General features: G+C 38.5%; 10 protein-coding genes across 30 annotated transcripts; 2 read left to right on the plus strand and 8 right to left on the minus strand.

Moving 5' to 3' along the window:
* Positions 1-28,942: 28,942 nt before the first annotated feature.
* On the minus strand, positions 28,943-47,239 carry CAAP1 (caspase activity and apoptosis inhibitor 1). Of its 2 annotated transcripts, XM_065861732.2 has the most exons (7): positions 47,023-47,152; positions 46,425-46,521; positions 45,384-45,584; positions 43,752-43,836; positions 42,718-42,793; positions 33,399-33,472; positions 28,943-30,402 (listed from the first exon to the last, which is right to left on the minus strand). In XM_065861732.2, exons 2-7 carry the CDS (start codon positions 46,440-46,442, stop codon positions 30,059-30,061), a joined length of 798 nt encoding a protein of 265 aa, XP_065717804.1. In that variant the 5' UTR covers positions 46,443-46,521; positions 47,023-47,152; the 3' UTR covers positions 28,943-30,058. The 2 variants fall into 2 exon arrangements, with proteins under 2 accessions (XP_065717804.1, XP_065717803.1); XM_065861731.2 differs by lacking the exon at positions 46,425-46,521 and having other exon boundaries at positions 47,023-47,239.
* Positions 47,240-51,770: 4,531 nt separating this feature from the next.
* Positions 51,771-73,619, minus strand: PLAA (phospholipase A2 activating protein). The gene is made up of 14 exons (XM_065861108.2): positions 73,390-73,619; positions 66,804-66,997; positions 64,965-65,065; positions 64,760-64,880; positions 64,264-64,431; positions 63,054-63,189; positions 62,383-62,552; positions 61,241-61,398; positions 60,094-60,313; positions 58,986-59,054; positions 57,340-57,411; positions 56,429-56,530; positions 53,984-54,148; positions 51,771-52,471 (listed from the first exon to the last, which is right to left on the minus strand). The coding sequence occupies exons 1-14, from the start codon at positions 73,536-73,538 to the stop codon at positions 51,906-51,908; spliced, it is 2,391 nt and encodes a 796-aa protein (XP_065717180.1). The 5' UTR covers positions 73,539-73,619; the 3' UTR covers positions 51,771-51,905.
* A 168-nt stretch (positions 73,620-73,787) lies between these two features.
* IFT74 (intraflagellar transport 74) lies at positions 73,788-111,831 on the plus strand. 2 transcript variants are annotated; one of them, XM_065861615.2, is made up of 20 exons: positions 73,788-73,877; positions 74,242-74,382; positions 74,824-74,959; positions 75,369-75,417; positions 76,240-76,338; positions 76,486-76,546; positions 77,022-77,081; positions 78,063-78,124; positions 90,596-90,734; positions 92,378-92,440; positions 93,371-93,514; positions 94,157-94,197; positions 95,226-95,305; positions 98,408-98,461; positions 102,642-102,739; positions 103,696-103,822; positions 106,213-106,376; positions 107,035-107,160; positions 109,101-109,161; positions 110,972-111,831. In XM_065861615.2, the coding sequence occupies exons 2-20, from the start codon at positions 74,266-74,268 to the stop codon at positions 111,085-111,087; spliced, it is 1,797 nt and encodes a 598-aa protein (XP_065717687.1). In that variant the 5' UTR covers positions 73,788-73,877; positions 74,242-74,265; the 3' UTR covers positions 111,088-111,831. The 2 variants fall into 2 exon arrangements, with proteins under 2 accessions (XP_065717687.1, XP_065717688.1); XM_065861616.2 differs by lacking the exon at positions 73,788-73,877 and adding an exon at positions 73,889-74,035.
* Positions 79,393-86,320, minus strand: LRRC19 (leucine rich repeat containing 19). 5 transcript variants are annotated; one of them, XM_071801916.1, is made up of 6 exons: positions 86,207-86,281; positions 84,932-85,033; positions 83,573-83,665; positions 81,509-82,019; positions 81,100-81,309; positions 79,393-79,823 (listed from the first exon to the last, which is right to left on the minus strand). In XM_071801916.1, the coding sequence occupies exons 3-6, from the start codon at positions 83,654-83,656 to the stop codon at positions 79,492-79,494; spliced, it is 1,137 nt and encodes a 378-aa protein (XP_071658017.1). In that variant the 5' UTR covers positions 83,657-83,665; positions 84,932-85,033; positions 86,207-86,281; the 3' UTR covers positions 79,393-79,491. The 5 variants fall into 5 exon arrangements, with proteins under 5 accessions (XP_071658017.1, XP_071658016.1, XP_071658018.1 ...); XM_071801915.1 differs by having other exon boundaries at positions 84,932-85,217; positions 86,207-86,275; XM_071801917.1 differs by having other exon boundaries at positions 84,932-84,972; positions 86,207-86,221.
* A 9,934-nt stretch (positions 111,832-121,765) lies between the features above and the next one.
* Positions 121,766-168,613, plus strand: TEK (TEK receptor tyrosine kinase). The gene is made up of 23 exons (XM_065860381.2): positions 121,766-122,244; positions 137,038-137,349; positions 142,526-142,636; positions 146,249-146,401; positions 148,577-148,708; positions 150,553-150,693; positions 151,459-151,587; positions 152,644-152,798; positions 153,079-153,220; positions 153,630-153,791; positions 154,639-154,773; positions 155,554-155,847; positions 157,077-157,376; positions 157,892-158,049; positions 159,293-159,503; positions 160,529-160,639; positions 160,991-161,181; positions 162,300-162,413; positions 163,232-163,302; positions 163,909-163,949; positions 165,021-165,117; positions 165,588-165,687; positions 165,797-168,613. Exons 1-23 carry the CDS (start codon positions 122,193-122,195, stop codon positions 165,869-165,871), a joined length of 3,387 nt encoding a protein of 1,128 aa, XP_065716453.1. The 5' UTR covers positions 121,766-122,192; the 3' UTR covers positions 165,872-168,613.
* A 3,675-nt stretch (positions 168,614-172,288) lies between these two features.
* Positions 172,289-190,474, minus strand: LOC136115405 (uncharacterized). The gene is made up of 15 exons (XM_071802438.1): positions 190,315-190,474; positions 186,948-187,933; positions 185,615-185,795; positions 184,183-184,325; positions 182,568-182,702; positions 181,087-181,183; positions 180,784-180,846; positions 180,164-180,310; positions 179,651-179,764; positions 178,978-179,051; positions 178,594-178,704; positions 178,164-178,279; positions 177,187-177,325; positions 175,811-175,931; positions 172,289-172,797 (listed from the first exon to the last, which is right to left on the minus strand). The coding sequence occupies exons 1-15, from the start codon at positions 190,472-190,474 to the stop codon at positions 172,709-172,711; spliced, it is 2,676 nt and encodes an 891-aa protein (XP_071658539.1). The 3' UTR covers positions 172,289-172,708.
* Positions 190,475-194,190: 3,716 nt separating this feature from the next.
* On the minus strand, positions 194,191-200,733 carry LOC139826485 (uncharacterized). The gene is made up of 8 exons (XM_071802442.1): positions 200,604-200,733; positions 200,299-200,376; positions 199,508-199,588; positions 198,474-198,557; positions 197,392-197,541; positions 196,895-196,963; positions 194,960-195,116; positions 194,191-194,593 (listed from the first exon to the last, which is right to left on the minus strand). The coding sequence occupies exons 1-8, from the start codon at positions 200,677-200,679 to the stop codon at positions 194,311-194,313; spliced, it is 978 nt and encodes a 325-aa protein (XP_071658543.1). The 5' UTR covers positions 200,680-200,733; the 3' UTR covers positions 194,191-194,310.
* Positions 200,734-210,207: 9,474 nt separating this feature from the next.
* MOB3B (MOB kinase activator 3B) lies at positions 210,208-292,150 on the minus strand. 7 transcript variants are annotated; one of them, XM_071802015.1, is made up of 5 exons: positions 292,001-292,150; positions 263,882-263,932; positions 262,556-263,164; positions 230,347-230,549; positions 210,208-215,227 (listed from the first exon to the last, which is right to left on the minus strand). In XM_071802015.1, exons 3-5 carry the CDS (start codon positions 262,971-262,973, stop codon positions 215,198-215,200), a joined length of 651 nt encoding a protein of 216 aa, XP_071658116.1. In that variant the 5' UTR covers positions 262,974-263,164; positions 263,882-263,932; positions 292,001-292,150; the 3' UTR covers positions 210,208-215,197. The 7 variants fall into 7 exon arrangements, with proteins under 7 accessions (XP_071658116.1, XP_065717105.1, XP_065717107.1 ...); XM_065861033.2 differs by lacking the exon at positions 292,001-292,150 and adding an exon at positions 291,520-291,635; XM_065861035.2 differs by lacking the exon at positions 292,001-292,150 and adding an exon at positions 291,046-291,323.
* Positions 292,151-310,195: 18,045 nt separating this feature from the next.
* C9orf72 (C9orf72-SMCR8 complex subunit) lies at positions 310,196-325,502 on the minus strand. 5 transcript variants are annotated; one of them, XM_065861646.2, is made up of 11 exons: positions 325,402-325,501; positions 323,533-324,019; positions 320,463-320,522; positions 319,475-319,570; positions 318,739-318,803; positions 316,547-316,619; positions 314,033-314,149; positions 313,478-313,713; positions 312,902-312,959; positions 312,271-312,380; positions 310,196-312,188 (listed from the first exon to the last, which is right to left on the minus strand). In XM_065861646.2, the coding sequence occupies exons 2-11, from the start codon at positions 323,992-323,994 to the stop codon at positions 312,002-312,004; spliced, it is 1,464 nt and encodes a 487-aa protein (XP_065717718.1). In that variant the 5' UTR covers positions 323,995-324,019; positions 325,402-325,501; the 3' UTR covers positions 310,196-312,001. The 5 variants fall into 5 exon arrangements, with proteins under 5 accessions (XP_065717718.1, XP_065717719.1, XP_071658166.1 ...); XM_065861647.2 differs by lacking the exon at positions 325,402-325,501 and adding an exon at positions 325,214-325,351; XM_071802065.1 differs by lacking the exon at positions 325,402-325,501 and adding an exon at positions 325,135-325,186.
* A 122,303-nt stretch (positions 325,503-447,805) lies between these two features.
* LINGO2 (leucine rich repeat and Ig domain containing 2) lies at positions 447,806-963,627 on the minus strand. 5 transcript variants are annotated; one of them, XM_071801807.1, is made up of 7 exons: positions 963,512-963,627; positions 928,545-928,698; positions 769,697-769,774; positions 678,694-678,774; positions 618,418-618,460; positions 609,978-610,135; positions 447,806-452,158 (listed from the first exon to the last, which is right to left on the minus strand). In XM_071801807.1, the coding sequence occupies exons 6-7, from the start codon at positions 610,017-610,019 to the stop codon at positions 450,302-450,304; spliced, it is 1,899 nt and encodes a 632-aa protein (XP_071657908.1). In that variant the 5' UTR covers positions 610,020-610,135; positions 618,418-618,460; positions 678,694-678,774; positions 769,697-769,774; positions 928,545-928,698; positions 963,512-963,627; the 3' UTR covers positions 447,806-450,301. The 5 variants fall into 5 exon arrangements, 4 of the variants coding, with proteins under 4 accessions (XP_071657908.1, XP_065717102.1, XP_071657909.1 ...); XM_065861030.2 differs by lacking the exon at positions 928,545-928,698; XM_071801808.1 differs by lacking the exons at positions 769,697-769,774; positions 928,545-928,698.
* Between the last annotated feature and the right edge of the window lie 189,806 nt (positions 963,628-1,153,433).

Consider the following 1,153,433-nt stretch of genomic DNA (forward strand, 5'->3'; position numbering starts at 1 on the left):
GTAAAAGAAGAACCTCAGTGTATATATATATATATATCATCTAATTTACTACTTCAAGGAAAGTACAACATTATTGCTGAAATCTGACAGACACTTTGGTGATGGAATATGAGTTTCTCACTTTGGTCCCTCACAACTGGTGTCCTCTGAATATTTTTTGGGTAGAACATCATTACCTTAGAGAGTTTCTAGAAGAAAGTATTATAAGAAACTGCATGCTACTTTGCAATATTCATGACATGGTTTTCTATGAGCTTCCAGCCAGGCCCATCACATCTTTCCTTTCTCTGTTCGTTTAGTTTGTTGAAATGCTAACACTACTGAGTGGGGAGGGTAACTATAGTTGTTCACTAGATGAGAAAATGAAGTTTTCTAACCTTGAAATTGAGATGCAGCTGAAATGGACTTGACTTTTACATTCTCTATCATTTTTTTTTAGCCAGTGGTGCTCTCCTGTCTAAAAGGACAAGTTTAATTTCCCTTCAATTCAGCCCTGTTAGCGTGGCCCTGAACAGATTTAATAAATCCACCTATTATTTATTAAAGTCTTTTACAGTTCTCCACTCAACCAGCTCACATGGCATGTACTTTTAAAAAATGATTCTGTCACCTGTAATGAGAGGATACAAATAATGGAAAAAACAGGATCAGAGTGACTGCATTTAATGACTACACTCCCAATAAGTGGGAGTTTATGGCAGGCATCACAGACACCCTCATGTTCACCATAGCTGAAATAAAGCATTGACTCACATGTGACTGCTCATCCTCACCTTAGTAACACCTTTAAATCAGAAAAACTTTGTGAAACAAGGAGTCTGCACCTTGCTGTATTACAGGGCACAGCTCTTGAGAGAAATCCAAGTCCATTACAGAGATTACTCTTGGGCCACATCTTTTTCTGTGGCTCTTCAGACCAGCAACGATCTTCTCCTTAGAATTAGTCACTTGTCAATATGAGGAGTAGGAATGTGGCCTCAAGCTTATTTGGCTCTTAAACTGCCACCAAAACAAACAAACAAACAAATGAAACAAAAGAAACAAACAAACAAATCCAGGATCAGATTTTTTTCCCATGAGGTAGCACTGAGAGAAGGGAGAAGCTTTTGCAGCTTTTGCAGAGGTACCCGAATCAGAAACGAGCAGAATTACCTTGCCTACCAGTTAATTCACAGCGATAGTAAAGTTAATTTATTGATGTTCAGTGGCTGTATTTCACATTCTGCATAGTGCACATGGCTACTGTTGTGCTGCATGCTGTTAAAAACAAAAGGAAGACCTTGCTGTAGAGAAAAAGGTGTTTCACTGATTGTTTGAAAAGGGGCAACTCCCCTGTGCATGAAGAATGGAGGGTGTGTTTTGCCTGCTAGAAGCATCTTCTGATAGAATCAGGAGCAAGAATATAAACACTCCAAATCACTTTTCAAATACACATACTATCTAGCTGTTCTGATTTTAAGTCCGACACTATAGAATATTGGAATAAATTAAATCAAAGTATAAGAAAATTACAGAAGTGGTCATTGTGGCCCTGCAACCAAAATATGCTGAAAGCCACTCTGAGGTTTTAATTCACTTGAACTAGCTTTCAAAATAATAAGATGTCCAAAAACCAGAACATAAGTGCTTAATAGTGAATGTTTACATTTTCTTTTTAAATAACTGAATGAAATGATGGCTGCATCATGTCAATCTTGTTTGCTTACGTCACTCAGAGTGAAAGGTAAAATCAGTTCTAAGGTCAAGCTCTCCCTGAAATCTCCAGTTTAAAGAAATAAAAGCTTCTTGCACCTAGTTAAAAATAGATAGTGTTTTGAACCCATTCATTAAAGCTATTTATTTGTGTGTGTGTATGTTTTTATGAATGTAGGCTGATGCAATTAGCCCCTTCACTGTCTCCATGGACAAGACTTTAGACTTCATTTTCTTCACCTGTTACTGCAGGTCTCCAAGATCAACTAAAATACTTTCACCTCTCCAAACATTCTTGCTAAGTGTTGAGAGGAATAGCCTGGAGAAAGCAAATACAGACAGGCACTATGAAAATCAGAATAAATATGTTCACAATTTCTATAAAGTATGTGTATGTTGGGGTTTTTTGATTCCCATAAGCACATGCTTTCCTATGGTGACATCAGAATACACATCTTGATTTAGGGATACAAACATACTAAAGAACTTCTAAATTTTTAACATCTCCAGAGGCTCAGTTGTCAACAGAAAATTAAGGAAACAGGTTTACAGTCCTGCAACATCGGTTTTGGATTTGGCTCAACTTTCTTTTTTAGAGAAAAAATGGGGAATTATTTTTAAATTTTATTCCAATGTGTCTAGGGTTTACAAGAAAGAGTAGAGTTGACATATTGAGCTTTGACTTTGACCGATGTCTTCTCTCTTTCTTCATCTTGCTCTATGCTACATCATCTCCAATAGGGTTTGAAGGTTTATAAACTCAAGTACTAATTTATATTATTCTTCACTGCATGCTCAGCTGTGCCTATCAGCCTATTAAGAAATTAATAGGGTCTCAGTATCTGTCATTGCTAATTTTAAACAGGAACAAGGACATGCCAAGCCATAACACTGATGCATTTGAAAATATGTTAATTGTCTTTCTCATTATACAGCCTACTTAGCTACTTTCCAAATACTACTTTCCTAAATACAAGTCATGAGAGATATTTTAACATTTTAAAAACCATATCTGAGTTCATTTGAAATGCCAGAGTCTTCCTACTAATTGAAAAATAGGTTTCATGAGGATTTCTGTAAAGAAATCACCAATCAGAAATTAATGTGCATTTGGTACACAATATCGACTGCTTTTCAGCCTCAATTACTAATGAAAATTAGCTATCTGAACTCAGTAGAAGTGTTAACTATCTTTCAGTACCAGCAGTTCTCAACCTTGGTTCAGAACAGCTGCAAACTGTTCAGTCACACTTCTCTTGCAAAATATCTGTTGTATTTGCAGTGTGGGAAGTAAGCAAGGGAGAATATTTTTCTCCCCAGCAAGCCTGAGTGATTCCTACTACAGCTAACATAGGCGTGCCTCTGCAATAATGACTCTGTATTCCCCTCAGACTGCGAATTGACAGCCTTACAGAGTATCAGTGTATATAAGGAAGCATAATGAATATTTACTGTGATTTAACGCATCATTTTCCAGTTTCTCTGTGAAACCGTGGAATACTGGAGGGTCCTACTCCATTTTAGCTTTTGGGTTAACAGTGAGTGGGGGCTTTATGGATGTGCATGGAGTAATAGCTTTTTTGACATTTATATGTCAAGTTGTCCATTCTGTCATTTCTTTTATGGGCTGCAATATGTTTTGGACTGCCTGAGATCTTACATACACACATTTAAAAAATAATAATAATGATAACAATTTTAAAAAGTTCTTTTTCAACTGATGGAGAGACATGACAGTCTTTCATGGATTAAATTGGGAAATATCTCCCTAATAGTGAATGCAAGCAAGAGAGAGGGAAAGGGTGGTTTGTGTGTGTGTGTGTGCATGGACATCCAAAAGCGAATCATTTTGCCCACTTGTATTTTCTTTAAAATTAATGACAATCATTTTATGGACTATAACTCCTTTGTCTCTACTTCTCACCAAGTTTCTCTACCTCACCCTTCTCTGACAGCAGAGGAAATTATCCAAGAGATGCAGATAAATCCCACTTCTTAGCACAACAAACCATAGTCATTTTGCACATATTCATGTGCAAAATACTCCAGATCACAAGACAAAGAAGAATTTTTAACAATGTTATCTGAGGAAGAGCTGGAAGACAAGGATGTAGATTTAGAATTTCAAGTTGTGGGAATTTTGCTCCTGCAAGTTGTTCTCAAAGGAAATCAATATCTGTAACATAGAAACTCTCGGCAACTTAAGCATTTAGGCTCAGATTTTCAAAGAAACCTTTGGGTGATCTGGCACTCAAATGCAACCAAGTTGTATGCAAGGTATTCAATAGGTTCTCAACAACTCCCCGTGCTGTGAGAGATAAGGGATGCTCTGCGTGTCTGCAAAAGTAACCCTAGAGTTCAACATTGTTTCTAGCAGAAAACATGCAGAAAATCCAAGTGTATAAATACTACAGTCTATATAGAGGTATGCACCTTCACAGCATTGTATGGTACTGTTCTGAAGGAAGAAGAAATTCCTAAAAATGAAGCAATTGGCCATTTTACCTGTGGTCTTAGGCTAGCAGCAATCCTGGCAGACTGAGACAGTTCAATCTGAGGCCATGACAGTAAGAGCTGATGAATTTACAGCTGCTGGAGAGCAATGCGTTCAGGGGCACCCCTAGGCCCAACCAGACAGTGCTGGTGACTTGTATCTGAAAAGTTGTAGCATCCTTCTGTTGGTTACTAGTCATTATGCCTTATATTGGGAAATGAAGTGTGTTAGAGGTTCTTATAAAGCTGATCTGAAATTGACTTTAAATTGCTTGTTGGATCCTGGTGAGAGGGGTTGAACCATTCCTACTCCACGTGGAGTTCAAAGGGAATTTCTGCCTGACTGTGCAGTGACAGCGAGCATCAAGCACTGGCGAAGGATAAGGCTTGTATCAGATGCTGCAAGATGGCCTCTCATGTCCCATGGCTTTGGAAAGCCTACAGACAGATTCTTGCCCCACTGAAGGATTTCCTCTGAGTGGTCCTGCTCGACCTCTAAATCAATCCTAATTCAAGACCTAAAGCTAGCCCTGAGCTGTGTGAAACTAAACACATCCTTCATTTTCTCAACCTATAAAGAGCAGGCAAAAGAGAAAATGTTGTGAAAGAGGAGAAATTTCCTATGTATGCCTTAGAAACAGAAAAAAATGGCTGTGGCTTGACTTCAGTTTGGTTCCCTTTCCATCCTTTAGAAAAAATAAAATAAAATAAAAATCAGAACTTCTCAATTGTTATACATCAAAAGGTTTCTCTCCTCATCCCCACAATGCAGGCATGAAATAACTCTGGAGGCAAGGTCCCTGGAATACTCATTGGACCACCTTTATAAAGCCACATTACACTGACAGACAAATATTTTACATCAAGTCTTGTCTCCAGCTAACAAGTGAAAGATTTTTCTTTTATTTCACTGCATACAGGGCTTCACACTCTTAATTTTGGCAAGCACATTTAGTGTTCTGGTTGGTATGTGCTTTAGTCGACTTTTAAGCAGCAAGAGCATACATTTGTGCCAAAGAACAAGCTGCAGCCAATAACAGCAGTGACTTTATAGCAGGTCCCCCAAAACTGATTCAGCTGCAGTCCAGGACAGCTGTAAGGCAATCAGCAGCACTGACCTGTGAAAGACAAAGTCATTATAACAGAACACCACAAACCAAAGAAGCCTAGTAAAGATGTGAGGACATTGAAAAAGGAATCAGAAGCATTAAGGGATGAAAGACAATAGAAAACATAGATCATATCTCATCTATGTGCCACATATCGTATTAATACAAAGAAAGAACTCACAACAATCATTCCTCATTTATTATCCTTGTACACAATGGATGTCTAATATATTTGGTCACTGATTCCCTGCAGTGACGAAGCAGTATAAGAATACGTGCTCATAAGAGTGAATATAATGGCAGGAATAATTTGAGTCTCCTCCAAACCAAAAAAATCTGTGTTATTTGAAAAAGAAAGAAAAAGAATACATGTATTTGTGTTTCATAAAGTTTAAACATATTTCAGGAAGCAACATGTACTTACATTTTAATGTTTTTTTTTTTCCTTGCTCTACTCCCGATATGCTGTGACATTTTGGTCATGCCTTCCAGGCATTTTTTTTCCCACAGATGAAGTGAGCTTCTGTGGCATGCACCAAACTTTATGAATACTGGTTTCTTGAACTGTCTGGATCATGTCTAGTTCTGTTATTCCTTTCTCTCGAGCTGATACCATATGGGTACACGAGCAGTCACGGGAGAGGCTAGAGCCTCATCCCTGCTAACCATTTGTTCATTCTCCAGGAGGCAGCAGGGAACAAAATGCAGCCTCTCAAAGAGGTGAGGGAATAGTGGGGCAGGATTTTACATGAAAAGCTACGTTGGGCCTAAGCTGTATGTGCCATTCTAAAATCTGCTTTTCCCACCTATGAAACCCAGCAAGCAGGAGAGGAAGCAAAGGCAGGAAAGCGTCATTCTCTAATTCCACAGTTACTGGTGAGGAACATGTGTTCTTACTGCACATGCTCCACTTCATGGGACCCAAAGTGACACCCAGATGGTTCCTCGTGAAAAGGAGGCTCAATGTAATAGTAACACTTGTTATTACTTATCGACCACTGGTGAGTTAAAATGAGCATTTAACCTGTGCTGATATTAAAAGTGCCATGTCTTCCATAGGTCCCTCTCCAATGTCCACATCCCTCTGTGGACATGATTTCTTCTAGCACTGATGCAGCTTAATATTAACCAAGTACATGGGGCTCAATAATAGCATTTAGCTTTCAGATTTTATATTTATAAAGCATGCTGATATTCCGTCATCATAGAATCTCATATTTGCATGCAAAATACATGAGATATTATTTAATCTCAAGTGCAATCACATTTTTTACAACATGGCTACAGGACATTCCGTTTCTTCCTCAGATGCTCTATTTGCTCTATTGTTGCATGATTTTAGCTATAGTAAAAGTTTTCCGGAACCACAGTAGGCACAGAGTCTAGCGACTAAAGCAAACAAACAAACAAAAAAAAAGACTTGCATAATATTTCGTTCAAGTGCAAGCATGTAGTTCCCAGTATACTCTGGAGACGCAGTGTTTCAATTTGCAGTATGCAAAGTCCAATCACAAGCTCAGTAATCAGGAGCAAATGAACTCCCCATACTTAAGATGTGAGGCAAAGGATATGTTTTCCAGTAGCATCACCTGGGACATCAAATTAGAAAGAAGAAATTAAAGCAGCTCCTCACTACCAAGGCTGCGATAAACCAAGCTGTACAAGAGAGAGCTTGCAGCTGTATTTTATTGCACATAATCAGCAGTTCTGACAGGACCCAAAGTGTTTGTTCAAATGAGAATATACCATAAGAAGTCCGGGGAGGATGCAAGGGAGAGGGAAGGAGAGAGGAAGGTGCTACCAACATCATTTTTGGTTGCTATTCCAGCACTTGCATTAACAGTTAAGATTTGCTGTTGACAGAGACATAGATATAACTAGAGGACCGACCAGGTCCTACCCCCATAGAGCACCAACACTCCCGTGACGTTGCTTGATTTGTATTGTTTGCGTTACAGAAACAGCAGGATGCCCCAAAGGGAGCTGGGGTCCCACTGAGTGCAGTGGGATGCACAAAAAAAGTCTGCCACAGGCCACGCATGCAGGGGTTGCCAGATGTACAAAAAAAGCCACGTTTCAGTTGCCATTAGTTCTCCAGTAGCCAGCACAGATGCAAAGCCCTGGCAACAGCTGCAGAGACAGAGGACACAGGCGGATATACCACTGCGTGCACACTGCAGAAGGACTGCTTGGCTCCATTCACTGCAGCCGTTGAGCGGAGCTGGCTCCTTCCTTCACTCTGTAATTTGTTGTTGCTTTATCTCTCTCGGAGAAAAAGGTAAAAAGCTAGTGATTTTCCACTTAAAGAGACACAGCACAGGAAGAGTTAAAATAAGAAAGCCTGAATGTTTAATCTGCCAGAAACATATGAGAAGAGCAATCAAATCTGGGATAAGTAGCTCCGAATGAGGTATGCCTGATTGCTCTAGGCCATGCTGTTTGTCAGTCTTTTAAAATTCAAGTCATTACCAGATGCTGATCTGCTATAATATTGTGATATTTTATCTGATTACATTTATCTGATTGTGCCATACCTGCTATTTGCCTTCCCATTTTTCCATGTATATTAAATGCAGGTGGTTTTATTATTCAGAGAGCTAGAAAGTGTTGACTGCTCTGAATATAAATGGGGATATTATATCATTACATTGCTCTGAAAGCAGAGCCATTCAGTGTGTAAATCATATGCAAGCTACCTAGTGGAGACACAATAAACCATAATGTCTTGAGAGAGAAAGCAATGAGGAAGGGATAAGGAGATAAAAATTTAAGGCATTGTTAAAGAAAGATAATCTTCATAATCCTATTTAGGTTTTTCAAGTCACCGTTTGTTGATAATGTAACCTTTATATTCAAAACTTTTTTTAAGTTCATTAAGTATCTCTTGGTGAAGCTATTGCCACATGGAACATTGTCAATAATGGGACTGAATAAAAAACAAGATCACCAGCCAACCAAACGTTTTAGCTGCTTTCAAAAGGATGAAAAAGTGAACCACACATTTCTGCAACAGCTCTGTGGACCCTTCCTCTCCTCACCACAAGGCTTACTGTGTGTATGGGTCTTCAGAGTTCCCTGAAAAAAAACATGTGGGGATCACTTGCAGCACGTTTGAACAGCAGATCAGGGTAGCAGGGCAAAAGGTCTCCATCTGAGATCAATATGTAGATATAATCAAATTAACCTGGGACCCTCTTTTACTTGCAAGCAAAATTCCTTGATGATTTTGCTGCAATAAACTGAAAGCGTGATAAATCCCACTGTGAGAATGCTTAGAAGTGTTACGAAATCACAGAAAGCCTGAGACTGCAGGCACCTCTGGAGATGGCCTAGCCCCACCCCCTTCCTGAGCTGGAGCAGGTTGCTCAGGACAGTGTACAGTTGGGTTTTGGATATGTCCAGGGACAGAGAGTCCACAAACTCTATGGGAAACCTCCTTTGTGCTCAAAAATCCACACAGTTAAAAACTGTTTTTCTTATGTTTAAAAGGAATTTCCTGTCTTTCAGTTTGTGATCATTGCCTCTTGTCCTGTCGTTGAACACCTCTGAGGAGAGTCTGGCTCCATTATCTTTATTTCCCCCATGAGGTATTTATACACATCAATAACATCACCTCGGAGCCTCGGCTTTCTCAGGCCATGGGAGAAATGTTCCATGGGTCATCATGGGAGAAATGTTCCAGTTCTTTCATCATCTTTGTGGCTCTGCTCTGGACTCACCTCGGTATGTCCATGCCTTTCTTTTACTGGGCAGCCCAGGACTGGACACAACACTTCAGGTGTGGTCATCCCGAGATATTATTCCACTCCTTTGGATATTTTAGTGTCACTTCCTGTGATCCTGCTCAACCTCCAACAGCCCTGACCTGACAGAAGCAGGTAAATGCTCAGCAAACAGGTAAAAGCATAAAATAGCTACCACCTCCCCAACCCTGGCCCCATCAGTTTTGCCTACAGCAGTCAGACAGAAATCAGGGATGTCAAGTCCTTCGAACAGGCTACAGCACAAAGCAACCATGCTGCACCTCCATTTAAAAGAGTTATTCCAGAGAGCATGACTAGGAGTCTGGAGGGAGATCAGACAAGTGGACAATAATTCTTAAATACAGCAAGATAAACTTTTAAGTAAAGCAAGACAAACTTATGTGGAAACTGGTAGGAGGTGGAGGAGAGTGCGGTGTGCAGAAGACAGCTGGGGCAAACTTATGGGGCTCTATAATGAAAACACAGCAGGCAGGGAAGGGGAGGGGAGGGGAGGGGAGGGGAGGGGAAGGAAAGGGAAGGGAAGGGAAGGGAAGGGAAGGGAAGGGAAGGGAAGGGAAGGGAAGGGAAGGGAAGGGAAGGGAAGGGAAGGGAAGGGAAGGGAAGGGAAGGGAAGGGAAGGGAAGGGAAGGGAAGGGGAAAGGAAAGGAAAGGAAAGGAAAGGAAAGGAAAGGAAAGGAAAGGAAAGGAAAGGAAAGGAAAGGAAAGGAAAGGAAAGGAAAGGAAAGGAAAGGAAAGGAAAGGAAAGGAAAGGAAAGGAAAGGAAAGGAAAGGAAAGGAAAGGAAAGGAAAGGAAAGGAAAGGAAAGGAAAGGAAAGGAAAGGAAAGGAAAGGAAAGGAAAGGAAAGGAAAGGAAAGGAGGAAAGGAAAGGGAAAAGAAGATAAAAGAAAAGAAAAGAAGATAAAAGAAAAGAAAAGAAAAAAAGAAACCGAAACTATCGTAAATTAGTTTAAGCTTTCAGGGGAAAGCATAAGGGCAATGAAACAAGCACAAAGATTAGTGTAACGTGACAGAATTAAGCATAAAGGTGGCTTGAAACCTGAACTGAGGAAAGGTTGTCTTATTGTCCTGGGACCACAACCTGTGTCTTTTGTCCAAGTGTGCAGGCAGTCCAACTAATCTAGAGGTAAAAGTAGCAGAAATGCTCTGCTTTCTGTAAAATGCACCTTCAGTAAGCAGAAACAAAGAAAAAGTAGTGGTAAGAGCCGTATGGACAAACCACTGCTTTAAACGTTTCTCTCCTGAATCTTCACCAGTTTTATCTGCCCAGATGATTTTCAGCACAGAGAGACAGTTTAATGATATTGATACACAAGTCTGGGCACTAAGGGAATTAGCTCCTAAACTTATGGGAATATATGTGATTTTATCATGAATATCACAAAATATCTTGTTCATAAAGCCTTTGCACCCAGAGCGATGTGACAAGGAGAAATTCTTGGTTTGTGTTCATATTTCAAAAGTAAGTTTTTCACCTTCCCATCTGTGGAGAAAAGATATAAGGTATCTGTTAAAAGAACAGAAAGCAAATAGAAAGAGCTTCATATTTAAAAAACATATTTTAAAACATTTTAAAGAATTCCGCTTTCAAGATTTTTGAAATGTTGATTCATCATGCTTCAGCTCTGTTTCACTCCTTTTTCAAATCTCTTGGACAGAAAAATTAAGAAGTCACATACTGTTTTTCCAGCATAAAAAGCTGTCTTGCCAATCACCACCTCGTAGGTCTTATTAATGGAAAAAAAATGAGAAAAAAAATGTGCACAGAGTTCTGAAACTTCAAGAACTGATGGTTAAAAAGTAAGGTCTTGGTTCACAGTGTAGGGACTTCTGTGTGCAAAATACTTGTTGGTAGTGCTGAACTAGGGGATTTTTAGAAATTTTATTTCCTTGTATGAGCAGGTCTTCAGCAAAGAGACACTATTTTCACTCTGCTTTCATAAAACAACTAGTTACACTGGCACAGAGGTTCAGATCTGTCTCCTTGGTCACAGCACCAGACAAAGGATTTAAAGATCAAATATGATTTTAAAAAATGAGCAGTTTATTTCCTGTTATTCAGCTTCTAAGATTAGAGAATAAAGGGACTAGATTAACTGTATTTGGATGCTGGTACAGCTTTCAGCACTTTCATCAAAACTTTCCTCAAAACTCAGTCAAATTTATTTGAATAAAAGAAAAGCTTTTACAGAGACTGAATGAGAGAGTCCACGGTGAAAGACAGTGGTGTAAATTTTCAAAGACACACAGACATTCAGTGAAAAAGAACTGTTTCAGCTGTGGCTGTATAGGGAGGCTTATGTATAGCCTTCCTATACAAGTTTTTTAGAGGCAATAAATACTACATTTGTGAAATATGCAAATTATACTGAATATAGAGGAGCCACAAATACCAGTCAAAGCAGACTAAATTCAAGTTTCTTCACAACAACAGAAAGACAGATTTACAAAAATAACAGAATTAAGCCATTTTTCCCAAGAGACCCATTTAGTACTAAGCTTCTTATATGCCATGTTTCCCCAGGGCAGTGCACCCAGGGTCACAGGCTTTCGTGGACTGCAAATGTGCCATCATAAAGATCTGAGAAACCACCTCAGTTAATCCAGTCATGGGTGGACTGATAACAGATATATTAGTGGGAAGAAGACATTTGGTTTCTGTGAGTTTTGGATCCCACTCTCAACAATTATTTCTCTTGGTGTATAAGGAGATGGGAAGAGGAAGTTGGACATTTCTCAAATGACTGTGACAGGCAGAGAACAGTTTGTTGATGCTTATTCATGTTAATGTGAAACTATTTGCTTTTCCCTAGAGCCAGTACACTTCTAAAGGATAAGCATGAATAAATGCCACTTAATCATATAGTCCAGAGAGAACTCACAGAAGAAGGAAAATGAAGCAAAAGCCAAAAAATCACCTTTACCAGGGTGTCACAGCGGCCAGGAGCACTGTGGGCTCCCCTGGGGTTGGTAGGGCAGGATGTGGTAGCGAGGACCACACCACCACACCACCATGGGCCAGGGCAGCTGGGTGCAGCCCCAGGCAGCAGACACCTCCCTGGGAACAGGGGTGGGAGAAGTTGGACTGGGACGCTGGCCTGTGGGTAGGGGTCAGGATCAGGCTGTTGATGAGACCCAGGGCCAGGCAGCCACAGCATTGGAGTTTGAAGGCAATTTGCTTGAGAAAATGCTATCAGAAGCAGAACAACTTGCATAGTTTTTGTCTTTCCCCTGCATTTGTTTAGATGCTAATTCCTGTAATACTTCTTTCTAAAAATATAACTTTATTTTGATTGTTAGCGCACTAAGGAACTTCAGTACAAATAGAGCTTGCAAAGTTGCTCAGTGCATCCTGCAATGGCGCAACAAAGCCCCTCAGGCACAGGATTGCAAAGCCAGGACAGGCTTCCAGTCATGTTTTTCAGCTACACACTGTGAATTGCCTAAATCCCCTGTTCCACTGCCCTCTGCCCTCGTTACGAGGGACTCAGAGCTGCCCAACGCGCAGCTGGTGTGCACTGGGCATCCGCTGCTGCTGGGGATGAAAGCTCCCCATCCCTGCAGTGGGGCTGCCGGCATGATTATAACACCCCTGTGTGCAGTCAACATCTGTGGGTCCTGACCCCCCACCTGCTCTTCTCCTCTTTTTTCTCTTCACAGTGTTACTTGCATTTCCACTGCTGCCATTTTTTGTTTAATGAGAGAAGTCAGTCAGTTTCTTCAAGAGACACCTTCAGATTGCTATGCAAATTTTACCAAGACTTGACCTGCATGCATGGCCAGAAGTATCAACTTCCAGGGACTTCAGTTACTTCAGAGGTTTCACAAAAGTGACTTCTCTGTGGCTTTTATCACTCAGGCCAACCTAGCAAATAATTACTTCAGGATCTTTACCCATAAGATAGTAACATGGTATTACAGAAATGATACATAGAAGAATTGGCCTAACAATTCCTCCATTAAAAGCTGTCATCAGGTAAGGCAGATCACAGAATGGTTGGGGTTTGAAGGGACTTCTGGAGATCATCTACTCCAACCCAGATTCATGTACATTTTCCTTAAATGACATGTGCACTAACAGTTTTACAGACGCTAGGACACAGTCTCACGGGCTTTTGTCTCAGAGTAGATGTCAGTTTAACGAGTTCCCGTCCCAGATGTAGGGTCTTATTCTTCCCCCCGGGCTGCTCCTCAGTTCCACTGACACAACTGCTCAGTAAGGCTGCACAGTGACCAGCACCTGAGTTAAAAGCAACTCTGTCAAAAGGGAAAATGTTGTGTACCTCAAAACCCGCTTAGCTCACTGACCAATTTAACATGCCCACTGCAATGTGCTGAGCCTGGTTTTTCAGGTGGGCGATGCTTCAGAGCAGCAGAAGGGCCTCAGCCTCCACTGTGCCCAGGGAGAGTCTACTATACTAACCAAGGTCTTTACTCCAGTGGAGAAATCCATCTTCTCAGAAAGGCTTCAGCACTGTTTAAACCTTTCACTAGCTCTTAAAAAGTTAGGCATGAATTTGTGTGGCATAAAATTACTGTATTACTAGAGAAATACATCTCGCTTTGCTGATGTCCTCCCATCAAAAATACATAAGCAAACTTGATTTCTGCTCTCACTCAAAATGGAGATGTTAAAATGTCCACCCAGTCCTTTGTGATGCCCTGTCTATTCTTCCTTCTCGCCCCACTACTACAGCTATAGAGAAAATCATATTAAGCAGCTAGAAAAAAAGAATTTGGAATCCACAATGCCCACCGGGTCCCTGACCAAAAGGCAGGGATTTAGAAGAGAACTCTATTGCCTAAAAAGCCTTTTGTTCAGGCAGACTTACTGAATGAGTCAATTCAGCCAGCACTGGAAGTGGTTTTTCATGGAATGAAAATATTTAAGTGAGGAAAATGTTGACAGCCAGTGATTTCATCAATACTTGCCATTACTTAGCCGATTTTTCTTGCAAGAAATTTTGTGCAGAGACCTCATCTATTAAATCTCCCATATCATTTTCCAGTTATTGCCTTCCCAAGGATGGCCTTTGTTACCTCCATCTACTGTTAAAAAGAGAGGCTTCTTATATATGTGCGTACATACATACATGTGCATATGTGCACTCACAAGAAATAGCAGCAGGGTGCTTTTCATTTTCTCTGTTCACATGGAAATACCCTATTACACATGATAAAACCTTCACAAGCCGACAGTTTTGATGCATTTCTGAGTCAGAAAAACTTGCAGCACTGCAATAACAGCATACCTAAAGCTTGACAAAAGAAATCACCTCTCAATTAAATTTTGCAGTATGGCTAGTATACAAATTTAGGCAGTCTAGTAAACTATTTAGAGAGCTGTTCCTCATTCTTTGCAGATGGCCCCTGAAAATCATATCCAGATATGACAGCAGTGTGTACATTAGCAGTGTTAGCAAAATAAATATTTTCAATAACAGAAATAAATCAAACTGAAAGGAAATATTGAGTCAGACCATCATACGGTATAAACCGACACAACACTGTTCGGGAAATTATTTTAAATTTATTTAATAATCTAAGAATGGGTGTTATACACATAGGACAGAGAATGATGGGCTAGTCATTTGGAAATATTTGGTCTGATGTGGAATAAGAGGGCATGTTACAGTGGGGTGACGGAATACAAAGATTCTAATGTGGGGCATCAGTTCTTCACAAAGAAGGGTGCCAAGCTGCTGTAAATACTTCCCCTCATCATTTTATTCTTTCTGAGCAATAGTGTAGATGCTTCAATAATGAAGAGATTTTTAGTGTTACGCATTACTTATGCACTCCATGATCAGCTTTTCTCTTAGCTTGGAACCTTTTTGGATACTGAAACATGTCTTGAACACTGTTGAGTCAGATATCTACTGTAGAAAAACTTTCTATACTAGATTTTGAGAAAAGCTCTATTGCCCTAAAAACTTATGAAAGTATATTTTTCCAAACATAAATGCATATTGGATTTTGTCAGTTTTGTTTTAAGGAAAACTTCATATCAAAACACCAAGAAACTGGGTTACCAGCTTCATTGGATTTAATGACTTAGGTCACAAAACCAACCAATTCTTTATATAAAATATCTTCCCTGTGTTTTTTGTAATATATATAAAGCACTTGTTCAATACTATTTTTCCCCACAGACCAAAAAGTATGTTAACAGCCTTGCTGCCAATACAACACTTGTTGGCTGTGAACAACACAAATCCTTTCTGTTCTCATTAAGTGAGGGAAAGACTGGGCTCATTAAAACCAGGCTGTGTTTCACAAGCAGAGAAGGACAAGAGAAAAGATATGAAACAGACAGGGTCAGTAAAAGTGTCTGTTAGGTAAAAATGCTATTTATAATTGTTTTCCTCCCTGTAAACCTCAGGATTACCCCAAGAACTGGCTGTAGTTTTAAAGACAAAAGAGAAATTTCTAGTTATCATATAGAGTGGTCAACGAGAGCAAAACACTGCTAGCAGAAACCTTCACAGGGAGACTGAGCCTACACCTAAAACCAGAGAGATAGTAGCAAGGAGGTATGATAAACAGCCACAGGAAAAGTAGGAAAATAAACACTAATTTGAACACCAGTGCAGAGACATCTGCCCTGTGAAGGTGCACAGGTTCTGTTTTTATGAAAATCTCATTAGTATTTACTGTAACAGCAAAACAGCTCTAGCCTTGAAGGTAGCTCTGCAGAACCAAAATTAATGTGTTGAAATCAAAAGTTTTATAAATTATCAGAGTTTGCCCATAAAAGAGCATCAATTTTCTCCCACAAATCTGAAAAAGTACCTCTACCACTACCAAACACTAATCTAAGAGAAGAGCAAGAGATCATGCAAGCAACAGTGAAGAGGATGCCTGAAGCTCATTTTGCTGGGAAAATAAAAACTAGGATGGCAACCTTAAGCTTAAGTCAGAGTAGCAGCTAAAAATAGGTAGTCACTGTAATAGTGAGCTTGACAATTCCCAAGTAGCTTTGTGAACTGAACTTCAAATGTCCATGCCTCTGTTGGCCACCTGAGCAAACAGTATCAGAGGATTGCCTTGCTCCAAAGGGCAGTTGCTTAAGATTCTCATTCATTCTACATGAAGAAGCTGGAATTAGGTAGAGTGAGTTCTTTTACCATGGGCACCCAAAAGTAAGACCACAGATGCTGAAAAAAAATGCTGGGTATCCCGCATTCAGGGCAGTTGTAATTTGGAATGTGGAACACTGCTGCAGGAGAAGGTGCCTGGTGGTATAAACAGGAAATTATCGAGGAATGGAGAGAGGATATGTACTCTCTAGTTGGCATGAGTATTAATGACCGTAAAATAATCTTTCTAGTCCTGATGTCCCTCCCAGAGGGACTGGGATCAGTGGGAAGAAGGGTCCACCAGGAGCCCCATGTCCTTGCAGCAGGAGCACTCTGCAGCCATGACGCAGGCAGACAGAGCTCCCAGCAGATGAGCTGGTGGGGTGAGAGTCAGCTCCGAGGAGAAGTTCCTGGGTCCTGGTGGGAAGCCAGCTCAGCAGGACTAGAGATGTTCTTCACAAGGACAGCTGCGCAGTGGGGCTTGGTGGTGGCATCTCCCTCCTTGCAAGGTTTCCAGCCCCAAGAGGATAACGCCCTGATCCCTGGTGTGACTCAATGGCTGAGCCTGCTCTGGTCAGAGGGGTGGAGCAGAGACCTCCCAAAGTCCCTGCTGAACTGATATGTCTTCTGATGATCCAATGTTCTCAGTTCAAGTAGGACACCAGAATACTGGAGAGGATTCCTGGAAGACCTAATTAAGGATGAATTAAATAATTGGAAATGGTGCAGTGCAGAGGAGGATTTTAAGGATCTCAATCTTTTTCTCTCATTAGAAGCAGGTTAGTCGATGCATTGGTCACTCTCCTTAAGTACCACTTAGGAAGCACAAACCTGATAACAGAGGGCTCTTCAGTCTGGCAGGAGAAGGTGTAACAGGATCCAATGACTGAAACAAAGAAACTCTCGGAAAGAAAAAAAAAATGACATTTTTTAAAATTAACATAATTAAGTACTTAATCTGTGGAAATCTTCTAGTCTTGACAGAACATAAGTAGGCTCAATTATAGTTGGCATTTGAGCCTCTTATTCTGGAAACCTTAAGCATTGAATAACAGTTCTTTTTCAAAAACAATCAATGCAGGATAGAGTTTTTCTAACCAAAAAAAAAAAGAAAAAAGAAAAGATAAGTAAAGAAAAGATGCATATCTGTCATTGACTGAAAAGATGCAAAAAAAAAAAAAGGTATAGGAAGAAAGCCTATGAAGGGAAAGAAATAAGTCCAAAGGAAATAGAAGTATGGAGTTGCACAGGTGACAGCTAAAACCTGACACATGGAAGACTGATAAAAGAGAGACTTGCACTAATTCACTTCATTCTGACTTTCTTGTGGTAACTCTGTAGGGTCAACAAAAACACAGACCATCAGTAAATCAGGCCTTAGGTCTATAACTTTGCAGCACATAACGACAAGGAAATTTATGTGTGGCAGGAACCATCTTTCTGTATGGAGAAGGTGTTATGCCACTGGTATGGTCACTGGCCAGTACCACTAGAGGAGTACAATTTACAGTTGTTGTCAAGGCGTAACAACAGCATACCCAAATCTGGATGCACACGCAGAGAAGTCCTTTATTTTGTCCTGGGCCTAAACCAATGATGTGCAGGGCAGAACTGCACTTTACAGTCCCATGAAAACTAGGTGGAAAGGTGAATCAGAAGGTTAGATAAATGACAGAAAAAGAAAACAGTCTGTACATGGTTAATATTTATTTCTAAGTAGCAGAAATACAACAGAAGAGAGCAATAATTAGCTGAAAATGCACTAACAGTACTCACATAAAGCACAGGCATTTGGGAGAATTAATGAGGAATTTCAATACTGCATGCAGGTCTGAGCTAGAAGCAGAAGCTACAGTCAGCACCAGTCCCAATACCATAGTGGCATTCAGAATATATTACAAGCAGTGAGTTTTCAGTGTGATCAGGAGTGTATTTCCTCATCAAACCAGGTTCACTCTTTTAAAAGACATAGAAAATAACTAGCAAACATTTCGTTTGTATTATAGACTATGTTGGATGGTGCTTTAGCTACATTAGAGGGTGTTAGTTTGGTGATTTAAGAAAAGAGCTCTGACAAGGGAAACTGTAGAGCTGATAAAAAGAATTACTTCCTAGTAAGTGTGGTTTCTGGTGTGAAAAAGTTTGAGGATGTCTAGTACATTAAAAAAAAAACAAAAAAAAACCAGAAAAAGTAAATTTTAATTCACTCCTTTTCATTAACATTTCCTATTTGCTAAGTGCTGCATGGATACCTATTGAGCCAGAGGCTGATCTGTTGCGGCTGCCATGCAGTACCACATCAGCCATGATGTGCAGATGGTCAGGGTAAGTTTCCTAATAAAGTGTCACGCAACAAGGAGCCTGCCATATGAGCAGCTCTTGAACTGCGACCATATCCTCTATAAGCTCATCCTTCCAGCAGCCCCAGTTACCTTTGGTGGATAATGATATTCCATCAAGTTAGGCTTTTCAGACTCAAAAATGAAAGGGTTCCAGCTAAAGAAATCAGCGGAGTATCAATAGTATGAATGCAGTGACTTGTTTAGTCTGAATTGTATGTGCAAGTTGCAATAGCCCCTTGAATTTCACTCTGGCAGCATCCCTCTGAAGCTGTTGGACTATGTGATAGGAAGGTCAGAGAAGCTGATTTTTACTTTTTCTTTAGTTTCTTGTTTTCCAGTCTCTGTAGCAATGACCCTGTGTAAGGTTAGTAAAACCACAGATACGTTAAGCTACTACAAAATATTCCAGATGATGCACACTTGAAGAACTGACCAGTCTGTTTCATAAGTGGGTATAGCTCTGACAGCAAAGAATTTTTGTAAGATCATGGTCTGTATTTCTCCTGTTCTTGAGTGATGAGGGCTTAACAGAAATCTACTAAGATCAGGGACTTTATCCATTATTCAATACCAACAATCCTTTTTCTGCAAAAGCACAAAAACCTTGCCTATCAGCAGTGTTTCCTTCCTGCAAAGTACACTGAACCACTGCAAGATGCTTTCTCAGTAACTGGTTCTGCAGGGATTTTTTTAGTATTATTTTATAAGTCAATGAGCAGCCCAAGTTTGGTTTAATTGCTACATTTTTATTTATATTAATTCAATGTATTTAAAAGGCTGCTGTGGCCAGAATGGAAAGGAGGTTGTTACACTATCAAATATTTCTCCTGTAGGCTGACAAAAAGAAGCTGTCTCTTAACCTGATAGCAGTAAAAGACAGCGAATGAATCATTGCTTAAGGAAACCAATTTATTTAGTCAGTCTGTGTCGCTGTTATTTATTACTTGTCAGCACATGCTGTTAGTCCAATTAAGTATAAAAACCTGAAGTTCTCTGCCAGCCCTCCCCCTACCCTCATTTTTAAAAACACACAACAAACAAGAAAAATGACATGAACCTGCAGTGCTAAAGCAGAACCCTTTGGGTTTATTGTGCTTCTCTTGTTTTAATTAAGCTTTGTTTATTAAACTTCTGGAGCTAAGGTATGGGGATTATTAATCTTCCGTAGCTAAAGATAAAATTAGCAGAGAGAGAAGACATTATAAAAGTACAGTTTAGAGTTCCCCACTGAGATACACATAAAAAAAATGAAATGAAGTAGTGAGACAAGTGTTGATTACAACATCTTCTCAATAAAAATACAGAGACCTGCAAACAGTAAATATTTTCTCCATTTTGCAAACAAAGGAATAAGGAATGAAAAGTCCTAATTTTTATATATGGGCATGTATGTCATTGATAACATTAAGAATAAATGTACATGACATCTCACAATATAGTCACAGATGTACAAAAATGTCACATACATATCAGTGCTGCCTTTCCACCTACATCCATGTCCTTTGTTTCAGACTTGATGAGGGTAGATGACAGAATCTTCGGTCCTCATGAGAGGATTCACTGTTCTTTGCTTAACAGTATAATTAACATGGAAAGCCTCCTTATAAATATAAACATAAAATAAATAATATAAATACAAAATCTACTGACCCATAGAAAATTTAGCATTTGGAGATTTGCTTATTACATATCATTGCTAAAGTAACAATAAATTAAAGTTACTCTACCCAAGACCCTTTTCCAACATTAAACAGTCTGAATTGCAATTCTAACCAGCCCATTGATTCTTGACTTTGATTCCAGTTTTCAACGATAAGCACGTATTATACCCCAACAGCCTTCATCACTGACCACAGCTCTCACTTCTGTTAAGTTAATTCCCTTTGGCTTGTTAACATTCTGTGAACAATATGGACATAGTTGCGTTTTTCTCCAGCAAGTGGAGGTATAATGAGGGGTTCAGTGTCTCCCTGATCTCCACCTCTCTGGTTTATGGCTGGGCTTATTTCAGTGTTAATTTAGGGCTGTGGCAGTGGAGTAATATATTTTCAAGAACGGGTCAAATAAAAAGTGTTTCGGCCATTCAAATCTTTGACATGTCATACCTTTCATGAGACAATAAAAAACTTAGCAAATTTCATTTCTCAGTTCTCAAACAAGAATGTTTTAATTAAAACATTCCAAAATAGGAGAAGTACAAGGAACAGGATTCAGCAGACTGGAGTGATCCAAGCCTGCAAACAGACATAGACCCCTGTAGAGCCTCGTTATTGTTGCCACAGGACCAAGATTTACCATCTAGAGATTTAGTAAAATCATGAGCTACCAATTCCTGTATCAGTTTATTTCACTAAACGAGTAATTGACTGATGATAAAGGTCATCATGCCAAGACTTGCAGAAGTATACTCTTAAAACAATGGAAGCACAGAAATTGGGCAGTGGGCTCTCCTGCAAAGCAGATGTAACTATCGTATTTTTGAAAACAATATGCAGGTTATTTAGTAAAACAACTGACAAAGATTTAGTATAATGGGACCTGACACCAGTATTTGGCAAGAAGAGACATATTGGAATGGCCTAAATTCTACCTAATTTTTAATACCTAACTCTGTCTATTAGTGGGGCTTAGCTCTTTAGAGGTACCCACACAATGTGAAAAAAGAGGCTCAGAAATTTAAAGGGAACTTAGATTGCCTAAATAGGGCCCTACTATGGTAGCTGCTACCTCTTTTAACTTCCTGGAAATAATATTAATAGCTCTATGGCATTTTAGTACAAAAATAAATTCCATAAAGAAATCTTTAAAACACCCTTTTTTACACAGTTTTAAAAGAAGGCAACCCATTAATAGAGTTGCTTACATCCACTGAATATTTAAAAGGGTTCATAGAAACTGAAGATAGAAAAGACATTACCTGCCTTTAAAATGACAGGAGGTCCCTTCAGTTAATTTTCCAATACTCCATCCACTCAAGTTTCAGTATACCTCTATGTCAGAGTCCTGATGAGCCCTGAAGGCAAGTTGGAGGAGATATCAAACAATCTTAATTTTGCTCGGAATGTAGAGCAGGTGTCTTCCTAAAAAGATAGTTTAGGAACTGCTTGTATTTGTGACAAAGCAATTCTGCAACCTGTAGCGATACAGGAACTGGCGCACCCAAAGAAACAGGGCACAAAAGCAGAAGCACTGGGCTATGCAGTATACAGAAATTTCCCTTTATGGAAGAGAAAATGCTATGGTTGCTAAATCTTGATGAAAAGCAAACTACATGTCCCAAATTCCAGTGAAGTGGGTTATGCACCCTAGGTCTGAAGTACCACACAGGACCTGAAGTAACCAGGGTGCTGGTGTCAGCCTTTCCACTCATGTCAATGAGAGCACAGCTTCATCCTTACACATCAACATTTCATCTAAGTGTACATAGAACAAAATTTCCTTGTTCCTGTCTTAACATTTGGCTAAAATGCAAGTCATTCCCTTTTACTATTCTGTTCCCATCGCCTTTTTATGTAGGGAAAAGCAGTGCTTACAACTTGTTTATGCAGTTTGGCTTCTGCTCTTTGTAGGTCGCTCTTTGCAAGGGACATTGTTAAACCAACACAGCCCCCTAGCGTGGATGCAATTCAAAAGTTTAATTTCCATGCAGTTATGAGACACTAACCAGAATACACGGGGTAACAATCACAGTGATTTAAAAAAAAAAGACAAAACAAAACAAAAGACAATAATCAGAAGTGTGTAGATTGGCAAATTTAATAGTTAAAGTAGTTTCAATTTGGAGCAGATCAGCTGCCACATTTTGAGTGAAGTTTTGCATCACTTCAACAATGTAATTAAATCATGGACCTTAATTCTGACGCCTCATGTCTCGTAGACTGGAAGAACCTGGGACATCACTTGTGTAAGTACCATTTTCAGCAGTTAGATTTTCACTACTTATTCTGTTGTGCTGACACAGCAGATTGGATCAGGATGCTCAGACATGTGGGGAAGAGCAAATGAACAGAATTTCCTGCTTGAATGAGCTTTCTGATGTGGTTCTCTACATCGCCACAGAAACACTAGGTAGTTTGGGTTTGTGTGTCGAGGTTTTGGTAGTGGCAGGGTTGAAGGGGTGGCTTCTGTGAGAAGCTCATAGAAGCTGCCCCCATGTCTGATGGAGCCAATGCCAGTCAGCTCCAAGATGGACTCACTGCTGTCCAGGGCCAAGCCCATCAGCAACAGCAGTAGCACCTCTGGGATAACAAATTTAAGAAAGGGGGTGGGCGGAAAGTGCACAGCAGCAACAGCAGCTGGAGACAGGAGCAAAAATATGTGAGAGCAACAGCTCTGCAGACTCCAAGGTCAGCGAAGGAGGGGCAGGAGGTGCTCCAGGCACCAGAGCAGAGATTCCCCTGCAGCCCATGGTGCAGACCATGGTGAGGCCAGCTGTACCCCTGCAGCCCATGGAGGTCCACAGTGGAGCAGAGATCCACCCGCACTTGTGGAGGACTCCATGCCAGAGCATGGATGTTCCCAAAGGAGGCTGCGACCCTGTGGAGACCTTGTGCTGGAGCAGGCTCCTGGCAGGACCTGTGGTCTCATGGAGAGGAGCCCATGTTGGAGCAGGTTTTCTGGCAGGACTTGTGACCTCGTGGGATACCCAGGCTGCAGCAGTCTGCTCCTGAAGAACTGCACCACATGGAAGGGACATGCACTGGAGCAGTTTGTGAAGAACTGCAGCCTGTGGGAAGGACTCAAGCTGGAGAAGTTCATGAGTATCTGTATCCCATGGGAGCACACTCATGCCGGAGCAATGGAAGAGTGTGAGGAGTCCACCCCTGAGGAGGAAGGAGCAGCAGAGACAACGTGTGATGAACTGACCACAACCCGCGTCCCCCATCCACCTGCACTGCATGGGGAGAAGACATAGAGAAGTTGGGAGTAAAGTTGAGCCTAGAAAGAAGGGAAGGATGTGGAGGTGTTTTAAGATTTAGTTTTTATTTTCTCGTTATCCTACTCTGATTTGATTTGCAATAAATAAAATTAATTTCCCCATGTCAAGTCTGTTTTGCCTGTGACGGTAATTGCTAAGTGATACTCTCAACCCATGAGCTTTTTTTTATATATTTCCTCACCCATGTTCAGCTGAGGAGGGTGAATGATAGAATAGGTTTGGTGGGCACCTGGTGTCCAGCCAGGGTCAACCCATCACAACATCAGTGGTAGAGGTCGGAGGAGACAAGCAGGAGATCTGGGAATAAGCAACCTAACCAAAAGGCATTCATAGGTCCTCACCAGTATTCATATTCAGCTTTAATTTCTTTCCCAGTACTCTGTTTCTGCCTCTCTTTACAGACAAGCGTCAACATGTTTAGACTAAACAAGCTTTTCTAGTCGTGCTTCATGTGTCTGTTCTTCTAGGGACCTCAGAAGTCTTTGTCTGCATTTGTTCCACTCCCAATGGATGTGGCTTTGATACAGACGTGCAGAACCACACAACCTTCTAAAGTAGTAAAGTCAAGATTTTGTAAGTAAAGTAAGACTCACTGGAGTCAGAAAATGGAAGATGTGATGCAAGTTCACATATTTGACAATTCACGGTGTAAGATATTGATCTAGAACAACATTACAGAAACAGCAGATATAAAAGACAAAAACTCAGTTTTGAGTCCGAAAATAGTCAAGAAGGACCTCATGAAAAAAGACAACATTTTCTCATGTGCTTAAGAAAGTGATGATGCACTGAATGAACATGTGTGTGTTTTTTTTTTTTAACTGAGGTGATTACTTGTGCTCTACAGTTTAATAACCACGCAATATTTACATTTATACTTCTGGGGTCTTTCCCTGTCCACATACAGAGTCAGTTTGATTAACTGGTATGTGGCTAAACCTTTTTACAAGCTTCAGATTTTTCTTCGCCTTTTATGTATTCTTTTTACATATTCAAATATAAATGCCAAGAAAGGCCCATGAAACATGAGACTTGACAAAAAAAAATAAATTTGGCCATAAATAAGGTAAACAAACATTTTTTCCCTCCATATATTGCAGATTGACTTAGCAATAAACATGAAGGTTTATGTTACTGGGGCTAAATTGCAGGACTACATAATCAGTTTTTAATTTGGTGTCTATGCTCCTAAAGTTATGCTCTCCTTCTTTCTGTTTGTGCATCAATTAACCACCTCCTCTCTCTTCCTGACTAAAGGACCTATTTCACAATTAATCTTCAATTATCATCTGTGAAAAGGGCATGTTTATCAGCATCAGTGATCTCATAAAGCTAAATCAACGCTTACAATTTTGAGATGGGCATGCAAAATGCCATTTAACAACTCACTACGCACCTACATCCACAAACCAGTCGCTGTTTTTCAGAAAACCGTTGACATGTTTTACCCACAGATGAAAATCAAGTAACTTTGATGAGTGCTTTTGTAGACTAATATTTAGAAAAAGGATAGTAATAACCAATGAACTAGTCTACAACCTTTAAAGCATGTGAGGAATCAGCTGGTGAAGAGACATTTTGTCCCACTACAGGGTTCCCCCACAGTTGCTGCTGTTTGTGAAACTGTGGTCCCCCACCTCCAGACAGTGCTGCAGAGGAGTGATACCAGTGATACCAGTGCTACCAGTGCCACCAGCTGCCTCGTTTGGAGAGATCCACAGTGTGGTTGTGTTTAACATGGCATTTCAGAAGCATCTGGCTAGAACGGCGGTGTCTTAAACCATCTGCAGAGGTGATCTGCTTCCCTACGTGTTACCTTTGTACCTATCTGGAAGCAACCTGAAGTCAGCGATCAAAACTTCCATTCACTGCGATTAATAATTACAACAACTTTAAACAGCCAAGAAGATAATTTATAATATAGCTTTAAAAAAAAGTAATAAAAAGTTAGACAAGGCACTCTCTTAGGTAAAATATTTTTCTGAGAATAAATACTGTAATGAAAAGTGTTACAAACAGAACTAATTCTTTCTAAGGAAATGCCTGTGATTTGTCTCTCAAAAGTGGCATCTTGAAGTCTAATTATTATTCTCTGTGAAATCACCATGAAAATAACATAGAAGTCTCTAAACAGAAATAAAATAATACAAACTTTTGGCTCTCTGAGGAGTCACATCTTTTTATTTACCTAATACAATCACTATCAACCCTCCTCCTCAAAAAAAAACACTGTGCATCATCTATAACTACAGAAAAATTCATTAGAAAATACTTCTGTTGCATTCCAGGATATAAACGGGACCTTGTTCCTCACGCTGACTGACATCCATTGCATATTTTTTCCCAACAAAATGGCTGATCAAAAACCAGTAAAATTATTGTAAGGTTTCATAAATAATTCATGATTGCACTTTACATACAAATTGTCTCTTCCTCCAAGTGAAATACTAAATTCCTTTTTCAAGGAAAAAAAATCAAAGAGATATTTAAAAGTGAACAACAAAACAGTTGTATAATAAATATTTTAAATATACTGGACTTTTCCAACTGTGCAGTGATGCAAATCAGTGTAGGAACCCATATATGAATAACTTAGCTGATCTGGTTTTAAGCTGAACAGCTATACTACAATATCCTAAAAATGAATTAGCACTTATGTAATCAATAACATGGTCTCTCTTATGATATACGTATATTTCATTTTATTTTGGTAAACAGCTTAATTTAATTTTCTTGGAGTCCTTCTCCCCTTTTAATTAAAATTTTAATTGGGCTGTAATTACAACTCTTCTCTGTGATATGCACAGTAAACCTGTTTCATCTTTGGCACACTACATATTAAAATTAACATATGCCACTTCTTGATACAGACCTTGAAATAATAACCTTTGACAGCTCAACACACTACAAAATGAATGTCTAACGGTGACCTGGGAAACCAATAGGAAAATGAAGCTTAGTTCAGAAATTAATCACCTACACCTCCAGCAAGCGGGCAGAACTGTGTTTTAGTTTATCGTGACATCTAGCGGTATTTCCTTGCTGCCAACTGCAAATGTATCGTTCCATGACATCACTGAACGGACTTCCTACATCTGACTGTATCACTTCTTCTGCTGATGTAAGAAACATATTTCTAATTAAACCTGATTTACATTCAGCTTTCCTAAGACACCCTAATTCATGCTTTACCATGGCATGGCTTCTGCATGAAGTAATTTTCTGCTGTTCAGTGACTGGTGGAAACATACGGGAGCCACAAAGGACTGGTCAGTCAGCAGGGAATCACCTCTGCGGGTGGTAAAACCACCAGTGTCGGGAGTACCAGTACAAAAGGAAAGACATGGGTCTAGAAACATTTGTTCTTTCAATCAACTATTACTGTACTGTACATTTTTCTTCAATATTAAGGACTGATTTTTGTTTATTCATACTGCTTGGGATTTTGCAAGCCTCATCAATGATATGGCAGAAGTGTAGAAGTAGCAAATGAATCTTTACATAAAGAAGAGCTGCAAACAATACAGAAAAAAAAAAATTCTGTTGGTGAGTTACACACGGTTGCACAATAGGACTTGGAAGCAAATGTCGTTGCAGGTGACCTTTTTTGTTTCCACAGCAGGCAAAGTGAGGTATTCAGCAGCAGTGCTGATCTGCTGGAGGGTAGGAAGGCCACACAGAGGGATCTGGACCAGCTGGATTGTTGGTCTGAGGCCAATTTTATGAGGTTTAACAAGGCCAAGTGCCAGGTCCTGCACTTGGGTCACAACGACCCCAGGTAGTGCTACAGGCTTGGGGAAGAGTGGCGGTAAAGCTGCCTGGCAGAGAGGGATGTGGGGGTGTTGATTGACAGTGTATGTCCAGGTGGCCAAGCAGGCCAACAGCATCCTGCCGTGTATCAAGAATAGTGCGACCTGCAGGACTAGGGCAGTGATCATGCCGGTGTAGTCAGTGCTGGTGTGGCCCCACCTTGAATCCTGTGTTCAGTTTTGGGCCCGTCATCATAAGGACATTGAGGTGCTAGAGAGAGCTCAGAGAAGGGCAATGAGGCTGGTGAGGGGTCTGGAGCACAAATTTGGTGAGAAGCAGCTGAGGGAACTGGGGCTGTTCAGCCTGGAGAAAAGGAGGCTGAGGGGAGACCTTATCCTTGTCTACAACTGCCTGAAAGCAGGTTATAGCATGGAGGGTGTTGGTCTGTTCTCCCAAGTAGCACCAGGTTTAGATTGGATATTAGGAAGAACTTCACATAAATGGTTGTCAAGCATTGGAACAGGCTGCCCAGGGAAGTGGTTGAGTCACCCTCCCTGGAGGGGCTTAAAAGATGCATCAATGAGGTTCTCAGGGACATGGTTTAGAGCACTTGGCAGTGTTAGGTTGGAGTCAATGATCTTAAAGTTCTTTTAGAACCAAAATTCTTGTATGATTCCATGATCAAACCAAAGCAGAAGTAAAACTCATTTTCACAGTCTCACATACTTCCACTAGCCCGCGAACTTACAAGACAGCACATCTAGGTTTTGCCAACTGTCAGTCATTACCTGTCTTTGTTTCTCTGTACTCAAACCACAAGTTCACCAAACAGACAAATGAAATTAACTGAAGACAACACACACATATTCTGAGATAGTTACCTTTCCAATTGTATATATACATTCTAACTCACATCCTCCATTTCCTAAAAAATAATAGAAAGATGTTGTTGCCACAGATAGCTGATTACAGTCAGGTGAAATTTACCCAGGTCACTGACATCATTTAGTGAACACACACTGTAATCTTCTCATCTGTATTTAATGAAGGCTTTAGTTTATAGTGAAATTTACACTGCACTGTTTTGCAACTGTTTTACTTACAATACTGTTCATTCCAGAGGAAATCAATCATAGTTTAAGAAATATTTAAGAAGTTTGTTTCAAAAGACAATGTACATGACTATAAACAAAGAAAGAGAAAAGGGTGGAAAACGGGCTAAAAAGGAAGGGGCAGAGGGAGTGAGCTGAAAAAAAAGGCGGGGGGGGAAGAAAAAAAGGGTTAAAAAAGGAGAGTGAAAAAATAAAATTATAAAACTTGTAATAAAATTCAAGACATAATATTTGAATACAAAAATGTCTGCATATTATAAAACTGCATGTGGAAATTATCTATGCAACTGTTGCAAAGTATCTAATCTGGTTTCTAAATAAAAACCAGGAGAAAGACAGGAACAATAATACATAATTTTACTTAACAAGGACTGCATTCGTAAACTTCATACATTTAAAAAAAAAAAAAATCAATTTCTGTGTGTGAATGTAAACAAATACACACAGAAATATTTTAATAGTCATTTGATTAGCAGTTAAGTATAAACCAGCAATACATCTAAAGAAAAGCAGAATTATTTTTATTGTTTTAAGAAGTCATAGCAGAAAAATTAATCCTATAATACAATTTACATACAGAGAAATACCCTTGACAAGGATAAAAGCAGAATTACTATTTTAAAACCTTTGTAAGAGATATAAATAAATTAAATGTCCTTTCTAAAAAAAGTATATATATATATACTGAAATTAGGTGGATTTTTCTATTTACAGGACTGTGTCCATTAAATGTTAAAAACACAAGGTCTTCTAAATAGTCTGACTTGCTGAATTGCTCTAAATATTATACCAAGTATTCACAAAAAAAGCTTTAGAGTCAAGAAAAAACTCTATTTTCTTTATTTCATTTATGACACAGGAGATAGAAGAGCAGCGGAGAGTGACAAAATTAAATGACCAACATTACAAAAATCCTGCTATTTGTCTGTTTCAGGCACTTTCGTAACTCTGAAAATAATATGGTTCAACTGTTTATTTGAAATGAAAAAATTCGTCCCTTTAGGAATTGAACTTTCTAAAAATTAAGTATGCTTTTAAATGAATCATCATTCATTTTGACTAGAATAGCTAAATTATGATGAGCTGGGCCCCAAGGAGAAATAAGCAATCTCAAATCCCATCACAGAACGCTGAAGGCAGTCACATGACAAGACACCTCTTAATAATGGTATTTTTAATGAAGTACATATAAATCAAGTTTCTCAAGTAGTTTAACAAGTTACCAATAAATAAAATAGCTAGTAATTTATCATAGAATGGTTTAGGATAGGAGGAACCTTGAAAGGTCATCCAGTCCAACCCCTCTGCAATGAGCAGGGATGTCCTTTGCTTAAACCAGGTTGCTCAGAGCCCCATCCAGCCTGGCCTCGAATGTCTCCAGGGATGGGGCATCTACCATCTCTGGGCAACCTGTTCCAAGGTTCCAACACCCTCATTGTAAAAAATTTCTTCCCCATATCTAACTACAGGGTTACAACGAACTTGATTCTCCTCATCTTTCTGGAAGGAAACAGGTTCCTGGCATAGTTCATATACATGGTGCGACTCCTTGAGAAGATAACCCAGCACAGAGACCTGATCTCAGCGAAGCATTAAACCACTCTCTGCATGTCACGGACGCAGTACATGAAAGGCAATAAAATCAGCTGTCAATGGTTTAAGCCACAGGACAGAATACACAAGAGGGTTTGAACGAGGAATGTCATACCCAACCCAAATGTCACTGAAGAGAACCGACATCACATCCTCCAAAACAAGTACTGAAAATTAAATCTAAATCTCAGGGCTGGTTTTTTACATCACCAGCTTTCATTAGAGCCTTAATAGCTCTGGCCCTCATCTCAAGTTCCAGAAGCTCCAGCTGCTGTGCTGATGGCTGAACATCTTCTGGCGGAGGAACAGCTAAGGCTGCAGCTTTTGGCTCCTTTGGGCTGGACTCTGCCAACCCCAGTATCTCATTCACGCTTTTCTCAATGTCCTTCTGAAGGTCATCTATTTGGCCAGCTCCACTTCTGACAGTGTTTTCTTGCACACCTGGACCATCTTCTTCATTACACGGGCCTTCTATGTCACTATCATATGCATCTGCATTTATGCTGAGGACATCACTATCTTCTCCCTTGCCTACAACACAAATGTAACAATCACACAGTCGCCTGACAGAATCATTTTTCTTCCAACCATTTTTCTTTAAGCTTCTGCTTAAAGTGTTTCTCTGTAGATTAAAAGAGTGGCAAAAAGATCTATGAATTTAAAAAAAAATAATTCCTCTTCTTTTTCTCTGCCAACTTTTAAGGTCGATTTAATTTAGACAAGTGTTAATGCATTTTTATGCCAATTTTGCAGTACAGCAAAGCAGCAATTCCAGGAAAATCTATTCCAGCCTATGGAGTTACACAATCTATTTTCCTAATTAAAATGTCATAAGGCTTCATATCAAAGGAAGCCTCTGCAGTGCAAAACTGATTACTGTTTATTATCTTTAAAGCAAACTTAGTTTTCAAAATGCAATTTTTAAAATGAGACTTTAGAACTATTTTTGTATTTTAAGAGGTGTCAGACACTATAGTGAGGCACTGTACTAAAATTAATAGAAACTCCATTTATAGTGCAACTACTCAGAATCTACCACAGGTATTTCAGATGTATTTAACTCGGTAAAAACATGGGAAACTGATGGCATTGGCATTTAGTGCTGGCTCAAAGTTTATGTTCACAAAAAGTTAGAAGAGGCAGTGAAATAAAATAAAAGCAAAACTCTTAATAGAACCTGAGTAACAGTTCTCACAATTTGGCTACAGAGAGACTATTGCTTTTGAAATATTGGATTCAGAAGTTATTAGCCCTTCACCAACCTTTGTATCTGTGGTAACTTATTGTAGGATTGGTTCTTGCTTAAAACGTACCATTTATAGTCAGATGACAGTAAAGTTACTGATTCTAAAGGTTTTGTAATTGTTTATACCACCAATTTATACCACTATCCAAAGGTATGGCAGTGTCCCTGTTAATTAATCATGAGATTTTAGAGCTAAAGATCTGTGGTTCATTCTCTTTTAAAAATATGGCAGAGCATGAAGACATGAAAGCCAAACTCTTCTCAGTACTGCACACTGACAGGACTAGTGGCAATGGGCAAAAAATAAAACACATGAAGTTCCATCTGAACAGCTGTAAAGACATTTTTACTCTGAGGGTCATCAAACACTGGAGCAGGTCTCCCAGAGAAGTTGAGTCTCCATCCTTGCACATACTCAAACCTCAACAGCAGGTGCTTCTGGGTAGCCTGCTCTAGCTGACCTGCTTGACCAGGGGGATTGGGGTTGATGAGCTCAAAACAGCCCTTCTAACCTAAACAATTCTGTGACTCTCTGATGCTTAAAGTTAGTATGCTGATACCTGACTTTAAAAGGTTCTTTTTCACTGAACTGTTCAGTTTTTTTTTTTGGAATTGTTAGTTTCATCCATCCATCTCATTGGTTCCTGATCTTCAGATCTGAAGGGCTAGTAGCACAGATTTGCAAGGATTGCTTATCAACAACAAAACAAACAATACACTGGAAATCCAAGCAAATATTTCCTCTGTGTGTTGCTCTTTTTTAATATCATTCAAGCTATTAAAAAAAAAATGATAATGCAGTCTAACACAGACAGGACCTATGATTTTAATCCCTTTAACTAATCATCCTCTTACTCAAAGAGAACATGATACTCTGGTTGATTAAGTCATAAAAAGCAACTATGAAGCAACCACCTGCAATGGTCATCAGGTCCCCTTGATAATAAAAAAGTGGAAGAGATCTGCAGGGAATATGTCAGTTCTAAGGTAACTCCATATAGTACAACCAGCAACATGTAAAGCAGGGCTCACAAAGCCATAGCAACCTGCTCCTAAAGTTTTGATGCTTTTATTACGACTCCTTCCTTCTCCATTTAATTCCCCTCACTAATTATTTCAGAAATAAACATGTTTCAGAAAGTCATTCCAAGACACATCTTTTCGACAACATTCTGAATTGTGAAATAGGAGTTGCAGGAAGCAAGTAATGTTTGACTTTTGCAGAAGATAAATATGGCTTTTAAGAATTTGCAACATTCTTTGATGAGAAAAGCTATTTCTAACAGTTACTGCATACAGCTAGTGCAAATGAAAACAAACAGACAGAAACATCTACAATTCTAGTGTTTCATGCCCAGAATAATACTGGCAGTTGTTATATGGTGCTGACTTAATGACTGAAATGAAACAAATACTGCTGCAGGTTAAGAGAACTGTTTCCTTACACAGCAGGTACTCTATACAACTAACTTCCCTGCTTTTGCATTTTCTATTCTGCTTATCACTGCAGTACCTGAATGTCTTATCCGTTACATTTTTGCATTTAAAAGAAGAAAACATACACCACAAAATGTTCATCCTCAGAGATTCAAAGATTTGAGTGTGTACTTCTACTGGCTTTGAGTCCAAGAAAACTATGCCAGTTATCAGGAGTGGTGGGTGTTAGACACCATTTCATTGCACCTCAGCTCTGCACAATCCAAGTAAGATATCATATATCAAGATTGAACAAAATGATTAAATTACAAGCAGTCCTTCGGCAAACCATTATTATAATGGATTTCTGTGAATGTCAAAACAGGGTACTGCAGGCTCTTACGATCATCTCAACAGAAAATAAAACTGATTCTCGAAGAATTCAGCAAACGGTAATAGTAGTATTAGCAATTACCTACATACCAAGAAATTGAAATGACCAAAGATCCTCTTCAGCTGAAAAACTAGATCTGAAGAGCCAAATGAGCCTTGCAAGAGCTTCAGTCATGTTCCAGAAGCTAAACTAGCAAACTCTGAAGAGCTACCATTTGTTTCTAGTCACAAAAAAACCTCCATTCTCACAGAATTAAGTAGCCAAAGTTCCTACACAATGTCATCTTCAGCGTTTCTCTCTCCTTTTCTGGAATTGGGAGCAATTGAAAGGTTGTAAACCCACATCAGCTGATTTGTAAGATGATGCTTCTTTGCGATTGCAGCTATTGTTCAAAAGAAAGCTATCAATTATCTGGAATTAGTCACTGCTCAACACCAAGAGAACAAAATTTCAGCTTTCTCCACTACATACCTTGTTTTAATTCCTGACTTTCCAGCTTGTTGTCCTCTCTGAGAGAGGAAGTAGAGTCTATACTGTTGTCCTGTCTGGAAAGAAGTAAGATGACATTTTAACCTACATCGTTTACAATTTAAGAGAACTTTTCTAAAAAATATTAACTTACGAAATTACGTGCTGGTAAGCCTATAGGCCAGCTACAGTATGAATAAAGTTAAATAGAACATACAGAGCACTAATCTAAGCACTGGAGAATAAGCCTTTTTTGTTTTCCCTTTGCTAGCCATACACAAGGATAAAGCAATTATTTCTACTACACCCTAGCCTTTTAGAATAACAATCTTCACTGGGAGCCTCTCCATAATATTAGAAGCTTTTCTCTAAAACTCAAATTGTCACACAGGCAAATGACTTGAAAAAGCTATCATTTCAGTTGTATTCAAACACTATTTACTGTTTTCTTTTGAAATTGAGAATTTGTTTCCATGAAGTTACCATCATGCCACCATCACCCACCTCCCCTACATCACAACCTCATAGTTTCACACAAGGACACTTTTTTAAATTAAATGCAACTCAGGCATTTCTCTATTTCTTCTATTTAAAAATTTCTACCCTTTACTTGCTAGGTTTCAACTGCTTTATACAAAGGATAATGAAGATATACTTCTGTGAAATGTTCACATTCTTCACACATTTCACATATACTAGTTACACAAACTGTGAAAATACTGTGAAATATCCAGGAAGAAGGAAGGCAGAAGGATCCAGAATCCAGAAGAGTACAACTGCCATCTTTAGTGAGCATTTTGACAGTAGAATTGCCAGTTTCCTACCCTGAATGTAGATGTGGCATTTGTTTCATACATATTAATATGGATTCAATGCAACTATCCTGCCTGTGGGAGCTAAACAGCACTAAAAAAAGGGCAGCAGTATTCTGGTATCACAAATTCAAATATAATGACTCAAGGAAACCTTTTCAGGAATGGCCTGAAAGCTTTTACTAAAATTGTGCTGTCAAAGATTTTTTTTCTTTTTCAGTTGTCCAATGGCTATATCAGGAGGGAGAACTCTGCAATACTTCTAGCCATCCTGGTCTGACAGGCAGTTATTTTGATTGCTATTTCCTTTTCTGTAATAGCAAAGACTACAAATCAATAGGCTCTTTCTTTCACTTTTTATGCCCATTGTAATAAATGTGTATGGCAGCATGCAATAATTGATTAAAAAGAATGGGTCACTGTTTTCATATGCACACAGCACCTAAAAAATATAGTTATATGCTCTGCACCTTAAGTAAGGAAAGATAAATGTATTGTCCAATGCCATTATAACAAACTAGGAGCAGACCATTTACTGTTACGCATTTTTCTCAGAACTCAGTGATATGTATCCTTTCAGTTTACTTTCCTGCTTGGTCAAGAACTATTCTCTCAACCTTTTAACTTCTGTTGGATTTTCCATTCCCAAGGAGGGCTGAAAGAGACAGAACGGATACAAACCACATGTTCAAATAGCTATGTTGAGTGGGAAGTTCTGTACATACAGCTAACTCCTTCAGAAAATTGTTTAAACTTTGCCTCTTCACAAACAGAGTTTTATAATTTATTTTCTATTCTACTCATCAGTCTGGTACTACAAAGGCCAGAGGTATTGCAAGATGGATTACAGTCCTTACCTGTTAGATGTAAAATAAAGCCTAGAAATGCAACAAATAAAATTAGATCTGCTGTATGAGATGGTTTAGACATGTTAACCAGTGTCTCAGTCTTCCTGCTGCTGGAGCAGAAAAAGAACCGGACAACATGGCATTACCATGTTCAATTTTTTAAGTGGATCAAACAGACAACAGGTTGTGAGGAAAAGTTTTACACTCGTAGACATGCCCACGTGGTCAAAGTCAACTGAGACCCACCCCAATTATCACTCCAGTGAGCCCGCCTAGGCTAGCTCACAGGGAACACCTACTCTGCACTGTTGCTGTCAGGCTCCAGACCACAGCCAAAGATCAAAATCTAACTGGTCCTCTGCTTTGAGACAGTGTTAGACTCCAGGGTAGCAACATTTACCCACCCACCTCCATTACTGGGTGGGGTTAAGCCCAAAGCCAGCACAGACCACCATCTAAATCTGTCCATGATGCTGCCACAGCACACCTTACCAGAAATTTCAGGTTTTGCTCTCCTGTCACTTGCCAAGGCTTATCACAGTTCTCTGTCGCATTCTTCTTGTCTATTACGTTAAGCGCTTAACGGTGAGTCAACATCAGCACTAAGGTGCACACATAAACAGTGAGCAGAGGAACCCTAGTAACTTGATCAACACAGAGGGATCACCCTGCCCAAGTTGCTCCAAGAGCTGTGAAAGGACATCAACCAGCCCATTTTCTGGGAATGAAACCTAGTAAGAAAAGTCAGTTACAGAAATCACCTGATAGGCTGAAAGATGTTACTGTCTACAGAAGTAGGGGGATCCATATAGGATGCTGAGGACATTTCAGCATTGCATAGAACATACTGGCAGATGTTTTTAAGGGGAGTGTAGAAACGTACAGGGCAGCCTGAGATGTTCAGAGGAGGAACCAAAGGTAGGAAAAGGGATAGACTGAGGCAGTTTGAGAAAGAACAGGCATGGGGGGGAAAAAAAAGAAAAAAAAAAAGAGATGCAAACCTTGTGGGCTTGTGTGTCCAAGTGCCAATAGCTGGGGAGAGCAGGTGGATCTAGGACAAGCTACTGATCAACAGATCAGGAAGGATCTATTTCCTTTTCTTTTTCCCCTTCAGCAACTCCAAAAGATTTTTTTAACTTAGTCACTAAACTCTTGACCAAATAAGGTTGTGATACACCCTGTTCATCACTAAGAGCTAAAGCTGCTTAGGCTGCCCCTACCCCATCTTCCCTCATGCACACACACTTCATCATTTTGAGCTGATTAGTCATCTCTGCACTAGAGAGCAATGTGTCACTTGTGAAAGACTGATCTTCAACAGATAGTATTCAGCCAAAAAGCTTCACATCTCTGATATCACTCTGAGCTCCAACACCAAATGTCACTGAAGAAATTATAATCGACCCTCTGACAGAAAACTCAGAGCAACCTCTATGGTTCAAACACTGGTTGTGAAATTACCTACACCCATTTCAACAACTACATTAAAAAAAAAAAAAAAATCACACTTCAAAACTTCTTGTAAAGTTTCACCCTGCTGCGTTGACACCATTAATGACTGCAGTAAAATCACAGCTCTTTAAAGACTATGTCATGTCAGAAAAATAATGTTTAGAACCCAGAAGCCCTTTTACAGCAAGTTTTACTCTTTCAGAATTCATTGGGCTGTACTGCTGGCTAACCTGCAATACTCCATTTAACACGTGGGCATTTTGCACCATCTTGTGGCCAAGCAGAAGCATTTCAGTTCACAGCCCGGTTTTGCTCCCAACCTGTTAATCTTGTTAAATCTGTTTGTTAATAAAAAATATTTTTTCCTAATTACCTGTACTGTAGTATATATTTGAGAAAGTGTAGCACAACATCGTGTTTCCAAACCATAAGAAGATATGCTAATCTAAAATTAAGGCACAGTATACAAATTTAATACCCTCTTATTTCATGCAACATTAGTATGTGACCCACACAACTTCAATCTCCCTTTGTTTGTCAGTCCTTAAAAATACTACTCCCTCAGGATGACAGTTAAGTTCAAAGTCACTCTTTCAAGAGACAAACTCAGCTTTTTAAAATAGAACATTTCCACACTATGTTCCTTCAACAGAAAGACGATAGCTACTACAGTTTGTTGGTGATAAATGCTGTAAATTTAAATTTTCCCTACGCTAGCTTTTCATGTCAACATGCTCCATGCTAGTGTAATGCTTACCTGGGCTCAGGCACACAGATCCTGTACAGAATATATTACTTTAAGGAATCTGCTGTCAAAGAAATCTGGGTTTGAGCCTGATTTGGTACCACATCTTACAGAGCAACATAAGACAGCAGCACAGGTTAGGAAAAAGGGTACTGGTCAGAGGAGTGGACAGCCAAGGATTAAGAAAATAGCACTGTAATACCGGTGGTTGGGATTCCAAGCTTCAATAGTAACTGCAGCTGGAGAACAGCAGGAAAAGTTTTGTGACAGAAAAAATATCTTAATGCACTGGACTAGAAGACAGTCTAACAACATGATACAGTTGTGTTGATACTTCTTTGACAGGGCTTTTAATTGTCTTTAAGAAACATTCACCTAAATATCCAGAGTGAGGCGTGAGATCAGTATCACTGCTACTCTGACATACAGATGATGTACCTTCCTAAACTAAAATTTGCCTTTGCAGTTCCAAGTTTAAAAAATATTTCTAGAAGTCCTGAGTCCTCAAAATCGCCCTGTAAACTTTTGTTTAAGTGGTGTATTTCCACAATAAATGCGAACTAAAATAAGCAATTGAAAAAAAATAAAAAGGAAAAAAGTCTTTATGAAGCAGTGCTTCTCAGGAAATGCATTGAAAGCGGCAGATGCTAATCAAATAGTTTAATGAGTTTTAAAACATGCAGTCTAATTACAGGTGAAGTTTGAGGACACCATGAGATCACAAGAAAGTGAACAGATGTCAAATGCTAATGTGTCTGTTCAGTGATTCAAGTAGCCTGCTCTTTCAGTGATGCCAAATGGTGAAGATAAGCAAGTAATCCTAGAGGGGTAAACATCAGATGGCAATTGCATGTCTGTGAACAGCCCAGTACTCAGCAAGAAAATATGTTGAAACAAGGCAAGCTTTTAAGCCTGCTAACCTTTCTAAAACAAAGCAAGCAAAAACTGCACTCATGACTGCAAAGCAGTAAAAAGGCTATAAACTCTTAAAAGAACGGATATGAAACTGCAGATTCGCACAATGAAAAAAATAAGCATATCAGAGTTCCAAAGTGAAAGATCATTTGCTCACATTATACCAATGAGCGTATTATCACTATAATATTACCATGTTTGTTCTTTCAATACATATTTTATTACTACAGCAAACAATTTACTTTCAGTCCTTCTGTTGGAGGGTATTTAAAGAGTCAATTCAGGGAACAGCAAAGAAATAGCTCAAGAACATGCCAATACCTTTTGAATGAGACTGGAAAAATATCTGCTTAGTTTTGCAGGACATTAATTGGCTAACTCCTTTAAATTAAATATCTGTCATTTAGTTGACAATTTGGGACACAGCAATTTTCTTGGTTTAACAGTATTATGCTGCAGACAGTAACACGGAAACAATAACAAAAATCTGAGAACTGTGCCTCCACAGAGCTTGCAAGTAATGAAGTAAATCTATCGTTAACAGCAATTTCCAGCTGCTGGCAAACACAGACCCTAGTTTTTTAGCTCTTCTCTATGCTTCTTCCAGGATTTCTGGTGTTTAACTTGGTCTGTTATTCTATCACCAGCTGCTTCTAAGTGTTTTACAAGCTAATGGAAGTATGTGAAGCTTTTACAAAACTGAATTTTAGGAAAAACCTCAGGACTTCTGGTTCTGGTGGCAAAATGAGAATATGTACATCAAGAAAAAGAAAGTTCAGTTGACAATTACAGACGTAATACAATCAAAAAGCTTCAGATAAAGATCTGAATTGTGCAGTCTTCCCTGTACCTGGAAAAATTTCTTCAAATCCCTGCTACTTTTAGACTGTACAGACAGGAAGCGGGTCTTCAGAGACAGATAAAAATTTGCCTATTTTGGGAAAAAAAATACGCAGTGTGAACTATAGCCTTCTAAGAAAGTCTCTATATTTTGATACACTTGTAATTTCTTCAGATGTACTGATTTAAGCTATCTATTGATATAAGAATATTGCTAAAGGTATAAGTTTCTCGAATTTTTTTTCTTCGAGGACAAGGATGAAAGACACAAAGCAGTATATTTCCCATCAGTTAAATTTTTTACTAGATCAACTAATCTTTAAGACTAATTAACTAATTTAACTTCTTAACTAATTTTTTAAGACTTGCTATTCACACTTTCCCTTCCCACATATACATTTCCGTGAAAACAATTAAGACATGTTGGATTTAAAATAAAGCAGTTTTAATGTTGTGTCATTAATAGAATGCAGAAAAAAAGTGGTCATTTACAAGAAAACCACAAGTAATGAAGACAAATGGGAAGAACCAAAAGTGAAAACATAAAAAAAGAAACTGCCTTTTTCATTCTGAAAAGTCTTTTCCCATGGCAAACAAATTCACCCATTTAAACTCAGATTGTAATTAAAAATGCATTAATTATTTCAAACAACCAAAATTTAGCTTAGCAACGCAGTTTTCACTTTTTCCTTCACTGTTGCATCTTTAGTCTCCCTGCCTACTAAATATCGCGTTTTAACCCCAGCTAGCAATCAAAACCACGACAGCCACTCACTCACTCTGCACATACACACCCCTCAAATAGGGGATACAATCAAAAGAGAAGGGAGAAACACATGGACAGAGATAAAAAGTTTAATAAAATAACAAAATACAAATATGCTACTAATAATATTTATATAAAATTAAAACAAAATATAAAATAAGTGATAGCATAATTCCTCACGAACCCTGTCCACACCGAGTAGCCAGTCCTAGGGAGCAGCACCTGGTCCCAACAGCTGATCCCAGAGACAGAAGAAAGAAAAAAGCAGAAAGGCCCAGAGGCCTCTGCAAACAGCAGGATGACAAAAGGTCAAAAGAAAGAAACTACCGAACAGAACTCCACTGAAATGGAGCAGAACCGGAATGGATCTCCCCAGCCAGAAAACCAGACCCTTGGCTTTCAGTCAACAACTAAGCTAGCAGTAAGTTCTTACATTCTCTTTGTTCCAACTCAAAAACAATGGAAAATTACTGGGGGGAAAAACATTCTGTCCCAGGGAGTTATCTTCTCTTCAAACTAAATCCAAACAATGACCATGCTAGCTACAAAAAAGAAAAATTTCAAACTGCATGAAGAAAATAAACTTTCAGTCACACCAGCACACTGATTTCTTGATCTTCCAGCTGAAGCACAAGTTCTGCAAACTTGCATTTATATTTACTTACACAGTTTGTGAAAAAATTAACCTCAACACTCACAGATTAGACCTATTTAATAAACAGGGCTCATGACAGCTGCAAAAGCATAATATTGTTCTACTTACTGAGCACTGTGCTTAATGATTAATATAAAACCTTAATTTTCCTCATTTCACCTATTTTGTCCTACTCCTTTTTTTTCTTCTATTATTCAAACAGCTTTCCCTTTTTGGTTTTTTTTGCTAAAGCTTGCACCTAGTTGAAGCTATAAGCCAAGGTTCTCAGATAGAATGTGTGTAGCATACTGCTTTTTAACCCACTGCATTAAAAATTAGAAAAGCCACAATTCCTACACCAGCATATCTTCTCTGGCCATTTTGCACAGGTCTAAAACATCAAATTACCAGGATGGAGACAGAGACACAAAAACCAGGGGCCCTTAAACCATCCTATTGGTCAAAGGAAGCAATCTGCTCTGTAATTTTGATCAACACCTCTCAGTTTCTGTTACTTTTTTTAAACACAATTTCTTAAACACAATTTCTTCTTGATTTTGCTGTCAGTTAACTGCTTACATCTTTCTTATCAGTGATGTAAGGTGATGCAGCTTTGTCAGTTTTTCATCACTGCATCAACTGTTAAAGAACTTGGTCAGTTTTAATTCTGCTGTACTTCAACACAAACTCATTTTGGTCTACTTGCTGCTTATGCCTGGAATATTATCTGCATAGTGTAAAGACACTAGACTTCCAAACTGCAATTTAGATTCTATAGATGTCATTTTCCTGAAACTTTCCTACTTGTCATGGGCAAACAGCTTAAGTGTCTTCATATAGCAACTAGCTAAAAAATGGTAAATCCTGCTTCATTTCTTTAACAGATACTCTTTTAAGTAAAGAGACCTGATATTTAGAGTATTTTGTAGTTCTTTTTTAATTTTTTATTTTGCCTTTTTAAATAGCCAGCAGAAGGCAATGACCAAATTCAGAAAAAATAGGTCCATAAACATGTACTGACACCATTCCCAGATCATTGAAGGAAAAAATTACAAAGTTGGGGATACAGTCACAATCAGCTCCAAATGGAATCCTAGAAGAAACAGCATCAGAGGGTATTGAAACTGTACCACATGAGAGAAACTGAAACATCACTTAACTTGGTATCACTTCATTTTGTCATATATTTGTATGATGCATAATGAGATGTGAACAAAAAAATTTACTTCATTCAGCAACTTCCTAACTTGTTCTGAATCAAAGACAGGATCAGAAACCAGATCCCTGTAAAATTATAAATACTAACCAGAAAAATGAAATTTGGATTATGATCACTACCTTTCCATCCATTTGTTCCTATTTAGTAAATTTAGATGAACTAACCACACCAGCAACCAAGAGGTACTTTAATCTGCCTAAACACTGGTATATTGTCTCAGAAGTTTATTAAGTTTGTGCATTGAATCTGGGGATCAGCTGTAATCAGGTCAGCAATGAAAACAGAAAAGCTTTTTATTTTGTCTTCTACAAGCACATTCTACATACAAAATTTGATACATTGTGGGTAATAACCAGTAACTTTCTCTTCTCCTACACTATTTCCATAGAAACTGTCAGAAAGAGTTCACCAGTTCAAGAAGTGACCTAGTAAAACACTACACAAGATTTGTCTTTAAAAAACAGACAAGCATTTTAATAAAAGGTTAAAAAGCGTTAGCCTTTACAAAACTGACAGATGCCAACCTAAGAATAAGAAACCAGAAGCCACTGCTCTTGAAACTCTAGACATTCTACAACATCCCTAACAGAGAACATGGGAACAGATGAGTATCAGTGCTGCTTCAACTGGGGCAGGAGTAAGGACCAGAAAACGGTGGAAGAGAAGAGAGACATCTCTGCTGAATTGAAAATACACTTAACACAGTTCACTACCCTAAGTAGGAAGAGGTTACTCAACCTGCTTTAGCTCACTTAAAGAGGGTTAACCTAAACCATATTACTTCAATTCTGCTGCAGGTTAGGAGTGCGCACATGCTCAATTAGCACAACTCAACTGCCAGGCAGTAACAGCACTATGAAACTCAGCTATATGCCCGAGACACATTAAATATTATACAGTGACAAAGCCACGTTTTTAAGTTTAGTGCATGCTAGCAGTCACAACTCATTGGCATTCAACTCAGGTAATCACATAATTAAGGGTATAGTGACGGTGTCTTTCAACATTACATTTGATCATTCCTCATGAAAAATCCCTGTATTGTTTAGTATCTTTAAATTAAGCTTTTAAATGTTTTATCTTTTACTCACTGACGGACTGATTCACCTCCAGTCTTGTCTCCTCCATCTGTCTCCTCCTCAGTATCAGAATCAGCTCCAACCTTGCCTAAATATACACAGTTTCAAACATGAACACTTAGGCAGGTAATACAATTAATGCTATATAGTTACGCTTACTCTGAATTGCAATCAGATGTTCTAAATCAGACTTACTCAAAATCAAAAATCTTATTTGTGAGTTTTCTGCTAGCCACATGGCTGACACTGTTCAGTGACACTGCATTACCAAAAAAATCAGAATAGCTATTGTTAGTACAATACTATAGGCACTAAAAAGCAAGCACAGGAGAACAGAATTAATAGAAAGTATTCTGCAGCATTCAAGATTTGAAGAATTCCATTCAATTGAGAAGAGAGCAATGTGTTTACAAATAAATTGTACAGCCCTTAAATATCAACTGGAAGTTCAATTAGATACTGAAAAGGTGAAATGTCCTTAATCAAAGTACATGGACTGTGTGTCTCAGCAAAGTACAGGGATCCACCACGAATCCTTTAACCACACTGAATACTGCAGTGCAATTGCTAATACAATCAAAATGGTTTTCAGTGTGTCAGATTCCCCCTGCAGAGAACCAGGAGGCAACTTAATGTCAGTTTACGTAAATAACGGATTTCAAACAATATTTCTAGACTCCTAGCTTCGTTTTTTTTCCACCACGTCAAAAGCTTTGTTCTTATTTTGGGTACTAACAAAAAGAAGTTTATACTATTGTGTTCCTGAACCTATCCCTAATAGGTTCTAAATAAATGCATTATTTCATCCAAGCTTAAAAGATCAAAACCAGCATACATAGATACATATCTAGACACTATGTATATACTATTAGCATGTGCCTAAATGAAACACTAATAAATATGTATACTAACACATAAACACACTAATACATAATTATTCATATGTATGTGTGTTTATATATTAGTAGCTAGATATTCAGTGAAAATTCCGTTTAGAGGCAGACTGTTCTCTGGTGTGCAGTGGTACCTAAAAGTTTTGTTCATACCTTCAAGTATCTTCAACAGTTTTTTTTCAGATAACAGCTCCAACTGCTCCAAACAAAGCCTTTTGATTTCATCCATGGAACAGCTCTAAGAAGACAAATAAGACAGACCACGAGCTACTAAAAATTTCTTAGGACAGAGTAACTATGAATGTAAGTAGTGTTCCAACTGTTCTGAATGAAGAGCTAACCTAGATTGAAAGTCCCTTCCCTATTCTGACCTGCATTGATGCAACTATTGAAGAACAATAGGCAGGCGTTTTTTCAGTTTTGACAGCTACCAAAAATTGTGTCTGTATTTTTTTCTGAAAAAATAAGCAATACACACTATGAGTTACTCAACCTACAGCTTGGAGTTTCCACTGCACCTGTATCACTTAGTAGAAATAATGAGACATCCATGTGAAGCACAGAACAGCAAACAACTGTAGCCCTGATTACTCCTAATTCTCCATAATTCAGGAGCAGATGGATTGCATAATTAAGCTTACAAAGCCCAGAGACAACTGTTGAATCCAAGTTCAGGAACTGAAACAAACACTGCTGTTGGTAACATACCAACAGCTGCATAACATAATAAAGAAAACCTACGAAATACGCAAATCATGATCCATTTGTCATGCTTGAAACATACTACATGCTGCCACACATTTTATCGGAATTCCAGTTACCCTTACATTTTTTGTACTATTTGGTGTCCTCTTGATGAACTAGAGTGATAATTTGACACTTTCAAATGAACTATGAGACCACGTATAAGCACCAAAATTAGAAAATGCTGAGGATATTTTAACATTCACAACTTTACTGCAGTTTTGGTTCTACACCAACAGGCAACTTCCTTTCAAATTCAGTAACACCTCTGCCTCCAGCTGCTCCAGACCTCTTTTCTTCTCTTCTCCCAGAGATGAGAAGTGGATGAGACTGCATGCAATTCACTACGTGTTTAAAACAAAGAAGTCCTGCCTCCCTTATACTAGTAATATGACTCACAAAGAAAAAAATTAAAGACAAATTTTAAACTGTTAGCAAACATCACAGAAATGACATTTTACATGCAGCCTCTTCTTCTGTACAGGCTGCTAGATTAATTTATTTTTACCAAACCCTGCAGTTCACAAGCCTTAAAAAGAAAAGCATATGTTCTAAGCCAGTAAAACTCTAGCAATACTAACATTGAAGTCCACAGAAGCTACAGCTTCAGAAGCTTCATGAAGGGGCTTTATTGTCTTATCTCAGACAGTGCTTTAGCACCATACAAAATGGTTCAGCTGACACAAACAGAAGTAAAAATTTATTAACAAATAAGCATATTTATTAGTGAACAACGCTACTGAATTGACTCCATGCAATGATTAAACTCTTTTGGCATATAACTAACCAGTACATACAGACGGTATAAAAATCATCAGTCTATAACTCAGCAATGTCTGAGCAGTGGAAAAAAAAGAGTAAGCTGGAATAACTATATCAGATCTTTAAAATGGCTCACTTTCAGAGATTTGACGTAGTCTTTAAGAAACACACAGGTAGTTTTTAAGCTGGAAGTCCACTAAACCTAAGAGATAAATGTGTTTTGTTACACAAGCATTCAAGTTTTTAAAAGGTATATAAAAGTTAAGTGTATTTCAGTACCTTTAAAATATCAGGCAGCATCTTCTGTAGTTTTTTCTCCCCTATGACACAGAAACATTGTTGAAGCATTTCTTTTTTGTCTGTGATGTAGAAACTGACAGGCTTGAGTGACACATTGAGATCTAATCCTCCTTCTTCTATATCACTGGGTTGCTCAGCTTCTTCTGCTTTTTCTCCAGACGGTGCATTGCATTTGGCTTCCTAAAATCACGGAGAGAAAGTACAATTTTCAAATTTTCTAGTAAAATAAAGAATAAGGAAACTTGCAGCTTCATTTGTGCTTGCAAGAGTTTTCCCTTCATAACTGACATCTTAAAGTGGACTTCTGAGATTCCAATAGTGTTTTAGTTTGCAAGGTAACTGCATTTGTGGTTCCTGAAATCAATTATGCAAAAGCTTCAAAAGGCAAGAAGTAGTTTTTAAATATTAACTGGAAAATATTACCTGCAAATACCTAGCTGCTGCTTATAAATAAAAGCATGCTATCAGGCAGAAGAAATCCACCTCTCTGATTTGCTGTGCAATTAAGTCACTAATCTCATAATTTACAGCTATCCTGAAAAGAAGAAACTTGGCATAAAATTCCTGTGTGGCACAGTCTTCTGAAAATAAAAGCCGTCTTTGTATCAGAAAATATATCTTTCATCTATCTGTGGAAGACCTGCCCAATTATTGGAAAAAAAAAAAAAAAAAGCTAGAAATAGGGCAACAAAGATGATGAAGGGAGTGGAGCATCTCCCTTATGAGGAAAGGCTGAGGGAGCTGGGGCTCTTTAGCTTGGAGGAGAGAATGAGGGCTGACCTCACTAATGTTTACAGATATATAAAGGGTAAGTGTCATGAGGATGGAGTGAGGCTTTTCTCAGTGACAACCAATGATAGGACAAGGGGTAATGGGTACAAACTGGAACACAACAGGTTCCACTTAAATTTGAGAAGAAACTTCTTCTCAGTGAGGGTGACAGAACACTGGAACAGGCTGCCCATGGAGGTTGTGGAGTCTCCTACTCTGGAGGCATTCAAGACCTGCCTGGGCACCTACCTTCCTGTGTAACCTCATCTGGGTGTTCCTGCTCCGGCAGTGGGATTGGACTAGATGATCTTTCGAGGTCCCTTCCAATCCCTAACATTCTGTAATTCTGTGAAATACATTTTCATTCACTCAGGAGTGTGTGTCACACAGATTTTCGTAGCAACACCTTCTAGAACAAGCTCACAAGCCTGGTTGTACAAGCACCACAACTGCAGCCACCTCTGAGCTTGCGCCCCGCGCCTCTGACACCCGAGAAACACAGACCAGTGTCCTGAGAGAGAGGCACGGGGAGCCCCCGGGCACTATCCCCGCTCCGCCACGCTCCCGTCCGCGCCGTCCAGCGGGGTTTCCTCCCCTGCGCAGCCACACGCTGACAGGCTCCAGCGGAGCCTGCGTTGCGGGTGCGGAGAACACGGCCACCTGCTCCCCGAGCCCGCCCGCTGCGACAACCAGGCCTCGCTCGCCGCGGCGGCCCAAAGGACGGGCCCGGCAGGGGGTGAGTCGCGCCTCAGGACGCCCAGACGGGTCCGAGCGCCGTGGCTCCCAGGCGGAGCGGGTAGAGCAGCGGACAGAGCCGCCAGCCGCCCGCCCCTCCTTCCCGCGCTACCTCCGCGGCACCATGACAAGACTCAGTGCTCCGACGCTTCCTTTCGCTGCCACCCGGTCCCGACGCTCCCTCCGGACAGCAAGAACGAGAGCGGCGCCGCTTCTTCTCCTTGGAAGACCGCCTGCCCGGCATCGCCCCGCCGGACAGCGCCGGGACCCTCACATCCGCGCGCCCAGCGAACAGCCCAAAGCGAGGCGTGCTTCCGGCAGGGCCCTGATAGGCCCGCCTGGCAGAGCGTCCCGCCCCTTCCGGCGGGGCGGGCGGGCAGCCGCTGGCGGTGGCCGGTAGCGGTCGTTCTTTGTGGCGGTGGTGTGTGGTGGCGGTGAAACTGCTCCCGGACGTAGGCAAGCCGCTCCCTTATAAAAATAGCCGTGATGCTCCGTAACCACTATTTAATCCTGGCCGCTTTTCCCAATAATCTGAAGAGCTTGGTTCTCTTTCTGCAGCAGCTCCTTAGAACCAGAGGTCCTTTCCGAAGCCTTTTGGAAACCCACGTAGATGACAAAAAATCCAAGAAAACTATGTTACCCAGGTAGCACTGTCTTCATGCTCAGGGGCAGCTGCAAAACATTTGATTAGATTTGCAAGATGTTCTGCCTGGGGAAGGGGGGGGAAGAAAAAAAACTAGCAACAACAAAAAACAACAAAACAAACTACTAACTTTAATGCTGACTTGTCTAGTCTTTGCTACAGTCCTATACAATCTGCCCAGCGGAGAGACATCTGACTTACTTCTCTGTTCCAGAGAGAACCTCTCAGATCTGCTTACAAATGGTTAGAGCTGCTGTTCTGAGCCCCTGGTGTGAAGCTTTAAGCAACAGGTTACACATCACAGTAAACACCTTAACTTGGTTCCCATGTAACCTTTTGTACCCAGGAACTTGTTCTTAATGATTTGGTTGATGTATTGCTGACTTACACTGAGACATGCTCTGTTGAAAATGATTCGAGCATGGTAATATCCATAATGAAAAAAACAAATGTCCATATCCCACTGAATGGTGATGTCAACAATAAATTTATTTTTTCCATGATATTTCATGCATATTGCAGAAGTGTGACACAAATTGTTTCTCACATGATGAAAACAAGTAGGAATCATATCAGAGAAGCCCATTCAAGGCAGATGACCACTCTGTGCAGTTCAGTAAGTCACTGATCAGACGTCAGCTACCAATGCCAAGATTATCTGTAGAAGGAAATGCCAATTAAAGAGGATAATTAGGTGAAAATAAAGACCAGGGTAGCCAAATGTCCATCATTTAACATAAAGAATTTATATTAAGAACCTCCTTTTCTATGCTGAGACATGGAACAGTTTTCTTCTTTATTTACTGCACTGGAGTGTCCATTTATCTTTCTTCTGGATCTGTTTTTTGCCCAAACATGTTGCCTTCCAGTCTGATATACTCCACATTGTACTGGATCTTCAAACAGCATTGGTGATACTCTCCCATTTTGGTAGAGATCCACTGAATGCAAGTTGTACAAAGCTAATGGTGATCAAAAGCGCTGTGGCCAGATGATAAAAAGTAATAAACTGTCAACATTTACTGCAGGGCAACAATAAAGTGTGGCAGATGCTCTTTATTAACATCCTCTTCCCTCCCCCTCCTAAGGAAAGGGAAAAGGAGGAAAAGTGAGAGAGACAAGTTGTAAAATCAAAAAAAAAAAAAAAAAAAGGCAAATAACACTAATAATTAGAGAAATAATACAAAATATTAAAACCCCATATTTAATCTCCAGAGAAGCTGTGGTGCCTGCAGCAGGTTGCAGGTGCCAGGCAGACACCAGGAGTCCTGGACTGGATTCTGCAGTAGACAGGAACTGGATTCAGGGATGCCCAGATTGGCACCTGGATCAGGATGGCCGGCAGGAGAACAGTTGGGTCCTCTTAAGTAGCCAGCCATGGACAAAGAGAGCGAGACTATGATGAGCATGGCATGGAACACCTCAGTCAGTTTGGGTCACCTATTCTGTCCACTCCTCCCTGTTCTTTCTAAGGGCTTCCATTCTAGCTTAGAAGATGCCAACAGAAGAATCGTATCATCTACTGAGAAGCTTTACATTCTTAGCAGAAGACACAATTGATCTTCAAAGGGCTCTTGAAATCTCCCAAACATACTTTTACTGTTCCTACAGTGAATCAAATTAGGAGCACTTAGCACACAGATCAACTCATTTGAGGTTTATTTCTGTAGACAGCAAGACATCTCTTGAGTTCTGTGCTAAGCACATACTTGTTTTCAACGTTCTCTGGTCCCAAAAGTTTGTACGCCATGGACCTCCTATCTGGCACATTTCCTAGGAACAGATTTACCATCCTTTCACTGAAATGGAAACTTCATCTTGTTGACATTCCTTAGGTTTTCTAGTTGTTGGTGATCTCTGCAGCAGGTTTTTGTAGTACGCTCAGGTATATTACTGTGTTTAAGTACACACATGCTTATGTGTACCACAATGGAGTTTTAGAAAGTGCCATTTAAAACAAGAGCAACAGTGATTATTCATTTTCAAGATAATACTGACAAAAGGAGAGTATTCAGTTGTCGTATGTCAGAAGACAGAAAAAAATGTCCACTGCTTTGTAAGAGATGTTTCTCTCCTTTTTGCACCCAACATGTGTTAGCACGTACCTAGTTTTGCTAGCTTGGCAAAATCCTTGCTGAAAGCTACTGCACATATACATGAAGGCATAAGAACACCAACATGCTTTTGTGTCAACTGGAAAAAAAAACCTTTGTTGTGAGATCTCACAATATACTGTACCTTTTTTTTTTCTCCCCCATTGCCTTCTTTACACATTACCCCCACTGCCTGTGCTGCCACTGCCCGTCCCTCTACATATAGACAGACACTCCAAGAACAATTCCTCTGGGGGTCGAATCTGATGTCCCCCCCCCGGCACTGTTCCCTCAAACAATGCTAAATAGTGAACAGCCTGGTATCACAGTATCCTGCAGCAGCAGCAGCTGTTTTTCAAATATTTCTGGCCTGCTTTGTCTATCTTCCCTAACGTGTAGTGCTGCGGTCCCCAGATGAAGGATTTTTTTGTGTGCCGCATCATTTCCCTGCAAATTTAAGTTAATTTTGTAGTATCTCTTAACATACAATTTCTTGAAGTTGCAAGAGTATGTTTATTCATATAAACATTAATTTTTGGTCTGGAAAATTCATGACAATTTTCACGCAAAGAGGTAATCTGTAACAGAGCAATCCCACAATAACAAAACAAAAATGTTAGGTGAGTATAGATTTCTTAAAATAGCACAGGTACAAAGACAGTTAAAAAGCACAACATTAAAAAGCTAGAGTTCCAAGAACAATTGTATAGTAGGCAACCAAAATTCAACAGACAGGCACATTATTTAACAGACAGGTTTCCTAAAGGTACCCTCTTAAATGTTTTCCCAGGAAGGGGTTGATCTATTGTTAAGCACTATAAATCCCGAATAATCTCGTCGACTGCTGTATACATGAACCTGCAATGGATCAAATGAGAGAACCTGTGACTAAGGCCATGACCAAAACTGTGAGAATACATATCTGGAAATTCACCAGAAGTATAACAGTACAAGTGTGCAACTAAGGATCTAAGAAACAAGGTTTGCTGAAAGTTAAGTAGGTATGTAGTAATTCAGACAGTTTGGTTAGATGGAGCAAAAGAAGCTAGAGCTCTCAGTCACAAAATCTGGCACAGATGAGGCAGACTGGTAGGTATCGTGATCAAGAACCCATGTGCCAGGAGATCTCATTTTTTTTTCATGTTTTCCATTCTCTTAGTCTAATGAAAAAATGTAACTTGAACACTGACCATCTTGACTTCATCTTAATTCTAAACCAAAGTGCAACATTTGCTGGAGTGGTAGGAAATAACATCCCCCTTTTGTGCCGAACATCTTGAATATGCTGGAATAGCTGTAAAATATTATTATCCCCTTTCAGAGTCACCACAGTTATTATGTTAAAGCTACTTTGTAACAAGACTTGACTTTACATTTGTACAGTTTAGAATAGAGTATTTCGGTTGGAAGGGACGTACAATGATCATCTAGTCAACTGTCTGACCACCCAAGAGCTGACCAAAAGTTAAAGCATGTTATTAAAGGCATTGTCCAAATGGTTCTTAAACACCTTCAGGAATGGGGTATCAATCACATCTCTAGGAAACCAGTTTCTGCTCCTTAGTCTGTTCTCTGCATCTAAATTTCTCTCCCACTCTTCATGATGACTTTAATGAAAAAAATAATCTAATATTTTACAACATACTTTAAACACTTGCTATCAGCTAGTGGAGTATTCCTGTCATTAAAAATAATGTAAAAACTTTCATAGAAGTTCAAGCAATTTTACAAGATGTTCACTTATCAGTGAAACATAACATCTATACGGTAGTTAAAGATCCTACCCCTCAAAAAGTCACCTAGTTCTAGATTAAAATCAGTAAAAGCCATAAAACAACGTTTCAAAAGGGAAGATGACCTTTAAGTGCTGAGATGGTTTGACTTCTTGGTGATCTGTTTCCAGTGTGGTAGATGCCCCATCCCTGGAGACATACCAGGCCAGGCGGGATGGGGCTCTGAGCAACCTGATCTGGGTGAAGATTTCCCTGCTCATGGCAGGGGATTGGACTAGATGAGCTTTGAAGGTCCTTTCCAACCCAAACTATTCTATTTTAATCTGAGCTACGTCAGGACTTCTGCAAAGATCCTGTGCACTGTAGACTTCAGAAAAGCAATCAAATGACAAACGGTGTAAAAATTTTTATTTGATGAGTATCTTGCAGCAGTATTTTCTCAATTATAGTCTGTCACAAAATATGAATAAAATCATCCTCTTTTCTGCATACGCTGTGTCTCTCAACTGCTAAGTAAAACAGATAATTATAGCAGATTAAGAACAAACCTACAGCATTCCTTTACTTTAGCCGGTTCTGATACAGAGGCATACTTTTTTATTTGAGAGTCAACTCCAAGAGACTTAGCTAATTGCACAGCATTTGTATCATCACTGATTAGCGTCCCAAGAGCCACGAGCAGTCTAAAAACAGCTTCAAGGTCTTGAACTACTTCCATAACTGTGCCGATTACTGATAAACATTGAGCTTTGCCCTCAATGTTGTTGACTTTATGTAAACATACAGCATAGTTCAATGTCAGTGTTGCAAGCGCAATGTGGATATTCTTATTATTGGCTGATTTCATTTCTATTGCTTGTGTCATTATTTCATCTCTCTGTTCCATCATGAGCTTCTGGCCTGCCTGGCTGACAAAACAATTGCAAAAAGTTCTAAGTGCCAACAGCTGGTTTGCTTGCTTTCCTTTAGGGTTCAGAAATTTAAGGAGAAGGACGAGAAATTGTACGTGATCCTTTTCACTGAAGAAGTTCTCATTCGCTGTGGGATGCCTGACAGACAATCTAAGAATGTCTAGGGCTGGAAATACAATATCTAAGAAACAAAACAAAAATATTTTAGTGTTAATATTGTATTATGTGGAAACGTGCTGTTGAGTTTCTTTCAGATATAGGCATTCTTAAACCCCTGTTTTTGGGAAGAGACAGTAACAGTTTAATGAAGGAAGAGATTCAGGTAAAATACAAGTTGCTTGAAATTCGTAAGTACAAGTATTGACAAACCCATTCTAGTGACACTACCATTCATCACAAAAAAAGATGCTCCTTAATTTAAGATTCTTTGCAAAGCACTGTGTTTATCCTAAGATTTTTCCTCAAAGCTGCAACTGATAACACTGAAGGCAAGCACAAAATAACTAATCCAGAAAGGTCTTTGAAAGATTCTCAGTGACTGAACACCTCTACAAGCAGCATCTTGTCCTCATTCCATATCTTTCAGTTTAGTACAGCAACAAAAGTGCTTACAGAAAGAGAAATGAGGAAAAAAAAATTAGACTACCTTCAGCTCTCAGACATAATTGCAAAGGAAAAAAAAAAGTCCTCAACTGATCAGCTGGTAATCATTGTAAGGAAGCTGAGCTTAAGAGTTTGTTCAGTAGCTTCCCTCTACTTTACCAAATTTTGAACATATCCTTGGGTCTATTACTGGTATCCCATGCTTATAACCAAATCAAAGCTGAACCTGCCTAGCTAATTATTGACCAGTTTTTACTGCAGATATGCAGAATACTGAGAGTTAATACTTTGTACAATACAAAGTCTGAAAGGTATGAAGACAACAGTAATCACTAGCTCACAGCTGTGCAGAATATAGTTTGATTAAGTGATGTTATATAAGGAATATGGATTTTTTAATACCAAAATATTCTTCCTGTTAATAAATCTTTAACTGCAATTGCAAGAAAGCAGTTCATTTTAACTGCATACTCAGATATTTGCATATGCAATGCATCCATTTTTTCCAGAATGTAACAACCGAAATAGCCTTTTTAATCCATCAGTCCTGACAACGATACATTATCAAATGGAATTATATCGCCTCTACTTGCATTCATTCAGAATGTCACTTCACTAATACAGCTCTGACCACATAACTTAGCTTCAGTAAATTCTTTTCTACCATATTAAACAGGAGCTACTTTTGAGATTTCTAAAACAATTTATCTCCATAATTTCATCTCTCATTCAATGATTACTTAGGACACCAACCTGACACTTCTTTGCTCTATTGCAAAACAAGCCTCACACCTTTCTTGAGGATGCTCCTGCTAATGAAATAACCAGAACTGATGTTTATATCACCCTTCTCCTTTCTGTTCGCTGTTATGCCAACAACAAAACCTGACAACCAGTTCCCAATTTTGCAATTCATGTCACTGCCCCTTCTACTGATCAGTGCTATTAACACCTATTTATCATCTTCTGGCTTCTACTTGGGTTATAAACTCTTTGGGACAGACTGAATAACAGACAGTATAACAAGACTTTCACTTCACATTGAAGTATCAATGAGATGGCGGTACATAAAATCATTGCAAGTGTCTACCTTCAGGCCAGTTAACTGCTCTCCTTAAAGTCTGAAGTTGCTGTGCTGTGGGTGTTTCTGCAGAGGTGTTGCATGTTGCAGACAATAATTTTTCTAGGTTTACCAAGTCATCTTCTGTAAGCTTATGTTCTTCAGTTGCACTGCTATTGAGTTCCTTTAACTTGCCTGTAAGACCAAGAGAAGAAGCATGACTTTCTGATATTAGAACTTCACAAATCCAGATCGTGAATGAAATAATATAAAAGCACTTTACAAACAAGTTACAACTACTGCAATCGGGGGGGTTTTTTGCCTTTTTTTGGGGGGTGCTAGAATTTTAGACATTACTTTTCCCAGTCTCGTCATCTCAATAATCACTACTATTAAGCCTCCTCTAATGCTGCAACACAGAGATTTAGAGTTCACATCTTAGCCTACATGCAGGCAAAAATGCAAAAAAAAGAATCACAAGACCACTAGCTTTCATGACTGAAATATGATATGTTTTTTGCTCTTTTCTATTATTAGGTAGTAAAAACAACAAAGAAACTATATGTTCTTAGTGTGATCACAGTTTTTGTATTTTTATTATTTGCCATAAGCAAAATATGACTGCACTATGTCCTATATTCAAATTTCAATGTAATTTAAAAATCAAAGTATTGGAAAAATTATTTTAATGTGCAGTATTTTCCTTAAAATGGATCTAGCATTAAGCACCTGCCGGTCATGTCAATAAAGACAGAAGCAGGCAGCATTATATTAGTACACCCTTTTGAGCTTTATGGTATGCACAAAAAATCAACTGTGGGCCTCTATGAAAAAAAAATACAAACTATTAAATCCATTCCAGCCCAACCATAAGATTTACAAATGTATTTAACCATGCACTGTTTCCAGTCTGCAGCAAACTCAGTAAATCAAATATTCAGATTCTAAGCTTCAGAAACCTAATATGGTTATCCTTCAATAACACTGGACAAAAATAAACTGATGCACTGTATTACTCCACCAGAGTGGAGTAAATGTTCACTTGCAGCCCAGAAAGCTGATTGTATCCTGGGGTGCAGAAAAAGAAGTGTGGCCAGCAGGTCAAGGGATGGCATTGGCTGCTCCCATGAGACCCCACCTGTAGTACTGCGTCCAGCTCTGGAGTCCCCAGCACAAGAAGAACATGGACTTGTTAGAGAGGGTCTGGAGAAGGGCCACAAAAATGATCAGAGGAATGAAACAGCTCTCCTATCAGGACAGGCTGAGACAGTTGGGGTTGTTCAGCCCAGAGAAGTGAAGGCTCCAGGCAGATCTTATTGCAGCCTTTCAATTTAAAAAGGGGGCTTATAAGAAAGATAGAGGGAGACTTTCTACCAAGGCCTGTAGTCATTGGGGAAGGGTTAATGGTTTTAAACCCAAAGAGACACTGGAGCAGGTTACCCAGAGAAGTTGTGGATGCCTCATCTCTGAAAGTGTTCAAGGCCAGGTTGGATGGGGCTCTGAGCAACCTGATTTAGCTGAAGGTGTCCCTGCCCATGGCAGGAGGGTTGGGCTAAATGATGTTCAAAGGTCCCTTCAATGCAAACCATTCTATGATTCCATGACTGTAAGGCCAGGAGCCTGCCCTCTTCAAGAAGCTGGATAAAGGTGAAGGTTTACTTTTTGTAAAAAGCAGAATCTCATTTTTTAAGTTTCCTTGTCAGGCTATCTATACAATATTTTCAAGCTGTGTATATGAAGGGGAGGAAAGGAAGCAAGAGACTTTTAATCTGGAGATCTTCAAGGCAGGTACACTGTGAATACAAACTGGTTTTACAAAGCCCATAAATGTACTACAGCACTCCACAGAAACATACTGAAATAAACCGGTGACAAATAGGGTAGAGATTCTGTGGAACACTTACAGAAAATACAGGAATGAAACATGGCAAAAGAGAAGGAAAAATAAGACAATAATATAATTTACCAAATACGTGCATAATTACTAAATACTGTGCATGTTTTCTTCTTCTGTTATCCAGAGTGTTCTGCTTAAATACAGAAGTGACTATTACAACCTGTGAAACTGCAAAATGCCATACTTTAAAACTTCATAGATCATACTATATGGGTGTCTGGTGAACTACAACTTTCATGAGCAAAATCAGAAAGGGATTTCACATTTCCAGGAGCTAGGAAGAAAATAGCACAGTATTCAAATACACCAGCATAACAAAAAAAGACACTAAATAACAGCAGACATAATCCAATAGGAAAAAATTAGATATCCTATATTTGACAGAGTGCTTTTGAAATTTACTCTTACTAAGCCTTCAAATACATGCACCATTAAAGTGATGAATGCAGTTTCAAAATGTCAAAACCAAGAAATATTATGAAAGCTATGTGAAATCACTTAGCTTGTTGAAAAGATCAAAAATGAAGTTACTTCGGATAGATGAAAAATAAAACCATTCTTGAAATTAAAACACAGACCCAGTATCTGTGTAGGATTGGCCTGGTCAAAGGTGACAGCATCCTTCTTTGGAAAATAAATATTTTCAACTTTCGCTGCAGCTGACTGGTAGGCGCCCATTCCTGCATAAAGGAAATATGAAAAGTTCAACAGTGTAGCAAAATTGTTTGACATCAAACAATATCCTACCAGTAAGTCTCTCCAGCTGGACATTGTTCAGAAAAATATCTTTAAAATAACTGAATGCTTAGCAAATAGCTATCATTCCTTGCATTATTTTCACATTCAAATGTTAAAGCTTTAAGCAATACCTTCAAAAACAGTTCTCTCTCAATGTAAAGATTTACTATGCATGTGTAAATTATTAAAAGTGATTTCTGAATTACATGAACTGAATACACAGCTATTCATAGGAAAGGGAAAGATCCCTGCTTCCCCTGAAATCTCATCTTTTAATCATTTTCATAATGAATAGTCAAAGCTTTTATATATTGGAAGATTTGCAGATATAACCAAGTTATAACACATGAAATAGCAGCCTGAAATCTCTAGAAAAAGAGTTATAAAAAGCTTTAATCTATGACTTACAATGGTTTCCTAGAATCACAGGTGAATTGTGGCTGATACTGTGTTATTTCCCTTAAGTACCTATATTAAATTCTTTGATCAACAACATAACTAGTAGGAAACCAAAAAATTCTCTCAAAACCAGATTACTTTCCTATATTTTAAAGGTTCTATGCAGGATTTCTATGTGTAAAGGAAGTCTCTGTTAACCTTTTTTTCTGAATAATTTCCAGAGTATAAGCAGCTTCAATTGGCTCATTATTTTTAGTTGTGTTTAAATTTGCTTCAATATAGAATCTGTGTCAAAGGAAAAAATTAAACAAAAGATCAGGAATGCTTTTCATCAGCAGGTATCATCTCTTACCTGTATATGGATCAACCCCACCCACTGGAGCTACTGCATTTGATGCTGAACCAGGAACATAGCGACCAGCACCTGAACAGAGACATTACGCTCTTTAAACACCACCACTGGTAAAGAGGTAATGTACACATTAATTCAGTTACTACTTTTGAAATATCACTATTAAGGTGCTATTTTGCACTAAGGGAATTAAAAAGACGTCTTCATTCAACATTTCCTGAAATTTAAGGATTAAATCTATGTGTATGTGTGAAGGTGGTACTGGTGGTGATGATGGCATTTGCAAGCTAAGTGATCCACAGCTGGGAGACACTCTGGCACGGCCAAGACCCTCAGCACAGCAGATGCCTTATCCATGACAAACGTGAGAGGGAGGGCACTGCTGCCCAGGCCTGGCTTCTCTCTGTGCCTGTGGTCAATAGTAGCCTCTCCTGTGGGAGGTGGACTCTGTGGCACTGAGGGCTCAGCTGAAGGACCCACAGGGTCTTTGCATCTGCAGAGACCACAGCCTGAGCCACACAAGGCAAGGGAGGAGATACAGCTGGGGACCACAGTAGAACAGGAACAGAGAAAGACTGTCAAGATGGGGAAGACTGATGGTTGTGGCTTTTGGTAAGAGCACAAAGGCTTCTGGTCCACCTGTAGATTGGCAAATGCAGAACAGGCACAGTGCCCTGCCACTGGTGAGGACAAACACCCAACAGGGGATACATCAGAGGCAGCTAAGTCTGCACCTTGTGTCTGCAAAAAGGGAAAGACAAGGAGCAGTGATGGGGGCTTCCTCCTCCAGGTTGTGCAGGCACCCATCTATTGACATGACCCAACATCTTGGGAGGTTTGTGTCTGCAGGGGGCCAGGATGCTGCAGAGAGACTGCCATGGCCTGCATGGTCTTCAGACTATTAACCTGTTGCTCTTCCACATGGGCATCAGTGATACTGTCAAGGAAGTCCTGGAGAGTATAAAGAGTGATTAGAGAGCTCTGTGGGCAAGGGCAAAGAGCCCAGCTGGTGTTTCTTTGATGGCTGCCAGCAACGCAAAAATACTTGAGTAGACATTGACTCATCTAGTGGGTCACCAACTTGCTGCATGGCTGGTTTTGCAGGCACGACTTTGACATCAACGACAACAGGACCCTCTTTGAAGAGCAAGAGATAATGATCAGGAATAGGAGGATGGAATGTCTTTGCAAACAGGCTTGCTGAACTTGTGAGGAGGACGTTAAACTAGCTATGCCAGGGAGGGTTAGAATCCAAAATTTAGTGTTGTAGGTACCAATAAAGGTCATGTGATAAGAAAAGAAAGCAATAATAAGGAAAAAAAGAAAACTAGTTCTATGAATATACCCATTCCTGTATTGCCATGCATATGAGAGTTTGACAAAACCTAAGGTTTATGACCTTACTGCTCTGCTGTAGAGGACAGAGTAACATGAGGCAGAGGAGACAGAGAAGGCTCTCCTCTGCTAAAAAAGATCTGGACATGCTCCGACAGTAGCGGACTCCACCTTATCAGTCTGTCCCACTCTACTTACCCAAATGGAGAACTGCAAGAAATAGTGGTTTGGAGTCAAACATTGCATGCAACTGAACATGACAAAATACACATTTTAAATGCTAGCAAGACAGGTTATGAATTTTACATCACCTGTAAATGGATCTGTCGCAGGTATTGTACTTGATCCAGATGAAGAGCCTGGAACATAACGTCCAGCACCTAGTAAAACAGAAAGAAAAGCAATGACTACTATACACAGCTTGATGTTATTAAAATGTCAATACTTTTCAGACACAAGCAGCTCAAAAATAAAGCCAAACATCAAATATATCTTATTGTTTATTGTGGCATTAAAATAAATCTGATCCTATCTATGAAGAAGTCTCTTAATGCTGAACAATTTTTTCCTACCTGTTTGAGGGTCACCAATTTGTTTTCTGGGGCAAATGCATTACACATTTGGACACAGCCAAATCAAAAGTATGTAAGTTCAGATGACTGCAGCGCCATGAAATAACTCTGAACCTGATAAGCAGTCTGTATTCTGATTTTGAGTTCATTGCAAGAAAAAGATTTAGCTGTATTTTTTTAATGAGATTTTATTCCTAACTTCATCTTTGTGAAACTAATTGAAATAAGAGTGGTTCGTTTTGTAATTAACATCGTTAATCTTATGAGTAACTGATTTGTTCTCGTTCTATGTCCTGCCTGATAAAGGGTCATTTATGTATTTCACAGTTTCAGTCCATTCTCTAGCTAATTTTTTGTATTTTATTAAATGCCCTGACAGGACCTGGCCACCTCTTAGAAGAATATAAAAAGTGGAGTCTTCTTCCACTGGAAAAAAAAAAGACTACACTGAAAAATACAAGTGGCTTAACCAGAATTTTGTTGAAGATTTGTTCTGGCAAATACTTCACAAGTTTGTCAAGTTTTCATATTTTTCTTGTCAGATCTATCTGTGCCTTTCCCTCAATTATTTGAGGACATGAAGTACAAGAAGTGCAAGAGCTATATATATTAAAGTCTGCCTGAGCAGGCAGTGAGGTGGACTGAAAACTGGCTGAACAGCCAGGCTCAGAGCGTGGTATCAGTGGCACAACATTTAGCTGGAGGCCAGTCACTGGTGCATCCAGTCCTGTTCAATATCTTCGTTAATGATCTGGAAGATGGGTTGGAGTGCATCCTGAACAAGTTGCTTATGAAACAAAACTGTGAGGAGTAGCTGATGTCATCATTTAAGCGTAATTCTTTTTACCTGTAAACGGATCCGAAAATTGAGCACTTGTACTCAACAGTGTTTGCCCCTTAGTGTTGTCTATAATAAACTTGGCCACCTGATCCAGAAACATAGGATTCAGATCATTCTTCTGCAGGAAGTTGTATGCAGTCAGCCATGGATCATCAGTGATGTTATATGGCAGTTTGTAGGAAGGCCCATTTTCATTTACATCAATAGTGAAAACATAGTCATACTCCTTTATGCAGAGTAAAAATAAAAACAAATTAGAAGTTTGTCAGCAGTTTTTACATTAAAATGTATCAAATGCTGACTAATCACGGCCTAAGGCTAAGCCTAAAAACTTTCATACTGATTGTAGCAATACTACTGTCCTACACAGGCTGCAAGTAAAAAAAAAAACAAAACACAAAGCACACCCCATTTTTTTCCAGAATTCTGTTTCAACACTAGGCTAGAACAACATACCATGATAATATGTGTGTAGATATATTACAAAAGAGATGCATCAGATAACTCTCATGGACAGGTGAATAGGTCTGGCTGCCTGCAAAGCTACAGGACAGTCGGATGCCTCAAAAAAGTTCAGTCTTAAAAGCACACTTCTAATCGTAGAAAAACACAAATTCATAAGGTTTCTTTAAGCCATGTGAGAGATAATATTAGTGTCACAAAGTCATTCCTTCTGTGCTGGCACCAGACAGAGACTTTTCTGTGTTTATTTCAGTAAAGTAAACATTTTTCAGCTCATCTGTCTTTAGATTCAAGTTACTACAGAAAGCCTGGTATCTAATATTTTAGGTACGCCTCACATTATAAATTGTATGCTTCACTCCCTTCAGAAAGGAAGTTAAAATTAACTTTTCAAAGTATCAGCAACAAATACTAGAGAACTTCATAATTTCTCTACTAATAGTTTGTTTCTACAAAATAATTTGTCTTCATTCGCTTGCTCATTTTACCAAACATGTTTCAAAAGTAATAAAGCAAGTAGTACTTATTTATACTTCTACCTCTGAGTTTTAATAGATCAAAGACGACAAAAAAGTACCAACAAATATCTACTCTCTAAATTACATTTTATCTAAACAAAGACTAGAATTTTTAACAGAAAACTAAGCATTTTACTTAGGAAGGAATAAAACTAATTAAAGTATGTGTATACCTTTCCTTCAAATAAAACCTTTCCAGATGTTTGTTGTGTAGCTCCAGAAGAACCAACAACATCACCAATCTTTATCCATCTTCCTTCACTAACACTCCATTGATATGCTTCTACTTTCCCATTATCTTTAATAAGCCGTGTCTGTCCATCTCTAGTTCCTGTAGACAGAAGTATTTAAAGAGTTTGAAGAAATTCAAGAATACGAATTTTTTTTAGGAGAGAAAAAAAAAAAAAGGCTGCAAAGATGAAAAGGTAGTTCACCAACATTTAAAGTCACAGCACAGGAAGTAACCAGATACTACATGTTGCAACAAGAATAGCAGAAATCTTGACAACAGTATTTTATAATCACAGTAATGGTATCTGCCATCAGACTAAGTTGCAAAAGCAATCCTTAAGTCAAATCTTTCAGAAGTTTACCATTTTCCCCAGGAGATGACAATCAAGAAGGGTGATATTCTCCCACAGTATAATAAGATGGGAAGCTTCATACAATTTTAAGATTCATGCCACTTGCTGATATGAGCAAGTGCCATAAATAACTATTTGTCTATTTAAAAGTAACTGTAACTACCACTACTTCCACTGTATTCTCAGTGATCTCCCAGCCACCTGGAAACTGTAAACTGAAACAATCAAGACAAACTATTTTTTCAAGCCAAAAGCTCAAGCAGAAAATGTATGTCTACTTTTCTTTTTTGGAAAAAAAAATCCACATTCATCAGTCCTTTGCAAATTACATAACTGTCTCATATACCACTGGCACAGCTGACATAACAGATCCAAACATCTTAAATACAGTGCAGATTCCTGACTTACACCTTTTTCTAAATTATCTCATAAGAGAAATATTTTTATTATTTTAGTCTTAAAAAAAAAAACCACAAACACCCAACCAAAAAACAAACAAGAAACCAAAACAAAACAAACAAAAGAAACCAAAACACAAACACTACACTTAAACAAGAGTTTTGCCTCCAAAAGAATCAATGAAAGGACAGTAGAGCAAAATTAAGCTGTTTTCTTCAGCAAGTCTATTGAAAGTAAGCAAAGCCTTAATTTTGGAAACTATGGAAAGTTTCAATACTTCAGAACCAAGATTTGAAGGCATCTCTTAACATGACAAAAGTACAATAACTTACCAGGATCCTTAAGATGTTCTCTTCCAGGAAGGTCATCAGCATTAATATCCCCTAAATCACCAGTTTTAGGGTCAATGGATGCTTGGGAAAGTTCATTTTCGAAAGCTTGAATCTCCTCAGCACTTGCTGTACGTTCCAAAGACTGTGTAAACACTCTTATAATTCCATCACTGAATAGAGAGAAAAACATTCAAACAGGAATACTATTTAAATGCCTACATTATTACATACATTCTAATGGTGAATTCTATGTCATGAGAAAACATCATTATTTCTAACAACCCCTCCCAATTATTTTTAGGAAAGGAATTTTCTCTCACACTACAAGCATCCAGAGAAGGACTTAACCAAGTAATGCTATCTGTAGTGTAATTTTAAAATCAAGAAAGGGCAAGCCTATCAAAATGGTTCTTCATACAGTATTTCTAAGTGCCTTCTCAGTCTATTCATAGTTTACCACATTCCCGAAGAACTCTACCTCTGCAATTCACGTAACACAGGAATGACTTTCTGGATGAAATATAGCACATGTTTAAATTTAATCCTCACACACACTTTGATGAGTGTATTTTTAAATCTAGATGAAACTGATACCCAAAGTGATGCTTGCCATTTCATCAAGGGTCTGCAGATTTACATATAAAATACACTGAAGAGTAAAACCTGGGTACCTTGCACCGACGACGATGTCACCATTGTCTAACACGCAGCAGCACCACACAGACTGAGCTGGGAGTCTGATCGTTTGAGCACATTCCCCTTGTTTCCAGATTCTAAGAGACCTATCCTCTCCAGTAGTTACAAAATCTGAAAAAAAAAAAGAAAACCCCACACCCAAAACAAAAGCAAACTTCTAAAGTATATTTTTAATTTACTATAATAGTAGATGCCATTCTGCAACTGCATGTCTAAAAACTAGAACAGTAAAGGAATATTTTTACAATTTAATACTTCTCTCCATTTCAAAGGAGAGCTAAAAGAAAGCCACTGCATAACTGTCTTCTAAAAAAAATAAAGTGCATAAATTGCACACTAAGCAGTCAGATAGGAAATGAAATTATGCTTAAGACAAACAAAAGATTCTTTCCTTCTTTTAAGAGCTTAAACAGAGAAATTTGAACTATTTTGTAACCATCACTGTTTTATCTTACACTATACTTGCATAGTTTGACATTTGTTTTAAATTTAGATTTTTGCAAGGCAGGCCTGCTTTTTCACGAAACATGCATAAAGACTCTCAAAAGTCTACAAACTTCTCAATGAGGAATTTTAAGGCATGAGAGATTTACGACACACATATCCACTAAACTACAAGCACTTTACCTGTTGAACAAATATGCAAGTGTCCCATAAGCCACACAAAGGTCACTGACCTGGAATTTCTTCTGCAACTGTCTGCAACAGTTAGTTCTGAACCTCTAAGCCTCTACCTCCAAAAACAAATGTAATTAAGCCCCACAAATAAAATTCTTAACCTACATTATGCATAATGCACTTTGAAAACTCCCGTGGAAGTATTAAATTTACATTATCTCAAACTGGTATGCCATACATTACCATTTCAGTATTCTGTAACAGTGCTGAAATACAGGTGGCAACCTAGACAACAGTTTTGCCTGTCACTTCACCAAAATTTTGCTTAAGCCTTACAGTTAAGCCTAATGTAGGCCCTTTCATCTTACCTGCTGCCAGAGCAATTCTGCTGAGGTGTGATTTGGAGTAAAACTCAATATTTTTAAAAATTATTTATGCTACAGCAAAGAAGGAAATTAAATGGTAACTGAGGTCTCTAGTTGTGGCATCTCCATAGAACTACAGAATGCCTACCTTGTTGTTTCATTTTGGAATAACGTTGTGTAATATTCACAAAAACAATCTTACCTTTACATTGAGGGAAGACAGAGATGCTGTATATGTAATTTGTATGTCCATAATACACCTGCAAGCACTCGCCAGAGATCTGCCATCTTCGAACACTTGCATCATTAGCACAGGAAAGGAATTCCATTTCACTGAGAATAGCTAACCCTCTCACACAATCTTCATGTCCTTCATAAAAGAAAAGAAAAATTTTAATGCAGCTTTTCTTTCCATTAGCCGTAGCATACTATTTTTATTTAAATCACATCCTGACAACCAATCTTCATTATGGTAGAAGGTTTTTTAAAAAAAGCAATTTGTTGCTCCCTATTCTCTGAAAAAAACAAAAAAACAAAACTATTTTTTAAAGGTGATGAGATTTCTGGGCATATAGAGACACTTTAAAAATCCATCTGAAAACTTGTTCAGTTTACCTATGGTTTTGTGTGGTTTTAAATTTTTTCTATTTGTAAAAGAGCACGCAAACGATTAAATTACCAACTGCAGCAACACATACCAGTGAACGTTCTTTCACATCTGCCTGCCTTCCACAGTTTAATAGTTTTGTCAGCTGAACCAGTCAACATCAATCCCTGTTCAGGCAGTATTTTCACTGCCCATATTGCAGCTGTATGACCCTGCAAAAAAAAAACAACATCATGAAACTTGTCAGAATCAAAATCAGAGCACCTATTTTATATTAATGGAGAGGAACTTCATACCTGTAATGTCATCATACATCTGTCATTCAACCAGACTTTGGCTGTTGTATCCCATGATCCACTTAATAACGTGCCGAATTTCCCAGATGAAAGGCTGCAAACTGGAATGAATGTTCAAATCAGCACTGGCAAGTTTCCTGCATTGCCACCAATCTCATACCGGCAATTTAAAGATATTTATTTAAGGAGATTTATTAGGGTTTAGTGGCACATTTGGTGTTGAGGAGTTCGGAAAAGGATTAAGTGAAACTGTAGTTGCACTGCAACCTAGAAAGGAGTTGCCTTAAAATCTCTTTGCCTTACACTACAAATTTTCACATCCTTTTGCGAGTCATATTTTAAATTTCTCTTCATACTAGATCTATTCTCCTCAGACTAGAATATGTTGACAGATGGGTTAGATAACTAGTCAAGACACAGAATTAATGCAAATGTTTAGTTTTAAGATCATAGAGAAAGCCTGGATTTCATCAGCATGTATTAATTTATGCCCTCAAGAAGCAACATCTCTCATAAAAGAACACTTAGCTCATCCTCTTGGAAGGCAAAATACTGCTACCAAGAAATTGTGGTAACATTTAAAGATTTAGCAAAAAAGATAATCTGCAAATGTTCCAGTGATACACAGGTATAAAACTGAAGACATATAGCGCTAATAAGGCTACACTAGTAAGTTTACAAAAAGAGCTAAGTCATAAACAGAGAGTGCTGTGTCCATCTATCTGTTCATAAAAGGAAAGTATGGCTTTATGTTTCTTGATTCTGTCATTCCACAGTGGGAACTGACCCTGTCACTTGTCATGTCCTACTTTTTCCACACTTTAAAACAGATATCACAATTAATGTAATTTTACATTTTTAAATGTTTTACATTATTTTAAGAGCTGCTACAAATATTTTTTTGTAGGGAAATCTATAACTTGCCTACAATACCTCATCTCTTCTTACACATCTGGAGGAAACATGTCACATGTTATTTTATCTACACATTCATCCCACGTTTGTGACAAAGTACATACGGTATTCCATCCCTCCTTACACAGTGATATTATTTTCTTTCTCAGGGAAAGACAAGAAGTTTAAAATAAAAAAATAAATTTTTGGTGCTGCTTAGCAGTCCAGGGTATTTTCAAACTAGTCTCCACAGCCATCCTTTAACACTGTAAAAAAAAGATCCAAAATGGCCAAGTCCTGAAATGTTTATTTTTGACAATACCTAATTACATGATTAGACTGTTCAAAGGTCTAGTAAATACTAGATCAGCTCAGGAAAAGGACAAACTTAGTATGCTAATATGAAAATTGCTGAATCTTTTATTATATAGCTCAAGAAAAGGTACACAAAGTTGATATAATGTCACACGTTACACTCACCTGACCAAAGAGAGAGAAAATTTTTGCAGTGAGCTTTTAGTCTTTGCTATACTTAAAGTATCAATTAATATTAGACCCCCATGTGGGTAACAAAATGTGCAGTTAAAGTATTTTTATCTAGGAAGCTTACTTTTTCTATTTGACTCAACTTGGACATAAAAATTAAGATTAATATGTAGAGAATTAAATTAACTGTTTCTTAAAACTGCTACTCTTGGCAAAAGGGTAATCATTCTATAAATTGCCATGTGTTCTCATACACAGTAAAAGCTCAGACATCCAGTGCAAACTTCAAAGTCCTTGCAATGAACTGTCACTGCATGAATTGAGATTATAAAAACCATAGTCTGCTATGTTAAATACCAAATAAATCAAAATTGAGTTTTACAATTTCAACTTAATTTCCTCTCTAAGAAATCACACTCACTTTTATGCAAAAAACTCCAAAATAAAATTAGTACATACCTGTATTCTTATGACCCTTAAGGATGTAAAGAGGAGCTGGGTTGTCAACTGTGAAAATGCAAATGTTATGATCATTGCCACCAGTTGCAATCAGCCCACGAGGATAGAGGTCACTTGGAGGTATGATGCATACACAAGATACAAAATTTGAGTGGCCACTCATACAGTGCATTTCAGCAAATCCCCTGTTAAGACTAAACATATACAACAATCAGTTCAGAGTCATGACAGAAACAGTACTTATTTGAGGCACTGAAATACAACAGGTGTTTCATACTCCATTACTTGAATTAATATCTATGCTTGCATTCTGCTGAATAAATACTATGGATGACCTATAAAGAATGAAAAATTTAAAAGAAAAATTATATCCCAGCATTCTAAGCCAGTAAGCAGTATTTAAAGTTTTCTGCTTATTTTTCAGTAATGATAGGCCTGGAAGGCCATAGTTTTCTTTTTCCCTGCTTCTTGGCAAACACTGTGCCCAACTTTATCAGAAGTAGTTGCAGTTTACCTTTATGAAATATTTTGCTGTCCCATGACTCAAATATGTACCCCAATATACCCTAAAACACAGCATGTACATGAAGAAAGTTTTCTACCTGCCAAATTTATTTATTGTCTCTTTATTATGAGCACTGTAGAGATCTAATAGCTAAATAGATCATAACTGATTCAAGCAGCAGCCTTATCTCTTTATCATCATCCAGCCTCAATAGTTATAGCACTAACTGGAAAAAAGCTACCTATCCCCACACAAAAAAGACGTGTGGGTTGTGGTGGTTGGTTTTTGTTTTTTCTCTTTTTTTTTTTTTTTTACCCCCCAAAACATATAACACTGTCATCCTTCATACTCTTAACAGCTGGTGTCCTTATTTTGGTTAAAACAAGACCAATTAATTTTTAATGAATTTTCTTTCCATTTAAGTTCTAACGAACTACATGTTTTCTGAAGACAGCTGCATATTTTTCAGACAGTGTTCACTTCAGAGCTGATAACAACTGCTGTTCTACTCTGCCAAAGGTAGCAATGGTATGCAGAAAGGGCCCATGTTTATATTTTATTGCAACAGCAGTAAAGGTCACTGACAGAACTCCAATATTCCACAAATGATGTGTCATAAAAAGGTTGTACTTGCAGGGAGGGTGGACAGAATAGGTGACCCAAACTGACCAACAAGGTACTCCATGCCATACATGTCATACACAGTTTAAAGCTGGGTGTCACAAGGGTCTTGCTTTCTTTATCCATGGCCAGCACCTGAACAGGACCCCACCTGTTGTCCTGCCCATGATCCCGATCTATATTTCAGTTCTGGCATTCCTGAAACCAGTTCCTGTCTACTGTGGCATCCAGTCCAGGGCTTCTTGGTGTTTGCCCAGCAGCCACTGGCAAGGTACCACAGGTACTTGGAGATTCAATATGGGTTTTGTATATTTTGCATTACTTCTCTTATTATTAGTAAACCTGTTTTAAGTTTCCAACTTGTAAGTCTTTCTCCCTTTTCCTCCTTCCTTTTTCTCTTTCCTTAGAGGGCAGGGTGGGGATTAATAGAGAGCATCTGCCACACTTTATTGTTGCCCAGCAATAAACAATGACAGATTTAATGGTACCCAATGTGGGGTGAGTGAGGGGCTGAGAGGGACTCTGACAAAGCACCAAAGCAGCTTCTTGGGTAGCATAACTGGGAGAGTATTGGACTCTCAGCCTCGGGGGTCTGAGTTCAGATCTCAGCTCTGGAGGGAGGACACTGGGGAAAGCGCAGCTGAGGAAGTATCAGTTTTTTTCTTCGAGAGTTTCAAGGAGTCTGGAAATTAAAGCAGACAGCTTTCATCATGCTGATTTTCTTGTCATTAAGCTCAGTTTTATATCATGTCTTTTCAGAGCTTTGTTCAGAACCACATGCTTTAATCCTGCTTTATCTGCTATATGCTTTGTTTGCTGCTGTTTATGTGGAGTTTATGAATTCTGGGTGTTGGGTGAAAGGCATCGCTTTGCTGTGGTGTTTAGTAATGATCTATGCCATGATAAAATGGGCCATTACTGCTCTGATCTCTTATCTTTATCAAGTGATGATAATGAGCAGCGCAGAAGGTCAACTGTGGCAGTAACTTCATCTGAGTACTTCAGTTGCCATCTAGCAGACCTTGTTAGTGATTACATTTCTAAATTAGAGACTAATTCTGCTAATCTGATTTCACTAGGTTGAGGGAATTTCAGATATTCCCAGGACTATCAAATTAGCATGCTTCTATTATCAGTTTTGCTGAATGTTTTTCAGGTGTGGTGTAAGACTAAGTATTGGTGTAGGTGTAGGTGCTGTGAAGCCATCTCAACTTTCACGATGTGTGATGCTGCAATCCCCGCCCTCACCACCACTACTGCAGCCTCTACAAGTGCTGCAGCCACCATGACCTCCACGACAAGCACTGCAGACACTGCAACCACTGTGATAGATACTGCAGCTACACCAACCTCAGAGATAGCTACTGCAGTCACTTAAACCCCTACAGCACGTCCTGTTGTTATTCAGACTTCAACAGTATCAGTTGCCCCAGTAACCTTGAAGAAATACACAAGAAAATCAGTTCGCCTAGTAGAGGAAGGCGAAGATGGAGAACGGGGAGAGAGTCCTTCTAAAGCAGAGCTATCAGAGCTGGAAGAGTTAGAACCAGAGGTAACTGTCCACTTCTTATCTCTAGAAGAGCTGCAAGGTATGAAAAAAGATTTTAGTCATCATGAAGTGAAGCACTTACAACCTAGTTCCTTTGATGAAGGGTTAGCAAGCCGAATAGCTTGGACTTAGAGGGCAGAGAAGCCGCACAGTTGGGATAACTGGCTGGAGATGGTGGCACTGATAGGGCGCTTAGATAAGAAGACAAAAACTGAAAGCCTCTAGAGGTGAAACTTGTCAGCAGTAAAGAATGGGTATCCCTTGAAGGATGATATTATATGCTGCCCAGGCAAACGGACCACCATAGAAAAAGGTTAGCTATATGGGAGATAATCCACAGCAACCCACATACAGTTGTAGATCCTGATGAAATGACACGTACTCAACCTATATTGTGGATGTTTGTGCAGAGCAGACCCCTGGCATATGCCTACATATTGGCAATATTAGCCTTGGGAGAAGAAGAGCCACTCACTGTGGCTGATACAGCTAACTGCATCAGTATGAAGACAGTCTCTCTTCCTCCCTACGGGCCTGTGTCTCAGTTGTGGAAAACCTGAGAAATCCCAGAACTTATTTGAAAAACTGTGTGACAAACCGTACAAGATGAAGAATAGATCTTACTCTCCACCTGCACAGGCCCAAGTTGCAGCCATTAGGAGAAGATGCCCTTCTGCAGGACCAGCTTGAAAGAAACAGAACACACCACAAGGTGACATCTCTTTTTTCCTGCATGACCAAGGGAAGATATGAGCAACTGGGATCAGAGCCTGACACAGAGGCACAAGCATGTGAGCTAAGAAACAAAACTCCCAAGAGAGAAGCTGCTCCCATTTCCAGTGTGTGGCTCTCCAGTCAGGGTCGGTGGGATTCTTGTCTCTCTCTACCAGGGATGAGTAAACAGAGAGGGGCCCTGACTCCAGCCAGGTGCAACGGAGGGACAACCAAGTTTATTGGACTATGTGGATTTGTTTGATGGCCTGGTATGTCAGAACCATGTGTCTGGTTCTGGTAGAGACCAGCACACAGTGTACCTGACACCAATGATTCATAAAGGGACAGAGTTCATCAGTATTTCTAGAGTGATGGGGGATCCTAGGAGCTGACTGAATTAGCAACTGAAGTGAGCCTGACTGGAAATGAGTGGAAAGACACCCTAGTGTGACTGGCTCAGACACTCTGTGCATCCCTGGTATAGATTACCTCAGGAAAGGGTATTTTAAGGACCCAGAAGGGTATCAGTGGGCCTTTGGCATAGCAGCTGTAGAGACTGAGAACATTAAACAGCTGTCAGCGTTGCCTGCCTCTGCTGTAGGACTGCTTAAGGTCAAAGAACAACAGGTGAGAGAATAATTCAAATTCTTTTGAAAGCTGGGTTTCCTACAAAGAGAGGTAAGATCAAGGGATTTGCATGAGAGATCCAGCTTTTAGGAATTAAATGGCAAGATGGGCATTGCCAGATCCCAGTACAGACGATGAATAAAGTAACAGCTATGTCTCCCCTAACTAACAAAAAGGAAAACACAAGCCTTCTTAGGCGCTGTGGTTTTCTGGAAAATGCATATTCCAGATTACAGCCAGATTGTGTGCCTTTTCTATCAAGTGACCCAAAAGAAGCATGATTTTCAATGAGGCCCTGAAAAACAACACGTCTTTGAACAAAATAAACAAGAAATTGTACATGCATCAGCCCTTGGATCAGTCCAGGGAGGACAAGATATTAAGAATGTGCTCTATACTGTAGCCAGGGATAACTGTCCTACCTGGAGCCTCTGGCAAAAGGCACCAGGTGAGACTCAAGGTCAGCCCTTAGGGTTTTGGAGTCAAGGACACGAGGGCTCCAAGGACAACTATACCCCAACTGAAAAAGAAATATTTGCACCATATGACAGAGTTTGAGCTGCTTTGAAAGTGGTTGGTACCAAAGCACAGCTCCTTCTGGAGCCCTGACTACCAGTACTAGGCTGGATGTTCAAGGAAAAGGTTTATTCTACTCATCATGCAACCAATGCCACATGGAGTAAGTGGATTACATTAATCACACAGTGGGCTTGAACACAAAATCCTAATTGTCCAGAAATCTTGGAAGTGATCACAGACTGGCTGGAAGGCAAAGATTTCAGAATGTCATCAGGAGAACAGCAAGTGATACAGGCTGAAGAAGCTCCACTGCATTAAGAATTACCAGAAAATGAAAGGTGGTATGCCCTGTTCACTGATCGAAACAGCCATTCTGTGGGAAAGCACTGAAAGTGGAAAGTTGCTATGTGGAGTCCTACATGACAAGTCACAGAAGTTGATAAGGTACAAGGTGAATGAAGTCAGTTTGCAGGGTAAAAGCCATACAGCTGGCCTTAGACACAGCTGAACAGGGAAAGCGGCCGGTATTTTATCTCTATATTGACTTATGGACAGTGGCAAATGACCTGTGGAGGTGGTTACAGTAATGGATATGGAATAACTGGCAGCGCAGAGGCAAGCCCGTTTCGGCTGCCCTATTGTTGCCCAGCTAAAGAACTTACATATGAAAGTACCTATTCCCTTTCCTTAGTGGAGAGGGCAGAGCATCGACAGAGAGCATCTGCCACATTCTACTGTTGCCCTGCAAAAAACGGTGGCACTTGGAAAGCTTGGAATACATAGGGAAATCGTGATACTCTTCCAAATTCTAAAATGTCTTTTCTGTTGAAGATACAGGAAACAAATTAAGGTAACATACCTCCCTGTACAATCTAAATAACAAAAATAACAGGTAGCAGTTTGCCTGCCCACTGAGCCCTGCTACTGTAATCTCAGAGTGTTCAATGCAGAGAGAATCACTACCAGTCCTATGACTCTGCATAAGTTACTCCTGTCTTCCTGACATAGCACTCAAAAGTTGTGGATTAGAATTAGACTCCCTCTCCTGCAATAAATTTCTATGCAATTTAACCAGTTCTTCCCCACGTGATGAGAGATTTAACAAGATACAATTAATGAGATTAGTCTTCCTTCCCTTGAACTACAGAGCTACAGACATCAACTTAAACACACATTTGAGCATTCAGGCAAATTTGCCATTTATCTCTGTTTCCCTGGAAGACAATGGAAAGAATAGCCATGCCTAGCAACTTCAGAAGGCAGTTCACACTTTGAAGTTACACACATATAGTTATGATATGATAGATATGTCCTGTTGCTTCCTGCAATACCCTATATCTCCACCGTCTCCTATTCTCATTGCTTAGCAGTACCTCTTCTGGTCATAACTATACACTGAAAAACTCACTGCGTTAATTCAACAAGACAAATCCAGTAGGAGACAACCCTATACAACATGAATATCAAAGAAAATACTGTTTATTTTTTTCTCATTCCAATGTCTTTGTGTACATAAATTTTCTGTGTAGTTTTTGGTTCATAATCCATTTCATGTAGAAAGAAGTCTGCGCAGCAAGAGCAAGAAAAGAGTTTTTAAAAATATTTAAACCATACTGCCTCACTGTCAAAAACACAACATTGTTGCTTTGCAAGATTACTTTGGTACTGAGTACCAAAAGGTGGAAACTAAATTAACAGAACCTGCAAAAAAAGATGCCCAGATTTATAGACATGATTAGTGCCTGCAAAGCACGCTAAAATATCGCCATACAGCTAAGCGGTTGAGCAATTACAACCCTCCCCAAAGGCAGGTGGCCAAGAGGCCACGCTTCAGGCGCTCACAAACTCAAACGCCTCCCGCTGCCCCGCACAGGCCGCCGTTCCCCGGCCCCTTCCGATCCACCCGATCCACATCCACAGTCCAAGGGAAGACACGCCCCTGGGGACCGACCCGGCGGGGCCCCAGCGGCTGCACCTTCTCGCCTTTCCTCCCGCACAGGCCCCCCTAGCGCCGGCGGCGCTGCCGACAAGCGCAGCGGCCCAGCACTCACCCGTCAGGAGCCCAGAGCCGCGCCGTTCGGTCCCGGGAAACGGACACGAAACCGCCCGGGGGGAAGAGGCTGCAGGTCAGGCCCCGCACGTCCTGCCCGTGCCCCAGCAGGGAGCAGCTCAGCCGGTACGCGCTGCCGTCGCCCGCCATGGCGGGAGGCCGCCCAGGTGTCCTGACACAGCAACTCTCCCCGCCGCCGCGGCCGCCGCCACCGGAAACCGCCCAGCGCCGCGCCGGAACAGGTGTCACTGGGCGCGCCGGCGTGAGGCGGTGAGACTCCACCTCCCGGCAGGCACCGCGCCGCAGAGCGCGAGCAGAGCGGCGCACTTCCGTCACAAGGTACTCTGGGAGATGTAGTTTCTGCTGGCTGCTGGCCCCGGGCGGCCGGAAGGAGATTCCCAAATCTCGCGATAGCGGGCACTGCGCGGTGCGGTTGCTGCGTTACGGGCTCAGTAGCCTGCGGCGGCTCCCTGGCCCTTGGGGCCTCCGGTGAGGGGATGGGGCTGCTGCCCCCGCGAAGCGGAGCCCGCACCTGGCTGCGGCTCCGCGGGGCTTCCCGCTTCTGTGGTAGGGGCTGTGGGCGCTGCGACCTCCGCGCCCCCTCGGCTGCAGGCGTCCTCAGCCGGTCTGGTGCGGGGGGCGCGGAGGTTTGTGTCTGCTGTCTCCCCTTACTGAAGGACCTTCTCTTGTCCTTTCTGAGCATTGTGTCTCCTACCGTGCTTTTCCAGCAAGGAACTGCTTTGTCAATTTCTTAAGAAAACTGAACTTTTAATAGGGGGAAGAATTAAGCTTTAAAGAGTTGATCTCTGGTAGTTTGTGCAAATTAAAGGAGTATTTCTATCCTTCTTTCCAGGGAGAAGTTCAAAAGGGAGACAATATGGCCAGCAGTCACAGACCTCCAATAACTCGTCCTTCTTCAAGAGCAGGAATAGGTCTGACTACAAGGCCTACCTCTTCATCAAGGGCTCCATCAGCAGCCAGAATAGGAACAGGGGTATGTTAAAGAAGTTGATATTAACTGCAGTATATATATATTTTTATCTTTTTGTTTGTTTTGGTATGGTGACCAGAGTGATGGTTTCTCAGGAAGAATTTTAAGATTTTCATTTTGGAGAGATTTTTATTTTCTAATTTTGACCAAAAGAGGTCAAGGAGGTCTTGTATCAAGGGTTCATCTGGGAGACCTTAATACCATTGATGTTGTGGACAGAGAGAACAGTGAACAGCTGCTCGAAAGTAATCCCTTACCCTTCTGCAGTGGGCATTTGACTGGAGCTTTGTTTACCTGAAGAGCTGTAAATGCTAAAAGATTCTTATAGGAACAGTATAGAGACTAACTTAAGTTTTTAATGGCTTTGGTAATTGCATAAGGATAATAAATTCATAATTCAGAGTTGGGAGGTTTGGGGGGGTGTTTGTTTGTTTGTTTTTATAGATGCCTCCTGGTACATCAAGACCTGTTTCTCGTGGTGGTTCTTCGACTACTGTAGGAGTCTTATCATCTCAGATTAAAGTTGCAGACCGCCCAGTGACTCAACAGGGATTAAGTGGAATGAAAACTGCAGTGAAAGGTACTTTTTACTGAAAATAGCTATCAAGGTGTCTGTAAACATTTTAAATAATTCTTTAGGTTTTTAAAGGAAAACTTTTCATAGGTGTATAAACTGCAGAATTAATATCTATGATTAATAAGAGTAGGAAAAAGGAACTTTACAGCATCAAATGGTGTCTTGTCACTGCAGAATAATTAAAATACTTTGTTATATAGTAGCTGTATAGCTGAAAAAGTAATGTTTATCTTCACAACAGTTTAAAATTAATTTCTGCCTTTGTTTCTTTAAATAAGGCAAAATCTGATTTAAGAACACTGAGAAGATGGCAGTTCTCTGCCTGCACATTCTACAGATTGTTTTCATAATTTACAGTTCATTAAAATTAGGGGGTTTTCTAGTAAAATTTCATCTTATTCTCCTTTGCCAGGTCCTCAGAGGCAGATAATGGATAAAACATATTACCTTGGACTGCTGAGGTATGCCTTAACAACACATTCAAACTGCAAAAGGTTTAATGCTCTGTTCCCTTTCTGATATTGTTTGTTGTGCTTAACAGTAGCATGGGATAAGTGGTGTTCACTTATAATTAAATCTGTTCTCTTACAAGAGGTAAGGTCATTTTTCATACAGTTGTAGGAGAAAAGGAATCATATGCTTATGTCCGAGTACAAGTAGATTCCTTTGAAATTTTAATATTAAGCTTGCTGACTTAAATGCAATCCCACAGTGTTACTGACAGGAGGGTCACTGATTTTGAGTTTCCCCCCTAACGCTGGATAGGTCTGATAGCTCCATCACAAACTAAGCCTTTTTTATTGTAAATTTCAGATGATTTGCTTGGATTATACAGTGAGCTAATGCTGATGAACGCAAAGTCTTGCAGAAACTGTATTTCATGTGCTGCTTTGTCAGTTGATCATACTGTAGTATTGAATAAACCCTCCTAAAAGATGTCATTTTAACTGTGGATGATATCCACTTTCTGTGAAGTGTTACCATGATTTTTTTTTTCCTATTTGAGAATAATTCACATCTGTTTCACCCTCAGGGATAAAAAGCTAATTAAAACATTTAATATCCAGGTTTTCCAAGAACTACTTAGGACTTTATCTGATAGAACCACTCTGCTATTCTCCTCAGCTATCCAGCACTTACTTGAAATACTGATTTGAAACAGTGCAGTGTAAGAAAGGGATACTGATTGCACATCTCTTGTAGTAAAATATAATTTATCTTCTATGTGTGTTTTAGCTGTACATTCAAATATTAATGATTCTTTTTGTTTATTTTTTTTTCAGAAGCAAAACAAATGAGCTCACAACAGAAATTAACAAGCTGCAGGAAGAAGTAGAAATGTACAAGCAAGAGAACTCTGCCTATTTGACCTATGAAAAAAGGTGAGATGTACTGCAGCTAATGCAGTCACAAGACTATTCTCTGATACTGTGCAGGCTTTAAGGAACCATGAAATAATTCTTTCATTATTTTATTTTTACATATATGAATCTTCCCATCTTAAATTTGGTTTTTTGTTTTGTATTTAGGGCAGAGGCTTTAGCTGGTGAAATCAAAGAATCTCAAGGTCAGCTAGCAGACTACAACATGGTATGCTGCTGTCACTTTTGATACTGAATGCTCTTCTTTCTCACATTTACTTTGTACTGCTTTTGCTTTACTTCAGCATCTTTTTTATTGCCTTTTCTCTTAAAAAATGTACAAGTTAACAGTGCTTTTTATTCAGTTATTGGAAGAGGGAAAGACGGAAACTAAGGGAAACATAAAAGAAAAAAGGAAGTATACTATACATTAGGAGAAGTGGTTGCACATAGATTTAAGAAATCACTGCTGCATAGTATTTGTAGGTTTTGTGCAACTATATATAATGATGATTACTTCTAAAAACTACATGTAATCTATTAAGATTCCCAAATAATGTTTGTTCAGTTTGCAATAACAGAAAATTTCTGTGTTTTCATGAGCTCTTTGTGAGTTGCTACCTATTTGTGTGATGATTTTTTTGTTGTTGTACGTATTTTAAAAAAGGAGAGCAGTAACAGGTTGGAATTCTGTCTCATTTCAGGTTGTGGATATACTTAACACCAATACGGATACGGCAGAAGTGATTCGAGATTACAATATGGTAAGAATTAAGACATTTGCTATATTTGAACAGTGAAGTGATGTGTGTTGTATACTTGGTGCTTCCAACATATGACATATATAAAAAAGCATAGCACGAACTTAAAACTTACACATTTTTTCTGGTTAAATAATAGTGACCATAATATTGCCATAATATTGGCAGCATGTTTGTAGTGAGACAGTTGTCTGAAGTGTTGCATTAACAGCCCCATGATAGTTTTCTGTGTTTTAGATTAGAGAAGGCTGCCATCCCAACCCAAATGATGGGTGTTAAAATATATTCTTTATTTGACTGGTAAGCATGAAACAGTAGTCCTATGAAAAGCAAATTCACTAGACTGCATGGTGTTGTAGCACTGCCTGGTCTGGAAGTTTAGTTCTCTTTTGTCATCTGCCTTTTAAATTACTCCATAACGAAGAGTGTTCCTCTAAGTATTAAGCTGTGAATTGTATTAAGCATGTTCCATTTCTTATGATCACTTTGTCCACAAGCAAAATAAACTAGTCTTAGGAAAGGTTATTTTGGTACCTTGAAATACCACCTGAGTATTTCTCAGTCAAACCATTTTTTTACCCTACATTTGATTGCAAAATAAAGTCACAGTGTCCGTGTCATAAAGAGAAGAATGCTTTGCAAGTGTTAGATTTTAATTTTGCTTGTAGTCTTAAACACTATTTTACTAAGTATTCCAGGAATACATCCTACAGTAATAGTTAGTTAAATTGATTTGTTGCAAACTTGTTCTATTTCTTTTTCAAACAAAAGATGCCTTCTTGCTTCCTTTGGTTTCCAGTGGAAGACCACAATTTCTGAAGGTCTTTCCTGAGTATCAACTGCAAAAAACCTCTGGAGCAGCAGACTTCTGCTGCTCCTTCCTCTACTGCATTCTGAGCATCCTCTTGTTCATTTAAAGCAAACTTCTAATTTGTGTTTAAAATCTGTATCATATATTATGTCAAAAGATTTTTTTTTTTTAAGTTGAAGGTTCAGAATGACCGAGACGCTCAGAGTGTGGATAAAATTTTCACAGAAAGACAGGCGTAAGTACATGAAGTATATGCTTCTCCAAAGGTTTTAAAATCATAACTGAGCTTGGCAAAATCAAAGTATTATGAAATTCAGAAGTTCCTTAACAGTGCAATGCATGCCACAAGTGATACCTGGGCAATTTCAAGGTGATACATCGCTGCCAGGCTGCAGCTGGAGTTTCTGGTTTTAAACTCTGAGTAAATGCTGTGGTGATACTTACCATGTCATCCAGGAGGAGTTAGGTGTCTGTGGAGACTCCAGTCTCTTGATAGCTTGCTGTCAAGTTTCTGAGTTTTGGAGGTTGTGTTACAGAGTAGCAGAGTGGGGAAAGCGAGCAGAAGTGGGCACTGGAACAGAGAATTCTGTCTGGTAAAGTATGGGGGTGTGGAAGAGAAGATGAGGATAGTGAGATGTTTGCAGTAAGAATGTGTCAGCTTGTGTAGTGATAGGCTGAGAGGGTGAGTTTCTGATATGTTTAATTTAGGTACAGGAGAAAGAGGGTCCTGCTTGTTGCCAGAAAGAGCAATCTCAATTATGAGATTTTATGTAAAGTAGAACAATTTTTAAAACAGTTCACCATTTATCATAGAATAGTTTGGATTGGAAGGGACCTTCAAAGGTCATCTAGTCCAACCCAAACTTAATAATAAGTCGTGTTTCACTAATACGCAGTTTTCAACATTGCAAATGTGTCTATCTCTGAATGCATTTTTAAATGTTAAGGAAATATGAAGAGAAAAACTTGGTTCAGTAGCAAACTAAGACATAAAGACATTAGATGTGCTGTAGTGATAATTCATGGCTGGAATGTATGTACACATGTTTAGGAGAATGGAGCAGTTGGTGTTTCTTGCTCAGCTAATTCAGGTGAAAAAACCCCAGATGCTCTGCTCTGATTGTGTTAGTTTTGTGTAATAGACTACTGAGCTGTGACACCATTGTTTTGGATTTAGTCCCCATTCTGGTATGGTCTGCTTCAGCATTTTAGAGAACTTGCTTGTGCTTTCTGGACTTTTTCCCAATTAAAGCATCAATGACAGTGCCAGCTTCACAAGGTAATTGGTACCAAGACTGGTTCATGATAAGCAGTATACAGTAAGCTCTGCCCCCCGCCATAAATAACCAATTAGGTTTTATAAAAGGTGGACTACGAGTATTTTTTGCATGTTTTGAAATATTTGTTGTGATACTAATGCATGCACATCACCACATTCTCTAGCTTCATAATTCATGCAGTAATACCTTGTTATGGATTTGACAAGATGAAAGGAGATGGGACTGCTTAGCTTCATTTTGTATTGTACTTCAGTAGCGTAATGCAGACATACAAGTGCACTACAGTTTTCATAAGTCAGTTCATCATCCATTGGTTAGGACATTAACTATCCTCAGTTAAGTAAGAGTCTATATCTATATATTTATCCTCAATAAATCCATCTTCCCCAGGCACAAATGCATGAATTTTCTCAAATATTACTGTGGCATCTTCATTGTCTGTACCCGATATTGTAGGGGAAGAACTCATGTCAGCTGAGAACTCCTGTTCAAACATCTCTGAGTCACGTTCTTCCAGACGACGGTGACGGTAGCTGATCAAATGTTGATACCATGTTGGGCATTTTATAGCAGTAAAAATCAGAAGTGTAGTGCTTAGGACAAACCCTAGGACACCTGCTAGGAAGGTCCAGCTTTTGCCAAGACGTGGTAGCTCTTTAAAACAGACAGGAAAAAAAAAGAGTCATTTTTGTGAGAAATACCAGCAAGAACTCTTTGATTTTTTGGTAGTTAAATTGAGAACTCATAAAATAAATAATGACAGGCAGTTATACAGTGTCTCAAAAGCTTTAGTACAGTGTTATTGCTATGCTATTGGGGAGCCAGTAACATCATATAGACCAAAACTGCATATACATCTCATATTTCCTAGCAATATAAATCCACCATGCATATTTATAAAAATATAATAGTTTAGAACTCAGATAAAGTTCTGGGGGCATCTAAAAGATCAAATAGTCTTTTTTTTCAAAATTGAAATTCCAAGATTGAGCTTTGGAAAAAAAAAAAATCAGTAATTTACTTCAAATTCTATTTTCCAGGCTTAAATTTCTGCATGGTGGTGATGTCCACACCCTAAAATATTACATCTTTTCTTTGACGTATCCTTTCAATTGTATTTCTTTTATAATAAAAGTTTCAACAGACTGTAGTTGCCAGTAGTCTTTATTTATAAGCTGGTTTTGTGTGCTGGCCATTGTCCTAAAATGATTACAGCTGCTACAGCAGAAGAAGCGTGTGGCAGTGATGGTTTACAATTTGTGTATGTGTCTGGAGACTGATATTTCTTCTGCCTTAGCCAGAAGCTAGAAGTAAATCTTTTCATTATGGAAGAGTGGAGTACAACATAAATTTGCATTTAAAAAGAAAGAAAGAAAAAAAAACTTTACCAAAAGAAAAGCTAGAGTATTACAGAGCTACGCTGGATTTAATGTCAAAAGATGAAGAAAAGTAAGCAGACTATCATTGAAATTTTCCAAGAATATGGGATAGGCACATCCACGTCCTTTCCACTGAACAGAACTGAGGGCAGGAATAAAATTAATAAGCTTACTCACATTTTAAGAAGACAACTATATCTAGAAAGCAGTTAGTTTGGAAGAAGTAATTGATTTTTTTTAAAGGTACGTGTCTGTTTCTGTTAGGAAGAGATCTGGACAATTATCTAAATTTCAGCCCTTTGAAATTGTGTCATCAGTTTGTACAACCATTTGAGAACTCAAGTGTGGTTTATCTGTTTTTAACATTTATTCAGCAGAGCTTAAAATTCACCATAATGTGTGTAGTCTACCAAAACCTGGAAGTATTCTTGCTCCATAGCCCAGGCTTTTATGGAAGAATTACAGTGTACTAGGAATACAAAACAGTATGGAATCATGGACCAGCAAATCAAACAGCTTGTAAGCAGCAAAGCAAAACACTGGTATATTACCTGCATGTGTTCCATTGTTTCCAGTGATGTTTTTTGGCATCAGAGTTGTTAGTAAGGCACTCCTTCTAAGCTTAATGGCAGAAGTGGAAGTGATAGTGTTTTCTAAGGAAGCTTTTTGAGTTTTGCAGTCAGCTAGTAGGATGGCTGCTGTCTGGATGGAGAATCTTTCCTCAGTGTTCGGAAAAGTACATGTAGTGTTGTTTTCATTTTCTGTGAATGTGACCAGTGGAAAGGCTGTAAGATACTGGTAATTAATTGGCACTCTAGTCTAAAAATACCGCATGGATAACTAAGGTATTACTGCAAAATAAGTTGATGGTGAATATTATCCAGATCAGGGAAAAAAAAAAAAAAAGATAAGGCTACTTGATGTAAATGAGCATCAGCTGCTGCCCTTAGAAACACTTACCAATTGTCACTCCAGAGGCAGTTAACCTGATCTGTAAATCAAGGAGGTCACAGGAGCAAGTCCATGGGTTTCCAGCTAAAACAATTTTAATCAATTTCGAAGATGATTTTATATCAAAAGATTTCAGCAAATTATAGTGTAGGTTTAGAACTGTCAGACTGTTTAGGGAGGTAAATACACCTGAATCTAGTTGAGTAATCCTGTTATAGGATAGATTCAACACTAACAGTTGATTTAATCCTGCAAATGCTGCTTTATGAACTGTGCTAATCTGATTGTTGCTGATATCCAGAATTCTGAGTTTTGTCAGATTGCAGAAGCTGTTATTATACAGTACAGTAATCATGTTTTCATTTAGATAGAGATCAGTGAGGTTAATAAAACTTCGAAGAATATCTTTGTCACTATTTTTTAAAGTGATTTTGTTATTTTTCAGGCTTAGGTTAGTAACATTTTGGAAAAGGTTAGTGGGGATATTAGAGAGGTTCTTTCCAGACTCTTCACACGTGATCTGTTGAAAAAAAAGAGAATGACAACAATTAAATACTATAGGAAAGTTCCGGTGATTAAAGTGTCTCAGCAATGACTATTAAGGGCATGAAAAATCTTTGTTGTATTTTTTAGTGCCATCATTTTAAAAGAAGAGTTCTACTGATCTTCATGCCATTTTATTTGTGTTCCTTAATATGCTCGTAGTCTGGTGATACGGGGGAATGAATCCTCCTAGTGTATTGAGACCTGAAGTTCCAGATCACTTAGTGCTTAAACTGTTTGAGATGCAAGGCTCTTTATGTGATGACCATCCAAAATATAACCAGTTTGGCATGCTATTTTGGAATTAGTAGGGCTATCTGTTTTAGAATTCTGTGAGCAGGTTGGCTGGGTAGAAAATTATTCCTTTCCCACATAATCTGGAAAGAAAGTGTCTTAGAGGAAGTCAATTCAAGGCTGAAAATCAATACAAGTATGCTTCTTCAAATATACTGTTTTGTTTTAAAACCAGCTATGTTTACTCTTTAAAAACATCTTTGGAACAGACCTTCAACAAAACATTAAGTATATATTTTTATATATTTAGTGTTTTTATATATGGTATACACAGATATGCTTATATATGTACTCTATGTATATGCTTTATATATATATATATATATATTGCACTTCATTTTGTTTTTCTGGGTTGAAGTTTAGCATAGCTGCAGTCTTTTCAGGCTTGAGAGTATTTAGTCTCAAGACGTTGAAACATTTTTTTTCCGAAAAGAGTAGATTTCTGTGTATCTATACAGCATTGCAGGCTACCGTTCAGTGTCAGCATACTTGAACTGTCTTTAAAGGAAAGTACTGGAAGTACTGGAAACAGGTTATTTGTATTATACCTCTTCCTAAATAAGGAGACTCTGTTCAGCTTGTTAATGCTGTGACCAGATTGAGTCTAGATAGCTTATTTAAAAACACATGTTGGTGGAGTGCTTTTTCTGCATGGTGTACACACATGTGGGGTTTTTTTGTTGTTCTTTGTGTTTGTCCCAAAGATGAACAAGCAGTAGATGCAGTACTGGACCTGTAGGCAGTGAGTCAGAGCAAACAGTTTTATCGCTTAACTGTTAATCAAGACTTCTTCCTTCTCCTCCATTCCCCGATGCATACAAAATCCACTAAATTAATCACTGAAAAATAACTTTCAAAATGTCTTATATACATTTGGACCTGAGTTGGGCAAGTACTAACTCAATGAATCTTTCTAAGTGGAGCGGTAGTTCACTGTGTCTGCATAACTGTTGCTTTTTAGTTCACTTCCAAAAAGATAAAGGAGGCACTACTGTTGTCTACGAAGAGATTTAACTGAAATATAAAACCATCTCTAATATGTTTCGGTGTTATTCACCCACTTAAAATGACTGTTAGCAGCTAGTTGTCCACTGTGTGGCAAACCATGTCTTCTTGTTTGTCTCTGTGTGCCTCTTCCTTTGGGAATTTTATGTTTACAAGGTAGTTTTTTAAATGCATTTAGCTCCTAGTGTATCTTTCAAAAATAAGGATGATTTACATATACATAAAACTTACCATTTGAGAAGTACAATTGCAGTCAGCAGTGACTGGATTCAGAAACAGTGTTCCAGCCCAGATCACAAGCCAAGAGAGTTTCATGTTTAGAGCCTAGCAGAAAACAAACTTTTGTATACCAAGACCAGAATGCCAGTGTCTTCCCTAGTGGTAGTTCACCAAATTAATAGATACTGTTCTTTCCATGACAATTTAATGAATGTTGTTCTACATAAGTATTGGTAAATGCAAAATTAAGAGGCAAAACATAGGTTATCAGAATTAATGCATGCAGCTTTCACTTAATCGACCCAAACCTAAAATGTAGTGAGCTGACTGTATTAGCAAATACTAAAGGGATTGATTGGACAAATTAGTAGACAACAGTTTCATAAATAGAAAAAATTAATAGGCCAGGATGTACCCATTAATATTCCTGTTAAAGCAATTGTGGGTACTGGAAGACTATGATAGGAGTAAACTGCAGAAAATATTCAGGCTTGTGTGCTTCCTAAATAATTTCTGTTGTTGCACTAGATTAATTGTTGGTTTATCCAGTCAGATTTATGTTCTTACATAAATTATTAAGCAGGGGTTTTTTGCATTTTTAGTTAGTAGATTGATCTTGTAATCTCTTTCTTATCCATAATATAACATAGATCATATGACATAAACCTGGACTTACGTATTCTGAAGCTGTAGTTTTTGCTCTGATCTTTGGAACTAAGTAAACACGGTTCAGTCTTATTCTGGAGGTTTTGTACAGATTTGAACCTTATTTTTTGAGAGTCAGGAAACCTTTTCTGATAAATGGTATGACATTAACTTCTCTCAGAGAAAGTGTCACTTATGTGTCCCCTTTAAATTAGGCATTATTTGCAAGATCTACTTATTTTGAACGTGAATGTTAAACCATCTCTATAAGATGTTAAATCAGTCCTTGTTTATTTCAGACTTAAAGTGTTTTGTAAAAGGTAGACTGTCCCTTTGTTTTTACACTTTTTCTTAAGCATCTGAAGAGGAAGGACAGTTGGCTAAGTGAACCTCAGTATGTCCTTCCCAAATTCCTATCTTCCAGGTTAAAAAAGACTCAAAAGATAAGGTGTAAGATACTTGTTTACAAGTGTTTATTGTATTATAACTTGAGCTGTGGAGATTATTTGCTGAATTTAACATAGAAAAGCGGGGGAGATTACATAAGGAAGCTCAATTGCACGAACAATGCTAAATATAGGCAGCCAGCCAGATTTTGAAAGACTCCACCAATCCTTAAACAGAGTGCCAGGAGGCCTTTGATCAGTATGGAGTAAATGAGGTCACAGAACAAATTGCTCAAGTCTAATTGATTGCTTCTATACATTTGTATGTCTGAGTACTGACCTTATTCACCCAGCTGAATCATCCTGGAAACTTACTAGCTTCTTAGAAAGAAGAAGGTAAATGCCACTTAACACTGTTCCAAACCATTGTGCTTTTCTACTGCTGTTGGAAATTTACATTAAATACAAAAAGAGTTCATAAACCTTTTTGTTAGACGTTATCAGTGGCAGGGACAAGGAGTACTAGCAGCAACAGCCAGTGTGGTGGTATATTCTGCATTAGGTGTTGCTCTTGTCCGTGACAGTACTGGTGGCCTTCATACTTTTTGGAGCCAGTTTGTATTTTCCTAGTGGAAAACATGATGCAGTTTCAGGACTCCAGATATAGACTACGTTAATAAGTTGATCTCGGGGCTCACTTGGACTTCAAAGACATCACTTTCAAGATGTTGAGAAACAAGTACCTTAACCAAGCAATCTAGAAACACAGAATGATGGTACTATTGTAATTTACAGATTAAAAAGAAAAAGACTATCTTTAATTGAGTGGGGAAAACTTATTTAAAATATTATTTTAAAAGTCAGTCTGTAAGTTAATAACAATCAAATCGAAAACAAAAGTTAATTTAAAAGTTTTTCAAAACTTCAAGCAAAAAGTTAATATGTCTCAATGAAGCGGATGCCATTGACTTGAAAAATCCTTTCCTGTCTAAAAATTCATTCTACATATGTCTATGTCAAAAACATTGTTCCTGCTTTTTACTTTAGTTTCTACTGAAAAGTTAGGGAGATTCTTAAAAATTTGATTTTCTGCATTACATGTGTGTGAACCCTTATAATCAGTAGAAGAACAGGAAAACGTCAGTAATTTTAGTGACAGTTTAGTTGTTTACTAGAACTAGACTTTAAGGATTGCTGTTTAAAGAAAATGCTTTGGAAAGAAACTGAGCCTGGCAGTACATTGATAATACCTTGACATTTCCTTGTAAATAGAAGCATTTTCTTTAAAAGTTTTCCTTTGAAAACTTTGTAAAATGTTATCATTTAATAGGAATGTAATTCATATTGTTTTTCTTACATTTGTAAAGAAAAAGGCAGATTTGGGGAAGTAATGAACTTTAGATAGTCTGATAGTCTGCTTTTCAGAGAGGAAACTGACTGTTCCCTGGCTTTCTACTGAAGTAGAATTTACTTAACAACTTGGCATGTTCAAGGTTCATAGTAATTCCTGCACTTTTAATGTAGATCTCCAGATGTATTTGTTTTGAGTCTAGCAACAAAATTATACTAATAAATCTTTGCTTACATTTTGAAAAAGATCTGCCAAGGTTCTTACCTTTCTGTTGCTTCTTAGAGGCAGCATATATACATCTGTGTAGATTTTGCAGTGCACTGACAAGAAATAATACGGTGCAGCAGCACTTTGTTTTTGTTCAACCTTTGCACCTGATGAATAAGCAGGCAGTGTAAAAAAATAATAAACCTAGAAGATCCTTAGCAAAAGATTGACCAGGTTGAGCAACTTCTTATAATCATCTTGATTTTAATTGGTTCTGCAGCCAGTAGGGAAGTCTAATAGTAGTATGCTCAAGTGTCAAGTTCCAGATCATACAGGAAGAACTGAGTTAAAATGCTGCAAGGAATTTACAAGTAAGTTGGGTCATAGCCAATTAAAGAAATGCTGGAGACAGAAGAAAACTTGCAGTTTTTTAAGTCATCAGTCATCAAATGAAGAAAATGTCAAGGTATTTGCATACTGAAGTAAAGGTCTCCAGTAGTTAGCTAAGTCTGTGTTAAATTCTTGTGTTGTAGAAACATCAGCATCAGAGGAGCTGTGTGATGTGATACATAAAGCTCATTATTATAAAGAATTACAACCGCTTAATGACATCTGCTATATGGGCTATAATTCAGGAAGAAATTCTAAAAACAAATGATACTTGCTTCGATTTGAGTTCATGTCTATATTCAGGTTGAAAAGGGGATTATATTGATAGACAAGCACTACATTAAATAAATTTTTTCATGCATTGGTGCCCATTTTGCACAGCATCAAACTACAAGATGGTTCAGTCTTCTCTCATTCTCCATTCCTTTCAAATATGTGGCTGTAGAAACCATTTTACTTTATTATTCCTCTTTGATGTTGTTGCCACTTTGATTTTTTGCTTAATATCTCTGCACATTCTGCAACTTTTCCAAGCCTCTGCCTCGATTTGGTTTCATCAGTAGTCTTCAAATTACTTGTGGTAATTAATTGTCTTCCTGTGACAGCCACTGCTGATGCTTTTATTGCCTCTTGGAAAATCACTGAGTTTTGGCCTTCTGTCAAAAGGTTTCTACCAGAGAAGATGAATCACAGCTAAGTCAGACACTTCCAGTCTCAAGGACATACTGGATCACATGAAGGATTTAGCCAGGAGTCCATCTCACATTAAAAAGGAGACTTGCCTCAGTGAAAGCGTCCACACACACTTTACATCAATGGGGCGATGTTTTTTTCCTTGCTCTGCCATGCATACTTGCAGTCTCAGGCACAGATGAGAAAAATCCAGTAGACCCTGGAGACATCACTGCCCTCAATGATGGCAGCTGCTTCCACATGGTGTTTTGGAACACAGGAGAAACATAGCAAGCAGTGTTCTTTTCTCCCTCCCTAGATGCCCCAGTGATCTCCAGGAAAAGGCACCGTGTTTGTACTGAAAGACAGTTTCTTTTTATTCTGTCACGCCTTCAGTGGGGCTTGATTGAGAGAAACTGCCACTGCTGAGACCTTGCAACGGCTTTCGTAGGCCCAGATTGAGGGATGAGGAACCTCCAATAAAGAAGTAATATGAAAGCTCCCTGCCAGCTACCAGGTTCATGCCTTCCAGAGGGTCTTGAATCAAACCACTCTCATAGCTTAAGGACATGCTTCACTTAAAAAATTACTCCTTTCCACTACCGAGCATAATGTAATTGTCCATTCACAACTGGTGGACTTATAGTGAGGGCCTCTTATTTGGACTGGGTTTGAACAAACCATTTTTATTCTCAAGAGGGTATTCCATTTGATATCATCATAGAATAGTTTGGGTTGGAAGGGACCTTCAAACATCACCTAGTCCAAACCCCTGCCATGAGCAGGGACATCTTCACCTAGATCAGGTTGCTCAGAACCCTGTCCAGCCTGGTCTTGAATATCTCCAGGGACAGGGCATCTACCACCTCTCTGGGCAACCTGGACCAGTGTTTCACCACCCTCAGTGTAAAAAATTTCTTCCTCATGTTTAGTTGGAATCTCCCATCCTTTAGTTTAAAACCATCAGCCGTTGTCCTGTCACAACAGGCCCTGCTAAAAAGTTTGTCCCCATCTTTCTTATAGACCCCTTTTAAGTACTGAAAGGCCACAATAAGGTCTCCCTGAAGCCTCCTCTTCAGGCTGAACAACCCCAGCTCTCTCAGCCTGTCCTCACAGCAGAGGTGTTCCAGCCCTCTGATCATCTTGTTGGTCTCCTCTGGCCCCTCTCCAACAGGTCATGTCTTTCTTGTACTGAGAACTCCAGAGCTGGACACAGAATTCCAGGTGGAGTCTCAATCATGTTACAACCACCCAGTATTTCTTTGGCAGTCCCAATGCATTCTAAATTCACCACAGAAAGTGGCAATTCACTTCATTTTATTTCTTCATCATCAGGTTCAAAAGCATCTTCGCAACATGGGTTGCTAACCTGACAGAATTTCTACTTAACATCTTCAGATTCCTGGAGATCATGGATCTTTCTTGAAGCCAGCTGGAAAACTGGTTACACTTTTGAATCTCTTTTGAGAATTCCTTGGAGGTGATGAAAATTATGAGGAAAGGCTGAGGGAGATGAAATTTTTTAATGTCTAGAAGAGTAGGCTTAGTGGATATCTTACCAAAGTAAAAACATGACAGGCAGGAGTGAAAAAAAAAATGGAGCTGGTGTCTTCTCAGTGAGGCTGAAAAGCAGGACAAGAAACAATGGCTACAAATTGAAGAACAGGAAATTCCATTTAAATATTAGAAAAAACTTTTTTTACTGTAAAAGTGTCTAAACATCAAAACATTGCACGGACAAGTCGTGGGGTCTCCATCCTTCAAGATACTCAAAACCTGCCTGAACAAGACCCTGACAACCTACTCTGCGTGACTGTGCTTTGAGTAGTGGAGCTGGACCAGATGACCTTCGGAAGTCCATTCCAACATCATCTCTACTCTGCTTCTGTGAAGTTTTCCTTATTTCCCTGAGATTATCCTTGTGCAGTTCCACTATTTTGCATCATCTTTTAAGCCTGAGGATGTTCTTGGCAGCAGTCATTGATCCAATAGTGTCAGTTACACAATTAAAATTGTTGGCATCTTGCAACTCAGGAAGAGTTACTGAAAAATAGAAGAAAAATAAGTTCTGAAGGAAGGTGTCCAGCTGATTCTGTCATTCTTAACAGCAAAAGTCACAGTTTAAACAATCTCATGAACTGTGAAGGGAAGGAAGGTATACTCTTCAGGATCTCAGAAGTTTCTGTTAATTTGCTTTATCTTTAACTATGTTCTCAAATTATTTGATTTTCTAGCTTTTAGAAGTTTCATAGAAATTACCAGACAATACATGAAACAGAACAACTCTTCATGCCTTATTTAAATCTGCTAATACAGTTACCTGTAGCTCACTATAGCTGCAGTGACAGAGAAGTATTTGTGGTTGCAGCCCATTGATTTCCTAACCAGATTAAAGTCATGAATCAAGAATGTCAGGAATGGCTAATTTCTTAATTCTTGCATGGCTATGAAGCTCCACACCACCTAAACTCTGAAGCCTCTCACCATTCTTAAGGAATCCAGTGATTCATTGCTAGAATAAAGTAACCTGATTCTTATCTAGCACAGTCAAATCCTTGTATCCATATAATAATAAGTTTTCGTTATGTACATTCACAAATCACACACCAGCTTCATTATTTCAAACTGACTGTTCTTATTCCAAGAATTCACTGACTGAGAGCAACCAAGAGGGTGTACTATACTTTTGCCAGTGTTGGGGACTATGCAGGTAGACAGATGGGAGTGTTGGAAAGTACTGTGGGCACTGTAAAGGCAAAGAGTTCTTCACCTTCTGGGTTCTGAGGTGTGAATGTTTTTGTAGCTAATCCAGCTCCGAGAGGATTAGATCCCAGTAGGTAACTCCTTTTTTTTTTTTTTTTTTTTTTTAAAATCTGTGGTGTTTTTTGCTAAAGAATCATTTCAGTGAGGCTGAAGGATGTCAGGCAGGGTCCTCTTCACATTCCAGCCATGATCAAAGAGAATGAGACCCTCATGATCTCTCACTTTTATACGGTGTATGACATGTATGGGATGGAATACTTAGTTGGTCAATTTTAGTAACCTGTCCTGTTCACCCCTCCTTGCAAATACACCCCTTTCACTTATGGGACATGCAAAATTTATCAGTAACCTTGGCTGTCATAGCAATAAGTCTAAACCTGGGGCTCTTCTGCATACTGTTGCTACTGTTATCAGCTCCGGAGCAAACAGCGTCTGAAAAACATGCAGCCAGATTCAGAAAAGTGCAGTTACTTAGAAGACCATAGCTGAAAGGAAAATTCACTAAAAGAGAAACTGATCTTGTTTTTAACAAAACCTGGACAAAGGAATACTGGAGTTTGAAACAGATGCTTAAAATAAACATCAACTAATAAAAGTTACAAAAACGTTCTGTTTTTACAGCATAGAAAAGTTAATTCAGGCTGTAGAAGAAGATATTGAGCGTGAAAAGGTTGTAGCAGAAGACATAATAAAAGACATGTCACAGGAAGATCAAACTAAATACGTAGAGATGAAGGCTGCAAATGAAAAACTCTCACAGGTTGGTTTGTTTCATTGTACGTACCTAAAATGCTTCTCAGTCTGGCTCCATTGGTTCCAGATGTAATTCAAGTACTAAAGAACTTGCTGGTAGCTTAATCAATTGTAGAAGTGTCGAGGGTTAAGATTGCGGGGTGACAATCAAACCCTGGCAGATGTATTGTTAACCTCCTCTCCCCCCCACTTCCCCCTTTCTTTTGCCCCTCCCTCTCCCCCCTTCCCACTCAGGACAGGCGATCGGGAGGGAAAGAAGGACAGAGAGAAGAGAGTTGGAAAAGTTAAAGATGTTTTACTAATGCTGCTAATAAGAATAGAGAAAATAATACAAAATATACAAAACCAATCTTGAAAGTCTCAGCAACTGCAGAGCCAGCACCCAAAGTCCTGGATTGGACTCTGCAGCCAACCAGAGCTGGATTCAGTCTCTCACTAGGCCTCGGTTCGCAGGGACGACCAGCAAGGTCCTCTCCTAATGTCAGCCATGAGAAAAAAGGGAAAAAAAAGGGAAAAGGGACGAGATCCTTGTGATCTCCCACTTTTATATGAAGTATTCACGTGAATGGAATGTTATACACCGTTGGTCAGTCTCTTGGACATCAGTTTCTCATTGCCCCTCTCGCGAGATGTCCATCCGTGCTTATCAATAAGTTTGCATTCCATTGCTAGGTTTAACCAAAACGTGTTGGGTTCTCCAGGAAAATGCAGCTAATATGAAGGCTTTAGCTGACAGGCAAATTCACTAAAAGAGAAACTTGTTTTTAACAAAACCAGGACAAGAAGTGACAAAAAAATAAATAGAGCAATTGATTAAAACCAAATACTTTTTGATGTTCATCATTTTCCTTTTGAATTTGGGGATAGACATGCAGATTTGAAAAGCCATAGTAGTGCTTAGATGTTTCATCATGTGTAAAAAGCAAACAAAAGGGAAAAAACACCCTAGCAAGTTTTTTAGTTTGCTTGAGTAGAAAGTTTTCTTGCTGTGTACAAAAGTGAATCTGACTGGTTTTTGTTGTTGTTCTTTTACGTCTGAATGTATCAGAAAAATGAACTGGGCTTTGTAAAATTTTTGTGACCTCAGTAATTCTAATATTAACAAAATCAGTAAGATTTCTAGGTTCTCTGGGATCATCCAGATTCAGGCATACAGTCTGAGAAAGCTTCACTGTATAGTCTGTACAGAAAGACAGGCATCTTCCCAGCTGTCTTAGGATGGGCTGAGTCACTAATCAGGGCCTGCCTGTCTCTTTCTGGACTATGAAGGAACTGTGGTGGCTAGGTCAGATTGTAAAATCTGACTTGAAATTTTTGAAGTAGAAGTGATAAATTCCGCCTTTGGTATCAGTTTTAAGAAAAATAATGGAAAAGGGGCAAACATTTTTTTTGTTACAGCCAAACTGCAAAAAAAATGATAAGAGTTTATCAGTAAAGTTGGATTCTGAAAGTAATTGGATATTATATCTGAGTTACTTGGAGAAGATAGCCAGAGTATTATTGTCTTTTAAATTTTTAAAAGCAGTGATGAGATGTTTTACAGCATTTTATAAATACTCAGTGGCAGAATGTAAAGTAATGTTGCAAAATGTAAAGCACTCTCATCAAGTAGTAATTCCTATCTTAATTTTGCATTTTTTTCCTCTTTAGGAAATGGTTGTTCAACAGCAAGAGTTGGATGCACTACATGTAAAGGAGGAGGCTCTAAGAGCTGTATGTATGATAACAAGTCGTCTCTCTACCAATCTTTGGTGAACTCTAATTTAAAAATACGGTAGAATCTTTCTCCCTAAATTTTCAGACCCTGTAGGATCATGCTCTAGAATGGGAAGGCAAAGCTGCCTTTCTTTTCTACCAATAATTTCCAAACAGTTTTGCTAAAAACTGGTTTTACTAGATGCCAAGTACAAAATTTTGATAGCAATAGTGAGGTTTCCTTGCTTTAGTTAATCATGTGGTTTCAAATGTCATGTGTGACATTTGATTTGGAATTAATCTTTGAAGATTGACATGAAATTATCATTCACATCCTTCTTAGGGATTTGTGAGACCTAGTTTTTCAGTATATTTTCAGCTTTCAGGATGTGTGAGAATTATTTTCTTGTTCCACGTTCCATTTCATAAGCAACACTTGCAGCATAACGGGTACCTGCTAGGATATTTTTTATCCCACATACATACATAAACACACACTTCTAATACACTGTCATATTGCTAGATTGAGGTAAATTTTCTTGTATTGAGTCCTTCATGGATAAAAGGATCTATGGGCTGAAATGTACAGTCATGTATCTATTCAGCAAGTACAATTTTCAAATACTACTAGACATTTTTCTGGTCCTTTTGAATACTGTATATGGTTTATGATCCCCTAGAAATGATGAAGTAATAAATCTGCTCAGAAAATTGACCGGAGGATGAACTCATAAAGCAAGAAGTAGCTGACTGAGATATTCCATTCTAGAAAACACAATATTGAGAATATGTATCATAAAGTTTATTGTTTATACTGTCTCTGTACTGTTTGTAACAGATAAGCTTCACTTTCAAGGTATAGCTAAGTGTTGCTGAGCTGAAGCATAGTTTCTGCAACGCTCTCTTACCATCTGTAAACAGCTAGTGGGTGTTTGGTTTTGCCTCCAGGAAATAGCACACTCTCAGGTGAAACAGGAGGCTGTGCAGCTGTATGAAAAGCTCCATGACCTTGAGGAACGTCGAGATCAAATGATTGTGGAGGATAAGAACATGGAATCTCCTCAGGAGGAAAGAGAGAGATTGCTAAAGCAGGCAAGAACATAAATTGTTATGCAAAAGATGTTCTGAGTCAGTATTTTAAGGGATGGTAATATTTGAAAATACTTGAATCTTGCCTTTATTTGCTCTTTAAGCAGCACAGATCATCTGAAATGAAGAACAGCTGAAGAATTGGCTGGATGGGATGTTTAAGGTTCAGCCAAAACAAAATTAGCACAGTCAGCTTTTCAGCTGGTTGACTTGTTCCAGTTCAGCAGACATGTTGGTATGGGAAAACTTACTGTATTGAACAGTTCTATAACATAACTCCAGACAGTATCCTTGAGAGGTATCTAGTGTACCAATCCAGGAACGGTTTAGTTTACAAGGGTCTATGCTGTGTTATGTAATTGTCCATGTATACTATACGGATAGTTGGACTGAGTGACACTGGTAAGTATGTCTGATTTTTTAATGTGTATTGAAAAAGCAGGAGAAGATTTGGAAGACATAACACTTAAATCATATCACTTCTTTTCAATGAAGAGGCATTGCTGGACAACGTGACAAGTTTGTGATTTCATATTCTGAGTTTCTGTTCACTGTCTGCTGAATTAAGAATTTTTTTTTTTAATTTTCCTTTTTTAAATTTGTAGACTTTATTTCATACATTGAAGTTGTTATACTTTTTTATAGGTTAAGGATGATAGTCAAGAAATAGCAAGCATGGAAAGACAGTGAGTAACCCTATTACGCTGTTGTTACAAATTACATTTAGACCCTAAAGACAGCTGAATTCCGTCACATATTTCTATGAACTTTTTGAACTTAACCACATTTTTGAGTCTCTGCTGAAGTTAACCTTCCACAGAGAACAGAATATTCTTCTGTTTGAGCTAAACAACTTTTATAGGGAATAGGACATTTAGATCTGCAAAATAAGATACTTTCTTTCCTTATGAACATTCCTTGAGAATATAAATTGGTCATGGTGCTGACATAAACTTCATTAAGGCTGAAGACATTAATTTTCAAGAACTGCTCATCTGGGACGTTAAGAAGTTGAACCTACAGTACACTGCAGTCACATTTTGAAGAGTTTTTTTTGTTATGCGTTCTAAAAACCTGAGAGTTACAAAGTTGCTTACAGAAAGTTTAGTTCCAAAGAGGAACAGGGCATTGCTTCTTGATTCTTGGGTACCAGATATTTCAGAAGATTTGCCAGAAACTCTGGTAAATGTTACGATACGTAGTAATGTATTGGGTGGGGGGAGGTAAAGCAGTACAATATTTTTTGTGATTTTGAGCCCTTTGATTTATCTCTCTTTACAGAAATTTCCTTTCTCACTTCGTCTGAATGTAGTACAATGTTTTAGTGACAATTTATTTATTAATTTTGGTGAACACATTGGTAATTTTTAAGGAATACAGTTCCTTGTTGCAGTTTACCATTATGTTGTGCCTCTGCAAAGCTGTATAGTAACCAGCAGAGGGACCAGTTGAGTAAGTTAAAAACTAGTGATGATACAGCAAAAACTGTTTTTAACAGAAAAGACCAACAGTACTTACATTTAATAGATATAGGCACTAAAGTGACAGGTCCTTTACATATACCTTTTATAACAGAAATTCTCCTGATAGTCTTTTGGGTTTGATAAAATTAGTTTTGCTATTTTTATCCATGATTTTTCTCTCAATTTTTGTCTACCAGAGTAAATATTTTACAACACATTTTTAATCTTGAGTTTCATTATCTATTTGTCAGGCTGACAGAAGTGAAAGAAAAAATAAACCATTTTAAAAAGGTCATTCAACGACTTGATATGGATCTGGAGAATCATCAAGGTAGTGTGACTAGACCTGTAGCAGACTATGCAGAGCTGTATTTCCTGGTATTATAACACATTGTTATGGACATTAGTTGCTTGAAACTCTTAGGCTTACGCAGATGTCCATTGTTTACCATCAAAAGAAAGTTTTATGTCTAGGCATGCAGGCTTTGCTTTCTGATGTGAGAAATGGGAAGTACCCACTTTATGGGCACATCTGTCAAGTTTATGTTGAGTAGTAAAACTATCATATAAAATAACAGTACAGCTGTCTGGTTTTCTGTCCCAATTTTATTTTTAGGACTACTTGAGGAATAGAAGTTTATCTTGCTGGTAGCATTGCAGAACCAGCTCAGCTTTAGAAAAGCTTTTATTTATTTTACCTTTTACATGATCCTATACACTGTCAGTGAATGAGGAGCTGAGAATGTTTAATAATGATGTGTAAAGCAGACAGAATTTAGCACTATTTTTATCTGTCTTTGAAACCTCTTGGGTTGATTTTTGCAAGGAGAGTTTGCGAGCTGCCTAGAAACAGCATTATCTTAGAAACTTCAGTAAACACCTGCTGCAGTACGTTAGTCTAGGTTAGGCTGGGATTTGCCCTAGCAATGGAAGTCATGTTTCTGCAGGAAGTAACTTAATTTGAGCATAGGCCCTCAAAAGCTCTGGAAGATTCTCCCTAAAATGGAAATTTCTCCCATAGAAAAACTTCTATTAATTATAAAGAATCTTCTTTAGATAGAAGTTAGATAAATATGTGCATACATTCTGGAAAACTTCGTAAGAAGTTATGTAAACTCTACAAGACTGATGAATTAATGTTTTTGTATACACTTTACTTTCTATTCTAGTTTTTCTCAGGTAATCAGTGTAAAATTTATCTCTAAACCTCTTCAAGGCAAACAAATACTTCTAAAATTTACCCTATAGCAAATGTTTCATACACTTGTTTCTCATTGTTTGCATTACAAAATATTATATTTTTCTCCAGGTATTTAATTATTTTTCTGCAAATAATTACTAATATTAAGACTGCTTTATTAGCTTTCTTGTTTCCAGATAATATCATTGCCACATTTACATTTCTGCTTTAATTGTTCCTTTTTGTTTGGCTTGCAACTCTTTTTTTTTGTATCTTTGGAGAAATGCAGAAGGTAAGAAGTGAGTCACTTTTTGCATTTTGTGGTTAGGTTTAAACACACAAACATTTGTTGCTGGAATGTGTGTCTTTCACTGTTTCAGAAAAAGACCTCTGTTGAAGAAGAGGGTTTAAAGCATATGTAAGGAAGTACCTGCTCTCTGTTAGTATATCAGGAACAGTCAGGATATTCAGGATAAAGTTACCTTCTGGTATAATATAGAGATAATTATACCTGTGGTAAAGCATAAAGGAAATAAAAAAGATTATCATAAGTAGTTACTTTAAGACACAGAAATCTAAACTCCCAACGTGCTCTTCTCTAGTGAGTGGAGAGGCAATCCCAGAGAACCATTCATACTTCTGCTCTAAATCAGCATCTTGGTGTGTCCTTGAGATTTCTGTCCTCTGTCCCTCCCCAGTCAGCTTATTTCTGGCTCAGTATTTAAACTGTTTATTACAAAGCATTCCCAAAACTTCAGCTCCTAAACTTTTTTTGGTTAAATCTAAGGTAAAATAGCCAGTAAAAAACAGAACACAAAAAAAAAACCACACCAAAAAAAAAAAAAAGTAAGGATTTTCTTAATGTTTCAGAATAAATATTTCAGTGCTAGGAACATTTTTGAACAGGCAAAACATAAATAGAAATAAATATTTTTAATTTTCACTTAAGAAAATCTAAATAAGTAAAAGTCACCCACTTATTAAATGTTCCGTATATTAGCAGTTACGTTTAACTGATTAGTCAAAATCAACATTTACTCATAATGGAATAGGTTCAACACTTCATAAATTGCATGAAAGGCTAAGATATTCATGTCATAATTATTTTTTAAAGAAAGCTTATCTTTAAAAACATTTTAAAGGTTGTGGTCTTTATTTCAGTTTTTTTTTTTTCTTTCTTTAAGCGCTTGGCAGATCATTTAGCTTTCTGTTTCATGGCTCACTGTAACCGACTTTTTAAGACTAGAACAGACTGAATTATTAAGTATTGGAGACTTGCCTTGCAAAATGAAAGAGAGAGTCCAGCAAGGAACAAAGCCACAGCTGCAAGGAAGCTGGAGCAGAATCACAGTCCCTCAGGGACCCATGGCTGTTCCTATTGTTTGTATATACTAGATAAAAAGGAAAGCATGGGGGTGTACAAGTAGAAAGACCTGGAGAAATTTGCTTGCTCAGTTATATCTATATCTAGTTCATTCTTTTTCTTTGTATTCTTTAAAGTTACAAGTTCGTTCTGAAAATTAATCTGTGACCAAGACTCAAATAATTAAAAATTTAGATGTTTGTAACTTAAAATTATTATGAGCTAGCTGAATTGTGTCATGTTTTTGAAACTTGTGACAAATATATGAGTTATCCCACTTTACTATTGCATTTTAATTAGTTTATAGTCAGGAGTTGGATTTAAAGATGGAGTGAATTATGCATTGTATATTGTTCGTTATTCCTAATACCACTATAAAGAATGTGTATGGAAATGTTCTTTTAAAATCAATTGTAGAAAGCTTTCTGTGCATTTTCCTATACCATTGCTGGTACAGTTTTTCTGTTTATTTCCCTGGGAGTGTCATACTGTTGCTTATAAGCTGCATGTCCATATGGAAGTCCATTTGAATATGTGAAAGTGTCCTTGATATGGCCCATATGTTCAACAGTTGCAGAAAGTTTTAACCATGGTACTCAAATACACAAAGCATTTGTTCTGTGAACTTCCTTTGTGTAAACCAAGTATTAATTCTACTCTAAAAGGTTCTATAAATTGCATTGACGCTGATTTATTAAGATAATTACCTTCTTTTAAAAAATATAAATCTATTACGTAGTCAGTTGAAGTGGCTACATTAAATGACATGGGATGAGTCCTATAGCTTCTAGGCATGTACATTTTTTATTTTTAAAACTGACATTTTGCCTACCTAAAGGAATCCAGGACTGAGGCAATATAAGTTTAAATGAATATTATATCTCTTGCAGGAGAGGAAAATTGGAAATATAAGGAGCTGAAGAAGAGGGAAGAAAGCATGGACAGTAAGTTGTCTAATATACTTTAATTAGGCCTTTTTATAACACTGTTCTCCAAAATGTTCAATATGACTTAAGCTAGTGTGATACTGAAAGAAAGATCTCAGCTGACAATAGGGAAATACGGATAAGAATGTACTTGTAGAGTTTCTGCATTTTCAAATTACCTGATTCCTGACAAGCAGAAGGGCAAAAGCTTGCTTGATCTTGATTTTCATATGAGTACAGACCATGAAAGTGTGGCCTCACCATCCTTCTGACTGTTTTGCTTTTAGTTCTGCTTCTACCCTTCATCACAGGATATTGATGTTGTTCCAGAGCTGTTTGAGATTAATTGAGAGGTTTGGAGGAACATGCAGGTATCTTGAAGATGGGAAAAGAGCAAATATGGTACCCGTCCTGAAGATGAGGAGCTAGGGAAGTGTAGACCAGTCAGCTTAGTATCAATTTCCAGAAATACTGTGGAAAAAATGAGCAAGCAAACAATTTGTAAATATCACAGAAAGAGGAATATTAATACCACTAGTATTGATTTGTCAAGAACAACAAACTGATTTCCTTCTTTGACAGGAAAATATTGCAGATTAAGGGAGGAGGAGCAGACTGTGTATTTTCACTTCAGTACATCTACCACTGTCTCATGGTGTTTTAGGAAGCAAACTAGGGAAATATTGTCAGTTATTAACCTATGCTGTGCATTTGATACAAAAGTATCAATTATGAAGGATTCACTGCGAAGATGGAAGGCTGCATTGAGTAGAGTTTTGCAGAGTGTTGAATGTTCAGGCTAGTCAGTGTTTTTATTAATCAGTTGGATGACCAGGAGAGAGAGTAAATACATAGTTTCAAAGAACATGCTGCATCTAAAAAGCTGCAATCATGTTGGAGGACAGGGTTGGAATTCAAAATACTTATGGCATATTAGAAATGAAATACAAAACGCTCAAGAAGGATTAAGTGTAAGTTCATACATTTGGGCAGAATAATGAACAGCAAAAATACAGAACAGGCAGCAGTTCATTAGGCACAGCTCTGTGGTATGGTTCAGAGTTACACTGGAAGACAAAGTGAACATGCTGCAGAAGTATCACACTAACATGGAAGAGAAAATACCACAGCAGTTGATACACGTAAGAGTGTAATTTGTCAGACACATGGAGTAGGAGTTCCCTATGCACTGAGGAAGGCTTCAGTTGGAGTATTGTCTCTAGTTCTGCACATAAAGAGGTTGGCAGTCCTGAAGAGAGACCGATGAGGGACATGGAAAGCATGATGTGCGAGGAAATATTAAATAATGAGTCTTTTATTTTAAAGAAGTTATGATACTCGTCAAGTGTGTAGAAAGTCTATTTGAAATCATAAGTGACTAATCTGTCTCTGCATATACATGGAGGATAGAAAAGTAGTACACCAATAGTTTCAACAAAATTTCAGTTTGGATATTAGCAAAAACTTCCTAACATTAGAACTCACAAAGTGTTGAAATAGATTGTTCAGGAGGATTGTAAAGTATCTATCATGCACTGTCTGTAAGAAGAGTATAGACAAACATCTGAATACTGACATAAAGGTTTTTTTTTTTTTGGTCCTGAAGGAAGTTAATTAATTAGATGACTTCTTACAGTCTCTTGTATTCAATTTTTTATGAACCCATGAAACACATAGTGCTCAAATGAAACAAGGTTATTCAGACATATGTTATGAGAAAGAGAGTTGCTTGCAGAAAGACAATGAAATGAGATGAAAATACAGACCTTGCTTAGTGTTTCTAAATAAATTCAAGTAAGGTTTGAAAAAAAATACCTAAAAAGGTCGAGAATGGCAAAGGAGAAAAACACTAGTCAGATCGTATAGGTACAATTCTTAGGACCTAATTCTACTTTTTCAGGCTCAGTTTTATAAAATTATGTATTTGTGGATATATAGTGCTTTAGTTTTGTTCTCATTTCATGTTTATGAATGTGTGAGAATGCTTTTTTTTTTTTCATAAATTTGCTTTATTTCACTCCTTTGGCTTCCCTACATGTATGCTTTGGAAGATTCAATATCCTCATTGCCTACACTTTCCTTGGAAGCAAATAAATAGGTTCATCAAGGTATTGCAATATTTAAGACCTCTTCCTAAGATACATCAAAGTCCATGGCATCATGCATTAAATTGAAGTGTCTCAGACCCCCACAAGAGACAGATGTTACTGAAGCCTTTGCCCATCACTAGAGCACTAAACAGTTAAATGTGATTGAAAGATTTGTGTTATGTTATTGGAGTGATTCTATTTGTAAATATTACCCACTTAATTTTTTTTTTAAAGGAAAGAATAGCTAAAATGTTTTAAACACAAAACATTAAGCAAGAATTTCAATACTGTTACTTTCCTTACTGCCTTTCCCTTAGTTCTGTTGTGCTCAAATATTTTGTTAGTGTAGAAAATACTTGTCTGTATTACACAGCAGCAGATGGTATAAAATGTGCAGTTAAATGCCCTTTGAGTAAGGAACTCTTTCTGGAGCTGTCATTGTTACTCCTCATATTAGAGTATGATTGTGCCATCTTTAAGATAAAACAAGAAGAGTTCATTCTTAAGGACAGGAACATCACAGAGAGAAAATTTCCCTTTCTAAGGATAGCTTCGTTTGCAGCCTGGGTACTGGAGAAAAGCAGACCTAGCAATAGTCTTATTCAGCACTTGGAACTTGACTAGTATTTTTAATTGTAGGCTTTTTAAGCTTTGGTTTTAGCTATATTTCTGGTTCCTACTTCACAGTAGCTTTGGCAAAAGGCAAACTTTCTTACATTCTTGGCAAGTACTGTTCTCTACAGTCAGTGTCAGATGGACTGAAACTTTATTTCAACTTTTCAAACGAACTGAGTCTGCATCAGGACTAGCCGTTATTTTTAGCAGTCAGCTGTGCACAGTACAGATGTGTTGTCTAATGCAATTTATTGACCTCTAAGAATTCCAAGTGTCTTTCATCCTGACATCTCTCCCAGAGAGGTAGCCTTTTTAGTATCTTAGTATTGTCCTTTGACTCCAATAATGCACTTTTTCCACTCTAGAAAGTTTTAGAAGCTGTACTCTGTGAAGTATCTGTTACCTCTTTCATGAACAGCATCGCAGATGATGTCAGATAATACAATAGTTTTCTTATACATAAATGTTTTATTAGTAACAAATTTTAAAATTAGGTATTTTAAAAAAAATCCGGGATGCTCTGGGATCCACAATTCTCTAGTAAGTCCTCATCCCTTTAGGATTTGTCAGTATTTCCATTAAGTGGTTCCTCCTGTTTTCTTCTCTCTTCCCAAATAACCCATCTTGAATTTACTGTTATCTAATCCTTCTTGCTAAAACAACCACTTCTGCTCTTTTTCATCCATCAAGAAAGTCTGCAAACTCTCTGTTTCCTGAGTGCTCCTGTGTACATAAGCTGTGTTTTGGGAGGGGACCCAACAGGAGAGGGATGATGATATCTTATAGCCCCAGCTGGCATCTTGATGGACCTCTGACTTCCATGTGATGTCTCCAGCACCTTCTTTTCAATATGCCTGTCTGTCACCAGGAATACAATGTAGTATGCCTAGGACACAAACACAGAGAGCATACCACCACTACAACTGTCTCGTACGATTCAGTTGGACACTTACCAGAATGAACATAAATTTGAGATGTAGCAAAGGGACATTATATGTAAAGAAACACATGATACCAGGTGATGATTAGTCTCGGGTCCTTAGCAGTGTTTGGCATTTAGTCCAGGCCATTTGAGTTAGTGAAGTAACTTGTTTCATTTATTTAGTAGCCCATGTTGATAGCTTTCAGAAAAATGAAGACCAACAGCTGCTGGGACAGGCATTCAGAAAGGTGTCAGAAATGATGGTGGTGAAACTCCTTTCCCATTGGGTGACAACCCTCACCTAAACAGTGTCCAAGAAGGTGCTGAGCTCATGTCAATAATCAGCCAAATATGCATCTCTGGAAAAATTACCGTATTTTTCATTCCAGCCTATAAGCTGACAAGTTTCAAGGACTCTACCACTTGTCTCTCAAATAAACTATTAATCTTCAAGTAACCTGTCTAAAATTGTACAGTTTATTAGTGTAATCCAAAGTTTTGACTGGAAACAAGTGCTTTTGCTGTACCCATGCAAATACCAGCCTTCTTTATTATGTTTGTTGATCCCTAGATTTTCTTGAAACATTTGAAGAGGTGAAGAACCAGGAACTGGAACGAAAGGCCCAAATAGAAGCCAGCATTGTTGCACTCCTGGAGCACTCAAGCAGGGTAAGTACATTTCCCTCTTTCTGTGGCAAGCTACAAATTTAGAAGGACAGAACAGAACGGATGGATAAAGAAGGATGATGGGTTTTATCTATTATCTAGTCAGTGTCTGCATAATGATCTCTTAGGAGAACTAAACTTAAATCATCTACAGCTGCGGAAAAAAAAAATATTGTTTAATTTCTCTTCATTTCTGAGGAAAGAGTTTTGAATATTAGACAATACTTGTGACCAGAATAAAAGAAATCTTTGCATAATTTCTGTAACTCATCATCATTGCTACAATTAACATTATTGCATTAATGATAAACATTTTGGAATAATGCAAATAAAATAAATGCAATATTTTGTTTACCTGAAGTCTGGAAATCTCAGTTAATGGATATTCTATCACCACTATTAAGTAATTGACAATATTCCAGTTGTTTCTGTGATCTGCTAAAATTATGTCTGGAATAACTTGCTATGCAATACTTAATGTAAACACTTCAGAAATTGTTCCTGTTTGCATTCTGCTCTTTTTTTGTACTTTCAAAAGTGTTTTAACATTTTTGGCTCACACAGATTTTTTTTTTACCATATAGAAATCTCTCAGATAAGTAATATTTTTATTATATCATCACTTTAATTATCTTCTAACTCTTTCAGTATGGTATATCATAAAGTATATTTAGTCAATGACACTTTAAAAGTTATAGATATGGCAACACAGTTTAAATTTGCTGTGTTTTTGTTTCATCTTCACTGGCCTGTCAGTAGATCTTTTACCAAAAGTTGGCAGAATGAAAGTCATTTACATTTAAATCACTTCAGACTGCTTCCAGTATTTTCAGTCTCTGTAGTACAAAAGCTGAATAACAGACAGTGTACTAGAACAGGAGAGTTTTTTACTTATCCGGTTACCATTTGTTGTTTCAAAGATGTGGTGTATTCTCATTATTGTTATTGGTAACACACAGAATGTGAACCGTATGAAACAAATTTCATCTGTTACCAATCAAGAGCTGAAGATTATGCAGGAAGACCTCACTTTCAAATCAAGTGAAATGCAGAAATCACAGAGCACTGCTAAGAATCTGATTACAGGTAATATCAGCAATGAATTTCCAAATTCATTCCTTAAACAATAAATATTACCTGAGTTGTTACACTAATAAAAGTGCAAGATCAGTGGTCTCCAAGTATTAAGCTGCAGTGGCCAAGTGACGAATTGAAACTGTTGTGGATAACAAGTTATTTATATTCCTCAGGAGTATTTCACCTACTGTTATCACTAGATGATCAGCTTCCTGGCACAGATATACATTAAACGTAGGTATTTTAATACAGGGGTACAAAGTTCTTTGACTTAGCAGTTTGACTTTACTAATATTCACCTCAAAATAAATGCTTTTCACAGTCTTAAAGTAGTGTTTAGTAAATTAAGCAGAGACTTCCACAGTTACCTAACTGTGTATTATTTGTAAATTTAGTTCTCAGTGTCACTTACTTATGATTTGTGCTTTTCCAAAAGGGTGTGTACCCTGGGAGAATAACTTGCAACAACAGTGAATAGCTCTCAAATTCTCAGGCTTTGATTCTGAGAAGTGAATATGCATTTTGACTTTATTTTGGAAATACTCATATAATTAAGTGTAAGAATCCACAGGATCTTGCCTGTAATTTCAAAAACCAGACAGTATTTTTATTTCCATAACAAATATCTATTTAGTTCTTTATTTGCACTGTTTATAGTGCAATTGTTCTCATAATTCTAAGCTCTGCCAATATCATTATTGGTTCAGCAAGCCTTTCCTTGTTTGTTTGGTTGAAAGGAAGGGGCAGGAATTAAGAACCATAAATCATTTTGTTAGAAGGCTATTACATGCTGTACTTGGTAGTAATTTTCAAAATAGGAGCCTGTGTTGTAACTTCAAAGTAGTTACGTGCACATAAGAAGTAAAACACAAAATGTTACAGAAGAGGGTTGTTCGGTTATGTGTTTGATCATTTAGTGTTCATTCACTTGTCTGCAAATGCTCATTCTGCAGTTCTAGCGTAGGTTAAGAAGCTGGGCCATGTATTAGAAGTTCAAGTATGATTTTTTTATTCTTTCATGTAAGCATCAATTCTTATTACTTTACAGTCTAAGGATGTTCCAGAAGCACACAGCACTACATAGACATTATTGAAAGGCATATTTCTTTCCTTGCGAGAGAAGGAAGTTATAGTACATAATTTCTAGCAGATCATTTAGATGATCCATAAGTAAACTTCTGAAAGCACAGAGACACAGAAAGTGTAATGAACAACTTAAGATTCTTTCAAAAATGTTCAGTTTGCACAGTTGAAGTTCTTCCTAACCCTTGAATTATACCACAGTTGTCTTCAGAGTTCTGTTGCTGTGGTTAAAACCTGGATTTCCACATTTTCTTGCCGTAACAAAGATATAAAAACTCCACCAGGAGAAAAAAAAAAAAAAAAGGAAAGGAAAGGAAAGGAGGAAAAAAAAAAAAGGAAACCATGAAGAGTAAACAAAAGTGCTGATGGCATAGTTTCCCAAAAACATTTCCCTGGGTCACTGTAGTTTGGTCTGAGAGTTTGCTACTGTGTACACACTGCCTGCGAGACACTGAACTTGATGGCCTATCAGAAGGAACTGGGCTGCATCCTCTTCCTGCCTCTTCCCCCAGAGAAGTTTTAAGTTTTTTAGCTCTGAGTTTTTTTCATTTAGGCGGTTGCTGCATAAGGATGAAATTCACCCGTTCCAGTTTCCCTTTTCTCCAGAGTGTGAATGCATAGGAATAAGCCATTGCTGTCTCACCACAGTTTTTATCAGTACATAGGTAGAACAGTCTAAGAATCCTTTCTGGCTTATTTACGTTTTTATTACTCTTCACATGTAAAATAAAACCCAATTAATCAACTAGGTATTAAAACAACTATATAAAAAGTGAAAGCACTGTGGTTAGGCCTAAATAAAGCCTTAAGAAAATCTGAAGTTGTCTTCTGCTATTTCCAGTTTGAATTATGTTTAAAGCAAATTTGGCTATTTACTCTAAAACTAAGTCTTGTCATATAGAAGCAACATACATAAAAACAACATGATGCTAAAAACTAACAAAAATAATTTTAAAAATTGTTTGTATTATTGCAGTCAGCTTTTTGTACGGTATCACCACTGCTTTAAGACTTGAAATTGACCGATGCTATAAACAACTTTAACAGGAGAAATACCACACTGCGATACAGAAAACCACCACATTTTCGTTACTTTTCACCCTATAGAGCATAATACAGTAATTGTAATATGGGAGTTTTGGCTGATGAGATGATTGTGAAGATCAAATATTTTCTTTCATTAACATTCTCATGAAATTCAAAATGAGAAAGGTATGTTTGTATTGCTTAAGTATGGAATAAACCATTATATACTGGACAATGTACTATGAAATAAAAAGTAGTGTTAATTAGAGTTTGTGTATCTGGTGATCTAGAGAGTGAGAAACTGCAAATGGACCTACAGAAGATGGAACTCTTGGAGGGCAAGATGGTTGATGAACTAGCTTCTCTTAAAGACAAAATTGAACAAACAAAAACGGAGCTGGAGGTCTATAATAATTTGCCAGCTCTGAAAGCATCAGGAGAAGAGAAGAAGAAGGTAATGAAAGGAATAAAACCTTGGATTATACAGAATTTGTGGTTTTGAGCACCTAGTGGGGGGAGTCCAGGTCTGTGAGTGAGAATCCTGACTGGTAGCTGAAAAGTGGGCTTACAAATGAATGAAAATGCTTCTCTGCTTACATATATATGACTTCTTAACTGGGTACATGTAGCAGGCTAGCACCTGGGTACCTTTTGATATTTTCCTTCAACAAAATTTCCTTTTTATTTTAGTGATTCATCTGAACTTTTTTGCTGTAACTAATGACTACCCACAAGTTTGAATTTAGCAATCTAAAGACAAAACCCAAACAAAAAAGAAAAATCTATCCTGTGTGTGTTTGCTCTAAGATGAACTCCATCTGGAGCACTTCCCATTTCACCTGATAAACTTCTTACAAATTCTTAACACCAGTGTTCCTACTTGTGCTGATATATTATGGTCTAAGCCTACAACTTGGTTATAGCTGTTGAATATTTTCTTTAGGATAGAGTATGCTTTGCTAGAGAAAAGCCTTATGAGTTCTTTATGCATTTGGTCTTGTTCTGCAAGGAAGAAGTACCATCTTGAAAGCTGAATTAAAATAGTTTCTCTGTAGCCCACAGCAAATGAAGTCATCCATTAATTGGTTTGTGTTGGTTTTTTTTCCAACTAGAGACTCCAGGATGACAAAGAAAAACTAACAAAACGTAGCCATGCTTTCAAGAAAATAATGGAGCACTTGAATACAGAATATGAGACACTAAAGAGAGAGCTGCAAGAGAATGAGACGCATTCTCAGGTATAGCTCAAGCTACAGATTATGTCTTCTGCTGTTTCTATAGAAGTTTTGGTGTTATGCACATGAAGTATTTCATAGATTGAATCAGTTTATTCCTTCTTAGGAAGTTTTTGAAGTTATGTGTTGTAAATGCATAGCCGTATTTTCTGTTTTCAAACAGAAGTTAATGTGGTATCAATAAATTTCAGGTAAACTTTGGATTTCAAAGTTACTAGGCAGAGTTCTTTCTGAGCTCAAAAGCTGCATGAATCCTTTGTTAAAGTGTTTGTATTAATCTTGCTCAGAACTCTCCCCTTTTACCCTTCCTTTGCTTGAAGAGCTTTGAGGACCAACTTAGAATGAAACTGCAGGGAAAAAAATGTCATTGCTAATTAGATAACATCACTTTTGCTTTTACAGTTTTATCCTGCAAGCTGTACTATTCAATTTCTTTCCCTTTTTTCAAATCTTTCTGTTCCTTGCAAACCATGGAAGTTTTAGGTTTGCTCAGACTTCTTGAAACCCAAGGAACTTTGGTATATGAGTATACTTACATTAATATTTCAAAAGTGAATCAGTAAAGAAGCTATTTATAAACGCATGTGCAGCTTTGATTCTTCCGTTAGAAACACCCATAATTTGCCATCACTTTGGCAACAGAACTTTACTGGCATGTAGGTTTCAGTGCACAGAAGGAAAATGGATAACCTCAAAAGAAGCTGAAAAACAGAAATAAATTGTTTTATCTGCATTTTGCTGATTTGTATTGTTTCAGGTTGTTGAGATCTTTGTCCTTTGAAACTATTACTTTTTTCTAATTCAGTTAAAAGCTGAAGGTGATATTTGTACATGTTTAACTTCCTTCTGGAGTGAGCTTTATGGTATGGATGAGAGGGCATAGTTTGAAATGAAGAGCTATATGTGTATATTCGTAGCATATGATTATTGTGGGCTAACTCAAGGGTGATGATGTAAATCCCCACAGCTCCATGCCAAAGTCTTCAAGACTTCAGATTTTTTTTTACACCAAGATCAGATTCTCATTCCTGGAGATTATGTAAATGAGAAATGGATACCCAGCCAGTTAAAATACTTGCATAAAGATGCTAAAATGTGTATATAAAATAGTAGTTGTACAGCATTTCTTCTAGTTTAAAAATAAGATTTTAAGTAAAATGTTGCAATATTTTCCTAATTTATTAACATATTTTCCACTGAAAGTTGTCTCAGAATGATTTTTAGTTTTTACATTTAAAAATAACATCTGCATATCCTGAAATGCAGAACCTTGAACAGTAGCATCAGAAAAACAAATATTATAAAATGGTATTGCAAGGAAGCAGCCATCGATATAATGTCCACATTAGTTTCCTGTTGATGCTGAAAGTATTGAAGAACTGCCAGCACTTAATCCACACTCCTACAATCTTCTCGCTGCAGCTCTGTTCTTATCACAGCTTCTGGCATCAGACAGGAAACTTAACTATGGAAGTAAGGAAGTTTCTTCTGTATAGCTCAAACTCCAAGACAGTGTCAGGAAATATTGTATCTTTGGTGATTTTAGATCTTACTGATTTTAAGAAGAGATCATTTAAGTGATATGAAGTGGAATGAGAATGAGTATCTCTCTGCAGTGTTCACATTTTACTTCTGACTTGCTTACACATTTCGCTATACAATAAGTCTTGAATTCTCTTTTGATATTTTCTATCTACTGATGCAGTTGCATTCAGTGCTTTTATATAAATATATATATGAAATGCTAAATTATATACAGGTTATTCTTTTACAGCTTTAAAAATAATTTTGCCATTATTTCTCTTTTTTTTTTTTGTGAAATAACTTTATGTTATCAGGTAGTAGAGTACAAGGTATTGATACAACATTTTTGGGAGATTCTCTGTATACAGTATGTGTGTAATAATTATAAGTTTAATTTTTGGCTCTTCTTGTGTTTTCAGCTTACGAATTTGGAGAGGAAGTGGCAGCACCATGAGCAAAATAACTTTATGATGAAGGAATGTATCCTTTTCTTTAAGAAATACAGTTAAATTCACACACTGTATTAATTGAGGAAGAAGTCTGTTTCCTCCAGCAAAATAAGACAGGACAGAATGAGGAGCAGGAGACAAGGGAGAAGGGTAAAGGTGATGCTTTGCAAATGTCTGGTTAGCTGATAGATATTATTTATAGCAAAACATGCATGTGTTGACTGAAACAATTTTGTGGCGTCCTAGAGCCATAAGATTTGCCTTGCAGTCCAGAGTTTTTTGTGTTCAATCAGTTTTGCCACTAGGTTTCAAATGAAGATCATCTTCACATCTGTCCAGTCTTATCTGAAATTATTCAGCAAGTGTAGCATTGTTTGACAAACCGTATAGCATGTTGACTTTGCATGGTATTTTCCTATCAAATGAAAGAGGAATTGCATATTAGAGGAAAAAAACCAGATAAATGTGCTAAGATATAACAAAGAGATACTTTACCTGCAACATTGGTTGGCATGGGGGAAATGCATTATAGCTCTCTCATTATGTGATACTAATTAAAGAGTTACATTGCACTAATCAGATAAGACCTTCCCAGATATCACCAAAATCTTATTTGCTGCAAGTGACTTTCATAAGGTACTTTTTGAAATTAGCTAAAGGACTGAAGTGGGTTTTTTTTGTTAGAATTGGTGGTTCTTATCTTGTACAATTCTCCATAGCTATTGTCGAGAACTGAGTAGGGCATATTTGCATTTCTGTATTCTAGGGACTTTGAATTCACTGCAATAAAATCACTCCTTTAAAATTATATAGGAAACAAAACAAAACAAAAAAAAAATTTCAAAGCTGCATAGAACCACTGTTATACGATTAAAGTAAAAACATAATTGGTAAAAGTAACAGTAAAATGAGACCAAATTGTCCAGTGTTGTATTTTGGACAATGGACATTGCTTCATGGCTCAGAAAATGGCACAAGAATACACTTCAAGCAATTCTGTAATAGCATAGCATTGGGGAAAAAATAATGTAATATCAACATATAGCATTATATTTTTAGTATACCAAATATCCCATTTCTCGTATCTGATTAGTGCTCTAATTCTTAGAAAAAAATATGAAAAAAGTTTTGGACAACAGAATGTAATTGGAGTCACCTCCACTATGAAGAAGGCTCTACAGGAATATTTTATTAAGGCAAGAATCTTAGATGTTACTTATTGTAATGGAGGGGTGAAAGAAACAAACAAACAAACAAACAAAACAAAACAAAACAAAAGCACCAAAAAAAACCCAAACAAACAACAACAACAAAACACACAAGAAACACCACCTCCAAAACAAACTAAGAGAAAAAGTTGATCAGGATATTAAAAGTGCCTCCTAACTTGCTATGATGCATTGTCTGTCAATGTGCAGACCTTTATACAGTTTCATGATTGCTTGGGCTAGTGGAAAGAAAGGTCCTGTTTTCTTGGACTGGGACTTCTGTAGCTGGAGTTCCAAAGTGCCAGACTGTATGGCTGTAAATAGCTGAGTTCCTCGAAATTGTTTTGTTTGCAATGTAACAATGGGCAGAGTCTTCCACGAGGGACCTCTTGCCTATATGTATAAAACCAAAACTGACTCAGGCATGTAATCTCCTTTTTCACCATGCTTGGCATGAGAAGGCAGATAGTAAATGGGTGTTAAATCTTCTACACCAAATTTGAGTTTTTCCATAATTTGCAACCCCTGACAGTTTTCACAGAAGGAAACTTAACTGTATTGTCGATCCCTTATGATCTCTAATTACACTAATATTTATACTAGCACTTTGTTTCCTTAAATTCTTTTAATCAGTCATAGCAACAAAAAGTCAAGAGAGTGACTACCAGCCGATAATGAAGAACGTGAGAAAGCTGGTCACAGAATACAACAAAGCTCTCATAGAAGCTTTACAGAACACCAAGAACTGAACCCAGGCACTTCCTTCCTGCCCCAGTGGACCAACAATGAGAGATGTGCACACGCAGTATGGAAAGCTGGACTACTGAGCTCATTTGCTCACCGCTACAGTAACAGATATTTATAAAAGTATGTTTCTAGGCTTTCAGAAGTCACACGTTTTAATAGTTTCCGTCCTTTTGCAACATTTAATATTTTTAGAAGTAAACTTCTGAATTTTAGAAACTTGTAGAAATAAAAAGGAAATACTGCACAGCGAGTGTAAAATGATCAGAACATTTTACTGAGGCACATTGCTGGATTGCATCTCAAATGTGAAACTTTATACAGTGAACCTCTAAGTATCTTGTAGTCCTACCCCTGCCAAACAGGGTAGGAGTTTGCCCTGAATAAGGGCTGCCTGACAGGCTCTCATACACATTATCTTAAATGAAGTGGATAATAAGACGAATAGTACTATCAGCATACCATACCTGTTTAAATGGCAATTTATAAAAGTAAGGAAAACATCTAAGGATGAAAAGCATCCTTTTAAATCAGAACTGCTTCAGAATATGAAGTCTTATAATAAAAGCAAATGTACTTTGTATCTGTCAGCAAATTTTCATTTTCCCAACTGATTAATTACCTTATTTTATATTTTTATGTAATTATACGGAAAGAACGGTGATAAGACTAGTGAAACATGGCTAGTACTGACCTTGTGCAGAGCATTTTACTTTTCTAGTGTTCACCAATAAAAAAAAAAAAGGAAATTATTTGTGTTTTCGACAATCCTTTTTCTTTCCTCAGCCTTCAAGCTGCAGTGTCATATGCAACCTCTACAAAAACAAATATTTAATGAGATTCATCATTGAACAAAGCCAGGACTGATACTGATTAACAATGTGCTTTATGATACAGAAATTCCAGAAAACATTTACATAAAACAAAATTTCTATTTCCCTCACAATCTACATGTAATCTAAACTGCTTATTGATAATTTCCTCACCATGGTATGTTGAAAGCTAGTCCTGATCAAAGAGAAAAAAATGCAGTTGACTATAGATAGGAATCTTAGCCAGTCAGTAACCTAGCCTTTTACAAAAAAATAATAAAAAAGAGTGGGATCTGAATATGTAGTTGTTCTGCTCTTTTAGAAAAGTTATCTGAAAAATAAGTAGACTATATGCTTCATTTATAGAACTGGAGTAGACAAAGAATTAGAAAATACTGAGTCCATTAAAACAGAAGTTATGTATTTTTGTTGCTAAATTTCTCCAAGTCATTCAGTGTCATATTGAGTATAAAGAGGTATATAATACAAAAATATTGAAGATTCTTGTAGAGAGCACTGTTTCCAAATTCAGCACAGTAAATGCTGTTGCTCTGTATATTTATGTCTGTATAATATTTAGAGATAATGGAACAGGATTTCTATAAACCAAGGGTTGTTATCTAGGGGAAATTCCTACTAATGTCTCTTCCTTCCTGTCAAAGTTTCAGCTATTCCAGAGAGAGACCCTTATTTGCTGAGATAAAGTTGAAGTCTAATATTCTCACCCATCAAACCATCAGCCAGAGAGTTGGCCTCCTGAATTCCACTTGTGCTACAATAACATATTTTAATGAACAATGGAAAAAAGCTGCAGACCGAAAAACAGACTGCTTTAAGTTTGCTTCCACTCAGTTCAGGGGGTGGTTTTATTCCTTGGTAGTGATTCTGTAAGATAGCATGTTAAAGGTTACAAGTTCTTGTTGTGTTCCCCAGGAGATGACTATCATGAAAGCCCTCTCCCCAGCATGCTGTTCTTTTCCTTGTTCTCCAGATTACTTGTTTCTCTCTGAGAATCTCATCAGTCATTCCTTCTTCTAACAGTTCATCCTTACAGTCCTGGATAATGTTCACAGTGGCTAAAAAGAACTGTGTGGATTGTAAAAGGTAAGCTACACAGCAGACATTTAGTCTTTTCCTAGGGTATTAATAATTCATGCCCAGTCACAAGCTGAGTAAAATGTAACCGTATCAAGCTCCTAAATCCTCAGTGAAAATAATCTTGTCTTTAACTCATTATATTTATATATATATACACACACATATGTATTTTTTACACATTTAAGTACCAGACACAGTATTTTTTTCACCAAAGCTCCTGTGTGTGTATCAAGACACTAATTCAGTAATGCAGGTCTCTCTACCCAGGTACTCTTTCATCCATTTTATGCTATGACTTAAACAGGACATTAATTAAGTCACAGTATCTATAGCGTAGAGAAATTTAAAACCTTTTCTGCTCACCTGTCTCACCAGTAGAGGTAAGAATCACCTCCCTGAGCCTTCTGGCAATGCTCTTCCTAACACACCCCAGGATACTGCTGTCCTTTTTTGCTGTGCATTGTTGGCTTATGGTCAGATTGGTGTCCACCAGGAAGAACCTCATGGACCTTCTCAGCAAAGGTGCTTTCCAGCCATTCAGCCCCCAGAGTGTGCTGGTGCCTGGGTTGTTCCCCCAAGGAGCAGGGCTGTGCATTTACCCTTGCTGAACCTAATGAGATTCCTCTTCACCTGTTTTCCCAGCTTTTAGAATTTTCTCTGATGCACACCCATCTGCTGCATGAGCCAGTCCTCCCAGCTTTGTATAATCTGTTTGTTGAAGGTGTGCTCCAACCCATCATCCAGGTCATTACTGAAAAGATTAAACACTATTGGCACAAGTATCAACCCCAGGGTACACCACTGCTGACCGGTCTCCAGCTGGACTTTGGGCCACTGATCACACAGTGAACCCCAAAACAGCTTTCAGTCCACCTCACTGTCTGCTTCCCTTACTTGTACTTTTTCAGCTCATCTATGAGGATTTTAGGGGAAATAGTGTTAAACGGTAAATGATATCTGCAGCTCTCTCCTTCCCCACTGAGTTAGTTATCTCATTGTGGAAGGCGGTCAGTTTGGTTAAGTGTAATTTCCCCTTCATGAATCCATGCTGTGTACTCACAATCACCTTCCCATCCTTCATGTGTCTGGAAATGGCTTCTAGTATAAGTTGCTCCAGCACTTCCTCAGGGACTGAGGTGAGTCTGGCTGGCCTGTAGTTCATGGCTCGCTCTTCTTGCTCTTCCTGAAGATAGGAGTGACGTTTGCTTTCTTTCAGTCTTCAGAAGCCTCTCCCTATCACCATGAAAAAAAGATAATCAAGAATGGCCTCTCAGTGCCATCAGCCAGCTCCTTCTGCACATGCAGGTGCATGCCAACAAGACCCACGGACTTAGTTCCCTAGCCTGGTCCTCCTCCAGAAAGATGCCGTGAGGCATTAGGGTACAAGGTTTGACAGTGTTTGTCACTCCAGATCCCACTTCACTGGAAATAAGCATTTCAATTTCAAAATCTTCAAACAAAGGCTCTGTTATTTCTATGTTGTGTTTGTGTTTTGCATGACAGTGACCATAGGAATGATTAATTATTTCTAGCTCATGATGGGGTGACACTCCATCAGCCTTTTTCGTTTATTCAGAGATACCATTATATTTCTAGGCAAACTGGTTTTTTACTGCAGATGAGACTTAATCCACCTGTTGGTCTTACTTCTTCATCTTACCTTGACTGTTTTTCATTGTCATCAAAAAATCCTATTTTACTTTCAAAATGAGTTTTTTCTTTACTCTAGTAAGCTTAGAAGACAATATGCAGCATTGCTGCGAGCAGTTCCAGACAAGCAGAACACTGAGAAGCATTAGTTAATGCTTCTTAGTGCTGCTGATGCGCTTTTTCAAAGCCAGAGGGATAAGTTTCCACAGTGAAGTGCATGTAAACTCTTTCAGTACACTTCTGTTTTTCTGCTGAAAGTGTAAAACAAAAATACAAGGCATAAGGGAGACCTTATTATGAGGCACTGGCCGTATAAAAACATCTTAGTTTGAGGAGAAAGATATTAAAATTCTTACTCTAAAACTCTTCTGCAAAGTATCTGCTTTGACTGAACTCCTTGGAAACAGGTCTCATAGTGATAAGGCATCTGGGTGGGGTTGATGTGGCAATTGTCTGGAGTAAGAAAAAAACTCAGATTCTGAAAGGGGTCATAACATCAGACTTTACTTGAACACACACACACACACACACACACACACACACACACACACACACATACATACACACACACAATGGTGACTGCTAGCTGAATGCTTTATGCATTGTAGGTGACAACTCCAGCCAGAGCAATGCTGCAAAGTGGATGTTGTTCACTGAGAAGGGGAACTGAATTATTCCCAAACCAAACAGTTGTCATCTTCTTTGGTAAAAAGGAAGGAAGCCTTTAAGCATTTTGTAACTGCAAAGATGATCTGAATTCAAGTCCCAGCTTTGATCAATCATTCATTGGGATTGGCAGCAGTTTTTAGCAAAGAAAGAAATGTTCCTTTCCTGGGCTTGTGGCCTGCATTTGCAGGTTCTTTCAGGAAGGAGGACTAACTGGACAGTATGCCAAATGTGTGAAATGGAGGAAACCTCCCACATTAAAAAAAAAAAAAAAAAGAGCCAGAAATGTAAAATGATCTGCTCTTGTTTCCTCTTGTAAAGCTAATTCCTTGAAAGCTACATTCATTTAAAGTAACTGAACTTGATTCACTGAGTGCTGGTATCTTTGGATCAGACCCAAGATTCCTGCTGCGCAGCAAAGGATGAGTAAGGTGCAAGACCTCTGTTGCCAACATACAACACGGTTTCGCCCACACATACTGCTTCAAGTAGGGTGAGGGGAACTCAGCACTTCCAAAAATCAGAAAGAAAAAGAAAATAAAGACTATAGCAGAAATTATCAGTAGTATCAGTCTACCCCACCGTTATGCATGAAAGATGGAATTCCAAATAAAGTCTTCACATTTTAAGTATCTTTCCTGTTCTTTTTCTTCCAAATTAAATGAAGAGAAGGTGTTTAATGGCTTGGACTTGGTTCAAGTTTGCTGCATTTAATAATTTTTTAGGATTATTGAGCTGAAAGTCACTGAGGATCTTTAACTATATGCAAATCTACATTTTAATGTCTCACCTTAAGATGTGTGTATCTTTCACAGTTCCATATTTAAAGAATTGCTAAACTTATTTTGTTCAAAATTTCAAAAAAAATTCACCATTTAGAACTCTTCCTCATGCAGAGAAAACTGAAGTTAAAGCTGGAGAATTCAAGAGAAGGAACTGTTAAACTGCAGCTCACCAACTGAGCGTGTGTGGCTCTCCTGTTTCCGTGTATTAGCCAATCCCAGTGTGGCATAGATCTGGAAGCAGAGCAAGGTACATCGGAAATATATCACTAAGCTACAGTTGTTGAATGCTGGTTAAAATGAAATAAAGTCAAATGATGCAGTCATCAGGTAAAAATTACCATTGGAATCACACTAACAGTGTTAGATAAATTCAGCAGAAGAGAGTGGGGCCTGAAAGCAGGATTTCAGGAATGAATTTTTTGTAATCTGAATGGCTGAAACCACTAACCCTGAGATCTAATAAGCATGAACCATTTCCTGGTCCTTGCAACCAGTAGTCAGATCTGCAAACTTCATATTCATTAAGTGGTGTACACAATTAGTCTTTATCTCTCCAAACTGCACATATATGAAATTTACCTTGTTAATGCTGGGCTACTTTAAACAGTCATATTTTTATTGCTGAGCATCAGAGATAACATCTTGAAGACATTTGGCTATACAGTTGTTAGCATTAAACATAAATACACAGACTCATTTGTCTTTCAAAATATAGAAAAATTAAGAAAAGCAGTAACAGAACAGAGAGGAATCATAGAATCGTTTAAGTTGGAAGAGACCTTTAAGATCACCAGGTCCAACCATTAACCTAACACTGCCAAGTCCACCTATAAACCATGTCCCTAAGAACCTAATCTCTATGTCTTTTAAACACCTCCAGGGATGGTGACTCCCCCCTGCCCTGGGCAGCCTGTTCCAATGCTTCATAACCCTATCCGTGAAGACATTTTTTCTAATATCCAATCTAAACCTCTCCCAATAAGAGGATTCCATCCCATTAACATCATGCTAATGATGCGATGGAATACTCATTGGTCAGTCTGGGTGTCAGTCAAGCTCTGCCCCATCTCTGCCCCCTTCCTTGCTGCCTCACACCTGTGGGCAGAGCGCTCAGAATGTCCTTGGCTCTCAGACCAGAGCAATTAAAAACATTAACTCTGTGCTGGGGTGTTATCTTTTTATTCTCAAACTAAGTCTAAATAATGACTGTACTAGCTATGGAAAAGAAAGGTTTCTAACTGCATGAAGAAAACTTTCATTTTCAGTCAAACCAGCACAACTCTGTAGCTTCTGAATGAGCTCTGCTTACCTCCTGCTGCATGATGGAGAATCTCATTCATCTCCAGACTTCTTTTGACTTTGGGGCAGCAAGAGTATTAACATCACTTACACCTCTGCTCTCAGAATCTGATCCAATCTTGGCAGAGAAAAAAAAGCTTGATTTTAGGTTAATTCAGCACTTATTAAAAATCACCCATTTTAGCAGATCTTTTAAAAACAAAGCAGACTTGCTTTACAATAGGAAAAAAATGGGCTCACATAGCAATGACAAGCATGCAGTTTTGTCCTTTTCATAAAAACTGAAGTGAGATATAACAAGCTTGCTTACTTCTCACCTGTGTGAATTCATATATGTGTTTGATATCATCAGTGGCCATCTCCATTGCTGACGCTACACTTCTCACACTTTCTTTCTCCACGTAATTTTTAAAATAGTCTGGTGCCTTTAGTCAGCAGAGAATTGGGAAACAGAAATGATTTTTTGTCCTGCTGTCAACAGGCCATTCTAGAACTTACATAAAGCCTATTTCAGCAAAATACAAGTGACTCACAAAGTCAAAGTTTCCAGTGTATAGCCCTTAGTGAAACATCCTGATGTCCTTCACAATGACTTTATTGATACAGAGGCCCTGAAGTACATGTTGTTTCATCAGCTGAACATTCCCCTCGAGAGAAACTTGAGATTCCCACGAGATGCTGTGTTTAATTCCATTGTAGTAAATTCCTTTTCATTTCACCAGCAAGGAAGACAGGAGAGGTCCCTTTGGCTGAGGCTGTTCTGTAGACTACTCAACACTCAGCTATTTTCTAGACTACAGAATCCTGAAAATCCAAGAGAAGCTCTTTTTGAGAAGAAAACAAAAACACTGAGCAAAAAAAAAAAACTGGTGGTAGCTATTTTTGCAATCCTGAGTAACCTTTTGAGCATGCATATGCAGGAGAGGCAGTAGTAACTGCACCCCTTCAGCACTGGCTGCCAAGCCAAGAGAATGAGCTGCAACAGGAAACAGACTGTTACCTTTTCTACCCAACCTCAGAGTTTCTCACAAACACCTGTTACAACATCACCACTCATCCACACTGTCCCTTCCACGTTAGCATGACTTGTCTTCAACAATGTACTGCAGAAGCCTTTATCTGCCTCCAGTTTCCACACTGCCACTGCATTGCACAGGGTTAGTCCTCATCCTGACCACTTAGACCAGCAACAGCAGATCTCCTCTGACTGGCCACCCAGCTGCTACCTATTGCTTCCAGGTGATCCAAAATAGACAGCTTAAGGGCTGTGCTCAGCCTCAGTGGTGTAGGCTGTTCTGTAGGGGAGAACAGGATCTGTTTAAGAAAAGAAGCTTAAACTCTATGATCCTATGCTCCACATTAGCTGACTGCAGGGAGTAATAATTTCAAAAGTTCCTTTACTGCCTCCTACTAACCCATATTAACATCTTGTCAAGGCCAAAGTAATGGCTTGTTTCCAAAAATCATAATACAGCCAGACACTGGAAGAGGATATGTGTTTTCTGCTAACACATCTACCTGATTAAAGAAGTGTAGAGTGGCATTGTTTCTTTTTCCTCCTCACATATTTCCATGTGCTACAGCATGTACAAATGGATTGTCCTTGAGACAAGCGTGCTGCTTATCTAAAGAGGAAAGGCTGGTGTCAGGAGTTCAGGGCACTTGACATATCATAAAATTAGCCTTCAGCAAACAGAGTTGTGAAAAGTCATGTGTAATGCTAGGGTTCTATTTACATGTTGAAAAACATTTTGTTTCCCTGCTGTAACAAATTTAAAAATTCTTGCATGCCATTGGCATGAGTGTTGAGTTAGACGTAAATGCTGATACATATTAATCAGCAGTTAACCACCAACAAAACTGATGTTCATGTGGAGAAGACTAGAAATTACATGGGGTTGGACAGCCTTTCTGAGTCTTTGCAGTTACCTTTAAAAAAGATAAAGGTTGTAGTCTATGGACCCCAAATACAGCTACATATCTACCTGAGAATGTGCCATGGGCACGCTCTTTGGCCAGCCCATTAGTCAACAGCCTCTATTGGCGCTACACTCAACAAAAGCTAGAGAAACTCAATATCATATTTTACTCTCCCTGCCATCCTCCGTTTCTTTCACTGGAAACCTGGCTTTCCCTGAATGCTATTTCTAATTTTTGTGCTCTTTGACAGTGAACACAGGCTGAGATTTAGGATTCTCTTCTTTGCAGATCCATCAACGTAAGATGAGGACTAGATAGCAATAGATGGGCTTGGGCATGGGATCCTGCTATTACATTGTTTTTGCTTGAGGAGGGGACAGAAAATTCTGCTGCACTTCTGTGTTGTTCAGTGATCAGAGGCGTGATCAGATCATACAGTTTTTAGATCACAGGACAAAAAATTGATACAGTCTACTTTTAGGAAGACCAATATTCTAATAACATGAAATATAAGGATGAAAATATGGAAGGCAGGGGTGACAGACCCTTAAATATGAGCAAGAATAAGCCAGAATAGTGAAATCTTTTAAATCTCCCAGTCTAGCAAAAGCTTATCATGTGATTAATTTTGACAACCATGGGAGCAATAATCAAACTATCACACTTACCTAAAAGCCTTCCAAATAGAAACAGATATATGCTTAAACACTTATTACACACAAACAAGTAATTGTATGCTTGCTGGATTGGAGATGCTACTTTTTTTCCAAAAATGAAGTTATATAATGAAACACAAAACAAATACATTATCCTGCTGAGGCTGGTATCACCACCACTTTCTGACTTGGGTAAGTAAATATTTCCTCTCTTCTGGCAACAGGAAGTCTTTAAAACCTCCTTGTATTTGTGCAGCATTGCATATTTAGGCTGTCCAGCCTCAGCCTGGAGATGGCTACCTTGTCATGGTAGATCAAATGATCAGCAGGTACAAGCTGATTCTCTGAAAAATAGTGAATAGCTGACCTAGACAATATTGCATTCTGCAAAATCAGTATAAGCAGCAGTTCATATGCATTGCTTTCCATTTAGGTGCATTAACAATGGAGACATGATGCATTTTTCCTCAGTTTATGCCCTGGGCAGTAAGATTTAAGTGAAAAGTTTAAACACCCCGCTAAGCTCACAATAACAGTTTGGAGAACCGCAGCCTTGGCTGAAGTTGTTTAACCCTCCCACCCCAGAGATACTGAAAATAAATTGAGGATGAGCCATGTTAGAAGTAGGTTAAATGAGCAACAGAACAGAGTTATCAACTAGACAGGAATAATGATAATAATGATAATACTTAGTATCTAGTAAGTATTCTAGTATCTAGTAAGTATTCCGATATTGGAGGAGTATAAACCAGCAGGTCTATAAAGGCTAATGTGCAACTGGATTGAGGATAATCATTGCCTCTTTATGTTTAAGAGTAGAAGAAAATGTTCTTAAAAATCTAAGATAGACAAAGTACATGTGTGTATTTTAATCCGGAACCAGACCAGGTAAATAACTTATATTCTGCCTTTAAACATCAAAATTGTGTTTTGATCTCACTGTGTTTTTGCACCCAGAGGGTACTGCAGTTTGAGTTGGTCTGGCTTTCAGTTATATTTCTTGGGGATTCGTGTGACATGTAAGGAACAGCTCTGGGTTAATGCACTGAAATCTGCTGTAAGTGACACCCTTCTGTCCACATGGCAATAGATACTGGGTGTAAAGGGCTCTTTCTGTGAAATCTACACTAATCAAAGACTAAAGGTCTTCTTAAGGAAATTAATTCAAGATAGGATCAGCCCATACCTCATTTCCAAAATGATGCTGAACATTCACTTTTCTATACTTCTGTAAAAGTCATTGTGGGTGTTAGCATCTTGGCAGAACTACAGGATTGTCAAATGGTACATTGTCATGGGTTATATTTAGTCAAGTGGTAAATAAGATTGCCCTTTATTTGCAATTATCTTATACAGCTGAGTGCTGCCTTTTAACTTTTTTTTTTTTTTTTAAATTTTTGACGAGGGGTGGTCCTTGTATTTTTTCCTTATGTTTTGTTTTAGCTTCTGAGATTTGAGACCCCCTCTAAGTGATGTGGCATTTTGATCCCAGTGAAGTCATAATAACTCTCATGCAATTTATTATTGAAACAAGTTTTCAGTCTGTTTCCAATTGTCAAACGTAGAGAAAAATAATTTCCAGTAAAGCACGTGAACTTATGGAGCAGTTTGCTGGATTGTGACTGGCTTTGGTCTATACTGGATTCAGCTGGTTGTTTTGTTACTGTTTGTCTTGTATTTTTATTACTGTGCGCTGAGATGCATTGCAGCCAGCAGCTTACACATGGATTGACTGAATAAATAAGGGAAAAGATGATAGCACCCTGAGAAATTAGCAGATGGGGATGACAGTTTCCACCTGGTGTACCTAGGTGGAGGACTTCTCCCTTGCACTCTCCCGCCTGCTGGAGGATGCCACCATTGTTCGCATTTTGCTGACTGCGACCACGAGCAGTCCTGGCTTCTCCAGCAGCTCCAGATAACCCTTTTGATGTATTGCTGGATGGACGGGATTTGCAGTGCCCTGCAGTCCCGCTGATACAAAAATGCCTTTAAGATCCTGCCTTTCCCATCCTAATCTACAAAGGAAACAGGAAAAAGGAACTTAAACTCCCTGTACTCAGACAGCAATGAGACTGTTCCAGCCTGCACCAGTGCTACAATTTCTTGCCTGTGACTTGTAAACAGCGTACCATGCAGGAGAGGAGTCACCAGTAAACATCAACCCGAGAAAACGATACTCCATGAGTGACTGTAAGAACTGGATGGATATATTTTGGAAAGCATGGACCCTTTAGCACATCTAGTTCTTTATGGATTCAGCCTGATGATTTCAGGTAAGCCTTTGCTTTAGTATCTGTTGTCGACCTGCCATGCTTCTCTTGTTTCTCATGCAATGTGCAGACAAAACTCAGGACTCCCTACTCCTTACTCCAGCACTTACTTGTATTGATAGAAGTATTTGTGTTTGTTTCAGTGAGGCCATTTGTCTCTGTGCAGCACTCTCACAGAAAGTGAGGGCAGGACTGTGGCCAAGCTGTTGGGCAGGATTTAGCTACATGTAGAATCTGCTGCTACCTCTTTATAATTGTTGAAGTCATTTGTTGACACATACACACATTGCAATAGGGTTTCTCTTCTGCGTAATGGTATTAACATTTTAATAAATCGATAATATCTTTCCCCAAGAATATGTGCTTTAAATACAAATTAAATATTGACTTTTTCTGCGACTGACTTTATGAGCTGGGCGTGCAGTAGGAAATGTTGATGTTTCTAGGTATTCTAGTATCTGATTTTAGACAGGTTTTTAGATAAGATTCCACACTGGAATCTAGATGAAATTCAGTGGACAAAAAAGGGCAGAAAAATGCACCTTATATAAGGTCAATTAATAACACTTCAAAGACAGCTAAAGAATGAATCAGTATTATCAGCAAATGTCAGTAGTTCAGCAAATCAGAAGTTTGTCATAAGAGACATTGACAGAAAAACAGACAGTAAGATTTTATTAATGCAAATTAAGTTTATACTATTTAGAGCATTACTGTTAGAGATGCTTTGCTGAAGCTATTACAAACAGAGCCCCGAGAAAACCTGTGGTCTTTCCATCAGGTTCTTAACTGCTCAGCATTTGAGTATTGCTTTCACCACCCCTATTTTGATTTTCTAAACAGTTTATTCTGGGTAACATACCAAGCAAAATCTGTAAAAGAGAAATACAAGTCACAGAATAAGCTTAGACTGTTAACTCACTGCTAACCCTTTCATTGAGATATGCATAGGTTGTTGCAGTCCATCTCACAGTAAAAACGTAAAGTGCTGTAAAACTACAGATTGTGCTGCAATGGAAACAAGAAAGAAAAGGCAGAAGTCCTCATTGCTGTGTAACTTGCTTTACAATTTCCAGATCTTCTTGATTAGCAGCATTTTAATAGCTAAATGAAATTACGAACAAATGAGTCTGAGATGTAACTGTGGCATCTATAAAAGGCTAGAGATTAACACAGGCAAAAAATCTGTTTAAAATCTGTTGAATGCATGTTTGGAAGTATTCTCATTTAGCCATTGCTGTAATAGGCTGCATATTGTTTACCAATTCCTCTTCTGTGGCTTAAGTTTCTTGATTGTTTAGCTGCACATTGATTCAACGTATTCAGCCCTCGAATCACTTCCAGCTTTTCACTTCAAGGAGGTATCTTGTGCTGTGAGCATTATGGATGGAGAAGAAAAGAAAGTTCGGTTACCCCAACTCTTTTTCCTTGTCTCTCCTGATTCTCTACATGGAAACATACACTTAAATGGCACAGAAAGCAATCAGCATTCATGAAGTCACATATACGGGAGCAACAGAAGAGGGGTACAGAGATTAGGTGTAAACAGGGACAGTGCAGACAGCCTGGTTCTGAAGAGCTGCTGGCCCCTGCCTTTTCCACAGGGGCTGCCCGGCGAGGTGTGTGCTGCAGTCACACCCATCTCAATAGATCTGTCAGCTTTCCCGCTTTTGTTTGAGAATGATATCATGTTTCCTGGGGCGAGCGGGGGAAGACAATGCAAGCCCCGCTTTCCTCTAGATACTGCAGGCGGAGTTGAGGAAAGCAGGAATGACATTCCCCGAGCAGGGGAGGATTTACAGACGGTGAACTGGCTTAACCTTGTCCCGATGATCGTCAGCTTCTCTGGGTGTGTTGCTGGGTAGGCACAAAATCCACCCCACCCTTTTCCAACGTGAAGACTGTCAGCTTGGCTCCCATTACGAGAAATGGCCTTTGATTTAATGTCTTCTTTTTTTTTTTTTTTTTAAATGCCAGTACTCTATTTGCAACTAAAGCTAAAGATCTTATTTGGTAGGTAACATTCAAAATATACACAAATGCTCACTTTTGCACGGTATATAAAGTCACTGTTTGCCATAGCAAATGCTTAATTAAACTGACATGGCATTGAATTTAATCCTCTTGGGATTCTTGAAGCCATACTGAGCATCACCATTTGTTTTTCTTTGGTTGATTCTACTCCTGTCAACATTTTGTGAAATCAAAATGATCCTGGCATTCATCCTGAAGTACGGAGTAAAACCCCAAGCTTTTGGCTAGGTACAATCTGCTAAGTCCTGACTAAAGAAGAGTCACAGACTCATCTATTCCCTTGGAAGGCTGAGCAAAACCAAGAAATTAGTTTCATAACTTGCCTTTTGCTTTTCAGCAAGATCCTCAGGTGGTCTGAAAATTTGCTCACAGCTTCTTACAGTGGGCTGTAAAATGTTGATGTAGGAGCCTTATTTTAGCAAGAGGGCCACCATCAGTAATAGATTTGTGGAAACTAGAAACAATTAAAACCAGTTTCAAGCACATTTCTTTGACTGTTTCTGGCAGGAAACAAATGCATTGTCAGATGCCTCTGCTGTCCAAGACAGACAGAATCTTCTGTGCTATAGCTTTGCTCTAACAATAATCTTAGATTGGGTGGTTTCTAAAAATACTGTGCTTTTTTTTTATGTGATTAAGCGGTTGGACCTATATATGGTAAAAGTCTCAAAAGGTTATATTAGCATTTTAATAAAGGGTAGCAGTGGAGCCAACAGTGCAGCGGCATTCAGTGGTAGCTCTCTATCGTCCCTGTTGATGGCTGTGTTTTCTTTGGGAATAGTAGGTGTTCTGGGAAAAAAATAAATAAATTGTATATATTAGCATTATTATGTGACTTGTTTAAATATCTAGAAAGTTAAGCAGCTTTTGACACACATTGCCAGACACACAAGCGCCATTATGATACTCCAGGGTCTTCAAAATTACAAGAAATCATAATGTTTTGTTAGACTGGAAAGTTCTAGTACTTCTGTTTCAAGACTTGTTTTTCTCTTGTGAGGATTAAATTAACCTAAAGAAAACCTGCATTAGCCTCTGGTTAATGCATATCTGTGACAGTGAGCATGAATGTCATTCTTCCTCTAGTGAAAGGGACAAGGCCTGTGTGAGTATCTTGAAATCCGCTGCTGTCAGACAAGAATGGCACCTGAAAGTCAGTCTGTTTGAATGTTTGAATCTGCAGTTCTGGGGTTTTGAGCCACTCACAGCCAAAGCAGTGGATACAAACTACATTTGAGCTTTTAATCTCAGTTATCTCAAAACTACGCTGACCAGACATCACGCTGATACACAACCTTTCAGACACCTAAGTTATCAAACTACTAATGTGAATTGCAAGAGTAATTTAAAAACAGTTTTCATTCCTTGTTCCTGAGGTGTATTTGATTTGTGAGACAGAGCGATTGCGCCTGCCTGCCACGCTTAGCTTATTTACCCAGAGGAAACAATGTCCTCCTGCCTTTCTCATGAGTCTGAAATTTACATGGAATTTAAACTCTTCTTGAGATACAGCCTTCATCTATTCCAGAAATGATGGACATGCTACAGGTTGAGTCGCTGACCTGCTGAATGTAGGTATTTCTGCACAGTTCTGTTAGGCCAGTCATGACCACAAAACTGATGGATCTGTTTTACAGGAGAAAGAGAGCTGATCTGTTTTAGTTACATTGTTGGCTATATGTTTTAGGGGGGGGAGGGGGAGAGTGTTCTAACTGTGATCTAATTCACCACTCCCTGACTCTGCAGCTGAAAGCCAAACCAAACAGCTTCAACTTGTGCAGGCAGCTCCGTGCACCTACTCTAAGTAGATTTAGAAAAGTGGGCTGATCCTCTCCTGTTCTTTTGGGGTGTTTTTTTGCTTTAGAACTTGCTTTTGATGTGGTGCCTGGTTCAGACCTAGTGAGAGGCAGAGTAGCACTCAGGGAGCCTGTGCTCCCAAAGACCATTTCAGCAGCTGGAAATAGTCAGAAGTGAAAAGTTGTTGCATCACACCCAGAGGAATCAAATCTGAAAGGGTGAAATGAAGTCACACTGCATTCACAACTGTTAACATATGGTATTGTTTCAGATACAGATTTCATATATAAATTTATACATATATATTGTATTGTTGGAGTATTTAGTCATAATTAAGCAGGTTGGATGGATTACTTTTTTGCTGAAATTTAATTTCAGGGAAAAAAACGAAGTTGCAACATTTTGCAGAGATGGTCTGATACCCACAAGAATTTCATCTGGACAGCTTTAGATAATCAAGAGGGAGCATAGAAGTCAGAGAGACTGACTGCAGCTGAGCAACTGGCTTCAGGGCAGGGGAGATGTGGAGCTGGTCCTTCAAGTGCCCACAATGAGAATTACCTGGGTTGGAAAGCTGCTCTGTGCTGGTCACATGGACTTAGCCTGCTTGGCCCAGACCCATCTCTTTAACATGCAAAAACCATGTTCAGCTTTCCATGGAAGACCAAGAAGTCATTGTGGTGTGGAGGGTGTTGGCCAGGCACAGAAGAAGTGAACCGAAAATGGATGCGCCTACCACTTGTGTGAGACAGATCCATAGTTCCATGGTCAGCTCCCACTGTGATGCAAGACCTATCTGGGACTGGAGGGATGAAAATCTTAGAGAAAGTGCAATGAAGACCTGTCCTCAAAAGACAGTGTCTACCCTGCACTAGTGGTCAGATCATATTTAGGATGTTGTTCCACTGTGGTTTCAGTGGAGACACATAGCAAAGAACCAGCCTGTATCTGAACTGGAGACTTTTCTGGAATTAATTTAAAATGTCAATTGCTTTTAGGGTGTAGATTTAATAACCATTCTACAACTAACACAACATTCTACAAACTAAGAACATGCACTATTAATGTTAAACAAGGGTCATATCTAAAGAAGAAAAAAAAAAATCAAAATTCCTTTTTTTAATTCATCCCTAGGAAATGTAAACACTTTTAGGGTGTGAAGATATATGGCATTTACTAAATTCTGAGAGGGTTTTTGAAAGACAGGTTCACAAATGACATTTCTTTATTCAATAGTAATATATGTAAGCTTTTTGTTTCAAGGTTGTTGTTTTGCTTGTCTGGTATTTATTTACTATTTATGTTGTCTCAGACTGTCTAATGAAGTGGCTTGGTTAATTTCCCCTCTGGAGTGTAACAAGTCTCTCTTGACAATGCAGTTCCATCTGCATTTCTGATTGTGCTGATGATTTTTCTCTTGTATTATATTCTGGCTGTTCATCCCAGAGCAGCTGCTGGCCAGGCACCTTAGCCTCGTTAGTCACAAGCTGTGCTCATCACCAGAAACATCTCACACTACTGAGAAAAGTCATTGAGTGGCAAAGTAAGGGTATATTGCTGTACAGGCAATAGCATATTAGAGGGTGTCCGTCCAGCAGCTACTGCTCACAGACATTTCCAGAAAATTAAACTTATGCATGTATCCTATGAAGACTGATTAGCTATGTTAATTTGCATACTTCAGCCTGGCACATGCACACAAACAACATACACTATACATATGCAGTATACATGGTAGCTTCTTAATGCAACTTACAAGGACCACCCTTGTTATGGACATTTTATTCTTGCTTGCAAGCACTTTCTTGACAGAAATTTGCCTAGCTAAACTACAAGCCTGTCCTACGTGAGCTTTCCCACAATCCTCATCCTTTTTCAGCATTACATAGCATATTGTCAGCTGGTTGTTCGACAAGAAATTTCTGCTGATACGTTGTTTTATGTTTTCCTTGCTAATGGTGAACCAGGCCTACGCAGAAGTCATGAAAAAGTGCCTTTCTACATTTTGGTTACTCACACACACACATTTAGGCACACTCACTGGGAAACCTCCAACAAAGATGCACCAGTGCTTCTTTTCTAGCTTTTTCATCTTTAAAAGATTGCTTTGATGGGTTGTGAAACAACTCAAATGTGGTAAAAACAATTATATTGTATTTTTCAAGAGGGCAGTTGTTGCATTTCCTTTAGCTTCTCCAGATGTACCCAAGTGCCAGTAAGAAACCATTAGCCCTAGTAGATTTGACAGATTATTTTATTTTTCACATTTGTGCTCTGGTTTTACCACTACTACCAAGTAGCAAAATTATGTTCTGTCACTTATTTTTAGTCTGTTATTAGTGTCACAATGCCTTCTGTCCACAAATAATGCCCTATTTCTAAAGGCAGAAGGTATCAGTATTTGAGCTGTGAGCTATCCCACAGCTGCCCAGTAGCATCACAGGCTGGGGACAAGGCCTGTTGTGACAGGACAAGGGGTGATGATTTTAAACTAAAGGAGGGGAGATTCAGGCTGGACATGAGGAAGAAATTTTTTCACAATGAGGGTGGTGAAACACTGGCCCAGGTTGCCCAGAGAGGTGGTGGATGCCCCATCCCTGGAGACATCTCAGGCCAGGCTGGACGGGGCTCTGAGCAACCTGATCTGGGTGAAGATGTCCCTGCTCATGGCAGGGGTTGGAATGGGTGAGCTTTGAAGGTCCTTTCCAATCCAAATTCTTCCATTATTCTATTACAAGATACACGCAGCAAGATTCTTTCTATGGACAACAAGAAATGTTTCATTAGGAAGCTTGAATTTTCGGTCATTTATGAGCTGGTAGCTGCTTTTTCTTTTGTTTGGTTTTGGTTTTTTTTTCCATTTTTTTTCCCCTGCTGCTGCTGTGTGGCAGAGAGCCTTAATCTCTTGGGGTAATAATAACTCCAGCTTTGTTTTCCTGTGGAGGACTGAGCTGTCAGGGGAGAACTTGACTCACTGGGAGAAATTACATGACCTGCTGCTGTCTTTGCATCCCAGATGAAGTTTCCAGGACACAAAGAGACTACAGACCTGTTAAATTAATATGTGATTTCAAGGCCAGAGAATGAACAAAAAGTAGCAAAGATTGATGAGAGAAACAGCAACATTCTCATAGGAAAGCTTAGGAATTGTGCGTTGGGTGAGCACATGGTGAGATGGAATGAAATCTGGCTGGACAGCAGAGCTCAGAGGGTTGTCATCAACAGAGCAGAGTCTGGGTGAAGGCCTGTAGTTAGTGGGGTTCCCCACGGGTCAGAACTGGCTCCAGTCCTGTTCAACCTGTTTATAAGTCACAGAATCACAGAATCACGGAATGTTAGGGATCGGAAGGGACCTCGAAAGATCATCTAGTCCAATCCCTCGCTGGAGCAGGAACACCTAGATGAGGTTACACAGGAATGTGTCCAGGCAGGTTTTGAATGTCTCCAGAGAAGGAGACTCCACAACCTCCCTGGGCAGCCTGTTCCAGTGTTCTGTCACCCTCACTGAGAAGAACTTTCTTCTCATATTTAAGTGGAAGCTCCTGTGTTCCAGTTTGCCCATTGCTCCTTGTCTTATCATTGGTTGTTACTGAGAAGGGCCTGGCTCCATCCTTGCAACACTCACATATTATTGACGTCACCCCTCCGTCTCCTCTTCTCCAAACTAAGGAGCCCCAGCTCCCTCAGCCTTTCCTCATAAGGGAGATGCTCCACTCCCTTCATCATCTTTATTGCCCTGTGCTGGACTCTCTCCAGCAGTTCCCTGTCCTTCTGGAACTGAGAGGCCCAGAACTGGACACAATATTCCAGGTGTGGTCTCACTAAGGCAGAGTAGAGGGTCTGGAGAACCTCTCTTGACCTGCTAACCATCCCCCTTCTAATACACCCCAGGATGCCATTGGCCTTCATGGCCACAAGGGCACAGTGCTGGGTCATGGTCATCCTGCTGTCCACCAGGACCACAGGTCCCTTTCCCCTACGCTGCTCTCTAATAGGTCGTTCCCCAACTTACATGGGAAACTGGAGTTGTTCTTTCCCAGATGCAAGACTCTTACCCTTGCCCTTATTGTATTTCATTACATTTTTCCCTGCCCAACTCTCCAGCCTGTCCAGGTCTCTGGATGGCAGCACAGCCTTCTGGCGTGTCAGCCACTCCTCCCGGCTTGGTGTCATCAGCAAACTTGCTGACAGTGCACTCTATTCCCTCATCCAAGTCACTGATGAATGTATTGAATAGCACTGGTCCCAGTACTGACCCCTGAGGCACTCCACTAGATACAGGCCTCCAACTGGACTCTGCCCCATTGACCACGACTCTCTGGCGTCTTTCCTTCAGCCAGTTCACAGTCCACCTCACTACCCGATCGTCCAGACCACAGTTCCTCAGTTTAGCTGTGAGGATGCTGTGGGAGATGGTGTCAAATGCTTTACTGAAATCAAGATAGACCACATCCACTGCTTTGCCATCATCTATCCACCTTGTTATGTCCTCATTTAAGGCTATGAAGTTGGTTAAGCATGACTTCCACTTTGTGAAGCCATGTTGACTGCCCCTAATGACCCTCTTATCCTTGAGACGGCGCCAAGGATAAGTTGTTCCATCACCTTTGCATGGATGGAGGTGAGGCTGACCCATCTATAGTTACTCGGGTCCTCCTTCTCGCCCTTTTTGGAGACTGGAGTGACATTTGCTCTCCTCCAGTCCTCAGGCACCTCTCCTGTTTCCCACGACTTAGCAAAGATGATGGAGAGTGGTCCAGTAATGACCTCCCTCTTCCTCAGCACCCACAGGTGCATCCCCTCTGGACCAATAGATTTATGGATGTCCAGATTGCTTAACTGGTCCTAAACCAGTCCTCATCAACCAAGGCAAACTCCTCCATTGTCCTGACTTCCTCTGGGGCCTCAGCAGTACAGGGCTCCTCAGGACAGCTTCTGGCAGAGCAGACAGAGACAAAGAAGTCATTCAGTAACTCTGCCTTCTCTGTATCTTCTGTCACCAGGGCACCCACCTCATTCATCACTGGGCCTCCATTGCCTCTAGTGTTAGTTTTATCTGCTATGTATTTGAAAAAGCTCTTTCTGTTGTCCTCGACACCTCTCACCAGGTTTAATTCTAAGGAGGCCTTAGCTTTCCTAGTTGCCTCCCTACATCCTCTGACAACAGCCTTATATTCTTCCCAAGTGGCCAGCCCCTCCTTCCATGATCTGTAAACTCTCCTCTTCCACTTGAGTTTGCCCCGCAGTTCCCTGTTTAGCCACATAGGTCTCCTGGCTCCCTTCCTTGACTTCCTACATGTGGGATGCTCTGATCTTGAGCTTGGAAGCAGTAGTCCCTGAACGCTAATCAACTATCTTGGGTCCCTTTACCTTCAAGTACCCTTTCCCACAGGATTTCCCCTAGCAATTGCTTGAAAAGGCCAAAGTTTGCCCTACTGAAGTCCAGGGTTGTGATTCTGCTTGGCATTCTGTTCCTGCCACATGAGATCCTGAACTCCATCTCATGGTCACTGCAACCAAGGCAGCCCTTGACCTTTACTGCTTCAACCAGACTCTCCTTGTTAGTGAGGATGAGGTCCAGCAGTGCACCTCTCCTAGTTGGCACCTCCACCGTTTGCGTCAGAAAGTTATCGTCAATGCTTCCAGCAAACATCAGGGAAGTTAAAACCCCCCCACAACAACCAGGGCCTGTGACTGTGAGGCTGCTTTCAGCTGCCTGTAGAAAGCTTCATCAGCTTCCTCAGCCTGATCTGGTGGCCTGTAACAGACACTCACAACAGTATCACCCCTGCCAGCCTGCCCCTTAATTCTCACCCACAGACTCTCAACGCCCTCCTCATCCATGCCTGGACAGTACTCAATACATTGACTTCTTCATATTTCACTTGCATTATTTCCATCCTGATTATCTTTCAAATAGGCTAATTAGTTAATTGAAAGAAAAAAATCAATGTAATTTATTCAGTACCTTACTAATAATTAAGCAAATTTTATACTTTTTCAGCAAAATTCCTTATGTGATTGCCATTTGTATTCCTAAACAGGAATTTTAACTGTGTGGTTTTATACATAAAGAACACAATCAAGGAGGGTGCAGCTGAGCTTGTAACTACGGAACAAGACACAATGAGAAATACTACGAGAAAGGCTATCTAGCAATTGAGGTTTGTTCTGACCAAAAACCTTATTCTTTGAAGCAGAGGGAGTGCTTGTTGTTGTTTTTCAAGATACTTGAAGGAGGAGGGGTTGATAAGTTGACGCAGTCTGGGACATCAGTTTCAAAATTATTTTTAAATCCTGTAGCAAGAGTTATATGAAACTGACTGTTTTACTTTTCAGCATAACAACAGACCTAAACTAAGCACAGATTCTGTATTTATTCCCTGTTAGTATAGTACCTATATGTTTTATATTCACTTTCACAGATAGTCAATAGGAGAAATAATTTGTTTTCCAAGCAATAACAACAAAAAAATCAGAACTGCTTAAGCATTTCAAATTACAGCACCTTGTATTCTCCTTGCTTTACCTCATTAAAAAAGGGTGGAATTTACTGGAATTTTCTGTTCTCCCCTCTTCTCTTAAATAATTAGTACTTTAAAAGTATTACTCTTTCCTCTTATGTCTTACCACAGCTCTTCTTTTTCCTCCGTTATGCTCCAAAAGCCAAGGGAAGGACTTTCAGGTTGTAGTCACTTCAAGCAATTGACAATAAAGCTGTACAAGTATGAGGAAAATTAATACATCATTAGATGTGCAATGTCTAAACAATTTATTTCCTTCCACTGCTACTCAGTATTAATTAATAGCTGAAACATTTACTTAGAACTTTATATTCTCAATACACCTTGTGAATATGGCCTAATGATTAAATATGTGTTTAGGGGGCAGTGGGGTATGGTTGTCCTTTACATTGGTGGAGCTGTTTGCTGTGGTAGGGGGTCTTGGCCACTCCACAGTACTGAACACTTTTCCAATTAACAGTCAACTTTGCAAAGGCCTCACACTAAGTAGAAATCAACTTGAATATAATATTTCCATGATTTCCTGGGGTCTAGACAAGGGTTAACAATGTTAATCCGGAAGCGTTTGAGCAGGAACTTTCTGAGAGCAGGAACTTTCTGAGACAAAGGACAAATCATAACACTTTTCTGTTCTTGTAAGACTTGTTTTGTGCGCTCATCTGTGGCATTGAAATATCTCAGCTAAGAGACCACTGCATTGTTTTATTCACGAACTAGTGTCTAGCACCAACTCTGATCTAAGTAAATGATGTTTTAAAGCTTATCAGAGACTTTGTTGCTCTTAGAGAAGACCTGTGTCTGGGACATGTTCCAGGGAATTTCTGAGAGCTGTTTCTTCCAGCTGGACCTGACTTTGTTTTCTTGGTGCAACGCAGCACAAAACCCATGATGTCTCTGTGCCCATATGAGTGGCGTTTTGGCAGGGAATGAGAACACACAGGGGCTGCAGAGGCAGTGTGATAAACACTTACTCTCTGTTCAGGACAATTTCCCCGCGTGAATCTGTAGTAGAGAACTATGAATGATATAGCCAGGTATTACCTGGCAAGAGTGACCACAATCCTGTAGTTAAGAGTGGGCCTAGAGCAACTGCAAAGTTCTCCTTGCATTCTTTTTGTTGTCTGGGTCATAGTGCGTGGGCTATTATGTAAACTTATTGGTTTAGAGGATGCCATTTTCCCTGTGCTGGAAGGGCTCAAAGCACAGCAGCACAATGAGCGTGTCTCATAAACACTGGGCGATAAATCCTCTCTGCATGGTATCTCCTATCTCCAGCATTAGCCTTCTGCAAGTGCTCTGAGAGCCTATTTGCACACACAGCAAATTGCCTTCCTGATAAGGTCAGGTCTTCAAGGACCAGGGCAGGAGTCAAAGGATTTTTCAAGGAAGCACAGAGGATTGTTGCTGGTACAGAGACAGGCTGTTTCCTGTCTGTATTTTTTGTGCTTTTCTAAGAGAGCTAAATCCTGTTGTCCTTACTTGGTCCTTATATACTCAAAGTCTTCATTAACATCAAGGATATGATTTGCCTAAGTTTTGCAAGACCAGGTAAATTCATTTTTAGCAAGCACAGTTGGGGTGATTTAAGTTGCATTACCAGGAAGAGATACTGTAGGAATCCCTAAGCAGAAAGCATATGTGCATTTTAAAGCTTTCTGTTGATTCTATCTAGTTGGTTTGTTTTGTTTTGATTTTTTTTCACTGTTTGAGGGCAGCAGCTCCCAGTGGGGTAAAAGAAGGCCTTCCTATCACCTCAGAGGCCTTAGGCTGACTTTAGAATGCCAGTCCTGTTGCATTCTGAGTTCAATGAGTGAGTTGACTTCAAGCCAATGTGCTCCTAGGGTGCTTGCTTTTTTCTTTTTTTCCTTTTTCTTTTTCTTTTTTTTTGTTTGTTTTGCTTTGTTTTGTTTTTCCCAAAATACACCTAAAGTATAGCTTTTCTCAGTGCAAATATGTAACTTGGATATGTTTTAATTTCTGCTTGCAATATATTTCAGCTGTTAAACTTCAGCTGCCAAATCATGCTTGACATATGATTCCATACTTATGCATAGATATTACTCCTTTTTAGATGCCTTCTATTGTTTCTCCTGGAAGACATGAAACTCCATTTGTGCTCCATCTGCCTCACACACATGTCTGGGTCACGTTACAGTGTTTAATATGGAAAAAAAACCCACTTCCTATGTTTAGACAATCAATCAGAACACTATCCATCCACCACAGGCTAGATTTTGATTCATCTGGAATAATCACAACCATAAATAAGTAATACCCCTGAGCTATGGTTGTTCTACAACTTGATTACATGATTTGTATTGCTATCAAGAAACAGAAATGCATGTGGCAAATGCCCTGAACCTGACGTGATATTGCTCTGCTATGTCTTACATAGGCATCAAAGGCGACATGAAAGGTAGTCCTCAAAACTCAGACTTAACCTACTACTTTTTATCAGCTTATTAAAAGGTTGAGATGCAGGTGGGGAAAGAGGTATTATTTCCACCTTTCAATCTGTGTTGGAAGTCAGAGGAACAGATAATTGCTAGAGGAGTGGAACTGGAGCCCTGGATGAGCAGCCTTTCCTTGAACAGGAACATGGGCCCAAACCTCTGTTTTAGAAAGACAGTGGCAGCTCTGTGTCCTGTAGATGCTGGGCAGAAACACCAAAATGTTTCGGTTCTGATCTGTAGCACCCTGTCTGACCTCAACACAGATAATCATGTCCAGCCGCGGAGTTTTGATCCAGATTTGATCCTGAGTTTCACAAAAGCTTGCAAAAATCAGCATCTTGCAGTTTATGATTTCAGAATATCTCTATGTGGCCCATGATCCTTGCTGATATGACATGAAGCCCTCTGCTTTCAGTGTTGGTAACTGCTGTATTATATTTGCTGTATTACATCTGCCTTCAGCTGATGCATCAGACCCATAGTGAGAGCACAAATGTTACTCATATATAAGTAAAAACATTGAGATAAATGCCCTATAAAATGAATGCATGAGTATAGCCTCATTTCTACCATGTATTTATTTGACTTTGTTGAAGAGATTTATTTTTGTAACATGCAGCAGGATGCACTGACTTCGCTGACCTGAATCTTTATGCAATAGTTTAACAGCTGTTGCATCCTTTCCAGAAGGTTTCATTTCTTCTTTATGTAACTACAGGTTATCTGGGCTGGCACATTAAAGGGTGGTACCCGTGGCGGGCTGGCTGGGTGTGGTGTCAGCGTGCTGCCAAGATACTTCAGTCCCTAGAGTGGTTGCTGGCACTGAAAGCACAGGACCTCCTCCCTTGGCCCCACCTCTGCACAGACACACGCAAAGTCTGCAGCCAGCACTGAGACCTTTCAACCTCCCTTATCTAAGACTATACCCCTTCCTTCCAATCAGAGAAACATTTGGAAGCTGAGCGGCACTAAACATTGGGCCTCTCTGCGTAAATACAAAATATACTTGTATCCAAAGCAGGAAAATAGATGTGATGAATAAAAGAAATCAATGATTCTTCCTGTTTCAGCTGGAAAAAATGTTACTGTTTCCCTTCTCCTTACCCTGAATTTCAAAAGTAAAGGGAAACGCCTGCTATTTGCAAATTGTTGATTATAGCTGTATTTCCCTCCTGCTATGCACATTTGAACAACTAAATCTGTACCAGTCTGCCAGAGACTGCTTTAATTAGGGTTGTATCTAACATTTTCAAAGAACTCCCATCTTTGTGTACTTCTGGAAGTTCTATTGATCAAAGGCAGCCACTTCAACTGCTTTAAACCTGACCTCATAAAAATTGTCTTTACTGGTGCCGCCAACTTGCTCTTTGCTTTGAGGAAGTTTCTTTGGGCCACAGTTCTTGCCAGTGTCTGTTAGGGCTTCAAATGGTTAACCTGTGAATTGTTATGAAATAATTAATCTAAATTCATAAAACAGCTGAAAAATACTCCAAGTGTTCAAAGTACTACCAGTTCCTATAACTGAAAGACATACCTGCTTTACATCAATTCATATGCATTAAATCCATGTAAAGGACATAAAAGAGACATTAAACTGACAACCTTATGATTTACTGACCCTATTACCAGCAAAGCATCCTACTTGCATTTATGTACACATCTAACTATTGAAGGATCTGTCTGCTTCTGCAACTCACATTTTCTCTGGGCTTCTGCATCAGCTCCTTAAAGAAATCCCACAAGTTTGCAAGGTTTATTTCCTCTTCTGAGAAAAACAAGCTCCAGCTGTTTATGACATAAAAAGTGAAACCTGAAGTCAGTATAGCAGAAAAGTTAATCTATAATCTTCATATTTTGCACAAAAGCTGTGCAAGACACGAGCCAGAGAAGCCCAGAGTACTGGGTGAAACAGCTCGTCAGGAGATTTGATCAGCCACATACTCCAACTCTGCAGTAAATTTTTTTCACTTGCTGCTGTTTCTCCATAGGTAAAGTGGAAGCAGCACTGGACCTCATACTGATCAATTCATTCCCTCTGGTGGGCAACTCCGAGACATCACTTATCTGTATCACTTCCAAATGGCGTTCCCGTGAGTCCATCACGATAGACCGAGACCAGGACGATGTGACAAACCAGCACCGGGAACCACTGGAGGTTAATGAAGATTCAAAGAGAGCAACAGCCAAAACAGTGGTGTGGAAGAGGGAACAGGCCAGTGAAACTATTGGAGCATATTACTGTGAAGGGAAACTCAAGGATGAGGTGACAAGGATACATACCATGAAGATGCCACTGCAAGGTATTGTATGGTGGTCACTGCTTGCAGACTAACAGTTATCCCTGGTTGACACAGGTGGGCACAAACGTGGCTCCAGAGCAGGCAAAGCAGTCTGGAGTAAACAAAAATAGACTCAGCTTAAGCCCATGTTTGTTGAGGTTTTTTCTAAAGTGCAGAGGCAACCGGTCGATGCTAGATGCTAGTCATTTCCTTGTGGAAGTTAGTCAGGCATCTGTAGGTATTCTGCCTGTATCTGGCTACTGCCAGGAGCACAAACTCAGGTGGCAAATAAGGTAAGTACTGTCCTCACTGACCCCATGAAATAATATATACAGTAACTCCTGCACTGGCTTTTTCACATCCCAAACCCTTAATTTCTAAACATGCTTCCATTTTAAAGTCTTGACAGGTCTGTGATGTAGATAACTAGACATCACTATCTTTTTTTTAAAAAAAAAATAATAATTGGTAACTGTAGCATAGAAAATAAGTGCCTTGCCTAAGGTTAAGTAAAACTACAGATGAGCAACACTGGATCTGCACAGTCTGTGTCAGTATGAAAAAAAATCAGCTCAACACTGGAAATAAACTCCAGAAAAGTTTCTCAAAATCTAAGAATGCTATTCACAAAAATCCACTATGGACTTTACTGTTAAATTGCTTTTCATTTTAAGCCTATGCACAGTAGAAAAAACAAATACAGCCGAAAGAGAGTGGGATGAGATGGTGGGATTTCCAAGGTCCAGCACTCTAGCCATTAAATTAGATTTTCTTTTGTGCAAAATTTCACTTGTGGACCTCATTAGACTTCTGGGACAAGTTCCAAACCAGAGATCACCATAAACTGCAGAAAAGTGCAAGAGATTTTGGCTAATTTTCTGCAACAAATCAAGTATTCAAAACTTCAGCAGATTTTTAGTAGACTTCACTGTATTGCTAATATTTTATGCTACAGTAGCTGGTGTCTGAGGAGACTTGACACTTTAAATCTTTCTTTATAAGGTTTTAGTAAGAGCAAATGGAAGTGGTCTTATCTCCTAAAGTTACAGCTAGTGTCTATTTATTTCTTTTAGTATGGAAACGTTGGAAGCAAGGTAGGCAGGACAAGTGTGGTTTTGTTTGGCTTATGTTTTCTCTGACCAAATGTAGTCTTTGAAGCGTTGGACTGGTCACCAAGAAAGCTCTGCAGATGCAGGCTGACAATTCCATTGTTTCAAAGGAGGCTGCAGTGAGGAGGAGATAAGATAACAGTCCATGGAAAGTGGATGTGACCCTGCCTGTGGCAGAATGCCAGTGAGCTGAGCACATCTCTGGCCATCATGTAGAACAACATCCATCAGTGGTAGAGTGTCTTGTGAATCAGCCAGGTTTTTGCTATCGGTATCTGTGGATATAGGAGCAGGAAATGTAAAATAATCAAACTTTGAGAGCTTCCTGTGTGACAGAAATTGTTCTAACCAGAAATTGCACAGCATTCATGCCAGAGTTAGGTAGATTTCTTTGAATAATTTCTGGGTTTGAATCCGTTTTTCAGATTGTCTTTGTAAAATCTTTCACTGACAAAATTTGAGCTAGCAACTTGCCAGTGAAACCATATAATCTAAGCAGGCTAGATGGGTGAGAAAGAGGCACAGCAGAAATTCTCAAAGCTGTGGAAGTCCGCAGAAAGCAGAAGGAGAGGCCGGTGAAGGACTATGAGGTTTTGCAGAGTATTTGCAGTTGGAAAACAGGCTTTTTCCCCCTTTACTGGCATTGTCTAAATAATTTTTAGGGGCAGAATGTGTTTTTCAACACCAAAAATTGAGCAAGAGGTGAAATGTGCAGCTTCTTACCGACAACAAAAAAAGGCACAGGAAGGAGCAGCACTTGATAAAATCCAGCCACTGTTTTGCAGCCTCAGGGTAAAATGTTGCTGAAACTCTCACTAAGCATTAATCTCTTGGGTAGCCCCACTGCCTGATTATGTACCTATCATCAGATATGCAGATACAGTGAAGATTTCTGCTGTATAGTAGGCAATAATTACAGGTTCATTTTTTCTGTTTCACTCTACAGATATGCTGTCCTCCTGAATTCTTTATATTTTAGCATTATGGTTACACATGTAATATTCATACATGTGACGAGAGGGAACAGGTTATACTTCATATATGTATGGGGAATAATGCAGCACACATATCTAGAACAGAACACTACATAGTCTGTTCTGCATCTAGCTAAATATAATTTCTGCAATTTCTCTACACAATAATTGTGTATTTCCATATATACAGTTGAGTTTTCACCCACAGAAACCCTCTAGAGCAGGCAACAGGACAATAATGGAAATGCTAGCAACAGAGTGTGATGGCAACTCGGTTCATTATGTCTCTATAAGGAACTGGCACACTGAAGATATGAAATCATAAAATACAAGTCACAATCTAAAAATACATGACAACTGAGCCCACCAAGGAGTATGCATTCCTTTCCATTGCAACAATGCTCTGAAGAAAAAGTATTGTGGGTAAGCTAAATGACATACAAAGAAAATGGGAAAACAAAAGTTTAATATTTTGTTAAAACAATTATTAATGCCTCACTAAATGTGGTGCAAAAAAACACTGCAACTGAACCACTTCAGATCATTTGTAACTAGCAATTCATTTTTCGGAAAGCTGTTGAATTTTGTTTTCCTAAATAGATCATGATTTTCACCATCCATTTGCTGTTCATAAATAACTTCTAACTTGGGAGCTGACAGCAAGTTAGGACTGCTTTCAGTTTTTGTTTATCTGTTTCTAATGAGATCTTGTTTCATTATTCTGTAGTAGAATTGTCTGTTTCTCTAAGTTCAGATACCAGTGCCTAAGTAACAAGGCAAATGCTCGGTAGGTTCCCATGCACGTGCTTATTATCATGCAGGAAGAGTCCAGCTGAAATCAACTGGATAGCACTTACAAAGGAACGAAAATACATGGCAGAGGCTCAGAGAGCATAAACACTAGAATGGCACAGGGGAAGGAAATTCCATTCTACAAAGAACTGTGAGTTTTCAATAGTTTCCTTACTGCCAATCAGAAATAAAACATCAAAATGTCAAAATTCTCACGGACATCAAATTCTGGAAGAGGTTGGGTTGGATTGATAGAAAGGTCTTCAGTTTTACTCACATTTTCTTTAATTTTATATCACATAAGATGAATGTTTTGATTTTTAATTAAAATGCCATTCTGAAATTGAAGTATTAAAATGATCTTTCCCTAAATATTGCGGGATTGCTACTCTTTTTTCCCCCTCATATTTTACAACATAATATTGTGGAGTTACAAACACAGTTTCAGTCTCATACAAGCTTTGATGTAGCATATACCTGCTCATTTTTTACAGATCTATCACGTATTTAAATAAAATTTGTTTATAATACTTTTCTCTGCTTTCTTATCCTATCTCTGTGTATTTATTTGCCACCAAATTTCAGCCACAGAGTCCAAATTTGTTTTCTGCAACCATTGGTATGAACTGAAGTATACTTCATTGGCAGTTTTCTAAAAGTTAATTAAAAAAAGGGGGGGGGGGGGCATGACTATAGAAAAATGTCATTTTTTATGAATAAGTTCTCTAACCGTTTGTACCAACTTCTATATGTGTTCCTCAAACAAAATATTCCCTGTGAAGTAAATGTGACTTAACAGAAATGAAACCTGTGCAGCTGTGGAGCTCACTAGGAGCATGAATGGCTCCTCAATGGTTCCTCCCAGCTCAGCTCCAGGTGGCTCCTTCTGTCCCACTCACTCACTGGAGAGGAAGGTGGCAGCAGAACCAGGCTCCCGGAGCTGAACAGAAACAAGGTGCAGGGTGGAATTGCCCAGGAGGAGCTTGCACAGGAGGAACTCCAGGGCTAAACAGCCTTGAAAACAGAGAGGGAAAAGAGGCTGCTGAAAACCAATGTCTCATTCCCCTGGGTGCTCTAAAATGGGAAGTACAAATGTGTAAATTCTCAATCAGGTAAAGAGCTGAATAGTTTGGAAGTTGACTCTGCCTAATTGTAGGAGAGTTTCTGTCATTTTTTTGTCATACAGCATAACAATGACAGTATAGCATAAAGCTGAGAGCTAGAAATGGTCAGAAAAATGGAATTTGTTCTCAAAAAACTTCGTGGCTTCACCTTGGAATTTTCCAACTGAATGAAAGGAAGTGCTTTTAACTTCTAACTTGTTTGAAAGTAATGTTGCAATTAAAATCATTGTTTCACTAGTTTTGAAAAGAACTATTTATTGAGATTTTTCTGTCCCTTCCTTAGTTATCTTCTGATATGTTTTCTACTACTAATGAGAAGGAAAAGGCAAATATCTTGTGAAAATCCCTCTACCTACTATTTTACTCTTTTTCTAAAATCAAGAACTATAAAAAATGTATAAAAGTACTTCCTGTTTAAGCAAGAAAATTATTTTCCATTTCCCAACTGGGAGACTGAAAAAATATCACCCATCTAGACAGTTCCTCCCACAGAATTTTAATTTTAATTAAGCCACATTTTCAGATAAGAGTAGATTGCTGTAAGTACCACTGGCTGTGAATATGCTTTTTTCTTTTGTTCTTAGTGCAAGCCAACACGCAGTATTTATAGAGAACATGGCAAAGTAACCAAGCACAGACCTACTCTATCTTACTGCATCTCACCCAGAACCCTGCATGACTCTGGTCCCCTGAATGATCTTGACTGTTCTGCATCAAAAAGCTTGAACAGAAAAGAACTGAGTCACTCAGGGTATTTGTTTGCCAATGACAATTTGTTCCTTACAACACATTTTCCAGTACTTTGTCCAGTCTGCTTTCAAAATGTCTCAAGGGATGAAGAAACTTGTGAAAGTGTTTTACAGCCAGTTGGAGCTCCTAGTTAGGAAGTGTTTCCAGTTACTCAGCCAAACTCAATTATTTATATATTTTGTTATTATTATTTCACGCCACAGGTTCTCACGGCAGTCTGTTGTTTCAGGGCATAGGTGAGTCCTCTGTCTCTGCCAAAACATAAAGTTGAGGTTGCTGATGATAAAGAGTCTGTGTGCTCTAAAGAATGTGTGCTCTAAAGATATTTGAATGTCAAAATCTGAGTCAAGGTCATGCTGTAAACCATTCTCAGCTTTTGGCCCAGAAGGCAGATAGAGACAATAACTGCTGCTAATTATCCCTTACTTCTGTCTTGTTCTGTTTTCAGCCTCATTCCACCCAGTGGCATTAACTGTTACAGCAAACAGGGGAGAGCATGTGAATATTTCTTTTATCAGAATGGCAGCAAAAGAAGAAGATGCAGTGATCTACAAAAATGGTGATTAAACTTTCTCTCTTGTCTTTTTTCTTCTTGCGATCATTGTCTTAGCCAAGTGCCACGTAACTGTTTTAGTCACTGCTGATGAAGCCCATGCTGTGCAACTGGAGCAAATATAATTCTTCATGCATTTAGAGTTCCCTAAGGAGCCATTTGCCATATCCAGTATATTGAGCTGACTTGTTTCTCTTCCACCAGAATGCCAAATCCTTTGTTTATACCTTTGCTTTGTTTTTTGTTCTTCTTTTGTATTTCCTCCTATAACCCCTCATATATTTGCTTGGCTCATTTTAACTTTGTTTTTCTTTTTTTTTTTTTTTTACTGAGCCACTGTGAAGGTTTAGTTACTGCAACTTTCTTTTCATTTCTCTATCTTCAAGTGCTTACCTTTCCTTCTCCAAATGGCTTTTAGAGGCCACTTAGCTTCTATGATGCTCTTTATGATAAGAAGTTAAGCACAAGAAATCTACTGTCAGAAAATCAAAAGTATCAACAAAATCTAATGCCCACTTCATTCAACTACAAAAATCAGTCATGTTGCAAAATTTATGACACCAGCTTTTCCATTTAACATGGCACCTAAATCACATGTAACTCACTGCTCAGCTGTGTGCTGCTGCTGCTTGACACTTGGAAATATGAGTGGTTTGCTATCGTCTCCTGTAGAAACGTAGTGGAATACTGGTCACTAAAACTCACAGTGCCTGCATACTTGATCAGGGTGTTAGAGACCAACAAATTATAGTTGAGGAAAGCACAGGTAATGTACTGGTCCATCGTTGTCTACTGATAACACAGCCTACAGTGAGATACCAGGAAACAGGCAGTAAATAGAGCAGGATGCAGTAAGAAGTTCCAGCACACTGCAGACGAGCTTGTGCAGTGGGTCAGCCTCAGCCCATTACTGCATACTCAGAGCACTTCTCTACGGGCTGGAAGAGAAAAATAACCAGTCTTTTTAAAAAGTCAATATGCAAAGCAGAATTTCTTAAAGACCTATTTCTTCCCTCTTCAGAGATCCAGCTCTGGCAGCACACAGGGAGAAAGTTTGCCATAACTTGCCCTTCTAGGGTCCCCAGGAAATTTTGTGATCTCCTGTCAGCATTTTCTCATACAAGAACCAGCTGATAGGTAGGAGCAGGAGTGCTTACATCATGGTGCTGTCCTAACTGGGATTCCAACTGGAAATTTGGCAAAAAGCCTCAAATTAACCATGACTCTGTACAGTAGGTCAAGTTCTCCACCTGAGATCACAGCTGAAACAGCATCCCTGAGGATTCCTGATACAGCAGCTGGCAAAGAAAATACTTGTCCTGTTGTATTTAACTGTTGCAGCCTTTGATTTCAGTAATTTAAAATACTGCTCCCTCCTTGCAGTTCTTTACAAAGGCTGTCTAGATGAAACTGTTCTGCCAAACAAGATTGCTTTAAGACATTGGCATAACACGCACCGTCTTGGAAAACAAGACACAAAAACTGAACCTTGCTAAACAGGCTGTGAGCATAAGGCTTTGCTGTCAAGCTTGTTTTGCAGCTAATAACTCAAAAGACACATAAAAAACCCCCACAGTTTCAGAACTAATTAAAATTCTTCTTTTAGGCCTTCGGTCTTTTCCTTGGCCCTGTTTTCTTGAAGAACAGTTGTGCATTGTCATGGACTAAACTGACCCAAGATATTTTTTATGTTTTGTTTATGATCCTCAGCAAAGTTTTATGTTTCTAGGCTCCCTAAATTTGCCTATAATCAAATATATGGTATGATAATATGTGTGATCACAGATAGGAAGGGTCCTGCGTAATGCTGTTTACCTTCTAAATCATTTCAGCAAAGTGAAAAAAATTGTTTCATTGTCAGTATAACTGTAAGGGGATGTGGAAGGCAAGGGCATTTGATTTGTCAGAGTGTCATCTGGTTAATGGTCATCCAGCATAGAAGACTAATACTAGAAACAGGAGAAGCAATAAATAGACACACAAGACCTCAGGAGTAGCAGCTGACAGGGAAAACATCAAAGGGCAGAGGTCTCCAGCTCCTGAGTGCCACTGAGGGAACAACACAAAGCTCTGAGCAGTTTCAAATAGAGATTTGTAGGTATAAGAAGTGGGGAGCAGGATTATCTCCCGGGGAAAGCACACACATTATGGCATGTTTGAGAGGAGCTGTGAGCATGTGTGAAATAATGGGGTATCTAGAGAAAGACCCAAATAGGAGACAGGGGGGGCTCAAAGTGAATGGGAAAGGAACAAGCACAGGAAAACGGGGTGGGGAGCAGGTGAAAGGTGCCACTGGTCTGGCCAAGCTCTGCACAACAGTTGGCTTGATCTTATTAAACTCTACTGCTAATTATTCTTCAACATAAGTGTGCTCTGTGCCTGGTATGAGGTATGCTCTCTACCTGGTATGCATATGTAAAATCTGCTAGTGACCTTCAGGCAAGACTAGAAGGCCCAACAGGTCTGACTCCTAGTAACTGGAAACACATGCCAGGGTTCAAGGGGGCTTGTATGTCTGGGGCCAGCAGCTGGCAAGACTACGTGTCTAAGTGTCTAAGGCCAGTTATGGCAGGGACACATTTGTGTGTGCATGTACGTGTGTGTTCGCCTGTGTGACACTAGTGAACTTCAAGCCACGCTAACCAGCGAGTAGGATAAGAGGTCTGAGACTCAGATATCAGAGAGACTGTAGGTTCAGGCCAGCTAAGACCCAGTTTTAGCTGTGTGAGTGAATGAGATCTGGCAGCAAGCCTGACGTGTTCATGTGTATGTGAGTCCTGTGTGCACATGCAGTACCTGTAAAGGCACAGTTCTGGTCTGCGTGTCTGTCGGTGACTGGTGCTGTTGGCACGGTGTGTGAGAACACGTGCATGTATGTTCCAGTGACAGCTGGCTGCAGCTGGCATTAGCTGATGGCAGCAGCCTTGCTCTAGCAGCCTGGAGTGGGAGGACTCCCAAGGGTCCTGAAGTCCACTGGATGCAGCTTCTCTTTGGCAGAAGCCAATGTTCAAATGTTGTTACTTGGTGATCCAGAGGAATGGAAGAAGACTAAATGCTATTGCCTTACTTAGCAAGCATGTATGACCAACTACAGCAAACCTAGAATAACATAGATAAGCTCCCTTGGTGAGAAAAATAGAAGAGACTGAAACATGTTAAGTGTGAGAAGAAAAGATAAAGCTGTGCTGTGTTCTTCCTGCTTTGGTCTGCTAAGTAGATCTTTGTGCTACTCAGGTTAAATAGGACGTGTCTGGTATTTGATATTTGACTCCTTCCAGTCACACTAGACTCCTCGCAGATGGTCACCCCTCACTTCAGGACAGGCCAAGAAACAAAGTGCACACTTTTAACCACTGGACTCTTAGCAGCATTCCTTGCTGAACTCAAAGTTGTTTGTCCCATTCGTCTACTAAATCTCCTCAAGATCTAGCTTTCTTTTTCACTTGTACCTCTCCAATTATCAAAAACTAGTATAGCTACAGAGCTGTCAGCGAGTTCATAACTAATAAAGAGACTCTGCTGCATCCCAGCTGTCCTTCCTCAGTAACCAATGGAAACACTTCTGTCTGTAAAGGCTGAATGGGTTCTCTCTCTTGTATCCCTGTGCTCCTTCCTCAGGTTCCTTCATCCACTCTGTGCCCAGGCATGAAGTGCCAGGGGAGCTGCAAGTCTCCTATCCTCAAGTTCAACCACAGGACGCAGGGGTTTACTCTGCCAGATATATAGGAGGAAACCTCTTTACTTCTGCTTACACAAGGCTTATTGTAAGACGTAAGTTCCATTAATATGTGCCAATGATTAATTGTTTAAAGTCATAGTGAATCTGAAATGAAACTTATACTGTGCCCAAATAAGGGCCAAAGTCTTTCTTGGCATAAGCTGCCATCAGATTATGTCAGAAGACATTTTTTCCCAAGAATCTTTGGTACAAGATGATACAGATTTAAGCAGCTGAGAGGGGGAAAAAAAGGCACAAACCAGCAGATTTAAGTTCAGTTCATCTTAGCTATTGGTAGGAGAGCTGGCTTTTTTCTCAGCATCTCAGCTTTTCAAACACCAAGTAAATATGAATGAAGAAGGTGGCACTGTGTCTCCTGTGATTATGAGATGTCAGTCTGAGCACAAAATAGGAATTTTCAAATGCCTTTGTTTTTTATAGTGGGCTATATCCCAACCTCGTTTATCCTAAGTCTTCTCATCTTTAGTATACATTATTGTAATTTCACAAGCTACCCTAGCCTTAGTTAGCTGTTAAAGTTCAGCTCCCAGTGGATGACAGGGCCAGTTTACAAAGCAGGTGGATATTTTCCACTGGGTATTCTACACATCTTGTAGCTCATGCTGCTATGTCCATTTTCATAAAATATAAAGAAAATTATATTCTGTTAAACTGGATAGAAACATAAAACTGATATGTAAAAGTAAATAGCTGTTCAAATATCCTACATTATGGAGAAAATATTTTTGATGGTAATACATTTTACTCACTAACATCCACAGGATACGTCTAGGAGTTGCAAATGAATAAATATAATGCCCCAAATTTGGATTTTGAATCTATTCCCACCTTACTAAATGAAATGGTCCAAGATCTGCTCTCTGTTCTGGTGCCAAGCTGCACAGCAGAAGACTTACCTGTAAATTCTGCCCCTTGCCTTGAAATAGGCTTTTCTCTTGCCAAACCTGCATAGTGGGAAAACTCCTGGGGCGCAGTCATGGAGAGTGTTGGGGAGCACACTAACAGTAGAGAGAATGGATGATTACATACCACTGCTCAAACACATGTCCTGTCTTTCTTTGAGTTAACATTATAGACACAGACTGATGACTTTTAGCAAAGCTTTTTTTTAAAGTATCCATGTGTAAGGATTTCATTCCTGGATAAGGAGGAGATAGAGCTCCAAGTACCATGTTGATTCATTAAATGCTTGCTGAAATCTGAAAAAGCCCATTCAAACCTGGATTACCCAGTTTTAGTGAGCCTGCCTCAGGACTTTACAGTCCTAGCTTTACACTAGAGAAAATAGTGAAGGTCACTTTCCGTGATGTAAGAGACATCATTGTCATAAATCAAATACTGAAAATTATTGAGTCTTCTTAGCTCACACTGATGTCAAAAGCAGCTCAGAGAATTTTTCATCCTGTAGGGATAGATTAGGTGTTTGCATGATGAAGTCATATATACTTGTTTAGAGCTTCATGTCTGCTTCTGTTAAATCAGAATCAAAACTCTCACTGGCAGGATTAACGGTAGTAGTACCTTTTTAAATTATGAAGCGGGAAAGGAAATCACGACAGGCATTAAACCAACTGATTGCTCTTAGTCCATGTATTCCAGAAACAGGTCACCAGTTGATTAATCCACGTTAGAAAGACCCAGTAAAGACGATAAACATACAACAGATGTTAACTCCATCTAGTGAACTTTCAAGAAAAAGATTTTTACAGAAAAAGATCATGACTTGACAAATGCTGGTACAATACCAGTGATGCCAGGCTAGGTCCTGCTAGCTTACTACCAGTACAGCCACGTCCCTGTGAAGCCTGGACCTTTTGTAGCTCTAGGGTCCCTGCTGCAAGAACAGAAAACTCAAATAGAACATCTTTGTCAACTTCCAAATTTACTCTTCCAAACTAAAAAAATAAATAAAAATAAAAATCTATGTCTAGTTTCATAAAAAGAAACTTTTTAAGTTCCTTCCTTCAAAATGTTACACAGTATTACTGCATAAAATGCAACAGCTCTTCTCCAGAAATAGGGGCACTTCCACAATAAAAAAAAAGTGATTCCTTACATTAGGTCGGTCAGCTGCGGTTTTGGGGGCTCCATATGGATTGCATTTGTATGGTTTTTACTGTTTGTCTTAATTAAGAAGAATTTTACTACTTGACTGGTTACTGAATAAGAAGACAAAAAAAAAATGTAATAATATTATTGCACAAAAGGATGTGAAGCTCAGAAATGGGGCCCTTCCTGTAGTTCCCACTGCCCTTCCTGCATGAACAATGGCATTTGTCATGAAGATACTGGGGAATGCATCTGCCCTCCAGGTTTTATGGGAAAAACATGTGAGAAAGGTAAGCAAATACTATTTTCACAGGTTGCTTATTAATTTGTTCTCAGTAGCAGAAGTTGGCAGATTATTGAGGGAAGCATCAAATGGAATAACCTTGTTTTACTCTTTATAGCTATAGCATTTACAGCTGGTGTTGCAGACAGGACAAGGTTGGGTGACATGAACCCTGAATTAGTAAGGCTGTTCTTGCAGTTGTGATTTAACTTCTCCCTCTCTTCTCCTAGTAGAGATCATATTTGCAGGGAAGATGAATGTTTCCAACTCTTCTTGATCAATATGCACTTGGACAGTGTGCTAGATAATCTCATCTTGGCTCCCTTTCCCATAAGAGGCTGGACCAGATGATGTTTTGAGGTCCCTTGCAGCCTGGGTTGTCCCTGAAGTTCAGTGTGCCTGAAGATAATGACTTTTAAAGACATGACAGAATATGAGATCGTAAGGATACACTGGCACTGGGAAATGAAACCCTGTGTTAGAAATTCCCTGCCTCCCTCAGAACTAATGTGCTCACAGGGTGGTTTCCCTCTGTATGTCTGTTTGTATATATCTGTGTCTGACAAGTAGTTTGAATTCTGGATTAAAGCAGTCATTACACTGTTCTGATCTTTCCAAGCAACTTTTGGGTCCAGTGCTAAATATGTATCCTCATATTTTGACTGAATTGCTGTGCTGCAAATACTAGAGCTAAGCTCTTGGAACAGTTGATATCTGAACCACTCTAATGTATCGCTGATCATATCAGAAAAACAAAACCTTGCGCTTGGCAGTTTCACTTGCACTGACCTCTAAGAATATTTGCTTTTCATGGCACTGTTTGCCCATCTTATTTTACAAAGGCTTATAAAGAGCATTTGTTGCTGAAGCTCTGTCCCCACATATCCAAAACAATAATGGAATGTAGAATGGTTTGGGTTGGAAAGGACCTTCAAAAGTCATCTAGCCCAGTCCCATGCAATGAGCAGGGACATCTTCAATTAGATCAGATTGCTCAGAGCCCAATCCAGCCTTGCCTTGAATGTCTCCAGGGATGGGGCATCTACCACCCTCTCTGGGCAACCTGGGCCAGTGTTTAATTACCTTCCTTGTAAAAAAATTTCCTCCTGAATCTCCCCTCCTTTAGTTTAAAACCATCATCCCTTGTGCTGTTGCAACAGGCCCTGCTAAACAGTCTGTCCCCATCTTCCTTATAGGCCCTTGAAAGGCCACAGTAAGGTCCCCCCCTGGAGCCTTCCCTTCTTCAGGCTGAACAACCCCAACTCTCTCAGTTTGTTCTCAAATGAAAGCTGTTCCATCCCTCTGATCATTTTTGTGGCCTCCTCTGGCCCCTCTCCAACAGGTCCATGTGTGTCCTGTGCTGAGGGCTCCAGAGCTGGACACAGGACTCCAGGTGGGGTCTCACGAGAGCAGAGCAGAGGGGCAGAATCACCTCCCTCGACCTGCTGGCCACGTTCCTTTCGATGCAGCCCAAGAAACGGTTGGCCTTCTGGACTGCAAGTGGACATTGCCAGCTCATGTCCAATCTTTCATCCACCAGTACCCTCAAGTCCTTTTCTGCAGGGCTGCTCTCAATCCCTTCATCCCCCAGCCTGAATTGATACTATTGCTTTGCTGATGAATCCTCATAGGGGAGAAAGTTAAGTTTGTTTCTGCTGCCTGAACTCAACCATTAGTGCAGCCATGGCTTAAGTTGCTTCAGGTGCTAATAGATCTAATATCTGAACGGTAAAAATGCTATTTTTAATTTTAATTCATGTTTTCTGTTGACTAAAGGTGTATCATTAGAAGCATCAACTCTTTTGTAGACTTAATGCTGTTGGGTCTTCTTTCCTTCTCTCCATTCAATAGCTTGTGGAGCCAACACATTTGGCAAAACATGTGAAGAGAGTTGTAAGGAAAACTATGGCTGCAGAAACTATATGTTCTGTCTACCAGATCCATATGGTTGTTCTTGTGCCACAGGATGGATGGGACTGGAGTGTGATAAAGGTACAGTAAAAAATATAAGGAGTGGTGAAGAGTCCTTGGTGTGCTGCATATAGGAAACATAGAAAGGAACTAACAAAGGACAGTAAAAGACAGGGTTTTTTTTACATTCTGTAAAAGAAAGATAATAATATTTAACCATCTCGGAGGACCATGTTGGCTTTTCAGAAGAAGGAGATATTAAAATTGAAAACTCTTCAAATTATTCTGCAAAATTAATTGACATTCTACTGAGACTTCAAAAATTCTCTTGACATTCTACTGAGACTTCAAAAATTCTCTAACAGATACAGTACTGCTGTATTTCTACAAGTCAAACTGAGCAATTTGGTGCCAAACATATATACATTGTTGAGCAATACTGAGCATGATCAGCCTTATTAATTTCAATCAGACGGCAACCTCTTTGGGACATGAAACACATCTTCCTCTATGAATATGTGCCATCCTGTTCAGTGGTGACGTAACTCTAATGAAGTTTTCAGACACAACCACAGTGTAAGTGAAAAAAACAGTGGAGGCTGAAGAAGCTTCCACATTGGTATCTAGCCTACAAACCACAGCCACAGATATAAATGTACTCCATGTGTTTAACATTAGTGTGTTCTCAGGATGCTCAGTGGATGATTTAGTGCTAATACATAATGTATCAAACTCAACACAACTGAGGCAAGTAAACCCAACCCGAAAATTGATGCATGAGATTGAAAACTAGTGCAAGACATTTTCTAGTACCTTTACACTAACTGGAAATGTATGTACTTGCAGAATGCAAACCTGGTTTTTATGGGTCAGATTGCAAACTCAAATGTAATTGTCACAATCGAGGGATATGCGACAGATTTAAAGGCTGCATCTGCTCCCTTGGATGGCATGGTCTGCAATGTGAAAAAGAAGGTAAAGCAAGGTAACACGGTAGTAAATGGCTTTTCCCAGTGTAATTGAAACAGATCTTCATGCTGGTACATCAATACCACCCCAGGTTGGTATCCTTGCTTTGTCAATTACATTGCAGGGGTCCAGGCATTTCTGTACATCCTTATTGCAATACAGTGTTTTTAAGCCTCTGCCCAATATGCTGCATTTAGCAGGCTGGTATGCTACCATTTTATCTGCTTTTGTTTTCATTAGAGGTAGATTTTCAAAGCTTACTCCACAGGATTTGATAATGACTTTAATATCAATTAATGACAGAAGCTGCACATCCTACCTGCATAATCAGTTTTGGGTAGGCTCATGGTACTTTACCATTATCTTCCTCTTATTCTTCTGTGTACACTCCTGTAGCATTTGCCTCATGATCTGAAACTGATGACTGAGACACAAAGACCACCCCAGAGTTTAAGACAGCTCTGTCTCTCTGAGAACAAGTTAAGCTTGCAAAGCTGAACATACCTCATTCAGAATCTCTTTGGATTCAAGCAAGGTTCACATACAGTATTTTATAAGATGCACACACCTTCTATTATTTCTGCTAGATAAATAAACTGACAAATCCACTGTTAACCTGTAAAAGCTTGAAAGCTTGACAAGCACAAAAAGAAGCAGAGAAATAAGACTGTGATCCAACCAGCCAAACTATGCTGTTGTAATCCGACTGGTCTTATAGACAGTCAAAATGCAGGGCAAATAGGTACTGCACAATCAGTAAGAAATGCGTGCATGATTTTACCATAGCTAGACTGTCTGTGCATAGAATGTTAATGAGAAAGAGAGGAGAAGGGAGGAGGAAAGAAAGAAGAGTGGACACAGGGCTTGTTCCTTCTGACATATTTCCACTGATGTAACCGTGCTGACTTTGGTAAGCATGATCCTTGCGTAAGGCCACATGAATGAAGGGAGAACCAGGCACCTGTGCTGCTTATGCTCATTGTGCACCTAAACCTGTTTTGGTGCTGCCTTTTCAAAGTGCTGTTTGAAGGCTGAAATTAAAGTCCTATATATCTTCTGTAGGTTCAGCAGATCTTTCACCTAAGATAGAAAACTTACTAGATCCTGTAGAACTCAATTCTGGCGTCGAGTTCAAGCCCTTCTGTATAGCAACTGGGATGCCACTTCCTAAATCTGAAGAATTTAAACTTTTGAAGCAAGACGGAACTGTCCTAAAGGTTGAGTCCTGACTAATTGCTCCCTGTTATTTCTGATGTTTTTATTGACTTTATCTGTAGTTAATGCACACTGTGGTTTACAAGCATATTGTGAAATTTTGATATGCTGAGATACCTCCTGAACCCATGAACACATATGAAACTACGGAACCGACCATTGTAGACCCTTTCTATTGATACTGCTAAACTCTAGATGAGTTGCTAAACTGTGAGAAAGTGTAATGGGAATGTTCCTAAATGCCCACATTTTTGAGTCCCTGTATGTCTTTTGTCATTTCAGCCTGCCCTAGCTGTTACCAGTAATCGCTCTGAAGCCATGTTTACAATTAATCGAGTCCAGCCCCGTGACACAGGAACCTGGGTCTGCAGTGTGCAGACAGTAGCAGGAATGGCGGAAAAACCATTTCAAGTAACAGTCAAAGGTAAAAACGTGAATCTCTTCAAACGTCTTTGCCTCTGTACTTTTAAGGGCAGCTTTATAATCTAACATGGCAGAGTTTTCTGTTCCCTGCGCTGCAGGACAGTGTCTGAATAAATACCTTCAGGCAGGATATTAACAGATCCCTTTATAGACAACATACTACTTATATCCGTTGAAAAAATTAGTGTGATGGTAATGATTAGAAGAAAACCTTACTTTCCCATGTTTGGTTTTGGTTTTTTTGTTTTTGTTTTCAAGATCTAAACTGTCAGCTTTAGGGTGGAAACCCATGTCTAATTCGTAAAAGTTTTGAAGAACATTTCCCATTTTCCTGTAGATCTAGTAAGACATCAGCGTTATACTGACATAGAGAATTAAAAGGCTGGTTTAATACTTGCATTTTTGCTCAGTTCCTCCTGTGCCACAGTATGCCCCAAGGCTGACAGACAGTGGACATAATTTTCTCATAATTGATATCAATGCTGAGTTACATCTTGGAGATGGACCTGTTGTGTCAACAAAACTCCTGTACAAGCCAGCAAAACGTTATCAGTCTTGGATGTCTGTGGAAGGTAGGTGGATGTTCTTTAATTCCCTTAAACACAAACTTCAGCTGCATGCTGAAACATAATGTGGCGTCTGTTCTTGACTAGGCTCCAAAGACCCTACAGTGCATAAAGCCTAAATCATTTATGACGGGGCATGTGACTCTTTGTATATTGCGATGTATAATGTTAATGTGAATGTGGTACACCAACAGTAGTCAAAAGTGTATATCCAGTTTTCAGTAACCAAAGAGTTACCCCTCCTTCCTTAAAGTAAAGAGTACTCAGTGTTGGGCCCAGCTGTTGAAAACTCCTGCATAAATAGCGGGTGTTTGAAAGCAGTGAGCAGTATGGAGATGTTCTGGACCATCTACAATGTTCTTTTGTGTCTATTGTGCCCCCTGCTTAGAAAAATTTCTTAACTAAATATTTTTCAGGAATGGTATGGGCAAAATGAAGCCTGCTTGTGAGCTGATTACCTCTTCCAGCCTTTTAAAACATTTTATGCAAAGACTACAATATTCTATGAAACATTAAAGGAACCTTAACAAGTAACAAACATCTGTTGTTACTAATTCAAGATAACCCAAGACCTGCATATGCAATTTGCATTTCCTAAACAACCAGTCTTGTTCTGTCCTGAAGGAAGAAGAAAGGACAGATTGAAACAATCTTTGGGCTGGGTTGGATCTCAACAAAAACAAACAAACAAACAAACAAACAACAACAACAATACTTCTAAATGGTTTATCTTAATGAATCAGGAACAAAAGAAGAGCCTGAGTATCTCACCTTTCAGAAATATTTTCCAAAGCTTTGTTCCTTGACATTTTTCAGTATGGGCTATAGCTTTACTTTCTCCTTTTGTTGTCAGTAAAAGGCACAACCAAACGACTGGACAACCTGGAACCAAAAACAGAATATCAGTTCTGTGTTCAGCTGAGCCGGCGAGGGGAAGGCGGGGAAGGCCACCCTGGACCACAGGCTAGCTTCACAACAGCTGCGCTTGGTAAGCTGTCTTGGCTTTTCACAGCAGTGCTGTTTCAGCTGCTTTGCTCTGTGGTCTGTTCTCTGATCTCTGCCAGAGCACTTTCATTTGAGCAAATGTGGCTGGACTTGAAAACTACGTAAAGTCTTTCAAAATAATCTCAGAAAAAGAAAAAAAAATAAGGCAAATGGGGGTAGGGAGGAACACAGAGGTGAAGAAAAACAGAAAAAGACAGAGCTTTTATTTTCCCCAATTTACAGATGGAGAATCTGGGAAAGGAAAATTTACATATTTTGGCTAGCTATGCAGCAGAATTAGAGAAACAAATCACTTAATCACTTCTTTTTCCTGCCAGTCTTTCCTCGTAATACCACATCAGCACTTCCTCTTAGTATTAGATCAGTTTAGTTTAAAAATCAAGATGTCTGAACAAGCAGAAAATCTTTTAGTCCACTGATGATACAGCCCACACTGAATAGAGACATGAAAAATAAAGGAGGCTTGCACCAGGAGCTATCTAACAAGATAGCAAAAAAGCTGTCTCTTCATGTCTAAAAAGTGCACCTGCAACACCAGCTCATGGAAGAGACCTTTTTGTTGACACAACTGCTGTTGATAAGATACTTTGGGACTATCAAAACCTCTTAGATGTAATTTCTGCCAAAATGGGTGTTATATCAGGGGGGATTACCCTTTGTCACCTGAAGTCAGGGCAAGTGATTAGGAATAACTGGTACCCTTATTTTGGCTTGCATACCAGACATGAAATGTTGTTGCCTGTCTCACTGTGGCTTTTCCAAGGTCTTCCTCCACCAGAAGGTCTCACTCTCTTTCCAAAAAGTACGACATCACTGAATTTGTCATGGCATCCTTTAACACTGAGGACAGAGGATGACATTCGTGTTGAAGTGGAAAGGAAGAGCGTGAATGACAACGGTGACGAGAGCAGTGTAATTACTCAAGTGCCAGGAAATATGTCCACACTGATCATTAAAGATCTTGAACCTAGACAGCAATACATGTGCAGGGTACGGGTGAACACCAGATCCCAAGGAGAATGGAGCAACTATCTGTATGCATGGACTTTCAGTGATAGTAAGTAGCTGATTCACATCCTTCTGTTTAGTTCTTCCTCTTTCCACCAGTGATTGGACTGACTGTCACCTAATTACTACATTAAATGTAATCCTTTGTTTTGGTAACTCAGTTCCTTATGATCACTTGTGGTTGTTATTACTATCATTATGAAGATAGCTCAGTGTCTAAAGAATGAGTTTAAAAATAAATGGAGGAAACAAACTAAAAGCTTGGGAATGCACATATTTATTTCAGTGTGATCCATGCTTTTGACACACGTAGCATTTTTCCTCTTCTCATAATGATGAATCCACAGTATTCCCTACTCCAAAAACCATTCAGACCCTGCAATTCAGCTATGTTGATAAAGAAATAGTAGTTAAAGAAGGAAGAGAGGGTACAATGCAAGGTAAAAGCCTTGTGACCAAAGAGTAGTTGTGTGCTACACTGACAACCAGTGACTGCCCTTAAATTACCTGAGCAGTGTCCTTCCATAATGACATAAGGAATGACCTATGTCTGTCTGAACGGCTGATGGCTGCCACTGCCCATGCCACACAGTGGAATGGTGGGCTGCTTCCTCCTTACAGGTGACATGAGGAGACCCTCACTGAGATCCTACATGTATTAACAGGAGTTTCCATGGCTGTCATGGGACACTCCAGTTCCCTGAACTCTGACGCCAAACTGCACTAAGAAAAACAGAAGGGTACTGTTTTCCAGGAGAAGGTAATTAGCTTAGTAATCATGGGTGTGTCCACAAGTCTAGCACTCACCCCTGATGGTGGTTTTCTGTTGAAATTTGTGGACATGTTGTTATCAATTTCCCGTCTTCTGAACAGCCTGTATGCTGACAGGGAATTGCTCCCTGCAGCAGTGAAAGTACAGGACCTGGGAATCGCATGGGAATGGTGATTCAATATAGAAGGAAGTTAACCCTATCTGCATTAATTTGAAAGCAATTATGTTGTTCTTGCATACATCTCAGAATATTCCTATCTTCAGCCAAGGACAGCATTATAGTGAATGCCACACCATCCTCTGCTGGAAGTAAGGAGTACTGCAACATGGGTGAAAGCACACCAAGTTCATGACACTATTGCATTCAGTTACCATAGCTTGTCAACAAAATTCTGCTTCCGTTTAGCACAGCAAAAGCATAAAGAAAGGTGCTTGTCTCACTGCAGGAAGGAGAAAGAGATGGATGTACACTCCAATGCTTTGTGTGTGTTTGTGTTTGTTCTCAGGAATCCCTCCTGCACCGTACAACATCAGGTTTTCTAACACCACAGACACATCCTCAGTCATCTCCTGGACAACTGCTGAGGGTCATTCCATCTCCTCCATCATCATCAGCTACAAAATTTATGGCAAGGCTGAGTACAACCACATCGATATTATCATAAAGAACACCAGTATTACTCAATACCATCTCAAGGGCCTTGAGCCAAACACTGTGTACCAGGTTCAGATTAATGCTCAGAACAACATTGGCTTGAGCAACCCAAACACATCATTTGAACTGAAGACTCTTCCAGAAACTAAAGGTTGGTTATTCCAGCATGCTGGACTTGCACAAACCAGGACCAGTGGTATAAACTAGATAGCTAGGGCAACGTAATAATATTTTTTTTTTTAATACTAGTTTAAATTTGCTCTTCATTTTGACACACTACACAGCATCACCAAAATCTGATTCGCAGTTCACTGCATGGCATTGGTGAAGTGACAACATACACCATTTGTATGTATCCACTGCCCAACATCTCATAAATTAAAGTAGCTGTGTATAATAATTAATTAAAGTAGCTGTGTATAATAATTAATTAAACCACTGAATGTGATCTCAGCTCTGCTCTGCCTGAATTCTGTAGGACTTGCAGGTGCTCATACATCTGAAAGTCAGATCATCCAGTGTCCGTGACATTTTTGGAAAACAAAGGGTTGTATCACCATGTCTTTATGCATTTTACAAGGCGGGAATATTTAGCTATACATTGTTAATGGCTTTTTCAGAATTAGCTGGAAATAACAATGAACTCTTTGTGTGCTTCCTCAACAGCTCCATATGAATCAAAAGGAGGCAAAATGCTGCTTATTGCCATCCTTGGCTCTGCAGGGATGACCTGTATAACAATTCTCCTAGCCTTTCTCATCATGCTGCAGTTAAAGCGAGCCAACTTCCAGCGCCGAATGGCTCAGGCTTTCCAAAACGTTGTGGTGGGTTTCCCGGTTTCCGGTATCAGTGTTGTTATTAATTTTGGCCCCATTTTTCCTGTGTTTGTTTGTTTGTTTTTGTTTTCTCCCCCCAAGTACTTTTCCTTGTCCTTCCCAAATGCTGTCATTTCCTCATGTGTGCAATTAGTACTGTTATTGTAGATCTTCTCTCCTAGTCACCCCAGAGCTAAAGTAATCACAGTTATAGGCTATGAGGTAGAAAATCTGACTCAAACCAAGTTGCACACTATTTATCCTTCTCACTTTTCTGCCTCTTCACACCTCTATATGAATATTGAGCCAGACAGAATGGAGGAGCTTGTTCTTCCCCTGTGAAGTTGTGCCCAATTTTGAAAACTGGGATATTTTTTTTACATTGCTTTTGAGCATCAGTGACTGCTCCATCATGGCTTTTCAACTTGTGGACAGTACATCAGGGATCAGTCAATGGCGGCATCATAGTTCTGGCTGTGAGGAATTGCTGAAGGTTGTAACATCACAGAGATGTCTGTCTCTCTATATACACGAATATATTTGCAACCTGCTGTAGTCTCTTTTTCACTCTGCTTTCCAGTGCTGTTCTCTAACTTCAGAGGGGAACCTGTGAAGCAGAATAAAGCTGGGCTAAAGAGCTACTCCTTATGGATCTGAACAGGTTGTTTCATAAACAGGAGCCTGATAAAAAAAGATGATCAGTCCCCAGGACACACAGAATAGCTCCTGCTCCTTGTCCCAAAACTTCTTCCTCAGAAGTATTTCATGGGAATGTGTAACTGAAATAGAGATGTCTCCTCAAGTATGGAGGAAGATCATTCCTCTCACCTTTGTTTCCTTGCTGCTTCTTTCCACAGTCTTCCTACTGAGCCTGATCAATACAGGATTTAGTTAAGCCTAATGTGAGATAAAACTGATTTTGAGATCCGTTTTACCAAAATATTTTTGCCCATCGTCTGTTTCATCTTCAGGATGGTTATAAAACTATTCTGGAGGCCTAGGTCTACAAAGGTACTTACGGATAAATTAGGAGCCTGATTCATTTTGTGGATCTGGGCAGAAATGCCTGACGCAGCTAGTGTTTAAAGTAGGTGTAATTGTCTCCTGCACTCACTCTTGCATAAGCAAGAGCTGGATCAGGCTCTGTGTGTATGCGTACATGAGTGAGGACACACATATTTGGGGAGTGTCATCGGAGCATTGCTCAGCAAAGTGGAAATCACAGTTAATGACTTTTGCTTAACTCTTACAGAGGGAAGAGCCAGCTGTACAGTTTAACTCAGGTACTCTCACACTGAGCAGGAAAGCAAAAAACAGCCCAGATCCCACTATTTATCCAGTTCTTGAGTGGAATGACATAAAATTTCAAGATGTGATTGGCGAAGGTAACTTCGGGCAAGTCCTGAAAGCACGCATTAAGAAAGATGGCTTACGCATGGACGCTGCAATTAAAAGGATGAAAGGTAGTAAAGAGACACTGATACTAAAGACTTTTCTTGGTTGTTTATTGCAATGGTTTCTCTGTCATAAGAGATGCTTAGTAGCCCTCTCCTAAAGCTAAAAATATTAAAAGTTGCTAGTGAAATTGCATCAGCCGTCACCAGGCCAAGATTTGAGCCCTGGCAAAGATTGTATTTCTGCATGGTTAACTTGATTTATATTTCTCTCTAATTGTTAACTTCATTAACTATTATGTGATTTTCAATTTGTAAGTCAGTACGAACTTGATGTGTAAGTTCACCTGCAAAGTAGGAGCTGTTAAAAGATGCATTTAATAGAGACAGGCGCACAGAGCTACCTCGGGGAACAGCATTCACTCATCTTGCTTTACCTTAGCCGTTCAGAGAAAACTGTATCTATGTGTATGTATATATATATATATATATACACATATATATACACATATGTATATACATAAATATATATATCTATACACACTGATATACATACTGTGAGGATCACTCATTTTCTTTGTACCCTTTGGGCATGACTGTCATGCTCCAGAGAGAACCATAATACATAGAATACCACAGTAATGTACATATTTTCCTGCAATTTACTAGATCATTATCTGGACAAACTGGGAAACACCCCTAAGTGTGCTGTTCATTTAAAAAGAGCCCAGGTCTGCACGCAGGCAGAAATAATCCACAGTACACACATGGAAATATTTTTAAGCAGACAGTTTTTGTATGATCTGCTATGGCATTTTACATTCTCAAAAAATAAGGGAAGCGACTTACTATATGAAGATGCTTTCCTTCTCTGCAAATGGCTGCTGCAGATATTCGATTCTCTCATTTTTTTCCTTCAATTGAAAAGTCCTACTTTTTTTTCAGTAAATACTAATATATCTCAGCGTTTTTCTCTTTCTATTGGGACTGAAGCAGCAGTGCCCCACGCAGCCCAGAGTCCTTGTAATTAACAACAATATGGTCATAAATTCAGTTCAAAGGCAAACATAAATGCATGCACATTTGATTTTCAGAGTATGCCTCCAAAGATGATCACAGAGACTTTGCTGGAGAACTTGAAGTTCTTTGTAAACTTGGTCATCATCCCAACATCATAAATCTTTTGGGAGCATGCGAACATCGGGGTAAGATAACTCTTGAATACATATGCTATAGTTTTTTGGGGGTTTTTTTAAACACTGTACAGCCCGTAGAACCCACAGAAATGCCATCTTACAATCTGGTCTTTCTGTAACATTTGTTAAAAAGACAAATAAACTTTGTTTCAGATCTACAAGCCCACATTAATACTTCAGAAATTATGTTCATCAGTGGCTCTAAATTCTCCTCTGCACCTAGGAATCATGCTGTATGACATTTCCCCTGCAGTCTGGTTTATGTTTATTTCTTTTACACCCAAAGCAGTGTAACTGTCCGAATACTATTACTGACTATCTTCTACCTTGTGATATGCTCACTATGTGATGTTCCCTTAGGATATCTTTACCTTGCTATTGAATATGCCCCCCACGGAAATTTACTGGACTTCCTTCGGAAAAGCAGAGTTCTAGAGACAGACCCAGCATTTGCTATTGCCAACAGTACTGCATCTACACTTTCCTCTCAGCAGCTTCTGCATTTTGCAGCAGACGTTGCTAGAGGGATGGACTACTTGAGCCAGAAACAGGTCAGTCTTCAACTCTCTACCCACTGAAAGCACAGCAATTCAATTTTCAGGGATGGCATCTTTTAATGAAATCAAATAGAGATTTTAATTTTAGTTTCTACAGTACCTACTGGATGAGTTTTATTTTGTTGTGTTCACTTAGCCCTATCTGTGCTGGTTTGACTAAAAAAAGGTTAATTTATTTTCTTCATGCAGTTAGAAACCTTTCTTTTTCATAGCTAGCATGGTCATTATTTGTATTTAGTTTGAGAACAAGAAGATAACAATGTTTTCATTTTTTCTGGTCTGAGAGCCAAGGACATTCTGAGTGCTCTGCCCACAGGTGTGAGGCATCGAGGAAGGGGGCATGCATGGGGCAGAGCTTGACTGACACCCAGACTGATCAATAAGAGTATTCCATCCCATTAGTGTCGTGCTTCATATTTAAGGAGAGTCAGGATCTTCTGGAGTTTTCTGTCGTGCATTCTCTGGCTCTTTTGTTCACTCTGAGAGACCTGATCAGGGGAGTTCTGTTTGGGACTTTTGTTAGTTCGGCCTTTTGCCATCCTGCTGTTTTGCAGAGGCCTCTGGGCCTTTCTGCCTTTTTCCTCTGTTCTCTCTCTGGGATCAGCTGTTGGGACCAGGTGATATTCCCGGCAACTGGCTGCTCATTGTGGATGGAAGTTATGAGGAACTGCATTGAGTAACTTTTATTTTATATTCTATTTTACATATATATATATTTACTAGTAGTGTATTAGTAGTTTGTGATTTTATTAAACTGTGTTTATCTCAATCAATGTTTCTCCCTTCCCTTTCAATTCTCTCCCCTATTTGGGGGGCGAGGGAGGAGTGACTGAGTGGCTTTCTTGCTTGTATTGCTAGCTTGGGTGAAACCACAACCCTATCAAATGCTGTGGTCATGGGCAATCAAGGAAAAGGCATTACCACTTAGAACACTGTAACCAACTGCTTTCATCTTCAGATAATGCTTGGTAGTGGCATATCAAGCCACTTGTTTTGAGTCTTGTTCTTATTCTGAATGTTTGCAATTTTCAATATAGCACTAAGATAATACATGGAAAGCTCACAGATGCTGTGGTGACTTCTGTTTTTTTCTTTTTTGTTTTTAATTTTAGTTTATTCATCGAGATTTAGCAGCAAGAAATATCTTGGTAGGAGAAAACTATGTTGCAAAAATAGCTGACTTTGGCTTATCAAGAGGTCAAGAAGTCTATGTTAAGAAGACCATGGTAAGGATCAAAACAAACTGATACTGTCTGTTTTCCTCATTTTTTGTTTCATTGTTTCTTACTTTGTGTTTTCATATGGACAAAAATGCAGACTCAGATACTGCAGAAGTGATTATTTAAATGTTATATATTAACATGTATATATATCTATATTGTGTTTATGAATATACATATATTACACGTAAATCAATTGCATACCATGTTTATAATATAATATACAGTGTGACTGAAAATTATTTGTATAAATACGGATGGCAGTAAAATAATCAATTTTGTAGCCAGTTATAAGATTAGTAAAAACATTTTATATAAACCATATAATATAGTTTTGATGTATGAACTGGATATGTGCCTGCGGCTGGATCTGTACAGCTATGAAAATAATATTTTCATGCCTAAACTTGTCCAGCTGAGTCAAGCTGGTCTGATTCTATTGAATGAGGCCAAAGCTAGCAAGGTGGTAACCAGAGGCATGTCAGGGCTGATGCTCTGAAGATCTGGAAGAGGAAGATGTGTAATAAGCATAATGCAGTCACAGATCAGGAGTAACACTGGGTGGTCAAGGGAACAGCATTGGTTAGAGGCATCGTAAGATATTACTCAGGAATTATTTCCATTTTCTTTTCATGTTGGTTGATGTGTAAACTGTCCCTTTGAGAAGTAAATGCACAACTTAAATAAGTTTATTGACTTGATTAAGCTTACTTGCTTAAAGCCAGTTTTCAGTAAAGGTAACACACAGAAAAATGGTTGGGGTGTAAATTGCAATACGGCTATTCCAACCACCAGCAAATAAACTTTCATGAAATAATTTCCAGGGACGGCTTCCAGTGCGATGGATGGCAATTGAGTCTTTGAATTACAGTGTATACACCACAAACAGTGATGTGTAAGTATGTTTACAAGTCGTCCTTCTGTAACAAAGAAATATTTTTCAATATCAAGAAAAATTTGACAGCTAGGATCGGACATCCTCTCAACTCAAAAAAATCAGTAGTAGTGTCAGCATGAGTGTGCAGCAATGGAAGCAAAAATAAAAAACACAACGAAAAAGTTACTTTATTTAATCATCAGTGTCTGAACCAGCTCTGCATTCACAAGCTAATTGGATTTAGGCTACTACTTTAACAATTTTCCTCATTTGAAATCATAAATCTAATGCATACTTCGGAGACCCTGAGGAGCTCAGTATTTCAGTCAGGAAACTGGAAGTGATATTTGGAAAAGCAATTCTGCAATAGTGCTATTTTCTGAGACCTCACAGTCTAGTGGAAGACTCCGGTTGACAGACTCAGAGTGAATAAATTTTGCTAAAGATCTCACTCCTGCTTTCTGATTCTACATTCTCTATTGATACACAAAAAATAATTAAAAAATATAAAATAATTAGTCACACTTCTCTGTGTTCTCTGAATACTAGCAAAACTATCTACCATTTTAAAATATGAAATCTTGCTGCATTCTTGTTACACTCCATAATATCTCTCTGTTGCAGATGGTCCTATGGTGTCCTGTTATGGGAAATCGTTAGTTTAGGTAAGTATCTGAATTTTGTACTGCACGAATAAACCAATCTGAGCCAAACCAGCTCCTTTCCAACACATTTCTGTTTTTCCTGTTTCATTCTACTAAATTTTATTTTTCTTCAGTATGCTTGGAAATGTAATTGTCACATTCTTATTTCAAGTATCATTCTAAATGAGAAAAACGACCATCTTTTCATTGCACTATAAAACCTATGCCATATGTAAATATAACATTCAATATATCACATGATTTATAGCTCTAATTCAATGTTTTGAGTTTGACGGATGGCTTTTCCTTAGCCTTCCTGAGTTTTAAATCAAGACATATTTTAATGGCGATGGGGGGAGGGGCAGACATCGACTCCAAGTATTCTCAAGTAAAAGTTTTGAATATTAATCTTCAAATAAAATTTAGAGTTGATTTCTGCACACAAGTCCATTCATGATGTATGTGATATGGCCCCAAAACATTCAAAATGACCGTGTTACATGGCCTGTATGATTTGCCTTGGAGTGTGCCCCATGGTCTGCTGGACAAGAGATGCACACTGACGGAGGTGCACATTGTGTGACTCACCATGAATGACTGCTCTCCGATTTGTTAGCAGATCTCCTTACTAAATGGTTTTGTGCTAGGTACAGGGGGGAACTAACACACCACAGTGTGGAAAACCAAGAGTCTAAGCAACCAAATATCTGCAAAAACGGGCAAAACCAGCTTAACAGTAATAGCTCCATGATCTTCTTAATACCATGCTAATGAAGGAATGTCTTGCCTATTGCCATCAAGGGTATTGCAAAACCAGCTCAAATACAATGAGGTGCAGGTCCTTAGAGTTGTAGAGAAATTTAGGCCAGCACCACAGATTATAAAAGTTTATACTAGCTTTTATTTTTCTGTTCGATACTATGCATTAAGCAGTATGGGGAACATTACCAACAAAAATGTAGCTGCAAAATATTCCCTAACATTGGCCTAACTTACCTGTTATTAAGATAGCCTTCTTTTTCACTTCTACTATGAAATGAAACTTTATTAAAAAAACACTGTGTTGATGTCAATGGTTAAATGCTGCTTTAGGTGGAACACCGTATTGTGGAATGACCTGTGCAGAACTCTATGAAAAACTGCCTCAAGGGTACAGACTGGAAAAGCCTCTCAACTGTGATGATGAAGTGTAAGTAACTGCCTTGGTAAAAAGAACGAAACAAAATAACACATCTGCTGTAGGAAATAAATGATGTCTACAATAAACCAATTATCCAGGCCTTTTTTTTTCTTTCAGGGAAACAAAGAGACTACATTAAAAAAAATAGTATTTTTTAAAGGGTGTACAAGTGGAAATAATTACTTAGGTCCTTTCGTACCAAATATGCATTATATGCCATGAACCTTTCTTTTCCCAGCTCTCTGCTCCTGCTGCATATCCTGTTATTTATACACCACGGCTGGGCTTTAGCTCAAGGAGACCTTTTCGATTATTCCAGAGAAGAAAAAATCTATTCAGACAGCAATCAGCTGTGGAAAATGTAACTGCAGCTATGTATAAATCTATTGTCCTTTGAAAAATGGGGTGTGCACAATCTTCCAATAAATATGAATGCTTTAACTTATGTATCTAAACTATCAAATGCTTGATTTTTAAAGGTATGACCTAATGAGACAGTGCTGGAGAGAGAAACCATACGAAAGACCATCATTTGCTCAGATACTGGTGTCACTGAACAGGATGTTAGAAGAAAGAAAGGTAAGAACAAATCCCTCTAAAATAATTAGGCCATGAGTAGTATCAGTACCATTTAGGATTCTCAATGTAATGCACCCTGCATCACACTGTCTGTTTATTTCCTTCCCAGACCTACGTGAATACTACCCTGTACGAGAAGTTTACTTATGCAGGCATTGATTGCTCTGCTGAAGAGGCTGCTTAAAACAGGCGAAACCTTCAATAACCAACGATGCATTGAAGAGAAATGAAACTCAATCTGCTGGAGCCCAAAATGTGATGTGCTGTGTGGAACTGTGTATAGCTCTAACTGTACATAGCACAGTCATACTGTTTTACTACAGATATGTGTATATCACACAGTAACCTCTGCCTCCACAGGCTGTAAAAGTGTATATACTGTTCAGAGTAGAAACAGACCAAAGTCATGAAATACGCTGTTTCATATGCAGGGTTTTCTTTTTTCCCAGTCATGTAGATACAGTGTATATATACAATTGTTGTAATGCATTAGGTATTGCCATCTTAAGATATTTTTGACACTTAACAAGAGCTACTGATAGCAGAATTGGTATCTTATAGCAGTATTTCATAGACGTTTCATTGTGGTTCAAAGAAAAATGCTAAGCCTAATGCGACAATGGGAGTTGGAAGCAGATGTCAATCCAGTATACGCTCCAAGGATACGTAAATATTAAGTAAGAGTTTTATGTGAATGTTAAAGTGAGCTAGTAGAAATAATCTGTTCAAAAATTCTATTGACACTTGCAAAATATAAGGCATGCTATTGCTCTTTAATTGTCCAGTTTAACAGTCAGTGTTTGCCTATATGCAAACTACACCTATGTTTTGAAGAGTTTCATGCTATTGAAGGCAGCCGTACAGCAATTATCATGAAGCCTAGGATTGATGAACATACTATTAGGTTGGTGCAAAAGTAATTGCAGTTTTGGAATTTTAAAACTGTTAGAAAGCATTTTATGCATCCTGCTGGTTGTAGAAGCATTTTCCCTGCAAAAAGTTGTTCAGATGCTTGAAGAAGTGGTAGTCGGTTGATGAGACGCTGGGTGAATAAGGTTGGTGAAGTAAAACTTTGTAGCCCAATTTGTTTAACTTTGGAAGCGTTGGCTGTGCAATGTGCCATCTGGCATTGTCGTAGAGAAGAGCTGGGCCCTTTCTGTTGACCAATACCGGCTGCAGGCCTTGGAGTTTTCAGTGCATCTCATGGATTTGCTGAGCATCCTTCTCAGATGGAATGGTTTCACTGGGATTCAGAAAGCTGTAGTGGATCAGACCGGCAGCAGACCACCAAACATGACCATGACATTTTATTGGCACAAGTTTGGCTTTGGGAATTGCTTTGGAGGTTCTATTGGTCCAACCACTGAGCTGGTCATCGCCATTTGTTGTATAAAATCAATTTTTCATTGCATGTCACAATCTGGTTAAGAACTGGTACATTGTTGTTGTGTAGAATAAGAAAATATGACACTTAAAAGTCACACTTTTCTTTATTTTTGGTCAGCTCATGAGGCATCCACTTACTGAGCTTTTTCACCTTTCCAATTTGCTTCAAATGCTGAATGACCGTAGAATGGTTGACGTTGAGTTCTTCAGCAACTTCTTGTGTATTTGTAAGAGGATCAGCTTTGACGATTGCTCTCAGTTGTTCGTTGTCAACTTCCGATGGCTGGACACTACGTTCCTCATCTCCTTTATGAAACTTCTTGACCCACCACTGCACTGTATGTCCATTAGCAATTCCTGGGCCAAGTGCATTTTGGATGTTGCCAGTTGTCTCTGCTGCTTTATTACCCATTTTGAACTCTAATAAGAAAATTTCTCAAATTTGCTTTTGTCTAACATCATTTCCATAGTCTAAGATAAATATAAAATAAACAGCAAGTAATAAGTCATTAGCAAAAAAATAAAGCAAGAAAAGCACATTCAAATGATGTATAACATAATCACATTTATTTAAGAATGTATTGCAATATCAAACAGCAATTTTCAACAATGCAAAAACCGCAATTCCTTTTGCACCAACCTAATACCTATTGTAAAACATATGTTTACAATTAATGGGGATATACACGGGGATTACTCAATTTGTATTTCATTTAATAATTTCACTGCATAATTATAGATTACTACCTATTATATAAAAGAAGAGCTTACTTACTTTTGCTTATTTTATCCCTTATGCAGCCTGTAGTGTGGTATGGCCTCTTAAAAATAATGTACTGAAATGCTTCAAAGATATTTGGCCTGCCAGAAAGAGCTTCTAGTCCTTAGATCAGATAAATAGAGGTAGGACTGTCCTGAGCTTATGGTATCAAGTCAATCACGTGGGATCCTGTGGACTTACCCTGTTCAAACTTCACATCTCAGCTCACATCATGCTTTGCACGTATGTGGCTCACCAGCTAATAAATGACCATCAGACCACAGTAACTTTCTAGCTGGGTAGATCAGGTCACCCTCCAAGACTTGGAGGAAGATGCTAGAGAGTGAAAAAGGTTTCCCCTTCTTATACTTAGCTTGTGGGTGGGAATTCGGTTGGTTACAAGGCAAGGATATCACAGCAGAGTAATATTACTGGCATACGCCAGGCTGACTGAATTAGGAAAAGCACCAAGAGCCTTACTAAAAGGGACTAAGTCAACAAACAAGGATGATGAGAGCACTTGTGTGGCCTTGAGATAAGCAGAGCTTGCACTTTAGGTACAGCTGCCACAATTCCAAGTTTTCAAAGAGTTTCCAGGCTCACCGGTTCAAGGAACAACTTCAAAATAGAAAAAGACAAAAAATTCTACTGTATTTTTCATAAAGGACCATTTTGCAGGGCACTTTTAAAGCATCAGTATTGCATTAGCAGTCTGGTGAGGTGAACAGTAATGGATTTCCATGGTTTTTTTCTAGGCTGCTAAGTAAAGCTTGCTAACAACTTCTGCTGGAACTGTTCTGTTTTCTGTACAGAAATTTTCATGGGCCCAAAACAGCTCATTGTCTCACACATCTCTAACAAGCAAGTATTCTTATAAATGTTCGCCATACCTTCATTTAACACTGTGGCATGCATTAACATTAATCTGCTGTAATGAAATACATATTTTTTAATTGACGTTTTAAAAAATACACAAAAGAAAACAGTAAGCCAAATACACAGCTTGAGATGTCTCTGTTCAGTCTATACATCACAGAACTACAGCTATTAAAAACACCCTCCAGTTCTGTCAGTCTCAGATAGACAAATTGCTCCTATGCTTACGACATGCACTGGGTATCTCAAGTTCAATACCTAGATTTTACTGTCTGCATCCAGTGCTGGAAAGCCTGATTTATGGTAGTAGGTGGCATATTGTTTTCAGCTTGACCATTAGCAGGTTGTGTATTCTGCCTTCCACAGCACATCACATTCCATGTCCCCTCCTCCCCAAGTGACTTCCATTTGTTTCTTTGCTGTCAAGAACATAATGCTACCAGTGCCAACAGTTTTGCATTATTTCAAATACCCTATGTCCTAACATTCTTTATACAACTCCACCTATTTACACCTGTCAACATCTATGCACAAGCTTAGCGTATCATCGGCTATTCCTCATGTTGTTTTTTTTAATACCGCACCATTAGTTTTCCCATATTCTCTCACATACAGTTATCAAGCTCATACTCTGTACAAGTTTTTGGCTAGGAAAGAAAGCAAGCGTTTCAGACAAGTGGAACTGGCCATGCCTCAAGGAGTATGTGATGCAGAATAGCAGGTAACTGCGTACAGTCACCTGTTATCCGTAGTTTAAAAAGAAATTATCAGACACCTGATCAGAGAAAGTGGAACCTTTAAGAACAAAAAGGCAGGAGCAACACCTCCATACAACTTCTTCACCAAGCCCTCTCCCACTCACCATCCTCAACTTGCATTTAGTGCAACAGCTCTGATTGTTCAGCGGTCTGAGTGTAGACAAAAAAGTCCTCAACGCGTCCAAGAGAAACTCAAGACCTACAGAAGAACACAGTGTACTCAGCAGGTAAGCTAAAAAACAATCTAAGAACAGACATCACCAGCTAGTGTAATGCAAGGTTCACTAGATACCATGATGAGGGGAGGGATAACAAAAGAATCCAAAGAATCACCTTAACTCTGATTATATTGTCTGAAAAGTAAGGTATAACTACCCTTTGGGGATGTCTGAATTCAGCAAATCCACTCAATGGCTGCACTTCCGCTCCTCTGTAACAGAAAAAAAGTACACATCTGGTCTTAAAAATGATAGGGATATTTAATTCTTACTTCTCTGTGGACAGACAGAACCTCAGACAACTCCAAATCCAAACACAGCCCCTCTCCACTACCCAAAATATAATGATCAGGCATTTGCTGAAACTGAAATATAAAATGTTGACTATTATAAACATTTTGTCAAAACATAAATACCTGATGGAAAAACAAAAGCAGATGAAGCAGCCTTGTCTCAGCAGTATCCAGTGACAGGATAAGAGGCAATCGGCATAAACAGAAATCTAAGGGAATTCCACTGCGGGTGGTCAAGCCATGGAAGAGGTTGTCCAGAGAGGCTGTAAAGTGTCCAGCCTTAGAGATATTCAAAGCCTGACTGAACACTGCAGAGGACTAGACTGGGTGACGCCTTCAATCCCACCTATACTGTGATTCTGTGAACTCTGCAAGGTAGGGGAAGGGGAATGCAGAAAACAAGCAGCGGACCAGCTACAGAACATGAGCAATTAAATTGCAAGGCTATAGTTCAACTGTGGTGAAACCCAAGTTTGAATTCTTGCTCCTAATTTCCTCCCTGGGGTGTTACGTGACATTCCCAGCTCCCAACACACCATTTTGCTTTCCCCCAAGTCAAACACTGATTGGCCATTCCCATGTGCAAGGTGATGGGTTGGACACAGGGGAACACTGATTAAACAGCTGGAACAAAGCAAGCCAAACTGTTCCAGGCTCTAAGTTAAAATCCTCAATCAAGCAAATCTTTTCTTACAATACTTCAGAGCTCTCCCACATACTCGCTTAGTAGCACAATATATCACACAGGCAGTCATATTCCCACAGCAGGAGCTGATAGTTTCAGCAAGTCCCTCTGTAAACTGTAGAGGTCCAACCAGACCACACCAGCCTCTCACATCTCCAAAACAGAAACTAAGCTTCCAGCTCCTGAAGATGCTGGGTCAGGTTTTGCAGTAGGTAAGTCTATATCATAAAAATATGTGGGAAAGAGAAATGTATGCTTACGGCAGCCAGCAGGAGAGAGATGACAGAAATGAGTCAGTTAAGTCACTGTTCCAATTATTAACTTCACAGTATCTATATATATGTATTTTTTTATATATATCACTTTTCCATTTTAGTGAAATCTCATTAAAACCATCTCCTGATGCTGAAAGTATTTTGCTATTTTCACAAGAACTGAGTATATAAAATTATTTTACTTATTGTGCACAGCATGTTATCCATTTGGTTTTAAAAATTCAATAGTCAACTACAAGTAGTAGTAATGAAGAGTACAAATCAGATGATGAAAGTTCCTTGGATAGCCTATAGAGCCTCAAGAGTGACAAGTCTGGTCACTGACAGCAACTTGTTGGATGACTAACACAGGTTTCTCTGCTAAGTAGAACAGGTTGAACAGAGCAGACATTCCTCTCTTTCCTTAGGTTTACTCAAAGTGGAATAATAAAAGCAATCGTCAGTAAAAAGACCTACTTTCAAAGATGGGAGGGTCCATGAGCAAGTCTACCTTTCTGTAAAGGACATGCCAAATCCCATTCTCTAACCTGTAGTAGAGCCTGTATACAAGACATTAATATTGAAAGTAGTATAACCTATTCTTAGGTGAAAAAATCAGCAGCTTTTTTATTTTTGACATTCTGAGCAGCAGGCACACACCAATAAATAGGCAATGCCATTTCTAACTACAGCTGTCACCTGTTGGTATCTCACAGGATACATCCCCCAAACACTTTAATGAGCAAGAAGCAGCTGCAGTGATTTTTAACCTTCAATACAGATCAGTCATGTAGTGTACTCACTCTTCAGGGCACATCCATGAGAACTGTGAGATTTTCTCTAGACTACAAATCTTCTCCTAAAGAGTCCTCAGTCAAGATCATTTTTCCTCACCAGCCTCTGCTTTCTTTCACAAATCAGTGCAAAGCAGAATTTCATCTCAAGAGATAGTGTTGTACAAAATTTCCTTATGTTTTCTTGACACAACAATAAGGGGCAACAGACTTTAAAATCCTCCTCTGAAAGAAGCAGATTCTGAATGCTAACTTAAGTGGGAGACATGGAATTATGTATTGGACCATAGCCCAATTTTAGCTGAAGCGGTGAACATATTTACTTCTTGAAATACTCTACTTTTTGGGAACCCTTTCAAGTCAAAGCTTATTGATTTTACAGTTGAAAAGCTTCCTGCAGGCTAAACTTACTTAAAAAAGACCAGTTTATACTGCTGCAAAGAGAGGTCACTTTTCTACCATTATGCCTTTTTATGTCAATTAGTAAATTAAAAATGACCAAGTTTGTCTTCCCTCTCAAAGCAAATGGAGAGGTAGAGAGAGCCAGGAATGGAAAGAAAAATAATACAATGTTAAGTTTCTGCTGTGTGAATTAAGTTTTATTTCAGAGGCTGAACAAGGCAAAATCCAAAAGTATATCCAGAACTTTAAAAAAAAAAAAAAAAAGTATTTTCTCTTACTGCAAACGTTAGTTTTCAGCCACAGTGGTAATGGTAACTATAGAAATAATAATTTTAACAGAAAAGGAAAAAAAATGCATGGGCTCGCTGTTTGACACATGAACTTACTTTGAACATCTTTACTCATATTTTGTGCATTTGTGTTTTCTCCTTCCTGTACATCTTAGGCTTCAGAAGCAGATACAGTCAGGTTTTCCCATTAGATTTTTCCATTTTCCTCTCTTTTACATCAGAAATACTGAAACACTACAGAGCAGCGAGCCAAACTGAAGTAGATTTCCCCCACACACATTGTTCCTCCAAAGCTATAATAATCATCATTTTCTCCTTTTCTTATCCTCCTTGACCTTCCAAAGGATTAGTTCCATACAAGCAACTGCATCGTTCCTGGAATTATGACCACCAACTAGAGGAGAACAACAAAAAAATCAAGAGTGTTAGATCATGTATTTCTTTATTAAAAAATGGTAGCTATGTTTATTAAGCTGAATAATTGCTGAGACAACTGCTGGCAATACTTGATATTCAGACAGTTGTCGGTGCAACTTCTTGCTACCAGAACTCAAAGTAAAAATCACATGTTTCTAGCAGTCCTGTATTGTCTGGCAATATTTAGTTTCCCCTGCATCCTCCAGCTTCAATATTCAATGGAGCCTGGATTAGTAACCTGGAGTATCCAAGATAACTGTCTTTGGAAAACCAGCCTCTCCAAGTCATGCACTTTCAAATCAGAAGTTGAAAAATTAACTGCTGGCAAGTTGAGTTTGCAACTAGATAAATATCTGCCTTGGTTAATGAAGGACAATCTACTTGTCCTGAGCTACTGAAATTCTCCACAAAATCTGGAAAGAGCTAAAGGATTTGAATTTTATATGGTTATATATTTTTATGACATGTTTAGTCAGAGCTTTAAAAGTCAACAACTTACAGGTTTATATGTTTTACACAATCCCCACACCTACAAAAAGTACACTAGGAAGGTTTTAATGTATTCTGGCTGAAAAATAGAGGTAGTCATCCAAACAAGGAATGCATACAATCCTCTCTTTAGTTGGCACTTACTGGAGGCACCAGAATACCCTTCCTAATGTTCAATCAATATAAGAAATCGCTGGCTGCCAGGATAATGGTAGTTAAGTGGTGACAGTTCTGAGCACTTCCTGCTGAAAGACAAAGATGTATATTGGGACTCTCCTTAGCAACTTTAGGATAGGTGGAGAAAAGATCCACTATATTAATCTAATTTTCCACTCCCCAAAGAACAGGACTTGAATGCTACCACAACAAAAAAATGACTGAATAGTTAAAAGTACAAGCTTCTAGCTTTCTCTTGAAAAACTTAAATGCCACAGATTTTAGATGATTTTTCTTATGTAGCAGCCTAGACTCAGAAGCAAATATCTTCTTGCGTTTGAAGACATGCAGTTGCAATTTAAGATATCCACCAGCTTAAAGCAGTGCAGCATCTCCTTGAGTGTGGAAGTGGTTATACTTTCCTCCCAGTGAACACATAATTTATGGTGTTACAATAGCCATGTGCATTAAAAAATACACTGTTGAAAGCATTCATATAAGAACTTTCCCTATAATTTAGATTGGACATATAAAGAGTCGTGGAAGCTAATGGAGGAGAGTCATAGCTTTTATCTGTGGCAGAGAACTTTATACCATTCAGTAACCTCTACTATTCACAGAATCAGAAGACAGCTAGTAATAACCTTGCAGGTTCTAGATTTCTCTTCTCAGTGTACCTCAAGAATTAAGAGAACAGTTGACAATAATCAAACTACTTGCCATTTGGATAAGAAAACAGAAGTGATCCAGTGAGCTTCTGCCCACTGTCTTTACTATCCTTTCTCAGAGAAAGTTCCAGTTCTCATTTGCTTTCCAAACTGTGAAGCAGAGCTCTGCCTTGCCACTCCACCCTTTAGCTGCTGCTATTTTAAACTGCTTGATAAGGAACAGCCTGTATGAGACAAGTTTTTCAAGCTTAATTATAGAAACTATAGCACTGTTGGGTATTGTTTCATTTTTCAGTGAAATCAAGTATATGATACACTGTAAGTCAAGCTACCTCAGCAGTTGCAGCTTTTGTACCTCAGACACCAAAAATCCTGGAGTTGAAACCCTTTAAAATGCCCTCCTAGTCAAATGCCAGTCTGTGACAATCAAGAAAAAGGCAGTCAATTAACTTCAGCGCAAGTTAAATCAACACAGACCTACAGCTTTCTGATAGCAAAGGGTGCTTCATTCTACTAATCCTTAGGTTTACAAAAAGAGGAAAAGCAAATCCAGACTTGAAGTTCATTTCCTTTCTCTTCTCTACTAGAGGAGAAAGGAAAAAACTAACACAAACTAGTACAAAGCAGCAGCACAAACCAATATAAACAAAGGGTGTGGAAGTCATGGTTCAGGATTTTTCATTTTTTGAAAGTGACATGGCAGCTACCTAGCTCTACAAGTTAAAACTGGATTTTAGCTCAGTAGTGGTCACCAAAAAATTATTAAATTCAAACTTAAGCAGAAGAGTCTGCTAAAGGCAGAGTGGCAGAGTTTTGACTATTTCATATGGCAATCTTAAAGCCTGCAGAAATAACTTTTGACATTTCCCTTACCCCCACCACAGTGCTATGGATCAGATTGTCAGTGCAAAGGAAGTCATAGGATATTTATAAGCTTTTAGATGCAACATCTAGCTACTCCACTGGGTATCAAAGGCCATCAAGTTTTGCTATGACCATTTATGTATTCCCTGGGCAATTAAGATATGTTAGCAGAATAGATTATTTGTTGTTCAGGAGGCTTCACTGATAAAAGCAAATACAATTCTGCCAGTCTATTAGATACTCAATTTAATTTGCTCTAAGATCAGATTAAAGACTACTTAGAATGGCATGGTCAACACAAAATACATCTGTCAAATGCAATGTCTTGTAAGTATTTTATGCACACTGTGGAACAGATTCATTGATTTATCTTTGACAGCCAGCCAAGAAATGTACTATAATTTCACTACTGAAACCCCCAGCTGTAAAGCTCCTGTCTCAGCTTGGATAAGCAAGTGAATCTTGAAATAAATGTTAGCCTCGTCACACTACCTTCAGAATTTTGGTGACCCTTCTGCAAGGGAAAGAAACTGTAACACTTTTGTCTGGTGAACACAGACAAGCCAGCAGTATTGAAGGTGAATAAGTAAGCAGCTGTGTGGTGCTTAGTTGCCATTCAGGGTAAAACCACACCAACCATCTTACTCTTCAGGTATATCCTCTGTGTTTACTATACTACTGAAGTAAAGGTATCCAAGACAGAGATTTAAATGAAAGTGAGAGTAATACCAGCTTTCCAGTTTTCTGGGTTATTCCTGTCTCCCATTTCATGATGCAATGTATTATTTGCTTAGTAAGAACCTATGCTCTTACCATCATCTTGATGAATTCTCCTGAGGTAGTCAGTCATCAGAGTTCCAAGTGCTCTTTTGTGAGGCAAACCTAGCCGATGAGGAAACAGTATTGACGTGTCCACTACTGCGCTATGAATCAGCTGGAAAAGAGCAGAGGCCACAGTAATGATTACACATCCAGTTACAGTCTTGCACCTCTATTTATTTATTTATTTATTTATTAAAGAAATCCCATCTAGCATCTAAACCATTTCCTTTCTTAATAATATGCCCAAACAAACCCTTGAACACCAAATTCTACATCATCTATCCTGTGTTCCTCTATTCATTATGGAATAGCAAACTGTGAGGCCAGAACTGTGGAAAAATTGTGCTTCACACTGATTTCTGCACACTGCATTGTATATAAAACTAGTGAACAAACATCAGAGTAAACATAATTAATTCTGGTTTTAGGTAGCCAATACTATATTGTAAAGTCTCATTTGCACTGGCCTCTTGATATCACTAGCAGGGAAGTCAATCAGGGCTAAATTCTAATTCCTTAATTAAGGAATAATCATAGAATGGCTGAGGTTGGAAGGGACTTCTGGAAGTCATCTTGTCCAAATTCCCTGCTCAAGCAGGACCACCTGGAGCCAGCTGCCAAAAACCACATCCAAACAGCTTTTGAGAATCTCCAAGGCAGAAGACTCCACCTCTCTGGACAACCTGTGCCACTGCTTGGTCACCCTCACAGCGAAAAACTTTCCTGATGTTCAGAGAGAATCTCCCATGTCCTGGCAGCCTCTTGTCCTGGCACTGGGCACCACCAGAAAAAGCCTGGCTCAGTCCTTGTTCATACCCTCCCTTCAAGTATTTATATATACTGGTAAGATCCTCCCGAGACTTCCTGAGCAGATGGTTATGTTTCTTATGGAATATTACTGCCTTCAATATTTAATAGCACAACCCATGCATTTCTGTTACCTAAGGTATTAACCTGACAGGTAGTATAATTGCTTACAGAGATTCTAAGAGCAATACCATAGCATCTCTTGAATTGTCATTGTCTTTTATGCAGTTGCCAGCAAGATCGGAAAATATACAATACTAGGTTTCTGTGAACCCAGAAATAAAGACAATATTATCCAGTGGTGACATATGGTTGCATAGCTAGAAGCACAAAACAGCAAAACAGGAAACCCAAATGTCAGAATCTTTACTATACTGTTTGTATATACCTTTCTTCCTTCTCTGTAGTATAATACAGATATCATTTCACAATCAGGTACATTTCATTTTATACATGTTGATCTGCCAAAATGCAACATTCTTTTCCTTTTCGAAATTAATTAGAACACAGTAAAGTCAAGTTATCATCTCTTAAAATTGGCTTAAAACAGGTTATTTTACCTTGAGAGCATACAAGTTATTTTCTAAGCTATGGCCAATTAAAATGGTCTCTGCACTGAACAAGTTCAGCAGTACTGCTTGTACATCCCGCAGAGATGTTGTGGTATTCTTCAGATCATCCTCCATTGCTCCAGAGAGTCTGAATACATATTTAGAAGAGCTTCATCAGAGACACTAAGAAATATTTAGAAGAATGAGGTTTACAGTAGGTATTCCCCCAGCACCTCAAGTTAACACTAGCCACCTTTAAAAATCACACGAGGTTGAAGTCAACATAAAGCATTTTTTCATTCTCTTCCTTTTTACCTAGGTAGCATAAGATAAACTAAGCTAGGTGATGTTACCTTAGCTCTACCATTATCAGTGACTGAGGTTGTTTCTTTAAGCACAGCCCAAAGACAGGGCTCTGAGCAAACAAATATTGCTTTTGAAGAAGCAGGAATACATTAGGTTGGTTCTCCTCCAGTATTCTTTTTTGCAGTGAGGCTCAAAACCCATGTTGCTTCAAAGAACTAATAGGAATCAAAAACATGTCTTCCATATCTCAAAGGCAAAAACCAATAGGAAGACAAAATACAAGTGATATGCACTAAATACAGCCTAATCTTGTTAAGGTGTACAGTCTGATGGTCTCAATACATGGTTTATGAGACTCTGCTGTTTTTCTGTGAGACAACATTTACAGATAAAATATACATTTGCTTCTATTGCATTAGGAAATTTGGCAAGTTCTGGGAGGTTTAACTTCTTTTTTTAAGAAGGGGGAGAAAATGTCTTCAAATGTGGAAGAAATAAATTGAACTAGGCAATGTGAAAAAAGCTTATTTAAGCATATAAGAACAAAAGCCTCATTCCTGATTGAAGGTCTTTGACTTATGGAAGTAGAAATAGTAATTTGAGAGACATGTTTCTTCTTATATAGTTATCTGCCAACTTATTAAGTCTAATCCTGAAGTACTATAGACTAATTAGCATACCTTATATCGTAGTCTACAACTTTACCATCTGGTTTAACAAATGTATCATAGACAACCTGCAGTTTAGCATCGACCACTGTCACTCTAGTTAGTTCCACACCACGGGTTGTGTAACACTGAAGAAAAAAAATAAAATTAACAAGCATTTACACAGCAATGATGTTTCCTTACATTGTGTAAATTTCACAAGAAATCACAACTGGCTACCAACTCAACAGATCCAAATGAGTTTGCTCACTGCATATTCAACACCAGAGGTCTAGTCATGTCAAGTGACTAGTCAGATTGAAGGTCTAGTCATGCAGAATGACTACATAGAGTTCTGCAGACCTTGGAGACATGAGTTCCAAACTACTACAGCAAGGAAATTGCCTCATAAGCAGCAGAGTTTTTTCTATTAACTGACCCAAACATTTTAGGTTGCTCATACCATCTCACAGTCCAGAGCATATACACCATAGTTTCTATCAAAAGGTGGTGATTTAATTAATGTCTTCATGAAGCCTTCCAATTTCTCCCATCGTCCATCATGAACATGAAGCTGCAAAATTACAATTAGTATTTAAATGCAAGTTTTCTAGACATATCTTACCCAAATTGCCAGATAATTTGTTTCTTTAACAGACTCAGGAGCATATATATAATGCTTCTTGTCAATATTTGCTACATAATTTACTAAACACTAGTAAGTAAACCTCAAAGGCTAATACCAAACCATTCACAGAAAGCTATGACCCAGCTTTAAGCCAAAAGGACACAGAAAGCAAAACTGAGATACTGCATTATATAAACTTTCAGAGAACATCATGCCTACCTTTGCAATCTGACATCCAGCAGACCCAACTATTCTCTCACAACAACTATAGTATTTTTCCATGCCACCAGGAACTGCCAAAAAGAAAAACTGAAAATTGAGCGTTTTTTGCAGCAACAAATAATAGCAAAAACAAATCAGTGCTCTCACTCCTCCTCTCAAATTTCTTTTCCATTTTCTCCTGAGAGTGCACCATGGAAAGCAGATAGTCTCACCTATAGGTCCCATCTATGCAAAGATGACAAACTGAAAAACTGTTCCCTTGTGAAGCAAGGTTTTCATTAAAAAAAAAAAAAAAAACAATGAATAGAAGACAAAGTTGTAGTATGCTCAATAAAGTTTTCCCTGAGGGAAATATTTAATGTAGCTTCTGAGTACTCCAGGTGTCTCCCAGATAAGATGACAAGGGTCACTCAGAAGTCAGTGCAAGGCCACACAACGAGCATTTTTCTATTTTCATCCCAACACGGTTTTATTAACATAAGTTTTCCTAAAGTTATGGCCTATTCAGAGAAAACAGGCTTTACTAAGGAGTCACATTCCTGAAAGTACAGTAGAACATATCTCAGCTGAACCTTCTGCAAAAAGAGTTTTATAGTCTGACCTTGTTCAGTTTGGACATGAGTAGTTAACTTTTAACAGCTTAGAAAGACTGAATGCCAAGAATATATACCTTTTTGTTCCAATACGCTACCAGAATGATAGTTGCATTCTTCTTTACGTCTATGTTCTCCTGAAGAAGTAACAGCAAACACTTTGCCACACCTACAACACACTCTTTTGAAATCTAAAACCAAAATGATAAAAAAAAATCATACCTACTACCTGGCTTGCCATAAAATTAAAATATGCTGAAGTATGAAAAAAGTTACATCAACAGTAATTGCAAGAGCAGAGTATCAATACATAAGCAGACTCTCAAGATTAGCCATGTATAAAAAAAATTCCTCTGCACAACAACAATAAATTGAAGTTTATCTGAAACTTTTTCAATTACTATGTTGAAACTAAAATTAAAAGAGACCTATAAAGCTTCATAGCTTACTTATAAAAGCTTGTGAGTTCAGTTATAATCCTTGTACTAAATACAGAACACTGCCATAACACAATTTTATATCTGTGTATTTTACTGTCCTGTAAACCACTGACTGAAATTCTATTTTCTTGCAATCAAGTTGGCACTCACCATCACATCCAGCATTTTTTACAACCCCAGTAAGGATGGCACTGCCATTTTTTTCAGGATTTGGTCGAGGGAAATTATTTTCATTCAATTGTTCCTCAGTCAGAAGATAATCTTTCAAAAGTTCATATAGAGCACCACCTGTAAATGCTAAAAACAAACAAACCAACCAACAAGTAAACAAACCCAAAGCTTAAGTAATATTGGAAGAAAATAAGTAGCACTTTAATATCCTAGTAGCTCCAAAAATTAAAAAATCCTGCAATTACAAGATGGGCACTATCACTTACAAGCAAGAACCATATGCTTGTACCTCAGAGCAATTAGAAGTAAAACATTACATTATTCAAAACAAAGACACTAAAAACATGGAGATGTTAATTCAGTAGCTATCCCAGAAAGGCCATATATGCAATACTGAAGAACATGCTCTTTTCAAACACAAGTTCAACATTTTTTCTCCTAAGAATGTGCCTTCAGATATAAACAGGGAATTATGTTGGAAGCCCTCACAGCAACTAGTAGAAAAAGCTTGATCAAAAACAGAGCAACACTTTCATGGTGAAATAAGCTCATTTATAGGCTAAAGTGGAAAACTGACACCTCCCTTCCCCTTTCTTTACCTTCCTCATAGTTTGACTTCATGGATCCAGCACCACTGGAAGATCGGCTGTTACTGAGTTGCCCTGAATGCAAGAAAACATTTTCATAATTTCTTCTCAATTTTATATTTCATGTTAATAACCTAAGCAAACAGTTATAAATCAAAACAGGTTTATTTCAGTAATTTCCACAAAATTATTTAAATATGAAGAAATATTTTTAGTGAAGTTAAACTAAAAAAATCCTTTAAAGACATTTCTCTGCTGTTCTAATGTCTACATTTACAACCCATTTAAAAACATTTTAATTGAAGGCAAAACTACCATGATCTCTCAGCTTTTTGAGAGTCTTCGCAGCAAAATTGAGGTACATTTTTTTACTGCCACAACGGTCATAAATAGATTGCTCTTCCATCAGGGCCTATATTAAAAAAACAAAGACTGAGTTATTGGAGCACCGTACATTCTACAAAAACCACTATTTGGAATCTGAGATTCTGAACCTAGAGGCAGATACACATGCAAGTAATGTCACAAATCTGAAGTGCAACAGAAGGTACAAGGTCAGATGGATGAGACACCTAGAAACACAAATTCAATACTTATGAAGCAAAGATCTGTGAAGGAAATCAGTGCTCCAGCTCAGAATTTAAATCTAACACTTGTGGAAATTTGAACACTCTTAGGGTAACAGTTCCTGGGGCTACAGACAGCTTTTTCCGATATTGCTTCAAAGGAGGCATTATTACTTTTTTAGGTCAAGAAACATTTCCTTGATTTTCTTTCTGTAAAGTTGTGAGAAACAGAAGTGACAGGAATGTCCAGCACCTTTTAACTATGAAGGTGCACACTCAAGGAGCATGTTAATTAATCTCCTGGGGAGTAGGAGGAAAAGCTTCCTCCCTGTTTTTATTTCACTGTTTACACTATCTGCATAGACAATAAAAGAGAAGCTAATTTCAGGCATAAACAGCACCTTCTAACAATCACTACAGTACAGTTCACAAGTTACAGCCTCTATAAACAGAGTAAAAGAAAAAATGAAAAACTGGTGAAGCTGAGAAATAACACAGGAGGAAGATAAAAGGGAAGGTAAAAGAAACATTCTTAGTGAGAGAAAAGTCAGGCATAGCAAGATGTGCTGCGTAACAGAGAACACACTGTAAATGGCAGAGTAGTAACATCTGACGTTTTACAAGCTTTCATTCAATGGAGAATTAAATACACACACAGAGTATTATCATGACAACTCCATAAAGTCTTTTGACTTCCAGCAGGCAAGAAATGTATATCACCTAAATGTTAAGTTTGGGATATTTGTGGCTGTCAGGCTGTATGTGTTGGCTGTAAGCTTGTGCAGCACTTGGAGTGGCGTGAACAGTAAATACAAGATGCAGGGCTCAGAATGAATGAGATACTTATGATTGTTTTTCAAACATGTTTTCCTTCTGTCCTGAATAGATCTCAAAGCCATTATTACGTTCCAAGAAGCCCCCAGTACTCACAAGAAGATCTTTGTTTTGAATTTGCAAAAAAAAAAAATATTTAATACTAAAATAACATACCTTTTTGGAAGCTAATTAGCAGTGCTAAAGACAAATGTCTTTATTCAGAGAAAGCTGAAACTGATTGACAACACTATGAAGTATAAGACTGAGTACATTTAACTTCTGATTTCCAAAAGTCTGAAATATTTGCTATAAAAAAAAAACAAGTAAAAGAACCCCACCAACACACTGTTGAAGCTAAGACCTACTGACTTAATTCAGAAGCAGAATCATAAAGAGCTACAAAACATTACAAACTTTGTTGATAGCTTCATTCACTGTGCTACAAGGTTTGAAGCATTCTGCAAAAAACATGCTGATATATCGATTTCTTGTTTCGAGTGGCACTTTGGATCCCGATTGTGAAATAGAAGGCCCACTCTGTGTAGAAGTCTGTAAAACACAAATAAAACCACAGCAACAACAATTACTAATGTGGTCAATATATAAAAAATAGTCCAAAGAACTAAAACCAGTTATTTTCCACACCCTTAGAGGAAAAAAAAATTAAACATTACTGAATAGTTATTCAGAAGAGTGGAGCCAGAAACCACCATCAGAAATAGTAGATATAGAGGTTTTCCCTGCTTGAACTGAAAGTATGCTTCTGTTCACAGTTATGTGAGGTTTCAAGACTATTTTTTTAACTTCTTTTTTTCTTAGAGGAAGTTCAGTCCTTCAGCAAGCACTAGTAGTTATTATCTAAGTCATACTTCCAAGCTGGTCTTTATTTCAGACAGTGCTTCATTGAGAGCAAAAACTAAGGACCCAATGAACTAGACTAAAAAAACAGTTTCATTTTAGGAACCGACAGCCTTTGTTAGACAACGCAATATAGAGTTTTTGCTTATCACAATACGCTTATTTTAACAAAAAGCACAGAAGTTAAAATCACATTCAAAAATCTGGCAGCTGTCAGGTTAGCCATGGTACCTTCACACCCAAAGAGGTCCAAACAATTACTGCACTGTGTGTATCAAATAAGGAGCAATGTGCCTATGCCATATGTATTTTCTAAGGAAGATCCTTTAAGAGCCGCATTTAAATGTGTGTGCAACTACCAAGGAGAAGGTTAATTTTGCACAAAGCAAACAAAGGCAATGTTATCATTGTCACAACCCAGTCTCACCATTATTGGGGCAAGTAGTACTCTGTTTAGGCAACAAAAAGGTACATACTGGAGATATGAAGCACAAAGTAATTCATACCTAACATCCTAGAAAAACGGCAATTACCAAACTGATAGCCATAACATTTGGTATTTTTAATTAGAAACCAAAGCACTGTGTAATTTATCTTCAGTAACCTAGCTTTTTTTTTCTTTTAAAGCAGAGGTTAAGAGTAATTTTTATGAAACGAGAACCTCACAATACTCCGTCACTCTAAATTACAAAGCAAAGTTGGCAATAAAAAAACAAAAATACACCTGCATTAACTTTCTGACAAGTTCCTTGAAATCCCTTTATTTTATAAAGGTACCTCTCTTGAAGCCAAATAAAGCCTTACATGAGATATCATCTGCTACTGTACCTGGAATGAAGTTTTAGGGGAAAATAATCAACATGCAATCATGATTAGACTGAAAAAAAACTAGTACTTAATTATCCCATCACAACAATTGATTAACAATTTGAATATTTAATTGCTTATACTTTTGTAGTGCTGGCTAATAGAATCAAAGAAAATGAAAATGCAATTTGTACCACAACTTCAATTAACCACATAGGGAACCAAGTAATTTTTTTTAAAAAGCTATACTGGCATATCACATTACTGGCTCTACCTTATAAAATACTGTTGGAAATAAATTACAGTTTTTCCATTTCTGTTCCCATTCATATATCCAAGTTCTGCAGCAGAAACTCTATAGTACCTTGCATGGCACAAGGATGGTGCTTTTGAATGAATTAATAGGAAGTCCATAAGGCATTGCTGTTGCAGCATTTCCTTCCAGTAGTACATGCAGCTGACCACTGCAGGTTTCAAGGGGCTTAACTTCAAGCAAATTTGAAGAGGCTGAAACACACAGAAGATGAAGAATGAATCTAAACTCTAATGGTAAGCTTTGTTATTTAAATTACATTAGTCTGGAACATAGGTATTTCACAGGTCCTCTGCTGAAGCAGGGTAAAAGAAAACTAGTGCACAGAACCAGACCTGGAGTGTCAGGAAACACATTAAGACTGCACTTCTGGCAACAGAATTTATGCAAGTGTCCTCCTGTGTTTTTGATATCATATCTCAGTTTGAAGACACCGAAATAAAGCAGCCACACAAGTCAAGTTAAAACCTATTTTCAAGTTGTAATGACTATGCTTTTTAAACACCTACTTGCCTGCCTTCCCTGTCCCTTTCCCCTTCTCTGCAGAAAAGCATGATAGCAAGAAAAAACAAAACAAAACAGGAAAACCACCATTCTAACCTCATATAGTAATGTAGTCAGTTAGTGCCTTAAAGCACTGCTTTGTCTTTTTAAAGTTAGCAAAGCTACAGAACTCAGAACTTTTAAAAAATTGTGATAAGATTCTGGAGCCAAGATATCAGCATTTGACTTGCAGTCATCCTGCTAAAATTTACTTGCATCAGAAGCTGTTATACAGCAAGACACATTTGTACACTATGAGATACACTAATGCATTTTATTGTTGTTCAGAAAGAATGCATACACTCTCAGAATGCCTCAACTTTATGTGAAGATTTTTTATAGCATACGTAATAAATACACAAATGAAACTATGAAGTAGTATTTAATTAATTTAATCACTAGGTTGGTTACTTTGTAAGCATATATTTTAAGTGACAGTAGAAGAACTGGAGGGGAAACACCATTTAACTAGCATTAAATGCTGAAAATAACTTATACTCCAGAATTTTTCACATATGAAGGACAATTGAAAGAGAGAACATATGATTTTCAAATTACAAGATTTAACAAATTGTTTCAGAAGGTCTAAATGCTTCAAACTAGAAACTTAACAGTTGATATCAGTACTTAAAGGGAACTCAATAGATTTTTTTTATTCTTTCAATTTGTATAACAAAATACTTTCAACAAAAGTATTTTTCAGGGTTTTGGTCAAAACTGTACATGTTCAAAGAACTTAATAAAAAAATACTGTCCCCTTTTCACTAGAGCTACCAAAACTTCAAATATAACCTTGTAGCTGGACCTGCACAAGCGAAGCACTCACCATCACTGAACTCGCAGCTAACATTCATCACAACAAAACAAACTCATTCAAGTGATGCTTAACTGAAGCAAAAGAAAATCTGGTTTGTCAAACCTATGGATCAAACAGTCATACCCATTGGTCTAATGCCTCCAAATTGAGTAGATGTGGATTTCTCCTGTTCAGAAGTCGTAGCAATAAAAGCTTGTCCTCTTTCAGCTCCAGAGTTCACTGTCTCCCAGTACCTTTGCTGAATTTTGGCATCATGACCTTGCTGCCAAGGAGATGCTTTGAAAGGCACCGCTTCTTTATGTACCTGATATGCACATACACAAAAGCAGAGTTAACCTTCAAGTAGTTTCAATGCACAGCAAGTCCATCTTAAATTTAACACGGTGCTTCTTAAACTGAATTCTGCTATAAGATTCAGAGCTCAGCATGCTGTGCATTGAAGGAAAACACCAAGCTGAAAGAACTCAGAGGTGGTAGACGGGTCTTAAAGAATTATGCCTGCTTATTAGCATTGCTTCCTAAAGCACCATAAAAGCAGAGAAAGCAACGGCCACTTTGGGTTTCCAGGTGCTCTGTTATCTCATGGCACAAGCCTCCACTCCAAACTGACTTTTCAGTACTCATTAGTCTCAGCTGATCCAGGCAGCAGCTGACTTCACCTGTCTCAGGAACCAACTCTAAGCACTACAATATTTGCTACAACTTCAAACAGAAGAGTTGATGAGACATGCACTCTAATTAATTTCAAATTATTTTTACAACTAGATTACAAGACTCAGCCAACCTGAAGTTCAACATGCATCTACAGATACTAAGTTACAATGACCTTCCAGTTTATTACAACTCGCATCAAATTTTCTTGTGTGTGCAGTTCTTTTCTTTTGTCCAGGACCATTTCCTTTGCCTTCTAAAAACCTGAGATCTACGTTTTCTCCATGGGCTTAATAAGGACAAGAACAGACTATTTAGACCAACTGCTACAAAGCTCTAGACTTCAGTAATATGACCCGCTCATGCTAGTGTTTCACAGTACTTAATCAACAACCTCATCAGGAAAATTACAATTTAATCAGTATTAGACAGTTACTTTGCATTCAGAACAGTTAAGCTACAGTGCTATGAGGCTGAGACAGTGGTACTCAAAACTCCTACATTCGTTTATAAGTACAGAAGACTACTTGATATACAAATACCTCTAAAACTTTGCTTATTACAGTAAAAGTGTCTACTCCAAGGCAGGGAGCTATTCAGAACAACTTTCTACTGCGGCAAACATACAAATCCCCCATTGTCAAACTAGACTAAAGAATTGTAAGGGTATAACTTTGTCTATTAGCAGTGAAGGCTCAAACATATAACCTTCACTAAGACATATTTTGAAAAAAGTATCTATATATCACATCACATCTTCATACGCTCAGAAAAATCCCCCAGCACTGAAAATGAAACAAAATACCTTCTCATCACCACCCTTCTTTTGTGCTTCTCTTTCAAACTCATAAAAAATTTTCCGACACTCCTCTAGAGGATCATCTGATTCAGAGAGCTCTGTGTCTTCCCCACTGGCTTCTGCTTCCTCAGCAGATGGACTCAGAGGTATCTCACTTTCTTTCTTGTTTAAGTAATAAGTTGGATATGAGTATGTATCTCCTGCGCTGTCATTAGCCCTGTTTTCTTCTATGCTCTGGCTTTTCTCGATATTTTTTATTATCTCCTTATAAGGTCTTTCTGTTGTGGTTTCATCTTTTGATGAGTGACCCATGCACAAGGCAGGCTGAGTTACTCTTCCACCGCTCACACAGCCTTCATCAACAGTATGTTCCTGAACAAATGCTTCAAGGAATATAGCGGTTGAAGTATTTCCCTGCTTCAGAATTCCCTTCTGCACATCTGCCTCAACAGAAGCAGCTGAAGATAGACATTTCTCCTCAGTATAGGCAAGGGCATCTCCTTCCTCCAAAGCCATCCATATACCAGTGTTTATATCAGGCAAATAAATCTCCTTTGCTTTTTGAGAAACACTGCCTGTTTTCTCAGATTTTTTTAAACATTTGTCATTCTTAGGCAAAGTAATAATTTTCTCAGGTTTTTCTTCACCCCTCCCAAGAACATCTGCTATAGCATTATCATGTAGTTTTTCTGCACATACTACAGCAGCCAGTTCTTCGTCCCTGTTCACATTTGTGTAGTTCCTACTTATTCTTGGCTTTTTATTAACAGGTTGTGGTGTCTCATCAATGACAAGATCACATTCATCATCAGGTTCTTGAAGTTTTATTTGAAGTTTCACCGGGGAAGAACTTTTCAATGTCTTTGTGGATACATGTCTGCTCTTAAATGAATGCATCTTTGAATTCTCAACGCGATTTTCACATGGAAATACTTCTGCTGGCTTACGGTGCTGCTTAGCATTTTCATCCTCATTTGTTACAGAAGAGACCCCTGCAAAATAATATTTTTAAAAATGATATTCAAGAACAGTTGCTGGACAACTATAATCAACAATGTATTTTTCAAATAAAAAAAAAAAGCCATTATTTATTTACATGGAAACTGAAACCACAGTACCTTACTTTAAGATCATTTTGAAGCGTTAAAGCTCTTATGATCTTTTAAATGGGGAGACTGTACTGTGATGGTTCCTTCTTTTCCTCGATTTTATTCCCAACTGAACATACTGCTATTTTAGTCCTCTTGGGTGTTTGCAAATCATATGCCTCTCTTTGAGGGAAGACAGCTAAGAGCTCAAATGAGGTAATCCTAAATTCTCCACAGATTTCAGCTGAGGAAAAAGAAGTAATCTATTTATTAGTTCAAATGTCTCCCCTTCTTCCTCCAGGTTTTATTGCCAAACATAACATCATATGGTTTAGATTATTCCTTTGAGTAGCCTGGGTCAGCTGTACTAGCTGCATCCCTTCCCAAATTCCTGCCCACCTCCTTCCTACTTCCTGGCAAGGCAGTGTGAGAAATAGAGAAGTCAGAATCACAGAATGTTCTGAGTTGGAATGGACCCACAAGGATCATTAAGTCCCACTCCTGATGGAGTTCTTGATGTTGTGCAAACGCTCTTCAGCAATAACTGACACAGGAGTGTTATCAACCCTGTTTTGGTCATAAGCCAAAAACTTGGCACCATACAGAGCTACAAAGAAAATCTACTTCATCCCAAACAAAACCGGTACACCTCTTTACGTCAAAGAAATACTCCAAGCCACCATGAACTGGTAATGGTTCTTATCGGAAATATACATAATCTGAGAGAGGTTTTCCTCACCTTTCATGCAGGTGAGATACAATTTAGACCACATAGCAATCCATGTTATAGGATTATTCCCTGACTAACTGGAGCCTGAGTGAACCTGGCTGGCTAGAAATTGCAGAAGCCACTTAATGATAGATGCTGGTCACCTGAAATACCTATGGACTCAGGCTTCAAGCCACATCACACTGCACAGCCAGCTGCCTGCCAAACCAGCAAGTGAGAGCCAGGAAGGGAATGACTCCATGCTGTTTGCTTTATTTCTTTCCCTCACTGCCACAGATCTTAGCAACAACCAAATTAGCTCAGTATCTTTTCCAGGCTGCAGCTCTTTATGCTCAAGCACAGAAACCTTTGAGAAAGAAATAGAACGTTAGCAGTTACAGGTAACTGTGAAAAGCAGGTACTTATTGTGGGAAAGAAAGTTCCTGCTGAACTAATACTACATTCAGAGTGAGAACCTGCACTGCAGCTGAAGTTTCGGCACTCCTGAGCTGTGAAGGCAGCAAATCAGTAGCTTCTGCTTAAGAAACACAGACACAGCAGAATAAGAGACACTTTAATGGTTCCCTGGATTACTTACTTACGAACCACCTCTTAAAACTATCAATGTAACCCACAGCAAATGCTGTGGAAGAGATGAACCCAAGGTGAAGGTAATCAGGAAGCAAGCCCAGTTTGGAAGCAGGTTGCTTTTTCCATTAACATAGCCTGTTAGCATAAGTTTTGTGGCTCTCATTTAAAGTAATTTTAGTCTCTGGCCCTCACTTCTTGCACCCATTGGCTATATCACCAGCAGTCTGAACACACTACTAATTTTGCCAATGAAATCTAGTTTAGATTTTGCCTGAAAAACACTCAGTCATGAGAGGAACATGTCAAACATCAAAAAAGCTAGCTACAAATTGCATTACTGATTACATTTGAAAGTGGAACAACATGGGAGAGGAACTACAGTTTCAGTATAAAATGCCACTGATGTGCAAGCAGGCTCTTCGTAGACTGCTGATTCCAGAATGTCAGCAAGCACCTCACAAAGATGAAAATCAACTCATATTGCAACTTCTGCTCTTCATTACAAGGACTAAAGGTCACACACCAAAAGGGAAAGATGATGTTCTCCTACCAAGAAGGCAAGAAGTCATCAACTCTTATTACACTATCATACAGAGGTTTAAGCAATCTGCCAGTTTGCTGAAAAATAACCTCAGCCACAAATTCCAGATTATATTATAACCCCAGTATGGTCACTGCTGTTTGCCAAGGTGGGGGCATGAACGTTTCTTTCTTCTCCCAAGAGCAAAGACAGATCAAAATCGTAAAGGCCTTCTGTTGTGCCACTTCACCCTTCAGCTCCCACACACGGCATCACCGCGACCCCGCGGCGGGAACGCGGCCACGCCCGCACCTCAGCGCCTCCGAGCACCTGCCCCCACCGCCTCTATCGGCGGCATCGCCGCCTGCAAAGCAACTCCCGGGGCCCCGGGAACCCCCAGCCCACTCCGCCTGCAGAGGCGCGGTAGGACGGGCCCGACCGGACCGTCCTTCCCGCCGTCCTCACCCCGGGAACAGGCAGCAGCCTCCGGCCGCGGCGGGGCCAAGGGCGGCTTCCTGCGGCATGGCGCCGCATGCCAGTACCGGCAGCGAGGCCGCCCGCAGCGGCCCCCCGCGGCGCCGACGAAGGGGCAGAGCAGCGTCCCGAAGCAGCTAGCGGGACGCATAATCGCACCCGCCCGACTCAGCGGAGAGCCCGGGAAAACGCGCGTCCCACCTCCCTAGCCAGCCGCTCACTTTATCCTGGCGCCGGCGGCGTGAGCGCCCAGCCGGCCAATAGGAGAGGAAGGCTGGAGGGTTAGGAGGCGGGGCCTCCAGCCCGCCAGCCCCGCCCCGCCTGTCCCTGTGAGGGAGCGGGGATGGCGACCGGGCCGTTAAGCGAAGAGGGGTTGCTGCTGCCCCGTCTGATGGGAACGGGGTCCGCGGTAGGAGCCGGCAAAGGCTGAAGGAAAGAAGCCAGAGAGTCGTGGTCAATGGGGCAGAGTCTAGCTGGAGGCCTGTATCTAGTGGGGTGCCTCAGGGGTCAGTACTGGAACCAGTGCTATTCAATATATTCATCAAAGACTTAAATGAGGGTATAGAGTGCACTGCCAGCAAGTTTGCTGATGACACCAAGCTGGGAGGAGTGGGTGACACGCCAGAAGGCTGTGCTGCCATCCGGAGACCTGGACAGGCTGGAGAGTTGGGCAGGGAAAATTTAATTAAACATAACAAGGGAAAGGGTAGAGTCTTGCATCTGGGTTGGAACAACGCCAGGTTCCAGTATAAGTTGGGGAATGACTTATTAGAGAGCAGTGTAGGGGAAAGGGACCTGGGGGTCCTGGTGAACAGCAGGATGACCATGAGCCAGCACTGTGCCCTTGTGGCCAGGAAGGCCAATGGCATCCTCAGGTGTATTAGAAGGGGGGTGGTCAGTAGGTCAGGAGAGGTTCTCCTTCCCCTCTACTCTGCCCTCGTGAGACCACATCTGGAATATTGTGTCCAGTTTTGGGTCCCTCAGTTCCAGAAGGACAGGGAACTGCTGGAGAGAGTCCAGTACAGGGCAACAAAGATGATGAAGGGAGTGGAGCATCTCCCGTATGAAGAAAGGCTGAGGGAGCTGGGGCTCTTTAGCTTGGAGAAGAGGAGACTGAGGGGTGACCTTATTAATGTTTATAAATACGTAAAGGATGAGTGTCACAAGGATGGAGCCAGGCTGTTCTCTGTAATATGATAGTACAAGGGGCAATGGGTGCAAACTGGAACCCAGGAGGCTCAACTTAAATATAAGAAGAAACTTCTTCTCAGTGAAGGTGACAAAACACTGGAACAGGCTGCCCAGGGAGGGTGTGGAGTCTCCTTCCCTGGAGACATTCAAAACCCACCTGGACACATTCCTGTGTAGCCTCATCTAGGTGTTCCTGCTCCGGCAGGGTGATTGGACTGGATGGTCTTTGGAGGTCCCTTCCAATCCCTAACATTCTGTGATTCTGTGAAGGCAGAGGGGCACGGGGCCCTGCTGCAGCCTTCATGGCATGGTCCCAGCCCACGAGGAGGCATCGAGGCAGAGGGGATGAAGACGTCAGGCAGTGTTTGCAGTGGCGGCGTGTGAGGACTGAGTGTCCTGCCTCCACCAGCCACCCACTGAGGGCCAAGGAAGGAGGTGCCGGGTGACCCGTGTGTGTCAGCTGCTTCACACCTGGGAGCCACTCCAGGTCTTGTCCGTGGCGCAGTGAGTGGAGCTGCCGCGGGGATCCGCTGCCCCTGACAGTGAGAAGAACCAGGGGGGTACCTGCGCTTTATGGGGAAGTGCAATGTTGTGGTCGGGTGCCCGGCTGTGTACCTGCACTGAGGGTGTCAGGAGATGATAGAAGCACTAGGGTCTGGGCCACTGTTCTACCCCAGGTGAAGAACCACCCACCTGCCTGCAGAGAGGCTGCCCAAACGCTGTCATGACCGGATCCGCCTCATTGGGAACGAGCAACGCAGCTCCCGCCCCCCACCAAGAGTGAATATCAGGGCGAGTTCTCTCCATGGTGGTGTCCAGCAGTGGCCAGGGGACAGATCCAGCGAGCTGTAAGAAGAGAGCACCCTCTAGGCCTCTGCTTAGGGGGTTTGGTGAGCTTGTCTGTTGAGTAGCATGCAATGGTTTGTCTAGTCCAGGGGTGTCAAACTCATTTCACTGGGGCCACATCACCCTCGCGGTTGCCTTCAAAGGGCCAAGTGTTATTTTAGAACTGTATAAATGTAACTACTCCAACAGTCCTACAGTCCTAAGATTACATTTGGCCCTTTGAAAGCAACCACGAGGCTGATGTGGCCTCTGGTGAAAATGAGTTTGATGCCCCATGCCTAGTCTATTCACTGCCCACAGACAGCATCTGTTACACACTTCGAACCTGGCTCCTACAGTTTCATTTGATGCTCCTTGCTTTTCCTACTGGAATGGGTAGTCAATTTCTATCTGTTTTACCCATGGCACTCAATATTTATAATAGCCTCTCCCCTTCCACAAACACTTTTTTCCAGCCTACTTTTACGATTCCTGTTGTGGAAGTGATTCCATTGATGAATCCTTGATTGATGATCCTTCTCAACCTACCATTAAATTTTTCTGATTTTGTCTCTTGCTTTTTAAGTGTAAGGGACCAGAATTGCACTCAATATTCACAATGTGAATTAACTGGGAATTTGTGGGACAGAACCATCATGTTTTATATGCTCTTCCTGTTATTTCTAGTAGGTTGAGTCATCTACCCTGTCAACTTGTGCAGGTGGGCTGAGCTTGAGTACCACCCCTAAGGCAAAACTGTCATTTCAGATAGTCAAGGGCAATTTCAAAACACAGAATACATGAAAATAATAGCAAGATAAATAGTGCAAAACTAGATGAAAATGGGCTGCTAATGTAACTGTTCCCAGCTAGCCAGTAATGTGGCTGGGAAAAAAAAGTCTGTTGGGTGCCAAAGAAGAAAATAACCAGATAGCAATATATACGAAATATTGAAGGAAAATCTGACAATGCTATCTAATATTTCTGCATTACAGGAAAATTATTTTCAGAATTTACAGTTACTTCTGTGCATAGGATCATGAAAGGTAGTGAAAGGATTCCTGCATTTTGAGCTGGCCTCAGAAGACCACAGCCAGGCAATTTTTCTAAATCGGTTGCATTGCCTTGAAGGTGATACACTTTGGGTATAATATGGGAAACCTGGGGCTTTTTGCCCCACTGCTTAAAATTTCCTTATAGACCAGTCTCTACTTCTGATGCTGTGCGTCAGGATTGCACCTTCCTTTCCCATGTTGGAGTAGTGTCATCTGAGAATTGCTGGTACTGTCGGGGGTTGGCAAAGACAGGTGTGATATTCTGCGTTTGATGTGGTGTGAAAAAAAACAGAGGGAAGAGAAAACTTGAGTTCTCTTAAAAAAATTTACCAAGTGATATATTTTCTGTTAAAAATACCTGCCTTGCTATTACTTGGACTTGCAGGTTATTGTATACATAGAAACAGCATATAGCACTGTCATGTACACAAACATTCCAATATGCACATATGCTCATGTAACTTTCCCAAACAAAGGATATTTTAAAAAAAAAAAAAAAAGTTAATTATTGCCCAGAAAAGTCCTAATTTAAAAAGTAATTATTTTTCAGAGATCCATCACTACTTTCCTATCTAGTGTGTGCTGCTAATGTTGGATTGGTTGAATTAATTTCAAGAAGTCATTGTGTTTCAGCTGTTCCTTTTTAACTTGAGGAATAATGTGGAACTGTCTTCTGCCCATGGTTGTATGTCCTGGTGCTTGATTCTGAAGCAGTCAATGTTTGCCTGCAAACATTTGTGATTAAATTTCAATTAGACATCACTGTCTTATCAGAATGTACATTTTATTTTGTTCTGTAGTGATATTTCAAGTTACAAATTTAACGAATCACAAGTACTATTTATATAAACATCATTGCATATCTACCAACATCTGAGTTAGAGAGCTTGTCACTCACTGTCAAATGAGATTCTATTTAGTGTTCATCTTCATTTGAATCTTCATTTGAAATAAAACTGGCAATACTTGATGCATGAGAAAGTGGTGGCATAACAAGTACAGAGTCTAGCAAAGGTACTGTTTCTGATTTTGTGCTTTTCTCATTACTCAGTATGTCTGATGCCATTTTCTCATGCCATAGACTGCTTTCTGCAGATCTGGAAACTGGAGAATCATGAACTATCTTCGGAAGGTCAGAATAAGATGCAGAAAACGGTTTCTGTTTTTCTCCTGAGCATCTGAGATTCTTATAAAAATTCCTAAAACACAGAACAAAAATTACATTATTCTAATGTGAGGAATTCAACAGAAACTTAACAGATACCACTGAAAATGGATGCCGAATTACTGAACTTTGTTTTTTTTAAAGATTTGAATTGTCAAAGGAAGCATCTCAACTTACAAGGCGATGTTTTAAACATACACTATTGGTAATAATATAATTATTTTAAAATTATTTTTACCTTCATTTTTCATTTACAGTGGAAAAAGTAAGCAAATTATGTGTGCATATAGCCTTTCTGACCTTTTATCACATTTTCGCATAGTCTTTCATCCTGTGTTTGAAGCACCACCTTACTTTAATATCAAAATAATAAAGCACAGCACATTATTGGAAATCTTACCGTTTTTCAATGTTGTACTTGAAGACAGCCGTACAAAAGCATAACATAAATACTAAGGACCACACAAGAGTTGCACATGACACAGCAAACAATAGGTGTATTCTGAAATTGTCTTCTTTGGCTTCTTTAATTTTCGGCCAGTTACTGGTGTCTGTCACTGCAACAGTGAAAAACATCAGACCACAGTTTGCACACATGTAATGTCCCGGACAAATCAACCTACACAGAAACTGATTATATCTGTGCGATTCGCAAATAAAAATAAGCACTTAACAGAAGGACTAAGTTCTGCAAAAACCCAAATCCATTTAGTTGTTGATGAATTGGCCCAAAGCACATCTTACAGTCTTTTCACCTAAGAGGAGATGGGGTGATCTTAAAACATCTATCAAACCATCCATTCTATATATTCCTAATTTACTGTGTGCAAAACTCATTGAGACAGTTATACTACATTTTTACATGGCAGTTCTTGGAAAAATACATTGGTTGGCTGGTATCTGATGTCATTGAGATCAGGAACTTGATTATGTGCTCTTTCATTATAAAAATATCTTTGATGCAATTAAAAAAATCCATTTCTTTCCTGCATTTCCATCTGTTATTTAAATACATAGCTAATTATTTTGTTTCAAGAGAAAAAAATGCAATTATGAGTAATTTACAAGCAGTTCACTGTTCTAGAAAGTTTTAAAACAATTTGTGTGTGACTGCTGCAACACACTTGATTGCAACCCTGTTACTTCTCTAGGCTGTGAAAAGGAATGAAACTCGGAGCTGTCTTCAGTGAGCTCATCACTTGGTCTTTTATTATGTTAAGGTTTTTTAGTGCTTTATGCAGCTATCTACGTATCTTAGTTTTGCTATAGTTTGTAAAGATCTAAACTCCCTCAGTTTCTGCTAGATCTGGTTAATTTTCCTAAGTGCAACTTCTTGTAGTAGGCAGTACCAATCAGATCTTTTGCTTTTAGTTCTATTCAGTTTTTAAATGGTAACCAATCCTCAATCAAAAAAGGGTGCCAAACCAGTCATAGCAATGCATTGTTCTATCAAGGTGGAAGTCCCTGTTTGTGGTCTTCTATTACTTTCAGAGACATGCTCATAAACATTCATAAATTTGGGTCTGAAAAATGCAAGACACAGCAATAATGCAGTATTTTATAAGGATAACCTTACATTTAAGCAATAACATTTTATTGCACCTTTTGTGATCCCATATACAATTCAAAACAAGCAGACAAATCTTTTAGGATTTTTTTTTTCCTTAACAGTTTGGTTTATAGAAACTATTTTACTTATTAGCCCTTTGTTAGAAAATGAAATGAGGTTGGTATATTTTTCTAGCTATTCAGAAATAGAAACAAGTTAATTCATTTTGCCAGAGATACAGAAAGCTATACTTGCTGTTTCATTCAGGAATCAATATGGATGAAAAACATACAATGTCAGAAGCCAAATACTGCACGGAAATTTTGTATGTCCCATTCAGGTCAAAAGAACCTTAACTTCATCTGTGTATTTGTGCATATGTTTAACATTTTCCCTCAGCTGCAAAGTAGTAATCAAATATAACTGGAGGTAGGAAAACAAGAGATAAATTAAAGCATCATTCAAGGTTTTTGGACAGAAGCATTTTTACAGCTTCAAAGTGCTTATTTGCATTACTTTTTCTATACATTGCCAATATGGCCCGTGCTAAGTTTCATCATCTTGGGACTTCATTTGTTTACCTGCTAATAAGTGTACGTCTCAAAGACAGGGCTTGCCTAATGATTTTTACTTATATGATTCTCAGATGAAGATGTGATAAAGTCTCTTGATTTCAAGTTTCTTCTTCATTTTAGCCCAGCAAATTTAGAACCGATGTTGTTCTTAGTCTGTCTAGTTAGGATAATTAAACTTATACTTAGTCTTTTGCTAAGTCCTCTACCATACCATCCAAAGGCAGTTCGTCACTGTTGCTCCAAGGAAGAGTGTTACGGAAATGGGGTCCCAATCTGGATTCTGAGGGGGAGAAAAAGAAAATCCGAAGCTAAAGCAGAAAAAGTCAAATTTGAAAGTTTAACATCTGAAAGGGAAAGAAAGAAAGCGTGCATAGTAAACCTGCTACATTATTGTCAAAAGTCTAAAAGCTAGAAAAAACAGAAATAAATGCAGTTCACTAGCAAATATGGTTGGAAAAGTGGTAAGAACCGCTTTCTTTAGAAAAGAAAAAAAAAAAACAACTCATATGTTTTACTCTGTAGTACTTTGGTTAAAAAACTGCAGAACTTGAAATAGCTACGTTATGAACTTAGAAACAGCAAAATAATACGTGGTCTTGAGCTCAGTGAAACTGGGAAAATCATGTCAGATCAGCATGTCAAAACAGATTTTTTTAGTATGAAAGTATAATACTGGAAAGCCCAATGAAAACACAGATTAGCTGTTACCCAGCTCCTGATCTTCCTTAGCAATCTCCGCTTCTTCCTGAGAATCCTCCTCTTCTTCCTGAGAACTCTCCTCTTCTTCCTGAGAACTCTTCTCTTCTTCCTGAGAACTCTCCTCTTCCTCTTCCGCTCCTCTTGTGGTGGCAAACATTGCTACAGGCAGTAACAATAAGCTGAAGTTAGGCAGGGTGCATCTCTTAGGAAGGGAAACTAACTACTTACAAAAATCCCAATCTACATATAAATTTTAAGGCAGAGTTATTTTTGCAGAAGCATTTTCCAGATTCATATTTGATTATTGATGGCCACGTATGGAGGGCAGCATGTCATTTGTCTGTAGTGTTCTGGATGGATGAACAGTTTTTACGTGAGACCACCTTTCACGCTTCTTGACAGAGTTGATGAATGTGATAACCAGCACTAGTATGTCACTTCTATATGCAGTTAGTGATGCCGCAAAAAATACATTACTATTATAGTCAATTTTCACAATCCTCAATTGTTAAGTCTAAATTGTAATGGAAATAACCCAAAGGAAGAATTCAGGCAGAACTGGAAAGAGACTATGTCAATCTGTGTACAGGCCTATGTGTGTTGACAGACACTCTTGCTTTACTTATTCTCTGCAATTAATTCTGATGTGGGCTCTCTTTGAACACAATCTGCAAACTGTGTTGGTGATCGCAAAGGTCACCAGTGAGCAGTAGATAGGATACCAGGATTCTTGAAACATTGTGAAATGAAGTGGGAAACTGTGGGATCTGATTACTCACAAGTCAAATTATGTCCGTGAAAGTGTTTTGTTCAAAGGTGGGAGGGCAGCACAATATTCGTTCTCCTCTCTCACCTACCATTCTGTAATTTTCATTAGTAGTTTGGGGCTAATTTAAGATTTCTTGACCTAACCTCTCATTAATTTGTCTTGTTCTTTGAACAGTTGTATCAGTAACTAATGCAATACAAGATACAATTTGAGATGCACACCTGCCTGATGTGTGTGCTAGGATCTTCTTTCCAGACCTTACTACCACTTAAGCAGATGTATAGAGTTTCAAACTGCGTGAATAGTATCTTCTGCTACTTACTTCTCTCCTGCAAATTCTGAATGCTCTTCTTTAACGGATCCTCTCCATCACCATGGTGAGACACAGAGGTCCTTGCAGAATTTTCTAAAGGAATGCATATTAAGTTAAATACCTATCTTTGCCATATAAGTCTGGCATTTTCCAAAGAGCACAATGGAAGTACTCACTAAAACAGACACATCCAAGTGAAGGAGATAATTTCAAACTACCTAGTTGCACTTTAGCTGATTTGTGGCTTATTAAATGTAGTAATTTTTACATACAAATTAACCACTCTCTTATTTGAAAATCTGGATTGCACTATTCTGCAATTACCTAAAGTTGAATTGACATGAGGGTTCTGAAGGTCACATATAACATGTTTCTTCCTCTATTTTTTTATTCATAGCCCTTTTTCCCTTTTAGTCTACAACGTGCTTATAAATGAACAATGCAGATTTTGAATGTGCTTAGTTCAAGCACTGAGTAGTACAGCACAGTTCCTCTCTCTTCCATCTTCCCCTTCCTGATGCATTAGAGGAAGAAACAGTTCACTAAAATCTCTTCCTTATAGGGGTATGTTATAATTCCATTCTTTAAAATGCTCTGGTATTACAAATCCATGGATTTCAAATGCTGCCAGTAAAAGAGCCAAGCTGACTTCGTCCTTCAAGTGTTCTATAGTCCGCTCTTTCCTCTGTCCCATCGCAGAGAGGCTTTTCATTTCTGTCCCAACTATGAGCACCAGCTGTGACTGAAAATTGGGGTTCCGGTTCAAGGACATAGCAAACAGGGTCCCAGATGCATTTATCTGACCCTGTTACTAGAAACCCCCCACTGAATTTGTGTGAGTGCATAAGCCATTCAGCTGGTTTGTGTGGAGACAGCCACTCTGTGAAGCAATATTATGAGCGGGGATTGCAAACATTAAATTCACATTGTATAAAAGGGAGAATTCCTCTTCACCTAAAATTCTGAACCCCTGATGCTGAAGTGACAATACCTATACTTTGTGCAACTTAATTTCATTTTACTAGTTTCTATTATGTTCTTACCAGGACTTTGTTCAACATCTGTGTTTTTTTCATCATTGTCATAATCTTCGTCCTCCTTTTCCAAATAATCTCCAGGTAGTGCTAATTTGGAATAATCCAGGAAATGCTTAGTCAATAACTTCTTAGTCAAATATATGTTTGTTTAAAAATGTATTTGCTGGTGATTTGAGAGGCTGCAAAATATGTTTGCTCTAACAAGTGACTAAAACCAGTCTAATAAATTATAAGCAATGCTATTCACCTTAAAAAAAAATGCTGTTCTTATTTAATTAAGATCTCAATAGCCATATGATACTGTATTTCTAAATATGGCCCATTTCCAAAGGCTGTGTACATACACTGACATTTAGGAGCTGTCTCCTGCATCAGGCTCCCACTCTCACTTTGGTCTGCAGCCTTCCCAGTACAGCATGCCAATCAGAATATTTCTCAGAGCAAATAATTATACACATTAAGAAAACGGTATTTCAGCCTCAGGTCTGGAGTGTAAGATAATGACTGCAATGGTCAAGAAACCAACAGTCCCTTTTTCTACCTTGTGAAATAATGTGGCTTTTCCCACTGTGAAACAGCGAATCTGAGCAGGAGCCTGAGACTGAGAAATAGTCGGGAGTGTTTAAGTGCTACTGGTCTGCAGTTCCTGGTGACAGAACTCTGCTATGTACGTGCAAGACTGACTGTCCCTGCACCTTTAGAGAGCACAGGGGCAGTTCTCAATTCAGCTCGCATCTTGTTCCACAGGACTGCGAGCAGATGCTCTTCTGTCTGGTGCTGCAAGCCCTAAGGGTTACCTTCTGCCTGGATGCTGTGTGGCTGCTGGAAGCGCCGGACAAGCTCTGTGGACTTTTGTCTCCTATGGAATTTTGCACCTGCACACAGGCAGAAAAAGTCAAACTGTAGAATCCATTTTCAAAACAACAGTGCTACCACAGTGGAAGGGAACAGTCTAATTAAGCTCTCTGAGGAAAAGCTTCATTCAACTAAAAAAAACCAACAAACTAAATTAAGAAATATGTTCTGCCTTTTTTTTTTTAATCTATCAGAACACAAGCTCTGTAATAATTTTTACCAGCATAAATTTTTGATTAGAACATACCGTAAGGTGAAATAAATTTTCTGGTAGTCTCTGCCGAAGCTAGAAGGGATAAAAGGACAAGCAAAATGAGATTCATCGTGGACACAGCACTCCTGCTCCAGAGGTGCCTCTGGCGCCTGTGCTCGCGGTGCTGGGTCCCCGAAGTGGAACGGGTCCCCAAAGGCGGGGCACTGTGACGTTATCTCCAGTCGGGTGGGGCTGTCACGGGGCAGGAGGAGGGGGCTTGACCTCTGATTATGCCGGAGTAAGGCGGACACGTACTTAAGATGTTACTGTTGTTTGATCTCACACACGGAGCTGCAGAGCGCTGGGCGGACGCAGGGGGACCGAAGGGCTCCTCTCCCGTGTGGCTCACGGCTAAACCGTGGTGTGGGTGCGCAGAGCGCGGCACGTGCGTCTCACATCGCCATTTGTAATAGATCCTGTTCAAAATCAAAATAAAACGCCTCCTGCTGAAGTCTTACTGCAACACACCTGCTGTGTGACTCGACCTAGAAGTAGGAGATTCGATACACCTTCCCATTCTCACCTGTCGTTTTTTGCTTTACTGCAAGGTACAACTGTTTCAAACGCATGTTTCCAGTTACAAAGTTTTTGTTTAACGACCCTGCTGCGTCAAAATATGTTATTTACACAATGGACTTCCAGTAATATTTGGCATGGTTTGCTTTAAATGAAAGAGGTAGGAAAGGTATCCTATTCCTGATCTGTAACAGTTTGTCAAACTAGTTATGACTGCCACTGTGCCAAGGCCTTTTAAAGAAATTTTAAGGCGCGAGAACCATTCTAGCTGATGTGAACTGAAAAAAGGGCAAAAAAAAAAGGCGAAAGATTCAAAGCACAAGCCCTTATGATCTTACTTAAATAAGTGGCTAGCTCCCTCTGCTGACTATAGAAAGAAAAGTCAGGTTTTTAAAAGGTAAGAAACCCCATGCACTGAAAGATAGTTGCAGAACAAAAATATGAGGAAAAACTGGGGTGTGAGAATAATATACTAGGAGAGGTCCCTAGCTTGTAAATACTTATTTAATCAACACTAACATGAGCACTGGAACAGGCTACCCAGGGAGGTTGTGGAGTCTCCTTCCCTGGAGACATTCAAAGCCCGCCTGGACACATTCCTGTGCGACCTCACCTAGGCGTTCCTGCTCCAGCAGGGGGATTGGACTAGATGATCTTTCGAGGTCCCTTCCAATCCCAAACATACTGTGATACTGTGTGATACTGTGATGAGCTGACTTACCACATTACTCACATAAATAAGAATTTTAAAGTTGATAGAATAATTCAAAGGTGAAAAGGAAAAGCGTTTCTGGTGTGGCACATACAGATCCAGTCCGTAGCTGTGGGCAGTTCAGTAAAATGAGTGTTCTCCGTAATTTGAACTGTGATCTTGCAGCCATTGCCCTTCTTAGAGGCATCCAGCTTTGGCTATAACAGTCCCTACTTTTTCAAGCTTTCATTCAGACACAAGCACTCGGGACCTTTTTGGTGTAAAACATGACATCTTTTTTAACATCAGAGACAAGTGCATCTTTCTCTGGAGACAGACACAGGTTCAAACTCTGAGCTAGACTGTATCCAAATGATAAATCCCTCACTACAGGTTAGGGGAAGAACACAGAGGTGACTTCATGCGGTAATTCCCTACAGAGTCGTTGTGGTGAGTTCACAGTAACTCAAGTTAAACAGAACAGGAGCCCTATGATTAAGCACAGTGTGGTTGCTTAGGGTTCTTATTCAAAGCAGCCTAGAAGTGATTGAATAGTTAATGGCCATGGTAAATGGGACATAAAGCAACATTAAGAGGTACCAGGAAGTTTGTCTGCAAGACATCAGCAAATGTGTTAGCAGAGTTAGCGGAACTGGACACACGGTAAAATGGAGGTAATGGAAAACAAACAAAGGCCTAAACCAACATTTTGGAAAATATTGGAGTGAGTAGACTGAGGTGAAAAAGTAACAAGGGACTGTGGATGGTCATCAACAGCCTTTTACCCCAGGGTCCAACGATGTATCACCAAACTGAAGAAGTACTCCTTATCTTCCTTGTATTGCTGCTGTGGGGAAGATGAATCTTGAATGGAAAAAAAAGAAAGTGATGATGAACATAGAGGAGGAGGGGGGAAAAGAAAAGGGAATAACCCCTTGCCAATGTTTAAACCAAAGCCTCTGGCTTCAAATTATTCTCCCCCTTTACACTGCAAGTTGCCTTGAAGTCAGTGTGATGCTCTTTCAACAATTCAATGAGTGCAGCTAAGGGAGGGAGCCCAGAGATCCAGGTATTTGCACAACAGTTTGTGCAGAAGGAAACAGGAACTCTGCTGAGAGCCTGCGCATGTGCTCACTCACGGTGGTGATGCACCAGCGGTCACAGTCCCAAGCACCCACCGGAGCAACTGATCTGGTGCGGATGGAACTGCCACGGGAGGATGCAAGTCTCCAGGTGTGGGGTGATGGTGCCCTGGCTCACAGAGGGCCTGTGCTGTTGGAGGATCTCTGTTGCTAAGTAAAAGAGCACCAAGAAAAGTTCAACAGACAGGACACATCAAGGAAGAGCTTAACTGGGTCAAGTCCAAATAGAGCCTGAACATCCAGTTGTTTCAAAGGAAATGCAGGCAGAGTCTCTGCTTACCAAGCTGGAAAATGGAGACTCCCTCGCTGGTGAAGGCTGGGAGTTGGTGACTTCTGATGGTCCAACTATAGATTTTCAGCTACAGAGCAGGTGGAGTGTTCGAGCAAGAGTGGAGGGGCTGGGAGCTGTGTCCAGTGGAACCGGCAGGTCAGCAGAGCCTCCAGCAGCACCAGGAGGAAGCGTGAGACTCTCTGCCATGGGGATGGGTGCCCATCTGCTGACCTGACCTGCTGTTGGGGGAGCTGCTCCTTGATGGGGCTTGGACATCATGGAGAGACTGCCGGTGCCTGTCCAGCCCCTGGGCTAGTACCCTTCACACTGCCAAGGAGGCCTGGAGTGTGCCGTCTCCTGCAAATGTGTGGTAAAATATCTGTGTAAGCATCTTCACTGCTCTTTGAATTGCTGACCTGCTGGAGAACACACATGAGCAATATAGCTGTGCATCTTATCTGCCTTAACTGAAGCTACAGTAACACAACTGTACTTCTTAGTGTAGTGTGTGCTAATTATTACAGTAATGCTGTTGGAGTATTGAGGTCAGCCAAGTCAGAGTATCTGGCAAACAATAGATGACAGCACAGCAGTCAGAAAGTGGATTTCGAGGTACCTTTTATTTTCTTGCAGAAGGTACTGATTTCAAAAGTAGAAGAAACACGATTTAGGTCTCTGCTTGAGGTAGCACAACAACAGATTTAAATGATCGCTTAATTAGCAATGGCCAAAATTATTTTCAAAACTGACACTTTTTTTGTCTATGTGGCCTAAACCACCATTCAGCTTTAACAACAGGACACTGGAATTATCCAGATTGGTTATATAGGTATTTTGCTTCCATACAGAGTGAATCAAGAGTTGTGCACATCTGTATTATACAGATCATCTGTAACAGGTTTAATTTCAGGATACTAATTCTTAGTTGTCTTGCAATTGATCTACAACAACCTAATTGTCTTATTATTTGATTTTCTGCTTGTACCATAGATCACAGATTCTCTTCCATTTCCATTTTTCAAAAACTGATTATACTGCCTGACAACTTAATGGGTAAGCATCGCTACAGCATCAAAGTGAATGAGATCCATCTTGTTAATTTCCTGTGACAGCTTTTGAAAATGCATTATTTTCCTCACATAAATATATATTATATTCGGGACTGTCTCTTCCTCTCTTTATCCTTGTTGAGTGCTCCAGAAGGGGACCAGTTGAGTGTTCACCAGAGCTGATAGTACCTCCTGCCTGTGGAGGATGTTCTTGGGCCAAATTATGTCATTTTCTATTATTTTCTGACGCGATTTTTCCCAAAAAAAGAAAAAAAAAAAAAAACACCACGCACAAACACAGAAAAGAAAAACAACTGCAAGCCAAAAAACAAAGAAGGAATCAAAACCTGAGAACAGAACATAATGTGAGGAACTCCATACTAACTTATTAATTTCTACTGGGAAAACTCTTAGGTCTATTTCATTCTTCCCATCAATCACAAAATTGGATTTGTAGCAAAAATCTGCAAACACAGCAGGTTGCATTTCACTTTGAAAGAAAATACAGCTTTTTCTATATCAAAACTAAAAAGCTACACAGTGATTACACAGCAACCTTAAGCACTGGCAGCTCCAGTGCCATTTGCAGGGTGCTGATTCCTCGCCATGGCTTTACTCTGAGCAGGATTTTAGGAATTCGCTTGTACAACCTTGGGTTTGACAATGAAGAAAGGCTCGGTGACTTTAGCCTACAAAAAGAACAAGATAAAAGGACCTGGATATTACCTCATTTTTTTCACATCACCCTGTGCTCAGACCAGAAGGCCAGAGGCGGAGCAGCACAAAACAAACAAACAAACACTAAAAAAACCAACACTACCACAAATAAGAAAACCCAACCTGAAATTCTTGATGTCTGGGCAGTCAAAACAGCTATGAAATAGACATTCCGATTTCATTTTATTTAAATATAAAAGTACATGTACAATTGCTGAAATTTGTATATTCACATAGGAATTAGAAGAATAGAAAAAATAGTATTTCAGAGTTTAAATAAAAGTAATTGGTAATGGTTTCCATCTGTTTCAGTAGAAAAAGTTAAACACCACATGTAGTTCTCTTTGTGGTCTTTTATTCTTCTACTGGTTCAAACAAAAAGCTTTCTGCTTTACTCAGTTGTGTTCCTGGTTGATCTGCTGTGTTCCTCTCATTCCTTTTGAGCAAAGCAGAAACTTTTTTCATCCTTCTGAAGGTGGCACATACCAAATCCCAGCTGTATCTCTCTAGTAAGCTTTTGGCTTGGCCACAGACCCTCAGGGAACAGCCAACCTGTTAAAACAATTAAGTGTTTTAAATGAATGCATCAGGTCCACTTTGAATTCTGCAAAACTACCTCCAAACTAAGAACAGGAAATGGCAATAAAGTTTAGTCCCATTTGTTGTTCCAGTTTGTTAATCAGTGAGCTGCTGCAGGGAGGCTTTACAGCACTTGCTTCAGAGAGGGCAAACTTTCAGACCTTTGGATTCAGGTGTGAGTTTTGAGTTTTGTTAAGTTCTGTTTCCAGTAGTTTGATAATTTTTCAGAGGCCAGGTTACATCATGATGTGCATCATTGTGCAAATGCAAGAGCTCACAAATCAGTAACAAACTGAAGACGTGGTTCCCAGTACCTGATGTGTCACAACTTTGTATTTTGGAATTGTTTTTTCCAATGGGCTGGCATAAAGAGTGACTCATGTGGGTCCATCCAATGAAATAATCTTGTGAAATATTAGCTAATAGCAACAAAATGCTGTGTCAGACTAAGGCAGCAGCTTTACCACAGTTCCTGCTCACCTGCAGAAGAATTCAGGTTGATTGAGAAGGTAAGCGCGACAGGCATTCAGGCATTCATCTATCACTAAAATTCGATTTCTCATGCATTATTTGGAACAGACATTTTGAGGGTCAGCGACAAATCACAAGGCTCAGGATGATGCACCAGTAACACATAAATGCCATTGATAAGCTGAGCCTTTTGAGTCAGCTCAGCCCCTTCCTTTATCCTAATCTTCCTCCTGTTTTCCTAACTGTATGTCACATCCTCTGAGCTAGAAACATTGGCTGGGTGGGTCTGATTTCACTGCCATGGATGGTCAGCTTAGGAGTGCGTTACCAGCAAACTGGCCAATCGAAGGGCTCCAACCACCACTAAAACAAAACAATACAGTGTTTGTTCAATGTTATTTTCTTATACTGATTTTTTTTTCTGCTAAGAATCTAGTACAGGAATGCCTAACTAAGGATGTCCTGTCAGTGAAACCTGCTTACTAGGGAAACCAGCTCTGCTTCTCATGCTACATGCACCAGCTCAGAAAATTATTGTATACCACTCACATTGAGAAGGATAAATGCAATGTATTAGGTGATTATGATTCTTTTTTAATCTCTGAAGAGTTTCTCAGCCAGTATATACCATGTTTCTCCTCATGCTTGGTCACGTCATACCTACCTAAAAACTAAGCAAGCAAATAGGCTGATTAATGAGGCATAGTATCAATGTGGTTATTATGGTTGCAACTGGGAGGGCAGGTGACTTAATTCTTGGGCTTAATTATGAAGGTCTTATATGTGTCACTGAAACTACTGTTAGCATATTTCTCTGATCAGAGAAATTCTCAGAAAGTCAAAACAGGCAGTGGCATTTTTTGTTTGTTTGGGGGGTTTGTTTGTTAGTTGTTTTTGTTTGTTTTGTTTTTCTGTTAACATAGTATAATGTGCACAGGCATTTAGTTTACTAAGCTCGTGTCTGTTGTGAGCAGAACAGGGCAAAATTTGTGGAAGCATCTGATGATTTTTACAGCTTGAACCCAGGTGAGCCTAAAAGGCTCAAGGACTGTGAGTGAGATGCTGCTCAGCGCAGCATGCCAGCACAAAGCCTGGATAACCTCTCACACCTGAATTTAGACCTATTTGCAGGTAGAAAAGGTCTTCCGAGCCTGCTATCACTGCATCCACTGACTCTTTTTTCCCTCGTGAATATGGATACCACTGGGTAGAAAACAAATTGTTTGATGACTTGTCTGAAAAGACAGCACCTTTAAGCCAGAGGGTACTGGGAATAAAGGACCCAGCAGAGTTCAGTGGGTCCCCAGGCACTTTCTGTTTGTTGCTGCATCCCCATGAAGGTGGGGGATGCTGCTTCCTTCACTTGCTTGGTGAGAGCCATACCACTTCTTAGACGTCAGCCTCTTGCTATGAACACCAACGACAGCTACGAGTACTGCCAGCTGACAAATTGGACATTTTAAGACAAGTGCTTAACACAGAACTAAAAAAAAGTGCATCCTGATTTGCAGAGCTGAGTGGCCTAACGTGATTTTGCAGTGCTCTAGAAGGATTCCATGACACAACTCCTGGTGATACAATAAAAATGCCAAATTTTACACCACTTTGTTTTCGATTCTGGGTTGTTTGGTTGGTTTTTGTGTGTGTTTGGCTTTGTTGGTTTTGTTTCATTTTGGTTTCTTTTCTTTCTTTTCTGTTTGACTCCTAGAATATGATATAATTTGGCTTATAGCAGGAGAGGGGCTTGATTTACTGTTCATGTAATGAGATGCCACCTCCCCTCCTAAGTACTGCTACCTTATGTGCCATGCTATTAGTGAATGGCTAGTAATTACCTACAGTATGGCTTTTAGGGGAATGAGTAATGTGTGGCCTTTACTCTGCTACTAATGGTGCCAGAATGGTTCCACTTACCAAAACGCATGCACCAAGTGGGTGACACCCTCAGATGATGAGTCAATTTACTTGAATTGCTCTAACTGCTGTGATGTAGGAAATATAATCCAAGGGCTCAGATCATGAGGTGCATCTGCTATACGCCAGAGCTATTTTTTAATCAGGCAGATCTGTTTGATCTTCACCATGCCACCTGCTGCGATTGCCTTTTATCTTACGCCAGGTCTGAGGACTGTGAAGAGCAGTATGGGATAGAGAAGGGAGGCTGAATCTTGCTTTGCCATAATATCGTGCAGCAGCAGGCAATCCTCATCCCAATTTGTGGCAGGGACACCACTGAGAGAACTTCTGCAGTGCAGCAGGGTGCGTGGGATGTAACAGCCAGTCCCATTTCTCCCTTTCTGCTTTGTTCCTCAGCTGGCACAGAAAATGCCTTCCATGTGCTCTTCAGCTTTCATTGCTTTGTGGCGTTAGGCTGGGGAAAAAGGATGAGAAATGCAGAAAAGGTGGAGAAGGAAGAGGTTACTGCAGGTCTTTCCCCTGACAGCACAGGTCTCTTCTGGCCAGGACGGGGAAATTGACAATGGCAGACCAAAGAGCCTTGCCACTGCCCTGATGGCTGGCTCACCACACCACTGGGTCTGGAAGCACTGCTAGAGGTTGCTAGTCCAAGCCCATAATCAGAGCAGGGTCACTTTGAACAGGTTGCTCAGGTTTGTGTGCAGATGGGTTTCTTAATATCTCCAAGGCTGACGATCCCACAGCCTCTCAGGGCAACCTGCTTCAGTGTTTGACCACCCTCACAGAGAGAAAGGTTTTCTTCACGTTTACTTCAGTTTGTGTCCATTGCTTCTGTCATTTGATACCACTCAGTAGTCTGTCTTCTTCACTCACCACATCAAATATTTATATATACGGGTAACATCTTCCATGGACTTTCTCTAGGCTAACCAATGTCATCTCTTTCAGCCTCTCCTTGTGTGAGAGATGGTCCTGGCAATTCATCATCTCCACAGCTCTTTTTTGCACTTGCTCCAGTCTGTACTGCCTTTTGTACTGGTGAGCCCAGGACTGGACCCAGCACTCCAGGCTTGTCTCACCACGGCTGAGCATGGGGAAGGGAGCAGCCCCTGACCTGCTGGTAACCCTCCTCCTAATGCAGCCCAGGGGGCTGTTTGCTCTGTTTACCGTGAGGGCAGATTGCTGGGTCATGGTCAGCTTGGTATCTAGCAGGACCCTCAGGACCTTCCCTGGCCAAGCTGCCTTCAAGCTTGGTGTCTCCCTGCATATACTGATGCCTGGGGCTGTTCTTCCTCAAGTGCAGGACTTTGCTTTTCCCATTATTAAACTTCATGAGGTTCCTGGTGGCCTTCTTCTCCAACCTCTTGAGGGTGGCACAGCCCTCTGGTGTATAGATATACACATGCCACCCTGAGAAACTTTCTGCTACCTTTGCCATTGAGCTTTTTTCAGCTCCAACAAACTCCTCAGCTTCCCTCACTAGCTGTTTTCCAGTTACTTCATTAGTTCCAGCATCTCTAACCTTCAGCTCCTCCCCACCATCAGAGAGAGACACCCAACCTCCAGCATCAGCTCTTCTTCTCCTGGGTCCTGCAACCATTCTTGTCTCCTACGCTCCTGCCCCCCTCAAGCTCTGGAACCAACTTGCATTCAGTATACAGTAGCTTTACATATAATAGTGCACATATATATATATATATATATAGTTATAGATGTTTTAGGAATCAGACCAAAGACAACAGTCCAATGAACTGTTAGTCCATATGCTGGAGATGGTTTCTGTTGTCCTATTAGATCTCCACTTCCTTTTGTGGCAGCCAAATTCTAATCAAGGGTCTTTAGTTCTGTTGTTAGGTGATGAAACTTTGCCTTGAACTAGTTTGGTGCTACCTACATGTCTTGGAGTGTCCCATTAGGAACCAGCTGACGAACATGATGAAACCCCTGAGTTACCCAAGCTTGAAGACCTGACAGGCAAGAACTAGCAAGACAGCTTAGCTGAAGAAAGGCTACTGGCATGGCTAGTCCCATCTCACTGGTGTTGGAGACAGGCTGGCCAGTTTCCATCAGGATAACACCTGGTCGATTTCCCTTGGTGTCACACCGGTGTCAGGATTGCATTGGCAATGATGGATCCCACTCACCTCTAATTCCTGTGAGCCTGCCAGGAAATTCTGCCCTGCAGTATGAAAACCATATGCATTCTTCCTGCTGAAGAACTAGATCCCAAACAACTTCACAAGACTTCTGAGAGGTTATGTGTCTTTTATTCATATTTGGATTTCATCGCTTCACCCACTAGGATTGATTTGAAAGGTAATCATCTTTTGTTCTCTTTTAATGACTAGAACAGTTAGTGTCAGTCTCTCTTCCCATACAACTGAGCAACCATTTAATAATAAACAGAGGAGCCTAAGACACATCTGACATAATTAAAATAAAATTAACATACCAAACAGCGCTAATGCATGGAGGAGAATGAATCAAACACTTATTTCTTAGAAAGATGCATCCCCTTAAAAATTTACAAAATACAAAGTATTCTGTGAGAAAACACAGGGAGTGTACATATGCATACACCGATACTTACATATCAATATCCCCATCCAAACATCTATATATACACATGCATATATGTGCACGTACATACACACACATGCATGTATTAGACTGGAAAAGTAATTTATTGTTTTCCCTGGAAGAATATTATTACAACTCTTTATTATATTAATCTGTCTTTAAAGCAGTAAAGAAACAATTACTTTAATAGCTCCAACTTATTTGGCTAAACCTTGAAAAACATTGCCTCTCTATTTAGCATAAAATAAATGAAAAATCAAGTTTGATAGTTTTAGATTTAGGTGTACAGCACTACCAAGCTCTTATTACTCATTTGGATTGCTTTACCCTTGGAGCAGTGTCCACAATTATTAAAAATGTCCTCAATTTCTTCCAATATGTAGGAAAAAATGTCTAAACACTGACCACTTGTCTATACGGGGTCCCCCAGCGTTATCCCCTTTTTAAAGCACTAAAAGAATGTTCCTGTTTTATACATAGTGCATCCTGTTTCACAGTGCTTGCAGGTACCTCCTGCTCTCTACTCCTGCTCTTCTGAAGAGGTACTCAAACCCAGCCCTAGGTGGCCTCTCCTCAGAGGGCGCAGGTGAGAGGTCTCCTTTCTGGAGGCAGAGAGAGAGGCGAGAGAGCTACTTCTTCTAATGACATTGCCCTCGGGGTAGCAAAGGGCTTAGAGGGCAGAAAGCCAGCTCCGAGACCTCACTCCAGGAAAATGTGAGAAACCTGAAGAACAAACCGAAAAGGTAAAAAGCAAAAGGGAGGAATGGCTTTTTGTGAGAGGCCTCCAGAATGCATAACTGGTTCAACCTGAAGCATGAAGGTGCTAAAAAGAGCCTTTTAGTCTACTGTTTGTAGAGACTGGGTAATAGTGGCTTCCCAGTTACAAAGGGTACCGTTCTCTGTGCCCTCTACATTGAGCCCCAGGAGTTTTCTTGCACATGATCACTGGGACAATGTTTACTCCTTAGGTTTCTCCATGTCTTGAGTAGTTGTTTGCAGGTTTCCATCAAGTTACGCTTTACCTTCCTCTTCTCTCCCTGCCTTGTTTCTTATGAATCCAGTGGTCAGGAGAATGAAATACCTTGTCTGGTGTCAGTTTTGCTGCTTTCAGCTCCTGAAGAAAACTCAAGTTTTCCTAAGTACCTCATGTCTCTCAAATCTCATGGAAATCATCAGTTTCACTGCTGTGTATCAGTAAAAAAAAACCTCCTTTGATAATCCCTGGGACTCCATCCTTCATAAAACCTGAGGGAGGCTATGCTAAGATTTGTTTCATGTTATAATACATTTGTCACTACAATGACACTAGTCTACATTCACACAAAGCAGAAGTTCATTACAAAATCCCTTCTTACAGAGACAATCAATGAAAGCTATTAAGTCTTTAACCACTGAAGGCAATTCTGGTATCACAGGAACCTTTCACACTCGAAAGTTAAGCTGACTGTCGTCTCAGTCAGCTGAAATGATCCCTCTAGCAGTGCCTTCAAGCTTAAGTACCAGACTAAAAAAATATTGGTTTTAAGCAAGAAAAACAAGACCCAACTGAAAGACTAGAATGGTGATTTAAACAAACAAAAAGAAAACAAACACAAATAGCAACACCTCCCCACCCCAATCCCGGAACAATAGGAAATTCTGGGATGATGAGGAACATACATATTTAAGACCAGGTAGAAAGATTTTCTCAGTAGGTGAAATGGATGCCTCTGTATACAATCACTTTTAAACTCCGTTCCCATTGCACATCCTGAGGAATCACATAAATCAGGACCCGAAATTAACAACCAAAACACAGCTCTGCCCCAGTGAGGTCCCCAGCAATTTGCTGATGAAGCTGGAATCCTTGAACACAAGATCCAACAGGATGCTGCTCCTCTCCCTGCTACAGGAAGGGGTAATATGGTACTTTCATGTAGTGATGTCACATCCCAGGCAGTATTTGTATTGAGATCTCAAATACCAGGCACAGGAAAAGGAGAAATGGCCCATGGCATGAGATGGCCAGGCCATGGCTGAATATCTCTGCAGTGGAAGCAAGAGAACCCGTTGGGAGATACTTGGCTGAAGGCCAAACCTTGCCACTTGAGGAAGTTTATTTCATCACCTAGTGAACTCCATGATCTTCCCAGCAGAACAGGCAATGAAAACACGTACATTTTGCATTTCTTTGTGGCTGGTTCAGCTCTGGGGTTGTGATGGGCTTTCCCCTGTTACAGGAATTTTGGTCAAGTCAAACACAAATCCTCTAGGGTTCAACTCTGCATTTCCCTCCTTTGCCCCATACAGTTTGCTGCACTAGAGAAGGAAACACATGAGTTTATGAAAAACAGTTTTAGAAAAAGGAAAATAATCCAACAGATAAGTTCTGCATTCACAAAAAAGGTTAATAAAAAATAACTGAAAGTAACTTGAAACAAATTCTGCTGTATCGTTAGAATGAGCTACAGTGAATAGACTCAAAATAGTATAGTGTAAGCTGCATAATAAAATGAATAAATTATTTTGTGCATTATATCCACATTTTCAATTTATGCAGTGACTTTGATCTTTATGTACAAAATTCTAAACATTTGCATCTTCATGTTGCTCTTTAAAATATAGCACTGCAGGACTGCTCAGCCATAAGAACACCAGATGTCAACTGACCGCAGTGAAATTCAAGAGCACTGTATCAGATACAGCTCCAGCTCCAACAGTGCAACAGCCCAGGCACTTTGAAGGAGTACAAGAAACTCTTTCATACACAACCGATGCTGTAATTCCAGGCACTTGTCACCCACAGGTACCATGTACTTTCTTCCAAAGATGAAACATTTCTCACTTTCTTCAAAATGAGGCAACTAAGCTCAGCAGTAGCTCTGGCAATTAATTCCACAAGCTAGTTATATCCTGCAAAAGTGCCAGAAGGCCAGAAATTATTTGTGTGTGCATCCTAATCCTCAAAGAATTAACCTGATTGCAAAGACCACCAAAGGAGGTAGGCACACTTCAGTCCATCCCCTTGAAAGAAAACGATAATGCTGCGTGCATAATTCTAAAGATGCAGAAAGACCTTCACCGTAGCTACACTGAGTGCTCATAGACAAAAGCCCTTTGTCCCAGCAAGGACATGATCACTAACATTTACAAGTCCTGTTTTAAGCAAGGAAGCAAGCAAATCAGAAGGTACCACAATACGAGCTAGAAAAAGTTTGCTGTTATTCTTTAGTGTCTTCTACCCCTCTATTCTAAATGTTCCAATCACTGGATACTCTACAAGATTTGCTTATGATACTGTCTCAGGAGATGTAAACATACCTAACTCACTTGAGGGGAAGGCAGCAACAGGGTTCAGCACTTACTCAGGAAGGAGTAATCTTTCACAATAACACAAATGTGCAAAATTCATTACAAGGCACAGAATATATGGGTGTGTTCCACTTGACTCCCATTTATCCAGCTGTATCTTTCTTGTGATCTGTTAAGTAAGGCGTGTTTTGTTTTGGGGTTTTTTCTTTTTTTCAGAAGAAAGCCTCTTATCAGGGCATATTTGGCATAGAACACTTGATTCACTGTGATGGATCCATCCAGGCTGTCCATACATGTGTTAGTTAAGTTGGATTGAGTACTGGAAAAAAACCCGTTGTGTCAGTCCAGTGTGGGAAGCAAGCCACACTGCTGGACACTGTTTAGATGCAACGGAGACCTTCACTTGTTCCCTCCCGCTCTAACCTTTATGTTATACTGCTCATCTTTACTGTAGCTTTCTCCTAGTTATTAAAATTAAATTTCTTTTTCCCTGGAAAGATTAAATTTTAAGATGAATGAGAGGGATTCTAAGAGGATGGGAGGATATCGTATTACATGACAGATTGGTGTACTTCATAGGGTACTTAGGAAAATGCTGACTATAGCTGTTTTTTATGTAATTTGGAGATACTGAACAGATTTGCTTTCAGTCAGTATGAATTCAAATGAAAGACTTCAACACCGCAAAGCTATATCTGGATTCCTACTCATGTAACTGAGATCAGAAACTGTCCCATTGTCACCCAGTTATGAGTCACAATGAAGAATAAACTGCCTGATCAACTGAAGGACACAGCTGTGATCCTGGAAATACAAGGCTTGCTGGCATTTGGGAACGATGGCCAAGCCTTGGAGGGCCTGGCAAGGGGTAGGGAGCATTAAAAGGCCAAAAGTCTTTTGTGATTCCAGAGCATCTTAATATTCTGCTGCACTTAGGAAACAAAGCACATACCAAGAAACAAAAGAAAAAAAAAAAAACATTGCAGCTAACAATACAATTCTGTTTCAAAACAACTGATCTGGAGGTCAGCCCAGGGATCTGAATTTCAGTAAAGCTCTAGCAGCAGAAGCACAGTCTGTCATTGTTCATGGCTGATAGATGTTCTTATCCCCTAGAGCTAGATCTAATCTGAAGTTGGTTCTTATTTTTCTCAATAATCCGTGTAACTCAGATGAGGTTCCTAGCAGCATATTCAGGATTAAGAGCACTGACAGTGGTGGGAAGCATTTGTGAAAGTAACTGTGTTCCCAGCTTTCCTGCTTTCATGGGTTAATATGCAAGCTCGGTGCATGAAGGCTGTCACGTTCTTGAACTCTGCAGTAAGAAGGAAACCGGAGTTTCGTTTTCTTCGGTTGGTAACTTTTTAGTGACACATCTTGCTTGTCATCTCTTTCTGTAAAACAAGAAGGGGAGATTAAAAAGCAAATGGCATTTGTTGAAAAGTGAACACATACCTTTTCCCAGTTAACATTTCTGCATCTCTGTAAATGCATGTTGTTTTGTGTGCCACCATGGTTGTGCTCCTCTTCATCACTTTCCAGGACGATGAACAAAAGTGGCAATTAGCGTGCAACATTTTGTCATTTTTGACGGCTTTAATACCCTACTAATTCCCCAGCTGTGTCATGTAAATGGTACTGCAACCCACAAGAAAGAAATAGATCACCTGCACGAGCAGGAGACCTTTTCACTTAATGTAAGAACAAGGACTGCAATTGTCATTGAACCTGCGGCCAACAGGAAACACAGAGATACATTTTTTGCCTACTTATTTCTGCCAACATATGGACTCATCAAGCACATGAACACGAATCTCTAAGACTTGACCGGAGCTGTGGCATTTGTCTCTACGATGGAGCCTTGGAGCATTCACGAACTCCAATAGGACCTGGGGTCTGGGATCCATATAAGGTTTTATCTGATCTGATTTACAGTTACTTTGACACAAACTCTGTGGTAACTGGCTGCCCCTTTCTATAAAATGCTTCACATTTGTCAGATTTTCTGGAAGGATGTATCAGGTGATGTGTCCAACAGCCCCTTGCTGTCAAGGCTGAAAGGCTGCTCCATCTAAGGGTCACTGCAGTTATGCAGGTTGTCTCTTTAGCTCCTCTTTCATGTGTCTTCAGTCTGTACAGCATTTCCCTTGGGAAATCTATTTACATTTACCAAGTTATCAGAAGTTTCTGAAAATCTCCTTAGCTTGCTTCAATAATTTGTTGTAATTTATAAGACGATTAATATCTAAGGTAAAGGGCTTCCTGGCAGTCTTGCAACTGGATCTTATTCTGTGCTTAACAGACAATTTCTCCACCTACAACCCCATGCAGAATCATAGGACTTTTTCCTCTTCCAGAGTTTTAATTAGTTTTTGTTTCTTGTAGATTCATAAAATATTTTGCACCACTTGTTATTTCGCCATCATGTGTGTAATAGAATGGAATATTGACATTTGCAGCTGTTACAAAGACAATGGTAATTAGTACAGTAATTTATACAGTAATGTGTGATCTGTATAGTGATCCATACAATAATTTGAACTAGTAGTTGCTTCTTTAATTTGTTAAATGTGACAAGGGTGAATGTTGGAAGAATCTGTCCCTTTTTCTTCTTAAATGTCTTGTGGGGCTTGGGGGAGATGTTTTGTTTTTCTTTTAAATAGCTGTAATTAGGTTTATTCCTTCAGAGCAACAAATGCCAAATGCAGGACTTAATATAATTCAGTTTCCTACTGTTTTATACATAAGCAGATACAAAATGCCTCTCCCTCTTCTTTCGAGACATCAGAAAAAGCAACTATGCTAGGAAATACTGAAGTGCAGCAGATAATTCACTACTACATCAACACCACATTAATGAGCTCTGGCCACTGCAGGCATTCCAGAAGCTGGTAAAGTCCAGCAGCACTTTGTTTAATATGAAGCTCTCATGAAGCTCTTCCTGGGGAGGGCAGGGCAAGGCAGGGGCCACAAGCCCTGATGTGGTTTGACACCACACAGCGGTTTTACTGACAGGGCCTGACACCATTTAAAATAATGATTTTATTTCCCTTATCTGAAGATCAATTAGGCGCTAATGCTCCTTGAGGCAGCGTCAATCTTTGCAGACCCCTAAATCTGCATGTACTCAGTGTCTGCACACGCATACTGTGCTACCAATAACTGGTAGCTCTGTGAAGTGAAGCAGCACCTCTTCTTCCTGCAGCTACTGCTGAACAGCTGTTTGCAGTCAGACAGTAGCATCTTGCCCTTCTAGAAAGGCAGTAAAGAGGGTGATATGGACAGTATCAGAGTCATTGTAAACTTGGCCACCCTTCTTCAGGAGCAGTGGAAGGCAAACTGCCTCCAGACAGAATAATAAAACCTCATAAGAAACACATTCAACATGCAAAATCTATCTCCATTCTCACCTTAAAGAAAAAAATACTATCAAAGGCAGGAGTTTAGACATGGATACCTGTGTGCAGACAAATAGAGGAGGAGGGGCCTTGATGACCTATGCAGAATATGTAAACTAGAGAGCCTTAAACCAGTTTGCTATGTGAGTTTCTCAAGTGTTTCAGCTATGTGCAGCTATGAGCATTTCATTGCTCAAGAGTCACGAAGAGTGAACCCACCATGCCATTCCTCACTTTTCCATCAAGGCATAATTTATTTTTTATTGTAATAGAAATTCTCCTCAAGCCCCTCCCTCCATTTCTGGATTTTTGTCTGGTTATACTGTTATATTCATGATCCCCTACATCCACTGCCTTCCCCATAAATCCTGTTCCCCCACTTCGTCAGGAGAATGTTGCTGCAAATGGTTCTGCAGTTTTCTTTCTCCCTGTTTCTATTTAGCAGGCCTCCTGTTCCATCACCTGCTTGGCTTTGGTTTTGGAAATGCTCACTAAAGTTGTAAAGTCAGAAAAATGTTAAAACTTACAAAACATCATCATCTCAGATGCACAGAAACTTTTTCTGTATTGATCTATATTGTTATTGGTAAATGAAGGATACAAAAGCACAGACATATGGTCACATTGTGTTTCTGTATATATGTGCCTAAGCTTTTACTGATTTCAGCCAATGACAATGAACTAGATGTGCTTTTTTTAAAAAAGAAAAAAAGCAACATGATCCTTATAACAGTGAACTGGTACATGGTTTGTGAAAGTGGCTTACTTTTAGTTGTCTTTTTCTTAGAGGAATTTATAATAGGGAAGAAAAACAGACAGGAAATGGTTTCTCAAAGCTCAAATTATGAAGCTGGCGAAGAAAAAGTTCGCTTCACTGAAAATGCTGGTGAGAATGAGAGGTGATACCCAGAGAGTGCAGCCAGGGCAGCGCAGGGCGTGCTGTGCGCTGCAGAGCCTTCTGCTGAGCCCTTTACCGAGCAAACCGCTCCTCATCACCAAGCGCTGCCTCTGGGATACTTATCTTTAAAAACTCAGTGCTTGCTCTTCACAAAACCTGCTGGAAATTCTCTCACAGATTCTAACAGGCACCAGGGAATTTAGGACACAGTCCCACTCCAGTAAACTCAGAGAAGTTCCCTGTAAACCTTACCAGAGGTCTGGCTCCTTAGTTATCCTGGTGGCACACAACCAGAGGTGGGCATTGCCTCCAACACAAACTCAAAGCTGAGTCTTCTTCAGTTTTTCCTGATTCTTCCTCATTTTGTGCTTCTCTGAAACTTTACTGCTAATTTTAATTTCTGAAAGGAGTAGGGCATGTTCTTGCCTAATAATCATCAATTAAAAGCACATAAGGGTACTTCCCAAACATGGGAAATAACAACTATCTGTTGACTGACTCTTCTGAGAAGGCAGGAAGACTGGAAATGCTGACTCTGTGGCTTAAGGTACCAGATTACCCAGCCACAGCTGGATATTAAATGCAATACACAGGCTAGACAGACAAGTTGGTGAATCAGACACAGAGACACACACAGGCACACACAAACTTCTAAAAATACATTTAAAACTTCCAAAGTCTTTCTGTGCTGACTAAACACCCAAAACACTGTTAACAGGAACTCCATACCAGAGCTTTTCATACCAGATGCGCTTCCTATTGCAGACAAATTACCAGAAATTCCAGAGCATTATTCTGTACCACTGCATTCAGACTTATTCCTGCTCTCAATTTTAGATTACGCAACTAACTAAAAGAATGAAGTCAGAAATAAGTGCTGTTTTTCAAAGCCAAAATACAAAACAGAATATTAAATCTGGACCCTATCTGTGTGTTGAATATGCCCACAGACCAAACACTAGGAGGATTTAACACAGAACCAACTTCTAAGTCACTTAAGGAGAAACATTTGCTATTCTTTGTCAAGTCCTTAAAATACTTCCTCACTTGCTGGAGTTAATGCTAGCGAGCTACTTTGTAAACACCAGGAATCTGTCTGTATTGTTAATATTTGTGATTTCATGAAAGGATGCATTCTTCAGTATTTTTCAGGGAGCACCAACATGATTTCTCAGAAGAAGAAAACAGGCAACAGACAGTCTCAAAAGGTTAATCAATCTTTATCTCTGATGGATGCCTGCTCCTCTCCCTTCCCTGCTGCTCTAACATGCATGTCAAATACATTCAGCACATAAATCTATACCTAACTATTTAAATTTCCTCTCCTGAGTTCACTTTTAAATAAGGCAGGCATAGAATGGAAAAAAATCCAACATCTTACAGCATGCATGAATAGGTGAAGAAATATCTTTTTAACGGGACAAACTAACCTATGGGGAGACGCTGATCAAATCTGAATGGGTTACAGGAACGATTAGTTCCACAATAAAGAACCATGTTCTTCTAAGAAAATGGTGTTTCTAAGCTTGAGTGAGTCAAATATGGAGTTGGCAAAGCATAAGGCCTAAAACACCCAGACATCAGCTTTGTAACCTCCCTGCCCAGAGGTACCTGCAGCTTGGAAGACCTGACCAAGTAGCCGACAGCAAGGAGATGCCAGCAATGGACACCATGCCAAATTCACTACAGAAAACAAGTCTTCACATGTAGCCTGTCATGTACTCATCTTCAAACACTGCAACCTAAAAAAAAGCATTGCCCAGCCTTAAACACGTTCTTATGGTAAGGAACTTAATTCCTGTGTAACAATCCTGTGAGTAAATGCACGATGTTGGCCAGGAAGGCAATACACAAACAACCCCTCTGATCTGTGGTTCATTGTTAGAAAGCTCTGCTGGGGCAGCACAAGCATCACTGGGACATACCTTTCTCCTCCCTGCTCCCACAGACCAAAAAGCAAATGACACCCCAGAGGAATCCCATATATGTGCATAGAAGCTCAGTGATGTAGCCACAGAGCCAGTTCAGTCTTTTTGTTGTCCAAATCAGAACCACAGAATAAGCAGATGCAGAAGAAAAAGGTTTTAAATAACATTTTACATACTGTTCTTCAAAGCACAAGCAGCTATGGTTTCTGCAACTTTTTTTGTTGTTTTCTTCACAAATATTTCAACAGTTGACAAATAATTATCCCGTGGACAAAGCTCTTTGTATCCTGGTCACAAAAGAGGCTCTTTACTATGGAATAGCACAGATCACGCGGTCTAAAATCTTGTGCTGCACAACTAATCTATATTCAGATAGCTAATTGACCAGGATAGGAATGCCAAATCCAGAGTTGTAACAGTTAAATAATTTGCAAAACTTTTTTTTTTTTTTCTGGCATTTTTAGTGAGAGCCACGTGTTGAACCTTCATTTAGAAATTGTTTTCTCCAAAGTTACTAAAAAAATATTTTCCGTACTTCTGTAGTTGCCCCTGTCTCTGTATACTGACAGAAAAAATGTCAGACTAGTAATTGCTATCCAATGGTCAGACTGATCATTTGGGTATTCCCTTCGTTTCGGTTTCAGGATGTATTCCACTTGAATGAGTCTCAATAATCAAGACACACAGGACTAAATTAATCTCTCCTACAATCTGTTTGGCTTCAGGGTAGTTATTTCGAAGCTAAGGTTGGCCTGATAATAATCCCAGTTGATTACCCCTGAATTTGTATAATGATGTTTGAGGTCACAGATAATATTCCTGTCTGCAAATGCAATGCCTTATCACTGATGACAAAGGCATTTTATCAACTGACTGCAAGCTGGAACAGGACCAGGAAATCACACTGCCAAATACTCCTGTCAGTAGGGTTAGATCCAGGCAGACACACAGAACCTGCATTTGGATGACCAGCTTGCTTAAAGGATTCATATTCCAAGGAGGTACTTCCACCTTCTGCATGTTTTTGTCTTCTGTAACAATAAAAGTACTCTGTGTTGGCTTTAGTGTATAATTTTACTCTATTAAATTGGACTTTAAATATGCTATTTTTGGCATTGATGTCATGCAGAGTCAATAAGCAAAGAATAACACTGCTTCTAGTACAAAATTTTGTAGAAAATTATCAGGAGACATGTTAGTTCCCTACTATGAACTACAATTTTGTTGTATATCGTCAGTATTTCACATAAATAATTTTATCCACTAACAGATCTATTTAAATGGGACAATAAATACAAATATATATATATATATTTTTTTTTTCTTTATTTAACAAAGCCGCCAAGTTCATGTGGCACTGGGTTTTTGACAATCAGAAAAATTGGATTTGCTGTTTCTAATTTTTCTGTTTTGTGTTAGCCTAGAAAGAATAATAACAGGCCAATCTAACACTCAATAAAACTAATGGAGTCACTCAATAGGTACTGTTCAAATTATGAAAACACATATTTTTAGTGAGGTACAATACCTTTCCTGAAACTTGTTATTAATGTCTTCACAACTGCTTTCTGATGCCAGTTAGACTTCTGAGTGAAGCCATTAAATGTTACAGAAAGGAAACAGAAATAATACAGGTTTTTTTAAATAGTTATCCAAAATTTCAAGTTGTTTTGACTTCTAGGAAAGTTTGTTTTGCTGCTGTTGTTTTTTTCAGACAGTCTTTTATTTGTGAAGATTGCCAACACCCAATCAGTGGATTGCGTCCTTGTTTCAGTCCAGTAGGGGCAGCTGATCTATGCTGTTCAGAAAAGCAGAGGATATATCTAAACTGGAGAGAAGATATTTTTGTCCGAGAGGACGCACAGCAGTACTTCTCTCCGTAGTGATCAGAACAGGTGAGAAGTTAATGCAGACGGGACAAACGCATTTCCAAAAGCATGGCAGGAACCACAGTGCAGGAGTCCCCATGATACGTTTCACAATGGTGGTGAAAAAGCTTTTTCCAGTCTCTGATTGCTGTTACTGTGCGTTCCACACGGAGCACGGACATCAGCAAGGACCTCTTTTGCTAACTGGTCTAAGAACTAGCGTAAATGGTCACTTGCACATGGAAAAGCCCATTTGATTAAACTGTAAATGTTTTTGTCACTTTCTGATTCTACCGACAGTGCATTCTGCAGGGTTTTTCCTTGATGGTGTATGAACTGCAACTCTGATTCACATCAGCTACACGTTACTAGAACAGGCAGCATCAGGTATCACACTGTGGTTACTAAAGGGCAATTTTGGCTCTGATTCAGCTCAGAACTTAAGCACAGTGGAAGTCCATGTGCAGGAAGCTCACGTGAGCAGAAGAAAGAGTTATGCACCCATTATAAAGCAAACAGTTTCAAATTCCCTTTTCATATCACACTTAATCTGGAATGCCCCTGTCATTTTTTTTTGTGGTTTTGCAACCACAATTGCCCTTTTCTACTCTGTTTTTTCTCTTTGTTGCTGTAACCAAGGCAGCTATTCCCCACACACACTGAGGTAGCACAGAGTAACAACCTACTGACTAAGCAAAAAAATCACATTAACTCATCAGAAGCTCAAAATGAATGAAATACTTACGGAAAGGACTTTCTAATTTGTGATGCATCTTTTTTATTATAGCAATCTTATAGAAGTTCAGTGTAAAAAAAAAAAAAAAAGAAGTGCAAAAGTATCAGATGCTATTTTGCAGTTTGTTTCTGCTCTTTTAATGTTTTGCAAAATTGAAGACATTTCAAGGAATAAGCTCCTTGAAAAGCTTCTTGTCCTCACGTTATTCTGGACTGTTAACTATAGCTCTTTTTATTTTGCATTAATAATTTCTTCAAAGTACAAATGTGGCGCTGTTTATTGCAAATGGTGAAATAATTTGGAGAAGTCCTGTTTATCCAACAGGCTATAATCTACATTCATTAGCTAAACTTTAAAAGAGGACTTATGTATTGTACTCTTCACCAGTAACAGACACCTGTACTTATGTAACCACAAAAGAGATAATTGTGTCAAAGCATGAGAGGGCAGAGCGGCTAATCCAGCGCACCAAGAACCACTTCAAAACCTCTGATGAGTCTATGACACACAGAAAACTGTCAGTAGGAAAGTCGTTCTGTCCTCCTGTTCTCACAGCAGTGTGTGCTTGGGTTCACTGCAAGCAGAGCAGCTGATGTGATAAAAATAGTCATTAAAAACATGCATGCTAGAAATTATTTACTGACAAACTCTGGCACTGCAGTGCACCTTATGACTCTGCTTTCTCGGAGCATCAAGCTGAGAATCCTATTTTTCAGCAAAGCTAAATCCCAGAGTTCTCACTTCTGCCCTATTTTCTTACAGGAAACGGAGGAGATGGAAAAGATGGTGTTGATCCAGCTACCACTGGCTCCTTGTTCTGTTAGTGATCAAATCCATTTGTTGATAATTTCTCATCATTTCTACAATGTAAAAGAAATTCTGTTGGACATTGTCACTGTATCTTTTTGAAGTGGAAAAAAAACGGACTAGGGTCTGGAAATGCTTGGTTTCTTCTTTTTTTTTTTTTTTTTCTTTTTAAGAAAAGAATACTGCTGTGAAGTTGGCAGCAGCGACAAGCCTTGCCCAACTGCTATGTCTATGGCATTTCTGGCAAAGAACTGACTGAAGTAAACATTTTTTGTAGTATAGACAAAGATGCAGCAAAGCTGCCAAATTTTTTGTGGAAGATGTACTCTTTGTTGTGAATTGGATGTGTAACAGAAGCTACTTGGGCCTCATGCACAGGAGTGACAGAGCTGGGGGACTGATATTTATATCTTGCTCTACTCCTGATACAGCAAAAAAACATAAAAGAGAAACTCTCAAGTGTTCACCTGAGCACCATCTATTTACAGTGCTTTTATTTAGCTCATTTTGAAACAGACAGTGTGCCTGGAGAAACTCCTGAAAAAACGGAGACTCTTGATTTGGTATCCTGACTGCTGTGTGATCCCCTGAACACCTGGCAGGACCAGCCCCAGCAACTGCTGCAAGCGTGGACTCCTATGTGAAGGCAGGGACACTGTTCCAGCACACACACTTCTGGCTATATGTGTGTCACCGCAAGTGCAGGCTGCCACAAAAGTGGCAGTTGCACCATCACCTTTCCCCTGGCTCCTGTTTCTACTACCTACCTTGTGACAATATCAGCCTGTGTGCAACTGCTCAGGAAAGTGTCCTGGCAAAACCTGCAGCTCTTCAAGGAGTTAGTTGACAGGATCCGCTGGGAAACTGCCCTCATGGACAAGGGAGCAGAGCAGAGCTGGCAGATCTGCAAGGATGCTTTCCACAGAGCACAAGAGATCGTGATCCTCCGGTGTAAGAAATCTGCTAAGGAGGGCAAGAGGCTGATATGGCTGAGTTGAGACCTGCTGGTTGCTTGAAGGGCAAGAAGGAAAATAGTAATGGAAGCAAGAGCAGGTGTCCTGGGAAGAGTACAGGGACACTGCCTGGTTGTGCAGGGAGGGGTCAGGAAGGCCAAGCTGCAGCTGGAGCCGAACTTGGCAAGGGGTGCAAAGAATAACAAGAAGGTCTTCCATAGATAACATAAACCAGAAAAGGAAGGTCAAAGAAAGCGTACCCCCTCAAATAAGTAAAACTAGCAAACTGGTATCAATGGACAAGGAGAAGGCTGAGATAATCAACAACTTCTTTGCCTCAGTCTTCATTGACAAGCTCTCTTCCCACACCTCTCAAATGGAAAATGAACTGCAAGACAGAGACTGGGTGAGCAAAGTCCCTCCCATTGTAAGTGAAGATCAGGTTCATGACTACCTGAAGGACCTGCACATATATAAGTCTGTGGGACCTGATGAGATGCATCCCATTGTCCTGAGGGAACTGGCTGATGTAGTTGCCAAGCCGTTCTCCATAATATTTGAGAAGGAATGGCAGTCAGGTCAAGTCCCTGGTGACTGGAAACTGGGCAACACCGCATCTATTTTTAAAAATGGGAAGAGGAGCCCGGGAACTACCAACCTGTCAGCCTCACCTCTGTGCCTGGGAAGATCATGGAGTGGATCCTCCTAGAAGCTGTGCTAAGGCACAGGGAGGACAGGGATTTGGGACAGCCAGCATGGCCTCACCAAGGGCAAGTCCTGACCAACCCAGTGCCGTCTATGATCGAGTGACTCCATCAGTGGACAAGGGAAGAGCTAAGGATGTCATATATCTGGACTTCTGTAAAGTCTTTGACATGGTTGCCCACAACATTCTTCTTTCTAAATTGGGGAAGTATGGATTTGATGGGTGGACTGTTCAGTGGATAAGGAAATGGCTTGATGGTCTCATCCAGAAAGTAGTGGTCAATGGCACAATGTCCAGATAGAGATCTCTGATGAGTGGTGTCCCTCAGAGGTCCCTATTATGACCAGTAGTGTTTAATATCTTCATCAATGACACAGTGCAATTGAGTACCCTCAGTACGTTTGCAGATGACACCAATCTCAGTGGTGCAGATGACATGCTTCAGGGACAAGATGCCATCCAGAGGGACCTGGACAAGCTTGAGAAGGAGGAACATGTGAACCTCATGAGGTTCGAGAAGGCCATGTGCAAGGTCCTGCTCCTGACTCAGGGCAACCCACAGTATCAGTCCAGGGTGGGGGATGAAGGGATTGAGAGCAGCTCTATGGAAAAGGACTTGGGGTTACTGATGGATGAGAGATTGGACATGAGCTGGCAATGTCCACCTGCAGCCCAGAAGGCCAATTGTATCTTGGGCTGCATCAAAAGGAGAGTGGCCAACAGGTCAAGGGAGGTGATTCTGCCCCTCTGCTCTGGTGACACCACACCTGGAGTGCTGCATCCAGCTATGGAGCCCTCAGTACAGGAAAGACATCACAAAAATGATCAGAGGGCTGGAACACCTCTGCTGGGAGGACAGGCTGAGAGAGTTGGGGTTGTTCAGCCTGGAGAAGAGAAGGCTCCAGGGAGACCTTATTGCGGCCCTTCAGTACGTAAGAGGGGCCTATAAGAAAGATGGGGACAGACTTCTTAGCAGGGCCTTAGCAGAACAAAGGAGAATGGTTTTAAAGTAAAAGAGAGGAGATGCAGGCTAGACACGAAGAAATTTTTTACAATGAGGGTGGTGAAACACTGACCCAGGTTGCCTGGAGAGGTGGTGGATGCCCCATCCCTGGAGACATTCAAGTCCAGGCTGGACAGGGCTCTAAGCAACCTGATCTGGGTGAAGATGTCCCTGCTCATGGCAGGGAGGTTGGACTAGATGAACTTTAAAGGTCCCTTCTAAGCCAAACTATTCTGCGATCTTATGAAAAACAATAGTTTTGGCTGAGCTGGTGCTCAGCTGATCCATCCCTGGATCTGACTATAGTAACACAAAGGCTATCTCTGACACAAGGGAAGAGGACTATCCATTTAGCAGAGATAGGAAGGGCAGGATCACCATTTCCAGTTTCAGACTACATTGAGCTTGGCTTAATATGATTCTGGAACTACACTCTAAGTGATTAGGTCATGGAAGACACTGGCTGAAAGGCCTGGAGATGCAAACACTGTCTGTTCACAAACAATGCCACACATACGGCAGCACTTCTGTCATCCTGGCTTTAAGCAGGTTGGTGCAAAAGTAATTGTGGTTTTTGCATCGTTAAAATTTGCCATTTGATAGCGGAATATATTATTAAATAAATGTGGTTACATTATACATCATTTTAATGTGCTTTTCTCACTTTTTTTTTTTTGCTACTGACTTATTACTTGCTGTTTGTATTTATTTTAAACTATGAAAATGACATTAGACAAAAAGCAAATTTGAATGATTTTCTTATTCAAGTTTAAAATGGGTGGTAGAGCAGCAGAGACAACTTGCAACATCTCTGCTCACAGATATTTTAGAAAGCAGTAGCCACTAAGAGGAGAGGCCACATGGCTGATAGCGCTGTTGGGGATGTGGTTGGAGAAGTACTCTTGGAAGGAAGTGTCCTGTGCCAGATCAGGTGCACCCCTGAAAGGGGCTGTGGGTCACGGGCAACCCACACCAGCGCTGGGACACCACGGAGGGACTGTGTGCCACTGTAAATCCATGCTTGAGCGGAGAGAAACAAGTTAAAAGCAAGAAGCAGTACACACATTCCCAGTCTCCTGCATTGTCCCTCACCTCACTGAAGGGACTAGGAGTAGCTGAGTGTAATGTGTAGCAAATCCAAGGTGATCTAGAGACCCAGAAGGAAGGAAGATTAAGTTTTTTACTGAATTTGAGCCTGGGGGAGAAAAGCGTTTCTTAACAAAGTGTTTTGTTTACTTGCCTTTTTTCGCTCAACACCCAGATTTGTACTCAACAGTTTTGCTAATGGGCAACAAATCAAGACTGTTTCGTTCATAATGTGCTTATAAAATACTCTGGCACATTTCTTAAGCCCTACATACTAAGAAATCTGTTACTAGACAAAGATATCACAGGAAGGAAATAAAGGGCATTATTTGCCGTAGCTGGGCTGGCGTTTGAACAGTAAGTTGCTGTGCTAAGGCAACTATGTTAAGCTTCTCACTAAAAGGCACATTTAGATGCAGTGTTTAAAGCACTCTACATGGGGTGAGGGTGGGATGGAGTTAATAAGCAGCACTTCACTAGAGAGTTTTGGCCATGGGAAGAGGCTCAGAAGTGAATTAAGGTTAACTACTGCCAGTGAAAAATAAAGCCAGCCACACAGGGAGCCAGCACAAAGCAGATGCCACATCTTAAAATTCAAACCCTAGTTTATTTCCAGATAGCCTCCCCATGGAGGAGTGCCTTAGAGGTCATCTGAGAGCTCTCACGGTGCAGACTGCCTTGTCTGCCTGTTAGCTGTAGAAAAGGGCAGATACATTTTCTGACTTCTTTGTTCACCCCAAATTAACCAATTGGACATGCATTTTTTTTTTAATCCAGGACCACCTTCAGGGTCAGCGACTGTGCCAGCTTCCTTTATAGTCCCATATAAAGCAACTCTATGAAAGTCTCAGGGATCTGTCAAATTAGCATAGTGATGGGGATCGGAAAAAGATATGCAGCATTTATAGCTTCCTCTGACTGCAGAAAGAACAAGTTATGCAACTCCCAAATGGGAGGGGTGACCCTATTTGGCTTATTTGCTTCATTTGGTTTTATAACTGCTGCACTGAGCTGCAAAAGGGTGATAAAAATCTATTTTAAACAAAGAGCATAAGTCCTTCAGGCTAATATTACTATTAATCCACTGCCTGCTTCCCCAATTATTCTTCCTTCTTGAAGTTATGTTGATAAATCAGTTGCTTTCCTGTTTATTAAAGCATGTTGCAGTCTGTTTATTTAATCAGCTCTTGGCCCATTTTCTAATTAAGGGAGATAATGTGGGCTCATTTCCTGCCATGGTGAACCTAGCAGGGCACAGGTTGTCCTCAACTACCGCATTAAAATTCAAGATTATTTGTAATGTCTGCTTTTGTTTGGCAACTCCTTCCCTTCTCTCTGCCCAGCTGGAGAATAAAAAATACAGACATATGTGTTTTTCTGCATTTCCACACTGCTGACACCCGCCCAAGTCAAGGACAGGAAGATGGAAGCAGCTGGAGCTTTGTCAGTTTGCTGACATGGTGCCTTCCAAGTGCAGGTGAAACATTTTTCTGGGAGACCTTGCATCCCAGCAAAGTTAATAATACTGCAGCATATGATGATCCTAAGGATAATTTTGTGAAGGGAGAGAATGCTGGAATGCAAGGGGAAAGCACACAGCAGTTGGAGCATGTTCCTAACTTGCCCTGCTGCTGGACTTGGATCACCTTTCGCACCACTCTGGCCCCAGTCCCTCCTCTGTCTGCTTAGTGCAGGAATATTGCTAACCACCAACTGTAGCATTAAATCACTTTTGTGCTCTCTGTGTTCCAGAGGAAGCAAGGATCTTCTAAGGGCCTTCAGACTGCCCCTTTTCCTACCTCTGAGATATCCTGCCTTGTATCTTGCTTGTGACACATCCTCAGCATTTAACAGCTGCAGCTAGCCTAGCATCACTAGTCTGGCAGTGAAGTTCTCTTTTGCAGGGTCTCCTTCTATCCCTTAGGACACATTCAGGTGGCATATTGATTTATCCTATCTAGAAAGAAACTATGGATACACTTCAAGTTATCAATACATTGCCATATGCAGAGTGTTTCAGCAGGCCTTGTGAACTGCTGAAAACAAGACTATCCATTTTGTCTCACTTTACAGGCTCACTTTCAATCAACATAAGCATATACATGTATGACACCTACAACGGCTCCAATTCCTGAAGAAACGTAGGCAGACACAATGCAATGTGCCTTTCTGTGGAACACGTGAAAACCTGACATGGTCCTGGGCAGCCCTCTTTAGGTGACATTGCTTTGAGCAGGGATTTGGACTATGTGATATCCATAGGTGCCAGGCAACCTCAGCTGTTCTGTGATTCTGTAGAAAAAAACCTCCCAGTTGTTCTAGCACTTCATCAAGAAGCTGTGCAACACAATATTTTCCACATTCTAACCCATGGAGAAATATTGTCCTGATTCCTTTTTAAGTTGCTTAAATGCTCACAGTGAGGTTTGTGCATAAACTGCTTTCTGAATTACACCTTACTTTTCCTTCTCTGCTTATACTTTCATTTTATTTGCATTTTCAAGCAACAGCAAATGTGCTTCTATTTCTGGAGCCTTAATTTTGGAAACAATGAATTTAATTTTGGTCTATTTCAGTCCAAAAGGAAGTGTCTGGTTTTGTAACGCTGCTAATTGTCTGAACCTCTGTCTCACCTCTTCTATCTTGCTTAGATCCACAGAGTGTGCTTTGAATATAGCACACTCAGTACCTTCACAAACAAGTATTTAAATATTTTTTAAAAAAATAACCTTTACATAGACCACTTGTCCCTTCACATGCATTTAAGTGACTGCTGTGACTACCGTGCTGTTACTGACCAATGAAAAAAGAGAGAATGAAATTATATATAAAATATATAGTACAGGAAAAAATAGAAGACAAAAGAGCTTCTACTTTCAAATGGCAGTATTTCCCACCTTGTATTTTTCCATACAAAATACTTTGCACTTTTCTCTTTTTACTAAGCATCTTGCAGATACAGTGGCAGATGGAATGGGTCTATGGATAGAGGCAAGATTTCATTCCTTTGAATTGGCTGTGTTCAACCATGGACCTTATTCCCAGAAGAAACTCACTGCAAAGTGTGGGAAAGGCTCAGTGAAGGGAGGAGGAAAATTTCCTAGAGCTTTCTCCCAGGCCCCACACTTACCAAAGGCTCTAGTTCTTTGCGGTCTATGAGGTTCAGCTCTGTCACAAAGTAATAAAAATGCTTGTAACAAGTATTGACGTGGGCCTCAGCACCCATAAGGATGATACGGTCAAAGTGATGGATGTAGACGTGAACAAACACCCGAAAAAGCCGGCAGAGTATCTTCTTGCAGATCTGAAGGAAGTTCTTTGGAAAAGGAACACCTGTGAATAGAGAAGGCAGGGTTGTCACTAGCATCCTGTCATCCTCCCAAGACAACAGCTTTGGAGCAAAGCGTGAGTTTGTAACTAGCTTATGGCTTCCTAGGTCTCTTTTCCAATCCAGAAGATCACTTTAGGCATACATTCATCTGTTTGCTAGCACCAAAGATAAACAAATACTTAAGCAGCTTTAATGGATCAAGAATGACAGATACTGGTCGTTTTTCCCTGAATAATATAATGGAGGAACATCCAGTACTGTAATGCTCAGATTTCCACTGAAGTGCATGCTGTCCCGTTAGCATTAATGGCTTCAAATCCTGAGATGGCTCTTCCCCATACTGATACATACAGAGCTCATCCTAGAAGTGACAGACACTCTCCTCCTCACCTTATTCAACACTGGCATTTCACAGCATCATATTTAACAATGAATTTGAAATAACTGAGTGAAGGACAGATGACTTTGCTTTCACCCTCCTCCCAGTTATGTGTGTCAATCTGATTGCTCTTCTAATAAAAAAACTCTTCAAAAGACACAAGAACAGCTCTTCCAAAACACCTTAGAATTTACACCACTTTTCAGCTGCAGACTCCAAGGCAGCAGCAAAAGCACCATTTGCAAGCAGACGGACAAGCATCCCAGTGTGGTAACAACAATTCCTTCAGAACAACCCTTCATTAAAGACCCATCTTGCATGGCTTTGTGTACCACTGAGCTGCACCAAAAAGTTGCGGGGTTCATCTCCTTCTGTGCAGATTAAGATGACGACTTCAGTGCTATGTTCAAAACTCTACTGCTACTTTGCTTTGTTGCACATCCTCCTTTTTAATTATAGTTCATGTTTTAGTCAGATTTGAACTACACAACTGTACCTATTGCTTCTTTAAAAAAAACCCAAAAGCTTCACAACTAACCAGTCCCATACTCCCTAAAGGCCCAGGTCACACTCCCAGGAAGAAAAATGTTTATTATTTGCACAAAGAAGATGGAGGTATTAAATTAACACTCTTGAAAGTTTTCTAGTTTTCAAATATTAGCCTCCTGTTAAATACTGCTGAGCACTCATGAAAGTGGTGAATTAATGGACAGATGGCTCATTTTCACTGGGGGGGATGTGAGGACATACAGCAAGAATTTCCATACTGAAAACACATTTTTCAGTACAGATTACAACAGAAACGTGTGCCTTATTTTGGGCTCTGTGGCAAGGAGGTACCAGGGTGTATCTGCTGTGATGTGAACACTGCTGTGTCTGTCAGCATGTGAGCGGGGAAGCACATCAGCACGCAGAAGTGTCCTGCTCAGCGTACCCCTGAACAGCTTCTACATTTGCCATCGCTGAGGTGCAGATGATGTGAGAAAGTGTGTTGGTTTTTTCAGCCTGTACTGGGTTAATTGGAGGCAAATACTTTTGAAATAATTTCAAGTAGATTTAGAGATGGAGTGCAGCCCTTCTTCTTTCTTGATGTACAAACTGGGAACTGGAGAAATAGCTGCATATATCCAAGCACAACTATTTTATAAGAAATGTTGGCTTTTCATTGTCACATCCATCCATCTCAGTGCTGAAGCTAATACTGAAGGTCACAGAGAAGGAGGTTTAAATGCTCAAGCCATGAACTGAGACATCGCTGAACTACAGAACTGATAACACATACAGATGTCTTGGCAATATTTCAATCAAAACTCTGCACAATTAGCCAAACACCTGGATTATAACAAACAGTTGTTGTTACTTCCAAGGGCAAAATAAATACAATCTATCAAAAAACATAACAGAAACCCCAGTCAGTTGCTTATTAACAAGGAGGATCACATTGCAGCCATCAGAGCATGGCTAAATACAGGAATGATTACAGCAGCAGCATGCTTTGCATTTTCGTAAAATCTACCCAAACCAGAATTTTAAAAATATACCCAAGAAAATGTTAAGTCTTAAAAAAGGGGGAATATGAATAGCTGGCACTTGTTACTGCGAGCTGGTTCACTGAAGTGAGAAAAGAATTCTTGAAGGCCTTACCTCTTCTGATCCAGAACAGGCATATCCCCAAATGGAGAATAATTAAACTTGCACGGGCTGACATATGATTGTTATTGACGAATGTTATTGTAATGAAGGAACTCCTACTTCTGTATTAATTGACTAAAACAAGCTTAATAAAGAAAGCTGACAAGTCCCTACATGCAGTAAGTGCAAAGGCTGTAGAGCACTGTTTCTGTCACAAACAAGGACCTTCTTCTGTCTCATTTTAGATGTGTTAGGCAGTCAATTTGAGGACAAAAAATTAACAGACAGAAAAAAAATAGCTGGTGCAGAGCAGCCCAGGGTGTGTAATAAGCTCACAGTGCTCCCACTGCTCCTCACATGCATTAGTTTTCAGACAGGCTGTGTAGTTTCATTTGCCACTGCAGAACTTCTCCGATTTTGCAGAGCTGTTTCATTTACTCTTAACTGAACAGTGAAACATTGCTGCTATCACAGATGTGTCACTTGGGTACGGCAGAATCCATAGTGGCTCTCTGACTTCTCTGTCCTTCCTGCAAAACTGGTTTATAAACTGACACGGAGATCTAAATGGTTAAAAAGTGCCTCCTTCTACCCTAAGAGCAAGGGGTAGCTGTGCAGTAAGCCAGGATCCTCAGCCTTGGAGAGTCTGCCAGCCAGTCTGCCCCGGAGCACAGAGGAGGCTCAAAGTCTGGGCAGCCTCAAGGTACAGATGAATATATGGAAATGGCTGCATCACTAGTTTAAACATACACTCTGCTGCTTTGTGTTCAAAATTAGACAAAAGTATGGTAGAAATGCAGTCTAGAAGAAAAAAAAAAGTCTCATACAACAGCATGGATTCTGATCTCAGTTAAAACAGAATGAATACAAAGCAATGGCATAAAAATTTGAAAAAACAGAGTGAAATGATTCTAGACTTATATTCTGAGGTCAGAATTTGGCCTAATGTTTTGTTCCCACTGCAACTACTATAGCTAGAAACAAATCAACCACAGAATATAATAATTTTGAATGGCTCTTGTGAATGGACTATCTTAGATTTAGATACTTGACTTGTCAAGCAGTCTGTTCCCTGTCCCTCATCAGTCATGGTGGCCTTTGCCTTCTCTTCCTCCAAGCCTTCATTTAACATGGAATCCAGGTTTAATACTTCCTTTCCTAGGAATCTGTAGTTAAAAAAGGAGAGGAAGAAAAAGGAAAATAGTTGCACCCATGTACCCTGGTGACAGATGCACCGCAGCAGGACCAAGAAACAATCATGTCATTTCCCCCATGCTCCGGCCTCCCCATGCTTCACTGACCTTTTTGCTTCTGTTGCCTTGCTAGAAAAGGTTACTTCTAATATCAGTAGTACTCCCTGCAGTTTCCAAAACTCACCCTCCCCAATCGATTCATCAAGTTCTTTTCCATCAGAAAATTGGACGATTTTCCTTTTTGTTTTGAAAACAGCCTTATACTCAGAGGTCTCTTCTTAATTTGCTACTACATGATTTGCTCCTGTGCCAGAGCGAGCACCCAGATCTAATCCATCCATCCCCAGACAGACATACAGCACAGTGCTAACAAAGTGATCATGCCACTGATCTATTGTCTTATTTCTTTGAGTATTCCACATACATGACAACTGCAGACAGTGTCATGGACCTCCTCTGACGACACACTTCCCAAAAGCATTATTACAACTGCTATCTGCTCAAAACGCTGGTCACAATGACATGCTGGCCACCTCGCATGGTAATTACTAAGTCTGTTGGTTTAAAGTACCGATGTTTTAATGCCATGGTGAAGGTCCTCATTTAAACCCTGCTGATCCAAACCTATTCTTTGTATAATGTAAAAAATAGTGAGATAAGACAGAGAGACTAAATGTTAAACTAAATTAGGTGGGGATAAAGGAGGGTATCTACAGGTCTGAAATGAATGGAATGGGCAAAAAGTCTTTCTCTTTTGATATATGAAAACTTTTAATCTTCTTCAATATGTATCACAATCTCCCCTGAAGTAGATCAGTTGCACAAGTCAGAGAGGAAACAAGAAAAGTTGTGATGCAGTTTGCTGTTGTTGCCTGACGCATTACCTCTAGGTCAGAGTCAGAAAGCGCATCATCCCAGAAAGTTGATGCTAAGGAACCAGAGAGAAATCCAGACTTTTTACTTGCAATGTTACATGTGGTTCTTGACTGGCTCACATTCCAGACTGTAACGTGGAATGAAAATAACTGCCCTGTTAAATCTTCTGTGATGACAGACACATGAGCAGTTGTGACGTTCTGTATTTGTGTGCAGTCTTGTTTTGCTCAAGGGAAGCTGGTAAACCCTTTAACAATTGTACATAGAAATTTTGCTGCACATTTGAAAATGTTTTTTTGCAGGTCAGAGTCATAATTCATTCTTTTTTAAATAAACACAGGTGGGCTCAAAAATAGAGACTCCCTTTTCCATCGGTAAAAAGGCTTGACACTATAGTATTGCAAACACAGCTTAAAAACATACCAATGTGGTAAAGGAAGATGTTTTTTCCAGTTTTATATTAAGGAGCAAGAAAACAGCGCTACCAGAAACTAACAATTAGGAGAAGGTACCTCAACCAAACCCGTCCCCCACTCCTCCCTCCGTGTTTTCCTTCCCCTATCCCTGCCCCAAGCACACAAACTTGCAAAAGATGCCTTCAGCTATTGCTAGAAGCTTTGCTGGAAAAAACACCTATCCTGATTCAAATGGATGTTTAATGTTATCTCAGTATGTTAGTCCATGAAGTGTCCATCTCAAAGGCCAATGAAAACAATGACAGTTTTGCTGGACTTTGTTCCTCACGTAAATAAGCAGAGAGCTGCAAAATATTTGGGATAAACTAGCCTACCATGTACCTACTTACTCCTGATACTGCCCCTCCCTCATGCTCTCATTACAGAGAGAGCAGAAGGAAGGAAAACACTCTGGAGATAATCTGGCTTTGTAAGCAAAATGGTGTCCCTTTTTTCCAGTGGGACCGCCTCTAACAGTGTTGCTCTTGAATTAGTTAATCAGCAGGCAGGCCTTCTGTCAGATCTTCAACAAAGATACTCATGTGCTGTCCTGAAAAGAACTCTAAAGGTAACAGAGATCAGAAAACTGCCTGAGGTTTTGTACTCCCTGAACATCCACAACAGCTCTCCCTACTGCTGTATACCAAGAAATGGGTGATGGCACTATATTTTGTCACTTAAATAAAAATTTCACCAGAAAAGGTGTCTTATAATGCAAATACTGCAAAACACCTAAGTATGCAAAGCACCTGAATTAACTCTCGCTGAAAGCAGTGGACAGAACGACCTAAATCCTTGCACTGCACAAGCCACATCCCTTAGATTTAAAGCAAATTTACAACGGCTGTTCCTGACTATAATTTGAGCTCCTCACTGTTACTAATTAATTCTGCTTCTGCTGCTGCAGAGGAACAGAAGAGAAACACTGCAAAGCCATATAGTAGAACACTCTTGCTGCCTGTACCAAGCAACATCAATTTTATTCCAGACAATAATAAGGCTGATAAACCCATTAGAATAGATCTGTAGGTCTTCAACGTAATGAGAACACTGAATGCCATAAAAAGCTGCAGAGTCATGGCTGTGTGACAGTGTAACTCACCTGCCCTATAAGATTCATCTTCATAATATTAACAAAATGAGATTTGTTGGAGCATTGCATTTGAACAACTTTACATGGCATTAATATAAACATAGTCTAAAACAGGCTTGGAGCTCCATTAGATTAATTTAGAGCTCTCCCCACCTTAGCAGAAACTATAGTACATATGAACAAAATGGAGCCTATTCTGGGACAGAAAACACAGTAGCCATTGTACAGTATAACAGCTTAGGAGAGCAAAAGGTAATTTATTAACCTGATGAGTGAACTTAAGGAAAAAGTATGTGCGAATAATGGAGCCTGGCCAAGATACCAATGGAAAAACTTTACTCCCCACTTGGCAGAGGTTTGTTAATAGCTTTGTTCTTAAGATACTTACAATGGCCTGACAGTTTCTGGGCAATGACACGGTTTTGGCTTTCCATGCTGAGTGCACCACTGTCCAGCATGGCTTTGTTATTAACTTCTGACACCTTGGGGAAGCAAACATTTTGGTTCCTCATTAATTTCACAGGGACAATGGAAGAAATGTGCTGTTCTGAGGGCCCCTCTCAGGTTCACTGATGCAGCAAGACAAAACACGAGTGGTGTTTCCCAGGGCTCAATATTAGGGCCAGTTCTGTTTAATCTCTTTATCAATGATCTAGACAAGGGGATCAATTGCACTCTTGTAAGTTTGCAGATGACACCAGGTTGGGTGGGAATGTTGATCTGCTGGAGGGTGGGTTGGCCACACAGAGGGATCTGGACCAGCTGGATCATTGGGCTGAGGCTAATCATACAAGGTTTAACAAGGCCAAGTGCCAGGTCCTGTACTTGAGTCACAACAACCCCAGGCAGTGCTACAGGCTCAGGGAAGAGTGGGTGGAAAGCTGGCTGGCAGAGAGGGATCTGGTGGTATTGACAGACAGCTGGCCAAACATGAGCCAGCAGTGTGCCCAGGTGGCCAAAAAGGCCAACAGCATCCTTGACTATTGTGTTCAGTTCTGGGCCTCTCACTACAAGAGAGTCTATTCCAACCAAAATGGCTCTGTGATTGTATGACTGTCAGGTGCAGCAAGCAGCATGGTCTTGGAGATGCACTCAGGATCAGACAAAACAGCTTCCTGTCCCCAGGACAGAGATGTTCCTGCAGTTAATCTGAAAGCAGAGGCCTCCATTTGTCAAAACTCATGGCATGACATTAACAAGTAACTGTAGCTGAAAGGTTAGTAATACAAAAAAACATCTGTTCTTCCGATGACTACTATGCTATCTTCCTTTTCAGTGGGTCATCAGAAGAAACATTCAGGCAGTTCTAACATCTCAGATCACAGCCCTTGTGTCTTGTAACGAAAGCTGTTTTCTGGCCCTTTCGTATCTATGCTGACATAGCCTGTTTCTCTGAAAATAATCACAACCCTGAAAATAAGCCCTAGCATGATTTTTCAGGATTTTTGAGGCTGCTCGAAATATTAGTCCTAGTCCAAAAATAAGTCCTAGTTACAGTGAAAAAGTAATAAGTTTTGGAGCAAAAATTATTATGTTTATATGTTTATGAGAATATCGTCAGTGCATATTAATAGTTCCTTGGAGAGGTGACTCAGAAGTTTTAAATAAGTTAGTTTTCCCTCCAGTAGAATGTAGCTCTTTCACGAGACAGGGAAAGACAATTATATAGCAGCATGTAAGGGAAGTTTAGGGGAAGAGTAGAAGTTCAGATACAGAAAATCAAGAACAAACAAAAACAAACCACACCAAACACAAAGAAAAAGAACCCTGGTCCCTGACTTTGCTTGAGTTAATCCTGATTCATAGCAGCACAGCCTGGAATTAAGTTTGGCATCCTGGGCGAGAATTCTGTAGGCTGACAAGCAAGAGCCAGTCTGGGCTTTTAAATCTGCTTTTCATGTTTAACTATTTTTGCTTTTATAACATGGGATCTGGGGGTAACGCAACAGATGCTTTTCACTGCTTTGTTTTTATAACTGTTAAGAGGGATGTGAAATTGAAGGAATCCATTAGCTGAAGGAAAACAGAACTGAGCAACCCCCTCCCAGCACACTTAAGCACTCTCAAACATCAGAGAGCTAAGCTAGATTCATTCTTCAGAAGTTTGTAACTGCAACCTGAGCTAGCCTGTCTTCAGTTGCTGCCAATCCATGCCCTTGCTCAATCCTGGACGTCCTCAGGCACCCAAAATTTTGCTTCCCTTGTTTTCTCAGAACTGCCCTACTGGAAGAGGTCAGTCCTTCCCTCCCATGTAAACACTGACTGGTGTCCAAACACTAAACAGGATATCCAGCTTTCCTCTGACGAATGCTCAGCACATGCCTGGTATGCACTGGTTGCTTCAGGTTCAGTACTAAAGGCAGGAGCCACTGTTCTCATTTCAGAGCAAAGCCAGTGAAGGTAATGTCTGTTTTTTACATATAACTTTGGGTTTTTCTGGTGGTATTTCCAGAGCTAAAGACACTCAAATCTCTTTATACTGTTTTGCAGGGAAGTATGTTTATCAATATAAAACTGGTGAATCCAGGCAGCTGCACTCCTCATGCCATCTTGAAGCCACTGTGCTGAAAGGAAGAGAGGACTTGCCATGCCAGAAGGTAGCAGAAGGCAGAGCATGACTCTGTAGCCCAGTGGGTAAGGTCCTGCTCCTGGAAGTGCTCCTGCATTTTGCAGTAATGTGTTCATCTCATAAAAGGAAACTAATTTCAAATCGCTCTGGAATAGGAACCTGAATACACAGGACTTTAGGCTCACAGATGACAGCACCTTCCAAGAGATTTAAGGTTGTGCCAGCAGGCACATGCACACATATACAAATTCACACATGCAAACACACCCACACATAATCACACTGTGAAGCCTGCGTAAAAGCTGTCATTGACTGACAGGTTTTGGATCCAGGATGACTTGAATATTTTGATTGGATCCGCTCCTATAAGATTATCTTTACTGTTAAAGTATAGGCTTTAGAAGGCCCATGAAAAGGAGTAACTATCATTTAAACGGATTCTTCCAATATGTCATGAATAGATAAGATCTGTCTCTGCAGATGCCTTGGGCTCCATCTGGTATCTGGAACTCAAAAGATGCTTTACCACTAATTTCATTGAAAATCCATGTGGAAAATCAATGAGCAAGAATATCCTGTTTCTTTTAAAGTATCATGAAGCTAAGCAGCATATTATTTTAATGTCACTAGCAAAGGACAATTATGGAAACAACTTCAAAAGTCGCATTAACTTGACCTTAACCAACTACTTTTGCAAGATTCATGTGCTAATAGAAATTTGAAACAAAAATAAGTCAATACAAATCAAATGCACTACAGGACCAAAAGTTTTCGAATATAACAAATGAAAGGAATATTTCAAAATATAACTAGACAAAAATAGGTTGTTCTGCTCTATTATCAAATTCAGTTGAGAAAGGGAAGTACCCTCATTTCACTAGAGTAAAATCTTCTCTTTAACATATCTTTTACAGGGTTAATACACTCTGAATCCTTCCCCAACTCAGCATCCATCATCCAATTCCCAGTCACTGAAGCCTAAAATATCAAAGATTTTTCACACCCTCAAACACTACCTTTAGAAGAATCATCTCAGGCCCCACTAGTCATGACTGACACTATTTTATCAACACATCTTTTAACTGTTACATAAAGAACACTTACACATTGCAACAGCTTCAGCTGCAAGAACTGTTCTTTAGGTCTTAAAAAGTGCTAGTCACCATTTTCTGTGATTCCAAGAACAAGAAAACAGTGATCATGCCTTATTTTTCATAAATGAAAAGGTTAAAGAAATTCAAAGACAGAATAATAAAATGCCTGCCTTCCATACAAATTAATGAAATATTTTTCATGTGTGACAAAAAAAAAAACAGTATATACCCCCACTCCAGTCCTCAGATACACAACAGATACCATCTATGCTTCTGCCTTTCACTTTATATCGGAAATCGAAAGACTGGTCAGATTACCAAATTGTTTTTATTATGCAAGAAGAATTTAACTGAAGGTGAGATTTACAGGGATATTTTGTTGTTGCTAGCACAGCTTTAGAAACCTACAGTAAGACTAAGTGCACTTATACTAACTAGCAAGGGTGCTTCAGTAATAGAGCAAAACACATACTTTAAAGTTTCTTGCTGAAGAGACTGATTGATCTACATGTTTAACATTAATCACCTAAGGAGTAAACATTAATTCATCTTTATGTTTAATGCTTTACTGTCTATACTTTTTATCTATACGTTTAACTTAAGTTTACATGATCTCTGCCACTGCGCATATGGTGTACAACATCAATCACCTTTTAAGCTCGTGGGCACATAATGGTCACACTGTAACTGACATAGTCAGGGTGCTAAGACACTGAAGGATGCATAAAATTTGTGTGTAAAACCTGACAGAGAACTGGCAGCTGCATGAATCTGGATACTTAAAATTTCCTGTCCGTAAATCAGGAAGGGTGAATGTGGTCTTGGCTCAGCAGCTATTCTTAAGCATCGCTAAAGAGGAGGCACAGGGCAGCATAGGTGCCGGTTGCCACCTCTTTTGTGCTTGCAAGCTTTGAGCCTGTATCTTCAGGCTCTGAGCACCAATGAACTGTGTAAGACGCAAAGCACCTGCCTCTCGAGAGACAGTGCTGCCGAAGACAAATTAACTTCCAGCAAGCGAAGGGAAGTCAGCTGTGCACTGCTGAGAAAAGGACTACTAAGAAAACGGGATGAGGGCTTCCAACTAGTGCAGACCGGTTTCTCTGATAAATGGTTACTAGCAGAGTTCTGACATGCCAGTGTGTTGGCAGGCAAAGACAGACTTTGAAAAAGGTTTTGCTTTTGCCTGTTCATGAGTATCTATCTGTAGGTGCAGGGCTCAATCTTGCTGTTCCATGGAACAAAAAACCATGAATAAGTCATAAAGAAAATGGATATCTAATTTCCTCCCGTTTACCCACAAGACACCTCTTTATATTTCTGATTTCTAAAATCTTGAGGACAGCATCCATACTAGTCTCTTAAATCCTCCTCTCACCCTCAGGATTTGCAGTTCAGTGTGTCTTAAAAGATTAGATCTTCATGAGAGTGAACAGGCCAGCCTGCCAACTTACCCGTTAGTGATGTTCCAGGAAGCTGAATGTTATGGAAATAATGTTTAATGGGGTGCACTTTGTTATGAGTACCCTGGAGACTTCCACCTGTGACAGAAGAGACTCTACACATGCTCAAGGCATTGTGCCTTTTTAACTGCTCTTCTCTCAGAGACATACACAGTAGTAGTTGTGATTGTGCTGAGAGCAACAGTTAAACATGGCCTTGGAAGTGAGACTGATCAAAGAACAATGGCAATAAACTCTCGCATTTCCACAGCAAGGAGTTCATTTCTAGTAACTGTGATGAGATAAAACTGATGGTCTGCAAAGATCAAACACTTGATTTTCTCTGCTTGGATCACATAGTTCTATCAGGACAACAGCAAAACACTGAGCAAAACAATTAATTTTTAACAACAGCATGGTTTGCACTGATGGTGCCCCGTAAAACGCTACCATATGAGAACTGGAAACCTGGGAAGGGATCTAGTGACATGCTACATGTCTACAGTTTCAATACAGTGCCTTCATCTGCAAATACACATAGGCTTGCGAACCTCAAACAATTGAGAACTTAGATAATATATTACTTAGAAAAGAGGTTATTCGTGTATGCCCTGAGATCCAGCAGGTTCATTTATTACACTTAAGAATTAACATGACTCTGCAAAAAAAAAGTCGGTATTGAGGAGGCTCTGCAGCCAACCACTCAGATTCAGCATGGGTCTGTGCTGGAAAATACAATGACATTCAAAGAAAAATAATTACAGACGCTGTTCAAAAACCTCCTGCAACAAACATGCTATGCTGAGGGCAAAAAACTAGACAGAAGTGATAAGAAGAAAGAGATGGCTGTTATACTCCATTTGGCCATAATAGACTGATACTACAGTGTAGTGTTGTTCAATATTCAGGGCACAAAACTTCACATACTCATTTCTACATCAAGTCATACTTTCTGCCTGTAACATAGACAGGAATCCGCTCATTGTTTCCCAGAAATGTCGCATTTTGTGACTAAGTATTAAAAAATGTTCAGGAGCAGCACTGCATCAGTATGGATGGTCCATTATTACACATTCTACAAGAGTTTCTAAATTTCTACTTAGGGAACTGAGTTAATTTTACCCTGACCTCAATGGATACAACTGCATTGTACTCCACACACTTGATTGAGGTCATGGTTAGTCTGTTTATTTTTTCCCTGAAAGCATCACTGTGATTAGAGTCTTCACCTCCTGCTCCTGATTCAGGGTAGATTTTCAGTGGGAGGATTCCCAGGACAAGGCGCTTACCAGTCTTGAGGTGTGGTCAGCGTATTCCAAACATTGTGAAAGCTGCCAAGACATTAAAAAATGACTTTGTGCCCAGGCTTCTCCAAGGGCTTAAAGGAGGTCATGCTGCCTTAGGGAGGATGGGGAACTCTTATGGCACTATCACAAGTGTTCCTACATGGACATTTTTTCTTGCAGCACTTAAGCTCCTGGAATCATTTGGCTGTGTGAAAAACTGGACTGGTTTTATACACAAGTATATACAAAACCTTTTAATATATATGTCCAAAATTCTTGATTCTGCAGAAAAAAATAATATGTTTGAGATACAAACACTAAACACAGAACCAGAAGACTAAACAAAATAAATTCATTTAAAAATCTGCTCTTTTAAAGTTATTAAGACAGACTGAAGGTTCAGTCAAAAGGTGCCTTTTGTGTTTATATTTGCATACAACATGGCTGAGGAGCACACTGAGACAGGACACTGACCTCAATGTCCTCATTGCGCGTTCATTCATTAAAAATTTGCTATGGATGGTCCTTTACAAAATACTTTGCTACAGTTTTAGATCTCCTCCAGACCACTGAGAAGTGTTGCTGCTGCTGTGGAGAGTACTGCTTAACAATCAGGCAAAAGGAAGAGAATATATAGATACAGATATGTAATGAAAGCTCTCCCTGAGTATGTATCATGAACAGTATGTACAGTCCATAATATTTTCACTTCCTTCCTAGCAGTAAACTTCAGGTTAGAATAAAGGCTGCATCAACCCCTGAATCTGAGATGTGTGTGGCACTCTGTCAATCTGAAAAAATATGTTTACAGCACAGATGTTTTCAGGATGCAATACTAAGCACTAAGAGCAGCTGAAGTATCTCTGCTGAACTTTCTGGTGCTAAAACAGGAACATGCAGCAGCTCTAGATTAAAGAGAGTAGCCCAAGTGTAAAAGATGTAGCCTCGTAGTCAGAATCCAGATCAACCTTCCAGGTAGACTTGCCTTTAATTCACTGTTTTCAGTTAAATTTAAGTTGTTCCAACTGAGAACATAAAATTAAGACTTTGGGGTTTTTTTTTCTGACAAAGCCTCTGTGTGACAAAGAAGGACAATTTCTGCCATTCTGATTTGTAATTGTTTTAGAAACCCCACAGTTTGGGGAGAAAGAGGAGATAACATGACCTCCAACTGTAACCTCCCCAAACTATTCTTTGAGTATGTAATTCCATTAAAGCATCACATTTCTGTTGTCAGAAAGCTTGGGGGCATAGTAAAAATGAAAAATACATAAAGGCGGTTGATGGTAAGATGCCCTAATACTACCATAGCCCATTTTATGTCTTTGCTCTTGGGTGTTAACCTGAAGAGGGGTGGATGTGCGCACAGCCTTAAGATCAAATACAGAAAGTAGAGCCTCGTGGAATCACAGAATTATGTCTCTGGTTTGTGCCTTCTTTCCTTTTTCATTCTGTCTTTGGCTCTACTTCCTTTATATTTTTCTCATGTTAACACCAAAATATTGCTCCATGGAATAGGTGGATTGCAAAGCTCTCTTTAGCTCTGCCAGTCTCTAAGGCTGGCTGTTCTCCTCCTACTGATAGACTACATAAAAGAAAACTTTCTAGAGTAAAATTATTTGTTTACCAGTCTCATTTGCTTTTGATGCCTTACCAAATTTCTCCATTAGCTTGTTTATTTTTTGTGAATTTTCTTATGTCTGTAAATGTATTTAGCGTTTTTGTTTGTCCAAAACTCGTATTATTCTCTTATGTAATGAGAAATCTCTGAACACCTTACTCTGACAAAACCCAGGAAAAAAAACCAAACCAACAATATTTTTTTCTTATACACTTTTGGGTCTAATTTACATACTTTGAATATGAGGACTGGCAAAACTGCCACTCATGAGTTTGTTCTTATCCTTCTAACCCTTGCAATGAGATGGAAATAAGCAATGCATATTGAAATTTCATGAAGCCTAACTTCTAGTACAATATACTGAAAATTAAAGTTTTCTGATTTCTGGGTGATCCATGTAGTTAAATGCACACTGCTCAGAACTGGAAAGGAAAACAATGAGGTTGCTCCATCATAGTATTTGCAAAAAGGACAACTGTACTTCCTTACAAATATTCAAGTCTCAAGAAGAAACAGAAAATTATTCTGCATTGACACTCTCTGCATAAAGCTTTACAAAGACTCTTCCTTTGGATGCTGCATAAAATGGCTAAGGACAGTTCCTTCTCCTGCAATGACAAAATTAGTATGCATTAGTCCAGGAAAATTATGGCCAGAATTCCCTGTGATTCCTGGGACTTGTCTAAGCACCAAAACCAAACCAAACCAAAAAACCACCTGTGGTTATTGTCATTGGTCCTTCATAGTCAAGAAGAAGCAAAAAAAATGGTTAAGCAAGTTGTTTGCTTTGTTCCTGCAAAACTAGAGGAGCTGCTGCACTTGCACTATGTGACAGCTGCTAAACTCCTACATTTGTAAAGTGGTAAAGCTTCTTAAAATAAGTCAGTACACAACATGAGGTGACAAGTTACACGGGAAGCCCAAGTGTAACAAAGATTTCTCAATGCAATGTTTCAAAATTTCTATTACCCCCCACTTGAAAATCTAAGATAAGTATTAGTAATAAAGCTAAGGAGAGGGGGGGAGAAAGCCTGTTGCACTCAGTGCTCAATGTAGCACTACATCAATAACTTAAAAGATGTACTATGCTGCCAAACATAATGGAGATTTTCAGCTTGCCAGCCACACATCTGTCTTCTATGAAACTTACAGCTCAAGCGGACAGACCATGGGGTACAGCAAATCAATTCGCTCTTACTGCTTCAACCTGTCATCCCACTCCCTTCACATACTTTGCTATTATTATGATAGGTAGGGCTCATCTACTTAAAAAGTTAAATTGCTAGCCAGTTTACTGTTCTAGAGCTCCAGCCCCCTCTGGGTGGAGAACCTTTTCCTAATGTCCTAAATCTCCCCTGGCACATCTTCCTGCCATTCTCTCGGGTCCTACCTTACTTCTACAAGACTTCACGGAGTATAAGCAATTTACTTCATAAGTAATGTGAAAACAACTATTCTGTTTCAGGGCAGTATTCTATAAATGATGCTTTCTTTCTCCTAATGCCCTCCTTACCTTTGATCACTTTCTGCTCAAGTGATTTGCTGAGCCTAATGCAGAGTGTCTATTCTGTACCCTGCAATGGATATCTCTTAAAACTGCCTCTCCAGTGACCCCTTAAATCCGCTGGTAATTCTTCCACTTACAGCTTCCTTTGGCAAGGTGCTCCGTAGTCTGGCAGGCACTGTGTTTCTTGTGTGCCCCACTCTCTCTGGTGAGTCCTTGGGCTAGAAGAGGCAGTACACAGGCAAACCTGCAGTGCTAGTACCATACCCTGCTCATCAGTTCACCTCTTTTGTGTGGAGACATGTCTAAGTCAGCTGCTCTGTTCCTAAATCAGAGGCATTGCTGTACCTTTGCTCATCCTTGCTGCCCTCTCTGAAACTTTTCCAGTTCTAACATTACCTTCTCTGCAATGAGAGAATTGCAAAACTGTGAGGGAGAAACAGATACGCAATAGCATAATTATACTTTTTGTTTTGCTCCAATGTATTTCCTTGTAATTCTTGACATTTCGTTGGTACTGAACTGCCTTTCTTAATCTGTATAGTAAGTCACCTCTGAAATGATAATTTTACACAGAAAAAATTGTATCATGATCAAGACACCACTTTTTTAAAGGGGATTTATCAAAGATGGACAAAGAACAAGGACTATATGGGGAAAAACACTCACGTACAGTGCTCTTCAATTGTGTTGGTTCTTACAAGACAACAGAAGATCCCTCTACATAGTTGGAGGTAAATTGAGACAGTTTATGTGACAAGGCCCTAATAGTGAGTCAAAGCAAATCAAGTCACCCTGAAACATTTTCCAGAGAAAGATAAACTAAGGTACATAGGAAAGTGATTCTGTGATGACAGGTCTATTGAAAAAAGACATAGTTTTTTGAAACCCTTTCTGTTGACCAAAGCCACACACGTTATCATGACCAGTTATCGAGATGGTTGTCAAAACGCAGTCATAAAGCTGGGGAATTCTCACCAGAAAAAAAATAGAGGGTGTGAGGAGAGGGATATGAATATAGACACAAAAGATAATCAAGGAGATGGATTTCCCTAATAAAAGTAATGTTTGGGTCAATTAATTCAGGAGACAAAACAAAACACCAGCAAGGCAGATACAGAGTAACACTGAATACCTAATTCCTAAAGTAAAGCAACAGTAGAAAAGTTAATTGGCCCATTCCCTGCAGTAACACCTTATTAACAGGAATGGTTAGACCTTTCTGAGATGACCAATTTCATTTGTCACTGAAGCTGGAGTACAATTTGCTTCAGCTGCCCCTGGTTTTTGTTCATTATTCTGTTAGCTCACCCACTAATAATCCCTTGGCCTGCTTGATTTTCTTTGGCAGTTGTTCATAGTCAACCATGGCACTTTAACCATTTTCTGCTATTTCAATTTAAGAACACAGGTGTATGCCATCACTGAGAACTAATCTGGTACCCTCTGAGTATAGGACTTTTGTAAACAGCTCCTCTCACTTTCTAGGTTACACAAAACTCTTACAACTTTCCTACTACTCTTTATGCTCTCAGGTGGTAGAGCTTTACCACAGTACTGGAAGCTAATGCTGAGTATAGCCTTAGATTCAGATATTGTCCATTGCACTGAATCATGAGCTGCTTCTTACACATTCCAAGCATCTGGAAAGCAAGGGTTCTTCAAGGATTCTCTCATTTCTGGCATTCACACCCTGACATGCTCAAGTAATCAATAATTTCTGAGATTTTAAAAGCTACTCCAATCTCTTCTTTTTCCTTTGGGAAATGAAAGCTAAAAGTGAACATCCAGAGAGTTTTGCACTTCCGCTTAAGAAACCTTTAAGTGAAAACAATATTTCAAAATGCAGATGATGTTCAGAAACAAATGAAACAGAAATTGGAAGCTTTGTGGCTGCATCTCTTGGGAAAACCACGTTAGCAACATGACAGTGTGTGGAGTTCAAATGCGGTACGCAAATGGAAAGTTTAACAGGTATCTTTAAATACCATTACATAATTTTACAGCTTGTCCCTGGCTAACATGGGGAATTAGGCCATTAAAGATGTAGCTAAGAAATAACCATCTGCCAAAGCCAGAAGAGGCTGGTTGGTTACATTAGGGGCTGGAGTCCGCAGCAGAGAGTCCTCAGGCTCATTTCTTTGTCTGTCTCAGCCACCAGGAAGTAAAAACAGAAACCTTAAACAAGAAAGCAGTGTCCATTTTGCTCAGTAGAAAGTATTGGAAGTTCACAAACTACTTGCCTTTTTGGGATCATATTCTGATTAATAGATTATAAATCAAAACTTCAGTCCCAGCAGAACAGGAGTGGTGGTGGAAGCTCCCAGCTTTGAATTCCTATCTGGGTGATTAAATCAAGACCAGATGAACGTAGACATTATAGAGGAAAATCCTGGGGACACGTAGCAGCCAAACAGAGCCAAAATATAAAAAACCCATATATTGTTCATTGCCATTTTATTCAAGAAGAAAATATTATGAAAATCAAAATAGTTATAAAAACCAACCTGATGATAAAAATTGTCAGGGGAAAATGCAGGACCAACGAGATCCTGAAACAACAAATGTAACTGTTGTAAATGAGCCCTATAAAAACCCAAATAAAGAAAAGCCTGTCCTTGTCACGAGCAGTTACTCAGAGAATGGAAAGATTTTAAAATTTTATTTTAAAAGGAACTGTTAAAACATTTTAAATGGAATTAAAAGAAGTTTTATGTCTGTTAACAGCTGAGCGCTCATAATAGGAGACATGCTAGGATAAGCTTGTGCAGATGACAGGAGAGATAACAAGGGAATCCTTCATTTTAGCTGAGGGTTACATTCCACATGACAATTTTTTCATCTTGAATATTTACATCATTGCTTGCTTTAATGTAAAGCTGCTTAGCTCACATGCAAGCAGCTGCAGCTTCAAAATGAAGTCCTGCAACCCAGTTGTCTGCAGGAGGCATAGATTATGCCCAACTAAAACTTTATCACAATCCTGGTGGCAAGCATCCACATGGGCGAATAATCCTGATTTTTTTGCATTAACAAGCTTCAGCTGTGGTTTTTTTCTCTCTTTTGCTTCTGTTGGTTTGTCAGAAGGCAATTAAATTACTGCACCATTTTTCTTTTTTTTTTTTTTCTTCATTTTCATGACATCTGTCTGCTGCACCTTTGGATAGTTACACATTTGTGTTCTCTGTAGCAAAAATTGCTTAAACGGTAATCAACTACCTCATGTTACAACCCAATCTGAATACTAAAATTAACACTGATTTTGGGTCTGGGTGTGATGGCTACTGTGATGTAAAGAGTTTTGAAAATACGCCTGTCCAAAGACAATTCAAAGATTATTTAAAGGATCTGCAAGTGTAAATGCAAGACAAAATGGGCATAAAGGTTCAGATCCCTTATTTTCACTTTAAAGGAGAACAGAAGGATTTATCTTCTGCACAAACCTTCCAACCACTCTTTTCTTCACCAGGAAAATTTATGAGCAAAAGCTCTCAATGCAGCCCATTAGAAACCAGTAGAAAACTGAAATGAGCAGAATAGGGAGTCATCATGTAGACAAAACAGTGGGACTGCTGTTTGTGAGATGATCATTCTTGCCAGAATCCCTCACATCAAAGGATGTTCTGACACCTCCAAGAGTACCTCTACCATGTGGACTGCTGGAAGCTGGGAAATAGCACCTTTGCCTTTTCCTACACTCTTCTCCAATGGTCATTCTCTGTTGGGCTGGATTGATACTTGCTTTGAACCTTACATCCTTTCTTATGCAAACCATGTGCTCAAAAGTCATAGATCGAGAATGAAATATTCAAAAGACTGTAATCTTGTGGGTCCTGGGTAAACAAACACCCAGGCAAAAACTTCCTCAGTTTTGATTCTTCCAGAAACTCTGTCAAGCATTCTCCTGAAGGGCTAGAAAAGCATGGGACTGGAGTCTTTCTAAAGCCTTTCAGCTTTAATTTCCTTTACTCTGAATGCATACACAGAGTTAGGGGTTTAGGAACAGATCAAGAGTATTTTTGGAACCACTGACACTACCAGTTTCTGAATCCACCAACAAACCACTGCGTAATCCAAGAAAAATCACTTCTGCTTAGAATTTCTTATCTGAATAGCTGCTCATACATCATGTAGACTACTTTGATTACCTGAGCTTTGGTCTTTTACTTGACAAATGAAATAGTAACACTAACCATGTTTTGTAAGGCTCTTCAGCAACTAGATCTTAAAAAAAAAGTACCAAAACCAAGCCCTAAAACTCCAACAGAAAGGCAGACATGGCATGCATCTAATTTTAAAGCACATAAATTCTAAACAGATGTATTATTTTAATGCCAAAATATCCACTGGCACTTTTCTAAAAGGTCTGATGTCATCCAGTATGTGGTTTGGAAATGTCTCTGTTGCTGAGCACTATAGCTTCAAGCTTTAGGTATTTGTCTATTACAGGGCTGATTTCTTTCTATTAAAGCTCATTTGAGCCAATACTATATGAACAACTACTGTTGTTTCACCATGCTAATGTTGACAGTATACATTTATTGGTAAACTATAATGTTTCTCATTTCAGCTGAACATCTGCTTCTTAAAAGAAAAGGTACTACTTTTCAAATCTAGATGAGAATTTTGTCTTTCAAAGATAAGCTGTTAATTGTCCTCCCTTTCTAACTATAACCAGATTTTGATTATTCCTTTCTTGATCATCTCCAATTCCAGATGTCTCAGCAACCTTCCTTTTGTTTCTCATGAGTCAAAGTGCCACTGATTCATGTTATGAGAAGAACATACAAGTTTCCACTGTATATAATATTTTCAAGCATATGAAAGTGCACAGCCCCCCTGGTGTTCCTCAGACACATGACTAACTGCGAGACGGAAACAAGAAAAGAATCCTCTGTGTCAGCAGTGTTGGTAAAGCCTGTTTCACTCTGTACTGTGTTGCTGAGATGCTCTGAGTATTTGTCAGGTCTTTTCTGATCTTTGCCTTCACTGTAAGTGGGTTTTTCTGCTCAGTCATACTGAAGAGTCATCCACCAGGTACCACAGCCTGCATCTACCCCTATTCCAAGGATTCTATGCATGGCTCGAAGGATGTTTCAAGTAAAGCAAAACTTTTGAAAAGGGAGACTAATGAAACACTAGAAATCTGTGTTTTCAGACACTCCTATATCCACTTAAACAAAAAGTCACCAACTGCTGTGGTGCATCATCTGCTGGACAACATCTTGTGTCAGTTTTCAGGGAAAATAGAACAATTTAGACCTTGGCTTTGTGGTTTTCTCTACCTGAAAACAATTATTTGAGGTTAAATGTGTAACAAGACACTGAAAATTATTTTGTATTTCTACAGCCCGTATGCTGCACATGTAAGCTTTGTAGCACATGGCCTACTATAACCAAAGAACTTTTACTGTAAGAGTTGTTCATCCCTGTGACACATCAGTGTGAGTCGGCCTGAGAATCACTGTCAGGCTGCAGAGCCTTTCTCTGAGGATCCTGTCATTACTGTGAGCTATAGTGTAACAACAGCTGTCTGGCAATCTCACAGTGCACTGCTTAGGCACATGGAAGCTGCATTAATCATCAGTGGAGGAGAAAGGAAGTTTGTTGCTTTAATTAAGACAGCTTACCCAGTTCTGTTCACATGGCTGGTAGGAGGCAAAAGTGAAGATTCCACATTACTCTTGTGACTCTTCAGATCTATTCACAGGACAAGTGCTTGTTCTGTCACAGCTACATTGATAAGATTGGCCTTCATCTTTTGGCTTCAAATACCAAAAGCCATACGCAGGATGCAACTTTTGTTTCCTGTTTCACTGCAAGCAATTCCTGGACTACGTTGGCTGAGGGTCCCAGGCAAAACAGTCCAGCTTACAGGGGAAAAAACCTAAACAATTATGTCAGCAGCTACGTATGTTAAGAGGAGAATGAAAGAGAACATAAGTGAAATTCCAGCTTCTGTTGTACACCTGTGCAATTCCAACAGACAAATAGCAAGTAGATTGTCACAGGGGTAAGAGCACTGTGTAGATGTACCTTGAGGGCAGATGGGAGACTCGATGAATTCCACAGTGCTGAAAAACCATGAACACATGAAGTTGTATGTCACATGTACAGCCACAGGACAGTTGTTTTAACAGCAAGTCACACAGCAAGACAAGCTTGCATGCACCAGTGGACCAAAAAACACAGCTCACAATTATTAAAGAAGAAAAAAAACTCTTTCACTCACCACCTACAGACATGCCTTGTGTTGGTCATATCCACAGAAGTGTTTGCACTGGAGCTGTGGAAGGCCGGCAGCCAGTACTTCTGCTTGGATTTCTCTAGGATGCTAACAAAGGTGTATGAAAGCATTTTATCCCTGATTGGATAGAGTCATAGAAACACAGAGAGGAACAACCTACCAAAGCTTTTAATTCTTGTTTCAGTTCTCCTGAAGTCAGGTGGTGGCCCAGCATGGAGCCATTGGTAGTGTTAGCATCACAGCACACATACACTCCCATTGAAGCATGGGGCATAAGCTGGTACATATCCATTTTTGTTCTGTTGTTCAAGCCTTTTCAGTTATTTGATTTTCTTCTTTTCAGTGTGGATCTATACACACACAAATACACTTCAAAAACTTCTTCTGTGCTTCTTGCTTTTTTAAGTTTTACAGTAGCAAGGATATTGCAGAAAACATTATTTTTGGAGTATTACAGCACAACTGGCTAATATGTGCAATTGTATGCTCGAACCCCATTTTTGACAGGAAAACAATTATCCATTTAAAAATGACTTGCTAAATAGAGAAATATAAAATGAAGATACATGTTTTACAGCAGTATCGCTACCTAATATTTGTGTACTCTCCCAAACCATTTAATGTGGTATTTCGTGCTTTACCACTGTTGGATGCTAGCTAGCATCAGCACCACATGCCTGGTTTAACTAGATAAAAAGCTACAAGGTGTATTACATGATAATTAGACACAGTAAAGTAAGGTCCGTTGTTGTTATACATGTTCTGATCAAAGACCCTCAGTACACAAGTATAAGTGAAAACAAGATGGATGCTTTACATTACCACTAAGTTGGACTACTAAGCAAAATAACTGTATGAGCTTGAGCACGGAGGAATTCTGACACCTGGCATTCATACAGATTCATATCGTACTAGATTCACACTTGTGTAAAATTAATAAAACAGGGTTTGATTCATTCATTTTAAGGTCACTGAATGTGAACTGGTTGAATTATGATGTCTAATCAATAATCAGTGAGTTGCACATAAAGCCAAAGTTTTTGCAGGTACTCTCCAGTGTTGAAAAAAAAAAAAGTTAAGATCATATAATTTAAGGGTCAAATTTAGTCCCAAGCCCTACCTTATTGATCTCCACTTCCTTCTGCTAAGCCAATGCTATGCTTGCTTCAGCTGATCAGAGACCACCAACTGTGAATCCTGTGTGGTGATGGTAGCTCACTACCTATTGCAAAACATACTAGCAAACTATTCCCCATTACTGAGCCTATGACAATTTGAACCTGCTTTCAATAATAATTCAGCATTTCCTGAATGCAGAAGATAATCAAGCTGAAATGTCTTCCATTTTAACAAATGTGTGGATGATTCTAATGCAGTCTTGTGGAAGAGAAGCTACAAGTCTTGGTTCCCTCTACTGAGGACAGAGGGACAGTGAATAAGCAGGAGGTTTGAGTATGCTGTAGAAAAGCTGTTCTAACAAAATGAACATTGTCCTTAATGGTGCAAAGTCTGATCTCTGCTTTTTTCTTCTGCTCTTCTCTAGGAATGGTATGCAAAGAAAAGATAAACTGTAAGATGCAGCCATGCAGACAAGGGCTAGTCATGTCATGTGCAACACTACCAGTGAGCATTCAGCTGAAGGCAGAGGTCACACTAATCTGGCGCAAAAAATCATTTCTAGCAGGAGCCATGCTAAACAGCTTTTCTCTGGAAATATTTTTTCATCCCATAATATCTTGCTGACTTTTGTTTCTCTAAGCATGTAAGGTCCTGAAGGCAGAGAACTTCTGCATTAACTAGGTAGAAATCTACTACTACAGTTGTCTTTAATTATAAGCACAAAAATTAATCATACTTATAATACTGATAAGAAAGCTTGATGGTTTTCTCTGCAGCATTATCAGGGTGAGCACTGTGCTTCCAAATGCTTCAGATTATCTGAATATGTCATGGTTGCTTTTGTGTTTAAAGAGCAAAGAATCACAGAATAATTCAGGTTGGAAAAGAACTTTAAGATAATTGAGTCCAACTGTAAACGTGACATGCTAAACCATGTCCCTAAGAACCTCATCTATATGTCTTTTAAACACCTCCAGAGATGGTGACTCCACCACTTCCCTGGGCAGCCTGTTCCAATACCTGGCAACCCTTTTTGTGAAGAATTTTTTCCTAATATCCAATCTGAACCTTCCCTGGCACAACTTGAGGACATTTCCTCTCGTATTATTAGTTGCTACTTGGAAAAAGAGACCAACACCCTCCACGCTCCAACCTCCTTTCAGGCAGTCATAGACAGCAATAAGGTCTCCCCTCAGCCTCCTTTTCTCCAGGCTGAACAGCCCCAGTTCCCTCAGCTGCTCCTCATCAGACTTGTGCTCCAGACCCCTTACCAGCTTCATCACCCTTCTCTGAACTCTCTCCAGCACCTGAATGTCTTTCTTGAAGTGAGGGGCTCAAAAATCGGTCACAGTGGCTGAAGTGCAGCCTCACCAGTGCTGAGTACAGGGCGATGATCACTGCTGTGGTCCTGCTGGACACACTATTTTGATAAAAAGGCTTACATATGGCTTTTAGCAACAGAAAGGGTTTAGAACCACGTGTTTTTAAGTACATATTTGACTTTCCTCCAAAAAATATCTACAAAGGACACCAGGACCTCATTTAAAAGATACTAATTAGGTTGTCCCTGTTAGGGTTTCTATTTTTGCTCAATTTATATACTCTATGTGAATCTAGAAGGCCAAAATTCTATTTGAAAAAAGATGGCCAAAATTCTATTTGAAAAAAGGTGGTCAAAATTAAAGGCAGTATTTGTGCACATACTTGTCTGAAGCAAAGGCCTTATCCTTGGCTTTAGGCTTTTCAGAGGTTCCCTTAGAACCACACTCCTGTAGCACTGCAGCCATTCCACAGTAAAGTTAAACTGAGACTGTATGTTAAACAAGATTATATTATTTTATTTTCATTCCCCTATGACCGCATTTTATTCTGATGACTATTACCATATGTCTGGGGCAGCTGAAGACCCCACTGAAATATGCCTCTTCCCTTGGCTAGAGTCTGCCTAAAACATGCCCCAAAGTACCAGTGTTGTCTTCAAACCATTGACCTTAAGGATGAAAATAATTTATGGGAGTAGGGACTACCATGAATTTTCTACAATATTTCAGAGTTTAAATAACAACTGAAATTTAGCAAAATAAACATAGGCAAAAAGTAGCCCTTAAGAATGCTGATACTTGTCAATCTTATTTTGTTTGGGTTCCAAAAAATGAACCAAAGTCATTATGATATGTAAATGGTACTCCTACACATATTCTGCTTTGCAGCGTATCAGACAAAGTCTGTTTTATAAGTTTTCAAATAAGGAGCTATTATCCTTGTTCATCAAGGAAAGGAATGCACACAACACCAAGGAATGCAGACCACTCACTTCACACAAACCCACTTTCCAAGGCAAAACCACGTTCAAGGTATCAAATTTCCCACACTTGAGCTGGGCACAGGCTGAATCCCAGTATGCCACAGACTTCACAATCTGTAGACACCAGACACGCTGTGAAGGCAGCTGAAGGGAAGGGATTACAAGTTCTGTTAGGGTAGAAGCTCTGGTTGTGGAGCTTCAGATCCTCCCAGAGACTAATTTAAGTAATGTCCCACGGTGTATGTAAACACAGTGTTCTGGAGACCTAAATACCTTAAGAACAAGGGACCTAGCAGCTACAGCACAGGCTACTCTAGTTGCCACCTAGGACCTGCTTTTTGCAGGTGCTCCACACTTCTTTCTTCCTCCTTAAGCAGTATCAAGAGTGAGCAGAGATCCTGAAACCTTTCAGCAGAGCCAGCTAACACATCCCCCTCCACCATTCATGCTACCACTTTTTATTCTTTTTGTGATGGTGTTGTGTGGTTGGTTGTTTTCAAGTTTCTGTAGGACAGAGAATGGAAGAAGAGATCTGCTGAGACCTGCCTTTCTGCATGTAAGTAAAAGTGCTTTTTAGCCCTTAATGATTACCATAATACAGAAAACCTGGCATATGAAGCGTCAACCTCCTAACATGCATTCTCCAGGTGAGGAAGCAGTGCCAAATAATAATAGCAGTGCCAAATCCTTCTCATGGAAAAGCAAAGAATGTGCTAAAGAACTTGCACTTCCCTTCTATTGCACATATTTTCTATTATTATCAGAACTAGGCTAAAGAATAGATTAATTTATATGTCTGAGCTGGAGGCAGAACTGTATGTTCCTCAAATAGCACATCTAGCATCAGAACAAGAGGCACACCGGGGAAGGTAGCTTTGGGAGCAGTCACCTGTCAGTTGACAATGACTAGAGTTGAGGATTGTCTAGAATACTGCTAAGCTTCAGTCCCTATTATTGTACAAGCAGAATACTCATCAAGGCATTTCAGACACCAGACAAAAACAGGAAATCAAATTGCTCCAAAGTATAATCAGTTGTCGAGAAATGCAATGCTAAGACAACCAGATAGATAGCTATCTAGTAAATTCCATCACTTACTATAGAGATGGTGCCAACACAATTTTTATCAATCTTCTTTGATGGTAATCTTGAAGTGTACTAGGTTTGTGGATTGATTCATCTGCCAGCTTAGTTTACATAGAAGCATCTGTTAGATCCTGAACCACAGCAACAGGAAGACAGGGAGAGAAAAGAGAAAGCTCTGACACATAATCTACTTGTAAAATATTCACCTAACATTTGCCAGGCACATACATTTTAAGACACCAAACTTTCTAAGAGAATCGCTGTGATGCTGCTGTAACTTTGCTGTAACATATGTATATGTACAGAATTCACAAAGTTTAATGACTAGAGGAAAGCTACAGTTATACAATAGTCCATGTCTTGCAGAATTTTCTTTATTTAGTTTGCACAAGAGATTAACTGAAAGCTCTTGGCAAGCACATCCATGCCGAAGGAGAGACTAAGGAAAGGCAGCAACAGTGAAAAGAAGATAAGCTTTACAAAATGAACTTCTTCTTTAGCCCAAACCCAGCATTGGTGTGAAGTGTAAGATCAAGCAGAAAGGATTGTTTGGAATTTACAGTGGTCTTCAGCTGGTAGCCTACAGCTATGTGAATTCATCACCGGGTGACTGAATGACCAGTTAACAGCGAGTACTCTAACCCTTCCCTTCAGCCCCTGGCAAAGCTTTGTCTTAAAAGGAAAGAAACAAACCAGCTGTAGAGATTTTACATTTTTTATTGCAGGGCAGGTATGTATGAAGCAATGGTGGTTCCTGGATGGTGCAACTGCAATGGCTGCAAAGAATGAAGAAAAAGTATATGCAGCAAATGCCACTTTGCTCACACCATAACCACTTATTCATATTTCAAAAGAGCAATAAAACAGGGACAGTTGTAAGACAAAGTCAATGATGTCAGTCACTCTCCCCACAATTCTACAGGCTGTATTGTGAAGAGGTGTCTTTGCTGCGTTAAAGTACTTGAAGAGCCTCTATTCACACCTGCTGCCCCCAGTCAGCTGCTCCCCTGCCCCTACAGGAAAGTTCCCTAAGTGGTAACTATTATTACTGGCTAGAGAACCAGGAAAATTCTACCACAATATTAGGAAGAAACAATTGAAACATTGTTGTTCATGATCTAGTAGTTGTTTTGAATCATATCCACAAGGGCCCTCCAGAGTCTTGATCTCCTTTTGTAGGTTCATTGTGGTGACATATTGGGCTCCTCTTTTGGAAGCACCGTTACACACATGCTCTGTGCAAAAACTCAGAAGCTGTCAGCTACCAAAACCTACTAGTTAAGTATGGACCAGGCAATGTATTTCTAAAGATGCCTTAGCTTTTCAGCTGAATTCCTAGGCTTTAAACGCTTTAAAAGTATGTTTTCATTACGATCAGCCATAACTAGGCTATTTGATGACAGTAACTTAATACATTTTGAAATCATCATCTACAAAAACTCTCACTGTTTACAAGCCATTTTTTTACTTCCATTAAATGCCAATTTGCTGCTTCTTAAACTGCTTAATCAGTTTCTAATCAACTTAGCTCTTGTTCCTGCAGCAGTCTGTCAGTGCTGAAATTAGAATTAAGAATCATGGAATAATTGAGGCTGGACAGATTTTGGGAGGTCTACACCCCAGCTTTCTGCTTTATATAGCCATTAGATCAGATCAGGTTGCTCAGGGCTTTATCTAGCCTGGTCTTGAAAACCCCAAAGGAAGGAGACAGCACAACCTCTCTGAGGCCTCTCTCAACTGCTTTATTGTCCTCACTGGGAAACGTTTTTCATTATGTCAAGTCAGAAAAGAAGTTCATGTTCTTCTTTATTTCAGCAGTAGTCTGTCTTCTGACTGTCTTCTCATTTCAAACCATGGATCTGATGAAGAAATCAAGTGGTGATGTTCTCTGGCCTGTGTTATGCTTGAGGTCAGATTAGAATAAATGAAATAATCCCCCATGGCCTTAAATATCTGGATATCTTTTGTAGGAACCCTTACAACTGGGAAAAAAAAAAAAAACAACAACAAACAAACAACAAAACAACAACAACAACAACAAACAACGGCATTCCATTCACTGAAAATTCAAACAAGGCAGAATTACTCCCAATTTTAGGAGGAGAAAAAAATCTAAGGCAACTGAATTTGTCTTGTTTGGGAATCAGGGCCTGAAGGGAGCACAGCAGTATAGAGTATCTTGCCTTCCTAGCTCCTTTATTGACACTGCACAAACACATGAAAGCTGACAATTGCAGTTCACCAAAACCTGCAATTGTCCCAATGATCTGCTGCATCCCACTCCCACTAATTTCTTCAGCCTGTTTACCAAAGAGCACAGAGAGCAAAAAAAGTCGGGGGTTTGGGGGGACTTCTGAGGCTATGGAGTGCTTAAGATGTCCATATTAGCTTGGGAAATACATCCCTTGAAATGTGTTTAAATAGTGAGACTACTAGGTTCCTGGAGCAACCAGTACTTACTGAAGAAAGAGAGTTTACCCTAAAGCTAAATAAAACTCCAGGACACTATGAAAAAATCATGCTGGGGACCAATATGGATAGCTTCACCAGCGTGAAGCAGGAGTACACAGTGAACTCTGTTCTGTTCCTGCATTCCCATTCAGTGTGGGCTGAGACAGGTCTGGGTATATCTGTGGTTACATACAGAACTTATTTCCGGAGATGTCAGCCTCTTACATGCCTTAGACCCACTTAAAATGGATAAAGGAGACCAAGAACAATGGAAATAAGAACAAGGACATAATGATGTCTAAAATCCTCTACAGGCTGTGAGGCCATTTTATAAAGACAGTCCTTAAAGCTTTGCAATATAAAGCAGTGTTCCTAATATTCAGCACTTGCTTTTGTCACCTGCATACAATTCTTCACAGCTCTTTTATTCTCATACCAGCTCCCTCTTCTCCTGCCAGCCAGTTCAGTGTTAGTAGGAAAGTGGCCAAAGGAAGAGGGTTATTTACCAGTGAATGAATAGACCAGAATGACTTGAGAAAGCAGAGGAAATAGCACCAGGCTACAGGAATTACAGAGACTGGTAAGTGGCCAGAGGTTCTTGTGCCAATGTAAACACCGAGATGGTTAAAAATATCATTCAGAACACTTTATAACTCAACTGCATTCATGTTTTTTTTTTTAAACCACAGAGGAACAACACCACACAAAAAAAGGCCACAAAGCCTGGCTACCCGTATCCTGAAATGATTTTCCTTTAAAGTAACTCCTCAATGAAAGCTGTACTTTTAATCACAATTCTTGAACCCCCTTTTCTAGATAGTTTCATGACATATGTCAAATGAAAGAGGATAAGTTAATAGGATTAAGCTGAGAAAATGTGTTCAAGGTTCTGTGGACAGCTCCTATGAACCCCAGACTGGATGTTTTCACCAAATTCATTTGCTAATGGAAAGGTCAGCCCAAATCCCATCCACTGGACACAGAGTTTTTCCACAACAATTCTCTGTAGACCATATGCTACAAAGAGACAAAGCAATAAATTAATCTTTTTAAGTTAGAGCCACTCAATACTTTAAAACTGTTCTACTGTTACTAAAGGCATAAACAAGTCTGTTTCGTTTTCACATCTGAGTATATCATATTTCAAGATCTAATTCAACTGCTTTGAAAAATGAACAATCGTCATTTTCACTTTCTTTCATTTCTCTGAATGAAAACGGAGGTTTGCATTAGTACTAAGTCTATAGTGCATCTAACCAAACGCTGCTGCAGAGCAGGTAGGAACAATAACAGTACCCAACACAATAACAAGGCTTCTCTCTTTGATCAATTGTAAAAATCAAGACATGTAACAATACACATGCTGAATGACTGCACTTCACTCAACAGTTTTATTAGTAGTACTCAGACAGGATGGCAGGCAGTTATCTTCTCCATTTTACAGACACAGACTTGATGTGCAAATAAAACAGGAAGATTTCCTTGAAAGAAAAGTAACTTACCCAGGAAGAGACCCAAACTTCCCTTTAAGCATTGTGGGTGCCTAAGGAGGGACTTGCTAAGAGAAGAAATACCCAGAACTACCCAGAAATACCCAGAACTTCAGCACAGCATCTATTTCTGAACTGTAAGATCTAAGGCCTCCCGAGCAATTGTTACCAGCAGTTTAATACTGCAAATTGGTGATTGAAGAAGATAATGAGAAGTGTGCAGGTGGCCGCTATGGTATCTGCAACAAAGACTCAAGAGGAGGGGACAGTAGAATACATATGAATGTCCTGCTCTATGGAACAGTGCTCCAAAGGGTATCTATAAAATCTCTTTAAGGGACTGTCCAGTCATTTTGGTCTGTAATTCAACCATGGTGCAGTCCACCGCCCCAGGAAGGCTCAGGCAGACTTTTCCCCTTCCTTTGGGTCAATTCAGAGTGAGATGAAGATTTTTCAAAGACATCAAGCATTCCTGTTTTGAGTTGTATCGGAGTCAAGTCCCATTTTAGAGACCACTACTCTTTCCCCTTCCTCAGTTTCTTCAGATTTAATTTAATCTACAACAGCAGGAGCTGTTCGCAGAAGAAAATTAGTAGATTGAGGGTATTTACCTATTCCATTAGGCTTACAATAGGTAACCCTTTAAGGATAAAATTTCTTCCAGATGTATTACTACAAACATAAGGGGGGAGCATCTAGAGCTGAAAGCTTGTGTGTTGTAAATTTATTTGTTGGTTCAGCGTAGCCAATCATCATGCCAGTGCATTACCTGCTCCTCATGCTGGCAGACAGACCACATTTTCTGCATGTGCAAAATGCAAGACCACACAGTAATACTGAAATACTCCAAGATGGAAACTTGGTATAACAGAATCCTGCAGAAATGCCAATGGAAGCAAAATCGCATCTTTCACTGCACCTTCAACTCCAAAAATCACTCACCCTGAAGAAACATAAAACAAATGCTTGAGAAATCAAATCCATTTTTTCACTGCACAAAATATGTAGTACTGCTTCCTTTGAAATCCTCCTTCTTGTCACTGTGCTGGCAAAGTCCAGATTAAAAGATATATTTACTGCCTTCTTTCTATCTGTTAGTGTAGAAAAGTGATAAGAACTGGGAAACAAAGCACAAGTTTGTCCAGACAATTAGCTCTCATGGCCAAGAACAAGGTATTTCGAAGGTCAGGAAATGCTAACAGACGCAGCCTCTTGATGTATCTTCTACCAGTTAGTGACAGGCCTCAGCTGCATGTAACCTGCAAAATATTCAGCTGAACTAATTTTAAAGTACATGCATTCTTCTTGTTTGTTACTTATCTGGGCCAAGTACTTACATATAAAACATCTCACATTTCTTACAGCAAGCTCCTCGTTCACTGCTTGCAAGAAGTGATATCTCTAAGGCATAACATCCTGTCTGTTCTTATTACCTGCAGCCACAACTAAAGATTTAGGTTGCCTAGCCTCCACAATGTGCTCTTCCGTAAAGTCCTCCTCATCCAGAGGGAATTATTCCAGCGAAGATATTTCACCTACTTGACCCGCTCTTCAGGAAAACTAGTAATATAAAAAGAAAATTGTGCTGCCCTTAACAGATCTCTCATCTGAGCTATCTGTTTAGATCACAGCAAAACTTGTTAGCTATATATAATATTAGAAACAGTAATCTGGAGAGTAACTCACTTCCCAATTTGTCAGTTTTGGATGGAAAGTCAAGAGAGGGTGGGAGGGCAGAGTCCACTGCATTCCTGACTTCCCACTGCTTTGCAATGCCCATAGCTGTACACACTTTGAAGGGAGGATACCACTCTAATTAGGCTTTGCTTTGTTTCCATTCTGTGTCTGCCAGGCAAAATGCACAGCAAAGCAAATTTGATCAGCTTTCAACAAGCTAACAATGCAAGGCTGACCAACCTTAATGATTAACCAGGGAGGCCTACCAGGAACAAATGGCTAGAATGAACCCATTTTAGGCTAACAAACCCCACCATATCTAGCATACACAGTTAACATTTCACATTATTCCTGCAAGATACCCTCTGCCTCCCCACCTGTTGATTAAAGGCTTGAATTTCACAGTCGCTAAAAATGAATTTGGGAAGAGAACATGCTTAGTACACAGAATGAAAGGCAGCTCATGTTTCAGGGCTTCTTCTTCAAACTTACCTACACTCGTTGGAAATATATCCTCATTGTTGATTTGCACCTCGATCCAGTCCATGAGAAGATTCATATACTGCGGTGCTGGTAATGCTGTGGGCTTCTTGTACTTCATATCATCCTGCCACCGGTACTCATACCGGGGGCCTCCAGACATCACTGGGCAGGTCCTCTCTGTGCAGAACTCACAAATAGTTCCATAAATGAGGTTGATCCTGTTGAAGAAGTCAACAACATGGACAGCCACCCAGTCATTTTGGTCTTCTCCACTGGGCAACTGCACAGCTGCTTTCAAGTCCACGCCTGAGTTCAGAGAGGCCTGCGCTCGTTTGTGAAGTTCAAACCTCTGGGTTCCAGGTTCAAACTTGCGCTTTGGGCGGAAAGTCTTATCTTTATTAAAGACTTGCTTCAGTGCTATGGACATGTCTGCTAATCCTCTGCTCTGCAGCAGCTGGCAGAAAAGCAGAGCTGAAATTTAATGCAGGTATCTGAAAACAGTTGCTCGCTATCACAGGTCCTCCAGGCCCTTCTTGTCTTCTCAGAGAAGCTCTTACCAACTTCAGAGAAGTCTGCTAGCTCTTCCTCTCGAAAGCCTTCCCGAAAGGCTTCATGTCCCTACAGATACAGAAATAATATACATTAGTGGTAAACTCAAGTTTGGGCCTGTCAGTTTGTTACCATTCTAGTGATTATGAGGTGAAAAGCTAATATGTAACAAGCTAGCCTTAAAAACTGTCTAACTGTAACCTGATGAACATTAAAAAAAAAAAATAATTTTTTAAAGTATAAAGGAATTAATTTCTCTGCCCATTTTAAACATCTACCCAAACAGAGGTTCTTATCAAAAATATGGGAATTCAATAAATCTTTTATAATTTTCTCATATTTAGATAATTTTTAGATCAACCTTTTCATTTTTTTTTTGCATTTTTACAGTGACTGCCTACCATGCATTACGTATATACAAACTTAGTAGACAAAATACTATGTGACAACTTAGAAGTCTTATCTAACTGCTCCTAAAGTGACCGATGGTGCCTTGAAGCATCCACCATAATTTTAGTGCTCTTCTCTGTAAGAAAAAAATCTTTGAGCAATATATTTCCATATTTGTTCTCTATTTTTAATTAACAAGCTATTTGTTGTTTTCAAACCTCATAGAACCTAGTTAAAGTGAAAGCTACAGTATTGCACAGAAATAATTCCTGTTTCCCGCAGAACTGTACAGATATTGTTAGTTTTCTTGACCTATCTTCAGGAATTCAGTAGTGGTCTTAATTTTCTATTGGATTATGCAGAAAGATTAGAAAGCAATGGTGAAGCTGCACTTACTGTATAGCTCTATTAATCTTCTCTACAAGGAAATACTTGGCATTGTCATTCCTGCAAAGGAAAAGCATAGAATTTGTGTTGCTCCATCTAAGCTACTCTGGCAACAAAGAAAGGTTTTGACAGTTTGACTGAAAAAGATAAATTACTACATTATTTCCGATTTGTTTTTATATATACGTGCAGAAGATCATTATCATCACTTAACACAGATGATGAGTAGGTGATAGGATAGACAGGAGCTACCTCAATTAGACTTTTGGTTTAGTACTTTCGGTTTTATGATTAAAGACAGGGAGTAAACATTTCGTGCTGTGCATTATTTAAATTAAGTAACATAATATGTTTTAAATTTGCACAGTGCTACCAAAATCCTACCTTATCAGTGCCTCTCTCATAATGGGATTACATATGCTCCACTGTTTCCCTTAGCAGAAATAATGTCCCTGAAAATTTTACATGGCTGTGTGTGGAAAGCATTAAATTCCTCTGAAGAAGGTTGTCCAAAGCTTTGCTAAGGGGCAGAAAAGAAGAGAAAAAAGTTCTGGGGGGGGGGGGGGGGTAGGGTGAGTGGTTGGTTGGTTGTGGTTTTTTTGTTTAACTGTTTTTGTTTTTGTTTTGTTTTTAAAGCACCACAAGTAACACATTTGTAAGCAAAGAGGAATCTGGTGTGCTAGACCCTGTACGCGCACAACAGAACATAAGTGCCAAAAAGAGATCCTCTCCCAAAGAGATGAAAGATTATCATCCAGCCAATTAGCAAGCAAGCAGCAGCTACACAAAACCAGCAGAGAAGTGCCTCTTTTTCCTTTTGCTAATGGCATGATGGAGGGATACTCCAACAATGATTTTATAAACAGTCATTCTTTCTGCGGCAGCAAAATACAAGAAGTTCAGGGCTGAACTCCAGGGAGATTATTGTCATATCTGACATGACCCTTTGAGTAATGTTGTTCGAACACAGATATCCTGAATGCTCAACTCCAGAGATCCTGAAACCTTATAAAGGTCAGGGAAAGAAGACTTTAAACGAAACTAGTCTTGGAACAATTTAGTTAAGTGACATTGTCAGGAAATGAAGGCACTTGAAAGACACAACTTTTGCCTTACAGTTTGTTGGTTTTTATTAAGACCTATAACCTCCATCTCTCAAATGCTCTGTGGCAGTTAGCTTTTGATTTAAAAGCCTTTCAAAGAATAGCTGAGTACTGCTCAGACTGAGCTGGTGACTGACGCACTTTGAGATGACATGGAGCCAATGTACCAGTTTGCAATAATACGGATGTTAGCTCCAGGGTTTCACAGTTCAGGTCACTACTTTTTTCCCCACTTTAATATACCTGGCGCTCTTATGTGGCTACTTTGACTCCCTCCCTCACCTGTAAATATTCACCAGAACATGCAAGGAGTTTTTATTTAAAACAAGCTGAGCAACAAATAAAACTCATCTTCAAAGGACACATTTTGAAGCACAGTACTCACTGCTGTTAAACCTCTTCCAAGAAAAACAGAAGACACCACATTTTATAGGCTATTTTCTAAGGAATATGCAAACATAATTAATCACATTGAATATGTACTCTTTCCTACTCCTCTCCATACACTCAATAAGTCTCCATAAAACCAATTAATGCAGGGAAGAAGCAACCAAAACATTCAGCAAACAACCCATTATCTCAAATCTTCTGTGTACAAGGAGTCACATGTTGAAATTGTCTGTGGAAGTACACATACATTATGGTCAAATTCAACCCAAGGACCAAGTCAAAAGATTACTATGCAGCCAGATGAAAATAGTCTTTAATGCACCAAGGCAAAATAGAATTTTCTATACATTCGCTGTTTGGAGAGTCTTCTGTTCTGCATCTTGCAATAAAAGCTAGGGCTCTTACTCCTTCATCTTCCTACCACTCTACACAATACAGAACCACATACTGTCTTTGCAAAGCTGGGCTGTAGAAGTCAAACTCACTTTTTAACTTCTCTTTGAGACTTAGCTCTGCTAAGAGCCAATTTTTTTTCTCTCTCAAAATGTGACTGAAGGCTGTGCAAAGCCAAGGGATGGATAAACTTGCTTTCTCATCCATTTTCATGTGTAAGAATACAAAAATAGAATATATGACCTGAATTTCACAGAAATATTGCAATGAATCAGCTCTCTGAAATACTTTTTTGCATCCTACTTGCTAATTAACCCTTGTCTTCACTCAAAAGCTAATGAATGAAGAAATAAACAAGAATTCTGAGACTCACTCCCTCACAGAAACAGACTCCTTTCCTGCAGGTTACGCAGCTACCTTTATGCCCCCCACTCAAGCAACCAGGTCAGTTAGGTTTTTCTAACACTTACCAACAGCATAACCATTGCTTCCCTGAAATAAAGAAGCTTTCATATTATTCACAAAAGAGCAGGCTCACCTGATTTTCAGCAGAGATTAAATATAGACACTTTAGCTTTAGATCCTTCAGAGGCTGAAGCTAATGGGAAAGTTCTAGCCAGAGTCTGTGGGTTCTAAAACGATGTTTACAGCTTGGCAACAAAGTGGTGGTAGTTAATGGTAAGGTGGCCACTCCTCTGCTTTGGACTGAATCACTAAGGCATTGCAGGAACTCATTCATCATTGGACTTCCAATGTGTTGCTGCATTGTGTTTGAAGCAACAGTCAGTAATGACAGGTTTGTCATCCCATCTCAGATCACATACTGTCAATTGCTTCAAAATCACATAGCATTAGCAAAACCACATCAGATAACCTGAACAACAAATGGTGAGCAAAATCCCTATATTTTTAAAGCACTGAGAATGTAACTTGGCTGGCCAGCTACCACTGTCACTTCCATGACAATTTTCACCTGACAAGAATGAGGAATGCTGTCAGTTTCATAATCTCAATTGGCCTTGTAGAGGGTTACTTCACAGATAAAACACTGAACAATGCTGCGGTATTAGACTGGATTATAACTCCTTGAAATTTCTAGTACAGTGGCACCCACATTCCTTCCAAGTAAAATTAAATTTGACTATTGCTAACAGATATTTTGCAGTCTCCTCTCATTTCATAGTAATGCCAGCAGAACTGCTCCTGCTTTATACCTGTGTCAAAGGTGATAGAAACTGGCTTCTGATCTTTTATGACACGTCTTAATTATACAATGGGGCATAAAGAATGGCATTGTTGCTCATGGTGTTTGATGCGGAAGTATAGAGAGCCCATATTCTGGATGCCCTTCTGAACTAGATGCTTAATATTGTCTGTGCTGGTATGGACAGCTCAGGTAACTTCTTCCAGCACTTCGGCTTCTCTTCTTTCTTTCCTGAGTAATGGATTTCTGAAGACATGTCACAGTCGCCAATAGCTTTTCCCGAGCAATTATTCCATGGCATGAATAATGAAGTTGGATGAATTCCTTTGCTAGCAGAGCCATGACTGAGGATGGTAACCACAGATTTGGAGATGATCTCAGAACAGAGAATCAGGCCCTGATAAGCTTAATCCATGATGTCAGTGTAACAGTAATCAGTGCTGTCCCCAGCCTTGTGCAGAAACACACACATATAAAGACAGCAACTCAGTCTAAATATCAGGTATACCAAGTCAGCATATGGAAACAGTAAACCAGTCCTACCCATGTAGATACCACTAAAAAAACAACCCACAACAAACCACACATCATGATCACCATCATATCTGAGTCACTGTTGAGTTAAAAAACGTATTACATAATTTTGTCATATACTTTTTATTAAATCACAGGTAATAAGAATGTTAAATGACCACTGTTTACAAACACACACCTTTCATCACAGAACTCTAGTGAGCATTACGCAACTTTTAGAGGGTGGCTGGGAAGATAGCTGGTATAATTCCCATTTTATTAGTCAAGAAAGTGAGGACACATGACTTCTCCAGCACCAAACACACAGCTGCCTACTGAGCAAGACACTGTCTGAAAATCGATTCCATATCAGCTGATTTTTACATTTTTCCTTCCAAAATATGTCTCCATTTTGAGTACTTTCACAACCTGATCTAAAGCCAGCTAAAGCCTGTAGGAAAGCACATATTTGATCCAAATCCTGTTAAGGTCCATCATTTTGTAGACTTCTCATGTTTGGCTTCATATTTCACTGTCCATACAAGGGGCCATTTTACTATGGCTACATTGGAGAACTGGGGCAGCAAATACATTCTATGGAGCCACATACACATACCATGCACTTTTCTGATTGAGCAAATGTACATCTTTTCTACTTCTAGGCTCTTGCTAGAGAGCCAGTGTTATACTATACAATGAACAGGTTCTGTTTAACCACTGAAGTATGAACAATTATTCAGTATGGAAAAGCGTGTCTTGAAATCACCTTTCCTATTTACTAAGTAAAAATCAGTCAAGTGAGTAGGAACAATAATATTCAATGTATCTTATTTACATACTTCAATTGGTGCAGTGCAGCAAAGTTCTTCCTGAAATCACACAGAAAATAAATAATTACACAACATTTGTGTTCACAGCAAAAAATTCCTTGATATAAGACATTCTTCATGGACAAAAAACCCCTCCCCTTACTAAGATGTAAGGTACACAAGGAGATTAAGGTTTGCCTTATGGCAGTGCCAGAGTTGAAAGGGAAAGGAAAATGGATCAAAGCAAGTTTAGGTTATTGAGAAAATGTCTCTTAAAAGCAGTATACACAAACACAGGAACGAGGTTCTGAGGGTCAGTGTATCTTTTCTTACATTCCTTCCTATCTTCAACAATCTTGCAAGTTCCATAAAGACTAAGCTCCTAGAATTAAGGGTGTCTGATTATTACTGTAAGACTTAAAAGAAGTATATACAGAAATATGTAAACAATGTCTCCATTTCCGAGGTGCTGCCTTGGATAGCTTCTCCTTGGCTTCAACAGCGAAAGGTTTCAGGTAGAACCAATGTACTACTGCAGCCTTTGTCCACAGTTTCTCTGTTATTTATGTGAAACCTAGAGCTTATCAATTAATACACAAAATAACTAAAGTAAATGGTAGCATCCAGCGAAAGGAAGCTTACTGATGCTTCACCACAAGAATTTGCTTTTGTTTATTGCAGTTGAAGTCCCAGGAACTTTAGGGAAAAAAAAATAAGAATTTGGTCCTGCCCAAGAAAGGATTCTTGGGCTTTCTCCAAGTTCTTTCCTTTTCTCTAAAGCTACTAGGATCACCTTACACTAATGCGTATGTGATAACCACAATAACAACACTGCAGCCTCAAGGTACTCAGGTGGAATGAAGCCTTCCCATAGCCAGAGACATTTCCCACACACAGCAGCATCCATTCATTTGGCATACAGTAACTAGCCTTTGTTTTGTCTGAGAATGGGAAAAATAAGGAACGACTTATTTCATGAGACTAATAAAAGCCACAAACATAAAAGATCACAGAAAACGGCATAAATAATATTTACATAATCAAAGTGTCAAGGTTCAATTAAGTAAATAGAAATTATCTTTGGTTCTTTTCTTGTTTAGACTAATAACCACTACACCCCACTTCTAAGGTAAAACATTGGAAAGGGAAAGCAAAATACAATGGATAACTGTCTATAAAACTGTGTGCTTTAAAAATGAATGTAGTTAAGTAACATGTGAAAACAATAACTAAATTATTATCAGATGCTTCTGCCTGAAAATCTCTAAGCTATGTTAATACTATAGCAACATTTGATGAAGGGAATAAAATGATGCTTCATGATTCTGCTAAAAATTCTCATAGGGATAAAACTGAAAAATAATAAATGGCTAAAGAACAGGGTCGGTCCCTGTGACAGCTTTGAAGCATCCCCCCCATCCTTTGCAAAACAAAGGACCCATTAATGGTACATATTATGCCTTAAACAGCTGTTTTTTGCAACTTTGGACAGGAAAAGATAGGTGTCTGTGAAGGCAGACACTCTATGTCTTCTCTTTCAAGGTCTCTCCGAAACCAAGGCATAAATTTTTGAGATAAAGACAATTAACGGTGTTGCCTTCTGAAGTCTATCAAGGCCTCAGTCCTCATTCCTGTTAACTGCGATTACCAAGATGCGTCATCTAGTGGACAATCAATTGCTAGGAGAAATCACAAACTACCAGCTACTCCTATCAGACAAAACAACTCACTTCAGGTCAGCACCGCAACCAACCCTCTAATTTTTTGACCACGGACTCATTTCTGGAACAGTCTTCCTAATTAATATAAAGAGTGAGGAGAGGGAGGAGATGAGTCGCCCCTCTCCTATCTTGCATGTAAATGGACTGGGTTATAAAACTTCCTCACTTGGGACACTTTTTAGTCTGTACTTTGTGTGTGTGTGTGTTGTGCGGTATTAACGAAGTTTCATCACACCCACCACCAAGACAGCTACAGAGAAGGTCACTGGAACAATGACCTCCAGTGTGGTGAGATCTTCCCTTTCTTCTGATATCTTAATCTATCTCCTTTTCCTCTCTCTTTATCTTTTTCTAACTTTATTCTGGATACATAAGAGTAATACCTTGTGAGTTCTGCTGTTGAAGTCTTCCTAAGTTTTATGATATAGTTACAAACTTTTGCCAAGTCATTAATCACTGTAATTCCACTGAGTGTTCTGAGTAAATTCATGATTTAATTGAACCTCTTGGGTGACTGTTGTCACTTTGTGTTACCGTACAAAGTATTCAGAGTTAGCTCATCCCTAATGTCACCTGGTGGGACGGGACAGTCCTTCTATTGTGACTAAGTAGCAATGGATTGAGCAGGCATCAAGGGATAATGCACGTTTGCAGTCCTTTCTAGACAAATGCCATTAATCATATTATCTTCATGTTTCATATTTTAGAAGTAGGTAAAACTACTACATTTTAGTATCCCCATGCTTTATTTAAAACCATTTAATTCCACTTCTTTCAACAAATTTCCCTTCCATACAGACTACCATTTTAGGAAAACTGTTTGTACAAAACAATTAGAAGTTGACCTAAACAGCAGTCTTTTCTATGATTAAATACATCAGCTGTTTGACAGCAGCAGAATCAGATATGACCGATTTTAAAAGCTGTTTATTAATTCAAATGAAGCATGCTTTTCAACATGGGGATTAATGTTTGTGTTTTAACAGAGGACTTGCCTCTCAAGCAGTATCATTCTACTGACTTTTACAAGTATTAATGTAGTTAAACCTCATCTGAAGTTCTGGAAAGGTACACTGATCGCTGTGAAGATTCTGAGCATAACCTGGCACTTATTTATTCACTGCAAGTTTATATTGTAACAGTATCCATAGCAGTCCAGTCAGGAACATGGCCTAACTGTAGCATACACTTTAAGATGGACTGAAGTAGGTTATCTCTCAGAACCACAGTAAAGAAATTGCAAAAAATACATGGTTTAGAGTACACTTAAGTTCAGCCTCTGTTCCTCTGTCATCCAGGAATTTAAGGTCTTAACCCTTTACAGACTGATACATTTTTTTTCCTGAAAAGTCAGTCCTGCCCAACCTTTCATGTTCCTACCATCTTCCCTGTGATAGCTGGCCCAGCTGTTTATATATCCTCTTGCAGGGAGCTGTATAAGACTAAGATGTAAACTGGAATAATTAAACAAACCAGTGATTTTTCATCCCCATCAATTTATTTGATTTCTTGCTTGGCCACACAGCACAGAACAGCATAAAGAAAGGTCTGAGTGGAAGGCAGAGGATGATACAGGTGGAACAGGAAACCCATGGGAGTGGTTTTTCAGCCACAGATGCTTTAGTGAATCAGGGCTTGCCATGATCATTACAGACTTCTTAAACCTTTAAAGCAGGTGGGGAACTCTCTTTAGCTCAGGCACCTATGGAGGCTCAAGTTTGACAGATCACAGTGAAACATACATTTCTGACAGTCCCTTTGAATGCTGTCTTTCTATTACACACCCAGGTTCTTCCAGTTGTCTCTCTGGTTCATAGGCTTTTAGTGGTCTGAGCTGTGGCTACCACATGTGCAAGCACAGTCACCAAACCACATTCTCTGTAAGTACACAGCCTCTGCTTTCAGTTACGAAGCCTTTGTAATGTGCTATGTCCTTCCACCACTAATATAGCGACCCTTTATGAGGGGTTTTGCCAGCTGCTGTTATAATCATTGCTCTTGTAAGCAGCTACCATGCTTGTGGATTGGGAGGTTCAGCTTACTGCAGTAGGAATAGCAATAGAATGAGTTCCCTAAGCCTGTTTCTGCCAATATCTGAAAAATGCTACTCAGGTTATGTGAGTGATCGGGAGCAGCAAAACACACACACACACAAATCTGGTGTCAGGCCTCCTATCAGGGCCTTTCTCTACTCCTTTGTGTACAGACCAAAGAGAGGGCAGGTCTTTCTGTACAAGGCAATACAATGGCTTATCTGCTACAAACCAGCACTTTATTCCCTAGACCAGGGGTCTTAAACTCATTTTCACTAGGGGCTACATCAGCCTTGCAGTTGCCTTCAAAGGGCTGACTGTAATTTTAGGGTTGCAGGAGTAGTTATATTTATACAGTCCTAAAATTACAGTCAGCCCTTTGAAGGCAACCACGAGGCTGATGTGGCCCTCAGTGAAAATAAGTTTGGCACCCCTGTTCTAGAACTTCAAGAGCCCTATTCTCCAAACAGTAGCCAGACTCGGTTTTATTTGTTGTCTAAATCTTAGCTTTAAGAAACCATGTATGTGTTCTGCTTTAAGAAAAAAAAATCTAAATCACATGTTCCATCTCAGTGACATTTCAATTAAAACCACTCATTTTCTTGTCCACGGAAAGTATGCAAAGAAACAGATAAAAAGGCAGAGTTATGTTACATACACTATGCTGGCAGAGACAAATAACTAACACTCCATGGAGAAAATAGGACTTCCTGCAAGTATACTGAAAACCAGATGTAAGAACATCAGCTCACATCTATTCAGCCCCTTCAGCCTGAATTCGGCTTCACGCACCAAAGCTCAAGTTAATGTGGCGTGGGTGAACACCAGAGAGAGAGGTTGGTGACACACGGCCCCAGCAATTGTCCTAATTACCTCAGGATTTCAGAGATGTTTTACAAATCAAATATCTGCAAGGGGGCTATGGCATATTCAGCTGGTGCACTGCACCACTTCCAACAAACACTGGTAATTATCAACATGGCTGTGGTGATTTTCAGTTACAAAACACTACCCTTAACTCTATGCTGCTGAGAGACAACAGTTGCCTAAAATCACGTGGGAGTCAGAAACTGAAGTCAAGCCTATGCAGACCCTTGAACTGACTGACAATAACTGAAAACTGAGTATGATTGCTATGGGCATGAAACAGTTCAGTAGCAGGACAGTGAAGGTAGCTTCATTATTAACAAAGGGGAGACATTTATTTGTCTTTATAAAGCGGAATGGATCAAGATAAGGCAAAATGCATAGTTCTTTAAAAATGGAGGAATATTTTAAAAAAATCCAATAATTTAATTGCAAATATCTTTCAATTACTTAGATCATAAGTCTAAAACCTTGTCCAGAAATGGAGCTCCAGCAGCTGTAGGACCCAATCCATTGACTTTAGAACACAGCTCTGCATGGTTATCAGAAAAGCTAAGTGTATGAAACAACAGAACAAATATTTGTTTCTGATGGTTTGGATCAAAGTGCTCAATATGTCAGGTAGTGAGAGTGGCAGCAATACATTTGATTACGGATAGATGCAAACTCCTGCCAAGGAGATATAAAGGCAAGGTATTCGTACATGTGTCTTTTTAAGAATACAAAAGATTTCACAGATCTGAGAGAGATGATGATTTTGTAGGTCAAGGCTCTGGGGTACTGGTAGCTTGGAACTTGGCATGTCATACTGTGCTTCTGCAGCATGCAGGCACAAGGTATAGCCTCTACAGTTGGTCATAGGGTCATAAGTGTCTAGTTGTGTGATCTGTGTTTTCAAAATTCAGAGAAATAAATCATCCACTATGTTGATTTATATGTTGGTCTTAACTTGCAGGACTAAACTGACTTGATAGATGAAGAGATACTTCTGCAGAGAACCATTCTGATCAACACCCTGCAACTTTATCATGCTTAGCCTTTTCATTTGGTCAAAATGACCTACTGTCACACACAAGGAAGAAACCAGAGATTCTGCTAAATATATGCACCACCCCATAAACCAGGCTAGAAACAGAATACCTGGGGTGAGCTAATCACCCACACTGCAGAGCTCTGAAACAGCGATCCTGCAGGACTCACTTGGAGAAGAAAAACAATGTTTTCTTTGCCATCTGTGATACCTGAAATATAATGAAAGCAAGTAAATGAAGTAAAAAAAATTATATCTCAAACATGGAACCTCGGAAAGAGCACTGAGGACAGTAACTACCTCCTCTGAGGACAGTTGGCCTCCTCTCAAACTCATGAAATGACTGTTGCTGTAACAAAGATTGTTCACCTAGGGAGAGTACAGGACAGAAAAAAATGTGCTGTCCTTTAATGCAGTTTAGCAGACAGTACACAGCCAGGACCATATTGACTGGACAGCTGTGCAGAGACTGTCATGCATGAGCCCTTGATGAACAATGTGCTGTAGGGAACAACTGCGGAACTGCCTTCCTCCTCCTAAACACAGAAAAATAATTTTCCAGTTTACAATTCCACTTTACCTTTCTAGTGAACTAAAATCCTTTCAAAGCCTTTTCTGCATACTGCTTAACCCACACTGTGCTTCAGAAGGTATTTAAAACAGAAAAAAAGCCCCTTCTATTCACAAACTTATCTGGAATGAGGGTTTGGGTGTTGTTTTTTTTTTTTAATTAGTCCCTGCAGTAAACACTGTATAGGCTGAAGTACAGTATTCGATTGCTCTTTACAGTTTGTGGTCAAAGCAACCTTCATTCATCACTAGTTAAGGATCTGGCTTTTCAAACCAAGTTGCCCACAGCTGTCGCCAGTAAATACCCTATACTACAGAAATAAGGGAACAAAAATAACTATTGATACAACATGCAAAAATGACCAGCAGGAAGGGTTAAGATGGGTTCTTTCCCAACCTTTATAGCAAACCATTTATTCTGAAGGAAATTAATTGAGTACTCCTTGTGGTCTGTGTGGCCATAGCCACCAGCAAACATGGAATGCAGACCTGATAATCTCTGGAAGGTGTCATTTGAAGGACTCTGCTGCGAACTAGAGCAGTTCACCACAGCCTGGCATTGCTCAGTTTAGCTCTAGCTGAAAGCCAATTGCTGATTCTAATTAAAAAACTGACTGTATAACCACTACAGTTTGAAGATGGGAGTTGTCAAGGTGGCTAAACTTCCTCCTACATAACTAGTTTATGCAGCATGTTTCCCACACCATAATTTCAGTAACTCCCCAACAATTTCTGACCAAGAAGAAATGAAAACCTGATAGCTTCCAGTTGCTACTTGCACACTTGGGTGCAGCACATGCTGTGACTTTCTGCCTTAGACCCTGACCAGAGCAACACCATTACAAACATTCACTTCCTGGTATTTCTACCACACCTCATCCAATGGCCTCATATTTCCTAAAGCAAAGCTGGATAGAAGAACTTTAGATGGAACTGCTAAAAGGCACCTAAATCCTGGCACTTTTTGCCAAGAGAGAGTAGATGCTGGGGAACACATGTTACAGGACAGGCTATCTTATCAAAGACATCCAAACCAACAGGAGGCTGCAGTGGTTACAGCAGTGAACAAATTCCCGCACATCCAGTATATCACTGAACACATGCTCATAACCCATACACTAGTAAGATTCATAGTCCCTCAAAACAACACTTCGTAAGACTCACACATGTAACCCTTAAGACACCAGAAGCAGAGGTTGGTTCAGAATAATTATAGCAAGAAAATCCCAAACAAAAACACACACAAAAACCCCCAAACAAACCCCAAAACAAAACAAAAAAACCCACCAAACAAAAAAAAGAAACAACCACAGAAGATCACTGAAGGGATAAAACAGGCTTTGTGAGAAGGAAAGTCACCCAAATGTGTTGAGAAATCAATGGGGTGAACAGCCCTGTGCTACCTGCACTTAGACTGAGTCTTCTGACTCTCTTAACAGCTCACTCTAAGTTTCAGAATCTGAATATAAGGCACTAATATTCTGCTGCTGGAAAACTGACTTAAAGGTATTCCCAGGAAGACTGCAAGACACAATTTTTGCAGATAATTTGTAGAACCTTACAAAAATCATAATTTGTACACTCAAGATAACTGTATTTAACTGAAGAAAAACAACACCAGATAATATCCCCTCAAAACATCATTTATTGCATTCTTAGGTGATTAACATCTGATGTGTCTATCCTACCCCAGCCTTCCCCTCACTTTCGTGCAGTCTTTCAAACAGAAGCACTTAGATCAGCAACACACTTTCCTCCGTTCATTCAGATTGTGGCCCAGATGCTGTACCCTGCCGCACATCCTAACTGAAACGAGTATTTGTTACATCGTTGAATACCTCTCTGCCCAGGTTCTATAGCTCTTTCCCTCTCCTACTTCCTACCAGAAACACACATCCTTCCACAACACCCAGAAGATAATGGTGTTGATTTTTTTTTTCACTATATATTTAGCACTTCTAGTACATGGTTTCATTATATTAACATTTTAATGAATCCATTACAGTTTTACTGAATCTTGAACAGTACTGAAAATGTTGATAATGTTCACACAAATTTTAGGACCTGTAATTTTTTTTAAACTGGCTTTAAGCCAAAACAGCCGTAGCCCTTTAGGATGCTTTCATCATTCTGGTTGCTACATAAATGAATGGTTAGGAAATTGCATTGCCACCTTGCTGTTCTTTATCCCATTTCAATCACATCTTTTGCCACCCACACATCCGTACATTATGGTTTTGATGCAGTCCCAAATTATTTGAGTAAACCTAGCTGTATCACACACAATATCTGCTATTAGAGAGGCAGATGTCATCATAATTTTTGAGCCAGCAATCACCACAGATTCGAAGAGTACTCCCAAATAATAATACACCTGCTCTCTGAAAAGCATGCCACCCAGCTGACTAACTGACAAGACTGAATCCCTCTTCTAACATGGCAGGGACAGAAGTCCAAGTTTTCTTTAGAAAAATGAATGGGAACCTAAGATGTCAAGCCACACAACCAAGCTCCTAAGCAAATGGTTTTTTGAGAGAGTCACTGTCTTGCAGACCACTACTCAGGTTGTGGCAAGACTTGAAACTTAGACTATAGATATTCTTTATGAATTACCAATAATACTGAAGGTGTACAAAAGATGCCACGATTACAGCAAACTGAATGGTAGCTAATAGGCAGCTTCTCCCATCCTGCTTCACAGGCTGAAAACACAGATCTCAGCAATGCTGTAAGATCACAGAAAGATTCAGAAATGCTTTCCCTTTTTTCTCTATAAGGAGTTTCTATCCCTCCGAGTCCTCTCTCTGCTCCAAAATATCCTCTTCATGTTCCTTGTGCTTTTCATCTTTCTCCCTTTCTTCATTCTTCCACTTAGTGTTTCTCACAAAAACATCCAGGAACTGCAACAGACTTTGGTTTAAGTGCCAGCTAAACAGCAATTTATAAGGCTGACAGCTGACACCAAAGCAAAGGCTGCTGGCTACATCCCATTTTTGTCTCTATTGAGTTTCTAACCCTGGGTTCAACCATGAAAAACAATCAGGTAAATATACAAACACAGTATAAACCACCTGTGTTTGCTGGTTTTTAGATCACCATGGGCAGACAGGTTCAATTATTAAACAATCGCATGTGTGTGGGAGTCTGTGCAATTAGAGAAGTATTCTCCTTGTGCACTTCCTGTTTTAAGAACAGGCCAACATACTGCAAGCTACACAGCCTGTAAGACCACAGCCTATCACTCAGTTCTTCACCTGCCTGCTCTAAAATAAAACAAGATTAGCTTGCTCCATTTAAGTCAGAGTCAGACTGATGTGGCACACCTACGAATTCAAGATAAAATCCTCTATTCTGTGTTTCACTCTTTAATGCACCTGCTTAAGCTGGCATGAAAAGTGTGGTATAAGCAATATGTAAATTTAGAGAACATAATCACTATAAAATAAAATTATAAATACAGGAGAAAAGTAGATGCTGGCAGGGCTACTACTCCTGTTGTCAAACCAAGTTGGTATCAATACTCTGCCCTCACCTCATTTCACGTGTGTTCACAAAAAGTCCCCTGCAACTACAGTTGATAACAAAGCTTAATTCCAAAGACATACTACCTATACATGTTATAACTTTTAACAGACTTTTAAGGGAAAATATGTAACTATAACTCTATTATACTTATCAATCAATTTCCTGGAAACAAGACACTACACAGTCCAACTGTCTGTCTCGCTTCCCACAGTAACTTTCCAAGCTATCATCCAGCTTCAATTATTTTTGAGAGAGTAGTTCAGACTTCAAAAGAAATACCGTCCTCCATAGTTTACAAAATTAGTAGCTGGAGAGGGATGAAAACAAGCCTACTGACCTCACTAAGGAAAAACCTAATGGCTCAGCACATGTGGAGTTGAAAATTAGTTGCACTATGTCCTCTGTTTAACCTTTTGAAAGCTTTGACAGAACACAAGTAGGAGGAGTTGGAGAAACAAGTCAAAGGAGGTCAGAAACCAGGATTCATTAGTTCATGAAATAAGATTTTTAAAATTATGAACACACCTGGACAGGGCTTTGAGCAAACAAATATAGTTGGACTAGATGACCTTTAAAGGTGCTTTCCAACACAAACTATTCTATGATTCTATGATACAGTTAAATCTTCACCTCACCATGTCTGGGCAATTTTGCATCACTACTCAGCAGTCTTCCTATAGACATGCCTCACTATTCAAGACATTCCTCACAAGCAAGCTGCCATGCTGAAATAAAATGAATTTGTCAGCAACACAAATAAGTTTTCATTACATCAGAACTGTAGCTGCCTTCCAGCTGGTGTAAGTGATCAGAAATACTCTGTTATTTGTTATTATAAGGATGATACAGGATAGCCTACAGAATCACTGTATGCATATATTGTAAAGTGGAACAGTATTACTGCACATTTGTAGCCTCTAATACTCAGGCTAACATACAACATAGACTGACCTGTATCTGGTATCAGCTCTGTAAGAGAGAGGTCTGCAGCACACATACAGTGATCAGAAATCTCAGGTTAAATTGGTACGATTCTTAGCTTTTTTTAGTTCAGTTTTAAATGGTTTTGCTTCACATGCTGCAGGCAGTCTCAGGATCAAGTACTAGAAATGAGGAGCTGAGACATTTTCCAATATAGCTAATTCTTCCCTTTCCTGCAAAATGGGACTTCTGAATGCCACAATGATGCAAGATCACACGGCTACTTCAGGTTGCCTTCCACAGAGCACAGGCTCCTAAATTCAGACTACCAAGTTTCCAGCCTCTTAGTGTCACATCTCCTTTTAAAAAGGTCCTAAGGCAAAGAGACATGATGCAAATTGTTGACATCGCTCTAAAAGCTAAGAAAACAATTCTTTTTCTTCAGATGCCTTATCATGGGAAATCAGCAAGATCAGATCACCCAAGCCTAAACATATCATCTCAGCTGATCTGAAAGCTGCCAGCTGATGAAAGCAGGTCCTGCTCCTGTGCTAACACTCATGTTCTTCTCGTCATCCCTACCGGCCAGCACCAGCTCTACTCCAATGAGCCAGTTCAAGGTAGAAAAGCAGGCAAAAAATTGTCCCTCCCCTTCCCCCTCAGAAAGGGAAGGGGATTGACTTTTCAGTCACATTAGTTTCCTAAGCTGAAACAGTCCTAACACCAAACAGGAGATAAAGAGGACCAAGTTTTTGGGTGGGAGCTAAATATTCATATTTGATCAATGTGGCTGTGTGTGGTAAAACTGCACCCTAAGCTTGACATAATCTGTGCCTCATTAGAGGCTTCCTCCCAAGAGTAATTTGAGTGACAAAGATCTCTAAAAAACACATGAAACATTTCCTCTGTGGTGAGGGGTAAACAAGTTGGCTGGGTGGAGCTTTCCCTATCATGTTTATTGGAATCTGCGATTCAGGCCTTAGAGTTTTTCACATCTGAAAGAAGACATATAGTGATGTTTGCACTCTTCCTCAAAGGAAAGAAGTGCTGCTCATCAGGAAAACCAAGTGAGTCTCTCTCTTGGAATAGAGTCTAGCATTTTTGTTTCTTACTTTACCACAAAAACACCCAATTTTAACAAGACCAGCACTGACTAATACAAGTTAGAAAACATTAGGAATAATTTTAAAATCTAATATAGAGAGATCGACAGTGCAGCCAGATGGAAACTTCCTCGGAAAGCCAAACAGCTTTTGTAGGGTATTCCACCACAACTTTTCCAGTAGGCTACGAATTCTATGTCTTCCCCTTGGCAGATACTCCAGTAAAGATAAATCTTTTATTCTTATCCCTGCAAGTGTTCATTCACTTGTACAGCTCTCAACAACATGAATGAGGCGAGATGGGTACTTTGTAAGCACTTAGATGAGACTGTGGATTTCCTATTAGAATTGCTGGTTGCTGGCTGAGAGAAAATGACCATAATTTGTTAGACTGGGCAGAATTCAGGAGCCCAACAGAGGTGAGGCTGCCACAGCTCCACACCCCCAGGTCCACACAGTAGTGAGGCTGAGCATGCATTCCCAGTATGCACACACAGGCAAACATGTACAAGACATATATACACATACACATGACCAGACCAACACAGGGAGAAACACAGAGCAGTCACATGAATACCACCAACAGCTTCTTCCTGTTCCTCTCTCGTTCTGAGCGGGATGGAGGTCTGCTAGTGGGGATATTTACGTATACACATATGTACAAAGTGAACCCCTCCAGCAGCTGGGCTCAGACACATCATCTGCCCTGTAGCCGTCTCTGGACGCTGACACCTGGTAATATGGGCCACCAAGTCTTCAGCCCCACTCCACTTGTTGGTACGGACCCCCTCACACACGTGCGAGCACATAAATACAGAGTTCCACAGCAGATGACCGGGATTTCCACGGTCCCCTCAACAGCCCCTCCTGTGGTGTCACCTGAGAGACACACACGGCTCTCAGACCACGCAATCCACTCACTGGATAGCCTAGCTTGATACTCTCCAGAACGCACAGGTTTTATTGCACACACTCACTGCAGGCACTGACACCACAAACATACCAATTTCTGACCCCCAGTCCGGCTTCTAGGACCTGAAGTCCACTCATTCTGGCCTCTCCAGTTGCTGGCACCAATGACATGTGGGCCCTGTGATGTGTGGTCTGACTCTGGGTGCTGGCACTTAGATCCCATACTCACACACCCCTATAAAATACAGACCTGCACCCAGGAAAATACTTAGAAATGGAGTTCATTAAGAGAGGACATACTGTTGTTCAGGTGCACAGCACAACCAGAGAAGTGTATTAACCAGTTTCTGTTTACAGATCCTTCTTATCCCTTCATCCCTCTATTTTTCCACATCTGTTCCTTTCCCAAACACCGATATCTATCCCTTTCCCGAAACCTTTGGTTTCTTCTCTAAACATCTCGTAACAGGTCCTATGCAATCCTGAAATGCTCTTGCTCTGCATATCATAATATGTGCCTTACCTCTGGGCAGCAACCCACAGGAAGTCTGTAAGTTGCTCCAGCACTGACTCATCTTGATGCGTTTCTCCCCCAGGCCATGAGGGTGAGGCTCCCCCAGGACAATACCCGAAGGGGCCCTTCCTCCAAGTCCTTAATTTGGGTTCCTGTCTGCCACTGTGCCCCTGTGATCCCCTGGGTTTGTGCAGATAGGCATTTGTTGGGCTGATGCCTCATGTGATGGGGCTGGGAGCAGCTGAGAAAGTCGTATTCAGGCTCCCTCCACCTGCTAATGTCTCTGTGCTACACTGTGGGGTGCAGGCAAGTTTGTGTCATATAAAAAACTAACAGAGTTTATCACCATTACTTCTTAAACAAGCAAACAAGGCAATACTGAGTGAAACAAAAACAATCCAGAAATTAAAGTAGCCTCTCTCTCAGAAACCAGATTCAAAACTGATTTCCATTTATCGGGCCTCAGCCTTTTTTTCCTCTCTTTTCAGCATTTCTCACAATACTTCCAGTAGACAACCTTGACATAGAGCTGTATAATACTACCAAGGCAAGTACCAACCAGGTGTATCTACTGTGTGAAGATACAGTTAAAATACAGGGAAACGAAGACACTTTGAACCCAGGCATCACCTAGGTGAATTCAGATCTGGGATATCAGTTCCATTCAGTTGACTCCTAATCCTTTTGATCGGCATTAACCCCTGAATTTTTTCAGCTCCCACCTGAGCCACAAAATCTTCATGTCCTCAGCTGCTTTGGCACAAAATGGGATCCATGGCCCTAGAAAAGCTCTTTAGCCTTCACTGAAGCATGACAGCCTATGTGAGTACAACAACAAATTTTGATGCTTACATTTGTTACAGGCATAATAATTTTGCAATGAAGTCATTTTAAAAATTATTCTTAAAAAACAAACAAACAAACCTACCAAACACAAATCCCAAACCGACAAAAAAAAAACCAACCAGCAATAACAAACAAACACATTTTACCTCACTAGCAATAAAATGGCTCTTCTGAGTCCCTTGACCAAACACCAGTGAGGTGTTCAAGAGAAAAAAAAAAGTAATACCAAGCTTAGAAAAACCTGAAGCACTGAAACAACAGCACAGATCCATAGCTCCTGATCTGCTTACTCAAGCTATTCTTCTCATTCCCACAGGGAAAGTATTTCCATGTTTGCAGGAACAGCCAGCAATGGTTTAAGAAAGGGCCAGTGTGAGGAGACTGGTAGCAGGGTAGATGGTTTGCACTAGAAGGTAGACTGCGTATGTATTTTTTTCCTTTCTGTGTTTTCAGGGAAGGAGAGTTTAAATTTGGAAGAGGGTAACCTTCATCTAGTTGTGTAGACACAACTCAGCTTCACTGGGAACAAACTGTTCTTTTTTGTCCCTAGATAAGCAGCACCAAGCCCTAATCATGGCCAAAAGGTTCTTCCACAATTAATGTATGTTCTCCATCACCTACAATCACCTCATGTAAAAGTGGCTGTGAATGGGTCTTCCCTTGTTGCCTTTTTTTTTTGATAAAATAGAATTTATTCAGTTTCTCCAATAACAGCTAAAAGACTCTTAATTATTTATTAATCTCCCCTTGAATCAATATTTTAGTATTTTTTCACAACATCCAAACAGCTCATAAATTATCTGTGAAATCACAACGGAAGGAAAACAAGTGATGACTGGGGATGTGACTCTGCTCTCCACTGTGTAAAAAGAATAAAACTGTTTAACAGTGAATGAGAGCCAGCTTTGCCATGCAACAGTAAGCTGGTTTTAATGTTGCTTTAGTAGATGAAAGGACTGGTCCTCACCCGATTTAAATTGATGGTGTTAAATTTAATGCAACAAAGCCTTGCACATGTAGATCAAACTGAAAGTTTGTCCCAAGGTTTTAACTGCAAAGAGTGAGCCAAATTAAAGGTGAGATGAATTAGCATTTAATTCTGAACTAAACTACCAAATCTGTGGCCAGACATTAAAACTGTGTTCCCAATGGTAAAGCTTTTGGATCAGACTCAGATCTCTCTGAGTAGTACTGTATAGACACTAATCTCAACGTGATTAGTCTAGCTGTTACCTAGACACGAATCTCAAGTGATTTATTTTCATATGATGCCTTGAATTAACCCATTTCAGCTCAGTATAACTAATTGCTCACAATACACTTCCAGCCATGCATCAAGACCTGATTCAGTCCGCTTCTCATTTTTATTCTGCTCAGTCATGTCTATTAAAGCCAGAATTTTTTGACTCAGTTAAAAAAGAAATGCCCTACTGCCTTTTTTAACACTAACTTTATATTAACACAAAAAAGTCATAGAAAGATATTATATTTGCTGATGCTTTAGACAGCATGTAATGATTAGTAAATGCATTCTGTGTCCTGGCATTTGTTGTGACAGATATGACTTCAAGGGAACTCATAATTGTCCCTCTAGTACAGGGGTGTCAAACTCATTTTCACCAGGGGCCACAACAGCCTTGAATGTAATTTTAGGACTGGATAAATGTAACTACTCCTACATTTGGCCCTTTGAAAGCAACTGTGAGGCTCATGTGGCCCCCGGTGAAAATGAGTTTGACACCCCTGCTCTAGTATGAGCTTCAGTAACCTTTACACTAAATCTTTACACTACATTTCAATTAGATACTCTGATCTTCTCAACACTACATGTTAACACTACATGCTAATGACAGCCTAAATCACTTTGATATGTGCAGAGACTTCAAAAAAAAAAAAAAATATATAACTAAGGCAACATCTCCAACTAAGTTTACATGCCTTAAACACTACAAGTCATTTCTTAAATGTGCTAAGGAGTACAAACAGATACAGCAAACAAAAAGCAAGGGAAATTTGATAATCCTGTCTTTAAAAAAGAAACTGAAAGTAATTCAATGTCTCACCAAAAGACATCTGTGGCAAATCCATGCATTAAATCTACCATAACCTTCTTGATTCTCTGTCCAGTCTTCCAAACACAAAACCATCCTCCCCACAATTTCATTCATAAGTTAACTTCTGTGAAGATCTGTGGGTGTCGATGATTTACAATAATACCACAACATTACTACAGTATTAGCATCAGCAGTAGTAAAATAAGAAGAATAACCACAAGAGCATTAATATATTACTACAGTTCTACTGTAAAACTGCTGAAGTCACCCTGTGGCTTGCTAAAAAAACTGTCTATCCAAAACAACCTTTCAGTCTACCACACTATAACAGGTCCTCCCGAAAATTTACAGGTTGGTTGTTGGATTTTTTTTCTTTTTTCTTTTTTTTTTTTTTTTGGCTTTGTTTTTGTTTTTTAACAAAATGCTTTATAATCTCAACATCATTCCTGAGTTTTTTTTCAAATACCCCTGTAATTATGCAGGCCAAGTTACATAAAGGGCATGTTCCCTAGCTTTCTAAACTCTGTACACTTCACTGACCAAATCACTTTGGGTGATTTAACAATCCTTAAAGGTTCCCACAAGAAGAGAAGCAAAAGCATGTAATTTTGCCTATTTTATCATTCAGCCCAGTCTTCCTTTCCAACCACCAGTGAGTTCTCATACTGTGATTACAGGAACCAGTGAAAATGGCTGGTACCACACTAGAAACATGACATCTTGCTAGTGCAATACTTGGGAACCACCCAAGCACTTTCATTTCAAGCCACAGTGTGTCTACAGCACTGTCTCAGAACTGTCATCACAAAAGGCTGAGACTGTTCTGGCCACTTGAAATTAACACTCTGGTGGCTACTTGCAGTCTTACTACAAGATAGCCCAAAGACCTGATATTTAGATAAGTACACTGGCCAGACACTGGGAGATCAGTTCCAGCATTATGCTGGCTGAGTGGTCCTGAACATGTAACATTTGTCACGAACACAGTAAACTCAATCTCTTTGAAACCTTGTCTTCACAAGAAGAGGCTTCAGAACAGAAGTTTTCTTATGCTGCAATGTAGGACTTGCTTTTCTTTGCAGAAAAGCGTGATTTCCTTTACAGGTCTAAAAATTTAGGCTGATTTCTCAAGTGATGAAGTAGAAGAAAGCTTCTCTGAGTAGTAAACTATCAGAGAAAAAAATAATCTGCTGTAAGATACATACTTGCATATACGTTTTTGTTTTTTTTTTAAACCAGCATGGTGATAGCAACATAAGCCCCCAGTGAGTCAATGTTTGTGTCAACAATAGTGCTCTTTTGCTAATAAAATTTAAGCCACTCCCCAAACAGAAAAACTTGACCTACAAATACAAGACATTTGTATTTAAATCAATAAAATTATGTTTTGCTTAGAGCACATATCTGCATATCTGTTGGCTGTGGATGTGATTCTTTTTCACAGTCTTTGCCAACTTCAGCATAAAAGTGAAATTTCTCAGTATAAAGCAAAACTGCCTGTTCTAGTAAGAATATGAGAAGATGAAATGCTCTCATCAGATTCTAACCTGCTAATCTGTCCATGTCCTCTTGATTGAACAGATTGCCTCGCTTGCTTTTTTTTGATCTAAATACAGTCAAAGCAGAAATGAGCAAACCTTTGCAACTGTTTGAAACTGAAATCAACAGTAAACATTGGCAGGATCACAGCTGATAGAAATGCAATTCCTACAAAATGAGTAATACCCAGCATCTCATACAAAGGAAATAAACTCAGAGACATGAAAGAGAAGCATGTGAGCACACACAACACAACCAAGAAACTGCAAGTTTATGGATCTGCAAAAAGTCAAGGAAAATAGTACTGACTTTTTCATCAGCATGACCATCTTGATTCAGAGAAGTTTACTGCAAGTTTGCATTACAGTGGCATTGTACATCAAAATCTCACATCCAGTTTGCCTTTTCCAAGGAATCAAAGTGAACTACCATAACATGAACATTCTGTGCACAAGAGGTGGCTATTTTTCACAGCAATGTCTCAGTGAAACAACTGATTTCAGATTCCCCATGGAGATTACCAAGGTCACACAGAAAAATGTCACAATGATCATCTACGAGTTCCTTCAACAGATCTTTCAACTTTTCAACAAAAATCTTCCTGTTGGTGCTGGAATACAAGCAAAATTGAGAAATTCCAAAATGGAATTCATCAGCAAATCGAAGAATTAGAGATATGTTTGTCAGAAGAGCAACCAAAAGCAAGAAACATCTTTGAAACACGGATCCTAAGAAGTGCTACTTGCAGTGTGAAAAAATACTTCCAAAGGATCACCAGTTTCCTAAAAGGTAAGCAATACAGTCACTGTTCCTGGGAAGCAGTTCATAAGGCATGTTCTCAATTCCATTTAATTTTTGACAGCCTCTTGAAAAACCAAGCAACATAAAGAGGTAACATCTTCTCTTTTTGATTCTTAGTAAGAATCTGATAATTTCTCCCTATCTAATAGGTTTTTAATTTCCACATTGTCATTATTTTCAAATTGATAACTGGCGCTTCTTTTCAAAAAAACTTTCAGTGCTTTAAGTTAAACATGTAAAGTACTCTCAAGTGAAGGGGCACTTGGTACCACTGCTTCTGTAGAAGATAAACTCTTTAAAAAACGTGGATATCGCTCCTCTGTATTCTCTCTTCACACCTTAAAAAGGTTTTGTAATCTTTCCACAGAATATGGCAATTGTTATACAACCTGAAACTCTTGCATTTGGACACCAAATAGATTTTATTTTTGCATTACTTCACTAACAAAGAAAAAAGTACAAGATGCAGACGTGTAAGGAAGAAAGGCCTTCCTAGAGTCCTGCATGCTAAAAATGTCTTAATTTACAAAACAGATGAGAATTTAACATGGCTTGGACCTCCTTAAATTCAAAAACAATGATGGGTAGACCTTCTCAGCTAGAAAAATCAGCTCCCACCTTTGATCTTCATTTTGCAAGCAGACTCATCTTTATATCCTATGGGGATATAAAACCCATCTTGCTATACAGCATATTCAATAACTACAGCATGGATTTTTTGGATATGTTGTTTCACAACAATATATAAAATATGTATCTGTTCTAGCTGCATTGAGTTCATAAGCAGACAAGACGAATCTGAAAATATTTACTCTATAGACAAGTGCAAACAAATTTCTTCCACTCTTCTCCCACCTTTCTTTCCCTCATACAGGCACAGCCAAACAGGTCTTGAGGTATCATCTTCACCAGTTTAACTGCTATTCAGGAAATCCTAAAAACCTTGGGTCTCAGTACCACTCCTTATACATTAGAAGACTGTAGGAGTTCTGACAGGGTATTTTTCCCACTTCAGATTTTTAAGCAGATCTAATTCCTAAAATATGTTTATCATAAATGGAACACATTGAATTGGAATGTAAGAGGAAAAGATTTTAAATATTTCTGTGACCAAACGGGACTGTGGAAGAAAAACAAAACATTCTGAAGAGGAAAAGTTCAATGGGCTGGTATGACTACCTGAGTACAGAATCTCAATATTTTGCCTGAGAAGTCTGAGAAAAAAAGCCCATAATTCTGGTTGTAGCAATCTTTATGAAATGGTACTGTTACTCCTGATCCCAGGAGCACAACCAAAACCAATGCTCACTACAGTGGAGAAAGACTTGTTTTTAAGATGGGAGAGGTCCTCTATCAACAAGCACCTGGATATACTGCATGCTACTAGCCACAGAATTTGCTATAATCTTTCTGGATTAAAAACCTGCATCTTTTGATAGCATGATGGTCAGCCTTCACACAAAAACAGAAAATGCTTTTTTTCTGACTGTATTGGTGTGGCAAGGAAACATTCTCAACAGCAAAAGTGACAGATATTTTAAACTAAATCTGAACACAGGTTTCCTAGTTCAAACAGATCATGAAAAGTCTTGACTGTAGAGCCCCCGCTCTTAAAATGTCTGTTCCTATGAAGCTATTTATTGAGTTGAAGTCCCTTTTTGTCTTTTTTGGGGTAAATCAAACTAAAGTTACGGTTCACAAGACAGCATGGCCCAATTTTACACCCTTTCTTCCTCACTTTTCAATCCCACATTCTTGTCATGATCTACCACTTGTTGAACCTTTTCCTGAACTCACCAAACCAACAGGAAATCATAAAAAAAAACCCCACAGAGTCCACACTTTTGTTCCAAAGTAAAGATTTAAAGTAAAGTAGGGAAGAACAGCCACTGCGTATGAGAACCAGCACAAAAGAGAAAGGAGAGTGTGGCAGCAATACTGCCTATCAACTACAGGAGAACAGTGAGCAAAATCTCCTCTTCTGTTGTTGTCTCATCCAAAAGTCCTTTAAAAGAGCCTCCCAGTTACTCTGTGTACAACTAACTATTAAATCTTCAGCCATACTCACAGTTTATTTATATGCCTTTTTCCTTTAATGTACCAATTACTCATAACTAAAGAATTTTACTGCGGTAGTAAGCTGGTAATATCCCTGGAAGTAAATGTAATTGTATAGTAGTTAGCATTAAAAGTCCAGTTATATCTTAGTCATTTATGCTCCCTGTCTCCGTCTCACCTGCACAGGCCTAAGTGTCTTGCTCAAAAGAGGCTCACAAGATTCGTATCTGTCAAAGGTACTACTAAAGCTTCTAATTCTGCAATAATATTATCCCAAAACAAACAAAAATAAATGTTTTCTCTGCAAACTATTCTATCCAATATCTCAGCTCACCTGACTCATGATAAAAACTGAATATTAAACAAAGAACAGTACCACAGTTTTCCCATAACATTTTTAAACAGTTGCTATTCCAAATGACTCTGTGACCCATGTTCCCAGTGCACTTGGCCCTCTCTGCTTCTCTCAGTTTCTGTTCCAGAACATGAGTACCTTCCTCAGGGATCTCAAATGATGCTGAGTACTTTGCTGGCAGTTGATAAAGAAACACTCATCATGAGAAAAATACCAGTGAAGGAGCTGAAGTGATTTGGTCCCATCCCAAGTTTCACATCACTCAGTAATGCACTCTATGCAGCATCAGCTAACTACACCAACACTGTGGCAAACAGCATTAAATCACCATTCCAAGCTGCTCAAGGCCAAACATCATCACACTATTCTGCATCCATCTCTTTTTGTTCTTTAGTGCTTTCTGGAGCTCAGTATTGCTTGACTTTACCCTGTCTACCTTGCATTCTTCTTCCTACCTTACCCCCCTCTTCAAGATGTGCATACTCTGTTACAAAACAACGGTTTCCTCCTTTTTAAATTTTTTTTGTGTGTGTGCGCCAGGAATGCTCTTTTCTCTACCCTACAGAGCAGAGAAGGAAAACTCTCACAAATGTTGGTCCACTCAAGAGTCTGCAAATCTGAGAATAACATGCTTTGCTATGGTGAAAAAGGGGGAAAAAGGCTCTCTGTCTACCTACTGCAGAGCATCCAGGCCATAAACTCTCCAGTTTGAGAAGAATGTCTGGAAGTTTGTCTCATGTGTATTCCTCATTATATACAAATTACATATGCATGTAAAAACACAATTAAATGGCTTGGAAAACAGAAACAATCCTCTTGTCTATATAGGAAATCACTGCAATCTAAGCAGGGGTGGGAACCATCCTCAACCACCTTTTATCTGATAATCATACAGGTAACACGTTCTTACTCTAACTTGGTTTAGGAGACATCCCCACATCAATTAGAACATTTTGTTTACGAGAGCTGCCCACAACCAGCCCCAGAACAGGTTGATCTGACCATCTAGTGGAGCAAGAAGGCCTGTACCTCTCCAAATGCCAGCTGGCAGCAATCTTGCTAGAAGACAGACAGATGATTTGCAGGGTCAATCAGCTGCAAGCATGACTGCTCTGTCCTTGCATTGCAGCTGTTCTCTTTTAAGCCAACAGTGGGTACCTCTAGGGTTTTCTCCACAACACGCCCTAGCTCAGACTCTGAGAGACCAGCTGTCAGGTTGTCATGTCATGATGCAGGAATTACTTGCGGAGATTTCAGACCTGTGTTCCACTCATGAACAAGGAGTTAAACACAGAACATTTTTCATTAAGCAACCTTGTAAACTAAAGCAAAATGCGACAACCTGAGCTTGTCCCTCCATAACTAAAAGACCTGGCAGATCAGCTGCACGGCAAGTTTCTTGAGACACTAACTTTATGCCCAGCATTAAAAGAACTGCAGCAAAACTGCCATTTTTAATGGGCTGTGCCTCAGTGTTTGCCATGCCAGAAGACAAACTTCCCAGTTTGTGGTGCTGAGGCTCCCATCCCGTTGCTCAGCACGGGTACAACAGGACCAGCAGGCAGGACTTCGGATTGCAGCTCCCCACCTCATAATTCAGTGCAGAAGGGCAGCAGGACAAGTGGGCTGAGAAGGAGCCACCATACTGGGTTTAAAATACATAGAGTGGAGGAAGTAAAGCCAATCCAAACCCTAGTCTGACGACTGCTTGCTTCGATCGTCGGCCCCCTCGCCCGCCCGATGCCTGACACAGCAGGCGGCAGGAGCCCCCGGGCATGCCCAGGTGCGGGTTGATCCCTCAGCTCGGATTCCAGGCGCCTGCTGCGCGGCAACACATCTTCAGAGCCAGCAGCTCCCTGAGGAAGCCCGAGCAAAGCCCTGCAGCTCTGGAGGAAAGCACGCAGAGACCTACCTTTGGGAGAAAGGGTAGCGGGGCGGATAAAAGCTCGCAGGGAAATGCACCCTTCTTTCTCCGGGCTCCGGGCCAGGCGGCTGCTGCACCCGCAGCGGTACCAGTGACCGCGGAGCCAAGAGCCCCTCGCAGGGACGGGAGCGCCCCGTCCTCGCACACGGCGCTCACCTGTCGTTTGGGGCCGGGACAAGGGGTGCGTTCCCCCTCCCCCCCACCTCCCAGAGGAGGAGGCCCCAGGCCGGCGGGGCACGGCGGCCGCAGGGGACCAGGAGACCCTCCCCGGGGGGGCGGGCACCGGCCGAGCCCCCGCGTTTGGCAGGTGCGGGCTGTCCCTCGTGGGGGTGGGAGGAGCTGGGGGCGGGGGGCACCTCCGTTTGGGCTGAGCGGGACGAGGAACGGGCGGGAAGTTTGTAGGGCGGCACGACCAACCTCTCCCCTCACGCGGACCGACTCGACCTGCCGCCCCTGCCTTACCTCCACCCCTCCGCGTACCGCCGCACACCCAGGTGCCTTCCCCGCCGGACAGCCAGGGACAGGACGCGGCAGCGCGGCGCGGCTCCCCCGCGCACCGGAGCCCCGGCAGCCGCCAAGCGCCGCCACCCGCCCGACCGGCCCCCCCGCCCCGGCCCGCGCTCCAGCCGCGCGGCTCCACGCGCTCGCCGTGGCCCTCGGCGGAGGCCGCCCCCTGGCGGGCGCGGAGCGGGCAGCGGCGGCAGCGGCCGAAATGGCGGCTCTGCCGTCCCGGCTGCCGGCAGCGCGGCCAGTGCGGCCAGCCCTCTGGGAACACCCGCCTGCCGCCGGGGGACGGGGAGGCGCGGGGCGGCGGGTTTCCTCAGCCCAGGCCGCGGCATCCCCCTCCCGTGCGGCACAGGCTGAGGGGCAGCCCTTTCCCCGCGGCTGCCGCGAAGGGGCCTGACCCTGCACTGCACTGGGCAGAGCTTAGTGGAAAACTTACCTGAGTTTAGGCAACGAATGCGGAATTTCGACTTTGCCGTGGAGCGTGTAACAAGCACCAGGAAAGTCTCAACCCCCACGACCTTGGTTCGCGGTGCTTCTCGCAGGCGCAATGCTCTGGAGGACTTTGCCCTCACAAAGGTATCGCTCTTCCACATCAGCACAGACCAAAGACCACGGTCCCTTCCCTTAGGGTCGGAGGATAAGATAATTAATCGTATTAGTGTCGCTGTTATGTAAGCTAAAGGGATTTTTGGATTATCTGATCCATGGCGTTTATGGCAATAGGCTGATACACAACCATTTGTATAGCTAAATCCATAAATCCACCTCTGCAGTTGCATTAATTTGTTTGTCTCAGTAGCAGGGGGAAAAGAATCAGCTGAGTACATATATGTGTGCATATGTATATACACACAGCTTGGACAAAAAACTATTTCATGCCAACTAAGACTTCAGAGTATTGCATCTTCTCTCATGCCAACTAAGATTTCAGGGTATTGTACCTTCCCATCTGACCCATCTGTTCCACTGGCATAAAAAAAAGGGGGGGCGCGGGAGAGGAAGAGGTGGTAACAGAAGAGACCCATTTCAGTGCCACTCAAGTCAAAATAAAATGGCTGTGTGCCAAACTCTTTATTAAGTGGAAAAATTTCAGACCCAACAGAAATGATGACTGAGTTTGGGAAATCCTGTTTTTGTGAAGACTGAGTGAACAAAAAACAAATCCCCCTCTTTTCAAGCAGCAGAAACCCATGACAAGCCATGCAGCCTGACAAAGATGCAAGACAACCACGCAAAGTTGAAGGCATTCTGAGAACAAGAACAGCATGGCAAGCATTGATAAATGTCCCGGGGGACTGATCAGTCTGTCCTCTGGAGAAATCCTGTCTCAGAAGGCATGGGGAAGAGGCCTGCCCACTTCACAGGTTTGCAGAAAATTACAAAAAAATTGACAAGACTGACATTGCTTCCTTTCCCACTGGGAAAGATAAAGGAAAGTGGCCTCTTAGGACAATACCAGGTCAAAACCTAGCAACAATGTTTAGACAATTTCCCTATTGAAAACAACTGAATGATGTACACAAGCTATAGTTTTTTCCTTGTCCAAGTATCCCCCAAAATTTCAAGTTTGCATCCCTCTAAACACTGCATGGAAAAATGTTTTTAAAATGCAGTGGGTGAGGTTGACAAGATACATTTTGTTATATATACTCAAACAAGGATAGACAGTGTCTTTGAGGACAGCATTCCCTTTTCTGTGATTCATAATCATCAAAGCATATCAAGAACCTGCCAGTGTTGCCTAGGAAGAACTTATTTTTGGTCACAAACTAGAACCCAGGAAGGACAAACTACAGACACAATTATTTTCGTGAACTCCACTCCACAACCCTTTTCCACTCTTCTAACCCTCATGAATTGCTATAAGTACTCCAGCAAGAGGGACAAAGTACTTAACTACATCAGGGACTGCCAGCTTTCCCAGCAGGAAGGTGCCTGAACCTCCCTTCTCTGTAGTCACGTTGTACATGATATCATTACCATGGCTACATTCTCCAGCACACTTGGTAGAAGTCAATCCTTTGCTACAGGGAGAAAAGCCAGAGACCAGGACTGTGGACCCAGTCAGTCAATTTACTTAGCAGAATTTGACCATGAATTCGTTCAGCCATGTATACGTCATTATTCTAAGCACATACAGCAAAAATGCTAAAGTCAAGGGTCTTTCCTCTTTCTACCACATAAAATACACAGCTCAAGAGAAAAAAAAAATAGCAGATCTTCTGATTAATTTTTGTCAGTACCAGTGAACTGAAATTCAATTTAATTCAGCATCAAATGGTTGAAGAATACTGGGTATCTTCCACTGTTGGGAATCCAGAATAGAGGAGGACACAGATCGAGCAGATCACAGTTGTACAAATAATTTAAATTAGCAGAAACAACTTGTTGTCTTGTTGCTCTGATGCTAGATGTGCTTGGATGATCTGAAAGAACTAAGATCCTGCAAGTGGAGCTTACAAGGATTATTTTCCTATGGCCCTTTCCTGTCTGTTTTTTGTTTTGTTTTGGGGTTTTGTGCCTGATAGGACTAAATTCTTGCTACCCCCTTGGTAGATCACAATATTTGTGTACATCCATGTGCCTACCCTAACATAAATTTGCATAGGCGTTGCTGGAACCTACCATCTTTGAGATTTGTATCCCTTAATCAAATTTACAAAAATGGCTAGCAAAATCAAAATTGATCTGGGGACAATGAAAAGAATAGAAACATGTATGTAACAAAGATACTACCATAAACTTGTTTTTTTGGGAAAGCAGGATAAAATTAAAGCATGCCTCATCATCTTACCTTTTTCAAGTGGCCAGCTTATGGTTTTGATTTGAGTCTACAAGAAATTGTTGTGGCTTTGTTAAACCAAATTTAAACTTAGAGATAATTTATACTTCATTCTTCATCAAACTTACTGATTTAGTTTTATGTCAAGGCCCTGAATCAGCTTAAAACAAACCAGAGGAGACCATTGCAAAGTACTGGTTGGTGGAGTCAACTGGGGCATTTAAAGTTGTTGTCCACAGCAGCTTATTGCCTCCCATTTGGTGATGATTAACATCCCCAAAGCTGAGTCCACTTTACTAAAAGAAAAAGCATCTTCCTTCAACTCAGGCCCTGTCAATGGCAGTTCAGACCATCTGATTTTGCACTGAGGTAGGTTATAGCAGGCTCTTGTATCATGGGCTGTAGACACGTGGAGCTCCAATATGCTGTGATTAAAGGGAACTTAAAAATGTAACTTAAACAACTCAATCAGATTTTGAAGTAAATGTGTCTTTGTGACTACCAGCACCCAATTCTGTGTATGTTAGGACTCACCTTACTATGGACTATAAATTGCAGAGCTTTTTTTGAAACCACAGAACTATGCCGTGCTATACCCTCTGAGCATACAGCCAGTGACATGTAACTAATCTGCTATCAGAAATATTGTATTTGAAAGTTCTCTTCCAAGTTTGATAAAAATAACTTTTATTTTAGGTATTTTTTCCTGCTATTTTAACTAATACCCATGGTGCAGAGGGTGCATTGTCATGTGAGGAAAGGAGGAGGAGACATTACAGCAAAGTACCGTGATAAAATATATATACCTTTTTAATGTTTTTGGCTCACTGACTTGGATGTCAGCAGAATGCCTTGAAAGAAGGAAGAGAACACTGCATATTCCTCATATCTGTAGGGGAAATCTTCCTTTTTGGTCACCTTTAAAAGAGTTTTTCTTTTTTTTAATCACCAGCATGACTTAGCTCCCCTGTACGATCTACAGAACAATAATAAAGCAAAAAAATTGAAAACAGGCAAACAAAAAAAAAATTAACACGTACAGAGAGTCAATCAATGACATTCTGAAAAGCTGAAAACCACAATGCATGCAAAATTAAATATAGTTTCTTATAAGATTACATCTCCCTGCAGTCTTTTCAGTTGGTAGACCATAAGGTACTTCATGTAAGCAACCATGATGGATGCCTCATGATTTTAACAGCTCTTCATTTTTCACAGCATAACCATGCTCTACACAGTACCAAGCACTAAGTTCTGATGGAACCCCAAATTACTGAATAGTAGAAACCTGCTGCCATACAGACAAATTCAACACTACAACTCTTTCACGCTGTACTGCCACCTTGAAATTCCTGGGCACAGCACAGATCTGGCACAGTTGCTTCTCAAGTAGTTCTGGCAACATAAAGAGTATTCACCAGCCTAGGCAAGGCCACAACAGGCAGCAGGCTGGCCCACGGCAGCTTGGACTGCAAACAGCTGGGGCTACATGGCAGAGATGTCTGCACCTGGGTTGAAGACAAGGTGATGCTGGTGTTGCTGAGGGAGTCTGATGTGCAGCAAGGCCAGAACTGCTCTCTCAGGAGCAGGTACCCCACTGTATGGCTTGCACCTGCTGCTGCAAATGAATGTGTGTCTTCCACACACTCATTCCTAGCTTTATTTCTACTCCCTTGCCACCTGCTTGACATGGCCAGAAAAATTCAGACCCAAAAGTGTGGTCTCCATTCCTCTCCCATGTGGGACTGGTAGACAATTTACACTCCCCACCATACACAAGTGCATCTATGATTGCAAATAGAAAGAGACTGTTTCTTTCCCATGAAAAACAAGCCATAGATTTTTTTTTTCTTTTTGTATGGACATACATCTGATGCTGCATTTTTTCTGAATAGAAAGTCTAAATACTGTACTCCGAAATCCGTAGACTCACATGTTACTGTGGGTCTTTTAAAATATGGTGAACATATATTGAAGTTGTCCACATTAAGCAGAAATATTACAGCAGTAATTCTTCTCTGTGTTATATTTAGGTACTGTGCCACCAGGCTTGATTTTTCACTTATTCCAAAGCATCACATTCTGGAAATCTCACACTGCTGTAGCTGATAAAAGAACATGTTTTGGCAGGGGGGAGTTTCAAACCGTGTCCTTATTATCATGAGTGGACACAGAATCAGGTTTTTTTCAGTTTTTTTTTTTTTTTTAAATATATTTACTTTTTTTTTTTTTTAAATCTTAAGATGGATTTCTGCAATTTGGAGATGTTCCAGTATATGCAGTATGCTGTCAAGCAGCAGTGGAGAATACAGTGATACAAAAAGCACTGTAAAAATAGCTTTGCCATTCTTACGGGTGGTTCACAGAGCATCCACAACCAGCTCCTCCATAATGACTACTACTTGCAACCAGAAGTCCCAGTTCCCAGACCTGGGATATATCAAGGAAAGGTACAAGAACTCTGAACAGAGCCATTGGATGGCTCCATGACAGCTTCATTAGGGCTGGAATCCTTTTCTGTTGATGTTGGCCAGAGATTATGATGATCCTGTCAAAAGCCTGTTTTCTGGTTCAGTGATTCAGAAAGACAGCTATTCCCTCTGCTGATTGTCCTGATAATTGTCATTGCCCATAGAACAATTCATTTCCAGCAGCTGAATGGCATCAGCAAGAGCATTTGGTGGCCTCATTGCGGTGCCAGAGGCCTGAGCAAATTTTGGTGCATATTGCCTGCCTTTGCTCCAGGTCTGTCATAACTGCCTCAAGAGCATGGTGTCTGGGCTGTAAATCTGCTGATGGGGGAGAAGAAAATAACCCATATTTAACTGAGGTCTGACACTGGTGATAACCTGTGGGTAGGGTACTCAGATACAGTTATTGCTGTCAAAACCCAGGGCATGGGCTCGCAGAAGGGATCTTGTTTTGTTTGCAGGAGCAGCTGAACACAGCAGACTAAAATTGCTGGTGGTTTCTGGAGTGAAAAAAAAAGAAACGCGGAGATCAAGAGACCTACATGAATCATCTTGTTTACCTCTGCTGCCTACCTGTTTCAGCTTACCTGTGGGATATTCTCACAGGTTTCTGTGGCTGACAGCTGATGGGAAAGGCAGGGACTTGTGTATTTCTATGGAATCTCTTTAGGGTTTGCTAAGCAGCGTGGGTGATACTAAAATTAAGGAGGGAACACAGTAGCTAGAGGGAAAAGGCGGCATGTAACCAAATTATTTGACTTGCCTCCTCATGAAGAAAACTTTTCTAGAGCTCTCCAGTGCAAAATATAACCCCTCTGCTGGCATTGGGTAGTGTCCCAATTTTATATTGAAGTACATGGAAACAAGTTTTGTCCAATCTTAGCAGCATAAACCAAGAAAATCTTCCACTCCTAGTAATGAAGAGATTATACTTTTATATGAAGGTGACCAAGAGTGGAGCTCGGTGCCCTTTGTCCCTTTGAGATTAGAGTATTGTTTGCCGTCCCTACCCAGCAAAAAGTAAACAGCAAAATCCAATTAGTTTCCGCTAACTCAAACACTGCTCAGGGCTTCTCTCAAGACAATGGTTGTATTCAAGCTGCTCTCTGAACTTAATTCTGTTCTTATAATTGCAACATCTCTTCAGGATTTATTTGCCTTCAAATGCCAAGCCTTTCAGCCAACGTGATCATCTAAACCAGGCGTGTCAAACTCCTTTTAACTGGGGACCACGTCAGCCTCACAGTTGCCTTCAAAGGGCCAAATGTAACATGTTCTGATGAAGGAGTTTAACACGCCTGACCTAAATGGTTAAGATTGCTTGAGAATAGATGGCAGCAACAATGCTTTCCTGGAACTAGTGGCAAAATTTTATCTCCTCCTGGGATTTCTGTAACATTAGTGTAACAAGAAGGCACTCAGTCTGGTCCACAAAGTACACATTGCTTCAGTTTCCAGCTCCAGAAGGAGCTGCTTTGTTGAGGATTTTGTTTTCAGCTACTTAAGTCACATTACAGAAAGGCATGGGCAAAACCAGCTTTCCCTAATGATCCCTTATACCTGAATGACTGCCTGGATGCTGGTTAACCTGAGGATATCAGCTAAACCAATGACCCAAGCCCTGTGAAGTGGAGCCCTCTCTTTCAGCTCTTGCTGTCAGTCTTTGTGAAAGGATACAATGCACAACAGCCTTTTCAGGAAGGGAAGCAGGGAGATGTCCAGGTAATATCAAGCCTCAGACAAACTTATATTCCCACCTAGGCCCAACCTACTCACCAGCATTTGCTACAGCAAGAAGTGGGAAAGATAAATGTTCTGATTACCATGGGACACACAGATGGGACACAGAGTTGAAAGAAAGATATCAATAGTTTATGAAAAGGGGCAAGATGAGCATCACTCTTACTCTGAATCCAGCCTGGCTCCTCCCTGGTGTACAAGAGCTCCTTAAAATATTCTCCTAAGCACAGCTGCTACTGGATCTGTCTCCAGGTTTTCTCCTGATCTATTTCCCTCCACTCTTACAGGTTCCCCATGGAACTTCTCAGCTCCTGCTTAAATCTTCCCTGATTTATCCTTCACCTGTGCTTAGAGCATCAAAGGACCATACGCAGAGTCCCGAAAACTGCTCTCTTTGCCCAAGTTCCCATTGATCTCAGTATTTAAAAGAGAAGTCATACCCCCTTTTGAACACACTTTGAAGTACATTTCATGCAAAACCCTCTAAGTCCATTCTGTATCAGCTTGGCCTGCCATTATGGAGCAAATACCTTAGGAAAGAGGGAGAAAAAAAAAGGAAACTGTGTAGATTTTCTCTACTCTTTAAGTCTTTCAAGCACATTTTGAAGGGAGACCCACTGTGAACCAATGTCTGCCATGCTTTGTAACTCAACACTTGAAAACATTTATGGGCTACAGAAAAGTTCATGGTTCCCTTGGGCACTATGTGTTATAGATGACACATCAGAACAGTGTGAGTATGATCATACACTTGAAAAGACCCACATACACACAATGATAAATATTTTTACTTGGTGCTTCATCTTACGTGTTGAGCGTTGACATAGCACTTTAGCACTTTTCAGAAAGATGTATATGCAACTGGAAAAACTGTAGATTAATGTTGTTTCAGATTCAGGCTAGTCGATTCCCTGTCTACTCCTAATCTCTCCTATCTAATGACACCATTTGGACTCCAAAGCTAATTTGGAACCTGGCAGCCCACTTATTAAGTGCAGTTTTATGACAGAGGAGCATTACACTGATGCTCAGACAGCTGCATTGGCTGCCTGGAAGTCTCTGTGGAAAATTCAAAGCTTTCAAGGCTCTAATTGGTTTGGACCTGGGTTATTTCATCAGCAGAAGAGGTACTCAACTTTGAGAAGCCTTGATATAAAAGAGAAGTGAGTGGCAAGGGCACTTGGATATTCAGGTCTGTTTCTCCCCAGATTGAACTCCCAGATGTGTTATTAAAGCATATTTTCCAGTCTGACAACGGGGAGTGGGAAGATTAGGAGAAGCTCTTTGCAGCATATAATTAGTTTAGGTGGTGAGTGCAGTAGCATCAGCTGGTAGAATATCTAGATGATGAAATCCTGTTATTTTGAACATTATTATAAATTAAGAGGACTATTTAATCCTTGGAAAGGTATTTCTGTTGTTTATGTGTTGTAAAACATGCCTAAGTAAAATATTCTCTTGGAAGTTATTCTCTGAGGGTTCAACAAATCCAGAACACTAAAAAGTTTAAATTTGAATTCAGACTTTTATGGCAAGACGGACCATAGAGTATGCTGTCATGTGTTTCTCTTTAGAGAAAAAAATAGGTTACTATACCTTTAATTCAGTCTCTTATCTAACGATAACACTACTAGCTTCTATACAAGGAAGGTTGCCTTACAGGCCAAGGCATGGACAGAGTGCAGGCTCCGTGAAAAACGCACACTTGCTTGAACAAAACAAGTGGGCTGATGCCCCCAAGAAGGGCTCAGACCCATGCAAACTGCAGTGGGGGCAAAGAGTCTTAAGGGTCATTCTTCACCTGTCAGCCGGTTCTCTCTTTCAGCCTGAAGGCTGCAGCCTCAGTACATTTCAGCTTTCTCAGGGATGTGTTGGCTAATCTTATATACACTGGCTAGCAGGGCTGAGTAATTTTTTTTCTGTCTGTGTTCCATTTCACTGACTAGATCTATAGTAACATCCAGGGGAACACAATAACTCTTCATTGCACCTGCAACAATATCACCTGCGTCCTACAAGTTTTGCAAAGTTATTCATATGACAGCAGTTGAAGGAAAGGCAACGGCCCGGTACTGCCTTCAAAAGCACATAAGATACTCCTTTGTAAACAAAATGAATCAGGTAAATACAGCTTCAAAACATAATTAAACCACAAGGCTTATATTTTCTGAGGTGACTGTCACCTTCAGACAACATCAAGGACTCACTTGATAATTAAGGTAGTATTCATAGACTAAATTCTCATCTTAAAGCACGCAGCTTCCATTTTTAATTAAGTTACTAGCTTTAACAATAGTCCTATCTCTCGGAGCACCAATTTTCTTACCATAGGTAAAATATGACGTACTGATTCATTAAAGAGCAGGTAGCAGCACACATCTTCATCTCCCTGAATGCAGCACACCCTTCACCTCCCATGATCCATATGAAATGTGAGCTAATCCATCATAGGAGAAGACTGCGTTCAAGCTGGTAAAAAGTCGTAATGGAAGGAAGAAGAGAATGCACCTCAAAATACAGAGGTAGTCTAGACATCCCTCTGGATTATCTGCAGTGGTGCAATATGCCTAGGGAAAATAATTACCTATAGAAAAGCAGAGGGGTTTGAATAAATGAAAAAAAAAAAAAATGTGCATAGGTGGGCCCTGCCTGCATGCAGAAATCTTCTAGGTTTAACTCTGGTGAGATTCTACAGACCTGAGCATCAAGTCCTGTCCAGGCACTTTAAATTAGTTTCAGGTTGACTAAATTACCGAAGTTTATGTATATGCATTCCCAAACTACATTAACTAATCACTGGTTATCAATATCCAGATGGCCAAACAACTTTTTACATTAGTCTAGTGGAAAGGACTTCAAATCACACTGAACATAAAAGGAAAGTGAGGAACAAAATTCAAGTTGCAGTTCCCAGTGCCTTTTTGCACCTTGACTGAGGAAGCTCCACCCACACTACTCTGGCCTTGCTGACCATATAGTACATGCACAGCAAGGTAGAGAATGTGGTAATGCTTTAATTGCTTCCATCCATAGGCACATGACACAAAAAAAATGGCTCTTTCTGGTACTGGAAACCCCAAGTGTCATCTGAGTCAGAGACTTTATACTGTAAAAAAAAGGTTTGAAACTGAAGAGAACAAACATCGATGTCAGCCCCAAACTCTCCTTATGTATCTTGCTCACCAAGTTCCATAATGATTTTCAGGTCCATGCATAGTTCCCTGAGCCTATCTGAATCTGCTGGGTCCAAAGAGACGAGTCTTTTAAATCAAATCAAATCAAATCAAATCAAATCAAATCAAATCAAATCAAATCATTAATTCAGTGAGGTCTTCAGTATTTAACAAAGATCTTGAAGTGAGCTAGCTCATGACAAAACATTATTTACAGACAACTCCAAAGTAAAGAGACAGAAGAGGTATCTGAAACACCCTGGAAGTGATGTCCATTCACAAACCAGGGTCCCAACTGTGAAATACCAACTTCACTGCCTTCAGAGAAGAAGGAACCTAAGGAAGAGCTGAATCCTAGTCTGAAAATATTGGAATTCACTCTTGTATTTCATCAGAGACAGTTTCCTTGGTATGTTTTTCCAGGTGCATGTCATTCTGGGGTGTTTCTGATTTTATATTCACTAAATAACTAATGAATTATTTGAAGTGGGTGATGGTTCCACCAGGACAGCTCCAGTCTAACTAGTTCTGTGATCATTGTATCTGAAAGAGGTCCAAGGGTATAGTAAACTGCATGTAGAAACACGCAAGGATGCAGAATGCCAAAGACTAAAGAACAAAGGAATTTAAGTTTGTCCATTTGGATTTTCAGCAAGTGAGGCTGCCACATCTATGGGCCATAATACTTCTTAAAAAAAATAACAGGGAGTGTCAAAAATGTTCTTGCAAGCTTTGAAATGAAGGAGTAAGAAGCTTAAGAGAAGTTACTTCCATTACAACTTCCACAGTTCAGCACTTGCTGTATAGAAAATGAAAGGCTAAGTAATCTCAATTGAAACAGCTTTTAGAAATAACTGTTTTTTTGGTTTTGTTTGATTGCCTATACAGGCAACTGAATCACTCAAAAAGTCAGAATTAGTTTGTATTTGTTTTCTTTTTGTTCACATGCTGACTTTTTTTTTTTTTTTTTTTTTTTTTGGCTAGTAACTGTTTTACAAAAACTGTTACAATGATTAACAGTTGTCATCACACTGTTTCTAGGTGCCTTAATGAAAGCTAGTCATATTGCAGTTTTTCAGGAACATAACTTGTAAGAGCCTTGGTTAATTTCTCCTTTACCTTTTGTTTCTGTTTCCTGTTCCCTACCTCCTGAAAACCACTGTGGCCAGGAAAGGGAGCACTCTGGATATCAGAAATATACATGTCACCTTACATCAAAAAGATTCAAGAGTGACTGTGAGCCCCTCCGCTACACAGCCAGCAAGGCTCTGTGCTTAACAGAGGGGCTTACCTGCAAGGGAGAAGGAGAGGGAAAACTTAAGGTGGTCATTTTGAATAAAGATCAGCATTATGGAAAGACCACAGGGTTTCACTGCTGTTTTTGGATGTCCAAATGAGCAGTCCTGTCATTATCTGATCATTAATGACACATTTGCATCATTAAGGGTATGAAATACTGTGCTGTAAATACACCTCCTAGAGCAAAGCCCAGCTTTCTTACTGACAGACCATGACTTGTTTTACACCCTTCAACACAGAACACTATTAGGAGCAGTTTTCAAACAGTATCAAGAAAACAGTGAGCAAAATGTCTTCTTCAGAGAAGTCACTTATTAAGCAAGCCAGTATTAAAACAAAGCACACTGTGAGTAATTCCTGTTCTGGACCATCTTTAGCTGGCTTCCAGGGGCTCACCACCATCACGTAACACTAATTAATGAGGTATAAACCTCATAATCTTTCATCTCTGCAGCCGCTTGCCTATAGAGTCATTTGTACTCATCAGAAATTTGTACTCAACAAGAAATGTAAGGCTAACAACACAAGGTGTCAAAAACCCACACTATCCATGTGACTGTACAGTCAACAGAGCTGTTTTTTCAGATATGCTCAGCATACTGAGCTGGAACCCTGAGATGCTGCCACGATGTAAGCAAAGTCCTTCCAGGTTGTGATGGACAGCATTTAGCTCTCTCTCACTGCAGGAATCATGGCAACACATAGATCTTGTCCTTGTTTCTCTTTCCTCTTCCCACCTACAGTCTCCACTCCTTACTCTGAGTTAAGCAGATTACAAACATGAAACACTAAAAGAGACCTGGTTCTGATGTTGGTCCTTAAGTCAGCAAAGTCTGCACTGCTTCACCTTATAGACATGGTCTCAAACAGCAGAAGAACCAGATGGGTCTTGCTTTTGTTGGAGAAAAATGACAATGCTGGTTTTAATAATGTCTTTCTTTCTCTCCAGCCACTGGTGAGATTTGACATACCAAATAGTCAGCATTCCACAATTTCTGCCCACAAGCAAGTGTGAGATGGCTCCAAGATGCCTTGATTCTCTGTACTGCAGGAATTTTCTAAAGAGAAGACTAATTTCCAAAAACTGGAGATGCTGCAGCACACACAGCCAATAGAGAGGAGCTGTCAAACTAAGTGGAAGTGGAATTAAATGAGGCTGCATTGGAAAGGCAGAAACCTCCATCATGAACCACAGTAATGAGTCCTGTTCTGTAGACAGTTTCAAAGAACTTGTGAAAAACTTAAACACATGAATTTTTTTCCATTGCCTCATCCTGCAGCTGATATCAGTAGATGTTTTTCAGTCCACTTCAATAGCCTCTGGTCAAGTCGTTTGTCTTTGCAAGCATTTAGATATATTACAACAGTTTTAAAAATTCTTCCCATAATGAAGTAGGAACAGAAATATTTGCTGAGGTATGTTTCTGCCTGATTTTTTTGATGCATCAGTTTTCTGCTAGAATTAAAAATGTTGCCTGCATTCAGTGATAAGCTGGAAAGGAAAAGAAAGGAATTGGATAAATGCATTTCAACAACCTTCTACCATGAGAAAGAGTAGTAATCCAAACCAGATGCAAGGAAAAAATAGAGGCACATAAATATGGCCATTCTAATATCTGTTTGATTCCTGCGACTTAGATTTTTTAAAGTCTGAAAATCCAAATGCATTTATGATAAAATAGAACATTTTTTTTAACCAGAAGCACAGATCTCAAACCAGATTAATTTCTGCCCCATGCCATGCTACCTTTGAAAACAAAGTCCTGTTGGTATTCCTTTCTCCTCTTCTTTCAGAGCTTCCTGGATAATTTACCCTTTCCTTTTCCCCCTTTTTATTTTCTCATTTCTTCCTTTCTGTTGCCTTTCTCTTGTTTCATTTGAATACTTGTACCCATTGCTTGTGATCCGCTGCCTGGTCAAAGGGTATGTCTGCAGCAGTGTTTCTGTTCACACCAGGAATGCTCTCCTAAAATCATTCACCTGGTCATCCATCCCTCCTCACTGAGGTTTGGCTCACTTGATGGACTACATAAAAAAGACTGCATCAGTTTAAACTGAATAGGAAGAGGCACTCCAGCAGCCAGTGAGAAGTCGGTGCATGGGACAGAACTGAAGATCATCTGAAGTGAAACTGCTGTAATACATACAGTGTGAACTTCAGGTCCCCACTCTACTGCTCTACGAAACTACTCCCACAGCATTGCACAAAGTGCTAACATGGTGTAACAAAACAACAGCCTTGCATTTGAGTAACTACACACCCACTAAGGCTGTTCTGTGAATGCATCCACTGGTTTTCACCTCAATGGCATGGTCGTCACACACAGGTTTGACATTCTCAGCCTCCTTTCGCATCTCTGGGCCAGTGGGCTCCCAGCACCACTCCTGGCCTCTCACTGCTCAGTCCTCCCCAGCATCCTTTTGTTCTTCATCCTCTCCTTCCAAGTAGGCTCTGACTCAGTTTCTCTGACATCCATGGATGAATCTTTTTTTTTGTTTTTACCTTCACTCTTGGGAAGAATTTAATGCCTCACCACTCCAAGTCCTCCTCCTTCCACCCAAATCCTTTGTTTGCCCTGGAGTAAATGCTGCCTCTTCAGTACAGCTGTAACCACGCAGTTTGCTTTTGCTGTGTCATTGTGTTGTTCCTCCCGGATTCTTCCTCAAAATATTCTGTGAATTCTCTTTGGAAACAGAGCGCATTTGAAATCCCACCAGCAGCTCCTCAATTGGTTTGGTCACAGGCTCCACTGCCTGCAGCAAAGCTGTTTCCAGCAGCTGCCTGCAGATAGACAGGAGGTCTTTGTGCACGGATGGTGGCAGAGGATGGCTTTGTGACCACTGGCACCCAAGTTATCTAAAAACCTCCTTTTCACAGCCCAAAGAATAGATCTTTTTTGCACAGCAGAATAACACTGTCTTGTGTTTCAGGAAAGAAATAGCCCTGTTTGGCTAAAAGCAAAAATGTTTTCAGTCTCTGCACAATCAGGCTCTTTGGAGTTCAGACAAATGGCCTTGAGTGAAAAATACTTAGTTCTTTCCCATTTAAACTGTTGCAAGGCCATGGGGAGATTTTCCCCCTCCATAGGAAAACCGGTCCATCTTTCACTGACCTACACAGCCAAAAGGGGTGTCAGGGGCACAGATGTTATGTTTGTTGTTGTTGTTGTTGGTTTTTTTTTTTTTTTTCCTTAAATGTATCATCACAAAGGTGACTGGAATGCTTTATTATATTTTTGTCACATCTTCACAGTTTACATTTCATTTGTATATGTGTTATATCTATGTGAAAATTTTGCCTGAAATACCGATAGCTGTAAATACAGCTCAGCCAGATGCTACAGTCATGTGGGCTGCAACTATCCTAAAAAGCATTTCAGAATGTAGCTGCCTTTTTGTGAGCAACTTGAAGGACAGTGAAAGGGTCTGAAGTACAATTCACATTTTAGAGAGCCACCAAGGCAACTACCAGCTGGCATCAAAGAGTAACTTTATTTGGTGGACTCACAGGAAATCAAACATCCATGAGTGCACTGCAGTCAAGACACGCTAACATCATGGACCCCTGAACCATAACCACAAGCTTGTGTGGCGAGGTGCTGTGCTGCTACGCCATGTTCCCGTACCCTGTAAGGAACATTTTTAGTGCCTGTTTCCCTGTCCTGGAGGTCTCAGCACTGAAAGGTGCCTAATGGCTTAATTCAGTTGGCTTCCTGCACATTTTGGAGCTCACAAGCCCCTTAGCTTTGGCATACCAGATATCTGGTGGGGCAGGCAGCCCCATAGCAGCCAAGGTCCTATGGAGAACCTCTGGCAACCCACAGCAGATGTGTGAAAAACAAGTTATTCTACTGCCCTGGTATGTAAACAGTCAGTTGCATATGGTAAGAACCTGCTCATGCTTAATAGGAGCCAGCCAGAGAGGCTGCTACTGGAGGCTGCAGTAAAATAATTGTGTCTAGGAACTGAATAAGGTAAAGTAAGTCCAACCTGGCTGAACTGAACAACAGAAGGGGAACTTTGGGTTTCAAATGCACTCACACCAAGCTTTATTGTTGGTAAAGCCACATATGCCAAATATTGTCTAAGTGATACAGATATAGCAAAATTATGACCAATGGGGAAAAGCAATCAGGTGTGGGGTGCTGAGAGGAGTTTGGAGGGGGAAGGAAGATGTGTGTCTGTCAGATGTGGTGTGGGAGGAAATCGATTTGCAGCTCCACATTAACATAATTCTAATTTGATTGAGATTATGTGTTTATGTTTCACTGGACTTCAAACCTATAATTAAGTTTCATAGTCAAGCCTAATACTCTGCATTGTTATTTAATTACAAGCTTGTATATCTGATTGCCTAGATCACTGGTAATTTTGCTGTTCTGCCCATTTCCTTCTAGTGTGATCATTAATCAACAAACATGTTAATCAGTTTGCATCAGCTGTCTCTTGAGTCTGCAGCCTGAAGCAGAAGTGTCAGACCTTGGCAGTAACAATGCTAAAAGCAGACTGAACCTAAAACGTTCCTCGGCCTGCCAATGCTCAGTTATCTACCAAAAGCTGGTATGAAATTAATTAGTCATTACTTACTGTCCAGGTCCTTTGTACTCTGTGTTTGTCTGTGCAGCTGCCCTTGGCTGCTAAAAACAACCCCAAATGCCAGAAGGTCCTTCCTCCAGAATCTAACTTATCAGAAATTATGTCTAAATTCTGCTGACACAGAGGCAGGGCAGGGAATGCCAGCAAGAGACAAAGTGATGCAGGACTAATCTCCAGTGAATAGCAGCCTGAGACAGACAGAAATCTCATCAAGGACAAACTGCTTTGCATCACTATGGGTGAGTGTGAAAGGCTAAAACTGCAGTTTCCTCAGTCAGCTGCACTACTATTTTGGCAGAAATATTGAATTACTGTGTGTAGAGGCTGCAGCACTGAATTTCAATATTCCCTGGTCTGTAATTTCTTATGTTACTGCTTCTACTGAAAACCAAAAGCCTGGCAGCCATCAGTCATATTTAACTGAAGCTGGAAAGACACTCTGTTGTACTATAATGGGACAATTTTCTAAATGGAAGAGAATCTGGCATTGAACTTAAAGTTTCACACATTAGCTTTTGGCTGTTGCACATTTTCAAACATTTTTGCATATTGTTAGATACAGGCTGGGGATGAAGCTTCAGATGTTTGCCTTTGATATATCACTGCTTCACAGCATCAAGCTATTACTTTGACACTCAGCCAAAATTATCGTAAGTTATTTTATCTAATTACCCTTGCTTATATGTCTACGTTCCTCTTTCTTAAGTGTCTTCACTTCCTTGCTACAGATAGAGGTTTCTACAAAAAGTCCTGCTTAACCCTCACGTTTACGTAATGGATATGCTTCCATATATTTTAACATGTGTGCTATACCTTATAGATACCATATTCCTGATATCTAAACTTCTCTTTCTGGGATTCATATATTAGTACAACTACACCAGCAAATCCAGAGCCAGTTTTAGGCTGTTGCACACCTGTGCCCTTGCAGTTGACTTTAATCAGCCCCTGCTTTTATCTGTGCCATTGGTGATACTCAGAACTGACCAGACAATGCCATGACCAATGTTGATGGAAGGTGGCTATCAACATAAATTATATCCCCTGTTCTCCACTTGTGAAAAAAGCCAGTCATTTAATCACTGAAAGCAATGAGGTGGGTGAAACGTTATTCACTCTCAATTAAGCCATACAGACAGTTCCCCATGACGTTCTTCTCCCTCATGTGGAGAGAGACATGCTCCAAGAGGAGACATGCCATGATTTTCCCAAGCACCTGAGTGAAACTGGTCAGCCTGCAGTTCCCTAGATTGTCATTCATCCCTTTTCCAGTTGTCAGATACCTCCCTGCATCTAAATAACAATAAATACAAGAACAAAAATAGAAGGGAACAATTACTATTTGCCATTCCATGCCGTTTAAGCAGAAATTTCTCCTTCCACTGATCTTTTGCTATGAAGAGCTGCCCTGTGCTAATTGAAGATTGAAAGTTCTTGCGGGGTAGCTCTATGATTTTAGTTAGAACTGAATTCAGACTTACTCAATGGTCATTGTCAGGATGGTGTCCTTTTTCATACTTCTGAACTTTAACTGAAGTCTTTTTTGTTTGAAACCTCTGGACACACATATGAACAGCATGGCTTTGACAAGTGAGATAACTGTCACATGAAGAACGTTGTAAATAAGGACATGTTACTATGGTGCCTCCTTGGTGCTTTGCCCAAGCAGGAGGCATAACAATGTGTCACTTTAAGTCAGGACAGAGGAAAACACAACCATGTTCTATTCATGTGCAAAACCTACACTGCATAGCAATGCACAAACTTCTTTACTGTTGAAGAGAGGACTAAGTATGCTCTTTGTAGGCTCTGATTAGACAATAGAGGTGAGGAACATGCCTGTATGAGATAGCCCTCATATTTTGGACCACTTTGCTTTGTCTTCACAGATCTGAGAATACAAAATCTTTCTAACACCTCTTCCCAGTAGCCAATGGAGTGTAGATGTCCTGGCACTGATGGCTTATGGAGAAGTATGTTATCAAAATACCCATTTTGCTCTGGAATAAAACTGACATTACCACATATTGATATACAGACTGGGAATATCCTCTGCAGTCTTAACAAACAAGACATTCTAGTAGATGTCTTTCTGTGCTACCTTCATAGGTGTGTAAAGACTGGGAATCATGTTCAGGAAAAATGCTGTAAACCACTACTCCCCTTTCAAATCCCACTGGAAGAAATAAACTGGCCCTATTCTTTTAACTGCAAGGAATTAAATTCCTGAAGAATTGTATTCACTGATGGTTAAACAGAAGTGAACTCCTTAAAACATTTCTGAATTCTCACATATGGAGTTAAAACTTTTCAAAAGTTAAGGCTAAATTCTTATTTGAGCAAATCAGAAGCATAGCAAGTCGCATCTGTCTCAGCTAGAAATGCGTAAGTCCTGAACAGAAACTGAAGAATTAAATAACATACAACTTTCTATCAATGACAGTCTGTGATTCATCATCTCAGCATAATTTCTAATTTAATAAGAAGGAAAAAGGATTCTTTTTATTTCAAAGGATAAACAATTATTATGTCAGATACAGAACAGAAATGCTATGAAAAAAAATCAGCAATTAAAGTCAAAGGTGTGCATGAATTTTATTAGAATACTTTGATTCCTGAGCAAGGTTTACAACACAACATGCAGATGCATTTAATAATTTACTTCACAATACATTCTGCACTTGTGACAATTGTGCAATAAAAGTAGCAACTGAGAAAATCTCCAGGTTTTAGTAATTTCAAAAAGTGACAGTATCTTCAGTAAACAATTAGAGCTTTACTGTTACTAGTGTCAATGTTAAGTTTCCAATGCCTATCAAGCTGAAGTAATTAATTTCAGCAGCACATTTAAAGCTCTTTAGACATCAACATAACTTCTACATTAGAAGTTTCAGCAGTGTTCACTACATTTTTTTCACAATCTTAGAAAGGAAAGCTAAAACTTAGCAGAATCAGGCTCTTTTTGAAAACACAGAAAGAAATAATAATGGTAGGAAGACAAACAGCAACTCAGCACAAGTAACTCGGCCTAATTTTGACATCTTTTGATGAAGAGCTGGGCTCATTGCAAGTCTCCTACATACAGGTACATCAAAAAATGGCTCCACAAAATATCATTACTTATTCAACCAGGTAATGCTGATGATGTTCATTCACAAAAATGTGTCAAACTTAAAAAAAAATGGGTCTGGATTAACCTGACACCACATCACTCTACATGCTACTGAGAAAGAAGGGTTGAGGCATACAAATAAAAGATGTGTATTTATTTTCAAGCAAAGCAAAGCTGGAGATGTGCTAAAATGAACTAAGAAGATTAACAAGATTATTGACTAGAATTCACTTAGTAAAATGCTAATCATATTAGTTCATAGCTGTGCTCATCTCTGAATTAAGGATTACCATAAGTATTAATGGCAATGTAAAAAAAAAATAATACTGTTTTGTCTTTTAGTTTGGCTATTACCTTGGTGTTTTTTTGAGAAGGTCTAATACTTTAATCTGAACCTTATTCTATCTGACAATGGAAGAATTAGCAGGAGTTTACAGTAGACAGAAAGACTGAAAACTGCTGCTGAATGACACAAGTTTTCTGGTTTGTGTTTGGAAAAGAGCTTGGTTATGCTGAATCACTGAACACTTCACTGCAGGATGGTTCAGCAATCTGTGATAGAGTATCCTTGTTGGTACTTACATACACAAAGCTGCTTAAATAATGACCCAGTTCCCACGTGCAGAGTGCTGTTATTTAAGCTGCTAATAGTCAACAGTTTGCACACAAGAATAGCACTTTGTAGTATATTAAAAATTCCAAAAACCTTTAAAGGCTCTAAATGAAGGAGTCTGTAGTGTTAAAAAGGGAGACAAGGGAAGATTATTTCAGATTTGTACCACATACATAAGAACAAACATGTTAAAAAACTCTTTGAAACTCTTCGAAGGCTCCCATTCCACAACCTCCATGATTAGAGAGGACGTAGGTATTGTTTTCTGTGGAAACACTAAAAATACTGACAAAGCAGAGAACATGGGAAAACCAACACACACCTGAAGGACGTCTCTGGGTAAAAAAAATAAAAACACTTCCCTTTATCATACACAACATGTTCAAATTTAGGGCCCATATGGCAAAAGAAACTCTGCTAACATTTACCGTTAAAAGAAAAACAAACAAACCCCCGCCCCCTCCAAAGAAATGGATTCATATGCCCTCTAACAACACCCCTTCCTGCTGTGGACAGACTGTAGTGTTACCATGTTCCTAATGCTCCATCTTCAAATCAAGTCAATGATTGCCACAAGTGTGGTGGTCATGCAGACAGATTTATTTTCGTGCCACGCAAGACGGCAATATTACATGTTAGCGCTGGAGAAATTTAAAATGTCATGAGCATATCACGTTCTTGTACACTAGTGTAGAATGGCCTCCCAAAGATAAAGGAATGTAGACCTGGTTTAATCTTCTCTGCCAAAGCCATTATTATGTTAAGATCGCCCTCTGCTGTTAAGTCAAGATCTGTCTTTAAGCTACGAAGAGACTTAAAAGGTTTTTTTCCTTTTTGCCTGCAAGAAAATAAAAAAGGGCGTTGTAAAAAAGAACAAAGGAAGTTTCTCCAGGGCTGCTTTCTATTATCTGTTCACTTACGTGTCATCCTCTATGTATTTTATTAAAGTTAAGGCTTTTCTGTGAAGGACTAGAAGAAATTGTGCAAGGAAAGTACTCCTTAGAGACAAGCCAGGCTTCAGATGAAAGATCTGTTAAAAATATACCAGAAAACCAAGTAGACATGGAAATTCAAGAATAATTTTAAGAATGTGGAATATAAAGAAACACTGCATACACACATAACATATCCTTAATTACAACAAAGCAGGCATGTTAACAGCAGATTTGTAGATATACTCAACCTTTCCTACTTGCTCAGATGCAATGCATTAAGCTGGCTTAGAATTCTGTTTGGATGAAGCATTATTTTCCCATTTTAAATGATGTGAAATTAAACCCAGTCAGGTAGCTTTCTCAGTGCTGTATCTGCAGACTCTGTTGCACAGCAACAGAAAATGTGGATTGTTTTCCATAAATAGGAGTTTCAGTATTATACTAATACTGCAAACAACACAAGTATTTTTTTTTAGTTATGCAGATTAGAATCATAGCACTAGCATGAAAAAGAGCTACTAAGCCAACCAACTAGCTATTCATATTAAATTATCTGTTACTAGGGTTCAAAGTACTGAACTTCAGCTTTTGTTCTTTCTGAAAAAGCAATGATTACCTGATCCAGGAAGGCTTTTACTAATGTGTCTCGATGCAGGATATCTTGAAAGACATTTCTAAAGAAAAGAAAGGAAACAAACATGTGAGGTAATGCCATCAAGGAGCACTAACTGTCCAGCATTTGTGCACAGCAATAGCATTACTGTTTACAGTCTGGCAGAAATTAAAAGTTAATTCTAAATTTTAGTGATTTATAATCTTGCTATTTTTAAAGCCAATGCAGACTTTTAAAGCAAAGCTTTCAGATGAAATGAACTAAACCCAAGAAAGCCATTGGACTGTGTCAAATACCCTTAGCTCTGTTATACCCCTAATTAAACAGGCAACAAACTTTAACATAACATGGTCAGAAGTATCACTGTAAATGAATTTCAGGAATATTTAATGCAACAAAACTACTGATGGAAGAGGTAAATTCCTCCAAAAGAAATGCAACTACCAGAGCCAAAGGAGCTTCTTCAATGCAAAAAAACCCCTCAAGTACTTTATTATAAAATACCCTTTTAGTATAATCTACTTTACTCTGCTGTCCCAAATCAAATAACTTTGAGAGATGTGAGAGAGGAGTACATACAAATCAGGTGTGAAACTCTCATCTGTGTGGATAATATGATCTTGAGACATTTCTTCATCTGAATTAGCTCTCCAAAACGCTGTCAGCTCGGATCTCATGTATCGTCGTTGGTTATAGATGTGTTCATGACAAGGGGGCATCTGCTTCACTGTATTGACATCTACATCTATATGTGTAGTAGGATACGGGGCATACATTACTTGACGGAAGGGCAACACAAAGCTTCCTGTTGCATCCTGTTTTAGTGAAAAAATTATTCTTCTAGTTACTTTTTTTTAAAAAAACAAATCTGTACTGGAACAAAACAATATTGAAGCACTAAGGCTAAATTTTAAACCCCATTTATTTAGACATGTTTTGTTTGAGAGAATTGGTAGTTGTAGCCCAGTAAAAAGTCCTTCGTACTGGATGATTCCCTTAGTATATAACAGTGAAAACAGGTACTGAGATAACCTGTGTATTAATTACAGTATCACATCATCTACACACACATACACATGCATTAAAGGATGTTCTTAAACTAGAGAAGAACAGAACTTTCCTAAGCATACTTACTTTGAGTAAGCCTTGAACAAAAAGTCCTGACTCGTATTTGAAAGACGACTCATTTCTACACAGCCTGGAACACTTCCGCTCTGATGGCGTAAGGAACAAGCACAATGTTCTCACAATCTGCATTGAAAGAACAGTTTTGAAAAACATGAAAGTGTAAGGAATGAACTGGTTTTCAAATGCAGTTTCTGACTAGAATATATTAGGAATTTCAAATGATGAACAAAAAGGTTCATCATGCTCATTAGAAAAGCCAAAACTTTACCAAGGTCACTGAATAGTGACATGGTTCAATTATTAAGCTGTAAACATATTACTCCAACTGTTTGACAAGTGAAGAAAAAAACCCAATGCTTTTTGGCAAAGCTTGTTTTTTGGCCAACTCTACAGAACGATTCACTTTTGCTTCTGCTCTCTTCCTATTACATAAACATAGAATAAACTCATAAACATGAGTTACTGTGATTACTTTCCCAACGTTTTAAGCCTGTTATTTTATTCATTCCATACTGAACCAGCAGCTATTGTCTCCAATCAGGCACAGTCAATTTCCTAAGAGTATCCATGCTTATTTCCTCAGTAATTTCCTCAAACTCTCCATTAAAAGCAACAAAGGTACTTCATTATCCATTTTCAAACTCCTGTGCTGCAACAGCCATGTGTAATCATCTCTAAATACAAGCACGTTATTCCATTCTGCCCATCTTTCAGTCTTTATCTCTAGTGCCCTACCTGTGTCTGTAAAGTATTCGAGAAGGCTCTATCCTTGCAAAATGCATTTACGCAGTACCTAAAACAATGACAACCTAGATTCTGACTAATGCTTTTCACCACTTCAGCAAGATATAATAGTTGGGGTTTTGTTATTGTTGTTGGTTTTGGTGTTTTTTGTTTTGTTTTTCCGCTTTAAGGAAAGCTAGAGTATGCCATAAAGAAAGCAATTACTTCAGAAAAATTTACCATGACACAGAGTGCACACTGCTCATAGGAACCTGTACAGAATTTATGAAATTTACCCTGGATGTATCTCGAGATGACGTCTTCTAGACTGTTCTTTTCCTATAGTGTCTGAGTCAAAGAGGTTTCTTAAAGGACTCAGCCGTGAGACTAGAGAGGCAATTGATATAGTGAAATACATTTTCTCACAAAGAAAACAACATTTACTTAATTGTCTCTGAATATTCTAACTGAAAATTAACATCAGTGTTTTTATTAGAAGGGATGGAGTAACACCCTAGTTAAATGCAAGTCAAAGGGAAATGTCTTTGAATCAAACACTGATACATTGCACCACACTAAAAAAATATCCTTTAAGAATTATTTCAATGGACAGTAAACACAAGTGTATCTCTTGCAGGAATTGCTTTCAATTCATCTGAAACTAACACTCTGATATAATAAAAAAGCTGTATACAAAAAAATACTTAGAGAAGGCTTAATAAGGAAATTGATTTTTTATTTACCTTTTGGTTTTCCTTTCATATATTAGTAAGCTTAAAATAAGCATCAATAAACTCTCCAATTACAGCAAAAATACCTGAGGAAAAGCAGTGCAGGTGATAGTTTCATATGGGTTCAAATTAAGTATTTCATAAGTTACAAGAAAGTTAAAAATAATAACAGCAGGAGGAAAAAATGTAATTGTTTTCTTGTTCTGAAATGATAGCTTCTAAGAGTGACCTTTTTCCTCCCAAATAGGCCATAATGATGTACACTATGTACTCTTCCCCATTAAGACGTACGGCTACTACTTGCTTATTGTTTCTAGACCTGAAAGCTCCTAAACATCACCCCTACTGTTGTGCTCCAGCAAGTATGAGTGTTCTGTTGTTTTATGACTCAGTTTTACGGGTTTGTATCTGTATTTTGCCTCTTTCTGGTTCTTTTAGAAAGCTGAGACAAACCTAATTTAGGACCTACCAGTTAAACTGTACACTACTTAAGTTTTAAACCAACTGAAGATGAAGTCAACACAAACACAGTTACAAAGAAAAAAAGTGATGAAATTGTCTAAGGTTCTAGTAAGATCACCTGTTTCAACATGTGTGACTAGAGACTCAACAGCTTTGAGGTTCCACAAAACACAAACAGTTCATGATACAGAAGCACATTTATTCCCCAGTGTAAAAGAAACTGCGCAGATACAGATTTCTTAAGAGTACACGAAAATACCCATTGACAGAGCTGAACTGCGCAAGACAGTTCAGATCTTTTCAATTTGCACATTTTAGCTAACAAACCCAATTTTAAAAGTTCAGATGCATTTACTACTCATTTATATACTGTATCAATTAAATTAAATACAGTAGTTTTCTTATAATTGCCAGAATACAACTGATAAGACAATTTTCAGGCAGAATTATCAACTGCTAGATCAATCAGCTGAGGTAAGATAACCAAACAATATTCCATCCTTTTTCAACCTCAAGTATGTTTACAGATAAACCTTGTTCCAAATAACACAGAAACACTCCTAATAATCAGTATTTAAGTTCAGTTTATTAGAAAGTGCATTACCTTATTAACTTTTTCTGCACTGCTTCCTACAACTACAGAACAACCACAGGTTTGCAGGTGTGAACTAATTGCACTGTAAATGAAAAACAAACATAGGTTAATGCATTTAATCAGTCTTTTCAGATAACACAATTACCATCTTCACAAGAAGAATGAAGTGCTCCTAGTATAAATACATGCCAGTATCTTTAAGGCCTGTACCCACAGGACCTCACACAGTTGTGTAGGTTACTACTGAAATCCAGAAGTTCAGCAGTATCTACATTTTCATTTTGGTGAATAAAAAGGTTGTCACTCAGAACGTCCACACAGCAGTTACAAAGCAAATAAAAACTGTCTACTGCTACTCTCTAACTGTATTACAGAATCTGTACAAAATTATTCATCTAAAGTAACAGAAGACATATTAAAAATGAAGGATTTGAAAACATCTTGAAAGAAGATCAGTTCTACGGTTGTCTTCATTTTCTGAAACTGTGGATCAGTTTTGGGAGACTTGGCAGGAAAACTCTTCTCTTGATAACTCAGTGGGCAAGAGCACATTACAAGCTTGAGTCCCTCACAATACACACAGGCATGCTGGAAGTTGAGTGATCGTGTCCTTTGAGTTGCCAGCAGCACAGAGCTGTTTTAGTTTATGTTAAGTTTAGAAGCTGCAGTAAATATACCTACACTAACCTTGACAACTCTTGATAACTTGTCCTTAAGACTCCTGTTGAGGTTTCATATCCTCATCCTCCCTTTCTCTCTGCACTTTCTCAAACCAGCATCTGGCCCACAGCTTCAAAGAGTCTAGATACTCTAGAATGTCTAGACACTGTTAAAATTTTTTCTTCAATATCTGTGAATATACAAAAGTACCTTTACGCTGTCTTACAGAAGGAGGTATTGTATGTGATTAACTGGTTCTAATAAACACCTCTAATTAATAAAGACTAATAGCTATGCTCGGACTGCAAAATCTTACAGATGGACTTTATATGGACGTGCTATGATTTATCTTATCAATTATATTCTAAGACCTAAATTTAAGGTTATCTGTACATTTACAAATTCTTCCTTTGGGGCAGAAATAGATGGTCAGTTTCATTTAGAAGTTACTAAGAAAATATGACCTCTTATTTTTGGGGTTGGTATTGTTGATACAGCAGGTTTTTTAGTTTAATCCAATGTTTATTCAATGACATGTAAATCCATACAAGATTATATCTAATACTTGAAATCTGAACCTAGACGAACTGATAAGCTTTGGTGGTAAGCTAGAAAGCAGATATTTGGACCCTTTATATTCTTTTCAGGACAAAATTTCCAGGGCGAAGTACCGAGAAGAGATAACTGCGACCCTACAGTATACTACCTGCCCAATAAATCTCCATCTGGCATTAGAATAGCTCATCATCAATGGTCTAGTTGTTTACAATAATGCATTCCATGATATTCACTTCATTATTTCTCAAATTCTCTATGCATCTGAATACTACAATACTGTGAAGAATTAGTTAATTTAACACATGAATCATCTAGTACTGAAAATGTATGTGACACTATATAAATAAATGGCACTAAGCACTATATAAATAAATGCAGTTACACCAGAGAAGTTCTGGAAAGTAACAGAACATAAATTAAAATCTATGAAATATGCTTTCCCACAGGAAGAGACCAAGTTGTATTCAAGTTCAACTACTTCCACTTACACATTAAAAACAGGGAAAAAAGGATAAATACACAATTTAATTATAAGCTTTCTATATGCCATACCTTTAATGACTGTTATTCATAGTTCATGGAGTAAACACAACCCAGTTCATAAAAATGTAAGACTTTGACTTATGTTCTCATAAAATTAAACATCAATATAAAAAAAAATGTATTTGATAGGAATTCTTATCAAGCAAATGACTCTGTGACAACACAGTCTATAGAAATGCAGCTATTTGTCCAGAGCCATTCTTCTAAAGACAGTGCCTTCCACAGCACTTTATAGACAAAAATCTCAAAATGTCAAATTATACATCATTCTCCTCCCTCCTATAAAAAAAACCCCTAATCTAATACATGTTAACATGCACAAATACATATATATATATACACATATATATACGCATACACAAATACACACATATATATATATATGCACACACAAGTTTAAACCACTTTACTACAGCATAAATCAAAACTGAAATTCATACTTGAGGAGAAAGCCTTCATGGCAACTATCTCCAATGTCATCATCATTTAGCACTGTGTCACTTATCTGAAATGCAAGTAAATAAAAACAAAGGTTAGACATGGATCTGCAGCACCTTCCAATTAACTGATTTTTGGGTTTAATGTTAGGTGGAAAATGTTTGGGAACTATTTAAGCTAAGTTACAAGACTGTCCAAAAAAGTACAACCTTAAAAAGACATTCTGACTGCAATCAAAGCATTTTGAAAATAAGAAAGTCACTTGATTATTAAATGTTCTTCATCAGTCACAAGTCAGATTCCTCCCAGTGCTTTTTTTTTTCCCTATAATCTTGTACAGAATACGTTAAATTAGTGCATGTGAAATCACCTCTATTTCTTCCATGGGAACACTAAACCAAGCTGAAACAGCTATTAACATTAAAACCATTTACCTCTCCCTTCATTTTGTTGTGCATCAAATAGCCTTTCCACTCCACTCTTAAAAACAGTATCATCCTACGTGGTCAATTTTGCTAAGTGCTGACTGTAACACCCACTGTTAGTACTGTTATATTTACCAAAGCAGAACAGTTGTGTTAAACTATTCCCTACACCATTTAGCAGAACTTCATGTGAAACAACTGGAGTGTACAAGAATTATGACAACTGTGGGGTTTTGTCTGCCAAAAAGAGAGTGCCAAACCAGAGTGCCAAAGCCGCTTTTTTATTCATAATGCAAAGAACACAAGGACTTACATCTATTTCTTCTGGAACACTGTGTGATTTCATAGATGAAAGGAGTTCCATTACAGGAATAACTTCTCCTGTCAGCATTGGAATGATGCTCTGGCCCTGCACAATAAATAAAACGCTTGAAGTAAAAGCACATTGTGCAATATCAGAAGTTACTACTAACATGAACTTGCAATATGAGATGCACAACATCTTTAACTTCTGATTGTTTGGAAGTGTGGTATGAGCAGAAATTGACACAAAGGGTTCTTGGGCTTTGCTGATAATTATGAAGTATATACATACATTTTGTTTCTCAACATCATGTCTAAAATGTATTTCCAGGGTCCTATGCTAATTTTCACAATCAGTTTGATTGGCCTCCACATGATGTATTTGGAGTGAGGTAATTTAACCATACCTTATTAGGTGCAATTACTATTAAGCATTTTAGACCCAAGTTCGAAGTTTTAACAATTATAGGAAAACAAACACAGGCATACTAGTTATTAACACACAAAATTACTTATCTATCACAAGAAACTGAAGCTACAATTTCACATTTACAGAAATCAAATTATTTTCACATTCTTATCCATTATGTCTCCAACCACATTCCAACATGACAGACTCCATACGTCTCTGCAACTCAGAAAGGCAATGACCTAGTGAAAACCCATCCTTGATAGGAGGCAAGCATGAATCTATGGAAGCTACTATGTTTACAGAGCTTCAAGTTCAAGTAAACAACCTTCCTTTTCTGAAAGGTAATACTCTTCATAGATTTCCACTTCACCCATGAAGTGATGAAATATATTTTCCTTCAACTTGTTCGTAGCTCCATCATCCTATCTTCAGAAATTTTGCCTCCTGTGCATGGCAGGTCATCAGTCAGTCCAAAGTATCTTCCTGGATCCCAAAAATAAGAAGCAGCACCAACTTCCACAGTCACCAGATGCAGTCAAATAGTTTTGTGATGGTCTATCAGACATATCCACCAGACGGCCCTTACCTGATCCTCCATTCTCTCCGTGCCTTCCAAGACAATCTTCTGGAAATGTTCTTGCCTCTCCTGAGCAAGAGAAGCAGTTAATATAAATGCTCTGGTATTTGTTCATATATGTATGCACACAACAGTCAAATGGTACAGTTTCTTCCCTGTGGAGTCATGCTTCTGAGATTCAAATTTCGATGTTCAAGTCTTTTTTCTTTTACAGAGTTGACATTAGCAGGAATTTATGCCATTTTAAACAAATCAATGCTCCCTGCTCTGCCCCCCACCAAATCTCTCACATGCTTGGGCAGGAGTAGCAGGAAAGGGAGGGTGTGATGACAATGACAAAACGTTATGTTGCTCCATTACAGATCAAGAAAATGCCAAATGATCAGATTATGGTGCAGCATTCCACTCTATGTATGGATGTTTATTTTCAAATGGGTAAGATACAGACTGATGGTTCCTGAAGCAGCAAGAGAAAAATGAGATCTTCAGAATGAGAAAAAAATCATTTGTTTGGGGAGAGCAGGAAAAACAGGATTTTTTTTTCCCACATCTTGAGACACTGACAAGTCTTCAAAACATTGTGCAGGAGACATGAGACTTCAAAACACACAAAACACAGTGTACAAGAGACTGGACAAAATTCTCAAAACAGACTCAGCAATAGCTGAGTAGCAAATGGCATTCAAAATGCAACTTATAACAGAATCAAGTTATTATTCACAAAGATAATTCTGCATTAATCACTGGAACAATTAATACAATACACAAAAAATAGAAAATGCTGCAAGAACTAATAGTATCTTTTGCTAGATGCTGACAGGTTATTGCATTTTTATTGATTACTCATTAGTTTCTTGTGACCGACCTATAAAGCTGATCAAATGGAAAAAGAGTTTACATATTTTTTTTTGAGCAGATGAATAGGGAACAAGCCACAATAACTTGTTTCAAAACAGTACTAAATCTTGTCTAACCATCTAAAAGAAGCATCTGTGAAAAACAGTCCTGGAATGAGGCAGATTCCTTCGGGGCACCTCCATCCTTGAGTTCAGTGTCAGTGAAGTAAGACATCCTTGACAATGAATATCCTTTGCTTTAAAAGAAGTCAGTCTTCATGAAGATAAAGCTCAATAAATGGTATAAGCCACTTCTTTTTAGAAATACAACTGCTCAAAAGTCTTAGACAAACATCTGGAACATAAAATTGAAATAGATAAAAGGGGTTTCTTATACCATGTAGACAACTTGCTTAGAGTTTCTTGACTTTCCTTGCCAAGCTGAATACCGTTCCATGTTTCTCCTAGTCCTTCAGTTCAGGTTTCTTCGCTTCTAAAGCCTAGCTGGAATTGTCTGGCTCTACACAGAACTCATAAGAGCTGAGAACGACATCCATGAGAAATTCCAGAACTGATAGTTCTTTTCAGATATGACTTCAACATCTTTTTCCCTGTTGTAGGTATAGGTGTTGAACTGCCCCAAAATGCAAACTACCAAATGAGCCTGTTTTAATTCAGTATCATCATTATACAACTCATGCCTAAATTTTAATCTACATTTTCAAAGCAGCTTTCTCTCTTCTAAGGTAAAGTCTGTACAGCTGTGGATATATGTGAGGATCTTTGATCTTCCTCAAAAAAACCAAAAACCCAAACCAAAACACCCAACAAAAACTGGGTCTCAGCTAACCCAGTTGACCTATCTGATTCAAGAACATCTAAAAAAGAATTAAGAACTTAATAACTAATTTCTGAGGAAACTAGAAGAAAACATTTTTTTGGTCATTCTCAAGGCCACTTGAATGCAATTTCTACTGTGGAAACATACAGATATGGATCAATGTCCAAAAAGAGAGAAGATGTAGTATAGTTAAGAATGATGGACAACTCTTATTTGACCACTTACAAGCCAGTACAGAGGACAATAAATGACAGAGAACCAATGTAATCAAGGACATGAGACAGCATTCACCTATGTCAAAAGCACTAACATCCAACAGACTTTCACAAGATTAGATTAGGAATGAAATATTTATGTTTCTACTATATTGAAAATGAACTTTATGTCCTACCCTTCCTCTGAAAAATAAACCACATAAGTGTCAAGAGCCAACGTGATGGAATACACTGCCAGCCATGACCAGGCAATAAAGCAAAAATCAATGGCATTTGTTCATGTAGCAAAAAGGAAACAACACCACAAAAATTAACATCAGCTTATTATTTCTAGAATCTTAATTAGTTCAGATAAGAGCTCTCAAAAAGGAAGTTTAAAGTATGTTGACTAGAGGTCTCAAAACAGAAGAGGAACAAAAACTTTATCAGACAAACATGAGTCACCATACACATTACAGCTGACACGCAATCTCCTGCTCTAAGACAACTCGTACTCCATGAAGACAACAGAGATTTTAACTTTTATTATTAGAATATTTATTTTAAACAAAAATACATAACAATTTTCACTTAATAAGGAATAATGCACCAAAAGGCAAGAGTTAAAATTCTTCAGAAGAATTTAGTGTGTTTTCCTTTTTGAATTTTGAAAGCAGAAATATTTGGACAAAAGCAGACGTATTTTCATGGTTCTCCCATTACTTTTACACAATTTAACATGTGCCAAGCTGTTTGTTTACATCTTTTTTTTTTTTTTTTTAAATAAAGCTGTGATGACAACATTAATTGCATCAGTTCTCCCTTCTGGACGTCAACAGTGAGAACAATGATTTGAAACACAGTAAATTTACAGGTCTGCCTAGTTTAAATACACTAATTAACACAATTAAAAGCAACAATTTATACAAGATAAATGAAAAACTGTACAGGATATCTATTTCACTGAGGTAGCCTGGTGCAGGTTATATACTATTACCAGGATAAATTATGTAGCTAAAACGCCAGCCTTGCATTTTCTAACATATTGGCCTTTTTCAACTTTAAAAATTGTGTACTTGTAAGAGAGGTCAGCTTCCTTTGATTTTTCATGGCTGGGTTGCTACACAATAGGTGTCACAGAATCTTAATTCTTGCTTTTGCTCAAGACAACATGGACAACTGTTTTTAGTGATAAACAATAAACCTACCTTATGCATCCATATTCTTCCTTTCCTTATAATATGTGTTAACCTATCCACGCACACTCTGTGAAGCGGCAGGTAGAAGCCAAGCTCACTTTGTGGAAGTATAATTGATAGTCCATATGTGCTTCTGTCTCCATTCCAGTTTCCATCAAAGATTAATGACACAATTATTACCCTTTTTTCTGCCAAGACGAAGAACTTCACATCTATTGCACCACTTTCTGCATTCCGAAGTATTTCTCCATTCAGGGTGTGGTTGGCAAGAAAAGTTATTTCACCATCACTGAGAAGTACCTGTTCTGTCTTTGGGGCCCAGATATGCCGCACTCGAGGGCCAAGAATATTGTCCCAGTAAGCAAAAGTGGCAGCTAACAAAGGTGATTCGCCATTCAAAGAGATCTCTGTTTTTGCAACTGCAGGAGATGGTGGTGGGCAAAGAGCTGACATGCCTGCTTCCTCTCTCATGTATATACCAAAATGCTTACATTACCTACAAAAATGTTTTCACAGAAAAGAAGAAAATTAGAGCAGCACTCATTAGTATCTTGTTACTAAATAACAGTTCAAGAGACAACCTGACTTCTACACCTCAGATTTCACTGTAGACTTAACTCCAGAAGGAAGTAAGCATACTTACCACATAACGAATGGTATGCTTTACAAACATTAGTCAGTCAGACCTCAAATACCCTCTACTCACTATATGAGTATGACAAGCCTGCATAACATTCAACTTGTGTAAGAAAACTGACCTACAAAAAATGTATTCTTTACATCATTGTGACATGTAGCGTGTTGTGACACACGACAAATGCTCAACACTTTATAGAGTGTATTGATGGAAAATTATTCATATTGTGTAGACACAAATCCTTAAATTTTTTTGCCTAGCTAGTTTCCAACAACTCTACAACTTCCCCATTTCAATGGAGCTGCAGAAGATAACAAGAAGTTTCACCTTCCCTAAAAGTTATGCTAGTCACATGAACACATTAAAAGAAAAAAAAAAACAACAAAACCAAAAACCAACCAACCAACCAACCAACCAAACAAAAAAAACCAATCAACCAAACAAACAAAAAAAAAACAAACACCAAAAACCAAATTCAGCCAAAGATGGAAAACTATAAAGCCTAAAATGCTTTTATCTTAGCAAAACCTCACATGACCAGAAGTCACCTTTGCTCTCCTCTCTGCCCTCAGCACCCCACATGACAGCAGGGGACAACCCCCCATCAGAGGAGTGACAACTCTCATCTCACTGACACAGCTGTAACCTGTCGGACCTCTGTCACTGCTTCACCTATGGCACTGCTTCGTTTCACGCATCTTAACTTTTTTTTTTTTCCTTACGAGTGTCCCTTGTGAGACACTCCAGGTGCATTTCCTCACAGCAGGACAGAGCACCTTTATCTTCACCTACTTTCTCAGGCCTGACTGCATAACACTAGGCCACTGCCTGCCAGCGGGGACCGGCGAAGCCGAGGCCGCTCGGGGCTCTCAGTGTGACCACACAGTTTCCAAGGAAGACGATAGTAAGCGTGGGTCACCTCTGGCTCCGTACACCCCTGGGCTGACGAGAGATTCGCTCTAACCACAGTTTACCCAGGAGAGCCAGCCGCCGCCATCCCAGGCACCGGGACAGGCCGCGACAGCCCGGAGATTGAACCGCCGCGCTCCCAACCTGGATCAGGCCCGTCTAGCACCCTCCAGGTCTGCTCCGAACTTCGGGAAGGACACACGTCCCGGGAAGGCAGTTAGGAGCTCAGCCAGGAGGCGGCTCGACTCCTTCCCTCCCCGACGAGGACAGCCCCGAGCCTCAAAACTCACCATACCGTCAGCCCCACCGCCCCAGCCCCGCGCCCGCCTCACCTGCGCACCAGCCACCGCCCCGCGCATGCGCCACCGGCCTCCCGCCTGCCCACACAGCGCGGGCCTCAGCAGCGCTGCCGCGCAGGCGCGGCCTCTCCCCCCACCCCTCGGCGGGGACGGGCGGTGCCGGCGGCCGGCGCTTTCCCGGGAGGTTGGTGGGGGAAGAGATGAGAAGGCGGGCTGAGGGCGAGGGCGGTGCTGGCTGATGCCAACGGCAGCGGGGAGGCGGTGTTACCTCATGGACGGCGGAGGAAAAATGGCGGCCGGCGGCGCGGCCTGCGGGGGAGCGGGTCGGTGCTGTGGTGGCGATGCGGGCGGTGCTAGTGTGACTGGGGAGGAGTGCGGCGCGCAGACTGGGTGTGGACAACGCAAACCAGCGCCAGGGCTGGCAGCAGAACCAGGTGCAGCTTGTGAAGAAAGTCGGGAGAAGCCCCAGCTGCAGGGAACTGGGCAATGTGTGTGATGCCAGGTGCATCGTTTCATGCAGGGGCTTTTAAGCTTAAAATAGGAAGTTGACAGAATTAGGTTACCATCCAAACATAATGTAGGCAAAACAGCAAAGATGCTCTTGTTTGAGCTTCATTTAGTTTTACAGGTGTACAATAAGTAGCTTCACATCCCATTACTTCAGTCCAGTTTGGATGAGAATCACTGTAGTCAGTTACATGGAAGAGGCATTTATTTATTTGCAACCTAGAAAGGAAAAGACCCCTCTGATTCAAGGACACAGCTCTATTCCTGCAGTTTCTCTCCCTTCAGCTGTACCATGAGGAGCTGTGTCTTCAGCAGCTTGAATGGACCCATAAAGAAACCTTTAACAGGGCACAACAACTGAAGTGTGGTTCTTTTTTTCAGTCATGCCCTCCCAGTTTAAGCACAAAAATCACCTTCAGCTAAAATTTGCACTTTAGATTAGTTTTGTTAATGATTTTTGAAACAAATTCTGAGAATCAGAGCTCAAATAAAGTAGATGACCGCACAGAAGTTATGTAATTATAACACAAGAGATTGGAGGAACAGCAGAATTAAACTCTAGTTTTAAAGGTTGCTGATACTTATAATTTGCTGAAATCAAAGACTAGGTAGTGAAGTCAGTGTAATTTCACTACTAAACTCTTGTCTAAATGTAGGTTTATACGGTTTATAAACACTTCTAATGCATTTTGCTTAGTTTTGAACAGTCAAGATGAATGTAAACTACTCGTGTAGTTGTAGATACTAAGCTCTGTGGTAAGAAAAGTGCATTGATACCAGATAATGGTGTGGGAAAAGTGGGCTTCAGGCATGGGCAGGTAGGGTTTATCTTTATTTTGTCACTGAATTGTCATGTGGCCTTGCATAGGACACTTGTGTGGCTGCAACAATTTTCCCATTAGACACTGCTTTGAGAATTCTATGTTTAAAAGTAAATGACCATGTTATGTGCAAAGAAATAGTAGGAATTACAAATCCTTTTTTCTTGAAATAGTAGATCAGTCTTTCTAATTGCTGCAGTGATATTATTGGCAGAGAGATATTTCTAACTGTTGTAGCGATATTGATCATCGTCTTCATTTTTTTTTTCCTTTCAGTTTTTCATATTTTCTTCAGACAGAGAAGAGAGTAACAATACCATTGCATATGAGTTGACGAGACTAACAACATTTCTGCAGGTGTCTTTTATGAATGCATCAGAGAAGTGGTAGCAGGCTGCAGTGTAAGCAGATTTTTTTCCCCTGACAGAGAATACATATGGCTATAAAACCTGATGCTGTACATCTGCAAATAAATTAATAGAGAGTGTGGAACACAGAGAAGATGAAAATGAGCTCAGGCTCTGAGCTGACACACAAACACATTTCAATGTTATTTATTTATTTATGCTTTTAGTTTGGCATCTTGAATCATCTTTATGACTGATGTCGTGCTTTGAAATAAGGGAGTACATAGGCAAAAAGGGAAAGGGATAAAACAGCATATAGTGGAATTCAGCTGTTCAGCCTGGTGGAGAAAGACCACAGAAACACCAGACATTGCCTAGCTACCCTGCTGCACTGAAACCATAGAATCATTTAGGCTGGAGGAGACCCTCAGGATCATTGAGTCCAACCATAACCTAACTCTAGCACTAAACCATGTCTCTAAGAACCTTGTCTAAATGCCTTTTAAACACCTCCAGGGATAGTGACTCCACCACTTCCCTGGGCAGCCTGTCCCAATGCCTGACAACCCTTTCTGTGAAGAATTTTTTCCTAATATCCAGTCTAAACCTCTCTTGGTGCAACCTGTGGGCATTTCCTCTTGTCCTATCACTTGCTACTCAGGAGAAGAAACCAACACCCTCAATGTTACATCCACTTTTCAGGTAGTTGTAGACAACAATAAGGTTTTACCTCAGCCTCCTTTTCTCCAGGCTGCACAGCCCCAGTTCCCTCAGCTGCTCCTCATCAGGCTTGTGATCCAGACCCCTCACCAGCTTTGTTGCCCCCTCTGCACTCTCTATAGTACCTCAATGTCCTTCCTATGATGAGAGAAACAAAACTGAACACAGGATTCAACGTGCAACCTCACCAGTGCCAAGTACAGTGGCATGATTACTTCTCTAGTCCTGCTGGCCAAACTTCCTGGTACAAGCCAGCATGCTGTTGGCCTTTTTGGCCACCTGGGCACACTGCTGGCTCATGTTCAGCCAGCTGTCAATCAACACCACCAGATCCCTCTCTGCCAGGCAGCTTTCCAGCCACTCTTCCCCAGACGTGCAGTGCTGCCTCGTGTTGTTGTAACCCAAGTGCAGGACCTGGCACTTGGCCTTGTTAAATCTCATACAGTTGGCCTCAACCCAATGATGCAGCCAGTCCAGATCCCTCTGTATGGCCTTCCTACCATCCAGCAGATCAACATTCCCACCCAATTTGGTGTGATCTTCAAATTTACTGAAGGTGCACTCAATCCCCTTGTTCAGATCGTTGATAAAGAGATTAAGCAGAACTGGCCCCAATACTGAGCCCTGGGGAATACCACTCATGACCAGTCCCCCACTGGATTTGGCTCAATTCACCACAACTCTTTGGGCCTGGCCCTCCAGCCAGTTCTTTATTCATCGCAGAGTACACCCATCCAGGCCATGAGCTGCCAGCTTCTCTAGGAGAACGCTGTGGGATATGGTATCAAAGGCTTTACTGAAGTCTAAGTACACAACATCCATAGCCTTTCCCTCATCTACTAGATGGGTCATCTTGTAGAAGGACATCAGGTTGGTCAAAGAGGACCTGCCTTTCATAAACTTAAGTTGACTGGGCCTCATCACTTGTTTTTCTTGTATGTGCCATGTGATGTGTCTCAAGATGATCTGCTTGCTCCTTGACCTTCCCTCGCACTGAGTTTAGACTGACAGGTCTGCAGTTCCCTGGATCTTCCTTGCAGCCTTTCTTGTGGGTGGACGTCACATTAGCCAACTGCCAGTCAACTGGGACCTCTTCAGTTAGCCAGGATTGCTGATAGATAATGGAAAGTGGCTTAGTGATCACCTCCACCAGCTCCCTCAGCACCCTTTGGTGTATCCCACCTGGCCCCATAGACTTGTGAGAGTCCAACTGGTGTAGCAGATTGCTAAACATTTCCCCTTGGATTATTGGGGCTTCGTTTTGCTTCCCAGCCCTGTCTTCTGGCTCAGGGGTCTGGCTACCTGGAGCAAAACTGTTCTGGCTATTAAAGACTGAGACAAGGAAGGCATTTAGTACCTCAGCTTTTCCCCTGTCTTCTGTCACTAGGTTTCCCCCCACATCCATCACAGGATGAAGATTCTCCTTAGCCCTCCTCCTGTTGCTGATACATTTATAGAAACAGTTCTTGTTACCTTTCACAGTGGTGGCCAGGTTCAGCTCTAGTTGGGCTTTGACCCTTCTGATTTTCTCCCTGCATAACCTCATGGCATTCTTGTGTTCCTCTGGAGTAGCCTGCCCCTCCTTCCAAAGGTTATAAATTATCTTTTTATTGCTGAGTTCCATGCTGGCCGCCTTCCCCACCGGCTCACCTTCTGGCACATAGGGGCAGCCTGCTCCTGTGCTTCCAAGATTATCTTCTTGAAGAGAGACGAGCCTTCCTGGACTCCTTTGTCCTTTAGGACTGCCTCCAAGGGACCCTGCCAACCAATTCTGCTGGTGACACCAGTCCCACAGCCAGGTATCTGTTGGGTCTTCCTGCATATTTCCTCATTGTACCCTGCAGCTATGGGGACAGAGGAGAACACTACATGTGCTCATGATTGCTTGACCATGCATCTCAAGGTCCTAAAGTCTCTCTCGTTTGCCTTAAGTTTTCCCTTTTCAGTTTCATCAGTGCCTGGCCCCAAGGAAGCAGCAGACTTCCCTAAGAAGTGGGTCAGGCCCGCATATAGGGCCTTCTGTTCCCTTTAGAAAGGAGTCTCCTAATAACCGCAACCTGCCTTTTTTTCTTTGTGGGAGCTGTTTTGATGGAGGGTGCAGGGTGACGTATCCTCTATGGTACCTCCAACTTAGTTGAACCAGTTCCCTCATCGTTGTTGTTTGGTTCCACTTTCAAGGTCTCATACCTGTTTTGCAAGGGAACCCGGGAGGGTGGGGTGTCACAGCAGGGACCCTCCTTCTTCTGCACTGGGCAGGAACGTGCTGCCATTTCCCCCCATTTCTGAAGTTGCCGCATTCCACATCCTGAGCCTTATGCCTGTTGGACAGAGGCACCTGTGAAGTTGGGGTGGGTAGGTGGGTGTTTCTCCTGCCACCCCAAGTGTGGACTTTCTTCCATTCACCCCTTTCCCTTGACCTGCCTTCCTCAGTCAGGCAAGGGGAGGATAAAGGAATCTCTTGATCTTCATTTCTGGTTGGTGGTCTTACCTGCCCCTGGAAGTCCAGAGCTCTATCCCATCAGTCGATATCCTTTTCCAGCTCCCTGATACTTCTCAACCTTTTCACCTTGTCTCTCAGCTCTACTACCAGGCTGAGCAGGTCACCCAGCTGCTCACACCTCATGCAGTTGTTCGTTGCCACTCCATACCAGTGAAAGGCTCTGGCATTCTCTGCAGCCTGAGGTCTGGGTGGCTCCATGTTCCCATGGCAGCTCTGTCTGAGTTGCCGCCTCCTTCCTGTTGAGTGCAGAGTATTTAGCTTTGCCCTGTGTGGAAACCATAGTCAGTTCCTTCTGCGAGGGTGACAACAACCAAGTGAGGTGAATCACTTGACACTTGCCAAGTTTCCTTGCCCTGCCGTCTTGTCCTGCCTGCTCAAACTGCCACGCTAACTCTTCCACCCCTGTTTGCTGGCCCTGTTCACTGTGCTTCTGGTTGCCTGTGCTCCCTCAGAGGGTGTTTAAATCTCAGTTTCTCCTGGCAATATCCCCTCTGCATCAGCCCCTGTCATGAGATCAGCTGCTTCATGGCAATTCTCTCGGCGACACTGCGGCTCTGGGATCTCTTCCTCGTCTCCTCAATCTGCACCCAGCCTCAGCTCTTACCATAGCTGCTGCTGTGCTTCTTGTTTTACCGTGTTTGAATCTCCCATGGTTGCTCTGTAGCTGCTGCTGGGCTTGTTGCTTGTCGTTGCACTTAGGTCAATGCATGTTTGCACCACTGCAAAACACTCATCTGGAAGAAAGCTAATTTTGCAGTAATAAAATTAGTATTTTCCAGTCAGATCAGATTGCCACAAAATTAATACGCAATGTAAAACAGAGCAAATGGGAAAGGTTGGTTTAGGTTGCAAGAAACAGGAACAGTTGGTGCTGAGATTATGCTTTACGCACATATAAACAACTGAAAGTCAGATAGAGCTCTAGGAAAAAAACCATGAAGCTTGCACTCCCCTGAGCCCAGCTATTAGTTCCTGCAACAGGGCAAAGGTGGGACTTTCCGCGATATGTCTGGTTGATGGTTTAAGGCTGTAGTTTCACATCCGTGTTAAAAAAGGTGAACTATGCTTGTACTGGCACTGTCATGTTTATGGAGTCTCTCATTAGTAGTTTTACCTTATTCTTAGAAGTTCTGGCTTTAGTAAGTGCTAGGGCCCATACAAATTTGAGATTGACCTATGAATATAAATTAATTTCACACAACTTCTAATATTGATTCTAGCTGCATCCTTCCAGGTGTTTGTATCTCAGTGGTGCTATCCCAGACTGCTGTCATTATCATGTGGATACTTTACAGATCACTATATGCACAGACATGGCAGTGTAGGGACCCATTAATTACTGTGATAGAAAGCAGGCTGCAGTTCTAGAGCCTCTCTGTGGCAGTCAATGATTTTCAAATGGAAGTTAAGGATCCAGAGTTTTGGAGTGCTGAGGTGTTTTATGCTGAGGGGACTCCCATGACTATTCTTTTTTTCATTACCATTTTACACATGGAAAGGGTGATTTGACCTCTTCATGAAAAGTATTATATCTCTTCAAGCCCACGTGACAAGGGTAAAATTAGAGCAAAAGATCTATGTAAATGGATGGTTCGAGGCAGAATATGCATGGGTAAAGAGCTTTCAGACAATAACTGCTTTGGAGCTTGCGGAACGTCTGGACAGATGCCCCTAGGTTTTGCACAACAGCAGTTCAGCTTTGTACAGGTTGTATAGACAAGCTGTGGATTTAGGCAGTAATTAACTCTTATTTGTCTGCTGAAATCACACTGTCAGTTCCTCTTAAGCTGCCAGAAATACAAAAAATGGAAAACCAAATTCAGTGTCTTTACAGATGCCTAGCATTGATTAGAAAACTTATGAAAATTTCCAAAGGTGATACTGTTTTATGTATGATGGAGCACTGGTCATGTGAGCTGCAAGTTTTTTGTTGATTCTAGGCTAGTTTTCCAAGCACAGACAGACAGGATCCACTATAGTAAGCACCAGAGTAGTTTTGACCTGGAAAAATGGTAGGAATAGTGGAGTCTACACCGTATTGCTGCAGCATCAATTAGAAATAAATAATGTACAAAATTCAAGGAGAATCCACCACGGAGATATACCCAGCTCTGTTGTTTTATTCTAACACCACTGAAGAAGTATACTGGCTCACTAAGACAATAAATGAAGTTAAAGGAAACACACAATAATCTGTGTAGAGTTTAGCTGGAGTGTGGAGATAGACATGTCATTTTCAATAAATAACAGGTAATTGCTCATGATTTGTCTATCTCTCAGGTATGGTTTGTAAAACCAAGTTTTCACAGCAGTAGGAGCCTAGCTGAGGCTAGTTTCCATGATCCAAGTTACTATGCTAGACATATTTTTCTGATGTCTGTCTGAGACTCAAAGGCATTGTTCAGGTGCAGTTACACAGCTGACATAAGTCAAATCTAAATTCACACAGCTGTTGAAAACAGCTGGTCTGGTCTATTCTTTCCTCACTTCCCAGCCACAGGTATGTGTTCTTACTTGCCTTTTTATGCTTCTATTAACATTTGTGTGGTGGTACAACCTAGCTATACACAAGATCAGGCTTATCTTACTGAAAACAAATTTATTTTTGTTTGGGTAGGTGGGCAGGCAAATCTAAGTTTGAGAATAATGCTGTGCAGAAGCAAGCATATATCATTATGTCTTATTAAGCTTTATAACAATAAAACAAAATTGATCATAATCCAAGACCATATTTTAAAATAAGAGATGTACATGTTGAAATTTTCAAGTCTGAAAGATTCTGGAAAAACAACTTCAACAGAAAGCTTTCTTTGATGTGTGTTACAAATGAAAAAGGCAGGAGAAAAAAGAGCAACACTTCTTGTTAGGACTGTTACATAAACCACTTCTTCCTCAGTTTCACTTCTGCTGTTGAGTTTTACTTCGCTTAATGGGGAAATCTCAGAGATGTATTGATGAAAGGCTGTGGCAGCATGCTGTTTTTAACAGCTGTAGGTAGTCCCTGTATTTGCCGTGGCTGTACGTGCTGCTGGCAGTCAAGACACCTTAAGGGCGTTTCAAGCAGGGGAAACCTTGTACTTTCCTCCAAGGCTTATGAAGATTAAGAAAGGCAGGTTTAGGAAATGTTTTTAAGTCTTCTCTGTGAGTTCATTAGACTTTATCTACCAACAGGCAGGAGGGTGTAAAGTCATCTCATAGACCTGTCAGCTGCCATGAAAGGCACTCTTGAACTTTGGATATCAAAACGTACCTGCCATCACCCCATAGACCGTGCATTCCTCTCACAGGCAGGTGTGGCTGAACAGAATCAATTAGGAAATGTGATGTTTGATGGACACTTCTGTACCCTACTGTTTGTTCACAAACTAGTACTTATATGCATTGGAGAACAGACATCATGAAAGCCAGTAAAGACAATTTGTAGTCCTTTTGCCTTTTTTTTTTTTTTAAATTCCAAACATTTTCATACTAAAACTCTCAAGGGAGACTTCGGTTTGTTCAAGTTTTGAATCTAAAACGTCACATATTTTGCAGTACCTTGCCCAGCTGTTTTCCTGGATACGCAGCATTTTCATGAACCCTGACATAAAAGCTTTTGAAACATGCTGCAGAAGCTGCACAGGAGGTAGGTAACATGCCCAAGATGGGTAAAAAGCTTTCTCATGTGTTCGACGTCAATGCTTATAGGTTTGGCACAAGCTTTTCCTGGGAAAAAGGTAAATGCTTTCTGAAGCCGATGTCTGTGTCTTGGGAAAGCAGCAGAGTTATTGTGATACCACCACTGTTTTGGCCCAGCCTTACCAAGTCCACTTAGTGTCACCAAAGGATGTTGCTCTATTAGCAGAAGCTGCTTATGTAAGACTTAATGTAAACTTCAAGTCACTGGGGACAAGCAAGTTTCCTCAGGAATCATCCAGGGTCAGATCCAAATTCAAAAGCAACCAGTGGGTTCTTCCTATTGTTGTCCAATTTGAGACCCAGTGCTAAAATTTGCTCAGAGATTAACCAAGGTCACAACTGCCACCACAAGCAGACATCCTAAGTCTTCCTGCTGAATTCTTTCTATATGCAATGTTCTGTAGTCAGTCAGTTTGACTGAATCAGTAGCTGTCATACATCCGCTTTTTGATGTTTTTTCAGTAAGAAGCTACTTGCTTTTCACTTTTATCTTGGCTACATTTGTATATTCTTAGTACCACAACATGTTAAAGCAACGTACAAAGCTGGTGGACTAACCTTCGGTGGCGTGGTACGTGCCTCACACAAGATGACTGTGTTCCTGAAATAATAAACTCTAGGGTGCGGTGTCACTTGAATCATAGCAAATACAGCTGCAGGTAGGAGACTTGATCAGATATATCAGAACTGCTTTTGACAAAGTTTTCACCAACCTGATCAGCCGTGAAAATGTGGTATAGGTTCCTTGTTCATCATTACAAAGAAGGGTTACAGTGAGGAACTATAGGACATTTGGAGGGCTTGGGAACGTGGTGGAAGGCAGATGTCTACATAAAAGTTGTGAAAACCTGCTAACACAGGTGAGTCTCAGCCTCACTGAAAGATTTTTTTTCTTGTTTCAGGTTTTTCACAATGCTCTTTTAGGCATAAGTTGCTGGACTTCACATCATCCACTGCTCTAGAACTGTAAAAGTGTTCAAATCCCCATTGCCAAATCAGGACCTAGGTGTTCTATCGTATTTATTGACATGAAATTAATTGGTATGTATTCGGGATCAGTGTCAACCATGTAGTAGATAAACTGACACTAAATGCTTGCAAAACACTAATACTCACAACAAATTTTTATATGCCCATCTATAATCCTCAAAAGTTATAATGGCATCAGTGTATACTGCCCCCCCCCAGTTAAATGCATGATGGAGTATGTAGGTCATAAGCTCATGTCCTCTTTCCTGAGTACTGCTGTGTGTGACAGGGTGCTCCAGCCGTAACTGCACCTGTGCCACCCCTGTGACCCAGACCCACGTGCCACTGAGGAAGCCCCGTGCAAGGTCCTATGGGCACATGCCAATAGGGATTGTCCCTGCTGTGTCCCACACAGGGGTGGAGTGCAGGTGCCCAGTGGTGCTCTGCAGCAAGGCTGCTCTGTCCACCCCAGCACCAACAGCTCTCGGGTGTCCTGGGACTGACCTGGCTCTGCTGCACTGTGCTGGCTTCCCCACTGCAGCAGATGTTTACCTGATTACTATTTAATCCATCTGATAGTTATCTTCATCTTCAACATTATCCATGTTGGACAAACATACCCTGAGACAGTTTTGGGTGTCCCATTCACATTCACCATTATGCTGATGTCTGCATCTGATCTCCTTTTGTTATCTGGCTGTTTGAACAGGAAGAAGGGCCTCGCAGGCACCCCAGCAATCACTCTTATAGTCTAGCTATCAGAATTCTGAGGAGGATGTTAATCTTAGAAAGATGATTTTGTGGCTGAAAGGATGAGAAGCTGGCAGAGCCAAATTATTTCCTTTCTGCTTGCATATTTATAACTTGCCATACATTTAAATGTAAGTGCACAAGACATTTTAAGAATAAAAAACGAAGTATGGAATCTTAGAATCTGGATAGGCATACATTTTGGGTGAGGCGCACTGTCGCTTTGATTTCCAGGTGGAAAACACTTCCATGCATACTTACAGAGCTGGTCACTCCTCTGTTATAGGTGTGTGACACAGCATTCTGTTTTAAACATACAACAACTATTTGGGGATAGCTTTACTGTTACCATACTGTGTGCCCAGGTCAGGTCTGTCTCTCTCACAGATTTAAGGGCTCCAAATTTTAGAGGAAAATGTAACCAGAACTTCCTGTTCCTTTGAACAGGGTTAGGAACAATTGCCACAAGCTAGATAATGTCTTTTTGTTTTCTGATAGTGTTTTGAACACATAGTTCTTCTGTTAAAATACCTGAAGAGAGTCTTAGTGAAACTGGTGCATTCTGTGCTTGAAATGGCTCCAGCTGAATGATGGTCACAAATTTATGGAGCTATGAATGTTGAGCTAGTCTATCAAGCTGTTTTATTCGCTTCATTGTCGCACTACCAGCTCATTTTAATCTCCACATCACAATTGTTTGGCTTTATTAAGGCATTTACAGCTGTTGAAAAATCTTTTTCTTCTGACAAAAATATTGTAGTACCCAAAATTGATGTGTTAGAGCAGAATGGTTATTTTTCTGCTGCTTTTCCATCCACGTGTGACAGAAGACACCTCAGCTGGATTTTAGGCAGAGAGCATTCTTACAAACTCTTAGGTGCGTGAACTTTGTTCCTCCTCTTGAGCTAAACAAAATTACTACAGCTATTTTCCTACAGCTCCAAGGCCAGAGAAATATATTCCGCTCCACTTAGCCAGACTGAAAGTGCATATCCAGGTCTTCCCAGAGCTTCAAGACACATAACACCTACCTTCAAGCAGATGCCCTGGGAGTAATATGCAACAGAAAATGGCAGGAGTTATTTATTGAGGGATAGATGGATATTCAGCAAAGCAATGAAGAACTGGCATCTTTGGCATTCCCTGCTTGCTCTCTTGCTCTCATAGTTAGATACTGGATTATCCAGCAACCCTGTCTTCTGTTGCTGTGCTACCATCACTGGCTGTAGCTCCAGCTCAAATCCTGTGCTTGAACTTCCCAGAGCTGTATGTGACCCAGAAGCCAGTCCTACAGATGGTTTTGTAGGATCATGGGAGGTGCTAAGTCTCATATCCTTTCCTTAGGGGAAAGTACTTAAAATCCATATACAGCTCAGCACTTTATCAGCTGGAAGGAACCACATGTGTCTTTCAGTATGGGTAGGTGCAAGCCAGGTGTTGAAGATGACTAGGTTTCTTCAAGCAACCACACAGCTGGCTAGCAGTCACATCACATGCATTTAACAAGCCCCCTGAGCTACATGTAGAGAATTCTGATTAGTATATGATGTCAGTTTAGAAAAACAAACAGGTTTTCGTGATACTTAAAATGATTACAGATACTCATCTCTTACAGCCAAGTCAAATACTGGCATGTTACACAGGCAAACCTTGAGTATCAGTAAGGTCTGCAGGAATAAATCTGTGTTAAAGATGTTGTTTTTATTTTACTCTGTCTTTTTGCTTTCTCTACATTCGGTTTTACTTCCACTGGGATCAGTGGCAAAAGTTTCCTTTAGATATTGAAGAGAACCTAGCCTTAAGGCAATGCAGGATGTTATTTACTGCAGCTGTCAATGATAGCTTTATCTTAGAATAAGAATGTGGGTATAATTCAACACTGCCTCATAACGTATATGATTATTTTCACTGGAAAAAAAGATTTGATAGCTTTCCGCACTCCTTCATTTGTTCCTGCTCTGTAATGTTACATACAAAGCTTGGTAACGGACTCATGCTTTACATCTGTGATGTTCTGTATTGGCTTCAATATTTCTTTTTCTCTGTCCTTATCTTTCAGACTTGATTATCTTGTTTGGTATGTACAAATATTAGAGAATCTTTCTGAGTGTTACTGAAAAAATGTGTTGTGATTCATCAAATATTTGTTTTAGTGTATGTCTTACAGAAGCTTCTGTCTACATAATCCTAGTAATGTGTTTTTATTAGGTGTTTCATTTGTACTTTATTTTCACATCTTACTGTCATGAACATGACAGAGAAAGTGTGTTTGGATACTGGAGTTTTATGAGCTGGTAGTGCTGGTCCTGTTATCCTTGATAATTTCACACACACACTTTCACACTCATTCTCAAAGTCACATGCACTCAGTCTTTACTTTCTTCTCATTGAGGAGATTGCAGTTGGTCCTGGAGAGCTGAGGAGAGTGTTGTGTTTGTGCTTTTCTGGTGCTTGCAGTTACTGATTTTTGGTGTTGGTGGCCAAGTACCCACGCATCCCTGGGCTTAGAATTAAGTGCATTTCAAAGGAACTTCCTCTATTTCCAGGGTCATATCCAGTTTTGCAAACACAGTTTCTCCATCTAAACAGTATGTCTGTAGAAACACATGTGATCTGCCTCTTAACTGAGGGTTTTGCCTCATGTTATGGTATGTGTCCTTTTATTTGTTGGAGGATTTAGTGTATGTCACTTCTGTTTAATCCGGGTGTTACTACATTTTACGGGAAACCCATACAGGCCATAGCTACCAAATAGCAGACCTGTGCTTGTGAATTCAGAAGCTTAGTTTTGGACGTTCACCACCTCATGTCTACAGTTATCTCCTGCCTGTCGATGTTAACAATCTAAGGTATTTCTTGGCCAGCATATTTACTCGAGTCAGCATTTAGAAGTTCTAAGGAACAGAAACTGTTCTATGGTCTGCTTTCATTTTTTCTTCTCTTGTCACTGAAAATCTTATCCTTACTTTCTTAGCCATTTTTCTTGCAACATGGGATCACAGTCCTATGAGGCATTTTAAAGCCACTCTGCTGTGAGAATTGATGTAGAGGGGACAGTGTAACATGACCTCATGTGTCATTGCCTCGTTGAAAAAAGCAGTTGTACTTTTAGAGGATGCTGAAAATACTCAGCAGTTTTAGACAAAGTTCTGAATTGCTAAGGACTGGTTGTAGCAGTGAGGTACCACACACAGTATAACAAATGCTTATCTTTAGGAAATAAAATAAAATATTCAGACAGATAAGAACAACAAAGAGCATACAGTATTATGTTTCCTCTTCACAAACAGAGAGAAACTCGACTCAAAACCAGGTTCTCGTCATTTCTTCTGCTTTGTCACAGCACTGTAACTTCAAGAGAGAGTTTTGCCTGAGTAAGTAGTGTGGATTAATATCTAAAAATAGTAATGTAACCAGGGAGTAATAAAATTGGTGGCTTAGAAATATGGATCTAAGAGCAGTCTTCTTTGCCACGCTGTGACAAGAATTTGTCATTTATGCAACACTTCAAAAGAACTTGTCTAATATGTCTCTGAAATTTTCAAGCAAAATCTAAGTCCTGTTCACCCTTACCGATGACATTAATAATTGTTTTCTTTCCAAAATGCAGGGCAAATTAGCTGGTATTCTGGGCAGAAGTGAGTAATAGAAATATGAGATATTAGAGGATGAGACATTGAAGTTCAGGTGGTGATGAATAAACTCTTTCTGGAGAAGTAGTGAGTGAATATGGAGTTACTTTAATTGTCATACCAACACCTAAAGCCACTAAAAGAAGTATTGAATTTGATAAGGAAAAGGCAACACATTTTTCCCCACTACTGGTTCACTTTTTCCCAAGATTTATTAATGACAGAGGCAGTAAACTGATGTGTGAAGCAGAGATTAGAAGGCGCAATCATTTCCATGTGTTATTCAAAATCTGTCAGCATGTAAGACCAGAAAATCTGCTTTTTTTAAAAGAAAAAAGATTAGAGACCTTGAAAGTTATTTTACTGTTCACAGACAGGTGTAAGTAATCTATCAGTCATTATGGCTACTGAAGCAGAACAGGAGAATTGTCCTGTGTTTTTTACCCTATTCTAATAATGCACTTTACAAGAAACTTAACATACTGCAAGGCTAAAACTACAGTACTCATGCTAGTCTAATACTTGTGAAAGACACCTTTTCTTATGTTTACTGTGTTCTATCAAGAAACGTAATGAAAGTGGTAAGAAACAAGCTCATCTCTTATTAAAATAAATATTCGAGATCAGGATCTGTAGCAGGAGTTAACATTCTTGCACATAACATACCTCTCACTAATGAGTTCCAAGCAGCTTTGCTTTGCAGGGGAGATGGGTAAGTGATAGCTCTTTGTGACAGTTGGCACCTGACACTCAAGGGCTTGTTTCGAGGCTTGGGGAATTTGAGTGCACTCTCTCTTGTGCTACAGTGCAGCTAAAGAAGCAGGGAGCAGCGTGTTTTGACCTGTTGGTTGTACCATGCTTTTCCCCTGGGGACGAACAAAAGAAGCATTCTTTTGGATTTGTTTTTGCTAGCAAGCCCCAGAGCACTTCCAGGAGTCATATCTTTCCTAGCTGCTTGAATTCTCTAACAATAAGCAGACACTTTTTAATTGTAGTGCCCTTTTTGAATACACAGAAGTCAAGATACTTATCTGGTCAAAGGTATGTTCGGTACCATTGCCTCTGTCGCTTGTTTGAATCTGTGTTTGTAATTAATGTGCAGATGCCATGGGAGCTGATATGCGGCAAAAGAAATGACAGCAGAGAAGTCTAATAGTATCCCTGCCACAGAAATCCCTGTACGAGCCAAATGCTTGGCACACAATGATGTCATTATATAAAGTGCACTTGCGCTTTTGCAGCTCTCATATGCTTGAAATGTCTATGGCAAGACGATTACTTAGAAGAAACACAGTGATTTCATTTGATATCCCCTATTATGTGTGTGAGGCCAGTGCCAGGGTCAAGGGTCGCTGTAATTTGGTGTGCAAAGATTTTCAGTCTCTGCTGGAGTAGGTAGAGTCCTACTGACCTTCAGGGCTTTCAGCAAAAAGGCTGGGAGTGTTCAGTTTTCTCTCATCTAGTCCCTTGGTGGTGTCTGTGAAGTGATTTTGGGTGGCCTGTCATACTACCTGGCACGATTTTCCAATGGCTCGGTGTCAAACACCAGTGTCCACAGCCACTGGGGGAACACAACTGACAATGTAAAGATGCATGGCTGTGACCAGGTTATGTGCTTTCCCTCCGAGATGACACTTGAGACGACGTTGAGACATGCTTATTGCTAAACCTCTTCTGAAGATAAAAGTTCAACCTCCAGAGCATCTTTCAGAATGTATATTCAAAATAAAGACCAAACGCCACCCCCCACTATATTACCTGACTTCTGCATGTCTGACAGGGAACAGACAGGCAGTTATTTTTGTTCATTCAGAATCCAAGGATTTCTTCAACATAATAACAGTTAGAAAGTTGTTGAACAGAGTCACATAGGTCCCTCTTGGCTTGTTTTCCAGCTTGTTACTGCTACAATCTGTTAACAGTGTCTTTGGGGATGGTACGATCTCACCAGTTCTTTGATTGCCACTTAAAATTTCAGATGTAATTTGAGTTTTGTGTGCTATAGATCTGAAGATCCCTGTATTTGATCTCTCATGGTGAGGAGTGGTATATCTGATAATTAGTATCCTTGAACACACTGATTCTGATGACTCTTGCCCCGTAAGTTCTACAGCCATATTAATGAGAGGTTGTTCAGCTATTTTCATGTAAAGCACAAATCCAATCTTGATATGCGTATGTGAGAAAACTATCTTGTACAAACAGGACGGATGTAAAAGCCAATTAAGTTATTCTGTTGCTAGAAGAAACAATATGAAATTGTAAACAATCCTAAAGTTGCAGAACACAAATGAGTAAGACAGGAAGCCACACTATGTCGTTATCTACCTTTTGTAATTATTATGCTCTCTCAAAGATTGTGAAGGAGGTCAGCCTCATGGAACTTAATGTCATCCTGCGGTGATTAATTACGGTCATGTCTAATCTCAGTCAAGAGCCGGTAACGAGCCACTTGCATTTTCCCATTCAAATATTTTGGTTGAGCATTTTGTCAGCGTGCAAATGATGTTAAATATTATGCTCAACAGATTAAGACACTTCACTCTGCAAAAGCAGCACCCTCAGCCACCCAGATGGGAAGAAGAAGTTTAATACAGCAGCAAGGAGTCAAAGAGCTGTGTAAACAGACAGAATAGAGGTCTTGTGGTCCAATCACAGTACATTTCTATGCCCAAAAAACCTAATAGAGCTGTCTGTGAGCAGGAAGCTCTTCCGTCAGGGGGTTTTCTCTAATGCATGAGGCCGGAAACATAAGGAATATATGGTCATGATGCAAACACATTCAATATCTGCTCTAACACCCCCTACCCCAACTCCACTTGCTTATTTTATTAAGAGCATAAATGATGATGCTATGTTAGAAGTTATGATCCTACTTTGTCTTTCACTTCAAGGGTGATATTAAATGAGCTACATAACAAGTGACTCATTTCTTATATGGAGGATGTAAGCCCCAGAAAATGCAATAGATAAGAGAGCAGGCTGGTCTGAGACCTGATATCCCTGAGATAAGGGAAGGAAATACCGTTCAGGGACTCAGTTGAGTACCCTGGCATAGGAGGAGGTATAGAAGAGCATATGTGAATCCTTGGGGATTTAAATGAGTTACTGTTATTGCCAAGGCTTTCTCTGGTACATTACATTGCACAGGATTGCAAGAAAGAGCAGAGGGAGTTTTAACAAACCAGTAGGGAGGAATCACAGTCAGCCCACTGGTACTGAGGACCAGACAAAATGTCGTGTGTCTCACAAGGTCATAAGCTTTAGATCCACAAACACCTGCCAAGTTCACAGAAATCATGATTAATGCATACTCAGAGAAGTTGTGTGTGTTCCTGATGGCATTACATATACTAATATATATTTTAGGAATTGAAAATTGGCTGCACTATCAGTGCAGTCTGAAGTGGGACAGCCAAGGCACTTTAGTCAGAGCAAGGGAGCAGTGTAATCAGCTTATAAACTCAAACAAACTCTCTTTTCCATAGTATTGCATAAGTGGTTCTAATCTGTACTTCACAGAATCATAATTTGGGGATCTTTCATCACATTATCTTATTTCAGCCTGCAAAGTCACAGGGATACTTTTAATTGAACTTTGAGTACATTATTAAATATTTTAAGGTATTACCAATTTCCTAATACCTAGTGGAGTATGATTTTATTTTTTATATTTTTAAAAGTGAAAATGACAAATTGCTTCCATGTTTCAGATAAACACACAAAAAAATATTAAGCCCACCATACAGGCAGAGAAGGCTTTCAGTTACAGTATCAGCTGCAGAAATGTAATAACAATGGCATCTGATGAAGGTTATATCCTTCTGGTATCAAATTAAAGAAAAGGTGGCATTGTCCTTGTTTCTGCTGGGATAGAGTTAATTTTCTTTCTAGTAGCAGGCATAGTGCTGTAGTTTGAATTTAGTATGAGGAGAATGTTAGTAATACACTGATGTTTTGGTCATTGCTAAACAATGTTTATACCAAGTCAAGGACTTTTCAGCGAGGAGGCTGGAGATGCACAAGAAGCTGGGATGGGGCATAGCCAGCACAGTAGATCCAAACTGACCAAAGGGATATTCCATACCATACGACATCATGCTCAGTATATAAATTTGGGAAAGTTAGTCCAGGGACTGCTGTTTGTGGATGGGCTGGGTTAATGGGTGGTGACCAGTTGCACTGTGCATCGCTCGTTTTGTAGATTCTATTATTATTATTATTAGCATTAGCATTAGTATTTCTCTTGCTGTCCTATTAAACTGTTGACTTTTACTTTTTTAGATACTCTTCCTCTTCTTACTGGGGGTGGGGAGTGAGCAGGAGTAAGAGGCACTTTTCCTAGTAGGATTCAGACACAGTCTGTTCACAGCAATGATGAGTTAAACTTTATAACCAAGACCGTGGCACTCATAAAAGGTAATTGTCTACATTTTTACTTTGTGATCATTAAAGCTAGAAGCAGGGTAATCTTGCAACTAAATATATGTTTACATGTAGGGAGTCAGAGATCATTGTGATTGGAGTTCTTAGCAGAGTGATAAAGCAGGCCAATTTTAAACTCAAAAGCTTTTATTAAAATCATTCATTATCAAAGCCTTTTGCACAATATTAATCATCTTTATTACATACATAAAACTTTTCTTAACACTGATATCCTAAATCATCTCCGTGTATGTGGTGCCACAAAGCTGATGTCATGAAGTGATGAGTGAGTCCTTGGTGGCCTTGATCCTGGAGGTGAAGGGGATCAAGCTTGAGAGCACTTCGACAAGAGAAGTCTGATCATACGCGAGCCTGTCCTCTTTGTTCTCTGTCTTTTGTCTCCCTGCCTGATGTTTGCATGCCCTTTCACCACCTCCTGAAAGTGGGATCTCATCTGCTTCTCTTACTGCTTGCCTCAGTTCTGACTTTGTCATTCATCCTTCATTTGTATGCAGCAGGATGTCCTGCCTAGTGCAGCCTTTTTTATTTATCTCGTTATTTGACAGCTTTTTCTTGGTTGGATGCTTCCTGCGTGCAGCTATATGTACACTTGCTTCCCGTTGCTCGGACACGTATGTAAAATACCTAGCATTTTGTGTGTGTCTATGCATTGTGTGTGTCTATGCTATTACAATGGCACACAGTGCTTACAAGCTGCTATTGGTCACACTCTTTGGTATGCTTATATTATATTTGGTTCAAGGCAAGCTAATATTGTTATACCCTAAGCAGTGCACTCGCAGTTTCTTGATGTCACAGGTCTCTGCTTTGGCTACAGCAAGCTTAATCTTTCTCTAAGACAGGAGTAATGCAACATGTGTATGCATTTTGGCATGAGGAAATCTAATTTGACCTCATGCTCATGCCAGTCTCTACAGGAGGTAGCAGGGATTAAAGGCCATGCTCTTGAAATCATATTCTGGAATCCAGGGGTTCTTCTTGCCTGCCTTGAGGCCAGACCTGGGTTTTGTTCATGTTGAAAAGGAGTCTGGAGGAAGCAAGGTGGGGAGTGGCCAAAAACACAGCATGATTCTCCTATGTTCAACCCTTGGTATGACTGAAATATTTAAGGAAGACAAACATCTGAAAGAGGACACAAAAACTATGCACTCATGCAAAAGAGTGTCAGGTATGTCTCTTCCAAGTTCAGATCAACAATCCCCAAAACAGTTAAGAGAATTAAAGGAAAAAAAAAAAGAAATAAATGTGGAGGAAATGTTGTATTTTTTAAAAATAAATTAGGATTTATTGCAACTCAATCCTCCTCCATATTGTCTTAAAATCCTATTTTATGTAGACAAAAGGCCAACTGAGATCATGCTGTTATTATACAGTTGCATCAGTTTTGTACTTAATTTAGGCAAAATTTGGATGCATGGCTTATTTATTTGTAAATATTTAGACCAAAGACATGGCACTGAATACAGGCACCATTCAGTACCATTCCTATACTGCAAGCTATTTTTGATGCAGACTTGTATATAGCTATGAAATGCACATCCTTTCTTTTCAGAAAGCTCCAAACGAGAACTCAGTACTTGCACATCTGGAAACTTCCAGTCATGGAGGCTGTGATTCACAGTTCAAATGGCTTGCAACGACTTAGGCTTTAATTTTAGCTAGTTCTAGAAAATGAATGTTACTCTTCTGATGCCAGTTGAAAGAACTTTAAATTATTACCCTCCTGAGTATCTTAAGTGAGCATAAACACTCCGGATTGGGAACATCTGAAGCTAAACATCACCTAAATGAAATATATAACTTTAATCTTCTTATGTCTTAATATAATAGAGAAAAAAAACCACATGGGCACTTTCCAGAGTGATGTGACTGAAGGCAGTATCACAGCATGATGCAGAGAAATAACCAGTTCCTCAGGATGGTAGTAAAAAAAATATATTCTGTCTTCTCAAAGACTAAACAAAGGTATTCTTAATAGATCTGACTAAAGGTGTAGAAAGAATACACAAGCTGCTAGTATCATCCATCTCACAGGTATTGTAAGAGAAAGATATGAGTGTTATATATATTCTGTGGAAACTCTCTGGAGAACACAGTAATGAAGGGAAACAAAATCCTCTCTGCTATGTCAGCAACCAAAATTAAAACAGATGCCAAAGCATGTCATTAAGGGAGACATTTTCCAAGACAACAGTAGTTCAGTGCCCAAGTTGCACCAAAAGTCTCCCTTTCAAAGGCTCTTGCAGCTGTTGAAATAACTCTCATCATCCCCTCACTCAAAGGGGAGAAAATGGTCTGTAGGACAAGTCCCTTAGTAGTTGCACAGATAAACAGATGAGAAAAAAACAGGACAATTCTAAGCCGTAGCTTTTAAAAAGCTGAGATTTTGTGTCATAAACTAATACCGAGTTTACTCAGGGGAAAAAAAAGATCTTACCCATTTAAGGAAAAGCTGTAGGGACACTAACATTAAAAAATCACAATATTGTCTGATCTAAAAAATATGGTCCACCAGTAGTAAAATGTGTACGATCCTCATCAAACTGTCAACTGGGGGCTTTAGGGTGGAGCAAGCAATAATAACCTCAGGAAAGCAGAGGGTTTTGTGGAGCAAGGGTGGTGTCTGGAGAGCCCCATTGGCATTGCCCCAGGAGGATTATCCCACTCAGTCTATAGACACCCAAATCAGCCAGTCAGTCTATCTCTAAGTGATCAGCTTCTTCTTTTACTTCCATCTAGCAGCAGTTCAGGTGAATTCAAAGTTTGTTCTTCCTTATTTATAATCCTTGTCCCTAACTATGTGCACACACAGGCTGTGAGTTAGAAGTGCCTTCAGTTATTTTCTTCCTGATCCATTTGACCTTTTTCTTGAATTTGGTGAGTATGTGCCTAGATGTGAATGGCACCAACCCAGTAATGAAATTGAAATGGAAAACAACATCCCAATACTCATTTTGCTATTTTTCATCTTACCAGATCCACAATACCCACTTTTTCCTCAAGCTTTTTAAAGATCTGTTTTTTTCTGGTCGAGACCATTATTTGTATTGATTATCTAATGGTTAGACAATATGTGTGCCAAATCACCCTAAGACAGGTCAGTCACAGGTGAGCTCCAAGTAGACTTGTCAGAGTGCTGCCAGAGCAGTGCATGTAATTCTCTATGGAGAGCAGAATGACACCGTGTTATGAGTGCGGTGGGGATGTACCAAGATGCAGGCATACACACACACACGGAGTGGAACACATGGTTTTCATAGGACGCACACTTACCTTCAATTAAAGTTGTTTTCCTGTGTGGTTGTAGGGTAGGTATAGGTGTAGTTATATCATTTTGGGGAAAAAAAGTACCTGATACAACAACAAGAAAAGAGAGGGTAGAATGTCACCCCCACTGAAAAGCGACATTTTGTCTGGGTGAAGAGTGCAATATTCATAATTATACTGAAGTTATCAAGAAGGGAAAAAAAAAATTACAGCTTTCGAGTAGGTATGTAAGGTCATCATAAATTCTTGAAGATAGTTACCTTACGAAAGTGAGGATTTTAGAATAACTACAAGGAATCGTGTTGCAACTTAAGCATTGGTAGTTTTCTTTAAGAAAAATGTCTAACTTGAGATTTAATTTATTCCTACTTCTGCATGTTCTTTTTGGTTTCTTTACTCATATATGGCCTTTCTATACTTGCAACATCCGTCAGATTGTGCAAGATACAGTAAGAGGATGTAATGAAACTTCAATCTCTGAAAAGAGAAACTTAGAAAAATAAAGCTGGTGGCCTTTCCTTTGAAATCAAGGTGATCAGAGGACTGAGAAAAAATTACTGCAGCAAAAATTGGTGATTTCTGTGGGGAATCTGTCCCTTATTTCTCAGGATGGACCCATGGGGAGTGTCTTAAAAAATTAAATCTCGTATGTCAAAATGAACACAGGAGTGAGTGGGTAACAGTGAAGAGGCTGTATTCATTTTTTTAAAAAAGGCCATTCTGTGGAAGGATTTTAATGAAACTAGTAATTTTGCCTTGCACATATCTTTTTGACACGACTTCAGGTTTCAATATTATTGAAGAGCCAAAGTGCAATTCTTTTGTTATACTCTCCGTTTTACAGAGGAGGAAAGATTTACATTGTATAGCTGACCCTGCCCTCTTGTGCACTCTGTCTTCTGTGTTAGATACTTACACCTTTTTTCTGCAGTGTTTGTGAACCACAACAACAAATAGCAGCAATTTATTTTTCTTTTATTTATTTATTTATTTTTTTAAATGAAAGCTGTTTAATACCTCTGTTCTCCTCTCTGCTGTGCTGCCTCTCGTTCTGTGGCAGCAAGCATGATGCTGTGTCTCAGAGGCCAGGGTAGGCTGTGACGGGAGAAAACAAAGCAGGAAAGGAGGTTATTGCTGATTGAGAAGTGAGGGAGACAGCGAAGGTGAGAGCTGCACCACCTGCATGTGTCTTCAGAGGCGTTGGGGATGGGGTTACCCTGCCATTACTCCTGCTTCCCACAAAAGTGATCCTACTTCAGACACCCCATTAGCACTGAGTGAGCTTAAACTGCAGCCACTCTGTGAGCTTGGAGAGTCCTCTAAAGAGTCATTTCTCAATACTGACGTGCCTTTTCACTTCCTCTTTCTCCTTATTTGATTTAGTCCAGCGGTTTCAAATGATGCCATTGGAGGTGAACTGCCCCCGAGTGAGAATCAGCACAAGAACTTCAAGCTTACAGGCTCAGTCAATGCCTTGCAGTTTAAGGATGCTCTTTATAAATACTAGAGGACCCATTATATGCCACTATTGAGAGGAATTATTGTTAAGGAACATATACCAATCGTTAAATCTGCTTTTTTCCTGAAGTTTTAAATTAGGTCTCCTTTTTAGCACAATAATGAGCAGTTAATTTGGCAGTTTGTCGTACCCAGTTGTTTTTAACCAAATGTCCTGCACCTGATCTGGCTGTGAAGGAGGCTGGATTAAGTGGGCGCTCAGCCATCTCTGTAGGGCTGCACAATCAGACAGACAAATGTCTTCAACCTGAGTTTTTGTTTTTGTGAAGGTTATGAGTACCCTTCTTTCACTAGCCGTCACAGCCTAGACATAAAGGTACAGACCAGTGAATATGGCTAGAAGTCCACTGACATGCACTTCAGCTGCATACTAAAACTGAGCATAACCTGTGTTCTTAATATCATCCAGCAAGTGGTGCAGATGCCTGTGCTTGGGGACAGCAGAGCTGGCCCTGGGGAGGAGGAGGTTGCTGCCACATGCCCCAGTCAGGTCCTCGTGCTCCCCTTTCTGACAGAACTGCTGCCCGGCAGCATCCTGGCAGTCTTTTTGATACCTGAAATGCATTTACAAAGTCTTAAGTTCATGCTCTGGTTGCAAGATTCTTCAGAAAGGGAAAGTATGCATCATCCTCTTCTGATAAAGGACAGAGAAAAGACCAGTGAAGACATATTTCAGCTGACTACGAAGTTTCAGTGATACGTAGAGCATAGAGAAAATTAGTAAGCTTAGGAAAACTATGTATGCCTGTCTTATTCTCAGCAATTGCTCTGTTGATTATTCTTGTTAAACAGAAAACAAGCAGTCAGAGATGATAAAAGATCTGTAATGTTTAGTAATAATGAATGCATGGTAGAAGATATGAAGACCTCAGTAAATTAAGACAGAAAAGTTTAATAATTTCCTTAGGAAACTAAGGAAAAATGGAAGATGTTCTTCATTTACATCACTGCATGCTACTTTTCCATCTCTAGTTCATGTTTTCTGTGCAGGGAATGCATTACTGAAGACATGGTGATAACTGGATGTTCAACTGCTAGGCAATAGACTGCCTCAGCTTGTTGACATCAACTGTATGATTGACTTTGGAAAAAAGCATTAACTGTTGCTGCTGAATTACCATAGGAGACTGGATGTGGCAGGCTTGTGCAGCTCTCCTTGGTGACTAACATCCTGTGAGGATCAAGGCAAAGTGTCCTGATACAGAAAGTGGTGTGGAGAGACAGAGTTGAGGCAGGAGTAGACAGGGCTGTTTTTGTGATGCCAGATCTGAAAGCACTTTGGGCTGACAATGTCTGAGACTGAGAGAGGAAGAGGAAAGTTTTGTAATGTGCTGAAGCTATTGCTGTGAGACACAAGAACAGAGTAATTTTTGATAACCAGAGCAAGTGTAATCATTCTTTAAATTCTAAAGAAATAGCAACAGTTGAGCAGTGGCTCTTGGTATCTGGAACAGTACTTTGTACCTGTAGTGCTATGAAAACAGCAGTTTTCCAAAGTCCAGTTAGTGATATTGACCCAGCAAAACTGGACCCCAGAGTTTTTAGTTCTAGTTTTTAGTATAACTTGGGCTTAATAGATCCTATATATCTGCATGGTGTTCCACTGCCTTTCCTCATCAAAGAGTAAATAAACTTCAAGGTAATTTTTAGTCTATATGTAAATTAAGCATCATTGTATTACCTGTAGCAAGAATGGGCAAACAAGTAAGGATGGTGATATTTGCAGAGAAACAATACAAAAAGAAGACAAGTTCTTGTTGAACAATTTGTCAGACATTGATGGAGATGGGAGATTTGTTTTTGTTTTCAGGACCGTTCCAACAGCTTCATCAGCACTGAAGTGTTCCACTTACTGTTTCACTTACTGTTCTTCCTTAGCAAGAGCATGACATTTCTCTCCTCTGAGACACATATTATATACCTGTGGGTAAATCTATGCTTGTGTTCTTAATATTGTCTGTTATGTGTAATATCATTAACTGGAGAACCCAGGAGCCACCCTTACCATCTCCACAGAAATCAGTGAATGTGGCACGATGCCACCAGCCCTGCAGGGAGCTGTGAACTGCTCATCCCATGCCTCTACTTAAATGTGGTGCTGGCCAAGCTACTCTGTTGACTGAAGGACCTCTTGATGGCACCAGAAGTCGGCTAGAACTGGAATTACTATGAACACCACTATTTCTGTAAGGGCTGCTGCTCCGTTCAGCTATAAATGAAGCACTATCTGTCTTGCCATCCTACGGTGAACTAGTACTTTAAAAAGTACTTTGAGATTTTTGATTGGCTGGTACAATAGTGATAATGGAAAGTTATATGAATGTGGTGCCCATCCTGGAACATCACATGCAAAACAGGAACTGTGATGGCAGAAGGGCAGCTGAGCAACCTTCATCCTGGACCACCAGGATATATGGACAACTGGGGCCACTACAGCCAGCACCCAACTCACTTCTGAGGCTCTCTGCATGCTCAGCTCCATCCTGTACTGCTTCAAAGCAATGGGAACCATCACAAGCAGGTGGTGTTTCCTGCCTGTGAGTTATTCTGGAGTTCACTTTCCTCTGGGCTGCATGACCTTAGCTCTCTGTCATATAAATATTTTGGTATGGAGCACAAGATCAGTATGGCTTCCCAGAGGCATGACAGCAGCAGGATTGTACGCACTGATGACATAAGTTTGTTACAAAATTTCATGGGTTAAAAAGTTCGTTGCATCTGATTCACAGAATGAATTAGTAGCAGGATAATTTGGTTTGATCATTCTCTTAATTCCACAGTTATTTTGTTTACTGCATTGGCAACCCGCTGCAAAACTACATAGAGGACTGAAGACTTCTATTTGAGAGAAAAAAATGAAAGGAGAGAGGATGATTTCTAACCCCATGCTGACAAATCTTTCCAAAAGTGAAGGGAGTATGAAGATCTATAGGGATGTTTTTCCAGAAGTCTGCAAACAGACTGCTGCAGTAGCTCACAACATCATCCATTAGCTTAAATAGTCCTTATTCTTCCCCAGTGTTTACTCTGCTGTATTCAGAGAGAATCACATCCTTGCCTGAAGGCTTTTTTGCTGGTGGAAACAAGCTGAGCTTCTTCAGTTCTCTTGCATAAAATTAGTTCTCCATCACTGAGCTTGGAAGGGGTTAATACAAATTGCAAAAATGCAACAGAAGGCTATGCAGATGAAAATGCATTGCCAAATAGTGCAAGAAAACAATGGCTTCTGAAGCACTGGATTTGATAACAGTCTTTCAGACTTTTTGGAAGGAACAGATTTCTTCTCCAAAGGGCTCCATCTGGCAGACACTGCTTGTCAAAGAGCAGCATGGTGTACCTTTACAAGTCCTGGCACAGTCCTATCTGAAAATTTTTCATTTTATACAGGCAGGGTTCGGTATTATCTATGGATCCGATTAAATCCAAAGTCATCTCCAAGGTATGGTTATTATACTGTTGGTTCATACTGTGACCCCTGCCAAGCTGCACAAGGTGATGGGAGTGGAACTGACAAGGTTCAATAGAGCAGAGCCAAGGGCCAGAATCAGTGCTGCAGGGACCCCTGCTTTGGTGCACTCCGCAGTGCGGATATTGGGCAGGTGTGGTGAGAGGGGGTATTTTCTGGCTGATGAACATTCAGAAGACTGCCTGCATAAGTGTTATAGGAAAGAATCATGCGATCTTGCAGCAGGACTGGCAACTATATTGTTAAGGAAGGGTAAAGAAATCAGTAACTTTGCTAGATACCTTTTGTTAGGGAAAAAACCCACCCCAAACCCTTTAAACTATTATGAAGGGTATTTATGTGGGAGTGTAGGGAACATGGCAGCTTGCAGACCAGGGCCTTAAACACTTAATGGTCCTTCTTCAAGATATCTGTTAAGAATGTGATAAATTTTGAAAATATTTCCATTCTGCCGAAACTTCAGCTGATGCACAATTCCCACCGCACCTGAGTACAGCCTTAAAACCTGATTCAGCAAAGCACTTCAGTGACTTATTGCTTGTTCAATGAATTCCCTCCTTGACAGGAGTTACTCTGCTCTTGTGAACTTAAGAATGGCATAGAAGCTATGACAAGTCAGGGTCCCTTTCCTGCAAAAGCTCCCTAAGTATCTTCTTTATCTTAGGTACCTTGATTAAGCAGATTAATTTGAGAAATTTCGAGTTGCCTTTGATCAGTCAGCTAGAAGGTTTCTTGACAGGTTCACTATGTTCTGCTGCAGACTGATGCAGGAAAAGGAATCAAAGAGCAAGAAGTATGATATATATGATAACAATCAGAGGAAAAACTCAAAAAAGGAAGAAAAGATCTCAACTTGTAGTGTCTTAAACCTGCGTCTTCCTCGAAGGGGTTCTTTTAAGTGGAAACACCTATGAATCTGTTCACTGCATAAAAATTTCAGTGCTTACTTTGTACAGAGAAGAGTGACAGACTGCTTGAAAAATACATTTTTATTATGTCAGATGTGTTTTCCCTCTCATTTGGCTGACTGTTTGTGGAACTGGGCACTGGAATTTTTGGGGTCTGTCCTTTTAAGAAGTGTTTTTTCATGTTTACTGTTCACTTTACGCTGCCATATGTTGTTGTAGGCATCCAAGTACCTATGTCACACTGCAAGATCAGGACACTGAAATGTAACAGTGGAATAGAAAACATCTGTACGGTATTAATACTATTTGAGTTTTAATTTATGTGTAGTTTTATTTTAACTTTTGATGAAAGCTATTCACTGTTAGAGTTAAAGAACCTAAAGAAAAAAATTTGAAAGTGAACTCTGGAGGCAAATTGACATGGTTGTGTTCTTCCCTTTTTGTATTTTGCTTGGGAGGATGCCACAGTACAAAATTCTCTGGCAATGGTTGTTCTCTAGAGGTTTTCCATTAAAAGTTTTTACACAGTCTAGTGCAATGACCTTGAGAAGCAAACAGAACAAGGAAATTTTCATATAGTTAGCAATAAAACCCAGGAAAAAATATCGTAAGTCATATCCAGTTTGTAATTTTTGACTGTTTCAAACTTTTGACTGTATTCAAACTTTTTTTTTTTTTTAAATTATTTTTTTAAAGTAAAACATTCTACTGCCCTTTTGTAGGAAAACGAAAAAAAATGAAATGCTAACCTTAGAATCCAGTGGACTTTAAAGACAAGGAAGCACACTTTATAACAGATCTCTTGCTACTCTGGAGATACTATAAGTATTGTCAATAATGTTTCAAGCAGCAGCTTGATGATCTTAACAGGATGCTCAGAAGATGCTGCTCTTCCTCTAATTCCAGAGGAATTAGGTCCTGACAGAGTCTGGAGAAAAGCTAATCATGCAGTAGGTGAGAAACAGGGAACAAATAATTTCCGTATTCATACCCTCTTTTTCACAGTAAGTGTAATCAATGAGCAACCATTCCATTACTGGTCAAACTGCAAGAAGAAAATGGAAGTTTGTTTCCCACTGACTTCAGACAAGTTGCTCTTAATGGAGTCCTAAACAATCAGTTTATATAGCTTGTCTGGGGGCTTTGGGTGAGGAGTATCAAAAGATCTTTTTTTCTCCTCTGTCCCATCCAGTCCCATCACCTGTTTGAAGGAGCATCATTTCAGGCTATTCTGGGCCAATCATAGCTTCCCCAGTCCTCTTGCCCCATCTTAGGCTCAGCCATGGCACCACCTTCTCTTGCAGGTCTTACACTGTGTTCCACATTAGCATCTTCCTCCCTAGCCTCAGTTAAAAGGTCCATCCATCTGGGATGTGCTCACTGCTTCCTTGACTGTCCTGGCCTCCCACAAAGCTGCAACACCTTTAAGCTCCTGCTGAAAATGTTTGGCTGCACTTGTAGCCTTTACTTGTATCTGTCACAGAAGGACAACCCTCTGGACAGGGTCTGACGTCCACAGCACGAACAGGGGAAATAAAGCAAGCGGGAAAACTTGCACTGTTTCCCTGGCTTGCCACAGCGAATCAGTAGAGGCAGAGACAGAAAGATGAAAGGAGCGAAGTTCAAAGGCAGTGATAAATGTTCATCCTTCCTGTGGGAAAAACTATAGCAGCTCTGTAGTGACTAACCCACCTTAGGTAGCAGAAGGGAACGGCTCCAGCTATCTGTCTGATGGGGTGTTTACTGTGTCCATAGTGTGCTCTGTTGCCTGACTTCCCATCTCCAACCAGAGATATCGTAACAGTCACCCCCAGAGATCAAGCCTGAGATGCAGTGATCACTATGAGAAGACTACAGTCAGCTGAGGAGGGTGAACCCGAGTCACTTAAAGGCAGGTATCACCATGGAAATACCTGTTCTCTGCATTCATGAAGGGCAGACCAGCAGGGTGGCAGCATTGTACAGTGGTAAGGGAGAATCTGCTTGAATATCAGGAGTAGTTTCTGCTGTCATGCAAGCCCTGGAAGAAGCCACCCTGAGAGGTTATGAATTCCGCCCTGGGGATGTGCAAAAGGACCTGGTTGGAGTGTCCGTGGTGGTGCTGCTTCAGCTTCAGAGCAAAGGAACAAGTAAATTGATTGCAGCTTCTGCTAGGCTTTATGATTTTACAACTGTACTGCAGCGTGTAGAGGAAAAAGAGGCTCCACAATATCACAAACCATGAAGTGTTCCCACTGGAACCACATCTAATTAGATCAGCCCCTCCACCCCCTGCTGAAAAAACCTCTCAAACTAGCAATAACTGGAACCAAATGCTGGAACAGCACTGAGGAAGCAAAGCTGTACTGATGAAGAAATGTTGTCACTTTGCTGAGGAATGCGACAAAGTCTCATGCCACTCCAGAAGAAACAACAAATTTTTCATCCAGAAAGACACAAATTTTAAAGGCTCATAAAGTGAAATGAAATGGTAGCATGCCTAGAAGACAAGCTAGCAGTCTGCAGAAATGAAGACAACAGCAACAATGAGTCTCTACTCAGGATTTTAATTTCTGGCTATGTCGTATGTTATATTTATTTCGAACTCTATTGCCTCTGCTTAAAAAGTACAGGCCTCCGCCTGACAAATTAATGAAGAGTATCTCAAGAGCATGAGTAGAGAATGAAAGCTCTGCAACACAGATCATTACAATCAAATGGTCTTGAAAGAAGCCATTAAACTTTTAAATGGCGCTAGGGCTCACAAAGAAAGAAGTAGAAGTAAGGATGGGAGGAACAGATTCGCAAGAATGGAAATTTCAGTATTTCACCTCCAGAGAAAAATAATGAGTTCTTCAGCAGATGTAATTCCCGAAGACCCCTACTTATAGTCTTTTCTATGTTTAGCACAGGACTGAACATCGATTTGTATTCTCTAAGTAATGCAACTCTACTAAGAGGCATTGATCTCGGTTAAATGGCATTTAGTGTTAAAAAATCAAGAGTACTCAGAGATGTTTTAGTAAAGCAAGGTCAGGAAGGAAGCTAGGCCTTTACAGCAGACTCCTTTTTTTTCTCCTTATGCTCCTCAGATCACGACTGAAAAGTAATAATTTTTATAAGCAATGTATTTCATATTAGAAATGACAGTTTCAGAAGGGTGTATGCAGTATGTAGATTCTCTCCTTGCGCACCAGAAGGGGTCACTGTTGAAAGCGAAATCATCTTCACCAAATCTGCATCAAGAAAATGCAACTCTCTGAGCCTGTACCTACAGAGCAATAAAAATCCATGTAATTGCTTTTCTCCATCTTCCTAATGTATAATGCCATGTCATGAAATAGCTCTAAAATGTCCAGTCTTAACTAAAACTTATGCTACTGATCTTAAGAGGAAAAAGTCCATGTTTAAAGACTCTAGATGAAAAAACACCCCAGCTTTGCCCAGGTCTGGAATGATTGTTTAATGGCTAGAAAATATTTGTAGAGAGTTTAAAAATGATGAAGCTATAGAGCTGCGAAGTGCTGAGACACCAAACATATGCAGCAGTTTTGCAACCTTTTGTACGTGCCTCTGTACACAATTCTCGGCTGCAAAGTAGTCGGACTATTTTGGGAGATCATTCACCTACCCCAGAACAGGGACAAATGTGAAATTTTCACTATGGGAAACACCTTTTGAATCTACATGACATACACTTCTGCAAGAGTTTGGAAGAGAGTGAAGACAAAAGATCCTTGCAGTGATTTACCTTATCAAATGGCGTTTCTTTGGAAACACTGTGCTTTGCATATTTTAGTTTCTTTTAAGTTGCCATAGCTACTTCACATCATTGACTTTGGCAACAATCTAATGAGGATGACCAGCTCTTCAAAAATCAGTGATCAAATAAAATGGTATAAAAACATTTAAGAATTTTGCCATATATATATAAGTTATATAGGTTATATATTCAGACCCCTGATTTGTCTTTTCTCTGAACACAGCATATCGCAAGGGGAAAAACATCCTTTAAGACATAATTTAAGTTCCAGTGACTGAAAACCCACCACAGTCAAGCATGTAATTCCTCTAGGAATGCATAAGAAAACGTGGGCAGTTTTATGACATTCTGATCTTACAGACTGAGCAGCAAATATTCTGAGGCCATTGGACACCCAGGGCAATGTGGTGCCTTTGCTGTGGCCTTGTCCCGCCTGCGTAGGAACAGGGCAAGGAAACTCTGTGGTGAGCTCTGGCTGGAGGACAAGCACACTCAGTAGCAACTATTTTTTTGTCTAGAGGTGGGGAAATAGGATGTTTAGATAGAAAGAGTTCCAGTTTGAAATATCAGAGTTGCACAAATAGGGAAACAGAGGTTTTAGAAGGACAAGTGGAGGGAAAGAGGAACATTGGTGTGAGTGCTGGAAAGGAGGAAGGGTGGTAGTGAGGTTTTCCTCATTTCATTTCTCTTTTTGAGAATGTGGGCCCAAATTTTATTATGCAAGCAGTCTGTTTCTCAAAATAAAAAAAAAGTACAGCTGTGTTGATTTCTTTTATAGCAAACTCATGAACTCTTTGTGGAATGGGAAAGCTATCTCCATCTTCTGACATGAAGATATCACCTGAGGTTTATCTCAAATACAGACCAAGAAAGTTTACCAAACTTGCCTGTTTTGATTGCACTATTATTGCCAATTTTGCTAATTCGATCTGTGATAGGAATTGTCTTGTTCTGTTGAGACAGCATGTAAGTGTTGTCCCTGTATAAAGAGCCTGCCCTTAGGAATTATTCCTGTCATCAGCATTCCCTGTAATTGAAATAAATTTGTGTTCATAAAGTAGCAAATGGCTGCAATGAAGTAAACAGAAAACATTTTTTTTTTAAATAAAAAGGGTTCATATTTAAGCTTTCAGTTAGTATCGCTTGGTAATCTGCATGACTAGTTTTGTGCTTGTGCGTTGGTGCCAGTTCCTTCATCTTGGCACATTTTAAATTTCTACAGCACCATGTGCTGCTTGCCTCATTACACAGGAGTGATCTATGACAAGCAGACGTGTTTATACATGCAACCATTTCTAGGACCTTGGAACTGGCAACAAAAAATAGCATCTTGTGCACAGTCTGTTTCTCCAATTCTCATGCGATAGCTTGATCAATCCAGTTGTTTACCTTGGACTTTTCAGATACAGAAATAGATCATTACAATATGTTCAGCTGATGCTAAGATATGCCAAGTTCCCTACTTAAAAGAGCAGGCTTCATTTCCCAATTCATATCATACTCATGATGTTGCTCAGCAAATAATTGTGTATCATTTGACATTTTGAAACCAAGATCCTATCTCCCAGAGAGATGCTGCAATACAAACAAAGGTTATGAATCTGGTACAGAAATTATTAGGTAAAGAGCTCTGATCTGTGTTAGGCAGAAAAGCACACTACATGGGCCTTTGCTTGCCTTAACATTTAAGTAAAAAATATCTCCAAAAGGCCCTAAAAGTATAGCAAAAGAGAAACTGATGGAATTTTAGAGGGAAACTCACAGGAAACCATACCTCCACCTGTGGAGCACTAAAAGATCTCTGATTCTCTTGTAGCTGTTGGAATTGTGGAGTACAAACTGGTTTCACAGAATCGCAGAATGTCAGGGATTGGAAGGGACCTCGAAAGCTCATCCAGTCCAATCCCCCTGCTGGAGCAGGAACACCCAGATGAGGTTACACAGGAATGTGTCCAGGTGGGTTTTGAATGTCTCCAGAGTGGGAGACTCCACAACCTCCCTGGGCAGCCTGTTCCAGTGTCTGTCACCCTCACTGAGAAGAAGTTTCTTCTCAAATTTAAGTGGAACCTCTTGTGTTCCAGTTTGTACCCGTTACCCCTTGTCATACCGTTGGTTGTCACCAAGAAGAGCCTGGCTCCATCCTCGTGACACTCACCCTTTATATATCTGTAAACATTAATGAGGTCACGCCTCAGTCTCCTCTTCTCCAAACTAAAGAGCCCCAACTCCCTCAGCCTTTCTTCATAAGGGAGGTGCTCCACTCCCTTCATCATCTTTGTTGCCTTCTTCTTCAGACCACCATGACCTGACTGCAACCTGAGACTGAGATGCTGCTTCTAAGATGAACATACAGAAGCAGAAGTAAATATTATTGAATGTGTTTAGGAAACATACATCGAACTTAATACTCTATGTGCCTTGGTAAAAAACCCCACCCAACTTATTTCAAAATATTAACTATCACATAGCTATAGCTGCTACAGCTGCTATAGCATAGCTGCTGCATAACTACTCTGTATATGATTTTAAAAAAATTATTTGTGCTTGCATGCTGTCTTTTGCAAAGCTGGCCAGTTTTGTAAACTGAACCTGTCATTACATTTCTGTCTTCTCTCAGATTTTGTATGTGCAGTTGACATAACGTTAAATGCAACCAGACATCTGGATTACAAGAAACATGCTTTCATTATGACACATTCTGAACTCTTTTGCACTATTACCTATAATTTAGTGTGTATTTTTTGTACATATCATACTTATGTACAAAGATTTGCATGTGCTTATGTGCATATATATATGGGTAATATTTACATAGAACAAATGCCTTATCATTTGAATGATAATCACAAATTTCTTTACCAATTTCTTCAGTTCTTCTTTGGCAATTTTGCCACTTGTTTTCCAATAATTGAAATAATCCAATGAAGTTCTGGGTGTTAGCTTCTGCTTTCTTCCCGAGAATGATTAGGAGCACAAGAAACATTCTTGCATGTTGATACCCATGTGGGGTGGGTTCTGGTTTAACCCCAGCTAGAAATCAAGAACACAATAGCTGCTTGCTCACTCCTTCTGCACCCCCCCAAATAGAGGAGATAACTGAAAGCAAAGGGAGAAACTCATGGGTTGAGATAAAATCAGTTTAATAAGACAACACAATAATAATAATAATAATATACTACTAGTATATATAGAATAAAAATTCAACATAAAATCAGTGATACTCAATGTAGATTCTCACAACCTCTGTTTGTGCCAAACAGTTAGTCTTGGAGAGATGAGCACCCTGGTCCTGGACCGCCAGTCCCGGGGAGAGACAGCAAAAAATGCAAAAGGAAAAAGGATCAAAAGTCAGCTACAAAATGGTAGAATGGCAAAAGACCAAACTATGACCCAATTCCAAATGCAGCTCCTGAATGGAATGGAGCTGAACTGGAGTGGATATAACGAGCCACACAAGCTGACTGCAGTTTTATATGGTGCATGACTTTTATGATAGAGAATATTTCATTGGTCAATCTGGATGTTGGTCTATGTGCTGCCTGGCGGGTGCCCTCACCTTACCAATTTGTACCTGTAACTGGATGGCCAAAGTCATCCTTGGTCTCCCTGACAACTGAAAGGTGTCAGTGAGTTCTTAAATTCTTTTTGCACTGACTCAAAACTGCAGCTAGCCACTGAAAGGAAAACATTAACTCTATCCTAGAGAAAAGCAGTATTATCTCACTATTCTTAAAATAAATCTACAACAAAAGACCATGCTAGCTAAGAAGAAAATCTTTTTAGCCACATGGAAAATTAACGTGATTTCAGTCAAAACCTCACAGTGTGTTAAGCTGATCTGTCCTCAGGTCAGCTTGGCCAGCAGCATATTGCTCATCTCTGTGATGGCATCAAACAGGTACCCACAAGAACACACTGTCTCCCCTATTCTAGCATATGCAAATGAAGAATTTGCTGTGACGGTGACATGCTGTGTGCTTAGTTGATGTCACAGAGAGATAGATGACCATAAAAGATAAAACTCTTACAGGGATAAGACATGTATTAGGATTCCTTCCCTTTGCAGGACTGCTCCGGAGGGAATATTTTACTTTGCTGCAAAGACATTAACATGATTATGGCATAGGGAAGGTTTCTTTCTATGCATTCATTCTGTGTCAATATCACATGTTTGAACAGAGCTAGAGGGTGACAGCTCAGCACGTCTTCCTACTCCAACCCAAAATAAAGCTGCAGCTCTCTCCTGGTGCAGATGTATGGCAATCAGTATTTCTGCCTCCTTGGGCAAGCCTCCAATGGGAAAAGCTGTTAGCAGGTCTGTGCTGGAAAGCATTCCTGCCACTTCTTCAGGTCCAATCAACTGTACTCAGTGAAAGAAGATTTACCAGTTTAAATGCTTATGCCTCAGAGCCTTGCTCAAAAAAGTTCTTCCTCTAGCCAGTGTAAGGACATTATACTCACTTAAGCTTATAGGACAGACTTATCCATTCAAACATGGTCACTCCAAAACATAATTTTGGGTTGTGTTATTCAAATGGCCATCCAATCTAATCAAACCCGTGTGGATTGCATCAGGCTATGAATACATCTACATTGCATCATAGGTGATATGGGTAAATTAATCACTGTGATATGTCATACTGTCATACTCTCCTGGCAGCTTAAAATAAAACGTTACCAATTTTTTTATTAGATCCCAACATTTTTTAGATTTCTTTGAAGGCAGGCCTTCTTCCCCACACTGGTTTTCTGTCATTTGAGTAGTCTAATGTGTAGAATATTTAAGGATCTCTAAATTGCAAGTGCATTTATGTCAACTTCACCAGTGGCATTGTGTGTGAAGTGTCACCACATTTCATAGCTAGGATTCAAGAGACACAGATATTAAATGAGCTGCTGTAGCTCAGCCAGCAAAACTGTAGAATTAGGTGTAGATCCACTCCAGTTCCTAAACAGTTAGTCTATCCCTTTTTTCTCTAGCCAATGATACAAACAACACTTAGACACAGATGCAAATATAGCATCCTATGTCCTTGCATGGAACTGAGATGCATTATGGACACTTTACATTAGTATGCCCTGTATTTTCTCTCAGAGATAGACTTTCACTTATATTTAAGATGAAACTTTAATGTTTTCTTTGTTGTATAAAAAAATTCACCCCATCAGAAACTACTCAACATCACTGGAAGAAACATCCATGGATTGGGTAACTATTCCTGCCTGTGGGCAGACAAAGATTTACTTCTCATTTTCACAGCAGATTTTATGTGAGTAAAGGCAAGCAATAACTTTTTTTCTCCACTACCAAAAAATAATACCTTTAGAGGAAACAAACAGATTTGCTCTATGAAATCACTCTTGTGTCACTTTATGGTTTCTATCCCTCTCAAAAGTGAGTCACAGTTTTAACAAATTTAATTCATATTCTGTGCATATTACTGAATAAAAGAATACCAGGAGTCACGGTTTTCAATGGCAATGTGGTATAGTTGTGTCCTTCACTGCAAACTTAACACTCTTTTTGAGCTGTCTGAAGACAACTACAAATAGGAACTCTCAAAATGGATGAAAACTTGAGTACTAAAAATGTCTTTTCTCTCAGTTAGTTAAGGGTTTCTAGCTGGATCCTCACGCTTATGACAAAAATGTCAATGTAAGAAGTTCCCAAGATAAAAAACAAAGAAACACACCTTTTTTTCGTCATAGTCCTGTCGTTTCTGTAGTTTACGCTATGTGAAATTCAGAGAGGATCAAGCTCATTTAAGAGGTAATTAGAGAGCTAAGTGTGAACTAGCCCTATACTTAAAACAATCAAGATCTCCTTGTCAAAGAATAGCCAAACATCTGCCCACCTAAGGTATACAGAGAGCTCATTTTGGTTCTGGGTAATTCCTAGTTGAGGAATTAATTGGTAAAGAATTGGCACTTGGTCTGCCAGAATACCTTGTAATTATCTATGTAAGCCATCATAGGTACATGGGTAGCTTTAAGCAATGCCTAGTATCTGTGGTTGTTATGGTCAAATCAAGGCTGTAATTTTTGGTTTTTGTTTTTTTCTTTTTTTTAATCTTCCGCAGTGCTCTATTATTTTAACAAAGAAGCACTTTAATTAAGTATGAAAGGCTTGTATTAATGAGCCTTACTGAGGCAAAGCTCTTCTTAATGCATCCTCTATAAAACTCAAGATGAAAAATTCTGGGCAGGTTTATGAGGCACTTAAGTGAACATCCAGACTCCTGACCTCAACCTATGCATACAAAGGGGATGGAGCTTGCAGTAGAAGAGAGATTTCACCATGTAAAGAGCTACTGAAAACTAGTTTATTCCTCCTAGCAAACCCACACGCTTGTAAAGTGAGTCTCTTGGCTGAGCACAGGGAAGCATAAATAGCCTTGGTTTTCCATGTTCTTCACTACTGTGAAATGGAGCACAGCCCATAAAACCTGTGATGTGCTATGTTCAGCGACAACTCTGCTGACATCCGTATGGTGCACAGTGGTCTTGCAAGAGTGGGCAGAAAGAACAGAGGAAAAACAGTGGGAGCAAGTAATAATGGAAATAAATTCCCTATGTTCTCCTTCCCACAAAGGTAAAACAATGGATTGGTGCAAATAACTGAAGGTACCAGTCTCTCATTCTACAACAGTGCTTTTACATGCCTCACATGCTGGTTGATAAAAGACAGGAATGCAGAGGTGTTAGGTCATGCCACATGAAATCCTGTCTGCAATTCCTTCATTTGTAGATACCATCTACCTCTGCCTTTTTTAAAAAAAGATAAGAAAGCACTATCTATTTGGAAGGAGAAGGACACATCCTAACTGATTGTAGACCTGGCAAGATATGTGTGAAAAAACAAGACATAAGAAGGTTTCCAAGGAAAGGCCAGTGGCCTAGAGTTGCCTGGCATGTATTCAGTGCTCTTGCCAATTCTATAAGGTGTTTAGGGAGGTGTTATACTTTGAGTAATACGAGCATCCCAACACCTCGGTGGAGAAAACCCTCAGACAGTAGTACAGGAAATACTGGAAAGGGCTAGATGACAGAGAAAGAGAAAAAATTCTATGTGAGACTCAGAGAAAACATGCAATAGAGTTCAAACAGTTATTGCTATCAACATGAAGTATTTATGGTTTTAACTCACAGTGGCGTGCTAACCCGTTTTGCACCAACAGTCCTGGGGGGACTGTGTCTTGTCAAAAGGGCAGGTCTTGCTCTCCACATACTCACACCACTCCTGTTGTGCTTGGTCCAGAAAACACATTGCTGTATGTTCAACTCCAACAGACCTGACATGGTGGAAAATAAATCCACTCAAAATAACTATATTTTATAAATACAACACGAAACATTTTCCAGTGGGCCATCTCACGGAAACAGCTCACTTGGCAATTGCATGGAGACACAATGCAAGGGAGGGAGGGAAAATACGTAGCTAGAGGAGCTGGACTGAATCAAATTTCAGCAATCACTTAAAGTTATCATGAATTGTATTTAAAATAAAACCAAAGATAGGTTAATGATGGGCTGCCACAATCAATTACACACAAAGAACCAGCAGCATTTACAAGAAACCCTCTTGTTGCTTAAAGTTTCGCACTTCCTTTTCCTGGACTCTTCCTACTGCCTAGCAGAGGTGTTTCACACTTTTGTGTTCTTCATGGCATCACTGTTATCAGGTCTTTCATTTTATTAGCCAACGTAATGATTTCTGCTATTGCTACTAAATAAAAACATGTGTTCACATGTGCATATGGACATTATTTTCCTATCTACCTCATTAGTTACAGCTGTAAGAGCAAATTAGGCATAACTGAGGATGCAGTGTTACAATCATCTACCATAATTGGTTTCAGCAGTTCCCAACATTATATTTCATCTCTCTCACAGTCACAGCATTTCTTCAGAACTGCAAAAAGCATGATGATTGTTTCTTTATTTTGTAAATGATCTATGCTTGTTACACTCTAAATAGCTCCATATCCTTCATATCCCAAATGCATTTTTTTCCCTCAAGAAACTATGAAAACAATGGATAAATACATTATTTGAGTTGTCCCAAACTGTCTTTAAGGTTTAGACACATGTTCTGTTCAGATAGGGGGCCTTTTCTCTGACTGTCCATACTGTAATATGACAAGAGAACAAGAGAAAATGGCCTCAAGTTGCACTAAGTGAGGTTTAGATTGGATATTAGGAAAAATTTCTTTAGTGAAAGAGTTGTCAGGCATTGGAACAGACTGCCCAGGGAAGTAATGGAGTCACCATCCCTGGAGGTAATTAACAGACATGTAGATGTGGTGCTTGGGGACATGGTTTAAGGGTGGACTTGGCAGTGTTAGGTTAGTGGCTGGACTTGATCCAACTTAAATGATTCTATGATTCTATGACAGATACGTAGTTTGGAAGTGACCTGTATAGATCTCTATAGTTCAACCTCTTACTCAAAGCAAGACTAGCTTCAGAGTTACGTCAGGTTGCTCAGGACTATGTTTGCAGCTTTTTAGAATACCATGCTTCCAAAATGACAGGGATAGCAAGTTAGATTTGAAGCAATGTAGTGCCCTGGTATAGGAATTAAATGAGGGTGTCCTAGAATTTTCCTGGAAGTGGCCTCATGTCCAGAGCCTGGATAAGCTAGGAGTGAGTTCTCAGATATAATAAAGGAAATCAAATATCTGATTTATGAAAAAGAAGACAAAAATTCTGGATATAATTTTAAAAGATTGCAAGGATGAAAATACATGTTATGACAAAGTGGAATGGGAATTTAATATGAGATACGACTATATGAAATGAGGTGAAATTTTAAGAGAAAAAAATAGGCAAAAGATTATCAAGAAGCAATGGCTACTAAAGCCAGTGTAATTGTAGGGCTGTACTCTAGAAAGAGAGGGATGGTTTCATGACAATGGCAATCTGGAACTCAAACCCAGCTATGGGGAGAGATTGACTGCCAGTATCTTGGTTACTGGTGTTCTTGCCGTGCAGATGTCGACAGCAGCAGTACGAAGGAAAAACAATAGGGTTCTAAAGTGCTGACGGTTGGTTTGTTTGGGGATTGTTTGTTTGTTTGTTTGTTTTTTAATTGTAATACTGGGAAAGCATCATATGGTATAAGAAGATCTTGGAGATGCTGAGCTAGACAAGGACAGTTCTGTTTGTTACCTTCCACGTATTCATGTTAGTCATGCAAAAAAAAAAAAGGATGATAAAATAGGAAATGTGATGTAAAACACAAAAGTTGTGGAAGCTGATGGTACTGTAGGTATTGATGCTGATGCTGGAAGACAGCAAAGAGAGCTCATTTATAACAGGTACAAGATTTGTAGAATCATAGCATCCCTTGGAGACTGTTAAAAAAATAGCAACAAACACACATGAAATTTGTTGTTGCACTGGATGACCTCAAGCTAGTGTCCCCTCCAGATCCCTCCTTCAACTCTAAACTTTGTAGTCAAACATAACGAAACCTATAAAAAAGCATAACAGAGATGAATTGTGTTTTTGGAGCATGCTAAGAATTAGGAATCCACTGTGCCACTTCTTATTTGCTTTGCCATTCTCCTAAGTGCATATCTGAATTTAGCTATGCCAAACCTGAGGGACAACATGAAACAGACCTGAAAGTAGCACTACCACTTGAACATCTCATTCCTGAGCAATGACTTTAGGAAGTGGTTGCAGAAGTGTTGCTTGTAAGCGTGACTGATGCAGGCTATTAGAAAAGTTAAGTCAGTGCCAATTCACTGAAATAAAATATTGTTTGAACAGTCCCTGGTCAAACCCCATTGGTTTCAGAGGGGTAAAAAGTTATTACACATTCCCAGAAAACACCATTCTGCATATTACCCAAGTAATTGGAAACAAATGGCTGATGTTTGGGCAAATTAAGATAAAGACTTTGCATGTGGCATGATCACAGTGGAGGAAAAAAAAAAAAAAAAAAAAAAAGTCTGACAAATCTATTGTGGAGATGGAAAAGTTAAGAAAAACCCCTCAGTATTATCGAGTGTAAGGGATATCATAGCCATTATAGGGGCTATAGTTTCAAAAGAGCACCTCTGATTTTACTTGTACTGTTTGTATTGGTTTGCATAACATTTTCACAATCCAGCCCAAAAGCCTTCTCCAAGCAGCACTCTCTGTTAACTCTCAGTCACGCAGCATCCAGCCGGCAATTCCATAATTCCTTATGTTCACACTCACAACAACAAAACAATATGCTGATGGATTAGCAAAGCTCATACCCCTGCAGAGTCTCAGCTCTGAAGTGAGATTCTTGTGGTGGAAACATGGGAGGATTTTAGATTAGAAAAATGCAAAGACAGAGACTATAGTGCTGTGATTCTGTGTCCCCCTTCATACTCTGCAGGGTGATACGGGCTCCTGCCGTGGGAATATCTGCCTGAGACCCTGCTGAAGGATGCATCAGCCCCTGCTCCTTAGAGATCAACCTGTGGCCAGTCCTGGGACAGCATGGTAAGCAGAGCTGAGTATTATGATACTTTTGCAGCAAAAGGAGTAGTTAGGACATGGTTCGAGACTTCTCCTGCCCACTCACTTTCTGACTTAATAAACTGTAATCTCTGTCCATCATCAGAAAAGAAAAAAAAAGCATCCACAAGGCAGGAGTTGTGAGCCGGCCCACCATGCATGCACCTGAAACCCGTGGATGTGAAACACCATTGCAAGGAGAAATGTAGGTATGTTTGGTTTCCTTGTTTTCTCTCTTTTGTGATCCTGCTGAAATAACAGTTTAAAAAAGGGACACCCTTGGATATTCACAGTGACAGATAAATGGCCTGTTCTGATCTTATGAGACCACCGTGCACTTTTAACATTTATTTGCTTTGAATGTCTGATGTGTAAAACTCTCTAGCACTACAGAGTCCTAAGCATAGGCTGAAGAAGGAAGCAATAGATAAGGAAGCTGCCAGTGTGTTGAGTGATCCCATATTCATATAGGCAGGGAAGTCAGCCATATGTGGAATCTGTCTATACTGACGGTATGTGGAGGCTGCAAAAGACAGTGCTACAGACTGCAGGAGTGCTTTCCACTGTGTGCGAAATGCCTGGCTGTCATCCTGCATCTAGAACCACTCTGCTTTGTTCCCTTGAAGTACTTCCAAGCTTACCATTTCAGCACTTGCCCAGAGTTTAAACATTACAGGACAATATTTCTGATGGATATTTTGATAAAGACATACTTAACAGAAGAGCTCTTTGATTTGAATAATCATATCAAAGACTCTTCTTCTGATTAGGAGGCAGAGTATTGTCTTACACAAGCTTTTTCAGCTGAGGCTCTCTTTTTTAGTTACTTTCACAAATTTACCTTCTTATCATACAACATCTTCAGGTCCCATTCATTTTATTCTATACTTGCTGACAGAGTCTGAGCTCCACATTTCTGCATCGCTCTTCAGAAATGCAATTGACTTTAAGTACTACTTTATTCTTCAGGTCATTTAATTGCAGCAAATTGTGCTCTTCTGAAGGTGACAGCTCTGCAAATTCAAAGAGTTCTGATCATTTCAGAAAAATTGCTTTCAAATGTAACTTCCCCTGACATTATAAAAACTTCTGTTAAAACTTTTTCCATTTTCCAGACTATCATTTTGTTTCTGAACATAGATTTCTTTCCTTTGTGTTCCAGGGACAATTTTCAACTTCCTATTTTTTCCCCACCTTACCTTATCTTGCAAACTGCTCCACTAAATTTCAGACCATTATAAGCACACTTTTCTGCCTTCCTCCCCAGTTCAACCCTGCACAGTGGTATTGCCTTTTGTAATTCCTCTTCCACAGCTGCTAGCATTACCTGGGGAGATGCAATGCTGCATTCCTGATGGAGCCAGCCTCTTTTCTAACCCAGAGCAGCATTGATTGGAATGAAACGCCCTCACCCCTTCATCCAGTGGGGCTTTGCACAGAGGAAAGCTCTACCTTTCACCCAAGACTATGACAAAAATCAGCCGTAAGAAAATGCAAGGAGATAAGCCCTGCACGTTGCAAAGCCTGAGCAGAGTGGAGTAGTAGCTCAGAGGAATGGAATCCAGCTCTGAGGCTGTGGTTTTGTGGTGGCTCGGTCACCCTTGGGCTGCTGGCCGCCCACGGTCCCAGGATGGGCAGGGGTCTCTAACCAGAGCTCTTAGCCCATCAGGGGCTCTGCCCTGCTCCGTGTCTGTGTGGCTCCTCCTGCCTGTTTGGGCAGAGCAGACAGTGAGTGCTGTCCCTGCAGACAGGGCAGCCACCAGGCTGCTGCCCAGAGGGGCCATCTGAGCCTGCTGCTCTCTGTCCTCGAAGAGATAGGAACTGCAGGCCAGCTATGCATTCAGGACTGAGAAGTGAAATGGCAAAGCAGTGACTGCTTCTTGTGCAGAGGAAAAGAACTGAAAATCAGGATTTTGTGTTTTCATGAAAAATTGGGTGAAATTTTCCTTCTTTTATCATTCCGCCTCCATTAGTGAAATTCATGGTTAGAGATTTCCTGCTCCTCTTGACTCTTCTTGCTAAATTAAAAAAAAATAGTGTAGGATACAAGTGAGGGCTTACAGCTGTGGCAGCAGTTGGAAGTTTGTGGATCCCAGAAGAGCAGCAGCTAGCATCTTGAAAGGCATATGAATATGAGGTAATGTAATAACATCAAGAGCCTCATAGCAAGGTGAAAAATTTCTATTGTTCTGTCATGCCTGTCCATCACTTTCTGTAGTCTTTCAGATCTAGATTTTTCAGTTTGCTTTAAGATTTTTATTCTTTCCAATATTTACTAGCACAGTAATAGGTGTATTTTTCTTTTTCATTGACATTTGCAGTTGGATGGGTAATACCAAGAGGAATACATGCATGTAAATGTCACAATTAGTAAACCAGGCTGCATTAACCTGACTTTTTATGTGCAAGATCTCAGGCATGCATCAGGAGGGCCTCGGGGAATTTTGACCCAGACCATATGTTTTTAAAATGCTGCTGCCATACAACTGCAGCTGGATTAGTAAACTTCCCAGTACAGCTAGAGAGCCAAACTGCAAATTCTTTCTTAAATGAAGGTCACCTTCTATTTTGTTTTCCCAACTCACACTCCAGACTACTTTTAACCCTCCACTGCCAACCTCTGCCATCTTGTGTAGCTTTGCACCTTCAGCTTCACCTTTACAGCTTCTGGCCTCGGTCAGTATCTCACCCTCCTTCACTGCACAGCAAAAAAAATATACGTTTTATTTCTATCACAAAACAAAGGCTTCAGACTTCTTTCTCTTGTAACCAAGAATACTATCAATAATAGAAGCAGTGCACCTGAAAGGGTTACTGAAGCTAATGTGTTTCAAATGCTCCTCCCAAAAAAAAAGAAAAGAAATCAAAGCTGTAGAGCAATTAGCGAAGGTGCGAAGTCAACTTGCTAAGCAATCTTCACTATCAGACACAAATGACATGGGAAGAAATAGAGAGAACACTAATTAGTAATTAAGCAGGGCTGCTGGGATCCAAAATCAGGGAAGACTCTCTGTAGCAGAGCAGGGGAGAACTAATCTTTTTATTACAGAACCTGATGTTTACTCAGGCAACTGAATCCAGTCTGCATAGGAAAATATAAAAGAATTGAAGAGCAAAGAAAGGCAGCTGTCTGCTGCATTTCTGTGTATTTTAAAATTTGAAATGAATAATAAATGATACCATTATATAAAAATACAAACCAAGCAGCAGCAAGTGCCAGAACACTGACCAGCTCAGTAACTGTAGCTCCAGCTCTTGGGCTGATTATCAGAGAGGCTGAGCACAGCCAGCTCCTGCTGATGGCTCACGAATTTCCACGTGCTCGGCGTAAGTCAAAGAGGAAAAAAATCAGAATAATTCATATTGTGTTGTTTAATCATGGCTCCTAAAACAATGATAGCTACAAATGTGATTTTGTAAAATAAAATAAAAGCCAGATGAACATAAAACAGTAGTTTCTGTGTCCCTTTTGCTACAGTCTATGGGCTAGAGTAGTCAAGAAATTTAGCAGATGTATGAGTAAAGAAGTAGAAAGGTACAGTAGAGTTTTGTGGTGTGGGTAGCAATCAGGTAGGCTATCCCCTGATTGTTCGTTTACACATACAAGCATCAGATTTGCAGACATGGTAGATGTGTGTGCTGAATGTAGTGGGTAACAGAGCATACAGGTTTTCTGGAATGGAATCTGCATGGCAACAATAGAGATGATCACACAAATGTGGTATCCTGCTTCTTTAAGTATCTTCAGCACAATGTTATTCTTTTCAGTGGAGATATGATCAGTGTAGGTTATGGTAGCCAAATATGGGGAGCAGACTGACCATTTCAGTAATAATCTGCAGCGTGCGAATCGAGAGGATTCTCTTGCTTTTGTCGTGTTCTGCATCCAACCTGGCGTGTGAACTATGTTATTGTCTAAAACATCTGGGGGAAAATTGTGCACACACACTTGCTTAGATGAATAATATTTACCACAAAAGCATCTACTCCCTGAGGTGCATGCATTCATGAAATGAAAGATGAGTCACAGAAGGGGTCACTGTGAAGCAATATTATTTGTGTTTTTTTATTAGAACCTGGTACTCTAATGCTAGAGAACAGCACAGTTCACAAGGGAATAAGAGCTCATGGGCATGTGAATAGGGAGTGTTGTACAATTACAGAAACACCTGCGCTCAATAACCTTGTGCTCATCCACTAGCAAAATCTGCATGCTCAACAGCCCTGAAATTTCTCATGTGTATATTAAACTGCAGTATAAAAGCATGGTGTGATAACACAGGCTAAAAAAATATTCCTTAAGGGCATATATATAAAACCTGTGTTTTTACTTCAATTTCTTTCTCCTCTTAAACACTGCCTGCAGTGTTAAGACACATTTGACTTTTCACAACATAAAAAGACCTCCCTATACATAAAGAACCATTGTTTTTTATCACAGCAAGCAAAACATCATGCCTGAGTGGAAAGAAGACGATCCTTACTGATTTTCAACAGCGGAGAATCTGGCTTTCTGGTGGGGGTGTTTGCTGAACGACGGTCCAAAGCATGCCAGAACAATGGCGATGCTGATACTGCTTGTTTGAATAAAAGAGCTGTTTCTTCATCTCCTTATTTTTCAGAGCCTCCTGCATTTGTGAGCTTCTGGAAAACTACCTGCCAGAATGAGTAATACTGCAGAGAGGTTACTGGCAACCCCCAAGGCAAAAGACATTTGATTAGAGATCTGACATCTTTCAGACACCCATGTATCATCATACAGACACAGATATTTCAGTCTGAAGTGATGCTCAGCACTAGCAATTAGCTCAGCATGTGCTCACACACCTTCAAGCGACCACACAAAGGCTGAGTTGCAGGTTTCTCTGTAACTGGAGACACTGTAACAGTGGAGACACAGCTTGGCTGGATGCCAAATTAAAGCAAGACAGAACATCCTTCATGGGTCACCGTTTGGCCTAGAGTAGGTTATAAATCTCCCACTGGCTACAAGTTGTTCTATTTAAGCACAGGAGATTGGTATAGGGATGATCATTTATAAAGGCAGAGATTTTATTCCTAGAAATTACTGACCCGTGTCTGTCCTGCTTCAACCACAGAATGACACTCCCCAAAATGCACAGAAAGTGCAGAAGGAGATTTGCTGTCACTCTGCTACAAATCAGTTTAATAGACCACAGTCATCTGAATTCCCCTGTTTTCTCCCTTCTCCTCCTCCAAGATGGTGTCTCTTGAAAGTTGCTCTTGTGTCTAATATACAGAAAGGAATTTAGGAGACTTTAGTTTTGGATTTAATGAAAACACATGATATCTGAGAGCATTAACCATCCAGTCCTTAGCACAGGGTGGGACAAATTAGAGAGCAGAAAGATCAGATTGGTAAGTCCACACAACTGGCAGGGCAAATATAATCTCTTGAAGAAGTATGTAGAGGTTTCTAAGTAGGTATGATACATGACTTCATGCAGGGTAAAACACAGGAAATTAGTATTTTCCAGCTCATCTATGCACATGGCTTCAACAGGACTTAATTTGTGGTATGATGGTGCAGGCACCAGATCTGTAGCAAGACCTGGTGCTGGAGGGGCATGGTCAGCACCAGTAGCAGCTCCCGCATCTAATGACGAAGGAGAGTTTCTTCTGTGTTCTTGAGTGTCAGAGAAAGTCAAAGGATCCCGTGGTTATGAAACTGTCCCTACTAAGGTGCTCCGTGGCCAAGACATTTCCCCTATTTATGTCTTGGAGCAGATCACTTGGTCTATATCTACATATGTCAATTTCTCAGCGCTAAATGTCACTGCTGTCTATATTGGGAGATTTTATAGAGAGGTATGTCTGTTATCAAAGGCTGCACTGACATTACAGTTCCATGGCCACGCTGTGGATAATGGGCATTAACTACAAGGCTAACTGAAAATTTGTCACTGGACTCTTGGGGTGACCACTGGAGCAAAAGTTATTCTAATTTTAGAAAACAAGTTGTAACACAAACAGCCTGAATTATCCCTATACATCTTTGAGTAGACCATGCTAACCATTACTTACTATTTTTCAGGACTGCAGATTAAAATGTAGTAGCAGTAAAGGATGAACAAAGTTTAAACAGCTACCTGTAGAAATATTAGATGCAATTAGAAATTATTCTGAAAACAATTAGCATCCCTGAAGCAAAAACTCAAGCTGAAAATGTAGTAGGTCATACTATCAACTCAATTTGAACAGCAAGTCAGATCTTTATTCAATATGAACTTTATGAACTCTCATGCTGTCTGAAGCCAAATCTTCCATGGGGAATCAGGAAAGAACTTCAATTTAGTTTTTCTCTTTGCAATGGGCAGGATCCAAGGCAACAGTTGACTAGCTCATCTACTATCACAGCAGTTTGGCCTGCCCATACAGAAAATATCCCCTTCTCTCCCTCAGTGTAAGTCAAATACAAAGCTTTTACAAGGAATAGATAGGTAACATATTGCTGAGATAACAGGAAAACTGTAATTGCTTTGCACTTACAGCGAACTAAGGAGAGAACAACACAGCTGATTTGACAGTTTTTCTACCTTCACTTTCATTAAAAAAAAGATTGTAGGAGGAGAAATTTGAAGTGTAGGCACAAATAACCAATCCATATTCTGTATGAAAAGTATTTTTTTGTGTGTGTGTGAGATTTAAAAGAGAAGAAACTACATCTCATGTTGTTCTAACAAGCAACCTCTTTACTTTGGTACATTAGATAGCAAAGTCAGAAGGATGCTTGCGGAAAAAAGCAAAGACAAGACAATCTGTGATCACACCATTTTCTCAGTTGGACTTTTAATCTAGCTTCCTTACTTCCAACTAAAAGTCAGTGCTGTAAACTAGTTTTACACATGCATCTGAACACCCTAAGTTTGTGAGACTTTACAGAACTTGCCAATCTTTTTCATGTTCTGTGCCCAAATGGGTTTTACCATCACTCTTCTTTCTGTATTTGGTGTGCACAATAGTACCAGTTACCTCTTGCTCACATGGACACTACAGATAAGAATAAGAATGTATTCAATTATATTTTGTTGGTTCCCAGCATCTAGGGTTTTAAGTGTTATTTTGGGGGGGTTGTATTTATTTCTAACTGGCCTGATAGTATTTAAATCTGAGCCTCTTTTATATGCGTATTTCTGAAGCATTTTTTGTCATCTACCCACTATGTAAGACTTTTCTAACTCCAATCTTCCAAATTTTGATGAAAAGCCTACTAATAAATTCTGCAGGGAAACTCTCATATCACACTTCCTTTTAGAAGGGACATCCTAGTCAACAAGTAATAACTTTGCGGCCTCATTGGTACAGCTGTCTTCTCTGTACCAGTAACTCACAGCACAGCTCTTTCAGAGGCACACTCTTGATGACAGAACTGTATTTATCTGCATGCTCCTGATTGATAAATACAGCTGCAGCTGGCTTAATTACAATTCCTGAAGACAAAGACATGATCTAAGGAATTCCTGTCTTGTTACTTGACCAGTGTTGTACCCTTGTACTAAGATTAAGAATGACTTCTGAGTCTGAAAGTTTAGTGTTTATTCTAACTGTATAGGTTGGAAACAAACAAGTACTATCTCTGAGATAGAGGTTACATTTTGAAAACTTAGTTTTTCTGGCACATGCTAATACATGTTGGAGTCTAAATTAATTTCATGTAATTTATCTGTAGTTAAAACATTTGATTTTTTTTTAATGTGTGTACCAAACTCAATATAATTTCAGAACACTAGGGAGGCTTTGGGAAAAGAGGAAGAAATATGTGATCAAAGTAAAAATTATTTGTCTTTTTAATAAAAGACTTTTGCATAAACTGTTAAGGAAGTTCACATTGTTAATAAGCATGATAGAAAAAGAACTTCCGTTTACTTCCAAAATCTTGGTAAATGTATTGATGTGTACTTTTAACATTGCAAGGAAATCTGGGTTTTGAAAAGAGCCAAATGAACTTTTCCAGACAAAGCAAAAATCTAAATCTTATGGAGAGATGGACCTGGAGTAGTGCAAAGCATTTTACTCTGTCCGGCATGACATTCTTCTCTCTGAGTTGGAGAGACATGGAGCTGATGGATGGACCTCCCTCTGGATAAGAAATTGGCTGAATGGTTGCACTGAAAGAGTTGTTGTCAACAGCTCAGTGTCAAAGAGGAGATGAGTGATGAGGGGTTGGTATTGGGACCAGTACTGTTTAACATCTTTGTTGGCAACATGGACAGTGGGACTGAGTGTACCCTCAGCACATTTGCCAATGACACCAAGCTGTGCTGTACAATTGACATGCTGGAGAGATGGGATGCCATCCACAGGGACCTAGAGACACTTGAGAGGTGGATCTGTGCAAACCTTATGAAGTTCAACAAGGCCAAGTGCAAGGTCCTGCACATGTGTCAGAGTAGTCCCAAGGACAAATACAGGCTAGGAAGAGAATGGATTGGTAGCAACCCTAAGGACAAGGACTTGGGGGTGTTCATTGATGAGAAGATCCATATGACCCAACAATGTGTGCATACAGCCCAGAAAGTTAACCATATCCTGGACTGCATGAAAAGAAGTGTGACCAGCAGGTCAAGAGGAGTGATTTTGCTGCTCTACTCTGCTCTGTGAACACCCATCCTGGAGTACTGCATTCAGCTCTGGGTTCCCAGTATGAGAAGGACGTAGACCTGTTGGAATGACTCCAAAGGAAGGACAACAAAATGATCAGTGGGGTGGAGCACCTCTCTTACGGAGACAGGCTGAATTTGGCTTGTTCAACCTGGAGAAGAGAGGGCCCCAGTGAGACCTTAGAGCAACCTTCCAGGGGACCCACAAGAAAGCTGGGGAAGGACTTTGTACAAGGACATGTAGTGACATGACAAGGGCTAATGGCTTTAAACTGAAAGAGGGTAGATTTAGATACGGAAGAAATGCTTCACCATGAGGGTGATGATGCACGGGAACAGGTTGCCCGGAGAAGTTGTGGATGCCCAGTCCCTGGATTTGTTCAAGGCCAGGTTGGATGGGGCTTTGAGCAATATGATCGAGTGAAAGATGTGCCTGCCCATGGCAGGAGGGTTGGTACTACATGATCTTTAGGATCCTTTCCAACCCAAACAATTCTATGTTTCTATGGTGTCATTAAAACCAATTTTAAGATTATTTTCCAGAATAGCCTTATTTATGAAACATGAGTTTTCATAAACTAAAAAAATAGCAGTCTTAGCAAAACTAGGACTTTGAGGGAGCTGGGAAGTGTAATGTTTCTTGGTTTCTCCTTGCAGGCTGGGATGTGTTTTGACCAAGCGTGGGCTTTCACTTAAGACATCCATTTCCAAAACTTCCAGCAACTGAGTTTAACTGTCAGATAATAAAATGCTCCACATCTTGATTGTTGAACTTTAACTGAGGGTATCTATTGTCTGTTTAGATGTGTTGCAATTACCTGAGATAGCTTAAAAGATCTCAAGGCACTGATCAGTTAAACCCAAAACCTTTCTTCTGCCACAAGCCAAAGGGAGTGCCTAACATACATGGATACAGAATCATTCCCTGCTACCACACCTCCCCACAAGCGACCACATGAAGTGAGTCTGCTTTGAGTCCCTGCTGCAACTTACAGCTTGTGACTTCAACTCCAGGATAGCTTTCCAGCGTTGCTGTCATGCAGCAATCAGGGCTACTAAGAGTAAACAGCCTGCTATTCCCTGTATGACTGTCACTCTCCACTGAAGCAGCATCTCATGCAGAGCTTCAGAAGGAGCGAGAAAATAAAACTTTCCAACTTTATTAAACAGAGGACATAACCTCACTGAAACTTTTCTTTTTTTTGAGGTGGAGGGAGCTGAAAATATTCCTTACTGAATATTGAGACTGTATGGTCAGGCTTACAAAACATTCTGATTAAGGAGAAAATGCTAATTCATTTCCATTATCTGTCAGGGTTATTATTTCCAGGGAGTGGTTTATGACACAGCTGGCACCAATACTCACAACCATATACAACACATCAACACAATGGCTGTGTCATTTTGACTGGCCCTTGCTTGAGTTATAGTAATACCTGCTGGCATCGTCTTGTTACAGGAGACTTGTGTCAGCAGTTCTGCTTCTGCATAAACCCATTTGTTTAGGGCATTATAATAACTCAGGTGTAAACTTTATTCTAAGGTTGAATTATTATTATTATTATTAGTAAAAGTAATTTATATTGTTCTTTTCAATCACAAGAATCCCCAGGCACTTCAGTGGATTCACAGAGAATATCATAACTTTACCAGTCCCTCAGCACAGGTACTTTTCAGGATAAAACAAAACAGTCACTCTGAACTAAATCCAGAAATTATTCACAGAGAAGGAAACGTATTTAGCACTTTCTTATGAACAAGAATGCAAGTGCATCTATCTGTATGCCTATCCCACCTAAATATGTAGTGAGACCAAGATTGCACACAACCAATGTCTGATAATGAGTGCTCCTTAATTTCATCTTTTATGCTAATATAAAAAAATTCTATAGCATGTGATGAATTAAGGTTTATCCGCTTAACAAAACTTGTAGTCCCAACAATTACCATTTTATGGATAGATGAAAATAAAATTCCTTGGAAATTAAACAAGAAATACTAATTTGCCTGCTGAAATGGATAATGAGTTTGAAACTGAGTGGATATATAGGGCGTTTGTGAAGTGGGCTTAAAACAGTCTGTCTAAGGAAGCAGAAAATTTGAGGATCAAAGAAGCATCTATTCTGCTGTGAATTCTCTTTCAGGACCCAAGTCAGGTAGCCCCAACACATAAAACACTTTCTCTATACATGTACTAATTTGACTGAAAATGAGTTAATTCTCTTCATGCAGTTAGAAACTTTTTTTTTTTTTTGGTGTAGCTAGCGCAGTCATTATTTGGACTTAGTTTGAGAATAAAAAGATAACACCCCAGCACAGAGTTAATGTTTTTAATTGCTCTGGTCTGAGAGCCAAGAACATTCTGAGTGCTCTGCTCACAGGTGTGAGGCAGCGAGGAAGGGGAGCATGGATGGGGCAGAGCTTGACTGACATCCAGACTGATCAATAAGAGTATTCCATCCCATTAGCATCATGCTTCATATTTAAGGAGAGTCGAGATGATCTGGTTTCTCTCTCTCTGGGATCAGCTGTTTGGACCAGGTGCTGCTTCCTGAGGCTGGCTGCTTGGTGTGGATGGAGTTTGAGAGGAATTGCATTGAGTAACTCTATTTTATATTCTATCTTATTTATATATATTTACTAGTAGAATGCTATTGTTTTGTTATTTTATTAAACTGTATTTATCTCAATCCAAAATTCTCCCTTCCCTTTTGATTCTCTTCCCTGCTTGGGGGGTGGAGGGGAGAGAGTGAGCAGCTATCATGGCTGTATTGCTAGCTTGGATTAAACCATGACAATACATTATTGGACTTATGCCATGAAGATAAATTAAGTCGTTTCTACGAAAGCCCAAAGGATTGAAAGTCTCACAATAAAAACTGGCTGCTTGGAAAATCTGTGATCCATTAAATGCAAGGGAGAATGTTTGGCATCCATAAACAGGTAGCTACCAGTAAGCTGAGAGGTAAGACAAGATGGCAGTGGAGAAGATTCTGGCAGGGAGGATTGTTGCTGCATGTTGTTGCAGGACTTTTCCCAGAATGAGATAGATCCCATCTTCTCCAGGCATGACAGCCTGCCTGGAATCTGCAATAGGGCAAAGTCAACAGAATGACCACAGTGATTCATTCTCCTGACGAGACTGTGGAGCTGGAGCAAGGACAGACAGGTAAAAGTCCTCCTTTCTTTCCCAGGAAGCAGAACTCTGGCAATGCAGGGTCACACTATGTGCTGGTCTGCAGGGACCTACTATAATGACAGTTTTTGCAAATGTGAGCCTACTAAACATTGTTGCAGTCAGGAAAGGTTCACTGCAGTCTATTAGAGACTAAAATGTAAGACGCAAAGGTCATACTTTTCTAACAGAAAAGAGAAATAACATCCTGTTTTTAAAGTGTCTAAAGACAGCAGAATGACTTTGGAAACACATTGTCACTGGAGCTCCAGTGCATTGAATCTCAGCCTATGATGAATACATAACCTCATAATACCATAGAATATCCATGAACATTTTCTCTGGGAACTTAGGAACTGCATGAACCTTTTTCCACTGGAGTGGCAGACTTTCCCCAAGTTGCCATAGGGAGCACTTCATCCAAACAGTACTTCTTTTGGCATCCAAGACAGGCATCCCATCTATCTTTGAGGTAGATATCTTGTTCCGGAATATCTCTGCTGAGAAATATACAGATATAGATTTTAAATGTTCATATTCATCTCCAATAATATCCATTATGGAAAAGGCAACTGAATGATAGAACAATTTTAGATTTATCCCTAAAAGAAGTTTACTGGCCTAATATCTTCTTTTTCACTATTAAAATAATGAGAGAAGATTTAGGACATAAAATTTATATCCATCTATAGTCTAACTTGATTCCTTGATGCTTTTTGCTTGCGCAAATGAGATAACCACAGCAAATCTTTCTGGTCTTGAGCTGTATTATTTTTTAAAAGCATGTAGAATTCCTCTGAGTACAGCACTCACTGTTGAAGCATTTGATGCACATGCCAAACTCTTTGCTGCAATCTAGTCAGCATTTGAACCCATTGTTAACATAATGTTCAAATCACTCCCTGCTCCAAAAGGTTGTATGGTTTCAAATAAAAATCTAAATCAATCTTAGCAGAATAATAAGATCAAAGAAGGGAAGCAAAGGCATTTGATAGTGCAGCTGCCACATTCCCATATCATACTTACTGATATTGACTTGATAGAGCATTCTGAACATGTGACAACTCTAAAAAAGTTAACACCTTTATAAGGTTTCAGGAGGAGTGAAAAAGTTATAATCTTTAACCAAATGGTGAAAATATTTGCTAAAGAAATACTCTTCTACAGCTGTCTGGTTATGTTCAGTGTCTCTGCCTCAACAGACATTTTCTGGTCTTGAATTTTTTTTAAGCCATAGTCAGAGCACTTACTATAACAGTGAATATTGCAGTCATGCTGAGGATGGCATTTTACTGTAAGAGATATTCTATGCTTGTTATGAACAGCCAGTGGTTCTTACATCTTTGCTAATTCTCCAGACCTTTAGAAAAGTCCAAGCAATTAGACAGCACAGCTTCATTAAATGTCTGTAAGGAACAATTGTCATCCCCATTATCTATTATCCCAGTTATCCCTTATTACTGTTACCCACCTGCCTGTTTTCAAATATCAGTTTTAAACCCACAGATGAGAGGCTTAGCATCCATGGATACATGACCACAGGAGCTGCTGCCCCTGGCATATCAGATCAAACACACACCATGGGTAACCCAGCCTAACAGCAGAGAGTATTCTCTTTGATGGTATTAAATTCTTGAGACAGTCCACCAGATAAATGCACATCTTTATTTCATAGTCTTGTGTCAGTTGCTATTAAGTCCAAGGTGTTCTCAAAACAGGACAAAAGAAGGAAGCCTGTTCCTTAGGAAGGCATACCCTATCAGAGCAAATATCTTATTGAGCTCAGTATTGGAAGATCAGAGTTTAAACTGTGTTTAAACCTCTATTAGGAGGTCAGATTTAAGTGTCTTTAAATACATAAGAAATGCAGAAAGACACCCAATTTCTACTGAGAGTCCACAGGACTAATTTTGTTAGTCCCTGAATATGTAGGAATAGTTTAATTCTTTATGTTTGGCTAAAGAGGACGAGAAGAATGTACATCAAATGTTGGCAATGTAGCTGGTTTGTTTGTTGTTGTATTTTTTTCCTTCTGTGGATGGCTAAGAAAGATATGTTAATGTTTTGCCATCTCTTTCTTTGTCAGTATTTTCTCCCAGCTTCACAGCAATTTCCCATTCTAACTAGGAATGCTGTTTTCCTCAGAATCCCAAATATAGGAATTTTCTTTACAACAGAAGCGTGTCTGAAATATGTTTCAGACCAGAATTTTGATAAATGAAAACTGAATTTTGTGTCTCTTTTCTAATGAGTTTCATGAGAGAATACAAAGTCATCAGACAATCATGTATTCACTTCATAGTTCCTGTTCTATGCAATAAACTTGTCTTGGATTTCACAACAGTCTCATCTTAAACGTCTATTTCAGTGAGATTACTAGCTTCCTATTTGAAAGCAGTGCTCAGGATCTTTTACCAACAGGGGGCAAGAAAGTTTATTATATGCTATCTGCCAGAGTAAGACATTGGCATGTCCTCAAGGCACACATTAGTGTCTTCAGGTCACCACCAAATCTGTTTCAGTGCATTGGTCCAGTCACTCAGACTAATGAACTTGTTTTGCCAAGTATTATGATGCTTCTGCCATCACATCACCAGCATATGGCTGGTGGCAAATAACCTAGCTATTATTTGCACATCTGTTGAGCAATATTACGTTAAAACATTACATGCACAATTATGTTCAATTATATTAAACAAATCTATTTCACATAATACTGAATCTCCAGGGCTTGCGCATCTTTAGTTACAGGAAGTTTAGGGCAGGGTAGCAGATGTTGCTGATTTTTAAATCAGATGATACATTTAAAATGTCAAGTACTAAACAATAATTTCATAACAAATATTCATTTCAGGCAAATAAATAAAAGTAAAAATTTTTAACTTTTAAAGTCATCAGAGGAGCTGCACAAGTTTATCATACCAGCATCTAGTCTTGGACACATGTGAGCAAGCAGGGCATTTTTCAGACTGCAGACAAGTAAGCAACATTTCTGCTTTCATTTTGGAGTCATTCCCAAGCTCATTTGCAATATGACATGAAAGTGCTAGGTTCCCTTCTCCCCTTTCTCTTCCAATGTTGTCTTAGCTGTTTATCCTTTTTGTAGAAGCAGTCGAGCCTCTGACTTTCAGTACTATAAATCAATCTCATTTATCTGTCTCACTTGGGAAGCCAACAACCAGAAATACACATTTGAGAAAGGAGACTAGCTTGCTCTGTACCTTAGGCGTGGCACCTAGGGACAGGGAAGACAGGCAGCTAGTGCGGGAGTCCACTGGCTTAGATTATTTATAATGATAAATGAAAGTATCTTATCTTCCTTCCAAAAGTTTGCAAACACCAACTGGGGCTCAAAGCTGATGTCGTAGCCTGTTAAAACATAGCAAAGTCCAGTTACACAAAAATTTCTATTGTTACGCAGTTAATACATTTTGATGAGGAGAGGTTATACTCATCAACAGTAAAATACTTTGACACCTGAGTCTTCAGGATCAAGGTTTGTGTGCAAGATTTTCATGATGGTAAACAGTATTTGCAGTCTTGGTCTGCTCTTTTTAAATGAGTAATTAACGCCAGGATTCATTTAAGGGATGAAAAAGGATAATTTGTTTTTATAGTGTGGGAGTACACTTTATTCCCCATCTAGTTCTTTTAGCTGAAAAGAGTTTTCATTAATTTGTCTGCTGATTGGTATACCTTTCTTCATCTCAAAGCCATGCTTTTAGCAGCTACAGAGCAAAATTCATGGAGTGCTCAAGAGCAGTGATAGGATCAAGATGAGTCTCCTGATTGAGAAGAGTATACTAATGGGAGCACCCGGAATGGAGTTGTAAGGTACAGTAGCATTTTAGGTGGTGCTTTTAGGTGTCAGGCACTTTGTGCTGTAGAGTTGTTATGAATGCAGCATGGAGGATGAGTACTCAGTTTGCCTTGGTTGTCATCCATGTAAATGCTGCAAGTGCAGAATTTCAAGGTGAATGCAAACCTTCCTCCCCCTCATCCTTAATCTGGCTGAGGTGGAGGAGACAGAATTACTAATAGACTGACTGTGATTCTGCCAGTTTGCATCAGATTGTGATAGTTTATGTTGGGAGGATGTCATAGTTTAACCCCAGCTGGCAACTAGGCACCATGCAGCTGCTCGCTCATCCCCCTGGTGGGATGGAGGAGAGAATCAGAAAAGTGAGAAAACTCGTGGGTTGAGATAAAGATAGTTTAATAAATAAAGCAAAAGCTGTGTGTGCAAGCAAAACAAAACAAGGAATTAATTCAGTACTTCCAGTAATCAGACAGGTGTTCAGCCATCTCCAGGAGAGCAGGGCTCCATCATGGGTAACAGTTACTTGGGAAGACAAACATGATAACTCTGAACATAACTGACTTCCTTCTTCTTCCCCCCAAATATATATTAAGCATGATGTCATATAGTATGGAATATCCCCATGGTGAATTTGAGTCAGTTGTCCTGGCTGTGCCTTCTCCCAGATTCTTGTGCATCTGTGGCCTTTTTGCTAAAAAGTCCTTGGCTTGGTATAAACATTGCTTAGTAACAACTGAAACATCAGTGTATGATCAACATTCTTCTCATACTAAATCCAGAACACAGCAGTAAAACAGCTGCTAGGAAGAAAATTAACTCTATCCCAGCAGAAACCAAGACAGAATGAAGATGCAGATCTGACCCTACAGTATGTCTTTCAAGGTCTCAAAAGGAGAGCTATCAAAAGTGGAAGAGGAAAAATGAGCACAGTGTGGCAAAAGACATTCACCAGGGGAAGCAGGAAATAAATGGGTGTATAATATAAAAAACAAACCAAAACCAACCAAAAACAGCCCAGGAGTGCAAAAACAAAGAATCGGAGAAGAAAAGCATGCAAAGAGAGGAAACAGGAAAAGAAAGAGACCTAGCTCCTCTGAAGAAATGCTGTCAGTAAGCAATTATATAAAAAGGGGGAGGAGACAAGCGTTCATACCTTCTCCCAAAATCCTACTAATCCCCTTATGCGAGAAACCAGGTTATGCCTTCTCCTAAATGCTTAGCTCTTCCTTCAGCTGTCCAAATCTCCACCGGCTGCACTGTGGACACAGTGTGTATGCACATGGGCGGGAAGAGCATGCTCAAAAATCCGAGGGTGATAGGAGGGCCAAAGGCTAGGCAGAAAATCTGATTTTGTGGGTCAAAGAAGTGCTACTCCCAGGCCGATGAATGGCAACTGTAGGAAGGACTGCCCCAGTGCGTCTTGACCAGTGGTGGTGCCAGTTTGCTGAGAGCCATCAACTCTTGGTGCAGCACAGAGATGAAAAACCTGCATTTCAAACACAAAATCAAGAGGATTATGGATGCTTGTTGAGGACTTGCAAGAAAGAACAAGGCACCATGTCAGTCAGAAATTCACACTATATGCCAAAAGCTTAGCTTGTGTGACCCTGGCATGCAAGAGATACAAAAGAAGAACAAAAATTAGAAGGAGGAGGGCAAAAGACGCGTGTCTGCAGCTCTCTGTGTAGTGAAATAACCTGACAAAATACAGGGGTAGAAGGCACAGAATAAGGCATACTATGGCCAGTTTGTCTTAGTACGTGAAAACAATTTGTTTCATTTGTTCTAAAGGGTTTGTGAAATCACTCCCAACATTAATTCAGTTTACTGTGCTCTTTTTATATCTATGAGAGAAGACATCTCCCCCTCCTCTTTAATCCCCTTTCTCCAAGAGATTTAAAATTTCCCAGGGCAGCACAGGTTACTGTACCAGGAGATTAACTAGTAAAAGAAAATTATGTTACTGCCATTGCAGTTAAGGTGATGTCAGCATTCCTTTTCTAAACTTCTATTTTTATAGGGTTTATGAGGGTGACACAGCCATAAAAATTCACTGTTAGCTCACCTACAGGACTGTGCCCTGAGACCAAGAGGTCACATTTCTTCATTGTCTCCTTTTAGTCATTACTGAACACTTTTTTGGTCCATTTTTATAAAAGCTATAGAAAGAAAGAAATATGACTCACATGTCTCCATTTTGGAGAAAAATGACTGAGATACTAAAGTTTTAAAAGATTCATGAAATGAGCAGTAAGTCTTTCAAAATTAAAAGGTCATAAAGCTTTGGAGTGCCTTGACTTAACAATCCTACTCTATTTGCTTAATAGAGTACACAGGTAGCTTTTATTGAGCCCTGGGTGTATGTTTCATGGACTAAAGGAATCTTCAAGGTAGAAAGCGCTGTCAGCAAAGACTTGTTAAGCCCTCTTTAACAATCTGCTTTTGGTTGGCTATGGGACAGAGAAGCATTTTACCTCTTCTCCATATCTCCATTCATCTGATTGTGCAATGGTAGAGTGGTCAACAATATGTGACTTTCTGAAGTTTCCCAAAAACGGATCGGGGGGAAAGAAGATCTTCATCCTAGGATAATGGAGAGAAGAGAAACCAGACACTATGCTGACAGCTCATGATTTGCTTGTGTGGTGGGGAGAAACAGGGAGTCCCGAGGGTGAAGTACATTTGACAGGTCAAATCCCAGGAAAATCCTCAGGTAAAGGCCACAGGTTGGATTCATATCTGCTATCAGCTGGCACAGTTTTGCTGTTTTGTGAGGGAGCTCTTGCTGAAGTGCCGATCCACCTTGGTGGAGTGTTGATAGCTAGGTTCTCTGTGCAGGTGTAATGTTTTAAAATCCTACTTGGACTCAGATGCCTCTGCCTGCACAGAAAGTGTCTGGCACATTTTCTCCATTGATTTTTTTTCTACCAAATTCAAGTCCCTTATAGGACTGTTTCTTCGCTGTAACAAAACCAAGCCATAGCCCCAGGCCAAACAGCTGTTTGGGGGCAACATCCAAAGAGCTGCAGGGGCTGGTCTCCCATCCCTTGCTTCAGAATCTGCTGCAGGAGTCTGTCTTGCCCTGAACCATCTTTGCAGCTTCTTTCAGAAGGAATGTCTGGGTAGGTTGCAGGTGGGGCAATTAATTTTGTATGGTTGCCCAACACCAAACCAGCAGGCCATACAGAGGGAGATTACTATTTAATCAATCCATGGAATCAAGTCTCCAAGAAATATTATATGTATCTATTTCTTGTTCTAATTTCAACAAACCGGTATATGCATAGGCACCCCACTGCTTAAAATTAAGGATATATGTATCTGAAGATTACTTAGGTTGTACACCATCCAGCACGGGAGAGTAGTTCCACATCCTTCACTTAAATTGACATATGACCAATCTCCTAGCTAAGAGATTTCAAGATTTGTTAGGATAATTCAAGGCATTTTACTATGAATAGGCACTGACAAACGGTTTGCTGGGTACATGCCAAATACAAACAACCTATACCCTAATCCTGAGGGTACACTTAATGTGGTTTGCTATATGATAAACAGATCTCATAAATCACCTTAATACACTGACACTTAATTGTTAATGTGTTCCTTTTAAATTGGGACACTTAGGAAAGACAGAAAAGGAAACATTACTTCCTGGCACTGGTGTAGTTTGAAAGAACTAACGTGTTTGTGTTGTGACAGGTGTATGAAACTGTTCTTGCTGAAGTCCATGGCAATTTGTGGGACATGAAATTCAAGTTTGGAAGCTGAGCAACTAGACCTGCTCTCTGATCTCTCTCTCTTAGAGTTCAGCTGAGTATCAAAAAGTCTTGCATAAGACAACATCTCCAAAAAAATTCTGTAACTCTTCAGTAAACTAAAGAAAGCAATTCTCCAACGCAGGTCCTGTATACAGATAAGAAAGGTGAAGAGGGGATGCAGGAGGAAAACGCATTGGCAAATATTGATCAGTTTCAGTTGTCCTCATATTGTTATTACATCAGATGATAAAAAGCTATTACCACCTCTCCTGATAGAAAAGAGAGGGCAAAGTGCCATTCCCAGTGAAAAACTCCATTTATTTGAAAAGAGTAACAATCTATTGTGTTGCCTAGAAAAACTCTGGAGGCCTATCCCAATTCTCTGCACAGATCTGTCATTGTTATGGCTCTATAGATTTATGGAAACCAAAGAAAAGTCACTGTGGTCCACAGAGCCCTCTCCAGATTAGCTGCTTGGTTGCCAGCTTCTGTTCACAGGACAGGATCCTCTCTTTATATGTGACATACTCCTACTTATGAATGGGGAACATGGCTTGCTGAGAATTGTTATCATACCAGCTTATGAAGCTTACTCTCATGGTGACATCTAAGTTAATGACTTAAAATCATCTGTTCAGGTGGAGCTCTGTATAGAATTCTTTGTTCTAGAATCAAGTCCCATCTATTTAAGTTCTTAAACTGCTTTATTATCTTGTACAATATGTTTCTACCATTTTGGAATAGTTGACCATCACCAGAAAATTACAGCTTGTTTTTCCCATACCAAGCATGCTGATTACCAGCATTTCACACCGTGTAAACCTTTCCAGTCTTAAGAAAATGCCAGCAACAACTGGACACTTATAGTACAGCAATCCTTCAAAAACAGTACTGAAATACAGTAGTGCAGAAACATGGAAAAGCTTTCTGCATTCACAGGAAACTGTGATAATGTCAGAGACTCTATACATACCCAGGTATCCATTGAGCCCAGCATCCCCTCAGGCATTTACCACACCTGTTAAACTGCCAAGAAATAAAGGTATTCTGTAATAAAGACCACTTGGGGTTCAGTTTGCACATTTTAGTCTCAGGTTTGCCATGGACTGAAAATGAGGAGGTTATTAGGTACTTTGCTTTGTCTGATGTGTGGTATTTCAAACAGTTTGATAAGTGGCTGTGTGATTTGCCATTAGCCTCATTAAACAGGCTAGATCTTGGAAATAAAATGACATAACCATGTGGGCATGTTAGAGCTAGAGTTAACCTGGCCAGAAAACTGAAAGTAGTGGCAATGGTACAGTGGGAAGCACTTTGGCATGAGACAGATGCTGGCTAACAAATCATCCAGTGACCCAGCATTGTTAGGTAGCTATCCTGCATCACTGTGCCTTCCCTGTTCTCACATGCTCTCACCTTCAGCACCGATATAAGCCTGCCAGAACTGTGAATCAGAGAGACACATTGCGCTTTCAATGACTTTAATTTATCCAGTTCCGTTCAGTGCAATCATCCCTAATAACCTTTGTGGTTTGTCTAACTTTAAAGTGACTCCTGCCTCTAATAACACTATGAAACAGAGCGTGGTGGGTTTTGTCGTTGTTTTTATTTGTTTGTTTTTATGTCCTTCTTTTTTTCCTTAAGGATTTCAGATAAGAATTCCATTCAGGTTTAATATCACAGTTATTATGGATTTAAATGAACACTGTCTGTGTTACTCACACATAACATTGCCTTCGTCCATTATGCAAGAGTCACAATTTCATTTCTTATTGCAAATGCGTAGCTTTTGTTATTTAGAAGCTAATACATGCTTGTACTTTAATAACACTTGGAAATAAGGAAAATGTAATTACAAAGGGTATGCTCCCTATTAACTTGTTTGTACACTAGAATGTGTCCAGTCTTAGCTTAATAGTTTTCCCAATGAATTTAAGATAGAGGGAGAAATGAGCACACAGTGCCTGACCTTCAGGAAGGGATTAGCCTTTAATCCCCAAAGACAAAGATATGGTACCAGCCCTGCTGTTTGAGATACTTGGTTTCTCGGTGTTCAGACACGTTATTGCTCAGCAGTAGCTGCAGGTACCTCCCTCAGTTCAGCATATCTCAGCTCACGTGTTACAGGAACAGGGGAAAGGAGCACTGCTTAAAAAGTGGTTAGCTAAACCTCCAGGTAGTACAACTAAGCACACATATTACTTCAGATATATTTATGTGGCAATGTAGGTTGGTCAGTCCTGGGAAACCACCAGCTTTCACGCGAGTTTGGGCAAAGTAGCCTCAGAAAGCTGCAAAATCTGCTTGATAAGAAAGGTAAATTTTGCCAGTTTTGACTCGGGATCTCTGAGGCAGGCAGTGCAATGATGGATTTCCCTCTCTTCTGCTGAAGATCCCTGTGACAGGAGAGCAGAGTTGCTTTCTCACTCTTCTCCTCTTGCCTTTCAACTGTTAAAAAAAGTAAGGTCATAACATCAGGAGGAATCAGGGCTTCTGGCAACCTCACAAACTTTCCTAAATGTGGAAACAACCTTGGTGGGAGAAGCAGCGGAACAACATGTGCACTAATGGCTTCCCTCTTTGAGAAGTGCACATTCATGCATCCGCTGTGAATCCCAGCAGGCCAGAGCTATAAGAAGGGGTCATATAGATTTTTCTATACTTGATAAAGTCCTTCAAGTCCTAAACAGATAGACTGTGGCAGAAATAGACAGTTTTGGGTGCACTTATGACTCTGAAGCAATCAAGATGTCATCCAAGTAAATAAGCACTTCCACTTTCAGATGTCTTAGGGAATGAATAACTCATCCCATGACCATGGCTAGTCTAGGAGCGAAGCACAGGCCAAACACCCCTGCATATTGCCGGTGTGTAGCAACTGTCTGCAAAGGCTTTCAAAGGTGCTTTAAGTAGCTTGAATGCAGGAAGGTCAATTTGCAAAATGAGTTTTTACCTGAAATCTGTTTATATCAGAAAATATCCATTTCTGACTTGTGTCGCCACCATGTGCAACATATTTGCAGTTAAAAAGCAGCTCAAGGAGATAAAACACATTGTATATATAAAAGAGAAAGGGTTCTTAGTGCGATGAAGCTAAGTTAATACAATACCAATGAGCAGTTCCTTTTGACAGGTAACACTGTGTTAGGTTTCTCTGCGTTTGTGTAACCGGGATTAAGTTCAAATGTGAATTCTAGATTCTCAAGCTAATCAGTCTAACTCCAAAACTGATAACTGTAGTGGAAAAATTATCAGAGAATAGTAATCAGGCACAACACTGCTACAAGCACACAAGATTAGGGGGATGTATTCCCCTGTGTTCATCTATAAAAAACACTAGACTAATGAAAATCCAATTTCACCTTCTCCCTGGGACTTTTTTGTCATTTTGTACCAAACCTGAAAACATGTCCACACTTCATGTCTCTGGTGGCAGCAAGTTTTGCCATTGTGGTCCTTGACTCCAGAATTTTTTTTGTTTTGTTTTTTGGTGACAAAGGAAGAAAATCTTTGTTATTTTTATTAGTACTATGTAACATATGTGGTGCAACTGTTACATCAAGGTACATCCTTATTCTTCTTTCCTGATGTGCTTGCCACTCATATAGTCATGAAGTGACTGGTTTTGTACAAACTAAGCTTCACGTACACTTACGCAGTTTGCAAACTAGCCAGCTGTTCATTTGAACTAATGTGTGTTTGCTGAAAGAGAGGCTGCACCTGACCTAAAAAAAAAACCCAATACAATACAAAAAAGCCTGAAAAAGAAAATACCAGTTTTTCTTAAATTTAAGATACGTTATTGTTAGCTGAATATAACCTTAAACGTATATTCAATAACCTGTTCTAAGCATTGAAATTTAGCATAGCTTCACTTACAATTAATAAAGATATGATAAGTACCATAAGTTGTGAATCCACCCTGAAAAAGTCTGAGCTAAATGGAGCAGTAAAAGAACTTTTAAAGCTGGAAGGTGGGGGTAAAAATGAAACTGGTTTTGTGTAGGAGAATAAATACAGATTTAGCAGCTTAACCTTACGCATCTGGGTTTGCAAACTGTGGCCTTAGGCTACAACAGCACAAGGTGACCAATTTCTCCTTGGAAAGCTGAAAATACATGATTACAAAATCCAATGGTCTGTATTAACTTCGCTTTTTTTTCTCTTTTCTTCAGGATCTCAAACCCTCTTATTGTTATGGTAACAGGTACACAAATTGGCATATGGCAGTCATTCACTAGAATAAATTTTGCAGTAAATTTACCTTATCCAAGAAAACTATTTAAGTAATCTAGAAAGGCACTAACCGGAAGTTTTTCCTGCAGAATTACAAACTATCTTAGGCTCCTTTTCGAAAGCCATACTAGCCTCTCACTAACAAGCTGAAACAAGCACTAGTCCAAATAGCTGCTAACAAACATTTTTTTTCAAGGAAAGCCAGCTACTACCATATCTTTTTCCTAATGCAATCTCTTAGGGATAGCCTTCTAAACATAGCAGTTAACACTTTTCAGTTAGCTTAAACTTGTATTATGCTGTGAATTGGATAACTTGCAGCTGTTCCATGGTTCTTTCATGGATATGACTTACAAAAATCTTCAGCGAATGAATCCACCTTCTGAGGAGCCAGTTGCTGTCACAAATTCAGAATGTTTCACTATGCAGGGATGAATCCTGTCTCATCTCATGGCTGGTCTTCATGGGCTTTTTCTCTTGCCTCAGCAGTCTTTCTAACAGCTGATTTCTTAAATATCTAATTTTCTGCCTGCACTGTAGAAATCCAAGGTGCCTTTGTTGACACTGAGGATACTTATGGGTTAAAATAACTGTGAAGTTCTGTTCTGTAGCATTGATGCTCTAAAAGATAAAAATCTGAAAAACACAGGAGGCATAATGGAGTCTTGTGAACAGTGCTGCTGGAAGATATTTTACATTTACTATGCATATTCCTTTCTACTCTGAAAACTATTTTCTCTCCTCAAATATATAACAAGAAAATGCATTTGACTGTTAATGGAATACACTGAACTATTATTGACAATAAAGTCTATGTTTTTAGTTAGTGCTGGGTTGTATACAGTGATTTTTTCATCCACGACCCATCTACATCTGTTTTTTTTTTTTTTTTTAATTACAGACAGAAATTCCTCTGCATTACAGAGAAAATATGTGATCAGTTCTGGTGATAGAGGAAATGTAGATTTTTCTTTAAAATTATTTTCCGTTCTTAATTTCCTTCTGAAGTTAATATCAAACTGCCGAGAGTTTCTAGATTCCTTATAGTTAGACTTAATAAAAGATGTATTTTACTTCTGTAGGGTTTTTACACTAATAATTAAGACAAATGCAATAGTAAGTCCCCTAGAATGAACACTTGTTAAATAGTTTAAAATTATCTATTCCGAAGCTTTCAGTTGAATCCAATTAATATTGCTGGGCGAGAGTGGAGGACCTTCAGCTGATGCTTTTCAAATCCATCAAAAATCATAATGAATACTTTTATCCATATTATGTCTAAGCCAACTCCGTCTTTCTGAAATAAAGGAGGATAAGAACTTTGCCAGTCATAAAAAGACACGTTTTACATTTAAGTTGTTAATCCTGGGCTATCATTCATTGCACGTAATTGGTTTCTTAATTGCATTTCCTCAAAAATCCCATCTGTTCAGAGTTCAGCAACCTCTTGCTGGTAAGACCAGCACTGTACAATCTCCAGTTAAATGTGTTTGCCTTTTCCAGGATTTCAGTATTGAACTCACTGAGATGCACCAATTAAAGAGTAACTAAGTGAAGAATGGAATGGTTCATTTTGTGAAGCATTTCTCATGCTTAAAGGAAATCAGTGCCACTTTATTTGCAATAATGGAATTTTATTAACTTAGATTAGTAGTTTTCAAAGTCTTTTTCAGCTTTTCAGTGGAGATGTGCATACATGTATACTGCACAGCCAGACTGGTAGCAGGCTGGATTTCCTTAACTACTTTCTGAGAATCCCTGTATCTGTTTCCTCCATACATCAGAGATACGCTGTTTGAAATCCATTGACTTAGTACATAAATGAAAAAGGCAGGACATCTTATTAGAAGTGCTGGAAGGAAGAAGGATGATATCATGGCTAATAAAATTATTTCAGGTTGCTTGCTCTGTCTGCTGCAGGATTGTACCCAGGTCAGCAAAGCCTGCATTTTTGAGCATATCTAGAAATACAGCTGCCAAGAAATCAAGGCATTTCAATACCTTGAATAACTGTCCATTTGTACCATTGCACCTTCTGGATAGAAAAATAATCCCTTTTAAAAAGAGAGAGAAAGAGATAAACATGGTATGAATATAAAGGCATGAAACTCATGGGAGATACACGGTATAAATTTATGTGTGATAGGTGCACACACCCCAATGAGGTCCAGAGCTTTCAATACGATGGCTGATGGCTCTTTAGCACCTTTTGTGCCCTACTGTGACTGTCCCCAGGTACACACCTTGGTCAATGTCAACAGTCACAACCCCCCACCTCCCAGGGCACCATGAGTCCTCATATTCATGTCCTCTTCTCTGGGGGAGCAGGATGGGTAAGACTCCACCTCTACGTATGAAGTCCTCAGCCAAGGAGGTGCCCAGGTCTGGAGAAGCTTCTAGACCATGCTTGTAATGACCACAACCAGATCTGACCTGGCTATAGAATGAAGCACTTGCCAGAGCCCCCCTTGTAATGGTCTTCTTGGGGCACTAAAACTGTGAACAGAGCCCTCTCCTTACACAGAGACACTGTTTAAGGAGATTTCCCAGCACTGAGAGTCCTCACCATCTCCTTAGTGAGTGATTTTCCTTCTGGATATATCTTTGGCTGAACAGTGCCCTTGCTCTCCCCTGGGCAAGTGATTATTTCTTCTGGGTACCCTTGAGTGAGAGAGTCCTCTTTTTTGAGTGACTGTGTGCATGCTGTGGATCATCATTCTTGTCTGATTGCATGGTAATTATATCCTGAACTGTTATTTCGAACCAGCAGTTTATTAAATATTGTCAGAATGTGATTGATTTTGGATTACCCCTCCAGCTTTGCACTGGTCTCTGTTGTTTGGTTTTGGTCTGTCATGTGGTTTCAGTTTTGATTCCAAACTAAAGTTGTCTTAAGCTTATTATTTACTTGGAATCTTTTTGGGGTGCCTCTTACAGTTTGCTGAGATACCTTGCTTACCATGAAGTCTGCCAGTGGAAACTACTGATTCTTGTATCCAGCCATTACTACCTCACCCAGTCAGTTGAGTGTCATCTTGGTAAACTTTGCCACTTCCGTGGTAAGCTGGTTGCTTAGTTCATATTAGAAACCATGTAAAACCCACAAGATTGTTTAAAATGACACAAAATCATTACATTTAGAACAGCAGCTTAGACTTTATATGATTTCAATTTTTGTATACTTGTCAAACAAACAACTTTTCTGATTAGAGTAATTATAAATGCTATTTGGGTGTTTTGTGCTTACATTACACAGTACTTACATTTTGCACATACAGTTGCTGAGTTTAATTCAGAAAGCAGCAATGAGTGGCCATTGCTTCCATACGTTAAAGTACAGATACCTATACATGTGTAGATATGTCTGAATGTGTAGGTATGTTACAGAACCTGTAATTTTTAAATTTTATCAGGATGGGCCCTCAGTTCATCATCTGGCCACTCAGTTGATTGGACACAATCAAAGGAGCTGAAATATAGCAGTAAAATTGATGTTACTTTGGGGGAAGAATGGGGACAGAGGAAGAAGATTGTCTGAGGAAGACCACTGCAGGATAAAATGATTTATATGGCAACCTGCTTGCAAAGTAAACATAAGCAAATGGCTCATTTAATAGGCATTGTTTTCCTGATCAAAACTTGTCTTCTTTATGAGTAATATTTGTGTGCATTCATTAGTATGATTTATAGAAGAGTTTTCTTTCTTGCTGCACTTCTACATCAGCAGGCAATTGCTCACGTGCCCATCTATCATTTTAATGCAGATGAAAAGCAGCGTCTTGCAGAATCAGTGAACAAAGATTTTGCAGAGAGTATCTCAGCTCAGCTAAGAAACAGGCACTTCAGCGAGCAGTTACTTGCGATGTAATTCGTGGTACCTCAGTAGCTTTGAAAACATGCTCTTAGGTCACTGAAAGAGCACTAGATGAAAGCAGAAGGTTGAGCAGCCACTTAAGCAATCTCTCTGTGAGTGATATAGTTAAACCTTGCTAAAACTCAAACTGGAGCCCCTTGCCCTGCTAAAGGCCAAGCTGGATCATACCGGTCCCAGAGCAGAGGCACAGTCACCTCTTGAAAGTCAGAAATGGGACTGGAAGTACACACAGTATTTGTTCAACTGAGATATGGAAAAAGATAGCAGGTCTGTAATTCCAGTTTTTCTGGACAGAAACAGGTGCTGCAAGTCTGGAGAAAGTCTCCATGGGACAACATTTTGCAGAGTTAGCTAGAAGACACTTTCTTCTGTGGCATACAATGTATTTTGTAAGTATACAAGTTAATTTTTCCAATTCTGTGAATTTCATCTCTCAAAGTATTTTGGCATTCTTCCTTCCTCTGTGACAATAACAACTTCATTTTTGACAGGACTACAAAAACGTTGTAAGACTAATCAAACAGGCCTATTTTCTTCTTGTTTCTATACTGAAATGCAATTCTTTTACTGCTCTTTTTATACTTCTGTTGGCTAATAGTAGGATGAAGTGTACATATTTGGACCAATTACATTTTTCAAAGCATTGTTCCACTCCTTTTTCTTTGACCTCTTCCCCTAGTAAGCATGAAATATAGTCTTTGGATATCTCAAAGATTCAAAGGGAAGTTGTGATGGTTGAATGAATATTTCACAGGTAAATTTTAGGGTTTGGTATTTTCACACAGTTTAGCAAGTCCTGTTTCCTTAGTAATGCAAATATAGAAAGTACCTGTTTGGTTTTCTTTTTTTTTGTTTTGTTTTGTTTTTGTTGAAAGTATGATTTTATTCACAAAAAAAGCAAAAGCAAGCAGATCTGCAATGTTATTAAAAATCCCCAAAACTGTTCTTACAGAAAACATAACATGTGACAGAGAATATAAGACATTTGTGGGAAAAAAAAAAATCAAACTTGTACTAGGACAGATCTGCTTTTAGAAGCTCTTGTGCATGAGGAGATTGGTTGATATTCTGTTTTGTGGTCTAATGAACAGTGAGAGCTGTCAATACTGACCAAAATAGTAAATCAAGAAGTTCTTGGTGAGACCCTGAGTTAAAAGAAGTGGTTTTTGTACTTGAACAGGTCACGCTATCATACCAAGATGTTCTTAGCCAAAGTTCCTAAGTAGACAGTTACTTGTATGTTCTTACCGTGTTCAACTCCCCTCCCTGTGCCCAAAGCTTTTAATCTACTGTCCAATTTCAGTTAACCTTGATGACTATAGAGAATATATATTGATGATCCACCTTGATAACTATATCTATAGAGAATAGAACAATTTGGGGTAACATGACAAGGATCATGCTTCATCATTTCCCTTGCTTACAGAGAAAATTGCTGACACGAAAATTAGGACTCTGCTTTTCACTCCAGCCAGGCTGGCCAGCACTTTCTGTCGTTCAATTTATCTGATATCCATCTTTGTTACTGATGCAGCATAGTAAGTTCCACTTTTGCCTAGTTTATCATCTTATGTAGCCACTTAACCCACCCAAAATATCAGACAGTGTGCTTTACATCTTTGTTCTACAAGGGTAAATGACTATTCAGAATGTACAGGACTGCCAGGGAAAATGAAGGTATATCAGAGATGCATAGCATCATAGTGTAAAGAACATCATTCATACAACAGGCATCCATTTAAATCAATTATGTGGAAATGTAAGATACTACCATTTCACCAAAGTCCTGCAAAAATTCTCGCTTTGAAGAAGGATGAAGAGGCTGTTTTTAAATGTTGTCTAAACTATTTTAGTTCTGGTTGTCTGAAACAGTAGCTAAGATTTCTATCAGGTTCAATGGCATTAGCAAGGGCATATTAAAGTGCTGAAGACTCAACCGAAAAAGTACTATCAGTGTAGGAAGGATTGCTGAGATGGCTACAAAGGAGACCTAGTTTTGTACAATCCAAGTGGCTTCAGTGGGCAATAAATGACCTCCCATCAGTTCCCTGGAACAGACCTGAATTTCACAGCCTTCCAACATTGTGCTGACACTTTCTGGATAGAATTTTAGAAATTAATTAGGTAAAAATAATACCATGTAACTTGCTGTTGGGAATGGTTAGATTGCTCTAATATCTGTGTAAAAATAGCATCTCGAGTGTTCAAAATCAAGAATCAACATGTAAACTATTGAAAGATGGCTCTGAAATTCTTCTGAAACTTCAGCTGGGATGCCTTGTCTTTGACTTGCGAGAGTTTTGAGCCTGCAGGATAGAACTCTGTGCATTTTTTTCAAATTTTACTTCTGAGCCAAGACACCTGAAAAACTTGAAAATCATAAAAGCAGAACTCCTTCTGCAATGTCGAGTCCACCAAAGAGTTGTAAAAATAAGGAAACAAGGAATTGTAAGAGTCTGAACATCGTTAGTCTCGTAGAAATCATTTTAGCTGACATTATTGAAAAAGTCCTTTTGTGACATTGTCTATGGTTACCAAACAAGTGTTTTCATTGTGTGTTGTTTTTTTGAATACGAATTGATCTTTAATAGGCCATTGCTGGTAAGCCTCTCAGACACGTTCTGTCTTCGTGCACCTGCAGCAAGACTATGAGCCTAGCATCAAAGAATATAAATGTCTTGCAGCTGCTTTTTGTCTATTATGGAGGGCTGGTCATGAGAGGCAATCTTTGAGCCTTGGAAAGTTTAGTGAATGCAGCAATAGAAGTTCTTTTGGAACTTGATTTGCCCTCTTCTTTTTTCTCCCTAAAGCTTCCATAGATATAAAATTGAAGAATTTAGAAACTCCACAGGCTGCTCTGTGCCAAAGGCAGGAATTTCAGATTTTGTCCAAATGCCAAGGTTTGGGGTTTATGTGTTGTTTTCTATGCAACCTAACAAAACTGCTGGGGTGAGACTCTTTCCTCACCTGGAGGGGGTTGATCCTACCTAAATCTTGTTCAAAGGAGTCAGGCTTCTCCTACTGCCTGGTGTTTGGGGGCATAGAAGGGGAAAGAAGAGGGAAATATAGAGAGTTTAAATGTAAACAAGGATAAAGTAGTGCCATCTCACTGGATAAATTAACTCAAAATATGAATGAGTCTAACAGAAGCCATCAGCTCTACCACTCCTCTTTATTTCTAGGCTCCAGATCAACCTTTGGTGGTTGAACCAGGTGAAACCATTTCTAAGTACAGCACAGCTATACAAGCTGAAGATTGTTGCTGTGAACACCTTTCATTCCTCAGCTCCTGATATCTGATGTATACTTATCCACTCAAAGCACCTGTGTTGTTATGAGATTCTGGGTTTAGAAAGGGTATCAAATGGCAGGAGCAGATGAGTCTCTGGGACAAAAATTTAATTGTTTTAATGAAAATGCATTCAGAAAGAAGGTAAAAATAGTAGTAACACTCACTGTCTTGTGAATATTCTTGAGAGACAAATGGCAACATAGCTTAGAAAGAATTTTTCAGTAGTAACAGATAAATCCATCTGTATTATGTTTTGACAACAATTACTTAAAGAGCTTTGTTCATGTTTTAAACAGCAAAGGATTTCTGTTGTTCTTACTTTGTCTGCATATCATCTCCCAAAGGCTTGTTCATGTAGCTTTGATTCAATTGATCTCCATGACCACTTCTCATTGCCACTGTATTTTGATCTTTCAGGAGCTGAAGGGTACCTAAATTTGGAAGGATTTTCTCATGCTTGCAATGGATTAGTTATTCATTTGTACTAATTTTTCATGATCTGTCCTTTCAAAATCAGAAGCTTAGTGAAAAAAAAATAGCTCAATGCAGCCTGATGCCAGCAAAACTGCACCTGGTTTTGCTCTGGATTCTTGTGGTTTGATGAAGAAGGAAAGAACAGAATTATTATGCACTCCATCTCTGGTTAAATAGATGATGAAGGCTTAAAATAGTCTGCCAATCAGAGAAGTGGCTACTGTACTAAAACTGCAGGAACAGGTTATGGATGCAGATCAGAGTAATGAACATATCATCAAAGTTGTTTCTTCTAGGATGTTAAGATTAAGACATTCACAGATGTTTAGGGATTCTGCACAGTTTAGGCCATCGATGCCTCGAACTTAGACTACTGTCAGGACTAAACTTCATCCAACATCTAGAAAATTACGAGTCATGTTGCAAGTTCTCAAAAACCATGTTTCTGTAATTCTGTGGTTAAAATACTGTTATAGTTTTCTTTTAAATTAATTTAAAGTTCTGTTATTAATAATTCCATACTTCACTTTTCACTGAAGTGTTTACAGGAAGGTGATTGTCTGAGACCACCTTCCAGATTTTTCTTTCGTCATACCAAGTCTTCATAACAACTAAACAAGTCTACACAACTGTGTTCCTGGAAAAAGAGTATAAATAATTAATAATAATTATTAAGTATAAATAATTAATTCACAAGGGTTAACAAGTTATAATATATTTTTTGCTAGTATTTATCTGGGATAATCCTTATGTGGCTCCAGTGAATTTTTGTTTTTCCAAATTAAAATCTGGCAATCAGAACAGGTGGTATAGTCTCCTCAGAAAGGTAAGTGAGAACAGGCTAATAAAGAAGCAATAGGCACAGTTCACCGTTCAGCACAAGTCAGTATTGAGGCTTTTGTGGACACCAGGAAGACATGATCACACACCTCATGCCTAACTTAACGGCATGCCACAGAATCTGTCTGAAATCTGGCTGTGGCAAGTTCACATTAAATTAGACAGACTTACTAGATAACTGTTGAAGGCATCCTTTCAGGTCAAAGTTTGTCTATTTTGTTATTAGAGAAAATTAGAGGAATCTTCACAACACGTTTTTAATGTAATCATAGTTACAAGCTGTGCTTTTTGGCTCAAGAAACGCATTAATGGCATGAAAAAGAACAGCGAGCCAGCCCTTCTTTGAGGAAATTATATGGTAATGATAAGCTGCCTAATCCTTCAGGAGAACAGTCCATTTTACAGAACAGATAATTTTCACATAGTTGAAAGAATACCATGAAAGCCCCTTGAAGACTGGCAGCTGACTACCATACAGAGGGATGGATTTTTGTTCTATGTTTGCCAGCCAGCCAAGGCTATCAGCCTAATAACTCTCTCAGTGCCTTATAACAGCTCAATGTAGACCCATTAAGAGCCCTTGATCACATCAGAAAGAGAAGAGACCTCCATGCTCATGCAAGGAGGAGAGAAACTAAAGCATCTGCTTCTGTGAAAGCAGATCTATATAGCTGCTAACAACACTTTACAGCAGCATCAGTGATGACATTAATATGAGAAGTTTGAATACCATTTCTCATCTTGATGCTCTTTTTCATTAGGCAGCGATGGAATAGCATCATGTAAGCTGCAGCTGTTTTAGGTCAGGGCGGGGAGTAGATAGCTGTCAAAATGCTGAAGTTCAGGGTGGGCCAAAGCTCTCAGAAAAATGTGGCATTTATTTGAAGCTGTAGAGACACTAGATTTATTGGATTCCATCCATACAACTAGGTTTACAGTTCTCTTGTGAAAGGTGTGTGTATTAGGAAAGTGATAATGAGGAATAAGCCAGCTTCATCCAGGACTGGAGTCTCCTTTCCAGGCAAGGAAAGATTGAGCGGTAAAAGAGCCTCTCTGAATAGGAAAAGGAGAAAAAGAAAGCTGTGAAATAACCCACCACAACTTCCCATGCACCCAGATGACTGCACTGGCAAAGCCTGTGCGTGGAGAGCAGTATGTCTGTGTTACAACCCTGTGAAGTGACTTGGGACCAAAGAGATTAGGAAACATTTGACTAATCTGTAGGTGATGTCCATGACTACAAGAAGGAAAAGGCATTGACCTTTAAATCACATTTTTTTTTGTAGTCTTACACTGTTTGATGTACTTCGTAATGGATAATAAGCTCTCATCTGGTTTACCAAGGAATAAAACATGGTGTGTGCAACTGTGGCTGAACTTATGCCAAACAAAGCTCTGGGGAGGAGTTGCTCTTACTGATCTTCTCCTGGGACTGTGTGATTGCACTCAGGGAACGTACAACATTCCCCTGCCAAAGCTTCCAGCCCCCGACGTGCTGCAGCCAGGCAAGAAACTGGCAGCCTTCCTCCCTGGCCCAGCCGCTCAGAGGAATACAGTCAGTCAGTTGTGGCTGAACAGAGAAAAAAATCTTATCTGCCACCTCTTACAGGAATATGGTATCTTACAAAACAGTATGGACAGGGGTTTTTTTTCCACATACCTTGTATTCTCTTGCATTAAATGATTTACCCATGTGGTTCTCCATTTCTCACCACACCTCAGTGGCTGTAGGGAAAGACTGATGTTCACAGGCATCACAGTCAGCACAAGTGACAATGGTCACTGGATACACTAATCCTCTAATTTCAGACACCAGCCAATAACATTATGTGTACCAATGTCCTAATGACAAAAAGAAAGGCCAGGCAGAAGCCATGCAATGATGATAAACACTTCAGTAGCTTATTCCATAATTGAAAACTTGCCAGGCCATTCTATGCTATGAAAATGCAAATAGTCCATGAGTTCATATCCAAGTTTTTAAATGAGTGCTATATACATATGTGTAGCATTTGCACCAGCAAATCCATCCTACATGGTGAGCAAACAAAGAGGTGTAAATGAGCAATAATTTAACTGGTCCAACTGAAAAATCTCTTTGCAGCAAAGGCACCAATACAGACATGGGCACTACTGTAGAGAGAATTTAGGCTTGCTGATAAAACTCTAAAAATAAATGTAAATGAAGCTATAAGACATAATAGTTGTATTTCAGGTGGTAGACAGCTGCCTATTCTTTACTGCTCAGGTTGGATTGATGGAAGTAAGGGACTGGGCTGAATTCTAAAGAGGATAAATGTGACCTTGTGCTACACTACATAGTGCAGCAGATTATCCAGCTTCACAGAGAGTGAGAGTGAGTAAAGCTTAGCATAAACTAAACTTCCTTTTTACTGCATGTAATCTAAGAATTAATGTCAAAAAACAACAGAAAAACAGTTGGCATTATTTGCCACAGAATGAAGGGTTTACTGATTGGTTGTGTTTTTGCCATGAAGATTAATCTATTTGTTGTTCTTACAGTCAACGTAGCACTTTGTGAAAAAACTTCTGAAAACCAGATATTAATGACCCTTCAGCAGTTTCTGCTACACCCTGACTGATCCAATGTTGTAAGTCTTGGATGTTGTTGCTGTAGGTGTTGTGCAAGAGGTGTAAAAGTGTATGTGCAGCAACCCAGAGATCAGTGTGAGACTACTCATCTCCCCTGCAGCACAGGGACAGTAAAGTGAGGACAGGTTTGGGAAAATGTTTTAAAAGTCTTTTTTGGTGAAGTGAAAACCCTGTCTGCATTGACCTAGAAAAGGTAAGCCAGAGGGGTACCCTGGTGCTGCTGCTGTGTTGGGGAAGTTGTTGCTATGAAAGCTGTACCTCCAGCAAAACCAGTGTTGTCTCTGGCCATGGGGCATGAAGCCATGGGGTTATGTTTGAAGAACTTGGAACTTGCACCTCACATCTCTTCCCAGTGCATGAGTGTGATGCCAACTGACCAGAAAAGGACTAGTGAAGGATGAGAAAGAAGCTATGGGATTACTGATTCTGAAAGGAAAAGCCTGCTGGCTGTGACACTTAGCCCTGGGGACTAAGACTAGGCAAGACTCCTGTGTAGTTTAAGACCCAAATGTGTGATTGCCAGATCTGTGTTGCCCTTTAGAAATAATAATAATAATAATAACAATAATAATAATAATAATAATGATGATGATGATCATCATCATCATAGATTAAATTATTAATTATTATAAAAATAATTATTAATAATAATTATTATTAATTCTTAGCCTTTCCCTTTACTGTCTCTAAGCAGCGAAAGTGGTGTGGACTGCTGTTGAGATTAGGAGAATTATATAAAAGTCCCGTAGCCAGCCTTGTGAATTTGGGAAACATCTATAATGGAATTAAGAAGAAAAAGAATATTTAAGGAGTGACAGAAATGCAGTAGAGAAGGTTCTTGATGAATATTTTCCAAATTACTCTGGGAGTTTTATACTGATGTTGCAAATTCTATGTGAATGTACCATTTGCTACAGAACTATGTTTTTTCCATGATACAAAAATACAAGTGACGTTGCAAAATAAAACAAAATAATTCTGATGTGTGCATGGACTCCGTCTGCATGCATGCTATCTATAGTACTAGGGTTTAAATGCAACATAGTCCATTTTCATCTGCTGTTTATAGATCCCAATGGGGGTTTTTCACATAATTTAGTCTCAGTGATTTCCATTAGACAAGAGACCAACCATAGTTTTCTTTTGTATTATGCCTGTTATAATTGAGTGTAAAAACAAACTATCATGACTATATTGAAAAGACACAGTTGTGGGATCAAAAAAAGATATTGGAAACGATGCTTACCTGGTAGGATTATCTGCAAACTGCAACATAGTGCAAGTGCCCAAAGCACCCTTTCCAGAGCACTGATGGACTTTGTGGCATCTCACTATGGCAATTATAATCCAATATCATAACTGGAACAACTTTGTATCTAGAAAAACAAAAACAGACAATAAACCCAAACCAAACCACCATTACCACCCCCCCAAAAAAACCCAAAAAAAACCCCCACAAAAAGACCCAAACAAACAAACAAAAAAAACCCCAAACAAAACAAACCCAGGCCTTATTTTATTTTATTTTTTTAAAATTTGAACGTGGCCATGTGCTCTTATATCAACTGTGGGTCTTCTTGAAGACTTGTTAGCAAACATTCTCTTAAACATGTTGTTGAGTAAGGAAGTTTTTCTCTGACTAGAACTGTTTAGAGCAATCATCTAAAAATTCTTTAAGAACAAATGCAGCAGACCTAGAGCACCATTTCTAAGACAAATTAGTTCTCATTCCAGCCTTGAGATGTACTCAGTTGTCTCTTCCTCCTATGCTCTTAAAATATACTAGTTATGATAAAAAAAAAATTCCAGAGGAGTAAGCAAATGACAAAACAGTGAAATGGTCAAGGTAAACTGCAAGGCAAGATTGAAGAAGAGATTTTAAGTAAACATAATTAAGATTACCATTTGTTAAAGTAGGTTTTTTTTTTTTTTTTTTACAATTTGCATAGGTTTTTTAATCTCTAATTCAATCCAGGGCCTACACACACATCAGACATCTTCCCACCAGAAGGAGTGCAAATCAAAACCAAGACCTTAATAGCTATGCAAATCAATCAATGAGGACTGAATCTGAGGAGTTGTCTTTCAGTAGCCACTGACTAGTGAATTTTCCCATGCTAATGAAACATGTAAGAGCTATATGTTTGACTGTTCCAGAATCAGAAAATCAAGTGGAAAGGTGTACTGGACAGTGTACCACTGAACAGCGGTAAAACGACATCCAGGAGGTTCAATGGAAGACCCATGCAATATGTGATATATTTTATGTCCAAAGCACCCTGTAAATCTGGAATGTTTGGTTTGGAAATCTGTAATTCTTTGCTTCAATCACTTCAGTAACATAGAATAATTAAGAACTATTACTTCTGAAGAAACACTAAAAAATACCAAAAAACTGTTAAAAGAGTGAAGGAAGCAAACAGTGCAGCAAATCTGATATTCTTATTGATTTATTAGTTACGTAGTTGTTCAGGGAACACCTAGTATTAGCAGTTACATGCTGATTTTGCTTTGCAGTTACATTTTGCATTATGTTTTGTTTTTAGGGGAAATCAGAGATTGAATTGAAAAAGGGACAAGTCTGCAACAAGATGTTTTTGAAATAGTAATAAAGCTCTTTTAATAGGAATTTCTTGAAGAGGCATTTCTATAAATTCCTAAGCCCTAACTGGAGACATGGATACAAAATGACACAAAAGTTACAGGCATAATGGCCAGGCAGCAGAGTCATAGTCCCAGGCCTTCAATACCTTTAGTTTGAAACTACTGAACAAACGATGTAGGCTTAAAAAATTCAATACATGACAAATTATGTGAATTTTTAATACAGAATATTTAAAATATTCTGTGTCTTATTTTTCACACCCTTTTGATAAACTCAATATTTCTGTATTTTGCAATGAAATTAGCGATGGAATGTGTGTCAAGGCTTCCACACAGAGCACCGGGGAAAAAAATCCCAGAAGATATGAGGAAATAATCCATGCACAGAGCAAAAAGAGTTCAGCAAAATTGAGTTGGTGAAGGGTTCACTGTGGGCCTGGGAGATGGTTTCAGCTTGCAGACCAGTTTGATTGTTCTGTACTTTTGCTTTCTCTGTTTACTTTTCCCCCTTGATTTTCAGAACCTGAAGCAGAGTCCTCTGGACTCTGATGCTTCTACAAACCTCAACATAGTTAGGGGTGCAAGGAGGAATCAAACATGAAATTTTCATCTCATTTCATTCTGTCTATTACTTACAACTTAATATAACATACATAGATACAGCTCCTTTCATGTTTCCATGTTTCAGGAAATATTTATTTACTTGGCAATTTGAAAACACATGAAAAGAGAGTCATGCTGTGTGGTAGTAAGTATTGTTAAAGTAGTTCATTTTGCTACAGGCTTTCTCAGGTGCAAATGCGAAATTCCAGCTGTAAGTCATAGCTAATTGCTGTAATGGGGTACATTCAGTGGGACTCCCACAAGGGCTTACCTCACAGAAAGCCCTGGTGTTGTCACACGTAGGAGAACTGAAGATACGTAGCGTAACACCACAATTAAACCCTGTAATTTTGGCTTTGTATTCCTTCTGAAAGTTGTTTCCCATCTCTGTTATCGTAGTGTAAATATTGGCATAAATATTCAGCTCCTCTTTTATCCTTGCTAACACCTCCATGTTAATGTTCATGTCACAGATTCCTAAACTTGAAGTAAATTAATCTGATCTGTGTTTCAGAGATTGAGGTTTTTTTTCAAGTAATCAACAGATTTTTAGGAGCTTACGTGCTGATTGCATCATCATTTATTATTACCTTTATGCAAAACAGATAGCATTTGTAGTAGTATATGAAGTGATATTGATATCTGAGAAACATTCTTTGACATGCATTTTATACAAGATGGAATTTAGCAAGACAAATATATCAGAGTAAATTATGCATTCCCTTTCTTTCACAGAGAATTACTGCTAGAAGGGATGAATAAAATTTACCTATTAAGTAAAATTACCAAAGTTTGTGGGTAAGAAAATCTCAGTCATAGAGGGAAAAGCAATCTTGGCTCACAGGTTTGTTTTGAGAATTTATCAATGGGAGCAGTCTTGCCAACAGCAAACATTAAGGAAACATGAACCAAGCCCCAAGAGCTGTGTGTTTCTGAGTCAATCTCACATCAGTCTTGAAAGGTGGTTATTGCCCAGTGTATGAATATTTTAATATATACTGTGTATGTGTTCTACGCCAGAGGAACAAGCTGAAAAATCCATCAAGATTACCACGGGGGCTGGTACAGACTTCTGTTTCTCACAATCAGTCTCTCTGTTTCTTCTTTCATTTTGGAAAAACTGAGCAGCATCTTATCTTCAGTGCTGTCTGATTGCCTAAACAAAGCAGAGAGAAAAAGGGTCACATTAGCCCATCCTGCAGAAGCCATTTGCAGCCTTAACACTTGCATTTGGATCTCATCAGCAGTTCCCAGAGCTTGTAAAAAGTCTACTAGGAGGATAAATGGGTCTTTACTCTAGGAATAGAGTGGAACAAGGGCACTTGATGAAAGCAAGGCATTAAAAACCATGTATGGTTTAATGGTTTAATTTTGAGTTGCTAGTCCCCTCTCCTTATAACGCAAGAGAACAATTGAAACTGTTTATCTGTAGCAAACTGAAAATTTACATCAAAAGAGTCCTGTTTCATTTACTATGTCATCAGATTTTGGAACTTGCTGTCCAGGAAGTTATCAAAGATCAGAGTATAACAAGATTAAGAAATTCTAAAACATTATCTTTCATCTTTTGTGGCAAATCTCATGTACTACATAACATATATAACGCTTCTCTCAGTCACTCACTTGGATTGCCCTAAGAGGACCAGGAAAAGAGTGTTCAAATGGGCATTTGGTACCAGATGTTGTTGTATCTCATTATATCTTCATGAACTTTACTTCTGGAGACAGAATTTCTTTGTAACAGGCTAGAGTTAGCTTCTACTTGCAGAAAATCATATTGCAGAATTTGTAAAACCTTGCATGTCCTGTGCGGGTCTTAATATAGTGTGGTGCCTTCCATTTACACAGTCTTTGTTGCAGAAGGATATGCATATTTAAAAAATGCTTCATTTTGAACTCGCTGACAAAATGTTTCGTTCCTCTGTCACAGGCTGAAAATAAGGCTTCTTTGGAAAATTGATTAAATAGGATTTTAATCTTACCATACAGGCCAGCTGTGAGCAGAGAGGAAGTAATGCAGTAACAGAATCTTAAATTCAGTTCAGAATTCTACTATGTTCGTAGAGAGACTTAAAATAAAGGTTGCAGGTACAGAATTAATGATTTATGAGAGGATTCCCTGGCAGAATTGTGTAAAGCTGAGGACAAACATGCATGGCCCCTCAGTTCAAGAAGGACAGGGAACTGCTGGAGAGGGTCCAGCGTAGGGCAACAAAGATGATGAAGGGAGTGGAGCATCTCCCTTATGAAGAAAGGCTGAGGGAGCTGGGTCTCTTTAGTTTGGAGAAGAGGAGACTGAGGGGTGACCTTATTAATGTTTATAAATATATAAAGGGTGAGTGCCACGAGGATGGAGTCAGGCTCTTCTCAGTGGCAAACAATGATAGGACAAGGGGCGATGGGATCAAGCTGGAACACAAGAGGTTCCACTTAAATTTGAGAAAGAACTTCTTCTCAGTGAGGGTAACAGAGCACTGGAACAGGCTGCCCAGGAGGTTGTGGAGTCTCCTTCCCTGGAGACATTCAAAGCCCGCCTGGACACATTCCTGTGCGACCTCACCTAGGCGTTCCTGCTCCAGCAGGGGGATTGGACTAGATGATCTTTTGAGGTCCCTTCCAATCCCAAACATACTGTGATACTGTGATACTGTGAAAAAAGAAATCTTAAAGGCAAAGTATAATTGAAGGTTGGTTTCTTCACCAAGTATTTGGAAACCAAGAATTTGAAAGATTCGTGGATATACAGTCTTCTTTCACAGCAACTTCAGCAGAGAGAGATGACTTTTTTAGAGCTGCAGAATACATGTGTTCTCTTTCCCCATGAGTTTGGTCCCACTGTCACTATGCGCCTTCCATTGCCCTCAATCTCCACGCTGTATTCTCTGATGTCCAGGCAGATATCCCAGGGCCTTCTCGTCCCACTCCTGCTCAGCTGCTTTCCACTGTTCAGTAATATCCTTTAACTGTCAGCTGTGATGCATGAGGCATGTGTCAATGCTGGTGTCAAGCTCTACATGTGCTGGATGATCAGTGCGATAACCTTACCCTGCAGCTTTTGCTGCAGACAACCCATGTGAATTTTTCTTTTCCACATAGCCACCCATTTTCTCAATATCTGTTGGAGTTCTTTCTCTGATATCTTTCCATGCCTTGGCCAATTGAAATCTGCATGCCAACAGTTTCTAAGTTTTTAGGGAACTGGCAGACGAATCTAATCAGTTTTGTCTATATAGCAAAGTAGGCGGGAACATGAAAGTAAGAATTGAAGGACTGGAAATTATCAAGATTGAATTACAAGTAATTTTTTGGGTCCTTAATTCTCAGTGGCCTAACGCTATTTATTACATAATTGTTCCTTTAACTTTCTGCAATTTTTCTCTCAAACCTCTGATTAGTCTAATCATAATTTTCTGAAACTTTTCTGATTCTATCAGGTCTTTTTTGAATGCAAATAATCTGAATTGCATACCATATTCTAGGTGTGATTTGGTATAATGGCTTGAATATTGCACTCCATCTGCTCGAATTACCCTCTCTTTCATTACTGCTTAGAAGCATATTCGCCACTGGCTGTGAATGAGATTGCAGGAAAAGATTATAAAGGATATATGCTTTATAATGTAGTGATCCTTTGTCTTGAGGAGAGAGCCATCAGTGGTATAGCCTATGGTACATTAATGTCGGCCTTATTCTATGTATGTAGAACACACCAGCCTCTGCTTAAATTATGCAAAGACAGTGACAGTAGTAATCTCACACAGTATATCAACTACCACCGAAACTGCAAATCTAAATGAATCTCAAGAGCATTTGCTAGCTTACAATGTACCTGTTGTATGCAAGGTGAGGAAAAGTTTCTATCTCATTTTTACGTAAGAGAAAGATGCTTAGAGACATAAAAGCACTGACAGTCTTCGAGTCCATCTGTGTAGGAGGAAGCTGTTCTGCTCCAGGTAGTTGCATAGTCACATTGGGCTCCCATTACACTTCATTGTTCACACAAATCCAAAATGGAGACTACACTTGCAAAAATCTTGACCACTGATGAAGCAGGACAGCCCAGTATTTTTCTAATGTTCTTGTCTTTGTGAAAAAAATGGTATTTGCAACTATCTATTTCTTCAACAAAAACACATGTTAAGAATAAGTGCTGTGGGAAAACACCATTTTAAAGAGATCTGTTTATCAGTCAATACATCTTAATTAATATTTCCCTATGAATGCTTTTGAAAAAGCATCTTCTCCTGCATATAAATAAATTTAATTTCTTTTTTTTTTTTTTCACCCAAGGCTGGCTGATCCTGCTGTGATTTTCTTCAGAGCAGAGAGTGATTTGCCAATACCCATTGTATTCAGACAAATTCCGTTTGTGAAAGCGAAGAAAAGGTACGGTACCATGCCAGCATAGATAGACATTTGAAACATAAAATACTAATGATATAAAATCCAACTTTTTTCAGCTGCTTACAAAGCCACTAGATCACACTCTCATTAAAATAAATGAACAGAGACTAGAATTTTAAATATACTTGGTTTGCCCTGCTTACTGCTACCCATGACAGAGTCTGAATTTCCTTGAGAATCACTGAAGACTACTCTAGTAAATTTTGACTCAAGTGCTTACCACAGTGCTCCAAACTGAAAAAATAATAAGAAAAATCCATCAAGGCTGGAACTGCTGAACTCAAAACATTAATTTGCAAGCATGGGTTTCATTGTTCAGAACTACCGGGCATGTAGCAGTCATTATTTTTGTTGAGACACAGTGATGACTGAAACAAAGATTAGAGTAGGACTACTGCGAACCAGCTGCTAACAATACAGAAGGAGCCCCCAATTGGTGTTATTTCTGCATCTAATGAAAATCAAAGAATGATTTCTTAATTTTTTGCCAGCTATGGTTTTTCGCCCTTAAATCCATCATCTTCCCTCAGTCCAACACTACATGGGAATAATCCAGAGCAGAAATAAGCCAGTTTTCTTAAAGGATTTTATTTTCTTCCTGTACCTATTTTTAATAGGACTTATATCAATGGTCAGTCATGGAAGCATGAACAAGAAGTTCCTTTTACATATCTGTGCCTGAACTTGCAACCAAAAAGATGCAGGGATAACAAAAGCCTTGTAAAGGATGTCAGTTTGCCTTGATGAGAACATGCTTGAATTTCCATGCTTAAATGCAGCGCTTCCTGCTTGTGCCCATGCAATTCACTGACTCACAGCCATGCTGGCTGAAGCAGATACAAAGCTACAAGGGCTAAATAGGAAAGTTTGCCCAGCCATGCCTGAGGATGAGTTGGGCAGGAGCTGTTGGCACTGAAGATCAGATGGGCTTAGTCGTCAATCTGAAATTCTTCTATGTCAATTGAACACTCCTGTGCCAGCTCAGGGTTCATGATACTTTGATGGCTGTGGGGTGGCAATGCCTGACCATGCACTTCTCCTTCCAGGCATGATGATGCAGTCTCCTTCTGTGGACAACTCCCAGTACCAGATGATCCTGCTCGGGGTGGGATTTCCTGGATAATGTGTCTCTGGAACCTATTTTGTTCCCAGCAGAAGAAGCCATCTACCGCTCCTCTGACTCAGCCCAGAACTAACAGCAGTCTTTTATTCTCTGCTGGTACTACCCCAAACAGAGCCTCTGGGTTAAAAGCTTGTTTTTATTAACACATAAAAGGTTCTATAGGAATCAACGTAAGCTTCTAATGTAAGTATGAGGTCTGCACATAGCAACAATGGAGAGATAGAGAAGTAGAAGCAAAGAAGGAAGGAAAGTACACAGGTCCAAATCCAACACGACAAACCTTGTCTCCACTCACCACAAAACTTAAGGACAGGCCTAATTCTCCTCACTTTACTCACATGAGAAAGTCCAAGAGCCTCTCACATGCATGTGCATGCCCTCTCCTACTCTTTCTGTTTTCCTGATGCTATCAGAGACATCTATCCTTCGTCAGAGAATACCATCCCCATAAGTATCACTGCTGAAGCGGTCAACGAAGTTTACATAGGCAAAACTTGGGCTAGTAACACTCCTAGCTCACCAGTTGAGAATCGTGTCAAGTGTGCATAAAATATACTTTAGTACTCAGATGCTGTTTTCTAGATAGTTTTAAAAGGTAACTCAGGGCATAAAAAATCCTGTCTTCATATTGTTGAAGAAGGACATATCATGACTCCTTTCTTTTTTAGAAACTTCCTGAGGATTTTTTACTCCATTTAATGCTCAGTGTTCAGTTTTAGTACATTAGTGAATGTCTAGGGTTTTAATATACTCTTTTTTCCAGAACTGAGCAGCCCAGCTAAATATTCGTTACATTTACTATCACCGTGAATCTTTGCTATTCCTCATCTGTTGGGGTGCAAAAAGTTCTTAATACACCAGATTAATACCCCAGAAACATTTACATTCCTCTTATTTGAGAAAAGAAAATTATACTACTATTTTAACCATTATTCTCAAAAGATTTCAGATACCTTAAAAAGAAAAGGGCTCCCTTATTCAATGTTCTTACTGCATTGCAACGTTTCTTCTTCTCTGTTACACACAGAAAATCTTTCAAATTTATGGGGCAATTTCAGTCAGAGTGTCTGGCCTAGGGACACAGTTTATGCTTCATGGATTTCACCTAAATTCATCTGATGAATCACCCATTTTGTAGTGTGAACACAGACAAAGCCACCTTGATGCCGAAGGTAGTTCTGACTCCCTCCTACAATTTCTCTTCTACATCTAGATGGAAAGGATGCTTTTTCTAAGTTAGCAGGGACCGAATCAGAGAAGTGTAGCCTAGTGAAGCACCCCAAACCATGACCCCTGCAAAGATGCACGTTATCTTCTGTAGTCTCCTGCATAATCTTCTCATCACTGCATCCCTGGAGCTCAGGTAAGCTTGCCCAAACACAGATTCACAGTGTGTAAATAATATTTGCTGCACTGTGCACATAGTTCATTATCCTCACTTTAACATTTCTGAAGATAAAAAAATTTAAGATATCAGTCTCTGTTCAAACTTCCTGGTAAAGACATTCTACAAACTACCAAGGGCAAATCAAGAATTTATTTTGCAAGTTACAGGTTTTCCTACTTCATCATATCAGAGAAAAGGACAATGTCTAGAGGAGAGATATGGCTTCAGAAGTACTGCTGGGTGTTCATTCTAAAGGATAATGTCAGATATAGCTCACAGAAAAAAGAGAGCAACGAATCAAATTATAAATGGTATAAACAGGTGAGAGAATGTTATCAGCACTTGATCGCAGATAATCTATGCCCATGTATCCTCAGAATATTATTAATCAGAACAGCTACACAAAAAGAAGACCTTCATATCTGTCAGGCAGCTCTCCCTGGACAGCTTATAAGTGCCTTGCAGTTAATAGGCAATCATTCATAGTCTAGCCCTGATCATTATCTCAAATACTTGAGAAATTACAGAATGATTAAAACAGTGAAAAATCCCATCACTCATTGCCTTGACTCCCACATGTCTAATTCTTACCTCTACTGCTCAACTTTAAGCCTGCCTGTTAAATTTCCCTTGCTCTGGTTTGTATTTTTCCTGTTGGATTTTCTCATGGCTTTGCTTTCATCATTTTTCATAGGCTAGTAACACTCTTTCTAAACTGACAAAAAAGGGTGTCCTTTGCAGGCAGTCCTGCCACTGTTGCATACACTACTTGAAATTTTTTGGTAGCCAATACTTCATTCTGTTTTTGAGCAATTAAGAGGATGATGCTATACTCCCAATTGTAAAAGCCTTTTAACCTGGTGTCCTGGTTTTGTTAAAAGCAAGACCAGTTCCCTTTTAGTGAATTTTTCCTTTCAGCTAAGTTCTTCTAAGTAACTGTACTTTTCTGAATTTTTTCCCTGCATGTTTTTCACACACAGTGCTCAAAACTGATAAGAGTGACCAATGGCATGCTGAAGAAGCTCGTGTTTAGATTTATTGCTATGACAGTTAAGAATTCTGATAACAGCCCATAATTGAGAGTGACATGTTTGCCAAGAGGACTGGACAGAACAGATGACTAAAACTGACCAACTGAGTATTCCATCCTGTAATCATCATACTCCCTATATATAAGATGAAAATCATGAGGGTCTAACTCTCTTCGACCATGGCTGGCATTTAGAGAGGACCTTGTTTGTGTGCCTGTGATCTATGGGCCTCAGGCCCTGTATCCCTGAAACCCAGTTTTAGGTTTGCTGTGAAGTCCTTGACATGGCTTCAGGGTGCCTGCCCTGCAGCTGCTGGAGCCACGCTAGCTCCCAGCTCTGCTGCTGGAGTGATGCCAACTCGATACCGAACATTCAAGATTGGTTTTCTATATTGTGTATAATTTTCTCTATTTATTAGTAGCATTAGTAAAGCCTTTAAAACTTTTCCAACTTGCGAGACTTCTAACTCGAAGTCCCTCTTCCTTATCTTTCTATCACCTTATATGGTGGGAGGGATTAACAGAGGGTATCTGCCACAGTTTATTGTCGCCTTGGTTTAAACCTTGACATCTGGAAAAGGCAAAACGACAGATATGGCACCAAGCAGCTAAATTTAACCTGAAATTAAGAACCATTTTATATAAAATCCCACTCATGTAGTTACTGTGCTTCCAAAGACAGAATAATATTGCTTTGTCACCCTTGTCTGTTGTTGGACTGTATGCTGCATTTTGTACTTTTTCAATGACTTGTTACGATTGTGTAAAAAGGAGAATTTTCCTAAACACATATATAATGTTTTTTTACACAATGCATTTGTGTAGAAAGTTCTATTCCAGCCCAAAAGAAACAGTAGTTGTTCTACAGGTTGCTGCCATTTCAGTCCTTCTCCAGAGCCCTCATTCCTTCTAATGAATCTGGGATTAGAAGCCTAGTACTAGGGTGAAAATGCTTGGCCATATGATGTGAAATGTTGAATGGGAATAAATGCATAATTTGAGTTCAGATATATTACAAGAAATCTGCTTCTTTGGGGAGAGGAAAGGTAAACTTGTCACAGCAGGCTTTATGACAGGTTATGTATTCTCATTCTACAATACCCTATATTTAAAACTACCATTAGTGTCACGTGCTGATTTGACAACACTGAGATCATTGTCTTGGCCTGATCTGTAAAAAACTTCTACCACCAGCTGCAGCACTAGCACTTGTAGAACCAGCAACATCTTTAGGACTATCTGATTGGTATTCAATCTTAATCCAGACTGCTGGCACAAGGGTGTTTTGTATACACTTGTACCAAAAAAAGTGAATCAACCCAGGTAAGAAGGGCACATCTAGCCACGCTTTACTTATATATTTCCAATACAGAGCCAAGTCTTCATCTGCAAGGTCTTATTGCTATTGTTTCTGCTCAGGACTGCTCTGCTCAATGGGAACCACCACAAACAAGCACTACTGGGCCAAATTCTCCAATTTACAGGCCAGCAGAGTCCTTGCTGGCACGGTCTCTTCCAAAATGAGCTAAGTACATTGTGGTATGGAGAAAAAACCCAAACAAACTAGTAATAATAACACTGGGGGAAAAGGGGAGTTGGAGGAAAAGAATTCATAGCAGAAATTTAGTTTGTACTTCAGATACTGAACTGTTTGGTTACTTGCAAACAGACGTATAATATGGAAAGATGATTAAAAGAATGCTACACTTGGATTTCTCCAGGTGCTCTGACTATGTAAGTCATCTGCTTTGCAGCAGCTGCTAGCAATCTCGTAAAATAAAATCCCAAGTGCTTATATAAGCAATGAAATTTACTACTTTTAACAAAGTAATGGTTTAATAGATGTGATGTATTTCATGTTGATACTGTTGAAAATTTCACACAATCATCTTGTGGTTGAATTCATTATTATATCTCTGGAACAGCAGTTATGCTAATAGATAAAGCTTTGGGAATTAATGGTTCATATAATAAATGTTCCAGTGTGGTGTGCAAGAGGGACATGAATTCAGCTTGATCTTCACCAATGCTGTTTCTGTAGGCTTGTCATTCAGATCAGCAATTTACTGTTATTAAATCCATTGTAGATGGAAAGTTCATCACGAAAATGTGCAAGCAATATGCTTTTTTCTAGCATTGAGATCCCCTAATTTATTTAGGTAAAATCAAGTGTCTTGGAAGACTAAGTTCAAAACCAATTTTTTGCACTAAAATGAGCTAAGAATAGATATCCAAATATTTATAGGTGAACAATAAGGCTTTGAAGAACTGTATTAAAAATACCATCTCTACATGAAACCTATGAGAAGCATTGTAATAGAAAAAGCATAGTTACGACTGTTAAAGTCATATTTTATATAGTAATTATTTCAGACCATCAAAAGCCTCATAGCTGCTTTGTAATTCTTAGCACAGAAACATTTAGCAAAGGTGACTTCTAAAGTGAAATATGGTTATCAATAAAAACCACACTTAAGAGTTGAAGATGGAAAATCATAGGATTTCAAATTAGAATAGAGACTCTTTGGAGTAAAAGTTTCTGGGAAAATCATTACTATTTCATAATTTACTGTTTTCAAAATACATTGTAAATGTTTTCCTTTATTCTTAACAGATACACAGCAAGAAATTTCAGCTACCCAAGTGAATCCCCTGACTTCAGAGAGATTATTCACACAAATAAGTAAGTTTTTGCTCTGATTTCCTGAAGTCTGTGCTCTCCAAAACAAAGAGTTTGCACTAAACCTGGATTTGTGTTTGGGCACCGTGTTGGACACACAACTCTTGCCGCCACTCACCACCAGTCATTAGTTACTCGCAAACAGGCCTGCTGGTTGCATAATAGGAAAGGAAGGGACCATGTGATGAAACAGGTCTCAAACCTCTGGACTTAATGTACCATAATTGTTGATGTTTGCAGGATGAGGTTAAACAAGTGGGCTATTGTTGTCTATAGTCTTTTTTGCGGGGTCTGGGAGATATTAATTACACTGCCTCAGAAAATGACAAGTTCATTATTTGTAATCCTTTAGGTAATGTACACATCAAAATCAGCTGTGAACAGCATTCCAAATCCAAATGAATGTTCTTTGAGAACAGAACCAGTAGAACTGAATTCTCATTGTTTTTGCTAGACTAATATATACATGGAAACTTAACAGATTCGCATGTCTGAAAGTTTCTCTTTGTTTCCCTGTGACATCAGTTGGTCAAATAAAATATTTTCTCTTCCATGGGAAAACTCCTTGTAGAGAATCACAAATTATTCCTGTAATTATAGTAAACTGAAACACAGCAATGCACTCTAAAGAAGTAATTTGGGCCACACCAAAGTAATCTGCAATTTTGGGAGGTGTGTTCTAGAATAGCTTCTGCCATTTTTAGAGCAGACATGCATGTACTTAACCAAAATTTGAATGGAGTTCATTAACAAAAGAGAATGAAACAGCAAATACTATGTAATTTATCTGATATTTTCAAACTCTGCTGAATGCAATTTTGCAGTACCACACACTGTAAGTCAGAGAGTGCTGGAGAAGACGAATCAGACTGGGGATCTTTTCCCAAATCTCTGTTACGTATTACTGTATATTTAAAGGCTAACTATATATTTCATTCTTCTGCTGAAATGTTGCATTTATATGACTCCTTTGTTTGCAATGATAGTAAAGAGATACGTTCTCTACAGATGTGTTAGAGACCCTTGGAGTTATCTCAATTTGAGTTTGCCATGTGCCCTGATTCTTACCTGCTTTATCCTTTGTAAACCACGTCCATTCCTCCTCTCTCAGAGGTAAAGTAGGTCATGAGATCCTGATCAGCCTCTTCCTATATCACGGAACAACATGTTGTATCATTATCTGAATGTTTAAGTGTTGATAATGCAGCTCTGAACTGTAGCAGCAGGCAAGGTTAGTCAAAGAATTGCTGGTGCATTTTATTCTTCCTATAAAGCTTTTCAACTTGAAAGTCATCAAGCTTACAAGAATCAGTTAACTTGGGTTAAAATTCAAGGCCAATAAATGAAAATTATGCGTATATATCAGGGTTCATTTGATGCTCAGTCAATGATATAGTTGAACTGATTCTCTAGCAGTGATATACTTTAGGTTATACGAACTGACTCATGCATTGGAAAAAGTAGCATTTCTTGTATAAACTCTTTGTACTGTGCTATGGCCACTTTCCTTTATATTGTATTACCTGGACTCCAAATGTTAAGCGAAGTGCAAGACAGAAATTCTGCCATGTGATTTCTCCATGAACAGTCTCTCATTTTCCCTTTAGATAGAGTTTAAATTAGTGCTTTTCTATCCTGTAAGAATGAAACAACATGCTTAAGTTATGCTTTGAAATTTTAAAATAAACTGAGCATTAGAAAGACACTAGTGAAGTGCCAGCTGTTTGCATGTATATTGATAGTTGTAGGTATTACTACTTTCTATTGATTTGAATACTCTGTTTCTCAAATAATTGAAGCATGCATTCAGAGTTTTGGGATTGGCATCCATTTTGACTGCATGCTATCTAGGACTTAAGAATTTATGAAATATGCCCTCTTTACATACTTAAGTACTTCCATAGCCAGGTTAACTAGAGTAGTAAATAGGGTTTAAGTGCTAGTGAGGGAGAGGATTAGTTCTCCAGCAGGGCTTATATATTGCTGTGAATAGCTATAAGATTATTTCTAAAAGCACTTCTTTGAAGTAATACCCATTGTTTATATTTATTTTATGAAGTTCTGGAAAAATATGCAATACTTTTTCTTTTTTTTTTTCCTCAAGGATTTGTATAAAACACCTGTCAAATAAAAATTTTCCAATTTACAGGTGGAATAATACATTAAATATTTTGACAGTTGTATCCTCATCATGCGCTCATCTTCAAGCCTTACACTAGTCCAGTGGCATATAGTTTATTTACTGATATTGATGTTGACTTGACTATAAATTTTCTATGTAGGACCCTACACTTATTTGGGGAGTTCTATTGTCTTCATTACTGATACATTACTATAGAGAAAAAAAGCGAAGCACAATATATCAGCCCCTATGCAGGTATATTATTGCAATATCAGCGCTCACCACTGTGCAAAGTGGCATCTAGAATACAATTTTGCAGGAAATATGGTTGATTTGGAAACTCACTTTATGACCTTGACTTCCTTGCCTCTTTACTCTGTGAACTTACCTCATCTTTAAGTGGTTTCAATTGGTTTTTTGTGGTGTTTTTTGTTTGTTTGTTTGTTTGTTTTTTTCCAGTCCTTTGAAACTCAATATTCTCAGTTTCCACTCAGCAAGACAATTCAGTGTCTTTGGAACCAAGAGAACTCTAGACGAAATATCAAGTCACTAAGGGAGAAGCAAAAGGTGAAGAAGTCGAAGATTTGGCTAGGATATGTCATCATGTTACCATCTTCCTCACCACACTTCTGAAAGAGATTATTGTAGGAAAAGAACATCTTTGCTTGAACACACCTGTATACCTGTCTTCCAGAAGCATATTTTCAAAATTCGTAAATCTCCTCTCTATTATTCTGTGAGATAGATGCCAAGATTCTCTATCCATACTGAATTTCACTTCCTGGTGTAACTCACACTGGTGCTCTAAACTAAAGTAGGAGCTTGAATAAATTTCTGTGGCTTCCTCCCACACAGAGATTTGACTAACTTGCAAAAACATGTTGAGTCTTAGGTTCTTTTCACAGTGATTCTCATCACCAGTAGCAGTATACCACTTTGATTGCTTCGGAGTGAAATTTACTGAGATACGTAAACGTTGTATTTGTTGGAATTTAAATTGCCAATAAAAAACATAATTCAAAAGACATAATTTTAGAGAGCATTCAACACTACCTATCAGGGTACTTTTTGAGGGAGTCTGATGAATATTTTATATGATTTACTGTATCTTCAAAGCTGAATATTTTCAGGAGTTGCTAAGCCAGTATTTCACTTTTGCCTTCGGTAGATTATAGATGGTGCATCTAATGCTCGTACAGGTGTAAATCAGGAGTCATCCTGCAGATATGACTGTTACAGTAGCTCTACCTGCCTTATCCATTTTTTCTCTCAAGACACAGGCAAGCTTTTATTCTTGGGAAGATGTGCAGCTTAGACCTGTACTAAACCTGCAGCATGCAGAAACAGACCTGGGAAAAATAAAATTTTTTGGTTCCTTTGAGCTGTTTTTATAAAGTTGTATTTTGAGACAGAACCCCTTGGATGTTGGCACTGCTTTGCCATCTGCATCATTTAAAGACTAGTGCATAGCAGTTGGCACTTAGTAAACCCAGAATCCATCTTATAGTTTCCTCAGTTGCATTCATGTCAAAAAAGGATGCAGTATTTTAAAAAAGAGGGCCACAAGCATAAATCTGATGTTCCTGCTACATTAGCATCAGTTCATTGAATTCTCTGTAAATCAGAATTCACTGGAGGAAAAGCATGTCACAGAGAGCTCTTTTCAAATTTTAATTTTTTGCCTCTTGAATAAACATATCAAAGTTACACATACCCAAGGAGAATGTCCCTAGAAAGATAAATATTTAATTTATGTTCAGTTTTATCTTCTCTATGACAAATTGCCGTGTGACTGAAGTGATGTGCTTCCAGCAGAAGGCAGAAATGGATTATCTGGAGTAGAAAACGAAGTATGTTTTGTGGGAATGCAGTGACACAGTATTAAAATGTCGTGTTTAGTTTGGGCCATGACTAAAATAGTTTTGGCACGCAGATGTTACTGGTTTATAAGTAGCAACCTTATCATGGGTCTGGGCACATGTGACAATTTAGAAAATAATTATTTTTCTTAGAGGAGGATGCATTACTCTATATTGACATTAATATGGCCACTAAATCTAGCAAAACCTTACTCTTTAAAAAAAAAAATTATTATTATTATTTTTTAATTAAAGTGGTTAGAAACTGAGCCAGCTACTTGACATATTTTTTTCTCTTGGAATTCACGAGTGTTTGAAAATCTTGCGGCCTATGTTAATCATAAGGCCAGAGAAACAGATCAAAGAAGGTTCTTTGGGCCTTCAAATCCATACATCAGCTCATCAGATACCATATAATGAAAACATGGTCCTAACATACACCAGATGATGATCTCACCATGTAAGTATATAGATTTGGAGGATAATACATGTTTTTAATAGATGAATAAACCCTTAGGGAAGAAGATCTGAGAAGAAGTGATTGTTGACTACCTTAAGTGGAGCACAACTGGATGGCATTCCTAGGGCATGTCATTCTACAAAAGCAGAATGCACAGCCATTTTCAAGAAAAACAAATTCATATAACTCAGAGGATTGAAATTACTGTAATTAATTAGCACTTAAATGTCTGTGGTGCATTTCAGCATCCCAGAAATGCCTGCAAGGTCAATGATCATTGCAACTGTAGAGAATAAATCAGCCTAGAAAGTCTTCTCTCTGAAAGCTTTGCAGAAATGGTTTAGATTTTTACAACCTGAATGTTATTTTTTAACTCAGTGATTCTTCCAACTTTGAGAAACATGCCATGAACAAGCGCAGTCCTGCATGGGAGTGGGGAGTGCTGTTTATGACGTGAAGAGGGTTTATAACTTTATTTGGTAAACAGATTTTGAGACTCGTTTCACAAAGAATTGTTAAGGGTGTAAAGGAAACACCTCATGCCTTCTGAGGTCCCCTTATAAGATTGTAGCATAAATGTTTTAAAAGAAAACTTTTAACTTTTCCTTGGGGAGTTAGTCTCTTCACTCTCTGGGTCTTGCTTACAAAGACATTTGGCTGCCATGTTGCATGGCAGTGCCAGTGTACCTGCCTGCATGTCAGTCTAGCTCAGCAGGGTGCACAGGCAGACCTTGGCAAATCAGGAGACCAAGTTATTTTTTGTAGATCTACTTTGGCAAGATAAAGTTGCAGTTACTGATTTTAGAGTGGTTACAGAGAAAGACTGTTTAACCTCTTTTACAAAGCAATCAGTTGAAGGGCCCTGTTCACATGCTCATTCATTATGTTGGTGACTACTGGGAAAGGCTGCTGAGGATTTCTTGCTTCATCTAGCCCCAGTTTGCCCTGGATCTGCTTTAAAAACACAGAACTCTTGCAGAAATCAACAGAGAATAAACAATATCCTTATCTACCCAGTGGACCTAATTTGGGCAACTTGTTCCACAAGTAACATGCTTTGTATCTTCAAAACAAGGCATAGAGCTTACTGAATGCGTGAGAAGCTTCAGGAACCACTCCTTCTTCTTTGTTAGTAGAAGTTTCTTGTTTGGCGTAGGAAGAAATTTAATGTTCTTTTCAGTAAAAAACAAAACAAACAAACAAACAACCACCCAGAGACCTGAAAATTGTGGGGCAGTCTGCTGTGCAGAATATCTGCTTGAAATAGTCCCATGGATTTATGGTGTGGTTTCACTGAATCATTGTTATGCATTTCATTACGCAAATATTGATGAATGACCTTCTGAAAGGGAAAGAAGGATCCAAGAGAGATTAAAACACAGTTTTGAAGTTCTCATAACCTGAGGTTCCTCAGATTAGGAAACAAATATGTACTCTGAGATAACAGACTAAGAAATTATTACAGAGGTTTCTTGTAGTAGTGGAGACGCTGTGATATGTGCCTCAGAATACTCAAAGGCCAACCCTGCAGGGCAATTGAACCCTTTGACCATTGACAAACAGTTTGAGTTAGATGGGACCTTGAAATGCCACTCAGTTCAACCCCCCTGCAAAGAGCAGGGACATCGTCAGATAGATCAGGTTGCTCAGAGACCACTCTAACCTGACCTTGAATGTTTCCAGGGATGGGTCATCTATCTCTATCTCTATCTGGGCAACTCATTCCACTGTTTCACCACCCTCATTGTAAAAAATTTCTTCCTTATATCTAGTCTGAATCTCCCCTCTTTCAGTTTAAAACTATTACCCCTTGTCCTGTTGCTATAGATCCTACTAAAAAAGTCTGTCCCCATCTTTCTTATAGGCCCCCTTTAAGTATTACATGGCTGCAGTAACATCTTTGTAGACCCTTCTCTTCTCCAGTCTGAACAACCCCAAATCTCTCAGCCTCTCCTCATAGTCCACATGCACCTCTTTTTGAACTCACTGTGTCCCTTCAGAAGAAATGTCTTGCTGTCAGACTTGGTTCCAGCCAGCTGAAACACTTTCTGGCTTACAGCAATCTGCCCACCCTCCTCCACAGCCTAGAAAATGCCTTTTCCTTCACCTGTGAGACCTACCTACTTCCTCCTGCTATCAGCAGCTTCTCTGCTTGCATCACAACCCCTCAACAACATGCAGCAACTCTTTTCCCTGATTTATCCTGCTCCATGGGTCTTTCCAACAAGTAGGTTTGTTTCTTCTCCAGAATACTCTTACATTATCTGAAAGCAATGTAGGAGAGCCAAGAACTTAACAATAACACAACCAAACCCCACCTCCTTCATGTTGTACCCTTATTCACTGTTGAAATTCAGATGTAGCTTTATTTATTTAGACATTTTCCTTTTAAAACCAGACTTTGTTCCACTATTTCTCCAACCCTCTCTCTTAGGATGGAAAAAGGGAAATCAACTCTCCTCACTCCATTTAATCCCTTGTCCTAGAGTGTTTCTGTAGGTGGCCCTTAAGTTTTAACAATGCACTTTCCTGGTTGGCAGGCAAGAAGAAGTTGTTCCTGACTTAATTTGCCAAGTTAGATAAATACTTTTATTTAGGCATTAAAAAGTACAGTGTTCTTTTAACCACTCCCTCTGTCAAACAGAATTCACAGGCAGTAAATAAAAGTCTCTACATTGTCATGCTGCTGACGTTTCAGCTGATTTTTACATCTGCCACATTATGTTCTCCTCTGTCTAATCATAAAGTTCACATCCCTGTTAAACTGAATTATTAACTAGTGCGATGGATGCTCCTTGTTTTAGAGAGCCATTATTTCTCCAGAGAAGAAGGAAGCAGTCTCAGCTCTGAGACTCTACACCACAACCGCTATGTGAGACACCCTCAAAGCACCAGGCTTTTTTTTTTTTTTTAATCTAGAATATATTTTCCTGGTTGTAGGATTATGGTTCTTTGCTCAGCTAAAATACTTACAAATTTGGAATAAGTTGTTTTTACTTGCCTCTAACAAGAACTGACTACAGACCACAGCTGATATGTTTCATACAGAATTTAACCATTCAAAGAAATAAATTCAGAGTGAAATTCAGGATTCATGCATTTTGACAAGGAAAGATGCCACTCCTGTTCAAAACAAATGAGGATAATTGAGTTAAGTTCAGTGAGAAGATGCCTGTGAAGAGCCAGGAGTTTTCCTTTCACTGAGAAATGGAGACATCTGCCAGGTGCCACTGAGCAAAGTGAGGCGACAGCAGCTTCCAATGACTGTACCAGACAAAGTCTGATAAAAACTGCTTCAAGTGAGCACTGTAAGTCTTATGCCAGAAGCAATGTGTCTGCTAGTAAAACAACAATATTAAAATCAGAATTAATAGTTCAGGCACACAAGAATCCAATGCTTGTAAAACAAGCAAAACCTGAGAACATCTGGCTGGCTTTCTAGCCCCCATGTTTCTGTCAGTTTCTCTGTAAACCCTGTATATTTCTGAGTATCCTTTTAAAAAAGAGAGAGAGTGAGTAAGGCTGAGGAAAAGCACTCAGCTGAAAGACTTTGATATGGAAGGCTTTCTTGATTCTGTCACAAGCAAAGAGAACATTGATAGCTGCTGGGCTTGTAGCTGCCAAAAATTCTCATGTAATACGAAGTCCAGCCTAAATCTGAAAGGGTCCAACTGATTCAGACCTGTCATTGCTTCACTGCATCAGTTGACAGGGTATCCAAGTACTGCACGTCTGTTTTAAAGCTTTCCTTTTCCCATAGTTTGAAAAGCAATAGAATTGGAGAGAGGTTATATGGCTACTCTTGCACCAGGAGGGCAGCTTTCATGCATGACATTCTAGGTATATGATTTTAGTACCTCTGTTAGGTATTGAATGACAACTGCTGTGAGTTGTAGTTTAACAATTAACATATTTTAAAAGTAATTCATTTTCAGCACTAGAAGTGGGTCAGACAAATACTAATTAAAGTTTCTGAAAAGAAGAATTTTCCCTGCTCCTCACAGCAGCTCAGTGTTGTTCCTGGTATCTGTGAGGAAGAGAAAGCTCAGATTACACAGCTGTCATCATCCTCTTCCTTTCAAAGTTGTGATTTTAGTATGTTTAAATATTACTTTGAAATGCCACCTTCTTTGCTTGATTATGAAGTGAATAATAGCATTATAATCAACAGAACCACTGGTTGTTTCGTGTTGTTGCCCTTACACAATCTGTAAACACAGTCTTTGCAGGTTATAACCAGATTTGTCATAATATCTGTTTACCTGTGCCAGATTTGTCAAGGTCCAAGGTTTATCTGCAGTAGGTGCTGTACAAACATGTAAGAGTGAACTCAAAGATAATACTCTACCTGAATGGGAGATAGCACAGGAAGTCCTTTTTACCTCTCAAGGGTGATGTGCAGCCCAGCAGACACACATTTTTGTTTTTTTGATCATGTTGCAAACTGAAACCTAAGCAACAGCCTCTTGTCAGCACTTGTGAAGAGGTATAGATTTAATTTGTCTTTGGGATCTGGCAGGCTCTTGAACACTATACTATACACTAGAGACCTGTATCTCTTAAAGTTCCACAGCTACCTCTGTGCTACAAGTATTTACAACTATGGTCATCCGTGATGGTGCTGAACATAACATGGACTTGACTGCTGGACTGCAGACTGAGTAGAGCTGTCTGCATGTCTTCAACCCCACAATGGCTGCCCAGAATATTTCAGGTCATCTCATAACCTGCTTCTTGTGCATCAGATATTGCAGTTTCCAGGGACAAGTTTACTGCCTGGTAATAGCATTTTAGATTTTGTAGATATGTATTCACCAAAGTCTCATCTGGGGTCCTCCAGTCTAGCAGCCTTCTCCTTTTTCACAATGAAATTCTTCCTCATAATTTCTTCCAAGGACATTTTGTAAGGTCCCATTTTTGTACTCTACTCCCCTTTTAGTGTGATTTTTGAGCATCAGAATTTCAGCTCAGATCTCTTTGTTCATGGGTCATCTTGCTGTTATCTGATATATGGAAAGGTGTTCAGGGAGATTTTTAAAATAAACTTTTCTGAATAAGCATTTGAAAGAAGTGCTTCTCCTCATTGGTGTTCTGTGCTCTTCTGAACTATTGTACAGTAAAAAGTTCTAAGCGGGGCTGTAATGGACACCCTGAAATTTTGGCTTCTGCTAGTCTTGGACATGGTGTGTTTCCATGGGCAGGTCTGTAAAGCCTGCAGAGAAGGGCTGGTGCCTGTGCTTCTCCAGGGCGGAGGTGCCTCTGAGCCTTGGAAAAGTGGGGCTAGGGACTCTGTGGCCTGAGTTAGATCCATTTGTGGACTCAATTCTCCCCTAGGAGTTTACAATTCATTTGTATGTGTGAGAACCTAGAATGATGAAACTCTGGTAAAGCCTGTTACATAGAAGGCTATGAACCACTTCATCTGATTCTGCCCAACTGGTTGTCAGATGCTTGTGTTTGCAGCTTGCTTGCTCTAAGAACCCAAAAGTTGTACACAGACCTAGCACAGGGTGTAACTGTTTTGGAGAATACACTTAACAGGTAAATTAGACCGAAAATGTGCATCACTCATTTATTTTCCCAGATTATGTATATTTGTATATATATACACACACATATACTTTCTTTTCCTAGCTGATGCCATTATTCCCATCTCTAGGAAAAATAATTGTTGCTGAATTGCTGCCAATTACAGTTAACCACCAGTTAATATTTTAATCACTGCAACACTATTCATTCTACCCAGAGCATCACATTCAACATTTACTCAGACTATTATAATGTTTTAGCACCCAGCAGACATTTTTAATTTATGGAAAGCTTTTCTCTGCCCTCAACCAAATAGCAATTTTTCTTTCCTCTTATCTATGTTAGTTATTATAATGTATTTTGCATTGAAAGGTTTCTTTTTTTTTTTCTTGATTCAACTGAACACACAATCATGCTATCACTTATAAGTATCTTGAATCAAAACTTTTACCAAACTGCCATGTGGCAATTATGCAAATAAGTGGACTGAATGATTTTAGCATTGCAAAATTAGCATACTGTATTTAAGAATAAATAAAAAGTTATAATGGATTTTAAATATTTATGATAAGTTGTTTATCTCAGAAAATCAGCACAGCAACAATTTTGTGTGTTATTTCCTCTACTAATTTTCTCTTGGCTTACAGCATGCTGTTATGACTAAGAGATTTGAGACACGATCCTCGCCTGGTTTAAATTAGAGGAACCCTACTGATTTAGATGAAGTTCTGTGGATTTACATCAGCCTCAAATCTGCACCTCCTCTAAAACATGCTGTGAGAAAGCCTAACAGTGTTCTGGACTTCATAGAATAGGTTGTGCTTATTTTGTTACTGAAATCCCTTTTAGACTTACATTTGCATTTGGGGATAAATTAACATTCCACTTTTTTTTTTTTTTTTTTTTTAACTCCAAAGCCATATAGAGAAGTGTCTGCTCAGATATTTCATTAAATCTCAGCCCTTTTCTCAACAGGCTTGCTTTAGCATGCCCCTGACTCTTTCTCAGGCCATCTCTCTGTTAGACTTGAAGAAGACCCACCAAGCAAACCTTTTTACTTGCAACCACACCAAAGCCTTCAGTTTCTGCTAAAAGATATTAACTCTGAGGTTTTAAAAATATGTTAATTTGCAATGACTAGCCTCCAACATCTGGCTCTTAGGTTGGGCCCTCTGAACACCATTCAAACAGTTACATGAGAAGCATAAATCCAGCATGTCCCTGGAAGACATTTTCAGGTCACCATGTGCTCCTTGCTTGCCACTCCAAGCATCACAGATGAGAAAAAGCAGATGAAGTTATCAGTTGCCATGAGGCATGGCTGTGTTGTGGGCTAGACAGGTGAACACAATCTGCCCCATTCAGGATGAAAGCAGCTGATGTGTACCCTGATCAACTTCAAATGTAAATTACTAGCTAGAGGAGAAAAATAATCTTACTGTGCATATACTGCATATTTCTGGATAATTTTGAATTCTCCACTTTAAGTGAAAGGGTCAGAGAGAAAATCAGTGGTACATTCAGAGCTAGAAATTATATCAAAGCCAGGTGTCCTCCAGAATTTGCTACACTTAAGAGAGTCTAGACCATTTCTTCCAGAGAGAAGCCACTATGACTATTTCCTTCCACACATTTGGCAATCTTCTCTGCATCTCTGTGGCAGCCCATACGAGCTCTTGGGGGTGCTTTCCCCTGAAGTCTTGGATTGAGTATTCTGCCCTATTGTGATCGAGTTTTCTGTTTTTCCCTGTGCTCCACTGATGCCTAAACAGACAATAGAGTCAGAGCTCACTTGTAAAGCAATGGTTTTCAGTTAAACTTGAAAAGCAGCCTCAAGGTGCAGCATAGACAGCAACAGGCTTGATGGGAGCACAGAGACCTTTCTTTACACCTTGTGTGCCTGTTATGTAGTAGGGAACACAATACTTGACCCAGTAAGTGTGGTGAGTCAGCCCCAGCTGAAATCATGGAAATCTTGAAACAAGACTTTTTGTCAGGCCTTTCTCAGTCAATTTTTTGGAAAACACTTGGTGATACATATTGCCCCTCCCTCCCTCTCTTGTTCTTGCTTTGGATATTTCAACTACTTGGCTCTGAATTTTGTTGCTAGTCAATTAACTGATCTTATAGTTTGCAATTCAGGCTAATAATTATGAACAACTCTGCTTGCTTCTCCTTTAGACTCCAGATAATCTGATTTTGAGCAGGAGTCAAGTGAGAGCTTAGCGTGGGTCCCTAGGGAGGGTGCTCATGATGGAGGATCAGGAGAGAAATGACCATAGAGGGAGCCATTGGATCATACAGAGTTTGGGAAGGTTGTTCCCAATGTAATTTCCCACATCTGTATATCCCAATAATCATGGAACTAACTGATGACAAACAGCTCTGCAGTGAACCACTGATCTAACAGATCCACACCTGTGTTATAGCCAGTTTATTTGTTACATGTCTGTGTTCTGAACAGTAACAGAGTCTGAGAACATGCTATAAGACAAAACTTTAATGACACAGTAGGAAAGAGGAACAACAATGTGCTCACATGTCAACTCACCCAATCACCGACACCAAACACAGATTAATAAGTGATGTCATGGCTCCATCAGACTGACAGGAACATTTGGTGTTGAGGTCATCTGGCAGCAGTGACCAGTTGTACAAATACCTTTTGAATGTAAGAGTCATGCTACTCCCTGGCTCCACCGATGGTAGTGTAATCTGTGAGAACTGTACCTTACATAGAGGATGGGCATCATCCTGCCTACACTGCTGACATTGGTCATCGGCAGGATGTTAACACCTATTAATTTTAATAGAAAATCTTCAGGGTGGGGTCTGAAAGAATTAACGTTGCGTTTTCTTTCTATACAGTGTTTAAAAATTAAATATTTTAACATTTCAGGGAGGTGCAAAGCTGTATTTAATTTCTCACTGTTTCATGGTGCAAAAGCATGGTTTACACAGAAATCCACAGAGCTGGACTTTGGTCCCAGATTGATAGATTTCTGTTTGAAAGTACTGGCTATTTTTTGAGTAAAAATTAAAGTCACCTTCTGGAAGTTTAACATGAGCTACTTAACTAAGAATATCTTTTTTTTGTTTATATTCCTGAGAAATAAAATTAAAAGATACATAAGGTATCATCAGACTGCTGGAGAGGAACAAGTGCTACACACCATTTACAATAAGGAAGATATATTGGTATATTGGTAATGTTCAAATGATATACTGACTGCACCTTTGTGCATATACTTAGCAGCCAGGGCTTGCATACGCCACAGTGGAGCTAAAGTTTCAGGTACAAGTGCAAATGTCTTTTAACATTACTTTCAGCTTCATCATTTCATCATTTCATCATTCATCTTAGCCATAAGGGATTATATATATATATATATTTTTTTTTTTTTAATTTTTTTTTAGGTCTTAACACATTAGTTCAGCCATTTTTGATCTATTGAAGCAGGAAAAAATCCACTTTTCCCATAGGTCACATTTGAAAGTATTAACCTTGTATAATTGATAAGTGACAGACACTAGAAATGTGGCTTGTGGGAAAGCAAGTCAGGATTGAAATTTAAGGAGACTGATGTAATTTTCCACAGAGTTGGGTTATCCAGAATTCAAGTGATCGTACACACACTTTAGGATGTATTTTATATCAGTGAAAAAGTTGTTTGGCATACTGCAAAAGATATTTCTGGCTGTTCTACAGCAGCTTTGAACCATGAAATAAATGCTCTGGCTTATAAACAGCCTTTTTTTTTTTTTTCTTTTTTTTCTTCAGAAACACATTTGTCCTACTTTCCATTGCTCAAAGGAGAAATATTCTAGGAATTAAATGTAACATTAAGATTGCTGCGTTTATAGTTACTAAACTGAGGAAGGACAACTAAAAATCCCAATATTTTTACTCAATGATATAAATAAGCTTTTTTCCTAAGATTTCTCCCCTCTGCCCCATTATTAGGTATAGCCTTTGATATATCACTATGATGTTACTATGATACCATTAATGGCTGCATTTACAAAATCTTTGCATAATATTCTACCTGTACTGCTGCTGACAAAAGTATTGAATTTGGGGTTAAGGGGTAAAATCAGATGCTCAGCCAGTGAAATCTTCACCCACAAAATGTCCAAAGCAGACTGACAAAAACAATTATTATTCTTCAGAAAGCACATCAGACTAAACATTATGTCAAAAGTATTGATGTGATTGTGCATTATGAAATGCTATTATAGAGACTTGGACCCTATTTAGAAGAATAACAAGCCTAACAATACTATTATACAAACTAACCAAAACTTGAAGTGGATTTCTTGGCTGAGACTAGAAAATAGGACTCAGAGATAGAGCACATAGGTTTATTTAGTTTTGATTTGTGTCACTATAACTTTAAAAAGTTGACTAGAAATAAAGGGGAATCTCTGGATCCTCTCACTTCTATAACTGTACAGTTCTTTTTAAGGTTCTCCAACAGATAGGCTATGTATTAATGTAAAGTCAAGAGGAAAAAAATAGCATGCTTGCATGTATTAAATGCTGTACTCTTTCATATGAGAGGACAGCAGCAACAGCGAGCAGCAAAATGTTTTTTGACAGAAGCTATGCTGTTTTTCAGCCTGATCAGTCAGACAGGACTTGAATTTCCTACTGCTGCACTTTCAAGGTGAAAATTGCCATCAGCTGAAGAAACTGTAACAAATGGAAAGTTCTCCTTGTGGTTTCCAATCTGTGTAAAATCTGTCTCAACCCTCCTAATCCCACCCTGCAGCCTTAGTTTGCTGAAAGAAAATTATAGGCATCAGAGAGACTGTAGACAGGAGATAGTATCTCACAATATGCTGGAACAGCACTCTGTAGGCAGAGGCATCCTACCACTCTTCACTTCCCCTCTATCATAGCCCTGTATTCCAATAATACCTCGTATCTTCACACAGTGACCTGTGGCAGCAATAACTTACTTTGATGAAGTTTCTACAGCAAATCCTTGTCTTTCTTGTCTCCTTGGGCCTAGGCAGCTGTGATGACTTACAAGAACAACACATGGCAAGGAGACCATTTTGATAAACTTGCTGTAATTCCTCCATAACAGCCCAGCACCCTGGTATCTTACTGCATGCTAGTGGCCTCTCAGCATCACCAGTAGTTATGGTAGTCGCAACTGCCTCTCCTGGGTACAGCTCTTTACCTGCCACACATCTCACCTCTCTTGTTCCCTGGTGAGCATTGACAGGTGTGCTGGGGAACACCAGGGTCAGAGTGTGCAGATTCTCAGTATTGACAGGAAGATGGGCAGATCACAAACCTTAGATCACATTGAGCACAAGATAGATTAAGGTAAAAATAAAAATGCAAGCATTGCTTCATGACATCTGAGCCAGACAACACAATGATAGGTATTTATAAAATTCACAAGCCAAGAAATGAAAGGAAGATGAATCAATCTACTTACTGTAAAGTTACACCACAGTAATGTTCCTTCAGCCCTTAGGAATGCCATTTCTCAAAAGAGTACTTTAAGTCTTTTAGCAAGAGCCCTCTGAGGGATCACATGTGATCTAGACCTTCACTGCTTGGTTGGAAGTGACTTAACACCAGCCTTGAAACTTTGGACTTGCAGTGATGAGGCAAGAGCAGATGTGTGGGCACTGGGGAACTGCAGGTCCTAACTCATGTCTGCATCTGTCAGCTGCCGCAGGTCATGGGAATGAGTGGGATAGTTGCCCTGTCAGACTTCGAGTGGGTGCTTCCAATGCTAACACCGGTAAATTTTGAAAATAAGATGAATCACCTGTCCTGTCCCACCAGGCAGGATTCGGGATGAATTGATTCTGTACATGACATGCACCCTGTCTCACCAGTTGAGATCAGGTGTGAGTTAACTGTGGGTATCTCTGCGTGGTAATGTGAAGTGAATGACAGACGATCACTCTAGAGGTCTAAATCAATTATGAATTTACTAAAAGCACGTGGTGGAATACAAATTACAGTGATTAGTGACTTCGCAAAAGTATGTTATTATATTACAGAACTTAACAAGACTTTAGCAGCAGAACTTACAATGATATTACCTTTATATGTTCAAGAACAAGGAAAAGACAGAGCTAGAGAAGGGAGACTAAGATTTCAGAGAGAGAGAGATACCACCACACCGCTCCGCAGGTCAGTCGGTCCCATGACATCCTCTGGATGTGTTGAAGATTTTGGTACCTTATGTCATGCATGAGGTCATTTTATAACCCAGTTCATTTACATGCAGATAGGAGACAATGGTTCATCTCCTCTCTCTGTTCACTCTTCATGCTAATTAGGAAGACTCTTCTGGAAATGGGTCTGGGGTCTTCAAACTAGGGGAATGTTAACAATACTGCCCAGAAGTGAGTTGTTTTGCCCGTCAGGGGTAGCTGTTGGTTCTTGGTTTCTTCTGGTAATTGTTGCCCACCAGATGATTCATCTCTATCATCCCTATTAGACCATGAGGCCTTCACAGCAACACTGTTAATTGCACAAAACCTTGGGAAAGAAAAGACAAGGTGTCTGCCTCCACAACCATCTGTCTTTTCTGCCCAAAGTATCAAAAACTAGATGTTTAAAGCATAGCATCATTCTTTGTTTTAATTGTGATGGGATGGGAGTGCTTCAAGGTTGTCACATCACCTTAGCTGAGAAAGCACACAGCTAGTCATAATAATGTAGCTATTATGGAAATAAAGCTACCTATGGTAGAGTAAATTGTTTAGGTACATGTTCAGACTTTTGGACTCATTCCTGTGGGTATTACAATTAAAAACCTGCCTGAGCAGCTGACTTCTTCTTAGGCATTACATAGCTGAAGAGAGATATATGATTAGATTTAAGCCTCTGAGATAAACTGAAGAGTCTTCTCAAGTAATTTTTTACTATCTTGTAGCTAACCCACTTGCTCTGCTACTCTGAGTGCTGTAATAAACAGATAACACGCTGCCCTACAGTGTGATCTGCTAGGGGTATGGGAGTGTGGGAGAGGGTTTTGTTCCTATTATTTTATTTCCCTTCTGGAATTCCTTTTATTTCTTAGGCTGCTGTGGCAAAATCTGATTGTATATTTCATAAATTACCATGCTTATGCAGGATCTGACTCTACTATTTTCTGCTTCTCTGTCTTCTGTTTGCTTGTTTACAGGAAAATAGAAGGCTCAAAGGAAAGAAAAGCAGCAAGCAGTCTCAAAGTCCTTGCACAGAGAAGGTAGAAACAGCTCAATTAGTTAGTTCCATACCCAAAAGCTTATGCCAAGACAGCATGATGTGGCGTCTCAAATGCATGTTAATAGAGCCCCACACTCACTACATATAACACTGAAAGAAAGAGGGCATGACAATCAAGCTGACATTTTCTTATTTTAAGTGGTATGGCTTGATGTATAAATTCCTTGGCAAGCTACGTTGCCTCACCCTTCCCTAACCTCCACTACGATTTTTTTCTGAAGGAGATACTGTCAAAAGCAGCATTTCTTAATTTCTTTTGCCATCAAAGCAATCTCCGGAAGTCAAACCAAGCAAACCAAAAATACCCATCAATAGTTTAAAAAATCAGAGGTAAGATTATATTACCAACACTGTGATTCATTTGACATTTAGATACATTTATGGTCTTAGTACCCACAAGGACATGACAGGCTTCTGGCAAAGCAGTGACACCATGAGATGTTTGGAAGAATGCCATGTCTCACATACTTACACGAGCAGAGCACTGGGGGCTGGTGGATGGTACAGGTGTGCAGACTGATGGAGACTTGCTGTCATTGATGCCTGTGTCCTTGCTTTAAAGATGTTGGTTCTTGCACCATCCAGTGAAACAAAAAGTGCCCTGCAGTTTCCTCTTAAGCCAGACACCATGGACAAGGAAATGCACATGACAACCTGCCCACAGTTCAGTGACCATCTTCTCATTGTTTTCAGGTGAAACAATCAAACTGCAGTAGATACTTCAGTAGCTGATCAGTGCAAATGCTTTCTATTTGCTTGTTTAAAACCATCCTAATATATAATCAGGTTAAACAATATGTATCCAACCAGAAAGTACTGTTTTTATGTATGAGAAACAGGTAACTGCCTGGTGGAGAAAGCTGAGAAAGTGGTGTTCTTTTCAGCCATAAGACTACAAGCACTGAACCTTAAGGTATGCACATGCATAACATTAAAGACCAAGGTACTATTCTAAACTGATAAAGATGTTAAGTGCCACTTCTGGCTATAGATCTGTGAACTGCAATAGGATAGTGCTGAACCAGTAACGAGTGAACCTCATAAGGGCTGTTCAGGTAATACAGATGGTCTTACATTGATTCAGTCCTAATACTGTAAAAAACAGTCTTTCTTGGAATTTTTTTTTTTCCTATTACTATCTGGATGCATGGAAAAATGACAGGATGATTTGAGGGCTTTTTTTTTTTTTCTTTTCTTTTTTTTCCTTATCCAATCCTTTCTAAAATCTGCCTGGAATTTATTCCAAATGACTCAAGTGTATAGGACCCAAATCATTCCAGTAGTAAGAATGGGATCAGGATTTCTAGACTGAGTGCTACGCACAGTTAAAGCTTCAGCAAGATTTTAAAATGAAATTCTGTCCAACCCTTTCTATGAGACCCATATATGCAAATTATGTCCTGAGATTGAATATATAGCACTCACAGTTTTCATAAGTAGTTTAATTTAATTTCAAAATTTGGTATTGTCTGTCAACATTTAAATTTCTGTGCACAAACTTGAGTTCTAGCCAGCAACTAAATCTCACAGTTACAATTATACTCGAGCCTTGTACACTATATGTACTTACATTTGACATTCATTCAATTGAATTTCTTGCTGACTGGAGATGAGTGAACTTTTTCTTATAGTCAACAGTGTCATAAAGTCCCAAAGAGAGGCTTGTGGAGTTCTGGTCTGTGTTCCCTATGCTAATTATGCATTCATGGCACAACATGAACAGGCTTCAAAGGCATATGTGGTGAATACATAATAACAATTTTATTAAATTTACTAATGCTTGCCACAACCAGTTCTTACTAATGCAAGAGAGCGAGTGGGAGTTCTGTGTGCTATGTGCTCATTATTTAATAAGAAGCTTGTGCAGTACACAGAATGTGAATATTAATGAATTTCTAAATATAAAATCACATTCGTTTGAAACTCAACATAGATACCATAATGCCAAGGATAAAACTGCAAAAAGTTGCAGAAAGGGATCAGCATGACAGGAAGTGAGGCTGGTATTGGCAAAGGGTGATTTGCTTTTGATGATGGGAGTGTACCAAAGCACCAGCAGGAAAGAGAAAGCAAGAGTTTGGCTTGGACAAATTAATTCTGTAGGAGGGAGTGTTTGGGGTGGAGGAGGGATAGTGATGGGAGCCATGGCAATGACATAGATTAATACTGCAGATGAAATTTGTGTAATACTGAGTAGTGGTGCATAGCTGCTTCTCCCCTAAATCATATAGAGAGGGTGACTGAGGTACAGTCATTGTAAATTGCTTTGCCACATGTTACAGTATCTTCAGAAGGGCTAAAATATTCTGTTCTGTATGCACCAGCTAAGATGGTGGATTCATGGTGCAAGGTAAAATTGAGTACCTTATTAAAAAAAACTAACCAAACAACACACAAGAAAAAGACTAGTGATCTTTCAAAAGGGAGGCTGATTCTGATTCCTGATTCTGAGCTGGCAAATTACAAGCATTTCCCTGAAGCCAAAGAAGTACAAAAATTTAAGGCAAGTGAGTCCTGTATAAAAGCAACGTCATTGGGCTTGAGTGGTTTCAGTAGGGTCTTTCTGGAAGAGGAGTTTCACATGGCCTGTCATGAGAAAAGACAGCCAGTCATCTAGGAGAAACAACAATTCTGTTGAGAGGCCAAAGGTATTACAGAGATAAAAATTGTTAGCGCCCTCATTTGATGCACAGTATGTTTATACCTAGAAATGTACAAACAAGAGGAGTATTGCCTCATAAATTTCCTGTAAAGTTTATTTGGGGAGAGCACAGCAACAATTAAACATATCACAGAAGAAGATGTGAATTATGAAACAAAGCACCAACAAAGCACTTCCTGTATAATTCTATTTCAGTTCTGTATAAGACCTGGCTGAGTTTTGAGAGGTCCCCACCAGGATGTAAGATGATAATAAAAGTGACAGGTATGAAATCCAATGTGCTGCTTCTTTAACATGGATTTAAGCTGAAAACAGGTAACTGTTTGTAGTAGCATTTATTTAATTTAGCTGGCATAAAACTCTACCTAGCTTCCAAGAGATTTGTGAGGCACATAGACCAAAGATGAATGCAGTCACTTGGCAACCTGGAGCACACTCACAGGATATATTCTTTACAATCCCTGAAAAGTCAAGGCCTTGTTCTGGAGCACAGAACACGTTACTTTGGTTGTTCTCACTCCAGTTGGCCTTTGTGTTCCAACCTGGTCTGGGCCTCTGCCCTGTAAATTTTTTTCTTTTGCAGGCTTGTGTAGCACTTTTTTGAGAATAACATCTTTGTTCTTTACCTTCATAGAAATGCAGAGCCACAATTATTTTCTCTTGCCTCAAAAGTATCACTTCTCAGAAGTCCATCCCTACAGGGATTATTGAGCCAGTAAATCTCTCTTCAGTGCCTGCAGAAATTTTACAAGAGCTCTTTAGAAAGCATTGCCCTTAACTGTCTTGCATAGGAAATACACAGATCCCAGATACAAAAGGTGGACTCTTACTTGGCTTTGTAGACCTCATGGAGCTTCTATTGCATCACCAGCTTGAGGATATGAGGGTGGCCTTGGAAAGGGCTGGCCAGATGTTGCATTGGAGGTTACCACTGGAACCCTGGGCACCATTGCTGCAGTCCGCTCCTCAGCTGGCAATGGTATGTGCTGTGGAGAGGATGGCAGAGATGCCATAGGGTGATGAGGGCTGCAGGTGCCTGGGTGTTTGGGAGCTCTTCCTGCCTGCCTGCCAACAGCTGATGGCTCTGTGGCAGGCATTCTGTTTTACTCTGAAGTCATCTTCTGCTTGTGCTGAGAGTTTGATAGGCTGGATAAGGAACCTGCAGAGACAGCAGTCTAGTTTCCCACTGGCCCACCATATCAAGCATGACCTGAGGTGTGCAGATGCCTGAACCAGGCAGGGCCAGGGAACAGAGGTGACAGCTCCAGGGATGGGCACTAAGAGCTGCCACCAGCAGCCCCCAAAGCAGGACCCAGTACCACCCAAAGCCTCACTTGAGTCTTCAGGCCTTATGCACACACTCAGCAGGAGTCCAGGCGTGAACCAGTCTGGACCAGACTCTGCTGCTGCCTGTGGATGAGTATTGAGTGTGGTCTGGTCACAGTTCGTTGCTCAGGTCTGTTGTGATGGGCCATGACAGCGGTGCTTGCCCTTGCAGAGCTCTGGCTGCACCAGCACTTGTGCCTCTGCACACTCCTCTGAGGCCTCTTGCAATGCCCTTTTCCACTCTCTTCCCTGATTTTTCGTCTTCTGCTCCATATTGGTGTTTTATGCTAGTCACCAAGGATTTGATTGTGTTGCCCCAGAGCCCCATTCGGTCAATCTGGCATCTTCTTCCTCTTGGTAAGGGATTTTGCTGTTAGAAATCATTCAGTAGCTGCTAAATACAGTTATCCCAAGGCTTCTCCATGCTTTAGGTGCTTCTGCCTGCTATCCACGCACCCCTATCAGGCCTGCTCATGGTCAAAGCCACACATCAGAGATAAACCAGAGCAGAGCAGAAGTGTCAGTACCTGGTCAGAAAGCTATTGGCTGCCACCTGAGGGCATGTCCATTTTCAAAGCTGAGAAAAGTTGTTTCCCTCTGTGGGGGTGGATGTGTCTCCTCTATGGCAATGGTAACCAGGAAAGGAAGAGGTGGACAATAGGGAAAGGGCTGGCAGCATGACAGGGACCAGTTAAAGGTCCACCAGCAGCTACTTAGGACCCAGGTCCTATCTCCCCAGGCAAGTGTGGGGACAAGGTAGTGGGACAAATGCTTATACTCGGTGGTCCTGGGACTGGATGGGGACTCCATAGGCTGAACTTACCAGTGAAACACTGTTTGGAAAGTGTGGGGAAATGGCAGGATGGAAGACGCTGAGTTGGTAAATGCTGTCCTAGTTGGGGGACTCTAGACTTATATATGCAGGAAATGTGACATCATTAGAATTTATTTTTTTTTTAACAATAATAGATATACTCACTGGAATGCTATCCATATTTCTGAAACAGAGGACTGGAATGACAGTCTTATGGAGGTACTCCAAAAGTCAGGCAGATAACAAGCTCTGAACAGACTTGATTATAACCAGAGCTGTTGAACATAAACCAAGTACAAATGGGGTTAATCCACACTTATTTAGGACTCCAATAACATCATATTACAAAGGTCTGGATACCAGTTATGAGTTCAGTGACTACACAAATGACTTAAATCTCGAAGGGGATTACATCCCAAAACTCTAGAGTGATGACTCAAAATGCGCATTTTCCCACTCTGTGTCAAAGCAAGGATTCTCAAAGGTACCCAGATCACTTAACCAGTTTGGTAGGATGTCTCAGTTGCTGGGGAATATTCCTTAGATGGCCAGTATAAGGAGGAGAGTCTTCAACTTCAGACTCACTGCTCCAAAGAAGACCAATTCAAAGCGGGTTTGCCACGGGCTTTATTTATACCCTTGTTGAATCTGAGATGTGGTCACTTATGGTAGTTGTCCACAAACTTCTCTCAGCCAAGGTGTCTCAGTGGTCAAAGGTCTTGTCTGTCAACAGATGATCATATGCATGACCATAGCTGTTCATCAGCCTAGAAATTTCTTTTGATCCGGGGGCCGGTAGAGAGTGTATCTGCCACACGCAGCTTCAAACTTCTGCTTTAAAAAACACAAGTGAAACGGTAATGGGTTTTTATCCTTATTTATTTATTTTTTTAAGGAAAGTATTTTATTTTTATGCCTCAACAGATGAAATTCATAAACTTGTTTCTGATAAGACAGTTGAAACATAGAAGTCAATTACAACAATGTGCTTTCAAGCTTTTATTTCTTTGTTTAAATAACTGACAGTTTGGAAGGACACAGACAATAGGGCTGTAGCAGAACAATGTTACAATTAAAATCAATTTCTATGAAAAACAATTACAATAGCTGTTGAAAATCCAGGAAGGGTTGATATTTTTATCAGAACAGACTGGATTTTTAAAAAGTATTTGTAATGAAATGAGGTGGTTCATACCTTTCCCTTTTGAACAAGGAGAGATAAAAATCCTTGTGTTAAGACAGGATCTGGAGGAAGCATTTTATCACACTGAGAAAACAATTTTCCCATCAACAAGTACAACTCATCCATATTTCTGACTTTTCCTTCTTACACAGTAAAGCCCACCAGAGAAAAAATGCTTGGTGTTTTTTTTTGTTTGGTTTTTTTTTAATGCACACCCTCCTCCTGTTTGCAGTGGTTTGGGTTTCTCCTTCAGTATGTTAAGCCTTAAAGGACAAATTGATCTCTCACTTGTCTTTTTGTGTGCAGTTGTCTAAGATGGCATGCACATTCATCAAGTACTCCCCTCAATCCTTGTTGACTGGAACACGCACCTTCCAGTATGTGGAGCTGATGGTAGTCTTGAATAGCAAATGGATGTACGCTGGTTAATCTTGTTCCCAAGGACCAGTTGCTATTTTTAATCATGCCAGATAGGCCTGGACCTCTGAAATAGTTCCCAGTGACTGCTGGATGTGAGGCAATAACTGGTCATTAACTATCAAATGTACTGCACTGACATTCACAGCAAATTCTTCTGGCTGCAGTGCTAAAGCAGAAGCTGAGAATGGGGAAGTTCCAAGTGATTGGCTCAAGTATAAACAAAACAGTCTTGATTAAAAGATGAAGATGAGTTTGGCCATGGTTTAGTATTGCAGCTATTAGAGTAAACAGAGTGCCAAAACAAATTCCCTATGATAAACATTGGCAGCAGAAATTTGAGAAGGGATACTTGTTTTATCTGTTAAAGAGTTGCAGAAGCTGTGGGAATGCTAGCTTTCTTTCAATAAACTTCAATTAGAGAGTAGAGAAACTATGGGATCTATTTTTGGCAGTCTTGTAGAAAGACCAAATGAAAATGTTTTTTGTAGTAGTAGTTTGAGTGCTTGGTGTGACACTTGACAACCTGATAACTGATGTGTGGTTTGCATTCATTTCACCATCTCTCATCTATAATCAAAGGCAAAGAGACAAATCTTCATAGATTCTTTAGGAGATGAATCATGTTTTTCAAGCATTGCAAACCCACTAATTAAACGAGGCATTAAGAGATCCTTTCATGCAATATACCACTGAACTGCAAAAAACACAGTCTAGTTGGTGTGCATCTTTCATGACAGTTTTCTATCACATACTGCCACTGCTCTGCAAGAGCAACTCTTCTACAGCTGTTGGAAATGCTGACTACAAGGTAGACCATTGCTGTCACCACATTGCCGTCATCTTTTGGAGCACTTTGAGCAGTAGAGGTTACATTTCTTAAAAAAAGGGTTTTCTTTATCTAATAACAATACCTATTACTGCACACCAACCTACAGACAAAGTTATCATTCCTCATGCAGGGATGGCTAAACCATAACTCCTTGGCTTTATAATCATTAGAAAAATGGCAGAATCTTCCTTTGGAAAGGTAAATATTGTTATTGTATTCTCCAGAGAGTTAGAGGCCCAGGGGTTTTGATTACAGCTCACGAATCCTGAGTTCCAGCCCTCTGCTTGTGTTACTAGCCAACAGCTATGCCTTCCTCAAGTCAGGAAATTCTGATTGATATCCTTTAGCACAATGTGACAGCCTGCCAAACTCACAAAAGCCAATACAAAATGCCATAAGGTCCATTAAAATGCAAGCTTTCGTGTAAGTCAGAGTGCTATATTTTCTCTAAGCCCATTGCATGGCATGCCTGTTCTATGTAAAAGCAAAGTATTATCTGCAGTGCAATAGAACTGATGCACTGCACAGACACACCACAGACTCATAGTGTTTTAAGACAAGATATTGTTTGGTTTCAGTGATAAGTATACTTTACATAATGGATGTAATCTATTAGTCTTTGTACATACAGCGAAGAGCTCTCATAGTAAAAGTAATAGATTAAATTTATTATCATTGTCTTCCTATAATAAAATAAGTGTGCTCTCCATCACTTGTGCTTTTGAGTAATATAAATAGCAAAGTTATTGGAAAATAGCTCAGAAAAATATAACTTCCACTTAGGGACTGATGAGGTAAACAAGATCTTCCAGCTGGTGATTACAGCTTTAACTAGCTGAATGTATTCCCTAGCAATTAATTAATAAACCAGCTCCTGCAAACCCAAATAATTTCAAAGTTACTTAGACAAGGTGCTACGGTCCAGTGTCATGTAATCTTTTATGCAAGTTTTAATTTATTTTTTGCTCTACTATCCAATCCTTTATTTTACTAACTTATTGTATTACATTTTCCCTCAAGTACTAATGTTGAAACTTACCCTTCCAAGAATGGAGGCAAAATAAGGCTTTCCATGGGGAATCTCCTATATCTAGGAAAGAAGGAATTTAGACCAGATATCCCAGACTGCTGCTGAGTTTGTAGACAGCAAGGTTAGGTCCTTTGCAATAACTCTGTGTTTCATAATCCAGTAGTTTCAGAGTTAATCATGCTTTCACAGCATGAATTACCAGCCTCTCCCCCAGTCCATGTAGTACAGGAGATGAATAAAGCCCTTTTTATAGTTTGTCATCTACAGATGTGTGTGGGAAGGTTTTATGGTGCAGAAAATTCACCGTGAGCATTTCCCCATGTGAGGATAACTCAGTCTCTGTGAATTGATATTATTAATTGGTAAATAGTGTGATCTCCCATTTCCCATTACCTTTGTCAAACAAAAAAATACTAAACCTGGGCATTTCTTAAAATAAACTTTGGATGCCAAGATTTGCTTATTTAAAGGTTACCATGGTATCCAACATAGGGCTACTAACTGTGAGACAAATCTTCTATAGTGGATCTGTAAAAGTATAAATATTCTTATAAATTTACAGTTGTGACTATGCTCTGGAAAATTGTGGATGCTTTCTAAAGCTGAGGTGGTGTTTTTCAAGAGTTATCTATAGATATTACAAAATTTTATGAAAAGAGTATCTCTGGAGCATACAAGTTCTTTTCTGTTTAGACTCTGGCCTTAAGTGGATTATTTTAATGAATTTGTCAGTGACTACCTGATGTGATGGTGTTTTTTTACTACTCTGTTATCATGGAGAAAACTAGTACTTCTACTGTAAGAAATGGAAATTAAACATTAGATCCTGTGTTACAGGAACAGGTTCCACCTCTTGAAATAGTGCCAGGTAGTTCAGAAAAGTAAGTTAAATTGCATAAAAGAAATCTAAAGTTTAGGGCAGAGGAACCTTTGGAAGAAGCATACTCAATGTTGTGTTGTTTTTTTTTGTTTGTTTGTTTGTTTGTTTGTTTTTGTAAACTCAATGCAGTGGTAGGAGCAATGGCTCTTTTCTCATGTCATACTGAAGGCAGTACTGCAGTACACTGCAGACTGTCTATCGGATTAAGGAATTAAAAAACCAAAGGAACATGAAAATAAAGCAAATTCTCAACACAATCTATAGTTAAATTTATCCCACAGTTTCATTGCATTTGATGTTCTTTTACAGAGGAAGGTACAGTGGTGCACGTCAGCCAAAAACTTTTGGAGGTGTCAAATGCAAATGCAGAGAGATAAGACAGATTTCAGGAGGCACAAGAGAGCTCAGATTCAGGCCCTGTGTGTCTCTTCTCCCAGCAATCCAGCAGGATTTCAACCTGCTTCTTCCTTTCCTGAGGTAGCAATAACAACTTTATTTTCCCCCTCTAGCAAGTAGAACCCTGGTTTAGAGGATAATGGGTTCATGGTTGATAAATCTTTTTTCAGATGATCCTAGTAAGCATAAGCAAAATTCTCTGTTGATGAATGTAACCAGCTGTGGAAGAACGGGAGTAGCAATACTCTAGCTTATGGCCAGTGTCCTCCTTCAAAGCTGATTTGGTGGGTTGGGGCAAGCCTGAGGGGTTTGGAGCACCTTTCAAGCTCAACAGAATCTACTTTCCACCACTTTTTTTCTTTTCTTTTTTTTTTTTTTTTTTTTTTTTGGTGCAGTTACAGTCGAGTTTGAATACTGGCGATTTCCTTTGAAATCATGTTTCAGATGCAGATTCTCAGTGTTGGTTGCCTTCCAAGTGACACACAGCTGGTGAAATCTAATTTCCTGCTGTGCTCTCCACAGTGCTGGTAAGTGGCAAGCTTTTTCCTTCCACCATTAGGCTGATTGGTATCCCCATCGATTACCTATACACGCTGCAAGTGAAAGTGAGGGAACAGGCTGACTGACACTTTTCATGGAGAATAAATCTCAAAACTCATCTGTGTCTGAGGGCTCCATACAATGAAGGAGGAGTGAAAGTGAACAGGTGAAAAATACCTGTGAGAGTCTTCTCTTTCTGACTGTAATGTTTATATTCTCAGTTCAAGAGAGGTGGGTATGAGCAGATTACCTGTTGTGAAGACTTGGCACTAAGGACCTCAGATCTGGTGCTGAGAAAACAGTATTTTGATTTTGCTCATCTTAGTTTCATCCACTAAACCTTGAAAAAAAAGTGATTAGCTACAATAGGGGAAGCAATGTAAATTTTCTTCACTTTTCCCAGTAAATTTTACCACTCCATGGAATGATTTATTTGGGTTTCATTTTGGATAAGTATGATACATATCATGACATGAGCCCTAAAGTAACTTTAAAATGACATTCAGGACAACTGTCTCGACAAACAAAGCTTTTTTTTTTTTTTTTTTTTTCATTATATCAGCATACTTTGCTCAAACATGAATGAAGTGAACTTATGGATAAACCCGACTTGTTCATGGATCATAACAGCAAGGCTGTTTCATTTCCCATCCATATTCATGATCATATATATTAAAATAAACTACAACACATTTTTTTCTGGTCAACCTTGTCACCTTTTAAAAACAATATACATTTAATACTTGAAGTAAGAAAAGGTCAAAACAAATATAACTCTTTTTTTGCACACACAAACATATACATATGAACTACATGTGCTTGCAAATAGATTTCATTAAGTGTGATGATATTTTAATATATATGCATTATGGCATTCCTTCCCTAAACAATGAGAGACTTTCTATCATATATACTTGCCCAGAAGCCAACTTCCTACTATATGGCTGTAAGCTCACCAGATCAGGGTCATTTACTTCCTACTTACACAGTGCTCAGTGTAATGAAGCCGAAGTGTCATTTGCTTTATGTATCAAAATAACGTAAATTAATTCTGTAAGAAGTAATAATATTTTGTCTTCTGAAAGATCAAAATTATTAATGTGTTTACAAGCTGACAACCATCTTCATAGCTGCCTTGAAATTTCAAGCCATTGCTCTTGACTTACGTGTGAGGAGATAATGACTTGCGAATACCACACATAGAAATAGACAGACTTCTTTAAGGTTACAGATTTTCATTTCCATTTTTTTCCTTTTCTTCCCAGAATCTACATTTCATATTCTCCAACTCAGTTAGCAGTGGTAAGTATTCAAAGAATCCAGAACAGAAGGCATGCCACAAAGTGAGAAAATAATTACAACACAAGTTCTGCTTCTTTTCCACTGTAGCCCACCTAGTAGAAAGCAAAAAACCTAGATTACTTTATTGAATTTCTAGTGTAACTAAGGAGTAACAGAATGGTATCAAGAGGATTTATCCTGATTTACATTGCCTGACTAGAGCAGAAAAACTGTTTTCAGTCTCTTGCTTCAAAACTTCTGTTTCATGACAATTTTGGTACCAGTTTGAATAAATACAAATAATCAGATTATGAGGTGAAAGTCTGCTCTTTTGTACTCTTTTATGAGTTATTTGAATATGAAGGATTAAGTACCCTTAAATTTAGGTTGAAATAACATGGAACATTTTCTTCAATGTGCCAGCTCTTTCCTTATTCTGCTGAGGCTATAAATACAGATTTTTATTTCCAGCTGGCCTTAAATCAAACCACCTGCATTTAGTTAAAAAAAAACAACTCAGACATTCAACCTGCAGATTGCTTTTGGCATTCAGTAGCAAGAACCTCACAGAAGTTGGTTTATTTAATTTGCAGGAGGAAGTTAATTCAAGCTTCATCGTGCTTTTTTATTTTTGGCTTGAAGACGGTTTAAGATCCTGCTTTGAGATTTAGATTCCAAAAGCCATGTGAAAATGCAGTGAAACTAAACCAAATCCAGAGATCTTCATTTGGCATCACCATAATTTGAAACTGAGAAGGGAAGAGGGCAGAGCTGGGAGACAAACAAAGGGAGCATGTGTCACTGAACCAACTGGCTCTCATTCGTATAAGCTGCCAGGGGAAACTGAGTTAGTAATTCTTATTACAGGTATAGGAACAGGGCATCCAAATTGCTTAGCTAACTTGAAAAATCTCATTCTTTTTGTCAGTCATTCTCCAGCAATCAGGCCCCTTTCCTTTTCCAAAGATGTTCCTTTATTTCCTTCAGGCACTACTAACTTTTAAATTACTGTATGAAAGTTTTTTTTTACATTTTCTTTCTTAGTTCATTTAGCACAAAGAGAAATCCCCTAGAGTACTGAAATTAGGTCAAAAAGCCTGCATCCAGTGTTTTCCCATATGTTGTCCAATGGCAAAACTACAGATCAGCTGCAACAGACTTCAATTTCTAAGACACTGCTGCTACACTCCTGTTACTTGAGAAAACCAGAACTACAGTTCAGGGAGGAGACGCAGCTTGACCATGTTCTCCTTTCCCTGCTACTGCATGTCAAGCCACATTGTGAGCTAAGAGGATGGGAAGGGACAGAGCTGTCATCATGCTAGCCCCAGGCAGACTAGAATCATTCAGGGGAAAATGATAATCAGCAAGCTGGACAGAATAGTCTTCTCTTTCCTTGTTTCTTGCTGGATGTTTCACTGCTGGGGATGGAAGCAGAAGAGACTCTAGTTTATTTACACAAATGTTGCCCTCTTTGAAGAAAAATTAGTAAGGGTTGTCCATGTTATTACTGGCTAATGGACCCTTTTTTTAACAGGATGCAGTAGCAGAAGAGGCAAAATAACTATATAACTGCAGCTTTTTGGCTATCTTTTCTAGAAGCTGCTGTTGTCCTTGGGCAGCCAGAAGCTGCTTGCACTACTGGATTTTCAGCCAATACTTTGTCTTTTTATGGGTTATATGTGGGCTTCTGGCATCCACACATCCTGAAAGTTTTTTGGGAAAATTCCAATATCTAAACCAGACTTCTATGCATGGTATAGGAAAATCTATTTCTATGTATCTCAGATGTGATTCAGTTGCAAAATGTCCTACATTTCAAAGTTCCTCCACACCAGTGTTTTCCTGTATCACAAGCTTAAGATAAGACTTTCTATAAAATATTAACACTGACTTCTTACTGTGTCTCAGTAAAATTTGTGGTGTTCAGGGTGTAATGTGGCTTTCTTTCTTAATTTTCTTTATGGTGGTTTTATTGTTACCATCACAGGTAGTGCAATACCATGATGCAAGAAATAAGGAAAAGGAGATACCTACCATTCACATAAACAAAGGAAACCTTTAATGGCAGTATAAGAATAGCATAAACATGATTAAAAAAAAAAAAAAAAGTTTAGTTAAAAAAAACCAACCTAGTGACACTAGCTTGTGTTGACAGTTCTCTAGGGGCTCAGAGTCTCTTGGCTGATTTTGGTTCTATCTGGAGCTGTTGACCCTGTTGGCACTGGGAACACATGAGAATGGTGAGGAAGTGGGAGATGGAGGGCAAAAGTAGTCTCCCAGTTTGAATCTAACTGAGCTGATGGTGCGAATTAAGCCTTTCTGAAAAGAACACTTCCAAGTTAATAAGAAAGGAAGAAGGGGAAAACAAACAAACAAACAAAAACAACCAACGAACCAAAATGCGAATCAGAGAAAAACAAAAACAAAACAACAAAAAAACCTTCAAAGAAACAAAAAGAGAACCAGCTCAAAACCTGAAAGCAAAGCTGAGTTAGGATGCTGCTTAGCTTTAGTCCACTCTTAAATCATTGCAAACTCTTTTCTTAATACATTGCTGCAGTGTCCTCTTTAACTCAGTCATGGGAAACCTAAGCACTTGTACATCCATCCATTATGGAAGAGGAGTACTGCTCTATGCAAGTGGACTTCAAAATGTATTTGTGGGACACTCAGCGCTGCTCTTATAGGAATTATTGACAAGGATACGGTGGTACCTGCTTTCTCAAGTGGCTCTGCTGGTTTTAACATTTTCAGTTTTCTCCTTTTCTGCAGGACTATTGCTGCTCCTCAGAGTTTTGTTGCACTGACTACCAGGTAAGTTCAGACTTGGCCTTGAGCCAGTGGAGGGGCAACTAGTACACAAGTTGGAGGTAGGGGAAAACCATCATTCTCTCTTTTGGTGGCAGGTATGCATCGTCCACTGGTTTCTGAATATACAGTAAGAGAGCCATGTGGGTCAGATGCCTCCTCACAGCGCAGTCCTTTTTCTCCCTTGCATAAACTGTGGTATCTCCTTGACCTCTAGCAGAGAAGAAGTAGTGATTATTTTAAAAGACAAGGTAGGCATTCAGCCATCTTTTCATAAAAGAATTGACAAAAAGGTGCTTGTCTAAGCCTGACACTGTGTTCCTTACATGCCCTAAACAGCCACAGTGAGTGTGTGTCCCGTGAATATATATGAAGAAGACTATGTCTCTGAGTCATGCTGTCCTCATTCCTCACAAGAGATGCCATATGCCTTGCCAAGTCCATGGTGAAATAAGTAGGCTGCAAAAAAGTAGAACATTGCTAGAGGCAGGGAGCAAACACTGATTCTTAAAAACTGAATACTGACTGAACTGAAGGCGATATACACAACACTGACAGTTCTGCAATGTGGTATTCAGCAAGAGCAAGCAGTGATTTTCATCACCAGCACACATTTCACATAGGTAACTAAGCACATTACTGCTCAGAAATCCTTGCAGTGCACTAACAATGCAATCACTTTTTGGACTCATTCTAAGGGAATAGGGGAATTCAGCAACTCATTATTAATTCTAAAAGCACTTTTTTTTTTTTTTTTCTTTTGGTCATTTAATATGAAGCGGTCAGATGCAATGGTCTAGAATTACGGATAATTTTTGCTTCTAACATTGATTTTAACATTAAACATGAAATGACTGTAGGGCAATAGATTACTCATTGAAAAAATTACAATTACAAGGGAAAGGCACATGCAAATGTCTTCAATGGGCAGTTCAGAAACACTTTGTTTTATCCCCATTTGTTTCTGTAACTGCCCTCATTAAGGTACAGTAGAGTTTTGGACTTCAGTGCTGTGGTTATTATATCAGCAAAAATAATTTCCCTGGTGTTAGAATTTATTCAGGGGTTATCCCATTTTATTAATATTCTACAAACTGTCATAAAACAAAGAGGATCAGTCTCAAGCATCCCCATAAATCTCCAGCTCTCTAGCTCAGTGCATAAAAAAAGGAAGCAAGAAAACCCAAATCTAAACTTAAAACCAACTGAAGTGAAGAAAATTCTAACAACCCTTGCATTCTCCTCAGTTTCATAACTTAAAATGGAGCAATGATGCAACTAAAGATCAACCAGAAAGAAAAGAGATTCTCAAAACTGCTTAGCCTTGGGTCTTACAGCAATGTTAGTGATACTCCAGCGCAGCTGGATTTTACAACTTTTGGCACATTTCCCTTGACAGGAGCAAGAGATTTTTAACTTGCTTAGTAAACCTCTGCCAAAGAATGTGGATGCTAATTTTAGAGGCCCCTGCATCCCATTAGAGGTCAGCCTGACTTCGGTTTCAAAGTGCTGAAATCTCATTTTAAGATTGGACACAGGCTCTTAAATCACGTTAATCTGAATATTCTCTCTTAAATGTTCATATTAATTTTGAGTCCGTATTATCTGTAGTCCAGGTTATGCCAATCATTTTTAAATTGTATTTGTTATCAATCACTTAGGAACAAACCCATGGTTCATAATTGCTGGAAAATTGAGAATTGGTTGCATAACTCCGTATCTTCCCATTGCTGAGAATTTCAAAATAAGAATAGTGGTATCAACAATAAAGAATAAAGTTTCAGTTCTGAACCTTTTGATAATTTGTTTAGGGGCATAAAACAAACAGTTACTTGTACTGAACTAACATGCCACTTCTGCTTTCTTTCCAATAAAAAAACTTCTAACCTGGAATAACTGGCCCCTCTTGCTCTAAGATAATGCCCCTGAAAGAAAAATAACCACATTGTTATTAAAATGGCATCAATAATAGCTAAGTAATCTGTTATTGGAAATTAGCTTTGTTTGTGTGTTATCTACAAATATACAAGATGAGAATGATTGTGGCTAGAGGTTCATTATATCTGGCAGTTTGTTAGCCTTTTTGAGGCTATCATGTTTTAAACATTATTTTAGTTTTATAATCCCCATATTACGCATGGACAACCGTCATTTACTTGGCATTGGAGAAGAGTTCATTCCTCGTAGCAGAGCTTTTGTGTGTTTTAATTCATTCATATAAATAGTAATATGACCATATTTACCAAGGAGCATGCAGAATGTATTATGTTCTTCCTTTTTGCCCAGGACACATTAACATTTTAAAAGTAGCTTTGAAATTAAAATCAGGGCTAACAAAACCAGCTCTCTCTATTCAAGGCAGAACTCAAGTCCTCTGTGCCAGCAATGTCTAGTGGGTTGCCTTCCCTGGCTGAGATCCAGGGCTATGTTACAGTAAACTGGTCCAGTGTGATATCACAGATATAAAAAATATTCCATTCTGTATCAAAACTAGGCACATGCCTTATATTTATATGAAGAGAAGATCAACAGAGCTGAGAATTTTTGCTCTCAATTACTCATCTCTGGCCTTCTACGTGTGGAGAAAAATATGTTATTTCTAATTGGTAACTACAGAAGTCTAATTTGAGTAGGATGGTGGTTAAAAGGAGGGTGACATCACACTTGGGTCAGTATTGGTGGATATCTAAAAGCACAACCTCTCATTTGTATTGCTTTAAAATGTACACAGTATAGATGTAGATTAAAAAAAACTACCAATTTTTTGTGGTCTTGAACCAACTAGAAGGGATGATGCAAGGTTTTACCAAATGAGATCTATAGATACAAATTTCACTGTAGAGTATGTTTTAGACAAATGTGTCTTTTTCTTTAAGTATGTAAATCCTACACTGTAGGTGTGGTTTTTTTTTTTTTTTTCTTTTCTTTTTGTAGTGGTAGAAAATGTTGAACAATTGTCCATGAGCATGAGCCAGCGGTTCATTGCTGATATCCCCAGAATGCCAATATTTGCAATGCAAACAGTTAGTACAATTTACCAGTTCTATGAAAGGCCCTGACATATCTGCCTCAAGGTCTGGAGGCTCTGCTGTATAACCACAAATAGTCTTTCTGTTTTCATGTAACCTTTTGATAGAGTGACAGCTGCATTAAGCTGCTTCTGCCTAGCAAGTCCACATGCCAGGCTGGTTTAATTGGTTTTAATGCCACAGAAAAAGCACTGCTAGCAGAATACCATCAAATCATTTTCATATTGAACCTTCGTGGTCCAGCAACCTCCCCTTCAACCACAGCACCATTGTTTTTGCGAGGGACATATTCAAGGTCAATGCTGGTTTTGTGTTTGCCTTTCCCTCGGCTCCACACAAAAAGAAGAAGGAAACAAAATAAAACCACTCCAAGGAATGTGAAACAGCCCATAGCTGTGGACACCAATATTGTCTTAAGGTCCAGAGAGAAGGTGTTCGCATTAGTTCCATTGGAACTCGTGTCGTTGGAGTCTGTCATATACATAGGGGTCCTGTTGGCATAAAGGAAACGGTCTGAAGTAAATCCCTTTACCGTAAGGGAGGCCGAATAGGTGTCGTTCCCAGCTGCGTTACTTGCAATACAAACATAGATCCCAGTGTCCTGGTCTTGAGCAAATCGGATCTCCAGGGTTCCATCTCCCAGCACAGTGGCTCTTCCATTTGATTTAGTTGTGATCAGCCTCCTACGTGGGGTAACCCAGGATATGGTGGGCTGTGGATCACCATCGGCATTGCAAATCAGCTGCACCGTCTGCCCTTCCTCCACTACCAGGTATTGCAACTTCTTGTCTTGTATCTTGGGTTTCTTACAGGTGAAGTAAAAGGAAAGAGCTGTGCTGTGAAAGTCTTTGAATGACCTCTCTTTGACACTGTCTGGGCCAGCACACATTGGTGGCTGGCCTCCAAACTGCAAAGTGGGTTGTCTCTGTAAAATCCAAAGGAGACGGCAGTCACAGGCCAGAGGATTGTTGTTAATGCAGAGGACCTCAAGGCTTTTGGGGGAATGGAATACATTCTCTTCTAGGGTTTCTAGCAGGTTTTGGGACACATTAAGCACACGTAAGAATCGGAGCCCTTGGAAAGCATGTGATTCAATGGTACGTAGCTGGGCCCCCACCATGTGGAGTTCCTGCAGGCGCACTAAATCTGAAAGCATGCCTGCTTCAATGGTGCTGATAGGGTTGTACGAGAGGTTTAGATGTGTCAGGTAAACCAGATGTTTAAAAGCAGTGTAAGGTACTGCAGACAGGTTGGTGTTGGTGATGGAGAGAGAAGTAAGGTTGAGACCGTACAGACTGTTGGCAGGTAGCATGTCCAGAAGGGGCCAGGCATCTATCTCTAGGTCTTTCAGGCGAAACAGTCTTTTAAAGGCATAAGCAGGCAAAACATTAATGTTGAGCTGTTTCAGATGCAGACTGATGAGGTTGTGGAGGTGAGAAAGAGCTTCTGTTGGTACAGCTGTGAGGTTGCATCTCTCCAGGGTAAGGTGCTCCAGGCTAAGCAGTCCACTAAAGGCCCTGTGTGATATATAAACCAAATCATTGTCCCCAACCTCAAGGGATTTTAGGTTATGTAGATCTTGGAACATGTAGTCCAGTAAAATGACAATCTTGTTTTCACTTATATCAAGCTTTGTTAAGTTTGACAACCCAGTGAACACCCCAAGGGGGACCAACTTCAGACGGTTTCCTTTCAGCCTCAGGGAGCGCAAGTTGAAGAGATTATTAAAGGCTCCAGGCTCCACATTGGCAACTATATTGTCACTGAGGTCAATCTCCTCCAGTAAAGGATATGACGTGAATTCCTCAGGGCTGACGCTCTTCAGTCGGTTCTTGCTGAGGTCCAAGATTTTGGTCTCAATGGGAATGCCCTCTGGGATGGCCATCAGACGTCTTCGGTGACAGCTGACAGACTTGTTCTGTGCTGAGCATTCACAGCGGGCTGGGCAGCCTATGGTGGGGCCTGTGAAGACCAGCAGTACAGCCAGACCCAGGAATGGCTGCCAGCATGATACAGCTGTGTGATGCATGACTCCACTGATCCGGTCTATCCCTCCGTCACAGGCCTGTGGGGGTGAAGACAGGAAAAGAGTTAAAACTGCCACAAAAGGAGAACTCTGTGAATTTTACTGTACCATTGCAAAGCAGGCATGTGTGCTGTCGTTTGAAATAAAACAATAAAACCTATTGTGAATGGCAACAGCAATAAATTCAGATTTTCCTTCACTATTATGTGGCTTGTAGAAGGATCTGCTGAATGACTTCTTTGTCTCTGTCTACTCTGCTGGAGGCTGTCCTGGGGAGCCCTGTACCCCTGAGACCCCAGATAAAGCCAGGTCAATGGAGGAGTTTGCTTTAGTTGATGAGGACTGGGTTAGGGAGCAATTAAATAGTCTGGACATGGGTCCAGATGGGATGCATCTGCGGGTGCTGAGGGAGCTGGCTGAAGTCATTGCTAGACCGCTCTCCATCATTTTTGCTAAGTCTTGGGAAACGGGAGAGGTGCCTGAGGATTGGAGGAAAGCAAATGTCACTCCAGTCTTCAAAAAGGGCAAGAAGGAGGACCCAGGTAATTACAGACCGGTCAGCCTCACCTCTGTCCCTGGGAAAGTAATGGAACAGCTTATCCTTGGTGCCATCTCAAGGCATATCAGGGATAAGAGGGTCATTAGGGGCAGTCAGCATGGCTTTACCAAGGGTAAGTCATGCTTGACCAACCTCATAGCCTTTTATGAGAATGTAACAAGGTGGATGGATGGTGGCAGAGCGGTGGATGTGGTCTACCTTGACTTCAGTAAAGCCTTTGACATAGTCTCTCACAGCATCCTCACAGCTAAATTGAGGAGGTGTGGTCTAGACAATAGAGTAGTGAGGTGGGTTGCAAACTGGCTTAAAGAGAGAAGCCAGAGTGGTGGTCAATGGTGCGGAGTCCAGTTGGAGGCCAGTATCTAGTGGAGTGCCTCAGCGGTCAGTACTGGGGCCAATATTATTCAATATATTCATTAATGATTTGGATGAGGGCATAGAGTGCACTATCAGCAAGTTTGCTGATGACACTAAACTGGGAGGAGTGGCTGACACGCCAGAAGGCTGTGCTGCCATCCAGCGGGACCTGGACAGGTTGGAGAGTTGGGCGGGGAATAACCTGATGAAATTTAACAAGGGAAAGTGTAGAGTCCTGCATCTGGGCAGGAACAACCCCAGGTTCCAGTATAGATTGGGAAATTACATATTAGAGAGCAGTGTAGGGGAAAGGGACCTGGGGGTCCTGGTGGACAACAGGATGACCATGAGCCAGCACTGTGCCCTTGTGGCCAGGAAGGCCAATGGCATCCTCGGGTGTATTACAAGGGGGGTGGTCAGTAGATCGAGAGAGGTCCTCCTTCCCCTCTACTCCGCCCTGGTGAGACCCCATCTGGAATATTGTGTCCAGTTCTGGGCCCTTCAGTTCCAGAAGGACAGGGAACTGCTGGAGAGGGTCCAGCGTAGGGCAACAAAGATGATTAAGGGAGTGGAGCACCTCCCTTACGAAGAAAGGCTGAGGGAGCTGTGTCTTTTTAGTTTGGAGAAGAGGAGACTGAGGGCTGACATTATTAATGTTTATAAATATATAAAGGGTGAGTGCCATGAGAGTGGAGCCAGGCTCTTCTCAGTGGCAAACAATGATAGGACAAGGAGTAATGGGATCAAACTGGAACACAAGAGGTTCCACTTAAATTTGAGAAGAAACTTCTTCTCAGTGAGGGTGACAGACACTGGAACAGGCTGCCCAGGGAGGTTGTGGAGTCTTCTTCCCTGGAGACAAAGCCCGCCTGGACACATTCCTGTGCGACCTCACCTAGGCGTTCCTGCTCCAGCAGGGGGATTGGACTAGATGATCTTTCGAGGTCCCTTCCAGTCCCTAACATATTGTGATACTGTGATCTGTTTATCCAGTATTTCACCTCCAGACATCAGAGGAGAAGAAACAGCTTTTCCTACCATGAACAGTAAAGGAGGTTAGGTATTATTCTTCTCCCACTCTCAGTAGTTCTCCTCAAGACAGTGGTATGCAGAGATAAATACCATACGCTCTGCAAATAGGGCTAATTATGTTTATGATAAGTTTACAGCATTGGGCCTCTGTGAGGTGTTATGAAACTAGGCTTTTGCCTTTCCTATTCACATCAATGTTTTAAGGCAAACCTTAATGATGTATTATCTTCAAGAAAAGGAGCTCCTTGACAATAAAAACATTCCTTTAATATTTATGGTATACATTACAGCTAAAAATAGGTGTAATTTTTTTGCACACACACATACCTAATGGCTCAGATGAGGAATGAAGAACTGGTGCATCTCTGATTAGAATTTGTATTAAGGAAAAATGACTCTTTTGTTATACTACACAGAGAGATTTTAAGAAATTTTTAGAACCAAAGACCTGAGAAGGGTTTACAGAATATATCTTTATACTTCCAGGACATGTAAATGAGCTCTTAGGTGTTTCTGAGAAAAACAAGATAATGTGAGCTGCCTGTGTTTAAGCAGCACAATGTCCAAAGAAGCACAACAGATTCCATGGAAATCACAGTTAGTAAGAGGTTTATTAACTTCTGTCTTCAGGTTAAAACGGAGGATAGTAGAAGACAAGATAACCTTTGTTAAATTAACTACCCTTCTCCAAAGGTTGTACTTTACAGGTTTAGTCATCAAAGGCAAGAGAGTTTTTCAAGGTTAGCTACTACATGAAGACACTCAATAACCCATTTCAAAAGAAGAAGAAGAAAAAAAAGAATAATGTAGGTTCTCTTTAAAGGAAGGTGTGCTTGAGACACTTGCAGAGTAAGGCACACTGCAAGCAAGGACTGTGGAAGTGCCTTAACTCCTGCAGTACAGTCAACCTGGTGAGACCAAGTGGTAGTACCTGCAGTCAGGCTTCATAACAGAATCACAGAATGGTTAAGGTTGGAAGGGACCTCATTAATAAAACAAGGTGCCTCCAGCATATTGAGGCCTTTTCCAGATCAGTTAATTTGAGCTTCATTTTAGCTGTACTTGTAAAATTATTTACATAAGTCCTGCCTGTAACTTCCTCTCAGGTGTGGACAGATGACTATTGCCCAGCTGCTCATACCTATAGTGACAAAATTACCCAATGAGCATCCATTCACTGCCTGACCTTCTTTGGACTTTGAGAACCATATGACTAATGCTTAAGAAGTTTTTAACTCAAATTTGAGTCAAGTTTTGTTCATGTGTGTGCAGTCATGTGAACTCTATTATAAAAGAAAGGAGGAAGAGAAGGAGTCATAGATTTAAACAAATACAGTGTAACTAAATTTATGATGCAGACAGTTGTTCTAGAAAAATAAAATAATAAAATAATATTGAGTAAACCCCAGACTGATGAAGAAGAAACTCCCATCAGTAACTCTGCTGCAACAACTTCATACTCCCCTAGCAAATGACTTTGGATATATCTCACCTAATCATCCTGCCTGACAGAGGAGGGCTGTCCTCTCAGACTATGAGTGATCAGAAGGGTGAGGATTCAACTTGTGAGACAAAGAACAGATACTTGGATCTACTGATCTTGTTGTATCATGAACAATTTTCAACAGAAAATGGTTTGGATTGTAAGCGTTACCCTTATTGTAACTGGCCTCAGTAATAAACAGCTGTTGTACTCTGACTTTTAAAATAATAATTTGGTGAGCAATAAATTCTCTTGGAGTTGCATATAAATTTTGTTCTTTGACCATAAATGAATAGTGCACATATTATTCCTCTTGGAAAGCTGTGGAAGAATCTCACTCTTGAGTATCGTGCCTTCTTCTTTCCACTCTGACACTTCTATGCAGAGACTAATAATATGAGACAAATTGCATGCTGGTTTTGCAATGTACTCTGGAGATCTGGATGAAGACTATTCTTTGTTATACTACCTATAAAAGCACATTTCAACTTTGTCGTAGAAGGACAACCTGCTGAGATTCATTTAGTTTCCCCCTTAAGTTGTAGTCTTGCAAGTAACTATTACTAGTTATGTCCAACTGTGACAAAAGTTTTTAGATATAAACTTCACTTCATTAGGCACTAAGTTAAAACTGGAAATCTATAGGGGTCTGTGAGTTAGGTATTTGCAATGAATTCAGATCAAACGGGCTTTCGGGTTCTCTGATCATTGCTTTCAAAGCTCCGTCTGTGAGGTTAGCACTTTCATACCGATACTTCTAGCATGCAGGGAATTCATTTCCTATCTTATTCACCCAATGTATGAAGCACAAAGTAAACAGGTTCAGTGGAAGACTATCATCCCTGGAGTGTTCATTTTAGATAGCAAAAATATGAAATGCTTTTTGCAGCTATCCAATCCACCTGGTAACTAAGACTTATAAGGAGTACAAAATAGAAGATGGACAGTACAAAATATGACAAAACAATTTTTTTACTTTTGACTTGTGGTTGGAATAAAGAAATACAGTGTTAGTAAAGCCCTTCAAACTTTTAACAGTTGCCTTCTGCAAGAGCCTGTGCACGTAGATGAAGATGGATATGCGTTTATCCATAAGGCTGTATGCATGCGCCTGTGTGCACTTGCAGGCAAGCAAGATTCAGAACTGAGACATAGCTGGAGTGCTTTACACACTAATAAGGAAAAATAATAAATTATATTAAATCACAAGTCAGAAAAACAGATTGCTTGGTTCAATAATAGAGGCTAGAAGTAAACATAAATGTAATGCATTATTTCAATTTACATTGACCCAGATGATACTGCTATGCTTCCTGCTAACCACATCTGTGACTACAACCTTAGCTTTGAATGGCTTTGTGCAAAAATGACTTTCTTTTCAATAAGAATAAAATGTAACCTTACCTCTTGTATAAATAATGAAAAAAAAAAAGTAAAAAGGTCTACCAAAGGAAATACAAGCAACTTAAAGATTTCTGACTGTTTTTAGGACAAAGTGAATGTTAGGAGAAGCCTACAGTAAACTTTGACCAGTTATTGCATATGGTCCAATTTGAATTTAATGAATATGAAACAGTGTTTTCAGGACATGCCTTTAGCAACACCTCCCTTGGGCCCTCAGTCTGAGAAGATTTTCAAAGGCTACATCTTCATCTCTAAAGTATATTTTGTGTCAATGTGTTCACCATTGGTTATTATACATTCATTAAACAATGTTACTCTTTAAAAATCTGAAAGAAATTACACCATTAAAAATATTTTTCACTGAAAGATTATTTCCTGCAGTGAAAAATGATTTCTCACAGTTCTTTAGACTTGTGGGATGTTAAGTTATTGGCAACCGCACTGGCACCATGATGAACTGTCACTATTCAAAATGACACCTTTCATTCCTGCTTAAACAACCAGCACTGCATACTTTATTTTCTGCCAGTGCAGGAATTTCCTCTAAACATCTGCAGGATTACCTCATTATCCTTCTTTTCATCTCCCTGTGCAACTTTTCTTCACTGTGATACATGCAAGAAAGCAACATCGATGCATACAAGTATACATATATACATACACGTAAGCAAAAAATATCCATGATTGCACTATGCATGCACTGTGAAGTTCTTCTGTAAAATTATAGCCTGTTAGCACAAAAATTCTAATGAAGTAATGAACAATTATGAACCAGCAGTATTTAAATGCTTGAGTGTGAATGAGAACATGTAAAATTGTTTTCCTGACCTTTCGGGGGTATTTATCACATTTTTATACACTCTGAAAAATGAAATATATCACAGAATTCCTGGCTGGAAAAAAAAAAATAACTAACTACCTCTTTTTTGTCTTTCTCTGGCTCTGTTTAAATCCAAAGTCAAGAGTCAAGTTACTGCTGGCTGACATTCTTTTTCAACACAGGACCTGAGTCAAAGTTCACCTATGCAATTAAGAAAGCTCATTAAAGTTATTAGTTAATAGTTCTGTGTGATCTCACCCTGAACAGCCTTCTCTACTGCTTTGAAATGCAAATAATTTTTCACAAAATTCTGCAGTTTTTAATCTACTCGTAAATACTTTACAAGGATGTGTACGTATCAGTACCCTGTAGCTTTTACACTGAAGAACAGTAATAAAAAATAAATAGAAAGCAACTCAGTGCTCCCTCAAAATACTGTGCAATTCTGAATATCACAGACAGGAATGTGTCAAGCCATGCAAATGTGCTATATATTGTATCACTGCTCCCACTCCCTTAGACTAATTTTGAAGCTTTTGTAGATGAAAGCCAGAGTGCATTTGACCAGGCTCCTTTCCTTGTCCAATTTGATGTTCTAGTGCTGTGCGGGACCAGGCTTTAGCCAGAAAAGATGAGAGTCAGATGATCTGTTTCGGCATGTCTTGGTTTTGTTAAAAAACAAGTTTCTCTTTTAGTGAATTTGCCTGTCAGCTAAAGCCTCCATATTAGCTGCATTTTCCTGGAGAACCAGATACATGTTTTGGTAAACATAGCAATGGAATGCGAGGTTATTGATAAGGACAGATTCACATCTTGGGGGAGGGGCAACAAGAAACAGGTGACGGAGAAACTGACCAACAGAGTATAACATCCCATTCACATGAATACTTCATATAAAAGTGGGAGATCACGAGGATCTCGGCCCCGTTTTTGTCCCTGTTTGGGTGCCAATTATCTGTCATGGGTTTTGATTGCGGGATGACAAACTGTGGCAGATGTATTGTTAACCTCCTCTCCTCTCCCCTCCCCCTTTTTTAACCCCTCCCTCTCCCCCTTTCCCACTAAGTACAGGCGATTGGGAGGGAAAGAAGGACAGAGAGAAGAGCGTTGGAAAAATTAAAAAAAGTTTTACTAATGATACTAATAAGAATAGAGAAAATAATACAAAATATACAAAACCAATCTTGAAAGTCTCAGCAACTGCAGAGCTGGCACCTGAAATCCTGGATTGGACTCTGCAGCCAACCGGAGCTGCATTCAGTCTCTCACTAGGCCTCGGTTCGCATGGAGGACTCGCAAGGTCCTCTCCTAATGTTGGCCGTAAGCAAAGGGGAAAAGCAGGCGAGATCCTCGTGATCTCCCACTTTTATATGAAGTATTCACGTGAATGGGATGTTATCAGTTTCTCGGTCACCTGTTTCTCGTTGCCTCTCTCGCGAGATGTGAATCTGTCCTTATCAATAACCTTGCATTCCATTGCTATGTTTACCAAATGTGTATCTGGTTCTCAAGGAAAATGCAGCTAATATGAAGGCTTTAGCTGACAGGTAAATTCACTGAAAGTGAAACTTGTTTTTTAACAAAACCAGGACACTGTTATTAGCTGCATGTTTGATGCTTTGACTTGGTACTTTTGATCTCATATTTCCATCCCTTTCTCCCAGCCTTTCAGACAATTTAAAATTCTGGTGCATCATATCAGAAGTGACAGTTTCATCTGATGTTGAGGTTACTTGATATTTTCTCTTCTAAGATTCCATTTTCAGCAACATAACTGTATTAAATAAACTTTCTAGGATGAAATGTTGCATGACAGGTATCTGACTTATTCTGATTATTCACCTAAATGTTACTAGCTAATCCGGAGAACTACATGAAGTCTCGGTCTTAAACATGTGTGGTGGGTTGATCCTGGCTGGACGCTGTGTGTCCACCAAAGCCACCCTATCACTCCCCTCCTCAACTGAAGAGGGCTGAGAAAATATAACATAAGGTTTGTGGGTCAACATAAAAACAGGGAGACATCGCTCACCAATTTCCCTCATGGGAAAACCAGACTCAACTTGGGAAAATTAATTTAATTTATTGTCAATCAAATCATAGTAGGATAATGAGAAAACAAAACCTAAATCTCAAAACAACTTCCCTACACCTTTCCATTATTCCTGGTCTTAATTTTACTGCCAAGTTCTCTACCTCCTCACACTGAGTGCCACAGGGGAACAGGGAATGGGGTTGTGGTCAGTTCTTCATAACGTTGTCTCTGCTGCTCGCTCCTCATGGGGAGGACTCCACACACTCTTCCCCTGCTCCAGCATGGGGTCCCTCCCGTGGGAGACAGCCCTCCATGAACTTCTCCACCTTGAGTCCTTCCAATGGGCTGCAGTTCTTAATGAGCTGCTCCAGTGTGGATCCCCCACAAGGTCATAAGTCCTGCCAGCAAACCTGCTTCAGCATGGGCTCCCCTCCCCACAGGGCCACGGGTTCTGTCAGAAGCCTGCTCCAGCATGGGCTTCCCACGGAGTCACAGGCTCCTTCAGGCATCCACCTGCTCCATCATGGACCTCCATGGGCTGCAGGGGGACAGCCAGTCTCACCATGGTCTGCACCACGAATTTCAGGGGAATCTCTGCTCCGGTGCTGGGAGCACCTCCTGCCCCTCCTTCACTGACCTTGGTGTCTGCAGAGCTGTTGCTCTCACATACTCTCACTCCTCTTTCCCGACTGCTGCAGTTGCTGCTGCACAGTTGTTTTTTTTTTTTTTTTTTTTTTTTTTTTCTTCCCCCTTCTTAACCATGTTATCCCAGAGATGCTACCACCAGTTGTCTGGCATTGACTCTGTCGGACACAGGGACAGTTTCTATGAGCTTCTCACAGAATCCACCCCTGCATCCTCACCACTACCAAAACCTTGACATACAAACCCAATACTGATGTTTTAAACCATATCTGTCCTTTGCATTGTTCAAGGCACAAGGCACCAAGATAGACTTTTTGTGAGACTGTGTTCAGGGAAAGTAAATTTTTCTTCCTGTGGAAGATTGTTCCCTTCTCCTCTAGTTTACTGAGTTTTAGCTTTCCTATATTTTGGAGCAGGGAACTGGAACAGGTTGCCCAGGGAGGTTGTGGAGTCTCCTTCCCTGGAGACATTCAAAGCCCGCCTGGACACATTCCTGTGCGACCTCACCTAGGCGTTCCTGCTCCAGCAGGGGGATTGGACTAGATGATCTTTTGAGGTCCCTTCCAATCCCAAACATACTGTGATACTGTGTGATACTGTGAGTATGAAGAGTCCTGTCTTTGCGATCCTGTATGCATGTGTCATACTTCAGCAAGTAGTAAGGAGAAATCTTTGCTCAAACCTTTGCAAGAAATCACCTTTGCTTGTGCGCTCAGTTGACAGTTAATGAATATGAACAGCTAAAACTATTGCAGATTTTACCTGTGTGGTGCAAATTTATCCAGCTCAATGTGTTTTGGGAAGATTTTTATTCACAACCTTATCTCTCAATTACCTATTGCTATTATTTTGGAAGATCAGCTGTTCTGGCTTTCCTGCACTCTCTTGTGATGCTGGATCAGACCAGCTAAGGGCAGGTTTGTCCAGGGGATAAACATGAGCAGGCTGGAAAGAAGACAGAGACAAATGGAGGTGGTGGAGGAAAAGTTTCATGGGCTAACACCAACCCAGAAACTACAGTCAAGTTGAATTTGTTTTCAGAATAAATAGTACTTGTTTCTAACAGCACCCTAGTTATACTTCTAAGGCTGAGACCCAGACCAGCATCCCATTATAACAGACATGATGCAGAAATAGAAAAAAACCAAAAATAACAACCAGAGGAACATTCTGAATGGCTTACCCACCAGTATTACTGTGAGACTCGTTAAAATCCTAGCACCTGTTATAAAATTAGACAACTGGGTATAGTTTTTACCTCAAATGCTTATTGTTTGAATCAAAGTGAAAGAAGCAAGTGTGCAAACAACAGAAGGTAAGAAAATCAAAACAATGAATTAATATGATTATACAAATGATCTATACAAGTCTTAGAATTCTAGATCATCTGAAATTAAGCAAAGAAATGAAATCACCAGTACACATTCTGTTTCTAACCCAATGTTTTTAAGATTGACTTATCAATTTCTTGCAGTTGTCACAGAGAAAGTGAATCTTGGGAAGAAATTTGAAGGAAAAGATAATAAATCTTAAGGACTATCTCACAGAAGACATTCCATGCATAACTAACAGGAAAAGAAAGTGGAGACATTTGCAATAATTGTAGACAAAATAACACTTCTACTGACGTCAGTAAGTTGAAGGGGAAGAGATTTACAAAAAGCTTGTATGAACAATTATGTGAAACACTGTAAAAGAGGCTTGAAAGAATTTTTTGCATAAGATAATGATACAAGTCAGGCATTCAGGGAAAATAACACTAGCATCATGCCCGCATAATCAACTACCTCATAAAAATTTCAAATATTTGCATAGAATTCTTAATTGAATAAATTAGTGAACCATTGTGAATAGCATATCTTGTCTGCCATCTATTCCTTCTGAATGCAGAAGCAAATTTTTAAAATGTGAAATTCTGCAAAATTGCTTCTGCCATGTTGTTCACTCATCTCTAGCAAACAGTTTCCCTATTTCACTGGTGAAAAGTTATGCTACTAACAGGTAAATATTCAGTGGCAAAGACAAGAATAGCACAATTAATACGACTCTAGGTGCGCTGATGCACCTAGATGTGACAATGCAATAATAGAGAAAGATGCAGACTTACGTCTCTGAAAACAGTGCAGCTTTTTGGTATTTTGTACTACATTTTGTTGGGGCTGCTTAGTACTGGAAGAGCATCCAGCTATTACAGCTAAACTCCATACCTGGACTTGGTGTTAAGTATCTCTGCATGGTAGTCCACTGAGTGATGTGTCAATTGAAAAATTATGCATATTGTATTATAAGAGTCCACATTATTATTAAGTTGTTTTAACCCTAACTGATACTAGGTATAAGCCTATCAAGCTCTGTTTCACTGATGATTGTTGCAAGATTTGAATGTTCCAGATATTGAGAACAACTTATCACAGGTGAAGAAAATCAAAGTTATTGTAATACAGGACAGAGAACCATATGACAACAGGTAAAGAGCTAAAGTTGTTGCTCTTGGGGAATGAAGCAATCATAAGAGTTAAAATCTCTGACAAGTTAGGATTCATTGTCTCAAAGAGGGCCTTGTGTTTCATAGTATGTCTGGGTAGGTGAACCTTAGAAGGCTCTGCTGTTATGAAAAGGACACTGAACAAGGAGATGTGAAAGTCTTAACTGCTATACTGCTTGTCATATCTGCACTAAGTCTGAATAAATTGTCTCAAAACTACATCAGTAGGAAGGCAAACTATGCTGATGAAAAAGAAGGAAGGGAAGCTTTTGTCAACAGAAGTTCTCCATTAAAAGATTATATTTCTTCATCTTGAAAGAAACAGACTTTCTTTTAAAACTGTCTAGGCATGGCAGTAAAAATGAATGACACCCCTGTTGCCTGGACAGTATCTCCTATGCTGAAAAACAGGGATGGAATTCCCTCTGAAATTTTAAATCTAACGTACAGTTGTTCTTCAGCTTCAGTGAGTGAGGATCTCAGTGATGGAAAGCTACTGGGGGGAAAAAAAAAGGGAAGCTGCTTTAAATCTGGGCCAGTAGCAGACTTTTGAGGGATAGTACATTCAAACATAATTGAATTTCACTTTAATAGTCCACTTAAGAAGCCACAAGCAGCCTACATTGCATCTAGGACATATAACCTGTTATAACAGCTGCATGATAAAGTCTAGAGATCTCTGTGGCTGTCAGTAAAAATCAACTGTTCTTGTAATGTCCTGACTTCCACCTTTTGTAAACAGAGACACTCAGTGGTAAATTTAACAATACATTTTGCAAGATTGTCCTCATTTGCAAAATTTCATTTTTGTCAGATTTCACACCAAAAGATCTTTGTTACCTTATCCACAAACTCAATGCTAAATCTAGGGGACAGTGACCTGTTAGGCTGTTAGGAGAGACACAGATTAATGTGCCATCCTTATAATGAAGGTAGGTAAGAACTTTTTTCCCCTAGCTGCCCTAGGTAAATACAGAACAGAACAAAGTACAGACCAAAACTCCATGGTATTCCATAGGGTATGGGTCTCATAGAGCTATTTTTTATTGTCAACCACAAACCTATGAATCCAGTCACCAGGGAGGGTTTCTCCTGGCTTGGGTTCCTGCAAATTTTTATTATGACAGCAGCATAGAACCTGGTGACTAATCATGCAATGTAGAGGCTAAAGCAAGTGCACACAGAACGTGTCCAGGAAAGGTAAGATATCAATCAGTTAGTACTACAAGTGTTGTTGTTGCTTCATAACACAACTCAAATCCTGTTCAGCCAAAAGCCTCTGAATACTCAAGAGCCTGTATTTTTAAGAAATCTTATTAGCTAAGTACATCTGGAAAGCCAAATATACTTTAAAAGGGTAACAATCCATCTTTACTGGAGCTAGATACAGTTTAATGTTTATAGCTCCATCTGTTTGAAATTAGCTAAAAATGGAATTAAATGCAAAATCTGAAGAAATTTAATTCCACACATTTTCTTTTGTGCTAAGACAAGAATCTCAAAACTATGTGAATACAGCACACATGGTGGTGGGGAGACAAGATACACTTAGTGAAGCTGTAACACATAATTTAAGTAGAATTTATCTGTCTCATACAAGGAAAAATGAAACCCATCAGCTCTGTCTTTTTTTTTTCCCACCTTGATAAGCATGTTTGCAGCTGTTCTACCTGTATCTTGCACTGAAACCCTATCAGTCAAAACAAGGAACATCTTTGCTGGGAACAGTCTTTATATCATCATGTGCAAGGCCTTCAGAGCATGGCATGGAAGCAGGCTGCTGAGCTATCTGATGCTGCCCTTTGTAGACTGCAGGAGTAATCAGAGTCTGTAAAGGCATTACAGGAGCTACAGCATCACATTTGGTCCATTAAAAATAAGCACAAGAGAGTAAACACATTTCTTAGTCCTTGTCAGGATAGGCACTCTGAATTTGACAGTGTTGTATCAACAAAGGCTGTCAAATTCAGAGTGCCTATCCTAGCAGAAAATTGTGGTCAGCACTTGGGGGTGGCACAAAGGAAAGAAGGGTTGTATTTCAGCACATTAAAAAGCACACTTTTTTCCATTCCTTCCTTCCTTCCTTCCTTCCTTCCTTCCTTCCTTCCTTCCTTCCTTCCTTCCTTCCTTCCTTCCTTCCTTCCTTCCTTCCTTCCTTCCTTCCTTCCTTCCTTCCTTCCTTCCTTCCTTCCTTCCTTCCTTCCTTCCTTCCTTCCTTCCTTTCTTCCTTCCTTCCTTCCTTCCTCCCTCCCTCCCTCCCTCCCTCCCTCCCTCCCTCCCTCCCTCCCTTCCTTCCTTCCTTCCTTCCTTCCTTCCTTCCTTCCTTCCTTCCTTCCTTCCTTCCTTCCTTCCTCCCTCCCTCCCTCCCTCCCTCCCTCCCTCCCTTCCTCCTTTCCTCCCTCCCTTCCTCCCTTCCTCCCTCCCTTCCTCCCTTCCTCCCTCCCTTCCTTCCTCCCTTCCTTCCTTCCTTCCTTCCTTCCTTCCTTCCTTCCTTCCTTCCTTCCTTCCTTCCTTCCTTCCTTCCTTCCTTCCTTCCTCCCTCCCTTCCTTCCTCCCTCCCTTCCTCCCTTCCTTCCTCCTTTCCTCCCTCCCTCCCTTCCTCCTTCCCTCCCTCCCTCCCTCCCTTCCTCCTTCCCTCCCTCCCTCCCTCCCTCCCTCCCTCCCTCCCTCCCTCCCTCCCTCCCTCCCTCCCTCCCTCCTTTCCTTCCTTCCTTCCTTCCTTCCTTCCTTCCTTCCTTCCTTCCTTCCTTCCTTCCTTCCTTCCTTCCTTCCTTCCTTCCTTCCTTCCTCCCTCCCTCCCTCCCTCCCTCCCTCCCTCCCTCCCTCCCTCCCTCCCTTCCTCCTTTCCTCCCTCCCTTCCTCCCTTCCTCCCTCCCTTCCTCCCTCCCTTCCTCCCTTCTCCCTTCCCTTTCTGACATCTCATGCTCACAATGGGCGGTGCTTTGTCCTGCAGTTTTTCCTGATCTACATGTGTTTTCCAGTGACTGACAGCTAGCAAGAAGACACTTGGATCCTGACAGCAATGAGCTGGTGCAGAGCTACAAATACTGTACTGCTGCATTGTCCAGTTTCTTTTGCACCTATTATAAGCTCATCTACTGACTTTCTGTCTCTTGGGAGACCAGCAACAGTTCTTCATAGCACTGCTACACTTCCCTCTGCAAGTTGAGTCATAAACCTAAATTACATTCACATCACACCTGCAGTAGTTTTCTTCCTGGTTTAGATCTACAGCCTTAGCTCAAAGACAGAGATTTAGCTTACAATATGGTTTCTATCTCACTCCACAACTGTACAGTAAAACTCTGTAAAAATCATAAGTTTTTTTGTCTTGAAAAATAACTTATGCTCGAAAATTATTTTCCAATAATTTTTTTTCACCTTAAGACATTTTCTACAACTGTTGTACTTAATTAAAACCACAATATTTTATCAGAAAACAGTTTCAATGGGCAATTTTCAACTAGCTCTATGCTCATGCATACTAGCATGCAAAAAATGCATATATGTTTAAAAGTCTTTAAAGGAGAGCACAGTTTATGCCATCTGTAATAATACTTTCTGAGAATAGCATACTTGTCCTTGTCCTAAATAAAATTAATGCTAAAATATCTTTCTGTTGCCAGAGCACTTTCAGATGGCCTAATTAAAAAAAAAAAAAAATCAAAAACAAACAAACAAAAAAACCAAACCAAAACAAACCCAAACAAGCAACAAAATAGAAACCAAATGCTTCAGTCTGCATTAATACATCTATTCATAATGATGTCTCATTTTTATTCCTAATTAAAAGCTCATTAATATCAAAGACAATTGTAAGAAATCCAGATGAGACCATGTCATTTGGGATCTTAAGACTGAAGGCACCCATGCAATCAACTGAGATTCACTTATTCAAAAGCTACTGTAGGTGCTGTGTGAAATAAAATTTTATACTACAGCAAGAACTGATATACCTCTTGATGAAGGCTATATGTAATATTTCACTCTTTCAGTAAGTTTCTAGCTCTGAAATGCCAGTTGGGCCAAACAGTAGCTGTAAAAAAAGAAGAGGAGAACTGAAGGAGGGTAATGAGTTCACTCTCAAAGCACTGCATATTCTAAGTACCAATGGACATGGGAGCAGGGAGTGGGATGCAAACAAAGAGGGTGTATGAACAGGAGGGATATCATCAGACTGTGTACAGGAGATATTCCTTGCATCTCCTCCAGTGGAAAATATTTTGCACATCTGTGCATTTCTGAGCAGACAACTCCATAAATGCAAAATCTGTGTCATGACTGAGGAAAAAGAAAAGACGCATTCATTTGGCTTGTATCCTGAGGAGAAAAATATGCCCTCTGAATCTGCTGGAGGTGAAAGGATATCCACAAAGCAAAGGATGCTGGCAACTTCCCTCTCTTCTGAAATATGGGACATGACTTTCTCCAAGGTCCTTGACAGTTAGTGATAATTTATTTGATGTGGAAAACTCACTGCAGTCTTAAGCTTTGATACTCATCCCAATGACAAACATTGTTAGAATGATCTAGGATTCAAGAATGATCATAAGAACAGTCTTTATTTGTATGTGTATGTTTAAGGATGATATCAGTTATCTGGGAATTAAAATTTTCTTTTCAAGCAGTTCCCCAACTAGGGCTAATTACTGTGATTATGCTTTCAGTTGGATGAAACTCGTAAGCATCTCTGAGTCCACTCCCTGGTCCTCACAGATCAATGTAAAACTAAACCATATGGCTAAGAGTGTTGTCCAAATACTCCTTGAACTCTGACAGGGTAGGTGCCATGACAATTTCCCTGGCAGCCTGTTCCAGTGACTGACCATCCTCTTGGTGAAGAACCTTTTTCTAATGTCCAATCTGAACTTCCTCTGACACAGCTTAATTCCACTCTTTGTGTTCTATTGCTGTTCATCTCCCCCACCAACTGCCTCACCTGAGGAAGTTGTAGACTGTGATGAGTTCACCCCTCAGCCTTCTCCAAGCTGAACAGAGCAAGTGACCTCAGCTGCTCCTCATAAATCTTACCGTTGAAGACTTTCACCATCTTGGTCACCCTCCTCTGGTCACACTCTGGTAGTTTAAAGCCCTTCTTATACTGAGGTGCCTAAAACTGCACACAGGACTTGAGGTGAGGCTGCACCAGTGTAGTGTAGAGTGGGACAATCACCTCCCTCAACTGCCTGGTGATGCTGTGCCTGATGTACTGCGGGGCATGCTTGGTCCTTTGGGTTGCCAGGGCATAGTGTTGACTCATATTCAACTTGACATCAACCCAAACCCCCAGATCTCTTTCCACGGGGCTGTTGTCCGGCCTCTTGCCACCCTATTTGTACATTTAACCAGGATTATCCCATCCCAGGTGCAGAATCTGGCACTTGCTTTTGTTAAATTTCATACACTTGATGACTGACCAGCTCTCTAATCTATCAAGATCTCTCTGTATGGTCTGTCTACCCTACAGGAAACCCATAGCTCCTCCTAATTTAGTATCATCAGTAAGCAATGTACATTTGATTCCTTAATCCAGGCCATTTATAGAAACATTAAAAAGCACTAGCCCTAAAATTGAGCCCTGGGGAGCCCCACTGGTGACTGGCTGCCAGCCTGATATAACCCCATTTGCTAGAACTCTTTGAGCCCAACCCATCAGCCAACCCATCAAGTCACCCAACGTATCACAAACTTGTCCAGCTGTGAGCTGGCCATTTTGTCTAGAAGGGTGCCATGCGAGACAGTGTCAAAAGCTTTGCTAAAATCCCAAACCCCCACATCTACTGGCTTCTTTATTCAGAGGCACTAAGACCTAGCTCTGTAAATGTAGCGTGGGGGTTAAAAAATAATAACAACAAAAATCTCCCCTAGAATTTTTTTAAATTTACTTTGTTTTGAGAAATAATGAACAAGAAAATCAGCTGCAGGCCAGAGCCACACATGCAGAAAGGAACTGTCTGTTTCAACTGAGACGTCTAGATAGAAAAAATACATTATTAATCTCAATGAGCTTGCAAAGGTGCTCAGACAAGATTTTACCCTTGAAATGCACACACTAAAATGGAGATTTCCACTGCTCAAACAAACTGAATTCCATTGATCAGCAGTGTAGAGAAACTTTCCTGCACATTGCCATAAATCTCACTGGAATTACCATTGTTTGACTTTCCCTATGGTATGAAGTTGCCAGTTGTGCAACTATTCATGGCCAGGAGCTGGTAAGTGGGATGACTGGAAAAAAAAGACAATAAAACCTGTAAAAACAACCATTTTCACTTGTGCAGAACTACCGCAAAATGGTTATGTGTGCCAGTATTTTTTGCATATACCATATTAGTATTTATGACCTCTAACTGCTCACATGTACTTTGTAAGGAGAAGCCATAAGCCTCAGAATAATATTTTGACTGTCTCCAAACTCAGAGCCCTCGAAACATTTCATAGATTTATGACTTGCTATTGGTGTTTAGGGCCTCACACAACAACATAATTCAAGGTAGTATACTCAGTATGTTTCTCACAGTTGCATCTCAGCCAAACTCAGCTTTTGTATTGAAGAATGAAGAAGAATGATACTCCAAAAGGAACAACCGGGATGCACAGATTCCTCCATTATATAATATTTTTTTTGGGGGTGGCCAGATTTGAATTCAACATCTTTTACACAATTCACAGCCCAGCAATCATCTCTAAAGCAATAGTCCTTTTTCTTCTGTATGCCAGAAATACAAAACCAGCTCTCTTTCTTCTACGTGATAATTTTTTTCAAAGCTTTCCATGCTTTTCCATTTGATGTCCTGATTCTGCACCCAACTGTATCAAAAACATTGCAATAATGTGGCTCAGTGACTTCACTAGCTTATTAAATGAAAGCAGGGGAGGAAAAAATATAGCAATGACCACTTCTGTGCTTGTTACTGACACAGCTGTTATAGGAAGAAGAAGAGTCAGAAATAAACACCTGATAGACTCTCAAGATGGTCTCTCTCTCTGAATACTCTGCTCTGGGAAAGGAAAAGACCATGTGCTGTGCAAAATTCAGGGGATTCACACTTTGTGTTTTCTTTTTGTTTGTTTGTTTGGTGTGTATTTTTTTTTTCCTTTGGAAAGGGAAAGGAGCAATGACTGTATGTTGCCTTATTGCATATAATTATAGGTGCACAAAACTGAGTTATAAATTATAAAGGAAATCAATACCACACCCTGGCAGAGTATACAAAACTGTAAAAGGTGTTCAGTGTTTCAACAATATTGTTTTTACTGGCCAATTAAAAATAGAAATTATTTGCTGTTTTCCTCCTTTCCTAAGGTTTCTTGCTTATAAGCATGTATATACCATAACTGAATGAGGGCAAGACTAATATATCAAGTATCCAAAACTCCACTTTCGGTCTCTTTCAAAACAGACAGAACACAAACTGTTGAATCGCTGCGATTGGTAAAGTAACACTGCATTAGCAAATATTAAAAGGATAACCAATTCAGTTCCATCAGAGTAAAGTCTAGGTATTCCTCTACCCATCTACAACTTCTTTAACTCTGCACAACACTTTTGGAAAGCAGGTGATGCAAAAAATGCAGAAATACTCATAGGTTATTCTTTTTCTTGTATATTTAATTTATCTGGGATATAAATAAGCACTGTATCAACCTATCCAGGTTTTTCACCAAGCAATGACATGAGACATTACATTCAGATAATTCTTTTTTTGCGACATTATGCCTTACATCCCATGATAGAAGAACTGGATACTTCAGCTTAAGGCTCAGGACATGGAGGATTTGCTGAAAGGACATCCCCCACCTCCTATGCACACCTGTGATAAGACCTGCTATTTCATGGAAAACACCTCTTTTTCCTCTTAAGATTTTAGTATCTGACCTCATATTAATAATAAAATTATGGTTTTACTATAATTGCTTTGGATGTTGAACCCAGATTTACAGCACTGTCAAATCAAGCTTCCATGGGTAACAACACTAAATGTCTATTTACTAAATGACCCTCTGTCAGCACATGAGAACATATCTCTAGTATGTTGTATTACTTGAAAGAACTGGTCAAAGATGGCTTCAAAAGACTTCCAGCAGAGTGCTGGGAACTGTCCTCTCCTCTGGTGCACATGTATACCCTTGTGTGCCTCCCCTTTCTTGGGGAGGGCTCCGACTGTGGGAGTTTGGGCTGGAACATGTGAAGTTGTGGATCACTTCCGCACTGCAAAAGGTGAACTGACAGCCCTTGAGACCCCTGTGCCTCTTGCAGGTGGACACCTAAAACCTGGGTGTGGTTCTCACGCAACCATGGAGGTAAGAACCCTGTCTGGTGTGCTCATATCTTTGTGGGCATGTTGTCAGATGGTAATTCACCATTGAATACAGTCACAGTTTGCTAAAATGATGTTGCAGCTTTTGAAGACAGTTGAGTGTTTGGTCTCACAGAGCAGCTTCACTTCCAGCTACATCTTCTATTAGGTAAGAGGATGAAAAGGATCTTGTTCCCATTGCAGACAAAGCAGTTTGCCAATGGTATCACTGTAATCAGAAATACTGTGAACCAAATTCCAATTAATTTCCTCAAGCAAGTAATTTTGCCAATGGCTGTGCACTTCTGTACAAAGTATAGGGTCAGACACATACTAATTAATAATAAGATTTTACCCATTATCAGGCTTTCCCTATGCCTGGAAGCTTTTCTGCACCATTGATGTATCTGGAATAGTCTCCTGCAGCTGGATGGGACTTCCTCAGGTAATTAAGGAAGACAGAGAAATACTCTCTTTTTTAATATTACCAGCAGTGCGTATCTCAGATCAGAACACTGGATTTTCCTTCCTTCCTTCCTTCTTTATTATATAAACTGAGTTCAAATAAAAAGTTCTTTTGCTTCCACACAGGTTCCTCTACCCTCAAAGGTATCACATGATACTTAAAAGCAGATGAACTACCGAATCTGACAGGATGACTCATATACATGAAGTCAGTCAGGTTAGGATAACTGTTCGCTCAACAAATTATGCTTCTTTTTCAATTTCTGTCTCTCTAACTCTTCTATAACTGTCTGGGGTTTTGATTTTTCCCTCCATGATAGAAAATATTTATTTTTCAATAGAGTCACTTAAAACTAATCCTTTCTGCTACAAACCAAACCAAACCAAACCAAACCAAACCAAACCAAACCAAACCAAACCAAACCAAACCAAACCAAACCAAACCAAAATGAAATGAAACAAAAAACAAAACAACAAAACAAAAAATGTTGTGCCATTCCTTCTTCAATCAATCAGTATAAAACAAAGCTTACACTTAGGAGGTAGAAACAGAAAAAGTAATGCACTTCTCTAAGTGCATAGATAGACTCAGTAGAATAATAATGCCAGTTCTCATAAACTTTGAGGCTCTAGATTTTAAGCTAAGCTTCTGGATCCCAGTTAGAGAAATGAAGCTCACTTTTACAGGTGTAATTTCAGTATGTTGAGTTTTAGGAACTGTGACCTCTAAAATATAGCAGCAATGACACACCAAAGAAGTTTAAAAAAAAAAAAAGGGAAACAATACTATATTATTTTTATAAAATTTTAGGATTACTTCATGCTAAATTTGTGATTTGCAAGGATGATCTGATACTGATGGCTGAATGTCTGGCATTGCTTATGCTGTGACACCGTGGGACAACGTGGTAATGGTGGAGAGTAAACAGCAGAGAATGACGGTGCTATCTGTACTTGTATAAAATAAAAGCTTCTTCTGTAGAAAACTGATAGATGAGAATGGCACAGGCTACATCTCAGGACTGTGATTTAGAACTCTCCTGCCCAAGCTTCATTTTCAGTGTTTGGGAGCTCTGACAACCACTTTGGTAAAGAAAGCTGCACATTTCAATTATCTTACAAAGTCTGACAGAGAAGAACACAGAGTTAATAATGGGCATTATATCTATTTTTTGAATCAGTGATTCAGAATGCCTTATTCTGCATTCTGCTTGCAGGTCTTGATGAATTGATTGTTCCCAAAAAGACTTAAGAAAAGTACTGTATAAAACCAGGAACTGGTAGGCAGTTGGCCACTCTATGGGATGTTTAATTAAAAATAAAATGAAATAAAAATTAATATAATACTCTGATTAGAAAATGGTAAGTTAATTCCAAGTTTAGGTTACACAGATTATATAGCATTGAAAATTACAAAAAAAAAAAAAGGCTATGTCAGCTGTGAAGACTTTGGCTAGCAGTAGCTGAGCAAATAGCCACCTGTTGTGCTCTAGCCATGCTTTCTTCTTGATTTCTAGGAAATTCATATCTAAATGGACATGTTCGGTAATAACTTCTGGATCAAAGCCATAAACAGGAATTTTGACTAGGAAGGCTGAAGATCCTTTTCAGTTTTGGTATTGCTTGAATTTGGGGAACAGAAGCTCCATGTTTATTTTGTTAACAGCAGTCACACATTTTAGGAAAAAGGGTTCTCAGCTACTACTATGGGAAGAAATTTTGAACCAGTATTTTTCAATGGGGTGGCAGGCTAAGATCCTTCACAGTGAAGATAAGTGTCCCATTTTATGGGCAGCTTAGCTGGTAGAAGTGAGTGAAAATTCATAAAAACTAGTAATTTATTTTTGCATTTGTAAGGACAACATTATTGAAAAATCCTTGACATAAGAGGGTGTTCAGAATGGCAGCTTCTGATGTCCATGTTTCTGATTCCCAGACTAAGAATTTGGATCATTAACATCCCTTGATATTATCCAGGCAGATCTCTGCAGTGACACAGGATTTGCAGTAGGACCAACTACAGGACCTGGCCTCTAGACTGTCCTTTAGTTTTGTCCTACTCTATGGACAAGGGAAAGGAGCATGATGTCAAATGGCTGATAGCACAAAATACCAGATACCACAGCTGAGTGGATTGCATTTTTTCCTTTTGGAGTCCATTAGGTGAATAACTCTTACTAAGCCTTAATTAAAGCCCAAGCCATTTGAAAGGAAATTGAATAATTTTCATATACATTATTTAAATGCATATATGTTTGTAATGCATGTTTGTTTTAATGCATATACATTATTTTAACGCATATATGTTTGCAACTTTTAAGTTGCATACTAAGGAGGGGCAGATGGGCAGATTAAGCATCTACAGTCAGAGACCACCGTGTTTAAGTGACTTTGAAGACTAGTCTTCCCAAAAGCAACATAGATGTGGGAGAATATACATTTATAGGTGCATTATCAAGTGAAGTTAAGTTTTGTGGCTGAAAAGGTGACAGCTTGAAGGCTGAGGCTTTGCAACAGATTACTTTGCATCACCTCTGAAATGCAACACATAAACTTACAAAGCTTACAAGATTCTGGGACATTTTATTTCAAAGTTTTCATGTGTAAAATCAGCCAGAGTGGGAAAGTCACTTCAATACTTAATGAAAAGAGGATTTTTAGATGACTACCATGGCATTTGAGACAGAATCATGAGAACACCATGTACAAATGAGTACATTAGTTTCTTCCATGAAGTTTTGACTCAAATTCTTGCAGTTTAAAACTTCTTATTGATTATGAAAATGAACTATATCTGTCTACAAAGATGGGAACATAGTTTATTCTTCCACGCCAGTATCCAAATTTTAAAGAAGAGTCACTTGGGTGCCAGTTCTGTTCACCGTTAAGACATGTAATGCCTGAATATCTGAACGGCAAGTTGATTAAGATGACCAATATCTGTCTTGCTGTGTTAGTGAAAGGAAATCATGCTGGTAAATTTTCATTGGTTTTGTTGCTTGATATATATTAAGTGTCAATAAAGAGATTGGTGGGTTGTTTTTGTTTGTTTGTTTGTTTTCTTTTTGTGTTTGTTTGTTTCTTTTTAAACACTGATTTTTGTTGATGTTTTCATTTAAGAAATGTTTAGTCTGGCTAATTTATTTTCTGCATGGCAACTACATTCAAATACCAAAGTGTAAGAACTGATTGTACAGATCTCATGAACAAGAATTTATAAGAAGTTAGCATCAGGCAGATATTTAGAGAATGCAGTTTGGAGTTTGATCAACATTTTACTAAATTCCGCACTATCAGCTGCACAGAAGAGGATTTCAGGTAGTTGCAAAGAGTGCTGCTATCTGCTTGTCACTCAAATAAGTGTACTGTGGGGACTCAGTGACCAGCTCGTCACTGGAAGGGAAAAGAAACAGCCCAAGCCTTCTGGCTTATGCACAAATATAAAGATGAGAAAACAAGCTCCAAATGCTGTTTATTCCCCTCTGCCTTCCCTGGAACTGAAAGAATATGTTCTGGTTGAGCATTTCTCCATCTTTTCTAAAACATCCTGCCATATGGAGGAAAGAAAAGAGAATGAATCATTGACTTCACATGGAGTAGGATGAAGGGGAAAAAGGTAAAGAAGAGATAGAAATGGCAATCTGAACATAGACCCCAAATGCCCCCAAGCAGTTCCAAACAGCAATTTGGCTAATGGCTGTAATTTGGAATGGCTGTGCATCCTTAAAAAAGCACATAGGAGGTGGGTGGAGAGTAGATTAAGTGTATCAGTCTCTGATCCACTTCCCACTGCCTGGCTAGCATGCATGTCCTCTGCATCCCTTCGCACAATCTGGCGGTGCTGGTGGGAGGACATTCTGGTTAAGAGCGTCTACCATATGGAACAGCTTTCCCAAGCCTGTCTCCTTTACTGAATCACCATTTCAAGCAAGAGCTCAGTGCTCTTCCCCACTTTTAATGACTCTCCCTGTATTATTAACTTTTAAACAATGCAAATGTTTTATTTAACTACGGAAATCAACCGTGATACCATCTGACCAAAGGAGCCTAGAGAGTAAATTTATGCTTAGTTACATTTCAGACATGGTCAAACTCTATCTGACTGGGTGGCTTTAGCACTCACAATACTGATAAAAGACCCGATAATATTTATGGAACAAGCCTGGCACAACATGACAGCATAAACACAACAGCATCTGATTGGTAACAGCATCTCTGAAAAGGATAACCCAAAGAGAGCCTTGAAATTTTACTGATGTCTTGAGGAAAAAAAAAAAAAAAAAAATTTATTCTAGCCTTTCTTTCTAGAAAAGCCATCTGCAAATTAAAAATATTGTGACTAATATTAATATGAAAAGTGCAGTTTTTGAATAAATAACAAGCCTCACATAAACTGTATAATACAAATAACTGAAATGTATATAATTGCTCTAGAAATGGGAAAAAACCCACCACTCAAACTCTTGTGAGATTTACATTTCAAATTCACAGAGTCTCAAATCTGGGTAAGTGGGTTAAGGCTGAGGTTGTAATTTCAATAATGCACAGACCCAGGCAGCAAGGGGCAAAACCCAAGCAAGTTATAGTTCAAATGAGGCTTCTATTGCTAAGGAGCACCTTACAAATCAGGTGTTTATCTGAATTTACTTGAGGAGTTTTAGGTATGTCCTTCCTTGCAGAAAAGAATATCTTTGCATTTTAGTTCATAAAAGTTCTAGACAGTGTCCTGCCATGCCATCTGGTGTTAGCTGGTTTTTCAGATGAAGTATTTCTCATGTGTTCAGGAACTGGTTTTAAATGTGTAAAAGTATGTATCACACTTGCTGGCCTGAAGTATGGTCAATAAAATTGACTAAACATCTGTAACAGAGACCCAAAAAGCTGCTCTTGCATGCTGCTACTTTAATTTGCCAAGGTGATACACTGCTTTTTAAACTTATGTATGATCCATAGCTTTTCCAGCGGAAATGATAGCTTTGCTCTCTTGTCTCAGATTTTAAATTACACTTGCACAATGTGATGTGTGAAGTGTCTGTAGCAGTCACCTTGTGGAAGTACAAGGACTTTAACAGACACAATTTTAATTAAGATAGCACTAGAGGTCAGCACTTCACACTGCCATTTCATTGGCCTTCTCAGCACTCCACTCCCCTGCTAGCTGATGTTGGTATATAATTTATAAACTTTCTCTTCTGTCATATTCTACTTGAAATATACTGTTAATGTACCAACAGGAATATCCATTCCCTGCCATAAATTCCAGAAGCAATGCAAAAGAATCTCAAATATATTTAAGTAACTCTGTTACACGACAAATTATCTGGAAATATACACCTATATTTGCATGAAATTACATGTGCCATTTGAGGAAATGCTGAATACATCATTCTCAGCTCTGATTTAGACCATATTTCTCAAAACAGCTGCTATACTACTTGAACTATCTTTATCACTGACTTAGCAAGACCCTGAAGAATAAGTATTTCCATACATCTATGCAGCCTGGTTCTCATGTGACTTCAAAGTCTCTTTTCACCACTGGAGACATTGAAAATTTTTAAGGCAAATGGAAACAAATGAACATAAAGAAGCAAATAAGCGAATCCTTCAGGCTGAGTAGAATAAAGAAACCTCAGAACAACTATGATATTCTACTTTGTTTTCTCCAGTTCAAGTGTAGCAAATAAAATTTTTAATGCAAAGAAGCCATACATTATTTGGCAATAATATCTAGAATAACTTTTGATTCTCGTAGAGCACTGTAAGAACAGAATGAAGCCACATTAGCAATGACAATTTCAACAAAAGGAAGTTAATACTTGTGTAAGAACTAGGAATACTGCAAAGAAGAATTGAATACATTCTTCTTTCTAAAACTTTTTATTATCTTAATATATAGATAAATTCCTAAAGCAAAATTCAGACCGAAAATTTGAGAATTTAATGAACTGTGTATTACTGTATGATAGTGGTTTAGGACAACACTGAACTTTCTTCACATTTAAAATAAAGATACAAGCAAAGTGCTGTTAACAGAATACATAATGAAAGAAGCATATTCATTGTAATTTGGAAAATGCAAAGTTTTAAAATGTTTCTGGATGTAGTCAGAGCAAGAAATGAGCATACAAAACTTCTAACAATCTCTTTCCCAAGTGCTTTCTCTCAGGCCTCCTTTCAGAGCCCCTTGTGGCAGAGACAAAGAACAAAAAGGCATTATTCAGGAGTCAGGAGACCATCTTTGTACAATATTACAATACTAGCACTTTGGAGTACTGTTTTTTGAACTCCAGTCATTGGTTAACTGATTATGTGTGGAGCCCTTCATCATCCTACACACAGTAAAACTGAGTTGACAATACAACCACAAAAGGTAATAAAGGCTGAGGTTTAATCAGAAGATCATAAATGTCAATGGCAAATTTTCAACTGACTTGGGGAAGTTTCGGATCAAACCTGGAAGAAAAACCTCTCTCCATCATGTGGAACAGTGAACAGATGTTTAAGAAGCTGTATAACAAAATACTGTGACATTGAAAAAGTGTAAAAGAAAATTATGTGGTTTTGAGGACCAGCAAAATCAACAATCTTGAAACCTGTCCAGGACAGCTCTGTTCAGTGTTCAGCTGTTTGAAAGCAGAGGATGCTTATAATTTATTCTATCTAGCATTAATATACATATGCTGAAAGAAGAGGATTCAGAGGGTCTGTGTTGTGTCATATGATGAAGCCAGAGGAGGGAAAAATCACAGCTAACCAGCCTGCTACCATCTGTGGAAACAGATTTTGTTACAAGGCTTGCAATCAACTATTGTCTATGTCATCTCTAGCTTTGACAATCAATGAAATTATGAGACATTAACTTCTGTTGACTACTTCATTTCAGGAGAGGTACTTTGTGTGGTAAAGGGGTGGCCTCAGACTTTAAGAACATGTGAATTACTGTGTATCATTATTGAATGTGACACAGGAGCAAACCCCTAGAACAACAGTGTAGGCAATGGTACCTGCTACGAAAGATTATTTGTTTAGAAAATAACCCACACAGGTCTTAGATAAGTCCAGTTCCAGACATATGGGATCAGCCCCTGTTTCTGCTTTTTGATTTAAAAGCCTATGAGTTGGTTTTCTCTGCTATGTAATGGTGTTCACTTGAAAGCCTTTGACTGAAGGGACCAGCCTCCCTGCAATTGGATCCTAAACTCTCCACCACCAGGTTTGGGGCATCTATCCTATCTTTTCTTTATTATCTTGGCGCTGTTTTGGCAGCTCTTGAGGTGCCTTCGCCAAAATGGCTTTGTGACACTGCTCTGTGCTGGGGGACACAGAGGCTTCTGGTTCATGCAGAGGTGATAAGCGTGGGGTGCAGCTCCAGCCCAGCGCAGCACCTCAGCACAGCAACCCATGTTTTGTGAATAGTGAACCGTGCTAACCTTCTGACATCTTCTTTTTCCCCTGGTTTCTTCAGGATGCAGCCAGGACCCTGGCTAACTGCAGCTCACTCACATTTATCACTATGACAGTTCTGGTGTTGCTGCCACCAAAAATGAGATACAATATTGGGCCAGATGGATCCTTGCCTGACGTGGTATGGCTGCTTTCATCAGCTGCAGTAGAAGGTGACCTTGTACACTGGGCATGTACTGGTTTAAATTTCACCTAGAAGTTGACCTGTGGCTTTACAGGAAAAGCATTTTACATGTAAAGATTTCTCAAGTGTAATTTAAGTGTCTCACATTCATATATATTATTAATTTAGTGAGAATTATTTAGTCCTAGGAGACAGAAGAATGTGGACCTGCATAATACCTATATGACAGAAGAAAATAACTATTTGCAGTACATTTAAAATTGTTAACTTTAAACAACCAGAACCACAGGCATAAACAGCATTTCTCTGCATTAATACTAATAAAATACTGAAATGGACATGTGGAATGAATGATTTTAAGTGACCTCCTGCTTGTTTGTTTCTGGAAACCCTGATATAGCAGTCATGTTATAATCAACAACCCTCTTTCTTCTTTTCCTGGTTCACAGAAAAAAAGTGCAGGGAAGGTTTGGAGTGCAAAATGCTTTGAGACATAAGACTGAAGCAGAGAAGCACTAAGGGCCTTTCCTCAGAAACTTTGTGAGTTTATTAGCAAGTGGCAGAAGCAATCCCAGCCTAAAACCAAAGCCACTAGGTGTCCCTGCCAACTTACGGCAGCGGCAGCAATCCCAGGTCGTGCTGCAAGACACAAACACACTCCATAAACCTGTCCGAAGAAAATACAGCACTACCAAAACAGGCAACTGTTCTTCCCAGCATCATGTGCCCAGCTGTGCATCACTTCATTGTACAGTCTGTAACTTCTGCCTTGCAGTTGTTCAGGAATGTGCTTCCTGCAGGCAAGGTCAGTACTTGTCAACTGAACAGTTTCCTGTCCATTAAATAAACCAGGTATGTCCTTGGCAAATGTTTTTTGAGACTGCAGGCTTTCTGAGACCACACGGTTCTCAATCAAAAGGCAGGAAGTCTTCTGTTGTGTCCATCACATCAGGTGCATCAAACTGAATAATGTAGCATTTATTGAAAAGGGCACAGATGCTAATCTTTTAGAGCTGACTGACTAAGACAAATATATTAAGGGACTGTTTTTTTGCTTCTCCATTCTTTCCATTCTCTTCTTTTAAAGCAATTGAGTCAAGTATGATTTGGTTTAAAAGCTCGGTTCTGGGAAGGGTCACATTTTATAGTATTTCAGATGCAGATTTAGGGATCCTTTAAGCAGCAGTGAAAGATCACAGCATTTTACTTTTAAAGAGCTCATATTCACATTCAGTTAAATAAGATTTTTATTATTGGCATTACTGGGAGTAGACCTCACCCAGTGTTGTGCTTTTTCCTCATTCTAGAGGCTTCTCTATGCAACCATTGAGCAGTCTGTCTTTCTTCTGATACTAAAAGATAAATAATGATCTTTGCTTTCTGAATGTCGTGGTGCCAGTTTCAAACAATAGCAGATACCTCTCTCTTGGGTCTATTTTTGCCCTAGGTGTGATTTTTTTTTTTTTTCCACTAGAGAAAAACCAAAAAACCCCACCCCAAACAGCAAAGAACACCTCTCCTTTCTCACCAAAACTTTGGCATTTTTACTGATGGCCAAAGTGCCTAGGCATGACGGTCCCTCACTGGAATTACAATCTTGCTATATCCTACTGCTGTGAACTGGGATTTCTACGAGCTGGATTGCTTCCTTCTGTGATGCATCACTATCTCTTCTTGAAAAGAGAGGGTTTCCTTTATAAGAATAGTAAATTACATTACATTGTGATAGAAATAGTTCTGCCAGAAAGATGAAACTACAAAAAAGCATTGTAATACAACGCAACAGAACTGAAGATCCCCCCACACACATAAGAAAGAACCATGGCGAGTTTTGCTCAAAGCTTTCTTCTAACAGGGCATTTGAAAGTATATGTATGTCATTTACAAAACAAATGATGTTCATGACATTGTTTTTTTCAAAAATAGTTCAATGGGACGAGTTTTCTTTCCCACCCTCCCACTTTTATATGGCTGTTTGGTTTTAGAGTTGTGGGTCCTTGACACATATTCTGTTAATTTTTCCTCATGAGTGATGATTTTTACTTACAGACTGTACTTTATCCCCTGGGAAAATCTCCCCATTTTCACTACTGTACTCCCATTTTTTTTCATTTAGTTTGCTGTGGAAAATCTGAAGAAATTCAGCATGAATTTTTCAAGAGTCTAAAACATTAGAGCCCTCTACATCTGGAAGGCAGCAGAGTTTAATTCCACGGCTGTAAAAGCAAAAAACACAATAGATTTTTACTCCATACTCTTGGTTGCCCTCTTGGTGCTCTTTAATGCACGCACAATAGTAAAAGCACAATGGAGATAAGTGCTTAATGAATGCTGTCAGGTTTTCAATACCGACTTTAAGCAACAGATCATTCTCAGGCTAAACAGGAATACTGAAACATTTAAGAAATCACTATTACTTAAGAAAATTTTCAACCATTGTCAGAGAAAATAAAGGAACAATGGAGATCACTTTATTTCAGGCTCATCTTGACCGTGATTTCTTTATGCTGCCAAAGCAGGGAAGCAGAGAGGATGCATTACTCATACAAAGGAAATATCTTCTTTGTATAATGTAGAGAGATGCTACTTATCAACCCCGACCAAAGAAGACTTACAATTATCACCACAATTTAAAAAATGTAAACCGTTACCCAAAGACTTCTACCATTCCCACATCAATAGACTAAAAAAGTCCACATGCCACAATTTTTCCTTCATTCCTGCAAAGCTTTTCTTGCTTTTAATGCCTTTTTCTCTTTGGGATGGACCAGAAATTAACATTATGCAAAACTGTATTGCCTGCTTTGGTTGATGGTGGTTAACTGAGAGCCATGACCAGTTGGATTGTTCTGCTCCTGATGGATATTTATAAAACAGTATGCTGTTGTGACACCATCCTTCGTTTAAATCACTACATCAAATGTATTACGATACAAACAACCTAGCACAACCTTCCCTATCCAGGCCAAAGCTGTCCTCTCAGTTTATTGTCTTCATTCACACATTGCTAAACCTGAGACAATTAGGAAGAATATTCTAACAAGTAAAATTCAGGTCATAACATCTAAAAAGAATAATATAAGACAATAAAGAATAGATGGAATCTCAGCAGCTGTGTGAGATCAAGGGATAGCATAAGGCATCCCGTGCTATCAGAGTACCATGCAGCCTAAAATCAACACACTAAAAAGCAATCTCTCTGGGAGACAACTTTAACATTGCTAAGAAAGCAGTTAGCCTCCTTGCAGAGGAACTGGTTTACAAACATCAGGCTCAGAAGCATAGTTCCTAGAGCCATTTTTCCCCTTTTCCTTTCTTTTGCTTTGCTGCTCCAGTCCACATGCACACGGTAAGACATGATTGACAGCCTCTCAGTGGTGCTTTTTCAAAGGTCAGGCAGATTTCCATGACTTTCAGAGGAGCAGAGCTGTGGGGAGGGACCAAGCTACAGGGAAGACAGATCACTGTTTGCAGGAGGCAGTCCTCCTGCAAGAATGAATCTGTATGCTAAGAAGCAACAGGATGCAACAGGAGAACAAAATAGCAAAGGGAAGAAAAAAGAGGGAGGGGGAATAAAATGACAGCAAAAAAATAGTAGCACAGGAGAGGCTATGACTAAAAAATAGGGGAGCTGGGGGAAAAAGACAGCTAGAGAAAAAAGAATGTCTGTTCTTCTAAAATGTAAAAAGAAGAGAAGAGATGAAAGATACTGCATTTTTCCAGGTTCGACACTTTATTTATTGCTCTGTTGGGCAAACTATTCTTATTCTATACAACCCAATAACACTCCATCCATAAAATAGGACTTACCACCCTAGCTAAATTAAACAAAAAAAGGAAGAAAAGTATTGCTTAACAGCAGAGTATTTATGGCAAAATCTGTAATTCAAAGAGAAGGAAAAATATGTTCATCCTTTTGATTAAGAGCAAATTTTGCAGATTGGGAAAGTGATGTAGTCTCATAGCAAGGCTACTGGCATGTGCAAAATAGTTTCAAGGCTCAGACAGATTCAGGAAATAGAAGCATGTACCTTGCCTTTGCCACTGATTCTCTACCTGGGTCAGTATCAGTCTCAGTTCTTGGTCTTGGGTCATTCTCAGTTCTTCAACACTGCCTTCCTCTCACCACTTTCCACACTTGTGTAACTGATCTCTAAGCCCTTTGGGAACTGACAGCTTCTTGCTGTGAGAGCCTTTTACCTCTCAGTTAAGTGTTAGCTGCTGCCTTTTCACAATCCCGTAACTCACATAAAAATTACTCTTGTCTTTTACTCTGCTCAGCACATTGTGCCATGCAGCTGATGATAGACTGTGGACTGGTTCAACATGTGTGCAGTACAGCCTGTACTGGTATCACCCACCACACATATGCACATGGTATTATGCAGTCAGCCTATGCTCTGTGTGAGGACCAACTTCATCTAGGGAGTGAGCCTGAGCTGCTGGAGCCAGGGATGGGAAGGGATGGGGAAGGGATGCTTGACTGCAGAGGTCTATGGGACAAGAAGGAGACACAGTTCCCTCTTGTGCTGCAAGCTTCCCTGTTGCTGAACTCCCATGTGCTGGGCCATGGCTGCTGGTTAGGGCTGGTTGACTTTAAGTAGGAGTTAACTAAGGAATGGAGAAAGAAAGATCCCCTTCTCATCCCCGGCCACTTTGATTTCCAATAAACCTTCAACTTCCTGTACTTGCATAACAACAATTTCTTTCATATTAGTAATGGTGAAATGCAAGCGTTGCTACCATTTACAAACCACAACCTGAATCTTATGATTGTTTCTGTACTGGAAGCTTGTTTTGCTCCACTGAAGTCAGTGCTGCTCTTGCTTTTTCTGCACACAATGCTATAATAGCAACTTTATTAACATAAACCACATGTATTTGGATGTTTCTTATCTTTGTGCCTTTGATCCTGTGAGGAGGTGAAAGCTGCACTGCAGTCAGACACATTCTTACAGGAAAAATGAGGAATGCAATATTTATTTTTTTGTTTCTACTGAAAATATTTCTTACTGTTTTTTCCCATGTTGTCATCAGCATACCAGAGTCAGAACGGGAAAGGGTTCAAAGGAGTAAGAAACAAGTCCATGGAAGGGGTTTATCAACCTCAGACACCACAGTCAACCACATACAACATTCCCTCATCATCCACTTTCTATTAAAACCACTATGACACTGGATCTAGCTCCTAATGTATCTTTACTGTGGACCACAAACTTGGTGGCTTCAGAGTCGCACAAAGAAGCCTGCTTCTATTGATAAGCAGTTATCTTATCACTGGGATGAAAGGACAGGAGATAAAGTCTTGGTCTATAAGACAGAAAGACAGTATCATTCACCTCAGTGTTATCAGTATTTCAGAGTAGTTACTTCTGAGGAGCAAACACATGGGAAGTTAGAGTGCTTGAACATATTTATCTAGCATAATAAGGAGTCTGAATGCAAATTAAATACAGCCACAAGAAAGGAATCCATTATCACATTTTCATGAGCTTTAATAACAAAATTCCTCTGGAATTTCTGAAAGCAGAGTCAAGCTCTTCATTTTAAAATGGAGCTGGAGCAGAAATATTCTGAGCACAAGAAACAGAAGGCTAATAAAAAGGATGGAGAGAGAAAAAAGGTGAAAAATAATCCATGTGCATGAAAATTATTCACAAAAATTGAAATATTTTATACAGCTAATATTTAGAAAAGAATAACAATATAGGAAGTTTATAGAGTTGCATTCAGAGATTTGGATTATATGGCGCCATGTCAAACAACTCAACTTGGAAGATTCAGCGAGATTTTCAATATGAAGGTTTAATGTATAGTTAATACAGGGGAAGTTGTTGCACAGATATTACTGTATATTCACTTTCTTCTTGTTTAAAATACTTCACTTTCCTGTGTGTATCTCAATAATTCCTCCACTGAAAGATCATAATATCTCTACATATATGACCACATTGTATCTCAAAACTTTGGTCTCTTCAGGATGAAAATACTTAACACTAATTATAAACAGCAGACTTCGCCACCAAATAAATGGGTTAAAAAACTCAAACCAAGCAAACCCCAAACAGACACTGTTTTCCTATAAGTAACTTCAGGGATGGAGAAGTTTTAGAAAGTTGTTCTGCTGCAATATTGCACTCCTTCTTCTGAGTGAAAACATTAAATGTAATCACAATTTAGGCACCAACAATCACATGTAGCTGTCTGGTGTGACAGGTGGATTCAATGCTAAAAGGCGTAGTCAGGATATGCAAAATTCACATCCGCTAGTTCACGTTTACAGCTGTGGTATAGACATGTGTAGGACTTCGCTCTAGCCATCTTTTTCCTTGAGAGTAAAAATATGATATTTAGTTAAAAAAACTGATTGTACCTTTGATTGCAGTTAATGATTTGGAATAATCTAGCTAAACACTTTTTCTTGAGATGTTCTGCCAGACAATCTGCATCTCAGACAGCGGTTTCTTATAAGCAAGGTCAGCAGAACTGAACAACCACAGCCATGTGTATGGATACATGAGCAAGGTAGCCAGTATCCCAGCATCCAATCTTGCCATGGCTGTCACATATGATAGGCTTAGCTTTAATCTTGTGCCACTTAATATAAATCTCTTTCTGTGTCACTTTCATTATTTCAGTTTATTTAGTTTTGCACTGCCAAGAATCATAGAAATAAGTCCAGAGAAGGTGTTATATATGCTATATAAAACAATACCAAATTCAGCAGCTGGACACTCTCATCTGTTTAATAATTATGCAAATTTTAGTCTTGAGCTTTGCAAAATTCAGCATCTTCAGTGTGGTTAAGTGTCTTGAGTCTAATTTTAGGTGACCACAAGACCAATCTTTTGTGCTAGCAGAGTCCTTCCTTGTCATCTTCATATTAGAGAAGAAAATGAATATGTAATTACCTAGCATGTGACTGCCATACTATGAAGACGGCTTTTTCTGTGGACCTCTGGTTTTGCAATGGACTCAGGACCTCAAAATGAAATATGAGGAATGTGCTTTCCTGCAATGTTTGAAATCTCAGCAGTAGAGCAGTCAATCTGGGTACCAACGTTATCTTGTGAGCCTTGTTAGCATCAACATACAGAACCGAGACAAGAGTGCCAAACTCAAACAGATCTTCCCAGAATATGGGAGAAGAAGGTATCAGTCATGGTTCCCTGCCATGCACATGTCTCTTAGCAGATTCAATGTACCATGATGCTTACTCAACTTTCTGTTATGATCTCACTTACCTTTTTTATCAACTTTTACTAGGCCTGACAAGAGTTTACTGTATTAATAATTCAATTTTTTCTTCTACTCCCTTCTTCTATACTCTCATATGTCCTTTGTACTACTCTGTAAATAAGAGATGCTGCTGGTATTCTGCTTAGAGCCCAGGCTGCAGATGCCAGGCTCCAAGTAGCAGCAGACACTGATTATGGATACAAAGGAATGTATCCCCAGCTCATGTGAAATAATGGAAAAGTATTGCACTCTACGGATCTGTGTTGTTTATGCTAGCTAGGAAATCCGCTCCTATGTCATTTACTATCACAACAAAACATATTAAATTAGTATGTCCTGTTTTCGAAAAGAAATAATTTTATCTTGCTTAAATGTCCAACGAAAATAACCATCCTATTGCCATGTTTTAACTTCATACAACAAGGTCTCATTAAATTTACAGCTGCTATCTTAGTGTCTTTGTAACCAATACATCCATGTCACCAATCAGATCCATGAATATTTTTGCGTTTAATAGGTATAATTTCCATGAATCACTAATGGAACCAGCAGGAGTACATAATGTGTATGCAAAAAAAATGAGGTGGTGCCCTTCAGAATCCTGGAGGGATTTCATCAGCACAAACCAGACTGTTTCTTTACTCTACAAAGCCTGGGGTTTTCTCCCAATTAGAATTTTCACAGCAATCTGTAATACAGCTCTAGGAGGCCACACTGGATTTTTGTTTCCTCTTTTTTTTTTCTCTTGTGAGCACTATTTAAAAAAAAAAAAAAGTCAGCTGTTTTAACAAAGCTGAAACTTAAGACATCTGGAAAAAAAGCTTTTTCTAAGCCTTAGAAACATTAAACAATTTGGCTAATACAGACATTTCCTCCCCCGCTCCGCCCAATTTAATACAGAGTGATTGATTGGGAGAAAATGCTCAGGTCTTGCACTGGCTCTAGAGGACTGAATAATTTGGAAGGGAATTAGTTCATTAATGCTCTCAGAGCTTACCAGTACTTCATCACAAAGAAAAATGGGTAGGAATAATTCAGTCTTTGTAGAGCTTTGGTTCAGTCATAAACTGGAAGAAAGATTCAGTACTTTGATTTTACTCGAGATCTACATTGACTTTAATTGGCTTTGGATCAAGGACTACATTAAGCCTTTTTACAATCAGGTTTGTAGACCACATTCTGTCTATGAGGCCTAATCATATACACTTAAAGGGAGAGTGATTTGTTGTGGCTGAGAACCCTACTTAGTGTTAACTGCAGGTAATGGGCAACTTTTTATGTTCGGTTAATACTCATAAGGCAAGAACCAGCAGTAAACTCTTGCTAATATCCGGCACTTCCAAAGAACTGCTATGTATCTTATTTGCAAATCTCCAGCAAGGAAGAAGTGTCTCTATGGATACTTCTTTTTCCTGATTGGCAGCATCTCCGTAACGGGAAGAACGTTTACCCATCTGTAAAAGTTTCCTGTGACACGTGGCACATACAGAAAAAGGTGAGATTTTATCACTGTCATTCTTATTAAAAAGGCAACACTACATGTTTACTGACCAACTGCAATGTGGTGTGTACAGGGGATTAGCACATCCAACACAAACAGCTTTCATGTCAGCTGTAGCTGTATCATTCTGGATTGTGTCCAGCATCTGGCCTAGAGCTGACTTGCATGAGAATCTCACTGCTGGCTTCTTAGACTGTACATTTTTGCAGTAACTTCAAGAAAACAATATGTGGAATCAAGCAAGTCTTTTCCCCATAGTATTTAATTGAGCTTTATATGTTGCTTCGAGGCATCTTTATTGCCACATTACAAAGAGTTCCACAAAATGCCCATCTTTACTATGGCACAGCTAATAGTTGGCTTCCTTTCCTAATACCTGATACAGTGACTAGGCTTACATGTCAGCTGGGGTACATACATGCTCATCACAAACATCATTCCTTCCATTGTGAGTTTTCTCGTGCTAAGCATGTAGACGCTAGTCAAAATACTTCTCAAATTTACTCCCTTTTCACTGCAGCAGGGGGATAATCATTACTATTTTTCAGTTAGGTAGATTACAGACAGCTTCTGGGACCCTGTCTGCTCAGATTGCTTGAATATACCAAGTGTCAGTGAAACATGGGCATTTTCTTTATAATGCAGTATGTAAGGAAAAGCCAAAATCATCTCTTGGAGCAACGGGAAAGACACTACCTGTGTGCAACTTAACACAGCATAGACTGGTGAGCATCCACCAGCTGCACAGCACACACAAAGAATAAGGAATCAACTGGAGGAAAGAAGAAACTGAAAAATAAGATTGAGGGAATTGATTAGTTTTTAAAAAATGAGTATTCAGCACTGCTAAAATAAGCGCTCAAAATGCCCCTAATGTGACCCAGAAAAGAAAGAAGCCCTTTGCCACCAACATTTATATTTGAAATTATATTACAATAATCTCAGACACACGTATTAGACTTCAAATAAAGCCAACATGAAGCATGCTGGTTGTGACTTCTCAGGCAGTTGTGCTGTGTAAGCAGAAAGCTGCTGTATCCTGTAATTGCTTTGCAAGGCATAAGATCAGATGAATTAGCAGTGGAATTCCACAGCAGGCTCAGCTCAGTAGCCATTTACAGGTATGTCTGTATCACAGCAAAGCAACAGCAACAAGGACCTTTTTCCACTGATATCCCTGTTACTCTTACATAGCTGTTCTTTTTGTGATAGTGGCACAGAAGAAAAACAAGATGTCTGACATAATTGCAATTGCATTATCATGTTAAAACTCATTTCAGCACAGCTTTCTGAATGTGATCTTCCATTCTGGAAGGCATACTAAAGCAATAAAGCTGAACAGGATTCTTATAGGCTCTCTAGGCAAATCCATCACTGAAAACTGTGGAGTTATGACAAAAATTAATCTGGTGCCTGAATTTAGTAATAAATGAAAGATTTATTCAAGTTATTAAATAATATATTGTAAACACACCACTTTCAAAAGCAAATTACTTACAAGAAAACTGCTATTAAGAGATTCAGATTGCAAGGTTACCTGACAACTTCATACAAGTATGTTTTCCTGATTTCCAGGTATTTTAAAGAAGACTCATTAAATTAAGAATTCAGTTCAAGCACATGTATTGGACTACATTTAATGAACAGGACGGGAATAAAAGGGGAGAATTTGGGGTGCCCATAAGACAGCAATTCTGCACAAACAGAATTTTAAACCATGAGAGATGTGTAGAGGAGACAGGGCTCACCATACAATTCATATTAGAGGACTTACTTGTCCTTGTTCTAAAGAAAATAAATTTACACTATATGAATGCAAGTTATTACTTTATGGAAGAAACAAAGGAGGACAAGTATAAGCTTCTGTTAACTGCTGTACACTGATAAAAAGCTTATGAATGTCTGGCTCCAGTGCCTGGAAGGCCCATGGGGTGTGTTGACCCTGGCAAGTTGCCAGGTGCTCACCAAGCTGTGCTATCACTCCCCTCCTCAACTGGACAATGAGGAGAAAAGCATGACAAAAGGTTTGTAGGTTGAGATAAGAACAGGGAGATCACTCAGCCATTAATGCCATGGGCAAAACAAAAATGCTCAGAGGAATGGAACACCTCTCCTACCAGCACAGGCTGAGAGAGTTGGCATTGTTCAGCACGGAGAAGAATAGGGTCTAGAAAGACCTTGTGGCAGCCTTTCAGTACTTAACAGGGACCTAAAATAGAGACAGGGACAGACTTTTTAGTAGGGCCTATTATGATGAGGGGTGATGGTTTTAAACTAAAGGAGGGGAGATGCAGGCTAGACATGAGGAAGAAATTTTTTACAATGAGAGTGGTAGAAGACTGGCCCAGGTTGCCCAGAGAGGTGGTAGATGCCCCATCCCTGGAAACGTTCCAGGCCAGGCTGGATGGGGCTCTGAGCAACCTGATCTGCGTGAAGATGTCCCTGCTCATTGCAGGGGGGTTGGACTGAATGAGCCTTGAAGGTCCTTTCCAATCCAAACTATTCTATGTATGAAAACAGACTCATCTAGGTGAATTTAAATTAATGTAATTTATTACTAATCAAATCAAAGTAAGATAATGAGAACTAAAACCAACTCTGAATATACACTCCTCCAACCCTCCTTTTTCCCAGGCTCAACTTCTTTCCATCTACCCCTCCCTCCTTCTCCTGAGCAGCATAGGGAAATAGGGAAGGGGGGTTGTGGTCAGTTCATCACACGTTGTCTCTACTGCTCCTTCCTTCTCACGCTCTTCCCTTGCTCCAGTGTGGGGTCTCTCCCATGGGAGACACTTCTCCATGAACTTCTCCAATGTGGATCCTTCCTGTGGGCTGCAGTTCTTCACAAACTGCTCCAGCATGTGTGCTTTTCATGTGTCCCTTCCATGGGGTGCAGTCCTTCAGGAACAGACTGCTCTAGCCGGGGTCCCCCACAGGTCACAAGTCCTGTCAGCAAATCTGCTCCAGTGCAGTCTTCCCACAGGGTCAAGAGCCTCCTTTGGGCAGGCACCTGCTCCTGTGTGGGGTCCTCCACAGATGCAGGTGAATCTCTGCTCTACCGTGGACCTCCATGGGCTGCAGAGAAATCTCTGCTCTGGCAACTGAAACCTCTCCTCCCCCATCTTCTTCACTGGCCTGTGTTTCCACAGAGCTGTTGCGCTCACATTCTCACTCCTCTCATCCAGCTGCCATTGTGCAGTGGTTTTTCTTAACTACGTTAGCCCAGAGGCTCTACCACTGTTGCTGATGGGCTCAGCCTTGGCCAGTGATGGGTCATCCTTGGAGATGGTTGACATTGGCTTTATCGGACATGGGGTCAGCTTCTAGCAACTTCTCACAAAAGCCAACCTTAATAATCCTGCTGCTACCAAAAACTTGCCACTCAAACCCAAAAGAGCTGGTTTTCCAAGAAAAGCTGACATGTGATAAAAAAGTATAGATCAAAGAAAAACTGTGATAAGAAATTCCTAGGTCTTTGAATTTTACTCAAATGTGGAAAACAGACAGAATGGTCAGATTTGTTGTAGTGATATTAGTTTGCTGATTTTGGAAGACACATTGCTGGTTTCTAACACCTTTTTTTTTTTGCAATGTGACTTTTTTTCAAATTATATATACAAAATGGAAGATTGCAGTGTATGTGGACAGGACAGAATACAACAGGGAACAAAAGATAACAAATGGCAAAGTGAAGAGTGCAAGATTAGTTAACATCAATTTAGACAAAAATAGAATAACCTATAATTTCCATCCAAACACATGTAGAACTAAACTTTCCAAAAGGAAGTAGTTTCAGAGGTAATGTACTTGTTTCTTTTTCTTTTTTTTTAATGTGAATAGTTAAGAAAATATCTTGCAAATTTTATCTGCCTGACTTCTGCTGCAGGAATGTGTCACTTGAAAAGTGGATGGTTGTAGTTAACTGGTTCTCTGAGCACTGCTGAGGAGAAGGGGACCAAGGCTTATGGACTAAGTCACAGAAAAAAAACCCTTTGTTCTGAGTGAAAACAAATATAATATGCAGTGCAATTGGGTCTGTCTCGGACAGGTCCTGAAACGCTACATAATATGTGTAAAAAAAGTAAAGTTAAAAGGGATTTACTCCCTCCTAAGAAGTAGACTTTGAGATGCAGTCAGGAAATGTGTGAAAGCTTACAGAAGAAAGCAGAAAATACTAGTAGGTAAAGCTGGAACTACCCTTGTGAAGGTCTTGTAATAGTTTGTGGTGTTTTTTTGTTCTTATTTTCTGTTCTTAGTCCTCAGATAATTGCTTTAGTGAGTGAGGTGCCAGTAGATGCATACACATTTGGAAGAAGAATTTCATTGTAAAGCACAAAATCTACTCTTTGTTTGAAAATGTATCCAGAAAAATGTGGTTTTTCATATAGATTTTCTGGAGATGATACATTGTTGGAACAGTATGTGGATGATCATCCTGACTCAAATTCTTTAATCTATCCTATTTCTTTCTGCTGTTGTGACCTTTTGTGATTCTTCCAGCAGGAGGAGGTGAGAAGTAATAAGAAACAAGTGAGGGGATGATTTTTGAATCCTCAGTGCTCCTTTTAAGGTACTATTCCATCAAGACTTATTGTCCCAGGTGTAGTTAAAATAATTGCAGAGCAATTATAGTCTAATGAGGAAGAATGGTGCCATCTACTCAGAATGAGTAAGAGAGAGAAAGTAGTATTCCCTGGGACTGATAATGTCACCTTATATGCTTGTTACTGTTCTACAAAGACAACAAGAAATCTAATATGTTTGGCAGCCAGAACAACCAGCCTGTGCTAAACACCTTCCATACACAGGGAGACAGACAGTTCCTGCCTGAGGTGTCTGTCCTTAAAAACTGAAAGGCTGGTGCAAAGAATCTGTGACACAGGTAAGAAATGTCTGGGTTGTGGTGGTTTTAGTTTTTAATTGTTTGTTTGGTTTTGTTTTTGGTTTGGTTTGGTTTTTGTTGTGTGTGGTTTTTTGTTTTGTTTTGTTTTGTTTTCCATCTCCCCTTTTTAAACTATTTAAATCCACAACGTAGGCAGAGTAATAAGATTTTCAAAAGCATTTAAAAAACCTTTCAGGACTTATATTTGGAAGGAAGCATTCAGCACTGAAGAGGTGATGTCACTTTGATCACAAAGGGAAAAGTGAAACAAGGCGGGGTTGTCCGACCAGTTCCTAAGTGCTGAATGTCCTTTTGAAAATGGCATTATAGTTCATAAGCTATCCGGTATACTTGCACAATGCCAGCTACAGTGCTGTCCTGAGTTACTTACTCTGTCTCTTGGAAGGGTAAAAGCAAAGTTAAAACTAAAGGGAGACTTCTCAGTGCTATAATATATTGCAGAGCCCAGTGCAAATTTAGCTTAGTCAGAAAGAGATTTTCATTGATTTTCAGTACTCATTATTCAATACAGCTACAAACTGGATCATCCTAGGTGTAAAATGATGTCTTGCTATTCAGCTTGTAAATCATGGTTGCCCACTGACTTTGCAAAAGGAAGATTTTCGTGGAATATTCGGAAATCTTATTTCTGCATGGGCTCAATGACATTTTACAGCAGTTTTGCTCTATGATTAGAATTTAGTTGAATTTCTAAATATAGTAATCACACCATTAAACCAATGAATTTTTGGCTGAAGCTCAGTCTGTAGGAATGATAAATAAATAAACCTTGTAAAGTCCTGGTGATGCTACTGTCATGCATTGTATGCATAAAACCTAGCCTTTCCTCCTATCTCCTCCTTCCTGCTCTCCTGAAGTTTTTTTAATCAGTTATATCTTGGATCATGATTTCTAACCTCTTTAATATAAACTGGCATTGCATTCCTTTGTGGTTGCATTTTAACACACCTCCTGGACATCCTGCAGAGCAGAAGTTAAACACAACAAGGATAAACACCTAGGGCTGTAGATGTCTGAGCCACTTGGTGCCACAGGCAACTGTGGTGCATTCTCAGCATTCTTCTTTGTTCTTTTTAGAAACGGATCACGCAGGCACCCCAATAATTAAATAATTTTCTTACTGGGGGTTACAGCAACTCGTAATGATCAAGACATTGCATAATCAGCAGGCTGCTCTCATTTGTTCTGCTGCTTAACATCACCACTGTGAGAACATCATTGTTTATTATGGCTCACAGGCAGTAATCATTTTACATAACACGAGGATTTTTTTCACTCAATTGCTTTCATGCTTTAGGCTGATGAGAATAATGATCATGCAACAATTACTTGCACCTCTTCAAGAGATGCTCAGCAATTCAGGTCATTGAATACATTGTATATAAATTTTTGTGGGGATACACTTTTTGCTTTTATACCTTTTAAGGGATAAAAATAAAAATCTGGATCATTGCCTTCTTTTCCCCTGTGCTGAGAACCCTTATTAAAATCAAAAGACTAACAGTATCCAGTAGCAGGACACTTTTTGCTTATCATACAAAATAATTCAGAAGCTAAAGATGCAGATGAAGGATTAGGTAAACAACTGTGACCTACCAACATGAATACAAATGAAAGAGTTAAATCCACTGGGCACTGATTTGATTTGAGGGTTTACTTAAGAATAGTTCAAGCTGTATCCATTTCAACTATTGGCAGCTGAAAATAGTGCAACAATCTTTTCTAAAAGCAAATAGCTATAATAAGCAGTGTAAAGTTCAATGCACACATCTTTTGATCTGCTAGTAGTAGCTAACCATAAATACAGATCTCATCCTAAAAGGTTTGCACCTGATGTCCAGTTCACATGAAAAACAATGCTAAATGACTTTGTAATTGATACCACAAGCAATTTTTTTGCTTGACCAAAGGAGGCAAAGCATGTATGAGGTTGAAAAGTGCTTAACTGAAATCATGGTGATTTGAGAGTATGCTGGACTTCAGCATAAAATATCTTAATAAAGAGGAAAATTTAGACAGACTTCTGTGCTGGAGAAGAGCATTTTGGGCTGGGTCTTCTACACAAATCCATTGAGTCAATTCACTCCAAGAACTCAAAATTATAAGATAGGTGAGAATCATGAAGGCAGATGTCTGTGAGAAAGTAGCAAAGAATTTAATGGACCACTCAAAGATACATCATAGTTTTAAGAATATTTTGCTTGTTTCGCTCCTTTTCCTACTTTCCATCTCATAGATGCAAAGAAGGAAGAACGGTTGTCATCAGTAGAAAATTTGGCAAGGCACATACGATTGCAAGGCAAAGAGATTCAGACATCAAGAGTTCTAGGCAAGGGGACATCATGGAAGCACATAGTGATCACTGGCCCCATGTTCTTATGGGGGACTTCAACCTACCAGTTGTCTGCTGGAAATACAACACAGCAGAGAGGAAGCAGCCTAGGAGGCTCTTGCAGAGCATGGAAGACAACCTCCTAACACAGCTGGTTAGTGAGACTACTAGGGAAGGATCCCCACTGGATCTGTTGTCTGTTAATAGAGAAGGACTCATGGGTAATGTGTCGGTTGGAGGTCGCCTTGGGTATAGTGATCATGAATGACTGTTTGCTATTCTTGAAGAAGTTAGAAAGGTGGTCAGGAGAACTGCACTTCGGACTTCCAAAGGGCAGAGTTTGACCTGTTTAGAAGGCTGGTTGGCAGAGTCCATTGGGGACAGTCCTGAAGGACAAAGCAATCCAGGAAGGCTGTTCTCTCTTCAACAAAGTAATCTTAGAGTTGCAGGAGCAGGCTGTCCCTGTGTGCTGGAGGGTGAGCTGGTGGGGATGAAGGCCGGCCTGGCTGAATAGAAAGCTGAGGCTGAAACTTAGGAATAAAAAGATAATTTATAACCTTTGAAGGAGAGGGAGGCTACTCAAAAAGAATACAAGAATTCTGTGAAGTTATGCAGGGAGAAAATTTGAAGGGTCAAAGCCCAACTAGAGCTAAGACTGGCTACCACAGTTAAAGGCAAAAAGAAATCTTTAAATAAATATATCGGCAACAAGAGGAGGGCTAAGGAGAATCTCCATCCCCTGATAGATGCAGGGGGAAACATAGTGACAGAAGATGATGGAAAGGCTGAGGTACTAAATGCCTTCTTAGCCTCCGTCTTTAATAGTCAGAACAGTTGTGCTCCAGGTACCCAGCCCCCTGAGCTAGAAGACAGGTCTGGGGAGCAGAATGAAGCCCCAATAATCAAAGGGGAAATGGTTAGCGATCTGCTACATTATTTGGACACCCAAAAGTCTATGGGGCCAGATGGAATACACCCAAGGGTGCTGAAGGAGCTGGTGGAGGTGATCACTAAGCCACTTCTCATTATCTGTCAGCAATCATGGCTAAGCAGGGAGGAAACTGTTGACTGGAAGTTGGCTAATGAGACGCCCATCTACAAGAAGGGCTGGAAGGATGATCCAGGGAACTACAGACCTGTCAGTCTAACCTCAGTCATGGAGCAGATTATCTTGAGAGACATCACATGGCACATACAAGAAAACCATGAGATCAGGCCCAGTCAACATGGGATTATGAAAGGCAGGTTCTGTTTGACCAGCCTGATGTCCTTCTACAACAAGGTGACCGACCTAGTAGATGAGGGAAAGGCTGTGGATGTTGTGTACTTAGACTTCAGTAAAGCCTTTGATATCATATCCCACAGCGTTCTCCTGGAGAAGCTGGCAGCTCATGGCCTGGATGGGTGTACTCTGTGAGGGATAAAGAACTGGCTGGAGAGCTGGGCCCAAAGAGTTGTGGTGAATGGAGCCAAAACCAGTTGGCGGCCGGTCACAAGTCGTGTTCCCCAGGGCTCAGTATTGGAGCCAGTTCTGTTTAATCTCTTTATCAAGTTTGCAGACTACACCAAATTGGGTGGCAGTGTTGATTTGCTGGAGGGTAGCAAGGCCATACAGAGGGATCTGGACCAGCTGGATTGTTGGGCTGAGGCCAGCTGTATGAGGTTTAACAAGGCCAAGTGCCAGGTCCTGGACTTGGGTCACAACAATCCCAGGCAGCACCACAGGCTTGGGGAAGAGTGGCTGGAAAGATGCCTGGCAGAGAGGGATCTGCGGTGTTGGTTGACACCTGGCTGAACATGAGCCAGCAGTGTGCCCAGGGGGCCAAAATGGCCAAGAGCATCCTGGTTTGTATCAGGAACAGTGTGACCAGCAGGACTAGAGAAGTGATTGTGCCACTGTACTCCATACTGGTGAGGCTCCACCTTGAATCCTGTGTTCTGTTTTGGGCCCTTCATCATAAGAGGTACTGGAGAAAGTGCAGAGGAGGGTGACAAAGCTGGTGAGGGGTCTGGAGCACAAGTCTAATGAGGAGTGGATGAGGGAACTGGGGCTGTTCAGGCTGGAGAAAAGGAGGCTGAGGGGAGACCTTACTGCCATCTACAACTACCTGAAAGGAGGATGTAGCATGGAGGGTGTTGACTTCTTCTCCTGAGTAGCAAGTGATAGGACAAGAGGAAATGGCCACAGGTTGCACCAAGGGAGGTTTAGACTGGATATTAGGAAAACATTCTTCACAAAAGGGTTGTCAGGCATTGGGACAGGCTGCCCAGGGAAGTGGTTCAATCACCATGCCTAAAGGTGTTTAAAAGACATATGGATGAGGTTCTTAGGGACATGGTTTACTGCCAGAGTTAGGTTAACAGCTGGACTCGATGACTTGAGGGCATCTCCCAACCAAAATGATTCTATGATGGACATTTTAAATTTCTATAGCAAAGTTTTAGGCAACTGCTTTGGTAAGATTCACATCCTGCTTAGAGCAAAATTATTTGAGAAAGGTGAGGTTCTCACAGTCTGGTGGAAACATGCTTCCTTATGTTCTCCTTTCCCCATCAATTCCTGAGAAAAATAAAGCCCAGCAGTATTCTATAACCAAATAAGCACCTACATATATATATTCAAACAATTCTTATTTTCAGAGGATAGTGTTTCATTAAGCAGTATAGCTTCATTTTCACAGAGGGCAAGATCAAACAAAATTCTAACCCACTTAATGGTTATTTCTGCACTTTTACCAATTCCCTCTTTCTATGTTAGTCTGAAAAGCATAGAGAAAATTCAAATGAACTCTGTAATCTGGTATGATCATATATTTGGAAAAAAAATCCTTTCTGATGTCTGAAACTGAGGATACATTCAATAATACATATGCATATATGCAAGGACAAGAGTTGGACTCAATGAGCATTGTTGGTCCCTTCCAGCTCAGGACATTCTATGATTCTATACACTACCTTCAGAGCCTAAGGAGAATCACAACAGCAATTTTGCTATAGCAATCTAAGCATGTCACTGCCATTCCATGCATCTCTTAGCTAAAAGGTAGCTGCTTCCAGGTTTTTGGTTGCAGCTGGATGTCCCACAAGCAAGGGCTAAAGTGCTCAAAAAAGTAGAGTGTAGAAAAAACTATCAGGTAACAACTGATAGTTTAAAAAAAATCTCAAGAAATTTCTCAAGTTATTTCTTAAGTAATTGGCCAATTTTTGCTTTTTGGTACTATCTGAGAGATTGAAGTAGTTCTCTGGAAATTGCCAAGCAGCTACAAAAAGGCAAAGGACACATCCAGGGAAGACATGTGTGTGCCTTTATGAAAGGGCATACGCAAGATTTCATGACGTCATAGGGGATATTAAAAAATGGTGGTAATATATATATATTTAAAAGTATCTTTCTACACAGTAAAAGGCACTTCTTTCCCTTTCTATTACAATGTCTTCTAACTAACCTGCTACTTTAATAGGCATGAGTTTTACAGGGTTTTATACATGTTGAACTTGTGTGTGTATGTTAGCTGTTTCTTATTCACTCTTGCCCTAAAATAAAAACATAATGTGTGTGATGGCTTGCCATGAGGGAAGAGATCAGTATTTCCTTAAAATCTGCAAATGACATACTTGAAGTATTAAAGGTGTAGCCTTTATATTCTTTATTTTTTGCAGTTATATAGTTTAAAATTCAGCCTTAAACTTAATATATAACAAAAGCATTTCTACCTGATAACTGCAGAAGTGCAGAAAAAAGTTATTGAGGGTGTGTGAGGATACATTTCACAGTGAAGACAAATGGATAATGGATAAGACAGACAATGACAAATTAGAAGTAGAAAAAGCTTTCCAAATTCTCTGAATCATAGATTATTACTAGTTTTTTTTTTTCCCCTTCACTTCTCAATTTCACTGGCCATTTTACAGCACTTCACTGAATTGCATAATTAAAAGTGCAGCTTGTTAGTAAGAATTGTAGGATGTCAGAATGCTAGGGCTATACATATGTCTTCTCTGCCCAAGCAGTGCTATGACTTCTTATTGCTGTGGAATGTATCAAAATTTGGATAATGTCTAATATGACTGTTTGACATTGTCATAAGAATACTAGTTTGCATGCATGTGCTTAGAAGGTGCCAGGCTGAAGAAAATATCAGCATTTACTTGCATAAAATTAAATAAGATTTACCACAAAGCTACTTTTTATGTTCTCTTACTGTGTCTTTCTCTCATATAGTGTGCTTACACTGCATTTTTGTCTCCAGGAAAAGCTAGTCAGTTACACTTGCAGTATTTGATAAGCAGAAAACATGAGCTACTCAGGCAGATAGAAAGGTTATCTCTGAGATGGGCAAAAATACATTTGCTTGGGAATGAATGGATGGCTCTGTCTATTGACGTGCCTCTGCTAAGAAAGGGACACTTGGAAGTTAAGGCCTGGAGAAGAAACATATGTATTGCTGCTTTTTACCATCTTGTTCTTGCTTCTACTATTATACTTACTAGAATGCAGGTAATTATCAGGAATTGTTACTATATTTGTATTATTCTCCTCCTGTGCTCTACCTGCAACTCTCACAGTCTCCACTGCCACAGTGACAGTATCCTGTGACACCACGACATAGTCTTCACATTTACCATTTCTGCAGGAAACAATATCTCTTACCCTTTCTCTCTCTCATTCTCCTAAGAAGTATCAGTAATCACATGGTGAACTACTTTGAATAAAATTTTGACGATGGCTCTAATTAAAGAAATATCAATGGCATATGCAGAATGAATTTTCCAACCACAGCTAGCAATGCCCATGAGCGAAGCCAGGTACTGACGGGCAAAGATATGTACTGCAGCAGTATGCACATGAATAAAGACTTCTGTGTTTAATAGAAACATTTCCTGAATTCAACAGAATAACACAGGAAAAGTCATTGCTTCCCAATTTGTGGTAAGAATCATAGTATTAAGAGTATACTCTAAGGGGAGCTTGTGAAATATACCAGAGAACACAAAAGGAAGAGTGGAATATTATTAGGTTTTTACTCAATAGTGTGCACTGGAGGAGGGAAAAGAAAAAAAAAAGAAAAAAAAAAGGAAAGAAAACCAAAAAGATGTGCTAGGAAAAATGCACTGGGAAATCAGTGCTGGTTATTGTTTCATTTCCTTTTAAAGTCATCTTATTCTTCTGAGCTTCAGAGACTTGCATGACTAGTAAAACCTGCCTTCAAAATTCTAATTTTTATGTAAGAAAATAGAGAAATTTTAATTTCTAATGACACTCAACTTTGGCGGCTGCAGTTTTTAGAACTTGTTTTTCATGGACATCTCTACTAAGAAGAACTGGAAGGGGGCAGCATTTTTTTGTCTTCATGTTTTTCCATCTCTTGATCATTTTTAATTTACCTAAAAATTGTGGAAAGAAAGAAACAGATCAAAGATATGAAACTAGTTGATATGATGCTGGAGGAATCCAGGAGCAATTTGCTGCTCATCAGGCAAGATCTTCACAAAGATCAAATAATAACACTGGAAATCCGAAGGGCAGCGTGGTATATCAGTGTCGAATTTTGAGCTCAAGAGTCAGCTTTACTGAACTAACATAGTTCCAGCAGATGGGATCTAATCTCATAAAAACCAATTCACCCTCCCTATTTGCAGTCTGCAAAATCCCTTTGAGGAGCCATATGCTGCTGCTGCTCTTCCAGGAGGTGATTTCCAGTGGTTGAAAGCAGCTCTGGGTCAGACTCCATTCAAATAGCTGCTCCCAAGACAGAATGGAGTTCACAACCTGACCTCTCTTTAACTACTATTCGACTCTTTATTAAAGGGAAAATTACATGCCCATCAAGATTGTTTTTATTATTACTGTCTGCTTATCGACCCTATTATGCCACTTCTTTTGTTATTTGCCATCAATGTTCTCTTTTTCTGGGAATCAACACCGAGACAAGATTACTGTCACAACTGAGTGAAATTCAGTATCAATCAACTATGATGGATAATTGTGGCCAATTAGGTCCAGGGTGACTACAAGCAGGACTCACTTTTGATTAATGTGAGTCGAGAATGAAATGAAATGTGAAGAAATATCCTCACTGATGAGGCTGGGTAGTGCAACGCTAACAGATGCTACTGGTTATGTAGTAACCTGAGGACAATTCAGATCATACCCACCTCTTCTCAGTCATGCTATGCAGCTGTTCACAAAGCACCCTTGCACATCATACGCATGGAAAACAGCAGGTGCTGGCGACTCAATTAAAGGTGTTTTTGGTCTCAGTTCTTTGGCATGTCAGGACTAAATTCTCTGTGACTGAACTGAATACAGTTGAAAGGAGCAGAGGCCACTGAGGCCACTTGGAGAAAAGCCCTGGGGAAGGGGCTGAATATCCCATAATTATACCACAGATGCAGCTCTACCCACTACTAGATGCAGATGGCTAGCAGACAGCCAAAACTTGTTTTTTACTTTATACCTCTATCTGTATCTCCTGTTCACTGTTTTCTTTCTTTTTTAGTCCTTATATAGGTGCTCTGTAAGGCTCCCCCAGGGGAGACTTTATCACAGCTGTCATGGAAGTCTGTTTTCATACAGGCCCCTCCCAAGTTACAGGATCAGTTGGGGACTGCAGTTTTAAAAGGTTTAAAATTTTCAAGTCTTCGAAAGTGGGCAGAAGCTCATCTTAGCTGCAGTCCCAATCTGATTTTTGAATGTTTGTTTTGGGCAGCCTGATACCTTTTGTAAGATGGGAGCAATAGCAACCCTATCAATTCTCTGATATTTGCATGTCTGAGTATTGGATGATAGACATCCTTTTGCCTCAAGTAGGAAGTCTTCCACTTATATCAATATATCTGGGAAACCGATACTCTGAATTCAAACAGCACTGACTTTTCAGCATAACAGAGAATACACCCAGCAACAAAGCTCCATATACTGTTTTAAATCGTTCCTTCTATTTGGACAGAAACAGACCAAGCCATAACCTTCACTCTTCACCCCACCCTGGCTGAGCTGAGATGGTAGGAGGTAATCTCTAACTTAATATTGAAAGTACATCTTGTGAATAACTAAATCATCAAACAATTTCCAGAAACCTGTGTAGCTGTTCAAACTTGTAGGTAATTTAGACTTACTGCTGGTCCTTTATGTCTCTTATGAAAAATCAACTGTGTTCTTAAGCTGCAATTACTTGTGTTACCCTTCTCTCAAATGCATTGTGGCTTACATACTCGAAACAGTGAAATGTCTTTTACCCACTTTAAAATTTTAAGATTATGGTCATTAAAATCAAGCACTAATGTTTTGTTATTTCAATCTCCCTGACACATAGTCCCTTAGGTCTCATGTGCTAAAAGTTCAGAAAAATTCACCATGTCATGAATATATTATTCGTTAAAAACATCAGGACAGAAACAAACACTCCTGTTCTGAGCCTCCTGTCATGTTTCATCTAATAATGGTTTTCCCATTCATGCTTTTGTGATATCAGGTTGCTTCAGAAAGAATTTGTTTCAAACTCCATGATACTGTCACTATAATTAAGAGACATTTCTTGGTAGGGCAAATTGCTTCCTCTATAATTCTTTAAAGTTAATTTGATTCCTAAGCTAATATATATGACCCCCAATAAAAATATAGACTTATACAAGTCTACTTTGCATTCAATTTTGTGTAACAATCAAATCCAACACAAAAACATTTTGAAGGAGAAAGAGTTACACTCATTTCAAAACCTCATCTCATTTAAGGAAGAATTCAACATTGCAAAGAAAACCACTAAAAAGTTGGGAAATAGTAGATGCAAAGCTTTCAGAGTACCTCCTTTTTCGGTATTTGTGTTATGACAGTCTTTAAATACATAATACTTTTTCCCACAAAGAATATTGAGCACTCAGTAAATGAGCAGAAAATGCTTCCCTTAAGAGCATCAGTTCTATGTTTTACTTAAAATTTAACTCTGAAGGGAATATGAATCTCTGTAGTTCTTTTTTACCAACATACCCACGTTTTGCTTACAACACAAGCATTTTTTTTTCCAATAAATCTTTTTAATGGGTCTCACTAACACAAGGCCCAAATTTTGAATGAATAATTTATAAAGTGTTGTTCCTGTTCAGTCAGTCTGTGTCTCCCTATCACAAATCCCTGATTAGATTTAGGACTTTGCTGCACTTCTATATCAGTTTTTGTTTTTAGTTTCTACTCCATCCTTTATGCTCATGCCCAGGTAACCTGAGACTCTGCATAAGGTTCATGCTGCCTATATCATCTTGTCCAGACTTGTGCTATTGGTTTTACTTGTCTCAAAGGGGTCTTCTCATGATAAGAGAGTAACTGCTGGAGTGGAGACAGAGCCGTGGGATGGTGATGGGAGGCACTGTAAGACAGATAGAGATGAACTTTGCAAAGTTGTGTCCATAGAATTGTTGCATGATGAGAATGATCCGCAGCACGTACACATTCCAAAGCACAGCTGGGTGTTTTCTCATGATTAGCTGATGAAGGGAGAAAGCAATAATCGAGAGCATTGGTGATCCAGTGTTTGCTGGCTGGACCTATTTTATTTAACAATATAGACAGAATAGGGCACACAAACTTATAAATACTCCATGTTCTTGGCTCTGCCTATAACTGAGCTTTACTTCCATGATAGTCCCTTTAAATATTTTAACTTCCTTCCGACATGAATTTTGCCTTGTATTTTTTTCACAATTATCTCACAACTTATCTAAAAACACACGGTGGTTTTTTTTAGTTTTTATTTTTTTAGATTTTTTAAAAAAACTTTGTTTTTAGCATACTCTTATGGGGTTTTATTATGCTACAGAGAGGCTACATAAGGACGTAGCATAAATAATTAGAAGTCAGTTGCCCCAGTCTGCTGTTGTGAATTAACTCAAAATCTATGTTTTAAAGTTATAACAGCTGTTAAGAATTACTATTTCTAACAGACCTCAGATGGGAGGCTTCAGACCAGAACAAATGCAAAATTATTTCTTATATACCTGTAGATTTTAAAGCAGATCTGCTTTCCAGTTCTGTGCCAGGTATGAAACTGAATCTGGGAGCTCTGAGTGTCAAATATATGCTCAAGCACCCTTGTAAAACTTCTCTGAGTTTCTTAACTCTTATTTCTCAAGATGAATTACTGTTATCAAATCAACCAGTTAACATGATTCATTTATCATTTCCAAGAATTTTAAGATGTCAGATCTTATCATCACGATAATTTTTTTAAACTAGCAAACAACTTCTGAGAAGTTCAGCCTCTGCCCCTTCTCACATCAGCACTCTACCATTAATTCTTCTGGCCATTTATATGGCAAATTTGAAGAGACTTGCCATTACCTCTTCTCTGAGAGAGCTCAGAAATAAAAGAAATGCTTCCTTTTCTCAGGGACACCTGGTTATTGGACTCTGGTTCTTACTCTGGATTTCTGGATTGTAATCTTTCTACAGCTCTTTGTTGTCTTGAGTAGCAATAATTGATTCTAATTGATTCTGAAAAGACTTGCCTTTCTTTTTTTTTTTAACCTCAAAACCTGCTGCAACAGTAATAACATAAAGACTTGGAATTAAAACTTTATGTATGCTTTGGGAATCATTCTAGGGAGAAAAAGGGTTCCATCAGTACAACCAAGGACAGTACGTGGTCCAGACTCTCTGTTCTCAAAAACCAGTCTTATTGCAATTATGTTTTTTGAGCAATGCAGACAGTTGCCACAGCTTTCAATGATATGTTGAAATTCAGATAACTTCAGAGAATCCCAGATGACATATTTATTGACATAGCGGGTACCCAAGACAATAAATAGGGGGAAATTTTGCAGGGAGGCAGGTGGGCTTGCTGAAGGGACTGAGCAAGGGTATATGTCAAGTCCTTTTACAGTATTACAGTCTTCCCAGACGAGGTGAACGAAAATCAGAGGAGGAGATCAAAAGTAGCCATGAAAATGGGAAAATGGGAGAGTCTCCCTTCTATAATTTTGCTTCTCCATCTGCCTGGCAGATGTATGAGGAGTGCAGTGACACCGGGGTAAAATGGGACTCCACCAACAGACTTCAGACTCCTCAAGCTCAGCTGGCAGACTGTTCCTCCAGTTTTCTATAGCATGTAGAACATATTCCCTAGACTGCAGCAAAATTGCAATAAATGAAAAGAGACTCTGAAATTTTTGCAGGTCTGCGCACATTTCAATTGTATTCGTAGACATTTCAACTGTAAGAGGCAAATTAACTTTTTTTTTTTTTTTAAAAAAAAAAGGTGAGGGGGAAAACAACAAATTTAATCATTAATTTTTAAAAGCTGTAAAAGAACAGAGCACTTTGAAAGATAACAAGTGCACTTTGTAAGTGCTGGGAGGAATTACATGAGCAGTGCTTTGCCTTTTGAGACTATGAGCAGGGCTAATAAAGGGCAGGCTCATTTGTCAGGAAAAAGCAGCAAATCGATTGTATGAGATCACTCAAACCACTGCTCCCCTGCTAAGTGCAGGAAGCTAAGTGCCGCTTGCTGGCACCATTTGCAAGGCTTAGTTCCTCAAGCCTGGGAAATCCCTTCCCCAAACACACAACTAGGATGCAGCATCTGCTTCCCTCCTCATTAGAGTGTTCTCACACAACAGACCCAATTTGAACCACACTGTGGGAGAAGGCACATCTTGCAGAACATTTTGGTTTTCATAAAAGGCTTCAAGGGTGATGCTGGCCATCATTCCTCCCATTCCTGCTCTCCAAGGACACAAACTATCATTGTAATGCACGCGAAACTCTTACAAGAAGGAAATCCATACGACTTGGCTATGAAATGGAAAGGCTACATCAAGATGACTGCAAACATGTATGGTTGTTACACTCAGATGAATCTGCATCCTTGAGGTAATAAGATGTGGCATTGTTGACAATGAGAAAATGCACTAATCTGGCCTTGAAATAAGACAAGTGTATTCACTGGCAGGTCTTAGTCTGTCCTACTGACTACCTAGACAATAATGCCATGTTCGATTACAGATGGAAGGAGCATCTATTCACAAATTTGAAACAAAACAAAACAAAACAAAACAAAGCAAAACAAAACAGAGCAAAACAAAACTCAAGCAATTCACACAGGAGGACAGTTTCAAAGAAAATCACTGGTGTACTTGCTTGTGTTCACTTCCTGTTCCTGTTTCTGTTCCTGTTCGCGTTCCTGTTCCCATTCCTGTTCCCATTCCCATTCCCATTCCCATTCCACATTCCCATTCCCATTCCCATTCCCTATTCCCATTCCTGATATAGTTGACCAGTTTTGTGAATAGCAACTAAGCAAAGAAAAATCTGCTAGTTCTGCAATACAGAAATTGTATAAATGGAAATGGTTTTTATGGTACTGCAAACAATGAGGTGAAATAGGCTTGTGGTTCAAGACATGGACAGATTAATCACTTTCTACTAGGCTGCAAAGGAGATCCTCTCCTATCCAACACTCCAGCAATTTTTACCTATAAACCTTTATGTGTACACTACATGTTTTGAGTGCCAGTTCTTCGAAGGTTTTCCCTGTTGTTATGTGTATGACTATGAGTGGTACTGGAGGTAATTACTTTGGATTGGGAACTATAGCTGCTGACAGATTACAAATAATATTTTAATGAATAAATTATTTTCAGTTATTGAAAGATTAACACTGTCTTTCATGTGGAGAAATGTCCTGTGGAATATCAGTATTTCTCACTGATTAGCTTATTATTGTAGTTTCATGGTTTTTGAGGTTTCAAAAATATTAGCAGTTTCCAGGAACATGTTATTTTTCCTGTAATTCAGCTGTGGGGTAATATTTGAAAAGTGTGTTCTTGTTTGAGTCTGCTAATTTTTTTTCAATAGACAAAAGATAAAAACTTACCAGACATGAACTCAATGCCCAAAAAGTTCAGTCTGACACAAGCTGATTATGCTGTTCATAAAATATTTCTAAAATATTTCATGTATGTCTTATTGAATGGTTTCCCCTATCCTTCTTCTTACTGCATTTAACATTTTCAAGAATGACCAGGCTTTCATACTCATCTTGTAGTCTATTCAGAAAGAAAGAATATCTATATTGATTTTAATTTTAGAAGTTGGAAAGCTTGAATGAACCAAATCAAACTGCAGATTCTGAAGTTAGTTTACACTTTTCTTGTTTTCTTGCTCTGATGTTTTGTTGCAGATCATGAAAGCTTTGTTACGTAAAGAAACTCCTTGAGTTTCCTAAGGAAATTTGGGTTTTCACAGAAGTCCTATTCTCCATAAATTTAACACTGTAAAGGAGAACTCATCCATGGGTATTACTCCTCAGCATTCTGCTACAAATCAATAATTATTTGTATGAGTGCTATAATGAAGCACTGAACAAAACCAGTGCTTTGGAAGAATAAAATAGGAGGCTGTAAAATCACTTTTTTTTGGTGCATACCATCACTGGCAGCTTTCCCTTACGGCTTCTCTTTTAAACTTCGCTTCGTGAGCTCATTTACACGTACTTTAAAACATGGAACACTTTCAGACAGGATCTTGTGAAGCTGGGTGATAACAGGTCTGTACGTAGTTTCAATACTGTAAGCAATGCAATCACATGAGCACACAGCTCTGTACAGACTAAAGAACTTTGAGTTTGGCTATAATGCACCACGCAGGACATAGTGTGTGTGTGATCTCTGATTCTGCATAGCCTTTTGGGGTTTGGTACAAAAATCACACAGAAAGACAAATGGGTTGGGGGCAAGAACACCAATTTGACAAGACTTTGATAACACACAAATCATAACATCACCGGCCTTTGACTCAGCAAATCAAGCTGCACTCAGCATTGACCAGTTGTGAAAACAGATTTTTTGTCTTCATCCACTTACTGTGAATGAAGACTTCATTTAATGCTTTGCTGATCAGAGGTGGCTGTGTTTACAAACACAATGTGACTAAGCATATCTGATCTCTCATAAATCTCTTAATGTGTCTGTAGAAAAATATATCCAGCACCCCCCAAAACTAAATACATTTGTAACTCAGGCTACTTCAAGTTTGAACAGAGGTATCTTAGTTCTATGAACACTAAAAATGAAAATACATCAATTTAGCTCAAATACTGTAACAATTTCAATTAAAGACTGCAGGTACATTATCTTCTCACTCAGAACCCACATGGTGCAAGTATTCACCCTTTCTTTTCAGAAATGCATTAAAAGTCACAGCCTTCAAATTGTTACTCTTTTCTTCTTTATTTTCTTGAGCCATCTGTGAGTCTCCATGTAAAGTTTCAGGAAGCTCTCTTTCCCCATCCCTCCCTTCTTCCCCTGCATTTGCTGCACTTACACAACCAAATTTGCTGGGGTGATCCTGTTGCAGAAACACTCAGCATTAAAGGAAGGAAAAAAAGATCAAATAATAAAAGGTCAGATCACTGAGAGGGCAGCAGCAGTAGCAGCAATGAAAAGAAATTGTAAAAGATGCAATCACCTTACCATTCATTTTGGCTTCCTGCTGCCCTTAGTGCTTTCTGAAGTGGACAGCAGTTAAGTGACAGTTTTCCTGTCTTTTAAGTGCCTTTGGCTGCAGGCACAGGCATTTTCACAAGTGCTGTACATTTAACCTTGTTCAGAAAACTACCTTTGTAGGAAATAAACCTAACTGAAAAGCAGTTGTGGTTTACCAGAGCCTTATGAGATCCCCTGTGGGCAACTGCAGGGTCGAGTCATGATGGCAAGCGAAGGTGCACACCAGTCTGGATTGTCTTGGTATTGTAAACCTAGTAAGCAAGGGGTAGAAGACCTCACTGGCTTTGAACAATCTCCATGCAACACCTCTGGCAGAGATTGTGAAAAATTCAAGTGGTCTTGCTTGCTAGCAAGATTTGGGCACTGCCTCATCAGTTTAATTAATCACTGGGGAAAAGTGTACAATGCTACTCCAAATATAAAGTAATGGGTCCATCAGGCACAATTAGAGCCCAACTGAAACACTGTATCTTGCTTGAAAACTATTCAAGTAAACAATTGTGGGTCCTGGATGAGGCTTCTTTTCTGATTAATCCATAGAGAACTGAAATATTAGCTTTTCCTCAACAAAGCATTTCCCAATATGCGATAGTGTTTTCCTCATGCATCAAGTCTTGCCGGTAATTAAAGGCACATTTTCATATAGGTATCCATTCCGTCACCAGGGCACCCTTTTAGAAATGCGTCTCCTTGTGGCATCCCAAACTGTTGTGCTATTACATCATTCCCAAAGGTATATCACATGTGACATGATGTAATAGCATCAGGGAGAAAGAAGTGCTCACAGTAACATAATGTTCCAGAAAGCATGTCTTTAATGACAAGAGAATTTACAGAAAAGGCTAATCAGGCACTTCAATGAATGGAGGAGGTTTGGTGACCGCAAGTTACATTCAAGTTCTGTGAATTTTAGGTACTACCAAGGACCTAAAAAGAGAAGAATGTCTATTTGCTTGGAAACTAAACATTGCTAATAGATGTATAACTACCTTCAATCTAATAGAAGCAGATGTCTGATCTCAACTTCTGAATATAAAAGAGGGGTAACTAGTTCTATTTAATTGCATTTAACTCGGTGGGAGAGGAGCCCACTTGAATATAGTCCTACAGAATATGTGGCAGAAAAAACATACATAACATATGACCAGATCAGCCTAACTGGAAGGAGAAGTTTTTGTTGCTTTTGCTGGAGTACAAAAATGGTGTAACATCATGCATGTTTCTCTAACGATGTCTTCTTGTACTGAAGTTAAACTTCTGGGGTAATTCAGAAGAACTTGAGACCTATCACAGGCTGGTGGGAAGAAGTTCATCCATGCAACATTACTTAACTGCTTCGTAAAATCACTGTATCGTTTTGGTTGGAAAAGACCTTTAAGATCATCAAATCCAACTATTAACCTAATACTGTCAAGTCCACCACTAAACCATGTCCCTAAGAAACTCATCTATGTGTCTTTTAAACACCTCCAGGGATGGTGACTCAAACCACTTCCCTGGGCAGCCTGTTCTGATGCTTGACAACCCTTTCTGTGTGGAAGTTTTTCCTAACATTCAGTCTAAACCTCCCCTGGCACAACTTGACGCCATTTCCTCCTAAAGCTTGTTACATGGGAAAAGAGATCAACACCCTCCATGCTACCACCTCCTTTCAGGTAGTTGTAGAGAGCGAGAAGGTCTCTCCTCAGCCTTCTTTTCTCCAGGCTAGACAGACCCAGTGCCCTTAACTGCTTCTCATCAGACTTGTGCTCCAGACCCTTCATCAGTTTCATTGCCCTTCTTTGAAATCACTCCAGCACCTCAGTGTACAGCTGGCATTAAATCTGTTCATCTGACAGATGTATTGCCTTCTGAAAGAACCATCACACACCTGAGATACTGAGAGTTATAAGGAATTTGTATGAATAGGTTGACACTGTGAGGGAAAAGTAAAGGAAGGTTTTACCTCAGGTCAAGATCCATTTCAAAGAATTACATTCTTCACATGAAGAGACTGAGTTCTCCATTCAAAGAAGGCATCTGAGACCCAGACCACAGCTATAAGAGCTGTGTGACTTATCCTTGTTTGCTCAACCTCATAGTCTACATATGACAAGGGAATGTGGTGTTGTATATCCAAGTCAGAGTATTTGTAAAGAGGAAAACAAAACAAAATGAAACAAAACCCCACTCTAATGTATTAAGATCCTGACATGCAATAATGTTTCCATGGAAATGTAATTTGCTGAGCAAGTTGGCTGTTTTCTGTCTGGTGGTGATGGGAGTCTCCATGACAAGTATATTCACAGAGATGTCTTCAGCTGGATGAGGAGGTGCTGCCCATACTTTCGTTCTGCACAGTTCTTATAACTATTCTGGCTGTGGTCTTACAAAACCACCCCAGCAGAAAGTGTTTTCCATGTCTAATAGTATCTACGGTCATAGATTTTCTCAGCTACATATGAAAGACCATTCTACATGACTGCTTCCGAAGGAAGAGTTTCTATTGTCTTTTTACAAATTTATGATTTGATTACTACTGTAGTAGGTAGGAATGGCCTAGGGAAGTCTTTGGTTCGCTCCATCTAGGAAGTTAAGCCAACATTTTTAAGCATACAAATAAGAGCAACACAGCAGCAGCTTCCTTGGGGAAAATCTCGAGACTTGCCTGAAACTCCCACCTGCATGGCCCCTGTACCAATCAAAGACTTCACTGTGAAGGTTCAGTCAGTCACCCAGTTCCAAGCGTGTCCATTGTCTCTAACCAGACCATTGTCTCATATGTGCTGACAACTGGCTGGGACCCCCCACATTAATGACTCTAGTCCCATGTGTGTGTGCACAGACACCTCCCTGAAAACCCACAGTTCTAACTAACAGACAAACTTGATTTTCATACTCCTAATTTACTTATAACTCAAGTTCCATAGTGCATGGAACAAGCTTAAGCTAAACCAAAGCAAATAATATCATTATTTCATTGTCACATTTTCAATCACTGTTACTAGGATTATATTTTGGTGGGTTTTTGGTTTTGTTGTGGCTTGATATTTTACACTCCTGTTAAACATTTCCCAGCTTTACCAGCATCAGCAGTGATCCGCGGCTAGCCTGGAATGTGGTGGCTGTCTCATCTGCCAAGGAATGAAGACCGTCTAGATGCTACTTGCTTTCTTTCAAGGTGAGAGCCCAACAGGCCAAGATTTCCTCAAGACACTGCAGAGCCCTCTTTCACACAAAAGCATAATTCTGGGTTGGTAAAGGTGAAGATACCGAGACAACTCTCCCTTCTTTGGCCAGCACAGTCTTTGTGGAAAGCATCAAAACACTTAAATGAGGGCATGAAACTTATGTTGCACCTACCAAGTGTTACCTCAATGGCACAACCCATAGAACCTGCATTTCTCTCTTGTCAAGGCTGGACCCTATTCACAGGATGCCCTAACATCTCACATACTCCTGTTGTACAGACACAATGTTTTTAGTTTCTGAAGCTACAAAAGTACTGTTCTTCTTTGTGCCTCAGAAATAATAATTTAGGATATAGAGGCAATTCTTTTCTAACTAAATAGACGTGCAAACTGTAGTAGCACTTTTTTCACTATGATAGTGCACTAACATTCATTTAAATAGGCTTTTATAGTACTAGAAACTCTCAGACTGCACCCAGGTTAATAACAACATCAGAGCTATGAATTTATGAGCTTCTACTGGATTCCTTATATCATTTGTCTGTGTCAGTGAAGTACAGTATAATTTCCTGCTCCTGTCCTTCAGTAGCAAATTAGATTGCCATGTACAGTATAGCTTTCAACAGCGATCAAGTGTGGAAACTGATTTTTTTCTGATTGACTATAACCAATGGTAAATTATAGCATACAGCGTCTTAAATTCCCATTGACATACATATTCAGTTCTTTAATTTTCAAGTTCCTCCATAATCAGAGCGAGATATGGATGCTGGGCTGAAAGTGACAAACCTGGCATTACTGTAACTGTTATGTAAGCTACATGATTTAAGTTCGTGTGTTCAGTCCAGCTACTGCTGAATCCTGTTGAGCAATTTCAGAAGAAAGGACTGTAACTTGACAGATAGAGCTAAGCCCTGATGGCTCAAGGGCCTATCACTCCAGAAAAGGAACAGGCTACTTGTTCTCTGGCAAGAGGACTTCTGGTGTAAGGGCTGTTAATCCAGCAGACTGTACCAAATGCAGACAAAACAATAATCTCTTGAAAGAGGAAAAAAAAATCCTCTTAATGTACTCTTACATTTCTCAATAAAGAAGGGGTTCTTTTGTTTGTGTGGTGTGGTGTTTTTTTTTTTTTTCTCTTTTTGTGCCTAGAATTCTGTGCAACAGCATTGGCTATATTGTGCTGTGATATAATAAGGCCAACCGGGAAATATTTTCCAGCAGCATTTCACCCTCCCTCCCCTGAAGATTTCTCATGCACCATACTCTCCTGAGTTTTAAGCTCAAGTCAGGTTGGAGGAGGAGTAAGCCTGAGATATAATCATTTGAGTATGATAAACATCCCCAAACTGCGTTCTCTGTGTGTGAAAATAAAAAGTATTCCCCCTGCTTAGCCTCCCTCTAGTTTTTTGCATGGAGTCTAATGATATCTAAGAGACAAAACCCCTTTGTTTTTTATTGGCAAGATTTCTTACCCCTGCAGCTGAACCTGTCTTACCTAGAGTCATCAGAAGTGGTCTTGAAAATCTCCCATCTCCAGACCTGCTTTTGGTAACCCATTCTTGCATTCCTTGCATCCTCCAGTATCCCCAGTGTCAGGCAGCATGCTATTGATACATCCTGAGTGTTAATGTGTTATTCATATTTCTCTGAGTTCATCAGTGTCTCAGCTTGTTATTCTCACAGTTCCCCAGAATAATAGAGCTTAGTGAGGCAATTTGTGCTCAGTTTCTGCAGTGTGTGCAACTAACATTTTCTATACAAAAATATTTCAGAAAAAATAGCAACTACGTCTAATCACCTTTCCTCCAGAGATTTAAAGTGCAATAACATTCTTTCTAACTGTACTCAACTGTTTTTAAAATAATACTTTCTACTGTAGAATTGCTCAGATGCTCTTTTCAAAGGAGCAGTTTTCTCTCCTCCCTTTGGCTTTAGCTCCTGGTGGAGACTCACTTGTGATAATGTCTCATCAGTGTAAATAAGGAGTAATGCCTCCAATGTCAGCACAGTCACAATGGGATAAGAAAGAAGAGTGATAGTTAAGCCCTTAGTATTGTGTAATACGCAAAGTTGCTTTTATCTACAGTTTGCTAATATCATAGCGATGCCTGTTTTTATGCTGACATAGCTTTGCACCAGATTGGATTTTCACACACAAGAGGGGAAATTTCTGTGTCAATATAATCTACACTATAAATTTACCCTTATGCTGAGAGTTTATTTAAAGTATTATAGGATTATTATGAAGTATTAATACTTTCTAGGGCAGGCTGCCCCAGCACAACCCAAATAAAACACTTCAGTTTTGTCAGATTTTAGTACACAGAAGGAACAGAATTTTCCCCTGCTATATTGTCTGTTCAGTGCAGTGTGCAGACCTGCATTCATCCTCTCATGCATGCATGAGATCAGGTATCATGAGGCATGAACAGAATAACAAATCAGATATTGTAAGTTCTTCAGCCTTCATCTTTTGCTAGGTAGCACCTCAAGTGCCAAAAAATGTGCATCAAAATAGATTATTTAGAGATATTTTCCATTTTAGACTTTATATAACAGGGAATTAACAAATATTTAAAACAAAATAATTGACAGACCTCTCCTTGCATTATATATTATACATAGATCTTCCAGATTCTTCTAGCTACAACCTCTGAAAATATGATATAAATGCTTCTCATCTTAACTGGAGAACTTAAACACCAAAATGGATTCAATTTTGTTTTAAGTTAACATTTCCACTTAAGAATTTAAGAAAATATCTGATTAACTAAATGACTAAAACAACACTATGTTTGTTTTATCACACAGTTAACACAATCTATTCTCTGTATGTAAAGAGTGCAATGGACTTATGTGTTAATTTCCCTCAAATTTCCATAAGTTGCGCACCAGAGAGCAGCAGAGAGGAATTGCATACAGTACACAGGTCCTGCATCAACTTTGCAGTTACTATTCCTTCGCACCACACAACCAAGATCTGTTATATGTAGAGCTGCTTCTCTGCTTCCACTGTTCCCTCTAGTTTTCAGGGGCTGACAGCATAGGTCTGTGTGTAATTCCATTATGAACCTCTGTACAGAAGCTGTGTCATAGGAGGTTTAGGCCAGGTTTACACCACAAGCAGCAGAGAACTTCTGAAGGACATTCTCCATGTCCATCAGAACATATCTAGCACAAAAGCACAGGAGTTTTTTTATTCTGAAACCTGGCACCTGGAAAGATGTCTGTGACTCTTCAAATACTGTAGGAAAGACAATATAAATAGCATGGTGAAGTTGTTGTGATGGCCCTATAGACTCTTCCTCCAGAAGCTACTCTGAGAAAGAAGACCATCAGTATTTCAATACTCAGCACAAAAAGAAGGCAAACTTGTAAGATTTGATAGACAGAGATTTAAATACAGATTTTTGTGCAAGACTGTGTATGTAAAAAAGCATCCACATATGAAATTCAGCAGTTCACTATTCCTATATTTTCTCAAAACCTTGAAGAATTTGCATCAGGACCTACCACAGGATACTTTTTCTATCTCCTTGTATTCTTCTGTCAACATATGCAGGATTTCATAGCAATGAAATAAATCTGCTCCTGTGGACAAAGTAAAACTCAGCAAAACTGTCTTCTTGCAGAAGTATATATTTAGACTTCGAAGGGTCATTAAAAAAAATTTATCATTAAGGTTGTTTTCCCATTTTTTGATGAAGCACAGGTAGAATCACATGTTGAAGAAAGGAATTGATGAGAGTTTCAGGAAAAATATTAGATCATGTTTATTGTACCATGAGGAGAGGCAACAAAGCTGATGACAGGTCTGGAAGGCATGTCCTATGAGAAGCAGCTGGGGACTCTGAATTTGTGTAGTTTGGAGAAAAGGAGGGTGAGAGGTGACATCATCGCTCTCTGCAGCTTCCTGGGGTGGGAAAGTGGAGATGGAGGTGCTGAGCTCTTCTCCCTGGTACCCAGTGACAGGATGCATGAGAATGGCTCAAAGCTGTGTCATAGGAGGTTCAGACTTTGACATCATGAAGCATTTCTTTACAGAAAGAGTGCCTGTCAGTGTTTAAGAGGTATTTGTACAATGACCTTAATAACATGCTGTAACTTTTGGCCAGCCCTGAAGCGGTCAGTCAGTTGGACTAGACAAGCACCGTAGGTCCCTTTCAACCGAAGAATTGAATTCTATTCTATTCTATTCTATTCTATTCTATTCTATTCTATTCTAGTCTAGTCTAGTCTAGTCTAGTCTAGTCTAGTCTAGTCTAGTCTAGTCTAGCCTAGCCTAGCCTAGCCTAGCCTAGCCTAGTCTATGTATTGTTTTTTATTGCCTTCAATTTTATATTTTAATTGTCAATTACGTATTTCTCCTTTGACATATTTTTACTTCAGTTATTTCTGACTACCACTTTGATTCCTCACAAAGATAAAAAAAAATTACACATATGACCTGTGATGCTAACTGGAAACAGACATTTAAAAACACAGGATAAACAGTGGTGTATAGTATTTTTTTTTCACTTATAATATACACTGAAATAAAACTAGGTGTTCCAGACAGTGCAGAATTAAGTATAAGTCTTGCATGGAGACTGGTAGTGTGACTTTGTTGGAGTTGGAGTTTCTAAGTAGATTGAACTCTTGTGTTGTGGACAAAATGGTCAACCAGCTGTCCATGAAATACAGGTGCATGAGACGCCGATGCACAAGATGGTATTTTGCCTGTAAGTGTTGCAACTGCCTTGGTGTCACCATTTCTTCTACCCTTGCATTCACTGCCAGATGCCCCACTGTTTGCTTCTCTGCTGCATATGACCCATGAGTTTCCATCTAAAAAGATTTTACTAAGTAACTCGATCTGCTGGGAATCATAGTTACTCAAAACTAGATCATAGTGATTTTTTATCTGGAAAGGGACACCATTAACCAATTACATAATAGCCCAAAGCATAAAACATAAACTATAAGAATTTTGATATTGGTTTGGAAGAGAGGAAGTGAGGAAGAAAAAATAATCGAAGGTATATTTCCATTAGGAAATGAATTTTGCCAAATGGGCTGCAGGTTTTAAAGCACAAAGCAAGATTTCAAGACGATGTACTATGCTTTGCTGTTTTCCGATTAACAAAAAAATGATTTCTTTTTGTTTTTAATCTGGCAAACCCCCCTACATTGTTTTTTTTTTTTTAATTGTTTTGTGTCAGCCATTGTGTTTGTCTTTATGAAATTTATGATTTAAAAGAAAATAAAAGCTGCATTGCTATAATGATAGATGTCTAAAAAATTCAGTCAGAAGATAATTATAATAACAAAAGCTCTTTCAGATTCAATGACTTACAACTGGTAGGGTAATCATTGTTTCTGGAAAAATAAGGGTGTCTTTTCTCCCTTTCAGTTCAGTAATACAATTTGGAAAGGTTGTATCTTTATTCAAGTCACAGGATGAGAATGAATTCAGTTTAACATAACTGACAGGCATTCTAGGGAAATAAAAAAAGAAAAGAGATTTGTTCTTGGTCAATCTGAATTGCTTAGGTTTAATGGGATTGTGAACATTTTTGAACTCTGCTCTCTTTCTATGCTGAAAATTATGTCTGGTAGACTTACAGCTCAGCCCTACTGTGGTAAAGAACAGAAGTTTATTGCGACTAAAGTGTGATGAAAAATTAGAATTTTCATTTTGGCTAAATGTAAGGGAAACAAGGGTACCATGAAATTTTGACAGTATCCAGACTTGGTGGGGATACTCTACAAGGTCTTTCAATGCAATGGATTCCTCTGTCTAAGGGACCTACAGATGCTGACAGTATGAAAGTAAAGATACCTGGTGCAGAAGCTTCTAGGACAGGGCCATGAATAGGCACAGCTGTTCCACAGTTTAATGATTTTAGAAGCTTTCATATCAACATATAATGTCCTCCATTATCTGACTCAGCTTTGTCTGCCACAGAATATTAGATTGGATCAATGTCCTTCGCTATACTTTACCATGCTATCACGGTTTGCCTGTACATTGTGTTGGGACTAGAAAAGAATCATAGGGTTTGTTTTTTTTTTTTTTAGCTCATGCTGTCTTCATCTTCAGTGAATTATACTTTCCTTAAGTGTCTTACTGCAGGTCCTGAAATATTCTCCTACATGTTACTATTTTTTGGTAGCATAATACTACCTATGTATTACACAGACGAACCAGGATCATACCGTGTTACGATCTTTTGAAACACAGAACAAGCAATTTCTTGACCTCCAGAATTAATGGTTTTCTGTCTAATAAACAGTGTTGTCTTTCATGTTTTAGTTCCCATGTGCATTCTTCAATGATTACTTTCCTGAAGGCTTTATTAGGATCCTTCTCTTCTTGTAGGTTTATTTGTACAAATTAATAGGAAATTACTAGCTTTTGAAATAGAACCTTCTGTGAAATTTGGCTGAAACTGAGAAGCTTGTTCAAACTTTGCTGGTAGGAGACCAATCCATAGCTAGAGAGCATAGCCGCCTTTGTTTAGGAAATGAGACTATCACAGCTACTTGTTCCAAGGAATGTATAAGTTGAAAAAAATGGAAGAAGACAGCAAATGTCTTTGGAAGGTGAGGGTGCTCAAAAAGAAAATGTTGAGGAACTGGTCAGAGAATAAGAGGATTATTAAAAGCATGGGAGCATTGCCTCCTCTACAAAGCTGTCATGAGAATGGTGGAGGAACAGGAAGAAGGATAAAGAGGTTCTGCAGGTGTTTGTAGGAACATTCTAGTTTGAATAGAGGGGCAAAAAAACCCAAGCAGATAGGGGTGGTGACTTAGGATGATTTATCATCAAAAATAAGGTAGCCTTAGATATCAGCAGGTAGACCATAAATTTGGGCTATTTTTGGTGAGTTTTTCCATTCACATCATGTATAGTCTGAGAACACACACCGCTGCTACATATTTATTTGCTGTTGTCTTTAAACTGATGATGGCTACTGTTCTTATATCAATCAATCAATCAATCAATCAATCAATATTTTAAAAAGCCTAATCAACTAGGAAGCATTTGTATGATTTAAATATAAAATATAAAAATACAGAGGCCTTTGTGAACAAATCCTTTACTTTCAGCCATCACAAAAACACAAACTGCAAAATACTACAAAACAAGGACGATTAACTTCAAGCACTGACAACATTTTCTGCATTGTTCAACCTCTAAAATTAAGATACAAGATGCTTAGATGACATGAGTTTGAAAAAAAATGTCAGCATTTATGGCTCCTAGCAGTCCCTGAAGTCTGAAGTGGATGTTCAAAGCCTCAGAGACAAGGAGAAACACAATTCAGAAGTGAAGTAAAGAATGAGAAAAAAAAGAAAAAAAAGAAAAAAATTATTAAGAGTAGGAACAAGGAAGAAGGCAATATCTTTTTTATTTTTCATCTTTTGTAGCTGAGAATTAAACAGAAATCTACTTTTGTTTAAGGTACTGGAAAGACTTTGAACATTGAAATGAAATTAAGGGACTGAAGAACTGCCAATAAATTATAAACATCCTTTTATCTAGCTACTATCTAAGTAATAGAAGACTATTTCTAGGGAAAGGGTAAACTGGGCTTTTTAATGTGATGACTGTTTAAATATTTTTCTCTGTACAGAATACATATGGCAATAGATTATTTTTTCTAATGGAAATACTTTCTCTTCATTCCTGCTTGCAATTTCTCCTTGCTGCTTTAATGTTTTCAAATTTTCCATTTCCCAGTAGTACAATGGATGGATTCCAGACACGTTACATAGCTCAAGACAGACTACTATGCTGTCATTTCATAGTCCACAGTAATTTTATCATTCACTGTACTAGGAAAAGGATTAGCCCTTCTATGTGAGAACCACTTTATTTAAAGTAGAGCTTTAAAAAAAAAATTAAAAAAGCCTTCACAACCTCAAAACATATGAAGTGCTTGCTGTTAGCTTGGGGGAGGAGGAAGAACTCATTTCAGAAGCTGTTTGCTAAAAGGGATGAACTCAGAGACAGTTAGCCTTGATAAGTCCCTTATGTTTTGCACCAAATAAAATATTTTGACATTTTTGTGGTTTAAATGAGAGCTGTTGAGAGCTGTTCACAGGCAATTCAAACTTTAGTAAGCAAGTCACTGTAGGCTGGTATGAATTCATACCATCATCTTCCCCTGTCAATTACCCTGTCAGGCCATCCTCCGGTTCACTCTCTGCATGTAGACATGTAAAGAGCAGAACAGCCAGAAAGCATGTGGGTCTTCCCACCTCCAAAGGGCTCTCCAGAAGGTCCTGGTCCTGGCAAACTGTGTCTAGAGTAAATCACACTCCATCTTCCTTCCCTCCTGCTCCTCACAGACAGTGAGCAATGCTTGAGCCCTGAGTCAGGATACAACCATGCCGTCTACTAATCTTTCGGTGATGAATTATTATTATTATCTGGCCAACTCTGTTGGAGAGGGTTACCTACAAAGGTGCAAGGGAACGTTACAACTTGGGTTCATGCAAAATACCTTTAATCCATATGCCATCCACTACCAAGGTCTGTCAAGGTGTCCACGTGCTTCCTCTTGTCCTGCAAACTCCAGCATAAAGCTTTTCCATTGTTCCCACATTTGTAGAATCACAGAATCATTTTGATTTTAAGAGACCCTCATGATCATCGAGTCCAACCATAACCTGGCTCTAGCACTAAACCATGTCCCTAAGAACCTCATCTATGTGCCTTTTAAACACCTCCAGGGATGGTGACTCAACCACTTCCCTGGGCAGCCTGTTCCAATGTCTGACAACCCTTTCCATGAAGAATTTTTTCCTAATATCCAATCTGAACCTTTCCTGGCACAACTTTAAGCCATTTCCTCTTATTCTATTGCTTGTTACTTGGCAGAAGAAACCAATAGCCTCCACGCTTCAACCTCCTTTCAGGTAGTTGTAGAGAGTGATAAAGTCTCCCCTCAGCTGTAGGGTTTTAAATTGGGTGGGGTGGAAGAGACATTCTAAGACAGAAGGAAAATTGGCTGATGCTGAGACATGACAGATTGGAAAGAAAAGTGACTTACGTAGGAAAGAATATATAGGAGAGAAAAGAAACAGGCAAATGAAAAAATGGGGCGGGATAAGAAATAAAGAAAACAAAATGAAGGAAGCTGCTGCAGAAATAGAAAAGGAAAAGAGAATCAGAGAGAAGCAGAGTGGGGCAGAAATGTCAGGATGAAGAGAATTAAATGGGAGATAGGCAAACAGAGAAAGGAAAGGGGGCAGCTAAAGCAAATAACCTTGGGATGGACTAAATTTAATTTAATTTAATTGGACTTCAGATTTCAACTATTCTTTGGTACTGTTTATAAACATTCACTGTGTAAGTGGCACCTTACAGGTTCTATATATTTAATTAGTGGATAGAAGATACACAGCAACAGAACAGATTTATTGAAGGAAACAAAATCAGTTTTGAGAGGTCAGAGATTTTTCCAAGCTGGTAAGATATTATTATTACGCAGTTGGAAGTAGATTACAGGATTGCAGTGTAAATTAACAGCCATGGTAGGCTGTTGCTGCTAAAAAAAAAAAAAAAAAAAAAAAAAAAAAAGACTTTTCAAAAGGATTTTAGAGAGTAGAAAAATGGCTTTTTGACTGACTGGCTAAGGAGACTGTGGTAGATGGAAGAAGAAAGGTATGCGGGTAAAAACTTGATATGAAGAGGGAGGAGCACAGAACATCAGAGCTGTGGGTGTGTGCCTTGCAGTGAAAGAAAATTAGAAAATAAGAGGGAGAATTTGTTCGGAGACTTGAAAGGTGAGACAAATTAATGAGGGTGGAATGGGTAAATTGCTGAGTGGACCGGAATGACAGGAGGTGGAATGGCTAATGTCTGACTTTTCTGAACACAAGCAGGATTTTGGCAAGGGGTGGCTGGAGAGCAGCCCTGCAGAAAGGGATCTGGGGGTGCTGGTTGTCAGCAGCCCAGTGTGAGTCAGTAGTGTGTGCGCTGGCAGCCAAGGGGCAAACCCCATCCTGGGGTGCATCAAACACAGCATAACCAGCTGGTCAAAAGAGATGATTATCCCACTGTATTCAGCATTGGTGTGGCCTCACCTTGAACGCTGTGTGCAGTTTTGGGCCCCACAATTTAAGGACATGGAGATACTTGAATGTGTCCAGAGGAAGGCAACAAAGCTAGAGAAAAGTCTGGAAGGCATGTCACATGACGAGCAGCTGAGGACTTCGTGCTTTTAGAGTTTGGACAAAAGAAGGCTGAGAGGTGACTTCATTGCTCTCTGCAGCTTCCTGAGGTGGGAAAGTGGAGATGGAGGTGCTGAGCTCTTCTCCCTGGTATCCAGTGACACAGTGCACAGGAATGGCTCAAAGCTGTGTCATAGGAGGTTCAGACTTGACATTAGGAAGCATTTCTTTCCTGAGAGATGGTCAAACACTGGAACAGGTTTCCTAGAGAGGTGGTCGAGGCCCCAAACCTGTCAGTGTTTATGACACATTTGGGCAATGGCATTAACAACATGCTTTAACTTTTGGTGAGCTCTGAAGTGGTCAGGCAGTTGGACTAGATGATTGTGGTATGTCTCTTCCAACTGAACTATTCTATTCTATTCTATTCTATTCTATTCTATTCTATTCTATTCTATTCTATTCTATTCTATTCTATTCTATTCTATTCTATTCTATTCTATTCTATTCTATTCTGTTGTTAGTCTAATCTAGTCCTCACGGGAGGTCATTTGATACCTCCTCTTTACTCTCATGTATTTACTTCATTTGTTAACAAGTACCTTCTGCTTAAAATGAATTCAAGTTCATTCATTCTCATTTAAATTACCTAAAGATTCATTTGAATTTAGAGAAAAAATATTTTATCCAGCCCAGGCAAAATAAATCACTAGCAAGACTCTGCATTACACGGTATTCACATCATAGCAAAAATTTATTTGGGTTCCTAAGTATTGCTGTTCTTATTTCTAGAAAATTATTGACTAGGACTAGACAGCCAGGAGGAAGGTAAAAATTAGGAGAGATACATATTTTGTCATCACTTCAGAACCAGAGATAATAAAATAATTCTTCTGTAGGAATTAGAGAAAAAAATATGCCACCTTAAGACAAGACCATTTCTCTTGCTTTAAAACAGAGAACGACAGGTAAGATACAAGAAAAATCCCAATTATTGTAACTAAAATATAAGCACATATTTGAGTATTAATAGAAATCAGAAATCAAATCCTACAACTTGGAAGTCAGACATATACTAGTATTTCTTTTGATTGTGCTTTTCCAAAATAAACTGCCTTCGATCCAGTGTCAGAGTAGAAGTCTCTCAAAAGCACATCAAAGCAGACACAAACATTTTTAAAGCAATTAGACATTTCAGCACGAAAAATCTAGTGAGGTCTAATACACCAAAATGTAACACAAGACTGTGACTTCCTAATGAGTATGGTGTGCTTAAGAGACAAAAGAAAGCATTTTTAGAGCTCCTATCATTCCTCAGGACATAGCTGAGTAAGGATTTTTACTGACATTAAAGAACAAAGGAAAAAACCTCTGTATTGCTCACTGACTTCATGCTGTTTCAAAACTGAAGGGACAGTAAGTTTTGAGAGAGTTACCTTCTTAAACCTTCACAGGTGTTTCAGAAGTGGACATAGGCGTCTCCTATGGCTAACCTGGTTTAGGAACTGAAGTCCCAATGTCCAGTTATGATAAACATGTACCCACCTCAGACCACTAGATTTTCTGCTTTAATTCTTAGAGGCTTGTTGGAAAACCTATACCGCAGGCTGCAATGCAGAAAAGAAATACTGACACTAACCCTGTGTAAGAAGCAGGGTAAATTGCTAAGGGGTTGTAGTCATCCTTATTGTAGCTACATTAGTCTGCTGTGGAGGCAAGTGAACTTCTTGGAAGAGGTCATTTCAGTGTTTTTGAAATAGTCTGTTCTCTGTTGCCAGTGATGTGTGTTTAAAATGTCCAAGAAGAGAAAGAAAGAATGAAAGTGCAGTACCACGTTGATACATGTGAAAGATGGATTGGTCATGATTAAAAGTGAAAGAATCCTTATCCTTACCAATTAATTATGTGTTTAATATAAATTAATCCTTATTTAATGAGGTCTGAGTCATTAGAATAAAATTTGCATAGATACAGATAGATAGACCGATAGGCATAATTGGTGCTACAAAAGTGTAACTTTTATGTGTGAAATGAAGGTCAGAGCTAAAGACAGACACAGTTTTATTACTAAAGAGATGCCAGACTCATTATTGATATACTGCCCAGGGTATTGCAATGATAATTCCATGGTTAAGGCTCCTGGGGGAATTTGATTAAAAATGTAAATGATTGCTTTTCTTGCTTGGAGAGAATGACACACGGTATGCATTGTAAAGATAATCTTTAAGCACAAGAGACAGTATTGCTTACTGATTCACTCAGTAGTCTGCCTCCCAGAGAGCGTAACTCTGCTTTGGGACAGGCACAGCAGTTTGACCCATGGGAGAGAGGAAGACATATATCCCAGATTCAGAAAACTACCCAAGTCTTTGTGTAATTCTGTGTACACGGCCTCCATCAACTTAGTTAAAACTGTACATTTTTTTTTTTTTCATGTACTGCCAAGAGCAGGAGTTTTAGTATGAACTGCCACTAGCAAAAGAAGTAGTTAATCATACATTTCCCTGACTGATTTACTGACCTTAGTCATGAAGGTGCTTTGGCTATGTTCACCTGGTAGTCTTTGAAGAACTCAATATCTCTGCTGATGTTATTGAGAGAAAACTAACAATGCTTTCCTCCTCATATTTCCCCTGAAGCAGATGACTTGGATCTCCATTTTGTGCCACAGACTGCATTTTAAGAAGACCAGGGATTGTGGGAAGTTTTAGTTCTGTTTTGGCTGTTCACTAAATGTAAAAGAAATAGAGATGATAACCTCCTGCTTTCAGAAAGCAACTATCGTGTAGATGAGGTTCCATGCCTGTTCATATAGGGCATCTGAAGGAGCTAGGAAAGAATGTTTGTTTTGCGAGGTGAGCAGGAATCAGGCTGAGGTCTTTCAGGGAAGACGTGAGCATAGTTCATTTTTTTCCCAGGGAAAACACACATTTCTCATCACTTATGGAGATCAGCTAAAAAAAGTTCCAAAAAAATGCTCCACTCTTGAAATGCTCATGATCTTGAAAACAGAGAATGTGTTTTTTTCTTCATGTGAAGACTTTCCTGAATTTGCCTGTGCAAACCTGCAGTGCTGGAAATGCTGGTGGATATCTTTCCTTTGTTACTTTTGTGGGCAGGAGAAAAAAGCAATCTTGCCATCACTCTTACACTTACAAAGGCAGTTAGGGGAAAAAATAAACAGAACAACATACAAATTTTCCTTAACTCAACTCCTAAAAAAATAATTTCTTCACTTCAACTAATCTGCTCTAGAGACAGATGTGCTTGGTGACTAAGAGAAACCGGAACAGTAGATAGACATTTGATTAGCCTATGCATAGCTATCTGAGCAACACAACTACACTAAGCAGTATAAGAAAGAGTGAAGAAATATGCAAGTGTGAGTCTGACATTACTTTCTTTTTTTTTTTTTTTTGGTAGCTGAACCTCCTACCACACAACTCAAACCAGAAAGAATCAGGAATGTACCATTTTACCATGAATTAAAAGCTACTTGCACAGCACTTCAGTTATTAGATTGGCTTGAGGTCAAGACAATGCATGAACTAGTGAGGAAAAAGGCATTAATGACATCCCTTCACTCCTAATGAACAGAGTTAAAAGTAGAAGAAAATAAAATTTCTCTCTGTTATTCCTTCCATTGTAGTGAAGTGGGAAGAATAACAAGAGAGCACAAAACTGTATACATTCTGCATTTCATTTAAATTCAACTGTCAAAATATCACAAAGATTTTGAAGAGATAAGTTGTAACTTTCATTCAGTGTCTTACAATTCACACATAGACCCCACCATTCTAAATGGTATTTATAGACCCAAAGTGATTTTTATGAACAGCCCTTCCAATTCAGCTATTATGATTGTTAAAGAAAGCAGAAACAATCTTGACCCAAGAAAATAAAATGTTGAAAATAGCCCTGTCCTAGTTTTGTTGAAAACAAGACCAGTTCTCTTTTAGTGATTTTTCTTTCAGCTAAGCTCTTCTGGGTGGCTGTGCTTTTTTGAGTTTTAGCCGGCATATTTTTCCTCGGATGCTGTACTCAGTGCTGATAAGAGACCAACAGAATGCTGAAGAAGCTCACGTTTAGATTTATTACTATGGTAGCCAAGAAAGACTGATAGGTTTTCCCACGTTCTGTTGTGAGAGGGGCGTGTTTGAGGAGGGGTGGATGGAACAGGTGACTTAAATTGACCAATTAAGTATTCCATCCCATAATTGTCATACCCCCTATATAAGAGGGCGATCACGAGGGTCACTCTCTTCGACCATGGCCGGCATCTAGAGAGGACCCTCTCTGTCTGCCTGTGATCCACAGGCCTCAGGTCCTGCAGCCAGTTTCCGGTTTGCCGTGAAGTCCCGCCCATGACTTCCAGGGGCCTGAGCTGCAGCTGCTGGAGCCACCAGCTCCACACACCCAGCTCTGCTGCTGGAGTGATGACAACTCCACATCGAGCACTTGAGATTGGTTTTGTATATTTCGTATATATTCTCTATTTATTAGTAGCATTAGTAAAACTCTTTAAAACCTTTGAACTTGAAGTCTAAGTCTCTCTTCCTTCTCTTTTATCTTCCCTATCATCTTTCCAATCGAAAGCAAAAGGGGTGGCGGGAGGTGAGAGGGTAACAAGGAGCATCTGCCACGGTTTATTGCTGCCTTGCCTTAAACCTTGACAACCCCAAAAGTAATTTGTTGAGAGTGATGGCAAACATTCTTCAGAAAATGGTATTGAAATTGCCCGTCCTCCAGTATAATTTGCAAAAATCAAAATTTTAAATTAAAAAAAAATCTTTTGTTAGTTTGAAATAAACACTTGAAAAAAAGCTTTGGATAAACATGTAAAACATTTACAAGTATACCTTTATATAGCGAAGGCCCAATACTTTTACATTACATTTTTCTAAACCATTCCAGTAAAAACCCAGCAGTCTCTGCCTTGGCTTCTGTCTGGAAAAGCTCAATGAGTTGCTAAAGCATGTTATGGCCACCCTGCAAATCCTCTGACCTAAACAGAGCTAAATGTTTTCAGTATGCTACAGATGACTTTCTGCACTTGCAGAGCAGAGTGGTGTGTCACTGCTGAAACAATCTGTAAGAGTTTATCTCTACTGCCTACTCAGGCACGACATAAAGAACAGAAAAAGCAGTATAATCCTTCCAAAACAAAGAAGTACAACATGATTACCTTCTGGCAGAATAAATCAACTCACCACTCATCTGTCTTGTTAAATTTTTTACCTCATCTCATGTCCCCACTTCAGTCTTCCTCATGACATTTTAACCTTCTGTTCCTCTGGCTTTCCTCTTTGTTCATGTGTTTTATTTTGAGGCAGAGAGTCTCTTGTTGACCCCTTTACAACAAACGAAGCCAAAGGTACATCACACGATACATGTGAGGAGAAGGGTGCCAGAATTAAAATGTTTGCCATCACTGCAATTGAGTGTTATTCACAAATTCAACTCAGCAACTCAGAGGAATGATGCAATTCTGGGACAGCTTTAGTCAGTTTTCATAACACATTCTTTTTTTGAGGAATCATAATGACAAAATGTCAAAGTAATTCAAACATATATTTCTATAGTAAATATATATGGGATACATATACTTGTATCTAAGTGATATATATTCCTCTCAAACCTTCAGGATACAAATACAACTTATTTTATAGGAACAATTAGGTTTTCCCAGTCACCACATCTTTACATATTTTCTCAACAAATGACATATGTTTTGTATTTTTCTTATGTAAGAAGAAACAAACAATTATGGATACTCAATTACTATTTCAGGCAATGAAGTCTTAACTAGGGATCTGTTTCTGATGGGCTCTCCCTTAAGTCTCACTGCAGGGCACGCTGATATGAGATTAATGGAGACAAGATTTCACTGTCATCAGTAATGGAGAGACAACTGAAGAGCCAGGGGCACATTCAGAGTTGAGTTGAGATAGGCTTAGATTACTCAGATCTGAGTCTTATTGTAATTTGCTCTGTATGCACTGAATCATAAGAACGTTGTGACTACTTACATAATACAAAGAAACATAAAGCTGTCCAAAAGGGTAAAACCAACTTCAGCAATGTTACAAAAACAAGAGTTAGGTAATGATCTGATAGATTTGGAGGCAGAAAATGTAAGGTAGTAAAAACTACTCTCAGGTTAGCTAAGGACATCTAATAACTTGGACCATAGAAAGCATGGAATATACATTTGCTATAGCAATCTGTAGTTTCCAAAATGGAGCAAGCTATTAATCTAGTATACTATTCCCTTTTAAGAAAGCACAGTGGAAAAAGGTTTGTTTTCAAAGTGGCAGCTGATTTGGCAGGTTTGGTTCCAATGCTCCCCTGTCTCCAGATGAATGGAATACATTCAGTGTGGGGTTGAGAGTGCCTGACAGAGCATCTCCAGCCCTGTTGTGAAGCCTTCTTCAAAATCATTGTCAGTACTGTCTTTTGATAACCAGCACTTCTCCATGCTGTGAAAAATATAAAGAACTTCTGTACTCTTGATTCAGTCTTCACAAAGTTTTAATGAGTGCAAAACCAGAACAATCCTCACTGTGCTATGGACCGTCTTCACTGTCCTTGGGATAATGGAATATAATGCAGTTTCCTGGCTGCCGGTTGCTTGCACAGCAACCCACAAAGCCTCTGATTGTTTGATTACCAGGGGAGTTAAGTCCTCTTCTCCCCACTGTTTAATTTTGGTATAACAGGTGCTATCCAACTACATTAAAATAGATCCTTGTAATACAGTATTCAGGAAAATATTGACTTATTTTATTTGCTTACAAGCTTTCTCATGGTGGAAATGCAGAAACATTTGATTTCTAAGAGGTATGAAGAGAAGGAAGAAATAATGAAGCATCCAAAAAATTACAAAACTGGAATTCCAGTCCTAATGGGGGTGTCAAATCAAACATTTCTGTATGTATAAAAATTGACCAGAATATCCTCTCAGTCCCATACTTCCTTGGAAAATGAAGGGATGTTGCATTTGCTCCTCTGTTAACTGAAACAAAAGCACTGGCAGGCAGATGAAGGGACCAGAAGTCCAGCTAGCTGGAAATAGTTCGTACGACCAAGTCATATTATCTATTGTATCAGCCTTTATGTCCTCAAGTTGTACTAGTACCTACCATGGTTACTCCACAGCTAGCTTTAATTTAGCAGTTTAGAAAGGATAGATGTCATCTCTTCTCCCACACCCACCTCCTGGAAATATTGAACATTTCGTACCTGGAAATATTGAACATTTCATATGGTTATTGTTGCCAGGGAAACCGATACTTCATTTCCATGTCATGACACAGTACCACAGAAATCAGGGGAGAGAGAGAAAGAAACCCACAAAAACTAGATTCAGATTGCTGTGAGGAAAACACACAACAAGTTCAGTTGAAACAGTAGCTTTGAAGCAGAAACAGCATGCAGCGCAGAAGATGGAAGTGGAGCATCTTATCATCGCAGGGATGAAAGGACTTGATCCTAAAATGTGCTGAACATCCATAATTCCCATTGACATCAGTGTATATAAAATGTCAGAAAATGAGTAAGATTTGAAGGGATTTCAGCACTTCTCAGGATTAAAATGGTTTCCTGAAAAAAGTTAACTTTTTTTATAAATGTTGAGGCCCTAGTAAAGAATAAGGGGTATGCATTCTCCCAAAAAAAGTAGGGAGAAACCTTGATGTTTGAAGTTCTTCCCTCCCTGTTTTCGTATTTCCATCTTTAGCCAGAACTGAAGTGAGTGTATCAGAGAAGACTATTTCAAAACTGTTAAGTCCTGGTTGGACTCAATGATCTTGAGGGTAAAGCAATATAGAATCATAGAATCATTTTGGTTGGAAGAGACCCTCAAGATAACTGAGTCCAACCAGGACCTAACTCTAGCACTAAACCATGTTCCTAAGAACCTCATCTATATGTCTTTTAAACACCTCCAGGTATGGTGTCTTCACAACTTTCCTGGGCAGACTGCTTCACAACCCTTACTGTAAAGACGTTTTTCCTAATATCCAATCTGAACCTTCCCTGGAACAACCTGAAGCCATTCCTATTATCCTATTGCTTGTTACTTGGGAGAAGATATCAACCCCCTCCATGCTACAACCTCATTTCAGATAGTTGTAGATGGCAATAAGGTCTCCCCTCAGCCTCCTTTTCTCCAGGCTGAACAGCCCCAGTTCCCTCAGCTGCTCCTCATCAGACTTGTGCTCCAGACTCCTCACCAGCTTCCTTGTCCTTGTCTGAACTCTCTTTAGTACCTCGATGTATTTCTTGTACTGAGGGGCCCAAAACTGAACACAGGATTCAAGGTGGGGCCTCACCAGTGCTGAGTACGGTGGCATGATCACTTCTCTAGTCCTGCTGGTCACACTGTTCCTGATACAAGCCAGGATGGTGTCGGCCTTTTTGGTCACCTGGGCACACTGCTGGCTCATGTTCAGTCACCTGTCAATTAACACCCCCAGGTCCTTTTCCACCAGGCAGCTTTCCAGCCACTCTTCTCCGAGCCTGTAGCACTGCCTGGGGTTGTTGTGACCCAAGTGCAGGACCCAGCACTCGACCTTGTTAAGCCTCACCCAATTGTCCTCAGCCCAATGATCTGGCCTGTCCAGATTCTTCTGTAGAACCTAATTGATTAATTTAATTGAGGGAAGGGGATGAGTAGTGTCCATATGCTGATTTCCTTCTTTACTCTATGAGACATGACACAAATAAATTTTTAAATATCCAGTTAATATATCACTAACCAAGCAGCAACCCTGTTAGCTCTCCCAGTCACGGAAGTCATGCCACTCAGAAATGCTCTAATCTGCTAAAATTGGAGAACAGTGCCAAAAGTAATCTGTCTTGATCCAAGGGAGTTGAAATTCGACTTATAAAATTGCCATTTGACTTCAACATTGATCAGGTTTCCTCTTAGTGCCAATAAAGCCTTCAAACCCCAGTGCTCAGGCTACCATGACTTCTTTCCTGAGCTTGCTAGTTTTACTTCAGTATTTTGCTGTCTCCACACTAAGCACAAAAGTCTGACAAATCCTGAGACACTGTTTATAGACAAATAACACTATCTGGCAACTGTTCAAAGACAGACACCTGCACCTACCCTTTTTACAAAATTCTTTGCAGATTTGGAAGCAGAACATTTTGGGCACTAAAGACATTTACAGAAAAACAAGCAAACTTGTGTGCAGCTGAATATCCCAGAGCTTCCCAGGGAGCATGCATTTTAATCTCAGTTAAAGTTTGTGGAATTCGTTTAAAAATATTCATGTCTGGAAACCTAAATGCCTCTTCTCTGTCCTAGGAATTTCCTGAATTTGGAAAGGCTGTAAAGTCCTTGGACTTCTCTCTCAAACAGCCTCCTGAGCCATTTGTATTAGGAGGGAATAGCTGGCATGACAGTGATAGCAAAGGGAGCTGAAGCATTTGCTGTCAGGGTCTCTTGAAGTCTATAGAGCCTTATTCAGAAAAGTTCCACAGAATATTAGAGAGCTGTAACCTTTGGTACCTTAGAAGTGACTCTCAAATGCAAAAATCACATCTTTTGATCGCCTTTAAAATGTATTTAAATGATATTGAGTATACAGCATTGATAAAACTGCTGAATTATAAGCTAGAGTAGCCAAAGTACATAAGCTGAGGGGGAGCTGTTACAATAACTACTATAATTATATGTAATTGTGTAATATGCATTCTATATTACAGATAGATACATTATATATTTGCACTGTGTAATTATACAGTACACAATTAATTATGTATCATATAATTAGTTAAAGATATAAATATTTATTACTTACTACTAATTAGTATAGCCACATATCCAGCCTCTTCAACTAGCAGCACTAATTCCTCCTCTGCAAAAATTCAATAAAGTAGGCAGTTTCTACCCAAAAGAGTAAACAACTGTCTTCTTAACTTTTTTTGCATATTCACCAACATACAGGTGGAAGGAAAGCTGCTTAAATGTAAAGAAATGTACACTTAGGATGTTAGACCTTTAATTAACATTATTGGAGAGGTTTAGCCAATATGCTGAAAAGCAACATGGCCAACTCTAAGTCTGCACGTCACGCACACTACCTTTAATTATCAGCTCCACTGATTAATCATGCCCAAGTATTTTTTACTATACTGGGCCTCTGTTTCCACTCTGCATGACAAGGAATAATGATACTAAACACTCTTACAAAGCAATTTTAGGTCTGTGGTAAAATAAATCGAAGGTGACACTATTACTGTTGTTTTCCTTTGAAACAGTAAGGATGGAAACATAGGTTGTAAAAGGAAGAGCCCCACATGAGTCAAATGAGCCCATGCTTTGAGAGAAGCATGCCTTGGGTGAAGCAGTAGCCATGCAGTCATTTCTGGCATTTTCTCTTTTTCTGTATTCTGCATAATAAATGCTAATGGTTCCCAGGTTTCACTAAAGAAAACAGCTCAGCACACCTTGAGGAAACAATACTTCCACTTTACTTCTGTGCAGTATATTTTTAAATAAAGAATGTGTTAATTATCTCTGAAAGAATTATAAACCACTTCTTAAAAAACTTACAGAGACATGTCACTGCTCAATTGAGATGAAAACCAAATTATTTTGGAGGAGTTTGGCCCACACTATTTTTCAGAACAGGCTTTTTCAACAGACTTCATGTGACCAATTCTTGAAGTTGGTTTCAGGTACTGAAAATACGGAGATGCATCTCTGATGTGACATATTCCATACCACTCTGATTTGCACAACTGTTGATGCTCTGAAGCATTTGCCAAAAGATTTAATGTACACTTAAGCAGCTTTGATTGCTCTGTGTGCTGTTAGCCAGTAGTTTCTCCATCTTAATTTCCTTTAGAACGCACAACAGCTAAAATTTAGCCTATGTAAGTGAATGAGCTTATACAGTAACCTCAACTTTGTGGCCATTTTATCTTGCCTAGATAGCACTTGTCATCTTAAAATACTGACAGTGCCATGATTTATTTATAAAAGAGTGAAGTCATATTTCTTTGAATCACTTCCTTCTCATTTGTAATTTTTTTTTTTTTTTTAATCCACAAGGATGGCAGATTAAATACATGTTCTGAAATTGTTTTCTTCCTCAATACCTATCACTCAAATTGAGCATCCTGCAATATTTGGTTATGAATTAAATTTGATGGAATGCAATTTGTGGTACATTGCAACTAATGTTTAGATAGCCACCTGGGGCAGATGGGAATACAAAACCAATCCTCTCCTTCTACATCCCGATTACCTCAATGCAGGGTGTTTATACAAAACTTGGATAAAAAATGGCAGGAGAATGGCTGTTCCTAACACAATATTTGTAGCCATGAATATAAATAGTCATACCTTAAACATTTTAATGTATATATATACACACATGCATTCATGCTCATAGCTGCTAAGATATCTTTTTCAAATGGAAGAAAGTGACACATTTAGAATAACCCTTCACTGATCTTACTCCTACCTATGACTTTTCATACACCTCCCCTCTCCTCCCCCCCAGTACATTTCCTCTGAACTGGAAAAGGCCAGAGAGATGCTGATTTTAAGAAATCCATGAGAGATTTGAAGTACCACCTTCTTTGTGTTGTACAGAGGTATCTAACATAAATAAAATACCACTAGCACTGAAAATAGTATTGCATGGCAGAGTTGCACCCTGGAAATGCATCTAGCTGAGAAAGAATTTATCTATGCTGAGCACCATTTCTGTGCATCTAGTATCTGATCAACACAATTTTCAAGCCAACTCAGTAGCCTGGCACTCTTTAGGGTTTTTATAGCCTCTGATATTGCACTGATAGGCAGAAGTGACACATCCTTACACAGAGAAAAAAATTCTCTTCTGTTTCATTAAAACAAAATACAACAGAATGACAACAGTGAAAAAATGTGAGATGGGATAATGACATATTGTGTGGTCTGGGCAATCCAATTTCTAATTTTTTTTTTTTTTTTTTTTTTTTTCTGAGACAAATTCCATATAGCTAAATAAATCATGTAAATCCTGACTGGAGAACAATCTGAAAGTTCCACTATGCAAAGCTTATTTTGCTTCCAAAAATTTCTTTATTTGGTCATAACATTTTCTTAATTAATTCTTACAGGAAAAACAAAGTATTTTCTTCTCCATTTTTCCAAACAAATTGCTGAAGACATTGCTTTGTTTCAGTAGTTTTGCCCTTTCACACCCTAGCAAGACGGTAAAGAATGACATATTCAAACCAAGACACTAAGTAATTTTCAATATCTGGAAGAAGAATCAAGCCCTGAAGTCCAAAAAAAAAGGAATGTAGCAGAAGCAGCTGCAGCAGTAGTGGATATGATATATTCTACTGATCAAAAAAGGAGAGAGTGGGTAAAGCTCCTTGGGGATTTAAAGCACTGTAACAAACTGGGCTAATGGTATGAACAAAGTCTAATCATATTTCCTCTGTTTGCATTTTTTAGGTAACATACACTAACAAAAAAGAAGCAAAGAAACTGTTTGTTGCTGTATTGCTGCAAATACAGTTAACTTCTGTTTTGGTGCAGTGTAACACCAGTAGATAGTATAACTGGCAGCAGTGGTGTGCGTGCAGGCACTATGTGCCCATGGTGACTGAAAGAGTGCTTTGCCTCCACTCCTCCACCTCTGCCAGCTGCCTGCTGGACTCCTGCTGGCAAGAGGCTCTGCCCAACTGCTCAGCACTGACCCTCATGGTTCAGTGGAAGTCAAGCCTTGGATGCTATATCCCTTAAATCCACACTGAGTTGTAGATCCCTTTGGGGAGAGCACTCAGCTTTCATCATCTAAAGGGATGCTGTTTCTGCCTTTGGTCCTCGAAGGTGAATCATCCGAGCTACTGTCCTTTAGTGCTATCCTCAGAATAGCCAACTCATTCTCCACTTCTCATCTTCTGTCATTTTTAATTTATCAGTTAGACAGCAGATATTATGAGTGCTCAAGTGAAAGTTTATGAGTTAAGCCTGAGGATTTCCAAGGCCAAGAGAAAACATAAAGCTCTTCTGCTATATCACCCAGGGAAGCCAACTGCAAATCTCATTACCTCACCTAAGTTAAAGTTTTGTGTTGTTTCCTTGAGCTAATTCACTAGGGTTCTTTGGACATCATCTAAATAAAATGTCAAACATGGAAGTAAGTGCAAAAACAAACTGCTTCATGCACAGGCAGTTGTGGGCGTCCTCCCTTTTAATGCATCTTTAACCCATTTTTCTACAAATGGTGATTTCTATACAAGTACACACTGAACCATCTGCTCATTTATTATACTAAGGAGTAAAAAAGGTCTGTCAAGCATGTGTGCCTGCGTGTGTATGTGTATAAATAATATAAAACATTCAGCTGGCAATACGAATTCGGGATTGTTTTTTCGAGATCATTGGCAGGCAGAGCCCAAGCACACCATGAAGGTGAAAATGTATGCCTCTGTGTTCAAATCTGCTGCTTCCGTCAACAGTGTCCAACTGTCTAACCAAAGAATGAGGCATCTAGCAGGACAGCTGCCAACTTTCATTAGCAGCTGGAGCAGTACAAAGTGAGGGGCAGCTGCTGGAGATAGATGGTCGAGAGAAAAACAGAAAAAAGAATAAGAGGATGTGTCACTTCTTTACCTGCCCTTTCTGGCACTCATAATATGCCATTTCCTTTGTTCAGTTTCACTCAATCATTTATCGTGTGGTGACTAAAGAAGCTGTACTTTTCTTAACAGCAACACTGAAAGAAAAAAAATCCTTAGAAGATGATTTCCTGTTGTGTCAGAAAAGACAGTGGTGTATTATTTACACTTCAAATGCTACAGATAACATAAATATTTGCCTACAAATATGCATACTAATAGTAGGCAAAAATAATGGAGTAGGTTAAAAAAAGCCAGAGTTACATTCTCCTCCAGTTTTAGCTAGCTGACTCCCAGAAACTTTATGAGGAAGATAAGTCAAGTGCTACTTCTCTGTTGTTTTTGTTACTGTTTCTTTGTTTGCTTGGTTTTGTTTTCTTTTTAAGATACTGTCATGATTAAAGTTTTCATAAGACCCAAAAGAAGCTCTGGCAATAAATTCTGAAAGGCCTTCAATGGTCCAGTAAGCATGATAATCCTTTGGCTTATGGGGAAATAAATGACTCATACTCTCTTCCATAACTGAAGATCACCCTTGACCTAAGCTACTTTTTTTCCATCTATCTAAAGAGCATTTATATGTATTTGAAAGAGACACGTGCACCAAGAACATCATGAATGATTTTAGGATAAATATATGACAGGGATACCTGTCTGCACAGGCACGACGAATAGTACCCTACAAGATGCCCGGACTAATGTGGGTAATGGATTTTTCTTCTCTTTGTAAGATATATAGCAATGGTAAGTGGCAATATAAATGACCCACATAAGCAGGGCTTTTTCAGAGTCCGCTCCTAAGTAAGAAAAGTTTCAGTTCCAGCTGGCTAATGTGCACTTTGATTGCTGAGCCTTGAACTGCAGGGAAACAAGGAAAGGAGAATGGAAGAAGAATTTGAGCGGCCTTCCCTCTGCTGAAGTGGCAGAGCCCATGAATCTAGCCGATTATATTAATGAAAAGCTGAGGCATTGCACAGGCCTGATCAGTCACAGAAAACAGACAATTCCAGGGGCTGTGCTTTTACATTCCCCCAAAGTCACTAATTGCCAACACACTTATTCCTTCATTTGCAGTAAAAGCTCCCTTGTGAAAATTCCTCTACTCATCAGCTGGCTCCTGGATGTGATCTCTGTCTAGCAAAATTGTGCTGAATTTAGGTCTTCATAAATCTTTGGTATTCAGGCTAACATCACAGCTCTTGCTTAATATGTTCTGCCCACCACATCTCAGAAAAGTTATTTAACTTTGTTTAAAAATGCTATTTAAGTTTTGGACTTGGCAGAGAACAGAAGAAATGCCTGCCTAATGTCCTTTGGCAGATGAATATGACTGGAGAGAGTACAAACTAGGAAGTGGGAAAAGGCAGAGCCTTCTTTCTAAGAGTAGCTATCTTTGAGCACGGAATGAAATAAGCTATGCCATGGTAAGTTGAAGAAGGAAAAGGGACATAACTTACTCTACCCCTCTTGACACCAGACTAAATTGATGTAAAGAGCAGAAAAAAAGTCACCAGTTCAAACAGTGCCTTTATCTGATCCTTGCTATTGAAGAAGTTACTGTACACACATCAATACAAAGGTTATTCTTAAGAATTCTTGCGGAACTTCAGGTAGACATATGAGTCTGGCAGTGCAGCTGCAAACACTGAAGTGAGATGCCCATCTGGAAAGTTGGGTTTGCTCTGCCGGAACATCAAGTCTAGATTTGCATTGCAGAAAAATGTGGTATAACTGTCACAGAATACAGAGCAAAGTGAATAGTAGTGGAACATATTTCATTAGTGCTTGTTCAAATGCAAAACTAATTTTCAGTTTGGCATATTATAGTGCCTTTGGTTTGCTTTCTGCAGACTTCTGAGCTGTCAAACCATTTTAGCATGAACAAACACAAGTGAACCATAAGCTTCATTGCTCACCTATTTGAAAGACGTACATGATTTTAAGAGATAGTGTTCATTTCTTGCTGGATATTGCTAAAATAATCTAATCAGAGGGGGGAAAAAAATCAGTGACCTGACTTTGGCAGCTAAAAACTCACTATGCCAAAATAACACTAAACCTATCTGTACAAAAACATGCTCTGGAAATACATACAAAATCATAGAATCATGGAATCATTTTGGTTGGAAGAGACTCTTAAGATCATCGAGTCCAACCATAACCTAACTCCAGCACTAAACCATGTTCCTAAGAACCTCATCTATGTACCTTTTAAACACCTCCAGGGATGGTGACTCCACCACTTCTCTGGGTAGCCTGTTCCAATGCCTGACAACCCTTTCCATGAAGAATTTTTTCCTCATAGCCAATCTGAACCTTCTCTCGTGCAACTTGAGGCCATTTCCTATTGTCCTATCACTTACAACTTAGGAGAATAGACCAACACCCTCTATGCTACAACCTCCTTTCAGATAGTTGTAGAGAGCAAGAAGGTCTCCCCTCAGTCTTCTTTTCTCCAGGTTAAACAGCCTCAGCTCCCCTAGCACCTCTTCGAGATAAAGATTTTGAAGGTAGATATGAGAATATCATAACTTATGGGCAATTCAGAAACTAATAGACAAAACGGTTAAATAACTAATTCATTTAGTTGCTTTCAAGTTATGACAGGGGATAACAAGTGCCATTCCAATTCAGGAAAAGATGAGAGAATATATCAGTGAGTTCTATTTTCTGACACATTTCACTTTTTGCCTCTTTTCTGACTTTTGGTTAGCAGCATCATTTAGATTTTAAAGATACTCAGGATCAAAAGTTCAAATACTGGCACCTCAGCTGTTGCTGCGTTAATTTATCTCATTGACCTTCTACTTCTGCCTTCAAAGGTACCCTTCTTTGTGAGGAAAAAGACCAGGTGTAAGCAATACCCAACTACTGGAATTGGCAATAATAAGTAACCCCAAAATACTTCTGGGCCTTAAAAAAACATTACAAATCTTGGACCTCATTTGACAAGTGAGTTTACTTTCTCATACAGAAGAGTCTGAAATGCTGTTCTGGAGCTTGTATACACAGTCACAAATTGGGAATAAAAAACAGAGCTTGCAGTAAAACAATTTGTTCTCAAAGTTTAGAAGCATGAGCAATATAAGAAATAAGGAACTGATATAACAAAAGTGATCTGAGTATCAGTTTTGGCATCCTGAACTGCGCATTCTGCATGGAGTCCCACAAAAGCACAACTGTTAGCTCAGCTCAACCCTTTAGACAAATGCTATTGGAAATGCATAAACCACCCCAGCTGTATTATCAGGAGTGTATATGTGTTCAGAACAAGATTAGCTGCTGCTGCTGTTATGTAAAAAAAGCCAGCCCCCTCCCTTTTACAAAACCGAAACCCAAAACACACAGAGATAATCATATCAGAGCCTGAGAGAATTGTATGTTCTAAGAACGAGGATATATTACATGAAAGCTGAAAGAAGCACTACAAACTGAGGTTTCTGGAATCAGGAACCACTAACAAGAGAAACATTAGAAAGAGATGACTAAGAAAACGGTAATTTAAATCTCTTCAGGGCTAACCAATCCCAGGACTCTGTACCATGTTATCATTAATATGAAAAGTGTCCTGTGCAATTTTCATATTTGATCTTTTTTATAATTGTAAAGCAATTGTTCGTAACTTTCACCTCTGTCACACCACAGCATGATGAATGTGTAACAGGAAAATGTTGCGTAAGATCTGATCACCAAGACCCTTTTTACACTGTTGAATGAAAGGAAGACCTATAACAACACACACCTCTGCTTCACTGTGGCTTAAAGGAAAAACAGAACCAGAAGCTTTCCCTGCCTTCTCTAGTCTTCGTCAAAGAGCCCAGCCAAGTGATGATCCCAGAAAGCCAATCTAATTCAAAAAGGCTAGACTTTGACATCCCTGATTATCAATGTACCCATTTGGAGGAGACTGGACAGCAAGACAACCGGAGTGATCCTCTCAGAGAAACGAACACTTCAATTACACATTACACTTCATTAGCTTGGAGAAGATTAATCCAACTGCAGATGGCAAAATGCAACTAAAGCTGTATAATTTTGGTGGAAGTACCAGTAAAAATTAATTTTCCCTAAAATTACAAGTTTAGAGATTAATTCCTCTCTCCATCCCTCTAACTGCAAGAAAGCAGTAAATTACTGAAGTCTAGAGTCTGAAGGCAAGTTTAATGGGGCTGGGAGGCAAAGCAAGTATGTTCCAGTAACAGATGTATTCAGCTGTATTATTCATATTTTTAAATGCATCCATCATGTTTCTTGGCCTATGTATGTAAGTGAGCACTACTGTTAATGTTGATGTCTCCTGACATCAGAGTAAATCTATCAAGATTAATCACAGAGAATTTAGGGATGCAGAGATGTTCCTGCATAGACACAACCAAGCTTTTTTTAACCCAACAGCTTCTGGTCAAAACCAGAAGCACTCCTAAAATAAGAAGCTATTGAAGGGAATGTGTAATTTCAGATAAACACTTTTAAGAAATTATTTATCAAGTACAGGACTTGTTTAGCAGGCAAGAAGTCCAACGGATATGAAGAAAGTTAAAAGTGTGTTTTGGGAACCTTACGTTATAAATTCTTGTCTAGCAGCTTTTTAATTATTAATACTGAGGTGGACAGTTTCAATAAAGGATGAAAGACTTTTCTACAAAATCATGATACTTAGCTAGTTTGTGAAACTATCACAAGGAAGGCTTTGAAATTAAGTCTTTCTGTGAACAAATAAACTGAATCACAAAGACAGGCTATTCTAGATTAGTTCCTTTATGTTTTTTCATGAGAACCTTGACAGATAAGTTTCACCACAATTTTAAGAAGGAGTTTTTCCTCCTGCAGTTTCCTATGCTATTGTCCTAAACAGAAAACTTTATCAAAAACTTTTCTTTGTATCTGTGTATCTTTTATCTTCAGAATTAGAAAGGCTTAATCTTTTCTTAAAGATTTCCATAGCAAATCATCATTTCTGTATTTTCTGCAGAAGACCACTGACATTCAAGTCATCATATTGACCCTGTTGAGTGAGATCACTTTAGGAAAAGCAAAAACATGCAGAAACTGAGGTTGAGAATATTGGTGATACATGACACCCTAATAACTGATGACATGAGAAATTATTAATAATGCTTCTCCATCTCTGAAAATGTAATAATGTAAAGCAGTACTGATATATCAACAATAAAAGAATGATCTTCTTTTGTTTTTCTATCTTCTCTGGCCATATCTTTTATCATTTTTTCATAGATCTTTCTAATAAAATTATTTGAAACTTCTGATGAGCTGTTACAAATCTTCCATGTCAAGCAGGCAAACCCCAAAACAATAGGTAATGTACAATAAGTGCTGAGCGGCCAAATGCAATTGCTGTGTGACATTATGTTGATTCATGTTGCTACTTGAGTTGGTCAAGTGGTAACCTCAGAGCTCCTGAAGTGAACTAACAGTGCCATGCATGCTTGATGCACATACCTAATTTATTTTTAACAACATTGCCACAAAAAAAGAGGAAAGCAGCACAGACAAATGCTCAGCATATAGACCAAAAAAAACCACCACCAACAAACCACTCAACAAATTACCAAACCAAACCGACCAACCAACCAAAATCCAAGAAAAACAAAACCAAACCCAAAACCCAACCCCCAACCAACCAACCAACCAACCAACCACCCAACCAACCACCACCACCAACCAACAAACCACAAACACAAAACATAGTAAACCACACCAGGCAGGGATGATTCATTATTTCAGCTCTTCAAGGGTTTCTACAACAGATTTGGCAGGGCAGTGACTTACTGACATGATTCAGATTGTTGAGCCAGTGATCAGTTTAATTGCATTTTTTCAGCTTTCTACAGGTTGTTCTAGAAAACTGAATTATTTCTGTTCAGAAAGAAGACAAGACAATGGCAGGATCAGAGAACAGAGCAGATGTGAAGACTATAAGGGCAACTAGTGATCAAGTGACAGCTTTGGTAACCATGTTTCCAACCAGACAGTTCTAATTTATGGTCCAAATAAGCTTCCCTTGCATAGACTGCACAATGCCTTTTCAAGGACACCTATTAAGGACGTCTAGTTACCACTCACATTGAATAAATGTGAAAAAAATTGTTTCTAAATGGAATATAAATAAGATTTAGATATCTTTTTACCTAGAGACCTGTGTAGTGTATTTTAGGAGCCCAAAGTACAGCTTTCAATTAGAATTAGTCTGGTGATCAACAAACTGAAGAAAACAAGCACACTGAAAATTACTGTATTGAAATTCTTTTAGGCTAGAAGGAAAAATTCATATGAAGAAGCAACTGGGAACAATGTGATTTAGAGGCCAATCTTTAGTGCCTCTACAGTGTATTCAGCACCTATAGAACTATGTGCACAAAATAAGTTAACAATGTAAAAAGTGATAGCTAAGTTCCAAGTGGTCTCTACAAATTCTTTTCTAGACAGAAATTGATTCTTACTGCAGGTAAACCCCTAACCAGAGTATGCCAAAAGTGAGAATGAATATGTGACCCTCATTCTGAGCTGTTACAAATTCAGCAGCTTGAGGAGTATTATAAATGAGCACAAAGGGCTGTACCAGTGAAAAATAAAAAAAACAAGACCAAAAAACCCCAACCCTTCCCCCCAAACAAATAAACAAACAAACACACAAAAACCCAAACAAAACCCCCTCCTTAAAAAACCCAAATGAAACAAGCAAAAAAACCCCACAAACAAACAAAAACACAAAAAAATCCCAAGCAACAAACCCTCAAAAACTCTACCAAACCCCAAAACTAGCAACAGAAAAACAACAAAAAGAAACAAAACTTAAAAAAAATAACAAACAGCACAATGGGATAGTATAACCTGGACTAGTCTCTGTATCCTGCTCAAATTCTGAATGGAAGCATGTGTGAAAATGTACAGTGACCTTCTCAGGCATCTAGTGTGTGAAAAATGAGGACGATTTCTGTGCCAGGGGAAGGAAATGCAGGCAGAGCAATTCAGCAGAAAATGCACACATGGGAACTAATGGCATGATGTAAACAAAGCAACAGGTCTCATATACTCTTAACTATTCAGCCTATTATAATCTCTTTCTATTCCTTCTCAAAAATAATCTCAGTGCTTTTCTCTGCTCTTCCTGTTGCATCCCACATTCTGAGTAATTTTGCTATTAATAAATTTCTCTTATACACCAGAAAACTATCATGAAGGCATCATGAAGTATTTGGCTTCAAATATCTGCAATTCAGATTCATCTGTTATTGACAGATGTGAAATTAAAAGATATTTGGGTTTAAGAATGAGAGAATAGATATCATATCTTAAGAAAATAAATTTTAACAACCACCTCAGGCATTTTTGTGTATGCTGCTGAGATTACAGATACAGTTAGAATCTGAACCAAATCTAATTTTTAAAAAAAGAAAATTCTGCAAAGTTCTGACAACAGGTAAAGATGACATCAATGCAGATATACTGTGACCTACAACAATGGTAACATACAGAAAGTTTAGTTTGGTGTTGCCAATGCTTTCCACTTCAGGTCTTTTAATACCAGCCAGCCTAAATGCACAACATACTATAAGAAAATTTTACTCATTCCAGGTCAGCTAAGGAGCATAGATTGACTCGCTTTTCCAAAACTGTATCCTGCAGCCAAAGAACCTCTGTATGAAATTCTGGAAATACGAACATAAAACAACCTTAAGGAGGGCTCAACTCTATCTACCTATTAACTCAGGTCAACATCTCAAGTACAACATCTACAGTACTTAATGAGCTACCTAAATGGTTATTGAATATTACAGACAATATATTAAATTCCATATTCCTTCTCTTTCACACATACTCTACGCCTTGCATAATAACTGTGTTGACCATGCAGACTTCACTGAGAATGGCATACCTGCAACGTGGCATAATTCTATGCTGTATTTTTCACCACATTTCATTTACTTATTCAAACAATATTACCATTCTTTTCAAATGCCCACAAATAGATGGTGAAAATCTTAAAAGCAGAGTCGCTTCTAAGGTTACAAACCTTGGAAAATTCTGCTTAACATGCAGAACCATTAAAACTGGCAAAACATTAACAGCAAAAATGAGTACACATTAGTTCAGGTTCACCCACTAAATCAGCTGTGGCAGAAGATTATCTGTCAGTAGCTGATGTGGACACATACCCTTCACTCAGGAAAGTAACCTTTTCTTACTCTATGTGGGAGGGAATGTTCATTTCCTAATAGCAGTTAAGTGATCGTAGTCATTTTATTCCTAGAACTATTGCCATGCTAAGGTGATAAATCACTCAGCTTCTTATATTACAATAGATTCAAGGATTGCATTTGCTTGCAAGTATCATATTTCATAGTAGAACTGATATTTTCCCCACAGAGTAGTCCTTAATACTTTGTAGAGGGCTTGACTTTCCGCGTTTTTGATGGTGTTATTGAAAATATTGTGATGAAAGAGGCATCCCATGATACTGGAAGAATTGTTCACAAAAGCTGAAAATTGAAGCTAAATGGAGGTTAAATAATATAAAGTACAAAGCTTGCAGCCCCTACACTTACTAAAGTTTTGTAGATTTTAATAAAAATAAATGTTATTTTGCATCTGCCTCTGTCTGAAGCATTTCAATTTTAACTAAAATGAGAGTCCATGGAAAGGAGAGGAATCCACTGCTAAGTTTAATATCTTGGTATCTATTATTTTATTTTGCTGAAGGCAGATCTTCAAATCATATGTGATTTATGGTGTTATAGGCTGATTTTGGAGTAATAAGGAACAAGTCAGAGAAACATAGCACAATGAAACTGTGGAAGAGGAAAAAGTAGCATTTCTTTTCTTCCAGAGCATGAATTTTGTAGAGGAATTCAAATAATTATATACCACGGCATCATTTTGCTCCCTTACTCCAAAAATCATCCATTCTGTGGCTGTATAATGCACTGGTGGCAGTGGACTGGAGCTAGCTAAGAACGAGCTGCAGCAACAAAAACTACTTCACATTCCTGTCTGATCTTGCCAAGCCTAACTCTTGTCCCACAAGGTGATCTGAGTTCAGTGGCACTTTTCTATGTATATTTAAAATCGGAAAAAGTGCAGTGCTTCTTAGGATTTGGCAGTCAAAACCAGACAATGCACACTCTACAACAAAGAATAAGACAAACCTTCAGTTTGATTCAGCTGGAAAAGGCTGTCATTTTTTTTTTTAATCTTTTAATCACCATGGTATGAAAATTTCTGACCTACAGTAAGTGGTGAAAAGGAAGGGAGTCGATTTCCTACTCCTGCTAAAAGCCCCTGGCAACAGAAAATAAAGGACTTCCATTGCAGCAGTCTGAAGTTTTAACTTGTTACATACTCAGTGACTAGCAAGTGAAGAAAAATGGTCCTATGTCTAGGTCGTAAGATCAAGAACAAATTCCATTTTCTAACTATCATATAGGCTGTATGATCTTGGATAATTTATTTGAGCTATTTGTCCTTCTATTTTTTTTCTCTTATGTTCGAACATTACGTGTATGTCGTGTGGATAGGAGGTAGGTATTTTCCTCCACAATTGGCAAGTCTGGAGAAGGTTCTTAAATTGAAGGCATAGTCAAGTGCATTTTTATGAATTTGTTCTCAACAGTGTACTATAACCACAGTAGAAAATACACTCGCTACACTATAGAGCATTTTTCTGGTCACACAGCTAAGTGTCCTAGATGGAAAATGGATTGATTAAATGAATTTATGTTACTTCGCTACAGTAAAAAAACTCAGTCAAGAGACCTTCTTCTCTGGAAAGGTAATCTATCTACACAGGGGTTTTCAGCACACTGGCAGCAGCTAATATGTACTTCTTCAGACTCCAAGCTACCAGAGCAATGTTTGCCCAACTTTGCAATATAAGCACCATCCAATTCTACTCAAAGTGACAAAATGCTGTTGGGGGGAACTAAAGCAGTACACAATACCTCAGCCCAGCAGGGACCTTGGGAGGTCCCTAGTCCAAACTTCTGCCCAGAGCAGGTCTAGCTGTGGGGTTAGACCAGGTTGCTCAGAGCTATAACCCATGGGGTCTGGAAATCATCCAAGAGGGAGACGGCACCATCTCCTTGAGCCCCAGCCTTGCTACCTGGTTGTCCTTGTGGGGAAGAAACTGTTTCTGAAACCCAACCTGAACGTCTCCTGTTTTGGCCAGTATCTTCCACTCTCCCACAGGCAGCACTGTGAAGACACCCTTCCCATCCTTATCATCCAATTCTGTATATACCAGGCTGCAGTTAGGTGCTGTGAAACCATCTCTGCTCCCACTAAATCAGGCCTGGCCCCCATCTTCTCCTCAGAAGGTGAGTGCTTCAACCCTGCTATCCTAGTGGCCTCCCCTGAGACCTTCCAGTTTGTTGACATTTCTCCTACCCTCTGGCCCAAGCAGGATAGTTCATCACTGGCCAAGACATGCTGGCACTTGCTCATCACATCCTTCTTCCTCACATGCACTGAGATGTGCTCCAAGAGGACTAGCTCCATGACTTTTTTTAGGAGGTGTAGTGAGGCTGCATGTTCCCTTAATCTTTGGAAGCCCTCCTACCTGTTAGAGGGTTAAAGTGTCTAAGTGATACAACTAATATATTTTGAAAAAATAAGTAAGTCTCTGCATTAGAACTGATAAAGCAGCAGCAAGCTTCAAGCTAAGAACAGGTGAAAAACAATGGGCCTAAGTTGAACCTAATTAAGTTCATTAGTTGAACAAATAGAGAAAAAAAAGTAATTAGCACTACTCCACTGGTAACGTGCTTGACACTGGATAACTAGGCTTTTTGAGAAGTACCACAGAGGACTTACAGTGATACAACTATGTAGGTTTTCAGGCTAACTTGAAAAGCTCTGAACAATGGGTTTGGCAGTGCAGACGTGAAATGATTTCCCAGATAACATGAGAGGAATATGGTGAGTGACTTTATTGGTATTGGAAAGATGCATTTGTTCTTAAAATATGTTTCTAACACATACACAGTACAACAGGAACAAAGGTTGTCCTTCGATATTTATTTGTAATCTGATTGCATAATCTGTTTTATAACACTGGCATTTTGCTGTAACAAATAAGAACATCCATCTTTTTTTTTTTTTTTACAAAAAAACTTTTTAGAACAGAGCAATGCTTTTATCACAAAATTAATGCCTTACATAACTTCTTAAAAAGAGTATAGCAGTAAGACTGTAAAATTCTTCTCAAACCAACTTTCAATAGAAAAACAGCCTAAAATAAAAAAATGAGTAGGGGTCAAGGAACAGAGGAGAAAAATGCCATTCTGTAAATACTGTTTCTATTTCTCAGTTGTTTAGAGCATTGTATGGCACTGGGGCCTATTTATTAGAGCAAAGCTTCAAACAGAATATACATTATTTTATTGGTATGAAGGAATGCTGCATTGCTTGCAGTTTATTATGCCTTTGAGTGTCATAATGACTTTTTACCTGTATTAAATCCTTCTGTTTTTGTAATGAAATGCACACTCTTGTGCCTTAATGAGCACTCAAATGTAATTTATAATCAAATATTATGAATCTGCATTTGCTACATTCCCCATTCACACGTAACAGCTTCGAATGTACAATCCAACTTTATTTCTGGTGGATCAGCCACTCTGGCCTACTGGATAAATATTACACTACAAAGTCTTAGTAGAGCCCTTTTCACTTGGAAGCAAACATGGGTCAAAATAATTTCTCTTATCTGTGGAAGCCCTAGTGGCTCACTCTCATTCTGATATTCCCTTACACAGCTGTTACAAATCACAGATATCTATTGCGCTTGAATAGTAGCAGAAAAGGTGTCTTGCCACCTTGTTTGGGTGATGTGCCACCACTAATGCACGAATTACTGTGGTTACTCTTTGAGCAGTCTCACTGAAATAAGTGTTACAGCTAGGTCAGAGTAAAGACAACTGAAACTAGGCCTTTACTTGGAGCCAAATATTGCCTTGATATTACAAAATAAAAAAAATCAGAGGAGATTGCCTAGAGCTGAAGTACATGTAGCTGGCTGTCCCATTTTCCAAAGTGTAGCCCAAATGAGGTGTGGGTGTTTGTTTTGAAAGAAGATCCTTACACTGCAACAAAGAGGACGAAACCCCAGCTAATTAAATAAGGTTGAATGCTTCCAGCAGATAAAGCGGCAAAGATAAAAAACAGAGACTGCAACTCCTCTGCAGTAATCACCAGCGCTATTGGATTTTGTTTATGAAATAAAGCATGAAGGTTTTCATTGCTTGGAACTGTCACCAAGGGATAGCTTCTCATTGATTTCAACAGTACCATGATTCATAGGAACACTAGTAAAATTGTTTGTAAGTAGTGTCTCATGGTTTGTAACAGTGCAAATTAGTAAATTGCAAAAAACAGTGTAAAAAGTGGAATTTAAAATGGTACAGCTGATTAATTAGGCTTGTGTCACAAAGCTTGGATAGCTCAGCATAAACTAATATCTCTTTTCTGAAGATTGCTGTATCTAGTGATCCAAACTCATACTACACATTTTGCCTGTTTTACACAAAACTTGGTTTAAGATCTCTAAGATTTTTTTTTTTTTTTTTTTTTTAACATAAAAGCTTCAGTAATCTAAAGCTTTTCTGGTTTTGATGAATCTCACTATATGTTTTCTGAATACCAGGTATTTCCTTGAGCATATTTTATCCCAAGTTATGTTACTGTATGCCATATATTCAAAATATCCTCTACCTACAGTGACAGAAATAAAAATATCCAATAGCTTACAATGTTCATATTTGTCAACTACTATAGCTAGAAATATTTCCTGTCATTTCATTATAAATAAGGAAAATCCAGTTAGCTAAGCTATAAGACTGTGAATAAATTAGGAGTAGTAGAGATGACTGATCAGATTCACATCTTATTATTTTATGCATATGAAAAAGATACAGGGCTGTGGAATATAAGATAATTAATTTTATACTTTTGTGAAAAACTGTCTTCCTGTCTCTTCTTTTCTTTTTTCCTTTTTTTTTTTTTTCCCTGTGCACAAAGTGGGCTATAGTTAATATATATCAATTGGGTATTTTCAAATAGAATCAGTGAATCTAAATGCTTCAAACAGCCGCAGGGACATATTTATTCCAAAGAGTGAATCCAAAATGACACAGCTAATGAGTATGTCCTTGAAGGACTCAGGCTGCATTTATGCATATGTAATTTGGTTACAATAGTTTCATTAAGGAAAAGCTGAGATGCCCATATTACCTGAAGCCTATTTAAAGAGAGCATCTGTTTTGCTAAATGGAGAGCATATCTGAACTGAGAATGAGCAAGAGAGCTTATCTTTGTACACGGAAAAAATAGAAGGAGGAAGGACTTGAGATAAAACTGTTAAGTACCAATATCTGCTAACATGATCTTGTGCAAGAAAATAATGATATAGAAAACTGCATGTTTCCTGAGTTAGCTAGATCAACCCATATATTCATAAGTCTGTATATTTACTAGACCATTCAAACCTACAGAAATCAGAAATCAAATCAAATAGATTTTCCCCTACGCTGTGTTCACCTCCGATACCTTCTACCATCTTGCAGATATACACAGCTGCTCATTTGTTCAATTGTACAATTACTGCAGCATTGTTTCAAAGTGTAGTATAGACCAGAGAGAGAGACAAAGGAAAAGACAAAGCTTTCAGCCAGACATTCTGCATCTTTATATAGTGTGGTTAGACCCTCCAAAGATTCAATCTGTCACTTAATTCAGGGTGAGAAGGATTGGTGTACAATATAGCTGTGACAATTGCACCTCCACTTAGCTCCACTTCTAAGGCCAATAGCTCTTGTCCATGCAGCTACAGCAACACCATGCAAATCAAATCTGTTCCACCATATGGAACAGCTTAATATTAACCAGTAACAATACATTTTGTAAAAATCACATTTTACAGAAAGAATCAATAACAAGAAGGTACAAATAAAGGAATATAAATAAATAAGCACAGGTATAAATAAAGGAAGAATGTCCATCAAACCTGGGTTGGACTGACACAAAACCACACTTAACTAATGGTTATTGGTATGTCAAGACTGTGTTGAATTTCTGCTTTACCATGTGGCTTAACAGGATCTGTAGATAACAGAGTGTGGGTGCAATGAGATCTGATCATCAAAAAGTTCACACTGTGGAGACCTTCTCCTTGATTCTTCAGATAAAGTTCATTACACTTCCACTATAAGCTTGGTTTTCTTATATTAATTCTGCTTAAAACAGAAGACAAAAAACCAAGAACTTATCCTCTTTCCACTACTGGAAAAAGAGATTCCAGTATTAATGACAGCACAATTTATGGAGGCATTGGTTACACTCTCGTTTTGCATTTTGTGTTTATTTTTTAAAAGTAAACAATTATTAATTTTTTTAATTCTGAACTGCTCTTAAATAGAAAGCCATGTTTGACTTCTACTATCCACAGTACAAGTTCTCCACTTCTGTTTTACCATGTCCTCCACATACAGCCAGCAAATTATGAAGGCAGGGCTAACACTGCAAAGAGCTCATGTTATACTGTGTCCATTAAAGTTCATTTCATGAAGTTCAAGAAGGTGTAAGATATCCCACTGCTTTCCTGTTCTGTTCTATTGGGACTCTTCATGAGTCTTTCATGTGTTTGTGGCTATTACTGTTGACATAATGATATTTGCACGTGTACCAGAGCTGAGATTTTTAATTAAACATAGGTCCTGAGCGGCAGGACAAGCACTCTCTAAATGTGAAAAATTATTTATTGATTATAAGGTTTTCATCATGTGTCTACCTGAAATATGACAAGAAATGCGTAAGTACTTTGTGTCTCTTCCTCCTTAAAATTAAAATAACAACACAAATTAAGCATATGCAGTATGTGTAAGAGTTCAAGGGATAAAAATAACTCTAGACTCACTGCAGGCTGGTCATGAGCAGCTGAATACCTGCTGTTACAGTCTCAAGCTTTCCCACAACAGTAACTCCCATTCATTCAGGCACTTAGACCAACAGGTGTAAGTAGAAAGTCAGTGGTGTTCTCTATACATGTAGAATAAAATTAAGCTAAAAAACCCGAACTGTTTAGTCAGTATACTAGAAACAAAGAAAACCCCCAAACTACCAAATCAAAGAAAAACTTTAGCTTATGAATGTGACACAAAATGAAGGCCATTTGATGTTATGCTTTGCCTGTTCTTTTTAGTGATTCATCACTCCCTTAATATAAGTATAGTGTACTAAAAGTAAATAATATAAAGGTAAGATGAAGTGAAAAACAGAAATTTGTATTTATTTGCTACAGACCATTGCAGCATTTCTGGCAGATAAGATGAAATAGTACATAGTACTATTTTATAGTACATAACCCAGGTAAACATGCACTTCCTCTTATCAGATTAACTTCTCATCCCTCTCCAACAAACCTAAATGTATATCATAAACAGGCAACTGTGTTTTGATGATGGCAAATCCACCTCATTACTCACTGCTAAACTTGATTAGAGAATACGAACTTAATTCATTCTGAACATTACCTAGCAACGAAAAGACAGTATTTACAGAAATACAGTGGTGGTGAATGGAAACAATAGGTGTGATTTACCCCAATTTTTAAAATATTTTGTTTCCTGTCTTTGTTACAATCCCCATATCTTTAATTTTTAAAATTCAGCTATGGAAAGCAACCAACTACCTCTTAAGTGTCAGCTGGGAACAAAACTGAGCCTTCTGATTTCAGCTTTCAGCAATCATACTGTTCCTACTTGAAAATATTTAATTGTTTTGTTTCCTCTGAAGAACTAAGAGATATCTCCATTTTGCTAAATGATTTTGCTAACTGGTTTCCTCCTCTAACATGCTACACTTTAAACTGTGCAGCTTCCTATTATATGACAAGAATATTGATCAATGAATTAATCAGTGATTGACTGAACAGTGAATCTCAGACTAATATGACTATTTTTTCTTACAATCAAGACATATACTTCCTCCTGTTACATGCACTACTGCAAGGGCAAAAAGTAAAGGAATACCATCAATCAATGAAAACCTTTTGTTTCACGACTGAAAGGCAGAGCAGACTTCTGCTAAAGACACTTTGTGAAAGGCAAAACTGTACTTAGAGAAAATGTTTCCATTAGGCACTTGGGGCTGGCTGCCTCAGGCCTTTGCTAAGCAGTCAAAAAAGCATCCTTCATTTGGGAAAATCTCCCTGTATTCTCAGCTGAGATTCTGATCACTCTCCAGTCACCCTCTTGAAAGGCCATTTTTGTCTGTTATCTGTTTCATATTCTTCTGAAGTTCACTCACTTTGTGATTGGCATCTCACGCCTCCAACATCACTCCTACATCAAAAAGCTCTTAGTGCTAGCCTAGCCAATTGCCATGGTCTCACCCCTCTGCAAAAAGCAAAGTCTTGTCCCCACTACTCAGTAACTCCTTTTCTCTCTTTAGCCTGCACTTCTGATTCTCAAAGGAGTTCTAAATCTAACAACTTCAAAATGCCAGGAGAGGAGAAAGGAAAACCTGCTTAGAAGAAAGTCTTCTGAAGTACTGTTGCATAAAGTACTTGATCTTTGTTTCAAACCAAGCATTTATAACCATACAGAAGCTGTTTTTTTAAGACTGCAATGGTACAAGAATATTGCAGAAAACAAAACTCCAGCACTGGTTAATGTTATGTTAGCAGTGTTACGGAAAATAAGGGCACCCACAGGAAGCCTAACAAACAAGCTGAAGTGCAAAGTAAGCTAGCAGGCATTTACCTGTGCAGACTCAGATTGTTACTTAGAGCAATATTATAAAAACTTTTTAGAAGCATTCTAGTAGTAGTATGCATTTAAGGATCCCCAGGATGATATTTTTACCTTTTCAGCTTTTAAATAATACATGAATCATTAGTTTACCACACTGATTTTAGTGACGATGCTCCAAAATTAACAATGGCAAATTGAACCCCAAAGTTAAAAAAGAGATTACACATACTCAGCTGGACAAGTATTTCAGGGATGAAGAATGAAGATGCAGGATTGGTGTAAAATAAATCTTAAGTTTCCAACAAACCAGCAAACAATTTTGTTTAGAAATAGCGATTTGAGTAAAAATGCTTGTTAAATGGATTTAATTCTTAACGTCAGGAGTGGTGAAGTCTCGGTTCTGTCCCTTTATCAGACAAAAGACAATACAGGAACAGCATTTGAGGGGAAGTTAAGCTTTACAGTCTGTACAATCAGAGGTTAAGGCTGCAATACTTGCTTTCTTGAGCCTGCTGTTCCTCGGCTATCAGAGACAGCAATGTATACGATAGACTACGCATAACATCTGTGGCCTTTAGCTTTGGAAGATTCAGCCTTACTTAGACCCATTTAAGCATAGATTTTAGTGTGCTTGGCTATGTTTTTAGCATTAATTGTAATCTTTGTCTACTGTATTTCATTAGAAAAGATAAAGGCAATCAAGATGTCTTTATGTCAAACCCTTTTTTTTTTTTTTAAATTGCAAGTGTGACTGCAAGTAAGATGTAAGTGGATCAAACCAATTGCACATACATACCTGCAAGAGAAGAAAAAGAATTGTTTTCAGGGAGTGTTAGGACAAATATTACAGTATTAATTCTGCAATGTTTAAATTACTTTCCATATTCAGAAACAAGAGGAAGAGCCACAAATTATGTGTGAGTTCTTCCTTCAGATGCTTTATAACTGTACAAGAGAACCAGAAGAGCAAATGTGGCTGCAATTAGGAGTCATTTTGCTGTTTTGGAAAACGGCTATAAAGAGCTTAATTTTTAAAGAAAATATACTCTGAATTGGTAAATAAAGCAGAGAAAAGGTTTGTCCTCAGTTCTTTTATAAATCAACAGGCAGAATGTAATTTTTTATGACACTGTATTTAGTGCTTGAGAAAGCTATAAGAACAATTTTCATTGTAAATTTTTATACAGTAGTTCTAAAATGGCAGGAAATCTTCCTGATGTAAACCACATCTTCAAATCTTCAGTATGTGAACCCAAATTTATTTGCTTTAGAAATTTAGAAGGACTTTTAGATCTATGAGCAATGCATTTTGCTCCATCTGTTCCTGCACTTCAACTATTTTTAGCATCATTTTTGTTGCACACACTTCTCACAAACATTGTCAGCATTGGTTAAGCTTTTCATTGTAGACAAAGCTCAGCAATGTTAACTAAACTAAGACTTTTCTTTGATAAATAAGCTCACTGCTGGCTATCCTATATATATCCCATTATTCTTTGCTAGGAACCAATAAATCAACAAATGTAGTTAATTTCTCTGAGAGCTTGCTTAGAATGGTGAAAAAGAAATCTTCAGCAAATCTTAATTTCTTTTGGATTTTTTCTTTTTTATACTGATAAGTGAAATTAATTCTGACATTTGGAGAACTTCACAGGAAGTTATCTCCATATATCCATCATTAAAAGTACTAAGCTGAATAGCCCTTACTTAGCAGAAAATGATACAGGCTTGTGAGACTAGAATTTTGACAAACAAGCAAAAGCTGTTCACTGACAAGTAGCTTTAGACAGTGCAATTCATGAGAAGCTTTTAATTAAGTAGACTCTAAGGTTTATAGACAAGGACAATACTGCTGAAGTTCATTTTTTAATCCTTGGAGATCTGCTTAGATTTCTAAAGGAAACTTATAGTGGCATTTCATATTTCATATGAATTCAACATAGGTTTCATCTCTTTTTCTTTGAATGATCAATAAGAGGCTAGAGAACCCAGGCCATTCCTGGAATGAACTGGCATTTTGACAAGGGCTCTTTCTACAGTAAGCTGTCTGACCGGGTCTCTAGTGCATCTTAGAAAAATCTGAACATGACTTCTACTTTGACTTTGACATAAAAATGTGTGGTATGGTCCAACAGATTTTAACCATTTTCTTACTTTTTAATGTCCTTGGGCTAGAATTTGTAAATTATGGTATTATTTATCACTACATGTATATGTTTTATTAACATACCAAATCTGCTAAAGAAATAATTTGATGATACACTGTTACTTCATATAAACTCGACACAGCGTGACTGAAAGCATGAAAGAGCTGCACAGTTCTATACTGAGAAACAACTACTTTATTTATTTATTTATGTTTTCATCATCTGAATATCCCTTAGTGAGGAGCTGGGTGTTCAATCTCAGGCAAGGATGAGAACAGCACAGAACCAGTGTCTGGAAGTTTACTATTTTATAGATCGCTTGAGTTAAGTTATGGTGCAATATGTTTTACCCTACGGATGGGAGGTCATTCATCTTGCCACTTACTCAGCTAGGGATACACTTTAACCTTTCTGAGTGATCAGTTAAGCCATAGCTTGGCCATGTCCCTTTTGCAGCTAGTGCTTATCCACAGAAGATGCAGGATTAAGAGAAAGCTGAGGTAAGCAACTGAAGAAGATAAATCAAAAAGAATCATCAAGAAGTATAGAAAACATGATCTATCAGGAGTGACTGGAAGAACAGTACAAAGACTAAAAGTAATTAAAGTTTCCTGTGGGAGAATGGTAACACATTGCTTCTTACTGATGGCTTAGCTCTACACGTATTTCATTTCTCTACATCTATCCTGTATAGTTCTATAGGAAGATAACAAACTTGTGTCATTAGGAGATGCAAGTTCTGGAGCAATGTTTTAGGATTTTAAGTATGTTATTTAATCTGTCATAGTTAACAAATAAATCAATTAAATTGAATTAACTTATTGTCAAAGATAACTGTCAGGTTATGTACTTGTTTGGGGTTGAATTACTGTGATCAGGTGGACTTTTCAACCCGCTTTTGTAGTTTTTGTAAGTATTCAGTAACGAAAAAGATAATTACGTGTCTTCCAAGTGCCAATCTATGTTTTTGTCTAGAGTAATAAGCATTACCTGCTACAAACAAAACAGTTTTTCTCAAGTCCTTCATCTGACTTCTAAAACAAAGAAAGGACAGAAAATACGAGATAGGAGGGATTTGGAAGATAACATTGATAATGGCAAAGATTTCCATGTTGTACATGATTTACACTATCTGAATTATTTTAATGCATAATAAATAATAAAAATGCCTAATTTCCTGAAAGCTCTGTATAAGCATCTAGCAAAGATGCTGGCACAACTTCATGAAGCATAGCTAGGAGGCAACATACAAAGTTGGTATTTAACAGGCACAAAGCAGACAAATGAAGTGGCTGTTTTCAGAAAGTCATTAAGCTATGAAAGCCTTCCCACCAGATTCTATGGGTGATAATCAATTTACATTGTTTCAAAGCAAGACTTAAGAAATTTATCAAAAAGAAATTCACTATGGGTTGCTAAGCACAGAAGGAATATCTCCAATTCATGATCTTCCTAAAAATGCAGCCGATTGAAGACTGGGCAAATACTGAGAAGAAGTATCTTGTATACTTGGTCTGGGTCTATATTATTCTTGGGAATTTTTTTTTTTTTGGGTATCACTGGGGATGAGGGGATGGGATCCTGCATTAGGGGTACAAGGCTTTGTGCTCTTAGGAATTTGCAGGAGACTAACTCTGGGTATGCAAGTCAAATCCAAACGATAAGCAACTTCAGAGCAGATGTATGTAAAACTGTCTTGTATTTCCGAGAATGCTTAAAGGCATGGTGCAAATGTAGAGGTTATAGTAAATATCTACATGAAATATTATTTCTGCTTCCCCTACAGTGCATTCTGTGTAAGTCCAGAGCTCGCAATCGTGGGGATTTTTCTCACAAGGTAATTCAAAACACAGTTAGTGCTAACTTGCCAGCAGTGAGTTCTTACTGTGGCAGAAAGGAAGCAAAATGGTTTTCTCTTCCCATAAGAACCAGTCTTTCCCCCACAACAAAAGCAATATACTCAGTGTGATGCCATGCCAATCCCAGAAGCGAACTATTTATTTGCTACACTATATCTTCTGTTCTCAGGTTTTCAGATGAAACGTTGTTTTTCAGGGGCTTGGCAATCATTTTAAAGCTACACAGTTAGTTCTCACAAGAGAGACTACAAGTGAAGATGCAGGGCTAAAACCAAAATATCAAAAATTACTTTCTGTACTTCAGGGGCTAGAAGAATGAAGGGAAACTTGAATACACACAGATAAAACCAAACCATTGTAAAAACAGCTAAAGCAATTCTTCTTTCTTCCATGCAAATAATTTTTCCAAACCCTTTTAAAAAACTTCAGGGTTGATGATTTTTATTTTCACCTCTTTCACACACTTACAAATGTAAAGTACTGTCCTTGTTTTGTTAAAAACAAGTTTCTCTTTTAGTGAATTTGCCTGTCTTCTAAAGCCTTCATATTAGCTGCTTTCCTGAAAGCCAGATGCATGTTTTGGTAGACATAGCAATGGTATGCAAGGTCGTTGGACTGGTAAGGATGGATGTACATCTTGTGAGAGGGGCAATGAGAAACAGGTGACCAAAAACTGACCAACTGAATATAACATCCCATTCATCTGAATACTTCATATAAAAGTGGGAGATCACAAGGATCTTGTCCCTTTTCCTTATGGCCAACATTAGGAGAGGACCTTGCTGGTCACCCCTGCGAACTGAGGCCTAGTGAGCGACTGAATCCAGCTCCGGTTGGCTGCAGCGTCCAGCCCAGGACTTTGGGTGCAGGCTCTGCAGTTGCTGGGACTTTCAAGATTGGTTTTGTATATTTTGTACTATTTTCTCTATTTTATTGGTCGCATTACTACAACATTTTACATTTTCCCAACTATCTTCTCTCTGTCCTTTCCCTCCCAATCACCTGTCTGTAGTGGGTAGGGGGGAGAGGAAAGGATTGAAGGGGAAAGCGGGGGGAGAGGGGTTAACAATACATCTGCCACAGTTTTATTGTCACCCCACAATCAAACCTTGACAAGTATATAATAAAAAAGAAAATTCAGTGGACAGAGATAAAACAGAGGAAAAACTATTATTCTCCTGAGAAGCAGAGCTAGTGAAACACAGCTCCCTGTGGTGCCTTATTCCCTTCCCTTACTGTAGAAACTCTAGCTCTCACCTACAACCTGCTGCCACTACAGCCCTTCCAGTATTTGTCCTCCTTTTGCTGTCTCTTCACTCACCATGTGCCTCATATTTGCTCCCACAGCTCTGAAAATTAGAACTGAAAAAAGCTCCCACTGTGTAGCTCACCATACCTGCATGTGCACTGTAGCAAGGAAAGCAGATGTCCACCAGGTTCCTTTTCCTCCACGGAGCATCAGTCTGGGACTCTGCTCTTTACTCGCCACTGACTTCAACAAAACCTGTAGAAATCTGAATATTTGAGGTGTTGGCCCTGTTGCATTTGATTCAAACTGTTCAGCTCCAGGTTGCTAAGGACTAAGGGGAAGGAAAGCAACAAACTCTGTCTGATTGCTTCCTTAGACACACACAACATTAGGGACACGGATGTACAGCATATACAGCACAGTGGGTTGTAAGGCAGCACCTCATGAACCATTCAAATGTGTTCAGGTACTTCTTGAATATCTATTACTGTATAATACAGAGACCCAGCAATGTAGAGGCTGAAATTCTGACTGTATTTTTCCTTAACAATGTTTGTAAAGTGATATTATATGACAGTTTTATGATGAATACTAGATCATTGTACAGAAAACTCTGGGCACCTGCTGTTCCATTTCTCCAGTGTTGGCCTTCAGAACTGCCTTCCACTTCTCCTATTGGGGACCCATATATTTAAGAATGTATCAAAATTTGACTTTTCAGTTCCCCAGATTGAGATTTACATTCACGCTTGTTGATTTGAGGTTAACTGTAAGCACAGGCAGGTGTCTATTTTGTAGATCTTGCATGAACCTGTTCTGTTCTGGCAACAGCAGATTTCATGATACATGATCATTCAACTCATCTATTGAAACATATTCTAGGTAGACAGTTACTGCTGATGCAGTGTCTATTTGGCAAGAGGTTCTTCAATAATGGAAATAGATTGTTCTGTTACAATCAAACCTCATTTCCCCTCTCTCTTATCAGCACAGGACATGAATAATTGTGAAAATGCTTTTTTATTTTTCCTTCTAAATTTGGCACTGGGATACTCTGCTGTGTTTTATGTGTGGTACATGCCACATTTTATAAAATTTTTGCTCCTCCACCCTTCGCATCAGAAAGTTATCGTCAAGGTGCTGGAGGAACCTCCTAGACTGTGGCTGGCTGAGCAGTCCTTCCAGCAAACATCAGGGAAGTTAAAACCCCACACAACAACCAGGGCCTGTGACTGTGAGGCTGCTCTCAGCTGCCTGTAGAAGGATTAATCAACTTCCTCACCCTGATCTGGTGGCCTGTAATAGACACCCACAACAGTATCACCCCTACCAGCCTGCCCCTTAATTCTCACCCACAGACTCTCAACTCGCTCCTCATCCATGCCTGGACAGTACTCAATACATTGTAGGTGCTCTCACACGTAAAGAGCAGCTCCACCACCATGCCTGGCTGGCCTGTCTTTCCTGAAAAGGAGATAGCCATCCATGACCACATTCCAGTCATGTGTGCTGTCTCACCATGTCTCCATAATTGCCACCAGGTCATAGTATCTTGCCCTAACACAGGTTTCTAACTCCTCCTGCTTATTCCCCATGCTGCCTGCATTGGTGTACAGGCATTTCAGAGAGCGAGCTGAGCACACCGATTTCACCCTAGGGGTATGGGAGGCCTCCCAGCCTACATCAACTCTAGAGTGCTGCCCCACTGATGCAAGCCCAGCTACAACCCCATCCCCCTTCGAGTCTAGTTTAAAGCTCTCCAAATGAGCCATACTAAGTCCTGTCTCAGCATCCTTTTTCCCTTGTAATCTTGTAATCAAAATGCTCTAAAGATCACAGAAGACAGCATTACATAAAAACTACCTAAAAGCATGTTAGAAGAAAAGCTCTGTACTCCACTGCAGTGCCTATATGCCTCTTTTCCGACAATACTAGAGCTATCAAAATGTGAGGATACCTCTGCTTGTGCTGTGACTCTGTTTCCTAAGTATCTGTCTTTGACTTATATTTTAATGAAATATTTTTTTTACGTATGATATACATCTGCTTGGCTATAAGCCAAACTTAGCAATACCTAAAATAACCACAACATCTATCTACACCTACATAATATGGTCCATATCCCTCAGGGCCAGTGAACATTGGGCTAAGGTTTTGCTTTTAAGATAGCTATCAAACTAGCATGACACTGGGATTTGTCTAGAGTTTAAACAAAGACCTCAAATTCCCCTGGCAAATCATGTCAGAGATATGCATTGGCTCAGAGTGTTCAGAGTGCATAGCATTCTCCTCTCGACTCAGCAGTCAGGAGTTTCCATAGTGCAAGGAGGATCAGAGCAATTTTTCGAGAGTCCATTGGACTTGAAGCAGATATTTTTGTGAAGAGCAACAACCTACACTGCTTTTCAAAATTGATTTGAAATGGTATGAGATGGACCCAGAAAATTTGAGCCCCACTAAACAAAATCCAGAACTTGTCCCAGTTTGGTCTCAGACCGCTACACTTACAACAGAGACAACTGTGTAACAGCAAGGTAACTTGAGACTTGTGCACCTTTTAAGGCATCTTGTTTTCATGCTTACAATAACAGCATAGTGCTCTCATGCTCACAGTTCATCTCAGTTTACTCATACTCAGATAAAGTGCTACATAACACTCCTGGGGTTACCTCTCTATCAGTCTTCCTCATTGTTTAAAATACCTTGTAGAGTTAATTCCTCCAGGTAATGCAAAACGTGGATAAGAGAAGGAAGAAAATAATTTAGAACCTATACATATTGTTCTAGCTGAAATTAATAAGATGTGAGACATAATGTTCAGCTGCATATCCACAGGAGCTGTTTCTACTATGAAATGAAATTGAATCAATAAGCCATAACAGTCAAACAATTGCTAGGAAACAAACAGACATGTTAATAATATATATGAGCATCTTTCAGGTCTCCTGATTTCTTAAATATACCTTAAGGTATGAAACAGAATGGATTCTTCAATTGAGAGCTGAAAAACCTTTATAAGGACATCAATTTCATTTCTCATTTTTAAATTTCCCTTTAGAAGTAATTTTGGTTTTCTTTTTGTCTCCTGAAGTTACAAATCAGAGCTCAGTAAATTCAAGTAGTTTTCCAAATTGTGCAAAAAATAACTGGCTACTATATAAAATCCTTGGTAGTACTTACTCAGCTTCTTAAGCTTCCAAAACAAAGGTAACTTGTTATCTGCTCTGTTTAAAATATTAGCTTTATTGTCTACTTTGAAAGAACAGATGTAGCATTGTGCATTACAACGTGTTTTATTTATGTGCTCTTTGCTATGTTACTTTGAGAAGAGTAGAGGAGATATTTGCTGAAATTGCGTTGTGGAAAAGTGGTTGAAACTTCAGAGTGCAGCAAATAGGAGAGTACCAGCCTGAAACTGGGAAACTACAGCTTGTTCAGAGACAGGCAAACTAACGTGAGGAGCAGGGAGTAAAAAAGTAAGCCTCCAACAGAGTGAAAATAATTGTTTCTAGAGGCAAAATACACAGCCATTTGGAAAGCTGTGAACTGACCAAGAACAAAGATCCACCTTTGCAAACACACACTTGGTAGAGGAAGAACTACTGTATAAAAATTTCTTCTATCTGTTCTGTCTGACTTAGTACTTTGAAGCTTTCTTTATGTCAAAACTTATCTAATACTTACCTCATTGATATAGTAATAAAACAGAGCTTTCTTTAATTGAAAGGCCTTTCCTTCTTTACGGGGTTTGGTATCAGGATGTTTCAGTATATCCTCCTCAAGTTCTACACCACTTGCATTGCTCATCACGATGATTTTTTAATTATTTTTCTGAGGATATTCACTCCTACACAAAGAACACTGATTTTTGGCTCGAAAAAAATTCTAAGCAAACGTGAACCCTGCTCCTGTCACTTCTTCAGCTAAAGGTCATTTGTGTGCGTAGACAAAAATAGGAGACCATAATGAAATGTAAGCATGAAGATGTATGCCACTGTCATGTAGTAAGAAAAGCTGAAATTCTCTGAATTCTGAAAAGGATTTATGCAACTTGAGACTTGAGTTTTTACACAATACAATGCCATCTTTCCTCACATTTCTTTGATTCCTTATAACTGGATTCAAATTTCCCCCCTTCTTTCCCCCCTTACTGCTGCCCCTGACTATTTAAATTGATGAGGTATTCTTGAACAGTTACAAGTCACTTGTATTATACCTCACAATATCTGATTTATGAACAGAGCAAAAAATTAAATGTGATTATTTTAGACTCTAAGGATTAAACCTTTGAATTTTAAGAGAATCTGTTGTCTCTCTTGGCTATAATGGGGTATCACACACTATTTACAGAATACAAAGCATTCACAGCCCTGTCATAGGAATTTCACATGAAAATATCTGCAACTTATTTTCAGGTTTTCCTGCAACTCTGACACACCAAAAGACCTCGGTACATTTTAAAAATAAGCAGTATTACACTCTTCTTAGGGGCCTGTCCTCCTTTATTTTTAAGGGAGATTATCCACTACTTAGTCTGTAACAAGCTAGCTGCTGCAGGATTTATATATATTCAATATATATGTTCCATATAAATTAAGCAAATTTAGATTTTTTAAATTTACAGATTAAACTTCTTGTTTTCTTCACCCTTAGAAGAAGAAGAATAAATATGGTCTCACTGTTTCTAATAGACTGTCAGAATTTGGAGTTGAAACAAATGGGATCTCCAGGAGTCGAAAAAGCTGAGCCAGGAGTTCAGACTCTGCTGGAATAGCAGTAGGAGACTATGAACATCTTTTGCAGTAGGGACGAAATACTATTCTATTCCTTTTGATTGAAATGAGCACTAAACATATAGTAGAAATACACTGGAACTTCTAATCATCAGAAAACACAGGATTAATTCTTTTATCTCTCTTTCTCTCTTAGAGAAAGCCTACTGTTGACTGCTTGCCAGAGAGTCAAGTAAAACATTCATTGAAACCAAACCAAAATATTGTAGCAGACGGCTAAATACCTCCAAATGGACATTCACTGCTTATTTGTTGACTAGAATAATGCAGTTCTATTTCTATTGCTTTTTTCTATTCTCTGATCTTGAAAAATACTCTTTAATCAACCCCTCTAATAATTTCCCTATGCTAAAAGCAAAATTCTGCAATCCTTCCTTTTGCAGGAAGCAAATAAGTAGATTGTCCCTGTGAATCTAGACTGACTATGGCCTCTGTTCCTGACGTGACTTACTTTCCTCTTTTCTCAGATGTTTGAAATGCAAGTGTGCCTCTGATCTGTCTCTAGTTTTACACAGTTAAAAGTGTCACTAAAAATAGTGTTTCCCTTCAATGAAATTGATGAAGAAGGGTAAGCAAACCCCCAGCACGGCTTTCAGGTACCAAATTGAGTTTGTCCCTGCTTCAGATAGAAAGCTTTTAGATTTTGATGTACAGTGAGCAGATTCAGTATAGATATCACTGGAGGATAAATATGGAATACCAATGCTACATTTTTTTTTTTTTTTTACCACAATCATACCTCAATGATAGATTATTCTTAAGTTTTAAAATGAAAATCCAATTTGAATGCTAGGCAGGAGCTATGCAGGCAGGAAAGGTGCAAAGCAGATAGACCAACATTTTTCTGCAGCAGATAAAGTGCAGAACTGACGAACGGAGTCTTTATACACATGTAGGTGACTAAGCAATGGAAAGTGAATTGGAGAAGTAAGGAAAAACTGATGGACTGTGACATTTCTTCTGTTTATGTGTCTACTTCACTGACACTTGACAGTTATTAAAGTTGTCCTCATGTTTGAGAGAGTCATTTCCAATTGCCTGTACATGTAAAAGCTTTCAAGAGAAATATAGTGTATAACTCCAAGAGTTTCTCAATTTAAAGTTTTTCCTATTTAGACCTCTACTTCATATAAATTTGCTAGGCAGAGCGAGAGAACAAGCATTGAGTTGTTCTGACACTTTATATTACAGCATTTTTACTGACTTTTTCTTATGCCCCAGATGCTCCATCTCTACATAATGTCAGTGAAAATCTGGCATAACATGACTTTCACATTTCAAATTAGGCGATATATTTACTTTCACTTTGAAAGAACGTGCCTCATTACAGGACATGTGCTATCAATACAAAGAAAAATATGCCAGTTCCAAAGTTGGTTGCAAGACAACATAGAAATAAAGCATGAGGACTGACCTGAATTAGTAAAAGGCAGATAATGATTTTGCCAAATCTGGAAAAACAAAACACAAGACAGATGACACTTCAAGAAATTGCCTCACACTGAATAAAACTAACTGAAGAAAGATGCCTGCCTTCTCACATGCCTTCTCTCACGTGGATATAAGTTGTTAAGGTTTGGCCCCATGTAAAAGTGAGGACATTTAGATTACATAATGTACTTTCTGGAAGAGAGGAAAAATTCAGCTGACGTTTGTCCCAAGCTGGATTTTTCCCACAGTCTCCCAGATAGATCCTGTTGACTCAAAAGACTTAGCAAATGCAGCTGCATTTTCCATAATCCAACAGTGCATCAACTTAGTCTAAAAACTAAAGTGTTTGTGGCTGCTTGTAACTCCTGCTAGCCTGGAAAATGAATGTTATAGGCTCTCCACACATATTTTGCTTTCTATCAAATAACAAAACAGTGTGACTTTAGCAACAAGAGCAACAAACAGAAATAGGTGTCCTGAAAACCCAAATCTTCTTTCTAGCAGCATGAGTTGGCCTTCTCTCTTTAGGGAATCACATTATACTCTCCTATTTTGAAACAATCATATCTGAGAGTCAAGAATCATGTAATCTGGGCTGCCAGACTGTTAAAATCTGCTGCCTGGGCCTCATTCCTGTCAGTACAATCAAGTGCTTTTGTGGGTCTGTTAATTTGTTTGCCACCTGTAAATTCAGTGAGCTCTCTGTGTAAGGAGCAGCATGAAGAAATGTACTTTGAAGTCTATATCGACAGATCTGTTAATTAAACGTCAATCATAAGACCTACCCAGCTAGACTCTACCATCAAACCTAGCAGAGTTTCCAGAGCTGGAATCTGGAATAAGAGAACATCAAGGAACAATAAAAAGCCACACAATATCGACTTCCATAACATTTTTCATAAAGAATCTGATTTTCATAAGGAATTTAACTTTCCATTTTCCAGCAACTGAAATCAGTGGGAGATTTGCCTGAACAAGCCTAAGGAAAAAGAACATCAGTATTCTCAGCAAACTCATCCATCTTCCTCTCTATCAGTATTTAGTTGTGCAATACCTGGCAGCAAAAAGTCAAGTAGTCTATGTACAAGATGCAGGGTTTCATATGAATCAGGGAGTTGTAGTTTGTGAATGATTAACTGACAAAACACAAGATCAGGAAGCGACAGAGTTGCCCATACTTGCATACCCATGGGGTCTGTCACAGTGCCTTTTAAAAGGTTAACAAGAGCTATAGGACAACAAAACCACATTGTAATGCTTTCAAATGCAATTGGACTGCTAAGGAGATGGGACTAGGAAATAGATCAGTATGACCATCTACTCGGATGATGTCATCCTGTGCAATATCTTGGAGGCTTGGAAAAAAGGAAAGAGACAAAATCTAAATCAGATTTTCAGACTATGGAACTGAAGTTCACATAAGAAAATTAGTGTTACTAAACTTAGCAGGAAGAGGAAAAAGACAAAGTAGGTGGTTGTACATAACAGCAAAATACCAGAGGAAAAAAACCCACATATCAGTGTGAGTAAGAGTTTTCATTCCAAAGATAATCAAGTTACGACATAAACTTCAAAATTAATATAACCATGGGAATTTGAAAGACATCCACATCTCCAAATTTCTACCTGAATGTAAACCTTGTCTGAGGCTTATCCAACACTTTGAGGGTAACAAAGGTCCCTTTTCCTTTCACAAGCAGCACCAATGAAACAACACAGGCTTTTAAACCATTAGTGGAAGGAAAAAGCAAAGTGGAACACACTGGTTTGATCAGCAGATTCAGCTTTATATATGGCACTGGATCACACCTAACTGTGGTGAAAGGTAGAATCTTTTGCAAGGAATTGAATAGGAAGAGATGTGTACATTGCCCTGAAAATAGCCTTCTAACTTTGTGTACCTCTCTCATGTGTGATCATCTTCGTTCCCACATTTCTACCTTGATGTCAAATACTGTACTTATAAGGAGCCATTAGGAAAAAGATAAAATGTAGTCCATAGGGGCATGGAACAAATATAGATAAAGTACGTTGTAATTAAGGATTAAAATCTAGCTTTAAAACAAAGACACTACAAGATATCAGAAATCATCCAGTCAAGCATGCTCCATGACAAAACACGAGCTTTCATTCTAAGTATTTACATGGGAGTACAACATATAATAGAGTATAGGGTATTAAGGAACCTAGTTAAATAAAGGAAACTATCCTTAAATATAAACATTCAAGTGAAAGAGTGAAATAATGGCCTAAGTTGTGCATGGGTCTCTACTGCTATGTCTCATTTGTTTCCAGGAAAAAGTAACTAACGCAGGCGTCATACCACCTTACACTTTCAGCTCTTTTCACAACCACAACTTTTAAAAACTATATTTAATAATTTAGAATTCTGTATACCTCTGCAGTGTAGATCCAAAAAGAACTCAAACAAAACTAGAGTCAGATGCAACACACATGCAAATTTAGCAAAAAAGGAAGAAAATCTCTGTTTCATGTTGTAAATATCACCAAGACCTCTATACCTGACAGCAGATACCTGGAATTTCTGCTTCTGTTTGGAAAGTAGACACAGACTGTATCCACTTGGCTTGATTCCGTTTCTCTCTGGAATGGAAAGCTGAACAAAACTTGAATCACTTTTTAGATGGCAAAAGCTTCCAGGTTCCTCTCAATGGTTTCTGCTCACCAAACTGCACCTTGCCAGTCTTCCCAGCCAAATGCTGCAACTTTCTGCCAAACTTCCACCTACAAGTTATACCAGTATACTTAATGATCCATACATCTCACTCAGAAAGAAGGCCAAGCCTGGCCTGTGGCTTTCTGAAAGGGAAAAATCTCACTAATACTGATACGAATTTCCTCTGAAGTTTCAAGAGAGAAATATACGTGCTACTGCTATCCTGTACATCTGTATGATATAACTTTGACCCGAACTGAAAGGTGCTGTGCTTACCATGTTATAACATTTGCATGCAACAAAACTTAAGGACAAAGCTTTCTAAGCATAGAGGTAGCTGCTGTGTGTTTAATTACTGCCTGCTACAGTGTTTTATAAGATGATAAGTTTGATTCTGTTGTGTTGTGTTTTCTAAATGGCAGCTGAAAGACCATTTTGGAATAATTTAATTCTTTTCCTTGTGGACAACTAAGTGCAATAAATGAACATTATACCATAGCTCATATCTTGATGAAGCCTGCAAAGTTTTGTAATCTGAAAACAATCAAATTTAAGCATACAAATATATTTCATGGTAATAATTGTGGTATTAAGTACATAGATGGGAAGTGAGTGTGGAGGGTGTATTTGTGTTTTTCACCTTTGTTATGTAATTAGGGTTTTCAGAGACACTGAAAAATCTAGGAATACTGAAGTATGTCTAACAAGAAGTATATCAAATGACACTTGAAAAAAGATGCCACCTATGTCTTCAAAGAACGTTCATCTTCATCTTAGAAAATTTATTTATATTACATTAATAAAGAAATACACCTGAATAACATTAGTTATCTTGATGAGTGGTCCACGGATAAAGGTAAAGAATACAGAAAATTAGTGGGAAATCTAATTCATCATGCCAATAGGTTGCCACCTCCTCTAGATTGTGTAGGTAAGTCAGTAACAAAAACTGACATCTGTGGGTCTCCCTTTTGATATTATACGCTCTATTACCACAAATGCTGTTTTATACAATTAAAAGGAATTTCTATGTGTGTTTTGTAGGTCTGGTTACCCACTCTTCAGAAATCCTTGTAATGCCTGAGTGCAAGAGAAAGGCAAAAACCAGCGCATAGCAAAAGTTCCTGGTTTTCTCCTAGTATGCTGTTCAGCACACACTATCACAGGAAGTTCTGTACATATAACAACAAATCTCCAGTTGAGAAGACATTGTATATAGCAGGATGTTAAGTAAGTCATCATACACACTGAATACATAAATGTCAACATGATTTGAGAATTATTTATTATCTCCCTGGTAGTTAAAATAAAATAAAAACTGCAGTTTGTGGCTGACACTTTCTGGATTACATTTTTCATTCATACGCTATGTTTATGAACAGGTTTTAATCCTGAATCCTACCATACATTTTTATAGCTTTCAGTCTAGGCATTTCAAAAGTAATTAAGGAGCTTAGAAAGGAAGTTATCTTCTTCAGTTTGAGTCTATATGTGAAGGGGAAAAAACATACTATTCCTTGCTAAGTATCTTAGCCTACATGCCCAACACTTACTGGTTCACAGGAGTGTACTCCAGGATGAAATGGAATATTTTTCTTGGTGCTTTGTTGTTGTTGTTTGTTTGTTTTCAATTTGTATGTTAATTTAGAACTAGGCAACTTGCCAATGTCTAAGAGGGCAGTGCAGGTGGACCCTGGAAAAATAAGTCTAGTGCACTTATGAAAAGACATATTTTGTAATTTGTATTTCCAACATCGTATGTTTTCTTGTATGTATGTATTAGGTCTGTCTGAGATAGAGTTAATTTTTTTCCCATAGCAGCCCTCATAGTGCTGTACTTTGCATTTTGCAGTGGTAGCTCGAAAGCTGTTGACAACACACCAGTGCTTTGGCCACTGCCAAGCAGTGCTCACACAGCATCAAGGCTGTCACCCCAACGTTCCTTCACTAGAATGCTGGGGGCGGGTAAGATCTTACAAGGGGACACACCCAGGACAGGTGACCCAAACTGACAAAAGAGATAATCCATACCGTATGATGTCTGCTCAGCAATAAAGTCAAGAGAAAGGAGGAGTGAGGATGCATTCATTATGATGATATTTGCCTTCCAGAGCAACTGCTATGTGTACTGAAGCCCTGCTTCCAGACAAGTGGCTGAACATCACCTGCTGATAGGAAGTAGAGAATAAATCTTGTGTTTTCTTTTGCATCCGCACATGGCCTTCACTTTTGCTTTATTAAACTGTCTTTATCTTGACCCATCAGGTTTTTTTTTCTACCTCATTTTCTTCTCACCTTGTCCTGCTGAGGAGCGGAATGATAGAGCAGCCTGGTGGGCACCTGGCAACCAGCCAAGGTCAACGCACCACAGCAGAGTTTATACTTCCTTCCCTATGTAGCAACTTGATATTATTTACTGTCTAAACTCAAAACCTGGCTTGTACAGCTTACACCTCAGAATGACCAAAAACCAGGAATACGCAAAAGAATCTGCTCACTGGAGGGACTGGGATGCATGTATTAAATTATAGTATATATATTCCAATGTGAACTCAGGTTTCATATAGCAGCAAAGTGAAAGTTCTATTGACTTGCAATTCACTTTTTAGGACAGATCCCTATCTCTCCGAAATAAGTGCAAACCCAGAGTGACTCTATGCACTTCAGTAAATTTAGTTAAATCAATATAAATAACTTCTGAAATAACTGGGAAGTGATGTGAATGAAATCTAAACTGGACTCAGGAATTTGCCTCAGATATTTATTTTCTCCAGCTGCATGGAAATTGTTTCAAAAAATTACTTCAAAAGCACTACTTGAAGTTTGCTGAAAACACATGTAAAATCAGCTAAAAACACCTATACTCAATACAACTAACATCTTGAATTAATTTAGAAATTATTTAGCAGGTCAGATAATGCAACATTTGTACAGGTTCAGAAATCACCATATCAACTGTTCCTATAATTGTAAAAAATTATTTTAAATTACAAATGCAATCATAAGCATACAAAACATTAGTAGTTATTAACTTTAAAGCCCTACACAGTCAGTGCCTAACAACCGTTATCTTACTTAAAAATAACTGACTGGGTCTTCTCAGTGATTTTTTTTTAATTCCAGGTGTTTCATACATTTTAATTTACAAGTATAAATTCTTAACTCTGTTTTTTTGTATCTGTTTCTCAAGTTACTTAATGCATTCAAAATTATTTTACTTTTCTTTCTCCATTCAGAGTTACTTTGTTGCTTGTGAAAAATGCTGGTTCAGTCTCCCTGGAGACGGAATGCTGCTAACCCCTTTTCTTATGAGCAATAACAGGAGGGATCAATATGTCTCAGCTTTGATTAGAACTTAAAAGAAGTCCTATTTTGATGGTGACTGTCACAAGGACTCTGATCCTTTGAAGAGTCCTGGGTTGAGTGTCAAGTGAGGTGGACCAAGTGATTATAAAACCAGATCAGTAGAAGAGCTACAGAAACCAAGTGAGCTTTTGTGGAAGGCACTATGTTGAGGGAAGATGCAAAGGCATAGGTCCGTGGACTTGCACCTCTTTGATCAGTCAGCTGTGCATTATCCAGGGAAACCAGGGAAGAAAAGTGGATATTCTACACACTCTTAAATACTGGCAGATATAAAAGAGTCAAGACTTCATTGTCCTGAGTCAAACTAACAGCACGCAGGACTTTCCACTCTCTAAAACCTATACATTCAGGAAGGTCTCATGCACAAAGGACCAAACAGGTGTTCCCAGATTGCATACCTTGACATTCATGAATTGTTCAGCTCAGGTGCAAACTCATCCTTCACCTTCCCTCAGTAAAGCAGTTGCAGTGATCCTCCTCCAGCTCCATGGTGAAGAAACGGTATCAGCGGCCTGGCACAGATCCTATGCTTGACATGAAAAGGCCATCTTCCTGTGCCCTGCACAAACCATGTCTCTGGCTTTTTCCTACTCTTCCAGTCTCTAGGCTTTCTGCAACTAATTCAGCTTCCTATTAACACCTATCACAAAAACTCAGCTCAGCTTGTAGCCCAGCTGCCCAGCCAGTGACAACAGCAACTGGCTAGAAGAGCTCCTCATCTCTGTGTACAAAGAAACCAGGCCCAGTCTGCCACAGTGGCAAGGCGCTATCTGCTTTGAAGACCTGGTCAGCCACATCTGGGGGCATTCACAGCATCAGCTCAATGTGCTCTGACCCTACAGCTCCTAGCATCAAGTTTCCCTGGCTCGTTGGCTAGGAAGCCAGCTCAGCCCACATCTGTCCCGTCTCTGTCATTATTTTCTAGATTTGCCATCTGAATTGCTGAGTTACTGTCAATACAATGCTCATTGTTAATCAATGTATTTCCCTCAGACCTGTCCTTCTTTCCCTGTGGAGCAGGGAAATTTCTCAGAGTGCTGCACAGTCCTGTCTCAATATGTATCTATGACCAAATTGCCTCAGTCCGCTTATTGGCCAAGTCACTGGCTATGCTTAGATTTGAAGGCTCAATTAATACTTTAAGTCAAAAACTCAGTAAATGCAGGTTGGCATCAGCATCAGTCCAGCAAAACAACCTGCAATTATCTCTTGGAATTTTAAATTCCAAGTCTTGCAACCAGAATTTTCATTAATTTGAGCCCAGTCAGAGCCACTTTAGTAGAGGTATTATGTCTGAAAAAGGATACTTTGCTTCTGAATTAGTTGCAGTGCTCCTAGTAGAGTACACAGACGGATGTTGAAAGGGACACAATTACGCTTCAGGGAGAAATCAGCAAAATCAATTCTGCTTTCAATGTTAGTTAAATTGAGAGGATTGATTTCAGATACAAAGCTTGGTAAGAGTCTATTTATTTTTCCTTCACAAAAATGCTATGTATGGCTACCTAATTTAAGCTGCAGTCATTTGAATTGCAGCACGGAGACACAAAAGCATACTTGTTACCCCTTACACGAGATCAAGCTAATTTGAAAGAATATACTTCAGCAGGAACACTAAATACCACAGCAACTTTTTGATTTCACTTTGTCTTGTATTAAAATGCAGATGCAGCTATCATATAAATGTTTCCTCCTGACCTTTACTTATTGAACTGTTGTTCTAAAATATTTATATCTCCAATTTACAGAACTTATTTACTTCCCATAATTATGAAGTATCCTATATGCACATATGTCTTACTTAGAAATAATTTCAAACTAGAATTCTTCCTATAAAGGTTTCTGGTTTGTTTTTAGTTTCAAAAGATTCTTTACATTCCATAGAGTAGTTATGAAAAAAAAAAGAAAAAAACATTAGTTTACTTTCAGAAGACAAGTATGAGTTATTTCTTAAGTGGACAGGCTAAGGCACAAGAACCAGGGTTAAGTTGTTTGTTGTGCTACAAGTATCTTTTTTTCCCCTGGTAAATCACATACACTGGTCTATCAAAGACTAAGGCTTTTTAACTTTCTATAAAATCAATGTAAATTGTTATTTGTTTTCAGCTTCACATGTATGAAATTGGGATAATAAAATTCAGTCTCATAAGAGTATTGTGAATATGTTTAAAATGTGAAGCATTTGGATACAGATTGCATTTCAATATCTTCATTTGTTTTCTCCTCTGCTTTACCATACCACCATAACAAGTCTTAATGCAGGCCACAGTGAGCATGACAGCACAGAGAATAAACAGAAAACTAAGATGTACTAAAAAATTAGATGGGTAGAAATAAAAAGGAAACATTTACCCTTTCCAGACACCAAATATTTTGTGTCATTCTATGCTGTCATGTGATAAACTCCATGCTGTTTTCAGCTAGAATTTTATTCTATGCTTCTCAACCTCAAGAAATGCTTCAGCTCATGAAGAATGGAGAGAAACTTAAAGCAAGGAGCAGTCATATCTAGATATAAGAAGCATAAAAAGGGTGTATAAGTAAGTCAAATGGCAGTTGTGTTTGGCACAAAGAAGAAATACAGGTAAAGCACACAAAGGACAGATATTCTGCCTATTTGAAAAATCACAGTGAACAGAGAGAAGAGGATAAGTTGATGAAACCTTAAGCACTTGAAGGCATAAACAGTCTGAGAGTGCATGCATAAACTGAGGTGTATTGCACGTGAGGTGAGTATAGTGCATCAGAAACCCAGAGATTTAATGAAACAGATGGAAATAAGCTTAGAGGCTATTTAAATAACTGGTCTTTCTCTTATTTCAGTTGTGCGTGCCAGAGTGTTAGATGACATTGAAGTTTTTGCAAGCATGTGGCATTCAACACTTCATTGAGCTTTACTACACTCAACTCATTTAGTGCAACATTCATGTTGCATGTGATGCTGATTGAAAAGTACTCTATGATTATAAAGTATTATTTCTAGGCTTACCTAACCTTGTATGGATGTGATGCTGCATGACTGCAAAAATGCTCAATGAACAGCCCACAGCAAGTATGGAAGTTCATTTTGGGAAATTACAGTTCAGCTGCTTAGCTGAATAAATTCTGAAAGTAGGGAAGATGGTAAAAGATAGTTTTTGTCTTCAGTTTCTGGTTACAACCAGTGTTTCCTTCCAGTGAAATATGTACAGTGAATCTCAATATGCAGGCATAGTTGAACTTGGTAGGAGAGAGTTGGCCTCTTGTGATTGCTGGATAGAAGACATTCAACAATCTAATGGTTTTTTTTAAGATTCTGTCTACATCTATACAAAGATGCATGTACACTCAAATACATGTGTGCACATAAGAATATATGTAATTTACGCTAGAGCTCACTTTTACTCCATTTTGAATTATGATGGTACATACTGAGATGTTTCTGAGACATTTATGATGGTTTCCTGTACTACACTCAGATCTACTCTGGACTGCTGTATCTCAGTCTTTTTTTTACAAGGCAGCTCTTCAAAATGAAATGAATATTAGTGGCCCAGCCATCTTTCTGTAGTTAAAAGGTCAAAAAAGTCAGACTAAGCATGTTACAGTCATTCATGCAAACAATAACATTACTATATTGCAAGAATATACAAACAGCCTCCTATTCCAGTTTTACCATGAGGGATGCCAAGTTTTAGGGTCCAGAAGGTTCAGTCGGCTTTTAATAAGGTCTAGTTAGAAGAAATCCTTTTGCTAATTATTGTTATCTCTCTTCACACTCAAGTGTCTCTAAACAACTGTTTTCTGGTTGGTTTGGTTTTTTGTTTTTTTGGGGTTTTTTTTGTAAGATGCTGCAGTGTACAGCTTACAAGCACACAAGTGCAATGTAATAGCAAAACTACAATATTTGTTTTGAACTCTGATGTTTTGAATCCTCAAAGTTATCAGTTTGTAATAGTTAAACTGAGCTGTGTTTAAATATTGCATCCTACTATACATCATTATGTGTCCTAGCAAAAAACAAGATAGACTAACAGCAACACCTAAACAAGTAACCATTACTGTTCATTATTTTACAGACATTAAATGGGCTATCTTGTTGAAAGCTTGTGTCAAGAAAAGGTAATCAAGACAAGGCCTTTCACAACGCAGAGCTTCCCATTTGTGCCCATGCAATTCACTGACTCACAGCCACGCTGGCTGAAGCAGACCCAAGCTACAAGGGCTAAATAGGAAGTTTTGCCCAGCCATGCCTAAGGATGAGTTGAGCAGGAGCTGTTGGCACTGAAGATCAGATGGGCTTAGTTGTCAATCTCAAATTCTTCTATTTCAATTGAACACCCCTGTGTCAGCTCAGGGTTCATGATACTTTGGTGGCTGTGGGGTGGCAATGCCTGACCATGCACTTCTCCTTCCAGGCACGATGATGCAGTCTCCTTCTGTGGACAACTCCCAGTACCAGATGATCCTGCTCGGGGTGGGATTTCTCAGATAATGTGTCTCTGGAACTTATTTTGTTCCCAGCAGAAGAAGCCATCTACCACTCCTCTGACTCAGTGCAGGACTAACAGCGATCTTTTATTCTCTGCTGGTACTACCTCAAACAGAGCCTCCAGGTTAAAAGCTCCCTTTATTAACTCAAGTAAATCTCAAAAGGTTCTATAGGAATCAACGTAAGCTTCTAATTTAAGTATGAGATCTGCACATAGCAACAACAGAGAGAGAAGTAGAAGACAGGAAGAAAGGAAGGAAAGCAAACAGGTCCAAACACAACACCAGGGACCTTGCTTCCACCCCCCACAAAACATTAATTCTCTTAATTTTGCTTGTATGAGAAAATGAAACAGTCTCTCACATGCACATACATGTGATCTTACACTCTCTTTTCCTAATGCTGTCAGAGACATCTATTCTTAGTCAGTCATCCTCATTTTAAATTTATTTTAATTGAAATCTGATATTCTTCCAGACTCTGGGGGCCCCCTTTGTCAGAGTAATTCCTGAGGGTGCAGCCCCAATTTGATGAAATGGAGAGATGCCAAATTAGCAAGGGTGTGATCAAAGACAGGGTTCTTTATTCATAGTAGAAATAATGCTTTACCAATAACTGGCTGTAAGGAACCCTATAACAAAACATGTATGCTTGTACATTCATGTTCCCTACTTTATTTTCTGTCAAATTAGACTCTGAATTTATGAATATTATGATTTGTGTGTGTGTCTCACTGGGAATTTGAGCTTTAGCATATGTGCTTGCTACCCTCAGAGTTCTCAAGTGTATGGGCACCATTTGAAGTATTTTCCCCAAATAATTTTCAGTTTTGCACTTTGAGTATACTTGTTGCTCTTAGTCACACACACACAAAAATCCTCCACATAACACAAATATTACAGACAGACAGTATCATTACAAAATCCAGCAAGACTGAATTGAAAATGATGTGCCAAGCCTAGCCCTCTTATTATAGATCCTTTGAAAGTTAATGGTCCAGTTTATGTCTGAGGTACTGGATCATTACCCTGTGTGAGTGGTAATGTTACAGGCCTCTCAACAGAAAAAGTAGGCTACATTGTAAATGGCAACAGAGCACTTCGTTTCCTTCTAGTGGATATCTAATAACTATTTGCATAGGCTTCATAACATTACCAGAGAGCAGGAAGGAAAGTTTCTATGATTAGAGCAGAAAACAGACGGAACTGACAGAGATCTACTAAAACACGATGTATATGACGACTTCCTTGCATTACACATTTCAGTTCAGACTTTTACAGACCCTCTCTGTATAACGCTTTATATTTTAGTCATTTACATGAGTGAGATATTTGAGTACCTGATATTCTTGAAAATGGTTATGCTTAAACATACACCTGCAATAGAAGCTATATAATTGTTTTACAGAAGAGTAATATGCTATGTGACTTGCTTCAGATAAGAAATCTACAGAATTTGGATATCAGAAGTTCCTGTACAATCACTGTGTAGGCATTACCTATCCAAAGAAATCTTTTTTTTTTTTTTTAATTGCTGACATTTCATGATGTCTGTAAGTAAAAAAAAAAAAATCCATAAATCCATTTTATTTGTATGCTACGTTTGTACATGATCAGCCTAAGTCTTTCAACTTATACAGAGGAATTTACCCTGCAATAATTCCAGGTAAACGTTTAATGTTTTCATTTTTCTAAGTCCTGGATATCAGAATTAATTTATTGATAAAATGAAACTTTTGTGCAATCTGGTAGTGTTTATGTACCTGATGTTATTTTTTCTCCCTACTTTAAGACAGAAAATAGAATCAGAGAGGTTGATTTTTGCATGCTGCTCTGAGTGAAAACAAAATACGAAATCCAATTCTGGAGATACTGGATCCTCATTTTCATGTCTTTTAAGGTGTCCACATTGTGTTGTGTTTTCTTCTAAGCATGCACTGATGCAAGTGAAAAAAAAGTGTCCTGTAAACAAAATAGAACAATAATGAACAATATTTTTTATGAATTATGAGTTACATAGATGTAAGTTGAGAGGAACAGAAAATTGTGGATATAGTCTATATTGTGAAGTATTGCTTGTTGTTAATATGTGTGTATGTCTTTGAAAATGCAAATAGAAAATAATCAATATTAACTTATTATTACATTGTAAAGACTCTTACTTCAGCGATAACACCACGTGAAGTATCTGGCACACTGGCATAGATAAATCACAGCACATTTAAAATAAACACTACATGGCTATGATGCCATGGGAAGATTTAAAGTCTATGTTTTATCTCAAATATTGATCAAATCAGGCACCTAAGTCAATTGATTAATTTTTAATTAATAAGTTCTTTTTTTCTCCACAAGTAATATTGAACATATTAATATTTGTCCATGATTTTTCCCTTTTAGCCTATTGCTCATTCCGAGGTGAAGGCTAGAAAATAGTCTAGGTTTTTGTTTTGTGTCAAGAGTTCATTTCTTCAGGCCTTACCCTTCTGCTTTTACCTGTAGAAACAGTGCTAATTTGTTCAATTCAAATACTAAGAAATACAAAACAGCAGGAAAAAGCCAGAAATTTCATACAGACTTACTTTTAAAAGTTGTCTGTTTGTTTGTTTGTTTGTTTGTTTGTTTGTTTTCATATAATCTGCATGAACTTTTCTTTAAAAAGTTTTCAGGGAAAAAAAAAAAAAGAAGCCAATTTAATTTGGCTAAAAGAATTCCTCACAAGATATTACTGTGAGGAATGGATTTTTTTTTTTTTTTCCCATAGATCATCACAGTTCAGTCAAATCTGAAAAACACTGAGTGATTTTCAGCAGGTCAGTGAGGGAGCAAGTATTTGCACTCTTAGTGGGAGTAATGTCTATACTTGACATAATTGTCATTTAGAATTATATAATACATTTCTGAAAGTGAACTCTCCAAAGCAGATTTAAAAGCTTTTAGTATGAAGGAAGGAGATGGGGAGCTTTCACTGGAGAATAAACAGGGAAAATCAACTTTTTAGGGGGAGAAAAGTGAACTCACTTGGGTGGAAGAGAAGACAAACAAAATAAATGAATAATTTTTGTAAATAAATAAAGCCAGTGTTGGAAAGAGCAGAGCTGAATCAGGATGTGATTATTTTCAGAAATTCTTGATGAGATCAACACAGCTTTGGTCCTTTCACTTTTCTTTGAGGTGGATTACACATAAATATACACTAGAGACTGAGTCAACATCTTAAGCAATTCATTGTGAGAAGTCCTCTGAATGGAGCTATACTGAGACCCTTTATGGGGTCCTATGGGCCTTTTCCCTGTATGTGTAGGCATTTCATCCAGTAGGCCCTTTAAATGTAATGAAGAAAAATATGCTTATAAGATTTTAGTACTACTCAAATTGTTCTTCAAACAAAACTCAAACAAAATAAGTAAGGTCACAGTAGATTTTATGTAGAGTGCATTGTTTGAATGTGACTCCAACAAATAATATTTCACATTTAATAAGAATAGGTTAATACAAGGTCTTCATGGTTCTGCTGAGCTCTGCAGACTATTTGGAATCATGTTTCACTGAGCATCAAATTTATCTAGTTCATCTGCCCCCTTATTGATTATTTTTTCTTTTTCTCTTGCATTAGATGTTCTTTCTGCTGCCATTGTAAGTTGCTGTATAAATATAAATGCATGAAGAAATATCTTGCTCCTAGGAAAATGAACAAACAAACAAACAGATTTGGCTTCCCCTGAGGAGGTTAAACACTTACATGTTACTCTTTCAGAGTGTAAAATTTTCAGGAAAAATAAAGGCAGTTTTCTCAGTCCTGGAAGAACATACAGGATATTATTTCACCATCTAAAAACAAGTGACAGGCCTATTAGAAAGCCAGGATGCTTTTCCAAGATCACTGGGGAGGGTTCTATGAGATAAGAGATTGTTTTAAGAGAAAATCATATACATCTGTTAGGAGATCAAACTTCTTACTCATTTTCCTATGACATCTCAGATGAATACCATGTAGTCCAGATAATTTACTGTTCTTATCTACATTGTTTTATTTTATATCTACTCTTTTTGCCATGACTAAAGTTACAACAGCTAACCTATTTACATTCTCTACTATGCCTTAACCCTTCTTTAGCTGTTGCTCCTCAGAGGCTCATCAAAACTCACTAGTATCATACATGTGATATGAGACAAAAATTTCTTGTTAACTATTTTGTCTTCCAATGCTCAGTGATCCAGAACACCTGTAGTGTAAATAAAGTATAGGAAATGTTGGACTTTTTAGTATTTTTATTTTTATTCACCCTTTGTTATATTTCAATATGCTTATGTGTAGAAATGAATATGTAATACTACTTTTTTTCTCTTACAGATATCTCTGTAAGTAAGTCCACCAAAGGACGGCAATATTTTAATAAGTATAGCTGTAGCCATAATAATAGCAAACAAATATAATCCAACAATACAACAAATGCAATTATTCTAAAATACAAGCACTCTTCATATTTTTATGGTCTCTTATTTTCTTTTGATTTAGGCTGCTATTTTCTTTTCATATTTTCATAGAAGGAAAGGGGTTGTACTTCCTTCTAAAAGATTAAAAAAATCTGTGCTCACATGATATTTAGATAGACTGTACTATCTGAAGCACAACCGTACTTTCTGATATGCACAACTCTAGAAAAATGTATAGAACTAACTTCAACAATAGCTGATAAGCAATAGATGCCATTCTAATGTGAAGGCTGAATTTGATTTCTGGATATTTTTTTTTCCTAAAAGTAGGATGTGTCAAATTTCCATGTGTTAAAACCCGCCAATAATATTTTCCTCTGTCAACTAAAGATGTGGATGCCATTTAAGTTGACATAATGCCTCCTTTTCATCCAAATACAGCCAAGAATACCCAAATGTTACCAAGCATTCTGCCGGTGACTCTTTTTTTTTTTTTTTTTTCAAAAACTAGTTTGATGGGCATAATTGTTCACAAATATTTTTCTAAGAAGATTTTTGATTGTTTTACATAATTTTAAAATTGAAGCTTTTTCTCTCTGTATGTGGCAATATTATAATAATTCTGGAATACAAATGGTAAACATAAATGTACAATTTTTATCAAAATAATTATTTCAATATTAGTTATTATTTAAAACACCATACGCAACAGGTATAGAGAATTCGGGAGCCAGAACAACCAACTTTGAAATAGTTCACAGTATATTTTTTTGTGAGAAATCACTTGCAAAATACTATATTTTCAAAGTAGCAAGTGTTACTGAAAGAAAAAAACTCTATACATGTCAGCTAGTAGTTAAACAGAACATATTATTATCTTGCTCTCTTCCAGCATACCAAGAGGTGTCTAGTAATTTGCACATTAGACTCCTTATTTGCTTTAAACTGCAGCCTACTTTTTATTAAAGCAGTCTTTCAAGAAAAAAATCATGTAATCGAATTACCAGCATCATTGCCTACTAAGTCATTATATTATCATTGATATTAATTATTATTAACTATCACTAGCTTTAAAAATCGTTTTTATTCGAAATGTACTGGATGTTATTTTCTACCTTTTCATCTGTAAAGTCTTACGTGTTACAAATCATTTTACTAGATACATTCACATAGGCATATGTAATTTTATTTCTTATATTACATCTGCAGGTGAAAAATAAGGTAAGCTTTTAACTCGCTTATCCCTGTAGCCTTTCTCTGAATCTTTTCCATTGTTTTTAAAAACTTTTTTTTAATCCTGAATATCAATAATAGCCTCATGTATGCTATACACAGAGACAATAATACTTTCTGCCCATACTTGTTTTTATTGGATTATACATTTGACTTATCAATGTCACACTTCACTGTAATTTCAACACAACTATCACTTCGATCACATGCATTTCTGTTAGGCAGACTACCATTATTACTGTATTCATGGTGAAAAATCAGGCTCTGTTTTCACAATTCTTATACATACTAGGATGTATGCACCCTAATAAAAATGAGAGTAAAAGCTTAATCAGATATAACGGTTGTGGGTTTTTTTTTGGTAAAACCAGATATACACTTCCTCACTGAAACCAGTGGCAAAACTACAGCTGAATTCACCAAATCAAGGATTCCCCATGCACTTCTAAACTGCACCTGGGAGCACACTGAGGGAACATGCAGCAAAGAACTAATTAACTGCACACAAAATCACACTGGGTGTCTGCCTTTCCATTTGAATAAGCAACTTCAGCCTCTTTTTACAAGTCTTGCTGAGTTAGGAGAGTTTCAGTGAGACTGAAATGCAACTTATATATATATATATATACACATATATATATATATATATATACACATATATATATATACTTTTACTTTTCAGAAAAAGTTTTAGTTTAGAATGACAGCACCTTTGTTGTTCTCTCCATTGTGTCCCCCACTCCAAATAAAAACTATGACTCTACAGCATATAGAAAATTATTATAACTCTGTATAATATCCCAAATGTATAGGGAAGAATGGATTTTGTCATTCTATCATATACTAATTGCCTATATTTTATATGAATCAATCCCATCAAAATATGTTAAGGAGTATTATAACAGAATAGAAAATATCAGACACTAATATAAGAGAGTTTTTCTTAAAATAAGTTATCTGTTGATTATGGTGCACCAGTTCTTACAAAAGCAGTTGTGAGAAATATTCTACACTAGCATAAGACTTGAGTTCTTTTTCTCTTTCACTGTACTGCCTTTGTAGACCAAAATTTTTGAAAAAATGGTAAATGTTTAGCAGCTCCCAGTGAAAACACTAACAGTAATTCCAAAGAAATTATTTTTAAAAACAAAATCCCACATAAAGAAATAAAAATACCAGAGGCAGGTCAATCTATGGTACCAAGCAACAAATGGATGCTTCCCTGGAATGATGTGCTATTAGAAAAGTCAGTTCTACAAGTATTGAGATGTGCGACCAATTTATTTTCATGCATCCTTATTAGGTTCTATTTTGTCTCTCATCTGGTGCTGAAGAAAGGTATTGATTGCCAAAAGGTGTTCTGGCTGTTTACTTGTAACAAAGCAGCAATTTGGGACAAATTTTTAAGCTTATCAGACATAAATGAGACATGAAGTCTGGAGCCTTGTCCCTGCAGGTGGGAATGGTTATATAAAACATCATTATTTCTCAAGTATGTCCACCCTACTTGCTGTCCACAGACACTAGTAATGAATAAAGAAAGCTACAAACTTCTCCTGCGATTCTCTCAATGTAAAGTCAATTCTCTGACTCTCTTCAACAGTGGGTATCGAAAGGCTGTTAGTTTCTCAAGTTACTCATATTTATTGATCTTCTGTCTAAAAAGCAACAACAGGTACAACATTGATAGCCTCTATATGAACTGTTCATGCTGTTCTGTGGGGTGAGTGGTTCTTAAATAAGCACTGTTCCCATGAAGCATGCAATACATATGGTTTAATTTTAAAAGCTTCAAAAGATTTACACTGTCCCCATGCACTGCTTCACAGACAGATCTATCTACAGTCATTGCTGTTACAACAATATGTCATCAGTCAGCCTCCTCAGCAGCATCTATGTGCTCATAGGTACTAGGTCATGCAGAAGCAAGAAAAATCTTACTGTCCAGCCATTTAAGACAACCAACAAACTGATTCATGTGAGAGAAATACAATTATGGCACAGAAGACAAGCTGTTGACCTGCATTTTCAATCTTCAGAGCATTAGCTCAATAGGACATCTAACCAGATAGTGAAAATAAAAATAACTTCCTTTTTTTCTCTCTGAACACAGCTGATCACAGTAGGAGTGGTCACTTGCAGTTCTATCACATCGATTTGTTAAACTCCCACCTTTGAGTAGTGCACTCATGTTCCCCACAGCACCTTAGAAATCACATTTGCAGCCACTCATCCCTGTGGTTTCACAGATTCTACTATTTTTTTTTTTTTGACAGTTTTGCAAAGAAGTTGAAATGAAAGCAGGTTTAATCTGGTTCTGCTCTCTAATAGCAGCTCTGAACTGTGCTTGGAGGAGTAACTTTAAACAGCAACTTCTTTGTCTGGCCTAGCAGGTTACTGATAAGGTAACTGACACTACTGTAATGTCAAGATAGTTAGAGGCAAAATGCGGAGTGGGCGAGGTACAGTATTTTTCTATTAAAAAAGACAATGAGTAGAAGAACAAATGAATGCTCCATTATGTCTACCTATAGTCAGACAGATGATTTTACTAGGATGCCCTGTAAGAAGCAGTACACCAACTTTTGCTCTGATAGGAAGCCAAAACACTGCATAAAACCTGCACATCTAAGTACAGCATCAAGCCATCTGCAGCTGCTTCCTGAAAAGCAACAGAGGATTCAGGGCATCCAGAAGCATGGTGAAATCTGCAAAATACACTTTAATTTGATCTGGACAGGTGCCTATCATTTGCATAGCTCTGGCAAGAATTTTTCTGCTGTATGCTTGTACTAGGCCAGGTTATGAGTTACCCAACTGCCTGTGCACTGGTCATAAGCCAACTGCATGAAGAATGACTAAGGCTAGCACAAGTGTTGATGAATTACAATGTTTTTTAATAATATATACCAGACATTAAGAATGTTTGACTTCTCTATGCCAATACCATTCTTCAGTGCAGAGAATAAAGACGACCTCCCAGCTGCTGCTTTAGATTCTATCATAAGATACTCTTTGTCATTCCTAACAGCGGTTTGTTATCACCACAGCTGAGACACACGGAGTAAGCAATGTGAAGACCATTGCAGTCTTGCTGCTTATATCAATTTTGATTCATTGGCACAGAAAACAATTCAGTTGTTAACTGCACAAAGACACCAATATTAAGGAAGCAAAAGCTTTTTTTTTTTTTAACTCAGTAACTCAGAAAATGCAGACCTCATTGTCAACAAAAGCACAAAGATCAAAAATACCTTGTTTATAGTGAGTCTGTGCCAGGTTTCATTCTATTCATATAGTTTTCTCAGGGCTGCTGGTGACTAAAATTTTGACATATGTATTCTCATGAACGGATGGGGAGATATTTGAAACAATATTTCACGTAATAATGGTTAAAATGCATGCACTACAGTTCAGTTCTTAATTTAGTTGTATATCAATAAAACAAGGAAGTAAGGTACGATAGAAAATCTGAGAAATCAAAACAACTTTCTTCAGCAAACATCATCCTTAACTATTCAACAGTACAGCACGATATTTCTTTATAGAGTTCCAGGAAGATTTTAAGATACACTTTAACATACAATCAAATTCAAAGGCTAGTGATGAAATCTAATACCCATTCAGTGATAGGGTAGAAATACAAATTTGATTGAAGTCAATGCTGTTTGAAATCTCTCCCTTGATCATCCAGGCTTGGACTGAAAACTGGGTCTCTGTTTTGGCTGCAATGCTGCCATCAAGCCAGCAGGTGCTCCAGAAGGAGTTTAAAAAAGTGCTCTTTTATGTAAAGAAAAAATTACCCATTTACCCTTGATGAGACTGATATTTCCTCAAGGAAAACTACCAGTCTGCCCTGGCTCCTCTATCTTGCTTCCATTCTTTGGGATTCTCCCCTTCCTCTGAATGTGAGGTTTGCTGCAAAACTGACATGAGTCAGAGAAGGTGGCAAACCTGGAAGGGACTAACAATTTATTAGAACATATGTTTATTAGAACATGTGTTTTTCTTTAAACGATCATGGCACAAATTAAGGAGCATCTTGAAATTAATGGACCATAAGTGACTTCCCGGATTGAAGTAGCTTGACTGAATAATCAAATTTGAAGGACTAACAGAAATAATAAACCTTATTTAGTCTAACTTTGCAAAAAAAACAAACCAAACCAAACCAAAACAAACCAACAAAACTACTTAGAGTTTTTATTGGAGAGTTTTTCCCATCAAACACCTAATGAGATGGTAAGCGTGCATGAATAATTACTTACCACTCCTATTAAACAAAAGATGAGCCATAATCCTTTCAGTCAGAAAGAAAAATTCTTTCCTGACCATTAACATTAAATTGTTCTTTTTCTTTTTTTTTTTTAACATCTTTTATTCAAAGAAAGCAGAACATTTAAATTGATCTTCAAATAGGAATTATAAATATTTGTCTCTAATAAAAAGAATGTTTATCCTCTCTTATGTTTACAAAATTTTCCGTTATTTTTAAAGTGTTTAGTGGGTATGCTAGAAAAATTTTCACCTTAGTGCAGAGTGGAAAAACAAAACAAAACAGAACACAAAAAAACCACCACTCTTAGAAGTATAACTGAATTGCTGTAAAATAGTTTCAATTTTTCTATGATAACCGTACTATTTCCAGCAACTCAAATATTTAGTGTTGAAGTTTAGAAGTCTCAGTATAGTTTTTAATATTTTTTCAGGTGAAAAAGCTGCAATGATATTGACTAAGATAGTTATAAAATATAAGTGTGGAATAAATATTAGTGGAGCAATATGAATTTTGACATTAAGTGACAAAGGTGCCTTATTTTGTTGAGCTTGATGCCTTTAAAATTGCACTTCAACCACCACAGGGATGGAAGCCTGGTTTTTCTACTGTATCTATCCTAGAACTTCTATACAAAGGGCTCAAGAAATATTACCATCTATGTTTTGTTGTTTTTTTTTTTTTTTTTGTCCTAAGAAATTAAGCTTCCCAAAGGCCATCACATAGATTCAGCTGCAAACCAGATAAGCACTAAGAAAAAATATTAGCATTCACATTTTCTGTAAAACTGTAGTACATAGTGTTATGCTGAGAAACAAAACAAAACAAAACAAAACAAAAAGGGATATAATCTTGTGGTCTTTCAATATATATAGGGGACTTAGAAGAAAGGTGAAGAAAGACTTTTTACAAGGGCCTGTAGTGACAAGACAATGGACAACAGTTTTAAACTGAAAGACTGGAGATTTAGATTGGATATAAGGAAGACATTTTTTAATGATGAGGGTGGTGAGGCACTGCAAGAGGTTACCCAGAGAAGCTGTGGAAGTGCCATTCCTGGCAGTATTAAAGGTCAGGTTGGATGGGGCTTTGAGAAACCTGATCTAGCTGAAGACGTCCCTGCCCATGGCAGTGGGGTTGGACTAGATGAGCTTTGAAGGTCTCTTCTAAACCAAACCATTCTATGATTCTATGATCCATTTTTTTTCATCTGCATAAAATGCATATATGATTCTCGACTTCTTGATTATTCTTTGATATAACATGGTGACAGTACCATCAACCACTTTGACCTGAGAAGTTTTTCTTTCTTTCTTACTCTAAAAAAATGAAAAAGCACACCAAGTTCTTTCTGTTGGATTTTTTGTTTTATATAAGTGGTTGAGGTCTTCTTGTTTGTTTGGTTTTGTTTTGTTATCAATTACTGTCACTAAGCCCATTATTCTGAATCTAGAGACATGGCCCTTTGGCTGAAAATGGAACCACATTTCTCTCATTTTTTTGCTTATGCATAAGAAAATTAACTCATGGGCATACCACTTCAGTGAAATTCTAGAATAAAGAGCAAAATTTCAGCCTGTGTTCAGGCAGAAGAACTTGCAGGGCCTTTCAGGTATTCTGCAGCTGACACAGTTTGCTACTGAAAGGGCCAGCTTAGACGAACCTCCTCTGCAACATTTGATGTCCTATAACACTCTAAAAGGTTAAAAAATTATTATGCCAAGGCCCTGTATGGTTACTGCTAGTGGGAGAAGATTTCAATTCAGGTTGCCTGTTACATTGCCCTGGTGCTACAGAAAATCAATTTAATGCAAAATAATTATAATTTCTCTACTTATGGATTTGACTTTATATAATAGATGCACGTGTTTCTGTGCTTTCTCTTACAACTTCAGAACTGCCTATAAACACTTTCAAAACCACCTTAAAACTCTCCTTTGTTGTGCTGCTTTCACAAAACACTAGCATCAATTAGGTACTGCTGAGATCGCCTACTAGCATATTGATCAATATTGCCTCACTGTCTTGTATTTCCCCAGCATTTCTGTTTCCAACTGTTGTCTCATCTTAAACATACATTGTAAACAACACAAGAAAGAAAATTCTTATTCTTTGCTTATATACCACCTAGTATAAGAGAGTCCTGGTCCATGGCCAAGGTATGATGGCAGTACAACTACAAGTATATTACATGAAAAATTTATAAAAACTAGAACAAAGTAGAAACATTTTTGAAGCAGGCAATTATATTTGTCTTATTTTTAAAGCCCCCAAACTATATAGACTCTGATTCTTTCTTATAATCCAAGTAACATCATCTTCCTTCTCCCCAAAACCACATTTTTAGTTAGAATTATTATCTCTTAACAGTTATTACAGAGTACTTACACCTGCACAGAATTAGTTTTCCCAAAGCAAGCTTCTCTGTAATTCCAATTTCAATGGAAGAATAAAACTAGACTTTCAGCTGTCCGACAGTGAAAATGATCACAGGAGGATTTCATAATTCTTCTGTTTCAGAATAACCACAGTTCGGGACCATCTCACCACCCTGAAAATCTCCATGAACGACACTGAGGTAGCCATGGTGACCCTAAGGAACTGCTAGAAAAACAGACACCGTCAGAAATCACATTTCCAAGCCACAGCACTGATATTAACCATGCCATAGGTCAATTTATGTCATGTGTCATCAGAGTGAGTGGTGCTGACATGAAAGCCACCAAATATACAGCTGTGATGCAATGGTGATCTTTTGGAGACCCACATAATCTTTGTCATTTGAAAATACTTTTTAACTAGGACAGAAGACCTAGGTTTAGCCTCAAAAAAAGGGTTAGGCTCCAAAGTAAAATACATATAGGTGGAAGAAGTTTGAAGGATGACAGATGCGAAATGATGCAAAAAATGTTAGGTTAACTATCCCAGGATTAGGGACAGCATATGGCATTGGTTCAAAAGAGAAGATTAAGGGCATGATCAAAAGTATGGGGTCACCCTGATTTTTTTTTCACTGACTTCAAAGAGCTAAAGAAAGATGACTGAGCATAGTATAGCAGATAATCAATGAAGACAAAGTTTACAAAATATTGGACCTTATCTGTGAAAGTTACTGGGTTTAAAAAATAGAAGAGTGTCTTTATTTTCACATGAAGGAAATTTAACTTACCAGCACAGAAAAACAAACAAATAAACAACACTATATTACTAGAGAAATTATGAAAGATCTGGAGCTGCTGCAAGACCAGAGCTCAGTTTGTACATCTATGTGTGATGAGGACTGAGCAACAGGAAAGGAAGTTCTGTGAAGGTGCCACTGCTTCAGTCACCATTTGCTTTTGAGACCTTCTTGTTCTTCCACCTCCCCTTAGCAGGAGGGAGCAGAATGGGAGACGGAAGGAAATATTTGCAATCAAAACATAGTAACTTGTAAGAATATTCCTACAAGCACTCTTTATTTCTGAGTGCTTGTTTCTCTTTAACTTGCAGTAAAATAGTGTTAAGAAGTTGGCTGCCTTCATTTTAATATAAGGCATAGATAAGGATATGCTGCTTCTATAGCTCATTAAAAAATATCTTCTAGGAATATTTTTTTTTCCAGGGGAAAAGCAGTCTGTGGAGATGAACATCCATCTCACCAGAGCGTCTTGTTAGTGAAGTATGAAAATAAATCAGATTTCTGCAGCACAATGAGAGCTGTAAGCTACAATACATAACATCTTTTTCAAGCCATTTTTCCACCCCATCTTTATTCTCACTGACTTACCAAACACACAAAAGCTTATACTATGAATATAAAACATATCCAGAGGAATTTCTCTTTTTCCTAAAGGCTGGGAGCAGACACATGCATGTTGTTTTATTCCTGAAACAGTGTGATGAATATTTTACAAGCTACGAAACTCAGTAACTTACATGGAAGAGGCACTAAAGGAAGGCTGAGAATCTGCACTCCCCTTTCATCTCCTCTGATTCACCTCCCATTCTTCAGAATTAACTTTGACACATGTGAGATGTGGAACAGACAGTGGTCATACATATCCCCAGAAAATACGTGAGTTTCATGGTAATAACTTGTACTGTATCACCTATGTTTGCCTTGTGCTATTTGAATGAGCAGAGGGAAGGGTTTTTGGCACCACATTCTTATGTTCCTAATCTGTTTTGTCCACAGGGAAGCCAAGAAGGGTGGTGGCTGATGTTGTCCCAGGACAGAGAGAATTGATAGGAGAGAACCGAGAACTCAGGCAGGTGAAGTTTCAGATCACTGTTGACAGAGCTCATGAGATATATTACACAACAGATTGCAACAATTACCTGCTTGGAGTTCCTTGAAGTGCTGTTTGTCCCCAGTGTTCGGACTAAAAGGTTTTTTCTCCCAGCCTACATTTGAGTCACAGGAAACTACTGAAGTTCATAAAACATAGATATTTCAGACCTGATTCTTCACTACTAAGCAACTCATGCATGATTTATGCCTGTACAAAGCAGATGTAAGAGAACAAGACTGAACTGATTGCATTTTATACCTGCTTTTATCTGAGTATAAAGGACTGCATAAGTAGCAAAATTTGAAGCATCAGTCCCATTTTCTTAAATGAGTAGCAGAAGGATCTCTTTTTCTGAAACTCAGTCCATGCTGTCAGAATGGAAGTCTAATTGCCACTGCACTGTGAGGAGAAGAGTCCCTTTTTCACCTATGGCTGGTGGAATTTTTGTTTGTAGTAGGTAAAATAAAGATGAGGGAAGCAACAAATACATTTCCTTTCAGTCCTGACAAGGAAAGCATTCCTGGATTCCTGGTTCAGACATCTTTTTGCATACCAGTAGTGTGTTGCTACTGAGCTCAGCTATTTTAATGGTGAGGTCATGGAAGGACTCTTTCAACCTGGGAGTAACAGGTCTTGGCTATATGGGTGGAAATCAGAAATGTTAATTAGGATTGTCAGGCTTGAAGTCTTAGGCACTTGCAGCCCAGAGCATCTTTAATAATAAATGATGGAACAGTCAGGCTAACAGGCCAGAAAAAGCACAGGACAGAAAGCTTAAGTGAGCATGATTTAGGCCACCATTACAAAGCACAGTGCCATTTTTGCTCAGGTCACTGTCAAGATTACACATGCATTCCTGAGATCCAGGAGACACAGTAAAGATAGTCCCTTTAGACAGCCATATCTCTCCTTCTAGTCTTTCTCATTTTATGATTATTGATAAAGATATTCTTCAGCAGATTCTTAATTCAAACCAGTTTGAGTTTCCTGAGCCAGAGTTCAGTTCTATTCCAGAGACTTGGCTCTCAAAAGTATTGTTCAACTTGGAAGCAAGAAGAGCTTTCAAAAGATAAGGCTTGAGGGAGGAAAATGAGCATTTCTTATTCCCATCTATGGTTGTATTGTGCTACTGTATCAGTGACTTCTGAACATCTTTCTGACGAAATCAATAGGAATTCTTTTTACTCTCTTAAAAAGGACAGAAAATCTGAATTCACACTCTCTCCTCTTCTCATTCTTCAGCCATTCAAAATGCAGTGACACTTAAAGCTGCTTATTCTTCTTAAAACTTCTGGTTCAAGAAAAGCCATCTAGCTTTCAATTTCCATGTATCTGACAGAGATCAAAGTAGAGAGGAAGTAAGAGAAAAAAAAGGACTAGACAAAGAGTGATTGGCATCACTAAAACAGAGCTTAATCTGATTTCTGACTCCTCATCCATTCCTGTCAACCAGAAACCATTCAGCACTCTACAAGATTAAGGAGAAATTAGTTGAAGTTTCTATTTTTACCCTCAAAATATATTGAAAGCCCTTTGTGGGATAATTCAATAAATATTTTAAAAATAAATATATAACTTAGTTTTCCAGTCCTAAGTGCTTTTAATGTTCTAAATACTGTATTGTGGCATATCCACCTGGCTGCAATATTTCAGTTTCAGTGGGTAGAGCTACTAGACAAAAAGCTTATGCCCATTTATATTCTAATAAGGTCTATGGTTGGTTTCTTGTTTTCATCCTGCTGCCTTTTCCTTTTTTTTTTTTTTTAAATTTAAAACAAAACAAAACAAAACACAACCAACAAACAAACAAAAACCAAAACCAACCCAAAACACAGTAACTCATGTCTAAGGGCAAAGAAAATCTGAAATACAAGACAATAAATAACAAAAGGAGACAGTATGTCTGTGGAGTGGAGAAAAGGTAAAGTAATATATAGAAGTCGAATATTTTGCCCTAAAAAGCATGCATGAAAATAAATCCAGTAAATCTGTACTTTAATTTTAGAAATTAGTGGCAAGAAGTCTTCAAAATATTCTGTTTCCTGTACCCTGGAAGTATCCTACTAGGTCAGGCCAGTAGGACATTAAAGTGCACTTTTCTCTCTCTGGGAGTGTCTGTAGGGAGAATGAACAAGGAAAGGTACTATACAGTTGTGTTCTCCTAGCATCCACAACCAGTGGATTAGTACTGCCCTGCCTACTCCCTGCCAGTTATTTAAACATTTTCTGAGACAAATGCTTAATTATTTCTAAGAACATTTCAGTAATTTTTGGTGTTGCAAGCCAGAGACTTTGACATAAACCTGTTTTCTTGGGCGAGTTGTTTCTTCTTACTTTGATGTTAATTATTTTTTACTGTCATCTGTTTGGTACATTATGTAAAACAACAGAAAACAGACAGAAGAACAACAGTGATATTTTTGATATTAAGCTTATGCTAATTTAACAAACCACAGAAAATTGTTATGATATTCTAGATTCTCACAGGAGTTTCTACATGATATTCTACTCTTATTTGTATTACTCATAAGAGAAAGAAAATATTGACCTAAAATAGTGCTAGGCTCAGATCTACTGAGCCTTTATTAAGTTGGATTTCTTTTTTTCTGTTACAGAAAAAAATGAAAATATAATGTTGAATGTAGTCTCTCTTTTTATGCGAAATAATTTGAAGCTCAGATCCTGCTATGTTTACTTCCAGAAAAAAAGAAAAAAAAAAAAAAAATAAATAAAAAGAAGACAAAAGATAAAAAGAAAAGTATCTTCCTTCTCAGACCTTTCCTTTTCATTTATTGGAGCTTTTTGCAATAAAACACTAGTAAATGTAAGGAGAGGTATCAGAATTTATACCTTTGAGAACAACAACATTATGTTTAGGAAATCTTGATAGTTTCATCATATAAATGCAACAGAGCAACTAGGAAGAAGATGACAGTATCATGCATTGCATTCAAGAGTGTCTCAGAGTGAAATTTTCCGAGGTTTTCAAATATCTTTCTAAGTAAAATGGAAAACTAAAGGTAAAGCAACCATTTAGAAAACATTTAACTGTTTAAAAAAGAAAAAACAATACAAAAACTATGATCTTCCCCTTAAACACAATGGAAGTTACTATCAAGCTAATATTGAGTTAACAGAAAGAAGCCTGCTAAAGCTCTCTATACCTCTAGAGTACCAGTCCTCCAAACAGTGATCAAAAATCTGCAGTTTCTTGTTGATATCTTTCCATAAATACAACTCTATTTGGCTAAGATTCAGGTGGCTCTAAAGCATTATGATTCCTAAGGCCACATAGCAGAAAAATGTTGTGCAAGGGGCAGATGGCACCTGGACTGACTAAACCTGAACCTCACTGCTCACACTTCTCTGTTGTATTAAACATCTGACCTAAGGACATCAGGAAGCATAGGCAGGCTGAAGATCTTTTCAGAAGTGATAATTTGAAGGCGCAGATGGCTTTATTGCCAGGTAATGACACATGGTAGACAGTGGCATGAAATTGCCTGAGGTCAGCAATCACTGAAAATTGCAACAATTAGATGGCTGCTTTGTGGCCTATAGGAAATGAATTGGTGGCCTCATTTCAGTTCTCTATCATAAAACAATTACAGCTAATGCTGATTGACATCTTTGATTGCGGCCATGGCTGAGAGGCCAAGGCTGAACGAGCCTTGAAAATAAACTGCCCTTCAATCCAGAAAAGTCAATCCTTCAATCCAGAGGTGAGGTAGATGTTAGGCTGAGAAAAATGCACCTCTTTTCACTCATCCTGGAGTTTATATCTCCTACTAAATTCCAGTGGCTTCAAAACTGCTGCTTAAAATCAAACAGAAAATACAAGTCCTCTGGAAGGGTTTAGGCAAGACTTATTACATATCACTCTTCACTGATTGCATTCCAGAAGCATGCAAGATTTCAGACAGTGAAGTCCTGTTGTGCTAAGTGCTGTGAGGATGCTGTGCCCGACAGTCCCGTCTCTGAATTGCTTCCCATCAAAACCAATGGGACAGATGTGGGAGGCAAGAAGCAACATTACTAGTGCTTGACAGAGAGGGCATGAGGCTCAGTGAGACAATGTAATAAATCTAAGATCACACAGGTAAAGCATGACAGATAAAGGAGACAGAACAGAGGATTGGGTCATGGCTATAAAAGTGAGTTAAAGCCAAATAATTCTGGGTCACTCAGACTTTTTTTTACACATCTTGCTTGTGGTACCACAAAAACGAAACTGTGCATGAGTGTCCATGTGTTTGAGACCAGTCTATCACTAGTGATTTACAATAGAGGTGAAGAAAGTTCTGAGATTAAATTTCGATGTAAAAAAAAAAAAAAAATTAATTCCTGCCCATCACCTAAAGTACCCGTGACTGACTAAACCCTATATCACACTCAGATCAGAAGATTTTACTTAAGCAGCTTTCCTGAATCTGATAAAATATTTCACATGTAGGAAGAAACCCCAAATCTCCTGTTCCTCACTGTTTATTTCACAGTAGAAAGGTCAGCTTGCACTGGGTGTGTAAAATTTAAGTAGTGGTAAACACATACATTGATCAGAATTTGAAAATATTATGCTATTAAAAAAAATACAAGAAAAAAAATCGGGTCAGGAGTTAGGATGATCCTACATCAAGCATGGTTAAAATATGTTCCTTCTGAAGTGCTGGGGATTGAGAAATGCAGGTTTCTGTGCTGGCAGCTGTCCTTGACTGAAAATCCAAGGATTCAGCTTTCTCACCCCCTTCTGATTGCAGTTATAGTGCATGGGCTGTGGTACTCTTTGTCTCAGATGCTGCAGTACAGCTTCAATTCCTAAAAAAAGATATGCAGCAGCAAAAAACCACAACACCGCTTTTTCAGTGGACTATCCTGAAGCATTTCAAGCATGAGTCTTTAAATAACCTGAGGTAAACAAAGAAAGATCAAAGAAACCTAAAGGAAAGCATGCTAATGAGCAGATGAAGCATAAGCAACATCAAGCTGGAACCTACTTAATCCACCTGCCTTTTCCTTTCAAGATAACAAGCGTCTTCCTTATATTTTGTGAGGTTAAAAACAATGTATACACAGAATCACAGAATGGCTGGGGTCAGAAGAGACCTCTGGAGATCATCCAGTCCAACCCACGTGCTAAGCAGGTTCACCAGAGCAGATCACACAGGAATGTGTCCAGGCAGGTCTTGAATGTCTCCAGAGAAGGAGACTCCACAACCTCTCTGGGCAGCCTGTTCCAGTGTTCTGGCACCCTCAAAGTAAAGAAATTTCTCTTCATATTCAGATGGAACCTCCTATGCTTCAGTCTGCACCCACTGCCCCTCATCCTATTGTTGGGCACCACTGAAAGGAGTCTGGTCCGTTCTCTTGACACCCACCCTTGAGAAACTTATAAGCATTGACAAGATTCCCTCTCAGCCTTCTCTTCTCCAGGCTCAACAGACCCAGCTCTCTTAGTCTTTATTCACAAGAAAGCTGCTTCAGATCCCTCATCATCTTTGTAGCCTGTCCTTTATCAATTGTCCCATTGTGTAAATGGGAATGACTTTCACCCTGTCTGAACTGTTCCTCCCAAGTCATTCTTTGTTGAATAACAGAATAGTTTGGCTTGGAAGAGACCTTCAAAAGTCATCTCGTCCAATGCCCTGCCATGAGCAGGAACATCTTCACCCAGATCAGGTTGCTCAGAGCTCTGTCCAGCCTGGCCTTGAATGTTTCCAGGGATGGGGCACCTCTGGGCAACCTGTTTCAGGGTCTCGCTGCCCTCATTGTAAAAAATTTCTTCCTCATGTCTAGCCTGCACCTCTCCTCCTTTAGTTTAAAACCATTATCCTTTGTCCTGTCGTACCACACCCTGCTAAATTCTGTCCCCATCTTTTTTATAGGACTCTTCTAAGCACTGAAAGGCCACAATAAGGTCTCCCCAGAGCCTTCTCTTCTTCAGGCTGAACAACCCCAACTCTCACAGCCTGTCCTCATACAAGAGGTTTTCCAGTCCTCTGATCATCTTGCTGGCCCTCCTGTGGACTTGCTCAAATAGGTCCTTGACTTTCCTGTACTGAGGAGCCCAGAGCTGGATGTTGAACTCCAGGTGATGTCTCACCAGAGTAGAGTAGAGGGGCAGAATCAGCTCCCTCAACCAGCTGGCCACACTCCTTTTGATGAAGCCCAAGATAGACCTGGCCTTCTGGAAGCACACATTGCTGGCTTATATCAAGTCTTTCATCCACCAGTATCCCCAAGTCCTTCTCCACAGGGCTGCTCTCAATTCCTTCATCTCCCCTTCATATTGGAGGTTGTCCTGACCCAGGTGCAGGACCTTGCACTTGGCATTGTTGAACCTCATGAGGTTCATACGGACTCACTTCTCAAGCTTGTCCAGGTCCCTCTGGATGGCATCCCATCCCTCAGGCATGTCAGCTGCGCTACTCAGCTTGGTGCTATTCACAAACATGCTGAGGGTGAACTCTATTGCACTGCCCATGTAATTGATGAAGATATTAAACACTACTGGTCCCAGTATGGACACCTGAGGGACACCACTTGTTATCACTGTCAATTCTGACATTGTGACATTGACCATGACTCTCTGGTGGAGACCATCCAGCCAGTTCCTTATCCACCGAACAGTCCACCCATCAAACCCATAACACTCCAATTTAGAGAGAAAGATATTGTGGGGGACCACATAGAAGGCTTTACAGAAGTCCAGATAGATGACATTGATAGCCCTTTCTTTGTCCACTGATGTAGTTACTCCTTCGTAGAAGGCCACTATGTTGGTCAGGCAGGACTTGCCCTTGGTGAAGCCATCATGGCTGTCTCAAATCACTTCCCTGTCCTCCATGTGTCTTAGCATATAATAATTTATGAGCTGGAACTGTCTCTTCCAGGGCTACATTCATATTAGTGAATGCTTTTTTTAGACACTACAGACAATTTATTTAGTGCATCTTAAGATGTGACCATTTATCAGCTGAGATGTAAAAATTGGACATGTGTATGTTCTTATCCCATTTAATTTGCAAAGTATAATAGGTTTGCTTAAATCACCTTCATTATTTCAGAAAAGGTATTACTATATAATTACATACAAAATTAATTTAGAGGTCCCTTGAGATCTTGACAGCCTTGCAGGATGACATGTAAACAGCTATATCTCTTTTTGGTATTGTTATGATGAAAGAATTAAAACATTTCTACCCCTTTCTTACTATGATTCCTGTTGCCACTCCCCACAGTATTTTAGCAAAAGGATCAAGTGCAGGATCCCTGTTCTGTGATTCTTCCTACAATTTATGGCTGGAGGGATCTTCAGTAGTGTTGGTTATTGATCATTTACATGAAAAGGGAGAAATGGGAAATCCAGCTTTTTTTTTCACAAATCCAAGTAGATTAATGGTATCAGCACACCATATGAAGACCAAAAGCGAAGAATAAATCTTTCATCTACTGTTTTCAAGTGTCATTCTAATAAAATCACAAGCCAAAAACCTCAAGACTTAGTCTTCTTCTGGTTAAAAGATGGTGTAGAAGCAGGAACATCTCAGGCTTGACATGAAAAAATATGATGACCTTCAGATGATAATTGTCATATATCAATATGCAAAAATATTATTCCTACAGACTCAGGGCCAGATATCTAAACAGTAAAAAAATCTGTGAGTACAATGGACTTTGAACCCAGGGTGTTCCTTATTGTTTTGAAAATTTATAAATAAGGAATCATAACTCCAGCATCTCTCTTTTCTCCAAGTAGATCTTCTTAGAGTAAATATTTCTACAATTTATTTTCATTTAAGGAACTAGTGGCTTCATTATACTGTATTATTAAGATACCTGAAAGCTTCTAAATTTATTATCTACAGTTTGAAACAAGTTATCTTACTGTTTCAAAATGTAGGTCAACTGGCACTCTGCATAAAATGGTATGAATTGCAAGGAATGAAGATCCTTTAATTTTCATGTTAAGATCTCATTTACCCCTAGATTATGTGAATCGTTTAAATTGGGAAGCTCTACGAGTTATTAAAAAACAAGAGAGTTGTATAAAAAACCACATAAAATAAATTCAGTAAATCTGTCTTTTGCCCTGCTATATATGCAAACTGGAAGGAAGTAATGTGACATTTTGTGGATGAAAAATGTATTATAACACAGAGTCAGTCAAATCTTCATTAAAGAAGGGCAAAGAGAATTTCTGTTATAATTTTATCTATGTAGGTTAAAAAGAAAAAGAAAAAAATCAGCACAGGTCTCGCTGTATAATAAACTAGAACTATAATTTTCCTTCTCCAGGAAGAACTTACTGGGGGATCACTCAAATGGTGACATTATGGCAGTTTATATCTTCGTGTGAATTAAGAACTGCAAAAATTGCTTATCAGTGAATATGAAATCAAGTCAAAACATTGCAGAAATAATTACTATGACCATTTCCAAGATGGGTTTGAAGATGCTGAAAAATAGATGAAGCACAATATAAACAAGTACTGTGATTAGTTTCTTACAAGTCAGAGTAATGTGTATACCTGCCTGCTGATTAATTGTGAAACATGGCTCAAAACAACAAACGTAGTTTCAAGATAGAAATCTATCACAGAATGCATCCCACTGACTGGAACAAGTTAAGAATTTATCTTATGAATTTTAGAAGTTCATAATTCAAAGCACTGTATCAGTGAGCTACCTGGAGTTCACAGCACAAGCTGTAACTCATTGTTAGCCTTGGCAGCTTTTTTGTGGTCTTACGAAAAAGCTTTTAATTGATTTAATAGTTCCTGTAATTGAAAGAAATGACTCCATGCAATCTTTGTGCTCCATACACTCTTGATAAGCTGCAAAAATAAAATACCATTCTGATAAGATTTCAGAAGTCCCGATAGACTAGGCTTCCTCTACTTAGTCTTTGTCATGCAAGTTTGAAAATCTTGACCCAGCCTTAACGCAGAATGTATCACGAAATAATATTTCCTGGGTAAGGCATACCTAGTAAACAAAACATAAGTATATACAGCACACTTGTTATTGTGACAAAAATGACACGGAATAGCAACAGATCACATGTTTTGGCTCGGCTTACTGATTCAGATGACTATTGGTCATAAATTTACCTAATCTCTCTAGTTATGTTACAAAAAAATAAAATAATAATAAAAAATCTTCCAGCTACTTCTTTTTGGGTTTTCATGGAAAGCTATTTCCAGAGATTGGGCTATGGAAAATGTTAACAACCTACACATTTTTTGAATGGATCTCTAACTAATTTGCCATGTTCTGACAGTTTTTTAGACAGAAGAAAGCTTGCATATGATCTTCTGTTTTGGAGGAACAAGATTTGAACTTGGAAGTTTAGCCTAAACTAAACAGATGAGAACTCACAAGAAGTATCACAAATTAATTTTCTGGAAAAATCCTATAAAACAATATCACTGATGTTCACACATTCTAATTTGAGGCATCTTTCGGAAAAGGTCTTCTCTTCTGATTTTTCAGAGTTGTAAGCTTAGCTAGGTGTATACAATTAGCTTAAACAGTAACACATGGCCACTTTTTGTGCAAATTCTCCATTGAGGGATGTGTAAACAACATGAAATAGCCAGCTAGCTTTCTGCTAGGTCACATGCATGAATAAATACCTGATTTGTGTATGCACAATGGCTGTTTTTAGGCATATTAATGGCATGCTAATGTACAAGTGCAATTGTTCACCTCCAATTTTGAAAATATTGTTATACTGGCAACATTTTTAATTACAATTTTTACCCAAACTGGGACAGTTTTAACAGCATAATCTGCATGTGAATGCAGCTCTGTGTATATTACCTATTCTTGAGAAATGCAATTTCTTACTCTCCAGTGTTCATAATTAATTAAAAAGTTGTCAACTGCATTATTTTCTTCTTTTCCCCTAAAGTTTTCAATATTGAAAGACAATTAAGATCTTTCTTATGTTACAACTTAGTACAATCTTTATTTGGTTTAAGTTGCGAGGTTTTGCTAACAGGAGGGCTGCAGGAGAAGCCTCTGTGAGGAGAAGCCAGGGCTGCCCATGCTGGACACTGCAAGTTCCAGCAGACTGCAAAGCAAACACACCTCTTGTCAAAGCTGAGCCAATCAACTACGCTGATGGTGGTGTCTCTGTGACAAGAAAGCATAAAAAACCCTATGTAACAGCTGTGTGAGAGAGGAGTGAGAAAATGTGAGAAAAACAACTCTGCAGGCAACACGGACAGTGAAGAAGGAAAGGGATGAGGTGCTCCAGGCGCTGGAGCAGAGATTTCCCTGCAGCCCACTGTGCAGTCTATGGTGAGGTCGGCTGTCCCCTGCAGCCCGTGAAGGTCCACAGTGGAGCAGAAAACCACCTGCAGCACACACTGGAGCAGGTGGATGCTCAAAAGAGGCTATGACCCTGTGAAGAATCCACCCTGGAGCAGGCTCCTAGCAGGACCTGTGGTCCTATGGAGGGAGGAGCCCAAGCTGGAGCTGGTTTGCTGGCAGAAGCTGTGGCCTGTTGGAGAAGCCTGTTCCTGAAGGACTGCATCCCATGGAAGGGACCCATGTTTGAGCAGTTCTTAAACGACATATCCTGTGAGGAGTACCCAATGCTGGAGCAGGGGAACAGTGTGAAGAAGAAGAAGTGGCAAAGTGTTAGTGACTGACCACCACCTGCATGCCTCATTTGACCTGGGAAGGTGGGGAGGCAAAGGGATGGTGGTTTTAGTTTTGTCTTTGTTTCTCACTAGTGTCTTCTTAATTGGCAATAAATTAAATCAGTCTTTCCCAAATTGAATCTGTTTTGCTCATGAGTCCAGTTGGTAAGTGATCTCTCTGCGTTTATCTCAACCTATGAGTTTTTAAATCTTATTTTCTCCCTCTGTCCTGTTGAGGAGGGCAAGTAATAAAGTGCCTGGCTGGGCATCTGGAATCCATCCAAGATCAAACCATGGAACCACTGTAGGCTAGGTCTGGAGCAACTACCACCTCTAGAGAAACTCCAGAGGTGTTTCTCCCCACTATGTGAAGTATCAGTGGAACTAACAGAATCAGCGAGCGCAAAAAGATTCTGAGATACAAAGAGAAATCCAACATGCTCATCTGCTTTGCTAGAGGAAAACTACAACAGGAAATTAATAGTAGGATTAATGTTCTAATTTCACAGACTCAGTTACAATGAATCATTACTCTGCCTTCAAACTGCAAATGTGGTTTTTACTGTGACAGAGTTGCAACACAAAAAAGATGACGAAGTTTAAAGTTCACATCATAACATAACTAAATGTAACTTCACAAATTCTGTGGTCAGAATTGATAACTGTGTCATGCATGCATTTGAATGCAGTTTTGTGCATACCAGAATAACATATAAAGATGCCATATAAACAACATATATACTATATAAAAATATACATCTTGTTCAAGTCATGCCTTAATGTAAAGTTAGTTCCACAGCAATGGATGAGTAGACCATTTGCAGAATACTTCTTTGATCTTTCACTCTTTGAACAAAACACACTAAAGAGAGAAACCTAAAATATTGTATTTTATTAATATTAAAAATATGCTACAGTTCATGATGAATGGCTATTGGATATGAGGACTAGCGTTATCTTATGGTAGTCTTCTACTAAGCAGCCCTTCCAATTTAATTGCAGCTGCCCATGAAGTAAAGAAGCTGTCAAAGCCACCAACAGTGTCAGATCCTAGACTGAAGTTTCTGAAAACATCACTGGAATATTATTTGAATTACTGAAATATAAATAATTGAACAAAACGTCGTTCAATGTAGATCACATGTAATGTCTTATGTATTAATGTCTTGCAATGTCTTATAGCTTTGATCTCAACATTCACAATTAAGAAAGATGCCTAGTAACAATCATAATACATGTATTTCCCTGAATTCATAGGTTTCAACTGAAGAATTTGCATTACAATATTAATAATTGCATTATCAGTGTTTCTGCTTCTTTACAGAAAGTTATTTTTCACTGTCAGACCTCCTGAACACAGATTTTCATATACAGATACATGAAACTTCATTTGTTACACTACAAATGTTGCAAAGGACATTTTAAAGAACATATTATTGTATGGTCATACATTACAAGTTTTCCTCTCTAACTCCTGCTTTTTTTTTGGACCATGGATATTATTTAACTGACTTGGACAGCTCATCTGAAGCTGATAAAATGTGTATTTTCTGAAAATACCTACTGTGTACTTGAAAGACCATGAGGTATTGTGTTTATCTAGTTTAGGATATTTATATTTCAATGTACACTGACTGCTAAATATGTTTTCTTTTCCAATCTGTAGAGAACTGTCCATAACTAGAGCAGGACCATCAAGTTGCATCACATTAAGATAGTCTCTTGTTCATTCCCATCTCATCACAGGATGAAGCTTGTGCAATCTCCAATGTGTGCAAGTACGCGTTTCTTTACAGTGTCACAACAGATCAGTCAATAAGAGAAGAAAAGCAAACTCTCATAAAACCCTAACTATAAAATCATGGAATTGTAAGGACAGAAAGTTCAGAGTGTGACTTAATTTTGACAAAATCCATAGACAATCAGATTACAACCTGAACCTTTGTTATGTACTGAAATGCCCTTGAAAAAGCGTGTGTGTTTCTTTTCTTTTGTTTTGTTTTGTTTTTCAAACGTGCCTATAGGAGGGTAGAAATCTAATCTAAGTAGGATACTCTGGGATAAAGAAGAAAGAAGAGTTCTTTATATAAATTTATAAGTATCTACACACATTGCATAGTGAAGGGTTGGAAACTAGAAGGAATTACTCAAATAGTTTGGCACTTCTCTTGACACACGGATCTGTTTGTTTGTTGTTGTTTTTTCTTTTTCCCCCATGTATCTATTTCTGTGAAGCAATGAATATTCAGAAAGTCTATATATTTCAACAATTCTTGAAAAAATATTAAAAGCAGGTTTAGATTCAGGGCATTGATTATTAACATGACCATGATTAGATATTTTCTTCTTTCCAGCTGCACCTTGTTTTGTGACAGGGAAGATTTTACTAAAGGAGTCACAGGACTTGAGCTCCTCTTATCAGCAACAGGATACATGTGTGGACATGCTCAGAATCTCCCTAAGCCTTTCTCCATATCTGTCATGGCTTTGTCTTGTCTTTTGTAAGATCCTCTGTAATGAAATGATTTTGGTAACTTTCCCTAAGAGCTCATTTATTTTTATTCATGAGTTTGTTGGTGTTAGATACATTTAGCTTCTGTTGTTGGCCTACTGAACTTGCTAGAGAATTGAAATTTAAAGATTGATAAGGCGATAAAATGACAAATAGAAGGATAAAACCTGAGAGATAAAAGCAGAGTACAAGAAATAATGTCCAAAAGACGTTACTTCATTTTTAATTGAAACATAAATTTGAGGGACAGGATTATGAGATTTCATTTCAAAAAATGTGTATAGGGGTGTTTTAAAAGGCACAAACGCTGGATATTGACCCATTCTGGGCCGATATGGCCCGTTGTGCAAAGTGGTATTTAAGTAATCTAAGGGCAATAAAAGCCAAATAGTGTTGACAGTCTACATTACAAAGCAGAGGAATGGCCAGTTCCATTATGCACCGTTTTGGTTAAATCAAGCACCATCTTATCCGTCCCTTTTCATATTAACAGATGATGCTGATCCAGCTGTATCAAATTTATGCTTGTCTGCCTATCAGTTGGGTTGATCCCCCAACAGAGCAGACAAGAATAGGTCTGAGGAGTCTTTCTAGCTTTCAGAAAGGCTGGGCTAGAGCAGCCCCACTTAATCTGCCTACTTTACACCCTCAGTGCACACACTGCACAACAGTTAGGGGCAGCTGGAATGAGGAGGCCATCTGCATGGGCTATGATCAGAGATGACTCCTGACTTTCTTATCCAGATTCAGTAGTGGGGAGATGGGGACAGTCTTCTTACTTGGTGAAAACTTTCTTTCCTCAGATTTTTAAGTTTTTCTTTACCCTTCCAATTTTCCATTTTCACTTAATGACTTAATGGAAGGTATTAAGCTAGCTTTTCTTTCTGTTGCTTCTCCTCCTCCTGGCCCTTTTCACATCCTTCAACGTGAGCATACTCATCTATTCCCAGTTGGCAGGGATGTCACAAGGGGCACTTTCCACTATTCATTTGCTTACATCATAAGAAGTAGAAAATTCTGTTAAATGACAGAAATGGGGAAGAGAAGGAAAAGAGAACAAAGAGAAGGGAATATATCATCTTTCATTTTCCAGTGAACCAGGATACTAACTAAAAGGATCAGTAAAGTGTGAGTCCTGTTCCCCCAGTGTTTATACAGGAAAAGAAACGCTTTGTTTTTCTCAGAGGTCAATTGAAGATTTTTGCTCAGATTTAACTATTTTAACAGATTGTTCCCACAATAATAATAATAACAACAATAAAAAACCCCACAAACTAGTAAAATTAATCATCTGACCTGGAAAGGGAAAAATATTTATAGAAATACGTTTTCTTTCAAAAACTGTGCAGCATTATGTAACTGAGGACTCAGGAATCTAAAGATGTGGCTTACAGTGACTCTAGTTCATGAGACTAACAATATAATGAGAAGTAAAAATAAAAGTTGAAATAGTTTTTATTTATCTTCTATTTCTTAAGGCTCAATCCTTTAAGAACCTTCTTCTACCACTTCAGATGACAGCATCCCTTAGACAAAAATGAATCTTACATTTTTAAGTATTTACATGCTCTAGGAATACACCAGTCTTTAAATGAAATGAAGAAATCACAAGTTATTTCATAGCATAACTAAAAATACTTCAATTTCAAAAGATGGAAGAAGTGGGGGGAGGAATAAATCAAAGAGAAACAAAGTATTAGTAATTGCACTGAATCTGCTGTCTAAGTTCAAAATATGCTCAGAAAACCACATGAGTAGTCAGAAACTTGATCAACTCATCCCTAACTCCCAGACATGCCCACTTTCCACTTGATATTGTAAGTAGACAGCCTCAGATTGACTTGGAGTTATCAGTCTGCTGCACATCCATAATAACCCTGAAGGAAAAATGTGGTATAATTATCAGTCACTTAAAGCCTCCCGATCTAAAATATGTATTTGTCTTCAGGCCTTTCCAGAAAGCACAGTGTAGTTAGCTAGTCTGCATATCACATTTAGCTTTGTTGTGAATGGTGAATGCAAAACTTTCATGATATGAACTCATCACCTTTTGGAAGATTTTTCATTTTTTCTTTAATAGTCACTGAAATATTCAGAGTTCATAATACATAATTGTATTATATTTAAATTTCTGTTATGCAGAAACTTTCAAAAGTATCACTATTTGTTGAAAATAGATTAAGATATTCTGAGCTAATCTTGGTGGAATATTTTTATAACTACATCATAAGAGCCTAAAACCAGCATTGAAACTTCCTGACAAAGACTTTATCTCTCATACACTAGCAATTACTGGTATTAAACTGAAGTAACCTAATGAAAACAACTTTTCCCTCTAAAAGGCGACCACAAAACAGTAAGTTTATAAGAAGAAGTAACTTATTTTTACAGTTTAAGGAATTATTTTAAGCTTCCATGCACTGAAAACAGTCTCCTACAAAAATATCTGAGTAGTGCATCAGGTGTCTAGGCTTGCCCCTGCTCTCCCTCTAGCCCCTAAAAAAAGTGCTGTGCCTTCATGGGGTGTCAAGTACATAGTACTGCTATGCAAAATTTGAAGGGGAAATAGATATTGCTTTGGCAGGTAATATTTTCCCACTGCTTCTTGCAGATTTTTCCAAGTTCATAGCAACAAAACCAAAATGATGTAAGGATGAATTTTGGAGTACAAGGTTTTGTAGATCATAGAAAGAAAAATATTTGGAGTCATGACAGACCTTTGATTAACAAACATCTTTCATTGGCTAGTAATGTAATTGAAGACTTTTGAGAAACGATTCCTCCCACAAGCTGTTTGTAAAGCTCCTTTTTTTTTTTTTTTTTCCCCCATTTATTTGGCCAGCAGAATAGCACAGAAAGCTACACAGCTGGAAACATGATTTATCCTTTGATGCAAAAGTTGAAAAATATGAACCCTTACTGAGATGACAAATGTAATGATCTTCTAAATATACTTAGTTTTCACAGGACAAACTACAAAAGACTTCTACAAATGAGGGGCAGAAGAAAGAAAAAGAAATACTTTCTGAAAGGCAAAATAAGAGTCTCATGTTTCTTTTGCCTCTTGTGCCTACTACCCACTCCCAAACCTTAGAAGTATGTACTTGCAGTGTTAACACTGTTGACTTCATTTTAACAGTTGAGTCTTCAGTTAAATACTACAAACAATTTATTTTAAAGATGGATAAAAGTCTGGGTCTTAAGGACATAAAGATTAGTGAAGCATAAACAATCCTGATTCTATATGATTATCAATAGAATAAAGCTACCATCAGAAATATAGGCCTATGAGAAGAACATAATATTAGGTTGTAGGTTTCTGTAGGAAAGTTATGGGAAGCTAGAAACACAATCCAGTATAAGATGTCATTTTATCACACATTTCTTTAAACACTTTTTTAAAAAAAATACATATATATATACACATATATTTATATATATATATACACACATATATCATGAATATATGTACATTTGTCCTGGTTTTGTTAAAAACAAAAACAATTTCTCTTTTAATTAATTTTCCTTTCAGTTAAGTTCTTCTAAGTAATTACAGTTTCCTGAATTTGGCTGCATGCTTTTGCAGACAGGAGCTGATAACAAAAGCAGTGGTATGCAGAAGAGCCTCAGGTTTAGATTTATTGCTATGGCAGCCAACGTCGCTGATAACATTTTGCACATCCCATAAGTGAGAGGGGCCTATTTGCAAGGAGGGGTGAACAGAACAGGTGATTAAAATTGACCAACTAAGTATTCCATCCCATACATGTCATACATCCTATGAAAGTGGGAGATCACAAACGTCTCAGTCTCTTTGAACATGGCTGGCATTTGAAGAAGACCCTGCCTGACATCCCTGTGATCTGAGGCCTGATTCCATAGCCTGCATCCCTGAATCCAGCTCCGATTTGCTGTGAAGCGCAGCCCAGGGTGCCTGCCTGGCAGCTGCTGGAGCAGCTGGCTCCACCAGGGTCAGCACTGTGCTGCCCCGGGAAATTCAAGATTGGTTTTGTATATTTTGTATTATTTTCTCTATTTTGCTAGTAGCATTAGTAAAGCCTTTTTAACTTTTTCCAACTTACAAGTCTCTCTCCCCTTTCCTCCTATTCTCTTTCCTTAGTTGGGGTGAAGGGGGCTAACAGAGAGCATCTGCCATGGTTTATTGTCACCCTAGAGTAAATGGTGACAGATAGACTGGTGCCCAACATGGCGCTCAAAAATGCTACAATTTGGTACTAAAGGGGTATAATTTGTAGATTTTGGTGTTCTTACTGCTGTGATGCACTTTCAATTTTCTTGTCACGGTGCCAGCTCACAGGGTTGAGATACTCACAGGTCTGTGTGCTTCAGACATCATCTAGCAGTATTAAAGCAGATTGAACTACATTGGTTTAAAGATGCTGTGGCATAAGTTATATCAGTTACTCTCTACAGTGTCTTCTGCAGCACCTTATTTGTGCTGGGCATATTTCATTAAGAGGTTCGTGCAGTATGTTACATCTGGAAACTGGACTATGTTGATGATTTTACTGTGTAGTTTGGCACTGGTTTGTTTTATTATACTCCAGCCGATAATGAATTTATACCCGTTGTATCTAGAGAAACCTCCAGTAGAGATTAAAGAGAAATACACCTACGTGTTTTCTAATTGGATGAGCCAATCTATAGAAAAGATGACTAATGATACCTTTCCTTTTACGTTAGGACAGATTACAGATGTTTTTGAGAGATCTGAGTATCCTTGGAGCTTTGACTGTACTTCGTTGGTATTGTCAGGTTTCCTGAATGTGTGTCGATTTGTGCTACTGATAAGAGAGATGAGGTGGAAATAAATCAAGAGATGGTGAGCCCATGACAGCATCAGTTGCCAGTTGTAAGAGAGTCACAAGGAGGACCGCTCATGCTGCAGATGATGGCCAAGGTGCATCCTCATCAACATAAGGAGGAGAGGAAGTGACCACTCAATCCTTTTCTACAAGTGAGCCGAATGATATGCGAAAAGACTTCAGTCATCATGAAGGCAAGAATGTTGTAACCTGGCTGATAATCTGGAACTAGAAGGTGGGGAAGCCAAGCAGCTGGGATCTCTGTCAAGGGATGCCACCCTTGATAGGGCACTTTCAAGAGAGAATGACTCCAACACCCTCTGGAGTCTGGAGTCAACTCTTGACAGCCATGAAGGCAAGATTTCCCTTCAAGGAAGATGTTATATGTAATCCAGGGAAATGGAATACTATGGAGAGAGGTACCCAGTTACTGAGAGAATTAGCTGTGTGAGCGATCACATTTTTTGAGCCAAACAGCCAAGAGGGGACAGACCCAGATAAAATCCTTTGTACACAAGCTACACGGTACAGGTTTGTATGAAGCACACCACCTGCATATGCTAAGTCATTGGCATCAATGACCTGGACAGCTGCAGGTGTACAAAACATTTCTGAAGTGATTAAGCAGCTTCGTGACTTTGAGGACAGCCTTGCTGGCTCTCTACGTGCTTGTGTCTTGACTGTGGAGAAACTGTGTGAAAAATCTGATGACCGGTTTGAAAAGCTGCTGCGAGAAAACAAAGCACTTAGGGAAGACAGGTTCCATTCACAACCTCTACAAACCTCTGTTTCAGCTATTAGGAGAAGGTGTTTCTAATCTCAAGAGAGAGGATGGAAAAAGTCCACAAAGAGAGGCACACTGTGTTTTTTCCTACATGACCAGGCAGAAAATGTGATGAGGTGGGATGGAAGACCTACCTCAAAACTTCAGGAATGAGTACGTAAGTTAAAAAGAGAAACTCCTAGGAAAATGGCAGAAGTAGCAGAAGAGATTGTGATCCTCTTGAAGGAACCTCTAATTTGTACGCAGACACTGTGCAAAACACAAATTAGAGGGGTCAGACCTCCAGCGGAGGAAAGGGATAACAGAGTTTACTGGACTGTGCAGATCCGATGGCCTGGTACAACACACCCCCAGGAGCACAAAGCTATGGTGTACACTGGTGCTCAGTGCACGATAATTCCCTCAAACTATAAAGGAACACAATCCATCAGTATTTTTGGAGTGACTGCGGGATCCCAGGAACTGACTGTAGTAGAGACTGAAATGAGCCTAACTGGGAAAAACTGACAAAAGCATCCCATTGTGACTGGTCCAGATGCTCTGGGCATCCTTGGTACAGACTGTCTCACGAAACGGTATTTTAAGGACCCAAAAGGGTAACGGTGGGTGTTTGGTATAGCAGTTGTGGACACTGAGAATACTGAACATATGTCTACTTTGCCTGGTCTATCAGAGGAACATTCTGTTGTAGGACTGCTGATGGTTGACAACCAGCAGGTGCCAATTACTACCACGATGGCGCGTTGCTGACAATGTTGCAAAAATCTAGACTCCCTAATTCTTATCCAGAAGTTGATTCATCAACTGGAGAGCCAGTGTGTGATCAGTAAGGCTCACTCACCTTTTAACAGCCCAGTTTGGCGAGTGCGTAAGACTAGTGACGAGTGGAGACTAACTTCAGACTATCGTGGTAAATGGTAACAACATCACGCACACATGTGTATACACATACACACATCAGCAATAAAAATTCCCAATTCTGTATCTCAAAGTTGAGCTGCAACATTGTGTTTTTGAAACTGTGTAGTCATCTTATTTCAGTTGTTCATCCACTCTCTTTTCCTTTCTTTTCTGAGTTACTCAAGGTTAAAAAACAAAGTCTTTTATGATGGTAAACATTTTAAACAACATTATTCCTTAGATAACTAGTTTTGAATTCAGAGGACAATCCAGTAGCAGCACTATATAGCCAATTATATGTACTTTTCCCACCTGTTACAAAAACAATTCTGTTGCAAATAACTATGGGAAACAAGCAGAGCACAATGGTAGCACAGCTATGATATAGAAACAGATACACCTGACCTGCATCTGAGTGAACTCCAAAACCAGAACTTTGGGAAAACGAATGTAAAGTACGCTTTTCTGCACTTATGTCTAAGCTGACTTCTATCAATGAGATCATACTGGAAGCTGCACAGTCAAGATCACAAGTTATAATGTTACCTTAACATTGCCCTCCTGTTTCCTGGCCCAAACTGTGTATTTGTGTGGTTCAGCTCACATCTGTAAAAGTCTGTAATTTATGCACAAGTATCTATAGCTGGCCTGGACATACTCCAAAACAGCTTTGATTCTGTCTTGAAAAGAGGAAAGCTACAGCAATATACAGAAAAAAAATAAACCATAACTGTTCACCCTCTTCTTCCTCTCTCATGAAACATTCATCAAAATCAGACAAGATAGATCAATTTTTGATAATGTTTAAGAACGTCCACACCACATTGCTTTATGGTAGACTAACTGGTTCCTACAGATTGCTCTAAGGAGTGAGACAGATTATTTAGACACTGAAACAAGAGTCTTAGTTGAAGATGAAAGGGAATTATCAGGATCTAATAATAAAACAAAATATTAGGCTAAAATAATCTTGAGATAAACACTCAGGTCTCAGAACTCAGGTCCAAACTTCATAAAAGCAGTAGCATTTTAATAGAACAACTTACATAGTGGCCACTAAATTTATCTACTAGCATAATTATTTACATTTTTTCTATTGCTTTCACACTAATGCAATGCCACCGTGTGTAGCAGAGATTCTTCTTACTAACACAATGAAGTCAGTCTCCTTTTGCCAAAAACATGTGTTTTGTGAAGAAAAATGACTTACTGCACAAAATAAAGAGCTGCTTAGAACTGAAATTACAGCGTTCCTTTGCATTTGTGCTTGTGGAATACAGATTTTGTGGCAGTTAGATAGGGCTATGCAAATGGTCTAGACAAATCAGCTGAAACAAGCATTTGCTTTAACACAATTCAGTGCAATGTTTTTTGTGTTTCCTTTCTGTTTGGAGATACACGACTGAAATTTTATTTTAATCTGATCTCTGTTGTATTGTACTTAGTAGCAATTTTTTGTTTTAAGCCACAGCTGCTGCTCTGAGATTACAATTAAGAAGAAAGAGTCTGTGACATATGATTCTATAAAAACCTGCAATTGAAATAACCCTAGAAACTGACGATAAATAAACTGATTTCAATAGACTTACCTGTTCAATGCTTTTAAAAGTCCAGCACTCCCTCTTTACCATACAAAGGTTTTAGCCAGTGGCTGAAGTCAAAATGGAGCACTTGATCATGATAATCCCAACCTGTCATGGGCAACAGCATCTCTCATGGAACTGCATTCAAAATGCATGAAACGAACCTGGAAGACACAGATATTCTGACATTTTTATTGAAACATAATCACCCATGTCCAAGGACAATGAAACATGAGCACTTGATCAATTAATATATTATAAAGGAGTAAGTGCAAAGACATAAATACCACCTGCTAAACATCAAGACCAGAAAGTGCGAAGTTCACGTTCCAGTAAATCTGCTTTTATTGAGTCAATGCAGCTCTGTTGTACTTAGTGAGTCATTGAAACTGTCAGGATTAATAAACAGATGTTTTTTCTTTTTTTTTTTTTTCTTTTTTGATTGCAGTTTTTCCTACATAGATCTTTAAGTCCTATTTTTTTTCATACAAATTTCAAATGGAATATCATATTCTGAACCAAAGAGAATCTTATCTGAGAAGGGTCATGGAAAGGATTCGATAAAATTATAGTTAGTTGTTCCATGAGAGCTTTGCTGAGTAGCATTTCTTACAGTATCTTTAATAGAAAATACAACCTGCAAATGGATGTAATGCAATCACGTGCTCTTCTTTTTACTAAGAAAAGGCAAGAAGACAAGTAAAGTAGTCAGGTGGCATATTTCAACACAGTTTTAATGCAGCCAGGGACATTTACAGTTTTGTATAGCACTCTGCTTCTGTATAGTTTTACGGTTCCTTGAGAAAATTTCTTGTCATTTCTAAGTAACTTTTAGTAATTCAAGCGAATACTCCTGTTACAATCTTTAAATGTATGTGGGCTTTTTTTTGTTTGTTGGTTTTCCCAGACTTCCAAAAGCAGTGTGTCTACCTCTTTCAGTAAAAGAAACGATTAATTTGCGTAAACTGAATTTACTTAATGAAGATATTTTCCTCCTCTTTGTCCTCTGTCACTGACATATTCAGGTCAATGCACAGATATCATGGGGAATACCAGATGGCATCCAGATGAGGGTAGTAAAACACTGGCACAGGTTACTCAGAGAGGTGGTAGACGCCTCACCCCTAAAAACATTCAAGGCCAGGCTGGATGTGGCTCTGAGCAACCTGTTCTAGCAAAACATGTCTCTGCTCATTGCAGGGGTATTGGACTAGATGACCTTTGGAGGTCCCTTCTAATCCAAACTAGTTATGATTCTATGATTCTATGATAATGGTCAGTTCATCCAGAAGTTACACAGATCTGGGCTTTTTTAAGGAGTCCCAACTTTTTATTTCAGTCCCTATTGAAATTTAAAGTGTGACTGAGCACCACTCCTGAACATCTCCAAAATTCTAGATGTTCCCTATTCTCCTCTGTGATAGGAATGTCTTCTCAAGTGTTGCTTATGTAATTGTTGTTGTTTGTTTGTTTGTTTGTGTGTTTTTAAAGGAAATCAGGAAAATGTATGAACGGATGTGAGTGCTAATGCATACATATGTACACAAGATAAAAATAACATGTTCTACCCAAATTCAGAAATGTCCTAAGTAAAATGACACTAGATTTCTCGTCTAATTTTGCAAAGCGTTTCACTACTGGGTTAACACAGAGTATGACTTCTCAACAAATCAAATTTGTTAGATTGGAACAACTGATCTAAAATGAGTGGGTCAAAAGAGAGACTACTATACAACCTCCACAAGTCATTGGCAGTTTGTGGAGAAGTTATACAAACAGAAGATATTTCTAAAAAAAAAAGGATAGGATTTCACTTAGCCAAGTTTTAAAGTGACAGTTAAGTGCATCTGAGGCAAGATGCACCACCATGAAAAACTAAGTTTTCAAGTGTACAAAATTTGTCATATCTTCCATGACTTCAAATGGGAGATCAAACATGTCCAGAGTTTTAGGAACGTAGCTGACCAAATGATCAGGAATCACAGTACTGATTTCTCATCATACACAAGGTCAGACAAATGTAGGAAATGTGAAAGGTTAATGGAATGTACTTTGAAAACTGACTGAATATCTTGCATTGAAATATTACTGGCTCTTGTTCACCCAATCTAGTGCATCTGGCTCAGTTATTGAAAGATTGATGATTCTCCATTATCAGATGCAGAACTTAATTTTAGCGAAACAGAGGAAAAACACATTAATATGTCTCTGAATAAATCTGCTACCAAACTCAATATATATAGGGTGTTTTTTCTTTGGTTGTGATTTCCCTAGTGACATCTCTGAAAGTTTCTCCTAGAAATGTCATATCATAGACACATAAAGGGGTCTACACAAAGAAGTAAAGCTCTTATTAATATCTTCCAGAAGGACAATGAAAAAGTTTTATTCAGTTATTGTCAGGGTGAAACATGGGCCAGTGCTTTAAAAACAGTGTACACTCACCTGCAGAAAGAGGCAAAGAATACGGAGCAGACTGTGTACAAGGCAATTGCGTGAAAGGTATTAAAAGAATTTAAGGATGAAAAGTCAAACATGTGGCAACTGGTGGCTTTGCATGTTCTCCTATAAATAGCACAGCTCTGAAGGCAGAGTAAAATAAAAAAGATATGTTGAAAGGAAAGCTGTGTTTGATAATCTCCCTAGTTTTTCTGGTTTTGGCTGGGATAGAGTTAATTTTCTTCATGGTAGCTAGTATGGGGCTATGTTCTGGATGTGTGCTGAAAACAAAGTTGATAATACAGGGATAGTAGTTATTGCTGAGCAATGCCTACACAGTGTCAAGGCCTTTTCTACTTCTCACACCACCCTGTCAACAAATAGGCTGAGGGTGCACAAGAAGATGGGAGGGGACACAGCCTGGACAGCTGCCCCAAATGACCAAAGGGATATTCCACACCATATCACATCATATTCAGCAATAAAAACCTGGGTGAAGAAGAAGGAATGGGGGACATTTGGAGTTATGGCCTTTTGTCTTCCAAGCAGCCACTACACGTGAGGGAGACCATCTTTCCTGGAGACGGCTGAACACCTGTCTGGCAATGGGAAGTAGTGAATGAATTCCTTGTTTTGCTTTTCTGCCATGTGCACCTTTTGTTTTGCCCATTAAACTGTCTTTATTTCAACACATGAGTTTTATCGCTTTTACTTTTCTGATTCTCTATCCCATCCCACTGGGAAGGGAGCGTGTGAGCAGCTGTGTGGTGCTTAATTGCTGGCTGGGGTTAAACCATGACATGTCAATTCTGTTTCATAGGTCAAATCCACTACAAAAATCACCAGAAAAAATTCAGCAAGGATTAAAGAGAAGGTGAGCTCTGTAGAGAAATCTCAAGTGTTGAGGAATGAATACTGAGCAACAAAGAGAAAAAATATGACAAGAATTTAACAAGATTTATATAACATAAATTTATATAAGACTCAACAAAAAAGTTGGGGAGTGGGAAAAACATGAACAAATTTTCTGTGATGTCATTCATCTATAATGTCTGGGTTTTCTAAAAAAAACAACTGGTCAATCATGAGAAACAAATTTGGTGCTGAAATCCTAGACACTGAAAATAAGTCAATACAATGACTACTCAACAAGGTATAATTTTCCAGAAAAGAAAAGGCCCAACACAGATAGTTCCCACTGCTTGCCAGTAATTTTTGTTGCATTATCTATGGCAGAGCTTTGGGTTAGGAAAGCTCATAGATGAGATTTAGGTTACTGTGAACAATAAAATCAAATCAGTTAGTTGATTATTTAGAAATTATTTTGCTTGTCATCTTCTGAAGAGTTCTTGTAGCAAGCCCATTAGTGTCCACTACCTGCTTTTTCCTCTGTGTTTTTTTTTTGGAAAAGGCTGTTTGATTTGCAAAGATCACCTCCTTCAAGCTCAGGGTTTTTTCATCATCACATGCAGAAGTCAAATAAAGGTGGTAGGAGGCCTCAATAGATGCACTCCTGACTAAAAGCAAACATAAAAAGGAAATACGCAGAAGGTAGAAGCAGGTACACTGTCAGAGAGAGCAGGAATACAGTTAGGACAGCCAAAGCCCATCTGGAGTTGAATTTGTTGACGGATGTCAACAAGAAAGGCTTCTACAAGTAGTTCAGCAGTAAATGGAAGACCAAGTAAAGGCTGGGCCTACCTCCAAATGGGACCATGGATCTCATGGAAAAGGACACAGAAAAGCATGACTTGGTGCCTTCTTTACCTCTTTCTTCATTGGCAAGAGGAGCCTTCAGGAATCCCAAACCCCTGAGACCAGAGGGAATGTCTGGAGCAATGAAGACTTACCCATGATGAAGGAGCATCATGTTTGAGAACATATAAAAATCTAGCCATATACCCTTCCAAACCCATAAAGCACAAGAAGTCTATTGGTAGTAGTCACCACAGATTTATGAAAGGGAAACTGTGCTTAACAACCTGATAGCATTTGATGATGAGATCATGAATGTGGTGGATAGAGAGCAGATGCTGTTAACTTTAGTAAGGTTTTAAAAATTATTTTGCTTTATATTCTTGAATACAAACTGATGAAGTATGAGTTAGATAAGTGCACACTGAGGTGGACTGAAAATTGTCTAAACTTCTGGTCTTAAAGTACTCTGATCAGGGACCTTAATTCTAGAAAGAGGGCTTTCACTAGTGGTTCACCTCAGGCTTGGATATTTGGGCCAACCCTGTTTAAGCCATTTGCGAAGACCTGGACATTGGGCAAGAGTGCACCTCCAGTAATTTGAAGATTATACAAAACAGAAATGAGTGGCCAATAATCATAGAATCATTACAGTTGGAAGAGACCCTCCAGATCAAGTCCAACCATTAGATTGTACAGATAGATCAAATGGATGTGCTGCCATTCAGAGGGGCCTCAACAGCCTGCAAGTAATGTGCCAACAGGAACCTCATGAAGTTCAACAACGGGAAATACAAAGCCCTGCACCTGGGGAGGAATGATGCTATGGTTAGGGCTGATTGACTGGAAACTAGCTCTGCAGAAAGAAAGATGAAGTTCCTGGGAGACAATCTGATTGTAAGTCAGCATGCTGCCCTTGCAGCCAAGAAAGGGGTTTGCATTAAGATGAGTGTTGCCTACAGGTTGAGGGAGCTGTTCCTTCCCCTCTGCTCAGATCTGATGAGACACACTTGGACTGCTGAACTTGGCTCTGCCTCTCCAGTACCAGAGCCATGGACAGAAAGAGCAACTCCAGCACAGAGACACAAAGATGAAGGGCTGGACTATCCCTCACATGAGGAGTGGATAGCAGAGCTGGGACTGTTCAGCTTGGAGAAAAAAACAAAATCGGCATGATCTTATCAATGTGTATAAATACATTTCAGGAGGGACTGAACAAGGTGGAGTTAAAATCTTTCCAGTGGTGCCAAGTGGCAAGGCAAGAGGCAACAATCACAAAGTGAAATACATGAAATTCTCTTTGAACATAACAAAAAAATTACTGTGACGCTGGTTGAGCAATGGACTAGGTTGCCCAGGAGACTGTGGACTCTTAATCCTTGGAGATATTAAAAACCTGACTGTACATGGCAATCAGCTCTAGATGATCGTGCCTTGAACAGGGGCACTGTACTAGACTATCTCTACAGATGCCCTGCCATCCTCAACCACTCTGTGATTCTGTGAAATCTTATAAAATGGTAGAAAGAATTTAAAAAATTATCAGTTTTTGCCTACTTCACATTACCTTGAGACAAATCAGTGTAATCTGCTTTATAATAGCATATTATTTTATATCAGCAGAAGAAAGCTTATTTTGTCTCTATTCTGCTAAGACAGTGTCTTAAGTGCAATATTGGTTGTGACTTTTGAAGTCACAGACATTCAGTAACACTGGCATTTTAAAAATGAATCTGCACAAGAAGAACATGACGCTATATTGAAACACCCCAGAACCCTATTTAAGTAGACAGGTTTAAAATTTAACATCAATTTCATTCTCTACTTGTTCATTTTTACCATTATTGCAGTCCAATTTTTAAAAGTGAACTGAGGTAATAACACTGGAGAGACAGTAAAGCCAAAGTCTGGAGAATACTTTTAAAAGCACAGTCCCATACAACAAATACCTAACTGCGTGCAACTTCATGGGAATCAGTGAAGTCAAACAAGTCAAGTGCTCACAACAGGTCTGCACCTTCTGTTGCATTTCCACCATTGTAAAAGCAAAATTCATAAATGAAGGGGTTACATTTTGCATTCTCTTTGTTCAGGTATGTGTGACCGAAGTAGAAACCAATTTTTACATATCCAGAGGCTTTGTGCTACTACTGGTGTGAGCTGTTTGCCTTTTCCCTGCTCCTGGCGAGCCTAGACCCTGTGGTGGTCTGAAATACTGCTCACGTTTTGGAATTACACTCCTCATTGCAGTAGTAGCTTTTTGCTAGTCTTGTTCTGCAACGTCATGACTATGCCTGGATCTCAAAGAACAAAGAAATAAGGAATGTGGGGAACTGCTTTTTGGCTGGTTCTGTATAATCTATGGGGATATACTAACTGCGCCCTCTGTTTTATCGTATTTTTTTCAGTAGTGATAATGGAAAAGAAGGACAGCATAAGAGGAGTTTCTTGCTGTACCACACCATATAGATGTATGAGACACTAACTGACCTAAGAGTTAACCACTTAAATCGAGAGCACAAGCAAAGAATGAGGAGAGGGTCAGTGGAAAGAAGAGGACATGGATGCAATCAAAATAATGCTAGTTCTGATGATTTGTTTTAAACATTGGTATTGGATTTTCAGTTCATTCAGTGCATTTGTGACAGATGTGATTACAGAGGTAGCAACAAAACAAAGAAGTGAAAAGGTGCTATAACAGAGAATGGGACCTTTCAGAAAAGAAAGTGGTGTGATGGTGCTGTCTAAATCTCTCCTGATAGTTTAGGGAGACTTTTTGAAGCTATGGGGTAGGATGAAATACAATTCAATCTTCTACTGGTACCTGTTTAGTGGTGATTACAGTATATGTGTGCTAACAGATCAGTTTCTAGCATCAAATGCAGAGGCTCCAGCCTACAAGTATCAACTGTTTTAGGGGCATCATTTCCATTTGCAGTCCTGGTTATTGGTTTGGAGGACTGATATCAGCAAATTGCTGCATAGCAGAATATGCAGCCTTGAGAGTAATACAGTTGCTCCTTCTCCATGACCTCTTTGACTTCTGTCCTCTCTGACCAGTCAACGAAACATGCTAATCAAAACCAAAATTACTTGAATAGTCACCTACTGAGAACTGAGCCCAAACCATTGAAATCATGTGTCTGGCAGTTATCAGAAGTTAATGTGAAGGTAAGTGCAGCATGCGAACTAGTTCGAATTAATTAAGTAGCAACATTGGGTACAAGAACTATTCTGACTATTACTGCAACATGAAAAGTGTTAAAACTGGCTGACTTGGTTGTTCCACTGATGTCAATTGGTCTGAACATGAGTAGCAACTCCAGTGGGTCACGAATGAGGCATATAGCCCATATGCGTGCAAATATTTTGCTTCATGTAACAGTTGTGACACATCCCAGTCCCATTGGAGCTACTGCATGTATAAAAGTTCTGAACATGGACACCTGTTATTTCTGGTGATGATGATGGGTCTACCAGAACATACCTGGGAACATGTCAATAAGGAAGGGAGGAGACCTCTGCCAATAAAACTAGCATGGGATGGGTAGGGCAGGGACTCTTCAAAAGTCTTTTCAGGCCTTGAAGAGTAGAAGTGTGTGAGGAAGAACACCTGAAGGATAATACAGCAATATAAGAAACGCCAAAGAGTTCACTGATTAATTCCCCAGTTGCATTCATGTGTGCTTTCTAACCCCTCTAGCCTCTTACTCACAGTGCACAAGAAGCCACAAACATGAATGAAGAACGCCAACAGCCATAAAATCAAACACTAACATTGGAGAGGGTATTTTTGATTTCAAAAGTTGCTGCATTTTTATTTGCTATCTAGTTCCTGAGTCTTTAAAATTCCATTGATTTATTTATTTTCCCAGTCTTGGATCTAGAGCTGAAGTTCTAAAATAATCAGATGCAGGTACTCGAGCTTTTATACACGTTCTGTCAAAACGAATGTTCAATAAAAAAAAGCTTAATAAAATCATTCAGAAGTTCCACTATGTTTTCCTTCATTTTTCAGATTTCTTGATTTAAGAGTGGAAGACATAAACAGAAAGAAACTTATCAACTCATGAATCAGTTAAGTCTGTTGCATCCATTTAAGAAGTGTGAAATATATGACCTATGATCAACCTGTGGTGATCAACCAAAATATCATCATATACATCCCAGCTTGTCTAAGTAGAAAAAGAATCCTAACATTTGTAAACATAAAAACATTCCATTTTTAACTTTCTTGCAACATAAAAGGAAACAGTAATACAAAACATTATCACAAAAATTTATTTAATTATAGAAAATATAAATAACATACCTTAACACTTAGTGGGTTCAACTCCTGCAGATGATCACTGCACCTTTGGAAACAAAATTCACCTGTTAAAACTTTTTCAACTAACTTAGTTTAGGATAAAAATTATTATTATCTGAAATGTTTTACTTAGCACAGTTTGCAAGCTTCTTTAGTACCAAGCAGCATGGTCCTTTCAGACGTAAAGCTACCTGCAAAAGATGAGTGTAATTTGTTCAGTCTCTCAATTCCTCTTTTGAGGTTTCTAAGAAAAAGATCCACTGCAACATACACTCCCCTCCACTCTAGCCTCCCAACCTGGATTTCAGTTCATGTTGTGTTACAAAACCTAGCAAGAAATCTTTCTAAAGCAAGTATTTTATGAAGAGGGAATCAACAATATTTTGTACTCCCTCTGCAGCACTGGTTTCTGTGGCAGCAGTTAACCAACAAACACTGCTCAAAAATAAATACCAATCTTATAGATGACAGAAAATAACATACCTAGCACCAACCTCTTACTCAGCTTTTTTGGAATGAAGTGGAATATAACGACTGGACTTCTTCTGGTTTACCAATACCAGTGTCAGCACATTGGACAAAACATTACAGACGGAGCACTGGGAACAGTTTTATTTTGCACAAGAACACCTCGATAAGTCTTTTCCCATTCTAACTTCTGTTATTTGCACATATTTTGTGAATGACATCATATTCTCTCATACTCTATTGTGGAAGAATCTCTGGAGCAGATCCTTGGCTCCTCTACATCTCAAATTATTTCAGAAAAGTAGTAGCAATTTATAATGTTTGAGGATCTCAACCCTTGAGTTCAACACACCAATGCCCTCTTGACAAACAGACAATTCTGGCATATTTTCTGAGATTAGGAAGAAGCTTACTCCTACGGTAGCCTATCCATGCTATCCTTTGTTACATGCTACACATATATTTATACATGTTTAGCTATATTTTTACATATATATACACAGACCTATAAATGTCTGAAAATCCAGCAAATGTTGTCAAACTACAAGAGTTGGAAACCCAGTTGTGTGTACAACCAGTGGAGCGAAGGTGAAGTCCAAATTTTATCAGCTCAGCATGGGTAATTTGTGACCAAAGAATGACCTGGCATGGAGGGCAAGAAGGGTTTGACCTGGCTGGGCACAGGAATGTCAGAGACAGAAGGACTAAGTGAGAGAAGTTTCTCTCAGTGATGAGAGAAGAAATGCCGCAGTGCTGTCTTGTAGCAATCCAGTGATCATGGACAGTGACTGGGGCCATCTGTAGGCAGCACAGCTGGGCTGGGGGATGGACTCAGTGCTGGGCTGACATGTCCTACACTGATGTTCAAAGGATTGGTGCTGGGGCAAGGGTACCTCAGGAATTGGCTCATGTCACACCTGTGCAGACTCCCTGTAGCAGTAGGACTCTGTCCAATGCATTGTGCATTAAAGCATTTATACTGAAGTACCAAGGTGCTTAATTCACCTGAAGGGATACCATAAAAATTCCCCAACAAGAGACTTGCAAGCTAATGGTTAAAAACATACAGATTAAGTCTGCAGAATTAACTGGACGATAAATATGACATTTCCACAGAGAGGATGGGTTCATGTCACCCACAGTTACAATGTAAAACTAATTTTTCTTTGATGCTGTAGCTCTTGGCAGTTTCAGGCAAACTGTGAATATTTATATAACCTTTTGGATTGAAATGCCTCATAGAAGAACAAAATATAATGTCTACTCATATAGATACATGGTATGTATCCTACTGTATATACCAGAAGGAAAATATTAATTTATTTTAACATAATCTATAGGTCCTGCTTTCTACACTGAAAACAATGAAGAATCATACAGTCTGAAAGCGTCAGCTGAGCCATCTATAAAAATAAATTTTCTTAACTGAAAACAATTAGAAATGTAATAATGAAGGCAGAGTTCTCACAATAGCTAAGGGATAATTACTGAACTTGTTTTGTGACTGATGAACAAAGACTTTGAAAGGAAATTTAATCACTGATTTCTTATCATATAGTTAGATGCCAAATGAGATGATATAATTACAGATGAGTGAATTCCTATCCTCATTTTATATACAATCATGTCTAGCATGCTGATTACAAAAGCAAGAAAAACAGAATCTTTGGTGTTTATTTCATGGAATAACAGTAAGTATTCACTTTTAGCATGCAAGGGTGGATAGAGTCTTTAAGCTATAGGAAGAATAAAATTATTTGGCCCCAGTCAACTCTTCTACATCCATGGGAAAATTTTGCAGGAAGTTAAAGCATGCACTGCCAGGAGCCTTTATCAGACATCAACTTCATCACAGCCACAGGAGGAATGCATTGCTGGCAGGATGTCCTATAGCAAGGTACAAAACCAGCAGATCCCCATCTGGTCACGTCACATCCCTTTTCATACTGTCCTGCTTTAAATGGCATTAGTTTCTTATTTTTATCTAACCATACAACAACCTCTATCACTTCACTTTTAGTGGCTTAGTCTCATTCTTCACTGACAGCTGCTTCTCATATTTTAAAGATCTGTGAAGTGATACTGTCATTTGTTATCTACACTTGGACATTTCCTGACATGAGGCTGAGAACAATGCCACTGAGATGCCATTACTAAATGGAACAAGAAAAATGCTATGTTCACCTATCTCCAGTCCACCTAAAAAGTTCTGTCTTTCACCAAGAAAAGCAACTATGCTTAGTCCATGGTATGCTATAGATGGATTTGTACTGAGTTAATTAATGCATTAATACAGAAAAGCCCAGGTTTGACTTAATGCAGGCAAATCTGTATTTAAAGCAAGGTAATGGAAAATGAGATCAGTGAATGTTATGTAACACTGAAAGAGTATCAATAATATTAGCAGACAATGGAGAAAAGTAGAGGTCATGAGAATGACAGTACATATTTTGAAATTCAGTCCTTTATCAGAATGTGGTATGCCATTGTGAACAATTATAGGAAAGGAACTTTTTGAGATTACGGAGATCAAAATTTTACTTAATTGCTCTGAGAGTGATTTTTTTTTCCAGTCAGAGCCACAGAAGAATAGAGTATCAAAAGGGGCGCACGGCAGTTTCTCTTGTCCTGCCCAGGCTCTGCACAGTGCTTGTGTGACTTTTAGCAAAGTCAGCCACCTCCGCTGCTCACCAGTGCACACATAGCAGTGCATTTCAGCAGCTTGACAGCAATGCTTTCAGTGAGGATAAAGGTCACATGTGCAGCATGAAGGCATGCCTTATAGACCACAAGCTTTTTCCTTGAGCTTTTCATAAAAAGTCCCCAGGAACTTGCAGTAAAGCTTGAAAGGGAAAGGATGCGTGTGTGTGAGGGAGCTGCCCTAGGCAGAAGATGCTTTTCTTCCATTCTGTTCTCAGTGTCACAGCCAAGATCTCATTGCTAGGATCAGACTTGGATGATGGTCTGCAGTGGAAACTGTTTCTGTTGGCATCTGTTTCCTTATGTTTTGGCTTTCAAATAAAAAAAAAATAAAGCTAATTTCTAGAACCTCACACAGTATTGCAGACATCAAAAGACCATAATGAATGACATCTGCTATAAAGTCTTTTTCATACTCGTCCTCAGTTAACCTAGTTTCGAGAATGTTTTTATCAGGGTAATTTAACTGTAACTAAAACCACATCATTGAACTAGGTTTTTTGAGCAGGAAAACAAATAAATCTCCATAAGCTACAGCATCCTGCATAACCTAAGGTGGGGTAAGTAAAGATAACAAGTCAGAAAATAAGAGTGTGGCCAAAAATGCCATTAAAAAAAGGTTATTTGAGGTGGCAAGTTAGAACAATTCCCTACTGACCTTTAATTTACACCTTCTGCTAACAACTCACAGTAGACCAGTTTAAACTGTTCAAAAGGAAGCCACTGCACCTTTCTTGTGCCCTTTAATATCACTCCAGACTCCACCCCATTTGGATTACTTGCTGGTCAGTGTGACTAGGAGGAGAAGTAATATCTGCTATTTATGTTGCAAGCAAAAAAATTTCTGTAGCCATCCCACTGTCCGCAAATGGAGATATTACCATTACTTACTGATTTACATCATCAGAGATTTAAGTTTTTCATCAGTAAAGCTCCCAGTTCCTAGGATATCTCTGCAATTCTGTCTCTACAACTGCTGTCAGAAACATCCTGTAGACTTACACCTGAGCTTGACTGGCACCAACACATATCTTGAGGTTGTAAAAACTACTAAATCTTCCTGTCATAAGACTTTATAGTATGTATCTCTTCATGCTATGTAAAAAATCCAGAACAAACAACTTGATGGATTCAGGTGCACCTAGCTTGAGAGTTATTAAAGCAGGATAAAGACAATGCCCTCCAGCAGTCAGTTACGAGAACAACTGTTTCAGCAGTGTGTATCAGCGTGCAGCAGGGCTAATGTTCCAGTCCTCCCTGCCAAAGTACACATGCAGCAATTATGCCAACAATAATTCTGCCACTCTCAGGTTTTCTGGAAACCTTAGCCACTAAAAACAGTTTAGAAAGAGCTAAGTTTCAGATTCTTTTCACAGTAAAGAGTGCGACTAACAGATGAAAGGATTATCAGCATCCTTCCTGTGTTCCTTTAGGGTTGGGTTCAAGCAGGTATTATTAGCAAAGCCATTAGCAAAGACTACCAGGGAATAAAGACACCGTACAACAATAATTTTTAAGGTTCATAGTTTGGTTTTGTTTGTGTTTTTTTTTGTTTGTTTGTTAGTTTTGGGGTTTTTGTGTGATTTTTTGTTGTTTTTTTTTTTTTTTTTTTTTTTTTCCATCCTACTTTAAAATGGAAACTAAATCTGTCTGAATATTCTTTTTTCAAAGCAGAGCTGAAGTCTGTATTGAGTACGAGCTGGAATTTTGCTTAGCTGGAATTGCATCTCTGTGTCAATCAACAGACTGATGGCTGGCTGACAGCCTCAGTGTAAATCATTTAAAGCAGTCTGACTCTACATAGTTTTGCTGACTCATTTAGATCAGTCTCTCCATCTCTTATCTCTCCAAATCACCAGAAGAGGGATGTGAATATGTATTACTCACATATCAGCAATTTTACTTCTCCTTTCTGGACCAGCTCAGTACAGTTGGATACATCCTAGTGTAACTGATGAAAGAAAAGGAATAACAATCTTAATAGCATTGTGCCTCAGAGGATATAAATAAGAGTACTTCTACAGAAGACAGTTTAGACTAGCTGAAAATGTAACAAAGATTTTTTTATGTGGACTGTACTGAGAGCACAGAAGAAAAAGGAAGAAATATTTCCTGAACTGACATCTTCCCAGTTTCACACACAATTATAAAGGTATACCTATTCTCTGTTTGATTTTTTTTTTTTTCTTAATATTTCGTATATCTGCAATACTCCCTTAACTCATGAAAAATACACATAGCTTTTTCCTGTGAGAAGAAAGATAATATGAAGTCATATGATGTTAGGGAAGACTGCAGCAGGCAAACTGAACTAAAATCAGGCACCAAGTTATGAAACAGAGTAACCTTTACTTACTGTCCTCATTCAATGCCTAATGTTACAGCATCTTTGCAGGAAACAAGCTATTTTATAATCGATCTGTTTTATTGAGCGCAGAATGAAGAAGCGAGAATTGCTGCATATGAATCTCAGCTCTATTTCTTCTCCTGTAACTTGGACCGAAATACATTTTTGCTTCCTGTAACATCATATTAAGAACACAGGTTGCCTTACTGAACTCCTGAGAGCCCATTCTGTGATAGAGCATTAGGTGCTGGTGCCTATATGGAGAAGAAATCACACTCAATTCCCAGATGTTCTCCTATTGAGAAAGGCTTTGGCAATGGGTATTTAAAAATAAAGAGAGGTAGCCAGAGGAGACGTCTTCATAAATAGATGTGTGTTTTGTCTGGTTTAGAAAAAGGAACGCTGGTCAGATAATCCCCTTACTTACTGATTCTTAGACGAGATCATGGGGGGCTCTTAAAATGCAGCCATGCCATTAATCTGAATCCCAGGTAATGTAAATCTAGACTGACGTACCTTCCCCACCCAACTCCAAACCAAGTACAATGTGCAGTTATCAGAATCAGACTTCGCATTTTCATAGTGCTTCAAATTCATGCTATGTTATCTAAGTGAAAAGCGCTATCTGAAAGCAAATTTGCTCATTTTGAATTATAGGGAGTCTCTACTTTCAGAAGAATTTATAGAACTAAACGGCCTTTCATCCCCTCTTCCCAGAAGGAACCACTGCAATAAAATAATGTATGTAATACAATAAACCCCCTATGCCTGTAATAGGAACGTATTAACAATAAGCCTAACTAATCAGTTTGAAGTTGTCTGGCTTCTGTAAGCATATATCTTGAGAAAAATAACAGTTTAGCATGAACAGTACATTTAGGACAACTACAAAAAGCAGATTACCATGTTCAAATCTGCCCACCCAGATACATTTTGGTTTTATAAGATTTGAAATGAAAAGCTGAACATGGAAAAACCTTCAGTCCTCCTGAATGTACTCCTCTATGTACTTTTATTTGGACCTGCTTGCTTATTAGAAATGAGTTCTCAACCCAAATCAACACAAGGGTGAGATTAATTGGAAATGGCATCAAAACTACAGCTATATCTAGAAGGAGTCCAGCTAAGCAACTTTTGCTTTAATGAAGAGAGCAAATAATGGATGAAAATGTAAGAATATAAATAATGAAAACAACCAAAAAAAGGTGAATAAAACAAAATTGCAACAGAAACAATCAGATTGTAAACAACTCAATATTTCAGTTTTAAACAAATAAGCTGTCAGAGAACAATGCAGATGGTAATGCACCAAAAGTAATAATAATTCAAAGTTCATTGTTATCTTTACCTAAAAAGCATTGTGAATAACTTCTCAAACTTTCACAAGAGAAGCTGGGGAAGATTGTATCAGGGAACAATTGTTGTTGTTATAAACTGGCATTATTAGAAAACAATAATAATTAATTAAAATATATCCTTCCAATTAAAATTGTTGAATAGGCTTACACTTAACTACTGTTGAGCATTCTCTCCTTGGAATACTCACCTCCCTTTTAACAGGACATATTCCTGTATAAACAATTAGATTATTTAGAAAGTAAATGCATATAATGGGGTTTCCAGGGAAGGCATATATGTTTTTCAGGAGGCAAAGATCAGAAATATAGAAGTATAATTAAGTTGCATTGTCTTCTAAGAGAAAGAGAAATGTATTCTGTTCCCACACTACATTCTTCCATCTTATATATGTAATCTTTCCTACTATAAAGCCAAACAAGGAATGTTACTGTATCTATATTTACGTCCCAAATCCAAGATCAAGTCTGCCCAAATATTGGTATTGTATAAGACAATCTCTTATTTTGTATATATTGAATTTTAGCAGAATTTTTATAAGCTTCTTCCATCATTATAATTTTGTCAGAATGTTCTGAAATAAGGCAGATGAATTCCTGTTGCGCATTCTTATTCCTACCTTAAAAATATCTGAGACGTATTAAATATATTTTTTTAATCTACAAGGAATTAATTCCACTTTTTTTTTTTTTTTTTTTTTGTGAGATTTTGTGGTTACTACAGGCCTCTCATTAAAGTCAAGAAGACTACCCCAGAAACACTGTGAAGTAGAAGACTAACTATGAAAGAGAAGAGGAACTCCAAGAGCTGCTGGGACAGACAGAACAGCCTTGCTGTGGGGCATTGCTGGTCACCTGCACCTCGCTATGGGCCATCATGGTGGAGGACACAGAGAAGGGTCCCTAGGCAGAGGGGCTCCTGTGGCACCTTGCAGGGAGCTCCCTCACTGGCCTCACTGGTGTGTGCATCAGCAGGCATGTGGCAGGGGCCCATGTGGCCAGGAAGGAGGTTTGCAACACCCAGAGGCTGCAAGGGGAGGTGATGTGTATGCAGCTGTGTGTGCATGCAGCCACATACACTTGCATGTGTGTTTCTGTACGGGTGATTTACACCTTCTTTGGATTTGCTACAGAGGGATCCCTGGAAATTTGTAGGTGTTTACTAATGTTTTCTAAGTGTTTGGTATTGTGGGGTATATGTTTTTGTTGTTGCTATTGGTCCCGAATGTATAATTCACTGATTACCACTTAATTATGTTCTGCTAACAACAAACAGCTTTGATTCTGATTTGATTTAAACCACTTCAGCAAATCAGATTTTCTCTCAGATGCTATAATTTTTTTTAACAGATTAGAATGAATCAACTTGACACAAAAAGTCCACAGTAAGAGTATACACAATATCCTGACAAAACATCTTTGTCATAACAAGTGAACATATAGATTGCTCCCCAACCAGACACACTTGTTGTGTGACTGAATGATGCTCAAATGTTACACTGACAAAAGTCTTTAAAAGAATAATATAGCCTAATATGTTTTCCCATTCTTTTTATATCCTGTATAACACATTCATAGACGGAGTCTGTACAGCCTTAACTAAAATCTAAACTTTCACATACTAATACATAAAATGAAGTAAGCTTGTAGATGAATAATTATAATTACTAATAGAACAATAATTCATTTCATAGCTTTAAATAAAACATTCTGTATTGTTAGAGAAAGAGGGTTCTCTATTTTTATCTTTTTTTTTTTTTTTTGTAATTATACATGAAATTTAAAAGACATCTCTTTGAAACAAACAGCTTAAACCAGTAATCCTGCTTAGCAAGAAAGAACCTTAGAGCTGTTATATACTGTGTCTATTAGGCATTTTAAAAGGTTGGTACTGACTACTGTTTGCCAGTTACCTATGCTATTACTGATTACCTAGAATCACTAAAGGAACGACTGCAATGTGATAACCAACAGCAACAACAGGAATCTGAAACAAAATTATTCAGGAGCCCAATCTGAAGGCAAAGGCACATGAAGGTGGCACCAACAAAAGTGGAAGAAAATCAGTGAAAAGTCAGTCTTTTAAAGGCAGCACAGAAGAAGGGTTCATATCATTTATGCGACAGAACACAGCTCTCTGGAAAATTGATGAAAGCAAGGAGATTTTAGAGACTCATTTAAGTGGAAAACAGAAAAGATAAATATGTGATGGAGAATAATCCTAAGTAGAACAATGCATCATAAAAATGAACATAAAATGGAAAAATAAAAGTGCATAATATGTCAGTTTCCTTTCCCCAGATATTACAAAAGAGGTTCACAATGCTTAATAAAGCACAGACCACGCTTTGAGTATTTTTTTAAAATGTACAAAAATTTTCTTCTATGTTGGAACTAAACATCACAGAGAGTTTTTTGGTCACCCAGCTGTTGTTCTTTGTGAAGAGAAAATTGTTCTTTCTTCTTTAAACCAAAATAAGCTTATGAAATGCTTTTATAACAGATAAAGGGGGTAAAGGCAATGAATTATTTTATTTCTTATTTACTCATATTGCTTAACTTTTATTTTGAATGCAAACAGAAACAAATATCACTGAAATCTACAAGCATTCAGTCTACCTCCTTTGTTAGAGATATTGAAGAGCCACTTATAGTTTGTCATATATTGTGATTACATAGGATTTCTCACCACAAACATTATATTAAAAATCACAACACAGTTAAATCTCTGCCATCTGTGGTACAGAAGGCTTATCAGATTTGTAATCAGTTTATTTTAATAGAATTAGCCCAGATAAATTATAGCAGCATCAGCACTAGTGTAGACGAGTAAATGAGTCCACACTAGACTAGTAAATGAGTCTACACCAGGTGGTTCATGGGCTTCACTAGATTGATGTGTACTCCAACAGCTTCGAAGACACAATTTACTATACAGGGAGCAAATTGAGTGATCATATTACAAAATGACATTTGGTTTATTTGCCATCATACATCATGCTGAAGAAAATTAAATCAAGATTACATTAATTGTTTCCTATTTAAAGAAAAAAAATCATAATTGGGGGCATTGTTCAATATGTACATTTGCTTTAAATGTTCAATGCTGAAATGATGTAGTGAGGCTACTTTACAGATCATCATTATTTCTCTTAGTAATAATTTACACAGAATAAGAAAAGAACTCCAGGTGATTGTGTATCTTAAGGTGAGTTCTGTACGCTGGGAATCTCTCAAGGACAATAGTTCTGGTTGAGTTAAGACACAGAGGACTACTAACAGCTAGACTTCTAAATGACAGCTATTACATCTGGGTACTTACACATGGCCTCTATGGAAACTGAGAAAAAAAATGTAACCATTTATTACAGAAAACAGAGAGTGCAGGAAGAAGAATTTGATTTTTTCCCTTTTCACCTGACTTTTATCCACTCATCTGGTAATCGTTGTTCTTTCACTTGAGTCCTTATCATGGTTTTTTTTTTTTTAGAATTTGTGCAATTCTGGCTTCTGTCTAACCCATGGCAGACTTAGACATACCACAAGGTGAAATGAAACAAAACCAAAGAATGTTAGATGTTGATAAGGCTCCTAAGACACTCAGCGAGGACAGAAGTATTTTTTAAATGAACTGTGATAGCACAAAGAAAAGATTTTATCTCTCTTCAAATATTCTATTTTAATTCTTCTCTGGAATTTGCTACCAAATGCTAAGTTTGAAATACCTTGGCTACTGAATGTTCTCAAAGCTGGGGTACTCAGACTGGAACTGGAGACACTGATAATCACAGAGGCTGAAACTGAGATACCATAATTCTTTTCTTCAACTCCCAGGGAAGAGGACATCAATTGTTAGGATAATTGAAAGTCTTATTTTTGAGTAAGTAGTTAAGTACTTGCTTGGCTTTCATTGACTTTGATTACTATTAAGTACATTCACAAATGTCCTTCAACAGGAATGATTAACTGAACTGGAGCCCAGAAGAAGCACTGTGTTGACATTGTTAACAAATGCAAAATCAAAAAAACGCTGCTTGGTAACTTTTGACAAAGTATTTGTAGCTCACCAAATATGGCAAATTGAAGCCAAAATTTCTTGGATCTCCAGTTCACAATTTAGATACATTTTTTTGTTTTTACTCTGCAAGATATTTTGGTGCAATTTTTCTGATACTGAAAAACTAACATGAAAATTTCTTTACACTGTCTTTTTTTCTTTTTTTGTAGGAAGCATGTTATGACATATCAGCATATTCAACTCCTCAAGGAGAGTCTGGGGTGAAGAAGAAACATCCCTTATTCAGACTGAATTGTTAACAGAGGATTTTCATCACCAAGCGACAGGCAGTAACTTTCCCTGGTATGCCCAAAGTGTGGTAAATGAGCAGTGATTAAGTAATAATGCAAAGCTAAGAATGTGGAAGCAGAAGCTTCCGTCCCAGTTCCAACACAAACTCTCCTTGTGACCATACAAAGAGGTAAGTTACTATCTTATTTTGTATCAGTTAAAATAGTACAGGTAATAGCATGACACGACTGAAGTTAGGAGGAGAAATAAATTGAAAATAAGGAGGAGCTTGGATGCTATGGTAACAGACAGCTAAGGTGAGAAAACAGTACAGAGATACTGGCTGGAAGAAATAAAAACAGCAATATCATAGAATGTAGTATGATTTAAAAAACCCCACCAAAACAAAACAGCCCAAGATAGCCTAGCGCCAAACAAACTTCAAGGGCACTACCTAGGTAATCATCTCAGTATTACCCTTTGCACCTACGTTCATTTCCAAAACTCACTCTTGTCTACCATTCTTACTCATTATTTGTACCAGAGGGACACAAAAGTCAAAATACTGTGTCAAGCATGGGATAACCAAAGCCTGACATTTGAAACAGACACAACAACAGATGACCATGACGGAACCAAGGAAAAGGATATCAAAGGCATATCTTTTGGAAAGAGGTTATTTCTTGCAAATGTGCAACAAACATATTAGTTATATTCCACAAAAGTGACACTGAAGTTTCCTGAAAAAGTAAAAGTCTTTCCCCACTCTCCAGGTGGAAGAATAGTATTCAGTACTAGCCACTTCCTTACCTCACCTTGTTTTTTTCCCATGTGCTTCCACTCAAAATGCAGCATTTTGTTTTCCTGCAGGAAAAAAATCTACGCGGACTGCCAGAAATACAGAAGGCCCACCGAAATTATGCAGATCAACACAGAAAAAGCAAGTGGTTGAATATTAGCATGGCATATACGTGGCAATGAAGTAATATTTGACTTATAAAAACCCCTTATATAAAACTTCTTTAAAAAAAAAAGAAGAAAATAACAGGTCAAGGAAATCACTTGGATCTTGAATCACTTCTTGGACTACATTGCTCAGAATTTGCTTTTGAAGTCCTATAGAAGTGTAAAGTGATATTTATAGCTAAATGCAGGTTTTGAGAAGAACATCAAAACACCTCAGATAAGTGGTTTCTGGTGGCTTAAAGTGCCAGGAGGATTCAGTTGTGCGTATTTTCCCATTTGTTTTAAATCCTCTAATATTATGGGGAAAAAATCTACTAGACTCATTACTACAGACGAGAAGTTTTATTAACTTGGATTAAAGTTGTTATGATATTTGAACATGGGGAATGGAGTGGTGATTGCATTAACAATTCTCAGTTGGTTAGAACTGGTGGATTATGGTTATAAATCTTGGCTTTGATTATATCTGCATAATAAAGTGCAAGGGAGCCTACAGCATTCTGAACATTTAAAACAGGGATAATTTCACGAGGAAAGAAAAGTAATAAAAACTCCGAGTTCAAAACCTAGTGGCATTTACAAGCCAATGGCATTTACATGCCAGTGGCACTTACAAGCCAGATATATTAAAGCCTTTGGAAACCTAAAGGCTCAGAGAGGCACTTACACAGACACCATAAACACCTTTAAGTTTCTGCCTTCTCTTTTTTTCAATGATTTTTGCCTTCTCTTTTTTTCAATGATTTTGAAAACAAATACGCTCTTTCTCCTCCCTGTCCCCTGAGATTTTCCTCTGTCTCTCAGAAAGATAGCCATTAAAACTGTGGTCCCTAGAGCTTCCAGTACCATTGGAGGAAGAGACTTGCAGCAGATTCGCAGATCAGTTTACTTTTGCTCTGTTCATGGGGAGCCGTGCTCTGACTGCAGATAAATTCTCGTTTTCTACATTTCTACATTTAATAAGCTTGCTCAAATGGAGTTAATTGTTAGCACTTTTAGCGAGAGCAAAAGGATAATGGTGATTAAACAATTTAAAAAAGTTTTCTGAGTACATAAAGTGGATAAATCTAGTTGCTTCTGCACATAATAGGGACTGGCTTTACATACTGCAAGCATGGACAACATGTAGTAAGCACTAAAATTGCTTTAGAGGACTGTCTTATGCCTTGTGATCAGCACTGTAAACAAGATAAATCAGTATATGTCCTATATTTCCCATCCCACATAGAAGATAATTTATGTTGCTATGCCCCTTGAAAGGGACTGTAACACCTTTTGCGAGTTTGGCTGGTAAAGAAGAAGGTTCTTTGCCTACATTTTGACGTAGTTGGGACATTGTATATCCTACACAGAAAAAAGGTAAGAAGAACCACGCCTAAGACTATTTTGAGGTGGGAATCCTAATTCTGTTTGCCAAGCATTAAAGTAGAGGGCTATTTTCCATCTAATTTGCATAGCTGCATGAGGAATGTAGAAAGCAGTCCCTAGAGAACTAGCTTATGATACCAGGGCAATTATGATTTGTCTGTCTTTATGCTCTGCACATCTGTGCATTAACTGACATCAGACCTGAAGCTGGAGGGACAACCTTAAGCATCTTCCCAGTATTGCAGACATGGATTATGAAATGTCAAGGATTTTAAGGACAAGGAAGTGCACAGTTCTCAATGATATAAAGGCAGGCTTTTACTGCAGTGCATGGAAAGCCAGCTTTATTTCCGTTAACACAGCTAAGAGATGCTTCAATATATGATAAAAGGAATTGACAACTGTTTACTAAAACTAACTACGCAAAAGAGATGCACCAGAGTCTGAATTAAGTCCCTCTTCATTTAAGTGATTTTCAGTTCAAGAAAGCAATGCCCTACTTAAGAAGTTCTCTAGCAGATTTTGTTATAGAGTCACAAAATTGTTTAGGTTGAAAGGGAACTTTGAAGATCATCTAGTCCCACCCCTCTGCCATGGGGTGAGACATCTTTCACTAGATCAGGTTGCTCAGTGCCTCATCCAACCTGACCTTAAACACTTCCAACAATGGTGCATCCAAAACTTCTGTGGCAAAAATTTTCTTCTTTATTTCCAATCTACATCTACCCTCTTTCATTTTAATACCACTACTCTTTGTCACTAGAGGCCTTAGTAGAAAGTTTATCTTCACCTTTTTTTAAGGTCTTCGCAGAGCCTTCTCTGCTCCAGGCTGAACAACTCCAGCTCTCTCAGCCTTTTCTCATAGGAAAGGTGTTCCAGCCATTTGATCATGTTGGCGGCCTTCTCTGCATCCCTTCCAACAGCTCTGTGTCTCTTTTGTCCTGGAGTGCCAGAAATGCATCCAAGTGGGATCTCACAAGAGTAGAGTAGATGGTAAGAATCACCTGCCCTGATCTGCTTGCCACGCTTCTTTTTTGTGCAGCCCAAGATACAGCTGGCCTTCTGCGCTGCAAACAAACATCGCTGGCTTTCTAGTAGCTTCCAGTAGGTCACCTAATTTCATTATATTAATAACACATTTTAAAAAATTGATTTTCCCATTTATCTCACTGGCAGTCTTTAACAGTAACTGGGGTCAACAGTAACTGACACATGCCAGCTTCAGTTAGACATAAAATTTGCAGCTACTGCCTAAGGATACAGGAAATAAGATATTATTGTATTTATTTTCAAGGAACTAGTGAAAGGAAGAGTAATAGAATGTTAAGCAGAATTGTGGGAACATGTTACTAAGTATAGGTTAATACCACTGCACAAGAGAAGGTTAAAAACTGTTTGACAATATCATCCGAAGAGATAAAGAGAATCAGGAAAACTATGAAGAAAGCTGCTTCTGATTAACTCACATTACAAGGAATATGTATCTGGTGTCTCCTGAGCATAAGTCTTCAACACCAGTAAAGAGCTGCAGAAAACAGACCTTCATTGAAAAAGTGCAGTAGGGCATATATGATGTTATCCACATGGTAAGGCTGCAAGTTAGCTTGATTCAAACTTGATTTGAATGAATGAAAAGACAATGGATGTTAACTGTTTATTCACATCAACATTTCTTTGTCTGAATTTTATTTTCGTTATTTGTATTTCATTTTCAATGCTTTCCTGCCTGAAGAAAACATCCCATTTGTGTTCAGGAAAGATGCTTAAATCTAAATTTAGATATAAATAATGAAGTTCACTCTGATGGAAATTTAAATAGAGTACAGTACACATAAGTAAGGATTTATAGGTCTGGGGTCATTAACTACACAGAAAAAAAATAAAAAAAGTGCCAAAGTTTTCTGTCAAGGCAAATTCCAAATGCCAGACGAGATCCTTTATTCTATGCTACACAATACAGAAGAAAAGAAAAAGAAAATCTTATCTTGAACTAACTGGAGAAAATGTTTCCTAGAATAGTAAATTGGAAGGGCTCTCTAGACAGAACCAAAAAGGAAATAGGAGGTAACAGTGTATATGCTACAAGAATGAATCTAAACCAGCAAATGTAGATGGGAATAGAATTAACATAAAGAGAAATTGTACTTATTTTTTCTCCATAAAACTTTCAGTTTCCAATTGACACCATTATTCTGGCCAGTTGAGTGCATTCAGTATACTGACATCCTTGATAAGTCATTTTTGGAAATAAATCTCATTCAAAACACTTTGAACTACTATATGGTAATTCATATATTCTTATCCAGCTGGGCTGCAAAGAGGATGCAGAACTTCATCTGTATGTAAAGTACTGAAGACTTCAATTTATTGACAAGAAGAAGTTGAGATGGAAGGCTAGAAATCAAGTATGCATTTGCTGGGACAGACTGAGAGGACTGCAGCGTTCGAGGTGATTTTGTTCATGCTAGTTCATTAGCCCTGTAGTCACCCTGCTGAACACAGACACACACTGACTTCAGCTGCAAATTTCCACAATTAACTTCTCAATGACCTGAGAAGGGCTTTGACAGATCAGTTCTTGAAACAAGTTGCTTAACCACAGATTCCATTACTTGATCCAAGTTCTATAACAGCGAAGACTATCACAAAGCTATAATTTATCCTGGAGCAGCACAAAACAAAATGTGCCCCCTGTTTCACTGCATATAGCTAAAGACTGAAGTATAGCACAAACAGCAGTTTTGGAAAGAGGTTACTTGAAGATGGTACTATGCAAAGGATATGTAAACTCATAGAGATTTTATTCACATTAGCTGAGCATGGCATTGAGCGAGAAAATCCATCATCCACTTTTTCGTCATACCAGTAACAATGAATCTATGCAGCCTTGGAAATTACAGTTGGCAGAAAGTGATAAAAAGGAATGTGGTGATTACTATTTGAACAGCGAGCAAAGCTCACAGAAATTTCAATGCCATTTACAGCCTTTAGATAGACACTTAGTTATTTTTTGGTACTTGAGAAGAGATGTGGATTCTGCGATAGGCTAGGGAATCGCTGATAAAGCAGCAGGATCTACACAAAATGTAACAGGCCAACCATGCTCTAAAATTCTTATAGGCAAATGTCCTGCTTTCTGAATCCACTCAGGAGATGTGATCAGCTAGACAATATGATTCACAGTTGGATGTTTGATACTTGGAATCAGAAGAGATAATAAGATTTAAGAAGTGATCTCAGCAAAATGACACTGCTAGAGCCACAGATACACATTTACAAGCATGCTCGCTTTCAAGCCAACCTGTAAGGGTCAGAATCCTGCCTAGTGTAGACCAACATTAATTCATTAATTTATAGTTACTAAATACTGTAATGTATTGGAACTGCACATGTAAAGCTATGGAGGTCTTTCTACTGTTTAAAACTTAATTCAAGTCTCCAGGTAGATAGTGATAATGAAATGCTGCAGGAACTTAGAATCAATTCTCAAATAGTGAACAGCACACAGAAAGATGGTCACTTTCATTCTAGCGAAAAGGTTTCACAGATAGCTAGGAATAGTTGAGCATATATGAAAACAGTGAATGGAGCTATCTGAGCTACCTTCTCCAAGACAGCTACTTAGCGATGGACAAATTAGGGAAGCAGAAACAAGTGACTGCAAAAAGCAAAGTACAGTCATCCCTATCACTCAGTCACATGGTGGACCAGGCAGCAGCTTGTCACAAACTACCATGAATAAAAAGGACCAGAGATTAGGCAGAAAAGAGATACAAATGAAGGAGACACACTCACACATGAGCTGAAGAAATCAGAGAAAGATGATGGATAAACAAAAGAGCATTAAGCAAAACTAAGGTGGGTGGAAGACACAAACATCTGGGGGCTGGCAAAGGCTGAGATTAGAAAGGACAATGAGAACAAACAGAACAAGTGGGAGCGAAAAAATGAATGAGTGAGCATCTTGATTATTATTTTATTTCCTAGAAAGTGAAAACCAATTGCAGAAGCTTAACTCAAAGAATATAACCTGCTAATACCTACCATAATATTTTTTCCATACCAAACTATTAGATTATTCGAATCAGAAGATGAATGGACTCATAATTAGGAAGCTTGGAGTGTGGGTGATCTCTCTTAAGATACACGGTGCAGAGGAATGAGACAAGCACTGCTAGAAAGGTATTTAAAACCTGCAAAATGACTCAAGATAATTGTCCAGCTGTAACACAAACCACACAAGAACAGGAATGCAGGTATTAAGTAGCAGTCTGTGGACTTTTTGTGAAGTGTGACAAGAAAAAGTATATAAGCCCACAACGATTCACCCTACAAGATTCTCAGTACACTACTAAAATAGACTGAGGCCATCACCAAGCTACTATTGTTCTGAAAATTGAAAAACAAAAGAAAGCTAACATACATCACCTTAGTGGGCTTTTTAACCTGTGGGGAGAATTTGTAGTGTATTACTTTCTAGAAGTATATTAAAATTAGAACCAATAAACTACGAGGACAGTCTGAAAAATAAATAACCTCACCTGCCTGCTTAAAGCACTAGAAACAGATCAAATAAAATAGAGTGCTGTATGCATATGTATTAGTATCTTAGAGTATGCGCAAATAATCTATTACCAGGCCAAACTTTCCTATAACTCTCTTGAGGCTGCTGTCCCTGCCACTACTTTCACATCTCATAATGCCAGAAGTGCAAAAATAAATATTGACATTATCTGCACCATTTCTGTTCTGTGCTTTCATGACCTTCTCTATCAAGACTTAATACTTAGATAATTCATTGTACTTGTGTTAAAACTTTCCTCAGAAAAACATTGCCATTCAGGTACAGCAAATAACATATCTTCCCTGTTCAAACGCTAACAAAGGGAAGAATTCAGAGAAATAGTATTAATTAAATAAATATATTAAAAAAAAAGAAAAAAAAAATAAAAGGACAGTGAGAGAAGAGAAGAACAACATACAGAAAACGCTGCTGCTCACAAGTGAAATCAAGTCATAAACTCTGCATGTATTGGAAGACTATATAGATATAGGATCCCTAAACCTGAAAATCTACAGAAAGAACATGATCCAATGTACACAGAAACCTTTCGGAATTTCCTAAAGAACAATAAAAAATCACTGCAAAGTTATGAATTCTATAATTATCATCCATCTCTTCAAGTGCAATAAGTGGATGAAAAAGTTAAAAGAATTGAACTTAAGACAAGATAGTGGTTCCAAGCTGCACTAATGTATTCATGAGCAATTTATATTTCCAGTTCCCAGTGAAATTTTTATTAACACAAAACTGAAGTTTTACCCAGTTCTAGCAATTTTAATTGCAATTGTTACACCTCAAAAGGAAACAACAAGTGCTGAATTAATCCAAATCAATAGTTTCCTCTGATCCCTATGAGAATGCAGCATCTTGGAAAATAATTGCATCTCTGTAGGCTATTTATGATATGGCAGTCATTTCTTAATTGTAGTCTTACTCATTTCCAAGCCATACACCCATGACGAAGATAAGTGTAATGCGCACGATTGTCTCATAAGGAAATATACAAATACACGCATATATATATATGGAATAAATATTAGATACATATATATACACACACATATTTCAGTTCAGTATAAAATGGCACAAAAAAGCTCAACTGTGTGTCACAGGGTAGATCTGAAGTATGAATCATTTGAGTCAATCAAGCATCTTTTCTACTTTTTTTTTTTTTTAAATAAACCTCACATAGGGTCATTACATCCTTCTCTATTGGAAAGTGCTTTCTCAAAGTAACTTGGAACCTCGTTTTTTTTTTTTTTTTTTTTTTTAATTTTTTCCACTGCCACTCACACATGACATTTAGCACACTATGTCAGTTCTTCGTGGCACAGTTCATTGATCTGCAAAATGGTATAGCAACATCCTTGTTAATTGATAATCTCACATGGCAAGATAGCCGTAGATGAAAAGCACTACCTGGGAATGTCCTGGGCAGCCAGCTGTGAGGGGAAGTGCAATGATGGGATTAAGGCTGGCTAGTCTAATAAGTATTAACTCTGTTACAGCCAAAGGAAGCATATTATATGATGATAGATTATGAGAATGCACTTTTGAAAGACCCAAACATCACATACCACACACTTATATTCTACTGAAAGATGAACAGGAAGCCAAGTATATTTTACAGTAACTTGTCTACAGCTAATGCACTATGAACAATAATAAATACAAGCACAGAAGGCCACCCCAGAGTGGCAGGTAAGAATGTATGGTATTTTTGAACCTTTTAAACTAACTTATATTCACTTTGAAGTCACTTCTTCCCTCAGTCTAGCAGAACCAAATGTACTAAATTGAGCAGAGATGTAATTTATGTCTTTAGGTTTTTCCTATGTTGCATAAATTGCATGAAGAGTTTTAAAGAACATAATACTGTCTATATATTTTAAAGTGCATTTTACCAGATAAAATACTAATAGCAGATACTTCCACTCACATACATCCACTCAAGAAACATACACACTGCCACATGTAAAACACGCAAAAGGAAAACTAATTCCAGAATGAAAATCTTCCTTTGGTATTTCAATATTTATGGAATTTTCCTCGAAATTTTTTCAGAGAGGCTTTACAGAATGCTCTTATCAGAAGATAATCCCATGTAAGGGAGAGAAAATGTTGCACATTTTCTCTGAAAAAAATTCATTCCAAACCTCTTAAGTGTTAGAAGTTAATTTTTAATATTTCAAAGTCCATTTAACATAAATATTTAAGGTATCTCAAATAGGTATATGTAAATAGAATTGAAGATAGAGAATTTATCATCTTATACTACACTAAAAATTCAGAATTCAAAAAGTTAGTATAATTTGCTACGTAAGACTGTTGGCAGGCACGTGTAGCTCTACATAGAGTTCCCAAATCACAAAAGGACAGATTCATCAGTTCGTGATTTAGTTTTAAGCATTTTTCTTTGCATTTTCATATACATTTTCATGTATCTTCAAGTAAGTACTGCAGTTCTGTGCTATTCAAACAACTTAGATAATTTAAGTACACAGCAATTCTCACAGAAAGAATTTCTTCCAATGACTTGAAATAATAAGACAAATCACTAATTAGTCATCCTTTTGTGCCATGTTTTCCAATTTATTTTTTTTTTTACTGTTTTCAGGATATGATCTCTGTTCTATGAGCTTTATTTCTCTTTACACTGAACTTGGTACTTCCACTTTTTAGAATTAGTCCCAAAAATAATGATTGCTTAAACAATTAGAATTTTCAGATGACCTTTATTTTTTCAATTGACACAATTTTTAGATCGACTAACTTGCTTTCAGCTACTTGGACTATTAGTGTCCAGTCGAGTTTTCACTGGAGATAAAAACCATGTCTCATCTGGTCTGTTATGGTGAACATACTTTTATTCGTGAAGACTGGTATTATATTGCCTCCATCAGCTTTCTTTGAACTGCTACTCGCAGACATCAGCTCTCTCTCCTGTACTTTCATAAGAGCCTGGACAGAAAACAGCCACAGATCCCTGGCCAGGTACTGTTCTTTCCATCCATAATTTCTTCAGACTTTGTAGTTTTGGGTGTGACTGACCAGTATGTAATTCTCAGGTCACCTTCACTATTGATTGACTTTGTGAGTCTACGTGGATACAGTGCTCCTTCTGAAAGAAGAACCAAATCCCACCAAAAAAAAAAAAAAAAAAGAAAAAGCAAGAAAGGTTCAAACTGAAATTTGCAGATGACCTAACCAGTTCTCAGTCAGTTTTATTTCTCTGTACTGCTGATGTAATATCCCTACTGTAAAGAGAACATGCTGAGCATACAGTTAGCATTGCAATATGTTCAATTTAATAATTAGATTTTTCCCAGATGTGCTGGCATCCTCAATGCATTTCTCATATTGCTCTCGCATTTGGCTCCTAGTGTCTTTAATACAGTGCATCCCACTAGCCCTCTGCACTAAGTCCCTTTTTAACCCATACTGTAAAATCTCTAAAGAATTCAGAAGATTGCCTTCTGAGTATAAAACGCAGATGGGTATGTAGCCTTTGGTGATGATTAATAATGAAGAAAAAAACAGAAGACTGAGGTTTTTAAAATTATGAACACATTTCAGCAACATTTATCATTTACACGAATTTTGCTGGATTCACAGGACGATATTTGAAACTGTTCCAATAGAAAACACTAGAGAAAGAAGTTTTAAAACACAGTTATAAAACTGGAGCTGCAGTCTATGCTTTATCATACACAACAATTCCAATTTGCCACTCACATATTGATTGAAAATATCTAAAAATATCTGAACAATTGTAATAAAGCTTGAAAATATCAACTACATAATATCACTGTTGTTTACGTGGTTTTGAAAGGGTGTGACATGCATGTTAATTGGCTGCTGACTGTATCCAGTATTTGCTGCAGAACACTTCGGTGCACAGTTTGTTCCTGGAAGCCATGCATCAAAAGTGACAGGCTCGATGCTACAAAGTGTTAAAACTTTCTTATTCTGATCCAACAAGGCTGGTAAGTATACCAACATGTTATACGTTCAATGGGTCTACTCAATTACTTTCCTGGAAGAAAAAGCAATTAGAAAAAAAGAAGCCTTTGTTGCCAAAAAAATACATCATCACTAACAGCAGCCTAAATCATAAGTATATAACTATCACCTGGTGACTTTATATATACAGAATGAATGTATTGAACTCCCTCCATTTCTCAGGGAAAAATCATTAGAAGCCATGGCTCTCTGTGTAGCCAGTAAAATAATAAATTTTATGACAAAAAACATTTTCATATTGAGAAACCAGAATTCACACACTACAAGGTGATGCTCTTACTATGGCATTCCAATGTAATTTTTCAGGGTGGCCTATAAAAAACACACACTGAACTTCATCATAATTCACCTACTGAGTTTTAGAGATGAATGGACTTTTTGGGTGAACCTGAAGCTGTCTGCATCTGCCTGTGTAGATACTCTTCTGCACGTTTCTTAAATGGCTTCCTTCAAATTTCTTGATGCTTTTGGTGTATTTGAACCTAATCTCTGAAAAAAATATTAGCTGGGTACTGAAATGGAAAATAGCAACTTTCTACTGGATCCAAGTAATGGAGATAAGTAAAAATTACCACTTGTTTCTAGAATAGTGAAGTCTGCATAGGAATGGCTTCGTATGGTCTGGTTTGGTATAGTAAGGGAGACGAAAGGTGTTGAGGAACCTGAATTCCCTTTGGGAGGGAAACATTAAGCAGAGGATAAAAGCACCAAGTCAATACATAAATGTTCAATACACATAATTTACACGAAGTTCAGTGCTGTGGCCCTCCTCATTATGCTGTAAGATGAATGACAAAATTTGGTTTTACCAATCCAACTTTTATGGCCAATTGAAAACTGTTAGGTCTGTCTATTTATAAATACATATTTACATATATTCACATCTGTTATACAACAACTGGACATTCACTGAAGTAGTTACACTCAGTACCAGCCTGCTAGAGAAACATACACCTTTAGCAACCAAGAAGATTTTGTGTTTAATGAAACAGCACCATTTGTAACACATTTTACTCCACAGTATCATTAACAAAATACCACTGCACTGGCCATTCTGGGAAGTCAAGTCTGACAGCAGTAAATTGCCTTTGAGAAGAACACAAATTGCCTTAGAGAGGCTGCAGCATCTTTTCCTCCAGCCAAATGAATTAGGCTGTAACAGAGTAAGGACTGAAGAGAACACAGACATTGCATCCCTATTTTTCACTGACCACCTTACCAGTCACTCTTCACCAAAGATGTTATCATGTATATTGTCTATCTTTCTTATCCTTCCATTGTCTATCAACTTATGCCAGAAACAGAATTCACAGATAAAGATAATGGCTGCTGAAACTTATCCTGCTGAAGCTCTGTGCATTGATGTGTTTATTGACAGGGAAGTATAAAATCCTAATAATCAAATCCAAAGTGAGCAGCAGCTTATTGCCTTTTAATGGATAAACAAAGTAATAAAAAAGAATGATGTACTTTAACAACAAACACAATACACAATGAACACTTTTCTTTCACAGCATATATACTCCATTTACAGAAAGAAAAGAAAATCCCACATTTAGGCTGACATAAAATTGACATTATTTCTAAAATCAGTGCAAGCAGGAGACAATCTAATAGGCTTTGGGACAAAGCAATTGAGACCAGTCATTCTCAACTGACCTCACAGCACCTTATGAGGCATATGAAATCTTCTAGTGCACACTCATATTTCCAGAAAACAGAGCTGAGAGAACAGAATTTGTTCCAGTTTTGCTTGTTTCATTATGCTGTACGTCAGAAATATATCTGTGGTTTTATAAAAATAAATTTTGAGTTGCACAAAGCAAAACAAACCATAAAAGAGGTGCCCCACTTAAGCACAAAACTGAGGAAGAAAAAAATTCTTGCTCTGATTGCTACTGTATGCTACAGCCTATGAAATAGCTAGTTACCTCTTTTATCGAGATTAACCTAGCATTGCTTTGCTCACACGTGGTGCAATGACAGCTTAAATCTGGAAGACAGTCATATTAGCCACAACGCCCCAGTGCTCATGGAAATCTACCAAGTGCAACATTGACCGGTTTCTATAATAAGGTCACTGGCAGGGCTGTGCAGGGGACAAGACTGGATGCTGCATGCCTTGACCTTAGCAACATCCTTGATATGATCAACCATAGACTCCTTTTAGCCATGGGGAGATCTAGTCTGGATATGGGTATGACAAGGTGAGAAGAAAACTCGCTGGAAAGATGGGTTCAAAGGGCTGAAGTCAGTGCTGGTTGAAATAGCGGCTGTTTAATAGTGGCATCATTCAGGGAATGATAACTGGATCCAAAGCAGCTTAGTATACTCAAAACCTGCATGATGGGACAGAAGGCACTGCCAGCAAGTAATTGTGGGGCACCAGATTGAGAGGTGTGGACAGCAGGCTGGAGGGCAGAGCTGTTATTTAGAAGAATTTGTACAGGTTGGAGAAATAGACTGAAGGGAACCTCATAGAGTTCCCCAAATCCCCCTGCAGCAGGACAGGCTAGCACTGACTGAGCAGAAGCAGCTCTGCAGAAATGCCCTGGGGGGCAGCCAGTTCTCAGCAGGCAGCAGTGCACTTGGGGAGCGAAGCCACGCTTACACCTGGGGCTGCACCCGCACAGGCACAGCAGCAGCAGTGCCAGGCACCGATCCTGCCCCATAGCTCAGCACCAGTAAGACCACATGAGGAATGCAGGGTCCAGGTATGGCCTCCTAGCACAGGATAGACTCTGAGGTACAGGAGTGAGTTCAGTGGAGGGTCACCATGGTGGCCAGAGTTGGAACACCTGAATAGGTGATCTGGGTTTCTTCAGTCTTAAAGAAGAGGTTAAAGTGAGATTCTGCTGTTGGCTACAACCACCAGATAATGAATGGGGAGGTATAAGGAAAATGGAGATGTCTTCTCAGAAGAACATGGCAACAGGATGAGAGGCAGCAAGCACAGCATGGAACATAGGGAATTTGGGCTCAGTATAAAGGAAAACTACTTTGACCAGAATACGGGTGTCAAACACTGGACCAGGATGTCCATGGAAATTGTGGCATAGCCATCCTTGGAGATGCTCAAAACTTAATAGCACAAGACATTGAGCAACACAGTCTAACTGAACCTGTTTTAAGCAGGAGACTGAACTTGATGAAGTCCAGCAGTCCTGTCCAGACTACCTTATTCTGCAATTACAAGAAATCAGTAATTAGCTGGTAGTTCCTCTTGCCCAGCTCAGCCCTGGGAGGGTGTGAAAACCACAACACGTTTTTGCTGTTGTCCATATGAATAGCAAAATCAAAGGTTAGTCTAAGTATTTTTATATTCATCAAGTATTCTCCTCCTACATAGAAAAGGTCAAAATATAAAATACTCGTGCCCCCCTATTCACCTCTCACTTAGATTTGCCTGATGTTTTTTAGTATTTTGATACCTGTTGTAACTGCCCTCTGTGTGATTCATGCCAGTAAATGTGTTTGTTGTCCTTGTCAGAGTACTATGGATTTGAACTACAGTGAATCAAGGGCAGGACAGGCATTAAAAAAAAAAAAGATGAAAATTATCAGCTGTCTACTTCTGTCTTCACATTATACTTCAATAGCAATAATAGAACTCTTGTTTTCATTCTAACTCTTCAGTTCCTTTTCTGAAAGAAAGAATAGTTTGGATATTGCATGCTTGTATGACAGGCACGGTACACAATATGCTTCACAAAAACCATTCTGCAGAATTAGTGTATTGTATTGAGTGTCTTCTCAAAGTTAAAAACAAACAAACAACAAAAAACCAAAACAAAGACCCAAGCTCTTACAAAGTGCCTGCAAAGACGATACTGACTTTTTTTCAGCAGTACATACCTTAGGTTCTACTTCAGCAGATGTTATTGGAAGGTATCACTACCAGATCTCCTTCACCGATATCCCTTTAAATATGACAGGGAAAAGACAAGCAGGTATATCTCCTATGAGCTCACAGCTAACAGTGCACAGCACTGCAGAAAAACTCCTTTGTAATTCAGCAGAATGTGACATTTAACATGGCCGCAGGGAGGAAAGGAGTCAGCTGTGAGAAAGCTTCTGAGTAACAAATGTGACTTGCATATGACTGGCCCTTCTCATTCTAGTACTTCCAAACTAGCAAATCACTTGATATTACTGGAACAAATAGTCCCAGAACGTAAACTGACAAAATGACCATCCGTCAGCTAAATATTTGGTTTCATCAGTTTTATTTGAACACCATATAGAATTCGTAATGGGTTTATATTTTCTGACTCCCCCTCCTTTTTATTTCCCCCAAAGGTTTCAGCTAAGGTAAGTTATACTACCATTAAAGAACCAGAATGTTTCATTACTTAACTATGTTCTTCTAAAAAAGAGAGATGGGAAGATGACCAACAGAACACTTTAGGAACAAAATTTGAGATTTTACTTAATTGTGTTACATCTGTTGGCTTGAAGACTCTGTGTAGAGCAAGAAAGGATACTCCCTGTTGATTATTACAAGTATATACCCCAATCCCTTTGTTCTTCTATTCTGTATTCCACACAAGCCAAATGCCAGATTGTTCATTAAATTTGTTGAGCAAAAGCATAATGCTCACAACTTGGCATTTTACAAATAAGCTTAACCTTTCCTTCCCCTCTCTCCCCCTATTGTATCACCCTCCTACTTTTCCTGACTTAGTCTCTTAGACATCTGAAAAAGTTTACATTAACATTTTTAATGGTTTCATGAGAGGAATGAAACTCAATAATCCATCAACACTCTTCTTGCACTCTTCTTGAGAAAAGAGGGCAGTGAAACACAAAGAAACCTAGCCATGCTATTGTAATTGCTTCACTGCAGTGAAGCAATTCTAGGGAATGAGAAAGAATGCACACTCACGGAAGTGATCCAAGGTGGTCTGATCTCTGGTAACAGTACAGCCACTGCTAGAGTTCAGCACAGGACATCCATTTTTTTGGTAATGGTTTTACAACTTGTTCTGCTCTCTGTGTCACTACATCCACACCCAGATGTTTTCAAGCCTTCATGAATTCATAATTGCAGAAGTAAACTACTGTGTGTTCACATCCCAAGATTAGACTTCTTAACATGCTAGGCATTGCCAACTTTGTCACATCCTGAATAACTAACTAATGGAACTTCAGTTTACTCCCCCTGGAAAAAATACAAATATAGAAAATATTACTTTGTTTCTTAAAATAATTAAAGCAAGCCACCAAGAAAGCTCTCATTCTTTTTTTCTTTCCTTTGAAAGTCAAGCCCCTTCACGCTTCTCATGGTCTGATAATGCAACAAAGTCCACAAAAAATTGTCTGTAGACTGGCTTTAAAAAAGAGAAATGTTAAAAACTTTATTATGAAATCAAAACAAGAGAATGATACCAAGCAGTCACAAAGCTTACTCTGGAAAGTCTTAAACACCAGAATTTCTCCTGTAAACTTTTAAATATTCTTTTATGAAATCCTGCAAATGTAGCCTACAGGGTATTTTCTTTTTGTTCATCTTAACTAGGAAAAAAAGAAAGAAAACAAGCAAACACCAAAAGTATCACCCAGACCTTCTTTGGGTACGAGAATTGTGTTAATTAACTTTGATGCCAATATATAACACCTATAGATTTAAGTGTCTACTGTTTCATTAACTTTGGTGGTATTCCCAACTACCCACTCACTTCTAGGCGTCGCTCAAAGAATAAACAACCCTGCCATTAAGCACTGAAATTATGATGAGAAACACTCAGACTGAATGATAGATTTAAAATTACAGGGTTTATGCTTTATAAATTCTCACTATTTTGTATATGCACGATTTCCCACATCTGAGATGGTTCTAAGAGTCTTCACAGAAGATTATAACTAAGCACTACATTTTTAGAAGTCAAGCATTCACAAAATTATACAAATTCATTCTTCAAATGGCAAAGATGACACTATGTAGTGATACAAAGGAAGAAGAAATTACTTAGTGCGATGAAATTTTAAGTCCAGACAACGGAAAAAAGTACAATAAAAGGAAACACAAAGCCCTGTGGAGGAATAACCTCATGTACCAGTTAAGGTGGGTTCCTGGCAGACAAGTTGACTATGAGCCCCACTTGCAGCAAAAAAGACCAAAGAACCTACCTGAACTGCATTATGAAAAATATTGCCAGCAGTTTGAGGAAGGTGATTCCCCTCCTCTGTTAAGTCCTGGGCCCAGCTTTAGGCTCCTCAATATAAGAAAGATGTGGATTTACTGTAGTGAGTCCAGTGGCAGGCCAGAAAGAGGATGAATAGAGCATCTGTCATACAAGAAGAAGCTGAGAGAGCTGGGACTGTTAAGCCTGGAGAAAAGAAGGTTCAGGGGAATCTTACCTTTGTTTAAATACCTGACGGGAGGGATAGAAGAGGGAACTGGAGGGAACTGGACTCCCATGGTGGTGCCCAGTGATGGGACAAGAGGTAATAAGCAGAAATTAAACACATCAAGTTTCATCTCTACACAAGAAAATTGTTTTCTACTATGAGGATGTTTAAACACATTAATCCATTGCCCAGAGAGGTTGTAGAGTCTCCATCCCTGGAGATCTTCAAAACTTGACAGGACATGTCACTTGACAACATGCTCCAGGTGAAGTGCTTTGATCAGAGGGGTTGGACCAGATAGCATCAAGAGGTGTCACCAAACTCAGTCTTTCTGTGAATTTGTGAGGACATCCTCTCTGTGTGGAATGTAATAATAGAGTAGATAACATTATTTTTCTTCCATTATGTCTTTGAAGGTGATAGCAAATCTAGAGACATCAAACATATTTTTCCTTTTCCACCTTAAAATCTTAAATCAATATGATTTCAATATTTCAGTTCAAAGACATTGATTTATATTAATCTGCTCCATGTAAATGTAGAGACTGTTTCTGGAATAATTTTTTTTACACTCTTCTAGCTACACTCCATCATCTTCAGAATCACACTATACGTTATCCAGTCAATAACCATTTCATTATGATAACATATATAATTATAAGAAAAAAAATACTTGTTTACACCTACTGTTTCAGGTGTGGCAGCAGTTATCAGTGCTGTGTAGATATCTGGCAGGGAGGGGAAAGGGAAGAGGAGAAAAGGTAATGATATTTTCACAGAGAAATGTATGTTGAGGAGAACTCTAGATGTAATTCAATCTCCTGCTTAAAAATTTCAAATCAGATCAAGTTGCTTAAAGCCTTGTGCAGACAGGTTTCTAAGACCTTCAGGTGTACAGATTTCACAACCTTTTCAGGCAAGAAAGGAAGAAGCATCACATTTATCTCTACCACTAAGTTCTAAACTCAATAATGAATTTTATTTGGAAAAAAAAAAAACCAATAATTTTTCTTTTTAGCTACAGACTTTATAATTCTCTCTTACAGGTTCTGCAAATTAGTCTTTCATTGAATTGTGGAAACACTGAACTCCCATAGGTATATTCATCTAAGCAATTCTATCTTTCTTAAACACATAAATGCCATCCAGAAAATAAATGCAAAATACTTAACCAGATCATTTCACAGCATGGAGAAATTCTACCATATCACTTTCTACCTCATCATATGATAAAATGACACATACATATATTATTCATGATATACCCACACTCTACTGTGTATATCATAAAAGCACTTTAGAAGTTTCTTGGCTTGATATATATAGAAAGATAACATAATACTGTCTTGAAAATGAACTAGAGATACTATATAATTTATATTTAGTTAATTCAGAATTTTAGATATGTCTGTAGCACAGCTACAAGATCAAAGCTGAAAACTTTATAACTACATCAAATTCTCTAGACAGTCAGAATGTGGATGCTAGCTCTTCACTATATAAAGTCATTTGATCTCTACTATTTATAGAAAAATGCATTTCATACATTTTAGCAATGAGCTATTTCCTGGACCAAACCTCAAATCAGGTAATGTTTTTTACCCTGGTAGTCAAAAGTCACCTCAAAAAGCTACAACATACATATCTATTTTCTGAAATTGATATAAGAATCAGTGCTTGTTATCCGAATGTAAAAAATAATATTTATACACCATGTTTGACAGAAAGCTTTAAGCACAGATTGTTTCTTGAACACTGTAAGAATTCAGTTTAAGGTTTTAGCTGGATTGGAAATGGCTTAGAAATCCTGCAACTCATCCTTTTTGTCTCCAGGAATGACAATCATTGAGACATGTATGAATTACCTGAAAAATAAACCCCCTGTTTTTATCCTGATACTATTTTGCTTTGTTATGTATTTTTCTCCTTCCCCCATGCTCCACCTTTCCTAACTTATCCCAAAGAAGATGCTTCTTTTGAACAATACAGTTACAAAAGTGCATACAGTTACATAAGTCCTAAAACAAATTATAATTTCTCCATTAGCAATTTTATTTGTCCTAAACCAGAAAATAAATCCTGATCAATACCAAACCCAATGCAAATTTATGTTGAATATTACGCAGAAAGGGGAAAAATAGACTTTATACTGGACTTTCACACTTTTACTGCTTTTATACTGCTTTTATACTGCAGAAGCTCAGGCTTTTTACTTTTTTTTTTTTTTGAGTTAAATATGATTAGGCATAAACATGACATTCTGTGATGTAAACTATTTGCACTAATGTGGCAAACTGCTCACTATACTTAGACATGCACTCTTGCTGGAAATCCATTAAAGCCCATTGCAGTACTGCCAGGGAAGAGCAAAGAATGGTGTTGGTAGCAGGCATAATGTTGGTAACAATAGCAACTGTTTTCTATGCTATATCTTTATTATCTTAATTGAATAAAATAATATAGACTTCAATTGAGATAGAAGGTTGATACAGTTGACACATTTTGATATGGTAGCTGTGTTGCAATGTATTTTTGACACAGTCTAGACTCATACTTTTTTTTTTTTAATAAAACATATTGGCTTGGGAAGACATTCTGATTCAAAGAGACCATTTGTATAAAGGTATAGGTGGGTTTTTACTGTATTCATTCTATACAAGACACCAGTTGCATGCTAATAGTAATCTAAAAAAACAAACCAGCATTTGCTTATTGTGTGTCATTGCATTGACTAAACTTCAATATCTACCATAGGCATTCTCCTCAGTGTAAATGATGACATCCTGGGAGATTGCCCAGAACAGTGCACTGTGCGACCTTTTAAACACAGATGACTCAATTTAGACTTGCACCAAGTTTGGACTAAACACATGTGGAACTGGTCATACTTATTAGGCGTGTTCTCCAATTTGATTTGAGGATACATAGCGTCAACTTTGTGCATCACTTTTCAGGTTCCTGAGGTTACCTTTCTTCTGTAGTTGAGCTTGTACAGTAGAATTATTGAATCATGGAAATTAAAGCCCTGGGGAGCCCCACTGGCTGCCAGGCTGATGTAACTCCATTTACCAGAATTCTTTGAGCCCAACCCATCAGCCAGTTGCTCACCCAATGTCTTACGGACTTGTCCAACTGTGTGCTGGACAGCTTATCCAGGAGGATACTGTGAGATTATCAAAAGCTTTGCTAAAATGCCTAAAAACCACATCTACTGGTTTTCCTTGGTCAGCTTGATGGGTGGGCTTGTCGTAAATGAAATTAGCTAAGCAGGACTTCCTCCTCAAGAATCAATGCTGGCTATACATAGAAACTGCAAGATTTCTTCCTGCTTTTTTATTCTATGCAAGACTTCTCATGCCAGAGGTATAGAGTATTAAAAAGTATCATCATGCCAGCATTTGCCAATGGATATTTTACCTCTCTTATACTGAAAATACTCTGTGATTCTTTGTAAAAGAGACTGCATTATATGTGACGATGATACGAGTTAAATAACAAATATTAAAAAAAAAAAGGCTGTGGACTGAATCTTAGCTATGAACTAGATCTAGTATCTTGTGTATGAACAGAAGTAGAAATAGACCTTTCCTTGCTGTTTTAAGGGAAATAATAAATACTAAATTCCAACTAATTCCTGAAATCTGCCAACAAAAAAGGATAATTTCTTAAGGCTTCTTCTTGCTCACTTATAATGCTGTAGGAGATATGCAACATGGCTTACGCTCAATTCACAGTCTCTAAGATCCATGCAATACTTTCTAGTTAAAAGAGCTTCTTCCCACTTGTCTTTTACATGTACATCGCCTTTACAAGACTCATGCAAGACCTCAGGTTTGATGCATAGGTAGCGCCTTCTGAGTCATCCCAAAGTACTGGGAACATTTGAACATGAGTTCTGTGTCTCATCTGAAGAGTATCTAATAGAAAATCTACTATGTAAAATTATGTTAAACAACATTATCTGATTCTAGATTTTACCTTAATCTTTCTGCTGCCAGATGTTACCTTTCTAGTAACCATCGATTCCGGCTCATCTGAACTTGCCTTTATAAGCCTCACAACAAGCCTCACAGAACTGTCAGCAAAGGTTTTTTTTTTTCTTTCTTTTTAAGAGAGAAAGCATAACTGAACTAATATTTTATTCTATCATAGAATACGCATGTATCAAGTATGTGTTTTATGAATTTCAGGGAAAAAAGTTAACCCAGAATAACTACACCGTGTTTAACATGGATATCACGGTATAGATATATAATTCTCTATGTTGCACTAAAAGCAAACTTAGCTTATAGATTCTTTGGGGTAAAGGATGCTGAAGAGTGACCTAAAATGATAAACTGCAGAAGGCTGCTGGGTGACATAAAATCATCTCCCTCCTGTTCACTGCTGATCGAGTCCTGCTCTAATCAGTGTTACCAATTAGAGGTTTCCTAAGCATATTATAAAATGTGCAGGGAACAATGGAAGAATGGGCAAGTCAGCAGAACACAATATGTAGAAAAGAAGAAAATGAAGAAAGAAAAAAAAATATGGGCCATAAATCTATCATTGTTACTTGTGAGGGAGGTATGAACATAACTAACATATAAGGGATTTTGCATTATTTTTACTGATAAGAAAACACTGGAATATGAAAAGTTGATCCTGAATTGGCAAAAGGCATCTAAAATTTTGAAACCTTAGACCACTTGTTTTAATCCCCTTAATTCAGGAGACAGGTGTGGGGTTTTTTTAAGCTTTTTTTTTGTCACTGTCTTTGATTCTGTATGTGATTTCAAAGTGTAATTCAGATTCTTCTATGGAAAAGGTTGGAAGGACAAATTATGGTAAAGTAGCCTTAGTTCAGGTTATGCTTCAAATACGGTTCACGTAGTTCAAAGGATGCCAATGTTTACTGTTGCCAGAAACTGAAATTAGCTGGTATGCAAAAGACATTAAATAATTAAGATATTTCAGTTCATTAAGACAGTATATACACATTTTCAACACCAGCAAAGCAGCGAAGTCTTAATTCCAAGCTAGTTTACCATTCCCAGGTTTCTTAGGTCTATTTCAGAGCTGGCTAGAGGGAATCTACGATAAGGGAAACTTATGTTTGTCTCCTCACAGATCCTACACATCTAGAGGCTGTATTCGAAGAAGTACACACCATGAGTGCCTTATTTTGGCAAAGATGATACACACAAAATTTGACATTTCAAGTATTATCATGACTCTGTCCCTCCCTTTGTCTTGTTTTGAAAATGTAAAATATCCATATCACTATTGAATCACATTTTTTGTTGCATCTTGAAACAAGCAGGCTGTCAAATTCAGTGTACAAAGAGGAGGACAGTGTGTCATAACTACAATTTTTAATGGAATATTTTAGCAATTTATCAACTTTCAAAGAAGATTTCATAGGCTATACCTGTGGGGCAACAAGAATATACTGAAATAATAACTACTACTAATTGCAAAGTTTCAGACATAAATAATGTCTATTGGTCTCTAATGCATAAAAGTGCTCACTATTTGTTTAAATGTAAACCTGCAATCAAGCCTGCAGATGTCAATGGGAATATTTGCATGCATAAAGCTAATCTGCTGCTAAATTAGCTAGTTGAGTCAGCATTCAGTACTGAAATTCCACTAGGATTCACAACCTTCAAATAATATATGGCTTATTGCATATATTCAGGATTGAGAAGGTATGTTTTTTCATGTAGTTCTTTCAGAAAGTGATCAGAAACACTGCTGGATCAAGCATTATATCTACTGGTAGGTATAACTGACACTTAAAGAAACAGCAGCATTCAAGGTCACTGAAAGGTGTCAAAACAGATGGTATGTGGAGAAACATCTGCTGTCTGAGCATCTATCTGCATCTTGGAATGATGTGCCTACCTCACAGCTGCAAGAAAATGTATATAGTCAATATATTATAATCTAGCTGTAGAACACACTGTGTATGCATGCAGAAAGCTCCATTAGACAGTGAAAACACCACACTTAGAGTTTGTTTTCCTCTGTCATTTAGACAAAGGAAGTGCAGAAAGGTCTCTGTCCATCCCAAGTAGGGATTAAAAGACCAGAGTTTCAGGGTTTAAAAGAGCAAAACAGTTTACACTGGCTGCTGCAAGCTTTCTTCATGGAATCATGCTGCCTTTACTGTTTTCAAGCCTTGACTTGCTTGAATGATAAAGATATCAAGACAGAGAATGCTGCAGCAGAGAATTCTGTGAAGCTATGTTGTCTTCCAAATTATGTTCAGGTGACAATTTAAGAGTGAATATTAAAAAGTTCAAATTTTAAGGGGGAAATTAAGAAACAGTGTAGGCACTCTGCACACACAATTTTTAATTTGTCTAGCTGTTCTGCAATTATTAATGCTACATTCGTAACAGAAACATCTTTTTTACCAGGAAATCTTTTTACTTTTGTGGGGGTTTGTTTCTTTCTTTCTTTCTTTCTTTTTCTCCCCGCCTCAGTTTGCCTTTTAAGCTTCAGTGAGATCTAATTCCCATTCCTGAAGTTTTCCTGAAGCCTCACTTTTTCTTTCATCTCGACAATTTTTCTGTGGTAATGATTTATCATTTTTTGTTCTACTATTTGGGTTGTCTTGTTTTTCTACAAAGTTGAGCTGCCTTTGAATCCAAAACATGAGGAAATCCTTATATTATCAGGTTTATTTCATGTGATGTAATAATTTCCGGGTATTGTATGACCAGGGAGCTTGCCAGATTTCCAGTGCTGGTCTACCACAGATTTTATAACATGACTGAGAGATAGAAATCCTGCATACTTACAACTACTCAGCTTTTCTGCCATGATGGCCAGCAGGGAAAAATGGAAGTGATGGTGACTACTTTTATGACAGTTTTCTTTAGTTTGCAAACTTTATGGATGGGATAGCAAATGTCTTCTCAGTGTTGATGACTTTCATTTACCCCCTACTGAGATGAAATTTGAACTCCTCTTTTGAATTATTTAAGATTCTGTCTCATTATTAATCCCTATACGTCATTTGGTTGCCCTCTTAGTAACATGCATTGCCAAGTAAGTCTGTCTTACAAAGCCAAGGAGAACTCAGGCTTCTTTCTACCAATCCGAGACAAAGAAAATCAAAATTAGCAGCATTAATATAAAAGATATTTTAAAGTTCAAAAAATATATCATTTTTGCTTGGAATAATAAAAGTACTTTCTTTCTCTTGCCCCACTAGGAATGAATGGGAGGTAAACTTCAGTGTTGCTTTATGAAAAGACACATATTATATTAAGAATCTTTGTCTGTTGAATTCGATCACAACATTGTCTGTTGAGAAAGGCAGAAATTGTTTCGTCAGCCTTTTCATGGGAATTTGCCTTCTGTTAATATGAGTGGGAGATTGGTAATCTGTTTCCAGCACCTACCAATTTACTGACAAGTACCTTTTAATTTGCATCCCATAGCATCAAGTGTGAAATCACAGAATAAAATTGTTCCTAGTGAAGGATGAAAATAAGAGGTATGGAAACATTTCTATTTTAGGAAGACTTAATTTCAAGGATAAAGAACATAACTGATTTTCATTAATCTCCATGTGTACCAAAATCTGGTTTTATTCTATTAGTCTGCAATATTTTTTATGTATGTAAAATTTTAATTTTAAGCAGAAAGGGTTTTCTCAATGTTGTCATAAATGCACTCTGTAGCATTCAGAGGTTCAGAAAAAGGAAAAAAAAGCTTTTGCAGATGTTTATGTGGTTCACCCTTCTGTATCTTGAGCATAAGCATATTGGACATTTAGTCCTGTAAGTAATTGATTCCAGTATAAAATTCTTGCTTATGCTTGGCATACAAAAGATTTTCAGATTAACTTTTTTAATTTCTCCTGATAGATTAAAAAAAAATTGTGAAAGATGCATCTATATTTCACAATGGTTTCAAAATGAACCATTTTCACAGAGGGAAACATTGGTTAAATGCTGAAAACCACATTTGAGTCAAACAGAAACACACAAAAAGTCAAATATTTGTGCGGTATGACTACATTATCCCACGTTAGGCTAAATCTGATCACTGGTACAGTTTCTTAGAAGTTTCAAAAAATTCTAAATAACTTACCAAAAAACCTTTCCGCCTAGGTTCAGCCACAATATATTGCTACTTCAAAAATGCAATTCAGCTTTTATGAACAAAGTATCAGTAAACTGAAATACTGAAATAGAATTTGTATTTTATTATATTAAAGTTAAGATTTTATAACCTTTACAAAAGCATGCCTAATCTTATCTTAGTCTTCACAGTAGTTTATTAGATGGATACAGTCCATCTACAATATTATATGGAATATGAGGAGATTTCATACATGAGGATTATTTATACGTGTGTCTTCTGTTGTGGGTGGTGATGTCATGGCTTCATTAATAATATAAAGATAGAACAAAGTGGATATTTTTCATTCAATAGACTACTGATCCTACAGATTCTTCTAGCAGTATCCAAAGCTCCTCAGGGATATCTCAGCCTGCAGCACATTGGAAATTACAGACCAAGTATTAAATATGAAAATATTAATAAAGAAATAATGAAAACCACAACGAAACTACATGATGTGGTCAAGGATTGTGTCTAAAATCCTTGTCTTACTTCAGTTAATGACAGTTTATCCTTTTGTTTCCAATGAAGAAACTGATGCTCACATTTGTGGGTGATACTCAAAATCAAACAACACATTGCAAGCCGTCCTCTGAAAGACTATCGTGAACTTTAGAAGGAATAGTCTGTCAGATAAAATAGGATTGCTTTCACTCTTATTTCAGGTAAAGGTTTTAAGTGTCTTTCATGCTAATAACTTTTAGCTTCCCAGTTTTCACATGACGTTTCTGGAATTTTCTGAGTATATTGTAATTTTTCCTCAGTTTAAGATTTAGAATCATATAACCTTCTTCAGTGAAACTGATCAAAAGACCTTTAATTTACCAAGGAATGAATTCCCAGATTGTTTTAAACATCTGAAATTAGTTTTGCCTGTACACCAAACTACGAGTCAATAAACGCTTTGAGAAGAGGTAAAACAAGGGAAATGCTAAAAACTAAAATCCAAGGGATTTTTTTTTTCCTATAGACAGACTTTTCAAGATCGTATTTTCAGTTCTCACTGTCATCTGCTCACTGTGCAAAGTATCACAGAATATGAAGTACAAAAGAAAACAAAAGAAATAAAACCACAAGTCAAGTTTTCAGTTAAGTTCTATCTGTTTTCAAAAACATCCTTCTACCTACCAAGGTGTTCACTAGTTCTGAGAAAATTTTAAAAAGCAACATCAGATGTGCAAGTTTCAAAGTAACTATTGCATTCAAGTGTTCTAATTAATAGCATATTTAAAAAAAAAAAAAAGGTACAGAAATAAAATTATTCATTTAACTTATATTAATATAACTATAATATAATGTTGCCCTAAAATTGTTCATATTTCTTTTATTCCTGTTTGAAAAGCGTATCCGTCTATTATATCTCCATTTTTAGCCTAATTAGCTCAAGTCTTACATATATTTTTTACTAGTTTTTTGTTTTGTGGCGAACACCGAGACTATATCTATATTGATAGGAATATGGCATAAATGTACAGGGAAGTATGTCAGTTTGAAATTGTGATCAATCTGTAATGCTTGAAAGTTGTTATTGCTCAGTAGCTGTGAATGGATTATCTGACATAGCTCATAGACCATATGCCACGTAATATAGGTCATTCAAACTACAGACATATATTGCTACATTATGTTATGTTACGTTATGTTACATTGTATATTATATTATGCCACATCATATATAAATCATATATCATACGTTGTATATCACATATCATAGTATACTTGTTATATAAAACAGATATTTTATTATATAACTTGGGAAGACAGTATTATTCAAGGACATATCAGATAAAGAAATATTTCTTCATTATAATTATTACATTGATTTAGTTACATTATTTGCAAATTAACCAGACATCTTCCTAATGCAATGATTCCTAAATGATGAATGAAACTGCACATTTTTTTTTCAGCTATTCTTTTTCTTTATGACACTCCGTGATTCAGGGAAGAGAAATTCAATAAAGTTGTTGAGCATGCATCACAAGCAGTTTTGAATCTGTAATTCTGATGCAACAGGAAAGCTCTGAAATTCAGAGACCCAGAAACCCATATTCAAAACCCAACAAAACACTCTAGAGGTACCAGACAACCACTATAAATTTAACAGATTTAAAGGGGAAAAATTCAGAAACCTTGCATGAATTTTTCTCCCATATTTTAGCATGTGTTTTACTCACTTTTGTGAGATTCTGGAACACTTTTCTTCCAAAATTCTGGGCTGCTTTCAATGACCACAAATTCCTGGATCAGACTAATCCTTGAACTCAATATTAATACAAATGTCAGTAAAATTACAATTAAAAAAAGATGTTTTAATAGAGACAAACCAGTCAATGTTCTGGAATTGAAACAACTTGACAATAAACCTTTTGATTGCAGGTAATCAATTTATATTAATTAAAAGAAAAAAAAAAAGAAAAAAGTAAAATGTGCTCATTTTTATATTGCCATTGTTTGTTTCAATCTTATTTCTGTAGTTTCAGGAATGCTTCAGGAATGATCATCAAAATGAAGATGCTCTGTGGGCATTAATGTTGTGAATGATTTAGTTAACTCTAGCAAACAAGCTTTATTACAGCAGAGTATTAGTAATGAGAATTGAAACAACTATGTTGTATAATACAATCCTGCTTGATACTTCTGTAAGGTCATACAAAAGAAAAATAACTATTTATAAATGCGAGAAAAAGCAAGCAGTTTCATTAGGCTGTGGTGCAAAGTTATATGCAAAAATTAAACCTAAGCTGCATAAGGGAATGAAACAAATAGTGATAAAAGAGAGAATTTAAATCTTCCTAGTTTCAGCATCAGAAGTTTGCCAACACAAAACAAGAAATCCTTAAATATTTATATGTTGAATGGCAGATATTTCATAGTAATAATATTGTATATGACATGTTTTAAATGAAATATTTTTTAAAATATTATATTTCATAAAAATGTTAGTTTTCATGAAGGACAGTAAATCTCAGAACATGGCTCTGTGATTCAGCTCCATCAAAACAGGCACAACTACTTGTGCAGCAAAAACAAGATTTATGATGAAAATAAGAATTATGTCAAATCTGGAGCTAAAGTGTACTCAGACCACAACAGGATAGCAGAGTAGAAATGTGCAATGAACATGGCAATGGACTTTTTTCATAAACCATCTAACATACATTTTATGTGTTTTACTATTTATGAAGGGGCTATGTATCAAAATCTAAATTACAAATTATATATATGAAGAGATGGCGAGTAGAAGATAAAGATGTGCATGCATATGAATCTCATCTGTTGTATATTACTACTGCTTCATCCATCTCCTTGAAGCAATGCTGATGTAATTAAAACAGTGAAGAACACTTCTAAATTCTTCTAGAAGGTTACAATGCAAGGGACTACAATTTTTAATTTTCCACATGAAAACACATGTATAATCAGCATACTAACTGAATGCTAACTGTTTCACAGTTGGAATTCAGAGAGAAGTCCACATAAAAATAAAAGATACCTGAAATGAACCTTGCCTTTAGTAAATGACACATCTAACAAGTTTGTACCGTGTTACAGGAAAAAGAAAAAAAAAGGGGGGAAGGGGTAAAACTCCCAAATTAATGAAATGAATGTTACCATTAAGTCTAATCAAGAAGAGATTAAAAGTGAGATAAGTTCTTTTATTCTACTGCATCTACCCTGAGTTTACTGGGAACTTATTTTTTGAACCTTGTTGAAGTAGATGCACTTATTAACTATTTTTTAAATGCATTTTTGAATTATTGGAAGGTGAGGTTCTCTAACAAGTTTCTGATTCTACTGTAAGTCTGATGAAACTCAGACATCTACTCTTATCACACCTAAAAACCAAGCCACCTTCAACTTCATGAGTTATCTTAACTTCCTCAATTCAGCGAGCAGCTTGGACATGGTTACTTCATTATATTGTCTTCTAATGGACTAAAACCCCTTTGGTCCCTGGATGGTTTTCAAGGTTGTGTACTGAACTTGTCCCACTACTTCTTGGAGTATTACCAAGAAACAGGGTTGTCTGAAGCACCAGAAATGGAAGTGGACATTCAAGAAGCAGTTATAACTTTTTTAAACTGACTGATAATAGTCAGAAGGTAATAAACAAATGAAGATGGGGTGACAGCAACCCAATAGAAGCACAATCAAAATAGAGTGAGACAGATAATTATCATCTGCCTGTTTCATAACAAGATCTTTTGCACTGACCTCTTTGTTAGTATTTCAGCTGATACTTCTCGTCTTGTTTGGTGTTTGCTGTCTTAGGTCTGTGCCAGTCTTACCATTTCATCAAAATCCAGTCATTTGCATGTGGGAAAACACTGGTCTCTTCAATTATTTTCCCTCTAGACTAATTAGAAACCATTTTTGCCATAAAGATTTCATCTTTTGTCTTTTTCCTCACTTAGTATCTTTTTATACCATTGTCTCATTCCCTTGTTCTCAATGGTATTTGAAATTTTGTCTCAGATAGGTAACATTACATAAATGCAATTGAATTAAATTAAACTCTTGCTTGATGGTTCCTAGGGCCATTCATCCATTTCAACAATAATCAAATTGAACAATTTACACAAAAATTATGCATGAAAGAGAAAAGCTGAAATGGAAAGTAGTACACCAGAATAAATAATCTGCTTGTTATATTTCCCCATAAACCACAACCACAAACTTCAACATAAATGTGCAACTTCAGAAAGTGCAAACCTTCACCAAACCAAGTTCTGTAAAAGGCACGTCCTTCTTCATGCAGGGCATGAAGAATTACCTGGCACTGACACAGAAAAATGGTGCAAAGTCTTTTTTTCATGTACTTTTGAAATAAAAAAAATGTTTGCACTATTCTTCCAAGAAGAAATGATGCCCAGTCTTGCAAAATGTTGGATTTATACTATTCAGAAAAACTTGAATCTCTTCTGTCCATGAAATTGTACTGATCATGTATTACCCTTAGGCCCCACACTCAAGAAATCAACAACAAAGCTCATCAAGTTTAAAGTTACTAATGCCAGGGAACTAGTGTGCAAGACCCAAACGGAAACGTAGTGATTTCCTATGCAGGCTTTCACAAAGAAGGGCAGAGGATATACTGAAATATATTCTTCCAGAAATTAATTTGACTGTGAGAATCTATGGCCTATTTGCATTTTTTTTTTTTTTCTTTTTTTAAATGAAAACTTCTGTCGCCTTGGTGGCAGAAAAATTGACTATTGGGAAAAACTTCCAGGATACTATAAGCAGAGCCAGCTGAAAGAGGAGCTGTGGAGCAGTATGTCACCAGACTGTGAAAGGCTGCCTTGCAAGCCATCTTACCTCTGCAGTGGGCTCAGGTAAACATATCTAATTCAAGCCTGGAAACAAAGAAAAAGAGCCCTTTTAAAGTCAGTGGGTACTTTCAAAACTGACTTCAGCAACTACCAATGAGGCCATAAGGTTAAAAAATCTTTAACAGTAATTTTTTTCAACATAAATATATTGATCAATGACTTGGATGAGGGAATGGAATGCACTGTCAGCAAGTTTGCTGATGACACCAAGCTGGGAGGAGTGGCTGACACGCCAGAAGGCTGTGCTGCCATCCAGAGACCTGGACAGGCTGGAGAGTTGGGCAGGGAAAAAATAAATGAAATATAACAAGGGCAAGTGTAGAGTCTTACATCTAGATAGGAACAACCCCAGGTTCCAGTATAAGTTGGGGAATGATCTATTAGAGCGCAACGTAGGGGAAAGGAACCTGGGGGTCCTGGTGGACAGCAGGATGACCATGAGTCAGCACTGTGCCCTTGTGGACAGGAAGGCCAATGGCATCCTGAGATGTATTAGAAAGGGGAGTGGTCAGTAGGTCGAGAGGTGTTCTCCTTCCCCTCTACTCTGCCCTGGTGAGACCACACCTGGAATATTGTGTCCAGTTCTGGGCCCCTCAGTTCCAGAAGGACAGGGAACTTCTGGAGAGAGTCCAGCACAGGGCAATAAAGATGATGGAGGCAGTGGAGCATCTCCCTTATGAGGAAAGGCTGAGAGAGCTGGGGCTCTTTAGCTTGGAGGAGAGGAGACTGAGGGGTGACCTCATTAATGTTTACAAACATGTAAAGGATGAATGTCATGAGGATGGAGCCAGGCTCTTCTTGGTGACAATCAGTGGTAGGACAAGGGGAAATGGGTTCAACCTGAAACACAAGAAGCTCCACTTCAATTTGAGAAGAAACTTCTTCTCAGTGAGGGTGACAGGACACTGGAACAGGCTGCCCAGGGAGGTTGTGGAATCTCCTTCTCAGGAGACATTCAAAACCTGCCTGGACACATTCCTGTGTAACCTTATCTGGGTGTTCCTGCTTCACTGGAGTGATTGGACTGGATGATCTTCCCTGACATTCTGTGATTCTGTGATTCTGTTGACACACGTTCTCATTACTGGTGTTGTTTAAGTATTGAAGAATCAAAGAACTCTTCCATGGTGGAGAATATGTAGTTCCAGAATATTTTCTGAAAACTAAGAGAAAAACAGATTTACAACTAATTCAAATTAACGTGGTAATTCTGATGACTACCCTAGGTTCTTATGCTAAATTATTTCAAAGAAAAAGGTAAGTAAAAAGAAAAACATTCTCAGTAAACTATTCAGAATTCTCTGAGGCATCTCATATTTGCCATATACCATAACTGTACCTAAATAGCACATTTCTTTTTGCATTTAGAAAAGGGAACTTGTCAATTTAGAAAAGGGAACTTGTCAATTTAGAAACCTGTGTATTGCAGCTTATGCTGTCATTGCTCAAAAGTGGCAACTATAATCTTTTCCAGCTCAGGTTAACTGTGATTGAGATCATGACAGCTCAAATCTGTACTCAATAAATGAATTCACATACACTAAAGTAATTACAGCTTTAGAACTAATTAAGCAGAGTTTAAGTGCTTTCAGAACTTGAGCTTATCCTTATTTTCACTACATTTATAGTCAAATAAATCATTGCTGTAGAAAAGAAAAATGCTGTTAAGAGATACATTTTAAGGACATTAATTGCACTTTTAAGATCTGGGGATTCTGGTCTTTGAATTTAGTTCAGATTATTTTCATTTCTGCTCCTGAATTCCACAGATAACCAAAACTAACTTTATCTTGACCATGTCTACCATTTATAAGCGGGCAGGGCAAGCTTGGCAGGCTCAAGCGATTCACCTCACTTGGTTGTTGTCACCCTCACAGAAGGAGCTGACTATGGTTTCCACTCGGTGCAAAGGTAAATACTCTGCATTCAACAGGAAGGAGGTGGCAACTCAGACAGAGCTGCCACAGGAACGTTCAACCACACAGACCTCAGGCTGCAGAGAATGTCAGAGCCTTTCACTGGTATGCAGTGGTAATACAGAAAACAGATGTGTGAGGTGTGAGCAGCTGGGTGACCTGCTCAGCCTGGTAGTAGAGCTGAGAGACGAGGTGGAAAGGTTGAGAAGTATCAGGGAGCTGGAAAAGGAAATTGACTGGTGGGATCAAGCTCCGGACTTCCCAGGGCAGGTAAGACCACCAACTAGAAATGAAGATCAAGGGATTCCTGTATTGTTTCCTTGCCTGACTGAGGAAGGCAGGTCGAGGGAAAGGGATGAATGGAAGAAAGTCCACACTTTTGGTGGCAGTAGACATTGCAAGTGGAATCAAACAACAACATTTAGGGAGGTGGTTCCACTAAGCTGAAGGTGCTGCAGAGGATATGTCACCCTGCATCCTCCATCAAAACAGCTCCCACAAAGAAAAAAAGGTGGGTTATGGTCGTTGGAGACTGGCCAGACCCACTCCTTAGGGAATTCCGCTGCCTCCCTGAGGCCAGAGTTAAAGATGTGAAAGGGCTAAAGACGTAAAAAAAGTCTTCCTGCCCTGGTTAGGCCCCCAGTCTATTATCCCCTAATAATTTTTTAGGTAGGCAGGAATGAAACTGAAAAAGGAAGACTTAAGACGGTCAAGAGAGACTTCAGGTCCTTGGGATGCATGGTCAAGAGATGAGGAGCACAAGTAGTGTTCTCCTCTGTCCCCACCGTTGTATGATACGATGAGGAAAGATGCAGAAAGACACCCCCCAGATAAATACCTGGCTGTGGGATTGGTGTCACTGTCAGAATTCTGTTTTTTTGGGTCATAGGTCAGCTTACATGGCACCTGGCCTGATAGGAACAAATAAGACACATCTGTCTCAAAAGGGGAAAAGGATCCTGGGGCAGGAGTTAGCGGGACTCATTGAGAGGGCTTTAAACTAGATTTGAAGGGGGAAAGAGAGGAGACCAGGTGTGGCAGGGTGACATGCCAGCATTTTAGGGTAGTGCTAGCGAGGCCCTTCCGTCTGCTGTCCCAGTGAAGGTAGGGGATGAAGGGCCATGCAGTAAGAGCAACACATGGGTCATTGATGTTTTAGAAGCTGTGGAAGCACTTGAGGATGGTCACAAAGGAACTAGGGTTTCTCACCAGAAAAAGGTAGTGGAATCAATGGCCCAGATGAAGTGCATCTGTACAAATGTATGCAACATGGGCAACAGATGGGAGAACCTGGGAGCCATTGTGAGGCAGAAAAATGACCATGAAATCACAGAAACATAGTGGGATGACTCTCATAACTGGAGTGATGCATTAGATGACTATACTCTTCAGAAGGGACAGGTAAGGGAGGAGAGGTGGTGGGCTAGCCATGTATGTTAGGGAGGGTTTTGATTGTCTGGAACTTGAGGAGGTTGATGATAGGGTTGAGTGTCAGTGGGTGATAATCAAGGAGAAGAGCAAGAAGTTGGACATACAGGTGGGGCTCTGTTACAGACCACCCAACCAGGATGAAGAGGCAGATGAAATATTTTGCAGGCAGCTGGGAGAAGTCCCGCGATTGCTAGCCCTTGTTCTTATGGGGCAATTCGACCTACCAGATGTCAAATAGAAACACAACACAGCAGAGAGGAAGCAGCCTAGGAGTGCATGGAAGACAACTTCCTGATACAGCAGTTCGTGAGCCTACCAGGGAAGAAGCCCCACTGGATATGTTGTTTGTATATAGCGAAGGACTCATGGGCAATGTGTTAGCTGGAGGTCACCTTGGGCATAGTGATCATGAAATGTTTGAGTTTTCTATTCTTGGACAAGTTAGAAGGATGGTCAGCAGAACTGCTACTTTGGACTTCTGAAGGGCAGACTTTGACCTGTTTAGAAGGCTGGTTGGCAGTGTCCCTTGGGAGACAGTCCTGAAGGACAAAGGAGTCCAGGGGGCCAGTCTCTCTTCAAGAAGATAATCTTAGAGGCACAGGAGCAGGCTGTCCCCATGTGTCCAAAGGTGAGCCAGTGGGAAAGAAGGCCAGCCTGGCTGAATAGAGAACTGTGGCTGGAACTTAGCAATAAAAAGATACTTTATTTGGAAGGAGGGGCAGGCTACTCAAGAGGAATAAAAGAATGCCATGAGGTTTTGCAGGGAGAAAATTAGAAGGGTCAAAGCCCAACTAGAGCTAAGACTGGGTAATACTGTTAAAGACAACAAGAAATGTTTCTATAAATATATCAGTAAAAAAAAAGAGGGCTAGCGAGATTCTCCACACCCTGATGGAAGTGAGGGGAAACTTAGTGACAGAGGATGAGGGAAAGGCTGAGGTACCAAATGCCTTCTTTGCCTCAGTCTTTAATAGTCAGAACAGTTGTGCTCCTGGTACCCGGCGCCCTGAGTCAAAACACAGGGATAAGGAGCAAAATGACGCCCAAATAATCCAAGGTGAAATGGTTAGTGACCTGCTACACCACTTGGACACCCACAATTCTGAGGAGCCAGACTGTAAATACCCAAGGGTGCTCAGGGAGCTGGTGGGGGTGATCACTAAGACACTTTCCATTATCTATCAGCAATCCTGGCTAACTGGGGAGGACACGGTTGACTGGAAGTTGGCTAATGTGATGCCTATCTACAAGAAGGGCCGGAAGAATGATCTGGGGAACTACAGACCTGTCAGTCTAAACTCAGTGCTGGGGAAGGTCATGGAGTAGATGATCACACGACACATATAAGAAAAACATATAATCGGGCCCAGTCAACATGAGTTTATGAAAGGCATGTTCTGTTTGACCAACCTGATCTCCTTCTATGACAAGGTGACCCATCTAGTAGATGAGGGAAAGGCTGTGGATGTTGTGTACTTAGACTTCAGTAAAGCTTTTGACACCATATCCCACAGCATTCTCCTGGAGAAGCTGGCAGCTCATGCCCTGAATGGGTGTACTCTGTGACGGATAAAGAACTGGCCAGACAGCAGGGCTCAAAGAGTTGTGGTGAATGGAGCCAAATCCAGCCGGTCATGAGTGGTGTTCCCCAGGGCTCAGTATCGAGGCCTGTTCTGTTTAATCTGTTTATAAATGATCTGGATGAAGTGATTGAGTGCACCCTTAGTAAATTTGCAGAGGACACCAAATTGGGTGGGAGTGTTGATCTGCTGGAGGGAAGAAAGGCCACACAGGGGCTTCTGGACTGGCTGGATTGTTGGGCTGACGCCAATTGCATGAGGTTTAACAAGGACAAGTGTCAGATCCTGCACTTGGGTCACAACAACCCCAGGCAGCGCTGCAGGCTCGGGGAAGAGTGGCTGGAAAGCTGCCTGGCAGAAAAGGATCTGGGAGTGTTGATTGACAGTCGGCTGAATGTGAGCCAGCAGGTGGCCAAAAACACCCGGCATCCTGGGTTCTATCAGTTATAGTGTGACCTGCAGGACTAGAGAAGTGATAGTGCCACCGTACATGGTGCTGGTGAGGCTGCACCTTGAATCCTGTGTTCAGTTTTGGGCGCCTCATCATAAGAAGGACATTGAGGTAGTAGAGAGAGTGCAGAGGAGGGCGATGAAGCTGGTGAAGGGTGTGGAGCACAAGTCTGATGAGGGGCGGCTGAGGGAACTGTGTGTATTTAGCCTGGAGAAAAGGAAGGTGAGAGGAGACTTTATCACTGTCTACAACTACCTGTGTAATCTCATCTATGTGTTCCTGCTCCAGCAGGGAGATTGGACTAGTTGATCCTTCGAGGTTCCTTCCAATCCCTAACATTCTGTGATTCTGTGAAAAGAGGTTTTATTGTGGAGGGTGTTGGTCTCTTCTCCGAAGTAGCAAGTGATAGGACAAAAGGAAATGGCCTCAAGTTGTGCCAGGGAAGGTTCTATTTGGATATTAGGAAAAAATTCTTCATGGAAAGGGTTGTCAGGCATTGGAACAGGCTGCCTAGGGAAGTGGTGGAGTCACCATCCCTGGAGGTGTTTAAAAGGCTTTTAGATGAGGTTCTTAGGGACATGGTTTTGTGCTAGAATTAGGTTAGGTTATGGTTGGACTTGATGATCCTGAGGGTCTCTTACAACTGAAACGATTCTGTGATTCTATGAGACATGCTTGATATTTGACATGACTTATTTATTTATTTAAATTGATACCTCTAAAGAACAAGAGACATATCAGACTAAAAACTCATGGACAAGCTGAGATAGCATATGAAACCAGACTCCTAGTCCGAAAAACAAACAAACAAACAAACAAACAAAAAACAACAACAAACCAAACCAAACCAACAAAAACCCAACAACAATGACAGAAACAACAACAAACCAAACCAACAAAAACAACTACAACAAACCTAAGGCAAAAGAACTTGCAAAACATCTTGTTACTTGTGACTCAACTTAAATACTCCTTTTCTACAGAAAATGTCATCAGAGTAGCATTTGAAAACAGTGTTAAACACAAAAAAACCAAAACAAAACAAAAACTCCACACAAACAAAAAAACCAAACCCAACCAAACAAACAAACCAATCACCAAGAAAATAAAAAAAAAAACTTTAAGAAACAAGCTCATCAACAAATGTAGTCCTTATTCTAAAAGAACTGCAGCCATAAAGTTGTAAGAAGACAATAGGTAAGACTCTGTCAGGAGACTTTGCCTCCACAGATAGCATTTTAAGCCTTTCTGTCTAGCTGTCTTCAGCAATTATTGGAGTTGTACTGCAGTCTGTTATAATAAAGAAGGAATGCAGTGGCTTTAATAAGGCAAGAGGATTCATCTGGAACACATTTTCCACAGGGGAGAAGAAGAGAAAATGTAAATGAGAAGAGAGCTGAAGGTCCTGAGGTTTATTAATAACATTAGTAGCAGCAAGAGAAAGCCAAGTGTTTAAATTTTGAGGCACGATTTTTTAACTTAGAGGTCTAATTTTAGATGCTTCGATACTCCTAAGTGACCCTATTTGAAAAGCTAATTGCTATTTGCTGACCATTCATAGAGCCTAAAAAAGAGGCTGGCCAGAATATGAAAGGAGAACTATACCTGTGATTAATAACGAATGTCACCTCTCTAGTGTATCACTTCAAATTACATGTGGAGATGACAAAATATTTCTGTATTTTAGTATGAGAATTTGAGAAAATTCTGTGAAGCACTCTTAGAGCGTGAAAATAATCACAGGTCAGTAAAGGGGTATATCAAGTTATTTTTCCCAAATTTTGTAATAAATTGCCATGGATAAGGGAGACATTCTGCCTGGGCTTCGCTATTGGTTTTGTATAATTTGGGATATGAGACTTGAAGGGCACAATACTTCCTGCAGTTTCAGAAGAAAGCATAGACTCTATAGTTAATATATTGATATATTGCCCATGTAGAAAAAGAGAGTGTAACTGCTATCTTCTCATCCAAGCTAATGTTCTAACTAATGCTGATCAGCAAGTGACTGCTGAAATTGTTTTCTGATAAAAATATCCCTTAAAAATAATGTTGCAAAAAACATCCTGTTTTTCATAGGGGATGGGGAAAACAAAGCTGTCATCTCTTCTACCTGACAAACTTTTGTGTGTCGGTCTGTTATGTAACTTCATAAACAATTTTTAATCAGAGCTAGAACATCATAATATTTCATCCTAGATGTTCAACAGAACCTCTATATTTCCTGAAGGAACAATAGAGTCACGTAATTTCCAAAGAAATGTTTCTTGAACATTCATAGTGCCAAAAAGCTGGTAGTTGTCGGGGTTGTTTGTTTATTTGTTTGTTTGTTTGTTTTAAATTTTATTTTTGGTCTGGTGTACTCTGATTAGTCATAAAACAAATTCCATCTTATCTAGCTCATACCAGAAAACATACTGAGCATAGGTACCCCAGTATGTGCAGCATGATGAAACAAAATTGATGCCTGTCCCCAAGCTGTCTGATCACACAAATTTACACAATTTAATTGCTTGACTTAGTAAATCAAGTAACTCTCTTTGGGGTTCAAATGCTCTACAATAAAACAACCTGAATACGATTTAAGGAAGTAGTATGCTGAAGTGTATAAGGGCTGAGTTTAATATTTGCCAAACTTAAGTGACTCTCTAAAACAAAGAAATAAACAAGCTTTTCCTTGGTTGCCATTTTAAACCTGTCAGACAACTTTCCATGTTTTCTTAAGAAATTCAAGGAAGCTAAACAGAAATAAAGATAATTTAACACAACACCAATCTTGTGAGACCAAGCCTCTTGCCTCTTCTTCAATATCAATAAATAAATCATTTCAAAGATGTAAGCCACTTTTTCTCCATTGTATCAAACAAAGAACTTCCTTAAATCTGCAGCCAGAGAGGACTTTGTCAAAAGCCTCACTGGCTACTTATTTCCAAAATTTTCTCTTTTAAGAGGATGCAGTATTAGAGAAAGATTGATTTACCTTCACATCACACAGTCCAAGTGTTAACTACTATTAGCCTTACGACTCAGGCAGCAGTCTCGGGTTCCAGGGGAATTATAATGCAGTAGAAAAAAAATAAAAAGTGAGATTACACCGACCTTCTTCAAATTTCAGCATTCTTTGAATATACCAGCAGTGCAATAATAAGAAAAAAACAAACAAACAAACAAATCAACAAAATGAAACAAAGCAAGACGAAAACACACATAAAACCCCTTCATGAAGCTACCAAACTTTTGCAGTTAAATGTTAATGCTCTGGCACACCAAGATCCAGAGAAGGATTTAGTTTTGATAGTGCAGCAAATATTTAATATGTGCCAATCCTCAGTGATTTACCGCCATACAAATACATTATGTTAAACAGAACTACAATACATTCACTGAAGTGCAGAGATAAGATATAAAGCTACATTTTTATCTCTTCAGAGCTTGAGAATATTTTGATAAAAATTTTAAATTCAACTGTGGTGCCTTGCTATGCAATAGCAATATAAACCACCATGAAACACGAGACAGAAAAATATTTCAAGTGCGTAATTTAAAGGAGAAAAAAAGGCTAAAAAAATGCTAAAAAGAACAATTGTATTTGCTTTTTTTTTCTGCTATAGTGATTGAATGAATTCTAATGAAATTACATGCTGGTGAAAAACTCTCAAAGGATTTCACCAATTTACTTCAGATACAATTCTAAATTTGGATTTGAAATTCATAATGCATAACTGAAGCAAAGTTCCTTTTGTTTAGCTTGATATTTTTCCCGCAATCAATAAACAGAGAAGAAATGCGTTCTGATCGGTGTCCTAAAGATGTTACCAATGTAGAGATAATCTGGTTCTTCACAAAAGCAAATATGCATGTATCCATGAATGTAGGTATGTTTGTATATGCTTTAGACATCTGTAGATTGCTATAGAGTGGTATTTCCAATGAATATTCTGATCTTATTAATTCTATTTGTTTCCTCTCTGTAATATTTAATGCTGGAAAATTTGGATGTATCTTGGCAGGCTGCAGATAAATTTTTAATCTGACAACAGCTGCACATCCTTAAAAGGATAAATTTACATACTGAAACAAACTAGAAGAGATACAAGTAATATATTCAGTGGTTTTCACACTAATGGAAATGTCTGTTGTATGTCTTACTATCTATATTTATTGCCCCTTGTGACACATTAGCCATAATTATTATACATTATCTGCCTAGTCCTGCATTAACTAAATGAATTCCTTTGCTTTTAGGTGTAACAGATCTGTAATTTTGATTATAATATGGTCCATTAGAAAGAAAAGAGTGGATGGCAAGTGAGTGCACTAGATTTTAAAAAAGAAATTAAAAATTAAGGATATAGAAGAAAAATACAAGTTTACTTAGAATGTCCCTAAAAGAAGCAGCAGAAATAAGGCTCAATGTCCTGAGCCAAGACCCATTACAGTAGAGAAGGATGATTAGGGGACAAGGAAAACTGAAAAGTGAAAGTAGAGGAAGGAGAAGAGCTCAGAATTTTCAGTTTTAATACAGACAATTAAGAACGCTTAGAAGTGGCTCAGGCAACCTGTTAAATGCTTCTCTATCACCTTACAGAAGCACAGAGATGAATAGCAGCATAAGGGACTTCAGGAATCCGGCACTTGTTAAAACTAGTCCTCACATCTACCTACATATTCTCAGACTTTCCCCATAGTCAACATTGCTTAATTAATTAAGCAGAAGGATCCTGTGGTCTATGTCCTACACTCAGACGGGTGAGGGAGTACCTGAGAGTGTATTCTCTGTTCCTTTTTGCAGGATTGTCCTGGACACACGGATGGGCTCTTGCCCTTCATGAGATGTTCCCCTCTCCCCTTTCTTCACTCTTGATTTCACTTCTGCAGTAGCCCTGTAACTTCAATTATTTTTATGCTGGCTATTCATATGGATTGTCAACATGCTTCTTGCTCTTGCCTTGAGATTAGTTTTTCCTTAGTCCTTGCATTAACATGTCATGGGGTCAATTCAATGTTAACAAAGTACTCTAGAACTTTTTCAGATGGGAAGGCGTAAGGATGAAGATAAAAAATTCTTGTGCTATTAAAAACATTTCCAGGGTTGTTAGAATATTTTTTATCATAACAGAAAAAAAAAAATACCTGCTACCCATGGCAGCTTATAAAACAAACATAAAAAAGAGCCTCCAAGAATTTCCTCATTAAACCAGCACCAAGGTTAACACTGAAAAACGCTTCATGAAAGCCACCTCTCTTGTCTGTACTGGAGTATATATTGCCAGTCTTCTCTATTTTCTTCTTCGGGTACATTTACCTTTGGCAAACACATCTTATTGTGGCAGCAGTGCTGCTTTTTCAGGCAGTATCATTGGAAAACATTGACTTGTGGAGGCAATACTTTGGCCAGTAATGGTGAGACAAATTCCTTATCATCAAGATGGAAAAATATTCCTGTTTCACTCTGTGAATATATTACAAGGTGAGAAGTACTTCATGCCTCCTCCAGAAACAATAAATCAGCTCTAGGACCAAGGCATGAGGCAGCAAACTGAAAAGTTTCTTTAATTAAAATTTGTTCATATATAGCACTATTGAATAACAATCTCAACCTATTGACAAATCAAACATGTTAAGTTAAGAAGTGCAAATTTAAATCTTCGCTGTTGTCAGCAATTGCCTTCAATATTTTCATCTTGCCATCCAGAGAGCTATTGTATGCATTACTGCTGATAACAGAACGTTTTTGTGTTAGGTATAATCAAAAGAATCAACATTGTATACCATTTCGGTACTACGACTTAATTTTAATTTGTAGCATTTCTCCATTTTATTTATTTATTTTTTTATTGTAGGAATGGTTGCTGGAGGCATAGATTTTTATTAATAATGTAGTCAAACATTCTTTTTGAAAAGAATTAACTATCTAGGCAGCGTACAACAAAAGATTTTTCAGCAAGAATATTTTACAAGGCTAATTACAAAAAGGACCATAATTACTGATTTTGAGCAGTGTTTTTCAGGATTTCCTCTAGGTAGGGAGAAATCTGTTGGGAAAGTTGTTGTAGCATGTATTTATGAACTGATAAGGCTACTCCTCTAAAAGAACAGTAAATAATTCTTAAACTCAGTTCATCGAACATCCAGCATATATCCAAGACTTCAAATGTAAAAATACTTTTCAATATAAAGATCTCTCAGTACCAGGAGCACAGTTAAACCTGGGACGCTCTACTCCCTTAACAGAACATTCTTCTCTTCATCTGCTGCATGGAAATACTCATCAGAACTTACTGGGTTATAACTTCTCTCAACCTATCAAAGACAGGGTGCAATTCAACAATATGGTAAAGCACATGAATAAGAAGGTTTAAACACAACCCTGTAAAATATGGAGAAATTCTTAAATGTAAAACAAGAGGTTCCCCGAATCAGGTTTCTTTTCACAGAACTTCTATTAAGACTGTATCTGGACAATGAGACCAACAAGAAGGGCTCAGACAACGTACTAACTCCTTCTCCCTACAGACAGAACTGAAAAAATGATAAAATTAAGAACAGTGCATGAACTGAAAAGCTCAGCGGGGTTTCAACATGTATTTCTAGACTGTTAATGCTTGACATTACCTCCTCTACTGTTCTGTGATTTGATGAAAGTCAGAGGAGATCTAGCTCATTTTCCTATCATGTGAACATCCCAAAAAATCCTTCCAGAAAGGCACACCATTTGAAGAGGCCAAGAATTGGCAAGAGAAATACATAGTAACACCACATCTGCATGATGTCCCAAAACTGAAAAGCTTATTTGGTGGGAAGAGAATGATGTATTTCTTAGGACATCAGGGAAGGGAATGCTGACATGCCTTTTTTGTAAGTTATGTGTCCAGCTCAGTGGACAGTGGTCGTTGTGGGGCTTCATGTATTTTTTAAGCAGAGCAGAATGGATAAATTCTGTTAAATAACTTAACCATAATGTGTCATTTGCTTGCTCCTAAGATGTTCAGATTTAAGATGTTTATGATAGGACTAATACACAGCTAAATGCCTGTGAATATGCAGGAGTAATCACATACCAAAGGTACATTACATGCTGTTTAATGTCAGGCTTTTCTCTCCCTTTTTCACCAGCTTTGTAACATTTTTACCAGGCTGCTTTTCATTCTCTTTCCATCTGTATTCTGTTTTACTTCCTCTTGCTACAACCCTTGCCCGACTTTCTGAGCTCCTGTGCTCTCCCTGTCTTTCATTACTTCTCCACCCATCTACAACTACTGTTCGCAAAGCATCTCAAAACCACCTTTTCATCCCTCTACTAAATTAGCAGATCAGAGCGTAACATGTCCCCCACTGATTTCAAAACACATCCTCTGCCAAAGAGATGACTCAAAGACAGCTAGAGAAAACTAATATGAAGAAACAACCCTGAAATAATGAAGAACCTGAGAAACCAGGGGATTCCTCAGCTCTACTTTGAAAGTATCTGAAAATAAGAAAAAAGCCCTAGAAATCTACATTCAATCAAAGGATCAGAGAACAGCTAACTTAAATTATTTTAGCTTCTCTGATCACATTGGAACTGATAACCTATACTAACTGAGAAACTGAACACTCCTAGACATACCTTCTGCAAGTTAATATGCAGAAATATAATATTATAATGGAAGTGTATGCAGCTGCTATATTGAAATAATATAGTGCTGTGAACAGGACATACACTTTTACTCCAGGGTTAGGTCAAATATCAGTTTACTAATCTGGGAATCTTGACCATGAAGAGATGTATCTGATTTTCTTATAGTCCTACAAAATTGCCCCCTGTGAAACTGATTTTGAAGAAATACATTCATATAGTTACTAGAGTAATAATCAGGTAGACTTATCTGCTCTTTTCAGCTAAGGAAAGTAGACAAGATAGCTCCAGTAACCTTCATTCTTGTTCAGTCTTATTTACACTTTGTCACAACTGATGCCAGCGTATAAGTCTAGATTACACTCAAGAATCACAGTGACATTCAGCTCTGGGAAAATCCTTTACACTAAACAGAAACTTTTCCCAGCCAGAACAACATGAAGGAGACAAGGTATAAATAAAAACCTGTCTCAGCACAGCATTTTATAAGATGGGTTCCTTTTTGTGCAAAAGCTACTTATGGAACTGTGCTTGTACCTGTGGAAAGACAGCTAACTTCACTACTTCTGTTTTCTTAGTGTAGAAGTGTGTAACAAACAAATAAGAATTCATCTTGATAATACTGCTTGCCGGACTAATGTCATATAGCTTTTTTGTATGTCAGAAGACCGTAGTTATATTTTAAAATGAAATTTTCTAGTTTCCTCTAGGAATATTTAATGCCTGAGTATGTTTGAAATGCTGGTCATTAAACTGATAGTAATTTTTATACTACAAAAATAAACAACATGCTATACCTAATTATAGTGTTTACTGATACTGTTTCCCCAGCTCACTTTGTCTTTCTTATTCCAATTAGCATGCTTAGAAACACATTGACAGCAAAAAAGCTAATGACTATAAATCACTGTTACAGCTGCAAATGAATTCCTTACTATGTGACAGGTGTTTTACAAATGCCAAAAGAAGATCAAGGTCAGGAAAAAAGGTTAACACTTATTCATACAGGCAAGAAGTGAAAAGATAAATGTCAGAAATTAGATGATATTTTGAAGTAGATAAAAATAATGGCTTAAATGGTCATTAGCAATACTTTCTACATGTTCCATGACTTATTGGCAGGAGCGTTTGTAAGATTAATCACTTCTGGGGTCTGGGATAGCTCTCTAATCAAATTACTCTGTGTTTCCTTCAAACAGTGGTTGGCCAGATTTATCTCTGATGTAATTTCTTTGACTTCTGGTAAACTATATCACAGATGAATTATTGCTTTGATAATTGTACCTATGACATGAAGAGAGTACTCTCCTATTCTGCTCTTGGAAATGAAGAAATTACATCCATAAAAGTGTTCTTGTTTTCCTTAAGGTAAGACAACAAACAAGTACAGGTGTAAACTCAAATAACCATACTGCTAACTTCTAAAGTTACACATCAGTTGCTATAAGTTGTCTAAGAACCAGACTAAAACAGAAATAAGAGAGAATGTCAAAACCTTACAGTTCAGTTTTCTGCTCTGCTTCAGACTTCCCAAATGATTATAGCCAGTGTGTAAACAGGTTTTCAAATATCTACATCCAAAATTTAAGATTTTCAGTAGCTGATCAAGTGATTCCATTTTAACAGACTAAAAGCTTAGTACCTAAGAGCATGTGGTGTTGTCAAAGCTGAACTACTTTTCCTCACAGTTTAAGTGCCTTGATAATCTGCCAAGACTGAATCTTAGTTATTCTTTGTCCTTTACCAAAACTGAGTCTTTTTGTTATATTTCTTCTACCTATCACTTCCTGTTTCTCATTCATTTATTTTTTACTATTTTGTCAGTTTTAAAAGTTTTATAACACAACTCTCCATAATATGAACTGGACATTTCACTTTGTACGTGTTTTGGTTTTATCTGGTTGGGCGTGTTCCATGCTCATGAAGTTAACTGCGACCAAATTCTTTCCTAAAAGACACTTGAAAAACATAAGGCTATCTTCATACCCTGTAGGGGAAATCTATGCTATTAGGGTTTCCAACTTGGTGAAACAAAAATTTTACAGAAAAGTTTATTGACCTTCATGTCTCTGCCATAAATTTTTCCACAATATTTTGTTTTACGTGTTCATGTAGTCAGCTCCAACTGCATGTGAACACTTCAAACTGTTTTCTTTAAGGTGAGAAACTTAGCCCCTTGATCAGTTACCAATCAACCCTGCCTTCCTCTCAAAAGTTAGCTCAAGTTTTCTAAACCACTTGTCTCACTACAAGTATCAGTAATGAACACAAACTGTTGTTGATTCAAACTGAAAAGCTCTTCTCTGCAGCTGGTCTATCACCTTGCACTACCAATGCAGTTATCTTTTTGATCCTTGTTTGAAAGGGAACACAAAGAGATCTTAACCAAATACAGCTATTACAAGTTCTGTTTCCTTCCCTTCAGTAGTTTTTACAGTTCAGTCTCTCCCAATCACCTTTTAATAAAACAAAAACTACTAAGCTCTTGGGTTTGCTACTCCTAAGTGTGAATGAAACATTTATTGCTTACTTGGCAGAATGACATCGCTTCACATGTATTTGAAGGAAATCCACAATAACTAGTTCACCAGAAACAGACCATACACAGCAAAATTAATAAACGCACAACAGAATTAGCATTATTGTTCTCTATCCTCTTGTTCCAGACACTCCTGCCATGAGAGAAACCGCTCCAAATTGGAAACTTTAACTCAATTACTCTCAAAACCTTCAAACCTCAGTTAGATCCAACTAGCACCTGTTGCTAACAAGCAAGTTGTAATTTCTTCTTATTAACAAAGGAATACAGTTGTTTAAAGGAAAAATCTGCATTTAAAAATTTCTAAAAGATCTACTGAAAGCACATTTACCTATCCATCTTCTGCACCTTGTGCAGAATCACCAAGATTTTAATATTCTAATGTGTGCAACAAGAAATAGGAAAATAGTACACGGCTCATGACAGTTTAATCAAAACTTCATAATTAATTGCTTGAAGGGGGTAGTGAAATCAAGCAAAATAGTCAATAAGACTTTCCTCCTATTTCCTGAGAACAACGCGAACAATAGAATCACAAATCCACAGAATAATTTTGAGAAGAAGTGGTCTTTTGAGGTCATGCAGTCCAACCTTCCTCTCAAAACATGTCTAATCAGATCTAAATTCTCAGGAACATGACCAGTTTATTGTTGAACACCTCAAAGGACAGAGCTCTCATACTCTCTGTGGGGAATCTGCTTCACCATGTGATCACCCTCATGGGTAAAAATCAACCGATCAACCAACCAAAAAATCTTCTAGCTAACAGGAATAAAAGCAGAAAGCCAACTACATCAAGATTACTATGCTATTACTACTATTCGGCAATGCAGTCATTTTGTCTAACTGCAGAAGACTGTTTTCAGAAGACTGATACAATTGAGTATTTTTAACTATCTTCAAAATAATTCTGAAGGGTACATTCTAGGGCCAAAAAGTGAGGCATGCAGGTAAGTATATGCAAAATTATCTCTTCTGCATAACAGAATTACAAGTGTTTCCTCCATTTCCACAGATATATAGATGCATTTTTACTTTCTGGAGACCAAGAAACTTCAAGGAGGACTGGGCAATTGGCAATTCAAACATGCTGAAGGGAAAACATGTTATTTTTATGCTACCTGAAACATGACTAAGAAGGCATGATGTTAAATCAAGAAAACCCCAAGTCTCAGGGTAAGTCTACACTCAGGATCAAAAAGCACTCCCAAACCTGCAGAAAAAGACCAAGGCAAATGCATCAAAGCAAAAAATAGCTTTTGCAGGAGCCCACAGTACATCATCTTCTATTATGTGTAAGAATGTAATATCTACTAGTTCCCAGAATTCGCATCTTCCTCAGAAATTTATAAGAAAGAAAAAAATTGTAAATACCTATATGCAGTGCAAATGGGATTTTGGGGGCCTACCTAGAAAAAGATTCAGGGTGTTTAAAAATGAAAGTGATAGTGACTGGGCTTGGGTCAGCATATGTGTTATAGGACTAGTGGACTTCCCATTCAGCTTGGAGAGCTCAAACAGTCCATGTATGTTCGTATCATGTGAAAAGAAATATCCTTCCTGAGGGATAAAGCATATTCCTGTATTTCTCTATCAACATTTTTGATACCTGTCCCACATCCCAATGATCCCAAGACAGAGCCAATGAACTTCATTTCTTGAGGGGAGTTTCTTTCTTCTTCACTATTATCTGATACACTTTCAAAGTCAGTGCAATGGTGAAGCACTACTAATGAATTTTCAGTACTGATAGAATAGTAAAACTCAGAAAACTATTATGTTTCCTTTAAATAAATGATATAGATCACCCATTTATCAAGAGAAGCTATACATATATACAGATATATAAGTGAGTATACTTACATATATGTATGAAAATCAAGATCAGATAAGATCAGTCTTCACAGAAGTCTGATGCTCCTTATTACATATTTCTTTGTTGATAAATTTAATATATATAAATCCATTCTTAGGCCATAAGGTCTTATGCTATGCCAGGTCTTGAATACCAAGGGAGTTTTATATTTCAATTTGTAAATCTGAACGTTACTCTACTAAATGCTGCAGCTCATCTGAATTCTTTTTGAATTTCTAAAATTTCTTACCAATTCCCATCACTTTATTAGCCAAGGGTTGTGTGTATTGCTGATATGCTACTGTATAAACAACAGCAGGACTAGTTCCACTCCCTTTGGAGCTTAGAGACTATTGTCCCTAAATGCTTTTAACAACTTTTCTTCCCAAAAGACAGCACTGCTAAAATTGCACAGACTTTCTTCTAAGGAGGCAAAAAAAAAAAAAAAAAAAAAAAAAAAATTCATAGATAGCGCCTTCATGAAAGGACACCTCACCCTCATTTGAAGCAAACATTCCTCAGAATAAGGCTGGAATAGGTAATTGCTTAAAAAAAACCAATTTGAACCTCTAGAACAGTATTTTAAAAACTCACAAGTGCGCTTTTCTAGATTAAAAAAATAGAATAAAGCAGAAAATAACATTTTAAAAGCAGACCTTCAGCTAATAAAATTTTTGATGTTGCAAAATCCAGTCCTGACAAGAGTGGGCAAAATTTGGGAGTACTGTGTACATAATTAAAGGATTAGAAAATAATTTTCTGTGCTAACTGCATTGGCTGGGGAAATACTTGGATCCATGATAAAACTGCATCTCAAAGAAATAATGAGACATTGAGCATCCATGTATTGTTAACACCGAAGGCAAAGTTTATGACATAAAACACAGTAATATCACATCAGGACTAAATAACAAGAGCAGCTGAGATGTTACTACTAACATAAATGAGACCAGTGATGGTAAAAAAAAATCTGTCACCAGCAAATAAAAAAGAGAAACTTACCAATTTGAAACTGCTCATTGCTCACACTTGTGATAGTCTTCTACTACTTCCTGTCTCCACACTCTTTATCTTAATATCAACCTGATTTAAAAAAAGGCAAACAACAACAACGATAAATAAATAAATAGATAAATAAAGCAATTATATTCAAATCTTAACATAAAATAACTTGAGTAACTGAGTCAGAAATCTTTCTGTAGATCCGTGTGACAGATTAGGTTTTCCTTTCATTATTTTTACATTTTCAGATTGAGTATATAGAACATTTTAGACTGACCTGAAGCACTCACAAAAAAAAATAGCTTAGTGTAAACTGTTACATAATATGTCTCATCAGTTTCCCTCTATTTATGAATTTTAGTAAACAGTAATGAACTCTTGTAGTCGTAGGCAGCAGGAGGTAAATTCTGACATGCACTGTTACAGATTGTAAGGATAAATGGAGTCTTTTATGTCTTGCTTATTTTCCAAGGTTTATTTGTTATTATTGAAGACTTGTATTATCTGGGGAAGAGCTTAAAAAGCACTATAACACCCATAAATTGATTATAAAAAAAATAAAAACATGACTCCTTTTTCCTTTTTCTTTTTTCTTTTTTTTTTTTCAGTTAAAAGAAAACAGACAACACTGGATAGCTGAATTCCACCACATAGTGATTTTTCACTAAAAATCCTGTTTCTTCTGGTTATATAATCAGTTGTAGTACCATTCTTAAAGTTCAAAGTAAGAAGAGATAAACTGTTCCTCCAGATATTTACTTCAGGAAATTAAAATAAGCCTCCTTAGTATCTACCTAGGTCAGGCTTTGGCCAGAAGATAATAACTTATTTTCAACATAATTCTTTTATAATAAAATGACTGTTTTGGATTTCCCACTTGAAACAACCTCTACCAGTTTGTTTTTGAGATGCACGAGGAAGTACAAAATTTGAATAGGTCACAGAAAACTAGCACCATCCTGACAAATCATTTAAGATCTCAAGTGATATGTTTGGGTTTTTTTCCTTGAAGAATCCATGATTGGCTTATCACATTAACTGGACAGGTTTAGATTAATTAGGATTACTTTCATTTCCGCTTGCTAGAAAAGTCAGGGAGAAAGGTTTCTTTGTTTTGCAAAGTCTTTTCATGTAATCCCAGGAAAACTGTACAAACATAGATCTGCACACGGAGTAACATGAATGGTGTTTTTGCCTGTGCACTTTGAAATTGCAGACTTGCTGAAAAAAGAGACAGGCTTGACTCATGCATCATAAAACTCACCTCTATGCTTCCTAATTTTCTTTCTACAATCAATACTAAATCTAGCTCTTGACCTCCTGTTCCTAAGCTATGAGACAAGACAATTACTTGTATGAGAGGACCCTCTACTTCTTACATTCAGTTGCCCTGCAGCTTTTAGAAGCCATAGAATTGTGATTCATGTTGCGAACCAGACCAATGGTATTAGGCTTTTTGAATTTTTCTGTGAAAAATTGGAGAGAGTCACAGAATAATTGGTTGAAAAGTACCTGAGGAGGTCTCTTGACCAACATCCCACTTCATGGGCAGGCTCAGGAATTCAGACCAAAGATTTGTTCAGCTAAGTATCGAAAAGCATGTTTCCATGATAAATTTAATTTCAAAAGTAAATTGAGAACTATTATTTTAGTAATTCCACATAGTTTGTACAAATTTATACGGGCAACAACACAAATTTATTTGGTTAAAATTACTCATCAGGAATTAACTTTTAGGCTTTTCTCTTAGCTTATTGTTATCTAACTTAATGCCATTTCAAACATGAAGTAGGAAAGAGGCAACAGTCATAATCTTGCAGTTCACTACATTGCATATTTGGATATCCATCCATTTTTAGACATTAATGTTTCTATATCTGGATACAATGACTCAGTTAAAATCTGCCCCAGTCCAAATTCACGTGACAGAAAAGCCTTTCCTGTAGACTATTTTTAAAGCCAGCAAAACAGCTGCTTCATCTTAATTATAATGAGTGACATTTGCAAGGTCAATCAACAATCTGATGTTTTCTAAGAGTAACTATCTATAATAATACCTACTTAGAAGGTATGAAAGCTGAAATAATGATTTCTGTGTTGTTTCATGACAAATTTTACTGTTTTATTGTATTACTGTTATAAATAAGGAACACTAGACAATTTCCAGAATGTTCAATGAACTGCTTTATTTTCAAAACGCACTGTTTTCAACAATGTTCCTGCTAATGTATTAAGGGAAATTATGTTGTATGATGGGAACTGCTAAGTGGTACTCTAATATAAACCTGCATTATAAAACCACCACTATTACTGAGGAAGGCTATAAGAATACACACTTGTGAAATATTTTATAGAATTCCTGACAAAAACCAAGGAGCAGAGATTAAATTCAGCTATTGATGAAGATGAAAAGGCTGTCAAGGAGACCCAAAAAGGCATATATGAATTACCTACATGCCTAAAAAATTTATCCCCCAGAATGTATATGCTTCACAAAAAGCTGAGAATTCAGCATAGATATATTCTCCATTTGGTGTAAGTGAAAGGGTAGCATTTCTACCTACCATTGGAGACAATAGCCATCATCTTGGATCTATTCTAGTACTAAGCAGATTAGTAGGATAGAGTAATATTGGTTTATTCTTTAAATATCACAGCAAACTTCTTGGCAAAATTATGGCTACTGACTGATAGGAAGGACCTTCAAGATCATCAGGCCCAACCATTAACTTAACACTGCAAGTTCACTACTAAACCATGTCCCTAAGAACCTCATCTAGATGTCTTTTAAACACCTCCAGGGACAGTGACTCAACCATTTTCATGAAGAAATTTTTCCTAATATCCAATCTAAACCTCCCCTGGCACAACTTGAGGCCATTTCCTCTGGTCCTATCACTTGTTGACTGGGAGAAGATACCAACATCCTCCATGCTACAACCTCCTTTCAGGCAGTTGTAGACAGCAATAAGGTCTCCCCTCAACCGCCTTTTCTCCAGGCTAAACAGGCCCAGTTCCCTCAGCCGTTCCTCATCCGACCTGTGCTCCAGACCCCTCACCAGCTTCACTGCCCTTCTCTGAACTCTCTCCAGTACCTCACAGAATTACGGAATCACAGAATGTCAGGGAGTGGAAGGGACCTCGAAAGATCAATCTAGTCCAATCCCCCTGCTGGAGCAGGAACACTCAGATGAGGTTACACAGGAATGTGTCCAGGCGTGTTTTGAATGTCTCCATGGGCAGCCTGTTCCAGTGTTCTGTTACCCTCACTGAGAATAAGTTTCTTTTCAAATTGAAGTGGAACCTCTTGTGTTCCAGTTTGAACCAATTTCCCCTTGTCCTACCACTGGTTGTCACCGAGAAAAGCCTGGCTCCGTCCTCGTGACACTCATTCTTTACATATTTGTAAACATTAATGAGGTCACCCCTCAGTCTCCTCTCCTCCAAGCTAAAGGGACCCAGCTCCCCCAGCCTTTCCTCATACAGGAGATGCTCCACTCCCTTCATCATCTTTGTTGCCCTCTGTTGGACTCTCTCCAGTACTTCCCTGTCCTTATGGAATTGAGGGGCCCAGAACTGGACACAATATTCCAGATGTGGTCTCACCAGGGCAGAGCAGAGGGGGAGGAGAACCCCTCTCAACCTACTGACCACCCCCCTTCTAATACACCCCAGGATGCCATTGGCTTTTCCTGGCCACAAGGGCACAGTACTGGCTCATGGTCATCCTGCTGTCCACCAGGAACCCCAGGTCCCTTTCCCCTACGTTGCTCTCCAATAGGTCATTCCCCAACTTATACTGGAACCTGGGGTTGTTCTTGCCCAGGTGCAAGACTCTACGCTTGTCCTTGTTACATTTCATTATATTTTTCCCTGCCCAGCTCTCCAGCCTGTCCAGGTCTCTGGATGGCAGCACAGCCTTCTGGCGTGTCAGCCACTCCTCCCAGCTTGGTGTCATCAGCAAACTTGCTGACAGTGCACTCTAATCTCTCATCCAAGTGGGGTCTTTCTTGTAGTGAGGTGCCCAAGACTCAACAGAGGATTCAAGGTGCGGCCTCACCAGTGCTGAATACAGGGGGATGATCACTTCCCTAATCCTGTTGGCTGAACTTGTTCTGATACAAGCCTGGATGCTGTTGGCCTTCTTGGCAACACGGGCACACTGCTGGCTCATGTTCAGCCCACTGTCAATCAGCACCCCTGGGTCCTTTTCTGCGGGGCAGCTTTCCAGCCACTCCTGGCACTTGGCCTAGCTGAACCTCATACAACTGGCCTCAGTACATCAATCCAGCTGATCTAGACCCTCTGTAGACCCTTCCTACCTTCAAGCTGATCAACACTCCCACTCAATTGGCGTCATCTGCAAACTCACTGAAGGTGCACTTGATCCCCGGTCACTGATAGAGATTTTAAACAGAACTGACCCCAGTACTGAGCCCTGGGGACTCCACTTGTGATCAGCTGCCAACTGGATTTGACTTCATTCACTACCAGTCCTTGGGCTTGGCCTGGCCTGGCCATCCAGACAGTTTTTTATCCGGTGAAGAGTATAGCCAACACATTTAATTTTATATAACCTCAGTTCTGTGCAAATTACAATAAGAACGCTTCAAAGGCTTCACTTTTAACTCAGACACATCAAAGGTGAGGCTGGGAAGAAAGAGGTTCAACAAGAGTATATGCAAGAATGCTTCTGGTCTGAATTACCATTGAGAGAGTAGGAATGGACTTCTTTGAGTTTTGGGCAATATTTGATGAAATAAAAGGATAGGAGCAAGAAAGACATCCATTTATGCCAAGTGACATGCTATGTGACATTTTTTAAACTAATCACTGACTACTACCTAGGACTTTGATCCTATGTGCTTTACTGTTATTTAAGACATTTCAGATTTTCTTTGTAAACTCAGGATCAAGTAAAAAAAGTATCCAAGCTACTCAACAGAAATACTAAATACTTCTGTTTTGTCTTGTGAAATATGCAATCTATTTTCTGAGTCATTCTAGTTCTTCAGTATAAATCTCTGTAATGAAATCACATTTCCTGACAGGACTGAAACTGACTGTTCATTAAATATTTGGCTACTTTCAGTTTCCTGGCATACTTAAACAATTATGGCCTTATACACCAACTTATGGCTTCAACTTGTTTTAGTCCTGAAAGTCACTCAGAATCTTCAGCAAAGAAAAGGATCTTGTTTGTTTATTAGTTTAATGAGTTATACTTTAAAACTTTGGGAAAAAATGAACTTCACAACCCCCATGTCAGAACACAAATAAACATAAACTGGGCGCATTTAAACTCTTGTAGTTGTTTTTAAAGACATGAGAGTGAGGAAGAGAGCTTTGATTTTTCTTCCTAAAATATGTAAGTACCTCAAAGATTCAATAACTGAACTTCTGGACTATGCATACACAGTTACTTAAAAAATTAAAACTGATCTGCTGAACAAAAATGTCTACTTATCATCCTGTATTCTTGCATACTGAAAAATCAGGGACAAGAAGAATTAAGCTTAGCTCTGGCTTGATTTCACATTTGTTGGCATTGGCATAGGATCAATCATAACTTATTGTCTCACTGGGAATAGGGAAGAAACAGAGAATAGACACTCTGAGTTACATTTTTTTTCCTGAGGATAATCCTAGCCAAGACTGTAGGAGAACGTGCCCTCCTGTGTTCTGTTGTCTTGGGCCAGTATCTAAGCAAAAAGGGCTATTCACAACAAAAAGATTGAAAAAAAATTATGTTGGAAGCATGGTATAGGAACGATACACAAGAAACAGTAGTTCAGTTTGTACAACCTGTATGTCAGGCTTTCAGCATGTACTTACCACTAAAGAGGAAATAAACTCTCCCCCTGTCCTCCTCTGACACACCCCACCCTGAAGACTGCCAGTATTTTCACAAAGGCATATCCTTACTAAAAGCAGATGCTTTATACTGTTCTCTAAACCTTTTACTAATGCAAATGCTATGTAGAGTGAAGCCTCAGGAAAAATCAAATTGTAGTAGAAACACTGTAAAAAAATGAAACAAGCAAAGCAGAAACATTGATTGCTAATCGTTAGAGTTAATGTGTGAGAGATCTTTGCTTTGAGTAGCATCCAATCTAGAAACCATGACTGCTTACATAGGATAGATATTTCTCCAAATACACTTTACTGGAAAATTACAACACCGTTTCACCTAGTTTATGCCATTTGTATAATCAAACTTAGGCTGCGAAAGGACAACTTCATTCTATGTATAGTTTACAACTATACGAACAATAGATTTGATGCTCTAGCGCCTACTATGACTTGTTACTTCACCACTGGTTTATCACTGCAGTATGTAGTTCTGCATCTTCCCATTTCAGTAACTTTGTAACTTTGTGAATATCACTTCTTCTATTTGTTTATTTTTATGCATTTTTCTGCAATTCCTTTCACAAACATTGCAATTTGAGACATTTTCTCAAAATCAGTTCCTGCTAATGAAAAGATTCAGTGTAGAAACTTGTCCCTCTTTCATGGTAAACACCTATCCAAAGATACAAACTGTCTGACATCATATTTTCCTAGTGGACTAACAGACACAGTACCAGAAAGAATTTCCTCCAGTCCTTACATCTGGGTAACCATGTTACATGGTCTATCTAAACATTAACTTAGATGTCTCCAGATAAATGGGACTAATGGAACACTGTTCCAGATCCATGCTTTTATCATATTAGACATCTAATTTCCAGTTTACATGTGTCTGAGGCCAATTAATACTCATTTATTCCTGGATACACTTACTACAAGTCTTGTAGATAGAAAAAGATACTCATCTTTTCCTAATATGTGACTGGAATTTAGCAGACAGAGAGAAGAGCACCAGTATGATTAGAAAGTAATGAAAGAAAAGCAAAAAGAGTCCTGGAATCTAGAAGGGTTTACCAAGAGGTTGCTCACTTTATACATGTATCCCCACTTTCCCTTAGCAATACTGGAAACAGACTACTGCTGATCTGAACATCTGGTCTGAGCAAATACAGAAATTGTCATGGTGAAAATCACTTTTTTGCTAAGTAATTTAGGTGCCTTCTCAGCTGAGAAGTCAGAAATATCTCACCATTGAGCAATGAGACAAAATGACTGAGGACATGATAAGCATTGGAATCAGAAGGCAAAATGTGAAATGTGATGATTTTAATTTTTATGTTGTGATACAAGTGCATCCGATCATAACTAGAAATGTTGAGAGGCAATCTGTTGTCTTACCCATTAAACAGCACCTATTCATTTAAAGGAACTATTTATAGACGAGTGCACTTTCTCAGTGTAATCTAAGAACACTGAGGCTTGTCGTCAATTGTGTGCCACAGAGAAAATGAGATGGGATCTGCAAAACCAGGAGCTATGACCAGTAGACCTACTATTACGCTATTAAGCAGTTAACAGACCTGCATGTACCTACAGCCTGACATCCCCAGTCTGACCAACAGCTGAAAATAAATGTTTTAATTGATACGTCAAAATGCAGGCATTGAACGAAGCAGTTGTTCACCTAACAGAAAAGATCCCGTTGATTACATTAAATATAGATGGCAAACTTTCTAAAAGGACACTCTGTACATGTATACATTTCAGATGAAAGGACAAGGTGCTGTATCTACCCACAACTGACAGGGAGAACCAAGTTATGACTTGAGCAAGATATGATAAAGATCCTAAGGTCAGCGGGCTTGAAAATTGTCTGTTTTGTTAATCTGACCACATGTAGACATCTAATGAATTTTTAATAGAAGAATCAGATGGCTTGCAGGTGCCGAGTATCATTGAACATGATTTGTTTGAGTACAAGTGAAAGATCCAACCAGCAGTCAAACAAGCAAGATTTCCTGCAAACAATAAAATCAGTGTTTTACCATTACCAACAACTGTATTTTTATTGTTTCTCAGTTCAGAATACAGTGGCTCCTTACCTGTGATTTCTTGTTCTAAAAAGCCAGCTCCTATTTGATATGACAATTTTGTTAGAAACAAGAAAATTTCAAGAAAATTGTCTGTGGGATTAATGCATCACTTGTTGGGATTTCTGTTTCTGGAGAATGGGAAATAAGAGCAGCAAAGGGTTCTCTGAAACAACCAAGCCTATTGATAGTGTTTGAATGGGAGACATGCTAGTAGATCTTTAGAGAGTTGGATATATTTAATAAAAAAAAAATATATTTGGATTGTTTCTCCTCAAAACCTTTTATTACTCTGATAGATTACATTCTTACATCATAAAGATGCTTCCTGAAATTCACATATTCAAGGCAATAAAATACCTGTTGCTGAAGTGCTTTTTGTGTAATACACACATTTTGAAAAAAGGTTTTGGATAAAACTGAATGAGTTCCAATATAAATAAAGAAGTGAAGAACCTGAAAAATTACAGTAGGCACTCAACAAGATATCGATGTGGCAGACAGAGAGATCCAGTGTGAATCAGTGCAACTGAAGTTTTGTAATAAGTGAAAGATCTAACACAACATGGAGCTTGCATACTCAAAAAAGTAGTGTTAAAGCTAAACTATAAACTTTTACTGTGGTTGGCATTGGGTTGGGAAGACTGAAGGAAGGAAAAAAAGTTACACTTAGCATTGTTCTTAGCAATTGCTAAACTGCAAGCAACCATGTAAATCTGCCATTTCTAGCTTGACTAGTGTTAGAGGAAAAAAAAATGCACCTGTATTTTATATGCGTTCTATCTTTGTAAATGATTTCACAAAATGCTAAATCAGGGCTTATCTCAGACTTTTAAAAATTTCTGACCCTCTTCTTCCTGCTGCCGATGGAGCTCCCTCCCACATATACTCCTCATTTACTAAACAAGTGCATTATTTTTATATTAAGAGATAGCATCTTTACTTAGGAATATGTTAAGGGAAAGTGCAAACACTGCAAAATTCTCTTTGAATCCCTGAGTTGGTCACTAGAGGCAGTTATGAGTAGGCACTATTCTGTCCCTGGTGAAAAGGTAGATGAGACAGATGCAGAAATTTTTACTTATTTACAGATCATCCTGCCAAATAGCTCAGTGCACAAAAATAAGCTTACCTCACATTTATGGTTTGTATTTTTCATATTTTCTCTCTGATATTTCCCACAATGACAACTCTGAAAGATAGCAGTGCATTTTTGCAAAAGCCCTTCCTCAGGGATGTCTTAGACTTCAAACAGTTTAAGCTGTGCAATGATGATTTTCTGAGCTGACTCCCTAGATTATATTAGTTGCTGCAGTCAAGGCAGCAGTTTGGCTTATACTTCATGTACATATAAATACAATAAACGAATCACATTTAAGTAAATAAAACTAAAGATCATTTCAGATAGAGCTGTTGTCTTAGATTTCAAATTATTTTAATTAGAATAATTACCATACTGAGAAAACTACATTGATCTGTTACATGAGGTACTACAGTAACTAAAAACTGCCTTTCAAGCAGGGATTATTTTGGCCCCCTCCACTGTTATGAATTGTTCTCAAGTCTACCTTAATGTCCAACTATGTGCTCGTATTTATCACATCCTTTCTTGATTCTAACACCTTGTACTCTCCTATCATGCTAGCCAAGCTCAAAATCCAGCCTTTGTCTACTTGGAGTGCTCAGGATTATGCTTCTTTACCGGTATGTATCACCCTTATCTTCTTACACATCAGGTTTCATCTTCGGGACTCTATAAAGATATTAGCCTGAACATAGCATTTTTTCTTCTTTCCAATAAGACTTTCATTCTTCTTCTAGTGTTGGCTTTTTCTCAACAACAATAACATATCTGGAAGGAAAAACAGAACTATATTCTGGAGACAAATATCAGGGCACTATTTTATTTAAACTGCTGGTGACTAATGCGCAGTGAATGTAGAATTTTGAGGTTTTGGCACTTCACTGTCAAAACAAAAGCACAAGTGTAATTGACTAGTAAAAAGCTATCTTGATCATTTTTGAGATTACTATTTCCTATTAACAAAAAGATAACTTTAATGCAAGCATCAAAAGGCAGAAGTTCATCACCAAATATCCTCCTTCGTATACCAGTGCTTGAACTCCCGGAATGAAAAGTTAATTCTCCTGGCAATGTCAACCTCTCTTGCCTCTGCAGGGTGTGTTGTGTTGGTTTCTGGCCTATTGGCAACTTGCCAATGGCACATCACACTCCTACAATTCTTCGACTAAAGGAAGCAAGTACAATTTGTCTTGTCTAGGAGATCCCATCATGCTCACCATCAGACAGAGAATAAACTTTGATTACTGTAAAACATATAATCTGTTCACAGGATGCCTGCGTAAAGTACACAGGACTTTCTTTCTTTTGCTCCGTACCTAGTTTTTATTTGCAAAGTGGAAACATAGTTAGACTCTTCCTTATTGTTACATTTTAAGGTGTTGAGACTTTGTGTTTTCAATCTACATCATTAATTTTTTAAGATAATCTTAAGAAAAAAGCTTGAGTAATTTCAATCCACAGTTTAAAACATTCTTATCATTAGAACTGTTTTAAAGTAATTCACTAATAAAAAAATAAATCAATCTTTGATTTTTTTCTTACCAAAGATGAACTTTTTGTCCAGACACCTTATCCAGCAGCCTAGTGATTATTCCTTTGTCTGTTATGTAGGAGGTTTTATTTTCAATGATTAAATAATTTAACTAGTAAACACCAACAAATAGGTTACTTCATAGTTTTACAGTTCTAGCTTCATGTACTATGCATTAAATACTTATTCAGACATGCTGTATTCTTAGTGTGTCTTTCTGATATTAATACATTTGCAAGTATTCATTTCGAGATCAGTTCCATTGTGTTCATTTGTCTATATTTTGTCTAATAAACAGAGCTACAAATATTTCTGTATATTACATTTCTCCTATATTTATATTTTATCTTAAATATAATGAGTTGTATGTAATTAGTAATTCCTATATTTGCAATATGCTTGTTACCAATATTTTTATATACTGAGAGTTGATATTAACTAAGAAATGCTAAATTCTTAATAAAACATATTCAAGATACAGAGAATATAAGAGAGAAACAAGAATCATGGAAGGTTTAAAAAATATGATCTACAGCTAAGGGCTGTGACAGGTAAATCAGTGTGTTCAACAACAGAGATGATCAAGGTAGAACATACCTTGATATTAGGAGGCTAGTGATTAACTGTTTTCAAGTTCCATTGCAAGCCAGACAGGAAACGTTGCTACAACTTGCAGAAACAAACTCTTTGGCTATTTAAGTAAAGATTATATTAGAAATGTAGAGGACTTCTATCTTGAATAAATTTAGCAAGTTAAGACACAAATTTGCCTGGAATGATCTGGCTATAATGAAGTCTACCTCAGGATCTTGGACACTTGAATCTACCCCTTTCAGTTTTCCTAGTAATAAAAATTTAGCAGAGAAATTATATATAGTTTCAGCAACAACAGAACCTGAAAGACTAAAATTGAAATTTATGATTATATTTTGCCTGAACATGCATAAATCTTGCTTGTTACAGACAGAATTTTGAAGCTCTGCCATGGCAACAAAGACTTGGAATTAATTTTCCAAAAATATGGCTGTGGTACATACACACATACTTTACATAAACCTAGCAAAACTCAGCATTTGTTATCTACAAAGTGAAAGTAACCACTAACCAAAAAGTCATGATCGTGCAAGTAAACCATGAAATTATTAGAAAGAAAATTTGGGAAAATAAATGTGTGTCAACCTCACGTTGCTTTAAGTGCATAAACTTAAGAGTTTATGCACAACAAAATTGTGTAATAATTATTGGATTAGTGAATCATGCTCCTTTTTTTTTTTTAATATATATATATATTTCATAGGTACTTGAGACTTCCTCAATTCAGGAACCTGAATAGCTAACTCTAATTTCTGAGCCCTGATTTACACTCTGAGTAAAGCAACCTAAAATCTGTATGTTTAAAACTTAGCTTTATCCAAACCAAATCACATTGCTCCAGGTAAGACTCAGAAATGACAAATAATTACTCCTGTCCTCTCAGGAACGTTGCATAGACAGGGATCTTATAAGGCCCACAAGAGGCAAGTGCCAGAAATTCCAAGGCTCAGGTTCAGAGTTCCAGCTTTGCTGAGCTAGAGATCATATTTTATAATCAAAGAGTCCAGGTTTTTTGTTTGTTTGTTGTTCGTTTGTTTGTTGTTTGTTTGTTTTAATCTTACCTAGATCTACTGATACATTATAGGAGAACACAATATCTGTGCTCTGAAAAAAAAACAGATGAAAGATATTTCATTTGTAAGATAAAATACCTCTCATCTCTCACTGATCAGTTTACAGCATTTTCTTCTAGATGAAGGTCTTATGTTGCACCAAAAGCTTAAGTCCTTCAGATTATATTCTACAAATTCCAGAAAAAACATGCAAGTGATCAGTAACAAACTCCAGGGTCCAGCACTGAAAGGCATTTTAGATAAGTACTTAGTGAGCATACAGATTACAGAGCCTGTTGCAAGAGTTTACTCTGTAGACTACCTCAAAATAATCTGCAAAGGTTAAGTGCTATCACCTCCCAAAGTCAGAATGTTACACCATGTACATTTTGACCAAATTTTTTTGTGCATGCACATAATTATTAAGCAAACCTAACTAACTTTTGGAATTTTTATTAAATGATTTTATTTTCTTTAGTTTTCTTGCCACAAGACTTTCACCACTATGTCAGTTTTCAGCTATCAGAATACTTGGATTTCCAGAAAGTAGCACTGAAAAAAAGAATCAGTGGTGCAAGAGGAATATTTCCATTTGTAGTCCAAAAGCCATGTATTGAAACTTTAGTAACACCTAAAAGGTAAAAATTGTGGACTGTTTCACAGTTCTAAGTTACTGATAGACAGTCTTACATGTGACAAGCTGAAATTCAGAGCTATTGCTGACCATCTGCTTTTTTGAAGTCAGGATTCTATGTTACTTTTAAAGTAGACAAAATATAATTTAAAAGTAAAAATTAATTAAACAAGTAACCCCTGCACTACAAAATTTTATTATTCTATACAATGCAACACAGCAATAAAAACAGCAGTAAAAAGCCCATAATGCACAACTACCACTTTTTAGTACCGTAAACATGTACTTTCAAGACAGCAGCACATTATAGTTTAAGTGAAGCTCTTCATTAGATAGTATGAGAAAATGTGGCATGCAAAGAAGATAGAAAGGCCTTCTTAATAGTTCCTGTGCAGATAATGTAGGCCGAAGACAATCAATAGGCATGCCTCATTTATTTTATGTTTTTGAACACTTAAAGACAAAATGTTAGCATTTGCTGTACTGTTGGGCTTCACAGACCTGCATCAGTAATGACAAAACAGATTTTGATGTCATTTATATTCAAATGGCATGTGGTTATTGTTCGCTAATATGAAAGGTAACACCTAATCCATTAGTCTGGATTAATTAAAAATCACACTGGCCTACCAATTTGGTTATTTGTCAAAATGACCCAAACAATCAATCCAAAGATTCATAAACACATTATAGAATCACATAAGATGTATGCAAATAACTTAAACATCACACTAAATACCCCAGTAAAACAGACTAATCCTGTACACTCTGTGCAGCTACTCCTGATTGAAAAATGAGACTAAAAATATATATGGTTTTCAATGTAATTTTCATGATATTTTAACAATAATTTTTGAAATGTTTAAATATGATTTTGTGTGACAGTCATACCACCATGTTTTAAATCCTTGTTACCTCAATCAGATATATTCCTTAATTTCAATAATGCAACAAACTATTAAGCTGTACTAGAAACAGAGCAGGGAAAACCCATATTTGGAAAAAAAAAAAAAAAAAGAAAAAGCTGTGCTGGAAAAAATACAGCATTTCATTGTGTTGTTTTAAAAACACTTAGAGGAGCACTTTTGTCATATTCAAGATATAGGGTCAACATTAAAAAAATTATTAGTCCTTCTATATAGAAGCTCTAGCTAATAATAATAGACTAACTGAAAGAGTAAAGCTTTTTTCTAAAATTCAACAGAAATAAGATACTGCTTGGACTTCTACAGCCTTCTCCCTGCACAGTTTCCCCATATATTTAGAAATCTGGATAACAGAAAACAAGTCTGATCCAATAAACCTCTACATTAATATTTTTAACTTGATGGCTTGGCAGTACCATTATTTTTATCACTCCCTAAGGAAAACAGCCACTGAATGTATACGCCCCAGTAATCAAACATAAGGATAAGGTTTGACCTCTCATTTACAATGGCTTTTGCTACTGCACAAAAGCCAGATCATACTGCTAATAAATTTGTAATATACATAGTATTATAGCCTAGTGATTTTCTAAGCTTGTGTAGGAAATTAGTATTGCAAATAATTAAATGAAATTGTGTTTTACTTGTGCTTAACGTTTTTTATGTGCAGTGTTAAATCAACAAAGAAAAGCTGCTACTTCACCACAAGGCAAACCATGCTTCCAGAACACAGTGGTTGCACCAAGTACACCAAACATATAAGTGAATAAAGAATCCATCTTTAACACCTCCAAGCATGTGCATATGGGAACAACGAACACTACAACCAGTAGATTATAAGAACTTGGAATGTATACAATTTTAGGACTGGTAAAATTCTGTTGATGAAACTTTACAGCTGAAGTTTACACCATTTTTCTCCCAGAGCAAAGAAACAAATATTCCCTGATTTACAGTTACATAAAGGAGGGAGGTGAATTAGACTGTTTCACTTTGGCACACTAGACACAAAAACCTGAAGTATTTTTTGAATCTGCTGTTACTGAATCCAGTTGCATCAAAACTCTAGTGGTAATAAATGTCAAGGATTATTCGTTGGTGAAGCTGTTCCTTCATATATTTTAATTTAAATTTTAGGGATTCACAAAAAATTGAGAGGCAAAAAATAGCTTTTCAATACTAATTTATTGAAACTCTTGCATTTTCAGTAGACTGAAATATTTTAATTGCTTCCAGTGGAATATCTCCTAGTACTTGCCATTAATACAGTGCTGTGGCTCACAGGTTTACAAACAGAGCTATTTTCTAAACATTATCTCAGAATTGCAACTTCTTCTACAGCAAAATAGAGCATTAGTTTACATCAAACATCCTAGACTGTTAGGGCCTCAACACAGAGAAATGGATGTTTCTGTTTCATAGCTGGAGAACTTGCATACTTAGGCTGAAAGAAAATACTTTGCTCAATTCTGAATGTGTGGTCTGAAGCAAGATTTGGGAATTACATCTCACGGCTACTGTAATCTAATGCTCAAATCAAATAAGGATGGTGTCTTATGAACTACCAGACAGACAAATTAATCTGATGTGTTTTCCATAAAAAATCTGCTAGCGATACAGAAAATCCCACTTCTTCCCAATATTTTACATATTTCTGCTTGTCCATTCCTAAATGATGGACCTTAAAGAAATGCAGTGGACAACAATATGGTTCCTATGGCAGGACACAACTGGTCTAGAAAGAAAGAGAGAAAGGAAGAGAGAAAGGAAGAGAGAAAGACTGAGAGAGACTTAGTCAGCAGAACTTGACGCAAGTACACTGGTGATAAAACCAAAGGACATAAATAATTTCCATGGAAAACCTTTCTGAAGTGTCAAATAAAATGCAGCAGTATAGTCATTCTGCAGAGCATCCTGGGATGGAAGTATCATAGGCACAACAAAAAATAATTGCCATTAAGTTTAAATCTAGTACGTTCTTTCCTGTGCATTTGCAAAGAATTTACAGCTACTATAACTAACCTGATTTAATTATAAAACTCTCCATAACTTTTATTAGTAGTAAGGAAAATGGTTGGAAGGAAAAAGAGGACATTGCAAGCAAGGTAAAAATTTAATTAGAATATTCAGCTCCAGTATTCACAGAATCCTTTCTTATTTATTCTCATTAATAAGATTTTTCACGTACTGAAAGGGGAGGGTTTCATGATTTATGACCATTGTGAGGTGAAGACAGGAAGCAAAAAGCATAGGAGCCAATGATATCAGGCAGTTTTTAAAAATAGTAAAGTAATAGTCATGATCACAGTATTTTTTTATCATTATTACTATTTAGTCCATAGGAATTGTGCCAATAAGATCTGTCTTAGAATTTTAAAATAAATAACACTTTCTAGCCTTGATGTTTATCAGCAAATTTCATAGAAGCAGTAGAAGATGTCAGTTATAATGCTAACATCTTCAAGACATTTGAATTTCTGTCTACATCTCTGGGGTATTCACTTGGCTCCATCCCACTTGTTTGTACTGTCTTTGCACTAAGTGGTGAAACAGGATCACTGTTGTTGTCCCACCATTTCACTCTTTCCATTATGCAGATAGCTCCCTACCACACACTGGTCAGTGACTAAAAAATACGTACAAATCCCAGAGCATGATTTTAACATCTGTCTTTGCAAACAAAGCTGGAAGAACACAGCCAATTTTTTAACAATTGTCAGCTGAATGTCTTGTATTTTTTCATTTCTCTTTAAGTTTCAACTCTTAGGTTGTCATGTTGATCAATGCACAAAAGCATAATTACAGACTGAAATGTAGGAATGAGAGAATGATAACTATTTCACTGGCCATCATAAGAATTCCTAATTTTCCTTAATGTAATCCTGTAATCACCTGGGAATTATTTTTAAAAACAGGTCAAAAGATGCATAATCTATTATGAATATAGGTTATTTTTACATCTGTAAATAACAAGAGGGAACTGGAAGCAAAAATAACCAAACCAAAATACCAAATGCAGTGAAGTTTGGGTTTTTTTTTTGTTTTATGATTACAGCAGTATGATGTGTTCTTACCACAAAATCACATTTAACCAAGGCTGAGATGCTTGTCAGTGGAACAGCATATTCCACCTCGAGTTAGTTGAAGCTGAGCACCCTGAATGGAACCAGAGAAAAATGTCCAAATACAGCTACAGTGAATTGTACCAAAATGGTTGTAAATTAAAGAATTTGTCTCAGTCATGTAACACATTTCATAATACAACTTTATCTATTTTTTCTTAGTTTGTATCTTTTTTTTTTTATTATTTTTTTTGGTCAGCAGGCTAGCACTAGTAAATATTTTTCTAAGTCTACTTAATCTACTTAAAAATTTGGATCTAAGTTATAAGCTGAACATTTATACTGCTTGAAATGTAAAGCTTTTATTAAAGCAAAAGCGGCAGCAGCTCTAGCAATATCTATAAATAGATTTTGAGCTTTGCATTTAATTTTAAGATAATGCAAGTTTTTATTATGGTAATAAGTTATCTCTTACATTTGGAGGGTAAAAGTATACAAAGAAATCAATGAAAATACAAGTTGGACTCTTCAAAGAGGAAACATTTCTTTAGGTAAACTCACAAAATTCTTTTGAAAGAAATTGCATATACCTAGTTCCCCAATCATACATCTAAGACACAAGGAAGCTCATCAAATGTTGGGATGACCTTTTAGAGAATAAGACACTACTCAGCAGAAATAAGGATGCTGGGAGTCACCCAGTGCATGGACTTCTGACTGTGTTTAGCAAATATTGGTAGGTTTTTATTCCTCTACTGCCCTCTTTTTTGTTGTTATTGTTTCTCCTGAAGGACAGAAATATAAAAAGAAGTCAATGATAATGAACTGGACTTTTTAAACAGGAAATACTACTTTGAAGTGACACACTATGTAAGCAACGGTGTCAAGAACACGACCTTAGCACTTCACAACCAGATTTAGTTTACTGAACTACAGCTTAGAAAATGCCATTACTCCGTATGCTACCATATGTTGTCTCAGTATCTTAGCATATAGAATTGGATTGCTGCGTGACTTATTGAATATTTCCCCTAAATACAATTTCTTCTTAAGCATACAAAATACAGATGTTGTGACTTAATGTGCACAAGGAGGTCTCAGTATGCAACTTGAGTTCTGAGAGAATTACTTTAGCTTCCTGTTCAACACCTAATTGATTTTAAAATAGCTGTATGACAACTTAGGGCACAAAGCTCTGCACAATTTGGAATCTCTGTTTTTATCTAGCCTGGTTCCTTTAGGAGTTTAGAGGTTGATGAAACCATATAAAGCCGGCCATTTCAAAGCAGTGCACATACGTTCAGTTGTTATGTTTGTCAATATGAAATCCATTTCTAGCTGGGGTCTAGAACACAGATACAGACTCATTTAAATATAAAATTTTATATTTTCAGTCTGACATCTTCATCAACTGAGCACTTGTGCTTTGTATTTTATGCAGCTGCAAAGTACAAAAATAAACAAACAGCAAATTACTTAACAGAGGAATATTTTTGGATCAAAAGAGATTATATTTGTTTGTCCTTCTGCTGTAAACAAAATTGAAGCTGTTGCTAAATACTTGAGATTGCTTTCCAGTAAATACCAAGGTTTGATTACATATAGTAAAAGGGTGTAAACCCATTGTTCTTTCATGACAGTCTGGGATAAGATTTGCAATTTTCGCATTAAGAATAGACATAATCATTAACTGCTTTTCTGTCAGTGAACATAGGAGTGATCCTGATCAGAGCAAAGACCTGTCTGAGTGGGGTCAAAGGGTTAGGGAAGACTATAAAGATGAGAATCAGAGAATCATAGCATCATTTCAGTTGGAAGAGACCCTCAGGACCATGGAGTCCATCCATATCCTTATGTAACTCTACGACTAAACCATGTCCCTAAGAACCTCATCTAAACACCTTTTAAACACCCCCAGGGATTATGAGTCCACCACTTCCCTGGGTAGCCTGTTTCAATGCCTGACAACCCTTTCTGTGAAGATTTTTTTCCTAATATCCAATCTAAATCTCTCCTGGCACAACTTGAGACCATTTCCTCTTGTCCTACCACTTGCTACCTGGGAGAAGAGACCAACACCCTCCACATTACAACCTCCTTTCAGGCAGTTGTAGACAGCAATAAGGTCTCCCCTCAGCCTCCTTTTCTCCAGGCTGAACAGTCCCAGCTCCGTCAGCCACTCCGCATCAGACTTGTGCTCCAGATTCCTCACTAGCTTTGTTATCCTCCTCTTTACTCTCTCTACTACCTCAATGTCCTTCTTACGATGAGGCACCCAAAACTGAACACAGGATTCAAGGTGTAGCCTCACCAGCACCAACAACAGTGGCACAATCACTTCTCTAGTCCTGCTGGCCACACTATTCCTGATACAAACCAGGATACTGTTGGCCTTTTTGGCCACCTGGGCACACTGTTGGCTCACATTCAGCCGGCTGTCAATCAACACCCCCAGATCCTTTTCTGCCAGGCAGCTTTCTAGCCACTCTTACCCGAGCCTGTAGCACTGCCTGGGGTTGTTGTGACCCAAGTGCAGGATCTGGCACTTGGCCTTGTTAAACGTCATACAATTGGCCTCAGCCCAACAATCCAGCCAGTCCAGAAGCCCCTGTGTGGCCTTTCTTCCCTCCAGCAGATCAACACTCCCACCCAATTTGGTGTCCTCTGCAAACTTACTAAGGGTGCACTCAATCACTTCATCCAGATCAATGATAAAGAGATTAAACAGATCAGGTCTCAATACTGAGCCCTGGGGAACAACACTCATGACCGGCCACCAACTGGATTTGGATCCGTTAACCACAACTCTTTGAGCCCTGCTGTCTGGCCAGTTCTTTATCCGTCACAGAGTACACCCATTCAGGGCATGAGCTGTCTGCTTCTCCAGGAGAATTCTGTGGGATACAGTGTCAAAAGCTTTACTGAAATCTAAGTACACAACATCCACAGCCTTTCCCTCATCTACTAGATGGGTCACCTTGTCATAGAAGGAAATCACGTTGGTCAGTTCTGCTGACCACGTTTCTTAATTCTCCAAGGATAGAAAACTTAATTGTTTCATGATCACTATGTCCAAGGCAACCTCCAACTGACGCGTTGCCCACAAGCTCTTCTCTATATACAAACAACATATCCAGGTGGGCTCCTTCCCTGGTAGTCTCACTAACCAGTTGTGTTAGGAAGTTGTCTTCCACGCACTGCAGGAGTCTCCTTGGTTGCTTCCTCTCTGCTGTGTTGTACTTCCAGCAGACATCTGGTAGGTTGAAGTCCCCCGTAAGAACAAGGGCTAGTGATCGGGAGCTTTCTCCCAGCTGCCTGCAAAATATTTCATCTGCCTCTTCATTATGCTTGGGTGGCTTACAACAGAGCACCACCAGGATGTCTGCCTTGTTGCCCTTTGCCTTGATTCTCACCCATAGACATTCAACTCTATCATCTACCTCAACAAGCTGCAGATAATCAAAACCCTCTCTGATACACAAGGTTACCCCACCTCCTCTCCCTCCTCACCTATCCCTTCTGAAAAGTTTATAGCCATCCATTGCAGTACTCCAGTTACGAGAGTCATCCCACCATGTTTCTGTGATGACAATTATTTTTCTGCCTCACAATGGCCTCCAGGTCCCCCTGTTTATTGCCCATGCTGAATGGATTTGTATGGATGCACTTCAGCTGAGCCACTGTGATGGCAGACCGAAGGGCCTCGCTAGCACTACCCTCAAATGCTTGCATGTCGCGCTTGGGTATGCCTCTGCCACACCTGGTTTCCTCCCCTTTCCCCTTCAAATCTATCTTAAATCTCAATGATTCCCACTAACTCCTGCCCCAGGATCCTTTTCCCATTTTGAGACAGGTCTGTCATATTTGTTCCTAGCAGGCCAGGTGCCACGTAAGCTGACCCATGATCGAGAAACCCAAAATTCTGACAGGTATTCCCGCAGCCAGGTATTGATCTGACGGGTCTTCCTGCATCTTTCCCCATTGTACCCTGCAGCTGTGGGGACAGAGGAGAACACTGCTTGTGCTGTTCGACCCTTGAGCACTCGTCCCAAGGCCCTGAAGTCTTAAGTTTTTCCTTTTCAGTTTCATTCCTGCCTACCTGAAAAATTATTAGTGAACAGTAATTTGAGGGCCTAACCAGGGCAGGAAGTTTTCTTTTTATGTCTTTAGCCCCGGGAGGCGGCAGACTTCCCTAAGGAGTGGGTCTGGTCTGCATAAAGGGCCTTCTGTTCCCACAACCCGCCTTTTTTTCTTTGTGGGAGCTGTTTTGATGGAGGGTGCAGGGTGACTTCTCCTCTGCAGCACCTCCAACTTAGTGGAACAACCTCCCTAAATGTTGTCTTTCGATTCCACTTGCAATGTCTCATATCTGTTTTGCAAGTGAACCCGGGAGGGTGAGGTGTCACAGCAGGGACCCTCCTCCTTCTGCACTGGGCAGGAACGTGCTGCCATTTCCCCCATTCCTCAAGTCAGTGTATTCCACATCCTGAGCCTCATGCCTGTTGGACAGAGGCACCTGTGAAGTTGGGGTGGGTAGGTGGGTGTTCCTCCTGCCACCCCAAGTGTGGACTTTCTTCCATTTGTCCCTTTCCCTTGACCTGCCTTCCTCAGTCAGGCAAGGGAACGATACAAGAATCTCTTGATCTTCATTTCTAGTTGGTGGTCTTACCTGCCCCTGGAAATCAAGAGCTTGATCACACCAGTCAATTTCCTTTTCCAGCTCCCTGATACTTCTCAACCTTTCCACCTCATCTCCCAACTCTACTACCAGGCTGAGCAGGTCACCCAGCTGCTCACACCTCAAACATCTGTCTTCTGTATTACCACTCCATACCAATGAAAGACCCTGGCATTCTCTGCAGCCTGAGGTCTGGGTGGTTGAACGTTCCTGTGGCAGCTTTGTCTAAGTTGCTGCCTCCTTCCTGTTGAGTGCAGAGTATTTACCTTTGCACCGAGTTACAACCATAGTCAGCTTCTTCTGTGAGGGTGACAACAACCAAGTGAGGGGAATCACTTGAGCCTGTCAAGCTTGCCCTGCCCTGCTTGCCCTGCCTGTGCAAACTGCTGCGTTAACTGCTTCAGCCCTGTTTGCTGGCCCTGTTCACTGGACCTCATCACCTGTGCTCCTGGTCACCTGTGCTCCCTAGGAAGACATTTAAAGTTCCTCTTGTTGCTCCTGGCAATGCCCTTTCTGCATCAGCCGCTTTCATGGTGATTCTCTCAGCAGGACTGGGTCTCTGGGATCCACTGCTCATCTCCTCAATCCGTGTCCAGCCTCAGCTCTTCGTGTAGCCGCTGCTGCGAACATCAGTTCATCACATCTCTTGCGGCCACTCTGTAGCCGCTGCTGCACTCATTGCTCACTGCTGACTGACTGAGGCAAACATATCTTTGTGATCACAGTAGTCTTATATTGTCTCCCAGTTTCTAGGATGCATTGTCCATGGACATTTTAAGCAAATGTAGTTCCTTTAGGTTTAACAGTTTTGTATGGATCTTTTTTCATAGTGTTTCCTGAATATATTCAGATCTGACAGTCATACTATCTCCAGCAACATAAGCACACTTAGGTGTTTTGTGAAAGAAATGTATTCTTTCACTGCTTATGAAGTGACTTTTGGAAATATTTATAAAAATAGGTATATTCTTGTGTTAGCTGGCTATAGTAAACATGATTATGCTTCTGCCTGGAAAAATGGACAGAATGACATGTTCGAAATGTAAAACCAAAGACAATTCTTCCCTAGCTATTTATCCAAACCTGCCAGCAATATCTAGGTCTCCAACAGGAATGTCCTCGCAGACATCACCAATTAAATACTACCCTCATCCTTAGGACAAAGAAATTTATAACGTTTTCAAAATAAATTACAATCATATTCAGCGATATTTTTGAGAACTATAACTAAATTTTCCCAATCAAACTCTTGCTACTAATATAATTTACCTGACTTTATACAAGCATATTGACAGGAAAGATATTGGCCATTTTCCTGTTAATTCTTCCTATACAGTATATACTATTACATCAAGACTCACGTTGCTTGTGCTGCCATAAGGTGGCAGCATATAACACATATTTATTCTGGTGACATGTATGTAATAGGTACCTATTTTCTGTGTGCTTTAGTTCAAACTGCCACAATTAACACAAACGTGCCTTTAGATAGATTGTTAACAACATGTTTCAAATTATCCCAAGAAGAAGTTTTTTATACTGTAAATCACAAAATCACAGGACAGTTGGGGTTGGAAGGGACATCTGGAGATCACCTAGTCTAAACTCCTGCTAAAGCATGTCTAACTAAAGCAGGTCACACAGGAATACATCCAGGCATGTTTTAAACATCTCCAGAGAAGGAGACTCCACAGCTTCTCTGGGCAGCCTGTTTCAGTGCTCTGTCACCATCAAAGTAAAGAAGTTTCTCCTCATGTTCAGATGGAACATCCTGTGTTTCACTCCATGCACATTGCCCCTCATCTTATAATTGGCACCACTCTTCCTAATGCACTCCAGGATACCATTGGCCGTCTTGGCCATGAGGGCGCATGGTTGGCTCATGGTCAACCAGCTGACCATCAGGACTCCCAGGTCCTTCACTGCAGAGCTGCTTTATAGCAGGTCTGTCCCTAACCTATACTGGTGCCTGGGGTTGTTCCTCCCCAGGTGCAGGAAGCCACACTTGCCTTTGTTGAATTTCATTAAGTTCTTCTCTGCCCAGTCCTCCAGCCTGTCCAGATCTCACTGAACGGCAGCACAGCCTTCTGCTGTATCTACCACTCCTCCCAGTTCATATCATCAGCAAACTTTCTGAGGGTACACTCTGTCCGTTCATCCAGATCATTGATCTTTTGTGGATATCTTTATCCATCTCAAACTTCCACTGAAATACAGTTTATCCCAAAGAGTAGAAAAAAAGAGAAAAATTTGAAGTGCTGTATTTGACACAAACATCCATACAGCTACACATTTTGTCTTCAAAGTTAGAAACTAATATTTGTTGAAGCAGACTTGAATATGACAAATTATTTATAGCTATGTTTTAGTACTGATTGTCTGCAAGTGTCATAGCATACCAATACCAGCGCTCCTTACATGCCTTCCAAACACAACAGCTATATAAACCACCATCAAACCATTGTAATTTGAATAAAACAAATAAAAGACTGTTTTATTATGATTGTAGTTTATATGTTTTCCATACCTTATTTACAAGGACCAGTGGTTTAAAAAAAAAATAAAAACCGAAACAAAACAAAAATTCGGATTCAATAGGCTACCATTGAGGATTTAAAATTAAATTATATTCCTGTTATATGTGAGGTGAAGATCAGATATATTGATGAAGACTTGGAATAACCTGTTTCTGAGGTACTCCTTTGCTTGGGAAAGAAACAAAGGAATTCTAAATGGGCACAATTAAAAATAAGATTATGTCACAATAAGAGTGGTTCACAATTGCAATAGGTTGTGCAGAAAGGCTGTGGAATTATCATCCTTTGAAATGTACAAAACCACTGAAGGAAGGCTGTCAGTAGTCTGGCCTAATATTGAAGTTAGCCCTGCTTTGTGAAAGCAGTTGGACTACCTACCTGTAGCTATGCTTTACAATACAATTTTCTGTGGTTTCTATCAATGCTCCTGTTTTGCATCAGTGCTGTGCTTGGCAAAGGTGATCTGACAAAATATAAGAAAATACTTACTTGCATATGATTCATGTATTAACTTGGTGAGGAAAAAGCCTGCTTTCCTTCCTTCCTTCCTTCCTTCCTTCCTTCCTTCCTTCCTTCCTTCCTTCCTTCCTTCCTTCCTTCCTTCCTTCCTTCCTTCCTTCCTTCCTTCCTTCCTTCCTTCCTTCCTTCCTTCCTTCCTTCCTTCCTTCCTTCCTTCCTTCCTTCCTTCCTTCCTTCCTTCCTCCCTCCCTCCCTCCCTCCCTCCCTCCCTCCCTTCGTTCCTTCCTTCGTTCCTTCCTTCTTTCCTCGTTCCTTCCTTCCTCGTTCCTTCCTCGTTCCCTCCCTCCCTCCTTCCGTAAATCTAGTCATGCTAATCTCAGTTAACATGAGTGAATACTAATAGAACTGTGAGTTATTACATCACCTGTGGTCTCAGGAGACACCATGCTATTATGTGACTGTAAGGAACCAATAAAGCGAATTTTGGTAATTTATAATTGTTTATGTGATCAATTCTCAAATTGCTACTAATTTGATAATACATAATTGTAAAAAAAGACATAAAAGGTCTTTTTCATCCTCTTTTTCAGGTGACTTCATTAACTGTTCACTGGGAAAAGTAGGAATGTCATAGAGCTAATCCTTCATTGCTTTCCTCCATATAACCTTTTCACAAAGTTCCCACCATGACTACCCCTGGAGCAAATCTAATTTATCTAAAGGAATGGCTCCTACAGTCTTCTGCTCTGTGACTCCTGCAAAATGACCTTGGGGTTGTCTAGTATCTCTTGCTCATTATTGCAGTACATTTGAGAGTACTCAGTCCAAGATTATTAAAACACAGCCTTAGACTGAAGACTATCAAAACTAACCAAAGAGACAACAAATAAAAACTTCTAGATATTAAATAAAAACTTTTCAGTCACCAATTTTCATTATATTGATTTTTCTAGCAGTGTTTGGTTTTGTATATTTGTCTGGAGGACTTTCTGCTTCTCAAACGATTAGCTTTTCATGCATACCCAAATCTTATCTCCTGTTGCCAGCAAAGTTTTTGTAGAGAAGAGTCCAGCAAGCTCATAAAACAATTTCTGAGGGGAAAATATGTGTGTTGGCATGTCTACTTGTGCAAATCAGGGCCTCTAAAGAAGACCACAGTGGATACTTGGGCTACTGCATACCAGTGTGAGGCTGAAGAGGTATGTCTATTACCCATGTTATTTCAATGCACACCAGTATGCCTTTCAGGGGAGAAAGGCCCACTTTGAGTTCTCTGAGCTGGTTGGTGGTCATAGACATAAAGATCCTTTGAATCCCTGGAGAAATGGGAAACAATTCCGAAGAGTTTCAGCAGAGCAGAACACAAAAATGAAGCTTCTGCAATCTTCAGGTTCTAACTGCCACTTTAGGGTCAAGGAAACAATGTCATAAAATGGCCTTGGAGACTGCACAAGTCTCCTTCTGCATCTCAGCCCTGAGGCATATGTCTGCCTAGAGCAAATTTTCACAGCTCAGTAAAGAATCCTTGAAAATCAGCGTTTTTAATGTGAGTGCTGGCACAGCTTGTACCATGGGATATCTTTGTGCAGGGAGGATGCAGAAAACTTAAAATTACAAGGCAAAATCTGATAAAAAATACATGCTAAAGCTCAAAAGGAAATGAAGGGTCAGAGAAATGTAATTTGACAGAACTGCTGGAAATTCTTTTTTATTTCCTTCTTTTCTTCATTTTTAATTTCCCAAACAAAACATGTCATGGTACTGCTATGCTCAGCCTGAGGAAACAGCTAAGAAAGAGAGAAAATTAGCTTTAATAGAATTTCCTGATCCCACATCCATGCTGCTGTCAGGATCAAACCTAACTGCAGTATTTCTGCTCAAATGTGGCAAAAAAGAGAAAGAAGAATGGGGTTGTTATCACCTTTCAGGAGCAGACCAACCAGCAGAAGGGAAAGACATGATAAAGTGATTTGAAGTTTGACTTTTCAAATCATACTGTTCCCTAAAATTCCCTCCATTCTGTGTCAGTGTTTTGATCTTTTTTGTTGTTGTTATTGGTTGGTTGATTTGTTTTGTTTTTTTGTTTGTTTCATTTTGGTTTTGTGGGGGTTTCTTTGCTTGTTTTTAAACCAAACCAAGAATGAATGTTTACATTATGTAAAATAGAAATACTTTATTTTCTCCTGTGGATACTGCACTTACTGCTTAGTAACAGTAAGTATGTGCCTTTGTTTTTCTGTTCAGAATCTTCTCCCAAAGGGGTACAATCATGCTATACTCTTGTTATGGATCTCCTCTCTCTGGATCAACAATTCTTAGTGAAGCACCTTGATAACTGACCTTATTTTCAGATGTTGATCCCCCGGCAGCTCCCTTTAAAGTAAATGAAAGTTGCCAGCAGCTCAGCATTTCAGAAATCAGGGAACTTAAATTTGTTGCCTATCTCTGGATTTAAAAAATCTGGCTTGAAGTTCTCTTCTATTTTTTAACATTGCTCTAAAATCCAGCATCAAGGGAAAAGTAATGAAAGTAGACTTTTCTATAAAAAAGAAAGGTTCCAGCTTCGGAATATCTCTTTCTCTCTCTTAGATTTAATAATTAAAGAGACAGTATTAGTTAAAATAATGCCTGTTAATTCAAGCATTATTTTCTAATCTATTACGGCTACAAATAAGAATTGAGATTATGCAGCTTGGAAGGTTTCTTCCAGCTTGTTAACTTAATGTTTTTGACAAGACTGCTTGTGAATCTGACATTCACTCAGACTTGGCCAGGTTTACCTGAAATATTTCTAATATGACAAGCATTTCAGTTTGAACCATCCTGAATCCTGCCAAGCTTGCCAGATCCTAAGTGGGCACTGAACTATTTTCTTAACAGGTTAAAATCAAAACCCAAATCCATATTTAAAATTGTAATACTGTAGCTTGTTACAGACCACAGATAAAGGAGAAGCAAGTTCATCTCATGAAACAGGTACTTGTTTTAAAGCAGCTAATGTATCTGGAATACAAACAAATCAAGAATTCTCTCCTTACACACAGATTGCTCTAATGACATTAGGCTTTCCTACGGCTGTTACTCTCCCATATTTTGGACTTCTATTCTGCAGCTGAGTGGTTTTTGGATTTGGCTTACGGCAGAATAATTAACTTGGACCTGAACAGAGGCAGACACACTTTTTGGGTCAGAGTATTGGGGAGTCATTCACTACAAGTGCTATCTTGTTTGAAATGAGGCAAATGTGCAGTCCTAAAGGTACCATAAGTTTTATTTCTGCATGAAAATATTTCCAGTAGTGTCATATTTTACCCCACATTTCAAACCACATAATTTCCACTCTCTGCATTAAAAAGAAAGGAGATGTGTGCAGTATGATCTGATGAAGAAGCTACCAAATCTGAATGCTATCACAGCAGAAAAAAAACCACAACAAGCTTTTTTTTTTTTTTTAAAAACAGAAATCTTAAACACTCATGCATAGCAAATAGCCAGGCAAGTAGGATGTAAAACCACCATACAACTCATTTCCAAGTCATTAAGATTCTAGTTATTTATCAAAAAAAATTAGACTGAAAACAAGAAATTTCAGTAAAAGTTATGTCTATCTTTCCAGTATCTCTGGAGTACATGCAAAGATGCACAAAATATTTCATGTATTTCTGATCGTGGTGAACACTTACAAATTATGAAGACCACAAACATTTATTTTCAGCTTCTCATAGGCAACCTCTGCCTGCAGATCTTCTACTTAACATAACCACAACCTGGGGAGGGCCTTGGAAAGTATCATTGCCTCAGAAGTAACACCTTCTCTTGCCCTCTACTATTTATTATTTGTGCTTAGACATTATTTTAAGCACACGTTTTTCTGAATAAACCCCTGTAATGCTACAGAGCTATCACAGTCAATTCCAAGAACTCAGAGGCATCAAACTACGGTGGAAGTCATATAATGAAAATGTTTTAAAAATACTGCGCTTTCAATAATTTTTTTTTTACTCTTGTTATTAATTACTTCATATTAATTCTTTAAAGAGTTCATTTTAACTTACGTCTTTTTTTTTTAATGAAAGCAAATATTTTGAAATACATTTTTAAAAAGAAGGTAGAGAATTTAAAACAAACAAAGGCCCACAAAAATAAAATAAGGGCAATATTCAAAATAACGCACAGTATAAAAAATAACATAGCCTTGCCTTACATAAACCTGAGCAGTAAGGCATAGAAAGTGGCTAGAACTTATTACTATGACCACATATCTTAGAGAAGGAGCTGTATGCTTTAGAAATAGAGAAAAATCAGTTAGGAGGTCCTTCTCAGGAACAACTTCCTGAAGTTTTATGCAGATTATAAATATGAAGATAAGTTTCTACTTCATTTTTCAGAAACAACTGGAACAATTATAATATATTGGTGAAAATTACATAAGAGCTAGAGAAAAGCTAACTGGCTCAAGTAACATGCCTTAACAAACAAATTCGATACTTGTGCTATGCTTTATGCTAAGAAAGACAATCTGGGATTCAAACAGTTCAAGAATATACCTATATTTAGGTGTCTACATGTAGGTGTCTAAATTCCTGTTATAGAAAATTGAGATATGTCAAAACAGAGATTAGAGCTTAGAAATTAGACTGGCAACCAACATTTCTGACTTCACAGAATCAATAAATGGTTGAGGATGGAAGGGACCTCTGGAGAAAATCTTATCCAACTGTTCTGCTCAAGCAGGGCTATGTAGAGTCAGCTACCCAGGACCGTGTCCATATGGCTTATAAATACGTCCGAGGATGGAGACTCCAGCACCTCCCTGGGCAATCTGTGACAGCGCATGGTAACCACATAGTGTGCAACATTATGTCCACAAGCAACATCCTGTGTTTCATTTTGCGCTCATTGCCTCCTGTCCTGTCACTGGGCACCACTCAAAGGAACCTTGCACAATTATATACATAATATATTGATAAGATCCCTCTGAGTCTGTGCTTCTCCAAGCTTAAACAGTCCCAGTTTGCTCAGCCTTTCCTCATAGGAGAAATGCCCCACTTCTTTAATCATCTCTGTGGCCCTTAATAGGATTTTGTGTGTCCATGTGCCTCGTGTACTGAGGAACTCAGAACGGGACACAGTACTCCAGGTGTGGTCTCACCAGTGCTGACTGGAGGGGGAGGATCACTTCCCTTGGACCTACTGGCAACACCCCTCCTAAGGCAGGCCAGGACATCCTTAGCCTTCTTTGCCACAAAGGCACATTGCTGGCTTGTGTTCAACTTCATGTCCACCAGGGCTTTTTGGTCCTTTTCTTGCTGCTTTCCATCTGGGCTTCAGCATATACTGGTGCCTGGGGTTGTTCCTCACCAGGTGCAGAATGTTGTACTTCCCCTTGTTGAACTTCATGAAGTTCCTGTCAGATCATTTCTCCCATTTGTCTAGGTCCCTTTGGATAGCAGTATGATCCTCTGGTGTATCAGCTACTTCTCCCAGTTTTGTGTCATCAGCTAACTTGCTGAGGGTACACTCTATCCTGTCATTCAGATTATTAATGAAGATGTTAAACAGGATTAGATCCAGTACTGACTACTAGGGTACACCACTGGTTACTGGCCTCCAAACAGACTTTGTGTGGCTGATTATATCGACTGGGCCCAGCCATTCAGCCAGTTTTCGATCCACCTCACTGTCTGCTCATTCAGCCTACACATCAACCGCTTCTCTGTGAAAATCTTGTATGAGATGGTGTCAAAGGCCTTACTAAAGACCAGGTAGACAGTATTCACTGTTCTTACTAAGCTATTACACAAGTCATTGAATTGTAAAAACTTATCAAGCTGACTAAGCACAACCACAAGATCGCCAAACATGACTAAGCTCTACAGTGAGGTAAGTCTTTCTCCAGACATCATTGTTTCACCTAAATCTCACTGACAACAGCAGATAGTTGGTTCATTCATAGATCCTACACACAGATGCTTTACAAGCAAGGGCAGCTAAGGCTTGCTTTCAGCTGTATGGTAACAAGGTCCTGCTTTGCTGGAAATTTTTTCCTCTTCTTGGAGATGCTAAACTCAGGCCCATCCTTGCTCTTCCCACAGCCAAGGAACAGTGGCTTTCCCAGAAAACTGCCATGTTTCGTCTGGTGGCAGCACTGGATGATTCCCATGCAAGTAGCCACATATCCTTCCCACTGTTATCCCTATCCTGCCACTTCGATGTGCCCTTCCATTGCACAGATGAAGTCTGATGAGTTGGGGAAGGAAGTAGGTAGGATTGGGTTCAAGGTACAGGCAATGTAAGGAGGAAGTGTGTGTGGGCCTTTCTTCTTCCCAAGTACCAGTAGTACTGCTACTTCTCTCCAACCTCTGAAGGCAGGAGATTAATCCTTTAACTTTTGCTAGTCTGAACAGTGGCATTACTGATTGCTTTCTTTCACCTGTAAAAGGTGGCAAGTCAAATAGAAATGTCAACTACCAAATGATAAACAATAACAGCAGCCTAAATTCAATAAAAAGTTAATTTTACTACATGAATTAAGGTGAACAACTTGTCATCATAATTGGCTTTTTATTGTCATGTTCTAGAAGAAATTAGTTAGCACTGCTTAAAAGCAAACACAAACCAGTAGTGAATTACATCCATTCTATACATATCCATTTTGCACTGCAATGTAGAGTTCTCCAGATCTATAGGAACAGCCAGATTCTATGAATCTGTTTTAAAAACTGCAGTGTAACAGACATTTTGAGGCCCAATGCAAAACTCAGATCTATACTTTGTACTCTGAAATCTGGAAAAAGTGAGTTACCTAAATAGGAAGATGCATGAGAAATATTATAGAGATTGGAATGAATTTTCATGCACGCCATGAACCTGGCAGCACAGCTGCAGTGATAACAGAGGCTGGGTAGTTTGGGGTTAAGAATTTTGTACTAAATAGCAGGATAATTAACTCATCTTGAAAATACTACTTCACCACTCAATCTATTACTGTTTGCACGTAGATGAGTGAAACTAGCGACAATTAGCCAAATTTCTTCCTACATAGAACAGTGTGGGTTGGAAGGCACCTTAAAAATCATCTAGTTCCAAAACCCCTAACATGGTAGGGACACCTTTCACTAGATCAGGTTACTCAAAACCTCCCACCTGACCTTGAACATTCTGAGGGACGGGGTATCAATTTAAACATGAAGTAGGCCCTCTAACTGAGGATAAAAGGGCTTGTTTTTTTACTACAAAAACATACAGAAGATTTCACAATGTCCTTCTAGAACAATTTTAAAATACATAAACAATTCTCAAAGAAAAAATATCACAAGATCCTAAAATTCATGGCGATTCTTCCACTAGAAATGCTATTCTAATGGCACGGTCTCGAAACTGAAGTATCATTTTTCATTGCAGGCAGGCATTTTTTTCCTTTTTCTTTTCACTACCTGGTCATATTTCTGTTCTCAGTAGATTTGCTGCAAACTTAAACACATTTTGATAACTAACAAAAAACATCATTATACAACTATAGTTTTGGAACTCATTTATGAAATGTATCAATCTACTTTTTCTTCACCTTTTTATGTGAAAATCTAGTTGATTTCACTGGTAATTGCAATTGACAGATTTATAAAATTATCATAACCCTGACCTTTTATTCAGATAGAAATATAAATTTGTATAGATCCACATTTGGCAAAAAAAAAAAAATAAGAGGAGATATGTCCATCTCAGTTTTCTGAGATTGACTATTTTGTTAAACACCATTTGAGTTGGCAGCATAGGGAATCCATATGCTTGCAGTTAAATTGTTAGTTTTTCAACCCTAACTCAAAATGAATGGCATCTGTTGCACCATAAATTTTGAGGGAGTTTCAAAGCTTCACATTGAGGTGGGACAATTTATACAATCTCTATATTCTAGTGATCTACATCATGGTATTTCAATGTTCAAATTTGTCTCTCGACACTACAGGTAAAAACAAACAAGCACACACAAATGCAAAATCCTAGAGTCCCGATTAGGTAAACATATTTTAATAAAAAACCTTAATAAATTGTTCATAATTGATATGAAATTTATATGAGTGGGTTTTGGTGAAACTATAGGCTATATCTTAATTTATTTTAACTTGTTTTTTCTTCCCCTGTGTTGTGATGACCTCATTTTTTCATGGAAGAAGAAGACAAAACACAAAATCAATTAGATGATAACTCTTTGATGTCTACTCCCAGTAGATAAGCAAAAGCTCCCAGGCAAATATTTTAGTAACAGGTATGATTGTATGCTGGGGAAAATCATCCCTATAAAAATACAGACAATGAGGAAAGTTTTGCAGGATAGAAAGATCTGAAAACAATGATGGAAAATTAATCGAAACAACAGTGAAAATGATAACAGTAACTGAAATCTCAGACAGCATCTGAAAACAATTTTTCTAGTCAGATTTTAAAGTAGTTTATTCCAGTTTTGCTATTTAACAAACCTCTTGCTGTCTGACTGAATTTTATCCCTGTCTCCTCCACTTTTGGCAACAGCCCCTGTGGCTATTCTAGCAGCAAAATAAGACCAAAAAAAACAAGTAAAACAAGTAATATATATTTCATTATATATGAGTCTGCTAAATCACAGTTGAGTTTTCACTGTCAATCATGGTTCTACTCATAAAAGACAAGTCACTATGGATCCTGCACAATAAACAAGCATGAGCACTTTGATTCAAAAAAATTCTAGGCATAGCAACTATTTTTGTAATATTTGTTCTATAGGTTCTAGGAAAAAAAAAAAATAAAATAAAATTGCACTTGTCTCTTCATCCTGACAGGTCTCATACCTTTGTTTGAGATTCCTTTCCTCCTGAAGGGAATGTCCTAATGATAAGACACACTATGAAATAGTTTGACAATCAGAAACTGGGGTAGTTGCCTTTCTAAGTCCCCTTTTGTTTAAGATGTTTCTATGCATAGCTTAAAAAACTACCACATCTCTGGCAGAAGGAAAAAAGTGATAAAAAGGAATAAACATGACTTCTCAAAATCTGAGCTTTACCTATGCAGGACGGATTCCTTGTGCTATCCATTCTTGCCCTCGATGTCATTCCTGTCTTACATTGAACACGTATGAAAAAAACAGTGTGGAGCGCCTGGAACAGTAGCTTATTTTAGAACAGATAAAATGACTTGCAAAAAGGTTTATATCATTTTATGCAAAAATGTCTTCATCTGCAAAACACTCATCTGATGGACTCATAAAATACATGGAAATAAGTCATGTAATTTGTAAATAACCAAGTCCATCATCGGGAAGTTTTTACAACGAGCAGTCAGACAGAATCACCTGTCAGAATTACACAACTTTATTGCTAAATTATGGGGACTGTGACTCATACAAATAAAGCTCTTTTACAGTATTAAGTCTATACCCATAGACTGGCTAATTTAATAATGGTATGGGGTGAATGACTAATTACTTCTCTTGTTTAGCCTAGTCTTTAATACTGAAGGGACAAAGTGAGCTTCAAAATTGTTTTCAGTGTGACTGTGTTGCTGTTTTGTTTACATGTATCAACAACACCCGATAAGCATGTACTGAGAATTGTTAACTAATCTCTAAGTTCTAAAATTAGTCCAGGTTCTGGAAAGACCATGATAAAACAATTGATAAAAACATTGATAAAACAATGAATTTGATTAGTTTGATAAGCCAAATATACCTTGAAGATATTCCTGGCTCAAAAAAGACCCTTGTGTTGCTTGCTACTACCAATTGCAGGGCTAAGTCTGAAATACTTGTCTGAAATGAAGAACTGACAAACTTTTCACCAGCCTAACAAGCAACAGCAAAGGAAATATAAAGCAAGAGAAATTATTTAGTTTTAAATTAAAACTGAAATCAGATCTAGTTTAAAAAAGGAAAAGAGTATTTTAGATGACTATTGATGCTGCTCACTCATGAAGCTGAGGCCATAGTTCCAGGTGAACACAAAATTTGCCTAAATCAGGTCACCTGCCCATTACCTACTAGCAGTAACAGGTTATAGTGAGTAAAGGGAAGGAGTTGCTGAATGAGGGAAAGACTAAAGCTAATATTTTGCTTTACTATACTCCGAGTTTCTGACAACCAGAAGTATTTATACGCTAAATTTTTTCACTGCATTTAAGAGTCAACTTTACATCTATTCTCCATGAATTTATGTATTCTCTTCTATGGAGGACTCTACTCTGTATTCCACACACCCTCACGTGAGTGACTTACATAACTGAGCAATACACTATACCATGGGGAAAAATAAAAAAAACCCCAACAAAACAAAAAAGGCAAAAAGAAAATACTGTCCTCTGTATTAGATCTACTGCCTCCATAGATGCTGTAGTTATCAAATACTATGTGCTTGGTAGCATCCACAGCAATGCATGACACACAGGTCACCCCGAGGTGTTGCTAAATCCATTTACTGAAAGACACTCAGCAACTTCGTTAGTGCTGGCAGCAGTCACATCCAATCAGCTCAGAATAGCACTGAGCAGGAACAGAAGAGGTACTGGACCAAGAAGATTTGTGGGTGGACAAAGGGGAAATGTAAGTACTGGACACAGGCAGTACAGAAGTTCCTGGTTTACCAATACGAGCAGTAAAACTTGCTTTATTTTTTTTTTTTTTCCTAAATTTGTTTGATACTACAGAGACTTGTTTCAGTGTTACATAAGACTTGGAGAAATTTGGCTTAACATTTAAAAAGGCATTTTAAAACTGCTTTTTAAAAAAAAATTATTTTATGTTGCTTAAAAACTGAAAAAACTCAAACTGCTCTACAGAACCAAAAATGTTCTATGTACTTGCAACTTGTCACATTTTGAACACAAACTATTTCTAATACAATTATGCTGGGTCTATCAGGAGCAGTTTACACTTATGTTATGTATTAGCAAAGATGGTCCCTTCAATAATGGGAAATAATTAAGGATCTCAGAAAAAAAACAACAACCAAACCCAAAATCCCAGTGTTATAATGGATTGCCCTGTAAAAGAGAAATGTATATCTTGATGAAAATAGTATATAATTGACAACATGAACATTTGGAAATAAACTATACTTAGGCACTGCTCTTCATTTCAAGCAGACTACACCCGGGTGCCTTCTGCTTCTGTGGTTATACAGTGAGAAAGCAGCAAGGAAGAAAAGAAGCAATCTTTAAGAAATCCTGATTGTCACCTGCTTGCTGTGTGGCAAGGTAAGATCAAAAAGGCTGTGCAAAATCCCTCTCCTCTCTGAAGGTGATCTGGATATAATTCTCTTCATAACTCCTAAGGACAGTATATTTCGGGTCCTTTTTTCACACCCAATTAAAACAAAGACAAACCCAAAACAAACACAAATAAACAAACAAACACAACCAAACAAATAAACAAACAAAATCCTTGGAACATCTGCCCATGATAATGTTGAGTACTTAGTGGTTAAGTATTTGGCCAGATCTCCCTTGAACATAACAGTGTTAATGAGCTTAACTAGCTGTGTAAAACCTCTATGAAGGTAAGTAAAACCACTCTCAGGATATAAGAAGAATAAACTACAAAGTATAATAAATCTTCCACTGCAAAATTGACCTTTGATAGATGTCACATATGAAAGGTAATGAAACAGTTGCTCCTGAGAAACTTAGGGCCACAGAGAGACTACACAGGAATTCAGTCCGGGTAAAAATACACCTACAGACATATCACAATTAGGATCTTCTGCATTTGTAACAAAGACTGGAACTTCTTTCAAGTTATCTAACAGTAATTTTTCGTCTTCTAGAATCTGACTGAGATTACCCAAAGTTTTCCAGGAAAGGAGTGTGCTATTTCCAACACATTTGGTGGTACTTGCAAAGGAAGAGTTTTTATGTTTACAGTGAATTGTGAATTTATTATTTAGGGTACCATGTTCAGGTCAAATGGAACCATTAACACAGGAGGTGCTTGCCACCCCTCAGCCCTTTCACCAGTTTTAGTGAATCGCTTAGCAATAATATTACAGTATCCAAAGGCAAAGCTGCACCAAAAGCACTATATTAAAAACTAATTTACTGCTAACTAAATACTATTTGCACTTTTATATCTAGACTTAGATATAAGACCACTTTACTGCTACCTTAGACAGGGAACTGCTCAGGGAAGGAACCACATCTGAGAGGGAGATTTAAAACCATGTCTCTCAAGGTCAAACATCTAAAACTCACTCTTGTGACTTCTCTTTATTCTTATTGTCTCCTCTCTTCTGGCTCGGTGAGCCTGAATGGTTCAAAGCACCATCACTGCCCCTTCTAACCATCCGTACAGGACAGAAATGAAGGCTGACCACTCTGTTCACCCATCTTCACCTGCAACCCATGCTCAGTGGGAATGACCACCTTCCTCATATTGCAAAGAGTTATAAGGATAGGTATTTTAATTTTAAAGAGATTCATTTTATAAAAAGAGCTCCTAATTCTATTTTAAAAGGAAAATATTTCTCAGGCAACTTTGTGATAGGAAAAGAAAATCCCCCTTTTGAGGAGATCATGCAAACATGTTGTTGTGAAACACAGCATTTCTTTAAAAGCTGTACTCAATAGCTATCAAGAGAAGGAATCTTTCCTTAAGGCATTAAGAAAGATCTCTTTCTAAATTTGTATTCAGCTAGTTTGCATATAAACAGAAAAATAAGTAAATACAATATTTAACTTTGTAATGCTTGTTTCACCTGGTTTTGTGTCTATTTCTCTTTCCTTTTAAATTCTTGTCTGCTGTCTCTTGGTCCCCAAAGTAACCAGGGCTGTGTAAATGTTAGGGGTTGACCCTGGCTCCTGCTTTCTTTTAGGTACTGCTGCTGGACTCCCACCAATCCTACCTGTGGAATAATTTCTGAAAGGGCAAATTATTGAAATTAATTATCAAAGATACACTTACTGAGAATAAAGCTATATCCACATCTTCAGCATATAAGGCAACTGCCCAGCAGGGAAGAAGTCTGCTCTGTATGATCTTATCCCCCCTAAACACATGGCTTGCATTCTCAATTGGTAGTGCCTGAGGAAGTTCAGTGTACTGTCAATTATAAGATACACGGGGTGGAGTGATATGAAGGTGACATGGCCAGGCCCCATTAACAAGGCACAGGTACAAGAACTAGATGGTATAGCTGCTGTCAGTTTTGAAGATAAGGTAGAGCTGCTGTCAATTAAAAGGACAAATGTTCGTTTTTGTCCAAAATGCTAGTTACTGAGCCAGAAATGTGTCCAATGGATGAACTTTGCACATTATAATCTCATTATAATACCAAAACACACCTTCATCTCAAAGGATACCTATCTCCAGCCTACCTTCAAGCATGCATAGTGAGGTTTTTAACCTTAAAAACTGAAGATTTCTGTACCAATCAATAGCAAAAGGATGTGTGACTACAGTCACTCAAGCTCCACGTAAATGTAGAAAATAGTATAAAATCCCCTAACAACAGAGGAAGGGTGAGAGGAAGACACCATCACTGAGAAGTCAAGGGAACAACAACAAAGGACTTTGGGCCCAACGGACGGGCTCAGCCTATTTTCCCCACTCTAAGGAGGATGCTCTTGGGTAAGATTTGTGCACTTAATTTTCTCTGTGACACTTAGACTTTAAGCTTGTATTTTGTAATCACATTAACAGCACTACACAGTCATCTTAGAATTTATATATATATATGGTACCAATATTTATTTCTTGCAACTAACTTCTAATTTCAGCTAAAGTGTATTTTTGCAACTAAAGTGTGTTTTTGCAGACAGCGTATTAATCAGCAGCATCTAAAAGAACTTGCACCTGTTGCTTTGATAAACCTCATAATCTGTGGATCTAGTAATGAGAATTTCTCATTGAATGCACCCAGACCCGCAGTTTATATTATGCTATTCGTGAACCTGTGCAGTGCATATATTATACTCTTTCTGAATACGTGCAGTGCGAAGGTTCAAGGATCACGACTGGCCTGCACTATTTGTGAATCTAATTGTGCAAATTCAATGTTAGTGCACCCAGACCTATAGTTCATATTATACTACTCATGAGTCTGTATACCAGACTGGTTGTTGACAGGAGGTTGCTCCAGGCACCACAGAAGTTATTCGCCTGCAGCCCAGGGGGAGCCCAAGGCAGAGCAAGTTGTTCCTGAAAGACTGGAGCCCATGGGAAGGACCCACACTGGAGCATGAAGAGGAAAAAGAGGAAGAGGCAAACTGTTATGCACTGTGTGCAACCACACAGTCCCCACCAGCTCAAGGGGAAGGAGAGGTCTGGCAACTAAACCAGGCAGGGGAAAGAGGCCTGGAGGAAGTTGAGTGAGCAGCTGGGTGGGCGTTTGGCCCTTAGCCAAGGCTAACCCATCACAACACGTAATGAGTCTCTGTTTCTCCAAAATTATGTTTGGGAGAGGAGGGTTCACTGTATGTACATGTATTATTTTTCTGAAAAGTATTTTAATATACCATTACCTGAAAATGTTTTTTTTTTTTTTTCCTGAGTTTTTTTACTATGCTAGTAAGAACCAACAGCCTTCACTTTGAGCTAATTCTTTCCCTCTCTCTCTCTCTCCCTGAGCCTCCAAGCAGCTCCCCCAAACTTCATTACATTCACCATCTTTTTAAGGATGTGATTAACTTACTCCAGTCCTTGGAGGCTCCCCTAAGCCTTTTCAGTTTTTAAGCTGCAAAACTGGAAAGGCTTTTCCCCTTCACAAAGTAACTCATAAATCTAAAAGATGGACTCCCCCATTAGTCATTGTGACCCCTGTAACCTTAAAATGCAGTTTTAGTTTAGAGGATCTAAACTGACAGCAAGGTGCTCCTGCTTAGAGAATAATTATTTCATTGGCTCAGCGACTGGATAGCAAATAGAAATTGACACTGTTATGATCTCTTTCCATGAAGGACTTAAAACAGCAACATAGAAATTTCAGTATTTCAAAGATTCTAAAAGAACAAAGCAACTAGCATTTGAGAATAAAAAACAAACAAACCAACTCAAGCCAACCAAACCCCAATATCTTCTATAATGGAATTAAAAGGAAGATTTTTTCATACAGAAGGTGTTTATAAAACTTCCTTTTCAAAAAATGGCTGTTGTTCCATATCAAAGTGCTTTTTGTTGCTAGAGTGGGTGCAGCCTCTTGCTTAAGAAGAATGGGTAAACATATTCAGTAGGAGAAGAGAAATAAGTTTCAAGTCCTGTTGCTGTATATGAGTGGTTTCTCATCCCTATATGAGAAAAGCTGAAGAGGATGGATATAAATGTGCATGTTCTGAAACCCCTGTAAAATGGAAAGCTACTTAAAGAGAGAACGAGATTTTTCCCAAAGTCAGGGCTTGTACCTTCCTACCATATAGAGACACTGTCTGTGTCTTACAGTCTTCTGAAAATCCCAAACACAGCACAAAGCTTTGTGAAAACTGTTTACTTGTGCTCTTCACAAAGCTCTTCCTGGTTAAGGAGCTAAATGTATGGGAAACACACTGTGTTTGAAGACTTTCTTGATGCTCTTCTGTTTTGCAACCATTTGCATCAGAGCTCAAATCAATTTTCTCTTCTGAAAATTCCAGGAATTTCCCAGTGACTGCAGCTATTGTCCCACCAAAGATCAAGGACCACTTATCTGTTTAACACTGTCATTTGCCAGTTTTGGTGCAAAATTTCTTGTGGCTGATCTGAGCTCCTTAGGAAATAAGTAGGCATGAAGAAGAGCGCCCTGGCTTTGGGGGACATCTGGTTTACAACCACAGAGTATCATCAGAGGTTTTCATTTCTTTCTTCAATGTGTTTTGTTGTTGTTGTTTTTGTTGTCTTAATTAATTTTTACTGGAAAACATCTGGATGACTCAGTTTGTCCTGTAAAGCATTTGTGGTACAAAACTCTATTTAGTTTAGAATTTCTCTGTGAACTCCCCATTCTGAGTATGTAACAGATTTTGCCATAGACCACACCAGCACACGCTAGCAGAAAGCCAGGTGGAGTTCCTCATTCTCTGCTCCTCACCCATGCTGGGCCAGCAGCCAGAGAGTGAGTATATTCAACTGCTGCAATCCGATTTATGAAATGGGTAAGAAGCATAAAACGGCAATTGAAGGCACCTGAAGCATGGATGAATTCTGCATCTGTCTGCTGCAAAACTATGTAGCAGATGTCCTCTGGTGATTGTAATTGGGTCCCCCCCCTTCTTGTCAAAGTTCTTAGCAAAAGCTGCCGAAAATAAGTTCTTCTTAGGGCATAAGTTGTTGCTAACACAGGAAGGTGTGATTTCCACCTCTCTGTGCCAGCTTTATTAACTTTTTTTTTTTTTTTTTCCTCCTGTACCCAGATGGATTAACATTAAACAGTCCTGGAGAAATCATAAAGAAAATCAGCAGGCTGCCAGAATGATTTGAAATGGCAATTTATATTCATAGCACAATGATATGTGAAAACTGCTTATGTGTGTTTTTCACAAAGATCTTTTCAGTTAATGAGCTAAATGTATGTGAAACAAAAGTCTCTTTGAAGACATACTTGTGCCTGTTCTGTTTTGCAACAGTCAACATCAGCCTTGCCCAAAAAAAACCCCGACTTTTAAGTGTGCAATTGTCTCCTACCTCATCTGAGTAAGCCATTATTTTAATATAATTTGCCTTCAAGCTCTGAATACCAGAGCTAGTAATGGTGTATTAATAAAGGCTATCTATTTAACCCCCAGGCAGATGAAGCCATTTCTAACATTTTTTTTCTTGGGTTTATCAATCTTTAAAGGTTTCTAATGACAGTAATTTGCACTTATATAATAAATTCCTTACAGTAAACACCAAACTCTATAATCAGTTTACAAACGCTGGACATAATTTCTTCATCCCTACACTGTGCAAAGCTCATAGACCTTAAAAGGTTTGTCAGATTCACATCAGCCAGATCATAACACAGGATGAATACCCAAAGAAGGATGTCTCATATAAGGAGCATCTTTGATTTATGGATGATCAGACTTGCCTTCATTTGCACCAGAAACAGATGGCCATGCCTAGTGTATCAAGATCAGGAATTGCACGTGTATGACATTGAAGACTGCATTGTATTCACTGTTCTGGTATCAGTTGCCTAAAGATGGCATATGCCATAAAGTCAGCGCTTCTGAGACATCATTTTCACTGCATACATAATATACTGATACATGCAGGCACAATGAGTCAGTCTAATGCATCTTGAAAGTGACAGAAATATTACACAAATACATGAAAAGAAGTACTTTCAGAAAGAGTGACAGGAACTGAGTATAGTAATTGTCTATGTTCAGTAGATCTCACAGGAATAATTTCTGAAAATTTCAGATTTTTATGCAAACTGTTAGATTTTACTTAACAAAATTTTCATTTTGGAAGAAAAAAACCCCACGTTTCTGAAGAAAAGACCTAGTTAGTAACATGGAAGACAACATGTGTTGACTGCAGGAAAGAAATGCAGCAGTTTTTTCACAGCACTCAACAATACTGTTCACTGACTTACATTGAAACATCAAAGGAAAAGATATTTTTCCATTTGTAACTAATGTTAATAAGAAAATCATTCAGAAGCTGTGATATTATCTAGAAGACTAGGTGACTCTGACTCTGCCTAAAAGTAAGAGATCAGAAGACATAACTGAGCAGGATTTTCATAGCTTGTCTCACTCAGAAGGAGCACAGTAATGTAACACATAATTATTTTCAGGTGTCATAAACATATATTCCAGCTTGTATTCCACATACAAAGCAGAAACTAAAAAAGATTAATCTAAAAGAATTTGTATTTATCACAATGATATGCTAAAGAATTCTTCATACCGTCCTTCAGATTTTGTAGAAATATCACTCTTTGAAGTTTAGAATAGAAACACTTTATAGTTGATGATCAATTTGTTTTTATTCTTTCCTTATTCTATTTCCACTAATACTGTTCCAAAATATGTATTTGACTACCTGTTTAATTGGAAAGATTTTTAATTTTTATATTACGCTAGGATCATAATTAAAGCTGTTTACATCACTGTAATTGCATGCTGGCACATATGAAACATTTATAAATTCTTTAGGCAATGGCTGCTCATAACTACCATGAATTACAAAATCAGAGAATGAAAAAATTTCCTGACAACAAACCAGAGTGTAAAAGCATTGAAAGTTGCCTTTTTGCAACTTATCCCTTTTCTGAATCTATGCATCAATATATGTATATATCCAGGTTATAGTCTTAAAATGTTAACTGAAAAAAAAAAAAAAGGGCAAACGTTCTGTACTTTATAGTCTTCTTGTGCTGGTTATTAAAGATACTTGGATAATATGCGTTGGCAGTAGCAATCAGACATCAAAACTGCTCTGTGACAAACTGAGCAGTGATACCCATTTCTGGAACTCGAGTGCAGTAGTGGGAAGCTTTTTTGGTGCTCTGGTTCACTTTTCTCCCACAGGGCCAAACTACGTGGTGAAAACATTTTGCTCAATGAGTTTATAATTACCCAGATGTGAGCAGAATTTACTCTTCTTTGCTGTCTATAGATTTGGCCTTCAAATTGAATTGTCAATTGACTTTAGCCTGTTGTTATCTGTGAACTGTAAGACTGACTTGGATTTTATCATTGTTCTGATAAACAATTTTTAAATTGAATATATGGCTGAAAGCTATGTGGTTGTATTAAAGCAGTTACATACTCTCAACTAGGCTTTACCAGTGCAGTTATAGCAGGTGTTTTGTGCTTTAAAGTATATATCAATACCTGTTGATAATATTATTTGGGCCACATATATTCAATTTCTTATTTATTTTTACAGAAATGCCTTCAAATTAAATTCCACATGTATGTTTTGATATACATACACACAAACATGCTTGAATGTTTGTATAAGCATTGCTGAATATCAAGTATTTGGGTTTACCAAACATTTTTTCCGCAATATCCTTAGTTCCAGCGGAGACAGTGGTATGAGAAGGAATCAGATACTTGGGTTTCAGTGAGCTTTGCTGCTTCTGCTCTGCAGTTCAGAGAAATGCCAAAACATCTGAAAAAACTTCTTTGATTCTCCAAACCTGACTGGCATTTGCTAGCTGATTTGTCACACTGTGCCAGAGCGGTTAGGAGAAATCCTACATGGAACAGCTAGGATACTTGTATTTTAGCAAAATGAAGTTTATATCTGTACTGCATACTTCACATGCACACACCTTTATGTATACACATATATTTACATGTATATAGTATCTTTATGCATTTGTATGCATGTCAAGCTTTCAAGAAGTTACTGGACATGTTGTCGTCATCCCACACAGCAAGACACATAGTTTCCTGAGACTTTGTTCAGCACAAACATCGAACAGTTCCTCAGAGGCAGTTACCGGTGTAACCTCTGACACCTATGTACCTGCTTCAAATTTCAAAACTAGTCCAGTTGTACCTACTTAAGAGAGCTCCATATCTGCTCAATTTCATGGTCTAAATGTACCAAATTAAGCATAGTAATCTTAACACAGCTGCATTTAAGTAAAGGTAAATCTTCTCCCTTGGTCTTCTGTCAGTCCATCTAAAGACCTTCTAAATTTATACTGATGTTTTTGCTATCTTTCTCTCTGCTACATTAATTGTCCTAAAAAATATCTTAGGTGATTGGTCTTATAAGTGAAGGGCATGTAACTGCAAAAAGAAGCATAGCCAAGCACAATAGGTTTGATTTTCTTAAGAATGACATAATGATAAAAAAAGCTTGGAGGAAAACTCAATATTTTGTTTCTGAATCTGTCTTATTTACCTTATTCCTCTATTACAGAAACTTAGGCTGTCATTTACCATCTAAGATTACTGTTTCTAAAACAAAAGCCTTGTCCAGGAGTTTCAAAGATACAATCCATTAAGTCTTTAACTTTCCGGTTATTGTGAATTTAAATATTCTTAAGGATGGAGTACTATAAATGAAACTTTGTTAAAATAATTGAAGTGCTTTTTCTCTACAAAAGAAGTTAAAAAGACATGATACTGTGGGAGTTCAGGTTTACCTATGGAAGGGGAACATCTATGTACACTGGGGGTTTTTTGCTGTTGCTTTTTCTTTTAAATAACAAAAAAAAAAAAAGGAGTTTTAGTAAAGTTGGCAATGTTTTCTCACAGACTGTTTGAAAAATGCTTCACACAAAATGATTTTTTAAATAATTACTCAGTCTGTAGATCGCACTTTTGACAAGATGTTCACCTTGTGTCTATGTTTCTTAAGAAAACCTAGCATAAAGTGATTGTGAGAGGACATCTTAGCTAGAATTTATGGGGACAAAGTCTGTGGCCAAGATTCCCTCTCTTGCTTATCAAGTGGATCAAGCTACCTAGTCTCTCTGTCCTCCCTTTGTTCACACAACTTTGAATATTTAAAACCCTACAACTTTGCTTGTAAATTACTTCTTGCTGATGCACATTTTACCATACAGTTTCAAGAAACACAAATTAGGGGAAGTTAAACCATCCAGAACAAAGATCAGACACAAGATGATAGACACAGCCAGAGAATTATTTCACTGTCATTAATATAATTAAGATATACAGCACAGAATAGGAAAATAAGCAGAATAACTTTTTTTCAGTGACTCAGTCACTGGGTATCCAGGATAGCCAGGTCCAGGGAAGCTCTTATGGAAAGTCTATGGGAGAGGAGAGACTCAGAGATTCTTGCCAGTCTATCAGCAACAAGACACAAATGCTGGTATTGTGCGGATTATAATCTCTAGAACGGCATCTTCTTCAAAAAGATGTAATGGGAATCTTCAGTTCTTAGCACTAAAACCTAATGGGGTTGTCTTTCAAAAAATTAACTCCAGAAAGCATGTCACATTCTGCTTGTAAAAGTAAATGGGCAGAGAATGTTATATTACTGTCTGCACAGGTCTATCATAAATAGACAAAATGGCCACTTTACTTTCAATGCAAGCTCATTGTAACATCCCACCTCTCCACCCTCCTCATACAAAAAAGAAAAAAGTGGCATCCATACAGACACAGTGTTCTTAGCAATAATACTGTAATGAGACATTATTTCATAAATTTTTAAATTGAAAACTGCCCATGACTTCTGAGTAATGATTTTAACAGTAACAATCATCCCTACATCTGAAAAATCAAGGTACCTTTTCATATATATTCCATTTTTAGCATCTGCTGTACTGAAGTTGAATAATTGTTTGCTACATCCTGTAGTTGCTTCCTGTTGATTCTGCTTCAAGAGCATCTGGAGGTTACTCTGCAGGAATCATAATATACATACCTGTTATAATCAGAACTGACTACAGTTCAGTTCTATTCAGCGGTCATTTACAAGCAATATGTACGTTTTTCCCAGTGATTTCTCCTGTTTACATATGATACAGATTTTTATGTTCTGCTATTTCACTTTAATACAGCCATTATCAAAAATATCATACCCAAGACTCTTTTTTATGAATAATATTTTTCTTTCCCTAGATAAAATTCTTGAAAGGATAGAATGACCTGTATGTTATGAACCAGCAATAAATGTGAAAAACGTAACTGAAATAAAGAACTGCGGTTTAGAATGAAAATGCATAAAAGGGTACTTTTAAACCTTCACTTATTGCTCTCTGCTGTCAGAATGAATTTATGCAAATATTTTCCAGGCCTTCTACAATGATGGCAAAGACTTGAGAGCTGAAGGTGGAAACTAAAGTTGTTAATAAGTAACTGTCATAAAGAGAGTAGATACAGACTCTGTTCTGTAGCACCAGTCTCAGTAAGAGCCAAGAAAGACTCTCCTGCAAGTGTTCTCATCCTTTAACACTGATGCCCCACTGAAACTGTCAGGGGGCTGAGCAGGTCATTGCTTTCTCAGTCCAGTCTCAAAATGATAAGTGAATATACTGCCATTCTGTAGGAATGACAGCAACAAAGAAAAACTTAAAAGGCTATCCACGAGCATTTGTCAGGCACAGAGGATTTGAGAAGCGTGTTGGCTAGACAGAGTACAAAAGGGAGCCATACAGAGTCACACACATCATGGGGTCAGCGACTAACAGTGTGAATTGTGTGAGAAATAATTACCCTTTCCTGAGACACTCCTTTGCTCTCCCCTCTGAAAACTGTGGCTCACATTTTTAAATGGCACAACCAATTGAAACTCATCTGAAGGAATGACACAAATGAAATAAATTAGGATCTTTCTCCTAAACTTCGCGGTTTTTTTGGGATACTCCACTGCTGAGCTCTATGACATGGGATTTTATAACACACTTAGTGGAATTAGGAAAAAAACTTTTTGTGCATTTGCAGACTCATTCCAATCCATACACTAAACCTGGCCCCATGCAAGGTCAGAAAATCTTGGAGACCATTACAGTAGGATAACTTGATAACCTTTACAATTTATTTGAATTAGCTGTGCGGGAATAATAGTGTGTTTGAAGCTATCTGAGGAGTCAGACCTTTGATATCCTTCTATAAAATAACAATGTCAAAATTGAACATTAAATGGCTTACAGCAAACATGAAGCAAGTTAGCACTGATCATAGAGGGCATCTTCTGGTATCACAATAGTGTTCACCATAGAAAAGCCAGTAACTGCCAAATTACCAGAAGAGATACTGAGATACCCATTTTTTTCCCACATGTTCAAAAAAAACCAAAAAAGGGCAGTGTTTTATGCAATGGTTTATGCAAACAAAACATCTCTGCATATTGAATTCAAGTACAGTGTCTTGCTTAAAGAAAGCAGCCAGAGCTCAGGACTGACAGGGCACAATCTGGGATGCGCCAGGGGAGCAGCATGTTTGGCATACTCACTGACTGCCATCCCGCCACTTGGCATTTGTCCACCTGGCAGCTCCTGGCAGAATGAGCAAAGTGTGCTGATTGAGATGCTTGTCTCTGGTGTTGGCTGCTGCTTGTACAGGGTAGTGAAGGTAAGGGAGCAGTTTCAAGCCAGATGCATACGGGTGCTCTGGCTGGAATATTTGTCTCCAGCGAGGGTGTCTACTTCTGTCTGCTGTCACCCTCATATTGGGAAGTAAGGGAAGCAACAGTGAAAGGAGACAGCATGGAGTCTCTGCTTTTGCCTGTTTATTTACATTCTGCCAAATGTTGCCAAACTTTGCTGTAAACCTCCCTCTGAATCATTACAAAGATATTCTTTTCCTAGGAAACCTGTGGTTATCCCTTCACAACCTGTGAATCACCCCCATGTATGTCATGCTTGGAAGTTTTCCCATGGAACAGTAAAATGCTTCACTGCTCCCAAATAAAAGTTGGATAGTTGTAATGGTTGCCCATTCTAGCTGTTCCTGTGTGTTGAATCCCAGCAATCTCTCATTAAGCATTCAACTCATAACTATGTGTTACAGCTGGCTGCTTCTGGCAAGATGACAAGTGCATGAACAGGCTCAGAAAGCAAACTCTTTCCCCTTCACTGTGTTCATCCAGGCCAGAACTGGAAGAGGAGAATGCGTATTATGACAAGGTGCCAGGTTGCTGCCACATATATTACACATTAGAACTTATATATCATTTACTGTTGGCCATTTCTTTGCCAAACTCTCTCCCTCTATTAGTACTTTTTAGACAATACCAAATATAATATACATCCTCTGCAAGTTGGCTTGCATAATATATACATACAAGTCTCCTCTTGCCTTTGAAAAGCCAGCTGTTCTGCACATGTGAAAGGGAAGACTGGCTGTGGTGGATAGCTAACATCAAGTTATTACAACAGCTAGGTTTTTAGGTGACTATAATATCATTAACAGCAGGTCTGTGAGTAAGAGCATAGACACAGATGAAATAGACGAAGATGTCATTTAGGTATGAAACAAACTGCATTGCAATATGGCAACAGAGACTGCGGTACTGCTGCAATTACATTCTATGCATTAGAAATGAGACAAAGATCCTGGAACTTCTATGACCAAAGATGTTCCCAGTTAATCTAAAACAATATACATGGCAACTCTTTACTCCCTTCAGGGCCTTCATGAATACTGTACCGTATTTTTAAGGTGCAATGTTGCAGTCCTTTTAAACACTGGATCTTTTTTCCTGATGTAAAATATCTGCAGTGTCGTCAGCTCTCACAACTTTATTCTGATGGTTGGTGTATTTTTAAAGTCTAAGCTGTAGCAATTTTTTCCTCACTTGAGAATTTCAGCCTCAGTGTAAAAAATAACTAAGATTTTTATTCATCTGGCAGCAGAGTATGTATGCATGTGACCCTGATGAGCCCTAATTGCACCAGTAAAGAAGACTGATAAAATTTTATCTACTAAAGGATATCATGGTTTTTGAATGTTCAGATCTGAACAGGCTGATAGTCATCCTTATTAACTCAGTTAAAGCTTTGTAGCTCTTAAGACCAATAAAATGGGCAGAAGTACTCTTTTGTACTTGCTCCCCATGGCAATAAATGTTGTGGTGATACCTTTTAAATCTGAATTACTACAATGCCTAATCAGTCACACACAGGAAAGAACCTCAGAGGTCACACCAACTGCAAAAGAAATGTGAATGAATGAGTGAATGAATAAGTAAAGCTTCCAGCAGCCTTCAGAAAATTTCTGCTACTTGTGAAAACCCATGTGGATCTAATAGCTAGACATACTGTTAGGCTTGACTATATTATGTTTGCCATGTAATAAAAAAAGAGTATTGAATAGAGCAATGCCAAATTTATGGTCTGAAACAACTTGTGTATCAAAATGATCACTCTTCAGCTGTGAAAATTACCCTTGTTTTCATCAAACAAAGAAAAATGAGTGACATTAAGACAACAAATTGTCACCTTGTTTAACTTTTTCTCAGCAAAATGAAAAACAGAATTATTACTATTATTGTTATTTCTTTTAAGCAGTTGATATTTTTCTATATGTGAATGCATCTGGGACTGATATCTTTATCCAAAAAGATTTATAGGATGTGCCTTATATAACGGGTTATATCTTCATCTCTTGAATGCATGGATTCGTATGTTCAAAGGACTCGGCTACCTGTAGTCCAGTTGCTTCTTAGATCCTTCAATTCTTCCAAAAAGCTTGCAGGCGCAAGAGCAGGTTCAGCCGCAAGCCTTTTTGACAGAGGTCAAGACATTGCAATACCCCAGCCACGCTTGTGGTCGCAAGAAAGCTTCCAAAAGAGACCATCCCCTGAGCTGTGCTCCTAGCTAAAAGAAACAGAGAGCTTAATTTCCCCACCAACAGGAGACTCAACCTGGAATTTCAGGTGCAAGGACTATTTCCAAGGCTCTGCAACCTCAGGCTCAGCACCTTGCCTTGGAGAAGAGATGCTTCCAGTGCCATTCTGCATCTGCAACTATTGCCAGAAGGAGTCACCACTCCTTGCTCTACAGTGCCCCTGCAAAACCTCTCACTCTTTCCTGCTCCAGCTGAAGGAGAGGAGTAATAGTGTGCCTGGACTGGAATCTTTATTGTTTTTAAGGTCAGCAACACCCTTCCTCACCTGTCCCCATTTAACAATGGACAGCCAGTGACAGTGTCCTTTCTACCTGGGCTAGGCCAGTATACCTTACCTTTTCTTTGTTAGAAGACTACACTATGCGACAAAGAGGCCAAGGCAATTGCAATAAATATGTAGACAAGTACTAAGATTTCCTTTATCTTTTACACCCAGATATCTATAAAAGCCATTTACTCCAGAAAGAGCAATATTCAGTTGGAAAGACTAGGAAACTTTACTCTTCACTACTGTGTTGCCTTTTGAGGGTGTTCTCCCCAGTGCAGCTGAATGTCCTTGAATTCACAAACTGCAAAGTGGTAAACAATGTCATTAATCATGTACAGGCCATGGTTATCACTATAGGACACATCAGTTGTATTGAGATGAAGACAGTCTGCTCTATACTACTTCCAAATTTCAGAGAATGGTCTCTCTTTTATTTTTAGTAACATTAATCTTTTCTTGGTTTCATATTCTGTACATCTGGATTAACCCAAAGCACATCAGAATTTTGTTATCCTGCTATTTTCAATTCAACATTATTTCAGAACAAAACAAACCTTGTTTAACATCTATCAAGGCAAACTCAAGTAGTCTAAGGGATGATGTCCAACTGCATCTTTCATGAGGAAAAGCGTATTATAAAAGTACACGATGCATTTTGGCTTCAGACAGGATATGTTAGATGAGTTTGCCTGGAAGGAAGCCAAGGAAGGAGAAAGTATTAACTGACAGTTTTGTGATCCTGGTGCTATTTAATTGAAGGCCATTTTTTGGACATTAAATGAAGCCTGAAAATCTCCTCATTGCCAACAGAAGTGATAGCTGTAGAGAAGAATTGACTGTAAATAGTTGTCCTTCTCTTTTTGTTGTTATACAACTAATAAGAAAGACATTAAAAGATGTTGTAATTCAAAATGTGTTTGCCCAGTTTTTCTTAACGTTGATTTTCTCTGTTAAGGAACTCGCTGTTGAACCTTTAATTACAACCACATGGTTTCAGAGACAGACAAATTTTATTTCAAGAGAATCATTCCCACTAGCAAGAACAGGATATAAACTAGTAGACATCATGCATGTCAGTGCTCATTTGTGTAGTGGCACTCCTGTCTGCACCATAGGTAATTCTCAGTACTAAAAAGCAAAGTTATCATGAAATATATTAATTATATATTGAAATAATAATAATAAAAAATTAAGTTTTCTTTAACCTCTAGGAAAAGCTAATAAACTCCTAAAATAGGCTTAAAATTCACACCACTGGCAATTTTTAAGTCTCTGTAAGCTCAAAGATTTAAGTGCATTTTGAAAACTAAATAACAATGCAATGTATTAATCAACCCCTCTTTACTTCACTCTCACTTTTCTTCTTAAAAAGACAACAGATGGATAACATTCTAGGTTTTATAAGCCATGTTGCATACTGCAGCTTTTGGAAGTAGTATGGCAAATTTTCCCTCCACCATCTCTCAGCACTGAATAGAACCCTTCAAGAAGCAATTAAAAACCAAAACCAACGTTTGAATCAGCTCTTCATTTTTTCCTTCTTTTTTCATTGCTACCCATATTGTTCTTTTGTCCACAGTTATCTTGATGTAGGCAAATGACCCCTTCAGCTTTGTATCAAGACTTTAAATATGTTCACACAGATTCTTGCTTTCCCAAAGCCTCAGTTCATCATATTTGTGATCACTAAGAAGAACCATTTTATGGACATATCTGCATCAGGATAGTTCTGTGAGTCACAGTAATGAAAATGGCTGCTGGATCAAGCTATTTGTCAGAAATCTGACAAGTGTGAAAGTAGAATTGTTTTTTGTCTTGTTTTTGTTTGTTGTTTTCTATTCTATTCCTCTTATTATATATTGTGTATGTCTTTTTATACACCAGGATTACTAAATGTTAAGAAAATTAAGGGAAGATTAAAAACCATGAACTAAAATCACATTGAACGGCAGTCTCTGTCCCAAAATAGGATTCTTAGACCTGTATGAATATCTGTAGGTCTGGGCAGAAAAGGACCCAAACATATCACAATCACTCAGACGTAAAACAGGGTCTGTCCCTCATTTTGGGACCCTCTCATAGCACCACTGTGAGCTACATAAAGTTTAATATGTCTGCACTCATAAGAAAGGCTACAAACATAATAAACTAAAAAGTAGAGGTGTTTTAACTATCAATTTCTTATCATTAAGGTTACTCTGAAGCACTCTTCACATCACCAGATGAAGAAATCAAATGTCCAGATGACCTGAGATCAAATCTGCTTTGTTTTGCTGAATTCTCAAAGCAACAATTACCTGCATCATCACTACCACACTGTCCATAATCCTTTATTTATTTCAGATTATTGCTATACTGCAAAATTATGATGAAAATTTCCTGCAAGAGCGGGTTCAATGCACACAACAGAAATTTCTTGGACTATTAATTTGTAGGACAAGGTTTCACAGTTCCATTTACAGAATCAAATTTGCTTCCTTTTAAACAACATAATTATTTATTATAATCACAATAGATCATCAGTTAGACTAAACTGTTAGTAAATCGTAAAGTTATGAGAACCTATAAACATTAGGTTACCCTTCTCTAAATACCAAAATCAAACTCATTATTGCTGCTCTGTAAAACAAAGAGGCCCAGATCGTGATAATACTCTCTTTGATGGCAATAATCTCATAGATATGAAGCTGCTAGGAAGCAGGATCAAGCCCAAAGAACAATTGCCATCACTACCCATTAATTACACTGTGTTTTGGTATGACTGCAATGACCTAAATTACATTTGCAATCTCTCATATTTATTTTTTTTCAAAACCTTGTTATGCACTTAGCTTTGTGCTGTTGGGTCACAAGTGCCAATCTCTGACACTATGATGCTAAAAGAAATCCCCTTCACTAGTTTGTGTTAAATGGCATGGGAGGGAGGGTAAGTGTATGGGGGTTTTTAATATATGACAAGAAGTTAATATTTTTCACTAATTTAATATTATGGAGAAAGGGTTGTGGTTTGAATTTACCTGGAAAGAAAACTGGTTGTGAGCAAGCCTATCATGAAAGAACTTGAACTTTGAAACAATGTGAGGGCTTTTGTATGAAAGGTGTGTGTCTAAGCAGTTAGCCTGAAAGCCTATTCATTTGCCAAAATAATTTGAAAATGTGTTTATGCTACATCAGCTGTGCTTAACTTCCTCCTTATTTGTTTATCTCATTGGCAAATACCTCATTGTCACTTTAGAACTCTGCAATATGGAGCCAGCAAATGTCAAAAGAGCAAAGTCAGATGTACACAACCAAATAAGAAAAGGGAAGAGATGAAACCCTTTTTCTGGGGCCAGTAGAATTAAAGTTGTGGTTTTTACTACAGACATGCTGGACCTGGACTCTAATTCAATTTCTGGTTTGTGCACAAAAAAATGCTAATACCTATGTAGATTTCCTAATCATGCATGACTATGCTATTATTCATATTAAGAATTTCTTGATGAGATAGCTATATTTTTTTAGATTTTTTTGTCCTCTTTTGTGTTAGTCACAAGGAAAAAAAATATAAGGGTAGGAGGTTGTATATATGTACATATATATGTACATGCATATATATATTTAAGATCTGCATTAAAAAGCCACTGTTCTGAAATGACTTTGGGACTCAGCACAGTTGGGTCTCTCATCTTCTTTCACCTCTGTGGTATTACCTGCCTCGCACTTCTCTCAAAATTCAAAGCAGATTTGCAAAACTGATGTAGAATTAGGACATACCACTTTTCGTGTTATTTAGGACCTTCATGCATGACGACCCTGATACCAGTTTCTGTGTTTTGAACATCATGACATAAAGGAGGCTTTCACTCCCAGAAAAGACATTTCTTCCTCATAGAGAAGCCTCAGTGAAAGTATCTGAGGGTGAAAACCAGGTCTTATATCATTTCTCCTTTCATTTACTCAAAATATGGATGGAAGCAGTAGCAGAGAGGTACCTGAATTATAGCTCTCATGGTAACAATTTTTATGCCTAAAGGACTATCAATATTATAAAGAATCAGTACAGTTCAGGAATCAACCTCAAAACTCAAGATAACCTTAACAGTTATTTTATGGGAGCTGATATATTCCCTGAAGAAATTTGGTGCATAATTCCAGGCAGATATTAATACTCTTTCATACATCACCCACTTTTCTTGACACTTTATTTGCCATCTCTGTGGTATTTATAAAAGTTTAAAGTTAATAGCACAACAAATACAATTAATCATACCGCAGATGCATGTAAATCTTGGGAAGAATAAATTATAAGTGTCACAGTAAACTGAAATTAATGGGACAGAAGCTGAGTGCCTGAAAGCAAATAGGTATAGTTGTATTAGAAGACTATCCACTCAAATATTGAAGCAAACAGCCCTCTTGCCGAAGGCTAATTGCTTCCCTGGCATGATACTATACTATGTTTGTATAAATATATAAAATCTTTACTTCTCAAAAAATCGATGGGTGAGTTGAGGCTAGGCCAGCTACAGTTCCTTGGTTTACAACAAGTAGGAACCTGAAGAAATATAAAAGATTTATCTTTCAGGACTGCAGAAAGGATTAAGGCTTTTATCTATATATGGCTTGCTGAGAAAGGATCTCTTAAATCAGATAAAATAGGCAGATAAAATATTCCTTTTTTTCCATCCTCCTCTTTTATTTGATCAAATTCTGTTTTATCCACTACTTGAGTTTAAATTCCCTTCCATAAAGAAGTAGCCAGACATAGCCTGTTTGTGACCAAGCAGTCCTTGCTTTCTCTCTTTACTGGAGCTGAGTGTGAGTGCACTGCTGCCTTCCTTCCTCTGCCAAAAAGGAGGCATCATCTTGCAGGTGAAGTGAATGCTCTGCGAAAAGGTGACGCTGGTCAGTGCCCAAATGCAGGGGAGAACCATAGATTGATTCATAGCATGGTTTGGCTTGGATCGAGCCTTCAAAGGTCATCTAGTTCAAACACCCTGCAATGAGCCAGGACATATGCCACTACGTAAGGTTGCTCAGAGCCATCTGTAGTCTGCTGGTAAGCTGAAGTAGGAGGAGTGGCTATATAGATTTGTTTTTCTTAGTAGCAGCACTGTGCTTAGCTGGACAGGCCTTTGTATGGACCTATGGAATAACTTCAAAGAAACTGGACATTCAGATAACAGCAACTTCCTCATTGAATGAGGATCCCAGAGAGACTGACACAGTGAAGACTTAAAGACTCTTTACACTTATCCTGAAAGGAAAATCCTGTAGAGTATTAAGTTCTCTTTTCCTCTCCATTGTTCGAAAAATGTCAGTGAGCTTAAGACACTAGAGTTAAGCATGGAGTGCCAATGAGTAAGAGAAAAACAAAAACAGAGCAATAAAACAAAACAGTAAACCCAGTACCCTGAACCAATATCACTCTGAACTGTGATCTATACTTAGCCTGCAGGAAAACAGAAAGCCAGAGATTTTCTTCTTGCTTAACGACCTTGCCTGGCATCTTGTAACTTCAAGAAACAACAAAGGAAAGCAAATATATCAAGAAAATAAAAGATTTATCCAGCAAAGCTGGATGAACTGTCAGACTCCTAACTGTTCTTTACATCAATTTTCCTCTTCTGTGTTAATTTGGGTTAGTGCCTCCCCCACTGCAGCTGTATGCCCTATTGCCACGACCTTCAGAAGCTGAGGATTCCCCAAAGTTTTTACATAAACAAGGAATGCAGAGGATAAGTGGTACATCAATGCCTTGTCAGCTCACACAAGCTCATTCACATCTGATAAGATAGTGTGTGTAGAACACTTCTGACATCACAGTAAAATACAGGAAATAATCCACAGCTGTTTACAGATGTGGGGGCAGATAACACTAAATAACTTCCAAAAGCACTACCTTCACTGCATTTATTCATCTTTCATCACTGTCACATCCTTCTCTGATCTATACAGGCTTAAAGTACATAAATGGAGAAAATACAGTAATTTGTGTAAAAAAAACCAAACACCTTCCCTGCTTACATGACCAGTCATGGGTAGTTGAGAAGAAGGACTGACACAAATTTAAGATGTACTTAAAAAAAAAAGTCACACAGTATTAGACAGGAAAAAAAAAAAGTATACTATATATGATTATATCACAGCAACTAAGACTGAGGTATCCCGCAGTGGTGTAGCAAAGACTGAGAGAAGCTAATCTGCAAATTTTCTCTCCAAAAAATAATCTAGATAAGACTGAGAATACCAAAGGGGATGCTGTAAGTGAAGCAGAAATCAGAACCCTCAACTCAAGGGGAAACTTGGAATAAATTAAGAGACTGAAACAAATGTAAAATCAACTTTTTTTTATTTTTTTAGATAGTGAACAATTACTCTGTAAAGCTTTTATCAGAGTAGTTTTGTTTGACAGCAGTAGAAGACAGTTTCGTGGTATGAGAAACACCATGAACATTTTCTTTACATTTCAGACATACAGAGATTTTGAAAGCAGATTGAATAAAATCCATAAAAATCAATTAAAAAATCCCACAACTGATGGAAAGCTGCAAACAATGTTTCTGTGATAAAAGTAGTCTTGAATTTCACTTGTTTTCAAGAAATGTAGTTATCATATTAGTGACTGTGTTAATGTAAAGCAAGATTTAGATACATTTGCTTCTGTATGAATATTGTGACATATACTGGACACAATACTATTTACCCAGATAAATAGGCTGCTTGCAAAAGGGAAAATTAAGAATTTCTGCATTTAAGAAACTGCTGGACATGTATTGACAGTTCATGCTATTTTATTCTAAGTTAGAGTTACACTGGAAATACTGATTTTCTATTCACCATCAAGTCATGAGACACACAGATGTACACAAACATCTGTGTTTAATTTTTCATTCATGTTTATCCAATAAGTAATGACAAGTAGAGTCCCATAAAATTAGGGAATAGTCTTATTCATTGTGATTTAGTGTTGCTAAACTATCTGTTATGGTAAAACAGCATGATATCTTCATATTCTACATAACAATAGGGCCTTCTATGAAGATGAAGTAACATCACTCTTAGAATTTCTATATCTGGACATTGCCTGTCTTTACTTTTATTTTGCCTTTCTCCAAATTTCCAACATTTTTATAGTTGTGTGCTGGCTCACAGTGTTTATTATTGCGTCTTAACTCCACATAAAACATAAGAGAAAGATGCTGGAATTTTATTGGTTCTGAACAAGTTTGTAATTTTGTTACTATCTTAAATCTAAATTTATCCCGAAGTAGTTGAAGGATAATTAGGATTTGAGGAATAATATATATTTAGAGTATTAGGAAATCCATGTTCAAGTAATGTGCTTACTATTTTCTTCCTGTAAAAGGAACAAAGGAATTTTTTTTTTTTTAAATCAAACCATTAGATTACCAGGTAATCCAATAAAGACAAACTGAGTGTATCCCCATTTTTAATCCATTAAAACCTTGAGGTCTTAATTTAACAATAGTGTTAAATTAATAATTTAACAATAACAAAGGGTATTGTTTTTCTTTACAAGATTTATATTTTATTGTTTTGGTTTTTTGTTTTACATTTATACACACATCCTGGGTACCTTTTTCATTTATTCCAGTTTATATTTTCCCTCCTTTATATTTTAGCTATGATTATTCAAAACATGACATCTTTTGAACTTGCTAATCTTACAATTTCATTGAGTTATTCTTCTTAATTCTGTATCAAAATAATTATAACTACATGAAAATCATTTGCATGCCGGCTCTTACTACCTGTGCTTTGGAGCATACAACAAGTTGCTCCCAAAACTAAAAGAAAAAGACATGGTTTAGTCTTCAGGTGGATGTGCGACAGGAGTTAATGGAAAGTAGTTTCTTTATGGTACAGTGAAGTCACACTAAGGTGTAGGTAATTTTTGTTCTATTTCTAACATGCATGTAGATGCATAATAGCATTTTTCTATAAATAATTTTCTCTATCCTCAATAAAAGCCATTTTGTATGTGAATGTCTGAGTCTTCATAAACAGATCTGGTTAGCTCAGTTAGAGAATGCTATTTGTAATATTTCTATGGACTGCAAAAAGTGCCGATAAAAGCAACCCATTCCATAAAGTAACATAGAATATTCATGTCCATTTTGCTACCGAGAGCAATTTATTTAAAATGTTTTTAGTTGTTATAGAAACTAGAGGTTTTTCAAACGATTGCTACTCACAGTGTGACATCTTCAAGTTGCCTTTCAAAGAAAAGTACTATTGTGGTAATGAATAACAGCTGACTCTCCAGAGTTGCCAGCTAAATTTCATTGTGCACAATTTTTTCTGCTATCAAAAGGTCTGCCTGTTCCTGTCAGGTGAAGCACTAGAAAGTTCTCCAACCATCATTGTCTGACTTATTCCTCCTTTCCCACAGACAACCTTTCAGAAACTTACTGGAGCTGATTCACTGGTAGGGAAGTCCTTGTGCTTACATTTTTAGATTATTTTTGCATAGTTGCTTTCTAAAGAGACATTTTGAAACCATGGAAGAGATGAAGAATCTAGTTTTTCATTAACCTTCATGAGGTTTTAGGTAAAAGAGTTACAATCTGAGACAATTCTCCCATTCCCAGCAGGAGCTACAGAAACAGTATCAGAAAAAAATGTCTTTCTACTCACATTAATAAACAAACAAGTGAAATGTCTGTAGTAATCACACTAGTCATCTCAAGATGTTTCTTTTAGCATTCAGTGTCCTAGAGAATTCTGGGGAATTCACTAGAAGCCCTGTAGAACAACACTAGAGCTGCCACAGCTCTCTGTGGAGACTGGTGATGCCATTTTCAGGCTGTTAACACAAGAAGACACTGCATGACTGTTCTGCCCTCAACAGTAAGAATTACAGGGCACCTAGATGCTTGAACTGTTGCACACTTGAAGTACAACAGGAGGACATCTGTACTGCTCTCCCTGGCCATTTCCAGTCTTGTCCTCAGCTTCTCCTGACTGGACCTCCTCAGCTCCTGTCTAATTCTTCTTTCAAAAGCTGCCTTGCAGTTGTTGCTTCCTGCTGGGGATGGTGCAGTTCAGTTACTTCCAGGACTAAAAAAACCACATAGTTTACTCTTCACGTGGATGTATGACAGGAGTCAATGGAAAGTAGTTTCTTTATTGTACAGCGAATTGACACTAAGCAATTCTGAATAGATAGAAAATACATTTTTAATCAAGCAGACTACCTTCAGTTCCCATGTGCCAGGGATGTTTCTGAACAAATTTATTCCCATCTCCTATTACATATAAGATTAGGTATTTATAAATATGATTATTCATGAGAAGTAATCTCTGGAGAAACTCAAGCAATTGGGAGGAGGATTGCTTATAGACTCTTTTAACTGAAGTTCTATATATCTTAAAGCCCCAAATAATTTGCTGGGACTAGGTTAACCTTCACCTTACCCTGTTCACTTTGTGGACAAAATTAAAGAATTTGGTCTCCAAATATGACCTGGGAGATGCAATATTGTCAACCAGACCTTATATTTGGATCATCTACTGAAAAATAAAATAACTTAAAATTTTCAAATAGAGATACTTGGGAAAACTGCACTAGGGAATCTTTCAGTAAACTCCTTCCTGTGCCTCATGTAGTAGGTTAAAATCCAGGCATGGTTACACTGGAATTTATTTTGGAGGATAAACACATACAATTTCAATCATCTGTCTATTACATGGCTTCTACAGAGTTGGCAATTACTTTGTTTGCCATACCATGAATGATGGAGGTCTTTGTCTAGATGGAGTGCTAGGGTCTTCTGAGAAACACTGCTTTCCACTTTCTACAGTTTGCATACTTGACTGCTTAATGTCAACTTCACTTTTCTGATGCATTGTTGTATCTTTTATTTCAACATTTGTGTTGCCATTTTGTAATTTTTAAAATATATTTTCACACTCATCTCAGGGACATGATTGTTATTGTCTTTTTGTTGTAGCCTGTGAGGTTTGGTCACCCCCACAATGCGTGATTTTTAAAATATTTACATTTCTTATTTAATGTCAATACTGTTGACAAGAAATTGGAATTTGTTTAGGCTATGTTCTTTTGAGTGCTATTGGACTGGTTCTCTGTTCTGCTTAGTTTTCTTCCAGCTCTTTTAAGAGAGTCCAACAGATGATGAAGATCTTCAGAGTGGCTGAAGCTGTCTAGTTACACTACCATATGTTGCCTTTTATAACTTCATTTGTCTGTTCTTAATCCAGATGGCTGTAGAATGTATTCTACATTTTAGTGTAGTTCACATTTTTCTGCTGCATCATTATGTGGTTTTCAGATAGCAAGCCAAGAGAATTTATTGGTTAACATGGTTTCAGAGCTTCTGCTTCTCTTTTTTTACTGGGTTCCTGCATTGCTTTGCTATTCTTAATTTTATTATCTCTTTATTCTAGCTATCATTTTATCTCTTCTGTAGATACACAAGACAGAACCTTGTTTTTATGGTCTATTCTGCTTTCCAAGCTACTGTCAGCACATTAGAAGTATCAAACTACTTTGTGACATATAGGATATCTCTTCCATCTACATTGTCTTTACCTGTCATGTCACTGGATTTTTTGAATTCTGCATAAAAGCAGTGCATATACTGTATCATGGTGAAAGTGTATTATCTGTGTTGTTAGCTGGAAAATGGTCTTGGTTACTATATTGTGACTTTTCCTGGTGATCTGAGAAGCAACGCCTCATCTTCAGCTGACAGCTCTCAAAGGGGAATAACAGGCATTTCAGTCACCTGGATGCTTTCAGTGGTGGCCTTTTCATGATGTTTTCTGAAACTCATGATCAAACCTCACTGGAGACACAAAGCATCTACCTTGATGTAATGATTTCATTCCAAAGGGCATAGCTACAAACTCCTTTCAGTACATTCACAGTCTTACTGAGTCTTTCATGGACTTTTTAATTGAATGCACCAGATTGCTACTTTTCCGTTACTACAGCTTTCTGGATAAACCAAGCAGTATGTTCTGAATTGTTAATAAGAGCTAGCAACTTCTCTTCCAGGTGCCATTCTGCAGCTTTGGATTAATGCAAATCCTTAGAAGAATAGATCCTGAGAATGTGACTTCATAAAAGGCTCTAAAGTTGCAGCATTTTATTCACTCACTAAAACAAAACAAAGCTTTTACGATTTTTATTTTTTCATGAAAAAATAAGGGAATATTATGTAAATCCAGGATAACCATCCTGACCAAGATTAGGATATTACTATGATACTAATACATTCTAACAATCAGATTACAGACCTAAGCTTTCAATTTTTCCTGTTAGGGCTCTTCCATTTAAAGAAAGGAAAATATTCATTTTGCAGTCAAATAACTTCAGCTTACAGGGGTGGGCAGTCTGGAAACTCAAAGCCCAATACATTCTTGGACATAAGTCTATTGGCTGAATAATTTATTTTTCTCTTTTGTTTTATTTCCTAATAAACATATATTCATCTAATAGTTGCATCCTTATCAAGAAGGTGTGACTCTTTATGACTCAGTTTCTGCAATTGTTTTCTCACTATAGAGTGTTTTCAATGGCTGTAATTAATTTTCTTTGCGTTCTTGTTAATACTTTCCTTCCGTAACTGTGGCATGCACCTAAGTGAACCCATTTCTGCAGGCCAAAACTGTATGTAGGGTGTTTTATGTATAATTATATTCATAATTATATTTATAATTTCCAACTGCTATTTACATATCTAGTTCACAAACACAGTTCCTTGTATTGCTGGCCAAGGCCCAAAATAACTATTCTTTCACTTAATGGTGTTATTCTCATATTATACTGGCCTGCTTCAAAATGGTCTACTATTTCACAATGCTACATAAGTACACCTGTATGCCATCTCTCATAAAGCCCAAGATACATCTTGTTTTGTCACTCAAGGTTTTTTTTTAACTTTGCTTGCTTTTCCCTATGAACATTTCTTGTCATAACTAGCACAAAATTAGATTGCTCCAGTCCATTCTGCCCCTCAGCGGTGCCAGTGCTGGATTATGGATGCCTTCCTAATCCTGCTGTGATTTAACTGTTGTTGATTTAACAACACAGTAGCAAATTTGACTGTTGTGTAGCTGACAGTCTTTTCATGCATTATGTGAACACTGAGAGTCTTAAAATTTGTTAAAGCCATAATCTAGACAGTCTTCTTTGCATTACAAGGCTTTAGTCCTCAGTCATGCTCATATTACTGCTCTGCTTAGGGGAATCCATTTCCTTAAGTATAAAATGTGTATTTACCTTAGTCTCTACTGTCAACAAGCTTGGCATTGTCTTTGTGCTTTTCAAGTTCTTTCCATGCTGAATACTTTGAACCGTTAATGAGGTTTACATTTTAAATTAATGTTTCTCTGCCTTACATCCCATGTTTCTCTGAGTGGTGACGCCACACTTCTTTTCTGAACTGCAATTGTGAACACCATTGTTTTGTTTCTGGTCTAGGATGACTGGCACTGTTGTAGAAGCATTTCTGCAGGTGTGGGATATTTTTCTTAGCTATTTCTTCAATAAGCTTAAGTCACGTGTGCTAGAGCCGTATCTTAAGTATTTGTTTCTGTGAACTGTCAGAGATGGGATATTGGGCTAGACGTAACTGTATTCAGACTCGTTGGAACCTCACTCATATTCTTAAGGAATGTAAGATGTCTTTGACAACAAACCTTTGTCCTTTTCCTTGCAAAACTGATCTACCGAAAATTCCTAAAAATGGATAACACTGTGAAAAAAAAAGGTATTTTGAAGTGTACAGATGGAAGGAATATGTAGCAAAAAAGGGTATGGGTTAGTAATCTCAGGTGTAGCAGATTTTTTACCTGTTAAGTGAATAGTATTGGTGTGGCCTCACCTTGATTGCTGTGTGCAGTTCTGTGCTCCACAATTTAAGAAGGACATGAAGGTCCCTGAATGTATCCAGGGGAAGGCAACAAAAGCGGTGAAAGGTCTGGAAGGAATGTCCTGTAAGGAGCAGCTGAGGGTTCTGCATTTGTCTAGTGGAGAAATGGAGGATGAGAGGCAACCTCATTGCTCTCTGCAGCTTCTTGAGGAGTGGACGTGAAGTGCTGAGCTCTTCTCCCCTTGTACCCAGTGACAGGATGGGTGGGAATGGGTCAAAGCTTTGTCAAAGGAGATTCAGACTTGATATAAAGAAGCATGTTTTAACTGAGAGGATGGTCAAACACTGGAACAGGTTTCCTAGAGAGCTGGTCAATGCCCACTGCCAGTCAGTGTTTAAGAAGTATATGAACAATGCACTTGACCACATGCTTTAACCTTCGGTCAGCTCCGAAGTGGTCAGGCAGTTGGATCAGTATGCGTCCTTCCAACTGAAATATTCTGTTCTATTCTAGTATGCTGTCACATTTAACAATGCTATTAACCTAGCCTATAAGATTGTCATCATTGTGTCCGATAAACTTATTTCAGAAAACATCTCTCTTCCTATCCTGCATAAAAGCACTGATAAGATTTTCTTCATAAATAATCTCATACTCAACATTCTTTAACTTTTGTGATATCAAGCACTTTCTTGATGCTCATTTTTAGGGCACATTGTTTGCAATGGCCTGCAGTAGAAGGAATCCTAGAAAGAAAACAACTATAAATATTGTCCAGGATTTAGCCACTACAGTGATTTGATGCAATAATTCTCTTTCACAGAAAAGAAGGAACTTCATTTCTGTTTGCAGCAAAAGTAATAGTGAAAAATAGTTCTAAGTAGCCGTGGTTTTGTTCACAGCTTCTTACTCATTTCAGCTACACTTCACTAAAAACTTATTTGGTCTACTCTTCTTCATATGGTTATGATGTCAGTCCCTGCCTGGTGCATTCCTTTCTTTTTCCTATCTGAAGAAAATAAAATCATACCACAGCTGACAAAGAAAACCTCCTACCAACAGCTGGCTTACCATGCCTTAACCTTGATTTAAGTTATTCTTACAGGAATATGTTTTCCGGACTTGGTCAGCATAGGAATACTGGTCTAGATGGAGCTGTGTCTGAGACAGTGGAGCTGCTGTGCCTGCCAGTGATCTGTGAGACCAGAATTCCTCAGCTCCTCTTAGCAATTTCAACGGAAGGATGAAATCACTCTTGATTTCCTGAACACCTCTTCTGAGGATATTACATTTTTACGACTTCTATAGATAAGGAGAGTAAGTCCTATTTCTCAGCTCTGGAATAAGACTTTGACTTTTTTTGAATGACTCAATAGAAAGGTATAGGTAAGAAAATGAAACTACTGCCAGTAAGATGGAAAAGGAGCCAGCCTTTAGTAAGGCATAATCAAAGTCAATAGTGTAAAGGATTCAGTATTGTCAGGGTTAGTAATATCATCTTGAGTGTCAGATAACAGCAGATAACATTTCAAGAGCCCCTTCCTTTGAATACTTTAAGCCATTTTTACACATTTTATTGCAGCATCATCCGATATATATTATCATCTGCCTTCTACAGACTGTGCACTCAGAAACAGCATGCTTCTCCCTGCAAGATGCAAAGCAATTTGCTGAGGACAGTGTTTATTTCCTGGACTATCTGCCAGTGACAGTCATGGACTCTGAGACCTTCCATCTAAAAGGACAAATCTCTACTGGCACATTTAACTTCAGCTGCCACATTGTCTGTCATCCCTCCTATAACTCAGTCACTTTCCAGGAGGTACAAGAACAGAGAGAAAAGATATTCCTTTGGGTGTTTCTCACACTGAGTTAATTTTGAAGGTAATAATCATGATACAGTTAACATGCATCTCCTTCAAAGTCACACAGAAATTTATCAAGAAAGAAAATACAGCAGATGTGGGGTTTTTTTTCCATTCTTGAAGTGGTTTTGGTAACCAGTGGGCATTATTTGTTTGTTTGTTGTGTTGTTAATTAGCTACACACGAGTTACTGGAGTCAGTCTTCAATGTAGGGATGAATCATTATGCTGCCTATTGCTTCATACTGATGGCAAAGTAAGACATTTCTTCTTGATATTTCCATTCTTCCTCCTTAATCAATTTCCTGTGATACTCTTCTATAAGCATTACAGAAACAAAGGACTGGTCTGGAAGGTGTCTCTAGGGGTTCCTGGACCAACCATATGCACAGAGCAGGTCAGTTACAGTGTTTTATCAGATTGTTCTTTCATGGCACTCCGCTGCAAACAGGGAAACCTGGTTGACACAAATTGTCTGGGGCTCATTTTTTTGCATTTCCCCCAGAGACAGTTCTATGCAGTAACATGCAGCCCAGGGTGCAGAAACTGAGCCAAAGGGACTCCCTCTCCTGTTCCTGGCCTAGAAACAGAAGATCAGAGGCTGGATGGTGTTTCAGTACTGGCACAATATTACAGAGAAAGATCCCGATGACTGAAATCCCAAAGAAGACAAAATAACCAAAAAAAACCAAAACCCCAAACGAAAACAAAACCAAAGAAAAATATATGACAGAATCATAGAATGCCAGATTGGAAGGGACCACAAGGATCATCTGGTCTAACCTGTTTTGGCAAAAGCAGAATCTAGACAAGATGGCCCAGCAGCCTGTCAGCTGAATCTTAACAGTATCCAGTGTTGGGTAATCCACCACTTCCCTGGGAAGCGATTCCAGTGGCTGATTGTTCTCATCATGAAAAATGTTCCTTTTGTGTCCAGTTGGAATCTCCCCAGGAGATACATACCTTTCTATCTACACACAGCTTTAACATGCCTCTTTTTGGAGTATGCATATCATTTATATGTTCCAAATCTTCTGTATTGACCAACCTATGACTGAAGCAGGACACCTAACTTTACATGTCAATTGGAAACAACCAGTCTTGCTCCCCAGTCATACCCTTTAGTGTCAGTGAGCTGAGAGAAAACACTTCTGATCTCAAGAGAGTTTCTTGTAAACCACAAGTCACAAATATTTGTTTTAGACTGTGTTTTCCTCTACATTAGTGGAAGATGACACAGGAAGGATGCACACCTTGAGATTATGAAGGTTATTTTTGCTTTCTGTGATGTCATATTTCATGGTAACTGACTTATTTGCAATAAAGTTTAAGAAGTTATTTGAACAAAATATTTAATAATTGAATTTATCATCATGTTTAATGATTTATGCACTATGTTTAGTGTACCTTTTAACTAAAGCAATTTTCAATTAGTAGTGTAATAACCTTATTAGGTAAATGAAGAAAAACATCAAAGATACTTTTATGGGGAATATACTGTACATTTGTTCTTTGGATATAGAAGATAAATCAACAATCCTTTCTTTTTTTTTATTCCTTTGCCTTTCAGATATATTTCTGCTCTATATTTACAGCTAATCTGTTTGCAATAGATCTCAAGAAGTAATAATGCACTGTCTCTCTTCATGATATGGTGGCAACAGGAGAGTTAAACATAGAAAACCCCATCCCCTAAAGATTATGGGGCAGTATGATAATATTGCTGAAGAATTTGATACTGTTAACAGGGTTTACATAACAAACAGTTATGAAATCAAAAGTTCCCCGCTAGCTATTTCCTCCTTTCCCAGTTTCAAACTGAAGACAACTCAGCCATGAAAAACAGTAGATGTAACTGCCTGTATTTTGGTGGTGTTGAGTAGCTCTCTAGAGGCAGCTGGTAACAGTGTCCAGCAATTGTTCAAATCGCAGCAGCAGGAACAGGAGATACCAGTTATAATGCACTACCCACAGTCCTGTAAGGAACTACGTATGCCTATGTCAGGATGGTGGAAACATAATTTTGCTTCATTCAGCAGCAACATTGGTAACTCCCTCCTTGCAGTTCCCACTTGTGTACAAACAGCCCTGCATGGTCTTGAAACTTGACCTGGGTTCAGTAACCTTCAGCACAACTGAGTCAAATTGGAGCTGACCTCTAGCCAAATCCTAAGAAAATTATACAGGCACTGATGTCCTCAGATCAAAGTCATGAGAAAAAGGAGCTGTTTCTGGATTCATTTAAATCTAAAGCTCAAGAGGATGAATCTTACATGAAATAGACCAAATATTTTAATTAACCCCTGTGGGAACTGCAGCATAACTTCACACAGCTCTGCAAGTAGAAACATGGAATATGAATAAGGGATGTCCAAACTCAGAAAACAATGTGAATAGCCCATTCTCATCTAGGATACTCAGGTTAGGTTGTTCAAGTCTATTTATATTGTGCATGAGAACCCGCAGAGATCTGCATATACAAACCTGATTTTGACAGTGGTAGTTATACATTCTGTAAGTAACCTTTTTGTATGCCGCTGATGTGATTGAGTTTATTATTGCCTGTGTCTGTGTGATACAATTTGATGAAAAAAACCAATTCACATTTATAAAATCCTATATTAACTGTTGAGATACCTAGTACACTTATTATTCTATATCAAGCTCTTAAATGAAGTTTTTACCATTTTATGGATATCAAGGACCGTCTGCATAATCCAAAAGAACTGGAAAATTTTAATTATATGTCAGCTATAGACTGGGGGCTCCCTATATCTGCCATGTCCAGGTAGAAAAAGTGTGTGAAGACTTAACAGGACTTCAAGTATTCTGGTGCAGAGAACAGGCAAGGCACAGGGTATGAAGGGTCAGCACAGTTGTTACTTGTTTTCACTGAGCCAGATGGTGATGGTAGATGATGTTCCATTTATACCTGGTAAGAAGCAGTAGGAGTTCATTAAGTAGCAAACTCAACAGTGAAGCACATTTCTGCTTTTCAAACTGCCTCACTAATGTCCACTCAGTGATTCCCAAATAAGAGTGAATTGATGAAGAGGAATAGCACGGCAAAAGACAACCCTGAAGTCCTATAATTTGATTCCTGCCTTGTCCTTTTTGCCCTGCCTTCAACATAGGATGCTCCCAGGTGATTCCTTGGTCATGAAAAAAGATCCTGTTAAACTCAAAAGGATTGGAATCTTTGGAGTTTTTGGTGGTGGTGTTTTTTGTTTGTTTGTTTGTTAGTTTGTTTGTTTCTCAAAAGATGTAAATTCAAGAAGGCATGGTCTTGATGTCAGTGGGTATTCTTTCATTCTAATAATCTTCACACTGTAATTCCCAAAGGCATAACTCTCAAGCCATTTGATTTGCATCTCATCTCTTTCTGGCCCATTTGAATTGTTCTCCTAAATGCTACATTAAGAAAGAAAATAAAAAGTTTCCATAATGCATTCTAACAATGCAACTCAGAAAATCACTGACAGTAGTTACAATAAAATAGCAGTGCATTCTTTTGTTAAAAGTGAGGATCTGCTGAGGAGAAGAAAGAAAGGGGAAAAAACCCCAGATGGTAAGTTATAAATACATGGGCTGAGGTGTCAAAAACTGTTCTGTTTGTGAAGAGAAGTATACTTCAACTTCTTTATCCTGACTCCATAACTTGAATAATTTTTGATGTATTTATAATTTTTAGAAAATGAAGCTTTGGGTGGTTTTACAGGTTTTGTTTTGCATGTTTCTGATTAAAATGCATAATTCTCACTGGAACAATCAAAGAAATAGCAGAAAACACAGCTGCACTGCTTGCAGTCATGAAAAGAAAAAACATATTTGATAAGTGAAAATGGATACTAAAGAGATATTGTGAAGTAAAAATTAATGAGTTCTCTCTATTTCTGGATCATGTTTTATTAAATCAGTAAAACCGTAAGTGAAATCGGTCACAGGGGCTTAGCTCGGATAGATTCTCTGCTGTGTACTTCTTCTGTCTCATGGAGAGCAAAACTGAGTTGTCCAGATGTTACTACAGCCTCAACACAACACACTGGCAAATGTCAGCCCCTGAATAAAAAAAAGTACAGGCTCACCAAAACACAGTATACTTTATTTATACAGTTCTTTTTTTAATACAGCTAGACCTTTACATGCTATTGTTTTACAATACCTCTGGTAAGGAGTCAAATTTTCCAACTCAGAACTTGATAACAGTGGCATATTTCAAATAAGTTTTCTTAAGAACTTACTATCTAGTGCTTTCTAATGCATTTCAGAATCTAAAGTGAATCCAAAGGATTTCCCATTTCCTGCTTTTCATATTCCAGAAGTAATGGCACTGCCACACAAATAGTAATTTCCTGTGTGAGAGTAGTAATCCACCATCTTTCAATAAAGAAAACCTCTTTTGTTTCTTCCGTTACAACATTACTAAGGCCTAAACATTGATACAGACAGGTTAGAAATTGGCCTCCACACAACTAAGGCGAGTTGTACCAGTGAAGGTTTAGATTAGAGATTAGGAAAAAATTCTTCACAGAAAGGGTTGTGAAGCATTGGAACAGGCTGCCCAGGGAACTCGTGGCATCACCATCCCTGGTGGGCTTTAAAAAGTGTACACATGAGGTTCTTAGGGACATGGTTTAGTGCTAGATTTAGGTAACAGTTTGACTTGATGACCTTGAGAGTCTCTTCCACCCAAAATGATCCTATGATTCTATGAGTTCATGGTCAAAGGAGTTTCCCTTTAAATGTGTGGCTGAGAAAGAAACGTTAAGAAAGTTTATCCTAATCCTAGATGGTCGTTTTAGGAACTTTTTTTATTCAGATGAAATTCAGACATAACTGCTCAAGTTCCAGTATGTAAAGACTAGCTTCTGTTTGTAATGAATACATAAAAATCACTGTTGATTTCAGTGGAAACAGGACTTGGGTTTAGAAAGAGCGAAAACTTTAATACGTTTTACCTTAAAACATTCTGTGGAAGGAAAGGATTACTTGCTGAGCTAAACTGAATCTCAAAAATAAGACAGAGTCATGTTACAGACATGTTTTGGGTATGTATGAAAAAATAAACAAAAGAATGGAAGACAAAAAAATACAAACTAAAATTCAGCGATAAAAGGAAAGTTTGAGAATTAGAGATGGATACAAGCCAAAACACTGGGAGTATGAGTGCACCTCACCTGGTCTGGCCCAATGTCTATCTGAGAGAGAGAATAAAACACTGGACACCTGAACAACATTAAAAGAAAAGACCTAATTCAATTGTGTGGCATAAATCCAGTAAAATCTGGTTATCTGAACATTTCTAGAAAGTATGAAGAGCTTGTGAAACATGTAATGGCATGAGCTACTAATATATGTAGCAATAGTTGTCTACAGGTCAGATTTTTTGATTGATACATTTTTTCAAATTAAGTGGTAGAGGGGCTAGAGTTTTCTTTACAATACTAGAGGTAAAAAAGGACAGCTTCATTTCTGTGGAAAGGGTTTTATTCGGGTTTTTTGTTAGTTTATTCCCCTCTTAATCAGTTTCCTGCTGTCCTAAGAAACTGCAAAGTGAAATTAGGAAAGATAAATTTCCCCCACCCTAAGTTCATTAACTGTTGCCTTCCTTCAAACATTGCTAAAATGTATAGTTTGGGAATTAACCCCAGAAACTATGTGAAATCCCTAGCAACCAAGAGATTTAAGTCCATTGAATTTAGTTCCAAGAGGCCTAACATTTTGTGCAGCTGTCGTACAAAATTTTATTTTTATTCAGCAGTATACTTCATTTCCCTTCTCATTTCATTTAATTTGAATCAATGTATTAACCCAAACCATATAACAAATGAAAGTAAAACCAAGAAAAAATTCCTTTATCAAGAAATAAACTATGTACAGCTAAAACCACACAAAACCAGTAAGGAACACCGCAGTGCATTGAGAGTTAGCAATAACGTTATAAAATCTCCACTGAAAAAGCAGTAGCTCAGGAATAGTTATACCTTTTAACATGAACCTTGAGTATAGCTCAGTCTGTCAATTAATTCATCCAACCTTTTTTCCTTTTAATCTTAACTGGCTTATCCCACTACTTCCACCTCCAAACATATCCCATCCAAGGGAAAACATATGCTTTTAGAGAAGCAGCAGAAAAATTATCTTGTGTTCTCAGATTATGAATAATTAGTATCAGGATAGTAATTCCATTAGATTGTGTTCTTTTTTATTACATTAGATTAGCATCTCATTCTATTCTATTGAACAGAGCAGAAAGCTCTATCAGCATCAAGGGCTGATTTGCTTTAACTGTAACAAGACTAAGGAGTTATTTGGTTCATATTTAGTGACAGTTAAAGAACATAAGTATAGAGCAGATGATAATAGAAGACTTATACCTTCTTCAAGCCTAATAGCCAATACTGTTGTTTTTCATTGTATTGTAGCAATTTATGAATTCTCCTGAAAAGTAAACTCAGTAATTAGTGAGCCTGTTTTAATGAATGAACATCCTGTTCAAATATGAACAACTGGCATAAATCTTTGCTTTCCATTTGTTGCTCTATCGTAAACATTTCACAACCAGACTGTGAGTTAGGGAGGAGCTGTCTGCTTTAAGTGTGGAAACAGAATGGAAATGAAAATGGAAAACAAGTAAATAAAACAAGTCAATGATCCTTCTTTCAAAGTTTCTTCTGAATGTCCGTTGCAACTGAAAATCTGCTTATTTTGTTTATTGTTATGACCCTTTAGGAAACTGATACAAATCTTCATTTTTGTTTTCCCCGCAAAAACATTGTAAAGGAATTGTGAAGCAAAAAAGCTTACTAAATTCTTAAAAGAACTTTTAGATGACAAATCTCAGTTTATCGGCCAAGATTTTCCACAATTTCTCCTGAAAAAGTTATTAGGGAAGATGTTTTTTGTTAAAAAAAACCACAACAAAACAACCAAAGTTCCCACAGTTTTTTATTTAAGCTCAGTAGAGTGTCAAACTGACAGATGATCCCAGTTTACACTGGCAGCATGTTTAGCTGAAAGCATTACACGGCCTTCCTAAAGTTATCGAGCTGCGCATCCGTTCTCAACCTGTATGTAAATAGTACTATTTATTTGCACGATTGTTACTAATCACAGATTACATTGTCCATATATCTGCTTCCCCTTAGAAGGCTATGGAGTGACAGGAAATTTGACTTTCTTTAATACGAATTTGCATATGTAATTTAATTCTGGTGTGCAAGAACTAATTAAAGATATTTGTACAGTAGTAGTATGAAAAAAAGAGCTAGGGAACCAATCATATATCATTTATATCTAAATATCAGTGAATTTTAGTGCCTTGTGGGAAATAGTTTATTAAAGAAAAATGTTCCACACAGATTTTCTTAAGGCTGAAGTGTGTGATTGATTCTATTTTGCTAGGCTTGGCCTCAAAAGACTAGCTTACAAATAAGAGAATCAAAAGCCTTTGAATATAGTCCAGGTTAATTTTACTTTTGTGGTTTTTTGTAAGTTGCATGATGCTTCTACAAAAACAGTGTTCACTAGTAAATGTATGCAACAATTAAAACTGAGTGGATAATCTGCATTCAGTTTTCATATACACTATTTGCCAACAATATTCAACAATTTCTAACAGTAAGTTTTGTGTGAGAGGAATTGTAAGAAAAAACAAACAACAACAACAAAACATCACCCAGCAAGACATTCCATACTCAAATCTTTTCAAGACAAAATATCCATTCATTGAAAAGGCAGAGTTGGGTCTACTTTCTCAAATGTCTTGACATCTGGTGTGGGAGGAGAGACGGGGCTTCCTAAACAATGAAGTTCACAATCTTGATATACTCTTTTTTTGTACTGGTATTTTAAAATCTCCTAAATTTACAGCTGATTTGTTCTATAACTACTACATCATTATACTTTTTGAGTTTGATTTGCACTTCATTATTTTGGTGAATCAATCTTGGAGGAAAAAACCAAAATAATCTTAAAAGAATTATGTCTTTGCCATGTCTAATTCTGACTGAATATGAGAGTGTTTTGCAGTAAGAAAGAGATTCCTTCATTTGAGGTTGAATTTTTCCCCTATAAAATTACTCTAATAGGAAATACTATGAGATATCGTTATCAAATATACACATCTTGCATTAACTAAACTGAATTTGGAATTGTTTCCTACATGGAGGATGATATAGTACTGAAAAGAACGTTTCATATCTAGTTTTAAATTTTACTGTCAACAGACCTAGAGCGAAGCCCTCAGCAACAAAGTCACAGTATGATGCCATGCATTCTGAGGTCATCCTTACCCAATGGAAGTTACAGATATAGAACATACTCTCGAAACAACAGTGTTAAAGATGTAAATCAGTTTAGGTGTCATATTGCAGCTCCAGAAAAATCATACATGCAAAAGCAAATCAACCTGAACTGATGTCTAATTGTTTCTGTTAGAATAAAACCTTCTCATAAAACATTAGTAAGACCTCTGTAACAAAACATACATAAAATCATTTTACCACCTTTTTTTTTCCACCCCCAATGTAATGTAGGAGTATTCATTTTGTCTTCATTTGTAAGGAGTTATGAAAGGGAATACAGATTATTAAAAAGAATATGTCCTGACTCACCTCTCCTACGATTTACATTAAGAGCAGCACAGGCTATATAGGGAGAATATATAATTTATCTGGAAACTTGTTCTTTAAAACAAACAAACAAACAAGCAAACAAACAAAAACCGCAAACAAACAAAAACCACGAACAAACAAAAACCCAATAAAAACAAACAAACCAACCCCAAACCAGCAGAAAAGCTGGAAATGCTTGTAAGGTTGCAATATTTTGCCATTACTAATGATTGCTACTGTACACAACAGCAGAGGTCTTGCACCAGCTTGTCAATAAAGTAGTAACTGGTAAACCTAAAATCACTGTGTTTGCGTGATGGCAGTGTAGCTACCAGCAATTACCAATCTGTGCCTACAGCAACACATTTTCCAAAGAAATACCCACCTGCCTAAAGTAAGCATTATGGTATGCTCTTCTGGCAACTTGAGCCAACTATATCTCCACATATGAAGACATAATACCTATGGAGCTGCTCTATGACAGTGGAACTAATAGCTACAAGAGTTTTCTTCTGTAACTGAACAGGATAACAGAGACAATGCTGACAACAAAATCAGGATCCATGAAGCAGCTTCATGAGAGACAATCATATTAGTGTCAGTGACACATTGTCTTAAATTATTAGTAACTGGTATGTTATGCAATTGTTACTGCTCCATTTAAGTTTACTGGACCTGTATTTTGTAACTGAAATATCCTTGTCTGAAAATTCTGACCTCAGTCATAGTTTTTCCATAGCTTTTCTCAGATCTAGTTGCATGACATTACAGAAAACAAGGTATTAGTTTAGATCACAGTTATTTCCTAATAAGTTAGGACTTGCTATACTCCCTGGTTATGCAAATCACATTTATGTTTCTAAAACTGCCTCTCTGAATAAAGCATGAAAAGAAAAAGTCATCAAATAATTAAAACTAAAATGAATTCTGACATAACAATAAGTAATTAATAAGAAGGTAATAAAGAGAACCCTGGGAACTACCGACCAGTCAGCCTCACCTTGGTGCCTGGTAAGGTACAGATTCTCTTGGAAGTTATGTTAAAGCATATGGAACACAGGGAGGTGATTAAACACAGCCAGCATGACTTCACTGAGGCAAAATCATGCCTGGTTGATCCCAAGGCATTCTCTGATGGAATGAATGCATCAGTGGACATGGGAAAAGCTAGGGATGCCATCTACTTGGACTTGTGTCAGGTCTTTGATATGGTCCTCCACAACTTCTTGTCACTAAATTGGAGATATATGAGTTTGATGGATGGACTGTTAGATGCACAAGGAATTGACTGGATGGTCATGTTTAAAGAGCTGCAGTCAATGGCTCAATTTCCAAGTGGAAACCAGTACTGAGTGATGTCCCTCAAGGGTCCAAATTGGGATGAATGCTATTAACACCTTCATCAATGACCTGGTGGGATTGAGTGCATCCTCAGCAAGTCTGGAGATGACACAAAGCTGAGTTGATACACTTGAGGGAAGCGATGCTATCCAGTGGGATCCTGAGACACTTGAAGAGTGGGCCCATGTGAACCTCAGCCTTACGGAGTTCAGCAAAGCCAAGTGCAAGGACCTGCACCTGGGCTGGGGTAATTTCCAGTATCAATTCAGACCGTGATATGAATGGATTGAGAGCAGCCCTGTGGAGAAGAGATACAGGTGGATGAAGAATTGGACATAAGCCAGCAATGTGCACTTGCAGCCCAGAAGGCCAATCGTATCCTGAGATGCATCAAAAGGAACGTGACCAGCAGGTCAAGGGAGGTGATTCTGCCCCTCTACTCCACTCTTGTGAGACCTCACCTGGAGAACTGTGTCCAGTTTTGGTGTCTCCAGTACAAGTATGGCATGGACAGGTGCAGAAGGAAACTGTGAAAGTGATCCTCCATGATCCATGAGTGATCAGAGGGCTGGCGCACCTGTCCTACGAGGACAGACTGGCAGAGTTGGAGTTGTTTAGGCCAGAGAAAAGAAGACTCTGGGAAGATCTTATTGTGGCCTTCCAATACTTACAGGAAGCCTGTATGAAAGACACATTCTTTACCTAGGCCTCCAGCGACAGGAAAAGGGGCAATGGTTTTAAACCAAAAGAGAACAGATTGGGCATAAGGAAGACATTTTTTACAATGAGGGTGGCGAGACAGAGACACAGGTCATCCAGAGAAGTTGTGGATGCCTCACCTTTAGTAGTGCTCAAAGTCTTTCTATCTTAACCATTATGATCTAGAAAATGTCTTCTTGCTAGAAAGAAAACAAAAAGTCCTGAATGAGAAAGTCAATTCTGTCATCCTCTTGGTTGGCAGAACTATTGTTCTTAGTTGGTAGAACCAGAACTACTTCATGGCCAAACATCACTGAGTACAGATAAGCACGTTACAAAGCTGCATGGATGAATAAAACCAGATATGAGATCCCCAAAGTTTCCAGGCTTAAATTATGTCTGAAGGGTAAGTCCAGCTGCCCAAAGCTACACTTGACCCAATTTTTATTTATTAGCACAACAGTCTAAAATGATGCTTTCCAAGGTGACAAGAAATGGCTGAGAAACTCCCTCATCTGAGCACCTTAGGGAAGCAGCCACCTTGGCTGCCATGCAATGTTACTGGGATTGTGCAACAGTGCTGCAAAGCAATCACTTGTTCTTGCATGCACAGACACGAAATCCCCAGGCCATAACACCCTTTTAAACCTCTGCCATGGCTCCTGTAAGCCACTCCTTCTTATTGAGCTGTTCAGTTTTTGAACAGAGGTAGCACTAACTCAGTCAGTCTGCTGCAAGAGCTAAATATGCAGACATCTCCAAGCCATGTATTAAGTTTTTCCTGTCTGGAAGAATATACATGTGTTGTTGAAGCAATGATGTACAAGTTACTGAAAGTTACTGAAAAAGATTATGACATTCACTTCTATGTGTTGATTGACTTTCCATCTGGGCATTACCAGTTTTGAAGAAAAATTTCTTTTGCTCTACCATTTATGGATAGCTCATAGTTTCAAATGCTGCCCCAAATCCATGCTTAAGATTTAGTTAAGAAAAAAATGACTCAATCCACTCTTTGCACTCAATGTGCAATGCAGAGTGCAATATGTGCAGTATGTACCAACTCTGCAGCTGTGGGAAAGAGGTGTCAGATTCAGGCTGCCATCCCTGATCAGCCCCTAACCACAACAGAAAACTGAACACATACTTTTCTGACCTAATGCAGGTAAAAACAAAAACAAAAACAAAACAACAAACAACAAAAACAACAAAACAAGCAAACAAACAAACAAAAATAGTCTGGAAAGACTGTTCTCAGGGACTGTGCTCTGCAGTTTCTCTCCCAATGCCTTTTTGCAGTGCGTCACCCTGCCAGCTCTCTGTGTGAGGCAAGAAGAGGACTCAGGCTTCCTGAGTAGCTGTTGTCTGGCATCCCAAAGTTGAATTTAGTTTGGTTAACTTGAAGATGTAGCAGGCAAGCAGAGACTTGACCCCAAATTATGTACAGAATTAAGCCGCAATAAATCTTCAGTAAGGCTGTGTGAACCCTAGCAACTTTTAAATCAGGTATTCTTTGTTTGTGGTCACTTGTTTGGAGCCCAGAAGAAGACAAACTATGTCGATTCATTTACCATTCACCACTACTTCATTATCTTTCATGCAACTTTAGATTAATATAAATACAAAATCCAGTTCTGCTAGGCAACCTCAAATAAGATTTATTTACTGGTAGAAAAGCCTGCCACTGTAAGCTGATTTTTTGAAGCTAGTAATTAAAAATAAAACCTGTGACACTTTTAAACAAAAATAAATATGACTACAATTTTGCAAAGTGAGGTGTAAACCAGGTAGGTGGGAATCCATTTTAGGCCTTTAGTTAAAAGTACTGACATAAATTTTTGACACTTGGGAAATTATGTCCCTAGAAGAAGCACTGGCCATCCTTAAAGTAGCACTTTGAGGTATTATGTGACTTGATTTGACTATATTAAAGGGAAGTTGGATGAAATAAATTTATCTAAAATTACTGCATATTCTTATTTCACCACTCATTCTGAAGTGACAAGTTATTAATTTGTCTAAAATTTTACTGCATCTGTAAGCATAACCTTGCGAGCATTTTAGTGGAGTTACAGAAAGAATTGTCTACATTGCAAATATATCTATGTTTTACATTTAAAAAGTAATCTAAAAATGAAAACCGATTCTTTATTTAAAACATGTATATCATCTAAATTTCAATACAACTTTTTCCATGAATATGACACTCCGTAGAATTAATTATTGAAATACAGTTGGGCCTTTAGTTTATAGAAGATATCACCATGAGTATGCCTCAAAACAAATAGAAAAACTCAAACTGTGCTTTCTAGCACAGTAACAGTAGATCCGCTGTCTGGTGAAATCAAGTGACCACTGAGGTGTCTCTCTTGGGAAGCAGTAGCAAAAGCCCACATATGAGTATAGGAGACGTGCTACGTTTCCCTACAAACACTTCCAGCAAACAGGAATTGATGGGTTTTCCAGGTCAGACGTTACATCATTCTGATGACATCAAAAAAAGCTTCTGCTTTATTCCAGTTCCCTGATATGTTCTTCAACCCAGTTATAAACTGTGCTTCCCAAATTCTAGGAATAATTAGTTCCATAAATTTTCCATTTTGTGCAAATGCTCCCTTTGGAGATCTCAACTTTCATCCTGAACATTTCTTTGGTTGTCCCTACTCTTCTGAGAGGAAGTGGTTATTTTTTCCTATTGGCACTCTCTATACAATGTATTGACTTCTCCCACATTCCCTCAAATGTCAGGTGAAAGAGAGAGTCTTCATATCGAAGACGAGTATATCCAATCAATGATTAATCTACAACAACTATTTCCTTTTTTAAGATTAGTAATCAGAACTTCATGTATACTTACATTTTGAAGCATCATAATTATTCATTTTTTCTACTATTTTTAATAAATATTCATAAAAATAATGAAAACCTGAGAGAAATAAGTTATAATAATTTTCATTTTACAAGAATCTGCGTGTAGGTATGACATATTTTTACCTTAGGTTAACTAATACATGTTAATTACCCAGAACAAAATACACAGGAGAAAGCTGATTTCATTTGACTGTGACAAAAGTTTAATCATGCAAAGGAATAGAACTTTTTTTTTTTTTTTCCCCAATATTTTTAGCCAAAACACATTTTAATGATACTGATCTTTTATTAACTAATTTTTAGTTTTATCAGATGTCTCTGTTGGATACAAAGTAAATAATGCAAAAGGAATTGTAATTTGAGGGTTATTTTCAACTGTACATATCAATTTGTTTTTAAAATCTCACACAGTTTTATTTTTAGAAGAAAAAAATGCTGAAAACTGAATTGAAGCATTTACTTTGTAACTATGAGCTACTTATTTTGGCTCAAACCAATTACCAACAGGACCATTCTCCTCTGACTTAAAAAGCTGTTATTTGGGTAGCTCTATTGCTGACCTTGTCTCATTTTTAGGTCACTGTAAAAAACAAAAAATAACGTTACACCTCAAAGAATGAATGTTTGTTGTTATCAGATTTCTCTCCAAACTGAGTAATTGAACCTCTTCATCGATCTCCGCTTGTCTGAACAGCACTTGAGGAAAAACAGAAAAAGTAAAAAATAACAAGGCTCAAGGATTATCTGCATAATAAATGTCCTGTTTGCAAATTATCATTTTGTGAACATTTCTCAAGCATAAAGAAAAGTATCGCATGATCTATGGTGGTAAAATAATCTAAACTACAGGTGTTGCATCTGTGTTATGATATTTCTGAAGTACAATAAGAAACAGGAAAAACCCCAAAATAATTGAAAAAGTCTTACAATTTTTATAAAACTATAAAATAGATTTTATTACTACAACTTGACAGACATATAATTATTTGCATAAAGGCCTGAGCTTCGGTTAGCCTTCTCTGACATCTAAAACATATGCATTGGTTCCCAATTTGCAAGTTATTCTCTAAATAAGCATTAGAAGCACAACACTTCATAAAGGCATGATTTATGCTTCTGTTTTGAACTGCAAGAATATGAATGATTCTGGTTTAAGAATTAATGAACACACAAACACCCAAACCCATGTTCTTTCCTTATGCCCTGACATTGATTGTAAGACAGTGAAATTAGATGTCAAACTGAAACAACAAATAAAGGCAGAGCAACTACATTTAAAGTTCTCTTTTGAGCTTAAATCTGTCCTAGCTGTGCTCCAAAAGAGAATGAGTCACAGGAAAATGTAGTTTGTGATTGCACAGTGAAATAGACCACAAAATTTTTACCATCTACCAACACTGTTCATGTTTGCCTTAACGGATTGAAAGTAACAAGTGCCCATATGTGGGCAAAAGGGAGACATATCTCTCTATTATTTTAATGCAAAGGACAATGTAAATGTAGAATCTGTTTTTAAACTGAGCCACTGGCAGGGTTTGAACGAAGTTCATGGCAGCAGTTACCAACTCTGCTAATAAAAATTGCAAGGAAACCTAGATTATAAGTGTGATGATGATAACTTTCCAGAATAGTTAATAAAGCACTAGACCTTTGTCAATTAGGCACTAACAAGTATTTTCTTTTTGGCCCCCATATTAGCTCCAAAGTCTTTCTGCTTAAAATATACTGAAACTATACAACATGACTAGTCAGATGCAGAGCAGCAAAGGATCTAAAAACTGCTCGTAAAGATTTATGTAAAATTATGCATTAATGAAGAATGAAGGACAAATAAGAAACATCTCCTATTACATGGGAGAAGAAAGGAAGCAAAAGCACTACAAAGAGAATAGGTTGCCCTCTGTACTCCTTCCAGAACTGTGCAGAATGGTCTTCTGCAGTTCAATAAAGGCTTGCTCATTAAGCAGAAATGATCAATGATATTTAATTAAAGTCTTTCCTCAAAATATTTTCAAATTATCTTGAATTTTGAAAAGTGTCTTTTAAATTATTTTGTTTACCATCTAGATAAAAAAATGTCAGAATATGCTATTGCAGTAAAAACTCTTTAAACGTGTGTGACAATGATGGAGAGAATGGAGGAACAGCTGGAAATGAACAAAGCACTTTCCTCATTTAAAGGAATTAATGAAAGTAGATTACTAAACAATAAAATAATTTCCAAATATAAAATGTTTCCTTTTTTTTTTTTCCTGAGGATGAGCATTTCAGAGCTTTATAAATTCAATTTGTTTAACTTTTAATAAATGTAATAACCATAGTTTATTCAAGATTATAAGGAGTAATACTCAGAAGGCCACTATGTCCTCACAAAGATGCTTCCTATCAGCACACAGGACACAGTCAGAAGACTCATAAAAGCTGCACACCTGCCTAGTCCTGTGTGTCCTTTAAAGTATGGTTACTATGGTGGAAAGCCTTTCCTTCTCAGTAGTCTCAATTTCAACTGAAAAAAAAGCTTATATACATGAAATACAATCATGTACCCAGATGCATTTTACCTATCAAAAACTATCCAGGTATTTTCGTGTCTGTTTTTAAGACAATTGCCATATACACTTAAGATCTGAGAATTATCTCAAAAAACAGGATACACTATTTGAAAAGATATAATATATTCAAAAGTATAATGTGCTTACTTTAAAAGATCTTAGTAAAGCAGTATCTTCAAAGGTAAATTTATCTAAGTACTACTTTCCCTCAGGCATTCATTCAAAATCCATTGCTCTGCTAAATGCTTTTATTTGAGAAATCACAGAAGTTTTCTTCTGATTCCAGGTTGTGTTATTTGGTTGTTTGTTTTTTTTTTTTCCCTCTTTTTTTTTTTTTTTTTAATTATTTGGTTTATCAGAAGTTTTGTTTTCAAATCACAACACTAATTTGAGACTGAAGATGAAACAAGCATTTTAACCTGAAATGTACCATTAGAAGACTGTGTAAGATAAGCATGGTACTGTACTTGAATTAGGACACTAATCCGTACTAAACAGGGTACATCCAGTAATGTCAGCATAACTGTGTAGATGGGTTTTCCTTTGAAGTACCCAGACTACTCTTTATGCAGCAACCTCCAGAGTAGGGCAGCGATTTGAAAATGAAACCTTCATCTGATTAAAAAGGAAAAATTCTTCCTCTGATGGATGAAAATGCACTCTAACTAGAGTGATTTTCCTCTTCAGTCTGTGTAGTTATTTTTGGAACCGGCACTTACGTTTGGCTGGCGCTCATTTGCTCACATATGTAGCACCAGCCTTCCATGTCTAGCTCTGAGGTGAGCTGGACAGGAGCACAAGCAGATAGTCAAAGCCACCCCTCCAGCCAGACCCCAAATGGGCAGAGGCAGTCTTACGTTAGAGTCCTTCTGCAGACTTCAGCTCGACCCACAACTGCCTTGAAGCTAAGAGGACCAATTCATGGCTGAAGAAGGAGAAAAATAATGTCTCAAAGCTTGCAGTGCCCAGCGTTGCCCTCAGTGACTCTTAAAGAAATCCCAGTTATGTCCCTGAGTTCACATAATCCTGGAGCAATATGGTTGAAATTGTTATTACTTAAGTAACTGAAGGGGAAGAAATGAAAGACAGAAGGCGACAGCCCTCAGAGCATCCCTCCACCTAACAGAAACACTGGTCTCTGAGATCGCCTGTTTGCTGAAGGAAAGATGAACTTCAGGCAAAAGCTGGAATTCAAACACTGGGTGAACACTCGAGAATCTGTTCAGTTCATAACAGAAGACTAAAGGTTTCCTGACTACCAAAAACTGTCTTCAGAGGAAAGAAGTCAGTCCTCTTTATTTAGTAAACTAGTATCTCCAATCCACTGTCACCATGAATCTTCTAATATTCAATTACTATTGTACTTGAACTGAGTGAGCTGACTGTTTAGTGACCCAGAATATGTGTCATTTTCCACAAGCGGTAGTTCTGCTAAACCTTATCCGTCTACCTGCTGCTACTCACAAGACATACATTTTGCTGACTATAGCAACAAGAATTGTTTCACTCTATTTTATTTCTGCATATTAAATATAATTTTTGTAAAATGAATTTCTGTAATTAACATGCACCAGAGCTGGGGATCTCTACAGAATGGTTAAATGAAGCTGCAATATTATCACATGACATAATTTACAACTTACAAAGTGTAAGTTCCTCACACTGGGAATATGAAGTAGCTTTCATTGCTGTACAGCCCAAGAAATGTAAAATGAACTTTGAGTAGTCAGAATCAGAATCTTAATTCAAATGGATCAGGTGCATTAATTAGAATTGTTTCCACTCTAAGTTCAAAAGATCTTCCCTTGAGAGACTTACTCTTGCTTTCTCTTCAGGTTCACCTCTCTGTAATTTTGCCTGGTTTTGCCAAAACTGACTCCTACTGGAACCTCACTGACATGTCTTTTGTACTACAACTTATTTCCACATTTCATCTTTATCCTATCCTATTTTTTGTCTCTTTGCTTCTTTTGTTGTCTTTGGTGGTTTTTTTTTTGTTCAGTTGTTTTTTTTTTTTTTCTGATGTTCTGCATCATGCTATCATTGCATTGCATACATGCATGATTATAGTGTATGCTATGGGTCCAACTGTTGTTTCAGACATCACAGGTTCCTTGAAAAATTCTGAATAAAACTACAAATGCCACAATTCTTTCTTCGTAACAAGTAGCCCTGCTTCCCAGGCACGCTGCCATCTAATTATGAAGAGCTACATGAGGCTAAAGAGTGGCTCCTGAAAAACGGGAAAGCATACTCTGTAAATAACACATGCAAGTAGCTAGGCAGATAAATCTGGATGTGACCAACTGTGACATTTTGAGAAGAGAAAAGCCCATTACTACTAATAATATTAATAATATATCCTCCTTAAAAGTGAGACTGGTTTCCAAGCACAAGTGGGCAAAGGAAATTAAAAAATAAAATAAAAATCCTGCTATACTGATTCTATGTGTTTGGAAAAGCACAAACCCAACAATTAGACACTGCATAAACACAGTTTTAGAAATACCTGACCACCCCAGGAGCTTTATTGGCTCAGATATTTGCAGTCATGTTAGTACTACCCAGGCCTTCTACTGCTGCTAAGATCTAGTAATCCATAATAACTTGCCTTAATTTACCATACTGAAAGAAAACATTCAGTGCAAACACCAGAACTAATTAAAAAATACCACCAAATATTTGAAAACTATGCTGTGAGGTGTAAAGAAACATGTAGGCATTAGGTGCTTATAGACTTTTCAAGTGTGGGTCCTCATTTTCCTTCAGCACATAAAATTGTAAGCAGACTAGGATTCTTTCATGAAGATGAAAGGGTTGGCACATTTTGTTTCACTTTGTTTTTTTTTTCTTTTACCTTTTTCTTTTTTAAAGTTTTAAGTAGCTGTTAGCATTCTATGAATATTGTAAATATTCATTTTTAAGGAGGAATAACATAGGTGTCAATTTTTTTTTCCTCTCTCTTCATAACATTTGTTAAATGATTACTGATTTGCTAACACAGTTTAGGTGACCCTAATATTTCATAACTGAAATCAAAATAGGCATATTTTTGAATCCTAGATACCATCTGAAGGCACACTGCTTTAAATGCTGTTACTGCATGTAACAAACTTCTCCTGAACTTCACTATCTGGTATTTTCTCAGGTAGAAAAAAAAAGTCAAGTTAAAAACACATTACAGGATGGGGGGGGGAGGGGGGAAGGAAAAAAAAAGAAGAAAATAATTAATATCTTTACATTGAAAATGTCCAAATGAATAAACAGAACAATTTCCATCAATCTTTTAATCAAAAATGTTCTGAGTTATTTCTCACATGAGCTTCACTATAGAATATGTTGAATTTCTGAAATAGGTCTAAGGACTATCATAATACTCCCATGATGACCATGCTTTACTTTAGGTTAGGATATTGCCTTGAATTTTCATGCCAAATGACATTAATTTGACCTTGATGAAAATCAAAGACATAGAGAATGCATTAGGAATGCCACGTTTTTTATAGATGCATGAATACTGGAGAAATAGCCTACTTTTGCCCATAATGTTGGGTCTTTGATTCTGAAAACATCAGTGTTCTGCTAATGTCTGAACTGAAACTAAAACTAAAATCGTACCGTTCTCTATTCCTTTTTCTCCATTCCCTCCCTCTTCTGAATTGACCTGTATGTCTGACTGAATGTACCGACCTGCATGTACTGATCTTTTTGTCTAAGACAACAAGAAACTGAAATGGTGGCTGCTTTCTGCTTAATATATATGAATATTTTTACAGTGAATACAGTTGGATAAATAGTACAAGAGAGTTTTCCTTTTCTTGTAGTAGATGAAGATGACTAGACAGTTACTTGAAAGCTTCGTTTAAAGCTACTCTGATTTTGTATAATTGTTTCCAAATAATTTTCCCTATTAGAAAGACAAATTTTGAAGTGGATTGATTCAAGGAAGATTCCAAATCTATACTCACATTTGCATCTGCATAGGCAGAAACAGACATGTAGGAAAAGAAACGAATTTTGCACAGATTTATTCTGCTTACTGACTGCAGTGAGATTGTTCAAGTAATGGTCTTTGGACCAGTATCAGTGTGTTTCAGAGACAAAACACCAGACTCAGCACAGGAGGTCTACCCGACCAAATTAAAGAATTCAGGAGTAATCTTAATGAAATCTGGATGATCCTCTGGGAAGTTTGGAAGACAATACTTTGTCTTAGCCTGCTTTTTATATATAAAGAAGGAACATCCCACTTCTTTCCCTCTAGATTTATCATTTAAATATTCATATTCTACTGAGGTGCTATACTTGTTATTATTCCATATTCATCCTTCATCCTTCATGCTTTTGTCTTTAAGAATGTGATGACAGTAGAATTTTCTCTTGTGATGTTGTTAATAATATTTACGGTCACAGAAAGCACTTTGGAAGAACTATATGTGAAAAAATACCTCTTTCTACCTTTAGGGTAGGTCCTTTTCTGTATTCCAGGACAGCACACACACTGCATGACATAGCCTCTCCACTTGAGTGCCTTCTCAAGACATGTCAAATTATATTACTTTAAGGTTCTATCGACCTATAGTTACTCACATTCACACGGCTGGGTGACCTGTTCTTCCTTGTACACTCAAGGGCTTTTTAATGGATTTGAAAGAGGGCTCTCTAAGGGAGCTGGCAGGGCTCCTCATCATCAAGCACTTGACTGTAGCTTTTCACCGTCCCATGGTTCCTGGACTTTCAGGCCTGGAGTCTCACGTGCATTGACATCCCCTAGCTGGCAGAAAGTCCTTCTGTGCACATGAGAAAAAGCGGGCAGAACACTGTGGGCTACATGGTTAAACTTAAACGTATAGCAAGTATGAGAAGGATGTTCTAGTCTAAGAATGATTTAATTCATGGTGACGCAGTAAACGAGGGAATAAAGCTCTGAGACTTGTTATTCAAGAATGAGTTAACATTCATATCAAAAGTTTCTATACAATTTCTAATGGTATTGAAAAAATACACCAGAAATCACAGCTGTATTAGAAATACAGATTATGTAAAAGAATTCAAGGTGTTACACTATGATCACCTATATATTTATTAAAAACCTGTATATCAGCAGGCTGCTGTTACACAACAGATTTTTTATGTTTCTTTTTTTGCCAGTCAGGAACCGAAAAACGTTTTTTGGCATGTAAATTCTTCTTCCAAAATTAAAATAAATCAACACACTCAGTTCAGTTTTAGATAGTTACATACACTGTCTTGATAAAGTCTCCTTTTACCTTTTATTTTTACTGCAGCTTGAGTGTCACCCTTGTTTTGACAGTAATAGTATACCAAGTTATTCTTTTTTTCCTGCTCATATACTTTCTGATTAATGAAATGCAGCACAGTATTTTACTATGATGAGCTCTCATTGTGAAATTCCATATCAAAGATTGGGCTGCAATGCTGAAAATGCAAACTGGAAAGATTTAGGGATGTACACTAGGGTTGTGAGCGAGGCATGAAGGAAAGTCAAGCAAGGACTGAATCCATTATCTCAAAGAAGATGCACAATATAAAATGGTGCATTGCTTGCAACAGAATATGAAAGTATATTATTAAAGGAGACAACAGATCTTCCAGCTTCTCTTAAGGTGTCTTCATCTTCTGTAAAACAGAGGAAGTGGCTGCAGAGTAGCTGAATAATGAAACTGTAACATTTCCACAAACAATGAACTTCCCTTTATTTGTGAATTGCAACTTCATTATTTCCAGTAGATTGTTCCTCTAAGATCGCGTTCAGCTCTGATCAACATTCTTACTTTTCAAAACCAAAGAATACGGAGGTTATGTTTATAATTCCCAAACATGACTTGATGTTTGGGGGAGGCCAGGGAAGAAACTGGAGTGTCTTCACTGAATGTACCACATGCCTCTCTAAATGAAGGTATTGTTCACTGTACATCAGCTTTAAGCATCTATTCATTATATTGGAGTGTGGATATCTACTGTCCCTACTGCAAAATATATTTCTGAACTTCATCTGGAAAACAAATTCTGATGTTCAGTAAGAGTAAGAACTCTCAAACAATTCCTAACACTTATTTAAAGTCCAATTATAACTCAGAGTATGAGTTATAACTCCAAGTATAGTATGAAGTATAATTCCAATTATAACAGGGTATGCAGATTGTTGCATATATAACAGCTCAATATAACAACCCAAAAGACTGAAATGGATTATGTTAATTTATTCTAGTGGTTTAAATAAACAGCAGGTCTTGCAGCTCCAATGTAAGCAAAGATTTCTCTAAGTGATTTTATGGGTTTGCATTTTGAACTTAGAAGGATCTTGAATTTCACCAACGGAATGGTCAGAATTTACTGAAAATCAGACTCCTTCATAATCTGAGCGCCTAATGCTACCTGTGACTTTTGAAAGTAATAGATTGAATCATCAGGGAGGAGTCAAGCGCATGGATTAACATAAATTGTTAAAACCTGAGAAGATCTATATTTTTTATCTACATACTATGTTGCATATACTTCTAGTAATTTAAACACAACTAATCAAAGTTTCCTTTTCAATCTGAAGAATAGTAGCTTCTGGCCTAGAAAGCACAGCAGTTATAACAGCCTTTACCTATTTTCAGGTAGGCAGACCTGATAAAACCAAGAGATCCAAGAAATCTTAATTAATTATACTACCCAATCCCTGGATCCCTGGATACGTTTTTTTTGTTGGTTGTGTTTTTTTTTTTTTTTGTTTGTTTGGGGTTTTTTGTTTTTTTTTTTTTTTTTGTTTGTTTTTTAGATATAGGTTCATAGATTAAAGAGTAGGCAAAAAAACACAATAATCCAGAACTTATTTGCTTTCTCCTCTAGGAGAAACCTCAGTATACAGGTGCTAATCCATCAAATTAAGGGAAGTTACTCAAGAAATCTAGATCTTTAATCACAAGAAATATGAGTCAATATAGAACACAGTGGAAAAAATAGTAAAGTATTTCTAGACAAATGTTGCACTCATATGAAGTTTGGCTATGTCTGATGATATTAAAAATGTCTCTCATCCTGGCAGGCTGAAACTGAGTGTAGCTATATTAGTAAAACCCAGTTCTTACAGAACTGTTTTCCATCTGGGGAAGGAAACTGAGCTAATCTGGCTAGACAAACATACCATCAGCAACAGCCAATTAACAATGTGGAAAACCTTCATATTGCTTGTACTCATTTGAATGAATACAGGCTGTTGACTGCACATACCTAAAATAAAGGTACAGCACTTCAGCACCATCAAAGTGCTTTTCTCTCCAGGATGGCTCTTTATAAAAGATAAAAGGAGAACAGTTCATTAGACAGAGTCTCAAGAAACACACAGGAATATCTGGTCCAAATGCCATTTACTGACCAGTAAAGGGACTATATGAAGCACTTACAAAGAATTCCTACACCCCAATGCCAGATGTGATTCCGTATTTCCCCAGGAAGAAAAATGACGTGAAATCAGACCCCTGGTATATAAAAACAATTAGGCTATTAGATTAGAGGACACCACCTCTAATCTAATTTTATTTTATTTTGGATGTCCCAAGCACAAAAATATATAATTCTTGCTCATGTGGAAAAATTCAGGCTATGGAGTACTGGGATCTTTTCTCTTTTGAAAAGAAGTGCATAGGTATAGACATATGTGGTGACAGTCTGAAATAAGCCTTTCTTTTTTTCTTTCCTTTTTTTTTTTTTTTAAACAAACAAATTTAAAACAAACAAACAAACAAACAAAAAACATTCTGAAGGAGAAATAGCCATTATACCTATAGTGGCTCAGTGCCTTACATTACTGCTTAGTATCTTCTACATTAGTAAAGAATGAAACATTCTTGAGATCCCTAAAAAGTACTCGTGGGTTTGGGATGGTTTTAGTACCTAAATGTGAAATCAGAAGTATGGAGAAAACTTCACAGCATCAGCTTATGCAAATCCACAAATGTGATGCACTATGCACTCCATATTCATAACAAGAATGTTAGAAAAACAAGTTAAACAGGTGGTAATAAATCTTTTCAGAAGGAGTAAGACAGAAAACAGACCAAGAGACAATCTACTTCATGATAATTCCCCAAATCTTTTTAAAAATAGAATGATTGCACTACAGCTCTGAACCTACCCTTTTGGTTGATTAAAAACATCTCATTACCCCACACAGGATCATCATGATAAAGATGTATTAGTCTATTCTCACTGGCAGTGACTTATTGCTGAGTTCAAATTGAATATTGATGTTTTGTTATTGAAATGTCAATGCCAAAAGTTACACATAATTCACTAGAATCAATAGCACTTTCAAATTTAAGTATACCTACAACCAAAGGCAGACAAGTAAGTGAGAACTAGTTATCTTAGATAAAAAGTCATAATACCGGGGTTTTTTTAGAAAAAAAAAAAAAAAAAGGTTAAATGTTCTCTGTCAATTGTGTTTTGTTTGTCACCATTATATCATACATGATGAAAAAATACAAGCTCCTGCCTGCTGCTATAGCATGTATAGATTATTTGGAAATCTTACTCATTGTTTTCACTGTTACTCCATTAGCTGCTATTGAGCCAAATGTATCCAAATTCTGCATGTATTTGAGTACATGCTTAAATTTCCACTAAACACAAAGTAACATAATAATGAACATTCTTTTTAAGCTCTTGTAAAATGATGGCTTTAGCCATCAGACTGTTGATTGATAGTTCTTTCCCCACTCCTGCTGGATTCGCAAACTCAAGATAGAGGAAGACAACACAACACGAATTCTGGGGAGCTGCACCAGTACCTCTGAAATAAACATCACCTACACTTTTCTGACAAGTCTGTTTGTTCAATGCCTGCCATCTGCGTGGAAAATCGTTGTGCTTGGGCTTGTCAAAACTGGAATTTTTCTACTGTTTCTAGCAGGTGAAAACACTAGTAAAAACGGCCAGGCTTTTTCAGTATTTACAAATGGCTTCTATCCTCAGAAGGTGCCTAGAAAGAAATGCTGCTACTTTTCTTTTTACAATCACCACCCACATCTCATAGCAGGGCTTCACTCACAAAAAAGGCTGATTCACCTTTTTTTTCCTCTCACTACTAAAGAAATACAATACATTGAAATGTACAGCCTTGGGGTTCACGTTGTTAAATAAATGCTGAAGAGTAGAATATTCACTCCTCTGTTTGACGTGCTGGGAAGGCTGCTGATTTTATTTTTCAAAAGGCCCAATTTTCCACCTTGAATATACAGCTCATAGTGGCACTTCTGTCAAGAGGGGGTAATTCTTCCACTCAACACTCCATTTAAAGGTATGAATTTCGAGCAGCTTTTGCATAGCTTCTGGTTCAATTCTTTATAATATGTAATAATAAATAACAAAAAAAATCTGAAAACCTTTTTTCACCATGCATAAAAGAGCTAGTTTCAATGGCAGAAATATTCAGAGAGCAATGTTCTTTCCTACAGACAACTTCAAAGATAAAATTCAGGGGTGGAACAAAGTTTTGAAGGAAAGAGAGTAATGTCAAACTTAGATCCTCAATCAAAGCTGAGGAAGGTATTCAGAGACATACTTTTCTCAGCAGAACCACTAGTCTTCTATGGTAATAAAAGGAATTCTCAAAACAGGCTAGTTTCCTGAGGTATTTCTAAACTGTAGAAAACTAATATTTCCGAATATTTAACATGACTACATTTCAAATGTCACTATTAAGGATTACATTTAAAAGCAGGAACACAAACCTCTCATTTTAAAAACTGTACAGCAATGAAATTGTCAAACACAGCTGACTATATCTGAGAATCACTTTCAGTCTCCCTTCTAAGAAAACCATCAATAAACCCCAAATCACCAATAAACTCAGAATACAAAGACTACATCCAGACATAATAAATGCATCCACATTCAGATTTAAATATTCAGGCTCAGCTTAATTGTTCTTTCTCTCACATTGATGGAAATATAGGAGCAATAACCCAGAAATGCACAAATAGTCTAGAGCCTGGCATTCTTTTCAGTTCTTCCTGAGAGGGAGGTGTGCTCATTAATGAATCCAAAACAACTCACTGCATTTACTTTAAGTTATGAGAATATTCTAATACAATTTACTGCTAAAAGTGTAGATGAAACACTAAATAAGGGTATTTTATTCAAAACCCAGAGGTATTATAACATCATTTTAGTCACCAGCAACTATAATAGTATAAAATAACAGCCAATTAAAACGGACCATTTACCTTGCAAAATCCAGGCTCCATGGATACACGCAGGAAAGACAGTTTTCTGTCAAGTTTTCCAGCTCCACTGCTTGCTTACTGGAAAATAAGAAGAGGAAAATTTATTTATACTTGTCAGTTGTACTGAGCTTTTTGAAATGGCAATGTTTTTAGTGAAATTCTTTGACATGTTTTAGGATGATATTATATTTAGCTCCTATGCAAAAAGGAACAGAAAGAATTGTCAGAGACATAAATGCTTCTGCTGAGGCAAATAGGGTTAGAGGCAAGTGAAAACTCCTAATAATAACAAATAATAGTGTGCTCTCACTGGCACTCAAGGGGAGCAGGCAACTGTGTTGCCTACAGTAGTTTGGAAAGCCATTTGCTATAGGATCTGAAGGTGAAACTGACAAAGCATTAAATCCAGAATGGAAACAAAGGAAAAAAAATGTTTCAGCAATAGGATTAACAATGTCTCTGCTGGTGATGGAATTTGACACCTCCACAGCTTCCTCCATCCGCATCTCCAACTCCACAGTAAGAAGGAGGGTTTTTTTGAGCTGTACCCTCTTGCCATATTGAATTAAAATCTGAACTTTTCATTTATTTTAATGGGATATATAAAAAGCCCCAAACAAAACAAAACAAAAAACAACTGTATTCAACAGTGAAGTCAGAGCAGTAAAGTTCTGTCTTGTGTGTTTTTCAGGACCAGAATAACCGCTAACAGAGCAAAAGAACTATAAATTATATAGTAAGTCAGAACTATACTGATACCAAAGACTAGTAATGACTGTGGTAAAGGCACCAATGGCTGAACTGCAGAGGGAATCTGTAACATAAGGAATTTCTGTAATTTGCAGTAGGCTTACAAGGAGGCAAAGATCTGCAAGTACACAGGATTGCCTCCACTAAACAAAGTTGTTTCCCTTGAGAAGAAATTGAGCTGCTCCTTCACCAAAGCAGTAGTTATGGTGTGAGATTTGCATCAATTTGCTGTTATGTCCCTAGCACATAATTTTCAGCCAACTCACTTTGCGAAAATACAAACTTTATATACTTTTGAGCGAGTGTGTGTGTGTATGATGTTAGGCCACAATGGGGACCTAGTTGAAAATAGTCTTCCTTGAAATTATGATTTGAAGGACTGGAAACATTCAGCAAATTCTCCAGAAATCCATCTCTTGGGTTTCTGGGGTCCCTTTATGCACTTTGCTTAGCTTTCTGTTGCTCCGTATGAGCTGTTAGTATGATAAAAAATCCCAAACAAAAACTGCTCCATGTTGTTTAGGTAAGGAGATTAACAGGTTTGGGCAGAAAGTTTGCCTTGGAATATTTTTTGAACAACTGTCACAGAATAAAACTTCAATTCTCCAAAATTTTGCTGAAATTTGAAAACCTCTCGAGACACTCAGAAACCTAAATGTTTTCTTCTTGATGAAAACTTACATTCATTCCTAAATACGGTTGTACAGCTATTATTTTTGTATCTATCAGAGACAGAGACTGAGTGAAATATTTTCAAAGATGCTATCTTCTATAAATAAATAGGTCAAATTGTTATTTGAAGAAACTGAAATAACCAGTGATACAAGAAAGCAGGAAGAAGAAGCCACTAGGAGAAAATAATACAGTGTTGCCTGAATGCATTAGAATGAAAAAAACATGTTCTGTCATTTTTAGATGGTCTATTTAACTTTTAGCTTACTTTCCTTATTCCTGCTTTCTAACCAGATCAAAACCACCTTATCTGCATTAAATAATAAGAACTTTCAAACCACACAGAAACTGTAAAACAACTTATTTCTGAATGTAACTCTAAAAGTAGGACATCTAGGCATGGATGGGGGAAGTTGAGAATGGGAAGATCGAAGGGGGGTGGTTTTAGTTTTGTATTTGTTTCTTATCATCCTACTCTATATTTAATTGTCAATAAATTAAATTAATCTTTAATAACTTGAGTCTGTTTGCCAGTGACAGTAACTGGTAAATGATCTTCTGGTCCTTTCCTTGACCCATGAGTTTCTTCATCTTATTTTCTCCTCCTGTCTTGTTGAGGAGGGGGAATGAGAGAGCAGCTGGGTGCAGGTCTGGCAGCATGCCAAGGTCAACCCACAACAGTGTCTCTACATGCTCCTGGCAATTCTTCATTAAGGAAGACAGACAGAAATGTCTGCTCCTAATGAGCTATACTGTCATTGGGCTAAAGCCAATATTATGAGGTTAAGTAAAAAAAACCAACAGTATTTCAGTGCTATTCTGTGGTGAAGGTTACTACAGGACAATTCTGCGTCAGTAAGAGCAAATACTTGGTCATTCAGTGAAATGTGCTGTTACACTGCTTAGGTTAGCTCAAGAGGTTGAAAGGTAAGCAACTTGTTCCACCATTGCAATATTTTACTTCATTTCTACTGGACCTTCTTAATTTTTTCTATAACAAGGTATTTTCCTACAAAAGAAAACTGCTATTTTCAGAATGGCAATCTTTCCACAGTGCTTTCCCACAGAAGCAGGAGTTCCTTCATGCCATACTGGAAGAGTCTCTTGCAGTCTAAATACATACTCTACTGTAATGAGAAAGGTTTCATAAATTCATAAATTGTGCAGTTAAACAAAGAGCATGCTTCGCTTTCACTACTGTGTAGGTTAAAGTAATAGGTTCAAAGTGAACATGGCTGGTAATTTTAATCGTGAAGGGTAGAAGCTTTATTTGATCTCCGGGCAACAATTTTCTTTCCAGGTTTTTCACTTCTCAGGGGGAATTGTAACTATTTTTAAATCTTGCCTTTGTTACCTTGATTTCCTCTCAGACTTACTACAGAATAAAATTAGAATTTAAAAAAAACAAACAAACAAACAAACAGCACAAATACGTAAATCCCCTTAGTATCTTAAAAAGTTGTTTAATTCTTTTATGCTGAAACAAAAGGGAAGTATTTTAAGTACTGTAGGCATTTTGGTTGCACACAGAGCAAACTTTATAAAATAAAGACGAGTGTGAGTCTTTGGCTGCCAAGAGAATTTAACTCTGAACTGTGCTTTATATTCTAACCAACCTTCAAAGGCTATTTAAGTAATCAGATGCAGCAGTACAATGCAGGATTAATTTTAAATCTTCTTCATCATAGAAGCTCAAGAATCAAACTCCCAAATGTTGATAGCATCTCTTTCTCATTACTTCATTATTTCTGAGGCCAAAGCCCAAGTGGTAGTAGAGGAATAGAAGGGTATTGTTATGACAGATCCTAAGAGAGAAATTAAGTTTCATTGGGACAAGGAAGTGGTCCATATGGAGATAAGTGATTGCATAAAAGGTGAGAAACAAAGGAACTAATCAGTTTTGCTGTAGCACGATATCACTAGTGTCTGTCTTACAACAAGTTTCCCTTAGCCCCAACCTGCACTTTTGGTGGTAACCAAGCTGACGCTGGAGAACCACACAAGCTCAGTAGCCAAGTGTGGAAATGGTAAAGGAAATTCAGTGACACTGCATGTACACATCAGGGAAAAGAAAAAAAAAAGGCACTCAGATAAAAAGTACTGTGTCCAGATATTATCACACCCCAGAAGTAACATTTGGGAATCATAGAAAGGTCTGTGAGGACATCAGCTTAGTAGTCAAAAATGAGAACCTGAATGATGAGAATTATTGTGAACAGAAGAGAGAAAAAAATGGAAAGTACTGAGATACATATGAGAGAGGAGGGGCTACCACAATTTTCTACAAAATCTTTGGTGGCACAGATAGTGCACACTACAAGAACTGGTTGGAACTATACACTATCCAGCAGAATAAAAGTCCAAAATCACAGTCAAATTTTTGGAGGGAAAATAATCTGTGGGAACCCCCCTTTGGTAACTCTGGAACACTTTATCTAAATTTGTTTATTGCAACAGCATAAGTGCAATCTCAATCAAGAGGTTGCTTTAAGGAAGAGGAGAACTGTCATGAAAATAACGCTGAGAGTATCACAATATCAAAAAGAAGAAGTCATCAAAACCAGAAGTCACTGAAACACACTACACAGAGACAGCCTGAAGACATTGCAGAGATTTCACTTGGATTTTTTGAGCCACATGCCAGACATGTGAAATGAATTAAGATAGCTTTGCCCTAAAGGCACACAATAAACATGAGCATCACAAAAATAAGTTAGGTGACCTACATATTCTAAAATACTGAAAACATTAAACGGCACAGAGCTAAAATGTTGAGATGCAACAGAACCAAAAGGCTGACTACTTTAACTGTCAAACAATAAATATTTCAGATTTTAAAAATGTTTCAAAATTCTATTAATAATAATGACAATTCTCCAGATGTATATCTTGATACCATAATTAATTATTTCTATATATAATTTACAGTAGAATTTCCATCACAAATTATTGAAATCCTTTAGACAACAGAATTTTGTAGGGTTAGTGGCCATATTTTACCTCAAATTAAACTTTTTTTTTTTTTTTCCAGATTTCCAAAGAAATATTACCCAAGATGCACTGAGGACAGCAGTAGTTTGTTTTGTAAATCTGTCATAGTCCAAGACATTATCTTAAAATATACATTTCTACTCAAGTACTAATGAATTGAACAAATAAAAATTTCCATATAAGCAGGCTTTTTTTTTTTAAACAAAGGTATTAGATTGTGTGTCATCCATATCAAGCTTAGAGCCATTAAAAAAATATGTAAATGAACTACCTAATGAAAAATTAAACCTTGTTGGACACAGATATCACACTCTCCCTGAAAGCGTATCTCAGAGACATGGTATTGCAGAAATTAATTAAAATACTCTGCTACACACTGAGGTTTGCAGACACAATGACTGAGAGTCAGCTTTACGATATGCAGCAAAACTTTCCAAAACTTCACTTCTCTTAGGAGAACTGCTAAGTTGTGCCAGACCACTGTAACCCACAGGCACCTATTTCTTCTCCTGACTATATTCCACTCTCTCAAGCTAAGAGGAGTTTCAGAGTGTTACAGTGGAAATGTAGCCTTGTGAGAGTAGGCAGTGAAGCACTGAAATGTCCACTACTTTGCATTTAGAATTGCAGAGCATACATAAATTGCAGAAAAAGAGATTAAACTTTCTCTGGGGAATAAATAAATAAATAAACAGATAAATAAATAGCTTTCTAATTTCTAAGGATAGTTTAGCACTGAAATGTGTTGTCTGTGGTAGTTGTGGAACATCAAGTACTTTCACCACTATGAAACTTAGATAAAGATCTTTCAGAAACAAGATACATACAGTTGGAAGCAGCACTGTGGGAGAGGAGTGGGTTATATACTCATGAGGACCCACTAGACTTACCTTGCATGACTCTTTCAATAATTTCTAATATTTTAACAATGGAAATTGGATATAGGCTTGGGTCCATATTTTATTATTTGATGTAAAATATACATCTCTGATCACTTTATTTCAGTTATTGCAAGTGATCAAAAGTGAACTGAGGCAGTATCTTCAGGTTTAAAATAAAGAGAAAGCTAAAAAAATGTTCAGATTTCCCTTTTTAAGTGTCCCCAAGAGTTACATGATCTTCAGCTACTACAATTCCTACTTTAATCATTATGCATGAGATTCTTGAAAACTAATCAGTTTCAGATTTCTGAAACCAAAGCATATATTATCTCATTTGCTTTGCACAAAGCCCATACACATTCATTGATGCTTTTGTTGAAAGTCAAAAGAACGGATACTGAGGCATTCTGCAATAAGAGAATTGAATTCTGGCATTCTCTTCATTTTTCATCATCATATAATCTTCAATTAGAATTAATGCTAAGTTTAATTTTTAAGAACTACTATAGGCAAAAGTGATGTGAAGAAGCTTATGGTGTTTGTAAAATCAGTCCTTCAAAACATTTATTTCTCATGGCTGTCAAAAATGTACTCATTTTGCAACAGTCACAATAATTCATCACATCAAAATGCCACAAACAAAACACAAAATTAGAATTACCAATAAATGAAAGCAAAAATAGTGGAATCCAGGATAAATGCCGAAGTGTCACGGATGAAACTTTAATCACCTGTCTCTCTCCTTTCAAAGTTTATTCTCTTTGCCACCAACAGGATTTCTGCACAAAGGCTAAACAATTGCTAGTTTCATTCTGCTACATACCACCCAAGTGCTATCCAGGTTTACAGCGCTCTACCAAAATCCAATTACATAATTTCTGGGAATACAGAAACCAGTCATTTTTACGCCTTGACTATATATACATATGATCTGTAGGTTTTGATTTAATCTGTGGCATTCCATATATAAAAGTAACTAATAATCACAAATGCCTCCTACTCAAATCTCTGTCACCTCATCCGACTCCCTTGCACGGTGGCTGAAATACTGTTTGGTGTGTTACACCTCAGCAGCATTACAGCTATTAAGAATTGCGTAACGACAGACAAATGTCCTGAGTATTTCTTGCAATGAACTGCATAATCAACTCACTTTTGATAATCAGTCATATCACCTCATGGCTTAGATAGGTTCTCTTACAGTTCTGAATCACCTCATGGCAGACCAGTGTTCTGGGAATCACTCTTGACATAATTTCATTTTAAAATTTTGGAGGTATTTAGGAGTAAGTGGTTACAGTAGCTGAAATTACTACATCAACCTCTTTTAATGAGAAATCGCCTCATTTCACCATGGATATCAGGAAAACACAGTGTTTTATGAACCAAAGGCTTGAAAAAAACTACATTACATAACAATTCAAGATTGCCATTTGGTGTAAAACAGAGTTAGAGACATGGCTCAAACATGTCACACTGAACTGGACAAACACAATATGAACATCTACAATGCCCAGTACTCACTTGTACCATTTGACATTCAACCATCACTATTAATTGTAAGTTTCAATCATATAAAGTCTGACAGATTTATTTTTCTACATGACAGCTTGAAGAAGTCTCTCTTTGACAGAAAATGTTAATGAGATTATCCAATATAATATTTAACTGCTGCAACAGTCTATTTTATAATCTTTCCTCATCAGCTCAGGAAAGATTTTTCACAAGAAAAAGTGAAGGAATCAGACTCCTCTTCAGGAGTGTTTCCCATTTCAGTCAGATATGTGCTGAGATGAGACAAGAAGTTACAAGAACAGGCATTTAGAAAACATGCATTTTTTTGAGCACAAGCCAAACAGTACTTCTGTGTTTTCTGCAGGTGCCCATAATGATTGTTTTTCAGGTGTCTTCCACCTCTGTAGTTCATCTGTCTCCCTTATTTACAATGATAACATTGCTTTCTATATGATAACACTAATGTCTTGTGGAAGAATGAATATGTAGTCTCAGGACATTCAAAACCAAGGATAACTTACTGGCAGAACTTCAGTACAAGTTCATAGAAAAAAAAAAAGGTATGTGTAATTTCAACAACACCTAAAAGCAGGTCTAGTACACAGTTCCAGCAATCAATGTGAGACAGCAAATCCTACAGTTAAGCCACTGCTTGTTAGCTTTTGTGAGTAAGCATCTTTAATCTTTTGTTACTCAGAGTGGCCCTGTGTCTCTTCTAGGTCAGAGAAAGGTAGGAGATACGTGTCATGCCTCCACGCATGCTATTTGCTTTAGCCACAGATACACAGAACAATTTTGGTTTCAGTGGTACAGCTTAACGATATCACAAAGTGCTGCTAGAATCCATGGGGATTTCAAAGAATGAAGAACCAATCAAGGCATTGTTTTGCTTATTGCTCTTCTGACATACTCTGAAAAAAATTTCAGATGCCTCTGATATTTCCTTTTTCTCTTCCACACCCAAGATTTCTCTTTATTCAGAGTCATATACAGAAACAAGTGCCTGAACTAAAGAAGTTACACCTATAAAGTAAGGCAGCTCTCCAGCATGCATACATAAGAGGTACTTCATTTTATAGCTGTAATTTACCCGTAATGTAATTGATATCTTTTAGCAATATAAAAGAGAATATAGAACTGTCACTATAACTAATTCAACTTTATATGAATGTTCTTACACTAAAGCAAAATGTTATTTGACCTTGTACTTGTAACTTGATGGATGATTAAAGTGTAGACCTGATTCATTTTAGAGGACTGTGTTTATAAAACTCATGACATTCATCTTCAGATTGGCAAACTGAGCTCTTGCCCTTAAGGTTTGTAGTAATCTTGGCAGAATTGTAGTCTGGAAAAGAGTATCAATACATTTATGCTTTCCTTACCCTTTGGCAACATAACTTTCAGCATAAGAGCTCTAGCAGCAAATATTTTGTTATATAGTCAGAACTTGGTGCAGTTAGTGAAGCAAATCAAAACACTCTAAACTCCAGATGCTACATTTCATGAATTCACCCCAAAGCAAACAGATTACCATCTGGGCATATGAAACAGAAAGATAAAATATACACTTAAAGTAGTCTGTGTTTGAGAGTACAGCGTGTGTATTTTGAGTTTAGTATATCAGTATAGGAATAGCTAACATACTATGAATTAGGAACATTTTCTACCTGAAGAGTATCTAAGATATTACTGAGATGCTGCGCTGATATTTTGGATGAAATGTAATATGCTTTAATTCAGTGGATAGATACTCCAAGAACATAAAAAGTTTGACCCAACACCATTGATAACATCTGGATTAGTCATTTATTTTTCCAATTTCGTTGTTCATTTCAGACATTCAGAAAACATATTGAGGCTGTTAAAAGCATATTATTTCAGAGAATGAACTGTAACTGCCCAAAGATATTGAACTAATTTCCCTGAGTGGCTTTTACAAAGCCTTTTCTTATCTCCATAGAGGTTAAAAGCTCACACTGTAAATATTTACAAAGCAGATAATAAACTCTTCCCCCACGATTTCTACATATACACACTTCAACCTTCTTAAAAACCTGAAGTTCCTTCACAGGGTTTTGAACACCTGTTACAATATTTGGACCCACTGAAGACTCCAGTCAATTTCAGCTTGGCTTATACTTCACCTTTTAATTTCTTTTGCCACAGAAACCTGTTTTATTGCGGCCAATATCCTGAAACATGTGGAATTCTGTAGACTGAAGCCCTTCATGTAATTTTGCACCATGGTTGGAAAGGCTTCAGGTAGAGTCACTTTTGGTTTCACTGACTTACTACTGCAGGTACACTGGGCTTCAGCTAATTCCTCTGGAATCTCTACTACTTACCACTGCTGCACTTGCTGTGTTAGGACAGGCACTTTACATTGGGAAATGCAGAGATCTCATTCATATCCTACTCATATTCCTGCAAGGGACTGCAACAGTTTCAGGTTAATTTTGTCCATGTCTGTAGAGCATACTGGGGATTCCTCAGTCTTACATCTATTACCTTTAGTGAAAATCAGCACGAACACATGGCTAATTCTACTGGATTTAAATACTAAAATGGGATGCTGAAGTTTTTATTGTATGTTAATCTGAGACCTATTCCTTTAGTCCTTTTAATACTAACACCATTTCTATTAGGGATTATCTACTTGAGAACTTTTAAATTCCTCATTTTCAGCAAATTCTCAGCAATTACAGTCTGCTGTAGTTGTTCAAAGTCCCTTCGAACTTACAAATGAAGTAGACTCATAAAATAGATCTGGAAAACACTATAGTTTTAAAGCACAGAGGAAACAGAATCACTACATCAGCTCCATGGTTGCTCTCCCTGACCTTGGAAAGACAAATGTATTCAAGTCTATGATACTGAGCCTACACTCTGAGACAGATTTGTAGACTTTTAATGGCACTGACTGGTGTATGAAAAGGCTTGCATATTATAGATCTTGTGATACTGTAGACATTATACCCACTGTCATTTTTTATCTGGTTGTTGCCATAGAAGTTTGATGGGCTACAATTCTACAGCTAAGCTGGTCTCTTTCTTCCAATCTTTACAGAAGGCAAGAAAAATGCAGAAGATGAGCACAATCTATTGAAAAACAGTTAGGAAGCAGATTAGAGTTTTATCCAAAAGCATCAGCAACTGAGAGAAACTAAATGAACTGCATGGTAGATTAAGGTTATTATTCTTCACTAGAACTGAGTATTTTTTCCTTTTCTTCTTCTTTTTTTTTTTTTTTTTTTTTTTTTTCTTTTTTAACCTCAACCATGGCTTCTCAAAATATAAAAAAAGTGCCAAGAATTCTATCAGGAAACCTGATGACTCCTTTGTTGTTTCAGCATTTTTAATGAAACGAAAAAGATGGAACATTTACCAGAGTAGTATATTTCCTTTCAGGCCATCAATATTTTCTGTTAGTGCTAAATAAAAATTAAATCTTTTAAGTTCTGTACTGTGTTCTTAGTGTTGTACTGATTCAGTCTCCCATTATTTAAATGGCCAAAACATTTACCGTCATCTCTTAGGTACTCTGAGCTATTTAACTCCCAGAATGAAACACACTTATACAAAGGCAAGTCTAATACAAAGAGTAACCTGTTCATTTTTGGAATATAATTGAATCAGGACTGGATTTGCATCTCTTATAAGGCATTGCATTCATGGCAGTAAATACAAACTAACACTTAGGTAAGTCAAAATAAACTTTCCTTTTAATTCAGTGAATGAAAGCATTTTGATTCCAATTAAAATTGGTGATAAAGTATTTAATTTAGATTTTAGAATGGAGACCTTAGTATAATAATGGATTGACACATTTTACTTTTTAAGAAAACAATCATAACTATGGCATTTGAGCAAGGATTAACATTTCTAAAGGTTTTTCATAGAAACACAATTTTACGGTATATAATTGCAAAGATTGTGTTTTGAAAAGAATATTTAGGTTTGATGATGTATGCTAAAAAAAGGTTTCATAATCATTATTGACATTTTCAAATTAAAAAGAGTTGTAATAGTACAAAGAGATGTCTCTCTTTTCAAACTTTTCATAAACATGAACTTCTAAACATCTTACTTTTGCTCATGTGCTCATCATGTTGTGATTTCAAAGCAAGAGCTCTGTATATGAAGAATGTGAGCATGCTGGGCCCCTACTCTACAGTATTTCACAGCTTAAAAAAATCTGCATAGATTTCATTGGAAAAATAGAATCTATAAAAACTTTCTCAGATATATTGGCAACCAAGAAGGTATCAGTTGGAATACTGCATTCATATATCTTTTTCCTAATATCTTGTACTCAACAAAACATTTCTATCTCCTGCAAAATTTGATTTAGTGAAAAGGGGAGGAAATCCTCAGTGAAATACAGAAAGATGACTTGTCTCTAAATGTGCAAAGGAAACATCTGATCTTTTCTCCTGTTTTTATACAGAAAGGACTCACTATTGTCCAGAAGATTTTTGTGAAGTTTGACACTGTTTGTTGTTGTTGTTGTTGTAATTATTATTATCATAATTTAAGAGATATAACAAAACCAACAGTTTTTTCTTAATAAAGGAAAAAAACGCATAAAGATCCACATATATTGAAAGCTACAATTTAATAAGGTCCTGAGACAATTAAAGTCAGTAACTGTGAACTTAAGACATGACAACCAGGGCAAGTAACCTCTGAAATATGTGTCTTCTATCTATCTGTGCTCTACGGTTTTAACTGTTTCCTTTCAATCAGAAAGGATTTAATGTAGAAACTTGGAGAGAAAGGTTTTGATGTACTAAAAGAGACAGGACCCTCCCCGGCTCACCCTCACTTTGTTCTCGCCACTATATGTGTGGCATTACTGCAGTTGCTGAAGAATAGCAGCAGCTATTGAGGTTAGAATTTTTGAAGGAAGGTATCTATACACCATAATTATTTTTTGTCTATGTTTCCTGGAAAAGGTATATGTTCAGCTGAGAGCATCAACCTCTTTCTCATATAATCTTCTACATTGAGTCACAAGTTTAAAAAGTTCAAAATATGCCTGCAAATGCATCATGGCTCATTTTCAAGGCAATAGCAAACTGTGAGTAGAATTGTAGAAAAAACCCTATTTTGATCTACTGAATAAACTTTAATTAAGAACATAAAACATTTATTAATCACTTAGTGTCATTAAGAAATTACATGGAAGTTCATCACTGCCAACAGCCATAGTCAGAACTTATTATTTTTTAATGTTCTGAAGGACCACTGCGTAACCTAAATTAAGAACAATTCCTCCCTAAGTGATATGGTTTCCTTGATCTGTACATACCACTTTCTTCATGTCATTTAGCTTTGCTAAGGTTACTTGTAGATCATGTTAACATTTGCTTCCATTGATTTGAGCCTTCAGTGTATTTTTACGGAATGAAGTCAGCAGTCTAGAATAAGAGTTTGCATCACTAGGCTCAGAATAAGGCATTTTAATGTAAGATATAGCATACGGTGTTCCAAGTTAATGTACACTTTGAATTTAGCCATTTGATTTCTTTCCTATAAAAGTAGTTAATAAGAGAGTTCATACCTCAGAAAAACAAACACTGGAGGCAGGAATGGGTGTGTAAACAAGCTTTTCATTTTAAGAGAATCTGGATATTATAGCCACTATAAGAATTGACTGAAAAAGGGAAAAAGAAGCATTATTGAAGGAAGAGTTTGGTGGTTGTTGCCAGGATACAGAAAAGTAGGGATTCCCTTAAAAAAAAACAAAACATTAAGTGTTTTAGTTGCATTGTTGTAGCAAAACATGCAGCTGTAACCCTGGAAGAAATTACCTATTACAGCTATTTCATGTTCAATAAATCTTGCAAAGCTACCATATTTTGTGCTTCTTTTGCTTGCAAAGAGTCAATAAGGTTTCTTGGATACCTAGAATATTTTGGGAGGCACAAGGCCAGTATCCACCACATCTTACCTGTCTCAATCCTTAGGGACAAAATTTTAACCCACGAAAGAAGACTGATCACATTTAATGTCCATAATCAACCTGACTTATGAGCAAAATTTTAAGTAAAGAACTGTTAACTGGTAGTCTTTTATAAAAATAATAAAAAAGTAGGCTTAGTATTTTTCTATAAAACCACTATGTTTGTTTGTTTAGTATCCTTAAAAATCCTGAGTACTAGAGACTTGTAAGAATGCAGTTATCATTCTGAGACTAAAGGCCAATGAATAACTAAACATTTTGCTAAGAACAATATTTCATTAATATCATTTAAGTCTCTCTTCTTCACTGCACAATGGCAAAACCAGGAAACACATAATCATCACAGAGAAGAAGCTAAGCCATCTGATTAACATTTGTATAAGTGGTTTTATGCTGCTCCTGTTTTTTTCTGACACTATGTGTGAAAAGCTAATACTACTGTCAGTATACTTCATACATCTGTGTTCAAAACAAAATAATTAATTTTGCAAAATATCATTGTGCATTGTTTTCCCTGTGACAAATAAATATGCTTTTATCAATGTGTAACGATTTGGGTAATCCACAGGCAGCCTCTTTGTGGTGTATTTTTACTGGTAACAAGTCTACAACTGAGATTGGCTTACCTACATTGCCTAGAAGACTCAGAAAGGAACAGAGACTCAATGATTGATACAACTTAAAGTTAAGGGTATATCTCGTGGCTAAAAAGGTGTAACAAGCAGTGCTATTGCTGTTCTATTGCTGATTTGTATCAACTGTGATATGAAGCAGGACACTTAGGTGAGCAATGAATAACTTTTCAGTCAAGGTTATATTTTCAGAGTCACAATGTAACTAGACATTTCATCAGCTTGTTTAGCAATACATGAATGACTCGAATTTTTAGCCACAGAAAAATACAAAATTCTTTTTAATGCATATTCATTCAATACAGAAAAAAATTAAAATATAATAAAACACAGACTTACTGATTTTTGCCAAATCTTAATTATGGAGTTCCATTATTTTACATAATTAATTTACAGCTGAATAGTGTCTCTAACAGGACATGGAAATTAAAATTATGATGCTGTGCATAATTCCCACCACGCCTGAAAACCCACCATATGTGAAAATAAAGAAACCCAGCTGAAAACATTTAAATGTGAAGAAAAGAAAAAATAAAAACCAAAAAACAGTTCAAATTCTGTGTGCTTGCAAAAAGAACTCAGAGACTCCATTTATTTTTTTTCTTTTTTTTCGTGTGGGTTTTTTTTTTAGAGTAATTTTGGCATCATATTACACTACAGACCATTGTATAATATCTTTCTCTACAAAACATATGGGTCTACATAAAATGATACATATGTACTTAACAGATTTTGTATCAGGACTGCCATATTTATTCCAGTGAACAAATAAATGAGTTCAAAACATGCTGGAGTTAATCTATAGAGAGAATTTACTTGCCTTTGGGTATTCAAAAATGCACAAAGACTGTACAATATTTCTTTGTGTATAAAGAACAGTGAGATTCACAGTGACTGAGTTTTTATTCACAGTTCCTTTCAAGGAATAAGGGACATTTGCACCTTCTGGGGCTCTTCTGCCTCTGAAGATTAAAGAATAAAATCCAGGAGCTGTAACAAGCTTTAAGTAGTTACTGAGGCCAAAAGTGAAAGCAGCTCCCCGACACAACTGTTTCCTTACCAGTTTTTCTGTCTGCCTCAAGGACAGAGAAGCTGAAAAAACATGGGAAGTCTTTTAACACCCTACAGAGCAAAGGAAGAAAAATGAAGAAGATGAACAAGCAGTCCTGATGCTATCCTGTTAGACAGGAATCTCCATTAAAAAGAGATTTATAGTGAATAATACGTGTGAAAAGCATGAAACTGCATATATAGAAGTTAATTAACTCTCTAAGTGCACCTGCCAACATCCCCCAGCACTGGGGTACAAACTCTAGAATGGAAGAAGGTGAACATGTTTAAGGTTTTCTGCCCGATGTAAAATCAAAAAACCTATTTAATATTGTGATGTGAGTTCAAAGCCCTGGTGATTGTTGCACTGGAGAAATGCAAAACATGGCTAAGAGAAATAGTGAGGGAGAAGCTTGAGAGTGAGTGAAAGGAGTAGGCGATAGTGTTCATACTATCAGGTTGGCTGCACTTAAATCAAGTCCTATTGTCCAGGCAGATTTAATGATCTCAGACTGTAAGTAAAGATTACTGCAAGAGAGGAAATTAATTAGCTGCACTACCAACTTTGTCTCTAACTGAAAGAATCATTGAATCATAGAATGCTTTGGGTTGGAAGGGACCTCTAAAAATCATCTAGTTCAACCAACCTGCCATGAACAGGGACATCAACTAGAGCAGGTTGTTCAAAGCCCCATTCAACCTAACTTTAAACACTTTCAATGATAAGGCATGCACAGTCTCTCTGGGCAACCTGTTTCAGTGTTTCACCACCCTCATTGCAAAAAATTCATTCCTAGACTGAAGCTACCCTTCTTCAGTTTAAAACTTTGATCTATCACTACAGGCCTTACTAAGAAGTCTGTCCGCATCTTTCTTACAAGCGCCCCTTAAGCACTGAAAGACTGCAACTATGTCTCCCTGGAGCCTTCTCTTCTCCAGGCTGAAGAACTCCAACTCTCTCAGTCTTTCTTCATAGGACTGGTGCCCCAGCCCTCTAATGACTATTTTAATGGTCTTCCTGTGGATTTGCTCCAATAGTTCCACGTCTTTCTTATGCTGAAGCAGAATTTTACATGGGCTGTCACCAGAATGGACTATAGGGGCAGAATCACCTCCCTCGACCTGCTGGCTGTGCTTCTTTTGATGCAGTTTAGGATACAACTGGCTTTCTGGGCTGCAGGCACACATTGCTGGTTCATGTCCAATTCTTCATCCAACATCATCCCTTCTCTCCAAGTCTGCTCTTGATCCATTAGTATCTCAGTCTGAATTGATACTGCAGATTGCCCCAACACAGGTACAGAAAGATTGTGCTTGGCCTTGTTGAACTTCATGAGGTTCACACAGGCACACTCCTCAAGCCTGTCAGGGTCTCTCTGGATGGTATCCCTTCCCTCTAGTGAATCAACTGCACCACTCATCTCTGTTTCATCTCCAAACTTGTTGAGGATGCACTCAATCCCATTACATCATTGATGAAGATGTTAATAGTAGTGATCCCAATTGGTATGTCTCTCATTACTGATTTCCACTTGGACATTGAGCCATTGACTGTAACTCTTTAAACATGAGCATCCAGCCAATTCCTTGTGCATCTAACGGTTCAACCATCAAACCATATATCTCCAATTCAGTGGCAAGAATATTGTGGAGGACAATAACAAAGGCCTAACACAAGTCCAAGTAGATGACATCCCTAGCTCTTCCCTTGTCCACTGATGCATTCATTCCATCAGAGAAGGCCATGGGATTTAATCAGGCATGATTCTGCATCAGTGAAGTCATGCTGGCTGTGTTTAATCACCTCCCTGTGTTCCATATGCTTCAACATAATTTCCAGAAGCACCTGTTCCATCTTACCTGGCATGGAGTTGAGGATGACTGGGTGATTGTGACATTGCTGTTTGTACCATTGTTCTTGGAAATTCAGTACGTTCTTTCCTTTGTATCTATCCTGGTTTCACGGTTTAGTTATTTTGATGTGTTTTGTTTGTTTGTTTGTTTGGGGGGTTGTTTGTTTTGTTTTGTTGTTTTTTATTATTATTTTTATTTTTCCTTCCCTCATTGAAAGGGCTCAGCCCAACTCCCTGTACAGAGTAAGTTCAGCTGTGGGGTCAAAGCAGGTTGCTCGACGCTTTAATCAGTCAGGACTTTAAACCCTTCAAGGTCTCTTCAGTCACCTCCCTTGCTGTACCTTAGATTAATTCAACTATCTTCAACGCAGATGCACCAGTGTAAAATCTATGCAAAAATATTCAATTTTTTGATTCCATAATATCTAGCCATACATCCCACATTCATGATTCTACTCAAAATCATCTTAAATCTCTATTTGAGCCCTCAGGGACTCTACCTAGCTACACACATTTTGATTTCACAAGTGTTTTACCAAGATTAAGATGGTAAAATGGAATGGAATAAAAATCAGCTCTCAAGAAGGGTTCACAGAAGTGTTAAAAACTTATGCCTAACAGAAATAGGGTATTAAGTTTATTGTAAAGGTCTGGCTGCAGACTTTAATTCACTTTAAGTCAGACAGACTACTTTGGATAAAGCTAGGATCTGAAATATGACTTGTGATGTCCAGGCTAGTCTGCCAGAATTCTAACATCCATGATTTATTTCAGCTCTCAAGCAATTGTGTTACACAGATCGTAAGATAACTACAAGAAGCAAAACTTACTTTACATCTTCTCCTCTGAGTTTTATCCTAAGAAGCCTTTAGGAGTTAATTTTTGGCTCATTTAAATTCGTTACAAAGTTCACACTAACCTTAGTCCTGTAGGATTATGGCCTTAGATTCCCAACACCTTTGTTTCTTTTCTGTAACTCATTGGAGATAGAATAGTGCTCTATGAAATGCTGAAATTTTGCCTCATATATTTTGTGAAGTGCTTTATGCATTTACCACAGACTATAAATAATGAGAAGAAAAGATGGTTATTTAAAGTAAGAAAAGGTGTTTGCAAGAAAAAAATAAAATATAGTGCTCCTTTATATGCCCTATAGAATACAAAGCTGAGCCATGATGTCTCCTTGCTTTTCAAAACAACGTAAACCAGAGGGTCATAGAGAGATACAAAGAACAAATGCACAGAAGAACCAACAACAACACAGAAGAAATGAGATGTACTCAGGTTTCAGTTGTCCCCTCAGAATTATCTACAAGGAAGTAAAGCCGGCAAACTGTCAGACCTAAATATTTATTACAGCATCTGAAAAATGTGCCTTTTGTGAGCACTGTCTCCATCTAATAGAACAAGACTGGATTGATGCACATATAAATCACAACATAACTTCAGTGGTTTTTTTCAGTCCTCACTCCATGATTATTTTTCAGGAGGACATATAACCCCAGTTTACCCCTGGATGAAATGAGCAAAGGGCAGAGGAGCACTGGAAATTTTGTCTAACACTTTATGTACAGAATGCATACAGCTGTTAAGAGGACATCATGCCGTTCAAGATAGCTGACATCTTATTAGATCAAAACAAAGGTACTAGGTCCCAGCACCACATAAATTTAAATATTTATTTGCCTGTTGCCATGTAAAGTCACTTTGTAACAATCAGAGAAGTTGTGGATGCTGCATCCCTGGAAGTGTTCCAGGCCTAGTTGGATGGGGCTTCGAGCAAGCTGGTCTAGTGGAAGGTATCCCTGTTCATGGTCAGGAGTTTGAAACTAGATGATATTTGAGGTACCTTCCAGTTCAAATGATTCTATGATTCTACGACACTACCATTCTATGACCTCTCCACTGGAAGACCTATTTGGTGCAGCAGGTTGTCCCCAAGCATGTACCACCCAACCTGCATTACTGATCAGGACCTAGTTACCAGCTCACCACGAAGGTTCAATTCCCACTTCCTCCTTTTCCTTCCTCTCCTGCTCCCCAGTACTCCCAGCTGTGCACCCCTGCCACTGACCCTCCTCCAGATGCAGAGCCTTGTTGAAATATTTGGTGAATTAACTCAACAGAGAAGTAAAACAGGGTTAGCTTTCTGGTAGATTTGCAAATTGTGTCAGCTTATATAGGAGTCTGATGAGAAGCAGCACCAGAAAAAAAAGTTGGCAATACAAAGATGCAGAAAGTAAGCACCTGGGGCAGTTTGCTTTGGAAAGGTAGGAGTAGGGTAGGGAAAGCTTGGGGATTGCCCCCTTCTCCAACTCTGTGTTGCAAAACTGCCTTGCTCCTTTCATGGAACCGCACCATTATGTTGCAACATACCATCATGCTGTACACTTAGTGTGGGTGTAATTTTTCATATAAGTACTCTAGAGCATCTAGATATACTGAGGGCACAGGATAAAAGAAAAGACGTGGAAGAAGATGACTGTTCCAAAATTTACAACAGCTTGCAGAAAGGAGGAACTTGGGTAACTCATTTAATACAATAAACACAACTATTAGCATTAGCTGTTAAAGGACTAACAGATATTACATGAATGAATCCTCATCATTCTTCTGAAATTAAATGAATAAATTTCTTATTCCACAGGGAGCAAAGTTAGAAATATTCAGTTATTCAAACTGTTGTTGTTATTATTCAGTGTCTTAAAAACAAACAAACAAACAAATTGGGGAAAAAAAAACAAACAGAAAACTCCCACAATTGTTTTCATACTATTTTATTCACTTTCTGTAGATTTCTCTTGGCACACAGGAATGATTATCAACAGGAATGACTGCCCTTTTCAGCAAATGCAGCAGAAGGGAAGTTCTCAATTCATAATTCACATGGGGAGCCTGATACAAGGAGCTGCTATATGCATCCAGCCAAGTAACAGAAATATATCGTATTGCCTGTGGGGCCATAAAAATATGTTTGATTACTGGATACCTGGAGGAATATTTATAGCAAAGAGTCTAGGAGCAATTTGTTGCCTGAAATAAGCTACCGCATTCATGAAGCAATTGACAACAAACAGCACAGTCTTAGAAGTGGAAATAATTCTAGCTATTTTTTCAGTTCATAACAGAACTGAACTACTCTGTAGACCTTATTGAGCTTATAAAAGAATCTACAATCTTGCACAAAGTTCAGACATCATGACGTTCTTCCAACATTGAGCCTTCATTCTCTTCTTATGCCTGGGAACACACTGTCACTCTTCTTTCATATTATGATTGTTAAACTGTTTCAGGTCACAAACAGATCTTGTCTGTAACTGTGAGTGTGCATGAACATTGGTGAAAGCTCCTGTGAGTCAGTGAGACTGTGTGGAGGCTGAGCTCACACTCATGCAAAAGCATGTTCTTTGGTGAAAAACTACATCTTGGAGTGACTTCTTCAGCTGGACATTGATTCCAGCATTTTGAGTATAACCTGCACTGTCCATGATCAAACAGTAAGGGACTTTCCTGATTTAACTGAAAATATTATAGGTAAATTCTGAAGTGGAAGCTGGAAATTCTTCCTCCCAATCCTTTTACCGCAACCGTAATATCAAAGTCAGACAGAAAATTTAAAGTTTGGGACTGTCTGTAAAACAACTCAAACTATCACTCTAAACAGAAGATATTTCACACTCTGTTAGTGCCAAAAACCACTGAGGCTGCACAGGTTTTAGTATAGCCATTTTTATATGGCTGTTATTTATGTCTAGTGAGACTAGCCACCTGAATGAAGCCTGAAATCTTCAAGATTTTCTGAAATGGGTCATCTAAAACAAAAGCATGAAGACCCCGTCAGTTCTGGAGGGACAGCTAGGTCACTAAATGCTTTCTATTGACATTCTTTGAGTAAGGATTTAGCTAACAAATTGTCTGACATCCCAAGAAAATGGAAATTTTTAGTGGTAATACTTGGCACTGGACTTCGGTAAATGTATTTTCAAAATTAAAACCCTGAAGTTTATACATGTCAAAGTCTTCAGGATTAAAGATTTAGTAATAACACTTTAGTCTCCAGTTTGTCAGTAAATAGAGAATTAACAGAACATTTCTGTTTAGGGAAGGAGCTCTGTGCATGGCTTTACAGGTATATGGAAAAAATGAGAATACAATGAACACAGTTTGAACTATAAATCCCTTAAGACAATGTATATGACGATAAACTCATTCATGTTACTTCTTAATAAGAATTTACATATATAAAAATTCTATTTCAGCAGAGAAAAGGCAGAAAGGCAAGAAGTCAGGAAATAAAGAAGGTAATAAATCAGGAAAGTAAGAAGGTAGGCAAAAAGGCAGGCAGGCAGGCAAGCAAGCAAGCAAGCAAACAAGAAACTTCCATTCAAGACATGATAAATACATACATCTACAGAACCTATTAGAAATTCATATAGCAACGATAGGTTGAGAGTTTCAAGAGTATCATCACAAATATATGTCAGAATCAGAAGATTATCAGAAAATAATTACAAGGCTTTATCATCTGTAAACAACTACTCACAATCCTCCAACCTCTACTGAGTTCATATGTCCTCCAAAATCTAAATAATGCTTCTGTACATAGGGTGGTATCATGACTTCAGAAGCCATAAGCAAGATTGCAGGTGGAGAACAACATCTACAGCAGTCTACCAGTAGGACAGAGAAAACTATATAAAATCAAAATCTCTCCTTGGTGTAAATAATGTGGAGCATATAATTTCAGCAGAAAGAACAAATCACACTGAAAAAAGCTCTTACTTAGAATCAACGGGAAGACAGATGACAACACAGAGCCTAGTAAAGAGGTGATGGATGGAGTGGAAAGGAACAGGTGCTGGGCAATGGTAGCAAAAGAGACCCCAGAATCGGTATTGCAGGGGGCAGAGCTCCCACCCCAGGGCAGGCACACAACTGCACATGGATGGGGAAACAAAATCACAGTAACTGAAATGTGGTGGGACAGCTCACACAGCTGGGGTAAGCAGTGGAGAGGTAAAAACCCTTCAGTACAGGTGGACAGGGAAGAGGAGAAGGAGTTGGTCCTCAGTGTGTTGGTACAGCTCAGACATCCGTGGCTCCTCTATGGAGGCAGACAAGCCTGGCTAAACAGGGAATGCCTTTTGTCTCGGGGTTCATTAACAATGTCTTTCTCTCTGTGTTTAAGGATGGGATTCAAGAACAACAAGAATGACCAGAGAAGGATGAGTCAAGGATTACTTGTGAGCTATCAACAATCCCACGGGCTCCACCCAGCTGTGCTGAGAAAGCTGGGTGATGTATCAGCAAGGCCACTCTCCAACAAGAACTGGGAGACACCGGGATCAGGGGAGATCTCTGACAATGGGGAAAAAGCAAATGACACATCTATCTTCAGTAAATGCTAAAAGGATCATCCCTGTGATCACAAGCCTTACATGCAAAATCATGGAATGGGTACTCTTCGAGCATATTTCTGAACACAAGGGAGAAGAAGGTGATGGGGAACTGCTGGGGAACTATTGGTGTGGTTTGACCAAGGGTAAACCATGCCCAAATCAGCTGGTTACCTTCTGTGGTAAAATGACAGGATTTGTGGACAAATGAAAAACAGGGGACTTCAGCAAGGTGTCCAGAACACTCCCACAATGTCCTTGTATCCAAGCTGGATGTTAGGTTGTGGGTAAATGTGTGGTTGGACAGTTAGCTGCAGAGATGCACTGGGTCATATCTGCCTGAAGCCTTTTGTCCTGTAGGGTCCCATAGGGTCTGTCATGGTACATATACTGTTTAACATCTCTATCTGTGATCTGGGAAGGTGACCAAGTGCACCCTGTTAGGTTTGCAGGTGACACCAAAATGGGGCAGTGGATAAGTCCGTATACATCAGGGCAGGGCTGCTGTCCAGCTGGTGGGAAAAAGCGGCCAATGGGGCCCTCATGCAATTGGAGCAATTCTGTCCTAAGCAGGCAGAGGGTTTCCAGCTGTCATGGAATAAAGCCCTCAGTAACATGGTCTAACCCACAGCTGACGCTGATCTGGGCACAGGGTTGGACTAGATACCTCCTGATGCCTCTGTCATTCTGAATTGTCCCACAGTGCTATGATTCATAAAATATAGTATTAATAGCAGTTTTGAATACACACTATTCGTGCCTGCTGACTTACCCTGCAACAGTCTTGTGCCAAACAACAAACTGTTTCTACGAATGTGGTATGAAGGATGAAGGATAGCAAAGCAATGCAATTAAAGAATCAGGAAGCTGAGTTTTTTATAAAAGACAACTCAAATGTAATTGAAAATAGAGGAGCAACACTGTAGTGTCATAAGCAGCTGCTCTAGACAGGATGAGAGGTGGATGGCAGGAAAAGTTCCAGGACCTAATCTGGCACTAGACTAACTTGGGCTGGTTTCTCTCTGAAGGACAGCAACTAGAAGGTAAGCTGCTGTGTGATGAATTGTTGCCTTTGACAATTCTAGTGCATTTTAATGCATTTTGAGGATTTCAAAGAAACTGAGAAAGAGGAGTTCTGTTCATGTTCTCACCTTATGCTTCTCTTCTGCATCTTTACAACACAGTAACTTAAACCTTTTCTTCACAAGAATATATTCTTTTCTAGCTAACAGCTTGCTTGTTATTAAAACAGAAGGATAAAGCTGGCAGTATTGGGACACCATTTCTTCAAAGGCAATGAGTCAGATGGAGTGAGCAGACTGCTTGCCATTTAGGAGGAGTTTGGGAGGTCATGAGTCAAACTATGCCTTGGCATGACCCCCAGCGGGACCAGGTCTCAAGAGCAGATTAGTAACTTTCTGGCAGGAACAGCAGCAACACAGATCATTACTCCAGGCAAAACCTCAAATTGTTGCAGCACTGTACACACTAATCCCTGACACAAAGCCAAAATGATGTGTCTAGTACTAAGGAAATAAAACAAAAAAATTACCACTGACACACTTTCTTAGTACAACTTGTTGTAATTTGTCAATATATTTTGTCATTACGCTTGCCAAATCTAAACCACTTGCCTATTGACCCCAGGCCAGGAATCACTCTGGTTACACTTTATCTCCAAAGTGAATCCTCCAGGTCTCAGAATTTTTATATTTAGCTTGAATTTGGACTTTGTGTTTTAGTGTTAAGTTGGAAAACAATTTTAATTTTCAGGGATGCTTTATAATGAATTTTTTTATGCTTTGTGTTGTAACTGGTCATGAACTCACTAATGTCTATTGCATATGCTGTGAACTGAATATCAGTTAAGTGCCCCAACAAATTAAAATATTGGTAATCCACTTATTATTATTCAAAGAGTGAGAGATTAGAAAATAAATTTTCAATACAAAATCATTAGGAAAACACTTTCTGTTTGAATGTAAAGTTTGCTCTTAATATCAACCCCACAAATTTGTATAGTCATTTCCAATATGTGCTGTAATGCAATATTTGATGCTAGCAAAAGGACTAAGTGCAGTAACAGGATTTTCCCTGTGAAGCAGAACTGTCATAGGTGTTAGAGTTCTTTTAAGCGAGAATTTTAAACCATAGCCTTTATTTCTTACTTGTGAACAAAACAAATGGGAGTCCAAAGGAAACACTTCAACAGACTGACACACAGAAAAGTCTTCTTCAGAGCTGATTCTACAAACTGCAAAGTTCAGAGTGAGCTGCCTTGGAACTTCAGGCTTCAGTTAGGATATGTGCTATTCTGACTAATGGCTAGCAAAGCCCCCATAGGACTCATAACACCAAGGTTGTTCCATCCAGCTCTATTGAGAATCTAACAGGTAGAAAGAAGAAAAAGAATTGTAGCCAAACACAAGTGCCTGATAATATCAAGTACTCTCCTACAGGTTTTCAAGGCCCTCTTATAAAAGGTAAATGTGGCATTTGCCCAAAATCAGGTTCAGTTTAGAAAGACGACATCGATTAAGATTCGAAGTACAATTATAAGTCTGACTTACATATCATTAAATATTTTAAATATTCAGAATCATCTAACTGAAAAATTTCTTAAAAAGAAAACACTTCCAAATTACCACTAGGAGTAAGATCTGAAGAAAAAGAGCCACAGTTAAAGAAAAAGCAACATTCAATAATCCCACAGGGTGCATCCACCCACCATTTACAACACCCTAGTTCCATTTTCCATAAAAAAATACAATCCAGCATATTACTTATCTCACTTACTATTATTCATTAGTGATTTGACCTTTCATGTTTTAAAGTAAACCAAATTATAGTTACTTTGCTGTCTACAAAGAACAATGGCAACCATTAAATGTTAAAACCAGAGATCACTTTGGAAACTAACCAAAACAATGATCCTACTATTCCAAATGCAACAAGCTGACCAAACATGTGATTAGTCATAAGCATGTTCTTGTACCTATAAGCAAATTATAAGTACAGTTTTTATTGGACCACAGCATGAGTTTTACAGGAAACCAACCTGACATCCTGTTCTTCTAAAAAATGAAAAATGGAAAAGAACCCATTAGGAAAATTGAGCATAAGCATTTAGAAGTGTTAAAACACTTTAATTCCAATGCAAAAAAAAAAAAAAATATATATATATATATATATATATATATATATATATATATTCATGAACTTGAACCTGCCACTTAGGGTATCAGCTAACTGAGGCATGGTGACAACCAGAAGAAGGCAATTTGTATTTCTGTGTCATAGAAACATAAGAAGTGAGTATAGCATTAAAAGGATGGGCATATCTTTCATACACAGAACTGAAAAGCAGATACACTGAAGAAAGTTAAAGTGTATACCTGAAGACTAAGGAAGATTGCAATGGTAACACCAGAATTTTAACACCTGAGTTGCTATACTAAGGAAATAACAATAACCAACAACAATAACCAATAACAGTTTTTGCCAGAAACTACTCATTGCTAAACAAATGGAGAAAAAAAAGAAAGAATATGAGCTGAACATGGTCATGGAAGGAGGGACTGGCCACTTGGGAAGAATATAAAGCTGCTGTCAGAGGATGTAGGGAAGAAACTAGGAAAGCTAAGGCCTCCTTAGAATTAAACCTGGAGAGAGGGATCAAGGACAACAGAAAGAGCTTTCTCAAATACATGGCAGATAAAACTAACACCAGAAGCAATGTAGGCCTACTGATGAACAAGGTGGCTGCCCTGGTGACAGAAGACACAGAGAAGGTAGAGTTACTGAATGCCTTCTTTGTCTCTCTCTACTCTGCTGGAGGCTGCCCTGAGGAGCCCCGTACCGCTGAGGCCCCAGAGGAAGTTAGAACAAAGGAGAAGTTTGCCTTAGTCGATGAGGTTAGGGAGCAATTAGGCAATCTGGACATGCATAAATCCATGGGTCCAGATGGGATGCATCCATGGGTGCTGAGAGAGCTGGCTGAGGTCATTGCTGGACCACTCTCCATCATCTTTGCCAAGTCTTGAGAAACAAGAGAGGTGCCTGAGGACTGGAGGAAAGCAAATGTCAATCCAGTCTTCAAAAAGAGCAAGAACGATGACTCAGGTAACTACAGACTGGTCAGCCTCACCTCCATCCCTGAGAAGGTGATGGAACGAGTTATCCTTGGTGCCATCTCAAGGCATATCAAGGATAAGAGGGTCATTAGGGGCAGTCACCATGGTTTCACCACGGGTAAGTCATGCTTAACCAAACTCATCGCCTTTTTTGATGACATAACCAGGTGGACAGATGATGGCAGAGCAGTGGATGTTGTCCATCTTGATTTCAGTAAAGCATTTGACACCACCTCCCACAGGATCCTCACAGCTAAACTGCGGAAGTGTGGTCTGGACAGTCGGGTAGTGAGGTGGACTGCAAACTGGCTGAATGGAAGAAGTCAGAGAGTTGTGGTCAATGGTGTAGAGTCTAGTTGGAGGCCTGTATCTAGTGGAGTGCCTCAGGGGTCAGTACTGGGACTAGTATTATTCAATATATTCATCAGTGACTTGAATGAGGGAATAGAGTGCACTGTCAGCAAGTTTGCTGATGACACCAAGCTGGGAGGAGTGGCTGACACGTCAGAAGGCTGTGCTGCCATCCAGAGACCTGGACAGGCTGGAGAGTTGGGCAGGGAACAATTTAATGAAATATAATAAGGGCAAGTGTAGAGTCTTGCATCTGGGCTGGAACAACCCCAGGTTCCAGTATAAGTTGGGGAGTGACCTGTTGGAGAGCAGTGTAGGGGAAAGGGACCTGGGGGTCCTGGTGGACAACAGGATGACCATGAACCACCACTGTGCCCTTGTGGCCAGGAAGGCCAATGGCATCTTGGGGTGGATTAGAAGGCGGTGGTTAGTAGGTCAGGAGAGGTTCTCCTTCCCCTCTATTCTGCCCTGGTGAGACCACATCTGGAATATTGTGTCCAGTTCTGGGTCCCTCAGTTCCAGAAGGACAGGGAACTGCTGGAGAGAGTCCAGTGCAGGGCAACAAAGATGATGAAGGGAGTGGAGCATCTCTCTTATGAGGAAAGGCTGGGGCTCTTTAGCTTGGAGGAGACTGAGGGGTGACCTCCCTAATGTTTATAAATATGTAAAGGATGAGTGTCACGAGGATGGAGACAGACTTTTTTCAGTGACAACCAATGATAGGACAAGGAGCAATGGGTATAAACTGGAACACAGAATGTTCCACTTAATTATGAGAAGAAACTTCTTCACAGTGAGGGTGACAGAACACTGGAACAGGCTGCTCGGGGAGGTTGTGGAGTCTCCTTCTTTGCATACATTCAAAACCGCCTGGACACATCCCTGTGTAGCCTCATCTAGGTGTTCCTGCTCTGGCAGGGGGATTGGACTGGATGATCTTCTGAAGTCCCTTCCAATCCCTAACATTCTGTGATTCTGTGATATGAGAATATGGCTGAATACGAGCCAGCAGTGTGTTAAGGTGGTCAAAAAGGTCAACAGCATCCTGGCTTGTATCAGGAATAGTGTCACCAACAGGACAAGAGAAGTGTTCCTCCACTGCACTGGTGAGGCCCCACCTTGAATACTCTCTTCAGTTTTGGAACCCACATCATAAGAAGGACATTGAGGTACTAGAGAGAGTGCAGAGGAGGGTGACGAAGCTAGTGAGGGGTCTGGAGCACAAGTCTGATGAGTAACGGCTGAGGGAACTGGGGCTGTTTAGCCTGAAGAAAAGGAGGCTGAGGGGAGACCTTATCGCTGTCTGCATTTACCTGAAAGGAGGTTGTAGCATGGAGGGGGTTGGTCTCTTCTCCCAAGTAGCAAGTGATAGGACAGGAAGAAATGGCCTCAAGTTGTGCCAGGAGAGGTCTGGATGGGACGTTAGGGACAGGCTGCCCAGGGAAGTGGTGGAGTCACCATCCCTGGAGGTGTTTAAAAGGTGTTTAGACAAGGTTCCTAGGGACATTGTTTGGTGCTAGAGTTAGGTTATGGTTGGACTCGATGATCCTGAGGGTCTCTTACAACTGAAATTATTCTATGATCCTAAGATTAAACGCAGGCTCAGGAATTCTGAGCACTTGAAGCTCATTATGCAGAAATGATATACAGAATCAGAGGAAGCCCATGACAAGGAAAACCCTAAACTGAAAACCAAATTCCAAGAAAAACCTCAAGGATAATCTCTCAGAAATATTTTCACACTGAATTAAGGACACTTATGAGTTACAACACAGCAGTCAGAATATTTATTTGTCTTCAACCTTCTCTAATTCAATACTAATATATTTCTTGTTCTTTCAGCTGGCTCTACTGCATTGAAATATCCTAAATGTAATGAATAAGATTGATAGATTCTTTGACTTCCTATGGAATTCTTTTACATATTGACTAAGCTTCTGTAATCAAATGAGTTGAAGATGCTTGTGTAACTAAGAAGTATCAAAGTAGTTTGCCTGCATTTTTTGTCCACCAAGTAATAAATCCCCCTGCTCTCTAGCAGTCTCAACATACAAACCGGTTTGGGCTGACAGACTGGGCAGAGAATTGCAGTTTGAAATATGGCTCAGAGGGCAACCAGACAGATGTGAAAGAAGGAGAGAAGTGCAGCTAATTTTCTTATCTACAGAGCTGCCTTCAGTGGAGGATCAGGCAAGACCAGACTGCCCAAAGACAAATCAATGCTACTTTGTAAGAAAGTATAAACATTTTCCAGGACAAACATATAACTTTGCGTAACATTCCAGAGACTTTCTGGTTTTGCAGTTATATTTGCAAAAGCAAGGAAAAAATCTAACTGCCCTCACCCAAGAAAATACACTGAAAAACTAAAAAACAGTATAAAATCTCATACAAATGAAATCAAAACTTCTAATTCTATTCTTGGTCCAATATCTGGTTCAGCACAGGAAAAAAGTTCTTTAAACATATATATTTATGCTTCCCATTCTAAACTGCTAAAATGAAATAGTAATGCTGTATTTGTCTAACTCACAGATGTATGTCAGGACTGATCAACTTCTGAAAATTGCATGGAATCTCCAAACAAGACCAAGAAAAAGGGCAAACAGAGGTAAATTTTTAATGACACTCAGATCACGTTTTCTCTTTTCACAGTAGGAAGATAAAGGATGTAAGTTTAATTTTCTGTTCTATAAATATTTTCACCTATTACTGCACTTTGTCTTTCATTTACAATAGACCCAACTGAAGATGAAAGGTCCAAATCACAGTGTTTATGAAGTTAAGGTTAACCTATGGTTTTAGAAAATATATATATGCATGTATACACACACACATGTTCACAAACTTTCTGCTGGAAGCCTTGGTCGTTTCAGTAACATGTACTACAATTCAGCTCTCTTATGTAACCATGGAGCTTAAATTTCTGTTTGCTTTTTGACCTCCCTCATCTGCAAAGCTGTTGCAAATAATTAGCTCTCATCAGCGCTTGTGGAGCTCTCAAGATTTCTATGCTAAAACAACAGTTACCTATATTATGAAACCCACATTGAAGAAGATCCATGAATATGGACAGAAGCCTAACCAACAGTTAAGTACTAAAAATGTGATATATCACCAGCAAGTATTGTACTTGTAGAGTACATGGAAAATCCACATTCAAAATCCAGAAAACTTGCTGCTGATCAAAAAGAATTCCAGAATGGTATTCCTTTGAAAAGGTCATATTTGCCTCTTTGTTTTAAAACTCTGAACAAGAACAACACTCAGTTTAAAGAAAAAGTCTGTAAAGACCTTGTCAAAAATAGAGATATAAAATGTGGTGGTTACTATAATTACCATTCCATGACAACATATTTGAATCAATGGTCAAATGGAAATGTGTCACTGATATTACTGCACTGTGACTATTTGCAATTGCTCTTCTAGCTAGTATAAACTATGTGTAAACTTGTATAATGCTGTACAAACTAGTCTTGAAATAAACACATATTCACACAAATACATACATGACATATATACGCGCATATATATCTGTGTATGTTTATGTACACATGCAAATATACCTATAAATAGCAATATGCATATATCATGAAAAAATAGGAACGTTGTAAACATGTATTTTATAGTTATAAAAAAACTAGATTCAAATTTATTAAAAGGAGGGAACTGTGCTAAGTGGTAAAGACAGATCAGATTAAAACAGTAGGGAAATTGCTATTCTTGGAATTAGGCACATTTAAAAGGTTTTGTATACTTGCATCAGAAAACAAGAAAATTAATGTTTTGTTTGTTGTTGGTTTTTTTTGTTGTTGTTGTTTTTTTTTATAACTACTGATGGTTTTATACAAACTGCCTCATACTGAAATGCGGAAACTGTTTGGTAAGACACAACAGAAAAGTATTTAAGGGATAGCTCAATCTAAAATCTGGAAGCCATTCAAAGGGACAGATGCAGTTTGATGACAGATTCATGGCTGAGGGAGGTGTTAAATCCACGTGCAAACCCGACACCTCTGAAACATCCGTCTGCTCTTACAAGATTTTGGCACCACACAAGCCAGAAAACTGATTCATATTGACCATTATAAACACTTAAATTAACGTCATGTAATTTAATCCAATTTTTACCTATCAGAGGTAGGTAGTTTCACCAAGCAATTTCTACCACACACCCAAGAGCTCCTGGCTGAAGTGTGATGTGTTTTCTCGGAAGACTGTCAATCACCCAGCACTTGTCACACCCAATCATACCACACTGAAGCAGTTCAGCAGTAGCTGCAAAATTATAAGTGAAACATCGCTGTAAGAGCTCTGCAACCCAGTGTTCTTGGTATTTCAGAGTTGCTCTTCAATATTAACTGGAAGCTTTAAAAAAAAACAAAACCCAACATATAACTCGTGGCAAAAAGGGTGGTAGACCCAGGATATTAATTATTTCTACCCTTTCTAAAATTAGGTGATAAAATGGACATGAAGACTAAAATCCTTGGCCTTTGAGAAAACTGGTAAAGATAAAATAATTACTTTGAAACAGAATTTTTTACTGTCTCCACTGGGCGTGGTGACAATTATTATTTTTTCAACATTAAGCCTGTATCTTCATCAGTAAGTGGTGCAGCACAATTGGAACCGGTTTCGGGGACAAAACAGTTGCATCTGAAGACCTCCAGCTCTGTTATGTTCTAGCTCTAGAACGATTGCAGGGCCCATTAGTGTCTAGAGCACGCTAGGCATGCGCTAAAACTTATGTTTTAGCTTCATTTCAGCTGAAATGAATCCAGCTTGTGTGTTCTGACATTTCCACATGATGTGAGCTAAAGCGCACACCTCATACAAAGACTCGTATCAGAGAGGACTCCCTACATGCTGATACAGGCACTCCCCAAAACAGCTGGTGATTGGTGACACTTCGGCCCTGCAATACAAAGAATTAACACACTTTAAAAACTTCAGGTTTGTGCTCAGGTTTTAGCAAAAATGAGTGTCCCTAGGTGGGGCTCAAAAGGAAACTGGAAAAGCAAACAAAAAGAATCAGTATATTACTTTATGTGTTTATTTTCCCGTTACCTAACATTGATCAGTTTCTGCAGACAGGATCTGTCAGTCCTTAAAAATGTATGTGAATCAAGATCCTGAATCTCTCCTCACTTCCCACCAATTTCACTCTTATTTGACAGCAAGTCCCCAAGCTGCTGCTGGAACCTCAGCAATGTTAGGCCTGCTGCGAACATCAGGTTGTGCTAGGTACCAGTAGGGTTCTCTCTGTCTGACCTGACACGACTGACACCATCACAGAGGCAATCTCTGTATGAAGATTAATTTTGGTAGTTCCTGCACACTGTGGGAAGCTTCAGTGCGACTGTCCCATTAGATTACCAATGTACATTAAATGTGAAGCACCACGGCTATCTGGTGCTCTTCTTCGTTTGGATTTTCCTAAAAACAACCTAACAAAATTCTTATGCCTGCCCAAAGGCAGCATGACTAGGACACCAGGATGAAAATGATGGGACTATACATGCCACTGTTAGAATTGTTCAGAGGTACAGCCAAATGTGCAGTACCTTCTAGACTGACGATGTTGGTGTGTTACAGGACCATGACAAGTCTTTTGATACCTTGACTATTTTCATCAACAGGAACGAAGCTAACTACTTCAGACCACTGAGAAAACCTTCTGTCTGAATCCATTAAAATGTATTAACTTCAGTTTATAAGAAATGAATGCAAGTAAGAAATAACTGGGAGCCTAAAGGAATCCATGCTATTCTTTGAGCAAACAACACTGCCCCAATGCCTGACTTGATGTGAAACACATTCTTCAGAAAATACCATTCATTTGAAGATTATTGCATTTTCCTGGACTTCAGCACTGAAAGCCAGCACAGAGACTTAGTGAATTCCTTGGGCCTTTGTGTAAATACCCGCATCTGGTGCTACAGGCCTATTTGCAGGGGTAGGGTTAGAATGTAAACAATACTTACTTCCTAATGCCGACTTAGTTGTAGACGTTTTCTTTTTGTGGATGAGCACAATTCCTGCCAACATATTTAGGTCCAATGTGAACAAATTTTAAGACAGACATAGCTTACTAGACTATCTGGTACTCCTGTGTCCTACAATTACTTCAACTCTCCTCTGTCAGAGTGGTCATGCATAATACATATATATGGGCAATCACTTTGGAAAAGGAGTAAGTCTTCCCTTTGTCAAGAGATTAAAATTAAAATAAACTGACTTATACCAAGCGACACAAAAGTTCATGGCACAGCTATGTCTTCAATGGATTTTCAGTAACAACTTCAATACATGTCTACCAGGTACCTCTGCCAGGTTTACTGTACAATGGTAGAAAGCAAATGTATATAATAATAGGAAATTTGGTGTGGAAAAAAAACAAAACAGCTGCAAACACAGAGAGAATATTTTCCAGCAGAAGGAAAGGTAACGCCTTTCTTTAAAGAAACCCAAAAAGTACTAGCAAAGTATTTCTTCATTATTTTAACAGATCATTCAGCACTAATAGCACATACAGAAGTTGGAGACAGAAAGAGGATGTAATGCTTCAGAAATCTTAGTTGAAGAGATATGTAACAGCAAATCTTTCATCTGCAGTCTTAGAAAAACAAAATTTGAGGCAAAATAAGTCCACAGAGACTAGTGATGGTTGAAAGAGCCTAATTCTTCCAAGTTCAGGCACTTCAAGGAGGAATATTAACACTATTCTATTTAAAGAAATATCTATGTATCAGAATTTTCTGTTTATCTGACCACATCAGTTCTTCTGATGTCCCATGTGAACCATCATAGGTGTCATAACCTACAGGCATCATCCACAGGTTTCAAGTTGCTAGCCTTCACTGAAAGTGATCATTGGTCTTAACTGTAAAACATCTACAGATTTATTTAAGTCCCCAAAACTGCAGAAAATTGAAAAACTAATTCACAATAAGTCACAAAACATTTATCATCAAAATCACTAAAAAGCCCCAAATCTCAGTACATTGGACAGTCTATCTGACCTCACTGTCACGTCTGACATTGCACAATAGTTTATGCATAGGGAATAAGAACAGAGCAAGTACATAACATTTATGTCCTTTGTTCCCTCTCAGATCCCAGAAATTTGTAGTTTAGGGAAACCTTGCATTTAAGGTTATAATTGTGTCCTTTAGTTTAATTGATCTCACTGGTCATGTTTTTTTGTTAAACTATGGAATCACATTTTGGTAGCATCTGTTTTTTAGCTTTTTCAAGATCCTATGCCAATGACTCCCACAACTTCCAGAGAATGCCATAGCAATAAGTACCTTTTGTTCGTGCTAATACTCCTGTCCAACAATACCATCTGATGCTTTTTTTTTTCTGTGTTATGAGAAGCAGAGAATAATAATCCTCTCCTTGCCTTTACAACATTGAGTTTTACAGTATGTCTAGATCATATCCCATTAATTTACTTTTTTCCAAGTTAATGAATACCTATGTATTTAATCTCTTCATAAAAAAGATGTCCAACATCCGTAATAATTTTTTGGCCTTTCTGTATACTTTATTTTTCTAGTGTACCTCTCAAGAAGAAGAGAATAGGAGATGTTCAGTACTTGAGTGGCGAAAGCATATTCTGTTTTTTTCCAATTTCTTTCCATGAAGATCCTACAAATCTGTGGTGTTAGTGCTTCTGGCACACTACAGCCTAACCTATTAACCAGGATAACAAGGAGGTAGTTGGAAAAGCAGGCTAACCAGGGTCCTACAGATCACACTGGTATTTTTGGTGCAAGGACACAAAAATCCAGCCTAGGCTGAGTCAGCTTATGTCCAACCAGTTAAACTTTGATTATTGGGACAAGCTCAGATACAGCTTGGGTTAGTTGTTCCAGTTCACGCAAACCATGTAGAATTTGGACTGACCTACAGAAGAGCTTGGTGCAGCTGCTTGCTTCCTAGGGGATCCAGAGGGAATATTTATTAGGTGAAGTGCAGAGATAACCCCAGCTATGATAATGTTTTCATATGTTGTTGGTTTCCACAGGATGATCCTAAAATCAGGGATGCTTGGGAACAAGTAAATTATGATAGGTCCGCAAGAAACTACTTGGGTAGAAGGCCAGATAGAACATCTACAGCTGGGTATGATGGACTTAATGCATAACTATTATGCACTCACTTCCCAGTCCTGAAGGGAACGGGATGCACACGTGTACTATTATACTGGGTGAGTTCTTTCTGAAGTGAAAGTTGCACAAAGGGTTGAGCTGTAACTGGAAATAGTAAGATACATTCCTGAAAAGATAAGCCTCTCCATGACTCAATGGCAGTTTCTGATCTCTGGCATTTCTTCACTGAACACAGAGATAACCACACTCTATTTATTAAATGCTAGGAGGCTGGGGTAATGGTTTCACTTTTGAGGAGAAAAAATATGTAGAATGTAGGCAATTGAATTGTCAAGGATATCTCTAATGACAAAAAAAAAAAAAAGCCAGAAAATCTGGTTTCTGTATCTCCAGGTATTCAGTTTCTCTGTTCTCCCACAAAATGCAGAAAATACTTCTAGCTTGCCTCACCAGAGCATTAAGAGGCTTATCCTTATATTTATGAGGTATTTTTTTAGAGTGAAAGTATTACAGTTGCATGTAGCTCCGAAACCACTAGGAAACCTAGAAAACCAACATTTTTACCATTTGTATTAATCCTATTAAGACAGTGAAAACACCAGAGTGTCTGTCAGAAAGGCAGATGCTATATGCTCTTGGTTTGGACTGGTGTGTACTGCATACAATGAACAACTATTAAGAAAATACAATCTGCATTGACTTTTAGAAAACATTAAAATCATTAATTCTATTGAAACCTCTCAACCTGCATAAATACTATCTTAACGTAACGTCTTCTCTGCAAATAATATTCTTTAGTGCATTGTACAAAAAACAAACAAAAAACCAAACAAATAAACAAACAAAAAGATCTGTGCTACAAAATTAAGGCAGTGACTTTCTCTCTTGCTATTATTATCAGTATTGTTTCAGAGAATTACTATTTTGTATTTATTTCCATTATGCTTTCAATCCTCACATCCAAAAATTTTCTGAACTTGTCAATAAAACTACAAGGGTTTTCTAAAGTGGGTGCTTACTTGGTTGACCCAGCTAATTCACCCAGGAGATCCACTCAAGTACTTCCTTATCCTTACAGTTACAATTTATTTTTCAATATATTTTAAAAATTGTGTTGCAGTTTGATTTCATTATGTTTGTTCTGATTGACTATAGATACAAGGCATACCTCAGTGCAAAAGGTTTTTCTTGTTCTCAAAGATTGCTACACGGAGTATTTCCTATGACTTAAAAAAACCCCAAATCCTACTTTCTTCATATTTTAACTCAGTTACTGGAAAACTAGAAGTTGGACTATGCTATCTCTATGATGAAGTACAGAGCCCAGGTTTTTCTTGTAAATGAGTTATCCTCCAAGAATAAGATCAGCACCATCCAAAGTGAAAGGCAAAACCCCCACATGAATCAAAAGCTTGATACAGACCAGTGAGATGCAGATCAGTCTTTATCAACAAAATGTGCTAATTTTTGAAAGCCGCAATTAATCTTACTAGACAGAATCAATAGTGAGGATTCTTGTTTTGCTGTCTTTCCTCTAATCTTCCAGTTATACAGTATACCATCTTAGGAATATTCTGAAGAAAAGAATCCTGATGAACTTTGAAGGTAAAAAGAAACAATTTCTGGTTTTGTTTTTTTAAAATTTAGACATCGGATTAGAATTTTTTTTATGTTCACCAAGGCTAAGTGGTTCTCTCCCTAGGCGTTTCTGATACATTTAGTTTATGATCAGTGATAGTGTGTCAGAAAGGCAGAACTTCACTTTCAGTGTTAGATTTAAGTACATTAAATCAAATAGTCTTCAAAATAATTTCTAGAAATCTGTTCAAACAAAACTCCTCTCATCACTTGGGTGCTCTGCTTTCACTTTTGTCCAGAACTTAAAGAATATTGAAACTAAAACAAGAAATCTGTCCTTTCTGAACAGAATAAGCTTATCATTGTCCTATAGCTGCAGAAGAAGTTTTTGTCATGTTTTGAAACATTCCGTTGCTTTTACTGCATATGATGCACTGTTCTGGTTGCAGAAATTTGGCAAACCACTGCACTTATTAAACTGTGTTTCAGACACCGTAAGTTTATTGACAGCTGGGTTGAGAAACTCAGTAAGGCCACTGAGGGTAACACATTGACTGGATGACCACTTTCTGCTGTCTTTCCCATACAACTATGTTTACCATAAAACGGTGTCTTAGTAACTTACCACAGGATTTTCTTCAGAGGATTCAGATCTTTAATTCTCTTTTTTTCACACCTACCTTTGGATCTAACCCCATTTTGTCTAAGCCAGATTTTAGCTATATGACCCACTTTAGAAAATAAACTACAGTTATCAACCACAAAATCTAAACTTCCATAATCAATGTTCAGTTTAGATTTCTCACAGTCTATGAGCAAAAGGCCAACCTAAGAATAATGTGTTGAATCAAACAATCAATTAACAAACCAATAAAGATGTAATACTACTGGTTACTCTGCTAAGCTCACTGAAAGGACATGCTTCAGTGCACAGCTGCAGAACAAGAGCAAGGTACTGGGTTGCATAAACCAATAAACTGAATATACAAAACAGAAGTGAAAATGTTGCTGAGAAACTTCCCTGTCCCACGAAAAAAGATGTTGTTAATACAAGGATTCTGAACAAAGTGACAGGACCTTACACCAGGCCCAAAAAACATACATTAGAGAAAAAGTGAAGAAGGCTTAGGTTTGTTTTTAATTGAAAATATATACTAAGTGGCTTGAGGAAAGCAGAGGGAGACATTATTCTTCATATAACAGGGGTAAAACAGCTAAGGAGTGAATATCTCAACATATGAAAATCTTTCCTACAAGTATGCAGCACAACTCTTCAAACTAATGCACTTAGTCCTCCAGAGTATTACAAAATATTTATATTAAATTCACAAGTGACAAGGAAAACAGCTAGGCCTCAGAATCCCACATTTAATGGGAAATGTTATTAATAATGGATTTCACCAAAATTGTATAGCTCTATTAACAAGTCACTTTGGTGGGTTTTTTCAGTTTGTTTCATGTACTTTTTTAAACCTAAAAACTTGGACGTAAATGTCTCTGCATCAAACTGAGGGGTTTTAGATCTGTTTATATGTAAAAAACTCATCAGGTGCAAATTTAAAAAAATAATGACAATATGTCTATACCAGCATTTTTTTCCATTGAATCTATCCACCTAGTGCTATTTATTCACTAAGTTAATTGAAAAAAATAAGTATAAATCAGACCTTTTCTCTCTTCTACTCAATAGAAATTTTTGCATGCAGCTATCTGTCCAATCAGTGTTAATAACGACTACATGGCTGATCACAGAATCATGCAAGAAATTAATGAAAGTAAATAAATTAAGTGGAATTAAGTGGAAATTTGGGAGAATAAGCCAAAGCATCCTCAGCAAACACAAACTGCCAAAATTAACAGACTGCTGCTCATACCTTATTGAGCCACGACAGTAAACATTTATCAAATGAAGAAGAATAATCCAACAGTAAGACAATCTCTCTTTCTTTAATTCTGGGTGAATAGTCTGGTAAGTCTATCCTAATTAACTGCAAATAACAATATAGGGCAAGACTACTGACAGCATGATTCAAGCTAGCACTAGGATACTGAATGCACTAAAATACAGATGGCCTTAAAATGCCTGGATAAACAAATATTACATGTACAAACAGATGGACAAGTAATAAATCTTACTGAAGGGTATTATCTCATGCCAGACCCTGCTTACTGATCTTCTAGTACCCTCACAAAAGAAGTAGTACATCTGAACCTGTTCTGAAGACAGCAGAATTCATTTCTGACCTTCTTGTCAGGTATAGGATTACCTCATTTGGAAAGATAACCCTAACATTGCAGTGTGTATTGTTGCAGTATAATATTATACATCTAGCTTAGGTTGTAACAATGTTATCTATTATCACAGGCAAAGGTTTGCTACAATGAGATATTATGGAATCAGTAAAGCTGCTATAGTGTATTCGCAACTAAATACACAGATGTTGTGGATAAGCAATTGCCTTTAGTGTTGGATGAAAATGACCCCAAATGGCAATTAGAGGAAGTGGACCATGACTGCAGAATCTTACTCATCACTGTGGTATCCGTACTACACTGTAGTTACTCTAGTAGTTATTCTAATTTAATGACATTTTGTTTCCACAGATTCCAATACTGACCATTATAAAGTTGGAAGAAACCCACAGCCTAAACATGGGAGATTATATGAAACAATAATTTAAAAAAAAGTTAATGAGATAATATAATGCAAATATTGTTGCCATTTTCCTTACACCTTACCCTCTATCCATATAACAATTTCTAGGGGAAATCCCATGGGCAAGACTGCTTGAAGGAAAAGGGGTCCAAGAGAGCTGGATTGCATTCAGAGATTGCTTCTTCCATGCTCAGGATCAGAGCATCCCCACACATAGGAAGACGAGGAAGGGAGCCAGGAGGCCTGTGTGGTTGAATAGGGATCTGTTGGGTATGGTCAAGCAGAAAAGGAGAGTTTACGGGTCATGGAAGCAGGGGCTGGCCACTTGAGAGGAATATAAGGCTGCTGTTAGAGGATGTAGGAAGGTAGCTAGGATAGCCAAGGCCTCCTTAGAATTACAGCTGGCAAGAGGGGTCAAGGACAGCAAAAAGAACTTTTTCAAATACATAGCAGATAAAACTAATACCAGAGGCAATGCAGGTCCACTGATGAACAAGGTGGGTGCCCTGGTGGCAGAAGACACAGAGAAGGCAGAATTGCTGAATGACTTTTTTGTCTCTGTCTACTCTGCTGGAGGCTGTCCTGGGGAGCCCTGTACCCCTGAGACCCCGGATGAAGCCAGGTCAATGGAGGAGTTTGCTTTAGTCGATGAGGACTGGGTTAGGGAGCAATTAAATAGTCTGGACATCCATAAATCCATGGGACCAGATGGGATGCATCCGCGGGTGCTGAGGGATCTAGCTGAAGTCATCGCTGGACTGCTCTCCATCATTTTTGCCAAGTCTTGGGAAACGGGAGAGGTGCCTGAGGATTGGAGGAAAGCAAATGTCACTCCAGTCTTCAAAAAGGGCAAGAAGGAGGACCCGGGTAATTATAGACCGGTCAGCCTCACCTCTGTCCCTGGGAAAGTAATGGAACAGTTTATCCTTGGTGTCATCTCAAGGCATATCAGGGATAAGAGGGTCATTAGGGGCAGTCAGCATGGCTTTACCAAGGGTAAGTCATGCTTGACCAAACTCATAGCCTTTTATGAGAATGTAACAAGGTGGATGGATGATGGCAGAGCGGTGGATGTGGTCTACCTTGACTTCAGTAAAGCCTTTGACACAGTCTCTCACAGCATTCTCACAGCTAAATTGAGGAGGTGTGGTCTAGACAATAGAGTAGTGAGGTGGGTTGCAAACTGGCTTAAAGAGAGAAGCCAGAGAGTGGTGGTCAATGGTGCAGAGTCCAGTTGGAGGCCAGGATCTAGTGGAGTGCCTCAGTGGTCAGTAGTGGGGCCAATATTATTCATCATATTCGTGAACGATTTGGACGAGGGAATTGAGTGCACTATCAGCAAGTTTGCTGATGACACTAAGCTGGGAGGAGTGGCTGACATGCCAGAAGGCTGTGCTGCCATCCAGCGGGACCTGGACAGGCTGGAGAATTGGGCAGGGAATAACCTGATGAAATTTAACAAGGGAAAGTGTAGAGTCCTGCATCTGGGCAGGAACAACCCCAGGTTCCAGTATAGGTTGGGAAATTACACATTAGAGAGCAGTGTAGGGGAAAAGGAGCTGGGGGTTCTGGCGGACAGCAGGATGACCATGAGCCAGCACTGTGCCCTTGTGGCCAGGAAGGCCAATGGCATCCTCGGGTGTATTACAAGCGGGGTGGTTAGTAGATTGAGAGAGGTCCTCCTTCCCCTCTACTCCGCCCTGGTGAGACCCCATCTGGAATATTGTGTCCAGTTCTGGGCCCCTCAGTTCAAGGACAAGGAACTGCTGGAGAGGGTCCAGCGCAGGGCAACAAAGATGATTAAGGGAGTGGAGCACCTCCCTTATGAAGAAAGGCTGAGGGAGCTGGGTCTTTTTAGTTTGGAGGAGACTGAGGGGTGACCTCATTAATGTTTATAAATATATAAAGGGTGAGTGCCATGAGGATGGAGCCAGGCTCTTCTCAGTGGCAAACAATGATAAGACAAGGGGTAATGGGATCAAGCTGGAACACAAGAGGTTCCACTTAAATTTGAGAAAAAACTTCTTCTCAGTGAGGGTAACAGAGCACTGGAACAGGCTGCCCAGGGAGATTGTGGAGTCTCCTTCCCTGGAGACATTCAAAGTCCACCTGGACATGTTCCTGTGCGACCTCACCTAGGTGTTCCTGTTCCAGCAGGGGGATTGGACTAGGTGATCTTTCGGACCCTTCCAATCTCAAACATACTCTGACACTGTGATACTGTGAACATTTAATTGCCAAAAAGCGACATCACCAGATCACGTGATAATCAGATAAAACAAAGAACTTAGTATATGCTGCAACATGGGAATATGATTCAGTGTTCACTGCACTGAAATCTCTTTGGCTGTTTTACGAAAAGTTTAAAAAGGGAGTCAGATTGGAAGCCCAGACTGGGGTGTGTTGCTCAAAGTAACTCCATTCTTGCAGGCACCAGTTACGTTATTCCACAGCTTTCATGGCACGCAGACCATCTAATTCAACAGAGAAACATTAAATCAGACAAGAAATCTTAGTTACCCAGTTGAAGCAAAGCTCTTCCCTTCATAGACAAATATGTCTGTTGGAGTTATCCAGAAAAAAAGGTACTGCTTTTGGTGCAGCCTAGTCTACACCCAACCATTGCAGCTGTAGGCTATTGCCACAAGGGACTATATCTCACCTCCCATTTTGTAACAACCTCTTGTACGTTGTTTTAACAAGTTTTCATGGACACATGTTTTAAACAATGCTTAAACACATCATGAAGTTCTTACACTGTCATATACCTACACAGTAATTCTCAATGGAGATTTTCCTGATGATCACAGAGCTCACAGATAGATACACTAAGTAGAACAAAATGGAGTGTGAGAAATATAAAAAGGTAGAGGCCACTTTTAATGTTTTTAAAAGTGTAAAAATGAAGCATTTTATTTTGTTTCTCTTTTTCTAATAATAAATAATCTACATTATTCTTGGGTTTGTATTGGTGTTATTCTATTGAACTTTCAGTAGAATTACTAAAAATCAACGGTGAGAGAGAAGAACAAAGAAAGCTGTTAGCAAGTTTTATCAAGTTCTGCTGGGTATGGACCCTACAACCACCACGGCAAATGCAGCTTTTTTATCTTACAAACACATAAGATAGGGTCTTAAAAAGTGAAATAAGTGCAGATGGTTAAGAAGCCCATTTCCTCTTATCATTGTTGATCTCACAGTGAGCTTCCTAAAAGAACATATAACTGTATATACACACAAACAACAGAGTTAGTGAAGAGTTTATGTAGAAGGCTGTAAAACAAGAATGTCCTTTAATAGCTTCTCTTGCATTTGGGAAACCTAGAACAGAAATTCATGCATTTCAATTGTTCCTGCATAAGCTGTGGCTGGACTTCTCTCGAGAACAAGGAGACGGGGATAACTCATTCACTCATATGTTAAAAGGTACAGGATCAGGAGCCTCTCTGTCAGACCTGTATTACCACAGCAAAGTCACTTTGGTTTTTGTTTCATATTAGGCCTCATACAGGCAGAAAGAAAAGGCAGGAGAGGAAGAAGGAGAGGGAGAGGGGAAGAAGGGTAGGTAGGACTTACATTAATGATGTATCAATGTATAATTCCATTCTTAAGGATTCATCCTGCTCTGTTTGCAATGTGAAGGTTCTTCTGGAGGCATCAATTTAAAAAAGACTTGCTACTCTTCTTGTTTACACTTCAGTAATTTCCAGTTAAGATCTATTCTAGCTCTACAGACCAGTTCTGTTTCCTTTAGTGTGAGCCATTGCTCATTAAAATAGCAATAAAAGCCATCATGTTATTATCACCAGTAAAACTCTTTGTCCATAAAAATTCCTGGAAATTTTGCCAAATTGCCAATAAATACACAGTTCCCAAGTCAGAACCAGTTTAGTGGAAACGAACAACACTGAAAATATTTTTGTAATCTTTTATGTTCTTCACAGCAATGTAAGCCTGACAGATATTTTAATGTGATCATTCTTCACCACGTTCAGGTATCCTCTGTGATTTCTATGGATATAGTTGTAGTAAATGACAAAAGTCCGAGGAGGAGTACAAAATGTAAGACAAAAAACCACAACCAAACAAAAACAATAAAAACCCCAAACAAACCAAAAAACACCAAAACCAAAACCAAACAAAACAACCAACCAAACCAAACAACCAAACAAGAAGGAAAGACAATATAAATTCCCATGGGGCTGCAAGTCAGAGAAGAGTTTGGAAAATTATTTGCAGAGGAAAGACAGCTGCCAGTGCTTTGTGACATTTCTTTCAAGGACAAGAACACTAGCTCTGTCAGCTGCATAAAGGGCATCTTGCACATCCTAGCCCTCCTGTTAACTTTGTTACTGACCTTGCAGGTTGGGATGTGAATAGTCAGCAACATTTCTACATGTTCCCATGTGTTTCCCTCACCTCCTTTCTTTTTTCACTTATATACACTTACTATTGTGTTCTTCATAGGTGACCTGCAACTGGAGAAGCAGTGAGACGTACCAACTCATCCACCCTGTCTACTGACCACTGCAAGAAGTTGTTATGGTTGTGAGTGAACCAACACAACTCTACCACAATAACTGGACTTGAAAAAAGCTTAAAGCAAAGTCTGCCTCTTGGTGGATAGAATTCACTCATGTAGCTATAAAAGCAGAAAATAAAAAATTTCACAAAACCAGCAATCCTACTGGATTCCATGTACATTTTATTGATCTATTGATTTTCATTTTGCCCTTCACTGTTATCAGTGTTTTCTTTAGGCTACCCCTAGATATTTTAATACTGGAATACTGATGCATAGTTTTCAGTTGATGCAACACTAATTTCCTTATAAAATCTGTCATTTACACTATTAAAACAACACTATGTCAATACTGAAGAAATTGTTATATGTCAATAGTCTGAGATATGAGGTGTACACAGTATCTATATAAATAATACAAAACAGTAAAAAAAAAAATCCACAATTGATTTATGATCTTCCTTTTTCTAATCACTCACAAAAATCAATAGAACTCTTTTGCCACACACCAGCTTCCTCCTAACAAGTGTCACCTCTGTCCCTTACTATGTCTTGTTGCATTGTAATACTCTATTCCTCTGTCCCTTGGACACACAGGCAATGATAGGCAAAAGTTCTTTATTGGAAATTCAAAATCTCCACCATCAAAACTAGAATCTGAATAACTGAATGAGAACACGTGAGAATATCCTGTCTCTGACAGTTGAAATTGAAGAAAGATCTCATGGTTTTCTTGGTTCTGTGCAAACATATATTATTTAGGTGACTGACAGAGTAGGGCAATTACTTTACAGTTCAGTCACAAAGCTGGAATGAACTATTTACAACTAATATACTGCTGCTAGAAAAAGAGTATCAATATGTCTCCAAAATGCACAGTGCCAAATCAGACCAATCTGGTATGAGTAAAAAGATCCTTAATCAGCAGCTCTATGATAGTCAGTATTTATTTAGTCAGCACTTGATCTGATTCACAAGTTTGGGGCAAATACCTCAGGACCCATTAAAAACAGCAGGTAGCTTTGAATATACTTTCTCCACAGAACTAACAACATGTCAATTTTGGCAGGCAAAGGCTGGGTTGTTTATGCAGTTTTGATATTCAAATTTTTTCTCATTACTTTTCAGCGCATGGTATTACAAAACATTCAGCTCTTAGGTAGCTCCAAACCTGCAGTCTCCTTTCCAAATGAAAAATTAACCACCAGCAGATTATGGTAAATAACATGCCTAATTTCCATATTGCCAAGACAGGTAATAGAACTATTGAGCACACTATTTCGGGGAACCCTGCTAGTTTTTAACTGCCATCTAGGGGTAATGTTTCTCTCCCTTCCTTCCTCCCTTTCCCACTCTTCCTTTCCCCTTTCTCCATATCTCTCCCTCTTGTGCTATCCCTCACGCACACATGCACACAAAGAGTCAATTGCTATTTATACAGCCAGAACAACCTTAGCATACACAGCACTGAGTAATAGGAGAAAGGTGTCAAAACAAAAAGTACTTGCCCTGGAAATCTGACAATACAACAGCACAGTATAGAACAGACTTGTAGCGAACAAGTACTGAATAGAAATTGGCCACTGTAGCCAAATTGCTTTATGCTGGCAATAAAGCTACCCCATAAAAATATTACAGATAAGCAATTAATACAGCAGCATGTTAAGTAGACCTACCACTGCTGTATTATATTAATAGTTGGAAAAATAAAATCTGCTTGATTTTTCTTCTATTTACCTGTAAACTGACACTCATTCTTTCAAATTTGATGTTAGTCTTACTAAACAGACTATTTGCCTGCTTTACTGATTAAACCGGTGTCTCACCAAGCATTAACTATGTGTTGCTACTTCCATGGTACATTCTTACTTGCTTTGCTCAGTGGAAATCAATCAAAACACGTAGTTAGGAACATTGTATGTGATCTACTGGCCAGAAAGAAAAAATGGAAGACATGCAAGTAAAGTTTTCCCGAAGTAACTGTAGTGGTCTATTTGCTCACTGACACTCAGGGACATCCTAGAGCGTTATGATGCTACACGGACTAGCTCTGGCACTTGTCTCATCTCTCAGGTGAGCCAAACGGACTCACAAACCTCACATAAAGCAATTTGCCTCTCTTCTTAGGTTTACATCCTGACAGTTTAGCAAGACATATCAATGCACTGAGCAGTCAAATGATCACCAAAATCACTGCAAGGGAAAAAAACAGCATGGAGCTTGGTGTCAGAAGGCAGCTGATGGCATACATGAAAGAGAAACAGGAGACCTCTGACAGCTGTGATTTGTTAGATCAGCTCTGCCATCCTGAGAAGCCTCACCAGTAATTAGGACAAGAAAAATGTCATGAAATAGAGAGGCGTATCCTTTCATCTTTCCACAGGTCATCTTTTAATTTTAGGTTATCTGTCATTCTGACAAAGAAAGTATTACCTTCCTGCAAGACAAATGTGTCTGATTGTGTTTAGTTCTTCAAAGAGAATTAGAAGTTGCTTCTAGATGTAAAAGCAAAAGGCATTTCTCCAGTCAGTGTGACAATAAAATCTGGAAAACATAAATGGAAAAACAAAAACCCTGAAATGATGGTTGGAAAAATGTTAGCATCCCTCTCTGCCTTTTGTTTGTTTTGCTGTCTGCTGACTCCCCAAATTTGTCTCTGTGCTGCTGCCTGGCTGACTGAAGTGATGGAAAATGCTGTGGGTAGAAGGGCAGGGAGAAATCTCCCTTACTGATCTCAGTTTGAGCAGCTCCAGCAAATTAAGACCCTGCAAGCATACTGCTCTCAATGAAACTTGTACAGTTTCTTCAACTGCTTTTTGTGGTGTTCATGAAACAAAGCCCTTGATTTGTTACCTCTACATCTGAATGATGTATGGCTGCTTTTTTAATTACCACAGTCCCAATGTACACGAACACTAAATACCGAGATTAAAATGATGACACCTTTGTAGGTCAGACTAGTTCCTAGCACATCAAGCAGAGCAGGAGAGATCATGAAACCGGAATTACATTATCATGTTTTATGTGGCAAATGGAACGTCATATTTCTGAAAAAATAAGTATTTTGTACAGGAATTGCAGAATCTTCATAATCCAAATTTCCATTTACATAGACCAATTTCCATAGATATTTCCCTGTATTCAGATTTCATGATTTCTAGGAGGCTCCAAGATCTGCATAAGCCTTCAACGGGTTTAAAGGAACACAGTTATTAAAATTATTGACAAATATCTATGTAAAATATTACAGTTTCGGAAACAAATTGAGACAAAATCAATCTGAATTTTGCAGCAAACTCCAGGTTCTATTGCATATTAGCAAGACTCTATGGCCTTGCAGCTCCTCTCATTGATTTTTTTTTACATTTTTCACGTCCCTTTCTTATTAATTTTTTTTAAACTTCTCTTCCATCCTAGTTTTTCTTCAAAGCCCAAATCTTTAAGACAAAACAAACAGACAAACAACAACAACAACCAATGACAAAAAAAAAAGACAAAAAACTCACCAAAAAATGAAGAACTAGGGAAATAAAAACTAAGTTTGTTCTTCTGCTCGGGCTGCAGAAGATTTTAGGTCAGAAAGGAATTTAAACCACCATAACAATAGAATTTGACATAATGCAGAAAGCTTGGCTTCTAGCATGAGTATCCTCTGGTATTCTGCCAGACACTGCACATCTAACTTCCTTCTCTTCAGGAAAGTTAAACAGTGTTTTTTTTTTCCCATGTTACCCACTTGGCATAAACATGAGCCAACACATGAGATGCATCCCAAGTTCTGAATCGTCTCTGGAGCATGAGTTTTCTTGTACAGACTCATCATTTACTGAGCATCCCAGAAACTCCTTACAAACCAAAGTTTCTTAACATGGCATTAAATGATGCATTTTCATCTGGCCTGGAGCTGTATTCATCTAGAGCTTTTCAGGGCAGTTTAAGTGTTGTGAGCCACATGCTCCAGAAGAACCCAAGTCTGGTTGTGATGCTCATCTGTACCCACTTACAGGACTCTCGAGGCTCCTACGGTGGAACTTTCTCTCACCGTCACCCACGGAGAGCTTAGCCTGAAGTCTTCCACCTCGCAGCTTTTTACACTGAAGCTATGCATTCACAAATGCTGTCCTGATGACAGTATTCCCTAGATCCGCATCATTCTCAGAAGCTAAGCTACCATTGAGGACTGCGCATTGCAGCAGCAGGTACGATTTCTCTAAATCACTTTTGATCTATTATCTGTCTCTAGCCATAAACACACAGTTAAAATTTTTCTCTTCCAGGCAATTTTAAATAGAAAAAAAGAAATGGCACAAATAAGAAAGCACTCCCTTTAGCTATGAAGAGATGCATGAAAAAAATCACACAAAGGAGAAAAAGTAAAAAACAGACATAAGAAAGATTTGTATTGCCATACTGGTGTAGCTATATGTAAGATGGTTTTGTACATTTAGAAGACTTGACATTACAATTTAAAAAAATGCATTAAGGATAGCAACTATGTTAGAGACTTTCAGGAGTACCTGTAATAAAGGTAGAAATGAGGGCTGTAGGGAAATATTCTTTCAGAAATCACTTGTGGAAAAATGCTAATGCATTCAATAAAGGACAGATTTCAAAGTGAGATGATTTCAGGGCTATGCAACCTTGACAGTGTCCTTCTTTACTGAAAATTAAATTACCTTCATGTCGTTTGTCATAAAAAATGGTAAGCAGTGAAATTGTTGATAGAATCACATCCATTCAAAATAAAAGCTCAGTCGTCGTAAAGCTGTGAGTGAATGCCCACAGCAATGGCAAATTGACCATATTACATGGGCTAAGCTATCTTTTTGACCATCAAGTGCCTGATTCAGGTACATATTAAAGCATACAGGAAAAACACTTGCAGAATTCATATACATGATAAATTTGCCAAATAAAAGTGCTTATTATATTGACATAGAAAAAAGTAGATGACACTGCTGGAAAAAAAAAAAAACAAAACAAAACTAAAGGTATTCATCATACCTTTGATATTTGTGTGTATTATAAAAAAAGTTAGAAGCAATGAAGCAGACAAATTTGTTCTGGAAATTTGCTGGGAAATTGGTAAAAAATACTATTGCCAAGGTCAAAACAAATGATCCATGAAGCTAAAACACACCCTCCTCTGCAGCTAGCAGCAAGAAGAGAGACGTCTTTATAGCATTCAGAGATATCTCTCTGATACACATAAACCCTTTTTCATTTGCCTGTGGACAGTTTCATGAGACAGCTTCAGAAGGATTAATGATTAATTGCCACTGAAATAGGGAAAGTCCAGGTACTCTCTTTTGCTTCCTCTCATGCCCGTGTTTTTCAAAGGCGGTTTTGGAGCACTTCTGTCAAATAGAAAGCTAATCCCTCTCACTGCTACAGAAGATAACTAACCTGTTTTAATCTGTTACAGTGGGGGAGAAGAGGAGAAGAAACAAACTTTATATTGGGTTAATGTTCAAAATTTGCTTACTGTGCTATTCAGACACGGTCCTAAGAGTTAGGAATAGGAAAAGGTGATTCTGGCGGATGCACTCGACCCCCGCTCCCAGCCAAACCAGCAGTAGTTTGATCCAGGCTCCAGAGGAGGGAAGGGCCTGAGCCGCAACCAGGCCAAGAACTCCTTGCAGGAGAAACACAGGGAAGCAGAACGGCACACTGAATGCTGGTAACTTGTCTTGTGCGTACTTTTCCTACTGCATGCAATTTGACTACAAGTCAACCACTTCATTCTATAAATACGATAGCCTGGATGAGCCCACTTTGAGCTCTCCCTGCTAAATAAGTGAGCTGTATGGCAGTGCTGGTGCTACTCAGAGGTCAGTGGATGAGCCCAATTCAAGTTCAATATTAATGTAATGTAATATATTATTCAGAGATACAGGGTTGTATGACTTTTGATATACTCTTTGATTCATGTTACTTAGTAGACTAGATTTGCTAAAATTTTAAACTCATATTTACCAAAAGCAACTGCAGACTACAGTAAAAGCCTGCAAGACAAAGTCTAGCTTGCATTTTTCTGGGAAAATGGAACTGACTGGGAAAACAATGATCCAAGGTTAATACAGAGACATCACAGACATCTGCAGAGCGGGGCCTATTTTTGCACTTTGCTGAGAAGAAAGGATTTATACAGACAAAACGGCACCTTCAAGGATATGGACCAAAAACTATGTCAACAACTGAACAAAACAGAGGTCCATGTAGACGGAAAAAGGGTCCAATGGGGAGCAAAAGGACCTGGTGGTGAAATATTGCTATTGGACTGGATTTTGGTGCAAACGGTCTGTAAAGATGTAAAAGTTTGTAGTTTTTTATATTTGGGTGGACCTCTGTGCAGATACCCAGCTTCAGCCAGCCCTTCTGCTATTCTGCTCTATTTTTTTTTTTTTTCCTGAGAATTTTGTTTCCTGAGACTCTGTTTTGCATGCAGTTACGGGTCTCCCCTGAAAATTTGCCTTCAGAGCTCTAAGTACAGGTTCCGGAGTGAGCGGTTATCAGGGGAATAAGAATCCCAAACACTTGCATCACGACAGACATAAGCCTCGCCTGAAAGTTTGCCTACGGAGCTTCAAAACACAACCCCTGGAGCGCACGGTTATCAGGGAAAGAAGATGCCTGAAAGTTTGCTTTGTGAACGGACACAGGCACCTGGAGAGAAGGTAAGCAGCATTTGGCTGGGTATATCTCCCCCATGCAGTAAATAAAAGAGCAAACCCACCACCGAACTCCTTAATGTCACGCTTCTCTTTAAGAAATCTAAACATTGTTCTGTAGCAAGTAGAACCCTAAATTACTCCCCCACAACAGTGATAGATGGTGAGGAGTAGGGAAGATAGGTAAGGATATTAGCTCCCACTCTTTCAGTAGCTTGGAAATCACACAAATCCAGAGAAACGTCATTTGAAATAAAGAAAGTACTCATTAGCAGCTGGCTCTGGTGAGGTCTCCAGTGACACAATGCTGGAGTTACTTTTGAACTTGGCAGTTAAGCAGCATGCCTTAACTATTTTGCCTTTAACTCTTGCCAAATCATCTATTCTGAGTTTTCTTTTTTTTTTTTTTTTTCTGTTTTCGGAGGAAGCTGTTTCCTACAGTTCCCGAAAAGGTTACTTTATCCTCTTGTAGGCATTCTTTTCACTAGGAAATAAGTCAGATGCTTGTATTCTTCCTTTTCTAGTTCTTTGCTTGCTTTACTATCAGCGACAGATAATTCTAAAAATATCTTCCGATTCTTCATCACCTACACTTACCACTAGGGATCCAAATTCATGACCTCCTTCCCATATATTCTATATGCTGAGGCATCTGTTCTCCATAACCCTTACAAACAGGACCTTCACTTCCCACCAGCCTCATACTCCCTTCATGCCTTGGTGCCTTCAATTGTCCCCAAAACTTGATGGCATGGCAGATCCTAAACCATCACTCTCTATATGACTAAATTTCTTACTTGTCTCAATTACTTTCTGCTTTGTGTCCAAGACTCAGCATCCTTCTCTAAGGACTGCATAAGCTCATTTTCCATGTTGTTACCAGACAGGACCACAGAGTTGCTCGAGGCCATCATGACCTCCTGTCTTTCTGGGGAAATCGTAACAGTGTTCTTTAGGTAGAAAATTAGGAAAGGATACTTCTTGGACTGGCTGGCTACGAAATTGTTTTAACAGACTACTAACCGAATGACAACATTTTAAAATATTTATAGTAACCTCTGCCAGTAGCATGAACAAGAACTGTTCACCTACAGTATCTGAATGCAGATCTCCTTTGTAAATATGAACTGACTTCAGTCATGCATTGCTGTCTTCAACGGGCAAAGTAAACTGGTACAGTTTTCAAGCCTGTATAAAAACATTCACACAGTTAACTAATAAAATCCATTTTAAAACTTGTTTGAGTGTGTTAAATTTGTTGTATTTTTAATCCTGAGCTGAGTCAGTCACTTCTTTTGGTATCAAAATGTAAAAAAATATAATAATTACTTAGTTTTTGAAAAACATTTTCCTTCTCTTTATGTACCAAAATTCTCCTGTATTTTCATAATATTTTTATTTTACAAATATACTCAAAATCAGAAGAGATTTTTTTTGTTTGGTGGTAAAAGTACAGCTTTTTATCTTTTTATAACATATTAGAGATGAATCTATTTAAAAAAAATAAAATGTCCTATTAACAAGGACACACAATGCTTCTAACCCTTTAAATACAAAATATTTCAGCTTCATTTGCTATAATTGTATTACAAGATGTTATTTTGTTTGATTGTTTTGGTTTTTTTTGTTTTTGTTTTTCCCCAATGGTAGGCATTACATTAAATGAGTTAATCACATTTCTATAAACAATCATCATATTTCTTAAAAATTTAATTTTCATTTAAATGAATGCGGTTTTCTAGATTTAGTAATACAATCCATCTAGTCTACCTACTATCTACATCCTCTTGCTTCATACAAGAATTTTACATAATTTTTTTTTAATTCACACATTCGCCATGCTGTAAACAAAAGAATTAAAATTTATTGTTTGACAAGGTAGTACACTGTATTAGCCAGTTCTAAGACCATGGAAAGAAGACAGAGCTAACATATGCTGGAACAGATTCCTCCCACCTCTCATGACCCGATCACTGTTTTGGTACTTATTTAGTAAAGCACATGATTTACTTAAAGTCTAGAAGTCATTTGCATTTAAATTATATGCCTAAAAAAATATTAAGCATTCACTCATGGGTTCTATGAATATACAATCTAATTTAGTACTTGCATATGAGAAAGTTACTTCTGCTGTCAAACAACTCAGAAAATAAACAACACAAATTAAACCGTAAAAGAGTAAGCAAAGTACCCTATTTGAAATCATGGACAAAAGCAGATTATGATGGAGATTTAACAATTGCTTAATGATTAAGTCTATTCACAGACATTCATTTTCCAGTTATCTAAAATGGCTGTGCTCTGGGACTTGACCTAGCCCATTCATTTCACAAGAACATCCGTCAAAATGAATGGGAAGCTGGAATTAATAGTATTTGCTGTTTCCTAGAGGCCACTGTCCCTCAAAAGCCAAATGTATCCCCAGAAGAGTGGCTGTCTCTCTGCCTATTACAGTTTATCAGCTTTACCTTGTAAAAACATGCTAACTATGAAGTATTCTATCTCAAACGTAAAAAATTATATCTTTACAGATTATTTACCGAAAGAAAAAGCCTCTATTGATTAATGAAAATGTATACATAGAGAATGGCCATTTCATAACTTCTCAGTACGTTCTGGATTCAGAGATATTTCTATGAGGACCTATTAAGATGGTAAGACTGAACAATGTGTTAAGCTTTATTTCCTTACAGAGAAAATTGCTGTTCATTTGTTTTGTTAAAACAGTCATATTACTTTTCTGAAATGAGCAATGACTAGAAATCAGTGTCTGACTGACAACCGAGGTGTTTCAAAGTGCTCTTGGTCTTCACCCCATGAACAAATGTTTCAGGAAAATACTTTTAAAGTCTTCTGTTCCTCGCTATAGCACCACTTTGTGTGAGTCTCTATCTGCGAAGTTTCCATGAACTGTCAACACCAAAGCACACCTCATGCTATGCCCATATGAGAACAAAGTGGAGCTGCGGACAGACGCTGTAGTAGTCACTGTCCTCCACATGGGTGAAGCAGTGATGATTTCCTACAGTTCTGCACTGCAGCTGGTACGAGTGAAGACCAGGAGGAGTTTTGTCATGAGGTAGAAAAAACCTCTTTCTACTCCCATACATGGTAACAAGAACCTACTTGTGGTTTTATGCACTGTTTTTTATTTGGTGCAACTGGCCATGAAGTCCATGTGACAGTAGTATAGGTAAAATATAGCATGATAAAAACATGGGTATAATGAAGACAACTATAGCTCAGGGCCAGTTATATGAATTCCGCTTACATGCACTCTTTGCTAACAAAAAATGTTTTAGCAAAGTTTTGGTTGTACAACCAAAACACAGCAGTTTCTCTACTAATCCATTTTATCTTGCTGTTGGAGTGGATTACTGACCATCAGCCAGATGATGGGCAGTAATATGCAAAGATCAATAAATGGGTAGTAATATGCAAAGATCAAAATGGGCAGCAATATGCAAAGATCAACAAAACTCAAGCACAGATGCTTGTCAGAGAGTCCATTTGCTTGTTTTCTTCTTTTCATTACATCGATTAAATCACAGTGTCATCCATCATAATACTTCCCTTTCAGGAAGCAATTATATCTTCATTTTTCTGTACCTCATTTCACTGAAAATGCATTTTTAACTTTCTGTAAGATTCTCAGGAGTTCTGTAAACAAGAAAGAATACTACAATATAAAAACACAAATGCGAAAACCATGTGTGCACCAAGTATCTGTCTTCATTTTGATAATAAATAAGACCATGCAAGATCATATTTTAATATATGAAGAAGGCAAGTACTTCTGTTACTAGTTTAGCTGACGGAAGAAAAAACAAGTATGGGAACTGCTGGCTTAGCAAGGATAAACAATGAGGTGTTGAAATAAATTCTGGGTTTTCTCAGTGTGATTTGTAAAGCTATCAACCACTCACAGTGCTCATGAATTTATTATACTAATAGATAACATTCTCCAGCAATTCGCCTTTTGATGTGTTTAGGCAAAATAAGGAAATTACAAATTATATAATGCAATAAAATTAGGCAACAGAGAGCATGCAAGCAATTCAAAAGTTCAAAATAACTGCAGTTGGGGTAATTCTGAAATACTTTAATCTGGATTTATGACTTTTGCTTTTGCTTTAAAATTAGTCACCATGAATTCATACCAGCTGAGAACTGGTCAGTCTTTTAAAAAAAGGTTTAGAAGCAACTTCTCTTGCACTTGCCACAAGGATCAAAACTAAAGAAAAAATGCTGTCCAAAGTCCAGATTTCAAGATCACTACTTCTGTTTTACTGTTTACTTAGTAGATTACTTGGAATCATTCTCAGTATAAAGACGTTTACCAGTTCCAGGTGGAGGACCATCAGACCCCATGACTAAGGGGAGCTGCTCAAAAAAGCAGACACAGAGAGCAGTAACAGAAATCATGGTGAGCTAAAAATCAGGACCAGATGGTTGGTACAGGGAATCATGAACCCAGGTACAAAATCAAAAGCAGCCCTACTCCGACTGCTGTACTCCGATACTTCTTGTTTCTCCTGATGTCACCTGCACTACCAACAACTGCAGCTTAATTTCGCACAAATTAAGTATTGTAATGTATTGAGCACTGTCCAGGCACAGACGAGGAGCAAGTTGTGAGTCTCTCGGTGAGAATAAAGGGGCAGGCTGGCAGGGATTATACTGTTGTGGGTGTCTATTACAGGTCACTAGATCAGGGTGAGGAAGTTGATGAAGCCTTCTACAGAGAGCTGAGAGCAGCCTGACAGTCACAGGCCCTGGCTGTTGTGGGGGATTTTAACTTCCCTGATGTTTGCTGGAAGGACCATTCAGCCAGCCAGACACAGTCTAGGAGGTTCCTCCAGTGCACTGATGATAACTTTCTGATGCAAAGGGTGGAGGAGCCGACTAGGAGAGGTGCACTGCTGGATCTCATCCTCACTAACAAGGAGGGTCTGGTTGAAGTGGTAAAGGTTGAGAGCTGCCTTGGTTGCAGAGACCATGAAATGGTGGAGTTCAGGATCTCGTGTGGCTGGAACAGAATAGCAAGCAGAATTGAAACCCTGGACTTCAGCAGCGCAAATTTTGGCCTTTCCAAACAATTGCTAGGGGAAATCCTATGGGAAAGGCTGCTTGAAGGTAAAGGGACCCAAGATAGTTGGTTAGTGTACAGGGACTGCTTCTACCAAGCTCAAGATCCGAGCATCCCAACATGCAGGAAGTCAAGGAAGGGAGCCAGGAGACATGCATGGTTAAATAGGGAACTGCTGGGTAAGCTCAAGTGAAAGAGGAGAGTTTACAGATCATGGAAGGAGGGTTGGCCACTTCGGAAGAATAAAAGGCTGAGGATATAGGGAGGCACCTAGGAAAGCTAAGGCCTCCTTAGAATTAAACCTGGCGAGGGGGGTCAAGAACAACAGAAAGAGCTTTTACAAATACATGGTAGATAAAACTAACACCAGAGGCAATGCAGGACCACTGACGAACGAGGTGGGTGCCCTGGTGACAGAAGATACAGAGAAGGCAGAGTTACTGAATGCCTTCTTTGTCTCTCTCTACTCTGCCGGAGGCTGTCCTGAGGAGCCCCATATCGCTGAGGCCGCAGAGGAAGTCAGGACAATGAAGAAGTTTGCCTTAGTTGATGAGGACTGGGTTAGGGAGCAATAAGGTAGTCTGGACATCCATAAATCCATGAGTCCGGATGGGATACACCCACGGGTGCTGAGGGAGATGGATGAGGTCATTGCTGGACCACTCTCCATCATCTTTGCCAAGTCTTGGGAAACGGGAGAGGTGCCTGAGGACTGGAGGAAAGCAAATGTCGCTCTAGTCTTCAAAAAGGGCAAGAAGGATGACCCAGGTATCTATAGACCAGTCAGCCTCATCGCCATCCCTGGGAAACTTATGAAACAACTTCTCCTTGGTACCAACTCAAGGCATATCAAGGATAAGAGGGTCATTAGGGGCAGTTGACATGGCTACACCAAGGGGAAGTCATGCTCAACCAATCTCATGGCCTTTTATAAAGACATAACAAGGTGGATAGATGATGGCAGAGTGGTGGATGTGGTCTATATTGACTTCAGTAAAGCATTTGACACAGTCTCCCACAGCATCCTTACAGCTAAACTGAGGAAGTGTGGTTTGGATGATTGGTTAGTGAGGTGAACTGCGAACTGGTTGAAGGAAAGAAGCCAGAGAGTTGTGGTCAATGGGATAGAGTCCAGTTGGAGGTCTGTATCTAGTGGAGTGCCTCAAGGCTCAGTATTGAGACCAGTACTACTCAAAATATTCATCAGTGACTTGAATGAGGGAATAGAGTGCACTGTCAGCAAGTTTGCTGATGACACCAAGCTGGGAGGAGTGGCTGACACGCCAGAAGGCTGTGCTGCCATCCAGAGACCTGGGCAGGGGAAAATTTAATGAAATATAATAAGGGCAAGTGTAGAGTCTTATATATGGGTAGGAACAACCTCAGGTTCCAGTATAAGTTGGGGAACAACCTGTTAGAGAGCAGTGTAGGGAAAAGGGACGTGGGGTCCTGGCGGACAGCAGGATGACCATGAGCCAGCACTGTGCCCTTGTGGCCAGGAAGGCCAATGGCATCTTGGGGTGTATTAGAAGGGGGGTGGTTAGTAGGTCGAGAGAGGTTCTCCTTCCCCTCTACTCTGCCCTGGTGAGACCACACCTGGAATATTGTGTCCAGTTCTGGGTCCCTCAGTTCCAGAAGGACAGGGAACTGCTGGAGAGAGTCCAGCGCAGGGCAACAAAGATGATGAAGGGAGTGGAGCATTTCACGTATGACGAAAGGCTGAGGGAGCTGGGGCTCTTTAGCTTGGAGAAAAGAAGACTGAGGGGTGACCTCATTAATGTTTATAAATATATAAAGAGTGAGTTTCACTAGGATGGAGCCAGACTTTTCTCTGTGACAACCAACGGTAGGACTAGGGGTAACGGGTGCAAACTGGAACACAAAAGGTTCCACATAAATTTGAGAAGAAACTTCTTCTCAGTGGGGGTGACAGAACACTGGAACGGGCTGCCCAGAGGGGTTGTTGAGTCTCCTACTCTGGAGACATTCAAAACCCACCTGGACACATTCCTGTGTAGCCTCATCTAGGTATTCCTGTTCTGGCAGGGGGACTGGACTAGATGATCTTTTGAGGTCCCTTCCAATCCGTCACATTCTGTGATTCTGTGAAATCCAGGTACCTAGATGCATCTGTAATTACTGAGAGCTTTTTCCCAAGAAAGGAAAGGATTTTTACCCTTAAAACTGTTCGGGTCTGGTTGGTCAGAAGTAAAGACATTTTGGTTGCTCTGCTAATGTGCAGAAGATTGCATTAAGCGAATATACTGAAAACAAATAATGTTTTTCATTTGAATCTGTAGCTTACAGTTTTATTCTTCTCAAAAAATTAAGTTCAAGAGGCAATAAAACTGCTTGATCTTTGTTTTAATACTAATTGAGCAGGCCGACTCTACTTCTTATTGAAGTGTACAGCTGCATAAAAAGTTGCAAATTACTATGTGAATGACAAGTATTCATAAATAAGTCACCTAAAATAGTTGTTTCTTTCAGTAGCTAAAAAAACCCTTTAAATATTTAGGAAACATGTTATTGCAGTAGTTCATGACCATTAACTAGTTTACGATTGCATTACTTTTGTGATTGTTTAAAGGAAGTGATTTCACCCAAACCATCAACAAACTGCATTGTGTCTAGTAATATACATTAAAGCCAGTAACACTTTTAATGAATATCTAAGACATCTAAAAGACTTTGTCTAAGTACTTTTTAACCATTTGTAAATGGCTTTTTTTACACGGTGAAATTACCTTCCTATTTGTTAACGATTCCTTGATGAGAAATCAGCAAAAACTGTAAACACAAATATGAAAATTTGTAAAACATTGATGCAGTGTACACCAAACTTTTATCTTGACTTTTTAATACAATAAAATTTTTAGAATCTGTGGTAAGAACCTCCAAAATATGGACACATTAATGATATTATTTAAAAATATGTGCCGTCATAACATGCAAAATTTTTATCTTGAACTCTGTAACAGCACTACCTCTCACTATCCAGAAATTAAAATTAAGTTACCAGCAACAGTCTTGTACTTCTCTGTCACCTCTCAGAAGATATGAATAGCCAAAAGCTACATCGCTGCACAGCTTCAATTGTGTTCATTGTATGAAATGCAACCAACTCTCCCTTATTTATTTAATTATTTAATTATTTATCAATTTAAAATTTTCTAAAATTAAAAATACAAACTGTATGTTATCATTCAACACCTCCCCGTAACTTCCACTTCTCCATTTGCTAAATCCCCAAGATGTTGGGTTTTTTTGTCAGCTACTACTGTTCCGAAGCTTAGTCTGTCATTTTTGCCTTCAAATATAATTGATTTCTCTCCTATTACCACAGCCAAAATAATCAGTTGCATCATATAATTTCTCAGAAAAAAAATCTCCACTTGCAGTCAAACACACCTGAAAAATACCAATGATCAAGAAGTATTTGACATATAATTTCATTTTAACATAATTCCTTAGGCATCTCATTAGGAAGACAAAATCCAATGTGTGAAGTAACTTGTGCTAGTAATGCTTCTACTCTATACATTGCTTTTAAACTTAGTGATATTTCTAGAGATCTCTGTGAGCCAACATACACATAAGATCAAAAAACAATTTCAAGATCATGACTGTTCATTGATATCACCAATCAATCAAACAGATCTTGTGAGGCAGTAATTTTCTCTTTATAGCCATTAATTACTAAATCTTTATTTTAATTTCACCATGATTCTTGGGACAAATACACCATCATTATAGGTAATTATAAAAGTTCCCATATCATTGGGCAGCAGAGTAGGCTTGTATTACTCTTCACAATAATCTTTTTATTCTGGAAAACATATTTGTCTTCTCAGAAAATAAAAAATCGGTTTCTACTCTTTTTACCCTTACTGTTAGGAAATGAAAGAGCCATTTGCAGCAGTCAAATGCTGGATATTTTGGTACTACTCTGTTTCTTAAATTCAAGTAAAGTGATTAAGATGGTTTGGTGCTCTAGACGCATGTCAGATGAACATCTGAGGATAAAAAAAAATCATATACCATCACATGATGAGTCATAGCAGGGACACAGAAATGATGTTATATAGACGTTACAATAAAAATCCATAACTAAAGCCCTTGCATGCTTTAGTTTAGACTTTTAATACTAAAAGCAACTAATAGGCAATAAAGTTTAGATTACATTTTGAATATATCACAGAGCCTAAAAAGCTTGAGGAAAAACTGTTTATATACAACTGTAAATAAAAGCAAAGTCCTAGTAGCAATATCTAAATAATAAAAGGAAAGTAGACACGAAAGATCTTTAGCTTAGTCCAAAATAGGAATTAGAACAAAGAACTTTTTTGTTTGTTTTTTCGTTTTTTGTTTTTTTTTTTCTGAAAAATATAATGCTAGATGTCCACTGAGGCAGTTAACAGTGGAGAAGAGATCAATAATCTGTTCTTACTCAATGTATTACTCTCCTACCCGGGGCTACCATTTGCCTTCTCTCCAAAGAAAGACCATAATAATTAACGCAAAAAATGTAACTAATTAGTGCAACATTATACTTTCACGAACTCTATTGCAGCCATGGGATTATTTGCGATTAGCTTCTATGGTCTGATCCAAGGCACATCAACTCACAAAACATCAAAATCTACAAGATACCAGACTAAAATATTTGTGTAACAGTGAAGCTAGACAGTTGAGCTGATGAAAATACTTCAACTCCATTTCTGTTGTTAAAGGCAAAATATTTCATTGGCAGACAAAATTAACAACCTAATGCTAAAAAAAACCCAAAAAACCAAAAAACCACAACAAAAAATCCAAACAAACAAAAACACCCCAACAAACAAGAACAAAAACAATAACAATAACAATAACAATAACCTTCTATTCCTTTGAAAGATTGAAACTTTTCACAGTCTCAAAGGAAAATAACAACAGATTTTTCTCTAAATTTGCTAATTCTCTACAGAGTTTACTTCCTTCACAGCAATGTGCACTCCTGCACACATTTGTTGTTAAGGATGATAATAAGTATGGAAAATGACTCTTGAGAAAAGAAGGAAGAGTTGTAAGTGTAACTTGTATGAGTTTCCATTCATAACTCTTTGCATAACCACAATTTTGCAACTTCATTTATTGAGGTTGAAGGTCTAGTAAATAAAGAGTGCATTAGTAGCCAAAAATAAATGACTAAGCAAAAGAAGCGGATTGTTCTGCAAGTCTCTCTTTAGTAAATTATTAAAAGTATTGAATTTGTTCATCTACCACATATAGAGTATTCCTCAGGTACCTTTGTCCTTATCCATTGTGCCTGAAAGTCTGAACTCGTAGTTTAGAGGCTAAATTCTAAGTGCAGAATAAATATTGTGAAAAATAATTTAATTCAAATGGCAAACTAAGAACTATACTAATAATGTTCACAAAAGCCTGATATACTGAGGTACAGTTTAACACCTACATTTTTTGAGGTAAACACTTAACAGAATACTTTGGGGTTTGGAGATGGGAGGGTAACAAAAGAAGATTTAAAGCCTTAATTGCCTCCTAAAATGAGCATGCCATGAACTTCCATATTCCTTACTTCCTCTGGGGTTAAAACAGGTCTATTATAAGTAAAACCTTTTATTACATTCAGCCATATGTCTCCAGAAATTAGCTATAAGATAAACTGTCTTCATGTGTAACAGTCATGCATTTCCCCCTCCTTTGTACAGTGGCACCTCTGCAAGAAAAAAAAAAAAAAAAAATTACAGCAAATAATTCTAATTCAAGAGGAATAATTAAAGGCAGTGTGGGGGAGTGAAAGGAAGATGATGCCATTTTCTAGTTAACTGGAGCATTTAAAGATTCACTACCCTATTCTTTGAGCTTAATTAAGTCTATTAAAATTGGTTGTGAAGCTAATATATTCAAGCTATGAAAAGTGATTAAGATTTCATAGCTTTTAAACATAAACCTTTTCAAATTTTGTCACTTTCACAAAGTAACTTAAATTTGTGATCACACCAAAAATGAAGAAGAATTCGGAGTTGATTCCAAAATGCCAGCATTGTCAATACCTCTTTGTTGTGCTTAGAATCTACGCATGGTAGAAAACAAAACTACAAAGCTACAGAAAACAACCTACATCCTTTACTTAGGAGATTATCAGCAGTAAAAGCTCTGATGGCAACTACAGCACCTGCCAAACCAGTCCTTCAACCTGTGATTATTTTCACACTCTTCTTTTGTTTGATTTTACTTGAACTGAACACAACACTATATTCACTCATGACGACATATCCTGATTTGACAGCATGACCATTGTGGCCTCAGAAGCTCTACTCCCTAAGCAAACATTTTGTTAATTATGTATAGCTCTGAACCCCACCTGTAAGATATCTAAAAAAGGTACATCTGAGAGGTTATTCCCAGAGGAAGATATCTGATACATTAGATTGTTTAATGCAGAGGCATCCATTGTAGATACACTTTCAAGTGAAATATGTGAATAATTCACTCAGTCTAGAGTCCATTATCTAGTCATAGAACCATATCATTCAAAAGAAAGTACAAAGAGTCTCTAAAAAAAGGCTTTTCTCTTTTCAAATACACTGCTATTTCAGAACTACAGATGAACTGCAAACATCTACCACAACAACATGGTTTAAAAAAAGCTCTGATTAAAAACATCTGATATGAAGCTGACACTCATTTTTATATCAATTTCCTAGTTGATATCAACCAGATATTGTTTCATTTTCATTAAGCAATATAACATAACTTGTCAAAATGTTTGTGACTTTAGTCTACTGTTAATTAAATATTTTAAATGACTTTTTAGATATATTACAGTAGAATTCTTGACACCTCCCATATATTCTATACTAACTGCTTATTCACAGAGGACAAGACTTAGATCACTCATGCAAACACCCTATGGCTTTGCTCCAAAAGAAAATGGGGTTTATTGATGAATAAAAGTTCATGAGTTATCTTCGGGTTTTTGCAACCTCAGCAGGATGTGGTTGGCAGAATGTGCAGAGATATTTCCTATTATGATTTGCCACGTACTCCAGCATATTGCTGAAAAATATACCTAGATGCACCTGCTTGTGGCTTGGATGGCTGGACTCTTTGCTAGGTAAGAAACTGGCTGGATGGCCGGGCCCAAAGAGTTGTGGTGAATGGAGTCAAATCCAGTTTGCGGCTGATCACAAGTGATGTTCCCCAAGGCACAGTATTGGCGCCAGTTCTGTTTAATCTCTTTATCAATGATCTGGATGAGGGGATTGAGTGCAGCCTGAGTGAGTCTGCAGATGACACCAAGTTGCGTGGAAGTGCTTATCTGCTGGGGGCTAGGAAGGCCATACAGAGGGAGCTGTGATTCTATAACCACACGTATGACCCTGTATATGTACAGAAATATGCATATTAACCAGGCAAATTCAATAAGTCTTGCGTACCATAAAGTACACATTTTGGAGGATGATATTTGGAGGTGACATATCCATACAGGGAGAATTTTCACTTTTGGGCTAAACCAAAAATGAAATCCTCGTTTACTTTGCATTACTGATTTTATACCACCGATGACCTCTTAAGCCACAGCTATTAGTTTTACTACTTCAAATTTCTTTCAGGATTCTAAATTGGAGTCTGAGATTGATATCAACACAGGTGAATTTAATATTCTTGAAAATTACAGAATATTAACACTTACAATTAAATAATTCATGATTGATTACCGTATAATTATAGCTCAGCAGCACAACAAGCACTTCCACCTAAGTCAACATCTATATTACTAATGTTCATCTAAAAATTTTATTTCCCTAAATGCTACAAACAGTTTTTCATCCAGATTTATTCACTTGGATGAATTATAAACTTTAGTTCATCTCCGTAGCATTTGTCATAGGTTACTTCTTTCAGTTGTAAAATAATAAGAACATGGAATTAAAGTATGTTCTCAACAGTTCAGAATTCTTTTTAAAATGGAAGCCTTAAAATGGATGGAGAGAGAAATGACATCTTTAGAACGATAGTTTGTTAGTTATTAACTATAAAGAAACATTTCCATATTATCAATTGAAATTAAACATATTTTTTTTTTAATCTGGTCAGTACATTTCATTTCTGCAGGAGACAAAAGAATGGGTCTTTTTCTTCTCTTCTACTTCTCCGTCTTCTTCTTCTAATTTTGAAGCATTACAGTTAGCAAGTGGTGTTTTAAAGCATTTTGGATGCGAAACGCTATATCATCTCCAAAGAGAGACAATGTAAATGTCAGGCCCTTACGAAAATCATAGTGGTTTGCATAAAGTTTTTTTAATTCTGATATTTTCTAGGCCGTATGCCTTGAGAGAAAGGATTGAAATACTGAGTTTTCTTTCCCTAGGGACATAGCGGTGTTTTGTGTCAGAGGTCACTAAAATAATCTCCCTAAAATCTGGTTTTGGATACTTAGTCCAGATCAAAATTTGCATTGCTTTTTAAGTTCAGCAAAATGTCCAAAGTTTTTTTTTTTTTTTATATTCTAGTATGAATGTCTTTGGTGTTTCATAACATATATATTGTCTGTCTAGCATGAGAATTAAAGAAAACTAATACATCCACAATAAACACTGTCTCTACTCCAAGGAAAAAAAAAATCATTTGGGTAATCCAGGATTATTCTTAATGCCTTGCTAAGGGGAAAAAAAGGAAAAGAGAAAAAAAAAGGCCAACCAATATATTTTATAAGGCATTAACTTTATATTAAAAATTCGCCCCTCTGATTGCAATGTTTGCAAAAACAGCCAAATCCTGTGCACTTATGATTTAGGGATAAATTTTAGGAATTATCTGTCACGTGTTCTCCTCAGCTTTTAGTCACAGCTCGTATGTCTACTGTTTCCAATTAATCTCTCTGTACATACAGTCACTTCCAAGAGTTCAGTACCAAAAAATCAAAAAAATTTTAAGCAAACTGCAAATTTTAGATGAGATTACTAAAATAGCTTATATTTAAACTCAATCCAGTGTTCTTTGCGTCTGGATACCAACTCTTTTAACTTAACCCTCAAATGTTCCATATTTTACACAAACCATACGATGTGGCATAATTCTATTTATTGTGGATGATGGATAATAAGATTACCGTTCACATTCCCAAACTGGTATATGTGAAGCCATGCTACCTTTACACTGTAACTGGTTGTCAGAGTCTGACATTTGTATCACTGTGGAACTTATATAGAAAGGGTCAGCCAGTGTTCCTAAAATGAGCTAATGTCTCTGGATTGTGTGTACAAAAATGACCACTCTTGGGAGTATAAAGCTGCCTTTGAGCTCAAGAGCAAGTATCTTGTCAAAAACCCACAACAGTTTGTTTTAAGTATGTGTGTTAAGGTGTATGTTTTAAATCCACTGAAGGCAGATTGTGACTACTCTGAAAGACAATGATTAAGTCTCATTTGGTACTTTCTCCATAGTACTCTGTCTCCCTTTTGGACTTTACTCTAGGTCTCCTCCATGAGGCCTTAACCTGCTAATCAGGTCTGTTAGAAACATCTTAGAAACAAAAGGGAATAAAAAACCATTCACATTGTACTTCATTAAATGAATAAACCCCTATTTTCCTGATTGTGAATTTCATTCCTTCATTCCTGATCTGAGATTCTGAGTAATCATTGAAATAATTGGATATACTTGTGAAATTTGTAAAGCACAAAAGAGTTGACAAGTGATGTATACATTTAAGTTAGGGTCTCCTTAGAGCCGAAAAATCCAGAAATGTTACCAATTATTTGTGTCTTCACAGTGTATCCTTTTGACGCCTACATAAGCGTTTTTAGACAGTCCTATAAAACAATCATGAATGTAATGAGAATGCATGCTTCATGTCTAATTTGCAGTACTGTTTTTCTTGCTGAAAACACAATTGCGATTAATGGTGACATCATGGAAACTTCTCAATTAAGGATGGACAGACTTTTGAGATTTAGTGCTAAAAAACAGAAAAGAAAAGAATACAAAACAAAACACAAAAACCTAACAGAACTACTGTGGTCCTTTAGTTTTGGCAGTACTAAAGCTCAGCCAACAGTAAGGTCACAAATATTTATACTGGGGAAGGGCTATACAGGAGACAGAGAATGCCATAAATACCAGTGCTGTTTTCTGTTTATGTTTCGGCCTCAGATTTCAATTCCTGACACCCTGCCTCCCCAATGATTTTCCGAGACAATTCCCTTCGCTGCTGGTAGGTGGTTTTCTTCAAATAATACACACTGGTAGCAGCTAAACAAGTTAAATCGGGATCAAATGTAGATCCTTTGAAATAATAACAGTCACCGTCATATTCACTACTAGCTCAATATTTTTTTAAGATTTTCCTTCCTTCTGAATAAAAATAGCTATACTCTCATAGTGGGGAAAAAAAAAAGAATGCATTACATTCTTTTTTTCAGTGATCACAGATGTGCTTACAGGAGCATCCCATCAATTCAAAGAACTGGATAAACCAGTGCAAATTTGGTTAAATTTCTGGACTTGGGAAAATGCTGCAGTGTTTTCTGTTTATTAGAAAGCCAGGTAAAACATCTTTGCCCTGCTTTTAGCTAGAATGCAAAAGTACCGAAGTGAAAAAAGTCCTGCCCCTTAGATTTTCATGCATATAGGCAGGATTCATTCTGTATGTTAAAAGCTTGGCTCTGCATGGGCAGGAAAAGCCATAAGTCATAAGCCCCAGTTCTCTAGGGACTGTGACCACCACCCTTCTGGGCACATTTTCTTGATATTCCAAGTTCAATGGGAAAACTAATAATGTCTGCAGCTAAGCAGATGCTGAATCATCAATGAACTGGAAGACAGTTCCTGACTGCCCTAATGAATACTCATTATTATAATTCAGTCTACCCATTAAACATGAGAAGGTGTTCAGAAATTCCTAACTAAAATGGTGCATGTCCTAACCGATTACATGGAGTGAAAAAGTAGAACGGAAGAATATAGTAAGACATACCAATACTAGAAAAATCACAGCGAAGAACCTTAGTTTTAAACAGAAGAACAAAACAACTGCTTTTTAAGAAGACAAGAAATAAGATAGGGAGTAGAAGAGAAGGGATTAAGGTCTCAGGATATTGTGGAATAAAAAAAATTAACTGTGAAGCTCATACAACCTGCTTTTATCTAAATACAGCTGATTTGAGGCAATCTGAAGGCTGGGATGGCCCTAGAACACATATACATTTACAAGCTATACATTTTCATTTTCTTATACTCATCCTTACTTGATCATCTATGGTTGGAAGACAGGAATGTGAGATGGGACAAAATGCAGAATCAGTCCACAACTGATTCTGAAATATGAATGAGTGCTGAGTGGTGTTGTTGATAGTTTAGAGGGAAGGAACGCTATCAAAATGGAACTTGACAGGCTTCAGAAGTAGGCCCAGGCAAACCTCATGAAATTCAACCAAACTATGTGTAAGGTCCTGAAAAAAGGAAATTATTGTTATGAGGATAAACACTAAGGAAACTACGGAAAGTATGATGGTAAAACCAACAATTTCAACAGAAAGCCATAGCACCTGAAAGAATATAAGCAGTAGGAGTAAAGAAAAAAATGTCTGAGAAGTTGCTGTTATGAATTATCTAAAGAGAGACACTATGGCACTCTTTCAATAATTTTACAGACACAGAATCCCATGTCACGTCATGATATGAGAAACACTTGACTATGACTTCTCATATAGCAGACAGGTGATTATTCTGTTCAAGTAACAGAGGTTTTGACTGCTTAGAAAATATTCCAGTTTTTCTATACACGAACAACCGATGATGTTAAATATATTTAGGTTGACTTTTAGAGTATACCTAACTAGAGATGATGTGCTATTTTCAAAAGTTTAGGGATTAAAATTAAATTCTGCATTGAAATAAAATTCAGATCTTATCAGGGAGATATAAATGAACAATTTACATTGTGACAGTCAACATGTTGATCTGGAGTATGGGCTCAAGTCAAGAGACTCCGTACTTCTTAATTTATAGAGAAAGACTTTATTTTAGTGGTGGGGTAAGGAATTTTGCACTAGATCAACTATTAACGGAACATGTGCTTTATGATTAAGTGAAGCTACCAGCATTTTGTTCCTGTCTTCTACTCCAGCTGCAGTTACACAAAATTCTAAACTGTAATTGCTGAATCTCAGGGTGCCAGTCCATGCATTGCTTGGTGGATCCTGCCCTGAACTGCTTATGAACCAAAATTTATTTTAAAATACATCATTCACTTCTTTCTATGTGTTGAATCTGTTACCTCCCAGCTCCTCATTGAATTAAACTGCCAGTGTCTATATAAAGTCCAAATTTTCAAATTTGCCAAGAAATCCTGCACTTTATTCTAATCTAGATGTTCTTACATAGAAAAATTACATGCAATGTGTCAGCTTTCTAAACTAACTCTGGAATATCAAATGATAGAAAATATTTTTCTTAATGTCTAACCATATACTGCCTTCCAAAGAGAAATCTGAAATTTTCTCTTAAATTGAAAGAAAGCATATACTTTTCTGTAAACAGGAAAATGTTTTAAAGAAGGGTTGAAAATATTCCCACTAACATGTTGTAATAAACTACACATACAGTTGGTATAATCTCATCACATTTCACAAAGTATACATGGCAGATACATATTTTATTATTCCCAGGAATACAGTCATGGCACATCTCTTAAGCAGTAGTAGCTATGTATTCCTGGATTCTTAAACGAAAATGCATTTACCTTCCCTGGTACTTCCTACAAAGTTTTCCTATAAGTGTTACAAATGAGCAGAATTGCCTTTATGCTACATTCAGAAGTGTGTTATTTTTGTCACGCATGGATGCTACTTCATTTAATTTCTCTTTGTGACACATTATTCGGTACAGATTTTCATTTTGTTAGGAACTGTCCATGCTGGTGAAGACTAAAAAAACACTTCTCACCAATTACATAACCTGTAGTGTTTTGAGTCCCTGGTGTTCTCTGTTACAATGATGGTCTGCTAATCTATTTAAATCACTAATGCAATTTGTATATTATAGTAAATGAAGAAAGTGAAATTCTGCTTCCTCTAAATCACTGAAAAGCTAGAACACATTATAGTATGATCTCAAATATCTCTATATAACTGACAAAAATGCTTACTGAAATGACTACTATTTCCTTGCATGAGATAGAAAATACAAAAAGGTGTAGTATAAAAATTTTTCAACATCTTATGCTAATAGGAACACTTCAATACAGAAGTGATTATGAGGTAGAACAAATGGAAGAGATTACTTCTACTTTTCATAATTCAGGATTTCTTAATAAACTAAGTGCAGTTTGCATGTGAGGAATACTAATTTTCTCTATTTGAAAGCTGGTGTCCTGAGAAAACTGAGGTTTGATCTGGAAGGGAAAATCTTCATATTCCTAAATTCTTCTGCATACTATAGGAGAAAAGCTTTTCAGCTTTTCAGAAACTTTCAGCTTTTCAGAAACTGTACTTAGATTACATGTGCAAAAAAAACTCAAGTGTTTCTTAGGATTTTATGGATGACATGAGAGATGTAAAAAAATCATGTTTCTAAGAATCTAATAATCCAATTTATTCTGCCCATGGCATGCAGATTCATTATTCCTTTTTAGCATCTTTTATTCCACCAAATTAGCTTATCTAAGGTAATGTAGATGTAAGAAAAATTGAAAATCCAAAAAATACTCTCTGCAGCTTCTTCTGTATACTCATCGTGCCATCACCTTCCTGCAAAAAAATGCTTACATGGTACAACAAAGTCAGGGCTTAACTTGATAAGATTTTTTTTCATTGTACAAAGGGAAACTTTTGGAAAACTAACTTTAAAGTTGCCTCTGGGAAACAAAGAATCTATTAGTGCAATTACACGATAGGATAGAAAAGTAAAAACAAACAACAAAAAAGAAATCCAAGATGAAATATCGAGGTTTCCTGCAAATGTAGTAAAACTTAGAAGAACACTGCAGCTGCAATATTTGACATAGATCCGGAGGCTTCGAGAAGCTGAGACGAAAAAATTCCAAACACTATATACCGTATTTTAGTAACTCAGAAACCCATTCTGTTTCAGTTGTTAACCATCTCACAAACAGACAAGACTAATGTCAGTGTTCAGTTTACTAATTCAGTTTATTAATTTCAGGCAGCACAATTCAATATTATCAGCTTTATCTCATAGCACAATATTTTGCATTAAGGAAAAAAAAATAAAAAATACACAATCTACAATAATTTTAGGCCACAAGACTGCCTAAAATATACATTTAATTATTAATCAAGGTTTTCCTTCATCACAGTAATATTGGTGTTGTCAGACTGGGTCAGACTGGTCTTGTAGTGAGCTTGCTTTCTTTGATAATAGATCTAGAAGGAATTCAAAGTTGAAAAACATAACCGTGAAGAGAGATGAGGACTGCTGCTCTCATTCTTTAACTTCTATAAAAAACTCTGCCACCTTTTCAGAGGACTGGAAGAGAATGGTTAGGACTTGGCCTTGTCAGAAAACAACTGACTCGCTTATGAGTATTACTGTTGTAACATTATGGAAATACCAGATTTTCATAATTCAGATGTCCTTTTCTCCTCCTGAGTTCAGTTTAACACTTTGTTAACAGGCATTTTCTTATAAAACAGAGTAACTTCTTGTAAGATGCAGTGATTCCACTGTTGCTGAATGTTAAGTATGTGATATGGCTGAAGTCTGCATTTTCAATGAGAGCAAATGGAGTACATAAACCAAGACATTACTGCAATTCTTGATAAGAAGAATGCCAACCGAAGAGTGACAGTGAACATCTTGCCCTTTACTATCTTTTCTGGAAAAGTTACTGATATCTCTTGGGGTTTGTTTCAGTGCAAGTGCCATATAGAAGGATCTCGACCAGCTGGATCATTGGGCTGAGGCCAGTTGTATGAGGTTTAACAAGGCCAAGTGCCAGGTCCTGCACTTGGGTCAGAACAACCCCAGGCAGCACTGCAGGCTCAGGGAAGAGTGCTTGGAAAGTTGCATGGAGGAAAAGGACCTGGGGGTGTTGATTGACAGCTGGCTGAACATGAGCCAGCAGTGTGCTCGGGTGGCCGAAAAGGCCAACAGCATGCTGGCTTGTATCAGGAATAGTGTGGCCAGCAGGACTAGAGAAGTGATCATGTCACTGTATTCAGCACTGGTGAGGCTGCACCTTGAACCCTGTGTTCAGTTTTAGGCCCCTCATCATAAGAAGGACATTGAGGTACTAGAGACAGTGCAGAGGAGGCAACAAAGCTGGTGAGGGGTCTGGAGCACAAGTCTGATGACGAGCGGTTGAGGGAACTGGGGCTGTTCAGCCTGGAGGAATGAGGAGGCTGAGGGGAGACCTTATCTCTGTCTACAGTTACCTGAAAGGAGGTTGTAGCATAGAGGGGGTTGGTCTCTTCTCCCAAGTGGCAAGTGAAAGGACAAGAGGGAATGGTCTCAAGTTGTGCCAGGGGAGATTTAGACAGGATATTAGGAAAAAAATGCTTCACAGAAATGGTTGTCAGGCATTGTAACAGGGAAGTGGTGGAGCCACCATCCTTGGAGGTGTTTAAAAGGCATTTACATAAAGTCCTTAAGGACATGGTTTAGTGTAAGAGTTAGGTTATGACTGGACTTGATGAACCTGAGGGTCTCTTCCAACTGAAATGATTCTATGATTCTATTAAACTTTTTCTGCAAACTTATTCATTTCTCTTCTAGTTACTTCACTGTCTGAAGAAATGACAAGAGAAAGAAAAGAAGCAAAAGTAGCTAAGCTGTATTTTGATTTATGCTAACCAAAGAGCTACTCCTGACCACAAAAATTATGCAGAGAGCATATCTGAAAAAGGAATGTGTCTCATTAGTAAGCCAGATGTCTTATGAAAGTTTCAAGACCAGTATTTTTTTTAATATCTGTATACTGCAATGGAAATATATGTAAGTACCAATGCTCAACGCACATAATCATTGATGAAGACAAAGAAAATAATGGACGTAATCAATGATGAAGACTTAGAAAATATTAAACTTTTTTTTTTAAGGTCACATTCGTTCAAAGAAGAAGAAAATCATTAAGTGAGTGAAAAGACCAAACAAGAAAAACGTCTCAGTCTGTGTAACGCAGGTGAGAAAAATACAAGTATTTCTCATAAACTGAGAAAGGGTGTGCCATCCCATGGACTGTTACACACTTTTTCTGTTCAATTCAGAGAAATTATATAATAAAAATGTTGTAGACTACAAAAACATGGGTTCTCAGACAGGTATTTGAATAAAAACAGGTACATAATTTATTTAGGCTTCTAACTCTCGGAAGGAGAGACGGTTGACATCCAGATTTCATGTTTGACAGTTCCATTTATGATGGACAAATGAGACTGCATTCAAGTATCTGTCTTGTCATGCTACCTATGAATAAATCATTACAAAAACCTTATTCCTCTCCCTTCTTCCTCTGTAAAGCATAAGACGAATTTTCATTGAAAAATATGTTGTGTTGTTATTACATTTCATTATAAAGGATTTATCCAAATTATTTTCTCTTTACATATGACCTATTTCAAAATAGCAAAAAGTATTTTAAAGTGAACATCACCAATTTTCTTTTTCATCCATCCACATAGTTTGAAATAATGTTAATGACTCAATTTGCCCCCTGAAAATGTTCAAGTCACTGACAGAACAGCATTATTTGAGAAAGCTTACATAAACAGACAAGCCAGATAAAGGCATTTTGCCAGTGTTAAAATAAAGGGGAAAAAAAAAAAAAAAAGGAGTGGAATGTAAAGATTATGTATCTTGACAAAAGCTATGGAGGAAATTAAAACTGAGAATTTAATTTAGATGAAATAAATTTTAGGCACATCCTCTAACTGCAAGACAATTCCATCAGCTCTCCTTCCTAAGCATAAAATAGAGAAGAAAAAGAAGCACCCGAATGTTGTCCAAATTCAAAACATAATCATATACCATATAACAGCCACCATATTCTCCTGGGTTTACCTCCCACTGTCTTCAGTAATTACTGGAAACTAAGCTTCCTAGCAAAAGGTCTCCAAATATGAGGGGTTTTATAACAAAGTATATTTGGTTCTGTATGAAAATCTAAAAATGTCTCAAAAAGCTCTTTTCTTCTAACAAGAACAGTTACAATTCTATCTTTGTGAATTCTACTGGCAATTCCAAGGCTTTAATCAGAGAACTAAGAAGAACAGCTATCGGAGCTACATAATGCAGAGACAACAGTACTACAAATAACATTCTCACATTTTGATTTTTTTAATAGTTTGCATCAAGGACATTATAATTGTACTCTTCATTGTTGGGTGGATTGCCTGCATACACACAGAATCTGAAGAGCAAAATTACCTAGTTGAGAATAGCTATGGCACAGAACACATTGTAACTTCAGTGGCCATCTTGTAAGAACCAAGTATTATACAATTTTCCTCATTGTTTTCTGTTTCAGCATCATTGGCCAAGTTGCAAGAACAACTCACTCCTTGCATTAGTAAGAATAAAAAGAAAATGTTAACCAAAAATTACTCATTGCAAAGTTCAAATAAAAACTACATTCTTTCTTCAAAACCAGATATTAGCCCAAATACCATTTTCCAAGTTCATTGCACTTCTGACCACAACAAATGCTGTTGTGTTTGCCAGAGAGAGGGGGGAAAAGGAGAAATGTATGTACACCCATCTCTAGTGATGACAATGTACAAAAAGGTTATCTTTGTTATCTGTTTGTTACCACTCCTAGTAACAATATAAACACAAACCTGGAGAAAGAATAATTTTATCCAGGCAAAGATCTGTCGTGACTAACATATCTGGTCCCTTTTGATCTTTTCAGTACCTTTTGAATCCATTTGTACTTGTCCTATTTAATGCAGAGACAGGCAACAAATGCTTCTTTTATTCCCTTCAGCAGCTTTTACACAATGTTGTAATCTCTAACAACAGTTATATTTTGTCAGGCTAAAGGATTCCACTTTATCTAAGAGGACATGACTCCTACAACCTCCAGTCATTCCTGTGCATCCCTTTTGAATCGTGTCCAGGTGGGCTACTCTGTCCTGTAATTCAGCACTATGGGGTTTCACTCCCACTTTCCCAGATTTGAAAAGAACAATGAATGTATTTATGCATTTTTAATTTCTTAATTTAAGCAGACAGTGATAAATGAAACACATTCTACTCAGCCTTGGAAATTGGTTTTACTGACATCTAACTAATATTCAGGACATTTTTCTGTGCTACATAAAGTAATTTGGTCATGTCTACAGGTCATGACCATTCAAAAGTTCATCACCAGGTACTTCAGCGTCTGCTTGAATGCCATCTTCAGAGATGTTTTTAGCGATGCTAGTCTCTTGTAGTGACTTCAAAAGACAGTTTAGATTTACCTGAAAAGTTCCAAGCATGCAACTAAGCATGATTCCTGAAAGAAAGTGTCCATTTATGTTTTCTAGCATTTTAAATGTAAACATTTACTTATGTCATCCAGTGTTCCTCTAAATAATATTTTAGGCTACTCCCACTTGACTTCTGTTTTCATTTACATAGACCTACTTGTATTAAGGTCACTACAACATTTTTTAATTGTACTGGTAATGCAAAACCAAACTAATCTGAATGTACCTACTCACAAAAACAATAAAAAAAATAGTGTGGTCATTAAGCATAGAATTTATTACAGAAGGATACACAATTTTCAGCTTCACATGACAATGAAATGCAATTTACTTCCCATTGAGAGCGTGTTGGATTCTGCCTAGCAATTGATATTTTACAATCTACTTCTTCTTATGCAGAGAACTGCAATGCTTGGGTTCTGTACTACCTGGAGATGCCAGTAAGAAGAAACTCCAGTACTGTACATGGCTAATACCTGAGACAGATGAAACACCTCTAGGGTTAAATGGCAAAAGTGGCATTGCTGCAACACTTTACGAGTCTTGGAAAGGAAATTCTGTCTCCTCAGTCTCAGGTATAAAAGGATCTAAGACTAAATATATTTCAGAGGTTTCTAACTGAATTCAAATATCTGCACAAGAACTACTGAATCAATTTGGTATTTTTTTCTAGTGAGAGGCAGCATTTATTTTGAAGATATGTGTTGACACTATACTAATACCTGCAGGATTAGTAACTGTATCAGAAAGTGTACTTTGTACAACGTACTAAACATGTTTCTCTAACCTACACAAAGTCTTAGCATTAGTTGTATTTGATTCAGGTTGCATATATCTGCTGTGAAACATTCTGCAATACATCCCAATATTCTGTACTCCAAAAAGCTACAAATGTTCTGATCACTAAACAGAAACCTCTGTCGCTATGCACAATATATGAATGTCTGATGAGAATATGCCGTTATGTTGAGTGCCTGGTTTAAGGTAGATACTTGATCACATGATCTCCGGCCGGGCCAAAAGACACATTTTATCCTTCCCATTAGCTTTCCAGTATTTGCTGATATGCTTATTTGACATAGAACAAATAATCAGTGAATATATAATTTGATTTGAAACATGGTAATGTCTAAATCGGTTAAGACAGCAATTTTGTTATTATGACTACAGAAAAATGTCTATTAGCTCATCTACAAACAAAACCAACACTTATCTAAATTAGAAGAGTCTGCACCTATCAACTTATAGGGTCCTCAAAAAAGTCCTGATGGACAATTCATTATTTTATGTCTCCTTATCTCCCCACCTACTCCTTTCTGTGCTCCATCACAGAAAACTTACTCTCTTCAATTTCTAGCCACAAGAGCTTTATTTCCTAAGCAACATTGAATATGACGCCCACAATTTTCCTTGATTTGTATAAGTATTCTACTTATTTAATAATGAGAAATGTCATAACATAACTTCTTAAAAAGATCCCTTAATAGTCTTTCCCAAATGTTAAGAAAGAAGGCCTGAAAAAATAACAAAAAATTCTGAATATTCCCTTTCAACTTTTCCATCATGACTTAAAAATGATGGCTACATACACTCTGATCTCACAGTAACATACACCATGAAATACAAAAAGATTGAAAGTAACCAATAACAGTAAGAATATGTCCAGTTTACTTAAGATTGAAATTTTTGCAATGTCCTTTGTTTGTACCTCTAATCTAAAATCACTCCAGTTCCAGGAGTGGTTGGATGAAAGAGGTTTCAGTTTAAATTCAGGCATTATATATCTACATTATAGTGAAGAGTTTCATTTTATAGCAAGTTTTCATTTAAAATAAATTGCACAACACTATAAGTGCTTTAGAGATCATATTGAATTCGCTACTGCTGCTGTATCCTGTTGCTATTCTAATTTTCACCTTCATAAGCAGGTTTACACAGAGTCTCTCAAAAGATTTCAGTAAATCCTTGAAAAATAGATATTTTTCAAACTCTAATGCACCAACACTGGTTTTAGAAATAAAAAAATGCTATGGGGAAGTGTGTACAGCACAGTATAAACAACCAGACTTGGACTCAACAGATCTAGCTCCAATTCCTGTCTTTGAACTATGGAAAAGCTGTGAAAAACACAATTATTTCTCAGTGAAAGTTTTTCTACTTATATGTATTGTTGAATTTGTATGGATTTGGATAGATTGACTTTCAGGCATTTCCATAAAACAAACTCAAAGATTCCTAATGATGTCTTGGGCCTCCATGTCACACAGCAATTCAGTATGACCATTAAAGTTGTATGCATGTTATAAGCAAATTTCAGTAGCACATCACATTACTTCCATTTTCTAAAAAAGTAGTAATGGATATATCTGAGATAAAAACGACACTGCTGATCACTTGCACCATTTATGCAGTAAATGGTATGGTGCTTCTTCATGATAACTACTATCCAAATAACTAGGCTAAAACATCCCTACCACATCACCATCACATAAAAGGAAGGATTGCTTTGAAGAATACATGCAATTCTCATTGCTTACTTTGAAATATTAGTGCAATTTTTATTTTAATTATTTTATCTATATGTTAAATGGTGCATATTGATCAAAAAGCACATGACTGATAAAAACAGTTCCTTGAATAATCCTTTATGCTTTTTTGTTTCTTTTTCTCTACTAGATTTCTTTTATGTTCCTGTTTTCAAACTAAGCTCTTTTCTAAGTGACCTTCTATCCATGGAAGTAGACTTGATTTTTCATATTCTCTGAATTCACTGCCTCTAATGATCTGATTAGAAGAAAGCTGGTGAACTCTTCATATAAGAGAGAAAAAAAAATGCAACGTGACTGCAGAAGCCAGTCTGAAAGAAAGTGAAGTTTGCATTATCAATACTAAAAAAGAAAAAGGTTGCCTTGGGAAGAAAATAAGAATTTCGTGAGGTTTCGTATTGTTTTTTTTTGTTCTGGTTTTGTTCTCGTTTGTTTAAAACAAGATCAGTACTATTTCAGCTAAGTTCTAAGTAACTGCACTTTTCTGGTGCTGGTTGCATGTTTTTCAGACACTCTTTGCTCTGGAGCAGATAACATTAGGAATGGTATGCAGAAGAGGCCCAGGTGTAGACTTACCACAGAATCACACAGAATCACAGAATATTAGGGATTGGAAGGGACCTTGAAAGATCATCCAGTCCAATCCCCCTGCTGGAACAGGAACAGTTAGATGAGGTTACACAGGAATGTGTTCAGGCAGGTTTTGAGTGTCTCCTGAGAAGAAGACTCCACAACTCCCCTGGGCAGTCTCTTCCAGTGCTCTGTCACCCTCACTGAGAAGAAGTTTCTTCTCAAATTTAAGTGGAATCTCTTGTGTTCCAGTTTGAACTTATTACCCCTTGTCCTACCACTGGTTGTCACTGAGAATAACCTGGCTTCAGCCTCGTGACACTCACTCTTTATATATTTATAAACATTAATGAGGTCACCCCTCAATCTCCTCCAAGCTAAAGAGACCCAGCTTCCTCAGCCCTTCCTCATAAAGGAGATGTTACACTCGCGCGATCATCTTTGTTGCCCTGCACTGAACTCTCTCCAGCAGTTCCCTGTCCTTCTGGAACTGACGGGCCCAGAACTGGACACAATATTCCAGATGTGGTCTCACCAGGGCAGTGTAGAGGGGAAGGAGAACCTCTCTCGACCCACTAACCACCCCACTTCTAATCCACTCAGGTACCATTGGCCTTCCTGGCCACAAGGGCACAGTGCTGGCTCATGGTCATCCTGCTGTCCACCAGGACCCCCACGTCCCTTTTCCCTACACTGCTCTCTAACAGGTCGTTCCCCAACTTATACTGGAACCTGGGGTTGTTCCAGCCCAGATGCAACACTCTCCACTTGCCCTTGTTATATTTCATTAATTTTTCCCCTGCCCAACTCTCCAGCCTGTCCAGGTCTCTGGATGGCAGCACAGCCTTCTGGTGTGTCAGTCACTCCTCCCAGCTTGGTGTCATCAGCAAACTTGCTGACAGTGCACTCTATTCCCTCATTCAAGTCACTGATGAATATATTGAATAGTACTGGTCCCAGTACTGAGCCTGGAAGCACTCCACTAGATACAGGCCCTCCAACTGGACTCTGTCCCATTGACCACAACTCTCTGGCTTCTTTCCTTCAGCCAGTTTGCAGTCCACCTCACTAACCAATCCTCCAAACCACACTCCCTCAGTTTAGCTGTAAGAATGCTGTGAGAGACTGTGTCAAATGCTTTATTGAAGTTAAGGTACACCATATCCACCGCTCTGCCATCATCTGTCCACCTCGTTATGTCCTCATAAAAGGCTGTGAGGTTGGTCAAACATAACTTCCTCTTGCTGAAGCCATGTTGACTATCCCTAATGACCCTCTTATCCTTGATATGCTTTGAGATGGCACCAAGGAGAAATTGTTCCATAAGTTTCCCAGGGATGGACCTGAGGCTGACCTGGGTCCTCCTTCTTGCCCTTTTTGAAGACTGGAGTGACATTGGCTTTCCTCCAGTCGTCAGGCACCTCTCCCATTTCCCAAAGCTTGGCAAAGATGATGGAGAGTGGTCCAGCAATGACCTCAGCCAGCTCCCTCAGCACCCATGGGTGCATCCCATCCAGACCCATCAATTTATGGATGTCCAGATTGCCTAATTGCTCCCTAATCCAGTCCTCATTAGCCAAGGCAAACTCCTCCATTGTCCTGACTTCCTCTGGGGCCTCAGCGGTACGGGGCTCCTCAGGACAGCTTCTGGCAGAGTAGACAGAGACAGAGAAGGCATTCGGTAACTCTGTCTTCTCTATATCTTCTATCACCAGGGCACCCACCTCATTCATCAATGGGCCTACATTGCCTCTGGTGTTAAGTTTTATCTGCCATATATTTGAAAAAGCTCTTTCTGTTGTCCTTGACCCCTCTCGCCAGGTTTAATTCTAAGGAGGCCTTAGCTTTCCTAGTTGCCTCCCTACACCCTCTGACAACAGCCTTATATTCTTCTCAAGTGGTCAGCCCCTTCTTTAATGATCTATAAACTCTCCTCTTCCACTTGAGCTTACCCAGTAGTTCCCTGTTTAACCACTCAGGTCTTCTGGCTCTCTTCCTTGATTTGCTATGGTAGCCAAGGTCACTGATAAATTTTGCATGTCCCGTAAGTGAGACGGGTGTACTTGCAAGGAAGGATGGACAGAACAGGTGACCAAAATTGACCAATTAAATATTCCATCCCATACACGTCATATACCCCATAAAAGAGGGGGATCATGATGGTCTTATTCTCTTTGACCATGGCTGGCGCCTGAAGAGGACTTTGCCAGTTCTGCTTGTGACCCTGGGCCCTGCACCTCTGAATCCAGTTCCAACTTACTGTGGAGTCCAGCCCAGGACTTCTGGGTACCTGCCCTGCAGCTGCTGGAGCGACGCCAGCTACACCACGAGCAACGCTGCACTACTACAGGAAATTCAAGGTTGGTTTTGTATATTTTGTATTATCTTCTCTATTTATTACTAGCATTAGTAAAGCATTTTTAACTTTCCAATCTGTAAGTCTCTCTCTCTTTCCCTCCTATTACCTTTCTTTAGTGGGGAGGGTGGGGGTTAAAAGGGAGTGTCTGCCACAGTTCATTGTTGCCCTACAGTAAATGGTGACAGTTTTGTTTCTCACAGAGACTAGAACTCCTGTAAGAAACATGCAACTTACAAGTGACACTAGAAGTCTGAACACATTTAAATGCTAGTTTTAGGAGTTCCAAATTTATTTTTTAGTAAGCCTTAGGAAATAAGCTGAGCAGTGGTAAAGAAATTAGCATTTCCCAGTCATTTGGAGCCACGCAGAAAAATCCGAAAGCAGTACTTTTATGCAACAAATTATTTGGGTTTGAGAGTCGTTAGTATATCTCTAAAGTTTACTACAAACTATGAAAATTCTTGCACAACTTAGAAAAGTATCTGTGAACTTATTGTCTTTTTCTCTAGGGTACCCCAATCTATACCAGATTTAGCATTTCAAAGAAAATATAATCAGAGGAAGTTAAGAAGTTAAGATTGCAGAAAATAATGCCATATCAGACTCCCAAATATGAAGGTTAACTACAAAAAGGTCCTTTATAGGATTTTCAACGTCCAGGAAGTCAGCAGCTGAACACCACTGGTATAATTCAGCTCCAGGTGGCTAGCCACACCTGTCCAGGCTCCTGAACAAGCTTCAAGAGATGAAGATTCAGGTATCATTCTGGAGAAGCACCTTGCAAGCCTTCTGCCCCAGATTTTCTTTAGCTGCACTCTTCTTTCACACACCAAGAGGAGGTGACAACTTGAACTTTCAGGGTGAATATTTTTAGAACAGTCAACATCTAGACAGCAGCATGACTCGGCTTTCCTCTTTCAAAAATGTAGGTCAATTAATTCACTTGATAACCTCTCTCATCTGTATGAATAACCAATGTCTAATTTGTTATTTAGAGAGGACTATTCAGTTACCTCAGTAATAATCAGGACTGCAAAACAGATCCATACATTTTGAATGCATGCAAAACTTTAATGGTAGAATATAACTTTCAGCGTAACACTCACAAATATGAGGGTCTATTAATGTTGATTTGTTTAAGGTCTTAATAGTATTTGTCATCTTAATGTTCAGTGGACTGTTTCTGTCCTTTCTTTCAACTATCATAATACTTTGTCAAAAACCACTAGGACATTTCCCAAAATCACAGGTAAGATATAAAGTTAAATTGCCAGCAGTTTCTCTAAGTGCACAGCACTGTTGACAGGCAACCCATTAGCAGCAGACTGTCCCTGCTTTCTGGCAGCAGTAGTAAATCCAAGCATCCTGCTGCTTGCAGAGCTTTATCTGAATACACAATGCCAGCACAGGCTGATCTCTTCAGGACTTTGACAAGTACCTGGAGAGTTTTGCAATTAATGTTATTGCGTACTTTCTGCCTGGAATGCCCTTGAAACTCTGAAATGTTACCTACTGTGTCTGGGAAGTTAAAAAAACACTGAGAGACAAGGAAGAGGAGCTCATTTGATAACCAGGGCTGTCTTAAAATGTTGAAGTGTGAAGCAGCAAAATCCTTTTGAAGGTAATTGAGCTAGTCATTAGCAGTATTTTAACTACAGCAATTTCAGACATTTGTGACCAGTGCTGGAAAAAGCAAATACCTTGACACATTCCTCCAAGCCTGTGAGATTAGGGGTTGAATTTGCATTCTAAGCGAGGAAGCTCACTGCTCTGAGTATCTTGAAATCAAATTTGCTACCACTCTATTAAGTTGTGAATTGACAAGTCACATTTTTATATCTTTTGATCTCAGATATATCTAAATTCAGCTTAGAGTGGGCACCCATTCACCTAAATCAATTCTGTACTCACTTCTGGTGCAGCTGTGAAAAAGCACTCCATGACTGTTTGATGCAGTGCTGGAGACACTATCAAGTGTACTTCTAAAGTTGAATGTTTACATAATGTTTCAATTTAAAATGAAAAGCAAGCTAACAAACAAAGAAAAACAAACCAACAACTAACCATCCAACCCTATCCTGTTCAGAGACAGTCCTTAAAAGCTCTTAATTTTGTATTGGAGACAAAGATAAAAGTTAAATTTAGTCTCCTCTATTAAATTAACTGAACTAAAACAAATAAATCTAATTATCTGAAACTTATGCAAAAAAAGTCGTAGCTTTTTGGAATACTCACGAGTATTACACCATTTCATACCATTACTAAAAAAACTGAGAACAGAGGTAAGAACCAGATGGTTTCACAGGAAAGCAGGAATTATTATACTGTATCACAAAAATGGTTCATGTTCTTACTCTGCGAATGGCCAATACCAGTTGCTTTAATGAAAAGTACAAGAAACCCAACAGTAGGTCATTACTGCTTTTCATGAATCAGAAACACCATGGAGCCAAGTAATTATTTTTTTTTTTCCCTCAGCAAATTCTCTGTAATAAACACATTCAGAAACTACAATAACTATTATAAATGGCTGTGCATTTGAGCAAGAAAATGTTATTATTCTTCAGTAATATTTCACATTAGGCTTAGAGATACTCTAATCATCATTAAGTTGCAGAAAAAAATGTACATGAAGGACTCAAGGATAGTGCCCATATTTTTTACAGGATGCAAGAAATCTCTTGGCTATTAAGTTTTTCTGAGAGTTTGTTTCCTTACACATTTTTAATACATTCAGGGGCCACAAGGGAAAGATGAGAAAGGCAGGACAACATCACATTTTTCTACTATCTTCAAGTCAAACTGCACATCATCACAAGTTTAGTAATCACCATGTTGGGCAGAAGCACTGAAAACTCAATGTTTCAAGGTAAGCCCCTAAATAAGCAACATGATCTTCCAAGGTGCTGAGCTAGGGAACCCACCAACTGCAGAAGGAAAATGGTGAGTATCAATTCCTTCTGGAACTGAGGTTTTAAAAGAAAAAAAAAAAACAAACCACAACACAGTAACAAAACAAAACAACAAGCAAACAAAAAAACCAAACCAAACCAAACCAAATAAAAATACAAAACCAGCCATCTGCTCTAACAGAAAGCATAATCCTCTGTGTCTCTTGGCCGTGTGACCAGCATCTGGTCACATTTCAGAAGATCCAGTTCATTAGCTTCTTCCAGCTACTTTACTTTATTACATTCTGTTTTTATGTAGGTATCTGTATGGCATTAATGTTTTTCACTACAAGATACACAAAAGGATGTTTGCAGGCCCTGCAATCCACCTGCTGAGACTATTGGCTCTGTGTGTGTGTGCGCACATACACGTACGTGCAGAGCTTGGTGCAGAAAGACCGTTCAGAGGCTCAGCCTCCTCACCCTCCAACATTTACTGGGCTTACAACACCTACAGAAAAAACCTATTCAACACTGCTGAGCTCTCAGTCAGTAGTACTGTAAGCTGGATGACAACAAACACTTTTTCTGCATTAAGTGAAGATTCAAGCAAAATTTTAACCAACAGGTGTTTTTACCAAAACATTGTTCAAGCACAATAAGCAACCACTTAACTGATACTTTCTGCCCAGCTACATTTAAGTCATTGGTTGAAGGAAACAGAACAAGCCATGTATACATTACGTGTGTGTGTTTGTGCATACACACACGTTTACACCATAAACATTAGTAGGTAATGCAGTAAGAATCCAAATTGTCCCTCCCTGCCCCTTGAACAGAGGGACTTCTTACTCGAGCACTGGAGACACGTACTCTGAATGCAATATAAAGGTGCTGTACCTAGCTGGTGCACAGCCTAGGAAAACATACTCATAAACTTCACCTCTTTGCCGTACTGAAGTATCCCATTTTCATTTCTTCGTGGTAAAGACAGATAGTCATCATTTGTAGTGATGTCAATGGGAACTGTGCTCCAAGAGTTAAAAGATGCTTACATCCTCAAAAGAATTAGATCCTTCTCAAAGCCACCCTGGTAGAAAGACACACATTTTCTCAGAACTTGTGTGAAGAGTCTTAACCCTTGTTAGAGCAGTTTTCATTATTCAGATGCCAATTATTGTATTTACAAACAAATGACTAGAAGTAAAATCAGCTGAAGGAGACCAAGCTGCTTTAAATTCAACTGCTACTCAACAAGCCTTATACAACAGTAATGTTACACACAAATAAATGCAAAATATTTTTATGCATTCAACGGACATTTATAATTGGTTTAGAAATTCAGGAAAATCTTCTTGGTCTTACCAAAATGCAAAGTAATTTTTTCTTTTGTTATGCTCCTTCAAGTAGATGTGCACATACTACCCTGTTAAAGGGTTTATCTTTTAAAAAAATATCCAGAAAGTTTCCTAATAAAGAAAACATATTTTTTTGAGAATATAATCTAGGTACCAGCTCTCTAATTTCTTACATGAGTGCCATCCGGGATCTCCCTTGTCTCCCCACCAAGACTGGGGTATGCATTGACAGTTCCAGATGATTCACTAGCCTTTGCAATTCCAATTATATTAGCTTTGGCAGATTTATATTTGATACATAATTCAATATAGAGTGTATGAAATAGCAGGTGTAACTACTCAGTTGAAGTCGCATAAATATTTCCAGTGAACTATCTCATTATCAGCTACTTACAACTTGCATTTAACAGGTTGTCACACAAACTCTTGGTCCAGGTCTTGTGTTGACAGCTGGAGCAAAATGAATTTGTTCATCTTGCGCATGAACGTGTGTACATACTGAGGCTCCCCTGTCTCTGCACATTTGTATGAGGATTCTCACTGCACAGACCTCTCTCCCTAACAGGTATGTCCACACTACTTCAGAGATATCAGAAAAAAAACAGAGGCAGAGAAGGGCTGCAAGTTTACTGAAGGGAGCATCCTCAATGCACTGTGTAAAAAACATCACATAACCTGTGCCATTCCCTGTGCAAAGTACCATACACAGATCAGCATCCAGCTACACGAACTGTAGTCCTACTGCGTGTTTGAAATTGAGTTTGTTGCTCTGGACATGATTTAGTGTAATTTCGAACAGTGGAAGATAGTTAAGGAAGCAGATCCTAGGCGAACACAGATATTTTCTAAAGTAATTGTTTCCTTGTTATTATTTTAGAGTTTATGTTAGTGAATACTTTCAGGAACTATGTTCATTCCTAAGAAAAACCTTGATGCATGTGTGCTCAAACACACAGAAAGATCTCTTATAAATCAGAGATGCAAAGATTAAAAGACTGATTGCTTTCTTGTTCTGGCTAAGGGTCCTAGAACTTAAAGCTTTTTTCCCCCCCCCCCCACGGAATTAAGCATATTTCCTAATTTTAAAGATTTCTTCATATTCCTCTTTATTTTACATGATAAAGACATACACAATAGTTGCTTCTGCTCTAAGCTACAATCAAGCACTTCAGTAGATAAAGCTTTTTTTTTTTCCCTTTCTGCATGACAGTACAGTTTCTTATCAAGTTTAGCTTTAGGAACATCTAAAACTTGCCCCATGCAACTACTCAATAAATCTACAAGATGAAAACACAGACACACACAAACACTGCCTCCAAACAATCCTAATGAACTGATTTGTAGTATGGGTCCACTGTTTCTTATTCTGCATTGAAGCATGAATGCATACACATACGCAGCAAACGACTGCTTCCCATTTCTTCCCTGTGGCCAGTGCCATTCTACTCTGCCATGTGATTTTGCCCTTTACTGGGGCTATGTAACATGCACAGTGAGTAATATAAACACATGTCCTTAAAAAGACATCATGAGCCTAACAGAAAATGTTGGTCGGGGTTTCTTTGTTGTTGTTTTGGTAGCTTGAATGGGGAAGTAGGACGAAGGAAGATTTTCTAGTGGCAGAATGCTGTTTTACTACTTTCTAGATGAAAAGTTGTGTTTCGTATGTGTTCCTTACTCATTAATTAGCTCATTTTAGTTAATATTTTAAAACAGTTTAAAATCTCATTAAGGGTGAATGATGAATCCAAGGATTTTGATTGACCTTATTCAACTGTTGTTTGTATCATAAATTTGTAGAAGAACTTACCCTTTGCTTTTTGTTTTGTGTTTAATATTTCAGCAATTCAGAGGATATTTAAAGCCTGGAGAAAATGTAAGAGTTTTTTGCTATCCCGGTGGTATAAATTAAGATCCATTTTGTAAAACTGGCTCACTAGATACGACACCCAGGAAAAAAGTATTTTATCTTCTTCATGCTACATTTGCTTCCTACTGAGTTCATTAAAAACCTCACTCCCTTCTGATGGGGCAATATAGTTCTCATACTGTTAAGGATTTTATCCCTCTATCAGTACCTGAAACTTTTCATGAAAAACACAAGAACATGAAGTGGAGAGATTTTTCAGGGCATATTTTGCTGGAGGCAAAGTGCGGTGAGGAGATGCAAGGTGAGGAAAGGGGAGAGTGCAAACGGAAAAGTTTCATAATGAGTTTTGAGTGAGAAACTACATGTTTGAAAGACTTCAAAAAGAACATTATTTTGACACGTATTTTACCTAAACTTTTTTTATTCTGAAGATTCCTCTTACAGTATGTAAGATATTATGAAATAATGTTAACTCAGAAAGGGATAAACCCTTTTCAGGTAACCTTTTCCAGATAACTGGAATCACCTTATTCAGGGGGAAAAACATAAAACCACAACAAAATCATCCAAAACCCGCTCTTTGTCTGGGGTCCAAGCTGGACCTTGCTCATGCTGCCTGTACCTACTGCCGTTGTTACACTGCTTGTTTTAGCAGAGGACTGACCTTATCCACAGACACTTTCCTTTGCTTTACTCTGCCCACTCAGTCTGTTGGAAGGTGGAAGATGCTGCCAATGCAATGGCTGAGCAGTGCTCACATGCACACCTCGTCCACCACCCTCTCATTCAAAGAGCTGCCATTCACCAAGGCAGCAAAAAGTCCAATACATTGATGCTCTAGTGAAGAGTGAGAGATTGAGGATAGTAATTTCAGTGGCAGCATGGGAATAAGCATGCTACTGTTAACTGCCTTCATAGGGAATGCAATGCACTTATTGAAAGTTCTGCTGGATGCTCATTCTTTTTTCTTCTCCAAAACCATAACAATTACTGAAAAAACGGTCCAAGATAAAAACAAAGTGTGCCCTGTACTATACAGCAGTCCATCATACAGTCAAACCCACCCTCAGGAACCTCATATTTCAGTTCCTAAAAGCTGAGTTTACCATTTTGAATCCTGCATGACATGAGAATGACACCTACAGCAGGGCAGTTACCTAAAAACCATCGCTGTCTCTAATCGCTATCAATTACTTGCAGTCATTTTCAGACTTCCAACAAAACATATGCTGATGAATACAGTAGGATTTTACTCCTCCTCAAATTGCCAGTAATAAATGCACTGCCTGAATTAATCACGTTTTTGTCAGGCAATGAAAAACCCAGCAGCTGTCAGTGAGTGCGGCCCCTGGAGCGGCAGAAACCACGTGCCACCTGAGCGTGCTCAGGCACTCAGAGCTATCTCTGGTATCAGGCATATGAGATGACACACGGAGATCTGCCTGGAAATGTTCATGTTTCTAGTCAATGTCTGTTTCAGTAAAATGTTTTTTTGGATTCCTGGGCTGGACTGTGCCAGAAGCAGGGGGCATCAGATGCTGTTAAGGAGAGGACAGACACAGCAGAGCTCCCCAGGGTTTGCTGCACTGGAAGAAACCACTGAGTGGGTACACTGGGTCTCCATGTCATGTACTGACCATGTTGCAATCCAAGCTGAATTTAATTAATACTATCCCACTTTGAAAATGATAAGAAAACAATAGCTATTCATATCTATATGTAAACACTAAGAGCCTGGATGAAAGAATGGTAAAAATAACATATAATAATATAAGGTAACATGTAACATTACATAACATCACAACTTACATACTCCAATTTCTGCCTCTACTTGTACACAATTATGCCGAAAGACAGTACAAAGCAGGATAAAGCCAAAATACTTATTCTGTTTTTTTTCCTAAACAACTCTCTCAGAACAGCATGTGCAAAATGCTACCTAAGACAAGGGAGCTATAAATACCATATGGTAATATTTCCATATACTAATGTTATTTTAACATATAGTTTTATCAAACATGTTATAATCTAATTAAGATTCAAATACAGAAACTAGGCATGTCTCAGGTTGCCTTCTGTAATTTAATTTTATGCTCTTCTAGTTACCCAGTAATGTAACTAGAAGATAGGTGCCATAACTTTTCTTTAAAAGAAATTAAATTTCATTTAGCATTTGCTTATGGTAATCACAACATACTTTACTTTCCAAATAAGCTAAAATAATCACTGGCAAAGTTGGAATTACTTTATGTCCTTAGTTTGATAAAGTATGTGAAGCCTGAAATCAAAAGTCAAAGCTGAATTCTTCTCCACAGTATGTATCTCCAAACGATAGTTCCTCAAAGGGATTATTAATGTTTAATCCTCTCTAGCAAAAGTGCTCCCTAATTTACTCTTTAATATGCAATCTGATTTGTGATCATGCTGATATTTCCATAAGAAAGTACATTGAACATTTCTGGCAAGTCTTCAGAAATGGTATAACTCAGCTAGGAAACTAGAGGTGCTCAGTGACTGTGTAGGGAGCAGCAGTTCAGCTTAGTTGTAAAATGATCCTGCAAAATCTTTTAGTCCTACTGCTATTTAAATAAAACAGAACTCCTATAATTAAGAATATTGAGGACTCAGGAGAATGCCACATGACATTGTTGCTGTTCACTTACAGTCTTGGGAAGACATCTTGCAAACCCATCCTACGAGGAATACTATTGACTGCTGTGATGAAAATCAATTTCAGTTTTCTTGTACTGCTCTAGGGAATAATCCTCGTACCAGCTTGTGTCCGTAAAAAACAGAAGAGGCACCAGGGAAAGTGATCTATTCAAATAGAAGCATGAAAGTTTGCACTGATTAGCTTTCCAGAAAATAAAGTGACTTAAAAAAAAAAATCATGGTTTGTGTAAGTATTAATAAAATACATCACTGATGTTATTTAAGCTTTTATTTTAAATTATTTTGGAACTATCATCTGCCTTGCTATCCTCCCCCTAGACCAGGGGTGTCAAACTCACTTTCACCAGGTCCAGATTAGCCTTGCAGTTGCCTTCAAAGGGCCAAACATAATTTTAGGACTGTAAAAATCTTCAGTCTCTTCTCACCATGTTAATAAATTTTGTTTGGAAAATAAGGGGAAAAAGGAGAAGACCACTAGAAACATTTAAAGATCAAAAGCTCTAAAAGAGGATACAGCAACAGGATGAGGATGCTACCTTGCATCACCAATCGATGAAACTACCTTGCTAGTGGTTAGACAATTAATTGTGACAGCTGAAAAATGCTGGGTACCAGGTTTCCTTCTTTTTTCCTTGGTGGCATCTGAGATGACAGAAGGTAACACAGGACAGTCCAATACATGGATTTTGAGTCTTATTCTGGAAGAACATGAGGCTCAGGTAACATGCATCTCTAGGCTATGAAAGACAGCATAAGCTTCTGTGCAATTTAGTCTCAACATGCAGTATCAAATTCACATGACATTAAGCCAAAGATAAAATCTTTGTGTGTCAGCCTACTCTGAACTGTTCCAGAGAGGGAAGCAGCCCTAACAAAGTTCATGGAAAACTCTGAGGCTCTTCTGAGTCACAGCAACAGCTGTGATCTGGCCTGCAATTTTTATATCCAAACTTTTCTATCCAAATCCACTTTCTTCAAAGGGACTTATACAGAAATGTTTGGAAAGAAGATTTATGGTGCTTTTTTCAGGAAGTACTAGGAATGTCTATTTCCTGGAGAGTCTAAAGATGTCAGAACATTATTCAGACTGCTAAGCTAGTGACTCTTTGTACTGATATGCTAGGAGTGCCCTAGCATAGAAAATGTAATAGCTTGTGAGATACGACATGAAGATGTGAACCCTTCCCAGTATATATGTATTCCACTTCATCAAAGGTAGTTTTGGGTTTCAGTTATGCAATATGGTGCAACTGCCATTATCCAAATATGACTTATGGAAAGAGAGCTGCCAAATGCATGGCATCTTCAGACAATTTGAAATATGCCACATACAAGTCTCAAAGACCACTCATTGCCCTTCTAAAATGATGTTTTACTAAACTGTTTATTCAGATGCATAACTATCAGGGTTCTGATGCTGTTTCAGACTGTTATACAAGATCAGGAAAAAAAAATAAGTGGGAGGGAGGGTTTCCACTTGTATCTCACTGCAAATAAAGCTGGCACTGGAAAAACAATACAATACAAGCTGTGCAGAGAAGCAACTGCATCACAGATGAAGCCCTGTACTCTTGCCTCACTCACAAGTAAAACATCGTTGCATGGTATAAATTGGAAGTCTCAAGCCTTCTGGGATATTAAAATATTTTTCTGGACAGCTGAGCTACAGAGACGATCTCAGAGCACAGCTGCCAGTCCTGACATACTAACTGCATCTCAGCTTTGGCTTACCTCAAAAGCATCTCCCAGAGAGATAAATGATGCTAACCAATGCCAGCAATACTGCAGAGTATTGCCAAAAAAAGCCTAGAACCCACAGGCCAAAAGCAGTACCTGTCACTCACTGCCCATTATTCACTACCTCTTTCTGTTACAACCTTCACCAGTTTCATCTTGCTTTACCTCTTTACTGCAGGTGATGTAACTGTGCTACAAAGAATTTCTATTATCACTTTTCCTTTGACTGCCAATGCATATTCTGGTAATATAAAAATGCTCATATAAAACAACACAGTTTCTTCCGCTTCCCATCCTCAGTTTTTAGGAAGTCAATTGTAAAGGAACATCAGGGTTGTAACTAGAATGCTCCAGCAGAGACTTAGAAATGCAAGAGTGCGCCCCCTCAAGTGTCAGTTAAAAGCGTTTTGCAGAAACTGTGAATTGGGATAGTTGACTTTTTGAAGGTTCTGAATAAATTTAAAGAAAAAAATAATTAGCTTCACTGACCTTTGTGTGTTCACTTTTTTTACTAGCAGTAAGTACAGCACATTTGGTGCCAGTTAGACCAAAGCCCAAGGCAGGCTTGTACAGACTAGTTATCTAAACTGGCATACCGGAGCCTTCTGAATAAAATAAAGGTGACTCGTGAAATAACCTGTAATTATGAGGTACTGGAGAGAGTTCAAAGAAGGGCAACAAAGCTGGTGAGGGGTCTGGAGCACAAGTCTGATGGGGAGCAGCTGAGGGAACTGTGGCTGTTCAGCCCGGAGAAAAGGAGGCTGAGTTCAAACCTTATCGCTGTCTACAACTACCTGAAAGGAGGCTGTAGCATGGAGGAAGTTGGTCTCTTCTACCAAGTATCAAGCAATAGAATAAGAGGAAATTGCTTCAAATTGCACCAGGGAAGGTTCAGATTGGATATTACGAAAAAATTTCTTCACAGAAAGGGTTGTCAGGCATTGGAACAGGCTTGCCCAGGGCAGTGGTGGAGTCACCATCCCTGGCTACAGATGAAGCTCTTAGGGACATGGTTTAGTGACAGCATTAGGTTAATGGCTAAACTCAATGATCTTAAGGGTCTCTTCCAACAAAAATGCTTCTATGATTTTATGATTCTATTACTGAGAGTTATGGTCAGTGTAGGCATGAGAAGGGTAATTCATTAGTACTCCAATAAATGCAAACTGAGAGCTATGCTCATCAGCTGGCAGCTGATTACACCTAATTAGACAATTCACTAAATTGTATTGCCACTGATGAATGAGCACATTGAGGAGCAGAAGTTTAGCTTCTGTGATGTCATTTGCCAGTGCATGCCTACACCTTCCTTCTTTTCCAGTTCCTATGCCAAATAATTGTCCGTGATATGGCACCTAAACCAAGCACTTCTCTTTTCTAGAACCTAAGGCTTCATAACATTATTTTGCCAGACTACACAGCTACTGCAAACTACAAAGTATGTATGTCGTGTTTTAACCTGAGCTAGCAATACAAACACAATAACCACTTGCTCACCTCCTCGCCACCCCCCCACCGCCCCCCAATAGGGGAGAGAATCAAAAGGGAAGAGAGAAACCTGGAATGAGGTAAACACAGTTTAATAAAGTAATAAAATGCTAATACACTACTAGTAAATATATATATACATATATATATATACATATATATATATATGTAAAATAGAAATAAAAGATGCTCAAGGCAATTCCACATGAACTCTGTCCACAACTGAGCAGCCAGTCCCAGCAAGCCACATCTGGTCCTAAAGCCAATAGCAGAGAGAGAAAAGAGAGGAAAAAGGCAGAGAATTTCAGAGGCCTCAGCAAAATGGCATAAGCTGGATGTCCTACACCAAAAAATGCCCCCAGCTGCACCCCAGAGAGAGAGACGAAGAAGAGAGCCAGAAACCGGAAGGCCACACTCTTAAATCTGGAGCATGACACTAATAGGATGGAATACTCTTATTGATCAGTCTGGGTGTCAGTCAAGCTCTGCCTCATCCATGCCCCCCTTCCTTGATGCCTCACACCTGTGGGCAGAGCGCTCAGAATGTCCTTGGCTCTCAGACCAGAGCAAATAGAAACTTAACTCAGTGCTGGGGTTTCTAACAGCATGAAGAAAATTAACCCACTTTCAGTCAAACCAGCACAACATAAGATGTAGGCATGTGAAGTGTGCACTTTTCATTGAATAAGTTACTTTTTTTACACTAGGTACAAAGATTCACTTCCAGTTTTCCTTTGCTGACTTAGTAAGATATATGGTTCAAAACAAAAATAAAATACCCCACCTTTTACACCATCCATTCAACAGTGTCGTACATGGAAAAATAACACACCAGGATCACATCCTGCACCACTGCCCAATATTGAAGGCATTTTCCCCCTGTTATGGGCTGTAAGACCCATCTCCCTCTTGCTGCCCTGCAACAGAAAAAATCTGAATGATCTGTTGCAGGTCATGATGGGGAAAAAGAACAATTTGATTGCTTTCTTTTCTTTCTCTGTAAAACACTATAGTTCTTAGTGATCAATCAATCTGCAAATTGCAGGTATATACCAGCACATAGATTCATCATTTATGTCTGCTATGATATTGCAGTAGCAAATATAAGCCTGTTCTTCCAAATTAAAACAAACAAACAAAAAAGCTTTCACCTAATCATGTGATCTATAAAATAATTCTACTGAATCACTATGCATAATTAATGCACATTCAAGCACAATGATTCACGACGTGCACTGCTGTGAATATTAGTGTGAATGTATTTCAGTTTTATCATAAAATTTAATCTAAAATATTCACTTATTATGAAGGAAAATGAGTTCTATGTAGGCTTAAAATCACAAAACATTCAATTGGCTCAATTTGGCCTCTTTGCTGAAACTTTTGTGAATTTTACTTCACCTCATTCTACGTACAAGTGAACTGAAGGAAAGGGAAAGAGAGGAGAAGGGAAACAGTGAAGTCAGCTGTGTGCAAACAGCTTTATAAGTATGAGAAACAGAAAGAACAGACAGGAAACCTTCTGTCACAAGGTATTTAAGGGTGCTTTTTCCCATGCACGCCAGGAAAATATATGCCCATAATACAGTGGTGACACTTTAGTGATGCTGACTGCAAGGTTGAATTAAACATCAGCCAATTGTTCTCTCATGGATAGCTCATCAGTATTTCTTGGTAAAAATCCTTTTTTTTTTCTTGTTATCTTTTGGTGTCTAAAGGTTTTCTACAATGCTACGCATTTCACAAACCAAATTATTTTCTAGGCTTATCAGTTTCTGATGAAAATGTTTTTTTGATATTTGAACATCAGCTGCCTTAATTGCAGTTTTTAGAAATTACTCTAATGAAACTACTGCCTTCAGTAGTGAAAATACATATGAATTCACTTCAGACTAAACTTCTGTCTGCTGGAAATATCAAACTGGCTTCAACAAATTTTGGTTCAGGTTGATAACACTTCAGTTCCTTCTATGGCTTAGACTCTTCAGCAACCTACTTCTGTCACCTGAACAATTCAGCTGTGGGAAAACAACTCCGTTTCTAAGGTGTATAATTCCTATGGAATGAAATCAAGAGCAAATGATAAGACAAGGGGTAATGGGTACAAACTGGAACACAACAGGTTCCACTTAAATTTGAGAAGAAACTTCTTCTCAGTGAGGGTGACAGACACTGGAACAGGCTGCCCAGGGAGGTTGTGGATTCTCCTTCTCAGGAGACATTCAAACCCGCCTGGACACATTCCTGTGTAACCTCATCTGGGTGTTCCTGCTCTGGCAGGGGGATTGGACTGGATGATCTTTCAAGGTCCCTTCCAATCCCTAACATTCTGCGATTCTGTGATGCACATTCTGCTATTTTGCCTGCACTTAATGTAAATTTTAATAATTAACAAAAACATTTCATAGTAAAATATTCATGGAGGCTGAAAATACAATGTAAAAGAAAAGTACTTACATCACAACGTGATCATAATGATTGCTATTCTGTATAATCAATTTGAATATAGGCATATAGCTGGGTATTTAATTCTACCTTGCAGGCTCTGACTTTTTTTTTTTTTTAATTTAACAAGTGGTGATTAAAGAATAGGAGAATTGCCTCTATAATTGGAAACTGCACCTTTTTAAACTAGGATGATGAAGTTATACAAAGCCTAGTAATAAACTGAGCTTCTTAATTAGCTAATATATACATGGCACTGTGCTTCTCAGGAAGGCAGGAAAAAGCAGATTAACATATCTAGAATGACTTTGAGATGTCACCTAGAACCAGGGTGCACACTTTGCCCTCTGTGAAGATTGACAGTCTAAGAACCGGTCATGTGAGCACTCCAGAGGCGTAGCTAAGTTTTCTCTAGTTTGCATTGAATGGCAACCACAGTTTTGGTGAGAACACCAAGAATTGCATAACTATAAGGCACAGCTCCATACTTAAGAGAACCAAGTAGTAATTCTTCTGTGGAATGTCTGCTACATGATTATACTTCTGATTTATGTATGCTTGAGCGAGTGACTATAAATTTTACCTATAGAAATGAAATATTTTAATGAAAAGCATTTTGCTTGCTATGCTACACAAAAAGTTTATAAAATCAGCCCTCAAAATCACACGGTTAAAGATTCATTCATGCACTAGAGAGTATTCAATCCATTCTAACTTACCGTTAATCAAGACTATGAGCAGGAAAAACATGACAGAATGAAACAACTTGTGGTTCAAAGAGCAAGTTTTGCTCCACTGGGTTAGCTCACAGGTAAAAAGGTAAGCAAAGATAAATGACCTACGTTTTCTAAATAGAACTAGGCAACTGTAGTTTTCCAGATACTTTTTCTGCACATTACCTTCTTCTGAGTCACTGACCACAGAACAGAGAATCATAAGGAAATAAACAAGTTAGGACTGTATGCCTAAGCTCAGGTAATGTATTTTCTTTACAACCGCCTGCTGAAGCAGAAACTCTGCAGTTGGAGAGAGGCTGGTCCAGGTTCTGTACTGCTGCAGTTCAGCATGCAGCTCCAGGCGTATAGATCTATACACCTGGTTCATGAAGGAGGGCAACTTCAGTATTACTATTACATCAGACTGGGGCTCAGCTCTCTTCCCATCTAAAGGGACTTAGAAAATCGCAGCAAGAAAGAAACCTCATTTCATCGCCTGGAGTAGACATGAAAACAATGAAACCAAATACATTCTGACAGAATGTTCTATTGCATTTTGTTTCAGCTCTCCTTCCACAAAAGGAAGTAAATATCACACTGCGAGCCATGCTATTACACTTAGATTTGTTTACTCTGCCTACCTAGTTCATTGACTTATATTTTCAAGTTCCCAAAATTCTCCAAAGCAATAAAATTGATGACTAGACCAAAGTAGTCCTTGGTATCCTAGAGAAACAATTGTGCAGGCTAAAAATTAGCCACATATGGGTCAAAATATATTTAAAGGTTTTGGGTTTTTTTTTGTTGTTGTTGTTGTTGTTGTTTAGTTTGTTGTTGTTTGTTTGTTTAATGTGAAAACTATGTGGGACCTCCTGGTACCAAAGTTATCCTTTGAAACCTACAAGTCATGTGGGTTGTGCACAAATATAACTCAGCAAACAGGTAATTAAAAACATGTGGTAGAAAATTGTGCTTTTATTAAAGATAACACACTGAGAATTGCTAAACCTGAGTACCAGTAAATCAATGAATCATTGCCCTGGAGTACATCATAATATCATATGCTCCTGAGAAGAACGGCAGATGTTGACTAATTGACAATAAACACCATATTAAAAGAATGCCTTATTAAAAGTGGAAAGCATTACAAAAATTATAATGCAGACTAGTTTGTAATTTTTTTTTTCTGAAGAAGCGACCGATAAGAAAGGTCACCTGTTTTAAGCATCATGCACTTCCACGTGTCAATGTAAAATGGATAGGATACGGAAAAACAATTCTAGAGTTCTGCTAAACCTGGCAGATACATTTTCCCTTTCCTAGATACATGTCCTCATTTTGGCTGGGATAGAGTTAATTTTCTTCCTAGTAGATGGTATAATGCTGTGTATTGGATTTAGTATGAGAAAAATGTTGATAATACACTGATGTTTTGGTTGTTGCCAAGCAATGTTTATAGGATTCAAGGACTTTTCAGCAAGAAAGATGGAGATGCATACAGAGTTGGGAGGGCACACAGCCAGGACAGCTGACCCCAAGTGACCAAAGGGATATTCCATACCGTATGACGTCATGCTCAGCATAAAAGCTGAGGGAAGATGAAGGAAGGGGGGATGTTTGGAGCAATGGTGCTTGTCTTCCCTAGTAACCATCACCAATAACCATATCTGAAAAGTCATGGCAGTCAGGTGAAGGCCCTGGTGACTGGAAAGAGGGAAACATCACATATATTTTTAAAAAGGGTAGAAAGAAGGAACCTGGGAACTACCAACCTGTCTGCCTCAGCTCTGTGCCCGGGAAGATCTTGGAACAGATCCTCCTAGAACCTGTGTCAAGGCACACGAAGGACAGGGAGGTGATTTGAGACCACCAGTATGGCTTCACCAAGGGCAAGTCCTGCCTGACCAACCTAGCAGCCTTCTGTGATAGAGTGACTACATCAGTGGACAAAGGAAAAACTACAGATGTATTCTATCTGGACTTCTGTAAGGCCTCTGACAAAGTCTCGCACAATATCCTTCTCTCTTACTTGTAGAAATATGGATTCCATGGATGGACTGTTCAGTGCATGTGAAACTGCCTGGATGATTGCATCCAGAGAGTAGAGCTCAACGTTCAGATGGAGATCAGATCCCTCAAGGGGTCTGTATTGGGACCAATACAATTAACATCTTCATCAGTGACACAGAAAATGGGATCGAGTGCACCCTGAGTAAATTTGTAGATGACACCAAGCTGAGTGCTGCAGTTTACAGACCTGAGGGACAGGATGCCATTCAGAGGGACCTGGGTAACCGCAAGAGGTGGGTCCATGTGAACTTCATGAAGTTCAACAAAGCCAAGCGTGAGGTCGTCCACCTGGGTTGGGGCCAACCTCAGTATCAGTACAGGCTGGGAGATGAAGTGATTGAGAGCAGCCCTGACAAGAAGGACTTAGGGGTACTGGCGGATGACAAGCTGGACATGAGCCAGCAATGTGCGCTCACAGGCCAGAAAGCCGATAGTATCCTGGGCTGCATACAAAGAAGACGGGCCATCAGGTTGCAGGACGTGATTCTCCCCCTCTATTCTTTCCTAGTGAGACCCCGGCTGGAGTACTGTATCCAGTTCTGGAGTCCTCAGCACAGGAAGGACATGGATCCATTGGAGCAGGTCCAGAGGAGGCCACAGAAATGGTCAGAGGGCTGGAACAGTTCTCCTATAAGGACTGGCTGAGAGAGTTGGGGTTGTTCAGTCTGGAGAAGAGAAGGCTCTGAGGAGACCTTATTGTGGCCTTTCAGTACTTACAAGAAGGATCGAACCTGTACTGATAGGACAAAGGGTGATAGTTTTAAACTTGAAGAGGGGAGATTCAGGCTAGACATGAGGAAGAAATTCTTCACAACAAAGTGAAACACTGGAACAGGTTGGCCATAGAGGTAGTAGATACCCCATCCCTGGAGACATTCAAGGCCAGGATGTGTGAGGCTCTGAGCAACCTGATCTGGGTGAAGATGTCCCTGCTCATGGCAGGTGGGGTTGGACTAGATGACCTTTGAAGGTACCTTCCAACCCAAACTATTATATGGCTCATGATATATAACAAATATTAAAGCACTTCTGAAACTGAAAAAGTTCAAAATCTATATATATATTTTCCACCTGTACTTTCAATTGCAGTGCAGAATTGATAAATATTTTTAAAATTGACTAGTGAAACACATTTTTTTCTAAACATAGTTATTAGCGAAGGGAGTGTAAAAAGCAGTAAATCCTAATTAGGCTAGAATGAACGCACCTGCTAGATTTTTTTGGCAGATGGCTTAGACAGCAGGGTAACCAAGGATTAAATATTTTTGGTAATCACTTTCAGTCAAATAGGAAAGTCCATGAGTTACAGCCTTGCAGTTCAGACTCTCGAATTGCTTATCAAAGGATGAACACGCAGAGTTAGAGTGTTAGCAACCCAAGTACAAGCACAACTTTCTTTCCAGAATTTCAGAGTTCTCAGATATCAACATGCAGCTTTTTCCTGATTCCAGTTTACAGTTCCACGAATGGATCTGTCAATAACACCCCATCCCAGATGGATAGAAATGGAGAAAACAAAACAAAAATCAAGTGAGCCATACCAGTAATTACTGAGAAGAAGAGAGAACATTCTTGAAAAGATTTTGAGAAGGAAGAAAGCAGTCAAGGAAAATAGACTGGGGAGACGTCCTGCAAACTGTCTGTGAAGAGGCTACTTGAGGCATTGGACAACAGTAACTTCCAGGGATAGGACAGCATAAAGTCTGAATTTGAGAGCAGCAGTGCAGGGAAATTGAAGGAAGACTGAGTAAAACTGCAACCAGAGACAATGCTTGGAGAAGGAAGCAACATCTACACATGGGAAGAATAGAAAAACAAGTACAGACCAGCTAAAATAGTGGCAGAATACAGAGAGTTAAAGATTTGGGAATGAGTAAAGAGAGTCTGTGCAAGCCTTTAGGACAGAGTACGCAACATGGCCAAAGAAGAGGAGATAAAGGCACTATGGCTGGTATGAATGTGAAAACTGCAGTCATTGGACTTCAACTTGGCAGAAGTTCATCACGTTCTTGTTCCTAAGTTCTTGTGAGAGACATGACATGGCAAACACATGTAGGTGAGACAGCTTGGTTAAAATAGCTGTGAGCAACAGTAAGCAGTAGTTGCTGGTCTGATTTTCTAGAAGAGTTAGGACAGTCATCCGTTCAGTCAGTGAGAAGATGAATGGAGAAAGTCTGACTGTTAACAATGACACTCCTCAAGGCTACTCAAAAGGAGCAAAAGCAACACTGAAATGGGTGAAAGAGGTGGGCATGGAGATAAAAGCATACATCGAGAATCACGGGGAGCATTCAAGACTAAATCAATATACAAAAGGGAGGGAAGCTGCAGAAATGTTGGGACTGGTGAGTCACAGGAGTGATTGGTGAGGGAAGCAGAAAAAGATAAAATAGCAAGAAAGGAAGTATGGCAAGCTAGCACACAAACAAAAGAATTCCTTAGGATCACATATTAAGAAAAGTAAAAGTGGGGCTTCACTAAAATATATGAGCCAGGGATCCAGGAAGCTAGTCTGCTGTCTCTTCTAGCTGCCATGAAGAAGAGAGTAGCTGTACAATAGGGTTCAAAAGCAAGTCTAAAGGGGAGAGTGGGGGGGAAAGCAAGAAAGAAACCTGTTGTCCAGTCAATTCACAGATAATCAGACAACGTGAATGGCTGTAAATCATTACAGGGACATTAATGTTAATGGTCCTTTCCCTTTCTGTCATTTAATGCACCCAAGCAGGGACTAAGGAATGCTGGTGCAGCTGGCTAGCAGGAAGGCATCCTTGTTGGCAGCTTCTCCAAATAATGGGCAAAAAATCTGGAGGAAAGGTGAAAGATGCAGAAAACTATACTTCAGAAAAATGTTTTCTTGGAAGACTGAAAGTGATACTCCAGCTCTAAATTTAATTTGGATAAATATTTATCCATCCCCATTAAGAACCCTATGCAGAGTTGTTTAAGTAATTGTGGCAGAAAAATAATTTCACTGTTCACTTACACTCCATCTCCAATAAAATGACTCATCTGTTCATGAGACTAGATCAGGTAATACAGTGCTTGTACTTTAGACATATGCATTACTGGAGTCTGAGACTGGACACGTCAACCTAAGTAACAAAAACATTCACCAAAGTTACCAAATAGATAACAGTTTCAAGAGCTAAGAAAGATGAATATGTCAAGAGCCAAGCAACAAGACCACAAAACTGAAAGCTACCTGCTTGAAAAGTTATTTTGAGATTGTTTACTGAAACTGGGCTTAGTTGTTGAATGTGTACAAAGTGATGAACAACTTTTGTACCTGTAATCAGCTTTGGACGGATAAACTATAAATAACTTAAAAGACAGCTAGACTGAGAAGGTTTGTGGTGTCATCAAGTGCTCATTGAAATTACAGCATCATTTATCAGTAACACTCTGAAGAAAAATTATCTTATATTTCTTTCTTCCACACTAAGGAGATGGAGGACAAATCCTAGGTGAAGTAAGAAGTCTAGGGCTTTGATATGCATCTCAGAAAAACACAGACCTAGCTTGAACCATATGTTGAGAGACTGATTTTGGTACCAGCAACCTGGAAAGTCTGCTTATGCTTTTCATTTAGTGCAAATCAAGCACTGCAATGCAAATAATGCAAGCGTATGTATAAAAGGTCACAGTACATTTCCAGAGAAAAAATTAATTGCAAGATTAGATGCTTGTTGAAAAAGGAAGCCAAGTAGAACAGTCTCATTTTAACAAAGAGGAAAGGAATTAATACTAAAACCATTTGTTCAAAATTATATGATGCACAAAGTAGTCCCTTTGAAGTTTCACACAGCTCTATGAAAATCGTCCCTCCATCCATTAAACATTTTTCTTTGAGATTACAAAGAGAGTAATTACCTGTATGTTAAGTATTTCTTAAATGAACAAAACTAATACAGTGTAAAACAATTTTAAAGACAGTTTTCCTAGATATTCTGTTTTTCATGCTGAGTCTATTTCAAAAGTATCAAATTTATTTCCACTTTTCCATACAGTAGTTCTACAAAACCTGTGGAAATAAACATGCTGATCGTTAACAACCTGTCAATTTTATGCAATCTACTGTAAACTATAGTAATCTTTTACTGGACTTTTGATATGCAAAAGTGAAAAAGAAAGTTGTTGAATGAAATGGACACTTCTTTTTTTTCTCCATATTTCTAAGATATGGTATTATTACTGGAACTGAGTATACTGTTATGAGAAACATACTGCAGTTATACAGTGGACAAAGGAATGATGCCAAAAATTCACTTAGGAAATAAAATATGATGTGGAAAAAATGTTAATCACAAACTAACAGTAAACCAATAATATGCATACTAAGTTACAGAAATGAAAACTGCACTAGATGAATTCTCAGTGTGCTTCCTGGCAGCCACACCAGAACTGTTTATCATAGACGTGACTACATGGTACTTCCCATTATAATTTCACCTTTCAGTCTACTCATATGACTTCCCATGGGGAACACTTCTTCTTTTTGGCAACCTCCTTTCAGAGAAAGAATGTATCAAATCCTTCTTATAAATAAGAGTATTCTTAACTTTCAGTGTATTTCAATAAATCTTTAATTGTTATCAAACATTGATGTTGATGGTTCATTCTACATGAGAAAACAAACAAACAAACACACTTCTCCCTTTTTGCTCATGATGATACCCAAAGAGAGGAGAGGGACGGAGGCAGGTACAGCATCCCAGTAAGGCTACAGTTCCGCAGGCTAAGGAAGGTGCTGGCACCCTCCCCACCTCACCGAGACAGCAGCGCAGCCACCCCTGGCCTCCCAGAGCCTTTCAGTATGGTAGTGTCAAATGATCATTTTTTCAACCCTCACTGTATAAGGAATATTTTTTAAATCATTTTTCCAGATGAACCCCAATACATTGAGGTTGTCTTTTACTTGTCAAAATTGTCACGGCTTTCAGTCAGCCCTGCTATACAGATCAGACCCAGATTTTCCTGTCATCATCTCCCCTATACCACAGCTTCATCCAAGCCTCAACAATAACTCTGAAGCTTTGTTTCAAACCAAACAAACAATAAACCTAAAATTGTGTTCTAGTTGGACAACGTTCTGATGGCTGTACAGTTTTGTGGCATTTTTTTGAATCTGCCTGTGCAGAGAAACCTGAACAAAACAACTCTAGCAGTTTAAACCTCTTATCCATAAATTGTTATGTATAAATTTACCTTTTTAAAAAGCAAAATGCATAACTCTCTTACAACATATTGTCCTGAGTTCCTCAGTCACTTTCCATTCCACATCACTGAGAAAATGAAGAATAGAGCAGAAACCATGGCATGGAAGGTTTCATTAAAAATAATTTTTCATGAAAAGCTACTGATCATTAAAGGAACATTTTTATAAAAAAAAGTTCATCATTATGATTCACCACAATGGAGAACATGATCAAACTCAAGGGAGTAAATTCTATTTTAACTCCAGAGGTGTATACTTGATAGACTCAGCAGACCTGTACAAGTAAGTAAATTAAATGCATATCTTTCAAACATGGCTAAGAGGCAACAATCTGAAGCTCAAAAATGGCTTAAACCACTTAAGCCAAATCCTCATACTACAGTTTTTAAGCTTCTTATGTGGAGGAAAGGCTGCAGGGCCAGCTTGAACTAAATTAAAAACAAACAACAACTAAAAAACAATCTCCCAAACCCTGTATCTTAAACCCAAAACAAAATACTAATGAACAGGCATGCATATGGACACAGCCTGCTGCACTCAATAAATAATTACGGGTGAGAGGTTGTTTTACATCATTGTCTCGCCGCCTTCTGTCTTGTGCTGTTGCCCATGCCCACAGCAGTTCCAGGTCACGCTGCTATGGAAGGCAGCAATTGCTGGGACTGAGATGGAATCTCTCAACTTTTATCTTTATTTTGTTTCCCTGCTATGTCCTCTAAACTCAGATACTTGTTAATTCAGAAATACACTTCTTTTCTTGAAACGTCTGTGTCTGTGAGTGCATCTGCATGTCACAGTATTTTTTAGAAATTAGTTAATTAGTTGGATTGGCTTGTTGTTATCTGTTATACAGGGCAAGGAAGAATTTGCCTCCTAAACAAAACACAAACTATAAAGAGTATAATTGAAATCACAGCACTTTGTCCAGTAATCTGTATTACACTGCTCAGTATTAATAAATGTACATGTTTGTTTAATATATGGACTAGGAAAAACACTAAAGGAGGGAAAATAAAATAGAAAAATATTTTGTGAATAAACCTCTATTTCTTCTCCATTTATATTACAAGTGTGGTGGCTCCAGTTTATGTTTTCCCATGAACAGATTTTCCAAATCAATATTAAGATACTCACAAGATGTTTTTCCCCTGAATATAATGAAAATGAGCATACCGTAATCACCATCACACCCTCTTATGAGGGCAAGAAATTACAGAAGAAAAAACAAAACAAAAAAACAAAACAAACAACAAAAATATATCACCCATTTTTTAAATTTCCCTATTTACTGATATTCTGCAATGCTTAAAACTGTTTAAATCTTTGACACGCAGGAAATCAGAGTAATGACACTGAAAAAAGAGTGAGTTATTTCTTTGTATGGCACAGATTGTGAAGGTGACAGCCAAGAGGGCCAACCGTGTCCTGGGTGCATCCAGCACAGCATCGCCAGCCAGGCTAGGAGGGGATTGTCCCATTCTGCTCTGCACTGGTGTGGTCTCACCTGCAGCATTCACTGTGTGCAGGGCTGGGTACCACAGGATAAAAAAGATATTAAGCTACTGAAGAGTGTCCGGGAGAGGGCTACAAAGTTGGTGAAGGGTTTGGAAAGGAAGTCGTATGAGGAGCGACTAAAGTCACTTGGTTTGTTCATCCTGGAGAAGAGGAGAATAAGAGGAGACCTCATGGCGGTCTACAGCTTCCTCACAAGGGGAGGAGGAGGGGCAGGTACTGAACACTTCTCTTTAGTGACCAGTGACAGAATCCAAGGGAATAGCAGGAAGATGTGCCAGGGGAGGTTTAGGCTGGACATTAGGAAAAGTTTCTTCACCCAGAGGGTGGTGGAGCACTGGAACAGGCTTCCCAGGGAGGTGTCATGGCCCCAAGCCTGACAGTGTTCAAGAAGAGATCGGAAAACACCCTCAGACACAGGGAGTATGGAGTTGTCATCTGCAGGGACAGGAGCTGGACTCGGTGATCCTTGTAGGTCCCTTCCAACTCAGGACATTCTATGATTCTGTGGTTTGTTTGCAAGTACAGCAGGCACAAGTGATATTCAAGAACTGATCCTGACTGTGAAGGAGAGGTGCCTCCTGAGACTTCACAGCTCACTGGGAGCTGGGGGCAGAAACAGACGCTCTACTTGGAAATAAATCTTGCCTCTGATGGAGGTAGGAGCTTGGGCTCCCATCTCTCATTGAAAGAAGGTAAACTAGGTATAACAGAAAAGTTGTGATTTAGGACCGAAGAGTTCCAAGTTTTCAACTAACAAGGTACAACACTAAGTCGATATTCAAGACTTGTCAAGCACCAGCTTCTGATCAAACCTCTTCCATTTGAAAAGTATACAGGAACTCAGTGGGGTGGACAATGCAGGATAGACTCTCTTTACGGGCCGGAATGCCTTCATACAGAATATTCTAAGGGTTTCATACTATTTCATGTATGTAATGACCCACAAAACTCTATACACTATTCTCATCTTCATGTAGTGAACCAGGTGGCCAAGAAGGGTGAATATGTTAAAACCTGGGCTTCTCATGTTTATGTTGCCACGACACCTGACTGCACGCCTTTGCCATCAGCAACCGAGATGAGAAGTGTGCAATGAGGCTGGAAATTAATACATAATTAAAAACTTAGAAGCTAAAATGCCATGCTATGACTCAAATGAAGGTAAAATAAATAGTTGTGCAATGATTAAATTGATTTGTATTTTAAAACTTGAAAATAACAGGAGACTTGATTAGTATGATTGTAGCTCATCAGAAACGTTTGTCAAAAAAAAAAAACCTTTGTAAACGTATTTTCTGTAATGAAAGAAGGTTTCAGCCATCTCAAAAAATTCAGCATAGAGCCTGTAGCTGACCATATTACCAAACAAAAAAAGCCCCAAAAGCTAGAGAAGAAAAAAGACTTTACTACATCCTTCTGGGAAATGACCTTGCAATCCGATGGTCATAAGGGAGATATGTCAGTTAATTAAACAGCACAACTGGCAAATACATGTGTTAATTTGTGAGAATGTACAAATGCTCACTCTGGAAGTTGATTTGCTTCATATGCAATCATGTGAAAGGTAAGGCAACCATTGTGTGGCTTTTATAAAAACAGACATTACATTCTAATCCAGAGCATCTGCTAATCTGTTACCAAGTCTAGCAACAGAAATAGTTTATTAATAGTTCTTTTTAATAGACGGATCTGGACAGAAAGGAAAACTTAAAAGCAGATTTACCATAAAAGAGATGGGCCAAAGCTGAGCCAATATACTCTTACCACAGATTACCAGGAATAATTTTGTCAGAATTACAAAATACTGAGCTGTAGTACCACAGGCTTTCCCCATTACAATAACATCTTCGGTAAGCAACTAAATCATTATGTTTGCTTACATCAAGTGGAGCTAATGGATATAGCAGCAAACAATATCAAATGAGATGAACCAGTAAAAGCAAATAATTAATTTTTCTTTCATTTTTTGAAAAAGATAATGCAGTTGAAACATTGCCAAGAATTTGAGCAATTAGGCTGCACAAGGCCTTCTAAATCTACGTGAATAAAAAATACAAGACTGTTTTTGACTTTATAACCTCTATTTTCTTGTATAAATATCTTCCAAGATATATGTCTTATGATATAATTAAGCACTTCTCCCAACACTTTCATTTCTTATCATATTCCTTTTTTTTTTTTTTTTTTTTTTTAACCTGAGCAATATATGAACAAACTCAGAAAAAATCATGGCCCAGTAATGTAAGTCAGTATTTTCAGAATTTAATGCCACTGGAAATTCCCGGAGATTTCCACAAGACTTCTCTTACATGCGCTACTCACTGCCTTTTTATAACTACTTCCACAGCAAGTCAGATATTGGCTAGCTGTTGAGTTAAAAGACAGTGTAGCAGATCATTGTATTCTGTAAGTTGAAAACACAACAGAGTAGAAGTGTTACCAGTAGAGAGCAACTCTCTAGTGTGTTTGTGAAGAACAGGCACAGTCTTTTTATAGCATCTAATCATGAGATGAAGAAAGTGAGGACTTTGAATAGCTGCATATTTTATAAGTATCTAAAAGCACAGAATAAGTGTATATTTTATACAAGTTTCTGTAGGAGACTTCTATGTATAGATTCCTTCTTGCAAGAAGTGCAATTTAAAAAAAACTAATTTCATTTGCATTTGGGAACCACAATATTGCAGAAAAAGGATGTATAATCTATCATTATGTTTGGATGCAGATACTTGGCAAATCCTTCTACCTGTAAAATTACAAAGATGCACACCATATTTTCATGAACCTTCATTAACTCCTTCCCAGTTTTCAGATGCATGGAAAGGAAACATATACCCTGTCTCAGCCTAACTCAGGCCTATGGATACCTATGGGTATCCATTCGTGCTTCCTGCTTCTTAGCAGAACAGATGCTGTATACTGCTGGAGCTGTTTCATTCTGCAGAAAAGGAAGACTCTGAATGCACTGCAATCAGCCAAAGGAAATAAAACAATGCCATCCAAGTAATCTTCAGGGCTGTGAGACTTCTTGAATTCCTTTGAACCTCTTTGAATATTCCGGTCCCTCATTTTGACAACCAGAAAGGACAACTGGTAAGGAACTGGCCTGGGAAATAGGAATATGCAGAACAAGGACACAGATCCTGGTTCCTGACCTGAATAAAAGGAGATGGATGGTTGCAGCTGTAATGACTTTAAAAAAAGGGTATATGTTTTTACATATTTTTTGTAGACTCTGAGGTGGAATATGAGCCAGAGGCACCTGTAAGCATCCATAAAGACTGAGATCCTAAAGGAACTTCACCCTGAAAAAAAAAAGGTGCCCATAGAGGTAAGGCATGCCCAGAATTAGGTAGTCATTGAACAAGAGGTTTGGGAATTGCCATTCTAGACTGAGTTGACAGAACTGCACACAAATCTTCACTTCACATGTGCCTCTCTTTAGATCTCAGACAAATCTGTTAGCTTTTTAAGAAAATACTACTCTGAAAAAAAAAAAAAAAAAATGGTAAAGACAAAGGTTATCCTTCTTTCATTCTAGCTATATGAAGAATATGACCAAAAAAATAAACAAACATTTTTTTCTTTCTCTTTTCTTCCAAAATAATAAAAAATAGGTAATATCCTTTGGGAGCATGTTAATTTTCCTCTGGAAGTTTATTCTACAGAAAGTATTCTTTAAAATGTATTGACAAAGAACTATGAACTGCATATAAGGCCATTACTCTACTTAATTACCTTTTTCTCTGGCATTTCAGTGACTCCATAAAGCTAAGGGCAAAAATATAAGTTTCATTAAAAATGTTATAAAAAGTAAAATTTCACAGGAGGATGCAGCAGACCAAAAGCATATTAAAGAAAGTAAGTCACAACCAGTTAAAGTTCAGCTAAGGCAATGCCTCTGGCATAGCCTGTGCAAAGGATTCCTCGTACCAGCTACAGGTGCAGCACAGAGAAAGGAAGCTCAATCCATCTTAATTTTATATTAAGAAAATGGACCCAGGTGATCACCTGACCCAATGTCTAGTCCTTTGCTGAGGCATACTTGTCTCCAATGTATTTCTTTTCATGAGGATCAAGTTTCTCCTTAAAGGAAGTCAGGAGTTTATGTCTGCGTTATCCTAACCACAAGACTACTAGGACCACAGGGACAGTGCTGCACAATCCAGATGCCATACACAACATGCCAGAGTCATGAAACTCACTGCACGTGGATTCTGGAGTCTGCTACAACATGTGTCTTTCACGGACATGAGAACAAATGTGTTACCTTGTGCTGTCTTCAGATGCAAGGGGGCATCTCAGTTGTTACTGCCTACCTCATGCAATGGTAGTTAAATCATACCACATGGGCTTCTCTGTATGTATCCACCCTGCATGCTTGCTGTCCAGTCTTTTGTAATCCATTGATGTCCTGTTAAGCCTGAAGCAGTTTTGGTTCATCAAGAGACAGAAAACAATAAATAAAGCACTAATTCTTAACTATTCCCTCCACTGTGCTTGAAAAGCTACCAATGGATGTATGATACTACAAATTCAACTTCTGAAGTCTTGTGGTCTTCCCCTGCCAAATCACTTGTTTAAGAGGAAGACAATTACTTGACAAAGTTTCAACTATTTTATAAGAATAATCAAAACCTAATTCTGGGTAGGCAAAAGCACACTTAATCACATAACCTAAGTTTACAGAATAAACTGCAAAATAAAATCAAGGATGATAACTCAGCTAACTTAATAAAAATAGTGTAACAGTTTTTAAGATAGTTCAGACTGGATTTAGGATCTTACTTATGATACAGTACCTTGAGATCTTTCCTCTACCAGAACTAATTAATTATTGGCCATAGCCACGGCCATGGTATAAATTTCACAACTCACACCAACCCATGGTGCCCTATTGGTTGTTATCTATAAAAACTAAGTAGAAATTTCTCATGTTGCTTTGAGATTCCTTATGTCTGCAAAGCTACTTGATGTGTTCCCTTGTGGATTTATTTATTTGAAGGATGTTTATATGTGTCCCCACTCTATCATGAGACCACTACCAAAATAAGCATGCCTCCTGATGAGATGAACATGCAGAGTATGTCATGACATGAGAATCGGGAGTTAACATTGGACCAGAAACTCTTTGAGTTGAGGAAGGGTGTTAAAAAGAGAGAGTAACTCAAAGAATAAGAACCATCACAATTAAAAGAGACCCAAATATCAACAGCATGAAGCAGATATTTTAATGCAACTGCTAAGTATTTTTCACAATGTCCAGAAATTGATTTTCCTTCCACTTTTCTGTTTCAATTTACTCTTCTCTCTCCCCTACCAAACTCTTACTGACTGTGAAAATAACATGTGAAATTGCTGATTACTTTAGACATTCCTTAGTTCAGATTTGACAAAAAGTTTCCTTTCCTTTCTTTATCTCCATCACAATGCTGAAAGCATTACTTTGCTATTTATTATGTAGCCATTTGTATATATTTCAAAAACTAAAATGAATATGAAACTTCTTTTATGCATAGGCTTAGCATGATTGGTTAAAATGGAAATCAAAAGAGAAGCAAACAACAAAAAAAGCTTAGTTGTCCACTGCCTTCCTCCTGCTGTTGCTATTTACACAGTATCTTAAGTTTCTAATAGTTAAAAATCATGGTTCAGCTGCCTTACCCCTGAGACTAATTTACAAGCAAGTAAAGCTTCTTTGCATTTTAGCTTTTAAGTTTTAAGAAGACACACAGAAAACTTTTTAAATTTATTTTTGTGTGTATGTTTTTCATTTGCCTTTTCTTTTTTTTGTTTGTTTGTTTTGTTTGTTTGTTGTTGTTGTTGTTGTTGTTTTTGTTAAGAAGAATATTAGTCTAGGGAGGTCCCTGTTGACTGGAAGCAAACCAATGTTACTCCAATTTACAAGAGAGCATGAGAGAAGACCCAGGGAACCACAGACCTGTCATTCTAACCTCAGTTCCTGGAAAAAATACAGAGAATATCATACTGACTACTACTGAAAAGCATTTAAAGAATAAGGCAATCATGAGGCACAGTGGGTCAAAGCTGCATAAGAGGAGGTTTATACTGGACATTAGGAAGCACTTCTTAATCAATATGGCAGTCAGATTCTACAACAGGCTTCCTAGAGAGGTGGTTGATGCCCCGAACCTGTCAGTGTTTAACAGGTATTTGGACAATGCCCTTACTAACACGCTTTAACTTTTGATCAGCCCTGAAGTGGTCAGGCAGTTGGATAAGATGATCACTGTAGGTACCTTTCAACTGAAATCCTCTTCTTTCTCTTCTTCTTTCTCTCTCCTTTCTCTCTTTTTCTCTTTCTCTTTCTTTCTCTTTCTCTTTCTCTTTTTCTCTTTCTCTCTTTCTCTTTCTCTTTCTCTTTCTCTTTCTCTTTCTCTTTCTCTTTCTCTTTCTCTTTCTCTTTCTCTTTCTCTTTCTCTTTCTCTTTCTCCTTCTCTCTTTTCTCTCCTCCTCTCCTCTCATCACATGATCCAGATGCTGGGATCAAAGAAAAATATAAAAGTTCTCTATATATCATGACTGGGAGCAACAAAGCTGTGAAAAGAAGATAAAAAATATCTGACAACATTTCCTTCGTATTTTGAACCATTAGAAAATAATAGCCAATGTTTAGGACTAGTCAGTAGTATATCTACTGCTTCGAAAGCTAACAACCCCTTAGTATAGCTGCAGCCCCAACAAAAAAAGTTAAAATTTGGTTGTTAGATCAACAGCACAGACTTCTCCAGATGGATTATAAAAGCAATACAGCAGAATTACCCTTGTACAAGATATTAACGCAAAAGATGTCATCCAGCACAAAACAGACATGCAGTGGTGTTCTGACCACAGTGCAACGACACAGCTAAGGGACACAAATACTACAAAGGAAAGGAGAAAACATCCTGCTAATGGTCTGCCTAGAGATGCAGTAATGGCTGAGAGGAAGCAGGAAGAGCATGGACAGAAAGTTTAATCTACAGCTATACTACTACACTAAATATTAATAGAAGCAATAATCAGGCTCATGGACTATCAGACGGAAGGAAAAAAAGTATCTCTAGCCACCCTTGCCTTTCTCCACAGCAAAAACCCAGAAGAAAGCGCATCCATTGGTGGTTATATACTAATCCTATCTCTACAGTATGTGCCTCTCGAAACACAGAACTCATTTCAAACATGGTTATCATCCTAGAAAAAAATACTCTTCATTAAGCATTGCCTTAAAATTGCTATGCTTTGCAAGATACTGATGCAGTATAACTTTTGCTCAATTTAAGCAGAACACGTTACAAACCATGACATTTCTGTTTGCTAAGCAATAACTAATAATCAGTGATTCTGGTGAATTGCACTGAAATGCATTCCCATGGAATTTTATCGTGTATACATCATGTAGTTACTAATTAACTGGAATTGCAATTTTAATCTGCACAAACAAACATTCAATGCAAAACAATCCCTTGTGTGATCTACCTTTACCATGGTATTAACTGAGTTCGGCTCTGATCTTTAAAAATGTTACTCACATAAGTGAGCTAGTACGATTACATCTAATGAAATACAATTGATAAAAATGCAGGAACAAGATTCAAAAAATCTCCCACTATTTCTCCTTTCTCTTCTAAGTTATCATGTGAGCACAGATTCATATTTGTTATGAACACCATTTATTTAATCAACATATAGATAAAATATTCTTAATTCATTTCTGGGTTTTGGGTTTTCATTCTGTTTGGATTTTCCTGCCTGTAAAAGGAAGGTGTTATACTTTGACTGTTACATGTATTAGATAATGCAACTACAGAATTCCACCAAACATTTTTAAACATCATTGCTTTATTTACATACTCCAGCAAGATTACAGAAAATAATTGTGAGATAACTGTGCCCTAACACTTTTAAATTCCTAATTCCCCAAGGCATAGGAAACACCTTCCAAAAACTTACTCAGCTGGGCATTCCTCAAAAATAACAACCCACCCATTTAGATTCATCCAGGACCCCGACACTGAACCAGCTGGGATGAAGAACTTCAAGTTACACTCCCCTTGTCTTTAACTGGCACATATGCATGCCATTCAAATGTTGGGTTTTTTTCTGAATAGCAACGTGGAATGAAAAGGACATTAGTTTTTGTCTGTCTTGAGAACAGAAAGTCTGGGGCTGAATAGTCAAAATGTCTACATAGTTAAGGAAGTTTTATTGATGCACTGTCGACATGTGATGCAGCTGATCGGTGTTTCACAAAACAGGCACATGTCAGAGAGCATTTTAAAAGTAGATACTCAATCCCAGCTCTAACACAGTCCAACTATGCATCTGCAAAAGTGCATTTCAGCAACTGCAAAATATGTACGGACTTGATTTTAAAGACAGATTATTCAGACAGCATGTTAGAAAATATGTTCAGAGCTTGGCACAAGTAAACAACAGGTTTTTTATTTTCTCTTAGTGCAATGTATTACTGATTCTAAATTTGGAATTATTTTGTAGTTACGTAATACTCTGAAACTGAATATCATCATCTCAACAAAATATTTATTACACAATGTTTTTACTTTGCCTTTTGTTTTGTGTTGAAAAAATACACATAAAGCATAAAGAGAGTAAGAAACAATGACAGTGAGCTACCAAAAACCAGCATTTTGAGGTAAACAGTGACATCCCATACAGAAAGACCCAACATTTTGCAGATGTGATTTTCTATCCAGTATAAGAAGGCACAGACATGAGCAAATAATAGCTCAGTGCAATTTTAAGTTCCCCAAATACATCAAACTCTTTTACATTATCCTTAAGTAGGAAGGTATTTAAGTATTTAAGTGTATTTTTGATATAATGAAGTGCTTAAGTGCCCTGAAAACTGGGGACATTATGCTCACTGCAACTGGAATGACACCATAGAGTCTAATATTTCTGTGTTCTAAATGAACAGAATTTTTGACCTGAACATTACTGGGAAAAGAGACCATCAGCTCACACAGGACCATGAAGAAAGAAAGAGCATGCTTACATTTCTAAATTTAAATGCCTTTGAAGTGTCTACACAGCATGTTATGTACATTACTTAAGCTTGTAGACATTATGTTAGATACAGCTAAAACAATTAACAACGTTTCATATTTTAAATATTTTTTTTTGCTTTGAAGAGATTAATCTATATTCCATGATTTTTTTTTTAAAAAAACAACTTAAAACTTAATTACTGTATTTTTTTTTATATTCCATCAGATAAATTAATCAGTCAATTAAACTTTCTGAATAAAGAAAATAAAGGAAAATATTCCATATCCTGTAAACAACAATGCAGTGGCATGAAGAAAATTATATTGACTACTTAGACATCTATTATACAGGAAGAAATGTGCATTTCTGGTTATGACAATAGACTGAGATTTACAAAATTCAAAATGAATTCACTGTTTTATTTTAATCCTCTTTTACAACATTATGCAATGTCTTTATTTTTAGCTTCTCCATTTGCAGCAGTACCTTCCCTTCCCTTCCCTTCCCTTCCCTTCCCTTCCCTTCCCTTCCCTTCCCTTCCCTTCCCTTCCCTTCCCTTCCCTTCCCTTCCCTTCCCTTCCCTTCCCTTCCCTTCCCTTCCCTTCCCTTCCCTTCCCTTCCCTTCCCTTCCCTTCCCTTCCCTTCCCTTCCCTTCCCTTCTGTTCAGACATTTGATTGCTAGAAAATTTGGCAATGGAGATGCATGGCTTGATTGTGTGACTTCCATATGGCAGAACTGGATGGTAAAAAATGCATTCTCAGCTTGCAGAAACACATGTGCATCCACCATCTTGTAGAACTGGTTGGCATGGAAGCTACCTGTTCGCCAAGAATGTATTTTTCAGGAAAAATTTACAAGGCCTGCATCTTAACTGTGAACAATAATCATGGTCTTTATGTCTTTTCAAGCTAACACATTGAAAGAGATGCAGATATATGGAGTACTTCATAGTTTATGAAATCAAAGTCTGTAATTCTAATGCAGTTAGTTTAAACGTACCATATGACAAATAAGATTGCATGGAAAATTACCAGCTGTTGACTGGGGGTTGAACCACCCAATGTGTTCAAAGAAACAGACTAAAAACCTAAGCAAACACCCTCCCCCACAACCACAAGAGCTAATAGCTCTCTGCAATGTAACTTATACTTTTTTACAGCTGAAACTGCAGGTTTTGCTGATTTCTAATTGTTATTCTTAAAACCTTGCCGATTGCCTTACACTACATTATTGCAAGACACTATCACTTCTGCCACTTTAGCACACCCACAATTGCAATTGTGTGACTTGCTTTCCAACAGGTAGTGTTCAAGTGGTAATACAGAGGTGGTCAGAGTGGACATCCTCCTCTGTGGAAAGGGCTGGGGGTCTGGTTTGTGTGGGTGCATCCAATGAGTGCCTTCTGGATAGGAATCTCAGAAATGTCACAACATGAATTTCTACCACATATTTACCTGCTTGGTAAATATATTTAATTCTTCAAGTCACTGAATGGTGTGGTTCTGTTCTTTCAGGTACACCATCTAGTTCCCACATGATATTTGTTTACACCATAGACAGTAATAAAAGAGAGTCAAAGATGTGCAGAATCAACAAGATGTTAGTGTTCGTGATGTACAGATACACTGTAACTTAGGAAAACAAGATATCTCTTTTCCTGCTTATAAAGCAGACAGAAGATTTTCATCAGGCTCAAGAACAATGTGACACAGAACTGACAGATGTATCGTAATATGTTTCCTCAGTAAATTGAACAAATGTTACAGAACTTTGAAAAAGACTTTATGTCACGTAGGGCCAAAAAGAGACATTTGGCATTCATTGTAGTCAAATGACACTCTTTCTAGGAGAAACCGGCCTTCTGTTTGAGTAAAAATTTATATAGGATGGAACCCTATTGCTGCTGTTTTCTGTATCTCACCATAGTAAGCCTTAGTTAGGTCCTCTTGGCTGTTAATATGGCAAAATTGAGAACACTTACTTTCATGGAATCTTAGTAAGCTAAAATCTCTACTAAGAAATGAGGAGTTCTCTTTCATTTTTTTCTTTATTTTCAGTATCAAAACTTTTCATCATATTAAAAACCTTTACAACTTGGTTGCACAGTTAAAAATTAAATGCACATATAAAATAATAATTCCACAAAGTGAGGAAAGACACATATGTGCGTATTACAACATTGAACAGAACTAGCAAAGCTTAATATGGTATGGGTAGAGTTGCTTTCAAGTCAGCACTTTGAAAGGATTCTCATAATTTTTGACACAGTGGGAAAAAAAGTAGTGGAATACATAGAAATACTTTGTAAAGAAAGAGCATCATTTTAGGATATTTATTACAGAGCTAGGCTAGTACAATTTAAGACATCTCTGTTTTGTTCAGCCAAATCAACTGCATCATGGATACAAAACATATGCATAGGCTATGACTTAGGTATCAAACATAAAACGGATTTATGACACTCGATTATAATAAGATACAGAGCATCAAATCACAACACATTACTCTTCAGGGAACTGGAATTTTAATATGCAAGTGAAATTTTTAAATGGGTGTGTACCACTACCAGAAAAAAAATCAGGTTACTAAAATCAGGCAAAAGTTGGAAATTATGACAGAATAATTTTTAAAAAATGATTACTCTTAACAGATATATTTTATATTTTTCAGGCCACTTGCTGTGACTAGATATTCACATGCACATATATACGTATATACAGGATATATGTATGTATGCATATACATTCCCTTCATATTGCTAGAACTCTGGGTAAAAACATACGTATGCATATATATAAAAGTATATCCATGCACAACAAACCGTATAGTCAAAGATTTTACCCTAATACATACTAATAATACAACGGGAATTTTTTATTTCAGTTATCACTATTGGATACATTTACCCCATGTTCATTTCAAAACTCATGTTCTTTTCCAGTAATAAAGCCTTCAGTTACCCCAGAACACTTCTTCAAACAACGCTTATATTTTTTTCATCATGGATGATCATACTGACTACACTAAACCCAGGATTTATCCCACAATATTGAATCTTACTATTGACTTAAGCAGGGCTAGATTGGCATCCTTCTTTTTCAATATTCTTGGCTACATGATAGAAATAAAGATGTCTTGTTAACCGAAACAACCTGCCACTTCCTGAAACCAATGACCCTATTGGCCAAATAAATGATAGATCATGAATAGTATGATTTGTCTTAGTGACTATTATTCAGGAAGACTGAAGGTCTATTCTATTAATAAGTTACCAATAAACCCAGTGAGAAAAGAATCTGCCCATAAATACTGTGAAAATCAGTACCTTTTTAGTACAACAAAGAGTGATTGCTACATTTTCAGTCCCAAACATTTACATTAAATTACTATTTGTGGAGCTATTCCCATCAGTCTAAGCTATTTTCAGATATTACCAAAGTAATGAACTTTACATGAATATATCAAACCACTGCATTAATCAGTACAGCTGCATTACCTGACATTGTTTAAAAACTCAGGGCATAACTGAAAAAGTGCCGTACCATCTCTATCTATGCTGTAATTCTCATAGTTTAATACTCTTAGGTTCTACAAATTTGGATACCACACGTTTTGACAGCTCAAGGACTCTAGCTTTCTTGAAAAGACAAAGCAGCAGAACTGCTTCTTCCGCCATTACCATATTTTACTCTCGTCATAACCTTGTAGCAAGTCACATTTCTTTTCAAGTCTCAGCTCCAATAAACTACAGACACTATTTGATAATCTCTAGTAAACATCAGACTTTGAGCCCTGCTAGTTAAGCCAGACAGCTGAAAAGTCTTTGCCTTACACATCACAGTCTCAAATACTACAGGACAAATAAAAAGCCCAAAATGAACTGATCAGTTGAAATTCTTTTGTTTTTTTATTTATAAGCAAAGTTCTGTGGCTCACACCTCAAAAAATGCCAGAAGCAGTGACACTCAGGTTGACACAATACTTTGGCTTCAAGAACAGCATAAGTAGCAGGTCATTGTGCCTCGGCATGCAGATGCAATGCCTGGCACAATCTAGCACTCTATGGAAAATGTCACATCAAAAAAAACCCTGTAATATGTATATATGAAAGTGTTGTCTTTCAACCACACCACAAGAGACATATTCTTGCATTTTCCAGAAGATTCTCTTAACATACCTTTTTGTCTGCAAAAAATTCAATGGAAACTATACTGCCTAACCAAACCCCAGGCTGATCTGGAATGACCTCTGAAACAATGCCCTTCCACACAATTTAGATTATAACAGGAGTTCTCCACTAATCCTAGTGCGTTAAGAGCTACAATTCAGTCCTCCTGTTTGTTTATTCTGCCTTGGTGTCCTCAGTGCTTGTTTCGTTTTTTTTGTTTTTTGTTTTTTCCCCAGGTAATGTGATTTCACTACTTTCTATCAAAAGAGCATGTGTGAGGGTTTGAGTTCTTTTGTTTTTGTTTGGATTTTGCTTGTTGTCTCATGAGCATCTACCCCTTTTTAGAAGGAGTAAATACAAATCTGCACGAAGATAGTGCTGTCATTCACTAGGAAATCATGTGATGAAAGATCAGCATATAAAAGACATAGAGTCTTGTAGAGAGAAGAGACTGAGTTCTTTCGCATTCCTTCTCCAACTGTAGAAATTTTACTGTTGAACCTAGGCAGTACCCTGCATAATTATAATTGTATGGAGAATGTTATCCATTGCGATGGATGAGATGCTTCTTAGAGACACTGCACACAGGGAACTCAACACATCTGACAAAGTCCACAAAGTCCACAGGGCTAATGAGACAAGTGTATGAACTGGTACAGGATGATTTCTTAGTTTCAACATTTTACACAGATGTTGCCTAGCTCATGAAAATAAATAAATAGGTTAATTTCAGGCTCTCAGCTTGCCTGGAAGCTGTAACCGCTGCCAGCCTTTTGGCTTCCATTGCACTGGAAATCTTAGCCTTACACTTGGAGGATGGCAAGTGGCTGAAGCATAAGATACACTGCACATGCAGGAAACAGTTTTAAAATATCACAGTCCTGATACTGGGCTGCCATCTTCCTCCAAACTGTCATTTCTCCCCAGAGATTCATAGGCACAACAGATTCCTTGATGTCTTAATTGCTGCAGAACTGAAATACCATCCTTTGGTTTCATTGGTATCCACCCACTAGCTCCTACAGTTGTTGCACTAGGCCCTAGCAGATGGGATAAAGGCTTCCTAAATTCATGTGGCCATGTGGTAACAACACAGCAGGTGGCCATACCACATTAGATTGTACCAGTGGCAGCCACAATTTTACTTTATTTATCATGTATAAAAGCAACACTGGAGGTAATTTGTTATTTAGAACAATGAGATACAGTCTGTAGAGTCTGACTTTCAATGAACTGAAACAATATTCAGTAATTTCTACGATCATTCAGAGTTAATCAATGCAGCTCAGTTCTGAATGCAAAAGTACAATACTGAATCCAGTACTGGCAGTGATACGTTTGCAATGAACACAGTTTACAAATCTTTAGTTACAGAGCAAACTGAGGATAAAGCAACAAAGGAAAGCCCAGAAAAAAATCACAATCTGATCACAGAAGGAAAGAAAAAAAAAATCCCAACTGATTAAATTCTATCATAAGCTCAAAACTGTACTTCCTTTTCACTTATCTTCGTGTCTGCAGGGCTGTTTCTCTCACATGTTCCCACTCCTCTCTCCCAGCTGCTGTTGTGCAGTGTTTTTTACCCCTTCTTAAATATGTTGTCACAGGGGCACAACCACTGTCACTGGTGAGCTCAGCTTTAGCCAGCATAGGGTCCATCCTGGAGCATGGGGCTAGCTCCTGGTGTCTTCTCACAGAAGCCCATCCTGCAGCTCCTCACTACCAAAAGCTTGCCACATAAACCCAATACACCCACAAAAGCGAAATTATTCTAGCAGTGGAGAAGCCTGAATCTATTTAGCAATACACACTGTAATTCTGTAAGTACTAAAAACCACATGAGCAGGAACACGCCTTTAAAACATTGCCACTTGTATGTGCAAAGGAAAGGCCAGCTAAAAGGTTTGCAGAAGTGGTGTTCCCACTGCAACAAATCCAAAAAGTGACACTGTGCTTTTAAAATGCAGAACAGCAGCAGCTCTGCAAGCAAAGACAACTTTTAATGCCAGCTATGAGATAAAACAGATTATGTACAGGAAGTATCATTTAAATATAACTATTAAACTATCCCAAAATAACAGTGCCACCCTGTGTTCCCAGGAACACAGGGAATAAATGCTTAATTCTTACCACCCAGTAGGCCTAGTAACCACCTACCCACATTTACCCAGTTTCACCTATCTACCCACCAGATGCTGCGATCGATCTAGTAACAAGGTATTCTCAGCCACTCTCTCCCAACGTTTCTGTGGTTTCTATATTCTATACCATCACAGGTTTCAACAGATGGAAAAACTAGGAAAAAGGCATGCTAGAAAGCTTTCCCTCAATTAAAAAAAAAAAAAAAAAAAAAAGAAAAGTAGCTTAGAACCAGAAACATGATCCACTCATTAAATGTCACATTTTCTAGCACAGCCAACTAACTAAGGCATATACTCACACTAGCACATGCAGACACACACACACACTCAATACCTGTGGTCTTTCAGCAGGTATCCAGCCCGTGTCCAAGTATCACGTCGTGAGGAGACACTCCCATCCCTCTTCCTTTTTGAAAGCTAAAACCACTTCCTACCTACCTCTATTTTGCAGTAGAAGGAAATACTGGGTGCATATGGAAAGAGAAGTGTGGAGCAAAATGTCTGGTTTACTTATTTGAAAGACTGGAGGACAGCAGCAGAATTTACTGTTCCTGCAGTACAGACAAAAGCACAAGTACTACAGAAAAGGACAGGAGGTGCTATGAAGCATCTCTATTTCATTCAAATTTTACACTACAAAAAGGGAGACTGGGAGTGTGAATTAAATATATAGATTTCATGGCTATAGGAAAATAAAATCAAGCCTCAGAAAATAAGATTTTAATTTCAAACATGGTAATTACACAGTTGTGCATCACAATCAGTGTCATCCAGATTCAGAGACCAAAGGATCAGAGCAGAATGAGTATCTTCACTGTGGCTCCCAAAAAGCAGTATGTCAGATCAAAACTGAAGCAGTCCGATGTTCATAGGTCTAGGTTTCCCCACAGAGAAATATGTATATTTCTCATACACACATATATATATATCTGTGTGTGTGTGTGAGTGTGTATAAAATTTGGAAATGTATTTCATTCATATATCTATATAAACTCTGCAAGAACTCCAGGTTTATGACATGCAAATAATTTATGGGAAACAGTGCATTCGCCCTGATAATGACCACACAACAGCTGTAAGCAGCTGGTGGTGTTTGCATATGTTCCAACATCTGGCAGTTAACAGACCCTAAGTAGACACAAGGATTACATCACAGAAAGTTTGAGGCAATTGTTCATAGTTATACAAAATTATTATACAAAAATGTATTATAATTAACAAAAAAAAGAAATTAAAAAAGGCTAGAAAAGAGCAACTGTATTAAATATTGGAAATATTAATGGACTGTATGATATTATTGGCTTATATGAAAGTATTGATGGTGGTGGGGCGTGGGGAGAAAGCTCATTAGGTCCACTGCTTCTTTTCCTGTGAAGACACAATGCATTTCTCAAGAAAGTACATCGCAGTGTTCCCAGTTATTGATGACTTCATGAAATGCCACACCTCACTGTTACCTCTCCTCTTTCTGCTCTTTCTTCCATAGACAGTTGAGGAATTTCCTGATAGAGTTTTCAGAAACAAACAAAGGCCAAATATACGTCTATCAGAAAGACTAAATTGCATGAAGGCTTTAAAATCTTGTACTGGTGCAGGTTTCATAATCCCATCACACTCCAAAGGTCTTAGATAATGCGTAAAAGCCAGACTAGAGACTTCTGCTGTTCTGTGGGTTTTTTCACACAAAGTCATTCATTTCAGGTGGAAATATGGAGACAACTGTAAAAGACCAGAATGTATGCAAAGTAACCCACAGATGAAGCTATTTAAAACCTTAAGTTGATTTGTACATTAATCTGAGAGACAATGTGCTGCAAGTTGGTGTTATAGCTTGAAGAGCAGTTGGTTTGTAATCACTAAGGAAAACAATGCGCTCCCAAGGAACTGTGCACCATGAAACAGGCAGTCAGATCAGAAGAGGAAATAAAAAATCTGACTTCTTACAGCAGAGACTCTGCATGTACATGCATGCACAGATGCACAGACAAAATGCTGGGAGAGGAAGGGCCTAGTAACATTCCAGGAGTGTACTTCACTGCAGGAGGGAATTGTTCCTGCCCATGTATTGACAAAGTTTTTACCAATGATACCAGAGAATATAAAAGCTATCACCACTCAATCAAAACACATCCCCATTTATTCAGAAGTGCAGAGTGGTCAGAAGATTTCTGAGAACGTGTATTAGTAACAGAGCAAATAGAGAATTCCCCTTTTTCAAGCACACTTTTCCAAGAGAATGTCTGACCCAGCGAGTCACTGCTGTAAGCTCATTTACTTAACTAATCACTCTTGGAACACATTTACAGGTTTGGTCGCTGAAACATCCCTTGGCATTGGTTTGACAATTTCATTTTATGCTCTGATTTAAACAAGCAGTTCTTCATGTCTGCTTTAAACTTAATATTGATCATTTAACGTAAAGCCGCTACAAGTATGTCATTCAATCTATCACATAAAAATAGTTCACTGCTCATATTTTCAAAATTAATTTTTATATCTATATCTCTCATGCTTGCCTTCAGACATTTAAATTTTTGGACTGCAAAATCCTTATCTATTTATTTTCCTTCACAAACTGTTTTTTTCTTTTGACACTTTACTGAAGTAATGGATCCTCTTTCCTGTAATTCTATATATTTTTTTATAAGGCAGCCTTCCAAGTAGCAGAGATTTTCATCACAGGGTTACATAATCATGTAGGCTGAAAGGAATATTCATTTGGTCGAACCTTCACCAAAGCAGGTCCAGTTTAAGCCCACCAATCAGGGACTTACCTAGTGAAGTCTTGATCACATCCAGGGGTGGAGGTCCTTCAACCTCTCTGGATCCCGTTGTGAAAAAGTTTGTATTTATCAAGACAGAATTTCACGTGTTCCAAATTAAGCTCATTGCATCTTGATCCAGCACTGTGCACTTCAGCCCAAGGACTGGGCAGCAGTACCCTGGCCCTGGAGCTTCCCCTGGGTGGAGGGTTCTGCTACACTACAATATATTTTGCCACCACTGTGGTGTAGTCTCCAGCAGATTCTGAGCCCCCTTACTCCCTTCCTCTCTGCCACACTGCTGCCACAACCACTCCAACCTAAAAACTGACCAAACAAAAATTCACTAGACAAAAAATTTCAAATGAAATAATGATCTAGAGTAAGCAAAAGCAAAGCAAAACTATGAAACAAAAATACCTACTGCAGACTCAGTTTCGTCCCCCAAAGGATGGTACAAGAACTTTGGCATACTTTGACCAATTATCAGTTTCTGTCACATTATTAGTATTGCTTTAAAGCTCCCAGTGGAGTAACAGTGAAATTAATACCATATCTTCAACACAGTCCTACTGACAATTTAACATCAGTAATTATGAATTATCTTTGATGGAACATACATAATGTATACTGTGTTTTGTACAACGGGATGGTAGTAATACCCCTTTGGCTATTGCAACATGGGAAATAACAAGTGGCCAGAGAATAAATAGTATTGAAAGGTCATCTTCCTGATTTTCTAGAGAAAAGTCATCATCTATTACAGACTATTATGGGATGTTTCCTAGAGAAACAGTGTGGATACAGAAAACTTTGCTAAATCTGATGCTACAAGACAAAACTAAATTCAAAAATTTTTAAAGAAAGAAGGGGCAAATAATGAGAGATGATGTCAGAAAAGAGGGCACCACCATCTTTATAAAGACACAGCTATTTCTATACACTTTTATGAAGTATAACGTTCTCAGGAAAGTTCCATTCAGATTCAAAGGAAGAGAATTTAGTCAAAATTCCAGTTCATCTGGCATAGAGTCCTCAGTGCCACCACTGGAAGGCCACTGCTTTCCTTACCAAAACTTCAAGAAACTGATTTGTTTAACATGGATTTCTGAAACTTATTTAATTCAAGCCCCAACTACCGATTGATGAAAACACAGTTATCCTTCTGAACAGAACATTAGTGTGCAAGCTGCATGACTGAACCAGCTGTCCACCAAGAAAACTGAAGAAGAGGTGCTCCAAAGATAAAAAGAGCTACATAACGCAACAGCTCATGCTAGGTGTGACTGTGGCAATTTGGTGGTAATTTATTGCTATATAATGCATGCCCAGAATATGTTTCAGGCAATGAATCAGAAGCTGAATTTATCAGTTGTTGTCCTAGAAAAGGAAATAAAAAGCTGGTATTTTAAGTTCAAAAATGTAAAAGAAACATTACAAAATGACTTTCTATGTGTCTAATATTCTATATAGTTTCCTCTGAAACATTTGGATCTGTAGATTATCCTAAGTCTCAAAACTTACTTCCTTTGCCATATCAAAAAGACTAAAAAAGAAGTAATGCTGTCACATTACAGCATTTAACTTAGGAGCCAACAACAGAGGGCCATACTTTTAGAAAGTGTTTTAACACAGTGGGGTGCTTATCTCTCCATAACTGCTAAAAAAGTTTGATAGCTTAGCGGTATTTTTTGTTGATTTTTGTAGATTTGTACATTTGCACAAATGTACTTCGTACATTTTTATTGTCCTGAAGCCAGAAATTCTATTACTATCACAATAAGCAAACATTTGTGACAATAAAGTAAGTGAAAAAAAAACTTCAAATATTAAAAAACCACCAGCCCTGCACTAGTCTCTGGCATTTTGAAATTATGTTCAACAAAGTAGTTGTAACACCATTCTCAAGAGATTATTTATTTTTTTTTTCTTTGTCCCTCTGCCAACATAATTGTTGTAATGAAAGAACATGCAAACGACAGGTGGTATTATTTTTTTCTGGATGATTATCTGTATCTCTTTGAGGAAATACTAAAAATTTTTCACACTGGTCTCGACAACATACAAAAAGGGATCTCTCCAAACTGAACATGGATCTTTGTCCTGATTTTTCTTTCTCCTCAATGCATTAATTCCCTGACTGGGGATTTCAGAACCGTGGGACTTAAGAGTAAACACTATGTATACTGGTGTCATGACAGGCAAAAAAAATCTGTGTAAGTAGAGAAGAATGACATCTGGTCTCTGTCACCGTTCAGGCACAAACCTAGCAGCATTATTTTGACAGGAATGATTTTGTTCTTTTATTACACTGAAGACCAGAATTTAGCCCAATTTGCCAGGGATGAAGACTTGTCATTTAATCATTCTGCATGACTGTACTGCTATTCACTTTAATTTTCCCCTCTAAACATTAAGTCTATTTGTCAAGGTTAAACACCTTATCCACATAGCCCTGAGTGTAAGGCAAGACAGATTCCCCAGACAGTGTCAAATGCAGCACTTATTGCTCATCTTTCCACGGAATTCATTTAAACACACGCATAATTCAGTCATAAGCTGTGTGACCTGGCAGTGCTAAACTCAGGCCAATTCCTTCTTTACAAAGTACGCACTCAACTTTCAGTAAATGGTTCAACACACCAGTTACTGCTTTATTATAATTTTCATTACTACTAGTATCAATATTGACATAAGATGAAACCTGATGGAGAAATGGTATATAAAATCTAGTCCACCAAATATGGTTGTTAATTTAACCACATTTAGAAGACTAGTAAACCTTGGATACTTTGAACACTATTTGTACCTTTAAAAGTTATCCGAAAGTCCACAGGTATAACATCTCCAAACAAACCAACTGTGCATCACCTGATTTTGGGTGGGCTGACTCTCATAACGGCATTGACAAACCTGAGTTAGAATAAGGGTAACAGTCTCCCTTATTTTCTTTTACCAAAGACCTTCAGTGATGAGAATTCATATAACATATGCCTTGGGCATATGGGCAACATTCCATTCCACTTTGCACTGGACCTTCTTCTGGTGTTTCTGAATAAATTGACCGAACTATATGATCTGGCCGCACTATAGAATGAAATGTATTGAACTACATTTTTCATTCAACTGTATGCAAGCCGTTTTCTCACTAAGTCTCAAATTTCCTGAGAGGCATCTTTTTTGGTAAGCTTGCTGAGTCTTAAGGAATATGCATTTTGTCCACCTGGGGCACCCTGTGCTCATGTTCTATTTTGTAGTAAATTTAAACTCCTTCATCTGTCTCAGGCATTTGATTCACATGTGTGACTCTTTCCTCTCCTGTCCTTTCATTTTTTGCAAAAATTGTCTTATTGAGCAGACTGTATTTAGATAATGTAGCATTAGGTCTTGCAGATATCTTGTCATAAGGAACAGAAAAGGCTGTTTTTACTACCTGACTTATACTGTATGTACCTAGCTGGCATCAGCAGCAAAACCTATCCTCTATGAAAGCTGACAATGGCCAAGCAAGAAGAAGTTTGGGTGAACTCACTTCTACTCGCAGTCAGGCCTTTCAAGATCCATACTTAATGGTGCAAAAACAGAATTAGACAGTGTCAGCTGGCAAACAAACAAAAAACCAAGCAAAAACCAAACCAAAAACAACAGCAAAAAACAGAGAACAGGAGCTTTAGTGTTAAATATTTTAAAATTAGAATTTCACTTAATTGGCAACAGAAAATAATAAACATTCTTAATACTGTTCTGAAATGCAATGCGAAAAGAACTTTTTTTCCCTGTCCTCAATTCCACTGACACCTGCTGTGTAGGCAAGTGTGGTTCTTTGTGACAGTAAATATTAAGGCAGCATGAGAGGACTAGTTCAGAACTGATATGCTTTACAAGACTGAGAGCGCTGCCGAAAAGGAACTTTTCAAGACAGGCAGGAAAAAATTCTTCCAGTATTCCTACCAGAATACTGCTCCTCCCATACCTAATATTTATTCTAAAGACTCACTTTCAGTACTCACAGGGAGGGCAAAGTGCCACCTGAAACCAAAAATTACCAGAACTAAATTTGATTTGCCTGTATTATCATCAGTGGCTAGCAGGATCTTGTTAGCACATAATTTATTGCATTACGTTATGAGTTACTTTGGGGATTTTGCTGGCACTTACATTGTAAATTATGTGAATTATTTATTCCAACACTTTGTTTCTAGTAACTGAAAAAAATCCAGTATAATAAGATATACTTGTAAGTCCTGTGAAATTCTCATATGGTGAGAGGAGGAGATATTTCACAGGATGTGTGGGAAGCTACCAGCAGAAGAAAATGAAAAAAACATTTTTGCAAAGATTTATTTATAACTAAATTGCTTTTTACCTGAGAAAAGTACAAAGGTATAATACTTATATGCTGCCATAAAAATGAATTGTTTCTTGACAGAATGTGTGCTACTGACAGCTCATTTTATTACTAGAAGCTGTAATAGAGCAGGTATACATAGTATTATAAGATAAATGGAAGGCTGACAGCTGATTCAAGCAACCTCATTAGCTAACATACTAATCTAATACATTATTTTTTATAAAGGCCTAGTAAAAACCAAGAACACCTAAAACCCAAACCCACAAAAACAAACAAACAAACAAACACCCTAGGTCAAACCCAAATCGGTTTTGTTTGATGGTTATCAGGAAATTTTCTTTTCCTTCACACTGAAATAAAACACAGTTTGCTTCAAAGACATTTCAAGGGAATATTGACGAGTGTGGGCTAATAGCTCCAAATTCAACCCATTCTAAGTGTCATTTAAGCCCCAGGATCACTGTCAGTGTTTGCCTAATAATTTTTAGTTGCTTTGACTTTGCTTGTTGTACTGTGGAATTTTTCTCTTACTATACTGGAAGCTTCTCTGCTCGGCAACCTTGGTGCTGCCATGCTGCCAGCAGCATCTGACATTGTTTTCCACAATACAGCCAATGAAATAAACTGCATTGAGGAGCCTGTATTCTTCCTCTCTGCTTGGAATGCTGTGGCTGAAATGCTCTCCTAGCATTACAGTACGCATTGCAGTTTGGCAGACTTTCTCTCCACTGTGGAGGAGCCAAAGATAAATGGCATAATAGGATGCAAGGATGGCTAGGAACAGGGTGGATGTATGCCAGCCTCCAGCGAAGCTTTACAGTGAGGGTATGGGCCAACAGTGCAGTTAGACCAGCACAAGTAAGAGGACATCTGCCAAAGCCAGATGAGAACCCAGATGTCACTGCTGGGGAAAAAACACCACCAACAACGAAACCCCTCACATTTCCAAGTTTTGTCTCTGGACAAGAGTTGCCAATTTGCTATTTTAGCTGTCACAGCAACTGGCTTAAAATGCTATATCACTCATAACAGATTGACAAAGTTTAGGTTCCTGATAAACTTTAATAAAACATGGCAGAGGACTACAAGTTAAATTGAAGAAAAGAGACAACATTGACTTACATTACACAAATTAGATTTTTGTGATTCTCTGTCTGGACACATTACTATCAGACCAGAACATCTATTTAACCATATATACCTCTGCATTCATTGCAATTTTTAAAAAACAGTACTTTACTGCCAGTATATTTCTCAAACAATATCTGAACTGAGTCATTTTATTTTTACTGTATATTACAATGTACACCGCAATATGTACTGCAAACAGAGTAGTATTGATGGAACTTTCTTTGAAATCTCCCTGGCTTCCAAACACTGATTATGTCTACAAATTTACATTTCATAATACACAAGTAAACGCCCACCTTAAATTTTCAACACTAGTGTTACAGTGTCAAAAAAACATTCCCAGATATGAACTGCCCAAATGAACACTGCTGTCAGAAATTTTACTTCTTTCCACAACAAAATCAGCACCCTCTGTCTATAAGGTATCTGCTCGCATTAAGTTTATTAACAATTTTATTTGCTCTAAATCCACTACAAGTATCAGCAAAAGTCAGTGAGAACTGCCTTTTTTATGCCACATTATTAAGTATTCTATTCAGCCAACAGTAGAAACACTCTGATGTCCATTGAACATTAAAAATACATTTTCCTATTAATTTCATTCTCTTATGCCATATATACCTCCAAATAAGATTCTCATACCTGTTAGTACCAGGTGCAATTTTTTTCTGCCCTTCCTTCAGGGCACTTAGATATAACCTTTGCCATTATAAACTGTCTTCTGCAATGTCAAACTGAGATAGCTGTGTAATCTCAGAGCTAAAGAAACAGCAAAGTATGTACATGTTACATTCATATACTCTGCAGGACTACTACAAGGGTCCTGTCCTGTGAAAGAAGCGGGTTTTTTAAAAAAAAAGATAAGGGCAATGCAATATTTGCATCATTAGTATAACTACAAGATAGTTCTTTCTGGTTTAGAGTTTTATAGTGCCAACCACTCCCAGAGATAATGATTTTCAATGTGAATTTAGTAGCAAAGTCAGATTGTTTAAGCAACTAAATAAAATGATTAAGAGTAATACATCTGCTTTCATGAGGACATTCTAGCAGGTTCTGTCCTGGAGTTGAACCTTCTTTAAGTGAATCCTCTTCGATTGAAGGGCGAAGGATTAGCAGCTGATCTAAAATGAAGCCACTGGGTAATGCTCGAGGACTGTTCTGATCTGTGCAGGTTAACCTGCAGTTTGACGTACAGCTCCAGTAAGGTCAGTTAATTTCCTCAGAAGAACCAGAGTTCACACTTAGAGATTAAGTTCTAAAGCTCTGTGGTGATTCAAGAAGCATCACCGTCATTACTGCCAACAAAATATATCCTGAGCACAGATACTCACAAATACACACATAAAAACCTACAAGTAATGGATACAAATTTTCATAATACTTTTTTCTCTTAATGCGAAGTTTTTCACTTGGAGAGATTTTTTAATTTAGGTATTAATTTAAGTTCATTTAGGTGTGTTTATTTTGATGCCTAACTGGCTTCCTCAGAATAAACACTTTTCCATTTCTATAAAAGAAGGGGGAAAAAAACCCACCAAAATACAACAACATAATAAAATATCTGACCTTAATAAAACCTTTAAATGTACTTGCACTGAAACTGCCCCAATTAAGCTTCAAAGTTTGCCCCTAGAAGTCTAAGTAGGTGGAGAAACTTTTCCAGCTTGATTATTGCAAGATTAAGTTAAGAGATCATCTACATGCTGATTAGCATATAGTAACAGCACACTTCGACTTCAGAAGAGAAAAGCAGCAAGCTGAAATCATGAGCTTGTTGCAGCAACTACAGCAAGTTGCTTTTACCTGGGAGTCCTATCTTTTGCTCATACAGATACATATGTCTTATGGTTATGCTGTCAAACCTCTGGCTCAACATTCAACTTCTAACTACTGCAGTGAAGAATATTAGTCTTCACTGCCACTTTAAGCTCCCATTTGGATTTTAGATGGTTTTGCTACATATGATGTGATTTAAAGTTTCTTTCTGAAGATCATAGCTGCATTTTGAGGGCTGCAGCCTTAAATAACATCTTCGATTTTTTAAATTCCATTACAAAGTCTATGCCATTCCTCCTGCTTGAAATAGGAGGAAGAAAGAAATACGGGAAGAAAGTTCATTAGCTCTAACATCTTCAGAGAAGTGTATCAAATATATTCATTAGGACAGTTTTAAAAGTGCAGTATGATGCACAGCATCTTTTTCTTCCTCTGCCTCTCTCATTCTCTGAAAAGGCAAGGGTGTCAAACTCATTTTCACCAGGGGACACATCAGCCTCGTGGTTGCCTTCAAAGGGCTGAATGTAATTTTAGGACTGGATAAATGTACATTGCCTTTGACGGCAACCGTGAGACTGATGTGGCCCCAGTGAAAATGAAATTGACACCCTTGCCGTAAGGCCTTGTAAGCTTCAATCATATTCAGGCCAACACTGTATTATGTCACCATATTACATGTGGTGCACATAAAATACATGAAGTATTCAAGGATAGGCACATGTAAATTTACAGGGAAAACAAAATAGATGTTTCTTGCATATTTAAAATGTTTATGACCCCACTCAAAACATGTTTAATCAAAATCTGCTATTAATTATGGAACACTCTGCATAAGACACTTTAAAAATTAACTGTTACTAGTGGGATTATTTTTCAATTTAAAATGATCAAGAGCTTTCTGTTTAGTAACTAGTGCTGATTAAGACTTATTAGCCAACGTTTTTTCCTAGTTAACTACTTCAGAAAAAACTTTACATTGACAAAAAGATGAAGAAGCGTAAGAGTTCTGTGTGGTACACCATTTTTACACACTCTCATGCCATAAAAATACCTGTTAAATTCTGGGTCTTTTTTAAGATAGCATTTAAGATAGCAAAAATAAAATGTTAAAATACAGTTTTTCTAAACTGTACCAAACATATTTTAAGCACAAATCTAATTCAGTTTATTATGTCCATTTACTCTGCAGAATGGGGGATATACATGCTTTTAGATCTAAACCAACACACACCATAAACATAAGCGCACCCTTAAATTACGTGCTGTAAGAATGATAAAAGACTCACCGAAACACAACCACACATGCAGGGAAATAAATGGAAAAATGTAAAATTTAAAAAGCACCATCCAAATATCAGTGTATTTTGCTATGTTAATCACGCACAAAAGAAGGGCACGAGGAAGGTCTTCAGTTTGATTTACTTCTATGTCTTCAAGATGTTTATGAGAAGGCTGCTGAACTACCTTTGGTTACACCCTCAAATCTCAGAGGGTGAACTTCTGCCTACATGCGGAAAGTCTGGTTTTCACTAAGCCTTCCTTACATACACAGAATAAATAAGACTTTCTCTAAAGGAACATATCTGTTCATGCTGTGGTACATACAAACAGTTCTGATCCCAACATACTGAACTGGAATCTAAATCTGAGTTCTGTGGCCCAGACCAACCTCTCCCACAGGATTTTACATTTAGTTGCTCCTTCTGTTACTGAATATTCTTAGAAGAACAGAAACAAGCTGCTGCAACAGATACCATGACTGCCAATCAAAGAAAATCATCATCTTTGTAATTAGGCAAACAAAAGCTGCTGATGACACTAATTAACAAGTGCCAATAGACAATTAAGTGACTGAGGATGTAAAAAGCTAATGCATTATGTACTTGATGGTGTGTCTGACAATACATACATCACATTTAACAGATGGCAAAGAAAGTATAAAGCTTAACCTTCAAAAAATATTGATTTTTAAATGCCTATCAAAGCAAGGATTTCTTAGGACCAAGCCAAGACAGAAGCAGGGATTTCATTTCATTCAACGGCAAAATACTAAGAAATTCTGCATTCAGATGCCACTATGTTTTGAAGGCTTCCTGAAAGTGCATCACATCTGCAACTCAGACCTAAATGAGTAAAACACAGTTGCACTCCCATCAGCTACAACCCACAAGATTTGGTTGATGCCACCTATGCACTGGGTGTGTATTTTATTATAATAAAATAAAAAATATATTCTTTTTACTGTAGAAAGCAACCAGTCTCACTAAAATCTATTCTTATCTTTAAAAGAGAAAAAAAATGCAAAATAAAATTGTCATCTATGTCATTATTCCTAAAATTTATATTAGTATTTAATGTCACCACAAATCAGTAAATTGCTTTATTGTATATATTTTACATAATTTATCTTTAATATATAATTTATATCCAGTATATAATACAAACTGGAGGGGTTTCTTCAAAAAGAATGTCTTGAAATGAACTGTGTATAACTAATTCTAAATATAGTATCTTAATTTTATGTCTGAAAGAAAGAACCCTAGCTCATTACAACTAACTAATTCAATAAATGTGCAATTGAAAATATGTAAGATTAAATGACTGTCACAGGAAAAATGCAGGAAATGAAACCCTTCATTTTTTAAAAAAAACAATTTTTTAATGGCATTACTTTTTCTTTTTACATTATACACCATGGATTCAGAATAAAAAAAAAAAATCATAGATTTTTATAATCAAATCCTCAAATTTGATACACAGGTAAATTCTTCAAATTGATTATAATTTCTATTGTCCCACAAAATAAAGGAAATTAAAACTAATAGAATGCAAGTGAGACCTTAAAAAAGACATAAATTAAACCTACAGGCATGATTCGTACATCACCTATTCAGCTCGATCCAAGAATGATTCACTTCTATATAATTACTATACTCCTGATTGACTTTAAGAAAACATCCATATTCAACAAAACCTCAAAATACCTGAAACATGTAACCAGATCAGGCCCTAAGCACTGACTCAGATTTAAAAGGTTTCTAAAGGCATATAGGTACTCAGTACAAACAAAAGACCTGATAGCATTTGGCACCTGTATTAAGAAAATACAGGCTGAGAAGTGACCAAGCCATTTTTTGAAAATGAGAGCAAACCACTGAAACGAAGTTACACAACACTGGGAACAACAAAGTGTAAATTAAGAATCAACATTCAAAAGGTCAGATTTAATATCCAAACAGAAGACATTAATAACAAAACAAGTGGAGGGAAAAAAACAGCCTTAAACCCTGTCCTAAACAGAAGAGGCCTTTTGCATTACACTGTTGTCTTCAGTAGCATATTATTATTAATTAATGATCTATGTGCTACGTATCTTTTGGACTTTACCCCTACCTTCTAGTAAGTTCCAGAAAATACGATCATAAGACAAGTCTTTGGAATAGAAGAATGAGAATGTGCTCCTCTGTGCAGCAAATGGTGTGAACTAGAGTTTATGTACCTTTTTCAGCTTGTAATTAAAACCAAAGCATGAGGGGGGGTGGGCAGAGGAGATAAAGATGTCTGCCTCTGCTGGTGGCCTAGACTGCATTGGAGAAGATTTGAGTGTTCTGAGCAGAAACTTCACTTTATTTAACTTCTGACTGAAAGATACACTAAATGCTATTCTTTTTACTAAAAAACATGCCTTGTAACATCACAGAAACAATCATTACCCTTTAAAACGTTAATACGGTAAGTAGTCCACTTATATGAATAGAATACACATATTAAAAGATTTTGCTTTTTCAAGGGGTAAAGAAAGCAATAGAAAACAATTTTCTGATTTGTAACTTTAAGCCTTATCACAAACCATGTCAATTGCCAGCAATTCTTATCCACTTTAATGAAAATTCATTTCAGAAGAAACAGCAGGTGTGTGGAACAACCCATAATCAGTATGTAGAGTCCTTATTTTGGTCAGAACTGAAAATGAATAAGAGTATGATTCATCATTCAATAAATACGAGAACCCACCTGTGCCCGAAACAAAGAACAGTACTCTGCGTGTGTCTTAGTGGACTCAATGGGTTTGACTTATGTGTTTGTAGAGCTCAAACGGATTGTACAGAGGTATTTTGGCCTTCGCACTGAAAACTACACCATGAAAACAAACTGAATTTCCTCATATTCGTAAATTTATAATTCAGTTCTCCCAGCACTTCACCAAAGTCAATTAAAATTACACCAGGAAACAATTCGGCCTCAGGGTGCCTTTCACTTACAGTTCTTTGAATGTACTGTCTAAGATTTTCAAATATTATTTCTTCAGAAAAACAAAAACAAAGTCCTGGTCTTCGACTTACATGATAATAAAAATCCGATATGATGATCACTCAGGCATGGCCCGTTAGAGATGTGCCATAAAATAAGATGTTGCTTAAGCTACAGAAATGTGCACAAACTGCAGAATAATGGCTCAGTTTAGTAAGGAGAAGAGGTATTTACTGCACAATACACACTCTTCATCAATAGGACGGAAAAAAAAAATATGAATCACACACTTTGTGGCTTAATACCCTTATGTTCAGCACACTACAAATCTTAGATGTCTGAACTTTTTGCTTTATTTCCAGAAGTTTCTTGGGCCAAGCTGGGAAGAAAAAAAAAAAAAAAGGTCTTGGGTTTAAGGATAAATATGTGCTATGGTCTATGACTTTTATTCCCACACATCATTTATGTCTGCAACTACATGGACATATATATCATAGTACATAGAACTCAAAGTGACTTTAAGTATATTAATTAAGAATTGTACTGTAGTCACTTTTAAAATCTTTTAGTGTGGTTTGAATCTCTATGCATCTTTCCTTCAGGATGCTTAAGCTTTTAGGTTGCATGTTACGTACTGCACAGTTACATGAATACAGGCACTATCGACACACTATAGTCTAAAGGGGGTCATTTGCATCAGTTTTCCACCTCCAGAAAAAAAGATCATCTTCGTACAATGAAAGCTCAGACACGTGGCCAATGCTCCAAATGTTATTCATTTTTTCTATTCTCCAACTGCTTCGTAGGAATTAAAGATTATGTTTAACATTGTGGAAGTCTTAATTTAAAAACAGACAAAGCACCCTCATGTCCTGATAGATCTCCAATATGTGTCCTAAGACTACAACACCTTTTGAGCCACAAAACACTGCTCAGGTCAGAGCTCAGATAAGGAAGGAGAGCTGCAAACAGGTACTTGAATACAGTGAGGTAATTGGCTGGATTTCACCTACTGCAGGTGCCAGAGAATCCCTTTTGAGAGATCCACCAAATGTACAATTACACAAAACCAGGAAAAAATACTTCTTCCCATATGTCAGGCTCTTTTTGGTTTTGACCTAACATCAGACTTGAACAACTGTAAGTCATCATCAATTATCTGGTCAAAACAAGAGTGACTGCAAGACAAGCTATACTGGTCTGGACCCTTTATTCCAACATGCCCTAAAAGCAATTTAAATTACACGGTCACCCTAAACAACAAATCCCATAGTTGTTTCTTCGTCGGAATGAGAACCTCTAAACCAAACTAATCCAACAACCCACTGAGTTGTAGCTAGTGTCCTAACCTTAGTGCTACACTATTTAAGATGATGAATCACTCTAAACCTCCAGTTATTTCATCCTCTTAATGTTTTTTCACTACCATTATTATAACTAGGGCTACTTACAAACTCTGAAACTGCCCTGCAAGATTACAGCTAGGACCGCACACACATATACTCAAAAAAATTCTGTTCAAACCTTCACAAGTAATATTTTAACTAAAACAATCAATTCCCATATACGCTTGCAAAACCCAACTTTGACCGATTTTTATCTTCCTAAAAGCTAGGTATGTTTCTTTGTAAAAAAAAAGAATTACGTACAAGACCCTAATCTAATCTTATGCTGACACAATTTTGTCAGCAGTGGCAAGTAGTCTTCATGGCACAAAACTGTACCAGAAGCTGGAAGTTTATGTAAGTAACACTTTCACCCTTCTTGGTGTTCTTTCTGCAGCTGATACTGGCAGATTTGACTGCACAGAACAGCTGTCAGGAAGTGGCACACTGTCGCTTTTTGTTATGTCCTTCTCCTTGAGGCTCCAATGCCATAAAACATACACAGCATTGACCAGATCAATGTTGTCAATATGGATGAGAAGACTACTCTGATGCTCTCTCAGTGATAAATAAACCATATCGATATTTAAGTTCAGGAGAAAAATACAGCAAAAGCCATACTGAGAGTCATATATGTGCACAAAAGACCTGTGGATATTTCAAGGCTTAGAGTGACAAGCCTACAGCAAAAAATGAAATAATGAATAATTGATATTGAAATTTAAAAGTCAATGAAAAAAATCCCTAAGCTTTGATTTAAATCCTGTTTTTTCCACCATTTTTGCTTGGTGATTAACTATAGCCTTTCTTTGTAAAAATAAACAAACAGAAAACCCACAAAAAAACAAGCTTGGCATCAATAGACTCTGAAAAACTGGGCAATCATTTTCTATATATTTTTAACATACAGTTTAGAACATCAGCTTTAGAGTCTATGAAAAATGTAATTTTTCTTTTCTGAGTAAATTTACATCAAAATCTACCTGAATGAAAAAGTAATATTAGTGAGTCCGGTAATCATTTCTAAAAGCATACTAGGGAGATCTGACAATTATTTCTAAAAGCATATTAAATTGACTAAAAGATTAGGTAAGCAAAAGAAATCTTACCATTTTATTTCTTTTGTCTCCCACCATATATTTGTAGAAGAGAAAGCATTTGTCAGTGAAGGACAATGAATATGTATGCCAAAATAGGATGTTAAAAGAGAAAAAAAAAGATCTCGTAAGTTTCTTACAGAGCAAGCCACACAAAAATATTTCAGCACAACTGCTGACTCTACTATTATTTCCCAAAGAGGTGGCTTCTGACCACATATACTGTAGGAGATCACCTTACTTTTTGTTTCCAAGCATAAAGACTTCCTGTTCCAAGATCACAAAAGACAATACAATATTGTTCAGCTGTGTAAAATACTGTGTTAAAAATGACCTACACACATTGTTAATCTTAAATTTATCATAATAAATACAATTTATCATAGATATCATGATCTTTTTCAATTATAGATGCAGAACAATAAAACTAATTATTCTCCTTCTGTAGAACTAAATAGGTATAAAATCATCTCTGCAGTACAGATTTCCATTACCCATGGTCAGAAACAGAGCTGCAGGCAAGCCACTTCTGCTTTTCAAATGCAGCCTGTACACTGAGGACATCAGAAAAGGGTCAAGGTACTTACAAAAATACTCAACAGAGTTGTTTCCTACAAGAACCGGTGAATTCTATACACATATTTATTAAACTTGGATGTTGATTACATGACTTGATTGGTATATGGCAATGTAATGACTGTAGTTTGTTTCAGTTGTCTTATACAAAATTTCATTTATAAACCAGAATGAAATGACATTTTAACACATCGTCAATGGAATTCATTTTCAGTATACTTGCAATTTAGAAAGCAAAGCAGACTTAAGTGAAGCATATTTATACATAAAAGGTGCCCCTTTAAAAACAACAACAACAAAAAAGTAAAAAAGTAGGCCTTATAACTTGGAGCGAGTACATGGGTAACATTTTGGCACTCTATAAACATGCAGTAATTATAATTACAATTCTCTTAAACTCTTCAGTTCTGTGTGTCTAGCTGAACTGCCCTAAAGTATGCAACAGAGCATTATGAAAAGCTCACCTTGAACAATTATTATACCAAAATTTAATGGAATGTAAAAATGTTTTAACGTTCTTTAAACTATGTGTCAAAGTTGATTTGACCCAACCCAGGGAATGAAATCAATCCTGCTATTTTAAAAAGAACTAGCGAAGCACTTCTCATTGTCAAAACGCAATTGCTATTGCACCTTTCTGTTTCAGGTGTTTTCTTCCAATGCTGATACAACAGAGAAACCATTTTTTTGTATACAGTAGTGTTTAAATTCTACGTATTTTTGCCAGTACAAATTTTCTATCATATTCAAACTTCCAAATAAGAATTTTTCACAGGATTATTCAAATGCCGTTCAAGTGTGAACAATTTTGCCAACTCCTGGCAATAGTGATATCCCAAATACAGTTGTACTTCTTTGGTGAAACCAAGGTGTAAATGAGGAAATAGTGCAGCATTTCTGAGTATGATAAAAAATACCACGTGATCAGTTGCAGGTAATCCAGCTGGAGGCCAGTCATCACTGCTGAATCCCAGGAGCATATTGGAGCCAATACTGTTCAGCCTTTTTACTAACAACCTGGATGATGGGTAAAGCACACTCCCACAATGTTTGCTGATGACTGAAAACAGGCAGGAGTGGCTGACAGGTCAAATGATTGTGCCACCCTTAAGATGAGCCTCAACAGCTGGGTGAAATGGGTCACAATGTTAACAATGGGAAGTGCAAAGATCTGTACCTGGGGAGGAATTATAACAGGCAGCAGATGATGGGCAGCTGTCTGGAAAGCAGGTCTGAAGAGAAGGACCTGGGGTCCTGGTGGACTGGAAGCTGAACACTAGCCAAGAGTGTGCACTTAAAGTAAAGAAGGTTTAGAGCCTCCTGGGCTGCATTAAGAGAAGTGCTGTCAGCAGGTGGAAGGTCACTCTTCCGCTCTACTCAGCTCTGGTGAGACACACCTGCAGTGATGGCTCCAGTCGTGGGCTACTCAGGACAAGCATGTCCTTTATCTCTCCAGGAGAGACATGGACATATTGGAACGAGACCAGTGAAGTGTCACAAAGATGATAAACAGACCTAGGAAGAGAGGATGAGAGACTGTTCAGCCTGGAGAAGTCTCAGGCAGTGATCTTAGCAATATGGAAAAATAATTGATGGGAGGGAGCAAAGAAGACAGAGCTAGAGCTCCAGATATCCAGCATACCCAGCGATAGAACAGAAGGCTACAGGCAAAAACTGAAATGCAGAAAATTCCATGCACATCAAAGAAGAATATTTGTTTAACGTGAGGGTAGTTGAACACTAAACAGGTTGTCCAGAGAGTTTGTGGACTCTCCATCCTTGGAGATAGTAAAAATCCAACTGGACACAGCCCTGGACAACTGCTCTAGCTTTATCCTGCTCTGACTCTGGCATTTGGAATAGCTGACCAACAGAGGAGCCTCTAACCTCAGCCATTCTGGGATTCCACAATGCCAGGGTTGACAAATATGCTGTGTTTACCTCTAACAAATTACAGAGGAGAATGGCATACGTACAGAAACATTAAATGCATATGCACGCTTCCTGACTTAAACCAAATAGGTATCTGTGTGAATAGGAACAAGTTTCTTTAACCAGCTCTCACAGAGGAGTACTATAAAATGAGATTAACTGTTAAAAAAAAAAAAAAAAAAAGCCACCTGTACTACCAGCAAATCACTCTCTCTTTAGAAGGTATAGCAAACCTTTGGAGTTTCATGTAAGTTTTGGAAGACATTAAAGACATTAATATAATCACCTGCTACCTACGTCACAGGTCTCCAGTAAAGTTCTACAGATTGACAAAAGGTATTTTAACAAACACAAATGGTCACAATGTTTCTCATTAAATGCAATAGAAAGAAAGGCATTCAGCAAGCAGGTCCAATGCCTTCACTTGCCAAGGAAATCAATAATGTATTCAGGATGTACTGAACACAAGGCATGCACTTGAAAACAGCCTCTTTCATACCTATAAAAGGGAGACTTTAATAATAAACAGCAGTCCTTGACCTGCTAGATAATAGGACACTGTATTAAAGAAGTTACTAAGTTTATTTACACCTCATTATTTGAAAACAGTACACCTGATGACATATATCGAGAGTAGATGTTTGTTCTGTATGTTACTAAGCTCATGCTGCTTGGCAAGAGAATGAGGAAACTCTGGAGACAGGAAAAAGGATGCTTTTGTCTTTAACCTATAGGCATCCTACACCAGGACACATTAGTCACTACAGGTGGATTAGGCTAGCATTATCATAGTTCATAAAAAACATTTCCCATTACCTTATTTAAAAATACGTGCTGGGTACCAAATCCATTCAAAATACTGAAAAAACAGTATAGTTCTGGAAATTCTTATGTAGAAACTATCCAAAGAAGAAAAACACTATCTCCTGTCCATATCTTCATGAAATAAATGTTTCTGATCTTTTTTGTAGTTAATCAATGTAAAAGATATATATTCAATGTGGATAAAGCCAATTTGAGAAACAGAAATTAAATGTTATCAAAAAAGAGAAAACCATACAATAAACAGTTCCTCCTCTCCATAACTGGATGCAGACTGCACATCTAAGTTGTAAAGAGCTCTGCCAAAATTCGGAATTGCAATACCCATACAATTATTAACAAAACCATTATACAGCTGTGAAAATCTACATTCTAACACCAAAGTAAAACTAAACACTGTGAAATTAATAAACTTGCATTTCCTGCCTTTGTTGCTGAAAAGACTTCTTGTTTGCAATTTGATGGTAGGGCACCTCTTTTAGCAGAGAGATACCTGATAACTCTGAATGAAAAATAAGGAAAAATATTATCCAATGATTAATATTACATGCAAAAAAAAATTTAAAAGGGCATCTGTGTAACAACATAGCTCCACAGGTGTGCACTATATATATATACATTTTTATATATATATATATACATTTTTATATATATATATACACATTTATATATATATATATATGCAATAAGGGTTTACAGAGTACCTCATCAGGGTTTACCACAGAGAAATTGTTATTCCTTCCCTTTCTTGTGCATCTACTTCCAATTCTAAGCACCATTTCTTACAGTATTCTCATAACTGTGAGAGTGTCAACAAGGTGATCTGCAAACTGATTTTATTTCCCTTCTTCTGCTCCAGAAGCAGACCAATTAAAAAAAAAAGCTTACTCCTAAGTTCAACCTTCAGATTATGTTTAACTAATTCAGGGCTGGAGCACTCAATGCAGAAAACAATAGCCATGGTAGGAAGGAAGAGAATTTGTGTAACTATCTGATGTGTCTCCAACTTCCCTTACATTCATAAACACATTTGCAGAAAGCACTTGGATGTGATAACTAGTATAACTATCCTATTTATATGTTATACACCACTGTATTTTTCTTGGATCTTTACTCTGTACTCCATTTGGTGCAATTCTGGCTGGTAGAGACAGGACTCCAACCCGTTTGTGTACCAAAGGCCAAATACATTGTGTCCTTGCACTACTACGTACAGAAACTCACCCTTGATCTTTTACAGTGCATGAATTTTCAATGCCTGATCATCTCAGTTACTCACTGAATCATAAGAGATGTTCAAACCACAATAGCAAATCCTAATTCCAGGAAGAAACTAAGATTTTCTGGATTATATTCTACATATACGTATGAAAAGACAAGATATAAAACTTAATAGGTAGTACTGTATTTGTGTCTGAACATACTTGCCATGATTTGTAAAAATGTTAGTAATCTCACTCTAACTGAAGTTGATCATGTACTATGTGATTTGCAATATCAGCTGCAAAGTTTGGAGAAAAGGACAATGCAACATCCAATATACTAGAAAGAGAGAGATGCCACACTGGCTGTGATGCAGTACCATCATTCCAGCACTTCATTCTCCCTACTCCCATCCCCGCCCCCATTTCTTTTGTTGTTGTAATTTTGAAGTACTTCATGGACATATATGGTCACAGAAACTTAGAAAGGACTTCCGAAAATATCTCACCTGTTCCTCTACCTCAGGGCAAAATCAGCTATGTATGTAACACAGTATCAGAAAGATATTTGTTCAGCCTGTTTTTAAAAACTGTGACAATGAACTGACCACAATCTGTAGGTGACGTTCAGCCATCCTTAGCAGGTGAATGTATTTTCTAACACCTAACATAAAGCTCCAGCAGTAGTTAAAGAAAAGCCCTCCAATGAATGTGGACACTACAAATTACAGACTATGTTTTTCCTTGAATAAAGTGGAAAAAAAAAAGGAAAAAGTTAACATGCAACCTCTTTCCTTCCGAATACTAGACAATTCCATTTCTTCGATTAATTCTGTAAGCAGTGTGTATATCCCAGATGTCTGTTACCCTTGCACAGACTGTCTTCAATTTATTTGTGTGCAGAACCTCATTAATTCAGGGAAATTGATACCTCAACTGCAATACTCAGGAAAGCATCTAACAGTATTTTCAAATTCTAGTTTACACTTTTTCTTTATGTATTTGTTCACTTTAATCTTAACGTTTAAACTTCTCAGTTTCCAGATGTCCCATTTTCACCACAAGTTGACTTTTTCAATGGATATGATGTTTCTGAGGGTCACTTTAGCTCAAATTTGAGGATGATTTTGGCAGTAAATGAGAAGCTAAGACTGTCACCATAAACAAATGAACAAAAAAAATTACATGGGAACTTTTCAAGCATCTAGTTGCAACTAATGTGGCATTCTATTTGAGCTATTATAAAAGCCAATCTGATATATCTGAAGACAGGTCTATGATTCTAAAAAGATAAAACACATGTTCTAAAAAGCCTGCACAATTTCTTCCCCTGGAAAGCTTGGCTATTAGCACTGTTGAAGTCAGTACTGATATCAAATTCAAAATCAACAGTAAAAATTATATCCTCAAGTATAAATTAACATTTCCACAGCAACATTAAAGAAAACCAAAACAAAACCAACAAACTTATATGTAGATGTATCTATCTCAAGAACATTCCGGCAGATAGCATCTTCTTAGAACAAAAGTTATGACCATTACAAATGATCATCAGAAAAATTTTTGCATGCCCTCAGGTAATTTGGGGTAGCATAATGTCAGTAATATTTGCTAAGAATCAACTGATTCATCTCCCAGATTAGTGCAATTTACCTGCTTTTTGCACAAGAAGAAAAAACACAAGGAAGTACCAAGGAAAGCAGACTGAAAAGAAAATTTCACTATCTTTTCCACCTGTTTCCTCTAAAATCAATTCTCTCAACTGCACAAGTGTCAGGGCTAATCAAGTAAAAATGTCTGGAGTAGCACAAGTCACACTGAAGAAAGACTATGCAGTTTACACCAGTATAAAGTTAAGTATGATCATGATTCAATATGTTCGTTGAGAGGGACAAGCAGGAATGTTCAAGGCTCTTGAAACAGAGACTTGGAGAGTGCCAAATTGGCACAGAGGAAAAGTGGTGAGAAATCACAGATGATGATGAATTTGTCATCTCACAGTAGAAGAGAGGTAGGGGGATTCTCTGTAAATCTTTAGAAAATAGTTTTTCCATTTTCACCGGTACAACTCCAGTTAATTCCACAGTGTCACTCTGAACATAAAACAATCAGTTGAAGAACAGGAATTAACTATACATGCTGTCTTCTCAGTAGATAAATGTGACTTTACCACATCTAAGAATGTGAATCCACATTTCAAGCTCGACATTTAATCATTCATTTTCTTCAACAGCAAATAATCCTAGCTCTTCTTTTATTTGAGTAGTACTGCATAATAACAGCTAAATGTTTTGAAACAGCTTTCTGGATTGGCAAAGGAATTTTTAGTTAACATCCATATCTCCAGTTATTTTAAGAAAGACAAACAGTTCATTGAAATATATTTGGTTTCAATGTCTAAATATTGCTGGTATCCCTAACAGTTTACAAAAAGGCTATTCTTCCCTGCTTTTATGTTCTCTCTCACCATTACACTTCCTCATCTGCCCCTCTAATGCCTTTCCCTATCACTTCTTGAAGTTGTAACAAAACCTAAAACAAACTAACAAACAAAACAAATAAAAAACCCAATTAAAAAAAAAAAGAGATTTGAGTCTGGGTAATGGATTGTATAAGAAGAAAATTCAACTATACACATAGTGAAGAACTGTCTCTCAGCAGTTACAAACACCAACAATGCAAGATGACTGCCAAGAACAATTAAACTAAATTCTTAGTCATTGCAAATAGATTCAGCTAAATGGAAATGGAGAATAGTCTTGCCAATCATTTTGCTATAAAGTTTACTGTTAGCAAATTCCAACCTCTGACTTAACTTCAAACTAACCTGTCAAGCACTGGTCTTTTCATTTGTAGTGGGTGTAAATGGCAAGATGTTGGTAGTACAGGGGCTCTACAGCAGTCCCCTTGCTGGACACAGTTGAGCCTGTCAGCCACACTGGTGGTGCCTCTGTGAGAACGTATTTAACAAAGGGCAAAACACAGCACAGGTAGAGAGGAGTGAAGAAAAAATTGTGAGAAACAGTCCTGCGAGCACCATGGGCAAAGAAGAAGGAGGGGAGGATGTGCTTCAGGAACCACAGTGGATACAACCTGACGCCCATGGAAGAGATCACAGTTGAGCAGATGAGTATTTTCTGAAGGACTTTAGCCCATGGAAAGGAAGCCACACTGGAGCAGGAGAGGAGGGTGAGAAGGAAGGACCAGCAGAAATGAGCTGTTATGGGCTGACCATGACCCCTGTTCACCATGTCCCTGCACTGCTAAGGCTATGGGGCAGGGAGCAGGTGGAAGATTTGGGAAAGGGCTTGAGGCATGATCCTGGGAAAAAGGGGTGGAGAGGTGGTAGGAAGGTGTTTTTTAATTTTTGTCTTCGTTTCTCACTATCCAAACTTATTTTAACTGGCAATAAATTAAATTAATTTTCCCCAAGTTGAATGTGTTTTGCCCTTGACAGTAATCGGTAAGCAATCTCCTTATCCTTATCTCAACTCATGAACCTTTTCATTTTATTTTCTTCTCCTTCACTGACAAGGAGGAAGAGCAAGAGAGCATCTGTGTGGGGGTCTGGTCGCCAGCCCAGGTCAGCTCACCACACCATAACACATAGGAACCCACACTCAGGAGAATGCCAGATGAATTTAACACCATTTGACTGTACTGAGGATTTTTGCTTGAGTACTGAACAAGCCAGTGAGTCCCACATAATCTATTCAGAAGGAGGACAAAACAACTTTCCGCTTTGAAGGAATAGAATTGTATTTATAAATTTTGTAGAAGTGAGCATCACAAACTATTCACGTTTAAAGCATTATGGGTGGAAGCTATTGAGGTCAGCAGACCGCCTCGAATCAAAGCGAGGAACGAGGGCAGGAGAACTGTCTTGTACAATGATGATTCAGATAATGATGAAAAAGTAGAAGTTACCAGAAAAGCATTAAGATGCGGGAACATAACTTGGCAACTCATTGTGCATTCTCTCTTAGTTTTACATTTCCAGAGCCTTCACATGCTTTTACAGCCTCTACAAATTTCTTGCTGAGTATGAAGATACAAATTGCACAGTATGTTATTGTACAAGCCTGAAATTAATAATATTCTTTACCAAAGTATCACAAGGGGATATATGGCCAAAAAATAACTATTTAGTATTATTGCTAATGAAAGTTTATCCAATGGGAAACAATATGAAGTTAGTATCAGTGGTCTAAATGAATACTCATACTAGCAGAGTCAGAAGTCAACCACACTGAGAAGTGACTGTAGTATCACAGATCTTATAGTATACACTTAAATGATCAAATAATGTAACTGTAATACAGTACGATTTTTTTGTTAATGCTCTTTTTTGATACTAGGTTGTACCTATGGCAGATCAAGATGACACAATTACTGGAAAGTTTATGTCTATAAAGACCGTAACTGAGAGCCAAGATAGTAAATGTCAGGTTACTTGAACTCTATTCAACTTTTAGAATCCTGTTATTCCTTGGGATTTGTCTTCATTCAGTAAATTGCGGGGGTGGGGAAAGTAAGAGAGACAGAGTAAGAACACCGATTTTAAATGCATTTTAAATCGTAACTATAAATGTAAGGATTTCCTGCCCTGGGACTTAGGAGAAAAAATGAAACATATTAAGTAGTACATACTTGTATTTTTTCATAACACTGACAGAAAACATAAATTATTTCAGTGCCCTCATCTTCTTTTTGCAGGATTAAAAACAACAATTCTATATTTGCATGTGGATTTAGTAGAAATCGGTGTCAACTTAAGTCAGGGAGACAAGAACCACTAAAATAAAGGACTGAATTTATAGAAGTGATTATGTTGATATGCAAATAAATAAATTAAACTAATTATGATAATTAGAAATCAAGCTAAATACCTATAAAGAGTTTTATACTGACAGCAGTCAGATTGCAAGAAAACTGTGAGAAACGAAGCTGTACGACGAGGCACTGGCCAATCAATGAAAATTTCATTAAAATATCACATTTTCATTTTTTCACATGCAACCTTCAGACAAACTCCAAAAAAGGATTCTCTTACACAAGAAAAATTCATTTTATAATGTTTCACAATTATTGCTCTCATTATGAAGTTGTAATATAGATAGTTAATCAGATTTTAATTAGCCTGATGAATTAGGAAGAAAGTGACATTCACAGTATCACAGTATCACAGTATGTTTGGGATTGGAAGGGACCTCAAAAGATCATCTAGTCCAATCCCCCTGCTGGAGCAGGAACGCCTAGGTGAGGTCGCACAGGAATGTGTCCAGGCGGGCTTTGAATGTCTCCAGGGAAGGAGACTCCACAACCTCCCTGGGTAGCCTGTTCCAGTGCTCTGTTACCCTCACTGAGAAGAAGTTCTTTCTCAAATTTAAGTGGAACCTCTTGTGTTCCAGCTTGATCCCATTGCCCCTTGTCCTATCATTGCCACTGAGAAGAGCCTGACTCCATCCTCGTGGCACTCACCCTTTATATATTTATAAACATTAATAAGGTCACCCCTCAGTCTCCTCCAAACTAAAGAGCCCCAGCTCCCTCAGCCTTTCTTCATAAGGGAGATGCTCCACTCCCTTAGTCATCTTTGTTGCCCTACGCTGGACCCTTATCTTTGTCAAATAATGGTTTTGCATATGTCAAGGTATCTTATGAAACTTTTTATCCTTGAAGCTGTACTGAAGTAATAGACCTCAACTCAGGTGCCCACAAATACAATGTACATTGTAAAAGCTTTGTGGCTCTTTGTTTCACACTGCTGCACGATACAGTTTACTTCCTAATAGTCAAATAAACATTGCCATTTTGAGTACTATCTTACCAGTAGTATCCTTATGAGGGAAAAAAAAATCATCATAATGACAATGTACCCATGTTCCTACTTGTGTACATAATTTAGGCAGCAATTAATGCTGGGTTGTCTTTTATAAAGTTATTTTCTAGATTCCGATAATCACAAAAAAAATCTGTTTCACTACAACTCCATATTCCAGATAGCTGAGTTCCCAAACCAAAGAAAGGACTTGTGATCACATCCAGCATAGGTATCTACACTAGCCCACACAATCAATAACTGCTCACTCTGGGGATTTCAAAGACATAAAGTTCCTAAAAGTTCTGTTAAAATCAATAGTCACTGGGTATGTGGCTTCGCTAAAGAAAGAGCTGGAGACCAAACTTTCTCTCTTCAAAACACTGGAGATTTCACAGGGTAAAAGAGACCCTGAAAAAAAGCTACCTCAGCTGAAGGCTAATAGGTTAACTTGATTAAAAATACAGCAGAACTGACAAGTTCTGACACAGTTTTGTCTACCTGTATGCAGCCAACTGAATATCACAGCTTCTGAAAGAATAACGTATGCCAGGTTAGTCTCCAATGTGGGTGTGAGGTGTGAACATCACCTATCTCTTTCTCACACATACACACATACCATAAAGATGATAGTTTTACCTTGTACCTTGGGATCTTGTTAGTAATGTTCCCTGTCATCATGTCTTCTGTTTAGAAATGTGATTCAGCAATCACTGGTTCGCTGACATGTCAGTATGTAAAACAGAATATCAAAATCTGAGGATATTAGTATTTCATGACTCTCTTCTTATTCAAATGATTCATCATCTGTCAAAACATGAATATGAGAGTTCAGAGGAGGCGCTACCTTTGTTATCCATGGTCTAAAACAATTTAGTAAGATTCAAAATCTCTTGTGCATTTTAGATAAATATCTTTATTCTCTTTCAGGAGTAAAATGGAAAGCATCATAAGGGCTCTGGAACTATTACCTGCTGGCAGGACTTGGCAACTGGGGATAAGGGCCACTGGTCCCTGTTCCCAGGGAAGTGCCAACTGCCCAGGGCTGGAGGTGCCTGGTAGCTGTCTTGCTTCCTGGTGGGGGGATGGGATGGTCCTGACTGCCAGGCTCTGCCCTGCCACCCGCATGGGTACATGCTTTTTTATGCTTAAAAAACACAAGTAATTATAAGTGGTGTTAACATGAGCTAAAAGGTAAGTCAGGTTGACCCAAGTGAGTGATGGAAATGACACTTACAGCTGTTGTAGTGCAGTGATCAGAAATTGATTTTGTACATTCTTTAGGTGCAGGAGACCTCTCTGAGAGGAAAGAAGAAAGAGGAGAGAGCTGTGCTGCCTGAGAAGAGAGCACAATCTTTTTTTTTTTAAATCTGAGAATCAGTAGTCCATTATATACATAATTTGCCTGTGTGATGTATTGATTAGTGAGGGAAATGATAAACTACTGTAAATAGATACATGAGTCCTGCGGATAATATTCCTCCTACTCAATACAATGAAGCAGTGATGTTTTGAAATGACTACATTAAACTTGTCTCAAGTTTAAATGAATGCTTAGAAAGCTCAGGACAGGCATCACTACAACCCTGACATCCATGATGTACAATATAGATACATAAATTTCAGGGGTTTTTATACTCATAATGGCATTGATCATAATTCTAGGGAGGATATAAGTTACTAATGTAACATCGTGCTTCACTGTAGAAGATGTCTAACACCTATGCACATTTTACCATTCCCTCAGTAAAAGAAAGTTAAGAGCAGTGTACACCCCAGGTAAAATGTGGCCTGTACAGTACAAAAATAAAAACGAAGTTTTACTAACTTGGAAATCCTTTGAAAAAATTCATCAATTATTCTCAAAATTACAGATAATCAGGAGTGAAATAACTTCCCCACGTAAACTGTTCAAAGAAGAGCATCCTTTAAAAAAAAAAAATCTTCCTTACTACCATCCCTTAAACCATCACATGGAGAGTTTCACCTTCAGAACAGGTAATGCACTGCACATGACTGTCTCATATAGATTTTAGTGTGACTCTCGAAACAAAATATGAGGTTGTTTTTAAGAGACACACTGCAACAAGCATCCTAAGCATTTGCCTTAAATGATAACAGATAAACAGGAATCAGGTATACTTGTACTATAGGGATATTTCTGATTTTCTCCTCTTTGCCCTTTACACCCTGGCAGCATTCCACTTTACCACCAATTCTAACATTAGTACCCATGCAAGCAATTTTCCAAAGCTAATCTGCCAGAACACTGCTCATATTGACCACAGACAGAGCAGGGTCAATTTCCTTCTAATTCATTGCCCTGAATCCGTTCACTGGCAGATACCCTGGGGGAAGATACCCTGTATGTTGGTGACATATGTCATCTAACCACATATACAATCACTGAGATGCAGGAGGAGGACTGTACGCCTTGCTGGAAAATTAATACATGAGTGAACAGAAAAGCACGGGAAGTGAGACTTGGAAAAATAAGGGCATTTTGCACTTCCAAGAAAGGGCAATAATGCTTATTATGGTGAATGGCGAAACTGTCTCCAAGACCAGAAAAATAAATTTGCTTCAGAGAAAAAGATGCTATCCAGAACATCTAGAAGGTCTCAAAGGAAGGCTGGAGATCAAAGCTGAAAATGCCTCATTGAGAATGGGTAATCTCAGATACCCAGGAGCATGAAAGTATGGAAAAGCAAGACTCCCAATTAGTGACCACACAAATCAGCTGAATAGATAGAAGAGATTTTCCCATTCAAACTCAATGTTAAACACAATAAACGTGGCTTTTCTTTTGGTTTTTCAAGTAAACTTTTCAGACGTATTTCTAGGTATACTGTCTATTTCAAAGTCTCTCAATAAACCCTAAAACGTAATCACACTGGCTGACAAGAAGTGCAATCCCAAGGTAGCCAGATAATAACAAAGTGTTATTCAACTTCGTGGGACATTTTGACAAGTGCTCTCACTCCCAGGATTTTATTCACAAGACAACAGAACACACCCAGATATTGGTGGGCCCATTGGGATCCAAAAAAACAATACCAGTGCATAGAAGAGGAAGGCTCTCTGGCATCTGAAAGATAAAGGTGGGGGTGCACAACTGAATTCAGATGGTCCCCAAGGTAACTGGGATAGATGCTCAATATAAAGGCCTCTAAACCTGAAGCATGGTTAAGAGGCTCTTAATAGTAATGACTGGATTAAACCATCTGATAGTATGGTCATAGCTAGTTCCAGTGACTCAATGCAATTATTATGTTATTAATGCATTCTGATGTAGACTGCAGAAGCAATTTGTTGAGCACATGGTCTTGTAGTTCTCTTTTAAGTTCAGGGGACACATCATACTTTGACTAAAGCATCTGTATATATGTTAAAGAATATAAGCCTACCCAGTCAAAAAGTTAAAGAAATATTAAGAGATTATTATGTATACAAGAAATGGAATAAAAGAAGGAAAATGCTAGTATCAATGAACATTGAAAGACTAAATTTAACACATTCAGTCAGGAGACAAAGTAACATGGTATTTATAAAACGGCCTTCAAATTTCATGTATTTCTAAAAAAATAAAGTAAAAAGTTACATTAGAATAAAATATCATGGGTTAAAAAATACAGAAGAACAGACTTTCAACCATACAGAAGAAAAACCAACAGCATCATCAGCCCACATCCAAAGTAAACTGGTAGGAGAAATTCTGTGGACAGAATTGCCAGAGCTGATGAGTGAACTTTTTAGTTTTCCTGTCATATTGCTCCAAGATCTCATTCAAGGCACACTCAAAGCAGTAGTATGCTGCCTATACTGTGAACAAGTAAAGGACTTCCATATCCAGGCTTACCAGGATACCACTTTTCACTAAATCTGTATTTCCTTCTCCCAGTAGGTGGTAGAACTTCAATCATGCAGGGAGAAACTTTTCTCCCCAATACCATTACAAACTGTTTGACTGAATCAAAGAATCGTAGAATACCAGGATGAAAGGGACCTCAAGGATCACCTGGTCCAACCTTTCTTGCCAAAGCACAGTCTAGACAAGAAGGCCCAGGACTCTATCCAGCTAAAACTTTAAAGTGTCCAATGTTGTGGAATCCACCACTTCCCTGGGGAGATTATTGCAATGGCTGATTGTTCTCATAATGAAAAATTTCCCTCTTGTGTCCAATCAGAATCTTCCCAGGAGTAACTTGTACCTCTTACCCCTCATCTTTTCTATGTGACTCCTTATAAAAAGGGAGTCTCCATCTTCTTTGTAGCCACCCTTTTAATACTGGAACACGGTGATAAGGTCTCCACTAAGCCTGAACAAGCCCAGTTCTCTCAGACTTTCCTCATATTGCAGCTTCCCAGTCCTTTGATCATCTTCATGGCCCTCCTCTGGACTCTCTCCGGTCTATTTACGTCTTTTTGTATAGCACGGACCAGAAGTGAACACAGGGTTCCAGGTGTGGCCTGGCAAGTGCTGAATAGACCAAGATAATGACTTCTTTGTCTCTGCTGGTGATAGCCTTTCTAATGCAGCCCAGCATCCCATTGGCTTTTTTTGCCTCAGCAGCACACTGATCACTCATACTGATCTTGTTGTCTACCAGGAGCCCCAGGTCACTTTCCACAGAGCTGCTCCTCAGCTGCTCCCAGACTGGGCTGCACTCCTGGATTATGTTTTCCCAGGAGCAAGACCTTACACTTGTCCTTGTTAAAACTCATGAGATTCTTGCTAGCCCACTCCTCCAGCCTATCCCAGATCATCCTGCAGGGTGGCTCTCCCTTCCACAGTGTCCACTTCCCCACCCAGTTTGGTGTCATCAGCAAACATTAACAGGATACACTTTATCTCATCATCCAGATCACTTATGAAGATGTTAAACAGGCTTGGGCCCAATATAGACCACTGGGGAATCCAACTCGTGACAGGTTGCCAGTTTGAGAAGGAGCCGTTTACCACCAGCCTCTGGGTGTGGCCTGGCAGCCAGTTCCCCCCCACCATACAGAACACCTGTCTAGACCGTAACACATCAGTTTCTCTAGGAGGAGGCTGAGGAGCCATAACTATTTGTCATGAAACTACCTAACTTTTCCTGATGCTTACATGTTACATCTCATGTTATCATTGCAGCAGAAGGACAAGTAATCACAAGAAACAAAAAATACTTTTTGATGCAGTTTCTCATGAGGATGGTGATGAGAATTTGCCCCTGAAATGAATAAGTAGGACAGCTGGAATTCAAGGTTTACATTTAACACTATTCACATGACAGATGCACTCACTGAAGTCCCCAGGGAAACTGCACTGTGACCTCTGATGCCTTTAGAAAAGACAACTTCGTGCCACTAACACTGTTCTACAATTCTAACATGCACTTCATTACACCTTTCCACCAGTATGTTTTTGGTGTGCTTCTTAATACACAAAATGAAACTATTTTCCCTGTTATCTTAGTAATTTCAGTATTCTCTGAAAATGTCTTAACAAGAAATTTATTTTCAGCAAACTTGATGTACTGTTCTTCCAACGTTCTCATCCACATTTCCAGAGGTAAATAACAGTTATTGAATATTAACCTTTCAAAGTTCACGTAAATGAGTTTAAGTAATTTCTGCTAGCTGTCTCTGCTGCTTAGAACAATTGAGGATTTTAGAATTAGACAGGCATCTAAACTGTTCAGGTGCTGGTTTACATTATCTTAGATCCTGGGCTGCCGTTTCAATTTTTAAATGAGAGGAAGTTGTCCAAGTATATTTGTAGCTTTCCCCTCTCTGTGTCCTTAATTTCAAAAATTGAACCCTTTTAAAAAAAAATAAAATAAAAAAAAAAATTAGTGGTTTGTTTTTTTTTTTTAAGTTCTTAACTGAGTCTAATCTATGCAGCATTTCCACGTTTCAGCATGGTACTAAAAAAAAAAAAAAAAAAAAAAAGAAATAAAGGACAGGAACATGGCTCTTAAAACACACGCTTTGTTCTACTGTTGTAAAACCTCTCTCAGGATATAATAACTACTGATGAAAGATGCAGACCAAAGAGGATTTATTTGTGAAACTGAACCACTGTAGAGAGAAATTAACAGAATAAACAGGTGGTTTAGTCCAGAGAATACAATATCTAGAACTGATACATTATAATAATCCTCAAAAAAAGTAAACAGTAGATTAAAAAATAAAGAAAAAAAAAGGTTTTATTTTCCTACTAGAAGGAAGATAGGAAGTAGTACAAATAACACTTCCTGTACAGCAGTGGTGATATATGTTCAAGGTAATAAGAAACTTCTCACAGTACAAACAGCTACTGGAGTAGACTGCTTAAGGATGTTCTGCTGTTCCCATCACTGGAGCCTAAATGCTTCCTAAGAACGACTGAAATATAGGTGGCAGAGGAGAACATAACCTGGTTAGGTCCCCTTTGCCATATTTTTAATTCATTCCATAAAGATCTTAGTCTATGACTTTAATTATTGTTTTTCTATGTTTTAAATGAATCAGTTTTTTCTAGCATCTCTTCACTGGCTAGAAGGCGGCTCAGGAACCTATAGCATACTTGGCTTTTGCTCCATAGCGTTTCGTGTTAACATAGCACTGTTGGCTGCATGTTAACATGCCAGTTGATTCCTATCAGCCTCAGGGGCAAAGGGGCAGATTTTTAACCTTAACTGGAAACTAAGTTAATACTAAGTGCTTCCATGCAGATCTAAAGACTTGAAAACAAAAACTACACTGCCTTGGAAAGCAGATCTTTTTGATGAGTTTTCTTATGACCAAGCTCTGCTTGTGATGAATTGTAACACACATAACAAAGGAGCATCACAAATTTACACAGTCGAAATTCAAAGTTTCATTTGTACTAATCAGTAAGACTGGGAATTGGCTGTTGATCCACCAAAAAATATACTAGAGAGCAGGAAGCCTTTTCTGACTTTTAAGCTCTTTTACAAAGCATGAACTACTTACAGATGCACAGAATGATGCACAACAGACTTTCATAGTGACAGTCTAGAATTTGAGTCCAGTATTCAAACAGGATGTCAAAACTAATTTTAGATATAAAGTTATCCAGTCAATGAATAAATGTTTTGTAAAAATATGCTTTCATTTCTCAGTAGAAACCCTGCCTTCTTTTTATTTTTTTTTAATAATAACAGCAAACATACTATCTGGTTTTAGGTAAAAACTGGCAACAGGCAGCTCTTTCAGCTTCGTTATAAAATGTAATACAATAACAGGGCATTCTTGATGTCTAAATAAAAAGTAGATGTAATTCCCAAGAGAAACTCATTTTGCTGAACATACAGTATAACACTTCCAGCTGGCCAATTGTTTTATGACAGTTACATCCTATTTATAGATTTCCTTTTGTAACTATTTTGAGCCTGAATTGAACAGGTTCCAACAATTGAAGTGAATCAGCAACTTACTTAAAAATAAAGAACTTTTCAAAATAAATGAAAATAAAGAGCTCTCTAGTACAACAGCATTGTACAGAAAGCCTCTAGGCAATTATTTTCTTCATTATAGTAGAGGCAAGAGAGAAAGAGGTAGCAACAGAAGAGGCAGAAACTCAAAATACAGAGGGCCAGAGGGAGAAAAAGTTAGAAACAAAAATATTAGGGTAAACTAAATAACAATCCATGAGGTAAAGCAGAATGAGCCCCTGTGTGATTAAAGCAATATTACCAAGAAAGCAACAGCACAATGCTGAGGCTTGAACTGTAAATTCAGATATGAAGATTTTGAAAAAGTCTGTTCTTTTCCATATTCTCTGGACAGACGTTTCTCCAAGAAAAAAGTAGCAGATTACAATATTTACAGATTTGAACCACTCCTTGCTCATGAAGTCACATTCCAGGTCCCCACCAAAAGAGAGAGAAAGGTCCCCACTTATAGGAATACACAAAGGTTAAGATAATTCACAAGGATCAATTTGGACAACTAATGATGGAAAATACTGATAGTAAAGATAGCCTCATTATCAGCTCCTGTCAGATAAACATTTCACACAATCTTGTGTCACAGAGAAGGAGACGTTTAGGCACGGATTTCAAAGAATACAATAGTGTATGTTTTTGACTGTGTGCACTCAAGTGATTCCAAACAAATGAGATTGCACGACAGAAGCTGTGGATGAATTTGCCCCAAAAGACAACAGGCAGGCATAGAACCTGGCAGCAATGCAAATCCTGTTTTACACATAAAATTGTTTTTTAAATGCTCCTATCAGTTCTGTAAATTAAGTGTCCCAAGGAAGGCATGATTACAGCAACTAAAACTGACTTTTGCTCAAGTACTTTTTCCATCTTAGTCTATAGAAAGATGCCAGATTACCATTAACACTCATAGAAAAGCATGCATACTTCATATAAAAACACGCCTACTTTTATGGTCAAATGGTTAGGAACCAGCTGCCCTTGTTATGCATATATAGTGTTCCCCTGATCTTAAGGGACACCATAAACCTCCTTTTTAGATTGTGAGGCCCCTTTCACCCTTGGATCAAGGTCCTTGAACACCCTAATTACCCTGAAGAGCAATCTGAATTCCAAGCACTCTGTTCTCTCATTTCTGAGAACCAACACCCTTTTTTACTGATGAGTCTTCCTCTTAAAAAAACAAACAACAACAACAAAAACCCAAAACCAAAACAATAGACAAACAAACCAAACCACATCATTTTGCCTTTTTAAAAAAAAAAAACAAAAAACCTGTTGGAGGAAGTCATTAGGGGGAAAAAAAAAAAAATCTAAATATCTGCAAATTTATTCTTTGCTCATCTTATAATCCATTTTTACTTAAAGAAATAGGTTTAGTTTTGTCTCCACAACAGAAAAGAACATAATTACATTGCCATTGCATAGAGTAGATCCTCCACCATCACAAAGGCTCGTAATCTCATTCTTCCTAAGTGTGTCACAGTATTCTGTATGTCAGGGTATTCCCTATAAAAGTAGGGTAAGGCTATCAGTACTACAGTTAAAAGTTCTTTGAATATTACTAATACTACAGTTAAACAAAAGGACATTCAATATTATGAAGTGCTACTTCCATATTCCTTTATGAACTACATTACATGTGGAACTTGCTAAACTATCTCAGTCATGCACCTAAGAACCTATCACCTCCAGTAAGAATGGAGTCTTTAAGACAACTTCAGTACAGACATAACATTAGGAAAAAAGGGTTTTTTATTTGAACATTATGAGAAGATGAAGGAAGGAAAAGAGAACTGTGGGAAAGGATCTAATGAGAACAAGCTTCGAAGTCAGAGAAAACATGTTACTAAGGATGACATTATCAGCAATTGAAAATGCTATAGTACACTGGAGAGGACCTTGCAAGGTGATCTTTACCATTCTCCTCCCTTAAAGCAGGATCTTTATTAATCAAAGCACGAAGCAGAATCAGAATGAGAACAGAGCCCAAGTAATACGTTCTCCTTGCTCACTTGTAGGGCAGCATATCTAATATTGATGTAAGCATGGAACAGATGAGACAACCTGCTTCCAGAAGAAGCCTGCATTCAGCTTGAGTTAGCACTCTCTCACCACTGATGGGCAATTTCTTTATAGGTCTCTTCTACATGTCCACAATTGACACTAACACCTGGTTACCTACCCCTGTTGCATTCTACCTGCTTCCAAAGGAATGTTACCAATGTATCATTCTCATATGTGATGTCCTACTCCTTAAAGACCTCTGACCCACAATCTCTGCAAATGGATTAAAGCCCATTTAATTTAAGATAACCAGAGTCAGAGTTCAAGTTAAGAATTTGCCAACATGGATGCAAGCAAAGAGGAATTAGCTAAATCTTCATCATTTTCCTCAAGTGTTGTCCCTGAAATCACTTTCAAAATCATTAATCATTCAGATTAATAACTGCTCCCTCCATTGGAAGCAGCGGTAAATTCAGCCTCCACAGTATTTAGGCACTATCTAGTATGTCCAGTACCAACTTTACAACTAAAAAAATGTGGTCAAAAGGGAGGAGAAAGAGAAAAAGCGGCTGAGTTTGAAAGTGTGCTGAAACCCTTAAATTTTTCAGGTTTTACTGTCTCTTTTTTTGACCAATACCAGATTGTGAAAGTGTAAAAATACTGTACTAGAGGAAAGCTGGGTTACTGTTGTCTTAAATTGAGATTGGAACAGCTATATGTATACTTAACACAGAACAGTACCAAGGTCACTCCTATATTTAGAGTTACAGACCCAGATTGCCATGATGCCTTAATGATTTTCCAGAGATCACTTGTGTGTCGAAAAAAATACAAAATCCCTCTAATTCTTTCAGTTACAGATGTCCCTCCTTCCTTACCATACACAATTCATTCACTGCTGAACAAAATTAGTGAAAATACAGTACTGACTCCAGTAATATTGTATACTACTTTGTGTCAGAAATGAAAAAGTGTACTCTGCACATGAAGCTGGACCACCTGACTCCAGAGAATACAGTAAATTATTTTGAAGGAATAAGAAAGTCAAAAGTAGAAAGAATAAATGTGTCACTCTTGCCTTATAAGAATTAAGACTAGCCAGATGAAAGCTGAAACACTCAGGCTTTTTGTTTTGGTTTGGTTGGTTGGTTTTGTTGGCTTTTTTTGGTTGCTTTGTTGTTGGTTTGGTTTGGGTTTTGTTTATTTGTTTTGTTTGGGGTTTGTTTTTTGTTTTGTTTTTTATTTTGGATACTGGGGACAAAGGGTAGAAAGCAAAAGAAAATGGAAAATCAATCAGTTGCACTCCTTTCTCTTTCTCCAGCCTCTATAATCAACTGCATTTTCACAGCTAGAACTGACAAGAGTTTGATTAACTCATCTCTTTGCTGAACCGGCCATATTAAGTATGACAGTGGCCTATCCAAACATCTTGCTCAAAATTAAGATAAAAGCCTGTCTTTGCAGGCGTTTATATCCACAATTTTACTCATTGTGATATTCAATTTATATCGCATCTTTTAACAAATAAAGTTTGGGGGAAAAGCCCTCATTTTTTCTATTAGTAAGTAGTGTAGAAAACTGGAGAAAGAAAATCAATTGTTAACAGAAATTAATGATGTAAGATTGACTACATTACTGTTTTAATCTCCACAGTTAGTCATACCTGTCATAAAATATGAGGAAAGAACTCATAATTCTTTTGAAAACTTCTTATGTTGAGTCCCGGCCCTGAAAAGACTTTCAATTGCAGTCACAGGTTTGTTTCTGTCTCTTTAATACTATGCCGAGACCAAATGATGCAGATACACAAAGAGTCACTTCTTTATGTCCCTGTGGAGAACCACACTCACGTAAATTCCCTTCTAATCTGTGGGAGTGGATCCTTGAATACCTCAAAACACAATGCCAGCACTACATTTTGAGTTCAGAATATCCACATTTCCTTTATTTTCTTAAACAATTTCTTAAAAATTCATAGCCATGCTCAAACTTATAAGAATTAAGTATAAATATTGATACAGAAAATAATTGCAGAGATTCTTGCACAGCATAATACACATCTTCAAATCTGCACTACCATATCATGCAACACTACAAATGTGACAGCTTCATGAGTTGCTTGTGTGTGCCAATATTGTGAGTATCATTAGAAAACAAAAATACATATCATCAGCAGGTCTCAAAAGAAGATGCCATATAAAAAGTACATTGATAAATATAACAATGCTTGCAATATTTATTAATAAAAGTAATGTTTAAAGACAACTTTTTTTTCTCTGAGACACAATTATTTCTTTGATGCTTCCCGTGATGTTGATTGCTGTTAAAATAAGCTATATTTTTCTTCAAATTCAGACTTATTTTTAATACTCCATTGGTAATTTCTTTCATCAGCACAGTCTAGTGGCACTTGCACTCAACTCAATAGGGAATTTAAGCAGAAAGGAATGAGACAACTTTTCTTGGACTCTCAGTGTTCATGGAGATGACAAACCAGTACATATTAATCTTGGCATCTACTTGGTATTGCAAATAAGTATGAAACTATTATATTCTTCTCAGCTCACAATTCGGATCAATACTTCAAATGTTACACCTCTAGGGGAAAAAAGAACTACCATGAAAGGCTAAAAAGTCTGCAAGATTTTATGAATGGCTTGGATATTCTGCAACAAAATCAATGCTTCAAAGCTATGCTTTCAGACATAAAAATTATGTCTGCCTTCTACTTCTTTACACAGGAACAAGTAAGAGATATAGCTAATAAAAATGAGAAAATATTTTAAAACTTTTCCTTTAGCATTTCATGGCATGCAGTGTAAGTATCCAAAATTTAAAAGGTAAAATAAAAAAATTATTCTGAAAGAGTTCAACAGAAATCAAGGCTAAGATCAAAGACTAGTCGTTTTATATTGTGGGTCAGGAGAAATCTTGAGCCTTAAATAAATTAGTAAGATGTACCAGAAGCCAGAGATACTAAAGAGATGCTATAAAAACCATCACCAGCTGTATTGCAAAATGAAGTACCTAGGTATCATTCACCATAAAATGAAACAGACAAGTTAGGATAAGAAAAGTTGAATTACTTTTTGAAGAGGTTTGGACTTCTGTATGTGCATTAAGGGAAAGATAAGTTATGCTTTGAGCTGTTTTAAAAAAAAAAATAACAAAAAAAACTTTTTAGGAAAAATAAGCTTTTAGTAAGGGCTGAAATTGTGATGGAAGCTCTAAACAGCTCAAAAGGGCATCCTCATAGACCTCTGAAGTCACTGTGAAATTAATGAGGTTACCTCAACAAACCGAGAAGACAAATTCCCTTCCACACTAAAGAACATTTTCACTGAAAATTGTAGGTCTGATGTGTTTGGGATTTTTTTTTGACATTTAGAGGATTTAAAAATCTATTTTGGAAGATGTCTGTACTGTTAAGAAGCTCCTTGATGTAAAACACTGAAGTAGGATTATTTTATTCTGTCCATATACATATGATTGCTCTGCATGACCATGTTCTTTTATTATTTTTGCTAACTAATTTTTTCTGTTCCGCTTCAACCTTTCTTCAGATGCCATCTCCATCTGAAAGTGTCTAGCTTGATTAAACATGTACACTATATGAGACAGTAGATAAATAAAGAATGGTCTCTGATTATGTACCAAATCAGATCTGTCTAGCAGACTTCAACGATGTAAGTTCTTTGTGACAGGGACTTATCTTAACCTGTCAATTTACAGAGATAGGTATATCACATAACTAGCTACAGTGCCAGCACAAATAAATAAAGAAACACACAAATAAATAAGTAAACTCAACTGAAACACTAAAAAGCAGACAGAAATCTTGTGCTAGAAAATGGGAGCATGGTAATCCTGTGCCTTGCTCCTGAATTAACTTCTAAAGGTGGCAAAAATTACCTTCAGTGTCACATTTGGTCCAAAGTGCCGTACTCTGTTCTCTTCAAACAAGATTGCAGAAGGCACTTCTTTCAAAAGTTCAACTGGCCTTTATGTTTTCAATTATAAACATGTCTTGCTTTGTGTACAGATCCCTTAAAATGACTGCAAATGGTATTCACATCTGAAATAAAACTGAATGCCGGAATACAGTTTCTCCTTTTAATCTCATGAAGTTCAACAAGGACAAATGCAAGGTATCAATCCAGGTTGGCAGATGAAGGGATTGAGAGCAGCCCTGTGGAGAAGGACTTGGGGGTATTGGTAGGTGAAAAACTGGACATGAGCCAGAAATGTGCACTTACAGAACAGAAGGTAAATCGTATCCTGGGCTGCATCAAAAGGAGTGTGGCCAGCAGATCGAGAGAGGTGATGCTGCTCCTCTATTCTGCTCTGGTGAAACCCCACCTGGAGTACTGCATCCAGCTCTGGAGCCTTCAGTACAGGAAAGACATGGACCTGTAGGAGAGGGGCCAGATGAGGCCACAAATGATCAGAGGGCTGGAACAGCTCTGCTGTGAGGACAGGCTGAGAGAGTTGGGGTTGTCCAGCCTGAGGAAGGCTTTGAGGAGATCTTATTGCAGCCTTTCAAATATGTAAACAGCACTTACAAGAAAGACAGGAATAGACTTTTTACCATACCCTGTAGTGATTGGACAAGGGTTAAGGGCTTTTAACTGAAAGAGGGCAAATTTATATTAGAAATAAGGATTAAATTCTTCACTGTAAGAATATTGAGGCACTACAACAGGCTGCTTACAGAAGTTCTGGATGCCTCATTCCTGGCAGTCTTCAAGGCCAGTCTGAATGGGGCTTTGAGCAACCTGGTCTAGGGAAAGATGTCCCTGTCCATGGCAAGAGAGTGGACTAGATTATCATTGAAGGTCCCTTCCAAACCAAACAATTCCATGATTCTATGATTCAATTTCTACTATTCACTTTAATGTGTTTGAAGCATTCTTATTTCCCTAAGTATTCATTTGGAAATAAAAAGTACAAAATGGTAAAGGACAATTAAAATTTAATCTTGTGCCTCATAGCTTTCCCACTGTACAGATTATTCCTTATGTAATTATTCTGGACTCCTTTATTCAACAAGGCCAAATACAATTTTTCCCAGTTTTCTAGTTATCAGATTTATTAGTTAAATTAGATCATATTCCTGTAACATTCCAAAACTACTCATGAAGCTTCAATTATTCACAACACACAAAAATACTGTTGCTAAAATGTACCTTAATCTTTGATTTACAAATAATGTTTTAAGAGGCAGCTTGGAACTGAATGCTCAGCTTTGAAACTTTTGTTTTTTTTTTTTAAACTATTTGGGTTTACTTTTAACATTAAGCCACCACAGCTCCTGTGAAGTTGTTCATTTCACCATTGAAGGTGTAAAAAGAATCCAAGCTTACCATTCTAATCTTCAAGTGATTGATACCACTCTTCCATCAGCACTTATAATTTTAAGCCAGATATTCCTCAATGCAAGATTTTAATCAGGAAACGCTGTATTCAGTGCTGATTCAGAACACATGCTTTCAGTCCTCCATGCCCTCCTCCATCAACCATCACCACAGTCATAAACTAAATTATGTATTCAAATTTGATTTGTGTCTCTTCAATTCCATCAATTCTCAGAAACCTTCAGAAGATGACAATGAGTAAGAGAGATAACACATCAGTAAATCCATAACAAATAACTCTACAAAAACACATGAAGAATCTGGCAAAAAAGCACATGTAGTCAGTATAAATCCAAAGAAAGAAGTCACAGTTTAATGCAGTTTCAGTATATCAGGTTTTAACCAAGTGGATCACTCGTAGTGAGTTGTGAGAAAATAAGAGAATCAGAGGGGTAAAAAAACATCGGATTCCATTTCTTCATTTTTTTCCTTGACAAATTGGTTCATTTGTATATGTTTCATATTTTCAGTTATGCTTTTATATAAATTACAAGAAGCAAATCTGAAGTTCTGGCAGATGCATAATAGCTCAAGGCAGTAAATCATTATAAGAAGCTCTTAAGTGTAATTGTAACATTTTCCAATATTATCCACCTCTCAATCTTTTTTTCCGATTGTTCTGTTCATACACTGTGACCCTGCTGTAACACTAGAAGGTCCATCTGGCTCCTTAGCAGATATGCTTATTTTAATTCTTGTCTAAATGGGCATTGGAGGTATTTCAAAACAAATTCAAGCTATATAACATTTTATAATTTTACAAAATAAATTAGTGCAATACATTATTTTAAGGTTTTTTTGGTGGTAGTTTGCTTTAATAAGATTAAAAAAAAAGAAAAAAATAAGATAGACAAGTCTGTCCCAAACTGAAGAGAAAGGATTTCAGAAAGGATAACTGATAATATAAAAAGGACAATTCAATGGAAAAGCAATATTTTTAGGTTCTACTGCAATAATAATTTCTCATTTTCATGCAAGCAAAAAAATAAAGGGAATAATGGTTTCCCTTTTAATTGCTGTATTCACACAGCTCTACCATTATTATAAGAAACAATTAAAAAGTAATTGTTTAATGCAATGCTTGACTCTAAAAGGACCTAGTTTCTTGGTATTATCAGAATTTCCTCATACATTTGAACCTTATTCCATTCAGGAAGGAATCTTAGATACCTTGCAGTGCTATCTCAAGAATGTACAATAACATAAATAAATTTGCATTGTTTATTTCAGTTACTGTCTTACCAAAGTATAAAGCCAATGCCTAGCTAAAAATGTAGTAAGTGGCAGCAAGGTACAAAACATAATCTTAAGGTTCAATTTATCTGGTGCTTATCTCAGTGCCTTCTTTTTTTAAAAATTGATTCAATGTCACAGTGTAGAAAACACCATTTTAAACAGCCTAATATTAAAGGGCAATTCTACCAGTTTAATATCTCTGTAAATTGTTTTTGTAAACACACAGTGCAATGACATAGTATGCCATGGACACATCTTGAAATACAGCTCCACAATACTAGTCCTCACCATGACAGGTTAATTATGAAAGCATTCTAAGAGGTTTAAGAATTAACCAGTTGTCCTTGGTGGACTGGCAAGAGAAAATAAGTTTTCTATACGTTAAAATACAACAATTAAAAAGCAGTGTTTTGGTTTCGTTTTAATAAGTGACAACAAGCATTCCACAGAATAAACTAGAAATTTGAAATTTGTTTGTTTGTTTGTTTTTTTTACATTTTTTTCATTTCATTATATAGCTGTCATTCTTAAGGAGCTTTGGACAAAAAAGGAAATAAAGCAAACGTCTTTCATTAAGCTTGCAGTTTTCTTCATCTGAAGCAAGAGGTAAAATGTAGCTTGTTCTGTGCTAACATCTTATTTCTGCAGGTATATTGGGAACCCTAAATGAAATATCAAAGTGATGTATCATTGCTTTCCGCTGAATCTTTCCTTGATAACACTTAAGTATGAAGTCTTCCTACACTCATTTGTATCCTTGCTTAAGTAATTTATCCACAGAAATTTGACAGCTAATTGAGAACTATCCTAATTCTTCAGTTGGTTGGCAAGTTATCAATAACATTTGTTAAAGAGAAAATACAATAGGTCCTGAGTTCTAAAAGTATATAAACTAAATAGTTAATTTACTAGAACTAGTTGTCATTTCACCAGTCACCAGTTACACCATTCAAGGCTTTGGGGTGAGTATAAATCCTCAAAGTAATTTCACACATCCTTTATTTTACTTGCATGATTATCCAAGTCAGTTTAGCCACGTGAAAAGAGTTTAAAATGTATGATTTCTATCATGGACCAAGCACACAGCAGAACTTGAAAGTTTTATTGAATTTACAGATTTCATTATGTCCTCTATAATGAACACAGTATCATTGACTTCCACAGGCTTATTATTGTCCATAACTACTTCTCATCTAAAAGGATGCTAAATCATTTAGTCTTAAATAGTTATTTTATATATTTATGAGTTTCTGTGCAGGATGACCTTTGCTGTTCATAGATGAATCATGACTCTCAGCTGAAGGTGTGCAAAGCCCAGCTGTTTAACTTAGAAAAAAGCATAACAGCCTCTATGAGAGGAAGGATTATTTCAGTCACACACCATTCTTGCTTTCTCACTATAAAGGTTTTTTAGCTATTAAGCACTAAGATTAGGGGTCATTGCAGGATAAAGAGATGTCAAAGAGAAGTAATGATGATGTACTGTCAGTCACAAAAAGCTTCTGTTGGCACCAGCGCTACCAAATTCAACATGCTATAGTTTAAAACAAAACACCTAATTAAACATGACATTGAAAGAGTTTACCAGAAATTAAAAAAATTCTCAGGTAATTTTAAAAATGAGTGAGCTAGTTAAAAAATAATTAATTAATTCTTTGGAGGCAGAAGCACTGAGCTACAAGAAAGCAGTTATGCTAGTTATATACATGTAACCAAAACAAAATGATACCTGGTAGACCCAATCTTGGTAATTTTATCTTCTGAATAAAGTGGTTCTATAGAAAAAATAACCTCCTGAGATCACCAAAGTTGTGGCCATTAATAAGCTTCCTCTAATTTCAGCATCATCAGGTTTGAATTGTACACATTGTTTATACTACTTCAACAAGTACTGCACTGCATCTGTGCAGCAAAATAATCCACACCTGTATTTCAGGGGACTACACTTCAGCCTTGGTTTTATCTGGCTCAAAAGTCTGATTGTCCTGAAGTGTATGTAACTCATTTCAGTCTCAATGAGGTCACCTGTTCTGAGACTGCTGTGCATAGCTGGGCCGAACCAAAGAACAACAACTAGAGACAGTTATATGATTTTTTCCCAAAAAGAAAAAATCATACTCCTAATCCAAACAATGACACTAGGAAAGACACACCTTTTGATGGCAGAAGGCAAACTAATTAGTGATTCTAATCCAAAGGAAAACTCTGGTATAAATCAAGTACATTTAAATTATTTCAGGGTCAGACATTATGCAATAATGAAGACACACTATCTACAGAAACTAGTATTCAACACATTTATGAACTGTCAAATAATTTTTAAAAGACTGGCAGTAAACACATTACTGAAAAATACAATGCTCTGCTCTTCAAGAAAAGCTATTACATAGGCGAAATTTATCCAGGGCTTATAAAAAAAAGAAAAAAATGGAAGCATGGTATTAACTACCTATTACAGTTTCTTCCAAATGGGGAACTTGTTTATAGATCCAATTACTCAAGAAGAGGAAAGAGCCTGCCAAAAAAAATATATAGTCTCTGTGCATCACCTGCATTAGTTAGGGTGCTCCATTTGCAAAGAATCAATGGCAGGTAAAAATATGACATTCATGAAATTTGGACTCCCTTTCTAGTTCTTTTTGAATGATTTGCAGAAGAAACATTATTCACTGCTCTAAGAAAAGACAGGCACTGTGTTTCCATATAAAGTACAGACAGGCAATGTGTGTTTATATGGCTTCTGTCACACAGCATAGAGATGGAATGAATTAGTTTCCCATAAATGCATTATTGTCAAAGTATAAATGAGATAGATACAGTACCATTTATAACAGGCACATTGACATCCTGTTTACCGAGACCATTTTGAACAAGAATTCCATATTATGTATGTTAACAATGATTAATCCGAGGCAGGTTAGATCAATATGCACTTAATTATGAAATGGCATTTCTCAATTTTACTTAATTATATTTCTGTATTCTACTATTTTATAAAAACATTGTTTTTATTTTGTTGGAAATTCAAAATAACAAAAAGATATCAACCTTCTTTAAATTGATGGCAAGTCTGCACTGTGTAAGGACCCATACGGACCTGACAGCAAGAAAAGTAGATTCTTAATTTAAATTTTATTTTGATTAAGTATATACCTGTACGCCTGAGCAGCACTTGGCATTTTTGACCTTGACCCTGCTGAGAGGCCCAGTGATTACTGATAATAGAAAGTTATATTGCACTGATATTTCTCAAGCCATTTGCATTATCTTAAGTTCAAACTTTATCAAAGTTGCTTCCATTATCCGTAATTTTAATCTAATGGAAACAGAGAAAATCACAAAAAATGGTAACAACAAAATAGAACATGATATAATACTAAATCAAACTAAGCAAGTATTGTATCATTGAGGTAAAATGATGACATATATTTTAATGATGAAGAAACTAAGGAAAGTATACTAATATTCTTGATCTCCAAGCTGCCAAGCACTTGCAATTAGGAGCAGATGACTATTAAGCCTGAAAATTGGCACAGAAGGGCCTTAACAAAGGCTAACGGTGTGCAAGAACCAAATCTCACGTGCTGTATTTCAGGGTTCCAGGTAAAATTACTATATAAGCCTGCCTTACATATCAGAACTAAAATTTTCATTTTGTACAAAGTATGCAATAGAAGAAGTACTTTCTCATTGCAGAAAATGGCAACAAGGATAAATAATCATAGCAAGACCACCAGAAAACATGTATTTTACTTTGTCCTGATTTACCTCTAATTTCTGATTCAGCCCAAAATATGATGATCCGACTAATGACGTGAAAAACAGCAGGTGAGTGTATAAATTGAAGTAGTTTTAAGTTAGTTTTCAGTCAAAACTACGAAAATAATCTTTTAACACTGAGCGATGCTTCTATCATTCCTAGATTTCATATTTCCCTAGGATAAAATTAAAATCTAAAAATCATACCAAGTTCTTCTTAAAAGTTACACTGTCAGTCACTAAAATGTACTACTTTGGTTGGTTACATACATCATCCTTTTGACATGTAAGATGGTCATTTGATTTATATGAATATAGTTTAGATTAATGAAATTACACTAAAAGTTTTGTTACAGAAACCTTTCAATGGGATGTCATTCCAGTAACAGAGTGAAAAGTTAGCAGTTTTATGTTCTGTGTCTAAAGCTACCAGTGAGAAACTGAGTATTTCTGTCTACATCAAGGAGAAATTGCACAGTAGGGTTTGGCATTGTTTCCATAATACTCTTTGAAGTTCTGCTATTGCATGCAAATTGTACTGAAAAACATTTCAAAATACTATTCACTTATACAGAGAACAACATGAGAGCAGTCAAGAAAAGTATTACTTTTTCTGTGGAAAAGAAAAACATTAAAGAAAAATAATTGCTGTGCACAGAATATTAGCCACGCTTTTACCAAGTCTCAGACTAACAGGAACGAACTATTCTAGCTTGGTGCTAACACATTTTTCCTGAACAGTGGAACTCCACACATAGGAAACTAACAACAGAACAATACAAGTACTCATCATGAGGTGAACACCCTACTTTGCTTCATTGCATTTGTTTATCATGGTAAATTCCAGCTTATTAAAAACAAAACAAGCATCTCTTGCCAGTCCATGTTCAAAGACTCTGTATGAGGCAGAAGAATCCTTATAATCATGCAAAACACACTTTGTAATTTCTGCACCGAAGCTGCATATTCTAGAGAAAGTTTAAACCACATGATACAATCAGCATATGCAGATGTTCATCAGCTTTCTTCACCATTCAAGTTTTAATGACTCAGGTATTTGAAAATACAGCTATGGTAAACCAAACTTTCAGACTTGCCTTATGGGTGAGTAGCTTACTTATTGGTTTCTGCTGAATTTCTGTGTAAAAATTGAAAAGTGGAAAACATACAGAATATATATGCCAAATCTGGACATTTTCTTATCATAAAAACACTTAAGATGATTATCACACATCTGAATGAAAACTGTGCAGGTTTACAGACTGTGGACTGTTGTGGCACATCTCAAACTCCAATAATGTGGTCACAATCCTACAATTCTTAAGTCATCTCATTTGGACATTGACTAGTCCACTTGCATAGCTTGTTCCCAAACAGCTTACAAATTATGCAATAAATACTCTGGATATCTCTCCCCGTTGTGTGTAGGGAAAGGGAAAAGCAGAATTCACACCACCACATACACACTTGATTTATTGATGTCTTTGTTGTGATGAAGGTTTGTACAAAAATATCCACACACAAAATTGAGAAGTATGCTTCACTTCAGCCACTGCAGGCTGAACAATATATTATGCTGTGCTAAGATATTTTTCTTTATACTGAACACGGTAGTCATTTGATTTTTTTACGATCAATCCTTGTGTACACATTCTAGGCTTGTAAATTTCTGCCTAGGTGTACATTCCACTTTTCAAATACATATTTTGTATTCATTTAGATCAAGTCTGCACACTCAGAATCTCACTGGGCCTACATATGTTTTATGGGAACACATCTGACACAGGAGGCACAGAAATTAGTTTACAAAACCAAAGTGCTGGAGTTTTCAGCTTTTTGTATTCCCCAATGGTGTCCACCTTTTTGAAAGGTAAAAAAGAGGTAATTTCTGATAAAATAATTTGTTCTTATTAGGAAACAAAAGCTACTTATTGTCTTTCTACATTTTGCAACAAGTTGGGTTTGTTTGTTTTTCCCATTATCTTCTGTAACTACTGAAGGTGTGAGGTGAGCGATCTAAAAGTCACAGAATCACAAAATCACAGAATAGTTGGGGTTGGAAGGGACCTCTGGAGATCATCTAGTCCAACCCATCTGCTAGAGCAGGTTCACCTTGATCTGATCACATAGGAATGTGTCCAGGTGGGCCTTCAATACGTCCAGAGAAGGGGACTCCACAACCTCTCTGGGCGGCCTGTTCCAGTGCTCTGGCACGTTCAAAGTAAAGAAGCTTTTCCTCATATTCAGATGGAACACCCAATGCTTCAGCATGTGCCTGTTGCCCCTCATCCTATTGCTGGGCAACACTGAAAGGAGTCTGGTCCATCCTCCTGACACCCACACTTGAGATATTTATAAACACTGATGAGATCCCCTCGCAGCCCTCCAGGCTGCACAGACACAGCTCGCTCAGTCTCTCCTCAAAAGAAAGCTGCTCTAGGCCCCTGATCATCTTCATAGCTCGACTCTGGACTCTCTCCAGTAATTCCTTATCCTTCTTAAACTGCTGAGCCCAGAACTGGACACAGTACTCCAGTTGTGGCCTCACCAGGGCAGAGTAGAGGGTGAGGAGAACCTCCCTCAACCCACTGATCACATTTTTCTTAATGCACCCCAGATACCATTGGCCTTCTTGGCCACAAGGGCACATTACTGACTCATGGTCAACCTGTTGTTGACCAGAGCTCCCAAGTCCTTCTCTGCAGTCCTGCTTTCCAGCAGGTCTACCCCTAACTTGGGGTTGTTCCTCCCCAGGTGCAGGACCCTACACTTGCCCTTGTTGAACTTCATCAGGTTCTTCTCTGCCCAGTCCTCCAGCCCGTCCAGGTCTCACTGAATGGCAGCACAGCCTTCTGGTGTGTCAGCCCTTCCTCCTAGTTTGCTATCATCAGTAAACTTGCTGAGGGTGCACTCAGTCTCTTCATCCAGGTCACTGATGAACAGGCTGAACAGGACTGGACCTAATACTGACCCCTGCGGAACCCCACTAACTACAGGCCTCCAACCAGACTTTGCACCTTTGATCACAACCCTCTGAGCTCTGCTATCCAGTCAGTTCATGATCCAGCCCACCATGCATTCATCCAGCCAGTATTTCCTGAGCTAATTTACTGTTAGCCCAGAGTCCAGCCAAAATATCAGAACATTTTTCTTTGAATTATGATAGCTCTTTGGCTAGAAACAGCAGTTTTTCCTCACCTATCACGGTATCTACAAATGAAAGAACGCAGAGAAAAATGAGCATAAATACTCATAAATGAACCACTAGTGCACAGTTTGATGCACTAGTAAAGTACTGACTTTCATTTATGCTAGATAATTTGAAAACTGTTCAGTTCTGTTTCTCTCAAGTAAACCATTCATTAGAACAAACAGATTTAAATACATCTCCTTAAATATATGAGGTTATATGCTTTGGAAATCACAGATTACCTGTGATCATGTCCCAATGAATGGCTTTTAACATTTCATTTTGAGCCATAAATTAATTTTTAATTATTGCCTTTAATCTTGGTCTCTTTCTTCCAGAGCTACCTACTACCGATGCTTGAATGTATCAATGATTCTTTTTCTTAGTATTATTAGAGAAAACACTTTGAAATTAAGAGACCTGCTGGACCAAGTACTTGATGGAAGTCTTGGCATGTACTTAACCAGCGGGCTACTCATTACTGGGCACTCATGAAACAGGACAACCTTAAGTACCGCATTATCACAGGAATAACTGCTCCACTGTGCAGTGCAGCAATTCCAAGGCTACACCATGTACCATTTTAGCCATGCTAATAAATGTTGACAAATGACTTCTCAATTTTTCTGTTGGTAGCATTGCTTTCAGGAAAGCTGGGTGATTGGTGTTTCAGTCAGCATAAGGCAGTGAACTAACACTTCTGAGTTCTGCCAAGTAATGATCCAAATACAGGGACAATGACTGTTGAAACCTCTGCTCTTTTTTATTATGCACCATTTTTTACCTTCTCTCAGTGCCCTCCAGAGCATGGCACCGAGAGACAGAAAGAGTAGAAAGGAAACAGTAACAGCATGAAAAGCAATACAAGATGTGGATACTGCTTATTCATCTGATAATATATGAAAAACTAATTTAAGAAACAACTAATTAGAAACTAAGGAAAGCACTGCAAAGTTCTTACTTCATTATCTAAAAACCACCTCAGTAGAATCCAGGATTCTCCCTAGTAAATAACTTATCTGCAAAGACATTGAATATAAAGAAGAGATTGAAGGAGTGTAAAGGAAAATTGGTACTGCAAGGTATCACTTGCACAAAAATCTAGAATGACTAATAGAGCACTTAGTCAGAATATACAGAAACTATTCTAAGAATTTAATATGCGTAAACATTGTAAACCTTCAACCTCCAATATGAAAGTTTTCTACTACCTAATATCTGCTCTATCAATATAAAAAGATAATCCAAAAATCAGCAAGTTTCATTCTTGTCTTTGCAGAACTTCTGGCTCAATTCTTCCCTTCTGTGTTCATCTTCCTTTTGACATCTTCCTGGCCATGCCAAAGCGACTTTCAGTAAACCTACACCTGCTGTACCTAATTTTGTGAGACACAGAGTTGCCACTCTTCTGTTGAGAGCTCTAACAGCATTAACAGACATGGTTATTCACAGATCTTGGAACAAAAATGCAATTATCCTTCTACTAAACTTCCTATAATTTTTCAAGCTGCTATAGAAATTTAGATTGTACCTCTAAGTAGGCCAAGTATAGATACTTGTCTTTTCAAGTGCATGATCCATAAAATGTTTCTACATATGTTGATTCATTCTTTAAGATTAGATACAAGGTTTTTATAATCTAGTTGTTACTCAGGCTGGAATGTGTCTTTGTGTTTCATTAAATAACATGAATATTCCAATGCTCAGAATATGTAGCCTAGAGACTAATTTTAGAAATTAATATTTTGGTTTGTTTTGTTGTGAGGTCCTGTAGATAATGTGAAATAAAATCTTTCCTCCAAAAGGTTAATTTTAGTCTTGTGATTTACTTTGTCCTTGGAGGTGGGAGCAAAGAGTGAACAGCTTGTTCACCTCATTTATTTTAGCAATGCCCCCATGTCCTTTAGACAAACTCAGCTGCATGGTCTAAAGTCAATGAGCTCAGTGAGCCAGAGTTAATGCTGACCAAATGACACAGAAGCCTATTAATCAGTTCACAGAAAACGGCTGAAGTTCAGAAACAGCAGTGTTCCAAAACGCAAGGAAACCCTCTTCATGGAGGAAAGATATTAGACATTAACCACTGTTCTGACTGAAAATTATAGACTGAAAAAGCAAAAGAAGACAAATTAAACAACAAAACGGGGAATGATGAGATAGCCTTTGTCAAGAAGGTGTACTGATTTTGGCTGGGATTGACTTACTTTTCTCCATAGCAGCTCATATGACAATATGTTTACGATTTGTGACCAAAACAATGTTGGTAAAATACCCATGATTTAGCTCTTGCTGAACAGTGTTTGCACGATGTCAAAGTTCTTTGTTTCTCACTCTGTCCTGCAAGCAAATAGGTGTACGGTGCACAAGAAGCTGGGAGGGCACACAGACAGGACAGATGACCCCAACTGACCAAAGGGATTTTCCATACCATATGACATCATGCTCAACAATAAAAGCTGAGGAAAGGAGGAAGGCGGAATGTTTTGACACACGGCATTTGTCTTTTCAAGCAATCATTATATGTGGTAGAGCCCCACGTTCCTGGAGATGACTGAAGACCTGCCTGCCAATGGGGAGCAGTGAATGAATTCCTCATTTTGCTTTGCTCGCATGCAAAGCTTTTATTTACCTATTAAACTGCCTCTATCTCAATCCGCAAGTTTTCACACTTCTACCCTCCTGAGTCTCTCCCACATACCACTGTGGGGTGAGTGAGCGAGCAGTTGTGTGGGGTTTACTGCTTACTGGGGTTAACCCACAAGAATAGAAGATATTTCTAACAGATAAAACTATGGAAACCCATGATAAAAAGATGTAACTATTAAGAAATACCACAATTGATTCAGAGAGCAAGCCTTTTATGTTCAAAATAAAAAACATCTAATTGTCAGCAAAAAGGGAGTTTATTCTGTCATAAGAGATTACTACAGACCAGAGGTGGATGATGATTCACTTAGTGATCAAAAGGAAATAAACGTTTTTAAAAGATAAAAAATTAGGTAAATAATCCTGATGGAACACGACTATATATAAAATGGAGTGATATTACTGACAGAGAAGATATATAATCAACCCCCTACTGTATTTTCTAGTCTGCTACCCTTAGAGAACAGTGAGAGCATTGTAAGGATGGCTGGAGAGACTGAAGCATACAGGGGAATTTCATCAGCAGACTTCAAGTAACTATGACTTTTTTATAAGGAAAATCAGGAACAAAGGGCAAGAAGAGGGTTAAACAGCCATAGACACCTTCCAGCGTAAGCCATTTCATTATAGAAACAACCATTCATACCTTCAGCAACAAGTACTTACACATTACAAGAATGATACTGAGGACAAAATGATGGATGCACTGATCTGGGAGAAATTAATGCTTCTGAATCATAGATCTATGGAGAGGAGTCATTTGAACTGGCTGTACATAAAGGCTAGTAATCCACATTCAGAACGTAAGTAAAATCTACCTAAGTAGATTTTGAAATCATGTACAAAACTAATACATGGCAACATACAAAACTAAGATATGAAATTGTATTACAACGACTGCTTAAAAACAGGTAGTGCAGCAGACCTTCTCTGCATGAAAGCACTGTGATTCAGAAACAGCAATGAAACAATAGATGGATAAAATAATTCATCTACTGTATCTACAGTCAGATGAGAAAATTCCTGGAACTGTATCCACTAACATCTGCAGCAACAAGCTACAACTCTACTTCAAATAATGAATATGTAACACTTCAAAATGTCACCTACCATATTGCTTTCACAGAAGTCAGGTAGAGGAATAAGTTGTTTAATATGTTTCCGCAAAGCCTCTATCTGGACATAAATGAATAATTCTAACAGTGGGCAAGAAAGGAGCTGATGGCCTACTATCAGTCCCGATTTTATACTAATGCCAGGAAGAAGGAGGATGACCAACTTCAGAATTTTGTGCTCTTGCTGCCTCTAAGGCAACTACTTCTAATTGAAAATGCAAAACATTTTATTTCTCTGCTAACAAATTGAAAACTGTGCAAGTTAAAACAACTACTACAAAGTGGGGTCCTTAAAAAAATAAATAGCTAATTTAAAGATTCTCTTAAAGCTACTTTTAAAAACAAAACAATATTGAAGAGAGAATATGCCACAGAAAACCACATAATGAGCAGAAATCACAGCTGCATAGCACATGCACACATCCAAAGGTTAATCTCACTAATAATTTAAGGCAATAATAAAATAGTATAGTAGCTAACACAAAACTTTCTTTAATAACATCTTCATGTTTATCCAACTCAATTAAATTCTGAATCAGACTTTTGAGAAATTAATGCAAAACAGAAAGGAGAACTAAATGCTTTCAGAGTTTGTACCTTGATTTGCCCTGCCTTTTCACGCTATTGGCTTAACTGACATAAGTCCCTATTTCTTGTTAAATGTATACCCACACCAATAGGAATAAATACTTCTTGGCCTTCTAAGTAATTTCAGGACTTATTACAGTAGTTGAAATAATATACTAAACCCATAATTTGTAACATGTTCATAAGTGTGGATTTCATATGACAGCAAAAGGAATGTCCATTTTAATGTCCCTTATCTGCTGCTCAATTTGTGTGTTTTTTCCATGTATCATGAACCATGTTTTACTCGTAGAAACTTCAAGAACAGTAAGTTATCTTTTCATGAAGAGAATCTGCACATCTCCACTTCCACACTCAGGAAGCATCTTTCCCGAGTGGTATTATTTCCATTGCACATTGCTAAGACCATAAAAAATCTTCCATTACAAACTAGTGTACATGAACACTAATCTTTCAGAATAACTGATCACCAAAGTCTCATTCATGCAGTGGGCAATGATGAGTGTGACAATACATTTGTGTTCCATAGTGAATCTCATGGAATGTTTTCTTTTTCTCCATTTCCTATTAGATCATTTTTCCATGAATACCCCCAACATTCTATTTCAACAATCTTATTTTAATTTGGCCTACACTGTAGACATTTTTACCATCCTTGACATCAAATATGATAGACTTGAAATAGAAAGCACAGCAATCTGGAGAAAAGTACTGTGCTAGAACTATATTCCATCACAAGATACATTTGTTAGAATGCAACTCTTAAAAAAAATCCAGTTGTTTTTAGTTGGGAGGTTCATTTCGAAGACAAAAAAGAAAATATGTTCTGACAACGTCAAAATTATTCTGCTTCCAAATTACTTCTCCCTTCAAATTCTATTTATATTATTTTATATTATAATGGCACAAATGAAAACATGAAGATGAAAGACAAACCAAACACAACTAAAAATATTTTGGATCAACTGCTATTGGTTCATTTTTAGTTCTCCAGTGGAAGATAACAAGTTGAGGAAATTTAGGTTTATCTGAAAGGAAAGCAAATCTCTAAATTTAAAGTCATAGAACATACAGTTTTACAGCATTATTGGACGATACAGCTGAATTCAAAAGCAATGAAATGGGCATTATGTCTCCTGGAGAATATTCTTTCACTCAGTACAAAGAAACTCATGTCTAGCAAGAAGTAGTAACAGATCTCTCTTTCCAAGTCTAGATGCAAATGAGTATTTAAAGCTTTGAGTTTGTTTTTATGTCGTTTTCTTACGGAAAGAAGCCATAAAGCATTTTTTTCTAGAAGTCTTATAGCAAAACCCAATGCTTTCCTCTTCTACTGCATCCACCTTATCACATTTCAGAATCTGGCCTTTAATTTCATATTCCCTACATTAATTACAAGACTACCTAAGTGACTTTAGTTGCAAACAATAAATTACTGTATATTTTCCAGTGATACTGCTCATAGAGAGTCTGAAACAAAGACTTGTCAGTTTATTTCAGGGGACATCACAGCACAGTATATCTCCTCTCCTTATTTCCTTTGTTGATGTGTATATAGACAAAAATGTAGTCCTAGAAAAGATTGTCATTTATTCTTAAATCTTAAGAGAAAGTCTCACATATCTGTTTTTTAAATAGTTAAAAATTATTTTCTACTTTGTTTATTTTCTAAGCGAGGCTCTTCTGCGTTTTGGCTGTGGTTTTGGTTTGGTTTGGTTTTCAAGTCATCTGGGAAAAGCATTCATGTTATTTTCATTCACCTTGGATTTGGGGTTTCCATTTAAATAATCTAGTTGAAATTTTCGGAAGACATTTAAGCTGAAACCCTACATGCTTACATGTATGGTGCTATGCAAAAGCAATTTAATTTCAGAATCTGTGAAAACTTAGAAGCTTCGACCACTTTCCCAAATAAAAGGTGACCTAATCCCTGTGAAACTGTATGCTGTCTTTGGAAACCATGTCTTCTTGCAGTCATTTATCAGTGTAGTTACAGTTTATTCTCTTCCCAGAATCTGAGATTCTCTCCTCTCTCAGCAAATGATGTACAGCAACCATTACTTCTCCTTCAGCCACATCTACCTTGCACAAAGTAGAATAATCACATCATTCTCATTTGCTCCCCCTGTAAACAGCCTTGAGGGTGTAGTTTTATTATTATATACCATTTGTTCATCTTTAGTTGTGCAACAAAATATTAGTACTGTCTTGCTAACATCCAGTTGTCTCACCTGCCACAAGTCTAAGAAATACATATGGTCACACCTTTCAGCCTGTTTTCTCCAACGACTGTTCCTACATTCCCCGTCTGTCATCTTTTCTATCTTTCCAACCCTGACATTGTCCATTAAATCTATTAGGCTTTCCAAGGTTGACTGCTCCAACACATACCATAAAAAAATTTAAAATTATTCTAGACTATTGCTGATTATCTAGATTAGCAATTTTGACCTGCAGTTATTGAAGATCTAGAAAGTGAATAATATTTTAAATATTTTAAAGTTACCGTATGTTTTTTTTCAACTCAGCTAAGTGAAAACTTCTTGAAAAGGAACCAGAAAAAAAAAAATCCACTCTAAGCTCACTTTCAAAAAACTACCTAAAAATATTCATAACAGAGTAATTGATTGGACCTATTCTCCATTATATTCCAAGTACACCAACTTATTCAGACAATGCTCCTCAGAAAGTGACCTTACAAAGTCACAGTACTGAATATATTTAACACACAGACATGTACTACACCTGACATCACCTACTGCAGTAGAATGGGCTGGTATCATCATATCAACGTGAAGAAGTGTCACTACCACAGGATAAACAGTTTACATAAGACAGACACAGCTCAGATCTGTTTTCATACTGAAAATATAGTACTACCTTCATATCTACCAGCTCCATTCAAGATTTGCTGTATATGCTGAGTGCCACAGCACAGAAGTATGGCACAGAAGGCTTGAATTCTGGGCAGTAAAAACAGACAAAGGAAAAAAAAAGTATCTCTGAAGCTTTACAAAGCAAAAGCATGTACACCATTAGGATTCAGAACTGAGATTTGCTAAGTCCCTTGCCCACTGCTTCCATGGCTCCAAGACCATTTGTACCAGTTTAGTCAACTCATCTTCATAATACCAAATGAGATGGTACCTTCTCTGCACCTATAGTATTGTCCACACAGCCGCACAGTCAAACAGACCAAACACATGGCCTGCCTGCAAAACAAATCAATTTAAACAAAAACTATTCTTTTTCATTTGGATCAACCTAAACAGCGTGGGTTGATCAGGAAACTGTGCCCTGAGGACTATTTAGAGGCAAAGTGAATGTAAATGAATAGTTCACACTGGGCCAATTCACCCAAAGTGAATGTGATCATAGTGCATTTATCTCTTAGTATTCAAGTTCCTCTATTTTTACCCATTTTGAAAAATATACTTCTCTTTTAGTTGCAGGAAGTAGCATGGTATCCCTAGGGAAATGGATGCTCACTACATACCTGAACATCTAAAATCTGTCATATTTGACAGCTAAGTAAAGTCCTTGAACTGTTGTACAACTGGTACCAAATGTCTTAGGAAAAAAATCTTCTAAGAGACATGTTAAAATCTTACTATCAGTTTTCTTTCCAGTCTCTGGAACAAGAAATCTTATTTCTGCAACAGCACATTACACAACTGAAGGAACAAGGACAAGGAAGCAGGTACTGCACTGAGTGACAGGTCAGGTGTTTCAAGAATCAAAGTTAGACCAAGAACAGCACTTTAAAAGCTTCATCTTAAATGAAGAAAAACATTTTTGCCCCTTTGTTCAATAAAAGGTAAATTGCTGGCCAAATATTTCTCTAGAAAGAAATGACCTCAAGTTGTGCTGGGGGAAGTTCAGATTGGATATTAGGAAAAACTTCATTTAAAGGGTTGTCAGGCATTGGAACAGGCTGTCTGGGGAAGCAGTTGAGTCACCTTCCCTGGAGGTGTTTAAAATTTAGACATGTAAACGTGGCACTCCAGGACATGGTTAAGGGTGGACTTTGCAGTGCTAGTTTTACAGTTGAACCTGATGATCTCAAGGGTCCTTTCCAACCTAAAAGATTGTATGATTCTATTACAGTAACACTGTGCCAATTTAACACACTATTCTTAGCTTCAACACCCAACACTGCAAGTCCTGGTGTCAATCTCCACTCTGAGGATGGGATTACTTAGTCTCTTTTTGGATGTTTAATGGCAATCTTTCAGATCTGAGTACCTATAAACCACGTTTTTATCTGCCTTCCATGTAACTCAGACTCCTGATTTGTGACTTAAAAACCTCTGCACTCAGTCTTTGTGTCTGGTACCTCATCTAAACATACAGTAGAAATCTGAAGCAAAGGGAACAGCAAAGCTAATGGGAGAACAGGCTATATATCAATAGGGCAAAAAAAGATAAGTGGGAGATAAAGACTGCTGGGAGTAAGCTTTTTTATTTGGAACATTTTTCAGGCTATACCATGTGGGGAAAACAAACAAAACAAACACCACACAGAGAAATTTACCTTCACACATACAACAGTGTGACATGAACCTTGTTTGATTATGCAATTAGTATCTGCCATGCAGAGTAAGATCTTAGGAACAAAATATCAACACATGGTGTCACTTATAATCTTTGATTGGCAACCTGAAGAGCCTAATCCCAGAAATCACAACAGCATCACTAACAGGAAAGGATTTAAACAAAGATAAACCATTTCCCAGAAAATAAGGATGCAGTCCTACTCTATTTTTTCCTTTTAACCTGTAATGCATTTTTCTCCCTTGGGCACAAGTAACAGTGAATCAGTCACTTTCACCAGATGGCATGCTTCATATTGAATCAAAAACTGTGCTGAAGAAAAAATATAATTCCACTGGCACAACAGTTTTCAAGCCAGCTCCTCTTGAAGAGAGATCTACAGAATGAAGTGACATGTCTTTTGAAATCAACATGTTGTGGCAACAGAAAGATTTAATCCTCCTGTTCAGTAACAGTATTGAAAAATGCAAACGGGAAGCGTTTCAACCAACATCTTGGAAAACAATCCTTTGAAACAAGATGCCGAACAAACATACTTTTACTATGTTTACTGGCACTAAGATCCATTGTATTGATTTTATTTTGCGTTAATGTTGCTTCTTGTATGAAGACCTACACTCCTCTTGAAAACAATGGCATAGCAATATCAAAACACACTTAAGAAAAGCTTGTAATCATTACACAATTTGGGTAACATTAGAACAAAAAGCAGTATCCTGAAATGGAAAAGATACCACAAAAAGCCCAGAAGTCCATCAGTGACTCAAAGTTTTTTATAAAGTTACATGCTTCTTGTCTTTTCCAAGAACAATATAAACCAATTCTAATGTAAAATCAAAGAGTGCTATTAAAATAATTGAGTAAATCTTGAGCTGGTTTATATGATCCTTTTAATACAACAGTTTTTACCACTTGAGTATCTACTCCAGTCCACCTAAATCATAGCAGCATTTCAATATAGTAATTAAGCATGTTTAACTGAAGTCAAATAAAAATATGGCAGCATTATTTACAAAGTCCTTCTGAGATCTTCTTTCTTTTAAATAGTTAAAAAAAAAAGAAAAGGGATGAACTCAACCATTCCTTGGAAACTTCAGTACAGTTTAATTACAACTCTCTTTAATTATGTATCTACCAATCTGACATATTGATCTACTTCCTTCCAGGGACCTCCTTGAGCAATCATTAGACAACATGTACCTTTCAGCTAGGAGTCGTTTGTCAAATTATTTTTATTGTGCATATTTAGAAAATCTGCAAAATTGGTTCTCATTCTGATGCCCCTGTAAGGTTATTTGCTAAAAGCAAATCACTGAAAGATATTGATTGTTATAGTTGTGTTCAATACAACTTTCAATTTCTACTATAAGAAATATCTATTTTTCTTCCTTGGTGACAGAAGATGTAAAGAACTTATTAAGACAGCAGTAAATCAAAAAACAATCTTCATGATCCTAAAATAAAAATCAAACTTCTCCAAGAAATGCTGTATTTCTTAACAACAATAAGAGAATGTTCTGTATGAATATGCATAGATGTGGTTTTTCAAAACTCTGTCTTCTGCTGTACCTTATTCCAGAAAGTGGTGCTTAAAGAAGGGACAGGTTATTCACTCTTAATTAAGATAAACTGGCCTTATTTTAATTTTTAAAACAACTTCAAACAAACAAACAAAAAACTTAGAGCCCTCTTTAATTGTTTTCCTTGTAACAAAACTTGTAAGCATTTAGTTTACACACCCACCATTCCATGGTTGCTTTGCACATGTTAATTCAAAGAAAAAGGTCCACAGACTGATGATCCGGGGAAATATGCCTGTTCCTTTGGAAAAGAGTCTCCTTTTCCGAAAATATCTCTAAAGAAACATCCTTGGTTTGAATTCTACCTGGCTTAGCAGGCCCTTGAGATGAGCTTGTTAGAGCCTGGCAAGTAATTGTACAGTTTCCTCTTACTGTTTCAAAAATACTCAGAAAAAGAAACAAAAGCCAGATGTACATACTCTAGCACAGGTCTTTACAGAAACAGGTACCATAAATAACTCCTCCTTCTGAAGTCACTGCCAAGACTTACTGAATGTCAAAGATTCAGCCTTGACAAAGCATCTGCAGCAATGAGTTCACTAAATTACTGCTACAACAAAAAAAAAAAAAGTACAACACAAAACCAATACGCTTATTCAGTACAATTTAGCCCACTCATTTGAGACAATTCAGTTAAGCCCCTGAGACTTATATAAAGTACAGCTTCATTAGATGGACTAATTTCTTTAATATAATAAGCATAAATTCATCACGTTTGAAATTCTATGTTACTGTGCAATGTACCACATATACAGTACTGGAGAGCTCATCAGATGTCTCTAAGACATCCCCAAGTGTTCTTCTAGTGTTGTACCAAGGTATTTTCCATTTTATACAGTTCACCATTAAAAGTATTTCTGTTTAGCTTATGTAACAAAGCTGCAGGGTTTTTTACAGCTTGGGAATATGTTACATTCTATAAAGCAGTAGCAGCCCATGGTAAACTTAAAGATTTGCAAAGTGCATTTGTAAAGATATCTAGCCATAACACTGTACATACAGAACTCTAAAATATTTTTAGTTTAAGTACCTATAAAGAAGCTGCTCTCTATACATAGTATAGTAATCAAGGAAACTGGTAATTTAAATAGAAATATATTCTACTCTTACAAAAGGATAGCCTCAAATCAGCAAAGAGTTTCATACCTATGCATATGTTTAGAAGGCTACTTTTTATTTTTCACGTTTGAATTAGAATGCTGATTATGAAACAAAGTGGCCAGTATTCAGTCATTTTGAAATACAATTTTGGAAATACCAGAAATTCCCACAATCTTCTAAGACCTGGTAGATAAAACATGTTATAAAATATGTTATTGAAGTAATCAGATTACTACTTCATCAAACAACAAAACAAGAGGTCATTTGCCAAAAAATTCTTCTATGCTTTCAGGGTTTTGTTTTCAGTTTTTCTACTTAAAGAGGGGTCCCTATCTTTAAGAAGTTTCCTATAAGGAAGGCAGAAATGTGGAAGCCTCATTTTCCTGCCACAGTAGAGTATAAAATGTATGCCTGTACTTTTACAGCTATAACTCAAAGCAAAGAAACATGGGAAGTCAGGGAAGGAGTCTTAGTTTGACTCTTGAGTCAAGTTAAAACAGAACAGCCCTAGGCATAACAATGTTTTCCTGTGTCACTAAAATTACTTTTCTAGCACTAAAAGAAAATGACTCATTTTAAGACTTTTTTGTTGTTACAGTGCAGTCTATATGACATTTTCTTGTATAATTTGGTCACAGTTCATTCAGTCTCTCTTAAGATATTCACCAATTCAGTGAATTATATCCAGAAATGAATACAGAATGAGATTCAGATTCCCATCACTGGTGAGATGCACTTGTCACAAGGTTACTAACTCAGGAGATGGTGAACAAATAGTTTCCTCACTGCAACACATGCAGAGTCCACAAATGTAACTTCTTAAACAAAATAGTTCTCGTTATCTAAATCAGCAGGTGATAAAAGTCAATAAGTATTCTTGGACTGTATTCCTCTATCAAAGACTTGGTTGCTGCATGAAGACACAAACAACAGTCTCAATATCCAGGGCAAATAACTATCCAACCTAGATTCTTCTAGTTTGAAGCTAGCATCACTATTGCCTTATCCTGCATTCTACTTTAATCTGAAACTGCTAATTAAAAGCATATGTAAACGAACATCCTCTCGAACAGGGTATTACCATGCCAACACCACAGTCAGGCCTCCAGAATCTTCACATCAAAAATGATGGATTATGCAAGAAACTATATTTTACAGATTTCTTTGGCAACCCTTCATGAAGTTCCAAAATTATTCATGGGCAACTTTTGCAAAATTAATTTTCATCTAGCTTTCTCTAAGGTAAATTATCATCACCAAAACAATACCTGAAGATTATTTAAAATTATAATTTCACAAGAGTAATCAGATTAAGTAAATGAATAATGAAATCTTTGAAGTCATTTAAGAACAACCATTTCACTTCATTTTTGTTATAAAAAAGCCCATGTTGAAAAGCAACTCATGTAATAACTTCAATATTTTCTTTCAAAAAATTTATAGCTTTGTCTTCTAAAAATGGTTTCTGAAAGTCTCAGGATAAATACTATTGTCTTTTTGTGGTTGCACTTAATCGACAACAAAGAAAAACAAACTGATAACAAAAACCTTTAGAGCACTAAAAGAATAGTCACTACATCCTGTATTATAATACGCATTTAAAACTGCCGCACTGGAAAAAAGGCTTTAATTTAAAATTTCACAATTCCAATACTACATTGTATGAACACATGAGAGTATAAATTTAATTTTCACCAAAAGCTAGACTGGTAAATCCTTTTTTTTTTTTCTGGAATAAACCCCAAAATCACATGCACTGCTCCAACCACCATTATAATTCCAAAAAGTAGAATGCTCTGTAAATGACAAGCTCAGAAATGAGTGAATGAGTATCTAACTCTTTAATCATTCAAAATTTGACAACAGCTCATGCCTATTGGCTGCCATTAATGACAGTATTGACACCTACTCTTGAGAGAATCTCAATCAACTTCTGGTTAAAAAATGTCCTACAGCACTTGCAGCTAGAAGAACTGAAGACACTTCTGAGACAGCTTTCTTGGAGATAAAAAGCAGTTCAATTTATATGCAGCCATTAGACAAGTATATTCATTTATACTGTTCTTGAAATCAATGAGGAACCAGACAGGCCTGGAGCCCCACAGTGCTAGGTGCCATAATAACAAAACAACAATATCTGGGAGTAAAACAGACCAATGCATAAGGACTTTTAAGACACTACCTTTAACAGAAGTCCTACTGAACTGCATTACCAAAGCATATTTAACTTCAGTAATAAACTCAGTGATAGTACCATAAACCTTGAAAAGATGTCACATTTAGAAAACAGCTCCTGCTTCCTTAATTTGGCAGGGTATGGCTGTGGATGGTTCTAGGTCTGCTAGGCTCTTTAACAGTGTTGCAGTGATGCCCTAAGAACACTTTTGAATTGGGGGTGCAGTTGTTACAGCAGTCTATTCACAGGAGTTTGTTGAATAAAAAGCATCAGCCATACACCTTGCTACTGCTCCAGTGACAGAAGGGATTAAGTCATCCTATACCTTCCTGTTCATTAGGCACTTAACTAAAGGGTGCATTGACTGCACTGACAACTGAGCAATTTAAGATCAGAAAAGTTAGAACTGACAGATAGTAAATTTAGGAATACATAATCACGGGCTGCCAAGAAGTATAAGATATACTTACATGCCGATTTACAACTGGAGAAGATATCAGCAACACAGAAATTGAAGAGTATTCTTATTGAGGCTTTTTTACTGACATTTGCTGTTTACCTGTCCTAGAACTGAGAACATGAAGCAGCATTTTTCTCTTGCCAAACATTTAATCAAAACACCAGCATTTTTAAGAATTTAACCTTCCTCAAAAATTATTTTAGTCAAATTTTCTTGCCATTTGCCACAAGTTCCAAAGAAATCATACCAGATAAAAGAATTCATATTTTAAGAAAATGAAAATATAACAACTTGCAAAGACCATAGAGCAGTGCCATCTAGTGATTGCCACCACAAACATAAAAGCTTGCATTGGTATATGCTGCAAATAGAAAAAATATTATTGATAACTGAGCTTCACTCCTTTCATTTACTTTCTGAGGCAAAACATTTGTGCAACAAGCTGTAGGGGGAATAATGAGTTACATCAGAGTTCATGTGCTTACCACTTCAAAAGAGCTCAGCCTTTGTATTTCAAAGTAAAAATGCTACAAGTAGCAGATTCACAGGAAGAACCTACCATCATTCCTAACTACAAAGTGTTAGGAAAGGAGTTAATATCTGCAGTACTCTAAGAGTAGCACAGAAGAAGTATCAGTGAGCAATACCTATGTTACCTTTGAAGGATGTACTGATAATTATTAATTGGAATTAAATGATAAGACAAAGAGGAAGGTACGTACTTCACACACAGGTCTAAATTATTTTCCTGACAGCTACAGAAAATGGCCCTGTTGTGTGTTAAGTGAAATACCACAAGTATGCAGTTAGGAACCCTAATTGTAAACATTAAAAACTGCATTGCTTGGATAAAAATTATTATCAAAGCACAGAAGAGAATGCAAAAAGTAGAAATATTGCTCATTTTAAAATTTATCAAATATTTCATAATCAACACCTGTTGTTGACATATTTTTATATACTTTCTTTTAGGGTATCTATGTAACAACTACAAATCAATGAAATAGTATTTTGGATCTCAGATTTCAAAATTGTACAAAAATGCATGCAAAATTGTGCATGCATTTTCAAATGCACAAATTCAAATAGACATCAGCTTGAATTATGAGATGAGAAACAGGTCATTTCTGCAAGCATGGATACAGAATCATAGAGCAGAAGTTTCAAAAGAGCTTGAACTTGTGCATCTATCTCCATACTGTAAATTTCAGTGAGCCTTAGTATTCAAAATCCTTCAGGTGAGTTAAATATGTAACTAAATGTTCTAATTTAGATCAACAGAAGGAATCACACTACTATGCGTATTTTGCAGGATTACTTTCTGCAGTTTTCTATTTGCTTCAGAAAGACTGAACAAACAGTAAATTACAGCATTTTGTCAGTTGCATAGCCTATGTGTAATGGAATGTACTGGTTACATCACAGGCCCAAAGACATTAAGTAATTTTTAAAGATATTCACAATCTATTTCAAATCAGATATATGATCATATTGCATTCAATAAAATATTACAGCAGAACATGTACTTTGACAGTTGTTGAAGAAGACATATCCATGATACAGTTGTTACAAGTTGGGTTTGCATATCTGACACTGTCTTTGAAGAAGCTTTACGAATTTCTAGGTATATCCTACTTCAGTGTCTCACTGCTCTCCGTTTCTACCCCCATGCTGATCCAAGCACATACCCATGGTGATTGTATTTGAAGATAACAATAATGAAATCTGTTTCAATCAAAAGTAGGAAATTTTTAAAATATACCAGCTATCTGCACATCATCCTCTCTACTGTTCTGGTACAGTGTTTTTTCCTGTGTCCTGAAAACCCATTAAATATTACTAGTGTCAACAGAAACACTGTACAGTTAGGATGGATACAATTAAAGCAGGAATGTCTGCTCTTGATACATTACAGCCACTTATTTAGTGTCCTTCCATATATTGTTAATACCTAGCTAGCATGCAAATAAAATAAAACTGTGATCTTGATGACACATTTAAGTATAAAATCCAGCAGCCACAGACATGATACAGATTTCTCATACTGTTAGAGAATACCTACAATGATGAAGATTGATTCTCCTATATGGAACATCTCCTTACTTCCAGTAAAGCTCCATTTGCCAGATAAACAAAGGTATCTCTTAACTGCAAACTACAGCAATAGCTTCATTATTTTATGATGCAACAGTGAAAAAAAGTAATTATCTTTAGACACACCAAATATTCAGTACTGTTACCCTTAACTGAATGCGCAATGAACTGTTAGTGGCTGGTAGCTGTCATATCAAACCGTAATCTTTTATCTTCAACTGCAGCTGACCTATATTCTAATGAAACAGAACATCTGAAATACTTGCAGCAAATTGCTTTTAAATCAAATCCAGCAATCCTAAACAGAAGTAAAAATTTTAAATTATGTTATTTTTTAAACTAATATGAAGATTGTGTATTGGTATAGCATCCTACATCAACATAAACAGGTGCTAATGTAAGTATTCAAAGCCTACTGTCTACCAACACTGCAAAGTAACCTCTTAACTGTTTTTAGGCAAGACTACAAAGGGTACCATGTGGTGGTCAACAACTAAATTGATGGTCCTCACTGTCTGGTACTCCTCTAGAGCAGTACAAATTGCCTCAGCAGAACAGCTAAAGCCCCAGAGGAACCGCTAAACCTGCCCAAACACAGACATGCAATTGCATAACATGATGTAACACAAAAGATGACTTTTACGGTATTCAGAGCATGCACTCTTTTTTATTTGTTTGTTTGTTTTTTTCTTGTTTTGCTCTTCAATTATAATTAAAAAAGGTTCAGCTAGATATACCTCTGCAGTTTTGAGGAGCAACTCTCCTGGAATTCTTCCTTCAATACTGTTTGGTTAACGTATTATTAATTTTAAAGTATTTTGTAATTCAGATTTTTTTCCCATCATATGACTTTTAGTTTGTCTAATGGGAAAAAGATAAATCATAGAAACTAGAATATGTATTATTAAATACCCTCACCATATCTCTACCTTTTCCATTTCAAAGCTTTAGCATGTTAGTCGCAATGTATATGTAGGATTCTAATTAGCTACTCATCACAAGGATTTTTTCTCTTTTACTTTTGTCTGGTTTCAAAACTACAAAAACTCTTCACATAGAGAAAAACCAAAATAACTACTGAAATAGATCTAAGTAAAATTTTTGCAACCACCTTATCACTTTTTTTTTTTTCCTCTTTTATTCTACAAACCATTTTAACTTGTCTTTTCATTGTAATTGCTTGAGAGGAGATATTTGATGACTTACTCTACAGTCCCCAATGCATAACACTGCCCAGTACTTAATTACTTCAATGTTGAAGTAGAAGTTATAGCTATTTCTTCACAATAACTGTGGGGTTTTTTTCTGAAATCCCAAATGACTCCTGTCTTGAAAACTGCCTTAAAGAAGAGGAAAGACCTAAGGACTCAACACAACTTCCATTTGCAGAATATGGTATGAACAAAATAAAAAAACCTTACAGAAGTGTTTTCTGTAAAAAACTGCAATGTCAAATTATTTGCAATCTTTTTTTCCTCTTTTTTAAAGAACACACATTTAACTTTGTCCCTTTGATCAAGTTGTTCACAAAAACATGTACAGTTTGAGGAAATCCATTATCGGTAAGAAAAGTGTTTGATAGTAAAACTGCAATTGTGCATTCACTTTAAGTCATGCTGACAGTGAGGAAGTTGGACAGGACTGTTTCTACCAGTAGATCTGCATACTTGTGTCCTTGAAGTGAGCAGCAGTCTTATATCCTCTTAACATGTTCATCTAGCTGTTCAGGATGTTGACAATTCATTTTTCTGAATGACTTGTTTGGGGTTCAACGTACGCATTATTAATTCCTGACATCCTTTTTCTTTCTAATAGTTGGCTATCCTCCAGGTCATAGTATTTAAAAATAAACCATAGATTCAGAAGTCACTCAGATGCTCAGCTACAAATACCCTTCAGAAATCTGGGAAGCAATCATTGCACCCTTATGATTTACTGCAGTTTAATTTCTGCAATTGTTCCGCTGCTTTTTATCTTGATACCTCTCATCACTACATTTGTAGTAACTCTAAGGTAACTACTTCCTTCTCTACGGAGGCAACAGAAACAAGGATTTCTTGTTTTTTAAGATTTTTCTGAATCTGTTAGCCTACTTTATAACGTACTCTAGCAAAGTCAATCAATTCTCAATTGGAATGAATTCTTGTTTGCAGTAGGTCTGTTTATACCAGGAATAAAGAGAAACTTTTATGTCAAATTAAACTGGTCCTCTCACTCTCTGAAGGATTTCACTACCCAAACTGCAATAAATTATCATCTTCTTTCTTCACATGTTTGCCTATAGCCTGAGTGCTCCTTTTCCACTGTAAGGTGTGCTAGTTCATGTGGGGAATCAGTCAAAAGCTGGTAAGAAAGGTATTTTCTCACCACATTCGGCTGGTCATGCTCAGTATTCAAAAAAAGAAAAAAATAAATAAAAGGACTATAAAGCCATACACTAATATATAATTCTGCTTATTCTTTAAGACTATCTTGTGTACTGATCTAAACAATTAATTTTGCATTGGTTCCTCCCCATATACATTATTAACATTAAATTGTGCATGGATTTAGATTCAAAACTCTATTCCTGTTACTGCTGGTGAATGGAATCATTTCTATTCAATAAAATTACAAATGTCATATATTTTTCTATATAATTGCCCTAGTCTGGACAGCTACATGTAGCACTGGAGGCATTCGGAGGAACCTCTAAAGCAAGTCTTGTACTCAAACATAGCCCTTCAGGATGAGTGTTTTCTGAATCTCGTGACACTTTCTCACACCCTTAACAGGAATAGCAACTCACCCTCTCTTTTCAGGGCAATTATTGCCATGCCTAGAAAAGTGCATCACAATATTTAAACTTAAGAGCAAGTGGTTACTTTTGAGAAGAGCCAGCCACATTGCTGCTGAGAGGCCAACAGGCTTAGCTACCTCTCTTGGTCCCGGACACACTTCAGCCTTCCCTAATCCCTTCCTCTTCAGAAACGTGGGATTTTGTCAGAAGAAGCTACAAAGCCTGCCTCCTCTTTACTGGGGCTGTCAGCTGCAGTATGTTCCAGCTACAGACGGCCAAGCAGCAAAGTCTCGTGATTTTGAAATCCTTCCCTTTTTTTTTTCCTCCAGGGCCTATGGAGAAGAAGAATTTCTTCTTCCCAAGGACCTTCTTTCTGTCCCTGTCTCTCTCCTGATGATAGCTGCTGTCTTTGTAATCCAGTCAGTCCACCTGCATAACCAGAATTCCCAGCTGCAACCTCCAAGCCTGACTACAAATCCTTCTGGAAACCTCCTGCCTGGTAGCACCAAGAACTTACTAAATGGTAAGTAATGAGAGAAAAGTATTTACAGAAAGGTCTCAGTAATACATTTAAATACCTACACATTTGTAAGATACAGGTATTCATTGAATCTACCTTTGACTGGGAATTAACTAAAGACTTCGATAATCCTGAGATTATTTTTCCAAAATAATTTTTAAAGTCTTAATGTTCTTATCTCTTTCAAAGATCTGAACAGTACGCATATGATTTCTCCTATAGCTGTACCATATGACTTCTGTACAAATGACTCAGGCTATAAATTAGTTTCTGACATAATAGTGGGTTTGCAGACATTTGTATTTCCCTGGGTCTATCAACAGAATGAACTACTGTGCTAATAAACTGAAACTAGAATCACTGGAATTAACTCACCTTTGCTGGTATTTCCCATCAGACAACCGTTAATAGCAAACATCCACAAAGACTAAGTGTCATTGCTGAAGAAAGTGTTTTAAACACACAGCCCACTACCACTACTCAAAAATTAACACACTTTATTATCCACTACTTTACCAAATTAATGTAATCCCATGGATTCACTAACTGATGTAGCTGAAAAACTTCTACTTTTTTTGCTATATTCAGGAAGAGCCACTAATACAACTCGTGAGTTGTGTCTAAATTCAAACTGAAAGCACAAGTTGCAACAGGACCCAAAACAGGGCAAGCTGACAAAGTTCAAAAAAGGACACTAAGGTGTAAATAGTATTCACAGTAAGATGAAACATCATAATTTATGTCCTAAGTGCAAGTGAATTTGTATGTTATGACAAGGTACTTTTAGTTAGATGTTCCAGGACAACTCAAATGGTAGGAAAATACTCTGGGACTGTAAAGTTTAATCAGTATGACACATCCTTAGGAGCCTCCTACTGCCAAGAAGAATACACTGTGTTGCAGTAACAGTACGGTGCCAATACACTGCTAGGCATAGGCCAACCATGGGAAAATATCAGTGCTGAGGACCATGTCCCCTGTGAGTGGGAGTCTACTTGATGGCTTGTCATAGAGGAACAAAAACCTTTTTGCTTTAAAGGAAACAAAATCCTGAAAAAGCTAAACTGAGCTTTTCCTCAAAACAACTTTTCTTGCAAAGCTCTTCATGGCCAGTATCTACTGCTGTTCCATAAGGATTTCACCAAATCACAAGCTGAAATGCAGTTTATGAATGACAGCAACCCAGAGATAAATACCATTTGCTGAAAAATGTATGCTCTTTTCTCAGAAACAAGATAAAGTGAAAGAAACAAAAGGAGGAAAGACTAATCAACAATTGCAAAGAGGACAGAGGATGACAGTCTAAGTAGCTGCCCAGCTCTAAGGCCAGACTATTTGGTTTCTCTAATGGTGTGATTCCCCACATCTCTCAGTGACAACAAAACTACTAGAAAATAGACTTGAGTGAAACCCCACTCTTCCCTAAAGATGGGGCTCTGCGATTGTAGAGCTTCAGGGTGGCCTTTTCTTGCCTCAGTAAATGCCACCCTATGGCTCTTAAGAGTTTTCAACACTGAAGGTAGGTATACTCAAAATAACTTGCAGGGAGGTTCCTATTAAGTTCCTATAATCTGGGCTGTCAACCACTGGTTGCTCTTAAGTATGAAATGTGAATATCAGAACAAATGCAGTTTTTAGAAGGGTAGTTTAAAAGGAAAAAAAAAAGTATATTATTGCATGAAAGAGTTAAAGTATCTTATCTATAGTTTTACAGGATACATGTGATTTTTTTTACCTGGAGAATGCCTTAAGAATACAAACGATTTTTATGCGAAAATGTAAAAAGTATTTATCACAAGCTGCTGTTGTATAAATCATAGCTAACAAAAAGCAATAGGACTGTAGAATAATTATTCTTCTTCATTCTGACCAGACAGATATTTTGCAGTTAATCAAACTCCACAATAAAGTCAGACTGAATACAAATCTTTCTGCTCAATTTAATTTTGTTCAGTCTATTCAAACACATGAGAGCTTTATGACCAAAGATGACAAAATTTTGCTAATATTTTACTTTCCTTTTTTGTGGCCTGCAACTTTAATTGTGAGATTGACAGCTAGTAGGTTATGTTGTTTTATCTGTATAATTAAAAACAAGTTTTCTCAATTTTCTTTCTTTTTGAGAAATGTAATTGGCCCATCAGATGAAAACTCACATGCCCACTTCCTTCAGACACAAGCTGATTTTCTTTTTTTAAAATCTCCCTACTGTCACAATGTCATTTAAAATCCACTATGTATGGTACAATTTGGCCTTTTCCTGCAACTCAAAACCAAAGGGACTTTCTTGTCTATTGTGAAATGACTAAGAAAAATATTAGCTGAAGTGGTACACAACAGTAAGAAGCAGTTTAAAATATTTCCATTTTAAATAAAATTTTCATTTCAATGCACACCTATTTCTATTTGTATGTAATTAGGAGCATCGCTGGAAGATGGATTAAACTGTTCAGTAATTCCATCTCATAAAAAAATATGTTCACTAAGTATCCACACTGACCTACTATGACTTTCATAATAATCATCAAGCCAAAAACTCAAACAGTATATCAACATATAACCAGACTTGCCTACAAAATGCTGATACAGATATCTACTTGAAGTTTCAAAGGGAATGAGAGATTAGACTTTAATCAAATAACAACTCTGATCGGTATGATTATAAATAATATCATGAACTACTGCTTCACAGGGTAGTTGCTAAAAGGAAGAAGAAAAAAAAATAAATCACAGGATTTGCATTTTATCAACAGAAAATGGGTCACCAAAATGTCATTATACAACACTGATGACAGTTTATCTTCTGTTTCCTCCCTCTACAAATTTTCATCATCAAGAAATTGAATTGTCCTCAGGAATCAAAAGGCTTATAAGATGGCAAGCAACTCAAACATGAGGTCTACTGAGCATATCTCATGGGAATAATATTGATATCTCAGCACAGAAGCCATTGATTGGTATGCTGCATGAACATAAGTCTTGAGGAGCAATGTCTATACATTTCAAATACTTCAATTTCATTATTTACCAAATTATCTTCTCTATTTTAATATTTGTTCAAAATAACAAAGAAGACACTCATTGCAGAAAGGATGAAAAAGCTTCTTTTTATGCTTTCATATTAAGCAAAAGAAGTTTCTGGCTGAAAATGCATGAACTGGAAAGATTTTGGAAAACAATCTGTTAAACTAGTCATTGTACTACTTAAAACTGAGCAATAATTAGTAAAGATTCATTATTAGACACAGCTTAGACAACCCAGCCCTAAAACAACATAGGGATTTCAACCAGTCTCTAATCAGAAATAGAAATTTTTTTAAAGTCCTGAACAGCTGTACAAAAAGTGAATAGAAAGTACAGAAAATGATAATTTATTTAAAATAACGTGTTATAGAACAAGTAGCCAAGCAAACTCCTCAGCCAAAGGAGATTGCAGCAATACACATACCTAGTATTGTATAAATTTACTGAAACTGATCCACTTATCCCTCTACTTGTCCCTCATCTGGATTTTTAATTATCAGCAACAGCTAGAAGGAAATCTACCTTCTCACAAAGGATGAGCCAATGAACCAACAAACAACTGCATACCAAGCCTTCAGAACTCCTTAGCATTTTTCCCCACTTCATTCCCAGAGGTTTAGACAGTGAAAATGTACACAAACAAAACAAAAATTTAAAAAAGAAAAAAAAAATACTGGCATGAATTATAAAAACCACCACAGGAATCTTCCTAGAATCCTCATCAATATCCTCACCGATAACCACACCCACCCTGCATTTATGTTATTCGAATGATCTGGATACAAGGTATGAAAAAGGCACTAACATAGACTTACATTTTTAAACTCAGTACAGCATCACTAATATTGAGATCTCCAGACCTCCTTACCTTTCTGTGTTGGAGGAAAATGATACGGCTTCAGAACTACAAATGGCAAGTTATTTTAGTCTTTTTTCTTAACTGCAGGATACCCAAATCCACCGTATTAGTTCGCAGTGGCACGCCAACGTGGTACTAATCACAGCACTTGTGGACAGCTGTCTAAACTAACAAGCTTCTCTAATACTTTGTATTCCTTCACTTCTTGCTGCTACTACACAGGATAACATTTCCACCTAGAGCCCTTTCACAGAATGCCTGGATTCTAGAACAATAACAAAAAATCCCCGATATCTGTTATACTGCCAAACCAAGCTGTTCACACCTTACTTTGTTCAGTCTATGTAGGTGTTATTCCTGCTTTCTCAAGAGAGAATTCAGACCAATAAAAACAGTTTGGGGGGATCTTCTGTTTACCTAAATGGAACAATATCGCTGTTCTGTTGGGCACAGATTAGTTTCTGTCAAAATCACTACATTTGAAGTATGAAAAATAAGAAAGTGGCACAGTAGTTGAGGGGTCAATCATTTTAAGTGCCCATCTGAAGGAAAATTCCCAACCCAAATTTTAACTGGGACATTTACACATGCATAGTAGGAGTGGGAGGGTGCACTAACATGAGTATACCCTCCTGTGTGGTCCATCATGCAGCAAAGCAAAACACACCGCAGCTTCACCTTCACAGGGAAGCACTTCCTGGAAAGGGTGTAGCCCCTAATGGAACTACTGGTGCTTTGATTGCATACAACAGAGAGACTGACCACCTCTTCTAATTGTGTGGTTTTCACAGGAAAGTAGAAGCTAAGGAAAGTATATCCTTGTCTTCCACCTTCTATCAGATTTTTTTTCTTTTCATGTGAACGCAGCTGTTATTGTTCCCAAACGATGAATAAAATGCTATAAAATTCTTTTAGGGTCTATATAGCGGTTTCAAGTGAAATCTTCTTAGACACACTTTACATTGCAGACTCCTCAGTCTCAGATGCGTCACTGTAGGAAGCGGGGTAAGGATTCAGAACTACTGGGTGCACGATTTACAGGTCATGGCTTACCTCCCTGAACATTACATGAACTAATTTTCATTTTCAGTCCCTTAGTGCTGTAGTTTTGACTGAAATAAAGACTTCATGGCTCATTTTCATGACAAAGACACAAAAAAAAGCTGTGTGCTACTTCCCCCCACCACCCAGCACTTGGCAAGCAATGCAAGTTCAAACATGATTTATTTTTGAAACGCTCAGATGCTTTCCTTTTTAAATGAGAAGGTCTTCTGAAAGAACAGCTTTTTCAAGCAGCAGCATATAATGGGAAAGCACTGCAGTTCTCTGGTAAGGAAAGCTAGAGGGGAAAAATGCTTCAAGAACATTTGATGTTTACTCCAACAACTATGTGACTGGTCTTGCAAATCCCTGTAATTCAGATTTTCAAGAGACTGCTGAAATGATATAACAGCAGGTGATTTTCTTGCTATTGTTTTTCTTCCAGGTATGTTGAGGAGCACCTGCATGTACTTCGAGCTGCTTCTTTAAACCAGAGGTATTCAGAATTTGCTTTGTAGAAGGTAAAACTGTTTTACCCCCCCCCACCGCAAGCCCCAATTTACTGATGCACATACTCCAGCGAGCACATCCACCATGGCAGCGGACACAGGTGTGGAAGAATCTCTGCGATGGTGACAAAGGACTATTGTGTTTGTACCACGTCGCCTGGAGTCCCCGGAGGACTCCTGCCCCCCGACACACGGCTCCTAGCCCGGCGGGTGAAGGTCTTCCCCATGAGGGGTGTGATGCTGGGCATGGCGCCCCCCCACTCCCTGACTGAGGACGCCCCGACCGCCCACGCCGCCCGCGAGCGGGCGGCAGCGCCGTTCTCCGCTCACCTGAGAGCCCTCGGGAGAGCCGGGGACGAGGCCGTCCCGGGAAGGCGGCGGTGGGGGCGGCCGCTGCGCCCCGTCCTGCCGCCCCTTGCGCCGCGCAGCCCCCCTCCCGGGGGACAGACGATGGGAAGAGGGGGCGCAGCCTCCACCCTGCGGTCTCCTCTCACTTCCCCCCCCACCCCCCCGCACCCCCTGAAAGTTAGTCTACCCTGACGGGCGGGCTCGCCGCGGCCACCACCCCCGTCGCTTACCTGGTGGCTGCCTGGGCGCTCCCTCACGGCGAGCGGCGGCGGGGCGCGCCGCAGCCGGAGCTGCTTCTGCCGCCACCTTCACAGCCACCTCCCGAGGTGAGCGACGCGCGGGGCGGCGGCGGGAAGCAGCCGGGGAGCCGTGACATTTAACCGGGCGTGAGCAGAGTCGTGCCGGCCCCGCGGCGCGGGCGGGGGTGCTTCTCCTCCCCGGCGGGCTGGGCGGCCGGTCACCGCCCTCCTCTCCGCGAGCAGGCTGAGGTGGAGGGCGAAGCCTAGTCCATCACCGGAGACCCAGCCGCGGCGCGCTGCTCGAGCCGCCGGCGGCTCCTCTCCTCCCGCCTGGCAGTCGCCGCTACCCCTTCCCTGCGGCGGGGGGCGAGGGGCGCGGCAGCTGCAGCCGGCCGGCGGGGGCGAGGGCTGGCCGCCTGCCCCTCGGCAGGGCCCGGCACGAGGGGGACAGATGCGGGGCGCGGTGTCGGGCGAGCGGCGGGCGACGCGGGAGCGCCGGCAGCGCGGGGAGGCAGCGCCAGCTCGAGGTGAGGGCGGGCGGCGGGGGGGGCGTCTCTGTCAGAGGCGGAGCGGCTCCTTCCGCGCGGCGGCTCGCACACCGGCGAGTCCCGCCGAGGCGGCGGCGGCACCTCGGGGAGGCAGACAGGGTGCGCAGAGGGCCGGGCGCCCGAGCGCCCCCAAACCCGGTAGCTGGTGGGCTGCGGCGAGGCGCCCCAAACCACGGGAGCAGCCCCCCCCACCGCCGCCGCGCCGTGGGCAGGCAGGCGGCCGGCCGTCAGCACTCCCCCGCCGTGAGGAGGGGGCGCGCACGGGGCTCCTACCAGCGCCCCCGCCTCCCCCGCGTGGGCGGCGGCGCGGTCGATGCGCTTTCTTCCACCCGTGCTCCCGCCCCGCCGGTGCTCGGGAAGACAGGGGCGGCACTGGGCCCACGCTGCCTCGTTTGGGTGCCGCGGTTTGGGGGGGGTGTTTCCCCTGGGACATGGGGCGCGCGCAGCTGGGCGGCCATTTCCAGGGCGGCGCGGCGGGAAGGACGCGGGTTCGCGGCCGGCGGAGCCTAACAGCCCGAGCTGGGACCGTCCCGCTCCCCACCCGACGGCACCTCTCGGGGAAGCGCTGCGCACCCGCGGGGAGAGAGCGGTGGGAGAGAAGAAAGCAGCGTCCAGGCGGCACGGCGGAGCGAGCGGTCGCTGTCTCCTCGGGGAGGCCCAGGCGGGCGGGGGCTGGAGCCCGGCGCGGCTCGCCCGACAAGACGCGTGGGGCGGCTGCGGAGAAATGACCGTCCCCTCGGCCTTGTGTTCCGCAGGTGGTCCCGTCCAGGCCTCCCCGACACCGTGCCGCGGAGAGGACGTCGGCCACGTCGGTGATGTGAGGGCGTCTCCGGCCTCTTCGCCGCCTGCTCGGCTTGTGCTTGCTGGACGGGCTCTTGCGGCGCGGGTTCCTCCCTGCATTTGCAGAAGTCAGTGCTGTGTGGTTTCTGGAGCTCGGTACCCCACTTTCTGTCCTTTGCACACTTTGAAATAGTTTAACACGTTATTTAATAGAGAACATGAAATGTCAGCTTTGTATTGAGTAATTTTAGGGGCAGCAATGCCAGTTGCTAAGATTATTCAAAGAATGATATTTTCTTTTGCCTTTTTTTTTTCTTTTTACCAGCAGCAGATTGCATCCTTGTGTATAGAAACCTGGCTGGAGGCTGCAGTTCTCAGAAACCTGCATATTATAAAACTGATCAAAATTTGGCACATCCAAGGGATTTCTCTTACCAGCAGGAGAACTGATATGAAAGTTACAAATAATTGATATCTGTGAGTTGGTGTTTTTTTTAGCACTCTCCCTTCAATTTGACACATGTGCATGCATGCAGTTTGCATAGCTTTTTCCTAACATGGCAGGAGGTAAATGAAAATACACATAATCACATTCTTCAAAACCCAGGCACAAGTTTTGTTGACAATGGAAAACAGAATAAAGGAAGGTAACATGCGTGAAACATAATTCTTTGTTCTTTTATCACCAATGTTTTGTCCTTTTTTTTTTTTTTTTCCTCAAGAAGCATCGCAAGCAGTAGCCCTGGTAGCCATGCTTCAGACATAAGAAAACTCCTCTCATTACATCAGAACATTTCCCTTCAACTTGTATAGTTGGTTTCTATATTCATTTCAGTGCTGTCAAGACTTCCTATTTTCGTTTGTGTCCACCTCTGGCATAAGCAATCTGAATAAGGATACTAATACCAAAGAAAAGCAGCTAGGTACCTTTAGTCACAAATAACTATGAAGCTAAAAAGCAGTATTTTGACCTTGACTCTGTGTCTGGCAGTGCTGTAATACATGCAACGTACTCATCAATGAAAGGAAGTGCTGCTAATCCGAAATACTGTGCCATACAGCTTATTCACACAGGAAAACTATGGCTTATACTATGTTACGCGGAATATCTTAGAGTTGAAGAGAAACATTAGGAAGGAATAACCCATAATGAAATTGACCGAGAGTTTCTGTAGAGTCTGAAAAAGGAACAGCAACAAAAAATACATGGTAAAGCTATTTTCATAAAATAAACTGCATATTGTGAACCTGTTGTGTGGATTTAATTTTTCAAGTGAACCGATTTTTAGAAAGTGCTGACTACATGGTTCAGAGTTCCTGCAAGGGGTCTCAAATTGTGTACCCAAATCTGCTAGTTGCTATTGGGACCTAGTTGTTGAGCTGTAGTTAGTTAAAAATAAAATTTTAGAAAACATTGCTGTAGTTTCTGTCAAGGGCTAATAATACAAAGAGATCACTATTCTGAGGAAATTACACTGATGTTTTCATACCCAGTAGAAATTTTATACTGCATATAGAAGTATCTAAAATTTGCCAGTTAGGTGTAATTTTTCTGAAAGTTTATAAACAGCAAGATAAAGTACACCATCTACTCCAAGAAGTGTACTGACAACAAGATAAATGGGAGTCTCTCCTGGATACTGCCACCTCGTGAGTGTTCTCTAAGTGGAAGATAAAGCAAGATTGCTACATAGAGACTGAATTACTACAGACTAAAAGCAGAAATAGGAAAATAGTAAGGCTATCACTGTACCTGTCGGGGTTGGTTTTGGAGTAAGGAGATGCTACAAGCAAAATTTGAAAACTAAATGTGTCTTAAATTTTGCATTAAATTAGAGACTGAAGAAACTCAAGGACGGTGGATCACCAAAGGGAACTCCATCAAAGTGTCAAGCAACAGAAAACCTTAAAAACTCTCCTGTTTATTGTCTGTCAAATTCCAGTTGTAATGACTAGTTAAATGTATGGTACATATTTTGTGAATTGCAGAGGATGCTTCTGCAGTAGGATAACGAACCTTACTGCAGTTTATAAAGCTTGTCATTTCCTTTCAGTTGTATTTGACTTTCAGAAGAGCTGGAACAACAATGTACAACTAGAAGCCAAATGTTTCCATACTGCTGGCCATTTAGTCAGATCTCCATTTAAAAACAAGCTGATGAGATTTTTTTTTTTTTTTGCTCTGGGGAATTATATGCATAACGCAATCTAAAAGCATTTTTAAAAGAGTCCATTAGGTCTTTAATTGGAAAGGGCCTTTGAAAGGGTATTGTACTTCCTTTTTGCCATAAGTTCTGGAAAAGGAAGGTAAAAGATGACAACTATACTTTCTTTGCGATTAAATCCGAAAATGTAGTTCCTATAGAAACAAAAATGATTGTGCAGTTACCTTCAACTGTATTATAAGTAAAAGTTACAGTGCCTCTTCAAAACAAATGCAATTAAATAATCTTCGCATCACTGATCATTTAGCAAGAAATATTAAGTGTATCAAAAATACTTCCACGGTGTTTAATTGTCTTGTAAACACTTCTTCCAATCACCATTCTAGCAAATTGAGGTTTCTGTAGCAAGAATTCAAATTTTGAAAAGTACTTTTTCTATTGTTTTGTGTATCTGCAGTAGGTATTTTCAGATTTATAAAAATTCTTAGCCTTATTAATCTCTGAAGAGTTGGGCTAACCATTGTGTTCTCATGGTTTTTTGCCCTAGTTTTTAGCATATTATTTAGCATGTAGGTAGAAAGAGAATGAGAATCATAATTTGGACCTTACCATTAAGTATGCTTCTATCTACAAACACAAAGAAGGAAAAAATACTTTAGCACCCACATATGTATATCAAGAGATAGTTTAAAGTTTCCAAAAAGTACTTTTAATGCTAAAAGAGTTCAGAACTTTAAATTTTAAACACTGAAAATATATTTTTAAAAACACTGCAACATTTTACAGTTTCTTGTGAAAAAATACACTCTTTTGAAAAATTAAGATTACTTTTATCACATAAAATTATTCCTAACCTTGAAAGAGAACTCAAAAAATAAATTGAAGATCAAATATTTTTTCCATGTCATACTTTTAATTGCCACTGGTTTTAGTCAGCATCTAATACCTTCTTAGGTATTAGCAGCTTTTACAATATGCACCCCCTCCCTTCGACTGTTTGAGAATCAGTTTGAATGGGATTAACAAATGTTCTGTTGAGTTAATTGTTCGTCAGCAGTCAAATGAGACCCTGCTTCAATTATTTAAAGCCCATACTTGCAGTTTCTCTGCACGTAGAGTGAAAACTGTCAACAGTGGTTAAATCCCCAAAACTGAAGTGTGAGTATGTTGGTGTTGGGTGGCTCTCCTAGTTGTGAACAGGGTGCATTGCCTGGCAGAGCTGATGGAGGTGTGATGTTTGCCATCCGTGCCAGAGGTGACATTCTTAGTTTGCTGAATGAGAAACAGACCTGTGCAGGAGGTACAATTGCTATATGAATGGAACCTGCTTTTTTTGTGGCAAGATAGATACAATTTAGAATTTAGTGTTGTGAGACACGCTGTGTGACAATCAACACAGGCATTTATCTGTTCAAATAATTATGTGTACCAAAATGGTACTGTTCTGTAGTTGCATATAACTTTTGTGCATGCTGCAGGAATTCCCCAGTGGGAATCCATGGGTTCTCCCTAGCCATACCACTTTGCAGTGTGGTAGGCAACCCCCTTGCCCCAGCCATCACTCAGTGGGGAAGGAGATTTCATAAAATAAATGTGTGTATATATAACTACTTGCTGCTAATAAGTTCGGACCAAATAAATACTGTTTTGCTTTTTACGTCACAGAGGTGAATGTTTCGCTGTATTATAGTTTTAATCACCTGTGATGTGTCACAGTTTTACTAAATAATATTCAGCAAGCATGCATCTTGTCTTTAGAAACTACAAATTAGAAATTTTAGCTTAATTTTTTAAATGACACAAAATAACTCCAGAGGAGAAGCAGTTCCTTTTAAATACTAGAAGGAAAGCTAGTGAAATAAAACTACTGCTCATTTACTAAGCATCCAGTTCCCAAAAGCTAGAAGATAAGCATTTTTCTTTTTTTCAAAGTCAGAAGAGCCAGATTTACATTTATATCTGTCTGCAGAGAAATGATACATTGTCTTCTGTGCTTAATTACCCACCTTCTTTTAATTTGTCCAGAAGCAGGCCCACAGCAAGTATAAACTTTCCACAAACTTGTGATGTATTCCTGTTCATGTGCTTAAATTATAGAGGATGGACATAGAGGGCCATTATGTACTTCCATTTTATTTGAGGATTACAGGAATGTTAGAGGTAGAAAGACTTAGAGAAAAGCACCAAACTATTCTTAAGTCACATTCATATGAAATCTAGCAGAAAGAAAACCAGCTTATAATTTTCTTGAAATAATGTTTTCTGGATCTTATTCACTGTTGCTTTACTTCATTTTCTATGAAAAGCATCATGTCAATAGCTTTAGGAGAATGTAATTTTCCATTGAAAAATGGGAATATCTCACAGGTGAACCCAACCTGGATTTTCTCTCAGTGATTTCAAAGGTCAAATAAAGAACATTCATACTCCTCTGAGGAACAGAAAATAGCTGTCACTGTGTTCAAAAGCCTCTCTAAATCATAAAATATCATCTGGAACTAAATTTACCAAAGTTCTAGTATTTGTCATGCACATAAAGCAAGAAGACCAATAATCTTATTGACAGACAAGGAATAAAAAGATCTGTGGCATCATTTGTCATTTGTTGGAGAGGGCAATTTAGGTGGACAGTTTAAAGCCAATAGGATGTACTGTTACTTCCAGCCTTTATTCAACATCTTCTGTTGGTTCTTTTTAAACCTTGATACAGTTGTTGGTTAACCTATCAGTACTTTTAATTACAGTACACATACACAATTTGAAAAATATGAGCTACATGCAAGAAAATATTGTTAAATTAAGAGAACATGCCTTGTCACTATGTGAAAGTCTGAAATATGATGGCAGCCGATAAATACCTGAGTCCAAGTTTATCATAATGTAGAAACAAGGGCTTATAGGAAGAATTTACAAATGCTGTAATAAATAAACACAATTTATTTTCAGTGATACCTGAAACTACCTTGCATTCAACTGAGCATCCATTTTTGACAGTATTTCACTGAGTATTATTTGAGCTATTAATTTTAAGAGAAGTATCGTGCATTCAGAACAGTTTCTCTAACCCAGAACCATTTCTGCTGTCATCAAGATTCTTCACACAGGGATGGAAATACTCCAAAACCATCCGTGCATTACATAATAATCCCATTTACAGCAACTGCAGACAGCAGAAAGCCAAAGGCTTGTGTCATTTGGTAAACAAAGTCACAATCTGGTGTCTTCTCACATTTTTCATGGGTAGAAACAGTAGCATCACTTTTCCCAAGCAGCAGGACTCCTATGCTAGTGGATTAAATAGTCATGGGAGCTATTCTGTGGCCTGAATGGCAACTAAAACGGTGTGCCCATACTCCTACTATCAAACTCTCACAGCCTCCAAACAAGGGTGGCCACATCCAAACACTGTGTGGTCCCACAAATCACCCAGGAGAGTGTTGTTTAGGACAGGCCAAAACCAGGCCAGTTTCCAGTGTCTCCTCCTTGAAGGTGCAGCTGATCAAGTTCCAGTGCCTGTATCCTTAGACTGCTTATTTTAGTAGTTCATATGCAGCCCTTCAGCTTCTGTTTACCTTACAAGTTGCATGGATGAAATTCTTAAAACCTTCAGTTAAATTTGTTGTGTGACTTTCTCGCTTGACTGTGAGATACCAGATGGTGATAAAGAGAAAATAGGCTTTGTTGCAGTTCCGTAATTGAAAGCCAGATGGTGTTACTAAGGCTGATAAAGGGAAAACAACAAATATCCCTGCCCTGCTCTGCCTCAGATTTCCAGCGATTGCTATGGAGCTGAAAATCCATCTGTTCAGACATTACTCATACTATATCACGCAGCTTTTCTGCATGCAAATTTCTGAAACTGCAACAGGTGCAAGCGCTTGCAAACTTTTCTGAAGTTTCAAAGTACATTAGAACAATACTTAAAGTGCAATTTTGAATCCATTTCTATCAGGAAATAAAATGAAAATATTTGAATCTCTGCAACTACTAACAATCTTGTATTTTATGCAGGGAGACAAATTCTCAGCATTAACTGAATAAAATGGAGCTAATCTGATAGGAGAGTAGTCACCAACCTATAGTTTCACATTTAATGTAACAAAATCTAAACTTTTACCTTGAAATAGGTCTAGAAAAATAGCTATTCTGATATTTCAAATTTGTCGATTCTTTATTAGGAAGTTTAACTGAGTATGCTAATTTGGTTTCTTTTGTTTGACAATGTTTTCATCAGTCATCAGTGTTTGCATCACCAAAGTAATACAATGGCTGTAGACAACTAACAAAAGTTGAAGTTGGCAAAGGATCAGTGAGACAGAAGAAACAAAAACATGTTGTTCTCTTAGCAGAAAATATTTTGCTTAATATTTAGGATGATGTTAATTTCCATAAATAAATTAGTAACTCAAGGACATATAAATAATTAACTAACTACTTTAATGAACCGATGAGTGTTGTTCTTATTCATAAAAAGAGTATCGACACTGCATATATTTAACTACAAATCTAACTATTAAAAATTATTAAGGATGCCCTAAGAACTTCACTCTGTGATTTTCATTTTATGTGGTGCTGCAAAAAAGGGAAGGACTGGTGTCTGACTTCTTGCAATCCAGTACATTCCAGAACCTGTGATGAAATACACCCTTGCCTTAATATTATAGGCCCAAACCGTGTACGAGGCAAGAACTAGTTGCTGGATCACATTGTGCCTTCTTTGCAATAGGGGCGTCCTGGGCAGTGTCTCTAGCATGTTGTTTCAACCTTAGCACCACCAGCAGAAAAGGTACTTGAATTATATCAGCAGGGCACTCAAGTGCGTTTTATGGTGCTCTAAGCAAAGACACAAAACAAATTAATACCTCAAAAGTGTTCCTTCAGCAGTTTGATTGCTCGTGTAGGTGTGCCCACCTTGCAAAGAATTTGTAACAAAGACAATTTAGAACAATTACATAATAAACTGATTGATATTGATAAAGAAATGGAATGCTTTTGCTGTATAATTACATTTACTTTAAATGGAACTAGAGTTTGTACAATATTTAAATATTCAGATATTTGGTTTTATGGCCCAGGTTTGAAAGAGAATGTTGTGTGTGATTGCCCTTAGCTGAAGAATGGTATCTTGCTCAAAATTTAGGAATGTATTGAAGCATCCTTGACTTGGAGACACAGATGATGTTTGGCACAGACAACTGAAGAGAAGCTATACACACAGACCAAAGCTGAATTCAGTGGAAACATTTAGTGTTCATCTCCAATCCTTTCCCAAGGGATACCAGAAGTCTTGTGATTCAGCTGGGAATTGCAGAAGAGAGATCTGGTCTGTATGAATCCCCCTTCTCTCCTCCCCAGTTCACTTCTGGTATCTTTGGAAATGAATAGACCAAGTTCAAAACTCAAGGTTGCCTAAACTGTCAGCAGAAATACCCCTGCAAAGACTGACCTTCATTAGCTAATTACTTTAGTGTCTTCCAGGTGCAGCTTACCTGCTTGAAATACAGATGTGGTGACTGGTGTATGAAACTGCGCTCAAATATCTGTCCCTTCCTATTAAAAGTCTGAGTATGGCAAAAATCCCTTTTATTTTTAGCCAAAAAAAGGCTAAATATAAGCTAGATCATGTTCTTCTTGAAACTCCTCAAGGCAGGGGAGAAAAAGTTTCTCTCTTCCTTTTCTATTGTCTCCCCTATTCAGGATTGAAGAGGAGAGAGTGAGTGAGCAGCTATCATGGTTGTATTGCTAGTTCAGGTTAAACCACATCAACATATATTAAGGGCATAAAGGATACAGTGAGACGTAGCAACATATCATTTCATACAGGAGTTTCTTAAAATAATTGTCGAAGCAATTTCAGTTGAGCCTTGAAGCTATGTACAATATTTTCTAAACCAACATAACTTTAAAAATTCTTTAGCAAATAACTATCTTTCACCTATGTTGACAAGCTCATTCATCACTCTGGATTTTTTGGGAAAATGGCAGAGTAATCAGGAAAAAGAAAAGACATTGGAGCTACGTTCAGGTAACTTCTTTGTTCACAGAGGTGGTGTAGCTATGTGAAATTTGTGAAGGCATATGAGAATCAAATAATTTGGGTATACATGTTCTTTCATTCTTTGTTTCTGCCTTACTCTGTGTAGTATTTGTAAAAGCCTTGTATTTTCAGGAAAAGTTACTGACTTGCAGTCCTTCAGTGTTTTCACTATGTAATAAGGACTAGTCCTTCAGGATACACTTACTGTTTAGAAATCACATAAACTAGAATATTTAAAGCTAGAAAAGTTCAACATTGTTAGCTGTTACTGAAGGATTAGATAACGTGTTCATGGAAGCATACGTACCTGGTATCCTATTACATACCAGAGACTAGAATGCAAGCCGTGATAACACTACCGAAAAGGTAGAGGTAGATATGGATCCCAAAACAGTGCCTACTGTTAAAGGAAAATCTGTCATGCTAGATTTGACAGCTTGAAAAAGTGAGACTGCTGCAGCTCCATGTCTTCAGGTCCAACCAGCAGCATGGCCAAAGTTGTATTCACAGTAGGCACATGCACACAGAGAGCACTTGCAGAGCACATATATACCTATTTTGACAATGCCCTCAGACACATGGTGTGAATTTTGGGGTTGTCTTATGCAGGGACATGAGCTGTACTCAATGATCCTTGTAGGTCCTTTCCAACTCAGGACATTCTGTTATTCTGTATATGTGACCAGCCACACGGATCACAGACATTCCCTCTCCACCTCCCCTCTCTGGCTGACTAGGATGGAGGCTCACTAGGGAGAACATATTTCGATATTTCTGCATAAATATACACACATTTACATACATACAAGGTAGATCCCCCTAGCAGCTAGGTTCAGGCTCTCAGTCTGCCCAGTCGCTGCCCCTGGATCCCAGTCTCTCCAGTTGCTGCCATCTGGACACAGGGACCCCCAAGACCACAGCCCCACTCCAGTAGCTATTGCAGGCTTCTGTGCATACGTGCACACATGCAAATCCAGAGCTGACCAGGACTCCCTGGTCCCACAGCCCACCCCACTGTGCTCTTGCCCCTTAGGACACATGAACACTATCATCCCCATAGCTGGCCCATGGGGTCGCACTCACCCCATTGCTCCTGGGCCATCTCACCTACTCACTGACTTGTCCACTTGGATCCTTGCAAGTCATCATGCACTCACTTGCACACCTGCACTGCTCCAGTCTATAACATCACTGGCAAGTGGGCCCCTGACCCTATGCTTTTGCAGGTGAGCCAGTGATGGCCTGGTAACTCCCCTGAGGAGCTTAGGAGCAGCCAAGTCAGGGTATTATTTTTTTTTTCCCTCTGACCAATGTCTCTCAGCACTCTTTTGGGGATGTACAGAAAAGATTTTATCAGAAAATCTAGCATCTTCATTTTATGCCTATATGATACCTTTCCTTTTGTCAGAAAAGCCCAGCTGCAAGGCAGAACAGCAGAACACAAGTGGTCAGTGCATTTTGAGAGGTCCAGAGAGAACAGTGAGGGTGGTGAACCCATACTCTGGGTAATAAGGGCTGGCAGCCCATGAGGTTTTGGGGGAATCTAGCCTGCCAGAAGCAAAGCCGAGGTCTGTTCTGTGATTTGAGATTATCTGGGTAGTTAGTGAGTGGAGAACCACACTCCTCTGCTCTCAGCCCCTTGAAACTTCACAGGTTTCCTTGCCCAAATACCTATTTAAAAAAAAAAAAAAAAGTCACAGTTTCATGATTGTAAGATACTCAAGTTCTAACTATCTTTACTAATGTTACATCTGTCAAATGCTGACAGAAAGTTGATCTTCATCACAACCAACATCCTTCACAGGTCACATACAGTACAAAAAGAAAGTCTTCCCAAGCCTGTCACCAAGTTTTAGATATGTCTTGTATTCTGCCTTAAAACAGAGCTCTCAGCATAAACCCCACTCAGCAGGGCTCAGACAGAGAGTAAATTTGTAACTAATACATGTAAATCATTTAAAAAATTATATAGAGTTTATTTTCTGTACATTAATATGCCATAATATTAGGAGGGATAGTACAGACTCTTCCAAAGCCTTCAGTAAGTGACAGTTCCCAGCAAGAAGTTAAGCTTTCCTTTTCCGCAAATAAGTGAATTTCCAGTTTCTGACCTCCCAGATGTTGGACTTTAAAGCAACAGCTACATGCTAGAGAACCAGCCTTCTCACAGGGGTTAATCTAGCTCCTATTGTATGTAGGGCACAAAAGACTCATCTATTCTGAGTGTGGTATTCAAAACAGTAGCTATTGGATAGTACTGTGAGATTTGCAAATTGAGAGTAATTTTGGGAGAAATGACTGGGTAGGCAAAAGGTGGGGCTGCATACATGGATGATTAATTGGGGAAACATGCAAAAACAAATATATCATGAAATGTTCTCTACCTGGCCATATGCATTTGTTATAATTATAGATCTTAACTGTTAAGACCTAAGGCATCACTCCTTCCTTACATTTTAGATCTAAACCTAGAAAAGATTTATGAAGTCTTTAGTTTAATGCACGACTGCTTAAGCAGAACAGGGGCTTTGGCAATAAAATTCATTATTTGCCCACCAAGAAAATATTTCAGTCATTTAAAATACTGTAAAAGGGGGATTTAAAGCCAGCAAACAGTGCAGGTAGCTGAAAAGGCTACAAAGTTGGTGAAGGGTTTAGAGAGGAAGCTGTATGAGGAGCAGCTAAAGTCACTTGGTTTGTTTAGACTGGAGAAGAGGAGGCGTCATGGTGACTACAGCTTCCTCACAAGAGGAAGAGGAGGGGCAGGCGCCGAACTCTTCTCTTTAGTGACCAATAACAGAACCAGGCGCTAGACTCTTCTCTTTAGTGACCAATGACAGAACCCAAGGGAATGGCAGGAAAATGTGCCAGGGGAGTTTTAGGTTGGACATTAGGAAAAGGTTCTTCACCCAGAGAGTGCTGGAGCACTGGAACAGGCTTCCCAGGGAGGTAGTCATGGCCTCAAGCCTGACAGTGTTCAAGAAGAGACTGGACAACGCCATGAGACACATGGTGCGAACAGTGGAGTTGGCATGTGCAGGGACAGGAGTTGAACTCAATGATCCTTGTGGGCCCCTTCCAAATCAGGACATTCTATGCAAATTCACTGAGTCATGTTCTTCTTATGCCCTAGGACAAACTGTGAGCTAGTTTTTGTTTTACATTAGAGCAAAACCAACATGGGCAGCCTCACACCTGTTTCCTCCGTCAATTATACCCATGGCACAATATGTACACTCTGTTCTTAACATCCGTTCAACAAGGTATTTATTTGCACACCAGATTTTAAGCAGCAGCTTAGTTTTTGAGGCTTTGTCTACTCCAAATTCTTTAAAAAATCCTGTCCCCAAGTAATCCTAGTCTGCTAAGACCAAGGCCAACAGGTGTGCCGCACAGCTCCTTCATCCCTCACCTAAACACCTGGCACAGACTGGGGCCACCGTCGCCTCTAGTGTGTACATATGCCTGGTCAGTCTCCTGTCCAGCAGTGGTGGCTACAACCCTGGCAATAGCGTGAAAATAAAAATAACAAAACAAACAAAAAAACCCAAAAATAAACAAAACAAACAAACAAAAACCAGATCTGATCCTTCACCCAGCAGAAGAGTCATTACTGGTAGATTTTACAGGTCAAAGTGTCATTTTGGGATCCAGGAATATTTTCCACCTGATGCTCCAACAAGAATTTTATGTTCTGCGAATTACCATAATCCAGGAATTCCTACAGGAATTGTACAGAAATACCAGGTTTTGCAGACCATTGTCCTTTGAGTTCCTACCTTTACAGCAAGAAGGCTGGGATCAAGAGAGGCAAACTTATATTTTATATTTGAAACATACCCTTTCTAAGACCTCAGTGTGCTGGTTTTGCTGGGATTAAGTTAATTTTCTTGATTATAATTAGAATTTCTTCTTTTTAGTAGCTAGCACAGCTTTGGTTTGGATGTAGTATGAGAATAATGTGATAACATTCTAAACTTCCCATGTCTTTTCCTGGGACAGGATTAACTTTTTCTTTCCAGAAGGGAGGCTATGTTTTAGTGTTGATATGAAACGAAATGTGAGGATTCACTGATGTTTTGGCCGTTGCCAAGTAGTTTTACAACTTCCCAGCTGCAGATGCACATAGCAGCCAGGAGGGAGCATAAAAGAACAGCACCTAGACTGACATCCTGGCTTGCCAATGCCATATTTCTTACCATTAGTGTCATGCCCTGTGTATAGTCAGAGCTGGCTTTTCCAGCTCACTTGTTCTTTTATTATGGTGTTGGCAGTTTGAGACTGGCGCACTTTCTTCTCTGGGACTGGTGGTTTGGTGCTATCATGTTCAAGCACGAACTGCTGTCCAGGTCTTTGCTCTTCTGGGATCATCTGCATGGGACCAGTATTCACAGTCACTCTTTGGGGATGGGCTGGGTGTTGGTCACTGGCTGGTGAGCAATTGCATTGTGCATTGTATATGTATATGTATTGGTATTGGTATTAGTATTTTTTCTTCTTTGCTGTCACATTAATCTGTCCTTTTCTGAGCCCATGAGTTTGTCTCTTCCTTTTAGATTGTCTCCACCATCCCACTTTGGGGGGATACAGGGAGTGAGAGAGAGGCTGTGTGGTCCTAGTTGCTAGCTTGGCTTAAACCGTGACAGTCATCCACCTGGATGCCTCAATTCCTCCATTTTGTCCAGAGGATAGTTCTCAACCTAAATGAGAACATGCATAAAGGCACCTGAGATGGTGTCAGTTACTGCTGTCAGGCAGCAGCCCTCCTCTAAACTGACATTTCTTATAGTGGATTTGACAACATGATGTTAACCACAGTTATTCTGTTAAAGCTCAACCTCCTACAATTTCCTACTCCTTTATACTGACTGGAGCAAAGTGATCTGGGAAGGGAGGAGAAACCTCTCCTTCCTCAGCCTTTTCTTGATCCGAGCACCTATCAAGTGATTTGGCACTGCTTTTTCTCTGTTTTCCAAAGGGAGTTAAAATATTTCAAGAATGCCCATGAAACAACTCTGAGGCTTTCAGAAATCTCTTAAAATGAATGATAAGTGCATAACAGACACTTTTGGAAGCAGCACGAGAATGCTGCAGCTTGTTTTGCTTAGTTAGTTCATTTCACCCAATGATAGAGTCTGCCTTTTACAGGACCACTGTGTAGTCCTTCTCTGTTCCCTGAACTCAGTAGTTACAACAGGCCCTTTGGAGAGGGACTCAGGCTTAGAAGTTGGTCGTGACACGAACAAGTATGGAAGCATACCTAGAAAGAGGAACACACCATACTTTTCCTGTAGCACCTTTCTGAATATATGAAGCTTGCCTGTCAGAAGAGTGAAGGGCCTGTCAGTGGAGATGATTGTTTCTGACTCTTCAGTTGATTTTGAGGTTGAATGGCTACAGCTAAGGCATGACTTCAAGCAGCACTCAGTCAGGCAAGGTGACCTTTTCTATTGTCTGGATTCAGCCTTCAGAATAATTGGAGCAATACACCATGCAAGGGAGAAATGAGCTTTAGGGGACTGAGAATCGTTTGGTCTTTTCACAGAGACTTGATAGATACCTGTCACTCCTCAGAAACTACATGAGAAGAAAAAAGAAAAGCAGATAACTTAGGCATTTGCTCATTAAAAGGAAGACTTCCATCACTCCAGGCATTAACAAGAGAGCCTAAAAAAAGAAAATCAAAGAGCAATACATGAAATAAAAATGTTCAAAGAGAAATTTTCCATCTGTCATCTCTGACCACAGTCAAACAATTCTTTGTGTTGAGTGCAACATATTTTTCAGGTACAGCAGGTCAATGTCAAAAGCAAAACCCTGTCTATTTCATAATCAAGGACAACCCCTTAGCCAAGAAAAGCTTTGTTTTGTCTTTAAAATCTTCAGAACAGAGTGTCTAGACATACAGCTGGTATGTTTGGGTATTTAAAGGACTTTGCATTTTTAGCAGTGCATTTTTATTATTCTACTTTGCTGTTCAGAGGGATAACCCATGAATTTCTCATCCACAGAAATAACAACCCTGTGGAGTATCCTACAAAGTATTACCGGTTCATTTTACTTACAAACAAATTTTTAAAAACATTTCCAAACATTTTGCATCGAATTAAAAAAAAAAAAAAAAAGAAGGCACAAAGAAAGAAAGTGTTCAGATGATGGTCTTTTTTCAGCAGTAGCACTCCAGTTGTGACTTCGAGACTTTGTAGTAAGGGCAGGAACTAGAACAATGCTTCATTGAACCTAAAGTTGATAGGTACTTGGTTATGTGCACCAAATGGCAGCCCACACAGGAAGATGGAGCTGGCAAAACAAACCTTACAAATCTATAGCTTGCTTGTAGCACTTGAAAAATCTTGGTAGTGAAGGGCAGAGGCAAGATGCTGGCAGAAAGATGAGAAAAAACAGCTTGATAATTGTGGTTACAGAGACAAAAATGTAAGATGAACGAATAATATTTCATCTGCGCTTGTGACTATTACAATAGTGCCTGAATCAGACCAGATCAGTATCTAATGCATTAGTTGATGGAGGTTTACTTGTTTTCAGTGACTTTTAAAATGTACTTTAGTTGCAATTCTAATTCAACAATATATGTCCTTTAAATGCACTCCGTACCTTTTCCCTCCCACACCATATGTGAGCTACATTTTTATAACAAGAACAAAGAGGAAAATAATGGAGCTTCACTACTGTTTAGTGAATGGAAATTTTCAGGGTTGCTGGATAGCACTGCATTAGTGGTGGGAAGTCAGGTTTTCCCACAGGGACTGAAATGCTCTAACTGACAACTCTGGCTTAAGGATCACTCAGGAAGAAAGCATGCTGCATGTTAGAAGACAATCCTGGTTATTACAGTGCTACAGATGCTTTTCTGGAGGTATCTAATTCCCATTGGGCTGTATGAGTGTTTCACAAACACTAGGTTAGATTTAGCCTCCTTGTCTCTTACTAAAAAGTAAAAGGCAGAGAAAAGGCAAAGCGGCAGAACTGCGACCTTTTTTTAACTATTGAAAGCCAAACTGTCAGTAAACAGGGAAGACTAATGAGACGGTTGAAGTGGAAAATGTCTTCCTTTTCTCTTAAGTAAGCGACCACTTGCAGACAACTGGGCACAATAAGTAAAATAATACAGAATTGGGGTGTCACAGTTTTTCGCCATATATTTCCTTTAAGATATCTGTAAAACTGTATCCCTACTTCCTGGCAGAACCTTAGATTTTCTTAAGCTGGAATTGTTTTGAACCATGGTGTAACTTTTGGAAACTGAAGATAGATGAATTGATTCTTTTTTTCTTTTTTTTTTTTTTTTACAGCTTCCATTCAGATTCTTACACAGCCATTTATTCTTTATTCAGCCATTAGAAGAAACTGATCGGAGGCCTATGGTCCATACTCTTCAGGTTAAATGATCATTAAAATTTGTCTGGAGTTTTGCCTGAGGAAAGCTGTAAAACCTGGCTTTTGTGAAATGTGGACTAATTCTAAGTTTTAAAGAGAAACATTTTCCACCATGCTATGGTCACAGAAGTGAAGGGAATTCAATTTAGTTGAGGTCAGATCAGGATCAGTTTATTCCTATAGCTACAGGAGAGTTACAAGGTTTATATACCTTTAGGGCGTACAACCCGTTCTTCACTGAACCCTGCCAGATGGGCAGGACTGTAGTACATTGCAACAAAAAGTGGTAACATGTGGGTTAGTTCATACAGAGAGGCTTTAGAGGATCAGATAAGGAAACTCTAGGCAGTAGGTCTTTCTTACAACTAATTCGCTGCTTTGTTAATTAATTTGTGTTCACGCCATTATACCATGCTGACATGTATTTCGTAACTAGTAAGGCCTGCAAAGGATTTAAAGCCACTGTGAAACTGGTGCTAAATTTGAGAGTAAATATTTCTGTTCTTGAAAGCTGACTTTCATGAAATTTTATACCAAAGACTCATTCTGCTGGGCTGCTGCAAAGAAGAATGTCCCTGAGGCACCAGTTTGTGTTTGAAAGGTTTTTGAGCTATGTTGAGAAAAAAAAAAAAAAAAACAAAAACTGCTGTTCACACTTAGATTGGTGCAAACAATGTGCTTTGTGTCAATTCAAGGCAGATGTGGAGGGATTTTTCGTAGACATCTCTGCAGCAGTGTAGAGCACTTGGAAAAAGCTACTTAGATCTGAAGAAAAACCCTGGATCATTAATTCTAGAAAAAAACAGGTGCAGGCATGGGATAAGCATGTGCGTAGACAACAGCCAGCTGCCAGCCCACAGATACCATGTAGTTTGACAAACAGGACTGTAAGGTGTAAATAGAAACCGCTTTGTCAATTCTTTGCCTGAGTGACAGATCCTAAATGAGGAAAGGACTGAAAAACTACTGTGTCAGTCCAACTCTCAGCATAAACACTGTCAAACCCCTAGACTTTATCCTTCATGTGATATTAAAATATTGAAATATTCAACCCCAATTTTTTATGGTGAATAGGTCACATGATGAACAGAATGAGTGACATTTCAGGAAAAGGCATAATTAATCTTCACTTTTTTTCTATCAAAGGAACAATAAAAAGTCCCAGTTAGCTTTGCTTAGCTGGTTAAACACAGAACAAAATAATATTCAGTAAATATCCACACTTCTTTTGTCATGAAAGATTCCTTCCACACAGCCAATTCTGACACAGGTCAGCAGCCACTCTCCCCCTCTGTTCTTCAGAATGCTATTTTAATGGTTGTCTCTTCTCTTCCCCTTAAATAGCTTTTAGCCAGCCATTAAGACTTAAACAGCAACTGAGACATGAAAAACAAAGTAACTGTAGTGTGAAGGTTAGATCAAATGACAAACCATTGGCATCTCACTGCTGAATTTCTTCTTTTATCACAAACTACAGTTTTTCTGTGTCCTGGTTTTGTTAAAAAACAAGTTTTGCCTGTCAGCTAAAGCCTTCATATTAGCTGCATTTTCCTGGAGAACCCAACACATGTTTTGGTTAATCCTAGCAATGGAATGCAAAGTTATTGATAAGCACAGATGGACATCTCGTGAGAGGGGCAACGAGAAACCGGTGACCAAGAAACTGACCAACTGTGTATAACATTCCATTCACATGAATGCTTCATATAAAAGTGGGAGATCACGAGAATCTCGTCCCTTTTTTCCCTTTTTCCCTTCTGCTTATGATCAACATTAGGAGAGGACCTTGGTCGTTGTCCCTGCGAACTGAGGCCTAGTGAGACTGAATCCAGCTATGATTGGCTACAGAGTCTAATCCAGGACTTTGGGTTCTGGCTCTGCAGTTGCTGAGACTTTCAAGATTGGTTTTGTATATTTTGTATTATTTTCTGTATTCTTATTAGTAGCATTAATAAAACATCTTTAACTTTTCCAACTTTCTTCTCTCTGTCCTTCTTTCCCTCCCGATTGCCTGTCCTTAGTGGGAAGGGGGGAGAGGGAGGGGCAAAAGGGGGAAGTGGGGGGGAGAGGAGGTTAACAATACATCTGCCAGGGTTTGATTGTCACCCTGCAATCTTAACCCTCGACATTCTGTTACTATACTTCCCATACATTATTTTCAGTGGAAAAGGAGGTTACTCGTGTGTAACTGGTGGTGTGTTGTCTTTTCAGCATTCCTGGAATCATGCATTCAGTGTGTAGTATGAGCATAGGAAATGTCCAGAAAACTGTCCTATATGTATTTGATATTAGCTTATTATATAGGTTTGGAATTAAAAAATCCTTCATCTATTTTTTTTATGATTTCTTAGAGGATTAGGAAGCTGTGAGGGAGGGAAAGAAGCCATGTCTTCACAGGCAAGCTACTTCGTCATCTTCACCAGCAGAAAATTCTGCTCTTCCTTTGCTTCTCCACATCTCTGCAAAATTCTCACTCTTAGATCTAGGGTTTAAATTCTCTGAGGAGGCTTGAAGATCTTATTTTGCTTGCTTGAACCTTTGCTATATTCTATCTATTTAGGTTAAAATTGTCTGGATTGATTACTGTGTTTGTCATCTCAGTATCTCCCTTGTTTAACCACTGAGCTGCTCAGAGGAGAAAGAGCACACTTTCAGGTACCTGGCATGGGAGGGCTGTTCTGTCCAGCCTTTCATTCCCAGTCATGGCAGCACCCAAATCTGCTGTATTTCTAACTTAAAGGTTACTGATATTACTGTCAGCTGAGAAAGACTGACTATATTTCCAAAGTTTAGCAGATTAAATTAGGAATCCAGCATCCTGCAAACAACCAGCCAGTTTGGGGGCTTTTCTGTCTGTATGACTAGCAGCCTGTAGTCCCCCCCAAAAAAGGACATAACTGAGTTAATTTAATCTTTTCTTAGGAATCCAGAAAAGACAAAAGTAATAGCAATAATCACATATTATTTCAGCATGAGGCTCAAAAGGAAGTAAAGCTTTCGGTTACACTCTTCTTATGGCAACAGTAGTGTATCCTTATGTGATGCTTGAAAGTGCCTATACAGTCAATGCTTTTCAAAAATGTCCTTCCTTCAGTCTCTTCAAAAATAAAAGAGGGGATTCCTCACTCCCCAACACACAAGTATATATTACAGGCTACAGGTATAATTTTACTTGTTGGCATTTAAGTGCAAAGTGCCTGCTTTTTAAGAGATGGAGCTCTCTTAAAACAGTGTATGAAGCCAGCTGATCTGCATACACACTTTGCCTATGAAATCCAATACATTTGACAAAGAGTATAAATTAGATGTCAAGGTCATAGTCTAGAGCACCTGTTAAAGCTGACGAATTTATGTCTTTAGCGTGCAGTAGTTTTGCTGCCAACAGTGGTCTGTATTTCAGTTGGCAGATTTCCGCACATAAGGAATGATGTTCTTATGCTGCAAGTGACTTATAAACACATCATGTTAACAGAGTAATTATAGACTTACACAAGCAACACAGTTTGCAAAACAATTACTTTACTTTTAAATTCTAGATGGTTTTATTGTGTTCCAGAAAATAGTTCCAAGTTTCAACATATCTCACTTTCTATTCTGCATCTTTGAAATTGAAACTTCTCAGAGAAATGCGTAAGGTTCATTCATCATCGAAGTATTGTATAAAACTCTTACTGACTTTCCCTGCACAGGTAAATTGCATCCTAAATGCACATGAAAGAGTATTGTGAGTACATAGTAGACCTGTATGACTAACCATCCATAGGACTCAGAGTTTGCATTAAATATGGGCAGAAAAAAATATATTTGAATAAAAATAAAAGTCACAAACCATTAAAGAATGTAAAGAACTTCTTTCTCTAGAACTGAAAGGGGTTTTTATGTGAAGTAGTCTTTATAAAACTGAAAAATTATTTTAAAATAACAGAAATCAAATATAAAACTAGTAAATTAATGTAGAGAATCTTGTGTTTCAAGATCTGAAACACAATCTGACCGCTATTCTGACTATGATCACTACTGAGGGAGCATGTGTGTTTTGTGATCAATAATTGGTAGCTGAGGATGAGTGAGGCGCTGCCATTATCCAAACCAACAGACCCCACACTTCAACAGACCTCATCTGATCAAATGTATCCAAACTACTTACTGACTCTACATGGAGAATCTGTTTCATTTTGGGTGTCATATTCAGTAAAACTTATCTAGATTTGGCTTAAAATCCTCAAATATCTTATGTAAATACCACCTGTGGAATAACACAGTAGTGTAAAGTTAACAGGGGGAGATCAATGAATGATTAATATGACATCTTAATATTTGTCTCAGTTCAGCTGGTTTTCAGGAATATAGGTTGGGCACATACCTGTTCAAAAGGCTAATAATCCAAAGTATCTTCCTCCAGTTACCTGTCATAATAGAGTCTTCACAAAAGTATGATGAGTCTGCAAATACTGATGCCATAGTATTACTGAGTGAATGAAAAATTCTCAGCACAATATTTGTACCTCTTTTATGGAGACATTTCAGGATTTCTCACAAAAAATACTGTAGAACTTGTGTACAATCTTACTAACTTATTACAATGCTCAGGACAATGTAGTTCATGCCTGACATCACTGGAAAGCACTTGCAATGGCAACTGAACATTCATTGTGAAGAGGTGGTATCTCCACCACTGTAGGCATTAGTTTAGCGCTTTTGAATTTCACTGTTCCTTCTACAGGGCCAGTGGAATAAGAATGGAGTTTCCTGTTCTCTCTGTTGTTTGCAACAGATATTAGTTTTTCTCAGGACAGCAAACAGGACGGTCTTGCCCTTACTCTTGGACTATTGTGACTCATCTCTCTGCAGGCTCGAGCTGTTTGCCTTTCTGGATCATGCCACCAGAAGAAGCTCTGGTGGTCCCTGAGTATAGATGACAACACCCTATTGGTCCAAGTGGTGAGCCCTGTCTCAAGCCTCGTGTTTCTGCTGGTGCTGGAACATGTCCTTCTTTCAAAGAAGCCTAGTACCTTTCCTCTTTTATCGTCTTGGTTTGCAACTGCTTATGAGATCTCATAGCTTCATGAGCTGGCACTACTACAATAAATTTACAGCAACAGGAGCATCCTATCCCCACCATCCCTCCAGGTTCCATCAGTGATCCTGTGCCTGTGATGTCATTCCCCTCTTTCTCTTTCTTCAGATCAACTTTAGGCTGTAGGTCCTTTTCATTCATTCAAGTCAGGCTTTCATTTGAGCCTCATGTCTCCAGGCAAATGCCTAATTTTCAGAAGTCGATACAGTCCTCCGTAGGAGGATTTACAGACTCACTGCTTTGCTTCCTTCTTTATCAGGACCCACCAAAGTGCCCTCTTCATTTTTGGTTTGGAGTAGGTGACACAGGAAGGTGAAAAAATATCTCATTTCACTGCCCTGTGAGTGGGGTCTGATTCATGCCTGTCATACATAAAAATAGATCATCTTTTTTTCTTTGTAGCAGGTAAGGATCTCTCCTATTGAGGACTGTAATTTGCAGAAATTCTCATAGGCATAACATAAAGCTGTATTCAAGCAGAAAGTGCAACCTTCCAAGCTGCTTGTTGTGTCCTAACAGATGGGATGAGGAATGAGTTAACTCTGAATGCGACACACACCCTGACTCAACAGATGAGATCAGGTGTGACTTAACTCTGGGTAATTCTGCGCAGCAATGAGAAGTGAATGACAGACAATCACTCCGGGGGTCCAATTATGAATTTAGTAAAAGCACATGGTGGTATACAAATTACAGCAATTAGTGACTTGGCAAAACGTATGTTATAATAACACAGAACTTATCAATACATTGACAGGAGAAGTCCTTCTAAAAATGGTGAATTGGCAGTAATTAGTAACTGTAATGTAAAACTGAACAAGACTTTAGCAGCAGAGTTTAAAATTATATTACTTGTATATGTTCAATAAAAAGAAAGAGAGAAAAAGAGGAGAAAAAACTAAGATATCAATGAAGATACCAAACGGAGGGAGAGAGAGAGAGAGAGAGAAAGATATCACACCTACACAGGTACATTGGTTCCACAATGACCTCTGGAGCGGGAGGAGGGGGGGCGCGTTGAAGATTTACATGCCACAAACTCATGTGTGAGGTCGTTTTATAACCCAGTTAATTTACATGCAAGATAGGAGAGGGCGGTTCATCTCCGCCCTCTGCTCGCTCTTCATGCTAATTAGGAAGACTCTTCTGGAAATGGGTCTGGGGTATTCAAGCTAGGGGAAATTTCACGGTACTGACCAGAAGTGAGTTGTTTTGCCCGTCAGGGGTAGCTGTTGGTTTGTGGTTTCTGGTAGTTGGTTGTCCAACGGGTGGTTCATCTCCATCATCCCAATTAGGCCATGAGGCCTTTTGCAGCAACACTGTTAATTGCCCTTATCTTACAAAGTGTCTACCCCCATGGCCATAAAACTTTGGTAAAGATAAGATGAGGTGTCATCTATCTCTTCCTCCCAAAGTAACAGAAAACAGATATTTAAGGCATAACAAGGTCCTTTGTTCTGCTAAGGATGGGGGATGCACTTCAAGGTTGTCACACTGCTATTAATAGCAGAGTGCATGATACATTTTATTGAGAAATTGCAGCTGCAAGTATACCACCAAATGTTTAATAGGCAAAACGGATAATTCTTTTTGCACAACAGTAAGCCTTCAGGTAGTCTGTATACTCATGTTGAACTTAAAACTCATTTTTCTTTGACCTAAATTCAGCTTATGTATTGGTTTTAGTTTAATAGCTAAAATATTTTTACTCTTTAAATATTTATATCTACACATGTAACTTACAAATAAAGATTTTGTGTATTCAAATGTGCAGCAAAAATGCTACATAAATCTCATGCTTCCCTATTGATACAACTAAACTGCAGTGGAGCAAAGCTGATTTACTTTAAATTAAACTGTATAAAATTCAACATTCAGGTTAAAAACTAAAAAGCTTAAGGCTACTCTATTCACCTCTTCAGACAGCCAATGAACTTAGATTAGGTTTATATTTGCTCTAATAAAAATCCAAACAAGTAGGTCAAGATACAGGGGTGTGGCTGAACTGCAAATGCCTTTACTCAGCCTGGGACAGGTCAATATTAATAACAGGTCACCTTTACAACCGAGTAACACAAGCTTAGAACTGCTCTACATCAGCCAGTCAAACAATGGCTTAAATGTCTAGACATAATCTAACGCTTGGACTGTTGCAGTAGAATATATAGAAGAATATATGGCCACCTTATGCGTTTTCATCAGCTATGCCATTAGTTGTTGAAGTCCAACATCACACAATGCAAAATTCCCCAAACTCCGATGAAGCTGCGTTTGTTATTGCTTTCTACCACTTTCAAGGCCCAGAAAGGAGAGAGGGCTCCATTTCTTTATTTATCCAGCACCCTATCACCTCTTGCTTTTCTTGAGAACTGTGGTATTATACAAGACTGAACAAATGCCAGTGCCACACTGCACTTGAAATTCTGAATTTCTCTGTGTAAAAGCGCTCTTATAACTGCACAACACAGAATAACAGAATTAAACATCATGCATGATAATGCAATTGCATAGTCTCCTAATACACCACTGAAAAGTTGCCCTCAAAATAGCTCCGTCATGATGTTTTTACATATATTAACTGTGTAGCCAGTTGTTGCTCAGAGCTTATCTTTAGGCTGATTAGTGTTAATTAACATGTCCTCATGTTCAGAAGGTGCATGAGAGTGACAAGTGTGGGTTACATGGTCTTTCAAATAGGAGTGCTGCAAATCATTGAAAACTAGTAATACAATTTTTCAACTTCTATTCTGTAATGGCAGGGGAAAAACTACTGCTGCTTTAGGCCTTAGATGCTTATTGTGTGTGACATTAAGCATGCCTTTCCATGTATGTGTTCTCCTTTGGGTTGAGGAGCAGTAGGATCACTTAACTTATCCACAGAAAACTCTAAAACTGTGGTACTTAGTCAGACACCAAGAACAAAAACCCATGATCTCCTGGTTTCTCAAACAGCTGGTGACCCTAACTTGCTATACATTTTTGTACATAACCCTCACATATAAAGTTGAAGAATTTCAATTAATGCTTGGCATTTCAGTTATTACATTGAATTACCTGTGGCCTGACTTATGGAGATGTTTTTATGGAGACATTCAAAATCTGATGTAAGTTTACAAAAAAAAAAAAAAAAGCTTCAGGAAAAAATCTTTTAAACCAAACTCTTGGTCTCTGTGGATCATTTAGCAAGCATCTAAAGCACCAGAGATCTGTAGCCACTCTTGAAAGGTCCAATATGTGAGATGTCGACAACAGTTTATTGTTCCTTACACTGGCAAGGGAAATAAGCAAAAATAAACAAACAAACATAAACAATGCATGGCATTCTATACAAGCAGAAATTTATCGAAACTACTGTTCCACCTTATCTGTTTGGGTAAACTTCTGATGAAATAAGCATACCACCTGCCAGTTTGTCTGCCAGTGCTGGCTTTGAGGGAAAGGATCCCAGCCATATTTGAAGAAAATCAGTGTTTACCTGCCCAAGATTGGTGAGCCCATTCATTTCTGATTATGGGAGTTTGTGCAAAGGAAGAAGAAAAAATAAATAATGGGCCATTGTAATGATGAATTGTTCTTTTGTGAAGTAGAACAAAACCTGGTGTAGTTTCCCCAGATCTTCTTATTCCCATAGCATTTCTGTTTGGGTTAGCAGAAACCTTTGTTCTTAAACCCTGCTATGTAGCCAAGCTTGGCTGTATGCTCTGTCTCTTATGACTGTTTTCCTGCTTGTAGCTGTATGAAAGATTACAGAATTTATTCATCTGTGTACATCCTACAAACTATTTTCACATGGCTAGTCCAGTTAATTGATCCAACAAGAATGTACTGTCATGCCTGAAGCAGCCTAGGCTTTAATGGATGCCTTGCACCTCAGCTTTTCCTCTGTTGGCCTTGGATTAATTTGTGTATTTGCTGTAGGAAATACTAAGAGTTCCTTTTCTTCCCCTGAAGTGTGCTAACATAACTGCTTGGAAACATTTTACTTGCTGGAATTTGAAAAACTCCCAGATCTACAGGAACATATTAAGAAAAAAAGAAAAGAAAAAAAAAAAAAAAGCTACTAAGAACCATTCTGTGAATGTTTTCTATAAGTATACTTTCTCCTTTTGAGTTGGGACTCCTAGAGAGTCAGAATTGCTGAAGAGACCAGCAGCCACAATGGCAGACTGACTTCCGAAACAGTTCAATTCCCATTTTAGACATCAAAATAATGATGTACCCATTTGCGAAATTGAACAGTACGCTAGAGTCTAGGTCTCTTGAAGATGAAGTTATATGTGTTTTATTAAAGTGATACACTGAAATTGAAGGTTGTTTGTTTGTGTGTGTGTGTGGCGTGGTTTTGTTTGTTTTTGTTTTGTTTTGGGTTTGGGTTTTTTTTTCGGAGGGAGAGGAAATGAAGAAGTGAAAATAATACAACTGAGCACCTGAAAAAAGAAAAGTCTTCGGTTTCTGAAAAATCTTGTCTTCAGTGGGAACCATGAGCTTGTCTAACAGTGGAGCATGAACAAAATCCTCATTCTTAGGTTATTCTACTTTCCTACAAATTGAAATGAACCTTTCATCTTAAATAGTTTCGGTGTCATATCCATTATTAGTGCTCGATTCTGCAGTCTCCTGAATGCAGCCTCTGAGATGAGTCTCTCTCAAAAATGTCAAAATCTAAACAAAATGTACACAACTCAACCCAGAGTTTAAAGGAAATAATCTTCAAGATAAAAAGACTATATTGTATCCTACTTGTAGAGGCAAAAATGACAGAAGGTTAAAAAAGTAGTGTCACAGGTAGCTGGGATTTTTTTTTTTTTTAAACCAGACACTGTAGGTTTTTCAAGAGAGTGTGCAGTAGCTAAACACCAGATGCACTACTCTGCCTAAATAGTTGGACAAGTCTATTTCTGTGACACAGTAGTCCTGGGACATCTTTACATTTGTTGCTGCAAAATTGGGTGCTATTTTTTCTGCAATGGCAGCATCACAGGAAATTCAAAAGCTAGAACTAGTTCAGACTCAGTCATGGAGATTTATATGCAATATTAGCATTATTAGCAGAACCATGTGTTCTGGCCCCATTTTCTCAAGTTTTCAGTGATCTGCCAGATTACCGGTTACCAGACTTGTAGACCCAGGGGCTTGAAAGTCCTCTGTCCTCTTTTGTCATACACACTAGTGCTCAACAGCTGTCTGGAAGTGTGTATCCTTCTTAGCTTGGTGAAAGACTTCATTTAGTTTTCTTTTGGTAACAATGTCATGAAATACCTCCAAAACCTAAATCCACCATCCTAAATCCAGGCCATCTCCATCTGAACAGAAATTCAACTGGAGGGGAAAAAATAATTTACTTCCAGTTACAATTATCTTTTTTCTACAGTTTTCCCTTCACTGTGTGTACACATGTCCAAACTATTTCACCATCAACATGACAAGAAGAATGAGCATGGCAAAATCTTGCTGTTGTTAACTTAACATAAAAATTTCTTTGGAAGAGAAAGAGCAAAATTACCTCATTGAGAGGATAGTCCCATTATTTCAGGGGTATCAGAACAAATTCATCCTTGAGACCTAATTGTCAGAGCCCTGAGAGCACTCAGAAACCTTAATGGATCTCAACAGCTTCCCATGGGACATCCCACTGACCTTGTCCAAAGCCCAGGTGCTCAATTTCAGCACCCTGTGGGACTGCATGTTGGGACACACATATCTGGCACTGGGAACATTCTGGGTCTCACATCTCCACCGCTGAGGGGGCAGACAGCAACTTAAAGGTGAATGGAGTATGATGACTTACACAATATAGCTTAAACTGATCCCATGATTTGCTACTGACAACTGCAAATGTTACCACTTCTTCAACCTGTGATCACTGCTCATTAATAAGACCATATTGAGCATGAACACAGGTGCCTTCATTTCACTGGGAAAGTGTGTAAAATAAACAAGTAGTAATAATTTTATGGCATTTATAATATTCTAATACTGAAACGAAATATTTTGGCATTAAAATAGCACACATGATGGCTACACCTTTTCATAAAAAGTAAATAGATTCCATCTTGATTTACAGACTTTTCTACTTCAGAATGGTAAGAACACACAGAGGTAGAGCTTTAGATTAAAATAGCAATTGCATTGGTGCAATAATGGAAATAATTATGATGATGATGATAATAATTTTTCTTAATTTATATTAGAATTTTTATGTAAGTAATAGTGCAATATAACTATATTAGTATATTTATTATATTTATTCTTTTGGTAAGGTCAACTCAATAACAATTTCTTGACTAAAATTTCAGAAGTGGTATTGCCCTAAGAAAAGCTTAAAGGTATTTGTACTATGTAAGAAAAAGAAGTGTATGTCAGAATAAGCTTTCAGATTAGAAAATTACAAGAAAAGGAGATATATCTTCTTTGTATGTTCACTAGCCATTAAGGGTAGGAATATTCCAAATAGTTGTTTGGAATGGGAATTCTCTAGACAATGTACTTAGCAGGAGATAAAACCAGCATGTTACATTCTGGGGAATGACTGTAAACTCTTGTTATATGGAGGAAAAAAGAAGAAGCAAACCAATGCAAATTAAACAACCTTCTATTATTTAAACAAAGTCTGGTGTTAAAGATTGAATTTTGCAGGATTTTCCAAAGGAAGGGAAAAACTGTTCAAAAAATTTCTCCAAGAATACTTGAAGAACAGTGTCTTCTTGCTCTTACGATTAAGGACAAGACTTTCAACTGAAGAAGAGTGCTGTAGCTTTACTGAAGTCAATGATAATACCTTAATTTATAAGAAATGGTTATTCATTATGCTTTGCTAACAAATGAAAATGCAGACATTCCAATCATATGAAGTGTCCTGGTTCTGTTTAAAACAAGACCAGTTCTCTTTTAGTGAATATTCCTTTAAGCTAAGTTCTTCTAAGTAACTGCACTTTTCTGAAGTTGGCTGCGTGTTTTTTCAGACACTGTTTGCTCTGGAACAGATAACAGTAGCAATGGTATGCAGAAGAGGCCCAGATTTAGATTTCTTGCTATGGAAGTCAAGGTTACTGATACATTTTTCACATTGTGTAGGTGAGAAAGGTATGTTTGCAAAGGAGGGGTGAGTAGAACAGGTGACCAAAACTGACCAACCAAGTATTCCATCCCGTACGCATCATACACCTTATAAAAGTGAGAGATCATGAGGGTCTTGCTGTCTTTGACCATGGCCACCTTCTGAAGAGGACCCTGCCAGTTCTGCTTGTGACCCTAGGCCGACTTCCAGGCCCTGCATCCCTGAATCCAGTTCTGGTTTGTGTGGAGTCCAGCCTAGCACTTCTGGGTACCTGCCCTGTAGCCACTGGAGCGATGCCAGCTCTGCCATGGGCAATGCTGCTGTGCTACACTGGGAAACTGAAGATTGGTATACAAACCCAATATTTTGTATTATTTTCTCTATTTATTAGTAGCATGAGTAAAGCATTTTTAACTTTGCAATTTGAATAAGTGTTTCTTCCTTTTCCTCCTATTGCCTTAGTGGAGAGGACGGGGCGCTAAGGGATATATACAGCAAGACAAGTCAAACACTCGTGGATAGACTGACCCAGAAAACTGAAGCAAGAAGATTCTGTAAATTCAAAGTTACAGAACTTATACTTGGCCTTGAACTAAGTTTTCATGTGCATTTAGCCCAAAACAACTAAAGGGCTATATCTTAAAAAATACAAAGCAGGAACATCTGTTTATGACCAATTAATATAAAAAAGAGTAGTTATCATAATTCTCTTTGCAAAGTATAACAAAAATTCTCCACTATGAATTGCATGCTCTCCTAGCAGAAGTTGGACTCATGGTTTCTGTGAAAGGTAGACAAGTTTCTACAAAAAGACTGCAGTTCTAGGCAAAAGTTAAACCTGTTTTTTCCTTGGTCGGGCAAATTAAATGTCTGATCTGTACTATAGTAGTTGAACTATTGAAGCCTTATGGGATTTTGAATAAGGTCTTTGGTTTCCAAATGGCATAATCCTTCAAGAACACAGTGTCCAACATGTTTTACCTTTCAAGTAATTTATCTCAATATGATCAACAAGCATTATTTTTCTATATTTTGAAATCTGTGTATCTGCCAGTATATTTTCTCCTGAAGAAAGTTTATTCTAATATCAGTAACTCCCACATCAGTATCCTAACACCAATAATTGCTGTTGTATGAAATGTTGGAGTTTTAGGGCAGCATCATACAGAAGACTGAAAAAAATCCCAGCATTTTTAAATAAGCTAAATTCAGTTTCTAGTTGTACTTTACTGATACAAATTGAGGGCTAATAGTGACCATCAAAACCCAAGACCCTTCTTAGTACTTTTTGGACTTTCCCATTCTTGTCAAAAGCAATACCTGAATTGCTGGGAAGAATTTAGGTGGTGGTGGTGTTTTCTGATAGGAGTTAGAGGTGGAAAAGTATGAATGGTAGAATTTTTTCTTCTAGTTTTGTGGTCGGAGATCTCATTTCTGAAAGAGCTTGAGAATACAGATATAGAAAGGAAAGAAAGATATAAATTATTTAGAAGCTAGAACCAAAAGCTAAAATTTAGGGAAAAACATAATATGGATGTTTGTAACTGTAGATGGTACTAACCACTGAATACTTTACCTAAAGCTATAAGCCAGGCAGAAGTTAGGGACTCTGTTTCTGGTCCTGAGTGTGAGCTTCTGCGTCTCAACAGACGTTAGCCTTTAAAAATCAGGACTTTTTTTTTTTTTTTTTTTTTTTTAAGTTTAACACTGAAAGGCATGAGGCCTTCAGAAAATCAGTTGATATCATGGTCTCTGAAGAACCGCGAGAACTGTGTCTGCTGCATCATCTGCTAATTGTACATATATTTTTCTGTTCTCTTAAATTTTCTGGGAGGGAAGGAAATTATTTTCTTCAAGTAAAGACATTCTAAAAGAAAAATATGGTCTGGTATCTTATATCCGATAATGGTGTTCATTTTTATTTGCCATTACTTGCTTGACTTCTCTGTAGGCATTACCAAAATTATTTTTAATTACATGTGGTAGAAGAATTGCTACATAGTGAGAGGCCAAAGATGTAGTGAAGCAATACTCACAAATATTTGTCAGTTTTGCAAGCAGGCCCATGTTAGAAGACATTGGGAGCTCAACATTTCCTTCAATTCACTGAGAAACAGGTTATTGCATAAAGACAAGTGCTTGAAAGAGGTGGCATTAGAGAGAATCTGGTACAAAAGCAGATTTTGTTCTATCTCTGCTGAGTTGAATTGAAAACCCAGGGTGACAGTTCCTGTAGCAAGACTGCATTTTCTAAAGAACTTGAAAGCAAAGAAACGCTGCAGTTAAACATCAGTTCATCAAAGTGAAAATTAAGGAAAAAAATCTGTGGGGTTTCCCAGTATATTCTTACTGCATTTTAGCTGTTCTGTTCTGTGGCAGACACTCAAAAGATGCCTATGCTATGTGGCAGAGCACATGCTGAGGCTTCAGAGCAAGCTCCTAATGAGCCAATGAACATCTGTGGCAGAGAACATCACCATAGGTCTCAGAAGCAGTACAGTCACATTAGTTCTGGCAGAGTTAAAGTCATCCACTTTTTAATCAAACTGGTTAATTGCAGAGAATACTGCCTCAGTGCTGCTCTGCTCTTTGTCTGTGTAGAAACACCTGGAGCATTGTTTCAAAACAGCATATACAGACTTGAATTTTAAGAGTTGATTGAGAAGGGGACCAAGGCAAAAGTGGAAATACATGCTGAGCTACTCACATTCTCAAAAAAAGGCAGAAGATTATTTACGCTGTTAAATTAAACTTGGTGAGATTTAGGTAGAGGAAAAGGAAAAAAGGATAATTATAAGAAGACACCAGCATTTGGAAAGAGAAGAAAGAAGAATGTAAGCTATATAGAGTCCAAGAATCAGCAGCCACCACGTGACATAGCAGCTCTGTCTGCTACATGGTTTTACTCGCCAGTGAGACTGATTACACATGAATTTACAGTGTTCTACTTTGAGCTCCAGGAGCTCCTCCGTATTGCTCTCCAAAAGGGTATTGGCTCCAAGCTTCACAGTCCACCATGCCTTTTTCTTAGTCACATTCTTCCTGCAAAGTGAGGTTGTCTTTAGTGCTTTCGTGTGTTTCAAGACTGTAAATTCAGAGTGCTAACTACCACACAATGACTTCATGTTGACAAGCCCTTAGATTTCTGTAAAAATCATTGTCTATCATACCAGATATTTTAGGTAGGATTTGAAAGCTTAAAAACAAAATAAGAAAAAAATACTTCAAAGAGAAGAGAGTAGAAGTTTATTTTTAACTTTTCTGAGATGTGACAACAATTTTAAGTATTATAGAAGGACATTTTTTTAATAAATATTTTTATCTGTCAGTGTCAGAGGTTGCGGGCATACAAGTATATAGCTGTCTTGAAAATCCGTTTGACCACTACAAAAAGGTCCTTCCAACATAGAAGCCAGAAAGAATTGTGTATGCCCTGTCTTTTTTGGATTGAAGATCTGTGCACTGGACTTGTACTAGCCTCTTTCAATAAGTACAAATAGAACAAGAATCTGCAACAAGGCCATTCTGCTGACTGTCTATCTTTTGATATGATACTTATGGTAAAATCCCATTCTATTTCATACAATTCTAATGAGATTGCATAGTAGAGGCTCAGTTCTTGGAAAAATAAGGTGGGTTCATGTCAAGTGCCATACTTCAGTACTTTACCAGTACTTTTATTTTGTTGAGCAGTTGAAAGAACAAGAGATTTGTTTCTTAGTAGCTGCATGTAGTTCAATGAAGAAGCAGCATTAGTTCAGAATGTCATCTGTTCTTCAATACCACATCTACAGAACATTCTGGAAACAGTATGAACAGGTCTGCATTGACAAATATACCCACCAGATGTTTGCAGTCCTCTGCCCACGCAGAGATATACTGACAATGATACTAGCGCCTTTTGCTGTGGGAAAAATGATTTAACTGCAAGCTTGTACGATTCTTAAATATAGGATGAAATATCACTTTTCAGCATTTTCATCACGAAAATAATAGAACTAAAAATGTAGGAGCTACACAATATACTCTCTGGCTGGATGAGATGTTGATATTGTAGAAACTGCTTCTTTGTTAATTTGGAGAACACCTATGTAAAGTTATGATATTTGTGTAGAAGTGAACATTGAGTTTTTGAGAAAAATACCTACATCACAGCAATACTGTTACCTTAGGAATTTAAAATGTATTCAAGGAAACACGAGGCTTGCTGCAATGATCATGAAAAGGTAAACCCAAACTCATATGCCAATATAAAACTCCCAAGTCACTAACTTGAGACTTACAAAAAATGGTTACTAGAAGAAGTTATTGTGTTTTATTTGAAAGGACGCAGCACTTCTGGGACATGTTAATACCTATTTTTTTCTGCTGGAAAAAATATCTCTGTTCTCCAAGTGTTCTAATTCTGAAATCTTTTTGATTAACTGCTGCTATTTTCTGATCAAGTCTTACCTTTAAAATGAGAAAACTTGCACTTTGAAATTGAAATATTCAAGCTATTTTTGCCCCCACATATGAGAAATATTTTTGTTAGGTTTAGAAAAGGATATTTATGTTCACTGATATTGGTTTTGGATGGCACTAGATCTAATTTCAACAATTTCTCTTTGCTTTTTCTGTAATTGATCAAAACAAAACATCTGGTTGATTTTTTTTTCCTGTTTCAACTGAAAAGATTCTGCTCAGTCAAGGGATAACTAAGCAATTTCAATTGCTGCACATTCATTTTTTAAATGCATACTTGTCATCACAGGGTTCCTTTGTCTTCTTGCTTGTTTGCCAAGAAACCAGTAATTTATAACCATGAGTTTGAATTGGCATGCTACCTTATAGTTTGCTTTCCCTTCAAAACGATCAGATAGCAATATATTTTTAACTCTGACACACACATACACACAGTTACAGCATGAATGGAAACACTGAGCACAACCAGGTCATGGGTACGTGGATGAGCACTTGACCAACAAGTTTGCAAACTGTGAGTCCTCTGCCTGCCTCATAGGAGCTCAGCTGAGTACAGGATTTCTTTTAAAATACGAGAATGAGGAAATTCCATGAAGAAAATGCCAATGAAGTTGTAATTAAGGAAGCAAGCAATACTACTTGATAAACCAACCTCTAACAAAGCTTTTGACAGAAATCTCTGTTCTTTGTGCCTGACAGATAAACTGAATGAAGTAATATCAGTCTGTACTGGCTGATGGAGACTGCACAAGATGAGAAGGAAAGGTTGGGGGGTCAAATCCTCGATCTGAAAATGTTTTGAAAAATGAGATTGTATGTGCGATGTCATCCATTAAAAAAAAAAAAAAGTCCCAAACCATCAACCCAAAACCCCCAAATCACAAGTTCTGGCATGTAAGAAAGTTATACTGATGAGCACTGGAGAAGCTAATATCTAGCAGGACTGACTTACCACTATTTGAAAAGGGATCTATCACAGTAAAAGCGTAGAAATCACTCAAACACTTCTTTTACTTCAGTTCTGTGACTTTGGGAAAAGGTTCACAGGAATTCCTCAGCAACAATCATTTATATTGACTCCAAGAGTCCTAGGGTTGTAGAGCTTTTATCTTACAACATAGGAGAGAACATGTACAGCTTTTATCTTACAACATGGGAGAGAACCCTGTACATTTTGCTATTTTGCTTTGCTACTTTTTTCAGGTTGATGAAATATATAAAAAATTTGTAACATTGTAAAAATAATTTTAAAAGAAGGACTATGTTAAAAATACCACTGAAGGATAGAAAGGACAACAGTTACCTTCATTTTTAAATAATATAAATGTTTTTTGTATACTCTTTCAGGATGGCTTTTCATTATATGAGAGTAGAAGCTGTGAGAAATAAGAATTAGTAACAGTCAAATTAGTAGAAGCAATGGAAGTTTTGTCAAAGAATCATAGAAACATAGAATGGTTTTAGTTGAAAGGAACCTTAAAGATCATATAGTTCCAAGCCTCGCACTCTGGGCAGGTACACTTTCTTCTAGACCAGGCTGCTCAGAGCACTGTCCAGTCTAGCCTTGAACAATTCCAGGGACAGGGCATCCACAGCGTCTCTGGGCAGCCTGTTCCAGTGCCTCACCACCCTCATGGTAAAGAATTTCTTCCATATGTCTAATCTAAATCTCCCCTCTTTCAGTTTAAAGCCATTGCCCCCTAGCTGTCACTACATACCCTTGTGGAAAGTGCCTCTCCAGCTTTCCTAAAGGCTCCCTTTACGTACTGTGAGGTTGCCATAAGGCAGCAGAATGTCAGAATGTCAGAGTGAAATGGCATATTATAGAAGGAGGTGCCTGCAAAAGGGACAAATCTGGAAGTTGTCGAAGTTTTCCATGTGACCTTCCTTTTGAATTTGTTATATGCAGTATTATACACAGGAGGCCCTAGATGGTTAAGAAGCAAAGCAGCACAGCAATACTTTGCATTTAGTCATGCTTATTTCCCTGACACAAGCAAATTCAAAATTCTTCTGTGCAAGATTTTAAGAGCAGAGGCTTGGGAAACATGTTGGACTCTGTTGTGTCTACACATCATTAGCGTTATTATGTTAGTTACAGCCACAAAAATGCTTGCTGCAGATGGTGATGTTTGAACCAGAATTAATCCTCTCAATTTTGCAATGTTGGTAGCCAAAAGCATCATAATTTTACCACTAGTCTGAAAATTCTATGCGTCTCCTTGTTGTATTCCAAAGCACAATGGATGTGAATCAGCATTACAGTCTTCAGTAAATCATTTTACAGGCTATATTTTAACAATCTTAAAAGATCACTTACTTATCCCTTGCGTAAACCCAAATACAGTAAGAAACTGCCCAATAGGTAGAAATCATAGAGTTTCACTGTTTCTTGTGGTTCTGCATGTATGTTTCAGGATATGAATGGACATTGGTATCTTTGTTACAGTGCTGAGGTTTGGTCTGAGTCTGAAGACATCAAGGGAAAAAGTGAGGTCATAGCTTCATCTCCACCTGCAAAACTGACCACGACGGAGATGGAGTGCATCATTAATCCTTTCCAGAGGAAGGTGCAAAACCTGTGTTCATATACATGTAAAGAGGAGGAACTCTGGCTCAGCCTTAATTTCAGCTATTATACAATAGGCAATTGTTATATGACAAAATAGCTTTTCAGTCCATCAAACCCCAAGGCATACCTGCTCTTGCTTATCATTTTCAGAAATGCTCTTATTTGCTATTTAATACATAAGGGGTATTTAATTTCTTTACGTCTTTTATTTCTACTTATGCCTGTGCGAAATACCATACCTCTGTTTTCAAAAGGGCAGTACCTCAAATCTCAAACCTCTGACTGTGAAAAGCTCACTTTTGCACAGTATTGTTCTAAAAGAGAAGCTTTCATCCAGTACATATAACACTATGATGAAAAAATGCTAATTAATAGTTAAGGATAAAAAATTAAATTGCAGTACTTATGGATGGAGTTTGGGTAGAATCTCAAGATTTTTTGCATCATTCTACTTTTAGCTTGATAAAAGGAGCCTAAATGGCAGAGGGAGTTTTCTGACCGTCTGCAGAACTTTTAACAGATATTGTCCAGTTTTGATTTCATTTCATTAAAGGTCATGTTCACAGGTGTGAAGTAATGAATTCAGTCTAACATCCCTCTGAAGAGGCGGAGGATTGTTTTACACGTACCTACTGTGACACAAAGGAATTAATCATGACAGTCAAGGTAACACATGAGACCTGGATTAGTTAAAAAAAAAAATTCTGCTCTTCTGTATCATATAATAGGACTTGAATTTACAAGTTCATTACTTCCTTCTGTGCTCTGACAATACAAACATGTTTGTGAATGAAAGACTGATTTGTGGAATACGGAGAGCAATGTATGATAAGTCACACATAATAGTTTCAAAATTAGGAAACCACTTGTCTCTGAGCTGTGTACTGGTGCACTGAGTTTCAGTCTTGTTAAATAAATTTTCTCACATTCAGACTTGGAACCCTGATACTGTACGGTTTTCCAGCTGAGTGCTCCATTTACATATTCTGCAGATAAATAGCCACAAACTGATAACAACATTAAGTTTTCACAAGACATCAATATCCAAATAAAACCAGACAGACATATTCAAGTCAATACAAGAAGACTTTCTGAAACATAGGTAACATAGATGCACGTGCACAAGGCCACACTCCTGACTTCAGTAGAGTTTTGAGCCCAGAGCCTAGATACAAGAAAAAGCAGAAATCAAGATAAGAAAGTAAAAAGTAGATGTATGCAGTTCAGCACTTTTGACTTCACTAAGAACTCATACAAGGGCAGCTCACCTCTAAGGTTTTACCCGGAAATGTAGACAACTTACTGTTTATGAAAGCAGTTTTTCAAAATTAGTATATCGTGTTATTTCACTCCGTCTTTTGTCACCTGCTTAGGTGAACTTTTAGCAGTCTTTGCCTAAGATTCCTTGCCTTCTTCTCTATCTAAAATAATTAAAGGTTGAATTGCTATCAAGTATTGTTATTCTGGAAGCACCTATAGATACAGATATATCAACGTTATGTAGATGTTGAGTTTTTACTGTCAGGTGTAGGTTAAGAAGTGGTCCAGTTGAATAACAGTATGGTAGAAATAAATTCAGACTCTAAGCATTTCATAGCAGCCTCAGGAGAGTAGTCTGAACCAGGCATTTTGCCACCCTCAGATGTTTATATCCCATTAAAACTGTCTTAAAGGATCTGATCACCGTAAACATTTTCAGCTTCCCAGAAATAATAGACTTAACCAAAGCAAGGATAGAAACCCTACATAAAATTACTGAAAAGTGCTAGGAAAAAAATGCAGTCATCATTAACTCCACAACCCCGATGACATCAAGGCCATGAATCTACATAACTCTTACTGGTTCAGTATGTATCCCCTTTGATGCATGAAGACACATTAGTCTTTGTTTTTGAAGCATGGCTTTTCAAAACCAATGTCTGTATGTAAGGATGCTAAAATCCCTGCTCTTGCTACAGCAATTTGTGATTTTGGATCTCTGCCAAGCACAGATAATTAATTCTTACTTCTGCCTCCTGACAAGAATTTCTTAATACAGTAGCACATCTTAAAACTGTGGTTCATTTTAGAGATTCCAGTTTTAACATTTCAGTACACCTGTTAATGTAAAACACGGATTAAGAACTATAGGCATAGAACACCTCTAGAAGATGTTTACTCTAATAGGATTTTGAATACACTAAGTGACACTTCTGCTTTATCACTAATGAATAATTAATTAATGATTAAGTGTAATACAAGAGATTCTCTAGAAAAAAAACATCCTCTAATGGAAGAACATTTGTGTACCACTTTATAAGGTGATCATGTGATACTGAATATACTCAATTATGTTTAAAAGTACTTTCCCCTCTCTTTCACTTTAAAGCATAGAAAAGACTCATGACTCTCAAGACTATGAGAACTAGCCCTGAATCTTGCAATATAAGTTTTTGTTCAAGCCTGCAGCTTCAATTGACTGTTCATATGAAGAGTCACATAATGCTGTCTTATTAGATGCATCTTTTTGTGTGGAGAAGAAGTAGGCATATTTTATAGAAAGCCCTGCAAAACATTATACCACTCAACATACACTACTGCAAATTAATTATACTACCATAATCCCTCAGCAATATCCCCAGAGAGTAGGCATATAAAAGTGCTATCTTTCTTTTGCAGATGGGAAAGTGGAGATGTTCATTTCTGCTTTTCTCCTCAAGCTGCAAATTATGGTAGTGCATGTATCAGAGTCCATGGGCTAATTGTACTTTTGATCCATTCTTATTGCCTGAGGGATATTTAGAGATCAATACCAGTTAACTTGTGTGGCCTGACCTACCTTCATTAGCTGCACGTCTTTTCTTCCAGGAACAAATGGTGCAATAAACAAATGCAAAATCCTCTTAAAGCACAAAAATATTTATCTAGAACAAAAGAACCTGAGAGAGGAAGTGTCCAAAAAAATGAAATTGACTATGCAAATATCTAAACTTATCCAATATATTGTTTTCCCATATGATAGCTCCAGTAGATGCAGCTTTCCTTCCACTACGTGCATCATTGTGAAACTGCTGAGTCGCTTTGCTTTCCCATTGCCAGTTTTCCTTCAATTCAAAGGCTCAGTGAAATGATAATTATGTTCACACACATTCTTAATAGCCAAATCAGACTGCCATTCTTAGAAAAAGGATGACAGCTTCACAACTGTTAACAGGGATACCCATACAAGATTTTGTTTCGTGAGTTTTTTCACCGAGAGGTTGTGCTAGGTCAGCTGGGGTAGGGTTAATTTTCATGTGAAACTGATGATGTCTTGGAGCTTGGCTAGAGTTAGGTTTTGCAGGAAGCTGGGAGGGGATGCAGCCAGGACCACTGACCCAAGCTAGCCAAGGGGGTATTAAATACCATATGACCGTCATGCTCAGTATAAAAGCTGTCAAGCTAGCCAGGGGAAGAACTTTCACTGTTTGGGGTTAGTGTAGTCCAGGATACTCTTTGTTCCTCAGGATCTGCAGGGTGGCACAGTTGTGTTCAGGTGTGAAGTGCGATCCAAGTCTCCATTGCTCTAGGACAGGGGTTCAGCATGAGCACGTTGGAGCATGAGCTGCAGTCCAGCATTCACAGTTGCTGGATTGCTGCTCAGGGGATTGCTGGTCAGGAGCAGTATGGACATCATCTTTTCCAGGTGGGTGAGCAATTGCATTGTCTATCCCTCCTCTTGTATACATTGCTTCATTACTTTTATTGTTATTGTTTAGGTTTTCCATTTTACTATTCTGTTAAAATGTTTTTATCTCAACCCACAAGTTTGCCTTTTGTTTCCCTATTTGTCCTCCGCATCCCACCAAAGGCCAGGGAGGGGTAAGTGAGCAGAATGAGGTTCTAGTTCCCAGCTCCAGTTAAACTATAACAGGCATTCAGCTGCCTGATTAAAAGTATTGTCTGTGTTTGAGCTGATAATATAAAGAAATGAGGTATATTTTCAATAAAGAACATATTTTCTTTTTTTTTTTTTAAATGCAAACAAAACCAAGACCAAGCCAAACAGAAAAACAAAACAAAACAAACAAAAAAACAAAAACAAAAAAAAAGACAAAGAAAAACCAAACCACAAGCGACAAAACATGATCTGCTTATCAAATACAGAGGAACCTGAAAACAAAGAAACAGACTTGCAAATAAGCAACTTTACATACAGTAGTTAATTAAAAATATAATAGTGCTATTGACACTGAGGAAGAGATTAGCATATAAACATTTCAGATATAATTTTTAACGCAAAGTGTAATTAAATTAGAACTTTCAAAGATATTGAGCTTTTATAGTTTTCTCAAGGCAAAAGCCCTAAACAGGCACAACACTGAACACATGCTACTCTTATCATTACCAGGTATTTTATAACTACAACAAGATTTTAAACAGATGCTTTCAAGTCTCCAGTTACTGCAGAACAGCACTGAGAGTGATAGATCAGAATGCCATTTAGCAATGCAGAAGAAGGTTGCAGTTGTGATAGAACTGCCTGTGGAATGTGACTTGATATGGGATTTAAGGCAGAAGAATTAGTTGTGCCCTGTTCCTCCTGCTGAGACTCACCCTAGTTGCTAGGACTAACAGAGATTTATTACTGATTACTGCTTGAGACAAACATATAGGCCAACACAACTGCCAGGTGCAAAGCTGGAGAATCTTAAAAGTGGACACAGTTGTTAGTCCTGTAGCGAACGCTCTATGGAAAATATTTTCAGTTTGTACAAGAGTAGCAAAGAAAGACATCACTAAGCAATGCTCAGATACAATTGCTTATCAATGGCATTGCATTGAAGACAATGCTTTAACAGATGAGACACCTGTCACAATGCCTTTGTATGCATACAGACCTGAAAGCTAGAGCAGGCTTATTTAAATTGTGATTTAGAACACTTTTGCAACATTTTTCTAAGAGATTATTCTTTAGCTTTTCCATTATCCAATCTGTACCTAGCTATGCATACTTTTTAGCATTTTGTAGGAACATTTGCAGTTTGCAGTTCATAAATGCATGTGTGTAGACAGCAATACTAGACACTCAATCATGGATTAGCACAGCAGTGTTAAACAGTTCTAGATCCATCCATCCATTTTGAATTCGTGACAGCTGCTCAAACTCAAGATTTGTCATTATTGAAATGCATACATCTCAGACATTCAAATCTATACATGTACTTTGGTGTTTTAGAAAGCTGTTTCCTACATTATAAAGAGCAGAAACTTTTGTTTAAAAGGACAAATTCAAATAAATGACAGATTGTGTAACTCTGCTTCACTCCCTGTTTCAAAAAGGTAATTTTCTTTCATGAGGATCAAATATCTACCTTCATCTGGTTAAGAAAGGAATAATCTGTAAAATTAAATTTTTTTACTTTTAAGCCACGAATGTTTACCTGGATTACTGTAGGAAACCTCTTACTTGAAGAAACTGAATGATGCTCTGTTTTTGTTTGGTTTTTTTTGTTTGTTTTTTGTTTTTTGTTTTTTGTTTTGTTTTTTGTTTTGTTTTGTTTTGGTTTGGTTTGGTTTGGTTTTTGGCTTTTCTTTTTTGGTTGGTTGGTTGGTTTCTTTTTGTTTGTTTGTTTGTTTGTTTTTCCCTGAAAGCTTACCTTAGGCATTTCTTCAAAACCTCAGTGAGCCACTCTATTGACTCTGCTGCAAACCTTAACACTTCTATTCCTTTTTAATTGTTATTCTTATTACTGTGGATAAAAAATAATTCATCTACAGACAAATTATTCCTGTAGTTCATAGTAAAGAAACTTGCTCAAGACATGAGAAGATGATCAGAGGGCTAGAGCTCCTCTCCTGTGAGGACAGGCTGAGAGAGTTGGGGTTTTTCAGTGTGGAGAAGACAAGACTTGGGGGCACCTTATAGCAGCCTTTCAGTACTTAAAATGGCCCTACAAGAAAGCTGGAGAAGGATGTTTTACAGGGGCATGTAGTTATAGGACGAGGGGTAATGGTTTTAAGCTGAAAGAAGGTAGGTATAGATTACATAGGAGGAAGAAATTCTTCACGGTGAGGGTAGTGAGGCACTGCTTAAATTTATTAATTACGCTGATGAATGCAAGTTAGTCAGTCACCTACACTGATGAATTTACTTTATCCTGTAGAAGGATGAAAGTCCTTGAATGTGCTGTGCAGAAGCCTTACAAGAATGACACACCATTTTAATATTCCAGCAAATATTTGGAATTATTTGTAACAAAAGACAAAATATTTAATAGGCATATGGTAAAACGATTTAGATTTTTTGCACAAATATAAATCCATAAGATTAATAGTATTTTTGCTAGTCAAGTATCTTATTCGTTAAAATGGATTACAATGTGTTTCTTTTCAAATGAAGATTAGAAACTGTCCTTACATACTTTTCTAAACAACATTTTAAAAAGTGGGAAGGTAAGATCATTAAAGAAAAATCATTCATAAGTGAATATAGTTAAAGAATCCTGTATCAACTTTATCAGCCTAAAGGACTGGAATTATTTTCCCAGGAGGTTTCAAAGTCTTAATTTCTGACTGTCAGTCTGAGAACTAGTTACGGCTTTTGGTAAAATTGTACACTTCCACGATCTTCTGTCTGATGTTCCAGTTAAGACAAAGATACCTACCTGCCTGTTCAGTAGGTCTCGCCTGGGACCAATACCCTCTTGAAAGCCTCTGATTTAAAAATAAAATAATAAAAAGCTCACCCAATTAGTCACTTGCCCAAACAGATTTTCTCTTGGGACAGCTGACAGAATCTAACAGAAATGCCTGTCATTGTTGAGTTGGCCAATTGCAACACATCCAGTCACAAATTAAATAGAACACTTGTGACATATTGAAACTTAAATGTGTAATCTAGAGAAAGTAACCTTTACAGTCCCAGTCCAACAAAACTGTTCAGCACTTACTTGAGAGCAGCCTTTATTTATTTGCGAGGACAGACATTTCTTTTGTTTTTAAAGCACTTTTTTTTTTTTTTTTCTGAAATGTTTTTCTTGTCTGAAGCAGTAAGCACTTGTGCCTTGGAAGAAGTTCTGTGGTCCTTTTCACCTGGTTAAGCCCTTGTACTCTTAAATTTAAAAATGAAGTTTTTAGAAGTAGAACATGCAAAAGTTGTGCAAGAAGGTGCAGTGACAAATTATGAGTTTACTTAGGTATTGTGAAAGACATAATCACAAAAGCATTTCCTAGGTCAATTTCCATTTAATCAATTCAAAAGGCAGCATAGCTGTTACCAATTCAAGATTGTTTCTGGCCAGCATAAAATAGAAACACTGGGCTTGTCCCCTCTTGTGTATTAGCAGATGCCAAATTGTTTGCTCCGCAGTTGCACAAATACAGGATTACATGTTGCCTTTATTCAGAGGGACAAACAAAAGTTAAAGCTCTTTTTACATTTTCCAATTTTGTGCATGAAAACAGTTTCAATGGAGCTCAAACTGCATTGTGTAATCCAACCAGGAATCTAAAGAGCTGAACATTGAAAAGATAACTCTCTCTAGATAATTTTTAGAATTCTCAAGTAAAAATTCCTTAAGCAGAGTATGATGGCAGTAGCTTCAAGTAATTTGTGTCAATTTCAAATAGAACTGTGTAATAGAATACTCCATTCAACTTGTACTGTTTGTAAGTTTATCCTCTTCTGGTACATACACAAGTCATCTGTCTATGTGTTTCTAGATTTTACTTGCATGTTCCATGCAAATATTAGCACATATTTATGTAATGGAAAGACAAAGAATAAACTAGCCAGTGGAGGGTTTTCCTTCAAACACCAGTCTAGGAAGAAAAGTAGATACCCCTGGGATAAAGGGATGTTGTCGTCTGCTCCATTCTGAAAGCATGAACCTAAGAACAACCAGATGTGCCAAACCTGAGATACAGGTTCTTTGAAAGACAAGCAAGGCCAAGAGTGTCTGCCCAGGATCTTTGACAGGTACTCCTTAATGGTCTATACCAATTGTATTTGTTCATTAATATCACATTCTCACACAGGATAAGTCACATAACTACAATGTTCTGCCACTTCAACCTCCAAAGCAAAGCTTTTTATTTTGTTGGAAAAATGTATTTGGTTGAGACAGAAAGGCTCGGAAAGCCAGCACTGGATCAGATCTGTTGTTTTTCCCTTCAGCTGTAAGGCACATGTTTTGAAAGTCTCCAAGAAGCCAAGTGGCAGGGTGGCAGGTGATTTATTGTAGGCAAATGCTCTGATGCAGCAGTACCTCTGTGACGCTGCTACTCCAGAGTGGCAAGGCTGGGCTGAGGAGGCTGTCATTACTCTGAGACTCAAACAGGAAACTCTCATTTTAGAAGGAAACATCTTTTACAGTAGAACCACACTGTGAAAATCCAACAGTAAGGGCACTACCAGTCCAGGTATTGACACTGGTCTTCATGGGAGACAGTTACAAAGTCATTCAGAGTTGTGCCATGAGGACCAAGCCTGTCTTCTTTTCTAAGTTTTCTTTGGTTCACCTTCGCAGAAGACTCTTCAAAGTTTAGTGTGCAAACGCACTGGACACTGAAATGTCAGCCTAAACAGCTTCCGTGTCCTGAGAAGCTGTCTTTGCACGGAAAATAAAAAAGCCAAACTAGATATCAATGGGGTCAAATATGGGCAACATGACACTTTACTGGAAAAAAACAGTGAAAGAGGTGAAGAATGTGAGGACCATCTGCTGTCATGGAACAAAACTTGACCAGTGTTTTTTGCTGTTTTTTATTCCAGGGATCAACAAAGTCACCCTGTAACTATTCAGACACTGCTGAGTCCCAGCGAAAACACACTGCTTGAAGAGACAGATATGGACTGTATATGGCCACACGCCACTCTGCACTGCAGGCTATGAAGTGCACACAAATAAAAATCATTCTGTTTAACTTTCCTCCCTCTACGTACTCCTGTTTATCTGCACATTCTGGCTGTAGGTTCTGTTCCTTGTTAGGAAAAACAGTGGCTGCACAGGTGACAGGCTTCTGGCTGCAGAAAAGCAGAGTACACATAATCAGATGCCACCTGCAGCCTAGGGGGAAGATTAAGCATATTTGCATATGACGTAGGACATCTCAGCACCCTGAAGAGCCATGGCTGGCCAGGCACTTACAATACATCACTAGCTCCTCCATTCATCACTTCCAGCTTTATTCTTACTAGTCAGTAGCAATGCAGAAGGAGTGGGCTGTTTGGGTCTGGTAGGAGAGAAAACCAGGAAACAGGTGCTCATTCAAGCTAAAGACTAAACTGATGGCACAGTCTCGGAATGAATTATGGAGTTCTACATAATTGTCCTCTGCGCAAGATTCCTCTGCAGCACTGGAGCCCATCTGTTTGATAACTGCCCTTGTGCCACTGCAGTAGTTTGATTAACTCAGTAACCCCTGAGGCCTGGGAAAGGTGGCTGGGCTAAAGAGTACAAGGCAGAAGTGCTACTTACAGGAGGCTCTGTGTGAAAGCAACTGTGTTGGAAAAGTCCCACTGTTCCATGTAAGGAGCTCAGAGGTACTCATACACAGGTACTGAAGAGTCTTGGAAGCACCAGCTGAAGCATACGTATCTGCCTATTCCCCAGTCTCTTGCTGAGACTTTCACAGTGTCCCTAGATGTAAAGGAGAAAGGCAGTGTGGGTTGTCATGAAACTGCATTTCACAACCACTCCAAGCTGAGCGTTAATGCAATTTCAGACTACACAAACAAGCTACCCCATGGGAAATTTACAAATATCCACTCTTCTCCACAGAAAGGTAGTAAAAGGCTCTTATAGGACTAGAGCCAAAACATCCCTCTGACTGCCCTCATATTAGGCATCCGTTGAAATATAAATATTATTTTTAGAAGTGAGAAAGTGAGCAGCTAGTCTATTAGGAGAGGAAAACAAAAATGCTGTTTGGCCCAGTATGGCAACTCCAGTAAAAGCTCTTTGGAAGAAGACACAAAATAGGGAAAAAAAAAGCTCAGAGGCATTTTCTCCAAATACTGCTATATTTTGTTATGAAATTACAATGTATAGAAAAAAAAAATACACTGAAATCACATGTCTCGTTGTGGACATATGTCTCATTGTGTGTTCTGAAAGGGCTGGAACTTAGTGCAAGAAAAAAAGGGGAGTGGAAATTTGAAAACAGTTGCGTTAGATTATCTTGAGGGACTTACTTTTGCATTATTATTAATAAAGTCTTCTGGAATATTTATTTCCGGCTATCACAGAAAGCACATGACGACTGGGATTATGAAACAATCTGCACTGTCTCTTTGCATTGAATGAGCTTGACTTCTTTTTATTTTGTACTTATTCACTTTTTATCAGGTGAATTTGGACTATTCATTAGTACAAAACATGCTGGTGAAATACAGATTTCTAATAGTCCTCTGATTGTATGTGTGTTTAAATTGGTACACTTTATGCACTGATTTACTGACTTTTCCCACCTTTGCCAGCATTTTGGCTTGTGTTAATTACATCCAGGTTCTGCTACTGATCCTCAGCAAAAATGAGGATCAAGAGAAGAAGTGTTCCTCATGTAAAGCCCTACAAGGTGAGTGATGGTGGCAGGTTCTGGCAAAAACTATGTCATTACCAGCAGAACTGTGTTTTGGCAAGCACACCAGCTGTTCCAAAACAATGGGAAACAGACATCTATACTTCTAGTGACCCACCTATCAGTCCCTTCTCAGGAGGCAAAATTTTTAGCAAAATCTTCCAATAAAATCTGGTTTCTAGTTTTACAAGTGTTTCTTCACAACTCATGAAATAAAACCAATATAAACAGACTTCCAGAGCCTGTACACACCTCAAGACTTGAGAAATTAATCTATTTTATCCATTCAAATGATTTGTTAACTTCAAAACATAATTATAGTGATTTCCAATATTTATGTTAATTTCCCTTTTTTCCCCCCTCTAATATCAAGATAACTGATTTCTTCTTACAATAGCTGCCAGCTTCACTTGTCACAAGGAAATAAAATGTCACACTTGCACATGGGTTCCCCACTGTTCTAGCTTTGGGAAACAGTTATCTATTTTGAAAACCAAAATTAGAGTCATTCCAAAAGAGAAAAACTTGAAGATAATTTTATAGTAATTTGATGAAAACTTCCACTAAAACCACATAATCTTAATTTCATGCACTTCTCCATCAGTAGTGTCTGGTGACATGAGTCGTATGTTAGAGGAATCACAATCTTGGCTGCAGAACTAAGGTCCAGTCCATGGTAGACTCTTCCTTCTTCAATTTTAAATGGCAAACGTCTAACCCTTTTCTTGGCGAACCCATATACCAGAGGTTTTTCACACATTTTATGTTCTTCAGGATAGAGGCTCCAGCAGTAAAAACGAGCGATGTTCTTTTCCATTTTAAATCACCTTTTGTAATTTGACATTTGAGGGCCTGGAAATTTGGTGTACTGCTGCTGACTTGACTAGATTTAATCCTGATGAATAAGGATGTAAAAGCAGAATTAGTCTACATACTAATGATGATAAAAAATCCAAAACAGTTAGTAGTATTTATCTAATGGAAAGTCCAAACTGTCAATGCAACAATACTTATTAGCCTTTCAGTTTGTGTTATGATTTGTTGTCATGTCATCTATTACAATGTATTTAATCATCTGCCCCAATCAGTTTTTTCTTGTGAGAGTGCTAATAGATAATTAATCTCTTTCTATCCTGGTTGCTACTCCAACAGACCCAGTTCAGCCTTTCTTTATCACTGAAACTGTGTCAAAAGCAGCTTATTTCTGGTACCATCCTCAAAATTAAAATTTCATTATATTTATTCCATGCAATATCAAGCCACATAGTTCTGTGCTCAAGTGGACAGACTATCAACTGTGCTGATGTGAATTTTTTGATACTAGGCTTCAAAGAAGCTGTTAAATACACTTTCGCATTATAAGACTCTCCCGGGTGAGATCTTCAATTGTTGAGGGTAACTGGACGTACAGGAGACAAGCTTCAGTCAGTTTTGGGTCTGATCCTCTTTGAACATAAAAAGATTATATTTCTTGGATTCTGTTTCACTAGAGTGACTTTTAAGTTGCTAATGGCCAAGATGCCAATATCTGCTAGTACAAATTCCCTAGTTTCTGAAGAACATAATTTCCTTGTTGAAATTATAGCTTATCCTTAAGCTTATTTTAATAATGAACACATAGGAATACAATCACACGTATACCTTGCTTCTATTAGTTCTGACATTTGTTTAAAAAACACCAAACCTTTTGCTTTGTTTTTACCAATTTTAAGATTTTCCAAGGGAGTGAGGAGATTCTTGATCCTGACTGAAATACAAATAAAAAATATAATTTACTTAGTGTCATTTCATCTATAATTTTCACACAGCAACAAAAAATTTAACATGTTTTACAGGAAGAGAGAAATTTACAGCTTTGCTTTAGGATAGATATTTACCATATTTTACATAAAAGAAACCCCAAACCTTACTAAAAAAAGTAGGATCAATAGCATAAATGCCCTAATTTCAAGGGACTCAACAAGTTACCCCAAAAATAAGCAATGAAAAATTAAATAATCCTTTTGAAGTTACAACAATAGTAGCAAAAAACAGCTAGAATATACATTTTTCTTACATCTCTGTTTGTTAACTTTTAGGGCAACACGTTCTGCTGTACATTTCATTACTAACTTCTAACAATATTACACTGTTATGAAGTTTACAGCATTAGATGGACTTTGCAGAAAGTAGCTAGGTATTATTGTGTTATGTGGGCATACCTTACCTACTTGGTACTCTCATTGGATAAATAAAATAAATAGGGCCTGTCAATGTACTTTTAAAGTTCGAAGACTTTTTCCTGAAAAATTAGCCTGAATGTGCATTGTTTCATACTTCAGTCAGCCACCTTTCAGATATATAAATTATAAACATGATGCAGACTTCAGTCAGCAGAACACTCAGTAAAATTCTTAATATTTCTGAGATTTAAATGTTTTTATGACTAAAGTAAGAAGTTAAGTATTGGTAATACAGGCTCAACAATTCCAGCCATATGATGCAAGATCTCAAGTTACATCCAAATTTCCTATTTGTTGATTTTTGTACATCCCAGTAATTTGGCTGAAGAAGCCTACATATGCATTTGAATCAGACCACATTCATCTCTCCCTCTTGACTATAGCAATTCGAATTTTCGCATATTTTTAGCATGTAATTCACCAATTCATGTTACCTTTTCCTATTAACCGTGCAGGAAACAATACCAGAGAAAGTCACTGTGAGAAGTTAGATTGAATCTGCTTTGTGACAGAATAAATGTTACTAAACCACATTATTTCAAGAGTTAAAATCTGACAAAGAGCATCACAGAGGTGCCAAGAAGAACATGATACACTTCTCAACAGTGCACAGGTCAGTCAAAAGTACTGCTGGTGCTATAAACTCCTTAGCTGAGCCTTACTTCAGCAAGAGCTGGAGGCAGACCTTTTGGCTGTCAGCTTGGCTGATGTCATCCACATCTGCATGAGCTATAAATCCCTGAGAAGCACCCTCAGGTGGCACCTGGGAGATGCACAAATCCCCCAGCTCACTCTAAGCAAGACAGGTGCTGCAAGTGTCTGATAGGTGCCACAAGGAAATACATATGACACCAAAGCACTGGTTATCATGGAAATGGTCCTTTGAGGCGATAGCCTCTTGCTCCTGCCACCAGCTTGGCCATAGCTGGGCAGAACATCTCTCTGCAGAGCAGCACTGGGCAGCTCAAAAATTCCTTTAGCTGACTGTGCCAAAGTTTGATACAGTCAGCTGGTGGTGCAAATTTTTTTCTAACAAAATGAGCTGCAGGCTTCTTGTAACATCTCTAGGGAGACATGCAATGCATGGTGAGTGATTTCATATCAGGAGTTGCTCTCTCTGCTCCTGGCATGCTGCAGTTTCAACACACAGGTGTGTGAAACTGATGGACTGGTATCTCTGCAACAGACCACTAGGTCCTGTGGCCTGCCAAGAGCTGATTATTTCCCCTGGCTTTCTGAATTGGCTGGGATAGCAGAGCTGTATGCAAATAGTTGCAGAACTCTGCTTGGACACGTACAATTAGTAATTTCTGATGTGGCATTGTAAAGGACTTTTGACAAATAAACTGTATTTTTGATGGAATACTCACGAATTCCACATGTTGAGCTCCAGCTGCTCTGAGTGGTGTCAGTAAGACTAGTAAATTTGCAGCTATACAAGACAGTCCAGCTCCGATTCTAATACACATAAGTTGAGAAAACACATTTATTTCTGTGTTTAGGAGTCGATCTGTCCAAAACACATCCCCAGTTTATCTAAACACCGTTGAAGCACTGTGCTGCTCATATCACATGTTAGCAACTGCAATAAACCCAACTGTTGTTAAAATGATTTTTGCTGGCACTCATACTGCTAGCATTTAATAGCGTGATTAGTGCTAAAGCATACAAAACTTCTGCCAATGTTTTTACAATGAAAAAGAATTCACTCTGGGCTATCCTAATATTATATATTGCTAGGCAAGTGAGGTAAAAGTAAATCTGTTTTGTTAGGTCAGAATTCAGAATGCTATAACTTCCTTTTCTGTGTTATGAGAAAGATATAAAAAATACATATAAAGTATGTTACTTTGCACAGATTTTTAAATGTATTTTTATTTTTCCTATAACATGCACATGGTTGCAATAAGAAAGCTTCTGTTGTTTTAAAGAGTTGTACATTATACTTCAGATAAATTCTTTATTTATATGCATAGGCATATTTTCATTTGCACTCATAATGACACAAAAATCACCTTCTATAAACAAATACCAAAGGACCACACATTAGCAATAGGTCTGAGTAGAAATTACAATCTATCTTGTTAGAAAATGTACTTATTTTTTATTTAGCTTGGAATGTAGCTATTTGACTTTTAAAAGCAACTCCTGCAGATGGTTTCACACCTCTTAACTTTTTCTAGTAAAAATTACTTTGGAATGTTCAAATTTGTAATTAATTGGAAGCTATAGCAACTTGACACAAAATTCAGTAGCTTCAAACCTCAGTCAGGAAGTAATAATATCCAGTAGATTTTGCTACGTGCATTTATCTAGCTTATATTTTAGATTGTTACGGCAAAGTCTTACAATATTACACTTGTTCTCTACAGATTTTACAGTTACAGAGTTTGTACCTTTTTTTAAAATTTTTTTACTATCCCTCTAACTTTGTAATTTTTATTTTATTCCTCTTGCATGTTCAACAGACTAGGCCCCTGCCATCACGCATGGCGTGGTTCCATACGGATAAACAAAATTGCCAAAAACATTTTCAAAATGACTGGTTTCAGCCTACTTTAACTAAATCTTTTTAAGTAATGCAAAGTCCTCTTTGCTGAATTTTATTTTCTGTGGAAAGTTTGAATTTAGAAAAAATAGAAATGAAGGAATGGGATTAATTGTCAATTTGCTGACTGACAGGGTCTAACCACATTTATGTCAGCAGCTTAATTCTGCTGCCATGTTTGGTTTTGTCTACCACTAGAATAAGCTTTTTCTACATGGAGATCCTCCAGAAAAGAGTGAAGTTAATGCTTTATTTCACCTGAGGTTAATTCCACTGTAAGGCATTTATTGAATTCCTGTGTAGATGCTTTAATTTGGAAGTCACATGGCTTTAGTTCAGTAGAGCTGAAATCTCTTAGGGATTACACTATAGTAATGGTTGCTTTCCTTCTGAATGAGAGATTCCGTATGGAGACTTAATAGTCTGTAACATGCATATTGCCTTCACTCCTTTGGCTAATTTGTTCTACCTCCTCAAACAAAGTAGTCATCAATATATTAAAAATTATACTTCAATATCAACATTATTAGTGTGGTAACTGACTGCTTCTCATTTAGAGTAAGCATGTTAATAGCAAGTATCAGGGAAAAAAAATAAACAAGTCTGCTAAAGCAGTAATTGCATATGCATCATGAAAGTGGGATATTTGTCTTCTCATAAGTACCATGGAGTTTGAATTATCTGCTGGTTTGTGATAGCCTATGAAAGCTATAGATAAGAAATGTGGGAAATAATCACCACCTGTTTCTTGTTATAGTTTTAAACAATAGCTTCTATCTGTATGCGGCAACCAGGTAAAATTGTATGCAGGGGTTGTTCTGAACCACTGAAAAATAAAAGTTTATGAAATGGGGGAAAAAATAAAACAATGTGTATTTTTTTATAGAACAGACAGACATGGATCATATTTTATTAGTAAGAAAGATAACAGGAATAATCAGGTGAAATATTGCATCATATGCTAAAAACAAATGTTTTCCTTTTCATTATTTCTAGTGCCTGCTTTGGCATTTGGAACCTATGTAGTGTCTAGCTTTTTTCCTTTTACAGGAGTTCAAACACATCTACAACCTATAATATGGCAAGGAAATCAAACATGATGGAAAGTGATTCCCATCATCATTGTCAACTTCTGTTTTCACAAGAGAAATTCAGGGAACTGTTAGTTTCATCACAGCTATTCCCTTAGCAAAATCTTGAGAAAATTCCTATATTTGTTCAAGGAAGGTAACCTTGCAGAATGTGTCCTGCTTGTGAACTTTAAGACTTAGTTTTGGCAGCTGAGGGAGGGTCTGAAATAGTGATCCTGACCCCACATTCTCACTTGTACATCCCATTGGAACCAACAAGAAGCCCTTGCCTGTGCAATCTGACCCATATGAGATACTGTGTTGTCTGCATGGACCAGGTTGGATTGTGTCAGACACTTGGTTAAAAACAGACCAACTGGAAATGTAAGCACCATCCCTAAGGCCCATTTGAAACCATTTGTGCTCATCCATCTGAAACAACAACATCTGTTCACAGGAGCCACAAGTGCACCTAACACCTCAGAAAGGGATTTCAGCTAAGGAATGCTGTTGGGTTTGCAGTATTATTATTAGTTTTTTGCTACTCTGCACCGAAGTCTACACACTCCCTCTCTGAGCAGTGCTGAGAATTTACTGTTTGGGGTAATACAAGGAAAATCTGTGACCCATAAAGACGTACCAGACCAGGTGTGGATTACTTTCTTTCTATGACCTGTTGCAAGGTGCTAATCTCAGTAAATGACTATGCCTTTCCTCTAGGTTTGTGTTAACCCAGTAGGTAAAAGCACCATACCAGAGACCGTCAACTCAGATATTGATACTGAGTTCAACCTCTTTGGGTGATTCAGAAGCAAGGCAAGATTGCTGTTTCTTAAAGGTCTCCATGCAAACCATGTAGCATTTTGTTCAGAATGTGTACTCATTATGGAGAACACTGTTTTCTGTATTTGAAGGAAATGGTATTTGCTATGCAATGACCACATATGTTTTAGGCCTTCTTGGACAAATAATTATTTGCAATTTAATAACTGCATCCAGCTGCAGAGAGAGAACAACTGAAAATGCTGTAACCTGACTCTACAATATGTAAATCTATTTACTAACAGGCTCCAGAATGCTGTGTTTTTCTCTGCTACAGGCATAAAAGTCACCGAGCAACAGTTAACACACATATATTGTTTTCATCTGTTGCAGAGGTACATATCTGCTGCTACAGCCACTGACTTCTAGCTATTAGCTTCTTTGTGACATGACCACATGGTCTTAAAAAAATAACAAAAAAACCCCATAAAACAGTAGGCAAAAGAGGACATTGTTGTTACGTGTAATTATTTGTGCCTTTGAAGGTGCTGTTGATGGGAGTGAAACTCAAGTGAATTAAGAATGAACCACAACAGAAAGGAAAAATACAAGAACAGAATATATTCCCTAAAGGGAACATATAAGAATAGCAATACTTGAATTGTTCAAATGATGGGAATGTCTACAGGGTAAATCTAGACCAGGATCCTATTGTTCCAGGCAGTGTACAGACATATGGTAAATGCAAGCCTTTGTCCAAAAGAATTTGAAATTATATAGAAGAGAACAATACGGGTGGAAAAATACAGAACCTATTTTTCCTGTTAGAAATAACAAAGGTTGGGCCTAGTATAATCCATTGTGTGTGCAGTTTGCTGTGGGTTCTTTGTCAGAGTTAGGGGCTAAAACTAGATTCCCAGTCCTCTACTGCCTTGACTGGAAGACATTTCACACATTTTGCACTGGTAGCACTTTTCGTGTAAATTCTTGAATTCCTCAGTTATTGCTTTTAAGCACTGTTCTTTACTCAGATATTTATTTTATTGGCTCACTAACGAAAGGTTACATCAGGTGCTGTGCAGTGATGTGCCAACAGTCCCACAAAAAGACCTCCAGTTAAACATCTGAACATCCTCAGTCCAGCAACATATCTCTGCAATGTGCACACACTTGTACAGGGTTAGATTAAATCAGATGTGTTAGCTGAAGATTTTAAAGGAAAGTTTAAAGGACTTAGTGATAGATTTCAATAAGACTGACTTTCAGCCTGCTTACCGGATTCCCATCTTCTCTTGGTGTAAGTGATCTGCATCCCCACATTAGCCTTGCAGCAACAAACACCCACCAACTTTGTCACAGAAAAGCCAGAGTTAAATGACTGCATTTTCCAAACCTAAACCACCTCAGAAGAGCTCTAATTGTCAAGATACCCCCCTTACTGCAGTGAGAGGGTAGCTCGGAAACCATGTACAGCTCTTGCCAAAAGCGATGAAGGCACCAGAGTAGGAAGGCTGCTCTTCATTTCAGATCAGCACAAGGCAGGATGGCAGCCTTACCTGCTCTGGCTGGTCAGTGGCTGGGGACTAGGCTATGCCCTGGAAAATATGTCGTTCACTTCCAGAAAAGGATAGGCAGGTGTCTTTTTCTCCCAGGAAGGGTTCACTATTGCAGTTTACAAAGGTCTGAAGATCCTCACTCTTTAACCAAGAACACAATAGTGGGAGTCTGACCTGAGCACCAGAAGAGACTGCAACGAGTAGTACTGGGATTGCTCCCACAAAACAGAATTGATATTGGCTGCTGGAGGCAATAAGAAAGAGTTGGTAGTAAGAAGAGTGCATGGAACTGCCCAAGGAGGAGTAAGTGATCTTTAAAAGAACTTGGACATACTTAAGATCAGATTAGAGTGACACTGGAACAATTTACTGTGGAAAAAGAAGTCCCATGCAAGTATTTCTTATCTTTTTATCTTTTTTTTTTTTCCTTTTGTTTTGTTGTTCTCATTCCAGTTTATTATTTGTTCAGCTCAGTTTGCTTCTGGTTCACTTAGTTTTGACATATGACTAAACAAAATTGCCAAGGGCACATAGATGATGGATGATACAATGATGACAGACTTATTTTCATTCCAGTTCTAAATTCTTCTAGATAGGACATTTTTCTTTCCAAGTTCAATCTACTGCATGCATGAAAGTGGTGAAGTTTCTTACCTTTACTGTGGAGTGTTTGTTCTCCTTAACCTTTTGTATTGTTGAACTGAGCTTGGAGAGATGTTAGGGGAAAGGCAAGGTAACGGATTCAGATTGTACCTGGGTTTTCAGGAACAGCTTTAGGATCAGATAATTAAGAATTTTTTTTATTTTTTATTTTATTTATTTATTTATTTATTTATTTATTTTTCTGAGAAAGGAGGATAAAAAAATACTTTCATTAGGAAATTCCAGATATAAGAAATCTGACCTATTTTTCACCACATAATTATTAATCTGTGACACAGATACTAACAGCCACTTAGGAATGGATACTACTATGTGGAAAAGTCTACTTGGCATGCATATGAGGTCTGCAATGTCTAGACAAGACCATGAATTGAAGTGGGCGTGAACATAAAGAAATAAATAGGATGAATGTTTGATTTCTGGCTAGTGAATAGCATAGAGTATTTAGTACTTTTACTGTGGAGGGTAAATTATCAAAATAGTAATTTCTGGGTATTTTATCTGTTGTTTGTGATGTTGTTTTTTCTTTTCCTTTGTTTTCCCCAAACTGCATATAAAGCAATGGTAACATAGTGGCAGAGGTAGATATAAATGCTATTTAGTGAGATTCAGACCTTCAACTTAAAAAAAAAAAACAGAATTTTTATAATGGTCCTAATTTCTCTGTTTCCCAAGTAGGTGGCAAATCAGTATCATGGTGTTGCAATTTCCAGAAATATGCAGGCTGAAAAAAGTTTTTGTCGAGCAGGAATAAGAAGCTGTTTCAAGAGGGACTGGCACTTCTAGTGTCTTTTCACACAGTCCTCATTACTTCACACCAGCAGTTCCACTCTTCCAGGCTCCAAACTGAAAACCACAACCTTTTGGAAAATCTTTTGTATATTGTTTCTAAAGCAGCCCAAGCAATCAGTTCCTGTAGAGCTGCACAGTGTTGTCTCGATTAACTCCCTACAGATATTTCAAGATAATTGCATAAACAAAAAGGCAGAGATGAAAGATAGCCAGACAACCTAGTCTGATCTCAGTAGATCAATTCTAAATAACAGAGGTTAAGGTTAAAACATGCAATGCAGTACTGTGATAAAGGTATCCAAGATAGCTCAGGATGCATACTAAACATAATAGTTTGTATCCAAGAAGTGCAGATTTCTTACTATGAAGTGAAAATGTGCCTTGAACTCTACAAAAGAAATATCGCTCTTTGTAAATATTTTCTTGCATGACCTTGACAACATGACTTCTTCTCACTTCTCTTGGACCTAATTGTTTTCTTACTGTAACTGTTTGAGGGAAATCCTTTGCCTAACTCTTCCAGGAGGTCTAGACTGGATCTTTCCCTGTAGTCTCCTAAAGCACATTTCATTCCAGAGCAGAAAGGAAAGGTATCCTTCAAAAGTTGATTTCTAGTCCCTGTATCTCTTTGGGTGTTTTGGTGGGCATGTCTGATACAATACAAAGGCCAATAAACACATTTTCTGTACATTTTTTTTGTTCGCTCTAAAACCTCCTAGAGAAGTATAGAATATATTTACTACTATTTGTAGAATAAATTGTGCCAGCCACCTCTTCACTCAAGAAAAATTTAGTCCAGGTCCTTCTTAGAAAGCAAAATATAAGAAAAGCATAACCAAAATTTGAACAGGATACATTTTGAAAGCAAAGTTAGATGAGAGATATAAAGCATCAGGATTGCTGCTGCATTTTGGTTATAGAGCACTTGTGTTTCACAGATAGGTTAGTGTTTATTTGACTTCTTCATCAGTGACTAAAGGCCCTTTTCTAATATGTGTATTTCTAACCTGCTGTGAAGTTTTGATTAATGAACTGATTTCAGTGGGGTCCCATGCAGACTGTTTATAACCAGAAGTACAAATTCTCAAAACAGATATCCATATAGTGTTCGTAGCTTCAACTACATATTTGATGTCTTGTCTCTATTAATTTTATGACTCAAAATGTCCTGAACAACTTGATCTAGCTGGAGCTGGTTTGAGCTGAGGATTGAACTGTCTGAACTCCAGAAGTCCCTCCCAACTCACAATATTCAATTTTATGGTATTCTCATTATACTTCAATGAATCAGCCAACACTAACCTAGAATATCATGCTCTGTCATACTTTTTTTCTGCTAAGAACAGCTGACTCCCTCCCCTCTTCAACCCACAAGTTTATTTAATCTGAGAATCAGAGTCTCTCTTTAAGCAAGAGAGCCTCTTGCTTAAAGAAAGCAGCACTGAAAATTCAAACCAAAATATTCAGGTTACTGATGTACGTCCATTCCTGAAAGTATTCAAGAACAGAGAGTCCGTCACCCCTCTTGGAAACCTGCTTAAAACTTAATTATATTTAAAGTGGATTTTTTCCGTATGTCCACTTGGAATTTTTCCCATTTTTATTTATTTTCACTGCCTTTCTTTCCCCCAGCAGGCATCTCTGTGAAGAACCCATCCCTGCTGCCTTGATCTCCTCCCCATAGGCACTGGGTTGCTGCTAGGTGCTCTGGAGCTGTCTGCTCCAGACTGAAACAGTCCTGGCCCCACAGTCTCTCTTCACAGAGTGAGGGCCCCAGACCCACAGTGCCTGTCCCTGAGCTCCTCTAATGTGTAAACATCTCTCCCATGCTGGGAGAACGAAAATTGGTAACCGGGTAAGGTCTAGGAAGTGCAGAGGAATGGTGTGCTTACCTTGGTCTCCTCCTTGTGCTCCTGTTCATACACAAAACACAACAACAGTCTTAATTTCTGTCCAAGGACACTAGTGGCATATATTTTCTCGTCACTGGAGCTGCAGAGCTGGTTCCTGGCTGGTGAGCCCTTAGTCTGTGTTATTATTACAGGAGTCTAATCCATGTCATGTGCATGATTTTACATTTGTCCTTGATGGAGTACATTGCCTCCCTGTTGGCTAGTTGCTCCCTTGCCTGTCAGGTCCCTCTGGATGGCAGCCCTGTCCTCCAGTGTATTCGCTGTTTTCCCCAGGTTAGGATCATACATGAACTTAGTGAGTGTGTACTCTGTCAACTCATTCACATTGATTAAGATTTTTAAACAGCATGTATTCCAGGAGAGATACCTGAGCAACCTCGCCTATAACTACCCTTCAGACAGAATATGAACCAGTAACTGCCACAACGATCCAGCTAATTTTGAGTCTTCCGTCTGTCCACACACCTACAACATAACATCTCAAACTAGTAGATTATATCCACTGATTTAATTCACAAATCTAGCCATTTTGTCACAGATTCAAGCATGATACACCCATGGTAAATTCACACTGACTGTTTCTCATCACCTTCTTGTAATTCATGTGGCCAAAAATATGCTCTAAGAGGACTTGCTCCGTGATTTTTCCAGGCATCCAAGTGAGGCTGACTTGGTCTGCACTTCCACACATCATGGTTTTGAATGTTTCTGAACATGGCTTTGTTGCTGCAGATTGCCCTTGATCTCCATGACCTTTCATAGATGAGAGTTTGCCCTTGCATGGACATCATTGGCCAGTTCTCTCTGCAACCTCAGATACAGCCCATCACATCACATGAAACTGCATTGGTTGAGTTTTTTCAAATTATTCCTAACCAGAATCTTCTCCATTACCAGTAATTCTGCTTGAACCTTGGCTCTAATAAAAGGCCCAGGAGACCTTGCCGATTAAGGGAAAATGGTGAAAGGAGTTGTGTGCTATCTGCAGGCAGAAGAAAATAAAATTGTACTGAAGGGTCTGTGTCTAAGCAGTGAATAAGAGAGTAGCCAGTATTGACCTTTGGAGCATTGAGGGGTGCAATCTAACGTAACATAGTGAGACATCATCTCTTATCTGTTGCGCAGGTTACAATAATGTACACAATTTCTGCATGGGGAAAAAATCCTGTTGTATCACCAATAATAAAAGTATGACTTTCGGGATATCTGTGGGTATTTGAAGCATAGATCTTCCACAATGCAGTAATTGCAATATACTGGATACTATTTCCAATTTGCAAATTGGCCAAGAAGTAATTTCACCTTGAATTCATAATTAAGGTATACTATGCTCAATGGATATCCAGCCACCACAAGGAATACAGAATTCAGAATGATTTGGAAATTGGAGACCTCCTTAAAAAATAAGGGTAGAAAAAAACCCTACATTGGATCACAGCAGGAGCCACACAATTCCACTTTCGACAGCAGTAGAAGCCTAACAAAAAATAGTATACGTATATAAGAGCATACTTTGTGAAAGAAGGGACATAATTGTGGTGGGGTCTTTTTATGTATTTTACAAAGTAGGACCACATATAAGGCAGGCTAAGCACTACTGAGATTTAAAAAGAAATATCACATTGTTCTGTTATACTGATTAGCAATGCTTATGAAAATCAGCGCAGAGGCAGGGAGAATGATGACATTAGCATAGACATATACTATGTAAGGCTTAGATCTTTAAAGCTGCTTAAAGGACTTGGATACCACTTCCCTGTAACATGTAGGTTTAACAGTAAAGAATGAGCAAATCCACAGCTTCTAAGATTGTGAAAAAAAACAGTAACAGAGAATATGGTCCAAAAACATCTAAATAGAAGCAACTTTTGTCTTGTTAATAATCTCATTAACTCAATGGGACTGCTGACATGAATATAATTACCTCATACATACATAAGCATTTTCAGGTTTCCGCACATCAGAGACAATACCTCTCTGCACAAAAAAATAAAGCTTTAATAATGAAATCTCATTACTTGCAAGTGTCTCTTTATGAATGTTTGATGGAAAGCTTACTGGCAGAACAAATATGGCGTCAATGAAATATTACCTGGTTTTCTTGAGAAGATGATAACGTACATGTTATAAATCACGAGAAACACATGAAACATTTTTTCTTTTTTTTAATCTAGGTACCTAGAACTTCAAACATTAATGCAAATACATTTTACACTTGGGAAGCAATTCAATTTGATGAAATCATAGCTTTAAAATAGAAGGGTCTTAAGAGTAGTCAGTAGGAAATAATGATCTAGAAACAATGTAGTTTTGGGAACTTCCAGACATAAACAAATATCTAATTCATTAAACTATTTCTTACAAAACATAAATTATCATATTCTCTGGACACTCCAAAAGCCAAATGTTTTTAGTCTTCTGAGAAAGCAAAATTTCTCCACATAAAATGTTAAACTTTATTATTCAAATTGAGGCAGCAAAAAGAGATTTTGTATGACCCAAAAAGGAAAAAAAAAAATATTTTCAGATGACCTGCTGTATCTGATTTTAAGAAGTCAAAATGCAAGATCACTCCATTTAAAATTGTAATTCCTTTGTCATTTACATCACAATTCGATCACTGTAGTTTTTACGTACATTTCTACCTACTCATCAATGGGACTTAACCCACACACAAAGGGCACAAAGCATGCACTCCACAAGCAACATATTTACATTTTAAGAAAGGAATAAAATCCATGAACTTCAGAACAAACAGAACATGGTGCCTTTTGAAGCACTCATTAATCTGATTGAAACCAACAGATTTGTGGATTTGTCTCTTTCTGGTGGCACTGAGGACAGGCCAAAATTTTTCAAGGGCACACACAAATGCCGTGGCATATTAGGAATATCCATGTGGGATTCTAGAAGCCAACAGATTATAAACTTTAAAAAAGGAACCAAAACATAGAAAAACCTGACATACACCAGAATTTTAATGGAGATATGTAGGCCTTTTCAAGATTAAAAAAAGGCAGGGAAGGGCATATGTATACCTGAATCTTGACTTAAAGTTTATATTCATGCAGACACCTTTTTTTTAAAAAAGTTTCAGTGTGCTTCCTGCACTGTGAGACTCTCAAAGGAGAAGTACGTTTTTTCAAATTAAACTAGTCCCCAAGAGAGCAACTATTTTCAGATACAGTTCACATTCAGTTCACTTTGTAAGAATTGCAGCAGGAGGAGAGAAATGTGCAGAACTCACAGAGAATATGTACTGAGATTCAGCATACATGTAATCATGCTTATACCAGCCCTTGATGACTGGGTGGACAGGTCAAGAGACACCTGGAAAGGTGAAGTTACAGTAGTTTATATCAGTGCTCTCTAGCCTTCAAATAATTAAATCTTCCTTTTTCTCAATATACGGCACTCTAGGACTACCCAGAGCTTCATGTTCAGAGGAAGAAGAATACAAGAATATCTCTCTCAGCTCTACTTGACTATAACTTTCTCCAACTAAATCTCAAGTTTCTGTGTTTATTGTCAGTGATTTGGTAAAAGAAGAGCAATTACAGGGACTGGTATGAATATGCAGCCTGAACAGCAGAGTGAAAGAGAAGTTAACTGTGGTACAAACAACATGGAGATAAAAGATGAGTTATTTTACAGGAACTAGTTTGAAAAGCTTACAGAAAAGAATATATTTTTAAAAACCTTAATAAAACCAGGAATAGAACATTTTTCTAGACATCTTTTTATCGGGACAAATTCTCATTCCAGAATGAAATTTAATTTGGTTGCATTTTACTGAGTAAGAACATTTATTCTTCTCTCCTTTTTTACGTAAAATAAATATATGACAATCACGAGGCACCACAAATCTCACAAAAAAAAAAACAACCTGAATTAAAAAAAAAAAGTTGGACCAAATTTTAGCCTAATAAGGTACAAATATGAGAGAAGGAACTCTAGTAACATAAACTCTAGAATTCAGCAGTTAATACAGGATTCAGTTTCAGAAAAAAAAAAAAAAAAAGAAAGTAAAACAGTTCTGTTGCTTCTCCAGTCTATAGATAATCTTGCATAAATCTACTACAAACAGTAAAGATCTTCCCTTGTAAATGATAAATTTATTGTGAAAATAATCCGTACTCATAAGTATGTATGTAACTATATGTATATGTGTGTGTGAGTGTGTATGGGTATGGGTACATGCGTGTGTATATGATGTAATTAATATTTCTTTTTCCTCCAAAGACTTTAGTTCTCATTCAGGCAGCTAAAATGAGTTCAACACCCAGATTCTCCAATTATGATGTTTATGTCATATTAAACATTCCATGAATGCATGGAATAAATGCATTTATCGTAGAATCTAAGAATCATAGAATGGTTTGGGTTAGAAGGGATCTTAAAGATCAGCTAGTTCCAATCCCCCTGCCACGGGCAGAGAAACCTTCCACTAGACCAGGTGGCTCAAAGCCCTGTCCAACTTGCCATTGAACACTTTCAGGGTTAGAAAATGTTAAAAATACCACTTAAGGATAGAAAGGACAACAGTTACCTTCATTTTTAAATAATATAAATGTTTTTTGTATACTCTTTCAGGATGACTTTTCATTATATGAGAGTAGAAGCTGTGAGAAATAAGAATTAGTAACAGTCAAATTAGTAGAAGCAATGGAAGTTTTGTCAAAGAATCATAGAAACATAGAATGGTTTTAGTTGAAAGGAACCTTAAAGATCATATAGTTCCAAGCCTCGCACTCTGGGCAGGTACACCTTCTTCTAGACCAGGCTGCTCAGAGCACTGTCCAGTCTAGCCTTGAACAATTCCAGGGACAGGGCATCCACAGCTTCTCTGGGCAGCCTGTTCCAGTGCCTCACCACCCTCATGGTAAAGAATTTCTTCCTCATACCTAATCTGAATCTCCCCTCTTTTAGTTTAAAGCCATAACCCCTGTGGCAACATGCTCGTGTGAAAATTCCCTCTCCAGCTTTCTTGTAGGTCCCCTTTAGTTACTGTGAAGCTGCTATACAGTCTCCCTGGAACCTTCTGGTCTGCAGGGTGAACAATGCTAACTCTCTCAGCCTGTCTTCACAGGAGAGGTTCTCCAGCCCTCTGATCATTTTTGCCACCTCCTCTGGACCCACTCCAATAGGCCCATGTCTTTCTTATGCTGGGGGCCCCAAAGCTGGATGCAGTACTACAGGTGGGGTATCATGAGAGCAGAGTACAGGGGCAGAATTACTTCCTCTGACCAGCTGGTCACATTTCTTTTAATGTAACCCCTCATATGTTTGGTTTTCAATGCTGCAAGCACATATTCGTGTGCCATGTTGAGTTTCAAATCAACTTCATTGTGCTTGGGATTGCCCTGACCTGCATGCAGGACTTCACACTTAGCCTTCCTGTACTTCATGAGCTTCATATGGGTCCACTTCTCAAGCTTTTCAGGGGTCCTCTGGATGGTATCCCTTCCTTTCAGCTTGTCAACGACACCACACAGTTTGGTGTCATCAGTAAACTTGCTGAGAGTGCACTCGGTCCCAGTGTTGATATTGCTGTCAAAGATGTTAAACAGTGCCAGTACAACTACCAACCCCTTGAGAATGCCACTCGTCACTGGTTTCCGCTTGGACATTGAGCTGTTGACCACAACTCTTCGAGTGCGAATATCCAGCCAATTCTTCATCCGCTGAGTGGTCCATCTGTCAGATCCAGGTGTCTTCAACTTAGAGAACAGTCCATCCTGCCTAGACCAGTGTCAAATACTTTGTGCAAGTCCAGATAGAGGAAGTCAGTTGCTCTTATCTACTAATGCTGTAACCCCATTGTAGGAGGCCACCAAATTTGTCTGATATGATTTTCCCTTAGTGAAGCCATGTTGCCTGTCACCTCTCATGTCCTTATTCACCATGTGCCTTAGCATAGTTTTCAAGAGGATCTGCTCCATGATCTTACTGGGCACAGAGGTGACACTGACTGGCTTGTAGTTCCCTGGGCCTTCCTCTTTTTTCTTTTTAGATATAAGGCCTATGTTTCCCCTTTTCCCATCAGTGGGAACTTCAGCAGACTGTCAAAACTTCTCAAATATGATGGAGAGTGTCTTAGCAGCTTTATGTACCAGCTCCTTCAGGGCCCATGGATGCATTTCATCAGGTCCCATGGACTTGTGCATCTTCTGGTTCGTTAGATAGTCTTAAACCTGATCTTCTCTTACAGTGCCTGGTTCTTCATTCTCCCAGTCCCTGCCTTTGCCTTCTGTGACTTGGGTGGTGTGGCCAGAGCAGTGAAGGCTGAGGAAAAAAAGTCATTGAGTACCTCAGCCTTCTCCATATCCTAGGTATCCAGGTCCCCCATTTTCCTTTTGGAGAAGGCCCACATTTTCCTTAGTTGTTCTCTTATCACTCACATACCTTTAGAAGCTTTTCTTGTCACTCTTGATGGCCAGATTTTATTCTGTCCAGGCTTTAGCTTCCCTAAGCTGATCCCTGGCTGCTCGGACAATTTCTCTGTATTCACCCCAGTCTTCCTGCCCTTGATTCCACTCTCTATAGGCTTCCTTGTTGTGTTCGAGTTTGTCCAGGAACAACTTGTTCATCCATGCAGGCCTCCTGGCATTTTTGACTGAGTTCCTCTTTGTTGGGACTAATCACTCCTGAGTCTGGAGGAGGTGATCCTTGGATATTAACCAGCTTTCCTGGGCCTCTCTTCCCTCCATGGACTTTAGCCCATGATAGTCTATCAAGGAGATCCCTGAAGGGGCTGTATCTTAGGAATCTTTCTTTTTTTTTTTCCTCTTGTATCTACTCATACTGCATAATTGAAAAAATGAACATGACTAATGCCTACAGTAAACAAACCCTTTCTGGATAGCTCCATCCTGTTTCTATAAAAACAAGGATGTATATAAATGTCCAGTAGATGATACTGAAATGAATTTTCAAAATCAAGGTCTGTCAAATATTTTTGAAAATAAACAAGATATTTGTTTTCCTCATCTGACTAAGAATGGTTTGGCATTACTTCTGGAACCTGTTCAACTCTTCCTAGCTTTCCTATAGCCTCTATGCTCCACAAAGCAGCTTGCTTGCTTGTTGTCTTTAGTTTGCTCTGTGTTAGAGTCAGAGGATAAATGCTTTCATCTTACCTTTACATACATGTAGCTTTTTATTTCTCTTAGTAACAAATAACTGAAAAATATTTTAGAAGTTATATCTAGTAACATTTCTAGAAATATGACAAGATTTTGGTCTTCTTCAAAGGTATAAGGAAGAATTCTACAGTATGTGATATAAAGGCACATTTGTAAGACTATCTGAAGCCCCTACATCCACTCTGTCAAAATACCTCGATGCATTCCATTGTAAAAGCTTCCATTTTGGAGAAATTCCCTGAAAATGTGCATCATATAAAGTATGTCATTTAAAGAATATGAGTGTTAATCTCAGCTTGATCTCTCAAATAAATGGCAGAGATACTGTGATCCTGATACAACTTGAACAGAAAGTTAATGCTTGTTTTTAAACCAGACATAATCTAGAATGTATTTCCCTGAGCTACTAAAGTGTACTAGGAAGATTTACAGTGTTCATTTATTTTAGGCTTAGCAAAACTAAATGTTGCTTGCCCAGGTTAGATTTAATGACAGTGTACTGAAATTTTTAAAACAATGTAATTTGTAGTTCAGCAGTTAAAAGTGCTAAAAAAAAAGGTTTGTAAGTCAACCTCGCTATCTCAAAAAAGGTGGAATGAAATTTTCCTTAGATTTTTGGCTCTGCTTGTGTAAAATCTACAATTGCCTCTAAGAATCCTTACCTAAGACATTTTTCTTGCACTTTTCTTAAGCTACCTTTATTTCTGCTTGAGCCCATAGGTCCTCAAGACTGATATAGTGGATAGGGAACAGTACAGTTCCTTCTTGATTGCAAGAATTATTTTACACAGTCAACAAATCATCTTAACTCCTGCAATTATTTTCTTCTGTAGGTTGAAACAAGGAAACAAGGAAGCCCAAATTCTTTCAGTCTTTCTTGGTAGCTCATCTTTTCCAGTCTTCTAGCTGTATCTTATTATCTTATTCATTTTTCTCGTTATTTATTCAAATATTAATTTTGTGCCCAGTTGTAATATTTTTGCATTGTACTTTGTGGTGCTTGTTTTGTGCCTTGATATATCCTTCTAGTTATATAGTAACACTATATTTTTGTCTAATTTTTCATGTTGTTTTTAGTGAATACCAACTTGTCATACTTCCACACGGATTATCACAGTACATAATAAGGTAACTCAGTCTGAAACTTCCATTGAAACTATTAGTTGATGTCTAGTCCTCCCTTCTTTAAAAATTTTTTTAAAGATTTTAATTTTTGTTTTAAGCAGTAGAACTGTTCATTGTAGGAATTCATGAATTATTAAAGACCATCCTAGGGAGGGAAAGAGCTGACATGCCCATACTGTTTACAACTTCTATACTCCTCCTCATCTTTTGTAGCTAAAGATGAAGTAATAAACTACTTCACACACAGAGGTGAAAAATCTTTTAGTGTAACGCTATTGTAGATAAATAAACAAAGCAAAAAGACATCAAGGAAACAAAAAAAAAAGTCCCCTGAATCTAAACCAGTCAGTTCTTCTGTCACATCTGTTATGAGGAAAATCCACATATTCAATTCTTCTGGAAGTCTCTTACTAGGTAATTCCAAATTTGACAGTGTCACATGTTTTCCCAGTTCTTTATGTGTGACTTTTACTTTTGGCCTAACTCACAACTCCAGATTACTGTTTTTTTCCACAAAACAGAGATATTTAGTTTTCTTGAGTCCTAAAGATACTTTAATATGTGGAAGTAAGACTTCAGTTGACAGGCTAAAAAGAAACCTGGCAAGAGAACAATATCCTCTCAGAGCATCCCAGAATGATACTATTAAAATTTGTGAGACACTAGGAAAAGTGGGATATGTAGAATTTCAGAGCTGATCAGCTTGTGAGTTATTAATATTATGTTGCATAAACGATTTTGTAAATATGTACATCTTTAAATATGCAAGTGCAAATCTGGTAATAAGAAATACCTGGCAGTGCTTTGGAAAATCACAGAATGGTAAGGGTTGGAACTGACCTTTGGAGATCATCTAGTCCCACACAAATGGAGGGTATGAGGTGGTATTGCAGCCCATTGACATCATTTGGAGTACAGACATAGTAATTTAATGTGTATTTTATGTATCAACTCTATTAGTTTCTATAGAAAAGAAAAAACATGTTTGCCATAGCAGATGCTACATCACACGATACCTTCTTAAAGAAGCACACTTTGTGATTCATTTCTATGACAGCAAAAAAAAACGTGACTGCAATTGTCAGATCTTAAGAGCTGAATAAAAGACTGAATTTTTCTTCTGCTGACCTAGAAATCTCCTTGGCTGTTTGCTGTTATTTGCTGTTTATTCAAGTAATCCTACAAAATGGCACATAATTGCAAGAAGTGATAGAACTCTAGCAAGTTTGGTAGCTGTCAAGGTTTAATGCAGGGCAACAATAAACCGTGGCAGCTGCTCTCTGTCAACCCTCCCTTTCCTCCCCAGTAGCCCTGCCCACCAAGGAAAAGGTGATAGGAGGAAAAGAGAGAGGGACTTGCAAGTTGGAAAAAGCTAAAAATGCTTTACTAATGCTACTAATAAAATAGAGAAAATAATACAAAATATACAAAACCAATCTTAAATTTTCCCAGCACAGCTCAGTGTTACTCAGCGCTGGCTGCTCCAGCAGCTGCAGGACAGGCACCCAGAAGTCCTAGGCTAGACTCCACAGCAAACTGGAACTGGGTTCAGTGATACAGGACCTGCAACAGGGTCTGGGATCGCAAGAACAACAGGCAGGATCTTCTTCACATGCTGGTCATAGTCGAATAGAACAAGACCCTCATGATCTCCCACTTTTATAGGGTGTATGATGTGGATGGGTTGGAATACTCGGTCAATTTTAGTCACCTGTTCTGTTCACCTCTTCTTGCAAATATGCCCCTCTCACTTATGGGAAGTGCGTTTTTATCAGCGACCTTGCATACCATTACTTCTGTTTACAAAAACATGTAGCCAGCTTCAGGAAAGTGCAGTTACTTAGAAGAACTTAGCTGAAAGGAAAATTCACTAAAAGAGAAACTGGTCTTGTTTTTAACAAAACCAGGACAATAGCCAAGAAAAACTTCACTTCAGCATGCACAGAAAACCTTAACAGAAAAATTTTGTACATTTAGTTCTGCTTGCTAAAATAAAAATGTATTAAAATGCAAGTAGACCTTTACATATTTGTATTAAACAACTATTATTTTTAGACCAAAAAAATAAAAATCTGGTGGGAGTATAATCTTGGTTTAACTTCAAGAACTTCAAGATTCATATATGCTTAGTTTGGAAAGAGTGAAGTGAAGAGGCATGGTTCTTTATGGATAAATCTGGCTAATATTAGTTATTATCCTATAATAACTGACAATCAAGCAGATTGGCTGTACTGCACCAACTAAATCCAAAATAAACAAAATGCTTTTGAAACTGAGTGAAAATAAACAGAGTCAAAGATATTTACTTTTCCAAAACTTGAGATTTTTCTTCTTTACCTGCAATCTGCTATGTGTCTGCTTTTTACTTCCCTGCCAGTTGTTGAAGGAGACTTTGAGCAGCGGAGGAACACACAGGTCAACTCAATATGAGTGATAAAGCATAGTTTGATTTATTAGCCTGAATAGCATATACTTATACAGTTCACGATAATTATGCATACCTGTCACCTACTAATTGGCTTAAGCTCTAACAGTCACATTTGCATGGTCCTCCTACTTGCAGCTGCTAGCTATGTTTGTGCTCTTGAAAGCTGTTTGTCTCAGTGACCTTGCTGATTTTACTGAAACAGTCAGCGGTTCCCACTGTGGCGTAGTCTTGCTACTTATGCTAAGGCCTTCAGAACAGGCTTCTGCTTGTACAACTGCTCTGTAGACCCACGTCCTTTATCTTTAAGCCATTCTCCAACAGGAGACACTTCAAGTGGCTGTAGTTTTGGACACTAAAGTCTTACTGCTTCTAGCCCACCAGAACCTACAGCACTGGAAAGCAGTCTTAACAAGATGTATTTCATACCCATAAAACCTGTATCTCCACAAAAAGAGTAATAGGAAAAGGAGGGGTTTAAGCCCATCTTGCATAAAAGAGGTTGGGAGGGGAATGAAGACATTAACAAAAAACATGGCAAGAAGAAAGATAGTGTTGGAACAGGGAAGTGAATTTCCAAAGCTACATTTGTGTAGCTTAGCAAAAACACTTTTACTTTTTCTGAGAGGCAGATGATTTGACTAGTATTCGTTAAAATAATTCAGAGATTTTTTTTTCTAACTGAATTTAGATTGATCAGATCTCTGGGACTGGAAAAGTGTATTTCATCATAATTCAAAGGGACCTTGCAGTAGAACTTCTTATGAACATTTAAGGTCTTAAAAATACATTAAACTAGTTTTTCTTCTGAAGCAAGACCGTGGATACCATGAGAGAAAAGGGGATGCAGCATTTGTGTCTCAGGCTTATATAGGTCTCAGATAATGGGTAGTTCTTTTCTCTCTTCATATTTTCTCTATGTGTCTTATAGTCTGGATGCTGCTTTTCTACTTCCTTTCCCTTTCCTCTAGGAAAGAGTGATAAACTCAATTATCAGCAGTTTTACACAGATGATGAGGCTCATGCAGCATTCCTTTTATTGCTGCTAGTGTCCCTCTCAGCATCTTTCAGAGTGACTTGTACTACTTGCTGGGGAGTCCTTGAATAAAACTTCACCTGGTTCTGCTGAATTCTACTGAATGTTGACAGTATTTTAGAGTGAATTTGTTAGAACTTTTCCCCAGAATACCTAATTAAGACAATATTTACATTTCCAATAGAATTTTTTCTAGAAAAATTCTAAATTGTATTGAAGTAATTATCTAGTACTTAATTTATACTTGTAATACACAAATGTTTTATAAATACAGAATTTTTAAGAAATTCTGTAATTAATAGTCATGCCAAATAAAACTTTCAGCATCTGACTTGATTATTCCTAGTTGTATGTTTTTCCTCTGTACATAATGTTATTGCTATAAAGATTTAAGTGTAGCGTATTCACATATCACTATTTGCATGTACTCACATGTCCTGGTTTTGTTAAAAAACAAGTTTCTCTTTTAGTGAATTTGCCTGTCAGCTAAAGCCTTCATATTAGCTGCATTTTCCTGGAGAACCAGACACATGTTTTGGTAAACCTAGCAATGGAATGCAAACTTATTGATAAGCACGGATGGACATCTCGCCAGAGGAGCAACGAGAAACCGGTGACCAAGAAACTGACCAACTGTGTATAACATTCCATTCACGTGAATACTTCATATAAAAGTGGGATATCACAAGGATCTCATCCCTTTTCCCTTTGCCCTTTTTTCTTCATGGCTGACATTAGGGGAGGACCTTGCTGGTTGTCCCTGCGAACTGAGGCCTAGTGACAGACTGAATCCAGCTCCGGTTGGCTGCAGAGTCTAATCCAGGACTTTGGGTGCTGGCTCTGCAGTTGCTGAGGCTTACAAGATTGGTTTTGTATATTTTGTGTTATTTTCTCTATTCTTATTAGTAGCATTAGTAAAACATCTTTAATTTTTCCAACTTTCTTCTCTCTGTCCTTCTTTCCCTCACGATCGCCTGTGCTGAGTGGGAAGGGGGGAGAGGGAGGGGCAAAAAGGGGAAGTGGGGGGGAAAGGAGGTTAACAATACATCTGCCAGGGTTTGATTGTCACCCCGCAATCTAAACCCTCGGTATCACATCAGCCAACAACTATCTTTGGCAGCAGGAATATTCTAATTGCATCAAGCTCAGTCAAAACCCAACCCAAACCAACCCAACCAAACCAAACACCACCACCAACAACCGCAACCAAAAACCAAACCCAATCCAAAACCAACCAAACAAAACCACAACATTGTTCAATAAGCAAGACAGTTTAAACCCAATTCAGAAATCCTCATGCTATATTGTTGATGCAGCAGTTATTGTTTCAGCTGTAGAAGTATCTGACCCTTTTCTCCTTTCTCTTTCCTCAGAAAATAAATTCAAGAAAAGTAGGTTGATTACAAAATCTGTAATGATTTTCATCATCACTCTCACTTGTCTTGTGGTCAGTTTTATTTTGCAGTGTGCAAAGTACACTTTGTTTTATCAGTAAAAGAAATTGATACAAGTTGAATACGCAGAGAGCCTAATACTGATGTAAATCAATATAACTCCATTTAAGTCAACTTAAATGCATAAATTTTTCTCAGAGGAAAATCTAACCTGGAGAGTCAATCTGTTCTGCACAGAAGTGTCACTGTTACTTTTTTGACCACAGCAACTGTGTCATTCCACACTTTAAGAAATAATGAATGTTATGAAATGTATCCCTCTTGGATCTAAATAACTCATGCTAATATTCCATTTTTTGTGTCTGACAGATGGCCTGACATTATGCATAGAAAGGAAGAAAAATCCCCCAAAACTGTGAGTCTGAATTTTATGTTCAGTTGGTTGTGGATACAAACTTTAAAATAACATTTTTATTAGATCCATCTCCCTTCAAAAGCATTTAAAAAGAAAATCCATGTTTGTTTAATCCATTTTATGCTAGAATAGGCGTGTTTTGTTTTTTTTTCAAAATTGTTGAAGAGCGATGATTCAACAGTTTGTGATGCTAGGTGTCATGGAGGGACCCCAAAGTCAGTTTTAGGTGGCAAAACAAGTTCCAAAACAGACTTTATTCTGACCAGAAAAATACAGCCAATGAACTGACCAAAATGAGGTTTATACAATTAGTTAGCCCTCCAATGACATAGGATAAAGGTTCGAATATCAGTTGAGGAGATTATTGGGGTGCAAGCAAATGAGAATATTGAGGATCCACAGAATGCATGCACACACTCACAAGAAACAGAACCCTCTGCCCTGGATACTACACTTGCCTGGTCAGCTAGGACTTAAAGTATCACTCACCCAAACAAGGAGGTGAGGTGCTCCCAGTCCCGGGAGGTTTCCTTAAACGGTGTTCCCGCCTAAGGGGAGAGTTCCCACATAGACCCACTGCTCTGAGAAGACCACACAAAGGGAATCTTCAGCGGGAACCCAGTTTTATAGTCTGATCAGATCTGGCTGTGTGCAGTGCAGAAGCTTCTCAGCTTCTCTGCTCCACCCTCCTCTGCTAATGACCCTGTCCAAGCGACTCCAGGTCCCACAAAAGAGCCATTAACTGCGCCGTTGAAGGAGAAAGAGATGTGCAACTGCCACAGCGGTTCGGTTCTCAGAGTGGGGAGTGCCACTCCCACACTAGGTTTGGTTGTCTTCTTTTTCATCAACAATGTTTTGATGAAAAATTGCACTCCCCACTCTGAGTCTACAGACTGTAGACTGTTTCTACAACATATCTATTTTGTATGAACATGTTCTAGTATACCACTGAATAACTGAAATCCCAATTTAAATATCACCCCATAAACCCATGTGTTTTACTTCAATGCTGTGCTGCAGGGGTGGATGGATTTTAGTCATCCATTTGCTTCTTTTGGGCTCTTTGTGGAAATGCATTCTGTAATCAAGCAAACAGTCCTTGCTACATTGAGAGGGAAGAAAGCCTTGTGCTATGTAAAATATAGTCTGGAGAGAGATCTCAGTAGGGATGAGGTAATGGGAAGATGAACCACAGTGATCACAGAACATTGCAGTTTGAATATCAATAATTAGTTTTGATATTTCCTCTTAGTGAATAGAATGACCATAATCTAACTAATAAAGGAATAAACATGAACATGCAAGGGGCTCCAGGACTTGCTGTAAGGAATACAAAGGCTTTGTCAATTTTTCAGCTACTGCCACATCTGTGATGTAGTGCAGAGATATTAATTTCCCTGAGATAATTAATTAAGCCAGATATAGCAATCTGGACACGGATACAGATTTATTTATTCTGCCTCTCAATCTGTTACATTTGTCATCCTTGTGAAACTGATGGTAATGCTCAGTGCTAAGAGTTGAACAGGGTAGCTTCCACTGCAGAAAAAAAGAAACAGTGAACCCTCTCTGTGTCCTGTTGTATCTATTGAGACAATGTTCTTCTTTGCCTCAGGAAAATGCAAAAGAAACACTTTCACCTGATCACTCACATCCTTTATTACAGTGAAACAATTTTCAACAAAAAAACCCTCTAGATTAGAACTGAGAATTCCTTGTCTGCCAGAGGTAAAAAGACTTTTTAGTAACTTGAAGTAGGAAATGTAATCTGCTTTTTTTTTTTCCTTTGAAAAGCAGGGGTTTACTTACACAATACTTTATTTACACTTGTCATACACAAAACTCAGGATTATATTCCTTTCCCTCTTTTCCCAGCAGTATTCAAACATAGCTTTTAAGTCTTTACTGCCCTATGTCATCATTTAGAGCTGAGGAAAGCATGTGAAACTTCTGCTGCTCCAATTTGCTATTTGCTATTCCAAAGCCTCTCTGTGAGTACAAATTACATACAAATGTGAAACCATAGGACAAGTGCTAGATTACCACTTTGGGAAAAATATAGTACATAGAGGGAGGTAACACAAGATTATCTGCAGTCTTTAAGGGCCACTTACAGCTTCAGCCTGTAAGGTCCACTTGTAAGTGTGTGAGGGGTACTTCAGTTTCAGGAGGAGTAAGGGCTGACATTGAACTTTCTACCAGGACACACCGAACCAACAGTAGTCTAATATAAAATCAATTTAGAAGAATTATTTTTAGCATGTACTCAACAGGCTTTGGCTCCAACACTGTCATACTTTCCATATATCACCTATCTATCCTTGTCTATTTCCAAACTAACCATTATTATTTCCTAATAATTTTCCAGGATTAAAATTTTAAAACCTTAACTAAATCTCATGTTCTCAGGTGCCATTTTCACATTACAATAACATTGATAATTCATTGTTAAATACAGTTTTATATCTACATGAAAAGCATGTTTATCTGTACATATAAGATCTTTTTAAAAGACTGTTAATTGCTGCAGTATCTTTGCTTGATAATAATGCCTGGTGTTCTAAACTGTGTAATACTAATATTTTTCACTAATGACATCGCCGTTCCTTACACCTGAAAATTTTTTCCATGTGCCAGTTAATCACAGCAGAGATCTGCTTAGTTGATGGCTTTTTATATCTCAGTGGCTGCCCAACCTGTGTTCTTTTTCTGCCTTTCTGATCTCATGTCTTGTGCAATGATGAAGACACATGTATTTGTTTACTATGGGAGGAGCCAGAAATGTACTCTGAAAAGTAATGGAAAAACAGATAAAACGCAACAGCTCCAACCAGCACTTTCCAAGCCAAAGGGTACTGGTGGATGAAAAGAAGGAAAAGAAAGATATACTGACACAAACTTTACTATATCTCTGTGAGAAAGACACAGATAGCAGAGGAGTGATGTTTTAATGTGATGCAGTTAGAACTGTGTCTCTTTTTATTAACAGTGACATGTCCTTCTAGAATCAATTATTCACTTTATTATAAGATAAAGGACATGGAACAGGCATTTATAGAATCAAAGAATCATGGCCTGGTTGAGGATGGAAGTGACTTCTGGAGGTCATTTGATCCAATGCCCCTGCTCGAGCAGGGCCACCTAGAGCTGATTGCCCAGGCTCATGTACAGAGGCTTTTGAATACCCCCAGGGATGAAGACTCCACAGTGTCTTTGGGAAACCTCTGCCAGTGCTCAAAGTATGAAGTGTTGCTTTATATTCACAAGAAACATCCTCTGTCTCAGGATCATTGTGTTTCTTCTTGTATTTGATTATAGTAAAAGCTAAGAAATGTTGTGAAGACTTTCAGATAAATGATTATCTTTACTTTTTTTCTTTGTCCACGATTTAAACCTATCATGTATATATGTACACATGCATGAATACAGGTAAAGTTTGCAGTATGGAAGAAAGCTACCAATGAACCATTTTCTCTTTATTGATAAGTTCATTTGTGTTGTTTCATCACTTGGTTTTGACATGTAACACTTTCATTAATGCAAGCTTCATGTTGAATCAGTATATAGAATAAATAAAAAGATTCAAAATAGGCCTAGAACAGTCTGTTGGTAATATAATGGAATGATCCACTTGGGGGAGATGATGAGTTGCTCTTATGATAATGTGGGTAATATTGCACAGCTATTAATTAAGATGAAGTAATTTGCATGTGGTGTGAGTTGCGAAACAAAACAATTTCTAAACCCGTAAGTCTATGACCTTTCTGTTGTGCACATGTACGTGCATATACGACAAATAGAAATGAGGAGATGCATTCCTTGGGACCTTCTTTGAAATCTATTTGGTATTCAAGTAGGGAAAAGCTTTGCTCAGGAAAAATTATACGTTTTCTTGATTATTGCACTATTAGGATTTGCCATGATGCAAGTACATCAGTGGTTTTCCATCAACAGCTTCCAATGCAGGAAATTTCCCAGTGGTCAGATGCTCAAGTGGTGTGAATGGCATAATTCAATTGATTTCAGTGGTCCTATGCCAGTGTCCAGCAAGAAATGCTTCAAGCAGCCTTAACTTTAAATATTTGTACCTTTAAGAATCTTCTTATTTCATCAGAATCCATAAACTGCAAAAGCTTGCCCAGCAGCATTTCTGGAAGTTTCATTTTCCAGCTGTCAGAATGACAGTTGTGAAAACACAGTCTCTAGGAGTACGTTTTTCAAGGCTTTAGAAAACTGTCATCATGAATGCGACAAACCAGACTTTTTGCTACATTCCGAATGCTATCTGTCCGACCCCCTGACCACTCAGCTTTTTATCTCAGCCTGTAGAATTTCCTTTCATTACTTCTTCACTTGTTATTTCTTTCAACATGTGTCAATATGTTCACATATGAATACATGGTCAAGACTCCTAACTTGATGTCAATTAGGTCAATAACAAACAGTTTACTTCGGGAGTTTTGAGCTATCACACAAAGAATCAGCATATGCCACTTATCAGCTAAGTATTCGCCAACTTAAACCATACGATAACACCATTTATACGGAAAACATTTTAGGGAATGTTATTTAAAAAAAAGCAGGAGAGGAGGGACTACTTCATGGACATTTGTTATTTACAAACAGTTCTGCCCATCTGGTCTGTATTTTTTCCTGCATGCATAAGCAGCAACTGACACAGGGTACGTCTCTTCAGTAGTCTAAAAAAATGCCCAGAGTTCTGACAGATGTACCCATCATTGTACATTAGCTGACTATGGATCTGCTAGCAGCAAAGCCACCCCAGAATGGACCTTAGGCAAGACTGCAGCCACAAAGCCTCAGATGAATTTTGCAGCCTATTTCATCATAGACTAAAGAGTTTAATATCAGAATTAGAAAAAGCTAATTCAAGGTTAGGTGAAAGGAGGTTTCCATAAGCCATGTTCTTCTGGACTGTATGTCAGAAATATCCTCAATGGTTGTCAAAATTTAGTTGTAATGCCTTTGACAAATTTTTCACTTTTTAGTAATAACATTTGGAACCATCGTGATTGTTGCTCCAAGTGACAGAACTATCTGTCTGGAGAGCTGGTCAATGAGGATCAGAGATTTGTTTCAGGCAGGTGGTGTAAAGATGTCTGTCTTTCTTGGTCTACTCTTGCTTGTAAAGACTAATAGCATATGCTGGCAACTTCTCCTGGTGAAGAATCAATCTTATTTGCAGATTGTGTTTTTTCTTACTCCCAGTGTTTTCTTAGCAAGAAATAAAAAGGTCAGAAATGACAAGGCTGTTTAATCAAGAGTCCCACCACAGCTTCTTTGGCAGCAATAACTAGAAACAAATATATTTTCTTTATGTGGAATAGGGAAATCTAAAGGAACTGAGCTAACTATTGACTTATTATGAAAAAGGAATGACAGGATGGAGGAAGAACAGGAATGACTCCCTCATAAATTCTTCTTTTAGAAAGATACTCTGTCAGGTTTAAAAGCATAACAACACAAGGCTGTTTAAAATAATAAAAACTTTTAAAAAATCATTGAAATATATTGTTGGATGCAACAGGTAAAATTTGTAAATGTTACAAATATTTAACACAAATAATCTTCAATGGTGGCCTTAGTTGACTAATCTTACCCTTGCAAACAGATCACAAATTTTCGTGAATTTAGTCCTTCAAAGACAAATCATTTTATCTGAGAGATACTTCCCTTTTTTTATTATGCATTATCTTACTTTGCCTCTGCAAGAATTTAGTGCACTGACAAAAATTTCCATATTTTTTGTTAATTTTCTTACATTTTGTGATTTGTTAAATCTCAAACTAACGAGGAGGCATCCAATTTGATCATGTCAATAATATAACTGTTCTGTGCAGCTTTTCTCAGCAGGTATCTTTATATGCTCCTTAAGTTAACTGGGATAATCCAGGTGCTTCTGCGACTTCAAATACTTTGTTTCTGTAGATCTCCAAACCCTGACATTTGCATAGAAACTTATTTTGATATTAAGAGCTTAACTGAAAGCTGTGTAAAAGAAGGATCAAGACCTGTTATGAATTTCCTTTGGTCAATTTTTTGACTTATAAAATATGACGTAAGACTTAGTTTGCCATAAAGTAATACTTTAAATAGTTGTTGCTTTTAATTACATCACTGGTTTTGGGGATGCAATCTTTCTTTTTTTTTCAGGAATTAATAAAAGATAGAAAAAAAACACTATAGAGGGACAATAGGCGGAAAAGAAATTCAGATACACAACAGAATATATGACCTGAAATTCATACTACGTTGGACTGTGTAAGACGTGAATAAACTATAATGGTCACTGCCTTCCTTTTGAAGTATGTGTCTAGTTTGATATTTGTACTACTTACGTTCATTGAAAAAAAAAATACAAATTTAATCAAAGTAGTATTTTGAATATTTGGGTAATACTTTGAATATTAAAACAAATACACTTCAAGAAATATGTGACTCGTGTGCCTTTTAAGAATACTAGGAATTTCTTTGGATTCAGTATAGCCTTTGAGTTTCAATATTTGCAAGTATTATTTTAACTTCTGCAGATTTTGAACCTACATAGAACTGTAAATGGCCAAGAACAGGTGTACTATTCACTCAACAAGAGAAGATCTTCCTAGGCTTTAGCCTTCCAAATATTTTGCTTACTTTTTATTGCACTTTTCAAGATATAATTGTGCTTAAAACATAGAAATTATATGTTAACTACAATTTTCCTTACCAAATGCTCTTTGTATTATCAAGATCAAACATTTTAAGTTCAAGCAACATGTGTTTAATGTCATTTAAAGAAAATACAAGAATTGAGTGCAAACCCCATGATAGTTAATGAAAATACACCCCAAAGACTCCTACATATTTTGTGTCAGGTCACTGCAGTGCCATTTGTCATGCAGGAGTAAATCAGAAATAATGTTTAAAAGTGTGACATTATTTAATAGTTACATTTTAATGGCTTGTCAGTTTAATAATAGTTTTTGTTAAGTAACTTTAATATGAAGAATGGTTTGTAAAATTACAAAGACTGAAAGGTTATCATGACAATAATTTCACATAGTTCCTATACAGCTGACTCTGAGAACAAGTTCTGTAGTTTACTTGTAGCTGTCATGAGTGAGCCTCAAAGCTGTGGAGAAGCTGTGTGTTAGATGGTTGTTCATCTTTCTTTGCTGTATGCTACAGCAAACTTTCTGAGTATAAAAAAAATATTTGGTAGTTATTCCACATCAAAGGAAACATTTAAATATGTACTGTGCATTGAAAATAGATGTGTTGATCTATGCTTAGCTTGGAGAGCAGCTGTGAAAACTGACATTGTACCTAGCACCAAAGGTATTGACTGCTTGCAAGTATATTTATACAAGATATCAGCAAACAGAATGGCAAGTCTTTGCAGTGATTTAATTCTGTGAAGTTTATTTTCATTGCTAGTTTCAACAGGTAAGTGCAGAATTTTTATGCAGTCATTTAAGGAAAACTCTGAATGTGTGTTTATAACTATAAAGAGGTGAATTAGCGAGTGAGCTAATCAGTGACATCAAGACTGGAGGCAGCCTGGACTGCAGTGTTCACAAGCTCATATAGTTTGCAGTTCTGAGGAAGGTGGGATGGGTCAAGAGTAAAGTCAGGACCATGAATTTTAGGAAATTCAAATTCAAATTCCAGCTCTTCAAGGAGTTAGTCAACAGGATCTCCATAGAAACTGCCCTCAGTAACAAGGGAGCAGAAAAAAGCTGGCAGATCTTTAAGGATGCTTTCCATCAAGCACAAGACATTGTGATCCGCAGGTGTAAGAAATTGGGTAAGGAGGGCAAGAGGCTGGCATGACTGAGTTGAGACCTGTTGGTTAAACTAATGGGCAGGAAGGAAATATGCAGGCAGTGAAAGCAGGGATGGGTATCCTGGGAAGAGTACAGGGACACTGCCTGGTTGTGCAGAGACGGGGTCAAGCAGGCCAAGGTGCAGCTGGAGCTGAACTTGGTGAGTGATGCAAAGAATGATAAAAAGAGCTTTTACAAGTGTGTCAGCCAGAAACCAAAGGTCAAAGAAAGCATGCTTACCCAATGAACACAATTGGTAAACTCGTAAGAACTATCAAGGAGAAGGCTGAGGTACACAATTTTTTTTGCCTCACTTCACTGGCAAGCTCTTTTCCAACACCTCTCGAGTGGAAAATGAGCTGCAAGACAGGGGCTGGGGGAGCAAAGTCCCTCCCACTGTAAGTGAGGATCAGGTTTGTGGCCACCTGAAGAACCTGAACAAGCATAAATCTATGGGACCTGATGAGATGCATCCCATTGTACTGAAGGAATTGGCTGATGTAGTTGCCAAGCCATTCTCCATGATATTTGAGAAGGCATGGCAGTCAGATGAAGTCCTGGTGACTGGAGAAAGGGAAACGTTGCCCTCATTTTTAAGAAAGGCAGAAAGGATGACCCTGGGAACTACTAACCTGTCACCCTCACTTCTGTGCCTGGGAAGATCTTGGAACAGATCCTCCTAGAAGCTACACTAAGACATATGGAGGACAGGTCAGCATGGCTTCACTAAGAGCAAGTCCTGTCTAACCAATCCTGTTGCTTTCTATGGTAAAGTAATTACATCAGGGAACAAAGGAAGGTCTATGGATGTTGTTTATCTGGACTTCTGTAAAGCCTTTGACATGGTTGACCACAACATCCTTCTTTCTGAATTTGAGAGATATGGATTTGATGGGTGAATTGTTCAGTGAATAAGGAATTGGCTGATTGGTCACATCCAGAGTCTACTGACTCAGTGTCTGGATGAACACCAGTACAATTGTGTCCCTCAGGGGTCCATACTGGGACCAATGCTGTTTACTATAATCAGTGATATAGACAGCAGATTTGTGGATGACAAGCTGAGTGGTATGGTAGACACACCTGAGGGATGGGATGCCGTCCGCAGGGACCTGGACAAGCTCAAGAAGTCCCATGTGAATGTCATGAGGTTCAACAAAGCCAAGTGCAAGATCCTGCACCTGGGTTGGGCCAACTGCTGGTATAAATACAGGCTGGGGCATGAAAAGGTTGACAGAAGCATTCTTGCCACCTTTTAGTACTTAAAAGGGACCTACAACAAGGATGGGGACAGACATTTACCAGAGCCTGTTGCGATAGGAGAAGAGGTAATGGTTTCAAACTACAAGAGAAGAGATTCAGGCTAGACAAGAGGAAGAAGTTTTTTACAATGAGGGGGATGAAGGGGATTGTGCAGAGAGGTGATAGGTCCCCCATCACTGGAAACATTCCAGATCAGGCTGGACAGGGCTCTGAGCAACCTGATCTAGTTGAAGATCTCCTTGCTCATTGCATGGGGGTTGAATTAGATGAGCTTTGAAGGTCATTTCCAACCTAAACTATTCTATGATTCTTTTAAATATGGTTTATGTGGTTTATAACATTGATCAGTTCTTCAAGTACTGCATTTCTAGAAAACATTTCACAAAGACTTACAGCAACAGCTAAAAATAACAAAGTCATTTATTGTAAAATATGAATGACTAACAAGATATTCTGGCCAAATAATGAATATTTAGTTTTTCTTTCTTCATTTGAAAACATCAGAATATTTATTTTGTACTTTTCTTAACTTGTATCAGAAAATAATTGTTACACACAGGTCTTGACTCCAGTATTATCGAATAAAAAAAGTGGAAACAATTTTCCAAAATGAGAGTTTTCCAATTTGATTTTCACAATGCAGGCTTGCTGAAAACCATGGAAATCTTCAAAATAGGTATTGCTGTTTTTAACTTCTGTTGAATTATTCAGTCAGAAAGTTTTAAACACCCAGTAAATAGAGCAGTTTTCACTATAAATATTGCAAATCGACCAAAGCTGCTCCTATAAATCGGGGTTTCATTTCTCAAACTGCTGGAAAAAGAACCACTATACAAACCTTTAGAGAATTTTCTTTTTTTTTGAAAAGTACATGAAGCTACAGCAGCAGCAAATAGAACAATAATTTTTGTATTGTCTTGTACCAGAAGCAGTATCAGGTGAAGTGCTTTCTGCATGTGTGTGTTTGGTCCCATGCCAATACATACAGGTTATCTTCTAAGGCCCTGGGAAAAGTATTGTTGAACTAACATCCTACTGTTGAGATCATGAGAAAATCCTTGTCAGTTTTGTTCTGTGGTTTCTTGCAGTTGCGTAGGAGGGCAACTGGTGAAGCAGTTAGCACCCTAGAGCATGGTATCTTTTAACTACTTTTTTACAAAGCAGAAATAAATTCCTTAACATGATGGACACGTTAGCTCTGAACTGCACAAGACCTCTAGTGCAAGGCTAGCTAAACATGCTTCAGAAAATGCACTAATGTTGGTGATCCTGTTTCCAGGCAAAGGAATTGCACAGGAAAATGTACTGGCCACGAGTTAGATTACTTCAAATAGTGACCTACAATGGCATCTGCTCTCTACATTTTTTCTACCCTGAGGAAGGTGAAGTGATCTTTAATACAAGTCCTACTCATGAAGAAGGTGAGTGCCTAAAGATGATGCAGTCATGAGGTCTAATTAGAGAGTCAATCTTCCAGCAGGATGTTCCTCTGATTTCCCTCCCAAACACCTGGATTTGTGCTCCAGCAGCTAACTAGCCCTACTAGCAATGACTGAGAGTTTTTGGACTCTATTTTTTGTAGGTAGCTGTAATACACTACAAATATGAGCATAATTGTTAATTCTATAGTATAATGCAGAATAGAAACTTCAGATGAGAAATCCCTCAATTTAAATGAGAAATAAATCTTGTTCTGTTCTCTGATTATCACTCAAACATACTGGAGACCATAATGGTGCTCCTGCTACAGATCATATTTCCTTTGTAATAGGAAAAGCTTGGAAAAGATCTGTAACAAAACACCATTTTCTGTAATTTACAAAAGATCCAGAAAACTTTAAAAAAATAAAACAAAACAAAACACTGCTTTTTGCTTTTTTTTTTTTTTTAAATGTTTCTAAAAAGCATTTTCTGGTGGAAGTAATGAAACAACATTTATGTTATCCTTTCTTAAATGCTAGCCCTATTTGCATTTTCGTGCCTACAGGCTTAAAATGCCAAACTTAAAAGTGATTAGATACTTAACTAATTCTTGAAGCATAATTTCACCCATGACCTAAGCAAAATCTTCAAGATTCCTGAAAAAGAACATTACTTGTTTGTTGTTTTCTTCCATACATGTTCTAGGGCTACTATATAGTGCGAATTTTTTTTAAAGGCACAATTCCAATATTCATCCCTCTGTAAAGGTCTTAACATTTGTTATTGCTTGACAACATGTGAGCTAAAATTCTATGGAAAGGGCATTATTAAATTAGATTTCATATTTACACAATTCTTGCTAAATTTCTCTCAAGATTTTGCTTCACAACCATATTTTATGTGATTTTTTTCCTAAGTAGAGGAAAAAAATGTGTTATCTGTGATTAAGACAATTCTTTCTGTATGTGAAAAATATAGTCATGTTTTGCAAATCAAGGCTGTTGCTATAAGTCATACTGCTTGTTTCTCAGATTATTAAAATGACAAAAATAAAAGGTAGAAATAATATTTCAATTCCAAAGGAAAAACCTAAGACCTACAAACACTCTGTCATACAGTTAAACTTAATTAGACCTGAGCTAGAGTTTGTTTGGTACTTACATGTTGTCAAAGTTATTTAGTAAGGGCAGTATTTAAATTCAGAGTTAAAATAAAACTCTATTTATGTGTGAGGTAATAGCCTGTTCCCAAAATCATTTAAATCTATCACAGCAGTTTGGTAAGAGGAAAAGCTGCTTCCCTACAGTGCTCATGGTCATTATTAAAACTCTTTTGTGATCCAAAATAATTATTCAGTCAGCTATTGGTTTCTTTTGTCCATGAGTAGAATATTTTACTTTGCCTTTCCCAGACTTTCCTTATAACTTTAATTTTTGATTAAATTCACCTATTCCCTTTGCATGTGTAGAGAAAAAAATAATTTCAACAAAGAATTTTATTAATAAGAAAGAGATAAATGTTACAGTTATTGGTTTTTAATTGTATGTATATAAGAGAATATGTTACTGTGATCATGAAAGATTTCATAAGTTACATAAAAATGCAGCATTAAATTTAACATTGAAATGGTATTGTTTAACTTTGTCTTTGAAGGAGTATGTGGTCTCCATCTCTCTTTGCTGACATCAGCTGATGCATTGTTTAGCAAGAAAGCATTCTATATCCTGTTTTCTTCCCTCTGAAATAACATTTCCTTAAGCGATGAACACTTCAGTATCATTTGATACCTGATGAGTCTAAGTCTACTCAAATGTGCATTATTCTAAATCAAATGGAGTCCCAGTTTAAGATGCCATGTGTTTGATTTCACCACAGAAACAAAATTATTATAAAAATATTCACCCTTTTAATATAGAAAAGCCTTTATCTGTCAATAATTTATATATGATTTACCATGCATGATGTTTTTAATGCATAAACTGGTCCAATGATGACAACGATGAAAACTTTTTCTGTCTGATAAAATGAAGGAAAAAACATTACTCTCACTGTGTATATCAACTTAAAAATGAATGTAAAGTTATTATTTCAAATAAATGTAAAATGGGAAAAAAATAGTTTAACTCAGTTTTTTATTCGTTAATAGATTCCATATTAATTTCTATTTCTGCTATTACTTTGAAAACAGTTAACCAGTTAAAGTTAACCTGAAGGCCAGAGCCGTTTGAAAAACTGCATACAAAACCTCAATCATTATGACAACTTTTATTGTTTAATTTTAATTTTAAATTGCAATGTAATATTTTATTGAAGAAAAATGTTTTGGCTAGTGTTGACAAGCCAACATGATGTGAAAAGAATTAGTTTCAGACTATTGTGAGTAATAATTACTTCTACTTTATACAAGCAAGGCCAGTAGAATGAATTAATGGCAGACTAAACAGTGTGACTCTAATCATCCTTACTTCTCATTCTATAATCCAACTACGACATGCAAGAGAGAGGGAAAAAGTTTAAATATATTAGGTGTCCAGTCAATAGTCTTTAAAACCATAGTTCCTATTCTGTTGGTGCAGTTCTGCAAAACAGTCAAGATAAAAATTATTCAAAATCTGATTTTTGAGCTTCCTTCAACCTGGGATATTCTATACAAGAACTTACAGCTATAATTATCAAAATGGCACTGTCTATAATGTTAATTCTGGTAAATATCAGTGATACATATAACAAAAAAGGATTATAAATTCTGTCTTCAGAAATGGCTGCAATCTACATTCAAGAATATAAATATATATATTTTATAAAGACATCTAATTTGAAATACAATAGATTAAGTTTTAGACACCTGAATACATGAGCCTCATTGTCTTTGTAATTCAACCACCTAGTGTTGTAATTATATGAAATCAGTAAAAATTCCATAACATTACTCATTATTTAAAATTAAGGACACCTAACCAGCTATGTTTAATGTTTGTTTCAGCTAACCTATCATGGAGCCTTCTGTTATAAGTAATTTAAGATGCATACTCATATTTAAGTAAATAAGTGACCTCAGGAGGATAACTCCTTTTATAGTTGCACATCTACAGCATGAACTTCATGCCCAAACAAAAATATTGCAATTTTGACTGTTATCCTTCATTAAAAGCAGTTCATAGAATATACAGTTTGTACTTGCATTTTCAACATCAGGAGATTCTGAATAAGCACCACCATGAGGTCACTGCATCCATCAGCTCATGTAAGTTTGCAAGATCAGTGTTATCACCTCCATAATGATGCCTTACCTAAGCAAAACTGCCACTGAAACTGATGCAATTACTGAGTAATTCACATGACTGCCTGGGACAAGAACAAGCTTTTTTACTTCACGGCTTCCCATATTCGTAAATTTTTCAAAACAAGCAAACAATCCGTCATCCTATTCAACTGGTAATTTGAGACAGAAGTCAAGAGACCTGCTCAGCTGGTTTGTGGTGATAATGGTTTCTCAGGAAATACCCATTTAAAAGATGTGTGTCTCAGTTGCTTCTCTTTTGAAACTTCTGGCAAGAGAAATTGTTCAGAGTTTTATAGATCGTAGGTTTTCTTTATATGGCTGGCCACATTTGACATATTTATTAGCACAACTAATCTGCCATTCCTTAGTGATATGAAAGTTTAGTTAAGTATGAAAGTTCTTTGGTTTTGAAAGACTTTTCCACTTTTTTTTTTTTATTAAATTATTACAAAATTGCTCCCAGTAACCGTGTAATTTGGATATCACATATACTTAACAATCCTCTTTCAGCTGGCACAATTCTGTTTTTCCCTTGTGTTTATGGATTAGTAGAATAAATTTTTTTTTGCCTTGAATTACTTTCCTAAAGATGTATTAAAGAGGACAAAATATATCCTTCATCTGTGTCTGATATACGATGTGGGAATTAACATTACATTTCACAGTAATTTGAATTTGTTGAAGTTGTTTAGGGAGTTAATTCTGAATATGAACTTGAGTTTTCAAGGCAGATAATAAACAGATAGTATCCACTGAAGTAAAGGAAAAACAAGCATGTACACTCTCTGCAATGCTTTGAAAAGCCCAGCAGTGATAATTTTTTAATATACTAATACCTGTGAGAAGATAGTTATTTTTTGTTAATGAGTAATATTGTATACAGTTCCCACATGCGATACAGAATCTGCTTTTCATCCTTAACATGGACTTCTTAAATAACTTAGCTTCAAACAACCTTTCCAAAAGGCATGGGTGGATATTTGATTGTTGTTTCTGTATAGTTGTGGAATGAGAGCTTCTTTATAAACCTGAGGCTCTGAGTTGGATTGAAGGGGTTAGAAAGTGCTCTTGCCAATCTGAACATTGTTTAGTATTGCTTTGAAGCAGGAGCAATATCAGGTCTTGCTGCTGTATTAGGACTGTTGTTACTTTCTTTTGTTTGGTTGCAAAAGAAAAATGGCAGCAATTTTCTTTTTCTCTGAAGGCAAATATTGCAAGGTTTTTAGAGTAATATAGGCAGGCTGAGTAGTCTCAAAGGTCGGTGAAGGAAGGAAGGGATTTTGCTATTCAATTAACAGTTTAGATTTTTTTAAGCTTAATTACCTGCAGAAGCACAAAACCACAAAACTAGCACAAGCTTGGAGACCAACTAATGACTATGAGCTAACATAAAGAATGACCCCAATGCACAGACCTTTTTAAAGTACATTAATGAAATAATGAAAGAAGATTTGAGTGTCTCCTCCACCAGTGTGCAGAACACGTTGAGAACCGGATGATTGCAACTGACCAGTGGGACATAATCCTCCAGTGACAGCACAAGAAGATGAGATTTCCTGGCTCCATCAATTAAATTAGCTGAGCATCCTAGTGATTTCAGCAGCCTGTTTTCAACAGTGCTCTGTATCTGATCACCAACAGACAAATCTGTGAACTAATGTGGCACAGAGCTAAATGTTAAACTGTCCACAGTGTTTTTCTAAGATTTCTTACGCTCTGACAATTGAGGCAAGATAAATTTATTTATTTATTCTGAAAATGCGACTTTAAAAAAAAATCATAGCTTTAGCAACAGAGACTGAGACACACAGAGAGTCATTACTTGTTTTCCACAGATGGATGTGTTCTGCAAGTCATAGTGAATATCTGTCACACTGGAATTAAGACATTTTCAGGATTTTAAGCACTGTGAAAACTGAAATGCTATGTGTTTCTGAATGAGTAATGACCGATCTTTTCTTCATTTCTGATAAGGCTGAGTTACAGCTTACATGGCTCCAACCAGATGTTACAAACCAAAGGTAAAGGAACCTTTGGGTCTTTCAGAATATATAGCAAGCACTGAAATATAGAGGAAAATATGACACATGGAAAAAGTGTTGCAGTGTAGGAAGCTCAGTAGAAGAATATTTTATTCTAAACCATAATTTCCTTGTAAATTCTCTGAAATGGACAGGCACTGCTGTGATCACTGATGATATGTTCTTCTGTACTGTCATTCCACCCTAGTACTCATTCAGGTTTTCTAGTGAAACATAGTAGTACAGTCCCCAGTTTTCTTCATAATTAAGACAGTAGTCAGAATGTCACTCAGGACATCGTTACCTGCTTCAGGCTAAAAGACAAGGCTTATAATGCTCTGTTCAGAAATGTGAGAATCAACTTATTAGCCATGAAAATTAACTGCAGCAGCTTGTCTGAACCTTTGCACACAGATGTGCAGACTTCTAACACAGCTACACAATAGCAGGGGCAACATACAGAAGACAAGCAAAGCTTCATTGTTCCCTGCCCTCTCTCAAAGTTTATAGAAAACCTTGCAAAATGAACTGATGCATACCTGCTTGTGCAGGAGGAGGGATTGACATGCTTGTATTATTTTACTAGTATTGTAATGGGTAATCCCACCAGACTAATTTGAAACAGTCCCCTTAAAGATGGATTGTGCTATTACATTACAAAGCTGAGAAGGAGTGGCAGTGTAGTAGGAATGTACATTTCCATCCATTTCCTCCTTAAGCATTCAGTCTCCAACAGCTTAATTCTGCTTTGCCTCTTCCTCAGTGCTGGAGGAGAAGGGAAGCATAATGGGAGATATACCAATGGTAGTGGTAGTTGTATAAATCCAGTTCTGATAATTATAGCTGATTTGGAACACAGAACTAGCTTACTTATTTCCAAAATTCCTTTTCTTTATATGCTAATTTTTAAAAGACAAACCCCAGAAAGACCCAGCTCAACATGACCTGCTACAGGTAAGGGACCTAGTTATTTCTTTTGGCTATAATGGCAACTAGAACAAGCTACAGATAAATATTATCAATCTTGACTCTCAGCATTTTTATAGACTGTATTTGCCCCAGTAGTTTCAACAGAAAAAAAGACTTATGACTCCAGTACTTCTCTGCCATTATACTGAAAAATTCAGAATGTATTTTATCTTAAGAGTTTTTTCAGAAATTATTCCTGGAACAAGAGCTGGACTTCTGTTGCAGAAAAAGAAATGTGAAACAAGGGCTTGCTTAAGTCCATCTCTACTCATTTACCACCCTTTAGCATGACTTGTATTTAAGTGATATCCTGACTAGATCCCCTTTTCATGAAGTAAGGCTGTCTTCTGATAAGAACTATATGAGAAGAATTATTGATATAGATTAAGTGTATCTTGTGAAAGTCCCTTTGTTTTTATTTATTACTATTATTTAATCTCTTAATCAAGGCACTACCAGATTAAAAAAAAAAAAATCAAATAATTTCCTTTTCACTTGTCCTCTTTTCTTTCAACTTTAATCAAATGTGAGCAATAGTACTATATTATCTGCATGTCCTTTTCCTTTTCTTTATTTAAGGCTTTTAAGTCACATTGTATAGGAAAGACAAGACATTTCACTCTGAATTTTGCTAGTCAGATTGTTACAAATCCCATATCTTGCCAGGAATTACCACTCCAAATATTCATTTGAAACAAAATTGTGTGATCTCACAAATGCAGGCTGATTGCACTGTCATCTAAAAATCTTCTAGACACCTAGCCCTGATTCTCTGTCATTGTGTACCTTAAGTCACCATCCTCAATGACATAGCAAAGTGCATATTAGCATACAGCCATGCAGAACTGACCCAGGATTTCTGTCCTTTCGTCTTCTGAGGTACAAACAGGAATCAGAAGAAGTAGCCTGCCAGTCATCTTGATCTTGGACAGGGGAAATAGAATCAAAAAGGAAGTGCAGAGAAGTTTCCAACAGAAATCTTTTGCAGAATGTGTCTGCATGGGCTGGTTTTTCCGAAAGTTTTGGTTAGGAATGAATGGCAGCACGCTTACACAAACTCATAATGAACATCAGTTCTCATTCGAAGAGTTTTTCGTGAGCTGTTTATCTATTTTTGATGGAAACATTGGGGGTCCTCTATCCATTGTCATCACATATGATAAGGTAAGTTTCTTTGTATCAGAAATGAAGACCAAGAAAAGCAAATGATTATATGTAGATATGGTGATTATACTAAAAGTTTTGCAGGCACTTATACTTGTGTTTGATTTGAATTCATATTTCTAAGTACATAATTTTAGTGGAAATATGCAGTAAATAGGATTCTGCACTTCTTTAAGCTTCTGTATTTTCAGTTCAGATATGTATGTTTGTGTGTACATGTCTAAATATAGTTTGATTTATTTTATTTGTTTCAGTATATGTAACATATATAGTTCATATAGTTTGTGTTTATACATATATTTATATATAATACATGAATATATATTTATTTTAAGGTAGTAAACATTAGTGTAAATGTTATTTGTGTATGTAGTCTCTCTTTTGATGAACAAATATTTTCTGTTTCCCATTCTCTTTTAAAGCTATCTTTTGCTTTTTAACCAGAGGAACATGAGATGTTATTGCTCACAGAACACCTCATTAGGCCCACCAAAAGCACAGAATTCACAGACTAATGTAACTCCTGTCATGACTCTATGAATGGAAGTTCCACTCTGCCAGAAAGGAAAAAAAAAAAGACTGAAAAGAATGAATTGCTGCACAGTGCTGCACCTGCCACATTGGAAGTGGATTTGCCTACACCTCTTAAGTGTTCTTATGGCAAGCCAACCCTATATCAAGCCCCTTCACATATCTGTAGACCCACAGGCCAAGAGGATAATATACCAATTCTGTGGTAGCAGTTTTATCTTGACATTTCACCCCCACGGTTTTCTAGGAAGAAGTTAAATTTGCCCTAACATTTAGCATTGGAAAATGTTTTGCTCTGGTTCTCAAGCAATCTTATAACAAGTCTGTTGTTAACAAGTAGAAATGCACTATTTCATACTAATTAGTAGGTCAAATTTCATCATTCCTTAGGATATTTTATTCAGTCTATTAAACATTTCCAGACTTATTCTGGCCCAGTGTAACAACAAAAAGCCCTTTCTATTATCACTCCCTTACTTTTGTGGACTGTCCTGTATCAGGAAACCATTCAGCACTACAACTACTAAACATTGTGAAAAATGAAGTATCAGGGAAACACTACCATTGCTTTAAACTCACAGAATTGAGGTAAAGCCTGACTTGGGAGAATACCTTCAGTCAGGTTGTCATATGTTCTTTCAAGGCCAATTTTTTACAAAATTTCTTTTAATTAGGACTAAGTGTGTTTATATATACTGTATGGCATGGTATGGTATGGTATGGTGGGGTAGAGCATAGCATAGCATAGCATAGCATAGCATAGCATAGCATAGCATAGCATAGCATAGCATAGTATAGTCTTAAGACACTATAGCTGATGTGTGAGTGCAGATGTGTGGGTTTTTATCTATGAGTGAAGGTAGATACAAATACATTTGAAAAGCAGCAAACTTTGAAACAAAAGCTGTTGATCCAGTATCTGTGAACTTTATTGGTCAAGAGCATAGCTTCTCTTTTTTCCATACCAAGTATGTATTACACACATTACTATTAAATAGGAAATATGAAAGGAACAGAAACTAGTGTAGCAGAATTTGTAGCAAAACTTGGAGCAAAGATAGGTGTAAGACTGTGATGGAGACCACATATTGTGCTGGAATTTAGACCACATGTTTTGTGGAGCTTAAGCAATATATGTGCTTGGTTTGTATAAATACTAATTGGCACAGGGTATAAGCAGAAGCTGGAATGTTTTCCTTTTATTATCTTGGTTGTGGACCTAGTATCTTTAAACATTATGCTGTTGAGAAGCACATTACCTTAATAATTCATAGTTAACAAAAGTTTTCTCAGGTGGTTTGATGGCAAAAATGCCTGTCTGTATTTCACAGAATCACAGAGTGTTAGGAATTGGAATGGACCTCAAAAGTTCACCTAGTCCAACCCCCATGATGGAGCAGGAACACCTTGATGAGGTGTAGCATTTGTAGCAAGTATATTGCTAGTGTAAATCAGTGAATGTAAATCTCAGCATAGGAGTTTTAAAATTTCAGACCTCTCAGACAGAACAGGCCTCAATCTCATATTAGGGACAATTCCCTACCATGACTTTTTATCATATCTGAATGTAAATCTGCAACACTGGAATCAGTCCTTTGTATGTCAATTTGAATTATAGAAGCATGTTTTTCCCTTAACATGGTTATACAAAACCACATTTTTGATGCAGCTTGGAGCACAAACTTGGGGTCTTTCTTCCTTATTTGAGACGCATTTTGCCTCGTGCCTCCAACAGCATCACATTCCTTGCAGAGCCACAAAGTGGTTTGTCTCATAACAACCCCATGCCATTTGAAAGGGTTGGGGAAGAGAGGCTGGAAAGATGCCTGGCAGAAAAGGATCTGGGGGTGCTGATTGACAGCTGTCTGAACATGAACCAGTAGTGTGTCCAGGTGGCCAAGAATGCCAATAGCATCCTGGCTTGCAACAGGCATATTGTGGCCAGCAGGACTAGGGAAGTGACCATCCCCTTGTACTCAGCACTGGTGAGGCTGCACCTCAAATCCTGTGTTCGGTTTTGGGCCTCTCACTACAAGAAAGACATTGAGGTGCTGGAGAGAGTTCAGAAGAGGTCAATGAAGCTGGTAAAGGGTCTGGAGGACGAGTCTGATGAGGAGTGGATGAAGGAACTGGGGCTATTTTTCCTGGAGAAAAGGAGGTTCAAGGGAGACCTTATCACTCCCTACAACTTCCTTAAAGGTTGTAGCATGGAGGGTGTTGGTTTCTTCTCCCACATAGCAAGTGATAGGACAAGAGGAAATGGCCTCAAGTTGCACAGGAGGAGGCTTAGATTGGATATGAGGAAAAACGTCTTCATGGAAGGGCTGTTAAGCAGTGGAACAGGCTACTGAGGGAAGTAGTTGAGTCACCGTCTCTGGAGATGTGATATGAGAATGTGTATAAACAGAAGACTATATTAATTAACTTACTGTTCCCCAAGTAGTCTGGGGCTGCATTCTTGAGTTGCTAAAAGACATGAAAAAGGAACTTATGCTGAAAAGTTAGATGGTTGTGATTCATTAAAACTGAGTAGAGAAAGGGGATATGGAAACATGGCCCAGAAATACCAGTACTTTATCACTTATGACCGTTACCTAAGGAAATGTGAAAAGCATCTGAAAATCACTGGTCCACAGAGTGGGTGATTTCTTGGCCTTTCCATCAGGAATATTTTGCTAGAGTGTGTAAGACAGAGGGTTATTCCACCAATCCTGATTTCTTCTAAATCTTCTTTGGTGTTGCCATCAATAACCTGTGTTGACATCATCTAACTTAAGCTTCAGTTTAGGGTGACATGCAGCAGCAAAATAGTTGAGACAAATGCAGCAGTTCTGTAGGACTTACACTCTGCCCTGAGGTTTCCTTTTGATGTGGGCTGATTTGTTAGAGAGTTCAGGGCTCCTCCTCCGCTTCCTATTTGCATGGATGAGTTTTCTGAAAACATGCAAATTGCACAGTTGTCAATCTCATTTATGAACTCAGGCACAGTACTATCTCTGTCAAGGGCCTCTTGTAGCTCAAAAGCTTTTTTTTCCTCCCCATTGTAGTTTTAATTTCTGCACCACAAGAGTTGAAGGCCTCTCTTTTCTCACTAATAACTCATTAGGCTAAATATTGGATTCCCCCCAAATGTGTATAACTTATTTTCATTTCTCCCCAGTATTTCTTAAAGCCTTCTGGTGCAGTTAGCACTTTGCCATCTGCCACCTTCATGACACTGCAGTAGGGAATGACTGGTCTGAATGATGTTTTCTGAACCGTGATGAAAAGTGTATCTCTGTTCCCATTTCTCGCTGTGCTGTTCTAACATACTACATTCTTTCTGCTGATCTATTACTGCCTGTTTTCAATCACTAAATGTGGTATCGTTCAGGCTAGACACTTGCAGTTTAAGGGTGCTCATCTCATTGTCTCTTTGCCACTAATTCTCATCTCCCTTTTCCTCTCACTGCTGAGTAATAACTCACTTCATTGATACTTGCTGTTTCCACTCTCCATTGTTTGTTTATCATGTTTTTCACAATGTCTAGGATGACACATTTTACTCCAGACTGTTGCTTATTAGCATCCCATCAGAAAGCTACTATCTCTATACCCTCTGTTCAACATTAACACTGTTTTGGAGTTGTGGAAGAAGAAGGACTATGAACCAGCAGCTATGAAGGGTCTCTCTCTGCCCAGGTATAAAATAGTCTCTGTACCAACTTTTGCTAGGTAATCCAGAAAAAGGCATTGGAATGGGTGAAAATTATAAATACATTGTATTAAGGCAGGTAGTTTCAAAACCATTGTGTCTTCCTTGGTGATGTATGTTTGTGTTTATGTCTCAGGTAGGAGGAATCACTTTCCTGGTGAAGCCTCACCTTCATTTCCAAATGGCTTGAATTGGGTAGAAATTACAGTTAAGTAGAAGTTGGGCTGGACAAGAGTCCTAGATTGATAGCTTCAAAGAATCTGTCCAGAGTAGCATTAATTTCTGTATCACTATGCTGCAATGCAGAAGTGTCTGTAAGTCCATCCTGCTTGATTTGACTCCATTCTTTACATCCTAACTTTGGGCTGTGTTGAGGTCATCCTGTTGGTCCATTGCAGCCTGGGACTGTCTCTGCACTCCAGGTTTTCACTGCGCCTGGCAGGTTCTAAATCAGATTTGTGACACCATCACCAACTTTGCATATGAGCGTGAGAAGGACAATCTATCTGTAGCCTTATTGTTCCATCTTCAACAAAGAAATAGGAGTTCTGCTGCAGAACATGGTTCAGTGGAGTTTCCAATAACTCATGTACAAGACTGAGAGAGACAACGTTGCACTAGAGTAATTACATTGACTTCATAGATGATATGGATGGAACAGAGGGCAGTTCAGGCTTTCACCTTTCGCTGATACGATCCTTCAATATGTGGGTACCATCAGTGACATAACAATAAAATTACATGCATTTGGCAGAGTTACTGCTGGGTGCCACGAGGGCATGATCATATTTAAAGTTTAAGGACTTCAGTATTTATCTCTTCCACTGACTTTCTTACTGTTGATAGCATTTCTTCACTGCTTAGAGGCTAGAGGAAAACTACTTTCAAACTCTGAATTGCAGTCTTGGTTGTGTTTTGATTTTTTTAAAAGAAGTGAGATTTTTTTTTTTTTAAACATAATTTCATCCTCTTTTTATCTAATAAATTATTTGACCTGACAGTTTCTAACTAGTCCTGTTTAAGATGTATTAATTTAGTTTAGTTTTAGTGCAATCAGATTATGAGGCTAACTGGCCTGGCTGAACAGAGAGCTTTGTCTGGAGCCTGGAGATAAAAGGGAGAATTTACAAGCTTTCAGAGAAGGACCAGGCAACTCAGGAGGACTACAAGGATGCCACGAATTTATGGATGGAGATCATAAGGAGGGCCAAAGACCAGCTAGAGCTGAGCCTAGTTTTTTCTGTAAAGGAGAACAAAAAACATTTCTATAAACACATCAACAACAAAAGGAGGGCTAAGGAGAATCTCCACTCGCTAGTGGATGTGAGGGGAAACAGTGACAGAAGATGAGGTAAAGGCTGAGGTACTAAATGCCTTCTTTGCCTCAGTCCTTAATAGTAAGAGCAGTTGTGGTCCAGGTACACGGCCCCCTGAGCTAGAAGACAGGGACAGGGAGCAGATTGAAGCCCAAATAACCTAAGAGGAAATGGTTAGCGAACTGCTACACCACTTAGACATACACATGTCTAGGGGACTAGATGGGATCCATCCAAGGGTACTGAGGGAGCTGGCAGAGGTACTCACCAAACCACTTTCAGTTATGTATTGGCAGTCTCAGTTGACTGGAATTTGATAAACGTAATGCCCATCTACAAGAAGGACCAGAAGGAGGATCTAGGGAATTAAAGGCCTGTCAGACTGACCTCAGTGTCAGGGAAGGTCATGGAACAATCAACCTGAGCGCCATCATGCAGCACGTGCAAGACAACCAAGTGATCAGGCCCAGTCAGCATGGGATTATGAAAGGCACGTCCTGCTTGACCAACCTGATCTCCTTCTGTAACAAGGTGACCTGCTTGGTGGATGAGGAAAAGGCTATGGATGTTGTGTCCCTAGACTTCATTAAAGCTTTTGACACTTTTCCACAGCATTATCCTGGAGAAACTGGCAGCTCATGGCTTGGAGAATCATACCTTCACTGTGTAAAAAACTGTCTGGATAGCTGGGTCCAAAGTATTGTGGTGAATAGCATCAAATCCACTTGACGGCCGGTCACTAGTGATGTTCTCCAGGGCTCAGTATTGGGGCCAGTTCTACTTAAGGTCTTTATTAGTGATCTGGATGACAGGATTGAGTGTGCTGTCAGTAAGTTTGCAGATGACACCGAGTTGGGTAGGATTGTTGATCTGAATCAGGGTAAGAAGGATAAACAGAGGGATCTGGATCAACTGGACTAATTGGCTGAGGCTAATCACCTGAGGTTTAAGGCCCAGTATCGGATCCTTCACTTGGATCACAACAACCCCATGCAATGCTACAGGCTTGGGGAAGAGAGGCTGGAACACTGTTGATGAACAGCCATCTGAACATGAGCCAACAGTGTGCCCAGGTGGCCAAGAATGCCAATAGCATCCTGGCTTGCAACAAGCATAGTGTGGCCAGCAGGACTAGGGAAGTGATCATCCCCTTGTACTCAGCACTGGTGAGGCTGCACCTCAAATCCTGTGTTTGGTTTTGGGCCTCTCACTACAAGAAAGACATTGAGGTGCTGGAGAGAGTTCAGAAGAGGTCAATGAAGCTGGTAAAGGGTCTGGAGGATGAGTCTGATGAGGAGTGGATGAAGGAACTGGGGCTATTTTTCCTGGAGAAAAGGAGGTTCAGGGGAGACCTTATCATTCCCTACAACTTCCTGAAAGGAGGTTGAAGCGTGGAGGGTGTTGATCTCCTCTCTCAAGTAGCAAGTAATAGGACAAGAGGAAATGGCCTTGAATTGCACTATGGAAGGTTCAGATAGGATATTCAGAAAAATTTCCTCATGTAAATGGTTTTAAGGCATTGGTAGAGGCTGCCCAGGGAAGCAGTTGAGTCATCATCCCTGGAGGTGTTTAAAAGATACATAGATGAGGTTCTTAAGGACATGGTTTAGTGCCAGAGTTAGGTTATGGTTGGACTTAACCTTGAGGGTCTCTTCTAACCAAAATGATTCTAGGATTTTATGATATTCATGACTGGACAACCCCTGAAATCTGAGAGTAAACTGTACCATACAGTCAGTCGCGTAGTTAGTTTTCCTGTGTTGTGAGAAGAATGATAAATTGTATTATCTCTTCATGGTGCACAGTGGATCCAGCTCTGACATAATTTAGGAGGAGCCTCAGAACAGGCAAAGGTTATGCTCAGCAAATACTCTCTGTTTGTTTGTTTGTTTTTTTCCTAATGAACGAGTAGAATAAGGGATTTGTACAGTTGTGTTACTTACGAAATTTATTCAGAATTTCACACATACAAAAAATTGAACTTTCCTTTCAGTCAACTCTGCTGACTTCTGCTACAAAAATCTAAAAAGTTTTCCCTAGCTGTGTTTTTAGGTATTCGAGAAATTTTATCACTGTCATCATACTGAGGATTAAAATATTTTGAAACCTGTGTTTCTTGAACTTTCTTGAACATTTCCTTCTCAACACTGTTTGTAAACACTGACATACTCTCTTCTAAAACCCTCTTAAAGCAATCATTGACTACTGTAAAAACCATGAATGTGTCAGAAGCACTTCTAAGTACCTGTACAAAGAAGATCCCTCCACTGTTAACAGAAGCTTCTGCTAAAGGGAAAGTGGGACTACTTCCTTCCACAAAGACCTAACCAGAGTGTTGGTAAATTCAAACGACACTGTGGTCAACAATCATCTTAGAGAACTCGACCACTTGAGTTAGACATGGTATATAGTTGAGCAACACGAAAAACTGACTCTGGGCCTATATGCCATGTCAGGCCAAATTTGACAGCACAAGTTTGAAATTTTGAAATCACTAAAAGTAGACTTGGTGCTACTGTTTTCTTGAAAATATCTTCAGCAGAGACAAGCCTCAAGCAATGAACCATTCACTATCACATTTGCTTTCTAACCAGAATTTCTTTTGACCATCACTGCTGCTTGCTGTCTACAAGCATCTTGAAGTGGATCTTTTATGTGGCTGCTCTTATTTCATCAATGCTTGATGAAATAAGCATTGCACAAAACCACTTTGTTTTTGTGGTACAAAAGTGGTGTTTGGTACAGAAATTATGGTAATTAGTAAACAGTTTCTCATGGCAGTATGGTCCATAGCCTTAGCTCCTCTGCATTAAATTCTTCCAGTTATGTTTGTGTTTGTGCTCAAGACATTGTAATAGGGAGATATTAGCAAGTACCACCAAGTAGGTAAGTAATCAGAGAAATGACTGATCTCTAGGTCTGGATTTTTTTCTGAGAACATGGAGTGTGTTTTTGTTCACCTTATTTCATCTGCATCTAATTAGGTGACCATAAGTTAGTTTGTGTTTTGAATAGCCTGACAATCCTAGATGCAGAAGGGTTATGACAAAATGCTCTTGTTATTAAGACCGTGTGTCCTGGTTTTGTTAAAACCAGTTCTCTTTTAGTGAATTTTCCTTTCAGCTAAGTTCTGAGTAACCACACTTTTTTGAATTTAGCTGCATGTTTTTTGAGACGCTGTTCACTCCGGAGCTGATAAGGGTAGCAGTGGTATGGAGAAGAGGCCCAGTTTTAGATTTATTGCTATGGCAGCCAAGGTTGCTGATAAAATTTGCATGTCCTGTGAGAGGGGTGTATTTGCACGGAGCAGCGAATAGAAGAGGTGACTAAAACTGACCAAGTGTTCCATTCTATACACATCATACACCCTATGAAAGTGGGAGATCATGAGGGTCTCGCTCTCTTCGACTATGACCAGCATCTGAACAGGACCCTCCCTGTCGTGCCTGTGATCTGAGGCCTGGTTCCAGACCCTTCGTCCCTGAATCCAGTTCTGGCTTACTGCAGAGTCCAGCCCAGCACTTTCGGGTATCTGCCCTGCAGCCACTCGAGCGATGTCAGCTCCACTGCTGAAGATGCTGCAGTACCCTGGAAAATTCAAGATTGGTTTTGTATATTTTGTATTATTTTCTCTATGTATTAGTAGTATTAGTAAAGCATTTTAAACTTTTCCAACTTGCAGACCTCTCTCCCTTTTCCTCCAATTACCTTTTCTTAGCAGGGAGGGCAGGGGTTTAACAGAGAGCATCTGCCATGGTTTATTGTCGCCCTGCAGTAAGTGGTGACACCCTGTATGACATGAAGCATTAACCCTTCTCTTAGTTATTCCCGTAAAAACCTTTTTTTCTTAAAATAAAAGTGCTTAATTTTGAACTGAAACACACTTTTCCTTCTAATAGTTTGTTTCAGTTATTAGTCACAACGTCATTTTTTTTTTGTATGCCTGCCTTTGTGTTTGAACTTTTAATTGTCCTGAAACAACAATGCTTTTGCTGCTATATTAGCACAACTTGTAGTAATAGTAGTGGTAACGCTGCATTATCACCCTAGAAGAGGAAAGGCTTAAAATACAGAACAGGGAGTAAATTTACTAACATAAAAAGTAAAATTTGAGTTGTACAAATTCTGGGTACTGGCCTTATGTATACCTAACCTGGAGAAAAAAAAATTATATATATATATATATATATATATATATATATTTGACAGTAATTGATCAGAAAGTTGATGTCCTAACAAATAAGAACAAATATTTAAAATGAGAGTACAGAACAAAAAACATTTTTTGTTGCTTGTGGCTAGACTTACAAAAGAATTAACAGAACTGTGAAATGTAAGGGTATTTGTTTTACCCTTGGTAAAGAAAAACACTGGTTTAGATAGGTACTGCTGAGGCATAAAATGCCAGCTACCCCAACAAGAAAATGAAGACAGACTGTTTAATTTCGGTTGGAAGAGAATAGCAACCTGTCCTGTTCTGGCAAGTGTAAAGTCTTGATTTGTCTTTCCTTCTTCCTCAGAAGGAGTCTCTGTTGTCCGATAATATGATTGAGCTCAGGAGCCACTCTTCATTGGGCAATAATTTGTTTCCCTTTTCATTTTTCAGTCATCCAGCGAAAATAAATCACCTTGAGATCTCTAGCCCTCATTTAAACTTTGACTAAATTATACTCAAATTTGAAATCATGCATTCTTAAAGACAGAATCAATGGTTACAACAGCATCCTGGTTCTTGAAGCTGAGACAAGACACTGTGACACTGTGAAGGATATAATTTTGTCTGTGGTATATTTCCATGCTTCAGGAAAAAAAAAATGTTTTATTCAATGTAAAGCAAAAAAAGAAGCAGTAACTACTGTTTAGATGAAATAAGAAAAAAAATAAGTTAGTTGTAAGGAAATACAGAATGTGTCATCAGGGAGAAAAATTTTCAATTGAATCTGGAAATTTATGTTACATTTCTTTTACTGGAAATTGCCAAAATTTCCAAATTGGAGCTTCGGTGGGAACAGAGCTATTTCTCACAAGATAATAGTGCTAGTAATAACAGTAATAATAGTGATACAGGATTCCTGTTAGCATAATTATTATTCAGGTGTTTTAGTTATACCTTAAATTAGGTACTTCAATACTTTTGTTTCAAATAGCTAAAATGGATATAATCTTTATTTTTTGTATGATGATTATTAAAATTTAACAATCATTATAATTTTGAACATCAGTATCAAATAACTTCTTTTCTGATTCAACCAAAATATCTTAAAAAAAGAGCAGACTTTGGCACGGAAGATTAATCCAAAGTTTTGACAAAACTTGTTATTCATCATTAAAAAGTTAGCAACTTTTGTACAGCATAAAGAATAATGAAGCATACGGAAGTCACCTCAGATCCAGGAAGTCCCTGTAACACATTGTCAGAGGATGAGACAGAAATGAAGAGAAAGTTGTTACAGTGGTCCCTCTCTTCTTTCTACTTTCTGTAGGCATCTGCTCTTGAGCATTTTTAGAGAGAAGATGGTGAGCTACTCAGTGTTTTGGTCCAAACAGTGCCACAGTTCAAGTGCTTTATAAAACTTCCATCGTTATTTTCCAAATCAGCACACACCCTGGCATTATTATGAATTACTTTTAATTGTCAAGTGTTAGCTAAAATCTTAAATTCCTTGCATTTGTTTCTTTGTCTTCGTTAATTCACCTTTTCCTGAAATACCAGACTTAACCACTGAATTAAATGCTATGAATACTGAACTATCAGACTTTAGTTCCTACCTCAACAGGGTAACATTGCTTTTTTTTTTTCTCTTTTCCTTTTTGCTTTTTTCCGCCTTTTTTTCTTAAACCAACAACTTTATAGTGTTGTACAATAAATAACGATGTAGCCTTCTATTTCCATGTGGAATTGAGACTGCTCAATAAAAGCATCATCAACTTTGTTCTTAACGTAGCAATTTGTGAACTGTAGTTTCAGGAAAGGCTCAGGGGTGGTAATCCTATATATGAAACATTAACTAACAAAAGGCAGGGCCTACTTTTCAGGAGTCAGCAGGTATGAGTAAAGGAGTTGTTCCCTACTCATTCTAATTATAAGAGAAAGGGAGTTTTGTCCCCACTTTGTTCTAATGTAACCTGGGTATCAATATCATCCTACTTCACCTTTTCTACCAAAAAAAGTCAGAAAGCACTGGCAGCAGTGATTTCTTACGTTTTTGCTCTGATTGTTGCTTTACACATGCTGTTGATTAACAGGAGCTATAACCTAGTGGATTAGGAGCAGTAAGACCAATAATATTAACCAAAATATTTCTAGGTTTCAAACATATGAAGCCACTGGAATAGTTATAGCATGTTCCTGTCTGGATTTGCAGACCTCACACAAACAAGAGAAATAATTTTAGCATCAGTTATTGGTAAGGAAGGCATCTGGTGTTCACCTCTTAACAAGTCAGAAAACTCATTTTGCATTTTCTTGAGTCTATGTGAACTTGTCCTCAGCTTGTTTTCCCCCCGCTGCAGCACACTAAATGCTGCTTTTCAAATAAAGATATTTATTTGCCCCTTAGTATTATTGTTATAGAAAATAAGAAAACTAATAAGAAGTTCTTGTAAATAAGAAGACTGTATTATTCATATCCAGGAATACCAAGGAGATGTTTCTAGGACAGGCACTATTGACTGTTACTGGTTAAATGCTACTAGAATGTAAAGCCAAATCACTGTATCAAATAAAGACTCTGTAACCTTGGCTTTGGCATCTCTTTCCTCATTTTAATGCACCAAACCATCCTGTGACACAGTAAAGGTAGATGTATGCCCATATAAATTCTGATACATATGGGAAAAACTTTTATTTTTTTCCTCCAGAGGAATAATCCCTTGCACTTTGCCTTTATTTCCTGCACATTACTTTGTAGTACTTTACAACTGATGAGTAAATGTCTGTCTCAACTGTCTGAAAACAGTTAAAGACCCTTAATTTCGCCACATCAAAATGAAAATCCTTTTCTTTCCTGTACTTCACTTGTGTGTCCCACTTTCAGCACCAGAGAAAGGCAGCATCACAGTGTAGTGTCTTAATTCACTGTTCCTTCTGTTTATACAATGATCAAGAACCTGCCTCTCCACTTTTCCAGATTATCTCATCAACTAAGAATCTTTCTTAAGCAACTGCGTTTCTCTCTTAGTGATGAAGTAGACAGAAGATAAATTCAGTATATGTCATCAAGTAGTAGCATGGAAAGAGACTTTCTTTAACAAATGCACTCATTTTCCCAGAAATTTAATTTCTGTGATCCAGCTACTCAAATATTAAGTGTGTGATCACTTACAATTCTGTCTTACTCATTGTCAAAGAAAGAGAGAAGATGGGAAACATGGGTATCATTTAACCATCAAAATGAAGAACATTTCACTGCCTTCCTGTAATGAGGTGAACATGGAACAGTAATAATGAAGCTTTTCTACAACAGGACAATGTGATATCATGCTGTGACTGAAAGAGTCCCTTTGTGACTGGTTGGTAATTAAGAATACTACTTATCTTAAAAGTGGTCATCCAATACAAAAATCTGGTCTCATTATTTCTCAAGGAAGAAGAACAAGCAAATTAGAGCATTCTGCTGTTATAACCAGAAGTTCTAAAATCTAAATATGCCACTTCAATCAAAAAATGTAGTTAGACATGAATTCTGAGAGATCTCACAACTTAAAAATACCACAAATTTGTTTCACAAAGACATATGATTCCTCCTCCATCCTCTGTCACAGTTTTCAATATTTGTTCCAAATATCTATAAAATTGCATATGAAGATTTTGGCTATAAACGCGTCTTTTTGTTTTTTTCTAAGAACACTTTGAGAAAATGCCTCTTAAAAATGCCCCTTATTGTAAAACATAGTTACAAATAAACTTCCCCATGTGGATTTGGGAATCAAAGACTATATGGAACGAGAAACACAAGTAAATAACTTTCTAATAATTGAGTTTTTCATGTAAATAAACGGCAGATAAACCCTTTAGTACCAGTTAGCTAAATCACTATATGAGGCATATCCTTGCCAACTTTTTAGTTTACTTTTTGAAGGGGAAGTTCTGAAAATGTAAAAGTATACACATTAACGTGTTTGGGTTATCCTTTTAAATAAAGACACACATGTTCAGTTGGATTTTTTTTAATTTACACACTTGATTGAAAAATATTTTAATATGACTGGTTATAACAAAAAGATCAGGCCAAATTATCTTAGCATTTCAAATTAGAACTGAAAATTCTGGCAAAAAGAAGTACATTTGAATATCTCTATTTATAACATGGGAAAGAACTCTGGAAAACACAACATATTTTAATGTGTATTGTTGTGCATAAAATCATGTAAAAATTGATAATGTTAAGTTTAAAATTATCAATTCCTCTCTAGAAAGTCAATTAAATAGCAAAGCTTTTCTTTGCTAAATAGGCCATAGAGAAAAGAAGTCAGATTCTCTTCAGTGTTTTGCTAACCTCCTATAATGTGTCTCATCAAGGTTAGTCTGAGGGAGTGGCAAGGAGACTCTTTGAAATGACAGATGGTAAAAAAGTTGGAAAGATTTGTTCCTGCTCTTACAGTTAAGGTAATTTTAAGGATGGCTTTCTCAGAAAGAAGTCCCTCCTGTCAAAAGCCACTCATAGAATGTTAGACAGGGGAAAGGTTGCACATGGATGTAGCCAAAGGCAATACTGTCCATTCTTAGAAAAAAATGAACTCGATAGCATGCGTTGATTTTATTAAAATAGGTTTAATAGATATGCAATTTTAAAGGTAAGAACATTTTCATTTTCAGTAATGCAAGTTGCTCAGATGTTATATGACTGAATTTATTTTCTTCCTTGCATGACTCTTTACATTACTGTTAGCTTTAAAACCTGCTAACACGGCTGTTCCCTGCCTGTATTGTTGTGTTACATCCAGAGGCTGCAGAGCTTTTCCTCACTACCAGTGTCAAGGTGGAACTGCAAATAGTAGGGAGAGATTTGATGGGTCCTTGCTGACTGCAATGCAGCTACACATTGCTATCTCCTCCTGCAGACAGTGACACAGTCAAAGAGATTGTGGAGGAGGATCCAGTGTTGTTCAGCATTCTCTGCTCTCCCATTTGAATATGCCTGTGCTGGCTAGCAAGTTAGAAATGTTTCAACTGGGTGTATTTACTGTTTGCCAAAGGCTTAGGAGAAATACAGCTAACACAGGACAGAGATCCTCTGGAGGACAATGTTATTTAACCAGGCTTTTTCCAGGACTTGAGCTAGCTTTATATGCAGCTCACCCAGGTATATAGCTGTGCTTTGCTACAGGTAGTCAAAACTTACGCAGGGTGAAAATAAAAATGTTGAATAAATAGGCTTTTTCATTAGTGGTGTTCTTTTTTTAACTACTTTCTTTTATAAGATTTCCATAGTGGACCTGTATCAGAGTATCAGCCATACTGAATCATGCATTACAGAAATCACAGGCCAGGTGTCTAGGCTGATCTATGCTCAAATGCTCTGTGTTCAGTGTTCTTATTGTTAGAAGAACATCGATGCAGATATAATACTTGGCTAAATATATTTCTGTATTTTGTTTAACCATTACTCCATAGGCTGTTTTCTTATTGCAGATAATTTTATAGGTGCCACCTAGGAGTGACAAATGGGTTTATGGAAGGTTTTTTTTGCATCTGCCAACCAAAAGATATTCACTAATCCTGTTACTCTGAAATAAGTCATGTATCTCCTTGTTAAAATGAGTTTAAAAAAGGCTGGGAACATTTGTGAGTTTCCTATCTGTTACAGCAGTTGTCTGACTCTATCTACTTCGTCATTTGTCATAAAACCTGTGGAAGGACCTTGAAAGGTGAGACAGAGGCTTTTTTTTTTTTTTCTTTCTTTTGGTTTTGCTAATGTATTTGTCACTTATGTGATCTTTATTAAACACAGATTTTGTCTCGAAAAGACCATGTGAATCAAAGACAAATGTTTTCTGCAGTCATAATTATAAGCTACATCACAAGTCAAATACCAAGGTTTTATTGCCTGCACACCTTTATCTATAATAAATTTCACATTTTGCTCACTTGGCTTATTTCCAGGAATGATTGACTTTGTGTGGCTGAGGAAATGAGCCATTTGACTGAGATTCAGAAGACCTGTATTCTATCATATACCAAATTTCTGTACTCAATTTCTACTTCTTCTTCAGTGTCTTTAACTCCTTTTTTTTTTTTTTTTTTTAAAGGAACTCAACATAATCTGCACTAAGTGCTTAGGCTGTGTGGACTGTGACAAGATTATCTGTCCTCAGTAAGAATGCAGTAACAGTTTGAACAGTTTGATTTAATGACATTTGCTTCCATTATTGTCCATTAAAAATTGATATTGATCTGCTAACTGCAAGCATCTGTGCATGTTTACTTAGATGTCTTCTACACTGAAGAAAACAACGGTCAATACGAGACTAAATTTTTGAGCTATGGATAATTGTAAATTTTCACGTTTTTGAAAGGTTCTTTACAGTTACATTGTGTGATGAATTTTCTGGTATTAAAATTAAATCTGCATTTCAAAACTGTCAAGTTAAAACAGTACAGTACATTTTAAAAGACACACTCAAAGACAACTTAATTTTCAAAGTCTTCTGACTAAAGTTGCTAGTCAGAGTAGCCATAATCTACTCTCTTAATATTGCTTTTTCCTGAATTTTCATTTTTCTTAATCATTCAATAAAGGGTGAAATGCAGTTTGGAAGGTAGTTATTCACTCTCTTTCTTCCTGTGTGTATTTCTTAGGCTGTATAAGATAATACCTGATGTCATACAGAAGTTATATTCAGAAGAAAAAGTAAAATTCTTAAGTGTCAGAGATTTTTTAAAATTATAAGCAAAAAACATAAATAAGAACATTTAACTCAGGATTTTTAATTCTGTAGAAGCATATGATAAAGTATTTCAAAAGTCAAGAGAAAGCCAGTGAAAAAAATTAGAAATTTAGTGCTTAACTATGAGCGTATTTATTCTTCTACTGAATACATAACTGAAAAAAAAAGATGCCTGGATGTCTTGCCAAAATGCTTAAAAATGGTAAATTTAGTCTATGAACTTCAAACTAAATTTAATATTGCAAAACAAATTTTGATGTGAATTAGGGTTATCTTCAGGAAAATATACTCTTTGGTGAATGTGTTGTATATAATACTTCGGAAGCAAAACTAAAACTTGTTTATGTGTCACATACAGAGGCAGCTGGAGGCAAACTGATATAATCTTGAAAACTTTTTTTGTCATAGTTAGCAAAGTGAGTACTGACATGGCAATCATTAAAATGTTACATAATTTGTGAAGGTTATACCCATCAAAAAAGACTGAACAGGCAGTTCAATTGTTTTTGTAAGATTGTTTTGCAATTCAAGAGCCTGTCCTTGTTTTAACAGATTCCTCAGTAGTACAACTATATAATAAATACTTTCCATTATACAAACAAATCAGCAACTTAAAACACCAATAAATTGTACATTACAGCTGTATTGTTAAAATTTGGGATAGAATTACCAAATGAGACACACTGTTATGTTTTATTACTTGCAAGGAAATGGAAGTCTTGTCAAGAGGCATTGGCTTATACCTCTAGTATTTAATTATGCGAATTGTTTAAGATTTAGCTTGGTGCTTTCCACTTTTCCAAAAGTTAGTTTCAAATTATTATTGAAAAATATGGGAAGATTTTATTAAGACTGAATTTTGACTGAAGTGAAAATTTACTGTTTAACTGCAACAGAATTTGCAATGAAGTTTTTACTTAGACATCCAATTAAGTGATATTCCATGGCTGTTGAGGAGGATAAATCACTCCAGATATAGAAAATCTGGAATTATGTTTAGTGTAATTATATTGATTTAGTTTAAAAAATAGTAACTGTATGGCACAAACTATATTTGTTGTCCTATAACAGGGGAGAATGTAGTGTATTCCCTAATCTGAGGTGACTTTTATACATTGGGTGTTCATTGACTGTCTTAAGTCTAAAGTGATGTTTTCTGTCCATTGTGAGTGCCCTACACCTTAAAATTTCACACTTAATTTTGACTGCAAGATTGCTAAACTAGAAACAAACTGGATGATTCATAAAGTTTACCTGCCTTTTCTCCTCTTTTCCAGTGAGACAGCAAGAATATAAGAGGTTATTTAATGGATACAGCACCATAGAAATTATTGAAAATTACTTCAGAAAAATCACCTTTCTTTTTTCTACTCTTTTCTTTTTCTACTTAAATGTTACTCTGGTGATATGTTGAAATTTACTAATAACACACGCAACAACATTTATTTATAAGGGTTAGGTGGAGAAAGCTGTGAAGAAAAAAAAAAAAAGATGCAAACCACAAGCTCATGTGCTGAGTTAATGCTGGGGGTGAAGGAATGACAGAAAGGAGAGTAAGTAGTGCATTGTTTGTATGAATGTAAAACAAAATTCTTATGATTGTACATCAATTAGTAGATCCTGTTGAAGTAGGAATGATTTTTGCACATTTTTATACTCACTTATTCCCACTTTGCCTTTTTTAAGATGTTAACAGATGTTTTATTCTTATGTTTAAACAGCATTCTGGGAATTTATAGATGTTGCAGAATATGGAGAAAAACTATGGGCCTTCTATGGCAATGCAAGCTACCAGATGGATATACTGGATTTCAAGATAAGTACTCACAAGTATTTAGTTCTGCCATATAGCCGTTCAGGAGTAAAGGCAGCATAGGTCATCAACAGAGCACTCCCCAGTAAGGTTGCCTCAAGATAAAGAAGCATAAGAAAAAAAATGAATTTGTAAGCATGTGTTTGCTGTCTAAGAATTCTACAAATTGACTGTTATGAGGTTTCTACTATTTTATTCCATATGAAATTCCTTTATGAATCACTATTCTCTAAACTACATTGTACTGTTTTCTACCTTGCATAGGTATTTTTCTGACTGAAAAACAAATTAACATATGACTAAATAGCTAGTGAGCAAAGCAGAACTGCAAGTTAAAATAGTATGATTTCTGCAGTGGTGGCTTATTTTCCACATGTAAAACGATCCCCTACTCCTTGCCCCAAATCTAATAAAGCTACATAAACTCTTAATAAAATCCAGCTCTTTCACTTTTGGTTTTTTTTTTTTTTTTTAATATAGCAAGTATGAAGAAGTGCACAGAACACCTAGATCCACAGGACTGCTTTCATAGTGCAAAGATTTAACAACAGATTTCTGAAAAGGTTACGAAACAATGACTATGGAGGCCTTTAAAAATAAACATGATCAACCATTTTTTCTGAGAATATTATCACTGCAGTGAATAGACCTCTTTAGCAAGCAAAGATGCACAGAAATAAATCTTATTGTCAGTATCTAGGTGTAAAGACACACTGTGAAGACAGCAGAGTTTTGTGGGAGCCATTTCAAATGCATTTTACACACTAGAAATGCATGCACATAGAGGAGGAGGAAGATGGAAATTACTAGTTTAACTGAAATAATGTTAAGGATGTGCCAGTAAACTAAAATTCAGTTGTTTAGATGCCTCAGGAATAATCAGTCCAGGACTTCAAAAAATAAAAGTACATTTTTGTGGAGTGTCAGTATTTCCAGGAGAATGCAGAGCAGTATTACTGAAGAAGTCATTTATGCTGTCAGCATCCATAGCCAAGATGACAGTGGAAGAAAAGTAAAACCAGAATGAGAACGTAATTTCTGCAATACAAAAAAATGCAAGAGGAATCTTCAGATATTGTCCAAAATGGCCATTTAATATCTGTGTGCATCAAGATTAGAAGTCAGCTGCTCAAAGAATTGTTGAGAATGAGATGAAATACTTCACTGAAGCATTATCACAGAAAAAATATCATCAAGAAAGATGCACTCAGTAAAAGGGGTTGTTGTAAGGAGAAGATGATGTGAACTAACTTGGCATCCCCAAGGGATCTTTAATTGCAGCTCAGTTTCCCCTTGCTCAAGTCAGGAAAAAAGCTCTACTTTGTTGTCTGGTAGCTGTCACTGAGAGGCTGCACTGTGCTCCATGTTTCGATGTCCCAGGCTGCAAAGGTAAATTATGAACCATGTAACCGTTCTTTAATTGCCTTTTGCTCCATTAATATAATCTCTTTTAAAAATTTAGCACTCAAGTCCTCCAAAATTTTGCATTGCATGGAAACTCACTGAGAATACACAAATTTTGTAGCAACAACCTTCTGTGAGTATTCAATCCACATGATGTCCTGTGATATTTTCAGGCTATATTTTAGTTAGGCGGACCTATTTACACTTACATTTTGAAGGGGTGAAGAAATCTTAGGGAAAAAGCAATATGTGAGTGTTTCTTTTAAAATCCATGTGTCATACTAAATACTTAGAATTATATTGTGCTGCCAAAAAAACTTAACTATTTAATTTTGTGATTCAATTCCTTCACTCTTTGGGTTTTCTTGAGATATACAGCTTAATAAAAAAATAGCATTTTAGAGGATCTAAACCTTTACTCGTCATTGACAACGTTTTCTACAACTTTAATAATCCTCAGGAAGGATAAAACTCCTGATTTTGGTGTGTTTTTTTTTCTTTTTTCTTTTTTTTTTTTTTTGCCAAGTTGCTCAGGCTGGTTTTATTGCTAATGCTGCACTCTGTATTCAAATCAGGAGTGTAAGTTTTCTACAATACAGCAGAGCTGCATAGTTGAAAAGTTCCATAAAGATGGACATGGCTATAGCTAATAAATTGTCAGAGAAGATGGATAAGCCAGCATTTATGTGGCCTTGTTTTCAAGCAAAATAGAAATTCTTAAGGAAAATAAGCAAAAGGGGAAAAAAAAAAAAAAGACAGTTAAAAATTTTATTCCTCAGTTTCAGGGAATTTAGAGTCTGCTGCATATCTTCTGTTTTAAACTGTCACACCAGAGAAGTTTATACATGTTCAGTATATTTCTTCCCCACGATTCCAGGTCAAATTAGGCTTTTGGGCAGCCTAGGAAGGAAACTCACATGTACCCGCAGCATAGAGAATAAATCTTACCCTGTCCATCACTGAGGAAAGATTTCTGTTATATCCAACTAGCCAAGCCTTCTGTCACTTTGCATGGAGAAGTACTGGAAAAACAACTTTTCTGTGGTCACATAACTGCCCTTCTAGCTCAGCCATCCCAGGTGCTATCTTTGGATTTCCTCCTCACTTTGTCAGCGCCAGCTGTTAGTCTATGCATACCTTTATAACAGGGTCATGTCAAAGCAGAGAGAGAGCTCAACAGACTTCTTTTATCTAAATCACTGCAATAGGGCCCCATCTAAGTTGTAACCAAGAGCCAGATCCTGAATTATCATAAACTGATGCAAAAAAAAAAAAGTCCCCAAACAAAAACAATCCCTGTGGTCACTCTATCAGCAACAGATCTCTCCCATGATGCATTAACGACACAAAGAAATCTTGCAATTTGTTTGGTGTTTTTTTTTTTTTTGTTTGTTTGTTTGTTTATTTTATTTTTTTTCTGTCTTTGGTAAGCACAAGTGTGGTTCCCAGAACCAAGGAAACTTGGTGAACGAGTCTGCTGTGGCATTCAAGCTGATAAGCGGCATCTCTCACAAGAGAGGCTGATGAGGCTTGTGCATTTCCAGCAGCAACTGTGGGAGATTTAAATGGTTCTAGGGAGTGCAGGTGAGAAGGGTAAGCAAACCGGCATGGCATTTTGTGCAGCAGTTCACGCAGGCAGGGCATCCAGGAAGGATGCTGCAGGTTACTCATAGGTCCACAGCCCAAAGCAGTACTCTGTGTCTCTGTCATAATGGTGAGCACTCGTCTTACAGTTAAAAACAATGTTCCTGCAGGAAAAGTCCCTGAGTTTTCTCATGTTTCCATCCAGACCGAACCAGTAAGGAAGGAGACTACGGTACAGGCGGTAGTTTTCAATGAGTGCCCAGACCCTATTCCCAGATAAAAGGTAAGTGCCTACAAAATGTGTGCACAGATTGATGATCTGCTACATCAGGTGACTGAGTTGCAGGAAACAGGTAAAAGGCTTTGCAGTACTAGATGAGCTGAGAGATGATTTCAGAACGCTGCTCCTGTAGTGGACATCACTGAGAATGAGACACCTTGGACCCTGGTGACTCATAAAAGCAGGGCTCCACCTCAGTCTCCACCCCCAAGCATCATGACCAAAACCAGATATAAAGCTTTAACAGCTATAGACACCAATGAGCAAGGTCTGCAAGGAGAATCTGTACCAGCACTCAGTGGTTACTACAAAAAGAAACTCTCTGTTAAATTCTCTGTTAAACTCTCTGTTAAAAGACACTGAAGCACCCATCTGCTGTCCTGACAAAGAATCATGAGAGGTATGCTGCCTTCCGGGAGCTAAGATCCAAGATATTGCTGAGAGGGTTCTACTACTTGTCAAGAGCATGGACTACTATCCACTGCTGCTATTCCATGTAGGCACAAATGACACTGAAAGCTGGAACCTGGGCAGAATCAAGGAGTACTATAAAGCCAGGTGGAGGGGAGTGAAAAATATTGGTACCCAAGTTATCTTTTCATCCATTCTACTAGTGGGAGGAAAAAGGGGGCAGCCAGAAATAAATGCATAATACACATTAACTTCTGGATTTGAGGTTGGGTGAGGATTTTGGCTTTTATGACAATGGGACATTCTTTTATGGCTATAACCTGCTAGGAGGGGATGGAATGCACCTATCCATAAGAGGCAAGGGAATCTTTGGCAGTAGGCTGGCCTTTTGGGTGAGGTAGGCTTTAAACTGAAGAGCTTGGGGGGTGGGGTCCAAAATGGCAATGCTCATGCCATCACATCCAGCTGGGGAATAAACCAGGCTAACCAGAGCAGCGACAAATATTCCTTAGCTGCCTCCCAAAATAAAAACCAGAAGGCCAGCTACCTCAAGGGTATGTATGACTACAGTGAATACTTCTGCACCCCTCTATGGGAAACCCAAATGCTCAATTACTTCTCTGAAGTGTCTGTATACCAGCTCATGTGACGTGGGGAATAAACAGGAAGAATTTGAGATCTCCATGAGGTTGTGAGGCCATGATCTCATTGTGATTACAGAGACATGGTGGGACAACTCCTAAGACTGGGATGTTGTCAGGAATGGTTATGTACTTTTTAGGAAAGACAGGTCAGCAAGGCAAGGTGGAGGAGTTGCACTTTATGTGAGAGAGCAACTCAAATGTATCGAAGTCTGCCTAGGAGGGATGAAAAACGAGTTGAGTCTTTATGGGTAAAAATTAAGGTACAAACTATGAAGGGGGACATTATTGTGCGTGTTTAGTGCAGGATAACATGAGGAAGTTGATGAGGCTTTCTACAGGCAGGTGAAATTAGCCTCACAATAACATGCTCTGGTTCTTTTGGGAGACTTCAATCACCATGACATCTGCTGGGAAGACAGCACAGCTAAGCACACACAGTTCAGGAGGTTCCTACAGATCGTTGATGATAACTTCTTCACACACATGGTGGAGGACCCAATAAGAGGTGTGCTACTGGACCTTGCCCTAGCAAACCAAGAACTGTTTGGAGATGCTCTCCATTATCTTTGAAAGGTCTTGGAGAACAGTAGAGGTGCCTGAGGTGCCTGAGGACTAGAAGAAAGCCAGTGTCACTCCAGTCTTCAAAAAGGACAAGAAGTATGGCCCAGGAAAATACAGGCCAGTCAGCCTCACCTCCATCAATGGAAAAGTGATGGAACAGATTATTCTGGATATCATCTCCAAGCATGTAAAGGAAAAGAAGGTTATCAAGAGTAGTCAACATGGACTGACCAAGGGGAAATCATGTTTGACCAACCTGGTAGCTTTCTGTGATGGTATGACTGGCTGGGTAGATGAGGGTAGAGCAGTGGATGTTGTCTACCTTGACTTCAGCAAGGCTTTTGACAACATCCTCAAAGGCAAGCTCAGGAAGTGTGGGTTGGATGACTGCAGTGAGATGGAACATGAAGTGGCTCAATGGCAGAACTCAGAGGGTTGTGATCAAAGGTGCAAAGTCTGGTTGGAGGTCTGTAGTTAATGGGATTCCCCAGGGTTCAGTATTAGATCCAGTCCAGTTCAACCTGTCCATCAATGACCTGGATGAAGAGACGGAGTGCACCCTCAGCAAGTTTGCTGATGATACCAAACTGGAAGGAAGGGCTGACACACCAGAAGGCTGTGCTGCCATTCAGTGAGACCTGGACAGGCTGGAGGACTGGGCAGAGAAGAACCTGATGAAGTTCAACAAGTGTAGGGCAAGTGTAGGGTCCTGCAGCTGGGAAGGAATAACACCAGGCACCAGTACAGGTTATGGGTTGACTTGCTGGAAAGCAACATTGCAGAGAAGGACCTGGGAGTCCTGGTAGACGACAGGTTAATCACGAGCCAGCAATGTGCCCTTGTGGACAAGAAGGCCAGTGGTATCTGGGGGGGCATTAGGAAAAGTGTGATCAGCAGGTCGAGGGAGGTTATTCTCCTCCTCTACTCTGCTTTGGTGAAGATGCATCTGGAGTACTGCATCTAGTTTCGGGCTCCCTAGTTCAAGAAGGACAAGGAATTAGTCGAGAGAGTATAGCAGAGGGCTACAAAGATTATTAGGGGTCTGAAGCATCTTTCTTATGAGGAGAGACTGAAAGAGCTGGGTCTGTTCAGCCTGGAGAAGAGAAGCTGAGAGGGGATCTTATCAATGTTTATAAATATCTCAAGGGTGTGTTAAGAGGATGGGACCAGTCTCTTCTTAGTGGTGCCCAACAATAAGAGGAGGGGCAACAGCCACAGACTGAAGCATAGAAGGTTCCATCTGAATATGAGGAAAAACTTTACTTTGAGGGTGACAGAGCACTGGAACAGGCTGCCCAGAGAGGTTGTGGAGTCTCCTTCTCTGGAGACGTTCAAAACCCACCTGGAGGCAGTCCTGTGTGATCTACTCTAGGTGAACCTGCAGGTGCGTTGGACTAGATGATCTCCAGAGGTCCCTTCCAATCCCAACCATTCTGTGATTCTGTGAGTCTGTGATTCAGCAAGACAGCCAAATAAGAAGGTGGAAGAAACTTTTAATGATTAGAGTCCATTTTCACCAGACTAGAATGATGAAATTAATCAAATATGTCTGTAAGAACATACCTTTAGGTCACTGAGCTTGAGTTCTTAGTGTTGTATAGTGTATCTGGATTTACCTTCCAGCTCCTGCATTGTGCTGCCAGTTGAGACATCCAGGCAATAACTTAAACCAATCAGTTCATAATCCAGCATTCTCTCCTTGCCCTCTTTTCCCCCCCGTCTATCTTTTCAATAAATCACTTAGTGATTTATTGCTGATGGTCTTTTAAAGTACAAAAGATAAAATGAGGAAAGAGTATTTGAAATTAAATCCTCAGGATGAAAAGCAAAAAGTGGAGCCTAGACCTTTATCACAGTGTGTGAATTCAGGTTGTATGAAATTCTGGTTTGCTAATATTTTTGTTAGCTCCTTGTGAGAAACCATCTCCCATCCTCTAAGAGTCCATAAAAGTGAGGCAGTCATCTTTTGGGGCTGGAGGAAGGAGAACACTGCCTACATGGGTTACTGGCCCATCAGCAGCATCCTTTTGATGACTTCTGCACAAAGTCAGCCTTATCAGGAGACAGTCCTCCTCGCTACTGTGGTTCAAAATGCTGTTTGACTGCCAGCTCTCTACAGAAGACAGAACTCCTTCTGACAACTCACCTCTCACTCCAGAGGTTTACATATATCTTTATGCTCAGAGCTTAAGCAAGACCAATTTGTCTCTGCATTTTAAGATGCTTATTGGAGTCACAGTTAAGCTATTAATGTTTTATTTTCACTACAGAGGTGACAGATTATAATTTTAAATTTGCATAAGAATTGTTAGAGAATGGCTAAATGAGAAAGGCCATGGATCATGGGAACGTTTGTACGGGCACAGCCAATTCTAAATAGTATGCTAGCAAGACTAGGCCTCAGGCCTTGACTGAAACTGCTAGTCATGCTGAGAGCAGCAGAACAGCAGGGACACCGAGACCCTGGAGTATCGTAAACAACTTTGAAGAGGTGAAAGCTGTAAGAATGAGGGGGGTGCACAACTAGTTAATCTCAAGTAGGAGGACTCTGTAAATGATTAATTAGTGACTTAAACCAATCATAGATTGACTAGTAGGCATAATTAGTGTGAACTGTATAAATGAGTGCTATTCGGGCTAATAAATTGAATCATGCTTTATCACTCACACTGAGTCGGCTGCATGTCATTCCCCGCCGCCCACAAAGAATGATAAAAATGTGTTTTGCAATTTTCTATATATCATTCTTACTTAAAAGATCAAACAAACTTACAAATAATTGTGTTAGCTAGCACACTCTTATAAAAGTTGTTCAGAGTGGGAAATCCATGACAGGTGACTGTCTCTCTCTAGTGTGTGTTGGCAGATACCAAAAGTAGAGTTCCAGATGCTGAAAGGGTGTGTTCTAAGGATTCACTGCTTAACTGTGATTTAAATTTGGGAGTAAAGGGAGGGAGAAAATACTTGGTCACCCTAGTCTACAATTTTGATTCAAAATGGTTTTAGATTAAAAAAACTCAACCAAAAAAACCCCCAAACATCGATAACAAACAAACAAAAAACCCAAACCAAATAAACAAAAACAACCAATCAACCAACCAAACAACAAACCCCAAACCAAACCAAACTAAAACCCTCAAAAACCCAACCCAAACCAAACAAAACAACAACAAGACTCCCCAAACCATATAGAACAAAACAAGACAAGAAACAAATACAAGAACTTAGGCAGACTTGAGTTACTATTTTGAGAAGTAAAAACTGGAATAAATGTACACAAACACTATTGACATTCCATTTTATGTGTCTAAGTCAGGTTTCATTTTGCCTGTATTTACCAAGAAAAACAAAGTTCTTGCATCGTTCCATATATACATATTTCTCTGTATTAAAGACTGATCCATTCCTGAGCAAAACTACAGCTCATCAACATTTGCAAGAGCTTGTTTTTGCATTTAAACCCACATTTATCTGTTTCAACCAAAATTTCAGCACATATGGCCCATCTGTTCCCCAGTTTGTTTAAAACAGAAGCTATCAAAAACTTTCTCTTCTCTGTTGTTGGCATGCTTACAAATATTTTGACATAAGATGGCCTTTGCATTTAATGGGAATCACTTCCCTTCTATCCGCTCTCCTTAAAGTTCATCTCACTGAAAATTCTCCAACTGTAAACAGCACAGTCTCCATGTCTGATTTCATCAATCTATTACACTTTATCGTTAAGCTTAATATCAACTTCTACATGAAGTTGCCTTTTACATCAATTTAATTAAAAAAAAAAATGCAGGCTAATTGGTTCTGATTTTTTAATGATAAAATGCCTAATTATTGAAAGACACAAGGGAGCATATGTGTGCACTCCCCAGCTTTAGCCTGACATCAGAAAGGGTAATATATACTCACTTTAAAAGAGTCAGATAAATATCAAGTCTCGGTAGGTCGATCTTGGCTGGCCACTTGGTTCCCACCAAGCTGTTTTATCACTATCCTTCCTCAACAGAACAGAGGGGAGAAGATACAATGAAAATCCTACTAGTCAAGATAAAGACAGGGAGACCACTTAGAAGCATAGAATCATAGAATGTGCTGAGTTAGAAGGGGCCCACAAGGAGGATCAAGTCCAGCTCCTGTCTCTGCATATGACAGCTTCACAGTTCACACTGTGTCTGAGGGCGTTGTCTAGTCTCTCCTTGAATAATGACAGCTTGATTACCACCATGGGTTGCCCATTTCAGTGCTCCCCCACCCTCTGGGTGAAGAACCTTTTCCTAATGTCTAGCCTAAATCTCCCCTGGCACATTTTCCTGCTGTTCCCTTGGGTTCTGTCATTGATTGCCAAGGAGAAGAAATCGGTGCCTACCCTTCCTCCTCCCTTGTGAGGATGCTGTAGACTGTGATGTCTCCCCTTAATCTTCTCCAGGCTGAACAAGCCAAGTGACTTTAGCTGCTTCTCATACAGCTTGCTCTCCAAAACTTTCACCAAATTTGTAGCTCTTTTCTGGACACTTTCCAGTAGCTTAATATCTTTTTTATACTTTGATAACCAGAACTGCACAAAGTGCTCCAGGTGAGGCCACACCAGTGCAGAGCAGAGCAGGACAATCCCTGTCCTGCCCGGCTGGCAATACTGTGCTTTATGCAGCCCAGGACACAGTTGCCCTCTTGGCTGCCAGGGCACAATGTCAGCTCCTGTCCAACTTGCCATTGACTACAACCACCAGATCCCTCTCCGCAGAGCTGCTCTTCAGCCTCTTGTCCCCAGGTCAGTATGCACAGCCTGGGCTGCTGTGTTCCAGGTGCAAAATCTGGCACTTGGCCCTGTTGAACTTCATGTGGTTGGTGATTGCCCAGTTCTCTAATCTGTTCAGATCCCCCTGCAGGGCCCCTCTGTCCTTGAGAGTGTTGACAGCTCCTCCCAGTTTTGTGTCACAGGAAACTGACTAAGTATTCCCTCAAGTCCTCTAAGTCATTTATAAAACACTGAAGAGTGCTGGCCCCAAGATGGATCCCTGTGGAACCCTGCTAGTGACCGGTCGACAGCTTGACATAACCCCTTTGGACTGGCCTGTCAGCCAGCTCTCCCACTCTATTGTGTGTTTATCCAGCTGTATGCAGGTCACCTCTTCCAGGAGAATACTGTGAGAGATTGTATCAAAGGCTTAATAATTACTGTCACATCCAAACCAGACTTGGGCAAAATAATTTAATTTATTCTCAATTAATCGTAATACAGTAGTATAGTAAGAAATAAGAACAAAACGAAAACCACTTTTCTCTCACCCAGGCTCAATGCCATTCCAAACTCTGCTGCCTCCTGCCCTGAATGGCACAGAGAAATGGGAATGGGGGCTGTGGTCAGTTCATAATGTTTTGTCTCTGCTGATCCCTCCTCCTCATGCTCTTCCCTTGCTCCAGCATGGGGTCCGTCCCATGGGAAATAGTCCTTCATGAACTTCTCCAACATGGGTCCTTCCCACAGGATGCATAGTGGTTACCTACTCCACTGAGGTCCTCCATGGGATGCAGGAGGACAACCTGATTCAGAATGATCTTCTCCAGGGGTTGCAGAGGAATCTTTACTCTGGTGCCTGGAGCATTTCCTTCCTTTCCTTCTTCTCTGACCGTGGTGTCTGCAAAGCAGTTTCTTTCACATATTCTCACTCCTCTCTGCCAGCTGCTGTTGCATAGTGTTTTTTACCCTTTCTTAAATACATTATCACAGAGAAACTACCAACATTGCTGATTAGCTCAGCTTTGGCCAGGGGCAGGTCCAACTCGGAACTGTCTGGAACAGGCTCTGTCCCTATGGGGGCAGCTCCTGATGTCTTCTCATAGAAGCCACCCTTGTACCACAACCTTGCCATGTAAATGTAATACGTAAGTTTTCAACAAAGTGCAGTGTATTTGAAAGGCTTAGCAACTTCAAAGTATGTCAACTTAGAAGACTGTTCTAGCCCTATTTTATCATCACAGTAAACACTCTTTCCTGGGGACCATTTTGTCGTTATATACTGACAATCTAAACAAGTCACATTCTACTGTCAAAAAGTTAAGCATGAATATTAATGATGAAGCTTTCTGTTCTTATTGTAGGTCGATGCATTTTATGCATACATTTGAAAAAAAAAAAAAAAGCCAAATACTTTTCCTGAAAATTATGAAAAATGGGAGAACAAAAGAAAAAAACTTTCATAATCTGGAGTCTTTTCTGTCTGCTTTCATTCCTGTACCAGATTTGCCTTAATTTATGCTTCTGTATTTCAGTTTACACAGGAACAGTGCCTCTCAGAGTTCAAGGCCAACAATGTTCCAATTTTATTTGATTAAATCAAATCTTAGAATATGAAGGCAGATTTTGCCGCCTAAGAAGAGCTACTAAGCACACAAGCAAATTGTACATCAAAGAGAAAGGTCAGGAATAAACAGCTGCTGCCTTAGCAGACCTTTTGATATTGGGAAAGTAAAAGTTGAAAGCTCAAAAGAAATATCCGACATAGCCAGAGGAAGATAGAAAGAAATTTCAGAATGAAGCTGCAGGAAAAAGGCACTACTGTGGAAGCTTGGAGGAGATAGATTTTTTTAAAGAAATGTACCAATAAATAAAAAGCTTAAGGTATATAGCAAAAGTGAATTCTTTATTAGTTTTCCTTCTGCATGAAAAGTGCTATTTCCTTTTTAAAGAGAAGCAGGGAACACAAGACTCAAGTAAGACTTTTAATAACTAAATACTTTTAAAAAATATTTTAATATAAAAAAGAAATGGATACAACTAAGCCTCTCTAGTTTACTGGGGCATTACTACATTCTTCAGATAGATTATTAAGATTCCTTTGATTTGCTCTTACTCATGAATATATTGTACTCATAAAAATATTTTGTTATGACCCAAAGCTGTCCTGTGTGTAAGCCAAATAGAATAAGGCTGTACACATGGCACTATCTTTCACTAGCTATTTAATATAGTACTGTGTTTGAGAATGCCAATCTTTTTAAAAAACACATCCAAAATAAATATTATATTCTTTGAGAAAGTAAAGAACTTTCATTAAACAAGTCAAAATGAATCTTTTTCAGGAAAATCTGTTAAAAACCAGCCATTAAAAACCAGTTCCCCAGATTAATGTGTACCTTCTCAGAGTTTGTCAGAGACTTATTGTTATTTGTCTTTGTTTTAAACAGAGTGATTCTTCCTTCATGAATTTGGACAGATAGCATTCAAAAGGTTCAACAGACATTTGTCATTCACACACCTCACACTGAACCTCCACAGTGTGACAAATTTACCAAAGGTAATACGTGCAGGTACCTAGAGAACAGTAATTGTAGCCTTTTTAAAAAAATCTTTGTTAATGTATTAAAAGTGAGTAGCATATTTAAATCATTATATAATTATAGAATTAGTAATAACAAGGATGAATATTGTGAATCAAGTTATTATCATAAAGCAAAGAAAGCATTGAATGCCATTCTACTAGTCACTCCCAATATTTGTGGCTGATGACAAAACATTTAACTTCTTGATGAACTTAAAAAAAAAAAAATACACGTGCATACAAAAAAAAAAAGAAAAATAAAAGAAAAAGCAGAAAAAGCAGAATATACAGTTTATGTATACATACATAAACTGTTCCTGGCACAATCTTTATCATAACTTAAAAAAATTGAACAGCTCTTGCCAAACCTATGTCACTCAGAAAAGTAAGGAGAAAGAGTTCATTTTGGAAGAAAATAACATTGAAACTTCTGTAAATGCAGAGGCGGTAGAAAATGAGCTCCATGCTAACTGTCTCTGGCTAGTGTATTAAGGAACACATATAATTAAGGGCCTCAAATCATCTGCAAAAATATAAGGCTTCATATCACTTAAGAGGGAAAACTAATTCAGCCGAAAATTATTTTACGAGGAAAGAATATCCATTGATTTAATGAAGTTTCTGTTGTTTCACAAAGACATGCTTCCTATTAAGACTGCTTCTTTTGCAAAAAGAATTTTTCCTTTACCACAGATGATTCTGCTTCCGCTTGTCATGTTAGAAGATAGAAAGTTCCTTAGTCAAACGCTGGGATTTCCATACAGTGGCACCAAGAGGTTCTGCACCTCCCTTTTAATTATTCTTAGAATGGCAGAATCATAGAAGCATTTTCATTGGAAGAGACTCCCAAGATCATCGAGTCAAATCATTAACCTAACACTGGCACTAAGCCATGTCCCTAAGAGCCTCATGTGTATGTGTTATGAACACCTCAAGGGAGAGTGACTCAACCATTTCCCTGGGCACCCTGTTCCACTGCCTCACAAACATTTCCATGAAGAAATGTTTACTAATATCCAATCTAAACTTCCCCTAATGCAATTTGAGGCCATTTCCTCTGATCCTATTAATTGCTACTTTGGAGAAGAGACCAACACCCACCTCCTACAAGGTCCTTTCAGAGAGTTATAGAGAGTGGCAAGGTCTACCCTCAGACTCCTCCAAAACAGCCCTAGTTCTCTTCAGCTGCTCCTCATCAGACTAGTGCTCCAGACCCCTCATCAGTTTCATTGCCCTCTTACGAAGTCTCTCCAATGCCTCAATGTCTTTCTTGTAGAGAGGGACCCAAAACTGAACACAGCATTACAGGTGTGGCCTCACCAGTGCCAAGTGCAGTGGCACAATCACTTCCCTAGTCCTGCTGGCCACACTATTCCTGACACAAGCCAGGATACTCTTGGCCTTTTTGGCCATCTGGGCACACTGCTGGCTCATGTTCAGCTGGTTGTTTCTCAACAGCCTGAGATCCTTTTCTGTCAGGCAGCTTTCCAGACACTCTTCCCCAAACCTGTCAGATTGTATGGGGTTTTGCGACCTAAATGCGGGATCCAGCACTTGGCCTTGTTGAACCTCATACAACTGGCCTTGGCTAATCAGTCCAGCTGGTCCAGATCCCTCTGTAGATCCTTCTTACCCTGATGCAGATCAACAGTCCCACCCAACTTGGTGTCATCTGCAAACTTACTGACAGTGCACTCAATCCCCTTATCCAGATCATTGATAAAGACCGTAAACATAATTGGCCTCAACACTGAGCACCACTTGTGACTAGCCACCAAGTGGATTTGATGCTATTCACCACAATTTTTAGGGCCCAGCCATCCAGATAGTTTTTAAACCAGTGAAGAGTACACCCATGAAAGCCATGAGCTGCCAGTTTCTCCAGGAGAATGCTGTGGAAAACAGTGCCAAAAGCTTTAATGAAGTCTAGGGACACAACATCCACAGCCTTTTCCTCATCCACTAAGCAGGTCACCTTGTCACAGAAGGAGATGAGATTGGTCAAGCAGGACCTGCCTTTCATAAAGCCATGCTTACTGGGCCTCAACACTAGGTTGTCTTTTACATGCTGTGTGATGGCATTCAGGTTGATTTGTTCCATGACCTTCCCTGGGACCAAGGTCAGACTGACAGGTTTTTAATCCCCAGATCCTCCTTCTGGTCCTTCTTGTAGATGAGGATCATGTTTGCCAAATTTCAGTCAACTGAGACTGACCATAAATAATTGAAAGTGGTTTGGTGAGTACCTCTGCCAGCTCCCTCAGTACCCTTGGATGGATCTCATCTGAAACCATAGACTTGGGTGTGTCTAACTGGTGTAACAGGTCATCAGCCTTTTCCCCTTAGATCATCTGGGCTTCATTCTGCTCCCTGCCCTTCTCTTCTGGCTCAGGGGGCTGTGTACGTGGAGCACAACTGCTCTGACTATTGAGGACTGAGGCAAAGAAAGCTTTTTGTACCTCAGCCTTTACCTCATCTTCTGTCACTATGTTTCCCTCCACATCCACCAGAGGGTGGAGATTCTTCTTAGCCTTCCTTTTGCTGTTGATGCATTTACAGAAATATTTTTTGTTCTCTTTTACAGAAGAAGTTAGGCTCATCTCTAGCTGGTCTTTGGCACTTCTAATGTTCTCCCGGCATTACTTCATGCCATTCTTGTAGTCATCTTGAGTAGCCTGACTCTCCTTCCAAAAGTTACAAATTCTGCTTTTATTCCTGAGTTCTAGCTGAAGTGCTCTGTTCAGCCAGACCAGTCTTCTTCCCTGATGGCTTGTCTTTGGCACATCGGTGTTGGAATGATAAAGGACTCAGCACTCCAATTCAATGTGAATCACGCAAAGCCAAAGGGTATCAAAGACACAAACTGGGTAAGCTTCACAATTATTTTTAGAGTTCTTATCAGGCTGCAACGCTGCAAAAATTCCGGTAACCGCAGCCTGTTCAGCCTTAAATTCTTTTAAGGTGGAAATTATAAGCTTCCATGTAGTTGCTAATGATTTAGCTTCTTTATCTCCATCGCTAACCTTATCCCATAATTTCTGCCCTATATCGTCCCAAAGTTCAATTTTAAAAGCTTTCTCAGCTTCTGTCGGGTAGCCGTTAGTTCTACACCAAACCAACAGTCTATGTATGTTACTTTCTTCATATTTAAGTCCTCTCAGAGAGAGAATATGCAGAAGGAGTTTAACTATAGCTTCTTCCTCAGAGGATATATTCTGCCCCATAACTTCACTCTTCCCCCCTCCTGCTCCCAGCCCCTCACCTTTTCCGGGGACCTCTTCAACAAAATTTATCTGCGGAACGTCCATACGCCTCCGCCCAGTTCTCAGTCCAGCTGATCTGCCTCCGGCTGGGCCGCTCCAGGCTTTTACCCGACCTTAGTGAGATGCCGTTCGGAGTATTACATTGGGGTCACCATTTGTTGGAACGATAAAGGACTCAGCACTCCGATTCAATGTGACTCACGCAAAGCCATTTATTACAGAAACATGTCTCCTTATATACGCAACTATTCTCTAATCACGAATCCACGCTCCAAGCATGGATTCGCTAGATGAACATCATGGGCAGTCCACACGCTGGAGCCCCACCAATGATAGGTCCGACGACTCATGCCATGCTGAAGCCCTGTTAATGAAGAAACGCCCCTCTTTCTCACAGCAGATTCTGTTCTCAGCTTCTCGAAGTGGCCTTGAGATTCCTTTGGGCCTGACTAATTCAACAACGTATCTCCTTCTAACGAAACCCCTCCGCACATGGGTACAACCTGCTTCTGTGCCTCTAAAATTTCCTTGTTGAAGAGCTACCAGCCTTCCTGGACTCCTTTGCCACTCAGGACTGCCTCCCAAGGGAGTCTATCAATGAGTATCCTAAACAGTCCAAAGACTGTCCTTCAGAAGGCCAAGGTAGCAGTTCTGCTGACTGCCCTCCTTAGTTCTCCAAAAATATAAACCTTGATCATTTGATGATTGCTGTGTCGAAGACTGCCTTCAACTTTCACATGCACCAGGAATCCTTCTCTGTTCATGAAACACAGGTCCAGTGGGATGTTTCCCCTAGTCAGCTCACTGACACACAATCCAGGAGCCTCGTAGACTGTTTCCTCTGTGCTGTGTTGTGTTTCCAGCAGATAACTGGTAAGTTGCAGTCCCCCGTGAGAATAAGGGCTAGCCATCTTAAGGTTTCTCCAAGCTGTCTGCAGAATATTTCATCTCTTTCTCCATCCTGATTGGGTGGTCTGTAACAGACTCCCACCAGGATGTCCTCCTTGTTGACCTTCCCCTTAATTCTTACCTGTAAACAGTCAACCTTATCATCACCCTCATCAAGCTCAAGACAAGGAAAATACTCCCTAGCATACAGGGCTACCCCACTTTGCCTCTTTCCTTGCTTATCCCTTCCGAAGAGTTTATAGCCATCCAATGCAGCAGTTGTGGCAGTCATCCCACCATGTTTCCATGACGACAACTACATTAGAGTTTTTCTGCTGTATAATGGCTTCCAACTTCTCTTGTTTGTTGCCCATGCTGTGCGCATTTGTATAGATGCACCTCCACTGGGCTATTGGTCCCACCATCTTTTTGCAGTGAGAAGCCCTAATTCCTTTGTGACCATTCTCTGGCACTTCTGTGGTTTCTAACACATTGATAACCCTTGTGTCTTTGCTACCACATGGCTCTCTGTCATCCTCTCCTCTGAGACAGCAGATTGAAGGGCCCCAGCTTTGCTGGTAAATATTCTTTTATTTCCTTTGCTTATAAACTGCTTTTTTTAATTTGCTGGTTTCAATGATCCTATCTCTTCAGGCTTCCCTTCTTTCATTCACATCTTATTTGAGACGTATTTATGTTGCACAATCTATTTTTTCTCAATTTCAAAACTTCTCTTGTCCCTTTTAATTGATTTTTCTCTGTTTCAGTTCCCATTATTTTTCATATTTCTCCTCCTGTTGCCTCACACCTATTATGTCCAAAGTCTTGTTTCCCTCTTTTGCAAACTTTTCTTCTCTCACCCTTCTATACGTCTTTCCTTGGACAACTGCTTCAGTTGCCTCAGAGGGTGCCAGAGACAGGTTAGTGTTAACTTATACACAAATATTTAAAAAAACCCCACAAACAAACAAACAAACAAAAAAAAACAAACCAAAGAACAAACACAACAAAACAAACCAAACTAACTGAAAAACCTGAACAACTGAGAACAACAACAACCAGCCAACAAAAAACAGAATGCTTAAAACTTCTCCAGATTTTCTAAAACTGGTTTTATTTTACTTTAACAGATTGACTTCAGCAATGGCACTTTCAGCTTTACTCTGCATCAGAGACTCTGTCTCAGAATCAATAAGAACCTACAAGTGAATTACTAAATTGAGAGTAGTCCACATCTGCTCTCTTATACATGAAGCTGTACATGTAGTTATGAAGACAAATTTATAGAATGGGTAACTGTATTCTTAATTCCTGTTTTAAAGTTTCCATTGCCATGCACTCTTGACTCACACTGTGTATTTGATATTAAAGTGACAAAACCCATAACTATATATTTAAAATCTTGAATGGTCCTTTTCTAATAAGACAAAAACTGTAATCCCAACTCTGATAGTCACTAATGATATTGCAGTATATATTAGCACAGATAATGCAACATTTATTAATTTCGGTCTCAATTTTCTAACCAGGAAAATACACAGAATAATTTTATTGTTAGATATGTATCTCAGTAGCTTAACAAGAAAATAGACAAAAAGGTCAATAGGAGCGACAATAAATTACAAAGAAGTAATACTGTGCTCATTATTTAAAGTAAGAATGCAAGAACATAGCTCCTATACACATCTAATCTCAATATTTTTTTTTCCTTTTGCTGCTCTTAGGAAGTAAGGTTCTCAGATGATACATTCCTTAAATTGTCCTCTATATACAGGATAGCTGTTGAAGGCAAGTGAGAGAAAACCCGAACCCACCTGAAACAATATGAACACTCCAAAATTCTTCAAGTAAAAAGACATGATAAATTTCTTCATTCACTCACATTTCAGATGTGTTGAATATGGCCTACAGAACAATAAAGAGGACACTGGATTTTCATGCTCAGTAAAGATTATCTTGAGTTATATAAAGAGATACACGTGTGACTTCAAGTAGTAATGGACAACACTGCAAGACTAAGTGCTATGAAGAAAATACAGTTTAGCATAATCATTACCTATCCCCCTTCCAACACTTCATTCTTAAAAGCAAGTGTTCACTTACTATTAAAAAATGTCTTCAAAATAAGTATTTTTGTGAAGTCTGTATTTGTTAATAATTCAGCCCTGATTCAAAGACAAACAATAGTCACATTCAATAAATATGCATGTTATTTGGTCTAAAAATACTTGTGAAATAAAATAACCTGTGATTCCTTTCTGAGAAATCAGCCTCCTACTACTTTGATCCTAAATAAGCTGCACAATGTGTATAATCTTGCCTAATCACTAACTATGAGGTGGAGATTTGCAATTTGCATTTCTATTTTTAAGTAAGCAAAAAATATTCATTTGTGTCTTTACATTTTGATTACTGTGCTTTGTTTTCAAAATCATTCATCCATAACAGTATTTCAAAATCAACTGCATGGAGCTATTGATTGCATCCTAAGAGAAAGAAAAAAGTAAGAAGGGTAATTTTAAGTTCATTATTACTTTCATCTCCATTAGTACTTTTTCAGTCTCAGGTAATTTTATCAACAACATAGACTTGCACCTTCAGGCTTTGGTTCAGTCATCAAACATGACCGAGGCATTATGAATTACATGCTCTTGCACGTTACCTTTTTGACTCTTAGGCCTAAATGCAGAGGGAGAAAAAAAATCAGTATTTCTGTGCTAGCTAGCATTATCTACTTTTTCATGCCACCACACCTCCTACAGTGTTTGTATATACTTGCCCTTTATCTGCAGGTACTATAGTGCAATTCCAGTTATTCACAACTGAGAAAGATGAACACGTTGCCAGTTTCATAAATTTGACTTTTCTTCTCTGCAGGGTCCCTGGCTTACTTCATTGTAAACATGAAACAACAGTGCTTTCAATTTACTTCTGGAAGAGTTAATCACCAAGGCTGACTTTCTTTATCTAGTGTGTTGCCAGGAATTCTGTTTCCAAAGTCAGCGAAAGCTGGATTTAACTCAAGCTTCCTGAAGCTTCATATGCTGATTGTTGCCTTACACAAGACACTTTCAGATACCAAACATTTTCTTTTACAGTCCTGCTTCAATCTTCCTCACGCTTAACCGATAGAGAGGTGTGACAAAGCTGAAGTGAGAGCTAGGCAATAAGGCAACAAGTGGACTTGGATGCAAATGGCTGAAGGAAGTGAAGACCCTGGGGACTTAGACCAAGCGAAAGTAGCTATGCAATTGTGGCAACGTGTAGGTAGGAAGGAGAGATTTTTCTAGAACCTGCAGCATATCTAAGATTTGATTTATAATAGTGAAAAAAGTTACTTGTGTTTAGATGTTGAATCTCTGCTTGTATAGGAGGTTTAGTGAGAGTGACACCCAGCAGCCTTTGAAATTACCTATATAAAGGCTGAGAATTCCCAGGTCCCCTGCAGGGTGAGCTGTGTGGTTCTTAAAAGGGACCTCTACGGATATCTTATTTTGGGAAACAATTAGTAAGTAGTTTATACTTTCGAATTCCAAAAAAGCTGTTATTATTACATTTAATGTAGTTAAACTATATATATGATCTATTATTATCCCTTCTACTTGATCTTAATGAGAAAACTAATTTTGTTCTGTCTCTTTTTCCATGAACAGACAAATTCTAATTCTTTGTTTGAGAAACCTAACTTAGACCATCTGTATTTGTTAATGGCAATATCACACTATGAAAACTTTTGGATGAGGAATACTGGTACTTCTATTATATAGATTTTTTTTTTTTTTAAAATATATATTTTGGAGAAAGAAATGGTGTCTAGATGGCTCTTTCATTTGATAGCTTAAAAACCTATCTGGTGTGTCATCTGTATGACAGTGAGTTTGATGTGTTTTGCAATTCTACCAAGAAAGGTTTGTTTCCCTGCTGTTGTTAATCAGTTCACTTAGTAAGTGGACACCAGGAACAAAAGGCTAATGTATACAGTCATAGCAGAACCTTCTATGTTCTTCAGCAGCTCTTCAGATAATTCAGACATCACCCACACAGAAGGTAGAATCTGTTGAACATAGGAAACAATTCCAGTTTCTTTATAGGTATTTATTTAGCTGAGAGAAAAGGTGAATAGATTTTTTAGTTTCCTGAAGACGTAATACAAGAATGGACTCTTGAACTGAATGAATTTTAAAGATTAAGGTATTTTAAAAACAAGTTGACCTTCATTTCTTTTTTACTTTTTTTTTTTTTTTTTTTTTTTTAAATAATAAAAACTTGGTGGGGCTTCTAGTTTGGCGTTTCTTTTTGGTGTAATTCCCCAGAGACATACTTCTGAGATGTGCCTTGGTCAGTCTGTACTGCATGCAAAAAGTAATATTAAATCATTATTTTAATGACATAGAATGACAATGAGATGAGAAAAGGTTCTGATATCCTCAAGTAGTTGGTAGACTGTTGCTGAGTCTGTAAGATTTCAAAATCAGTGGAAGACTCGGCCCTTATTTGTGCAGATATTTAGAACAGATTATTTAATGTATGTCCTAATTTTTTGAAACAATTGCCGTTTGGCGATGATATATACTTCAGCCCGTCCCATATCCTGTCACTAACAATGACCAGAGAAATTTCCTTAAATAAGCTCTTAAGGGACAGACTGTCTCTGGGAATCAGAAAACAAAAGCATTGTTCTCTGGCTCAGAAATATATGAAAAAAAATATTACTAATATATTATCAATTACATCCAGTGCATGTTTGGATTTGTCCATTTAATCAACAATACTCTGCAGTTACTACAGGACACACATAAGTTCGGCATCTGAGCTGTGTTCATTTTCATCTCAATGTATCTGGAACTTCATGCTGAAGTATTCTTGGTTTGAAAAATTTCCTCCACTGTAACTTGGTTCAACTACAAATTTAATTGTAAGGAAGGCAGACGAACATGTATAGTAGCCCAGTTGTTTCTTCACTTGCGTAATCGTAAACTCTTTCTACGTGGCATATTTAGTCCTTGCAGTGAAGTAACCTCTGCAAGGTCTGATTTGAGAGATAATCATATTCTCTGTGTTAAATTTTATGCTCTGAGGTGGTATTTCCAATTTTATTACATTTATTAAATGTAGTTACATTCTATTACATTACATATTACATTCTGAGATGGTAGTTCCATTTCAACAATTTTATTCTGTCTGAGATCTGTATACATTTAAATATTGCCCTCTGAGTATATAACCAAAATAAGGAAAGCAAAGCCTTAAATTAGAAAATAATACTTTTTTTTTTTTTTTAAGATTAATTGATGTATTGAACTGCACAGAACTGCAGTAGAAGAATGTCCTAATAATGATAAAGGGGTGAGATTAATTCTTCCCTCATATGCATTTTTACTGAAGAGTAACAAGGTAGCTGACAGGTTAATTATTACAATTTTCTTGGTCTCTGCAATAATAACAGTCATAATGTTACTAGTCAATCAAAATGTAGGCTTTTGCTCTCTAAAACTCCAACACTGTTTTCCCATTTATGGTATAGTGACTCCTCACATTCAGAGACCAGGGGCACTTATTTTGCTAACTGAACCTCCTTTTCACATTTCAAGTAACTCCTTCAAAATTTAGAGTTGACTAATGAAACAAACTATCTAGATTTTATAATTCTGACCTAGCTACAAAATTTGGAAGCTGATGCCTGTTCTTAGATTTTCCACAGTTCCACAGTTTAGAACTTTTCCCAGTAACGTATTTAGTGAGTCTAGGATAGAAAACAAAAGGTGGAACTAGAGTTGGAGTTCCTGCATTTAGATGGATGTTGTCTATGAATTCTGGGACAGAAAGAATCAATAATGATGTCTAATCTAAGGTTTTGATTTGTTTTGTTTTTTGTTTGTTTGTGTGGGGCTTTTTTTTGTTTGTGTTTTTTGTTTTGTTTTGTAAAAAAACCCGGTTATTTCTGGTAATGAAGATAATATAAAATGGGAATTTTGAACACAGGTTGATCGATGGTGCCCATTTAGAGGAAAAAAAAGGGAAAAAAAGAAGACAAAAAGTACTTAGAAACGCCTCATTCTCACAAGTCTAATCTTACTTCCACTACAATAAGCAAAAAGCTTCCTACTGTCATCAACTGATTTAGGTTCATGACTCATGACACATTCTGCTGGTTTGACTGAAAATGAGTTAATTTCCTTCATACAGTTAAAAACTTTTCTTTTTCATAGCTAGAATGGTTATTATTTGGACTTATTTTGAGAACAAGAGGTAACTCCTGGGGATAGAGTTAATGTTTTTAACTGCTCTGGTCTGAGAGCCAAGGATGTTCTGACTGCTCTGCCCACAGGTGTGAGGCACCAAGGAGTGGGGGCACAGATGGGGCAGAGCTTGACTGACATCAGACTGATCAATAAGAGCATTCCACCCCACTAATGTTATGCTTCATATATAAGGATAATCAGGATCTTCTGGTCTCTCTCTTGTGTTCTTTCTTCCTCTTTGCTTTTTTTTTTTTTTTTTTTGGTCAGAGATGGGGGCATTGTGTTTGTGACTTTCCTTAGTTTGGCTTTTTGCCATCCTGCCATTTTGCAGAGGCCTCTGGGCCTTTCTGCCTTTTCCCTCTTTTGTCTCTCCAGGATTGGGTGTTGGGTCCGGGTGCTGTTTCCTGGGACTAGCTGCTCGGTATGGATGGAGTTTGTGAGGAATTGCATTGAGTATTTATTATTTTATATTTTGTTTCTATTTTATATATATTTACTAGCTGTGTATTAGTATTTTGTTATTTTATTAAACTGTGTTTATCTCAATTCAGGTTTCTCCCTTTTCTTTTGCTTCTCTCCTCTATTTGGTGGGTGGAAAGGGGAGGGAGTAAGCAGCTATCATGGTTATATTGCTAGCTTGGGTAAAACCACAACACATGTTATTTCTAACTCCATTGTTTATATTTTTTACTTAATACTTTAACCATCAGTTGCCTTTTGTTTGATGCTGAATCTAAATGAAACAGAGCTCTGCAACTTTTTTCCTTGAAGATAAATATATATATTTCTGTATATCATGAAGGAAATAAAATTTTCCTAAATCATAGTTCTTACCTGGCTCTTGCATTGGAACATATGTAGCTATTATGAGCAGTAAGAGCCTCAAAAGACAGAACTGAACTTCCGTGGTCATGTCAAGTGTTCCAGGTTGAAACCTACAGCCCAGCTGTGGTCAAACGGAAGAAAGATGTTGCAGAGAAAATAAAACATGTAGTTATTAACCCAAAAAGCCATGTCAGAAATGTCACCGATATTAGCACTGATCCAATAAGCAGTTTGTGTTTGCTTTTCTTTCATTTACAACTTTGATGGAAAGGAAAAAATGCGCTTCTCCAGTTCACAGGATTAAGGCTGCAGCAATGTCTGTTTAGGGTTACTGAAAGATAATTTGGTAGTAATACAGCTGTAAATAAGATATGGTGAGGAACTGCTCACTGTTTTAAATATTTGACATATGGATCATAATACGGGTTCTTGCTGATATCATTACTGAAGTTAATTCAGTGTCACTGAAGACTGTTGGTGAGACAACCCTAATGAGTTTATGTCCTTGCTCAAGCATTCAAGGAGTATTCCAAGAATGTCTAGGTTGCATGGCTGAGCCTGCTGAACCATAGTGCAGTGAGAAATGGCTTAGACCCTTTATCTACACAAAATTACATGTGCTGATACCCTTGGAACAGGCCTCAGAATTAGATATGTCATGCTCTGGCTCTGCTTTGGCCAAAATACCTACAGTGCTGAAGTGCTCTCAGCTTTTAGGGCATTGTTACTTTCCTTTTTCTCAAGCAGTATCCTTCATTTCATCTTGATCCTCTCTTTTGATGTTCAGACTTAACTTTCACCACCACCCTCAGGGACATGATTTGAAAAGCCTTCTCTATGTTAGCCGTTTTTACATACGTTTATTTCCTAATAACTTTCTCCCTAACCATTCTTTATTCCACTAATACTTTTTCTGTTACCATAGTATACATGTTGAAGCATATGATTTTGTTAAATACCTTATGCTCTATATTCTTCCTCAGTACAGTGTCAGTCTTAATTTACTAAGTACTGCTGTTTGATTACCTGTTTTCTTGGAGAAATATTTAGACAACAATTAAAATATAAGCCGTGATTAATTCACTGGGAAAATATGGTAGGGTTTTTAGTCAGCATTGTTCCTTGCATTCTTTTAAAAACCTGTCTGTCTATGATGCAAAATCTAAAAGTCACCATAATGGAATAATTGAATAAATGTTATAACTAGATGACAGATTAGAAGTTTAGTTGCAGCAGAACATTTGTGCAGTTTGCTTTTAAAGTTTTAACTCACATATTACAAGTGAAAAACCTAGAATATTTTCAGGATCTGGTTTTAACCAGACATGAAAAGTACCTGTGGAGTATCTTCCTTCACCTCTATCCTATCTCTTGATCTGAAGACAATATTTTGGTAACCAACTTGTGTTAACCTCTTTTCTTCAGATTCTTTTTTCCAAATAACTTCTCATTACATTACATTTGGTTTTCGTAACTGTCGTGCACACTCAGCAGTGAAAACTTGCAAGCTGGAAGCTCCCACCACCTGTGAGAGGAGATTTACTGAACGTTGATAATCACTCAGTTTTCTGCCCTAAAGCTAGCAGTAACAGCAGGCCATCTGTAATAAAGCTGTGGAATGCCTAAGGACATAGAGGTTATATCACCCAAATGGTGCATGAGTACAGAAGCAAGGACTGCAGTAAATGACAGTGGTATGCAGGCATGTCCTGCAGCACTGAAAAATATTACTTGACAAATGTTTTTTTTCTGCGTGTGTGTTTGTTCATTCATGTTTTTTTTTTTTTTTTTGAATCATTGCAATGTAGATTTTTTCCTTATTGTTAAGTGGAACCCAATGCATGCATTCTGAGAATGTTTCTCACCAAAGTGCATTCAAAATAAGCTACAGGTATGTAACACTCAAGAAAGCAAATACTGAATCTTGTTTATTCTCCCTACTAATCCTTATCTAAATCAGATCTTTACATCTAGTCATAATTAAGTACAGGTTAATCTCATTCATTTGGGCAATGTATTTCCAAGTCTGTGAAGTCAGTCCTCAGAAGACTGGTAAGAACAGAATAACCTTTGGAAAAAAAACATAGTAAAAATGGAAGAAGCCTTTTTAGACAAGTCACCATGATTTCCTTCATTTACCAATATATAGCTACTACACTTTCATTAAACATGTTGAAGTTTTAAGAAGCTTTAGTCAACAAATTCGAAGAAAAAGCATAGTGAGCTACAGAGGAATGATTGTGCAGTCTGCAGGATAACTAGATCAAAGATTTTATGTTTCAAAAATACTGTAAAGTTAATGGAAAACATAACTTGGCTTTCACGAATTAAAATCATCACAGGTGGTTATTTTAACACCACACTGGTACCTGACCTGTTAATAATCAAAAGTATGGAAGAATAACATGGCAAGAGATAAGACAGCAGATACACATGAAAACAAACAAACAAACACACACAAACAAGAGATGAGACAGATATGAGTCATATCACAAAACAGCAGCCAACATGGACAATACTCGTCTAATAGGGGTAAAGACTGAAGTCCTGGTATTGATAGCTATTGATAAATATGTGAGTAATGCTGTTTTGCATACTCTGAGACTTGGCAACCTATTACCTTTTGTAAACAGACTAAAGAAAATACGTCAGATTTAAGTTATTCACATAACAATATTTGTGGAGATGCTGGTTGAAAGGGCAATGCTTAGCAAATTTATCCTGAACCTTTGCTGCTGCTTAAAGGCTTTCCTAGCAAAATAAGTAGTAGCATAGTACTCTGTGAAATTGACTTCACCACTTTAAAGATGGTACTGGTACAAGATTTTACATTTCAGGCTCGCAAATATAGGGATGTATATCCTCAAACAAGTCACTGTCATACAGATTACTCGTGTTCTTCAACTTTTCCTGGCAATTTTATTCCCTGCAAGAAATGCAGGGAAAATGCATGTAATACATGGAAAATACAAATACTGTGAAGTCACTTCTGTAGAAAAACTGTTTCTTTTAGGAGCTTTGCCAGCTCTTTAAAGACTAAAAAATATTTCTTCTCCAAAAATCCAAGTCAACATCAACACAGGCAACCAAGAAAATACAACAAATCCGGAGGTGATGGTTGTAATAATCATAGAATCATAGAATAGTTTGGAATGGAAAGCACCTTCAAAAGTTATCTAGTCCAATGAGCAGGGCCATCTTAAAGTAGATCAAGTTGCTCAGATCTCTGTCCAACCTGGTATTAAATATTTCCAGGTATGGGGCATCTACCACATCTCTGGGCAACATGTTCTGGTATTTTACCACCCTTATTTTAAAAAATTTCTTCCTCAAATCTAGTCTGAATCTGTCCTCTTTTAGTTTAAAACCATTAACTCTTGTCCTATTAGTACATGACCTTCTAAAAAAATCTCTCCCTATCATTCTTATAGGCTTCTTTTAGGTACTGAAAGGCTGCTTCTTCTTTTAAGTACTGAAAAGGTCTCCTTGGAGCCTTCTCCAAGCTGAACAACCCTATCTCTCTCAGCCTGTCCTCATAGGAGAGGTGTTCCTGTTCTCTGATCATCTTTGTGGCCCGCCTCTGGACCTTCTCCAATAGGTCCGTGTCTTTCCTACACTGAGGACTCCAGAGCTGGATGCAGGACTCCAGGTGGGGTCTCACCAGAGCGGAGTAGAATGGCAGAATCACCTCTCTTACCTGCTGGCTATGGTACTTATGATGCAGCCCAAGATACAACTGGCCTTCTGGGAGGCAAGTGCACATTGCTGGCTCGTGTCCAATCTTTCATCCACCAGTGCCCCCAAGTCCTTCTTGGGGAGCTGCTCTTGATTCCTAATGCTCCTGCTTGTATTGATACCAGCGTTTGCCCTGACTCAGGTTGAACCTCCTGAAGTTCACAGGTGCCCACTTCTTCAGGCTGTCCAGGTCCTTCTGGAAGCTGTCCCTCAACCATGTCAACTGCACCACTCAGCTTGGTGTCATCCAGGAATTTGCTGAGGGTACACTTGATCCTACTGTCTATGTCATTGGTTAAGGTATTAAATATTATAGGTCCCCAGTACGGACCCCTGGGAGATACCACTTGTCACTGGTGTCCATCCAGACATAGCGCTGTTGAGCATTCATCTCTAGGTGTGACCTTCCAGCCAGTTCCTCATGCACTGAACAGGCCATCCATCAAATCCATACTGCTCTAATTTAGAAAGGAGGATGTTGTTGGGGACTGTGTCAAAGTCTTTACAGCAAAACAACATCAGTAGCCCTTTGTCCATTGTAGACCACCGTAGAATGCCACTAGGTTGGTCAGGCAGGACTTGCCCTTGGTGAAGCCATGCTGGCTGTCTTGAATCACCTCCCTGTCCTTCATGTGCCTTGTCATAGCTTCCAGGAGGATTGTTTCGAGATCTTCCCAGGCACAGAGGTGAGGCAGACAGATCAGTAGTTCCTAGGTTCCTCTCTTCTGACATTTTTAAAAAGGAGTGCAATATTTCCCTTTTACCAGTTGCCAGGACTTCAGCTGACTGCCATGACACCTCAAATATCCTGGAGAGTGGCTTGGCAACTACATCAGCCAACTCCCTCAGGACAATAGGATGCATCCCATCAGGTCCCATGGACTTATGCATATTCAGGTTCCTTAAGTGGTCACGAACCTGATCCTCACAGTTGGAGTGACTTTGCTCCCCCAATCCCCGTCTTGCAGTTCCTTTTCTACTTGAGAGGTGTGGGAAAAGGTTGTCAGTGAAGACTGAGGTAAAGAAGTTGTTGAGTACCTCGGTCTTCTCTTCTGTTGTAACTAATTTGCCACTAATGTTCATTGAAGGGTTACACTTTCTTTGACCTACCTTTTTGGTTGACATACCCATAGAAGTCATTATTCTTTGCATCCCTTGCCAATATTAGCTCCAGCTGCTTCTTGGCCTTCCTAACCCCATCTCTACACTACCAGGCAGTGTCCCCGTACTCTTCTCAGGATACCCGTCCCTGATTTCACTGCCTGTGTATTTCCTTCCTGCCCATTAGTTTAACCAGCAGGTCTCGACTCAGTCATGCTGGACTCTTGCTCTCCTTACCCAATTTCTTACACCTAGGGATCACGATTTCTTGTGCTCTATGGAAAGCATCCTTACAGATCTGCCAGCTCTGTTCTGCTCTCTTGTCCCTGAGGGCAGTTTCCGTGGGGATCTTTTTGACTAACTCCTTGAAGAGCTGGAAGTTGTCTTTCCTAAAATTCACAGTCCTGACTTCACCCTTCACCCACTCCACATTCCTCAGGACTGCAAACTCCATGCAAACTCCACTGCAAACTCATTGCAGCTCAGGCTTCCTCCAAGGTTGATGTCACCAATTAGCTCGCTTGCATTGGTGATTATCAGGTTCATTATCACAACCACCTGCTAGGGCTGTCTATTACCTGGCTTAGGAAGTTATCCTCAATGCACTCCAGGAGCCTCCTGGATTGACTGCAGCTCATTGTGCTACTTTTCCAGCAGATGCTGGAGTGTTTGAGGTCCCCCAGCAGGACAAGAACCTGTGAGTGCCACACATCCTGTGAGTGGAGTAAAAACAGTCTTTCTCTGATTTTGTGACCTGTAGCAGACATCAATTACAAGGTTTCCTCTGTCACCTTGGTCTCTGATTCTTACCCACAGACTTTCAAGCAGCTCGTGGGTACTCTTCAGAGACAGCTCTTCACAGTCTATCCCTCTTTTGATGTAGGTGTCGACCCTCCACCTTTTCTTCCTTGCCTGTCAATTCTGAACAGCCTGTAGCCACAGACTGCCACACTCCAGTCATGGGATCTGTCCCACCAAGTTTCAGTAATGGCCACTAGGTTGTAGGCTTCTAGCACATCAGGTTCCACATCCTACTGTTTGTTGCCCGTGCTGCATGCATTGGTGTAGAGGCACTTCAGCTGTGCCTGCAGCCGTGTCACCTTATTGGAGGAACACCCCTTAATTCCTTTGAAGTATTTCACTGGTATATTCCTGTTGGCCTCTACTACCTCAGGAGTCCCTGGCTTATCTCCATAAGACTTCAAATGTACTCCAGTGAAGCCAAGACATCTCAAGGCCACTGGCTGAGGGTTCTTGCTAGCACCCAATCCTACTACCCTTGGTGTCTTGTCCCACAGCTTTTCACAGGTGAGCCTGATGCATCCCTCTCCCCCATCATGTCTAGTTTAAAGCTCTGTTGACGAGCCCTACTAGCTTATGTGCAAAGACCCTATTCCCTCTTTGAGAAAGGTGAACTCCATCCAACGTCAGCAAACTTGGTGCTGTGTAGGCCACCCCATTATAAAAAAAATTAAAATCGTGGCAGTGACATCAGCCACAGAGTCACGTATTAACAGACTGTTTCTTCTAATGTCACTGCCTGCAACTGCAAGGAAAGTGAAGAAAATAACCTGTGGTCCTGATTCCCTGACCCACTGTCTCAAGGTTCTGAAGTCTCTTTTGATCACCCTTGGGCTACAGGTCGCAACTTCATCGCCACCCACATGCAAGACAACTAATGGGTAATAGTCTGAGGGCCATAACAGGGTAGGAATTTTTCTAGTGATATCCTTAACCTGGGCCCCAGGAATTCAGCACACTTCCCTAAGAGAAGGCTCTGTCCAGCATATTGGACCCTCTGTACCCCTCAGAAGGGAGTCACCTACAACTAACTCCTAACTTCTTTTTTTTTTTTTTTTTTTTTTTTTCCCTTGTAGAGGTGGTTGTAATACAGGGAGTAGGCTTTTGTGATCCTGTCAGCACCTGTGGTGTAGATGGACCTTTGTTTTCCTCAGCCAGTGTCTGGTCTTTCACAGCCAGAGCCACATAACTGTTATACAGAGGCACCTGGGATGGTAAGGTGAGCAAGGGGTGGTTTCGCCTGTCACCCTGAGTGTGGACTTACTTCCATTCACCCTTTTCCCTTGACCTACTGTCTTGAGTCAGGTGGGAGTAGGATACTGGTAGCCCTTCCTGTCACAGGGAGGCCAGAGCTTGTCCCAACCAGTGTTTGAGTCTAGTTATAACAATTTAAAATTCATGGTTCAAAACTGCAATTACTTTTGCACCAACCTAATATTTCCTTCTCTGACTCTCTGATGTTTCTCAACCTTTCTACCTCCTCTCTCTGCTCTACCACCAGGCTGAGCAGATCATCCACCTCTTCACATCTCATGCAACTGTTATATTTACTGCCATACCATACTAGTGAAGGGCTCTGTCACACCCAGCAGGCTGAGGTCTGGATGTATGCATGTTTCCATGGCAGCTCTGCCCAGGTTGCTGCAAACCTCCTGGTGAGACTAAGGGACATACCTTTGCATCAGGTGGATGCTGTAGTAAGGCTCCTTCTGGAAGGATTATAACCACCAATTGAGTTAAACTCTTGAACTGGCAGAGACTACCTGCCCTTCCTGCATGCCCTGCCTGCATGGACTGCCACACAAACTGCTATGCCTCTATATGTTCACCCTATTTGCTCTGCTTCTGGTTGCCTGTGCTCCCTAGAATCATGTTTAAATCTCCTTTGGTTGCTCCTGGCAATGCTCAAGCCTTGTCAACCTCTCTTGTGAGAGCTGCAGCTTCCCGGCATGAATGGCTAGAAAATGTGCCATGTACATTCTTATTGTGTTTGTTAGAACTAAAAATATTTTCAGAGACTTTTAAAAAAAGCCAAACCAACTTAGTAGAACTTACACAAAATTTTGAAGTACTTTCCCAAACAAAAAACGATATTGCACTTAGTGTAAGGGGAAGTTATATTATTGTAAATGTTAGGAGTTGATTTTGTTTAAAATCATAATCAAATAAATTTGCATTGCAAGAATATAATTGCTGCCAGATCAAACAAGTAAATGTTTAAGAAAATCTTGTAATTTTAAAGGGTTCAATGGAAAAGTACTCAAGAGGGTACTAAGCTGAGTTTATAGTGACAGAACTTTGAAATTTTCTTACTTATGATTACTTTTGCACGACACATTAATGATGTTTTAATGTATTTTTTTAAGGAAATACTTTTATATAGTAGTACATGTCACTGTAACTGAAGCTCTTTAATAGCTTCCATTGTCCCTCAGCTTTGCATTGCCTTTAACCTTCCAAAAGGTATTCAGCATAAATTTTCATTTGATATTTTTGCTTGTTGGTTTTCTTTTTAAAATTTTCATAAATCTGAGCAAGAGCAGTAAAAGCAGAGAGGGTGTTACAAATGTAAGCATAGCTGAAAACAGTAATCTAAAATTTGGAATGTGTGGAATAAAAAATTTATTAGACTAACATTTTCATACTTATATTGGTACTGCTGGGCACTGCAGTCTTCCTCATCTGTGTTTTTTTTTGTTGTTGTTTTTTGTTTGTTTTTTTTTATTATTTTGTTTTGTTTTGTTTGTTTGTTTGTTTTTAAATGAAAATTATATGCCTGCTCCATTGTTTTGTCTGAGCAATAAATAGGAAAGTGATTGAAAAGGTGCACAATGGATTGAAATGTACATCTCTGTTGCATTCTTTTCTCGGGTTGTCCAACTCATAAGTAAAATTAAACACAAGTCTTTGTACAGTGATTATTAATACCTATTAATAAGGAAATCTCTTAATGCTTTGCTACTTTTTGATACAGGATACTATCCATAGCCTACCACTAGTTTTCCAAAATTCCTTGAAATCTTTCTGGCCTACTTAGAAAGACATTGTATGTGCAATTCACTGACTGTGAGCTTTAGTTACACCCATTTGTGGGAGAAATAGTATTATACAAGAAGAATTTGGTATTCAGATACATTTTTATGCTAGCATACCATGAATAAGGATAACCTTACCTCTGGACAAGCTGGGAATATTTTTTTGTCCAAAACTGGAAGAACGTTTGAATTCTTGCCTCTGTACTGTAGTCCAATTCCTGAGCCATTCTGTATGCAAGCTCCTTAATACAAATATGTTATAGTTTAAAAATAATATAGGATAAAATATTTCAAGTTTCATGCATGAATGTGCTTTATTAGTTAAGCTCTACATTACCAAAAAAGATCAAGCTGCATGTTCCTTAATGCTAAATCCAGATCATGCTATATAAAGTAAGGACAGTTACACCACTTCTAAAAAATAGGTAATTCACAATATCAAATTTACATTAAAAATTTGGTGCATATACTGCAAATGCATTTCTTAAGTTACCTAAGACTTCCCCCAAAATAATTAAAAACAAGATAAAAAAAAGAAAAAAAAATCTAGTTAGATTTGTTTATTTGAAAAGATAAACTTAGAAATACTAGATGTAGAAAAAGGACACATTTAAACTAGAAACTGTCTGAAATTGTGCAAAGATGTGGAACTACATCAGTGCCAGTGAAAAAGGAGTCATTCTAGGGAGCAGATAGATTAAATTAAGCAGTTTTATCTTTCCTCTAAAAGCCATGGAACAGCTGCAGCTGGATCTCCATGCAAATTCATCTTTTTCCATAGAATTCAGCTTGCCCGTTGTTTTATAAATATTTGCTTTTCTATGGGAGAAGTTTATCTTCTATGAAGAACATCCTCTTAATTATCCTTGGTGGTTGAATGAAGAAAAATTCTAGCTATGAAAGATGACTGTTCAGCTGAGATATGGCAGTAGAGATTGAAATAAATTAACAAATGAAAATGTCCAACCTTTACCATTGACTAAGCATTTGGAGGAATTTATAAAAAATATAATATGAAGTTAGGGAATTTCTAGAAAATTCTGATGTGGCAAGTTGTTAAAGAGACTATACTTTGTGTACGTGACATATTAAAATAATTGAAAAGAAAATATATGCATATATTCTACATCTTGAAATTGTATGTGAATTTGACTATACTGTTTGTCAGAGAAGTTCAACTTCCTTTCAATATTCAAAAGACAGAATCCAGATAATAAGTAACTGTACAGAGATTCATGAGATCAGTGTTCTCTTTCCCTCTGCGGAAGAGACAACACTTGAGACATTTAAGCTTTTCTCTACTGCTCCAGTATTAAGACTGTTATACTAATGTTTAAAATCTAAATAGCAAAACCAAACTTTAAGTAGATACATTTATTCAGAATTTAGTTCACAGACTGGTGAGAAAGTACCTAGAGCACTAAATAACTTGAAATTAAGTGGAAATTTCATTTAAGTAGTTGACTAGTTTCATATGAATAAATTACAAAAAAAACCCCAAAAAAACCCAGAAACAAAAAAAACCCAAAAAACCCCGAACAAACAAGCAAAGAAACCAAAACAAGCTAAGATAATAATTCAGGAAAATTTAAACAATATCTTAGCTTGAACTTTGTAGACTACATGCATGAAAAACTGCAAGAATGCAGTTATTATGTTTACTTAATCTCATGAATATGGCAAGCAATTTTGACAAATACCTTCACAAGACAAGCTAAGGGATAAAATATTTTATATGCTTGATTCAGAACTGGGTGAGAAGGCAAGTCTGTCTCTGTCACAAGGATGACCTAAAGGTTGTTTTGTTTTTAATTAAGTTTCTCTATTTAATAAATTTTATAGCAAGTTCTTGCTGTACCCAAATGCCTTTTTTTGTTTTGTTCTGTTTTTGTCTTCTTCATTTTTTTGTTTTGCTTTGGTTTTGTTTTCTTAATGTAACCATTAAGAAAAAATCCTAACCAACACAAACAAAAAAACGCCCACAACACACATTTGCGGTCCCTGTTGTATGTTTAGCAATGTTTGCATTAAAAGGGTTCTATCCTACAACTACCACCATTAATTGATGTGATACTGTTGGCAGATAGCAGAAATTCAAATTATGGGGTTTATCATTATTCTGATATTTTTTTTCTATTTTAAGTTTACAAGACAATAAGGATGTTTACCACATCAATTCCAAACCACAGAGACAATATTACGGAAAAAAAAAAAAATTCATATCATCAGAGTTGTTTCTTTTCAGTGCATGGAAATTTGTTTTGGAATTCAGAGCATGGGAAAAGTCGGGCTTGAATGTGCTAAGTTGCTAAACAAGAAGCAAGTTTGTATAAGTACATTGTTTTTTCCTTTCATTTTCTGCTGCTGTTATTAAGCTACTTTGGTTTATTAGGGCTTTTGGGTCACTCTGTTCACCATTATTATTCACAAATAGCCATGTACTAGTAATTCAAAACACACTAATTGCATACACATGATGTATGTTTGTAATAAAGTAGAACCAAAGTCAGGATATGAATAACAACCCTGTGAGAGTAAAGAATTTCATCCTATTAGAGTGGGCAGTGTACTTGAAGACACTGGCAAAATAGCAGTGTCACATATCGTCCTGCCACCAAGGGACTGGTGTTTTACTGTGAGTACTTTCCATATTGGCACCATAAAGTCTTTGAGTGGAATAAATGCAAAGAAATTATAGCTGCTTTAAAACCTTTTCTAAAAATTATGCAGCAATAAATATTACAGAAAATATTGTCTTCTATTCCTGCAATTAAAAAATAATTAAGGAAACCCCATAGGTGTCATCTATTAAGAGAATACAAAATCAGAAAAAAAAAAAAAAAGTAATAGTTTTCCTCTCTATCCATGTCTAGGTGAAGTTCATTTCATTAATTAGCATTTCAATTTCATTGCATATTTTAAATCTCCTATTTTTACATAAAACTTGAAAATAAATATTAGTTACAAAACATAGCATTGTTGTTTATTTGTGTGTGCCTGAAACTACTATGTCTTCACATTCTTGTTGTTTGTGTGACATTCTTTACAGTGAGTTAAACTGGTTTATTTTTATATCAAACTGTGCTATTCATCCCTAATCATCTGCTTTAGTTTTTACATAAATGGTACACTCTCACACACTATCTAATTTAAGTCTTGAGACTCTATTCATGCAAAACAGTGACATATCATGATTTCATAGAATCACAGAATACCAGGTTGGAAGGCACCTCAAGGATCACCTGGTCCAGCCTTTCTTGGCAAAAGCACAGTCTAGAGAAGATGGCCCAGCTGGAACTTATAACTGTCCAATGTTGAGGAATCTACCACTTCCCTAGGGAGATTATACCAATGGCTGCCGTTTTTCCTATGAAAAATTTTCATCTTGTGCCCAGTTGGACAGGAGTAACTTGTACCCATTGCCCCATATCTTTTCCATGTGACTGCTTGTAAAGAGGCAGTCTCCTTCATTGTAGCCACATTTTAGGGGCTGACACAACTTCTGAAATATGACAGATAGTGGCTTAGCAACTTCATGTATCAGTTCCCTCACAACTTGTGGAAGCCTCTCATCAGGCTCTATGGAACTGTGCATCTTTGAGTTCCTTAGATAGTCTTAAACCTGATCTTCTCTTACCATGAGTATTTGTTTGTTCGCCTGGTCCCTGCCTTTGCTTTCTAAGACTTGGGCAGTGTAGCTAGAGCACTAGCTGGTGAAGACTGAGGAAAAAAAAATTGTTGAGTACCTCAGTCTTCTTCATATCCCAAGTAATCAGGTTTCCTGTTTCCTTCCAGAGAGGGCCCACATTTTCCCCAGTCTTCCCTTTAACACTTAAGTACCTACAGAAGCTCTTTTCTTGTTGTTCTACATGTCCCTGGACAGATTTACTTCTACAAGGGCTTTAGCTTTCGTAACCTGATCCCTGGCTGCTCAGACAAATTTTCTATATTGTTCCTAGTCTTCCTATCCTTGCTTCCAACCTCTTTAGGCTTCATTTTATTTGTTTCAGTTTGTGCACTTGTTCCTTGTTCATCCATGTAGGTCTCCTGGTGTTTTTGCCTGAATTTCTCTTCATTGGGATGCATCTCTCCTGAGCTTGGAGGGGGTGATCATTAAATATTAACCAGCCTTCTTGGGTCCCTCTTCCCTCCAGGACTTTATCCCACTGTACTCTACCAAGTAGATTCCTTAAAAGGAATCTACCCTCTTGAAGTCAGGGTATTGAGCTTGCTATTTGTCCTCCTTGCTGCCCTGAGGATCTTGAACTCTGTCATTTCATGCTGACTGCTGTCAAGATTGCCCTTGAGCTTTACATTTCCCACCATCCCCTCCTTGTTGGTAAAAATAGGGTCCAGCATATCGCCTCTCCTCATTGACTTCCCTGTCATTTGAAGAAGGAAATTATCATCAACAACAGGAACCTCCCAGATTGCTTGTGCCCTGCTGTGTTGTCCCTCTAACAGATATTGCCATGTTTGAAGACCCCCATGAGGACTGGGGCTTGTGAACATGAGGCTGCTCCTATCTGCTTATGGAGGGCCTCATCTACTTTGTCTTCCTGGGTGGATGGCCTGCAGCAGACCTTCACTATCATGTCAATTGTCCCTGCCCTCCCTTTAATCCTGACCCATAAGACACATAAGCTCTTGGTAGGTCTCTCCCCTATCCCCAGATGGAGCTCCATGCACTCCACCTGGTCATTGACATAGAAAGTGACACATCGCCTCACCTCCCCTGCCTGTCATTTTAAAAAAGCCTGTATCCTTCTATTCCAATGCTCCAGTCATAAGACCCATCCCACCACCTCTCTGTCATGCTACTAAGATCATAGCTCTGCAGGTGTGCACATGTCTCTAACTCCTCTTGTTTATTCCCCATGCTACAGGCATTTACACAGAGGTATTTAAGCTGGGTTCTCAATGAAGCTGACTTATTGTCTGGAGTGGCTGGAATTCCTTTGGACCACTCTTCAGGTGCTCTCCGGCTGACCTGTGATCCTTGTCCAGGCTCTGGACATCTGTTGCTGCCATCAAACTGGTAGGAGTTTCCCTCTGCCAGCAACTTTAGTTTAAAGCCTTCTTCAACAGCTTGGCAAGCCTGTGATTGAAGATGGTCTTCCCCTTCTCCAACAGGTGGATTCCCTCAGCTCCCAGTAAACCAGGTTTCTCAAAGCAAGTCCTGTGGTCTAAGTAGCTGAATCCCTGGGTGTCGCACCAGTCAGGAAAGTCTAAGAGATGACTCTTCATTTAGTGGCAAGTCTGAAGGCTCTTTCACATGAAGTCAATACCATCAACATTACTTAATGTTGCTGGCTGTTTACAATGTCACTTCTCTTTTCTTTAGCATCATTCTACTTTTTAAATCTATTTACTGGCTTAACCTCTCACTACTTTATCAAAAACACAGCCTGTTAAATCCTGCAAGGAAGGAACTTTCAATTTCAGAAAGAAATTATGAAGCTGATATGGAACTACTGTCTTATATTGTAAAGGAAATTAAATTTGGTGATTAAAGTTTGGTCCCTTCCATTCTTAAATTGTGTTTGTGAATCTTGAATTATTTGTCTGAACAGCATTTTACCCTCAGCATCCTTGTGTTTATCTTATAGAAGTTTACTAACAATATTTTAATAAATGAGGCTGCCAAAATAGCCTCGTATCAACAATTGTCTGACAGTTTGGCCCCAATCATACACCCTGTACAAGGAAACGGGGATAACTCAACAAGAAGAAGAGTGGTGAGGAGTGGGAAATCAATGACTGTGACCCAACGAAAAATCCATACCTGAGTGTAATTCAGGAAGTCTACTGCAATTTAAGTCATACTGTGTTAAAATCACAACGTAAAAATTGAAACTTAATATCTTTCTGAGAATCAGTAACATTTCAGTTAGTTGTAGAAGACATGATCATGAGAATAAGATTGTTAATGTGGAGTTAGGTTTAGCCAATTATTTTTCATGTCTCCACAAAATGCTTCAAGAGAAAATATATACAGAAAAATAAAATAAAACAAAACAGTGACAGCTGTTATTGGTTTTTTAATAATCTTTAAAAAATTTGAAAAATTTCACTTACTAGATGTGTTTACTTAGACCAAAATATTTTTTCAAGGACTTTTGTTGTAAAAATTCTTTGTTTAAGACTTCAGAAATTGTAAAAAATTGCACTAACATAGAAAGTATGCTGCCTTGATTGTATCATATTTGACAATTTAAAAACAGTGACAGGTAAACATCTTTTCTGCTACCATATGTCTTCATTTACAAGATAATGAGAAATCCGATGCATTGGATAATTTCTTGCATGTTTTGGATTTTAAAGCGTAGGACTACAAGGAGTGAAGACATAGCAAAGACTCAAGACAGTATGTTAGGAAGTGTGAAATGCATAGCACATTTAACTCCTGAAGGTGAATAGATGGTAGGTGAACTCTCCACCTGAAAAATAAGGGAGACATATGTCTTTGCAGACCTGCAAGCAAGATTTTTCAGTTTGAAGTTATCGCAAACAAACACAGCAAGAGAAGTTTAGAAACGTAATTTTTATAATTCATAACTTACATACTGTGTTCTCCTTTTATTAGGCAATCTGGCAAGTCTGGAGACAGGAAAAACCATCAAAGTCTTGATGGCGGAGGTAATCTACCAGTGTGAAGGAGAGACTGACAGCATCAGCTACAGGAAAGTCCTGGGTGACATCCTAACCTCTCCCTCACTCTACATAGGGTCTGCCTCTGCTGCTATGTTGCTGCTCTCTTTTCCAACCACTTCTGCCTGGGTCTGAGCTGCCAGGTCTCTAATCACCTGGTTACTTCTTCATTTGGTCATGCTATCTTTTTTTAAAGCATTTCAGATGCCTTAGAAATTCTGTTATTCTGAAATTACAGTTTAACCTCATGTTTTCCAGCACATCTCCACCCTTTCACTGCCTTGTCTCTGCATTTCAAAACAGATCACAAAATCTTTGGCTGAAACAGTGTGAAGAATGTCCTTTCTCTCTTTTTGCATGTTCTCCAAGCAATCAATTTGGTCAGTGGTTCAGTTACAAAGGCAGCAGTACAGGAATACCAACTTTAAAGCCTATTACTCAATTTGGGAAGATACTTCCATTATAGGTAAAAATACTAGGTTTTTTCTTCTCAGATAAGGGTTAGATTAATAGAATCATAGAATCACAGAATACGAGGTTGGAAGGGACCTCAAGGATCCTCTTTATTCCTCTTGCATTCAGTCAGGATCTCCCAGGGATTAACTTGTACCCATTATCTCTCCTCTTTTCTATGTGACTCCTTGTAAAAACAGATTCTCCATCTTGTTTGTAGCTACCCTTTAAGTACTGTAACATGGTAATGAGGTCTCCACTAGACCTTCTTTTCTCAAGCCTGAACAAGCCCACTTCTCTCATCCTTTCCTCATATTGCAGCTTCCCAGTCCTTTGATCATCTTCGTGACCCTCCTCTGGACCCTCTCGGGTCTCTTCACATCTTTTTGTATAGCACGGAACAAAAGTGAACACAGGGTTCCAGGTGTGGCCTGACAAGTGCTGCGCAGAGTAGGATAATGACTTTATCTTTGCTGGTGATGGCATTGCTAATGCAGCCCAGTACCTTGCTGGCTTTCTTTGCCTCAGCAGCACATTGTTCACTTTTATTAAGCTTGTTGTCCAGAAGGACCCTTAGATTCCTTTCCACAGAGCTACTCTCCAGCTCAGTAGATCCCAGACTGTGCTGCACTCCTGGATTATGATTTCCCAAGTGTGAGATTTTACACTTGTCCTCCTCGAATTTCAAGACGTTCTTTTTAGCCCACCCTTACTGGTTCTGTCTGTTTGGAAACATCAAACATCTGAGGGGCTTCGTCTGCTGAAACACTGGTTTTACCTCTGAGGTGTGTGCCCACCATTATAGCTCTCTGTGAGGTTCTCTGAAGCTGGTAGAGTGACTCTGCCTTCCCTGTGTGCCCTTCCATGTAAACTGCAGTGCAAACTCCCTGGCTGACGTGCCATGCCCTGTTTGCCTGCCTGAGTCACTAGCGCTCCCTGGGCTGTTTTTTATAATTGTTGCAGGTGGTCACAGTTGCTCTGGCAAGGCCCATGTCTCTTCAGCATCTCGTCTGACAGTTGCTGGGTCCTGGTGGGTCTCTCCACTGCTCTGGTGTTTTCCTGCCTCAGAAAACCTTCTGGGTGTCAAGATCTGCTGCTTTGCTGTATATTGGATTGGGTCCAGGGCAGCTCTCATCAGTGACTGACTGATTGGGCAAAAGAAACTGAGAAATGGAAAACAAATGGAAAACAAAGTTCTATTTAATTATGTTTTACAAGGAAACCAAAACAGTGAAACATATTCTTCTACATATGTGCTACACATCTTGAAAACTATATAGGTAAAGTAATTATTTGGTCCTGAACAAAACACACTAGACACACCATAAAACTCTTTGAAGGAAGGTAGTCATTGTGCTATTCTAACATTGAGATTAAAAATTACAAGAATCTCTGAAATAGATCGTGCTGGTTTTAAGTAATTTTTTGTGTCCATGGCATCTCCAGATCAAGTCAAAAGAAACTGATCATGACAGTGAATAACAGAGAATCCATGGAGTTAAGGACTTGGGTGGGGAGATAAGTACTTTAACACTGATTTGCTGATCTGGATGACAGTACTGATGTGTAGTTAAAAAACCACCACAATTCTGATCTTAAAAAACACAACAAAACAAACAAAAGTTAAAAAAAAGATGCAAAATAAACAGGAAAAGAAGGAAGCCTGTTAAAAGGAATACCTCAAACTTTTCAAGAAAACATGGTGAATACACACCTTATAATGGTAGTCTCATAGCAGGTCTAGATATCTAGATCTGAGGCACATTGTTTATTAAAAAAAGATTAGAGAAAAGACAAAAGGAAGATAGCATGGCTTCCCAGCAAGGTAAAGGGTGCTAATTTGAAGCAAGAAGATGGCCTTGAAAAAGCTGGAGCTGTTTATAAATGAAGAAGGTCTATAAAGGAATGTAAACTCTAGCAGATTTACTAAATAAATAAATAAAAATCAACAAGTAGTAAAATAAAGCTAACACTAAATCCTTCTTCAAACACATCAGGAGTGGGAAGCCTGTCAGAAAGCCTGTAGAACCAACTGATTATCAGAGTATAAAAAACATTCAGAGAAGATAAGACTACTGGTGTGAAACAATGTATTTTTTGCATTGGAGTTCTCTGTGGGAAAAAATCTCCCATTCAAGGACTGTTTTTCCAGTGGGACTCATCAAATAATACATCTGTGAATGAAATGACAGTAGATGTCAAGGAATAAATGACAAAATGAATATCCAAAAAAATTTATCAGAGCCAGATGTTATTCAGCCCAGTTTTCTGTAGGAATTCAAGGACAATATAAGTACTAACAATGTATGATGAAAAAGCAGAGAACTGCTTACACATGAGTAATGAATAAATAAGGTGCACTCTTCAGACACTAAAAGAGAGATAACTTGTGGATGCGTGAGGAGACATGGCAGATGTCTACAGAAAAGCAGGATGCCTAGAGAGAGATCATCTGCTCAGTGTCTCTTCCAGTGCAAGAAGAAAAGTAATGAAGTAAAGATATTAGAACTCAAGTTCAAGACAAAGGACAGAAAGAGATTTTTCATTCTGGGGTAGTAAACATAGAAAATTCATTAGTTTGAAGCAACTACTTGGAAAGGAAATACATTGGAGATCCTGAATGACACAGAAAAAACCCGGGGAGTCTCGGGGCTGAAAATAGTCAGATCAGTGGTGCAGGTATCTAACAATGCATACGGTATCCCTAGCAAATGTAAACCAAATACGTCCCTACCAAAAGTGGATGAAAGGATGAGTGCATTTCAGAGCTACATTCAAATGGAGGAAGCTGAATACATCAATACTGCACTACAATAAAATGTTACAGTCTCCCTATTTCTGCAGCAGACAGCAATGAAATACATAATTTAAGAAAATTAGTGAGAGAAAATTCTGTGTACATGTTAGGAGCTCAGACAGAATAATTTATTTTCCAGCAACAGCAAAACAGGTTTGACATTTTTAAATAATATATTGTAGCTGACATGAAGGGCCTTTCAAATATGCCTCAGTGCACACCAGCCTGAGCAAACTGCAACAAACTAAGTCAATAGGACTCTCAGCTAGGGAATCAATGTGATTTGCTGTGTTCCTGGTAGAAATGTCATTCAAAATTGATAACAAGATTTCTGACCAAATGCTATTTTAGAATAGTTTTTATCATTCTCTTTGTGACACGACATCTGGTGACTTTCGACCCTCCTCAGAAATGTTCCACTTCCAGCTGAACACTGAGCTATCTCATGCCGACATGCGGAATTAACTTAATGAAACTGTAGGAAGATAAAAGTTACTTCTGTAAAATAGATGACTCTGAGCTAACAATTAGAATCTTAGTACTTCAGCTGCTACTGAAATATAGGAGATAACAGCTCCTTTTTTTCAATTTTTTCTTCCTCACAGATGGAAGAATCTTTAAACTTGATGTTCTAAATTACTTTGGAACCTTTATAAAAATAATCACAGATGCTACAAATACCATTTAGAATATAGTATTATTAAGCCTATTGGTTCTTGGCTGGAAAATTGCTCAGTCTGCTGTAAAAACCCACATTACTTTCCATAAAAAAGTTACATTATTGCTACCACTGTGAGCATTTTGCATAAGAAAATTATCTCTGTTACCTATAGTTGAAAGTACAGCTGGTAGGAAACTGCTCTGCTGTACCCTGGAAATCTGGCTTTTTGTGAACTTTTACTCAGTATTTGGAAAACCTTGGTTTGAACTCTTTCTGCAGGGAATTTGTGTGGGGTCTCGTACTGCAGTTCCTGATGCAGCTGGGCTAGACTTCCCAGCAGCTTCATGATACCCTGAGGAGGGAAGATGAAGAAAGAAATGCATGTGGTTGACTGAGGTCATAGTTGTAAATATTTTACTCCTTACTTAAAAAAAAAAAAATCCTTTTGGTCTCCCAGTTCTTACCTACACGCATCTGCTACCAAAATAGTATAATAATGGTCAGTTGTATGTAACAGAAAAAGACCATACTTAGGTGATGAGTATATTAACACAGATAGTTTTTATGAGAAAATTCAGATCAGTAAGCTGTGTTGACTGTTTTAGAGAGGACCTACTGTTGTTCTGTACATATATTGCCTCTGGTTCGTATTAGTTAGTGCTAAAACACAAATGACTTACCCCTTCCATTATCTCCCTTCAGTTCACAATTTTAATAAGAAATCTAATATATTTAATATAGAAATGCTGAAGAGAATGGGACTTAAACTGTTCTTTCTCCTGCTAAAACCATGCAAAAGTGACAAATGTATGTGTATCCAAAATTAGTTCATCATCACTTTAATAATCAAATCAATATTTATTAATGAAAATAATGCAATACTAAATATTAATAAATAATTAAAAGTAGATTACTATAGAAGCCCTTTAATTCAGCATATTTTCAGTATGTTTTAAAAGGCCTTGCCTCAGACCTGCTTGGCAGCTGGAGTCAAGATAACGATATTGTATGTATATGAATGAAAAGCAAGAACATTCAGCTGAGACTTTTTAGATGAAGCCAAAACTTCAAGTTGGTGGATTGCTAACTTCTGCAAAAGACAATTTAAAAATGACCCCAAGACAAATCAGAAATTACTGAGTTCCTATGTGACAAAATAATTACCTAGTACATCACTGACAATGCTGTAATATTACAAACACTTCTGGCTGGGAAAAAAAAAAAGAAAAAAACAAAAAACAAGAAACAAACCCTAATATTACACCATCATATGAAAATGCACAGTGGCCCTTATTGTGCTATCTGTTTTGAAAGCAGGATATGAGATTAGTGGGGAGGTACATTTAAATGCCAGATGGCACAATGTAACCAATCATTGTTGTCAAGTCTGAAAAAAAGTGTTTCATCATAGCATAAAGAGCTTAGCTGTGACCCATGAATCAATGCATATTTAATGTGTTTTTGTCTTTGAGGCAGACAAATAATTTCCTTAAAACCTTACTGTTTGATGAGTAATAGTTAAAAACATTGGTCAGACAGCAGTTGCTGATCATTTTTTTTGGAAAAATGTAACGCATGTTTTAAAGTTAATCCAGAGATCACTGGGAGAGAGGTGTGGAATAGCTGTGAAGGACCACAGTATCATTGTGGAACAGTGGTATACCCCTTATGATCTAGCACAAGAATACTCCTTTCATCAATATTTAGATTTTTCTGGGTAAGTTTATGGGTTTGTTTTTTTTTTGTTTTTTTTTTTTTTGTTTTTTTTTTACATGAGGAATGCAGGTCATATTTAAATATGTTCATGGCATATAAGGTGAGATTTGCAGAAATAATTAAATATTTATTAGACCTACTGTATGTACACAATAGATGTGGTCTCTTCTTATAGTGAAGGAGTTCTTCTGCTACTTGTACCACAATAAAATTGTTAAACAGTGCAAATTCACCTGCTGGCAGATAGCATACTCACAAGCACCATCTACCTGTCATAAAAGAAAGAAGCACAACATTCTTCAGTACACAATAGGGCACGTTCTTTGAACCCGTTTATCATTTAAAGAGTATTTAGTCAGTAGAACTTTGTTTTCATCTGGAAAGAACGTAATCTTCCTTTGAAGTGTTCTTTAAGAAGAAATAACAAACTCTTCCACTGTCTAGTGAACTTAGCATGAAGTCACACTGCAGCCACCTAAGGATCTCCTAGATCATCTTAGTTGCATTATGCATTTCTATAACTAATAATTTATTCTGCTGATTTTCAGAATATATTTAGGTATTTCTTAACTATACTTTTGGTCAGGGAGCTTTACTGAGTTCATTCTGGTGAAGAAGAAACACAAAGATACCTCACTCATCTGGAAAAAAATGCCCCCTTCGAGGATAGTGTCTGTTCTGCAGTACTTCAAGAATGAGAGGAATAAAGCAGAAGATGGGGCACAGCTATGAGTTCACTATAGAAAGCTCTACGCTGTAAAAAAATTCATGACTTTTCAACTATGAGCTTCTTAAGGGTGCAATCATTGCAGAGACCATTCGTTGTATCTTTTTAGTAGTGGTTTGTTTGTGCTCAGATATTAAGTAAACATATGTGTATATCTGATATGTAAATGAACTTTGACTTGTGCCTTGAAACAGAGCTTTCATTAGTGTTTCTAATAGCTCACTTTTTGTTTTAATGCAAGTGAAAATAAAGAAACTTGGATGAACAGGGAAACCTAGAAAAACACTAGACACTGTCACTGGACATTGCATGAACCAGACTTTCAAGGTGGAACACCCTAGATTTTCTTCTCATAGTGATGTTTTCAAAGATAGAAGTATTTTACAAAAGCTACACATCATTCATTTTGTACTTGCAGTTCTTCCAGATGTGGTTTTAGTTCTGTGTCTGGCTTATTGTAGCCTCTGGCTGGTGTCATCTGCTCCCCATGAAGTCTGTTGCATCCAAGGTTTAACTATCTGCTCTTGCTCATCCAAACAGTTTCTCTACTTACCTTGAAGTAAAATACACTTGCTCCATGATATAATTGTGTCAATATCATTTTCTCTCACATGCTTAAAAGCTTTCTTTACATGCACAAGTTCAGTTTTCTTCCAGGGAAAGACAATCTTTTCCTTCCTTCAGAAGGTCTCAGAGAACCTGGAAATCACTGTTTCAGGTATATAACACAGAAACAGGGTTCAAAAACATAAGCCACACATTACCTGTCACAGATATAAGTATGAAAAGCCTCTGCACCCTTACAAAAGTGTAACTTTTAAATGTGTTTTTTAGACTATTGGTTCTGAGCATTTTTGTAGTTCAACCTGTTTTATGGTTTCCTTTGCAAGCCTAGAACCCTTTTTCCATTACCTCCAAGGCCTGGTCTTGGTTTCGTTTCTTGCTACAAATCAATTCTTCCCAAGTAACTTATTTCAACAAAAAATAAATGAGAATAAAGCTGTATGCATGTTCACTGAAGTGGGAAGCAAGGATTTGTATTAAGAAGTAACAAATTTTTTCAGTAATTGTAGCCATTATTTGGGCAGAATAACTTGATTATGCAGATTTTCTTCTTAATAAGTCTATGCTACCAGCACAATATAGAATATCTGCACAAAGATGGCAACTCCACATTCCCATTTGCTTATCATGGCTTATTCCAGCTTGGCTGCAAAAAAGCTCAAAAAATAAAAGCCCCATTGAACTTAATTCATGCAAAATACAATAACATCTTGACTGTCTATGACTGTGTGATTTTTTTTTTCATTACTTAAAAGCAATCAGTTTCTTATGAAGCAGCTTTTTAAAAAGACATATTACTTGACTATTATTTAAGATCTCAGAAGTGATACGAAAAAATGGAATTAATACTGGGCCTAATACAGATTTGGTTTATATTTTAAAGTAAATGATTTTGAAAGAAGGTTAGGAATTTTTATATGAGTCATAGAGATTTCAATTAAACCAATATTCAGATACAGGATTAAGTTTACTGACAACGTACAGTTCTAAATAGTAATGAGAATCATTGTTTAGGGTTTGACATATATAAAAGCAACTTGCATTCAGAGACCTTATTTTGGCAGTCTCTGAGATTGTAGTTAACTGTATCACAAGGATCTTAAAACACCAGGTTTTTATAACCATATATTATAGAGGTTTTAGAGGATGGAAAATGTTGCACAAATGCAGTCAGCTCTTTGAAGCAAACCTCAGAAATACTTAGTTTGGTACATACAAATAATTATGGACCTCATCTGAATGACAACCTGTCATACATAAAATAAAAACAACGAACAGCCATGTGTGTATGTATGTGCATCAGCAGAGGACTATATTGGAAGCACATATATACCAGTTCAACTCCCAAAAGAACTCTGCACTCTTGCAGCTAGCTTGAGTAGATCTTTAGGTTTACATTTATATGGAAAAGAGAACTTCAGCATTTTTTCTTGGACTTTTGAGCTAGCTTTAAAGTGATAGGAGACAAAAAGTGTAATGGTTAAGTTAAAGCCGTATGTCTGAAAGTCACGGGTCATAGGTCTTGGGGGTATTAGGATTTGCCTCTTGGCTTCTTGTTTCCAGCAAGAAGAATAAAATATCTGAAAGGCCATGTTTTGAACTTTACCACAAGAAATTCTGTTTCTGGGTTTGGGACTTGACACACATTCACTTTCAAAGGAGCTATATACAGTCATTTTGGAGAACTTTCTTTTCTTCTTGACTTCATCAGAGATCAAACTGTGCCTGGAGAAACAATTAAAGAAGTCCTTTAAAAAATAGAAGGCATGTCTTTGTAAGATGTTAAACTTGCAACACATCAGAGGGAAAACTCAGAGACTCAAAATATGAAGATCAAGATAATTACTACAGCCAAGCCAAACAAAACAAAACAAAAACCACAAAAAAAACCCCAAAACAAACAAACCACAAGAAACTCCTCAAAATAAGAATTTCTTTTAGGGAAAATAGCTAAAAGTAGGAATTCCATTTAGGTAAATTCAAAGTATGTTTAGTATTCTATCAAATTCTTTTCTCTTCTAACAAGCATAGATTCAGCCGATTAATTCCATTCCAGTAGGGAAACATCTTGAAAACTATTTTAGCATGTTATTTCGTAAACGCTTAGCCTTTAATAAGGAGGGAAAAGACAGCATTGACTTCTGGAAAGGCAATTCCCAGTGTAAAAAGGAGAACTGAGGAAGATGTTAACCTGCTCTAATTAGTGTGGCCTATAACCTTAGAAAAATGATAAATTTATCCTCTATTATCGATATATCTGACATAGTTCAGAAAAGTATTGAATTATTAAGACGTATTTTTAACCTTCCAAACAAGTTCTTAGCGCCTCTGTTAATCTTTATGGTAGGGAGTAAAAATGGTACTGCTCACTAATAATCAAATTAATACTTCATACTCAGCTGGTGGTTTCTGGTGTAAATAGTCAAGCTGGCAGTTGCATAGGCAGGTAAGACAAAAATGCTTTTGGTTTTGGTATAATATTTTAACCTGAGTCCAAAAAAGTCCCATTGAACTATCCTTGTTTCCCACATATAGAAGAAAAAACAAACCAAACCAAATGAAAACAAAGCAAAAACCAACACAACTTTTAGAAAAAAAAGAATATATTCCACTTGCATAGACAACTGCAAAATGCACACATGACCACTAATCATCGAACCACAGCATTAGATAAATTGGAAAGGACCTCTGGTTTTCATCAGCTTCGATCTGCTGCTCAAAGCAAGGTTAGTTAGAGCAGGGTTCTCAATGTCATTCCCAGATTAATCTTCGTCACCTCCAAGGATGGATGTCTCACAGTCTTTCTGAGCCCCTATTTGGTCACTGTCACTGTGCTGACAGTTTTTAAGGCAGAATTTCCCATGCTCAAACTTGTGGCTGTATTTACCTTTCCACCATGCAGTTCTGAGTAGGTGCAGCCACTCCACACACTCCCAACCCTCCCTGTGCCCTCCAACCATGCAGTTACAGACAGCAGTGAGGTCTCCTGTTCCCATACTCTTCCCCAGCCTGAGCCAGCCCAGCACCATGTGCTTAACCTTTGTGTCCCGTGCTCCAACAATGACCATCACAGGGTCTCTCCACTGAGCTCATTGCTATACATCAGGACCTGTCCTGCAGCAGGAGCCCACATCTTGGGACAGCCCATCAGAGGTTGTCTTCCCCAAGCAGTGGGGAAGGATTGTTTAGTGCTTTCTGATGGTCACTTTTCCTCATACAGTCAAAAGGACAGTGCTGTTATTTCTGCACTGTATACGCTTGAGATATCTAAGGAATATGACATTAATTGGCTCAAAACCAGACAAAAACCTCAGAATGACAGGAGTATTTTTTTTCTTTAGCTTTTGCAGCAGTATCTCTCATAAAAAAACCAACCAAACAGAAAAACAAACAACAAAAAACCAAAACCAAAACCCAAACAAACAAAACAACAACAACAAAATATAAAAAAACCAACCAACCAATGAAAAATATCTGAAAACCAAACCAAACAAGAAAAAACCACATTAGACTTTTTTCTTGAGGAAAATTATATAAACATAGTCCAAATTAGAACTTGGAAGTCTTATTTTTACCTTTGATGCTGCTTCATAAAGATAATAGATTGCAGAGTTTTGTTGTCATCTATATTAAAAACCAACCGATGTTTTAGAAACTCAAATTTGAAAAGTCAAAATAAAATCCCATTTGTTTCACACAACAGTGGATGTATGGTCTCAAGGTTCAATGGTTAAAGTCAATGAGAATTCATTTGTCACCAGAGCTACCTGCCACAATGAGCATTAGACTAAGATTTCTGAGTTTTATCAGAAAAATTTCCAATGTGTGCTAAAACACATGGAATCTCAGGTTTCCTTAATCAGAAGTCAGGGTCAAAAGTAATAACTTTGCTAAAAGGAAGAAGAAAGCAGTTGTTCACTCTTTCTAAGACAACACGGGAGAAGCAGGATGACATAATTGCCACAGGCATGACCCTGGAGAAAACTACAAACACTTCCTCTAAAACATACCTTTTATATTTTATTCTGCAGAATGTACCTATTGGCTTTCTAAGTGTTGTTGTCATATTTGGGAAATACATTAGCATAAGACTCTGACTGACTAAGGAAATTCCTTTCATGACACTTCAGTATGGTAACATCATTATAATGGCATTCACGATTCCTTATTAGGTGAGTACTACTGGTTACATTATGTTGGTGATATATTTGTTATACAAAACCCTTCAACCTAATAGAAGCCATATTTGTTTTTCTCAAACTGGTAAAGTTCCATTAAACTTCATTCTCCAAAAGATTACTAAATTATAGGTATTCTATATACAAATGTTACCAGCTATCAGGTTTTGGGCCCCAGTTTTTCCTTGTAATTTCCCCAACATTTCTGTGACACAAATTAATCTCACTATAGGTCAAACTAAGATTCGTTGTAAAAGGTAGGTATAGCTCAGCTGCAAATCCTGAAAGTAAAGAACTAAAACATGAGATTATGAATTTCTGAGTGCCTTTGAGACACCAGAAAGCTTTCATAAATCAATGCAATTTATGCTAATAACTTTTGCCCTCCATGAGTTAATATTTTTTGAAAGGAAGTTTTTGAGGAAAGACTTACAGCCAAGTTTTTCTGTGGAAGTCTCTTTTTTGACTGATTCTGTTGCAATCTCATTACAGAAGTTTAAGAAGTTTTACTGGATACACTGTAACTTGGATGACATGCATGAAAGGATATAAAAAAGTTATAAATTTGAAAATGAGACATCTAAATTAGAACAGAAATGAAATTGCTTCTAGGCTTTACTATTAACCACCAAACTCCTGCTTAATATTTGATTGTACCATTATCAAAAGATTTCAGTTGATAACAGGCCCAACCCATAGTATTCTATCAAATCAGTTTATCTTCTCTTCCAATTGCATCCTTAGTGTCAGAAATAAATTATAAATAAGGGTCTGTAGGAGGAACAGGACAGAATCTGTCAGTAATAAATGACAATGATATGTAGATGTCAAAGCAGCAGTTTCTGGATTAACAGATGTGGTAGCATCAGGACTATCAGCAGGAACAGATTGTTTTGAGTTGCAGATGAGAAAATAATTCACAGATAATTATTTAATTGGTGATTCCAGCTATTTCTTTCAGTTTGCAAAATGTCCTCTGTCTTCATAGTTGCATTCCAAAGTCTTTCTTGCTGCTGCTCTTTATTCAGGGATGCCAGGCTTGGATGACAGGCAGTGAGGCTTTCAATCACTCAAGCTGCAGCAATAGATGGAAAAAGGTCAGGGCACTGTGATCATTTAAAACCTGTGTTTTCCTAGGCCATATAGACCTTGCTTGATTCAAACTTGGGAGTGTATTTACTGTTGCAATTTTGTCAAATTGAGTGGCAGATTGTGTTTCAAAAGGGTCTAAGGTTTCATGAAGTGGCATACACTTCCATGTGACAGAGACTATTTCCATGTATGATCCAAATGCTTACTTTCTATCAAAATGTTCAGTAACAACAGAACAAAAGCAAAGAAAGATTCCTGAAAAAATGGCCATGAAAATGTTTATAAGCAGGAAAGCAACAGGGTAAGCCGATCTTGTGTAGCTGGTTCTCTCAAAACTGTTCACACCATCCATTTTTCCTTTTAAGGAATGGGACTCTCCTCTGGCAGCACAGGCTTCTTCTAAGTAACGCAGGAGTTGTGGCTGCAATAGAAAGGGGAGGAGAGGTATATAAAATGAAAGAGATTGTTTCTTCTCTGAAGGTGTGAGGGTAGGAAAAAAAAAACTGTTTAATTGGGTGAGCAGCTGACTGACAGGCCAGGCTAATAGTGTTCTAGTAAATGGACCAGCGGCCTATCATTAGCAGGGTTCTGCAGGGATCCATCTTAGGGCCAGCACTCTTCAATGTCTTTATAAATGACTTAGACACAGGACTTAAGGGATTGCTTAGTAAGTTTGCTGATGACACATAATTGAGGGAAGCTGTTGACACTCTTGAGGGCAGAGAGGCCCTGCAGAGGGATCTGGATGAATTGGAGAACTGGGCAATCACCAATGACATGAAGTTCAACAAGGGCAAGTATCAGATTTTGCACCTGGGATGCAGCAACCCTGGCTGTACGTACTGACTGAGGGACAAAAAGCTGGAAAGCAGCTCCACGGAGAAGGATCTGGGGGTTCTGGTTGACGGGAACTTGAACATGAGCCAACAATGTACCCTGGCAGCCAAGAGGGCAACTGTGTCATGGTTGCATCCAGCACAGCATCGCCAGCCGTGTGAGGGAGGGGATTGTCCTGCTCTGTTCTGCACTGGTGTGGCCTCACCTGGAGCAATTCATGCAGTTCTGGGCGCCATAGTATAAAAAAGATATTAAGCTACTAGACAGTGTCCAGAGGAGGGCTACGGAGTTGGTGAAGTGTTTGGAGAGGAAGACTAAAGTCACTTGTTTTTTTCAGTCTGGAGATCAAAAGACTAAGAGTAAAACTTATTGCGGTCTACAGCTTCTTCACAAGGGGAGGAGGAAGGGTAGCAGCCGATCTCTCCTCTTTGGTGACAAATGACAGAACCCAAGAAATAGCAGGAAGATGTGCCAGGGGAGGTTTAGGCTAGACATTAGGAAAAGGTTCTTCACCCAGAGGTGGTGGAGCACTGGAACAGGCTTCCCGGGGAGGTGTCACAGCCCCAAGCCTGACAGTGCTCAAGAAGAGACTGGACAATGCCCTCGGACTCATTGTGTGAACTGTGGGGTTGTCATATGCAGGAACAGGAGCTGGACTCGATCCTCCTTGTGGACCCCTTCCAACTCAGGACATTCTATGATTCAATGAATCTATGATTTAAATAGCAAGCAGAAGAGCAGTAAATAAAATTAATTTGGTCATTATTCCTATACATTCACAGAAAATATAAATAATAAGAAACACTACATTATGTGCTCTTGCAAAGGAAATGAATAGGACACTCTCAGATCCTGATTTAAATCACACTAAGTTATAATCTTGGTATCTTTCAGTGATTTAGAATGCTTCACAAACAAAAAATCTGCAAGACAGCTGAAGCTAGACCTATAACAATCATTACTAATGTATTGACATTTAAGCATTAATAGTTAAAGGATACATCCTTCCAAAACTTCTGTAAGGCAGCCTTATCACCATAACAAAAAGAGGAAACATTGAGATATACAGGACAGCGTTTTTCTAGTCATGTTTAAAGTTAGAGATGTCCATAACTATTCAGGAATAAAAGCAGTATATTATTATAGATATACATAGTTTGTTGTCACAGTGACTCAGTGATTAAAACTTGTAGTTCAGTTGAATCAAATTAGTGGAAATGTTCAAGCTGTAATATCTTAGTAACATCAGAGTCACACAGGAATAATATAATATGTTTTAGTTCTGCTTTTTTTTTTTTTTTTGTTAAATGGCAAATGAAACCTTTCCAGTTTAATATTTCTTCTGTTGATAATTTCGAATTTGTAAAATTGTCTTTCCATTAAACATTATCAGCAGAGACTTTCTACACAGGTTTTGTAGAAAGATACTCTAAACCAATTTTCAGTAAAATATAATTCCTTAAGTCTGGCTTTCCATAATATTAGTATGATCGATATGGGCTATTTGGGTAACCTGGTTGTGAAAGACACTGTAATGAAAACTTGTTTTATAGTTTGGGGTGATTTACTCGGCAGATATTTTTGATACTTGAGAATATCACAGAATCACAGAATGTTAGGGATTGGAAGTGACCTCAAAAGATCATCTAGTCCAATTACCCTGTCAGAGCAGGAACACTTAGATGAGGCTACACAGGAATGTGTCCAGGTGGGTTTTGAATGTCTCCAGAGCAGGAGACTCCACAACCCCCTGGGCAGCCTGTTCAAGTGCTCTGTTACCCTTACTGAGAAGAAGTTTCTTCTCAAATTTAAATTGAACCTTCTTGTGTTCCAGTTTGTACCCATTACTCCTTGTCCTATCATTGGTTGTCAATGAGAAGAGGCTGGCTCCATCCTCGTGACACTCACCCTTTACATATTTGTAAACATTAATAAGTTCAACCCTCAGTCTTCTCTTCTCCAAGCTAAAGAGCCCCAGCTCCCTCAGCCTTTCCTCATAAGGGAGATGCTCCACTCCCTTCATCATCTTTGTTGCCCTGCGCTGGACTCTCTCAAGCAGTTTCCTGTCCTTCTTGAACTGAGGAGCCCAGAACTAGACACAATATTCCAGATGTGGTCTCACCAGGGCAGAGTAGACGGGAAGGAGAACCTCTCTGGACCTACTAACCACCCCCCTTCTAATTCACCCCAGAATGCCATTGGCCTTCCTGGCCACAAGGGCACAGTTCTGGCTCATGGTCATCCTGTTGTCCACCAGGACCCCCAGGCCCCTTTCCCCTACACTGCTCTCTAATAGGTCATTCCCCAACTTATACGGGAATCTGGGGTTGTTGCTACCCAGATGTGAGACTCTATACTTGCCCTTGTTCTGTTTCATTCATTTTTTCCCTGCCCAACTCTCCAGCATGTCCAGGTCTCGCTGGATAGCACCACAGCCTTGTGGCATGTCAGCCACTCCTCCCAGATTGGTGTCTTCAGCAAACTTGCTGACAGTGCACTCTATTCCCTCATCCAAGTCACTGATGAACATATTGAATAATACAGGCCCCCGTACTGACCCCTGAGGCACTCCACTAGATACAGGTCTCCAACTGAACTCTGCCCCGTTGACCACAACTCTCTGGTTTCTTTCCTTCAGCCAGTTCGCAGTCCACTTCACTACCTGATTGTTCAGACCACACTCCCTCACTTTAGCAGTAAGGATGCTGTGGGAGACTGTGTCAAATGCTTTACTGAAGTCAATATAGACCACATTCACCACCCTGCCATCATCTATCCACCTTGTTATGTCCTTATAAAAGACAATGAGGTCCACTTGGTGAAGCTGTGTTGACTGCCCCTAATGACCCTCTTATCCTTGATATGCCTTGAGATGGTACCAAGGGTAAGTTGTTCCATCAGTTTCCCAGGGATGGTGGGGAGGCTGACCAGTCTATAGTTACCCAGGTCCTCCTTCTTGCCCTTTTTGAAGACTGGAGTGACATTGGCTTTCCTCTCCTGTTTCCCAAGACTTGGCAAAGATGATGGAGAGTCATCCAGCAATGACCTCAGCCAGCTCCCTCAGCACCCGTGGGTGCATCCCATTCAGACCCATGGATTTGTGGATGTCCAGGCTGCCTAATTGCTCCCTAACCCAGTCCTCATCAAGTGAGGCAAACTCCTCCATTATCCTGACTTCCTCTGGGGCCTCTGTGGTACGAGGCTCCTCAGGACAGCCTCCGGCAGAGGAGACAGAGACAAAGCAGGCATTCAGTAACTCTGCCTTCTCTGTATCTTCTGTCACCAGGGCACCCAACTTGTTCATCAGTGGGCCTACATTGCCTCTGGTGTTAGTTTTATCTGCCACATATTGAAAAAGTTCTTTCTGTTGTCCTTGACCCCTCTCACCAGGTTTAATTCTAAGGAGGCCCTAGCTTTCCTAGTTGCCTCCCTACATCCTGTGACAACAGCCTTATATTCTTCCCAAGTGGCCAGCCCCTCCTTCCATGATCTGTAAACTCTCCTCTTCCACTTTAGCTTTCACAGCAGTTCCCTGTTTAACCATGCATGTCTCCTGGCTCCCTTCCTTGACTTTCTACATGTCGGGATGCTCTGATCTTGTGCCTGGTAGAAGCGGTCCCTGAACACTAACCAACTATCTTGGGCCCCTTTACCTTCAAGCAGCCTCGCCCATGAGATTTCCCCTAGCAATTGCTTGAAAAGGCCAAAGTTTGCCCTGCTGAGACCCAGGGTTGCAATTCTGCTTGCTATTCTGTTCCTGCCACACAAGATCCTGAACTTCACCATTTCATGGTCACTGGAACCAAGGCAGCCCTCGACCTTTACCTCTTCAACCAGACCCCTCTTGTTAGTGAGGATGAGGTCCAGCAGTACACCTCTCCTAGTCAGCTCCTTCACCCTCTGTATCAGAACGTTATCATCAAGGCACTGGAGGAACCTCCTGGACTGTGGCTGGCTGGCTGAGCAGTCCTTCCAGCAAACATCAGGGAAGTTAAAATCCCCCACAACAACCAGGGCCTGTGACTGTGAGGCTGCTCTCAGCTGCCTGTAGCTGCCTCATCAACTTCCTCACCCTGATCTGGTGGCCTATAATAGACACCCCCAACAGTATCTCCCCTGTGAGCCTGCCCCTTAATTTTCACCCATAGACTCTCAACTCACCCCTCATCCGTGCCTGGACAATACTCAATACATTGTAGTTGCTCTCTCATGTAAAAAGCAACTCCACCACCACACCTGGCTGGCCTGTCTTTCCTGAAAAGGACATAGCCATCCATGACCACATTCCAGTCATGTGCGCTGTCCCACCATGTCTCCATAATCGCCACCAGGTCATAATCTTGTGCCCGAACACAGGTTTCTAGCTCCTCCTGCTTATTCCTCATGCTGCACGTGTTGGTGTACAGGCATTTCAGAGAGCAAGCTGAGCACACCGATTTCACCCTAGGTGTCTGGGAGGCCTCCCAGCCTACATCAACTCTAGAGTGCTGCCTCACTGATGCAAGCCCAGCTACAACTCCATTCCCCTTCAAGTCTAGTTTAAAGCTCTCCAAATGAGCCCTGCTAATTCCTGCCCCAGCATCCTTTTCCCCCTGTGAGATAAATCTTTCCCATGTATCACTGTCTGGACCGGTGTCTTGTAAAAGCAGCCGTTATCGAAGAACTCAAAGCCCTGCCTGTAGCACCAGTCTTGTAGCCAATTGTTTAGGGACTGAATTTTTCTATTGCGTCCCATGTCATCACCCAAAACTGGAAGGAGGGAAGTGAAAATCACTTGAGCTCCAGACTCTTTCACCATCTATCCCATGGCCTTGAAATCTTTCTTCATTTCCCTCATCTTCCTCCCCACCTATGTGGAAGATCAGCAGTGGGTAGTAGTCTGTTGGGTGCACAAGGTTGGGGAGCATCCTGGTGATGTCCCTGATCCAGGCTCCAGGTAGACTGCACATTTCCCTACGATGAGGATCAACTCTGCATACTGGGCCCTCTGTCCTTCTCAGAAGGGAATTGTCTACTACGATTACCCTTCTTTCTTTCTTACCTGAGGCAGTCTTGAGGCTTAGAGTCAACTGCCTCTTTCTATGCGACCTCGTAGGTGGGCCTTGCACCACATCCTCACCTATCTCTTCTTCAAGATCCAGGGCCTCAAACCTATTGTGGAGGGGCACCTGGGAAAGCAAAGCAGGTAGGGAGGGGGGCCGAACTGGAACCTGGTTCCAACCCTATTATAAATAAAATGAATGTAAAGTTGTCTAAAATACCCTTATAAGAAGAATATTTCTGGAGGAGCTTCAAGCCAATAAATTTATCTTTTCATTCTATCCGAAGTTCAAAGGAGAAAGACTTCGTTGTTAGAGATAAAAGTTTATATAATAACTTCTTGGAAAGGTCAAGTTCTGTAAATTTGAGTTCCAGAACAGCCATTTGGGAACTGAAGTTGCAATAATCCCCAAAATTCTAGACACTCAGAGTTAACAGATAAAATGCAGATGATAATAAAACCAAGCTCTCTTATCGTAAAACGTATGTCAATGCATGTTAACAGTGAAAAACAGTAACACAAAGAACGTCAACTAAATCTGGTGGTGACCACTCCCACCCAAGTCCCTTTTTCAGGTTTATTATTAGCAATAATAAAAATTTGAGTATTCAGGCATCAGTTTCATAAATGCCTACAGAAAATAGAATTTAAACTAATAATCTCAAACAGTCAGAGGAGGACTGACATACAGATAGGTATAAAACCTGTGGCTCATGCCAGGTTCTCACTTATTCAGAGAGAAGTAAGGCAAGCAGAAGTATATCAGCCTTTGCAGACAGGATTTCATGGAGACTGCATTTTGATGCTGTTGGTAACTGACCAATAATAACCCAACCTGATATATAGTTAATGTGCGATGCATTTTTCACATAATGAGGCAATCAGGTCTTCACAGAATAACAAAATCATGCAGGACTCTACAATCGCAGGATGATTTGGGCTGGCATGGACTCAGGAGGTCTCAGGTCAGTCTCAGCTGTGTGGTCAGATCAAGCTGCTCAGGGCTCTATCCAGTGGTGGCTGAAGACCTCTGTATCACCTCCCTGGGCCTGACTGTGGCCCTGTTGCCCGACTGTTCTCGTGGGAAAAAGCTTTCATGCTACTTTTTGAGGATATACTCATGGTGTGTGCACTTCCTGAAAATTATTTGTTATTGCATAATCTGTTATGCTTCATTATATTTAATTCTGCAATCAACAGTCATTTGTGATTTACTCAGAAGCAGAGCTAGGCCTTATCCTAACATGCAACTCCCATTTTACTACAAGACAAATGAGAATTTTCTAAGTGTTATGGATCAAACATTGTTACCTCAAGCTGAGGCAACATAAATCCTGCATGTGAGTAGACTTCCATAATGACTCTTACTATTTTCACTTCGGGAGAATCCACACAGTTTCAACAGACTAAGTCAAAGTAGGAGAAGCAAATAGATTTACTTCTATTTTGCAGCTGCCAGGCTGTGCTGAAATAGCTGTAGCAGGTATGACCCCATTGTAGTTGAAATGCAGAGGTTAGCCTCAGCCAGTGATGCCAGATGAGCCTTTTGCAAGCAGAACCATGCTTTCTCTGCTTACGCCAAAGAGGAGGCATGTGAGCTATATGTTTAAACGGGGACTGAGCTCAAGACAATCTGTCCTATCAAGAAGAAACATATGTTGCAGCAGGCTTACAGACTACTGTGTGACTATCGTCACATCTATCACCAGAAGCTGGTATGGACTTAACTGAGAAGTGGATATGTGTATGAAGGACCAGATTCTTAGGAGACTATAGATAAGCTCTGTTCTCTTTTCCTTCTGAAATTTAAGAACAAAGTCTTTCAACCTTGTGGCAGCAATAATATTCACTTCACTATTAGAAAGATAGAGCAGAAGGTAAAGTATGTCATGTATTTGTCTCCTGCAAGCTCTTCATTTCATTGAGTTCAGAGCGAATGAAACAATTCTAAACACCAGTATCCTAACCACCAACCATCTTGCTCAGCACTGTGTTCGTACTCTCTAGATCAGAAAAATCAAGAACTATCACTGTGAGCTTGCTGGACATGTTTCTAGGTCTCTGTGATCAAACTTCCTCCAAAATTTGCAGCTCAGATGTACCTTTGATCAGTACTCATTGATCTCAACGCTGCTGGTCTGGCCTGAATAAGGAGACAGAGCTCTGGATTTAATTTTAAATTCTACATGTCTAGCAGGGAAGAGAGCAAGAGAGCTGTCTGCTTTCTTCAACACTGCCTAGACTATCCACTAGTTACATATTTGATATTTGAGACCTAAGACAGCAACAGCTACCTGCAGCAAGATTCGACCTTTGAACTAGTTATCCTTGGCTTTATAGGAAGCAAAAAAAAAAAAAAAAAAGAAAAAGGAAAAAGAAAAAGAAGAAAGAAAAAAATAGAATTTGCTGTGTTATTTTGGAAATCATTATGGTTTAACCCTGATGGGCAACTGAGCACCACACAGCTACTCACTCACTCCCTGTAGGGACTAACAAGTCCAAAGCATAGCACAGTATGAATTACTATGAAGAAAATGAACTCTGCCTCAGCCAAAGCCAGTACAGGAGTATTAAAGAGAAATAATGATTATTTCTTCATAAAGTTAAAATGCTTTTTCATATGTAATCTGAGCTTTGATCTTGGGAGCTGAAACTCCAGTTCCAATTCTTGCTCTTCGTGTTCCACAGATACATACTCTGCTTTGGGCGCTCACTTCTCTACTTTTTTTTTTTTTTTCTGGGAGTAAAGAAAGGAATAAGGGCTGAATGGAAGCTAAGATTACAAAGAAAAAAAAGGACATCTAACTAATAAAAAATGTTAATCAAGATGTTTGCACCCCAGTTTGACGTCTCAGTGTTTTATAGAGGTTTTTCTTTTCATTATTTGAGGAAATAATACTAGTTATGTTTAGCACTGAAACAAACACATTAGTGAGGACAAAGAAAATCTGAAACCCACCAAAAATAGTCTCTTGATCCTAATTATACCATTCTGATACAGCAAATATATACATACTGTATTAATGATCTTAATCAACACCATATCTATCAAGATGGTAAGCATATTTGTTGCAGATTTGAGCCATATGTTAATTAAACAAGAACAATATGTTGAAAAAAGCATGCAGGAGACTAGAATTTGGACAACAATAATAGTTTGCTCCCTCTCCTGATTTTCACTAAATCCTTATTAGCTCATGCAGTATTTGTTATGTCTTCCTGTACCATTTCAGAACTGCTTCTTCCCAGAACAACAATGCCCTAACAGTAATAAGTCATAAGAAGCTTTTATAGACTTAATGAATACTTCAATGATCATGATTACAAACCACTTTTGGAAATCAGGAATATTAACTTCCTACTAAATTCTTATCTTTAAAAGTTTTTTGTTATTAAATGCCTAAGATCTTATTTTAATTGCTCTGAGACAAGCAAGATGCGTAAACTATTTTTTTTATACTGTAATACAGCTGACATTATGGTCTAAAAATACAAGGTTCTTTTCCTCAAAACCCAAAAAGAACATTATTTTGCATTTCATCAAACTGGAGACGGATAACATTTATGAGATCATTTAGATCTGAATGAAAACTTCATTGACTTAAGCAGAGTGTGGATTTGCCCATTACTTTACTGGCTTTCTTTTTTCCTTTTTGTCTATTCTATTGTTTATTTTACATAATTTAAACATCTGAGATTAAATCTGTCATTGTTCTTTGGAAAGTGTTCTTCATTCTACTTTGCCATTAGTAGAAGTGAAAAGCAGAACAGAGGTGATGAAGAAAATATCCATGGACAGAAAACACTTCTTGAAGTCTGTGAGGTTTTCCAAGTGTTTTTTGGCTAAAAGAGCATAGCTTGTGTTCTTTTGTTTTCACTGTAAGCTTTCTATCAAACTGACAACAAAAATAAATTTCTTCTTCAGAAGTTTTTCTCAGTTTGATGGGTATGATTATTTCCATTTAATATAAATGTAGAAGTCAAGTGACATATCCAACCAGCAGTGGTGAGTTAGTGGAAGAAATCACTATAAGGCCTATCACTGCTGCATGCCAACTTTATGTTTCTGGTTTGAATGGACAGAAAACAAATGATAGCACTACCAGTGGAAAGTCTGCAGTTTTTCTCTGGACATGCTTCAAATAGGGTAAGTACAATATTTTACACCTTGCTGAATCCTTTCCTCACTCCTCTCTATAACTGGTACTGCTTCCACTACCTTTCAACCACCCCCCAATGTGTGACAGAGCTTCTTAGCTTGGGGTGCTTGTCTCCACTAAAGCAGGTCACTGACTGGGGAGTGGAAAAACAGAGCTCTAATGCACCCACAGTTATAGAGAAGGAAACTGAAAGACAAAAACTGTTGATAACTAGCAGAAGTAATTCACTTTTTCTTCCAATGTGCTCTGTTTTTACCACCAGCTTAATATTTAGAATTTTTTAAATGCTGAAATAAAAAAAATAAGGTAAAACAAAAATGAATGGCAATAAAAGAGGATGCTGAAGGAACTGCATTTCTACTGCCCCAAATGAACTATGTTATGATTGATGTTCTTCTTCTTGGAGGAAAATGACTGCTCCAAGGTAAGAAAGAGAGACTGAATGTGGAAATACTTGGTAGTTTTCCAATAGTGTAAGCATTTCAACTCAGATTTACAAAATATGTATTGTAAGATAAAACCTGAAGTAGGCGGAGGCAACTAAACCGGAGGGAGAGTTGTGGGGAAAAACCATCTTTAGTAAGCAGCTAGGCAAGTCATGACAGTGGAAAATATCAAATAGGTGGTCGCTCCCTTTGTGCACATGGCCTAAGTGTGCAAAAGGGTATGCACTCTCTCATCCACAACTTGAGATCCACGTTTCTGCAGGGATGTGTGATGTATTTGTAACATTTTCTTGCTTTCTGTGAAGGATCAGGTGCAAGACAGATGACTACACATCCCACTGGTGGCTGCAAATAAAATTCCAGCCTGCATTCTGGTTTTTAGAGTCTGCAGCTTGTATTATATTTTGGTGGACAATATTTGACACATTTAAACTCAAAGGATATCAAACTTTATTTCTCTTGACAGTGAGAGTAATTGCTACGATGTGCAATAAGACTGATACAGAAGTTCAAATCTGTTTGCTTACTGCACTTTATAGGACAATCTTCCCTGCAGATCAATGTTTTGATGGATGAATTTAAAAATAAAAAAGGACTTTTTTCTGGGATATACACATATTGAGAGATCTTATCTCAGTTAAAGTAGTGAAAATCTGCCCCAACTGTGGTAAAATCAGTCCATTTATCTTGGGATTAGAATGCAACCTCTTATGCGAGAAGATAAATAGTTCAGGGCTGCTTACCAAGTTACCTTTGTTCCCACGTTTGTACAGCTTTCAAGAAATTTAAGTTTCTATTTACACATTAAAAATATCCTTAAAAAACATATGCATCCTTTCTTAAAGTAGTCAATAACACACTCATTTTACATTTTAAACAAATCTTCTATAAGGAGAAATGAAAGGTAGCTAACTCCTTACTGTCAATGAGGTCTGTTCTTTTCCACAGTTCATCTGTATGTATCATAAATACTACTGATTCATTTGTTGTAGAGGATTAAGAAGCAGAAGACATGTATTTCTATATAGAGACAGAAAAACACATCACAAAATTCAATCAAAACACGTATCAATTTGTGTCCATTCCCTACACAGCTCAGGAGGTGTTTTGATTATCAATAAAAGCATGGGGCAGTACCAAGGAAGGCATTTTTCTTCCCACTACCATTTTTCTCACCAGAAGAGACAAGTGACTGCTGGGAAGATTGACTTTATGGAAAGACAATAGTAGTATCTATGATTACTGGTGGTTTTTTGTTTTTTCGGTTTTTTTTTTTTTTAATGTGGGTGTTGTTTAAATCTCAAAGTATGCAATTTGTTCTGTTGGGGTGACACAATAATAATAGTGAGATGTTAACATCATGAACAATACCCAGCTTTGAGAATAGTGTCACAAGCAGAATTTTGGGTTTTTTTTTGATCATAGGTTGGTTTACAGGTCATCAAGCCTGTTGGTGAAGGATGCATTATGCCTGTCTCAAAGTGGGAAATGGATCTTTGCACAGGAGTTAGCAGGGATCATTGAAAGAGTTTTAAGCTAGATTTGAAGGATGAAAATGATAAAACCAGACTCACTAGAGAGAAACCTGAAGGGGGCATGCCAATGTTTGAGGGACAGTGTGCTAGCAAGGTCCTTCAGTCTGCTCTCTCAGTGGAGGCAAGGCATGGAGATCCATGCAGCAGCAAAGACACAAGGGTTATTGATGTCCGAGAAATCAGAGAAGTCATGCAAAAGCTAGGACTTTTCCCCACAAAAAGATGGCAGGGTGAGTAGCCCAGTCAAAGTACATCTACCCCAATGCACACAACCTGAGCAACAAACAAGAAGCTGAAAACCATTGTACAGTGGTAAAACTATGATATACTTGCCATCGCAGAAACATGGTGGGATGACTTCCACAACTATTGTGCTGCAAGGGATAGCTATGAACTCTTCAGAAGGGATAGCCAAGGAAGGAGATGAGGTTGGATAACCCTGTGTGTTAGGAAGTATCTTGATTGTATAGAGCTTGATGAAGGCGACAATAAGGTTGAGTGTTTATGGGTAAGAATCAGGGGAAAGGTGAACAAAGCAGATATCCTGGTGGGAGTCTGTTACTGACCACCCAATCAAGATAAAGAGAGAGATTAAATATTCTGCAGGCAGCTCCAAGAAGTCTCTCAGTCCCTAGCCCTGGTTCTCATGGGGGACTTTGGCTTACTAGATATCTGCTGGAAATAAAACAGAGCACAGAAGAAGTAGCTTAGGAGGCTCCTGGCTTGTGTGGAAGGCAACTTCCTGACACAGTTGGTTAATGAGCCTACTAGGGAAGGTGCCTCACTGGACCTGTTGTTTGTGAACAGAGAAGGTTTTGTGGTGGATGTGAAAGCTGCAGGAAGTCTTGGAAGTAGCAATCATCAAATGATCAAGTTTTCTGTTCCTGAAGAAGTGAGGAGGACAGTCAGCAGAACTGCTGCCTTGGACTTCCGAAAGGAAGACTTGTTCAGAAGGCTGGTTCGGAGGCAGTTCCGAAGGGCAAAGAGTCCAGGGAGGCTGGTCTCTTCTTAAGTAGAAAATCTTAAAGGCTCAGCAAGCTGGCCCCCGTGTACTGAAAGGTGAGCAACTGGGGAAGAAGAGCATACTGGCTGGAATTATGGCTTTTGTCTGGAACTCAGGGAAAAAAAGAGGTTTTATGACCTTTGGTAAAAAAAAGATAGGCAACTCAGAAGGAGTACAAGGGTGTTGTGAGATTGTGCAGGAAGAGGATTAGAAGGGCCAAAGCTGAACTAGAACTTAATCTGACTACTGCCATAAAAGACCATAAAAAAACATTTCTTTAGATAAATTAGCAACAAAAGTACTGCTAAGGAGAATCTCCATCCTTTACTGGATACAGGGGGAAACATAGTAACAAAAGATGACAAAAAGGCTGAGGTGCTTAATGTCTTCTTTGCCTCAGTCTTTAACACTAAGAGCAGTTGTGCAGCAGGTACGCAGTTCCCTGAGCCAGAAGACAGGGATAGGGAGCAAAATGAAGCCCAAATAATGCAAGGGGAAATGGTAAGTGACCTGCTACACCACTTAGACATACACAAGCCTAGAGGACCAGATGGGATCCACCCAAGGGTACCTGAGTGAGTTGAAGTTTTCACTGAGCCACTTCTAATTATTTATGGGTAGTCCTGGCTAACCAGGGAGGTCGCTATTGACTGAAAGTTGGCACATGTGATGCCCATTTATAAGAAGGGTTGGTGGGAGGTTTTAGGAACTACAGGCCTGTCAGTCTGACCTCAGTGCCAGGGAAGGTCATGGAACAGTTCTTTATTTAATACTTGCCCTTACAATTTGAAAAGTGTATAAAATATTCAATAAAGTGTAAAAAGTAAAATAACAAAAACAACTAGACTCCACTCCACAGCATAATTCTAGCCACTTTTACTACAGAAATAACCAATCTGCAAAGGGTAAAGTTCATAAAAATTACATTCCATGACATAATCATGAAATTTTCATATACGAAATGTAATATTAAACATTTAAGATACAGGAGAAAATAATGTTTAGGAGAGCTCATATGTTTTCCTTCCTTCCTTCCTTCCTTCCTTCCTTCCTTCCTTCCTTCCTTCCTTCCTTCCTTCCTTCCTTCCTTCCTTCCTTCCTTCCTTCCTTCCTTCCTTCCTTCCTTCCTTCCTTCCTTCCTTCCTTCCTTCCTTCCTTCCCTCCTTCCCTCCTTCCCTCCTTCCCTCCTTCCCTCCTTCCTTCCTTCCTTCCCTCCTTCCCTCCTTCCCTCCTTCCCTCCTTCCTTCCCTCCTTCCCTCCTTCCCTCCTTCCTTCCTTCCTTCCTTCCCTCCTTCCCTCCTTCCCTCCTTCCCTCCTTCCTTCCTTCCTTCCTTCCTTCCTTCCTTCCTTCCTTCCTTCCTTCCTTCCTTCCTTCCTTCCTTCCTTCCTTCCTTCCCTCCTTCCCTCCTTCCCTCCTTCCCTCCTTCCCTCCTTCCCTCCTTCCCTCCCTCCCTCCTTCCCTCCCTCCTTCCCTCCCTCCTTCCTTCCCTCCCTCCTTCCTTCCCTCCCTCCTTCCTTCCCTCCCTCCCTCCTTCCCTCCCTCCCTCCTTCCTTCCCTCCCTCCTTCCTTCCCTCCCTCCTCTTTTCTTATACTTTTTATCTTTCTTATTCTTCTTTTTCTTTTTGTTATCTTTAGTAGGGATTACATTAACATGAAGAATTTACACAAGCCATAAAGATGAGAATACTCAAATAAAAAAGTTAGATATACACAAACTCACACATCCACATATCCACTAAATTCTACCCTGAGAAATAATTAAAAACCTGGGCTTATGTCATCAGAGTTTGCTGTTGTCAATTACTATGCTCAGCAGAGTGTTGAGAAGCTTTTCAAATGAAAAATTAGTGGTGAATGAACCTCTAAAGAAGGTGTAATTTGCATGGACATACAAAGTTATCCGAACTATCTGAGCCTTTAGTAATCAGAGTGGAAGGGAAGAAAACTATTCCTTCCTGTCCCCTCATGACTTCACTAAACAATGCGTGGCAAAGACTTTTTTCTCTTTTTCATGTAATAACAGACCTGAAAGGATGTTTTACAGATACTTCTTATTTAACTATCACTCATGTGCTACCTCCATTCCCTTACTGAGACTGCTGCCTTTGTTGAGCATGGGTACAAGTTAGACCAGGTACCTTTAATAGGTGAAGAAATCTATTCACAATTGTACTACTTTCAAGGAGTGAGACAATTCAATCTCCAACTGTTTTTGCCTCTTAGAAAGGCTGTTAATGGAAGTAAAAACAAGAAGGTGAAGAAGAATGGTGTGCCTTCTCCTTAGCAAAAAAATCTAGAAAAGGCCATATTATGGTATTCGAAGTTCTGGGGGTTGACTTATATGTGAAGTTAGCAGTGAAATAAGCCTCAGCAAAGGTGCTTTAATGCCTGAAACTTTACTCCCATTCACTAATGAGTGAGAATACCCCAGATTCTGAAAGAGCACAGAACCAGCTCTATAAGTCGGCCGCCTGTTTTAGGTGCATTGTTGAAGCCTTCAAAACAAACAAAAGGGCTATGACTTGTCTCATTTTCTTGTCTTGGAATAGATGTTTCAACAAGAAAGCTGAACGGAATTTTTTAGAGTTTAATGCAAGACTTTATTGCATTATTACCTCTTAATTTTGTCAACGTGTGTTTCATCTGGGTGAATACCATGGATATCATGCCTGAAAGTAGTAGTTCAGTACCCAAAGTGATGATGTTAATAATGAAGGCATACAGGATAACTTTATTACTCTGCATAAATCATAAATACCTCTATGTGTGTGTGCAATGGACTTCTCAAAAAATTAATTTCTTTCTCAACTGATATAACATATTTAAAAAAAAATAAATCCTCTAATCAGCACATTACTTTGAATTAAAAATTGTTAGCACTAGCAAAAGAATACCTACCATTTTATAAGCTAAAATGGATCTATTATTCTAGCTGTTGTGTAAATAGGTAAATTAATAATTTCATTTCTTTAACAAGTGATCAATCAATCCACCAAGTTGAAATCACTTTAAGTCTGAATTGTCACTTTACAGCACTTCCTTTGATGTAAAATCTGTGAAATTCTCCAGGTGTGGAGTTTTAAACTGCACACGTTTATTTTTTCAGAAGTGATTTGAACTTCCTTGGTTTCACCGAAGGAACCTTTCTTGTCTTTAGTTCTATGTAAATCTCAATATCAGAATTACTAAACCTTTTTTTTTTTTTTACCGTACAGGAAGGCTCTTTAGAAATATGAAATCTTTAATTTCTCTATAGCCAATACTTCCCACATAACTGCATTTCTGCTGTTCTCCTATTTGAGATGTGGAGTGACCAAATGATAAATGTGAAGCTTTTTTGAATTGAAAAGAGTTTATTTTCAGATTTCTTTCTCTTGGAGAAATGCTAAAAACACCATCATGTGCAGGGCAAAATGCAAGACTCATATCTTTCCCAGGAGAATAATAAAATAGCACTATAAATTATTCATTATGGATAAACCTTCTGCAGGTGAAAGGAAATAGGAGACATTTCTACCTCATGAAATAAGGTTATTCTCCTTATAATATGTAAGAGGAATACAAGGATCCAAAATACTGTCATCTCAGCATGGTTAGATTAATGCTGTTTTAGATTAACTTACATTAGATAAACATAATATTTCCAGAACCTTTGAGGACAATGAGATTAGTGGTACAGATAAACCTGAATTTCTTATGAAGAGGTCACAGCTCTTTCAATTGCAGTGCAGTTTTTGAGTTATTGTCATTTTCATTTCAACTGCAGGATGCTAGTCATACTGCACTCTACTCACAGAAAAAATGTCCTACTGCACCAGTCAGTATCAGTGTCCACTATTTAGCGTATTCTTTGTGTCCTGAGACTGAAAGCAGCCCAAATATCTACCGTTCGACAGGCTACCCTAAACAGGATGAGAAAAGATCACTGTAATTTATAGGATCAAACTAGTAGCAATTACAGAAGTTGTAATTTGACTATGTTACTTGACAACAGTACCAACTTAACAGGCTTGTGGTTTTTTTATGCGTGGCAAAACCCAAATGTCAGGTCTGATGTGTACTGCCCAATATGCCTCAAGCAAAGTTAATTGTTCAACTTACCTTCACTGACGTTTTAAAAATAATCCTGTTTATCTCTCCAATGTAGTTCAGAATCAACAGATAAATTTACAAGTGGCAGAAGTCAGTATAAATAATCTCTGCAGATGCACAGTAACAGCTAGTGGAAAGTGGTAATTTCTTTAGCTGGTACAGTTATTTCCAAAGCAAGGTATGTCAGTCCCTTCAGACAAATCCGTAAGCTACTAGAAAATTGCAGTGGTTGTAGGTCATCCCAAAGGATGTCCTAACAAGCAGACCAAGTCAGGGTCGACACTTACTTCTGTGAAAAGAAAAGGTTATAGAATGACAGTGCATAATATTGTACAGTTGTACTTGCAAATTTAATGGATAATAACATTTCCGCTGCAGCAATAGTCAGCAGGCCAAATGTAACATGGCAAACAGTGATAAAGGGGAAAAAATGGCCTATTTGCCAAGGTCCTACACCCGGGCTGTGACAACCCTAGATACAGAACTTGCATATCTCAATTCTTTCCAGCTACCAGGCTTGATCTATTGTACTTGGGAAAGGAAAAGCTGATAATGAAAATTAGAAATTTCTCAATCCTTGCTTTCTGTTTGTAGTTTGATCAGGCTAATATTAAAGGCAGAATTGATATATCTGAATCTTTATAGAAAATGCTACAACTTAGTAAGGTGAGTTCCTTTTTTAGCTGAATTTCTGTTATCAGTCTTGCAGGTCTGGATGTGAAATGACAGTGCCATTATTGTTATCACTGTTCTTTATCTGCTGAAGGACATTCGAGCTAAAGCACTGCAAAACTTCTGTGACAAATTCCAAAACCATGGTTAGCTCACCTAACTTCAGATCTTATTTAAAAATGAGGGTCCTGCTAGTCCTGATGGCAAGTTTTTCTGAAGTTAATTTTTTAAGGCTTTCTAGGAATATCAGGCTTTTCCTAGTTGTGTTCTTCTCTTAGCAGCAATATTTTACTGCAAATAGGCTTTGTGATCTCTTCTTACTTACCATTGTCTTTTGAAATACAGACAAAACAGAAAACCCTTTGCGGTCCTGCACAGCAACTTTTTCCCCACTCTCTGGACTGACTCCAGTTCCATGCTTTGTTAGCTAATCCAATACTTGCTACTTGATCCTAGTTCACTTTGAGTAACTCTTATTCTTTCTACCTCATTTCCCAATCTGTCTTTGCTCCCTTGTCCAGATTACATCTGTGAATCACCCTGCTCCTTCAGCTCTTCAGCCTCTGTCATTCTCCTTCAGTTCAGTTCACATTCATTCATATAAATGCATTGAATTGATGGCTACACATCACAGTTTACTTAAAGTTGTGATTTACTGTTTCTTGTCATCAAATCCCTAGCTTTCATCATAAAAATTCAGCAGAGTCCAAAGAAGTACATTAAAAGCTTATCAATTGCAGTTTTCAGCTCTGTGAAGAAAATAGGTTGTCTTCTCATGTGTGGTCTTGAAAAATTATGTTTGTAGCAACAGTTTTGTTCAGATTTCTACCAGCAATATGCTTGTTTCATGGTCAGAAGAACATAGGTACAAATAATCTCTTATATATATGATACAGCTCTAGCTTTAATTAATTTTAAAGTAATCTAATATGAAAAATAAGGTATTTCAAAATACTTATTAGAATAAGAATAATGGGTTTTCTTCCATCTTTACAGTCTTCATGTTTCCTGTGAGCATTTGAACAACAATAATTTGGTCTTCAAAACTGTTCCAAGAAAAGACCAACATGATGCAATTCTTCTTCAGAGGTATCCATGTAGATACTTAAAACTTATATCTCTGAAGTTATCATAAAGTCTGTTTGATCTTGCTACTACAGCTGAAACAAATTCGAGTTCTTCACTGCAAGAGGAAAAATAATACCCTCTAATTTGGGGTGCAAAAGAAGCAAGTGGTCTGTGATGTTAAGGTGTAACAGGGGGTTACCATGTTTTGGAAATAGTGTAAAAAATGAGTAGTGGTGTAGTATTTAGTAATTCAGGTTACACAAGAGACACAGTAAATATAATATTAATGTAATACATGGGAGTCCTTTTCTACCCTTCTCCATGATTCTTAGTCCCCCTTGAGCTTTGTCTCTTCTGGAAATAATCCCCTCTGTCTGCCTTCAAGAGTTGTCCACATCCAATGTTGCATGAGCTTATTTTAAGCCTTCATTTTAGATCCTGGTATTTTTAAGACTTAGAGTTATATTTGTCGCAATGTAGAAATGAATATTTCTGACCAAATTACACTATTTGTAGTAGACAAGAGACATCACTAGAATATTCACAATCAGAAGAAAGGTTTTTGTGAAGACTGCATGGATCAACGTTTCTTCCACTCTATTCTGGAACTTCTTGAAAACTGACTTCCAGTTTTGCAGTTTTAATGTTGAAACAACTAATTATTTTGTTTGAAGAACTCAGATCCTGAAATTCCAAAACTGAAGACATTGAAAATAAGTCCAGGGTTTTGTCTTATCTGTTAGGACTAAATTCAAATAAAAAGTGAGAAAAAAACATAACAGCCTTCTCAGCTAATAGATTTGTTTTCTTAAAGAATTTATTAGGACTACTCTTAAAAATTAGAGTCACCGTTCCATGTAAATTCTATTCTGCATATAGATATGGAATTAAAAAAGGAATTGTCCATATTAAGGAAAATTAAATTATGAAACTAACAAGATTGCCAGAAATCACATTCCGAATTTGAATATTTTTTCTTTCCTTGATGAAATACTTCAATATCTGTAAGATACCCTCTGCTTTTTCCTCTCTGAGAAAACTGCTTTTGTCTTTATAAATGTGAATAAGAGAACTGCTTCTGTTGTGGCAATTTCTGTTACAGAATTGTCCACAAATGATACATATAATGAAATATACCTTTTTAGTTCACTCAGACCATTACTTAATAGTTTTTCTTGTCTTTTTACTCTTACATCTATACACTACTTCATTCATTTTTCTCACTTTAAACCGAAGCTCTCTATAATTTTCAAAGCTCTCCATAGCAACAGGCTGCCTTCATTTTGAAACTTATACTGTAGCAACCTGTCTATAGAGCTTTCTTTTAATTTCAGGATTTTCTTCATAGCATACTCAAAACAGCTTCCAGCCAATACCTGATATCCTCCCACTCATTCATTCTTGTAAACTTCCAGAAATCTACTTATTCTGGAAAAATCTTCGGTTATGGTGGAAGTATCATAGCATAATTAATGCTTCAGAATAGTGTTTCTCAATGTTGCCAATGTTCATCTGAGCACTTGAATGAATTTGCATAAACTACTGGATGCTCCTTTTGTAATTATGATTATGTATTATTACTAAATAAGTCAGCAAAGGAACTTTTTCTGAATCAGTGAATTTACAGAAGACATTTACTAAATTTCAGAATTCTTAATTCTTGGATATAGAAGGTTTCTCAAACACTATTGAAATATTTTATCATTTTAAATAGATATATGTTCACATAAAGACTTTGAAGTTATCAGGTTTTAGCCCAATATTACACTTAGGAAACTGGAACACATTATTTAAATCTATATTTCTGCTTAGGACAGTATCAGGAGGATTGTTACTTGTTTGTGAAGCTTCACGGTTGGAAGGCCATGCTTGCACTATGGTGAATGTAGTCTCATATGTCTCATAGATCTTGGTGACCTTACCAGCATATGATTTAATGATTGATTCTGTGTGCTTTTTTCAATGTCTGAAACAATATTATACCACACAATAGTCCTTCAGAATAGTATAAAATGAGTATCTACTGCATTCATGAAGGCACAAAGGCATGCAAAGCCTTTTGGATTAATATTCAAGGACTGCACATGATGGAAAAGACTATAATGGATTTGGACTAACACATTTTGCTTATTATTAGTAGTCCTTGGCATATGCCTCTAGAAACATGTTGTTGGCCAAACCTTGACAAGAATTGTAGAATCCTAGAATCTTATTTAAAATAATATGGAGAATTTGAAGGTTAGTGAATAAAGTAATTCTTTGCTCTTATTCTTCCTATATTAAAGACACAGAAGAAAAGTGCTGGTAGGCTCATAGAAAATCTGTGGCAGAGCAAAGAACTCTATCTAGGTTTTTAAACCTTGAACAAAAGGTGTCCTAAAAATCCCACCTCAGGCTTAAGTACAGGTTCCTGGTTATGAAATGACATGGAAATACTCAAGTACAAATGGCATTTGATACTTAGCTTGGTAGTCCAAACATAAGTGTTTCAGGTGCTAGCAGCAAAGTTACTTCAGTTCATCGTGCAAAGAAAAATCACACCAGATGCATATTGTTTCCTTTGGGCAATTGATATGAATAATGTGGGCCAAGTAATGATACTTACCTGGAACTTAAATTCTATTGGGAAGTATTGCAAGAACAATTGAAATATCCTAGCACAACATGTCAGTCTCCCAACAGTGAAAGAAGGAAGTCTTAGTATGTTATTGAAAATGAAAATTGCTTTTCAATGCAAGTAGCTTATCCAAGTCCAAGCAGCTCAATGCATTTATTCTGCTTTGCACACAACCATCACTATTGTGCTGTTTAATTAATTAGTTTGGTACTCTTTTGTGTTTACTTTTCATTTGACAATTCGTCGAGTGGCTGAGCCACCAGTAACTTTCTGAGGCACCAGAAATTAAAGAGAAAAAGTCGTAAGGAGTTTCCTTGTAAACTGTCATTCTTATGTGTGATTCTGTAAGTGATTAATAGAAAAGAGCTAGATCTTTCCGTACAATAGCTTCTGAATGATTAGCTGCTAGGTAGTAACACAAATAGAGATTCACTTGACAATAAGCGCAACACATTCCTTTCGTGATCATTACAGTACAGAAGAAGTCTGGTTATGTATATGGGTAGTCAGACGAATTAAAATGCCTTTGACGGGATATTAACATATAACTATTGTGTTAAGCTCTCATATGATGTTACGATTTCACTTTCTGCCATGTTGCAATATAGCAGCTTGCTAGTTCCTACGGATATTTTATGAAATTTCCTCAACAAAACACTCTCAAGAATGACATTAATTTTGTGCCAAGTTTTACCAGTTAAAATAAACTTTCAGACAAATAAAAAGTGACCCCTCTTTGGTCTAAAAAGCCAGAAGTGCACATATTACCATTTAGATTTAAATTATCTGAGCTGTGTTAAACTTTAGTTAATGTTAGCTTCTGCTTAGGAAGGATTTATCCCAGACTTTCCTTCTCTGTTGTGTTCAGTATCTAACTCAATCTGTAATGGAGTTGCTACTACAAAACATGATTGAATATTGTGGAGATTGTTTGAAATCCAGTTCAGATATCACTGTACATTGGCATAGCTATGGAGTTTTTCCAGGCTACCTACAAATGGCAATAACTAATCTCCAGAGACATGGGAAATTGTTTTCCATACTTTTTCTGTTGTTTCTCACAACTCCAATTGTATCACAGATTAAGACAATATGTGTACCAGTGAAATAGCATAAATGATGTTAATATACCCTTAATTATTACCAGGTTCTCAGTACTTAGTGTTTCATACCAGATAACATGATGTGATTAGTGATTAAAACCATTTTTCTTTGACCTCTTTACTAACTCTTATCTGGGGAAAATGGATGCACTGGTGACGTTTGTGAAGGGGTATGCAGGAGGAAGTCCATCTTTTCATAGAGGCTACAGATACTGCATATGTTACAAAGGAGGCAGCAGGAGGCCTAAACTCCACACCCAGAAAACAGAATCTCACTTGTTTTTGTGCAAATTGCTTGCATCCTTGTCCCAGCACAATTGTAGCAGGAGCCTGTGTCTTGGTCAAAGACAACTTGTTGCACCCAGGTTTAATGGTTTTGGCTTTGTTTGTTTTGTTTTTATTTCGTACTGTTTGTGATTTAGCATTCACTACAGCTGATGGATGCAGGGTGTCCGTTTTCCATTTGCTGTGGTGCTGTGGATACTTCTGTAAACTGAAGTGACATTTTCATTTTAATTTCTTGCTTTGTGAAGATCCTTGCCATTTAGACAATGAACAGTTATTTGTGTGTTGCATAGTCTTAAGATGTATTAAGAAAGTAAAGCTTCTGGGCTGGTTCACCTACTGAATTGTGTGATGCAGGCCACTGCTACACAAAGGCAGTTCAGTCAGAAAGCTTCGGTGATGCGCCAGTGCTGAATCAATTACCCTGTCATGAATACAGGTTGTAGATTTCTCATGAGATATGACTGGTACATGGTTATATGCCACTGCCTTGGTCACCTTTGATGTGTGGCTGTATCCCTTTCTTGAGGAACTTGACAAAATGAGGAGAACAAGTAGGAAGAGTGGAAAGCTTAAACTTTGTGTGTGTTGCTCGTGGAAGAAGTAACAATTTATTCTGTGATAAGAAGATGTTAGTTAGAAAGGAGTAAACAGTATGTGTCAAATACAATAGAAGTCTGACTTTCCGGGGTCCTTGAAGAAGGTTCATTTAGAGAAAAAAAGCTGTGGGAATCATACTGTGATTACTTATTTGTCTTTCTTTCAAGATGAAGGACTCCCTTTCTTTGTAGTTACAGTCCTATAGACATTGTCCAATATGGCTAGTTATACTAAGAATCTGGAAATTTTGGAGACTCCCCTGTCTGTATGCTAAGCACTTTTTCCTATCTCATGTACAATCACATGTTATCAACGTTAAGTGTATAATAACTGTATCTCTAGAAAAAATATTATGTAATCTGTTTTATTATTTCCTTTGAATAAGGAAGCTGAAGTACATTTATCATAAGAGTAATTTAAAGGCATAAAGAAATGTTAAATCTTGAAAGCAATTTTAAAAGAAGTCAGCATTCCAAAACCATGTCACATATTCATAATATTATAGATGCTTTTGTTATTTAATGCAAATGAATGGATAGTCATTAAGAAGTTATAGGGTGATACAGATCCTTCCTCTTTTACTTGGCAAGTAACATTTCCTTAAGAATAAGCCACAAAAGATGTTCAATGTTATCAAACAGCTTTATGAAATATTTCTTTTGCAATATTTGGTAGTTAGATCCCAGCATCATCTACTTGATTTAATCCTGTGTATTTTCTACACCACAATTTAGACACTTCTATTTAAATCTTCTCTGACTGGTCTGCCTACCCGATCTTGATTCAGAGTCGCTTATTTTGGCCTGCTGCCTTAGCCGCAACTTGACAGGGGGCCATGGTAGAAGCTGGGCTTTTGACTTGCTCCAGTTTCTCTTGGTATGGTATAGTAATTGTGAGAAACAATGAAGGATGAAAGGTGTGTGGGCAATACATCTAATTTGAAACTGACATTAACAAAGTGGATTTATTTGTGCTACTGCTAATACTAATTTGCAGGTTTCTAATAGGTGCTTTATGTAAAATTCCTGTAAAATTCTATGATCCTGTGAAAATAAACACCAACACTTACTTTCAACAAATGGCCATTTAGTGTTAAATGAATTCCCCCAAAAAACAATGTAGGATATTTTGATAAAATCATTTATACCACCAGAAAGCATATTTTATTAGTGCAAGCATTGCAGTTATACAATGACAGGGGCTAGGTGTCTTTGGATAAGTACACTACAAAATGGAAAATCAGAGGTGGAGGAAATATCAAGGGATTTGCAGGCAGGAAATAAAACTGCCCGGAAAGACATACTACTGCACTTGAACAGTTTCTAGGAGACTTTTGAAATAACAGCAGCAGCAAAGATGAAAGCAACATATACTTTGGGCTGGGCATTAATATTCTAGCATATTGTCCTGGTTTTGTTTAAAACAAGACCAATTCACTTTCAGTGAATTTTGCTTTCAGCTAAGTTCTTCTAAGTAACTACATTTTTCTGAAGTTGGCTGCATGTTTTTCAGACACTGTTTGCTCTGGAGCAGATAACAGTAGCAATGGCACGCAGAAAAGGCCCATGTTTATCATTATTGTTTATGGCAGGCAAGGTCACTGATAAATTTTGTATGTCCCATAAGTGGGTTGAGCATACTCAAAGGGAGGGATGGACAGAAGAGATGACCAAAACTGACCAGCTAGGTATTTCGTGCCATCCATATCACATACTGTACAAGACTAGGAGATCATCAGGGTCTCATTCTTTATGTCTATGGCTGTTATCTGAAAATGGCCCTGAGTATTCTGCTTGTGATCCTAGGCCTGATTCCAGGATGCGCATCCCCGAATTCCGTTACAGTTTACTGCAAAGTCCAGGTCAGGACTTGCAGGTACCTGTCTTGAAGTCACTGGAGCTCCACCAGCTCCACCACAGGTTGCCACTACGCTAAGCCAGACAATTCAATATTAGTTTTGTATATTTTGCATTATTTCCTCTTAGTATTATTAGTAAAGTAAGTTTTACCTTTCCAACTTGTAAGTCTTTTTCCCTTTTCCTGCTATTCCCTTTCCTTAGTGGGGAGGACAGGGGTAAACAAAAAGCATGTGCTACAGTTTATTGTCACCCTGCGGTAAATGGTGACACATATATGTATGTTGCTGATGGCTGAACTTCAGTCTAATGGCTCTGAAGTCAGTAGAAATGTATAAGGTGGGTGTGGGTAATTTCAGAGACACAGTATTATACATCACGGGATTACAGAATGCATGCCATTCTCTGGACTCCAAAATACAACTTCAAAGTGGTCTTTCAAAAGAGCATTAGAGAATTATGCAAGATTAAACTTAAGATTTTTTCCAAACAGCAAAAAAACTTCAGAGACTCTGAGAAGTGATCTTAGTGTGCTGATTATTCACTTGTCTGTACCTGACTGCCTTGAGTCTCTTCACCCTGGACACTTCCAGTTTTTGTGAAGGGATCTCTCAATTGTGCAAGGCTGGACAGAAGGACAGAAGTCCCTTTGATCAAAGAGCTGTCAATGACATGATTTTGCTTTTCTAACTACTGACAGAGCATTTTATGATGAATGTGACACAGACAATGAATTTTACTGCGAGAAAGATGGGATTAAATGTCATAACTGATTAAGGCAGATTAAAAGCATACAAACTGACTTCCTCCAGGTTTTGCAAGTGAAACAAAAGAGGAAAACATGAGTGTTTCACACTCACACAGAGAGCACTTTTCCAGCTCACAGTGTGATGTGTCCTTTTTAAGAAATAACTTAAAACATGAAATATGTGAGATAGGGAGGTTGAAGAAAACCTAAAAGAAAAAATGTTATATTGTTTGAAATCCAAAGAAAAATTAGTATCTAATTCAAAATTAGTATCTTTACACAGCTTTATTTTTTCTAAATTTTATTTCATTTTTTGAATTCAGATACAAGTTCCAAGCCTTATCTTTCACAAAGTTTTACCAATGCAACTAATGCATTTCGAGGTGACATTCTGTAGTTTATCACTGGCAGATGGCACTGCCCTTTCTCCTGAAAAAAAAATAGAATAGTTCGTTTGGAAGTGACATGTAAAAATAATCTAGTTCAAACGTCCTAGTGATGCTTTTTGCCAAACTGGGGACTTCCCATAGGTTCCTGAGTGGGTGGAGAGTACTCAGGAGCCATTGGAGGGTGGCATATCTGGTACTTTCTGGAGCTCCACTTCCTGGAAGAAGAGTAAAACCAAACAAGACTAATGCATGGAACCACATTCCTTGTTCTTCTCCAGAAGCACTTAAAGGTTATTTGTCTATCCTCACTAATGCAACTTGATGTAACTATATAATCAGTGTTATTTAGCACACTACAGAAAGCCACCTGACTCACCCTAAGGTAGGTGTTGCAGGTCAGAAGGCCTAATTACGCCTTGGAAACTTCTCAACAACTTCTTGTCACCTTTAAAACATCCCAGGCAAGGTGGTAAGCATTTATTTTCTTGGAGAACAGTAAAGTAGAACAGGTAATAGTGTGGGGTAACTGATGATACAGTTTAAAATATTTTATTTTATTTTATTTTTATTTTATTTTATTTTATTTTTAAAAATTTATTTATTTATATTAACTCTGAAAATATCAGTTGATTGCAAGCTTTAGACATAGCCTTTATAGACGGATCAGGAGGCAATGAGGAATAAAACCCTATATCCCCACTTTCAGCTTCCTCTAAAACAATTATTAGGTCTACATCTGTGATTGTGATCAGGGAAACAGTAGCACCAAAGTCTTTTCTGGCCTCAGACTCTTTCCTGAGGTAAGGTAAGGTAGTATCCCTAGGACTGAAAGACTTTGAGAATAAAGTTAGCTATGGAGTAATATTTTTTTCCCTGACAAAGCAAAAAGAAATTCTGCCCACTGGAGAGGAAAATGAGTTGTGAAAGATATCAAATCCAATTGCACAGAAAAGGATGAGCAAATAATATGTTCTCATGCTGATTTTCTCCTGCTCTCTGATGGGATTTACAGATGTTTCCTAGTGTTTGTTACTGCAGGGAAGTCCCATGTTGGAGAAGTTTGCCCTGTCAGTGGCAATGGTCAACACTGTCATGTCTGTGGCTAAGCCAGAAAGTGCTTTCATTACCTAAATGCACGTTCACATGTAAAATCCTGCAAAATGAATAATTTATGCAATAAAACAGGGCTGGTAGAGAGGAGGCTGCATGCTTGTCCCCTGACATCACAGTAACAAATCTGGAACTTCATTTACCCTCTGTCCTGACCACCTCCCAATGCTGGTTCAGGGTAAGCATGGGGGAGGTTTTCCTGACAGGCACTTGGCCGGGAGAGGACTTTGTTCCCTGTTTGAAGGACCATGTACTGTTAGTGTTGTCACCTCCTGGAAGAGTACACAATTTTTGTGGTTTGCAAAAAAAAAAAAGAATGGTGGTATATACGTAAACATATACAAACTTCAAGTGAGAATAAATTTTTAACAAATTAAGACAATGTCTGTTAATTCTCTTTGTTAATAGACCTATGTCTTCAAAAGAGAGATAACTTCAGTACTAGCCAATGGAACCAATAGAATTTTCTCAGTAACTGCTATTTTTGTATTATTGAAAAAGGGACTTTCAACTATGAGTAAGTTTCTCTGGGCTTAGAAAAACGAGGCACTGTTTGGCAGCTTTGTCTTTTCCATCTCTATACTAAGCAAAGCTCTTCATTACACTTTTTTGTAAGACTGCTTAGACTATTGAATATGGCAATCCTAATGTATCTTGTTTTGCATATGAAAGGAACTATTTTTCAACATTTCATACTCCTGCTAGAAAGCACTAATTAATCACCCTTCTTATTGTCCTAGAAATTAGAGGAGAAATCACAGAAAGCTTAATGCAAGGAGTAAATTAGGATGAACCTGGCTTCATTTAAGAAGAAATTCCAGGACGAAGTTTTCACACAGGAAAACTCAAGGTTCCTTTTAAGGATTTGATGCATTATTGCAAATAAATACAGCTCTTGGAAATCTAAATTGCCTCATTATCTTGGAAAATGAATTACAGCTGTTGTCAGCATACCTTCCAGACTACATCTATGAAAAACCTCGTGACTAAATTGTCACAACCTATCATCATTTCCCACATGTGAAGCTTCACCAAAATACACTAATATTTGGCTGTTTTTTTCAGCTATTTTTGGAATAACCTTAAAATATATTTTATGAAATAAAAAGCTGGATCAAATCAGTGAGTCAGGAATGAAAATAGCAAACATATTTTTTCTCAAAATTTTGGTTAAATGAGTTTAAGATATTAAGTTAAAGCCCTGAATTACAGTCCAGCATTTGGATTCACTGGAATAATTTCCTCTCAGGTGAATGCATACCTGCCTAGTCATGCTTGTGTCATCACACAAACTCTAAAACAGCTGTGCTTGAGCAGCCCTCAGTATAGCTATGCTAGGAGTCTTGAAACCTTTGAACCTGGCTGAGGGTAGGAATAGGACAGCTTTTGGATCTTTAAAGTCTTGGGCTGAGACACACCTAGTTGAGATAAAAATTGTGTAGAGGGATAACTGTGTCTTGGGATGCATCAAGCACAACATTTCCAGCTGGGTGAGGGAGGTGATTGTCCTGCTCTACTCTGCACTGGTGTGTCCTCACCTGGATCACCGTGTGCAGTTCTGGGCGCCACAGGATGAAAACGAGATAAAGCTACTGGAGAATGTCCAGAAGAAGGCTACAAAGCTGTTGAAGGGTTTGGATGAGAAGCTGTATGAGGAGTGTCTAAAGTCACTTCATTTGTTCAGTGTGGAGAAGAGGAGACTACAGGGAGACTTCATCGTGATCTACAGCTTCCTCACAAGTGGAGGAGGTGAGGTAGGTGCTGATCTCTTCTCTTTGGTGACCAATGACAGAACCTGAGGGAATGGCAGGAAGTTGTGAAAGGGGAGGTTCAGGTTAGACATTAGGAAAAGGTTCTGTCCTGGTTTTGTTAAAAACAAGACAAGTTTAACTTTTTGTGAATTTTTCTTTCCATTAAGCCCTTCTTAGTAACTGCACTTTTCTGAAGTTGGATACATGTTTTGGTAGAAATAGCAACGGAATGCAAGGTCTCTAATAAGGATGCACGTCCTATAAGTAGAGAGGGAGAAGGAAGAGCAAACTGAGCAGGTGACTGAAACTGACCAACTAAGTATTCCATCCCATTTACATGATACATCGCATAAAAGTGGGAGATCACGAGGGATTCGTCCCTTTTCCCTCCTTCAACTATGGCCGACATCTGGGAAGGACCCTGCCTGTCATACCTGGAAATCTGAGACCTAGTGACAGACCCTGCATTTTTGAATCCAGTTCTGGTTTGCTACAGGGTCCAACTCAGGACTTCTGGGTGCCTGCTCTGCTGCTGCCAGAGCAGCCGGTGCTGAGTTGCTGGGAATTCCAAGGTTGGTTTTGTATATTTTGTATGATTGTCTCGATTTTACTAGTAGCATTAGTAAACCATTTTTAATCATTTCCAACTTGCAAGTCCTCCCTCCTTTTGTCTCTCTTTGCTCTTCTCTTGCCTTTCCTTAGTGGGGAGAGGGAGGGATAGCAGGGGGAAGAAGAGGGGGTTAACAAAGCATCTGCCATGATTTATTGTCACCCTGTAATCAAACCTTTGACAGGTTCTTCACCCACAGGGTGGGGGAGCACTGGAACAGGCTCTCCAGGGAGGCGGTCATGGTCCCAAACCTGCCAGTATTCAAGAAGAGCCTAGACAACACCCTCAGACACATGGTGTGAACTGTGGAGTTGTCATATGCTATGACAGAATATCAAACAGAAACATTTGCGAGATTAGGTATTCTGCTCATATCTTGTGTTATGGATAGCTAAGGGGGACACAGTATAAAATGCACTGATAAAACTGGAGGAAAAAAAACAAAACAAAACCAAAAACATAGACCCCCCCTACCCCGCCCCCCCCCCCAAGGTATGCTGGATCAGTTCTCTAGTCTTCAAATAAACTTACACATTCAGTTAGGTTAAACAGAGTACGTGCTTTTTTCAGTTCAGGGTGATATATAGAATTCCATAAATCATGTTACTGACTGGGAGGGTGGGAGCAGCTACACGTGGATTTAGCTTGGACCAAGGTGGCTGTCACTTTCTGAGATACCACACTTGATGGTGGTTGAGTGACAGTGAAATGACTGTGAAACAATTTCCTTTTTCTTTTCCTTTTCATTCTCCTTTTCCTTTTCCTTTGCCTTTCTTTTCTTCCCCTTCCCCCCACCCACCAACTGTATAAGTAGTACTTTTTCTATTGATTGACGAAGATATAAGTTGTTAAATTTTATACATTAGATCAGTAGCTGTGGTCAACTAATATTGTTGCCAGCATGGATGATGTCTGGTGTAGCTTAGCATAGCTCAATGAATATATTTGGCACAGGTGTTTGTTTTTCAATTTCCTTTCAGTTTTTTGTTTGTGTGTTTTGTTTTCTTTGATGATATTATATGGAATAAAAATTAGTTTGGGGAGCTCTTATTTGAGGAATGACAGAGATAAAGATAAGACAAAGGCAAAGTGATTAAGTGATTGGATCAGGGCTGTGATTAAGTAGCAAGCATTCTTCCCAAGTAACAAGAGTTGGGACAAG

Source organism: Patagioenas fasciata, chromosome Z (genome assembly GCF_037038585.1).
Source record: "Patagioenas fasciata isolate bPatFas1 chromosome Z, bPatFas1.hap1, whole genome shotgun sequence".
Classification (NCBI taxonomy): domain Eukaryota; kingdom Metazoa; phylum Chordata; class Aves; order Columbiformes; family Columbidae; genus Patagioenas; species Patagioenas fasciata.

Coding starts and splice junctions, on each gene's coding strand:
- CAAP1 (XM_065861731.2), bottom strand. CDS start 47,154: ATGCCGGGCAGGCGGTCTTCCAAGGAGAAGAAGCGGCGCCGCTCTCGT. Junction 45,585..47,022: donor CTTGTCATGGTGCCGCGGAG/GTAGCGCGGGAA, acceptor CCGTGATTTTAG/GAAGCCAAATGCAATGCACC. Junction 33,473..42,717: donor GGAGGTGAATCAGTCCGTCA/GTGAGTAAAAGA, acceptor ACTTCTTTCCAG/ACAGGACAACAGTATAGACT.
- PLAA (XM_065861108.2), bottom strand. CDS start 73,538: ATGGCGGGCGACGGCAGCGCGTACCGGCTGAGCTGCTCCCTGCTGGGG. Junction 64,881..64,964: donor GATGTATGATGACATTACAG/GTATGAAGTTCC, acceptor TTTTTTTTGCAG/GGTCATACAGCTGCAATATG. Junction 64,432..64,759: donor ATGTGAAAGAACGTTCACTG/GTATGTGTTGCT, acceptor TCTTTTATGAAG/GACATGAAGATTGTGTGAGA.
- IFT74 (XM_065861615.2), top strand. CDS start 74,266: ATGGCCAGCAGTCACAGACCTCCAATAACTCGTCCTTCTTCAAGAGCA. Junction 78,125..90,595: donor ATTTTCACAGAAAGACAGGC/GTAAGTACATGA, acceptor CTGTTTTTACAG/CATAGAAAAGTTAATTCAGG. Junction 109,162..110,971: donor TAACTTTATGATGAAGGAAT/GTATCCTTTTCT, acceptor TCTTTTAATCAG/TCATAGCAACAAAAAGTCAA.
- LRRC19 (XM_065861617.2), bottom strand. CDS start 86,233: ATGCTGCCTCTAAGAAGCAACAGAAAG. Junction 83,666..86,206: donor CTCTAAGAAGCAACAGAAAG/GTAAGAACCTTG, acceptor GTTTTCTGCTAG/GCTCTAAACATGAAACTCTC. Junction 81,310..81,508: donor TGCCTCTGGAGTGACAATTG/GTAAGTGTTTCT, acceptor TCACATTCACAG/AAAATGAAAACAACACTACA.
- TEK (XM_065860381.2), top strand. CDS start 122,193: ATGGACCCTTTAGCACATCTAGTTCTTTATGGATTCAGCCTGATGATT. Junction 150,694..151,458: donor GGGACTGGAGTGTGATAAAG/GTACAGTAAAAA, acceptor ATGTACTTGCAG/AATGCAAACCTGGTTTTTAT. Junction 160,640..160,990: donor GGGAGCATGCGAACATCGGG/GTAAGATAACTC, acceptor ATGTTCCCTTAG/GATATCTTTACCTTGCTATT.
- LOC136115405 (XM_071802438.1), bottom strand. CDS start 190,474: ATGCGTCCCGCTAGCTGCTTCGGGACGCTGCTCTGCCCCTTCGTCGGC. Junction 187,934..190,314: donor GGCTGCTGCCTGTTCCCGGG/GTGAGGACGGCG, acceptor ATTATTTTGCAG/GGGTCTCTTCTGTAACAAAT. Junction 178,705..178,977: donor CTGGATGTCAGATTGCAAAG/GTAGGCATGATG, acceptor GTAATTTTGCAG/CTTCATGTTCATGATGGACG.
- LOC139826485 (XM_071802442.1), bottom strand. CDS start 200,679: ATGAATCTCATTTTGCTTGTCCTTTTATCCCTTCTAGCTTCGGCAGAG. Junction 197,542..198,473: donor TCAGAATTTGCAGGAGAGAA/GTAAGTAGCAGA, acceptor TACTGCCTGTAG/CAATGTTTGCCACCACAAGA. Junction 195,117..196,894: donor TGACGAACTGCCTTTGGATG/GTATGGTAGAGG, acceptor TCACTGTTGCAG/TGACAGACACCAGTAACTGG.
- MOB3B (XM_071802015.1), bottom strand. CDS start 262,973: ATGTCCATAGCACTGAAGCAAGTCTTTAATAAAGATAAGACTTTCCGC. Junction 230,550..262,555: donor TATATTTCCAACGAGTGTAG/GTAAGTTTGAAG, acceptor CTCTATTCACAG/GTGTTCCTTTTCCAAAGAAC. Junction 215,228..230,346: donor GCAAAGAACTAGAGCCTTTG/GTAAGTGTGGGG, acceptor CTTGTTTTACAG/AAAGAGATGACAAGCAAGAT.
- C9orf72 (XM_065861646.2), bottom strand. CDS start 323,994: ATGAGAGAGGAAGCAGGCATGTCAGCTCTTTGCCCACCACCATCTCCT. Junction 316,620..318,738: donor CATGAAGGCTTTCTCCTCAA/GTATGAATTTCA, acceptor TTTCATTTACAG/TGCAATTAGTTCACACCTGC. Junction 314,150..316,546: donor GTGCAGAAAAAGTTAATAAG/GTAATGCACTTT, acceptor CTTTCAATGCAG/ATTGTGAGAACATTGTGCTT.
- LINGO2 (XM_071801808.1), bottom strand. CDS start 610,019: ATGGTAAAGAGGGAGTGCTGGACTTTTAAAAGCATTGAACAG. Junction 452,159..609,977: donor CTTTTAAAAGCATTGAACAG/GTAAGTCTATTG, acceptor TCACCCCCACAG/GCCTGTGACGGAGGGATAGA.